General features: G+C 47.5%; 11 protein-coding genes, 2 long non-coding RNA genes and 2 pseudogenes across 49 annotated transcripts; 11 read left to right on the top strand and 4 right to left on the bottom strand.

The window, feature by feature from the left end:
- The first annotated feature begins 65,808 nt into the window (after positions 1 to 65,808).
- On the top strand, positions 65,809 to 78,904 carry LOC149341244 (uncharacterized). The gene is made up of 4 exons (XM_089543219.1): positions 65,809 to 65,952; positions 77,045 to 77,875; positions 77,989 to 78,139; positions 78,204 to 78,904. The coding sequence occupies exons 2-4, from the start codon at positions 77,069 to 77,071 to the stop codon at positions 78,512 to 78,514; spliced, it is 1,269 nt and encodes a 422-aa protein (XP_089399345.1). The 5' UTR covers positions 65,809 to 65,952; positions 77,045 to 77,068; the 3' UTR covers positions 78,515 to 78,904.
- A 19,145-nt stretch (positions 78,905 to 98,049) lies between these two features.
- On the top strand, positions 98,050 to 277,636 carry LOC149341239 (uncharacterized). 19 transcript variants are annotated; one of them, XR_016282888.1, is made up of 6 exons: positions 98,050 to 98,191; positions 98,596 to 99,441; positions 99,555 to 99,705; positions 99,770 to 99,976; positions 219,293 to 219,654; positions 223,035 to 224,987. XR_016282888.1 is itself a non-coding variant. In XM_089543198.1 (6 exons), exons 2-6 carry the CDS (start codon positions 98,620 to 98,622, stop codon positions 229,920 to 229,922), a joined length of 1,569 nt encoding a protein of 522 aa, XP_089399324.1. In that variant the 5' UTR covers positions 98,050 to 98,191; positions 98,596 to 98,619; the 3' UTR covers positions 229,923 to 237,214. The 19 variants fall into 19 exon arrangements, 17 of the variants coding, with proteins under 17 accessions (XP_089399324.1, XP_089399325.1, XP_089399327.1 ...); XR_016282887.1 differs by lacking the exons at positions 219,293 to 219,654; positions 223,035 to 224,987 and adding exons at positions 140,778 to 143,939; positions 144,179 to 145,000; XM_089543198.1 differs by lacking the exons at positions 219,293 to 219,654; positions 223,035 to 224,987 and adding exons at positions 225,821 to 225,971; positions 229,685 to 237,214.
- On the top strand, positions 101,538 to 115,503 carry LOC149341243 (uncharacterized). Of its 4 annotated transcripts, XM_089543215.1 has the most exons (5): positions 101,890 to 102,167; positions 104,193 to 104,266; positions 108,327 to 108,387; positions 109,668 to 109,738; positions 110,892 to 115,503. In XM_089543215.1, the coding sequence occupies exons 1-5, from the start codon at positions 102,096 to 102,098 to the stop codon at positions 110,902 to 110,904; spliced, it is 291 nt and encodes a 96-aa protein (XP_089399341.1). In that variant the 5' UTR covers positions 101,890 to 102,095; the 3' UTR covers positions 110,905 to 115,503. The 4 variants fall into 4 exon arrangements, 3 of the variants coding, with proteins under 3 accessions (XP_089399342.1, XP_089399341.1, XP_089399340.1); XM_089543216.1 differs by lacking the exons at positions 101,890 to 102,167; positions 104,193 to 104,266; positions 108,327 to 108,387 and adding exons at positions 101,538 to 101,870; positions 107,731 to 108,021; XM_089543214.1 differs by lacking the exons at positions 104,193 to 104,266; positions 108,327 to 108,387 and adding an exon at positions 107,731 to 108,021.
- LOC149341242 (uncharacterized) lies at positions 187,173 to 198,157 on the top strand. Its single transcript, XR_016282890.1, has 2 exons — positions 187,173 to 191,993; positions 196,913 to 198,157. It is a non-coding gene; the product is annotated as an uncharacterized LOC149341242 (long non-coding RNA).
- Positions 243,798 to 251,270, top strand: LOC149341241 (uncharacterized). The gene is made up of 2 exons (XM_089543217.1): positions 243,798 to 244,344; positions 247,255 to 251,270. Exons 1-2 carry the CDS (start codon positions 244,329 to 244,331, stop codon positions 247,608 to 247,610), a joined length of 372 nt encoding a protein of 123 aa, XP_089399343.1. The 5' UTR covers positions 243,798 to 244,328; the 3' UTR covers positions 247,611 to 251,270.
- Positions 247,538 to 270,568, top strand: LOC149341240 (zinc finger protein PLAGL2-like). The gene is made up of 3 exons (XM_089543218.1): positions 247,538 to 247,678; positions 260,327 to 260,472; positions 264,774 to 270,568. Exons 1-3 carry the CDS (start codon positions 247,657 to 247,659, stop codon positions 264,960 to 264,962), a joined length of 357 nt encoding a protein of 118 aa, XP_089399344.1. The 5' UTR covers positions 247,538 to 247,656; the 3' UTR covers positions 264,963 to 270,568.
- Positions 277,637 to 279,189: 1,553 nt separating the features above from the next.
- Positions 279,190 to 281,577, bottom strand: Uba2 (Ubiquitin-like activating enzyme 2). Its single transcript, XM_089543194.1, has one exon. It carries the CDS (start codon positions 281,220 to 281,222, stop codon positions 279,354 to 279,356), a length of 1,869 nt encoding a protein of 622 aa, XP_089399320.1. The 5' UTR covers positions 281,223 to 281,577; the 3' UTR covers positions 279,190 to 279,353.
- An 807-nt stretch (positions 281,578 to 282,384) lies between these two features.
- On the top strand, positions 282,385 to 299,712 carry LOC149341237 (uncharacterized). 7 transcript variants are annotated; one of them, XM_089543191.1, is made up of 4 exons: positions 282,385 to 282,521; positions 282,644 to 282,846; positions 288,973 to 289,147; positions 293,067 to 293,936. In XM_089543191.1, the coding sequence occupies exons 2-4, from the start codon at positions 282,829 to 282,831 to the stop codon at positions 293,318 to 293,320; spliced, it is 447 nt and encodes a 148-aa protein (XP_089399317.1). In that variant the 5' UTR covers positions 282,385 to 282,521; positions 282,644 to 282,828; the 3' UTR covers positions 293,321 to 293,936. The 7 variants fall into 7 exon arrangements, 3 of the variants coding, with proteins under 3 accessions (XP_089399317.1, XP_089399319.1, XP_089399318.1); XM_089543193.1 differs by having other exon boundaries at positions 282,391 to 282,521; positions 282,644 to 282,730; positions 288,973 to 289,084; positions 293,067 to 293,204; XR_016282883.1 differs by adding an exon at positions 298,018 to 299,712 and having other exon boundaries at positions 282,408 to 282,846; positions 293,067 to 293,409.
- Positions 299,713 to 311,849: 12,137 nt separating this feature from the next.
- On the bottom strand, positions 311,850 to 318,004 carry LOC149341236 (uncharacterized). Its single transcript, XR_016282882.1, has 3 exons — positions 317,949 to 318,004; positions 316,978 to 317,072; positions 311,850 to 313,387 (listed from the first exon to the last, which is right to left on the bottom strand). It is a non-coding gene; the product is annotated as an uncharacterized LOC149341236 (long non-coding RNA).
- LOC149341235 (uncharacterized) lies at positions 317,715 to 341,677 on the top strand. 3 transcript variants are annotated; one of them, XM_089543184.1, is made up of 7 exons: positions 317,715 to 317,838; positions 319,455 to 319,637; positions 322,121 to 322,338; positions 322,864 to 323,000; positions 326,036 to 326,313; positions 329,658 to 329,856; positions 332,939 to 341,677. In XM_089543184.1, the coding sequence occupies exons 2-7, from the start codon at positions 319,467 to 319,469 to the stop codon at positions 333,133 to 333,135; spliced, it is 1,200 nt and encodes a 399-aa protein (XP_089399310.1). In that variant the 5' UTR covers positions 317,715 to 317,838; positions 319,455 to 319,466; the 3' UTR covers positions 333,136 to 341,677. The 3 variants fall into 3 exon arrangements, with proteins under 3 accessions (XP_089399310.1, XP_089399311.1, XP_089399312.1); XM_089543185.1 differs by having other exon boundaries at positions 317,810 to 317,838; positions 319,431 to 319,637; XM_089543186.1 differs by lacking the exon at positions 317,715 to 317,838 and adding an exon at positions 318,348 to 319,266.
- A 2,035-nt stretch (positions 341,678 to 343,712) lies between these two features.
- On the top strand, positions 343,713 to 380,558 carry Rab5 (RAS oncogene family member Rab5). Of its 3 annotated transcripts, none has more exons than XM_089543187.1 (5): positions 343,713 to 344,035; positions 355,445 to 355,616; positions 364,728 to 365,002; positions 369,266 to 369,359; positions 378,245 to 380,558. In XM_089543187.1, the coding sequence occupies exons 2-5, from the start codon at positions 355,451 to 355,453 to the stop codon at positions 378,364 to 378,366; spliced, it is 657 nt and encodes a 218-aa protein (XP_089399313.1). In that variant the 5' UTR covers positions 343,713 to 344,035; positions 355,445 to 355,450; the 3' UTR covers positions 378,367 to 380,558. The 3 variants fall into 3 exon arrangements, with proteins under 3 accessions (XP_089399313.1, XP_089399314.1, XP_089399315.1); XM_089543188.1 differs by lacking the exon at positions 343,713 to 344,035 and adding an exon at positions 344,156 to 344,482; XM_089543189.1 differs by lacking the exon at positions 343,713 to 344,035 and adding an exon at positions 345,673 to 345,693.
- LOC149341234 (uncharacterized) lies at positions 369,367 to 376,044 on the top strand (annotated as a pseudogene).
- Positions 380,559 to 391,884: 11,326 nt separating the features above from the next.
- Positions 391,885 to 645,068, bottom strand: LOC149341232 (high affinity cAMP-specific and IBMX-insensitive 3',5'-cyclic phosphodiesterase 8B-like). 2 transcript variants are annotated; one of them, XM_089543181.1, is made up of 19 exons: positions 643,085 to 645,068; positions 422,327 to 422,383; positions 418,006 to 418,196; positions 416,198 to 416,257; positions 412,744 to 412,801; positions 410,494 to 410,661; positions 409,148 to 409,377; positions 408,975 to 409,045; positions 406,717 to 406,797; positions 404,662 to 404,729; positions 403,334 to 403,507; positions 402,073 to 402,130; positions 401,871 to 402,009; positions 400,067 to 400,262; positions 398,797 to 398,927; positions 397,568 to 397,793; positions 396,306 to 396,467; positions 395,962 to 396,091; positions 391,885 to 394,921 (listed from the first exon to the last, which is right to left on the bottom strand). In XM_089543181.1, the coding sequence occupies exons 1-19, from the start codon at positions 643,403 to 643,405 to the stop codon at positions 394,824 to 394,826; spliced, it is 2,619 nt and encodes an 872-aa protein (XP_089399307.1). In that variant the 5' UTR covers positions 643,406 to 645,068; the 3' UTR covers positions 391,885 to 394,823. The 2 variants fall into 2 exon arrangements, with proteins under 2 accessions (XP_089399307.1, XP_089399308.1); XM_089543182.1 differs by lacking the exon at positions 406,717 to 406,797 and having other exon boundaries at positions 643,085 to 645,063.
- Positions 645,069 to 669,669: 24,601 nt separating this feature from the next.
- LOC149341230 (AT-rich interactive domain-containing protein 3C-like) lies at positions 669,670 to 934,098 on the bottom strand. 5 transcript variants are annotated; one of them, XM_089543176.1, is made up of 11 exons: positions 933,602 to 934,098; positions 848,312 to 848,535; positions 847,151 to 847,556; positions 841,404 to 841,463; positions 802,723 to 802,758; positions 788,658 to 788,732; positions 774,909 to 774,981; positions 699,626 to 699,809; positions 692,924 to 693,192; positions 689,089 to 689,316; positions 669,670 to 677,313 (listed from the first exon to the last, which is right to left on the bottom strand). In XM_089543176.1, exons 1-11 carry the CDS (start codon positions 933,635 to 933,637, stop codon positions 677,204 to 677,206), a joined length of 1,701 nt encoding a protein of 566 aa, XP_089399302.1. In that variant the 5' UTR covers positions 933,638 to 934,098; the 3' UTR covers positions 669,670 to 677,203. The 5 variants fall into 5 exon arrangements, with proteins under 5 accessions (XP_089399302.1, XP_089399304.1, XP_089399303.1 ...); XM_089543178.1 differs by lacking the exon at positions 788,658 to 788,732; XM_089543177.1 differs by lacking the exon at positions 841,404 to 841,463.
- On the top strand, positions 685,444 to 686,757 carry LOC149341231 (uncharacterized; annotated as a pseudogene).
- Positions 934,099 to 935,346: the final 1,248 nt, after the last annotated feature.

Genomic DNA, 935,346 nt, shown 5'->3' with positions numbered 1-935,346 from the left:
GCGTCGCCAGCCGCCGTCGCTTGCATGCAGTCTGGTGCGAGTGTGCTAACCGCGCGCAATCGGACGTGAATACGCCTGTCTGTGTCAATTGTGGGAGTGCGGAGGTGTAAGAATTAGCGAAAATTTTCTTTGCAGCTGTTCGAAAATAAAAAATGTGGCGTGTAGCTTGCGTACGGTTTGTCGGGAATAGCGGGTGGCAAACTGCATGACGGCCATGATGACGGCCATAAACTGGACGTGACTTTAGCCATGGGCCTAGAGCGACGTCTGCCGTACCTTTCATGGGAATCGAATAGGTACGTCTGACGTATCTTTAGGCACTTCGTAATAAAATGATTCCTGATGTTAAGATACCGGATAAACGCAAGAAGTACCGGCGTAGGAAGGTTTCTACGATGAAAAGCGGAACGCTGTTTTTGCCCTGAAACCCAACTAGCCGTGTCATCTGAGTGTGCTCACGCAGAATTCTGACCTTTGATTACTTCTGGCTGCTATCAAACACGGCTGGTCTTGGTTGATTCTACATCGCCCATGAGATGCATTCAGCAGCGACCGTCGTTTATTGTCGTGCTTCGAAAACAAGTTTCATCACAACTCCCCGAAGCCATGCACACGAAATATCCCGGGCAGACTTCTCCGACGAAGCCGTAGCAGGAAAGTTGTCGGAGAGGCATGCGAAGTGGTATAGAACACAGCTCGCTGGTCGCCGCGATTAGCAGCCTGTGGGACAGGAAACCGAGAGCCGATGGCGGGGCACAGTTCGGTGAACATTGTGCGCATTCTCCCTGCCAAAATGTGATGTCAAGTTTACGTTTTCTTCTTTATGAGCGAAGAGTCCTTCAAGACCAAAAACATTTACGATCGCCATCTCTCCCTATGATAGCACAGCAGCAGAAGTTTCGGGAAGCTCATGCTAAAGTTTGTTCTTGATTCTGAATTTGCGCTGGCTCATTACGAAAAAAAAAAATTATTATTAGAGGTTAATACGCACGCAGGCGTGGTTGGGCCACCACCAGCTGCAGGCTTTTCTTTCATTCGCTTCGGATACTCTTTTTTCTTTCCCAAACAGCACGGTTTCAGGGCAGGCTTCTCATGTGAAACTCAACTCTTCGAATTCACAACTGATCTTCATCTAAGTCTAGATTCTTTATTTCAAACAGACGCCATTTACCTAGATTTCTCTAAAGCATTTGATCGCGTTCCTCACCAACGCCTCATCTGTAAACTCGCATGCCTGTCACTCGACCCTCTAGTCTTTTCCTGGATTCGCTGCTTCTTGACTAATCGCTCGCAGTTCACCGTCATCGCTAATCACGCATCTGTAACTACCGTAGTTATCTCCGGTGTACCCCAGGGTTCCGTCCTTGCTCCACTTCTCTTCCTAATCTTCATCAACGACCTGCCATCTGGAATCTCGTCATCTGTTCGTCTTTTTGCGGATGATTGCGTCATTTATCGCCGAATATCTGATAACACTGACCAGGAATTATTACAGGACGACCTAAATAAAATACAGAAATGGTGCTCCGACTGGCTCATGCAGCTTAATATTTCGAAATGTAAATGCATGCACATATCACGCAAACGTTCCATTACTAATTTCCAGTACTCCCTGAACTCTGTGGCGCTGTCAGTAACGAATTCTTACAGGTACCTTGGCGTCGAAATAACGAACAAATTAACATGGTCAGACCACATTATCAAACTTTGCGCAAGCACTTCCAGAGCACTTGGCTTTATCCGAAGATCACTATCAATGTCCCCCCCACCAATCAGACAACAAGCATACGAAACATTCATTCGCGCTAAAATGGAATATGCCTCAGCAATATGGAACCCTCACCAGGCCTACTTAATACAACTGCTCGAAGCTATCCAGAATCGGGCAGCGCGCTTCATAACGTCGCAGTATTCGTCTCGACACAGCGTTACCAACCTAAAATCGTCTCTCGGCCTTGAACCATTAGCATTCCGCAGAAAAGTATCAATTCTTTGTCTTTTCCACAAACTATACTTTAAATTCCCTGCACTACGCCAAACTTTGTTATCTGCTCCCTTACGCTCATCTCGCCGATTATTCAACTCCCTCAGCATTCAGCGGTTGCATGGTTCATCCAACGCTTTCAACAAATCTTTCCTTCCCATCGCCATAGAGGAATGGAACAATCTTCCTGAAACCGTTGTCATCGAAACTAATCCCACCAGATTTAGGCAGCTAATAACAGACCACTTGATCCAACTATAGCTACTTCCCTCGCGATGCTCTGAGTGCAATTTGAACTGCTTGTGTTATTGCGACACCCCCCCCCCCCCCCCCCCCAAGTGTTTTCCCACTTATTTCATTTCCGTACTTTTTAATGTGTAATTTATATACTACTGCTTTGCCATATATATTCTGTTCTATTTGAATCACCTGACGCTAATTTCACGTCAAATTTGTTATTCTTGTTATTTTTTGTTCTTTTGTTATGCTTTTCTATGCTTACATGCTTTTGTATGACTGTTTCACATCACTGTCTTCCCCCCCCCCCTTATGTAATGTCCCAGACGGGATCTTTAAGGGTTCAATAAATGATGATGATGATGATGATGATGAATGATGCGAAGGAGTGTGGATCCTTTTAAGAGATGGTTGATCAGTTTCTTGGTAGATCCTTGTGTGTCCTTGATAAGTCATTCCGAAATTCGCAAGCAACGCATTTATCATAGCATGATCCGCTTCCATGTGGAGCTATATGCGCATGCGCAGATGGTCCCAAGGAGCCTGGTGCGGGCTGACATCTGCCGCTGCGCAGGGACAGTTCCATCCCCGTATGAGCGGTTCCCGGTAACGGAAGGCTGACTGCGCTATGCCAAACCTTTCTATTATTCAATGCGTTTTCACCGCATCTATAGAATGGGGACCCCTTGAGGTCGAAAATCATCTTTTTGGTTGCAGAAAATTAATTGGTTATGACATGCATTTCTTTCCATAAACATCATCCTGCGATTATTTAGCTCTCACCATGATAAGCTTCTTCTCACGAAGGTCCTGCGCTTTCGAGTGGCAAGATAGCATGAAGTCAATTACAGTACAGTTAAACGATAGAGGATAAACTGGTTTAATTACCAAGAATTTTGTGAACTGCTATACTTAGTGCTATTTCTTTCTATGTGATATGAAATATGTTGCTTTTCTTTTCCCATGGAAAGAGGTCGCATTTTTTTGTCATCTCTATGGTGCGTTTACATGTAATGGTCTGTTCGTACACTGTTGTTGCCTTTAATCCCACTGTATTTTCGCGTTTGTTAGATATCAGGGCCCTTGTCAAACTGTTTCTACAGCTTTTAGCCCTGATCCCTTTTTTCAGCAACAGCTGTTAGCGCCCATTCCTGGGTTTCGCATAGTCGTTGTCGTCGTTATCGTATTAGTAGTAATGACAGTAGTCGTTATCGTCGGCGTAACCGATGGATGCTTCGCCATGGGAACAAGTCGGAGGGTGGCTAAGGTGGGAGCAAAGTGGTTATGAGGCGAGTGGAGGAAACCATAGCCAGTGGATGGTTACCAGTGAAAATGTCCAGAGGGTGACTGCCGTGGAAGGAGGCGGGTATCGCGAGAGCGTAAAAAGGTGCAACTGGTGGGCGGTTGCCACGGTAACCAGCCAGTGGGCAGTTAGTTACCTTGGAAGGAAGAGGAAGGCTATCGTGGAAGGAGGGTGTCATGGACTATCGGCCGCCAACCAGGGCGACACCTCGCGTCAAGTGGTCGCGTCAAGGGACGTGTGCGTGGGTGGGGCGATAGACACACAGGGACCGGGGGAGCAGTGAACGACCGTGTGTGTATCGTTCTTCTGTCACCGGCCGGCTGTGCCGGAATAAGCGGTTGTTGTGAACTCTGTGTCATCGCGTGCGTAACAACACACGGTTACGACATGGTGGCAGCGGTGGCGGCAGCGGTGAGCACGTAGTCTGCTGCCAAGAGAGTACAACGGGCCCGACACTACGAAAAGTGGCCGTACACCAACCCGGTAACACGGTAACCCTAACTATACGCCATGCCCGACGACGCTCGCAATCACACAAAAGCCCATTGCCCAGCCACGGGCAAGGTATGCAACAGCTTCGGGAAGAAAGGCCACTACGCAGTAGTCTGCCTGTCAAGAGCACGCAATGGTGACAGGCTGAACCATTCCCCTGAGCGAAGACAATACATGGAAGAAGTGCATCTCAGTGAGGTACGAAGCACAACAACCAAACAGCCATGGAGAGTGAAAGCAAAGCTGAACGGCACGCCTTTCATGCTCAAAGTCGACGCTGACGTCACAGCAGTGTCGCTTAAGGACTACAATAGGGACACCATGGGACCCCTGGAGAACACAAATCAAACACTGACTGGCCCAGGCCAAGTGCCATTTGCCAAAGCAGGCTACTTCACAGCCACAATAGAATGGCGACACGCAAGAGTGCAAGAGAAGGTCTTCGTCATTGAAAGGGTGAGAGAAGCCCTTCTAAGTCGTACAGCAGTAGAGACACTAGGCAACGTGCAGCGGCCACTGGAGCTTGCAGAAACGCAAGAGAGCAACATCTCTGACATCCTAACCCAGTACCCAAAGCTGACGTCGGGACTTAGACTGATCGAGACTGAGTACCGCTCAAAGTGATCAGTGACGCTAAGCCCCACGCAGTCACTTACCCAAGTCGAGTGCCCCTCCCTCTTCTTCCACTCGTCGAGACAGAACTGAAAAGGATGGGGGACCTCGGTGTAATACAAAGCGTTAAACAAGCAACTGAGTGGTGCTTCCCAGTGGTTGTAGCTAGGAAGAGGAACGACGAACTGAGAATATGTGTTTACTATGGCCAGCTGAATCAGCAGGTCGTTCGTGAACGCATGCTGATGCCTACAGTCGATGAATGCCTTGCTAAACTGGCCAAAGCGAGTCTTCAGCCGCTTAGATGCAAGCGAAGGCTATTTGCAAGTTCCCCTCTCCAAAGAGTCACGTCAGTTTACAAGGTTCATCACTCCGTTTGGACAGTTCCAGTTCCTCCGACTGTCCCTTGGTATTTCTACAGCACCGGAGTTCTACCAATAATAGATGCTTCGAGTCCTGGAGGGACTAGACGGACTGACATCCCTGCAACAGTTAAGAGCATGTGCAAATCTGCACAAAATGCTGAACCGGCTTGTTAAAGCATGCGTCACGCTCAACGTCAACAAATGTGCATTTAGGCAGAAAGAGGTTAAGTTTCTGGGACACATCGTATCCGCAGAAGGTGTCAGGGCCGACCCACACAAAGTGGAGGTAATTATGTAGATAGGGGCACCGAGGGACACGTCTGAAGTCAGGTCATTCCTTGGATCAGCAAATCATCTGGCAAAGTTTCTCCCAGGTCTTGTCGACATGACCAAGCCATTGAGAGACCTCATGCTTGCAGATGCATAGTGGTGCTAGGGCCCAGCGCAACAGCAAAGCTTTGAAGATATGAAGCAGGCTCCTAGAGCCACACCAGTTCTCGTGCACTACGAAACATGAAGGCCACACACGCTGTCAGTAGATGCATCGTCCTACGACTTAGGTGCAGCTCTCCTTAAGCAGTCACATGAAAGGCTACTGCCAGTCGCATATGCGTCACGTTCGCTGTCGGAGACGGAACAAAGGTATGCACAAATTGAGAAGGAAGCGTTAGCTATCACATGGGTATGCAAACACTACCGCAAAGACATTCTTTGGTCACCATTTCACATCGAAACAGATCACAAGCCCCTGGTTCCTCTGCTGACAGCCAAGCGCTTGGATGAACTGAGTCCGAGACTCCAGCGCTTCCGCATGCGCCTTCTTGAGTATGATTGTACAGTTTCTCACACGCTACGGCACAGGCTGTTCACAGCTGACCTGTGTTCTCGAAAGCCGCAGCAGAGCCCTGTTAAAGACGAAAGAGACCTCGAGAGTGCAGTGGAAGAGTTTGAGGCCCTAAACCTGGAGCAGCTGCCAGCATCACGTCAGGTGCTAGACAGAATCAAGATAATCATCCAAGCGGACCTTACGCAAAACGCAGTGACGACCCTATGCTCCACAGCATGGCCTACTGTGCATGGTCTAGCACCAGACCTCAAGCGTTATGCAGAAGTGAACTTTCACTAGTTGAAGGTCTAAAGGGTGACAGACTCGTCATTTCACCCAACCTCAGGCTAGATGTGCTCGAAAGACTTAACGAAGGTCATATGACACAACTCGATGTCGTGAGAGAGCAAGACAGTCCGTATAGTGCCCCAACATCGGAAAAGAGATTGAAGATTATGATCTGAAATGCCGGGTGTGTCAAGAACACAGGAAGCCTCCCACTGAACCTCTTCTCCAGACACCACTGCCTGCGTATCCGTGGGATACCATCGGCTTTGATCTTTTCTCATTGGAATGAAAAGACGGCCATGCCGGAATAAACGGTTGTTGTGAACTCAGTGTCATCGCGCGGCTCAGCGGCGGCTTTCTCTGGGTGTGATCGTCTGTTGATCGTCAACCTCTTCGTGACATTAGCATAAGCTTGCCGCTCCACGCTGCAAACGGCTTTTTGACCACTGCTGTAGCGTAAGGGTCGTCGCTGAATTTCGGATTACATTTCCGCAAACGAACAGTCGGTTTTTAATTTTTTGCCAATCCAGACGGACCATTTGTAACGGCACACCACTGTGTGCATGTTCTAAAAATTAGAAGCACTTCATTCACAGAAGCGACAGCAGTACGTAACCTCAAATACTGACCTACCACTACTCATGCACCGGCTCCAGGACAACGTTCCTTACAACCGTGCTATCGTAATCCAGGGCAATTAAAATATTGTTGCTAATCCGAACGTATTTAGAGGAAACCACCAAAGGGGCGTAGATTGCAATGAGGGGGTATAGTTGCTCATTAGCATCCACCCGAGCGCAGCCACACGGCTACAAAGGAAAGTTATACAGCTATACATCACGCGTATACGCGTATACCTTAAATAACTGTTTATCTTTCCTTTGTAGCCGCATGGCTTCATGCTAATGCAGAAATACTCCCTAATCGTAATTTTTGCTTGCAACAGACTTTTTTTATTTATTTTATTTATTTGTACCTCAAAGGCCCCATTGAAGGGGTATTACATGAGGGGGGGGGGGGGGGGGGGGGGGTGGAATATTCAGCAGTGCATTTCTTCGATTTGAATGACGATGAGTCGGTCTGATCCACGATGGCGTTTGGCAGGTCATTCCAGTCCATTGCTGTATGAACGAAAAATGATGACAGATGCGCAGAAGTGCGGGCAGGGGGAGGGTAGACGGCCTTCCCGTGGTTTGTGCAATTGCAGATGCGATGTGCGAGGCTGATAATGGAGTTCAGCAATGGATGATAATAGAACTTATGAAACAGACACAGTCTGGAAATTTTTCGGCGGTTCGCTAAGGTTGTGAGATAAGCATTGCATTTTAGTTCAGTCAACTTCTGCGTCTTTCAGACACTAGTTCAAGAATTATTTTTACCCTTGTTTCGTCTGGCGGGTTATGCCTTTGTCACAGGTGAATCTGCAGTTTACATCCCATGCTCGTAGGTCATCCCAAGAACAAAAAAGCAAGAAAAGCGCTCGCACTGGTGCCTTCAGCGTGCTCAGCTGACAAATGCTTTGATATTATAGCGTGGCGAGGTTGAATACTGAGAGCTGACATTTTCCTTGTAGGTACTCAATTTTTATTTTCATGGACAGGTATTTGTACTTCTTACACAACAAATTCAGTCGATGCCGCGACTTCGTATATGCAAGAAGTGATGCAGTTCCAGTGGCTACTGTGACACAAACCACGGCACAGTGAGCGCTTGATCGTTACCAGAATGACGGTTGCAAAACTGCGTTGCAAGAAATCTCGTCAACTCCAAGAGCACTCGTCAAGCAATTGAAGCATCGCTTTCTACGCATTGTATTCACATTCCCTTTGTGCCATTTTTCATTTCGCAAGACCACTCCCATAATTGATTCGTTGCCCTCACGCCATGTGCCGCGGCAGTCTGTAAACCCTAGCCATCCTGATCATGCGGGGCCGTTGCGCTTGAGCGTGAGCAGCGGCTGGGCGCCTGCGGCTTGCTCCGGAGCTCGACGCGTGCTGCGTTCGAGCGGCGGCGAAGGGTGGCCTCGACTCCCCCTCTCCCAATTCCCGGGCTCTGCCCGGGAGAGGCGCGCAACTTTTGGGGGATTGCGGGGTGATGCATGCAGCGAAAAGGAAAAGAAGCAGCCCTTCAACCGTGCAGAGACGGCCGAACATGAGAGGCAAATTATGGCGCTTGTTACATAAAGACTGGAACAAACGATCGTTACGCTGCCGAACGCCGGGAGTGGCGATGGCAAGCTGACGTTCTGCAATGCATCTGCTCGGCCACTGAACGTTGCTCACGAATGTCCTCCAGGAACGCGGCATAGCAAGCACAGAGCGAAATGCCATTGCGCAAGGCATGCTTGCATCAGTCTCCCGATCTTCCTTTCCCTTCTTAGCGCCAGCCTGCGTGGTGCTCGGCGTAGCTTCGCGCACTTATAGACACGTCTTCATGTGCGTCGACGCTTGCGTGAATACGCCAACTGTGACGTGCGGATCAAGCGAGGCAGGAGTGCGATGACGCACACCTATTGTGCTCGAGCCTCTTTTCGCTCATGCTTAACTCTGCTTGCGTTTTAAATCTATTTCGCTGCTCATAGAGCCTTCGTAAGAAATATTGCAAAGCTTCTCTCTCCGTCAACTAAAGTTTGATCCGGTACTTTGATAAAGCTGCAATGTCTCCTCATGGTGTCCTTGCCCGTTTTACTGGCTCGCTACGCGGTGGATATTTCACGTGGAGTTTGAGCGGGGCCGTTCCAATCTCGGGGCGAGCGACACTCAGTGAATGCAATTCACTTCGTAGCAATGCCAAAGAGGGAAAGAAAGAACCTCCCTAACTCTTCGAAATTTTCCTGCGCCTTGCAGACTACTGGCAGGCAGAAAAGACCACTTGGCACCACGGACCCCTTTACACAACACGGTGAATCAAGAGGAAAACTTTTGTGTTCCTCACCCGAACGAATCACTTTGACGCGGAGACAGAAGTAGAGGTATGAATGCTGTAAATGAAAGAGTGTTTGGGTACATCACAGTTTGTGGGGCCTTTTTATCGATACGGTAAGCTTGAGTATTACCAGTTGCTTCTAGGCATGCCACTAGGCGTTACGCGTAACAGCATGTTGCTAGTTTGCTGCATGCTTGCAGAGCTGAACGAAGTTTAGCGATGAGACACAGGTTCGAGTGCAAGAGTCACTATTCGCGCAGACATTTGCATTTGTTGCTTCATCGTTGACACCTTTGTGCGGGGGCTAAATGGAAGAGAATCGCATTCAATGGGTATTTCTATCGCTAAATCTCATCCGATCAAAGACTATGCTATGCGCATTTGTCAAGTGGGCACAATATTTCTTTGGGAGAAAAAAAAAGATTTCTGTTCCCAAAAAATAAATAAAGAAGAATCAGTTTCGCAAGCAATTTTTCTGGTTGAATAGCCTGCGCGCGTCCTTTTTTGTTTTCCACTGCATCAGCACGGGCAAAAACAGCTGCAAAGCCGACTATTCCTCGAGTTGTGTTAAAGGGATTCGCACATTTAGGGCGACGTCGTCCAGCTTTTGCGTAACCGCTTCAAGAGCAACGTGTCTTCGACGTCAAGCTTTCGCGCGTCTCCCCCGTAGCCGGGATGGCCGAGCAGGCAAGCACCAAAAAAAAGGCCTCTCGATTACGTCGTGATGCAAGCTGCCGCCAGTCGCAAGCCCTGTTGCAAAACTGTCGGCTACAGTTTAGCTTTAGGCCCTGTAGTCAGCAATCCAATGACGCACCAACACAACGTAGACGTGTCGGTCGTGAGGCCGCAAATTTTGCTCAACATACGTCCAAGAACCGCAGTCGTCTGGTGACTCGCGGACTCGTAGGTTTGCTGACTTCGAGTTTGTTTCAGGTGAAAATTTTCATCGTATAAAAATCTTCGTCCGTGAAATCATTGCTTGCTTGGCAAGTTTACTTTCCACAGATCTCCCAGTCATGATGCTTTCTCAGAGTCGAAATATTTTGTCCTGAAATCTGTCGTCATAATGCATTGTTTTGTACAACTGCCAATCTACGGCGTGCTGTGTCCCGCTTCCATCGAGAAGCAACGGCGTAAAATAGACCACATCGAACCCAGTTGTTTTTATCAACAAACAGTTAATTATTTTTCTTGGTTGATACCTTGTTAATTTTATGCAATCTGAGTCACTTCGATGTGGTCAAAATTGCGAAAGCAGTGTACAATTTCGTTTGGAATACTGCCGAAGCCAAGATCTTTTGGCTCAAATTTTTATTATTCCTTTTTATTCAGTCTTCAATCGCTTTATGCCAAAACTAACCAAGCCATCAAAATTTACCCGAAGCAAAAAAAGTAACCACTGCGTAACTTAATAAATAACTGATTTTAATTTTGCAGATTATATAGAGCTCGTTTGTAGCTTGTATAGACAGATGACGTCAGTGCTGCGCATCAGGCCGTCTGACGCTCTGTAAATCACCTCGAACTTTTGTTTGATTTGCTGTTGGACGCAGACGCACTTTGTTTATCCAGAAAATTTTGATTTCCTGGAGAGGCACGCTTTAGACAGGTGTTTATGCTGCCGCGCTTAGTGCTATTGTTCCTTCTATCTGCGAACGTTCTCGTATGCTGCTCCTCACGATCTCAGATATGTTACGTATACGTTAAAAAAAAAAAAAACGGACTGCAAGAAGCTTCTACTTTGATGTTTTTACAAGAAACACACGACTATATCTAAGCGCACTAGAGCTTTTGTTTTTTCAGTTACTTCAACCGTCCGCTCTTCAAAGCGCCATCTTCTGTCTCCTTTTAGTTTCCAATATTCGCCAAAAAACCATCGTCCTAAAAAGGCTATTCTTCTCTCGTTGTTGAGACTTTAGAATAATCTTGAGCTCTGCAACTTTTTTACGACTTTCCACGTCTCGCCTACTACCAGTGCTATTGAGCACGAGCTCGTTTTAACCTCGGTAGCTTTCTCCATGCAGCTCAGTGGTGACATTCATCGCGTGTGGCCTCGGGTACAGGCGCTGAATGGAGTGTTTAGTTCTGTTTGCTGTTTATTTTCCGCATATTTCTGTTGGGAGTCAGTATGGGAGGGAGTCTTGCAGGCGACACAAATTGCCTACAAAATTACCTGTCCGCCCTTTCACTTTTTGTTGTTAATTTTCTTCACCTCGCGCTTGCTTGTTGTACAGGCAGAACACGCTTTACAGGAGAAAACGGATGCGACGAAAGGTCGGTGGCGTTCAAGCAAGAATTCTTGACATTTCATTTACACGTTTCAACAGGCCGCAGTCCTTTTCTGCTTTGACTAAAAAACGAATGCAGAAAAGTGAAGAAAGCATGCGATGATGCTTACACCAGCGGGTGCTTCAGGGAGTAGTGAATCTGAAGGGCAAAATGTCAGGGAGGAATGATGTATGCCGTAGCCGGAATTTAGCATTTAGAGTATCTCTTTACCGTAAGTAATCATACGGGAAGTTCAGTTCAATTCAATTTATTTAGCCTTTCTTTAATTACAAAAACAAATACAAGGATAAGAACAAAAAGCTTCTGCAGGAGCACCTTGACGAGACTTCTTACCCCCTTCTTGGCAACAAACAGCTCGCGCCTACACACACGTCTGAGGTTGGAACTATGATACAAGAATGAATATACACTGGAAGTTCCGTTATGCGATAAAAAGTGGCAGAAACTTAAAAGCTGTGATCATAGACATTAAACAAAATTAAGACATGAATTAAAGAACATAGAAAGACTAGCAGCCTTAAGTAATCACTGATGGCGCACATTTTCAAGAACATGTAAAGACCAAGCTACCGTCCACGCTCAAAGCAACCATGCCACGAGATCTCCCCTCCCCTCCCGCCGAACAATGGAGCCCCCACGGCACTCCAAAAAACCCCAAGAGTCCCAAAAGATGAGACAATAGTTCTCAATCCACGCAGATTCCGAGCCCAAGGAGCGCCAAGTGTGCACCACTACACGACTAAAAAAAATCTTCACCACCCGGAAACCCCCAATAAAGACGGCACATGTAAGTATACAGGTTTACAGAAACTGGATAACACATTTTCGCAGACTTATATGCAATAAATACGAGGTGTATCGCACGTGCAACTGACTACACATCGTCATCGTTACAATCTACCAGTATAACGGGGGCACAAATTTTTCGGCAAATAGCCCAGATGCAGGCACGTATTCGCAGCCCCCCCCCCCCCCCCCCCCGCTCCAGAATTGTGCTCATCCCCCCCCCCCCCCCCCCCTCCTACACCCTAGTCCTCCTAGCAGCTTTTAGTTAAGTATGCACCCTCTCCCCTCTTTCAGAGTTCAATTAATTGCATCGGGCCCCTCCTGAAAAAAAACAAAAACAGTTGTCGCTATGTGCCTGCACAGATGACTACGTTAACATAAGAGAAAAACGGTATACTTTTTGATAATATATCTCAAAATTATTATTAAGTGCTTCAGCTTTTTCTTTGATACAGTATTATTATCTACATTTTAATTGCGGCAGCCGTTGAGGAAAGTGGGCCTACGATACTCTAACCGGTTCTGTCCAGCTTTTGTGCGTGAAAATTGAACTAACCAATCATCTCATTATACTGTTAATTGATGGGTTGGTGCTTACACATCAAGAGCTCATGGTTCTCGTTATATGCACACATGTTTAAGAACATAGCATGGGCTCAGGTGGGCCACCATTCAGCACCTCGGCATCGTTTAAGCTGGGCAGTGGCTTATGCGGTTTGCTCGCTTCTCCAGGCTTTCGTACACCTTGCATCGAGAAGTGAAAAAGAACATGTGGCGAAACACACGTAAACACGAGCATCTGAAAAGTGGCGACGCCTCCTTCCCGCTTCGTCAACTTATTACAAGTACCATTTAATTCTGGGATTTTTAATAAGTAGAAACAATCTTGTGCGGGTATCCACCCAATCTTGTGCGGGTATCCACCCACAATCTTGTGCGGGTATCCACCCGAGCGCAGCCGTATGGCTGCGCTCGGGTGGATGCCAATGAGTAATTACTACCTTATTACTGCTGTATAAAAGTGACGCAGAAATTGTTTTGCAAAGCAACACTGACCTAATGACGTAAACGAATGCGAACAGCAGCTCTTAACCGTGACTGTTCGCGATGTGAAACTGCGTGCTTTTGCATCACCCCATTCCCATTCCAGATGCTCGCAAATGCACGTGCAGCTCACGCCAGTCACGTCGGGACTGTCTCCATTCCAAAGGAATTGTCGAGAAAAGCGCGTGGAGTTGCACGCGGCATTCTCAGGAGTGCATGAAGTCTGCGCAGTGTAGACGCTTTGCATGCACTCTTGCAACTGAACGAAACGAAACGAACACCGTCGGAAAAGAAGGTCGAACTTTACGAGGCGTCCGTAGGTGCAAGGACTAAAAGGGATACCGGGAGACACAAACGGCAAGGCCAACGAAGAAGCGAAAAGAAACTGACTGGAAAAAAGGAGACGCCGTGCCGGACCAGCGTGGTATTGATCGCGGCCTTTCCCCGGGCAACGCGCGGAGATCCCGGACAGACGTCAGCCGGGTTTTTCGAGGTCGACAACATGACTCTCCCTTTCCCCTCTCGCCACTTCCTCCTTCTGCTTCCCTTGCCCTCTTCATCTGTCGAGACTCCATCCCGTACGCGGACTCGGATCGCAAGCGTTGTCGCGTTCGCGATTAGCCTCGTCGATGACGCGTGCTCGGCGCCCGGCTACGTTGACCCGAACCAACGGTGTTGTCGAAACAGCAAGCGTCGCTGTGTATCGCTAAGTTTGCAATGCATCGAAGCAAGCATTTTCTGCTTGGAGTCTTGCAACGCACACATCAATCCCAGAAGGCACTAAAAGCTGACACGAGGAACAGTGCATCAGTTCGCCACCTATAAACTCTATATGGTCGCAGTTATAGGCCGAGACGGCATCTCCTTTTATCTCCAAATTTGTTTTGATTCCTTCGGAAGCATCTTGTTGTTGTTTAGAGGAACCATACCGGATGGTGTTTGAAGTATCGCTTTTTCCTTAATTCTGGCTCTCTATTTGTTGCCTTCTATTCCGAGTAAGCATAGTTTGCTCACGCAGATATAGTTAAGCCCGGTTTGCTCTATGTTCACGTAATCACATCTGGCGCAGAGTTTCAATTGCGAAGTTTTTTTTTTTTCGTCTTCGGCAACGTTGCTTCCCTTGGCCGCTCCCATTGCACCAAATACCGAGCAGCAGTAAGATAGGAGCCGTAGAGTCCGATTCTGGGAAACTCATTCGTATAGCGAAAGCAGTCCAGCTTTTGCTGGGCAGCGTCTTGTGCCAGGCAAATACAATGGCAACTAGAACCACACGCCAGAGGCAACTCCGATGCAAAAATTTCGCCATAAATGCAGCGTCTACCCTGAAGCAACGCAGCAAAGTAAGTACCGGACGATGGAGGTGCGTAAAAACGAGGGCGAGAACTATAGATGACAGCCTGGTCGCCGACTTTTCATGAAGGGTGATTTGTTGCATTACCACCCTGCGTTTTCAGGCAGAGGACGCTAACTCCATCCCACCTCTGTAGAAGAGCTACAGTGTCGCCCTCCTGCTCAGAAGAGCGCGTACGTCATTTCACCGAGGATGTACGCCAACAACAGCGTTTCGTCGTGTCCTGCTTCGTGACTTGCCTGGAATAGGCAAGGCGGGCCTTTAAGTTCACGAATTTTTTTTTACAGCGAGGAAATGAAATAAGTTCTATGGGATCACTACAGTGTGCCTGGAAAGCGCTGCGAATCACCCTAGTCTCCCACTCTGTGGCGCTGCATACTGACGATACTGAGCTCGAGGCACAGTAACCGCATTTTTTTATTTGCCTGACAGCGTGAATACTTGCTTCGGTTTGGCATGGCGATCCACATTTTCTTTGACATATGATTAAGGTGATGACAAGTGTTCTTGAAGCAGTACGTAGCGTACTTAAAGGACAAAGGCGCCGAATGTGCTCATGGCGAGCAGTTTTTCAACGCTTCGAAGAATCGAAACCGTGCATGCACAAAATTGCTACGTATTTTGAAAAAAAAAAATAATAATAATAATAGTTTTGTCGCTGTCATCACCGGGAAGCAAAATCAAAAGGGCTGTACTGTTTGAAAAAAAAAAAAGCTGCACCTTAAATTCAGAGACGCGCTAAGAAAATAGAAGAAAAGTTGGCCACACTTCTTCCATCCTGCAGAACCAAGATCCCAAATCTGATAAAGGGGCGTCCACTTTTTTTTGCTTTATTTTACTGCTGCCGTCTCACAACACTTTCCATTTGCAGCGGCGAAGGTTGGGCCTTGCTCTTTTTCGCGTCATGCATTGAACGTCGACTTGCATATGCGGAAGAGCGCATTTAAGTGGTCGTGCGGGTTGATTTAACCACGATTCCGTGTTTGTTGTAGAGAAAAAAAAATCAGTATCAGGTACAGTATGGTGGCCTGCTTTCTGTTGTTATTCTTAACTGAAAACAATGGGCGCCCAATCCCACTTCGGTGGGCAGCTATTTGTTGATTCTCTAGGTGCAACTGGCGTGAATGAACTAATTCATCTGAGACTGCTTATGAACTTATACGTTATAGTGGAGAGTCGCAAACAGCAAGAGCTGTGGTCCCTGCCTAAAGCCGACTGTGAAATTTATCGCTCCTCAATTTTCGTCCGCGATGACGTCCTCTTGCCCTGCGAAGCAGCTGTGATGTATTTTGTTGTTTTTTTTTTTTTTCAGTGCAGCTAGCTCCTTTAAATCGAGCAAGTTCTTCAAGCCGAAATCGAGCCGAAAATAAACACCCAAGAAAGGCGCAAAAATGCATAAAGCAAGCGGCAGCAAGCACATGCAAGCACAAAAGAACGAACAAAAAGCACCAAGAGCAAACAAGAGCAACAAATACCGTCGGTGGGTTTCTATTCTTGGATCAAGTTGTCGCATTCGGAATTAGTTTTCTCGAGGACAGCGTGATACGAGGCCAAGCCAGGGCGGCGCACAGTGACGTCAAGCTATGACGGCAGCCTACGTCACGCTGCGCTCTTTTAGAGTCGTCCGGCGTGGTCGACGTGACAAGCTTTGCGGCACTCTTCCGCAGACGCGCGTCGTGCTGTCGTTTGTTTGTTTTTTTCTTTCTACTTTTTTTCTTCTCTGTCTTTCCTCGGTCTTGCGCGTTCTCTCCGCCCACGCGCCGGCCTCTTTTTTTCATCACGCCGACGCCAAACACGGTGAGCGCGTGCTATTTGGGCACTCTTTGTTGCCTCGTCGGCTGTCTGCGGTGGCCAAGCAGTCTTTTTTCGTTCGCGCGTTATTTGCCTCCGCGCGCAGCTTTGTTTCCGTTCGTTCACTTTTCGCCGCATCGCGATTCCGGAAGGCGAGGCTGCTTTCCGTTTTGAAGGCGTAGCAGCTCCGACTGGTGTTAGGGGCCGGGCTGTGTTTTCTCCGCTACGGAGCGGATACTCAGGCGCTGTGTGAGTTCTCAACGCGGATCAGTTCAAGAGCGCTGTGTTTAACTTTCCAAGCGGAAATTCGATTGTTTCACTGCCGTCATCATTATCAGCCCATCTCTGCAGGACGAAGCAATCTCACCGAAAAACAGCGCGCTTATTAAAAGTAAAACAAGTCCACGAGGCGTGGCATGAAGGGGCTGCCTTTCTACTGACAATGTCTTCGCCTCGTGACTACATGTCATGAAATCACATAGAATGTGATTTCATCACATAGAAACGTGGAATCACATAGAATCATACACAACACTAAGCTACTAAGGCTGTCACTAGATATTTAAAAAAAAATGTATGCTATTTTGCACATAATGGCGACACAATAAAAATCTGATCTTACAATCTACAAACACTTCATCATACACAACTGAATCCTTCTAGAGGCCCGTGTACTGTGCGATGTCAGTGCACGTTAAAAAACCCCAGGTGGTCGATATTCCCGGAGCCCTTCACTACGGCGTCTCTCGCAGCCTTAGTCGCTTTGAGACGTTAAAGGCCTACTTGACCGAAATTTTTCAAACCGTAAAAAGGTTGTTTTTTCATAGTACACCCCGGTATTATGCTACCCACAAAACATTACGCTCCGGTTTCAAGCAGTTACGGTGAAAAAGGCACGCAAAAATTGGAGTTTTCAATACCGAAACTGAAAAAACGGGCGCCATTGCCGCCCGCCGGAAGTGACGCATGTTCGAGACTACTCCGCACGGGTTCGGAGCGTCTGCTCGTTGCGGCTCGAGCAAAGCGCTGGTAGCGGTAGCGCGTGCAGCACTTTGTGCGATAAATACTGGTTATATGTGAAAACACATATCTTGAAACGGATGAAACGCCCTAGAAAAAGTTTTAAACGTGTTTTATTTGCTGTAGTAGACTAGAAAAGTCCTGGCTCAACCTCAGTGAAGATGATCGCGCCGCAATGCTTGTGAGCGCTGTTTGCCTGGCAGTATTCGATTACAGCTTGTGCAAAGTTCGGATATAGCGGAGGAAGGAAGCATATTCAAATGGAGGCCAAGTAGAAGTGCTTGTATTATAAAGTCGGCTTTTTTGAGCGGGCACGCGCGTGCCAACAGCACATGTGCGCTCTGCTGTGCGTGCAATATGGTTTTTGTTGTCTTGATAAGAAAAAGTGACCTGCCTTCTCCTTTTCCTTCTCATTTTTCTCCCCCGTCGAAAGGTATTCCTGCCTGTGCACAGAAATTTGGAACAGGTGCTGTGAACGCCAGTTAAATCAATAAAAACAGATGGATGTGTAAAAAGAGAGCTGAAGAGAATGAAGTGCTGCGTTAAGCGAAAGAATATGCCAGAAGCAAAATTTGTGTTGCAAAATAAATATATATTTTTCTCTTCGAGGACCGTGGCATCAGTGCGGTGCCGATGGTGGGCTGGTTTATCTTTGCGCGCCTCGGTCGGGCAAGCCACTGCGCGTTGCGAAATACATGTCGATTCAAATGAACAAAAGCTTATGCGTTGCGTTCATTACAGTATTTACCTAGAACCACCTAAAGCCCGTGTACTGCAGGGACGGAAAGGTTTTTCTAATCTTTTTAAACCACACAGCTGGGCAGAACGACGTGGTTGCCGAACCCCAGTCGACCGTATACGCCCACCGCGCAAATTACCGTAGGTGTCTCTAACCAAACATATAAATTTGATATTTATATGTTATGGATCATCAACTAGCCCGCACCCTTACCCTACTCAATAAAATCAAAATTCTTTGAAAAGATTATCATTCAAATAACATGCGTGCAGTTCTCTGGGGTCTTGGAGACGCGTCTCGAATGGTAACGCTGAAGCTTCCTGTAATCGACCTCAAGTGTGAATGGCGTGAGGCAGTAAGAAAATCGACGTTTTCAGTAACGCTTGTGTGGCCTTCCAGGATTCTCAGCCCGGCCTGCAAATCTTCGAGGCAGCAGATACACTCGGCGCACGACGGCATTATTGCGCTTTGGGCAGAGCTGTACCTGCAATAAACGGGTGTGCATATGTTGATTCCTTTTCAGATGAACCAGACCTCTCCTTAAACCTCTGCCTGGTGTAAATAACGTGCCGTCAAAAGGGCGTTGCTCGATGAGCAAAGCCGTCCACTTTAACTTCTGGACCGGCTGAGCTAGCTTGTGACAAGCGGTTCCCCCCTCCTCTTTATTCTCCCGATTAGAGACGCCTCGAAGCATTCGGTTCGTGGCATGCTTTTCCGATCGGGCCAGAAAGACGTAGGGGCTCTGATGCATCATGTTGACCGGGACAGGTCTATTGACAAAGCCCAACCCACAAAAGGGGTTAGCGTGAGGCAGAAGCGTCAGTCACCCACCATTATCTTTTTTGAAGAAGAGAGGGGAATTCGCGTTAAAACCTGAGCTCCAGACAGCTGACACCAGCTTTCGAGATCGGGGGTGAAGGGCAGTGGACAAGAGGTACACATGGTACTTTCCGCATTCCTCGTATTCCCTTCCGCGGCCATGCACTTCGTCTACATGATGCCAGCAGTTTATTTTTCTCGGATACCATCGAGCTTCGCGGTGAAAACAGCCAGAAACGCGCCAGAAGAAGAGCTTACAAGGCGCGCGCACTCACTTCAGAACGCCTGAAACTGGCGAGCCGGCGATGCCGGTGTCTCAAATGTGCGTCATTTCCGGTCAGGTTTGTTAGTTGTTCAGCACACCGCTAGGGGTCTGCGTCGTCTGCTACAGAGGTTTTTGAACGCTTCTAACTAAAATTCTAGGCGCTTCACAGCCCTAATATTAAATATAAATATTGTTATTAACATGCACACTATATCGAGCGCAAAATTAGCCGAAGTAAAGTTTCGGTCAAGTAGGCCTTTAAGTCCTATAAAACCAAACCAAAAACCAAACCTGAGACAGTTTGTTTGAAAAAGAAAGAAACATTACAGTGACAGCCAAGTTTAAGGTACCCAAAAGAGAGAAACCATTGAGTGATACAAGTGCAATAAGAAATGATGTGATTGGCGTCTTTTTATTTAAATTAAGAAAAAGGATTCACTCTCCTTGATGCGGCTGATCATGGAGGAATAAGAGTATTCATCATTGTTTAGTACCAAAATTTGTGCGTGACATAGCCCAAACTACGGATATGGCAATATTTGATTGTCCCGAAAGTTTTCCTTTTCCTGCTTTTCAGCTTAGTACAGCTTCACATATTGGTTGTCTTCTTTTTTTACCTGGAATGACACCGACCGGAAATCAAGCGAAAAGAAGACTTTACTTCTTAATATGTGCGACTGCATGCACGATCGTGTTGCCGTGACTAAGCTCTGCATACAACATTCAGATCGGAAGCCATATTATCATGTCAGTAAAGTTGCCGCTCTTCACTGACTTCCACAGTCCGTCGCCCTTCTCATATTCCTGCCTATCTCTTTGAAAGACACAAGGCGGAAACGCGTAGTCAAAGATGGCGCCACGATGCTGACTGCTAACGGAGTGGACAGAGAGACAAAAATGTCAAGTTTGCGGAGTAGCAGCCTGTCATCCGATTTAAAGGAAAGAAGTAGCGGCGCTGGGTAAAGAGGAGCGTAGATTTCTGTCCGACAAAAAACACGAGTTAGCCCCGCAAGCACTTTTCTCAGTCCCGTTTGCGAGAAATGTAAAAGTACCTAGCGCGGTGGGAGGTCTGCGGAACGTTGTGCGTGTATTAGGTAAATCACTACTTGAGTAGGTTGTACGTATACTACCGCCCTCACAGAGCTCATACCTTAGTCTTACCATCATCCATCATCAGGAAATTTTTCATTGCGATTTACTCCTCCTTGTACCTGTGTGTGTGTTTTTTTTTAATGCTGCTTTACATCTTTACGACATGCCGCATAGCCCACAACAAACAGTTTTAGCTTAGCTGAGATGTGTTAGTGTAGGCCTGTACCCGGTTGTCGGATGCTCGCTCGGCATTCGCACTCGCAGCTGAGCGATAAGATGGGGCGCGCTCCTGCCGTGCTCATACGCAGCAGGCTTCCAGTAATCTGGTGACGCTAATACCTCTCCGCTATGCTAAAACTCACCAAGGCTGCTTTGGCACGTAAAAATGTACAAACCAGTCAGTACCGCAAGCGAACCGGACGCGACCACAACGCAAAAACATCGCACGACCGGCGCCTCTACGTGTTCGGGCGTCGACGGCCCAGCTAGCGAGTGCGCAGGGCAGCAAATAAAGCGAGGAAAAAGCAAAGAAAAAGAGAGAAGCGGGATGGCAAGGGGGATATGTCGAGACTGGAGCGACGCCCCGGTGATGGCCGCACCCTCCTCTCCGGCGCACTGTGTCGTCCACTGGCGAGCGGCGCTCTCCTCAGTCTCGCCATCGTCTGTGACCCGCACGCTTTTAGCGTTTCCAGAAATAGAAGCTGCGCACTCAACGACGTCGCATCGGTCCAGTCCTGTCGGCCAGGCTATGGCCAGGGCTGTTATTATTGCCCCTCCTTTCCTATACACTAGGACCCCCCGCCTCTCTCTCTTTCGCCGCTCCTTATTTCCGGGCTCTTTCAAATGTTATCACTCCTGCATTCATTATATATATACATATACGCGTATTTATTAAACGCATGTATTATGTCCATAGCGTATACCGTTTTTGTTATTTCAGGCTCTGCTGTGGGCATCCATATACAAGCTAGAACTTCCGCACTTTATTTGGTGAAGAAGGGGATTACTTTCAGGCTGCTTCCTCCATGAGTCATCTCTAAAGCTTTTGAATGAAGAGAAAATGTCGTAAAAAAGAAAAGGTTTAGCGATAGTTAAGAAACTGAAATGCAGCAAACGTCTCAGAACCTAACCAACGTGAATGAAACTTTTTTTGTTATTGTTTATCTCGCGTGCCATGTTACAACCCTCCCTTTATGCAGGTGGTTTCAGTGTAACAGGAAGGCATCCGGATTCAATGAATGATTACTTTTTTTCGTTTCTTGTAAATAGTTTTCGTCTGAACTGGTTGCACCTGATACACTTTTAGCTTCCGCAGAGCAGAAGTAGCAAATAAACTCATTGCTGCCTGAAAACTGAAACTCACAGCTCCCTTCATTTCGGAGCTACCGGTAGCTACCTGTACGCACCGCAGTGCACAAACTAAAAGCGGCTTTCGCATGTGACTTCCGCATGGAAGGCTGTTCGTCCGGGTTTGTGCAGCGGTGCGTCGGCTAAGATTAGTAGTTAGTGGGCGTGTCTCACCGGGATTGTTTATTGGAGTGTCGACATTTCCTCGCGTCTATTACGAACGAATAGGGAAAACAAGACTCCAAGCTACCTGTACGAGGCTGCTCTTAGAGTGTGCTCCCCTTTTCAAACAGTATGTACGCCATGCAAGCAGCTGCGTCGTACAAAAGAAATTAGTCAGGAACGTTGTCACGGGTGCATTAAATTTCTAATTCGAAGCCTCGTACTATCCAATCTCACAATTAAGGTGAAAACACCCAATATTTTGTAATAGTTTTTTTTATTATGACTGAAATCTGAACTGTTATTCCTCATTTGCCCTTCCCATTGAAAACTGCTGTTTTGTATTGTATCGTGCATTTAGTCCCGTATGCAAATATTCCTTCGTGTATAGTCGTTTTCAAAAAATACACGACCCACGGCTGCGGGGCCGCACTTCGGTGCTGCTTTCGCCGTCGGGCTAGGGTGCCTCGATGGTGAGCGGTTATCCAGGCACTCTACGTCGGGCGCACGCTGCAATTGGCTACAAAGCATGGAAGAAAAAAATGGAGGGGGCACTTAAGCTCTTCCTTAAGCGTATGACGCGATAGCTTAATAAGTTAATGTCGTCCTGGCGCAGTGGTGCACCGGCTAAGTGATCCGCCACTGCCCTGCGATGGCAGGCGCTACCGGTGGGGCTTTACGTGCCCGCGCGAGAGTAAAGACTTCTGTTTGTCTTCACTTGATGCAGCCTCGCAGCGCGCTCTCGAAGAAAGTGGCTTTATCCCGATGGAGATAGAAACACCACGGTGCGGCCCCACAGTCGCTCCTGCTGCCACAGCATGCGCCATGTATTTCGGCGCGTTGCTCTTTAATGCCTTAACGTGAATGAATGAATGAATGAATGAATGAATGAATGAATGAATGAATGAATGAATGAATGAATGAATGAATGAATGAATGAATGAATGAATGAATGAATGAATGAATGAATGAATGAATGAATGCGCTGCCCACTGTATTTGCATTGAATATCTAACGATTTACCCAAAAAATAAAAACCATCCGCCTTTTTTTTAATCTGCAGAGGTTGGCGCATCAAGCAAAGAGCGGTAAAGTTAGTAGGAAACTGATGTTCTCACCACGTGTATAAAATTTGTTTCGAACCGGTGCCCACACAGTTTTAAACGTATTGCATCTTAGGGGAATATGTTTACACTTCTGGGGAGCTTACGGCATTCGCCAAAGGTTGCGTGCACGTGACCTTCCATGCGTGGGAGCGCGTTCATCCGGAAGACGCCAGCTGCGCTCCGCTCATTTTGTCTGCCGGCTCCCGAGGTCAAAAACAGTGGACGTTCAGGCTCAAAAAAAAAAAAATACAATTGTCCCTACCAGTGCCCCGATCCCGAGGAAGATAGAAAGCGTCTCGGGAGTGCGGGTGGCGAGGTGGGAGCTCGTGGCACGGACCTTGCGTTGATTGGATCTCTGGGCTGAAAGTCAGCGCCGATGAACTTAAACCCGGACCTTTTACGGCGAGCCCCGATACCGAGCCCGGGGCTGTTTGCGCTCGCTGGGACCGCCGCGGGGGGAGCGCTGCCGCCATCGATCTCCCAGCGCTGGCGGTCCTGAAGGGGAACGGGTCAGCCGTCCGGAAAGCCGTGCCGGAAGCAAGCGCGCGAGTGACGTCAGCACTGACCTCGGCTTGGGCCGATGGCTGATCGCCGGAAAGGCGCGGGCTGACACACGGCGGGTTCCGAGGACAATCTTCCAAGCTCCTCCAGGCCGAGAACAACAAAGGGCCGGAGCTCTTCCCTCGCGTGATAGTCGCTTCCCCTCTGTCGCCGCAACCTTTACTATTTCTGCGCGGTACCACTGACTGAAGACGGAAACTCGCGAAAGCGCGTTCTGTAGCAACAAGTAGGTACACACCTATAGCAGTAGGAAAAAAAAAAAACTAACAACCCAGCTACCTCTCAATCGCGAGTTTCAGCGACGCTGTTTACGAGTGCGTACTCAGTGTAAACTCAAGCGATGTTATTCTGGAGCGTTACGTCAGCCTAGAACTTCTTGAACTTCGAGATGACCCTCTGAAAAGCAAGATATTGCCACGGACTAGAAGACGACGAAGTGAAGTGGAGCGGGCGGGAGCGCTCGTGCTAGGCCGTCCTTCATTAAGTTATGTTATAGCCATCTGTCATGTCGTGCATTATTCAGTGGCTTGACGTAGCGTAATAATATGTTAACTATTCCCGTTCAGCCCAACGTTTCCTAACCCAAAGCCACTCAGATTTTCGTTTCTTTCAGTCATTCGAGAGATCGTCGTCGTTATCGTCATCATTACTCGAGTTTAGGTGACTGCTCAATAAATGCCTCTCCCAATGTAGTTGTGCAGTATTATCGGTAGAAGTACCGATCCGAATCTCGCGGTGTTCTACCGCGCGTAGATGCATGATGACAGTGCATACTTCTTTCGACTGCCCAGACAGCGCGCTTAGAGCCTACGGGTATGAAGGAAGTTAGTACCTGTTTAACATCCCTGCCTTTCCCTCTCTCTCTCTCTCTCTCTCTCTCTCTCTCTCTAGTACCTGTTTTAAATCGGTCTTGCCGATTGACATATCGGAGGCATAGGTGTTATTTTTTGCCATGCAGCATCGGTAAAGCCCTCACAGATAATTAGCTGCACGATATGCACCAACTACATTTGTTTATCTCCCTATGATTACAGCATACATAGGCTCTTATTGTTTCGTCGTGTTCTCTGGATACTTTTATTCCATTCTGAACTTTCAAGCCAGGAATTTCTCTAATATTTTTTTATTCCACACTGGCTTGAAAAAAAAATGAGCTCATGTGCAAGGAAAATGCGCAAGTGCAGCGAATAAGTGACGGAGTACTAGTCCTAATCCGGCGGTGTAATGAATGCCTGGAGTGATGCCAGACCGGTTGGAGTTTCTTCAAGTCTTGTAAATTGCAGAACCAGCCTTTGGGAAGCCAGCAGACGCAGCAGAAGGCTATGAGCTTCTTCTGGGACCATGCGGTCGGCTTTTTGGTTTAGAACTCCGTGTGCTGTCATAAACCATGTCTGTGGGCGGCCTCGAGTTTATTACGTTGGCTACATGACTGTGTCATACCGTTCAGTGCATGTAGTTTCCTGCTGGTCCCGATGGCTGGGTGCACAGTTTCAACATTGTGGATGTACGACAGCCCCACATGGCATTTGACAAACGTTTCACAACGTTCATCCTTGGAAGCGAGGTGGAAAGTGCGTTGCCCACAACTCTCTCCCTGGTCAGACACGAGCCAAGGACGGAACCGAGTCGCCTCTGGGCTCGAACTGAGCCGCTATGAGTAATTCTCGCCTGGTGCGCCCATGCCTTGGCGACGAGCGTGAGACAGTGCTGTGCAACCTGAGAAGGCGGAATGTGTCAGTGGAGACCGTCGCTCGCGTTGTGTTCCCTGGGGGTCCAAGAAATGAGCCATGCGCTGCAGAAAATCTACTTTTGGGGTCTTCAGAGTAATCAACCTTCCGGGACCTTAGGAAGAGGTACTGTCGAGGACAAAATCCTCCGGAAAGCGTTAGCAAGAACCGAAACCGATAGTTTGAGAACGATGGTCCGAGTCCACACGTTCGTAGCTGAAGGTCGGATTCCCGTGCTGCAATGCGTGGCGGTGAAATGAGGTGACCGCTGGTAAACATGGAGTATTTGAGCCAAACTTACTTTTCGTGCGTTTTCTGGCGGAATTAGTGTAAAACTCATCGCGCATATACTACCTCGACATCATCACCGCCATGATGTTTTATGGGTAACGAGATAACACTAATCACTGGGCTGGCTAGTTCCACAAGGTGAAATTTCCACAACACACAAACTACAGGGTTTTTCAATACCGTACCGCGTTGATCCTAGGCACCAAAGGTTCAGGCCTGCTACGCATGCAGATTCCCCTGCGCAGCAAAAATCTACAGCCAAAATAGCAACAACCACACATGCGTCAAGAGCAGTTAGAGAAATTCTCATATTCCGACTATAACTGGGACAGGAAAACATTGTAGCCAGTTAATATTAACTAGCAGTACCTGGATGATGTCATTCTCTGTCACTTAGACACAGAAGGAGTGTCCTTAAACCCAGCAATCTCACCCCTCTCAACTATCTCCTCCGCAGCTTTTCACTGCACTTACATGTAACTGCTCATTGTCTAATACAAAGCCGCACAACCACGGTCATGGCAATGCGCACCTATATAGGCGGCCAGGGACAGCCCCAGTGGTGCTTCAGTCGCGTTCTTGGAGCTTTTAGTTGAAGGACCTGCCAGTTTTGTCGCTAAGAAGCATCCAAACAACACCGTCATCGCCTGCACCTTAGGGACCCTGGACTGATAGGGCTCCTCCCGGGTAGCGTATTAAGGCGAAAGCCTTTAATGCCTCATCGTTGTAAGCAGCAGTTGTCGACAGAAAATGTCACGCTTTTCAATTGGTCGAAACGGCCGTTACGTCACAGTGCGCGAATTTCAAACGGGGCCAATTGTACTTAGCCTAGTAACCATGCAACCAATTGAAGGGATCGTATAGTGATGCTCCAAGTAAGTGGAACTGAGCTTAGCTAATTGCTTAATTACCCAATTAGGCTAATTAACTTTTCTAGTGAGGCCATATAAATAAATAAAACGGAGTAGGAAATTCGTCGAGATCGGGAATCGAACCCCGGTCTTCGGCGTGCGAGACGAGCATGCTATCCACTCCGCCATGCCAGCTCGATGGTTTGGAATGAACAAAGACGCGTCTAGTGAATACGGTGTCTTCGCTCACTCCCATCCCTTCCGGAGAGGTTGTGTCCACCGAGATATGAGAGACAGATACATTTCCTTTCCTCAAAAACCAATTTACCGACGAGCGAGGCGTACAACCGAATGGGCAATGGCGTTCTATGGACTCCCTGGCAGCGTTGCAAGATGCTGTCGCGTTCCACTCTTAGAGGCGAAGCTTAACATCTTAACCCCACATCAGTGACCACACTTTAGGTAAAAAAAGTGCCCCCTGAATTTTGACGGGTGTTCACCGAGATATGTGAGATAGTTACTGCGTAATTTCCTTTCCTGAAATACAATTTTCATTTCCTTCATTACGGGCCCTCTTTGTCTTCTTTCACTCCCTTCCTCTACGGTGCGGTTCAGGTGTCCACCGAGATGACAGAGAATGACTGCGCCATTTCCTTTTAGTTCAAAGGGCAAGGCATCGCGCCGAACGGGTGGTGGCGTTCCGTGGACTCCCTGGCAGCGCTACAACACGCTGTCGCGTTCCACTCCTAAAGGCGAAGCTTAAGCGTCATTAATTAGCAGTTAATTAGTATTCAGGCATTAATCACTAATTAACCATTAATCAGTGATTTGTCATCACTTAGTAATTAGTACTCAATTATATGCGACGCCACCAGTGCCACAGAAGCAGCGAAAGTGGTTCGGAAAACGCTTTCGCCTCTACGCACTTTAGACAGTCAAAGTGCCCCCTGAATTTTTTTTTCCAGGCACACATTAAAGGCGATTTTCTCCCTTTCTCTCCAGTCCTTTGTTCTGTAGACGTTTTCTTTAAATGAAAGGACTGTGAACTTGAACAACGTTCAACCTTTTCCACTCAAATGCGATTAGCCACTGGGTATTGATCTAACGGCGTTGCTTTGAAGCAGGTGACCATGACAAGTCTGGTGAAGGCGCTAAATTATACATGCGCACTCCGTATGCGGCCTCTGGTAAGGTCACGGTCTTAGTACGCACCTGTATACTTTGTATTTATTATGCAACTGTTGGCTTTTGTCAGTTTTATCCACGACGCTGGGCATATCATAATTGCTGCACAAACGAGTAGCACGCGCTGTAGCACGTAATCACGGTTGATATGCATTTTCCTGGCATTTTTTTTATTGTTCCTTTCTTTCATTCTTTCTTCGTTTCCTTCCTTCCATTCCGGTTTTCTGATCGCTGTAGCCAAAGATCACAAGCAGAAGCGCCTTTCAGAACATTAGTGTATCGAGGAGAAAAATACACCATTCAGATTTCACGACATGGTACATTTTCCGGGGCTAGTCAGGAGCGGGAACCTTTGATACGCAGTGTGCCACTCAGTGACTATATACTTACTTTTTGTATGTCGCTGTCTTCCTCTCAAAGGCACCCTTTATGCGGCGAAGCCGAACCCCACTCCAAATTGTCACGGCGCGCGCGTTACTGGAGCGGCACAGGAAAATTGGCTTTGAGGAAAGGAAGGGGCGCAGTAACGGTCACTTCTCGGTGGACACCCGAGCCGCGCCGTGAAGTAAGGATGAAGGAAAGAATGAAAAAAGCAAGAGAGAAAGAGGCGGCGAACGGCAGCAGCACAGGGTTGTGCGAAATAATGAGCTCAAAAAATTTGCCCGGGAGCTGGCTCACTGAGAGCGATATTAGCCCCGGAATGGGTTCATCTGGATTTATGATGATTGTGACGATTATTGGTCCTGAAATGGGGTGATATTTCTCGCAGCAAAAACCGGGCCATACCAATGCTCAAATAAAGAGAGAAAGATCGGGGTAGTGCAAGTACTACCTGCAGCATAAGTTTACGCGACGCGGGTGTGCAGAAAATATATATATTTCGGCCTTGTCACATAAGCCAGTCGCCTGAAATGTCTGAAGGTGTGAGGAGACTAGTATCCTCCATCCGCTGGAAGCAATACCAGTCACTTTATCGTTTCATGACAGGCCGAAGTGAAACGTGGACGCAGCAAGGGAACTGAACTAACGGCCCTATTCAGCGAGCATTTTTATACCGCACTCAGTGCGTAAGATGGCGAGTGGGTTATCGTGCTTCAGAGAGCGGCGTGCTCCCCTCAGCTTGGCCGCTGGTTAGTGCGCATGCGTGCGTCACCGACTGATGATCCGATACATCTTCCCTTCTCACTGAAAATGTTTCAGCGTCTTGAGCTGATTTGCTCGAAATTGGCGTCATATGCAAGACGTTATGGTGGCCTGGCTTGTCTCTGCGATCTCCTGGGTAGCATTGGGGGAGAACTGCGGGGACTCGTGGTTCTCGTACTCGCCAGGTTTGCATGGGATGCAATCCGTGGCGTCTGTGCGCCATCAGACGGTCGGATTTGTTTGACATCTTGTGCATAGTCCGACTCACTTGCCGACAGGTCTGGATTGAACGAATCTTTCTTTTTTTTTCCCAGCAAGTGCTGGCGGGGTAGTATTTTCCGTTTCTCTGTGCGGACGCAGAAGGATCGTGGTGCAGCTGGGGCTAATGGCTCTCTCCGACCATTACGTCCCTTTGACTCGTACAACGTCGTTGCGTTGAAGGGCGGGAAAAGAACGGGGGCTTCGACTTGTTTGCTTATGCTTCATCACAGGGACTGACGTCTCGGGTGCGAAATCGGGCACAGGGGTGCGCAGACGCCTTCCTTGTAGCAGTTCGCCAGGAGACCGACCGTCTTCCAAGGGACTGACTCCGTAGAAGACATGCATCTTCTATCTTGCACTCCATGTATTCCAAATTCTTTCATCCTACACGATTTCGTTCTTTCTTTGTTCTTTCTAGAGGCAGCCTTCGGTGGTGCAGTGAAGGTATTGCAAAGGTAACCTCCAGAGAAGCCGAGACTTGGAGGCATGCTTGCTCAAAGCGACTATCGTTTTCGGAGCGGCTTTCCCTGACTACACCTTGTTTTGGTTCGATAGCTGTTCGGTCTAACATGATTTTTTTATATGCCATCACTTTCTCAATATTTATCCGTCTGATGTGCGATAACGTCACACTCCAGAAAGCCTCCGCCCACCTTTGCGCTCTCACCATCTCCATCCTCCCGAATTCTCCGCCCACCATGAAACAACCAATTTTCACCAGCTAAAAGCTTTTCCCGCCACCAACCAAGCACTGCCACCTCCAGGAGGCCTCCACCGACCACCAGCCAACCTACCTTCCCCACCCAGAAGGCCATATCCATCATCTATCCCATCACCCCCACCCTGCAGACGCCTCCGCCGAAAAAAGTCCAAGCAGCAAAGGAACACAAACGCGAAGGCGGAATACATTGTAAAGCCGCAAGGGGAAAGCGATCATTGCTACATCAAAATGTACAATCAATACTGCTGATGCAGATTTGTCGCATCACATACTACGATCGCCTGTGTATCTTTTTTTTTTTCGTTTTTCCGATCACGCTTTCTTAAATATTTTTCAGGATAAAAATTTGCGACGCCCAACTCTTCCACGGGTATGTCGCAGTATCACCTCTCAAACTGGCTCGAATATGCATAATTCGGGAAACTAAAGGAGGCATGATCTTCCAACCGCGATTTTTAAAGATTTGTAACGCTACCAGGGGTAGGAGCGGCCGCCTATAGCTGGTGCACCCCATTTCCCAGCGATTACATTTGTACGACGTAAAAAAAGCGCAGAAATAGGTTAGACTTCGTTGTACTCAACTTTAGGTTGCATTGACGTAAAAAGCAAAACGCTCTGCAGCTGCCGTCCGACTGTACGTTCCTCATCCTGTGACGCATTTGCTAACCGCAGTGCACACAACCCAAGCCACTACAATGCCACGAATGGCCACGCACGACTTCATTCGAACCCTTCTGTCTGCGTCCTGACAAACCCTGACAACATTTTGCAATAGATTCAAGCACACTTTGACAAAGTCTAAGGCAGCTGTACATTTATTTCTCTCAATTTTTTTTTTTCGCTATCGACCACTCATACTTTGGCGTCCGGCCTTCTTTATTATTATTTAGCCGGCAAGAACTGTTCACGTGCTGTTTAGAAAATCTGATGCTCGTGAGTACAACTCGTGAGCCGCATAAAAAAAAAGATCTAGTCAGTAGGACTAGCAAGCTCTCACACAGCTGGTTGTCCGTCCCAAGTTTTCGAAATACGGCTTCCCCTTTGCGATGCTGCCGAGAGCGGGAAGAGAGGTGGGCAGGCAGCAGAAACACGCGCTGTTGACAGAGAGCGGGCCTTCTCCCGGCCGAGCGACCTTGAACCCGGCGTCGCCGTGCCCGGGCGGATTCCCGGGACCCGGGCCGATCGAAGCGGCGGACGCGGAAGGCGCACAACGCTGCCTCCCGGACCGGGGCTTCCCCGCGAGGCGCCCTCCTCCCCATCGCTCTCCCGCGCTCGAGTGGTCCTCCCCCTGCCGCCGCCGCCACCAGGACCAAAAGTGTCGCACGGGTCTCGGGGAGTGCGACGCACTTATCATACGCGAAGAAAACGCCGGATTCCTCGTTGCTGCGCCAGCGACAAATGCTGCGCTCCATGTTTGCGCAACAATTATTTCGCTACGAGCGTGTGAAACTGCGGCTGCAGGAAGAGAATTTGCAGCATCTGAGTTCGAAGGCTTGAGAGAGAGATGGAGAGTAAAGTTTAATGGCAGGAAAGGTGAACAGTTCGTCCGGCGGTAACGTGACCCTGGCCAGCTATTCCACACGGGGAAAGCGGAAGGAAAAGGAAAGGAAGAAGGCAAAAAAAAAAAAAAACGCCATCCCTCAGCGCCATTTGTGGTAATCTTCCAGTTTCGTAACAGCCGATGTTTGACCCGCGCCTGCTTCTGTCTCCAGTTGGAATGACAGTTATCACAAAGCACTGCCGTCTCAGTGCTGGAAAAATTCCGACGTTTCCGAGCTTCCGGTTAGGTACATTTTTGCTCGCGCTTTCTCCTCGAACCGAGTAGCCGGCACAAGTTTCTGCTCCACTGTCAAGGAGCCTTGGTCTCGTAGCAGCGTTATCTAAGTGGCAAATAAAGCTTCTCTGTTCAACTTTTTCTGTGCTTCTACAAAAGCTTTAGACTACCCAGCAAAATTTTTAATGAGCGAGTAATTACTCACTGGTATCCACCCAAGCTCAGCCATAAGGCTGCAAAGGAATGCTGTACTGCTTCCACAGAAACTTCGTAGTTGAAGGAAAATTCCTGCTGGTTCGAGGTTCGAACCCTGGACCACCGCCTTACCGAAGCAGCCGCTGTATCACGGCTAGCATATGGTAGGGCGAGAGCGAACTGATCAAGAACTCTAAGTGGGAACAGTGTTGGTCAAATGAAGAATCCCCCAGAGTGGAGTAGATTTGTAATGAGGAAGCAATTAGTCACTGGTATCCACCCAAGCACAGCCATACAGCTACAAAGGAAAGCTATACAGCTTTCATTCGCTTTAGCCTTCCTTGGTAGCCATATGGCTGAGCTTGGGTGGATGTAAATGAGTAATTATTCCCTCATTACAAATCTATTCCACTTTGAAGATTCCCCTAAACATTTGACCGACCTAGTAAAATTTTCTACATATATGGGAGCATGTGTTTCTGATCTATTGCCTCTTTGAGTTTCTCCACGTAAATTGCCTGGTAAATTGTATTAATAATCACTCACTCACTCACTCACTCACTCACTCACTCACTCACTCACTCACTCACTCACTCACTCACTCACTCACTCACTCACTTTTATTTTATAATTTTTCTTAACCCTCATCAGGTTATTGTGATGCCGGTAGTGAGAAGTAAGCATTATCAGAGCTTAGTAATAAAGTAAAGCTCAACTTCAAGCTTAATTTCCTCATCAACAGAAAAGAAATCCGATAAACTCTGAAATCTGTACCCCAAAATACAAGCTTACTATTAATGTTGCTTTAGAAAAACAATGTTCTTGTCTTTATAAGAATTTCGATAACCATGAAACACTGTCCTGCGACCACGGTGTCCATTGAACTCAGCAATAAACGTGACCCTCCGTATTCACTTCAAGGGTCAAATCAATGAACAGCGCACGGACAATATGGGTTCATTCAACATCATCATCATCAGCCTGACTACTACAACTACAGGGCAAAGGCCTCTCCCATGTCTCTCCAATTAACCCTGTCCTTCGCCAGTTGCGGCCACCGTATTCCCGCAAATTTCTTAATCTCATACGCCCACCTAACTTTCTGCCGCCCCCTGCTACGCTTGCCTTCTCTTAGAATCCACTCCGTTACCCTTAAGGACCAGCGGTTATCTTGCCTTCGCATTAAATGCCCTGCCCAAGCCCATTTCTTCCTCTTGATTTCGACTAGGATGTCATTAACCCACGTTTGTTCTCTCATCCACTCCGTCCGCTTCCGATCTCATAACGTTACACCTATCATTTTTCTTTCCATAGCTCGCTGCGTGGTCCTTAACTTAAGCTGAACCCTCTTTGTTAGCCTCCACGTTTCTTCCCCATAGGTAAGTACCGATAGAATACAGCTGTTGTAGACTTTTCTGAGGGTACATTCACATGGCCACAAGTGAGCACCTTATATTAATGTAAAGCTCCATACATCATTCATGTGCCACCATAAGCGCCAGCTCGAGGTCTTCTTCGAAATTCCTTCTATCGCCTCACCCGTGTCAGCGTTCTCTACTCCAGCGCCCGGCGCACCGGTGATCGTTTGGAGTGAAGCATCAATTTTTTTACATCTCAATAAATTTGCCAGCTTACTGTCGCTTGATTTCGAACTTCCAAAGCTGCGCCTTTATGCGCTTTCGAAGCTCGTTAACCACGTAATTTCTGTTAACCACGTGCTGCCCTAATCATGAACATATATTCATAATCGCGTGTGCAGTTGGAAAGCGAGAACAATGAGGTGGTCTTTATCCGCGCCCTATCTTCTCGAAGCAGATAACCGCGCCTAGTGCTCTCCGTTTGTTCGAAAGCAGTGACGGAAGGCATGAAATGAATGCAAGGGCGCTATGATACAAACATTTTCATCTCGTTCTATTTTTTTTTTTTTGTCATCCGCCCATCTGTCTGACTGATTCAAGTAGGCGCGAGTGCATGGGACAAATAAAGTGCTAAAAGAGTCAGAATGAAGTGAAATTTCAATGAAGTCATCATGTCGCCACCACCCACCCACTCTCAGTGGATGACAAATCACAGCATCCCCCCCCCCCCCCCCCCCCCCCCGCATGCCGCGATATGGCCCGCAACAACAAAGCGGTCATGCACATAACTCTTCGCAGAAATATGCCCGTTAATCAAGTGTACTCACAGGATGTTTCTTAACAGACAGCGCCGCGTATTTTCATACGACACTTTTGCCCGGGCAAATAAAATATTTACAAATATAGGCTGGGTGCCTGATAAGAACTGCGTTGCCATGGTCTTGCAAGCATTCCACTACAGCGTGGAACCATCCTGTTGCAATTCTCTATGTTGGTTTCCCCCAAAAAATTCAGGGGGCACTTTGGCTCTCAGTGCTGCAAGGCGGAAGCCTTTCCTGGCGCACGCACTGTTTGGCATTGACTGCGAGACTGTTTGTGCTGTACTAGTGCTTTATTTTACTACACATTAAAACTACACACTTTGACTGCCGACTTTGACTGCTTCTTTAGCATGACTCTCTCTGCTTCGATGAGTTCAGTTGTATCCATGGCTCTGTTTGCAGTAACGAGTAATGTAATGTGGTCACCCACGGACGCTTTACGCTACCTGTCGGAGCGGACGACTATTTTATTAGTTGTCTGCTCCTAATAGGGGTGTCAGGCATCTGTGGGTGACCTCATTACTTCGAATCCGCGCACTCTGACGTCATAACCATTTCGACCAACCGAAAAGCGTGACACCTCTGATGACAACCTTCTCCTGACAACCTCCTGTCGTGAACGAAGAGGCATTCAAGGCCTTAAAAACTCGCACAGTGACGCTTATCGACCCGTCTGTTCCGTTAGAGAGCAAACATTCATGTAGAGCGTTCCTAAGATATATTTGCAGAACAAAACTCTGCAGACAACGTCTGAATATGCCGGAAAACCACTCAGGCAGCGGCGAAAATGATGGCGTTCCGCGCACGCCAATCCTTCTCACCGCCAGACTCGAGAGGAGAGTGCGCGGTGTCCTTCTTGGACTACAGTTCGCGGTGCCACCGTAGCGTGGCGTCGATTTCGTGAAAATCTCCATTCTGCTAGCCACTCAGACCTTTTCGCAGCCATCATCTCAAGGTTTCAGTTCAAAAGAAATGTATGGGCACTGTGTGTAAATGTATGTGTGCGTGTGTGCGTGCGTGCGTGCGTGTGTGCGTGCGTGTGCGTGCGTGTGTGTGTGTGTGTGTGTGTGTGTGTGTGTGTGTGTGTGTGTGTGTGTGTGTGTGTGTGTGTGTGTGCGCGTGTGTGCGTGTGTGCGTGTGTGTGTGTGTGTGTGTGTGTGTGTGTGTGCGCGTGCGTGCGTTCGTGCGTGTGAGAGACCTATTTCACAAAGTCTGTTCCGCGGCGCTGACAGGCGCCTTGTGGCGGGTAAAGTACAGAGAGAGACTCCTGCCATTTGTGAGATTTGCGCTTCTTTTCAATTCCTCGTGCATGCATCTCCGTTTGCTGCCGCAGTCGTTTACGGTCAAGAGCCTGTTGTCACTTGCGCTTCTCAAAGAAATTTTGAGCAGTTCGTGGCCTGCGTGTACGTTACATGAATGCAAAGATCGACCAGCTCCGCTGAGCGCGCGAGGGTGGAGAGCACGGCTGTGGACACCATCGAAGTCTTCGGCAGGGCCACTAAGAATCACCATTGCACAAGATGCAGGATACACAGGAGTGCGCAGCTGACTTGAGTCTGATGCCATAATTTTCCTGTCTTAGCCGTAATTCTAATCCGAATTGATGCTTGGAATTTCAGAACAATTTGCCTCCATCCAACGCCTCTGAATTGGACAAAAAGGTGCGCACGTTGGGACGTAAGCACTTACACTTTCATTTGGCCCCATCATTGCCGAGTTTGTGGGTGCAGTCCGTTGTAATAACAACTGCACAGTCTGCACCCCCTTGTGATAATCAGGAACGCTGAAAATCGTAGAAGCTCTTTGTGGAGAAGCCGGCCATTTCCATAGAAAGAAACCGGACACTCTTCAATATGTGAGTGGTGGTTCGTCTATTGATACTCAGTCAGCTTCAAATTTTATGCGCTTTAACATCTCCCTCTTAGCGCGCGTACTATGTTCCCATTTGCGTCTAGAAACGCTGTCTTTATAGAACAAATTCTACCTGTGCGTGGCTGCATTTCCTTGCTGCACTGTCAGATCGCAAACTTAGTGCAGGCTTCCTTCAACACGTGTTTCAGATTCTCTACGTCTCCGTCGAAGCACGGTTTCTTCGAAGATCAGCAGCATCGAACAACAATTCTCTTGTAGCACTTCAGGAAAGGTCGCCGGCGAAACCAGCATACACCCACCTGTTCAAGCCACCGCCCGCCCCCGCCCATACGACCAGATGCGGCTGGTTTGCCATTTAAGGGTATCCCACAGACCACCACTGTCTGGAGAGGTAGTAAAATTCAGTCAACCCCTGCAAAAAGAAAAAAACTGCATCCTTCTACCGCCAACGCCACCTCCAAAAACAAGTATTTCTTGCCTGACAGTGCTGCCAACCTCCAGAGCTGCTTCTCCCCCAATTTGCAACCAAAAATTCCCTAGATTTTCCTAGATACGAAAAATGGTATTCAGTTGTGACAAAAATGCATATTTATGCGTAGTTCAGTAGTAAGTTTTATCATGCAGCTACCCTTTTACCAGACGTTTGTAAGCACATCAGCTGTAAATTTGAAATGAAGATTCTAAAATGATTGAACTTCTAAATTAAACTACAAATAAACCTTAACGCTCTTTTTGAAGTTCGTGTGTTTTTTTCTTCACTGTAAGCAAGATAGTAAACATGCATCGGCATGTGGAATTAAATGATTTTTTTTTCCCTCATGTTGTCAAAAGATACCACGTACAAAATGCCTGGAGGTCGCTTGAGGAGTGTACAGAAACTGCGATATGAAAGCTGTTTGTTCATTTGCTGCGATTGCTCTAGAGGGTGGCTGACGTAACGGTTTGAGTCAATTAAAACAATGAAGTAGTGATTGTTACAGCTTTTGTATGCCTCATGTGACCTCAACTCACTTTGTTCGCCGTGGTGGAACTGGGAATTATGGTTTATGATTTTGGAGGGTCTAACGTTCCAAAGCGGCCCAGGCTATGAGTGATAAAATAGTGAAGGGCTCCGGAAATTTCGACCACCTCAGGTTTTCTAAGGCGCACTTACATCGCACAGAACACGGGTCTCTATCATTTCGCCTTCATCGAAATGCGACCGCTGCTGCCGGGATATCGAACCCGTGTCTTTTAATTGGATCAGCAGCCGAGCGCCATAACCACTCAGCCACCGCGGCGGGTGAACTGGGAATTAATTGTTCCCCTAGTTAGACTAGCTAAGATTTTCAACACGGCGCTCCGCCCTTGTTCTGTTCTAGCTATCAAAATAAAGATGCAGATATGCTTACTAAATAGGAATTTCACGTCGTGCAGCGAACTCCAAATACAGCGTGAGGAAGGGGCGCGCGAGTTGAGGGAAGACGGTGGCGCGCCAGATCACAGCAGCGGGTGCCACTGGCCACGTCATCCATGTCCGACTACGTCCGTGTAAAGGCTGGTTCACATGCATGCAAGCGACTGAAAATTGAGCAGTGCAGAGCGGCGAAAAATTTCTAACTTGCTGAAACATCGCCGCTCTGACTGCTGGAGCTGCCGCGATGGCTCTAAACAGCCTTTGCGCCGCAGCAACAAAGCGTTTTCACTTGCATGTGAAACAGGCTCTACTTGAGCGCGCGGTGGTGTTGTACGGGCCTCCGTCAGTTGTAGAGAAAAAACAAGGAAAAGCTTGTACTGTCTTCCCAATTTGAGAGAGAAAAAAAAGAAATTCTCCGAGCAAATGAAATTTCCCTAGATTATACAAAAAATCTCTTTTCCTCTAAACAAGGTCCAAATTCTCTAGATCTAAGGGAAAATCCCTAGGGTTGGCAGCACTGTTGCCTGACTACTTTATTCACGTACCACAACTTTTCAGCTTGTATATTATGTTCAAAACTCGTACTGGCTACATCCAGTTTGCGTCGTCCGAAGCTGGCACGGGCACTGGCACGGTCAAGCACAGCCCGTGTCTGCGCGCCGCGATAGCAAGAAAACAAAGCGGAATTGCGCGACCAAATAAAAGAAATAAAACCCACTGCTCACGGCGAAGAACCAGCTCACAGGATGCCTCCGGCGAAGCCTGTCTGTTATAGTGACAGTGCCGTGTGAAGAAGACAGATGAACAGGCTGCAACGAATTCCGCCGCCTACCATCGCAAGCGCAGATTTTTAGTCTTGCAAATTTCACTCTCACTGAGCTCACAGACCGAAACCTGCAATCACACACGACTTTGACAAACATAATGTCAAAGCACATTAGCCGGCTGTCGCCAGTGCATTCATTCGCAAGTATATAGGGCGGAGATCCTCGTATTTTCACAAGATCCTTATGTGTACTTAGTATTAGCCGAGTCCTTCAGGTATTAGCAATGTGATGTCTCAACAAGGAATGTGTAGCGTCAACCTGCAGTAATCACCTGTCGTCTTCCTAAACGCCGATATAACCGAAGTCACGTTTGGATCTTATGTTTTTCTCCAGCTTAAAATCACGCCATAAAAAAAAATGGAAAGCATCCGAAAGAAATGTCTCGCCTTGCCTCTGTCGTCGTCTTTCTCTGAACAAACTGAGCTTATGCTGAAGACAGATCGGAGCGCTGTCGAGAAAATGCGGTATTGGAATGCATAATTCATGGAGATTCCGATATATGACTATGCACAAGAGAGAACATGACCGATTTACTTTTAAATGTATCGATTTAATTGTGCGGCCTGCGAATACCTTTTCGCATCTCAGCGACGACCACGCACAAAGCTGGCAACTGTTCTGGATGCAGAGATCGACCAGTTGTGCTACACTCGTTCGTTAGCTGTGCATCGATGGGAGCTATGTCACCCGTTCAGTGAATCTATTATTCCGGACTTATTACGCCCAGATTGTATCTCTTGAGCACTATTTTATCCGAATTCCACCAGTAAAGAAAAATTTCGCGCAATGACGAAGGTCCGCTAAAGTATAATTACAAACGCCATAAGACTTCACTCAATCCATCACCATTATATTATAGTGAAACCCCATATATTACGCGCGCCAGTCTACTTCGCCTAAACAGCAGGCAGCGTTTCGAAAGGGCCTTGATAAGTTCGATATTCTCAGTTTTAAGCAAATGATGATGGCTTCTTACCAGCAAGTGCGCGGGTTCCGGCCCAAGCTGAACGTTGGACGCCTACAAACTCAATCCACCAAAACGAGGAAGTTTACAAAGTTTCCACGTTTGTTTCGCCACGTGTGGACTATGCACACGTGGCTCAAGATCGAGAGCACTGTAAATTCAAACTCAGCATTGCGCTCTTGACCACGAACTCGGCATTTTAACCTCTGACGTTGTGTAATTATGTATGTGTATATTTCATTGAAGTAACAAAATAAATGTGTGCCACATTATAGTTCTTGAAGCCCTTTTAGTGGGGGAGTTCTCTACTGAACTTCCGGCGCCTGTGGTCTTTTGCTTGTGGCTACTGCTCCTCAAACCGCTTGCCGCGATTATACGCACTGCGGACTATAGTTTAAAGCACAACGTGTCACGCAAAGCGATTTCGGCATGACGATGTTGGTACAGTCCACATCTAGTCGCCGCGAGTCGCCACTCAGTCGGTATGGAGGCGACGATTGGTGAGCGAAGATGGAACCACCCTTTTATAAGAGGAAGTAACTTTTCTGTTTCTCAGAGGGCGCCAGGTGACCGAAGCCGCCAAACATCGCTAAGGAGCCAGTCACTCTAGTGAGGAGCCTATGCTCTGGCTCTTACAATGCTACCATAGCCATCCGGCATGCTTTGTGACTTACAGGCAGCTCAGTTGGTATTTGGTAATTTCAGGGCAATATAAACTGGGACTTTAATTAGTGACAACTGCCACCTCCCCGATCTAAACTGTAAAATACAATCTATACAGCTATTAAGCAAACAAGGGAAGGGGAATGAGGGGCTCGTTATAAATATGAAAGAAGCCAACAGCCACAGAAACCAAGGGGCACAGGGGATTTTTTTTTTAAATTAATTTATTTATTTTGTGGTGTTGATCAATTTAGAATATTACTGAACATGTTATCGCTTAAAGCTAATTGATTAGAAAAGCAGAAGAAAAACAACCACTGCCGCCGGTGGGATCCGAACCCACGACCTCCGAATTACGCGTCCGGTGCTCTACCTCTGAGCTACGGCGACGGCTGTCAAATCTGCTTTCGGGGGTATTTATGTTTACAAGTAACCTAACCTTGAGAGTGTTCATCAGCGCCACCCACGTTCATAAGCGGCGGACGTAGAACGTCCTGAGTTACCGCAGGTGTGACGTAGAACGTCATCGAACGGAGAGGGTGGAAGCTGCGTGAGAACCCTCTTATGCTTCCTATGGAGTCAAGGCTGCCAGAACCGAGGCCCTCGCTAAGCAATTAAGCAAACAAGGGAAGGGGAATGAGGGGCTCGTTATAAATATGAAAGAAGCCAACAGCCACAGAAACCAAGGGGCACAGGGGATTTTTTTTTAATTAATTTATTTATTTTGTGGTGTTGATCAATTTAGAATATTACTGAACATGTTATCGCTTAAAGCTAATTGATTAGAAAAGCAGAAGAAAAACAACCACTGCCGCCGGTGGGATCCGAACCCACGACCTCCGAATTACGCGTCCGGTGCTCTACCTCTGAGCTACGGCGACGGCTGCCAAATCTTCTGCTTTCGGGGGTATTTATGTTTACAAGTAACATAACCTTGAGAGTGTTCATCAGCGCCACCCACGTTCATAAGCGGCGGACGTAGAACGTCCTGAGTTACCGCAGGTGTGACGTAGAACGTCATCGAACGGAGAGGGTGGAAGCTGCGTGAGAACCCTCTTATGCTTCCTATGGAGTCAAGGCTGCCAGAACCGAGGCCCTCGCTAAGCAATTAAGCAAACAAGGGAAGGGGAATGAGGGGCTCGTTATAAATATGAAAGAAGCCAACAGCCACAGAAACCAAGGGGCACAGGGGATTTTTTTTTAAATTAATTTATTTATTTTGTGGTGTTGATCAATTTAGAATATTACTGAACATGTTATCGCTTAAAGCTAATTGATTAGAAAAGCAGAAGAAAAACAACCACTGCCGCCGGTGGGATCCGAACCCACGACCTCCGAATTACGCGTCCGGTGCTCTACCTCTGAGCTACGGCGACGGCTGTCAAATCTGCTTTCGGGGGTATTTATGTTTACAAGTAACCTAACCTTGAGAGTGTTCATCAGCGCCACCCACGTTCATAAGCGGCGGACGTAGAACGTCCTGAGTTACCGCAGGTGTGACGTAGAACGTCATCGAACGGAGAGGGTGGAAGCTGCGTGAGAACCCTCTTATGCTTCCTATGGAGTCAAGGCTGCCAGAACCGAGGCCCTCGCTAAGCAATTAAGCAAACAAGGGAAGGGGAATGAGGGGCTCGTTATAAATATGAAAGAAGCCAACAGCCACAGAAACCAAGGGGCACAGGGGATTTTTTTTTAATTAATTTATTTATTTTGTGGTGTTGATCAATTTAGAATATTACTGAACATGTTATCGCTTAAAGCTAATTGATTAGAAAAGCAGAAGAAAAACAACCACTGCCGCCGGTGGGATCCGAACCCACGACCTCCGAATTACGCGTCCGGTGCTCTACCTCTGAGCTACGGCGACGGCTGCCAAATCTTCTGCTTTCGGGGGTATTTATGTTTACAAGTAACATAACCTTGAGAGTGTTCATCAGCGCCACCCACGTTCATAAGCGGCGGACGTAGAACGTCCTGAGTTACCGCAGGTGTGACGTAGAACGTCATCGAACGGAGAGGGTGGAAGCTGCGTGAGAACCCTCTTATGCTTCCTATGGAGTCAAGGCTGCCAGAACCGAGGCCCTCGCTAAGCAATTAAGCAAACAAGGGAAGGGGAATGAGGGGCTCGTTATAAATATGAAAGAAGCCAACAGCCACAGAAACCAAGGGGCACAGGGGATTTTTTTTTAAATTAATTTATTTATTTTGTGGTGTTGATCAATTTAGAATATTACTGAACATGTTATCGCTTAAAGCTAATTGATTAGAAAAGCAGAAGAAAAACAACCACTGCCGCCGGTGGGATCCGAACCCACGACCTCCGAATTACGCGTCCGGTGCTCTACCTCTGAGCTACGGCGACGGCTGTCAAATCTTCTGCTTTCGGGGGTATTTATGTTTACAAGTAACCTAACCTTGAGAGTGTTCATCAGCGCCACCCACGTTCATAAGCGGCGGACGTAGAACGTCCTGAGTTACCGCAGGTGTGACGTAGAACGTCATCGAACGGAGAGGGTGGAAGCTGCGTGAGAACCCTCTTATGCTTCCTATGGAGTCAAGGCTGCCAGAACCGAGGCCCTCGCTAAGCAATTAAGCAAACAAGGGAAGGGGAATGAGGGGCTCGTTATAAATATGAAAGAAGCCAACAGCCACAGAAACCAAGGGGCACAGGGGATTTTTTTTTTAAATTAATTTATTTATTTTGTGGTGTTGATCAATTTAGAATATTACTGAACATGTTATCGCTTAAAGCTAATTGATTAGAAAAGCAGAAGAAAAACAACCACTGCCGCCGGTGGGATCCGAACCCACGACCTCCGAATTACGCGTCCGGTGCTCTACCTCTGAGCTACGGCGACGGCTGTCAAATCTTCTGCTTTCGGGGGTATTTATGTTTACAAGTAACCTAACCTTGAGAGTGTTCATCAGCGCCACCCACGTTCATAAGCGGCGGACGTAGAACGTCCTGAGTTACCGCAGGTGTGACGTAGAACGTCATCGAACGGAGAGGGTGGAAGCTGCGTGAGAACCCTCTTATGCTTCCTATGGAGTCAAGGCTGCCAGAACCGAGGCCCTCGCTAAGCAATTAAGCAAACAAGGGAAGGGGAATGAGGGGCTCGTTATAAATATGAAAGAAGCCAACAGCCACAGAAACCAAGGGGCACAGGGGATTTTTTTTTAATTAATTTATTTATTTTGTGGTGTTGATCAATTTAGAATATTACTGAACATGTTATCGCTTAAAGCTAATTGATTAGAAAAGCAGAAGAAAAACAACCACTGCCGCCGGTGGGATCCGAACCCACGACCTCCGAATTACGCGTCCGGTGCTCTACCTCTGAGCTACGGCGACGGCTGTCAAATCTTCTGCTTTCGGGGGTATTTATGTTTACAAGTAACCTAACCTTGAGAGTGTTCATCAGCGCCACCCACGTTCATAAGCGGCGGACGTAGAACGTCCTGAGTTACCGCAGGTGTGACGTAGAACGTCATCGAACGGAGAGGGTGGAAGCTGCGTGAGAACCCTCTTATGCTTCCTATGGAGTCAAGGCTGCCAGAACCGAGGCCCTCGCTAAGCAATTAAGCAAACAAGGGAAGGGGAATGAGGGGCTCGTTATAAATATGAAAGAAGCCAACAGCCTCAGAAACCAAGGGGCACAGGGGATTTTTTTTTTTAATTAATTTATTTATTTTGTGGTGTTGATCAATTTAGAATATTACTGAACATGTTATCGCTTAAAGCTAATTGATTAGAAAAGCAGAAAAAAAACAACCACTGCCGCCGGTGGGATCCGAACCCACGACCTCCGAATTACGCGTCCGGTGCTCTACCTCTGAGCTACGGCGACGGCTGTCAAATCTTCTGCTTTCGGGGGTATTTATGTTTACAAGTAACCTAACCTTGAGAGTGTTCATCAGCGCCACCCACGTTCATAAGCGGCGGACGTAGAACGTCCTGAGTTACCGCAGGTGTGACGTAGAACGTCATCGAACGGAGAGGGTGGAAGCTGCGTGAGAACCCTCTTATGCTTCCTATGGAGTCAAGGCTGCCAGAACCGAGGCCCTCGCTAAGCAATTAAGCAAACAAGGGAAGGGGAATGAGGGGCTCGTTATAAATATGAAAGAAGCCAACAGCCACAGAAACCAAGGGGCACAGGGGATTTTTTTTTTAGATTAATTTATTTATTTTGTGGTGTTGATCAATTTAGAATATTACTGAACATGTTATCGCTTAAAGCTAATTGATTAGAAAAGCAGAAGAAAAACAACCACTGCTGCCGGTGGGATCCGAACCCACGACCTCCGAATTACGCGTCCGGTGCTCTACCTCTGAGCTACGGCGACGGCTGTCAAATCTTCTGCTTTCGGGGGTATTTATGTTTACAAGTAACCTAACCTTGAGAGTGTTCATCAGCGCCACCCACGTTCATAAGCGGCGGACGTAGAACGTCCTGAGTTACCGCAGGTGTGACGTAGAACGTCATCGAACGGAGAGGGTGGAAGCTGCGTGAGAACCCTCTTATGCTTCCTATGGAGTCAAGGCTGCCAGAACCGAGGCCCTCGCTAAGCAATTAAGCAAACAAGGGAAGGGGAATGAGGGGCTCGTTATAAATATGAAAGAAGCCAACAGCCACAGAAACCAAGGGGCACAGGGGATTTTTTTTTAATTAATTTATTTATTTTGTGGTGTTGATCAATTTAGAATATTACTGAACATGTTATCGCTTAAAGCTAATTGATTAGAAAAGCAGAAGAAAAACAACCACTGCCGCCGGTGGGATCCGAACCCACGACCTCCGAATTACGCGTCCGGTGCTCTACCTCTGAGCTACGGCGACGGCTGTCAAATCTTCTGCTTTCGGGGGTATTTATGTTTACAAGTAACCTAACCTTGAGAGTGTTCATCAGCGCCACCCACGTTCATAAGCGGCGGACGTAGAACGTCCTGAGTTACCGCAGGTGTGACGTAGAACGTCATCGAACGGAGAGGGTGGAAGCTGCGTGAGAACCCTCTTATGCTTCCTATGGAGTCAAGGCTGCCAGAACCGAGGCCCTCGCTAAGCAATTAAGCAAACAAGGGAAGGGGAATGAGGGGCTCGTTATAAATATGAAAGAAGCCAACAGCCACAGAAACCAAGGGGCACAGGGGATTTTTTTTTTTAATTAATTTATTTATTTTGTGGTGTTGATCAATTTAGAATATTACTGAACATGTTATCGCTTAAAGCTAATTGATTAGAAAAGCAGAAGAAAAACAACCACTGCCGCCGGTGGGATCCGAACCCACGACCTCCGAATTACGCGTCCGGTGCTCTACCTCTGAGCTACGGCGACGGCTGTCAAGTCTTCTGCTTTCGGGGGTATTTATGTTTACAAGTAACCTAACCTTGAGAGTGTTCATCAGCGCCACCCACGTTCATAAGCGGCGGACGTAGAACGTCCTGAGTTACCGCAGGTGTGACGTAGAACGTCATCGAACGGAGAGGGTGGAAGCTGCGTGAGAACCCTCTTATGCTTCCTATGGAGTCAAGGCTGCCAGAACCGAGGCCCTCGCTAAGCAATTAAGCAAACAAGGGAAGGGGAATGAGGGGCTCGTTATAAATATGAAAGAAGCCAACAGCCACAGAAACCAAGGGGCACAGGGGATTTTTTTTAATTAATTTATTTATTTTGTGGTGTTGATCAATTTAGAATATTACTGAACATGTTATCGCTTAAAGCTAATTGATTAGAAAAGCAGAAAAAAAACAACCACTGCCGCCGGTGGGATCCGAACCCACGACCTCCGAATTACGCGTCCGGTGCTCTACCTCTGAGCTACGGCGACGGCTGTCAAATCTTCTGCTTTCGGGGGTATTTATGTTTACAAGTAACCTAACCTTGAGAGTGTTCATCAGCGCCACGCACGTTCATAAGCGGCGGACGTAGAACGTCCTGAGTTACCGCAGGTGTGACGTAGAACGTCATCGAACGGAGAGGGTGGAAGCTGCGTGAGAACCCTCTTATGCTTCCTATGGAGTCAAGGCTGCCAGAACCGAGGCCCTCGCTAAGCAATTAAGCAAACAAGGGAAGGGGAATGAGGGGCTCGTTATAAATATGAAAGAAGCCAACAGCCACAGAAACCAAGGGGCACAGGGGATTTTTTTTTTAATTAATTTATTTATTTTGTGGTGTTGATCAATTTAGAATATTACTGAACATGTTATCGCTTAAAGCTAATTGATTAGAAAAGCAGAAGAAAAACAACCACTGCTGCCGGTGGGATCCGAACCCACGACCTCCGAATTACGCGTCCGGTGCTCTACCTCTGAGCTACGGCGACGGCTGTCAAATCTTCTGCTTTCGGGGGTATTTATGTTTACAAGTAACCTAACCTTGAGAGTGTTCATCAGCGCCACCCACGTTCATAAGCGGCGGACGTAGAACGTCCTGAGTTACCGCAGGTGTGACGTAGAACGTCATCGAACGGAGAGGGTGGAAGCTGCGTGAGAACCCTCTTATGCTTCCTATGGAGTCAAGGCTGCCAGAACCGAGGCCCTCGCTAAGCAATTAAGCAAACAAGGGAAGGGGAATGAGGGGCTCGTTATAAATATGAAAGAAGCCAACAGCCACAGAATCCAAGGGGTTTCTTAGCGAGGGCCTCGGTTCTGGCAGCCTTGACTCCATAGGAAGCATAAGAGGGTTCTCACGCAGCTTCCACCCTCTCCGTTCGATGACGTTCTACGTCACACCTGCGGTAACTCAGGACGTTCTACGTCCGCCGCTTATGAACGTGGGTGGCGCTGATGAACACTCTCAAGGTTAGGTTACTTGTAAACATAAATACCCCCGAAAGCAGAAGATTTGACAGCCGTCGCCGTAGCTCAGAGGTAGAGCACCGGACGCGTAATTCGGAGGTCGTGGGTTCGGATCCCACCGGCGGCAGTGGTTGTTTTTCTTCTGCTTTTCTAATCAATTAGCTTTAAGCGATAACATGTTCAGTAATATTCTAAATTGATCAACACCACAAAATAAATAAATTAATTAAAAAAAAATCCCCTGTGCCCCTTGGTTTCTGTGGCTGTTGGCTTCTTTCATATTTATAACGAGCCCCTCATTCCCCTTCTCTTGTTTGCTTAATTGCTTAGCTTGGGCCTCGGTTCTGGCAGCCTTGACTCCATAGGAAGCATAAGAGGGTTCTCACGCAGCTTCCACCCTCTCCGTTCGATGACGTTCTACGTCACACCTGCGGTAACTCAGGACGTTCTACGTCCGCCGCTTATGAACGTGGGTGGCGCTGATGAACACTCTCAAGGTTAGGTTACTTGTAAACATAAATACCCCCGAAAGCAGAAGATTTGACAGCCGTCGCCGTAGCTCAGAGGTAGAGCACCGGACGCGTAATTCGGAGGTCGTGGGTTCGGATCCCACCGGCGGCAGTGGTTGTTTTTCTTCTGCTTTTCTAATCAATTAGCTTTAAGCGATAACATGTTCAGTAATATTCTAAATTGATCAACACCACAAAATAAATAAATTAATTTTAAAAAAAAATCCCCTGTGCCCCTTGGTTTCTGTGGCTGTTGGCTTCTTTCATATTTATAACGAGCCCCTCATTCCCCTTCCCTTGTTTGCTTAATTGCTTAGCGAGGGCCTCGGTTCTGGCAGCCTTGACTCCATAGGAAGCATAAGAGGGTTCTCACGCAGCTTCCACCCTCTCCGTTCGATGACGTTCTACGTCACACCTGCGGTAACTCAGGACGTTCTACGTCCGCCGCTTATGAACGTGGGTGGCGCTGATGAACACTCTCAAGGTTAGGTTACTTGTAAACATAAATACCCCCGAAAGCAAAAGATTTGACAGCCGTCGCCGTAGCTCAGAGGTAGAGCACCGGACGCGTAATTCGGAGGTCGTGGGTTCGGATCCCACCGGCGGCAGTGGTTGTTTTTCTTCTGCTTTTCTAATCAATTAGCTTTAAGCGATAACATGTTCAGTAATATTCTAAATTGATCAACACCACAAAATAAATAAATTAATTTAAAAAAAAAATCCCCTGTGCCCCTTGGTTTCTGTGGCTGTTGGCTTCTTTCATATTTATAACGAGCCCCTCATTCCCCTTCCCTTGTTTGCTTAATTGCTTAGCGAGGGCCTCGGTTCTGGCAGCCTTGACTCCATAGGAAGCATAAGAGGGTTCTCACGCAGCTTCCACCCTCTCCGTTCGATGACGTTCTACGTCACACCTGCGGTAACTCAGGACGTTCTACGTCCGCCGCTTATGAACGTGGGTGGCGCTGATGAACACTCTCAAGGTTAGGTTACTTGTAAACATAAATACCCCCGAAAGCAGAAGATTTGACAGCCGTCGCCGTAGCTCAGAGGTAGAGCACCGGACGCGTAATTCGGAGGTCGTGGGTTCGGATCCCACCGGCGGCAGTGGTTGTTTTTCTTCTGCTTTTCTAATCAATTAGCTTTAAGCGATAACATGTTCAGTAATATTCTAAATTGATCAACACCACAAAATAAATAAATTAATTTAAAAAAAAATCCCCTGTGCCCCTTGGTTTCTGTGGCTGTTGGCTTCTTTCATATTTATAACGAGCCCTTCATTCCCCTTCCCTTGTTTGCTTAATTGCTTAGCGAGGGCCTCGGTTCTGGCAGCCTTGACTCCATAGGAAGCATAAGAGGGTTCTCACGCAGCTTCCACCCTCTCCGTTCAATGACGTTCTACGTCACACCTGCGGTAACTCAGGACGTTCTACGTCCGCCGCTTATGAACGTGGGTGGCGCTGATGAACACTCTCAAGGTTAGGTTACTTGTAAACATAAATACCCCCGAAAGCAGAAGATTTGACAGCCGTCGCCGTAGCTCAGAGGTAGAGCACCGGACGCGTAATTCGGAGGTCGTGGGTTCGGATCCCACCGGCGGCAGTGGTTGTTTTTCTTCTGCTTTTCTAATCAATTAGCTTTAAGCGATAACATGTTCAGTAATATTCTAAATTGATCAACACCACAAAATAAATAAATTAATTAAAAAAAAATCCCCTGTGCCCCTTGGTTTCTGTGGCTGTTGGCTTCTGTCATATTTATAACGAGCCCCTCATTCCCCTTCTCTTGTTTGCTTAATTGCTTAGCTTGGGCCTCGGTTCTGGCAGCCTTGACTCCATAGGAAGCATAAGAGGGTTCTCACGCAGCTTCCACCCTCTCCGTTCGATGACGTTCTACGTCACACCTGCGGTAACTCAGGACGTTCTACGTCCGCCGCTTATGAACGTGGGTGGCGCTGATGAACACTCTCAAGGTTAGGTTACTTGTAAACATAAATACCCCCGAAAGCAGAAGATTTGACAGCCGTCGCCGTAGCTCAGAGGTAGAGCACCGGACGCGTAATTCGGAGGTCGTGGGTTCGGATCCCACCGGCGGCAGTGGTTGTTTTTCTTCTGCTTTTCTAATCAATTAGCTTTAAGCGATAACATGTTCAGTAATATTCTAAATTGATCAACACCACAAAATAAATAAATTAATTTAAAAAAAAAATCCCCTGTGCCCCTTGGTTTCTGTGGCTGTTGGCTTCTTTCATATTTATAACGAGCCCCTCATTCCCCTTCCCTTGTTTGCTTAATTGCTTAGCGAGGGCCTCGGTTCTGGCAGCCTTGACTCCATAGGAAGCATAAGAGGGTTCTCACGCAGCTTCCACCCTCTCCGTTCGATGACGTTCTACGTCACACCTGCGGTAACTCAGGACGTTCTACGTCCGCCGCTTATGAACGTGGGTGGCGCTGATGAACACTCTCAAGGTTAGGTTACTTGTAAACATAAATACCCCCGAAAGCAAAAGATTTGACAGCCGTCGCCGTAGCTCAGAGGTAGAGCACCGGACGCGTAATTCGGAGGTCGTGGGTTCGGATCCCACCGGCGGCAGTGGTTGTTTTTCTTCTGCTTTTCTAATCAATTAGCTTTAAGCGATAACATGTTCAGTAATATTCTAAATTGATCAACACCACAAAATAAATAAATTAATTTAAAAAAAAAATCCCCTGTGCCCCTTGGTTTCTGTGGCTGTTGGCTTCTTTCATATTTATAACGAGCCCCTCATTCCCCTTCCCTTGTTTGCTTAATTGCTTAGCGAGGGCCTCGGTTCTGGCAGCCTTGACTCCATAGGAAGCATAAGAGGGTTCTCACGCAGCTTCCACCCTCTCCGTTCGATGACGTTCTACGTCACACCTGCGGTAACTCAGGACGTTCTACGTCCGCCGCTTATGAACGTGGGTGGCGCTGATGAACACTCTCAAGGTTAGGTTACTTGTAAACATAAATACCCCCGAAAGCAGAAGATTTGACAGCCGTCGCCGTAGCTCAGAGGTAGAGCACCGGACGCGTAATTCGGAGGTCGTGGGTTCGGATCCCACCGGCGGCAGTGGTTGTTTTTCTTCTGCTTTTCTAATCAATTAGCTTTAAGCGATAACATGTTCAGTAATATTCTAAATTGATCAACACCACAAAATAAATAAATTAATTTAAAAAAAAAATCCCCTGTGCCCCTTGGTTTCTGTGGCTGTTGGCTTCTTTCATATTTATAACGAGCCCTTCATTCCCCTTCCCTTGTTTGCTTAATTGCTTAGCGAGGGCCTCGGTTCTGGCAGCCTTGACTCCATAGGAAGCATAAGAGGGTTCTCACGCAGCTTCCACCCTCTCCGTTCAATGACGTTCTACGTCACACCTGCGGTAACTCAGGACGTTCTACGTCCGCCGCTTATGAACGTGGGTGGCGCTGATGAACACTCTCAAGGTTAGGTTACTTGTAAACATAAATACCCCCGAAAGCAGAAGATTTGACAGCCGTCGCCGTAGCTCAGAGGTAGAGCACCGGACGCGTAATTCGGAGGTCGTGGGTTCGGATCCCACCGGCGGCAGTGGTTGTTTTTCTTCTGCTTTTCTAATCAATTAGCTTTAAGCGATAACATGTTCAGTAATATTCTAAATTGATCAACACCACAAAATAAATAAATTAATTTAAAAAAAAAATCCCCTGTGCCCCTTGGTTTCTGTGGCTGTTGGCTTCTTTCATATTTATAACGATCGCCCCTCATTCCCCTTCCCTTGTTTGCTTAATTGCTTAGCGAGGGCCTCGATTCTGGCAGCCTTGACTCCATAGGAAGCATAAGAGGGTTCTCACGCAGCTTCCACCCTCTCCGTTCGATGACGTTCTACGTCACACCTGCGGTAACTCAGGACGTTCTACGTCCGCCGCTTATGAACGTGGGTGGCGCTGATGAACACTCTCAAGGTTAGGTTACTTGTAAACATAAATACCCCCGAAAGCAGAAGATTTGACAGCCGTCGCCGTAGCTCAGAGGTAGAGCACCGGACGCGTAATTCGGAGGTCGTGGGTTCGGATCCCACCGGCGGCAGTGGTTGTTTTTCTTCTGCTTTTCTAATCAATTAGCTTTAAGCGATAACATGTTCAGTAATATTCTAAATTGATCAACACCACAAAATAAATAAATTAATTTTAAAAAAAAATCCCCTGTGCCCCTTGGTTTCTGTGGCTGTTGGCTTCTATCTATACAGCTATGCAATTCCTCAGTTGCGTTCGCTTGCCGCATGTAGCTCGCACTCCTGTTTGCCCGTGTGTTTGCCTAAGATCACAGGGCCATAAGGCATTTAAGTGCCGCAGAGATGTCGACGCCTCGACGCTACTTCAATTTCGCTTCATTTATATGTGTGTTTGCGTATTCCGCGCTTCCGTCCGTTCGTCTGTGTGTGTGATCGCGCGCGCGCACATAGTGCATGCGAGTGAGTGAGTGAGTGAGTGAGTGAGTGAGTGAGTGAGTGAGTGAGTGAGTGAGTGAGTGAGTGAGTGAGTGAGTGAGTGAGTGAGTGAGTGAGTGAGTGAGTGAGTGAGTGAGTGAGTGAGTGAGTGAGTGAGTGAGCGAGTGAGTGAGTGAGTGAGTGTGAGTGAGTGAGTGAGTGAGTGTGAGTGAGTGAGTGAGTGAGTGAGTGAGTGAGTGAGTGAGTGAGTGAGTGAGTGAGAGGGGGAGGGAGGGTGCTTCTTGCATAACCCTAAACTGCATTGAACACCTCCTCTGAAGCTTCTTTTCGCTCACGGTCAACTACGCCAATGACGACGTCGGCTCTGCGACGTCGTGAGCTGAGTGAACGAACACTCACAGCGCCTATTTACATCAAAAAAGGCTGTCGCAAATGTACGCTCAGTATATCGAGCGTACAATCGGGCACATTGGAAAGGAAAGAAAGTTTTGTGAGCATTTGTTCATAAATTTCTCATATAATTCGCGTATTGTCTTGAGGCGCACGCCTGGTAGCTTTCGGCGAGTCACTGTTTTTATTCATTTTTAAACAAGCCTCATTCGCAACTGATGCCCACGACTCGGCGCATGGATTTCTATTGTTTCGTTTTAATGCACGAAGCCTCGTCGGGAAGAAAATGTGTCGTCAAAAGATGAATTCGCTGACTGGCTCAAGGGAAGTGACGTCCGTTCTGGTAAAGTTATCAACAGCTGCAAATGATATCCCATTGCCCACACAATCAATCTGGCGTCTCTGTTTTGTTTCTTTAGATCCAAAGCACTTGTACCCGCGCTCCCTGGGTTTCAGCGGGGTGTGTCTATCTATGTGTGAAGCCTCTGAGTAGCAACTGTAACTGGCTCACTGGGTAAGCGCACACCTCAGTCGCGCTGTGAGTAGATGTTGGCGCCCACCCACAAATTGAGGCAGCTATGCGCCGTCCCTTTCTCAAAACCAACGGAAGGTTTGGACCGCTGACAGCTCAATCGAGCTTTGAGGTATACTACCAGCTATTTTCTTCTTCTTCTATGGCACGTAAAATTTGAGGTTAACATTTGAAGAAGAGGACGGACATTTAACTCCCCTCCAACTGGAAGAACTGACAGAATTCGCGTCAGAAGAAAATAGACTAGAGGTTCTGTAGGTTCTGGAATATTTTATTGCGCGGAAAGCTAGAGTATTGCTTGATTTTGAAGCTTCGAGCAAGATTACTGTCTGGAATTGCCACGCTATCACGCGGATTCTTAGGCTTTGGATGCCAACTAATAAATGTCGGAACTAAACAAAGGCAGCATGGAGTTTATGGCTCACACGACTGTTCCAAGGATAGCTAGTTAACACGCGCGATTCGTCCTATTCAGCGCCCTAATGAGTACGAATGTACTAAAGAGCATTCAGAGAGAAAAAGTCCCCCTTTTTAACAATGTATGCGTCGCATGCAAGCTTGCTTAAAGCACATGGATCGTACAGTTATCAAATGAAAAGTAGGTGGCACACATAGTCACACGGAGACTTCCGCTGGCCAATGTTCCGTGTGGCATCAGTGGTGGCCGCGGCGGACTTGCAGGGAAGCCAGGGGCCCCACACTGCGGACGGCGTAGTACATGAGGTACCGGTTGAGGAAGCCGCACTGCTTCTGCTTCCAGCTGCTCAGCCGCATCGCGCGGTCATGGAACAGTGCGGTGGAAGTCCCGTTCGTGTCCGGATTACAGAACGGCGGGAACTCGGCAGACAAGGCTTGGAACCTGCGCGAGATCACCTGTTAACGCACCTTGTTTTTAATGGCAGCACCAACGCATTTTTGCCCGCAGCTAGTCGTACACCGGTGCGTTTGAAATCAATCTAATTGGTTCAACAGAAACCGAATAAATGCGACTGACATTTTTTTTTTTTTTTTGCGCAAGCAACACTACGCGAGTCGCCGAGCCATTTCGTGGAGCTGACGAAAGGCCATACTGCGCATGCGCGAGGAGCAGTGACGTCACACGGCGCACAGCTGGCGCTGCGGGGGTGAATCAGAGCAACGTTGCTCAGAGGTGCCGCCGTCGCGCTCGCCAATTGCGCATGCGCAGTAGCAGGGCATAGCTAGCGTGCCGGGGCCGCCGCCGCTGCTGCGAGCTCTCCATCGCCTATCTCTCTCTCCTCGTTGCTTTCGCAATCCTCCAGGTTTAACCAGAGCTAAACCACTGCCAGTTTTTTTTTTTTTTTTTCAATCGAGTTGAACTGAATTGAACTAAATTTAGCCACAGGTCAGTTAATGTACGCCCTGTGATTCGACCGTCAAGAAATATGCCGCAGAATTCGGTCAGCGCAGCAGGCAATGCAGTGCATCTTATTCTTTTCATGTGGAGCAAAATGAGAGCCTGAGACCGAACGAAAGGTCAATTTTCTCTAATACACGTGAAAAAGGAGAAGTTGCGAAGCGCAATACGAAGACAGATCTTATCACTGGACAAACTGCGAAGAAATGACATCTATGCTGTGCTCAAGTATAAATATTATCGTGTTCTCCAAAATCGACAGCACCATGTAGCGAGACCACATTCGCTGCTCAAGAGTTCCCGCTGTGGCCCATGAAGCGCAGTTTACGTGCATGAGGCGGCACGAATATTTTCAAACGATAATGAAAATTTAATTCGCCGCCGAATGTGATCGACTTCTTCAGACAACTGCGCAGCGCAAGTTTCAGTCGATCCGTCCCCGCACCCGTTCTTGGCGAAGTCCGTCCAAATGGAGACGACCTTTTTGGAGTAGGCCAAGTCCACCCCAGAGAAGGACGGCCGCATTGCTCGAACGCTGCTCGCGATCGGCTCACCGAAGACCAAGGGTAGGTCATCACCATGCGATGCACTTGGACTCTGCAGTGAGACGATACAAGTAGTCATATAATGCACTTGAATGGGACTATACCGACCGATTAGTTTTTTTTTTTTTTAGTCCTCGGATGTCGCTGATGTATGTACTGTGCTGCAGCTGGGGCCTGCGCTCGTTACGCAATGCTGTTGCGCGACACAGGTGTACATGCATGCTTTCAGACACGTTTCGCTTGGTATGACGCGTGTCCTTGGGAAGGAAAGCTGCAATGAGGAGCCATATCTGGCATTTATGCAGTGAGCCGCGTAATGTTCGATGGACACTGATCTTTCGGTCTCTCTACATTCCTGGAAGAGAATTTCTAGCGCATGCACTCGGAATAACGAGCTCACGCTGTCTCGCATCGAAAGAACAGGACCAGACTTCCGACTCTCGGGTAGTCTCCGAAAGGAAATATAATCAATGCTTACCAAGAGCAACACAGCGAGCGAACACGAACTCAAAGTATTCTACACTAAATTTCGGTATACAGCCCGCGGGCTATAGACATGTTTAAAAATTAAAATTTTGGGCTTTGTGGTCCGACTTAAATGCGGGCTATACCGCGTTTCTTTTAGATCACCCAATATAGGTTGAAATGACCGGTGCGATTCTATGTATATACAAGGTGCATGTTATGTACCGGGACAGGACTGTGTACCGGATGATGACAATACACCGAATGTAGTATATGTGCTGGATGCGGTTTATGTACCGGCGGGTAAGAGCTATGTAACGGATGCGGACTCTACACCGGAAATTGCAGAAATCGCATCATGTTCGGATACATTTCCTGTGCGCCCTTTTATTCTCCTGGCTCCGCACTTCCCTGAGTACTCGACTTTCCTGCGCATGAAAGCCCTGCTGAACGACGTTGAATGTGCGTGTAGCACTATCTATTCTTTTGTTTTAGACAATCAAGGCGCGCGAGACTCTGCCGGACGAATACGTGTGCTGAGGCGCTGTTGAAAAGCGCAAAGCACATATGCGCCAGAGGCTGCATGTTCGACACCGAGATTTGCACTGAGGAATTGAACTGCGATAGTCACGCATTGAATCGCAAACACGCATTTGGGGAAGAATTACTCATTAGCATCCTCCATATGAATGCAGCGGTACGGTTAAAAAGTAAAGATGTGTAGCTTTCTCATCCTCGCATTTGAAACGAAACAGCGATTGGCAGCGAACAACATGGGCTATGCAGTACCTCTGCTTAGCTTCAGAGCATAGAGAAAACAAACTGCGCCGTACTGCTTGTGGCTCGGCGAGCAGTATGTGGACGACCCGTGCCCTGCCGCTGCACAGCCGGTTGGCGAACTGCACCGACGGGCAGTTGTAGAGCACGTCGCCGAGGAACTCGGCGCCCAGTCTTCCGCTGTTCGTTGCGCCCCCGTATTGCTTGTAGTGGTTGCGCACCGCCGCTTTAAGTGGGCGGTCAACAGAGGCACGGGCTTAGCCAAAGAGGCGTCGTTGCAATGCAGCCTTTACAGTATATCACAGGTACAACCTGCATGAAATCTCCGCTACAGTCTATGCGTCGACCACCGCTCGAGGCAGCGACACAATCTTTCTCTCTATTGGTCAATATAGTGGACATACATTTTTCTTCCCTAGCTACTGCAGATACGACGCTGACTCTTGCATGGATAATGTATTTAAATGTGCGATGTAAAACTGCTGTGCCCAGTGGCTAAATAGGGCAGCAGCGGCTTTTGAAGTGTGAACGTGTACACATTGGCGCCCCAAACAGTTTACACCTCAATGTACGTGACCAGTGGGTCATATACAGCTCAGTCAGCTCAGTGGCAGCTAGCGTAAAGGTAATGCGGGCAAGCTTACCTTGTAGTTCCACATGATTGCTGTAGGCCAGCTGAACAGGAGCGAGTCCGACCGCGTTCATCAGGCTTTCGACGCTCGGGTCAAAACCGGCTGACTGCCTGGCGAAGAGACGTTGGTACTGAGCCCGTCCTTCCGACATCACGTTGGCAACAAGCGCTTCGATTGAGGTGTAGGCGCGGGATTCGGCCACGAACTCCGAAGGCGGCTCCGGCAGCACGAGGTCGTCGGGAAACAGGAGTCCCACAACGCCCGGAAAGCGATCCTGCGTCGCGGCCAGGCTGGATGCCGTGGCATTGCGCAGGCAGGCCAGCCTGTCGCTTTCCTCAGTCTCGTAGCAGCCAACGGCGGTGAGGAAGCCGCTCCAGTGGTCGTCCGCGTGCTGCTCGTGGCTCGACTTGAGCAATGGCGACCCGCTGCCCAGGATAACCCTAGACACACCGAAGTAAGTCCTAAGCTTCGGAGAGACGAGGAATAGACCAGCCAGGTACGATCCCCATCCACTGCCGAACAACACGATTCCATCGGCACTACCGCCGAAGGCGGCTGCGTTCTCACGCACCCAGCGCAGGGCCATGTTGAGGTCCAGTAGTCCTGGGTTTCTAGCGGCGCCTGTGATGTCCCTGCTCGGGAAGCCGAAGACACCGAGGCGATAGTTGGGCACGACTACGACTACGCCGCCCTGGACAGCAAGAACCGAGCCCTCGTAGAGACGGTCCGCGTTCGCTCCTACGCGAAGGCCACCGCCGTGGAAGAAGACCATGACTGTGAGTCCGGAGCAGTACGAGTTGTTGCACATGGGTGCCCAGACGTTGGCATGTAAGCAATCCTCAGACGCCGGCGGTGCGTAGCTGCTGCTGTTTTCGTGTTCGGCACCGGACGGACGCTCGTCTAAAATCGACTGCGGCGACTGATAGCACGGCGCTCGCGCTTTCGACGCGTCAAGTGTCGAGTTCCAACTGTCCACGGGCCGCGGAGCAGAGAAACGGTTCAAGCCACCGGTGTCGGCGGCGTACGGTATACCGAGGAAAACTGCCACTTCTTTGCCGAGGAGCTTCCGTTTTCTGCCGACGACGGTCCCCTTAGAGGTATTTGCAATGATTACGTCGCGCGAACGACTCGCAGAAACCGCTTCAGCTTTGTTGACAATTTTTACCATTGGATCTTCGTCGGTGGATATCATTGGGGTAGAGTGTAGGTAGAGCGTATCTGTAAGCGCAGAAATTGAATCGGGACTGACGGACACTCCTTCGTTGTGATGATTTGTAGTGATCGACTGAGGGTTACGAATCTCCTCACTGGTCGTGTCTGCCTGTACAGTGGGAAGGGTATTCTCTTCGTCGTATGACGTCGGCACTGAGTCAAGGCTGGTTTCTCCAAAAGATGCATCTTTCCGGGTGGAAGCTGTCTTGGTGATGCTGTGCGTATAGAGAACCTCGGAATTATTCTTGCAGGATTCGGTCTCTTGCGATATCCGCAAACCACTTGGTTCTCGCTTGATCGAGTTTGCCGAGGACGTGAGAAGAGTGTCGAGCGTTCGACGGTGGCTGTCATTGAAGGCTGAAACCTGAGATGCGCTGCTGCCATCGAGATCGTTCTGGTTTCCTGCAAAACTAGAGGTGCTGTTGCTGAGGCGTTTCCATGCAAGCATAGCTGAAACAGCCGTGGTCGACAAAAGTGTAAATAGGGCCAGCCACATGCAAGGTGAAGATCTGAAAAAGATTGCAGAGCAAGCGGAAGTTCTGTTTATCGGCGAAAGTGCATGCACACAATAAATCTTGTAAAAATCTATAGTTGCCGAAAGCGATTTGAGAAAAGCGGTAAAAACGGATGCGTGTGGAATGCTAAACATTTGCGATATTTAACTATAGCAACCTCGTAGTAAAATAATTCCTACAGTAAAACAGTGGCCATGCACATGAAAGAACACCGTGCGATGGACTCGATGCCTTCAGACATCGATTGTTTGCTCTTTTTTTCTTGAACCTGTGAGTGTCTCTGGCCCAGTATCTCCGTGATCTGGGCCAAAAAGCCTGTTCTGAAGGAATGTCGTCCGTCGTATGACCCTTGGAGCAACCGGTTTTTTGGCATTTCTGTTCGATGACCACAGCCCAGTGTCCAATATGACAGTGCCCTTAGACCTCTTTTTGAAAAGGTAATTCCTGCACTCCGAGTCAGATGTCGTCTTGAATCTGGACTGCAGATCTGTAAGCTGTTCAAGGCCTAAACCCGTAATTAAAGCCAATTTATCACCGTTCAAGTACAACATCGCCGTACATCTTGATTTCTACGGAAAGAACTTTATGACATCGAATCAGACTTTCGTGTCTTTTAACAATAATGTGCCTGTAGTGTAGCAGGTCTGTTGCTTGCTGCCCATTACGTGCGGAAGGCACCTGACTTGAGAAAAACTTGCACGTACGTGATTCCTCACATTATATGTGTGGGGATGGCATTCCCCAAAGGAAAGCATTGCACGGTCTGCGTTTTCCCCCGACATAATTCATGTCGACATAGCGTGCCGATTCTTTCCTTTCTAATTTTGCATTGTCTAGCATTAAATGGGAAAGAGCCTGGGCACTGTCCTTGATAGACCGCCAAATGTACAGTTAAACTCGTTATAACGAAATCGAAGCGAAGGTCGCGAAATTGATCAATATATAGAACATGACAATAGATAAGCTTATCTGTAACCTACAAACACTGAACCCACGCTATAGTGACGAGCTTCTTGCGGCGACTTGCCGGCCGCCGTCGTACTAGCACACTTTGGGGTTATCCACTGCCCATCATAAGATGTCTAATGATGTTACCAGTCCATTATAAATAGAATAATCGCTCACTAAAATTAAAATACAGTTGGTTTCCACAACGCATTTGGCAGCGAAGGACGCCACGCTAAAGCCACAGCTAGGCTTGGGTTGGCTTCACCGCATGACAGCGATGTAGCTGGGAAATGCAGCACAAAGCACCGAAGTCCAGCTTGAAGCAAACTCCACGTTCACCTCGTTACGCGGTCTCACTGCGCTAACGCTCTCAGCAAGTGCCCATTGCCATGCAGCAGACCTGTCTCCGTGCGCGGAAAGTAATCGAAGAGCGCCGTTCGGGGAAGCACCACTTTAGGAGTGCGGCGCGCAGTTCCATGTATCGAACGGCTGACTACCCTATAGTTTTACACAGTATTTTCAAGGGGACAGTCTGTATATTCGATATAGGCGCTAACTCGAACAAACCGGTTTCGATATATTCGGGCTTTATTGTATCGTCGCGAATATTATTGATTTTTTACCGCCGCTCTGTTTGGTCAGCTAACGTTTAAAGGTGTACAAGGATGTATCTTCCGAAGCCCTTTAGATTTAGCTTATCTAGCAAGTGATCACTGCCGATCTCCTCGTAAAAAGTGAAACAGCGCAACGACGGGACAAAAGAACGAAAAGTAGCTCGCACAAGCGCTGCGTGCTTTCCTTTTCCTTTGTTCGTTGCTCCTTCATGTAATGCGCCTGCTAGCACAGGTCAGCACCCTGTCTGCAGCTCCTCATAACCGCGACCTTCTCCAAGCACAGGGGTAAATTAACGGTGTCACATTTGCAGCTACAAACCTTGTGAGATTGGTCCAGGGCGAGCTTTTGCTGATCCAGTTGCGCAGCTCGGCCGTCCGTGGCCCGAGCTCGGACGACGGCCGGCTGGAGGCGACCGCGTCCTCCACGTCGGATGAAGGCTCGATCATCACTGCTGCCTTCGTACTCGTAGTTACCGGTCGTTGAAGTCGACGAACGTACTTGCTGACCTCGAGTAAAATACGGCGCACACCCACTGTGCGGGGCAGCTTCTTCTTCTTTTGTTTCCTCAGTAAAACACGCGCATGGCAAAAACACAGACTCAGTAGGTACGGCCAGTGCTGCTGCCACAAGGTAAATCCTCGAACGCAGCGCAGTCTAAAGGAACAGCGTATAAGTAGATAAAGCCTGCTACCCAAATAGTACAGCAATGGCGGCGACGGCAATTAACTCCACACTCAAGGAGCTAACAAGCGTCACCCACAAGGATTGCACTGTGTGTTGTTGGGACTGGGAGTCCGAGCCAGGAAACGGTCGAGGCGACGGTGAGTCAAATGACTTTTATGTACAGTATGTACAAGGGCTGTTACAGGATACAAGGGCCAAGAGCACCACGGGCAAGCACAAAGAAGGAGGGCGGCCCCGGCGGCGAGCGTAGCTCCGGCGTGATGGCTCTTCTGCTGCCCGTCTGCTGCGCGGGCTCAGCGCGGCTCCGTTTTTAACTCTTTCCTGTCCGCGCCTATTCCCATCGATAGCCCGCTATCTATGGTTTCAAGTTCGTATTTTCCCGCTTTTTGAAGCGTTCCTGGACAACTAGCGCCATCCAGTGTGAAATAAAAGAACTCTTCTTTCAGTTTCGCTTTTGGTTTGACTTTTTCCGCCAAGCGGTGATTTTTGAAGCCCCTCCGGAGTCAGCTGACCGGCGCTCCTTGATTCCACCATGGCGTCGACGTCGCGCGCTGCTGCTGCGCCGAAACCGCGCGTTTCCACAGAAATTGATGCTCCTGAGAGTTCGTTTTTGAACGAGAACAGCAGCAGTGGGGATTCAGAAGACGACTTCGGCTCTTCAGACTTCAGCACCGACAGCGAAACTGCGTCAGGCCGACCCGGAACGTCAACAGCCATGCCTCGGTAAGTTTCGCTTTCTCCCCCGAAATGTACCACTTTTGCTGCGCGCTTATCGGAAAAGATCAGAGTGTTCTGAAGGTCATAACTCTTATCTGCAGGGTGTCAACGTCTTTCGGGCGGGATTACTTGCCGCCGGCAGCGCAGAGAGTCGTGTTTTCGGCTCGAAGACAGCCAGGGGTCGACCTCGGCGTTGCGCGCCGGAGTGTCGCACGGCGCTCAGCGGCGCGGTCGTCAACAGCTTCATACTTTTTGACGCGCATCGCCAGGAGCATCCCGAAGCGCCAGAATTGTCGAGGACATCAAGATTTGATCAGTTCGCGTTCAGTCTTGAATTGATCGAGCAACTCCTCGGATTTGATGAGCCACATCCTGAGGACCCCAATGTTCGCCCTCTGTTTCCGCCTCGTGATTCACCTCAGGGGCTGCAGCACAAGCCGCAGAAAATGCAAAGTACCGGATCTGCAAATTGTGCTACGAAGAAAAAAAAGGTGGAACAAAAAACAAATGTTTTCTGTGAGACATGTGCGGCCAACCTCTGCTTCACGGCAACAAGGAACTGTTTCGCGCGGTGGCACGATAGTCACTAGGACTACTGTTTCCTTTCCTAGCCCAGCTAATACTGTTCGCAGCAAACTGAAATTTGCTGCAATGTTGCATCGATCCCTGTTGTAAAAAATGTATATTTTGAAATGTTTTGTTTTATTTTTGTGACGAAACTTTGAAGTTTTTGTGTGTTTTTTCTTTGTAACTACAATTTTCTTTCTGGTAATTTTTTTTTTCATCTCTTACTCAATAAACATGTTGACTGTGACTAATAATAATGTGAAGAGAATTTCCTCCTCTACAATTCTATACCATACACTCCTGTAACAAGCAAGTTTTGTTAAAGAAAAAAAAATATTAATGATATGACCTGAAAACCACCTTTTCCCCGCGGACAGGAAAGCGGTGTCGGTTGCGGCCGCCAGCAGTTCAAATCCTCCAATCAGGTCACGGCACTGGCCACCGTTCAAATTAGACCAATGGTCGAGAGGCGACGGCCGGTGAGCGTCGGAGGAGTTCGCACCGACGGAGAGGAGGGGAGGAGAAGGGGTCCGCGTCGGTGCCAGCGTGGCGGATGATTCACGCTGCAAGCCGCGACATGTCCGAGAGAGTCTGGGCCTGCTTTGAGCGTCGGCGAGCGCGCAGCGCTGGTTTCCAGAGAGGCCAGCCAGCGAAATGTGGGCGCCGCCACTACAGCACTGTGACGTTCCCGCCTGTCGGGGGTCAGTCACAGTGCAACACAGTTGTTTGTTGCTATCTACGGGTTCTGCTGAAGCGAGGAGAATTGAGCCAACACACAACGCATCCGAGTCAACCTAATTTATTTACACTCTGCCTGAAGGTGTAACTGGGAGTTCCGCTCACCGCTGTCTTGTATCAGGCGTCGCGGTGCAGTCCGGCCAACAGGTGCCTCGCTCTCGGCTGCTCTGGCAGGGTGGCACTCAGGCTGGTGGCGGTCCCACGTTTCGGTGACTATGACGGGTGGCGGCGTCAGGCTTCTTGGGCGTCTCGGCTGGCGGTACTCTGACGGGTTGTGGCGTCCGGCTTCTTGGGCGTCTCGGCTGGCGGTCCTCTGACGGGTTCTGGCGTCCGGCTTCTTGAGCGTCTCGGCTGACGGTCAGTTTGCAACGGATGCCCTCGGGTCCGGCCTCACCGACTACAGACCAGCGCGATCTGCCTCCGTCCGTACACTTCGCCCGTCTCTGCTGGTTCTCTTCTGTCTCGTCTGTCTCCAACGCCTCTCTGAGGACTCTCCTTCTTTTTCTCAGTGTCCTCCTCGCCCAACGGTTTTTCGCCGTCGCTGCTCATGCATTCGACCAAGGGCGCCCGCCGATTTTTCCACGAAGCCGCGAAGGCCGGAGGGTCCCATTGGGGATGTGGTTGAAGGAGATCAGGTGTCCCTCGGAGGGCGACGGTTCTTCTAAACCAGCGCCTCGCCTCCGCTGCTGGAAGCCCTCTTGGTGCTAACTTGCCGGCCTCCCTCGCCACCTCGAGCCATTAGTAAGGCCGTCGCGTTGCAAGACAATGCAGGCCAGAGGGCCCGCGAACTCCGGGAAACTGTTCGTGCCGCGAGCGTTCCGGCCTACCCTCGGCGCCGCAGGGTGCCGGCCTCTTCGCGAACGCGGCGCTCATGTTCAGCCGAAGACTCACTCCTCTCGAAGTTGACATATTTATGAGAGTCACGGCTGTCCTCTCTCTTCTCGCATCAGAACCCGGGGTGGTCTCTTCCAAGAACCCCGGCTTGGTCACGCGACCACGGCATTCGAAAACTTGGCCGTCAACGGACAAAGCGAGTCTTCCTCTAGCAGCGGAACAGAGCAGCTGTCCGGGGAGACAGTCTATTTTCCAAGGGCCTGGGGCCCTCTTTTTTTTTGGTTAACTTCCCTTAATAAAGACCCAACTCCCAGCCTTCTCCGAGTCCACAGCCCGTACCTCGCAACAAGGCCGTCTGCAGGCGTGCATGCGCGCACACACAAACGCACAAACGTGCCTGTCTCTGCGCCAAAGGGGGGGGGGGGGGGGGGGGGGGGGGGGGGGAGTTGGGGACGCGCTGCAAAACGGGCCGCAGGGATGCGTGTGGTCGCGCTGGGCGCCCCGCTCGGCCTCTCCTCTTTAGCCCTCTGGCTATTTCGCACGTCTTTGTGCTGCGCCCGCTGCATTCCACACAACCGCCTTCGCTGACGGGACAGGGCGATAATTTTGAGCCAGACACAGTGTCTCTGGTGTTAGTCGATGGAGAGAGTTCTTTTGGGCCATGCCTAGGCCTCCCGTACACAGTCCTTCACAGCACCACCGCCGCCAGACAATGCGCCACGAAGACGAGCTGCTTCCGCGTGGCTCGGATGCGGGGCGCGCTCATACACCAGGCACCTCCAAGTTCTCGTCCGGTGTTCAGCCGCAGGTAGCTCCAGGCTCCTTTCCGTGAACAGGGCCCGCTCGTCCAGACAGGATCACTGCTTCGCAGCTTTGTCGCCCAGGTGACTGGATCAGCTTCGCTCGGTCCTTCGGAAGCGCTTGCTTCTCAGCATCGGTCGTTGATCGTTCTGCACGTTGTCAAGAACCGACCGACAACAGGCAACACCCAACACGAGCAAGTGCCCTCCGTCACCCGTCAAAACGCCAGACTTAAAGGTCATAAAAACTCCGCTAGCAATAGTTCTGTCCCCTTTTCGCTCCCTCTTCAACAAGAGACACATGTGGGATACCAGAACTCTTAAAATAATAAACTCAAACAAAGTGTCAAACGCAAGCAACACAAGGAATGAAATGTTAGTGTGTCATGCCTAGCCAAGCACTAACATTTGTTAGTGCTTGGCTAGGCATGACACTCGCGCAAATCTTCATTAGCGGCATGCGAATTTGTCGGCTTGCTATTCATGCCAGTTTATGCAAATCCGTGTGAACCTGTGCACGAAATAAAATATTGCGCTTGTGACTCAGTGCCCTCATGTTATTTTTTTTTATAAGCGAACCATGCGACCGACTTTTACGGATTTAAAAGTACAGAACGCACTATCACGCATATCGTACTCATTGCAAAGGCACTCATTGCAGCTGCGTCTGTCGTCATGACCCACACAACATGATACGATGAATGAGCCGGCAGGCCAGGAAACGGGACACAAACTGCTCCGTTTAATGAAAGGACAGCGCGAAGAAACACGGACATACGAAAAGACGACACGCACACGAGCGCTCGTGTGTGTGTCATTTCTTCGTGTGTCCGTGTTTCTTCGCGCTGCTCTTTCTTTAAAAGCATTACCAACTAGCCCGGAACCTTGCTCTTCTAAACTGCTCCGGCGGGATAGAAACGTTGACGCCTTGCTCCATTCCGCGTTTTCTCCCAGCTGTAAAAACGTCGACTGGAAGCGTAAACACCACTGCAACAGAAGAATCCTACAAAAATAAAGAGATGCACATTCTGCGACCAGAAAGAGCCATAGAACCAATTTTTACTTAGCGCGAAGGAGTTGCGTTAGAATCGGGGGTTAATTCAGCACAAATCCTTGACTCCTGCCGTTGTTATCTGCTGTCGTAACGCTTTCTGCATCCGTGAAAAAACAAAACGTCCTAGAATCCCCTCAGAAGGCATATTGCGGCCCGCTAACCAAAAAGCTTGCAGTAACGTGAAAAAATAAAAAAAAATACACGTCTCTAGCAAATATGTGTCTGAGTTAGCGTACTACGACCATCATGCATACACCGAAGTCATTACAAAGCAAACATTTGTATCGCAGGGAAATTTCTCAGAATGATAAAATAAACAACATGCATACATCTGCGGCTGTCTGCGAACTGGCACGGGTCATGCGTCCACTCGAAATTTCGTGCTGATAAGCAGCTTTGTTTCTGAGAAAGCGCATTGTAAAATCTGCTCAAGGCAGTAATTTCAACGAAAGCGCTTGTGTAATCGGTCGTTTGTTTAGACGACAAAATAATCCCGTAATTTTGCGGCAAGAATTAATTGCACAGCAGAGAGCTATTTAATTGCTTGTGCTGCTCAAAGCAGAGAAGCGAGGCTGTGAGAACGCATTTGTGCTCATTCGAGCAAAATTCCGCGCTGTTAATACGAACAAAAAGAAATTGGTCAAAAGTCGTGTCATTCATATTTATGTCATTCGGAGTATCAGGAGAGACCGCCAACAGTTTGAAGTAACCCTATAAAACGTATTAAAAGCGATAAAATGCCAGAACCAGCCTTCCCAACGGCCCTGTTACGTGCACTGGATAATGAACGAATTTCCAACATGGCGCCTCGTCTTCTCCCTGCATGCCGGACTACCGCCAACTGAAATCGCCTCTATTTTGGGCCACTTCCACAAATACCAACGAACGGTGCCCTGCGCCCTCTGTTGATTAATAAGATGCCTCGTACATGATATTGCCGTAACGTCTGGGATTCAGTCATCCAGATGGCTAATTTAGCGCGTCACTTTATCTAAATATTGCTCGCTTTTTTTTTTTTTTTTTTGTCATGCCGCGTCCGCCATGTTTGAAAATTCGACCAACGGCTGCCTCGTCGGCCATTTTCCCGCGCTTCTCGCTCATCCGTTCTTCCTCCCTCCGCATCTCAGCACCCGGAGCCTGCGTCGACGTTGTGCGCTGCCATTGGTTGTCAAAGCGCGGGAAACGAACGGCGGCTTTCTATTGGCGCTTGGCCGCACAGTAGGAGACCCCGTGGCATCGTTTTCGTCAGTGCGGGACGATGTTCGTTGCGGCCGTCAGTGAGAGACGAGGACGCGAGTAGGACGGCCGCGCCTGCGGTGAGCCGCTGCAACGTGAATGACTAGTCCTGTATAGGTATGTGTACTACTATGTGACAGTACTTACATTGGTGAGGGCCGTTAACTTAGGACTGGTGTAATACGTTAATACGAGGGAGATTTAGGAATTCTGACAAATATTGGCTTGTGGCTGACTTCTCAATGTTCAGTGCTAGTCCGATATTTTTCTTTGTTAACGACGAGATTTTGAGTTGTCAAATATTGTCATGTGGTTGATTTCTTAACGTTCAAGCAGTGCTTGTTTGGATTTTTTCTTTGTTAACGACTTCAGTAGCTACATGTGGTGGTGGTGAAAAACTTTAATCAAGAGAGCTTGAGGGTTAAAAAAAAAATAAATAACCCTGCTGCATGGTCGGCATCCTTAGTCCGGGACACCGCATGACGAGGCCCCGTCTCGCGCCCGCTTGACCAGAGCCCTTTGGGACTCCAGTGTGGAGCAGTTGAGGAGGGCAGTCTCCCATGCCTCTCGGGTGGGGGTGGGGGAGGGGGGAAGGTGAGGATTCTGAGTACATGCCCACACCATGTGAAAGATATCGCAGATCTCTCCACAGTGCGGGCAGCGCCCATCTGTGTTCGGATCGAAGTGTTTTGCTATTGCAGGACAGAGAAGGGTTCCTGTCTGCAGGCGCCGCAGAGTTCGCTCCTCCGCCTTACTCAGCCCCTTGGCGGGTGCCGGGTAGAGACGGTGGCTGTCGCAATAATAAATTAGGATTTCGCGGAACCGCAGAAGCGGTTTATGAGCTTCTGAGCCATGAGAGCTAGGATGAGGAGCCCGGTGTGTGAGCGCTCGGGCGGCCGCATCAGCGGCCTCATTGCCTCGTAGACCCTGGTGGCCAGGAGCCCAGATCACTTTTGTGCGAGTTGGATCGGCGAGAGCGCGTCTTAGAATTTGCGAGGCCAGAGGTGATATTTCGCCTGCAAGATAATGTTCACAGGCCCGGCGAGAGTCTGTAATAACCGTTTTCGATTTTGGATCGGCGGCAGCGAGAGCTATTGCGACTTCCTCCGCTCGTGTTGAATTTGGGGCCCGAAAAGATAGCCCATCGACATTCATTCCCCGGTGGACTACGGCAGCCGTGAAGAATCCTGCGGGCGACGGCCCTGTGATGTCCACGTAATAGACGCCCTCTTTATACCCATATTGCCTCTCAAGCGTGCGAACCCGCGCTTGTCGTCTGCCTTCATGTGAAGCCATGTCCATGTTACGCGGGAGCGGAGCGACCAAGAGCATGTGGCGCCACAGCACCGGGATGTTCTCCGTCCCCTCTGGTATGCATGTGTGTTGGATGTGTAAGCGGTTTAGCAGGCGGCGCCCAGGCACCGTCTGCGATAGCCGCGTATATTGGTTCACGAGGTGGGCCTCCCGCAACTCCTGATAGGAGTTTACCACTCCCAACGCCTTCAGTTTGGCTTTGGAGGTAGCCACCGGAAGGTCCAGTGCTCGCTTTGTTGCCTTCCTGATGATGGCGTCAATGCGCTCGTCTTGTTGTTTGGTGGTGCGTAGGTACGGCACGGCGTAGAGGATCCGGCTGGTCACGAAGGCATAGGCGAGCCGTAGCGCGTCCCTGCCCCGCAGACCACCCCGCTTGTTGGAAACACGGCGGATCATGCGCCCTACCTGTTCACCTATGCTCTTGAGTTTCGCTATAGTAGAGTCCGGCCTAAGTTTGTTATTGATGAACAGACCCAGGATCCGGAGCTCCGCCACTTCTCTGATGGGACCGCCTGACAGAGATATGTGTAGAGACGTGTTGTCCTTGTGGTTTGTCCTGACGTGGAGAAGCTCTGATTTGGCGGGAGCACATTGGAGACCACAGTCGGCAGCATATGCTTCGACTATGGTGGCGGCCTGCTGAAGGCGGTCCTCTATCTCCCCAAGGCTCCCCTCGGTGGTCCAGATTGTAATGTCGTCCGCGTAGAGTGCGTGTTTTATGCCATCTACCTGAGCCAGTCGGCCGGGCAGGTGCATCATGGCGATGTTGAAAAGGAGCGGTGATAACACCGCCACCTATGGTGTACCTCGTGTACCCATAGAGTACGGGCCGTACTCCTCGTCCTCGATCCGGAGGAGTGCCTGACGCGCAGAGAGGAAGTCTCTGACATAGGCGAAGACCTTCGCCCCGCAGTTAGTGGTGTTCAAGTTAGAGAGTATGGTGGCATGTTTAACATTGTCAAACGCCCCCTTAAGATCGAGGGCGAGAATGGCCTTGTCGTTTTGTTGCATGGCTGTGGGTCGTATTATGTCCCTGTGTAGTTGGAGTAGGACATCCTGTGCAGACATGTGCGGGCGGAACCCGAACATAGTGTCTGCAAAGAGGCCCTTACCCTCCATGTATGGAGAGAGGCGATCCCGAACCATCGTCTCCATGAGCTTTCCCACACACGAGGTTAATGAGATGGGTCTCAAGTTGTCCGTAGTCACGGCTTTACCTGCTTTGGGGATGAACGTTACAAGGGATGTTTTCCATTCGAGTGGGAGCGGACACCCATCCCAGATCTGATTTATGTATTGTAGCAAATGGAGATATGCACAGTCGGAGAGGTTCGCCAACAGTTTCACTGTTATGCGATCCCGACCCGGTGCCCCACCTCGGCGCATTTTAGCCAGGGCCGCCTTAAGGTCATGCAACTCAAAAGGGGCGTCTAAATCCTGATTTGGCTTGCCGGAGTACGTGTACTCGGGCCCAACCGGGTCGTTTGTGCGGCAGAGATACCTGTCGCACAAAGTGTCCGCAAGTTGCGCCGTCGTACCTTGGTACCCGTGCAGAGCCCGCCGGAGCTGTTTTTGCGTCTCCCCTTTCGTTTGAGAAGGGTCGATGAGGCTGCGCAAGAGACGCCAAGTCCCCTTCGAGCTTGTGGGAATCCTGGCTTTCCGCCGTCGCCTTTGCGCGGCTAGCCGGCCTCCCGCGTTGTTTCTCCTCTTTCCCTTGCTCCCGCCTCAGGCGGTGGAGAGGCGGCTGGGTGACTAATCACTGTCATTTAGCCACAGCTCCGCCCCGGCTCCCCAAGGGCCTTTGCCATTGGCGCCTTTTGGCGGGAATTTGGGACCCGCTTTGGGCGGCCGCGCACCCCGCGACCGTCCGAGCGGGGCCCAGCGAGAGAGAGATTCCTCCGAGACAGCGTAAGGTGCGTACGTTACTGTTTGTCCGTGCCGGCCATTGCCGTTCGGACCAGTGCTTACTCGAGCTCGCCCGCACGTGTCCTCTGACCTGCAGCGGCTCGAGCCTGTCCAGCGGGGTCCAGCGACCTCCGACAGGCGTACCTTGCGTTGATTGCCCACTCTCTCTCGCAACCGGCCCAACGGTCGACACGAGAGAGAGATCACAGCACTGCCGCGGGGACATTCTCCTGCAGCGGCGTGCTAGCGGCACGCATTGCTCGAGTCGCTTCGTGCGCGCAGCGGAGCCTTGCTCCTCGCGCGCCCCCGGGACGGGGTGACGATTGAGTGTGTGTGTATCTGCTGAAGGACGACGTGAATAAACGTCTGCTTTGTGAACTTGGAGGCCTATTTCTTTGCGGCGAATCGCTCTCCTCCCAGCGGAGGTTGAGTGCGCTGCAGCGGTGTCCCAGTGTGTGTGTGGTGACGGCTGATCGGGGCCCTTGACTCGCGCGAAGCTCGAACCCGCGGTGGGTGGTGGCCTGTGTCCACTTAGAAACCCACAACTGGCGCCCAACGTGCTAAGTCATTGGCGCTTACGCCTTTGATGGCACAGCCGAGCAGGTCGCCTTGCCGATCACGCTTGCGCACCATGTCTACCCCCAGCGGGGCACTCGGCAGCTACATGTCGGCTCCCTACGGAGTTTTAGCGTCGTTTGATCCGCTGGCTGCTGTTCCTTCGAATAGCTAGACACCGTGGTTGGCCGCGGCCCCTATTGGGGTTTACGGCGGCACAACCCAAAATGTCGACCACGCGGCTCCCATTGGAGCTGTATCGGGAGCACCCTGCGGTGCATCCGCTGGTCACATGCCTCAGCTGTGCATGCTTTCCGCCCAGTGCGAAAGCAGTTCGTGTCACGCTGCCGCAACCGGCAGTTTCGAACAGCAGCAGCCGTGCCCTGCGAGCAGTCAATTCTGCTCTGGGAACGGCGAGGCGCTGGCCCGGTTCCCTGTGGAAGCCGCGCCGCTCATCGAACTAGGAGCCTTGCCTCCCTCGTTCGTGCAGCCCGTCCAAGCCTCCACTGAGGCCGGGGCGCAGTCGCTGAGGCCGGGGCTCCATTGAGCCAGATGCGGAGAAACTTCGAGCCATACTCGAATTTCCCGCGCCCAAGGATGTACGCGGCCTGCGCCGTGGTGTGGGAATGGCCACTATTATCGTCCTGTGCCCGCGTGCAGGCACCCTTGACCGAGCTCTTGGGAAAGACTGCCGCGTGGCGATGGGAGCCCGAGCAAGAGCGATCCTTTCGCCTCCTGTCTAGTGCCATTGCCGAGACAGCGCAGCTCAGGCTACCCGACCTGACCAGACAGTTCGTAGTCCAGACTGACGCGAGCGATCTGGGTTTAGGAGCAGTTCTCCTACAGGAATTCGATGGCGTGCTGCAACCGCTGGCCTTTGCCAGCCGCTCCTTGCTGCCCTCGGAGAGGAATTATTCCGTGACCGAGAAGGAGTGCCTCGCCATCGTGTTTGCACTGCGCAAATTCGACGTCTACCTTGATAGAACGCTATTCGTGGTGCAGACAGACCACAGTGCGCTCAGTTGGCTGATGCGGCTCCGCGAGCCTGCGGGTCGGCTGGTGCGCTGGGCTCTCCTGATACAGCATTACGACTTTTCCGTGCAGTATCGAAAGGGGAGCACGAACGTGGTAGCTGACGCGCTATCCCGTGCCCCACTCCCCAGCGGCGCCTTGACGCCTGTAGGCGGAGGGGGCGAAACAGCGGACGAGCCGCCGGGCGGCAAGGAGGGGAAGCCCGCAAACGGGTTAACCCATTCCGCTAACCAGGCAAGCAGCGCTTCGCAAAGCGGACGAGAGGCAAAGCTCTTCGTGAGCGCCTCGGAAGTGCCGACGCGAACGGAAATTTTGGCTGCAAACCTGAGTGGGGACGAGACCAGGCTCCCCTCTGGGATGACTGGAATCGTTTTCAGCCCTAAAGAGCTACTGAAAGCCCAGCAAAATGACCCCTTTTGTCGCGAGGTGAGCGACGGTCTCAGGGTGACGGAGCGCCGTGACGCTACTTGTATTGTAGCGGGCGCAGGCGGGCAGAAGCCAGCGTGTGTCGCGGCGAACCCCGGGGATTCATATTTGCTGGACAATGACGGGCTCGTGCTGAAGTACATAGCCACCGATGACGAGTCCATCGACCCGTTCTAGGTGGTTATCCCCAAAAGTCTAAGAGGCGCACTTTTGCGATTCTCTAATGACGAGCCACTGGCCGGTCATCTGAGTGGCTCCAAAGTTTTTGCAAAACTGAGTCATTCGGTGACGTGGCCCGGCATGAAGCGTGACATTTTCCGCTATTGCCGTTCCTGCCATGTCTGTCATGCGGTGAAGTCACGGGGCGGCAAGCCGCCTGGAATGATGAAACCGATTGACAGTGTGCGTCCGTGGCAGATGGCCACCTGCGATTTGATGGGGCCTTTCCCCAGGAGCAAGCAGGGGTTCATAGACCTGAAGGCCTACGCGTCACGGTCTGACGAGCTTGCGCCGATACCCATTGGTATCAAAGGCAAGCGCAAAGGCACAGCTGGTGCTGCGGAACGCAAGCGTACGGAGTACTGGTACAATCTGAGGCGACGGTCACCGGTGTGATTGATGCCGGACGGCGGACTTTTCCGCAACCGAAGGCACGCAGCCTCAGCTAGCTGGCGAGCTTTCTCGTCAGGCCCTACCCAGGCGAAGCACGGTGTGTTATTATTATTTTTTTTTTGCGGCATGCTCAGCTCCAGCCTTGTGTGTTTATCAGTTTATTTATTTGTTTGCTTGAGTCAGTTTCTAGCCACTTTCGTTTCCCGCTTGCTCGTCTGTTTTTGTTCTAACGTACCCAGATGTACATAGGCAAACTTCAGCCCGCTCGTGTTTGCTCTTATCTTCTAGAAGGAATAGATTGGATTAGGTGTCGTTTGTACGGCGCGCCTCTTCTCATTTCCGGCCCGACTGTGGGTGGTGGGCTCGTTAAGGAGCCGTGTGTCGCGGTGCGGGTTTTGTGCGGCCCGTATGGAGGGGAAGTTGGGGGGGCGTTTGGGGCGATGGGGGGCGGAAAGTGCACCCTTTGACCCTCGCCGCGGCGCCTCTGGACGCTTCTGATGGGGGGGTCGTTGTCGCCGACCAGCGTCCGCGCACGTGCCGGTGTATGCGTGTTTGTGGCTGTGGCTGTGTGCGCGCGTAACCATGAGCCAAGGCGACGCCTGTGAGTTGTGCCGTTGCGTTCTTCTGCGTGAGCGCGAGGATGAGAAGGACCCCTCGCTGTGGCCAAGGTTACACATCAGGACGCCGCCGAACGTCCTCGCCCGTTTCAGCCGGCGTGAAGTGGGTGCACTAACTGTCTTGTGCCCGAACGTGATGTCGTGTCCAAGGGCGCGAGGTCAGTGCTCTGCCGCGGCCCCGTCGTCATCAACGGAAAGAAGACCGCCATCAGTCGTCGGCCCTCCCAACCCGTTCAACTTCAAGTCTGCGAGCGGTGAGTCGCCGACCGGCCCACTGGGCCGCGCCATCGAACTTTGAGGCTGACATCCACCTGTCACATAGCTGTACAGTTGTATTCACATCTTCTTGGGTACCGTGTATATTATCTGCAAGCTGTTTTGATTTACTGAAGCGTATGCAAGTGTTGTTTGCCTTGTTTTCCTTTGTTTGTGTTGTTTTTTTCTTACGTTGTTGTGGCTGGAACTGAAGTGTATCTAGTTTTTTTTGTGTATTCATTTCTTTATTTTGGAACTGAAGTGTAGCTTATTTTTTTTTGTGTATTGATTTCTTTATTTTGGCCGCGTGCTTTGCCGATGGGTAGGAGGGCATTTAAGGAGAGGGGGATGTGGGAATCCTGGCTTTCCGCCGTCGCCTTTGCGCGGCTAGCCGGCCTCCCGCGTTGTTTCTCCTCTTTCCCTTGCTCCCGCCTCAGGCGGTGGAGAGGCGGCTGGGTGACTAATCACTGTCATTTAGCCACAGCTCCGCCCCGGCTCCCCAAGGGCCTTTGCCATTGGCGCCTTTTGGCGGGAATTTGGGACCCGCTTTGGGCGGCCGCGCACCCCGCGACCGTCCGAGCGGGGCCCAGCGAGAGAGAGATCCCTCCGAGACAGCGTAAGGTGCGTACGTTACTGTTTGTCCGTGCCGGCCATTGCCGTTCGGACCAGTGCTTACTCGAGCTCGCCCGCACGTGTCCTCTGACCTGCAGCGGCTCGAGCCTGTCCAGCGGGGTCCAGCGACCTCCGACAGGCGTACCTTGCGTTGATTGCCCACTCTCTCTCGCAACCGGCCCAACGGTCGACACGAGAGAGAGATCACAGCACTGCCGCGGGGACATTCTCCTGCAGCGGCGTGCTAGCGGCACGCATTGCTCGAGTCGCTTCGTGCGCGCAGCGGAGCCTTGCTCCTCGCGCGCCCCCGGGACGGGGTGACGATTGAGTGTGTGTGTATCTGCTGAAGGACGACGTGAATAAACGTCTGCTTTGTGAACTTGGAGGCCTATTTCTTTGCGGCGAATCGCTCTCCTCCCAGCGGAGGTTGAGTGCGCTGCAGCGGTGTCCCAGTGTGTGTGTGGTGACGGCTGATCGGGGCCCTTGGCTCGCGCGAAGCTCGAACCCGCGGTGGGTGGTGGCCTGTGTCCACTTAGAAACCCACAAGCTCATCTGACGCGCTGCCGAGTTGCAGCGTTCTATCCAATTGGTGTCTGTGAGCTGGGCGGCATATGCCGCAGCCTGCTCCGTAAGTTGTGCAATACGAGCTCTAAGCTTGCGATTCGTCTTGTGTTTCTTCCATCGTTTTGTTAAGCTCCGGCGCGCCTCCCACAGATGCAGGAGGTGATTGTCCACTGCGGGGATCTCGTCGGTGGTGTGAAGTGTTTGCCTGTGTTGTTTCTGTATGTTGGTGACCTGTGTTGCCCACTCCGCATAGCCGTCAGAGAATAGTACCGGAGGGACGTCCTGAATTCGAAATTGGTGCCAATTGGTTATTTTCGCCTGGCCCCATTTTTTACGGGCTGCCTTCGCCAAAAGCGTGATGCGGAGAAGGCAGTGGTTGCTGCCCAGGGTATCCCCCAGGTTCTCCCATGTGGCGTTTGTAGTGTTCCTAACCAGAGATAAGTCAGGACACGTGTCACGGGTGACCGAGTTGCCCACACGTGTGGGGCAAGACGGATCCGTGAGCAACGTAAGACGAAGGGTGGAGATGAGCTCCGCCAGCTTGCGTCCCCTGGATTTCTCGAAGTGATAGCCCCAATGTAGACTGGGTGCGTTGAAATCCCCAATGATCACCAGGGGTTCATTGTCAGCCGACTTGAGAGCACGATAGAAAATTTCGCTGAAAGTAACACGCGGCTTATGCGGGGGGCAATACACATTAAGCATATGTATTGACGGGTCGCGGCGCCTGAGAGGCAGAACCCTCACCATGGTGTATTCTTGCTCAGTCTCCAGATCAAGATCGACCTGAATCGCGGTGTATGCTTTATGCACCAGGATGCAGGTCGAGGGGCCCCCCTGAAACGAGCTATACCCAGAGAATTTAGCATCATTGCCGGGCTCTTGCAAAGCAAGAAGCGCCGGCATGTCACCAAGGGACTGCAGGTAGAGCTGGAGATGTGACCGTTTTTTGCAGGCTCTGAAACCCCTGCAGTTCCATTGAATGATTTCGAATTGGTCTAATTTTTTAGCTTTCTGAGAAGGTTTGCCAGCCATATTGATGTTTTTATTTTACAGTGCTGGGTAGCCACTCGGTTCGGAGGCCGGCGCAGCCCCAGGTAGGGGTTGCATCAACGCCGCGGCTATCGGCCCGGAACCGCTTTCTTCCGCTGCCTGTCGAGGAGCTATTTTACGTTTTAGCTGCGGGGAGTCGCAGGAGAGATAATTTTTTATTTGGGAGCTGACCCAGGGCTGCACCGCCTTAAGGACAGAGTCAGTCACCTGGGCCGCAATGTCGGGAAGCATTGTAGCAAATGCGGAACTGAACATGTCCTGAAAGGACTCGCGGACCGCAATCATAATTTGGTTCGGGAGCGCTGCCACCCGCTCCTCCAACTGCTCGGCTTTACGCTCCAGGGCCTCGAAGCGGCCGGCGTCCGCGGGGGCCGAATCGACCACCGTGTCCGCGGTTTGCCGCGAGACGCTAGTTAGGCAAGATGATACTGAGGATCCGCCATCACTATCCTCGGGCTCAGCGTTCTGCATGGGCTCGGACTGCCCGGCCTGCTTAGCTTCTAATTCTTGAATTTTACGGGCGAGAATTTGATTTTGGCGCCTGAGCTCCTCTACCTGCCGCTGTAGGGCGGATTCGGTGGGGGAGGGAGGGGGGGTGGGCCCAGAGACTAACCCACTCCAACTGCTCACCTGATTTTGGCGCGGTACCAGAGGTGGGAAATCCTCGGCTTTCAGGACCGGTGGCCTCGTCGGGTTCCCGGACTTCACAAATTTTGGCGGCCCGGACTGGGCCTTCTTGGGTTCGGGCTTGGGCCCCGGGGCCTGCTTGGGTCCGGCCGTGGGCGTCTGGGCCTTTTTGGGTCCCGGCGTCTGCTTCTGCTTTGGGGTGTGTGGGCGTCCCGGCTTGACGACCTTGCGGTACTTGCCCGCGCAGCCAGGCGCTCCGGTGGGATGGCTGCCTCCGCAGATGAGGCAGCACGGGGAGCATTGATGTTCAGCTGGGCCACCGTCAGGAGCAGCAGCAACCTGAGCCCCGCAGCGTTCACAGCGTCCAGGCTGCGGCCGCGGGCAGGCGTCGGCCCGATGCCCCACCGTGCCACAGCGAGGGCAGGCAGGGATTGTTTTCTTATAGAAGCGGACGGGGAGACGCTCGCAACTATAAAGCACGGTCCGCGGCACCCTTGTCCCCACAAAGGTGACCACAGCAACCTGCGTTTTGCCCAGTTTGCGCACGGATAGTACGTTGGGGTCCTCACTGAGTTTTTTCTTGACAGTCTCAGATGTCTCGTCCGCGGAGACGGTGATGACGCCCTTGCAGAATTCGCCGGAGAGCTTAGGGTGGCCCCGGAATAGCAGCGTGCGGCCTCCGACCGGCAGCATGACGTCCCGGAGCAGCTTCTCCGCAGCTTCCACTGATTTCAGTGTGCACACGAGCACATTTTGCTCCCACACGGGCCACACTGCAAGCCCCACACTTGCGGCGTCCCCGAGGATGCTGCGAACGGCAGCGCCGGCTTGTCCGGGACCCAAGGTGGCCTTCAGGTCGATGGTTTCTCGTGGCTTAAGCACCACAATGATTTCGTCTTTCCCGATGCGGGGCGTGTGTTGCGGCCGCCACCGGGGCTGTTTTGCTTGTTGCACAGCTGCATGTTGAGCGTTCTCGCCCTGCACATGTGCAGAGCGTCCCGCCACCCGTTGCTGGCCGGCGTCCGTGTTGGCGTCCCTGGAGGCCTTAGTCTTCCTGCGTCCGCGCCATACGCGGACCATGTCTTGGAGGTATTCCTCCTCGCTGGGAAGAGGCTCTTCATGTTGAACGGTTTCCATGTTAACGATCCCTATGGAGGTAGGATCGTATCCGGTGACTTGGCCTTGGACCGCCATTGCCGAGGAATCCCAGAGGAAACCCCGAACGCTGCCGGCGCAGGCCTTGCCACCGTCAGGCTTAGCGCCGCAGAGATGGGGCGAGGTCTTCAAAGCACTGAAAATGGAACAAAATTCAGCGCACCTTGGCAAATGTGGTGTCCACGGATGCCGCTTAGGTTGCCGGAGACGATGGTGCCAAGCTTTCTACGGGAAAGAGTTGAGGACCGCAAATAACAGCGATCATTGGTAGAGCCGACGTGGCGTGCGACCGCTCGCGCTGCCTGCCACCGGCGTCCAGTAGCTACATAGGCTGTGTAGGAGAGGGCTCAGGTTGCGTTCTGGTGCATTAGTTTTTTTATGGCGTGTAGCATCCATTTTTTCTTCAACATGCGCCATGTTGGATTGCTGTTTACTTCCAATGCGTTCGCGAATTTGCAGTGACTTTTTTTTTTTTTTTGCAGCCGCGGCGACGACCACGAGCCGAGATGGGGTCTCAACAGTTCTGCCTCAAGTGGAACAACCACCAGTCGAACATGCTGGTCGTGTTCGAGCAGCTGTTATCAAACGAAGCGTTGGTGGATGTGACCCTAGCGTGCGAGGGTTTATCTCTGAAAGCTCACAAGATTGTCCTGTCCGCTTGCAGCCCTTTCTTTCAAACGCTGTTCGTCGAGAACCCCAGCCAGCACCCCATTGTGATAATGAAGGACATGCGCTACATGGACCTGAAAGCGATTGTCGAGTTCATGTACCGCGGCGAGGTCAACGTATCGCAAGACCAGCTGACCGCGTTACTCAAGACCGCGGAAACGTTGAAGGTGAAAGGTCTTGGCGAAGTCACCGGTGAGAACAAGCAAGGCGCGCTCGTAAGTGTAGACGGTGCGGACGCTAAACCTGTGGGCACTCCTCGTACCGAATCTCCGCCGCTAAGTAGTAAACTTAAAAGAGGCCGACCGCGGCGGCGGTCACCCAGCGACTCCGAAGATGCGCCGCCGGCAACGCGCATCAAGGGGCCGGAGAGTCCCGAAATTATTGAGGACGGTAGTTTGTCTAGCGACCGCGTGCCCGCCCTTCCGGCCGAGTCTCCTTCGAGTCGGACTTCTTCCACTGTGGCGGTGTATTCAACGGCCGTGCCTTCAGGCGCACTTCTCGGTTCCAGCGCCAAGGCCACAAACTCTATGACCACATCGCAGCATACTCAGGACTCGGTTGGTGACGACGTGGGGGAGGGCGACGATGCAGACTTTGAGGTGGAGCCTTCGAACCTTATGGAACAGTCTATTACGACGGAGAACGTAGGTGCTCCCTTGCTGTTTTGCTCCTTTTAAGAGTCTGTGCGGTGGACTCCGTTCTCCGTAAAGTTGCGTGTTTTTATTTCTAGTGCTTATGGTTGCTTGCCCTTTCGTAGGTACCTGTGTTCGCGGACGTCGCCTCATCATCGCAAGCACTAGGGAACGAGTCACAGCAGTCACATCACACAGGGTCCACATCAGCAGACAACTCAGCACTTGTTCCTGTTCAAGCCTCATTGCCTTCAGACATCTCCATCTCGAGTCAAGGTAAGTTGTAATACGTCTGTGTTCAGTCATGAAGCCTAAGCCACCGTTGCTGTTTTGTTTTCAGTGGATATCAAGCCGTCGCCTTTTAGTTTAATGCCCTATGACGAGCAGGCGATATCGCCTGTCGTTGCCGCCCCTCCTGCCGCTGCGTCGTCCGGGGACGCCGCATCTGGCGCCATGATGATGTTCATGGACACTTCTGGTGTTCCTGCCATCGCCGGCCCGTCCAATTATCATCCGGACAAGCAGCAGTCAACGCCGTCTCATGGTACGTTACCCCCTCCCCGTACTCTCTCCTATCCCCTTCTCTTGCCCCACGACAGCCCTAGCCCCCGTCGTGCTCGGGGTTCAGCTTCGGCTGCAACGCCGGGTTAGTGCGGGTGCTACGGTTGCATCGGGCTCTATTCCAACGCTGGTCTCTGGTTCTGCCTTTCAGGCATGTTACATGGAGATTTGTTCTCCACCTGAGACCACCGTTCAATGCGTTAATGGTTAACTTGTCAGGGTTATGTAAGAGCTGTGCTGTTTTCTCTGTATCGCCCTGCTTTGTACAATCGACTAAGTAAAATCATCTTCCCTCGCTGCCTCGACCCCGGAGGCTTCTCAGAAGACGCCCAGTCAATTGTCCCGTCTCTTGTGTCATTTTTATCTTCGGCGCTTTCGCGGTGCGAGTTTCCAAGTGGATTGGGGATTTTTTTGGACCTTCGGAAGATCTTCAGACCACCTCGTGCTGCCTGGCCACTGCGAGGATGATGGTTTGGTTTGGTTTTATGGGGTTTAACGTCGACCCAAAGCGACTCGGGCTATGAGGGACGCCGTAGTGGAGGGCTCCGGAAATTTCGACCACCTGGGGTTCTTTAACGTGCACTGACATCGCACAGTACACGGGCCTCGAATTTCTCCTCCAAAGAAATTCAACCGCCGCGGCCGGGATCGAACCCGCGTCTTTCGGGCCAGCAGCCGAGCACCATAGCCACTAAGCCACCGCGGCGGCCCTGCGAGGATGACATCCAGCCTGCAGTCATCACGCGCTTTTTTTTCGCGTCTCGTGCCATTGCGGTTTTTCGTTCCGACTTGCTGCAAGCTCTACCAGTCTCAGCTGTGGATGGTAAGTCACTTCTTAGCCCCGTCCCACTCTTTCCACTCCCTTTGACGTAACTTGTCAGGGCCTTAGGGGTTGCGCTTTAATTGCGTTGTCACTGTAGTGATGCTTTGTATCTGTACCGAATGGAAGTAAATTGCTGGTTAGGTTCTGATGTCGGGTTTTTCTTTCTCGACATTGACACGGGGCGACAATTTCAGAAAAGAAAACTGCGTGGATGGGCGATTGGAAGTATGCAAGTGTGTGGCTGAGGACGTATGAAAGTGTGGGTGAAAGGAGAGGTGCGAGAATGGGTGAGTGAAAGTTGTGCTGTTACACCGAACATTGTACAGAATTTTGCTCGTCGCGATACGTGTTGTTACACTGGGCAACGGGTACGGAACCAAATTAAATGGCAGCTTTGCTAGTTCCAACTTTGTTGCAGTGATTAGATAAAGCTGTCCATGAGTTGGTACGTGCTCGAAGGGGTTGGGTTCGCTGTGCGTGCGTTCTCGCAGGTGCCCCCTCCCCCTGGACTCCAGCCGGACAAGGTGAACATGGTGAAGATCTGATCTGCCTTAGCGAAATAAAAGTATCGAATAAAGGTTTATTTCAATAGAATTGTCTAGCTGCTGTGCTTTGTGCTTTCGGAGGACGCCAGTGTTCTGGTAAATCCCGAATGGCGTGGAATTGGCAGTGGGGGCGCGGTGGCCGCGTGTACGGACCTGCGGTTTGTGGTACGGCAAAAGGTAGGCTGGCAGCAACTGCTACGGTGGTAACGGCTGTAGAGGTGTAGGCATTCCGGTGTGCTCTTTCGATCGAATTCTAATCTGGCTCGTGGAAACTACAAAGGAGTGAGCAATGAGGTGGTTATACGTCGGTGGTGAACGAATTGTTACGCATCCATCTTAGGTGAGGAGTCTTATCGCTGGCTAGCATGGTTGACGTCGGTGATATGCGGGAATGCAGTAGGTTCGATGCGTATACATAGGTGTTGGGTTCTTGTGGGCATAAATCCCTGTAACGGAAAATTAATGAAATTGGCCTCATTGAATCGGTGCATGGGCGCGAAAAAACGTTGCGGTCTCCATGGGGAGCACAGCCGAGATTTTTCGCTGGTTTCGCGTTCAAGTGCTAAAACCTCGTTGGTTTTAACGGGACGGCGTTTCTATTTCCCATACTATCGCGTGTTGCGGAAATAAACGCGCCCCGTAAAATGTTTTCAGCTAAACGGACTCATTGTTCGAGCTCAAATTTCGCATAGAAATGGCATTTGGTCGGCGGAATTGTTTAATACCACGTTTGCTTGGGGTACTTACCCGATTCGAACAGAATAAGTCGGATATTCACATCGTCTGCGGCGACGACGAAGCAAATTAAGCTGCTCTGTCAGCTATAGCACCGGTGGCGCCATCTCGTTTGTTGCTCGTGAAGAATCGGCAAAGGAGGGGGAAAACACCGAGTTGCTGAAGCCTGAAGGTAGCTGAAGGTAGAGTTCCTGTAACTCTAGCTGAAGGGCGGCAGTAGCGCCATCTTTCTTCTACAGTGGAAAGCTAGCTTCTGCATGAAGGCATGGAGATTTACATAAATTAAAGCTGCATGCTAGGGTACTTGGCAATTTGCGTGAGCAGCAGACTCTTTCTGTGAAGATAGTAGACGTATGTTTGGTAGGTAGTGCATTAAAATGTAAAGAAATGAATGGTGTAAACTGTTAATCAACAGAAACTGAAAAGTTTTCGTGTGGGTGTGCGTGTGTCCGCACATTTTTGTGCTCATGCAAAAACAAATGTCACACTGAACAGAAGAAGAAGCCTTTTGCCATTGCCCATGAATTGGAATGATGATCCGGTGAAATGGTTAGGTGGCACCCTGTCACAGGCGTCATACTTTAGATGTTAGTGGAGGGAATAAAGAGAATGGCTTTGTCAAGAGAGAGTATGATAGGGCTTTCATTTCAATTTTCACCGCCATTAAAGGCACACATGGCTGTAATGTTTTGCAGAGACAGCTGGTCCAGTCTGCGCATGGAAATTCCTGACATGGTCAGGGGCACAATTGATTCTCCCTCTTGATATGGTGCAGAAGGAAGAAGTGCACTGGGATGCCAGACGTCTCGCAAGTTTGATGTCGACCGGACGACCGCTAAATCACAATGCTTGAATTCAACTTCGGGAAACGCTGTTTACTTGCAGTTAATAAAGCAGAAAGAAAGGTACAAGCAAGGAGAGAACTATTTGCAAAAATGACTGACTGTAGCGTAACCAGACAAAACCAGCCCTCAGTTCCGCCAAAACCGCTTTTAATCCCTTTGTTCCAGCCCCCGGGAGGGACAACAACTGTTGAAAGGTAAATTCACAGGGTGTCTAATGACCTGGAAAACCTAAAATTCTCAGGGAAACTTTGTATGCCTGGAAAATTTGGGGAATTATTTGGGATCCCACTAAAAAAAACCGTTGGAACCAAATGAATTTCCAATGGGTTCCAATTGGGCGAGTTCAGTTTCCAATTGGTTCCAATTGGAATGGTGTTCCAATTGGATGGTCCATTTGGACCATCCAATTGAACCATTTGGGTTTCCAATTGGTTCCAATTGGAATGGTGTTCCAGTTGGATGGTCCAAATGGACTATCCAATTGGACCATTTGGGTTTCCAATTGGTGAGCCCAATTGGTCTTACCCATTGCATCCAATTGGTCCGCCGAACTGCACCCAATTTATCCATTGAATGTTTGCATGTTTGCCGAAAAAGGTAGAACTAATATGGTACTTAAGAGCTATCAGCAAGGTGAAAAACGTAGCGCAAAGAGACGAGGACACAGAAAGACGGACAACACACGGCGCTAACTTCCAACAATGGTTTATTTCAGAAAGAAAGGTGGTTTTATAACAACATCACGACCAACACGCCGTCAAACCATGAGCTAGCAAAGCGTATCAGCCAGATATGCGAGCTCTTTCGCCATCAATACAGAGGGGGTACTAACACAATCATCTTTCAAAAGTGATATCCATTCCGCTTCTATGATTTCTCGTGTCAACCGGTTATTGTGCACTTTTAAAACCATGCATTGTTCAAGAAGCGGTATGCAGTGACACGACCGGCAGTGGGCTGACAACCCTTTTCCACGCATATCATCTACGTCACGTCCATGCTCTCGAAGCCTATCATTCAGGCATCTGCCAGTTTGCCCTACATACTACAGCTATCAGCAGCTTAGCCTAATAAATTGTACTCATCACCTACACCACCACTGGAGCTGAAATTAAATTAAATTAAATATCTACGCTCAGTGGGCAAGCGCCACCGGCCCCAGCATGGGAGCCTAATAAATTGGGTATATAAGTTGGAGCAGAAGTGTGTTCTCTGGATGTAGTACATATTGTCGTAGTGGTGATTCGCAGCAATATTGAGGTAATATATGCTACTAGTGCCTGAATGTGCAATGTTGCTTGCGTGTGATGCATGTGTGTCCGTTGGCTTTGATTTCCATAAAAGCATGTGAATTTCAATTCCATAGAAAAATGTTGATTGGCACTAGGCAGAGTGTCTCCCCGCAGTCCTCATAAATCAGTTTTCCTTTTGCACATTACAATGTGTTAAGTTGTAGAAATATTCATCCAAGATCCTAGAGCATATTATTCAAACATTTAGCTACCTTTCTCAATGAACGCAACATATTTTGTGAATATTTTCTGGGTCAAATAACTGCCTGGCCTAATGGGTCCAATTGGCTAGTCCAGTTGGCCGGGGGCTAAAAACACAACTGGAATAAATTGGTTCCAATTGGGTAAATCCAATTGGAAGCAATGGGAATGTCCATTTAGTTCCAACTGGAATGTCCAATTGGTTCCAATGGTTTTTTATTGACTGGGATACTGTCAAGAAAGTGTCCAAGTCACTGAAAACGGTGGGCTAGAAATAACACAATGCTCTGCCATGAATTTTGACCGTACTATGAATGCTCAGCAGATGGTCTGTTCACACTGGCGTGACATCTCTTTGCTTCTAACATAAGGCATGGCAGCCTGTCCGTTTTAGCTCTCTTTTAGCATGCAGCTCTTAGGTTCCCATCACGCCACCTGACAGGTGGCATGTTACAGCGTGTGACATAATGTGTTGGAAGGTAGTAGCAAAGTTAAATTCCACCTGCCACGGCAAGAGGTGGAAGGCATGGAAGGTGGCTGCAATGAGAAGCTCTTGGAGGATGGCTAGCCGCGTAGAAGCCACCTGCCGGTGGTGGCAGGTAGCATATGAAGAGCTGCGCTTAAATTTCACATTGCCGACTAACGTGATCATCTGTCAATTTTTTCTTGTCGTCCACGAAGTGAGCACTGTATGTACTGATTGGTTCTGTACTGGCTGCCGCATTCCTCAGCAAGTTTGGGCTGGTGTAGATTAATAGCCATAGCTAAGTTAGAAAGTACTTTGTGTGGGATAAGCCATAGTTGTAAAATGTGGAACTCATCCACTTTCAATAACCCCATTACTCTTCAGGAAAATCCAAACAGACTGCACACCTGGCCCAGACGACATACATTATGAAATGCTAGCCCATTTCTCACAAAGCCATGGAGGCACTTTTAAGATTTTTTAGCAAAATATGAGTATCAGGAAAAATACCAGACACCTGGAAAAAAGCAATAATTGTCCCATTCCTGAAGCATGGAAAGCCGTCAACCTCCCCAGATAGTTATAGGCCTATAGCACTCACGAGTTGCCTTGCAAAATGTTTTGAAAGCGTATTGAATGTTATATTAATGTACGTCCTTGAATGCCGTGAATTTTTGGACGTCCACCTGTGTGGATTTAAAACAGCATGCTCAACAACTGACCATCTTGTCTGCCTTGAAAACATAGTTTGAGAAGCTTTCATTCATAAACAACACTCTCTGGCAGTCTTCTTTGACATGGAAAAGGCTTACGACACTACCTGGAGGTTTGGCATTTTCCGCAGCAGACCTAGGTGTCCATAGAAGGATGCTAAACTGCTTGAAAGATTTTCTGTCCGACCGTTCATTTCAGGTATGCCTGGGTTCAACACTAACGAGGAACTTCATTCGAGAAAATGGAGTACCTCAGGGGTGCATTCTAAACACTACACTCTTTGTCATAAAAATGAATTCCAAAGTCAATTTAATTCTAAAGTCCATTATGTATTCAGTATATGTTGATGACCTTCAGACTGCATGTAAATCCTCCAGCTTATCAACCTGTGAAAGACAAATACAACGAACATTAAACAGACTAGTGATAAGGGCAGATAGATATGGATTTAGGTTTTTCCCGCAAGAAACAGTAGCGGTTCTTTTCTTGCTAAAAAGAGGCTAGCAGAACGACCCTACCCTACATTTGAACAAAACTATACTACCGGTAAAAGGAGAACATAAATTTTTAGGCATAACATTCGACAAAAAACTTACATTCCTACTGCACATAAACACACTAAAAATGAAAGCCTCGCAATCTTTAAACATGCTCAAAATGCTCTCAAGAAAACATTGGGGGTCTGATAGAACATGTCTTCTGCACATATATCACCCATTGGAACGTTCCTCCTTAGATTATGGGTGCATTGTGTACGACTCAGCAAGACCATCATACCTAAAAAAATTAAATCTAGTACATAACTCAGGCCTGCGCCTCGCATGCGGTGCATATAGGACATCCCCCATAGTCAGCCTCTATGCAGAAACAAATGAACCCTCACTTGAAATTAGAAGAACCACTCTAACGTGTGCATATGTCCTTAAACTACGGTCACTACCAAAACACATCTGCTATCTGGTTGTAACAAAATGTCCTTGTAGAATAATATTCACAAACAAACCTCAAGCCACCAGACCACTGGTCTTGCGGTTTGAAGAGATGTGCCAAAATCTCGATATGCAGGACACACTACCTGACAATTGCCCGAAAACGAGACCTACTACCTCCATAGTACAATTTTCCTGTAATCCGCGATTTCACACTTACACAATCCTGTAGAAAGCAAACTCCACAATAACATATCGTCCAAGAATTTCTTGCACTGAAAGAAAAATACAATAGCTTTTCAATTTTTACTGATGGTCCAAAACAGATGTTTATGTAGGAAGCGCAGTAGTACGAGGGAATTGGGAAGAAACAGTAAGACTTCCACAGTGTGCATCTGTTTTCACTGCCGAATATTACTCAGTGTGTGTTGCCATAGAAAAAATAGTAAACGAGAACCTCACACACAGTATTATTTACACAAACTCTTTAAGCGTACTTACAGCTCTCCACTCTAGAAATGCAATCACTCCTCTACTTGGTGACATCATATACAACATAGTAACAGCAACAGCACAAGGACAAAACATCAAATTGTGCTGGGTCCCAAGTCATGTCAGAATAAAAGGCAATGAGAGAGCAGACTTGTGCGCTGCTCAAGCTCCTGGCAAGGAAATAAAGAAAGTAAATATACTCTTCAAGAATTGCGTAAACTTAGTACAGTGTTAATTAAGAGAAAAATGGCAGTCATCTTGGAACAATGAGGTAAATAACAAACGAGACTTTTTAAAGCTGGTTTTAGGTGAGTGGAAGTCATGTGTGCACCAAGAACGCTTCAAGGAAGTGATTCTCTGCCATCGCCGAATAGGCCACACACACCTTACGCACAACTTCCTGCTAACCAAACAAGACAAACCTGTTTGCGAACATTGTGGAGAGGAATAAACTATTAACCACATCATATTCTTTTGTGTGGAACTGGAAGAACTAAGAAAAAAGTACTTAATTAAATTTTATAACAAATATATTCCATTTCATCCAACACTGCTTTTATTAGATAATGCAATCGTTGACATCTCTTGCATTTTTTGCTTTTTAAGAAAAGCAGGATTTCTCGGGAATCTTTAAATTGTAACCTGCTGCTTTGCTGGTATTTTAGTAGACCTCAGCCACTTTCTCATTCTTGAGAAGAAGGCTGAGCTCTTTATTTGGTTCGTTGGGACATTCTTGCGCAGCCAAGGATAGCTGCTGAGGTTACCCAACACTCTTCTAAGATTTTACTAGCGGCCATTTATAAAACTTCTTTTCTGTGTGAGAACTAGGTAGTACTAACGTCTTAGGCCCTCTACAACACTGATGATTTTTTCACATCTCTTTGCAATTCAGCGCAGAAATTATTCATCTTGTGCTTGGCGCATGATGGCCTGAGTTGCCTATGTGCCATAAAACACAACATCCACACTCATCCATTTTCAGTATTTTCATGCAAGGCCCTAGTGTGGCATCAAAATCAATCTAGAAAGTTTGCTCTCAGGCCATGTCACCCTCATAGGCCATTGCACAAACTGAAACAAATAGAGGCTATAGCTGCTGTGCTGTTTGAGCTGTGATGACGAGGTCATAAAAAGCTGTCACTGTTTGTGAAAATCACCTTGGGCTTGTCCCATGACATTGCTGATGTCAAAAAGGGTGCTAGTGTGAGCAAGGGTGCCTTCAATGGAAAAGCGGGAAAATACAGAGCTTTCCACTGCTTATCAACCTACCCACCTTTGTCAGCCCCACGGTCAGCCCTCTTCTTTAAGGGCTGCCTGTTGAAAGCCTGAAATAATTTCTGGCACTACAATGCAATGAATAGTGTATGAAGTCCCTGTATGCACACAGAGTGTGTTGTGTAGATAATTTTTCATAAGTTTCTCAAAGTGGAGCTAGGCACCAAAATTGGCACCAAAATTGGCACCAAAATAGGCACTAAAATTGGTGCCTATTTGTAGTTGAAATGTGACATCTGTGGGTCCGTTACGGTCAGGGATTTCAGTGTTGTGAAACAAATATGCATGTCTCATCAAGAAGCTTCGTTTGGGACACCATTACGCAGTTGGAGCTGCCTTTAGGTGTCACAAGGAAACGTGGAAAGGGTTTTCTTTTCAATCGTCTCACAATTTAGCTGAAGCAGCTGTCCTTCACTGATTCTGCGAATCATCTTGTATTTCTCAACTACCACTTGATCCACTAGCAGGAAATATGCTTTTTCAATGTCTGAACTGTGACAAGAAGAGCGTCTCCAATTGCTGAAATTGGTGGGCAGCTTACAAAGTCAAGCTGTCATAACTTTTTTTCCTGAACACAGCTGTACTCTGTATGAATTGTACCCACATTCTATGTGATTTCCCCTCACTCATTGTGTGATGCCCGATAGGCATTAGGATATGATAAACAAGGAGAAGGAGGAGTAAAATATTTGTTTGGAGTATCTGTTTCCTTCCATCGCTGCATTTTGCGAGAATATGGCTGTGTTGTAATTTGAACTATCTATTTTGATATTTGAACTGCTCAAGAATATTATGTTTTATTTGCAGCCAATTTGCAGCCAAGAGTAGTACTCTCATCTGCCTTGAAAGGAAAAAGATTATGTTCACACACACTTAGTCGAAACATCAGATGCTTAGAAGAATAAGGTTTGGTTTGGTTTTATGGGGTTCAACGTCCCAAAGCGACTAAGGCTATGAGAGACGCCGTAGTGGAGGGCTCCGGAAATTTCGACCACCTGGGGTTCTTTAACGTGCACTGACATCGCACAGTACACGGGCCTCTAGAATTTCTCCTCCAAAGAAATTCCAGCTGCCACGGCCGGGATCGAACCCGCGTCTTTTGGGTCAGCAGCCGAGCACCATAACCACTGAGCCACCGCGGCAGCAGAAGAATAAGGAGAAGGGTAACCACCCATAATAAAGAGCTGGTAGAGAAGAGGCAACGATTGCTTCATAAGTCACAGTTTGATGCTGGAATCCCTTCAGGAAAAAATTCAGGAATCCCTTCAGGAAAGAAACTTTGCACCCAGGTGTCCAGATATTTTTCTGTCGACACTTCACATACAGCATAATGAGGTGATGCATATGTATGATTTCATCTCCCAGGATGGGTACCGCGTAAAAAAAACGTAAACGTGACACATTTTGAAAAATGTTCAAAATATGTTCAATGTTCAAAATTTTAAACCTAGAAACCTTAAACTTTGATATATGATTATGTATTCTGTTGGCAACATCCGCACTCATTTTGGGGTGCCTGGAATTCCTTCATGTTTGAAAATGCACTCCATTCTGAGCAAGTAATGTTGCCAAATTTGCCAAACAAGCGGTCACTGCTGTGAATTAATGTTGCAATGACAGGTTTCAAACAAAATTTGCAGCTAAAAAGATTCATTGTTCTTTAATCATCTTCTCCCAGCTGGGCTTCACGCTCAGTTGCTGAAATTTCTGCGCTCGCTCTTCTACACCTATCAGTACAACGCTCACCTCCTTTGAGGGTGCACCACATGCGCCAAGCCGTCTAAAAAGAGATGGCAAGCTGAGATCCTCGATCCTTATCAAGCAGCTGAAATGTCTATAAAAAGACAACAAAAAGAGCAAATGAACCATGTCAGGGAGAAGCGCGGAGTGGCTCAAAAAGTTTACTGCTTTGCTGTTTCTCTCTAGCAGCTCGAAGGGACAAGTAGCAAAAGCGTTGGCTCTGAGAATATGAACCTTGCTTTCATGCGAGTTCCCTGGCTGCAGTTAATTGCCCGTGAGCACAGCCCGTTAAAGTTCCACCAACGTCTCTTGCCTTCATTTGCTTTTACGGCTGAGGAGTATACTCTAAAGCGCATGCACTGTGCCAATTATTTCAGTAGACACAAAAAATTAAAACAATAGTGTTCAGAGTCTGGATATTATTTTGCTGAGAAGACATCTGCCTGAAAAGTGTCTTCCTGTTTGAGAAGTCGACTTTGTGTGTGAAAACTGTTTTCATCGCTTGAAGGAGCTGACCAGATAATCGCCGCAGTCATCTGGACTGGAGGAAACTTTTGTTCCTATAGAAGCCACTGTTCAGGAGCTCAGCAGATACTTTGAGAGTCCAGAAGTGTCACCTTAAAAACTACCATCAGTGCTGAAAAAGTACATTCGGAGTTTCTACTCTAGGAGAAGGGAAGGAGAAATCAAACGTGTTTTAAACAAGAAGACCGAGTCAAGTCTGACTGCAGTGTACAGGGTGGGAGTGGCAGCTGCAACTACGGCAAATAGTTGCAGCGTCTGCTTCAAGTGGGCTGCCATTTTGGAGCGTGCCTTTGACGCTTCTGATTTCCATAATAAGTGCTGTCACCTATTAACTCTTCTCCCAAAATCAATGTTGATGAAAGAGTTTAAAAATATCATTCCAGCAGCACCTGTTTATCTGATTAGAATGTCTAAAAAGCACCAAGAAGTTCTGGATGTATGGTCACTGCTTGACACGTATACAAGAACAAGACTCAGCCAAGAGCAGCTGCAGGCAGCAGTGAGCTATAACACGAGAGATGATCTGGACTGATCTCAACAAAGCGCAAATAAGAAAGATGTGGTTGGCATTGCTGTTGAAGGAAAGAAAGAATATCGCATGATGTGTTATGATGTGGTCTATTTGTGAGGCATGCCGCATCTTTAAAGCAGCTAACCCAGACAGTTCTGTTGCTGAAGAAAGTTCTAAGCTTTGAGGTCAAAATGGATAATTGCCTTCCCCTCACAGGAGGTGTATGTTTGCATTTATTGGGCAAACATATGGAGCTGGCCATGTGCACCCTTGAAAAAGTTAGCGGGCAGAAAAATAGCATTGAAGACCTTCGAGACTCTTCTGTCTGCAGCCTACTCTTGGCAAATGCTTACTTGGTGAGTGCAAAGCATGATGTCCTACTGTTCATGCTCTTATGGTATACCAGGGCTTGGTATTACAGATGAAGAGGAAGTGTTGTATGCAATGTGAGAAAGAGACAGCCTAATAAGAAAGGAATCAAGCCTGATTTCAATTCTGGAGCACTTTTGGGAGTGCCTGAGAAGATGGACGACATATGACTACGTCAGACGTCTTCAGGGGAAAGCCATTAGCGAGGAAAAGGAGTTTTTGCTGAAGAGTAGAATTGTTCTCGACTTCGACTTTGCAGAAAACTGGATGGCTGTATTTCCCGAAGAAACACAGCCGTACCACTGGAAGAAGTGCCGAGTTTCTATGTTCACTTGTGTCGTCACAATAAAAAAAAAGCATAGTTTGGCTCTCATAAGTGAAGACATAGCCCATGATTCGGCTCACTCATTTTACACTCTCAGTAAAGTCTGCAAGTGGTGTGATGATAAGATACCTTTGAATACTAACGTGACAGTTATGTTAGCAATGGCACAGCAAGCCACTTTAAAAGCATGGATCAATTTTATGAGCTCCAAAGCAACCATTGGACTTCTGCAAAGTGAGTGTTCACAGCAACTGGGCATGGCAAAAATGCCTGCTTTGGAATTGAGAGGGGGGGGGGGGGGGGGGGCCTTGTGAAGCCACACTCCAGAGGGCACACTACAACTGCCATCAAGTCAGCGTCTGAAATGGTAGAAGCACTGACTAATGAGCTTCCAAAAATCCCTTTAATTCACCTTCCAAAAGCTGATGTTAAAGCATTCAGAGAGGCAAAACAGAAAGAATGGGTTTCTGTTCCCGCTGTGTGTGGCATTCAGACATGGCACGGCAGTGCATACAAACTGGCACATCACAAGTGCAGGTGTACGTAAGCAGAACGTCAGAAATATTGTGAATGAAAAACATTAATGGCATATATCTTCTTTTTGAAAGCACGAGAAGCTTTAAATCATTGATACACCATGGGCCAAAAAAAAAAGCAAGTGCGCCCACTTTTTTAATGCAATCCATGGAGTTTGAGGTGTATACGCTTTCCGGCTAACATGATTTGCAAGAGAGAGAGAGAATAAACTTTGAGTCTTTGAAGAAGAAGGCTCCGTTCTGGCGCAGGTAGGCTACTGTCGCTTGGTGGCCTTGATCTCTTGGATCTCAGCAACCTGGTCGGCCCTCTCTGTGAGCAACTTTTGTTGCCACAGGTCTGAGCTGCGCAGCACGGTCTCTCGCTGCTCTTCTGTGGTTATATGGCTGAAAGGGCTCTTACTGCAGGTGCACACGATGTGGTTAAGGTTCGCATACTCTCCACAAAGATCCACTAGAAAAGAAAAGTGAATCCAGAGTGAACCTTTATATATATATATATAAGCAAATATTTACGTGAAAATGATTTTGTTAGTACTCAGGGCTTCTCAGGGAAGTCAAACTGATGTTTTTCTTACTCATTGACCACTTAAGGTCATTTCAAGTAGGGATTCGACTTTTCTAATCCACTGCTCCAGTGAATAGCAGCAAACCTGCTAACAGGCTCATATTCACTGCTTTGTAAATCTAGAAATATACCACAGCAGTGGCCTAATGGCTTGAGCATCCACCGCGTATGCGGGAGGTGCAGGGTTCGATCCCCATGGCCAATGCCGCCGGATACTCACCACTGATACAATGAGTACAAGCTTCCCCTGGCCTGGTGCTTGGCTTCTTTAGGGTGAAATGATTGAGAAATGGATCTTTGACCCCACCTTGAGTAAACGAAAATACTTTGTGCCATGGTGCTCTTTGGCCGCAGATGCTCTTGTGTCATAAAAATTCACTATCAAATTTAGAAATACAAAAAAATGCAAAATATTTTTAAAGCATGTGATTGGGCATTTTCTGAAGCATCATTTCTGAAATTTAGAAAGAAACTGAAGGTGGCCTTTTTGTAAATTTTCAAAATTTGGCAACACGTGTCTTGCTCGCATTCAAGCACATTTTCAGACAAGAAGAAATTTCCTACCAGCACTCCAAAATGAGTATGGATATTGTCAAATGAACACACAATCATATCTCACAATTTAAGGTTTATAGGTGTCAAATTTAGGGAGATATACCCCTCTAGTATATTTTGAACATTTTCTAAAATGTGTCTTCCTTTTTTTTTTACACAGCACTCATCCTGGAGATGAAATCATACCCATCACCGAATTTCTTTGGAGGAGAAATTCTAGAGGCCCGTGTACTGTGCGATGTCAGTGCACGTTAAAGAACCCCAAGTGGTCGAAATTTCCGGAGTCCTTCACTACAGCGTCTCTCATAGCCTTAGTCGCTTTGGGGCGTTAAACCCCATAAACCAAACCAAACCATCATTATGCTGTGCGTAGAGCGTCAACAGAAAAATATCTGGACACCTGGGTGCAAACAGTTTTTTTTTAGCTAAATGTGTGTGGGCATGGCTTGTATTAGTATAGGTGTAAATAGTATCTCTCCCCTATCTTTTCTTGCAATCCCTCCTGTCTAAAGGATGGAGTGAAAAGTAAGGAAGAAAGAGGTGCCGTAGTGGAGGGCGCAAGAATAATTTCGACCACCTGGGGATCTTTATTGAACTGAAAATGGTGCCCTGCACTTCTAGCCAGAAAATCATGCTTCCATGCTTCATGCTTCCAGCCAAAAAATCTTCATTTCCTGTTAGTTACAGCTGGAATTACTCCTACTTCCAGGTGGAAAATGTCACCCCAGCTGGAAAAATGCTTTTCCATTTTCCAACTAGAATGGGTTCCCCTCACAAAATTCTGCTGGGTCTCCATTTTCATAGCCAATAGAAACAGGCAGCACAACAAAACAAGCTTCAATAAGTCACATACAGAAGCTGTCTTGGCAACACCACTTGATAGGACTTCAGAAGTCCCCCCACCCAGATGAAATCGTCTCCATTTCCAGCTAGATTATGCAAACAGAAATCATGTTCAGATGGAAAATTTCTACTTCCAGTTAGCTCCAGCTCGAAAATTTCCACTTCCAGCTCGCTTGAGCTGGAAATTTTCCAATTCCAGCTACAACTGGAAACGGCAACACCGTTTCCAGCCTCTCCATCTAAAAATGCAACTGGAAAAGTGCTTTTTCAGCTGGAAATAGAACCTCTGTTTTCATGCAGGCATATAGCAGTATGATGCACATGATCATGCAGGTGTCATGTTTGTTGTTTCGCAGTGTGTTCTGTGCTACTTGATTTAACCTTTCAAAATGAAGGGGATATATATACATGTCAGAGGGAAAAATTCTTTGTTACTAAGTTAATGACCGAATTTTTTTTTTTAATACAGTTCACCGACTATTTTCCAGGAGTATTGTTCACAACTAGGTATGCCAATCTACGACCACAACCGAACAAGGTTGGCTTGCCACTGTATTAAAAGAACGTAGTCATTAACGGAGGAACTATGAGTTTTGTATCATCTGTATCATGTATCATCTTTTTTTTTAAGGGTTAAATCAAGTAGAACAAAACATAATCACACACAACAAACACAACACTTGCATGATCATGCGCATGAGACCACTATAGGGTGTACGGGGAGACTTTGAAAGTCCCAGCAAGTGGTGTCGCCAAGACAGCCTCCGCATGTGACTAATTGAAGCCTGTTCTGTTGTACTTACTGTTCATCTTTGGTTAGGCGCGAAATAAGACAGAACACAAGGCAGAAAGACGGGACGTATCATCCCGTCTTTCTTTTAATGTACTTACTGTGTTTACATGCTGGACCAGTGCATTCACTGACAATTAAACAGAGTGGATAGAAGCTGGGAAGCTGTAGTAAGCAAAGCTAGCTATGCTTGTGCTTCCTGTTGACAATAATAAATGACTTGGACTCTTCACTGACTCAGCTCACCTATGATGCAGACAGTGGTCATCATTTAATTGGGAGTGAATCGTGGGCAAGTGCCTATCTTGTTCCATTTATCCAAGCTATTATTTCATTGTTCTTATAATGGCTTATATATCTTCATTTTTTGATGATGGTGTGTAAGTGTTTATCGTTGAAGGCTGCTGTACTGCTTTCTTGAGATGTTTATGGCCATTTTATACTCCATTACAGCAAAACTGTACAAGCCTGAAATTGCTAAGAACAATGGTGTACTTTTCCACCCATCTTCTTACAAAAAAAAAATTGTACAAGATGTGAAAGATCTCAACTGAACACACATTGCGGCTAGACTTTTTATTTGCTAGTGCTCATGTGCAATAGTTGAAAACACTAGAAATACCATTTGTAAAAATAGCATATGGCCTGTAGATTTCAAGAATTTTGTATAACTACATGTTATGGCCTGTGTTTGTAACAGTTAATGCCGTGTGTCATGCCATGGTCAGCTGATGTCATGCTATGGTCAGCTGATGTTCGTCTACAACAAAGAAAAACAAAAACATCAAGCTGTAATTCACTTAGTAAATATATGCACCGAATGCATGGATGCCCTCTTCCAATGGCTGCAGCACTGGTGGGCACTAAATTTTTCTTGCAGTTACATTCAGAATAATAATTACAGTAATTTATAAAAGAGGGATATTCTTGGGAAAAAAAAAAGGCTGTGGTGTATAACAGTGTCGCTGTGGACACTTGACCTGCTCAGAGTAAAAGATTTCTGAAAAAAACATTTTGAATATGAAAATTGGCATATATTAAATGCTTCAAGGCCCCATACTGTAGTATTCAATTGCAAAAACCTGACATGTTTAGTTACAGTATTTCATCCTGTCTTTCTTGAACTGCACTTTTGTTTATTTGCTTCCACAAGGCATTATTTACAAAGGTCACAAAAATGAACAAGGGAGGGGAAAACCTCAGGTTGCTGGAGCCAACGTTTCGACAAGGGGACTTGTCTTCGTCTGGGCAAAGCGTTCATCATTGGCAGGGATTAAATAGGGCCTTCGCTCCGAGGAGGAAGGCCCCGGGGGTGGGGAAGGAAAGTGGTGTGAGAGGGGATGCGTGTCAGGAAGGGGAGGGAGGTGAACCTTGATTCGTTAAGCTGCAATAGTGGAAAAACTTATATCCGGGGGGTGTGTAATGAACAAAGGCTTTGAAGGGGCTGCGACGGGGGGAGGCGCTGTAGGACCTGAAAAACTCAGATAAAAGGGTGGTTCAAGAGACATTTCACAGTTTTTCAGTTTTATTTGTAGTTTCATGCTTGTTGCTCTGCTTACATCAATCACATTTTTTACCACATATATGTGTAGATAATATAACTGTCTGCTTACATATTCTGCTTAGCATGCTTTAATTTAGGCAAGTAGACAGCTGGAATGTGTCAACAATGTACTAGTACCCTCACACAATCATGCATGTATGTGGTGGACTGTACAAACAGCTGCTTTATATATGTTGATGCCTTTTACACATCACAAGAAAACATGCCACTGGCTTTCTTGCCATGAACCCATTTATATTTCCACATAAAATTAGTTAGAGATTTGGTAGCAATTACAGTGCTTATTGCCAGTTTCACGCAAAAAGTGTATATGGGCCCATGTGCTTTGGCACCAAAACACAATTACTTCAGAGCTTAGTCTGTAGTCACGAGATTGCATTTCAGTGGTAGAAAAGCAAGCAGTTTGTACAAATGGATGCACTTGCTTGGTTGTGCAGTCATTACTGTAGCCTTTGCTACTTTTCAAGAGCACTATGCATATTTTAAGGCACCACATCATTTACAAATTTTGATAATTGGCGCTTTGTGATCATACAGGTGGTTTACAACATGGACTTTAAGAGAGATTTTGAAATTCACATGATAATTCCAGTACATCAAACCTTCAGTTCTGTGCAATTCAGGGATACACTGCATGTGCTGGCTGAAATGTCACTCAGAACAAACTGTGCAGTTGGTGCAAAACTGGTAACAAAAAATGCACCTTTGTGTACACTTTCTGCAGGCTTTGTATTTTTAGTTGTGTATGCTGGCTGACGGTCAGCTCAACAGAGGATATGTTTTATGCTTTTTATATGACAGTGTTACAAATGTGTCAGTATTGGATAATATTTTCTTTTAACTGTGATACAAATTATGCAGTGTTGACAATATATATTAAAACTGAGCAGTTATATTGCTACAGTTCGAACTGTCATTGCAAAAATTGCAGCTAACAGTTATGCATTTACATTTGTTAGTGCTTGGCTAGGCATGACACTCGTGGAAATCTTCATTAGCGGCATGCTTATGCAGTGTTGACAATATATATAAAAACTGAGCAGTTATATTGCAACAGTTCCAACTGTCGTTGCAAAAATTGCAGCTAACAGTTTAAGCACATTCATTTACATTTGTTAGTGCTTGGCTAGGCATGACACTCGCGCAAATCTTCATTAGCGGCATGCGAATTTGTCGGCTTGCTATTCATGCCAGTTTATGCAAATCCGTGTGAACCTGTGCACGAAATAAAATATTGCGCTTGTGACTCAGTGCCCTCATGTTATATTTTTTTATAAGCGAACCATGCGACCGACTTTTACGGATTTAAAAGTACAGAACGCACTATCACGCATATCGTACTCATTGCAAAGGCACTCATTGCAGCTGCGTCTGTCGTCATGACCCACACAACATGATACGATGAATGAGCCGGCAGGCCGGGAAACGGGACACAAACTGCTCCGTTTAAAGAAAGAACAGCGCGAAGAAACACGGACATACGAAAAAACGACACGCACACGAGCGCTCGTGTGTGTCTCATTTCTTCGTATGTCCGTGTTTCTTCGCGCTGTTCTTTCTTTAAAAGCATTACCAACTAGCCCGGAACCTTGCTCTTCTAAACTGCTCCGGCGGGATAGAAACGTTGACGCCTTGCTCCATTCCGTGTTTTCTCCCAGCTGTAAAAACGTCGACTGGAAGCGTAAAAACCACTGCAACAGAAGAATCCTACAAAAATAAAGAGATGCACATTCTGCGACCGAACAAACATCAATTTCGCCAGAAAGAGCCACAGAACCAATTTTTACTTAGCGCGAAGGAGTTGCGTTAGAATCGGGGGTTAATTCAGCACAAATCCTTGACTCCTGCCGTTATCTGCTGTCGTAACGCTTTCTGCATCCGTGAAAAAACAAAACGTGCTAGAATCCCCTCAGAAGGCATATTGCGGCCCGCTAACCAAAAAGCTTGCAGTAACGTGAAAAAAATTAAAAAAATACACGTTTCGAGCAAATATGTGTCTGAGTTAGCGTACTACGACCATCATGCATACACCGAAGTCATTACAAAGCAAACATTTGTATCGCAGGGAAATTTCTCAGAATGATAAAATAAACAACATGCATACATCTGCGGCTGTCTGCGAACTGGCACGGGTCATGCGTCCACTCGAAATTTCGTGCTGGTAAGCAGCTTTGCTTCTGAGAATGCGCATTGTAAAATCTGCTCAAGGCAGTAATTTCAACGAAAGCGCTTGTATAATAGGTCGTTTGTTTAGACGACAAAATAATCCGATAATTTTGTGGCAAGAATTAATTGCACAGCAGAGAGCTATTTAATTGCTTGTGCTGCTCAAAGCAGAGAAGCGAGGTTGTGAGAACGCATTTGTGCTCATTCGAGCAAAATTCCGCGCTGTTAATACGAACAAAAAGAAATTGGTCAAAAGTCGTGTCATTCATGTTTATGTCATTCGGAGTATCAGGAGAGACCGCCAACAGTTTGAAGTAACCCTATAAAACGTATTCAAAGCGATAAAATGCGAGAACCAGCCTTCCCAACGGCCCTGTTACGTGCACTGGATAATGAACGAATTTCCAACATGGCGCCTCGTCTTCTCCCTGCCTGCCGGACTACCGCCAACGGAAATCGCCTCTATTTTGGGCCACTTCCACAAATACCAACGAACGGTGCCCTCCGCCCTCTGTTGATTAATAAGATGCCTCGTACATGATATTGCCGTAACGTCTGGGATTCAGTCATCCACAGATGGCTAATTTAGCGCGTCACTTTATCTAAATATTGCTCGCTTTTTTTTTTTTTTTGTCATGCCGCGTCCGCCATGTTTGAAAATTCGACCAACGGCTGCCTCGTCGGCCATTTTCCCGCGCTTCTCGCTCATCCGTTCTTCCTCCCTCCGCATCTCAGCACCCGGAGCCTGCGTCGACGTTGTGCGCTGCCATTGGTTGACAAAGCGCGGGAAACGAACGGCGGCTTTCTATTGGCGCTTGGCCGCACAGTCGGAGACCCCGTGGCATCGTTTTCGTCACTGCGGGACGATGTTCGTTGCGGCCGTCAGTGAGAGACGAGGACGCGAGTAGGACGGCCGCGCCTGCGGTGAGCCGCTGCAACGTGAATGACTAGTCCTGTATAGGTATGTATATTACTATGTGACAGTACTTACATTGGAGAGGGACGTTAACTTAGGACTGGTGTAATACGAGGGAGATTTAGGATTTCTGACAAATATTGGCTTGTGGCTGACTTCTGAATGTTCAGTGCTAGTCCGATATTTTTCTTTGTTAACGACGAGATTTTGAGTTGTCAATTATTGGCATGTGGCTGATTTCTTAAATGTTCAAGCAGTGCTCGTTTGGTTTTTTTTTCATTGTTAACGACTTAAGTAGCTACATAGGCTGTGTAGGAGAGAGCTCTGGTTGCGCTCTGGTCATTTTTTATGGCGTGTAGCAGCCATATTTTCAACATGCGCCATGTTGGATTGCTGTTTACTTCCGATGCGTTCGCCAATTTGCAGTGACTTTTTTTTTTTTTTTGCAGCCGCGGCGACGACCACGAGCCGAGATGGGGTCTCAACAGTTCTGCCTCAAGTGGAACAACCACCAGTCGAACATGCTGGTCGTGTTCGAGCAGCTGTTATCAAACGAAGCGTTGGTGGATGTGACCCTAGCGTGCGAGGGTTTATCTCTGAAAGCTCACAAGATTGTGCTGTCCGCTTGCAGCCCTTTCTTTCAAACGCTGTTCGTCGAGAACCCCAGCCAGCACCCCATTGTGATAATGAAGGACATGCGCTACATGGACCTGAAAGCGATTGTCGAGTTCATGTACCGCGGCGAGGTCAACGTATCTCAAGACCAGCTGACCGCGTTACTCAAGACCGCGGAAACGTTGAAGGTGAAAGGTCTTGCCGAAGTCACCGGTGAGAACAAGCAAGGCGCGCTCGTGAGTGTAGACGGTGCGGACGCTAAACCTGTGGGCACTCCTCGTGCCGAATCTCCGCCGCTAAGTAGTAAACGTAAAAGAGGCCGACCGCGGCGGCGGTCACCCAGCGACTCCAACAAGAGCGACTCCGAAGATGCGCCGCCGGCAACGCGCATCAAGGGGCCGGAGAGTCCCGAAATTATTGAGGACGGTAGTTTGTCTAGCGACCGCGTGGCCGCCCTTCCGGCCGAGTCTCCTTCGAGTCGGACTTCTTCCACTGTGGCGGTGTCTTCTACGGGCGTGCCTTCAGGCGCACTTCTCGGTTCCAGCGCCAAGGCCACAAACTCTATGACCACCTCGCAGCATACTCAGGACTCAGTTGGTGACGACGTGGGGGAGGGCGACGATGCAGACTTTGAGGTGGAGCCTTCGAACCTTATGGAACAGTCTATGACGACGGAGAACGTAGGTGCTCCCTTGCTGTTGTGCTCCTTTTAAGAGTCTGTGCGGTGGACTCCGTTCTCCGTAAAGTTGCGTGTTTTTATTTCTAGTGCTTATGGTTGCTTGCCCTTTCGTAGGTACCTGTGTTCGCGGACGTCGCCTCATCATCGCAAGCACTAGGGAACGAGTCACAGCAGTCACATCACACAGGGTCCACATCAGCAGACAACTCAGCACTTGTTCCTGTTCAAGCCTCATTGCCTTCAGACATCTCCATCTCGAGTCAAGGTAAGTTGTAATATGTCTGTGTTCAGTCATGAAGCCTGAGCCACCTTTGCTGTTTTGTTTTCAGTGGATATCAAGCCGTCGCCTTCTAGTTTAATGCCCTATGACGAGCAGGCGATATCGCCTGTCGTTGCCGCCCCTCCTGCCGCTGCGTCGTCCGGGGACGCCGCATCTGGCGCCATGATGATGTTCATGGACACTTCAGGTGTTCCTGCCATCGCCGGCCCGTCCAATTATCATCCGGACAAGCAGCAGCAGTCAACGCCGTCTCATGGTACGTTACCCCCTCCCCCGTCCTCTCTCCTGACCTCCTCCTTGCCCCACGACAGCCCTAGCCCCCGTCGTGCTCGGGGTTCAGCTTCGGCTGCAACGCCGGGTTAGTGCGGGTGCTACGGTTGTATCGGGCTCCATTCCAACGCTGGTCTCTGGTTCTGCCTTTCAGGCATATGTTACATGGAGATTTGTTCTCCACCTGAGACCACCGTTCAATGCGTTAATGGTTAACTTGTCAGGGTTATGTAGGAGCTGTGCTGTTTTCTCTGTATCGCCCTGCTTTGTACAATCGACTAAGTAAAATCATCTTCCCTCGCTGCCTCGACCCCGGAGGTTTCTCAGAAGACGCCTAGTCAATTGTCCCGTCTCTTGTGTCATTTTTATCTTCGGCGCTTTCGCGGTGCGAGTTTCCAAGTGGATTGGGGATTTTTTTGGACCTTCGGAAGATCTTCATACCACCTCGTCCTGCCTGGCCACTGCCTGCGAGGATGACATCCAGCCTGCAGTCATCACGCGCTTTTTTTTTCGCGTCTCGTGCCATTGCGGTTTTTCGTTCCCACTTGCTGCAAGCTCCTACCAGCAATGGAGTCTCAGCTCTGGATGGTAAGTCGCTTCTTAGCCCCGTCCCACTCTTTCCCCTCCCTTTGACGTAACTTGTCAGGGCCTTAGGGGTTGCGCTTTGCGTTGTCACTGTAGTGATGCATTGTATCTGTACCGAATGGAAGTAAATTGCTGGTTAGGTTCTGGTGTCGGGTTTTTCTTTCTCGACGTTGACACGGGGCGACAAGTGTTCAAAAGAAAAAAAAAATTGCGTGGATGGGCGATTGGAAGTATGCAAGTGTGTGGTTGTGAGTGGTGTGAGAATGGGCGACTGAGGTATGAAAGTGGGTGAGAATGGGTGAGTGAAAGTTGTGCTGTTACACCGAACATTGTACAGAATTTTGCTCGTCGCGATACGTATTGCACAGGGCAACGGGTACGGAACCAAATTAAATGGCAGCTTTGCTAGTCCTTGCGAGTTCGAACTTTGTTGCAGTGATTAGATAAAGCTGTCAGCTGGTACGTGCTCGAATGGGTTGGGCTGGGTGGGTTCGCTGTGCGTGCGTTCTTCGCAGGTGCCTCACCCCCTGGACTGCAGCCGGATAAAGGTGAACCTGGTGCGGATCTGCCTTCGCGAAATAAAAGTATCTAATAAAGATGTTTTAACAATTTTAGTTGCTGTGGTTTGCTTTCGGAGGACTGCCAGTGTTCTGGTTAAAGTCCCTAATGGCGTGGAATTGAGTGGGGGCGCGGTGGCTGCGAGCGCGTACCTGCGGCTTGTACGGAAAAGGTAGGCTGGCAGCAACTGCTACGGCGGTAATGGCTGTAGAGGTGTATGCATTCCGGTGTGTTCTTTCGGTCGACTCTGGCTCGTGGAAACTACAAAGGAGTGGGCAATGTGGTGAAAGCTACGCCAGTGGTTAGACGTCGGTGGTGAGCGATCCATCCTAGGTGTGAAGTCCTTTCGCTGGCTGGCGTGGGTGAAGTCGTTGCTATGCGGGAATGCAGTAGGTGTTTGGTTCTTGTGGGTATAAATCTCTGTAACGGAAAATTGATGAAATTGGCCTGACTGAATCGGTGCATGGGCTCGAAAAAAAAGGCGGTCTCCATGGGCAGCACAGCCGCGATTTTTCGCTGGTTTGGCGTCCAAGTGCTAAAACCTCGCTGGTTTTAACGGGGACGGCGTTTCTATTCCCCATACTAGTTGCGGTGCACCGTAACGTGGCTCATGTTTCCTAAATGCTCTCCAGCTAGGCGACGATGAATGGACTGCACTGAGACTTCTTTAGCCTTGCAAGTTCGAAGCGCGCTGCTTGTCTCCAGCGTGTGAAGATTCCAGCGTACCGTAATATGAGGTGACGTCATTTTGGATAGATAGTGCGAAAGAAAATCCATCGGGCGTTTTTGTTCCCGTGGAGTCCATTAAATCTTAAGCATGGCGCGCCCTGCATTTTTTTTCAGCAGGCAGCGTTCACTTCGAACCCGTGTAAAGTTCCCACCGAGACCTGTGCGGTGAATCTAGCACTTCTGAGAGAAAAACCTCGGCAGTCGATCGTCCTACGCACCACCCATGCTCCAAAATGATCAGGTTTTTCGTGGTTTATGCTGCTATCTCGTGTGCTTGCTTTGCAGTCCGCCGAGGTGAAGACATCGTGAGTTGCTATTTGCGTTATAAAGGAATAGTGTAGCCTTGTGAGCTGAATCTAGTATGCTCTTCTGTACAGGCCCACCATTGCTGTGCTGTGCGTTTGGTTTAAGCTCTCGGAGGGAACGAACGGCGAAAAATTTGAAGGTGTCTAGTTTAGAATAGTACCATGGTGCAAATTTAGTGATGTAAGCACTTCGTCTGCGTGTGAACTTTCGCTAGTAAACACTGCATATATGGACTGCATGAATCGATTTTGAGGGTGTTTAACGTGCGTTTGCTGAAGCACACGGCAGTACACAAGCACGAATTTTTTTTTACGGCACTTTCTGGGCTCATGTTTGCATGAAAATTGGGAGCAGGAAATGAAATCGCATATCAAAGCTTGTGATCCTGACCTTCGCACTTCTGATTGGCAATGTGTACTTTGCACTAAAGCTTGAAATCTGAAATCCTGTATTTGTAAAAATAGGGCAGCATTATTTTGAAGACGCTTTTCAGGTTACGTACTGGCCGAATAAGGTAATATAAGGCTTAGACTGAAATTTACAGGGCATGCCAAATAGTCGTGAAACCTGCATAAATTTAGTGCGTATTTCTCATGCTCATCAATTTCCCTCTCGGGAGCCAACAGCTTTGAAGGGTTGAGCCACGCACATCCCAGCAAACTAGTTCCGTGCTTCATAAATCTTGATCGTTTATAGGCTTCAATTTTATCTGTGCCATTGCAAGTGTCATGGCAGATTTGAACAATCCATGTGTAATAATTGGACAATTTTTCATGATGGCATTTTGATCTTTGGAACTATTGAGGCTGGTGCAGTCGGCAGTAGCATGATGTAATGATGTGTGCAAAACAAGTGCAATGACAAGTACAAGTTCACAAAAATGTACTGAGGGTGCAGTGAGAGCAGTGAGAGGAATGTAGCAAAGGTGGCTATGGCGATTTTTAAAACATATGCACTAAACATGTCACTACTGGGCTGGTATGCCATTGAAAGTGAAGCCATTTGTGAGAAAGACCAAAATGTATGTACTTAAGAACTTTACCATGAATTCAACATTTTCCACTATTAGCAGCAATATTTCTGTTGTGTCGAGCTGAAGAAATGGCTTAATTTTGGTACCTGTCTGCCTGCGTACTTCTCCACTTATGTGCTCACGTGTAAAGAAAAGTGGATAGTTATTCTTAATTTAGAGTTCCGAAGGCAGAATGTAGTGGCTCCATCCTAAAATTCTGACCATTGTTCTCTGCAGGTAGCAATGGTTTAATGATGGAAATGCAGTTGAAATACAACAGTTGGTCAGTGCAAATTTCCCAATCGACTTTGGTTCTTTCAGATTGGTGCCAGTTTTTTTTAGAGGTCTGTCCTATTGGAAAAGTGCATTTATTCAACCTTTTTTGAGGAAATATAGAATTTTTTGCTTGAATGAGGGGATGACTGCTCCCTTTCCCCAACAGCCACTTCTGGTTTACTGCAGATAAAATTTACATATGTGCGTGCAGTAAATGAAGGAAATTGCTATCATGAATCGAGAACCACTTTTTTTGTTGTTTTTTTCACTAGGGTGATAGTCACGAAATGTATATGAATGTGGCCAGCAGAATAAGCAGTCGTCAGCTTCTCCTTTGAAAACAGCATGTTTTTAACAAGTGTTTCAGAGGTGGAAATGGTGTGCAGGTCAGATGAAACACCCTAAGGTATCAAAAAGCATTGGCATGAGCAGTTGGAAGTGTGGATTGGCATTGGTTCAGGCAGCCGCTATTCCTAGGAGACCTTAGTGTGTCATTGTTGCACACATTACTTAAGTGTAAGCTGCCATATTAGATGGCTGCCAAGCAACTGCTCAAAGGGTTTAGATAAAAGCATCCAGGGGAATCAGCTCGAATGAAAAATCGTAGTGCGGTGGGCTTCCCATTTGCTCTCAACTTGCCCTCAGGATTGCAGTGTCACCTGCAGTGTGACCTTGTCGGCATGTGGCATGAAAGAAAGGGCTTTTTTTTTTTTTTTGCCCTGACCAATCATGCAAGATGACACATGGTTTCATCTTCTGTGACTCGGAGACTAAAAACACTGGAATTGCCGACTTGCGTCTCCTAGGAGAGTAAGTGCCCAGTACTCGGCTGGCAATGTGATGCTGCATGAGTGCTTAGCTCGTCCTGTCATTCTTTTGTCGATATATGCAGTTTTTAATGCATTTCATCTACTTTAAGCTAGCTATGCACCAACTTGCCCCACAGAGAGTGTTGCAGTGATGCTTGCTGTTCTTCTGGGAGTGCTAGCAAGGCTTGTGACTAGCCCCTTGCCAAAAGATGCTGCAGTAATGGACTTGCTGTGCTTCTCATTTATCATCGAAGACATCCAGTGTGTTGCGCAGTCCAAAGGCACGTTTTCATTGCAGAGGCAGTGTTACCACTTGCAACCGGAATATAGCTCAAATGGAAATATGCTGCTATGGCCATGAAATCCTTCACTCATGTTGATTTTTCGTTACTGCCTATACCTACACTGCATCACATCCATAAAGTTATTAATGAAAGGCAGGCCCTTGCCTGGTAATCGGACGCTTATTAGTAGTGTTTATTTGAAGTCTTGTACAGTTATAAGCCGGCCTGCTTAAGTGTTGTCGCTTGTGTGCAGAACAGTCAGTTAAGCATGAAAACATATACAAACAATGACAGCAAATGTCATAATTAGGAAATCTAACAGGTAAGTTGCAGGTAACAGTAAGATGAAATCATGGCTTGGGGACCAGTGTGAGGACAGCTTCAAACGTGCAATCAGTGTGATGACACAATTGCTGAAGTGCGGGACTACGAGTGGCTGCTGTGCAGAGATAATCTAGTGAATCTGTATACCATTATGCTTTGTTGCACATTGGAAGCTGCTCACTGGAAGTCTATTGATTGAATCCTGTAGATGCTACTTTTTTTGTAAGTGTAACTTCACATACTCCTGCACAGATAGGAAGGTGAAACTAAGTCAGCTTGGTATTCATGTCTCATTTGTTTGAAGGAAGAGGTATTTGAAGCACTTGCTGGATAGGTTGGTGAAATGGCGAAGACATTTTTTGCAGCCTTGTCAAGCTGATTGCGATTGCGCTGATTGAAGCAGACAGGGCACGAGTGCTCCCTGCGAGCTAACTTTGGTTTGTTTTTCTTTAATACTCTATGCTTATTGACATCTCGGCCAAGCCTCACACACCAGTTGATTGGCAGTATTAAATAACTGGTTAAGGTAACGCTTGTATTTTGGAGAAAAAATCTGCGCCATGCATTTTTTTTCTTTCCTTTGGCTGGATGGCTTCACTCCTATGCTTGTAGCTTACTTTCTTGTACTTATCTTGTTTAAAAGCTCATGCTCTGGAGCATGTGCAAACTGTATAGCTTGATCTGTGTGCACGAGAGAACGGTTTTGCAGTTAAATGCTGCATTTCCTGAGCACAGTTTTATTCCCCTTTGGAGGAGAAATTCTAGAGGCCCGTGTACTGTGCGATGCCAGTGCACGTTAAAGAACCCCAGGTGGTCGAAATTTCCGGAGCCCTTGACTACGACGTCCCTCATAGCCCGAGTCGCTTTGGGACGTTAAACCCCATAAACCAAACCATCTTTTGGTGCTGCAGGCGGGAATGATGAGCCCCTAAGAACACCTTCATTATTTTTTTCCTGATATGAACTCTTAATTTATGCTGCCAGTTCCTGACATTATAAAGCAAAAGCTCCAGGCATTCTTTTACAGAAAACCTTGAATTATTTGTGTAAACTGAAAAATCTTTTGAAACTCGACATGTGTGTCTGAAGGTATTTTCTACGGTTTAAATGTTTGAAAAGGGAAATGCACGTTGGTGTGTTGCAGCAGAATTTTTTGTTTTGTTTAATGTTCACTTGTGTAAGTCACTGACGCACTGCATTTCATACTGTATGGTTCAAGGTTAGATTTATGGGTCAGTCTTGAGGAGGGGCAGTTGGTGTGGGGGATGTCTTCCTGTGTAAAATTTCCAGCTTCAGGGGGGTGGGGTGGGGTAACTGCCTCTTCAAAGGACTATAGACACCTAGTTTTATTGCGTGTCTTCTTCCAAATGATGCTTTAGACATTAGAATACCAGGATCATCATGTGGTTTTCGCCCATGACCACTAAGTAACATATAATTGAATTTTGTCTTTCCTGCTGTTTTGGTTTCATCAACCGAACACTGGCTTTGACGTGTAGTTGATGTGGGTCACGGGATCCACATAAAAATGGCAATATAAATGCGGACACATAGTTTCAACTCGCTGCAGCACTCAAACCAACCTGCTTCAATAGCTAGAATTACAACAAATGTTGTATCAGCAGCTGTAGTGCCGTTTTTTTGTGCCTCACATGACCTAAACATCAAATTGACGTCACAGTCATCGTTCGATTGATGAAACCAGAACAGTATCAAGAAGAAATTGAGTTATAAATTATCTAGCGGTCGTAGGCAAATACCACGGGGTTCTTCGTGTATACCAATGTCTAGCGCGTCATTTGAAAGATTAAAACATGCAAGCAAAAATTTGGTGCTATAGGCCTTTAAAATTTGTCCTTGATAGGGCTACAGTATTTGTCCAGTGCTGAAGCAGACAAGAAATATGTGTAGTTAAGTATGCTTTCTTGCTGTTTAGCATGGGATGTTGTTTCTAAATAGCTTTCAAGACTTTTTCCCTCACCTATGCAGGAGTGACAGCTATTGCTATACCACACTCGCCTCCCACACCCTGTCTCAGTACACACTGGTCACATGGCCACATAGGCAGTGTACTTGAGAATGTGCCCGCCAGGGCCCGTATCCCAACTTGCATTCCTTTTGAAAACCCCTTTTGGCTACACCTGATTGTCTGAGAAGGTTGTTTTCAGAAGAGACTCAGGTTGGGATGCTGGCCCTGGAAAATGCTTTCTGGCCAGCAGCCTCTTTTTCTCTTCCTCTTTCAATCCTTTCTTCACCCCTTCCTCTATGGCATGGTTGAGCTGTTGACTGAGAGTAAAACAGTCACTGAACGTTCCCTTTCCTGCCTTAAGACCAGTCTCTAAATTTTCATGTTTTTAAAATATCGATGCACTGTTGTTGCTATAAAAGCAGCTGTTGAAGCTAGTGACCTCATGATCTCAGTTTTTTAATGAAATCTATGAAGCACTTTGACCAGTCCATTCATACAGATTTTTTTATTGCTAATACTGGCAGGTGGACATCAGTTGTATGCATCATGCTGTTGTCATTTACCGCTGAGTAGGGTCTGCATAAAGGCTAACCTTGATCACCTTTCTAGTTGACGTGCTGAACTCTTCTGTTGTCCAGCAAAGGCTATGCTATTTGTGGTATTGTAACAGTAGGCTGTAGAACAGGAGAGCCATTCTCAGAAATTCTCTTTTTCCCACAAGGTTATCTATATCTAGGTACCAGAGTTTAGGCATTTGTCTAAGAATGTATATATAAACGCAGCCTACCTGTTTGTAGGTTTCAAGCAAATTACTGCCATCTGCACAGGTATTTTGGCAGACGAATCAGCAGCAAGCATCTGCTGCATATTGCCACATGGTGTTCTCAGGTGGTGCTTGAAAAGGAAGACGTTGAAGTGTTTCGTGCTGGCTGGCTGCCGTATTCTGCTGGTTAGCGACCTGTCCCTCTATCTTCTGTGCTGGATGCAATGCTTCCATGTTGCACTGATGACCACCCACTCACGCCAGATGTCGAGCGGTTCGCTGAGTGCGCCGAGGAAGCACGTCAACTTGCCCGTATTCACATTCAGCGGCAGCAGAGCACGGATGCACGCCGCTACGACCTCCGTCATCGGCACGTCGAATACCATCCCGGTGACCAAGCTTGGGTGTGGACCCCGGTACGCCGCCCAGGCTTGTGTGAAAAACTGATGCGCCGTTACTGTGGACCTTAAAGAGTTTTGCGCCGCGTCACAGAAGTGACCTACGAAGTTCTTTCTGACGGGACTGTGCAGCCTCAGCGTCGCCCACCCCGCTCTGAGGTTGTGCACGTAGTCCGCATGAAATCGTACTTCACGCGGTAATGGACAGTACGCTCAGTGTTCTGCTGTTGTTTTTTTCTCCTTCCATTGCTCGTGCTCCAGCCCCGCTTTCATATTTTCCTTTTATTTTTGGGAGGGGGAGTAATGCCACCTGGTGTTCTCAGGTGGCGCTTGAAAAGGAAGACGTTGAAATGTCTCGTGCTGGCTGGCTGCCGTATTCTGCTGGTTAGTGACATGTCGCCCTATCTTCCGTTACAATATGCATTGAAGAGATTTGCATGTCAGCATGTGAACTGCTTGGGCGCAGTGTTTGGGAGACCCAGAAATATTGTCGGTGCTCTTGAATCCAGGCTGATCTGCACTCCCACTCAGGCCTCTTGCACCATAGCCTCTTGTGACACGGTTAGAAGCATTTAAAGTATGAATCTATGCTTGCAAAGGACAGACAAAGCTTATGAAAGTGTGATTCATTGTGTGTTTCTGTGCTTGATTCATATGGCCAGTTGGGCACTGACCTTTTATACCAGCAAGATGAAAAAGTTGGCCTTTTAATTTACCGTGCTGTTATAGTATTATTAAACAGCAAGAACTGCTACTGAGGGTGCCTCATCTGGCTTTTCAGCACTACAGTCGAGCCCACTTATAACACCCCTTACGGTCACACAGATTGTGTTAGTTGCATCTAATGTTCGTAGTAAGTGGACTCCTTCATTACAGCAAAAAATACTAATCCGCCAAAAGTGGCTTTCACTCCTAACTGCATCATGTGCAGCCTTTTCTTCAAAGCAGGCCCTGCCGCGCCTTGTTCTCCAGGGCAGTCATATTCTCCTAGCTGAAATCTTTGCTGCCAAAAATCTGCTTTAGGGACAGGATAAAACTAATCGTGGTTGAAGCGCCCACAGCAGCTGGTGGCAGGTTGGTGATATTAATCAGATTCCTAAAGGTAGGAGAGTGCTCATCCTATGCGTACAATGGCTTCATCAGAGCATGGCTCTGCGATGTCGTCCTCATGAACATGATCATCCGAGGCAGTGTCCAGTCTACTATGCATCAATGAAGCATTGCCGCAAATCTACGTGCATCTGATCATGGTGTCTTTGGCACCGTCATCTATCGTTCCTGGGCCCGTGCCACGATGAAAGTAACTTGGCACACTTGCACAAAGAATGTATCAGCTACACTGTCTGCTATCTGAATCTGCCTGCAAGTGGTAGTAGCACAAATGGCGAAGCTTACGGGGCAGGCAACGCACACCACATGACCAGCATGACAAGCAAGGCACTCAAACCTTTCAAATTGCTGCTGCTAGTTGATCCACAACCATGCAGATTAGCTTCACTTTCGACATTGCCACTGTTTCGCGTCCAGCATGCTTCTGCTTCCATTTGGGATGCTTCTCCCAGCCGGCGTACGTGCAGGCAATGACTGACCTTATAGGCCATCGACGCACGGTTGGCTGGCAGTTACCTGCAGTTTCAAGTGCCGCCTTTTTGTTGCTTTTCTAGGTCAACATGTTCTTTCCGGGTTGTGTCACAGTGGCTAAGATGCTCTTCGATCTCCGCGCTAAGCTGGAAGCGTGAGTTTTTCAGTTACTTGGACAAGTTTACTGCGCCTGCTCGTTCGCTATAATCGAATGGCATATCCACAGTTGTGCATTGTATCTGAGATAAGTTGCCATTGCCTTAATGCATATTTGGCAGTAAAACCACACTCGTTCGTGATATCTGAGTGTTCGTTATGTCTGTGGCCATTGTAAGTGGGCTCGACTGTAAATTTTTTTTTTTTTTTTCATGCCCAAATGGCTACTTAATCTTCAGTTTGCTTTTTCTCTTGTACCTTTGCTTTATGTTTTGTGTACCACAACTTTCATGTCAGCTTGAATGTATTTGCAAACTGCTGGTGCAACATCGACCAGGGACAGATGCACTGGTCACTCTTGGAAGAGGAGGTGGGGTGTTGTGAGGACTGGCACCATTTGAACAATGTATTTTTTGGACTTCTTTTTTTTCGTTGACGTCCTTCCATAAATCCTCTGTGGAGGTTGAATTTCTATGATATTAAATTGTTCTGTTCAGCTAGTCAAGAGGTGGAGTAATGAAAGCACACTGGGACATGAACATAGTCAATAGTGGTCTTTGAATTTGTGAAAACCACATTAGCGTTGGTAAATGAGGTGCTGAGAGGTGCAGTAGCAGTGCAAGTTTTTTACTATTATTATTATTATTATTGCATTTATGCCATGATTGTGGATGGTCATTTCATGCTCAGTTCTGTAGGAAGGTTTAGGTTCTGGAAAGTGACCTTCTAAAGTGCACTCCATTTGGCGCTTGTTGTCCTGCTTTGCTTTCACGGTGACAGCTGTGCAGGAGACTTTCTGTGGGGTAAATATTTTCATCATTGCCATTATTGTGTGCCCCGTGTGGGCTGATTTGAGGATGGGTTTTTTGTTGTCGTAGGATCCAGATAGGCCAACTCTGTGAGCTTTGAGATGGTTGGAGACTGTTATACAGCTGCTGCTGTCACATAGTCACCCTGGAGGAGGGTAAAAAGTTTGGGGTTTTCTTTAGCTTAAATTTATTTGTAATTATTTATCCAATACTTTGAAGGTTTTTTTTTTAGCTGGAGTGCCTGTGACTGTTTTGTTTTGCTACCTAATGACATTGTTTTGTTTGCATGATATTTGTGACATTAGTGTAATGTTGTGTCCTATTTATATTCATTGCCTGCAGGTGTTTCTTCTGACACGCATGAAGAAGTGCATTGTTGGACCATCATCTGATGTCTGTGATGAAGGTTGCGCAATAAATGCAGGGTGTTTCTATGACAGCCTTGGAGCAAGACATCATCTGCTGTGTTCACAGCGTATTGTGGCATTTTTACGTGGTTGTTACGAGAACATGAGCCTAATGTGCTCTTGGTTTGCATCAGCTTCTTGCATATGTTTGCCCAATCTGGTGTTGTCCTTGTATGAAGGCAAACTTTGGCATTTTTTTGTGAGATTTTCATAAATGGATCTTGGTGTAAATATAAGCAGAGTGTACTTTTTCCGCTTTCTTCACGAGTGACGTTTTGTGGACAGAGTGGGCATACTACTGTTTTTCATGGCATTCCTTGTGCATGTAACATTTTCTAAGCCCTTCTTTTTAAGCCCCTTACCCTCCTAAGCTTTGTCAAAAATCTGACCTGAAGTGGTTCTTCATAACTACCACATTATCTAGCGTGAACACAGAACCCTCTACTTTGGCAGTCCAGAAGTGCAGTTTTTTTTCCTCCTTGCATAATGAATGCACCCCATCTTTTGGTGCGCAGTCTGCTGCTGATGATAGTGAATGCTAGCAAACACCATTTTTGACCACTGAAACAGCTACGCAGTAATATAAAGTGGCATCTGTCCAATGTAAAGACTGTACAATATCTCACTTTACAGGGCACACAACCAATGAAATGTTCCGTGAGGAACCTGAGGGCCAAAAGAAACTGCGCCTTGTCGCAAAGAGCTTCTCTGTTCATTCTGCCATATTAAGGATGATAAACTTGTGGTTGTGCTTCAGGTGGAATGCCGAGAGTTTTGTTAGAATGAACTCTGGTTGCTCTGCTTTCAGACAGCATTATGGGTCTCTACATTAGCTATGGGGGCCTAGGTATAATTTGCTGACTGTGCTGTGTAGTGTGGAAGCTGTGCTAAAAAGGGCATTTTTATTTTCTTTTTAGAATGAGTGTTTCCAGATAAAGTATTCGTTCCACCAGCTTATTTTTTGTCCTGTTTTTACCGCTTCAGTTTTTTTCTGAATATTTTACCCCACATAACGCATCCCCCAAATTTTCTGATATTTTGAGGAAAAAAATTCATTAGGTGAGCAAATACGGTATTTGCATATACGGTCATGTTTCAGTGTTTTGTTTTGTGCATGTTTTTCCTTTAACCATTTCATTTGGCAAAACCAAGTATTAAAGTTGCACTGTATTGGCTGCATCATATGCTGCTTGTTGGTCTTGAGTTTGCAGCAGCCACTCTGCTTTCATTTAAGCGTTTCTGTCGACATTTAGGCACATTTAGAAATCTGGGACATTCTTTTCATCTTATAATGACAGACATTCTTTCATTCCGGGGTAATGGCGGGAGACTGCAGAAATAATATGGATGAATATGTGCTTTAAAAGAACAGGACACAGAAAAGGCAGACACACACTGCATTCACTGGTGTGTGCTCTTTGTGCTTACCTTTATTTTGTGCATTCTCTTCTATTTGAGCGCTTTTTTTCACATATCATTTCCAAGCCAAAACCTTACTACTACTGTAAAAATGTTTAGTATCGCAGTCTTAGAAAAAAAGTTATTTCTGTACGGTAGGGTTTCTCTTTGTGCTTGAAACATTTAGTAGATGTTGAATAATCTATTTTGAGGATTTGACTAGGTAAAAAGTTCCTACTGTGTCTGTGTGTGTGTGTCTCTTGAAAGAGCGTAACTGCCTGATTATCCAACTCAAAGAAAGGTAGATGTTAGTTCCAAAAGCACAATAGAGAATATAATTAGTTTCAGTTGTGTATTTCAAACTTACAATTGGGCCTGTTGCTCATGAGAAGTAGGAAAATTGGTTAAAAGCAGAGCTTTTCGTACCTCTTGCTTTGAGGAGTTTTAGGTGAAGATAAAATTCCCTCATTTCATGAGAACAGAACTTTGTAGGGTTAAATCTGTTTCTGGTGTGTCCCAGCTACTTCCCTACGCAAACTCGTATGTTGTTTGCAGGACATGGCAGAACATGGAATGTCTTGGCTTTGAAGAATGTGCAAACTGTTATTACTTGCATGATGTTTGGTCAAACATTAATGCTATTTTGCGCATGCATTACCTTAACATTGCACATTTTGCTTCACCACCTTTGTGTTTCTGTTCTTCACTGCCTATTAAAAGTCGCACCTGTTTATGGCCCTCAGTGCCTCTTTTTTCTGATAATGCTTCTTGTCACTGTTGCATTTGAGCAGGTAGGTGAAATCAGGGTTTGATGAATGGCATATTTTGATAAAAACATTGCCGTTAAAGTATACATTTCATTGTCTCTGCATTTGGAGCAAGGGTGTCAGTGCTGGAGGAGCATGCAAGTGCCATTGAAAATGACATCACATTGTGACTGAAGCTTGTACCTTGTTGATGGCCTCTTGCTTGTTCAGTTTTTGCCTTAAGTTCATATTGTAAGTGCTGTTTAGCTTTTTTGTTGTACTTTTCTGGTTCAGAAGCTTGGCGGCATCAATCTCTTTGACATGCATCAATTTGTTTGACATGTTTGCTGCTTAAATGCATGTGAAGTAGTTCCTTGCCTTGCGAGGTGTTATTAATGTGAGATCATACTACTGATGTCTCTGATTCTCTTCAAAAGGTCTAAACCTTGTGGTTGGACCTTGTTATGGTGCCAGTCTGTTTCGTGTATTCATGGCTGTGCTTTTATGGGGTCCTGTATGATTGTGTTAACTTCTAGCTTTAATAGAATTTATACTATTAAGTGCCTTGCTGGTATATGTTATACTGTTACTTCTGTCTCTCATAAAGTAAGGCAGGTTTGCAACCGAAATACTACTATTTTCTCTTGCATTGCCCTTGTTAAAGCAGACATGATGAGCTTAAAATTATTCCTTCTTTTATTGCAGTACACAAATTTATTTAAAGGGATCCTAAGGGGAGTATCAACAATGAGGCTGTAACTTCCTGCTTACTTGAGGCCAATGAAAGAACATAAAATTAGATTAAGGAAAGCTCAACGAGCTTCAGAAATAAAAAATGAGGGAAAAATAAGAGCAGCATTGATTGGAAAACAAACGAGTTAATGATATCCTGCCGGAAATGGAGAGGAGATGGACTTGAATGAGACATGCAGTGTGAGAGCAGGTAACCTGTGGTCTATCGGAGTAACACAATAGATACCAAGCAAAGGAGATGTATTTGGGGGATGGGCAAAGAAGCAAATGAAATGAAGTTAGGCATAATTGGGAGGGCATCGGATGGTGGACATATTCTGGCTCGTGATAGTAAAGGCGTTGTTGTGAATGGTCACTTTGTTTCTAAAAAGTGGAGTTATAATCTTCATACTATGCTTACAACATTTTCAGATTTGAGAGACAATCTTTTTGACCGCAGCACTTTAAAAATGTACATATAGTGCCATATGTGTTTTCCGTGCTCAGTGCAACTAGTATAATCCCTTTGTCATCAGAGTAGCTCTCATAACTGCACATTTATAGAGATGCTGTGCTGTTTATATTAAAGCTAAATGAAGCTGTGAGGTTCATTCTGCTCAGCCATGTTACCAAGATAGCAACAATGGTGGCTGGCTAAGCTGCCATGACCTATCCAGTATTATAAACATGACAAAATGAGATGTTAGTAATTCACATGACAGCTGATGCAATCGTCAGGAGCCACAGTCGAGCCCACTTTTAATGAACCTGGCAGTCGCGGGGATCACGCTTGTTGTATCGAGGTTTGTAGTAGGTTTGTAGTAAGTGGACCTCTCCTATGGCAGCAAAAAATGCAAAGTTGGGCAAAAAGGGCTTTTATTGCATAAAAATATCCGTTGTGCACGTCTACTTGTTTATTCAGGGCCAGAAAAACTTTCCAAGCTGTCCAGAGTGGTCACATGATTCTCACCGTGATCTTGTCTGCCAGCGAGCTGCTTTACGGACGCAATAATACTAATTGCGACATGAGCTTTCGTGGCACTTGGTGGTAGGTCAGCCACCGTGCCTCCGATCCTTGTCAAAGTTGTACACATGCAGCTATGAAGCTAGTGCAGCACACTAGTGCACTGCGTGCTGCTTTCGCCCGTCAGCAGCTCGGATGTTGCAGAACCGATTGCACATCATGTGATCAGCTGGGGCAGCAAAGCATACCGTGTGACTGGCACTCCAAATTCTCTGATAGCTGCCATTGGTTGGTCAATGACTGCATGCAGTTTTCAACGCTGGTCCTTTTTCGTTCGCACCATGCTTCTGCTTTCACTTCAGACCAACTGGCACACGTGCTTGCACGAACTGACAATGCAGCCCGTTGGTACGCGCTTGTCCGGTGGTTTCAGTGCCAACTTTTTATTGCTTTTTTGGGGTCACTACATTGTAACGAGGGCAGCGGTGTCAAAAGCTTTTTGGTCTCCACTCTGGGGGAAGCTTGCATTCTTCAACTATGGAGACAAATTTAAGGTGCCTTCTCGTCCGCTCTAACTGAGTTGACCTGTCATGGTTGTTTGTTGTATCTGAGGAGTAGTGGCATTGCTCTAATACATATTTCAACGATAGCTCCACCCTGATCCATGATAAGCGAGAGTTTATTATAATAAACTGCTGTTGCTATAAGAGGGCTCGACTGTTTTTTATTCTGCTTTTTGCAAAAAAAACAAAAAAAACTATGGAGCATTGCTTGAAGGCAAATAGTATGGTGGCCTGTGAATGTGAAAATCAGATAAATTCTTGTTCTGAACAGAATGGCTGGCACACACTGGTGCACCCTTTCTTGTTGTCTTTCAGTGACTCACAGTTGGCAAACGGCGTGGTCAGCTCCACGACAGTCCCATGGCCAGTCATCAGTATTGCCGAGGGCGGCTCATCCGCACTGGTGCAGTGTGTGCAACAAGTGCTATAGCAGCGCTGCAAAACTGAGGAGGCACCAGACAATGCACTACTTACAGCGCAAGTTCTACAAGTGCTCATACTGTCCACGTCGCTATTCCTGGATGGAAACACTGCATGTCCACATGAAGCGCATTCACGGCCAGAACACATCAGCCTGGCAACAGTAGGGCGTACTTGCCTTGAGGGTGCGCTCATCCACTCATCCAACAGTCTCTCATCTATTCCTTGCATTTCATGTTGTGGTTGTGCCATGTGGTTAATGTAGTAGGCATGAAGTCTGGACAGTCCTCACTGGCTGAGCTATCAAGCCTAGTGCAAAGCCTATGCCAGCTAGTTAGTGCTGAATAATTGGAACACGTTTTCCGATTTTCAGGAAGCTTTTGAGACAAATGATGTGGTGTCATGACATCATGCTCTCTGTCTGGGGTCAGGTTGCTTTCATTGCATTGTTAAAGTGAGTAGAATTTAAGGCCTGGCAACTTAAGTATTTGAGAGTGGAAAGTTTGTGTATTCAGTGCACAGTGAAGGACAATAGCATTTAGCATATTTGCTGGTAAAGGTTCTTAATGTAAAATCAACTCGTAATGTTTTGGCGGCTACCTTGAATGCACAAATGTTTTCAGATTCATTCCAATGAAGTTTCTCATGAGTGCCGTCTGTCCCATTTGAGGCTGTGCCTGCTTATTTGCATTATACCGGTGTAACCTGTGACAGATGCTGTTGTTGTAAGCTATGAACCAGTTGGTATTCTGCAAGCAGCTTTCTTGAATTTTGCTGTAGGTGACAAGAGGTCTCTTGTTAGTCGTGCACAATATTTTGCCGCTCCTCTTGTTAGTCGTGCTCAGTATTTTGCCACTCCAGTATCCACATGTAGAGATGCTGTTTAAGCTTGGGCTAGTATGCCTTCTTTCATGATTGGTCTCCTTGTTTTGCATGCTTAATCTGATTACAGTATGCTTTTGGGGTTATGCCACAAACAGGAGATCTGTTTGCTTTCATTGAAGTATCTTTCTGCTTACCGGTTTCTATGTTCCAGTGCATAGTCAACAACACTTAACTTGAAGCATTGAAGCACTGTTCAGTGCCTTAGGCTGCAACATGTTTAGTGCTGACTGTACATAGTGCTAATGCAGCGGATTCAATGCCCGCCGTGAGCTGTGCACAAATATACATGCTTATTTTCACAAAATTGAACATCTGGAGTGTCGGCGCATAGAATAGGGTCGCTCACAATGAAGGGCAGCTGTATAGTTGAAAGGGTTGTAGTGGCCAACAGCACCAAGTTCTTGTTATTCTCTTTGTCGCCTGTCCAGGCTTAGCAGTGGCATAAAGAGTAGTAGTTCCTGTCTCTTTTTGTGTTCGATGAGCAGCTGTGACAATCTGATATGACATGCTTATTGCGACATGGGGAAAAAGTGAGTTTTCGAAAGCCTCTGATTACGACCTGTGATAATCTCAGTCGGCAACTCTGTGATCATGCTGGTACACACAGAAAAGAAAAAACTGCTTATATAATTTTCATCATTTGTGCGAATAACACTGGTGAAAACTTAAAAAAAATACCACAACTTCTACTCTGGGAAATGTCATTTAACACATTGGGCTATGAGGCCCAGGAGCAGTCTTTCAAACAATTTTTAAAATTGCAAGGTGTTTAAGGGCAGTTCACACCTTTCGTGCCTGTCCTGTTCCTGACACCTACCCTGTTGAGAGTAGCATGTACAGCAAAGGTGCATGTACACACATTTTGCACATTTCATGCTGAGTTTAAATTCCTGCACTATCTGCGAGGCCGATTGGAATGGCATTTGATTGAGACAGTTGTCTTTTGTGCTCTGTGTACTCTGTTTATTGTTCAGATTGCCGACCTTATTTATAGGCAATGTTTATAGGCAGCTAGTAGTACATCTTAGTGTGCTAATGTCGTTTAGCGTGCTATGTGTGCAGAGGACAATGGAAGAGGAGTGCGCTGTGTGAACATAACCATGGTTGTTTGTGTGTTTTGGCTGAAGCTTGGAGCAGTGAGTGGTAACAAGGAAAATTATCTGTGTAATTTTGAAAGGCAGGAAGGATGCAGCGTGGGTTAGATAACAGGTTCAAGAGTACATCAACTAAAAGAGGACGTGTTATGCGTAGAGCTGAAATCTGGGCCCATATTCTAACTTCCGTCTCTTTCGAAAACGTCCCTTTTAGCGACACTTGAAATGCTGGAAGTGAATGCTGAATCTCTATCGCATCTGCTTCCAGCGTTTCAGCTAATCAGGGGTCGCGGAAAGAAACATGGTTGAAAGGTACACAAGTTAAAGTAAGTTAAATATGCTGCATCCGGTTCCAGCCGACCTGATGTCGCTGAAAGGGACATTTCTGAAATGTACATAAGTTAGAGTATGGGCCAGGTTGTGTGTTATAGTGATAGAGCGGACACCAAGAGACAAAGAATATAGGGGGGTTCAGAAGATAGCCATATAGAGTGACGAGCTGAGGAGGCTTGGTGGAATAGCTTGGCAGCTGATGCAAGATCATAGAGAGAATGCCCCGAGACATGTGCCCTTGTATAAGAATAAGCCAAAAAGAGTGTTTGATACAGTAATATTTTGTTACTATTGGGACTTTTGGTCGAATGTTTAGGGGAATCCCCCAAGGTGGAGTAGATTTGTAATAAGGGAGTAATTACTCATTGGCATCCACCTGAGCGCAGCCATACGGCTACAAAGGAAAGCTGTACAGCTTTCTCAGAAACTTCGTAGTTAAAGAAAAATTCGTCCTGGTCCGGGGTTCGAACCCAGGACCACCGCTACACCGGAGCAGTCGCTCTACCAATTGAGCTAACCAGGACGGCAAGCTTATGGTAGGACGAGAGCGAATTGATCAATAACTCGAAGTGGGAACTGTGTTGGTCGAATGTTTAGGGGAATCCCCCAAGGTGGAGTAGATTTGTAATAAGGGAGTAATTACTCATTGGCATCCACCCGAGCGCAGCCATACGGCTACAAAGGAAAGCTGTACAGCTTTCTCAGAAACTTTCCAACCAATGCTCTACCAATGCATTAACATATGAGGAATGTGGCTCAGTCATTAGCTGCCATTTATACGCATTGCCGTCGCATAAACTGCAATATCATTATTTAAACAAAATGTCAGGACTACATTCTTTGCAGTCAGTACTCGCCAGTCATGCTAATGATATGATGTCTGACCAGATTTCGCATCAAATTATCAATGAGCCTTCTAAGTGATACCATTTTAGTTTCGCCCGTTGTTGCCTGAGCCACTCGGGTGGCAAATGTGTCCTGCTGAGGTTACAGTTTGAGGAGCAACAGACCAGAGTGCAACCAGGCATTTCTCTCTCCAGACTTGTTCGTGGCCTTGCTCTTGTTTGGCTGCACTAGATCGACGCTTGGTGTCATCCTCCTTCATTGTCTCTTCCTTTGGGCCACTCCTCAGGCCATGTTAGCTTTGTCCTGCATGCTCAGTTTTCTTTTTCCTCTTCATTATTCCTACTCTTAGTTCCTCTTTGTTCTCTTGTGTCATTGCATTTTTCTTTGCTTTCTTTGTTCTTCACTTCTTTCTCTTCTTCTAAATCATGAGTTTTCATCCTTCAAGGAGGCAACATTTTTTTCCTTATTGACATTCCATATTGAAATTTCGGTAGGTCTCCTTGAGCACTGAATGCTGTACCCCTCATGCTCTGCACTTGGTACATTGCCGAAATAGAAAGACCCACTGCGGTGGCTCGGTGGTTAGGGCGCTCGGCTACTGAGCTGGAGTTCCCTGGTTCGAACCCGGTTGCAGCAGCCACGTTTCGATGGAGGTGAAACTCAAAGGTGCCCGTGTGCTGTGTGATGTCAGTGCACATTAAAGATTCCCAGGTGGTCGAAATTATTTTGGAGCCCTCCACTACGGCACCTCTCTCTCTCTTCTTTCACTCCCACTTTCCTCCCTTCCCTTCCGGCAGGTTCGTGTCCACCGAGATGTGAGACAATTACTGTGCCATTGCCTTTCCCAAAAATCCAATTTGTTTTTTTTTGCCAAAATAGAGGAGCTGTATTTTTAGAGTGAGAAGTGTAAGTTACATCATCTCTTATTTTGAACTTGACATGCTAAAGGGCTGAGTAGCCATGTATTGAGGGAAGTCTGCTACTCCCTTAAAACTGTGTTTAACTAGACATAACTAGTTGAAAGATGGAAAACGGGAATCCATTGCTTTCCTTCCTCTAATGCATGTGACGGTTGCCTGCTTATTTTGCTCGAGTCTATTACTCGGTACATAGTGGCAGTTGCTAAGCTTATCTGCCCCACAAAAGTTTATGTACCAGTTTTTATTTCACCTTTCTCACTGAATTTAGGAGAGACCTTGTATACACACTTATTTAGACATACTGATGATATGTACGTATTCTTGTTGTAAATATTTCTCTCATTTTTTAATTCGAAGATTTATTTTTTTTCCAGTAAAGCTCAATGCAAGAAACACGGTTCCGCAAAAATTTTTAAAAAGTGCTCTTTAAAAGGAGAACTATATAGGCACCAGAATCAAGTAGTCTTGCTGCACCTCTCAAATCTGTAGCTGCTTTTCTGACACTTCTCTTAGCTTGTTGGGAATTGGCCTCTGCAGGCTGATGGCCCCATCCTTCTCCTGCCTTGTGGAAGAGGGAACATATGTCAGAAGTCTGCATAATGTCTGATTGTGCTGTGACAGTTGCCTGCATCTGTCACCTGGAGGCAGAGAACATGGTGAACTGTGCATGCACTGTTTTAAAGCTCATTTGTCGCAGGTGTTGTGTGGGAGAGCTTAACAGCATGTAAGAAGGGAATTGAGGATGATGCTATACTTTCTGCTGTGATGGTAATGAAGTTGCAACACATGTGCACGCCTTGTTATCTTTACCTGGATCACGCCCACAGCTGAACAGAGGCCCTTCTGAAGGACCACTTATTCCTGATCGATGCCAGCTGTGGCCACCCTATGTGAGCTTAATTTCTGAAACTTGTCTTTCCACCTCACTTGTGGCCATTTCTGGCTATGTTTTCCTTTGCTTGAAATCCACTCTTTTACTCATAAAGGCGTTGCCTATTGGTTCTCAACATTGGCTGTCCTAGGATGTGATTAGCTCAAGTTAGATCTCTTAATTTGCATTGTCCTCTTTCTATATCTCAAGGTTAACCCTGTCATTTCCCTTTTCTAGCTGGCTGCAATGCCACAATTTTATTTTCAAGCTTTTCTTATTAATTTCCACGTTTTGGCTGGATAGGCAAGTACTGGGTGGAAATAGCCATTAGGTACTTTCCTTTTGGTGAATATCAGTAAGCTGCTGTTCATAACTTGGGGGCCCCCTCCTTTTGCCATTCATATGCATTATTCTCGTGTTAATTTTTTTTCTCATGGTATAGATATTGATGCCTGCTTGGCCTCTAGTAGTAGTAGTAGTAGTAGTAGTAGTAGTAGTAGTAGCACCCTTACTACTTTTAACACTTCACTACCGTGAACTGCTGTTTCCTTCCCAGACTGGCGAAGATTAGTCTGGTTTTCTTCATATCAATTTTTTGACCCACTGTTGCATTTTATTTTGGTCCTCAGGCATATGCTGATATTCATTCCCCGAATTAAATTATTTAGCAAAGCACCATCATCAGTTAATTGGTGGTAACTGAGGTGTTGTCCATCAATTCTGGCATCTAGTTCTCTGAATAGCCCTATGGATACCTCTTGTAAACATGAACTCAATGACAGTGGAGAGGTTGCGGCCTTCTGCCTGATGCCTTTTTTGATCATATCCTCTTGCACGGGGGAAAATGGTCAGTGTGCAGTCCCGGTAGATGTTTTTTTTTTTGTATTTCTGTACGCCTTCTTCTCACCTTGGTTATACAATGCCTGTGTGACTTCTGATGTTTAAGCTTGAGTCAAGTGCTTTTTGTAACCTGTGTTGTCTGTATAGGAAATTCAACAGATACCCTTTCCAGGAACCAGTCTCTTTCCTTGATTGTTCTGAAGTCTTGTATTGCTTTCTTCTGCTAGCTGCTACCTTAATACCTTACAAGAAGCAGACAAGCTAACCGCTCCAAGCTAACCGCAGACAAGCTAACCGCTTTGACATTGCCTTTCTTGTGCATTAAAACTGTGCTAGCATTTCTCCGTATAGTTTTCTTGAGGTGATGAGGCATCGTGTATTCAAAGTTGAAAGCTTTCCAAGCACAATATCTTTATCTCAACTTTCTTCAGCAGGCCTATAGCTATTTTATCATCCCTTGCTGTGTTGCTCCTATGCATTGTTTATAAAGCACTCTTTACGTTCAACTGGAACCTGTATTTCCACAATGGCACAACTTTTTATTTATTGTGTCATCATTATTTTGGATGCTGTACAGTTTTTTGTGAATTCCTGTACTAGTTTAGTGATCTTATTCACACTGCTAACGACATTGCATGCCATATTTGCCTCTTATTATGTATACATCCCGTTTCTGACCATGCCTGATTTTTTTCTTAGCTGCTTTCAATCTTCCTCAGTGCATTATTGCTTGCTCTGTCTTGTCCATGTTATTCTTTTTTATGTATTTATGTGCCATTTGATTGAGTGGTCTTGGAAGTTCTGCTAGTTATACCTTACCTATGAAGTTTCAGGCTTCATGCTCTGTAGTTTTTTTAATTAACCCATATATGCCTATCATCTTACTGTAGGACACCACTGTTTTATGCAGTAACTGTAAAGGTTTATTGTGTAAAAGCTTGCACTCCCTAGCTTAGGTTAAAGAGGGTCTATATTTCTCCTGTGCAAGGGTCATGTTGTGTACGTTCAGTTTTGTGCATTGTGTGTGTTCAGAAAGATCCACCAGTCTTCTCTGAATGCCATTTTTGAATGGGGCCCCATTGACTACATTGCAATTCTACAACACGAACAAAATTTTTTGCGCATTGTCGTAAGGAAACCACCATGTGTGGTAAGAAATGTGATTTTAAAGTCGATGTCAAATGCTAACGTTACAGGTAGCAAGTTTACCTAGTATCCTACATTCTAGGACAGCTGAAAAGTCCTTGTTGAGAAAAATATTTCTACCAATAAAATGATAATTCTGAAGTGAAATATATATATTATATAGAAAAGTATTTAGATATTTTAAAAATTTATGACGTTTCGGCATGTATGGGTTAAGTTCAGCGTAGCTACTCAACCTCCTGCTTCAATTGTGCTCTTCATAATTATATCGATGGGGTTGTCACTCATGTCTTTATTGTGTGCTCATCTTCATCAGTTCAAGGTGGAATATCTGTTCTCAAGCTAGGTGCTGAACTGCTTCACGTTTCCTCTTACTGCTTACTTTTCCCCCGCTCTCTTTTTAATTCTAGGTTAACTTAGACCTAGGAAGTCAGTGCCGTGTGTGTCCACTCTGGGACGTCATCCTTGTTTTGGTGCTGTTTTGAAATCATGAACAGTGAACAAGCCCACACTTCTACTCTTGTAATCTAGACCTCGCTATCCTGTAATCATTGCACCTTATCTTGCTTTATACCTTTACATATTGCACAATGCCTGAATGGGGTCACATTATGAAAGTGGTTTTATTTTTACTTAACCCATCGCCTTCCCTACTTTTGCATTAGTACAGTGTGCTGCATCTTTCTTTATTCATAGTCAGTTCTGTGTCTTCACACATCCTTTTGACCATATTTTTTGGCGCATAGGCCTGTACAACCTTCAGATTGTTCCTGTTTGGTTTGGTTTTTGGTTTTTTGGGGGGGAAAGGAAATGGTGCAGTATCTGCCCCACGTCTCGGTGGACACCTGAACCGTGCCATAAGGGAAAGGATAAAGGAAGGACTGACAGAAGAAAGGAAGGAAGGAAGAGGTGCCATAGTGGAGGGCTCCGGAATAATTTCGACCACCTGGGGACCTTTAACGTGCACTGACATCGCACAGCACATGGGTGCCTTCTGCGTTTATCCTCCATCGAAACGCTGCCGCCACGGTCTGGTTCGAACCTGGGTACTCCGTATTATGTATTATTAATGATGACTGCCACCTTCTTCACCTTCATTGCCACTTTGGTCAATGTTACCTGCTACACTTTTATTGATTGAGCATCACTTTTGTTTTTTGTTTTTTATAGAGAACGCACCACCATTTCTCCCCTCTCAAATAGAGTCAGTAACAGAATGTATGGCCACTCCTTTAACACCTCTTCATCTTAATGCCTCATTGCTACTCCTAACCTCTACCAATGAAGACGTTTGGACTTCTGTTGGCAGAGGTTGGCATTATTACCTTACTGGTGAATGGAAGTGACATTGAGGAACTTGGCTTGGTAGAAGTAGCATGCGTAGGTCTTGGTTTGGACTACTACTCTTCCAGTGTGCATGGCTGTATTATTTTCCGGTCACGGAGTGTGCTTGCTTACTTTTAATGACCAAGCCTTTGCCAAGCCTGGCAAAGGGGCTTTATGTGATGTTTTAAAGGACTGACGCAAGCACACTTATCAAGTGACCTTGCCTTCAGAGGCCATCACTCCACTGTATATGTCCAAAAGCTGACAGTAAGTCTCTTAAGTATGTTGTACACACTGTTACAGTCAGCATAATGTATTGGTATCTCATTTAGCTCTTTTATTATTGAATTTGTTTTTTAGCTGTTTAATAGGCATTTTTGTATATGGCATAGCAAAATCTTTAACTTTATCATGCTTCATTGCCATGTTGTAGTACTTGTAGGTTTCGGTTTCTTGTAACCAGAGCGAGTCTCTGGCGAGAAGATTGGCCGCAGCTAGCACAGGTCAAGGTTGATTGGAGGAATATGGAAGAGGCCTTTGTCCTGCAGTGGATGCAGTTAGGCAGATGATGATGATAAAATTAAGTGTCATTATCGTTTACAAGTGCAAATGATCTGTTCATTGTAATGGTGGCTAACGATCAGACTAATCACACCTAACATAGCTGTGACCACTGGGGGATGATTAGGTATGTTGAAGACAACATTCTTAATGGAATCAAGCACGGAAGGAATGTGTGTTATATGTGATGCGCATATGCATTTACAAGACCCATTCGGCCTATTCTTTAGGGCTGTCAAGTAACTGAATTGGTTTCTTCCATACGTTATTTGGATTTTTGCTCTTCAAATTTATATGCATGTAAAGAGTTTTTTGGACACCGGCTTAATGGTGCTTATTTTGATAGACTTGTGGCAATAATGTGTTTTGTTTTTTTGCATTGCATGCTCTCAAAACAAATTTTTGGAATTCATTCTCTATTTTTTATTTTTTCATCAAAGCCATAGGTGTAGCTTGCTCGGTGTATTAGTGTGCAAGTTGTGTTGAAGTGCTTGGAAGTGCATGCTTTTGGTTTTTGTCATGTATCAGTTTCTTTGCATGTGCCATGACATGTCTTATTGTTTTGATTTTCTGACTCCATGTTTTAACTGTTGAATTCTGTTGAAGCATTTAATACATTTCAAATGAGGCGGCAAGTCCATACTTACAATTTGTTATTTCTGTCATTGCTTTGTAAAACTGATTTGGGAGCATAGTGTCAGCCCCAGGATACATTTGTATGTGCTATGTGTGCCATTTTTCTGTAACTGACAGCACTATAAGTTACTTTAAGGAAACAAAAGAATTGTGACTAACCATTACATTATGGAGAACTTCATGCAAAATAGTTAAGGCAGATGTCACATATACATCGAAATGACATGTGGAGCTTTTTTCTGAATCTGTAAAACTTGTGTTGGCTGCATCTGTTGAGATTAAAATGTTTGTTGTTTAACATTCATGCTTTGTAAGAACTGATGATTTTCAGTAAAAACCACTGCGGTAGACATTTGTTGGTATTTGACATTATGATATTTTTGGCCAGCTCCACTTAAATGTTTCACAAAACCTGGGCTCGCAGCCCAAAGAGTGACTGAGAATGCAAATTTGTAAATTCTGCTGCCATATATACTCCTAAGAGCACAAGGTTTTACTGTGCTTGCATGGTTTCACGTGGGAAGTTTGTACGCTAGTTCTTGCATTTTTCCACACTGTGCTCTGTGATGCCATTGTTTTACCAACTCCAGAATGGGAACTGGCATGAGATTACATTGGCTGTAGCAGTTGAGAATAATTTCACTTCGCTTCTTGGTTATTACCCACTACATGAATACATATAGCTCCTCCCTCCTCTTGTAATGTGGTGTAAGAGACTAGAACCACATGATATTTGCTTTCAGAGGCATTGCAGTCACAATATATTTGTGATACCACTATTCAGTCCCCATTCCTATTGTGATACGTCGATTTACACTCTTGACGGTGATTTGCAGTTTATTTAATACCTTAGTGCAGTATTATTCACAAGTGCTAGTCATGTCTTGTGATAGCACATCATTTTCCTTAAGCATTCCTTTTTGCACAGCTAACAAGTCATGTCTTTATACACCTAGTTGCTGCACTCTATCTCTGTACCTGTAATTGTAAAACAGACCCTGGCCTGTTTAAATTACATTAAGAAGTCAGAAAGTGGCATATTTAAGAAGTTTAAGTGACCAGAATGATTAGCCTAATGTACAGTGGGTGGCTTTGCTTATCTCGCCCTCTTTAGGAGGCCATTGGCTTGAGTGTTCTGATCAACTTAGCAATGAAAATTGAGCAGTTAAACAAAAAAATTTGCTTTATCTTGTGTTTACATTCTGAGTACTCTTTTCCTTCCTATTTATTCTGTGCTGTTAGCTTCATATTGCTGGACACATGTTGACTTGTTATTACACAGGTGCGTAGACCTTGGATATGGAGGAGTAAAAACTGCACACTGTGGAGCACTAAGGTGCCACAGACAGCTGGAAACTGCTAACATGCTGATGACATTTAGCCAGAAACATGAGCCCCATGCACCTATCTTGCATATTTAAGTTCCAATTTCTGTCATGAGTCAGTTTATTTATGCGATTAAGCATGTGCAGAAATGCTTGAAAGTGTACTCATAGTTGCTGCTGTCCCATCTTCAGCAGAGTGCAGCATAGGAAGCTTGCATCTATGCTAATGGGTGGTGCCTTCACATGTGCCTCTATCACTTTTCTCTTTCTGTGTGATGGTGTTTGGTTTTCTGCTTTGTGGGGAGTTTCCACTCCTATGAATTCTGGCTCTGTGCTTGGGGAAGTGTTGAGGGGACAGGGTAAGCGAAAAATCAGAAAAAAAAGAGGATATTTTTGTTTTGTTTTGTTGCAGTTTTGAGAGTAGAATCTTTTTTGCATCTTTTCTAATATTGTGCTTCTTCCTCTCATTGATTTCCACCTCGAAAATTGTTTTGACAAGACTGCAGTGAGCAACCTTGCCCCGTCTTTTTGTAGAATTTAGCATAAGTAAAAACTTGTCTGCCAAGAGTCTTAAAGCTTTTCCAAATAGAGCAGTGTTGTCTAGAAGAGCGCTTCTAAATACGTTTTGTAGGACTGCAGGCATTAAGGGTGGTAACATTAAATGTTGTCCTAACACTTAGCGACGGCAACATAGCAAGAACAGAGGTTCTTGAGGCCTGCTGGCCAGCTCCAGGGTGTAACACTGTGCGCTGGCTGAGGGAAGTTGAGCAACATCAAGCAGCACAGAAGGCCACAAAACAAGCGCTAGGAGCTAAAAGAGAGGCAGAGAAGTGCACAGGTGTGTTGGATGGAAATTACGTACCTGGTGCCTAATTAATAAATCTGTCAGCAAATGTTGTCACATAGAAAAGCTTCGCAGGGAAGTTACTTTTTACTTTGAACTACGTTATCGTGTAACAAGATTTTTTGTTGTAGCAGTACCATTATCTTTTACAGAAGACAAGATAGAAGGCCAATATTTCTGTGTATTCAGTATGATCACCAAACGAAAATTAGGCACATGCAGTGAAGTTTTTGTTTATAAAGAAAAATGACAAAAATGTTTTTGAATGCACTACTGGAGGAAACAAAAAAAAAGTTGTTATTGTGTTGAATAGTTTGATTCAGTTGAGGGCTCAGTGGTTATGGCGCTCGGCTGCTGACCCGACAGACGCAAGTTTGATCTTGGCCACAGCGGTCGAATTTCGATGGAGGCGAAATTCCAGAGGCCCACATACTGCGTGATGTCAGTGTACGAGAACCCCAGGTGGTCGAAATTTATGGAACCCTTCACTACGGTGTCCCTCGTAGCCTGAGTCGCTTCAAGACGTTAAACCCCCATAAATCATACAAATTACTGAACAAGGTGACGTTAACAGGCATGTGGTATTCCTGCTGATAATCTGCCGAGAGCAGTCCTGGAACAAGCCGTAAAATAGATAAGAAGGATATGGCTTACCCTGTCCCCTTAAAATCTTCTGGATCTTGCTGTAACCTATGCAGTGATGGCTTGCGATTCCAGCTGCACCAATACCTGCCCGTCCTTTTTTTTTCTGATTTGTTTTCCGCTGCAGTGTCTCATTTCCTCTGGCGGCCACGGAAGAAGACTGGTACGTTCCGTTGCGACGTTTGTGCCAAGCCCTTCAGCAACAAGGCCAACATGCAGCGCCACAAGGTTCTCCATGCCACGGTCCGCGATGTCTACTTTTGCGACGTCTGCTCGCGGCCTTTCTCCTGGAAGAGCAGCCTCGAGCGACACAAGCGCGACATGCATGCTGCCCCTGGAGGCGGCGGCCTTGTGGCACAGCGCGATGACTCCCACCCACTTGGTGGTGTCTTCCCTGATGTGAGGTGATGTCCCAGCCATGGTGGCCCACGGCTCGTGAGTCTCGTCTGCTTGTGCTGACTGGCCCAGTCACAGCTGCTGTCGTGACTTCTCCCATGTCTCACGTGGGTGTTTGTACACGCAGTTGACGTGCACAGGTGTGCTTCCATCTACAAGCTGCAGCTTACTGTCGGCACACATAAATTTTGCTTATCCTAGCATGCTTGCATTAATTACATGCTTTGAGAGAACATGCAGTTAGCTGCATGCATCAGCAGTGGATTTGTCTTTTTTTCTTTTCACCTGTGGAGCGTATTTTTGTTTTGTTCTCATGTCATGATCGCTGTTTGCAGTACTGCTTGTAATTGTGAGGCTGTAATTCCGAGGTTTGGAGATGTTGACATTTGTAGTTCATATCAATCATGTCTCGTAGAAAGGGAAGATTTAAAAGTTTCTTGTGAAAGAGAACCTAAAAGAACATATAAGTAGCATTTCATGTTTTTTTTCTTTTGTAATGGCCATGCTGTCCAAATTTTATTTCTGTCTCTGGTGGCTATACTTCTTTCTTCTTTTATAGCTTTCTTTTGTTTTTTGCTGCTTTTGTTAACTTACTTGCGGTCTTTCCAAAATTTAAGACGGCTGGAACACTGGTAATTGTTTGCTAACAGTGTCAAGTGTTAGGTATCACTGTTAAAATATTTTGCGAAGTGTGACATCAAGTGCGCGGTTGAGTTCTCCTTAAATATCGCAGTACTTAGGGTTTCTTTTCAGGTAATACAGGATGTGTGCTGTCTGTCCTTAGCACTTATTGAGCTTAAAATGCTCATCACTTTCCTCTCTATGGACTCATTGTGATGGTTTGCTTTTCACTCTACTACATCTGAGTTCACTTCCTTTTCCCACATTTCTTTGAAAGTGGTGCAGGTTAATGTACTCTGTTATTCTTGATGGGCTTCTCTTGTCAAAGTAACAAAAGCAGCTGTGATGGGTTTTGTCTTTGTCCTCCGTCATCGTAAGGTCTCTTTCTATCGTTATTGGTGCACAGAGCCATTATTAATGTAAATGCTTGGTACAGGCACCAATTGCAGTCTAAGCATTGTTGCTTATGACTGCATTTAGTTAGCAGGTAGAGTTTGTCTTTACATATTTTCACACAGCACCTCACAGCATATGGCTTATGATAACCGGTACTGCTTGTTGCTTCTGGGCAAAAGTGTTCTCTCTTTCAAGACGGATGAACGCATTTGTTAAATTCAGCAGGAATAACTGCACGAGAGAGAATGAGACAGAAGTTGGGTCAAGGCAGATAGTTTGGAAGCGTTGTTTACTATGGTGACTTGTTGGGTTTTGCTTCCTACCTTGAGGAGCCCAGTGGCATCTGAGTATTTATTAAGATATGATAGAATTGAAAGTATTTTACACATCGATGGAGATGCTATTGGAACAAGAACTGGGCAACCTTCATTATAGGTTCTCTCTATGTTATTTGGTTTTGTTTCTACATGTGTGCAGCAAAAGCAACGAGTTCATGTTAGAGTTATCAACATGATATGCTTTTTGGATGGGGAAAAGATGGCAAGACGATGCATGGCGTGCAAGGCAGCCGATCGTATGTGAGGGCGCATAAACTATCCAAGTTAGGAGAGGAAGGAAAAGATCATGGGAGAAAGTAAGTTTAGCATGGGCATGTTATGCTTTGCTTTATGCAGTGCATAGTTAAGAGTGCAGGACAAAACTGCCACAGGCTGAATTGTTAGTTGTTGAGCCCTTGTGCATGGGACTGCGCACAGGAACCTTCATGTCCATGCTTAAGTTGTTAAAATAAGACATCATTCTAGCTTTCTCTTTGACTTATGAATGGCATTTGACACCAGTTATTTATTAAAACTTACTATACTGTTATTTTGCATTTATTTTTCTGTTTTATGCTGACCTAATTCATTTACTTTGTGTCGAAGAGTGACACGTTGTACAATCCTGCATTAGGACAGACATGCTTGTGCCAGTAAGTGGAAGGAAGTGCTGGTTTTGTACATGATAGATGACTGGTAATAGTGCAAATATTCATGTTTTGCAAAAATTCTTGACATGTCAGAATCATTTACAATAGCTGTCATGCTTGTCTGTGTAGAATGCCTGTCCTTCTGTTTATTTTGTTCTTGTTAAACTGCTATAGCCCCTTTGGCATCTGAGTAATGCAGAAAAGATATATTTTGAAATGTAGAGCAACCTGTATGGAGTGACATTGATATCACAGTGTGTATGTTGCATTGTCTTTATGAAGTGTTTTGCTTCAGGGCAGGTGTCACTTAGAGCTTAAATTGCTGCATTTGCTATGTGCATGCTGTCAAGCCTTCCATAATGAAAGCGTGTCCTGATATTCGGTAGATTCAGTCGTTAAGTTCCCTGTAGTTGTCGTGTAAAAACGACGCACATGCGGCAGTAGGATCCTGAGCGATTGTCATGTGGAGACTAATGGTTTAGGTTGCTTGTGCAATTCAATGGAATTATGTTAGTTTTTGACTGACATGGAAAATAGTGTCCAAGTTTTTCAGGAATGAAGCATTTCGGACTAGTGTTTTCAACTTTCCAACTGAGCAAATTGGGTTGGAGGGAGGGGAAGGTGCATGCTGGGGCATTGGCAATAAGATAAGCATGAAAATTCAAGCAAGACTGATCAGACCAAGAAATTAGCTTTTATTTATTCTTTGTCAAAGTATGCAGCCCAAGTATGCAATGCATCTGGGCATTTCAGCAGGGCTTGTTTTGCATCGTCAGCAGTCAGAATCTCTGGAAGGTGGGAAGAACACTCGTCTTCACTCCTCAGGAGCTGAGGACGTCCAGGGATGCTAGAGAGCCTCACTGAACAGCTTAAAAGTAAACCCCTTGGGACATATAGTTTGCATATCCACAAAGACTGTGTATATGTGTATCCTGGCATTAAGGCTGAAGTTGAGCTCAATTTGCAGGTATTCTGTAGCAAGTTCCACACGTGCAACTTCTCTTGTCCCTCCGCAAGCTTTTCATAACCGAAAACATACTTTCCATGGGGGCATTGTTGTTTGGTGTTGGTGTTGTAGTAGTGGGCCACTAGCTTGTGAGTCTCACCAGACTTAAATCTAAGACAACGAATGCATGGTTAAAAAAAGTTTTGTCCCCTATAGTACTTCGGTGGAATCTGAATTACTTGGCTATGCCTCCAGAACCTACCACAGGTTCTGTGAGGGAAATGACCTGTGGCACAATTTGGTCCTGTAGCTTTTTGCAGTTGTGCATTGCTGCTTAAGCCTGCCAGTAACGTATATGTTAAAGTGATGTATACGTTAATTTCATTCATATTATATTTTGTTTGTTTGCATCACCTTACTCTAACAGAGCAATTAGTAGGTTTAAGCTGCAGGGTAGTTTTGATGTGTGGTTTGGGCAAATAAAAGAAACAGTAACATATCAGCTAATGAGGATAGAAGTGTTTTCCAACTACATTTAACTGCATAAATGCACACTCTTCTGGCTGTGGCTACATCTAAATACACAACATTCCAGTCGTTCTTTTCGGATTTCAAGTCATAGAAGTTGCAAGTTCCGACATGTCACATTTGTTAATTTGTTAGTGGTGCACAAAATTACGGATGGTTCCTCAAAACTCTTTATATGACTTGTCCGTAGGCAAAATCTGTCACAGTGTTTTCTGTCTAAAATAAACTCAAATAGTGCTTAAAGTTGCCTTCACTTTAGCTTTAAAGACAAAGGACTATCATACCTTGAATGGAACTGCACAGGGATGCCCTCTAAGGAGTTTACGACCCTTTGAAACATCTGTATCTGTTGTCTAAACTGGCTGCCAGTGGGTTGCTCATATTTGGTAGGTGGGCCATTAATAGGCTCTATAGAAGGAAGGTAGGAGCATATGAAGCTGCATTTTTCCATATCCATTCAATGTGCTAGCCTACTCTGACAGGTCTTTCTGTTCAAAGTTTATTTCGAGGGTGGTGAAAACATGGGATGCGTGAGCTATGAATGCTTAATGGCTATTTTGTTAACTCTTTGGCGACCAAATTACAAAGGAATAAAAGTAAAAAATATGTATTGTTACATTATGTTAGCTAGGGTTCACACTGAAAGACTAAATTAAAATTTACTTAGCATCGCAGATATTTAGGAAATTTGTATTTCATGAACTGGGACACTGGGCATTTGGTCCATTTTTCACAACTAGTGCAAGCTGTGTGAAAGACGAACTTGAAGGCCTGAACTTGTAAAAGAAACCATGCAGTTTTTCTCTTTTGTTGCATTGGCAGATGTGCATATTGCACTTGTATCAGCAGAAATTTATGCAACCATTGTAGCTTAGTTGCTTTCCCTTTTTTGCCTGTCAACATGGTGTTTTTGGGGCTGTCTGTTCTAGTCTACTTTGCAAGTTCAATTCCTTTGTTGCAGATAATAAACTCTGACTGTCGATAGCATTTGGGGAGTTGCAATGGTCCCCATCATCATTTTTGCCCATATTACTGATCCCTATATAAAATACACATGCCGTCTGGGTCATCTTAGTTGCTGTAACTCCTGAAGCAACTCGCTATAGAAGAGAGAGAGCAAGATGGTCCTCAAAGCACTAATTTCAACAAAGGCGGTTAGGGGGCCACTTTGCTGACCAAGGTTTTGACAAAAAGTCTTGTCTTTGTCTGGACAATTATGATCACTTTTGGGGAGGATTATATAGGCTCTTTCATCTGAGGAGGAAAGGCTGGAGTGGGATAAGGGAAAGGGAAGGTTGTGGAGTGGTCAGTGGCTTAAGGCATAGAGCTTCTGAATATTACCTATAGTTCCTTAAAGTGCACTTTATCCAGAGCAGGAATGTCGGAAAGACGAGGTCTCTTGTTTGGCTTGGCTAATGTTGGGCCAAAAACGTATCTTCTGCTTCTGAGTCAGCAGCTGTGCTGCGATGCTTTCGTCTGCATACAGACGAGAGCATTATTTTAGTGCATTTTTCACTTTTTTAATAAATTTAACGCAATGTGTTAGGCTGGCATTGAAACTTTCACAGGATATCTTTGAGGTTTGCCGCGATAAGAGTCATATTTTAATGGCTGAATCCACATTTCATGCCCAACAATAGCCAAGCCGAATATGAAACCTCATCCTCCTGGCATTCCCGTGCCTCATCACGGTGGATGAAGTGTGCGAGTGCCTGCTTTCCCTCTAGGTAATATTAAGAAACCCTGTTTTCCCTCTTGGTAATATTAAGAAACTGTATGGTTTAGGTCTTCCCCCACCATTTTCACCGTTAAGGTTTGCGCTTCATGCAGCAGTTGTCACCGCATTCTGAAATGAAATGTGTGTCCTTAAGCCAATTGGATTCCTATCTGCTTGTGGCACACATGATGTGTTCGGTAAATAGCAGAAATTCTCCAGCAGATTGAGTTGCAGCATATTTTTGAGAAGTATAAACTATGCAACCAATTTTTTCTTGTTCTTCTGGCAGCAGGTTTCACAAAATGAGAGGCGAGGAGTTGTTCAGTGTTGGCTAGTAGTCTTATTTTTGTGCCCCCATTTCCATCACACAGCTTCCTCACTGTGACACCATACATTTCCATCAGAAAGCTCTCGCTACTGGGAGCATTGTGAAGTCAAAATTTGTGTCCAAGGGCTATGGGGAAATTGGTACTGCGTGTGCATTTTATGTGCTGCGAATTCATGACACTGGCTGTCAGAGGGTTAAAATGCATTAACTTTTTATAAGTATAGCTATTTGCAGTGAAGATATATGGAAGGCTAGGTAGCCGTGATGAAACAATGCAGCTTTTCTTTTTCTTTGTGCTTAAAATGACTGAATACATTTGCAAAACAAACAAGCCATCTTCTGCGATGTTTAATTTTGTTGCTTTCTTTAGTAGCATGCATACTGTGCTGTTTTAAAAATTGTCTTCATATTCCTGTTTATAAAATTTAAATACTATCTGTATTTCTGATGCCTTGGCATATGCTGCTGCAATATTGGGCTACAGACATTATTGATTTCCATTGTCTGCTGCAGCCATACTCGATGAGTCGTGCCTTTGCACTTGACAGTTCCTATGATGTTATCATGACATGCTGTACCTCACAGAGAGGGCGTTGAGATATGCAAGTGTGATGCTCTGCTTGCAGCGTGGCCTTGCCGCAGTAGTCCGGTCTTGATGCAACATATATACCTCACTTGTAGTGCTTTTAAGAGAAGAACGAGATTCGCTATCCTATAATTCCTTCGGTGATATGAGTGTAAAACCACTTTACTGCAAACATACCAGTGCTCTGACGTTTTGGGAGTGAAATCCAGTCTAGCTGGAAGAAGTGCACGTGTGTTTTGTGCTACACTTTGCTTAGCTGCATTGGCGTACAGTCGGAGCCGTAGCCTTTGTAACACTGTTCACTACTAACTGATGTGGTTATCACTAAGGCTGGCTGAGTGTCAGTAATCACATATTATGCAAAATGACAGATGTACCTTTGTTCTTGCTTATAGAATTTGATGCCTAATTTCAATAATTCTCATTATCTCCTTTTTCTAAATTTTATTGTAACAGTTGCCTCCTTTAGTGTTAAGGTAATAAAATGTTGACTGAGTTTAACATTTTGCTTAAGTAATGAGAGAGCAGTTGAGTGTTACTGTCCTGATATTTGAATGATATGTGTTGATGCTAGCCGAGCTATCTCTTTCCCTTGTCTGTCTAGTGTAACGGTTTTACTATGTAAACTATTTTTTATTGTGTACTAGTTTTATATAGTCATGCCCTGCTAATATGGACTGTTTGGTTCTCGGGCAAAACTGTCCATATAGCAAGTCGTCCGTAATACAGAACTGTGAAGAAAAAATTATTTAAAAAAAAGGACTTCTCTTAAGGTAAACTTTTCTACATGGCAGTTATCAGTGAAATACAAATTGATCAAAATCTTGACAGCTCCAGGTGCATTATCCCCGTTATTTCTAAAATTTTGCGATGCAGGTTGAAGCGCCTGGCAGTCTATAAGACATTTGATGGAGTCTCAAGGCATGATGGCCTATCTCCTGCTACAACTGTACACATCCCATGAACGGCTAGTGCATATATATACGTAGCTGAATGACAACTGCTGAATACGGCTATCAGTGTAGTGCAAACTGCAGAGATTTTTCTTCACGCGGATTCATGCAATACAGCAAACAGTGAGGTTTGTCGGCTAGGCTCGTTGGAGCATTAAAACGTGAAACAAGATCAACAAAAAAATATAACTTATTGCCTTAGCACTTGCGCAATGCCTTTTGCTTATGCCATGCACTCAAAATACATGAAAGGAAACATCTGGTTGGGGCAACAGAGATTTTCTCATCACTGTCAATTTAACATGGCAAAAATACATAGGCCCCAATGATGTCTGTGCATTTTCACCCTGTCCGTTGTCCTGACAGTGAGTTTCTTTATGACCGAAGCGTAAATGTATTGGCAAAGTTTGATCTCCAGAAAAACTGTCCATAATTCGAGCCGTCGATATTAATGGAGGGTCATATTAACGGGGCATGACCGTACTAGTTGCTGAATGAGGTTCAAATCTGTGGCAGTGCTGAGTTATATGGAAGGCCTTTGTCAGTTTCGCTGGTGAGCAAGAAATTTGTGGTCCTGCTTCGGGCACTGAAAGCCATTGCTCCTGTGCCAGTTTGCAGCCCTGCTGCATGCCACCATGCTTGCGAGTGTAATAATGTTACCTCAGTGTAATTATGTTGCAGCATATACGTGTTAGGCTTCCCTGCTCTGAAGTAAGCACTCAGTTGGTAGAAGACGTTCCGAAATTTATTCAGTTTAATATATGTTATTTACCTAGGATGTGCTGCAAATCAGTCAACCTAATATAGTATATAACAGCGTTCGTATTCCTGTAAGATTCATAAAGAAATTTGCCAACAGAAATGCATGCCTTTTACAATGAACTGTCATTAGTCATTGATTCATTAAGCTGCCCTTCAGTGCTGACAAACAGGCTAGTATTTTTTGATTAATCTTTGTCATAGCGCAATATGTCTTTTGGAAAGGAGCTCGACCCTCACCTCTAATATCCTTGGGTTGCTGTTGTGTTCATTCCAGGAGATATGGTCGAGAAATCTACAAATGGTGGTCATTACTCATTTTGTGAAAAGGATAAGAGTGCAGGCTTAATAAAACATGAAGGTGCTTGATAAAGACAGCTTGTGGTAGCAATGTCCACCCTTCTTGTAACCGCTTTCCAATCTTATCAGAAGGAAAGGAAGGACTGAAAGCCCTTTCTACTTGGCTTGGAACTAAGTTTTCGTGCGTTTTGAACCTTTTTTTGCTGTTGTTAGGTGCTTCATAAATTAAAATGTGCTGATGTAATTTTTTAACATTTTCTTATCGTACATAGTTTTTGTGTCTATATGCCCACAGTATGTCACAATCTTTTGTATTTGTTACTGATGGGGCACGCTTTTGCAAATCTAAGTACAACCATTATGGCACTTCTCAAACCTGAGCACTTCTGTAGAACTACATCTATCTAGATTTGACATCACTTTTTATTGTCAGGTATCTGTAGGAAAGGCTGGTTTTGTTACTAGGGCGGTTCAAGGCTTTGCAAGGAATGCTGTAATTTGTTGACATCTGTGAATGATTTTGCCACAAAACAGTGGTGCCCTTGATACCTTGGTGTCCTACAACGTTGTTATCTACAAGTTTTGAGTTGCGCAAAGCCGATGTTAGAGGTTATGCTCTGTGATGCAGATGCATATTGTTTTTGTTAAAAATACCTTCATAGTGATATGAATGACCATTTATTGAAATAGTTTATTTATATATATGTATGGAATCAAGCAGCTCTTGTTTTATTTCAGAATTTCCTGTTCAGAGTGTTGGGGCACTTGTAAAGTATATGTGCTTGCCTCTGAAAGGCTGTGATAGTTGGGCTAAGTTATTTTTGTTTGATTACAGTTGCATGCTTGCAGAATAATTGTAGCACAGCATATTTCTTTTTTTTTTTTTGTTTTTTTTTGTATCGTGTTTGTACTTTCGGTAATGCTTTTTCAATTGCTTTTCAGGTAGATGCTGATGTTAAATACTCTTGTTTTCTGTATAAAGAAGCTGTGTGAAAATCTACTGCAGATTTAAAGTTTTTTTGTTTTTTTTGCAGTAGAGAACTACAGAGCTCATGACCACGCTTCCAATCACCTTTTCCTTAGCTTTTCTGCCCTGTGATGCAAGAGCTAGAATGGCATTTGCATGCATTTCTTGTTTTGGTTGTTCGTTCACCTAACATGCGTGTGTTACCTTTTTCCTGCTTGCTAGCCAGTGTCTTTGTACCGTGTGCTTGACTGGTCGTTCATAATGGGGAACGTTTGCAGTCGAATGTATGTTATGAAAGCAGTGGTGCTAATTCTTGTCTTGTGTTCGTTTAACGCTTTGTTTTTAGCTGTGGGCAGTGCGTTGGTCTGATCTGCACGTAACTGCCATTTAGCTCACCACATGAACTGGGGTGACCGGCATTTCACCATTTTTTGTTCTTTACCTAACTGTAATGCTCACACTGTGGCTATCTCATGGTTGCATGGAAACAGCACTGTATAACCAGCGAGCAAAGCTTGTGGACCCATTTATGAAGATGCATTGAATAAAATAACTTTTTATTTATTCCTACAAACACACTTGTATTCTGTAGCCAGTTTTTATCCTAGTGGACCTTCTTTTGGTATCGCTGCACCTCTTACTGGTGGCTCAGTACAAAATTACTTTAATGATAATTTGGGGCATTGCAAGATTCTTTCCCCTGCTGCCACCAAATTAAGGGGTTCAGAGGTGCTTGCTCAGACAGCCATGCCAAATCTTTTTGGCTCGAATTCTGTTCTTAATAGGCACCTTTCATCGTAAACAACTTGGGTTTTGTTTATTTTGGGACTTGTATTGTTTGTCATCCTGATCACACCACCAGTTATCGTATTTGGAAACACGCTGAACATCTCTGCATTGGATCTGAAATATGCTACCAAAAACAGCTGCCCATTTTTAACCTGTTACGATCAAATGCCATCCAGCCGCGTTTAAAATCTGACTTGTTTTTCACATCGCTAAAGAAAATGCATTTAAGCACTGTTGCCTGACATCATGGTGTACTGGCATTCGGCCTGAGTGCTTTACTGTTATGGTGCATTAATAGCATCGGAGCATTAATTGTGCCTCCGGAAGCACCAATTTTATGTCATATAAACTTGGGACTTGTAGCTTTGTGATGGAACAGTGGCTGCAGGTCTCATTATTTGTGCCTCTCCTACTTGTACAGTGGCGTTTTTTCGGTACTGGCAAGTGTGTCTTGTCAGTGTGGATGCTGCGTCTCAAGTGCAGCATGCCATGGTGCAAGGAGAGCCTGTGCTTGTATCTTGTTATAATTTCGAGAAGATTCCCTTATCATCATTAATGTAATTAACAAGCATGGATCAGCTTGTGTGTCTGTCATCTTCCATTTCTTCTTCACTGTATTGTGGCTTAAATGGTATTATGAACAGAGGAAGTTGTATGTCATAACACTTGAAGAAAGGATCAAACAAGCTGTTTTTTCACATCACTAATAATGACTTAACATGCGATTGAGAGCCTTCTTGTGTGTAAAATATGCATGAGAATTGGGCTGTCAAAACTAAGGTGCAATATTTACTAGTTTTGTTGCTTGGTGCCACACTTTTTGCATGTTGGCTTGTGTGCATTGTGTGTACTTTATAGTGCCAGCAGTACCGCCACACCTACATTGGCTCTGTGTGACTTGCCACTGATCATTTTCAAAGGGGTCTGCTCTAATAAATCCTTTGCACATTTTCTCATTTATTGGAGGTGCAGACGATGAACTAGGTTTGATCATATCTTTTATTAAGTATTTTAAATCGCGTAGTCATTGAGAATGTAGACGAGCTCAAGTAAACACATTACAGGGAACTTATATGCTGAGTGGCACTGACAGTGTTTCCATTAAAGCTGGTTGAGTGTATCAGTCGTATTACGCACATATTATCAACGCTGTTTAATCAATTTTTTGCTGTCTTGTATTATATATGAAGTTTTCATTGCATGCATTTGTAATTATTCTTGACGTGAAGTAGGAAAAGTCTGCGTATGAAAAGTGCAGAAATGGGGAAGGTTAAGGGTTATAGCCTTTTGGTGTCTTTGCTCGGCTGTGTTCAGTTCAACTGGCTAATCGCGTTGTGTGTTAACCATTAATCGGTGCACTTTCCTGTCAAATGTCTTACTAGAACTGAGTTATCCTTATCGTTTTGTCTATTTTACAGCTTATACCTTGTCACACTTTTTGTGGTTAGTGTGTGCCTGCGCAAAGCCTTGTTCTCATACTTTGGCCCTCAGCTAGGAGAGGCAGCAGTTATGTGTAAGAATGTGTGCACCCTGTGGTAATCTTCAGTGATGTTGAGGAGGGGTTTCGGCATGTTCTGTTATGCCCTGAAGTTTAAACCTCAGAGAAATTAATTGGAGCTAACAACATGGCGAGAAGGTTACGGTTCCTCTGTATAGGAATGGAATTCATTGTGACATCATGGTGGCTAGTTTTTTGTTTGCTGTTCAGTATTCAGTTCAGTAGCCCCTTGTTAATGTTCCGTTGTAGTTAGCAGTGCAATTAAATGATGAGGACAGAGGGTAACACACAGAGCACTGATTTAAAAGTTTAAAAGGTTCGGTGCAACTGTAGATTAACCAAGTTAACTTGGCTTGATTGTAACTAACAGTGTAATGGCATGTTAAGGATGAAGGGGAACTTAGTATTGTGTGTGTTTTCCCTTCCGTCCTCATCATTATGCTGTGCCGTTAATTACTGAAGACGTACGTTCACAGTTTCTTGAATCCAATTTTAATGCTGTATTTTTTCTTTTGCCAAACTTTATTTCATTTTCTCAGCTTGGAAGGCTCGGCTTAAACATTAGAGATGCCCTGGGAGTATTGAGACTGAATTATACATGCAATTAAAGTGCTTAGGAAGATCTTGAGTATAGCAAGTTGGATGAAGAATTTCATTAATTTTTGCACAAAAATACAAATTCTGTATTATTGACTTTGCACTTAACAGAAATTTGGATTAAGGGTAACTTGCAAGAGTTTTGATTGTGTAGCATATGTGAGCACTTTTTGTAGTCTTTGGTTAGCGGAGCCTCAGGGGTTAACAAAGGCTTTATTCAAAAAACATATGTTGTAACAACTTTTGCGCAGTAAATAAAAGATGACATTGCTACCGAATAGCATGCTGAGAGAGGGCTCACACACAGCATGCCAACCTTGCTTTTCTCACTGGCCATGCACCAGGACGGGAGCTACATGATTGCGGCATCTCAACTTTCAGGTCACGCTGGCCTTGAGCCGCTCGTCACGTTCGTGGACCAGGCCACTTCTGGGGACTCGGCTGAGGCCGGGCCGAAGCCAACAGTGGCCCACCCATCGTGCAACATCTGCAATCGGCGCTTCTTCAACAAGCAGACTCTGGAGCGCCACATGGACAGGCACCGACCAGTGCGGCGGCTCTACGAGTGTGAAGTGTGCCACAAGACGTATGCCTTTGTGACGGGACTCTACCACCATCGCAAAACACACGGCTCGATTGCGCGCTTTCGATGCCACTTTTGTGGTGAGCACTTCATGTACAGCCGCTCCCTGCACAAGCATCTCAGTCAGTTGCATGCTGCTGTGCCTGGTGCTACCACTCAGTAAGAATGACTCCAACATTTAGTTTGTGCATGATTACGGTGGAGCTGTTTCTGCCACTTATTTGTCCCGTGGGGAGGACAAAATGTTAGTTCTTTTTGCTTTCAGAATAATTTTAATAATGGTAACGCAGTTGTGGTAGTAGTTTATTGTCTGCAGATGTGCACTTTTTTTTTTGATGCAGTGTGCTGCCTTTAATTTTGTTTTTGCAGGGTTTGTTTATTGGGGCAAGGTTCTTTTGATTGCCACGAAGAAAATATTTCCAATAAAATTTAGTAGGCTGTCCCTTTAACCCCCTATCAGGTACATTTTTATTTTTTTTTTTGAAAATGGTACTAAAGTCATCATTTAGTACTTGTGCTGCCATCTGTCGACAAAGTAAAAAAATGCTTTGGAGAAACCTTCTTTCTTGGAATCCAATGCAGAAAGGTTTTAGAAGCTGAGACTTAAAATTGCCTATAACAAATTTGGCTTCAATTGAAGAGTGTCATTATTACAAAACTGTTATGGTGCTACCACAAGTTTTGTTTTGTCATGGTCACATACAAGAGTGGAAAATGTTGTACTCCTTGTGAAATGCATATTCTATGCAAGAAACAGGCTGGTAGGCTGGGGTAGCTTGGCATGAAATTGATACATGGCGGTACTTTTTTGTGAACATTATTAGGATGAGTGCTATCTGCTGTGATTGTCCTCTCGATAAAAAAAAAATCACTTAATTTTGGTCGCTTTGGGTCGGTAAACCCCATAAACCAAACCAATCACTTTTAATTTCAGCAGTAAGAAATAGTTCTTTTAGAACCACCTAAGACCAAAGATGGTTCCAAGCTGCTCATTTTTGATTCATCCTCTTGAAATACTTTCTATTGCTTTTTCTTGGAGAAATGCACTTGGCTCCGTGGAAAAACATGTATGTCATGAGTATGTCAGATGTCTGTGCTTCAGTTTGTGTATTTTTATTTAGTCATCCTGCTGTATTTGTAACCTTCCCCTGTGTACACGCACAAAATATGCAAATCTATTGCTATGCAGACAATTTATTGCTATGCACAGTTTAGCTAGGTTGCAGTGTGTAGGAGTTTGCAGTGCCGTGTAGCTATATTGGAACTTAATGAGGAATAGGATGTAAAGCTTGTATTATTAGACCTGTGGCATTGTAAATGAGCTAATATCTACACAGCTTCCATTTTTACTAGAGCATGTACTGAATCTTCCTTGTGCGAGTTGAGTGTATGCACATTTCACACTGGATTAAGAGAGAAAACCTGCTAACAGCCACATACTAGTGACATGTTTTTTTTTTTGTATACATACATATATAAATACTTATGTAGTAGATAACGTGGTAAATGCTTCCATAAGTGAATCTGATAAGAGTGTAGTTACAGTTCGATGTAGTACTTCATGGATGCGGCATAAGTGGCCTATGTTAAGTATGCATTACATGATTGCCACTCTTCCTTCATCTGTCATGAAATTCAGGCTGTTTATTCTGTGGCTCTTTCTTGATGTGGTTAAGGTAGCATTAGCTTACGAGCATTTGACACTCATATGGGATCGCCTGAAGTATGAGAGAGAGTTCTTTTAGATGACCACAAGCACTCGTTGCACTAGCTTAGTTTTTTGTATTGCACTTTGTGCTTGTCATTACAATTGCTGTGCAGTTAGACATATTTCCTTTAATGCCATTATTCAGCACTTTTCTCTTCTTGGTTTTCTCTGCTGGAGGATGGTGTTGGTTTCATTCTTTGCCGTTTGTTTTTGACAGTTTCTGAAAAAAAAAAAAAATCGCAAAGAATTTGGAAAATCTATTGCACGCAATTAATTTTCACAAGTATTGTAGGGCTTAATATTCGAGCCCTTCATGTGTTACATAAAAAGACAGGCTGTTTTGTGCTAAAAGCAGGTTCTGAGTTCTTAAATATTAGAAGCAGGAATAGTTCCGACTGAAAGAGCAATAATTAAGAATAGCTGGTTGGGAAGTTTTGTTTTGGATGCCTCGTCATGGGTTAACTTAATTTATAAAGAAGCACTAGCACTTTTTCCTGTGGTTTTGAAATACAACTGCACTGTTTGCAAAGCCTTTCACATTTAGCCATATTTATCAACGTCAAGAAGCAGCCATGCCTATTGAATCATTATAATGGAAGTAGATAAAGTTTATGTGGCACCATTGTGAAGGTTTCTGTACTCTGAAACTGGCGTAAATTATGCCTCCTAATCTTTACACTTAAAATGATTCCGAGATTTCTGCATGCACTCATGACTTCTGTTGACCCTCCTTTGCAAAACGGTTCTGGTTTCGATGTCTGCAGCTGGCACACTGTGATGTCAAAATAGACTTTTAAAGCACATGTGAGATGACAGTGGCATTTAGGGTGTGTCAATAATATGTTTGCAGGTGCAGGGCAGACTTCACAGCATGCTGTCGTGGATGAGCTTTAAATTGTACATTATGCTGTGGTTGCTGGGGAAGCATGCTGTGGTGATTGGCATCAAGCTTCTCCCAGGCCTGAAAATTTTGAGCTGATAGGAATTGTTACGTTGGAATTAATTTGAAAAACTGGAAGCCAGAACTATGTTGTAGAAGAAAAGTTATTCTTTAGTGAACATTATTGGCAGGTCATTCATTCTGTGCTGCAATTCACAGTGATTGCACATGCATCATTACAAAGGACAAAAGACTATCAAATTTTTGTATTGATCTGCTGCTTTAACTCTTGAAATCTGCAAACGTTTTTGTAGCTTAATGTTGCACATTTTAGTACGGGATTTTGTAGTAGCAATGCTTGCCGCATTTTGTGTGTCAGCCTTAATAGACGCCTTTAGCATACCGTGCACTGTGTTACCGTTACCGGTACCGGACTACCGGGAGCCCACACGCAGCCATTGCGCATGCGCAAATTGCCCCGAAGGCACCAGATGGCGCCACATACCCGGCAGCCGCAGCGTCGGAACCAACCAGTGTGTACTCACCGCCGGTGGGTGGGCTCCCGGTACTCCGGTAACGGTAGCAGTAACATAGTACACGGTATGCTAAAGGTGTCTAATATTTCTGATTTTCACGTTATACTTTTGTATTGCCTTGTGGTGTTTTATACAGTTATACCATACAGAAATGCATCCACTATGTATTCTTGTAAGAAATTAACATTCATTGATTGCATATACAAGCCATTCTTTTTTGATAAGAAAGCATTAACCTTTGTTAGTGTGGTGTCTGGCGAAAACTCTTCCTGTATTTGTAAGCTTTCTAGATATGTCCATTATACTACCACATGGTCGATGTCCCCAGTACATACACATACTGTACCGTGCCTCGTTTGGCTTAGGTGGTGTAAGTTGAGCTACAAAATAGCGAACACTGCACTAAAGTGCAATGCTGATGTGTGCCAACCCAGTGGTATTCTTCTAGATTCCCATATATGCTCACAGTGTTTCCATAACTTTTTCTGATAAGAAGGAGTGGTTTTTATGCAACTGTAAGATACTAGAAGCAACAAATTCATTATTCTGCAGAATTGTGTCTTGGTATGATACATTACTTAAATTGGCTAAAGTCTTGAAAGCTTTATTTGTGTAGTTCTCCTTGTTTATGGTGCTAAGCATGTTATGTTTTCTTCAGCATTTCTGAGGTACTGTACATGGAAGCTAAGCTTGACATTGGCCACATCGTTGTTCTGGAATGAAAGGAGGTTTTTTTTTTTTGCTCTGCAATCCACACAAAGTTTTTCTTGATTTTACTGTTGTAATAACTGAAGGCAGGCTTAAATCATTTGCTTAGATTTCAATTCACATGTTCATAATGTATACAGCTCTGGTAATCACTTTTTATGAATAAACAAAATACTTCAGTGAAAGGCATTTGTAGTTATATGTGACATTGTTCCCATGGCAAGCAATATCTTGTTAAACTTTTTGTTGTTTTCCTTGACTTCGGAAATATATGTTTACCACATTACTGTAACATAATTATTGTAACATTCCATTATGTGCCATGCAGAATTTGCCTTCGAGTAGTCAGTGCAATAAGGCTGTTTTGCCATGATGGTTTAAGTTATCTCTCAGCCTCATATGAACTAATTTGACCAGTGTAAAAAGTAAGTGCTGTGTATATGCTTACACCAGTGCATTTTAATTGATAAATGTCACTTAGTAAAGGTACACAGTGCGCTTCATAGTCCACAAATTGTTCGGAAAGGCATTCATCTGTGATGATATGCTTCAAAAGTATTTTCTGCACTACTACAACTGACATGGCACCGGCTTAGAAGGAACTAGCAAGCCAGCAGTATCCGCAGTTCCACTGTCAATACTGCATGTGACAGTGACCTTCACAAATTCTTATTTGCTAGATTCATGACTTCATAACTCTTAATTTTTGACAAAATTCTGGCAAAAATTACTAAAATTTTGTTTAGATTGAGATGCAAACATTCAGAAATACTCTCCTAAGAATATTGGGGTCATTTTCTATCTTTTTAGTATGTGGAAATAGAGGTTTTCTTTGTCTGTCTGTCTTGTTTTCTTGTAATGAAATATTGTTTTTGTAACTGTTGTTTTCTTCAGATTTCCACTGTTCACAGTGCACGTCGTTTCCTCTTTCTTGGACTTGTCAAATGTATCTGTGGCTTATTCTGTGTGCCGTCAAGAGTCTTGTCTTTATTATTTTTGTTTGCAAGGTAAATGACAGTTTATCTGACCTTTTGACCAAGTGACAATTGCATGGCTTGTACTGCTTTGTGTAGCTGTTGCTGCCTTTATGGCTTGTGTAGGGGTGTTTTACTTTCAGGTCTTTCGTGGTGTGAGAGGCTTAGATATGTAGCGGGCCTAGACCAAAGTTGTCTGTAAAGAAACACCCAAGGATGACTTAAATATATTTGCATCTGTCAGTGTAGACCTTTCTTTTGTACAAGCCAGCGAAGCCAAGGGGGGCTTGAGGTGATAAAGTTAATCGGGGCTCAAGAGGTTCTGTAAACGCCAATGACTGTAGGAGGCGTGAAACACCTGGTGCTTGCTTTGCAACTGTGCAGAGGAAAGAGGCCGACTGAATAATTACAACATTTTAGTGATGCATGTACCAATAGGTACATTGCAAAATGTGTCAGCTATCTGGGTCTACACCATTTTTAATTCTATGTTTCAGTGAGTCTCTTAAATTGATACTTGCAATTGTTTGTTTGCTTGTGTACTGAGCTAAGTGTTCACTACTTTCTGTGAACATCCAAGGTTATTCATGTGGCACATTTGTGTGTATTCTATTATCATGTATTGTTCTATTCAGTCTCATCATAGGCACAAGGTCATACTTAGTCTCGCAGCATTTGAACACTCAATGAATAAATGAATCAATAAATTTTTGAAAAGGAAGGCCTGAAGCCGTAGAGTGGGGAGATGGGAGAGAGGTATGGGATTGGTAGGGATCCTGCGGTCAGTGTTTTTTGGGTTGCTCCAGATGTTGTAGTCGCTTTCTATAATAAGTTTACTTTGTCAAGATTGTAGTTCTTATTGCAAGAGAAGTACTCCCACTCACAGCTCACATGGGCAGTTGAAGAGTGTGTTGCTTCTTGTCTGCTAGGGAGGGCTTTTTTTTTCCTTTATTTTTAATTTGTTGCATTCTATTGTGAAGTCACATTTCTGGCTGATCTTGGGGTCAGCTCAACCAGACATCCCTTCTTATAAACTTAAACCATGCACCTCGTATGAAAATTACCATAGATGAAAATTTCCATAATGGCCAGTACTGCTCACTTTTAGCTGATTTGTGGAAGGTGTTTGTTTTTACACGCCACAATATCGGGGACAACCCAGGCTGGGGGGAAGTGACATCACTTCTGGTAAAGGCATCAGCAGCTTCTGATGCTAACGCGTTGCCAGCACATAGTACAATTCGGTGTCCCTATTAATTTTTTTTCCATTAGCAAGCTCAGTTGTCCTTGTGTGATACAAATTGTTCTGGACTATAATGAATGTAGCTCATCATCCATTCTTCTGTTCATTTCTTTGTTTTCTGGTAACATTATTTCTCAAAGCTTAATTTTGTCGTGTGGTGTTGTTAAAATTTAGATTTTAACCTCTTTCATTCTGCTTTTTGGTGAGGAAACTGTGGGGGGGGGGGGGGGGGATAAATTAAAAAAATGATTTCTGTGTGCATTTTAGTACTGCCTAAATTTCTTTTCTTATTTACTTACATTTGATGGAATGATTAAGAATATTCAAGTAATATTGGTGCCTTAAAAAAAAAAGAGCGTACGCATAAAAAAAGAGAGCGTACGCATATTAGTTGTAAAGAATCAGTGTTCAATATTGTTAAGTTGATGTATCCTCACTACACAAATATGGTGGCTGCCTAGGTCATATTTCCTGTTTATTTGCTTTTATGTTTTGTTGGATAGATTATTTTAGTCTTATAAGGAAGTCTACAAAACGCTCTGCTGCTTGGGAATTTTTCTTTGAAAGCCTGCTGTTAAACTAAATGCAAGCTTATTTCTCTCTTGTTGAATGCTTCTTGTTTATATATTTGCCAGTAAATCTTAGTTCCAGAGCTTTAGTGAACCTATTTTTCTATCGCATGCTTGGTAGCTTGAAGGATTTGACATAATTGTAGATTATTTTGTTGCACAGTTTGCATGTTCGCACAATTGCTGGTTAGCTTTTGTCTCAGTTAACTGAAGTTATAATGCTCATTACTAAGAACAGTACAAGAAGGGCAGGTGCAACACAAATGAAAATAGACAACAAGCGCTAGACAAGCACATGACAATGAATCTTCAACACTTTCCCAGCTGTCAGTGTTATTTAAAGTTTTTTCTAGTACTCTGGGAATGTATACCTTTTCAAACAGCACTCGTCTCGTCTGTTTTCATTTGTGCTGTTTTTAATAATAACCTGAAGTTGTCGGCAGGGTGTGTAAACTTCCAGAGCATGATCACTATGTATTGTTTTGCGTAACAGTGCAGCATATTTTTAGCTGCAGTCATCTCTTTTTCATTTCTTTCCAGATGACACGAGGCCACAGTCTCCATCGTATCACCGTGCTGTGTGGAGTATCATACCTGGATCTAGGCAGAGGTTGAGCTCACGGCCACCTCGGGCCTCTTTCTCTCCACCACCACAAAGTGATGACTCAGCCGACTCCTTCTCTTGTTCTTTCTGCTCAAAGGTGTTCAAGGCACGGCCTTTGCTGAAGCAGCATCTCAGTGTCCACATGGAGAATTCACTGTCCTGCCCACACTGTGGTGCCAAATTTCGCTGGCGATCGACACGCCGAAACCACATAAGGAAGTTTCATGAGCCTGAGACATTTCCTTCATCTTGAGAGCGTTTTTGAAAGTGCAAGATGTTGTTTATTGTTGATGTTTTAAAGGTTTGAGCATTGCTGCTTTATTAATGCATTTTTTTTCTCAGCTGTATCATTTGGCTGACTCATTGAGAGTCATTGTGTTTATAGTGCTATAACTTTGTTGCTTCCTTGAGACACAAGTGGGCTTGAGAAGGTTTTGCAAGTTTTTCTTGTGAGCAGACTTGCTCCCTCATTAATGATGCATGTTAACTTTTTACTTGTGCTTGTCTTATGACTTGGAGCAGGATGTTGCATGCAACTGAATTGTTTTTTACCTTTCAGCATTTACCAAAATGTAGAATGTGTGTTTACTTTTTTCTTGCTGTGTGGTTGCATGACCATATTTTCACTTTACCTATATGTTGAAGAATAAGTCATCCTCTCCACTCTGCCTATAATAGTTTGTGTTCGGGTAATTCTGGTCAAGCTCCGTTGAGCTAAGTTTTGTGCCCTGTCATGTGGAAACTAAGTTACCGTTCCTGCTCGTTTTCTTTTTCAGATTTTTTACTGTACTTTTATTTTGTTAACTGTGACTTGGCGTTCTTTCATGCCACTGCAGTGAGCATAAAATGCCCTAAGCCAAAGCACTATGCATGCATCAAGAACTTGTCTGGTTAGTTTTACGCTACCCATACCTTCTAGTAACTTCATAGTCTTCAGGTTACTTATATTTCAGTTTCGAATTCTCAACACTAAAAAGAGAAATTCCTCTGGGATTCTAGTCGTCATCTAGTCAGCATACTCTTTTTATCAGAGGAGTTTATTATGTAGCACTGCCTTGTGGTAAACAAAGTTGAGGCAAGGGCAGTGAAATTGAAGATCAGATAACAGTTTAATGGTTATCACATATTTATGATAGGCTTTTGACCATTGGAATAAGTTTTCTTCTGTTATAAACTCACCCTAACTTATATTATTTATTTGTTGTAGCAAGTATAGAAGAACATTGCATTGATTGTGATAACATTGTTGGTTATGGTGGCCTTTTTTGTGTTTTCTTTATAACCTGTTTTCTTTAGCTCTTTCTTGGGCTGTATTTGCTTCAACGAATGGACACCCATGCGTTTTAGTTAGACTTCCATGGCTACAAAAAAGTGCTGATTTTAACAACACAAATGGAATGAGCTACTATGCAGTTTCAATTTCTATTAGTGTTAATGCAAGTGCCAAGACAGGCAGGCGCAGATAATCGTTATGGCTTTTTTTTTGGGCTGGCTCATCATGCCTTTAGTTGTCAGAGTGCTAAATGCTGCAGCTTCTGTCATGTTATGCATTTTCGCATTTTGTGTTTGTGTGGTATGAGCTTGGGCAAGTGTTTCCTTACTGTTCTGTATTGAACAGAAAATATCAGCTAGTCTTTTCAACCCTGAAGCAGATGAAACTTTTGCTGAGCTAATAAGTGAAGCTTCTTATGCCCATTTGTGAAACCTTAATGCGTATGCATGATGATGCACTAACATAAACATGTTCCACTACACCTTGATGTTATGGGCGTAAGTCTGTATATCAAGAAAAGTGCCATGGACAGCAGTTAGGATTCTGCATATCATATCCAGATGCTATTAAGTGCACTGCTCTGCAGTATAGTAGAGCTGTTCTCCATCCATACTTGCTGTATCAGCTAAAATGGAACGTGTCATATATATGCTCGAAGACACAAAAGGATAGCACTGCAGTGCTGTCTGGCTGTCTGCTCTGTGTCATCTTATTACATTGTGAAAGACCCTTCTAAGAGTAACAGCATGGGAGAATATATGTGCAGTGTCACTAATCGGCACCTTTTTTTTTTGTTGTTCAAGATTTTATAAAAATTCTTTTTAGGATAGCAGGTGGTGACTGGGCATGTGTAATTTATTAATTTTTGAGGCAACCTTTGCATGTTGAGAGTGCCTAATTTTAAGCTTGTGGTATACACTAATTTATCTCCTCCAGCGGCGCTAATCCCAAGCTTCAGATTTAAACATGCTAAAAGAAATTTTCAGTTGTTGTTCTTTTTTGTACTGAATAGTGCTCAGTACTGTACATCTGTAGCACTGAGTGGGAACTGTTAGTTTAGAGTATCGGTGTTGAAAGCATGTGGTGAAAAGAAAAGAAAAGAAAGAGTGTTAAAATCCCACATTTTGGAATGAAAATTATGCTATGATGTCATGAATGGATGTTGAAGTGCTTTATTTTTTTTTTGCTCTCTCATCGGTTTCATTATGATGGTTGACCACTGTGTTTTTTTTACTAGTCACGGTTGGCCAGTTATGAAGGGTGTTGTCTTCAACTGTCAAGACGTGTGCTTGCAGCTGGGGTTCTTCTATGAAAATTGTAATTCCACACGCAGACATAAAAATGCGTTTAAATCTTATTATGTCAAAGCCTAGTTCAAAAATGACATGATATGACATGTGCAATGGTAAAAAAAAAATTTCTTCTGTACCTTGTAATGTCCAAGTGATGAAAATGTGGGAGAAAAATCATGAATTTCTAGTTGTCATCCCTATGTTGTTGACATATAAAGAAAAGAAACTGGTAGCTCTATTAAGGAAAATATTATAGCATATTTGAAATTAGTTCATTTGAATTTCTGCATGTCTAAGAATGATGAAACTGCGCAGAAATACCGAAGCACACATAAGAAATCAAGATCAGAATTCAAACTGCTCATAATTTGCCAGTGGAGGTGTGTAACTATGGAAACTTTAGGCTGTTTTGTGGGCAGGGCTAGCTTTTACAGTATGTTAGTTTCCAGCAGGCCTTTTGAATTTCTTGTTGCTGTCACATAAACCTTGCTTTGATGGATATATTGGAAGGGTCATCCGTACATTAATGTGAGGAATTAATGCACATCTCAAAACGTTACCAAGTCAAAACTCTTCACATATGTACAGTCTGTGTTGTACGTGTTGCACTGGGCATTACAAGGTAATTTATTTTTACACCTATTATTTGAACATACATTATATAGCAGCATCAAAATGTCTCAAAACTAACTTTTTGCATATTTTTTTCACCACTGTGCATGCTCTCTGATTAATTTATTAGTGACTCATTCCTATAGATGTGATCATTATGTTATTTATTGATGAAAATATATTTAATAATGCACAAAAAGTACACAAGTTTCATATTGAAACTGTAATAGTCTGATATTCAAAGTTCTTCCTAGACGTGAAATCAAACACTTGTCAGTGTTTGTTCTCCTTTAAATTTGTGAAGTTAACGTGTAGAAGTTGAAGAGCATATATCAAGTGGCTTTCAGTAAAGACTATTTTTAGTCGAGAAGGCAAAAATGAGGATATTTACTGAATGTCATGTTGCAAATTGATCAGGAGCTCGGGCTACCTAAACAAATTTTAGACACTTCAGAACCATCATTACAAAACATTAAAGGAGCATGGAGTGAAAGAAAGCCTAGTAAGGTGGTGGTGGTGGTGGTGGAAAACATTTATTTAGGCCATTTACATGAGAGAGGGGGGACTTGGCCTTAAGGGCCAGCCCCTTGCAAATTCTAGGAGAGAAGTCCCTAGTCCGGGACCCCTGTGGCTTCCGCGGCAGCTCGGGCTCTAGCGACGAGGGCTCTTTGGCTCTCTAACGTAGAGCAGCCGAGCAGGGCAGCCTCCCAGCTCTCTCGGGTAGGTGAAGGGAAAGAGGGGTAAGCAGGGTTAGAGGGACATGCCCACACCATGTGGTACACGTCCGAGAACGCGGGCATGCCCCGTTAAAAGCCGGATTAACATATTGTAGCACTGCTGGGCACAGTACTGTGTTGTAGCTGTTTGTACATAACTGCTGCTGTGCTTCTAAGGGCAGGGCCTTCAAGCTTATGTCATGTGGAACTAGTGCTAGTGGCTGTCACGGCTTGGAGACCGAAATTCCTCTTCTAGGATGGGCCATCACTGCACTGTATTGCTTAGGCCTTATTTACTGGTGAATAGCTTTGTGTCAACTGCACTAGAGTTCTTGTCCTCAGTCTAGACAAACATTGGATGCACTGCGCCACCCCAGTGAGCTTTTTTTTTGCTCCTTGCTACTTTAATGTTGTGTAATGTTTGGTTCTGCAGTGTACCAAATTTGTTTAGGTGGCCTCTTGCTCCTGATCAATTTGTAGTGTCATATGTTGCACATTCCTTATTTATGCCTTCTCAACAAATTGTAGTGCTTCTTGAAGGCTACTTGATATGTTCTTTGAACTTATGGATCTGTCTGCTTCACCAATTTAAACAAGGGGAACAAGCACTGAGAAGTCAATCATTTCACTTCTAGAAAGAGTTTTTGTGGCCTAAACTAGTCTGAAGCCCTGCACTTACGATGTTCCTCAAAGCCAATGTGTCGCTTTGGGATGCTAAATCCTGCAGTTTACAATTTAATTATTAGATTTTCTTCTGCATCGCAGATATCAAACTTCTCTAGTGCCTGAGTACTATAAAATATTTTTTTCAAGATTTTGTTACAACAATCCCACCTTTCACAATGAGCCACATTGAGCATGAAAAAGGGCAATGAATTTGCTTAGAAGCTAGTTGGATGGTATCATGAGCACAATTTGTTTATGTGAAAATTAGGGATGATAACATGTTTCACTGATCTCGGACAGATGGCTTGTAATAGGCTGGACTTTTATCACTATTTAATTTAGTCATGTGTCCACAATAGTTCTTATTTGAAATCGAGAATGCATTGCATGAAGAGCTTGCTTTCATGTGGTATGAAAATTAAGTGAGCAGTAGTTTGTTTGCATTTTTTATTTGGAGCTCCAAGGAATCTTTTTTACATATATTTAATTATTTTTTGGTGCTACTGATGCAGTAAACAGCTTGGGCAGCCTATTGCCATTAACTCTAGTTGGCGGACATGCTTGATACTGCCTGCTATGGTGGCTTGGTAGCCATAGATAGCATTTGGACGCTGAGCATGGGTTTGATCTCGACAGTGGTGATTGCATTTTGGTTGGGATGAAATTCCAAAATATTTGCATATACTTATATTTCATTACACATTAAAGGATCAGAGGTCATTGAAATTTTTCTGAAAACATCCAGTGTAGTGTGCTGATAGCCTGGGTGCTGGTTGATAAGTAATTTATGCCTTAAACTGCTTGCAGTTGCCAGATCTCGGGCGATTGGCATTGAGAAGTGTTTTGTGGAACCTTGCACCTTTTTTCAGTTCAGCTGCGTATGTTTGCCTTCGCTTTTGCTCCATTACTAGAAATGACCTTATATCTACAGTTTTTGAAGTGTAAGGAGGAAATGCTCATTTTTAACATTGTCTTGTCTTACAACTGAACTCTTGTCTCCCGTGTATGAATGCTGTGGCGATTTCGACAGTGCTTACAATTGAATTCCTGGTTCCCATGTGTGAATGCTGTGGTGATTTTGACAGTGCATGACTCCCAGTCTGTGCCTTCCTGTTCAGCCATGTGGTATGTTTATATGTGCTGTAGCTGTTACGTACAGTGTTGATACTAGTAACTCAAGGTAAAAAGCAACAGGCAAGGGGTTATGTGGATTTTCAGAATGTCTTTCCTTCTGAGTAACTCCAGGGGTGTTATAAATATGACTATAGGGCAACTTGGTAGCCAACTGTTCCAAGTAGGGCAAAAAATATTACATTTACTTAACTGTAATAGTTTTAGCCAGAGAAACTAAAATAAAAAAAGAAGATAATGACCACTCAACTAGTGCAGTACTTGCTTTAAAAATGCCATCACATGGCACCTTTCTGATAAATTGTTAGAAAGGTAATTTCTTCAAAGGTTAAATTGCCTTAAATAGGGGGCGGCCTATGCAATAAAGAGCAGCACTTAAACATTGCTCACTGCCGTCTGATGTCTGTGTGGCGACAGGTAGCATGCTTCAGCAAACAGTGCGTGCAACTTGCATTGCCATTGTCCACCACATGCTCAATCTGTAGCTGGCTTGCTCATATCCGAAAGGGTTCAAGTCACTAGTCAATTTTAACATCATGTACATTGTCTTGTTATGCCTTGGGACATGAATTTTAACATAGTTGTACAGCTGTTGTCATTGTGCCTTACTGTGGGCTGTAACCAGTCCTTGCTATCCAAAGTACCTTTTTCTAGACACACCGTATACAATGCACAATTATTATCATTCGTGCTTCATGCTTTTGTCAAGAGAACACTGATTACACCTCTTTCTCTTAAATATCAGTAAATGTTACAAGATGTCAAGAGCAGTGCTCAAGCATGAGCACTGCTCTAATTATTGTTATTATTGTTACTTCTTTTTGTTGCCTTTGTAAATTAAGAATAATCAACAGTCACATGAAATGTTGTTGAAGTTCATTTACAATTTTCTTCTTTTTAAGTCCAGGTTATCAGTCTGTACAAGGGTATTGCTCTTCATGCTATGTCACAATCAATGCTTACCTTTCTACAGCCATACTGGCAAGCATGTCATCACACTGCTTAGCACAGCAAAAGCACATCTACAGAACTAGTCATTTTTTGCTGTTAAAGCTCTGGAAGCTACCACGTGTGCGGGGAAGCTATGTTAGCAATATGTTTTGGTTCTCTGTACTTGGGGGCAGGTACTGCACAAATGAATAATACCACTGAAACAGTTGAAGTTCTTTTTGTGCAGTAGCTAGAGTTTGTGTTCATTCTGCATGTCCAAGTTTCATCAACTTGTGTAAACAGCAGTGGGCATTAAGTGTATATTAGCTAAACTTTACTACAGGTGCCATGCACTCCACCAAGCAATAGTTGCAACACAAAGGGCACTGACGGTAGTTGAACTGTCATTCGTGTCAGGGTTTGGCCTTATTGGTGTTCAGGCCATCAGTATTTTTTCAGCACTTACGAGGTGCTCTGCTCTTAAAATGTCTATTAAGGTGTACTATTTTAGTTTTCTCTTGCTCGAACTTGTGATAAAACATTATTGTGATGGTTGATGTTCGAAAGCCCTGTTTAGCTGTTCACTGATGTGCCATTATAGTACATTTTTTTGTGGATAATGAGCACTGTCCACCAATTACTGTCATTTTCAAACATTTGTGAAATGAAAGATTACAGTTTATATTTTATCACTTCTGTTGCTTTTGTGAAGTTGCTGAAAGCTTTTTATTCTTGAGCTTATGCTGTCTAGTATTATGGTTTCTACTTTGCATGAGAAGCTATCTAGGAACTTCATAGATCTCTGTGAATGAAAGTGGCTGACTGTCTGTAGATTATGGTAGAAAAGTTGATTGTTAGTTGGTTGTTCTGCAACAGTTTTCTTGATTTTGGCTGGGCTTTCCTGTTGTTCGTTTTTGATGCAATAAATTGTGCCTGTGCTGTTTTAAAACAGGCTTATGAGTGTGCCACAAAGAATGTCTTTTTGGTTTCAACTCTGCGGGTGCAGATTTTACTTTCGATTTTGTGCCAATCAGTGTCAATGTTAGGACAGTATATTTTGCACCTGCCTCCTCAAAAGCTCCATCCAGTATCAGCTTTGAAAGCTTTTCAGAATTGTTTCGCATGATTGCTGTATTTTGAAGAAAACTGAATAAAAATTCTTTCACAAAAAATATTTTCACGTGATGCAAGATGATGGGATTGGCATTCTTCTCACTGTCGTCCCTTTTGCTGATGAAAATTGTTGTGAAAGAATTTTAAGTGCAATTCGCTTTATTATTTTCAGACATAAGCAAGTGTTGACTTATCTTCCACTTGCATAAAGTGATACTATTGCTGTATGGTGTTTTGAGGTAGGTTGAAGGTTTTTGTGGGGTTTCTTTCTTGGTGTATATTAGAGTGGTGCTTTTATTGTGTGCACCTGACACACACTAAGCTCTTGTATTAAAAGGATTGATTGAGTCACGCTCCAAGCTCTTGTATTAAGAGTGTATTAAGAGGATTGATTGAGTCTCTCACTGTTTATAAAAGCACTATTACATAAGAAAACAGGGTCTGAAATTACCATAAGCTGCTTTACTGTGTGCTTAAGGAGATGAAAGAAAGACTGTCAAATTGATTGAGCTGGGAGGAATGTGCTGTGTATCCCATTGTCCTTTCGAAATATGAAAATTCGTGTTGAGGGCTTTATGGCCCAAGAAGCAAGTAATGTCTGGGTATTCCTTTGTGTGCTGCTGTAGCAAACGATTTCTTTTTATCTTATTGTAGTTGCCGATTGTTAGCAGTGGTTATATTCTTTATGTCTTAATTTTTCATATGTATGTATGCATGCATTTGAACTAAAATCATGACCATGTTGCCTAGAACAGTATGCTGAATTTCAAACTCTGTGCTTGTTATTCTGATAAGATTTTTTTCATCACTACATAAGTAAATCAATAGTCTGGTAAAATACTGAAATGTTAAGAAAAATTTATTTCCAGATGCTCATTTTGCATGAGAGAGGTTTACCTGCCACTAAGCGCATGTGATGGTCTGATAACTAACTTCAGGTAGCTTCTGAAATGGATGAAAGCATTGTTATTTATTTCTGTTTGTGTGTTTCTTTTGTTCTGTGCTGCTTTGCTTGGGTGCTGTTCTACTATCTTAGTTGTCGTTGAGACCAGGCACAGTACAAAGGAAGGTGTCTTAGTTGATATATAAAAATGAGTGAAGGGCTATGATTCATAGTGCAGAGAAAAAAGAAGTTACTGCTTTTACTTGGCTTTATTAAAGGGTCTCTTAAAATGCTGGAATTTTTTTTTTTTTGCAAAGAAAGGTGATTCTGTTTCTTTGATCGTCATAGTTTTGTGACTGGAGAAGTGTTGGTCTAATTGATGAAATTCCCTTTAATAAGCCAAGCCAAAAGGATATGCAGTGATAGTGCAGGATAAGTCTCTCATGCAGGAAAAGGTCATGAGTTGGGTTATGAAGGAGTAGGGTCAGATTCTCACAATGAGTTGCATTGTATATATTACCCAGACAACTTTAAATATCCTATGGATGCCTTCATATTGTCCAAATATTCTCAACCCAGAATTAGGTGTCCTTGGTATACCTTGCATGCATCATGCCCAGATATTGTTAAAATTCTTGGATGATAAAAGAAAAAGTATTTCTCAACCATGTACTCATGTGCACCAGAGCGCAGTATCTTCATGTTTAGTTTATGTGAACATAGTTCTGTCTCTTGCACCTGGCTCTGGTTGCAATAACTGCAGCAGCAAGCAAAACAGATGGGTACATAATAGGACTAGAATAAAATGAAGTACTGAGAAAACTATGAACATATCAGCTGTTTAATCAGTTCTTGAGTGCTTTATAATTCCATTGGGTCAAAAAATTTTTATGTGCATTATATGATATAAGTGTACACATTGCTGCTGCGGTGTTAACACGGAGGAGATACCAAAGGACAATTTCCATATTCATTGTGGTAAAGGCAGGGAGCCAATGCCAAAAACTAAAAAATGAAAGTTCTTTCAGAATGTGGCTGATATATTGAACAATTTGCCTTCCAGTTTAAGCAGATAAAAAAACACAGAATGATGCACAGTTGTGTTATTCTCAGTTAGTACATGCTAAAGCAGCTTCTGTGTTGAGTTTGTGCTGAGGCTGGACAGTAGGAAAGGGTAAGAGTGAAGATTGGTTAAGAACATGCACAGGACTACACACACCTTCAAATATACATCTACGGGATGTCCGGGGGATGTAGTCTGGCTTAGCCTGGGTATAACTTGTGAACCCAGTAGCACTGTTCTAAATTTTAGCAATTATATGAGGCCTTTGAAATTCATAATGCACAGCATCTTTTGCAGGTGTTGAGCAAGCTTGTGCATAGATAGATGAGCAGTTACCTCTAATATAACTGGAGATTCAGTTAGCGTTGCTAATAATATACTGCAGACAATGTCTAAAAGCCAAAAGGGGCAAGCTGTAGAGCATGTTTTAAAACATTCTTGGGTAGCACAGAGTTAAGAAAGCGAGAAAGTTCTATTTCTCATGACCCCGTCTGACACTCTCGCCATTCTAGCTCTCCCCTCCCAGCGTTTCCACGTCATGCTGGGATGGATAAAGAGTGTTAGTATGTTAGTCAGAGTAGTTTCATTGGTGAGCCAGCTCTCTGAAAAGAGAGGGTGGAAATTCAAAATTCAGCTCAACAAGAAACTGCAAATGGCATTTGTGCTTGCATGGATTGTGTCGTCATTGTTGTCCATGAAAGAATGAGTTATTTTTTTGTAACCTTGTTCTACTTAATGTGTCTTTTTTTTTTTTTTAGAACTGTGGAAAAATTCGCATGACAGTGTAGCCTGCTCTTATATATTGTAGCTGTGCACTAAGTGAAATTGTTGTTTTTAAACTCTTGTAGAGCTGAACCTGAAACTAAGTCCTGTGGTGCTTCCCTTTCAGTTGCACTTGGTGTTCCACGTCCAGCACTTCGCAATGTCTCCCGTGCACGAAGCGTCCTCAAGGGCAACTTTAAGTGCAACCAGTGCCGAGCAGAGTTCACGGAAAACGCCAACCTGTCACGACATCGCCGTACAATGCACGCGGCTGTGCCAAGTGTGTTTATCTGCCACATCTGCACGAGGGCATTCAATCGCAGTGACAACATGCATATGCACATCAAGAATGTCCATGGCGGTGGGGGTAGCAGTGTAGTGGCCTCGAAGTGAAGCATACTGCAACCACAAATGTCTTCATCATGGAAGAACCTGTCTGCTGTCTTCTCGTGCTCTGCAGTGCATGAACTGCTGGTTGCAACAATAAGAGATATAGGAAAAACTACTGGGAAGAAATATTTTGTGACATTTTTATTTGGTTGGAAGAGATAGTACCAAAGGTAATATCCTCCACAGGATGCTTTGATGATATTGAGTCGCATGGTGATGCTGTAATGGTATAGATTCACGTAAAGACTCTGACAGACTTGAGCACTTTGTTATGAAAATTTATGCCAGAAACCTATAAGTTTTTGATGCCTATAAAATTTAATGAAAGGGAGTTGCTGACGATGTAAACAGAGCCAGTCAGCAGCTTTCGCTTGCATGAACTAAGGCTTACTCAAATATTATAGACTTCAGTACTTGGCAGAGGTTACCTTTGGAACCAAAGTTTTGTTTCTTGCAGCTGTCATCTCTTCACTGGGAAAATTTTGTGCAGCATTGTTTGTCTTGTTATGATTGAATGCACTGACCAGATAAATACAGTAAATTAAATATGTGCACATTTCACACTGTTACACAGAACTGGCTTCTCTGTCAAAGCATTTCAAAGTGGGTGCATGGTGCGTCAGTGGCTGATATCGTTGCACCCAACAGTGGCTGTCTTTTTTTTTTATGCATGTATGGACTACTTATTGCACATTTGCACCACGTAGTATTGTGAAATGGCATGAGGGGGTGTTCTTTAGAAGAGTGCAGCGATGGCTTTGAGCACAAATGTGCTTTATGTTGTGTGACTAAACGGATTAACTCATTTAGGCATTGAGCTGTGTTCTGAACGCCTTGAAATCCAAATGGTCCTTCTCTCTCTTGCTCCAAATTCTCTAAAATGTAGTTCAGTAAAATTTATACCGTTGTAAATCAACCACACCCAGTTTGCTTTAACCTGGTGGAGTGAATGCATAGATTTTCTTCGCTGAGCGGTGCTTATAAATGTTGCATAGTTTCTTGGGCCTGTCCGGCAGTGAAAAGATTGCTGCCATTTTGTGGTTTTTTGCTGCCAGGATCTCTGCATTATAGTAAGCAAGGTTGACCGCCTTTTATATGAGGGCAATGTTGCTATTACTAAAGAAAAGCACTGTGTAGCATTTGTGGTCATGTTTGCATCGTTTTTTGGTTGTTGTCTGAACGATATCTGTGAAGCTTTGTTACCAACATTATAGGACGTTACCACTGGAGCAAATGGTTAATTTATGCTGCAGTTCACAGGAGGACCGAGTTAGGAAATGGAGCGAACCTGCTAGCAGCAGTCACCATTTTTGCCTTAATTTGTCACATAACGTTAAAAAAATTTGATGACATGCAAGACTTAAATAAAATATTTATATCAAACTTAGATTCTGGGTGATTTTGAATTGCAGTTTGTAATCAGTGTCGTTGTAATCCTTGCTAGTTTGATGTCAACAACAGATGCATATATTTTTTTAACTGACATGTAGGAAGACCCACTGTGACCTTTTCCCACTGTATGCACCGTTACTGCTGTGCCAGCCCTAACTCAGATCATATTTTGTGTGTATGCTTTCCAAAAGCAGGGCTTGCATGAGAGTATATCTTGGTGTAATGCTCTGTGTGTTGTGCATTAGCATTAATTAGGAAATTCTGTGTACTCTCGGCATCCTTGTCGCCTTCATCCTTTCAGTGTTATGTTCAGGCTTCCAATTTCATTGTGCTTACTTCTAAGATAAATCAGCTGATGTTTTTCGGTGCTTTTTTTTTTTTGAGAAATACACGAAATACATTGAGAAATATACAATGCCATAAGTATTCTGAAAGCAATGATTTCCTCTTAAAAAATTGGTTGTCAAGAAATATGCACAAATGGAAGAAAGAGGGGCAATACTGTTTTTGAGAGTATGCGTAGTCTTGTAGTGTCCATCTGGCTATACATGCTTATTGCAGTTCATTGTGTTAATGTATGCATACAGGGAAGGCCCCTCTTAGCTGCACGTGCACATTTCTGAGTGTTTGCAAGTCGCAGCTTCAAGAACTTTTGTTCGGCATTGGTGCTTGAGGTAGGAAACCTTTGAATGTCCAGTGATGGCCAGCAAACTACCGACTAATCCGGTACTTGTAGAGTTCAAAGGAGAACAGGGCTTATCATGCTGCTAATTGTGTCCTGGCAGTGAAGGGAGAACCTTGATGCAGGAGGTTTTCTTTATTTGAAAGGAATCTCTGAAACATTTCTCAATCTGCATCAAACTTTTGGTAGCCTGACATTTTGTTTCTTGCAAACTTGCAACAAAGTTCTGAGCTGTTCGAAAACGGCCCATTTTTTCTCTCCATAGTTGCATCCGTACAAGAAATAATTCAACACGGATCGTTTTCATGAGAATGGGTTCAGAATCTAGTGTTTATTGTTTTAGTCGATCTGGAGCCAATTTTATCAGTGCATGTGATTTAATTTTTTTTGGCTGAAATGCGGATGTTAACTGCTTAGTTAAGTCGTTCAAATCTTTGACGTGTACATTGCTTAAAAGTAAATGAGTAAAAAAATTAACAGAGTAAATGAGCAATCTGCAGAGTAGTGAGTAGGCGTACAGATACAAGCAGTATGAAATGGAACGCACAAGCACATTTGTTACTGGGGGAAATCTCCATTTGTGGCCATTAGACAATTCGGAGGTGTGTCCTATCTCTTGCATGTTCTGTGTTTTAGAAAGCAGGGCAGCAGTACACACCAGTGTGCTTGTTCGGTACATGTGGCTATTTTAAATTTGGATGCAGTGTCCTTGAAATTGTTTCTGCTTTTACTGTTGAAGGTTTGGCCTGTAACGTTAGCGACAAGCATTGCCTTCTGTTTCTTAACGGCCGCATGTGCACAGCTGGCCGACAGTGGTTTGTGCCCACATGCTTCTTGTCAGATTGCTTTTGCCTGTACCTTCATTCTAGATGTTGCAAAAAAAAAGTAATACCTGCATCCTAATTTTGAAACATGCATTCATGCAGTTTTCTAACTTACATGGTACAAAACTGGAAATTATACTTGAATAGAACTTAATCTTGAATGGAAATTAAAGCTATTCATTGTGCATAGTAAAAAATGGAGCAGGGAGCCATTTCAGAGCATTGCCCTAGTGATGACCATTTGGGGTGCTGTGGATAGATTTATTTAGTGTGCGTTTGGGTTCTTCTTGTGAAAGTAAAATAAATTTGTCATATTGTGAGAGATTGGGGAGTTCGAAGTTTTTTGGGCCTTAAGCTGCTGGAGAAAAGAATGGAAATGAAGCTTTAAGAAAGAATTCATACGCTTTTGTTTTCGAATATTCCTCTTGCCACCTTCATTGTGTACTCCTTTCATGAACATGGCTCTAATGTGATACCCTTTTTGTCTCATTAAAGGTGATACTCATGTTCTTGAAAAGCAGGATAACTTGCAGCATGCGCGAGCCATGAGATTCTAAAAGTTTGAACAGGAGAAAGGCTTGAGAAAGGCTTACACAGTCCAGAGATGGAACAGTGGTCATTGCTGGTTACGTAGCACTACTGGTCTGTTTCCTATGGTTGCTGTATCTTCTAGTGTGTTGCTTTTAGCTTATAACTGGTGTATAACTGCTTGTATATATCAAACCTCTATCTTTTTTTTTTTTTTTTGGAAAGATGGTATGTAAATTACACCTTTGTACATAACACATCCCTTCGTATGCTTGGTATGACAAACCTATGTTTTTGAATATGTGAGGACAACGTCCTTATGTGTGTGGTCATTAGGATATCCTATATTTGCATCATTCTCATGTGCAACATGTATGCTTTTCTCGTGGTCATTAAGAACTTAAATATGCTTCCTAGTGCATTGTTAATCTTTATGACGCTTTGTACACAACAGTGTACATTTTTAACTCTCAGCTGTTTCTTAGTGTGGGTTCCAGTTAACATTGATTTCATTTTTGCAGATGGATTTAGCATCCTTCATCTTGAAAATCGGGTGTTATTTTATGCCAACTAGCAAACGCAGCAAATAATATTTCTCATAACAATGATCTTGGTAGCATTACCTCTGCCATTTTTTTGCAGACAGATTTTGCAATCAGTATTAATATCAATTTTTTTTTCTGAATTTCCCATGTTATGTACATCTTCAAAACAGAACGATCTGTTTACTGTTCATTTTAGAAATTCTGATGTTTTAACATTTTGTTTCCATCTGTTCTGACAGTTTGTAAGGAATTTTATACATGCGTGTAAAAAATTAGCCATTGCTGTTTTTTGCAAAAAAAAGTTGGCTTTCTTTAAGCTTATATATACTATTTAGACTGAAAAATGTTGTTTAGGATCAAATTGACAGTGGTGCCTACAAGGGTTGAGGTTTTAACATTGAAAGACAATCAAGACACCACCTGTAAGCCAGAAAAGTCAGCTTTCCTTACACTACAAAAAGAGCTATAGAGCCATTTTTTTTTAATCACTTAAAAAATTTGCAGCGATACAGGGTTCTCAAGAAGAGAGGTTTGGGCAAGTTGCTACAACTTTAGAAACGGTGTGAACAGGACAGCTTGCTAGAAAAGAGCATGTGAAAAAGTACATTTTTGTGCCTTTTTCTTAATGTACTGTCCTGTTTGTGCTGCTTATCATAATGGCCTGTCATCATTGTTATTCAGCTGTGTACATAACTATCGACATCACTGCTTTCACACACTGGCATGATGAAGCTGTCTTTTTTGAACATGCCTGCTATTTCTTCAACCAGTATTGAGTATCGTAAGTCACGGACCCATTGCGCCGCTTCACAAAACAGTGTGCTTCTTGTCAGTTGCCCGATTAGAAAGACTGCACAAAATTTCATGTTACAGCTGGCAGTAAAAGTCATGTTGTCTATAAGAGATGCTTACAACAGTTTAGAGAAGAAAGAATGCTTGTAGTGTATTTTTAGATTGCAGAAGAACTTATAATCATTTGATAAGCAGATAAAAACTTGCAAAGTAGTCTGCAGATTGGTGTCTGACACCTATGCCTGACTTGCAGAAAGATTTTCTTATAACAGACAAAATAGCTTCATCGGAGAGCTTTGTCTTTGGAACTGTACTAGGACTGTTAAATGAAGTGACTGCATGTGCAGTTCAATATCGCATTCGGTAAAGTGGTATGCCCAGCTTCTAGTGAATTGGGCTGCTGCTTTGTTGTTATTAGTTTTGGCTATCCTGGAGTATTTTTTTTTGTAAATGTGTGATCAGACGTAGACATTTACATGCTTGTTTACATGGGTGAGATGCTGCATTAACTACAAATTGCTAAAAGAAAGCAGCATTGTGAATTGCATTAGAGCACCAGAAAACATTCCTACCCATGTCGTCAGACGTCAATATATAGTTTCTTCTGGGTCTGCTTTCATATTGACTCCCCTGACTCGTCAAATTTTGGTACTGAAAGATAAATCTTCAAATACTAATGGTGTCAGATTTCGATCATGCATTGCATGTATTCTATTTTAGACTGTGCTGTTGTTTTCAGCAATTTAACCGGCGAATTTAAGCCCGATTTTCACCTGTGTAAACTAAACTGTTTCATTTGTAGGCTGTGTAACTACTGTTGTCATGTCTTCGTCATAGCCTGTGTGCTTGGTGCATTTCATTTGTAGGCTGTGTAACTACCATTATCATGTCTTCGATGTGGCCCAATACCCTGTGTGATTAGAGCTTTTTCCATTCAATGGACGTTTTCTTTTCATGGGACTAGTCATCATCTCATTGCCTGTTTTCCTGCACATGCCTCCATGAAGCCTGCTCTGATCTGGTCTGGAAGCTCAAGTTGGCAGATCTGCATGGCTGTGCTACATTTCAAATAAGCTATGACCATTGAAGCAGTGAGAACAGGCTCAAGGGCCTGTTGTGTGAGCATATTTATCCCACCGTGTATTCATGTTCTTGCAGTGAAAGAGTAGTTTTGTGCTTTGTGACATTTCTGCACAATCGTTTTCACCATAGTTACTTTGAGAATTGTCAGTGCCACCTTTGCTGTTGTGATGATTGTGAACAGTGCCTTGATATAGACTTATCAGTGCCGCAGTCCTAATGCATGTGTGATTTTTCCTTCATATTTTGTTCTTATATCTCACTGAAAAGCAAAGGAATTGGGATATGAAAATAATGAAAATGACGGGTAGTGTTCTTCCTTTTTATTTGTTCCATACTCATTTATACTACAAATAAAATTTTTTTCCTTTTATACAATGAGGCGCTTGGTTGATTTTTACATCTGTAGCTTTCTTTTTGCATACATACGTGGCAACACTACTGAATATGTTCAGCAGAATTGCCTTGAATTCATAAAATTGCCTTTGTAGTGAATTTTTATTCTTTATAAAACAGATTTTTCATTCTAATTTTTTGTTAACAGTATTTTCTTGCTTTTTACTTGGATTACCAATTTTTTTTCTATGGCATAAATAATCTTGTCATTAATGGTAGTGCATGACAGGGAAGCAAATTGTTGACTCTTGTTGGCTGGGAATAGAGAGGCAGGGATTTAGTGTTGTTCAGTTCCTCCCAGGCTATGAAGAAACATTACATCTGGTTTTATTATTGTTCTGAATAATATTTTTCCCATATTGCATAAAAGTAGAAGCAGTGCGAAGAAAAAGTGTAGTTCTTTTCTCATTGTTTTTGTAACAGGGAGGCTTAATTTTCTTGTTGCTTACATTAAATATTTCGTTAATGCAGTGATGGACGCAGTGAGAGATGGCACATATTCAGATATTGCTGCATGTAAAGCACATAATGTTCACTGCTGGCGTGCAATGTTATGTGCAGCAGACATAGCCATTAAATTTAGAAGGTGTTTTTAGCGCTCATGAGATACCATTTACATAAGTTTATATGAACAAAGTAATACATAGTATGCTATGTCTTAGCTGTTTATTGTACCATGTAGAAAGAGACCAACATTAGTCTGTCGTCATAGTTGTGACCACGTAGCTGTGCACCATTCTTTTTATTATGTTTTGAGAATACTGTATATTTTCTTTAGAGACTTGTGCATTAAAAGTACATCAGAGCAGTATCTAATGACTGCACCCTTAATGTGTTGTAACTTTCAGTGATGGTGCTATATTCATTTCTCTATTCTTTGATAGAGATATATTTGACAGAAGTTTTGTGAAGCCTTGGCTGCAATATTGAGAACTGTGCTGTAAATACAGAGCACAGAATAATATACCACGTTGTTCAATGTGACAGAATCAACGCTCTTATTATATGAGCTTCTATTTTTACATTGAATGCTCTTTTCTTTACACTTAAACCTTTACGCTGGTTTTACACTCTGTGCTCACCCATAATACAAAATTTCTATTGTCCTTTTATGTGAGAGCTGAAAATAGTTGTCTACACAGCAGGGATGGCGCTGAAAGGGAGGAAATGAAAGGGAGGACTTGACTTGAGGGGGGGGGGGGATGACTGATTTCGGGCAGGAATGATACCCCTATGGCATAAAGATGAATAAAGCGAACAAAATGCAGCCACATCACATACTTGCTTACCAGTGAGGGCACGTTATACAGCCAGCATTACTGAGAAATGTCCTCCTGGTCAGGGTCTTCGCAAATTTTTTGGCATGTCCCGGCAGGTTTTTGGCGTGACAACTGCCAGTTAGCCTCCCCTCAGTGCCACCATTGCTACATAATGTGCGTCATTGTAGTTTTTAATGCTAATTTTTTGCACAAATATTCCATTGAAACTTCACCAAGGGAACACTGATATGTTTTGCATGCTGTCATGAATTTTTTTTTTTACTAGACATCTTTTTGTCAAGAACATCAATAACGCACCCTATCATAAGTGGCTATAATAACTGAGCCAAGTGTATTTTTTGGCTTCCTTGGTCCTGATAAAAATTATCTCGCAACAGGCCTCGTTATAGCAGTGAACATGATCCTTTCATTGTCGACTATGAGTGGTAGTGGGGTATTACGGCAGTATTAGGCTTACCATGGAGATAGCTTGAACTGCATTAGTGATATAAGGTCATTAAAGTAGTTAGTGGAAATAAATGTTCCTCTGTATTTGTATGGAAAAATATTAAGCTATGGCCCTGGTATGGTGAATGGCTGCTTGTTAAACACTTCGAAAATGCATTTCCACACTGATGTCACATGCAAAGGAGCTGTATGTAAAAAGCAACAAAATGCCAGGGTTATTCATATACCCCATTCAGCCAACTTACTAGTGCTTTGTCAGTTGCATGTCAAAGTAATTATACATAACCCTAGCTAAATGCAGTGTGTCACTGCAGGCAAATTTTGATCATGTCATTACTGACTTGTGCACTTCACTGCAGCATAACGATTGTGCATGATCAGCCCATATGAATAAAATTTGTAGTTTTATGTTCTGAACATTGCATGGGCCTTGTGCATCCCTGAAAACTGCACATGTGACATTGCACATGACTTTTCTGTTTACATTATAATTTAAGCGTTCAAGCAAATTAGTTTTGCAAAATGAAGTGGGTGGCTGTGAAAACTCTTGAATTACATCCCGTAAAAAGGTGACCATGTTCGAGTGCAATGGCTATCAGACTTGACGCTCAACTGTCTCAGTAAATGCCAATTCACAGTGAGCATTCTGGTTTAAAAAGCAGGGGGCCAGTATTATTTGCAGTGATACAATGACTCAGCTAGTGACCCTTAAAGTGAAACAGCACGAGAAATAACTGTGCGTTAAGTTTTAAACACACTTCTGTGACAGTGCTTTTACATCTTCACCAGAATTATAGTGTGAGATGCTTTTTGGGAAGGGGGTGGAGAGGTCTTTCTCTCTCTGAAATGTTTATGCAACAGTAATTAAAATGAATGGACCTGTGCTAGTAGCTTCATGTGCTGCAATATACATCTGCTGAGGTACGCCCTCCAGTGAGAAACTGTGTAGTGCAGCTCATCACTGTTTCCTTTTTTTACAGAATGGGACACACTGACGTCCTCACTGGCTTCACTCATTGCTGGCGACACATCCAGTGATGGGACTATGGAAATGGTGCAAACAGAAGAGAAGTTTGGCCCAACAGAGTGTCCCATCTGCCACAAAGTTCTTTGCAACTATTTCATCATGAAACGGCACATGGTGCTTCACGACCAAAACCGACTGGCTTATGAGTGCACAATGTGCAAGAAGGCCTTCAAGTGGAAGCATGGGCTTATACGGCACTGGCGTACTGCACACACAGCTGGTGTTGATGAGACTTGAATCCCTGCGCTAGTCTCGAGGGCAGTGCTGATGCTTTGTGAAGGAGATTGCGATTTGTCCTTGGTAGGCCTTTGGTGGCCTTCAGTGAGTCTGCCTACTCACAGATTTGCTGGCTGTTTCATGCATTTGTCTCCTTGTATTTTGCAGAATTGACCAATGGAATTGATGTATGATTGGTGTTGCCTACTACTGTTTTCTTTACTTGTCTGTCACATAACATGCTGTTCTTCTAATGAAACTAGCAGAACCCAAACCCATAGCAAGATGTACAGCAAGTAGTCTGTTTAATGATTTAGCTGTACTTAGCCGCATCTTGTGTACTGTATAACCCGTAAATTAATCAGGATTAACTTCATGAAATCTCATAATGACCAAAAATTTCATTTGAAGATTACACAAGGAAAAGCACAGTGCAAAATAAAACCTTAAAAACTAACAGATAGAGTTGCGCATGTGCCGTGTTTGATTTTTGTGTTTTATTTTGTGGTGTATAGAATGTCGGCTCATCCAGTAAGAGGTTGGTAGATCCTTGTGTGCAGAATGAGGTATCAGGCTGTGAAGTTTCAGAAAGGGTTTTATTGTCATGGCAGTTTTTTTCCGTTGTCTGAAATGAGCGTGTGAAATGTCACTGAAGTCTGACGTGGCCCAGTGGTAGGACATCCATCTGTATGTGTGAGGTGCTGGATTTTTATCCTGGTTCTGCTGGAAACCCACTAATTTTTTTAATTGGTGGAAACATGTATTTGGTGGCAGCATTTCATCCTGGCCAACTGCATACCTTTTGAAAGGGATGGATTACTTAAGAAAGGGTGCCATTTGGTACCTTACCAAGCGATGACCAGCTGGTGACAGAAGTATTTACCCTCTCCTACTGTACAGAAGTGTACCTATTTCTACTAGCATGGCTTTTAGGCTCAAATTAGTACTTGAATTGGGCGTTAGCACTGCATATCGCTTGCATCCTGAATACACCCTTACAAAAGGACTTTTGTTAGTTCAGTTGGTTAATCTCCTTTCGAGGTACTCTGGACAGCAGCAAGAGAAAGGTTTTATTTATCTGGTTGGATATTAGATGCTTTTCTCTGCACTTTCAGAACGTCTAATTGGGAATCATTGCCTGCCTTTTGCTTGAGTTTTCCATTTAGTAATCTGTAATCTTATTAGAGTGGTAGCTGTATGGCTTACACTGCTGCGCATGTGCATTGGCTATCTGAGCGCAGAACTGCAGCACCTCGTAGTGGTTGCAGCGCGAAACAATGAAGATGGAAATTGACCTACATTCCTTTGCTCATGCGTTAGCATTTTATCAGTTGTCGTAGCGGCCGCGATGTGAAGCCGCAAAAAAATTATGATAAGAAGTTGGGGAGCAAGTTCTTGATTGCGTAGTTGTAATGTGGATATGGAGAATTCGTAGCAACCAACCACGCTGTTACATGCTTTCAAGGAACATGAAAGGAAACATTCATTAGTCCAGTGGCAGATGTTATTGAGTAATTGCTCCTTTTTATAAAAGGAAATTTCATATTTTCACATACTATATAAAAAAAAAATTACGTGCAATCTGAATGGGATTCACCGACGTGGTCATGGAACTTGTAACGTGCTTTGCTGACATCTCAGACCATTTGGCCACCGCTGTGAGACTGAAAGGTGCATCCAACTGGTATTTGAATACGTGAACTGCATCTATGTCCTTGGGCTAGGTGGCAGCAATGCAGCTGCCAATCAGTGGCATTGGGAATTCGAGAGCAAGCTAGTGTAATCAGGATCTGGCATGCAAGCTAAGTTGGACACCTGAGCAAGGAATTTCCCAACTGCTTGGCAATGACAGAATTATGTAGTATGCAATCATGGGAACGGGGCCAAACACGCTTGTAAGGCCGAAGAAGTAAATCGGACAGACGCCGCTCCAAAACACTTGGCTTAGGCTGATTCAAAGAGCGTGGCTGGTAGCACCAAATACCAGTCCTAGAATGCATGAAGAACCCCATCCAAAGAGCAGGTCTTCAAAGGAGTTACCACAACCATTGCTGTAGGGCATCTGGTAAAGGGTCTTCTTACAACAATAGCTGTATTCAATATACAAATACATTTTATTCCTACCAGGCCAGTACATGCACCATGAGAAATTGTGTGCTTGCATTTACATAGAATTGTCTTTTCAGTTGTGGTTCCAGATAGTGATATATGTATCGTACACATCAGGCTGATTAAATAATGAGACTGATATATGATCGTGCCCCCATTAAAATGGCCTGTGGTAGCATTAACTAGTTGAATTATAGACAACTTTTCTGGGTACCAAATTTTTTAAAATGTTCTTCTTACGTATCATTAATGTGGGAACTCATTGTTAATTTTTGTAATATGTTTACACCTCGTTAATATGGAAACTTGTTGTTCGGTCAATAGATGGTCTGAAAATTCATAGAGCACATAAGATTTCATGCATTTTTGTTGTGTTAATATGAACAGCAGCATCAACAAAACTGACTTCCCTTACTAGATGAACCTCTTTCAGTATTTTGAGCGCAGGACATTTTTGACAAAAAAGGCAGTTTGAAACCACAGCTGCATCAATCAGTGATGGCCTTTCTTGTATGGTGGTTTCGTGCTTTAAAGTGCCAAAAATGCCCAGTTGACAGCATCTTTCCATTTGCTGTGATGTATTGCACCTTACCTAAGGAGAAAGCTTTCTTAGCAGCTTCTGCTGCTTTGTCTGCTACTTTCAGTAACTACCATACATCAGCATCTAGCTCTCATTAATTAGAATGAACTTAATTTAAACTGCTTGTTTATTCATACTGACACTTTTTTTCCTGTCTACATTAGGTGTATTAAAAATTTTCTCGTTCATTCGAAGTCCATTCAAATTTTCAAGAGAGTCCAGCTGCACTAGCAGGTTGTGGGGTATAGACAAGAACTCTGCAGGACACCATCATATTGTTCTTTCTCCTACATTCCCTTCTTCTTTTCTCAAGTTATGGCTTATGACAAACTTATTGAACAAAAAAACAAAAATACAGCATCACTAATCTTTTAGCCTAGAAGGCATGTCTAGCTGCGGTGCAGTAAAAGAATGGAGGCCAGGATAATGCATTTGAAATTACCAAAGTTATGTTTAATTTTGGCTTTACTGCACACCACTGTGCACTATAATCACTTAGTTTTTTTTTCAAATAAATGTTTTTGTGTTCCTTCAGTATTAATTATCGAGAACGTCTCACTTTGTGGACGGTATTACTTGGGAACCAGGGTGTGCACAGTAATGAGGCATGGCTGTGCTTGTATTTTATACAAGACAGTTCTGTGTAGGGGATGAATATGTGTGTGCAAAAATTTACATTTGCTATGAGCAACCAATTCGCCCAAAACGCAATGAGGCTGAATATGTGCTTAGTTTCATGCAATAGATTATGCTGCTGTTGTAATCATACTTTCATTCACACTGAGGGACACAGCAGTTTCTAAGTGGCAAGTGTGAAGCAGCAGGTTGCAGATGTTGCATCGTGGAACAGTGAAATGTGATATGTCAGTGTAAATGTGGAAACATTGCCAGAGAACCGTGTTAAGATGAAAAAATTGTATGGCGGTGATTGTATTAACAGTGCACAGCTATCCTGTTGGCTTAAAGAGGAAAGGAGTATCTTGAAGCTAAACCGCCACCTAGGTGCCCTGTTTTTGTACGGACAAATGATAATGTAAAAAAAGTTTGTACTACAGTCATTGAAACAGAAGCAGAAAAACATTAGGCTGCACGTTGTTAAATTTTTTAATGCATTTCGGTGATATCATGAGGTGATACTAGAGATTTTTTACTTGTATTGAAGGCTACACAAACTGAGTGTGAGATCATGGAGTGCCTTTTACCACCTTATTCTCAAAAGAGAAAACTGCAGTTAAAAAGCACACTTCGAAACAATGGTGATTGTTTTCTCTGAAGCTGTTGGGTGGAGTGGCCCACTATGAATTTCTTCCTAGGGACACTACTGGGAACGGACAATACTATTTAGGAGTGCAATGCCTGTTTGCTCGAATGAGAAGTGTCAGGACTTTACAACAGGTGGTTTCTGTTTCATGGCAATGCACCTGTGCCTGCAAAGCAGTTTTGAGTTTTGGAGTCAATTTCTCTACCTCAGCATGTGCTGTACTTGGTGGATTTTACTGGACTTTTTATTTTATTACAAATTAAGTCTGCCCTCAGGGGAGAACTTTTCTTTGGCATTGAGAACATCCAGCTTGCTGTGACTAAACAACTGAAGAGCATTATCAAATTAGAATTTCTATTATACATTCATAAACTTGTATGACTGCTGTCAGCATTGTTTAGAGGCATCAGAGCGATATCATAGAGCCACATAAGTTTGTTCAGTAGAGTTCTTTGCTGTAGTAATAAATAAAAAGTCAGTCTAATTGTTTAATGGGTGCACCGCTCATGGGAACAAATCTGAACAGTTGTGATAGTTTTGCCTAAATAGCAGGATCGAATGATCACTGTGTCGAAACTTTGGTGTCTGGTCCGATAAATTAGTCTAATGATAGCTGGTTTTTGTACAAGCTGTCATTCCATCTCGTATTATGTGTGGCAGAAAGAGGAAGACAACTGTTCAGTACTGATGAATAAAAAGGGCACCTTGCATGCAATGGCAAGCTAAAGCACCCAACATGGAGGGAACTGAAGCAATCAAGAGAAACTGTGGGTAATCCTTGGAGTGTGGGTTGCAGACTGCTCTTCCAACAAAAACTGGCTGTTCCCTATACTAAAAAGCTTATGGCGATAACTACAACAATAATGTATATTGCATGGTCCCTCTTGAGTCACTAGGTTAGTGAATGTGATAAGAGTTGATTATGACAAGCTTATATAGTTCTATTAAAAAATCAAAATTAAAATTTATACGAAATATAATGTTCTTCATAATGACAAGTGATATACTTGTTTATTGATTGTGGGTCGCCGTCTACATCCGCTGAATTTTCCTTTTCTTCTTTTCAAATGTACTAGCTCTCCTCCGACTCCACACACACAAACATGCACACAGAACTTATGTGGCTGGTGACAGGTTTTGACGTTAGAACATTGTGTGTAATTTATTGTTTGCACTTTGCTGTACCAAAGAAAATCTGCCGCAAATAACCACATCAGGCTTTTATTTGTTGTGTACATATGTAGCATCCAAAAGAAAGAAAAATGTAGCTGGGGACAACAGATGGGGGCAGATGAGACAATTTTGCTGGGACAGTTTGGCTGTGGTAGGCACAGGGCAGGGCTAATTGATTTTGGTGGGAGCAGCCCTTTTTCTGTGATTGGGGCAACGTTGACTGCTGCTCCTGATGGTAATGACATTACTGTGGCATTCAGCCTCTTGTCCAATGGCCATGCATACTTTTCAGCTGTGCCATAGATTGCCTGCCTGCTTGTCTTTCTCAACTGTTTATACACTTTGGAAGTTATTTTCCACACCAGTATTGTGTTTGGTACTTGCCCTGGTACTTTGAGCTTTTTGTTTACATTTTATTATACCAAAGAAAGCCTGCCATGAATAATCAATCCACATTTTTGATTGATGTGGATAGCTGGGACACTTTTCATCCTTGCACTGAGCCCAGTGTTCTGCATGGAACTGTCGGTATAGGAGCTTGCATGATCATGTAAGTAATGCTTTTACTGAGCAGTTCTGTGATAAAGTTATCTGACCAAGAATAAAAATATTTATAACAGTGTTTTCACTCAGTCTTAAATGCACCCTGGAAGCTCTGTACCGGAGTGTGTATAAAGGGCATGAATGTATGAATGTTGAGGATATGCCGTCACATGCATTATAGCTAAATGAAGTCATAATTAAAGTGTCCAGAGCTTCTGCTGTATCTGTGAAAGAATTTATATGTTTTTGTGTCTAGAAATTGGAGTTGTAGGGACCAGTTTTTAACTCGATGTTGCCAAAGCCTTGGTTGAAGTGTACCATTTTTTTTTTAACTTGTATTTGTGACAGAGTTTTAATACTGTGTCATATTGCTAATAGGCCATTTGGATAAACTGAGTAAATCTTTAGTATTGCTTGTTCTGTGTTCTTTGCTTTGCTCAGTGTGAACGATGCTAACTGCATCCATGGGCAGGAATGAATATAATACCACTGTAAATTCTTAAAAAGCACTCATACTTAGTAGTTTAGCTTTCCTGAGCGAAATGACCTTGTGAGCACTATTTGTGGATTCATGAGCACTTTGCAACAAATTGAATTCACACCATGATAGCCACTGATTATGCAAGCTGCTTTGAATATTATCTAGCATTATGGTCTCAGAAAACAAACAATTGCTTTCTCTTCTGTTGTCAGCAGATACTGCAATCGTTTAATAAAAGAGGCTGTTTGCAGCTTGTGGTACCAATTCTCATTGCAACTAGGCGCTTATGTGAGCTACAAATTAATGGCCAAGTCTTGCTAGGTAGTTCAGCTGCACTCTTGGATGCTGTGATGTATGCATTATATTGTGTAAGTTGCTCCCAATGCATTTGTAAATATAGTTGTTTGTTTGTGAGCTTGTACTAGTTACATGCTCATTGAACATGCCTGCCTCTTTGCTGAAGTGCTTGGTTCAGATTTCAGTGTATTAACAAGAGGTAGCTCTCAATCACTTGAACTTGCACATTCTGGTTACTGCTCTGACATGCTTAAATCATTTTGAAGCAGGTGAGTATGAGTAGCTAGGATATTTGTATTTGCAGAACATTACTGATGCTTGTGCTGCAGTATTGGAAATTGGGGGCCATATCCTGCAACGTCTCATTTCGTTTTCTTCTCTTTTGGTCCTCGGTCGTTGTTTGAGGCTTCCTGTTGATATAGACCGTGGCAGCAGTGACAAAGGGCCAGAAAAAAGAAAAACAATATTTTACATACTGTGGTCCCAGATTGTCACTTGTTTCTTCTTATCATGACATGCCATTGTGAGCATTTATATGTGTTGAATGGTGAAGTAATATGGAGAAGGAGCTGGCTTCATACTTGCTGCATTTGAACTCTGTGGTTAAATAATAGGGTGCTTATGAAAGAAAAGAACGGAATGGACTCAACAGGATATGGCTGGCCATCTTGCCCCCTTAATTTTTTTGCAATGCCACATTTCTTACCTTAAACTTCTTTAAACCACAGATAGCTGAGTGGGCCTGCAGCAGAACCTATATTGTCTCTACATTTGGCTATTTCACTTTAGCTTAATTACTTCTTAGCCAGCACAAATTACCCTCTTTAAAAGTACATCATGCCAGCCAAGGTACTGGCCTGTTGATGTAACACGCATGTTGCTGTTACGACAGACCACTGTAAGGCTAATCCTGCCTGCACATAAACGCCACCACTATCTGTGCAGCTAATAAATCTCTTCTGAATAGCAGAAATGGTGACTTTTTAACTCTTGAGTAAATCAGAGTCTATAGCCTTATAGGACTATAGACACCTCATTGACCTTTTGGTCATGTGAGACATGAACAAACCTGCAATATAAATGCTTATACATAATTTTAATTCACTACAACACTTAAACGAGCCTGCTTGAAGAGCTGGAATGACAACAAATGACATATTAACAGTTATACTGCGTTTGCATTGTGCATTGGCGCATGTGTTTGGCGCATGATAGCCATAGTTGCTTATGCGCCGTAAAACCCCATATAACTAACTAAGTTATACTGCCGTTTTCTTCATGCCTCACATGACCTGAAGGTCGACTACATGTCATAGCCATCATTCGGTTGATGACACCGAACCACATGAGAGAAGAAATTCAATTATAAATTATTTCGCAGTGGTAGGTAAATATCACGTGGTGAGCCATGTATATTAGTGTCTAACGCATCATTATAAAGAAGAAAACATGTCAGCAAAATTTTGATGTCTATAGTCCTTTAATGGTACGTATGTAATGTCTAACACATCTTTTGAAAGAAGAAAATATGCAAGCAAAAATTTGGTGTCTTTAGTCCGTTAATCATCCCACATACAAAACCTATGTCACAAGTAGGGCCTGGAAGTGAAGGCTCTGAAGAACCTCGAAATAGGCAGGCATTCGAGCTTTAGAAAATGGAAAATGAACCGTTCAAAACCAAAAAGAGGCAATTTAAATCATAGTTTTTATTGTTTGGCAGAAAAGTAAATAGTTTTGTTAACCAAAAATTCACTGTTGAGCTCTTCATGCTTGTAAAACAGAAGAACAGTGCAACTCGATGCTTACTTTCTTCTCTGCAGTAATAGCCTTGCGCATTAAAGAACTTCTTTACATGTCACATGAAGTCAGTGGTACTTGAAACAAGAGAGTTTAATGGACTGGGCTCATTAGTTGATGTCACGATATTCTTTCCATGTAGCACTCATCTAATGTCTGAAACAGTCACAAGGGCTTCGTTTTTTTTCCACCATTTACTGCCTGTGCTCCTACCCTCTAGTACCAGTCTTCTAACTGTTGTGCTCGCGTAGTTAGCTTCTTGACGTGCAAAATGCATTTGCTGACATGCTGCCTGCATTCAATGAAGCACTGGCTCTGTTCACTTAGTGCTTGTCATTGTCGTGATTGCTTGTGTCATAATTTTTCATAATCTTTACAGCTTATCTCCAAAGCAGTGGGTAGGGAGGGGAGCAGCATGAGGCATTTTTGCCAAAAATTTGTGCAAAATAGCCGCACTCTCTCTCTCTCTCACATTTAGGTGTTTACAGGCATTTTTAAGAAAATGCCCACAGCTGTGGGCCCTAGTGATAAGTTACTAGAGTAAGCCGGTGGTATGAATTTGCTTTCTTAGACCACATTATATGTACGCTTGGGAACTGATTTAAATGCGATGCAGTGATTACATAAAACTGGCTACGTTTTGTCTTTTTTATTTATAATTTGCACTTGTATTGAATGTATTGTGCACATTATTTTTGCTCAAACAACATGGGGCATGCAGTTGGCAATATTGTGGCGTGACTGTTGCAAGGATTTACTTTATCAGTGCAGATCACTTGATGGCTGTGACCAGCACTGAATGCTTCTGGCTGAGATGAGCGGTGTATGAATAACAAAGGTCAAAATGAAAGTGATACTGTCTATTTTCAGTATGTTGTGTTTGCCCATCTTTGTTGTTATGATTGATCATTAGCAGGAGTTACAGGTACCTTTATATTACTGGTAACACCAAGCTTCAACCTCTCATAACTAAGCATTTATATCCCTTGAAATTTTGTTCTGGAACTTTGGGCCACTGTGATTGGGTACACCCATAATATGTATGTGATATATGACGAGTCTATTTTGTGATGGTGCTCTTTTGAGAGTCTTTGCATTTATCGTGATATATGTGCAATACACACTCCTAATATTTGTTGTGGTTTTTAGTCTCAGCCGTGTACTTTGTTATTAGCAAAGTCTGAAATGCATGAAAACAATAAACTTAATCAGTTTAAATGCTATGCTTCTATGTTGGCTCATTTCTCAACCTGTTTTTCTTATGCTGCCTTATGCTTTGTCGTGAGAAAAAAACATGAAATTTGAATTATTGCATTAGATCAACAGGCTAGTCGGGTCACTGTTACAAGGATGCAACTCTAAATAACGAGTTGACAGAAAATAGATGCATACAAACTGTATGCACAGTGCAGTGTGCGCCCCTTTTATCCAGATAGCAGTTTCCTTGAAAGACCTATCTGACCACTGGTGCACCTCTTGCTCTGAAGCTGCGTTTCCATAATGGTTTGTGTATGGCTGCTGTTAGAATTGGCTGCATAAGCAAAGCCATTTAGAAGAGCCTTCGTGCCAACATTCATATTGCAAAGCATATATTCACGATTGTGGTAGAAAACAGCTCAAACTGGAAGAAAGTGTGTTGTTTTCCTCTTTGTTTCGTGTTTAATCAACATCGAATTTGAATTCAAGATCTATTCCGGCAGCATTATGCGCACACATGCATTTTTGATTTATTCACACAATCGCTGACGCGACGCTGGTGTGGAGTGCGTTTTAATTTGATGTCACGCGTAGTGCGTATCAGGCTCTGGCTAAGTGCACCCTCCCACTCCCTTTCTTTTTATTTCACTTTGTAGATGCACCCGTGTCGAGAAGGCGCGGCCGACCACCGCTGTTGGGAAAGCGAGGTCAGCCCGTGGACCTGGAATGTCCCATCTGTCACAAGACCTTCTCCAACAAAAGCAACTACGACGGCCATCTGACCATGCACACACCTCAGCGGAAGCGATACCGCTGCGACATATGCAACAAGTCGTTCCTATGGCGCAACAACGTTTACGCCCACAAAAGAAAAATACATAACGTCCCCTCTAGCCGTGGCGCCAAGAACTCCGGCTACAAACCGGGGGCGATTTTGACAACTCCCGATGCACATAACTGGAGCTCGATGATGCGACCACCGATGCTACCTCCGGCTGGGTTTTCTGCATCACCATCGCTATTGCTTCTTCAGGCAGCTAGCGCCGCCTGGAATGACTCTAGAGAAGCTCAAGAGAAGTAGTATTTTTTTGTTTTGCTTTACCTTCGTTTTCTCTCTTTCTGTCTCTCTCTCTCTCTTCTCTTTTCGCGAAAACCAAAGCAAAACTGGCTAAATCAAGGGCCAATGGGAGAGAATAGGAAACGCTTCAGGGGTGAGGGGCGATCCGGCTTTTTGCAAAAAAAATGAGAATTAATGACAATGAGGCCGTCTCTGATCTGAACGCGTCTTACGGAGTCCTTTTCAAAGTGCGGTGGCCGCAGAATAAGAAAAACGCAAAACAGCTTTGACCAATCGCGCTTCACGCAACGCTCGTTGCATCCGGAGTACTGTGCTGAATTTTCGCCGTTCAGCGAGGCCAGCCCGGCTGAAAACTGCAGCGTCGGCTACGTGAGAACGTTCTTTTGGGGCTTGCAGCGCTTCTTTTCTGGGTAGTGGTCTGATGTTTCAAGCTGACCGTATGCCCACGCAGCAGTAGACTGATGTAACCGAAACCTTTGGATCTATGTAAGAACAGCTGTAGCTTGTAGCAGCAGCAGCAGCTTGTGGTAGGTCTGGGCGGTCATGCAAAGCCGCTGAGAGCGCCTGCACGTCACATCTGCAGCTCTCGCAAGGCCTGGTAGGCCTAGGCTGCGTGATAGTAACGACATAAGCGATCGCTTTCGCCTGTAGCGACTAGAAAGCAGAGTTTTGCGTCGGTTGTGTCCATCTGTACGAGGGCCAATCGTATATGAATGACGCACCCGAGGTATGAGGCACAGTCTTTCTAATGGACGCTCGCTTGACCTCGTTTTGGGTGCGCTGGTGCCGCTGTGGGGGAAAAAAAATTGATTGCACTGATGATGGAGGTTGATGAGGACACAGGCTGAGCAACGAAGGGGCTGCAAGCTTGGCACTAGTCGCGTTTGCTTTCCTGCTTGCCGTGTACCGAAAAGGTGACGTGGGTGCAATGCCCCCCTTCCTTACGAGGACTTCCGACAGCCGTACGTGGGTTTCGGGCGTCCAGCGCTGCAGCGGTGCGTTCCGATTGTGATTTGGTCGCTTCGTCTGTCGGCAAGCGTCGCCCGTGCCTTATCTAAGTGCGGTCCAAGACCGGAAAAAGTAAAACAGGTGCCCACAGACGCAGGCAGCGACTGCATAAACCGCGATGAACTTTACGCCGCGACACCATAACGTAATTTCGAGCACTCGAGATTTCGCAACTTACTGTAATCGCACGAGAAGTGCTACATACTATCTGCAGCAGAACGCACATTGCGCGTCAAAAACTGCTCACGCGGAGCATGCGAAAGGGCGCGGATTTGCACAAGCTTTTTTTAGCGCGTAGCAATCAGCCGGAGGCTAGCGTATTCGTAGCAGATGCAGTGAACATAGCCAGCGCCGCGTTGCTCTCTTATTGTCGCATACACATATTTGGCAGTCGCATTCGTGTGACTTTAACTGCTATTTGTGTCGCATTCGTCATGTCTTGGCACACGCAGTATTACTTGGCGGACTTCGTTTATCAAGTAGTCTTTCTTTGAAAATAGCCGTCCGAGAATGTCTTTCCGATTTGCGTGTATACTGAGTTCAAATGTGCCTGCCGGCTGGGTTTCGTGAGACGTACCCGCCGTCTGCTATCCCAGTGTTGCCATACTATAGTGTTGCCAGACTTGCGCGACTTCCAGTGTTGCCAGGCTATAAGGTTGCCAGATTGTGAACTAAAACCCAGTGTGGCCAGACTATTTGTTCCCTCTCCCTTTTACATTCTCCTCCGCCTACAGCTACGCTGTCGCGCCGCAACCGCCCAGCTCGTTAGAGCAGCCTTGCCCGGAGTGGCCGCCGCCTGTTCGCCAAGCGAAAGAGCACGTCCGCGGCGGTTGTGGAATTGTTTTTTTAGTGACTTGTCGAGCAGACGGGTACCACAGACGAAATCTGCCGATGCGTGGCCCCAGTGAGAGTATTAAGAGGAGAGAAACGCGTGATCGTGATTTTGTTGAAATAAGCGTGCTGTGCTCAAATTCACTTGTCGAGCAGACGGGTACGACAGACGAAATCTGCCGATGCGTGGCCCCAGTGAGCGTATTAAGACGAGAGAAACGCGTGATTTTGTTGAAATAAGCGTGCTGTGCTCAAATTCACTTGTCGAGCAGACGGGTACGACAGACGAAATCTGCCGATGCGTGGCCCCAGTGAGAGTATTAAGAGGAGAGAAACGCGTGATCGTGATTTTGTTGAAATAAGCGTGCTGTGCTCAAATTCACTTGTCGAGCAGACGGGTACGACAGACGAAATCTGCCGATGCGTGGCCCCAGTGAGCGTATTAAGACGAGAGAAACGCGTGATTTTGTTGAAATAAGCGTGCTGTGCTCAAATTCACTTGTCGAGCAGACGGGTACGACAGACGAAATCTGCCGATGCGTGGCCCCAGTGAGCGTATTAAGACGAGAGAAACGCGTGATTTTGTTGAAATAAGCGTGCTGTGCTCAAATTCACTTGTCGAGCAGACGGGTACGACAGACGAAATCTGCCGATGCGTGGCCCCAGTGAGAGTATTAAGAGGAGAGAAACGCGTGATCGTGATTTTGTTGAAATAAGCGTGCTGTGCTCAAATTCACTTGTCGAGCAGACGGGTACCACAGACGAAATCTGCCGATGCGTGGCCCCAGTGAGCGTATAAAGACGAGAGAAACGCGTGATTTTGTTGAAATAAGCGTGCTGTGCTCAAATTCACTTGTCGAGCAGACGGGTACGACAGACGAAATCTGCCGATGCGTGGCCCCAGTGAGCGTATTAAGACGAGAGAAACGCGTGATTTTGTTGAAATAAGCGTGCTGTGCTCAAATTCACTTGTCGAGCAGACGGGTACGACAGACGAAATCTGCCGATGCGTGGCCCCAGTGAGCGTATTAAGACGAGAGAAACGCGTGATTTTGTTGAAATAAGCGTGCTGTGCTCAAATTCACTTGTCGAGCAGACGGGTACACCAGACGAAATCTGCCGATGCGTGGCCCCAGTGAGCGTATTAAGACGAGAGAAACGCGTGATTTTGTTGAAATAAGCGTGCTGTGCTCAAATTCACTTGTCGAGCAGACGGGTACACCAGACGAAATCTGCCGATGCGTGGCCCCAGTGAGCGTATTAAGACGAGAGAAACGCGTGATTTTGTTGAAATAAGCGTGCTGTGCTCAAATTCACTTGTCGAGCAGACGGGTACACCAGACGAAATCTGCCGATGCGTGGCCCCAGTAAACAAATTAAACATGGACTTACAGAATATTGTTTTATAGTGTGACAATAACTTGCTACAACTTAATCCTACAAAAACCACTTTCATGATATTCCGATCTCATCAAAAGCATGTCATCCCGAGCCCACACGTTTATCTGGGACATCATATTATCACTGCCTCCGAATCCGTTACATTTCTCGGCATCACGCTTGACTGCCATCTAAAATTTCATCTACACACGAAATCTATCAGTAAAAAAATTTCGTTTGGAATAAGGGTGTTAATAAAAACTAGACATTTCTTTCAACGCCATGTTCTCTTATCCCTGTTCTATGATTTCTTAACAGTCACCTTAATTATTGCCTGTCATCATGGGGAAATACCTATTCATGCCATGTGTCATGTATTTCTCATCTTCAAAGTCAAGCGCTTCGCATTTTATCTTTCAGCCCATACACAGCCTCTGCTTCACCTCTTTACTCTGACGTAAACATTCTGCCGTTGAAATGCCTCCTTAATCTTAGGTTGGGCCTTCTAATCTACCGCGCTCGCAATGATAATAATCAATTTCTCTGTTTTTCCGCATCTTTCCTTGCTAATAGCAATAACACTAGATTCTCTGAACAAAACAATATTCTTCTACCAAAAGTGAGTAAAATTATGGAAAACAAACTGCTTTTTTCTCCGCCATCAAAACCTGGAATTCATTACCACTAGCAATCAAATCCGCACGTTCGCAGCCCGCTTTCTACACTTTACTAAAAAAACATCTCTCATCAACCCATTAAGCCTCATTCCATGCTTAAGGTTGCCTTAATCTCATTTTCTGTTCCCCACTCTGACAGCAAACGGTCATTTGTTACTCATCTGGAACCTCTTGGTTTTTCCTCCGCCTATGTTTTATATCTGCATTTATTCAATGCCCATTGCTATCCGATGTCTTTTTGTGTTCTTTCTCTTGCTCTTATGCTTTGCTGTTTTATGCCTTTTTTGTTAAATTACGCCCGCTAACTATTGTCTGACTTATTCATTGGCGCAAATTACACCAATCGGTTTTAACTTAACTGTATACTTTTGTTCCAGCTCCCCTGCCAAACTTGTGCACTTTTCTTATGTATTCCTGATGGGAGGTCCCCCAGACAGTTTTCACTTTGGGACCTCCTACTGTACTAACTTTTTTATGAAACTTACAGCTCATTTATATTTCGTTTTAATAAACCTTTTAAATCTTCGAAAAAAAAAAACCGTTCAAGAGGCGACATGTGGAGTCATGACACATCCGGTTCACAAAGGCGGCGATGAATAGGACTCCAGGAACGCTTCCCTCCTCGTGCGTTAGTGCACTGCGCCACGGGCTAACTAAGGCAGAGCGAAGGCAGCACCCACCCCTGAAGAAGGGACCAAGTTGGTCCCGAAACGGTGGGCAAAAAAATGAAAATATTGGTTGGCGTCAGTTTCCTCTCAACTATCTCAAAAACCCATAAAGACGGATTTCGGTCGAAGATGTTTTCGTTCCTACAATTACTGCTCTGAATGCGGCTTTCAACGCAGCACGGGCTCCAGAGCATTCTTAACTGCCAGAAGAAAAAAATATCCAGCCACTACGAAGTGCCTGGGCAATAATTGGATGCACGCACATGAAGTAATTATTTCTGCAAGGCTGCTTCTGACGACGCCCGAATTTCGCACTTTTTTCGAAGCTCAACAAGCACAGCCTACAATTTCGTTGTTATCAGTTATTCAGTTCAACACTGCCTACCCCAATTAAAAGTGTCAATGTTGCGTGAATCTGAGCACGCGTCGTTGGTACCTGTAAGCTAGACGCCTATGGCGCCAGTAGGTTCCTTCCCCCTCTCGACGGTAACTACCGTGTCCATCGGAAGTCTAGAGGGGTTAGGAATGGTGACAGCGCGTCGCGCGCTTCGGACGCTCTCCAAGGCCGCGGGAAACGGGGACCAAGGGGCCGACGACCGTTTCCTATTAAAAAGAGATTAGCTCTCAAGTGGGTGGGGGTCAGTAAGGTCGGCGACTTCTGAAAACCCGCACTGTCTAGCTAAGCAGCGGACATTACTGGCGCCACTAGAGTCGGGCTCTGGCGAGCACTGGGCGCCACCCACTTGTGCCTACAGTGCCACTGCAGCAGTATTGATTGAAATTGCGCGAGAGCAGATTTAATAAAGCTCCGCCCAATTATCGAAGGTATTAAAACCAGCTGCAAACAAAGAAGAGGAGCGCGCCGAGTCCCAATCTCGGCCGCTTTTCTACAGACCTTTTTCAAACCGCCTTTTTTTTAACCGCCTTTTTCTCCTGTTGCCTTTATTTTTGTTTCCGTCTTCAAGAAAATAGTTTTGCTTCTCAAGAAGTTTGGAGTTGCTGCCCCAACCGGCAACGTGTCGCCGGACGAGTGGACGAAGGCAGTGTGCCACGCGCGCGATTAGTTCGAGACAGGACGCTACGTACAATTTGTCGTTTTCTGTAAATGATTGTGCACAGTGGCCGCTCGCGCGCTCTTGCTTTCGGACAGAGCCCGGACATTTGCGCGCGAGCGGCGCGAACTTGATTACTTTTTGAATTTTATAAATAGCATACAAAGCTCTTCCCTGTCCATTCTTGCCATCGCTCCCCGCTATACTTCTCCTCGCTATATTTTCCCTTTCACCTCCGCCGGCTGCAGCTCGCGTGCTACAGATGGCAATTGACGCGGCCGGCAACATTCCTTTCGTTCGCCTTTTTTTTATTTTTTCTTTAAAATAAACCGCTACCACCTATCCCACCATGAGACGCAGCGACGCCAGCGTGGGGATCATCCCTTAGCATAGCATAGCACGCTTATTTCAACAAAATCACGCGTTTCTCTCGTCTTAATACGCTCACTGGGGCCACGCATCGGCAGATTTCGTCTGTCGTACCCGTCTGCTCGACAAGTGAATTTGAGCACAGCACGCTTATTTCAACAAAATCACGCGTTTCTCTCGTCTTAATACGCTCACTGGGGCCACGCATCGGCAGATTTCGTCTGTCGTACCCGTCTGCTCGACAAGTGAATTTGAGCACAGCACGCTTATTTCAACAAAATCACGCGTTTCTCTCGTCTTAATACGCTCACTGGGGCCACGCATCGGCAGATTTCGTCTGTCGTACCCGTCTGCTCGACAAGTGAATTTGAGCACAGCACGCTTATTTCAACAAAATCACGCGTTTCTCTCGTCTTTATACGTTCACTGGGGCCACGCATCGGCAGATTTCGTCTGTCGTAAACGTCTGCTCGACAAGTGAATTTGAGCACAGCACGCTTATTTCAACAAAATCACGCGTTTCTCTCGTCTTAATACGCTCACTGGGGCCACGCATCGGCAGATTTCGTCTGTCGTACCCGTCTGCTCGACAAGTGAATTTGAGCACAGCACGCTTATTTCAACAAAATCACGATCACGCGTTTCTCTCCTCTTAATACTCTCACTGGGGCCACGCATCGGCAGATTTCGTCTGTCGTACCCGTCTGCTCGACAAGTGAATTTGAGCACAGCACGCTTATTTCAACAAAATCACGCGTTTCTCTCGTCTTAATACGCTCACTGGGGCCACGCATCGGCAGATTTCGTCTGTCGTACCCGTCTGCTCGACAAGTGAATTTGAGCACAGCACGCTTATTTCAACAAAATCACGCGTTTCTCTCGTCTTAATACGCTCACTGGGGCCACGCATCGGCAGATTTCGTCTGTCGTACCCGTCTGCTCGACAAGTGAATTTGAGCACAGCACGCTTATTTCAACAAAATCACGCGTTTCTCTCGTCCTAATACGCTCACTGGGGCCACGCATCGGCAGATTTCGTCTGTCGTACCCGTCTGCTCGACAAGTGAATTTGAGCACAGCACGCTTATTTCAACAAAATCACGATCACGCGTTTCTCTCCTCTTAATACTCTCACTGGGGCCACGCATCGGCAGATTTCGTCTGTCGTACCCGTCTGCTCGACAAGTGAATTTGAGCACAGCACGCTTATTTCAACAAAATCACGCGTTTCTCTCGTCTTAATACGCTCACTGGGGCCACGCATCGGCAGATTTCGTGTGTCGTACCCGTCTGCTCGACAAGTGAATTTGAGCACGCTTATTTCAACAAAATCACGATCACGCGTTTCTCTCCTCTTAATACTCTCACTGGGGCCACGCATCGGCAGATTTCGTCTGTCGTACCCGTCTGCTCGACAAGTGAATTTGAGCACAGCACGCTTATTTCAACAAAATCACGCGTTTCTCTCGTCTTAATACGCTCACTGGGGCCACGCATCGGCAGATTTCGTCTGTCGTACCCGTCTGCTCGACAAGTGAATTTGAGCACAGCACGCTTATTTCAACAAAATCACGATCACGCGTTTCTCTCCTCTTAATACTCTCACTGGGGCCACGCATCGGCAGATTTCGTCTGTCGTACCCGTCTGCTCGACAAGTGAATTTGAGCACAGCACGCTTATTTCAACAAAATCACGCGTTTCTCTCGTCTTAATACGCTCACTGGGGCCACGCATCGGCAGATTTCGTCTGTCGTACCCGTCTGCTCGACAAGTGAATTTGAGCACAGCACGCTTATTTCAACAAAATCACGCGTTTCTCTCGTCTTTATACGTTCACTGGGGCCACGCATCGGCAGATTTCGTCTGTCGTACCCGTCTGCTCGACAAGTGAATTTGAGCACAGCACGCTTATTTCAACAAAATCACGCGTTTCTCTCGTCTTAATACGCTCACTGGGGCCACGCATCGGCAGATTTCGTCTGTCGTACCCGTCTGCTCGACAAGTGAATTTGAGCACAGCACGCTTATTTCAACAAAATCACGATCACGCGTTTCTCTCCTCTTAATACTCTCACTGGGGCCACGCATCGGCAGATTTCGTCTGTCGTACCCGTCTGCTCGACAAGTCACTAAAAAAACAATTCCACAACCGTCGCGGACGTGCTCTTTCGCTTGGCGAACAGGCGGCGGCCACTCCGGGCAAGGCTGCTCTAACGAGCTGGGTGGTTGCGGCGCGACAGCGTAGCTGTACGCGGAGGAGAATGTAAAAGGGAGAGGGGACAAATAGTCTGGCGACACTGGGTTTTAGTTCACAATCTGGCAACCTTATAACCTGGCAACACTGGAAGTCGCGCAAGTCTGGCAACACTATAGTATGGCAACACTGGGATAGCAGACGGCGGGTACGTCTCACGAAACTCTGCCGTGCCTGCCTGATCGGCTTATCCTGCCCAAGCTAGATTATTTCAGGGCCTGTAAGAACAAATGTAAGGCCGTCTTGGAGCATACAGAGCTGTCGAGCATGGAAACTTTGCTAGGTGTAAGGATAATGCCAGGTGCTTCATGCGATTGTACTTTTGCTCTACTTTTCTGCAAGCAGTACAGCACTGTTATTTTCAAAGGTGTGGAGGCTGCATAATTTGAGCCATTCACATGCACCTTGAAGTTGACCCCATAGATGCCTCCAGGTTCATTTATGTCAAAGTCATGGTCTGCTAAACTTGCAGTAGAAAGGTCACGTTGCTGTTGATCATTTTTGTATATGATTTCAAAAATTTTCATGTTTGCTTGTTTTTCGGCTCTTACATCTTACATGTGGCGGGCTAGTTACAGCGAGTGTCTGCCTATCTTTGTTAAACTTGTTTTAAATGTTCTCGAGTGTACATGGGAAAATGTGTCGTAATTTTGGGTGCCTCACATTTTTTCCTTGTCATTGTGAGGCATGTATTTTTAAGGGGCACCATGCTGAGTACGACTGTATGGTACAGGTTCTAAAGAGAAACTTGTCATGCAGGTTTTAACTTTGCCATGCTTGAGAACATCCAGGTTGAAAAATTCATAGTTGGTTTAGGTTTGGGGCTGTATAATCCAAAGGTTAGCTGGGTATTAGCTCATGAAACATGCTCACTCTTCTTTTTTGGACAGTTTTGACACCACAGACGATATTCAGTTCAGACTGGCCGTCATATAAAACACAATTTATGACATTATGTTTGCTGCCTTAAGTGTGAAATATCCAGTTTAATCCCTTACAAAAGTGGCCTGTGTCAGTATTTGGACATTTGCTTCCATTGGGGCACATGGACAAAGTAAACAAAATATATACGTTTATGCCACTACGTTTTGCTCTCAGCTTGACACTTCAACATGACCTTACTGCATTGTGGTATAGATGTAAAATGCAAGTGTAAACCAAAGAACTTGACAGGCACAGGTACTGGTGAACTCCTGGTACTTAGCTTTACCACCATTGCTCAGATGTACCTCACTGAACTATCCATTAGTGAACCAGCTTTATAATGCTACATTGTAATAATTGGAAAGGAACTTTCTGCTTTGAATTCTTTATGTTGCTGGTGCGAATGAAACATGCTTATTTTGTTCTGTAGCATCGGAGAGTTGGTCTGCACACCTAAATGGCAACATATTAGTGCAAAACCCTGAGAAGTGTCTCGCCAAAAACAAAGTACAGTTGAGAATAAAGTCAACTGACATCAGGAAGAGTTAAGGAAAATTTTGTAACAGCTCACGTTAGGTGGAGCTACGGATAATTTTCTGACAGTTCCAAGAACCTTGTTTGTTCTTACCTTCGAATAGACAGTATATGTCACTACTGAGCATGGTGTTGATGCACTTGTAGTGCACGCTAACAGGCATGGGTGGAAAGGAAGAAGGGAGACAATTAATGTGAGCTAGTTGGGAAATTCGTTTCAGATCTGTCAAAGGCAGTTGAAACTTTTCGCTGATTACATAAGCGGAGAACAACTTTGTTTATTACGCCTCTTTGATCACAGTTCTGGAAAACAGCTTTTGTACATGGTTCTGTGTCTTTGCTATGCAGCTGTTAAATCATAAGGGTGGATCAACTTTTGGTGTGTTTGGAAAAATTGGAAATTGTGCCAAAAATACTGATGGGCTAACTTTTGTCCTCTCGTGCGTTGTGCTGCTTGTTTTTTCGTAATCATTTGTCAGAGTCAACTAGCCAAGTTTGTGGATTTTGTATTGCAGGTGAAGATTACTCGATGAAATCTACTTATATTTGCTGTACGAATTATAAATGGAATTCCTTCTGAACCTCTCCTGTCAGGCACTCCGGAACAGGGTAGGATGGCAAGTGCCTCCCCCCCCCCCCACCACTTCCCCAGCCTCCAGCTGCTTGCATCCAGATCATATTTCTGACAAACACTTCAGTTCTAGAACATTATTAATGTAAAGCATGGCAGGGCTGAGCCAGTTGGCTTCGTAGCCAGTCGTAAAGAATTTTGTTTCGGTAACCCAAAACAGCCCTGTCCTAACAGAAGTTGATTGATTGGTCTCTGTTAGAAAAATTGAAATAGACCATATGCAAAGTTTTCTAATGCCGTTGATCACTTCTCGTGTACACCTTTATAGAGCTATGCATTTCAATTCATTGAACAATACACCTTTAAACAGTGCAAATAAGAAAAGTGTAAGCAGAAATAGAACTTAATAAATATTATGATAAAACATGGATTAAATAAATAACAAAACAAACCTGTAGTCTTGCCTCCCTCCAACCCCCTCCAAAAAAAGTTCCGGAGTCCCTGTCTCCTGCTTCCCTGTTACTTTTTCATATTCATTATCTAAAAAAAAATTGGTGCTTTCTACAGCCATCTAGATCTTTGAAATGAGGTACTTACGTATTCTGGCTTGGAATGCTTTAAGTTTATTTAAATCGGGAGGAGCAAGGCAGTTCAGAGGCACTACTGGCACAGAGTAATCTTGTCCAGTTTATTTCTAAGTTGCGGTAGGGATCTGAAGTATTTGTGTGCAAGTTTGTCGCCAGGGTTTATGACAGCAGCACATTTTATTTTCGCAGTGACATCTCATTTCGCTTGAAATTCTAGCAAGACAAACGCATTGCTGGCTTTTGTATTTCTTATCTTGAAAAACACTTGGCACACCTGGGAATTTAATATTACAGTAGTAGCTCTGCAGCATATTATTTTAAAATCTGTTGCAGTAAATAATAATGAGTGCATATGTAAAGGAAGCAAGCTCCGAAAATATTAAAGCACATGGTCCTTTGCCCTGATGTGATCAGATCTGGCACCCTTCATGATTTACCATGCTGTGGTGGGATAGAGCATAATCGTGTCATTCCACATGTTATGTGCTTTGTGTACAGTGTAGTATGGAGCATCATTTATGGCTTGAAAACTTCATATGGCTTTACGCAGCCATTAGATGTTGCTTAGTACTACTTCTACTGTATACACTTGGAAATAGAGAACATGATGCATAAGTATTCTGTGCTTCATCTTTTTCATCTAACCATGTTTAATGCTGTGCCCACCACCAAATTATGTCTTTCAGTTTAGGTCCCATTTGACCCCATACATTTATGTTAAGATGTTCTTAATTTTCAGAATGTATTTTTGACTCTCATTAACTTTTGTTATATAAACTTGGGACTGTTTACTTGGGCATTATTTTGGCAGGAACCAATCTGGGAATCGCTACTTTGCCATCGTGTTCTCTGAATATCCGACTGTTCAGTAATTTTTTGTTGAAGTAACTTATTGCTGACTGCTGTACATTTTGAGTTTCCCTAGTCGCATTTCGGTAATACTGCCTGACGAAATCCATTATTTAGTTTAGTGATCCTGTGTGCTACGAGCATGCATCGGAAAAGCTCTTAGGCACCGTGCAGTCATAATGGAAAAAGGCCAACGTTATTGTTGCACTGTTTAGTTTCATTGTATTACTCCAGTAAACAGCATGCTGCCTATCTCTGCTTGTACAGACTGTGCTGCATCTCGTTTCCTTTTTGCTGTCTGTGTCCTTTTGAGATGCTCTGAAAAGTTTGCTTCGGAGAACAGCAGTGCTTGCACTGCTGATGCTTGTGTGTGCATATATGTGCTATACAGGAACAGTATTCATCGTTTATGCTGGCTTATTAATAGTGGTTTTGCATATTCAGAAGACTGTGCAGTTAGGTCCGCGCACTTGGGCATGCTAACCTTATGCATCATACTCAATTTTTCTGTAGTTCATCTAGTTGGTAAGTGTGGAGGGGCGGCTTCAGTGTGGGAGTGTGGTGTCAACTATGCCTTTTGCAGTCTTATAGGATGTCACCATTGCAGCAGTTGTGAGCAGGCATTTCCCTTTCCTCCACCTTTAGCACTTAGTGGCCAAGTGTGGTGGCACAGTGTTTTGTTCAGGATAGCAACTGATGTTGAACTGCTGATCTCAGCAGTTGCGTTCAACATTGCAAGGCATTAGGTGTTGTTGGCCACATACTCCCATGTTGCAGTTTTTACTCCTGGGAAAGAGCTAGCCATGCCTGTTTTGAAGATATATATTACGCAAGCCAATGAAAGTGGTAGAACTAGTAGCTTTTGGTGGGTACCATTGCTTGTGCTGATGTTGCTAGTCTGTAGCAACCATATGCTTGCTGTAGAGATCTCGTGCGACTTATTATCTTAAGCAAGCTGCCAGACTTGTGCACACTGTGTTGGGAAACTTGCAAGACTGCAGGAAAGTCTTCTAAAGCCCGTTTATGAAGATGAGTACAGACCATTATATCTAGTCAAGATTTTTTGATCTGACCTTGGCTCCAACGCCTTGCACAAATTGCATGCTGCAACACTTTGTGAAAAGTGGCACTTCTGAGGAAAGTGCATTGGACCCAGGTCTTTTGCCTACCTGACTGGCTCCATGCTCCAAGCATGGGGCTTCTATTTATGTCTGCCAGGCTTTTTTGATGCAGAAGCAGTTGCAGAATGGTCTGCCTGCATCTTTGCATTATAATGCTGATGTAGTAGATCGGGCTGTGTGTGGGCACATTATGCTTCCACAAAAGTGTGGGCGCATGCAATGCTAGCTGAGCGATTCACAGCTGCTGTCCTATGCACTGTCACGTTGCCTTTCAATTTCCCAGGCAGCTTGCCACGAACATCTAAAAGGCAGCAGTGTTTGCCTGCAGGCAGTGAGCATCAGTTTTGCACCTGTGTCTGCATTGAGAAGCTCTGGCAGTTGCACGTACAAGCAGGAACCCTTCCTAGAAGGTGTGTCCTCCCTTTACTCCACTTGGAGAACAAGTCTTTTGCTGTTCACTGTTTGATGTCTGCTGTGCCGAGGCTTAGCCTCCCGAACAGGTCTTGTCACCTAGTGACACCTCAACGTGATTGACATGCTTGCAGTGGCTTTTCCGTGCATTTCTGTCTCCCACAAGGTGGGCTATGGCTTGCAGGCCACCGTGATAGTCGTGTGTTGGTGTGTTGATGTGTTGTATAGTGCTAGATACCCGAGTGTTTCAAGGGCATTTTGTGGCAGGAAGAGTGTTCTGAGCTACGCTTGTAAATGCGTGGTACTGTACTGGATCTTTCCTAATTAGTCGCTTTTTGTTTCCTTTTGTAGACATACGTTAAGTGTTTTTTTTTTCCCCCCTGATTTTCAAATCTGCTTTCAGCAAGCATTTGATCTTTTTAATGTGAGAGAATAAAGCCTGGCTGTCTGGGATGACTTTATTAACATAAATTTTCCTTGACAGCACTACGTCCGGAGCAAAACAGTAACTCTGCATTGAAATGTAGTTACTGCAATTATACGGTAGAAATTACATTGCTGCCAAATTTATATGAAATTTCTGGTGAACGCAGTTTATTCAGACAGCCAGGTACATAACACTTAGTTTTTGTTTTAAAGAAAAATGTTTTCAGTTTCCAAAAGGTTTTATTAATTGTGGTTATTGAGTGCTTCTGCAGGTTCCTTTTGTTTCTGGTAAGTTAAGGTAATTTCAGGAGCATTAATTTTCTGTGTATCGTGTTGTTGGTGCAACAATAGGTTGAGGAGGAGGCACTTTCTCTACTTAAAGGCAGCTTGCGCAAGACATGCGAAAAATTGTGCTGGAAAGTATAGTGTGGCAAAAAAAAATTTGGTAAGTGATGTGGGAAGCAAAAGACCCGTATAAAGTCCATGAGGTGTGCTGAGTGAATCATATGCATAATATTGTACACAGTTGGTTCAGAGCCACACTATTTTTAATAAAGCAAAGCGCCTTTTCTTTTTGCCAGCTATCAAAGTTCAGAACATGTGGAGGTTGACCATTTTAGATAGAATATATAAAGCAGCTTGGCCCCCTGAAGCATTATTTTATTTGTGAACTATGTTTCTGTGGAGGTTTGGTTGACAGTGGGGAGTTTTATTTTATTTTGTACTGTTGAGAGTAAAAGAGGTGTATACCACTCAAGCTTAAATTAGACTTCATTGCTGTTTCATTTTCCAGCAGTGTCTGCTGTCGAGACAGATGAGCAGGTGACCATTTTAATGCTGTCTCGTTGAAGGCCCCGTTTACCAGAAAATCCGGTGTCAGCGTTGTCGGCGACGTGTTCTGGGTGAAAAATTACGGGCATCTCTCTGGCAGGTGGTCCCCAGAGAGCAACCTAAGAGGCATGTGGGCCACCTAGGTCACATGACCTTGCGACATCATCATCATCATCAGCCTGCCCACCGCATAGTGGGCAAACTGCCCACCGTGGCAGGTGGCAGTTATATTAATGATTGGTCGTTTGGGAAGAGCAACCTGGGCTACTCAAGGCCCACCACTGGGAGCACCAGCCATCGCAGGGCAAACCACTGGACCACTACGCCAGGGGGGGTATGGGGACTCCCAGGGATCTATGAATGTAAGAGTATAGAATGACCTTGTGCATATAAGGGAATTAACCCATTACGCTATCGCGTCATGCCCTCAAGGCGGATCTTAAGTGACCCCTCCAATTTTTTATGTAGGGGCATGTCAGTTTGTTAGTTTCAATCCATAACGCTCCTGCTTTGCAAAAGCACTGCAAGGTATCGCACGCACAGTGAGCGATGCAGCTGCTTGTGGTATACATCACTTTTTTCTCCAACAGTACATGCTTTGCACTCATGTTGCATTGCAAAAACAGCAATAAACATGTGGAAAAAATACTTTATAGTGTTTTATGCCAGCCGTATAATGAAATCTTGTTACTGTCTCGTAAGGAACAAACCAGTGTGTGTAGGCAGTTACATTGAGTGCTTCTGTTCTTCACTCAGTGATACTATCTCAAATTCTTTGCTCTTTGACATTGTTGGGTTCTTAGTGACATTTTTGTTGCTCCTAGAAGCTGCATTCTTTTCATTAAAAAAAAATATATTTTATCAGTGTTCAACAGGAATATTTGAATATGTCTATGTATTTAGCACATTTGTGTACACTATGTTAAATGCCCCTGTTATCATGTAGTGTGTGGTGTAGTGCATGAATAAGCAGTAATTCTTTCCAGTTTGAAAACAGTGAGCTGCTTTCTTGCAAGGGTTTAAGCTGTTTAATTCATGTAAACAGTACTTTGCTGTCAGCACAAGCTTCATCTGGCTCTGCATCAGTTGTAACTGTTGTAACAAAACAGGCATCTTTTGTCACTGGAACTGAAACAAAAAAACAGACGGTGATAAAGATGATGAAGTTATAAGTTGTATTTCTATTCTAGCATGCAATAGGCCATTTTTTTTAACTATCTTCGCTGTTTGCAGTAACTGCTCTTGTACAATGATTGATGGTGTCTTAAGGGAGACATGGGTCCTAAAATGGTGAAAAAATGCGAGAATTTAGATTTTTCAAAAATTGCATATTTGGCGGGTTCCGTATACTCGGAGTGCGTACCTACACAGTTTCGAAGTCTAATTTGACCTCCGCTACTAAAAAATTGATATATTTGATGCCTGCAGAGTGCTGATATTGCGATTTTGGAGCTAATTGCGGCAGAACTTCTTGCCCGTCGCTTCCCTCAAACTCATCCCCTATGGCCACCATCTTGGTCTTTTTTTCTAAAGCTGGCGCTCTTCGATACATCCTGCTATTACTCACTATTATGAAATCCTCTCAGAAGGTCTGTGTTCTACTATTTTCTGAGGCCTCTACAATGACCTTCTGATGCAATTTTCTCCACTTCATGTTTTTTGCCAATATGACTAGCGTTACGGAAGTTTTCATTATGTTTTTGTGCAATTTCAATTAATCCTATACTGTTGATTTCAGAACGAACTAAACTATAGAACTGTGCTATTTTTTTTTATGGCCAGGTCAGACATGTAAAATTTTGTGAACAATAACGTCGCCTAATTATATTTCATAAATTTGGGGTTTCGACATAATTGAACATTTTTTAATATGATGTAGCTCATTAACAATATAAATAACATAGCCCCACATGACAGGCCATTGCCTACAGCTCCATTTCAGTCTGAATCAAAAATGTTGAGAAAAAGTTCTTAATGACCCGTAAGAAATTACCTAATTAAGTTTTATTTTTTTCATAATATGAGAACTAATTGAGATATACTGAAACTTAATATATATTTGAAAACAGGAGGAAGGAATACATATGCACACTTAATTTCATTACGATACGTGTGATAATAAAGTTTCATTTTTAATGGCCACGTCTCGTTAATTCACATACGAATCCAGATCTGCCTGTAACTTGTATGACAGTGCTTCTTGTTGCTATTGTTTGAAACATATGTGTATTGAGTGTTGCCATTACTAAACTGCATGATAAAGCATTCTGTGAAATCTTTTAGGTTATGCAGCAAATTTGTTTATTTGCTGAACTTAGTAAGTTTGACGAGGCATATGTGCTACTTTATTGGCCAACTCATGAACAAAGCAGCCACAAATACCGCGTCATCTGTGCTTGTTCTGTGCAAGGCATATTCATTCTTGAAACCTTTTACATGTGTTACTTTCTCATACAAACATCGCTGCATTTAGTCTTTTACTGCTGCGCTAGTCATTTGATGAATGTAAATTATGTTTATACCTTTTGTTACAAAGTTTTATTGATACCGTAGAGTAAAGCAGTTGTTTACGCTGGGGCGTATCATCTTAGGGTATGAAAAAAAAAGCAAAGATTAAATTCTTAAGCCTTTTTTTATAAGTGATCTTTTATTTCGTAATTTCATTATTGATGCACTAGTACTGCCAGCATAACCAGCATGCCTGGCACTGCATTTGTGTCAAGTGCACAAAGATGTTACCATTTGTGTCGGCTCATCTCCTGGTTAGTGCCAACATTATAAATGTGTGGAAAAGGCTGCAGATTTATTCAACACACGTTCCGACCCTGGGATTGATTGCTTGGCAGTTCGAAGACAAAATGTGGTGCCAGGATGGCTGGCGTTTTTACTGTGCTTTTGCACATTTTGTTGATATTGGGGATGCATGAAGGTGGGCCTTTGTCTATTTTTTTATTTTGTTATTTTTAAATGTGTTGCAGCGTTCTTATAAATTTCCATGACGCGTCGGTCTTGGAGCAGAACTACGTGCATCCACTCCCTCTCTGGATCTGTATACTTCTGTGCTATCCTATTTGCTGACTGTAGTACTTGCTTCTGCTTTACGCAATAAACAATGAGTGCCTGTCATAACTTTTTGACTTTATGACAATTCATGATAGCTCCAAATGGCTCTTAGCTGTTTGTTTTGGAGCAAAGGGTGCAGTTTTCATTTGCCTGTCATTTTTCCGGGTGTTATATTTTTCATGAAATTTTTAAGAAAGGAATAAAGTAATCTATTATTAATTTGCACAGTGAAGCTCAAGCAAACCTGAGTTTATAAGCATCATGTTTTTGTGTAGTTTGATCACAAAAAAAATAAACGGACATTCAGTGAGAGTAACTGGGCCTGTTTAGTGATCCAATTCATGTTTCTGGTATCTAGTTCTGTGTACGTTCTCCAGCATGTTAGTTCATAACAATTGTCGTCCAAGTACCATAACACCTAAATGTTGTGGCTGTTTTACTGTGAAGCACATGAGTCGGTGTCCTTTTCTGTGTATTCTATTTTTGTGCCTTTCTGGTTGCATTTCACAGGTAAGGTGATCGTCTTATGCTCTACTTGTGTTGGCTAAATGTTTGTGTGCTGTGGAACTAATCATAGCCATGCACCTTTCCTTTGCAGTGCTATAAAGCAAGCCTGATTTTTCATGAAGAATCAGCCACTGTACGCTGATGAAAGCCATGGAAAGAAGCCACACGGCACTGAATGCTGTGGCCATTGTTGTCGTTTTTGTTTTCTTCCTTCGGAAACTGGTTTTGGTTGTTGTGTTGTCACATGCACTTAGGGTGTGGTCACAACCTATTTGTTTGTTTGTTTTCTGTTTGCTTGAACAGTAGAGCTTTTAACCTGTCATGCCACAAATAACTAGCATGCATTCACATTGAATTTACTGGAGCATTATTTGGTTTTGGTGTGTTTTTGTTTTATATTTGAGCCTGTAATACTGTAAGCTGTTCAGTCAGCTATTATAATGTTTATTCAACTAAGCAGTGCCTTTGTTCATGAGAAATTGATGCTCTTGCATACACAGTCATGCTTTGTGATGTTGTGTCAACATGGCACTTCACTTTTTTTGTACTCAATGGAAAGGATTTACTTTTAGAGTTGAAATGAAAAGTTGAATTTAAACACGAAGGAGTGATGAAACCACCAGAACTGGAGTGTGTAGGACAGAGCTATATGTTAGTCCTTTGCATGCTGTTATTCGAACTGGCTCACCTACTAACACATACAAGCAGACTTGAATTGTTTATTTAATGCACAGTATCACCGTTGAAATTGTTTTATCAAGCTTCTACCCTTTTTGCCTTGAAATTGGTTGTGAATCCTGTTTGCTTATTGTTTTGTTAACACTTTCATCACTTTTAATTCGATTCCTTATGTAGTTTTTTTAAAAAGTATTTCTGTTTAGTGATTTTACATGTATTGAAAGTATACTTGTGGTAAACTAAATTGCAACTGTCTGGGGAAAAAAAAAGAAATGCTCACGCTTCATAATTGCCCATATTTAATAGTTTGTAGTTCAGCATGTTTTCCTGCTAGGCAAGAACATGGCCATGTTGGGAACACCCTTTTTGCTGTTTGTTCTTCTGAAAATTGGAGATTTTTTTGCAACTAAGTGATTTAGCTTTTCATGCTTACCTTTCTCCTGTCCTTACCTTCATTTGTCTTTCTACCTCTGCTTTCTGTTAAGTGTGTGTGTGTCATATAAAAAGCGAGTTTCTGTTGTCGCTACTTATCGTGCATGCAGATGCCTTTATTAATTTCTTTTCAGAATTCTTGGTAACTGTGGTTTAGAAGCATTCATTGTTCACTGTGAACCCATTTTGTGGCAGAGTTGAGAATAAACTGGGTGACCTTTCTGAATTTGTGCTTTATGCTCCTGTTCCTCTACTCTTTTCTCTCCTCCTCTCCCCAACCCATCCCAGGAAGTGGTGGTGGAGGCAACGACCAGATGACAAGTGTGGATGACTTCCTGAGCAAGTACAACTCGTACCTGCAGCAGCTGCAGTCGCCTTCTTCGGCTGCGGGGTCGGCACTGCTGACGGCTGCCCGTGCTGACAACACATGCCCGATTTGCCTCAAGACCTACTCGACCAAGCACAGCATGCGACGCCACATGCTGATGCACAAGCCCTTCAACCGGCGTTTCCAGTGCGACGTCTGTGGCAAGCTGTTCAACTGGCCCGGAAACTTGAAGACACACCTGCAGACCATCCACAACATGCGCGTGGTGGACTTCAAGTACCGCAAGTACCGCTTCCCTCTCCCTTCTGACATGAACAGCAAGTCGTAGGGTGATCTGGTGTTAAGCAGTGTCATCGGCACGCTTGGGGCTTCCCGGCCTGTCACATGCACTGCTAGTGCTGGGATGGGAAGAGAAATAGTTTTCTGGCCTCACTGACTGGGGTTTGAGTGCATAACTCGAGAGTGTGTTGAACGTCACCCTGAGAGCTGTGTGTGAGGACAAGGCAATGAGGAAAAGCTGAGATTTACTGAGCAAATATTTGTTGCGCAAACAAGCGGAACTAAAGCTTCACTTCCAACATGAAGTATTGAAGGCATGGGGCTTTCCTGTCTCTGTGTGAGCCTGTTGCGAGGTGCCATTTCTTGGCTGAGGATAAAGAGTACCAATATTTTAGCTTGATCCAGGCTTGCCCTTGTTCTGTTTGACCTTTGGGTGATCTGGCAGAGCTAGCAACACTGCTAGGGCTGCATTATGCCCTCGTGTTGAGACTACAAAATGCAACCTTTTTTTCATTGTAGTTACTGTGTTAACGCCGCACTAGTTGCATCTTGATAGTTTCCATGACCAAGATTTTTCAGCTTAGTTTGCTTCTGCTTGAGAAAAAAAAAGCTTGCATTGGCCTCCGTAGCCACTTTGCAGTGCTGTTTTTTTATATTGCCTATTGCCATAGCTTCGTCTTGGCCTCACTGCGTAATGGTTACGCATCTGCAACTGCTGCTTTTTTTCATTACTCATTTGAGGAACAACGAAGAATTGTGGGCTGCAATTTGTGTTTTGTACGTAAAAATGCACAAGCTAATCATTCTTATGGTGCGGAGGAAGACTTGCGTTGTCGTTCTGTTAGCCAGAAGTTTGTGAGGTCGCCCTTGATGCACAGATGTTGGTTTAACTCTTCAGGCGAGCCCTGTTAGAGCAAGCTCTGCAGGTGTGTTTTAAGTAGCAATGTCTGTTATATTCATTTCTGTGGCTGAAGCTGCGTATCTCAGATCTCTCTTCTTGACTAATGAAGCAGACAATTATTAGGTTCCCAATTCATTAAGCAGTGTTGCACAAAACTCCTATAATTGGCCATATGTGGGCAACATTCTGATCATGGCTAATGTTCTATCAGTCACAATGCTGTTTGTGCATTAGGTAGGTATGGGAACTTTCTGCGATGTGAACATGCTTGCTACTGGAGTTTGTAAACTGCTTTGAGAGGCTTTTTCGTTACACCAAGAAGCAAGGCTTAAGTGTCAGCCTTATGTTGGTAAAGCAGCACTTCTTTTCTTCTGGCATGGCGGCATTTGGTTGCTTCGCTGCAAACGCTTTTAATTTTTATTTAATAACCAGGTTTTATGGAGCTGAAGGGAACAAAGATTATAGATTTGTTCGTGCTCAAGTTTTGCACAGGAATCAAATGCTGTGGTCTGCCAATGCATTTGGCCTTGTTACTCGCTTGGTACATGCAGTTAAAAGGGAAAGCTGCCAGTGAGCCTAGCTCCCAAGAAATCTTGTTGAGGGAACTGTGTGTACTTGTGTCACTGTCTGGACAGAAAGATATTGGCTGCTTGGGGGTACCAGTGTGGTGCTTTTTCTGGTCTTTGCACCAAAGGAAGCAAAGGGCCCCTTATAGTTTAAATTTGGTCAAAACTAGAAGAACTTGAATTTTCACCTCTCCCAGCGTATGGAACCTCTGCGCCACTTCTTCAGTCGCTTGTCTTGTCTCTTCCTGGCATACGGCGATTCTTCACGCAGAAATCGCTGCTAGAAAAGTAGATTTTAGTGGATGGAAATTTCTGCAAGCACTGCTATAGTGTCTAGCTTGGAGTTAGTATGGTACAGCATCATGATTTGTTATTGGTTAAAAATATAAGCTTAATAGGACACGTGCTCTGAAGGAAGGAAAATTGTGAAACTGGACTGGGAATTTGGTTGTTTGTTTCTCTTTGTCACTAATAGTTAATACTGACTTTGGCTTTCCAGAAATTACTCTGATCAAATGGTGATATGCAAAATATCTCATGTTTAGAATTTATCTTCCTAACCTTTTGTGTGTGACAAGCTACTATGCCATCATCAATTAATACTTTTGTCTGTCACCTACAAGAAGCCAGGAAGTTAACCCACCAGTCACAGCTGTGCAAAGCCTATTATTTGTTCACTGCAATCATCGGCAAGCGTGGCAACTTAAAGGGCCCCTGACCAGGTTTGAACATTTCAAATTAACAAGCCCACTGTATCATCATCAGCCTGACTACACCCACTGCAGGGCAAAGGCCTCTCCCATGCCTCTCCAATTAATCCTGTCCTTTGCCAACCGTGGCCACCGTATCCCCGTAAACTTATTAATCTCATCCGCCCACCTAACTTTCTGCCATGCCCTGCTACTCTTGCCTTCTCTTGGAATCCTAGTCGCTGCCCTTAAGGACCAGCGGTTATCTTGCCTTCACTTTACATGCCCTGCCCAAGCCCATTTCTTCCTCTTGATTTCGACTAGGATGCCATTAACCTGCGTTTGTTTCCTCATCCACTCTGCCCGCTTCCGATCTCTTCAGTTACATCTATCATTTTTCTTTTCGTAGCTCACTGCGTTGACCTTAACTTAAGCTGAACCCTTTTCATTAGCCTCCACATTTCTGCCCCATAGGTAAGTACCGGTAAGATGCAGCTGTTGTATACTTTTCTCTTGAGGGATATTGGTAAAGTGCTGTTCATGATCTGAGAGAACCTGCCATATGCGCACCATCCCATTCTTGTTCTTCTAGTTATTTCCCTCTCATGACCCTGACCAGCGGCCACTACCTGCCCTAAGTAGACGTATTCCCTTGCCACTTACAGCAAAGAATATGGTCTATTGTGGAGTATCCTTTAAGAAAGCCTCCCTGAACATTTGGTTGATTGAAGTCTAAGGTTGTCCTGATTCTTTTTGCGATTACCTTTGTAAATACCTTGTAGGCAACAGACAGTAAGCTGATCGGTCTGCAATTTTTCAAGTACTTGACGTGTCCTTTCTTATGAATTAAGATGATGTTAGCGTTCTTCCAAGCTTCTGGTACGCTCGAGGTCGTAAGGCATCGCGTATACAGGGTGACTAGTTTTTCTAGCACAATCTCCACTCCATCCTTCAAGAGATCTGCTGTTGCCTGATCCTCACCAGCTGCTTTCCCTTTTTGCATTGCTCCTAAGGCTTTCTTTACTTCCTCTTTCGTTAGTGGCAGGACGTCTCATTGCTGTGCGCTACAGCCTATCTCACTAAACATTCTAATTACTTTGACTACTGTATAGATTTATGTAGAGCTCTTTGGCTACTGTAACTATCTTATCCATATTCCTAATGACATTGCCCTCTTTGTCTCTTAGCACATACGTCTGATTTTTGGTTTTTACCAATGCCCAGTTTCCTCTTTGTGCTTTTAGGTTGCCTCCGTTCTTTAGAGCATGCTCGATTTTCTCCATATTAAACTTCCTTATGTCAGCTACCTTGCACTTATTTATTAACTTTGATAGCTCTGCCAGTTCTGTTCTGTTCGTAGGGGTAGATGCTTTCATGCTTTGTTCTTAATCATATTTTTTGTCTCCTGAGATAGCTTACCGGTATCTTGTCGAACTATCCTACTGCCTGCTTCTACTGCGCACTCCGTAATTATAGCAGTGAGATTATCATTCATTGTTTGAACATTAACATCGTCTTCCTCAGTTAGAACCGAATAATTCGAGACCTTACCATTCTGTGGTCGCTACAATGCACCTTTCCGAGGACCTCCACATCCTGCATGATACCAGGGTGAGTGCATAGGATGAAGTCTGTTTCGTTTTTAATCTCATCATTGGGTCTGTTCCATGTCGACATCCAGTTCTTTCATTTCCGGAAGAAGGTATTCATGATCTGTAAATTATTTTTCTTTGCAGCTGTAACCTTACCGTTAGTAAGTCTTCTAAAAAAATTTTTGTGGTCACACCTTCCTGGACTTTTGATAGTAGTGCATTTTTAGCCAGAGGATCATCAGGGGCCCTCTAATGTTTTTAGCTGCTTGAATCATTGGCAGTTGGAGAATAATTTGTCATTCATACATATAACAGGGGCATCAAAAACCAAATGAGCCTTAATTTCACATCTCTAGTATGCAGTGGAATGGCTAATCGTAAAGTAATGAGCTATTTCGGTGCTCTTAAATGTGACTGCAAATAACAGTTTGGATGGGGATCATGCAGCAGTTGTGTTAATCAGGCTTCAAATTTTGCGAGTTTTGTTGCAGATCCATGAGGTGTGTTCCTTTTTAAGTATTTTTTAGTGTCACCTGCATTCATATATTTACATCTGTGGTAACTGTGTGCTCTAGGTCAGGAAGAAACCTTTGTCATGATAGCTTGGAGGCGATTTAGTGTCCGCATAATTAATTGGTTTCATCTCGTTTGAAAGACTGACATGAAATTGTTAGCTGCCAATAGAACAGAGTGGACAACGCTTTGTAAAGTCCTGCGCCTTCAGAGAACTCCTCTTTTTATCTTACAGTAAGATCAGACAAACACCTGAAAAAATAAACGGTACATGCTTCCATGTAGGGTTAGGTAAGACTTTTGTAATTATATTGCTGTGTGCTTAGTTTTTTGAAGCAAACGAATTCTTTACCAGTCCCTTTGGTCAGTGGATACAGGGTGTTTAACTAGCTTGTAATTTTTTTTTCTTTCATGTTATGTAGCCTTCCTTTTTTTCTTCACTTATATATGGTGTAAGCATTGCAGTCGTTATAGTATATTTTACAGTGCCAGTGTTGGCCGATTTTATTAAAGTTTGCACATTGTGAAGCTGCATGACGTGCTGCATCAGTAATATTTGGTTTCCATTTTGCTATGGTATATGTTCAAGTAAGGCATCCAATATTTTCCTTCCTGCATGCAGGATGGTAGCGTGCATCTCTTTATTGCGGTATCAGGGTACACTTGTACACTCTGTTAGATTTACGTTTTATCTTACTCTGCATTTTTCTTGTATTTGCTGTGTTGATATTTTGTTCACATACCTGCGTTCCTACGTCTGTGTTCACCATTGCTTCTGTGCAAGGTAGGAGAGGTCTAGTGTAGGAGAACACTATAGTTATTTAGTATTCAAACAGCATTCAAAATGTAGTTTTAATTTATTTCAGGGACACAGGGTGTTTTGTTATTATTAATTATATTATCATTATATATTTTATCTTCTTTATGTATCAGAATTTGTGTTTTTGTGTGCTTCCAGTGCTTGTTTAGATGCAGCTTTCACAAAGTCGTTTTTGGTCTTATATTGGACTTGCTGCCCGTATGAACAATCAATGCATTTCTTTTCCCATGGTCACCACACCTGTGCTCGGTTCCTACCCGATAGAACACTTTTTGAAAGGTGCACCGTGTAGACACTGCCTTCGTGTGTGTGCACATTGGCAGGGCTCGTAATGTTTCGGAAAGTTGGCAACGCATGCAGTGATTCGATTGAGCCTGCCATGTTGCGTATTTTGTCACATCAGTGTTGTTTGTTTTCTGTCGCATTTTAGTAGGAAGCCCTTCTCACAGTAAGCTGCTTTGGGGATTTTCCTCATTCCTCATGTCATGTCACATTCCGCTGGATGCGTTCTTTCTGTTGATGACACGCCAGGGACATATTGTTGTGGAGTGGTGTGATGGCCGTTGTAGTCAGTTAACCTCATTTTATACTCTTTAGTCTTTGATTTATCTCTTTTATGTGTTTCTATTGTACTGACTTTTTCAGTTTCCTTAGAAGTAAGGCATATACGAGTTCAAATAGTCTGTATTTTCCAGAACTTCACATGATACTTGGCTTCATTTGTTGAGAGTTCTATGGCAGAGAAAATGCTCATTTCCTCTATGGTGAGATGTACCTTAGTAAGCAGCACTGTATGAGCAATGAAACTCTCAGTGGAACAAAGCTTTGTAGGTGTGTGGAACAGCCTTGTATTTGCACCATGTGCATAAATTGGCATGCTACTGAGCTTTGAGCTGGCAAAAAAACAAAACAGAAACAAGCATTTGTGCCAAAAATATTTATTCAGGTGCTTTTGGTGCACTGTGAGTCTGTGGGAAAATCTTCTAGAAGAGCTTGTCTGCAGAAGGGGCTATTGCATTCTCTTAACTCGACAGGAGTTGGTACTTGTTTCGACAGGAGTCTGTAATTTTATATTGTGTTGCACCGGTCCTATGCAACTAGATGAGCAAGAATTTTAAGGACTACCATCATCACTCCATATGTGGGTGGTTCGATATAAATTGCATGTTCATTGGAAAGACGCTGCCTTAAAATTTGGAACTGCCTGGAGGCTTTTTATTGTTCGTACAGACATTTTTAGTGCAGTAAATGCTTGTTCACTGCAGCCATTGAAGTTCTGTGGAATTTACGATATTAACAAGTCTACCATTGCCACAAAGTAGAGTTGTGCTTTCCATGTCACAAAGCATCGAGAGTTGAGAATAGCTACAACACACTGGCAAGAGAGGAGTGCACATTTTTTCGTCTGTGAGCTGTAGATGCGAAGGACAACCAGCTCTATCTGTGACAGTTATTTTATTTGCACCTTTTGTTGCTTGAAGAAACTCGGTGACTTGGCTAAAAATACTCTATGTATCCATGCTATTTGTTAGACAAAAGAGCAAATAGCACAGCTGCATGCAATGGCTCTCTAGTTTGGTGATACAGAAACAGGGAACATAAAAGTATTGCTTTTATTTTTTTAGTACGGGAACATTATGTCTTCTGGGAAAAAGGGTGCTTTCTTTTGTCTAGAAGCATTTAACTTGCATTTACTGGCTTTTTTTGGCCAAGATCAAAGATCTGTCATCAAATCAATTGCCCATTCATGCACTTAAGCAAGTGATGTGTGGGATGCCAAGTTTATGTTTGTAATTTTCCCTCGTTACTGCATTGGTGTTCTTAAAATTCTCATAGATGAGGGTTTAGCACCACAATTTTATTAGGAGACATGCAGTATTGCTAAATGCTGTATTGCATTTAGCAGCATTTCTGCAGTCATGTATAATGCCTGTGCTGCATTGCCTTTTTTTTTTTGCTTATATTGCACTGTTGTAACTTGCAAGCTTTTTTTTTTTCTTTCTTTCTTTCTTTTAAGCCCTTCGCTTGTAGACTTCACTTCAGCCACCTGTGAACTAAGGGGATGTCTGAGATGGATGCGTGAACAGAGGAACATAAATGTTCTGCACTGCAGTTGTTCATACATGGCATTTTGGTGTCGTGGCACACGTTTAGGCCCCCTTCTCCTCCTAACAGATATCTTTTTTTCGGTTAAAAAAAAAATGCAGTCACCACTTCTTTCTGCATCTGCCAGGTGTCAGTGACCTGAACTGGCAGTGCCACTGAGTTCACTTCACTTGGCCAGTGAAGGCAGCAGGGACTACTTGCAGCACCTGAAATGAATCTGTGTTTGAGCTGACAGCTCAATATTTGAAGGAGCTATAGCTGCACCTTGTAGTGGTGTTTATAGCTCACTAACAAAGTAGGGGAAAACAAGCAAACATACTCACACTTCCAACCTGACGTGTCACATACTAAGCCTTAGCCTTTCTTACGCTACTCTAGGCCGAGCACTCTGATCCCTTAGTAGGGGGCGGTCGTTTATGTATGATTTGCTTGATATCTTGCAACGGAACAGGCACAGTTATCAGCATGCTGGTAACAGCTTCTGCTGACATTTGTTGGATGCATTACAAGTGTTGGGTGGATTCCCACTGTCATTGCCTATGCAGCTGTTGGTTGGAAAGAGGCATCAAAGAACTGGCATGAGCAATTCTTGCTTTGCTGCCAGATGAAAATTGTCTGGGCAGCCATGAAACAGTTTGTAGGAACCGGCAGTCAGACATGCGACCCCTTCACCTCAAGCACATGCTGTGCATCACTGGTCATGTGGTCTGCCTGTGCAGGAAGGCTAGCTTGCAAAAAATGAAACAGCAACAATGCTGGTTTGCTATGTCTTCCTCAAGTACTTGGTCGGATGCATGCTGATGCTGTCGTTTTCAGATGGGCTTGACTATAGCAAATCTGAAAATTCTTTATTTTACCTATCATTCTTGAGGAGGCATGCCATTTTCAAGTGAACTGCAGCATTTGAACTATGCATATGGCGTTAGTGTTTCTCACAGTGGCTTCCTGCTGTATCTTTTTACAGATAAACCTTCTTTTATCTGTACTGTGACTGTAATTATCAGCTGTTTCTGCTGAAGGAACGAGTGTAAATGCATGATCTTTCAAAGGTCAGCATGACATTACAGCGCGTGTGAGAATGTTGTAAACCATTTAGCCACAAGTGTGCATTTGCCAGGTCTTCCATTGCTTGCATTGTTGCATTTTTCTAGATGTTTCCAAGGTGATGCGGTCTTTTTTTGTATTAAAACTATGGCATACTTTTATTTACTGTACGACTTTTCACCTTTATTTTGTCGGTAGTCTGTTTCATTGTGTGGAAAGAATAATCAAAAGTTGGCTGATGTTTTAGAGACAGATGTAGGAGCCAAGCTAACCTTGTAAAAGGTTGATGGCATTGTCATGTAGGGCTGTTAAAATGAGCCTGAGGTGTTCTGAAATGTATGCATCCCCTGTCATATGCAGTTTTTCACATTCGTGAAGTGCATCGTGTAGAGGTGTCTTGGTGTTGAGAATTTGTCCTGTCATGAAAGTTGGCACCAGAACAAAGAAGTGTGCATTTCTTGTAGTTTTCTTGGGTTATTGGTTGTGGTGCTGTACTGCTTTCTTCTATTTTGCATTTTTAGATTTTTTCTTCACATACACGTCTTGTGAGAGCTGTTTTACAAGTGAATCAAATGCAAAAAAAAAAGAACAAAAGGAAAATAAAAAGGCTTTAGCTAAGCACTAGTGTGGTTCCTTGTCTTACATCCAAGCGGTTCGCTTCATTACATGCCCAGTGCTGGTATTGACTTTTTGTTCACAATGAATTACCACATACTCTTGTTTCAAGTGTGGGCAGCTATGTTTTTAAGACCACTTAGAAACGATTTCCGCTTACCTTGTGATAGGCTTTTCTAGTGCAGTAGATCTGTACAACGGCATCAAGTTAAAGCATCTTTAGTCAGTGGCCACTGTCTATGTTGCAAACCTGTTAAAACATACAGCAGTCCTTGGCATAATGTCATGCCAATCTAGATTTCCGCTAACTGCCTCTTGCAGCTGAACAGTGATGATGCTTTTTCATGCTCTGTGGCATGAATTGTGGCTTCTGAGTTTGGCTAGCAGTAGGCATATAGCGCCAGTAGAAAATTTGATTTATAAGCATGTTTGCAACAACACGTGGCTGTCCTATGTTGTGCCTGTCACGTCTTCAGTGAATATTGCAGGCATTTTGGGAAAGGTAAATGGCGTAGTGCATTGCTGCTCACTTTACCAAAGACAAGAGTTGACAATCCAGGATAATAAAGAAACCATTCAATGCTGTCACGGGAAAAACAGTGCTGCTTCATTCACAAATCTTGGTTTAGGCAAAGGTTGACCTGTGCATTTTCTTCTACTTTCATCCTGTCTAGGCTTAATCAGACTTTTGCTACTTGCTTTGTTGTGAAATCAGGCATGTCTTACTATCCATGTTTTCTAATGTAAAGCAGAGTGTAATAGTTTAAGTAATGGGTCACTTGAAACTTGATGAAACTTGAAACCTTTCAGTTTAATCATATGTGCTTTTCTCTTTCTAAATTTTTCCACTTGGTTTTCAAAGCAGTACCTAGCTTTGTTACATCACAAGCTGTAGCTATGTTACCATATTTTGCTTTGTTAATGACCTGAAATGTTAACTTGCATTGTGTTATTTTATGTGCTGTCTTTCTATCAGATATATGACTGCGTTGGTATATAGCGGCATCAAGCCTCAAAAATAAGGTATGATCTTGGCATGTTATGCTACAGCATGGTTCAGTGCATGAAAATGTGCATGTGTTGTTAAAGGCCAAAAAGGCCAAGCTTTGTAGACTGTCATTTCTGAAGTTGAGCTTTTTTGTTATTGACTTGTGGGTTTAGTACGCCTTTACAGTGTGCTTCCTATGTGGCATGATTTGCATAATATAATTAGTATTGCATATAACTCTAACCTTGAGAATACTTTGCTGTTATTAATGAGCTGAAACATTTTAACCTCTTTAAAGGCTTATTTGAATCTTCAGAATAATTTGGCTTATTGTGAAACTAATGTTAAGGCTCATCATTTTCTTTAAATAAAGAGCTCCCATTGCAGTTTCTTGACTTTAAGGTTTTAAAATTTGAAACCATTATTATCATAAGTATGCTAATAGCTTCAAGAGAACTGAGCTTGCTTTCATTGCCTTAATAGCAGACGCTTTCCTCTGGAAAACAGTAGGGTCAGTGAGAATGATCTTTTTAATTTACATCCACGTACTGTAGAGCTACTTACATATACTGCAGAGCTTTTGTGCACCAAAATTATGTATGGTGGCTCAGAACAAAAGATAATCATCCAGTTATGCTGAAGTGGTGCATGGAAATAATTATGCAAAAAAGAAAAGCAATAGGAGGTAAAATCCAAGAAAAATTTTAAAGTAGTTACGACTTCTGGCTCAAGGAGCTGTTTCGAGACCATGTGAGTGACTACAAATAAATCAAACCAAATGAAATAATGCTTTATTAGGTACAAGGAGGATAAGTACACAGACAGTTTACAAACGACTGGGACAAGGTGGTAGGGGGGTTGTCAATTGCAGCTAATTTAAATGGGTGTGTCTTGCTGATTCGCCTAGAAACAGTGTGACATACTGGTAAAAAGGTGAAGACGAGACTCTCAAGGGTGCTGTGTTTCCAGGTGACATGTTGCACTTATCAGCCCCGTCATCTATATGCATGTCTTGCCATTTCTTTGTGATGCACTGCACTTGTTGTCATATGAGATCATTCTTTTTCTTTTCTTTTTTCTCTTTCTCCTTTATCAGGTGCTGTGCTCAACAGTGCAGTTGCCTTGAGGCAGCGTAATTGTGTCCAAGGATGGCAGAACTCGCCTCAAGAAATTTTTTTGTGTTGGGCAGTACTTGGCTTAAGCAGAAGGCTGATATTTTGTTTCTTGTGAGGTGGACCACTCAGTTATGCTGAAGCAGTTGCTTCGGCTTACATTCTTTCCAGCCTTATCTACTGTTCTGTGTGATCATTGCAGATTATGATGAAAACTAATGTATTTCGTATCTTTGAAGACCACATCAGATTTTGTGTGCTGCTTGCAGAGTTTTGCTAGATCTGCATTCTGGCTTCTGCAGTTCTTTTAATGTTGTGCCTTGAAAGCATACTGGTATTTAGAAAATTTCAGATATCTAATTGTTCGTGTGAAGGTCAGCCAAAAGATTTTTTGTCACAAATGTCACAGGTACAATTGTGTTGAACATGGCCGCTAACTTCCAGGTGTTTCTAATTAGAAAGTGATGAGAATGGGCAGTTGTGCTGGTTGGTTTGGTTCCATACACAAAGGACAAAAGAGGCAGGAGTGGGCACAGCAAACGTTCGTCAACACATCTGGCGTCTTGCTCCTGCTTTTTTTTTTGTCCCTTGTGTCTTTCTGCTGCCTTCTGTCTCTTTCTTATTTTTAAAAAGTTTCGTGTTCAGGTCAGAAATTAGTATCGGTACGATCAGCATGTTATAATATGATTACTGAAAGAGCAGCTTGCTGGGGATGTTTCAGGGGATGCACATTATACCTTACAAAGTTTAGATGCCACATAGAGTCTTGCCATGTATTGAAACATTGATACTCACTTGAAAATTTGCCTCATGAATTTTTTTTTTTTTTCAATATTTATTGCACCAGACTGTTCTTTACAGAAAAAGGGGCTGGTTTTCAGGTTGGTAGGTATGCGGGTTTGATGTTTCAAAGCTGCTTCTCTGCTATGAGGGATGCTGTAGTGGTATGCTTTGGATTACTTCCGCCTACCTGCGATTTTTTGTTATGCACTTATATCACACGTTCCACGGGTGCTATTGTATTTCACTTTCAACGAAATGTGGCCACTGAGGCTGTTATTCGATCCTGCGACCTTGGGATCAGCAGCTGAGCAGTGGCCAGATGGTTTTAGCTTGAGAGGAAAACTGTCTCATTTCAGCATTGCTATCACTTCTTTATTCGCAAGTCGACCTTGATGCCTCTCCCTCAAGGTGCATAAATGTGTGCAAGTTGCTCCAGAAGAGCATGTTACATTTCAACCTCAGTGAACATTGATTATGCCAAGCTTACATTCTCTTTGACACAGCAGATAGAATCTGGTTCAGGAAACACATTTTGAAAAATTTGTCTGAGGCAAATTTTTGAGGGATGATTCGTGCTTTTCCATGGGACAAGCTCTAAGTGAACATCTTTTCTTCGCAAGACCTAAAAGCGGGCTGTCTGAAGAAACAAATGAAAAGAAAGCCTCCAGTGCACTGCCCTTGCAGTAGCCACATCATAATGGGCTGAAAATTTTCTAGTATATATTTTTAACTTGCAGGTACTTTTTCTTAAGCAAGAAAGTCTGCGTTTTACCTATGGTTGGTTGCTATTTGTAAAATGAAAAACAATGAAAAGCTGAGACTGTAGTCTTTGCAGTTGTTCATTTTCATTTGTCGTTTTTGTACTGTTTTTCGCTTGATTCAGATGCATCTTGCAACGTAGCTGCCTGTAGAATGCAGACTTTGTTCTGTAGATTTAGAGAGAGAGGGAGAGTGACATACTGTTGTTACAGCTGAAGAAACTGCCCTAGACAGGTAAAGTGCAGATTGTACACAAGATCCTGTCTCTTGCTACTGTCGGTGATCTCATTTTGACAAAACTTATTTATGTCTGCGAAGAAAGAATTTGGTTTTTGACAACTGATCATGCTTAACGCATTTGTAGCATAACTGGCCATTTGTAAATTTTTTACTTGGAACCTCTGCAAAGTGTAACACCGGTCGAAAAACTAATTTGCTGACGCAAATTATGTACAGCCGGCCAAATCTTTAGCTGCCGTGCGCGACGGCCGCGTTTTCTGTGCTCCTGCTTCTTATGTCGTAGCACACTTGCGAAAATATCAAATCTAAGTACAGGCTCACTAAGCCCATGCTTAATATTGAGCTTTCGGCAAGTTTGCTTCATCGCAAAATGCAGGAGCGCAGAAAAAGCGGCCGTCGCGCACACCAGCTAAATATTTGGCCGGCTGTACTTGCATTCAAAAAGCAAAGGTGCAGGCCAAAAAAGCCCTGTGAATGTGAAGGGACCTGCCCCCATAATTGTGTAAGCTCAGGCTCCATTTCACCTCGAAGAGCTCTGAATGAGCGCTATCTATTCTCTTGATCACATGTAGTGAACCTGCTAGAAAGAAATGGTGCCTTTTTATTTATTTATACATACACACGTGCACACACAGGAGGAGGGGCTTCAAAGGCAATGCTCAAAACTGTAAGGTAACAGCATGATGATCTTGGTCTGGGTGAGCAACCTATATAGCTTTATAAATTATATCAATGCAGTAACACAAGATAGATGCAAAGAAACATAAAGGAGACCTGGAACAGGCTAGCTTCTGAGTGAGTTTATTTGTAACACTCGAGCCATTTTTATACATCATTAAAAACTAACAAATAAACAAACTGCTTCCAAGTTTGTCGCATTGCTGTAGACAACATGGAACTGTTGGACGCTAGAAACTGTCTGTTGGGGTCCTTTATGGCAATAAAATAGTAATAATGACCTACGCATCATTACATTGAAGAAAACATGCAACCGAAATTTGTGTGTCCATAGACCTTTAAAAATCAGCCCTAAGTTCTGAATAGTGTTGAATAATCTGCAGGCTTCACTTATAGTATTTGTGAAACCATGCTTACATCATCTCCTACATTCAAAGAATTTCTTAAATCTTGTGTAGGGGAAATGTCAAACTTGTCCTTACCACACAACACAAATTGAAAGAAAAATTTTAATTGGTCATGAAAGCTGGAAACGAGTAGTCAATGCAACAAGCAGCATGCATCTTGAATGACATAGAATTTGTAAAAACAGTGACTGTAAGCATATTGGCCATGCAGGGCATTGTTAGGCTGGATGGGCAGCACAACTTGCTTCTGTACAAGAGCTCTATAGGAGGAGGGGGAAGGCGGGTGTTATTTTCGATAAATCATCACAAAAGATGTCACTGCAAAACTTGCAAACAGAATTTAATTGAAAAGCCTAACACTAGCATTGCTAGAGAAATCATGAAAGCTTACTTCGTTGAGGAGGATAGCAACAGGTGTATTAGCATGCCTTTCGTATTCCTGATGAGCAAAAAATCTGATTCCTTGACTGTTTCTTTACACTTGCGGGATGAGGACTCTATCTGCTGAGCTACTTAATCGTGGTTCAGTACGTGGTTTATGGCAAAACTTCGTAAGCATTACGTCGCATTTTGCCTTTGTCAACTTGAGTATGTTTAAAATTTTGCTCTACTTTCATGTTGAACCGAGTCGCATGTTCTTGTGTCTAACACATGGCATCTATGATAGTCGGAATAGATGCAAAGCATTTTGTATTCATTTGTGGTATTTTTCGTTTAATGATACAAAAATGGCTGGCATGCTTTAAGTAAATATGGTTGGAACTTTTTCCTTTTCTGAGTAATTTCTTTTAGCTGACTCAAATTTCTGCTTAAAATGATTAAAGAATTGCTATGCAAACAAAAGTAATAAAAGTTCTTTGTACGAGAATTTCAGCTTTTTGTAAAATTACATCGCATGCACAACGCTATGGTAAATGGGGGCTGAGCCGCACACACCACAAGCTTTTAAGCTAAGGCAGTCGTTGAATGATAATTCTTGGAGTGGAGCTCTGTTGAGGTGCTTTCTGATAGAATCCTGAAAGTGGTTGATTGAAACTGTATAGGTTTTTTTTCTATAAGCAGCTAGCTGCTTATTAGTGCAGCGATGCTCTGAATGGGGCGAGATTTTTCCTGCCTGCTTTGCGAGAGTGAATTTCATAATGCTGCGGCAGGAACTGAACTCGCAAGGTGCACAAGATGAGAATGCTGCCATGGCCTTCTTCTTTCTCTTCCCACCCTCGTGTCTGCCTAGGCCCCTGGCGAGTGACTGTGCCCCACAAACCGTTCAAGTGCAACACCTGCTCAAAGCGGTTTTGCTCAGCTGAGTCTTTGCGAGTGCATCTGTACTACATGCACCGTGCCATCAAGATGCACGTGTGCCAACACTGTGGCCGCTGCTACAAAAAACGCTATGACCTGAGGAAACACTGGGAACGAAGCCCCATGTGTGATGAACTGAATGCAACTGCTGTGTCAAGTCTGTGATGCTGGTTTGCTTGGCGATAAATTCCCCCTCCCACTTGATCTTTATTTTTTTTTCTTTATCTTAAGTGCCCATTGTGCCGGTGCATGCCAAGCAAACAAGAATGGACTGCAGGGAACTTTTGGTGACAACTTGTTGCTGTGCGAGGTGGTGAAAAGTATATAATGAGATGTCTTATTGTCCTTTACTCATGTTTTTTATTTTGAATTTTGTCACTTGAGATCTGTATGAGTACAACACGCTGCACTATTATTTACAGGACCTGAAAGTAACTAGTGTTGTTACAAAAAAGCTGAGAAAAGCAGTTACAAGGTGGCATTCATAAAGTAAGAAGGGAACTTTTTTTTTTTGCGCACAAATAATTTTTATAGGACAAAGCTAGCATCGGCTTCCATGTGCCGTAAATAGGAAACAAATAAAGTAAATGTAATCAGAGGAGCAACTACTGATGCAAAATAATCAGTGTGCCCATGTTTATGAAGTAGACACTCCCGGTATAAATACATTTGACCTTTTATTTGACTCTTTCTTAGCAGTCAGTGTCATCCTGCTATTTAATAGCCTTCATGTATTATATATACTCCAACTGCTGTTAGAAAGCAGCCAAACCTATATTGAGTTATATAAAACTGAATGAACTTCACACTACCTTTGAGTAAGCGTTATTTGTGCAGTGCAGACAAAGCAAGGATATAAAAGATGAGCACACACTGCAGTAATCGGTGCCTTGTGGGCCTCTTGTGTCCTTGCGATGTGTGCTCTTCAAAAGTAATGTCTAAATAGCAACTAAGCCCAGCAAGCAGCTTTTTCAGTGTTTCCTGAGGATGTGCTGTTCGCAGCAAGGAAACAAAAGGTGCTAAGAACAGGTTGGCGGTGCTGTGAATCAAGATGTTTTTCATTAGCTATTATTTGGAGCAAGAGGCACAGTGCCCCACAAAGCTCCTCAACGGAAGCACCGTGGCATGCACTTTCTTTTGTGTCATCACTTGGTGTGAGAATAACTGCAATCATTGCCAACTACTTGTCCATCATTTTTGAGAGACAAAACTAAGGAAAGTACGTGCCATGGTACAGTAGCACAGGCAGTTCAAATTGGGTGCCACAGGCATTGGAACTCGTCACCAGTGGACGTTGTGTTTGCTCTGAACTTCCTTCGGGCATCATTTGCTCAGTTTCATTTTTTTGCGGAAAAAAAAAAAAAGCGCCAGATCTTTTTTTACCACAAGGCTTTAGAGTGTGATGTCTTAGTTTCATAAACTGATATGGCATCGTTTTGTTTGCGGCTTTGGACCCATTGGTGCTAACCACCTGACCATGCTAATTTAAAAGCTTATTAATCTTGGCTGTGTCAGCCGCATTTCGATAGAGAAGAAATGATAAAGGTACCTGTGTGCTGTGCAATGCCGGCACACATTAAAGTACCCCTGGAGGTCTAAATTTACTTGGAGCCCTCCAGACAGCATCACCATAGCCCATGTAGTACTTTGGGACGTTAAATTCTACCCCCACCCCCCCTCCTAATTTACAATTTATGAAGTTTTAGTTTAACTAGCTAATTAGCATAATATTTAAAATAACTACCTTCTGCCGTGACAGACAGTTCATTTCTGAAGAGATTTTCTATTCCAACCACCCTGTTTTTAAAAATTTTTGAAAATGCTTGCTGAAAAACCTGGTATATCTGACTGTGGTGTACATTTTGTGTGCAGTCCACGTTTCATTCATTTATCTGTAGCAAACTGCATTTTGGCTTGCACATTTTAGGCCAACAGAGGGTATTTGAAAATTATTGCATTCTATTGGGGCTTTTTTGTTCCACTGAGGCCTGTCTTGAGTAGGAGTTGCTGATTTTGTGGCTGTATTGAAACGGGGATACTGCACATCTCTCAAGTGTTTGGTACGGTTTAACAATGTGCTGTAGTATCACTCAGAGTACAACGTTACTGTGTCTTTTTTAACGTATAAATGCATTCTAGGACTTGCATGGCAGATTTTCACGAACCCAATTTCGTATCTGCATTACAGAAATCACCTGGATACACTAAAAAGGTAGCCATGTCCTTACAAGCATACACATTATACATGGCTGTGTACAGTTAATTGTATACGTGGCTGCAGAGGTTATAGAACAGCCTATTCATGTTCATTATGTGATCTTGGAAAAAGGTGAATTGGTTATTGAACCAAAAGACAGCTATGATAGAATACATGGGATTCTGTGAAAGCTTCCAAAAGAAAGAGGAGGAACAGAGGAGAGGTGCAGTAATCTGTCCCTGACTGCAAGAGAGTCTGAAGAAATGAATTTTTACAGCAGGTGCACAGCAGTGTATTTGCAGGCTTTTTTTTTTGCATGGGACCAAGCTGATATCTCGCTAGTAAGTTGCCTTGGACTGATAAGAATATGATTTCAATACAAAAGCATTTCCAAACTTGCGATAATGTTCTGTGTAATGTTTAGTTTGAAAAGAAGCATGTATTATTTGCGCGCTCACGCTCACATTCATGGAGACAGCAGTGAACATCTTGACTATGATGCTGTCACAGAGGCCTGCTGTGTTGTACTGCTCATTACACGCACATAGTGATAACACGATGAATATGAAAGCCTCATGTTTATGTTCATCTTTTCAAAACCCTTAGATTCCTTTTCTGGTAAAATTTGTCATGTACTTTGCTGTATGCTTGCTCTTGGCACTTGCTTGCCTGACACTCGTTTGGAGTTTTAGTACACTAAAAGGAATGCCAACTAGTATGGGTGACATCATTGCATTGCATAAGATTGTGATGTGCAGTGTTTAATGTAGCCACGACTGGTGTTACTCAAGGAAATAGCCATCCCTGGTCATTACATGAAAACAAGATTATTGGGATTAGTTGTCCCACCCTATCATGATCTCATTGATTGTCTTCTTAGCAACTTGTACTAGTTGCTATGATGACTGAGAAGTCATCAGTGAATTCTAAAGTTGTTTACTTTTATTTTCCTGTGCTATACAATTAGTAGAGCTTTAAAAAAAAATAACAAACTGAGGTCTGGGTGTTTTCTTTTGAATGGTGAGTTTTTACTCTGTTTATTTTATAATTATTTCTCATGCAATGGTATCCCTGTAAAGCTGCTTTCTTCACTTTGAGAGCCAAGGGAGGTCACAGTATTTCAACTGGCAGACGTCCTCCAAAATTTGTGTCATTCTTTATGAAGCAAATGAGGCAGTTTTTATTCTATGTCGTAATGTGATTTTATTGTCTCTTGTGGCTACAAACCGTGAATATAAAATTAGCTACTTTCCTTTGTCATCAGCCTAAGAACCTATTGCGATCGAGCAACATGTCACTTTGCACTTGCCTTTGTATGCTGACATTTGCTAGCGCATCTTTCATGTTTTTGCTGACTCATGCTTTTGTGTTTGCCCTACATTTTCTTACATGCTGCCTGCTTCATAACTTTCCACTATGATGTGACAGGTTTGGTTCTGGGCCTTGCAATGTGTCTCGTTTTGCGTCATGAGCGTTTCAAGTTTCTCGAGAATGTGAGAGGGACTCTCGTCCTCATCTTTCTGGAGGCTTGGACTTAGAGTGGTGCAGAGTGTCTCACTACTTGGCTTAGAAGAAAACCCCTTGGGCTTTATATTTTTCACAAGAACTGTACATTGTCACAATTAGAACTGAAAAGAATTCCTTTCTGCAAAAGTATGCTGAGGATCAATGTATCTTGCTCTGAATGTGTACATGATCATAAATCTTTATGCAGTTAATGGTATTTATTTTTAATGCTTTAAGGCCAATACTCTGGCATATGTTTTGCTTTATTGGAGACATTAGAATTATTTATGTATTACAGAATATTGTTTTTGAGGGAAATAGCCGGACACTCATGCATGAGATAAAACTGCTCCTAGCACAAATTTTCAATTATGAAACCAGTGCTAAATTTGTCAGTGAACAATGTCTGTATAACATAATGGAGTTTATAATTTAATGACCTGTGTGCTAATGGTCTGTTCAGTTTATTTTCTTAGCCTCATTAAAGGAGATGGATTTCTCAGTACATGGGTCTTTTCTTCTACATGGCTGTTGTTTTCTCTCTATGATATAAAATGAACCTTGTTTCAGTATGCCAGCCTGGAGCAGTTACACTAACTTGTGAGTTTGTTGACCTCTCCGTTGCAAGCAACGCGATGTCAAAGGGTGTGGCTTAGTATGCCAAAACATTCACATTGATCTTGTCATGTGTGCTCACACACCTCTCTTTGGCGTCTTTCCGCTGAATGCCAGAGCAGCCTCAATGTGCCATACCAGCTGCAGTACGCTATCAGCAGCAGAGTTTTTTTTGCATGCTGTGCCATTTACGTGGGTGCTGATCACATAGCCTGGAATAGGTCATATTCAGGAAAACTTTGTGCAGATTAACACAAGATGGAAGGGAGAAACACGCACACACACACACGCGAGCGCTCGTGTGTGTGTGTGTGTGTGTGTGTGTGTGTGTGTGTGTGTGTGTGTGTGTGTGTGTGTGTGTGTGTGTGTGTGTGTGTGTGTGTGTGTTTCTCCCTTCCATCTTGTGTTAATCTGCGCAAAGTGGCCCAACATTCTGTTCTTCTGGAATTAGGTCTCATGCATGCACACTCTGGGGCTGTGTCCTAGTAAAGAAAAACAAAAGTTGTTTTTGTGATGTGCGCACACGTATTTCATTATGTGATAGTTATTGCAGTCTTCATTTTTCTCCACAGTTTTTTGTACTCCATGCAAGCTAAGACCTTCCTTCTTTTTGTATTTTCTACTAGCGATGGCACGCAGTGTTTTCACTTTCAGATCAAGTTTGAAATAGGCTTGTTGAAATTATTCCTTGAGTGTAATTTATATGACCTTTGTAGCAGTAAATGTAACCTTGAAGCATTTGGGCACGTAATATCCAAATGATGCGTAGTTCCCTTATGCATTTATTGTTTCTTGGCATAGTACAGTTACTATCATTTATTAATATGCCCACGGTAATTTTGGTACTGGCTTGGAATTGTTTTTAAATATATGCAGCCACCAAGGCAGTATTCATTCCTCATAACTACTGCGAAAACTATGGCAGCTGCATAAGGCTTGATGTAAAGAGGGTGTCCTTTGGATCTTTCTTGCTTGTGCTTTTCTGCACCTTCATGCACTGCAGAATAACAGAGTCTTTTGTTTTCAAGCAGCAGTGTTGAGTGATGCTGTGTCTTTTGAGTGAAGCCCTTAGAAGTCCTCTGTGTACACTGCCACATCTAATTCGCAGATAGCTGCACTAATCTTGGAGGTGGAAAAGCAGATGCATGCGGCTTAGGTTTGAAGTGCTTTACTTTTGCCTGACAACACTGCTGTGTCGGTTTCTAGAGCCAGCAGTTAGCGAATAGTAGTGCTGTGCTCTTGCAAATCATGGAATGGCAGCTGCTTTCTTCTCTTCCCTTTCCCCCCCTCCTCTTTTTCCTCTCCCGGCGGCTTGCTGGTGCAGGGGCACACGGGGTCGGCGGTAGCGGCACTGGTCTTGGACGCTGGCACTTCTCGTCGGTTCGGCTGTACAACCACTTTCGCGGGAGTGCTGAGGGCAACTATCGCTGTGACCCCTGTGCCAAGTACTTCAAGAATGTCAGCTCTTGGCGCCAGCACCAGTACTATCAGCACCGGTCGCACCGACGGTTCCCTTGCGAGTACTGCGGCAAGTCGTTTACGACCAAATGGTACCAGGGCCAGCACATCCAGAATGTCCACCGGCCCCAGAACAAGGGACAGTGAGGGCCTGAACCATGATCGGGGAGCAACGGGTAGACTGCGGTGCAGCTTTGTTGCACTTTGGGCCATTTGATTTTGTATTTGGTAAGCACTTGTTGCGGCCAAAAATAAAGGGCAGGCAGGAAAGAGAAAACTCAGTGGGGCAACTTCAGTTTCATTTCTTTTATTATTTTTTTTTTTCAAGCTTTCAGCTGTCACTTGTCCCTCACTAGCATGATGTCCACTGAATTTCATCACTTCTGTGAACTCTGGTGCTTCCTAACCAGTGCAAGTAAAGATACATTCTTCTATTTCCTTGTTTTCTTTTTTTTTTTTCACTGCGGTAATGGCGGCTCATGAAATTGTGGTTTCATGCCTTCCCTCCGCCCTTTCTCCTTTTTATCTCTGTCTGAACTTTGTCTTCATTTGCATGAAGTATGTACATTAATGTAGCCTTTTTTCGGGAAGGAGTGGAGGTTGGGATGGGGTAGCAGTACTTGCTGCACATGAAAAAATGGTGGCAACTTGTGAACAACCTGCAACGCCTGCTAGGGCTTGCTGTGGTTTGTGTTGCGGGTATACACAGTCCTGTTCATATGATAACTGTCAAATCAAAATTTTTGCATCCATAGTAACGGAATTAATATCATGGACAGCTGAAATATCCCACCCGGTGATTGCTTTCTCTCGCAGTACTTGTTGATTAAATTTAAGCAGTACTATTTCAAGCAATGAGGTGTGCAGAATGGGCAATCACAAATTGGTTTTGTCGAACTGTTGTACAGCCATTTTTTTTCGTATTGGGCATCATATGCAGTGAGATCGAATAGCAGTTGGTGATCCTTGCTTCTGTCATTTGCTGTGGTCTGTGGGGCCAGTGACATTGCTTAAACTATCATGTGCACTGCCTGTAGCCAAGGGACTGATTTATGCACCTGTCTTCCCTCATTGTTTTATTGCCATGGAAATATATACATATATATATACTATATATCCATGCTGGAGGTGGTAATGTGGTAGCAATGATAAAGGCAGCAATGCCAGGTCATTGGCCCTGTGCTTGTCATTTTTGAGTGAAGCAACTTGTACCTCAGCTCAAAATGGCAGAGCATCCTTCAGCTTGTAAGTGTCAAGTTTTAACAGCGTTATAAAGTAAACAGTTTTGCATAGAATGTAGCTTTAATATTTTTAAAAGTGGTTGCCACCTTTAGTGTGCTGAACTTGTGTTGGCATGAAAATATGCCATAGAAGTCCTTGTGGCTTTCGAAAGGTTTGGAAGGTAGCTTTCAGTTGTGTAATTTTTTAATTTTTATTCATGGGGCTTCATCACCTGCCTGGCATGGAAATGTACAGCAGTGACCTTATCCATTGTTGGTTTGTTTTCAAGGAAAAACTGGCTCATAGACACAGTGACAAACTGGTGCCATGGTAATGATGGAAAGGAAAAGGGTAGTGACGCGTGAATGAAGCATAAGAATCCTCATGCACTGGCTGATACACTACCTGCATGCATGAATTGTGCACAATTTGAAATTATTATGGATGATCGACCACCACGTATGATATATGTGTCAATATGTGTGTAAACGACGATGATTTGCGTTTCATAAAATGAAGCTGCAGAGTAGTAATGCTGATACTGCTTGTTGCTTCATGCAACATGGAAGCTCGTGCTCCGTACATGAGAGCACAACACATGCGAGTACAAGGTGGTAGGACATAAGACAGGACAATATGCCTCTCATCTTCACATATGTGTTTACGGCAGTGCAGTATAGGGTACGAGCTCCCATTTTGAACAAAATAGCTAACCTGTTAGCCTACCTGGAACCTTCTTTTGCTAGTAACATCCAACCGTGGGTTGTAGAATTTTTGAAAGTTTTTGTCGTGTCTTATCTGTATTTGGTTTGGTGTCTCCCACTTTCTAATTCATGGAAAACAGTTTGAGCGTGCATTGTGGGGCTGTTGCACTTCCCTTACTGTGCTGAAATTGCAGTATCTTCGTACACGGGTATCGTAAAACTTTCATCTCATTTACAAAATTTCTACTTAGAAATCTTGCTGTTGTCATCTCAGAAGTCAGTATCACTTGTTTAAATTAATTTTTCATATGTTTAAGTGCATATGAAGCAGTGATTACATAATGGTTATAGCCAATATATTACCAGTGCACCTGCTACGTGGCTGCGTTTAAAGGAATGAAGTTTTTCTATGAGTCATTTCATTATTGAGAAGCTGTGCTGTATTCATGCTTGCCTTTGGAACTATTGCCTAGTTTTACTAAGCAAATGTGACTGTAGTTTTATGCACAGGGGCGAAAGAGAGAGAATCGCTTTATTTGCAGCCAAGACAAGTGCCCAGCAAATCTTCATTGTTATACATATGCAAAGCTGCCCACTACAGCACTAGAATCGGTTTTCTGTTTGAAAGTGGTGCCAGTGTATCTTGCAACGTTGTGCAACCTGTTGTCAATATGCACACAGTTCAAGGATATATGCAATTCCTTCCTTCTTTTTTAAGAGCACCACATTCTCGTTCAGGCACATAGGACAACTACCTATTCATAGCATGTGAACAAGCGAGAGCCTGTGTGGGGCAGCTAGCTACATGTCTAGCAGTACGAATGAAATGTTGATGCAACTTCCATTTCTTTTGTTTTTTTTATATATATTTCTCTAGCCGGGAAGGTTAAGCCACCTATAGTTCTGATAGAAGAAACTTGTTCTCAAGTTTTCCTTTAGTTAATATTCTCTGAAAGTGAATCTCATTGTACCACTTGGAACATTCTTTTTTGTATGTGTGATCTGTTTATTCATTTCACATTATTGATTTGGGGTGAAATTCTAACCTATACACGGACGTTTAAGTGATCATGCCAAAGGCATATATCCTTAAAGTTATGTTTATTTGTGTGTAATCAGTTCGACAAAGAGGAGGCAAAAAAAAAGCATTGTGGTGGTTTTAGCATCAAATTCTGCTTGCGTCATATGAAAGGTACTGCTCTTATGGTATGACAACAGTCTGTGTTTAAGAATATTAGGAATTGAGACAACATGAGCAGTTTGACCACTAAATGGACTTTATTTTGTTTTTTTGCACAAGTTTGTTTTGTACATTTTTAGTGCACTTCGGTCACAACCTTTGCATTATTTCACTTTTTATAAACGTCATATCACAAGATGTATCATTGTGATGAGATAAAATTCGTGAAACAAATACTCATTTGGACATTTTAGTCTCGTCTCATGTTTTAAATAATTCAGTTATGTCACCAGCCTTTGCAACATTCCGCATGTTACATGGGAACATGGGTGTTATTTTTTTATTTTGCTCTTCAAAATGCTATGTTGCATTTACTTTTTTCATTGAGGTGTTCGTATTAGCGGTTGGGTGAACTCTTAATAATTAGTTAAGCGAAGGCTCATGCATGGTGCATTTCCTTATCCTTTCTTTCCTCGTTCTTGCTTCTTTTATTTACTCATCAGGGAAAGAAGCAGACAGTTGTCCAGCTTTCACTGGGTTACAAGTACTTGATTTGTTCCTGAAGCCTGCTGTAATATCCAAGATACTCATTTCCTGCAAACCTAACTTAACAGACAGGCCTTTTACCTGTGCATCATTGTTGACATTTTGACAAGTGAAAGTGTTCCTTCACATGGATAATGTTCCTAAAAACTATGGTGTTTAAGTAGACTAGCGTGGCTCTTTACACATTTCCATTAAGGTTCTCAATGATACGGCATTTTTGCTTGCGAGGGGTCATGCGCATATCTGCTGACTTTTTAGGACGCTGACTTCGTATATTGCCAGTCAGTTGTTTTATTGATATAGTACTAGCTTGGTCAGTCATTGTGTATTGTCCTGATTAAGCCATTACATTTGGTGTTTTGTCAGAGACAGCTCATTTATATATGCACTATGAAGCTGTCGTTAAACTGTGCGCAGTCAGCAGAGTTGCCTGCAAGCATAGTTTCAGATTTTGTGCAACTCTGAGTGCATTTGGTTGGAAAAAAAAAAACGGAGCAAGTCCTATAACATCTTATGACATTAAAAATGTTTTGGCTGAATCAGCTTTTTGATTTTTATTTCTTTAAGCCAGATCGTTGACAAGTGAGGAGCTGTCCGAAAAGTAAACCTATAGATGACACCTGTCCCAATACCTTTTGTATAATTGTTAGCACTACTAGAATACTAAAAGAAATGTGTCCGGACAACAGCGCATGCTATTAAGCCTCCTTACCACTCACATTTTCGTGCAGAGGAATTTAGTTTTGTCTTCTATGGCAGCGGTGTCATTACAAGCCTCAGCGTAATTAATAGCATGCCTAAATTATTCAGTGGCATTATGCTGAAAAATTTGTTTCCTTGTGAATTGTGGTGAATAGGCTAGTGTAGAGTAACTTGTTTCTCTCAGGCAAGCTTATCCCTATTTGTATGGTTCCTAGCTTTTAGCTGCATTTTCAGCTATGTTGAGGTTGCATTTGCTGACAAATTGTGGTGAAAAGTGGCCAGCATTATTGGCCAAGTGAATCTGTGTGCATGTTAAGTTGCCACGATCTTGTTTAATCTCTTTATAAGTACACTTTTCGTGACTGACAGCATTCAGGCCTGTTTTTATATTGTTCTTGAAGCTCTTATAATGATCTGAAAACCGAGCTCTTTTTTTTTTTTTTGCAGTTATAGCATGTTTCTCAGCTGTGACTAGTGTTTCGTCTGAACTATTTTTTGAAACTCACCAAAATCTAGTTTTGCCAGTACACTTTCAGTAGTCAGTAGCGTTGCATGTTTTAGCTTTCTGATGCCTAAAGTTTCTCAGTGCTTCATTATTGGCATGAAGGGATCACAGAAAAAAAGGCAGAAATATACCTATGCCTTGTTTGCATTTAGCTAGCAGCTAAGATGACTTCTAGCCAAAGTTATTTTTTATGGTGTTTACCTCTTTCTGTAGTTTTTTCTGTGCTATTTATTATGCAACAATAATTTCTTTTGGGCTAATTATATGATATAGTGTCTGTTTTGTAGGATGTCTTGTATTATGTTATAGCAGTGTTATTTAGGTTCAGTGGTGTGTGGTGGTTCTTGTCCTTAACTATAATTTTTCTTTTCATGAAGTTCGTACCCATAGGCATTGCTCCTTAGTGTTGATATTAGTGTATGTCTTTGTAACCGTGCATGCCAGTACTCACTACCTGCATACATGTTGAAGATATTAGTTTGCTATCATAAATGCAATGTACTCATCAAGGCATTTTGGGTTTCTGCATCCTAGAGCTGGTGCTGAAATCCTTAATCCTATACTTTCTGTTAATGTGATGCTACTCCCCGTTTTTATTGCCTCCCTAATTAGGTTATGGGACAGTTTCTGTGTGTGTATCTTCCAGCCATCTGTAACATGTAACATTTTCATAGTGAATAAATGCAACTCTTTTACAGCCTAACTTTGTGTGCTGGAATACCTTGCGGCTTTTGGTGAACAGTAGCAGTCCTTAAGGCTTTTCTGTATTCTTATTTTCATATTTGCATTTATTGCAGTCTTCCAATCATAACACATCATTTTAAGTGGGATTTTCATTTTGGATGTCGCTGCTGTATTAGCCAAGTTTGAGTAGTTGAGGTGTTATGTATACATTTTGACATTTTTCATCTCACATTTGTGCAGTCAGAAGTACCTGTTTAAATCATAAAAATAAAGACTTGTCTTGGTACTTGAGCTTGAGAAAATATGAAAACCTAAAGTAGCCTTTTAATGGTGCTAGTATTATATGCAGCGCGTGCCAAACAAATGTGATTCTCTTGCTGCATGTAAGAACTGGAGCATTTTTCTGCTGTGCTTGTTGGTGCCTTGGTATTGCAGATATAGCTAGCTTTATTACATAATTGGGCTGCTTAGGTTTGCTTACTATTGTGGTCAAAATTCTCTCTCTCTCTTTTATTTACGGTTGATTTCATTTCAATAAGATGTAGTTACAGGGCTGCAAGGTTTTGTGATATTGGTCACATTTTGTACTGATATTCTCAGTGCAAGTTTTAGTGAAGCCCCTTGACAATTTTGTGGTGGCCTAATTACAATGTGATAAAAAGTTGTCAGCTGTGGTTATGTTATGTTTTACTTAAGATACTCTCATCACAGTTACAGCACAGGGTTAACTGCAGTTAATAAACATTATGAAGTTCAAGCCTGGTTTTGGCTGGAAATTGATTCTTGCTGGGAAAAATGCAGGGCGGCCACAGCATGGTTATTCTCGCTACTAATTTAATTTTTTGCTTGCAGGTAATCCTAAGAGCAGCAGTTCCGCTAGTGCCCCACACTCCAGGGAGGTCTATTTTGTCTGGGGTGCTGTACAGCCCCAGAATCAGGCTCTGGGAGCTTCTTCGCTAGCATACCGAAATTCTGACTGGACAGCCCCAAGCCCGCCTTCAAGGTGAGATTTTTCACAGTTCTTTTTTTCCTGTTTTGCTACATGAATTGTTTAAAACTCGGATCAGAACTGAATGTGGGCGTTTATATGTTTTAATTCATTCCACATTGATTCCAGGACCAGGGCTGGCTTTTTGTTTGCATTACGCAAAGTTTGAATTGTCTGTAATTTTTGCTAATAATTCAAACCATAATTACACATCACAGTTTGGAAAGCAATTTCTGAGGCCTGTTTATGCATAGGTTGTACTAATATCCAGTACCATCATATACCTGCAATTATTCACCTGCAATTATTCAATTTTCTGAAGTAAACTACCTAGGTGATCATATATTTGTACAGCATACAAAACTGGAGAGTTAGAGAGTGTTCTGTACTTTCCATTTGAAGACTTTATCTTAAAGGGAGGCCACAGAAGGCAAGGAGTTTGCATAGGATTGAGTCTTGAGGTAGTGATGGTTGATAAGGTGGCCAGAAAATGTTTGGAAATGGGTTTATTTTGGTTATCTAATTAAAGACCGCGGCCTTTTTCTGCATTTTCGGTGACGTTTTTGGCATTCAGCATTTGATTGACCTGTTTTATATTTACTTGTTACTCAGTGTGTTTTTCTCCTACAGATGTTTGCTGTAGTTATTTTCTGTCTACAGGGATATTGTTAGAAGAAACAAAAGGTATAAATTAATAGAAGACACTGTTTAAAAAGAAAACTTTTAATTAGTATTAACAAAAAACAAGTTAGTAATTTCTTTTGGTTAACCAAAAATTCAGGTAGTCTGAGTTGATATTAAGGTGTGTTCACTTACAGGATAGGTCTATCACCACTCAGGAGCTACAGCAGAAAGGAAATTTCGCTTCCTAGCGAGAACCAATAACTTAGAAAGTTTTTTTAAAGGAAACCAGAATGGGCGGTTTGGCAGGATGTAAACAGTCTTGTGTAGATGTCACCTTTGGATTTAAAAAAAAAGCATGAAGGCTGTCTCCTGAAAAAAAAATATATATATATTTTTTTTTTGAGGTGGAGGTAATTTCGTTGACTTAATGCTCTACCGCAGTCGTGAGATATCTCAGGTATCTAGATACTGAAACTTGATAAATTGGAGAAGTTCTGCAGCTCTTTTGCCGGCATTAACTTAGAAAAGTAGTTTATGATTTCACTACTGCTTAAAGTTATGATTGATGTGGTTCAGACAGATTTATGATGAAAACTAATTCTTTGAGGCCTTGCCGTTGAAGCATCATTCATTTAATGGTGCCACGTTCACTGTCCAGCATATACAACATGACTTCTTGTCATGATATGGTGCTAGGGAAGGTTATTAGACTCACTTGTTTTTCAAAAGGTGAAGTGTGGCATCCCAAAAGTGCTGGAGCAGACTATAATGTTTAATTTGTTAGTAGCAATAATGCATAGTAAAATTATTGCTTGAAATACTTCACACTTGTACTGTGTAAGAGCTATATGATCGAGGTGCAGTTGTGCAGTGTGAGGGTTTGCTCTAGGACCAGTGATGCTGATCTGTGTCAGGCTGCTTGGGCCCACCAGTGTGTGCGTTTATGGGAGGTTCCTTTGAGAGTGGTTAACAAAAAGGTTTTTTACCCGTACCTTACTCATTACCATTCCCATTACTCATTACCATTCACCCGAGTGCAGCCATATGACCACAGAACAAGGCTGTGCAGTGGTCTCAGGATACTTGCTGCTGAAAAAAAATTGTCTTCTACCTAGTAAGTAATTGGTAATTACTTCCTAAATGAAATCTATTCCACCTGGGAAGTTGCCCCAAAAGATATAGCATAGGAGTACCCTCATTACTGCTTTAAGTTGACTGGTTTAGCCTTATTTCTGCCATCTGCTGGCTACCCTGGTGAGCTCAGTTTGAAGCATGACTGCCTCAGTTGGGTGGTGGTCTCAGGTTTGAGCCTCAGAACAAGATGGATTTTTCTTTGATCATGAAGATCCTGAGAAAGCTTCTTCACTTTCCCCTGTAGCTGTGTGGCTGTGCTCATGTGTATGCTAATGGGTAATTACTCCCTTAAATCACAGTTTTTACATGGCAGCAATCAATATTCATCTTCATATTAGGCCACTATTTGTTTTCACAACAAACTTCATGAAGAAGAGATGTCGGGCTAATCTGTGCTCTGCCTGGATTACCCCACTGTGTTTCATGCAGGAGCACCCTTGTATTTATAAGCATAGATGATAGCCCCAGAGAATACATGGTCCCCTCTAGGTGTTCTGTTGAGAGAAGTACGATGAGAAGATAACCTACTGCATGACGGAGTAGCTTACTGCACAGGGCAACCTGGCTGTGGCTTGGATTAGCCGGAAAGCTCCTTCTGGCCAAACCGCTCTGTTCTGTTGGTTATCTAAATTAAATTAAATTGATTTTTGGGAAAGGGAATGGTGCAGTATCTATCTCCCATATCTCGGTGGACACCTGAACCGCGCCATAAGGGAAGGGAGGAAAGTGGGAGGGAAAGAAGAGAGAGAGAAAGAGGTGCCATAGTGGAGGTCTCCTGAATAACTTCGACCACCTGGGGATCCTTAACATGCACTGACATCGCACAGCACACGGGCGCGTTTTGCGTTCCGCCTCCATCGAAACGCTGCCACCGCAGTCGGGTTCGAACCCAGGTACTCCAGCTCAAAAGCCGAGCGCCCTAACTACTGAGCCACCACGACGTTCAGTCGAGATGTTTCTTTGCTCCCTCCATTCTGGTAGCCAACTCTTTCTCACTGACGAGCAGATTTCGGGGCGTTGTCCACACCTTGGTTTGTCAATCTGGGGTGTCCTGATAGACTGAATAGCCATGCCTTCTATGAACATATACCCCCATTCACCACAACCTGCGAACATGTACTTATTAAAAAGGGACTGCCGCTTTGCTGCTAATGAGTGCATTTTCTAGAAATCTGATTCTGTTTCATCCTAGGGTGGTATGTTAACAATTGTCAATTGGACAGCTTTGGCTAAGTTACAGGACACTTTTCCCATTGTCTGCAAACATATGCAGGAGTACATTCAGAACAGGCAAGAAACTGAAGCCGATGGAAAGTGGCCACTGTAGGCGTAAAAAGAATGGAAAGCGTGTTATAAATGACATTACAGGAAAACTTTCCGCAAGTGATGGTCATGCCTGTCGTATTTCGCTCATTTCTCACCGAACATTTTGCATGAAGTGTTTATCAAGTCTTGGTCTTGTGTATAAATCTGAAATTGCACGTCATGTGGCTATTATGGTAGTATACGTGCTTTCGTGATTCAGTGGCTACAGTATTCTGCTGCTAAGCACAGGATCATGGGTTTGATACCTCACCATGGTTGCTCCTTTCTACGTACAAATGTTAGCGCAAAATTCGAGAGTTTCACAAGAAAGGTGGACAGGACAAGCGTGTTGTCCTGTCCACCTTTCTTGTGAATGTCTCGTATTTTGCGTTAACATTTGTACGTAGAACAATGCACCGACTTGCTCAGTAGCAAGTGTTGCCCGAGTATTTTTGCTCCTTTCTGGTGGAGGCAAAGAGTGTAAGTGCCACTGTGCAGGGATTTTCAGGCATATTTAGAAACTTCAGTGTCTTGAAATCAACGTATATTCCTCCACTTAGGAGTATGTTGTATTTTAGATAGGGCTGTTGTGCATAAAAGATTCCTTGGCTATTTTGAATGCCTGTTGCGGTGTTGAGGCTCAGTGGTGTTGCGTTGCTGTGCAGGAAGACAGGCCCCTTCTGCCGGACGTGCAACCGGGCCTTTGCAACGCGGGGCAGCCTCAACCGGCACATGGAGATGCACCGGCCGTTTCGTGTCAAACATGCCTGCCACCTCTGCACCAAAGAATTTGCCTGGCCCAGTGACCTCACCACGCACCTGCGCATCGCGCATGGCTCTCCTCAGACGCGCCACCGGGTCAGCCGCCTTGGCTACTCTAAAGTGAAGCTGCCTCCCAGCTGAGGGCTGTCATTTTGTGCACTGTGTTCGCATTCGATGGCAGTTCCTGCCTGACCCCACCACTGAATGACTTGAGGTTTTTTGGCAGTGCTGCATGACCCCCAAGTTAAGGTCATAAGTTAAACATCAAAATATGGTTGCACCGCCTTGAAACGGTCAAACTTGCGTACATATTTAAGGTCCCAGATAACAAACACCTGTCAGTATTTCAAAAGTTGGTGTAGAGCTTTTCTCTCGAGAGACTTAAAGCCAAAGTTTTTCACTGGAGCATTAGATAAAACAGATTGTATACCTAAATGCTGGATTTCTGTCTGCTAAAGGTTTTTGTTACTGTGATCAATTTCCTAGATCTGGCATTAGGCCTCAGAAAGGTCAAAATAAATGCTATAAAGTTTGCTACATAAGTGAAGCACCCTGATCTTTTTTTTTTTTTTTTTCAGTTGAGATTTCAGAAAAATCTTTCTGGGGTTAATCATGATTCTTATCAGGAGTCATCCTGATGACTCTGATATATGCTTTCGTCCTAAAGAGACATGATATACATGTAGGGAGCAAAGAAAAAGGCAGTTCTCTTGAAACTTGCCTTCTAATTATTACCGGTTATCTTATTTTATAGTCACTAAGTGCACTTGGCTACACCAGTTGTGGTGGTTCTTGTTTTGAAAAATAAGTTTCACTCACGAAGTCTCATTTACACTATTTTTAATATGTTCCTGCATTGCACAAGACAGCATTGTCCATATTTACAGCACTTGCCTACCTTAGATACTGGTAATCTGCATGGGCTGTACTGTTCATTGACCACTTTTTGGTAGACCATCATTTTCATGTGATGCAGCTTTTGGCACGGTGCAGTGTTTGCTGCAGTGATGGACATTTCTGCCCCTGTGCCTTCATGCTTCCGAATTCCCTGTGAACCAACTTGGGCAGCAGCTTACTGTGAAACTGAATACGAGAGTGCATCCCTCGCGGGTAAGCTCCTTTGGCATGTCCAGCTCAGCTGTTCCTACCATTTAGTGCTCACTGAAGGCGATGATGGCCTTGGGAGGTAATATTCTAGCGTCAACTACTAATGCATGCGACAAGGCCATGAGAAGAGTACGCTTTTGCAAGCTTACAAGCGACCGTAACTATTTTTTTTAGTCTCTTGATTGCATTTATTTTCTTGTGGAACGAAAGGAGGATTGTCCTTGTTTTGTTTTTGGTGCCGTTCTTATTGCAAGAAGAGTTATTGACTAACCTGAAGTGGTACAAGATTGTGGCCAGGAGCCTTAAGCTTTTTTTAGAGTGTGTGTTCAAACATGAAAGAACATTTTTAGATCATCAGTACAGAACCCTTTGCCGTGCTGCTTGGAAATTTTCCACAAGTATAATAGTAGAAGACACCATGTTTTTGACCTATGCTGACCAGTACAAGGTGCAATATGGGTACTACTCAACATTTTGTTGAACTGCAGTCATGCCTAGTGGTAGAGCACGTGCCTCACATGCAGGATTCACTTTAGTTGAATCCTGGCACCACATGACGTTTTTTTTTTTTTTCCCTCACTTGGTATAAGCATCTCCAGGCCAGATGCCTGGGTTTCTTAGGGGTGAAGTGCTTGGAAAATATGCCATCCAGTCTCTGACTTGAAATGGGACAAGTTTTCTCCAAGCCCAGCATTTGTTGCCTTCTTGTGAACTTCAGAAGGGAGCCATCCTCTTCAAATCTCGTCGTGCTTATTACGAATGCGTGCGGCGTGATGCCTTCTTTCTGTTGTCATCTCTGTGGCACGCGGCATGCATTTGTAATGAGCATTATAAAGTAACTAGCCGAACAGCGGGTGTTATTGAAATCCTCTCATCTTATGATTGTTTTGGTTGGTTTATTGGGGCTTAACGTACCAAAGTGACTCAGGCTATGAGAGACGCCGTAGTGGAGGGCTCCGGAAATTTCGACCACCTGGGGTTCTTTAACGTGCACTGACATCGCACAGTACACGGGCCTCTAGAATTTCGCCTTCATCGAAATTCGGCCGCGGCGGCCGGGATCGCACCCGCGTCTTTCGGGTCAGCAGCCGAGCGCCGTAACACCGCGGCGGGGCTCTCATCTTATGAGTGGTTGCAGGCACAGGAAGGAAGATCTTTGTTTTGAACTTGGTCGCTCACTCTGTTGCATGCTACTTTGCTTAAAAGGTGCAGTGGTACCTTTTTCAAGCAGTTCATTCCTGAGAAAGCAGAGCACCTGAGTGGAGTATGCTTGTACCCATTGGAAAACCTGTGGGTCTGTTGCAATGTTGGAGTACTCAACACTTTTACGTCTTAGCATTTTATAGAGTATGCAAAGAATGCGCAAGCTTTGCTTCTGTGACTACTGTTGGTCAAAAGCTTTTAAGGCAGTTGATAGTGGAGAGTTGTGGCTTATGTTGAGTTCATTGTAGACTGTGCTGTTTTTTGTTTTTTTGTTTTGAGGAAGCAACTAGGAACGAGGGGCAGCACTAACTCTCAAGTTCTTTTTACCTCTTTTTGCCTGTAGTTGTGTTCACTTCATTATTTCTTTCTTTTTGGCTGCACTTTTGTCACGTGCATTCCTGGTCCTACCATGTGATGTTTGCTGTTTTAAGTGCAACAGAAAGAGAAGTTCCCATCGTGAGTTTGCAAGCAGATCTGGACTGAAGTTGTGTTTGTTTGATGGCACACTCAGAGTATATAAAGGTCTACAAAATTCAGAAATGGTGCATAAGTAGGTTACTTTGTTTTTTTTTTTATTTCTTTTTTTCGCCCCCAAATTTTAGGGTGGTGGGGGGCAAAAATCAAGCGATATCTCTTGTGCTCAAAATCTGGTACAAATCTAGTTATTCAGTGAAAAGTTTTATAATTCAGGATTTTTCAGGTCATTCTTCTGCAGCAAAAACAGTTTACAATAAGCATTTTTTTTGTGTGTGGGGCAAAAAATGCCGTAGTATTTGCTAATTATTTTCGTAAACGATATGGGAATGGCAGGTCAAACTGAAACGTTTTTTCAAATCACTTTTTTCTTCTATATATTTACATTATCTCGTAATTTACATTGCCATCTCCTGTACAGCACTTCCGTGTCCGCTCTAGACCTGTCTGCCTTTGTACGCTGTGAAGACATTCATTCAGCATCATAGCAACCGTTTTAAAAGCACAAGAACCTTGAAGCAGGGCACCATTAGCCAAGGTATAGCTTGATACAACAATGGCAGTAAGACGTCTTATGCCGTATCGTGACAAACAAGCACTGAAATAGGTTTCAAATCATCGACTGTCTCAAAACACCCCTCGAGAATAAACGCAAGGTATCAGCTTATTTTTGTGCACTGTCTTTAGCTTTGTGCTCTGGAAAACTGTGTTCTCTAGGAAGAACTTTTTTTAGGCCGAAGTCGGGTTTAACCGGAATTTTAAGAAATCTGTTAAGGGTGCAAGAAGCGGGTTAAACTGGGTTTTCCCTGAAAACAAAGGGCCCTATACATCAGCCATCAAATGCTGTCTTGGTGAATGGACAGTAGAAGGGCATAGAGTTAAAAGCAGCAGTAGCCATGTTGGTGTGATTGCAGGATTTGAGGTCATTTGAGGTAGGATGAATCAGATGTAGTTTTAAGCTGCATATTTTAGTAATGGGTTGAACATTTGTGGGGTACTAAACATTTATGTATGGGAAAAATGCAGTACTGGAATGCTATATCAAAGAAGGCAAGCCAAGTGGTGGACTTTGTATGCATTTTTGTGTGCATTGAGCTTGTTGCAGTGACACTATGGAACGAGGCAGACATGAGATTAGTGAAGGTGCTGTACTCCATGGTCATGTGTTTTACCTGCACTTTACCCGATGAAGAGAAGTTTTATATAATGTTCCATCCCGGTTATTAAGTCATTTATTATTTGAGCAGCTTTGCCTAGATTGCATACTCAAGTTGATGACCACTCTGTTATTTGATGGCTTGAAATATCACACGGCCATTGGAGGCGTGTTGAAGAACTGTGTGCACACTTTGTTTCTGGCTCCTGCATTTATGAGAGAATGTTGCATACAAGAGCAACTCTCTGCCATGCTTTAATTCTAGTAGTTGGACATTTATGCGGGCCAGTTGAACTGTTGCTTTTTATAAAGATTGTACAGTTCTTTGACAAGCACGTCGTTGTTTGCTCATGCTTGCACTTTCATCAGTTGCGTAGAAAAGCACACTGGCACTTCAGCTAAGCTACATTGGTTGCTGTCATGAATTCTATGCTACATAGTATTACAGTTGACTTGTGGTAATTTGTACTCGAAAGATTTGTTTCAATTATGTGGAGTTCAAATAAGGGGAGCCTATTTAATGGTTGTGCTGTAGCTTTAATTTATTTCAAATTGATGAGGGTCCTCGGTAGTGGAATTAGAGTGGCAGAGGACACATACAAAATAAAGGGGGGGATTTGGAAATACCCTACTGCCTGATAATCAACCAAATCAAGGGGAGGATGGATTCAATCAATGAATGGGGCTAAATGGTTTTTATTTCATACTTTACTCATTTGTGAAAGCCCTTGTTTATGTTTATACATATAAACAATTTATCAGGCATGGAACATGAATTTGGAACACTAAAGCATTGCTCTCTTCCTAGATAGTTTCCAGTGTTTGATATTCATGTGGGATGTATTTTGAAGTTCACTCCTGATCTAATTTGTGTATATTGACAATAGCTTCTCTGAGCACAACTCAAGATAAACACAACCAGGTAAACAGGATTGGTCGCAATGTACAGTTGCTTTGTGAGCATATAGAAAGAAGTGTTTTCTTCATTTTCTGCAGTCATTGAGGCCCTAAGAGTCAGTTTCTCTATGTTCAAGCACATGCCTACAGGCATTGTTGTCCCCTGCTGTGAACTGGTGCAGTCACTTGTTTCCTTGTGGACAAGATAATTTTGCTCAACAAATTGTTGTTTGTATGTATACTTTGCAATGCAATTGTCAAGTCTTACTCACCCTGTCTTGTCTTGACCTTTCATGTTCTTGTGCAGTAGATGGCAACGTGTTTAAATGGAATTAGAATGGCAGCTTGTTGGCTGGCAGGTTTTCCCGGTGTATAGGTTGTGGGTTCATACTTCTTTAAGAAGCTGTACGTAATTTCTTGTCTTCCTTTCTTTGTCACGCAGTTTTTTGTCTTTTTACTTCAGCTGGGGCCCTTTGATAGCTTCCTGATGGTCATGAAATATTTTCTCGAGAGGCTAAACCTTTCGCTTGAGACCATGTTCCTGCCAGCTGTTGGCGTGGCAGGGTGTTCCACCTGAAAACTAAATACATCAGATTGAATTTGGTGTGCACCTGCAAACAAAAGAGAAATAGTAAAAAAAAAACAGTAAATTAAGTGCACAGGCTCGTTGCCCAGGCTATGGATGCTGGTGTCTGTGAAATACAGAGTGGTTTCTGGTTGCTTGCAGGATGGCATTTTCTAAATTTCCTAACCAGTGTTTGAACACTGGTTCCCCTTCCCCTGTTTGTTTTGAGGTGGTGCACGTTGCCAAGAGGATGAAAAAGAAATTGACCTGTTTCAATTGATTACCATGTTCAGATGACACAGAGTCTTTTTTTCTCTTAAAACTGAGCTTTTGTAAGCTAGAAAATGCCAAGGAATTTATATCTGCCACAGGCCATCTTCACTGGCCAGTGGTGATGATGCGAAGTGCTTTTAACATCATGGATATCTGAGGCTACACCACATCACCACCAACATATAAAAAAAAAATAATGCAGGCTCACTGAGCACCCTCTCCTTGGTTAGCGCTATACATAGTGGTATGAGGAGTACTGTTTTAATGTGCTCTTCTCTTTTATTTGCTGTCTTTATGGAGGTGCAATGTAAAGTTTATTCCTGTGATTGAGAACTTTATTTGACATCTGTGCAGCACACAATTTTCAGTGTGGGGTAAGCTTGGTAATGGAACACAGTAATGCCCGAAAACTGCTCTCAGCATATGAAAGGAATGTTATTTCTTTGCGAGTTAATATGCTGTGCATGTTTTGGTTTTCAACAAACTGTTTTTCTGCTTTGAGCCTGTACTGACTGGCAGCCTTTATTGTTTTTCACGTTTTATTCTGCGCTTTGCCATTGCTAAGACGCAGCGCTGTTTCTAAGAGGTTCTCTGTGTATCTGAATGGGAAACAGTTGAAGTTCTTTGGTTTTTAGAAGTCACATTTTCTTTTAGCGATACAGCAGAAAAATTTGGATGACAAACCACTACCAGGATGACAGATGAGTCTGTGTATGTCGTGCATGTATTGTGTATTTGGCACTTTTGATAAAATGCCGTAATTTTGTGTGTAACTTTGTATTCCATTATTGCAAATTTTGTAAACTAAGTTTGTCTATCCCTTGTGCACATTTCTTAAACATATTCCTGCTGGGCAACTGATGCTTTCAAATTTGTTGAGACATATCTGTGCCTCTTGCTGGAAATCTCATGTTATTTTCTTTGAAAACAGGTTTTTTTCTCGACCTCTTCCTGAGATAGAGAGTGAAGAAAGTGCACTAGACTATGCATTTGGCTTCTGCTCAGGCTACAAGCCAGCTGTGAAGCAGTACCAAACTGTAGCAGTTAGGGAATCCCAAATATTTGCAAATGACAGTATGGTGAAGCAAAGTTTTGCAAGCTGCACAGCTTCAGGATTGTAGTGACTAAAGTATAGCTTACTCATATGCCTCAAAAGAAAAGTATATAACTGGTGCTTCTTGTCCGTACTTACCCATGATGTTGAAGCTTGGAGGCCAAGAAAAAGCTTGTAATCAAATTGAGGGCAGTGGGGCAAACTGTGTACAGGAAAATGTACTGAACAACGCAAGGAGACAAAGAGAGCAGCAGGGCTAAAGAACAAACTCAAGGCAGTATTCTAACTGGAATAGAGAAGAAGTCATGGACTTGGGCAACACACCTAATACAGAGAAAAGATGGCCGGTGATCAGTCAGGGTAACAGGCTGGGTACGAATAGAAGCCAAGGGTGCCCGACGGCTGGTTAGATGGTGAGATTTGGTAATTTGATAGTTGTGATTGAAGGACTTTGAAAGCACGGAAGAAAAGAGCAGCTCAAGCCTTCTAATTTTGGCAAGCTGTCTCTGATCACTTCGCATTCCACTGCCATTGCATCATTGAAGCCACTCTAGACTCCTTGCTTTTCCTGATGGCTTTGGAAAACACCTATTGGGAATGCGTAAAAGGCTCCCTCGAAGGAAGAATTGACTTCCACAGGCATTGTTTAGTAAAGTACTGAGGTCAGCTGATTCACAGTTTCAATGTGACCTTGGTTTGGTAGCCCCCCCCCCCCCCCCCCCCCCCCCCCCTTTTTTCTTTTGATAAATCAGTTCTATCTTGAGCCATACTTTTCTCATATTTGAATAATTGCAACTTCCGATAATCAAATGCAAATCTGTTAGGTGCACGACCAAACTGTTAGTGGTAACTTGTACTTTTCCATGTGTAAGCAGTAGTGTGGCTTAATATCTTTCAGGGAAGGAGCAGTAGTATTTCAGTGTTAGTAACTTAACTACACCATTCTAAGTCTCGATGTGTGTTTCGGTATTGGGAGAGTGCATGGGGACATAATGCAAAAAGCTGCATTTACTGTTTGCATAGCAAGGCCAACCACAGTTTTGGGCAAATAATGATAAGGAATGGGGGACTACACCTTTTCAGCATATCTGCATAAAAAGTGTGTATATCGCCCGCTTAAACATGCAGTGTGGGCAGGTTGGCACTGGTTGTGTACTTTGTGCTTTTTTACGATACAAACCATGCTGCACTATGTTTGTGCTGTTTAGAGCTATGTTGCGAAACCAGTTTTGACATACTGGAAAGAGATCTGTTGGTAGCTTTGAGGCTATTCTTTATTAGAGAGCTGTTTGCCATTCACTCGCACAAGGGAAAAGTTTAGTGGTTTTAGTGTCTCTGAATAACGTAAGCAGGCCGTCCTCAAAAGGTGTGGTCAGAGTTGCTGTATTGTTATTTTGGTGATGTATGTTTATGTTGTACTGCGATATTTGCAAGCACCAAAGCTGGCTGTATAATTTTATTCAATACCTGACAGCTAACAAGCTTTATTTTGCAAATCAGGGAACAGGTTTTGTTGTTCCTGACAAAAATTCTCCCGAACGCATGTTCGTCGTGGCATTTACCTTTCTCAGGCCTTCTTTTTCTCATTTTTTCCTTAATATGCATTTGCAGATTATTATTGTTTCAGTATGTATATTTTATGTGTATTATAAGTTGAAACATTTTATTGTTCACAATATGGAAGAATGGATTCCTCATGCTGCTTTTTCCGGGTATTTAACAGTGTGTCTTTCTCATGAGGCTACCATGATTGCATGTTCAGAGTTTGTCACAGTTGTGAAAGAAGAGCATGCTCATCTTGATTTTTTGTCACTTTTTGATGAATAAAATTAATGTTTTGTACTCTTTCTATTGTTTGAAATCTTGTGCTTCGCTTGGTAGAAACACAAATCTCAACAACACAACTTCTGAACTGGCGTAATTCGTGTTGGGCTCATGGCACCAATTAACTATTTGTTTCATTTTTTGTACTTGTATGGGGAGCAGCTGAAGTCTAAAAACATCATCTAAAAGGTGAGAAGGCAATATTTGCATGAGTTGGTGCATTTCGTATTGTGACAAGTTTTTGTACTTTTCTTTCTTTCCAGGCTCTGTCGGAACTCCGCCCACAGAGGTCAAAGTATTGCAGACAATGGCAAGGACATCGGCAACGCTACCTTGTAACACCACCTTCAAAGTTGGAGCTGAATGAGTGAATCTGCTACCAGAAAGACATATTATTGCACACTGGAGCCGGCAACTTATGTATGGGAACGGGGGACTTCAGCACCAGTTGCGGCAATGCCTTTTGGTACCCCTGAGGACTTCTACCTTTAGTTACACACTTGATAACTTTTTCTTATGTGCCATGAAAGCCTCATTATGCAAGCATTCAGTGAGATCTCTTTTTTTCTGTTGCAAATTAGATGACTAAACATATGAGCTGTGAACCTTCATGTGCTGTAAGCTATCAAGTTCTAGCGGTTTTGACCCTTCATGCGCAGGCAGCAAATTTCACTGCATCCGATTCTGTGGCGTGGTTCAAGGCTGAAAAGCTCTTTTGGAATGTGAAGCACTGTGCTGGGTGAAAGTAGCTTAAAATGAATCTGTGTATTTATGTGTAGTTATAACTTGCACTCTCTCCTAACAATCTAAATGCAAAAAATACAAGAACGAAGGGGAGAACTGACCACATGAGTAGTGATGATCAGCTCACGTTGATTTAGTCAAGCCACATAAAGCATAGCATGTAGGCAAGATTGCTTCGTGCATACAAGTAGAAAAATCAAACAAGAAGATGAAGAATTATCTGTCCCACGCAAAAGAATCCAAAAGCGATATCCCTCTCACCAGCATTGTGCCTATGTGTTCTGTGTTCTGTAAATTCTATAATTCGGATAAGCCAATCTGGATTGATAATTAGCGTGTGTGTTAGCTGTTTTTTTCCCCAGGCTTGTATTTTTTCACATTTCCAGTTTGAAGCTTGACCAGCTGAGTGTCGGGCCAGTTTGTGTTTGCATGTTCTCCGAGCGAAATTGTTTTGTGTGCTGGTTGAAATGTTATGATTTGGAGGCCTTTAAAGGGACTCTGAGGACACATAGAAGTTGGCCTGTATCAATAGAGTACCGCGTTCTGTTTACAAAGAGACTGCACTCACCGAAAACGGAGCTTGTATAATCTAGCAAAGACCAAAAAACAAAATACAGGTGTTGCCATCACCAGTTGATTTCACAAGTGAACTGCTTGCTTTTACGCCGATATTTGGGTATATCGGAGGCTACGCTACACCGTCGTTCACTTCAAAACGGTGGCGACTAGTCCTTCTCGGTGTAGGCATCGCAAGTTTGAATCAAGTGGCAGCGAAATATCCAAATTCACTTTTCTCCATCATAAATGTGTTCGTTGCTGGACAAATGTCACTGCACTCAGAAAGAGCCAGAAAATTGAAAACAGTAATTGCATGGAGCTGTCCTCAGTGTCCCTTTTTCGGAAGTGAAGTGCACACATGCATGGCACTTTGTGCATTTTGTTTATCTCTTTTCTTTGCCGCTGAATCCACTTGCTTCATTCAAGTATATTTCCTTACTAAAGCAGAACGTTTTTTGTAAAACTTGAGCCTGTCCTTGTTTTGTTGTCGTCTTTGAGCTGTGTTTTAATCGTTTTTTGACAATTGCAGGGAACATTTTTCCTGCTGCTATCATTCCTGGGGGCAACATTGTTGCACTGGTTACATGCCAACTGTTGCTTTGCTTGCACAGTGTTGTGTTTGTGATCGAATGGTGGTTATATAGAAAGTGTAAAAGTACAGTAAAATGGTATTGGAACAAAGACCATATCTTGTGATAGGTTTGATTTTTTTCTTTACTATGGTTAGTTAGTGATGTATTTTTCTTCTGCTTGGCGGCATTCATATTATGCCTACTGTGTCAGTTATTTGCAGATATGGCAGCATTATGCATTAAAAGAGCACATACTTTGGTCACAGGTAACGAAATTGAAAAACATAAACTGTGTAAATGTACTTCGAGGAGTGTCTGGCGGAAAACCACAGACAGTTGGGAAGGGGTTTGCAGCCTCTTCGGCAAAGTCTTCCAGCGCTCCGTATGCGACTGAAGTGGTAGGCCAGGCATTCCATTAGGACATTTTTTTTTTACATGACACTCAGTTTTAAACAGCTGGTATATTGGGCACCGTTATTGACTGTATAACAGATGAGTGATAACTGGTGAACACTGGTGACTATGAAGCTGTGGGCTGTTCAGTGGTTCTGTCTCTGTTTTTGTTTTGGCTTCTCAGCTGAATTTAAAGAGATGTCTCGTACAGAATTTGAGTTTCAAACATTTTAGAACAACTTCTGTATACTCTTACCCTGTTGTGGCCCTTTGTGCCAAATTATGCTGCTTCTTGGAATTTTGTTTGTGCATAGGTTGATTTTAACCCTTTGTATACCAAAGCCACAGATGTTCCCAGAAAGTATGAACAGACAACTGATCACATTTCAGAAGTGAAGCTATGAAATAGCATTCAAATACTGCTACCACATCAGTTAACCTGCAGCAGTGTTTGCATGATGTTTCCTAGCTTCTCTTCTGCTATGTGATCAGTCATCTGTTCATACTTTCTGCAGACATACATGGCTGTTCATATATAAAAAGGCTAAGGTATCCCGTTTTCTGGCCTCACTTTTAATCCCGTTTTGTGGCCTCACTTTGAGTGATTTTTGTGGTAAACTGCATTTGCTATGTTATGTACATGCCATTGTACCCACTCTGCACTTACGAAATGATAAGTGGTTAGGCTTGTTTTCAGTGATTTCTGACATTTCTCAAGTGGCCCATTGCTTGCAGCAACTGGTTTAGCCATTCAACATGTGCTCATAAATTTCATTGATAATGTTAGTATCGTAACTGCTGGTTTTGGTTTCATTTGCTGCTTTTTGTTGTTTTAAAACTTCTTTACTTAATAGATTAAAAGATTTGTTTGTTGTAATGGAGGGAGAGGATTCAAATACGTGATGGGATCACCAACTCATGCTGTAAAAATAACCCTTAATGTAGGCCAGTACATATTGCTTGATCTCTGCTAGGTCAGTGTCATTTGTTAGTGTCTTTAAATTTAATCAGTTTGCTTGACAGCCAGTTTTAAGCTGAGGGATAGTGCCATAATTGCTTGAAATGCACACTTCCAGCCAACAAAAGCCATCCATGTATATACTTTCTATTCACAGTTTTTATCTACATCATCAGCTCTAAGTTCATTTTGTCCCAAAAATATGTTTGGCAAGATTATGATTTTTATCTCTGTATTATATCTAGCGCTATTGCAGTAAGTTTTTGTTTAAAAGTGTGTTGTGTGTGTACCGTGGATCAGTATAATAAAGCACTGACAAAGCAAAAAAATTTCAGAGCTTGGACTCTATGAAGAGGAGGAGGAGGAAGAGGAAATTGACACAGACGGTGACATCACTGATGAGGACGAGCCTCCTGAAGAGCTTGGTGACACCCTTGCAACAGCTGCCCCGGAGGATTCCCCTTACGCATCTCCAAATCAGTCCCTGTCCGTGCTGTCTATGGCCCAGCCACACCAGCCGCGCCACAGGCCTTCTCCAGAGGCTTCCTTTGAAGTGTCTGAGCCTTCCCACGACTTTGGCTATGACCTTGAGCCATCGATGCGGTCGCCTCTCAAGCGCATTGTTTGCCCCATCTGCCTGCACACATTTGCCAACAAGGCCAACTTCAAGCGTCATCAGCTGCTGCACTGGCCGGTGCGACGGAAGTTCCCTTGCTTTCTCTGCCCCAAACAGTTCAACTGGCCCGATGACGTGAAGCGGCACATTCGGAGCGTGCACCAGCTCAACGTAGACCCAAAGGGGGGACAACGCAAGCAGATTCCACCTGGTGCAGCTCTGTGACACGAGCTTTGATGCAATGGCAGAAAGACACATCTGTCATCCATGTCGTCAGCCGGCAGCCAATGGCGTGTTGTGTGCATCTGTGTGCTACTGTACCTGCTTTGGGGTTGTTAGCCTTGACGAGTGGCTGCTGCATGTGTGCATATGTGGTGTGTGGCTTTCTGTGTTGGTGACCCACAGAAGCATTAGACTATACCCATACAAAATTGCTGTAATGATGATCTTGCCTTGAAAGGTAAGATGTGGCTTGTGGGATCGATTTGTGTGTCTGTGCAGTGCGGGAGCATTCTATCAGTGCTGCTTTTTTGTATCTCAGGTATGCTGTGACTATACTGTCCGCATGAGCACAGCAGGGCCATGGTGTTGCCCAACACTGTAATACTGCTACAGCCACTCCAGTTGAACACATCTGCCCTGACGCACCAGTTGGTAGTCAAACAGAAGGGAAGCTAGGTTGGCATTCTTCACCAGAGTAGTGGATGGCTTCTGCACTTTTTAACTGTGGTTTATTATGGCTCTGGAAATTGCTTGCTATCTAGGTTCTTTTTTTTCATTATTGTTGCCATGCCTTGCTTGTTTGGTGCAGGATAAATGCAGTAGGCTCTCTTTAATTTGAAAATCTGGTTTGTTAAAACTGATGCCACAGCCTTGTCAAGGTCAAGTGTATTGAAAACACTTTCCTTAATTTGAGCTCCACATAATTTAATAATAAAATTTTTGCTCCTTTTTTATTTCTAATTGCCGAGAGTTGACTGCACTGACGTACACTTTCTGCTTTACTGGCAGTCAAAAAGCATGAAGCATTATGTACAATCGGTAAAGCACAAAGAGCTAAATGCAGCATCTCAATAAGCTGCATGAGGAAACTGGGAAAAGAGAGGCTCTTGTTAAATGGTGTGCGTTGCAGGCATAATGTGCATTTTGGTCTTTCTTTCTTTTTTTTTTTTTGCTGAAACATCAGTGGTTAAGTTTATGGAAATTTTAATATTCATGAGCATGCATTCAGATAAATAGCTTAAAATGGTTAAAACATTTGCAGAAACCTCACTTTGGATTATTGGTTAGATTGAGAAGTCTGTTACCTCTGCTAGTAATGAACAAACGCTACTTTCCGTGAAAAAAGTTATAGTGAACATTCAGAGCTGCAGCTCAGTTTAGAAAAGCAATCTAAGCTACACTTAGGTATCTGTTATCTGTTCTCACTTTTCATAACTCCTGTTTATTTGCCTACTCATTTGTGATAGTCTGGGTGATCCAGAGACAAAAATTCAGTGATGGCTCTAGATTTCTGAATGATGTAAACTAGTAGTTGAAGCTCTTGTAGTGAGCTCATTCAAACCCTTTTTACTTGCTTTATTTTTTTTTTGGGGGGGGGGGGGGGGGGGGGGGGAGGGGGCTTGACTATTCTAGTCAGCACCTTTGTTTACTGTTCTTTGGTTGTAAAAGCCACATTGACATCTCATTTCCATGTTCGGATATCGGCATAGTCACTCAACAATTGTTCCTTAATGGTAGCTTAACTCTGTTCTAATTATGCTGTTCTTAGGCTTGATTAGCGTGCTTGTAAATTTTTCGCTTAATGCTTGTGATTTTAAGAACAAAGAAAAAATTGGTGGTCTTGGATTATTACTGTCTCTTACTGTTTAATAAATTGGACAGCATTGCATTTAGCATGCAAGTTAGTGAGCCACTGCTTGGGTTTGCATATTTAAGCATGTCTTGCATGTGAGGTATAAATGCTGTGGCAATGATTTCATATAGCATGGCCATATGGAAGTTTAGAATTTCGTCGCAATGTTGCTTTTATGAAAGCCAACCTGCACCCCTATGTAAGTTCTAACAGTGTCATGATTGTGAAGCTGATTTGTGAGCACCATCTCTAGGTTGCCATATGTTATGCATGGGAGGGTGTGGATCTGCCTGCAGTCATGGTCTCTGAGAAAGGTTTGACTTTTTTTATGAATTGCTTCGAAAGCAGTTTTAATCATGATTCCTTTTAGGGCAGTAACAGTATTTTTACGAACAGCAGCAAATATCTTGCTAGCCGCAGTAAGAGTGGCAGTGTTGCCAGCATCATGGACAACCTTCTACATTGAACTAGTTGTTTACTGAATTGAAATCTGAGAATTGAGCTGGGTTTCCCTGTGTCTGTTCTTATTCAAAAGCCTTTAGCATCATGGAGGCTTGTTATGGCTCAAAAAGAGTGACCGCCACTTGTATGGTGTGATATCTAGTTACATGTGTCTATAAAGGTGCCAGACATATTTAGTGCTGTTGCTTTAGCGTAATAAACTTTAATATTGTCAGTCTTTTTGTTGAATTTGTTATTGCGTAGTTTATACTATTTTGTTGTGTTTCTAGATGTTTGTGGGCTGCAGTTTCAGCATTTTCGACTGGTACCTTTAACTATTTTGCTTAAGCTGCATGACTGTGTTGTGTATTTTCAGTGTCGTGTTAAAAAATATAAAGGTTTCCATGTTTTTCTGCCAAATTGTCTGGTTTGCTCTTATGCGTGACAGATTGAAAATGCAGCTTGGAATGCTCATCGAAGTAAATCTGTGCCCTACTTGTGTCCGTGAAGTTTATTTACAATATTGTGAACTGTTCTTATGATAACAGCATAGGGTCAGATCTGGAGGATACTTTTCCATTAAATTACATTTGCCCTTAATGTTTGATGTCGCGAGAAACATGCGCTGTTTTAAAATGGTATTTGTCCCTCTTTTCATTACAGCTGAAGGAGATTATTAGGGCTCTTGGGATCTCAAAAAGACAACATATATCACTTGGGGCACATTGTTTGTGTTTGTCAAGCTATAGTGTTTTTTTTTTTTTTTTTTCATATTTGAGTGCTAAGATTTATGTAATTCTGGTTGTGAACCACACATTTTGGTAGCAGATGTTGACAACTCAACTTATACATTCCAAAACTTTTCTAGAAATGACTATGTACTTGTTTTTATATAGGCATTTGCATATTCTGTTGTGTAGAGGTTGTTAGATCGGTAATATTTAACGATATATTTATGGATTGTGTTCGGTAGCAGCACTATCTTATCCAAAAGATCTCTCACCTTTGGTGCTTAAGACAAAACAGTATGTCACTTATTTGTCGAGGTTGCAAAATCGATTTTTGTGTGAAAGAACAATTCATTATCCTCTAAACTAGTGGCTGATAACTTGCAGCACAACATCTTTCGGTTGCTTTATTTAACTGGCAGTTGTCATAAACATAGCTCTCCATTTTCTGTGATGCTTAGGTCTACTGCTGTGCCCTCTTGACTCTTGTTTGCATTTATTGAGTGTTTATTTTGGTGTTCAAAAATATACATTTCTTTGTAGTTCACAGTTGATTACATTTGTTGGTGTGTTTTACAAATTCAAGCTAGTTCAGTTGGCAATTCACAGCTGAAGTATATATTGTTGCAGAGCAATAAAGGTTTATTTAGTCCTTGAAAATAATAAGGGTGTGTGCTTTTCATCTCTCTTTAGCACATGTAGATTATAAGGTTGTTTGGCTGCTTGCTGCCTGGACATGCGTTGCTTCATAGACCACTTAAAGATGGTCAGTGTTTGCGCATTGTGAAGGATAATACTAAAACATAGAAATTGAATTTGAGCAATTTGGGTACTTGCATGCATGTTCCATTGACCTGAAAACCACAAGTGTCGGCTTTATCGTACGTGTGCTCTGCTACATGTGAACATTCAGTTAAAATGTGCTTAATCACAAGCACAGGTGACATATCTGTTTGTGAAACGCTGGGCTAATTCTGGAACAGTATATGCGCATTTATTCATGGCCCCCTTTTATTTCTTTTGTGCATCAACTGTTAATTTTTCTTGCCTGTTCAGATAACACTTCCAAAGTTTAATGTTAAATTAACTGCACAGTACTGTTTTGTTTTTTTTGCAAACTCTGTTGCAGATCAATTGTACTGTAGCTGCTAGTACCTGTGGTGTGTTTCTGTTCTAGCTCTTGAAGCGTCATGAATTTTGGAAGCTTTGCAATTTAGCTGCGTTCTACGAGTATATTACGATAAGAACACAAGTTGTGTGCTGCTGCTGTAGAAATGCCTTCATGAGCCCTTTTGTGAATCCTAGAATTGGAGAGGCAACCTGGCACATCTCTTTCACTCTGGTTTTCTGTGTGTTTTTTCTGTGAATGTTATATGTCCAAGGGAGCCTTAAAGGTGCACTGAAGAGGAATCTGAACTCGTCTTTTTGCTGCGGGAACTCGATCTACACGTTCTGAGCATTCTTAGAAAAACGTCCGGCTCCCGCCTTTTTTTTTAATTCTCCCTCGTACGGTGGGCGCAGTCGACCAACGCGTGGAGTGCCTTGCAGCCAGCTCCTTGGAGGCTTTGCTTTCGCTTTATTTTGTTTTTTAGGTTTCCGTGAATAAATAGTTTCATTCGCAGATAATATAGCCACAAAATAAGCCCGCAGAAATAAAAATACGCGCAGACTATTTGCTTCTACGGACTACTACGTATTACTCCGCCGATGGCAGAGCGGCAAGCTGCCGTGGGACTGGCTGAAAGGCACTCCACGCATTGGTCGACTCCGCCCACCGTACGAGGGAGAATTAAAAAAAAAAGGCGGGAGCCGGCCGTTAATTCAATTTAATTAGGAAAATCAGCCACACAGGACAATAAATCAGAAGTTTCTAAGAATGCTCGGAACGTGCAGGTTGAGTTCCCGCGGCAAAAAGACGAGTTCAGATTCCTCTTCAGTGCACCTTTAAGGCATGCTTTTTTATGCAGTCACTTGTAGAAATGCATGGACTTCTCTGCATAGTTTATAGATATCCTTATATGTGCCTTCATGACACTCTGCCATTGCTTGTTGCAGATGTTGCGGGTGCACCTGCAGGTTCCAATGCACAAGAGAGAGCCACCAGAGTGCAGCGTCTTGTGGAGTCACTGCTTTGGCCACCATTGCCATCACGTGAAAAAGAAGAGGTGCGATTTCCCTGTGACATCTGCCACAAGGACTTTTCGACGGCCTACACCATGCGGCGCCACCGTGCAATTCACAACCCAAACTTTCTGAAACACCAGTGTGAATACTGTCCTCGAAGGTTCAATTGGATTGACAACCTGCGATCGCATATGCAAGGTGTGCATGGTGTTGTCTTGCAACAGGGTCAGAGGGGACGACCCAGGTGTCGTAACCGCAGCAGTCCTGACCACCAGACATCAAGTTGAACAGGATGACTTGGATTTTTTCAGTGCTCAAATGAGCTCATAATGGATGCAACATGAACAACTCAGTGGTGAGTTTCAAATGTCTGTGTTCACTTTCTTTATTCTGATGTGCAGAAACATTCCTTGTGGCAAGAGACCTTTGTGGGGATAGTTACTGTCATCAGTTGCATAGGACCTTTTCTTTCTCTCTCAATTTGTTCACAATTTAAGGTGGACAGTGCACTTTGTACTTGTGCGATGCTTTGGCAAAAGAATGAAAGTGAGAAAATCAATGCACCATGCCCGATCACGTGCAGTACGCTTGTAGTTGCTAGTTGGCTGCAGCGAAAAGGTCCAAGACAGCTTGTGTGTTACCCTAAGTCACTTTAAAGAAAGTGCTGATGAAGAATGATCTCAACAGTCGAAATCTGCACAAAACATTTTGCTCAGTTTGGAACTACCAACTGCAAGCCAGATTACAATCATTCTTACAGTCGGCATCTTTTGTTCCAGCCAGTGTGGCCAAGAGTGGGTAGTGTATTCTTGCAAGTGCTGAGTGTACCCTGCAGCCTTTTTGTGGTTCTTGTGTCGTTAGAACATACAGACTGGTACTGTAGTGCTTGTCCACAAAGAGCACATGGTGCATTGTAAGTGCTGCTTTTACTAATCTGGCAGCATAGTTTATTCATCACTCTTTTGTTGCATACAGTCCACAGTCTTGAGTTCCTGCAATCCTCTTCATTGTAGCTGCATAAGCATATGAACACAGGTTCTTACACGCTGTCCATATTGTTAACATTTGTGAAGTGGCTGCATTAGTAACCCTTCTCATCGTTTAGACAGTGCACTTTCCTTTATTGTCTAGCCGGATTATGTAGGCATGTGCTTGCAGTTGATTCGGTGCCTGCTGCACAAGCTTTGGTCTGAAAATACTGAGATTTGTATAAGTCATTCCCTACCTTCAGTGCTTTTTTTTTTCCCCAAATGCATTCTGGCACCAGAGTTGGAGTTGTCTGATTACTCATTTTTATCAAGACTCTTCCGAGTGCTTGCATAAGTTGAATGCAGTGTTAAGCTTATATTTGAGGGGCCCTGGAATTCACTTCTATTGAACTGTTTGGAACAGTTTAGAACAATTCGCATCGAGCTTTCTTGCCTCTGCATACAACTGTTGTTGGGGCAAGGGTGTTGTGCAGCATGCATATGCTGGTTGTAGCTCGGCGCACTGCTCTCTTTCTGATGGTCATTCCAATGCTGGCAGCTCTGTCATAGTTCTTCTTGGGATGGGGCATTTTTTTTCTTCTTTGACTTCTTCTTCCTCTGTCTTCAAACTATAGCTGATTAAGTTACAAGACCATGTGTACCACTCATAGAGGGCTTGCATACTCATGTTTCTATGGAATGGGCGCTTCAGAGCTTCTTACATAGCAATTTCGTGGTTTCTTTGTCAAGCCTTCACTTGTTTCCTTCACTTGACTACAAAACAGTAAGGTGAGATTTGAAAAAGAAAGAAAGAAGCAAGGCCTGTGGTTGATTTTCTGTTAAGTGGGCCACACAGAAACATCCAGGCACTCTTGTGGCTGAACTTTACAAAGCAACCAAGGCAATGCTTGATATCCCGCTGCGTGAAGGTAAATTGCTAAGTGTAAGGAATCCTGCTGTAGTGTAGCATCGGAGCTTGAAAGAAGAGCTGGTGCTAGTACATCAGTGTTATATTATACATATTACATTGTACACATTACAGCACATTATAGTGTGCTTCTGGTCAACACAGTCGTTTCTATTATGTGGAATAGTGTTGCTTGTCATGGCAATCTATGCCATTGTTAACCAATGATGGGGTTGAGCTCTTCATGAATTGAAAGGCTTGGTAGGAAAAGCAGTCAGTGATCTGGTCTTATCTATGTGCTTATAACTGAATTTCTTGTCACTAAAAGTAACTAGTTGGCCTTTCCACGTTATGTCGCATGTTGAGATCTATTTTTATTCAATTTTGCCTCCCACTGAGATGTCTCCTGGGGAACACAAAATGAGGGCAATGATATTGCATTAATGGAGCCAGAGCATGCTAAAGTCGGATTCAGAAAAAAAAGGAAAGAGAAGTGACGGATTACTGATGCTACCTGTTGCATAATGTTGAAATCAGAATCATGTCGCATGTAAGTAATGATTTTGAACCTCATTTACTTCTTTAGCAAGCACGGTATCATTTTTATTACTCCATTCATTTAAATTTGATGAACTTTGCTTTCACTTTTGGTGCAGGCATATCTTTACTCAACACCATATTGCCGAGTCCAATTGCAGCAATCCTATTACTGTTGTGCATTTTTTTTTCCTCTTGGCTTGTACGAAAAAGTTCCTTAAGATTAATATATTTTATTCTTTACAAGAGGTATTTTGTATAAACCAGACCAATGCTGCTCTGGTAAAATGAGCATGCTTTTCTCATTTCTCAGAGTGCAGAAACTGTTAACAGCATTTATATCGAGACTTTATTCATCCTGCATTCATTTCTGGTCTGTTTACAAACAGAAATGTACATGATGTAATCAGTGTGGGAAATTTGTGCGCTATGCAAAAAACATTAAGGTTATCAGAGCGGTTATGAAAGTTTTTTTTTTGGCCTGTGTAGCTGCGCAGATTGTTGATGTTTCATGTTTTTCTCATGTAGGTATTTTTCTTGCCTTCAAGTCAGCTACCATGTAATGTATATGCTATGAAGGCACATTGCAACAACAGTGGCCATAATGCTAAGAATGTATTCTTTAATCAACATTTCACTATTACAACATATATTGATTCCTTACTGTATAGCTCAGTAATTATGGTTTGCTATCATAAGTGTCTTACCAGAGAAGCTGGTGGCAACATAAAAAGTAAATACAGAGGTGTGCCATATATTTGCATTTGTATCATGGCAGCTTGTCAATTGTCCACTTGTAGTATTTCTATTTTGTGATATATGCGCTTTTTGTAGGCTGTGGAGGCAGGTAATCTTAGCTTCTATTATACGGTCCTGTGTCTGCAGTTTCGCAGTCATGGATTCACTTCACGGATATCTGTGGTTTTATTTGCATCTCAAGTTACTTTAGCTCACACAGTTACACATGAGAAAAGCTTAATCCGAATTCACATTACTCATGTCTTTGTTCACGGCATGCAGGCCAAGTTTGGCAGCTCCTTTTCTGGTCAATCGACAGGATTTCAGAGTCTCAACGTGTCTTGAAAAAATTAGGCATTCTCATCGTGGCCGCATATTTGAGTGCCTTCTTCACAGTTGCATACGAAATAAATCCAAAGAGCCAAGCAGCTCACTGTGCTAACCTGTCACTGAGCATTGTTTGTTACCAGCCATGTCCAGCGCACAGTGGAAGTTAGTCATTTGTTTTCTTGAATTACCAGTAGTCAGTGTAGTGGTGCCCACCCTCTGAAGAGCATAGGCTGTCTGTGATAAGAGAACAAGCCTGCATTTCTAATTAGTTTTGTGTTACTGATACACATTATTGATGTTTTTATTATTTTATTTTTCTGGATTTATGTGTGTAGTACCGTGTATTTTAAATCAAAAGTAAGACTCAAGTTTCATTTTGTTCTTACTGTGACATGCTTGTAAATGTTTTGTATGCTGTCGTAATAAAAAACAAAAAAAAAGGAATCTGCGATGAAGTACTGCTGCAAGTCTGTTCTTGTGAGTCAATTGCTAGCAGGCGTTGCATACTTTGTAGCTTAGCCAGCATGCAATTATGCTTACTGATTAAATGGCTGTGTTTATCCAGTTTATCTGAGAGGAAGGAAATTTTGTATTAGTACCAGAATTCATTTTTAGTGACTATTTTTCAGATTTTTTTCAGTAGTATTTGAACTCCAGAGAGAGACATTACAGTTGGCAAGTGTGAATGTGTGAGGATCTGTCGAGTGGTTCATATTGTGTCAGATGCATTGTGATACTGTGGTACACATACATAATGTAGCGTAATGTGGCCCACTATGGCATGCACATTTCTTAGGCCACTATGTATTAGTAACAGAACTATTGCAAATGTGTGACTTCTGCCTGACCTTCTCTGTCAAGCCTTGGTTAGCAGACATAAAAGATGTAAAGCAATGAGTTGGCCATCTTTGCCTGCAACTACTTCAAGCATGTGTTCAAGAAAAGAAGTGAAACCCATTCATGTTACTTTTGTGTACGTCATTGTGGAGCGGCACATGTTCTCTACAATGTAGGTAATACTTCCCACATTCAACGTACACAGTCACAAAATGTTCGTGGTCTTGCAGCAAGGCACCTGACAATACTGCACAGTGGTAACGATCTGGGTTTACTACCCCTTCTGATTTTGCCAACCCTTGCTTTGCATCCTCTGTGTAGCATGTTCTGTTCCAAAGCCCTGAGCTCTTGCCTTAGCAGTTCATTATTTCTGCCGAGGTGTGGGACACATGGGCGACATTACTTTCATGCAAACTTTTTAGAAAGTTTTGCTATAGCCTTGCAGTGAAATATTCATCATGTAAGTGGCCTTTTTGCTTGTGTTTTTTTCCTGTACACTTTTTGTTGCAAGATTCTATTGGTTGTGCATGTATTTTAAGTTGTCCAAGCTGCACGGTTCTGGTTAAAGTAGATTTAGTGCATTTACATCATTTTATATATTCTGTTTTTGCCATATTTTTCAGAGCATTACACTTTTTATTCTTTTATTCCGACACTTATCACTGTGATAAAGCGCTTCTGTATAGTGTTGTGTTGCAGTTTTGTTTTCTGATTTTGGAACACGGTGAAAGAAGCAGCATAATGAGCACCTGATATTTTGTATCAACATGTGCTGAGATGCTGTGGTTAAAGTGTTAGTGATACAAATTTTTCTTAATTATAGTGTGCTTAGTGCATGTTAGCATCAAGGTGAGGTGTTCATGAATGTGTTGAATTGGTGTACTGTTCTGCTTACCTCTGTGTTAGATGCATTTTTATAATGATTGTTTTTTTTTATGTGCATGTGTCATTCATTTGTAGCATCTTCTTTGGCATATTAGTGCACCCCATCCATTTGCACAGTTTGGCCCTCTCACAGAGGACGAACTTTTTGCTGTTTTTCATCTATGCACAAAGTCACATTGTCTCTCTCGCAAATTCCTGTCTACCATTGTGAACAGTTCAGTTTCAAGCCTTATTGCATGCATGTTTTTTTTTTTTTTTCTAGAGCTTGGTTAGAAACTTATTTTGTTGCATGAATGATACTCGAACAATTTTTGCAACCAGCTTTTCTTATTGGTACTGAATGATAGTGCTGTTACAGTGTTGATTATTTTTATTGCCTGCTTGCATGAAAAGCAAATGAATGCTTGTGCTGATGAAAAGTTGCTTTTTCTTTCCATGCTGCTTTGATGGCATGTTTAAAGAGTCACTGTTGACGACTCCGTTCAGTTACTGTTCTCAGTAAAAATTGATTCTCCTCCTCTTTCTGGCTGTGTTGATGTTTGTCTGGCAGCTGAAGTCATTGATTGCAGAGAAAATCTGTTTTAAAAATCTTTCCACCTGTGATTCAAACTCGTGGCATCCTTACCAAAAAGGTCAGGTTGCCACCGCTTTGAAGTGAATGGCAATGCAGCATAGCCTCTGGGATCGGCGACCAAAAATTAACATCAGCGCATGCATTTTACTTGCGAAATCAGCTGGCGATGCTCGCATTGAATTTTTCGGTCATTTCTAGCGTATAAAACCTTTCTTTATGGCGAATGCAGTCTCTTTGCGATTAAAATGTAAAACCATGTTTATATAAGTGAACTTTGATTTGTGCTCAGTGTCCCTTTAATTGTATGGACTTAGGAACAGGCAGGCAGCAGTAACAACCTTTGCTCTTGTAGTTGAACAGTTCTTCAGAGACCATATGCAGCAGGTCATGAATTGTATGAATGAATGTAGTAGTCAACAAAGGCAATTGGTAGCGATGAAGCAGATATGTTAAATGTTTTTTAGAAATATTTGTCTCGCAGTGGGAGCTGTTTCTTGTGTATTACAACTTGCATGCATGCCAGTGCTTTTAGCTCACTGCGTACAAATGCATTCTGAGACTTTCTGTGGATACATACAGTTCAGCTGCTTCTAAATTTCTGCTCAGTGGTACTGCAAAAAAATTTTTTTTTTTTGTAAAATTTGCCTAAACCTGACGGTCTTTTCTAAAAGACTAGTTTGTCACTTGGCGATATTGTTCCCCAGCTAGATATCAACAGCTTCTGACTGCTTCAGACATTTAGGTAAAGTTTGAGCGCATCAAGGCAGAGGCCTCACCCTCACTGATCATCTCTTGTTTGTTACTCGCAATGTCGGCAATGCTCTGTGTTCACGTTTGCTTCCTCTGTAACACTAATGTGGATAGAATGCGGAGTATAAGCTCGACGAAGTTGCATCTGACTCCCCAAGGCTTGAAAAACCTCTCTTTTTTTTTTTTGGCTGGAACTGAAAGCTTTTTATGCTTTACTGTTGTGCTGCTTTCCTGGCACTCTGGCCACTTTTCTACCACATCTTTGGCTTGGAGTACTTATTTTATGGAGGAAGCAACCACTCTGCTTAGCAGTTCTTGTTTGAATGAAAAAGCATATGTATAGTAACAGCTAGTCGTCTTTAAAAATAAAAGAAATATATGTGATGGAGAAATGAAAAGCAGCACATATTTTCATTGGTTTCTTTATTTTTCCAAAAAAGAAAAAGAAAAAAAGAGCTGAATGGAAGTATTAGTGAATGTAAGAACATTATAAGGGGCGAGTATATTGATGCTTTTTAGTAGCAAGAATGAAATTTTCTGAAATTTTTAAAGAGCTTTCAAAAGATTAAAGCTTTACTCAGTGGCTTAAATGCAATAAGTAAATTCATAAGTGGGCAAGGTAGTCCTTCAGTCAGCTTTTTAACCCTCCAGTGATGAAGCTTGAAATGTTTTATTAAGTCATAAATTGCATGAAGGCCTGAGAAATGTGGCTTTAGTTTAAATCTGTAAAGCAGTAACAATGGGCAGACTCTCATTGTCACCACTGCAGCTGGTTTCCGCTTTCTTGCTTCCCATATCACATGTAAGGGCTTGTAAAAACTTGTGACGATGCAAGGATAGTGCAAAGTCTGCAGCAAAATGAAATCTTTTTATTTGCCCCCTTTAGGCTCCTCCCACCCTGTGTTGCAGCAGCAACTGTCTGGCAAGGAACTGCTTCGTAGCAGCAGCAGCAGCAGCAGCAGCAGCAAAGCGGTGCGATGCCCAGTGTTCACTTGTGAGCTCTGTGGCCAATCTATGACACATGCCTACAGCATGCAAAGACATCGACGTCAGCACTTGACAAAGCCCAAGTCGTTTGCCTGCGATGTCTGTGGTCGTCGTTACAACCGCCGGGACAATTTGCTTGTGCATTGCCGGACACATTACTCGTGACGTTTGAGGTGCGGTTTGCCTCGTTTCTGAGCAAACAGCCTTCTTGAGAGTGGCACGGAAGAACTCAAACTTGGCAAAAACAGGAAATTGTTGTGCAATTTTGTTTGCTCTTCTCAGGGAGATACTTCTAGCGGCCTTTGTATCACAGCTAGCAATCTTGATGTTTGCACAGGAAGTAGCACTGAGCTGTTTGCTACCATACTTACTCATGCTAATTGGGTTAATGAGAATGCAACACAGTATGTTGTTCGTAATGAAAGTAGTTACAGTTAGATTTGAGTAATTCAAACTCGGAAGTGGAGTGAAAATTTGTTAAACTTAAGCAGAGGCTTTTTAATGCACCTGATGTTGATGGGACCAAAGTGGCAGTTCGAATTGCAAGCTTGAAGTGATGAGGTTGCATTATACTTTTAAATAAATAAATAGTGAAGAGGGGAAATTGGAATGTCACTGAAATTTAGAAATAGGACATATGTTATGCAGTCCATGTGTGCAAATTGCTTTCTGCAGCAAATTTGCCAAACTGATGAGTTGATGGGAAGTTTATTTAGTGCGATTTGCCGAAAGGCTGCATTGCCACAGTTCAAGAAGGAATGAATTTTAAAGGAACTGATGACTGACCAAAGGGTTGCTAAATAATGGTGACAGTGAGGAAATCTTTCTTTACAGTGATAGAACCCAGCATGGTAACACTGGTTAAGCTGAAAAATTTTAATTTGGCACTGGAAATGGCGTTAAAGGAAATTAAGTGATTTTCTACAGCAAAACTTTGGTACTATCATATTCTATTATGTGACCAGATAGTTTTTGGTAAATAGATCGTGTTTTTTGTGTTAAAAAGGTTTGTTATAGTTAATTAGCATTTACACTGTCTTCAGAGTGCTTTTGCGGTGAAGAAAGTTTTTTGAAAATTGGCACTGAATCTGGGATGATGAGTGGAAAGGTGGAACAGTGACAGCCCTCATAGCGTGACGACATGCATCAGTGCCTTTGCATGTGTGCATACATAAAAAGAGTCCACAAGCATGTATATATTTGCACAAAAGTAACAAAACAGTCCTGAAGACGTGCCAAGACTACAGTCGCCCAGTTCAGCACAAAATTACTTTCTTGAACTTGGTGCTGTATCTCTTTTTTGGTTCCTGACTTTTGCCTGTTTCTGATTGCCATCAGGCTCATTTGTCTATTTCTTCCAGCATCAAAACACATTAAACAGAGTATCTCCACTGATTGAGAAATATTTTTAGAGATTTTTGGTAGCATTTTTGGTGCAGCTGGTGATAAATTAAGTGCTTCGAACGCAAACTGTCACTCTATCCAAAATTCTGGCCCCTTGTGTTGGCTGCCAGTTTCCTAAGGGGCTATTTCCATTTAGCAAAACCAATTACATCTGTGTTTTTATTTTAAGAGTTTCATAAAATGCTGATTAAAGTGCTCATTACGTGTGACATTTTGGTCATGACATTTTGGTCATGAAAAAAAGAAGTGACCTTCAAGAATAATCTATTGTAATCATTGAAGTAGTGGCATTATTGGTTATAAGAATGCCGTCCCAGTACTCTGTCCTCTCATTGTTGAATTATTTGAATGGTGCTAGCAATGCAGTACGTCGCTGAATGCTTGTAAGTTTAAGTGGTGCTGTCCCATTATATTTGATACTAATACATTCACCATGAGGCCATAAGAATTATTGTCTAGTAATCATAGTGGCATAACATTTCGACTGACATGTAATAAGGATAGTCCTTGGTGAATTGTTACTGTTGTCTTCTTATTTTCACTTTTGTACACCGGGTGCTTCAGAATTCTTTACTCTGTTGAATGTAGCAAAATTTCCCTTTATTTTTTTCAATTAAGAAAACAGCTAACTGCGCTAACTAGGAGCTGCAATATAAATATTGCTTCTGGACTTCTTCAGCAGCACAGAACAATGGATTACTAAGAAATGCAATGCCAGCATACCCTTGACAACTGCATAGTTCATGATGACAGTCTGCATGTGCAATAAATTTTTGTGTGCATGGGCGTGCGTAGCAGTCAAGTACCATGATATTGATTAGTGTGCAATAAATTTTTATGTGCATGGTCTTAGCAGTCATGTGCCATGATTCTGATTAGTGGCCTTGTTGCTACTGTGCATACATCTCTAAAGTACAGAAATCTAATGGAGCATTACACATAAATTTTTTTCTTTCCAGTTTAAGAGGCTGTCCTGTCTGCCTTTCGGCTTTTTTTTTCATAATGTGAAAGAAAACTACTCTCCAGATGTTCTATTTTTCTTTCTTTTCCTTGCTCATTCTGACGTACGTCCAGATGTTCGGGCTTTACAGTGCAAAGTAAGGTGTGCATTACCATTTTTTTCTTTCCTAATGTTATTTCCATGTTCTCTCAGCTGGCCATTACTGCAATTCATTGTTTGCACTTTCTGGGGTTTGTAACTGATGTGTGTGTTTTGAGCACCATATTTGCACAGGGGGTAAATTGTTGCAAGCAAGCACTTTCTGTGTTGCGCACTTATTTGTTTCAATCCAAAATGCTGGGGAGTAGCAGGGCTTGTTGTCTATTTTTTTAATCTTGGGCTCTTAATATTGCGTCTAGCTTCTTGAATTTGAGCACTGGGAATAAAAACTCTTTGCAGGCAGATTTTTGCCTTTGTCAATGTTTGGTTGCATTGAGCAAATGTGGTGTTGTGCATTTTTTGTCTGAGCATTATGTACATTATGAATATTTTCATTTCGTTTGCAGCTGCACCTATATACAGGTGCCGGCATATGTTATTTTTATTTATTAATGCACAAAGGAGCTTACAGCAGCCATTAAGAAATTGTGCTGATCATCTTTGAATATGGAATATCAGTAGCATGCAGTGAAAAGAAGCCCCCTGGTTCAAAACAACGAACTACTATCTACCAGTGGTTACTATGCTTTGCACTTATATCATGCCTTTTAGAGCACTGTTCGTTCTGCGTGTGTACAATGTTTCAGGCAGGAGGAGTTGCTCGTGTGAAATTTTACAGAACATGCATTTTTCCTTTGAAAAGACCTGTATTTCAAAGGACTCGTATTTTGTCAAATGCCTTTGCTGAAAAGTGTTGTCAAGAGGCAAAACTTTTGTATGTTTTCTTCCCCTCAGATTCTATGTATTTTCAAATTTCTTTTTTTTTTTCTTGTTGTGGTGTCATCTTGTTAATAACGTGGCAATTTGTTTTGATGTCATTGGTGCGGTATTGCTTTTACTGTTATTATTCTTTTTAAAGTTGTTTTATTTTTCTTGGGGCTGTTTTATTTATATGTGAGCTGTTTTTAATGGCTAACATTAGTGTCGTAACCTGCATTCACGTTTTTGTAAGAGTTTGGAATGATGAGTGAAATAAAAAAAAAGAAGGATACTTTTTCGCTTCTTGCTTAAGTAATTGCAGAGCAAAATTTATTACTGGTATCATGATGTTTGATGCAGTGACTCAGTAGCATTAGTGCATTGATAGTTGTGGCGCCAGTGACGTTGGCTTAATGACTGCTTTTGTTGCCTCTTACTGGCGGTATGCAGCTAGTACTGTGTCGTGATTATGTGCAGACTGAGGTGGTAGGAGAACGCCTTTAATTAATCTCATAATTGCATAATTGATGAGAGTGCACCCTTACCTTGTTAAATACCTTTGAATCGACTTCCTAACTTAGACAGTGTGTGCAGTGCAGTGTTATGTGGCATTACCAAAAACTTGGGTACTACTATGAATTTAAGACATTATTGATGGAAGTATTCATTGATTGCCTTGTTAGCGAATCATGCAGGTATTTTGTTTGATGAGATTGTAACGTACTTTTTGAAGTTGTCTTTCTTAGTACTAAAAAAGACAAGAGCCTCAGGAAAGCCCACAGTTGAGTAGGCTTACTCTCGCTGTGGTAAACAGTTAAATTTCAATGTCAGTGAGGTAACAAAATTTGCATAATTTATGTTTGAAAGCAGTGAAAATTGGTTTTGAGGAAACTTGAAACCAGTGTCTTGTTTTTACATAAATTCTCTTATGTTCCACTCTCCCAAAACAATATGCTGTGTTGCATGACAATTAATTTGTTTATTGACTTCTATTTCACCTTCGGTTTCTGTGGTAACTGGGTGCACATGAGCTAAAAAGCTTCTTGAGTGTTATTTATGTTATCAAGATGGCAAAAGAGTCTAACAGTTGCTGCGTATACTGGATCTTGCCACTTTCATCATTTCTTGTTACTATTATTTTTGTCTAACCTGAGTGTTAGAATGGTGTTAATCAGTGGTGTGGGTTAGTAGCTGACTTAGTGAATGAATAAACATATGAGCTCCTGATTTGAATAGGGCTTATGTATGGGTGCCTCCTGTTATCAGCACTGCCATGCACTTAAGCATAAGTCGAGATTTCTGCCATTGATGCCAACTACGAGGACCTTCTGTAATGTCTTAGTTATAGCCGGCTCTCTCCAAGGCGAAGTGTTTTGGAGCAAGTGTCATAGGTCGTACTGACGGAAAGTGCCTTCATATACTGCTGGCCAGTGAAAATGTTAGCCATGTGTATCTGGGAGTCAATGATTCAATGATCTTAAGAGCCCTGTGTAGTCTAGGTAGGCACTGGCACGAATGGTATTGTGGCGATGGTTATGAAGAGTCGTAGGGCTGCTATCTGTGCCACTTATTCTCTCAAGAGGAGGGAAAAAACCTTGTAGTGCCCTTGCTTAGTGTTTTTTTTTTTTTTCATCAGTGAAGGAGACCATCTGAATGACAGACTCCTCTAAAAGATATCTGTCTCCTTTTGGTACTTCATCAGTTCTGCCTAAGATGGTTCTGCTGTTCACTGTGTCAAGTGCTTATAAAGTAATCTTTAAAGCTTGGCTGATGACCCAGTTGAAGACATGGCAAGATGTGTAGAAGTGTTGGGAGCTAATATGCCCGGCTTTAATACATGCAAAGACATTTACCTCCTGTCCTTGCTGTCTCTTGTGCTGCCCTTTTTCTTACCTTAATCAGTGTTCTAATCACACTGGTTAAGCTTGTTCCTATTTATATAGGAGAATAATAGCCTTCAGATTAGTGGACTCAATCTTTTACAGCATGTTTTTTTTTTTAGAGAGATGATGAAGCTGCTTTACAGCTGATAGTGACAAAATATTCGGTACTGTTCTCAGCATGTTACATGTGTATACTTGTTGGTGTGCTTGGCTTCCAGCATAGAGAGTGAAAAGCTTGCTTTGTGGAAGAGTCAGCGTTAGGATTGGGTGCAGTGAATCATATTTTCATGCTATGCATGGAGCCACACCATTCTCCTCCTTCTCTTTCCTGCCTCTGGTGTCAAGATGTTCGGTCAAGGAGGAAGATATTTGGCCTGAGGAAAGGCAACCGCTGGTCTTGTCTCTCGTGCAAGCTAGAGCTGCGGTCACGGAGTGCCTTAAGGCGTCATGAGCTCATTCATGTGCCCTACAGGGAGCGCTTCACCTGCCAGGTGAGCTTCCCACTCTTGGTCAAACTTGATTTCTCACTCTTATCCGCGCGCACTTCACCACAATATAAGACCCAGTTGTACAGTGAAACCTTGTCCACTCGTACTCTCTTAATTTGAACTTCGAGTTTATTCGAACTGACATTTTGGTCCTGGTAACATCAGGTGCATTAACAAGGTCCCTTTTAATTCATTTTGGCCCCACTGCGGTGGCTCAGTGGTTACGGCACTTGCCTGCTGACCCGAAAGATGCAAGTTCGATCCCGGCCGCGGCATCCAAATTTCAATGAAGGCGAAATTCTAGAGGTCCGTGTGCTGTGTGATGTCGGTGCACGTTAAAGAACCCCAGGTGGCCGAAATTTCCGGAGTCCTTCACTACGGCGTCCCTCATAGCCTGAGTTGCTTCGGGACGTTAAACCCCCATAAACCATAAACCAAACTTTAATTCATTTTGTGCATAATTCGAACAGATTGGAACTATTAAGAGGCGACTGTATTTCGATTTGTACAAATGTGTAGATGTTCTTGTGTGCCACTTTGTTATGGTGCTTGCAAAGCTCACTTGCTGACTTGGTTCTGAACAGTCTGCTTTAATGAGTCTCCACTGGCTTGTTTACTTTATTTAATTGAGCGTAATACCAATCTGCTGTTACTGTTGTGCTACCGAAAAATTAAATGCAGACTGCTAATTCTGAAGTCAAAATATTGTGGCTGTAACACATGCCACAATAATACATGCTCTTTTGGGCGTAAGGAAGGAAAGCCGCTGTGTGAAGCTGATGTATTGTGTATGTTCACAGAATTGACAGTTGTTTTTGGAAAATAAAAAGTCTGCAAGGACACTTAAGACTGCTTATGTGTGAGAAGGCGTAAGCCCGCCTGCCCGCCCACTTTGAGAAAGTAGTCACCGCGTGCTGCAGCCTGATGTAACCTGATGCCATGTAGCTGGCAATTCTACCTCTGCATGGCTCTACGAAGCCATTGCCGTGACACCACCGCACCCCTTCTGATCCGTGTGCTAACTTCGTGAAGGCAGTCGCTGCCGTACCACGGCCCGCGCTCTGCCTTAAGGGTATGACATGATAGTTAATGATTTAATGCCATATATGCAGAATTGGTCTTTTTCTTCTCAGCGTTCATAGATGCCTGGGGGTCCTCGTGCCACTCCTGGCACAGTGGTGCAGCGGTTAAGTGGTGCGCCACTGCTTTGAGATGGCAGGTACTGACACGAGTGGAATTTTTGTGATCCAGGTTGCTATTTCCAAGCAACCTCGTGCAACCAATCATTAATGTAACCGCCACCTGCCAAGTTGCATGAACGCACCATCTTTTATGTGTACATTGATTGTTATCACGCACACACAGGCGGGTTTTCAGTCAGTGGGGTAAGCAAGGCTTACGCTTTAAAAACCAACTTTATAATGTGCAACTATGGAGCAATTTGTTTAGTGATCGATTTAAATATTTCTGAGGAAGCAGGGCTACTAGTAACAGAGCATGCTGGATCGGCGGTATATCATAAAATACCCAGTGGACTATAAAAGGAGCTGCCTGAATAAATCATTCATTCTTGTTGCGTCACTCCTGCATGATGCTATATAACAGCGCCTACCTAAAATTTGAAGACAATCATGAAATAGTCGGGGATGGGCGTTTGTTAGGTCTAGGCGTGAAAGTTTAGAAAGGGCACATGGGGCGTGGGCCCTTGCTTGGTCCGACGACCGACCATAAAATTCGAGGTGCCGGCCACTGGTGGGCGCTTTGCACTACGTAAACACAAAATATGCCAGGGGAAGGATTTGACCAGTTCATTAGAGGATATAAAAACCGGATGATTAAAGCTTCAGTGTATCGTCTGATTGATCTCATTGCAGCATTCAACATCCCCGCCACCGCTCCCTCTGCAATAAGCGTCGCGGAGATACTGAACAATGGGCGCTTGATGTTTTTCCCAGACATGGGACATAGTCGCATGGGCCCTTGCTCAATTTTCAGGAGTAAATAAAATATTAACAAGAAGGGGGGTGGGCGCTTATAAGAGCATGGACGGATGCTCGATATTTTACGGTGGTACCCTACATATGTTTTATTTAAAAAAAAAAAAAGGAGTTCTGCCTATCTAATATTGCACTACATGCTTTTGAAAGCATGATATTTAATCGTACCCTGAAGCTTCTCATATTCAATCTCATGAAACACCTTGGGATCAATGGCGTGCCTTATGAGCAGTGTGATACTAAATGAATCTCTCCTAGACACACAACAGAAACGAGAAGATTGAAGGCACATTTAGTTTTTGCACCTTTCCACAACTCAGATTCTCACCTCTCAAATTCCCACCTCTGTTTCCTATTGACTTGTGCCTCTTGAAGGTGCACCGCACCCCACCTTTCAGGGCTGCTGCTGTGCCTTATTGCCCATAGCCCAGCCTTCAACGCTGTCCTGAGGGGAGGCTCCAAAGTGCAAATATGCATGGGTGTTGATGCCCTGTGACAGCATAAGTTAGATGACAAAGCCACTAAAAGAAGAGACAGGAGAGTGCTTAAGAGTTCGTTTGTGAATGCTGCACTCCATGTAGAAGCATGTAACTTGGCTGCAGTGCTCATGGTGGTGTACTTTACCCACCAAATTTGTTAAATCATGGCATTCAAGGGGTTGGTTCAAGACACATTTAAACAAGCTAACTTTGACTTTGCCTGTTTGATGTGTACGAAATATTTGCTCAACGGTGTGTTTTACGTGTGAACCTCATTGCATCTGTGAGGGTGTAGTGGTAGTGAGGGTGAAATACCAGTGGGTCTTAAGCCTTGCATTCAATATGCAGGAATACTTTCATTTTGAACTAAGTGAATTGGTTTAACTATCTGATTCTTTTGGCAGCTTATTTGCACTTGACGTCATAAACAAGTAAGGCTCATGGGCATGTTAGAGTAGGGTCTTGCTTGCCTGATTTTATGAGCGCATAAAATTAGTCGTGTATAAAACAAATGTGCCAATCCATGGTAGATAGAGAGCTGGGAAGATGGAATTTGTGACAGCACAAACTTGAACAAAGGGCAGAAGGAAGGCCTCCCTTGACCAACATTTTGACAAGGGGCCTTGTCTTGTGTGGGCAGCTGTGGTCATTGTCAACCAAGTTTATATGAGCCCCTCATTCCAAGGAGGTGGAACTTCGTAATGGGAAGGAGGAGAAGGTGGGAAGGAGGTGCACTCGGTCTTAAAGTGGCTTTTGTCTGGCGGGAAGGGCTAGGACTGATGAAAAGAGTTTCAGAGAGAAAAAATTAAGCAGCAGAACTTAAAATACAAAGATGGTGACAGAACTATCTAAAAGAAGAGAAGATGAATAAAGCTTGTACAGCCTTTTAAAAAAAAAAAGCCAATGAGAAAAAGAAAGAAAATGGGTGGCAGAAAACATCAGAAAGGCGGGTGTGGCTGAAAAGTCTACTTGGCTAATTGTAAGACCTTATTTGTTGGTCACGTTTGTGCCAGAATGTGTCTTGGAGATTTTAGCTTTCTTTGGTTGTGCCTGTTACTTTTAATGTTTTTAAATGGCACCAGGGACAAATATAAGTTAGCCTGTATTTATAGGATACCATGTTCTAATCACAAAGAGGGTACTCTCACTGAAAACGGAGTTTTTGTAAACTAAAAAAGATAAGAGACAAAATGCAGGTGTCGGTATAAATATGCAGGAATACTTTCATTTTGAACTAAGTGAATTGGTTTAACAGATTTTTTGGTACGGATCCCGGAGGCTGTGCTACACCGCCATTCATTCCAAAAGGATGGCAACCCATCCTTTTTCTTAAGGATGTCACGAGTTTGAATTGACTGGCGGGAAGATTTTTCAATCAAATTTCCTTACTGAGAACAATAATTGTATATAGTGGCATATAGTATATAGTGGACCATTCTGCATAAGACCATGAATATATTGACATGTGCAACAGATTAGTGGAGTGTTCACTGATAGTTGGGCATAACAGTCCTTTTTTGCTATTCATTCAACCATTGTTTTATTAAAGCATACAGCAGGCAATGTGAACTCATCTGATCTTGTTAAACAGATCTTCAAGTGTACAGTTTGCAATACTCAGCTGTTATAGAAAGGCTTTTCCTACTGTTGGACTTACTGGTTACTTATTACCTGGCACAGACTACATAATTCATTAGGGCCCCAAAGTTATTTGCAGCTTACTGGATTATTGAAACCTTTGCCTAAATTTGAGACATTGTCATTCACAAAAACGTCTTGTGGTGAATGTGGAGTGCCTGAAATACTTTTTGTACATTACGTACTACAGATCTGCAACATGATCATCAGCCGCAAGGACCACCTGTGGCGTCACATGCGCCGTGTGCACGGTGTTAGCCCACCCAGCCCACTGCAGCTGGCACTCACCTGCCCCTTTTGCCTCAAGACTATGCCCAACATGGCCGACCTGGAGCAACATGTTGATGCATACCATCCGTATGCCAATGGAAATGACTGAGAAGGAGTGGGCCATCTCGGCATGCATTGTGTGCATTGGGGATACCTAAATGTGAAATCTATATTGTCAGTTTGCGACGTAAGGCATAGCTCTATTTTGTCCGGTGGCTTGTGTGCTAAGGCAGGGAGATGAGGTATTTAATTTTTCTTTTGAGTATGTGGAGCGTGCACCGTCTTTTGCTGTGATGCGCACGTCAGTTGGTAACTGTCACATGGTAAATACAGCCAGAGCAGGGAAGGCAGGCAGCAACACAGGGACATTTTGTAGGTAGGATGATGTGATTTCGTGCTTGAATTTCAGAAGATACTGCACAGTCACAATTCGATCAGGGTTATATCAGTGCACTGCGAAATGACTTCCGGGGTTTGTAGTTTCATTGAAGGCTGTCTCACAGAAGCAAGTGTAATTTTTTTTGTTACTACTCCACTAATTAACACTCATTGAAATATTCAACTAAAAGATTGGGCACATAAAATATCTAAGGTAGAAACTTTTCAGGCTTTAAATAGAGCCCATATGAGGGACTATTAATGTTGCAACCTTCACCAATAACAAAATGAGATGAAGAAACTAAGCGTGATACTGTATTTACTTGCAGAATTTGTGCAGTTTTTCTTTAAATTAAGGCTTCAAAAATGGGGTGCACAGATTAAGCAACAATATTGTGAATACTTCTTAAAAAACTCTACAAAGGTCTTAATGCACAATATATACTGTATATTGCTGCCTATATGCCAACCCCAAATTCACACCCCTTGCTGGCCAAAAAATATTAACTCCAAATATAAGATTCATATCCCCTCCAACCCTGCCCTATGTTATGTAATTTCCCGCGGAATGGTACAATGGGGTGTGCATAGTTCAAAGCAATAAACTCGCAACAATGCAGTCGCAAAGCCAGCAGTCGGAGGCAAATGTAGATAACAGCCAATAGAATGGCGCCCTTGCGTGCGGCTGGCCTACTCGCGGCAAACTGAACAGCAAACAGTTCATTAGTTTCGAATTCGGGCACGCATGCAACTGCTCGTACGGGAAAGCTACCACCAGTGCGAGCAAGCCGGGTAAATGGCACACATTTCGTCTCCACGCCACTCATACCTTTCATAGCCGCACACGACACGGCCACGCTTGTCTTCCTAAACCTGCCTAGCACACACCCGCATGCATGCTGGTGGTCTGGTGCAGCAGGGAGCATGAAATATATGAGTAAAAGTTATTTTTTACAAACCCTGGTAATAATTTAAGGGTGTGCAAATTACACGAGTAAATACAGTACGTCAAGCTTATATCTTCTCCATGTAGTCACCCTAACGTGACGTGTCAGGCTTACAGCTTCTCAATGTAGTTAGCCTGCTGAGCCGCACATTTCTGCTAATATCTCTTGATCTTCTGTTCCACATGCGCATATACATGCGGTTATCCAAGTTTTTATGTTGCCCTCAGACCATCATATAATCAAGGATGATGTTTAAATGGTTGATACCTCAAATTATCTTTTTACAAGCTGCTTGTATCATGAGTATGTTCTCATATCTACTCAAGATTTTCCACTAGATATTTAAGCACATATATTTACAACAAGGAAACGAGATAAAAGATGGCATGAGCACATTGCTGTGCATTCGTGTTTTCACGCACCCTTTGTCAACTTTTCAGGTGTTGATTTAACTCAGTACATTTACTTGTCACGTTTCATCTAGCTCATTGTTAGCCTGCTTTGCAGGAGCAGAAGAAGGTTACGCAACTACTCTGAACATTATACAGATAGTAGTTAGCTCTGAGGTCCTAGCTGGATTTTCAGCCTTGAATTGTGAATACTTCATGCATTTTTTTTCACATTCAGATATGCTATCTGTGCCCTGCCATTTAAAGTTTTTCACAGCCAATTGTCGCCAGGAACTTCTGTCTGGGTACTGAATAATTAATGGAGTAACGAGAAGTCATTAACACTTGAAGAGAGCTAGTGGGAATACTATTTTATGTGTGATTACTGATTTTTATGTCAGCAAAGCTAGTCATTTTGGCATTTCTAGTCATGTTTTGTGTAGCCATCATATTTGTGCAATACCAGCGTGAAGGAAAGGAATCTGAATGATGCTCAGTTGCAAACCACGCTGCATCAAACATGGATATATTTGTGCTATTACACTCGCTAATCATGGTTTCTTTTTGCAGCAAAAAAAAAATTAATTGGTAGTGTTCTGTTGGTGGTGGTTGCTCTAATAATGCCACCAGTGGCAGCTATGTAAGGATTCAGCAGCTGCCAACAGTTGCTCTCCAGGAACCTTATCAGATGTTGTCTAGCAGTGATTGCAGTGTTCGTGAGGAGAGTAGTTCAAGGCCTAAGGGTGCCCAAGTGTAGCTCCAGCCTTCAGTACTCTGAAACCTAAATAATCACATCAGATGTACCTGAAAATTAGGAGTGATCATTGCTAATCATTTCTGCAGGGAATATATAGCTTGCTAGCATGTGACCAGCAGTTGTTTTAAACAGCTCGCATTACCAAATTTTGCTGATTGAGCAAGTTCATGACACTGGTTCGAAAAAATATTTATTGTTGACAGTAAGTCATGCTAGCACAAAATTCTGGTTGGGTAGTGAAATGAAAACAGATTCACTGTTGGTGTATGCCAAATCAGTAAGTTCACTTTTTTATGTGCTGCACTGAGACAAGAACTGTGTTGTTAATTTGTGGAATATCACAGTTCCTTTTATAGTTTGTGTGGGCTGGTGCAAGATATTTTTGGAAACCATGAAATTGACATTTCTGTCTTAATAGCTGCATCTTTCACCTATAGTTTGTATTCTTAAGTGCAAATGTCAGGTTCTATGTTTAAAATGCAAGATTTTTAACGCCTCTTTGTTGCAGTGCAAGCAGGTCTTGTTGTTTCTGATCACATGATTGCCATTCCATTTGTGCAACAACGCTTTGCACTGGTTATCGCTGGAACCTGTGCAAGCATGTGGCCTCATTTGCTGTCATCCTTCTTGTGACAGCATAATACTAACATATTTGTTTCATTGCTGCATTCTCTGCTGAAATGTTATGTGAAACATTCTGTTCAACACATAGTTCAAGATACAAGCAAGTGCACCTCTCTAGTCACTGTCACTCAAACACACAGTGAAACACACAAGGTGAAGCAAGGATTGTGCTGTGTTAGTGTAGTGTTTACTGGTGGGGTTTGCTGCTGCAGTTTGTTCCACCAACAAAAAAGGTGTACACAAAAGCCCACTCAAGCAAAAAGCATGTGCAACATGTACAACATGTACAACCAACAGAGGAGTAAACTGTGCCTTTTTGTTTATGTTAACATGTGTGAACGAACTGCATGTCATATGGGACAAGCCGGCAGAGACTGCACTCAACTCTGTCTGTCTTTTTGCGTATTGGATCTTAAAGTTTCTTCCTACATTTAGGAGTAGCACTAGTTATTGAAACGTTTTCAGCTGTACTTACTTATACCCCTTTTAGCAGGTTTGAGCATTTTTATTTACTACTACCGACTTCATTTACTACATGTGTCCTGACCATCTTGGTGAAATATCACTGATGCATGTGCTATGATAAGCCTACATATTCAAATCAGAGTTTTCACATTATCTTCAGCGATGGCACTGCCATTCCCATCATTCACTGCCTGTAATTGACATTGGAGATGAGATGGTGCATGACATTGCACAGCATGCAATGCTAGTAGCATGGTGCATTCGTTGCAAGAGGCTTAATGGGTAGTGGCAGTGGTAGGAAGTACAGGCCACATGAAGCTATTGCAGGCGTGACAGCTGACCCAGATTTAAAAAAGGTGAAAAGAAGTAGGGGCACAATAGTGGAGGCTGTGTCATACACTCTCATACGTCTGAGGGCCTCACAGAGCAACCACTGAGGTGAGGGTGCGTATTTGGCTACTAGGAGGCTAGTTTTTTTAAATTACTGCAGCTTAGTCATTTCTTCAGCTTTTCAAAACATCTTTGAAGTAACACATTTTTATGAAAGTGCCTTAGAACTGCTGAACGCATAAAGTGAATTATTTTTATTTAAGTTGTTTGGGTGCCCTAAGCTCACCTTTTTTTCTTTTGGTGCTGTGATTGATTTTTTGTTGGTTGTCACGTGAGAGCGATCAAAATGTTACACTTCAGAAAATCTTTAGAGGTACCACCTCTTACTGGTTAATTTAGTGAGAATTTTGTAATTATGGCCTGCAAAGCTGAGGTACACAAATTAGGAATTTCAAGTACATGAAGAACGCGGCAATAAGAGTAGTAAGTGCTGCCTCTGCAAGCCGTTATAAAAGGTGCTTTAATCGTGTTAATAGAATTAATATTTGAACAAATTTTGGAAATGTAGTTTGCTGAGAAATATTGCACATACATATTACTCGCAGAGAGAATTTACTCTGCATTTTTGTCAGTGCATTATACAGGAAACAAACGTGCATGAATTTGTCATGAGGCAAATGGCTCTCGCTCCAAGCAGTGCTGCCACGTTCCCCACCATGAAAAGCACTGCCTGTGGACAGCCTAGGAAGAAATCTAATACTTCGTTGTCATTTGGCTCGCAGAGTAATTTTACTCAAGTTAAACAGTCGTGCAAATGGGCAGTGGTGTTTTAAATAGAGCTAAATAATGAAGCAGAAAGATGAAGGCAACAAAAAGGAACTAGAGCAGGACTTAGAAGGGAAAGAAACTGTTTTGAACTTTGCAGATTTATAAGCCTTTCAGTTTACATCGTGAAATGTGCAGTGTTGTGCACTCTGCAACAATCTGCCATTTTCGCGCCGTGTATGCCAGCTCACTTAAGCAAGTATTTCGGTTGAAAAATTGTGCTTTTTTAAGCTCCTTGGTTGGAGGTGTGGAATGTGCTACCATAATACGCAAAGGAAAATTATTCAGTCATGTGCAGCTGCCTGGGAAAGCTTTGTGGTGTGTCTTTAGTCTGAAAATTAGTTTCATGCAGCAGTGCTTTTCTTGACTCTCTGGTTTAGTTAGGGAATTGTAAAGGTTGTTTTTGTGTTTTGATGTTTGCCTACGTTTGTGTTCCTACTTAAAGTAAGTTATCTCATTTATGTGTTTTTTTTCTTTACTTTTTAGGAAGCGGAGGTTCGAAATCATTTTTTTGTGTGTGCTTGTTTAGTGTTCAGGGAAGGTGGAGCACCTCTTTGTTAGTTAGGTGCATTATTATCTGCACCATTTTTGTTATTGTCTCTATCACAAGTATTTATGTCATATTGCTTTCTCTGTTTGGGAGGCAGCATGTTTCACACAGGCAACTTACAGCAGTAAAGTGCTAGTCACACAGCTGTCTGGCTTTACAGCTGACATATATCATGCCAGGAGTTCGGAAATAAGAGTGCAGTTTGAAAGTATTGCTTTCCTCTGTGTGCATGACTAAATTTTTTTGAATTATGAAGGTGTTTTGCTGAATGAAGTAACAGCTTAAGAACTTTTCTAACCACGGTCTTCCACATTATTTGCAACAATGCGACTGCAAAAACAGCTCTGTTAAGCTGTGTGGATTGTGTGTAATGTAAACGTGTTTCAGTGTTTTGCTGTGAAATGAATTCTTTAATATATTTCCTCAAGAAATAAATGCTGGTAAGCTGAATGCTTGTAGTTGGCTTCTTTATGCTCGTTATATTGACAAAAAGTGTAAACATTATGGCAAGTTGGTCAAACATGCTTCAATAAAAAACTGACGCAGCGGAAGACTGCAGAGGTGTGAAGGTCACATTCTCAAAATTCCAGCTTTCTATTATATTACAAGTATGCCGTCAACCGTATCCTGGCAGGACCCCCAATGAAAAAACAAAGTTTGAGAAACAAAAATGCCAACTTTGAAGCCAGGCACAGTAAACGGTACACCACAGTTCTGCAGGTATGAACAAACATGAACATATAATATCAGTTTGAGACTGAACCATAAAAGCTAATCACAACAGCAAGCCTATCTAACAAGTGAAAAAGCAACATGGCTAGATTGCAAATTATTGTGTGACTCTCCGAAGTGATCAATACATGCCCTTTACAGTGCGTCACAGGCATGGTCAGTGTGTGGGCGTTAAAACCAATGAAGAAAACCTGAGAAAAAGGAGAAGCCTTGAATAAAAGCTGTATAAGAAAAAGCAAACAGCAACATGCTATAAAATTGATTGGACATAAAACATAAAAAACTGTATGAAAGGATAAAACCTAAAAAGCCAACAGTTGCACAACTAAAGATTAAGACCTGTAAAAACCTTGAAAAGTAAAGGGGATAAATGTATAGAGAAAGAAACTAAAATCTAGAAAGGATTATGAAGCACAGTCCAGAAACAATCTCCGAAAAGCCATCGCCACATTACGTTGTCATCTGCTGCCCAGCTGGTTGCAGCCTTGTAATAAAGTTTCATGTTGGCACTTCATGTGTCTTCACCATTTCCCTGTGGATTTCTGCTGTGCCAGTTTTCATCGAAGCTCGTTACACTTACTTGCTTTAATGCAGCATTATGTTCAGGCTGTCTTTTTTTTTTATTCTTCATGCTTAAATAATTCATCAGCCTTATTTGCTCTCTAGTAGACTCAATTATGAACTTCATTACTTGACAGTTAACAAGAATGAACACTATAATTTTTCTTTTGCCAAGAAATTTACTTAAACTTGCAAAAATTAACTTCTTTATGCCAAGGTTTGGAGATGTTTAACATCCCTGCCTCTGCAGATTGCTAATAAAGAGCACTGTGAGGAAACAGTACATACAATTTATTACAGCAAAATAATTCTCCAAGTCTTCTTATATTCAGAAATGTGCATGATGTATGAACTTTGACTGCTGTCACTGAGTGGTCAATTTTGGCATATAATGTGTGCTTGTTACATTTTTTTTAAAGCAGTGTGGAAAAACTTGTGTACTTGTCTAAAATTATGTTGCTTTGCCTCTGAGTGAACGTTTAGGCTTATTTTTTATGCTTGTCAGCGAGCGAATTTAAATCCTTGTACACTGTTTACATTTTTTCTTTTCATCTGTTTGGGTATGATGATGTTATTTAATCAAACTTCTGACGTTGAACAGAATAGGCTCAGTTGTTTAGTGAACTGTTACACATTGCTGCTATAGTTGTGTTACTACAAATAAGTATAATTATTTATCTAGGATTTTGCATTTTCATTGAAAGGGCCTGACACCTGCTGTCCATTTGTAGTGCATGTTTAGCTTCATGCAAAATTCTTTTACCATGGTCCCTCTGTTGCATGTTTCCTAGTACTTTTTGTATGTGTTCATGACCTGCACAAAATTCTAATGCTTAAATTTCTTTGTCGTGAGGTTTGAATTAATGCATCACCGTTAATTCATTTATTTGCAAGTACCATGGTCTCATTTGAAATCATGATATTTAGGTCATAAACATATGAATGTGTTTTAAACCTCACTTGCATTTGCAGTGTGCTTTTTTTGTGATTGGCGGACTTTTTTTAATCTGTTACTGCCTTGCTGTTTGGCATTGTGAAACAAGTTTTTACCATCATCGTCACCATTTTAGTTTGTCTTTGGCCAGCATACATATGCGTAAGTCATCCAGGTCTTGGTGTTATGTGCACTTATTGTCTCCGGCTCCATCAGAACACATTTCTGCTGCTAGATTTCATAAATAAAGGAGCCGAGTGCAGGAATTACAAGCTTCATAAATACAGAAGCATGCAGTATGAAAGAGAACACTTCGTTTGCACTCAAAAACAATTTATTTTTACTTCTGCGTCAAAACTCTAAGCGCATTAAAGGGAGCATGCAGCTGGCTGAGGGGAAAAAAAGGTGTGCTTCTCACTTATGTTTGGAGAGTAATCATTTACTGCATGTCAGTTAACTGTTCCCAATGTATTGCCTGTTGGAGGGCTAAAATAATTTGAATGGCACACCTTTCTTTCTTTGGCTTCGTAGACTTTGCTTGCTCCGATATTACATTAACATTTGGGGCTTCTGCAGCTTGGTAGTTACATCATACATTTGTGTGGAAAAAGCTAGTAGGTAGTAAGCATAGGGAAGGCTTAAGTAAAATGGGGTTGTTGAGATTTGTGAAGCATGAAACTTCATATCTATAGATATAGGTGAGACTAGAAATAAAGCACAAAAGAATATTTTTGTTTGTTGTAGGATACGAACCCATAACACTACCGCACTGGTGCCTTGGACATGTTTCCCTACCCTGCTGCTTGCTGAGAGACAGTTCTTCTTTTGCTTATGGCATTCCTGATCACAGTTACTATGCCGCATGCATGTGTAAAATATCTGTGGCTCTTCCATCATTTGTCACTGCCTGCTGCCCACCCTCATTGATTGGCTAATGTCCGGATGCCTCACCTTTGTTATTATTTATGCCCTTGGTGTTATTGTGAAGCAGTGGTTCTGATGGAGCTCTCGCTGTCCCGTTTCAGACACTTGTGACCAGAGGAGCAGCAGCAGCAGTGAGTGGTGGGCCTGGGGTTCGGAGCACTATCCCGAGCCCTGCACCAAGAGGCGCTGTGTCATGTGCAGCATGATGAAGCTTCAGCGGCGGTCAACTCATCAGTGTCACCAGTGCAAGGCAGTCCTGTGCATTAACAAGGAGCGCAACTGCTTCTCCCAATACCACACCATGTATGGCTTCAAGGCCCAGAAATGATGGAGGTGCCAGCATCCTCATAATGAATGTCTTCCAGCTGGCCTTCCTGATCAGTGGGACTGAAGAAGCAACCTATAAAACGGGGCGGTCTCAGTTTCATGATTGTTACTGTACGTATAAAAGGCAATTAAGGGCATTACACAAAGTGATACTTAATTGATAGCTGTTGTGTTGGTAAGAACGCCGAGTTTCTGTCACCTTGAGATTTTTATTACTTGAGGGAGAAAAAGAACTGAAAACTATGTGGCGAGGAAGAAACAACAAATGGTTGGCAAGAGGTACACTCTATTCAGATAAAAAAAATCTAGCTCTTTAAGATATGTAACAGAAGAAAGATGTATTTATGGCAACCCGATGCAAGGAGGAGTTCAGCAAGTTTTGAAAGGTATGCTGGCTTTGAGTTTGGAATGCCAATACTATTGTTGGTTTCTGTCTTCATTGATGTTCTCTGTCACACATTCTAGCCATCTCAAGTCATCCTCTTTTTCTGTCGCAGTCCAGCCAGTTTTGCTGCTGCATTAAGTGGTGCTGTTTGCATTGTGTTAGCTCCTTATTGTTTTTATCAATGTTTTGGGCACAGATGCGAGCAGTGTCAGTGCTTTTCGTGAACATATGTGTCAGTTAATATTTGAAAACTTACAGCCAATCATTGAGCTGTAAAACCAAAGTTGAACTTTTCTTTCTTTTTTGTGTGCCTGTAATCATTTCAGGCACCAGTGGTCTGTGATCTAGCCTCGCAGTTTTGTCTGTACATCATGGGCCCACAATGCAGGTGTGTCTTTATGCAGTGGATTAACCTGCCACGTGAGTTAGGCATAGTAATGTGGCAGAGAATGGCGTATGGTTATAGAAATGATGTGTGGGGCTGTTATATCGTAATATTATGCCAAGCGTTTGTGCACTCCTGAATAGTGAAGCAGCCTCTTCAGTAATGATGCAGGCTAGCTAAACCCTAAAAGTAGAGGAGGAGTGTGGGGAGCAGTTAATTCCTTTTGTGATCTGCACCCATCAGAGTATGTAGTCTTCTTGCAAAAACAAGGTTATGGGCCTAAGCAAGGCTGAAGTTTTCTTAGGACTGTTCTAGAGATCCTGAAATGATCCTGAATCAATACTCACAAAGTGGTTTTTGTGAGTGTTTGAGTCAAATGCAAATAACTTTAAAAAAAATTGCTGTTCATAACCGATTAGCGTGACACCTCACCGCGCGTTCTTAGCTACCCCTCCTTCTCAGAAATAGAGTGGAGGATCTGTGCGAGCCTCCTCATTGAGCATGTCCAAGTGACACGGGCAGGATGGGGTACAGCGGGGTGCAGTCCTGACCCCTTTTCTTTTCTTTGTTTTTTCTAACGTGTGGGCATGTATGAGTTGAAGCAGGAGAAGGGGAGCGTCATTTTTATTTGCTGATATCTTCGGTTCTAATGCAGCTAGCTTGAAGATATTCGGTGTTTATGAAGCTAGCATAAAAATTTTCACAGTGCAGCGACGAAATAGAATATCGATTGCTCGTGCGCTTTTATTAACCTCAGTAAATATCATTTAATGGTCCCTTTAAATAGAAGTCCGTGCAGATGTCCTCTGGTCATAAAAAGGCCACGGATAGGCAAAAGCTAATAGTCCATAAATTTTTAGTCACTTATTTTGTTTTTTTTTACATGCTTATACTGCAGAGGACAAATATGTTGACTTTATTGAGGCGGGCTGTGATTGTGGTGAGATATGCATATCGCAGATTTTTCACGCAGCTTGTTTAACTCTGTTGTAGACAAAACATTTCAAATTGTGCTGACAGTGATTTCTGCTGATTATTGCAAGTAGTGTGCAAGGTGCATGAAGAGGTGTAAGTGTGCCTTGTTCATAACATGGAGGTGATAAAAGAACAAAATGTGCTTAAAGGGACACTGAGGAGAAATTGAAGTTGGCTTGTATCGACAGAATACCAGCTCCTGACTACAAAAACAGCACTCATACTGACAACAAAGCTCTTGTAACGTAGAAAAAGGCAAGAACCAAAATACAGGTATCGCCGCCACAGGCCAAACTCGCAAGTACAAGCGTGATGGCGTCATAGGACAAAACAGTGTTGCTAGAACCAATGGCTCTAGCAACACTAGGACACGAGAAGTCACAAGTCACTGAGGCGTAGCCAACGCATGCGCAAATCTTCCTTAACGCCGCCAGATGGCGCCACGTACCCGGCAGCTACGCGCGCATCTGCAGCATCGGGACCAATCAGCGCCTGCTCATCGGCGGTAGGCGGGCTCCCGGTCATGGTGCTCCCAGTATTCCGCTAATGGTAACAAGGTACATGTTATGCTAAAGGTGACTATTTGCGAGAACTTCGTTGACGACTTCAAGAACAGGATCCATCGTAACGCTGGCAAAACGCCGGTGCAAACATAAACGAAGCGACGGTGGCGACGGCCGCAATAGCCGATAGATGCCTTCAACGTGCGGCCGGCGGTACCTTTCTTTTCGGCTACTGCCAGGCCGCACTGCTGGCCGCCAGAAATCACAGAGTCTGCGTTACGTCATGTGCACATCATGTTTCACGTCACTTAGTCCTGTGTTGTCATAAGAGAATCCCAAGTTTGAATCAGAGCGGCGGGAAAAGCTTTTTCAACTTCGAATCCAAATTTATTAGAAATAAATGCATCTTTCGCTGCCGGCCAAGTGGCAACAAAGCCATGAAATGCCTAACTATCGGGTATTGCTGTAAAAAAAATATTAATAAAGCTCTCCTCACTGTCCCTTTAATGCCATTTTGTGTTGGTATAACAGTTTGAGTTCATCTATGACAGAGTTGCTACCTTTACTTTTCTGACCTATGTGTAAGGCTGCTGCTTCTAGAACAGTGACTGTACACCACACCTATCACTGCCCAAAGGGCTTGTTGATATAGACATGTCTGCTGAGCACTTGCTGCAAACCGGCATGGCATTTATTGCGCATTAAGAAATCGTGGGGACAATCACCTGTACTCAGAAGGGGGCAGATTTCTTGTCAAGTCAGTGCAATTAGCTGCTCAAATGGTATTTGTATTCAGTTTTCACAGAAGGAATTTCATGGTGGAGATAGAAGCTTCAGGAAATGATTGCTATTGGGCACTAATCTAGGGCAGACATTTAACTGTGCTCAAATGTATATGAATACCATGACATGAAGCCAAACTTAGACGTATGAAAGCTGTGCTTTGTTGAGTGTGGTATGTTTTACAAGTGCCAAAGGTTTTGAGTGGCAGTAGTTGAAGTTGACAGTTTGTGCATCTACCTTTCGCCTCCTGCCAAATAGTCAGAGGCCGTTTCCCTAGGCAGAAGCTGCGCTCGGCAACAGCCAAGACGCTGTTGGTGGCATGATCTGCAATTTTTCCGGGTTACAACAGGTTGGATACAAGTTGTGCAAAGTGTACAAGACTACTATACTTCTTATTAAAGTATTGTCAAAAGCCACAGGCCAAGTGAAGCAACGTGAATTTTTTTTTTTTTCGATGTATTACTTATTTCACAATCTGCACTTTGCGACAGTTTGTGGCCATGCAGCACAGATCAGATGTGCCTTTGCTAGGTACATGTCACTTCTGTGTTTTGCTAAGCGTTGTACAGTTTTAAAAAGTAACAAAAAGAAAGCTAGCAGTAGTAGCCATTATGTTTTATAGCTTGAAATACAAAATGCAAGAAGAGTGCTGCCAGCACTGGACAAATTGCATATATCAAGTTCAGTGCGGTCTGTATACATTTGGCCTGAAAGTGTACTGCTGCAAGGGTGTGCTGCAGAACTGCGCTTCTGAAGAACTGTGTGCATGGAAAGCACCTGCTGTATCATGCGACAGTTTAGAGGTTGTTTCCTATAAACAGAGAGCAAAGAATGGAAGTTGTGCTGTCAATGTGAATGATGTTATATCTACTGCATATGTACAAATATGGGCAAGCCAAAGAGTCAAGAGGAGCAGTGCATTTAATGAAAGGTCAGCTCCTGTTTGCTTTCCACATTCTTTGTAGTTTCTGCAACTGTTTGTCGGTTAAATAAAGCCTTATTCTTAGTATTTGTTCTGTTGTCTGCTTTCCTTAGTTGCCAATACGAATGACTTCATTTCTGTCTAAAGTCACCATGTAAGGCCAAAAAAAAATTGGACGCTTTGTTTCAGAAGCACGCATGTGCAGCTAAATGTTTAAGTAAAGCAGAAAGTTGGGCTAGTTGGCAACGATTCATCAACGATCCAGTCTGGCTGTTTCGTGCGAAAAATACATGCGCTATCGAAAGCATGCAGGCAAAGCATCCCCTCCAGTGCACGTAACTAGTCGAAAAAGCCAAATTTTGTCGAGCCACAGCGCCGAGGATAATCGCATTTTCGAAATTCTAAAAACTGGTATGGCTATTACTAATGACCGGCTACAAATATCTAATTGCAACTAGGCACCTAACTGTAATAGTTAACAATTATTAAAAATTAGTGAACCAGTTTACTACCTAATATGATTTACCGGTTTTCTGGTGTACGCCAACATTGGTAATACTATGCTGCAAAAGCCATATCTTTACCAAGAAAATTCTACTTATGAGAATTTTTGTAAGTGTTCGCTGAAACATCCGGTATATGTTTTTTCCTCTGGGTTTAGTCCGTATGTCTATCTTACAGATACGTCATGTTTTTATTTTGTTGACACATGCTGAATTTCCTGGTGCATACTCACCATGCGGGAGATGTTTCTTCGGTCGCGCTTCAGTTGCTAGTGCGCTCCTGTCCTGTCCGTTCTCCCTGTTTTTTTGTGTGCTGTTTTTTGATGGAGAGCTTAATGTTTGCTTTTACTGCAGTACAGATGCAGGCTTTATGAGGCATTTACATACGCAAAAATAAAAAAATGAACATTTTTGCTTAAAACGTTGATTTATCTGTTTCTAGAGAAAAGTTATAGTTCAGGCTGTGGCTGGCGCTCTGAACAACAATCGCGAACCAACGTAAAATTGATTTAGCGACCATTGCATGCAATCGTTATAATCTGTCAATTTTTCTTGGCAATGCAGCCAAAGCTACAGAGCCGAAACGTGCTTTTTCTTCCTACAGAGTAGAATATAGTCCCCAACTGCAGTTAACAGTTGCAACACAATCACTTGTAAACACTAGTTATTGAAGGCATATTTAAACACAAATGCACATTTTCAATGCTAAGGCATTGTTCAGGTACGTCTGGTGACACGAAGTTTCCACAGGTGGTACCAACTACACCGACTACGAAGTGAGGCAACTACACAGCGAGCAATGTGAGAGATGGCCGTCCTGCAGCCGAACTATTGACCAAGTGACGCATTTACAAATGCCGCACCTCAATGGCTTTCTCACTTCCAAAAAAAGTGGTCATCGAGTACAACTACTGCGTGGAAGAGCACATGCTGGAAGAGAAAATGCTTCATTTTAGAGGTCAGTTGCTCTTAGCACAGAAACCGGTGACACTTCACAGAACTTAAATTTCAAGTGCTGTTTCACCTGGCTCAGGGATATGGCTTAGAAGTTGATTGTGTTACATAAGCTGCCTCTGTTGTCACAGCAGACACAGTATTACAACAGCAAAAGTATGAAATACAGCACCAAGCAACATGTATAAGTACACATATAGATGGGAATTTATTTACGGAAGAATGACACCGTGTTGTCACAAAAAGCACATTTGCACCCAACATGTGGCAGAAAGAACCTCCAGCACAGTTGCGAAGTGAAACATGCAACATATACTGACACATATTCAGGTAAAAAGAGACTCCTGTCAATCAATCACAACACAGGCCCGTTTGGCTTCTAAGCTGTCGTCGCCATCTGTAAGCTTGCGTTTCAGGCTTCCCCTGCCATTTTCAACTTGCTCAAAATCAATGTCTTCAATGACAAGCAAGTCATCATCATCGCTAGCATCATCAATGCCACATCTGTTTTTGTTCTCGTCTTTCTCATTGTGGTTGTTGTCTGTTATGTCAGCATCTGGTCCCAGCTGAGAGACATCGCCAACTATTTCAAACCCAGCAGCATCCTTATTTTCATCGTGGACAATGTTAACTGTAACCTGGAAGTTTTGCAAAAAGTCATCGCAGCGAAGTCGAGAGCCGTGGGTTACACCTAGACTTGCCAAATGCATGGTACGGTTGGAGTCTGTTTCACCTTCTTCGCTTGAAATTAGAATAGTCCCTTTACCGTCGTCAAGTTCAACATCAGGTGCTGCCATTTTTATTTGCTCCTTTAGCACCTTGTCCTCAAAAATGCCAACTGTCATTTGTTTTGTGTTGAGACTGACGTACAGCTCGGCCTTTGAGGCACACGTGTAGCACTTTGGATTTGGCTCAAGAAGCTGGGCAGGAATAATTAGCTTTTTTGTTGGTGAAGGCTGCTTCACCAAGTAGACCTGCTTGCAGTGTGTTCTGCACTCATCCAGCTTTCCTCGCAGCATCTTGAAAGCCTGGAGCACAATGATGCCTGCTATGATAGCATTGGTTGTTGCTATGGCAGGAATGATGTTGCCTGCCATTGCCTTCACATCGAATCTGCTTGTCTGAGGAATACCAAAGCAGTGAGCGCGCAGATTGGCACAGGCGGTTACAAAATTCATGCACTCGTCGTTGTCTTTGTCCCACACTAAATGGTCCCCTTCACCGAGCGCCAGTGCGCGCTCCTTCAACTTTTCCACGGAAGTGCTGAAGGCTTGGCGGCACTGATCAAGGTCCCAGACCCGATGATCAATCATGCCGGAGTTCGCAGCCGCGTCGGCACTACTGCAAGCCGTCGCGTCCGGCAAGTTTCCCCAATGCAGAGGCGTCGGGGGCTTTCGGCGCGACCACAGCTTCTCCATTCGCAAGAGGTATCGAATGTCATCGCCGAAAAGCTTGTTGAACAGCTTTTCTGGATCGTAGCCGCACTCAGTAGCCCAAAGCCGCGTCGACACGCGGCATACGTTGCCTGTGGCGTCAGTACTCTGTTTGAGCATATGATCCAGGCTCACTTCGCCCCTCAGCTCGGGATCTGTTGAATCCGGTGACACGTCTTCGTCTGGGTCCGCCTCGCCAAAAAGCTGGTTGAAAAGGTGCTTCGCCCACACGATACAGTGAATGGGCTCTGAAGGCGTGTTGCGAATAGTGCACCCCGGGTAAGTTTTTTCTGTGGGCTGAGGCTGGCACTCGTAGCACTCGGTGACTCCCTTGAAGATTGGCGTCACTTGGCCCAAGTAACCGGCGCTGCCGCTCTCAATCAGCGGCACTTTGGCAGCCAGGCACATGCGGTTCACATGGCTCCGCGCACTTCGGTTATCGAGAGCATTCATCACAATGTCGAACCGCTTGAAGAAGTCGAGCCCGTAGTCGGGCTTTACAATGCTATCGTGACGAGCTTCGATCTTGACACGCGGGTCAAGCCTTTCGGCGCTTTCCTTGGCAACCAGCGCTTTTGGCTTTCCGACATGCAACTTACGGAACAAGAACTGCCGATTCAGGTTGCTCACGTCAATAGTGTCCAGATCAATCACCTCTATGTCTAAGAATCCGGAAAGTACCAAGTTTTTAAGCAACTCACAACCGATTCCGCCGGCACCGACAACCAAGACTTTGGAATTTCTGACATCTCCGGTACTCTGAACGAAGCCGGCGTCCGCCATTTTGCAAACACTTCGCGCGTTGTTATGGTGGCGTGCTGCTAGGAGGGGTGCCTGTCACTCCAGCGCGGGCCGCGTGACCATCTTCGACGCTCTCTCTAGTCTTCCGCCTTTGGTCATAGAGTAATATCTTTGGTCAGAAGTCAGCTCCACGTTGCGGCTGTGCCTAGCGTTTTTTTTTTTTTTTGTTACTATTCAGATTTCGTCAATAAATATGTCGGCACGAGGACGAATAACTACTACAATGTAATCAGCTGCATGCCTTTATTTTTCCTGTCTAAATTACAGAAAATGCAAATTACGCAATATCGCTAGTCCTTGATAGGACTGAACTGAACACGGCCCGGCGTCGGCAAGCGGTGATTGGTTTATTGGTTGGTTTATTGGGGTTTAACGTCCCAAAGCGACTCAGGCTATGAGGGACGCCGTAGTGAAGGGCTCCGGAAATTTCGACCACTTGGGGTTCCTTAACGTGCACTGACATCGCACAGTACACGGGCCTCTAGAATTTTGCCTCCATCGAAATTCGGCCGCCGCGGCCGGGATCGAACCCGCGCCTTTTCGGGACAGCAGCCGAGCGCCGTAACCACTGAGCCACCGCGGCGGGTAAAAGGCAAGCCGTGATCGGCGCGTGCAACGTCAGTCCTCAACATGCAGGAAAAAAAAAAAAACTTTTTTTTTTCTTCCATGGTCCTCAACCACGGCCCGAGCTGGTTCGCCGAGCTCGGGCCATGGATGGCTTGGTTGGCTGCCGGACGCGGGCCATCGACGGGCCATGCAACCTTTTTTTCATTGGGTAGGAGCAAACCTCCAAAATATGTCCGAAAGTTCAACAGGAGAAAAGCAACTTTTTTTTTTTTTTAAGGAACGGATATGGCGCAATAAACGTCTCACTTCTGGGTGGACAGCTCAACCGCGCCTTGAGGGAAGGGAGGAAGGTGGGAGTGAAAGAAGACAGAGAAATATAGGTGCCGTATTAGTAGAGGGCTCTGGAATAATTTCGACCATGTCGGGATCTTTACCGTGCCCTGACATAGCTCAGTTGAGTCACTGGATAAGTTTTCCAGTGACTCAACTTTTTTTTCTTCCTCCATGCTTACCCTCTACGTGAGGCCGCTATTGCTCCGCACCGCCGCTACCGCCTTGCTGCGGACGACTCGACAACCACACAATCCACATCCCAATCGTTCCAGTGCTGCGGTAGCTGCGGTGCTGCATCTGGCTGCACTTACCGGTGCAACGCTATGGCGGTTGTGGGATATGGTGCTGTGTATTGCTTCTTCAGACCTCCAAACGTGCCGCGTATGTTTTAAATTTCGCATCCACACGCCCTGTTAACACGGCCTAACATCTACCCTCGCTCTTCTTGTCTTCGATTTGCGCGTGCTGCTTGAGACCACACGAAAGTTGCATTCCCGTTGCAGGCGCTGAACTCCACGCCTGCGTTCCAGCGTGCCAGCGTTTCGTGCCGATGTTGATGTCCGCAGGTGTTCGCCAAACCACTGTTGTATGTGCGTAGGCAATCGTTAGGGCCTCTGCTCTCTGGTGCCCTTGTCAACCGTTTCCGCCAACTGGTGACCGACGCTTCGGGTTCGAATACTGTGCTTTGATGTGTAAATTTAAATGTGTGAGTGTGAATGCTGGTGCTGTGTCAGGTACTGTGTGCCGTTGCCGACACTCGATCGACAGGCGTTGCGCCATTGTTTTTTGGGTGCCGTCCGCCGACGTTTGTGCTAAGAGTCATGGGTGCTTACTAAGAGGTTACCCGCTTGCTAAGCTTCTCGGCGTAGTATCTGTGCAGCAGCCGCCGTGGTGGCTCAGTGGTTATGGTGCTCGGCTGCTGACCCGAAAGACGCGGGTTCGATCCCGGCCGCGGCGGTTGAATTTCTTTGGAGGAGAAATTCTAGAGGCCCGTGTACTGTGCGTTGTCAGAGCACGTTAAAGAACCCCAGGTGGTCGAAATTTCCGGAGCCCTCCACTACGGCGTCTCTCATGCCCGTGTACTGTGCGTTGTCAGAGCACGTTAAAGAACCCCAGGTGGTCGAAATTTCCGGAGCCCTCCACTACGGCGTCTCTCATAGCCTGAGTCGCTTTGGGACGTTAAACCCCATAAACCAAACCAAACCAGCTATGCAGCAGTGCCCAGTTAAACTGGTAGCCAATTAGGTTACGTTTCAGGTATTCCCCTACAGTGAAAAGAATAATCCGCCAACGTCTGAAAGCCTCGCGTGTGTCAACAGGTGCGCTTGATTGACTCATCATTACCTCTTTTCCTTTCTGGCCCTGAGGAACCTTAGCCCGTTAAAAATGATACTTTCATCCCTTCATCTAAGCGCTCCTGCGTGACAAATTTCAGTTATCGCTTTTCGTTTCTTGCTGCATCGGCTTGCATGAGCAACAGTGTTGTTTGAAGTCTGGTTTAACATTGGCTAGGTATAATATATTATGCCTCTTACATTCTGAATATACGATGCATGGTTGTTACCTGCAAGCATTGTTGACCCAGTATTTGGTTGGTTGGTTGGTTTATGGGGTTTAACGTCCCAAAGCGACTAAGGCTATGAGATACGCAGTATTATTAAGATGGGTAAGTTGGTACAACATATCATTATATAACTGTTCAGAAAATATGGACACACACAAGGAACATAAACCAAGTGCTGACTCAAGCGTTATTCACAGAAAAAAAAAAGCAAAAATGCGGCATGCATAAACAAAGTGTTCACATATGAAATAGCAGCACAAGTGGTAGACGAAAAGAAGCAGGTAAAGGCCCCTGCTCGTTACCCGTATAACAGGACTTGAGCTTGCAAAGAGAAGTCCATGGTTGGCTTACACATGTGGGTTTTTCTCTGCAATAAAAAATGCCTCCATTAACTCCCAGAAAGTGTTATCCATGTGCTGGTACGAATTTTTTGTGTCATTTACACACAGCATGCAGAGGATACAAATCGGGATATGTGTTTCACTGTGCAACGCATAGGGTTAACCTGATATGAATTATCAGTTCTTTTTGTCTCAGCTGCATAAACACTGCCCTCTTCAGCGGTGCTGAAAACGCTACCTGTACATTGGAATGTTGAGCCATATTCTGGAGGTTGTGGAAAAGCCTGTGCAAATATGAAATGGCAACTAGGTGCTGGCAACAGTCAGATCTACCTGTTGATGCATAGAGTTCTCAGCCGTGCTTGACATGGGTTGCTAGTTTTTGTGTTTTGGTTGACAGTGCGCTTATATGATAGCCTGCTATCGTCAGCCTCAACATCTCTATCCCTTTGTTTTTCAGCAGCTGAGCGGGTATATGATTTATCAAGGGCTGAGTACACACGCGAGAGCACCATCCCGTTCATTTAACATTTATTTAGTAACGCTTGTGCTCACAAACGAATGCTAGTTCTGCTATTTAGATAAATAGGGACATTGGCCTGCCTATATTTGTCTCATCCTTGTTCTGCTGTGACATATGCCAGCACTTTGCGTGTGCATGTGCCATTTTTTCTGTATATTTCTTCCTTTCACTAAAGCTTAATTGGCAGATCAGTGCTTTATTTCTGTTCCTAGCATGTGGCCACGTCTTTTGTGCAGTTATATTAATTATACAGAGTTTAGCTGGTGCACTTTCATGTACAGTCGTGCCCTGTTAATATGAACGACGAATTATGGACAGTTTTCCTAGAGACGAAACATTTTCAATGCATATATGCCTCATTGGTATGGAAACCCACTGTATGGACAGGGTGATTTGCTCTGCAACCTATGTATTTTGGTCAAGTTAATGTGTACACCGACACTGCCCCAACGAGATCTTTTCTTTCGCATTTTCAAGGGGAGGACATCAGCGAATTGTGGCGTGAAATTACAAATGTCTGAGTGGTGGTCTTTTTTTTTTCCGGTTTCTTGCTTTTCAGTGCAAAAATGCTGAGTTGACACTTCTTAGCATTGGCCGTATTGCATGAATCTGGCCAGTGGTAATGAAAATGGGAGGTAAACTCTGTGTGCACCTGTCGTTGCATTCAAATCAGCTTTCAGCAGCCATCAGCCGACAGAGTGCAGGTATGGAGCGGTTCGTGGGATGTGAACAGCCATGGTATGTGGTCATCACACCATGAGGCGCTATCAGGCTTGTCATCAACCACCAGGTGCTTCCAACGTAATACATTATTTCAAGGGTAATAGCGACTAAGATAACGCACTTGGAGTTCCTGAGAGATTCTTTTATTTCTACTTTGGTGCCCACTAGTATGCCCAGAGGCAGACCCTAATCAAAATGTTTTTTTTTTTTTCTAAACATTTTGGTTTTCTTGACAATTCGTTATTACAGATGTCTCGGTCTTTATGGACAGTTTTGCTCGGGGACCAAAGTGACCATGTTAATGAGGAGTGGCAGTATTTATATGACCTTAACACTTCAGTGCTTCCTATTCTTTCTGTGATGGAAATGGGAAGAAGTTAGGAGTGGTTGAAAGATGGGATTTGCCTGCAGTCTCTCATATGGAGTTCTGTCTGACTGCAAATGTATGAATTTCTTGTTTGTTGCATCTCTCATGCCTAGCATGCTTAGTATATCCAGTGAGCTGTGGCAGGGATTCATTTTATTGCCTGCCTAGATGTTAGTACTTGTTTAAGAACACCAGGTGATCAAAATTAATTCGCACGCAGCCCTCTACTGTGGCGTTTCATATAGCCCATGTGCAACTTAGGGATGTTGGACCTCGTATACCATAGCATGTTCTGAGCTTTTCAAGGTTTCATAGATCCTTTCTGGGAAGGAAAAAAGCATATATTAAATTTTTTTTAGAACAGAAGTAGCATGTCCAGCTTGTAACTAAGACTTCCTGAATATCTGTTACTTACCATTTTTTGTCATATTCATGTTAAAGGTGCACTAAAGAATCTGAACTCGTCTTTTTATCGTGGGAATTCAATCTACACGTTCCGAGCGTTCTTAGAAACTTTGCATTATTGTTATGTGCGGCCGATTTCTCTAATTTAAATCAGATTAAACATCCTGGCTCCCGCCTTTTTTTGAAGTCATCACTGATGGTAGGAGGAGTCGACCAACCTTTCAGCCAGTCCCACGGTGGCTTGCCGCCATGGGACGCGGTGAGCGTAGTGAACGGCGGAAGCAAAAAGTCCATACGTATTTTTATTTCCGTGAGCCTAATTTGCAGCTGTGTAGTCTCTGAATGGATCTATTTATTCACAGAAACCTGCGACTGCATGAAAGGCACTCCATCCGTTAGTTGACTCCTCCTACGATCATCAGCGGTAGGAGGCGAGAGCCGGGACATTTAATCCAATTTAAATTAGGGAAATCCGCTGCACAGGACAATAATTCCAAGTTTCTAAGAATGCTCTGAATGTGTAGACCGAGTTCCCGCAGTAAAAAGATGAGTTCAGATTCCTTTTTAGTGTACCTTTAACCCTCTTGTTCTGTGTGAAACATGGTGGGCTCAACATCAATAGCATTCTTTGCCCTTTCTTTTTTTACTGTATAAAGACTATGAGGTAAATTGATGCTGAAATGTACAGAGGGCAAAACGCATGCCTAGAACAACCAAACTGTGTGTTCCGGAGCTCCCAAAGCCGCTGCGACCAAGAAAGCAAAAAAGGACGATGAAATTTTATGAGTTTAGCAGCACATGTTTACATCCAGACCATTTTTAAGCAAATCTTATGCCTAGTTATCGCGTGTTACGCCCAAAACACGCTCAGAGCGTGTTCTAGACATGCGTTTTGCCCTCTGTACATTACCAAGTCATAAGCCTTTGTTTCTGCATAAGAACCTCTGCAGCAGCTTTAGCTGAGCTTTAGTGCATAATTAAAGCCCTTTGTTTCTGGTCTATGTTCTTCAAAGTTTGAGCTATAAAAATGGAGTACAATGTTTTGGGGCCATAATACAGAGAAAAATAGGGCCATCTAAAAATAAATCCCGAATTTAAACTTTTTTTTCGTGTTTATTTCTACCTTACAGGACAATAAATAGTGAATTTCTTGAACAAAGGTGTGCAACTCAAGGAAATGTTTATTTTAAACTCCTCACATATTCATTATTCTGACCTTGGTTGGTATATATTATGTAACCGTCTACATTCTCAGTGTTTCTGTGACCACGAAAAATTGTTGGTCTTTGCATTTACACCAGGAGAAGGTTTTTCTAATTTCAAAGCTGCTGTATGAAATATACACTAGCAGTAGAATAGCATTCTGCTAGCTTAAAGTTTTTGAGAATTTGTTATCTCAAGCAAACAAATGGTCTGTCATAGCCTCTTTGTCTTAATGCCTTTGTGCTCAAGAATCTCAAATATTAGCATTAGAAACCCCATGCTTAGGGCTTTTCTTGTTGGGCAAAATTAAAAAATGGCTCTTTATTTCATCATTGTGGCACATGCAGTCATTACGCAGCACTTTTTGTATTGCATAAAGATGTGACAAGGCTCATTGTATTGCATATCCTCGCTGTCTGTTATGTGGAAGGTGCCTTGGAGATGTTAAGTTACTACCTCCACACTTTTTTTTTTTAGTAAGCTCGCTTCTTTTTTTTGAACAAATAAAAATTGCAGTCAGTTGATTGAAGTAGCATATGGTACAGTCGGGACGAAATTTATATTTTGTGGTGAGATTATAACTTCTTTAGAACATATATATTGAGGCCAATGTATGTTGGAGTCATGAAGATTAAAAGAAGTTTATAACAAGCAAATTTAAAAAAAAAATGCCGCTCTGGTGGCTCATTAGTTAAGTCATTCGGCTGCTGACTCTGAAGATGCGAGTTCGATCTCGGCCGCAGCAGCTGTATTTTGATGGAGGTGAAATGCTAAGAGGCCCATGTACTGTGTGATGTCAGTGCACGTTAAAGAACACTGGGCAGTCGAAGTTATCCGGAGCCCTCACTATGACGCTCCTCATAGCTTGAGCCACTTTGGGAGAACCGGAGTCGCTTTGGGAAAATAAACCTCATAAGCCAAACAAAGTTTTCAGAGACCCTTCTGCAATAGGTTTAGGATGTTCTGTGAGTCAATTTGTGCACATTAGTGAACTTTATCCTTTCAGCAAGACATTGGGTTTGACAATATTTTTGGGAAGCGTGCCCAGAGTGTGAAAATAAAAATAAAAACGGAAGTTTTACCTGTAACCGAAGCATTCTAGAAGAGCAGGTACTAACTAGCTTTTCTATCGTAAAGCATTAGTGTCAATGAAGCATATAAGTTTGAAAGCCAAGTGTAAAAGTAAACGGTAACCATTGGCAAAGGAATTAGTACTGAAATGTCCTTTTTTTTTTTACTGTATTCAGAAGAAATAAAAAAAAAGGAAGAATTGCTGCTTTAGAAAGAAGCAGCAATTAAGATTAAGAGATGCAACATCAAAGATAAACAAGGGGATGTGTGTTCATGCTTATGCTGTATTCCGTTCCTGTTTTTGTCTTATCGTACATACCCCCATTTTGTGCAGTTTATCATTTATCAATTGCTCTTGTCTCACCTTTGGTGCATTATTTCTTTCCAAGGTGCTTAACAGCAAGGCCTAGTTTGCGCTTTTCTTTCATAGCTACACTTTCGACCCAACATGAGGCAGCGAAAGAAAGAATGGAGGCGCCTTGACAGCTCCCAATGTTGTAGTTGATGTGGTCTGTGCCTTATTTTGATCAATTTTTTTAAAGTGCAGCTTTGCATACCACTGCTCTTTTGCTGCCTTTGTGTGCACATTTACTCTGCTTTATTGTCTTATTTTCACTGCTTTTCTACCCTTACAGGTCTGCAGCTGGAGCCCTCAGAAAGCACAATCTGTGCCTGTGCAGCTGCATGGTTTGAAGGATCACAAGAAAAACGAGAAATATGGCAACCTTTGTTACATATTTGCTCTGTGTGCGTGCTGTAACATCACCCTGCAGCACTCACTGCACCTTGCTGTTTTTTTCCCTTTTACGAGTATATACTTTATTTTTCGTGTGTGGTGGTCTTTCATGCAGATTGCTAGTTCTTTTTTAATGTTTATCCGCATGCATTGTATTCTTCCTTTGCCAGCTGTAGAGCTGGTGCTGACCTCATGATGCTTCGAGAGACGAGTGGATTTTGAAGCGACAGTTTTGCTCATCTAATCTGATTTGCTATGCATAATGGTTTTTATTAACTTCAATCAGTCAAAAAATCGAAGTGTATTTTTGTTTCACTAAGCTAAAAAAGGAGGACAAAGAAAAAGCTGTACCAGTGCAGCTTCACCAAGGACATCCCCCCCCCCCCCCTCCCCCCTCAGTGGCAGCAGTGACAAAAATCAGTTTGATGATAATGTAGGCAGATCACACAATCAGCATTACATGGGCAGACATCATCAGCTTTGGTACATCTGTGTGCCGCACCTTTTGTTATAATTATGAGATGATGTGTAACATGATGCTAGCAAAAACAAAAGTCTTTGTAGATTAGAAAAATAGCATAAATAGAGTTAGTTGTGCAGTTTGCATGAAATGACAATATGCAAAGTACAAAAGGAAATGAAACATTGCCTAAGCTTGTGCGTTCTTATAAAATGAGATTGTCTTATGTTGTGCAGTGAAGGTGATATTTCGACTGCTCTGTTGAAGGATGTAAATGTTCAAGGCACAAGTGTTTCATTAACAGAGCTAGGTATTTTTAAGCATGCTCTTATCTTTGCAGTTCATATAATGGGGTCCTTGCCAAACCTGTAAGTGAGCTTCCGTGCTCCGGAGGAGGAAGTCATGAGGAAAGGGAGGACATACAACTACCTGCCTCAGGATCGACACTTGTAGTGTTTGTCAGGGAAAGGATGAAGGGAGTGGAAGAGGACAGAAATTTGCAGAGTTCCTCCGCTCCCTCGTGCAAAGGGAAAGCTGCTTTATTGTGTCAGCACTGTTTGTTCCTGAGGCAAAATTGAAGTGCTGTGCTGTCACTGTTTTGTGGCAGACCAAAATGTGTCCTTCCACACATGCCTGCTACTGAGCACTTTGTCCTGGTTGTGCTGTACTTAATCGAGGATGCTGACAAGCCACTGCACATGTTCTAGTGTGTGCAAGGACTATTTGCATAGCTGCCTACTATTGCGAAACAGTAGCACTGCGTCTAATTTTTTCTTTGCCGACAAGCTGCATTGTCTTTGTGCTACAGTTTGTCTTGGTAGGGAAGTTTATATATGAAGGATTTTGTGCAAAAAGTGCATATCACTGGAGACATTTCCTCACAGAGCAAATGTATATGAATGCTCATTAGAGCAGCCGAACGTGGTCCAGAAATCTGAAAAGTTTCTAACGGCAAAGAAAGTCTATTAAATATCTTTAGTGTGCTTTTGAATGTGAAATTAATGCTGTAATTTAAGCATCTGTTGTTCCTGTAAAATATGGGCCTATCTTTACTTATTGGCATGTAGAAAACATTCATTCTTTGTTCTTGTTTATTTCACTGTGGTTTTTGCATATCTGGGTTCCTTTGATGCTGACTAAACTGTGGCAATGTATAGGGGTAGTTACTGTTACAGGTTTTACAGCTTTTCACCAATTTTATTGCTGTTTGATTGTAATTATGAATAATTTCTGATATCACCTGTTCTGAAGCAATTTTTGAAACAAGGTTTACATTTTGTGTGTGGCAACAGCATAGTTTATAAAGTGATGTTTAGTTTTTTTTTTTTTTTGTATAAATGGGTACATGTTGCTGCTCTCCAGTGTTCTTTGTCTGGCGCTGATTATGGTACTCATTCATATTAGAGATATGTTCTGGTTTTGTAGTTTTCTGATAAAAAACTATCAGTGATGTAAGGAGTGCATTTAGCGACATTGACACTTCTTTTCATACATTTCAAAGATTCCATAGCACTCTCGGTTCCAGCACGTGCCTTCAACAAGAACGTGCAGTGCAGTGTAGGCTTGGCTGGTAGTCTTTAGTGCTTTACGCCCAGTCTAAGCAGTATATGTCACTTGTTTACAGGAGGTATTCAGCAAACTGTATTGGGAAGAGTTAGGGATAAAAGTTAATGGAGAATACTGTAGTGATCCGATTCTCTGATGACATTGTCTTGTTAAGTAACTTGGGGTACGAAATGCAAAGTACGGTTGAGTACCTAGATAGGTAAAGCAGTATGGTGGGCCTAAAAATGAATAGGAAGAAATAACTTTACAATAGGCAGCGAAGCATTGGGAGTTGTTGGGGAATACACCTACTTAGAACAGGTAGTATCCGCTGACCCGGACCATGAGATTGAAATGACTAGGCGAATCAGAATAAGATGGAGTGCATTGGCAAGCACTCTCAGGTCATGTAAATTATATAACAGCTGTATATTTTACCAGCGCACCCCTATTGGGCAGAAACATGGGGGCCAACGAAAAGGGTTCAAGTTAAATTGAGGCCAACACAGCAAGCTGTGGAAAGGAAAATGGTAGGTGTAATGTTGAGAGACAGAGAGCAGAATGGGTCTGGGAATGAACATGAGTTATTGATATCCTAGTTGAAATTGAGATGAATGAGTGGGCATGGGCACGGTATGCAACTCAAAGCAAAATTGCTGGTGATCGCTTAGGTTAATGGAATGGATTCCAAGAGAGGACAAGCATAGCGGGGGGCAGCAAAAAATCAGGTGGACAGATGAGATCGAGAAGTTTTCAGAGATAAGGTGGCCGGAATTGGTACGAGACAGGGTTAATTGGAGAGGTATGGGAGAGGCCTTGCCTTTCAGTGAACGCAGTTAGGCTTATGATGATAATAACATAATCCGAGATTTCACTTTGGCTAGCACTCGTACCAGCAATCCATTCTTGGGTTTTCACTTTTTACCCTGTGTTTAACGATGTTCCTTGTTCCTTGTATGTATATAGTGCAGAGAAATCAGCATGCATCATTTTCAGCATTTATTTGCATGGCTAAACAAATAAAGAATATTCTGTGGTGCAAGGAACATGTAGAGCAGGCTGTTGGTTGCATCTGAATCCTTATACATGTGTTTGTGGCCAGCCCCTCGCTTACATATGGAAATTGTCTGAAATGTAAAGTGCACTTACCATAGAAAAAGTCATTGCAAGCCCCTGTGGGGACATGACAAGTGACTCTCCCCTGGAGGCAAGCTTCGCAGCACAGCCTTTTCACAACAGCCGTCATTTCTTGCTTTGCTACTCTAGCTATAGTCGGATACAACTCAAGAATGAAGCGGCAGATGCCCCTCTACGGAGGCCCACCAGCCAGTGGTATCGGCCACTTATCATGATGTTGTGATTAATGTGATTAACCCAAGGTTATTCCCCATTATCTGCCACCCCTGCGATTTCACTATAGCTGGTCCAAAGAGGTCAGTCAGATGGGGAGGGTGAGAACTAGGTTAAGGGGGAGAATCAGCCAACACGATTGGCTGGAAAGGCTCCTTTGAGGGAAATTTGCCGCTTCATTCTTCAGTTGTGTTCAACTATAACAAAGGAGGGCGCCTGCTGTGCCATACTGGCACAGCAGGAAACATGGTCACTTCGCTTTTCGAAGTGCACGGATGTCCACATGTGGCATCGATCTTGATCTGGAGATAGCAGCATGCCGGGATCGAATCTCGTGAGCTTGCTGCGCCTGGCATCGATGTATTTGTGTTGCCCAGCTCTGGTCCTTGCGAACATTCGCCCATAGCTTCAGCTCATGAATCGAGTGTCTCTCACTGTAGTGTAGCCAACTCATGCTAGGCTTAGCACTTGTCAAAAGGTACCGGAGTGTTGCGGCAGGGTTGTACAGGGAAGCTTGACAGCTTGACAGCAGGACGGTTGCCTGGCGAGTTCCCACACCCCTCAGTGCAGAAGTCTGCCTTGTGTTTGCAGTTGAAAGCTGCACTTGCTGAAAGCAACTTACGTTCTGTTTCTTACAGAGTCTGGGCCACTGGAAGTGACAGCCCTTGATGCTGGTTATGACTCGGTGATCAACAGACAGGGCAGGGTTATATATGCGTGCAGGCTGTGCAACAAGACCTTCCAGAACTACAGCAATCTCAAGCGGCACATCAAGCTTCATGATCCGGTGCAGGAGTACTTTCCCTGTTCACTGTGCCAACGGAAGTATGGCCGTAAGGACACCCTCAAGGGCCACATGAAGCAGGCTCATGGAGTGGTGTCGCAGTGGTGACATCACGCCGTCACGTATGCCATCCATGTTGTTACAAGTTCCCCAGTTTCTCAAGAACTGCTGTGTTTTGTGCTCAGCCTACGAGCATGGTCAGTGACAATGGCAGTGAAATACTTTACCGCAATAACTTCAACTGTGTGTACAGTGATGCCCATTCCATTGTGCAGTGTTGAGGTGCTGCATTTTCTAAAGACTCTGGCATATTCGATGTGAAAGTGGTTCTTCACATATGCTTTCTAAAAGTGTTACTTGCACCACGCTTTAAAATTTTTTTTGTGACGAAGGAAATATCACACTGTTGAATGCCCAAGTATGCTATGGATGTTATTATCAATCGATTGCTATCGGTTATTCTGGTTTCTCAAGACATAACATTGCAGGCTTGTGGTAGCAGGTCTGGTGTTGATTGAACATTCATAAAGGATCGAGTTATCAGACTGCGTGCTTCTGACTGCAGTCTGTGCCATAATTTGCTCACATTCAAGTCTTGTGCATTTTGAGTAGCATGTAGAATTTCTCCACTTGCCTTGTGATGTCACACTGCTGCTTGGTTTGAAAGTCTTAAGAAACGAAGACCACATTTGTAAGGAAGTCCATTAAATGTAGTTAATGGATATTGCTGGGTTTCATGTGGTAATTATAATTGAATTTGCACTATTCCAAATGACAAGATGCAATTAAAATTTTGTTGTCTGTTCTACTTTAACTTCACTTAGAAATTACCTTTGTAGACACTAGGCCTATGCTGCACTGTTCTGTGCTGTTGTATTCAGGAAAGGTTTAAATCATGCTTATGCTGCAGAAAATGTTATTCTGTGGTGAGTGGTGAGCAGTTTGCTAGGAAACCTCTGATTCAGTCTAAACAATAGCTACATGTATCTGTTTCTCTGTGAGTGTTTTCATTAAGTAGTTGCTGCATTTGTAGGTTTTACCTGTTGCCAAATTGCAAACATTCAGCAGTGCCAGAGACAAGATCTTAACTTGATACCTATGCCTGAGGACACTTGGTTTTGCATGTTTACATATCTAGCAGCGCAGAGTGTTTAAATTATTTATGGAGATGATTATAATTAAGTATTTTAGTCTAGCTCGTTACCAGCCAACATGAATTTGGAGTCTAGTGGAGATATTTTAGCTCACAGCATATCTAGTCTTGCAGGCGAGTGCAATCAATCATATGTGGCCAATCTTAGGTTTTGTTTTCAGTGAGGGTGCTAATGAAAGGGAAACTAAGCTGCTATACTCCGTTTCATACATAGCAGGCAACGTGCGGAGGCTGCGGAGGTAGTGCGCCCGGGAAACCATATTACTCCGCCATGTGTCATTCGTTCTCAACTCGAAGCCTTGGTGAGTGTTTGGACGAAAACAAAAACTGGTTTAAAATGGAATGCTAGCATTGGGAGAGGCACTCAGTATTCAGGCCCTCTGGCTATAATTTACACCAAGTGTGAACTACTTTTTAGATGCGGATGGAGTCGGAGTGCTTCGCCATACCAGCCACATGTCATTCTTTTTTCTTGAAGGCTCGATGAGTCGGAGGTCAAAAATGTGACTAGAGGTAGAACGAAGTGCAGGAGGCTGCGTCACTTCACTTAAGATTTCTCACAACAAAATATGCATGTGTTCACTTTGGTTGTATGGTGGACTACTTTTTCATTCAGACTTAAAGGTGCACTGAAGAGGAATCTGAACTCGTCTTTTTGCCGCGGGAACTCGATCTACACGTTCCTAGCATTCTTAGAAACTGCGACTTATTGCCCTTTGTGGCCGATTTCCCTAATTAAATCGAATTAACGTCCGGCTCCCGCCTTTTATTTTAAATTCTGCCTCGTACGGTGGGTGGAGTCGACCAACACGGGGAGTGCCTTTCAGCCAGCTCCGTGGAGGCTTTGATTTCGCTTCATTTTGTTTTTTAGGTTTCCGTGAATAAATAGTTTCATTTGCAGATAATATAACCACAAAATAAGCCCGCATAAATAAAAATACGCGCGGACTATTTGCTTCTACGGACTACTACGTATTACTCCGCCGATGGCAGAGTGGCAAGCCGCCACGGGACTGGGTGAAAGGCACTCCCCGCGTTGATCGACTCCGCCCACCGTACGAGGCAGAATTCAAAATAAAAGGCGGGAGCCGGACGTTAATTCGATTTAATTAGGGAAATCGGCCACACAGGGCAATGAATCGAAGTTTCTAAGAAAGCTCGGAACGTGCAGATTGAGTTCCCGCGGCAAAAAGACGAGTTCAGATTCCTCTTCAGTGCACCTTTAACATGCGCGAACAGGCGTGCTAGCTTTGGCAGTGTTGCCTGCTATGTATGAAACTGAGTATAGTTCTGTCTATTGCAAGTACTGTAGTGGAAATTTTTTTTTTTAATTCTATATTAAACCATAATGCAGTGCAGCTATGTATTAACCTACAACACTAATCGCACAGTGCTTTTATAATCCTTTGTAAGCAGTCAGGCCTGATCATTTAACCTAGCCGGTCACAGTTCTTGCTGCATTATTGTTGCTGTTTTGTATGTTCTGGATCCTGAAAGCCTTCAAAAACCAGTATGTAAGGGTTTGATGAAAAAAAGTGCATTGAATCTCAATAAAATTATTTTACTACAAAAAAAAAGCACACTTTATATAAATAAAAGTTAAAGGACTGTAGACATCAAATTTTTGCTTGCGTGTTTTCATCTTTGAAATCGTGCGTCAGACATTAGTATACATGGATCAACCCCTGGTATTTTCCTACGATCGCTAAATAATTTATAATTGAATTGCTTTTGGATACTGTTATAGATATTGGTTTTGACTACTGAACGATGGCTACGACACGTAAGATGTGTTTAGGTCGCATAGGCATGAAAATAACAGCATTATAACTGCCGATAAATCGTCATTCCAACCGTTAAAGCAGGCTTGCTTGATCATTGTAGTGAATTTCAGCTATGTGTCAGTGATTGCAGTTTTTGTCATGCCTCACGTGACTCAATTAGCCTTGCACGTCGTTTGGTTGAAGAAACCGAAACATCATGAGAGGAGAAATTCAGTTACAAATTTTTTGATAACGGAGTAATTGCTCATTAGCATCCACCCAAGCACAGCGATATGGCTACAAAGGAAATTTGCTCTCGCCCTGCCATGTGCTAGCCATCCTGGTTAGCTCAATTGGTAGAGCGACCGTCCTGGTGAGCCGGTGGTCCCGGGTTGGAACGCCGGACCAAGACGGAATTTTTTTTAACTACAGAGTTTCTGTGGAGGCTGTATAGCTTTCCTTTATAGCTGTGTGGCTGCGCTTGGGTGGATGCTAATGAGTAATTACTCCCCAATTACTATACAAATCCACTCCACCTTGGGGGATTCCCCTAAATCATTGGACCAACAAATTTTTTAGCAGTCATAGGCGAAAACTATGTGGTGCTAAATGTGTTATAATTTCTTACATACCATTACAGAGAAAAAAAACATGCAACCAAAATGAGATGTCTAGTCCTTTAAAAGATGAATGCTGGCAACAAGTTGTAGTGCTCCAGTGGAAATGCTGTTATGTTATTTTTACAGACTGTATATGATGTACAGTCGTGAAAAATATGAGTGGGGAACACAGTTGGAGCATTCATTTATTGATTACTCCGTTATTATTTGTGACAAGCGCAGTTTTTCTCTCTCTTTAACTAGTTTTCGTCTGCGCCTACAATATCCCAATGTCGTTGTGCAATTTAGTAGAGAAATAACCAAGAAATTTGCAGTTTTCTGCGTGAAGTTTGTTCCCTCTCATATTTTTCACGACTGTACATAAGCATTTTAAGGATATGGTACTGCCTGGAAACTGGCAGCAAGCATTGTGTTTAGCTGAGTGGGTAAAAGGTCACACTGGAAGGCCGGTTATGACCTGTAGTAATATTTCATTCCATATCCTAAGCGTATAAGTCTAGTGTCACTGCTGCTTTTTTTGCTCTTGTGCGCCATTTTTTGTTTACCCCCCTATGCTTTCCTGTCAAAATCGGCAGCAGTAAGCATACCTACACCTAATGACTTTTGGTCTTCACGTGTTTCCTTCCTAAAAGGTGCATAATTAGGAAACGCACTGGATGGTCTCAGTATTGAATGTGATGCTTTGTTTCAAAGCAGTAACAAGAATTAAGTTGCTGCCTGCAACAACCAAGCGTCTATAATAACTTCTACTATATAGCATAACTGGAAAGAAGCTTTTTGTCGAACCCGAGTTGGTGAAAAAAAAAACTTTTCTGCATAGATTTGTGGTGACTTTAAGGGGAACTTAAAACAGCTGATGTAAGTAAAGCTTGAGAGGTATTATTATGCTGATCGAATGGGTCTAACATGTTGCAGCAGTAGTGGAGCTGCTGCAATTTCTGTCTTTGGTGACATTACGACGTAGCATTTGTGGCAAGCTTTGGCAAAGAGATTGAGCATGGTGCTTGAAAGCTGGTGCACAGTTAAAAGAGGCTTCATGACCCTGACATTTTACTAACATCTTGGATCTTTGTTTTTATCTATATGATGTCAATAGTAGCATTACTATTGACATTGCAAGTGGCGTGCAGGTGCTGCAGCATTCAGAATTCGGTTTCTTGATTCACTTTGTTTTTGTTGGCACAGAATGAGAGTGGTATTTCACCCAGAGAAGGCCTTTGGCGCTGTCGCATGCCACAACAAGCCTTCTTTCTGTCCCATTTGTTGCAGACAGCGAGCAGTCGTCAGAAGCGCGAACCTGTTGTCCAATTTGTTTAGTGGTGTTCTCCACCCGAGGAACCATGAAGAGGCACATGGCTCTGCATTCGCCCCTTGATGCACCGAAGTATCGCTGTGACATCTGCCAGAAGTGCTTCTCCAGAAAGCATTATGCCAAAATACATCGTCTCAATGTACATGGCTTGCCCAGTACTGATTGACCTTATGCTGCTTGGCAGGTGTTGCTGAATTGGTGAAAGCTGTGCAAGTGGCTCCAACTGCAATTGTTGTTTTTTTGTTTGGGGTTTGCAATGGCAAGATATGCCTCTATTTGCATGCCTGATCTAGACATCCATGGCTAAAACATGAGAAATGCACAACTATTGCATAAAGTTGCATGTCAAAGAGATGCAGCCTGCATTGATGCTACTGTATGTGAACACTGTCAATGATAAGGTTTTCGGGACTACAAGGATAATAGTGGCAGATGATTTCACTGCATTGCCTAGAAAATAAGGTGAGAAAAAGTACTTATTGAGCAGGATGACAGATAACTGCGAGTGTAAAAGCAGCACGAAGGGTAGGCTATAAGAAATGGCAGATAATAGTGCTGAGTTGAGTTTGGTGCTGTCATCTGTTACCCTTTCTACACGCCTTATTCCTTGTACTGTTTTACGATATATGTACCGTCAGCTACAGTTAGCTTAGTGACAGGAATTTGCAAGATTTTGAGAGCCTTTACAAAACTGCTTCTGAGCAGGCTTTGGCAACATCAAGCAATACAAGCAATCATTATTTGTTAACAGCTGTTACAGTGGGACTCGGCGAATACAGTTGTATTCATAGTGTGTACTCCATGTGATAATACTTGATGTTTAATGGCTCAAGGGCCAGGTATGGCAGGAGCAACAGGGAAATATATTTATGCTGCATGCATACTACACTTTTATTGTCTGAAAGTTTGAATTGATTTCGGGTTGGAATAAAGTCAGTTTGCATTGCACCAGCAGAATAGAAGATGTCCCTAAGTCATCTTCATGGCTATTTGCCATTCCTAATGTGTACTTGTTGTGTTCAAAAACTTGGCTTGTTTGAAGTCTATCTAGCAAAATGCTATTTTGATACCATACAGCTGGGTACTTGTGTATCTACAACTTTTTATATCACTGAATGTAGCACAGTGGAAACGTTTTGATGCATTGACATTGAAGTTCATAAGTCACTTTTTTAACTGTAATACAAAATTCTTTGTTTGTGTGCCATATCTTATAGTGGGGTTGTTCTGGTAACATGGTTACCTCCTTGCTTTCACAGTGGCTTGTATTGTGGATAGGATTTTAAGATGCATTTGGGTTCATAACTGTGCTGCCGTGCCATTAGTGAAAGACTAACAGAGTTTTGTTTTGTGTGCGTGGAAGTAGAGTGTATTTGAAAGCTTTGTGCATGACCTGAGCACTTTTCTTTTAAAGTTGAATGTGCAGTCTTGCTGGAACGTGGGGCAATCTGTAAATGGCTTGTAAAGAGTTGTAAAGAGTTCTTGTATTTGTGTTCCGTTTCCAGCTTATGTGTGGCAGTATCGTGTAGCTTTGTTACTGCATTTTCAATGTTTGCATCCTGCTGCAAGCCACCTGCGCAGAGCTACTCATCCTAAATGTAGTGTTTCACTCTGTATATAATAAAGCTGCCTGGCTTATTTTCAGTGTGTGGGTTTATGCAGGTTGTGTGATTTATTTTCTTGGACAGGACAGGGCCTATATAGGTTTTGGGCTTGTAACTGTAATTTTTGCTTACTCTGGTATTACGCCTTTGTTCAATATTCTACTGCTTGATATGGTAATTGTTTAGTTCCTGTACAGTACTTAGTACACATTCAGTCATCAAAGTGCCTGGCTGCATGCTGCATCAAACTAAATGTTGATTTTAAATAAACATATCGTATTGCAAAGACACGACTTACCAATAATTTATCTCACAAATCCCATGGCACCTTTGTTGTCAGGCAGTGGTTTCTGTGCAAAAAATGCTTGTCTCTGGTGGTCAGGTGTACTAGTTTATTGCTGATCTCCTCTGTGGCAACAACTTAATAATTTTTCGCAGACAACCTGAACCAAACTGGCGCAATGATGGGTCCACGAAGCAAGACACCACGATGCCGTCTGTGTCAGCGAACATTCTACAACAGCAGCAGCCTGAGGCGGCATATGCAGCGCCACTTGGAGAATAACCGCCAGCGCTTTCCATGTGGCGTCTGCTCCAAAGAGTTCACAAGAAAGGACTATGTGCGTGAACATCGAATGAACGTGCATGGCATGCTTATGTAGTTGTTGCTACAGAACGTTGAGTATGCAGTGCTCACATCAAATTTTTGCATTTCGTTTCTGTACAGTCTGAAGAGTGCAAGCAGGGAGCCTTGTTGTGTAGGAAGAAAACATGTTAGTTTTGTGTGATGCCATATGGCAAACTTCATCAGGTTGAAGGTAACCACAGAGAACTCTACAGTGGTAGCTGTTGAAGTAATTTCTTTATGGTTAACAGTGTCGCCATCACGCTGGTATATCAGAAGCAGAAACCACCCTTCTTTGGGTTCTGGGCAATGAGAATGATGTTTAGATGGACCATGGTGTGGATGCTCTTGATATTGTGTGCTGTAATGCAGTTGAGCTGGGTTTAGACCCATGTGGGTCTAAGTGTGGACACTCTGATAGGCTTGTGAAGAAGGAGTGTAGGATGGACCAATCTTATCTTTGCCCCGGAGGAAGAAAAAAAAGTGTGAGTGACCTTTTTTTTTCTTTTGTGTACGTGCCACATGATACAGGCTAGCTTAGCAGTGCAGTTTTTGATATTGATACTATGTCTGCAAAGAAATGTGCAGTTCAGTGTTTAGTTTGTTTTGTGTTTAGTAAGCAGTAAGACGCTTAATTTCTGCAGCTGAAAATTTGTTCAAAAATTTTGCGAACTGGGAATAAAGAATCTGCAGTATTCTGTGGGAAACATCAAAGAATGCTTCAAAGTGTGCACCTTGTGTTATATATTTGCAACCATTTTTTTTTTGTCTCTGAGTTCCAAGGTAGCTAAAGTGACCTTTGCCACCAGGGTTGCAAGGCACCGAGAAGAAGCCAGCTTTTCAATGATCTTGGCATAAAGTGCAAAGAAGAATGTGGCTATAGATGTAGAAAGAAGGCGGTACCTGTCGTTGAGAAAGAGAAGGCACTGCAAGGGTTGTGTCGAGTAGCGAAAGCAAAGAAAGGCAAGTGGGCGCTGAACTGGGCATGGAAAGTTGGAGAGGGAAGAAGGAGGGAGGTGGCAGGTTGGGGAGAGTGGAGGAAAGGTGCGGCGTGTCTCACTGTGAGTGCTGCATTGGGTTTGGAGAGTGGTGTGAAGGTGTGTCACACGGTGATTGATGCCACCCGCTTGCACGGTCGGAACCCATCAGCGGCAGCCGCTGCTGTGTCCGGGGGTGAACACTAATGCTAACGCATACTGTGCTGCATCAGTCGCATTGATCATCTATAATTGTTTTTGTTTTTTTTCATCTATGGTGACCTAAAATGCTTGTTAGGTTTTGCTCAACACTTAGACAGTCAACAACCCCTTTAAACAGAGACTGTTATTTCGAGTACTTTCCGGAAGATTAATCTGTGACTGTTCCGTATCAAAAAAATATTTTTCATCATCTTTTTGCTAGTCATACTCATGTGGCAGTACGCAGTGGTTTGCTACTCTCTGACAGTTGTGAATTTTTCAGGTGTCAGGTTAAGATGAGTTGGAGCTGTGTCATTTTTTGAGAGCTCTAAATCTAGGGGTGGTAAAGAGAGCTAGGCAAGTTCTGCTCAGCGCATCGATATGCCTCAACACCCGGTCAACTCGGTGTTCTATATGTGCAGCCTCTTGACCTCAGGTGGAGTGATGTGTTCATACACTCTCTTTCTATGAAAATTCCTTTCTGAAATGGTTATTTATCAACAGATAGTGACCGTATTGTGTTTAATGCTGCACACACTGTTGCGTGTTGATGCTTGTTTTGCTTTGTGCTTCTCAAGATCTGTGCTGAAAGGGTACATTTGCATTCGTTAGTTAGTTTGTTTAACTGTTTAAGGTGCCATTTTTCCATTTTGATTCGAAACAAATATTTTTCCTACAAAATAGTATATCCATACCTGAAGAAAGCCAATTGGTTAGTAGTCTAAGAGAAAACACGAATGGTTAATTTTTTTACAAGCATATATAAATTTTGTACAAACTGTAAAAATATACTGAAACTGGAATATTAAAACACCAAAAGTTATAGAATTAACACTGTAGGGAGCATGGAAAAATTTTCTCCTTTGTTGATGCACATGATGCATTAAATTCAGAGAAAAAAAAATTGTCATTGATACTGCTGGAAAATTCTATCAGCAGGAAAATAGTGGAGAACCTGTATCCAAGCTCAGTGCTTCATGAAGTATTATTTGATAGCATGGAAGCCTCATTGGAGCAAAATCCTGCTGTCCGCCGGCATAGTAGCACCCTGTTATAAGGGAGTAATTACTCATTGGCATCCACTCGAGCGCAGCCATACGGCTACAAAGGAAAGCTATACAGCTTTCTCAGAAACTTCGTACTTAAAGAAAAATTCGTCCTGGTCTGGGGTTCGAACCCGGGACCACCGCTTCACCGGAGCAGTCGCTCTACCAATTCAGCTAACCGGGACGGCAAGCTTATGGTAGGGCGAGAGCGAATTGATCAATAACTCGAAGTGGGAACAGTGTTGGTCAAATGTTTAGGGGAATCCCCCAAGGTGGAGTAGATTTGTAATAAGGGAGTAATTACTCATTGGCATCCACCCGAGCGCAGCCATACGGCTACAAAGGCTACAAAGGAGCCTTTGTAGCCGTATGGCTGCGCTCAGGTGGATGCCAATGAGACTCCCTTATTACAAATCTACTCCACCTTGGGGGATTCCCCTAAACATTTGACCGACTAGCACCCTGTTGGGGTGTGAAAAATAAGAACTGGCCACAAGTGGGATTAAAACATTTGGCAGCATGAACAGACCAGCTTTGCTGGCCGCTGTATTAGGCCGCTACGTCACCATCACAGCCTATTATCTCACGTGTTAAACTGCTAGATTCTCGCACTGTGCTTTGGATGTTGTTTTCATCAGCTTTCACCTACTTCCAAATGCAACATGCAAAAAGGCACAAAGTCTTCATCAACTTCCATCCTTGCCTCTCACAGTGTGCTTCGGATATTGTTGTCTTTCACAGTTTTCATCCATTTCCAAATGCAGTGTGCAAAAAATTCACAATGAAGAGCCACCTCACGTACACGGAGTGGAACAGAATGGCAGGAGGTTCGAACTACTGCAGCAGCATTGCATCAAATATCAAGGAATGCACAAGCTGCATAGTGCATGTTATTGCATTCTGTCGCATCAGTTATACATTGATTGTCCCCCTAATTTTTTATCTGTTGCGTGTGCTAGCTGGCATAAAAAAACACCCTGTTTGTAACATTATGAATGCTAAATTTGCCTGAAGCAATTGAATCAGTGCTAGCTAGAGCACACTCTGAGAAAAAGCTTGAAGTTCGGAATATATGCAGTTGTGTACAAAGCGCCAGAAAGGGTTAAAGCAGATTGCAGCTATTATTTTTCTTTATCATACCAGTTCCTGGGGACAAGACCGCACATAGCACAAAAAAAAAAAAATCTGGCATTCTGTTGCTGTCACATCTATATTGCTGTCCATGCTTGAAGCCTTCCTGCACTGAATGAATATGTATGGCAACACACAGCGAATACCACTCAGCCCAATCTACATGAACCAATGCATTTGTTTGTACTTCATAGTGTGTGCAAACACAGTATATAATCTAATGCAGTATAGCAAACTGTCATTAAGAACCATTGGATTATTAAAGGAAAGTATTACTAACAATCTGAATAAAAGTGGTAGGTTCCTGGTACAAGCTATTGTAATGTAAAAATCATGTCCACCACACGAGCTTATAATTCATAAAGTGGAACAAACCTACACTCCTCAGACAACACCTCATTTTGTTTAAATTCAAATGAAAACAAACACTGCATGTTGCTAATGATCCATGCCTTTAATATTGTCAGGTATTTTCCAAGGCTTTTTTTTTCTCTTGCATCCTTGCCTGTGTCAGTATCTGTGTTAGCAAAAACTTCCTAGTCAAAGTTGTTCTTGGGTGCTTCAACTACAATTAGCCAATTTGTTTGCATTTCTGTGTGGGGAAGGAAAAAAAAATGCAGCGCATTGCTTCCCCCCTCTTCATACTTTTCTTTTCTAGGGTGCCCTGCCACTTCTTCTTTCACAGCAGCAGCTGTATACGGCGCATTCAACAAAATCACATCACCAGCGTCATCCACGTACCCCTTCAGCCCACATTCCATGACTGCATCCACACCCGTGGCAGGTTACTGCACGTGGTTGCTCTAACACCGTCAGCTAAAGGAATTTGCTAGAGCTTATACCCATGGTGCTAATGCATAAGCGCAGTATAAACACAACAGACATCCCACACCCCGACCCAAAGCTACCAAACTCTACAACTGGCATCAGCTTTTTGTGCCTCCCCAGCTGTCGTTGAAATTTGCCTTGCCGCAGGAGCAGACATCCAGTGAATTTTTCCTTCAGTTCCCCTTCCCATCCCTTATTCTTGTCTCCTTCATTTCTTATTGCCTTTCCCTCAACACTACCTAAAATCATTGCGTGAGGTTATTGCGATGCCAGTGAGCAGGTGGCAACCAGAATTAGTGGTTCTGTGCCCTTTTTCGCATCCAGTTTACCACCTTGTGATTAGGTGCAAATGGCCGAAAGAACTCTCACAGTGTGGTGATGTGACATTTGCAGCCTCGTTTGCCTCTCGCGAAGTGAAATTTGAGGCGAGAAGGCGTCATCATTAGTGCTCTATGTGCAATCATAGGCTGCTGATGATTCACTCTGCATACTAAGCTGTGTATGCCACCATTGCACTTAAAATGACCTTTGTATATTACATCTAAAACACATGCATTTGGGTTGGGACCATCACAAGTTTCATGTGATGCAATGTTCAAGTAAAATGGCCTTGTTATTATTAAGGTTCGGTTCATTTGTTTGTGCCGCAAATATGTTGATTGTTGTCGCTTTGCTCTTGCTACTGCAGAGAATGCCATAGCACGTTGTGCACTTTACTCCAGTTGTGGAAGGCATGTATCATATCAAACGTTAAGCACTCTGTTTGTTGCAAATGGATGTGTTGCAGTGTCAGCACAATTTCTTACTATGTTACTTCTTGCAAATGCACGTCCACACACTAATTGCAGCTTGAAAATATACTATGGCTATCTATGTTGTTGCACAAATATATGAAGGCTGTGATGCAGCTTTTTGTGTGACACTCACCTTGTATATGTTTGTCTCAAGAATTAGCAAATTAACTCAACTCATTTTTTCAGTTTCACAATTTTGACATTCATCAAATGTAGAAGTTTTAACTGCACATGCTTTCAAAGGTGCCACTGGCAAAAGAACTAGCATCATGTTTCACAGAGTCCAGTTCTTTAGCCATAGCAATCATGCATGCAAGCACAATGCTTTATGTGGTGCAATTTCATCTACGTGCCTGTGGAATGTGCCATGAAAATAAAGTGGTTTGCATTTAATGTTTACAGAATAACTCTGTCTCACAAGCCTTGTTCTTTATCTATTTTTTTCCAATTATTAGTAAAGACTGCAGTAAAATACACCTAATGTTTAGACCCAGACAACATTACCTAAGTAAGATTATGAAAAAATGTCTGCGAGTACAGGAGTCTGCACCTATAGTAGAAAAGCATAAAGACAGAAATCTTTGAAGCTTAATATGGCGTCTGTTTGCTTTTCTCCCTGGCAAGGCTGGCTGTTCAGATTAAATAATTAGTTCTGTCTTGGATAATTTTGTGCTGTTCCACTAACTCAGTGCAAACCATGCCATTCAATACATTAGTTTAATATTGCAACTGTCAATGATGTGCTGATATGTGCAGATAAAAGTGCATGGCCATGAATGCATGTTGACATGGTTGTTGTCAAAGTGCAGTCACTGTTTCATATTGTATATTTTACCATTGATAAGTAGTGTGAGACAAATTTTTTTTTTATCAAAGCCTTAATTTTCACACATGGTCCAGTAGATGTCCAAATAGCTAAAAAACTTTCTTACCCTGTGTGTATCAGATACCTCACATTTGCCATCTATTACAGGGGCTGTGAAAAGGGCTCTCAATAAAGGTGCGTTATGCCTGGCATGTTAAAGGAGACTGCTTCATGAATATCCTCTAGCAAGAATTTTTTTTTAATGCGTATTGTTGAAGCCGAGTTACCTGTTGTCAAAATCTCAATTTCAGCATCTTCATGCATTTCCCTTTCCTCTCGTCACTTTTCACATGCTCAAAGGTCGGTGCTTCTCTGCGCCGGCCTCACCACTCAGCCCCACCACCGGCTGCTACTGTGGGCGGGAATTCCCCTGGGGGGGGAGCTTTCCCTTGAGGTGGGGGGAGCTTTCCCTTGGGGAGGGAGCGCGGCCACAGCAACCATATTGCCACGTATCATTGTAGTGTCCGTTCATTCGCGCTCAAGGCCGCAGGAATGGGGCGTTATCATTTCTGTTCGTGACGCGAGAAGCGACCGGACTTTATAATCTCGATTGATCACAGCCATGAAGAACTGCATCTACGTTTTTCCAGATTACTGTAGTTGATTTTGACCTGTTATCTCGGAAGTTTCCTTGCCGGCTCTAAATTGAGCGATGCAGTGAGCGGCGGGCATTCGTAGTTCGACGACTGACGAGTTGCTTACACTGCTGCCGTGCTGTTTAGTTCTTTTGTGGGCGCAAGTCAGCTCAAATAAAGAGCTTCGTTTCCCAGTCAAAAAAAAACCATTGGAACCAATTGGACATTCCAATTGGAGCTAATTGGGCATTTCCATTGGAGCTAATTGGGCATTTCCATTGCTTCCAATTGGATTTCCCAATTGGAACCAATTGGTTCCAGTTGTGTTTTTAGCCACCCGACCAATTGGATCCAACTGGACCAGCCAATTGGACCCATTAGGCCAGACAGTTATTTCACCCAGAAAATATTCCTAAAATATGTTACGTTCATTGAGAAAGGTAGCTAAATGTTTGTGAATAATATGCTCTAGGATCTTGGATAAATATTTCTACCACTCAACATATTGTAATGTGCAAAAGGAAAACTGATTTGAAGACTGCAGGAAGACACCCTGCCTATTATAGTGTCAATCAGCATTTTTCTACGGAATTGAAATTAACATGCTTTTATAGAAATCAAAGCCAACAGACACACATACATCATACAAGCAACACTGCATATTCAGGCACTAGTAGCATATATTAGCTCAATATGTACAGTCTTTGTCAAAAGTAACCAGGCTCCATGGTTTGTTTCTCATTCGTATAACAGATCCCTCACGGCTTCCCTAAAGATAAAAAAGTCCTTCGAAGGTGAGAACAGGGGTTCTTCCTACCACACACAGATTTAGAGCTTGAGGGCTGGCATAATAGCTTTAATATACGACTGAGAAGAAAAAACGTGCAGCCTGGTTACTTTTGACAAAAACTGTACATCCAGTGAGTATACTTCTGCTCCGACTTATATACCCAATTTATGAGGCCCTCATGCCGGGGCCAGTGGTGCTTGCCCACTTAGCGCAGTTATTTAATTCCAGCTCCAGTGGTGGTGTAGATGCGAATACAATTTAGTTGGTTAACCTGCTTATATAGCTCTTATTATAAGAACCATATTAGTTCTGCCTTTTTTGTCAAATATGCAAACATTCATTGGATAAATTGGGTGCAGTTGGGTGGACCAATTGGATCCAATGGGTAAGACCAATTGGGCTCACCAACTGGAAACCCAATTAGTCCAATTGGATAGTCCATTGGACCATCCAATTGGAACCAATAGGAACCCATTGGAAATGCAATTGGTCCCAATTGTTTTTGTTTTTTTGAGTGGGTTGCAAGTCTTGTTGCTGTCTTTCCTGACCGCTGGACTGCCGTCACTACGACGTGACATCTGGTGGAGGTGCTGGGTAGTTCATGATGAGGAAGTTATAAGAGCGCAAAAAACACAAAGTGGAGACGTGGACGGGACAAGTGCTAACTGTAAACTTTGTCTTTTTTGCGCTCTAACTTCCTCATCATGAACTACCAACAGGCCCAAATTACTACTCTACTATGCTGGGTAGCTTTCCATGTTCCGGACACGCCCTGCAAGTCGTGACGCCAGCCCCAAGTCTTGGGAGCCCCAAGGAAATAGCGCGCCCCAGCGCTACGCACGAGTGCGCCGATTAGATTTAGAATAGAGGTCTCCCCATGAGTCTCCCCTACTAGGGCCCTTAGAAATACTTGCAAGTATTTCTATTTCCTTCCTCCAAGTAGGGGACCCTACCCCTACGCAGCGGGGGCGATGGGCTTGCGTTTATCGATTGCAGTGTCACTACGGCAAACCAAAAAGGTACTCTTGAAAAAGATTTTAAAATATGCGTTTATTTCTTCATCAGAAACTGTTATCATTGCAGACACATGATTTAAGAGCAAAAATAATTATAACCCCCTTTCGAACGTCCCAGTCATCTCCATGGTGACTAAACAATACGTAATGAAAATTTTGCGCATTTCATCGCTAAAATTTTGTGCTGCGGGTATCTTCAGAGAAAGCTTCGTGCGCCTTTCATTTGCCGTGAACTTAGCAACGAATCGGTGGTGAAGCGAGAGGCCTCACATCGATGGGCGCCGCCATGCTTGAACCTCGCGCGCTTTCTGACGTCAAACGACGCGTACTCGCTAAGCCTAGCAGCTCTGTAAACACGGAAGCAATCTGATAATATGGGGCGTTTTATCGCTCAAATTTTGTGATTCAGGCAAGTTCCGACAAAGCGAAAGCTTCGTACGCCTTTAGTTTGCCGTGAACGTGGGGCACAGCGTAGCGACAACGACGAATCGGTGGTGAAGCGAGGAACCCTCTTCGATGGGCGCTGCCATGCGAAAGCAAGCAGCAACGTCCACCATGAGCTTGGCCCAGACGTCGACTCCAATCATTCTGCAGCAGCCCCGGGTGCCACCAGCCTTCGAAGCTTCGCCTGGCGCGGACCCCGAACGATGGCTGGAACAGTTCGACCATGTGGCTGTCTTCAACAACTGGGACGATGCCATGAAATTTAGGTACGTCGTCTTCGCGCGCGCCCAGAGGGACCAGCAAGAATCTGGTTTGAGAATGAGTAAGCCAGCCTTGCGAACTGGGAAACCTTCAAGGAGCGGCTTCTCATGACTTTCACAAACGTCGTGAGAAAGGAGAGAGCCCAGCAGCTGCTACAGTCTCGCATACAACACCCAAACGAGTCTAGACCGTTGCAGTGTATACTGAGGAGATGAAGAGTCTCTTCCGGCGTGCCGACACGAACATGAAAGAAGAAGAGAAGGTGAAGTTCCTTATGCGAGGAGTTAACGAGCAACTCTGCCGGCCTCGTCCGCAACCCACCGAAAACCGTCGCGAGGCATCCTTGATGAAAAAAACTCTTGATGCCCGAGCCCGCCAGTATGACCGCCAGAAGCGTGTTTTCTCAGCAAGCTGCCTGGACAGTGGACACCGCAAGAGCTCCAACGATTGCTGCCAACGAGATCGCAGCCGCAGGTTACATCGCTCACTGACGTCATCCGGGACGATGTTCAACAGGCGGTGTGGCGCCGACAACCACGCAGCCTCTGGAGCCCCCAGCCATGACTTACGCCGCAGCAGTGCGCCGTCCTGCACCTCGACGACGAGACTCAAGCCCCTATAGCCCTCAGCCAGCTGCGTTGGACAGCCGCCCTCTCACCCCAACCAGCCCGTTCTACGAGCGTCGCACACGGCCGAGGAAATGCGACGAGTGAACTCCCGACCAGCGCCGTCCACGTGCACGATGCTTCCACTGTGGCGAAGCCGGTCACATCCTCCGGCAGTGCCCATACAGGAGATTGGGCATCCGAGGGTTCTCTTACGGCGCCCCACGACCCCGACCCGGCCAGCGACCAGCCGAAATCGAGGAGTTTTTGCGTCGGGAAGAATGCTCATCGCCGAGCCGCCTATCACGTTCCCCGTCGCCATCGTCACCGCGCTTTTTATCTCCTAGCTGAGGCTACGCCGTGCGTGGAGGCTCCTCCGTGCATGGAGGCTCCTCCAGTCCCCGAAGGTTAAACTGGATAAAGCAGCCTCTGGAGGTGAGGTTGCTTCTAAGCACAAGAACAAAGATCCTGCATCAATGAAAACGCAAGACCATGCTTCAACTAAGACGACAACACCGACGACAACGCAGCCAGACTTGAAGCTTTTACCGCTGCCCAGAGAAGTAACGTCGGAGTACGCCCACCGCAGCCTCACTACTCGACGAAGCCGAGATCGGACACCAAAGACAATGTGCAATACAAGAACGTGAAAGTGACCTTGAAGTTACGGTCGACAGTGACGTGGTTACTGCGTACTGCCAAATACGCAGTCTTCTTCAAAGGTACAGCGATTGCTTCTCATCAGCATCGAATGTGCGACGAACCCGGCTTTCCAGGCACTGCACTGTCATAGACGAACACGCCCGACCACTTGACCACTGCGGCAGAGCCCCTACCGCATGTCGCCGCTAGAACGCCAAGCTATCCGCAAGAAAATTGAAGAAATGCTTCGTGACGACATCATCTAGCCATCGAAGAGCACCTGGGCAGCACCAGTCGTCCTAGTGAAAAAGAAAGACAGCACCCTTCGCTTTTGCGTCGATTACTGCCACCTGAACAGCATTACGAAGAAGGATGTCTACCCCCTCCCCTGCATTGACGACACATTGGATCGGCTGTGCAGTGCCAAGTACTTCTCATCGATGGACCTGAAGAGCGGCTACTGGCAAATTGAAGTCGATGAAAGAGATCACAAGACTGCGTTCATCACACCAGACGGACTCTTCGAGTTCAAGGTGATGCCATTCGGCCTCTGCTCTGCCCCATCGACGTTCCAGCGAGTAATGGATACGGTGCTCGCAGGCTTGAAGTGTGAAATTTGTCTAGTCTACTTAGCTGACGTTGTCTTCTCCTCAAGCTTTGAAGACCACCTCAGAAGGCTTCGGAGAGTGCTGGAAACAATCAAGTCTTCAGGCCTAACACTAAAACCAAAAAAGTGCCACTTCGCCTGCGAGGAGCTGCTGTTCTTTGGTCATGTTGTAAGCAAGGATGGAGTTCGCCCAGACCCTCAGAAGATGGTTGTGATCGCAGAGTTTCCACAGCCTAATGACAAGAAAGCTATACGCAGATTCCTTGGATTGTGTGCTTATTACCGGCGATTTGTCAAGAACTTTTCGCGCATCGCTGAATCTTTGACCAAACTTACCAAGGCTGACGTGCCTTTTAAATGGAAAGCGCTGCAAGTGGAAGCTTTCAAAGAGCTGAAGCGCCACTTACAGTCCCCTCCTGTGCTCGGGCACTTTGATGAAAATGCCGGAACCGAAATTCATACCGATGCAAGCAGTGTGGGCTTAGGAGTGGTCCTCTTTCAGAAAAATGGTAGACAGGAGGAAGTTCTCGCGTATGCTAGCCGTTCACTATCGAAAGCCGAAGCCAACTATTCGACGACCGACAAAGAGTCTCGCCATTTGAGCCACGTCGAAATTTCGCCCCTACCTGTACGGACCACGATTCAAGGTTGTGAGCGATCACCATGCTCTCTTCTCTGCGGAAAGAATTAGAGTGAATGTTGATTGCACTATCGGACAGAGCACTTACAACTCTAAAGAGGGCCAGAGGAAAGACCTGCAGGCAGACACAGGTGCATGTCTTCTTCATGTCATATGTTGCCACAGGCAACAAGTTGACCAGTTTATTTCATCTGCTCTCTTGAAGGCACACACATACAATGATCAGCAGGGCAGAGTTATGTGTTTTCACTTTTGGAACAAACATGGACCTCCTTTATGTAAAGGTTTGTGAAAAAACTGAATGGGTGGAATTATATACATTGTGTCCGTTTCTGACTGTGTGTGTACATTTGAACATTATGCGTATTGCAAATCTTGTAAGCTCACATGCATTCTTGGGTGAAATGGACAGCCTTTTCAGATATTCTTTGTACTGTGAGAAACACTACACCATCGCATTAGTCACTGTCTGCGACACTGACCTCCCTAGAAAAATGCCACTTGGCAGTGATAGCACAGATGTATCTCAAAAAGGCTAAGCTACAGGCTTCACAGTAAGAATGGTGAGCGCCCTGAGGCTAAGAAATTGACTGCAACTGACCACAGCCATATGCATGCAGTAGGGAGTTTTACAGGATATGCCAACACTCGGTGCTGCCCCATTATTACTTAAAATATGACATCTGCTATTTCATCAAAAAAAAGTATTTGTTGCCTCCACATATTGCAAAGCTGTAGACAAGCTAAACAGATCTGTCTTCAGTGACGGCAGGATGGTTCGCAACCACCCATTGTGCACATATTTTAGCTGTTCCCAAGCTGTTTCATTGCATCAGCACGAAGTGAAACGCCACTATACTGTACTGCATGAACACTGCTAGTCCTCTCATCATCCCTTACATGGCCACCACCTGAGAGAAACCTTATAAACTTCATCAAAGGGAGCATGATAAAGTACATAAAAAAATCTGAACGAAATCAAAGATGATTACTTGAGAGGGTACGGGCAACACCTGTTGGTAAGTGCAAGAAAAGAAAAGGCAAAAAAATTGGCAAGACCAGATGGGATTCTTATCACCCACGGCACTAGAAGATTTTCCATTTCACTGGCTTCCTTTAGCCACAAGTTTGAATTATTCATGAAATAGCCTTGCAGACTCCATGATAAGACACATTTCTATGCAGAAAAGTGAAATTCGCTTCTAGTCTGAGAAGTGAGGAATGACTAGAAGGGGCTTCAGTCTGGCACTGGAAGCCAAGCATCTATTTCTTTTGCACGGGGTGGAAAACTGGAGTCCAACTTAGAAATGGGCCTTAAATTGGGTATCCTCTCATGGCGACATTTGCTTTGTTAAAAGTGCAGTGTGCCTGTAACAACACTGCTGTACAGTTTAATGTGTGCCAGGAGTACAGCCACCCATAAAAGTGCTGTCAGTGCGTCTTCTGGTATCGATGACGAAGGATCATGTGCCGCCGGAGGTTGTCAAGCCGTGTCAGTTTTGCATCGCACACCGAGCACTTGTGTACTTTTTTTTGACTTCCATGCATGTCCTTCTTGTGTCTCGACAAAGATTTGACACTCAGATGTGCAAAGCAGTACGGGCACGGTGCTGTTACAGGTCTTGACTCAAGGTGGTGCTTCCTCTGTAGCAGTGAGGAGCCAGACTGTGGCGGCACTGGGGAAAACAGAGAAAGGAAGGAATAGCTCAGAAACCATTGAAAACCAGACAAAAGCATTTCAATGACGACACTCAAAGACAGAACAAGGTTGAGAAGAGCTAGTCAGCACGTTACTGAATGCCAACAGGACACAGGAACATGAGGCAGACAACATAGCTACCTACCTACAACAAAATATATTACGTGCACGCAGACATACAGTGAGTGCACAGAAGTATAACAAGAAAAGCAAAACGCTGAAAAAGAGAATGTTCCTAGCCACTTCAGGTGCCAGACACCTATGCACGTTTTCCATTCCATTCAATTTTCATTCAAATGCACTTAGCTCATCCAATCAGAGGTATGGGTGAAGTGCCAACGCATCACGCCTGGCTTTCACGGCATATGCATTAATATACTTTTTGGTTGTGCAGCTCATTACAACACTGATGAACTACCATATGTGACTGCCCGTTCCACACCTAGGTTAAGATTATTTTTGACATCAAGGTCTGTTCTTTTTATCATCCTTTGCTTTTCAGTGTGCACTAATCTCCTAGCATCAACTAGGTGCAATGCTTGCTCGCTTTCCTTCTCAGTCAAGAAAAATGGCCTCCAGAGCTTGATATTCCAGAGCCCCTGTGAAGAGGGCACCGAAATATCAAGCTCAAAAAAAAAAAAAATCGTCATTCTCAGTATCAAGTCATTCCTGCCCTTATCTTGAGCACATTAAAAACTTAAACTGCAGGTGGTTGAATTTATCTGAGCCCTCCACTACCCAAGTTACTTTGGAGCGCTGAACCCCATAAACAACCAAACCAAACCATTAAAAGTGCAAGAGAGCAGCAGTAATAGCAGCGCTGCTCTATGCTCTGATCTGCTTGTGTCCTCATCAAGTCAGACCTGGGTTAACTTAGCAAGCCAGCCGACTGAAAGGAGTGGGTTAACCACTTTTGGGCAACTTGGCGGACGCTCTATTCATCGAATAGAAAAACCAATGGGAAGAAAACCAGGCCACAGTAGCGATTCTTTATGTACACAAAGTTGCAAATGAACTGAAGAATGCAAGCAGGGTTGGTGTGCGCTTCATTTTTAAGGCACCTAACAACCTGAGTAAGATAAGCAAACAAGGGGACAATCGCAGTTCGAAGAACTGCTGGGGTGTGAAAAAAGAATCCATATACTAAGTGCCCGGCAGGTGTTTATGATACTCCTCTGGTGTATGAGAAGCCTGACATGAATCACACCGGGTGATGCATGAACAGTTAGGTTGGAAGAATATGAATTCACTCCTCATGTACTGGCAGCAATCTGTACAAGCAATAAAAATCATGCTGGTACACAGTTCTTTTGAAGCACGTGGCAAATAGGAAGCTGTGCGCAGAAAAATATGTGAAGCATGTGTCAACCAAGTCAGAGGTGATAATACGTCAGCATTTCAGTTGCACATCTGATGGATAAAGAAATTATATATTCAAGTGAACAGTAGCAAGCACACACGCATGTGGCAGCTGAAGTGGCAGGAAATACTTTTTTTCTTTGTTCATGCTTTTCCTTCTTCCTGGTAGTATGTAAGACTTGGTAGTCCTAAAGTTGCATGTAGGCTACAAGATATAACTACAGTGGAGGGCTATGGATTGGATTTGGTCACCTGGGGGTTTTATTTACATGCACTGACAGCATACGGGTGTCTTTGCATATTGCCCTCATTGAAATGCAAGTGCCGTGTCTTCCTCCTGCCTTTTTTTTTCTACATCTGCAGTCACTGTGCATTGCTGCATGCATACAATATATTCTTAGTTGTAGGTCAGCAGCTTTGTGTTCCTGCACCCTGTTAACCAGCATTATTCGCACAGAGCAGTGCAAAATGGTGGTTGTGGAACTTAAATGAACTAACAAGACTGGTTGTTTATACTGCAAAACAATTATACAAACATCTAATAGCAGTATCAAGATGGATGCATGAAACAATATTATTCAAACTTTAGCTCTACAAAGCAAATACTGAAACCACAATGAATCTGCATATCAGTAGAAAAACATTTTGGCACTACTCATCACGGCCTCAATGAAATGCTGTTTCAGCAGCTCAGAAGTGGACGCACAATGCCACAATAGGTAGCAACATTCTAGCCATTGCATGTTCTTTTTAAAGGGGTCATGACATGATCTACAAACAAATCATGGTTTTATGTTGCAGGTACTAGTCAAGGTGTTATGCATACTTAGAAAAAAAGTAGGACTCTATGCATGGATTTGAGCTAGAAATTGCAATTAGGACTTATCGGCTCTAAGCCCCTCCCCCTGTCAGCAACGGCCACATTGAAGCAGCCTGAATGACTTCATAAACCGACAGCACCATCGTCTGCTGTAAAACTGCTACGTGCACGGTCGATGCAGAGTCTGGCCGTGACAGATTGTGGAGAAGTCGCCGATATCGGGAAGAATCTAGACTGAAAAGGAAAGGACTCGGGCATTTGTTGCCTACGTCCCCATGTTGAGACGTCTCCCCTTCTCCCAACCACACCCCAAGCCTGAACAATGAACAACCCACTCCCCTACGCTCACTATGCGCCATGCGCAGTTCAGTCACGAGGAAGCACGTGACCGTTGATTCATGTCGTCATGAATCGCGAGCGCGCTGGTGTTGCCTGACTACTACATGGTTCAGGAGAACTTTTAAAAATTAAATTACAAACTACTCACCACATCAAATGTGCTAATATTTTTCCAGTTGTTCCAAGATGCATAGCGAACAAAATGCAATAAAAGTTTGAGTCTGAAAAATGGTGTCATGACCCCTTTAAGGTTGAGTGCAATACAGATCTCAAGTGACTGTCACTGTGTTCCCAACCTAACAGTTCCACACTTAACTGGACTGAAACAGTAAAAGCATTAGGTCAGTAAACTTTACTTTTGTAATATGCAGCAAGAATGTTTCAGAAAGTGACCAAGCAGCAGTGAATTGCATTACTTTGACACGACAAGACAAACCCACTGCAAGAAGAGCACTGCGCAACTTCTGAATTGCACAACACCAACAAAATGGCCAAGAAACAACAAAAAAGCACACAGTGTGCCATGGTGGTGTGCAGTGTGATTGGCATGCTATGGAATGCCAATCACAGAGAGCAGAGCTTAGTACTGTGTGCGAAAGGCTGACCAGATGAGCAATTTAATCACAGAATTGAACATGTCTTAAAGTTGAAGCAAGCATGACAATTCTGGATAACTTGGTGAGCATTGTGATATGACGCACATCTCTGCTCGGATCAGAAACTAGCGATGTTTCACGCACAGTAGCAACTTGAGTTGAGCCACAACTACCGACTCTCTTGCTTCTTGTTTGTTGCGCTAGTATCACAGTGTGGCACACCGTAACAACATAGTAATGAACGCGGTACATGCGAAAAATACAATCCAGCCATACACACACAAAACGAGCAATTAGGCACGCACGTTCAAATTAAACTACACATTCTGTATAACAGACAAAAGCAAGCAAGACAGGGTCAACATTCAAGCGTGACAAAGGCACTACGCGAAAAAATGCCCTGTAAACTAACTACTCGAGAAAACGCCCGACACAAATGCTCCAAAGCACAACCCAACATTCTCCACAATAGCTTGCACATTGGTGGTTTCCATTCCAGCAAGCCGTCGTTTGGCAGCGGGGACTACAGCTTCCCAGAGAGGCCACGTCTGCGCAAGAACGCAACGATTGAATTCCGCAATTTCAGAAATCACCATTGCACACAAAAAAAAAATTACTGCAAACGCAGCATAGTCCGTGCTAAAAACATGAGCTAAGTTCAAAGAACATCCAAGTCACCGTCATCGTTCAGAATGAAAATCAATAAATACTGGCACAAAGATACAATAACAAATGTATGTCCAAAAGCACAAATAGCAGCTAACACCGAACTTTCAAGTGCCTCGGTTTCGAAGCACAGGAGCTGCCCACGACGACGCTCACAACTTTGGCGCACATCGTGACGAATTCTCACATTAACGGAAACGATCACATCCACACACACACTGCTTGCGAAGGGCTGCTTTCAAACGACGTTCGCATGCCAGCACTTCTTAATATCGACGCGCGTATTTAAGCATTGATTTAACGAAGCAGAGAAACGAAACGAACGTGACGAGCTGCCTGGCGGCCTGGCCTGGCCTCGAGCTACAAGCAGACATTACAGACCATGCGAACGTGGCGCCGTCCGTATATTGTCGCCGTTCAAAGAGGACTTTGCTGACTACACTTCGTACTTAATTATCTTGATTGACATTTCATATGATCTCTAATGCTGCATTATTTGGCTGCGCTTGACTCTATTATTATTTTGAAAATAAACTTTTATCTATTTTCACCGAAACTAGCGCACGCAGAGCTTGTTTGGTGTACTAGCAACAGTGATAAGTAGGGAATTGAGCGTTGGTTTGTAAACGGACTTTTATTTCACTCGAGGTGAGTGACCTACTCTGCTTTTAACTTCAGTTTTTTTGATCATGTGCAGTCGTTGGCGTCATTGTGTGACGAATACCTCTGGCTAGCTTCATTACTGTTGTAGTTCTTACCCTTCGGCGAGTTCCGCATTTCGCGCTTTTGAAACGCGCAGTCATGTGTTTGTCACCACGCATCACAACTTGCATTAAGGGGACAGGGTAAGCAAAAAATCTGAAAAATATCAATTTTTAGTTTTTTGCTAAATATGAAATTACATTCTTTTCTGCATCGTTTGATGTATCACACTTCGTCCTGGGCAATTTATATCAACCTGAAAAAGCTATCTGAAAGCAAAGCGGTCAGCGACACACCCCTTTACCAGCGATGGGTTTTTTCCGTTTTTACTAAAAACTAAAAAAACTCGAAATGTTACTTAATTTAGCTGCAAGAGAAAGCTCTGTGGCAACCATCCAAGCTCTCTGGCTACCATTCAAGCTCTCTGGCAACCATCCAGAACCCAAACGAGTCCTTCAACAACGTCGTAAAAAAATGTCTTTGTGGGCCTACAGACAATGAAGATTGCTACATTAGGTGCTGTTCTGAGCTTCAATGATGGCGCCATTGCAAGAACTAAAGTTCTTGAGGCATGTGGACTAAGTCCGGGCAGCAACACTGTCCGCTGGCTGAAGCAAGTCGATCGGCGTCGAGTTTACTTTGCCGATCGAGCTACGCAGCAAGTGACAAAACAGGCACGAGAAGCTAAACGGCAGGAAAAGAAGCACCAAGCTGACCTAGATGATAACTATGCAGCTGGTGCCTACTGAATAAATTGGTCAAAATGAGTTGGCTAAGTCGAAATCTTGGGATTTAAGGTTTTGTTTACTTTAAACTCAGTTTTCTCAAAACAAGATTTTTTGTTACGTCGGTACCATTATTTTCTAAATGACAATAGATATCAAACTGATTTTTTCTGTGTATACAGTACATATATGTGGCAATTTACTGTACCAAAATTATCAGCGTGGAAATAATATTGTTTGTTTTAAAATAAAAATATATACAAAATTTGGTCAAAATTAGGGTGTAGAAAGTAAAAAAATCACTAATAATTTTATTTCTCGTATACTAAAATAATTTTGGTACAGCCGCTAGAAGATGAAATTCTGCACAAAATGACATAAATATCTTGCTGCTATCTTTATTGGTTGCTAAGAAAAGTGTACCACAATATGCCCCAAAATACATGGGAAAGATAGGGCTTACCCTGTCCCCTTAAGATTAACTGGAGGAGAAGCCTTTTCTGTATACAGCGATATTTCCACCCAAGAAATCTGCGCGCTGTGACATGACTGTCACGATTACGAGGGGCACTTCGCGTCAGTAACAGCCGTTTCATCTAGTCGCGGACATTTTCTTCTTTCTGTGTGGTGCCCCTCCCATTGACGCCTAGTAAGTAATACCTGTTGAATGAAGCCCGTCTTCAAAACTTTGCAGTGCCATTATTAGTATAAAGTGCTTACCACTCAGAACTTTGGCTTGCGCAAAGTCACTTTCAAGTCCTGTGCGCATTTACAAACGAAACTAAACCGCATTCGTCTAAATAAAGTACACAGTATGTTCTCGCTTCCCTTCCACAGTCAGGCAGGCCCATGGGTTCCCAGCAGTTCTGTTTGAAGTGGAAAAGCCACTACAGCAACCTTCTGAGTGCCCTCGACCAGCTTTTGTTCAGCGAGTCATTCACAGATGTCACGCTTGCCTGCGAGGGGCTCAGCCTCAAGGCTCACAGAGCCATGCTGTCAGCCTGCAGCCCCTTCTTTCAGGTAAGTACCTCTGGCTTTCTTAACTGTCAAAAAATTGTTTATTAGATATCACATCCGAGTGGAGTGCTAATTTATGCTGCTTTGTAGTGCCTCGAAGCAATTTAATATTCAGAAAACTTTAGCAAAACAGGGCAAAAAAATGAGATGTTGCAATGAAATTAGGAAACTCGCAGGTATCGGATGGCTGATGCTGGACAGGTGTAATTGGAGATCATTGTGATAGGTTTTCACCCAGAAGTTGACCTGTTGTAATTATTATGTAAGAATTTTTTTATGTACGTGTTTCTTTTTTGTTGTCTATAACAGCGTTGTTATAGACCCTTAACAAATGCTGCATTTAGATTAAAGGACCTGCATACCTCTCCACCTCCCTAGCAACTCTGCATGCTGCACTGTTGCTGCCACTGGGAAGGAAGGATTTGTCTACTCTCTCTTGCTTCATGGTGTTTATGTCGCGTGCTTAAATATGCCATAGTGTATTGGGGCCTGCTCTGTGTGTGTAGTTCTTGTAACTGACAGGGAGGGCAGGCTGCAAAATTTATATTTGGTTAGCTCTCGCAGCTTGTTCTGCTTTGAGTGCTCAGTCTTACCTATAGCAAAATTGGGACGCAACTCCTGCGAAGAAATGTTGAAGTTATGTGTTCCCTAATTCTTTGCAACTGTACAACAAATGGACTGCAGCAACATTTGATATTCGAAAGTTTGCATGAAACAGGGAGGGCAAAAAAATGCCTTAGTTTTTCATGCAGGTTGGTTTACGTGATGAAATTTTTTGCTTTAATTAAATTAGGAAGAATTGATACCGCAGTCTGAGCTTTCGTCAAGTGCATGCTATGAGAAAACTGGGTGATTGTTTGCTTTGCTCACATAAGATGGGTTTGGGCTGGAGCAAGCTGAGGACATAGCCAGCATTCACCGCGTGCTTGTGCTTTCATTCTGCAGGAAGCAAGGCACAGTTAATTGTGGGCACTGGCGTAAATTCATTACACAGAAAGCTGCTTTGCAAACACTGCACTAACCCTCAGACATCAGTACAGCTGCCAGCTGTGCCACTACACCTGGAAGGGGCCAGCAAAGCAAAGATAACGTGCATGTACTCCGTTTCATACATCATGTGCAACACTGTCAAAGCTAGTGCTCATGTTTATGCTGCCTACATCAATGATAAGAAAATAGTGTGTTCCCTGTGGTACGCGAAAAGTAATACATGTTTTGCCTGCAGGCTCATTGCGTCATATATCTGTGATGAATTTGATTAAATGCAGCGTTATTGCTTATGACACGCTGTTGCTTTCTCATGCCTTAGACTACTCAGCTAGAAAACAAGCGGGAAGTAACATGCCTCCCTTTATTTTTTCATGCTTCCATATCTTTCACAGCGTTACACCTGATTTATGAAATGGAGTATAGGCAAAGCTAAGTCTGTTTGGGGGTTGTATGGCTAACTGAAAAGCTACCGTATTTGCTTGCATAATAGATGCACTTTTTTTCCCCAAAATTATCTGAACATCTGCGGGGTGCATTTCTTATGCGGGGTTAAGTTCCAAGTGCACAAGCTTCTGTATTGCTCTTGTAGTGACGAATCCTTCGGTGAGCTTCATCTTGCAAGAGCGAATGTGTCCATCTGACCTCTTGTAAGTCTCTATGACCCGAGCTAGTTTCCGCAACTGTCGTGAGACATTTTCAATGCACGTAAGCGCGATGCTGCGGACTGAAAACCGGGTGAGAGGGTGACTGACAGGGGTTCTTGAAAGGGCTTCCTCTGGGTGGACAAGCGATACGACTGTCCCCCGCGCAAGGAATACATGGGGTGCCCATAGCAACAGTGGCTGCGTGCTCTAGCTCAAGAAGCACAATCCACAATTCCCACAACTTCCATACTGTCAGGTTTGAAAATCCACTCTAGGAGCCCTTAATACTGTGAGATGAAAAGAGCAGCAGCTTGCGACATTAGCATGCTAGATCTAGTAGCAGCCATCAAAACTGTACAGTGCTGTCAAAGATGTTTGTACTAAGCTTTCTGTTCCTTACATGCATTGCACATGTTGGTCTGCTTGCACTGTAGATAGTGACCAAGGCATGACTGATCACTTAATGCCTTGCAGTGATGCAGAATCCATCTTCACGTTTGCAGGATGCGCATGTCACGTAGTGAACCATAAACATGTAGCGCAGGCCTTGCGTAGTTGCAGTGGGCCGGGCTTTTATCGCAGGAGGTTACTTGAGGAAACAATCTGAAAGCCAGAATTCATTACTTTGGCGTCGCAGCTTTTTATGCTTGCTGGCATGCCATTTATTTACTTATGCTACGTGTATATTGGTTATGGGGATACTGGTGTGCTACCCTGATACCATTTTCAGCCCAGTAGTGAGCATACTTCAGCTTCTGACTTTTGCTGCTTGTGCAGTTGGGGCAGAAATGTGCAGTACTGAAAGTATTTGGCAAACTGTGTCTCCTTATCTTTTTTGTTTGAATCTTGCAGACTTTATTTGCTGAAAACCAGTGCCAACACCCAATTGTCATTCTCAAGGACTTCAAGTTTTCAGAACTGAGGGCCATTGTAGACTTCATGTATCATGGGGAGGTGAATGTCTCTCGTGAGCAGCTCTCTTCACTGCTGAAGGCTGCCGAGGCGCTTCAGGTCAAAGGCCTCACTGACCTTACCAGTGACACGTCTGAATTAGCTGAACAGCTGCCAAGGTTTGTTGGTTTGGAATTTTTTTGCATTAGGACGTTGTATGTTTGCAGTGAACCAGTATATTAAAAAGTAAACCATTCCCCTCTTTTGTTTGAATCAATGCTGCTTCATTGTGTAATCTGTTTTCTGGGAGTATGATGATGATTAGTTGATATTTATATATGTTCTCAAGAAAAATTCATGCATGCTTTTAATTTCTTCCATGGCATTGCGGCAAATATTGTAAATTACCACTGAACTGCCTCACATTAAAAAGCCTACGTGGAGTTTAAAAGTGAGGCTACGGCAGAATCAGCTTAAGCTTTCTATCATGTGCTGGAAGCCCTGGAGGATTGAAATGTCATATTTTCAGGCTCGTGAAGAAGCTGTTATGAAAACAGCATTAAGCTTGGAGGTGGTGAGCTGTGACCTTACACCTAGCTTTTATTAAAGCACACAGAATTCCTGCTTATGCTGATGCTAGTAATGTTTGCTGTGAAAGGAGCGTTTGTGATGAACAATAAAGTGCATCTGTCTTTTGTGCCTAGTCTGACTTCATCAGAGGTGCGAGCAAGTAATGTAGACTCTGGAAGTGTTGCATCACCCTCCAAGAGACCTTTGAAATCACCGCCCAGCAGCAAGAGAAAAAGGGTCCGACCAAGACACGTTGCACCTCGTGAGCAAGGTGACGCCTCTTTGCTGTGCTCACTTAGATGAGAATTGAAATGTGTTGGAAAACTGTTTGCTTCTGCTATAATTCACTGCAGTTTACTCTGCTGCTTCTTTGCAGTTCATTGGATGCCTAAGTGAATTTTTATCCACTACGAATAGGTGTCTACTTAATGTACCTTTACTGTGGTGCTCACTTAGATGAGAATCAAAATGTGTTGTAGAACTGTTTGCTTCTTCTATAATTCATTGCAGTTTACTCTGCTGCTTTTTTGTAGTTCATTGGACGCCTAAGTGAATTTTTATCCACTACGAATGGGTGTCTACTTAATGTCCCTTTACTGTGAGAAATATGCCCCATCCTATATGCACGATATATAGGGCCCTTCATTTTTGGGTTTAACTCAATTTTGGATTTTGGTTTTGGGTTTTTGGGTTTTTTGAGTTCGGTTCCTGAATTAGGGAGCTAATAATTGGGTGCTGTTTTTCGTGTTCAAAACCGGGTACCAGTCAAGTTTTTCGAGGACTCCTTGTATATGTCAGGTTTTTTTTTTGGGTAGTTTTATGAGTGAAAATAACCTGAAGTATTTTATTGGTATACATTTGCTTGGTTATTATTTTTGTCATGATATATTTGTTTCTAATTTTCATAAACAGTCTCTACATGATAGGCTGCAACAAGAATCTGTTTGCTGGTAGAACTATTTTTTTCTCATTTATAACAATTATCGCCACCTCCAAAATGCAGCACTTCCCCCATCTGTACCATAACTCCTCGCCTTTGCATATTCATCACTATCTCGAAGTTGGTAGTGCTCTGTGCGTGAGTGCCTAACAGGCCAAAGGATAGACCAGGTGGCTGCACAGGAATCACATTTTATACAAAACGCAGCTGACGAAGCAGACATATGTACAGCGACCAAAACATAAGGAAAAAAAATTCCTCATGCTAACCCTAAAAGTTAGCTCTGACAGGCACATCAGCTCGGCGCCTGTGTTTTGGCTTATCACTTCTAACAGGTGCCATTTGCACTTATTCTTGAGTGCAGCCACGGTGTTGATAACTAGTGTGAAATGAGGTTCAGAGTCATCAGGAATTATGTGAAGCATCGCTTCAGAATATGTTCTGAATAGTTGCTAGTTGTCGTGTGGTGCTTCTAGCTTTTTGTACCGGCAAGCTACGTTTTCTTGAAGGCACCTCTAAATTTTTCAACTTCTTCACGTGTGACAACTGCTGGTTGATAACGCAGATGAATCAGAGATCAATTGGAAAATTTGTGTCTGACAGGAACAGTGAACAACAATATGAACAGAATGAGTATGAAGCACCTTCTCTGGGTTGCGTCTCTATCCATACTGTGCCTTGCTCGGGCAACTGTGGCAAATTAAATGGAAGATACCCACTAGCTTCCACTCTTTAATGCCCTGCAGTTTTGTGATGGCTTCTACTTAGCGTAAGTGACCGGCTTCACCTCAACTATGCATTTACTTTCATTGTGCCATTTGACCAGTGCATCATCATCATCATCATCATAATCCTGACTATGCCCACTGCAGGGCAAAGGCCTCTCCCATGTCTCTCCAATTAACCCTGTCCTTCACCAGCCGCGGCCACCATATTCCTGCAAATTTCTTAATCTCATCCGCCCACCTAATTTTCTGCCGCCCCCTGCTACGCTTGCCTTCTCTTGGAATCTACTCCGTTACCCTTAAGGAGCGGCGGTTATCTTGCCTTCGCATTACATGCCCTGCCCAAGCCCACTTCTTCCTCTTGATTTCAACTAGGATATCATTAACGCGCGTTTGTTCTCTCACCCACTCCGCCCGCTTCAGATCTCTTAACGTTACACCTATCATTTTTCTTTCCGTAGCTCGCTGCGTTGTATTAAAGGAACACCGAGGACAACGTCATCCAGAATTTGTTCTCAGTAAAAATTGATTCTCTGGCCCTTTCTGGCTACGCTGACACTTGTCTGGCAACAACAGATGCATTTATCGGCAATAAAATTTGGATTTAAAAATCTTCCTTCTACTCGATTCAAACTCGTGACGTCCTTACCAAAAACGATGATGATGCCACAGTTTTCAGGTGAATGGCAGTGTAGTGTAGCCTTTTGGATCCACATAAAAAATCGGCGCCGATGCATGCAGTTTACTTGTGAAATCGACTTGTGGTGACAACAACTGTTTTTTTGTTTTTTTGTGGTCGTTTCTGGCTTATAAAGCTCCGTATTTGGTGTGATTGCTCTCTTTATGACTAGAATGTGGTACCCTATCGATACAGGCCAACTTCTATTTGTCCTTAGTGTCCGTTTAAATTGCTGGTTTGTTTGACTGCTTCAGTGAACTTGGTACAGCTACTTTGGCTGTGTCCGGAGCATGTTGTTTGCTAGCTTTTTTTTTTCATTCTCTTCTTTTTTAATACCTTGTCAATGGCTGAGAAAGGTGCCAGGTTCTTTTTCACAGTGCATTTTTGGGTAGAAATTGAGTTTAGTACGGTTTTCATGAAACATGCTCATGGTGCAAATATCTGGCAGTATCGGGCTTTACTCAAAAACGAAGGGCCCTAAAGATATAGTAGGGGGGGGACACTGGCATAAAGAATTGCCCTGTGCATTACTCTGATGTCATGCTAATTAATTAATGCAATCAATGCTGCTAATTAATGCACTGTATGCTGATTGCATCTACTACTTATTCTTATCTATCCAAATGGAATACGCTGCTGAAATAAAAGAAAGTTGTTAGTCGTATCATTTCACATATGTTGGGTTCTTATGATTGCATAGACCAAAAATTGGGCAGAAAATTTCATTGCAGGCAGTGCTAGCTTGCCAAAAGAGTAGCTTTACATAAAATATCTGTTAACGCTAGTGCTCGGCCAGGTTAGTATGTTTCATGCAAGCAGTGCTGACCTTCAAGTCAGCAATTTTATAGAATGGTCAGCTACGCTTGTCTTTTCTTCTGATGACTGTGGGCCTCCCTGCAGTTGTGAGTCCTTTGTGTGTACAGTTGGAGCCATCTTTTGTTGGTGCTTTGCTCTCTTTGTAGAGAGTCAGCTTTCGAGCAACGATGAAGCAGAGGAAGAGAACTCAAGTGAGGGAGAGCCTTCGCCAAAGTGCAGCACAGAGGCACCAGGAGCTCAGAGGACTACGAGGTCAAGCAAGGGCAGTGGCTCCTGCTCCGTGTTGGAAAGCCTGCTGTCCTCCAAAGAGCTCAGCAGCTGTGACCAAAGGCGCAGACTACACACACCTGTTGATGCCACAGAAGATGAGAAGGACTTTGAGACATCAAGACTTCTAGAACAGGCGCTGGCTAAGGGGGATGAGGTACGTGTTGGTTGGATGCTGATAATATGTCCTTTATGGCAGTCTAGCAAAAGGACCAGCAGATAAACATATACTGTTGAGGTAATGCCGCTGTTAGTGAGAATGCCATTGGCCATTTGCTATTTCTGAGGTTTGTGCTATGGTGACTACGATCTGTGGACTGTGAAGATTTAAAGGCATACAACTGGTAGAAAAAGTCTGTCTAAAAGAATAAATTGTTACTAAGACAAAAATATAGAAACCCTCTCGTTTGTTGATTCCATTTGAGGCAAATGACGTGAAGTAATAATGGTTAGGACATGTATGCCATTCTCATCTGCCATCTGTGAACAGCTGTCATTAAGTTGCATTGCATCCTCATCTTTCCTGTGGCATCATAGTAGTTTTGCTGGTGCTGGCACAGCATTTCTTTCTTGGCTTCACATTCTTGCCTCTTATGTTCTGTTTTCTTGGCTTGCATGCCCCATACAATGTGAGCATTTCTTGAATGGTACACTTCATCTTGCTCCTCACAGTGTATCTTTTGGCACTGTGCGTTCTCGTGCAAGCTTACTTTCCCGCTCTAAGCTTTGTCCTTAAGGTCTTTAGTGCCTTAGTTAGCAAGCTTCGGAGTTAGTGTTACTGCTGCAGTTCGCCTGAGTATTGCTATCACTTGTAGTGGCCCGCAAAGGAGCTCCCTGGCGATGGCAGAATCGGAGCTTGCTGAGTGGGAAAGAATTTCCTGGTAGTTAGCCTGACCGGGTGCATGCCTCCGAGGTTTCTGATGAATGCATATCCATTTCCACATTTATGGTATTATGGTGGCTAGTTTCAAACCACCCTCTGATGCGGCTTTGATGAGAAGTAGGTTAGGCTTGGCAGTGCATGGCAAGCTCTGGGCTGCCAGCACGCCAGCGGGCTGCACATCACTGCTAGAAGTGTGCCACTAAAGTGAATGCAATGTATTCTTCCTGCTAGGTTACAGATAAGCTTATCTATTGCCTTATTTTTTTTTATATATATCTAATTATCGATAGAACCGAGTTTGACTGTACAGTAGACTCACGGTATTTCAAACTCGGATAATTCGTACTTTCGGTTAATTCAAATAAATTTCAAAGTTTTGGTTGGCTGGCTATATTTTCAACGCTAAAATATTTTAAAGCCACTTAATTCATACTGTGATTTCTCTTAAAATCGGTTAGTTCATACTTTTTTGCTTGAGAAAGGAAACAATAGCACCTACATCGGTAAACTAAGTGGTCGAACGACGCAGGACAAGGGCTAACTTCATCCAACTTTATTCGCTGAGACGCCAGCAAATATAAGGAAAACCAAGGCATGTGCAGAAGCAAGTCTGCACGCAATCAACAAAAACGTTCAAGATAAGAAATCTCAATCTTAAAAAGGGTTACGGAGGTATCACTAACACACTCTCTTCCTCTCTTTCTTATGTGGAATGCTTCCAAAACCTCCCGTGCCTTAGAATCTTTTGCTCCTGCCCAGAATCCTTATGTCATGAAACCGTGGTTCAGACTTCCTGCAGTGCCAGCATTTTTTCCCTGCACTGCATGTGAAGTCACCAAGCGGCAGAACATTCGCCACACGCGTTCTTCACGTGTGGTCACTAAAAGAAGTAGGAGGTGCGCATCTTCTGCAACATTATGCACAATGCAGTGTATGTCACCAAGCGACAGAACATTCACCAGGGAAAGAACATATATAGGCTAGAATTAACATACAAAAAATCAGCGTTTTTTTGGTTTTGACTGATTCCATTTTTTTTTTTTACCGGCAGATGTTTGTCGCTGTTTTTTGGGTAAAACTGGAAAGTACACAGCCTAAGTATATCACAGCGAAAGCATGTCAAGGGCTATAGATATTTTGGAAGACACACTTAGATATTCCAGCAGCATGCTCTTGAACTGCTGTGTGAAGGCTGTGTCAGGTTGATTTACACTACAGATGCCAATTTTTGGACCCGATTTGTGAGTTTACATTCTCTATGTATGTCTGTGGAGGACAGAGTAAGTGAATAAATTATAATTGCTGATATTGAAATTGAAGTACACTTCTGTTGCATAAAGTCTTGTGCATTAGTTGTAAGTTTGTTTTGGTTTAGTTTGGTTTTATGGGGTTTAACGTCCCAAAGCGACTAAGGCTATGAGAGACGCCGTAGTGGAGGGCTCCAGAAATTTTGACCACCTGAGGTTCTTTAACGTGCACTGACATCGCACAGTACACGGGCCTCTAGAATTTCTCCTCCAAAGAAATTCAACCGCCGCGGCCGGGATCGAACCCGCGTCTCTTGGGTCAGCAGCCGAGCACCATAACCACTGAGCCACCGCGGCGGCTAAGTTTGTTTTGCAAGGTACCTTTAATACTGGATAAGTGATGTGTTCATTCATAAAACTGATCCGTACTGTCGCATATGCGGTACGTAGTTTGCAGTACATATATTTCTCCAGTACAGTAGGCATACAATGGCTGCACTGGGGCAGCAGAAATAAAGGTTGCATGCATTGTAAAAGGATAATGCATATAATCTGTAATTTGTTCTGGAGTCTTTTTGGACTGACCATGTTGAGAGCCAGAAGTACTCGCTTGTATTTGGGTACAGCTCAAAAACGAAGTGGCAAATGTTTCTCAAAGGCGCTCCTCCTATCAGTGTCGTTGACCTATTGTCATAATGTCATGGTCAACCACTTTGCACTTGCTAACATGTGATCTGACAGATGGCAAGTGCAAGGCGAGTTACTTCCAATGGTCTTTGCTGTTCAGTGGCACTCATCTGCCAGCTTGCCAAGTCATACCATTTGCTACTGCCCAAACAATAGATGGGCTTCATCATGAAGCGGGATGCATTGTACGTACTTCATTGTCACTGCGACTGCAATATTTTTTTTCCCGTCAAAATTGGGAAGAACCATGGCTGTGTCCCTGAGTGGCTACCGTATGTCTCATGCATGTTTTGAAGGATCGAGAAAGACGTCACCAATTTACCATGTTTTCTATGAGCACTGTGTATTTGTGAAATATGCATAACTTTGGAATTTGTATCTGTAATTCATTTATCTTTTTTAATGCAGAAGTATGAATAGCGGAGCCTGGAAATATTGTCTGCTGTGATTTCACTTTCCTTTTTTTACATTATAAGAGCTTCAAGTGAACTTTTTTTTACCCATTGGTAAAATTACTTTCATTTTAATATCTGAATACCATCCATAAGAGTACACGCAAGAGGACTACATGTTGGAGTTGCAAATTGTTGTGGTTGCTGGGTGAAATTGTTTCTGCAGTTCAGTGCATTTTTATGTAGGCGTAGCTCCTGCTGCGGCTAATCTGACATAATCTTCATTTTGCAGTCTAATGCAAGCATTGTTGATGGCAACTGCCACCAGAAGATGTTCCCAGCATCATCCCAACTGAGCCTATTGGCCACTGCAAAAATGCTGGAGTCTGGCACTGGTGTCAAGCCAGAAGCAGAAGGGGATACCTCAACAATGCTAGCAACACTGGCTACATCGGGGGAAAGCTCTGCACCTGGTAGTGGCTCTGGCCAAGGTATGACACCTGTGCAATATTGGTGGGCTTGTGGAGAAGAAGCCAAGAGGTAGCAAGACCAGTCTTTGCAATTGAAACACTGTTGAAACCTTCCTTTCTGCGGTTTCGCTCCTATACTGCAAGAAGCTAAGCGTGGCCATCTATGTTGGGTCGTGGTAGGATTTAATGGAAGTCTGCTTGTTCATCTGCTTGTCAAGAGTGGAGGAGGCAGTAAAGCCATTATCTCATGTGGGGTATAATTTTCTCCTTTGTAGTTTGGATTATTATTCCTTGGAATTGTTTTAAGATGCTCCCACCTGGGTATAATACTTCCCTCTAAAGCTTTCTAGAGCTTTTTTGCTAAGATTTTCATGGGAGCCCAACCTCAGGCCTCGACAGTAAAGGTTGTATGTAAATTGCCAATGTAGTACATACATGAGCAGGCTTGTCTAGAGTGCTCAAGCGGTGTTCTGTGGAGCATAGGAAGTGAAATTTGAAATCATGTAGTGGGTTCCATGGACAATGCTTGCGCTCAGGCACTGCCTTATATAGTTATATGAACAACAAAGACATAAGTGCTGGGGTCTCAGCAAAGCAACTGCTCTAAGATGTTTTATTTGTCCCACAACACACTGCTTCAGCGGTCTGGACCAGCCTGCCCACATCTGTACTTTGGATGATTACTATGCTATGGCTGCCTGGAGCTAAAGCGATAAAGCTTTTCTTAAACTATTCTGTTTTTCAGGGTCGTTTATTTTCTGTTAACTCGCATAATAACTATTTGTATTCACCCACCGTAAATGCCTCAGTAAATCTATTAAACCAAATGGTTTTCAAGGTCTTTTTATGTTGACCATGGAAGATGTGGATGTGCTCCGCTCAGAAACAGTGAGAGGTTTGGCCTGCATTCTTACTCTTGACATGGAAAGCTATGTGGGTGTTGTGATTTTTTACCTTGAAAAACATGTTTTAGAACCATTTGGAATTGTCGAAGTTCGGACTAAATAATATGCATTAATTCTGCTGTGAATTTAGCACTTATTGGCTGTAGATTTTTTTTTTTTGTCTTGCGCTTAAAGCAGGATGTGTACGAATGTTTCAGTATACCAAGGTGCGTTATGAAGCCTGCTCAAGATGTTAGAGAGTTTTAGTATAACAATAGCATGGTAGCATACTAAGGGAAATTGCGTTACCATGCTGTAAGCAACTTATCCCCACTGAAAGCTTTAGTATAGCGTTCCCAAAACGTTAAATGCTATCTACTTCACACGGAGGCGAAAGGTCATATTAAATAGCTTCCACTGTCACTATTCTGCCAAAATACTATGTATGAGTCTTTTTCATCCATTTCTGCCAACAAAATGCCCAAGCAAAGCCTTGGCAATCAAAATTGCAAAAAAATAAAAACCGTAAACACACACATTGGTACCATATAGTACAAACTGCTCAAGCAAGAATACTTTTCGTCACGTCACATGACATGTAATGCTAGAAATAAATTGTTTAGATACATAAAACTCCGTGACGAAGCTCAAAATCTATTTTTGTTACGTTCCAGGCAGTTGTGTTATGTTCCGAGCAATTGCAGACAGTTGCAGCGCAACTTGAGGCCCCTGTAGGTCCACAAGCACCAGAGTCTAGAGTGTATTTCAGAAATTGGGCTGAATTACAGCTTTAATGCGTCGTCAAAGCAAGGTCGATCATAGCAAAAGGCAACAACACCACCAGCTACCGGCAAGCATGCCGACCAGAACTGCAGCGGCTGCTTATTTGTTTGAAGCGGGTGGCTCTTGCTTGACGAGGATGCTGCCATGTTTTCACATGCAATGGGCAAAAGCCGCAATGCTAACTTCTGAAAAGTATGTGCAAACGTTTGTTATTTCTCCGCATGCGTTCTGCACATGTGCACTCAGGACCAGTTACTCTGCTAAGCATGCAATCACACAAAGTCCGCAATACTAGAGCTCTCAAATTTTGTGTGGAGAAATCCGTTTGCAGGACTAAGTTCATCTTCCCCTTAATGCTTGGTCAGTTGCTTTTCTTGGGTGTTGTTGAGGAACAGTGTGCATGGGTAATTGAACATTATCATGCTTTCTGTTTGTGCAGTAGCTAGCATGCTTGAAGTGCATCCAGTCCAAATGGTTGGTGTTTGTTGGGAGAGACCCTACCACCAAAGAAAATTTGTTATTGCCTTTAGCATGACTATAGCAATGCTCTTTAGTCCAGTTTATCCAGTGTTCGACATTTTGGGTTCGAGCAGATCTCTCAGAAAAATCAGGGCCACTTTGCATTGAACATGCAAAGTAAACAAACTACCCAACCAGCATGCTTGGTGCACTTGCACTGCTCTGAAGGAATGGCTATGACTAGGTAGATGTCAGCTGTTCTTCAGGTTGACAGTCTGGTTTTTCCAAAGGGTCTATCAAAGCGCTTTTTTTCAACATAGAAGAGAGTGACCAGCTGTTGGGACTCGCTAATATGATTAAAAGAAAGGTCGAATTAATAGAAGTTGGCAGTATATGCCTGAAATTCAGTTAATTTCAATTCACTTTTATTCACCAGACATTTCTGGGTGGTTTCCTGGATAAAAGCTCCTAACGCAGCTTGGCTAGGTCCAGGAAACCAAATGCAAGGCATAGTGTACAGCATGCGACAGCTAATTAGAAACCATCAGTGACTGCAGAACATATTAAACATACTAAATAGTGAAATGCGTAGCACAGAAAAAGGGGCAGTGACAAGGTACAAAAGTCGAGAACTGCCTAGTTATAAAAGAAAAAGTAAAAAGGAAACTAAAAATGGCGTTGCATTCAAACAATGAAGGAGAACGCATTTAAGAAGGATGCTGAGGTCAACAATAAAGCAAATAATAGTAATAACAATGATATATATGTGTACATTAGTGTTCACAATTGTCACTTTTAGCCAGACAGCTTTTCAGCCACTGCTGCTTGGCGTGCAGCCTCCTGGTCTGATGGAAGCCGCAGTGATGTGGCTGTCAGCTCATCACGCCTGTTAAAAGTCTGGCAATTGTCGCTGTAGAAATGCACTGCACAAGCCAGCATGCAACCCATACGCATGCTGGGTTCTCCTTTGTGTGCAGGAGGCTCCCATTCGTTATTTCCTGCGAGAGGTGGTCGCAACTCTGGCTGGACAGAAGAGCAGATGCAGCGGGCATTGAGTGCTGTCTTTGCGGAAGGAGTGCCTATGACGGCCGCCGCGCGGCGATTCGGCATCCCCAAGACAACACTGCTTTACCGGCTTCAGAACTCTCTGACCAGGCGCTCTCCTAAAACCTGAGGACTCCTCCGAGTTCTCATTTTTCCAAAGATTGTTTTTCCCTGCTTGTCACACCTTTCTGCTCTTGTCCTCCTGTGGTCCTCTGTTACAGTTCGCTGAGGTAGGTGATGTCACATGTTCGTCAAATACCATTTCATGGAGTTCAGTGTGCATGGTGTTTGTGAAACATTTTGAGGCTAGAGCATCTGGTACACGGCGCGAAAAGTTTCATGGAGTTACTCAATAGCCAATGCATCCTCCACCTACAGGGTTAAAAGATGGGAATCTGTCTTGGTCCTGGATTTGGTGGTGACCCCAATGGTCTTCATTCTAATGTGTGTGGTTTTGTGTGTCTGTGTGATGGCCTTGCTAATGATGATCTTGTAACGAAGGGCTGCACTTTATGTTGTGCATAGAGACATGACTACGGGTGACAGAGGTGATGGTCACAACGGTGCCGAAGGAGGGCTGTCCAGAAATAGGCAGGAGTAAAACAGCGTTATGCAGTCGAGCCCATGTGTAACAGGCACACATAGTTACAGCGAATGCTCGCTCAATACGATTGAAGGTGACATCGCTGTTGTGGTGCACGCTATGCCTATGGTAAGAGCTCTCAGATAGAATGGGTCACCTCGGCATGATGCTCAGCTGCAGCTAATGCACAGGCGCCGTCAACTGCCTCTTAAATGCACCTTCCTTTCAAGTGTACCCGCGAAAAACAGAGTACTTAGTACCCCTGGCTTTAATTGGGTCTGAAACCTAGCTGGTACTAAAGGCATCCTTACCAAAATGAATTGCTGTAAGTGCAAAAATGACCAACTCTGTGTTTAAATTTCGTGATTAGCTGACGTTTGCTCTGTAATTAAAAGTGGCCTTCGATCACATGGGTTGTGCTGGCTGACGTGTTTTCTGCTTGCATTATTTTCTGCTGATGGCAAAGATGGACAGTGACATGAAAACATGTCAATCAGTGCCACTTTTTTTCGTGCCAATGGTGGCTCTTGCTTGGTGTGTTAAAAGTGCACTATTAAAATCCACCTCAAAAGAGTTCAGTATGTTGTGCATAGCTCACTTACTGACGGTCATGTTTGTTATAGATGGGCTCGACTGGGGCACTAAAAGCTTTGCTAGCAATGGCACCTATTTCTGGTCTAGATTACTAATAATGTTTGTCAGTTGTTGCCAATATTACCTGGTCTGGAGTGAATTACCGCATTGTATCTTGCCATGAGTAATACCGTGTGTAGTGTCCTTTCAATATTTATGGCCTTAGAGTTCAGTGTGTGCATATGTGCACTGTCTAGAACATGGATATCATGCGCGAAAAGAGAAAACAATGCACCAACATCCTTTATTAATGAAAAATATGTGGCTGCAGCCCCACCCACATAGTGGCTCTGGCTGCTATGTGATTGGCCGCGAGAACTTTGACGTCAGAACTAGGGTCTGCTCCAGTGCTTCTGTGGCTTGCTGACGTCACATACTCACTCTGCAATTATGGACTGTTTTTGATGCCCTGAGGAGCTTGGAGCTCTTCCACATGCTCATTAGTCTTTAGTACTTTAAGGTGCAACAACAAACTTGAGCAATGGCAGTGACACAGTGCTGAAACAAAAATGATGTCAAACACTGTCAGGCTTCGAATGGCATTAAGCATGTGAACATAGTTTTAGTAGTTTTTGTGTGAGATTAGAAGCCAGAAAAAAATTAGCGGTTCAACTACTGCTAAACCTGGTTAGAGAGCAAAAGCTATGGCGTATCGGGCAACTATACGCGGCTTGGCGTCTAATGTAGAGTGCATTCCAGACACTGGATAGGCAGCGCACCCACCCTGCCACCCTGGCAGGTGGCAGTTAGTGGTTGATCACTCACAAGAGTTTGCTCACCCAATGAACGCTGCGGCCTATTGCTGCAGTGCCCCATGTCTGCCACAACTCATTGGAGTCTTAAACGTTAACGCCAGTGGCAATGAACACAATGAATGCCGATGGCCTATGGCTTCAGTGCCATGTTTCTGCCACAACGTTGTCAGTGCCAGTGCATGCAGCGCACATCTGTCACTACCCCCACCTAGCTTTAATTAAAGCGCGACTAAGGTGTCCACTGTCCCAGGGGGCCAGTTATGCGCCCTTCCTTTGCTTTCAAAGCTCAAGGTCATTTGAAGGTTGAAACTTGGGGCCATCATGAAACTGGCTTTATCTAGCGTAGTAAAGCTTTCGCTTCAAAAAATTGCGTGGGAAAATAGCCATTGCTGGCCTCGCAATGGGGACAAAAATGCCAAGGTCGGAACGTGTTTCAGCTGTCAGATAGCCACTGGAAGGAAGAGGCGGTCCATTTTGGTGATCTTTTCAGTTGTTTTCATTTCTCTTTGAGGCTTTACAATGATGAAATAGCAACATTAAAGGCTATCTTGGAGAGATTATATGATCCACCACTTTGGCTACAGCATTCTGCTGCTTAGGATGAGTTCATAAACTTGAATCCTGGCAGCAGTGGCTGCATGTTGAAGGTGAAATGCAAAAATGCCTGTGAACAGAGACTTTATTTACTCTTCATTGCTGTGCTCTTCTCGCCGAAAGCTGTTTTCAGCGGCAGTAACAACCCGGTGTTGTGAATGATTTGTTGTGGGGCTCTGTTGAGGTGACATGATTGGCAAACCCACTGCATGCATTGCTGAAAAGCTCTAGTAGTATCGTCATCGCAGAAGTGATCCAAGCTTGGAATTGTCGCCTTTCAAAGCCGTTACCAGCTGCACCATTAGCCACTTCTCTTGCAGGTAGTAATGAAAGACGACAACGTTGCAGCCATTTGCATTTGTACTTTGGAAGGCTGTGCAGAACGCCGGCATGATGAGGCTACTACTTTACTCAGACTTGAACTCCTTTTACTTCCACCTGCCAACGTGCTTTAATAAGCTGATGAGTAAACAAAGCTGATCTCGAGCTCGTTTGAATGGCATACGCACAAGCCAGTACAGATGGCAGTGATGCAGAATCGAGAGACCCTAGTGCTGATGTCACTGAGTTGGCTTTTCACTTGCTGCTGGACTCCTGTGGTGTGCTTCATATGCAACATGGGGTGGAGTGGCTGCATGACTTCAACTGCTGATTACATCCCTGCTAGAAATAGGGTTGACAAACAAAAAAAAATTATATTCTGATGGATTATAAGGTGCCTACGTCCGAATGCTGACGGTTTCTTTAATTTCACGAACTCTTCAGCTTCCCTCTGACACCTCTGTGCCCATGAAGCTGGCGCAGTTAAATGGCCTGATGTCTCAATTTCATTACCACAAACAGTAGAGATGTTCCTTTGAAAATGACATGAACATTGCATGCTTGTATCAGTGCATGAGACTCCAATTCACTGTAAGATTAGATACATTAGACAGCACCCTGTGCCATTGCTCTTGTACGGTGCATTGTCCTTGCGTACCACACAGGTGTGATTACTTTTCACCCATGGAGGCTAAATTCAGACAACACTGCAGCCAGCATGACCTTGAGCATGTCTTCCTGTAGCTTCGCATTGCTGAAAGGTGATCCGAGTGCTCAATAAAGGCATAGGGCGCGTGAAAAGAGGAGCGAAACAAAGGGAAAAATATGCCTGTAAAAGTGTGCAAAACTTGACTGAATGGCAGATCATGAATGGCAGTTTACCAATATCCCTCAAGAGAAAAGTATACAACAGCTGTATCTTACTGGCACTCATTTACGGGGCAGAAATGTGGAGGCTAATGAAAAGGGTTCAGCTTAAGTTAAACAACACAGCGAGCTATGGAAAAAGAAATGATAGATGTAACGTTAAGAGACTGCAAGCGAGCAGAGTGGGTGAGGGAACAAACGTGGATTAATGAAATCCTAGTCAAAATCAAGAGGAAGAAATAGGCTTAGGCAGGGCATGTAATGCGAAGGCAAGATAGCCGCTGGTCCACAAGGGTAACGGAGTGGATTCAAAGAGAAGACAAGTGTAGCTGGGGGTGCCAGAAAGTTAGGTGGGTGGATGAGATTAAGAAGTTTGCGGGGATACGGTGGCTGCAGCTGGCAAAGGATAGGGTTAATTGGAGAGACGTGGGAGAGGCCTTTGCCCTGCAGCGGGCATAGTCAAGCTGATGATGATGATGATGATGATGAGCTGCCGCTTGGCATTCTTATGGGTGTAAATCTTGGGTTGGGGTCCCATTCTGTTTTAAATTGTAGTAGTTGCCTAGTAGTGAAGCATATACCTTGCATGCTAGAGGTGTGGGTTCAGGTTTCTTTGTTTTGTAGTGGGGAAATGCTTTGCAAAAGGGGCCACAAAGTCCTTGCAACAGGACTGCTGCACATTGAAGATTTCCCCCAAATGCATTGGACTTGTTGCTGCTTTGAAATTAAGATTGATTTGGCCTTGCCTTGCCAACAGCCAGCTATACTGGCTAGTTTTTCTTGATAGAAGAACTGCCCTGGAAAAGTGGCAATCCCACACACTTGAGCCCCGAGCTAGAACTAATTTCTTTTCAACTACTACAAGTATTTTAGAATGCTATGTAGCTTTCCTCTGTAGCAAAATGACTGTACTCTGCCATTTGGACTATTGGAAAAGATTGTGTTCTGGCCTTTGGAATAGATGTTATTGCCTGAAATTTGAATAGAGATGTAAAGAGATATAAAGGGATATAAATGAGTTCATAGCTGCCCATAAGTTCTTCGCCTTTCTTACCGCACAAACAACCTTGTATCGTGCATTAGGGGCTGGTTAGCCCCAGTGGAACTACTTCCTGTTCTCGCATAACTTTGGCTGATTTCTTATAACTACTCAAAAGTTAAGGTGAAAATTTACCATAATGGGAATGAGGTTGCCGCAGCGGTTCAGGAACGGTTCGGTGAACTCACAAAAAGATTTTTGCCACTGCCGCATGCCATCTTCTGCCATCTGAAGCTTTCTATTGATATTGACGGCACATATTTAAAGAGTGTTGAATGACTGAACATTGGAGTGGTTGAGCAGTGAATTTTGTACACACGTAAAATTCGGCAAACTTTTGTGCCACCTCGTACTTCCACACATGTCCTGAGTTGTTGGCTGTTGACTTGGTAACGCTTTCTGTTGCCTGTCCCTTTTGTGAGCAGTCAGGTAAAGGTTCAGTTGCCTCGGAATCTGTGCTTGTATTTAGTAATGAAAGGCACACCATGCACCTATGCACCCGAGAGGTGCCTAGCAGTAAGTGGCCCATTTGACAGGCACATTTTCCCAGTCACTTCACTGCTAACTTTTCTTCACCAAAACAAAGTTAGCATTCTAACTTTTGCTGCCTATGGATGACATTTGTAATAAGACCTTTTGTGTTCCTGATACATGATGCTGTGGGCTTTCTGTAGTCATATTAATAAGTGCAACATAGCAAGCTGTCATTTGAGCATTGGAAGGAAGCCTGTGCTACCTGGCCCTGTGCTGCTCTTTTCCATTGTTGACTTTACCTCTGTTCAGCTGTCTACATTTTAGCTTATCACTATAGCTGTAAAGATTATGATAGCACAGGCTGGTAGGCTATTTGAGACTAAGTTATTTCATGTTTTAATTTTCTTGTTAGTTTTTTGTGGGCTTCAGTACGTCAGTGGCATTGTTCTTTTATGTAGCAAAATGCATCCTCTCACAGCTGCAGAAAAAGATTTACTGTCTTCGAAATAGCAGAGGTGAAATTCAATAGGTTGTAGGTGCAAACCGATTGGTTATCTTTAATGAACGTTCTACAGTACAAAGCGCTAGGGATGACACGAAGAACAAAGTGCATATGTGTGTCTCTGTTCTCCCTCTTCTTTGTGTCATTGCTTGCATTTTGGGCTGTAGAAAGTTCTCTTTGCTGAGGTGAAGCTTAGTTGAAGTGAAAGTGCAGTGATATTATTCATATATTTCATGGCATTAAAACTGTGTGGCTCTTGCCTCCATTCTTCAGAAGACTATTGCATGAGGTTAGTAATGAAAGCCCTATGTTAGTGTGAGCCATTGAGTATTTGTTAGTGCCAAAACACAGTCAAAGTGTATCAAATCCCAGCATCGGCCACCGTGTTTAGATGCAGGTCAAATGCATAAGCCGCCCATTTGCTGTGCTGTAAGAAGTGAGACAGTTACTGCACTTTTCCTTTCCTTTACTAAAAACAATTATTTTATTATTGAAGTAGAAGTGAATTATAGCACCAGTGCATATTATCCTTCGTGATGGTGCCCAGGCTTTGGAAATTGGGTGCTTTATTTTACGCTACTGAAAATGTGGTTTCGTTCTTGGGGTTTAATGTCCCAGAGTGACTCGGGCTTTGAGGGGCACCATATTGGAGGGCTCCGGATAATTTCGACCATCTGGGGTTCTTTTACATTCACTAACATCATACAGTACACACGCGCCTCTAGCATTTCACCTTCATCGAAATGCGACCATCGTGGCCAGGATCAAACCCGCGTCTACTACTCAGCAGCTGAACACCATAACTAATGAGCCACTGCGGCTGCACTACTGAAAATTTGAGTGTGTCAGAAAATATTCAACGGAGCAATATACGGGGTGATTTTTTTTTTAACATTTACAGATTTTTATTTTAGGAATTGTGAGATGATGATGAATTTATACGGCGCAAGGGCATCTGCGGCCAAAGAGCGCCATGGCGCAAGGTATATTCATTTACTCAAGGTGGGGTCAAAGACCCTAGAAGAACTGCGAGATATACAATGTAGGAAAGCCAACTAAACAAGCTTTCAAGTGCAAATTTATGATGTTCAGTATTTTGAACTGCATTGATAATTATGACAATTTAAAAACAAAGCTCACCTTTGACATTGATGGTCATCATTTTTGCATGTAACCTTGACCTCTAAAATAAGTCAAAAAGTTATTAGTTAATTTTAGTTACTTGTTTAAGTATTGATCAATATGAGGTACATAATGTCAGCCTTGCTGCACAATCCAGCTCAACAGACTGCATCGACGCATCTCTAAAGTTCTTAAAATAAAAGTCTGTAAAGGTTAAAAAAAATCACCCTGTAGTTATAAATGTAATAAATAGTTTTCTTCTTTAATATGATTGATTAGGCAGTATGGCAATGTTTAATGCAGGCATTGTACTATAAAAGAACTGAACAGTTTACAGTGCAAACTGGGTTGAAATAATTGAGGTACTATTTGGGGCCCTGGCTAAACAGCTTAGTGCATGGACCAGTGTTCATGATCGGCTCAATGTGTTTCCCCGGTGCTTTTATATTCACGATACTAATGCCTGCATATACTGTCACAAGTGACAGTCATTGTGTGGATGCATACAGAAAAAAAGCAACAGTGGTGCTTTATCACATATCTCTCATTTTGTTTGTTGTTGCTGTTAGTGAACTGCAACATGACTGCTCCAAGGATGAGCTTTAAAGAAACTGCATTTTTTGTAGGAGCCCTTTATTTTTTCATGGAGAAATATTTACTTGTATCGGATTTCTTCTTTTCATTAGCTGAATTACTTGCGAAAAACACTTCATAGCTTGGTGAGTGACAGTTGCTGTTTGCTGCTTGCATAAATGCTCTTTGAGCAATGCTGACTGTACTGACGTTCATATGTCAGGATGTCATTGCCATGTGGTAACTCTTTGCATCTTGCATTTATTGGTCTGCATTGAAATGTCATTAATGCAGATACTGAACAAGTCTCTGGAGTTTCTGCTGAGCACATTAAGCATAATTATGTGATGTATATACCTCTTTTAAAGTAAAGCAGTAATGTATATTAGTTTTTTGCTTTCTGTGGCCATCTAGTCCCTGAAACAGTCACTCTGTCGTTCTTTTACCTTCCGTTGTTTATTGCTCTGCTACTGAGTACTGTATTTGTGGCAAACCAATGAAATTGGCTTTGTGTTTGTTCTCCTTCTACATTAGAAGCTTATATTTTGGTCTTATGAAGTCAATGCCAAAGCTGTCACAAAGTATGTATGAGCTGTTTTTTTGTGCACTGTAATTTGCTCACTGTGGTTTGGTGAAATATGAATGATGGTATGTGTACTTAATTTATGGTAGCCAGCCCTGATTCAGCCATCTTAATCACGAGAGCTTAGTGAAGCGAAAAGAGCAACATTTATTTACTACCCATATTGCAAGTTGAATAATTTTATTTGAGTTTACCCCTATAGTATTATGTTCCATTTTGCTAGTCACATTATTTACATGCATTGAAAAGGTAATGTTGTTTTCGTTTATTGTAGATGTTTAAAGCAGCCCTTGTGTGGCCACCTTGTTGGTCTAACCGCATGCTGCAGTTTTTGTTTGACACCACTTATGATATGAGGTGGTATAGGAAAGTGCACATTGCTTTATCTTAAGCTAGCAATACACTGTTGAGTGTACTAGCTGATCATGACCGTTCGTTAACATGAAGCTTTCACTTTTATTTTGTCATGTGCAACCTTTTCTTCACTTGCACAAAGGGAAGCAGAACATTGTATGAGAGATATCATTTAGTGGTAGACATTTTGTTTTAATGTTTGTACATCTTTTGCAACATTGATGACGATTTCATACCTGCAGTGTCATAAATAAACCACAGCCCTGTTTGCATCTGTGTGTCCTTGCTTTACCCTGCCATTTGTGTATTCTAATTTTGCTAGTTGCACTGTGCACTTCAGTGTGTATCATGTCCGCATATTTCAACATTGCCAGAATTGAAAGAGAACAATATAACGGCAAAAAGGTGACGCTTTCAGTTGCTTTGCACTTGTTTATGCGTACCATCTATTGCCAAATTTCTAGCGGTGGTCTAGCGGTTTGGGCATCCGCCTCGCGTGAGGGAGGTGCGGGGTTTGATTTCCAGTGCCACCGAGTACCCGCACCCACCGCAATGGGTACAAGCTTTCCCCTGGCTTGGTGCTCGGCTTCTTTAGGGCAAAATGCTTGGGAAATGGGTCTTTGACCCCACCTTGAGAAGACAAAAGCACACTGTGCCATGGCGCTCTTTGGCCCCAGATGCCCCTGCACCATAAAAATTCACATTTACAGTCATCATATCGCCAAATTTCTCTTTTTGTGTCTGCATGCGTTAATCAAAAGTATGCGTACTTACTTTCCAATTACGGGCCATTCAATCGCGGTTCGGTAAGTTCAGTGCATATTTCATGCCAACTGATTGATGCTATCGTAGCACGTTGTGCCCGCGCAGATGTAACACGCTCCCTTGTTGCTGCAACCACTGAACAGTAACTTCTTGCTCACCAGATGTGCGTTACATATATCGCGCGTGTGAGGGCAAAAGTTTGTCGCTGTACTCAAGCTAAACGTCGCTCGAAAACTCCAAAATTTACATAGTATTGTTGCACTATGGTAAAGAGCGTCTGCTTCCAGTGCTCTTTGTTGCCTCGCGGCTGCCATTGACCACTTCCAACTGCTCTCAACTGTCTTGCAGATCTCGCGAAACATTCAGCTTCTGCGGCCTTTCCTTGCGCATAAGTTTGTGCATAAGTGGTTTAATTGAATAATAGGCGGTAAAATGCCTTGTAAATATGCTGTAAGGATTGGTAACGACTACGGTGTAATACCCGTGCCACACGCGCACAAGAAATGGCAGTAAATGCTTAAGGCCTTAAGTTTGTTAATGCCATTATTTTTGGTGTTGGTGCTACACATCCACATTTAATGTCATTATATTAAAGTCATGATGACGATAACGCTTTCGAAGCAGTCAGAAATTTTACCTGTATATAAGCAGTGCTAGGAGCACAGTATCTCGGGAATGTTGAAATGTAGTATAAAAGTTATTTTGCAGAAAACGCCGCTGCTCTTGCTTGAGAAGTCACAAAAGTAGCCATAATCTCGCGTGTTAGCGCACAAGCCGAGAGTACCTGTCAGAAATGCTAGTAAAAATGGCGCCCTTCGCATCGAACATGCAGTACATATGCATCATCTGACTGAAAGTTCTGAAATAACCATTTGTTATTGATTAGGAAATTGCTGCCAACAAAGTTGTATGCCTTTCAGCGTGTGGAATGAAAGCGAGAGTACGCATTGCTCGGGCGAATGAGTTGTGGCGAACTCAGTAGGTCGCAAAAGGAAGGCTAATACTGGCATTAAACTTGCCCGTGTTGCACGGGTGTAAGAGAGACACGGTCTGACGAAAACGCCGAAACAAGGAGTAAGGTCACAGCCAACTGATGTTAGCTACCGTTTGGCGGCAGCACCCATTTTGGTGGCCAATTACGCCAAATTTGAAAGGTTATGTTGGTTAGGCCGCGTTTAAATAAAACGGAGATGCGCACATGACAAATCGAAATGACTTGTGTACTAACTTTTGCTGTTACTATAATTGCTTGCCCCGATTACGAATGTCTCTCCCGCGGAACCGCCAATGCTGCTGCACCTGCTCGAGCAGACGAAACTATGGCGTTTAGTTGCTGTGGCCGCATAGTAGTGAGAGACATTAATTGACCACATTGGAGTTCGTTGTTGGACGACTTGCTTTGTTGTACTGTGGCAACGATACTCTTTCGGTACGGCTAGGTAGCTGCGTCTGTAGCGGCGTGATTTTGTCCTGTGGGCAACAGAGAGCGGAAAATTATGACGTCACCGACTGTTGTCCGCCGCCAGAGGAAGAGGAGATAACAGGAAACATAGTCCGCTGCCTTCTCGCTGTAGGGTGTATCCAAAGATTTTCGGTGAAAGCTCGCAATGCGTTCTGACAGAGTAGGAGTTTAACCGGTTTAATCGATTTTGTGTTGTTGAGGAGGAGTGCTAGCATTACCGAGAACTATATTGGCGCCGTTCATACAAGCCCCTGCGGAAGGTTACAAGGACGTTGTGTGACTCGGCTACATTTTTCGAGGGTGGTGTAAAGGAAGGCCCGTGGACTCCGCGTGAAATTTTTTCGTACTTTGGTTTTTAGCCCGTATTTCGGACACTCCGAAGTACACTCAAGTTTTCAATTAGGTGAGTTGTGCGTGCTTTCCCGTTGCTTTTATAGTGTGCATACAGTGAGAGAGTGCGTGTTTTTTCTAGTGTTGTTTTTCTTAAGCGCTGAGAAGGGAAAGGAAAAGAAAAACTGCACCGTCGAGAGAGAGCCAGTGGCGAAGTGGGCTCTAGTACGTGTAAACGAGATTGCTCTAGGCCTAAGCACGAATAGGCCTAGCCTTCTCCCGACGTCGGCGGTGACAGTTTATTTATCACATCGCTATCCGCGGATTCGCGTTGCCGGACGGCAGGCCGCAGTGCTCGGTGTGTCCGGGCTCGCCATTGCTCGTCAGAGCGTCATCCAAGCGCCGTGTCGTTCCTGACAAGCTGCAAAATACGCCCACTTGCCTCTAGCAACCTACCAGTCGGCAGGAGCTCCTGAACAAGACCCGTGTTTTGCTGCAGACGAGTTTCATTTCTGCAAGCGTGAGATCACTTCTTTGTCTTCCTGTTTCTATCCTTCGCTTCCCTTTTTGCGCCACGGCGACGCAGTGGCCTTTTGTGGTCGTGTCCGTCACGAAGTGAATCAGAGCGTTCGGAGGAAAGGCGTCTCTCTGAGCGTTACGGACCAGCCGGCAGCGATTTCGCAGTCAGGTGGAGACCGCATTGCGTGCGCCGAATCGCTGAGCGAAGCTGCGTCACCGCTGTGTCCGAGCCGTGCGCCTTCAGCGAGGTCGACACGCCAGGCTTCGCCACTCGTGGGGGGCAGAGTATAAAGTACTCGCGCTATTGATCACCGCTGGTGATACCTAGCTTCGTGGTCGCTGCGTTCACCTCAGGGACATTGCTTGTTGCTATCGAATTTACACGTGGCCATCGTGTAAACGCAGCAGCGTCCGCTGTGTCAAGGCCTTGCAGCAAAACGTTAAACAGCGAAAAAAAAAAAAAGGCGCAAGTGTCGACGTCCCCTGTCTCGCAGTCAGGCTGTGATTCACGGTCGGTCGGCGGGCGTCGTGCAAGGGGCGTTATGCGTACGGGTTCCTCGATGCCTCCAAGGGGCGTGCTCATGCAGTTCCCACGTTCACGTGCCGCGACAGCCGTTCGTGTCAGGGCCGTTTCACATGCTGCGACTAGAACGAAAATAGTCGGCCTAGTCGGTGACGCCGCAGTGCGATTTTCGCACAGTGTTTTCACATGCAACGCGTACCCAGCGAATTCGGTCGGAGGGACACGCAAGGTTGCTCGATGTTCGCATAGGCAACCCACGATTAAACCCGACAGAAACACTGCACGGAATGTGTTGATGATGTAATGACCAGCTTGTTTTTAGATGCAAGGCAATATTTCGTATGTTTTGATTAGAATAAACAGTTTTACTTACGCCGCGGGAACAGCTCCCACGTGACCCCACGCCGAGACGGCGCGTGACGTCACGTCACGTGCGAGTTGTTGCCGCGGCAGGTCTCGACGCACGTGCGCTCTCGCTCGCGCGCCTGGAGACCGGTCGTGGCCGCGGCAGCTGCTCCCGCGTGACGTCACGTCACGTGCCAACTCGGCGCTGCCCATTGGCCAGTCGCAGAGCGACCACACCGACGCTGCGACTGGATTCCAACCGGACGGAACTTGGTCGCAGGCCGTCTGCGGCTAGACCGACGGCCCTCCCCAGTCGCAGACCGACCGAATTCGCAGCGTCGCAGGCGAGAATCGCATGCATGTGAAACGGCCCTCAGGCTTGCTACCAGTCTTTTCCATGACAGGAACTGAACTGTCACAGTAGTCGTGTAATGCGTTCTCCAGAAGCGGTAGTTGCCTACGTTTCTCTTTCACTCGTAACTTCGCTCTCGCAACGCCGTTTGTATCTGTGCCGTTATTTTGTAACCGTTTTGAAAGTTCAACCGTTGCTCGAAACTGGTTCGAGTGAAAGGCTCAGAACAACGTTGTCATGTCTTGGGCCCATGTATATTTTCTTTTCAAAACATGAAGTGAAACAATAAATATGCTCAAGCAGACAAGATCAGCTGCAGTCACTTAGTTTTTACTAATATTTGGCTTATATGTGGTGGTTTGGGTCTACCACATGCATAACTACTGTGCACCACAAACTTCGATCAAAACATCCAGAAAGTTTCACCAAAACAATTTTTTTTCATGTCATCAGTTTAACCTTATCTACAATTATGGTACACACCAAAAAAAAAAATGATTGTTCTTGCTGCAAAAATTCTGTCACTAAAGCCCTCGTGAAGCCAGTGCATTGTTTTTTCAACACTCAGCAACTCATAAATGCAGTCTGGCAATCATTGTCATGTGCAACTGTAAATATTTTAGAACTGCCTTTCTTCAATAAAGTACTGCGGTGTTACTTCTTCACATGGCTAATTTTTATTCAAATGACTATTTCTTAAGTTGGTCTTAGTTTCATTGCTTTGCTCATTGTATTATGCATTAGGATTTGTTGCCACCTATGCCATATCCTGGTTAATCTTTGGAATTTGCAGTAATGGCTACTGGGGTTGTATGTGGAGTGTAATGTCCCAAATCTACACATGAGCAATGATAAGTGGCATAGTGGAGGGCTCGAGATTGATTTGGGCCACCGCAGGTTCATTAACGTGCGCGGACAATACGAAGTACAGAGGCATCAGTGAATTTCGTCTCCATTGAAAGGTTGCTGCTGCGGCCAAGATTTGATCATATTTTCTTGAGCTGAGCAGTCAAACGCAACTATAAACTAATTTATTTCATGCAACACCTAGCTAAACAGTACACTTTTTGCAGAATGGATGAAGTTGTGAAATTAACAGCCTGGAATGCAACATGCTAGGTCTGAATGGTTGCTGTGGTAGTCAGTAGGGGTAAGGCCACTTAGGAAAATGGAGGCTATGAGAAATTGTCATGCTCATCCTCTTAAGCAACTGGTGTATTAGACATGAATAGTTCACTTAGCCTGCCAATAACCAGGCTTGGTGTGAGGAAACCTTTCCATTTGATAGATGGTGCTTGTGAAAGTCTGTTACCCTTTTATTTTATGTTAAAGTCAGTTTTTAGCTAAAATGTTTGGGTACTGAAGCGAGTTTTTATGTTGTGTACTGAAGCAAATTTAAATAGGAAAAAACGCAAAGTTTTAAGTTCATTTGTATTCCATGGCTGGCTACTGTGAGTACTTTATATTCAGATTCATTGAGGTGAAAGCACAAATGTAAATTTAGAGCGTGATTTTTGTGTGCTCATGAAACATGGGTTGATGGGCAATATTTTAATGATTCTTCTGCTGTTGCTCAAGGGAGTGTTTTAGGGGGTAACTCTGCAAAAACTGTTGTAGTGAACAGAAGGACAGGGTGTGTTGTACTAAGATTTAATATCCATGTTTAATTTAGAAATTTTAGTTGTTTTAGATCTGAAAATGGCTTTGAACCTCACTCATGAATGTACACCTTGAAATTACGAGCAGCTCTCTGCCCTTGTTGTTCATAGTGAGAATTGATAGGTTGCTGTGTGGTCTGTGTTGGTGGATCCAGCATCTTTGAAGCAGGTTATTGCACCATAGCTAGCAGCTGCTTAGGAGCAGCTGTATTGGCAAACCCCGCAAGAATTGTTCTTGCTTTGTGTCTCCAGCCTCACAGTGTGTCACTCAGTCTTGTTGAGTGCTTCTGAAGCGCATCCCGATGAAGCACGTGATAGTCTTGCATGCGTCAGTCTTTTCAAGATGGCTGTGCGGTTATCTGTTGCTTTGTTTTTGTTTATGCATGGAAACAGCTCTGCATTTTAGTGTTGATGCACTCGCTGAGAATTGGCAGTTGATTTGATGGTTTGTTTTTGCGGTCGCTTTTTGCACTGTACAGGTGTTGTAGCCAGATGAGCTATTAAGATACGCCCCGCCGCGGTGGCTCAGTGGTTACGGCGCTCGGCTGCTGACCCGAAATACGCGAGTTCGATCCCAGCCATGGCGGCCGAATTTCGATGAAGGCGAAATTCCAGAGGCCCATGTGCTGTGCGATGTCAGTGCACGTTAAAGAACCCCAGGTGGTCGAAATTTCCGGAGCCCTTCACTATGGCGTCCCTCATAGCCTGAGGTGCTTTGGGACGTTAAACCCCCTTAAACCAAACCTTAAACCAAGCTATTAAGATACAACTGCTGTATTTATTGCTGAGTGCGCAAGGTCTGTGTTTTCTTGTTTTACAGGGCACATGTAGGGAATTTTTTAAAAATCAAACTCCAACCTTACAGTTCAATGTGTCTTTCCCACATTTTTTGCAATATTTGAGCTGTGCAATGCATTCTGTTATACCTTCAGGTTTTTGCTTGTTTTTAGTAGCTGCCCATACATTCCATGATGCAGGTTTGTACTGTGGGTTGATGTTATAGTATTTTGGTTTTTGTCATGTAGGCTCTTTATAAGTTAGGGCACTGTGCATAAAAGCAGTGCTCAGAGGATATAACTGTGAAGGAATTTTTGGAGCACTTGCCCAGCACTTAAAAAAAACAGAAAGATGGCACAGACTTGCAATACAGACCTTTTGTTCATGAATTCACTGTCATTAGCAGTAGTTTTAATGTCTGTGTGCATTTCTGAAGTCTGTCTCAGATTTTTTTGGTGTGGCCAGACATAATTCATTTGATTTCATAGTCTCATTCGTTTGTTTGTTGCTATGAGTGCGGGTGTCTCATGAAGCCAGGTTGCTGTTATACGGCTGTCTTGCACGTACACATACCATTAGGAATTCAAAATCTGACTGATTAGTTTAGGTAGATGAACCTCGTACTTCCCTGTTCGCACCATGTGATAAACCGGTACCTCTAGTTTTGAGGGCTGCATTTCATTGTTCTTTGAGCACTTCATTATTGTTAGTAAACACAATACAGCCTGAAAAACCTAGCCTGATTTCTTTGCTGTTTGGGTCATGTACAGTCCTCGCGACGTTGTGCCCACACTAGAAACACGGCTGAAGGACACACGCGCAAACATACACATATGCATGACTTTTGTCTTGTTAATCCATCGTAATGTTCATTCAGCCAATTTCTGGGCTTCACTTCGGCACAAATACATGGGCACATTTCATCGATTTATAGTCAAGCCTGGATGTACTGAACCTGGATATCCTGGATAAAACCTGGAACCTGGATAAAAGTATAGGAAGACAGCGTAATATATCGAACTCAAATTTAGGTTGTCATTCGATGCATCGGGCACCGTGCCGCTCCCCTGCAAGTGCCTAACGTGCTAGCAAACGGAGATGGGTCAACTGCGCAGCGTTTGGCATGCAGCACTAGTGATGGGAAACTGCGTGAGGAGGTGAACTTGATGTGTGCTTGAGTGTGGCCTTTGGTCTCTTGTACTTATTTTTCACGCCACATCACTGTCATACAGTAAAGCAAACTTAACTAAAGCCTAGTGGTGACCTCAGCCTTGTGTGCTTTGCAGCCGAAGGCATTGCAAAGACCAACTGCACTTTAATTTTAGTAAGAGTGGCATTTATATTTATAGTGTAACAGGATAAGGCGACTTATGATAGGCTTGGCTAGTTCCAAAGCGTTGTATGCTGTGGCTTTGTTGCGAGTAGGTTAGGCCTAGCAACACCTATACACGGTGCGCAGCCAGCACACCAGTGGGCGGCGCGTTGCGTTGCGTCATGATGTGCATCACTAGCGTGGGTGCAATGCACTCTTGCTTCTAGGTTATAGATAAGCTTATCTGCCTTCATATTTTCATATATCGATATGTCGAGCTATTTTGCGATCTGGGTTGGAAAGAGATTTCACGGGCACTAGTCTGCCTTGTGGCAACCACTGCTTCGTAAAAGGTACTAAAGTTGAATTCACCACTTGCACGATTTCTTGTCTCTCTAGCATTATTGATAGTGCTGTTAGTGGGTGGCGTTGGGTTGTATGTTTGGGAGAGTGCATTCTTTTTTTTACGCTTGCAATGGTGTGGAAGCAGCTTTCAGGGCTGCTTTACCTTTTCATTTGCTAGTGATTGTTTCCAAACTGGTGAGATGTGATTGTCTTCTAGGTCCCATTTTTGTTAAATTGCACATTTGTCGGTAGGCCTATAATTCCAGGCAAAATCTTTTTTTTTTGACTGCTTAAGCATGCATTGTTACGATTGTGTATCTGTTGGTATTGTTCATGTTCTAACTTGTGACATGACATTTGAGGATTGAGTTATCTTAACTTTATGACCCCTGTCTGCAATCTCAGGGGCAGGGCTGTCGAGTGTGTTTAGCCATTATCGGTCGGCACTTGGCACGGTCTCTGTGCATTCATGCGGCCCCGAGAGTTGCTATCTGCCAGGAAGCTGAAGTACATTCCATTTGTGTCTCCTGTCGGCTTCATTTTGGAGAAGGCAACGTGTAGAACTTATCTTTTTTTACTGCATGTGTTTGTGCGCACATCAAAGGACATTGTACACTTTTGTCTGCTTCAGTTTAAAAAATGCAACGTGTAGGACTTATCTTTCTTTACTGCGGATGTTTGTGCACACGGCAAAGGACATGTAAATTCTCATCTGCTTCATTTTGAAGAAAGCAGCCTGTAGAACTTCTTTCATTACTGCAGATGCTTGTGCACACGCAAAGGGCATCATACATTCTTGTCTGCTTCACTTCGAAGAAAGCAACTCGTAGAACTTATCTTTGTTTACTGCAGATGTTTGTGCACACGTGAAAGGACATCATACATTCATTGGTGTCTTAAAAGGACACTGAGGAGAAATTGGGAGCTGGTATTCTGTCGATACAAACCAACTTCAACTGCAAAAACACCATTACTGAAAACAAAGCTCTTATAAGGTAGAAAATATTGCCACCACAGGCCAATCTCTCGTACAAGTGTGATGACGAAATAGGAGAAAAGAAGCCACAGGTCTCTCAGGCTGGCAAACTTCCATGAAGGTTACGCGTTTGATATTGAAGCATATGAGCTTTGTATTGAAACCGCTAGTTCACTTTTATCACACAAGGAAGACTGAAAAAAAAAAAAAAAACCTGAATGTCAGAAATCAAAGAACCTGTAATTGGCGGCGCAGCAGGCGGCCAGCTGAGTTTCGGTATGCTTTGGGGTGCCCCGTGGCTATTTGCTTTGCGCACCCACGTGTTTTCGTTTTTGAGGTGCCTCGATTTACAAGGCTGGTGCAGCTGAAGATCTCCAAATGCCTCTTTAAGTGCTCCTCGGACAAAGTTTGCGCAATGGCACACACCTGTGACAAAGAAAGAGTTGTGCATAGCTTATGTTCCACACACCTCCACGTTAGCAAACGTGCCGCTTGGCGTGTCTGCTCCGTCAATGTACCAAGACTCTGGGCTGTGTGAGCAGCCCTATGAGGACTAATTATTACACGATTTAAATATGCCCGCTCGTACCAGTCTCTATACACATCAGTCGTGATGGTGGCTCAGCTGTGACAGCGACCTTGCGGGCTCCTCACCGTTCGAACTTTCTTTTCACACCCACCGCCTCGGCCCTCAAAAGCATTTCACAATGAGTGTGGTTGAGGTCGCTGAAATGGAGGCCGCAGTTCTTTCCGAGAACTAGTTGTTGTAATCCAGATCTAGCGTAACGTTGGTGAAAGAAAAGTTTGCTTGGACATGCTTTATTTCTAAGGGAGTTCTATCTGTATAACGAAATGAAAAATTCAAAATTTGACACTGTATCAATTATAACGAAGCAGTTCAAAATGCGCAAACAAGTAGGAAAAAATCTCAAAACACGCTAAATTTTGATCTTTTGAAGCGAGCTCACCTAAAATGTGTTTGAATCACCCGCGCTTCCGCACGCGACGCCATCTAGGGAGAGCGAATGAATCTAGCATCAACGGCTGCCTAGCAAGTGACTGGCACGTGATCGAACCAATGACGCCCGCTCCCCGGCCCGCTATCCCTGCAGTTCAATCTGTAGACGCTGTCGCGGAACGCGTCTTAACAAACAGCAGTTTCGCTTGAAACGAAGATAAAGATATTCAGGGCAGTTGACAGCGGGCGCAAGGAAATGTCATTGCCATGGACTTTAGTGTTGCGGACTTCGGTGTTGCGGACTTCGGTGTTGCGCCTAGCATCTAGATAAGATGGTTATCTTGAGCACAAGGCAGAAGATTGCAAACGCCCACTCTGCAGGCGCTGTGAAGAATGACAGCATGACAGGATGTTGAAGATGCCTTGTTTGCATGGTTCAAGGACGTTGTAACGCGTAATCTGCCTGTGTCTGGTGCCGTCCTTCAAATGAAGGCGAGAAGTCTCACTTCCGTCAGAGGCCACAATGACTTTCATGCAAGCAGTGGCTGGCTGCAGCGATTTAATGACCGCCATCGGATTGTTTGCCACGTCTTGTCTGGCGAATAAGCAGCCGTTGGCGCCGAGAACTGCGAGAAGTAGGCAGAAAGCTTCCGCATGCAACTGGGAGGCAAGCGGACAATTTCGGCGAGACGACATGGCGTCAGCTGGCGGTTCCGAACGGTACGTTCGAGGAATTCATCTGTGCAGATGACAACTTGGCTGTGGCGCCCGAACTGACCGACCAAGAAATTGCTGATCAGGTTGTTTCTGCAGATGATGCTAGAAACAGCGATGCATGTGAAGATGGCGAAGTGCGAGCTCTCAGCAGCGCCGAGGCCGCTGACATGGCCAGGAAGTTGAGGGGGTACCTCGAGAACCTACCTGTGGCCAAATCAGCTGACATCGGGAAAGCGCTGCTCTATGTTGATTTCGTCGAGAAATATAACCTGTCAAATAGTGTGAAGTGCTGCCAAACGGAGATTACGTCGTTTTTTAAATAAATCAGTTTTTGCACCTGGCCATGCATCCCGTTTTGTGAGTTCGCTCTTGCTTTCCAGTACGAAATGCAAGGCGAGGTTTCATATGCTTATACCACGCGTTAAATTCAAAAATAGTGCACTTTTTCAACCCTGTGCTGTCCATCTTAAAGTACTCTTTACTTGGGTTTATTAGCGACCTTTTCTGCGGGAATTTGAGTGTATACTTTTATGCCGCCGCGGTGGCTCAGTGGCTATGGTGCTCGGCTGCTGGCCCAAAAGACGCGGGTTCGATCCCGGCCGCGGCGGCTAGAATTTCTTTGGAGGAGAAATTCTAGAGGCCCGTGTGCTGTGCAATGTCAGTGCACGTTAAAGAACCCCAGGTGGTCGAAATTTCTGGAGCCCTTCACTACGGCGTCTCTCATAGCCTTAGTCGCTTTGGGACGTTAAACCCCACAAAACCAAACTAAACCAGCATACTTTCATAACGAATATTGGATATAACGAACGAATTTCCGCGCAAAATGCGACTTCGTTATAACGAGGTTGGACTGTACAAGATTTGGAACATCTCTTTACTTTTTGTCCACATATGTAGCCGCTGGGAAACAAAGGGTTAATCTCAGTAAATTTGTTGAGTCTGAGTTGTTAGTTTTCATACTGAGACGATGCTGTTGTTATCTTGGCATTTTTGGCCTTGTGGATTTTATGGCCAGCAATGTATTTGGTATATTTCCATGCTCACCAAGTTTATTGTGACCTCATGAAATTCCAGAAATGCCAGGCCACTTGTCAGTACCATACTCTCTCAAGGATGCCAGTGGCGGCAACCCAGCTTGCCTTTGTCAAGCTGGAATCGGTGGTGCTTTGGATAATCTCCTGGCGGATTGAAGCAGGACTAGGGATGGAAATAGACACTAAAAGACTGCGGAGAGAAGTTGTGTTGGCTGTTTTTAATCTGGCACACACTGTTATTTTGAGCAGCTGAGCTTTGATGAAATATACTTCATAAGATGGATAGTATTAAGGATTCATGTATCTGCTGCTGTTTAGCACTCTGGTGGAAGATGCCTTTTCCAGCCATGTTATCAAGGGGTGGTGCAAAGCAGGACAGTATTGTTGAGCATGTGTATGAGCTGGATGCGAGGGAGAGGGGCCGATTGTCATGGTGCAGCTTTGTCTGAGCACCTCGTAAGTTTTGAATATGGCGTGGGGTATAGGGGCCAATTGCCATGGTGCAACTTTCCCTGAGCACCTCATATTGAATACGGCGAGGGGTATTAAAGTTAGAATTCTCACCTGCTGGAAGGTGCGCGCATGTACTGTCGAGAGCAGAAGTGGTATACTCCATGCGACAGGTGCCGGGACAACGCAAAACTGCATTGCAATGCGTTCTACAGGCGGCATCTGGGATCAAGGCAGCCAGTGGGAGCCCTTTATTATCTGCAGGCATGTCGCCTCGCTCGTTTCAATGCAGCGTGCTTTAGCTTGCCGAAATGTCGAGCGGCGCCGCACCAGTAGCGACCGGTGGCCCTCTTTTCATTTTGTGTCTTCCTTTTTTTCCCCATGCTCGTTTGAGATACGGCATTAGAGCAGATGCACGACGGCTCGTCGATGCGCAACCTTCTGGGGTTCTTGGTGCACAAATATGCATTGGGGTAGAATCCATCTCTACTGCGCCAAGTCTCCTGCTGTTGCATTCCTTCAGAAGAGTGCATTGCTTTGTTTACAGATCATTTTCGGCTATGCCATCTTCAGACCTGAGCAAAAGTTTGCTTTGTCAGCTTGAATCGTAATCTATTTCTCAAGTATGGTCGTTGCCATGAAAGTATGCAAAATTATGCACATGTAGGTCCAGCAGGCCTTTCTGTGACCTTATGTGCCTTCAAAAACGTCCAGCGACGTCTCATGACACATTAGTTTACATTGCGTGGCAGAATACATTCAGATGGTGAAGCTCAAGAAACTTGGGAGTTGTCCGTGTGGGAGCAGGAAGCAGATTTAGACAAACTATCCTCGAAGGCTGCGGTGAATCAGTAAAATCCATGGGGGTACATGAAATGCAGCAAGTCTCCCTTTAAACCCCCATAAAAGAAATAATTGTGCCTTCTGGTGTATTGCCTGAGGTAAATGGTAACAAAGCAATCTCATGCAGTCCTATAGTTTAGTTAAGGAAGCCTTGCAGCCTTAACTGGGTTGCCTGAAAGTGTTTTAAGCTGCTTTTTTTCTTGAACTGGTTGCATTGTTTAGTTGTCCATACTGGATTTTTTACCTTGCTTACGACATTGGTGTACTTGCTGCATTTTTGTGGGATGAATTGCTGAAGATAACTCGTGAATCTCTCTGCTGGGGTTTATCACCAGTGTATCTATGCTGCATTTCATACATAGATTGCAACAGTTGGGAGGCTGTGCAGGTGTTGTGCCTATAAACCTTAGTCTCTCCATGTTAGCATACTTTGCTGGGCCGCAGTATTTGAGAAAAAAGCTTGATAGTGTAAATTGACATATATAAAGCCCTGCAGTTCTCATTGCTAAAGTGTCTCACTGGCATAAATACCTCATGATTACAGCATGATCACAAGTGATTATGACGCAGGCAGTCTTGCATGATGAGTATAAAGCGGAGTGCAAAGGGCAGGCCGAGTTCACTTGGGTGTGTTCAGTATGTCATGTTTTCGGTGTCCTTGTGGTGTGCGCAGGCTCCGATGGCAGGACGCGGGGCAGCGGCTCAGAGGCCCAATGGGGCGCCGCAGGGCAAGATTTGCCAGTTCAAGCTGGTGCTTCTAGGCGAATCTGCTGTGGGCAAGTCAAGTCTGGTGCTGCGCTTTGTCAAGGGCCAGTTTCACGAGTACCAGGAATCTACCATAGGAGGTAAGCACATCAGGCTTGATTGGCGATGGTTTAGTTTACTAGCCAGGTTTTCGTAGTTGCCACTGTGGTGTGGAATTCGTTTTCTTTTGTCCAGTCTTTGGAGGAGAGAAATAGCTTGTGTATTAAGGCATGGTTTATACCTAACATTTAATAATCGTATCTATTGCATGCCCTCTTGTGTTTGGCGCAGTAGGCTCCAACTGCTGTTAGACCATTTACTCTAATCTGTTACTGCTACTGCCAACTTAATTTTTATTCCTTCAAGTTGGATCCAAAACGTATAACCTTTGGATTTTTCATTGAAGCACCCTTTGCCAAACTGCTCTGGTAGTAATTCATTGATGGTGAGGTAAAAGAACGGACAGATGCTTCAGTGAGCAATTGCAGAAGCACATAGGATATCTTGTACGTGGTGCGGGCAGCCACTTTGCCAAACACTGCGACCAACCCGATATCGCCTGCACATTGTGATCCAATGTGTACAATACGTTTGAAAGAGTCAGTGAAGAGAAGGTACAAGGATATACGGAGTGTTAACATGTTTTTCATAAAGGCTTTGATTGCGTCAGCACGCCCTCCTTGTCCCTGCACCGAAAAGATTGCTTTCCTGTTAGTGACACTAGACTGTTTGTTTGTCCCCACCCTGCCTTGCCTCCTTTTTTTGTTCTGTGATCCTTTTCTGTGATCTGTGTTTTTCCCTGATGCCATGCCGCATTCTTTATAAGATGCTCACATTGGTAGTTGGGAAATCATTCTCTTACTTGAGCGCATGCGTTTTGTCTCCCTTCTCCTGTCCTATTTTTTCATGCCTTTCTTGTTCGTGAAACTATATACAGTCCAACCTTGTTATAGTGAAGTCGCATTTTGCGCGGAAATTCCTTCGTTATATCCAATATTCGTTATAAAAGTATGCACTCACATTCCCGCAGAAAATGTCGCTAATAAACCCAAGTAATGAGTACTTTAAGATGGACAGCACAGGGTTGAAAAAATGCACCATTTGTGAATTTAACGCGTGGTATAAGCATATGAAACCTCGCCTTGCATTTCGTACTGGAAAGCAAGGGCAAACTCACAAATCGGGATGCATGGCCAGGTGCAAAAACTGATTTATTTAAAAAACGACGTAATCTCCATTTGGCGGCACTTCACACTATTTGACAGGTTATATTTCTCGACGAAATCAACATAGAGCAGCGCTTTCCCCATGTGAGCTGATTTGGCCACAGGTAGGTTCCCGAGGTACCCCCTCAACTTCCTGGCCATGTCAGCGGCCTCGGCGCTGCTGAGAGCTCGCACTTCGACATCTTCACATGCATCGCTGTTTCTAGCATCATCTGCAGAAACCACCTGATCAGCAATTTCTTGGTCGGTCAGTTCGGGCGCCACAGCCGAGTTGTCATCTGCACAGATGAATTCCTTGAACGTAACGTTCGGAACCGCCAGCTGACGCTATGTCGTCTCGCCGAAACTGTCCGCTTGCCTCCTAGTTGCATGCGGAAGCTTTCTGCCTACTTCTCGCAGTTCTCGGCGCCAACGGCTGCTTATTCGCCAGACAAGACGTGTCAATCCGATGGCGATCATTAAATCGCTGCAGCTAGCCACTGCTTGCATGAAAGTCATTGTGGCCTCAGATGGAAGTGAGACTTATCGCCTTCATTTGAAGGACGGCACCAGACACAGGCAGGTTACGCGCTATAACGTCCTTGAACCATGCAAACAAGGCATCTTCAACATTCTGTCTTGCTGTCATTCTTCACAGCGCCTGCAGAGTGGGCGTTTGCTATCTTCTGCCCTGCGCTCAAGATGGTTGATAGAGTGCTAGGCGCAACACCGAAGTCCGCGGCAATGACCTTTCCTTGCGCCCGCTGTCAACTCCCCTGAATATCTTTATCTTCGTTTCAAGCGAAACTGCTGTTTGTTAAGACGCGTTCCACGACGGCGTCTACAGATTGAACTGCAGAGATAGCGCGCGCGTGGGTCGGAAATTGCGACGGCAGGGGTGGCCGGGGAGCGGGCGTCGGTTCGATCACGTGCTAGGCAGCCGTTGATGCTAGATTCATTCGCTCTCCCTAGATGGAGTGGCGTGCGGAAGCGTGGGTGATTCAAACACATTTTAGGTGCCGGCACCTCAAAAGATCAAAATTTAGCGTGTTTTGAAATTTTTTCCTACTTGTTTGCGCATTTCGAGCCCCGTGAATACAAAACCTGCTTCGTTATAACCGATACAGTGTCAAATTTTGAATTTTTCGTTTCGTTATACAGGTAGAACTCCCATAGAAATAAAGCATGTCCAAGCAAACTTTTCTTTCACTTCGTTATATCCGATAATTTGTTGTATCCGTGTTCGTTATAACGAGGTTTGACTGTACCAGTCCATTTAAATAGCCCCACACTTCTTGCTTAGTTGGCCGGTCAGTCTTGGTTTTGGCGACTTGCGGGCAGTGCATGTGGCCATTGCAGTGCCCATGCATATAGGAGGCTTCAAGCCACTGCACCCCTTGTGCCACCACTGCTTTCAGCCATGCCGCTGCCGCATGGTGGCACGCAAGCAGCAGATGCAGCCGAATGCCACACCTTTATTCTGGCTCTTCCGTAAACGCCGCAGTGTCGCCTACTCCAAAGGCTGCAGTTGAGAGAATGGTGCTAGCGTCTGAAGTTTCAGCTATACATATGAACTCGCAGGGCTGTGATGTAGGCATGCAAAGACATGGAAAAAGACAGCCACATGTGAAATGGCTGGTCTGGCTGATTTTTCTGGTTCACATGGCAAACATGCACATAGAGAGCATGGTCAGCATTTTCATGGGCAAACCGTATCATCTGTGGTGGCACAGCTCAACAACGCTCACGCTTGTCACAGTGGCCAAAATTTCGCTTAACATGAGCTATGTCGGAGGAAGGGGTTAGTAGTCTTGGGGGCATTCTGATGCTGCTCATGACTAAATCTCTCGGAGTGTCGTGTACTCAAACGGCAGGCAAAGACCACGTTCATGAGCGTGGCCTTGATGGCGATGCTGCCTTCAGCATGTCCTCGATGGATACATGGGTTGGGATGCACGGATGCACAACTGTGTTCTTTCAAGTGTACCACCAACAGGCAATGAGGGGCAGTGGGCTCTAGTCCAGTGCTTTTGTGAACTGAGTAGCTGTGGCACTATTTTAAGGGGGGATGAGGGTCTTGAAAACTTTTTTTTTTATTTGTTAACATATCTTTCTGAAACTTGGCACCTGGGTGTACCATTGAAGGCTGATTTCGAAGATGCATTTAGATTTCAAATATCTCACCTGGAAGAAAATATATGGCAAAATAAAATTTCCTAATTAGGTCATTTCTTACGGGCCTTTTTAGTAATTTATCAGTTAAATAAACATTTTTAAAGAATAAGCAGACATTTGCAAAGGCCCAAAGCACATCCTAAGGCTAACGGAATGTCTACAAACTAATTTTGTTGATCATAAATAAACAACAAAGTTGGAAAGAAAAAATGACGTGGCGGTAATTAGCCCACACTTCACCTAATTGCTCGTATGTCATGTTTAAAGGAAAAAAGAAAGCTTTAGCATGTGTTTTGGGCCTTTGCAAATGTCTACTTATTCTTAAAAAATCATTCTTTAACTGATAAATTACTATAAAGGCCCGTAAGAAATTGCCTAATTTATTTATTTCACATACTGTCAATCCCATTGGGATTTTTACAGGATGGGCATATAGTAAGAAGGTACAAAGCGAATACAAATGGAATGGTATACATTAAAAACACTGTTATTTTCAAGTAATTACATGAGTATGGAAAAAAAAACACAGATAACAGAAAATAAAACACATAACGAGAGAATATTTTTCACAGAAAAGGGTGCAATTTTATACATTGTAAGTAATATGTTCATAAAGATGCTGTTACATGCAGTGATACGAGTGGTCTGTTGTACTTGAATAATTATGATTTAATTATCTATTTAATTATCGCTCAACTGTTCTTCTACCAAAGTTACAAATTTCTGCAAAGATGTATTAGTAGTAATAGAGGGGTTCAAACTATTCCATTCTTTTATGGCAAGCGGGAAAAATGAATATCTGAAACAGTCGGTTCGGAATGCGTACTCTTTAAGGGTTAATGGGTGCTTATGCCGGGATGGTCTGGATTCATCTACAGATATATATAACGAAGTATCTATGTTTAATGTGTTATGAACTAATTGGAACAATAATTTTAGTCGTGCTAGTCTGGCGCGTTTCTGTAAAGTAAGAATACATGCTTGATTTAGTAGTTGGGATGGTGAATCACTGCTCCTGTATTTGTTAAAGATAAATCTAATTGCCTTTCTCTGCACTCCTTCTAGTTTGTTAATGAGTTGTTGTGTGTAGGGAAACCAAATCGTATTTCCATATTCGAGAACTGATCGTATAAATGTGTTATATGCTAACAGTTTGGTCTCCGGTGGCGCTTCTCGAAGCCGTCTTCTAAGGAAGAACAATCGTTTTAAAGCAGATGATACTATGCTGTTAATATGTGATTCCCACCTTAGATCATGTGAAATGATTAATCCAAGGTATTTGTGTTCGTGAACTCGGGTGAGCGGTATGTTATTGATGCTGTACACATATTCGGACCTTTGTTTTTTACGGGTTACAGATAAGAAGGCTGTTTTTTTAATGTTCAGTTCCATTTGCCATTTGTGACACCATATTACCACTTCTTGAAGGGCGCTGTTTAAATCATCGTGGTCATTTATAGAGTTAATTTCGTTGTAAAGGATGCAGTCATCGGCAAAAAGTTTAATTTTAACATGTATGTTAGAGGGCAGATCATTAATGAAGATGAGAAATATGAATGTTATTTTGCGATAAATTTTCTTCCAGGTGAGATATTTGAAATCTAAATGCATATTTGAAATCAGCATTCTATGATACGCCTGCGTGCTAAGTTTCAACAAGTTATGTCGAAAAATAAAAAAAACAAGTTTTCAAGACCCTCATCCCCCCTTAAGTGACAAAAAGCGCACTGAAATCTGTCTTGCAGAAGTTAATTAAGAACACAATGTTTTTACATGCGGAAAACAAAGAAGTCAGGGCATCTGTGCATAAAGCTTAACTCCCCTTGCTTTTTTTTTTTTTTGTCTGCATGTAGTCAGTTGTCATGCTATGCCTCCTGCAAATTTTGATCCATATGAAAGTTGCCTTCGTGCACAGTTATTTTGTAGCGCATTTTATGTGGACGAATTTTCATGTGTGAACGACTAAATCTTTTTTCACATAGCCACATGCACATAATACTATTTGCAGCAAGAATGAACGGGGTGCGTGCTCTCGGAAAGGAAATAACTGGAGGGGACACTTGAGCTCTGCCTTTAGAGGTATGGCGTGATAGCTTTAGTGGATTAATGCCCATACAGTTTAAACTCGATTTAACGAAGTTGAGGGGAGCCGTGAATTATTTCGTTAAATCGAGAACTTCGTTAAATTGAATGAGGCATTTCTTGGGGACATAATTCGGTACATTCGATTAAATGGTATGGCGGCATCCAGAAAGCTACCGCAGCATCATATTTATGAAGCGTAAGTGCTCCTAAAATGAAACTGCAGACCATGGAAACGACTGGCACCGCTAGCGCGTATGAAAAAAAAAACAAAAATTGTTACTCAACAAGAAAGGCCCGAGGGGACTACAAATTTATTTTCCAGCAAAGAAGTCTGTGATCTTTGCCTGCGTGCGCTTTGTGAGCAATGGCCTTGAGGGTAATGAAATGAAAAGGGTTTATTTATTTCATTACGCTGAGGGTAATGAAATAAACGGCCACACCGGTCTGAAGTGCGTCCAGTGTGTCTTCCGTCCCCTCGTGTGCTCCAGCAAAATGCCGCAGCAGATCGAGAGCATCCATCACCTGACCCGGTGTCTGTACGGGAGCTTCGGCACCTGAAGGGTCGTCGTCAGCGTCTTCAGCAGTCACTCCCTCCACGCCTCCTACAAGCTGCAACATATCGGCATCAGTCAAAGCTTCCGTTGTGACTGCGTTTGTGTCGGCGTTTACGTAGTCGGAGAAACTTATGCCTATGGTCACTTCACCCACTGAGCGAAGGTGTTCCCACGCATCTTCATCCTCGTGCACGGCGCTCGCGCAGTCCGGACCAGTTTCGGCAGTTTCAGGGCCTAGTGTACCGAAACCGGTAGTCCTGAAGCAGTTGACAATTATCGACGGCTTCAATGCTCTCCAAGTCACCGCCACCATCTCAACCGCCATAAAAATATCTATTTTTGTCTCGCACTTCAGCTCCAGGTTGAGGAGAACTCTGTCGATGACTCGACGCTTGTATGCACACTTTACGTTATTAATTATTCCTTGATCCAAGGGCTGAACCACGGACGTTGCGTTTGGGGGGAAGTAGCGAAGCTCCATGCTGGTCAGTTCGACCTCTGCCACGTAGTGGGCCGTGCAGTTATCTAGTAACAGGCACACTTTCCTTTTCTAGCGACACATGTTGCTGTTAGATTCCTTGAGCCATGTAGTGAAAATGGCACGCGACATCCAAGCCTTTGAGTTGGCAACGTACTTCACAGGAAGCTTTTTGGTGCCTTTAAAACATCGCGGCCTCGCACTCTTTCCGATGACAAGCGGGTCTCGTTCGTCGGTACCGTCCATGTTGACGCACAGCAAAAGAGTCAGCCTTTGTTTGCTGTGCTTGCCGCTGTGGCACGCCTGCCCCTTCAGAATGTCGGGCACGTTTTCAGACTGCCAGTCACCGACTACAGCCATGCTTATGCTGCTCGCTTCACCGCTGAGCACTTTCCCGACGATGCCGTGTCGTTCTTTGAAGCGCGACAGCCAGCCGGGACTTGCCTTGAATTCGTTGTTGCCCAGAAAGCACGTGAAAGAGCGAACTTTTTGTTGGAGCAGGTCTCCATTCACGGGAATATTCTTCGTCCGCAAATCCATAAACCATGGCCGCCGCGGTGACTCAGTGGTTATGGTGCTCGGCTGCTGACCCGAAAGACGCGGGTTCGATCCCGGCCGCGGCGGCTGGAATTTCTTTGGAGGAGAAATTCTAGAGGCCCGTGTACTGTGCGATGTCAGTGCACGTTAAAGAACCCCAGGTGGTCGAAATTTCCGGAGCCCTCCACTATGGCGTCTCTCATAGCCTTAGTCGCTTTGGGACGTTATACCCCATAAACCAAACCAAACCATAAACCATGCGAAGAGGGCCTCTTCCATTTTCCCTTGAGGAGTAGTCTTCAGCGTTTTTTTTTGCGCGAGAGGTTCCCCGACGAAGTGGCGCGGAGGATGTTATCTTTCCCTTTCAATATTGTAGAGAGAGTACTCGCTGGAATGCCATGTGCTGCAGCCACATCAGATTTCTTCTGTCCACTTGTCACAGCACGAATTATGTCCGTTTTCTCGTCCAGGGTAAGCCTTTTTCGTTAGGGCTCCATCTTCTAGGCAGGAGGGTTAGCGGCGCGCTTTCTCACACACACCACGTCCGCGTTCACGATAGCAAGGCTAGACTAACCGGAGGCCTAGCAAGCTGAGCTTGTCAAAGACATGCGCTCAAAGGCACGGGGAAATATCCGCACGATGACGACGGCGAGCAAACACAGAGTACAACACACACAAAAAAAAACACGCTGTACTGCAACAGCGCCATCTATGAAATGTGGCACGAAACTTTTTTACTGCTGGCACCATCTGGTGAGCTCGACTCAACATTAAAACTCTCGTTTTGCGCCGCGCAGTTTGAAAAAAGTGGGACGAAGGTGCTCCGCGCTCTTACCGCTGACTCGCAATCAATAAATTTTGGGGTGCTCTCCACAAAATAGACCAAAAATTAACATTTTTTCACCTTTATTTCTCGAAAAAAGGTTCGTTAAATCGTAGCAGATCATGGAATCGGTTTCGTTATTTCGGGTTAGTCAAAGCACTGAACCCTATGGGCGTTTGAGGGGGAATTAGGATATCTTCGTTAAATCGAGTTTTGACTATGTGTGGCATTGGTAATTCTTGGCTTTAAATTCATAGATTACTGGGAGTCCTCATACCACTGCTGGCGCAGTGGTGCAGCGGATAAGTGATGTGTCGCTGCCGTGCGATGGCAGGTGCTACCACCGGTGGGGCTTGAAACCCAGGTTGCTCTTCCCAAGCAGCCTGTCGTGACCAATCATCAATTTAACTGCCACCTGCCACGGTGGTCAGTTTACTCGAAATATGGTGGGCAGGTTATGAAGGTCACATGATGTAGGTGGCCCACCTAGATTGCTGGAGCCGCCGGCTGTGAGGCTTCCAACTATTGCTGACGCCACAGTTTTTTCAGACATGGTGGTATTAACACTCGCTCATTAAAATGGTTCTAGCGCTGTCTTGTGACCAAGTCGTCATGTATTATTGACGGTGGAGCACGAATGTCCTTTTATACCTTCGTAAATTCCTGGAGAACGGCTTGCGTGACTGCGCCAAAATTTTTTTTCTGCAACCGGCACACCATAACTTTTTGTTGCCAATAGTACCTTCCCCACATTTAAGTTTTTGACCACCCGTTCTCCACTGACAGTGTTCAGAGCATGCATTAGACATGACCGACTAGATGAAACCGTTCGGTTAATGCTTGCAATACAAGGACACCTCTCGTCTGTGAAGCGATGCAATAGCCTACGCCTACACACATTCCGTGGCTGTGGATGCACTTCGCATGGTTCTGGAGATCAATAATTTTTCTGCTTCCAATAGCTGTTGTCTCAAGTCATGACAATATCTAGACGCAGAACGCTTTGCAGCTACTTTGTCATGCGGAAGACTGCGTAGTGCATGCGTATTTTGTTTACCATGCCTTGGTGCCCTTGTTAACGGCGCATACCCAAGAGGAGGAGTGGTGCTGCGTGTGTAGAGTTCGAGGCTGTTTTCCTCCTCGCCGTGAAAACTGTGTTTGCACTGGCTCAATGGGCCATGTCACGGTGCTGCAAAAAGTGAATAATCAAGCAACTCCGAAATATGAGAGGTCCGAATCGCCGGTGGATGATGTTAGAGGTTGGGGGTGCTTGAGCGGACAGTGCCATACTAGTGCAACCAGTGTGGGCTCTCTGTGGAGGCTGTGCCTCATGGTGGGTGTTTTTTTGTTTGCAGCTGCATTCCTGACGCAAACAGTATGTCTGGATGACACGACGGTGAAGTTTGAGATCTGGGACACAGCGGGCCAGGAGCGCTATCACAGCCTGGCACCCATGTACTACCGGGGGGCACAGGCGGCCATTGTGGTGTACGACATCACCAACCAAGACACGTTTGGGCGAGCCAAGACTTGGGTCAAGGAGCTGCAGCGCCAGGCCAGCCCCAGCATTGTCATTGCCCTGGCCGGAAACAAGGCTGACTTGGCTTCAAAGCGGGCTGTGGAGCTTGAGGTACTGCTTGCCTTGCAGGGCACGGGCGGAGGGAGTAGGGAGCTAGCGTTCATTGCTGCACGTTACAGGCTTAAGCATGCTGGCAGTAGAATTTCAAACTGTTTGTTTCTTCAAGGAATGTTTCATAGCACTTTAGTGTACGGCGTGGAAGGAGACCAGGAGGCGTGCTTGTAGATGATGACAGCAGAGCATATATTTGCAGCATACTAATAGAGAGAGTAAAACTGGAAGAAGCAGAAATGAATTGATAAAAAGAACAACTTTGCGCTACATTACTCATCAGCCTAACTGGTTAGAGCCCAAGTAGAACCGTGTTACATGCTAAGCATGGAGCCCCAGCTCAGACTGGACTGGATTACCTCACATTTGTTCACTTGCATTTTCAAACTCCTAATTGACAAAAATCGTTTTCAGTGGCTCGCCCCAAGCATCATCAATTCCCCCCATCAGAAATGACATACGAGGTGGGAACTACTCAGTGGATTGGTCTCAGCCTCAAGCCCAGGGTCTCGCTAACGACGCAAACCAAATCAAAAACAAATACGGTGACTCTCTCCAGTGAGGGTATCCGCACCCTGTCCCGTTGGTGCCTTTCTTGCCTCTTGCTTGGTTTAGGTTTGGTTCGGTTTATGGGGTTTATTTTCCCAAAGTGACTCGGGCTATGAGAGACGCGTAGTGAAGGGCTCCGGAAATTTCCACCACCTGGGGTTCTTTAACGTGCACTGATATCGCACAGTACACGGGCCTCTAGAATTTCGCCTCCATCGAAATTCGACCGCCGCGACCGGAATCGAACAAGCGTCTTTCGGGTCAGCAGCAGAGTACCATAACCACTGAGCCACCGCCACTTGCCTCCCACACATCGCTGCCCCCCTCTCCGCTCGTGTTGCTAGTCATTCTTGACACTGATGCACTCCCACCCATCATCAGTGCGTGTCACCTGTCAGCAACAGAAAGGGAAAGGGCCACGAAGCCACTATACCAAAGACGGCGGGGCGCTCTGTGGAAAAGAATAAGGAACAGATCCTCCGAAGAGCCGCAGTTCAAGTGACAGTAGTGACAAGCTAGCTTGACTGTCAGTTGCCAACGCTCCATGTGTGTGACGCGCAGTTGTTTTGATGTGGTGTTCACCTGGCCTGCTTTTCCGCGTTCTCCGCTGTCCAAGACCTTGCGGAAGATAGTTGTTTTCATATTAATGTGAAGTTATTGTGTGATGGTAAACTGGTAAGAAGGTTAGATCTTTTATAACTGTGACTAGGCTCAATGATCTTTCACTACAGCTGTGATGCGAAGCATGGTTGGCCTAGCGGCACAAGACGAATGGCGCGATACTGTGGCGCATATTCCACTGAGGCCCAAACTAGGTAGGCTGCATGGCCGCTACGAAACACATCGCTAGTGTGGGTGCACCTTATTCTGGGTTTTATGTGGCATAACGTTTCTTTCAGGCATGTGTGAATAGTGAATTTTCAGTGTGAAGCTAATAATTACTTGTTCGAATAGTTTGTGATTTTTAATGTAGAAGTAGTAAAAAAAGAGGCAGTTCATTAAAGCTTAAAGCATACGCCAAAAGACATGGCTTCCTGAATTCAGTAACGCAACTGAAATAAAAAAATAAAAAATAAAATGAATATAAATGGTTTTAAACTTACTTTAGGCAATGTTCAAACAGCAGCAAGCCAAAGTGAGCTAAGTATCAGTCACAAACCCTTACCATATGTTTTTTTATATGCTGCTGATTTGAAATATGAAAGTTGCTGACAGATCTACTGGATGCTGAAATTTCGGACGCGTTCCATCTGATGCAGCAATTTCTCCGACCTCAGGCATGCGGCACATGGTCAATGTGACTGCACTGTGCACGCGGATCGTGCTCATTCCGCTGCTGGAGAAGGCTGTGGCCTTAGTCGTCTTTATAGTTTCTGTTGTGGCGCTCAGGCTGGCTTGAACCCTGGCTCCATTTGGTGGCGTGTCTGAGTCTTTGGGCTGAGCGACTGAAGCTTTGAAGTTGGGAAAACAAAAACAAGGGGTTTAATGGCACTTCTACAAAAAACTTAATTACATACTCAAAAGGTTTTACGAGCGAAGGGTCAGGAGTTGAGAGTTCTTAGTGACGAGCGACTGGATGAGCCTTTTTGCCATAGCCCAAGAGCATCTTTGCTCACTCAGCATCGTCCTTAAAACCCCGTAGGTCCAGCCAACTTCTGGCTGTGTACAGTCAAACACAGGGCACATTTCTCCCTTGTCAGGAGCCATTCAAAACAGCACAGCACTGCAGCAGCAGAAACGAAGCGCTGTCTTGCACAGCAGTGTTCGAGCAAGCAGAGGCACTCGTTGCCTGAGTCAGACCATGGGGCCGGCAAAGAGGTAGCAATTCCACTGCTGACTTCTGTAGTGCAGCAACGGTGGTGCAAGCGGCTTCTCGAAAACATGTGGCTGGTGCGACACCGCGGGCGTCAACTGAAACAGACGGCGAGCTGTCCATTGTTGAACCAGTTCCTAACAGATATGGGTAGTGGCTTAATGGCCCTGTCCCATTGCCCACCCTTTGGTTAACCTGGCCAACCTGTCCAGTGGCCAACCTTTCTTTCGTCGCGGTCCCCAGGTTTCCTTCGCCAGAAAGTCATCCTCGCCCAGTGAAGCTTGGGAAGATCCTGCAGGCTCTTTCTCAGCGCGACACCGTTCCTTCGGACCTTTGGTTGGTTAGACGGTGCGTCACCAGCTATAGTCTAGCATTACCCGGCAACCAAAAGATGTCAGCGAAGGCAGTGCGCACGCATTGGAAGTGGCGCACGGCATGTTGCTGTACACCAATCGGGACAGTACCCGCAAGCTCTGTGAGTCCTTGCATAAACCAACCTCACAGCATTGTGTGCCGTGCTGCTCCGGATGGAGGTGCATCATCGGCATTGGCCAGCCTGAAGTGCGTAGAGATGCGAGCACGCCCTCTTTCACTTCTAGATGCACCGCCATGTAAAGGGCAAGGTGCACCTATCCTTGTTGAGAAGGTTAGATGGAAATCTTTGAGGCAAGCACATTTGTCGAAACATGTGGAAAGACACCAGAGAAGCGTGGGTGTGGCGCATCCTTACGGCAAGATCGTGAGCGCATGAAACTGGCGATGCTGTGTGAAGGGAGCTTTCTAGAACATCGTAATACTTAAAATACTGGTGGGTTGCCTCTCATCTAATATCAACCTTTGAAGGGTGTACACATTAAGGTATCGCCGGCTTCAAAGTTTTTGTCTTGCAACACGCAACACCGCAAATACGAAAGCCAATGCCAACGGAGCACTCACCTCAGTCATGTTGGTAGTTCTGCATTCTTATACTTTTCTTTTTCATCATCTTCGTCTTTTGGGCCTTCTGTGCCCCAGCACAGCGTAGTTTCCGCCATGGCATGTTCGCTTTTGCATCTGGGCTTTTTGTCTGGGCGTTTATCCAATCACGTGCGTTCGTCGAAGGCCCAATTTGAACGTGGCTGCCGCGCTGTGTGACGCATGCTGACATGAGAGCGATGGCGTGAAAGCATGAGAGTACGTAAGACCATCGACAGCTTCATCCAGCAGCTTATTTTCCCGAATTTTAAAACTTGAAATACTTTGAAGATATTCATAGTTTTTGAATAATGCTATTCACTTTGCAGCCCAAATCAAATGTTGCGTTATTTGCTTCAATGTTCGAAATGTTCAAATATTCGTACAACCCTTGTTTTGTCCTTTCTGGTGTGAATCCTGTTGAACCTTCTTTAACAGGGTTCAGCTGTATACTTGTACCCTGAAACCAAAAGTTTATTTGGGTAATGTTAGTTGACTAGTCATCTTTAAATTGCAAACTGTCACGGACATGTCTTGCTGCACGATCCACCTGCCCAGATTTCGCACACCACACCTGTTCCAAATGCTCATTTTTCTGTTCCAAAGCACATTGCACTGTTGGCTGCTTCAAAAGGTTCTCTAATATGATTTGGGTTAGTTACTTCTGTCTCACTGTATTGGAATGGCATGTGTGCCAAAAAATAAAAGTTGTACAGCACTGCTTCTATCTAGGTTCTTGTTGTGCGAGTAGTGTCTAAAATAAATAAATATAGACAAATAAGTAAAGTTGCAGGGCCGTGCAATGAAAATATGTATACTTCGCTGCTGTATTTGTGCTGTGGCCAGTGTTATTGACCAATGTCCAGTGATGCTAGTGACATGTTAAGGGCTTCAGATTGCATGTATTGCATCTTCAAATTTTTCTGAAAGTTTTGTTTCGTTTGCAGGAAGCACAAGCTTACTCTGAAGAAAACGGGCTTCTTTTTATGGAGACATCAGCAAAGACGGCAATGAACGTCAATGATATCTTCTTGGCCATTGGTACGCATTTGTTCTCTTCTGTTTGCTCAATCTCATGCTCACGTTAATTTCATTGATGCTTCTTGCACTTTGAACCAGTGGTGACATCTGGCAGGCCATAAGGCCATAGGGTATGTTTCAGTGCCAGAAATTATAGGCATATGACAAGCTCAGGGAGTGCCCTTTCCAGTGGTAGGTTTTTCATTATGAATACATTTTCAGTTGCATGTGGGTGGATGCTTGCGATGCATAGGCACAGCTGCTCCCTTGCAGTTGTACGAAATGCTGTGCATCAGATAGGTCAGAGCTTTGTTGAGAAGCCCATTTAAATGGACCTTCACTCATAAGATGCTAGCACTCACCAGTGATATGACACACATGGGGCAAGTCCATGAAATGTTTGGTATCAGGTTGTGTACAGTTTATGAAAAAAAGAAATAGGCTATCCCCAATCTAATATCTGAAATTTGTGGCTGAATCAAGTGCAGTTGCAATCAAACATAGCCTGAGAAATTTGGTCTCTTGAGTACTTGTCACTGAGAAGCTGCTTAACTCTCTAGATGCCTTTGCTGCTATAATTTTTAGTGTACTGACACCTTTAGGGACCAAGAAAAATCTGACTGGGGGATTTTGCCACGATTGCTTCATTTGTTCCGAAGTTACACAGGTGTACCTTTATATAGTATGCTGAGTCCTCCCCATGGCACATTAGGTAACTACGCTCTATTCCTACTTGGTGGGGTGAATTTTTAACATGTCCTGTGTGTAGTAAGTAGCAGATTAATTACCAGAGAGCATCCTTGGAGCCATGCTATCACCAACAGTTGATATAGTAAAGACCCTGATAGAGAAAAGTCTTTTGCTGGCCCAAGTCACTTTGCTGTAGAGGTGTTCTACTGTATTAAGAAAATAAATCTTGTGAGGTTGGGTAGTAGGCTGACGCCACCACAAGGTCAGTCAGTGAAACAGACAACCTCATTTCTGTGGAAGGAGTGCAACACTGCAGGCACTGTGCTAAAGGAGGCACTGGTGGAACTTTCTTTGATGCACTTCTTGCTGAGTAGTGCTAACAGTTTTGCCATCTGTCTTGTGCCCTTCCTTGTATCTGCTCTCTTCTGTTCAGTATCTTGCTACATCTTCTTGGCTAATGCCATATAATCTCCTGTAAGAGCCACAGCCGTTTCTTGAACTAGATAATTGAGAAAAAAATACAGTGGTCTCCTCTTTAGGGGAGATGTGGGTGAAACAACGGCGATTTCTTTCGGAAAAAGTCGATTTTGTGTTTTCTTGAGTTTTGTTTTTCCGCAAGCCTCTTCTTTTATGTATAAAAAAATCATAGCTGATAATCAATGGGAAGTTAGTAAAAAATGCAAATAAAGCACTCGTGGTGGCTCGCGAAAGTGCGAACTTGACCTAATTTCGGGAACGCGGCATTTCGCTCCACGGTGTCGGCCGCTCTTGAATTTTTGCGGGGAAGTAGGCCTAACTCTCTTCTACCAGAAGCGACTTTGGCAGTGGCACATGCTTGATAAAAATACAGAAAAAAGTTTTCCGCCCACGTCGAGCGTCGTGACTGGCCCTTTAAGGGGGGAGACTGGTCTCAAAACTATTTTCCTTATTTACCAACCAATATTGATGAAACTTGATGTGCTTGTGCAGTTTTTTGAGTATATTTCAAAACCGCAATTACTTTTTTTGTAAACCAATTATATTTTTAGATAATTACCCTAATTGTTTGAATTCTTGCAAGAACAATTGAAAAATAATGACTGAAGAAAAACTTCAGGTTAACACATTGATAAACACAGGAAAGAATAAGGAACACAATGTTTTTTGATTAAACAATTATTTTTTATTTCCAAAGGTCAAAAAACAGCATTGTAGTGGTCACAAAAAAGCTATTTAAAAAAATTTTGAAGAAGAAATTTAAAAATCTGCTCCCAACATTGCGTGCTTCTCATATTTGGCTTCATGTTGAAAAAAAAATTATTATTCTATCTGCAATAGGTGCCGAAATATTGAGTTTGCAGACTGGCTGAGACCACAAAATTCAGATTTTGAGAAAACGGCAAAAACAAATAGAGGTCATTTTTTAATCAAGAAAAGTAGAAAATATCAATACATTCACAGTGACAAATCATTAATATGCCCCAGGAGCATAGTCTCTTTGATTATTACAATCTTTGTGGCGCTTCTTCATGTTGTGCTGCACCTTTTCAGCAGATGCACGCTTGGTAGCAGATGCAGCTGAACCACGTCTGTCTTTCTCAGCCATACGCTGGGCACTTCGCACGCCAGGATTCATGCTTAGCTCGCTTAGAATGCCCGCTGAACTCCTCTCATAGCCCATATTTAACTTCAAGACTGCTTCTGCTACAGCTGTCTGGACACTAAAGAGAGATAGATACATGTCTCTCTTTTGGTGCCAGTGCCCATAGGAGGGAATGCAAGCACTCGTTTTGCGTTTTTCCTCATGCACAACGCTCAAGGAGTCTTTTATCGGACAGGCGCTCGTAAATATTCATTGCTGGGAAAATGCCACTGAGCGCAGTTTGTCTCTTTCCGGTGCTCACCATTGCGCGCGCAGCCAGAATTTTCACTGCAAAGGGGTTGACGTTTCGCGTACCATTGACGCGCGGTGAACTCCGCTGCGATCCCGTGTCGCCGCAGTTTACAACACGAGAGGATGAGTTTCACAGCAACACCGTAATCCCCCATCACCATGGTCGATTCTAACGCTGCCGCAGCACGTCTAAGATTTAGTTTCACCAAGAAGGCCGTTCAGCGAGTCCAGTCAAATCACAGTGAAACTGGTCTGATCAAGCAGGTTGACCGCGGCATCGCTGGCGGTCAAATCAGTCATAAGTTTTGTTGCTGCAGTTAACGACAGCTTGTGCAGTATTGAGTATACGTTCTTCTTCGCTTCCGCAACACTGCAAGGCGTCAGCATTGCTGTATCCCGACGAACACGGCCGACATCGAGAGCGCTTCCACCCGGTGGGCCCGCTAGGCCTACTTGTTTACAATGGGCACCGCAGGCTCGCCGACTCCGGCACTTGACACTGAACTTCGCTCGTCGTCGATGTCTTGCAATGCCGGAGAACGTTTCTTGACATTTGCGAACAACGAATTCTTCCTTTTTTTGCCGTATCTGTGCCTTGAGGCAGCGGCGTCGGCATCACAGCGAAATTTCCGAGGCCAGCAGCACTTGTCAAAATGGCGTCAGGGCGCGTCTCTGAAGTGCGCAGCAGACGATGGAAAGCGAGCTCAGCCAATCAGGCGAGCCCTTTTCGTCACGTGCACAGACTAGCGAATAGGAATGCGCGTGGGTACCTTTTTTATTTCATATTTTTTACTCAACCAATAGGTGGAACAGGGAGCTGGCGTGCGCAATTTGAAGAGGAAGGACCGCTCTTTCAAACGATACCAAGATCGCCATGAGCGCGGGCGTGAGACGGAAGCTGTACTTTTTTTGAAAGTGCGCTGTTTTGGCGTGAACGCTGGCTCGAAATTAGCCCCGAGGCTTGTTATAAATTGATATTACGGCTCAAATATTAATCGAAATGAGAAACTTGACAAATCGGTAGAATAATTGTTGTAGATTCGAAAAATGCAGTTTTCCAAAAATCGATTTTTTCGCGTCCAAGACCCGTCTCCCCCCTTAAATCACGTGGTACGATCGGAGCCCTTCCATTGGCTATGAGCATTCCACCGCACGGTCGGACGCAGATGCTCTTTCTTCGTTCTACCGCCACCAAGACGTGAACCAACTCTTCTGCCCGGGTTTTTCTCCTTTCTTCGCCATGGATGCGACCAAGAAACGAGATTTTCGTTCACGCAAGTTCCTGGCGAGGCATCAGAAGACTCCCCAAATGCAAGCGGAGAGCTGCGGTGACAGGAGGTTTGTCTGCTGCTAGGCCTAACTGCGGCAACGGCAATGCACCCGATTTGGATCCTTCAAGCTTCTTGTGGAGCATTGATGACTTCGTCAGTGCATCTGAGCGAAAGATAGAGATGTTCGACGACCAAAACAAGCATGAAAACGACCGTGGAAGCACAGTTATCTCTGAGGTCGGCATAATGCACGACCTCATCAGCGGCGTGGCATGCCCCGCCTGCGGACGATGTGATCTCTCTGTCAGAGAATCAGCTGCAAAACGGGAAGGCCTGGCATCGGTTTTGGAACTCTACTGCCGAAATGATGCATGTCCGACAACCGTTTTTCATCAACATACTCTTCGAGCCGTGTATCTCGATCGTGCAACGGCAGTGATGAGGTGTCCGCCCGCGGCAGTGCACGGGATACCTTCTCCGTGAATGCGAAGTCTGCGGTCGCTGCGTGCGCGATCGGCATTAGACATGAGCAGGTTCTGCTGTTTTGTGCGATTATGGGTTTTGTGAAACGGGTGCACCACCAGGCTTCTACTGCTATTGGCAAAAAAGTGCATACTGCCGCCACGAAAGCTGCCGCCGAAAACCTCGGACAAGCCAGACTGCTGACTGCAGGCGAGGCAGGATCCATGAACGTCGCACTCATGTTCCACGGAACGTGGCAGAAGAGAGGCCACAAAAAGCCACAATGGTGTGGGCGCAGCCATCTCTCTTCTGACAGGGCAGTGCCTAGACTCTGAAGTTCTCTCCAACTACTGCCTTAGCTGTAGCAGGCACAAGGCACTGGAGGATGAAGAACAAATCTGGCAGGCCTTTCACACACCTGTTTGTGAGAAAAACAACCTGCTCGGCACACGCGATGGAGACCGAGGCTGCCCTAAGGATCTGGAGGAGGACAGACCTGTATGCCACACCTCTCCAGTATGCAACATTCCTATTAGACGGGGACAGCAAAGCCTATGCTGTGGTGGCAGAGCTGGATATCTACGGGAGTGTTCCTGTGCAAAAGGAAGACTGCACAAACCATGTCGCAGAGAGACTTGGCACTGTGCTCCGGGAGGCAAAGTTCCCAAGAGGAGAGAAGCTGAAAGATGAAACGATTGCCAAGCTGCAAGGCTATTTCCAAGTTGCTATCACCAGCAACAGAGGAAATGTAAGGGATATGTACTGTGCTGTCTGGGCGTCCTACTTTCTTTCCTGTTCAATGGGATGGTGCCAGCAGCCACAAATTTTGCCCAGACGGAGAGATGTCTTGGTGCAAGCACAAGCGGGCACTAGCTTTGGGTCAGCCAGCACCAGTCCACACTCCTATCCTGAGTGTTTCCCAAGGCAAGGCGGTGCTGCCAATCTATAAGAGATTGACCGATGAGAAGCTGCTGCAACGCTGTGTGAAAGGACAAACACAAAATGCAGCAGAGTCGCTCCGAGCACAGCAGCCGAGATCTGGCTGCTGTGCCCCAAGACGAAATTCGCGACACGAACTGTGGTTGAGACAGCAACAGCAATTGCTGTCCTTTGGCTCAGTAAAGTGTACACAGGCTTCGAGGAGGTGCTACAGGAGCTTGGCATTCTCCCCTCAAAAGCACTGCTTTCTCTAAGCAAGGAGGTGGACAAGACTCGTATTTCGAACATGTCCACAAAGGCGACTGCAGAGGCTAGGGCCCATCGCTGCAACGCAACAAAGAAGGCCCGTCTGGAGGAGTCAGCTTGCAGGGACTGTGAGGGGCCAATGTATGGGGCTGGTGCCTTCTAGCTTTGTGCCCTCTTCTGAGACAACTTTGCTGGCATTCTGTGCAAATTTCATTAATATTGACTGACTATAGTACAGTAATAAACGTTTTTTAATTTTCAAACGCGTTTTTCTCTGTTCCTCATTTTGTCCCATTTTTAGAGTTTGTGCACTAAACTTTGAGCACTTTTTGTAGTCCAGTGACAATGAAAATTGGCGTGGTTATGCTTTAGCATGTCCTGAATTCAAAGAAACTGCTTTCAGAGCTTTTACCAAACATATTGAGTAAGATAATTTCAAAAGTTTCTTTATTGGGAATGATAAAACAAACTTCACATTCTAAATTTTTTCTAGAAGAGAACAGTAATGGAACCCTGTTTTTATGCTTTATTGGATTCTACTGTTCATGGGGGGCAATGTGAGCTAATTTTTAGTGTTCTGTTGCACTTCCTGTAATCACCAAAGTGTGCACAAACATGCATTGTTTCTAGCATTCTACGGTGCGCAAGAAATGAACCAAATGAGCTATCAAAAAAGTAAGAGCAGATTTGAAAAGAGCTCAAACTCTTTAAATGGTGCAAGTTTCATTGTGCTGTGACAAAAATTAGTTTTTCCGAGTAGCATCTCCCCTTAAACGGAACTTGAAGTAGATTAAAAAAAAACTCCATTATCAGAAGTTTCATTTGAGCTAAGTAGACATATGTCATGAAGCATAACTTTATCAAAAATTGCTTCAGCCCTTACTGATGTAGGCGTGCAGAAAAGAAGGAATCAGTCTTGGTCTGCTTCACAGGCTAGGAAGAAATTCTGCTCACCCTTCGTGCTCAAAGTAGTGCTGCAAAAGTACAACTGCATCTCTAGCTACACTGTCTGGCACTGCATTGGGTACAGGATCCTGCATTGGGCACAGGATCCTCCTCGCACTCATTACTGGAAGAAGATTGGTCCTCAGCTTGCACTTCAGCAGTCATTCCCTCGAGGCTTTCCTCGCGGCAGGGTGCCACATTTGCATCCAGTGCCTCGTAGTCCTGTCGCAAGAAAGGGGCAGCGGGCACTACTTGGCTGAATATGGTGTTCATACTGGTGAACAGCGCAAAAAAGGCGGGACAACAACAAGACAAGCGCTGACAGTGCTTGTCTTGTTGTTGTCCCGCCTTTTTTGCGCTGTTCACCAGTATGAATGCATACCAACTCGCCCAGATCTCAGCCTTACTGAATATGGTGTCGGCCTCAGTATTGACATCGGCAGTTGTACTTGCCTCTTCCATGTGGTTCTGTTTCGGGGAGGCTACTTTTCACTGTCGTCGCCTGCACTTGTTCCCAGGCATGGGCCAAAATGTGTATAGATGACAGCAAGTCAATACTGTAATTCTTCCCGCCGTCAGCACAAAGCAGCATTTGGTGGAGCAGCTGCCTGGATCACTCCTTGACCCATTGGCTGGATGATGGCTGTGGCATTGGCTGGCAGGAATTCGAGACTGAGTTCAGTCACCCTGCAGTTATCCACAATGAAGACAACTTTCCTGCCCTGCCGTGTGCGTCTTCCTCCAGCAGCCAATTTTCGAAAATTGCCATCGCGATGTCAAACTTCTTCACAACTTCTGTTTTAGACAGGCCAGTTTGCTCAAGCTCCTGCAAAACTTGTAGCAGCTTTTTTTCAAGTGAGAGCGAATTGTGCAGCTGTTTCTTAACGCTCTCCATAGCGCCGAAACAGATTGCACGTAGGCCTAACACAGAGCAACAGCTGCTACAAAAACAATTGTGAGGCCTACGGATGACTACTGGATTGGCTTGTCCCGACTATAGTGTTGGCTACAAAGGATTTGGTCATGGTCCTGAGACTATCCTTGGCATGCGCGAGCGTAAATATGCTCGGGTGGATTCAAAACTTTAGCCTTTGTGTCGCTTAACCGAGGGCAACAAGTAAGCAGTGTTCAAGTTATGCGAAGAATTTTACTACTGCTTACATAGGAAAACAACCAAATAACCCTACTTAATTTCCTTTATTCGCAATTTTCGTTTAACCAAGTTTCGTTTATTGGGTGTCCACTGTACTGTTGTCTTTTTTTTTTTTCATTTGTGTATGGGCCCCACCTTCAAAATTCACATCCGAATTTTTTAAAAAGTGCGGCTTTTACACGAATTTATACAGTATCATAGCCACGCAGTCAGTCAAATCTAGTTTAGTGTTTCTAATATGTTGCTCCTAATATTTAGTAGAGGCCAAAGGTGTATCGTTTTTAAGACAATAAATAGAAATATTGCAAGAATTGGCTGGCTTATGTTCTCTGATGCTAGGCTGGTTTGGTTTCCTGTCTTCTGTTACAGGAGGTCCCTCCTGGGTGTTTTGAATAATTCTGGCAATATGCCAGGAAAGCTTCTCATGTTAGCATTTACTGCAGTTTTGCATATGCCTGGCTTGCCACAAACTCCAAAAGTGCGCTTTTTTAGTGTAGCCAGAATTTTTAAAATTGCCAGCACCATTAATTGCTTTTTGTGTGCTTTTTTGGTGTAGCCAGAATAATTTTAAAAAGTGCCAGTACCATTAATTGCATTTTCTTTACTCTTGAAGCACTGGTATCGAGGCAGTACACATAAACAGAGGATTGAGTTTGACATGCACACTTGTTGATGAGCGAGTTGTGGCAAGTCGCTGATATTTTGTCACTGCTAATGAATGACATTGATGTGGGATTTCTTCTCAAAATAGCACTGAATTTTCCATCCTTGTGACAAATAAATCCTTAAGACAAAGGTGTAAGTAGGCTTCGAGTGTGATGCAGGACTGTAATAGCTCTGTAAATTTATTGCACAAGCGGAGGTGATAGCAGAATGCATGCTTCACTATGTGTCATTTCTCACAGCAGGTTGGAAAGCCTCCATATGATAATTTTCCTACTTTTTTACTCTTGCAGTAAATCTTTTTTTAGCTAGCCTATTTCTATAGTCGCCAAACAAGGTTAGTCAGACTGAACAAGTTTTCAGAAGCGTAGGAAGTCTTTTTCTTGTAAGGGTAGTTGTGCCTATTGAGGTGCCTATTGAGATGCATGAATATGCCCTGCTGCTGTGAGTACCCATTGGCAACACACTTAGAACATTGCCTTTTGCAGATTTCTCCTGCTCATCTTTTTTGGTAAACATTGGCAGAAGGGAGGATGATTTAGATGCGCACATCTTTCACCATTGGTGTAGCCAGGTTGCTGCAGTAGTCAGCCTTGGAACGTGTGGCCCATGTTACAAAAGTCTTGCAGGCTGACCTCACTTCGAGTGTTTTGAATCTGTGCAGCCAAGAAGCTTCCCAAGACGGAGCAAGGCACTTCAGCGGTCGGGGGTGGTGCTAGTGGTCAGGGCCGCCGAGGGGTGGACCTTAGCGAGCACCCGCAGCAATCGGGTGGATGCTGCAAGTGATGCCCCTCCCCTTTCCAAGCCCCGCCACTTTGCCCAGGCCCCGCCCACCACCACGAGCAGACCATGCTCCCAAGAAGCACTCTGTGGCTGAGGGAGGCGCCGCTGCTGCCACCGCCGGCTGTGGTGATGTCGAGGATGGAAAACAGAGGCGCCCCCTTTTGCAGCCCCCTCCAATTACGTTCTTTTTCTCTATCTGTACATATGCAGTATATATATATACATATATGTATACAGACGGGGGTGTATAGGTATACATACTAAGCGGAGGGAGTGGCTGCACCCACACGCATTTGCGAGCGTGGACGATGAATTGTGCGCAGGCACACACACCCAACTTGTTGCTTGAGACGTGCAGCTCCATTTTTCCTTTTTTTTTTCTGACCAGATTCGCTTCCACACTGGCACGGGGAAGCAGGAGACACAGGATGTGGAGAGTGGGACGCATTTTGTAGACCTGTGCTCCTCAGTTGTTGTGGGTCCTTTCTTCTTTCATTTGTATGTGTGCTTATGTGTGGATGCGTCTTTGAGAGTGGTCATGCAATGAGGCCAGGGAGCACTTGTCGTGTGGCATGCCTGGGTGAGCTGTGGAAGGAAAATGTTTGAGTGCCAGGTTTCTCGGTGTCTCTCTTGGCATGTGCTTTTCTTTTTCTCCATGAGCATGCATGCTAGCCAAGCTTGTGAAGTTGAGTGTGTGTGTGCGCTTTGTTGTAGTCCAAAATTTCAAGACGCTCGAGGTAGCGACTTGGTGTGGGGCTGGCTAATATGATGGGGCGCGTAGTGTTCGCTTTGTTGTAAATGAAGAGGAGACTAGGGGCGGGGCCAGTAAGGGCTGGGATTTCGTTATTTCCAGTAGCTTGTTTCACAATGACACACATGGACGTGGCAGTTTTTTTCCCCCTTTATTCCATTCTCTGGCCCTCTATCTCCTCTTGCTCTAGGAGCACTGTAGTTCGTTTTAAAACTGGGAACAAACGTGATTGAGCCTCGAAGGCTATACCCACATGCTACACTTCTTCTTTGCCCACGTGCTCCAAGTTTCTTTTTGAAGCTGAATTGTGCAAATGCGGGAGATGCCTGGTCAAACCAGTTGTGAGGCTTTCCCCGATCACTTTTTTGGCGCCTCAACAGTCTCCGGAGGGACCCCTCTCCTTCTGTGGGGCACTCAATTAATTGTTCATAGGATGTACGGCTTTGAATGCTGATATTCGAGATGGGAGTGTAGTTGAGCATTGGGCTTAGCATTGCTTTTATTGAGTAATGCTCGTCACGCCAAGCCACCCCATCTAAAGGGTGTTAGGCACTAGTAAAAGTGGGTGGTGACTGGGCTTCAGGGGTGTTGCTGTGCTCACTTCGTTGCACATTACATTTGGGGAAGGGAGACCAGCTGCGTTCAGGTGTGCCTGAGCGCTGCTTTCTAGTTTCTCTTTCCATAGTCAAACCAGCATGACTGCATGGACTTTGCCACTGCACCACTGACTCGTGTGGCACTACCGGTGCTTTGTACCTAAACTGTGCTGGGCGAATCGGAATGAGCACATCCCCTGGGAGTGGCTGCCACTTTTGCTTGCAGGTGCAGCTGTGGGGAGCGACTTTGCATAGTGTGGGCCTACTTGTGCTTGGAAGTGGAAATGGCAGCCTCTCTTGCTTGTAGATAGCTCTGGTTGAGCCTCGCCCACTCGCATTTTTGGTGCAAACGCATACTTGTCGTGGTTGCCATCTGTCTACTCACCTCCCGGAGATATGTTTGGTTTGTGGCCACTGCTGAGCATTGTCGGGTGCTAGGCAGGTCTCAGGCTTATGTGCACAGTGCTTTCCTAGGCCTCATTCCGCAGTCAAGGTGTTGGTCTGCACATTGCCAGACAGCATGCCTTGCAGTATTTCAATTGCCCTCTTTTCAAATAGAAATGTTAGATGTCTTGGGAGGAAGAGTGCTTTGGCCGCACGTCGATTTTGTTTAATTTTTTTGTTCCTTTATGGCCAGGTGCGGTGGCATAGGAAACAGTTTTTAAGGAAGCATGCATGGAAGAAGCAAATAATCTGGGGATGTACCGTTGACCTGCCGGAAGGAATAAGTTTATTGTGTAGTTATATATACATTACGAGGCTCTTGCTGTGTTGTCTATATTAATGTATGATGTTTATGCTGTACATAACGTTTGATATTAAAATTAAAAAAGAAATTTTGAAGTGCATCTAGATTGTCATGTTTTCTATTGTCAAGGTAGTGGGGCAGCTCTGCTGTATATCTTGGGGGTTGTGTCCACAAAGGCAACTTGCAGTGTATTTCCAACAGCAGTGGACGTCATCTCTGGCAGGTATGTCCTTAATGGTGTGAGTGTGCAACTGCTTTGACGTACTCACCATACAATGCATAAAATTGGTTATCTGGAATGTGAAAGGCGTGGTAATGGTCTCCCTTCCTGGTGGACACCTCAACCATGTCCTGAGGAAGGGGGGAGGGGGGGAAGAAAGGAAAGAGGTGCTGCAGTAGGGGGCTGTGGAATATTTTCGACTACTTGGGGATCTTTAGACATTGCACAGCTCACAGGCGCCTTCTGCGTTTCGCCTCCATCGAAACATGGCCACCAGGGTTGGGTTCGAACCCAGGTTCCCATTCAGTATATAACGAGAATCATAGTTATCAACCCCCATTGCTCATCCCCTTACATGGACTTGCTTGCGTAGCCACTTGGACCACATGGCCACAGATGGCATGCACCAGAACAGCCACCAGTGCGCAAGCATCTGCGCACAGAATTCCATGAGCAAAAAAAATTGCAAACTCCTAAGCAACGCTGAGGAAGCCAAATGCGATAGCTTTGGAAGTTACTTAGCCCTCCTTTGCAACTCCACAAGCACCGTTACGCTATGCACATACCCATTTTAGGCCTTTTTACACAAATGGACTGCTGACACGACTGAGAAGCTCTCCTTCATCACTCCTACCCATACAGCCACGTCATGCACATCACTACTCGACGCATCAACCTCGGAGCAGCGGAAACTTTCCATGTGCTCGGAGTGCTTCGCAGCTGGCACTCTGCAAACTTCTCATCAGTTAGCCAACTAGACATGTAGTGAGCAGCGTCTCCCTCTTATTGGATGATTGTGGTGTGATGTAACTACCTCTGCCTACCAGTCCTGATTAGATTGACAACGCGTGTGGCTTTTCTTCCGGACGTTCGCTCTGATGCTGTTGCGTGCGTGGATGCAGCTTTGTAAGTTATGATCTCTAAAGGATGGCCACTGCACCTTTAGTTTGCTAGCAGTGACTCTATTGCCAAAAGATATTGTTCTTGCCCCGTTGCTGTTCCTAGTTGACACTCCTGTTGAGGTTTGTTGGCACCTTACATGTGAAATGGTTTCTGGCAGTCATTTTTTTGTGGGGCTGCGTTGCTGACCACCATAATGGTGTATTTAATACAGAAAAAAAAATTCCATATAACACTTATTATTTCAGAATATTCCTGTAATGTAGGACTCCAGGCAGATGCAGTATGTATTGTCAAAAAAGGGAAAAAAGTAAAAGCAACTGAGCTAAAATGTCTGCATAAATTTCTGCTGATACAAGAGCAGTATGCACATCTGCCAATGCAAAAAAAAAACTGCATGGTTTTTTTTTACGAGTTCAGGCCTTCAAGTTAGTCTTTCACACAGCTTGCACAAGTTGTGGAAATGGACCAAATGCCCAGCGTCGCAATTCATGAAATACAAATTTCCTAAATTTCTGCGATGCTTGCCAAAAAGCGCTTTTTTTTTTTTAATTAGCCACTACCACCCACCACCGTGTAGGACACTACACATGTCAGTTAAGGGCACATGTCTGTGTCCAAAGTTAGCATCGTAAGTAGTTCAGGAAACTGAAATTTCAGTTAGCTTCTGCGCACAGAATGAACGCCAGTTAATGGATTTTCTTGCGGTCGTGTTCAGTGCAAATGTCACTTGGCCAATAGGGTAGAGGGCCTTCAAGAAGTATCTGTCTGTTGGTGGGTTCACACATTAGTACCGCCATCAACGCCGCTGAAGGCTTCGCATGTGCAATTTTGCAGCACAGCTTGCAAGTTGTGTGGAGAGAGCAATATTTATTCTTAGGCAAAAGGGAAGGGGAACAGGTGGGGTAGTAGTCTTTAGGTGGCCGGGAGCTCCTGGATCACGGTGACCTCGGCTCGCTCAGCTGCCCGAAGTTGGGTCCCTGGGTCGGAGCTGAGAAGCACGGCCTCACACTGCTCGGAATTATGCAGCTGCATAAGGTCTGGAGGAGGTGAGTCTGTAGCGGCGTTGGCGAAACCAACCCCCCCCCCCCAGCTTGCAGCGCGATAAAGGAAAAAAAAAAACGGAGATAGGACTGTGTGAGACCCGTGGAGGGCCTGGGAAATGGGAAAGGCCAAAGTCCGCGATCCGGTTGTGGACCCCGGCGGTGCGTTCAGGCCTCAGGCGGGCGGACAAAGCTGAACGGCGGTGGCCGAGGAATGGCCACGGTGCAGTAGGGCGAAATAAGAATATAGGTGTCCCGGTATTCACGGCCGAATAGCGCACTGCTCACGTGGAAAATGGCGCGTAAAGAATATCTGCTGAAAGCCGACATATCTGGGTGGCAGATGTTTGGAGACAGGAAGTAGACACTTGGGCGGCGCAGTAGTTGCAGGTGAAAGTGGCGGCGCTGAGCTCGATGGCGGCACAGAGCGCGTGTAATGAGAGGCAGAACACGGATGATAACACGAAGCGTCTGGGTCTGCAGGAGGCCAAAGTGCGGAACTGTGCGACTGCTGCCGCTGAGGTGTTCAAGCACTGGGAAAACGCATGTAGGTCCGAGGGCAAAGGCGCGCTGAGTGTCAAGTTTACAAGGGGACGGCGCAGGATCGAATGTACCGGAATTCACAACATTGGTGGTCTGGACAACTGTGGTGTACACAGCACTCCTTGCATCGGCGGGGCACCGGTGCCCTTCAATGGCATGATCGGCGCCCAGGTATTCGGAGGTGTGGGATGAGACAGTAGAGTTGGAAACTTCGAGGTTGGGCACGGTGCATGCGGCTTCCCTGGGGGCATTGGTAGAGGATACGCTTGAAGGAGCGGGTGGAGCAAACCGGGGAGAAACGGTGGTCCAGGAGGAGGCATCCGGCTGAGACGGTTGGTAAGAGACCGACGCTTGCACGCGTGGCACTTGCCGAACCATGGTGGGGGCTCATTAGGTGGTGGCGACGGCGAAGAGACTGATGTGGGGAGGGGCTCCAGTGTAGTAGCTGGCGGAGGGAAAACCGAAGCAGCTCGAGTAGGGAATTAAGCCAATGGTGGTGAGTCGAGTCTGAGTCTGGAACAGATGCGCAGGAAGGAGGCGGCAGGCACTTCTTGAAGTCGGCGTAAAGTTTGGGCCCAGAGGCGTCAGCCGTAGTCTTGCTAGGAGGTTGGGTGGGAGTTCGCGGCTGGCGTGCTGATAGCGAAGAAACTGGTTGGACACTCGGTTGACGTGAAAGTGCGAGTCCAGTAGCGCCAGCCACAAGACGGGGCCGCTGGCTTAAAAGGTAGGCAGGCCGGGAGCCGGGGAAGGAAGGAGCGCTGATACGGCTGGAGGAGCTCACCGGAGGTGGTTGAAGGTGCGTACAAGGCGGCGAGAAGCTGCCGAAAGCCGGGCGCGAACAGCAGGCGTGCAGCGTCAAGGCACCGTGGTCAAGGCCAAGCGGAGGTAGGACGGGCAGGAGCGTAGATACGCCGGTGGGTGCGTCGTTGCGTGCGTCGAAGGTGTCGTCCGGATGTGGAAGGTGACCCACATTTATTGAAGGAGGCCGGGTTGCCGCGGCTGTCAGCGCGCGACTGTTCTTTTCTGCGCAAGCGAGGCCCTTAGGATGTGAGGCCCGAGAACCACATCTAACTCACAAAGGGTAGTAGTGACCATGGTGTATGTGGGAATACCGGGTTTTTCAGTGACCACTTAAAAAAAATTTCAAAAATGGGCTTTTTGGGGTAAAAATATGGCTTTTGCGGCATAGTTCGTCCACAGGACCTAGTATCGTGGCGTCTGACACAGTCACTCAAGGTGTTCCTTGCTGTGGCGAAGACAGACTGAAAAGGTTCCCGCTCGCAAGCGCTGCTGCGCCATTGAAAATTATCCGTTACGTTGCTAGACGCCCCAATACCTATTTCATTTCGTGCTTGTCTGATTTCGCGTCAGTGGGCATTTGTGGCTCCTAATTAGCGTTCTAGAAGCTATATTTGTACAGTAGAAGTTCAGCTTTCCTCCGGAGAGATATTCCGGTCCAGTCGGCTGAAGACGCTTCTTTTACCAGAAAAAAGGACGAAGACTTGTTCTAAAATGACAGCAATAGGTCCAATGGGGACAATCCACCTGCATGCGTTCGACGTTTCGATCACTGAATACAGGCAATAGCAGCAGCAGTGGGGTGGACGAGCGGTACCAAGGACAACCACCGTGTGTGGAGTACGTATGCAAGAAAGACTGGTCCGAAGTCTGTAACAGACGAGAACGGCTGAAAGCGACAAAAATAGATAGACGCGATCTGCGCGTGTGTCTAAAACGACTGTTTCTGCGATCTTCACTGAGGATACATCCTCGGACTTGGCTTTAGAACTCGTGCTAATTTTAATGGGGAAGTGCCCTTACCGATTTCTCGAGGTACAGCGGCATTAATGAATTTAAGTTTCTTGACTCCAGCTCGCATAATCTAGCAGTTATTGGCTTATATCCTTTGTTCCTTCGTTACTTGGTCGTTGCAGGGTTAACACTGCCTTCTGCGCTTGCCGATGTGCGCCACCGCAGCCATTCAGCTGCGGCTGTTTTACAGCGACAGTTGTACCTGCGACCCTCGGAAAAAAAGGTGGTTTTTGAAGAAAGAAAGTCGCAGTAACTGTCTCACTTCTCTGCGGACACCTCAGCCGCACCGTTAGGGTGGAAGTGAAAGTGGAAGTGAAAGAAGGGTGCCTAGTGGAGGGCTCCGGGTTTTTTCGGCCACCTGCGGATCTTTAACGTGCACTGGCATTACACAGCACACGGGCGCCTCTTGCGTTTCGCCTCCATCGAAACGCGGCCGCCATGGTCGGGTTCGAACCCGGGTACTCCGGCTCGGTAACCGAGCCGGAGTACCCTGGTGTACCCGTGCCGCCGTGCGCGGAACGTATATGGTTGCCCTGCAGCCCTGAGCCGCCGCGGTGGCTTCGTCTACCGAGCCGGAGTCCGGGTTCTGTTAAGAGTGGACAACGAGGCCTGGCGCCGGCGGCAGAAGCATAGACGACGACGGACGGGGGTTGTTGCTCTCCAAATCACCGAACCTCCGAACCGATCGAAGGACGCTGTCTCCCACGGGCCTGGGAGAAATTACTGTCAGATGAGTGTCGTCGTTAGGCAGAGATGCGGCGAGAACTTGTGACAGCAGCAGCAACGCTGGAAGCAGAGATGCACAAGAAGCAGCTGTATACAGCGGTATACGTTGGCCGAGTCGGCCTTCGGGTCACCGGACTGGATGATGCTACGCAGGGTCACGCTGAGCGAGGCTGCTAATTGAAAGACGCTGTGTCGAATGGGTCTCGTGCTTCGGCCATCCGGCGGGGGAGTTCGAGAAGGTTCAACCACCTGCGAGGAGACTGCGGGATTCTGCTTTCCCACGGAGGCAACGTACAGAAAACTTGCAGCAGTGGTCAAGGTGACGCATCTGTGTTTGATGACTGTCTTCCACTTCTCATCCCCCGAGCTGTGAGAGAGCGAGAGAGCTTCAGCACCGCCCCGTGCCGTGGGTGGTACCGCCAGCGTCATCAATGGCCCATCCGATTGGACAACGTTATTCGAACCAAGTTCCCCAGTCAGGGATCTGGGGAACGCGAACCGTATTTAACGGGATGTTGTTGTGTGATCGGAGCATTCGTATTGCATTCGATTCGATTCCATTCTCTTCTGTAAATATGTAGAATAAACCCTTGTGTACAGTTTCCTCGATAGCGCAGTCCGACATCGTCATTCGGAGCCGGTACCTGTGGGGCTAAACGAGTTAGTCATCTCCAGGACCCCTCCGTCTTCAACTCTGGTTCCAGCGGTGGGATAGAAGCCCCATCTCTTTAACACTGGTTCCAGCGGTGGGCTTGTGTGGCCCGTTCCCAACAGTTCGAACCCGATCGCGGCGGCCGCGTTTCGATGGAGGCGGAACGCAAAAGGCACCCGTGTGCTGTGCGATGTCAGTGCACGTTAAAGATCCACTAAAGAGGAATCTGAACTCGTCTTTTTTACCGCGGGAACTCGATCTACACGTTCCGAGCATTCTTAGAAACTTCGTATTATTTACCGCAGCGATGGCCTAGTCGCTTGAGCATCCGCCTCGCATGCGGGAGGTGCGGGGTTCGATCCGCAGTGCCGCCGGATACCCACCGGTGACACAATGGGTATTATACAAGCTTTCCCCTGCCTTGTGCTCGGCTTCTTTGGGTTGGAATGCTTTGGAAATGGGTCCTTAACCCCATCTTGAGTAGTAGAAGGAAACTTGTGTCGTGGCGCTCTTTGGCCACAGATGCCCTTGTGCCATTAAAATTCATTATCGGAAACTTCGAATTATCCTGTGCGGCCGATGTCCGGCTCCCCGGCTCCCGCCTTTTTTTTTTGTACTCACCGCTGACGGTAGGAGGAGTCAACTAACGCATGAAATGCCTTCCAGGCAGGCAGTCGCGTGGCGGCTTCGCTTTCGCTTTTAGTTTCCGTAAATAAATAGATTCAGTCAGAGACTACATAGCTGCAAATTAGGCCCATGGAAAAAAAAATACGCGTGGACTCTTTGCTTTCGCCGATCGCTACGTATCACTCCGCCGATCGGCCGGAGTGATACGCAGGGAAATCGGCCGCACAGGACAATAATTCGCAGTTTCTAAGAGTGCTCGCAATTTGTAGATATAGTTCCTGCGATAAAAAACGAGTTCAGATTCCTCTTTAGTGCACCTTTAAAGGACCCCAGGTGGTTGAAATTTCCGGAACCCTTCACTAGGCATCCCTCATAGCCTAAGTCGCTTTGGGACGTTCAACCCCCATAAAAAAGAACGCGCTGAATACACGCAAAAAAAAAATACCTGTGGTTCAACCCAGCTGAACCTAACTGACGGAAACCAACAGTCACCGAAACCAAGGAGCATAGAGCATGACCTAAATTCGGAGGTCGTGGGACGGATCCCGTCGGCGGCATGTAATTGTTTTTCTTCTACATTTTTAAAGCGAAAGCTTTACTACTTGCACTTTTAGCCTTTGCCGTGACGCGGCGGTGCCACCACCAGCGCCTAACGCCTGCGCTCTCCGCTAGGAGCCGTGAAGAAAAGGGGTTGGGGGGCGCTGAAAGGACCAATTAAACCGCGAAGAAAAGTTCGGGGAACACGAAGCTATGAAGAAAAGAGTCCCCGAGAGCCCCGCGGTCCTCCCATTGTTGTAAACCGGACCCCGCTTCCGACGCGCGCGCGAGCGCCCGTGCGCAGGCGCCGATATCTGACATGCACAGATATCTGCGCCCCGCTCGCGCCTGCTCGCGCGTCGCGCCTTGCGCATGCGCAGACAGGCTCCAGCGTACGCCCGTGCGCGTAGGCGCTTCGCGTGTACGCCTCGGAAGTGTCTATCGAGGTGGGGCTTAAAGGCCGGTTCACATGCAAGCGACTGAGCGATTGAGCGGCGCGTCGCAGCGAAAATTTCCAACTTGTTGAAACCGCGCCGCTTGTCGCAGCGACGACTCAAAACAGGTTTTTCCGCCGCGGCGACAGGATTCGCTAGCATTTTCGCTGGCATGTGAAACAGGCTTAACTCCTGCGCTCTCCCCTAGGAGCGCGATTGTGGCGTTACGCTGAAGAGATTTAGGCTCGACTCACGTCGCTAGAAAGCAGTAGCTGTGCCAACCACCAGCGCCTTAACATTGCGTCGCGGCGATGCCGCCTACCACTAAGGAGGCTCGTCGTAATGCGCGTAAAAGAGAGCGGCGAACTACAGAGACAGATGAAGAGCGTGAAACAAGACTCGCTAAGCGACGTGCCCAGTATGCGGCTCGGCGAGAACGTTCGAGCTCTTCAGTGGATGATGGGACTGATTCGCTCAGTGTTGTCGACAATGAAGATGGAGCCAGCTGTAGTCTTAGCAGTGACGAACGTTGGAACTTGACTAAACGACTGCGACGAGCCCATGAAACCCAGGAACACAAGCACCACAACAGCACGACTATCATGTGAGCGAGGGCGTAGCCATGTGTATTGCTTTCGCGATTTCCCGGCTTAACCAAGTTGAGCCACAGCCATTTTTTTATCGCCCATTGATAAAAACTACAAAATTAAAAGACATCCCCTATGCTTCTTGGTTTTGGTGACTCTTGGCTTCCGTCATTTATCTCATAACGACCACCTCTCTCCATTCCCTTGTTTTCCGGCGAGTGAGAACTCTATTAAGGTAAGCGCACGCCACAGGCTTTTACATAACGAAAGGCGCGTCACGTGATTTCCGGCAGCTGCGAGAGCGCCGTCGGCTCCTCATACGCAGCAGCTGTGGCGAAGCGCAGCGAGTCACGTGATTCGATAGTTGCGAGGCGAGTGAGTGCCGTCGGCTCAACGCACGCAGCTGTGGCGAGGCGTGACGAGTCACGCAGCATGACGTCATAGCCAAGCCTCCGCTCCTTCTGGCTTGAAGGTCAAATTTCGTAGCCACATGACCTTCAGCTTTGTACGGGAGGAGTATAGCTTTCGCTCTAAAAGTAATAAAAGTGAGGCGGAAATTGGCATATCGCGAAGAACGAAGCCAAGTTTGGCAACGTTATTTTTAATTTGGAAATGACAAGTGTTTGGCATGTGCAACGCCCGCGCACGCACGCACGGACACACGCACTCAAACACAGGCGCGCATTGCGTTGTATGACGCGCGAGCCGACTGCATGCCTGCGCCATGCTCGGCACGCCTCAACTTAAGACGCGTCTGCGACCTTTGGAACATTCCCTTCACACTACACTGCCGCGCTGGGGGCTTGCCGACGCGGAGTATTTTCGTGACTTTGTCCCGAGTTTCGAAACCGTTCTGCAGCCTCCGCCTTCGTTGCGTCCCAGCATCGCGCGTCGATGGGCGCTGCGAGAGGTGACCGCACGCTGCGAGAGGGGCCACGCCATACGAGCCAGCGTTTTTACAATTACGGATTCAGCAGGGAAACACATGTTTGTGGCAGCGTAGTAAGATGTCTCCCGATATACTAGTTTAAAAATTTCTTTCTGTTGAGTAGTTTATTTTACGAGCAAACCAAATAATTTTTTTTGGCCGACAAAGGATTGGTCTTTGCGAAAGCAACGCCGTTTACGAGCTTCAGTGATACCATTGCGAACATTTCTGAGGGTTGTATGCATCGCAATTTGGGCACTGCGCGTCATTAGAGAGAAACTTCCGCAAGTTGCGATCTCAGGCTGAAAATCTTGGATCACAAGCCCGTTAGTGAGAACTTACCGGAAGGTTTAGAGCAATGCACTTGCCTGTCGTGAGATCGATTCTCCATTTAGTTAGGTACTAAAAAATACGAAAGAAAAAAAGAAAGTTGCAATGCATCATTGACTTTTTTGAACGATACTACGGCAGGTGTACACATTACCAAAGCAGTGTATGTCTTTCGTCTGATGCTACGGTATGGGAAAATTTGCAATAAAGCGCGCAGTCATTCTCAGTCTAGTGGCTTCACGAGTCAGCTGCTGGCTGCAGTCGACGCGAGCTGTAGCTCCCGCAGCACTGTACAGTTGTTGTGAGAGCCACTAAGGAACTACACTGCCCGGGTCGTTTTCCTATGCCAGTTTAGCGGGTGTTTCGCCACCTCGACAGAGCGCTAACGGCTTTATAGGCGCCCCTCCTTCACGGATTGGCAAGACCTTCGAATGGGCCTCTTAATCGTGGACCTTGGAAGCTGGGAAAAGCCGCTGGTGGTATTGCGAAGAGGACCTTTTTCCAAACGAGCTCTATATGAGCTCTAACGTACAATGCAAAATTTTTCGGTACGACCAGAAAATGAAAAGTTAAAAAGGCACTGGGTCATTTGCGAAGAGTGCTAAGTGCGTTTTCCCAGAGCTGCGAATTAAGCTGCAGAAGGTGTGTAGGCTGCCTTAAAGTGAACTGGCAGCATCTGAAATTTCAGGGTTAGCCGATTCTGAACTCCCTCTGATAGGACCTGGTTATCTGAGAGGAAAGAGAGAAGACTACGGCTATTGCATCTTTCACATCTCCCTAAGTGATCAGTTTTGCCAAGGGTGAAAATTCTTTCATTGCGACCTTCGCCCGTCAGCTGTCGACAGCGCATAGAACGTCATTTCGGCGGCACTGCAGGGCCCCTTACAGCTCTCCGATTTTTTCATGTCATGGCAGCGTCGACCAAACGGTGGTTCTGCGTCTCATGCTGGACCGCCGTGGAGAAACAGATGAGAGTAAGCGCATGCGCAGACAGCGCTTGCCAGCTGCAGCGTCGTCTGCTTGGATGTTTTGCTGATGTGGCACAACCACCGCTGCTCGTCTGCTCGCGACGCAGACAGCAGCTCTAAAGAAAAAAAAAACAAAGAAGAAACAAGAGAGCTGTAAACGGCGCAGCCTTCACGACGCAACGGGTCACATGGATGGATGATAATGACTTTACCCTTTGTATCGGGGGGCAGCTTTCGCCTCCTAGCCTATACTTCCCCCTTTGTTAATTGATTTCCCTTTTCCCTTTCTTTCAATTTCGCTCTTACAATGTCTAGTTTGGCTATCCTTATCCCCTCCAAATTCACCCCTGCCTTGATTTCCGCCACCAATCTTCCAACCTCCCCTTCGTCAATGTCACGCCTTTCCCATCCACTCGCCCGTCCTCCCCAGCAAATCCCAGTGCTATCTCTATGTATGTTGCTGTACCCTCTGGGAGTGCTAGGCGGAGTTCTGCGCACCTCAGAACCAAGTGCTCTATGGTCTCCGTTTCCGTTTTACAAGCAGAGCACAAAATATCCACTTCTTCAAATTTGGACCTGTACGTTTTTGTTCTCAGAGTCCCTGTCCTAGCCTCAAAAAGCAGTGAACTGCCCCGCGAATTATCGAATAACCGCTCTTTTTTGAAGTCCTGCTTTCGTGTCCTATATATACCTAGCGGCGATTTTTCCTGCATTCTTTCTTTCCACATCTTTCTTTCTGTCTCCTTTACCTCTGCTTTCATGTTAGTATTTCGTTGCGTCCCATCCCTCACCCGTAAATACTTCGTTCGTAGCTTCCAGGTTTTATTTGTCCATTTTGTGTTAATACTTTTCATGGAGAGATACTTGTACACCTTTTTTGCCCACCTTGTTTCCTCCATTTTTTCGTCACAACGAGAACTGCCCACAAGGTTGCCGACAGAAACGCCATCCTCCGTCATCCTATACCCGCATGAGAGCGATAGTGGGCACAATTCCTCCATACCTCAGTGCAGGCGTCTCGCGAAATCCCGCGAAATCGTCACGACAGCGCGCTCCGCGACGTCGTGCACGAGGTCAGTGTGCAGACTCGCAGGCTGCAGTGGTATTCAGGGACACACATCAACTGGGCAGGGACATCTTTATGTTGAGCAAGGAACTCCGGCGAAGCAATGAATTTTCGACCGAGTCGTGTTCACTACGGACTACACAGTGGCGCGCACAGTTCTTTGGCACGAACAGGGAAGAGTGGTCAGGACGACTAGTATTTAGAACATATTTTCTTTCCTTTTTTTTTTTTTCTGCCGCTTGTGGTTTTGATATGTGCTCTGAAAATAACCATTTCCACGACGCTCCACCTTCGATAACAGCACTTGTGACTCTCACAGCGACGCGCTTGGCGGCGACTTCGAAGCACAGGGGGAGTCCTGTGCGATCCATGTGCCTTCACTGATATAATCACGGATAAATGGATAAATTTGTGCCCGCCGATGCCAGATTTCAACTGACGGGCACCCTCATTTATTCATAGACTCTCTATAAGAAACCCTCTGCCCTCTTTACGTGAAAGCTTCGTTCATTAATTTATGTTGATTTGCTCTGGCCTTTCACAATCGCCAAACATCGCCAATATGCGTGAGGACTCTCACCTTCTTTTTACAGCTTGGGTAGAAAATTTTTGCCGCTACACTAGATTGTACCTCTAGGCTGCGTACTGTCAACGTATGTCCGAATTACCCTGAAGAATTCTGCACCACAGGAGAGGGAGACAGGCTACTTGCTCGAGCTAGACCCTGTGCAATGGTGCTGGGCTTCTAAACATGGTTACATATGGACAGAAGTGAAATATGAAAACACCTAATTAGCACTATCCCAGTGTGAAGAACAGTCCACGCATTGTAATGCATTTCGGAAAATATATTCAATAGCTCAAGAAATGTGAAGGTTTTTCATTTGAAAGGTGTGCTCACGTTCCGCCTTGGCTTAGCGCTCTTTATTATGGTCTGCATCCTATGGTACCATTCCCGGAATTCTTGGGAATTCTCATCTAGGGCGGCCAGTCAGTGAAATTGCAGCTGACAACGTGCTAAAAGGCTTCAGTCGAAGCGTGATCGAAACCAATGCGGAGCCCCCCGCTCCAGTGCTTTGCTTAGTTAACGCAACGTTAACGTCAGGGAAAGTGCAGTGGAAACTAATTTCGATCTATCACTGATTGCTACAGGCACATTCATTCATCCTGTTGTCGAACAGTTTTCTCCTACCTTCGACAGCTGCAAATTGTTAGTCGTGAGGAGGTCGTGAAGGAGTGTACGCCTTATCTCCGCGGACATCGCTTTGAATTTGTCGAAGCAGTCAGCTGCAAGATAAGGGCCTGTTGTCGCGCTCTGGCCATTAGCCGCATCCGCTGTAACAATCCTGCGCTACAGCTACAACGGCCGCACCAGAGAGCCTCCCTGCAACTTCGGTGTCGCCGCCAACGGCAGAAAATGTGCGCAGCAAAAATGAGGAAAAGAAAACGACAGACTTGCGCTCAACGCCTCCGACAGGTAGCTCGCCCTAGCTGCCCTCGAATACACAGAATCAGCGCAGTTGACCTGCAGTGCTGAGACACCCTGGATCCACACAGACAGGTGCATAAATGGCGCTTGGCGAAGTAGGACTTCGACATTTTTTTCGGGCTGTGTGTAAACAACTCCCGCCCACACTAAATAAGAACCGCTTAAAGCAATTCTTTTGATGAGCTCTAGTACTCCCGGTCTATTTTGTGTTTTGGATATGTCGAGAGGGCTGCTCCCATTTTAATTTCAGCTGATTAGGAAGTCGATAAAAGCAGCTTGGGCGAGCTATATAGGGAAGGTCAGACGCTTTCCGCAAAGCCCCCTTCCGGGTTCAGGTCTACACAGACAAGCCCACTGGTGCGCGTAAGGCATCCTCGGCGCAGTGGAGCCACCTCACAGCACTAGTGGCAGAAACCTCGGCAGCGTTGGTCGCTAAGAAACGAGCGCGAAAAATGCGCAATTTGTACACGTTATCACCAGTTATGTATGTAATACTGAGCGGCATATCGCTACACTGCTTCAAGGGCCAGACGATATGGTGTTGTTTTTGAAATTGAGAGCAGTAAAACAGCCGATTGATGCCTGTACCTTAGGATATAAACCACTTCTTCCACAGGAGCCAAATTTTCGGTTAAAACGCGCCTCTTCAGTTTCGATGTGGCCAAGGTGCTGAGGTTTCGCCGCTTTCGGACGTCACTCCCAGCAGAAAGGGCTGCGCTAAAAACACCAACAGAACAAAAAAAAAAGTGCAAGCGAGACACTTTGCAGACTAGCTGCTTTGTTGACTGTGAGAAACATCTATTACGAGTGGTGTGAGGATGTTGAGGCGAACGTACTATTTTCCTTTTTTTTTTTACTTCCCCGCCTCCTCTGCGAGACATCCCTTAATGTCTAACCCCCCCCCCCCCCCCCTTCCCCTTTGCCTAAGTGCGGGCAGCAACAGCGACAAACAGTTCATGGAAGAACGCAAACAAACAAAAAAAAGAAATAAGATGAGAGGGTCCCGCCGGGAAGGCCACGCAATCGAAAACGAGACGGCAGTCTCCCGAATGTCTCGTCGTGTCCGGCCGGAGTCCCAAGCTGCCGTCGTAGGCTCTGCGTGCGAAGCTGCTCTTTCGTCCGGCGATTCACACACACGTGCTGCTCACCACTCGTGCACAGCGTCACACTGCGGCACTCGGACGAGGCTGCACCGTCCGCCGTCCCACTACCACGCGTGCGCCGACTGAAAGGTTGCGGCTCTGGCCAGGCCAGTCCAAGAAGAAGCCGAACGCGTGTGGTGGCTACGTTCCAGCGTCAGTTGCACTTTTGCAGGCCTCTTCCCGCATCGCCGCACAATCTCTCCTGTTTCTCCGGGCCCTTGTAGGTAGGAGAACACCGGCGCAACGGTTTAACCCCGCCGCCGCTCTTGCCGTCACGCGCGACTGTGTACGCCTCTCCCCGTCTCCCCGTGAGGATGAATGGAGCGTCCTCCGTGCCCGGCGGTGAACCGGCCACGAGCCGCTAGCGATTTCCCTGTTGGCCCGGCGACGGCTCTTTGTCCTTCCAATAAATATAGTTCTTCTCGATGTACTCCATGAGCTCGGGGAACTCGCCAAAGTCTGCGTGTGTGGAGTGGAAGGGAAACGGTTAGGAGACAGCCATTGGCTCCGTTGAAGTCGAAAGCGTTGCATTTGAGAACTGAGACTTCGAAATGATTCGGACAATAAACTAGCTTGTTTTTCCTTTTTGAGACGCATGCAATTTTATAATAGTGAAGTCAATCAGTGCTCGAAAGAGATCGATAAAAATTCACATACTCAAACGTTTTATACCGTCACGTTCTCGCTGGAGTAGACTATTTCGAAAAGAAAAACAAGAACTTTTTTTCAAAAACTTTATTATTAAACTGGCGAAGGGCCAAACTTCTGATAATATTTAGCTAGCTGCTCTTCGTAAAGTTTCATGTGCTCCCAGATGAAGTGAGCTATTGATTCGTCTCTTGACTGGCATAAAGTGGTGGGTTGACTGGTTGTGTGAAAAAAATAAATAAAAAGGAACTGCTTATATTTCTTCGGTGTCTAAATACAGCGTCGGACCATCAGCCACTTAGTATTCCAATATTTCAAGGCAATGGTCACGCAGGGAGCTAAACACCGTATAGTGACGGTGAATTTACCTAACAAATCGAAAATATGCAAGCACCAGAATCTTACGCACGCGTACAAATACTGGCGCATAGACCTCGCAGGTAAATGTGCACAAATAATTATATGAAAGGAAAACACAGCGTCCTGACTATTACAAACGTTACGACGGTAAATTTTTACGATGAATGAGAGACTAAGCTTGAGTTTAGACATAAAACAAGGATATCTTGGAATGGCCAAGTTTCTCGGAAACTCTATATTCTTCGCAGCTTCCATGCGGGTAACATGCACACACTTTTTCAAACATTTTGTTCCTCGTGCTATAAAACCTTCAGGTCTGGGTGACAACGCCAGACACATTTTAGCCATGTTTGGCGTCTTCCCCCAAAAAACGTCGCAGCTCCGTTTTTATATCTCATGTGTAGCATAAAGCCGCTCGAAGCGCTTCTTGCCTGTTGAGGCAGAGAGGCTGAAAGACCGCACAAATCTGGTCATAATTAAGTGCAGCTTACCCGACCAGGCCCTGAACATGTCGCGCACGAAGTAGTTGATGAAGCCGGTCTGCGAGTTTGGGATGCTGCAGGTGGCACGGTCGAAGGCGGGCATCACCACGGTCAGACCGCGCCGCTTCTCTTCGTCGGTCTGCGCGCATGCAGAAAGGCCAGGTCAGATCGAAACTTGTTAATGGGTTCCTCGTTATGCTAGCCTTAAAATTTTCTAGTGCGGGCAACCATGCGTCTGACTGCTGCCAAGTCAGTGCTGCGAACTTGAGTGTTAGTTTACGTGATCCCGTTGAAACAGAAAACATAGGACAGACCGCTTGGCGTCTTTGACGAAGCGTGCTGCGACCACGTACCTGGGCGCAGTACTCTTCGGCGATTCGGTGCGCCCACTGGATGCAGAGCTGGATCGGCCTGGCCGGATTCGACACGTCGGAGCACTTGATGAGCATGCGCTTGATGAGGATGATGTTTTCGGCGGAGCGCAGCGAGCCAGATTCTCCGTGTTCCTGCAAGGGCTGCACGCGCGCAGTGGCAGCAGCGTGCGCAGAGACGGAACGTTTAAGTTTTCAAGCAAGCAGGACCAGACGTGAGGGGGAATGGATTATCGGACAAAGATCACGGGTAGAGGTCCACTTTCAAAAAGCTGCCTCATCCGCTACTGTCATCATCATCATCACCAGCCTGACTACGCCCACTGCGGGGAAAATGCCTCTCCCATGTCTCTCCAATTAACCCTGGAGACACACGCGGCGGCCTCGAAAACCAGCGGCGCTCCGCTTGAGCCTTCCTACCTGTCCGACGCTACACAAATCAACGGCGCAGGTCAGCAATCACGGAAGAGTTGCCGAGGCTGCAACTAGTACGTATTAAAAATCTTCAGGTTTCTAGATGGTAGGGTCAAGATTTCTTTTCACCAGGGCAACGTGTTAGTTCAAATGATCATAAACTAACGTCCCAACCTGGCCGCCTTTCAAGAGATTCTTAAAAGGCCTTGAGGGTTCATGTAGACGTATGTGCCTACATCCTGTCCAGCATGCAGCTCACTACTGCCTCGATTAGTCGGACTATCGTCGAACAAGGTTATTTATGGTGCGTCGAAGCATGTTCCAGATACTTGAACAAGCAGCGTGGAGGAGAAGGCGCACACGTTTCTCCGCATCTTTTCGGAAGCACCTAAGCTTCAGACACAGCAATCCTGATTGACATCTCAATCGCGGAGTCTACCCTGCCGAGCTCGCTCGCAGAGCATAACAGTCGTACAGCACAGCGGCAGCAGAAGTGCTCCTAATACGCACTTTCCTTCCCACGGCGCATCGAATACAGTATGCGACTACGCACCACCTATAGGAGAGCAAATGACCCTCGCATAGCGCTTTGGAACGTTGGCCACTGTTGTTTTCAAGCTGCATCGTAGTTTGGGCGAACAGGCCAGCAGAGATGATATGACGGAGGTGCTTTGAAAAACTCGCTCGAATTGTTTAAGCTCTAGAAATTAAACAAACTGAGCAAATAATTAACTGAAGGCTACCAAACGAGAACCGGAACAGGTTAAGAGCATTGTGAGTTCCAATGTCTAAATCACTTTAAATGGCAAGAATACATGCGCATGCGATACCTCTGACTCGAAGCCTTCCTCCTCTTGCATGGGCTTCTGGAAGGCGTTGAGGAACTTGGAGAGGTGCTCGAAGTGCTTGGTCATCTCGGTGGCCAGCACCATGTCGATGATGGACAGCCGCACCGAGCGGTACACGTCCCGCTCCAGCTTCTGGAAGATGTTCACCTTCTCGTCCGACAGCGTCAGCTTGAAAGCGAACGCCGCATGGTGGCTCTCCAACACGGAGCTGCGAAGAGACGTTCCGCTTTGCTGCCTTTATTGCGCCCCAAAGCGAGAGCACGGGCGTCTAGGTGAGTCAGTGCGGAGGAGGAAGGCTAACTTAGGTCAGTTCACATAGTGGCTATGGCTCCCCAGGCATACGGATACGCCAGTGTCTTTCTGCTCCATGCATTTGCTGACATTTCGCCGTCTCGGCCCACTGCAGAACCCACAAACCGTGGGGGAGCGCACTCGTCTACTGCCATTGCCTCATAGCAAAGCATGCGTGTGTACCGTAATGACAAAAAGTGCTGGTGTGCTGGTGTGCAAATTCACATGTAACATTTCATAGAACCAGTTCAAACAAACAAACAAACAAACAAACAAACAAACAAACAAACAAACAAACAAACAAACAAACAAACAAACAAAGAGAACATAGTCATCATTCACCACCATTAATGCTCCCGGTGTTACAACAGAGTGCATAGCTGCACTGTAAGAATGATTCCGCTATTAACGCCATACAAGTGCACTGAGTGGGGCTTCTTAAATATAATACATTTTTCTGAATGAAGGCTTGGGTTGATTATCACTGTGACATCTTACTGTTCGCAGCCAAAAGTAGATAGTACGATTCACCATTCCTGAGACAACGGCAAGGACTCTTCGCCGCACGTTCAGAGTCGAAAAGCAGAGCCTGCTTTACAGGAGCAAGCGTCTCGTTGTTTCCCAAGGCGAGGGTCTCCTAACGAATACAAGCCGCGACACGAACGTAACCAAGCGTAAAAAAAGAAAAAATCGTATTTATTGTGCATGTGTACAGAAAGAAACTACAGCATGCGCACAATGATGAATCACGTGCAAAATATTAACATCTGCCTTAGTACAAGAAGGACCCATTTTTGACTACGATCGACTGGTTTAATAAAACTAATGATCTTAAACAAGATAACGCTAATAGAAACCGTAAAAAGTGCATAAAAGAGCTGATTAAGAACAGGAAAAGATGGTGTAATCTTCGCACGCACCGATCGTTGTACAGGATCGCCAGCTCGTGGTCCGAGTTGCAGAGGAAGGGGCTCGACTTTCCGGGGTGGTCGATGTCGTGCACCACGGCCGATATGAGACAGATGGCTTCGTCCAGCGGGTCGAAGATGTCCTGCGGACGTCTGCTGTGTTACTAACGGGCACGGAGTAAAGGGCTGTGCGTCTAAGTCAGAGATGCTGCCTACAGACGTGTCATAGTTTTCGCCCCCGAATGCCTTGTTTATTAAGATCACAAAATGAACAAGGGAGGGAAAAACCTCAGGTTGCTAGAGCCAACGTTTCGACAAGGGGACTTGTCTTCGTCTGGGCCCAGACGAAGACAAGTCCCCTTGTCGAAACGTTGGCTCTAGCAACCTGAGGTTTTCCCCTCCCTTGTTCATTTTTTGATCGCCAAGGACCATCTACCGCACCCTCTCTCTACCATTGTTTATTAAGAGACAGCTACGGCTTTCCAAAAAAAGAAAAAAAAGTCAGCTAGCGGTCGACTGCTAATTAGGCGCTTCGGCTCTAGTAGAAGCATAACCTCACATTTCTGTGTCAATAAACCCGAAAAGCTCCTCTTAGTGGCATTACATGGTGCAAATAAGTCAGGAGGTGTGCCTATGTCGAATTGCTCTTTCATTGCAAGAAACAAATTTACGCCTTTAGCTCGGTGATTAAAAGATTTTTTGACTAATTAGTGACACTGCATTATGCGAGTACACTTCCTACCTTAGGTTCTTTGATAGTCAAAGCGAGCGAATATGTGCGAGCTATGCTTGCACTATATGACCAAATGCGGACATACAAGCAAGGTATGTCCACTGCCACGCACTACTGCAGCTATGTCGACTCACGCTGTGCTGAAGTAGTTCGGCTCTAACGCATATCTGCTCTTCGCCTTGCGCGAAAGCTGCTTCGTAGTGACGTCAAGCACATGGCCACTTTCTCTCTTCTTGCTTTTCTTTTCTAAGGAAAGTGGCAAGGATGACACCAGTGTGGTGAACCGAGCGTGCAGAGCACCTGATTACATTGGCAACTGTGCGCTCGCCATATCGTTTTCTGCTCACACGCTGCACATGTTGAAAGCGCAGTTCTGCAGTGAGAGAATGTAAAAAAAAAAAAAAAACTCTTTGGTTACGCTTCGCAAATAGGTTACGTGCTCCATTCTTTCTCAGAAAGACGTTTTGTAGGAAAAGATATATATGCGGCAATGCGCGGCAAGCCTTAGCCGTTGTCGGCAGTGTTCGAGTGCACGTGTCCGTCGGGTACCTTTTTGCGCAGCTTGAGCAGGAAGTACGCCGTAGCCTGCATGACGTCGCCGGCGTGCGTCGAGTTGTGGTACGGGTTGTCCAGGTAGTGCGACTCGACCAGCTGCAGCCAGTTGCGGATGGTGGCGTCGTCGCACTCCAGGCTGGTGTGCACGTTCAGCTTCGAGAAAAGTGACAGGCCTAGCCAGATGAGCGGCCTGGAAGAGGAGATGTCAGCGCTAAAGACAAGGACATGAAGCAGACGCGACAAGCGCTGTTTACTCGCAGCTGAAGTTAATTGAAGCGAACAGTGATTATACAGGGTGTTTTTACCTATAAGGTTTTGCACAATGTTTTGAAAATAGGCTTTTTGAGTTAGAAGATCTCTTTTGTCGGCATAGCATTGTCAGCGGTTTATTACGTCAGTATTCAGCGTGTGTCGGTTAACTAATATTGAACTTTTGGACTATTACTGTTAGGCTTCTTAATTATTGACAGGCGTGTAGCTCACCGTAAGTATTATTCATATCAGTTTTTAGAATTTCGAAAAACGTGGTTCCCCCGCGGCGATGTGGAATTTTGGCTATTTCGACGAGTTACGTGCACTGGAGAGGTTGCTTTGCTTGCAAGCTTCTCGAAAGCGCATGTATTTTGGGGCGACGTAGGCAGAATTTGTTGGGCCACAGCGCCCAGCGCAACCGCGTTTTAGAAATTCTAGAAACTGATATGGATATTACTTACCGCGGACTACACGCCTCTTAAAGATTAAGAAGCCTAACAGCAATAGTTAAAAAGTCAGCTGTTCAATATTAGTTAGCCAGCCTGCTATTTAGCACGTCTTAGCTGTATTCATATGTACTAAACCGCTTACAATGGTGTGCGGGAAAAATGCTTGCAGTTCTTGTAACTCGAAAAGCTTATTTTTAAAAACTTTGTAAAGTCTTAGGTGAAACACCTTGTATATATAGACATGCCAAGCGACCGAAAAGCATACAGAAAATGCCCCGAAAATCGCTCTCGTCATGTGTACTTCATGTCCTTGTCTTTCATGGTGGTAAATTTAAAATGAGACCGTACCAACTTGCTCAGATGCTTATTCACAAGTGCGAATCTCAACCTAGTACGACTTCGCGGCTACTCGCTCAAGTGGCTCTTCATGCGCACCTGCGGCAGCGCGTTATGATTTACGTTGTGTTACTTGCGCTTGTAGGCAGGTGTGGTTAGAAAGACAGCTTAAAGGAAAACTGCAGACGTTTTAGAAATCAATTAGCTTAAGGGGGTCCAATCTGTGAAACTTGCAGGTAAAGAAAGCATGCTAAGTCTTTTTGGGCTAGCATTTGAAACAGTGACGTGATCGCCGATTAAATTCGCGACACCCTTCAAGCTTTTTCGCAGCGCACAACGCCAAGTGGGGTGCGCATGATAAGTCATCTAAGGTACATTTACAACGCACAGACGTCTGCTTCGAAGGAAAAAAAGAACACAAACGCCACCGAAGGCAAATCCCGCCGAGAGTTGTTTGGCAGCGTCCAACTAGGCACGGAAGGGTGCAACTGACGACAGCGGTAATTTGAAATCATACCTTCCAAGACGTCACACTAAACTTTCCCGCACTTCTTTGGTGCATTGAGAAGAAGCGCTAAGTTCAATCGTCGATTTCATCACTGTTTTAAATGCTAGTGCAAAAACACTTGGCAAGCTTTACCTACAGTCTATATAGATTTGAATCCTTGAATATCGCGAAATTTTCGACAAGTGGTGCAGCTGCCCTTCAATTGATGCAGCCATTAAATCTCGGCGAGGGGGTCGAAAGGAACTGTACGCACCGCCGTCCCGTGAGCGTCTCCAGCTCGATGATGTCGAACTCCCACTTGACATCGTTCTCCAGCAGCTCCTTGATCTTGGGCGGCGCCGTATTTAGGCTGGGCAGCACACCGCTGGGCGCCGTCGCGTTCACCACGTTCACTGCGGACGGCGAGGCAAGCGAGTGAGGGGAAGCGCCCTTGGGCATAAGCCGAGCCACGGTACCTTTCATGAGCGAGGTCTCGTGGGACAGCCGTCGGACGCCCGTCGGCTTCTGGCCCGTCTGCGAGCGAGGAGAAGAACCGTTACGGGCGCCAAAAGCGGACAGCTCCGAGGTCTTTCAGTCTGAACCCACTGTCTCAACTAAAATTTGAGCTTGGGCTAGTTGGTTCATTCTTGAAACATTAGAGGGCAGAGCGAAAAGACGGCACAGAGCACAACAGAAACACAGCGCCCGTCCTGTGTTCATGTGTTCCTGCCGTGCTCTGTGCCGTCTTTTTGCGCTGCCGTCTGTTTCACTGTCTCTCAATCTGAACTCTAGATCGACAGAGGAGGCATCCGCTACTAACGAGTGCTGAGAATTAAATCGTGATTTCTTTCTCGTGGTCTTCGGTTAAGCATCGGCGTTTTTTTATCGTACCGCTTCCGTAACTCCATACCAAAATGCGGAAGTGTTATTCAACGAGCGGATGGGTATACGTTAGCTAACAATTACTCGAAGTGTGCCTCACCAGCAGAGTTTTTTGACCGTACCACCTGCGAAACTTCCCGTGAGGCCTATGTTGCAAACTCCGGTACTCTGAATGGCTCTAAGGTCGGAGCTTTGTCGATGGTCACGCCGACTGAGGCATCCAGAAGAACTTCTAAGTAGCAGTCAAAACACACACGAAGAAAACTTGGAATGCCTCCGTATAGATGACAGCGCAGTTCATAGGGGGCGCTACCGTTTTGTGCTTACAATCTCCAGAAACTAGCTGCAGGACATGCCCGTATTTCGGTCCATTTTTTAAATTGGATTGGTCGAATGACTGTTCTTACAGACACGGCGTCACGCGACAGGGTTCCGAATTTCGGGTAGTTGCGCCACACTTTAAAACATGGTATCCGGATTGTTTTGGAACCAGTGCGATAAAGGACTTCTTGTTGGACATGATCAGTGACACTTGCACGAAAATTGATAAAGGGAACTATATAGCCTGTGATACCCCTTGAAAGTGACTTTCGGCGCTCTCCCATTGTTTCGCTCCCTGGAACTCAGGCTACTGTGGCGCTATTTTGAGCATCGCATTGTTATAGTTTGTGCCACCGTAGCTTACGCCTACAAACGGAAAATCCACACTGTGCTTCCTTTTATGCGCGTTATTTAAATATCGTGTAAGGTACGGGCTGAGTAAAGTAACTAATAACAAAGCATAACATTACAGAGAAAGTTTTGCCACAGTTTCAAGCAAGCTGCATTTTAGGAAAATTTTATGGGGATACTCACGTTGATGAGTCCAGTGACCAGGTCAGATGTCATCTGGTCCTCGGACTTGCCCTGGCCGACACCGAGCTGTGGGTTGTAAAGCTCGGTCGAGCGAAGGATGTCGATGACGCGGTCCAACGCCTGAGCCACCATGGCCGAACTGTTTTCTTGCGTCGACACCAGCATGTTGATGACCTGCGCACCGCACGGAGGGTTGCACAACACAACTTGGAGAAGCACTAATTCGCCTAGGCGCTCCTTGACAGCCTGAGAGTTCATCGCATAATGAAGCAATATCTTATCGCGTAACGTTCTTAGGTGAACACAGAACAGCGGCGCTGTCAGGAACACTTCCGTGGGCGTGCGAGCTTTAAAGGCGATATTGCCTACGGAAGCGAACTGCGTTCTTCGTGTGTTTTAGGGCACGTCATGAAGAGTACGTTTGCGCAGTTCGCTGAAACTTGCTTTCTGTGTCACGACACGCTGATTTTGTCCTTGTTGAGGAAAGCTTCAAACGTTTTATGGTTGTCAACGTCAAACTCAAGCAAATCTGAAAGCTTCCAGCTAACAGAAACCTAGGCTACACTTGCTAGCGGCTGCGAAATTATCATCCGCGGTACATCCGTACGTCATAGAAATAGGCCTTGTGATTACATATGTGCTCTAACTGATTGATCCGGCACTGTTGTCGACCGCAGTATAGGTTAGAGAGCTAGAAACCGAAGCCACGTCAAAGAAGGAAAAATGCGCTCTGAATGCTTCTTCAAGGCGGATTCTGCGCACTTATCTGCGCACTTTGTCACAATTAACGCTCCACGACAGGCTCCCTCGGCAAGCTTATGCAATTAGTGTAGCTGTTTCTGGCGAGTGCAACTCAGAATTAACGCAGTCGATTTTTAATGACAACCCCACAACTTAAAGTACTGCTGTACCCACTACCCATTCTCCAGCGATAGCAAGTACGCCAATGCTTCACTGCTCGCCATTTTTTCAAGTTGCTGAGACAGAAGTATCTCACAAGGAGCCTAGTTCTTTCAGGACTTTGACTGTACGCTGGGGAAAGGGTGTTGTTATAAGGCTGCTGCGACACGATGGAAGTGGATTTAAGATTAACTCATTGTATTAACCTGCCACACACTGAACGCCCTATATCTGCCATGATCACCAATGGTTCTGCTGCATAACACTGACTTAAAGGGCCCTTAGCCACCCGCTGGCCGTGACTGGTCAACACATTTGTTGGGCGGCAGTGCGGAGGTGCGGGGGCGCTGACGTCGTATGGGCAGCTGCTCTGTGACTTCATTAATCAGACGAAAAAGTTACGACGCAGACATTTATTACACACTCACCTTTGTTATGGGCGCCTCGAGCGTCATTGCGTGGAACTTGGCGAATGATTGTCGTCTGTTCATTCCAACTGTGGAGAGGGGAGGAGAAGCGCGTGTGAGCATCGCGATGGACACGGCATTTCAAGCGCCTTTCTAAGACTACGGAGCTCTACTGCTGCGGACGTGGTCCAAGATGCTGGCAGGAAGTCGTCTGCGCTGCGTCTGCTCTCTGACTCGGATCAGCGCCAACAGCAGAGCAAAGATGAGCAGAAAGCAACGCACAAGCTTCGCTGCCCTTGTTAGTACAAGGAAAGCCGGCATGCAAGTGCCATGCTGGTTAGTATTGCGGGTCGTCTTCCCGCGAAGCTGTCACGCTGCGACCTCGTTTTGGCTGGCGGCTGACAATTGGTCTGCAGTACGTTTTTTAAATCGTATAGGCCACCTCGATTAAATGCTATGAAAAGAGAACCAGTTCTTTCGCACATAGGCTGCATGCTGCATATTTAGATTACCCTAAGTTCAGCAAAGAAATTTAGCACTGCCAATACTTCGAACCGGTTAATTTGCATAATTCATGGTGCCTGGCATCTCGACGATAGACCAGTCAGTAATGCTCTGCACAAGAGCCGCTTATGACGCCGATGTAACGGGCTTACGGCTCACTGCCGAAAAGCAATCAGACACCAGCATTAGCAGCAAGCGGCAAACCTAGCACTTGCAGCGAACAAGAGCGTACAATGGCGGCAGTTTGCGGCGCAGGCGTTATGCGGATTGCTTTCGCTTTGTTCGTCGGTACGATGGGCACCAGACAGCGGCACCTCGTTTCGAATGCGAATCTCGGAGGCCATGCGATGGCACTTAGATTATTGTCAATGCCGTCTAGCGGCGCCAAGAACGCATTTTGACACCGCAGACGGCTGTTACGGCTGTCATCTTGAAAGCCTGTCGGGCTACAGTGTCGCCAATGTGATTGTCGTTAAATCTCCATAAACATCCTTGTTTATGGAGAGTCGGCGCAGACGTCCGGTAAGTCTGCAGTAACCGCGCGTAAGCGCACACTGTCTTTCTTCGTTACTGAGAGATACGTGCGGCGCCACTTTTTTCACCTCTAAACGTCCTGCTTCGAAAGACCAGTTATCTGATCAGCACATCAAAAACACTGTATAGCGTTCGGCCTCGTCAGCGAATACTGCTTCCCACGCAGTTAATAATGGGTGCTGTTGAATGGCCCTGTTGCCTCGTACCAAGTAGACTCAGAAAATTCAGAACTTTTGACAGCGAAGGTGATGGGTATGGAGTCATAAGCTGTCCCACTGATTTCGCTTTTCAGCTGAAATGTGCCTATAGCCTTGATACTCTTGGTTGTTTACGCTTTCCTCTTGGCGTTTACACAGAGATATCCTTAGTATAATGTTCCGTTATGAAATTTTTCTATTAAAAGTTTTTCTATTGCTCGTATCGAGCAGTTAAGACTGCCATAGAAAATCAATGGGGAACGTTTTTGACGATATCAAAAATGTTAATAGCAAAAAAATGCCAGCCTATCGATGGGAGATCTGCATGTATATTGACTGTTATAGCGAAATCTTAAAATGTGATGAAAAAACTGCGTTAATAAACTTTTTCCTGTTGAAAAATGCTTTTGTTCAGAACTGTTGGGTATGCTTTTTGACGCACAAATCTTAAAATGTGATGAAAAAACTGCGTTCATAAACTTTTTCCTGTTGAAAAATGCTTTTGTTCAGAACTGTTGGGTATGCTTTTTGACGCACAAATCTTAAAATGTGATGAAAAAACTACGTTCATAAACTTTTTCCTGTTGAAAAATGCTTTTGTTCAGAACTGTTGGGTATGCTTTTTGACGCACTGTCAAGCCCTAGCGACCAACTAGAGTGCACTATCTTTGCCTTATAAACTCCCTCAACAGACCGCACACAACGGCGATACCGCACTTTTCCCGAGAAAAGTTTCGACACCGCAGACTCCCAAAGCGAAAGCAAAGAAAAAGTAATCGCACTCGGTAAGAACAACAAGGTGCGCGAGGAAAGCGAGCACCAGAAAGCATCAGCGACTCACCCTCACTGCACAAGGAGCGAACATCACAAGATGCCTTTCTAGAGCTTTTCATGCTCGAGTTAAGAGTAAAAGACAGGAAATCTAGGGGTGGAAAAGAAAGTGACAAGTCGCTTTAGGACTCTGACTGCGGCAGCAGATCAAAAAGGCGAGCCCGCCTCTATCCTTTCGCGGGCTCGAACACAGCCTCTGACGCGGGCCGCCTTATAGCGCTGTGCGTGTTGCCTCGTACTGGCTGTCCGCACTGATGCGCGCTTCGTGCTGTTACCATGTTACGACACTGCACGGGATGGATGCTAGTACGGCAGTTCTGACGTACTTACCTTCCTGTCGCTTATACTTCAGAACAAAAAAAAAAAAAGCACGAGAAGCTGTGTGTCAAAGCTGCGATTGGAAAGATGAAGGATAGAACAGAAGGCGAAGGCTTAGACACTATTTTCAAGTAGCGTTTGAAATTTCGCTGGTGCTTTGAATTACTACGCAATGAGGCTCAGAAATACTGTTATCGTTTGTAGCGGGGACACCTACAGCAGAGACGGATCGCTGTATAAAGAGGAGGATTGCAAATCCACTTCGCACATGTGAAAGTTCATGACATAGAGCAGAGGTTTTGGGAGCAAAATGAAAGGGGTCGGCTCCTTGTACGGTGTCGTTGCTGTCTCCTACCAACACAGCCCCCAGTGCGGTTCCAAGGCTTAGTCGCAGCCCTGCCGCTATTAGTGACCGCCACAAAGCACCCCTGCTCGTATTTCTTCCGAAGCTGTCAAACGACTCCTGCTAGAGCAACGTCGCCATAGACGAGGAGCAAAAAACAAACAAAAATTCCTTCACGGCTTCATCGCCAGCCAGCGTTGTCCGGGCCCATAGCTGGAAGTGATAGATATTCGCAAGGTTTCGCAGCTGCAAGAACGTCCGCTCAGGCAGGCTTTCTTGCGGCCGCATGAAAATTCCGAAAAGCTGTGCCTTTCGTCAATTTTTCTCACAAGCCAGTATCAATGGCCACAAGCGATCAGCGCGACCAGCACAAGTATCATTTGCATAAGCTCCAATGGGAAGAAAGATTGTGCGGACGGAAGCCTTATGTCAAAGCGCCAAATGAGTATACGAACAGCTTAAAGCAATTACAAGAAGGCAGCCATCAGTCGCCCAAAAAGGCAAGCACACTCAAGGCACGCATCGCCATCTGCCATGATGACGAGTTTAGGCACTGCCTTGTAGACAAAAGGGGGTAGAGCTCCAGGCGGGGCACTCTGTGTACAGGCGTAAAGTTAAGCCGATGGCACAGCGCTGTGAGCCATGCGGAGTAAGGGAAGCTCGGTCGATGGTGAAGTACGCACCTGGACGTCCTAGAAATGAATATTAGACTTACTGAAAACACAATCAGGAGGATACTGTAAAACGTTTTAGCATTCCCTGGCGTCACGTATCACATCTGTCTCTGTTATGAAACACAAGGCGAAATACGATAAGCGCTAACGTGCTGCAGGCCTTACTGAGCGCTGTTGTATTGCCTTGGACAAGTAAAACGCGAACGGGACAATTCAAATGCACGTGGCAATTCTAATGAGCGGCGACCGTTCTTCCAAAAGTGGTAACGAACGGAATTTGTATTGTCTTGCCGTTCGGGTGTTTTTGTCTTGTCGTGTGCGTTTGAATTGATTTTTTCGCCTATTATTTGCTTCCGATAGTAGGTCTCCGGAGCAATAGGGGGCGCATGATTATCGGCGCTGTGGTATTTCCATGCAATGATGACGTCTTACTAGGCTAGTTCTGCTGAATAGAGAAAACGTATAGCATCGTTAAACTCTCTGTTGAGCGAAGATTAAGATATGAAGCTCGCTTCTACAGACAAAGGCATTGTGAAAAAAACGATGGAAAAAAAAAAAGCGGCCCTGTGCAAGTTCCATCCAACCTACATTTTCTTTTACTATCGTCGTTTTCATCCTCCTGCAATTCTGAAAATATCTATCAGATTCCAAATGAGTTGTGTATCGTAATGTCTTCCACATAAGCTAAGGCAGCTTTAGTTTCACAGTTTAATTAGGCTGCTAAAACAACAGCTATAGGCTGACCGCAGTAGCGCTACAAAAGCATCGGTTTTGAGCAGCACAAAGCAACACGAGGGTGAAGACGAGTACGACGCAAGAGCGCTCTGCCTCCCCCCACTTCACAACCCGTTCCATGACAAAACCGCGTTTGAGCTACACGTGGCTGCGGCGCACGTTCACCGGTCTCGAAGAGGTCTTCGCGGGAAAGCTCACCTGCATCGGGCGAGAAGGGTTTCTCCATGAAGAAAGGGCATTCCTTAATGTAGACCACGTGGTCCGATTTCCTGCGAGCAGACACACACCGCGCGCGGTCATAGCCAGCCGGTGGGCGAGGGGGAGAGAGAGAGGGCGACGCGTGCGTAATGCAATGCAATACAGTAGAGTACCCAGTGTGTATCTCTACGGGGGCGATCTTGCTCCACATGGGGATGCACTCTCCGGACTTCCGCTTGTGGAACAGCGTGCCCTCCCACTCCTTGCCCTTCTTGAGCTGCATGTTGATGTTGCTGGCGACGTCCGTCTTGAGCGAGTCCGTGCGGTGGAGCTCCTGGGCGTCCACGCCCAGCATCTCCTCCACGGAGTAGCCCACCAGCTTCTCGGCGGCGCGATTCATGAACTGCGCATGCGCGCCGACACACACACCTTCAACCACAAGGGAAAGTGGAAAGGCACGGGTGACTTCGAAAAAAAAAAAAACAGTGCGTAAGTTCCCTAGGTTTGCCTTTTTGTGCATTATCAGGGGATACTGATCCAGTAATCACGGCTAACAGCCCTCATTGCACCAGTGCGCAAGTAACGATTGCGCAATATCTACCACCGCTTTATATTTTAATTTTGTACTGCACCTAGTACACCCATCGCAGGGCGCAAAGGGAAGCACAATTTCTGACGCACCATTGACCCGCCTAGGCCCCAGAACAGCCTTTCTAGTGGTTAGCGGAGGAGGAGCCAGCTGCGACCTAGGACCTACGACACACAACTGTAGGTGGCGCCATGTAACTTTTCTTTCACAGGAACATCAAGAAGTTCGTTATATAGCCACAGAAGATAGTGAAGCAACTTTCCTCGCTTTGAACGATGGAGCCGAGTTACGACGATTTTCGCAGCTATAGCGAATAAAGGACTCTGGGCGTAGTGGGGGGGGGGGGGGGGGGGGAGGAATCATGACATTAGTACTTCTCGCTGGATGTCAAGGAGGATGGCGTAGATCAATATACGTATCGAGTAGCCCCGCTTCGTCACGATGACGTCATTGTCGTGAGGAGCTGCACCTTTAAGCCTACCCTCCGAGAACATCAAATTATCAAATTAAATGTCGTACAAGTCGCATGTACTACTGATACTCTGTAGAAATTATTTATGCATGCACTGAAATCGAAACATTCGTATTCCTCGGCTTCAAAATTCTCGTGGCCGTCTGGATTGGACGAACATTGCGTGAGGTCACGTAAGTTTAGTCAGAGGCGTATTTATCGGGCGGTAATAATTTCGTAGTACGTTTCTGGAACTTTATTCGTAGAAAAAATTCAGTTTTCATTTTTTCCCTATAAAAGATTTCTCGCTGAGGGTGGATGGTCGATTTTACCGTATGTCCCGTATCCTTGCATGTGCTGCGAAAATGAGACTGAAATACGCTCACTCACGGTAAAAAGTCCTTAAAGTACGATGGTCACGACTAGTAGTGATCTTCCTGTGCTCGCAGCCGCGCATAGGGTATGGGGGAGAGGCCTACCTGTATCTCGTGCGCGGCTCCCGTGACGATGACGCCGTCCCGTGTATAGTGCAGCGCAGAGAAGAGTGCCTCGGAGGCCCTGAGCTTCCACAGGCTGATCAGGTCATTGTGCTCGATCTGGATCATCTCGTTCAGGCACACGCCCAGCGAGCACGTCTCCGTGAACCACTGCGCGCGCGGTGGTCGACAAGAGCGCGCTGTAGCACAATATATGCCCGTGACCAGCGCGACCACCTGGCCGTCAACATCTCCCGAAAAACTCAAGCGCCTTCGTAGGAACACCCGTACAGCGTCGTGTACGTCGCTGGAGTCACGTTCAGAGGCGTCGCTAAAGTGAGGTAGAAGTTCCTTGCTGCTACTGTTTGTGGCGCGAACTGGCATCGGTTACACGGGCTCTCCACCAGCGGAAACTTGACCACGTTTCGCGAGCTGTTTCAGGCGTAATGTTTGGTGATTAATGACGTTACGCTGTCGGCCACTACGAAAAAAGAAAGTCATAAACGACACGAGATTTCATGTCATCGCTGAATGCGTTCACTGTGAATCCATCGGAGTTACCTAGAGCGAGCAGGTTGGCATCATACATCGAAAGAAACGATGCCAAAGCGCTACAAGTCGGCTCTTCGATAATGTATGCCGGGAGAACGTTTAGCGGCGGCGGCAGGTTGTCAGCATTTCCGGCAGCCAACGGACGCTAAACTTCGGGCCCACAGTCTACAACAGGACCGGTCGCGTGGGGATTGCACACAGGCTCCACAAAGGTGACCAGGCACAGCGTAACAGACGAAGCGTCGGATCTGTTCAATAAATCATGCGAGACGTGTTTCGCGTGCACCGCGCTTTCGACATGCAGACGCTTTCGCACCCGTCCATTCCCGACGTCTGTTGCACGAAGTCCCAATCACTAACAAGCGGCCTTTGGGGGGTTCACTTGACGCGCGTGGGTGTAGCGGTGTTCGCACGTGCGAAATGGCAAATGCTACCTTTCTCTAGAGATGCCTATATTTCTGACCAAGCGCGATGCTTGTTCAGTAATATTCAGGTGCGTGGGCGAGTCGATAAATATATGCGACAGCTCCCACGTTAAGGCCATCTGCAAAGCTGTCAAGTGGCTGTCGGTGCATTTGCAAGTTGTGCAGCGCAAATTACGTTGGCATTCGGGCCACGCTTCCGACAGAGCGTAAAGTCGGCTGCTGTTGAACTGCAGTGTTTTAAACGCAGCTCGACAACTGAGGAGCGCTCGCGTCTTCTAACGAGCCTGTCACGCGTTCAAGTCATTTATTTTTCAAGCGGAATGTCCGTGGGGACTTGACTGTGCTAACATAAAAAGCGGGATTTTTTTTTTCTTCATCTGCTCACCGGACATACGTTAAATCAAATCTATCTGACTGCGTCTCAGCACATGCACGATGCATTTTTTGAAGCCGGTGACTGGGCGCGCGGACGACGTGAAAGCGTGTATACCGGGCATGTGGAGTGTCGCAGTTTCTTATTCGACAAAAAATGATTCCAATAAATCGTGGTGTATTTTTAATTTTTTTCGCCATCACGCTCAATTGCTGACACTTCTAGCCAACTTTGTCCACATTTGCATACGTTGCGAATTCAAAGATTTTTCTGGGAGTGCGCAACAGGTAGCAGCAATTTTTGATTCAGACGAATTTAGAGCCCTTTGTCATAAACAGGGTGTTTTTTTATGCCAACTAGCGAATGCAGTAAGTGATGTTTCTCATAGTATGTAGCCTGGTAGCACGTCACTCGCCATTTTCATGCAGGCAGGCTTTGTGTGCCTTAATAATGTTATCCTAGATATAAACAATACAGATCCTCTAAACTCTCGGTACTCTTTAGACAAATCTTGGTGTTTCGATGTTACTATTTCCGACGGCTGTGACATTTTGTAGGATATTTCCTACATGCCTACGAAGCTAATTTCATTTCTTAAGGTCTGTATAAACTATTTCTACGAAAAAATAAAATGTGGAAAAAGAAATGGCAAGCGATATGCAGGCCTTACGAAATGAAATTAGTCTGGTAGGCATGTAGGACATTTCCTACAAAATGTCACGGCCGTCAAAAATGGCAACACCAAAACACCAAGATTTATCTGAAGAGTAATCGAAAGTTCAGGAGATCTGTGCTGTTTATTTCTAAGATGACATTATTACGGCTGTCAAAGCCTATGATTTTGCATTCCCCTCCTGTCTGCGATACCCTCGTGGCTTGAGGGAACAGAAGTGGATGAATTACCCTGTTGTAACCGCATTTCAGCAGCGGGATGACGGCTGCTTCCTCCTTATCGGCCAACCTGAAAAGATGAGATAAAAAGGCGAGTGCGTGTAGATCTCTATCTAGTTTAAGGTGCAGGGACCACCATTATGCAAGCAACCGCTGCTTAGTTCATTAAACAGAATAAATATAGCAATTTGCACGCTTCCAATGTTCGCAAAGCGCAAGAAGCTGCGAAGTGTGTGGATAATTCTAAGTGAAAGCAAGAAGACGAGCATCTTCCTTTTTTTTCTTGTTTCAAAAGCAGGCAACGCTGCGAAGGCTGCTGAAGTAGTGCGTCCGCGGAACTATATTACTCCGCCGCGTATCATTCGTTCTTCTCGAAACTCCTGTCATTGTTTGGAAGAATACAAAGAGCGGTATTAAAAATGTGGTAGCATTGAAAGTCACGGTCGAAGCTGTGAGGCGCTCAGTGTTCGGGCTCTCTGGCCATAATATTCACGGAGAGTGAACTACTTTTTGGGCGCGGATTTAGTAGAAGCGATTCGCCCTACCAACCGCTTATCATACCGCCACGTGTACTTTTTGCTTCTCGAAATCTCGACGAGTCGCAGGACGAAAATGTGGCAAGAGGTAAAACGAAGTCTAGGAGGTGCCAGTCACGACACTTAAGATTTGTCGCTATTCGCTTTGGTCATACGGCGAACTACTTTTTGCGTGCGGACTTGGCTTGCGCGAACAGGAGCGCTAGCTTTCGCAGCGTTGCCTGCTATGTATGAAACGGAGTATAGTTAGTTCAAAAGTATATTAGCGAGTGGCTTTGGTATGGAGTGATTTTATAGATTAGCGCGTTCTTCCTTCACTGTAAGGAAAATACGATCGCAATAAAGCTATTATATCGGGTATTGCGCTACTCTGCATTTTCTTGACGCTTTTAAACTTCCCACTTGAAATCCATACCGCTATCTCGGGTAGTTCGAAAGGGACTTCAAATAAGTATTTATATCGAGTAAAATGCCGCGCGAGTTTAATTCTTAGGAAAATAATTTGCACCTTTAAAGGCACTATCGAATGACCAAAAGAAACGTTGGAAATGTGACAGAAATCAGAAGACCTTGCTTTATATTAACAGAACCAGGCGTGTTAAGAACTGTTAAATTTGCTGCTACAATTTCCGTTTGGTACGAAGAACTGGATAAAGATAGATTTAGTACGGTTACAAGCGGTTAAACTAGGCACTTTCATTTCATTCGATACACGCAAAATCGTGTAAAACTAGAGACGCGGCATTCTGGCGTGAAGCTATGGTGCTACCGTTATAACCCTCTATGACACATACAATTGCTGTACTTAGCTCTTGCAGACTGCATCCTGTTTGTACAGCTTTAGCTCTTAGCTTTTACCTCAGTTTACCTCTGCCGGGCGCCCACCCGTAAAAATGTTCCTTCAGCCTACGAGCTCACCACCACTCTCCCCCAGCACCTCCAGCATACAAGGCGGATAATTATACGTCACCTCTGATGCCTCCAATTCTTGGCTACCACAAGCCAGCTAACACTTGAATATTCGCGTAACAAACTCGCACACGTCGTCTGACTTTTCTAATTAAAAAAATGCTTTTAGATTATTACAATTTACGCCCTGTTTAGTGCGTGCTAAGATATTCGGACAGTTAAGACTGAACCCCGTTATCCCCGTCGACGTGAAGTCATCGACAAGGATAGCAGCAGAACGACGGCAGTTATCAGGGCCTAGATAGAAAGCATCAATGTTTATGCACTGATGAGTTCACACACGCACAAAAAGCGTAGAAGCGTGAATATACATGGTCTGTTCTGAAAGTAGTAGGACTCATTTTTTTAAAGAAAATTTATTCAAGAGAATAGTACAAACGATTACAATTTTTCAAGGTAGCACCCTTCCGCACCTACACGCTGCTGCCAATGAGTTTTACAGTTTTCGTACGCCTCCAGGACCGCCTGGACCGGAATGCTGTTTAGCTCCCTCGTCACGGCCTGTTGAACCGCCTCTACCGGTCCGTGATGTTCCCCCCGAGCGTCGATTTTATTCTCGGGAATAGAAAAAAGTCTGGCGGGGCCAAGTAGAGGCTGTAGGGGGGCTGAGGCAGCGTTGCCGCCTTGTGCTGGACAAAAAATCGGGGTCCTCATTCAGATGATGAATGAGGACCTTTTCCTCCTCTGACAACACCCCCGGCACCAACTTCGCGCACGCTTTCCTCATGGATAAGTTTTCTGTCACGATCCCAAAAACTTGGGTTTGAGGAATGCTCAAGTCATCAGCAATCATTCTGATACTCATTCCACGATCACTGTTCAGTAAATCTTTCCCTCGCTACAGATTTTCGTGGGTCTTGCTGGTCGAAGGGCGTCTGAAGCGGTCGTCTTCCTCCACTCTTTCCTTACCTTCTCGGAAAAGCTTGTGCCACTCAAAAACACCTGATCTACCCATGGAAGCGTCACCGTAGGCCTCCTTAATCATGTTGAGAGTCTCTTTGCCCGTTTTACCAAGATTTACTCAAAATTTGATCGCGTATCGCTGATCCAGTAAACGCTCGACGATTCTGCGTGACGAGACATTTCGACAGGGGTTCACAGTACAAGCGACCTACTCTCTTCAACGGCCGAGAGCCGACTGCCGATTTTCCCCAGCATTCCCAATATCCCCCTTCAACGATCCTGCACGCGCAGACCACCTCTAGTCCGCCCGTTTGCCCAGGAAAAAACCAGTCCTACTTCTTTCAGAACAGACCCTGTATTAGCCCGGGTGTATTGAATTTGTCGTGACAGTATGTACACTGTGACAATGACATTGGTGAACGAAATGAATTCAAGGAGTGTGCAATAGGGTGTCAGTTGGCACAACATGACCTAAAACATAAAAGTTGTGTAGAGAAATACCACGAAGGCGAAGTAGACAAGACGAACACACTTGGCTTCTCTCTGTCTGGTTTCCTGCGCAGTTATGTTTGAAGTCATGTTCAACAAAGTACTGTTCTTGCGTTGAGTGCCACACCTGTTTCTGGTTTCTCACCTGCGATCGTTATCGCGCCCAGTAATATCACCGTTACCTACGATCAGAATGCGCAAATGTGGACGCTGGTTAGAGAATTATTCTCACGGCGTTTTTAATGCAACGCGCACAGTATAACTGTACCAGACACTTTGGACACCAAGCTTTCTCTTGAAAAAAAAATAATAAAAAGGGGGGAGAGGAAAGGGTTGTGGTCCTTAAAAATTCATTGTTGGTCTCTTCAGACAATAGTTTACTTGCACAAAACACCATCTCTATGTGGCACAGAGCGAAAATATTGTTAGGCACAACAGGGCTCTCAAACGCTGTCCAAAACTTTTCGGTTGCTTTGCGTCGCAGCGTTTCTGCACAAATGTATAAAATATAAGATCGTCACACACACAGGCACTCACGAGTTAGGCAATAAATTGTAAAGCCACCTTACCCTTTCTTTACGACAGCGACGATGCACGTGAACTGGCTACCCCTGAAACCGCGAAGTGTCCTGCGAGGAGTGAGACACAGAATAAACATTTTTTGCCATCATACCGAAAAGAAACAATAGACCATACCCGCTGAATGAATTCTTGTATTAAAATGCATTCGCCGTGCGAGGGCTTTAGCTTGGGATTACTTTCTCTCTGGGCCAATGATTTTGTTGCTAGATACGTCATTTGTTAATACAGACACGTGGAGAGTGCAAAAATTCCCTTATTAGGCTGCCACTGCTGACATGTGAAAGATATTTCGTTTTTATCGAAGGAGGTATTTAAACTACGAAAGTTATTTATGCTATCACTTTTTATGATTGCACAAACGCAAAGCACGAGGATTTCTTACGTGGCTTAACTGCAGCACTATACATGGTTCTAAAGAAAACAAATAGGCAAGTTATGCAATATGCACAATGATAGCCTGGTGTTGAAAGTGGACAAAATTTGCGTCTAAATTTATACGCCTTGTTAAGCCGTTAGCTTACAAATGAAATTGTGTAACACACATACATGTATAATTGGCGCTTTCTCAAAATTAAATTTAAATTCCATTTTTAGATCAATTTGAACGCTCTAATGGCCGCGACGAGTTTCTCATACAGATACAAAGATGCAAACATCACGTTTTAGGGATCTCATGTTTAACCGATTTTAGGCATATGAAATAACTGAGTGCTTAGGGCCCCTTCCTGATGTCAAAATGTAAGATTTTCGATGAAGTAAATGTTATCCAGATTTCTGCAGTGGTTGTCATGTGAAAGGAATTATGCCATCATATTTAATATTCTTTTAGGAAAAAGTTCAGAGCTTTTGAAGCCCCTCAAGAGGAACCCTTAACTGGTGAGGTTTCAGTTAAGTCACAAACAGTCAATATGCTGCCATCAAAATCTCTACAATGCAGCTCGCACCTCTTGAACAGACAAGAGCCAGTTCTCTAATAGCAAGAAATTTCCAAACTGCCCACGGCGTCTGTTGCATTGGCTGTTGCAGAGTATGACACCTCTAATGAACGTCAAGGAGTCCTCCCACCGTACAACTCTTCATTTGATCATTTTGTTAAAATTAAAAATCAGGCAAACATTTTTTTTTCACTGATTCTGACAGCCACAAGCCCAAGTGCGCTGAAAGCAACGACACAGAACGCTTTCTTGTGGTGGAATATAACACTCAAAGAAACGGTTTGTTTTGGTTTGGTTTATGGGGTTTAACGTCCCAAAGCGACTAAGGCTATGAGAGACGCCGTAGTGGAGGGCTCCGGAAATTTCCACTACCTGGGGTTCTTTAACGTCCACTGACATCGCACAGTATACAGGCCTCTAGAATTTCTCCTCCAAAGAAATTCAACCGCCGCGGCCGGGATCGAACCTGCGTCTTTCGGGTCAGACACTCAAAGAAACCTTTTCTTTGTTGCTGTCATACTTGTGGCTACACTGAAATTGCTTCTTTATCTCACCTCTATTTACTTCGAGCAGTTTCCACTTCGCGAAGTATGCGTTCTGGAATAACCTGTCATCGAGTTCAATCCTGTAAGCGACGCGGGAGAGGGTCAAGCTCCGAAGAAAGCCCACTTTCATCCCCGCCTATCAATGCTAAATTGCTCCACGGTGGCACTATAGCGATGATCGAAAAGATTTTTCTTTTCGTGTAACTTTGTTTTGGGGAGGTGCGAACGCGAATGGGCTGGGAGTGCGGAATTGCTCCGCCGTAGCCGGCAGCTTCGTTGAAGCCGACGCGGGCAGCGACAAAGCGGCTGGGTGACCTGCACAGGGTGACCGGGTCGATGGCGCTCTTGCTCCGCGCGTCGACGAACACCAGGTGCGGCTGCCCGTTGAGGTAGTTGTCGATGGCCGCCTCGGAGGTGGAGCTCAGCGTGCACTCGTAGTGCATCTTCTCGGCCGCCCACTTCAGCGCGTTGTACTGCGCGTCCTCCTTGCCGAACACGAACATCACCTGCACGCACGCGCATGCACACACGTTTAGGGAAGCGGACGTCACGTGTACCGAACTATGGACAGCCGGTGGTTGCTGACCGGGGGAAGAGGCGGTGAAGCATTACATTTCACGTTTTTGCCCCAGATGGGGGCGGAAGTTTTAACGCTACAGAGTTAGAACGGACGTTTGGAGGAAAAGCCGTGCGCGTTGCCACACTAATTCAAGATCGGTTGGCATAGGTCGTGATGTCACACCCCTATCAACCAATGAGAGGGGGACGCCACTCACCAGATGTCAAGAAGGATGGCGGATGAAGGTTTGGCGCGGTGCCAACTGCGCATCAGTGAGAGCGTGCGGAAAGTTTGCACTGTGTATATGTGTCTTCGAGTACGAAAAGAGTCCGTCTGTGAAAAGAGAGGCTCCAAGATGCGAGTGTACCGCAATGATGCTTGTGGAGTTGCGAAGGAGGGCTAAGTGACTTCTAACGGTATTGCGTTCGGCTTCCTAACGGTTGGTTACTAAATTGCAAATTTTAACAGTAACCAACCAATAAAAAAAAATCTATAGGCACATCTATAATGCATTAATAGGGGTGCGAGAATAGTACTCTTTCAAAACCGAATTGAACACGAATAATGTAGCCTTGCTGCCGAATCGAATACGAATAGTGTATCTAAAAGTCGAATCGAATACGAATCGAATAGTAATAAAACCGTATCCAATACAAATAGAAAAAAATTACGAATATCTGAATTCTTTGTTTTTCGCCTCGTTTCGACGTGACTCATAGGCACTCTCACATCCTTTGCCTGCCCTGCTATTCCGGTTTCCATCCGAGCAAGCCTATTGGTGCTACCGGCGCGAATATTCGTAAAGAAATTTGATGGTTATGTTGAATTCTAATAGCACAACGGCAGCTTTGACTAAAAAGCGCCATGGAATGAGGTGTTTTCATTTACACAAGGTGTGGTCAGAGACCTGTTTTCCGAGTATTTCGGTCAAGAGAAGCCGAGCACCAGGCCAGTGGAAAGCTTATTCGTATTGTATCATAGGTAGGCACCAGGCGGCACTGTGGATCGAACCCTGAACCTGTCGCGTGCGATGCCTCAAACCGATAACAAGGCCATCGCTGAGGTAATTCGTGCAAAAGAGCGAAGAGCTTGCGTATATATAGCTGCGGTACGCGGTGCTATAATTAACATTGGAGTTGTAGTTGCAGCTTTTCAAAATGCGTAACCCCGATCTTCACCAAGGGATCATATACCGGGTGTTTTTTTTTAGAAGGTCCAAAGTTAAAAAAAAAGGCAAATTGCTTTAAATTTATTTTAGCACTGGGGCTATACTGGAGGCTACGGCGGGCACCAGGCAAGAGGAAAACTGCTTTAATTAGTTCGCTGATTAACTAAATATGTTAATGAACTTTTCTAATTTTTATTTTAGGGGTTATGTTGTATTCGCAGAAGTGGAGATCGTCCTCTAAACAGTCCAACCGAGAAAAAACAATCTTAATTAAAAATTTTTCACGCACGTTACGAGGCGCGAAAAAGTCACCCTGGTAGTCATCTTCACATCGTAACTCAGCGGCGTTGAGCGCCTCTGACTTAGTTCGCTCCGCCCTGCGCTTTGCGTCACACGGCTGATATCACCTGAAGCCCGGACGGGCGGCATGCGCTATCGCTGCTTGTTTCCCTTCGCTCCGCGGCCTTTTTTCAAATTTTTTCATGAAAATTTTTTTTCTTGGCTGGACTGTTTGGAAGACGATCTCCAATTCTGCTAATACAACTTATCCCCTAAAATAAAAATTATAAAAGTTAATTAACGTATTCAGTTAATCAGCGAACTAGTTAAAGTAGTTTGCCTCTTAAATGGCGCCCCCGTAGCCCTCAGTATAGCCCCAGAGTTAAAATAAATCTAAAGGAATTTATCTTTCTTTAAAAATTTTGGACCACCTGAAAAAAAACACCCGGTATATATGACCGTCATGTATATAGTACGTATGAGGAAACTACCTTTTGCTATTGATGTTGGCAGCAAATAATTTAGCACCACATCTCAGTAGATGAGAAGGCGAGAGCTGCGTTTGAGCCATGGTCTCCGATATCGGGCATCATAGTAGGGTTTGCAGAATCTACCTGAGCCCTGCCGAATCACCCAAACTTAGAGGTCATGTATGAACATTATGAATGTCCCGAATCGAACAGACCGCTTCGCGGAGCTGAATTCTCTCTGCGAAGACCGATCGCGGCAACATTCTGTGCGGTGTCGGAGTGGACCTTGTTTTTGAAACAGTCGTCGAATAAAACCACGGCGTGCCTTATTAGAACTGTGTGCCAATTAATCGAAAATGACTCGAAAACTTCAGAGCGCATTCGACCCGATTCAATTAATTTGAGCATGCGCTATTTGATTCGTTCGATGAATCGAACAGGATAATATTCCGTTTGATTTTCGAAAATTTCGAATATTGGTACACCCCAATAAAATCAAGTGCATGCTTTTCTCGTTTGTTCAGTGGTATCCCCGCCCGTCACGCGGGAGACCGGGGTCGATTTCCCTACCAGGAGAAGAAAGTTGTGTCCTTTTTATTTTTTTTATTTTTGGCCAAATGGGTGACACATTCGTTCTTTGTGCAATATAAGGAGACGTTTTATTTCAGTTATTCCTCTCTTTCACGGTTTCTGTTTCCTACTGCCCTACGGCTCGGCGATGCATGAAAAACGGAAGACCTCCATTTGAGCAACGCCCACGGTTCGTGTTTCAGCGCATCACAAAGACAGGCAAGTAAAAAAAAAAAAAGGAGAAAACGAATATAAAGCACTTGAGAAGACAGACATGCCTCTTCTTTGTGCTCCTGCCTTTTCGTTGAAGCAACACAAGCCACAAGCAACCGCATGGAAAAAAAAAAGCGCCCCCTCTTCTCGAAACTACTACATGACCCGCGTGGCAGAAATTGAGGAACCGAAAAAGGAGCTTACGATGTGCAGCGACTCGAATGTCGCTGTACGCATCGAGATGATTATACTCCACAGCACATGAAATCAGACCTCAGCCAGGTGCCTGCTCATTTATTTCTCTACTTTTTTCTCCGCATGAGTTTCGCCTTGAACTCTATTACTTTTATTGCCATATTTTCAAGTGCTTCTGGCGGACGACTGAGTGAGCCTCAAATAATGTATTTATTCCTCGTGGTCTTCCCCCAATGTAAGGAGGCAGTTTGAGTGCAGCATATGCAACGGCAGCAGAGATCGAATGCAAGGTCGTTAGAACACAGCATAGATCCGCGTTGCGCGACGCCAAATATCGCTCTTGTTGGTTACATACCTCTCGATATGTTGCGACTCAGCAAACAGCGAAAATAAGCGACGCATTGCGCTTTTGTCGTTTGCGCTGGCAGCTGAATGAGGGGTAGACAATGTTTCTTCGTCTCCGGTTAAGCTTGCTAGCATTTATCCAGCGGTACAGCGGTATGGTCTTTCTAACCCGGTAACGAGTTAAAAAAAAGCGCTATTTTACTTATTACGCCGTACAGTTTTTGCCACATAAGCTTGACTGCTGTCTATCGAGTTCCCCTCTCATTTGGCACAGTGCACATTGGAAAAACGGGACGGTGCAGTAACATTAGGTTAAGAGTTCTCCGTTTGTGCGGTCGCACGAACGATTTCTTCAATGAAAACATTACATTAGTGGCTCTTTATTAATAAAGATAACCTTGGAAGTAAAAATACTGCTAGTAGTGACATCTGCCATCGAAACCTGAAGCACCTGAGCTACGGCTAGCGTGAGAATGAGGATAGGATCAGCGAAGGTCAGCTGACTCGCGAAATGTTTGAAGCGTATCCCATTATCAAAAGTTCGGATGCTCCTGTTAGCTAAGTGGCTCTGTCATTATGCGTCCCCGAAAGCAGTTATCTAGGCGGTCAATGACTGCATGTTGTGCTTTAATGTATTTTTGTTTCTTCCTATTTCTTATGTTCAAATTCAGCACGTGCGTCATCCGTTTCTTGTTCTACGTCCCGTTGTTCCACGCTGTTTTACCCGCCAGGCAAGTGTACCAGCTCACTAGTCTTCTGAATGGCAGTTGGCGCATTTCAACTCACTCGTTATGACTCTCGGGTAAGAAATGCAGAGGAAGAAGACGACGTGCTCACTTTGATGGAAGGGACTGTCAGGTACATGGAGCCAAACTTCAGAGCCACGGTTCCTTTCTGAAAGAAACAAAAAATACGAGACATCAGGTGGCGTTCACGTAGCGGAGTAGTTCTAGAAACCCGCACAGTGCATAAAAATCCACAGGACGTGCCTAATAACGCAACAAATTGGGCTAGCTGGTTTTCGTTCATTTCGCACTGTGCGCCGTGTTCGGAAACGAAGACAGCAAAAAGGGATGACACGGACAAAGCCCACGCCCGTGTCGCCTCTTTTTGTGTCTTCGCGAACTCAGCGCACAGTGCAAAAAAAAAAAGAAAAAGCACAAGACATGGTAATCCTCTTTCGCTATTCCTGCGCCGAATCGGCACGCCGCCATTGTAACGCTTCTAACTTTGTCATAAAGTACTTATCGAATGTCACCGTTGACAGCTTACAGTAGACATTTTTACATCCGGTCAGCGACACATCAGTCAGTCGTCTCAGCGCCAGTACAGAGAGGGGACGACAGTCTGCAGGTTCCTAGAAAAATGTATCAACACTTGCACGCCCACAGCTGACACTGTTTAACCGACATGTAAACGCTGCTGCAATGGTATATAATAAAAAAGACAAAAATAGAGAGAAGTTCAAGTTCCGAAGCTAATTATTCGCAATGCAGAGCTCAAACCCGAGCTCACGGCAACTGGTGCCGGTGGCTTGTGGATTATTTTCCCGCGGCCACTCGAAAATTCAGGCACTCGTGTTTACCGCGACGTCGTAGTCACAGTTACTGCACGCTGCGACTGCAAACAGGCGCAGTGAATCTATCAAAATTTTTATCCACATTGCATTGGTAACACACATCTATGCGATCACTAGTGAATAGTAAGTTGCACTTACGGATCTTCTGAGCCACAAAAGGAAAATAAAACGATATTGCTGACTTCTCGACATTGTCGGTTGTCATGCCATGAGAAAAAACAGAGGGAGAGGGGGTACGGCATGTGCTGTATGGTTGAGCTGCTATCGAGCCGTCGGCATGGTTAAGTAGTCGAACGCGCTCTTTTCTGTAGGGATACATCTCTGCTGATTTCCTGAGGCGTAGGAGCTAAGCATTGTTCTTGAGTTGCCGGACATTCCTGAAGAACTGAGGCCACTAAGCTTACAGCTTCCACTTATACAGTTAAGCACAGGCTAAGTCGGAAGTCATGAATCTATTAAAGGTGTAGGGGCTGAAACATGCTTGACAGCAGACTGTGCACTTCATAAGGGACTTGTATACATAAAACGCATTAACACGCTGACAAGGTTCGCAGTTTCGGCAGTTTTTTTTTCTCATATTCATTTCTGTTCGGGTCGACAGCGGCAATAAAGAATTCGAACAGCATGCCACAGATCCAACCAATATTTTATCCGTACCGACAAAGCCGCTTGACGGCCGACTTATACGGCTCTGGTGGGAGCCAATTTATTCCTCTCGGACTTGTCCTGACAGAGAGGGGATCAACGTCCGGTATGCGACGAGCCTATACCTTTAGCGTAATGTCGTTCTCCCTGACACGGAAGGGGGGATTCAAAATTGGCACAGGAGTGCACAAGAAAGAATGAAAGTAAATGAAGAAAGAATTGAGCAAGAGGTTGCGACAAAAGCCTGTCGTCGATGAGTGCTACTCTAATTATCTGTGTCTTGCGCGACCCGCTTGTTTTCTGGTGGCAAGGCTGATGAGGGAAGAGAAGCTCCGGCTCCGTCACTCAACCAGCTTTGGAGACGAACATGACGGCCCTTATTCGTGCGTCTTGGCGCGTCGTCGTACACTGTAAACAGAAATGAGTAAAAAGAGAGTAAGGTGCCCTCTAGCGTACTCTTTTATAAAAGGGAGGGTGCTACAGGACAGCTTATTCTCTTTTCTACTCCCATATAGGCTTATTCGTGTTTAGAGTACAAAACTTTCGGCTGTCCGAAGAGAGTATCATTCTCACTGTTCTGATTATCACGCTCTGCCTCCTCTCTTGTCCAAGAGACGTCAGATGAAGCTACTGCTTCAAAAGGCTTACCTAGTCAAGATCCGACCGAAACACAAAGTAGAGAACCATGCTCAGTCGTGAAGGGGGTGAAATGTTGGCCGCTTGTCATTTACATGAACGCTGCCGTGATCATAAGACGGTCAGCAGGCAGAGCTGATTGGCACTCGTTAGTGACGCGCTGTACTCTTTCAACAGAACAAAGAAGTCATGAACGGTGAGATTTTTTTTATCACACTTAACTTTCACAAGCGAAAACGTTTCTGAGGGTACCTGCTCTCGATATGGCCGAATGTTGGTTCTGTGTCTGCGCCGCACGGAGTGCGTGATGGCAGCTGCCTCCACGCATTTCATGCCCAGAGCTGCTGCATACGCCTTTCATGATAATCATTGGAGTTTGAGCCTTCCACTAGATGCCACCGACTACTCATGTAATCGAAAATCTTTGCTCAGTCCTTGACGCTATTGTTTGTCGCGACCATCGTGGCGTTCTCAAGCAGAGTCGCATGCAACTGCCCACATGATCCCACACGGAGCAGCACAATCTTGCAGCGAAGTCGCATTTTAAAGAAATTATTCGACATCATTATCATTCATTTTTCACACTGTTGGCACATACAAGGGCAGTGTTCGATTTTTATACTCTATTTATATTCTATTGCTCGTCGTCGGCATTTCGCGTGTCCAGTCTGTGAGCAAATGATTACACATCAGCGCGAAGTGCAGTACAACGCTGCTTTATCCAGGCAGTTGTGTCGGTCTCTCAAAAAGAAAGAAAGAGAAAGAAAGAGAAAGACAGGAAGAAAGAAAGAAGCAAAGAGAGAGAGCAAGAAAGATAGAAAGAAAGGAAGAAGGAAAGAAAGATTGAAAGGTAGGAAGAAAGAAAAAAAGAAAGGAACGAAGAAAGGAAGAAGGAAATAAAAAAAGAAAGGAAGACAGAAAGAAGGAAAGGAAGAAAGAAAGGAAGAAAGAAAGAAAGAAAGAAAGAAGGAAATAAAGAAAGAGAAAGAAAGACAGAAAGAAAGAAAGAAGGAAAGAAAGATAGCAAGAAAGAACGACAGAGAGCAAGGAAGAAGGAAAGAAAGATTGAAAAAAAGGAAGAAAGAAAGGAACGAATAAAGGAAGAAGGAAATAAAAAAAGAAAGACAGAAAGAAGGGAAGAAAGGCAGATATATTTAACTTATGCTTTACTACAGGCACATTTCCTAAAAAAATGCAAATAGCCAAAGTAACGGTTTTGTATAAGAAAGGAGACCGCAATGATTTAGGAAATTATAGACCAGTATCGATACTCCCAATATTCTCGAAAGCTTTTGAAAAAGTTCTGTATACACGGTTGTCTGATTTTATTGATAAACATGACCTTTTGTCACCTAATCAATTTGGGTTTTGTAAAAATAAATCTGCCGAGTTAGCACTACTCGAACAAAAGGAATATATATTAACACAGTTTGAAAATAAGGCCTTTGTTATTGGTGTCTTCGTGGACTTCTCGAAGGCATTCGATTTAGTAAACCAAAGTGTACTCCTGAAAAACTTGGAGCGTTGTGGTATTCGTGGACTGGCTCAAATGATCCTGAAATCATATCTTTCGCATAGAAAACAGGCTGTGAGCATAGACAATGTGACATCTGAACTAAAACTTGTTACTTCTGGCGTTCCCCAGGGTAGTATATTGGGATCATTACTTTTAATATGTACCTAAATGATATCTCCAACATTAACTCCGCCGCTAAATTTATTATCTACGCTGACGACACTAGCATCTTTTTTACTGGAAATGATCTTGATCTCCTTGTTCGGGAATGCAATGGCACCTTGAGTGAATTACAAAAGTGGTCCGAATCCAGATACATGCGTATAAATGAGAAGAAAACAAAAGCTGTCATATTTCGTCCTAAAAACAAAGTACTTCCTTCCCCCATCGAGATTAAACTAAACTCGCGACGTATAGACATAGTTGAACAATTTAAATGCCTTGGAGTAGTTTTTTCTTCCAGCATGTCTTGGGAACACCACACGGACCATATTGTCACGAAACTGGCTCAAATAACCGGAGTCATAAGTCGGCTCAGATACGTCATTCCAAGAACAGTAAAGTTACTCCTCTACAATTCACTTTTCTACTCCTATTTAAACTACTGCCATCTAGTGTGGGGCACAGCTACGGTTAGCTGTCTTCAGCGTATATACATTTTTCAGAAAAAGTTTCTTCGTCATGTTTACAATGCCCCTGGGACTTGCCAAGCAAAGATCTCTTTCTACAAAGTGGTGTGCTAAAAATACACAACTTGTATAAATATCGCTTGAGTGTCCGGTTTAAACTCGAAACACGTAGAAATGTAAACCACATACGTAAACTTGCTGAACTACATACCCGAGATGCAAGCTACACAACAAGGTATGCGGAGACATGGATAGTCCCGACCCCACGGTTAAACTCGGGTAGAGAACGCCTGCAGTTCACTCTTCCGTCCCTGCTAAACGCGTATATATATGTAATAATTTTGACCTTTTCAGTTCGTCAAACAGGTCTTTGCGTGCTTTGTATGCTAGCATGTAGGATTTTTGTTTTCTGTTTTTTTTCTTCTTTCTCTTTTTTTTCTTTGCTGCCATTACCTGTGTCTACCCAATGTGAATATTGTGTCAATATTGTATAATGTTCTTTCGTTTTCTCTTGTACCTGCTCATTATTGTATACTTGTTATCACGCTTTGCAACTGCCTTTTGTATTAAAAGCCTTGCTGTCAAGCTGCTGCCAAGCGAAAGAGGGCTGCGGCTTAGTCAAGCTGTCTCTCAGCTTTTTCTGCCCCTCCGCTGTCTGTATCTTTACAAGGCAGAAATAAAGAATTTGAATTTGAAAGAGAAAAAGAAAGAAAGGAAGAAAAAAGGAAGAAAGAAAGAAGGAAAGAAAGAAATAACGAAAGAAAGAAAGAAAGGAGGAAAGCAAGAAGGAAAGAAAGAAAGAAAGAAAGAAGGAAAGAAAGAAGGAAAGAAAGAAAGAAAGAAAGAAAGGAAGAAGAAAGAAAGAAAGAAAGAAAGAAAGAAAGAAAGAAAGAAAGAAAGAAAGAAAGAAAGAAAGAAAGAAAGAAAGAAAGAAAGAAAGAAAGAAATACAAACTGGCTTCCTAATTCATTTTAGACCACTGCAAGAATTTCCGTCTACGCCAGTACGGCAACGAGCCCCAAACGCCCCATGGAACACGGTATGCATGTAGAACGAAGGCTAGTTAAAGCATTGATGAATTGATGACTGTCGTTGAGCAACCGGTACTCGATCGTAACAATGCGCAGGCTCGCCTCCAAGTTCAACCGAAGTTTCCTTTCTCGGTTTCCGGCGAAAAGAAAACTAGCTCTTCACTCCGGCGAAGGAGTAGGAAGAGGAGGCCGAGAGGCGCGCATTAGGGGTGACGTCGCGCCGACCCGCTTGCGCAGCTCTCTCTGCGGTGACCCTAGGGTAAGAGAGGGGGAGGGCATCCCACACCGACGCGGCAACCAGCGATCGGGGCTGGCTGGAGTGGCGGCGCTCTTTGAGGAGAAGCCAGGGAAAGGCTGCCCGTGTAACACATTGCTCCCCGGCCGACAACAACACTCCGAGGCCGGAAGGCGAACGCGTTGGCGCAGCAGGGTCAACGGGGAGGGAACTGCGGCCGTAGGGCGACCGAAGCCCGGACGCAGCTCCGGCTGTTACTGCCAAGAGCGACCCTATATATCGACGCCGGGCGCCGCTACACGTGTGCAGTCTTTTTTTCCCCCTTTGTTTCCCCCCGCCTTCTCTTTCGCAGCTCCAGTACCTCGCCTCCAACTTCAAGACATGGAGGCGGCGTGGGGGGAAGAAGAGCATCGTGGGTGGCCTAGTAGATGGCGCTGTTCGTCGGACGGCTAAGACATCCAGTGCAGTCGTTTTATTAATGGAAGGAGACACTTGGAGCATCGACCGGAGCACAAGTTTTAGTCACTTCCAGCAGAGAGTGAGCTAACGTTTTCCCATTTTTGCGGGAAATTTTGTTTGCCCCTCTTTCCTACGACTCGCGGCATAAAAAAAAAATGAAGCAGTCAGCATCAATTTAGGCCCATGCTGGACTGAACAGTAACGAAGAGTGTCACAAGACAGCCGGAACAATATTTTAAAACAATATTTTCCTCGTTTCCTTTGAACGTAAACAAACAATACACACGCTATTCTGTTCCTGGAATCGCCAACGGATGACACCGCAAAGGTGGAGACGCCTGAAGCGAACTGCCCCCTCTTCTTTGGTTTGGTTTATTGGGGTTTAACGTCCCAAAGCGACTGAGGCTATGAGAGACGCCGTAGTGAAGGGCTCCGGAAATTTCGACCACCTGGGGTTCTTTAACGTGCACTGACATCGCACAGCACACGGGCCTCTAGAATTTCGCCTTCAAGAAAGTCAGCCGCCGCGGCCGGGATCGAACCCGCGTCTTTCGGGTCAGCAGCCGAGCGCCGTAACCACTGAGCCACCGAGCCGGGGCCCCTCTTCTTTGAGAGAGGTCAATATTCGTACGCTTGTTGCGCCCACTGAAAAACTTATAAGCCAGCTACATTGTAAGCAGCGCCAAAGTACGCCTTTAATCGACGCCGCGTATGAACGGTGTTCCGAACGAGGAAACTTTAATTGAAAACCGGAACAATGGGAATTTTAAAACGCCATTTAAAGACCTGTAGAAGCATGCATTTTGTGTAGGATTTTTCCTACGACCCTTGTAGGGCAAAACAATCAAAAGCAGGGGTCTTGAGGAACGATCTAAGTAGCTGAACTGACAGACCGTTTCGCAGAGCATCTGCGCGCAAAGCACAGGCATGCAGCTTTCTGGACGGCACAAGTGCGCAAGCCCCAGCCCTAGCTGCGTGTTGGGACCTAAAAACAAAACACGACACTCGAAGGAAGACCACCGGATCAAAAAAAAAAAAAAAAGCAGCAGCTCTTTTCTCGAAGGCGCCATACGAAACCCTTGCTATTTACGTCAGGGCTGCAGAAGCAGCGCACGACCCGGATTCCTTTTCGCGCAGAGTCCTATCAGAGTATGCAGAAGCGCGCAAGACGCCGCAGAAAACAAAGAGGATAAGCGCGGAACGTATTAATAACGGAGCGTAGACCAAGCAGCAGTAGCAGCAGCGGTGGCAGCGGCAAACAGAAGCAGCGCGTCGGCCTCCTCCCGGCGGCGTTATCCGGGGGCGTAATTAGCGCACTTCATTAGCAAAACGACGCCGAGGGCGCGCGCGCGTGCTCACCCCCTCGAGGGGCGGGACGTCAAGGTGAGAAGAGGGGGCGGCAAGGAAGGTGTGCAGCACCGGAAGACAAAAACGAAGCCGCCTTTTAAGACGAGATGGAGGCAGGCGCTAGCGTTGCGGGAGCGTTGTGAGAGCGCGAGGCGAAGGGGGCTATAACGAGGCGAGCTTGCCTTCAAAGCAGGACGCGTTAGCGCTGGAGCGCAAGCGCTCGCTGAGCAGGTGTCGGCGACAAAGCAGAACGATCTTGGTGCGCCAGGTTTCAACAGAGCAAGAACAAGATATATAGGCGTAGTGACCCTGTAGTGTCGACCGCAACGTGACGTCATTATACAAGTTTTGGCGCAATGCTACAAAAAAACAGCAATATTAGAGTGGCATAACAAAAAGTCGCGTCGCACATATGCGTCCTGTAACGAAACAGGGAAAGTACGCGAATGTGATGTAGAGGCTGCTGGTGAAGCGCCAGGGAAGGTGCTAGCTATCACAGGCATGAGGCGCTGTGCATGCGAAGCGTTACAAGGCGGCCAGCAAAACAGACTAAGTGACAACCTCGTCCGTAATCCGGGAGTAATTCACACAGAAAGTATTGACTTATGTAGTCCAAAAGCTGGGATGGACCGGTTGTATAAGCAACGCCTCAGACGCTGACATACAAGATCGCCTACAGCAAGCGGCAGAAGCGGTAGAACGATACGCCTCCACATGCGGCCTACAGTGCTCCCCTAACAAATCTTCCACCCCAACGTAATTACCAATAAAGGTTTTCGACACCGCACTGAAAGCATGCTTCCATTAAAAATGCTTTTTTTTTTTGTCCTAATCACGGCACATTTAAATCACTCGCACGACCAACTGCAGGTCACTGAACGCCGTCTCCTGCATACATCCGCGGCCTATGCCACGTGATTGACCGCCATCACGGAGCACCGCGTCGCAATGTTTTCCAATATACGGTTCAGAAACATGGAGACTCCTGGAAGGGTTGGTTTGAGTCACTTTCGTCCGAACTTTGTCATTTCTAATTTTCACATGAAGTTATTAGCCTTGCTGCCATTTTCTCTTTTGTACATTTACTTGATGTTTTTGTCACTCTCCACTCTTTCCATGCAATGTGGATTCAAAGCAAATTTTTGCAATGCAATTTTTGTCAAGCGCTTCTGTATATTTTGCTGAGTTTTTTTTTCTTCTTCCTAATCAACGATACTATTTTGTACCGGCCGGCCGAATTTTAATAATTTGTAATTTGTATGTTTGTTTGTCATGTAGTAGGGGGCTAAGGCCCTGTCAGGCAACATTGTGCCTTTAGCCTCAGCCCCTTCTTAGGCAAACGTCTAAGCAACAAATAAAAAGAAAGAAAGAAATAAAGTTCTTCCAGAGACGGAGTCAGAGCTGGATAAGGCCTTTTAGAGAGCACCCCATCAGGTTTAATATACGTACGAAGTCTGTGATCACAATCTATGAGTTTTAAAAATCTCACAGAAAGTTTTCTAACCGCGCTCTGCCGTGACAGAATCCTGACTTGCGTGAGGCGCACGAGAAAGAGAGCAATAAAATGTGTAAGAGATGAATTCACGCGAGCGGGCCACTTCGGCAACCTAAATTGATAAATCGCTGCATTTTTTCTTAACTCCGAACATAAAATAAGAAAAGTGCGTGCGAGGCTTATTTACGTTGCTGTTTGATAGAGTGGCGTAGACAACTTTGATTTGCCATGCTGTCAGTATTCTGTATGGCTAATCAGCCAGTGAACGGAACGCGCGTCGAAAGAACGGCGGCATAGAAGTGCGGGATAAGGATTTATGGGGAAAAATATTATTCCCAGATTTCCTCGCTAGACGTTCACCTGGTATTTCTTCTAGCCGATGGAGCACACAGGTATTCTGACGAGTCTGTAAATTTCATTTATCTATTTTGCCTGACCGCGCAGAAATTAATTTACTTCCGCGAATCCACATCCCTCAAAATTTTGTTCATGACTGAACCTGATTACGAAGCAAGGGTAAGCAAGGATACTGACGTTGCATGGAGATTAGCACTTCTCAGAGTCTTATGCCAGTCTCTGGCGTGCTAGTCAGACGCATGGAGAAACCGGTGTGGTATGATAAAGGCCTTTTAAAAGCGGTTCGCCTAGAAAAGGAAAAAAAAAAGTGCTTTCAAAAGGGAAGCAAAAAGGAAGCAGCTGAACAGTGGCGTGCGACCCGTCCTTTCCTTGGGAGCTGCGGACATGAGCTTATGGGGCGACGAGCGAAAGGAGGAACAACAGGACTCGCTTTTTTCCTCGCCCGCGGCGGCCACATTGCGAGTTCGCTTTTCCCTCTGGACGCGCGAAGGGCTGTCCATCCCAGCGTGAGCGCCAAGAGCGGTCACTGCTACATATACCGAGCCCTGCCAAGCGTGCTTCCTTCCAAGCTCTTCTGTATAGTGGAGAAGCTGCACACAGAGAAACGAAACAAAGATCGAGTGGGAGTGAAAAAAGCAAAATAAGTAGCAGTAAGAATAAATGTAAATGTATGTGCCACGCAAGTGCACGCCTTCAGCCTGTCTCTAGTGAGCAGTACAACTCTGGATAAAAAGAAAAAAAGAGTCCTCTCCTGAAACAGTTCTCTTGTCCCAGCGGTTTTTCGTCAGAGCTGAGACAGCGCCTCACCTCTATGTGCACGCTTGCGCTAGGATGCGTGCGAGGCTCATGTGCTACGTATACGCGAGTAGGGCGTGTAGGAAATTGCGGTGGTTCAATGTGTTGGAAAAGAATCTAAAATATGGACAATGGCACGCACCGGGTAATTTTAATAACGCGCGCTGGTCCTTCCCTGTCTGCCTGTCCGCCGAGAGCGCCACGCATCAGCGCCTTGCTTCTGTCTGATGCAGTTCTAGTTCAAATGCCGCGTTCGCCTCTTGTCTAGCGTCTTTTGCTTTTAAGTCTCGTTTGATGCTGCATAATTTTCAGTGACATCCACCCTTTCATTTTGCTTTTTCTATGAAGCTTCCCACTCTTTTGTTACTGTCGCTCTTTACATAGCTTGTTCCTTTTAATATCCCTTTAGCCTTCTGGGTTTTTGTGCGCCTTTTTCGTTTCCTTCGGAACAGTGCATATTGGCGTTATGGGTCCCTTATGGAGCCTGTTGTCACCCTGCCTCCTCCATTATTCCATCGAAATCTTTCATAAACATGACGTCATAAATCAGCCACAACGGCACGTTAAATCAAGGAGCTATCACTAGACGTGATATCAGACACGATCCTGAGGTTGGCGTTCAATCCCCCGGGGTGGTAACCTATTTCAGCGACTATTAGGACAAAAGAAAGCGGACAAGGATGCTGTACTTGCTTCACCACGAGCTTAAGCTCAATTCTGAACAGGGCAAGTTCGTAAGCGCTTATGCTGGTAGTACTTGCTAAAAGTACACCTGCGTCCCGTGATAACGTTTTATTTGAGGACGAAGATAAAAAATTAGGGGGCAGTTTGACGTTTTAAAGCGCGCGAGGCGAAAGCCTTTTCGCGCCGATTTGATTTCCTCTGAACCAGGTGAACCACTGAGTTGCTTAAGACGCTTCCTTTCCTTGTCTTTCGATTTCTTGGTGTTTGGAGAGTCGGTAGGTGAGCGAACCACCCAACAGGCCTCTAGTGATTTCCGTTGACGCACTGCAGCGCGAGCGCGCTTGGTTGTTGGCGAAACGGGAGAACACTTGGGAGGCATCCGTCTGGCGCGACTCGAAGGAAACGTATGACTCGGTCGGCTGGAATGTCAGCGCCGCACGACGGTGGCGCCAACCGCATGCGCAGTAAGGAGCGGCGCGGGCGCCACCAACCACGTGGCGAGGATGATTGACAGCTATAGTGTGACAGTTTCCGCGCACGGACGGACGGACAACGATGAGCCATTACAGGCTTTCGCCTTAAAAAGAAGCACGTAAATACACAAAGTGTTGCTAGATGCATGTTTCTAGCTGGCAAAGAAAACCACACAAACGAACCCCAAGAACTACACGAAAAAAATGACACGTATCAGTTAATAAATTCACCTTTTCTACTCTTTTCTACTCTTTCTCCTTCCTTCCTTCCTTCCTTCCTTCCTTCCTTCCTTCCTTCCTTCCTTCCTTCCTTCCTTCCTTCCTTCCTTCCTTCCTTCCTTCCTTCCTTCCTTCCTTCCTTCCTTCCTTCCTTCCTTCCTTCCTTCCTTCCTTCCTTCCTTCCTTCCTTCCTTCCTTCCTTCCTTCCTTCCTTCCTTCCTTCCTTCCTTCCTTCCTTCCTTCCTTCCTTCCTTCCTTCCTTCCTTCCTTCCTTCCTTCCTTCCTTCCTTCCTTCCTTCCTTCCTTCCTTCCTTCCTTCCTTCCTTCCTTCCTTCCTTCCTTCCTTCCTTCCTTCCTTCCTTCCTTCCTTCCTTCCTTCCTTCCTTCCTTCCTTCCTTCCTTCCTTCCTTCCTTCCTTCCTTCCTTCCTTCCTTCCTTCCTTCCTTCCTTCCTTCCTTCCTTCCTTCCTTCCTTCCTTCCTTCCTTCCTTCCTTCCTTCCTTCCTTCCTTCCTTCCTTCCTTCCTTCCTTCCTTCCTTCTCTCTTTCTCTTGCGAAAAACAGCGCTTGCAGAAAAAGGACCAGAACGAGAAGGACACACAACTGCGCTACTAACAACTTATTTCGGAAGGGAGGCGATCCGCACCTTTTATACAGAACCGGAGAGAATGATGCGCACGCGCAAAGATCAGCAAGGTGGGAGCACGGAAAGAGCCAACACATAGACCAACTATTCTTACCGTCACTGATAACCAATAACGCAGCCAAAACAAGCGAGAAAAAAAAGGGGTGGGGGGGAAGGCTAGAATGTTTTTCATCTTGAACTTTTCTTTACAAACTTCTCTGTTATCTCATCTTAGGTTTTATCGCCCACACATTTTTACGATTCATTGCTTGTTTTTAGATATCTGTTGTCTGTTCAATTTCATTTATTTAGTGACCACCTTTCCTGCTTGCTTTTATTCTCATCAGCTTCTCAGGTTTTTGCTTTTATCTGTTTTAACGCTTTTCAATTCCGTCATCTTTCAGCCGTGCCGATTTTTTACATATTCTGCAGGCTTTTCCTGCACCTTTTATGCTTCAGTCTCTTCAGCTTTTAGTGCCTTTATCTTTGTCACCTTTCATCGTCATTCGTATAGCCGTGTTGGTTGTTGGCTTCTTCGGTATCTTTTTAGAATTTTTTTTAATTGTTTCTTTACGCTATCTGCCTTTGTTTCCCCTCCCCCCCCCTTTTTTTCATTCCAGCCTCCCCCCCCCCCCCCCCGCTTTTTTTTCACCTTGCTGATCTTTGCGCGTGCGCATCATTCCCCCCGGTTCTGTATAAAAGGTGCGGATCGCCTCAGCGCAGTTGTGTGTCCTTCTCGTTCTGGTCCTTTGTCTGCAAGCGCTGTTTTTCGCAAGATGTATCCCAACCAACTCGCCCAGCAACACATCTTTCCTTCTTTCTTTCTTTCTTTCTCTTTCTTTCTTTCTTTCTTTCTTTCTTTCTTTCTTTCTTTCTTTCTTTCCTTCTTCCTTTCTTTCTTTCTTTTTTCTTTCTTTCTTTCTTTCTTTCTTTTCTTTCCTTCTTTCTTTCTTTCTTTCTTTCTTTTCTTTCCTTCTTTCTTTCTTTCTTTTCTTTCCTTCTTTCTTTCTTTCTTTTCTTTCCTTATTCCTGTCTTTCTTTCTTTTTTTCCTTCTTTCTTTCTTTCCTTCTTTCTTTCTTTCCTTCTTTCTTTCTTCCTTCCTTTCTTTCTTTCTTTCTTTCTTTCCTTCTTTCTTTCCTTCTTTCTTTCTTTCCACAATCACTCACTGACCCGTCGCCGGCATTTCCTTCCGCAGCAGCTACTGCGCTAACTATGCTCACTATCCTCGCTCAAATTCGACGTCGTGCAGTGAAGGATTTCCGAATGCAAAGCTCACGCCCACGTCGCCGCAGTTCTCTTTGTTGACTTCGGATCTTGGCCCGAGGTGGCTGTAGCAGGATTTCCTCTCTTCCGGTCTCTAAACTCCAGAAACTTTCGGCGAATGTTTGGGCGCCTCCTTGGGCGGCTCGCAGTGATCGGACTATGCGTCATCGTTCAAGGTGTCTCCAGGTGCGCCCACGGACGTAATCTGGCTTACCTTTCCATAATCTTCTTCAGGGAAGCGCCCCGCGACTTCGAAGAGATGCGCATAGCTACCCGTTTAGCTTTTTGTGCCCTGTCTAAAGGGGTAAAATACAGATTAAAAAAATTTTGCGCGTGTGAAGCGGTACAGCGAAGTGCAAACGACCCGAGCGGAAGCTAAGGACCAGCGAAAGCGCAGTTTTAACGATAAAGTCGGAACCTCAACGCATCATCATCAGAGCCAGAGCGACGGCATCACGGCCGCAGATGCGATTTTGCTGAACAATAGAAGAAGAAAAAGAGCAGCTTAGCATCGACACCTTCATCGAGGAGGGCGAAATAGCAAAGCGGAAGTAACGCAGAGGGAACGGACGGAACCGGATGCTGCAAGCGAGCGGAAGTGGTCGGGAACTAGCGACGCAAGAGAGAGAACAATGCATTCAGCTTGCTTGAGCAAAGTGAGTGGAGATTTTAAGAACGTTGGAGACGGCTCCGAGGGGAATTCGCGTCCCTCTGAAAGTTGCCCTGAGAGAGGATTATTCATCCGGGTGCCGGACCACGGCGAATTTTTCTGCAGCTATAGATCAGTTGACAAAGCTGTGTAGCTTCTCCTCCTAGCTGTATCGCTGTTCTCAGTTGGACGTTAAATGTAATTATTCGCTAATTTATTTTTCTTATTTTGTCTGACCATTTTTCACAACACTCTGTCAGGAATATTTGGATGTGTAGACCCTGCTGACCTCGAAGGTTCTTTCAGTATTAAGTTCTGTAGCATATTGCAATAAACCCTTTTGAAAATTAAGTAGGCTTTCGCACGTTGCACATTCGTCAGCAAATGGAATGCCAGGCTGACAGTCAGATAATCACGAAGTGCTGAAAGCGCTTGCCAGTGCTTGTCAGCTGCGCGTGGTGTCGAACCTCGTCAGCATCGAACAACGCGCTACAGCTTACATGTCCACGTCAACACCTACATCATAAGGTCATCACACACTTGAACGGCGCTGGTATTTGACGCATTAAAAACTCGCTGTTCCGCCTTTGTTTGGGCAAGAAGAATTGCTGAGAGTGCGACTTAACATTCAAGTGCGCTCGCACTATGGCTTCCACTCTGCCGAAAAGCCATTGTCTGTTTGTCTGTGTGGTCCTTCCGGGAGAGCTGGGTGCCAACCGCCTGTGTGGCAGGTGGGCCACCTTGGTCACGTGACCTTGCGACGTCATCACAACCTGCCCACCGGATAGTGAGTAAACTGTCCACCGTGGCAGTTCAATTAATGATTAGTCGCGAGAGGTTCTTCGGGAGGAGCAACCTCCTGGGTCTCACAAGCACCACCGATGGTAGCACCTGCCACCGCAGGGCAGTGGCGCGTCGCTTAACTCTTTCGCTACCGCGCCATAGGCGATCGTTCGCATATGATCGATTTAAATCGCCCGCGCAAAAAAGCTAATTTTGGAGCGTTGTGGACGTGCTCCGCCATCTAGTTTGCGAGCTCAACAACTGCTCTTTCAATTGCAGCCTTGGTTTCAGTGTTTTGACATGAGGGGGCGAAGTGAAAAATAAAACTTTGAACGGCCGCGGCACCGTCAGCCGGACAAAATGGCGTCCGCGTCGCCGCGCGCTCCTCGGAAGCGAAAGCTGACATCGAGCACGTCGGCCGGTTTCGGTTTCGTTTTTTGTGACGAAAGCAGCGGTTATTAGTCGGGCAACAATGTACAAACGTTGGATTTCGGTTTCGGCAGCGAGACTTCGCCTCGGGAGCCTGGAACGTCAGCGCGTACTTGCATGTAAGTTCTGTTTTCGTTCGTTGTGTGTTTTCTGCGGTGCATACGGTTTGTAATTGATGAGAGTGGTTTATTTTTGTGCTTCAGGGTCTTGACAACGTATGGCGAAGACAGTTTGCCAAATGCTCAAGGTCGCGTCGCGTTTTTCAACCAAGACGACAGCTAGGTGTCCATATCGGTACATCGCTGCGGAGCGGCGCTCGGAGATTCGCTCGAGTTCTTGACTTTTTTTTGATGCTCTGCACGGCGGAAATGATGAAGATCGTGTGCGGAAACACTAATAAGTATGCATGGATGAAGATTTTCAGCAAATTCGGCGTGACGGCTCATGGGAAGACATGAATCTGTTGGAGATTCTGATGTTCATTGGAATCATCATATACATTGGAATTGTTGACCTGCCACGACTGTATCTCTACTGAAATACCAGAATAATCTATTCTGGCCCTCTGCCATCAAAAATAATTTCTGAAAATTGGTTTTTTGCTTTTTTTGTTTTTGTTTTTTTTTTGCACGTAACGGACCCGGATGATTCAGTGGCGGCAGCTTCTATTGGCAACACTTGAAAAGTGTCCTGGCTTTTGAAGCACATCGATAAAACTTATTTCATCGATCCTGATGTTTTAGAGCTTGCCTAAAATGCCAAATTTTATCAGCTGGCTTTCAGGGAGCAGCTCATTCAAGAAATCTTCCGGTATGATGAGGGAAAAGAAGTCCACGCCCCCAATCCTCTCATAGAATCCATTCAACACCAACCGAAAAGAATGAAAAAAAGAAGAAACTACAAGCTCGGCTATCAGAGAACAAGGGAGGAACAAAGATAAAACCTTATGTGAAGCACTTGTCAGTCTACCTCTACTTCACATCTTCACCTCTGACTGCTCTTCACAGTGGCACCACAGTCATGACCCCTGACTTGACAAGCCATGGAAAGTGCAGTAAATTTTTCTCATAGCTGAAACTGTGAATAATGACAGCTATAAACATGTGCAACAGTTTGTATATTCCAGTTTTCCTCTAATCAAGTTCGGGCTTAGTGCAGCCGGTAATTTTTGTTTTTGCTATTTACTTTTTTTGTGTTTTTAGCAAATTTCACAAATAAATGTTCATTTACTTTTGCACACACAACTCTGGTGTTTGTTTCATTCAGAAGTGTAACTAATAAGCTACAATTTCATGCATTGCAATATGTGCTGGGTATATTAGTTCTTGAGAAAAAAAATTTTCTTTCAGTACGCTCCAAATCGTGCATTTTTCCGCGGTAGCGAAAGAGTTAACCTCTCCACTACTGCGCCAGGAGCGGTATGAGGACTCCCAGGGATACATGAATGTAGAGAATGACCAATTCTGCTGGAGTACAAGTCTAAACAGATGTAATATCCCTCAGATTTACATCATACGATATCTCAACTATAGTAAGCCTGTTCAAATCAAGCAAAACCATAGAAAATCATGATAAAACATGCAAAACTAAGGCTAACCGTGATAGCGCACGGTAATTCTTGGTTAGCCTCAAGCTAAATCGCCCGTGATTTTTTAAAAGGGTTTCTCCTGCAGATGTTGCTGTCTTCCACCAGAAGTATGCGCACTGTCTCTTCTAGAAGTGACAACATCAACTGCGAAAGTCGACCTGCATTGGCGGTGTCCTGAAGCAGCACAGGAAGAAGGGATGGCATAGTGACACCACAAGGCAGTGACGAGAATCCACATTTAAGGGGAGCATCAAAAGAGACACGATCGTGTGGTTTCGCGCTGAAAACTGAATAAGTATTTTACTAGCAGCCTCCAGTAATCATCCTCTGCAGTAGGTTCACCCACCTCAGTGCAGAAGACGTACCAATGCTAATTCAGTAGTTGCTGTGACAAATTTAGCCAGCTCTTTCGCCTCGTAATATTCATTTTTCAAGTTAAGAGCGTTACAGAACCTATACAAGAGTTAGCATAATTTCCGATAGATGCCAGCCGACCGGCAAACGTGCTAATATGAGAGAAATATGTATAAAATACACTCACTGTTCCCTAAAAGCAAAAAAAAAAACAAGAAAAAACGAAAACGGGAGCTGATGCACAAGGCGCACAAGGCCCGAACGCATTACCACAAATTCAAACCAGCGCATTTGTGTCGTCTAATGATAACTTCTAGAGAGATTCGGTTTCACAGCGTTATACTTCCAGAATAAACAATTTCGAGCCGGGCTCCACGCCGCCTGGTTCGCCTTTCAGTCGCTGTCCTGTCTGTCTAGTTCTTCAGTCCACACTGAGGATGACGTTTTGCTGCACCGAGGTGGGTCGGCCAGCCGCAACACGCGCCAAGCAGCTCCCCGCTGCTCAAATTTCTGATAGAAGGCGCACCCACAGCCGCCGACAGTATACACACAGCGCACTTCCATTCGCACGAGGCGCGCTTTTGAAGAGAACTTGAGAAGCAGCCCAGGGAGACCGAAAAGCAAACAGGCACACAGAAAGAGCGCCGCGCAAAAGGCGCGAAGAGAAAATGAAAGTGGACAGCCCACCATCCCCCGAGCCGGGCCCGAGGACACTCGAGGGAGGAGTTATATTTCTGCTCGGGAAGTCTGACATTTGGCGGTATCCACTGCAGTCCTTTCAACAACAAAAAAATCGGCGACGGCCACCGAAAGCTCCACTCGTCGACAACGGAACTGACGGGAGTGGAGCGACGGTAGCGGCTCCTCCTGTTTGGGCTTGCGGCTGGCCAGAGTTAGGCTTAGTCATCTCAGCGATGCCGCCCGCACTCTGCCATAGGCCTTGTCATAAATGTCATTCTTTTCCTTCTGTTCCACACGGTACGTTTAGCGGTCTTCACTAGCGCTGGAAAGCGTCGATGTTGGAGCACCGCTGAGGGAGAACTACATCAGTGTTTGCTTTTGTGCCCACGCGAACCAACACTGACGTTAGTTTGTGTGGCATAAATCGCTACGGAAGGATTCCAGCCACAGCTCTTCGACGGAGGCGAAATGCATAAGATGTCAATATGCTGTGCGATGTCATCGATTGTAAGGAATAATAGATAGCCTAAATATTAATCCGGAGCCCTCCACCACCACTCCCCTCATAGTCCATGTGAACTTCGGGACGTTCAATTCCAGATACCAACAGTATACCATTTTTGCTTAAACAAGTTGTCAAACACATCGCAGAACCCATGAATCACAACCTGCATGACGCTCTGACTGAGCCAAGACTCAAAATGATAACAGAATGTCACGCCACCACTGACTTTCAGACGAATCACTCGTCGGCGCTCAAAACGCCAGAGAAATAACAAGTATACAGGCCTCCGCCAACAGCTGCTGCCCAGCCCATTGGCGGCGCCACTATATGCTTAACCTCCCCGAGTTGGCCACAGGTCGTCGCTGAATTTTAAAGCAATAGCGTTAAGGAGCTCGTGTTACAGAAAATCCGGCGTCGTCATCGTTGTCGTTGACGGTGAGCGAAAATTTGTCTACGAAAAATCCCCAGAGAAGCAACCTAGGAGGCAGGTGGGCCACCTAGGTCACGTGACCCTATGGCGGCATCACAACCTACTCACCGGATTCTGAGCAAACTGCTCACCGCAGCAGGTGGCAGTTAATAAATGATTTGGCGCGAGAGGTTGCTCGGGAAGAGCAACCAGGGTCGCACAAGCCTCATCGGAGGCAGCACCTGCCATAACAGAGAAGTGGCACATCGCTTGACCGCTACAACACTGCGCGAGGACTGGTATGAGGACTGCCAGGGAACTACGGATGTTAATTCGAGAACGACCACTTCCGCACGTATGGGCATTAACCCAATAACACTATCGCGTCGTACCCTTAAGGCGGAGGTAAAAGTGTCCTCTCCAGTTTTCAAGCCGGAGTTCCACAAGTGGTTGGACTACGCAGCTTCCTGGAGATCCTTTCGACTGAATGAGCCCCGAGTGGGAAGCGGTTTACCTTTCTGAACAGCAGGTGCGGCATGTAGGCCAGCACCGCGGTGAAGTAGAAGGTCATGGAGGCCCTGTGGTTGTTGCTGTCGCTGTTGGAGGACGCCTTCTCGTCCCGGCCGTCGGCCGTGCCCGCGGGGCTGGCCATATCGGCGCCAGCCGCCGCGGTCGGCGAGTCGCCGTTAGCCTCGGGCTCAATCCTGGACGGCTGGCGGGGCAATTCCGACGAGTGGGAAAACAACGCTGCGCCAGAGCGAACAATGCCGGTGGCAGGCTGCTGCTCGTGCCGCCCTTCGCTTTTACCCCCGCACGTGACCCCATGTGCACGCCACCCTGGGACGCCAGTTGGCGCTGCCACAAGCTCTTTCTACCTAGACACGAACGTGGTCGCGGTGTGTCGCTCTATATGACTTCGGTTATTGTTTTTCTTTTTATATCTCGGCTAGGACGCAAGTACTGCGACCGCCATTTACAGGGGGATGATTATGATGATGATGATGATTATGATGTCCTCAGGTCTAATAGCACATACCCACGGCGGGGGACTGGGCCAAGCCATAAGATCATGATTATTCGTGTTCGTTTCACACTGTAGTTGTCGAGTGTATCTGTACAGGGCTCAGGTGCCGTAATTTGGCGCACTAAAACTGAAAGGTTATCTGACCATGACGTCACTCTAAGTACGACGACCAATAGATTTCAAGGCAAAATGATCAGCGCTGGTTGAAACAAGGTTATGGTGGAAAATAATTATAATATGATGATGATGATTGCGCTTAAAGCCTTTGAAACGAGTGCGGTCTTTGGAGAAAGGATAGTTGTCGCTGAGTGAATGAGCCGCTCACGGTGGCGTCTTCGTCTGCTCCGATCCAGGAGCTAGTCGCAAGTTAGGCCAGATACATAAAAAACTCTGCCACTAGATGTCAGCCTTTTCGGTATTTTTTTCGGTGTCCACCCATCACAAAGGGACTAGCTATCACATTATCATCATCTCCCTTTTTTGCATGTATCCGTTGCCTAATGCAAGACAGGGAAAGCATGCAGCAAATTATGATGCACTGCAAGGACATCACAGATGAAATAATGACAATGGAAAGTTGCACGGACTGCAAAAGAATGCACAACGATAGCAAAACAGATATTTGGGCTAGTTAGTGTGAATTCATGGTGGAAAAACAGCGCAAACTAAGACAGAGAACACAGAACAACACAGAACACAGAACAGCGCTTGTAGTGTTTCCCCTCTTGTTCTGTGTTCTCTGTCTTAGTTTGCGCTGTTTTTCCACCATGAATGCACAACGAAGACTGAAATAAAACGATACCATGCGCAAAACAGCTATTGATCTCAGCTATGTAGAGGTAGCTAACCACTCTAAATTTCTTCGTTTTGGAACTTCAGAGAAGACGATGGAACGCTGTGAACCAACTCCCTTTCGAAACGTACCGGCCACCTCGGCTCAGCAAAACCTCAGGCACCCGACAAAGGCGGTTTGCGCAAACAGCCGACAGAGGGGCCGTAAACTCCCTGGTGTGCACAGGAAGCTCTAAGCAACAAAAGGAGGGGAATATGGGGACAAAAAAAAAAAAGAAACAGGCGGAGCTGTGCAATCAGTTTTCTTGCACAAGCATCCCAGTAAAAAAAATATCACCTGGCAGAGAAAAAGATACTTTAATAGAGAAGGAAACTTTCTGCTGCCGTTTTTTTTTTTGCTGCGTTTCCTAATTGGACTCTATAGATAAAATTTCTAGCGTAGCAACACCAAAGCAGAACATACAGAGATTGAGCTTAAGCAAATCCGCTCATTCTGCATAAACGCTGGGGGATTATTCAAATCAAGGCTGATTCCATTGTATGGTCTACGAGTCAGCCGAAATATACCGGGGGTGCCATTTCGACCTTGACTGTCTGGACGAAGCATCCCCAGGTGCTACATTAGAGGAAGCATAACCATGCGACTGACGACGATTCCAACCGTGGGGAACAGGCTGGTGACATAAGTGCAGCGCTCTCTAATGTCAAGGCAGGCGAGCGTTTTTTTTTTTACGGATATATATTTCAGAAAGCTGCTTTATCAGTATAACGTGAAAAATTACATTTTAGTAATGTAAGGCCAGTCAGTTCAAACATAAACCGCAAGGTGCTTTCACTAGATGCCTTCTTTGTAACAGACCTTCCTGCTTACTGCTTCGCGGTCGTGGCGAAAGACAAATAGATATACAGCTCTCTTTTTTTTCTAGTAATATTAGATCCGATCTCAGGTGTACATTTTTATTTCGTACGTCTTCATTATCATTTTATTCATTCTTAGTGTTCCGTTTACAGAAAACTAAGAAAGTCGGGCACAAAAGGTACCGAGTACCTGACTAGATTCCTATACCTAGAAAAAAAAGGTCGAAAGAGTGTAATTAAGAAAAAAAGCATGCACATAGAACCGATGAATTACAATGCTACAACGAGCATACAGCACTAATAATAAAGCAATACAAGAGAGGACGCATCAAACATGACATTTATTATGAAACATCAAGCACGAAAAGGGATCACTTGTACCACTAATTTGCAAGTAGTTACCAGGTAGAGGACACAATAATGAATACATAAACGCATAAGCTTGTATCACACAGAAGAACCTTGCCAAAAACAATATTTAAATAGATCCTTTTTAAGCATCTTAACTGGTGATGTTTGCACATTATCACTTTACTCTTTAGGCTGGTTTAAAATCCTAGGTATCAAGAAACTAATTGGCACTGTATAATTTATTGCTCTAAAAGGGAAGTATTCATTTTTGATCAACTCGATACATTTAAACTTTCAATGTACATTTACCTACAAAGGGGGAAAATCGTGAGCTTTTTGAGAAAACGGACCATGAAAAAATTTTCAAGGTCCGTTTTCTCAAAAAGCACATGATTTTTCCCCCTTTGTAGGTAAATGTACATTGAAAGTTTAAATGTATCGAGCTGATCAATATACAACACACTGTGTTTTAAAAAAAACTGCCTTGTTGTGGTCCTGTAACTTAAACCTTCAATAGCTCCGATGGTTTTCTTATGTAGTGTTATTAATGTTATGATATTAGTAGAATTTGCTCCTCAAATAAATTGCAGTATTTTCAATAAGACTGTTCCAAGCCACATTAAACGGTTAATCACAATTTTTGTGGAATTTGATTTCGAAGCGTCTTAAATGCAGTAATTACCTTCGACAGCTTTAACATGCATGCGTTTTTCTGATTTCAGGTCGGATTCATAAGAGAACAGATTTTCGCTGCAACTAATTACATTCCGGGCTAAAAAACAAACACAAGTAAAAAATAAAAACTAGATTTTCACAGATCTCTTCAGTTTTCGCATTATGCGCAGCAGTGGGGCCGTCTAAACAAGCATTTGTGAATCTATAAATTTATTAAAACAAGGCCACCATGGCTTTCTGAGATTTCCTCTTATCTTTTTGTAGTATCCGTGTTTATTTTTTCTATGATAAAAGCAGAAATTAAAGAATCACTTATTTTGATGTTTAGCACCTTGTGTACACTTTGTCAGTAGCGTGGTGTTTTAGGATGGAAGGAATGAATGGATCTGGGGAAGATAGAATGTAAAAAAATAAATAAATAAGAATACAGTCATAAACAGCTCAGGAATAAAAATAAAGGTAAAAGGCAATCCCTCATCATGAATATACAGGGCTTCTTTATCTAGCTAGAGGTTGGCGCTCCACAAATTAGAATGGGTAGGAGATACGGATTCGTAATTTATAAAATGCAAAAATAAACCAATGCGTACCGGACCTGAAAAAATCCGGGAGCGAGCCCGGCTTGTCGGCGACGTAGTAAAGAAGACGGAGCTCCGTAAGTACGTGACTCAACTCCGCGAAAGCAGAAATACGAGAAGCAATCGCCTCGCTCATTCGTCTGCTCCACTCATATTTTTTCTTCCTTCCTTTAAGCGAATACTTGATTTTCCGCTTCTATAAAGTAAAATAAAGAAAGACGACAGAGATGCGAAGAAAGATGAAGAAAAATGAAAGAGAAGAGAACGTCGCCGTGGGCCCCGGGGTCTAAAAAACTCCACTCGTTAAAAATTTTGTCCCGAGGAAGAGACTCTATAAAGTTAGCAAAGCGCGCAATTTTACAGCAAATGAACACGCGGCGTGGAAGTTTATTATAGAGACGTCGAAATAACAGAGATACTTTTTGGCAGACGCATGACGAAACTTTCGCGGCCGTTCGCGAGTTGACTTCTCTTTGCTTAACCTGCGCCGTCAGTTGCTTTTGTTGTTGAATGCAGCAACGGCTATCGGGTTACCCTTAAACCCGGGGGCCAGGGAAGCCGCGATCGAAACATTCCAGAGTGAAGGAAGAAATAGAAGCGTAAAGAAAATATTCGCGCTGCAAACATCTATTATCATCGCGGAACGTCGCAAATTCTTCTTTTTCATTTCTGCTCTTTTCCTGCAGAGGTGACGGGGGAAAAAGATGAAATGGAAGCGAAATATTGACGAAAAATTATTTCGTGTTATTGGCGTTTCCTGGCGTTATTTTTTTGGTATTTGTGAAGTCGGTGTTTCCAGCGGTGGGATGCGGCAACGTTTTTGAGGCGCCGTGTGCGGACGTGTCTTTCGCCGCGTTAACCGAAAACAGCGATAGGAACGAAAAAGAATGCTGACTACCAGAGAAAAAAGAAAGCGCGGATGAGGGAGATGCCTAAAGTGAAATGCACAAACCCTACCGGCCGGCCTCAGTACATGAGAATTGGGAAAGAAAAATGACATATCTCTGGGCCCACTGGTCAAATGCGAATCACTCAAGCATGTTCTTGCCGAAGAAGCGCGGCAGAGAAGGAATGGCGGGAAGAAACGGCGAAGCCACTGGACACGGCCGCTTTGACGTCAGCTCCACGGGAAGAGGAGGAGGAAAACAAAAATGGCGTCAAAAAGTAGACGCGGCAATATTTCAATTCCTTTCGGCCAGTTTTCGTTTGACGTTGTCTTCTTTCGAGAGGATTACTCCGGAAGCGACGCCCGAGGAGGGTAAAAATATTTTTTTCATTAGTTTCGCGTTCACCGCGAGTATTGCTACGAGCGAAATATTTGGAACCGGCACTTGAGATTACCTTAGCCAGAACCGATTTACTACTGCAATGTCAGCAGCGGCTCGAAAAAGGAATAACGAACTGAAAGAAGGTGAGAGGGCGAGGGGGAGTGGAGGCGAAGGAAGGAAACTGTTGAGCTTGTGTGTGTCAAAAACATGCAGGTGAAAGGCTCATTTCCTTATTTAGTTTAGTCCCAGAAAAGCTAAGCTGGAACGAGCGAACGAAAGGCGCAGAACATTTTTTTTTGTTTTGGCGAACCTGTCTAGGGAAGAAAGGTGGGACGTCGGAAGAAGAGCCGTAAGCTGCTCTGGTGTGTATGTAGAAGGTTCTAAGCCGTTCAAATTGGGTTTTCATGCGTTTTGAACGCGCGCGCACGTGTGAGTGTGCGTGCGTGCGTGTGTTGGGGAAACAGGCGTCACGCACGCAAAACGAGGAAGGCATACAACCCATGAGCTTTATTATTTATTAAATATGAAAATAAAAACAACACCCGCTGATAATCGAAGCAGGAAACGCCTCCTTGTTTTCAGATTGAAAACAACCGAACGAGATATTGGCAAAATACATGACAACAGACATTGAAAACAAATTCATATATCAGTATGAGCGCGGTATATTAAAAATTTTCAGGCACTTTACAGCTTCGAAGAGACAGCAAAAATGTGTCGAACTAGCCATCCGCCCACCCAGCAGGTGCAGCGATTTGAAACAAAAGAAATAATAGACGCCGAGTTGACATAGAACCGAGTACTGATTTGCGAAGAGTAACTTGAACGAAAAATGTTAGATTTGATGGCGCACTTCTTGGTAGCGTGGAGTATGCTAGTTAGGCCGTCTGGACCACTTGCATTTTATACACGTTTCGAATACCGCTGTCGAATCGTACCCCTCATAGCGTAAAACCCTTCAATTTGGCGAAAATACATTCACACCGACGACCGCATACATGTATTTAGTTTCGGAGTTTCATTAGTTACTGTGTCGGCACTAACAGCAATAAAAGAAAACAACCTTAGCTCTCATCGACGAATAAGTCACAACACAACCTTTTCGAAGACGCCATATTATTGGCTCGCATATAGCAGCGCTATTGCATACGTTACAACAACTTTATCAAGACAAGCACACGCTGCTTTCCTGGGCCAAAAAGAGACAAAGATCGTGTACCACGGATTGTATAAGCGTGGACGACATGGCAGATTAATTCACAGGCTTGCACAAAATACTATAGTATAGCGCAGTGTTTCCCACATATCCCACCAATTCTATACTGGAGCTTTTTAACACTACTTAAACTGAGCCGCCATGCAAATATGACGCGAAAACTTCAGCGGGCTTTATGTGACAAGAAAAAGTGAACTAAAGAGCTCATTCCACACTGAAGTATATATAACGCCACACCACGCCGTATTCTTACGCGCAGTGAATTTGCCGCTCGCATCGGCCTAACATATATGTTGATGTAGTCAAGAGTTAGACGAAACATCGTCTGGTCAGGTGGAGGCATAATGAAAAATATAGGGTCACTGACCAAGTCAAATTTTAACTAAACGTACTGACGTTTCGGAAGCCCTACGGCTTCCTTGTCCACAATGGGGAAACCAGGCAGAAAGCATACGTTTATATCTTCTTCGAAATGCGTCGAAACGTCAGTACGTTTAATTAAACTTTGACTTGGTCAGTGACCCCATATTTTTCACGACGTATATGTTACAGTTTAGTCTCTCTCTCTCTCTCTCTCTCTCTCTCTCTATATATATATATATATATATATATATATATATATATATATATATATATATATATATATATATACATTCACGCAGCATACAGAAAAAAAGTGAAATAATATTATGAGGAGTGTTTTTATTACGCGTTTCATCAGCCTACGCGGCTTCGCAAAACTAGAGTCTGGTCGCGTCAGCTTTCTCTCCACTTCTGGACTTCCGGCTTCATTAGCTAATGAGGCCACCCGCGTCTCTTGCATTCCTGGCGCAATGGCAACTGCACACTCGGAAGACTTCCTAAGAATACGTTATTCTTCTTGCATTCAGCGCCCTCCTTGGTTTTTTGCCGGCGCGCCGTAGAGCGCGGTTCATAAGTTAGCACCACGCCCATTTCCTCCCAGCTTGCACTAGAAAATGTACCGCTAGGAGAAAACTCGCATCGTGGCCTCTAGGCTGCAATAATTGTCTCTCTCATATTATTTCTCCTGTGCTCTCTTGAAGCATACATACATCCTTGTGCAGAGATAGCATTTGCGGAAGACAATAGAAGACTTCAAACAAACAAAAGGAAAGAATGACGGGCATGCTGACTCCACATGCACACGGCAGTGTACAAGCCTATGCGCTTCTGCATTGCCATGTTCTTCGTTTGTATTTGTGCTCTGCATTTCAATTAAGGGTTTCCCTCCCCCTCTCGGTTCCTGACAGGTGCGTTGGCAGGAGCGGCGTGCTGACATGTCTCAAAAATACAACTACCATACGTTAGACCATTTGTTCTTGACTTACACGGGATAACTGTGAGTTCTTCGTAAGCTGCTATGTAGACTGTAGACAGTATATGCAACTGTCGGCTAGTGATTTCGGCCAGGTCAGAACGAAAGCTGTCGTCTGTCCCTATGTATGTGCAGTCGCGAGCAATGTATGCAGAATATAGGTTGCACTATAACTTATAAGCCCTTTTTCGTTTGACGGGAGCTCGGTTTTCGCTGAAAGCAATGCAATATCAAGTGGACTGATGCAGCAGTTTTTTTTTCGCCATATGGCGAAATAAGCTGATAACTTTATTAGGCAGCTTGCTTTGAGATTGCTTCAGGCTGCACGCTAAAAACAGTAACCAATCACAACAGTATAAGCTCTTTGGCGTCATTATAGTCAAAGCGAGGGCCACATCGGAGGAGGCAGCGATCAGCGTAAAGTGAATGGGAGAACAAAAGATGACACAAAGGGATGTTAAGCAGAAGAGGTCTCCGGCTGGCTTTCCCGCAGTGACGGAAAGGAGAGAAATAGTGAGAGAGAGAGCAGAAGAATATGAAAAGAGAACAGAAGGAGGAAGGAAGCAAGTGGCTGACGCGCCGATGACGAATGAGAGTTTGTTCGTAAATGCAGTTGCCTGTGAGAGGTTTAATAAACGAAACTTTATTGCGCATTGCTTGTGCTGAAACTTTGCTCAGTGTACTCTCGTTTACGATTCAATTCTATTTTTTCAGCCCTTTTTAATTACCTTTCGATCAAATACGTTTCGTAAATACCGAGCAAGGACTACACACGATGAGAAAAGAGAGCAGTCGACTAAATGAATAGCCTGGGCTTCGCCTAACGGCTACATGAGCTCAGTCACGGCTCTTTCCCAGAACTTTCCGTGATCGTTCTGGTTGGTTTATGGTTTATGGGGTTTAACGTCCCAAAGCGACTCAGGCTATGATGGCGCCGTAGTGAAGGGCTCCGGAAACTTCGACCACCTGGGGTTCTTTAACGTGCACTGACATCACACAGTCCACGGCCCTCTAGAATTTCGCCTCCATCGAAATTCGGCCGCCGTGGCCGGGATAGAACCCGCGTCTTTCGGGTCAGCAGCCGAGCACCATAACCACTGAGCCACCGCGGCGGCCTCGTTATATTTTACCGGCTTATTTCAGTTTAAAGGCGTCACGCAGCCATTAACGATGAGCGCGAGATGAATAAGGGAACTTTGATTCAAGAAACGCAAGAAGGGCGCTTTTGAAACCAAACGGTCTGAGCGCACATTTAACCAGTGCAGAGGACGAGATCGAGAAATAAAGACTATTAAATACATCCAGCTCCCGTTGCCTGGTCTTTCTTGCCCCCAGACTTTATATTGAATGATCACATGCTTCGTAGACAGAAATAAAATCTGTAGAAATTCCACGCTAGCTTCTGATAGTAACCAGAATAAAGGTTGCTGTTATGTTCATTGCCGAACATGGACAACTGCTTACGCAGTGCAAAAGGTGGCCTCTCCCCGTTCTGCTTCTTCTTATGTCCGCGCGCCACTCAGCCATGATATCCTTAATTATAATGGCGCAACTTTTAACATTGGCGTTAACTTAGAAGGCAGCAATTACGAACACAGCAGACTTTGCGATTTGAAGCTGGAAATTGAGGTCGTTCTGAAGTTATGCACGCTTAAAACGTTTGCGCGAAACTCAGGGAGTAAAGGACAGGACTAGCAGTTGTCTGTCGTTCTGTGTCCTGTATGCGTGTGCCATTTCGCTTTCGAACATAAATTTAAGATTCTAAAGCGAGCAGAATACATTCAGGACCTCACATAGCTAGTCTGATTTCCCGCCGACGAAGTCTGCACGCAAGAAAAGAAGAATGTCACATCAACGCTTGGGACACAAGCCTGCTATTCGCATTTACTTGCCTGTGTTACTGGAGCATATGAATGTTCTAAATGTTTCCTCCTTAATTAAGCACTGAAACATTTTAATGATTCTATTCATAATCAAAACTTAAATTACTACTGTAGAAATAAAGTTTTCAGAAAAAAACTAGCTCAAATCTAGGGTTTCAAATCGAAGAGCCAAACACAAAATTTACATGCTGATATTGACCAGATTGTTTGCATAATTTTTCATTACATAGTGATGTAGAGTGGCTCTAACATGCAAAATCATACCATGTAACGGCTTAGCTAGCACCGCGGTTTATGCGGATACGAAGCTTTCTTGTTGTTTTTTTCAGTTCCTGTTTAGGTGGATTTGGCTCATTACGATGTAACAAGAACAAAACTCCTCACTTGGACGCGGCAAGCTAAATTTTTGTTTTCGAAGCAGGAACACGCGGCCCGCAGACTAGACATAATACGAACCACTTAGGTTGCACAACTTCGTGTGAAACGGCATACACTGAAGAAGGCCTCCGACCACAGACGGCGCTATAGCTGAATGATGTATACATATAGTGTATTACTCAAGCCCTGCTTCCCAGCAGACGGCAGAATAACGACGCCGTAATGGCGACGGACATGGCCCGTTTGCAATGCGGGCTGTTTCATCTGGCCCGCGAGCGCCCTCTCTTCTGCAGCCACCATTCGGCCTCAGTACTCGGCGACCGGAACCAAAGATCAAAGGAAGGGTCCAAACAAGCGAAGCGAACGCCGAGACCGGACGGGGTGGCCGTGAAAGGAGGGACGCATGCCGCCTGCATTAAGAGCAAGAGGGTGGACGACAGCACCACTTGCGGCCTCAAGAAACGGAAGTGGGGGGGGGGGGGGGGGAAGGGGGGCGTCTGGAGCACCACCGGCTTGCATTCGTTCCCACGAGAGGTTGTCATAGCAACCGGCACTTAATTCGTCGGCGAATCCGCAACCGCCTTTCATATTTCTCTGCGCGCGTGCCGCAAGGTTCGGAAGCCTACAGCAGAATCTGCACGCGCTAGGAGCCGAGAGGAGCTGGCGCAATCATCGCCGTGCCGAGCGTCCGAGACGACGACACGCTGGGAAAGCTTTTAGCGGGATCAGTGCAATCTCGGCAACAGTAAGCCGCCTGCTCGGCCGGGGGTTGCCCACGAGGGAGAGCACGAGCGCGGATCAGCGGAGAGAAAGCGTTAAAAGCTGTGCCATATACGCGGAAAAAAGAAGGGGAGAGAGTGCTTAAGAAGAGGGATGGGTGGAGGGTAATACTTGTACAAGTATTGCTTGTAATACTTGTATGAAGCCGCAACTTTTTCTGCCAAACCTGAATAAAACACAACAAACCTGAACAAAGATGCATCCTGCGCTACAGCGCGAGATTGTGCAACGTTGCGCTGTTGCATACCATATTATGCGCTTTCGCATGAATTCGTTATGTGGGCGCCGGCCCGTGCGTTCGCATCTGTGCATTGCGCAAGCTCCGGGATTTTTGAAACAGGTTCTTCACGCGTGGGCGTACTAAGCGATGAGAGCATAATTACTGTATTAGAGCGTTATTAAGTCCACCAAGATTCTGAGTACGCCTTATTTTTCTCGATTTTGTGCGCAAAAAAAGCGTATCAAGTTTAATATTTCAATACGTTTCCATTAACGCTGCCTCCTCTGGCACAGAAAACTTTTTCACTGTGTACACCTTGATAGAGCGCGCGCGCTCGCGTTGGCATAGTGGAAATATGGCTGCGCCCAAAAAGGCTAATGTGAAAAAGTTTACAGATAGTAAATTTGATAAGGATGAGAAGAAAAAGGGGAAATGGTCCTTAAGTTCGTATTAATGCGGTTATCTCTTCATGTGATGGCTGATGTATATACCGGGCGTCCCAGCTATAAGGTACCCAAGCTTTTAAAAAAAGACTGTTCTAGCCCCATGAAACCAATTGAGAGTCGGGTGGCCTTGTCTACAGTATGTTTTTCGTTCTCCAAAGTTAATTATTTAGTACGTACTAATTAGCTTACTTTTTAATCTCTGGCTCCTGGAACAAAGTGTAAATGCTGAAGTTTTAGATCGCTTTGAAAAACAGCTGACCGAAATGTTTGCACCAAAATACAGTTTACATTTTTTTTTTTTTTACCAGCCGTACAACGCAACTCGCAAACAAAAAGCTTCCACGTGATAGCAGTGCTGCTTCAGGTTCCCAAGACGTGTCTCATAGAAAAACATCCGCCTCTCTCTCCCCGATGGGTCTTCGAGTCTGCACAACAGGGCGACAGCTATTGCGCCAACAGATGGTCACATTGTAGCTTTCTGTTAAGGACGATAAATAAAGTTGCGTAAATGCTGCCTTTATTGACAGTTTATTGATACTTTATTCCTGAAGTCAATAACTTGCTAATTAGTCGTTACTAACTACCTAACTTCGGACACAAAACTTAGTCGTTACCAACAACTTCGGACACAAAAATAATTTCCGGAGCCCTCCACTACGGCGTCTCTCATACCCTTAGTTGCTTTGGAACGTTAAACCCCATAAACCAAACCAAACCAAACCCCACTGCCGGCTATATCTCTCCAGCTGAAATTCTAGTATAAATCAGGTTATTTAGCAGTAAGTTCGGCGTTTAGAATTCTTCCAGGTAATATATATATATTTTTTTCAGCGAAGCTGATTTTTGTGCCGAACATTCTTTGACTGAGGCGCGGACGAAGACAAGACTATTGGCGATTTTCCCGCTTTGACGGATCGCCCTGCACAAAAGGCCGTCACCAGTAAGAATTTTACTTGTGCGTTTATATCAGCGCCGCATGAAAACGAAACTTGCCAGCATCCAGACAGCCAGAGAGTTGCTCACTGCCCTCACTGCGCGCATTTTCGCAGGGACTCTTGTTTCCACCCCACCGCGACGGCACAGATGTGGCGCCACGTGACGCGCTCAGCAGCGCCTTACAGCTGTTTTAATTTACACTTAAGAACGCGCCGTGGACCGCTTGCTGCGATTGCTTGCAATGCCGCCAATGGCTCGTCGCCGAAGGGACTGCACAAACGAGTGACTTTCGTAAGTGAGCTCGGCAGGCCTGTACACGGTCGCATATTTATCGTTATTTGACGCGCGCATCGATTCAAACCGGGAACGTTGACGACAGCTCTCACGCACTCACTCCATGGAGCGTGAAATAGGGACGACGAAAAGTAGCGTTCGATCAGAGAGAACGAGACTAAGAGGACACCACATGCGCTAACTTTAAAAACTTTTCATCACGATACACCAACTCGCCCAAGCAGCCACCCTTAACTGAAATAGAGGTTTAAGTAAGCAGCAAAATAAAACAAAAAAAAACATAGGAAATGAAATATTTAACAGCTACTGAAATCGGTGCTGCATATGGGCACACTTTTTGGCATAGCGAACCTTTAAAACCTTTAGCATGCAGCCAATTTACGCGTACTCTGTTTAAGCTCGAGCTTGAGCAGTGTACTTTTATGAGCACGAGCAGGATGCATTCCTTCTTTTTATTTTATTGGTAGTGTCGTCACTGACAAATGAAAAAAGAAAAAAAAAAGAGAATGAAATCTTCCTCGCTCCCGTTGGATCTGGCCGCAGCGGAATACATTTTGTTCAGGCGAAATCATAACCAAACCCACAGATAATGGCCGCAATGCATGCCGCACACCCATAGCGGCCCAAACGCCGCTGCTCAGCGAACGACCGAGCTCCGCTATAACAGAGAGAGGATGAGGAGCAAAAAAAGTGCTCCGTATCATTTCGCTGTTACCACGACGCCTTAATTAGCCTATGAAAGTAATCCAAGAGTAATTACCGACTTGCTACTGCATCATTAGATAGTGGTAGAATTGAACTTAGATGCATTATTTCCATGACTTACGAAGGTTCAAGGCGTGGACACTTAAAAAAAAAAAAACATCCGTTCACAACTCGTGAACAAGAAGCCTCGGGGAGCAACTCTTAAATGCACTCTCCATTAGCGCCAGTCTGGACAACTATAGGGAACTGCAGCTTCGGCCCAGAGAAAGTAGGGGGAGCTCTGAGTGAGGGCTTCATTTACTGGCACCTACGACGGCCACCACATTCGCGGCCCCGGACTTTGCGGAGCTCGCTCTGGTGTGCACTGGCTCGCGCGGCTCAGCACCGCGTGCCACACTCTGTCAGATCAGACAACTCGCGTCCCGACAGAAGGTGAGAAGCCGCGTGTCCCGCTCCCCCTGCCTCGAGACGGTGGCCGCAAGCTGGACGGCGCACTCCAGCCGTTCGATAGAGGTCACGCAGGGGCTTCACCAAGTGGACGACGCCTTGTGCAGCGCGCCGAAGGTTGCGACCTTGGTTGGGACTGCGGGCACCGGTTGGTATAGCTTAGCGGGCGCTCCGAATGGAGCTACACGGAGACCACCATGCTCATGGTGGGGACAGACAACAGGTGAAGTCTGTTTTAGATTAATATTACGCATGCAGATGACATGAAATATAAGGTGCTTATTGCCCTTTACTGAGAATACCAAGGAGTTCATTACTACACGTACACCTGCACGTACAGCACGACTGCATCTGGCCGGGGGCGTGGTTATCGGAAGGCCTACTGTACGGTGATGTAGAAAAGATACGTACTAGTAGCCTTGTTATAAACGATGTCTTACTTAAGACAAAATTTCTGCTAGCTCTTAACAGTCTGTGAAGACTCTCAGAAAGAATGACGTTATTCACAATATGTTTCTCACTACGAATGCGAACACACTGATGGAATCAGCGTAAAGGATAAAAACATTGCAATGCGAACGGCTAGAAACACCTGGAGCGAATTTTCTTGCGCTCTGTTCTCAAACATGTAGTGGAATCAAGTCGTCAGTTTCTGTGGTACACTAAGTCGCGGTCTGCATTCGTAACTGAATTAAACGCCTTGGCCTGTAAATTCAATCGCGGCTAAACATGGAACACCGGTGCCCCATCCCTTCTGCTTCTCCACAGTAAAATTGTTAATACGACTCGTTTTCTTTTTCTTCAAGCAGATTGCTTCTCAAGCCGCCATCGTTATAATCTGCCGATGTAACTAGTGATATAAGCTACCAAGGGCCCTCAAGATAGCCGCGCTAGCAGTTATTTTCAAATTCACTCTACAGTTGAGACTGCCTTCGCGGCTCCCTCCCTCACAAGGGAGCGAGCTGTACAAGCCGGGCGTTCGAATTCGTGCGCGATATCCTTTTCCCTCGCCCCTATCCTTTTATCCACAAGAGCCGGCCTCGGCCCGCTCGCCTCGCCTGCAGTGCGCACAACTGGCGCCGAATGCACAAAAGGCATAAAAGAGCGGCCAGGCCAAATCGGGGCGGGGTTACGACGTGCCCGGTCGAGGGCTCTTGCAAGAAACGAGGCAGGTAACGAAATAAAGTGGCCCGCGCGCCAGCGCTCGAAACCCCTCCAGGGTTAGCGCTTGTTTGTCCTTGTTTTCCTAAGGCGCTTCTTGTGATTTGTGTCTTGAGGCCAGGCGCAAGCAGTTCTGCGGATGCTGCTTTTCGAAGCACCCACTCCAAGGAGCCCACTCAACGGCATGTTTTCTTTACCGGGTATTACTTTGTAAACAGAGGGATCCCCGAAGTGTGTGCTGTCATCACGTTGGCAGTTTGTTTCTTTCGTGCGCTGAGAAAGCCAGTTAACAGCGGCTTGAGGCACAAGGGTACGTGTCACAAGCGACAAAGGACGAGGGACCTATAGAAGTGAAATAAAGTACGTGAAGCTTGCAATGAAGGCGCCACGCGAGAAAGCGAAAACGGCTGGAAACTGCGACCCAATGGTGCAAAAAAGCCAAAGACCCAACAGGATCTGGTTGTGAGAAACCTTCCCGATCTCGGGCTTGATAAAGATGGGCGGCCGCACCTGTCTAGACGTCAGCGACGCTGTCTCCGAAACCTCTGCAGGCTCACAGCCAAGCTCCTCTGTCTGTGCTTGGGGCTTTGTGCTGCGCAAAGGGCTTGGCCTCCTCGCTTCTTGAATGACTCAATTTTGTTGATCCTTTAGGTTCGCAACATGAAGTGACTGTCCCAACAGGCATGCCTAGCGCCTGGTTTCTGCACATCGCATAAGTTTGGATCAGCGTTGCCTTGTAGGATTTGGTTGCAGTTTAGGGACCAAGCAATGCTTAACACGACCTAACCGCCATCTCGAAAAGAAGCTAGAGGAGCGCGCAAAAACTGTCTGACATAGGGGACGGAGGAAACTGTGAGCGTGGTTGGTGGTGCCCCCCCCCCCCCCCCTTTCGCCTCCCTTTTTAAGGCGGTATCGTAAAGGCGCCCGAGTCGCAGAAAAGCAATGCGCCGGCGTAGTTGGCCGTGAGCGAAAAATCCGCGAAAAATCCTCAGAAGAGCAATCTAGGGGGCAGGTGGGCCCCTTAAGTCACGTGACATTGTGACGTCATCACAACCTATATATGGGCATCAACCAATTCGCGCTATCACATCATACCCTTAAGGCCGAGCTTAAGTGTCCTCGCCGTTTTTTTTTTTTTGTTTCACTGGCGCAGTCAAGGGCGCTAAGTCAAGGACAGTAAACGGCGGCAAGAACGAAATGTGGCTAATCAAAGACTCGTTCATACCAACCATAACCAACCAACCATAAGCATGCGTCCAATAACGGCATCTAATCCAGTGCTCGCTGGCATGTCGCGTGTACACTGCCTGCAATCACAGCAGTCGCCCGAAAAAAAGATAAACTGCCACATTAACTGGCGTCTGCATATCGCATGGGGTGTCACTCTTGAAGGCAGAATAAAAATTGTACGTAGAGTTATGCACTGGCCTTTCTTAAGAGCTTTTTAGAAGACCTTAAAAAAAAAAAGACATTTCTGCAAACCTCTAAAAATAACCGCAGGGCACCTTTTTCTTTTTGTATTATACTGTCCTGACAGCCTGTAAAGAATGTTTAAACGAATAAAAGAAATAGTCACTCTCACTTATATGTTCGAGTTCAGACTGCAGGCGGTTTTGGAATGAAACTTACGCTCGGTCTCTTGGCCAGAAAAGCATGTCTTATTGCACCATAGAAACTAACGAAGTGCAGCATAACGTGATATATCAGACCTCCTCCTTCGCAACTTTTCTTTTTAAGCGGAAATTACAAAACTAAAAAGCGTTTGGCTCGCGCTAGCAAAGATCTATTGCATACGAGCCCCACTGAGCTGAGCCCCCCCCCCCCTTCTGCGGCAGTCTCGTGGGAGAGATGCCTCGTTGGCGGCGCCTTCCGCGATTGGCCGCGTAATGGCCGGCCAGACTCGTTTCACGGACCATCACGCTCCACTTGGCGGGATGTGGGCACGACCGGACACAAACTGGCGCTGTCAGGGCCAAGAAGGGCCAACGCTATAGATTGACTCCGCTCTCGCGACACGGGATTAGACCCGCGCCACTCCGCCCGTTCTGCTCTTCGTGATCGTCGTCCGCTCATCCGCGAGGCAAACAGTGAGGATAGCTGGCTCTGGCCACATCACGCGCTTCTCACGCCACAGAGCGCACAAACAACGCATCGACGGAAAGTGGAGAAGCGATCATTTGTTTCACGTCGAGTCACGTGTTTGTGGAACGTTTTGTTGCCGTCGTGCATAAGCGTGCAAGTGGATAGAAACAAACGACAGTGTGTCCGCTCTCGTTCCTTGTCTTGTTTGCGCCATAACAGTCTTAGCGTCCACAACGATAAGAGCGTTTCTTTACATTGCACGGGAGTCAGGCGCTGGTGTTCCCATTTGCATACAACCTCAGCCCACGTTCAGTTCCTGTGACCTCGCAGCCATGCAAAATGCTGGACCATGCCATTCATAAGCACATCATGCTTTTTCGGGAATCAGATAAATTGCTCTCTAACATACTACATAGGTTCAGGCGCGGATTTAGCATGGTAACGCAATTAGCTGAGTTCACGCATTATATTTCACTCAACCTTGATTTTGGCAACCAGGCTGATGGCATTTCGATAGATTTCTCGAAAACATTTCATTCTGTATTATATTATAAATTTCTTGTTAAACTTTTGCTGCACTAAATAATTCTCATTTAGTCAACTGGATTTCAAGCTTTCTCTCTTTTCGCTCCCAATTGGTCTCTTACAGTTCGGCTGGCTCTGCTGCTGTAGTTGTGATAAGGAGTGCCATAAAGCTCCGCACTTGAGCCGCTACTCTATTTATTACACGTAAATGATTTGCTACTTAACATTTCTTAAAACATTCCTCTTTATGCTGACGACTCAGTTTTATATGAAGTGATTAATATATTGATAAGTTAGAAGCAACCCAGAAAAAAAAGCTGCGCGATATGTCATCGTTATGATCACGGCCTTCGTCCCTCTTCTGCACATTCTTGCTTGAACCTTACCCCGCTCTCGTCACGTCGCCGCGTCGAATCATTAAAGTTTTTGCAATGCACCGTCAATTCTTCGGTTAGGCGCTCAAAGAACAATTATATCAAGTTCGTGCCTGCGTCACCAACGACAACACATCACGACCTACACTAGATACCCACTATGCCCGCACTAGCATGTTCGAATTCAATATTTTCCGCACTCGATTGAAGAGAAGAATTCATTACTTCGGTCCATTCGCTCAAACCCAAGTTTCGCGTCCGCCATCCAAGATGCATAATCCTGTTCATCCATGGCTGTCCTTTATTTTACTTTTATCCGTGCATTGTATTTCGTTTGCAAAAGTGTTCGCGCTTACCTCTATTTTTTATACCCCGACGTATTTGTTGTACCTTATTTTTAAACCACCCCTACCATAGCGCATAGTAGCGCTGCAATATCTATAAATAAGAAAAATAAACAATGGTCGTATCTTCGCTTGCAACTTTTCTCTGTATAAAATTTGCAGCAAATACAGCGTCACCATACATGGGCTGAATAAATCCATGCCCCTTCAGGGTGTGCTTCGGCCAACTCAAATTTGTGCGGTGCAGGCCACCTCCTGCAAGAAGCGTTGGTCACCCCCGTTGGGCGTATTCTCGTTCAAATTATTCTCAAAGGGGAACACGGGACGTAAAATACACAATTCTAATGCCACAGCATTATAGTTGTCGTCACACTGAGACGAAATTCGCTGACTGGTCGAGAAAGGTAATGCGACCTTAGGGTGTCATCGCAGCCTGCCGTGATGAGCCACCCTGATTGGTCGAGAGAGGTCACGCGACCTTGTGACGTCATCGAAACATGGGGCAGCTGACAAATAAAATAATGATTGGTCGAGAGACGTCACGTTACCTAGTGACGTCCTCACAACCTGCCCACCGGGTTGTGAGCAGTCTTGTTTCTAACAAAGACAACCAGATAGAGAATCGTAACAAAATATCAGACATAAATGTGATATATGCAAATGTCGACACCGTAAGAGCATAGCGGATACCTGCTACTGCAGCTAGCAGTCCGAATACGGTGATTGATGGACCGAAAATTGCAAAAAAAAAAAAAACTGACGCAAACACACACAGAAGATGCAACAAGCTGCGACAGATGTGGAATCTACTGCTATCGCATTCCACAAGTTGACTTAAGAGTCAACCTGTTATTAAGGCACGTATTCCTTAAACGGCACCGTCCGTTTGTCCGTCGTGTTGCTGAAATTGTGCCCTCAGTTTTTATTCGCCCCAAAAGTGCCCGAAACAAGGCATGTCTATGCTGCATAACTGAAAAGTACATGATCAAGGAAATCGAATCGTACAGGCCTTATAACCATATTTTAAGACTGGGCAATATGCGATCGAATTGAAAATCAAAATAAAAGCTTGTTCGCCGGCGCGACAACGTTAATTCGTGCTGCGTCCGGAGAGGTTGCAGCCGTGTAGGCAGGGAAGACAGATAGAGTGGTGCCTTAGTCCGACCACGGTGATGCGCTGTATTAGAACGCAAGAGTAGCGCAAATCGTCGAAAACACACTAGCATGACAGTGTGTCCCATTTGAGGCACACCTGCCCGAGGCTTGTTAGGCACAGTTAACAACGCGCTGCAACACTTTAAATCCATGGGAGATAACGTCGCCTTAAAACAGGTCTCTCAGCATGCGCGCGTATATGTGGTCATTTTACGGAACTGATGAACAGCCGGTCAAACCGCATGCGATTACAGTGCGATCGATGTTACGTGACGTGATGCAGCTGGATTAAAGCGATGACTACAACGTTTCACAGGATTTAAAGACGCGCACTCAGTCAAGAGGGTTTGGGATGTCTGGCTCCTCAAGACGACAAAAAATTGATGAAGACTAATTTGTTCATTGCTAAACATAACTGATAAGTAAACAAAAGTAAAAAAAAAGAAGATATCTTTTACCTAAACATTACGTACCAATTCCTAAAACATTGGTTGATTCGGTCTGAAGAGGTACGTTTCTTGTCGCTCTGCAAGACCGAATGTTTTGGATGCAGTCCGACAGAAGTAACTGCCGCCAGAAAGAGAGAAAGAATTGCTACGAATACGCAAAGCAGTCGCAATTGTTTGACTCGGCCCCTTTGTTGTGCCCGCAAAGCCCTGCGACATGCTTTTCAAAAGTGCACTTCACCGGAGCACCTGCGTAGCTTTCCTGCACGAAACGACAATATATACCACCAAATACATCATTCCAACGGGACACCGGCAGAAAAATAAGCGCTTTGTTTTGTTCGAGGCAGGCGATCCGCCGCCTCATCTTCGCGGCGTACGGCCAATGTGAAATGTTTATGCGGTGTGAGTGAGGTGTTACACACCAACCAACCAAGCATCGACCGCGAGTCGGTGCGCTTAATCGAGAGAAATGGTGCGCGCCGTGAGAGAACAGCACACGCGAAGGCGTAAACCACGCGCAATGCTCAGAGCCCATCGCGCGCCTCCAGCGCTGGGATGTCTTCGTCTCGAATGCTACGCTATAGCCTGAATGCCAAACGCCTCTTCTCGTCGTTGGCGTGCAACATGTTTTATTCAGCGTTCTTCGCAACTGACGTTACCTTTCGTGCGTGGTATAGATGCAGATGTTACCAAGTCAGCGATGGCTGCGCTCATTGCACCAAATACGAATGAGACCAAACCGCTCTCACAGTAGGTAAATAGAAAGTACTGAAGCTGTATTAAAAGATAAGAACTAGCTTATTCGAACCTTGGAGAGAAGTCTTGAGAAAAGCAATGGCTTTTCTTTGAAAATTAAGTGCGACGTAGCCGGCTAATAGCTGAGAGCATAGGCGTTTTGCAGGCTCTTCCATGAGGAACCATCCGCATCCGGTCAAATCTCAATGAATGCAGGATTGAAGCACCTAGAAGGAAGGTGGCACCATTCCTTTTCCTTTCCTTCGATCTCGGAGTATCGTGCCTTTGATATCGAAACATGCATAGTTTAGCCTTGTAAAGCAGTGAGCAGGTAGTGTGTGCTTCCATGCGTTCATGCGAAAGCTGAAATAGCGTCAAACGCCTGGAAGTAAAGCACGATACGAATCGTGCAGCTGGCAAAGCCCTACGTATATTTTGGTTGCCACACATCTCCAATACTTTCTTTTTTTAAAAAAGAGAAGTAATCTACCGAAGTCGCGTTGGCCAGACGAGCGCCCTGACTCATCGTCCACAACCAGCATAAAAGTGACGCAATCGTAACCCAACGCAACGTGCGCTGTCTCGTGTAACCGTTAGGAGCACTTAGGCTAGGAGCGGCGTAAGGGACACCCTACGGTCGGCCGTTCGGCAGAGCACGGGTATATATATATATATGCCCGCTCCCTGTACATACACACCGGCTGTAACCTTGCGCTCGTTGGAACAAGCAATCGGCGTAATCAACGTACAAGGTACACACAGCGCAGGCATGCATACATGTACATGGAGGCACACACAGTCGAGAGCTCTTCAGAGCTACAGCTCCGGCGTTGTCGTCCGCTTATCGGGGCGCGCATGGTCCACGGCGGGGCACGAGTCGTCCAGATAAGTGCCTCGGTGGAGCAGGACCAGTCGCTCGCACGGAATTTCGGATGGTGGCCCCACTCTCGCCCTCATATAGGGGTGTGTGGGAGAGGGGAAAGGGAGAGACGTGACAGCGATAGCTGCGCAGCGGTCACTCGCTCCACGAATGAGAGGTACCAGCACAACGCCCACGTGGAAGAGGCCTAACTGAATCCATTACCATCCAGGGTGCATTCTTGAGAGCGTCCTTTTCCCGAGCCCGCCTGGATAACTACTTATCTGCCCATTGGCCACCAGGTGAACGAGCTCCCACATCTCCAACAATTTCGGACAAAAATTTTGACAATTGGAAAATTTTTAAAATAGTTTTGCGGAAATATTGAAGGTAATGGTCTATTATTCTGATATGTAGCAAACTCTTTCTTTTAAAGCGTTTCCATCGATCGCATCGAACAGTTAAGAATCAAATAAAAAAACCAATGGGGAACGCTTTTGATGATAGCAGAAACGTTAATATATAAAAATTCAAGAGTGCCGTCGGGTGACCTGCAGATATAATAACTGTCATAGTGAAATCTTACATTATATGAAAAAAAAAAAATGCGTTCAGAAATGGCTTCCCGCTCATAAATGCTTTTGTCCAGAATTGTTGGGTCTGTTCTTGGCAGTCTTGAGTCGTACATTGTCTTGAAGCCGAGGCGAAGTACACGCCGAATTCCACTCCGAAACCGATTGGAGAATAAGAGGCGAATTTCCGGCCAAAGTGTCTGCAAAAAAAAAAAGAAAAAAGTTTCCTCCGAGCAGGAGTCGAACCCACGGCAGTGGACAGCAGGCCGCGGTTGACTAACGCCTTATAGCTTTCCATGTTCTGCGCGTTCTTTTTTTTTTCTTTATTGCCTGTCTTTGGCTCATGACATTGAACAACAAAAATACACACAACGCTATATACATACGACACTGTCGTGGTCAGCCAGCACGAGACTGGCTTCGTCAGCTTAAAATTCCCGCAACATACACAACGGCTCAAGTCTTGAGAGCCACTCGGGAGGCTCCGCAGCTGCTTTTTGGATTGCAAGAAACCAGTCCATTCTTTCCCGAAAATAAATTCGGGCCGGTCGTGCGTCTTTGTCACAATGGTAGCCTGCCATTCTGGAGCGCCATATACAGTGGAGGCCCAAGAGCATTATGAGATCAAAAGGTACCCCATCCTCATTATCAGTGCTTAAATAGCGAATTCCGTGCGCGTCAAGTGGTAGCTCTCATGGTCGCTTTTTTTTTTCTTCAACATGGTATTTATTACAGTGATGTAATGTTCTATGTACATGAACTATATACAAGCCATTATGAAAACAGTGGTAAACAATACATATTCAAAAGACCATGCACTAGAAAAGGGGCAATGCAGAGCACATCACTAATAGTGAGTGCCACTCCGGTTCGTACTCAGTCTGGGCATACACGTCTCTTAGATGAACAACCATTCGACTGAAGTGATCCTTTGTAGACACAACAGGTTCACAGTGTCTGTCCATCATGCGGGTTTTCCAGAGGCTGTGCAGTCCAATCAGAAAGAACATGTCCAGGGGTTCATCAACAAATGGCAGCGCAGTGAGATAGCGAACAGAATGTGGAGTCAGATGAATTCTTTTTTTAAATGTGCGTTGCAGGATATCCCAGAAGAGTACTGCATCTTTGCAACTGATGAAACAATGCTCAATTGTTTCTGGTTCATTACAAAGGCGGCAATTAACGGTAGACACAAAAATGCCCTTTTTATCTAACCATGTTCTAACGGGCAACGTACCGGTGTGTAACTTAAAGAAAAAGGTCTTTGTACACGGCGAGACTGGCATCTTACGTACTCTTTTGAGTACGTCATGCCCCGGTAAACCAAAATACAGAGAGCGGTACATGGGCGGAGGGAAGAGCATACTAATCAAATCCTTATACAACTTTTTCCTCGACACTAAAAAAAAGGAACTCAGGAGAAAAACGAACAAGTAGGAAACGGACAGCCAAATACACCTCTTGCATTATTCCCCACAAACACGGACGGTCACAAACATTGGAAGACACAGTGAGGTTGGGTAAAACATGAACTAAATTTGTTTGCAGGAATGAACGTACTATTGGGTGTGTAGTGTCACGGAAAAACATGAAACGTGACACTATCTGTCGGACATACAGGTGAACTAGACCGAGGCCGCCAGCGCTTACAGGCCGAAAAAGGTTATCACGCCTCATGGATTCAAAAGACGAATCCCACACAAAAGTAGCGAAAACCCTGTGAAAACGCTGGATAGGAAGTCTTGCGCAATGAATAATTTGCAGTACATAATATATTTTAGTGGCGAGAAACAGATTACAGGCGGTCGCCCTGCCAAAAATTGAGAGGCCATGGGGGACAAACGTTTGAGCATAGCGCTGAAGAGTTGACACGTGGTCTTTCCAATAATGTGCGCTATGCTTATAGGCACTCAAAGGGACGCCAAGGTACTCTGGTGGCCTGCATGTCCATGTTATACCAGCATATTCAGCAGGTGTCGAACCCCAGCTACCAAACCAAAGACCGCAACTCTTAGAGCGATTAATCCGACTTCCTGACACCGAACCAAAGTCCTCCGTTAAACGAATAACCTCATCGATGCTTGGCTTATCAGTACAAAAAAACGCAAGGTCATCTGCATAAGCCAATACCTTCAGTTCGTGGCCCATTATTCGGAAACCATTGACAGCTCTACTGTTTATAACACTTATGCAAAGTGGCTCCAAGTATAATGCGAACAGGAGCGGGGACAGTGGGCACCCTTGTTTCACCGAAGACTGAATTGGGACTGGTTGCGAGAGACAGCCATTAACAATCAAGCGCGTGGTGCAGGATTTGTAACAAAGGCGTATGCCAGTAGAAAGTATTGAACCGAGATTGACGTGATTTAAAAGTGCAAAAAGAAATGAATGGCATACTCGATCAAATGCCTTTGCCAGGTCAATCTGCAGCATTGCTAATTGTTCTTGAGCGTCACTGCAATACTGCAACACCGTACGCGCTACATGTAGGTTAGATTGTATTGATCGTCCCCGCAAGCCACATGTTTGATGAGGCCCAATCAAAGTAGACATTGCAAGCTGCAGCCGATTTGACAGTACTTTAGCAAAAATCTTATAATCTACATTAGAAAGCGTGATTGGTCTGTAGCCATCTACAAATAGAAGTTTTTCCTTATCCTCGGTTTTTGGTATAAAGACAATATGACTGTTCGTAAATGACTGAGGCAGAAATTCAACATCAATACTTGTCTCAAAAATTTGGAGCAGGACAGGGGCTAGAACGGATTTAAATGCCTTGTAAAATTCTCCTGAGAGGCCGTCAGGCCCCGGAGTTTTAGAAAGCGGCAATTGATCAATTGCATCTTGCAATTCACCCAAGCTTAAAGAGCCACTTATTGACTTGCACTCATCCTCATTGAGTGGGTTAATCATGGACACCAATCCCGCTATACGATCATCATCAGCAGTGCTGGACGTGGCAGCAAACAGAGAGCTATAGTGGTTTTCAAACTCGGTAACTATGACATCTGTACTTGTGACCAGGGCACCACCACAGTAGAGCTCAGAAATTCGCTTGGCAGCCACGTGACGACGCTCATCTAGCAAGGCCTGTCTAGTAGGCTCCTCAGAGTGCAGAGCACGGTTGCTGCGGGATCGTACACGGGCTGCACGATAGCGTTCTGCATCAAACTTCTGAAGGTTGCACTTAACAGCACCAATTTCCTCTGTGTACAAGCCAGGAGCCTCACATTCAAGCGCATGCAGATTATAAAGACTCTGAAGTAACCGTTTCTCCTCACCATGCTTAAGATAAGACTTCACGGAGCCGATCTCAATAGCTATGCTACGAACTTCTAGCTTAAACATCTCCCAAGCTGCAAATAATGGGACATCCATGACCAAGCAAGATTCCAAAGCCGGTCGCTCTGGTCGCACTCGCAGAGCGACCATGGAACGCTGTGATGACAGCGTTCCATGGTCGCTCTGCGAGTGCGTGTGTCGAGCAGCTGTGTATAGTGCAACGGATAGCTGTGTGCCGGATAACTGTGCAGTGCAATTGATGAAGGCAGATGACTGAGGGTTGGGAAGTGTCTCTGCAGAATCTTGAATGCGATGCGGATAGGAGGACGGGTATACAAGAGAGGCGCTCGAACGATCCGCAACGGCAGCGTTGTGCAGTCGCAAAACGCGATAACGCGGACCCGCGCGTTTAAAGAAGAGATTGAAGAAGAAAGGGCGGCAAACCCCGCCCCAAACGCCTGGCCGAGACTGATTAAAAAAAAATTCAGGGGGCACTTTGGCTCTCTAAAGTGCTGCAAGGCGAAAGCGTTTCCTGGCCACTGTTTGTTTTTATTTACTTTTTTATTTTTCATATTTTGTCTTTTATTTATTTTTTTCTCCTTTTCTTAATTTTATTGTTTTTTATTTTCCTTTTCTTGACTTTACTCCTTTTATTTTATTTATAAAGCCCATGCATTCGCTAGATGTGCCTTTATTCATGCTGGAACCTTGAGCCTTTTAAGCAGTGACGCCGAAAGGCGGACGAATCTGCCGACGCGTCTGTCGACACTCCTGCCGACGCGTCTGCTAACTACAGTATGAAGCATTAAAGGCTTTCGCCTTAATAAATACACGGAGGTCATAATAGTTACCAGCATGAATAAAATTAGTACCGCAGAAGGACGTTAGTATTCTTTTTCTGATCACCTCGCGGTGATGCTCGCAACAAACGTCTCGGAAACAAAATGGCAGCTCCACGACCGAAAACCGGCGCTGCCCTGAACTTCAGCACTGCGGCAGCCTAACTGTCTTCATCGCTTTACGACAAGGAAAGACAGAAACTGACAAAATGGGAAGCAAGTTCTGTCATGGATGCTACAGAGTTAAACAAGTGAGCCTGCGCGAGGGCCAAACGTCAAAGCTGTCGCGGAGCAGCTTGTCCCATCCGACTTCGGCGCCCGTCAATGCTAATTTGCGCTAATTACGCGTGCCATCGGCGTCCGCCGCCCTTGGAAGGAAGGCGGGCAGTGACGGCAGAGGGCCTCCCCGACGGCCACCAATGCAGTCAGGACAGGATGACGTCGCGGCTTCTCTAATGCGCAGTGTCAGCGTGCGTCAAGGCAAACGCGAATTGGCTCCTCACGGTTGTCTAGAATTGCGAGCTTATTACAGGCACACACTTGGAATTACGTAAAATACTCCAAAGTCGGCAGGGACGGCTCATTTTGCGCCTGCGAGTGGAGCCACTTCTAAGGAGCGGCGACATCAAACAGCCTCTGCTCGGCTTAATTCGTTTCGGGCTTGAGGCCAAATAGTATTTACGCCGCCTTGGGCCTCGATATCAACAGTCGATTGTGATTTCTTGTGGGAGATGACATACACATTATTCGCATTCAGTTTTGAAAACGAGACCACAGCGGTGGCCTAGTCGTTTGAGCATCCGCCTCGCATGCCGGAGGTGTGGGGTTCGATCCCCAGTGCCGCCGGGTACCCACCGGTGATACAATGGGCACAAGCTTTGCCCTGCCTGGTGCTCGGCTTCTTCGGGGTGAAATGCTTGGGGTCTTTAACCTCGCCTTGAGTAAAAAGAAAAATCTTGTGCCATGGCGCTCTTTGGCCGCAGATGCCCTTGCGCCATAAGAATTCATCATCGTCATCCATCAAAATACACTCCGTTGTTTAGTTTCTAAGAACATTAATCACTATTTGTATTTATGTATCCCAACAACATTTTTGTTTCTTGGTAGCTTGCTGCTGTCTAATAAAGGATAGCGTACCTATTCGAGCCCACTCAAAGGCCACTCAAAGTCCATGGTCGTTAGCATCCTTGATGTTGGAATAAAGATTTCATTTTATTTGACTCGCAACCTCGGTACGACTAGGAAAGCAGTTCAGTCAATGCTGAATGAGAAAGCACGCGAGTGTCAGATGTCGCTCTCTTCACGGCTCATGAACAGTCACAGAACACATAACGAGCCCTATAGGTACAAATTGAATTGAATTGAATTGAATCCAAACTTTATTTCAAAAATGTGCACATTCTTTAGAATGAGCCACAGGCCAAAAGCTAAAGAAAATAGCTTGAAAATGCCTGTGGCTCATCTAAGAGCCATTACAACATAATAAATAAGATAAACACATTCATACAACGGTGGCAGGTCGCATACGAGCACACTATAGAAAGAATTAATATTTACAATTGAACGGATTGCTACACAGAGATGTAGTTTGAAACTAAAAAAAAAAACAATTAAAACTGAACAAGATGCATTTGAAAGTTACACACACTGCTGGGTTGATGACAAATGGGAAAAGGACACCGATACATACACAAACTACAATATATGATAAGAAGTTATGGAATATTATTTACAAAGTACACTTTTAAATCATGTGGTCGGAGGTTATACATGCTAAGCTGGTTAGATTCGTAGCTGTTTAGAACATTAGGTATAAGAAAATTAAGTGCTTGTTTACCATAATTAGTTCTAGTGCGTGGAAGTGTCCATTTTGCAGTTGATCGGGTTTGAACATACTTTTCTATGGGCTTTAACATTGCGATATTAAGCAAAAAATTACATATTGATGGTGAAGAAAATTTGAGATAGTATAATAGGCGGTACTCAAGAAAAATATTTACACGAATTACTTCATACTTAATAAACAATTCAGCCGTATGGGCAGTAAAACTGGCACCTTCGATAATCCTGATAGCTTTCTTTTGGAGAATTAGAATTTTCTGTAGATTTGTTTTGGATGTGGTAGCCCAAACTATGTGGCAATAGTTAATGTGTGATTGAATGAAGGTTTACTGACATACAATGAATTTGCGGGACTTAACTGCCGACACCGGTCACCCTGGGGAGCGTTGAACTGGCTCATTATTGTACGCTAGTTCGAGAGACGCAACCTTTCCTTGTAATGTATACCATCGCTGTGCATGACCATGCGTGCGTGTAATCGTGTGCAAGCGGTAATCATTGCGGGCTATCTCCGTTACGTCGCTCGCCCAGTGGTGTACATTTTGCTGCCTCCATTCCACCTCCTCTAAATGCTTTCAATGAGGGATACAGCACATGACATCCATCCATTCTACGACAAAAATATGAAATCAATAGTTTTTTTTTTTGCTTTTCGTGCTCATCGCTGTTTACGTCGGCCATGCGTTAGTGGGGTGCACGCAACAGCGAAAGTTTGCAGCATCGTTTCCAGGCCTGAAGTGCTCGTCATCGCGCTGAGAGTGCTCTCAAAGAAAAAAAAATCCACAATACAACAGATCAACTGACTTGCCCGAAACGTTAATCGCATTGATTGTGTGGCAATGCGCATTACCGCTGTCACTGAGCTTCTCATTCCGGGTCTTGTGTGCCGATTGGGCGCTCAGTGTTGTAAGCCAGCGATCAGAATTAGAGCAAACACCCGACGAGTACTTAAATAGCATTCATGGCTAGGTAAGCTTTTCGATGATGTATGGTTTGACTTACGTCACTGCTTGGGCAGGCACGCTTGAGAAGCAGACTATACTTCCGTGCTTCGATCTAAACTGAGCTGTAGCTGAGCTTAAAATGCTAGGAGCGCGGCCAGAACTGCGCTTAAAACCGAACTTTGTTCAAGAATCATGTTTCTCCGCACGCGCCGCGCCAGTGACTGCTATACCTAAGCGCGCGCTGCTCACCAAAGTTCGCCGTGCAGGACAGGTACCGGCGGAGTTCGCGGCACAAGACAAAGCGCGCGTCTAGGACAGCAGGCGCGCCTGGCTCGAATGGCGCCACCGCGGCTCCGGGATAAGCCCCGGCGTAATAGGAAGCCGCAGCCGTGGCCATAATCAGCGGGAGCGCGGAATTGAAGGCGCGGTCTTCGCGGCCGCAGCTATAGCCAGACGGGAATCGTCGTCCCCCATCCTCCTCTGTGCGGCATTGTTTCTCCCACACTGCATAATGCGAAGGGCCGCCTGTCTTCCCGGTGCAACTATCGATCGCCTGTTGCGTGCCGCTGTACATGTGGCAGAGATTTAGCGACGCTTGTCTCGCGCGGTTGAAGTCTATACCGACAAGGAAGGACGCATTTTTATCCCTGTAGTCGCCGTCACTGGTTCACCGCCCGATGCGAAGCCGCGAATCGTCCAGACTTGACGTTGAGGTTCAGAGTAAACCTCTGGCCACGGCGTGTACGTAACCCAGTTTAGTTTATCATGCAGGGAGCCTCATGTGAGCAATAAAGTGGCTCCTACTCTTTCTTTCTATTTTTGGAAAAAAAAATTACGTTGAACTGAGTTTGAGCTCTTTCGTGCAAGCGGCACGACTGAAGGGGGTGGTGGTGAAAACATTTATTAATCATAGAGAGAGGTGTTGGGGGTCGTGACCTGAAGGGTCACGCCCTTACAACCACTAGGTGGGATGCCTAGTCAGGCACACCATTGGCGTTTGCCGCAGCCCGGGCGCGCTGCGTTAAGGCCCTTTGGGCCTCGAGGGTGCAGCAACCGGACAGGGTCGCCTCCCAGTCCTCTCGGGTGGGGTTCGGGATAGGGGGTAGGGATGGGTTCTGCTGGCAGGCCCACACCATGTGGTAGGTGTCAGACACCTCCCCACAGTGTGAGCACCGCCCGTCGAATTTAGGATCGAAATGCTTTAGAATTGCCGGGCACAACATCGTGTTGGTGAGCAGGCGCAGGAGTACCCGCTCGTTGTCCTTCCCCAGCCCTTTGCATGGGGTGGGAAGAGTTTGGTGCGTGGATTTGTAATAATCGCATATTTCCTTAAAAGTGTAAATCGGATTGAAATGGAAGTCCTGGTCGGCGTCGGGTCCCGTGGGAAATGCCCGGAGAGAGAGCGCGCGGGCGGCGGCGTCGGCTGCCTCATTTCCGTGGACGCCTTGGTGACCTGGAGCCCAAACGATAGATCGGTGCGCGGGATCCGAGTCTCGGCTACAATTTTGGTAAATACGATAAGCTAGGGGAGTAACCCACCCTTGCGTGACGTTTCGACAAGCCCCTCGTGAGTCGGTGATTATGTATTTGGAGGAGGTGTCAGAGGCTGCCAAAGCGATGGCAACCTCTTCTGCGTGAATTGCTGACTGGGCCTTGAAAGTAAGGGCGTCTACTGTTTTACCCTCGTGGACGACCGCGGCCGTGTACCATCCCCTAGAGTCCGGGCCGGACGCGTCCACGTAGAAGACTCCTGGTTTGCTCCGAAAATGGCGGTTCAAGGCTTCCGCCCGCGCCAGGCGCCTGCCATTATGATCCTCTTTGGACATATTGGTGGGGAGAGGCCGCACGTGGAGGGCGCGTCTCCAGTGTACGGGAAGGCGGCATCTCTCCTCTGTGAATTGAGTGTGCTGGATGTGTAGTCGGGCTAAAAGGCGGCGACCCGACCCTGTCTTTGTGAGACGAGTGTATTGGTTGTTGAGGTGGGCCTCCCGAAGCTCCCTAAAAGTGTTCACCATCCCCAGTGCCATAAGGCGGCTGGTAGAGGTAGAAACTGGGAGGTCCAGCGCTCGTTTCATGATTTTGCGGAGGATGACCTCGAGGGAATCCTCCTCCTGTTTCCGCAGGTGGAGGTAGGGAGTCGAATGCAAGATTCGACTGGTCACGAATGCGTTCGCCAGCCGCAAGGCGTCTTTGCATCGTAACCCACCGCGCTTGTTGGAAACCCGGCGGACCATGCGGCCCACCTGGTCCCCCACCTGCCGGAGCTTGGCGAGTGTTGTGTCGCAGCGTCGCTGGTTGTGTATGAAGAGTCCAAGGACTCTGATTTCCTTGGATTCGCGAATGGGACCGCTTTGCAACGAGAGATTGATTTGGGTCGAGCATGTGCGCGAGGGACGTAAATGCACGAATTCCGATTTCTGCGGGGAGCATTGCAGACCACAGTCTCGAGCATAGCGATCCACTATGCTGGCGGCCGTTTGCAGGCTAGTCTCCATATCCCCCAGGCGTCCTTGCGTAGCCCAGATGGTGATGTCGTCGGCGTATAGCGCGTGCTGGACCCCTTCGACCGCACCAAGCAGGGCGGGTAGGCGCATCATGGCAATGTTGAATAGCAAAGGGGACAGCACCGCGCCTTGTGGAGTCCCCCTCGTTCCGAGCAAGAAAGGTCCGTGCTCTTCGTCCTGTATTCTGATGTAGGACAGAAGCGTAGTATAGTCGTGACAAGCATCCCCTGCCCGTCGATAGTTCATGCATAATTGTGGCCAGCCCTTAAGTTCAAGCTTGCTAACTTATCTGCAAAGTGTGACGTAATCTTATATGTGGGAACCAGCAAAAACGCATTATGTTTTCATTATTATAATCATTCCCTTCGTTTCCGCAGTAGTTGGTTGCTTTACTAACACAGTGAAGCAGCCGCCAGTTGCCCTGTAGGCCTTTATCAGGTCATCAAAACAGGGAAAGAAATCATCGTCATTAGCCTGACTACGTCCATTGCAGGGCAAAGGCCTCTCCCGCGTCTCTCCAGTTAACCCTGTCCTTTGCCAGTTGCGGCCACCGTATCCCCGCAAACTTATTAATCTCATCCGCCCACCTAACTTTCTTCCGCCCCCTGCGACGCTTGCCTTCACTTGGAATCTACTCCGTTACCCTTAAGTACGAGAGGTTATCTTGCCTTCGCATTGCATGCCCTGCCCAAGCCCATTTCTTTCTCTTGATTTCGACTAGGATGCCATTAACCCGCGTTTGCTCCCTTACCCACTCCGCCCATTTCCGATCTCTCAACGTGGCGTCAAAATGGCACACCCCCGAACTTGTCGTAGTTAGGCAATGAAACTTAAGCCATATCTTGACCTCCTTCTTGGCCTCTGAATAAATGGTGTCATCTTTCATTTGTTACGTATCGGAATATATTCTTTTCGACTCAATATCGGAGCAATTGTTCAATATCGAGCGGCTCAACAGGTCTTGCATGCAACTAGCGCCACGCGACTGAAAGCGGTCGCTGCCGAAGCCGACGGAGAGATCAAACTCTCAGCAGGGGCACGTGATGGAGACGCGCGACATTCTCTGTGGGCGGTAGCTACAGCAGCAGAGAAGATTAACGGTAGACGAGACACGGATACAATAAAGACTGAATCCGGAGGCAGCGTAGCGGGCGAACGCAGGAAATGAGCGGAGGACGGTGAAAGTCCATCGAAGCGAGCCTGGCCAAAGGACGAAGTGGGGGAATAAGACGGAAAGAAGAGACATAGAATCGACCATGACTGAAATGTAGCTAGCAGAGACAGACGAAATGCCCGCAAAAGAGAACTCCAGCCAAGCAAATAACAGTGAGCAGGAAATGCTATATTGAGAGTTATATAGAGGCCCACGTATTGGAAGTTCTTAACGGACCGCGGATCTTCGGTGCATAGACGACGTTTCAGTCTGCACTAGCTGTTGTCCGCCTGTTCAGAATCGAATTCTACGCTGTTATGTGATCTGCGCCATCTTGATGCCTTCTCAGAGTTCCCTTGCATGTTGCTTCAATTTTCTTAGAAAGTTTAATGTGTCTCCGAGTATACTACTGGTCAGAGCGCCACCCCTCGCGTAATAAGCATAGAAGTGTGGGGTCACGGCTCCGTTACTCCAGCTTGAATTTGCTTTTTCGTGGTTGCATTACGTCGGTGTTTTGCATGTAATGCGAAGACAGCACCAGCAGCTAGTTACTCTCGTTAGTTTGTCTGTTTGAAGCCTTAGTAACCAGCCATTTTAGTAGAAAGCTATTGTAGGCCTCGGTGCAGTGACTTCCCTATACAAACCTCCTCCGGAGCAACTGAAATCCCCTCCTTGCTTCGTAACGAATTTTTCTTTTTTACATACAACGGGGAATTTTTGCTCTCTTTGTCATGAGTGTTGGAGTCATAAGCGCTGCTAGTCCGCGACAGATTAACGACACATACACACATATTAAAAAAAATTTTAAATGTCTACCGCTTCTCTACAATCAGCACCCACCCCCACCCCCCCCCCCCCCCCCCCCCCCCCCCTTAATTTCAATACCTGCGAAAAAACCTGCTTCCATGCACTGAGGTCCGGACATCATGCCGTCGTGAACTCGACTCGGCTACGCGGCGGACAGCAACGTCGGTAGCACTTCTCTTCATTTTTCCTCTTTTATACGGTTCGCTGATCCTGAGTTACGCTGACCCGAGCGCAGCTCTCTCGTTAGCTCTACTCTAGTTTTACGACGTACGGAATTCAGCTAGACCAAGTTCGCGCTTGGCTTAGTTACAGCTGCGAACGTAAAGGACGCGTCTCGCAGGCAGTTCGTGCGAGAATAGTCGGCTCGTTTTGAATGCCGAACAGAAAAGTGCCCGCCCATTTGCTCCCTTACATCTACACCGTACGAGGGTGTAGCGGATGACCACCGTCGCACCGATACGGAAACGAACAACCATTGCAGCCAGTATTCGTTTTCGTTGTTTATTGTTGCAAATGGAACCAGACATTGAAGCCCGCAGGCTCTATTTCCCCGTTACTCGTGTGAATGGTCCAGCGTAAATAGAACAGTTGTAAAGAACAGCCTGTTGCGAACTAGACCTCTTCATATAGGCAAGCGCGCGCTGAAACGGCATAGCGAGCTCTCAAAGAGTGTAGTCGCTCCTGCCGCGCACATTTCCTAAAACAGGGGCGTCGAATGGAATCGCAAAATGCAGACGCACCACGCAAGGAGCTGCTCTTCGCAAATATTTGCCTGCGTTTGCGAAGGACGCTCAGGCGACGACGACGACAGATTGATTGCGGCCCGAAACAGCGCAGGTGCGCTGTTGCTGCCCGACAGCTTACGGCATTAGAAGCACTTGCCTTCATGCAGTTCAGCTTTAGCTTCTTCCTGCGCTCTTAATGTGTGCACCTAGTGCTCGCTGTATAACTGTCTTTTACATGAATCGAGTGTCACGCTCATTTCGAAATGCAATACGGGACATGAACAAAACCAAACAAGGCGAGCGAAGTACGGAGCCCCACGCGAAGGAGCACCGCGGTTTAATTAGACTCGAAAGGCCTTTACGAGGCGCGGATGCTGGTGGCAGCAGCGTAGAGGGTGAGGCACTTGTGCGCCGGTCTAGCGCCCTCGGTCCGCGGGTGCTTTCATTGCGGGTCCGTTAGGTTCGTCTTGTCGGAATCCCCCAAGAGGACCCAAGTGCCGCCTGTAGGAGAAGGAGTAAAAGGGACGAGAGCGCTGCGGCTTCGTGGGGAAAAAAGAAAAAGAGGTTGGGAACTTCGAACCGGTTCTTTCGCCGGCTGAAGCACCCTGTTGTGGAGCGCAGGGCATGGACGCCGGCTCCCAAGATTGCTGGCAGCGTGCTGTACGATGGAAAGACGTCCAGAAAGATATATAATCTCCTGCGCACACATCGGAGTGGCACTTCGGCATCGGAAGAAATGAGTTCGTGGTATTTACTCCCAACGCACGATTGTCAGGCACGTGCTGAATTTGTGCGATGTGGGCTGCACTGACGAAAACGCTTCTTCTCGTCCGCGTTGAAATACTCGGAAACCAGCGCCACTAGTGTAAAGTGGCCACGTGCTGTAGCTGGATGGGTGCACGGTAACGTTCAGTGTGACCTCCAGCAAACAAGATATGTGGTCGTGGCTTACTTTACGAAGCAATGTGGCCAAAATTTGTGCATCTATAGCTTCCAGTTGATATGGTCGAGCTTTCTACAGTGGCTATCACGGCGCATTCAATTTCCATAAAAGCCTCCGCGGTGGCTTAGCGGTTATGGTGCTCGGTTGCTGACCCGAAAGACGCGGGTTGGATCCAGGCCACGGTGGTCGCATTTCGATAGAGGCGAAATTCTAGAGGCGCGTGTGCTGTGCGATGCCAGGGCACATTAAAGAACCCCACACAGTGCGTCCTACATAGCCGCACTGCCAGTAAGTACAACTTTGGCGTTCCTATTTTACAACCATTTAGCCGCATCTATTTTTTTTTTTTCGGAACTGATAAAACTTCTAATTCTCCGCTACTAGTCCTGGAAGCTTCCCTTAATGATTTCTGCTTAATGCAAATTAACTAAATTTAATACTCGCATTTTTTAAATCTAAGCCTGTCTGATATCTGCGCGTGCCTCATCGGTGTGGGATTGCAGGGACTTATCGGGATGTCGAGCGTGAATTTACATCAGATATTGTCTGTATCACGTAGCGTTTGACTGTAACCTTTAGTCGTCATCTATTCAATCAGACCCGCAAGGTACCCGGTTCTTCGTTGGCCTTTAATACCAGCCAATAAGGGACAGCACACAGCAAGCAGACAGCACATCGACTTCGAGCTCTCACCTTCTACTTAAACAGGTTCATATGTTCATCTCTAATATTATCACTTGCCCCCTAAAGCTAATCTACTAGCAGTTGTCAGCTCGGTTACAAGGCTGGAGTCGGTATCAGGCTCAGAAAGTTTGCTGACGGATCATTCCACGCGAAAGGAAACACGCCAATTTGTTGACATTATAGATTTGGCTGATAAAATTGAGATCAGTTAAGACAATTGCAAAGGCCTTCTTTTGAAAATTTTTTTTCTTCTTAATCTGGATATTTTCAGAAAATTATTGCTCGGGAACCGTTCCTCGCCGAAAGAGTTTCTCTCGCATGCAGCCAGGTAGTCGGATGCCCTGTGCCCCAAAAGAGACACCGTGGATGACATCATTTTGGTTCACAACAGAAGCGCTTAACAGGAGAAAAATTTCATGTTTTCCGCATTTTCTATAGTGAATTTGCAGTCTAAATTTTGAGACAGAACTTTTTTGTAGTGTTGTCTGAAACATTATTATAGCACGGTTTGCGTTAAAGTTGAAACTGCCCTCGCGTTGGTCTTTAATGTAATCGCAAACATCTCCAAATCTAAAATGTCAAGAATTTAGCGCGTCTCCTTTAGCGTGGAATGTCCCTGACGCGAGAAACAACAATACTGCGTTCTTCTAGCTGCCTTCTGCGAATTACTTCGCGTGACAGATATCGTGGTGGAAAGATACTAGCATGCGGCAGCGATCGTCAGCTTCCTATCTGGGCTGTGGCAGTTGTCACCTTGTCAGCAAGTCTGATAGCCCTATTTCCCCTTCGCGAATCGTTATCTTGATATTTCAGTCTATCCTCATCTTACTTATTCACCGCGTCCTCGCGGCCACTCGTGCGACTCATACTTGTTCAAAGAGAAAACTTCGACAGATGCAGTCGACGCTCCTCACTCAGGTTGTTTTGGATGGCGTTGTGAAATTTCCTCAAAAGCGCAGCGAACACCGCATGCAGAGAAGACTTACTTCTTGCGACGCCGCGCGCAAGTAGTGACGCTGCCACCCCGCGGCGCATCGCGAACTGCGCGTAGCCGTAAGAGCCTGGCGCATATTTCATGCCCTTCTCGGCCGCAAATGCACCGCGCCAGGAAGGGAGCAGCTGTTTATGAACGCGAGTGAGCTCGCAGTCTCCGCACTCGGTAAAACACCCGTCTTCTTTGCAGCGCTTATTGATCCACCGAGTCAGTTAGGTGCCGTTGTTTACGCGTGTCCCGCGAAACGACGCTGTAGGGGCTTTTATGACGCGCCAGCTACTTCTCTTACGGTGTCCGCGGACTGCTCGCTCGCATCTCAAGTTCTGGCGCTTTCAAACAGGCGTCTGGAGAGTCGAGCAGCGAGCCGTCGCATAGTACGATGGAGCCGGCACGAAGCTCTCCGAGCAGAAGGGAGCCGTTTGTCTGGCTTGAAATCTGATTAGCAAGTCGGGCGATTCCTCTCTGAGGGTTCATAAACGCTGGACAGGACGTGTTCGGAGAACCCTGCGCTGAGGTCCCTTTACGAGCAAACCGCCCGGTTCCTAAAGACCGCAGTGTGGCTGCCCCGAGGAAGGGGACGTTTCCCGCGAGAGTTGCGAGAACAGAGCAACCGTCGCAGAGTCATACTCAGCATTCTACGCGGACATTTTTACAGGCTTAAACTTAATTGGTGCCAACTACTCCGCGAGTTCACTGTTCTCGCGGTGTCGCTCACTCCGTTGTTTTTTGAAGCGAAAAGCTTCACTAACCGCAGCACAGCCACGCTTCGCGTGCGCCGTCAGAGCACTGATGTGCCACAGCTGCGCATGCGCGAAACTGAGTGACGTCACGCACGGCGCAGTTGCCGCAGCCGCCGCCGACTCCGCCGCCTGACCTTTCGGCGCAGCCGCGCGCTACTGCGCATGTGCGCCGCCTCCTCACCGCCGCTACTACTGCGCGCTCGCCTCCTCGCCACCGTTTGACCTTTCGTTGCAGCCGCGTGTTTACCACAGGTACTACGCATGCGGAAGGAGGGCTATGTAACGCGCTTGCCTACACCGTTATCGTGGTGCTCCCAGTGCATTGTGCGCGAACTGCGACAGCCACGACGTCAAACAAAGCATAACTGCAGCTTTTCTCTTGTACGTATATCCAGGCTTAACTAGAGCTGAGCCACTGCCAATTTTTAAAGCCAGACCATTGTGTACAAAAGCATTTTGAACGGGAAGGAGTTTACGAACCCAATTTTTTCAGACATTGTATGATTTCACTGTAACAATCAATATATATGCGCAAGATATCCCGTCGGCAGTCTTGCATTTTCTTGCTATTAATGTTTCTCCCATTGTGAAGAGCGTTCCTTATCGGTTTTCTGTGGCAGTCTTAACTGCTCGATGCGAGCTATGGAAACATTATAAAAGAAAGATTTTGCTACATATCGGAAGAATGGGCCATAAACTTCAATATTTCCATGAGTACCGTACAGTTTTCCAATACTATTCAAAACTTTTCTCCAGGAATGTTCGACATGTCGTAACGACGAGGTAAGCAGGGACAACTCTCACGAGCGTTCGTCTGTATACACGCACCTGATGGGTTTCGATAGTTGCGAACGCATGACTACTGCTGATTGTATACATGGGACGCCTGATGCTCTTTTTGAGCACGTTATTCCTTGAATCCGGATTTTCCCCACCACCTTCTGTTTTAACTTCTAGAGTAGAAAAAGCCCACCGCGGAGTAACAGTCGCCACTGCGTTGTTAGGCCCGAGTTCCGCAGAGCTCAATGCACTGAAGACGATTAGAAAACGTCAAATAAGGCGGTAGTTAAGGTAAGCGTTACCAGAACTGCATGATTTCCCCAGAAATCCTTTACGTTGAACCAGAAGCCATGCACTAGCTGTTTGTAATAAAACAGCGCAAGGACACAGGACGAGAACGGAGAGAAGACACACACGGCGCTGAACTTGCAACTGCGTTTATTGGAAAAATACGCTGCTTTTCAAGGCAGGGCGTCATGAGAGCGCGCGCATGCGCTTTGTCAAAATACACTTGTCGGGCAATAAAATGTCTCGTAATCGCACGTGTGATTATCGGTGCTTAACCACTGTTTAGCAACTTCATTTTCTTAGAGGACAATGCTACTGAAGGCTGGCTTACACATCTGTTTCCTTTTCTCAAGATATGAAATGCCTCTGCTACTTCCCTCGTGCTACGATCGTTATGTATGAACAAGACTTCGGTGTCAACGAAAAACGGGGTGCACTTACACTCGAGACAATGCTTGGCCAAGTTTGTTGAACACTTTCCCAAAGAATTGTGGTGCTCCAAAAGCCGTACATTAATGCAATGACCTGTCTGGCCAATATAAGTCTGGCCAACAAACTTGGCCAAGCATTGTGTCGAGTGTAAGTGCACCCCGTTTTTTGTTGACACCGAAGTCATGTTCATACATAACGATCGTAGCACGAGGGAAGTAGCAGAGGCATTTCATATCTTGAGAAAAGGAAACAGATGTGTAAGCCAGCCTTCAGTAGCATTGTCCTCTAAGGAAATGAAGTTGCTAAACAGTGGTTAAGCACCGATAATCACACGTGCGATTACGAGACATTTTATTGCCCGACAAGTGTATTTTTGACAAAGCGCATGCGCGCGCTCTCATGACGCCCTGCCTTGAAAAGCAGCGTATTATTCCAATAAACGCAGTTGCAAGTTCAGCGTCGTGTGTGTCTTCTCTCCGTTCTCGTCCTGTGTCCTTGCGCTGTTTTATTACAAGATGCTTAACCAACTCGCCCAAACTGCCATTTTACTAGCTGTTTCCTGTTCGCGTGAGCCTGCGGCCAAACTTGGAGCACAGTATGATCAACAAGCGCACCACGCATGGTCACACTGCACAGTCCCGACTCTCGGCGTCTCGCCGAGACGAGGCGGCTGCGAGGGAGACGCCTCGGGTTCTTTTCGACGAGAACGGACGCAGCGGGCGAAATGGGAGAACCGTGCGATCTGCTCCGACCGTCACGAAGGTCGACGCAGAGGGCGCTGTGCACACTGCATGCAGCTTTGATCTGCTGTGCGCACCGCTTGCAGCTGACAGCTTGACTCGCGACGCGGAGTCAACCAGGCAGTGAGCTGACTCCTCGTTGTTTGCTTGCATGTCCATAGGTGTCTCTTACGGAGCCATTCCGTCGCATCTTCTTTCTTGATCTGTTTCCTTTGTTCGTATTTCCAAGTTGTTACTCTCAACTTGGAAATGCATGGCTACAGATTGATTGACTGATTGTTAGTTAGTTAGTTTATGGGGTTTAACGTCCCAAAGCGACTAAGGCTATGAGAGACGCCGTAGTGGAGGGCTCCGGAAATTTCGACCACCTGGGGTTCTTTAACGTGCACTGACATCGCACAGTACACGGGCCTCTAGAATTTCTCCCCCAAAGGAATTCAACCGCCGCGGCCGGGATCGAACCCGCGTCTTTCGGGTCAGCAGCCGAGCACCATAGCCACTTAGCCACCGCGGCGGCTGATTGATTGATTGATTGATTGATTGATTGATTGATTGATTGATTGATTGATTGATTGATTGAAACCCATTTTTTGGAAATCACGAAAGCATTCATGGGAGAACAGGGTTGGGTCCTTAGTCCAGGACTCGACTGTCTCTTGCACATTCGCGTGTAATGTGGTCTCGCGAGGGATGGGAGTCTTCGCACCTGAGACAATCCTCCCTATAACTAGTCCGATACATGCGGTAGTATATGAGTAGGTTTAGATAAACGCTCATTTGAATTTTTCTCCACTCCTGGAATTGCTTTTTGTCTAGGTCCTGACTAAATGGCACAAGAACAATGTATAACGGCGTCAGCTACATGGTTTAGCGCTTGGCCCATGGAGCCCGTAAAGACACAAGCCTTCCTGACTATAGTCGGAGACTATAGTCGGAAACATCGGAGAAGCTTTAGTTTGTGCGTGTGCGTGCGTACACTATACACTACACTACACCGCAATATATTGCGGTACACTGCACTCGCAGTCGCGCATACGGTAAACTGCCGTGGAGAGCATATTCCACTCTTTAGCGACGTTAGGTTTTCTTCATTTCCTATTTATTTGCTTAAACAAAGGTCTTGGGTGGGGCAGACTTGGTTTTACGGCTGTCTGAGCCGCGTTCCAGACATGACGCAATATTCCGATCGCAGGGGCTTAGATGTATAGTTGGGCCCCGTTAATATGACCTCCGTTATTTTTGCCAATGTATTTTCGCCTCCTGAATGAGGAAACTCTCTGTCCGGACAATGGACAGGGTGAAAATGCACAGAGCGAGGGGTGTGGGAATAGTATACTTCCCGAAATCGAATCGAATAAGAATAGGCTAGCTTCGCTGCCGAATCGAAAACGAATCCAATTGCGAAAGAACCGAATCGAATACGAATCGAATATTTGTGCGAATATTCGCTGGTTGTGCTAAACGCTCCTACAAAACGAATATTCATGCGACTCCGCTATAGTACAACGCGGAGAGGTGTGTTCTACTCGCTTTGCTCAATAGGGCAGAAGCGCCGCATGGTTTCCCCCAAGACATTATTTACCCGTGCAGAAACCAGTCATGCAGGGTCACGCGGAACACGAAGCCCGTATATTAATTCCATTTCAGGGATGTCATACGCTAAAGAAAATTACTTTTTGCTACAGATGACGACAGTGAACAAATTAGAGGCAACTCTGAGTGGATGTGTAGCGTGCCATCGTGGTCACCAAATTTGTGGAGACGAATCGTGGGCACCAGTCATCGTCAGGTCTCCACAAATATATTCGGCTGGACGCGCTCAGCCAGGCTGGGATGGAACAGCGCTGCGCCGGCCTTGCAGTTAAGCAGCCATGAAAATCCAGTCTGCGCGTGCTTGGCAGGCGTACTAGGACAGTCGTCGTCTTCGGCTGCCGGACCACGATGGCACGCTACAGATGAAAGCTACGAGTGTTTGAGCCGTGACCTCCGATATCGGGCATGAACGCAGAATTTGCTAAGCCTCGCTGAACCTTGTCGCGTCACCCAACCTTGAAGACCGTAAGCATTGTAATGCGAACGCCACCACACCAATGGATTGCGCCGTGGCGCTAAACCAGCCCTTCCGCAAATACTGATCACGGCAGCGTGCTGTGCGGAGTCGTAGGGGGCTCGTACCCTATTCGAACTTCCAGTTTTTATTCGAAAACAATTAGAAAACTTTACAACAGATTCGATTCGTTCCGAATAATTCTGATGCGCATTATTTGATTCGATTATTGAATCAAATAGAAGCATATTCAATCCGTCATTCGAAAACCTCGGATATTCGCACAGCCCTACCCAGGATGCACTGGGGACCGTGTATTCTTGCTGTGTTAATATGGAGAGTTATCAGAACAAACGCTCAACTATCCCAACCAAAATGGTTCCTTTCCTGTCTTTTGAGTGAAAAGCACGAGCCGAAGGCAGTGCTCTTATCGTCCGACTGGACCCAGATATGTAATACCGATTCGCGCGATGTGAGCAGTCATAGTAAGAGGCACGCCATAGGTGGATGAGACGCCATCACGCGCTTCTCGGACCATTACGAGCTTCAAACTATACTACATTAATTTTAAAGTTATGACGACCAGCATAATGCACTTGGAGCTCCCAAGACATTACCCTGCACTGCACACCACTGTGAACAGAAGTATGCCTTAATCACAAATAAATGAGTGTTATTTTGTAAAATAACTTTTGTTTCCTTTTTCTTCACGATTCGTTATTACGGACGACTCGGTTTATGGACCCTTTTGCTCAGGAACCAAAGCGTCCACAATACCTAGGCGCTACTTATTTGGCGTCCTGTGATCCACTCATGCAAGCGCGCGTGCGTGGTGCGCGTTCGCACTGAAAGCAGCCTTTCAAAGGAAGGCTTCAGAGAATGCGTATGCTACTCGATTCTTGGGCAAAATTGAGCGCTACAGTACAGTACACTGCTGACACTCATCACGCTGTACCTTAAAAATATTTCTCTTGAAGCAGCTTTCATTGGGAAACAGAGCATATTGAGAAGTATAGAAAAGCGATACACGCAAAAGAAGCGAAGAATCTTTCAAATGTGAGATGAGAACCGCGCTGCGACGAAGACATGCATTGCGAATTACTAGCCGAGAAAAATGCAGGACACAAGCTTGTTATTATACAAGCGCATTTTATCGCCGCGAATTGCCTTCCACGCCCCGGCTTCATCATTGCAGCGACATCCGGTCGCTGTATTATAAAGTACTCCATTTCACCACAGTTCCTTGCACTGATGTGGAAGCAGAAGGCTTGCGAAGAAGTGACTGCGCGGTAAGACAAGGTTCCATTCCGAAGCGAGCAGATAGACGCGCTGGCTGAAGAGCATTTTTTATGAAGCTACGAATGGTCTTACAGGCGTGGAACATGCAGGCAGCTGATCTGAACGCCACACGATGCGCCGCACTGACACTGAGTTATGGTTTACTCTGAACTGCGATCAGACACTGTGTGGCCTGAGCTTCCATCGCACTGCACAGAACAAGTGAAACGGTTTATATTGCTTCTAGCATGCAGCCAAACAGCTTTAAGACTGGGCGTCGTTGGCCTCTTAACAATCCCGATATCCTCCTAGCATTCTTTTTTCCTTTTATAGCAAAGCTGTAACGAGCTCTGGAAAAAAAAAGTGGCAGTCGTTTAACCACGGTTACACCAAAAGGTCTAGCGATAGCTTTGGCCTGCCTAGACACAGTTTTGCAGGGTTAAACTCTTTATTGGACAAAATGACTAACGATGTCGTCATTGACTGCAAGCATACAATCAAAGCAAAAGCTCAAATTTCATGGTCAAAGGTCAAGAGTTAAGGTCAAGGGTCGAAGGTCATGCCATCATGGTGGACATGGCCACTACGGTGAATTCTGATGGCCATGGTATACTCCCCTGTTGTGCGTAGTCGGACAAAGTGGTAATGCTGCTATACTGGCTTACCAAGGCCAGTCAAGGTTAAGGAGCACACTGGCACGGAGATCGACTCGTGCATCTAGTACAGCTATCGCTCAAAAAATTCTAGCAAGCCTCGAATAAAAGGCAGACCACGTAGAGCCCAGCAGAGCGCCCTCTGCGTAAATCAAAACTGGCCAGTGTGGAGAAGGCAGCAGACTTTGCACGCCTAAGTTATTGCAATTATGGAACGCACGTTCTATTGATCGCTCGAGCGGTGATATATATAAATGCAAAGGGGAGAGGGGGGGGGGGGGGGGTCAAGCGGCACCGAAAGTCTCGTTAACGTAGTTCTCCCTTTCTCAGGACAATATTCCAGCGTTACTTCGATTCGAACCACTACCCATTGAACGCGAATTTACGTTTCTCAAAACGTGCACACCGACTTCATGAAGGGCATCCGACTGTGCCGTGGAAATCATTTAGCAAGAAAAAAAAGAAATATCACAATGGGCGCGTGCGAGTTCGCAAAGTAAAGCTGGCTGTAAGAGTAGCACAATGCTGAGGTACGCTTCCCACTCCTTCCAATATAAACATACGTACATCATCTTCAGCTTAGTGCTTCGTATAGCGACATCCTCCAGTTGTCGTCGCAATAGCAGCGGCTTCCCTCGAAAGCTGCCCTGTGTGCGACGGATCCTCGAATACATATTTGTCGCGCGAAATGACGACTCTCCGCAAAGAAAATGTACGCGTTTATACACGCCGCCCATTTGTACGCAAAAACGGCGCCAGAAAAGAGCTCGGGGCAATCCGTATGCCTCCCGCGGAGTCCTCGCAAACTTCATTCTCTGCTGCGCCACGCTCCGCGTTGAGGAAACAGACTTTCTCCGAGAACTATAAAAGCCTTTGATCCTCGGAAGAGAACCCGCAAGAAATTGCCTCAGTCTTGTATTTCGTGCTTTTCCCTGAAACTGTCCAAAGGAAAAATCGACGCGAAAGACGAGGAGAGAAACGACACAATTCCATGGGCACAGTGGGAACAAAACGAATAGGGCAGACGGCAAGAAAAACGCCGGTGGACGGGCTCGCCCTTTCTTGCTATACGTCTATACTGTTCATGACGCCTGATTCCGCGGTTTACAAAATTCCATTGTCAAAAACTTTGAGACCACTGCGGCGACCCGCATTGGAGCAATGCGAAAGCAAAACGTCCACGTACTATATCAACGTCCGTGGCTATTCTAACGTCCGTGTACTATATCGACGTCCATGGCTATTTTGACGCCCAAGTGTAATTTTCGCGTGTAATTAATTAACTAATTGCAACTTATGAGCCACATTTTTCTCATTGCAAGATCTCATGACGCACTATCTAGCACAATCAAACTTTTGCACACTTATCTTTACTGGACGACACAATCGTCCGGACAAGTTTTGCTGACATGGCGTAGCCTTCTAATGTTTTGGCATTAAAAAGTGCGACCACAGGAGAAGGAGAACAGTGGACATGGAGTTTGCACTGATATTAAGGAACGCGACTGGCAGCCGATCACTGCGCAGGAGAGTTACTTTTTGTTGTTTTTGTTTTTATCTTAATTACGGAGTCAGAAAAAAAAACGACAACGTTGATGATTATAACTTAATTTTTTTTTTTGCCCGCCAATAAAGCGACATAAAAGTAAAGGAACGCACAGTAGTGAAGGGTTCTTGGTTAATTTCGACCGCCTGGGGTTCTACAAACGGCACCTAAAACTCAATGCACTCGCGTCTTGGCATTTCGCCTCTATCGAAACGCGGCCGCCGGAGCCGGGACTCGATATCGCGCGTGTGAAAGAGAAAGAGAGAGACAGGAAACTTCATTTTATTCGGGCTGAGCAGCAGAATTTTGTTGCAGCCGTAAGATTACAGGCAGCAGTCCCTGAACTGTTTGATACCCCCGGATCAAATTTAACGCCTCGCCAAAAACGAAATTCATCACGGAAATCAATCATGGAATTAATCAGCGGCAGAGTGCCTGGCGCTAGCTCAAACTGCAGCCTGGTTTTGTTTGCTTAGTGCGCAGATCACGACCCGGAATAATCATCAGAGACGGACAAGTCAGGCTACACAACAGGTAGGAGCTTTGTCCAGAGCGCGGATGTAGGCCCCTTCACCCACGCCAGCATATGAGAACAATGCGTGTGGAGCAGGCTTATTCCTCGCGGTGCCCCGAGACTGCGAGGCGCCCCATGCATGTTCCCTCTCAACCTCTACGTTTCATAACATGTCAGTTGAAAAAAAAAAGATAAAACAAAACTCAAACAGAAGTATAAAGTAAAACCCGTTGCTTAAGACATGCTTTTTCTTGCGACACTTGTGTCCTGCTTGGCGTACGGCCATGCCTCCTCTCCTCTCTTTTAAACCGGGAAAATTAGTCAAACAGGCAGCTACGCGCAGTAATTTCTCTTCTGCGTTTGCAAGACTGATGAGGGCGCCCGTAACCGACAAGTGCTTCTGTCTCGAGCACTACCATCATCGCCGCTTAAAGTGGTATATAAATAAGTGTTTTCTTCTCGTGTCAGCCTTTATATTTACTACTCCTTACATTCTTTTTACGTTTGCACTTGAAGCCACAACTTTCTTTCCAGTGTCATTTCCATTTTTGTGAGCTCTTCCGTTTGGGTTCGCGCTGTTCTTTGCACTTCCCTTAGCGGCTCCTCGAATGCGCCGCTCTTGTAGCAGGAACCTAGCAGATTATTATTTTTATTTTATTTTTAACTCAGATAATTGTTTCCCGTCGTAGCCGGCTGGCAATACGTTCAGGTAAAATCTAATTATCATTTAATTACGCATTTACGTCAACTGACTGGCCGCTCACTTGCCTCTATTCTGCAATTATTTTATTTCTGGGCTTGCGAATACTACAAAATAAATACCCTTAGACTTACAGAAGGTCCTGCTCGTTTCCTCTTTGAGGTGCCTGCTCTGTGTAGGTTTCTGACGCTTTTTTACGACTGCGCTTTCAGGAAAGAATTCGGGCATTCGTATTACTACGCGAACATTTCTTCATCTCCCTGGGTCTAGGAAATTGAATCCCCTCGTATTTTCTATTAGTACTACTCCAATCCACTGCTTTCAGCCCCCCCCCCCCCCCCCCCCCCCGTTTTTCTACACGACGCCTTGGCCGAGCTTATGCGTCGATCCCATTGTTTCGCGTACGACCGCTCCTTTGTCGTGGCGCTCTTCTACAAGGCTCCTCTTTTTTTTTCCTGCCCACCGAATTCCAAGCGTCGGCTATTTGTTCTTTTCCGTTTGTTTTCCTTCCCTTCACCCCCTCTCTCTCTGCGGCGCTCTTACAATTCGCATTCATTTTCGCACAGCGCTCTCTTTTCAATGTGCCGCAGCTTCCTCGCGGGCTGCCCTCTCGTTGTACCGGCACTTGCTGTTTTTCTTGCGGTTCTAGAGCTCTTACAACTCGCGCTCACTTGACTCCCGCTTTCGAAATTTGCAGAAGCGCGGCAAAAACTAGAAAAGTAAAAAGGCATATGAAATGGAAGAGGAAAATTTCTCTGCGTATATGTGTGTGTGTGTGTTGGTTTATGTCTGAGCGTTCTCGAGCGTGCGCGAGCTTAATTTTCATTCGCGCTCGTTTTCCACCTGCTTTGGCACAATTTCCTTCCTGTTCCTTGGGCCTGTTTGCTTGAAAATTATGCGCACGGCCGATTGGGCAGCACCGGGGCGTTTAATGGGATATGTAAGTGGGCGCGCGGGGCTTTGCTTTGAACGCTCCTCGAACACTTTGGTTCGACTGGCCTCCGTGTAAAATCTTCGCCACAGATCACTGAGTCCGGCTTCGTACGTATAAACCGGCTCTTCTCTTGTAGTTTTTTTTTATTTTCCTCCTCAACGCGAGCGACGAAGAAATAAGAGCAGTCGGGAGATAATTGAGGGTGACGCAACATAATGAAGAAATTAAGACTAAAAGGCAAAAAGAAAAGAAAAAAAAAAACAGCGGACTTGCAAACGTACGTGATCACAGAAGCGCACAGAATTTTTTCCACTTCAAAGGCTGCTCCGCTATATATGTTGCAATCCAGCCCCACAGAAGTTCTGCAGCCGTTTTTTTTTTAATTCTGCGATATGAACAGCTGCTCTACACAGTCAGAGCTAAAATCTAGACAAAAAAAATACAGCAACGAAAACTATGGACGTAAAGGAGAAAGACTCAGTCGAACGTTGCGTATACTATACATTAAAGAAATAAAAACGGAGCTCTTACAACTCTCTGCACTTGCCTCCTCCAGCAGTATGGAAAGTGAACATATGAAAAACAAAGATATCAGGCTTCGCTGCCAGATCGTAAACTACGCAGCGAAAATTCATGACGCCGCTAAAACGACTTTGCAACTTCAAAGTTTGGTACAGATAGCGATATAGACGCGCCGTGCACACGAGTGAACTACAGAGCCTCATTTCAACACAGATGATGTCCAGAGGAAAACACTTTGCAGGTCGCTGATAATAAACAGCTCCAAAACTGACAACCAAGTTTAAGTTGCGTCGGCCGTCGACGTCCGCTGTGAAGCGCGCAACATTGTTGTCGGCGGTTGAGCTCACCTAGTAGGAAAAAAAAAAAATGAGACAGAGAGAGAGAGAGAGAGAGCAAGAGAGAGAGGAAGAAAGGCGGGGAGGTTAAGCAGTAGAAAGTGCAGGATGGGGGGGGGGGGGGGGGGGGGGTGAAGGAGAAAAAGGAGCTGAGTAAAGTAAACAAGGGTTTCGCGTACAGCAAAGCAATCGTGCCGAAAAATACGTTAACAAGACGCACTGCGCGTTAAAAATCGGCCATCGCTGTCCCCGCGCTCACTCGCCCATATCTTGTTTCCGGCGTTGGACGCCGCTGCCATTCCCTAAAGCGCCAGCGAAACGTGGCCACACAGTCAACAAGAAGAACAAAAACAGAACAGAGGAAAAAAAACGAATAAAATTTAAGCAAGCGGCGGGCAGCCACTTCTCCGACGTTGCCGGGATACTCCTCAAAAAGAGTGTTTCGTTTCCCGACATCCATTTCTCTTTTCTTATGTATTAAAGCCCGGACGTCAATTCGCGGTGAACTGCGCCATTGATGACAGCCAGGCGACGTCTATAACGCAGAAAACAAGAATGTGTCCAGAAAGGCGATTGCCACTGCGAGACAGCTAGAGGCGCAAGAAAAATGAGATAGGCCAGAAACAGAACAAATTAGACGGACAAAGGGTCGAAAAACGGAAATGTTGGAGAGCTAAAAAGTTCAAACTATACGTCCTCGGCCACCGAGCTCTGCAAGTCAGGATCAAAGGATTGAAACAAGTGAAATAAAAATGCATAGGTGCAAAAGGACTGAAATGGGGGGGGGGGATAAAAGTGTACGGCGCTCTCTCATCTTTCGCTGTGCAGGACGTGCGGCTGGCCGCAAGGGAGCGCTCATGCTAATGCGCCGGCAGCGAGGGACACCCGGCCACCACCACTTCTAATTAATGCGCCGCGCACGAAAGGCTCGCAATCCGAGCACAAAGCCGTCGCGTAAAGAGGAAGCGAATTCTTCAGGGAAGAGCGCTCGCAAAGGCGGCGCAGAAAAGGGTGTCCCGTGACCCGTGACGCATTGTTATCCGATGCGCGCAGCGCCGACAATGCGCAGTATATTCGATCTATAATGCTCATTATCCACGCGGCGCTCGGGTTGCCGCCGCCTCCCAAGACCACAAGAGCGCCGAGTTCTTCTTAAAGGTGGCGGTTGTTCCGTCGCCGGCATCCGGCGCGAGATTCAGTAATGGTTACAAATTTATCGAGGCCACCGAGCAAGGGCTCCAGCGGCTGTGGTGCGATAAGAGAGATTGAGTGTGGGCGAAGACTGCCACAATCGAGCCGTTCATTTTCGTATCGAGGACATTAGGGCAAGAAGTGGATGACCACCCCTCAGCGAATTCGCATATTTGGCTGCGGACACGCATAGATTTGTACTGACCTTCAGTTAGAGAAACTGACCCGGATGTCTTGACTATTCCGTAATGTGGACACAAGCAGTTGACTTCTCGCCATGAATATAACCCCGGTGGACTTTTAGTAGAGAGAAAGAGAGAGAGGAAATGATGAACGGAAAGACAGAGAGGTTAACCAGGCGACCCCAGTATGCTCCCTACACGTGGGGAGGGGGACGCAGGGAGAGATATAGAAAGAGGAGAGAGTAAGGTAGATAAGTGTTTCACGTGCCCGTAGTCCGTAAGAGGGTACAAAGGGCACACTCTGAAAGTTTACAGCCTCGAACTCAATCCTGAGTCTTTCAAGAATTTTAAAAGCGCCAGCTCTCCTCTGCGATGAAGGTTTAGTCCAAAGACCCAGAATCTTGGCTTCTGTTAGGAGACTTTTGGTAGAAAATATCATCTTGTGACGGAGCTGTTGAACCTGCATTTCACAGTCGCTGTCAACCGTTTTCCCTCGCTGCCGTCAGCCGAATGCACGCATCTGCTTTTTCGGCGCATCGCAGCTCATCCGGGATAAAACACGCGAGAGAGCATCTAGACCTTTTGGCAGCACTAAACTTGGCTGCAAGCAATGCGTCAGTGCCATGTTTGTGGTTTTCGTCGGAAAAAAGACTCTCGCTGCTTGACCGCGTGTACACAGTGCCAAGTAACCTAAAGGCATGAAACCAAAGGCTACAAGAGCAAGAAAGCTTTGATCTGAAATCCGACCCACAGCCTTTGACATCAACGTAGGAGTGCCCGCGGTTTTAATCTTAGCCTTAGTCGTACTGGTTGCGCGAACCCGTCAATATGTTCTCCTCCTTTCTTGTGGCTCTATGTGCGCCTCGCCGATCTTGCAACACAACCGCGACAGCATGCCGTCAAGGAAACGCCAGTTTTCGAGTCTTTCACGCCTAAAATAGTTCTGTAACTGAAAGACGAACACCCGAGGAACACACGACAGCGGTGGCCTGGTCGTCTGAGCATCCGCCTCGCATACGGGAGGTGCAAGGTTCGATCCCCAGTGCCGCCGGGTACCCACCGGTGATACAATGGGTACGAGATTTCCCCTGGTCTGGTGCTCGCCGTCTTTTAGGGTGAAATGTTTGGAAAATGGGTCTTTGACCCCAGCTTGAGTGAAAAGAAAAACCTTGTGTCATGGCGCCACAGAGGCCCTTGCGCCGTAAAAATTCATCATCCTCGTTTTTCCTTTGGCATCTTCGCCCTAACGAAGCCTAAGGATTATATCTTGATTAATGCGAAAACTTGGCAAAACAACGCCAATGTCACCCTCAGCTACTCCCATATCGAAGTAAATGAACAGGATCGAGTTTGACATTGTCTGCGACATCTTCTTACCTTCGTCGTTTCCTTCAACCTTCATCCTTAGTCGGAGTAAGCGGGCACATATTTTCGGGCGCTGTCAAATTTTTCATCATTTTTATTTTGATTTACGCTACTCTAGTACTAAAGATTTGGTCCCTACTCCTCCGTCCCGTACTTTTCTGCTTGCAGGAACGCAACTGTTGCAATTCCCGCTTGTACAGCACCTGTCCCGTTCTTTCTCCCCCACAGGCGCTCGCAGCGGAGCAGGGCGCTTCCAAAAAAAACGAGCTTACTTGCGCAAGCTTGGTGCTCGTTCGCTGTAAACGCGTTTCAGCGCAACACTCGTTCGGATTTAGGGGCATTAGGCAGTCCGAATGGCTTGCCTTATTTGAGTGCTTTCAGCGCGCAGCGCCCTCTGTTCTTACGCTCCACAGCTACTCTGTACTTGTGCGCTGCGTTTTTCTGTCTCATTTTAAATGTCAGTCGCTGTAAGCTCGTTAGAATCGTACGCATCACTAGGGCACGCTCTTGCGATCGCGACAGCGCTAGGCTCTCGTCCGTGCGGTAGGCTGACTCGTTACGCAAATGCTACCACTTCGTCGGCTGCTGTTCGCAATTCGGATTTAAGTGCCCGAACACTACTGAAAGCGCGGTTCTTCTGGCTACGAGCGCTAAGTCAGCGTGTATGCATCAACGGCTTAAGCCTGTTATTTGGTGTGCTCTAAACATGTATACGCCTACATGGGTGTAAAAAAAGAGAACGCTGTCCTGTAGCGCAGCACTCCCTTTTGTAAAAAAGAATGCGCCAGAGGACAGCTCACTCCTTCTTTACTCCTTCCTGTTTAAAGTACTGATTTCTAGTTCTAGAAACAAGAATTAAGGAATGAGCGAACCCAGCGACAAACCTGCACACAGCCAGATGCTGTTTGAGCTGGACACCGGTTTTCAAATGCCCGAGCACTCATGCCAAAACGGGGAACTCGCAAACAACATTTGTCACAGGTATCTTTTAGATGCAGCAGGCAGAAGACACAGAATATCGCACAAAGGTCGGCCAGACGGCTTAACTATAGCTATAAGCTTAACCCGTTTCAATGCATCGCGTCAGTCGACGGGAGGTAAAGTAACAGATGACGAATAAAACTGAAAAATGTCGAATCTCCGTTTCTCCGTTTCTCGAAAACAGCTGCTTGCAGTTACTCTAATGCTGAACTTCCCCCACAAGTCACAGTGTAAAAGATATACGGCGCTGCAGTTCGACTGACTGCATGCAATGAAGATTTTTTCTAAGGCCACGTGCCGTTCCATATAATCCGATGTCCGTGTAAAAAATGGGGGCTGAAAAAGCCGATAGAAAGGGATTATAAGGCAACATTGTGACAGTCTTAGTGCGCATACGGCGTGGCTAAACAAAGACGCGCTTACATTTCAGGCGCGAGTAGACTGTCAGTCAGTGAATTTCCTATACATGTATGCTCTGTCTGTCCAGAGTTGCGCCTTCCAAAGCCCTCCTTACTCTAACTCTATCTCTAGTAGGAACTAATTACTCATTACTCCTCACTCTTTCTCCCTGACGCGTGTTGAGCCTGATGAAGTTAGAAACCGCAGCCCTTCAGCACAGGCGCATATATGGCTGACCATTACGCTTCTGCACGTAACCTGCATCTTCGGGAATTGCGGTTTGCCGATAACATCACGTGTAAAAAGTGCAATGGGAACAGAAGGGAAAATCTTGAGCGAGAAAGGAAAAATTCGCGCATGTATGGCGATAAAAACAGGCGAAGATAATTTCCGCTAGCGCCCAGAAGACGGACAAAGTGCGCTGCATAATGGCCTCTCCGCTCATTATAAAGAGTAGTTTGATGGGGAGTGTACCGTGCGTTTATTTCAGCGTTACTCCTTCTCCTATAGCTGGGACCTCGTAAAGGAAACAACGCTCTATAACCAGTTTTACGAGTTTTGCTGCAGTCTCGACCAAAGAGGACAAAGGCCGAGGCAAAGCCAAACTGAGGAAAACTTTAAGCTGGAGTTCTTGTTCAAGGCAATAAAAGGCTTTCGATATAGTCGCAACCATCCTCGCGAACCGCGAAAATGCGAAGACAGAGTAGCAACACCCGGCTAGTTGCACGGGAAAAGCCGCCCTCGCGGGCTCTCGAGACATTTAATGACCAGAAACGGCGTTTGCCTGCGAAATCACCGCTACGCCTGTTGCGCCGTAACCGCTGAGCGGTTTCTTGCTGGAAATTACGGCGAGAAAAATGAAAACGAGCGCGCACGCATTTACTCTGGCAGAGCCCTTCTCATTAGCAGAGCTGTTTCGATGGATGGCGTAATTTATATGGTCGTCTTTAGCGTACTTTTCAATGGTCCGCGTTTCCTCACCGAATGCGCGAAAGCTTAAAGATGTTCCAAGATGTTCTCGCATTGTTAGTTGTTGGTCTTTTCTCAACAGTAATTGCTTTCAAATGGAGAAGACAAAGAAAGGAAAGAGAGGAAGAACGAGCGTCTAAAAAAAGAAAATGACCTCGTAATGGCGTGGTATAAATACCGTCCCTCTCGACAGCGTGAACCGGATGCCGAAGAGCCGTCAAAATGCAGCGTCCTGTCGAGGGACAATCTGCCAGGCGAACTTTTGCCACGAGGAAAAACGGAATTAAAAACACACGGTGTAAAGATAAAACAACGCGGTGAAGAAGCAGACGTAGAAAAACATGCTGTACGTCAACAGCAAATGAATCAATGCACCCACAGCCCACCTGTCAAACTCGTGATCCGTTGCGAGATCACCGAAGAAAGCAGAGCCTTGACGCGTTTTCGCCTGACGTATCAAAACCGTGACGCACCCGTGCATGACGTTTTGACAGTCAGCGCACCCAGAGTCTCTCCCTTGACAAACAGTGAGCTTCTCGTGTACAATGGAGTGCATCACGAAAGTCCGTTATTGACTTCGGGTCTAGTGCAGTCGACACGGAACACGTCAACGTCACAGGTTGTCGGAGTTGCATCATGGGCTGCGTAGCGTCTTGCCTGACCATCGGGCTGCTTGAAATGACGTTTCTTCTCTTATTTCGATGATGTGCGCTAGGAAGCCTGTGTCTATTGCAGCGGAGGTGGCATTTGTGGCACGCCTGTTTCGTACCTCAGCGGATGCGGCCAAAAAGTGATTTAGGGCGGCAAATTTGCCAGCACTTCGTGGTGCTTTTTACACATTCAGCACTGCGCTGGTTGTGTACTTATTTCCTGCCCATGGATGTGTAAACGCCTGAAAATAAACACAAAAATCACTAAAATCGCTTTAGTGAAGTAATGTGAACTACTGATTATACTCTTGGATGGCACAATAGCCTTTGCATTTCCAGTGCAATGTGTACTCTTAGTTGTTATTGGTACAGACGAGACCACTTGGTTACTGTTGTGTCCCCTTATTGCTTTTGTGTGTGTGCGCCCCCTCCTAACGACCACTCGCATTCCCCTCCTAACGACCACAGCATCCTCCTCCTAACGACCGCTTGCCCCTCGTCGCACGCTGTCGCCGGATGCCCCCCCACGGTGCGCCCCCGCACCCTCCTCCTGTTCTGGGAAGCCACTCCCTCCCGTGGACGCCTCCGCTCCCTCCTTTCTTCGGGCGGCCAGTTCGGCTGCTGCCTCGGTCGACGCTGGTCGCACCCTCTTCAGCTTTAAATAAACGAAGTCTTAAAGTACCGTGTGCGTCTTCGCTGCATTCAACACAGCGACCGGACACGACAGTGGCGACGAGAAAGTGGATTCGACCCGCGCTACGCAACGCTATTGACAAGCCATGGCTACGCGAGGGTTTCCCAATCAGATACCAGAGTTCAACGGCTCATCGTGGTCATCGTGGGTTGGACGCCTTCAGTTCTACTTTGAAGCTAACAACATCACAGACCCAGCCTTGAAGAGGGCCAACCTGCTGACGCTGTGCGGGGAGCAGACCTACGATACTGTCTGCGCCCTTATTCAGCCAAGCACACCAGCGGCAGTGTCTTACGACGACATCGTAAAAGCGCTGCAAAAGCACTACGACCCAAGGCCATCCGAGGTCTACAGCCGGGCTCGCTTCCAACGACGAGATCAACTGGGAGGAGAAACTGTGAGCGCCTACGTAGCCGCGCTCAAGAAGCTCGCTGCCGACTGCAATTTTGGAACGCTGTCGACAACAGCTACCGGGCAGGAGGGAGACGCAGCTTCTTCTGCTAACACCACCATGCTTCCCTTGGACGTGATGTTACGCGACAGATTTGTGTGCGGACTGAGTGACGAGTCACTGCAGCAGCGCCTGTTCGCTGAGAAGGACCTCACATTCAGCAAAGCTTACGACATCGCCGTTCGAGCGGAGAGCGCCGGTCACCAGCAGAGAGGGATTCGCCGGAACACCGAGCCGGTACACCAGACAAGCAACCAGGTGCGCAAGCCTTCTGTTGTTGTAAAATCGGTCAAAAAGCCACAACGCTGCTGGCGGTGTGACGACCAACACAACCCCCAGGGATGTCGATTCCAGTCAGCCACGTGTAATTTTTGCCACAAGCGAGGGCATATCGAAAGAGCATGCATTACGAAACGGAGACTTGCCAAGATAAAGTCACCTTCCCAGCCTAATCACAGCGTCAACGCCTCAGAGAATACGCCGCTATCTGATCTCCATGGAACAACATCAGCAACACCATCTGTGTTGTACGACCTGAACACCATGAATCTCGGCACGCGACCGAAGATTTTTACAGAAGTAAGCGTACATCACCAGCTGATTAAGTTCGAGGTGGACTCCGGCGCAGCCTGTACTATGATCAGTGAGGACACGTTCCGAACTTCATGGCCATCTGACGCACCCGCCCTGCAACAAGACGACACGCACCTGCGAACGTGGTCAGGACAGAATCTGCCACTATTGGGCTCTGCCAACGTGCAGGTTAACTACAACGGCCAGACCCATACGCTACCTCTGCTTGTTGTGAAGGGCACAGGATCAAGCCTTCTAGGGAGAAACTGGTTTTCTCCACTAGGCGTGATGATATGCGGCATACACCAGACGCCGAGCCAGAACATGGTTGAGCAACTGCAAGAGAAATACGAAAGAGTATTCTCGGAAGAGATTCCAGGAAACGAAGGGCCCCCGGTCACACTGGAGTTGTTGGACAACGCGCAACCCAAATTTCTGAAGGCCAGGCCGGTGCCGTTTGCTCTCCGAGATTGAGTTGAAAAAGAGTTGGACAAACTGGAGCAGCAAGGTGTCATCGAGCCGACGCAGCATTCCATCAAACTCTCAGCGTACGACTACGCTCTGGTCTACCGCAATGGGAGTAAACATCAAAACGCCGATGCGCTAAGCCGTCTGCCACTAGACGCAACTGTTGACGAACCATTTCCACCAGGAGACGTTCTGATGTTCGAAGCACTGCCAGAACCTCCGCTTACAGCAGGCACAGTTGCAGCATCTACGCAGAAGTGCGCAGCTCTCCGGCTAGTTTACACAGCTGTTCAACAAGGCAACGTGCATAAACTCAAAGGGGACAACTTCGACGCTTACCGCAGGCGAGCTACAGAGTTGAGCACCCATCGCGGCTGCATCATATTTGGGTCCCGAGTTGTGATGCCGAGAGAACTACGCGCACAAGCTATGTCTCTCATCCACGCCGGACATCGGGGCATCGTTGCAATGAAAAAGTGTGCCAGAAGCTACATGTGGTGGCCTGGCATTGACAACGACATCGAAACAGTGGTGCGAGAATGCAAGCCTTGCCAGAGCAGCCGGAGCGCCCCGCCGAAAGCTCCTGTCCCAGAATGGGAAAAGCCAGACACACCATGGCACACACTGCACATTGATTTTGCAGGACCAATTGAGGGCTGCACTTTCCTTGTGGTCGTAGATGCCTACACAAAGTGGCTTGAGATAAGGCAAATGGGACAGACGACTTCAGCAGCAGTCATTGACAACCTCCGATCACTATTTGCAACGTTCGGCCTGCCGCGCAAGGTAGTGTCGGACAACGGAACACCGTTTGTGTCTGCGGAGATCCTCAAGTTTTATCGCGACAACGGGATCTCATCAGTTACATCGGCCCCCTACCACCCAGCGACAAACGGACAAGCCGAGCGCTACGTAGCCGAGCTAAAACGCGCCCTTGAAAGAGATCAGACAGGCTCGCTGCAGCGCCGCCTTGCGCGCTTTCTCTTCAAGCAGCACACGACGGTTCAGAGCACAACAGGCGAGACCCCCTCGAAAATGATGTTCGAGCGTGAAATGCGAACCCAGCTCACAGCCATCCTCCCCGAGCCAAAGGCAGAGACGTTCCGGGAAGAAAAAGCAATTCCGCGCTGCGGCACGCTTAATGAGGGGCAGCGCGTCCTCGCCCGACAGTTTCTGAAAAAGCCACGCTGGGAGGAAGCTACAATTGTCAGACGCATAGGCCTGCGCTCTTGGCTCGTCAACATACATGGCACAGTAGCACGCCGACATCTCAACCAGCTACGTAGATTTACGACGCCGTCTGAGAGCTGTCCGCCAGCGGAGAGAACACGTGCACCATTTTCCCACATAGCCTGGCACCTCTTCCCGGAAGAAGAGACTTCGCCCAGGACAGACCTAGGAGACACAGCGAACAACAGCCAGCCTACAAGTGTTTCTCCCCCGAGCGCACAAAGCCAGCGCGCCTCCACGCGTGAGCGCCGACCCCCTGCACGATACCAGGCAACTTTCTAAGGGGGAAGGAAGTGTTGTGTCCCCTTATTGCTTTTGTGTGTGTGCGCCCCCTCCTAACGACCACTCGCATTCCCCTCCTAACGACCACAGCATCCTCCTCCTAACGACCACTCAATCCTCCTCCTAACGACCGCTTGCCCCTCGTCGCACGCTGTCGCCGGATGCCCCCCCACGGTGCGCCCCCGCACCCTCCTCCTGTTCTGGGAAGCCACTCCCTCCCGTGGACGCCTCCGCTCCCTCCTTTCTTCGGGCGGCCAGTTCGGCTGCTGCCTCGGTCGACGCTGGTCGCACCCTCTTCAGCTTTAAATAAACGAAGTCTTAAAGTACCGTGTGCGTCTTCGCTGCATTCAACACAGCGACCGGACACGACAGTTACATTTAGTGACAGCCACCGAAGCTCATTTCTTCTTCTGAATTTCAGTTGTAAGTCCGCTGATTGTACGAAAAATCACATCCTTTCTTCGTTGCATTCGCAATATATTGTGTAGACATAGGTTATAAGGCGAATATACCTTTTATCAGCCACAAAGTCACAAAAATAGCGGTGTCTTCAAACTCTGAACACGGTGCACGTGAGAAGGTAATCGGGCGTCACGTACCTTGACGTTGCTTTACACTTGTTCACAATACGATACAAGGCGTAAAATGTAACTTGTAAACTGTAATTGTGACTTGTAACTTGTAATGGACGTGAAAACGGAGACCAAGAAATTCACCCAAGCAATCTCGGGACTGCATAAAATCAAGTCCTGGGTTACTTCCGAACTCCATCCGCTTATTCTGTCAGTCAAGCCGACGCGGCCTCCTTGTCCAGACAGTATAGCGATTAAGGCTTAAGTTCAGACGGCGCGAGAGCAATTAGGACGGGCCGAGAGACGGGAACGTAGAGAACAATTAATCCCAGTACGTTGATCCGGAGGTAGTGCGCGCTACAGTTACCGCGTCACCGGGGGCTATTCGATCCGGGAACAGAGTTGGGAGCGAAGACGCGAGCGCTTTAAATCCCCCCCCCCCCCCCCCCCCCCCCCCGCATGCCAGACGCGCCGTCGGGGCCCCAGCGGCGACGCTCATAGAGTCGGAACAGGAGAAGCCGGGAAGTGAAGGGGGCGAACCCTACGCTACAGGCCAAAAGGTCAAAGGGCGTTGTGGGAACAAAGGGGGAGGGGGGAGGGGGGGGGTGCCCCTTGCTGTTGCGCCGGAAACAAAGCAAAGTGGCCCCGCTCGGTCGGACGGTATCAAAGGCGAGCAATTCCAGCCAGCTTTCTTCTTTTTTCTGTCGGACGCAGTTAGCTGGGGGTTCGCTGGGGCCGCAGTAAAGGCCCAACTGGCAATCGTAAGTGCGTGCACACACGCGCATTCATTGGAGAGAGAGGACTGTAAATGAACCTGCCTTGTTATGCAAGGGAATCAGAGATCATTGCGTAGATGAGAATTGCTAATGCGGATTTATTTACAAAGGCTGAGATACGGGTCTGGTCTTCGGAAGTGCGCCGTGGGCAAGTATAGTGATCAGTGTTGGGGGAACGGGGAAGGATGCTCTGAAAGGAAACTCGGCGGCTTCGCTATAAGAGCAGATTTGAATGCGCGCTAGCATTCACGGCCGGATTGGAATGAAACGCTATATTCCGGTAGCGCTCGGCAGTTTATGAAATATGCAGTACGGGATGTTGTAATGAGACGTCGCCGCGCTTTTGCGCGTGGGATATGCTGACGTCAAACACTTCGTGACTGGATCGGCCAAGTAATCCGTTTCGTGGACAGACAGCGATGTGGAACAGATATTTGACTCCTTCGGCGCGATGCTATGACACTTCATTCCGTCTTAGACGTACGCATCGGATCTGTCAGCTAGTCGCTAGTCAACCTCGAGAGTACAGGAGTAAAATGAAGGTTTTATTTAATAGCTCTAATCTGGGCTATACTTGCAGAATGTTCTCTAAAAACAGTCGAACGCATTATGTGATGAAAATTCGACTCGTTGGTTATATCTGGTACAGAAACTAGAACTGCCCAACTGTGTCGTTTCTGGGTTTAATATTTAACAACAAAACAATGTTATTCATTTCGGTGCGCATTTAACAATTTCTTGTAATTCCAGGGCAGGATATATTCGGTTTATATCCATAATCTGCCTGTCAGCGCGAAGATGATGCAAGATTGTGCGCCACCAAGTTTTGCACACTTGTCTTAATCAACTACTGTAATACCGGCTGCTTCAAAACCGAAAGCACCATTGTATTCACCGCGCTTCCAGTGCATGTTGCTATGCTAGGTCACTATAACTTGCAAGTTAATATTATTTTCCATTATGTGCGTCCATTTATGGGTTGCTCTAGCACAGGTCTGGCCTCGCAGCAACTTCAACTAAATTTATCCTCTGGGCAAGTGCGATTGAAGCTTAGCGCTGAAGTCGTCGGGCAACTGTACTTCAACATGCCGTGCGAGTTAGATGTCTTGCCAACGAGAATTTGTATGTAGACACGCATCTTAGGTTGTCCAAAAAATAGCCAAATCACGTGCACTGTTTGAGAAGCTAAACGTCATCTTTAGCAAGCACGTTCACGACAGGTAAAATCAATAGGGAGTTTTAGTATAGTGGGCCCCAAGCTTTGGAAGCCCCAAGAAGTTTGGGGCGTCGAAGTGCGCATGCGCAAAACGCAAGGCCCGCCTTGCGTCTTGGGTTAACGTTAGCGGCGAAAGCTAACGTTAACAGCGGATAACGGACGTTTCAACATTTAGGAGCCGGCAGGCGTGCAGGAGCACGAGCACAGGAATAACTGCGCCACCGTGCTGATATTGAAACAGGAGTCGCACCGTCTGGCGTGTCGGAGCTGTTTCTAGGAGGGCATTCATTGGGGACTCGTTCACTCACTCACGCGAAGCTCGTAAAAAATTCGCAACGCCCCTGGTGGGCGCACGCTCACCTTCAGCCTACTACCACGCGCAGCTGTTCACACGCGGGCACACACTAAACGCAAATACCCTTATATGGGAGTAAAAAGGAGCTAAGCTTACTCCTTTTTTACCCCTTTTTGTTTAGAGTGCAGGTGACCACCGCGCACGCAGACCGTGCACTTAAAGTGGAATTTAGTTTCGACAGAGGAATCCGCTAGGTGGCGCCGCCCTGGTTAGCTGGCTGACTATCGTGCTCCGTTTTTCTCCTGCCCCTGGCCTGGTCCAGGGCCTTGCCCGCCCCTGGATTTACACTCCATCGCGTCAGGAAAACATCCGCACCACGAGGACACCATTCGCATCACGGCCCGCTGTCGAGCTGGCGCTCCAAGCGCCTCCAAAAATCTGCTGCGGCGCGGCGCCTCACTAACCCTAACGCGCCGCGCCTGCACCTCTGGCATGCAGCGTCTCAGCAAGCCCCTGAAGCCGAGACCCACCCATACCTCGCCGGTGTCAACTTCTTCCGACGCGGCCGCCGCGGGGCCTACTCCAACCACGCTTACAGCCATGTCTCAACCGGCTGCGTTCAACACCGGCCACACCACCGCGCCCATTCCCGTCGCGTTCACCGACGCTGGCAGCTCCGCATCAACAGCCGCAACGCAGCCGGCAGCGTTCGTCACCGCCGCGGCGTCCACTGCTGGCCAACTCCCCGCATTAAGGGAAGCCAAGAGCTTCGGGCCCACAGACGCATCGCAGTCGACTGCGTTCGTCGCCGCCGCCAGTGCCGCCGCACCTACTCGGACCACACTTCCCGCTGACAGCAAGTCCAGCACCTTGGTACCTGCGTCGCAGATTGCGGCTCAGGCTGACGACACAGCAGACATGGACCTTACGGCGTCCCCGGTCGACGGCCATCTCATTCCGTCCCCTGAGGTCGGCTGGACCACCATCGGTGCCTGCCGTAAGCCTGCCTCCGCCACCCGGCCCCGCACCGAGCTCATCACAGTTGGCATCCAGCTTCCCCCTGGCACCCTCAACCCCAAGATACCGCTCTACGACGTCCTCGCCGCAATCGTCTCCGCTGCACAACTGTCCTCCGAGAGCAGTGCGGAGATTACCCTTCAGGCCAAGCCAGCCCAAAGCCTCGTCTTTTTAAAAACTCATTCCCCTCTCACCGCCCACCTCCTGCTTTCTATCACGCATCTTCAGCTTCACGGTAAGCCTATCACCATTAAGACATATGCCCCTAATCCTCCCATCTCATGCCTCGGCGTCATCCATAACGTCGGTGGCCACTTCACCCCTGATGACCTCATGCATGATATCGAATCATTCAAAACCGATATTCTTGCTGCTCGTATGATGGGCACCACTCAGTCGGTGCTCATAACTTTCGCTGGAACCGTAATCCCCCACTTTGTGTATTTCAAACGCGTTGCCTTCCGGTGCCGTCCCCATAAGCCTAAGCCTCCCACCTGCACCCGTTGTCTCGCTCTTGGACACCGCGCCCACCAGTGTCCACAGCACAGCGTTCCGGCAAAGTGCCGTCGCTGTGCTGCTCCTCTACCCGCCGACCCTTCCGCTCATGTATGTGCCCAGCCCTGGTGCGTTCATTGCCAGGTAAACACCCACCCCTCCCTCGACCCCACTTGCCCCTTTCTCCTCAGTAAACAACGCGAGTGTGCCAAAGCTGCGTACCTACGACGCCTAGCTTTGCGCCGGGCCACGCAACCCACCCCCTCCTCCTCCTCTAATCATGAACCTCCGTCAGCTCCGGTCACGTCACCACCAGGCTCCTACGCCGCCAAAGTTAAAGGCTCCTCGGTTCCAGCGTCCCTTTCCAGCGTCTCTTCCTCTGCACCACCCTCTGCATCCCTGACTGACGAGAGCCGCTCCTTTGACCTCCGGCTCGCTATGCTGGAACGCCAGCAGCGAGAGCAACAGCGCATTTCCCACGACCTACAACAACAGATACACGCCTTGACCCAAACCCTCCAGACAACCACCTCCTCTCTTACCTCCCAGCTTACCAAGCTAAATGAGCACCTTGCCACACTCACCACTCCCTCCTCCACCGCCCAGGTCGCCCCTTTGGCTGATCTTCTCGAAACCACCACACAGGCACACCACACTCGCTTGGTTCAGCTAGAGACATCGGTTCTGCAGATTCTTACCACCCTCCAAGCACAATCCAAACAATTAGAATCCTTCACTTCTACGCTCCAATCCCTGCATGAGTCACTGCCCCCGGCCAAAAAGAAGGAACGCGTACCCTCACGAAGTTCTACCTCTACACTATCATAATGGCTATTGGCGAGGACCTCGAGATTGTGCAGTGGAACTGCCGAAATCTGTGCCATAATAAGACCCCCCTCCACCAGTATCTACTCGCCCGCCCCTCCCTGCCCCATTTTCTCCTTCTCCAGGAGACGCGGACGGCCCGCACTGTCCCAGGCTACCGCGCCTACCATGCCGCTACGGCCACACCACTTGCGTCTATTTATGTACGTAGCGACGTGCTCGTGGAGCCACTTGATATCCCCTCCGTCCTTCTTAAATATTTAGTTGGTGTGGTCTATTACCACCCTTCTTCCCGGGTCTCACTCGCCCTTTTGTCTTTCTACAACCCCCCTGTTACCTCCTCTTTATTTTCCGCCCTGGGCAAGTTCCTTCACTCTCTTCCTTCTAACTCCCATCTCCTTTTTGGTGGCGACTTTAATGCCCCTCACACACTCTGGGGCTACCCTCAAACCCTCAAACCCGGCCGCCTCCTCCACTGTCTGGCCCAGGAACGCCACCTCACCCTTCTCAATACTCCTGGCTCCCCTACTCGAGCGGGCACTGCCTCACAGCGCCCCACGACACCCGATCTCACTTTCTCTCGGGGTTCACTTTCATTTCACTGGCAAGTGACAGCCGAAACTCTTCTCAGTGACCACTATCTTGTCCACATTTCCACCTCTCTTTCCCACATCCCTCGATGTCATCCGGTCACTCATACTGACTGGAATGCCTTCCGCGCTAATCTCGCCTCTGACTCCTTTCAATCCTACGACGACTGGACGTCGCGCATCACTGCAGCGCTCACGTCCAGTAGCCGTCGTGTTCGCTCTTGTCACCCAGTCCCAGACCCAGATCCTCACCTACTCCGTTTATGGCGTCGCCGTAAACGTCTTCAACGCTCCTTCCGCTGCCAACCCCACAATGCCCAACTTTCTTCCCGGATCACTGCTCTGCGGGCCGAGATCGTCGCCCACTGCGCCTCACTCGAGCACTCACGTTGGAGTGCTCTTTGTGACCGTCTTGACTCTGCATTGCACTCGCGATCCACATGGTCTCTCTTCAAATCCCTCCTTGGCACTAAACCTGCCCTTGCTCCCACTCTAGCTAAAGCCCTCACTCAAGGAACTCCCTCCGATGTTTTCGATCAGCTCGCCTCTCTCTATCTCCCGCCCCCTCTGGCACCCTCCTACCCGGTGTACTGCGGTGGACCTAACCCCGATCTGGACCAATCCTTCACTCTCCGGGAGCTCGAATCGGCTCTGGCTGCTAATGCTACACGCTCGGCTCCCGGTGAGGATGCCATTACATACACCACACTTCGCAACCTTCCTGACTGCGCCAAAGAATTCCTCCTTAAAACCTACAATGATGCATGGGACAGCGGCTGCCTGCCCAGCTCCTGGACCTCCTCCCTCATTTCTATGATTCCAAAGCCGGGCAAGCCTCCCTCTCTCTCTAACCTCCGCCCAATCTCCCTGACATCATGTGTTGGTAAGACCCTTGAGCGAATGGCCCTGACTCGCCTCTCTAATTTTCTCGAGACGAGGGAGTTCTTTCCTCATTCTCTCATCGGCTTCCGACGCCACGTCTGTGCACAGGACATGTTTCTGGTTCTCCAGCACACGTTTCTGTCACCTACCCCCACTCAAATTCACGCACTTGTGACCGTCGATGTTCGCAAGGCCTTCGACGGTGTTTGCCATGACCACATCCTTTCCCAACTCGCCTCCCTAGACTGTGGCTCCCGCATGTACTGTTATATCCGCTCATTCCTCTCTAAACGTGTCGCTCGCTTTCGAGTCGACACCTATCTGTCCGACCCCCATAACCTCACCCGAGGCACTCCTCAAGGTGCTGTTCTCTCTCCTACCCTTTTCAATCTTGCTATGGCCCCTCTCGCCTCCCAGCTAGCTGAAATTCCCGACCTGCATCATATATTTTACGCCGATGACATCACTCTCTGGTGTTCGTCTGGCTCTCCCGGTCACGTACAGGACACCCTGCAACGTGGCCTAGATCTCATCGACTCCTTTCTCACCACTGCTGGCCTCTCTCCTGCTCCTGAAAAATCCGAGCTCCTTCTCCTCAACCATTCCTCATACCAGCGCTCACACAACCAATTCGTCTCTCTCTACCTTTCTGGCTCTCCCATTCCTGTCGTCAAGCAGTGCAAAGTTCTTGGCTTTCCTTTGCATGCAGCCAAGAACGTGCAAGCCCTCCACCGTGCTGTCACCACCTGCCACTCCGTAACTCACCTCCTGCGGCGCGTGGTCACTCGGCGCTCAGGTCTCCACGAGGCTCATGCGTGCCGAGTTGCCCACGCGCTGGCCCTCAACAAGGTCTTATACTTTGCACCCTACGTTTCCTTCAATCAGACTCAACTTAACGCTCTTGAGACTGCCCTTGTGGGCCTCTACAAGGCAGCTCTCAACCTCCCTATCACTACCTCTACTGCAAAGATCTTTGCAACAGGCCTCTTTCATCCTCTCCGTTCTCTGCTCTCTCTCCATCATGACTCGCAGATTGCCCGGCTTTCCCTTACCCGTCAGGGTCAGTGGTTACTGACTCAAGCGGGTATCTCGCCCCTTCCCTGCGCCCCGATTACCTCTCCTATTTCCACCCCGGCTCCCAATCTTCGCATCCTCCCCCTTCCGTCCAACATGTCCCCCGTTCTCCACGCCGGCCGTCGTCATGCGGCCGCACAGCACCATTCCCCTCTCTTTGATACCCAGGGTGTAGCTTACACGGATGCCTCCTTCGTGGCTCCTCGAGGTTCCTGCGGCTACGCCCTGTACCACCCCCACCTCCCCGCTCCTGAAACTCACACCAGCGGGCCGTTTCTACGCCCTCCAGATGCATTGTCCCTCGAGGTCCTCGCCATTGCGCATGCACTCCAGTCATTTGCCCTCCTTCCCTCTCTTCAAGAGTACACAGTCTATTCAGACTCACAAGCCGCTATACACCACATACAGAAACGCACCCTAACCCCTTCTCTTCAACAGGAGGTCGAACGAGCGGTCTCCGCATTGCAGCCTTCCATCGTTTTCCTCCGCTGGGTCCCTGGGCATTCAGGGATTGACGGCAATGAGCTGGCTCATCAGCTCGCCCGTGACACACTTTTCCGGGCACCGTTGATCCCCTGGCCCAAGCCCTCGGAGGACGGTCTCACCCTTCGCCGCACCATAAAAGAGGTCTACCTCGAGCTCCACCTCGACAAACGCCTTTACCCTCCCCCTCATCCATCACTCACAGTGCCGGAGGCTCGCCTTCTTCGGCACGTTCAAATGAATGCAATCATCACCCCGTCTCGCCTCTTTCTCTATCGCTATCGATCGGACCCTTCCTGTCCCAACTGCCCCTGTATCTATGCGGACCTTGCCCATTGCCTCTTCTATTGCCCGGCTGCTCAGCAGTCGGGTTCCTACCCCCCACCTTCTTTATCCATCACCACCTGGCTCGACTGGCTTGGCGCTGAAGGGGAGGAAGAACAGCGACTTCTGGTCGCCCAGGCGGTCGACATGCTCGGCCTGTAAATTTTGGCCGAATAAACGTCTTCTACTACTACTACTACTACTAGTTTCGACAAAAAGACCAGGCGCAGTAACTGTCTCACTTTTCCGTGGACACCTCAACGGCGGAGTGAGGCAAGGTGTAAAGAAGGAACTGTGCAGGTGGTAGTGGTGATAACTTTATTTGTACGAATATTACGGCGAAAGCCTTTAACATACTGTCGTTAGCAGACGCGTCGGCAGCCGTGTCGGCAGATTTGTCCGCCTTTCCGCGTCACTGCTTGAAAAGAAACTGCGCCCAGGGTGGGAATCGAACCAGGGCCTTTTGGCATTTGAAGCGGAGACGCTACCACTCCGCCACGAAGGCTCAAGGTTGGAGCATGAATAAAGGCGCATCTAGTGAATGCATGGGTTTCATAAATAAAATAAAAGGAATAAAGTGATGAAAAGGAAAAATGAAAATAAAATTAAGAAAATAAACAAAATAAAAACAAGATATGAAAATAAAAAACAATAAAAATAAGAAAAGGAGCAAGAAAAAACAAAATATGAAAAATAAAAAGTTACATAAAAACAAACAGTGCGCCAGGAAACGCTTTCGCCTTGCAGCACTTTAGAGAACCAAAGTGCCCACTGAATTTTTTTTAGATGACGGAGTGTGAAAAGTAACAGTTATGACTTATTTACAACTGTTATCAAAGCTTTTATGTTATAACTGGTTATTTGTGCTATACTAGTGTTTTAAATCGTGCCAGTCGACATGCAAGAGGACTGAAAATAGGTTAAACCAGCGGAATACAGGAAGAAATAAAAACAGTAGCTACAATGACGTTGGCTAAAATCAGTACTTTTTTCGTGTTCCGTATGCGTATTCGTATGCGTATTCCCATTGTCTGCTAAACTTGTTTCAGACAAAACCTCGGTCGATCGATTGAAATCTCCACAAGCGCTACGCAGGGCAAGTGTTCGTCTCTATACCTCTATGGGACTTTATATCGACCTTTCTCTTCCCCCCCCCCCCCCCCCCCCCCCCCCCTCCCAACCGTCCTCCTCCCTTTTGCTTTTGAGTCTCTTTCAGTCAGGCTGACTTTCATTTTTGGTGCATACATCGCTTGTCCAGGGAAGTGTTCAAGATGCTCGGCTTATGCTTAGTATCCGGCGGCACGAGCATCACAGCACCTCTGGCGCCTCTCTGGGAAAAGACTGCCCGCGTTGCGACGCCCGGACTCGATCCCGCGGAAAGAAGCCGGCTCTGGTGCGTCGCAGGTGTCGGGGCGTCTGGTCGCTGGCTGAGCGCGAGGTGTGAGATTAGGGCGGATCCGCCGAAGGATCGATCTTCGGGGAGGCAGTGGGCGGTGGAGAAGAATTCCGTCGCAAAGGTGGGCTTTGCGCAGGAGGAGGGTGACAATCGGGCAACACTGAGAGGCCCTACGATGCCACACCGCTTGGCCTCCTTTCCCGAAGACGCGTTTGCTTGCTTGCTCCCAACCCCCCCTCTCTTCTTTTTTTTTGTTTTCCTTCTTTTTAGGACAGAAGAAAGCTGCGAGCGCCTTCGTTGCTCATGATGAACGTGCATTCTACAGAGCTCAACCTTTCGGAGTAAAGAAGAAAGAAAAAGAAGGAACCATCCATTCCCTTGAGCCTTCAGACCAGCCTTGCGAGGTTGCTTTGCCCCCTCGTCCAATTTAATCATATAAGTACAGATCGAGGAAGCCCGAGAGATTGTCCAAGAGTTGAGGGAACGGAGGGCGGTTCAGCGGGTCGCACAACCTCTGGGGAGAGGACGGAGGCCAGTGCGGCCATCTTTTAATGGAGAGAAATGACGACCCCAGCCCGGGAGCGCTCCGCCGCGTGGGGACAATGGGACGTCGGCAGGCTTCGATTAGTCCCCGAGGAGCCGATGAAAAGAACGCGGCAAGTTTTCTGCGTATTTTTTCCCCCGATTCAGTTGGCGTGTATAATGGACGCACGCACGCACGCACATCTGTCGCGTGACATTTTTGACCGGAAAGTTACTTCGTGACTTTGATGTGTACCATGCTTCTACATAGTTGAAGAAGCTCAGAGACCTAGAGCATGCGCGGCGTTCGTTGCTAACGGGCGCACAGTGAATGCGCACATACAGCGTGAGGTATAAGACAAAATATTGTATACAACAAAGGAAAAGGCATTCCCTTTGAAAGCTTCTTTACCTAATTTCCATGTATGTAATGTATCAGTTTATCTAATGTGTCTATGTTCAAATACCTAATTTCTCGTTTTTGATGTAAAATTTTCCAACAGCGGGATGTAGCGAACCTCCTATCAACCCCACAGACCATTTCGCGCTCAGTACTTCAATTTGTAATGGCCTCCAACACTTCCCGACTCGGTGTGAAAACTTCAGTTCCCCGTTCTCCGACCGCCTCTCTCCACACACCCCACTGCAAGCATGCTCTACTTCTCCGGTTCCGTGTGCAGTTTGTTTCCGTTTTCCAGCATGACCGCACGGTTAAAACTGTTGAGCACTGCGCGCGCTGTGCTTTATGGTATTGAGGTCACGCTGGTTCCACAGGACCAAGCTGCGGAAAACGAAAGCGTAAAACAGTTTTCGTTGATCATAAGGAGGCCATCGTTATAACCCTCGGTCTGGCGTACGCATTCTCCACAAGAAGCTCCTGCCACCGCATGCTCGTGTGCTGTGTGGCGAAGCCAATCAAAACGGGCGCGCGTAACGAAATCGTTGTCGCGCCGCCAAATAGAGAGCTGCGAAGTAATTTCGATCATTTGAGGTGTTTTGGTGCGAAAGGGCTACTTTACTAGCAGAACTGAAAAACTCGAGGTATGTGTGAAGCCTCAACCTTCGACGGAGCGCCAGCTGCGGCGGACTTGCGCAGGTGCTCCGTCAACGCGCGGAACCGGCACCCCCCTCCTCCCAGCGCGCGGCTGCCGATAGCGGCTAGCGATAAGATCTTGCATGCGGTTGCCTTTGAGGCGGTGCTGCCTCAAGTGTTTTCTCATGTACTACTCAGTTTAACTATATTAAAGCCCTAATATTCTTTTTTTTTTTTTACGTGCACTGACACAGGAGTTTTTGCACTTCGAGGTGAAGCTCACGTCAGCTAGCTTCAAATAAGTCAGTATAATAAAACGAGTGCTGTGGAATCCTCTTCGCGCTTTTAAGAAAACAATACTTAAACAAAAGAAAGCACTTCCTCATACGTTCACTGCGCTGGGCCTTAAACGACAGCCACAACGACATGCATATTGTCGCCCAATACCGCGCCAAACGCGGCGGACTTGAAGGAAACATGGGACCGACGTGTCATACGGACGGATTAAAATATCGACAAAGGCAGGCCGACGAGGGAAAGTTGTTGGCGGTTTGTGCAGAGAATCCAGCAAACAGCTGGCTTTATTCGGTCGAAGTAACTCAAAAACAAGCTAACAAACAAGAACAAGAACAAGAATAGGGAGCGAAAGTGTTTTTGCATCCAAGCTTGAACACGTCGAGCTTGAGCGTATCCCCGAGAGAGCAGCACCTGCACTTTCACTGGCGTTCCTAACCAACGCAGAGCCAGCCTGACGGTTACGAACTTTACTTTCGGAAAGTAAGTTCCCCTGGAAACTCTGCCTGCCCGTTTGTTGGCTCTTTTTTTATTTTTTGACCCTCTCCACCTGATTTCAGAGCTTTACGCTCGAGCTGTTACGCTTGACTCCTTATACGGCACCTATTTCTCTCCCTTTTCTCACTGCGTCTTTTTTTTCCTTCCTTCATGGCGTGGCTGAGGTGCTTACCGAGTAGCAAGACAGTTACCACGTCTTTCTTTGCCTCAACACATTTTTTTTTTTTTTTTTTTACGTTTAGAAGGCTGAAGAGAAATCCCGGCAAGATGCCCAACCCCTCTCGTGGCCATCCTCAGCCGTATGGAAAGTCAGAGGAACCTCCTCGCCGAAGCCAATCTTGGGGGCATCAAATTTATGAGCTTGCCCTTAAAGTCTCGCGTAAAGCCTCGCCTCTAATCCGACACGGACACACCCTTGTTTTCCCACCCGTCGCTTTCGCTGCGTCCAATGCGCGGCAGCCCTGAGCTGGCAAGTAAGTCCGTGGGCTTCAGCCGACAGGCTTTGCCTGCTTACCTGCTACAGCGCACCGCTGCGGCACGCTGTCGCCTCGCGTAGCATCGCGGGGGAGGGGGGGGGGGGGGGGGGGGACTCTTGACGGGAGCTATGCTTGCTCCCCGGAGAGAATAATAATATAAAGAAGTTGCTTTACTGCTGGGGGGGGGGGGGGGGGGGGGGGGGGGGGTTTGCTGGGAAAAGCCAATGGATGAAGGAGGTAGGTTTGGCTCACTGTCGCGGCTTCAGCCCGTTCTCATTCAGCCCAGTGGACTGAACTGCACGCTGCAAGGCGTGAAGTTTGGACCCAAACTCGCTACAACCCGAGTTCTTCTCATGCCCAACAATTCTGGACAAAAACATTTTTAAGCCGGGAACCGTTTATGAAAGCAATTTTTTCATATAAATTAAGATTTCGCTATAACAATCAATATATCCGCCGATCACTCGACGGCAGTCTTTAATTTGTTTTTTCGAACAACATTTTTGCTGTCATCAAAAGCATTCCCCATTGGTTTTCTATGGCAGTATTAACTGTTCGATGCGTTCGATGAAAATACCTTAAAAGAAATATACTGTTATATATCACAATAATGAATCATGACCTTCAATATTTCCGCGAAAAAATCTTACAATTTTCTAATTTTCAAACATTTTTTTCGAGAATGTTGGACATGGTCCAGTCGTCACGGTGCAAGGTAGAGCTTGCACGGAAGCCAACTTTCTTTCATTTTTATTTTAACTTCACTGGGGCATGATTCTTATTCGGTTTGGTTTGGTTTATGGGGTTTAACGTCCCAAAGCGACTAAGGCTATGAGAGACGCCGTAGTGGAGGGCTCCGGAAATTTCGACCACCTGGGGTTCTTTAACGTGCACTGACATCGCACAGTACACGGGCCTCTAGAATTTCTCCCCCAAAGGAATTCAACCGCCGCGGCCGGGATCGAACCCGCGTCTTTCGGGTCAGCAGCCGAGCACCATAGCCACTTAGCCACCGCGGCGTTGATTCTTATTCGCATTTTCGCGTTGGACTGCAGACACAACTTCTCTGGCGAGATACACCCGCCTTTCATATGATGAAGTGAAGCTCCCGGAGCTCCAAGACAGTGCGGCTGTTTGAATGTTCTGTACAAGTGGCTGGAAGAGCTCGCCGACGATGGTCCGTCTACGAAGTAGGGCCATTTACGGCTACCAAAGTCGGTTGACCTTACGCTAAGATGGGTCGTCGTGGAATCGATGAAGCCACACTCTTTTGCAGACGCTTACAGGAAGTGCGCAGTTGGGCAGGGGGCAACTAAATTTTATCGCTAGCTAAAGAAAGCTTGCAATTAAACTAAATGCGTCACAGTACATTGAGCAGCATCTCCTCCTTGCACTGCGTACGGGTAAGCCACGCCACAGCGGCGGCAGAGGTGACGTCGGTATACTGCGTAGTAGCATTCCAGGTGCACAGTTTACAAGTATGCTCCCTCACTGAACAAGAGAATGGAATTTCTAGAGCAGGCCCAGACTAAAGCAAGTTTCCTTTTTGAAACATTGGCCAACGAACTGATGCTTCCTTCCCTTCTCTCTTCCAACGCTTCGAAGAACGGCCTTCCTCCTCTCTGCTAGCTTACTGTTCTTGAGATTAAATTAGGGGCATAGATTTTTTTTTTCGCAAAATTTCAATCATTTGCCACGCATAACTGGCCAGCATGACCGTTCGTTTATCCTTCTAACAGTCTGCTAAGTAAAGATATGCGGATCCCAATGGTGCGCACTTGCGAGGTGCACGGAGCTTAGAAACGCTACCGCATTCAGTCACAAATTTCAGTTCTCCGTTGCACCAGGAGCAAGTGGGCGCTACTAAATGCATACACCTCCGCCTCTTGCGCGCATGATTCCTGTGTACTTCTCGCAAAAACAGACCCTCCGAACACCACACACCGTCAGTATAGTGTCCGGTGAGCTGCTAGGAGTAAAATAAAAGTGACAATGCGACACGTTCCCGGGAAGGGTTTTACAAGTGCACTTTTCCTATGCGCCTAGCTTAGTGCATTTAAGACGTCACATTTGACAGATACCAGCGATAACATCAGGTTTAGAGAACTTGAATGCTAGTAGCCAGCGGCAGGAAAGAGCGCACTAGTTCATTTTATGCGGCCTTTAACGGCGTATCAAATGAAAAAAAAAAAGTCGTTGGAGCCCACACTTTATAGATTAGGCAATCACGCCGCGAGCCTGTCAATGAACTCACTCAGATACAATCTTACCGTCCATGTACACCAAACTGCTGATCTGTGTGCTGTGCATCTGCTACTACCACCTGTACTTCGCAGGATATCAGTCAGGATCTCCAGGTTATGTTACACGTATACTCGCCGAGCGCAAAGCGATGTTGACGCGTGTGCGGAAACACCGAACCGCGAGCAGGTGTCCTCGGACTCGCACAAGCACCGCATTCGTGCCGGCGACTTTGACACCGCGGCAGGCAGCGGCGATGATGGCCCACGTAATTTGGCCGCGCCGCGAGTTCCCATCGAACATTGAATTTGTGCCCGCAATCGATGCGAATCGATGCCGGAACGGGCTGCTTCTCTCACTCTATCGAAGCCAATCAGCGGCGCAAACGAAGTTCATGCGCCGGGGTTATGCCGTAAACGAATTGCGCTGCTCTCCCGCGAGGCGCGACGTGATGCATCGCGCGTCCCGGATCAATTCCGCGAGCCTCTCGTCCCCGCGCCGTTTTTTGCGCTCCCTTGTGTGCCTGAATGAGCGCGCGAGTGGGCGGACTCGCGCCCTTATGCGTTTCGTCGTTTGCTTCGCGAGAAAGAAAACAAAAACACTCCCTCTCCCCTGGCTGGGCCGCCGCGAAACGTGTCGCCTCTTCGATCCAGCGCAGGTGGCCGAAATGCACGAGTAAACAAAGTGATTTCCAGCAACGACGGGGTCCAAGAGAAAGGAGAACTACGAAAGAATGCAAGGGGCAAGTTTGGGTTAGCCTCTTCTGGCCAGAGCGAAGTTCCGCTGAAAAGAAGTCTTTGAGAGGAGCCTTATCTTGGTGCTGTCATTATGGCCACGGCTCGTGATTTATCTACGCGTCTGTACGCCGTTGGTCTATTAGACGTAATCTCAACGCCCTACGCGGCCGTGTAGAAAATGTGGAGGTTCGTAGTTTGTGGCCAAGACGCGCTCTGTATTTTCACTGCGCTTTTTCCTCTGCACCGAGCTCAGAATATACATGTTGGTATGAACGCGGAAGAGCATGGCCAGCAGCAGCTGCAGCCCTCTTTCGGGACAGACACGTGCGTCACCCCCGATGGCGTGCACGCGCATGTGCAGTCGGAGAAATGTGGTGGTGATGAGCCGTGTAAGGAGCATTTTTTTTTCCAGAGAGACTGCTTAAAGGGAAGCTGAAACGGTTTTTCGAGAATTTCAGGTTATTCAAGAATTCGAATCTATCAAGCTTCTGGATAAAGCATGCAAAGTATTTTTGCACTTGCATTTAAAGTTGTGTCGTAATCATCGATTAAAACTGCGACGATGTTTAGGCTTCTTCTTACTACCTTGGAGGAGTGCGGGGAAACTCGGCAGTGACGTCATTGTTGCCGAAATTTCGGATGTCCGCTGCTTACGCCTGCGTGCTGCTGTGTGTCGTCAGATGGCGACAAACAATGCATCATGAGCTTCACCTTCGATGGCGTCGGTTTTCTTCCATGGAATAACCGTTTCTGCGCTGGAAACTTAGCGCCTACCTACGTGACGTCATTATCGGGGCCTCTGCCTGTCGCCGTGCTCGTCTGAGCAGCCTGAACGCCGACGAGGACTTTATTCGGCGATTACACCACCATTTCAAATGCTAGAGCAAAACGATTTCGCAGGCTTTACCTGCACGTTTCGCACATTCGGCAACCTTAAACTCATCGAATTCTAAACCGCTTCAGTTGCCCTTTAAGAGTCAAAAGATGGATAACCCTCTTTTCACGCCGACGCTTCTCAAAAAGGGGCGACACTTGAACCCCCCGTCCTTCCCGGGCCCACAGGCATAGACCAGGGCAATTTCACTGGAAGAAAAATGTCTTGGATTTGTGATTTTTATACTGTTTACTTAGGGGCATAGATTTTTTTTTTCGCAAAATTTCAATCATTTGCCACGCATAACTGGCCAGCATGACCGTTCGTTTATCCTTCTAACAGTCTGCTAAGTAAAGATATGCGGATCCCAATGGTGCGCACTTGCGAGGTGCACGGAGCTTAGAAACGCTACCGCATTCAGTCACAAATTTCAGTTCTCCGTTGCACCAGGAGCAAGTGGGCGCTACTAAATGCATACACCTCCGCCTCTTGCGCGCATGATTCCTGTGTACTTCTCGCAAAAACAGACCCTCCGAACACCACACATTCGGCAACCTTAAACCCACGTTTCGCACATTCGGCAACCTTAAACTCATCGAATTCTAAACCGCTTCAGTTGCCCTTTAAGAGTTTACTGCAATTAGGACATATCCTTGGTTATAGTATATCCTCATTTATGTCATTAGGTAATATCATTACATATAGTTTGTTTTTATATTTTATGTTAGCATTTCTGGCGTGTCCGTTGTGAACCTATAGTGTGCGTTGTAGCTGTGGTTTGTTGAGCTTAATGTCGTCAGTTGAAATGTTTTTCTATCATTATGCGAAAAGGAGAGACCAGTGCCACACTCAGGCACCACCATCTCCTTTTATGTCCATTTCAACAACAACAACAAAAGAAAACACTGAATTCAATGCAGGAAAGTTTTTTTTTGTTTTTGCATGCTACCAGATATCGCTGTCAAACGACTCTCAAATGTGAAGGTGTCGACGGATGTTCACGCATCTTGACATGCGTTCTCAGCAACAATGATACCATGCATAAGCGTATGCAATGTCCAATCAGTGGTTTCATACGGATCAAGCTCGAGGAGATGACCCGAACTCAACCTTTCGGGGCCCAATAGAAGCTCGCCCACTGCCCACCTGATACAACGTGTCATCCTTCGTCAATTTGAGCGCGTCAGCATCAAGTGATTCTCTACCACATTTGACCATCACTGACGAGGTGGTGGGCGGGGGTAAGTGGAAAAGGGGAGGGGTATGAAACTGGATTCCACAGGTTGCACCAGCATTCAGTGAACAAGCTTCCAGCAATGGTAGAGCATTTGCATTTCTGCTCGGTTCATTTGCCGCAGGAAGCGAGGTTCATCGCGAAGGAACCACCACTAGGATTCGTGATACAGATTGATATCCACCCCTCACAGGGCGCACCGACCTCAGTGCCGACTGTTTCCACGCCACGAGTCGGGGTAAACGAAGCGCATCGGGCCCTTGATCGGTTCGTCACCTAGCATTTGCTCACTGGCATACAGGCAGTGGTGATAACACCGGACAAGGAGACTGGATGCTTTCTTTTCGCAACGTAGCCAAGTTTGCGGGCATTCAGCGTGTGGTAGCCAACCGAATCTATCTGTGGTATACTCCCTTGGCTCTATCCTCTATCTATGCACTTTTTTTTTTTTGCTATTCTAGGTCTCCTAATCCCAAATGCGGGCCTCTCTGAGGGTTGTATAAAAAGCAGAGACATTAGGCGAAGCTACGGGTTTTGTTCAGAGTTTAGACTGTGTACTGATCTCCATGCGAGTAAAAGTTCATGTGTGTAGCTTCTTGACACACATGTCCTTCTTGGTTTCTCGGTTTTATCGGCACTCTTGAAAATTTACTTCATTGGCTCCTATCGAAGCAAGTTTTAAACATTTCTCATTCTTCGACGAGTAAACCTGAATCTCCTGATTGTTTAGAATTGTTTTCCCTGTTTGCCTGTATTCTCGGCATTCACGCTGGCGTCACGGGTTTTGAGGCGTAATCGCCCGTATGCCACATTTCGCCACAAACTCCGTCACCGATCTTTCCTGTAGATTTTTACGGGAGATAAATGCAACTCAAATTCAATTTTATTAAAGCGATGGTAAACACAGCCATGCATCGGCAAATTATCACTGACAGCGAACACCACCAACGAAAGCTTCTACTACATAGAGGTGCAAGTAAACCCAGCAAGCGGAAATATGGTGGATACAGAATAACGGGGTATACAAAGTGAAGTGAAAGAGCAACGCTTTTTTTTTTCTCTCTCTTAAGTATCAAGTACCGTCCGACAGATAGCGAGCTAATGCTGGCTCGCTTCTCGCTTGTCCGATACACCGGAGCGCCAACACTAGAGGTCAGTAGGTGTATTCAAGCGACGCACTGCTTCACGGGATTCATGGCAGAACCCGGCGGGCACTGGAAGGCGTCGGAGAAGTTTTTGTAACTTCGCAGCGCCACGTTCCATTCGACCCCGCTGTGCGGGCCACCCATCTTCTGGTCTCCGCTCTGCCTGTGGCACGACTGCACCACGAGGTAGACGAAGAACAGCTGATCTTCGCTCAGAACGATGTCCTCGTCCCCGCCGCGAGGCAGCCGCAGTGCCATCGCCCTGCCCGAGGCGCTGCGGCGGAAGTGGGCGTGGGCGATGCGCGCCGCCAGCAGGTCGCGCAGGTCGCCCTGTGGCGGCCGGTCGTCGTGGTCTTCGAAGCAGCGCTCGGCCTCGCGCAGCCGCAGACGGGTCTCCCGGTTGAGCCAGCGCTCCGGTGCGCCCTCCTCGCCACCGAGGCTGCTGCTGCTGCTGCTGCTAGAGTTGGCCGTGGACAGCAGCATGTCCAGCAGGCACCTGCACGCCGTGGCGGTCAGACACAGACCGGCCCTGTGGACGGCGTCTGAGGGCAGCACGCTTTCTATGAACGGCGCACACCAGGCCGTCCTCGGCTGAGGCTTCAAAATCTGCTGCTCTATTGTGCACGGTAAAAATCCACCTCGTTAATCGCGGTAATCGTTATCGAGCTCCAACAATTACGCATTTCCGTACTGCATGAATTTGGTGGTTGATTATTTGATCAACCGATTCATTGCTTCCTCAGTACACTGACTGACTCTGACAATCAAAAGCGGCAGGGCACGATCCTGTAGGATGGGAATTAGTGGAGTTGAAAAGTGCTCAAAAGTGCATCTTTCTCTGTCTTCGTCTTTCATAGTGTTTTCTCATTCCCGTCTTGACTGAACAAGCTCATTGATTTATCATCTGATTGACCGATTAATTAACTGATTGACTGCTGCATTCGCTGACAGACTCAGCTGTCAATCTATTAGCCAATAACCTACTGACCGATTGGCCAAGAGATTCAGTAACTGATTCTATCCATTGACATTTAGTAATGCATGCTGGTTGTGAGCCCTCAAAGTCAACCTGTACAAGTACGCACCTGCCCAGACGTGTGCTGGCGCGTGGGATCTGGAAAACGTTGGTGCTGCTGTTGTCGAACGGCAAGCTGACGTTGAAGAGCAAAGCCGGTACGTAGACGTTCCGAGTGCTTAGGTCATAACTGCATCGGGTAGCGAAGGTTGAGAGGGGCCAGTGCTGGGACGGTCCGCGCAACATGGAGCTCACGAAGGCGTACTCGTAGAGCGCCAGGTAGGCGTCCAGTGGTCGCAGAGTGTCGAACGCCGGGACATTCTTAGCGTATCGTTCGACGGCGTTGATGTCCTTCACCCACGACGGTCCGAGGACTTTGAAGCGAGTCTTAGATATCAGCGTTCGTACAGAGGCTCTGGAAGCACGGTCGAAGTAAGGGGAAACATCGATGCCACGGAGAAATTCTCGGACAATTTCGTTGACAAGGTCGGCGAATTTCGTGGCGGGAGCGTGAAGATTGAGTTCGATGAAGGAGGCGTAAAGAAATAGCTGCGACAACGTCCTTTCGACGAAGCGAACGCACAGGCTACGGCGTGGCACGGTGGACCGCAGCTTGCCGTAAATTAGCGTGCTGTAGAAGTCTGTCAGGCCAGAATTGGGGAGAAATGCTGACGTCTGTATCATGAACCGAACGCACAAGAAATTAATCACCGTGTGGGGCTCGGTCTTTTGGACTAGGTCAAACACTTTGTTGACAAACACGGGAGAAACTATCAGAACGTTCGACTGGGCCCCGTTGAAAAGAGGGAGCCCGTTCAGGGCTTCTGACAGGAAGTCTAGCAGTGGAGACGGCGAGACTAGCGTCTCGACCTTGAAGTCGCCGACGTCCCTCGTTTCGTACAGCCTCTCCAGCTCGCTCGCAAATTTGGCGATGTCGATCGTGTAAGCAGGAGGAACAAAGCCTTTCCGCAGAGCATTGACGGCGGCAAACGCAGCGTTGGTGTAGAAGCGGATGAGCTCGTTGACGTCAACGCCCTCGGCGGAGCCTATCGTCTCCGGCGGTGTCACTGTGATGACGTCTTGGCTGGAGGGCGTGGTCGGTCGCGAGGCGACGCCAACGTCCAGCAACGCTACGGTGCCCGACCGGCGTAGCAGCTTTCCCGCCAGCTTCCAGACTGACATGCTCTGGCGCACCGGGGGAGTCAGCGGGAACCCTTCGAGGGACATGTTGAACAGGACCTCGAGGAACGGGTTCCAGCCGTCGTCCTCGATGCGCTTTGCGTCTAAGCACTTTTCAAGCAGGCTACTCAGGGCCCCGACGTTGAGACGAGTCGCCTGGGATTTGTTCCGTAGCAAGGAGAACATTTTCTCTTCCAGAATGGCCGCGTAGTCGTCGTCGGAGGAGAGGGACTCCTCGGCGGACGAGACAGGCACTTGGTTGGTCCAGCGGCGGCAGACGAACATGTAGAAATCGTCGCACGGGCTCATATCGTCCCAGGAAAGCAGGCGGCTCAGGTAAATTGCATTCCTCGTGCACCTCGGCGAAGTGCACTCGGGCTTTTGCAGAAAACCGAGCGCCGTCGCTTTAAAAGGAACAGCGACCATGACGAACACGCCTATGACCACTCCGAGCAGCAGCAACGCCACCGGATACAGCAGCAAGTCCCGGTTGGCGGAGAAAAGCCGCATCCCGCGCACGACGACTCTGTTCTCAGCGGCGCCAATCTCGGCGACGCCGTCTCCCTCCGACCCAGGGAGAGCTCCGGGTTTCCGGCCCTCAGTCAATGGCTCCGGCTGCTTGGGCGGCCCCTCATTGTCGATGAGCTCCCCACCGGCACCTTGGGCCAAAGTGAACTTGCTCGTCGATCGGCCAGGAGCTCCAAGCTGCGCGCTTACTTGGCTGGTCGAACGTGCCACCGGCGCGATGCCTGATGCGGCTCCGCTTCTGACGGTTTTGGCGCCTGCCCTGGACCACAGTCCAGAGTGGGACGACACCTGCGCGTCGGCACTTCGTGCCCCAAACCGGGAGAACAGGTCGGAGGCACAGCTTGGTTGATTCAGTGCGCCCAGCGGTTTCGGTATGGCGGCCAGGGTGGAAGGTGCAGGCGTTAGAGGTGCTGCAGCAGGCCCTGCACGCCCTAAAAGCGTTGATGCGCTCGTTCCGTGCTGAGGGTCGTGCAGGAATTGCTGCATGGCGCGTTGTTGGTGGACGTCCTGCAAGCTGCCGGCATTTGAAGATTGCTCCTCGTACGACTCTTCTGGGTCGGTGGTCTCCGTGGCCAGAGATGTCTCCGTGGGCTGCAGGGGGTCGCTACTGCGCGTCAAGTCGTAGGCCTCTTCCGAGCTGCTCTGCGACGCTGCAGAAGCCATCCGGACCTTGCGCTGGTCGTGCACGTAGGAAGCGGCGTCAGTTGATGAGCTGTTCCACTTCGTGCTGGTAGACAGTGGATCGTCAGAGACGGAAAGGCCCGTCACTGGCTTGCTGATCGACCGCCTATGCATTGGTGCGAGTTTTCAGGCTGCTCGAATGCTCTAGCTGCGGTGCAGCTCTGGCTCAGACGTTTGTTCTGCCCCTCCGCCCGTGCGCACGAGGAGGGTGGCTCGCTGAATGCCACTTCTTCTTCTCCTTCGCAGCTGACCCCGTCTTCTTCACTCCCGTCTTCTTCAATTCTACCTCCCGATTCTTGGCCGATCCCCCAGAGTGGGTATGTGCCATTCTGTCATAGGCTACAACAACAACAACTTCACTCAGCTAGTGGCCGGCAATGGCGTTGGTTGGAGCTTTTCTACTGAAAGAGGACGTCTCGGTGCATAACTCTGCGGAGTATTCAGCTCCTTGTGTCCGTCTTCGGGTAATGTGTTTCAAAACGTATTTGTCAAGATGAATGACAACAGTGCGTGTTGACGGACGGCGAGAATGCATGCTCAGGATATTTACACTCAACCAGGCTTTCGATGTTCAATGCCGCTCCGTTAGCGTCCTGGCATAACCATCTCCGCGCACACAGAGGAAAGCGAACAGCAGTATGATTATTAAAATCGAGCAATTCGACATAGCTATCCACGAGTCAGTCTCGAAATTCTTAAATCTCGAATGCGCTCACTGATGTATTTGACAGACCGATTTCGCCGACACTCTCCGGCACGATTAGTTAACGAGCGAGTATACTGCCCCAAAACGCATAGAGGCGTGACAAAAACCAGCGCGAACATTACTTGACTTAAGCACTAAACAATCGAGCATACACACCCTTCATCAGACCGATGTTAGTTCGCGTGCTGTAGAATTGCTCTAGAAGTGGAAGCTTGTCTGAGTGGCAACACAGGAACATCCGGTTCTTTACACGCCAGGGTGCATTGAAATCGCTGCATGAGCAGCAAACAATGGGTTTGCACGGCAATATACTCATATTTCGAGCGAATAATCCTTCTGATTACGTTTTAAATTTCTATCACTCGTTAACTCGCGTTAGATCCCTTTGCTTCATTGGTATCACAACTGCAAATTATCTATCAATACAAATTAAAGCACGCAGCTTTAATAACATTTTTCAACGAAGCGCATGTATTCGGAGAGTAAACTGAACTTGCTGCAATCAAAACCATAGGAGGCAGTTTTGCGCAGCAATTGGTTCTCAAGAATTATATGTATTATGAGCAGCTTATTTTTACTTTAAAATCATATATATAAACGTTCACACGGCTGGACGATATAAAAGTAGCAAAATAGTAACGCTCTGCCCTCACCGCCGATGGCACAACAGACGAGGTCGTAGTTTTCATTGTGGTTGAAATAACTGCTCTGTGGCGGTTAAAATAAGAGTTTTTTCAGTGCCATCTTTGATCTCCGCCGCAAAACATATAGCCAGCTGAACGAGAACAAATAAGCAGGGGCCTCAGCGAGTCTGTCCATTTCGTCTCCCCCGCTAACGCTCGACCCCGGACAAATAGGGGCGAACAAAAGGGTGCACTTTAATCTCTCTTTTACTACCCGTTATCTTTTTCTTCATCGACAACGTCTACTTGCTCCTAAAAAGCACCATTTCGGTCGTATTAAGAAGTTTGTCTTTGTTTTGTTGGGTCTTCTCCCTGCCCCCGTTATCAGCTTTGAGCACAGAGGGCTCGTGCAGCTGTTACGTTATTTTGCTTCGGGAAGCTTAGTCCGCCTCTGTTCTCGAACCCGCCTTCGGCAAATGCGCGCAGACATATCGTGACCGGACAGGGCTCCAATTAACGGGTCTTGTCCCTCTTGTCGCGTGCGCACCAAAAACAGAGAAGAAAAAAGACGGGGCCACGTATACCGTCCCCTTTGTTCTGCGCTGGCGCTCGCTCGCAAAGTTCGAGGGTCGGCCGGCTCTTCCAGGCTAAATTTTATTACTGCTCGTGGGCTGAAAAAGAGAGCACAAAGAACAGACTGACGCAGTCTATGCTCAGTTGTTTCTCTCTTTTTTTTTGTTTCATTTTGTCTTGTTTTTACGTTGGGGGCACAGTAAGGAGATTACGCCAGTAGTCTTTAGATAGCCCGCGCGCGAGCGAGGAGGAGAGAAAATTGCTCAAAGAAAAAAGAGAAAGAGAGGCCCGTCATGTCTCCCTCTCAGTAATATGCTGTCCTACGCGGAGCCAGCCTGGCACGTTAAGGCGCAAGCTAATTATTTCCCCTAAGGATAACATTTTAAGTACGTACTCGCGGGACTTCGGCGCGGCTAGAGAAGTCATTCGCGGTGTCTGAGTTCGCAGTTTTCCCGGTTTGATGTCTCCTTCGCGGCGTTTCTTTTGCTGTTTTCAAATTTTGCCACGCGAGTTTCTCTATGGTTATGCTCTCCTTAGTTCTTTGCGCGCCATCTATTTCCCTGCGCAGTCCTTGCCAATGTGGTCTTTGCCCCGCCGCCCAGGTTACCGAATAATGGCAGTGTCTTTCTTCTTCTTTTTTCATGAATTGGATCGAATTTGCATCAACGATGTCCCTCCGTCGACCGACAAAACGCATTCCAAGATTATTTATTCCTACGGGCTTAAAAAGTACTTTCGTGGATACCTACGACAACAGCACAATGAAAACAGGCAAAAGCAAGTGGAAAGCAGCGGTGCATGTAATGGGCTTGCCAATGATAAAAAAAAAGGAAGGCTTCTTCCCATCTCTTCAGTCGTGCTCATGGGCTTCGCCCTCCGCAGATCTGCCCGTTTCGTGTCTTAGAAACCCTCTAACTGGATGGTTTTCTCCAGCTGATTACCAGCTGGTTAGTAAGTTCTGTCGAGAGCAGACATCATTCTGCGACCTCTCTAGGCCCCGTACGTCGTTGAATTCGTAACTGTTTCGGCGCGAAGAGCTAAACGTGACTTTACAGACCGAAGGTTCTTGGTAACGGCAGTTTGCAACTCGACTATAGCGACAATTTAGGAATCTCAGCAGCGTCGCTTTCAACGTCATTCGACTAGAGATGACGATCTGCGCGCTGATTTACACTTTCCGGGGATAACAAAACACCTTATCATCATACGCGCATTCCGTAGTAAGGAGGACTGTCAATACAGAAGCCGCTTGCGGTGGGTCAGTGGTTATGGCGCTCGGCTACTGACCCGCGGAAGACGCGGGTTCGATTCCGGCCGCAGCGGTCGCATTGCGATGGAGGCGAAATGCTAGAGGCCCGTCTACTGTGCGACGGGCTATGAGGGACGCCCTCCCCTAGTGCGTCCCTTATAGCCTGAGTATACATGGGACGTTAAACCCCATAAAACCAGAAGCAGTAAGGCACAAAACTCTGGACGGCGCCCAGAGGTCATTTGTGCTCAGCGATGTTTGGTTACCGACTAATAGGCCCTTCTAGTCCAGGAAAATCATCTCTTAAAGATATAGGCTCAACGCCTGATAAGAACTGCGCCGTCATGATCATGCAAGCGTTTTACCACAGCGGGGAAATTTCCTGTTCTCATGCTCTCTTTGTACTTATTGCGTTAGAAAAATTTTGCGATAACAGTTACCTATCCTTCTATATCGCTTGCGGGCAAATATCCGTGCAATAGCGCCCCTAACGAAAAAATATAATAGGAAAACTATGACAACGACTTCTGAACGTCTTGACGTAACGATCGCAAAAGAGCAAATTTAACGGCGTGGTTCCGCCCGCACCGATTCCGTTTAGACTATAGTTCACGGCGCCGCGGCAGCCAGACGTCGATTTGATGAAAATCGTCAATAGTCCGGCCGCGGTACTAAACAAAACTAAGTCTTTTTCCCGCCACATAATATCGGGAACATGTTCAAAGCTTTAGCGCAAGATGTCCACGGACGCCAGAACATAGTCGAGCAGCTGAGGCATGACGTGCCACCTACACGGAGAATGGCGCCAGCAAAGAAGAATATAAGGACGACAGTGGAAGGCAGGCATGCAGTAACTCGAAAAAAGTGTGTGGAGCGGGGGAGGATAAATGTTCTGTAAAGTTTCTCATGTGAGAGGCTATAGAGGTATACTGTCGAAATCTCCAGACATAGACGGGAAGACATAGACGGGAGCTGAAAGTAACAAAAAGTTAAAGGCTAGAAAAATTGCAAGCACCAGACGACTATGGAGTTATTTGTTGCTTTATATTATCGGCACCTCTAGGGATACATGCACATTCAAGTCACAAGGTTTCTCGACACCTTAAAATTTACAACATCAGGAAACCAAGCAGAGTAAAGTTGTAGACCAGTTGGTGAGACAGCCCTGTGTTGTCGCCTGCCTCCGTCCGGTGTCTGTTGCGGTTTTAGTCGTTATATCAGGAAGCCGCTCCCTACAAAACACAATTCGTCACTCCGGACTCAACGGGTGCACTTTGCTGTGTCGCGTGTGAAAGCCTGAAACAAATTTGAGCTGCTGGGTCCTTAAAAATATTACTAGGTCTCTTTCATGGCTCAGGGGAACTGCACATACGGAGACCAAGCGAAGGAGTTAAAAACAAAATCGCAGCAACACCTAATTCTATTATGTGTTGGCAATGGAATAATAGTATTAGGAGCTGTTGATGCCTTTACCGAAAGTGATGCTTCCGATTTGGTGATGTCAGGTACCTCCAGCCAATAGAATGGCCCGGTGTGATGACGTAACTTCTCTTCAGCCAATCGCGAATTAAGCTGTCCATGACACATTTTTTTCCCCGATGAGGCTTGTAACCCTATCACGTTAATAAAGTATACAGCGCTCTCTGACTCGACTTTACACTGAGCTGTGGCGCTATCAGTCGGCGAATTCGTAAATAAATCAATAAAACGACAACGTAAGAAAACAAGAGAGCCCAGAGCCTGGCCGCGGTAAAAGACCACTCGTTTGGCAGGCCCATGTACACCACACCAATCAAGCTCCAGCAAATGATGAGCCCAACTGCGAGTACCGAGCCAAATTATTTCCAAATTAAATGCGCGTAAAATCAGCTCGTTGGGTCTGCGCATCCCACTTACTCGTGTCTAATATGCAGCAAGTTCCGTTATCGCAGATACCGATTGATCACAGAGCAAAGTACACAAAATGGTTTTGGCAATTAAAAAAAAAAATCGGGTTCTTCAATAAACACGCGCTCCGGACTTCGCCGGCGACTCACTGATCGCAAGTGCACATTTCGCAGACAGCACCTTTTAATTACAGCTGGCTGCGTCAAGCGAAACTTTTCCAGCCCGTATTATTCCAGGCGCATGATTACAAGTCTTCTTTTTCGCTCAATCATTCGCGCCTTCTCACTGCTTTCCTCCTTCCCTGCGTCTGTCCGCTAAGCCAAAGTAAAGCCGTTACCTCGCGTGTTCACATCTTTGTTTCAAATTAAGGCGCAAGCGTTAGAGGCGGCGCAAAGAACGGAAAGAAAATGTTCTGCGAGGGAGACGCTCGGCCCGTATTGATCGGCCGGGCACCGCGCACCGTTCTCCGCCGGGGACTCTCTGGGCTCAACAGCGGCGCCGCTGCGGCAAAGCCTGCGCTCCCGGAGGCACGCATACCGCGTCTCGCCGGCGCGCCTGGGGACCGTTCGGCTAGTTTGCTTGGCAAGTTCTTTGTCAACGAAGCAAGCCGTTCCACGAAGATGGAACGCTTGGAGCACCGTCCCCATCCCAGGCCGCTGCCATCGTGAAAGCTTCCCTAATTCCCCGAAGGCGATTCCAAGACCAGCGCAGAAGGCGACCAGGTGTTCGCCACGTCTTCATCCCTTCCTCATTCGGCCCGCTTTCTCATCAGCCTCGTAACGAGCAGCATCACCGTACAACCCCCCCCCCCCCCCATCTCCTCTCGTCGTATTGCCATCTTCTCACATCCCTAATCTCCTTTACTCCCTTTTCTGGCCATTTAGTCATCTCCTTTTACACCTTTCACACCTCTTTCGAGGACAAATTCGTCCCACCTTTCTCACAGCTTCCCTCCCCGCCCGCTCTCTGTCCAGCAAATGGCACATTCCTTTGTCTTCACTGCTGGCTAACCAGAAAACCTGCGCGAAAGACCAGGAGTCCTTTTTCTGCTCTTTTTCCCCCTTTACCTCGTCCCCATCGTTGAGCCCTTTTTATCATTCCAACCAGGTTTTCATCCTTCCAACTGTTTTCTTTTTTTGCGTCCTGTGGTTCTTGCTTACTCTCTCCAGCCCCGAAATTTTCCTTCCTATCCTCAGAGCTCGCGTGACCACGTTCATGCACACTTTCTCCATCGCAGGTTTCCACTTAAACGCTGCCAGTTTTCATCTTTCTGTGCCAACCGGGCTCCTGGTGGAAACAATTTTCTAATGTTTCCTAAACATAATGTGGGGCATTTCGTGCCTCAAACCGAGAGCAGCACGGTAGACTTAAATCGATGGGCGGGCGCGAGAAATGAAGATGAACAGCTTCTATCTCGGCGATATTTCACCTGCGTGTCGACGGGCGGCGGCGGTGCCGTTTTCCACTTCTCCGCCATTAGCGCGTCACTCGCTCTTCGTAATGCCTCCACTGCGACCTTACTTCGCACGGAACTATCCCGCGCAAACAGGTAAAGACTTATGTGTGCGGGTTCTCCCTTTTTTTAACGTGTATACGACCTCTTCAGGTCCCAGCGGCACGAATCTTCCCTCTCCCTCCTATCTTCCCCCTTTCCCTTTCGTTTCCACGGCCTCGTCGCGCTCTCCCACAGGCTTTTTCAGTGCACGAACCACCGTACGAGCGGACCGTTTCTCGAAGAACAGAGGGAACCTGCAGCGAGATTACGGGCCGGTCACGATGGGAAATTGGGACAGGTGTGCCCACGAGACAGCTGCAGAAAAGGGAAGCAAATCAAGAAAGGCGAGTCGCACGAATCAGAGGCAAATAGAAGCACCCAGTTCTGCGGTGGAAGTTGGCGAACGCTGGTCAGGAAAGACGGATAGGCAGTCTAGGGGAGCCGACATGCAGCTGCTCTAGGCTCCTTAATCGAGTCTGTGTTGTTTATTGTGTTAGTGGATGGAGGGGGGTGGAGAACTAGATAAACAACTTTAGTTCTACTTTGCCGCTGTAAGCGCTTGTTTTCGTCGCTGTATTGCAGGCCGCAGTATCGAATAAAGTTTCATTATTTCGGTGCGGGCTTTTTGTCGTTTTCTCTGTTACCCTGCCGCCTCCCGCAAACCCACAGGCGTTCCAAGCAAGTCTTTTGCGAATACGGGCACGCTGATGGTGGTGTTTAGCGATTTTGCTTGAACTTCAGTCGTAGTACCATCGAAGCACACATTCTGTTCACTTGTTTCTGTAGGGAACATACGACTGTGCAAGCAGTTAGCCCTTAAATCGCTTCGTTCAAACCACCGCTTACTGCGAAAACTTTCCCTACTTCCACTCTAAACACGGTTTACCCCAAAAAAGGAGAAGAAAGTAAGTCATGCCTTGGGCCAGATTTCCAGCACTAAAAATGCAGCATATTTACGTTTGGCAACGGAAACAGATTCACTCTCCAGAGCATGCGAAGTTGTTGCAGTTAGGAAGATTTTAACCGGGGTTTTAACCTGCTCTGTTTGCTGACCTCAGGACCTCCGGTGCAGCGTTTAAAAGACTATTTCCGTTGCTAACGACTTCAATTTATTATGCTTTGAGGTGGGAATCTCCATCCATTGCCAACAGTACGCATTCTGTATATTTTGTGATTATACACGGAACTTTGACAGCATATCCTGCCTCTGAAATGGAGTCCGCTAGAAAACTGCTTACTCTATTTTGACTCTCATACAAGGCAATTCATTTTTGCAGTAGTGCGTGATTGCAACACCCCGGAGTGAATGATTAGCTACAAATTTCTCGCCATCACTTTCTGAACGCACCAAAACCATAGCGACTGTTCTTAACATGTCCGCTTTTGTCAAATTCACGCACTTTCTACTTATTTTGGCTGTCTCGCTTGGAATTTCACTTCCTCTCTCTGTCTAGAAACTGGCTCGCACTTCAGCAAACGCCAGTATGCGTTAGTTAAACCCTTCCCTCTGTGCAATTTCTTCTTCGTAATAATAAATTTCTCATGTTAACCGCCAGAAGCGCCAACAATCGCAGTGCGTTTTCAATGTGTAATGCAAATTTGGCCGCTCTAAACGCTACCGTCCGTACCGCGGTGCACCGTACAGGCACGCTAGGCTCTCAGTAAACTAGCACTCGTTTCGGTTCTTTCGACCGGCGCATCTATCTAATTACTCTGCAGTAAGATTATTCCTTTTTGCTTTTTTCTGGGTGCCAGCGGTGTGAGATGCGTCTCCAGAGCACGATCAGCAAGGGGAACCAGCTCTTCATCCGCCCCGGCTTTGCGCAGTCAGAGCGGTATTGCAGTGACGATGCTTCGCATTCCGAGATCACCACGCTCATTGGATCTCCCAGCGGTTCAGCTTCGATCGAAGAACTACGAAGGATGCCCGGTCTTCTTCGGTCCAGAATATATTACGCAACCGGAAAGAAAATAGAAAGAAAAAGAAGCCAGGAACAGCGGTTTAATTACTTGATGAATCCATGCGGCTTTTCTGATATATGACCCGCAGAGCTTCCCCGGGCACAGAACGCCGTGTCTGGGTAATTTTTTTTTCTTCCCTCCCGTTCACCGAGCGGACCAAATTAAGTCCATGCGGCTGCCGCCTTTATACGCAACCTCCAGGAACGAATGAACGCGGGTCTTTGCACTCTTGCGCAACGCAGGACGACAACGTGACGCGAAAAGCAGCACCCCGCGGGATCTGCGCACCGCGTAGCTGTGATCGCCCAAGTCATGCGGAAAATTCGCGGTCTGGCGACAGTGGTGAAGCGAGCTGTAAACGGGTGCGCGCACATCTCCGGGTGATTTTTGAACGAAGCAGCGTGTTCGACCGGCCACGACAGTTGCCACAGCCTGACCAGCCGGGGCGAATTATCCACGGTAGCCGAGTGACACCGGCGCTTCGTCTAATCTAAACCGTGCAGCGTTTTGGAAGCTTCAACTGGCTCCAACGAACCTGGAGCCCTGTAAACAAGGCCGTACTCAAGAAGAGTTTATGCCTGGTAGGCTCTTGTCATTTGGGGGCACGGTTTCCAGCTAGTCATGAACCGATCTTAATCGCGCGAAGAGATTCACGAATTTTTGGCTCGCATCTTCCTTACCGCTGTAATATGAGAAAGCGTCTTGGATAGGGAAATGCAGCGCAAAGAAACATGGACGGGAGGACAGTGACACGGACGCGTGCTGACCTTCAACTGACCGCTTTATTCGCAGTGATTTGAAATACGTGTAGGTGGAAAGATGGCGCTAAAGAGACAAGAACTAAAAGCGGAAACAAATCACAAATTTACTAAGGCTCAGATGGAAGAGATCCGAGAAAGTGCGACGTGTCAAAGATAAAAGTCCGAGCTAAAACGACACCACAAAACAGAAAAAAAGACACTGCTACCCTCCCAAAAAGCTCACCTCTTATTTTCTCAGCGTTATCGATGGGGTTCTAACGAATGTCTTGCTTTCTTTGTGAATATATCCATAACGCTTCAAAAATTTCTCGTGTGTGCGCATCTCTCAACGTCTCTAAAGCAATGTCACTTTCATGCCATCCGTGCTCCTTAGCGCTGCATTCCCTCATCCAAGATGCGGCAACTAGCCCACCAGTAAGATTTAATACAATGAGAAGGTGTGCAGAGCGGGTGCATCGCACCCGCCTTGTAGCCACGTTGATGTGAGAAGAAAGAGAACTGTCCGCATATCTGTAACCGCGCCGGCAACGGTGACACTACACTACACTACACTGCACTACAAGACATCACTTTCTGCTTGATGGTATAGTGGAAGTGGCATCACGACTCTTCTATAGGAAACGTCGCGATGACGACACTTAAGAAACGCGCTAAGAGCCGCAATAACGGTTATAGTTATTAGTTACGTTGCCTGACAGCAAAAGGTTGCGAATTCTATAATCTTTATCGGCATGTTTTAAATAAGCATGTTAATAAGGGAGTAATTACTCATTAGCAACCACCTAAGCGCACACATTTATGAAGGCAAGCTATACAGCTTTCCCAGAAACTTCGTATTTGAAGAACAAATTCGTTCAGGAAGTTTCTGTGTAAGCTGTATATCTTTCCTCTGTAGCCGTATGGCTGTGCTTGGGTGGATGCTAATGAGTAATTAATCTCTTCTTACTAACCTACTCTTTCTTGGGGGATTCCCCTTAGCGTTTATCATTGCACTTTTCATTTGAATGCTTGTGGTTTCCTTACGAACACTTGTTTGAGGAGAAACCGGATGTTAACTGCGAGTTAAGGGGAAAACCTATTCGTTTCGTGCACGGCTAAAATTAGGTCAAACCCTGCGCTTTAGACGCGCTCCAAGAACTGAGCTGAAATCTGCGGCCACAAGAAAGAAAATGAACTTATTCAAAACGGGCCTGCGCCAAAACTCAAATAGCCAGCTGCGGTAAAGCTTCGCCAGACCCGTTTCACGCAACCGCCGGAGAATCAGGACGGAGGGATGCCGAGTGGTGGTGCCGGGCCGGCTCCGTTCCCCTTCCTGACTATGCGGGGAAGCCCATCGCGTGCGGAATCAGCAGTAGTGTTCCGGCGCTCGGGCTGCCCTGTACTTTCCTAAGTTTAGTGCGCCCTAAAATAAACGCCCTTCGCCTCCAACGGTGTGTTTCGAAAAACCGGTTAATGAGCCGCATATAGGTCTCCCTCACTCTGCCTTCCCCTCTCTCTCTCCCCATCTCGTGTCCACAGCGCAGATACCAGCACAGGCTTCATTCTCCCGAGAGGGAGGGGACGCCTGGGGTCGGATGAAAAGGTCGAAACCGCGTCATCTGCCAGTCGAAATTAGACGAAGCCCTACCGCGCCAGTGGTAAACAGTTCGCGAATCGTCTCGCTTTCAGCACAGCTTGAGGATCAAGGTTAGTAAACAACTCATGCGCAACAAAATTATAAACAAGTGCAGGATTCATGGACATCAATTTTGAGTATTAGAACATTGTAAGATGCGGTTATGAAGACATTTAAGGTAATGGTCCATTCATCCGATGCATAGCGAAATCTTTAATTTCCATGCATCGCTCGCACCGAGCAGTTAAGACTGCATAGAAAAGCAATGGGGACCGTTTTTGACGACAGCAAGAACGTTAACAGCAAAAAAATGCGAACCTGTCGAGGGGTGATCTGCAGATATGCTGATTATTATAGCAAAATCTTACACTGTGAAAAATTGAGCTCGTAGACCATTTCTCGTTGAAAATTGTGTTTGTCTAGAATTTCTGGGTATGCTACGTAGTGAAATACGAATGCGCCGCAATCATTGGAATAAAGGATGTGATTCGCTTCCGCCATCGCCCGCTCTATCCTCTCCACTCACTCGCTCAGTGAAAAAAAAAAAACCTTCTCGAGAGCGTGCGGCGTTGGATCTCAGCGAAACGCTGCGTTAAAGACCAGTAAGCCATACGTTCAGAAATGGGCACGCTTCGCGCGGGATTAAACGCTGCATTCATCCTTTTTCTTAGCCTGCCATGTGTTTTAAACGGACGACCGGCTTTTAGTGCAGAAGCTGGTGGTGCCAGCTTATATACATGCTGCCTCGTGCACAATCTAGCACAGCCACGTTAGTGCTGCTGTCATGTATTCCGGAAATCTGCTGCTGAGTTCGACCTCGGTGACGAATAGGGATGGTCAAAAGTTAACAGTCCACATGGTATGCTTTTCAGCGGCATATCCTGCCACCTGTGAAAACAATAAAGCTATCAGTGTTTTCAGAGGCGAGAACGATATTGCTCCTATCCTCTATAGAGATTTTGGGCTTCGGGGGGCGTCGTATAACTGCCCGACTGTAGCGCTTGAAAGCAGACCCTTTGGCCTGGGAACTTTTGACCGACGCTGTATGTGCTCTCAGCGCGCAGTGGGGCTGCGGTTGCTCCAGGGCTCACAAAGCATCTACGCAGCGTGCTAGAATGGACGAGCTGCGTCGATTGCGACAGGTCGACAGCATTCTACTCGAGTGTACAACAGCAGCGTCGCACTCTGCGGCAACGGGAGCGCTCAATTTTGTCATATCAGAGTAGTGAGAAAGCAGCAGTGTCTAATGAGCGAATGTCCGAACCGTCAACGATACAGCGCACCAACTAAGCTGCGCCACCTAACGGGAATAACGACCCTGTCTGAAGGCACCACATGTCTCTTACAAGCACTTTCTTCGACCCAACGGCACGGCAGGGAAGTCGAGTGTCAGTCCAGCCCACGCGCTGCAGACACGAGTACGTGGCCCTGACAGCGGCACAAGACAGGCACGCGCGCTGCAATAGCGAGCGAGAAAAGCCGGCAGCCGGGAGACGGCTGTCCCTCGGTGCTTAACCCTCTACGCAGAAAACACACACAGGACAACAGCAAACACACGCTCGCAAGCGCGCGTGCACAAACATCGCAATATGGGGGAAGCACACAGTCCCACACGTGTTGGACCCGCACTGACCGACACAAACACACACCGTCCACATCCGAATCTCGTGTTTCTCGCCGTTCTGCCCGTTCTCTCTCTGATCACAGCTCTAGTCGCGTGACACGGATGCGCTGCTGACGCTGCGGTTCTGGCTCAGCCTTGCAGGCGGGATGCGGAATTGCTGCTTTTCATATGACTGGGGCAAATATGCGCCAGCATCGCACACAACTACGAGCTCGTACTCACAAGCACTGGGTCAACGGCGTTCGTAGTGTGTCCGCGCCTTCACGAAGAGCGCCATGCTTCGCTAAAGAACCTTAAAAGGCCGGCGGAGTGCGCCGTTGGACAGCGGCCTTAGGGTTGTGTTCCCTAATGGGTTGTGAGCGGAGAAAGCCCCGCAGTAGCTCGGCTACCTTTGAAGCTTTTAGAGGACGCTGTTGTTCCGGGGCACTACGCTATAGGCACTGTCCGATCAATTGCCGGCGGTAATCTTGTAACGCTAACTCGTACCTTCTGCACCGTAACACAGCCACCATCACTGTCGAGAGTGGCGACGTACAGCGACGAAAGGGCGGAACTACAGTGCAGGTCTAATCTCTTTCCACCAGTGAGATGTTGAGTGGGAGAAGGGACGATCGCTGCTACAATACTGTCTTTAAGTGGTCTATACATCTTCGATTCCTAGAACGACACGGCGCTACCGAGACAAATGAGAAGCAAGCGCTTGTACACGGGGTGGAGCGTGGCATTCACCGCTTGTTCGACCTTGTACCTATACACGTCTTTAGCTGGACATCTCGTGGTGTGGCGTTGTGGGGAGCACTTTTCTCGACCAGCGCCGTTTTCGCTGTCCCCGACAACGGTGAAAACGATGATCGAATCGACGACGCGGCAGAAAAGAAACTGGGCGCCGTATTCACTCAGTTGTTATTGCTTAAGTGCTGCTGGCCGGCATTTTCTGGTTGGCTGTCACGATAGTCCATGCCCTCGTGTGCAAGCCACGCATTCGCCGCTATTTCGTAACAGAAGCTCTGTAACAGAAGCTCGTAACAGACTCCGATTTGTGCATGGAGCACTTTTTGCCATGCGATCGAAAGCGTCTGTGTGGTCGGGACAATGCCCAGAGCAGAAAGGTGGACCGCAATTCTTCAACAATAAACTCCATGACTTCTTACAGAGTTCAACCGTTAAACCTCTCTGTCTCTTCACCGAAGGGGAAAAAAGAAAAATAAAGTAAAAGTAAGTACGCGAAATTTATAGCTTCATAACAAGCAGTCGTGTAGCATCCACGGCTGTTAACAGACCCACCGCAACAGGATTACCTAATTGCGCAACAGTTCCAGAATAAGCAAGATACAACCATGGGCTAACTCGAGAACGGGGAAAGTCGGTATCGCCACAAATGGTGAGCGGTACGGCAGGCGGCAGAATGTGAGCTAATTTTGCCGGGCGAGTTCTTTTGCGTGTGCCAACAATTCAGTCCAAAATATTTATGCCTTGGGCTCCTTCCGGCAGCTGTTGTCAACCCAGAGTCCCAGTCGTCGCTAGCCTGACTATTTGCTGTCATTATACGCGGCGGATAGATTGGCTTGTAGGAGTCATTCTATACCAATTCTAACCTATAAAATGCAGAGATAAACCGAGAAATATTTCCTCAGAACTGGACAGAAGCACATGTCCACTCCAATTCCATGGTCGTTTGTCTTCTTTACCAGAGCCTTCAAAATTAGTAACGCTATACCAACTAGCCCTGCAGACCACTTTGTGCAGAATGACTTAATGTTTTTTTTTTTTTTTCACGCAAGCATGAACCCACCGCTACAAAATACCTCAGATATATCACGGCGCTTTAACTGTGCAGCTAAACAGACACGCACATACGTCTAGCCTCACAGGCGTTTAGGAGAAGCAGACGCACAGGCGGTGCAGGAGAGTGGTTTTTTTTTTTTTTCTTGTGGGAGACGTCTTGAAGAACAAAGCAGATGTGAAGACAGCAATGTAATGACAAGCGCTCTGCCACAAGCTCCTTCTCGAAATTTGCATTTTTTCGGAAAGGTCAAAGGCGCTCAGCGAGACAGGATAAAATCCTGCTGTGTGTCTTCAGCGACTCATTCGTGCCAGACCTGCTTATGACATGTGCTGGAACCTTTACCTGTTTTCTTATCGTGGGAAAAATGGGCATTTTTGTCAAGTTCATTTCAGTATATTCGACTGAGAAAATTGTGTTAGTTACATTGGTGTGCAGCACATCAAAATGAAGTAAGTGGGTGCACTGGTTTATAGTACGCATTTCAAACAGCAATATCAGGTAGCAGTGTGAAATTTTATTTGTATAATACAAACTTTGATGATAATTGTGGTAAAAAAATTTAACCTGATGCTTAACACAAAAATCAAAAATATTTTTGAATTCTTAACTTTACTAGAACTAGTTTGTTTTATTACGCAAAGAACCTGAAAGTTACAGCTCTGTGAGTTATCAAAAAATCGAGCTGCAAAAAAATATTGGCTTCCTCATGGAAAGCAATTTTTTCTTGGAGGTATCACTAAAGCTATTTTTTCTGCAAATAGCTTCGTTACAAAAATATTAGAAAGTACAAATGCATCTACTAGCAGGAGTGTTCTTTGGAATGACAGAGGTTTAAAGAGAAAATGCGGAATTTTAATTCACAAGAAAAATTAAAATATACAAAAATTGTTTAATATAACAGAAAACTTCGAAAGATATGCAAACAGACTGAAAGAAAAAGCTGGCTTGTGTATCGTGCGCCAAAAAATGTCTTGCCAAAAAGTGACAAAATGTTACGAAAAAAAATGTAGTTGCACCTCAATGATGTTTTTAGCTACACAAAAAAGCGTGGCAATGCGCAAAACAGCTCCTTAATGTTGAAAGGCACGCACAGGCATCCTTCAAGCACAGAACAGCAGCAAAATGCCTTGTGGACATTTGTCTCGGAAGAATAAGAAGCGCAACCCTAGTAGAGATGCAGCCTTAAAGGGCAACTCCGGCGATTTTTCAGCCATTTTAAGTTAATGGCTGTTTTGTGTTCCTAAGAACCTCCTGTAATGTGTACGATACAAGGTTTTGAAAAGCAACCGTAAAATAATTTTTAAACAGCAAAAAACGCAAAACTCGAAACCGAAACCGCAAAACCGAAACCGGGGAGGTGCCTTCGTGCGGTATTGACTGTGACGTCACGAGCGGGTTCGCCGCGCTGTGAGGTCCCCGAAGATACCGCAACTACCCTGAGCCGCGCTGTCGACATGACTGAAAGCGCGGAGGACAGCTTTTCCGAGACCAGCGAGTCTTTAGAAGACGACTCATTCAACGATTTTGGACTGGACGAGTCGCCTTTCAGGTATGATCCGCCGCCGCGCGAGCCAGCCGAGTCACACCACAGGCCGCGTCACCTGCAGCACGGAGACGGTCTGAACTCGGAGAAGTGATTACTTGAGTCATTTCTCATGCATGCATTTGTGACAGAGTCGTCAGAACTGAAGTTAATGAGATGCTCCCGCCGACAGCTGTTTGTGTGGCCAGTGCCGGCCGACCCAGCCTGATGAAAGAGTCTGCTGCCGGAACATTGCCGAGGTGCACAACGTCCTTACAGGGGCATGCATCACGAACAGTCCTCTCTGCGAAGCTTTATCTCGACGGCGAGCTTTTGGAAGTGAGTTCACGCCAGCTACAGTTCTACAATCCAACATACCGCTTCTTCTTGACGGCCGCGCTTCGTTCAGCTGGCCGCTGCGATATACGGTTGTACTAGAATAACGTTGGCACGGAATATGCCTTCAAGCGCCAGTTGAACGAAGCCTTAGCGAGTCCAAAGCTCTCTTTGAAGTACACGCTGTCCTCATAGCAATCTGGCGCGAAATGTTCCGAGCACAAGCGGGAATGCTCCCTCGGAGACCAGTTTACACGGCGGACAGCTCTCACCAACTTGTCGCGAAAGTTCTTATCGCTAGGAAACCTACGCTAGATCACGCCCGTTGTCACAGATCAAGAATTTGTGCAACCCAAAGCACAACAGAAGTTGCCGTGACTCATCACTCTGGCGTACACATCACATCAGGCACGTTGAGATGGCGCGAAATTGCACAGGTGGTCGAAATAATTCCGGAGAGCTCCACTACGGACCTCTTTGTTCCTTTCTTCTTTCACTCCTCCCTTACGTAGCGGTTCGGGTGTCCATTACTGCGTCATTTACTTTCCTCAAAACCAATTTTCAGTTTTCCCTGCACTGCCAGCGTCAGCGCGCGCCCAACCAGCTTGACACGCCGCCCCGCCAGTGACGTCACAGAACAGGGTGGCCTGTAGAAGTTGCTCGGTCAGTGGGTGCCGCTCGCGTCAGCTCGCGTCGAGGAGCGCTTTTCTTCAAAATTCGCTTGCGGGAAAACTACGCCGGTTTCAGGTGCGAAATTTTACATGAGTCATCAGATTATCATAAAGAATACAGACTTAAAATTTCATTTCAATCGATGCACATCGAAAAATCGCCGGAGTTGCCCTTTAAGATCTCAACGATGTTCTTGTATATTAGCAATGAATCGAATGACATGCCTCTGCACTTAAGACCTCTTTTGTGGATCATCAGCTTTAGCTTAATGTTTTTCGCTCTCAGGATGAACTTCCGGGCATATATTTATTCGTGTTAACTGAAATCCTCTTGCCTATATTGTGAAAAAGAGCCCGATACCATTGCTTCAACGCGTCACCTGTTTCGTTTGACTACACCGGCGCCATTGGCTTCACTGTACAGAGTTGGGGAGGGGGGATAACGTTCTTTCTTCTGGCAAAACGCCGGTCTTTGTATGGGTGGTGGAACAAAATCTTGCCTTCAGAGTGTTGACACACGGCGACTGATGGCAGTAGTCGCCATCCTAACGCTCCTAACGCACTTTAAACAGCATAAAACATCCGTAAACCTGCACTCGGTAAAAAACGATGCTCCCCGGAGAACAAGTTTGATTTTTTAGGCTGGTATTCTGAGGTCTTCATAGTCACAGCTAACACTAGTCTATCGGACATCACGTGAGCATCACTGTTACGACAAGCATTGAGAAGAATATTTCGAAGGCCAGAAGAATAACAACACCGAGGCCGTTTTCAAGACGATCTGGATATCAGGGAATTTGTCAAGCTCACTAAAGAAAGTTGCGCACCGCGCTCTTGAGTCCCTCACCAAAACTCACCGCCTCGCAGCAAAGTTATAAACTACATCAACACTGAAAGTTGACTTCTTGGACTATATAAGTGATATGGTAACAAGTTGGAAATTGCATTGGTAACTTTGGAATAGCACGCGATATTATACGGGTCACCGGTGACGCATGCTCAAAGGGCTCAGCAAGGAAAGAGTTAAGGTGCACTTTTTCGAGCCAGACTGGAGCCCATGGATTGTCCGGGGGGCCAGAGGAAGGAGCTCTAAAGCTGCTTCTGTCAGGAGTTTCCGCCATTTTTTATAATGAGGCGCGCATCACCATGGTCACACAGACACCGTGACGGGTCGGTGACCCGATCTGGCCTTTACAGGAATAACGCGAAAAACTTGCGGATTGCTTGAGTTTCACGACGCAAAATAAACAGTACAGCTAGAAATCCGACGTCTAATGGGTATACGCATCATTTGTGAAGAAAACAAAAAAGTTTCACAAGAGGAAAACAGGGAAGAATAGACGGCCCGAGCACACCAGAATACTCAGAGAAAAACGGTATAAGAAGCCGCATGCGACCACCCCAAGCCTACAGATATGCTTGTAGCCGTAAAGCGGTTTACGGCTCCCATTTATCGTACGACGATGAAAGCGAATCTTGTCTTTACACAGTTTGCATAAGAGGCAATGGCCTTTTTATCACCACGTAGGCCGTTGTTCGTCCGGATGATATGCTGAAAGAATGCACAGTACGATGAAGTTATATGTATAAAGCACACAATGGCCGTTCTACAGAGCTTCGTTACGGAGCAAGCCGGACGGGCGATAAGTGCAAACCTACCCACGAAGGAGAAATTTTAAAATGCCATCAGACCCCGCAGGCAATTATGCGGCGTTTTCTTAGTTTGGAGGATGAAAAGACAGAAGGTGAGCTCTCTTCGTTAACTATTGAACCACAGCACAGAGTGAACCACAGTGAAAAAAGTACGCGGGGCTGGTCGTCTGAAGGGAAAATGGCTAAAATAAATCTTGTTGCTTTCAGCAAGCTCATCTCACGAGTTTTATACCAGCGCTGGTGGATAAAAAGACGGATAGAAGGAAGGGAGATTGAATGGTCGTATGTTAAAGGTAGGTAATGAGTAAATAAGCAGTACAGGAATTGTCAGACGCGCAATTGCTCTACGTTCTTATAGAGTGAATCTATTCGGGCCGGGAGGAAAATGAGCATCGGTCCGCAGGAGACCGACGATCGTGCACTGGCAGCCATATCACGACGAACATTCACGCCACCTGACTTTTACTCGTACGTAGATCAATTTCCTCTCGGGCAGACCCATGCGTCTTTGCACCGTTACCTACCTACGCCCGAAAATTTCGTCAGCACAGCACGACGGTAGACATTATCTACTACTTCTTTTAAACCAGAAAAGTTCGTTAAAAACGTCCAGCCGTAACGTTCGCCCCCAAATGAGGCAAATATTATCGCGTGTACAGCGACGCCCTTGGCAACAACCTCTTTGAATAGTTCTATTTTCCAAGCATGCGTCGAGCTGCCAAGCAAAACAATCTGCCAAGCGCGTTGCGGACGTCATGTGTATATGGATAAGGTAAATCAATCCTCCTGCTCGCCTTTAGGTTGCGCACCTAGTGAAGTTGTCCTAAATGTTGTGCAGGAAAACAATCATGAGTGTAAAAAAGTTTCCAGGATAAAAGCTACAGCCGCGAGTTAGAACGAATGTTACTGATTTAAATATGCGCCGACAGGCCGCTGATTGGGCACCTGTGGAGAGTGACCATGAATTATTGGCACTATACAGCCGAAGTTAATCGGCGCTCAGGCAAGCTAAGGAAACAACGGAAAAGTGAATCACTGCTCATTCTTCCACCTAGCAGCAAAGAACGCATTGTGATTTCCTGTCATTTATACTCGCCAAGAGCCTCAAGCTTACAGAAATTTTTAAGAAAATCTGCGTCGCGCATTCACTGGCAGCGCATAATGGCAGAATGGACCACGATATATCGCGGCCATGCACAATACCGATGCTTAGAAAACAACCTGTCGGCTCATCATTTTCGGAGACCAGGATGAAAGCAACGCGGGGCACGCGACACACCTGTCTCCCAGGGGCGTCGTTACGCCGTTGTCGGCGCAGCCTACTCTGTGCCGACCCTCCCTCCATGGTTCCGCTATGCGCCCGCAATACCGGCCTCATATACGGGGCTTAAGCTAAGAAGCCATTCGCCATTGCCGCAGTGATACGGCCCGACATGCTAATGAGAGCAACGCCGAAAGCGCAAAGCCGCTGACGATGCCGAGGTCTGCCTCGTTAGTGGCATTGAATATGCGAGCCGCGTGCAGGCCTAATAAGAGCGCGCGTTGGCGGAGCTGCCTTCGCGCGCCTGCGCACCTGATGCCGTTTTAATTTAGAGGCACGAGCTTCTTGTGAAGCGCGCGTTCGCGAGACTTTTCGCTCAAAGGTGCCCGCGGACCTTTGTGTTTTCCTCGCTGCGCACGCATTCTCGTTACGAACAGGTGCACCGAGGAAGGGTTAGCTTTTCAGCGTGCGGTTAGTTCGGCGTCGAAAGAGTTTCTGAAATCGCAGCCTCCATTTCAGACAAGTGCACAGATACGCTGCGCTGCGGTATAAAAACTTAAAGTAGGCACTGAGAACCACTCCGTCTAATGTTTTTTAGTGGTAAAAATCGATTTATGATAAAAATATACATGTTTCCCGCTATTTCAATCAATCACTGGAAAAAGAATCCGTGATTACCGTTTCGTAAATGACTGCGTACAGTATAGCCTCTGAGATCTGCGCGGAAAATCTGTGTCGACGCACAACAGTGCTTCCGAAATCAGCCGGTGGGGGCGGCACCTGCACTTCATATTCTGGCCTTCTCTAGCGCATCTGTCGTTAGAATGTCGCATTTTATCGGTACATCGAGCATCGCTTTAAGGTACGCGCTACGCATGTAAAATGTTAACTTCATTAGTGTTACACCCTCTATATAACACCCCCAGTGACAGCAGGGCATATAGGGGCACTGTGAATATGTGAATACGGTCGAGCCTCGTTATAACGAAACGGTTTACAACGAAATAATGGATATAACGAATAAATGACGATTTCTCATGGAAGCTCGGCCAACACGGGCTATAACGAAGCAACGGATAAAACGAAGTAATCGCACGGCCCCTTGAACATTGTTATAACGAGGTTCAACTGTATATATTCAAGAGAACAGAAAGCTACACCAGTCCTCCTGCGCCTGTGCGCACTCCGAACTTGCGGGATGCTCGGTTAGGCTCCTGTTTGTATACCATTATCTGCCACACAGACGAACAGGCGTCCACCCGTATCCGGCCGGCCGTTGGCTTCTCTGCCAGCCTTGCAGCGCGCTGACCGACCCGGAGACAATGTGCCGCTCCTGCCTTTACCTCGGCGGAGTTACTCCAGGCCGAGGTGAAAGCTCCGCTGCAAGTAATGTGTGTCGTTGAGGCGTGCGTGTCAACTTCAGCGAGAGGGGCATTTACTTAGCTCTTCGTTGTATTTAGTTCCTATCCTTCATTAATCTCTGTCGGGAGCTGTGGGCCTTCTCCTCGACGAGAAGGAGACCTACAGTTTTTTTTTTCTTTTTTTTCGGAAGACCACGCTTTCTCCCGCGCTTTTTCGCTCATTCCATTTTCTTTGCAGTGTAAAAAGCAACGAACTTTTCCGAGAGAAATCGATAAGGCATAGCAACCACGAGCACACAGAAAACCCGAAAAAAGTAAAAAAATAACGGGCATAGCTGGCCCTGAGGAGTCGGTGGGCTAGCAGCTGGGATGGTGAAGCACTAAAAATGAACAAAAAAAAAATGTGGAGGAGAGGTGTGCTGCGCGCTCTCAACGCAGCGTGCGCGGAATCGAAAACAAACCTTATGCCTTTGCCTTTCGTGTTGCATTTATTCCTCGCCCCAACTTTTTTTTTCGCTTCTTTCCTCTCCTCCAGCGTCGCCACCTATTTAAAATTCTCAGAGGCTGGAAGGATGAATACATATATGATTTGTATGCACATTCGTTGCGCACGCTCCCGCAAGGCGGCGAGGGAGCGGCGACCTCGGGAGCAGATATAGTATAACCAGATATATAAAACGGCTGCGTGCCGCGCCAGGATCTCGCGCTCTGCCGATAAAATCGAGAGTCCAGGAGAAGAGCCGAGAGAAGGGAGCCCCGGAAACCCGCTCAATGGCATGCTAAAAAAAATTCCCTTTCATTGGGACGGTTCGCGAGAGCCCGTCTTTGGCGAGAAAATTGTGTTTAATTTCCTACAGCATAACTGGACTACTCAATCGGCCTGCTCCGCCATAGAATCAATATCGCCAATCTTATCTTTCCTATTTCCATTTTTTTTTTCTGAAAAGCTTGTTATAAAATTTATACGTTGACTAAAATCCGAATTTCTTAGCGTTGCAAGATGCTACAAGCACAGATGTAAAGAGCTCGATTCGGCCTGCGTTCCTAGAAAACTTAGACATCACAAGAGATAGGTCATAGTCATAGGCCATAGGTGCGTGCGTGTGTGTGTGTGTGAGGGGGGGGGGGGGGGTAAGTGGGTGGGTGGGTGGGTGGGTGGGTGCGTACGTGCGTGCATGCGTGCGTTGATTATTACTAATATTTTTGTTACTTGTCCGTCGTTCAAATATCAGCGCTCTTGGAGTGGAAAATAAGGCATACCCCAATAATATGTCTTAATATTCCGGCCTATAACACTAATTCAAGCAAAACTCGGGCATAAATGCACCAGTTGTTTGGCACCCTATCCTTACTGCCTTCACCCGCAAATAATTATTGTAATCGACTTCAACAGAATTTAAATAATACAAGGACCTAAATTTCATTTTTATATATGAAAAGGGGAATTTTTCTGCAGTGCTAATGTTGCGCAGCTTCCAGAACAGGTGGACACTAAACCACCTGTCTTATTCCTTGCAACCAACGCTTGAAAAGGTATATTTACCATTGCCCACTTTTCTAAGGCCTCTTTTATCAACAAGCCCCCGGCCACACATGACCATTAATTATAGCCGTTAGCTGTACACATGACCATTTATTACAGCTACTGTTTTAGCAAACAAACGCATTCAAAAGCACCATCCTCCTAATACTATTACAGAATGTAATTCGCTTCCGGAGTCATTATTTTTCACTGACACTTTATAAAGCCTTAGGAGAGCTACTTCAGGAATATTAATAGCGTTTGTTTGTACTATATATATATATTTATGCTTTTCTAATCAATTATCTTTAAGCGATAAAATATTCAGTCATATTCTGCATTTATCAACACCGCAAAATAAATAAAACGTACAAAAAAATCCCCTGCGTTCCTTGGTTTCTGTGGCTGTTGGCTTCTCTCTCTCTCACAGACACACACACACACACACATATATATATAAGATAAAGCCACCAGAAATTGAAAAACATAACAGGATTTAATTCACGACGTTCCGGCTATATATATATATATATATATATATATATATATATATATATATGTGTGTGAAAGAAGCCAACAGCCACAGAAACCAAGGGGCACAGGGTTTTTTTTAGTTTATTTATTTATTTTGTGGTGTTGATCAATTTAGAATATTACTGAATATGTTATCGCTTAAGCTAATTGATTAGAAAAGCAGAAGAAAAAACAACCACATGCCGCCGGTGGGATCCGAACCCACGACCTCCGAATTACATACATATATATATATATATATATATATATATATATATATATATATATATATATATATATATATATATATAGCGAAGTATACGCTTCGTTAAAGGAAACATATTTATTCAACTCGACGTTTCGATCGGAAGACCGATCTTCACCGAATTTCTTCACCGAATTTCACCGGCGGCATGTGGTTGTTTTTTCTTCTGCTTTTCTAATCAATTAGCTTTAAGCGATAACATATTCAGTAATATTCTAAATTGATCAACACCACAAAATAAACAAATTAATTAAAAAAATCCCCTGTGCCCCTTCCCTTGTTTGCTTATATATATATATATATATATATATATATATATATATATATATAGTAAGAACGTAGACCAACGTTTGAAACGCTTCAAACAATTTATTGACGTTTCGACCGTGGAACGGCCTTCGTCAGAATCTGACGAAGGCCGTTCTGACGAAGGCCGTTCCACGGTCGAAACGTCAATAAATTGTTTGAAGCGTTTCAAACGTTGGTCTACGTTCTTACTACTACATACCGTGCCAAGATATTCCCTTTTTTTGCTGCATATATATATATATATATATATATATATATATATATATATATATATATATATATATATATATATATATATATATATATATATATATATATATATATATATTAAGGTAAGTAAAAGAAGGAACTTCGCTTCATATCGAAACATATATTAGGCCGACGTTTCATCAGAGCTGATATGAAGGCCAGCTGCTGGCCGAAACGTCGAAGTTTTTCTTCGCACAATATATATATATTCGCTCTCTGTTTTATTGCATTGTGTTCGTTTGCCTCAGCGGCCGCCGTTTCTCGATACTTTGTTGCTGCACTTTCAAGACAATCTGAGCAGACCTAACTGTAGGCTTTGTGTACCGCGATAGGGCATGCTGCGGTGAACCGCCATTTTTTTTCCTGAACGCGCCTTCTAAGATGCGTGTCCCGATAAATGTTATCTTCTTATAGACTCTATTGCCTTCCTATAGATATTTATTTTCTGTCTATTCATGGTTTATAGAGTGTTTATAGACAAAAGTGTACTAAAAGTGTACGGCCATAAATCTGTGATTCTCTATAGTATATTGTTTATAGGATTTGTATTGTCTATAGAGAGTTCTCAAGGATTTGTGTATGGAAAGTTTCTAGACTTTATTGACAGAAGTTTATTGCCAGTCTGTAAAGTGTCTGCAGAAATTTTTTAAAGTGGTGTGGCCCTTCGTGGAGGTCGTCCGTACACAAAGAAGAAATGCTCGTCGTTAGAACAGAACTCGAATTTAACAGACATGTAAATGCGGTCAGTTCGAGCCTGCGGTGCGCAAGGACTTTAGCGGTAACGAAAAAAACCTATACCTTCATTCGTGAACTCTGTTATATCGCCCCTCGACGACGGGGGCCGTTCCCGCATGAGTTTACGCCAAAGCCGCCGGGATGGGCTGTGTGATCCTGATTTCTGACACGGCAAGCTCGCATAGGATTCATTTACATAAACCTATTGCCTGCTTGACTTTTGTTGCGACTATCTAATGTATGTCGCCGCTTTCTTTCTGATCCGGCCACTGATCCGCTCTTAGCCTGTCATTGATTGATTGATTCACTGATCCATCGATCTATCTGGTTGATGATTGATGAATTGATTGATTGATTGATTGATTATGCATAGAAAGAATGAATTAATTAGGTAAAAATTCCAAACAGTAAATTAACGGCAATCGGGATAGTACATGGTAGCAACTTAAGTGTGGCGATGCTCCATATAAGAGATAGTACGTCGTACCAACTATAAGTGTGGCGATGGTCCATATAAGACTGCCGTAATTCTTCGTTCCTCTTGACTGCACCCGTGCCTTAAACCGAGCCTTACGCGAAGCACAGTAACGGTCGGGCGAATCAACACAAACGACGCGTCTTAAGAAAGAACACAAGCAGTAACATACGCAAACTCCCTTTTGACACAGGAGCCGTAGTCTGAACTTCGACGTGTATACTGGCCTCGCCCCCTCCTCTCCAAGACAAGATTCTCTATTCTGCATGTCCTTTTATTAATTCATCCCTTTTCCTCTCCTTCTCCCTTTGCACTTTGAAATAAAAAGGGGGGTTAATTCAATGTAGGCGCGGCTTTGGTATCCGTGTTAGCGTTGCCCTCTTCCCTTACTCTCTCCTTTAGCCCGGCGCTCAACGAGGCGCGAACCTTACGGGAAAGAAAAACCGAGCGGCTCTCCGTTTTCTCAGAGCCCGTCTCGAAAATCAGATTAGCGCCACACGAGCGATTGCTGGGCTCGTCATCCCCGCATATCTTATTCCTCGCGAGCACGCCCGGCCAGTGCTGCAGTGCTGGGCTTCGTTCTTCCGCCTATTCGCGTTACCATGGCTACGCGCCCGGTGTGGACGTACACAGACAGAGGGCGCGAGAGAGGAAAAGTTTCACGGGGTCTTAAAGAAACAACGGCGCGCGGACCGCCAGTGAAAAATACAAGGAGAGGGCAAAACGGTCTGCCTGAGGGAGAGGACACAGGAGTAGGAAGGGGGATAGAGGGGCTGAACGAAGCGCAACGACGAGGAGAGGGGTGTAGAGTGCGACACAGCTCAGCAGCCACGGGCCTTTTGGAAGGCTGGAATGAAGACGTGCCTTGCGTGGCAACCCGGAGCCCGGCCAAATGGTCCGGAAGGTCAATATGGAGCGTGGGCAATGGTCCAGTATGACATCTTCAGGGAATGATGCGTCGTGGCGGTTGACCAAAGAGGCCCATGAATCGCTGACAAAGCAGCAGTTTTGTTTCACCGAGTTACTTCGTCGTGGAGAAAAAAAAAAAAAACGCAACAGTTCGCGAGCAGCTATTTATGTCATTTCACTATTGTCGAATATACAGACATACCTTCTGTGCAGTTTGATGTTTGCTTTTTTTTTCGTTAATGCCAGCCATTTGCAAACGCGCTCCTGTTTTTCCCCAGTATAAAACAAGCTGCAGCAGACACAAACAAAACCACAGTGGATATAGTGAATAAGGAAGATAGAATTTTTGACAGCAAAAGCTTGAGCAAGATTTTCCACCCGCTCCTTGTTCAAGTTTTTGCCGCAAAGAAAACAAGTAATGTTCACGGCAGCCGCGTAGAAGGTAGGCTACAGCATCTGGATACGACGGCGGTCGTCGGCAGATAAAATCCATCCTACAGGCTCTTAGCGTTCCCCAGAAATGCTTCCGCGAAGTTCATAGCGTTTATCAAACATGCACACACAAACCTGCTTTTGTTTAACACGCGAGTGTAGCTGCCGTTGAAGCCTTAAGGAGAAGCAGATGCAGCAGGAGAGCCGTGTCGGTACAAGTGGCGCGCTGCATCCTCGTTGTAGTTTGTCACACGCGCGAGCTCCTGCAGTCGAAGTGTGACTGGCTCAACAAAAGGCCTTTGTCTGGGCCGTTTATGGTGACAGGTGGTCGCGACAAGCGCGCGTCACTCTGTAGACAAGCCGGAGAGTGGTTTGCTTCGACGAGGCGTGGAACCTCTTTGTTGGTCCCTAAGAGATCACCGCGTGCACCGCGAATGCATGCGCACCTAATGTCCAACAAACCTGCCTTAATCCTTCTCTCTTCTTGTATTCTTCCATTCTACTGTACTTTCTGGAACAGGCAAGCGTTGTGACCCTTCTGGTGAAAGTTGCCAGCCTGTAACTCATTCGTTTCTTACAAACCAAGAAATAATAGTAATGTGGAATTTTCACGATGTCACTTCCAAAGTCGATTCCATCAAGATTGGATGGCTAGATGCCCGCAGATTCTTTCACTCACTCACTCTCTCACTCATTCATTCACTCGCTCATTCACTCACGCTCTCATTCACTATCTCGCTCCCTCCCTCAGCACGGATATATCGTGGTCGAGAACAACATGACGCTGTTTTGCGACGGGTCGGCGTCGGCGCACTCATACGCACGCATTACGCCTTTCTCTTCACGAATCTCAGATGGCACACCGCACTGCTGACTACGCATTCGAAGCGAGAGCGTGTAATTTGCGCCGCTCACTCCGCGAGCCGTCGACTGCGCGTCGGCAGTGTTTACAGACGAATCAACCACCTATTTCACACCAATCACGTAAAATAATTAAAGCCCAGGGATGACGGAAGAAAGAGAATCGCAAAATGCAAGGTTTGCACCATAGAGTTTCTTACTATTACCTACAGGGAAAGCTGGCGGCGCTGCACTTCAGCCACCATGGACGCTCAAAGCATCATGGGGCGGTGAGCTACTTGTTGCGGGACAGTTGTAGTTTTTCAGGAACACGGAGTGTCATTACTAAGATGTTTCATTCCAAAAACGCTGTTCGTGTGTGCGCAGACGACTTTCGCGCGCACGCAGTGTGCAAAAGTCATAGTAGTGAAAACGCGACGACACACGACGCCAATAAAAGATTTTACTCTTCCGAAATGCCATTAAAAAACGCCTTAAAGTATCTAAGCAACAAATTTTTTTTTTTGAAAACATATTTTCTTTTAAAAGTGCGCTTGTTAATTACGAAATATTAGTTTTTTTTAGTGTTCATCACTTGACCAATAGGAAAGCTAGTCATCTCTTATTTTGGGCAAATTTTGCACTTAAATGCTTTTCTGCTCGTTTGTTGCAATCATTAGACAAGATATTGAATATTAGGACGTTTGTAGTTATCAAACAGCTTTATTTTTCTATTATTTTTTGGCCAAAAGTTGCAGTTCCGCAACAAGTAGCTCACCGCCCCATGATGCTTTGAGCGCCCATGGTGGCTGAAGTGGTCTCGAGGGGTCGCCATGCAAACTCCCATAGACGGGCTGCCAGCTTTCCCTCTAGGTAATAGTAAGAAACTCTATGGTTTGCACCTAGAACAAGCAACCACATATCGGATACGACGTCTTGCCGCGCACGTCTAGGTAATACTGGCTTGCCAGTTAGCGCCGGCCGCCCTGTTCTCACATCGCCACCGCCGACGTTCTCACGAATATCGCAGCGTCCACACCGCTAACTGCTCGTGTTCATCGAAAGAACAAACAGGGACCACGAGAGAGACAGAAGAGAGAGAGAGAGAACAAAATGCAAGGGAAACGCGGTTCGCTGTGCGTTCACAGGAAAAACAGGATGAGAGCGCATCCCCGCGAAGGTGCCCGCTTGCTGTAGACATCCGACACATGTGGCCGCCCCGTTCGCCGGTGACGCGCTTGGCGGACGACCAAGAACGAGCGGCGGGCCGAGAAGCCGCGGTGAGGGCCATTGTGCATTGTCTCTCCCTGGGAGGAGGCAGTCGTCGAACGGCGAGGCAGCCCGCTCGGTTCACGTGCCCGCAGCGGCAACAAACGGAGCGCCGTCCTTCGGCGCTCAGCCAGCCGAGCCTCCGCGACCGCAGAGGGTCGCACTTCTCGCACAGAACGCGATCACAAGCACGGCAAGAGCTCTAAATTTTACTTCCAGTGTGGTTTTATCGGATATATATGCAAAAGCTGGTTCGAATCAGTCACCCAGTTTCATGTAATATTTCCTGTTTATTTTGCTCGTTCCTGATTCTTCTTTTCTTTCTTTCTTTCTTTCTTTCTTTCTTTCTTTCTTTCTTTCTTTCTTTCTTTCTTTCTTTCTTTCTTTTCTTTCTTTCTTTCTTTCTTTCTTTCTTTTCTTTCTTTTCTTTCTTTCTTTCTTGTCTTTCTTTCTTTCTTTCTTTCTTTCTTTCTTTCTTTCTTTCTTCCTTTCTTTCTTTCTTTCTTTCTTTCTTCTTTCTTTCTTTCTTTCTTTCTTACCTTCTTTCTTACCTTCTTTATTTCTTCCTTTCTTTCTTTCTCTCTTCATTTCTTTCTTATTCCTTCTTGCTTTCTTGCTTGCTTTCTTTCCTTCTTTCTTTCTTTCTTTCTCCCGTTTTTCCTCCCTTCTCTTTATCTTCGTTTTTTTTTTCCTTGCAGGCTTAGCGCCGTACACACTCAGGTCATCAACAAAACAAAAATGACAGTGTTAACGCCTGTTGTGTAAATCTCGGACCTCGGTGGAACGAACGATTCTTCGGGAGAATTTCGTCGCAAAAAGCTCGCACAGCACCGCAGGACTTGCTGTTGAGTCGATGGACATTAGGTTCGAATGAATTTTAAGGGTTTAGTCGAGGGTTGACGGCATACCGTCTGGGTCAGGGAATCATGGTGATGAGGATTGCTGGTCACTGCGCCAAGTCAATAAAGATGGACAGACGTTTCGGGAGCGCTACGGCTCCCTTGTATCTGAACAAACGTCCCCGAAACGTCTTTCCATCTTTATTGACTTTGGCCAGTGACCAGCAATCCTCATCACAATTTTAAGGGTTCCTCTAGCGCGGCTGCAATCTCTGCAGCCGTGACGATTGCAGTAAACGAGCCGAACCACTTTCGCACGCAAGAATGGCATCAGGGAGCACGTTTTCCCTGAGCGGTGCCAACGCGCAACATTTGAGTTCCGAAAAACAAGCGCCACGTCGTCACACAGAAGGAATAAGTCATTCAACACGTGTTCCTTTGGTTCCTCTCTCTTGTCTGTGTATGTCTGTATGTGCGCGGGTGCAGTTCGACGAGCCTGCTGGCCAATTACGGTGGCTATACAAATGATGAAACGAAGGCGAATAAGTTACAGAAAGAAAGCCGGTGTCTCGTTAAGGAGTATTGGTCTGCTCAGCAGGGTGAAACGAGGACGGCTACTGGGTTAAGGATGGCGAAACGCGAACAGGGAGGAGGCGTTGCTTGAGAAACAAGGCACGTTCCAGGCTGCACTAAAGCGCCGCGTCTTTCACTTTTTCTATCCTTCGAACGTTACACCAACGCATCGTACGTTTTTGTGTTCGCACGTGTTCTGTGCTGCACTATATATACGCTCCCTGTGCTCTTCAAGGTCTAATGCGGGATATCCATGTGTCTGTTCTGACGCACTTCCTACACGTGTGTTCAGCTTTATTTTCCCATCCAAAACATCACGTCAAACACGGCAACTACGCACGGCACAGTGCAGTCGTATACTGTTGAGAACAGACCGCCTCGGAACATCCTGCGTTCTGTGGACCGATCACAAATGCGAAGAGCAACGGCGTACAGCACGGGCAAGCCGGCGCGTGCAAAATGCGTCCGCCAAAGCGCGGTTTTGGCGGAAGCATGACACATGTAGCTTCGCACAGCCAACCGGTTGCCGGTAGCGAAAGCTCCTCGAAAACAACTTCAGCCTCTATCCTTCTATGTGCCGCCGCGGTGGCTCAGCGGTTATGGTGCTCGGCCTGCTGACCCAAAAGACGCGGGTTCGATCCCGCCGCGGCGGCTAGAATTTCTTTGGAGGAGAAATTCTAGAGGCCCGTGTACTGTGCGATGTCAGTGCACGTTAAAGAACCCCAGGTGGTCGAAATTTCCGGAGCCCTTCACTACGGCGTCTCTCATAGCCTCAGTCGCTTTGGGACGTTAAACCCCATAAACCAAACCTATCCTTCTATGTATACGTCACTTCTATAGCTCTGTAGCTCGCGTCCAACTCTCGGCGCGCACTGTATTCCACTCAACCTTGTCTATACATGCACCGTTATATACAAATACGTGGCACCTGCGAGCGATTGCGCGTTAAATTTTAAACATGTGCATAAGCAAGAAAACACCGGACGCAACACGAGGAAAGCAGTTCGCGATAAGCTGTCGGCGTTTCCGCGCCTCTGTGCGGGAAACGCGCTGCGCGAAGCATGGGGCGTGAAAGGAGGATACGAGGGAGAAGGGCACAAGGCATAGAGCCCAGTACGCGCAATAGCATAAATCGCGGGCGCGTTGTACGCGCCGCAGCGCGCGCGTATATTTCCTCGCCTACGTTGAGAGCCGCACGCGAGCGTCTATACGAAGACACGCGGAGCTCGAAAACAGCGGACCTTTGTAGAAGCGGTTTAAGGGACAGGCTTCGTGATTTATCTCCGCGCTGCGTTTCCGTTTCTCGAAGTTCGCGCCTCGCCGAAAGCTGCACTTGCGAGAAAGGGAAATGGAAACGAAAGATGAGGGACTCAACAACAAATCGTCGCGCCGGCCGGTGAGAAAACAACAATCGCGAATGCGTACGCAAAATTTGAAGAAAGAGGAGCTCTTTTCTTTCAACCAATTCGCGCGCGATTTTGGGCAGCACGTTGAGAATACGCGATTTCAAGCGGGCATGCTGGTACGCATACCGCTGCAAGAAAGACGGTGCAAGCCCCTGAAAAGGAACAGAGATTCGTCTTCCAGCGTCGGAGTAAAATGCGCCCTCCCTTAAGAAAGCGACTAGTAGCGAAGCAATGGGTGCACACGCCTGCGATTTGGAATCTTAAAGCGAGCCGTAACAGAGGAAAAAGTAAATTCGCGAGGATCTAATTTGCTCAGAAGATATACCTGTATTCACTGTTTCTCTAATGAGGAGCGCAGCCAAGAAACGAGCTTGTGGGCTCTGACTCCGAAAATCACAGGAGCCACGCAATAAAGTGAAAAGCTAGAGAGAGAGAGAGAGAGATAGCATGAACGCAGTAACAAGCGGCACTTTATAAAAACAAAGGAGAGATCTGTTTAAATTCTTGCCCCCCCCCCCCCCCCCCCCCCCCTCTTTCACTCCGTTTCTTTCTTTCTGGAGCCCAGCTCTGATCTCGTTTGTGTCGTCGCTCTGAATGGGAAAGGTTAACAGTCAATGCATCTCACGTGGACGGAGCAAGTAACGAAGCATAGCACAAAACAACTCAGCAAGAGAAGAGGTCTTAGCCGACACACGTCGGTCGGGCAAGAAAAATTTTGACGTCGTTACAGGATTCCTCCCCGCTTTGTAGATACGCGGCCTACGCCACCATCACGTCGACGTCTCTGTTTACGAGCATCTATACGATGCGCAGGCGACACATCGCATTCGCGCAGGGTCGTAAAAACGGGGCTGCGTAGGTCCCGGCGGAGTTTAAAATCTTGCGCCCGATGAGGCAGTTGATACCGCCGTGCGTGCGCGCTAACGCGACTGTGGCAACAAGTCGGTGCTCTGCTCTTGCTATCCTTTCTGCGCGTTAAGCCTCGTTTTTGTTGCTCTGAACGTCCGCGGTGTTGTGCTCGTCTGCGGCTAAACGGACGGTAAAAAAAAAACGCACAAAATGAAAGAAATCACAAAAAAGATAACTTTTTTTCGGAGGCGGTTATGAGGGCACTCCGAACCGAGCGCACCATGTATACGCCCGGCTTATTCAAGGGGGCAAAATCTTTTTCCCGTTTAACTAGAGCGCACGCGAATATGCGATTTGCATGCGGTACACTTTGCATGCGAAATTAAGCTAGATTCGCGCCCCGCTGTCCGGAAGCATTAGTGGGGCGTGGTCCGCAGCGCGCAAGAGAAAGCCTCGAATACATGCTACCAAGGGCCTTTCTGTATTAAAAAGGAAGCAGTAATGGATGCTTCATTCTTATGGTAATGGTGAGGAAAAAAGACAGAATGACGTAAATTACGACGGCACTGCAGAAGCACGTTTCCTGTTACCTGTTATTTAGTAAATTTTTAATCGTGCAGGGTGCCCGACTGCTTGGGCCGCTCGTGAGCGCCGGTTTTCTCGCTGTTGCATTCAGCGTTTCCTTTGGCGCGAGCCAGAAGTTTTGCGCCGACGATAGATAGTCATGTTTCACTGCGGGACATATTACTCGCAAAAAGCCTTGGATTATAATTTACTTTTATGCGCTAATCGTTTCGTTGCCCTGGGTGATTCCGCCCCATAATTAATCAAATGTTGCCGTTTTTCAGGTTCCTTTCCCAAGCGTATGACGCAGTTTGTAGTAACCCAGTCCACATCAGTCATTTAGGAAGTGTTTCTGTGCGTCGGGCTAATTTTGCGCGTTTGTAAGCAAGCGCAGCTCGCCGAAGCAAATTATAGCGAAATAACTAGCGGACATGTACAGAGCGTGATTTAGAGCTCCTGCTTGTCTATTCTAGCCGCTGAATACCAATTTATTTGCTCCAAAAACATTGTGCCCATTAATATGTACAGACATCGAGAATAAAAAGATAAAAAGTTTCCTTCCTTAAGTAGCCTGTGCTTGCTCTGTTCTCGCAGTGCATATAATTCCGCTTTATAGGGGACATTCAAAATCACGCAAGTGCGCTTTCCCACATAACTATATTGCCAAAGACAAGACGGCCGACTTCGCTATAAAAAAACTGCGAGGGCTACAGGAGAGGCGCTAAGGATGCGGATAGAATGTAAGAAACGTATTTTGGAAGAATCAAACAAAAAAAGTCCTACTTTTGTTTCATCCGGAAACGCATGGTCAGCCATCATGTCTTGGGCAACATTTTTATAGGATTCATAATTTTCTTGAGGACATAGGCCAAATATGCACCCTGTGAAGATCATGCGTGTGTGTGTGCGTGCGTGTGTGCGTGCTTGTGTGTGCGTGCGTGAGTGCGCCACACTACCAGGCAAACATCTTAAGCATCAATTAAAGAGTGCCACCACCTCCGTCATTACAGATGAGTGCAGACCTCGAATATCTGTCTATAATACAAGGCGCTGCCGTCTTAACACAATCATATAATAGAAGACATACTCATTAAAAAAACAATTACGAGGGGAAACTGGTAAAGCTTAACATTGCGGAACCAGTGTTACTGCATCCGCCATTAGTGCTTACACCAAAATCAATCCGCATCAATTAGAAAGAATAAATCAAGAAACGGAATCACCGTACGTAACGTATGAAGAATAAAATGGAATAAATACATAAAGCGCCTCAAACTGCGCTGCGAAGCGGTTTATCGGAGACTGTGAGAGAGCGAGGTACAGCTCGAAAAAAAGTTCTTGGGGAGGCGGGGAGCACGACGTTAAACAGAAAATATGCTATCAGAAAATGAAATGGCGATATATTCTACACTCCCTATTATTAAAGCGTTTATTTATGCAATACTTAACTGCGGAGCATTAACATCAGCCAAAATAAACTGGTAACTATTTACATCTTCTTTGTAGCGAGGCGGTGGTGAATTCCACTTTGTCTAGTAAATTTAAGTGGTTTTTTGTGTGTTTTGTACTTTTTCAGTAATTTTTTTTTTACTTTGAGTTCTATTGTGTTATATCTCCCCCTTCCTCCTCTCAGGGTATTTTTCATGTTCTAGGCTATGTTACATTCTGTGACGGTTGTGCAATTTCTCCATTCTGCCTTAACGCCACCAGTACTCTAGTATTCTCTTGCTCGTCTCTACTGCTTACGCGTTACATTTGCTGTCGCTATCCCTAAATCCAAAGCTACTGGAAGGCTTATAATGTCGGCGTTGATATCGAAATGCGTAGCTATGCAGTCTACCAGAAAATGGCTCATGTTCATGAACTGCCATGCAAAATATTTCTTCATCGCCATTCAACCAAATACGGGGGCATAGCAGGCTGCGAAATCTCCAAACTTCTTACTGCTCTCGACGGTTCTGCCAGGCTGACAGAGAAGTGACAGAACTGTGAAATGCCCCCCAAAAAACGGGCGGGAGGGGGGTATTTGCTCTGCGTCATACCCATCGAAGCTAGAGAGCTTCCGTGGGCACAAATGCCATGTCAGGTGACGTCTCGGAAGTTAACGCTTCCCTCTCCCCTCGGACACGCTTCCCTCCCTGTCGCTCATCTTTAGTGCGCTCAGCAACGATTCCAGGCACGTACACTCCCACGCGCGCCCGTTGAGGACAACCTTTTAGTTGCACTACATGCTGTGGTTTCTGTTCGCGCCAAAGCAGTGTGAGTGGGCGCATACAGAAAAGTGGCTTCTTCCCCGCCAAATTACAGAGGCCCGGCCGATTGGTCCTCGGGGCGAGGGAACGAGGAAATTGGGGAAGGTTCGATGTCGGGGAACGAGCAGACCGCAGAACTGGGGGCCCGGAGAGCAATTTCACGCGGGAGACGACGACGTTTTCTGACCGCGAAATGAGCCCGGGATATCCTCCTCCTCCTTCAGCGATGCGGGCATGCCCATGCAGCAGCCGCGCAGAACGCATGCACAAGCGAGCAGCCGCACTATATACGCGGCCGGCGTGCTTCCATATACCGCATCGATTACAGCCGCGCGTGCGTCCCGATTCTCTCTTCTTTTCCCCGGGGCTGGACGATAAAATGATCCCGACGTCAGTGATCGGCCCTCTGTGCGCTCGGAGCCGCTCTTTCCGCACGCCCGTGTAATTGCTTAGTGCGCGTGCGGTGGCGCCGCAACGCTCACGGACGATGCACGCACGCGAACTCTACCGAATCCGCATCCAGCTTGCGCGAGGTTCTTTCTTTCTTTCCTTCTTTCTTTCTTTCTTTCTTTATTTCATTCTTTCCTTCTCTCTTTCTTTCTTTCTTTCTTTCCTTCTTCCTTTCTTTCTTTCTTCTTTCTTTCCTTCCTTCTTTCTTTCTTTCTTTCCTTGTTTCTTTCTTTCTTTCTTTCCTTGTTTCTTTCTTTCTTTCTCCCTTTCTTTCTTTCTTTCCTTCCTTCTCTCTTCCTTCCTTTCCTTCTTTCTTTCTTCCTTTCCTTCTTTCTTTCTTTCTTTACTTCTTTCTTTTTTTCCTCGTTTATTTCGTTCTTCCTTCCTTTCCTTCCTGCTTTCTTTCTTTTCTCTTCGTACTTTATATCCTGCTTACAATCTTTCTTTCGTACTCCTTCCTTCCTTCCTTCCTTCCTTCCTTCCTTCCTTCCTTCCTTCCTTCCTTCCTTTTCTTTGGTAGTTGCTTTGCTTCTTTATCTCTTTTTTTTCTTTGGTGCTTTCTTTCGTACTGCCTTTGTTTCTTTCTTTGCTCCTGTGGTGGTGCCCGGAAATCCGAGGGAAGAAAATTACAGAGCCAGTGAACAAAGGCAGCTGTAAGTATTCGTTATAAGACAGATCAAAAGGCAAAGCAGCTGCTATATACAACGTAACCCCGAGGTACACATTTTACTCATCATAACCGGAGTCGCTTTGGGACGTTATACTGCCATAACCCACAACCCTCATTTTGCTTATTGAGACCGGAGCTGCGCAAAGGCCAATGCCTTTTCTTTTTCTTCATTGTCGGAGAATCTGAACGCTGCTTAAGTGCGCAAACAAGCGATACAGCAGTGGCTTTTATGCGAAATGGTAAATTGGAATGTATCTCAGCAAGCTCGCCTGCATAGGAAAACAGGCGGAGCGGAGAGGGATGATGAGGGGAGAGGTGACATTCAGGATAACTTCCGGAGCTTTCCTCTGTTTCTGCGCCTGTCGTAACCACGTACGCGCTCGTTAACCTTCGGCACGTTCGCGTTTAGCCCATGGATAGAACCTGCCATACCATGGACAGAAAGAGATTAGCAACTTACAGCATGCGTCAGAAGTTCCCAGTCCTTAAGATCTGCATTGGAACCGTGTAACGAGGTGTTTACGACAACCCCGAAGCTAAAAATGTTTTGTAGAGGGTGAGACAAGTGCCTATCATTATCACATCTGGGACCCCTGGAAGCTTCATGGACGTCCTGAGTGCTGAATGTATGTACTGCTGAAAAGCAGACCCTGCGGCCTGGGAACTTTTGACACACTGTATACGTACGTATTACAAGCCATCTATAGTGAGACTGTATCTTTGTCTTTAGACACAATCATCTGGAGTTTAGGACCGACAGAAAGTGAAGCAGGGTCTTCTGACATGTTCGTCGCTGTCGGGTTTCTGCACCACCCGAGTTTCCGTGACGACATCGTCGCGGAAGAACCGCCATACAGAGGCCGCGAAACGCTCTACACCGGCAGAGTCTTTCGTTTCTTCCGATTGTTTGCTGTCCTTCGTGGCTTCCGTCATCGGGAGCACTGCAGTAGAGCCGCTACAAGAATAAAATGTCACTGTGGGCCCGTCCTCTTCTTATACGAGAGTGAGGGGACGGGACATGTGGCATGTTCGCTAACGTACCTTCAAGAAAGACAGAAAGGAAGGAAAGAAAGAAAGAAAGAAAGAAAGAAAGAAAGAAAGAAAGAAAGAAAGAAAGAAAGAAAGAAAGAAAGAAAGAAAGAAAGAAAGAAAGAAAGAAAGAAAGAAAGAAAGAAAGAAAGAAAGAAAGAAGAAAGAAAGAAAAGAAAGAAAGAAAGAAAGAAAGAAGAGCAAGAAAAGCTGCAGTAATTTTATGGACGATTAGTACTCATTGCCGCCGACACCATATGGGATATCACATTGTTCAGAACCCTGCCGCTTTTACTTTTCTTCCCTGCCCATCCCCAGTAATACACTCGAAATTCTCGAGCGTCCGTGTTCTGCCGGGGTCGCTGATTTTCAATAGCCGTGCTTTTTTTTTTTTTTTGCTACACCGAATATTTATGAGTGACGACACGCTATCGAGGCATTCACGCGGTGTGTATATTTTTATTTTATTTTTTTTTTCGCTGAACTCCACGCGCTGCCGCTTGCAGGCTGATCAGGTATGCGGAAGCACGCGGACCTACGTGCCAGCAGCAAGTACAAACTGCGAACCGCCCGCGTCAGGCGCACGCGCGGGGACGTGCATGAGGATGAACGGCAAACTTCTCGCGCTTCCAACGACCCGAACGGCTGCTGCCGTGTACAAACACGTCTCTGCTCGCCACTGCCTCGCGCTTTCTGTAAGGGTTCAGGCAGCATCGGCACCTGCTTCCCATGCAGCAGCGAGGACTCCTCCAGTGCGAGGGGATAAAAAAAATAAGCGAGAAGTCGACTTCCGCCTCCCCGTCTTCTCCCGTTTTGCTCCACGCAAAACCTCGCGAACTACATGAGTGGCGACCTGCGAGTTCAAGCGACAATGTCGATACAAGTTATGCGGGAATCGCCATGGGTCGATATTGCGCAAGCATGGGTGTAACTAGGCTGCTTTTTCGTAAATAAATGGCCAACTGCCATGAGCATTGGTGTGTCTATATTTTAACGTGATCACGTTAGAGGCCCCGTTGTCCAGAAAAAATTCAGGGGGGCATTTTGTTGACCTAAAGTGCGGTGAGGCGAAAGCCTTTAGCGCGGTGTTGCTGCTTGTGTCACTGATGTGTGGTTAAGATGTTAATTAAGTACACAATTGTTGCTGAATCTTAAATGCTGGAGACACTGGAGGGCGTTTGGAAGGAATCCGTCTTATTCGACGCCTTTCTGTAAACACTCTCCAGCGTGCTAGACAAGAACTACATATGCGTTGGCAGAGTAGCGCAGCCACTGGGCTGCGGAACGGAAGGATGGTGGTTCGAGTCCCATCGTGCACAAAGTTTTTTTTCTGGTCTGTCTAAAAAAAGCGTGACACCTCTGCTGACAGCCTTATGCTGACAACCTTCTGTCGACAACGATGAGGTTAAAGGCTTTCGCCTTAAAATCCCGTGTCGGCGCTGTCGGCGTTGGCGTTGTGAGCGAAAAATCAAGCGAGCATGAATCGGCAGGCGGTGTCCAGAGGGCAACCTAGGAGACAGGTGGGACACCTAGGTCACGTGACGTTGCAGAATTATCATAACCTGCTCACCGGATAGCGAGCAATCTGGATAGCACAAGGCCCACCTCTGGGAGCACCTGCCATCGCAGGGCAGTGGCGCATATCGCTTAACCGCTGCACCACTGCGCCAGGAGGGGCATGACGACTCCCAGCGCTATATTAATGAAAAGTAGAGAATGACCTTCTGCATATATGGGCATCAATTTCATTGCGCTATGGCGTCATGCCCTTAAGGCGGAGCTTAAGTGTCCCCTTCGATTTTTAATAAAATGTATGAAGGAGACTTCGGCGCTTTTATATCAGCGCAGAATAGTCATCGTCTTTAGAGGTGCGTACTTGTACACAGAAGACGTGGACGAACGAGGACTGGAAACGACATTTACAGTCGTGAGAAATATGAGGGGGAACAAAGTTTGAGCGTTCATTCATTGATTAATCCAGAATTATGGGTGACAAGTACAGTTTTCTTTTTCTGTTTTCCAACTAGTTTTTCTCTTGGCGTATAGTGTCCACAAGTCATCAAACTTAGTGGAGAACTAACCAGAAAATGCGAAGTTTTCTTCAAAAAATTTGCAACCTCTCATATTTCTCACGACTGCAGAGCGGGCACTGTATACGTCGTTTGTATTCCTCGACCGTCCTATTCGCGCAAGTACGTGTACCTTCAAGAACGAACCAACTCGCCGAAACCGAAGTATTTATTGAAATCCTCGTTTCATTGCGTCGATAGAAGTAGCTACGAAGACAAGTGATGTACAAAGCATCCAAATGGCGCAAGAGTAAACAGACCAACTTCTTAAAACTTCACTGTGAGCGGGCACAATACTAAACCTATTTCACTGGTTCCTGCATTTTGCTCACGCAGAAAACAATCGAGTCATCGGGAAACCATAGTGCATGATAAACACGCGAAACGCACAAAACCTCAAACTAATTAGTTCAGAGTCGTAGAATATAAATCCTCTACCAGTGTGGCCCTTTGCTAGTGCGTCTGTGGTTCGTTGTCACCTTTCTCTTTCCATGCAAACATTTCCAACATTTGGGTCCTCGGCCTTTCCTCGTGAAAGCAAGCGCTCTGACGAGGTCAGGCTTTTTTTTCCCCACTGCAGGAATGGGCTACATTATTCGATGTGATTGATATTCTTACCGACACTCTCCTAGCGCGCGTCTGCTGTTGGGGGAAGTAAAAAAAGAAATGACGAGAATACGTAAGTTCATGGGGGCGTTCACGTCATCGCTCGACTCAGAACCTATGCATAACCGAAATTCTCGAACTAGAGGCGAAACATTTTACAGAAAGGAGAAAATATACCTCCGAAGAGCCATCATGCAGGGCTCAGGTGCGCATACGTGAACGCACTGTCACAGACGCGTGCCGCCCAAAAGAGTGCACTTCCCGCATTTCTTTTTCCAGCATACCCGACTGCTTCAAGCAGCTCGAGTTCTTGTACACGAGGTGCTCATTTTATTTTTATTTCTTTTCATTTTTCGCGCGGCCGCGGCCGTTCCCCAGGGAGGGTGGCCCGAAGGAAGGAAGCTTCTGGTGAGCGCGCAGGCCTCGGCAGCGCGTGTAGCGCGAACGTCATTATTTGCGTTCCTCTCGCGCCGTCCGAAACAAAGCCACCGGAGCGGATGATGCATGTGCTTCGTTTTCGCAACGACCGTAACGAGACCTGCGCAGCCTGGCTGGCTGCTCTCGCTTTTCGTGCGGCCGGAAGACGAATCGCAGCCTGCTCGCGCGCCCCTGGGACGCAGGCACTGCAAACCCAATTTCAGTTTCCACCATAGGCGCACAACAAACACTGACAGGCGCGGGTAAGGTTAGTGTGTGCACGAGGCTGTGTCTTCACAGTCCTCCTGTGCAGCACGGTGGCGCAGTTATTGCTGCGCACCCGGCGACGACTAGCGTATAGTCGATGCACTGCAGCAGCTACACAGGTTGCTTCTTCGCCACATTCAATTCCTGCGCGACAAAAAGTAGTCCGCTCTTAGAGCTTCTCTTGCTACCTAAACTAGAAGGGGTGGCTCAGTGGTTACGGAACTCGGTTGTTGACCCGAAAGACGCGGGTTCCATCGCGACCGCAGGGGTCGAATTTCTTTGGAGGCGAAATTCTAGAGACCTGTGTAATGTGCGATGTCAGTGCAAGTTAAAGAACCCCAGGTGGTCGAAATTTCCAGATCCCTTCACTGCGGCGTCCCTCATAGTCTGAGTCGCTTTGGGACGTTAAACCCCAATAAACCAAACCAACCAAACCTAAATTACAAGGTAACCATTAGACGACATTATAAGGTCAACAATTTTGACGCATCTGGCTTGCTTGATATAGTCAAACATCTAAAGGCTGGTTTTGGTTTCCAGTTGTGATTCGTCAGCGGAGTAATACAGGATGCCGCGGATCATGGCGCATAGTTACCAACAGGTTGCAGGGCGTTGCAAGAAAGGGCAGACCACACGAACAAGGAGGACGACGGGACGGAGCGCTGAACTAACAACTTTAACTGTGTATTTTTTTTTAGTTGTATCCTACTAAAGCAACGGCCGCGAGTTTCCGATGGCAATAAACTCGTCGCAGCGGAGCTGGGACGAAAGGCCTGGCTCATCGGATTGAAGTCACCGTCATCTCCTTCATTATCCTCAATCCTGTTAAATTCGTGGCGCGAAAGTCCCTGCCAGTGATCTGCAAACTATACATGTCCTCCACATGATACTCCACGTGATTCTTTGGCGCCCACGACTGCGTTTCTTCTCCCCCGGAATATCTCCACTCTGCCATTCTAAGCGACCGTCAGTTCCCTGTTGGTCGCGAGGCCTGCCCGAGGCGCTGCGTTTGACTACTCACATGACTGGTATCTCCTCCGCACGCCTGCACTGAAATCAACTGCACTCGGTTACAACTGAAGAATGACGGGGCAGAATAATCGCAAGGCTATTACCACAGGTAGGGTAAATCAACCTCAACTGAACCCAACTAAATAGCGGCAAATGCACCTCAAAGTAGGTCCTCCAGCCTGTGGCGTCGACTGGTTGTCATGACGTCATGGTTCTTTTCATTTCATCTTTTCGCTAATTGTTGATGTGCTTCTTCCTTACCAGTTCCCTATGTCCCCTGTTCAAAATCAGACTAATTCGAGACCTTACCATCCTATTGATACTACATCTCACCTTGCCAAGCCCATCCCGCACAATGCCGGCATGCGCGCACAGTATGAAGTCTCTTTCATTTTTTATCTTGCCATTCGGGCTCTTCCAAGTCGACTTCCGGATCTTTCGTTTGCGGAAAATACGGTATCCATGATCCGCAAACTATTTCTTTTTTTTTTTTGCGAACTCTACTAATAACTCTCTCCTGGTATTCCTAAAACTTATCAGGTTGGCATGAATTGAACTTATCAGGAATTGGTATCAGGTTGACAGGAAGATAGAAAAATACACGTGTACAACTTTTAGAGAGAAATAAAACTCGTTTACAGCCAGTTGGAAAACAAACATATACTGCACATAAGCAGGCACGGAGCGAAACATTTCACGAAGGCACGAACATTTGTTCAGAACAAAAAATCAAATAAATCAATAATCATAAAAGGAACACCTGCTGACTTTGCACACTGCATTTCCTGCCTTTCTTTCTACTCCTCCTTCTACCCCCAACTACCTGGTCGAAGTCGCCTATCAGTACAGTGGCAGTGTTTTTGCTTTAGTGACGGTCGGTTCTACGTCTACATCGAGCCCCTCGACTCTCTAGGCATCATGAATCATCATGACTGGATGTATAGCAGTGTATGCGTCAGTACAGCCTTGAACTTGTACCTCTTATCAAGCCTAATCAGAATTGCTGCCACCCTCTTGTTAATGCTGCAGATACCCACCGTATTTCAAGTCATATTCTTATCGACCAGAACACCCCCACATATGCGTGCACGTACTTCGAACTCCGCGGAGCAGGCGCAGCCGATGGTGCCCTCCGCGGACAGCGCTCTTCTTATCGGTGCACTCTTGCCGCGCGGTGAAGGCTCGCGAAGAACAGAAGGCCAGCCGAGGGGGCAGGCACTTGTTCCCTATCGCGCATTCGTCGAAGATGACGCTTGCTTTCGTCGGTGAAGAGATTTCACGTGCGAAGCGCGATACGGGGCCGAGTGTACAAGCGTGCACGAGTGATGTGCTACAGAGCGAAAGCGATGGAGACGGATTCCAGATGCCGTGAGGCCTCGCTAACACGCGTCGATATTGTCGAAAGGGAGAGAATACGCAACAAGCACGCCCGCTGGCTCTCGAGATGAAGTGGCGGTGCAGAGAGTGAGAGCGAGAGAGGGGGAGGAAGGGGGGGGGGGGGTGCGATGCGCTGAGAGCGCGCCACTCCCTTGTTACACAGCGACACCTTCGACGCCTTCGTGGAACACATGAAAGCTATCTGCTCTGGTCTTTCTTTGAGACCAAGGGTGCGAGTATACTGAAGCTTAAGCCTTCGCGTCGACATAATCGCATAACGGTAAAGCGTAGCGCTGTTCCCCTTCACGCCTTCCAGGCGTGTTCTGCAAACTTGACCACATCGCGAACTGAGAGCTTTTTTATGGCAGTGCGCAACAGGTTGCGGCGATTGCTTCGTTCCGGACGAATTTAGCAACCTTTACGTCTTAGATAAAGTGCTTATTTGTGTCAACTAGCGGACGCAGTAAAAAACAGTGTTGCTCAAAGCAGTAAGCCTGGGAGCTCGTCACCCGCCATTTTCATGCAGACAGATTTTGTCACCCTTAACGACATCGTTTCTTTTTTCTACGTGCAATGCGCACCTTCGAAATAAGGAATATGAATCCGCCGATTCCTCGAGTTGTCATTCGACGAATCTTTCGATGCTACCATTTCCAGCCATTGTGCCACTTTGAAGGAAATCTACTGCTCGTAAGATCGTCGGCGTTTTCTGCTGCAAGCCAAGCTATTTCTCGATGCCAGCAGAAGTGATCTCGATTATTTTTTTTTAATTGGAGGCGACACTTAATCTCCGCCTTAGGGGTATGACGCGATAGCGTGGATGAGTTAATGCCCATATATGCGGAATTCGTATTTCTCGACTTTCGCAGATCCTCGGCAGTCATCATACCACTCCTGGCGCAGTGATGTAACGGGTAAGCAAAAAAAATGCCGGGCGGCACCTGAGAGAGATAAATTAGACCGGGAATACGGCGTTCAGAACACAATAATACAGGATAAAGCATGCAACCAGACTGCGCCGGCATAGCTACCCGCTTGTCGCTTTGCCACGCCTTTCTCCAGTGAGAGACGGGTAGTCACGTAACGACTAAATAAAGCTTAAATAACTTTCAAAGTGCCAACTAAACCTTGTAGTGATTGTGCCCTTTACGGGCTGTCACTGTCAGACATGTTGGCCTACAGAAAGTCCACAGGAAGCAACACAATGGTATGTGCTATTAAGGGAAACCAGTGCGGTTGTCGCAGAACGGTTGTCGCAGGTGATGTTTCCACAGCAGAGCACGTAGCCAGTGTGAAGGAGTTTGAGAAAGATCTTGGAGGGAAGCTTCCATCTTTCAAGGGCAGCTGCAGAAGACTGACAAAAGCTAAGTGAAAGGCGGTGCGGACGGAAGCGTCGTCAGACATTTCCGGCCAGAAATCCGGAAGCAACAACGATATACAGACGCCTAAGGTGCTCGCAGGAAGTCGCCTCCAAGCCGTATCAACGGTGCTTGTATGCCTGAGCACTGCGTCTGCACAACTAACTTTCTACAAATATGATTTTGCCGACATCAACTGTCCAGCGCAGACTAAGAGTGTACAGAGTGACAGCATTTCCTCCCCTGGTCATCTCCGTGGCTGCTCGAACCGGCTAAATTCGTTTCCTCATTTATTAACTCCTTTGTTTTCCCGTTATTAGCGTCGTGTCAAGAAAGCTTGGTAGTTTTCCTCGCGAGCTTTCAGTCTTCATTCAAGCCGGGAGACAAAAAAAAAAAAACTGCCTGAAGTAGGCTATACGGCTCAGTTAAAACGTTCGTCAAGAACCATGATGTTCATTTGTCTTTCCACGACGGCCTTCCTTAATATTCTCCTCCTTATTCTTATCTTCTTTCTTCTCTACCTCTCTCGGCTTGGCCTGGCTCGGCACCCAAGCGGTCCGGCCCCAAGTCAAGCCATGAAGAACTACAACGGACTTGAGTTACAAGACTCAGGGTGGGGTATGCCATTAATGGCTCTAGCCGTAAAATCACTTCGCCCTGCTGGTTGTATTTCCCGAAGGGAAGATTACTATCGCGAAGGCCGATTTACACAAAGCTTATAGTGGAAAAATAACTGTCAGTCCGTGTGCGAACTTTGAGGCATACACGACTGGTCGAACTTCGTAAAAACGCGGACGACACCTGGAACTGCATAGAGCGCAGCTACGTCCTGGGGGGAGGCGAATATCATGTACCGCAATGAACGCAGCGTATGATGTGCGGCGAAGAATGGAGGAAGGCGGAGGGTCCGTGATCAACTCGTAAAAACACGAAGTGGGACGGCGTGGGAACAGTAGCTGACGACGACAGACAGCGGTCGTTTATGGCTCCGTCGCTCGGAGCTGTTTACGACCTCATGCGCGTATCTGACGAGCGAGGCCCCCGTTGCGCAAACCGCGACGACCGGCACGGAGTGGGAAATGCTTTCTTAGAGACACCTGGGAATGTCATAGAGAACCACAGCCGCTGTGTTCGCCCGTTCAGCGTATACTCTTTCACCGTGATTCGGATGCACGGTTCACAAACTGCAGCCCAGTCTGCCCATACCGTAGATCACAGACGGCCGCGCAGTTCAACACGCCGCCGTTTGGGCCGTTTTAGTAGAGGCCATTTCGTGGGTGCTCTTAACTGCATCCGACACTAATCATGCAAAGGCTTTGAAAAACAGGTCAAGCAAACTGTGGAAAGGTGGCTTGTTTCTCTGTGTTACGCAGGTGTTGGCTCGAAACCGACTTAAAGTGACCGGTGGATATACTTCGAAGTAGTTAAACAGAAGGTCAGCGCCTCCGAGGTAAACTAGAACCATTCCATACTTAATGCGTCCAGTTTTCAGTTTCAGGGCGGCCACAGGTTCTTATATGACAGAAATGCTTGCGGCGTGAATTCATGCCTTACTCAAAGGCTGTCATGCCAGACTTGCTGTACCGAGACGAAGAAGCAACAGTGATGGACCGCCACTTGCTCCGCTTTCGACCTTTTTTTTTTCTAGCGGCTGAAAGCCAGAAAGCAGCGAAGAGAGAGAAGTTGCAACAGGTCTCACAACATCAATAATAGTACACTACACTTATCTAAATCCCTCTTCAGTCACGTAAATTCCTCCGATGCGTACGCACGTATTTCAGCACGGTATTAATATACATTGCAGAGCAGACTCAGACAACAGGGTGGAAAACAGGGAGTCGTGACATGTCCAGGAAAAACGGTAACGTGACAAAGCAAAGACGGCGGAATGTAGAGGCAACATATCCTGCTTAATATCCCCTTTTACCACGAAAAACGTGGAATATTTACAGAGCCCTTAGGGCGAAACCCGATTTCAGCCGGTTCCTGCACCTAGAACAGATGTCTTGAATATCGGGTTAGACCCGATTTCTCCCCTAAAATCCCCTTTCTGTCACAGAACACAAAAGGCCAATCGAATGAGGGGCTCGTTATGACATACGTTTATGAAAGGGCGAAGAGAACGCACGTTCTCCCGTACAAAGCAGCAGACACCACAAGAAAATTAGCAGATATCCTACGCATACTCTGAAGGAGCGTTCATTCAACTGGTGATCTTAAACTTCTTTTAACGCTTGATATTCATGACAGGGCTTGGTTTAAGGATAAGTTCTAAAAGTATTTTTTAGAAGCGAGAGGCGAAAAGACGAATACTGGCCAGGCATTTATTCGGCATCATTGCACCAAGAGCTATCCATGCTAACAACGTCCTGCTTTAGGGCTGTTGTCCGTCTAAAAAATTCTTTGTGATGTTTAATGACTGCTTTCGCAGAGTACAAGACAGTCAGGTCTTGCACATGTGTGGAAGTGCTGTTTAGGAGATTGAGAGTTTACGTGACGAAATAATTGTAATAGATGAAAGGCAAATATAATTTGGTAGCAGCTCTTTTTGTCCGCTACCTGTTATTTTCATGCTGTTTGTGAAATATTGAAAACAAAAGGAGGGGGGGAGGGGGGGGGGGAGGCATTTTGTGCCCCGCACTGAAATGAGCATTTGTAGTAAATCGAATTTTGATGCCAAGCCGAAAGAACCACCCGAATTATGGAAATTTTTATGGGACCTCCTTCTGTACTGATTTTATTGTATTCCCCATTATTGTGTGCGTAACTGAATAAACTTGAAACTTGAAACTTTTGCTGGATAACCCGATTTGTACTCGAATTTCAGATAAAAAATTGCTTCCTGCATTTTGGAAAAAAGGCCGAAATGAAAGTTCCTAAATATATAGAAGATAAAGTCTCGACCGCTCAGTCAGCACAAACGAATGTTCAGTCGCGTGTGCAGAACTTTGCGCTGATTGACCATACTACCTGTATTTGCAGACCCGAGCAGATATCCCGCGTGTGACAAGTCGGCATGACCATGTCCGTTGCTGCAATCGTGTGCACTTGTCCACGACATATCAGTCCTTCCTCTTCCTAATGTCATATAATATGCTTAATGTCATGCTCAATGTCTGAATGCCATATGCTTCAAATTCCATATATAGGCCGGTGAAGCAGAGGGCGTTGCTAGGTGCTCCGCAAGGACTAAGGTGGCGTTGATTGGCTCGCACTAGAACTTGAATTTGGGAATTGGAGAATATCGTTTCTTCAGAGAGGTGCTCGCAAATTAAAGAGCGAATCACGTAACAGGAGAGACGGCCACAAGCGCTACACAAAATAATTCGCTTAGTCTCTTATGTTTTTTTCGTCAGCGCCCACCCCCTCTCAGAAATACGAATCCAAAGACAAGACCAGGCTCGCGGTCGCGGCGACGTGTGCGGAAGCTCCCTTCCGCCGCGGCGAACGGAGACGGCGGAACCGGGCGCCTTTGTCGCTCGGAGAGACCGGAAGGAAAAAGAGCAGCGCGTCGCCGAGACGGCGAATCGCGATTGTTGAGCGTACGTAACGCGGTGGCTTTGCCTCCGCAACGACTCCCCCTTTGCCTGCTGCTTCCACGCTATACGCTCGTCAGTTCGCGTAGCGTCGCTCAGTGACCACCGCGTCGGACACGGAGCGTGTTTACTGCTTTCTGCGGCTTCTCTGCACTCGCCGCCGATACTGCGCCCCTCTTCACCGCGGCTTCCCTCCCTTATCTGTTTCACGAGAGGCGCGACATTGTGAGCAGAACAAAGTGCCCACTGGAGGACGCCTGTCGGACGGCGCGGAGTCCGGAACCGCTTTGTTCGGCTTTTGTGCCGCCCGACTGGTAATGCGCAACGAAGGGACGAGCTCCTTATCTCTTTCTTCCCGACAGTATAAAGGAATAGAATCGCCGAAGGAACGAAGACGCTGCATCGGTGTTTCGCAGGTCGCACGCTTCAGATCGGGCGATGTCGCAATATGCGCCCGTTGGAATTTTATCCGCTGAAGCAATGAGTATACGGTCGCCAGCTAGGAACAACATTACAAGCATCATGTCAGATTTTACACGAGATCTTTTTGCTTGATTCGTGAACTGATTTTATTAGATCAAGGTGACGAATATGAGTAAAACTTCAGCTCTTTACATCGCGTAGCCGCATTCACTCAATTCAGCCTTAATTCAGCATTCATTCAGCACTCACATTGACTGCACACTAGTGAATGTTCCAACCGTAGCCGCAAGCGAGTGCTTTGCAAGCAGGTATAGTAAAACAAACGACACCAAATGACAGGTTCCTATTAGTCTACTCGCTTGCTTGCGTCACTTTCATAGCATATTTTGGCAGTTGAAGGTATAGTGTATTAACCTAACGTTATATTGCCGCCGCGGTGGCTCAGTGGCTATGGTGCTCGGCTGCTGTCCCGAAAGACGCGGGTTCGATCCCGGCCGCGGCGGTTGAATTTCTTTGGAGGAGAAATTCGAGGCCCGTGTACTGTGCGATGTCAGTGCACGTTAAAGAACCCCAGGTGGTCGAAATTTCCGGAGCCCTCCACTACGGCGTCTCTCATAGCCTTAGTCGCTTTGGGACGTTAAACCCCATAAACAAACAAACAAACAAACAAACGTTATATTCACCCTGTCATGCGTTGTTACGGTTTTCTCGCTGTCAGTGAACTCGACCCAGGAATTCACTAAACGCACTTTTATTTTTCTGTTCAAAAGTGAACTAACGAAACCGGAGAAGTGGGCGTTCTCTCGGCCGCGGAGGGACAGAATACGCGTATCCGTCACGCCAGCGTCGGCGGAGCGCGATCTCTGCACGCGGCCTCACTTCGGTCGCAGCGACGGCGCTCCCCCGATGGAAATCACTTTCGCTCGCTACTTCCCGAGTCGCTACCCTCGCCCTGCCTTCTCTCCCGGATCTCTGCGGGCAGCGCTGGCGGAGTGGAAGAGACGGGCGACGGTGGGGGAGAGGCGGAAAGGCGAACCCGATACGCGCCTCTCGACGCGCGGACGACGGGCGACAGCGATGCGTGTCGGGCTGCCGTCTTCTCGGACGCCGTCGCCCGGGTCCCGCGCCAAGGCCGTCGGAGGCCAAGTTGCGCCATATCGCGTCGCATCCCGCCGGCTGAACCCGGCAGCTGGGCGCGCCTGCGATCGCTCGTTGAACGGCGCGTTCGTCATCCCAGTGCGGCCGTGTGTGCCTTGTTTGCTGTCCCCCGTGGCACGACCAAGCAGGGCGGCCAACGTCGCTCCAGAGGCTCCGCAGGTTTCGCAACATCCCGCAGCAGAAGCGATAAATCACTTCGTCAAGTTGACCGGCGAACGCAATGCCACGAAGCGGCCGATGCGGTTTGACTACGGCGACAAGTCTTTTGACAACACCCGCGATGAAATGGAAGCGAATTGCGCGACGCAAGTAAAAAAAAAAAATGAGACTACGATGAGAAAGTCGTTGAGTCGAGGCGTCTCGGGGCAAGCTAGCTATGGAGAAACCATCACCAGTGTTAGATAATTTCTCTTGCACTGCATTTGTGATTGGTATTTAAACTTGATGTTTGAAACGTTTATCTATACCGTACTTCCGACTCAAGCGGGTAACGAGAACCTGCAGCGAAAAAGGAAGGTTTGGCTGCGTGCAGTGTAAGAACATTGCAAAGCATGCAACGTGCGACTGGCACATAACGTGATCCCTATAGAGGGAGTTACCCTCATTAATTCCCCAGGCAGGGGTAATAGAGGTACAAGAAATAGAAAGAGAGAAAGAGAAAGAAAGAAAGAAAGAAAGAAAGGAAGGAAGAAAGAAAGAAAGAAGGAAAGAGAGAAAGAAAGAAAGAAGGAAGGAAAGAAAGAAATGAGGAAAGAAAGAAAGAAAGAAAGAAAGAAGAAAGAAAGAAAGAAAGAAAGAAAGAAAGAAAGAAAGAAAGAAAGAAAGAAAGAAAGAAAGAAAGAAAGAAAGAAAGAAAGAAAGAAAGAAAGAAAGAAAGAAAGAAAGAAAGAAAGAAAGAAAGAAAGAAAGAAAGAAAGAAAGAAAGAAAGAAAGAAAGAAAGAAAGAAAGAACTCCCGATATCCCGACGGTAGATGTCAGCCAAAGCTACTCATCCCTGAATAACCTTCAACTACTTTTGATTGAACCATTATTCTGAATGGCTCAGACGATGGTTGACGACGAGGACGATGCTGCATCGCCCTCGTCAGCATCGTCCTCGTCGTGTATGTGCTACTTTTTGGCCTTCGTTTTTCTCTGCTCTGTTTTTAATTGATCAGGAAAGGAGTTCGTAACAGAACACAGCTATCGTTGCTCGTCGGGCTTTCCGCACATTTCAGATTCTTGACGACGTGTATTGTTGGGAGCCAAATGAAGTCGTGGCAGTTCCTGCTCAGACGACCGGTCAAAACGTGTTATAAAGGTATGGTGAAATGAAAATATCTTGCCTTATATTCATAGAATAAGGAAGGCATACTAACACCCTGTAAGCGAGGAGTTCTAATTTGAGTTTGGAACAAAAAACCGCGTAAAATAAGAAGCAGTTGCACTCTGGTGTAACCGTGCTATTACCTGTGTACCCACCAGAAGACCACATATCGGTATACGGACCCAGGCTCTGTTAAACGCACCGTTCTCATTTATGACGTCGAAATGTGGTTTATATTTTAATGGCATTGACGTTATATCCCGCGCGCGCTCTACTCTGAAGGCAGTTTATGCTGACAAGCGGCACTGCTGCCGCAGAGGCTACAACAAACAACAGAACTGAGCACACAAAATTCAATCGCTTTCAAAACGGCTCCTCTCACGCAAAGTACGCAGGACAAAAGGCAATACTTGCGCATTACCCTTCCCATGACTGCTCGCCAAGGCACCCGGCCAATCACTAGAAAATCGCGGAAGTCGAAAATCTTACCCTGGAGTTCCGCACTGTTCGCAGCATTCGCGTTGAGTGGCAGCCGTATGCAAAAGCTTTCCTAGGTAAATCAAAGGCCGCCGTGAGGGTGATCGCGTGGCAGAGAACTCAGCTCCACCAGAACTGTGCGTCACCGGGGGAGCTACAGCTTCTGTCAGCCAATAGTGGTTAACCCAAAAGACAGCTCGCTCGCCTGTGGCTGACCCAGGAACTGTTGGTTTGGCATTGCTGCCGCTTGATATTTGCCAGTGCATAGTAGCAGTCGGCCAATAAATGACGGAGTGCTGTTCTGAGTGAAATTATTAGTGAATTGGGTTGCCGGTTAGCGTACCGCGCCTCAATACCACTCCGACCATGTCGATCGCACTTACAAAGTTCTCACAGGGTCATGCGATGCCTGGGCGTTTCCTCATTCTTTCTGACCTCGCATGTCACAAGATCCGGGGCGCCTTCCCTACATCTTTTATCTGTGATAAATCGCGATTTAAAGACCCCTTAGCTAGTGTTTTACGGGTAGCGCTGACCACGTGTTGTCCTTCTATTTTTAACTGTGCAGCTACTAACTTATGCTTGTTATTCACTCCACACCACTTCACAGTGACTCGGTGCTGAGGGCAAACAAGCATGCTAAGAAATTGATAAACATCAGCGGCGGGCTGCGCAGCCCCTCATTGGAGCGAACTCCGGGTGGGCCGCTTGTTTTCCCCATCGGCAATAGGTAAACAGTCCGCGCGAAGCGGCGATCGCAGGGGAGCGTGATTAGGCGGCGCACGTGAGCGTGCAAAGGCACGCCCGGACAAAGAGCGCCGCTGATAGTGCAGCCGCCCACGCACGGCGCGGCCGCCTAGCGCGTCACGGGGACCGGCGGCGCGTACGGACGTCGCCGCGCTGCCCAAGGTCTCCACAGCGCTGCCTTCTATTCAGTTACTGCACAGCTCACTCTAGCGCATTTCGAAGCCCTCGCTGCGAGCTCTAAAGTCGGTGGAACGCCTGCTGCATTGTTGCACGCAAGGCCCAACAATATGCCATCGCCGTTTTAGTGCGAAAGCGCTTGTACGTTCACCAGCACCGGCCAATAAGTTTGTCAACGTAAGTGCAGTCTTGGTTAAAAGTCTTAAGGCGAAAGGCTTTTTGCTTCCGCCCTATAATAAAGCCATTACGGCGCTATTAAAGAACCGGCGGATCGTGAAATGCTAGCAGAAGGTTTCTTCTCGCGGTAGAGAAGCTTCCTATTTGACTTTTGTTTTGAATGATCCGCTACACGGAGCACTCTAGGGACTTTAATTTCGCTGCAGGTGAAAGCTGTGGCCTTAGGACTTTCGACCCAGACTGCACGTTCACCGTACCATGATGTGCCCAAGTTACTACCCGAGCTTACTCGAGGTCACCCGACGTTACCCGAGTTACTCGGGTAAGCTCGAGTAGTTACTCGGGTAAGCTCGGGTAGTTGCACGGGTAAGCTCGGGTAAGTTCGCAGGAACGTCGCGCCGGCTGCGCGAGAGGTTGCTCGGGAAGAGCAGCATGGATCGCACAATACCTACCGGTGGCTTTGATAGAAACAGCCACCTGTCAGTGCAGTGGCGCATCGCTTAACCGCTGCGCCACTGCGCTGGTAGTGGTATGGGGACCCACCACCATCTATGAATGTTAAGTAGAGAATGACGAATTATGTATATATGGGCATTAACACACTAAAGATTTCACGTCATACCCTTAGGGTGACCCCTCCAATTGAAGAATGAACACCTGCTTTCGCACGTCTACTGGGTTTAACCCCGTTAAACCCCTGCCAATTATTCTATACCAGATCCCAGATGGCCTTCAAGCCCCCCTCTCCTTTTAGCTCTACCCCCCCCCCCCTCCCCCCGCTGCCTCCCGACCCTCTTCATTTGTTCTCATTGAATGAATATTCGCTGACCATTCTGCGAGCATCTGCAGGACTGGTGAAAGACAGGCGCTGAATGTTTTGAACAACGGGGAGCCAACTTTAGCGTAAATTTATTTGTGCTCACATGGCATAAATATACATGCAAGAAAACAGCTCAGTGGAAGGCTCCCAGCTGCAATCGCTCGTCAGCGCAAGCTCACCCAAAAGGAGCCAGAAATATCTGTATTAATCAAGAAATAGAAAAAAAAAAATAGGCTTTCAACGCAGTTAAACTGAGTAGGGCGTGCGAAAGCACTTGAGGTAACATCGCCTGAAAGGCAACTATACGCAAGATTAAGGTCAAACTTCAAGGTCAAATGTCACGGCCGAAGGTCAATTATTGAGGCTTCACACATACCCCGGGGTTTATCAGCTTTGCTAGTGAACTGGTGCTTTCGCACTAAAACAGAGAAGAAACATCTCAGTCGCCATACAGGCGGCATCACTTTGGTCGTGCTTTGGCGACAGCCAAGCGCACCTCTCTGTCCGATGTCCAGCAACTGTCCTCGCCCCTTCTTCGCCCGCCAGAAGACCGGCGAGCAAAGCAGGCCGTGCGCCGGACGAGCGCACCATGCTTTCCCCGCGCCCCCTTTAACCTTTCCCGGCCGCGGCAGAGCTCGCTCGCGCAGCGACGCCTTTCTCGCCTCGTTCTCGGGCCGGCCGCTTAACGATCACAGTCACGGAAGAAAGGAGCGCCGTGCTCCGTTTAACGCCGCCGCCTTCCCTCCTGGCATTCCGGGGGGAATAGTTTCTTCCGACAACGCAGACGGCGGGGACGTGCTTGCAGCTCTGGCGTGCGGTGGCGGCGCTGCCGAGCAGCCACCAGGCGTTAAAGGCTTTGATTGCACCGGCCGGTCTCTCATTTGGCCGAACGGCCTCGGATCATAAGCAGTGACTTTTGGACACGGCGCCAGATTTTCCGGCCTCTGCACGCACGCATACGCGAAAGAAAAATGAACATGGAAAGATAAATGTGGTAATCTATCAATACAGGCCAACTTCAATTTGTGATGAGAGTCTCTTCAATGGAAAATTCTGCTTTTGGGAGATAAAGAAAGGCCTGCCGGCTACAGGGTAGGAGGAGATACATATGTTAGGGTGGGCTGTCTAAAAGGAAAATAAAATAATAGAGCCCGGCCCGCACCGCTTAGAGCACAACAGGAGGAGATACAGCAGAAAAGAAGGTAGGAATGATATTGTCTTGTTGCCTACACTAGGACAGGGGGGTGGAATACAGGGAGCGAAAGAAGAGAGCGTGCAAGAAGCATGTCCGTCGATCTCCATGCGCGGACATTGATAAAATGACTCCTAAACTTTCAATTCTGCCCCGGGACGAGGAAACGACGCACGTGCAATCCCTTCTTGAGAAAAACTTGTTGGCCTTGGAAGGGGAGACAGTGGCGGTAGAGGCGCTCAGGACTATGAAACCAGCCATTTCAATGAGGGGGAGAAAAAAAAAAAAACACTAACTCTGATGGCGGCAATTCTACGAACGCATTGGACCTCCGGCACATATAAATTCAATCCCGACACTTTGTGCCGGGATTTTGTGCTGCGTTAATGCATTTAGGGAGAGAGAGAAAGAGGGAAGGCTTTATCAGAAGAGCATTCCGGTTAGTTGCACTGCACCTGGTGAAAGGGATGAGGGGACATGAAAGGGAAAAAGGGTATTGATGTAAGGGCCAAGAACTTCTGTTGAGGACATGCGTATTTGACAGAGTCGGAACCTCTACCGCAATCACGACACACCAGGAACCGGAAAGGCGACCGGCGTGTGTTGAGATCTTGCGATCGATGCGGCTATCGTTCGAGAATCTTTTTTTCTGTCGGCGGGCGAGGGTCTAGGGGTTCTAGAACACAGCACGCGACGTCTGTCTTTCAACTGTAAGCACGGGAAGTTCAGAAAGTATACATGATCTCGCTGTTTCCCCCACAGCCACAGTTTGCACAGTCAGGGCTGTCGGCCATACCAATGAGGAGCTTAAGGCATACGTAGACCCAGCAGAAGCGCGAACTATACTTGCTCGCAATGGCTTCCACACTGTTTTCGGCAATAGCTCTCACCTTATTCCGTTACCATAAAGGTATTATAACGACACAATTGCTCTCAGTTTGTCACTCATCATCACCACTGCTGGACAAAAGCCTTTACCAGCAATTCGTGGTAACCCCGGCCGCCTACAAGATGCGAAAAAAACTTCGTAATCACAGGGCTCCAAATCATTCTCAGTATCAACAAACGTAGGTTTTGGGGCCAGTTGGTCCGACATACTTGTAGGGAAAAAAAGCCACTTCAAGCAGGACGCAGACGAGAACTGCAGAGGACGAGCTATAACCGCTCGCCCTGTGCTGTTGTCGCCTTCGTCCTGTTTGAAGTCGCGGTTTGTCCCTACAAGCATTCTCAGTATAATCGCCAAAAGTTTCCACGTACCGGAAATAACGTATGCTGTCTATGTGGACAGAAAATTCATTACTGGGACTGTTCTCGCCAATCACACGGTGAACAGGCAAATGTAGAACGCTCATGTAGAGCTAAAAGAGGAAGGAATAACAGGGTAGACTGAGTAAACGAGGCAGACTGAATGCAAATGCGACTGCAAATGTCCGGCAGTGTCCAGAGGCATACGCCGCAGCGCCTTTCTTTTTCTGAATTGTAATGAGAAATAGAAGAATGGAGACCGGAACCAGGAATTGAGGAAATTAAAACGCGGCTCACACGCGCACACGCACAAAAAAAAACTGGAGAATCAAGAAAGGCAGGGGAAATATATAGGTGTAAAGAAGCTACATAATTTCTATCGTGATTTCTTGGCGAAAAATGTACTAAGACCCTCGCTGGCTGCTCCGGAAATGGCAATTAGATTACTGTAACGAGGTTACGGCCGTCTGGAAGCGTAGTTAAAGAGGCCTCGTTGATATCGATTTCTGGAATTACACGCGCCCAAGTCGATAAAGAGGCGAGCTCCATGCATGCAAATGAGCCGGTGGGAAGCGAACAGAGAACAAGGCAGACGCTGCCGACTGGAAAATGAGGAGGGGGGAGGGCATTGCTTGGCTTGGCGTGCGGCATTACGCAACGCTAACGCGAACCAGACAAGATGGTCTCCGCGGGACCTTAATGGACACCAAAAGTGACGGTCAAAGAGAAATAAGAACCGCTGCAGGCCGTCTGCTTTTTGACGGCCATCGCCGCTGTGCAAAAACCGCTCGCAGCGTCCCTAGAGGGCTCCTCCTTCTTTAGGCTGCTATGTTTTCCTCCGCGAGGTGAACCTTCTGCATAAAGCTCTTAATTTCTTAATGGCATCTCAGCTCGACTTAGCGCTTGAGTTTGTCGCCTGCCCACCCCTTCACTGTTATAATAATTGTTATTCCCGACAAAGTAGCGCCTCAGCTACAGCCTGGTAATCCATGCCACACATTCCTCGTTTCCTTTCAGAGTGGATCTTACTGTCCCCATCTTCCGCACAGGAGGCAGGCGTTACGCTCACTCAGCTGACTGCCGCCAGGCAACTTTGGTACCTTCTAGACCTCTTAATCACTCAGTCAATACTCCGGGGGAAAAAAATAACAACGTGAGGACGCTACAGCTGTTACTTGCAGACAAGTTGGTTATTTCCGTAGCATGCTAGACATTACCAAAATATAGCTGAGCAGACACAAGCAGAACTTTTTGATGCGAACGGCTAAGCTAAGCATGATACGGAGCGGCTAAGCGCCAACATAGACGAACACAAGAAAGTGACACAGACAGGCGTTTACTGTCAACTGATGCTGATTAGCCCCGCCACGCTGCGCCTATATATTGTTGTGTATTTATTTCAATAAAGCATTAGTTGACGGTAAGCGCCTGTCAATGTCACTTTCTGGCGTTCGTCTGTGTTGGCGCTTAGTCGTTCCGTGTTACCCAAAAACTATTCGGTTCGTAAGCTTGACAACGCACACGGTAGCCAACTTTTAATTCGCTCATTTTCTTTTTTGCAACCACGCCAAACGGTTCACGTGCACGACCCGCTGCGATGAATCAGTGGCTTTGGCGTTCGGCTATTGATACCAAGGTCGCGGCATCGGATCCCTTCAGTGGCAGCCGCATTCTGGTGCAGGCGAAATGGGAAAACCCCATTTCGCATGCAAAAACGTCAGCGCAGGTACCCCAGGTGGCCTAAATTAATCCAAAACCTTCCCCTACGGCATTCCTCATAGCTGCAATTGTTTTTTTCTGGGTGAAAATTGATTACCTGCCTCTTTATGGCCGACGCTTCTCCAGCTGCGAAGCACGAATTCATCACCGAGAAAGTTAGTTTTTGAGATCTTCTTGTCAGCCTATTCAAACTCGTGATGCCCTTGTCGAAATAAGCGAGTCCCCCCCCCCCCCTCCTGTATTGAAGTAAGTGGTCGTACTGGACTGGACGCGCTACAGCCAGTTCTTGCAGCTCTACATTAGAAGACACCATGGCTCCCCCGGAACTATCTTTTCCGAAGAAAGTCAAGCAAGCTTTTACTTTTCAGTGGAATGCCCGCGGGCTCCAATCCCGGATTTCCAATTTCCGGATTTCCGGCTGGTGATCTGTGAACCGAATCTGCCCAACATTTTACGATTATACGCGTCCTTTCACAGAGGCCAAGATCCTCGGTCCGTGGCCACAACAGCCGACTACCATCAAGGCTCACAAGGCACTGTTTTGTCTTTTCTGAGAGACTGCCTTGCTTGCTAGATTGTGACTTTGTTTCTCGTTCCTTCTCTCTTCCCTTTTTATCCCCTCATTCCCTTCCCCAGTGCAGGGTAACCAACCCTGGTTAACATCCCTGCCTTTCCCCCTCTCTTTATCTCTCTCTCTCGTGCAAGCATAGACTCTCGGACCCCCCCCCCCCCCCCCCCCACACACACACACACACACACACACACACACAAAAAAAAAAAATGGTGTCGCCGTACACATTTGTCTTATAGGCGACATCAGTGCTTCATTTTTTTTTCTAGCCTATAAAAGCTCCGCTTTCGGTGAGAGTGGTCTCCTTGTGCTTAGGACGCTGTACTTTAATGATGCAGGCCAAATTCTATTTATCATCGGTGTCCCTTTAAGCCCCACATACCAAACCGTTCGCGTGCAGTCAGCGCTGCAGATGTGTAGTACGTTAAAGCCGCTGTGATAGACGTTCCAACACATCGTCACTGGTCCCGTTGCCCGATGAAGGTGCAATGGTAGCTGCACTCAGCAACGCACGCTAAAACGTTCTGCTTGGAAAGGTTTATGCCATCCTTTTTTGTTTTCGCGACATATCGAAAATAACTGCGCCAAGCGGAGCTATGCTAAGACCACTCCGTACGAAATTCGTGGCGAATATTTGAAGTTATTAACCACCAAGACAACGGTTCAGCGCGGTCACAGGTGCGCTAATGAACTTACACGCTTTCGAGGTGTCCGTGACGATGGGAAACTAGTAGGTTGGTGTTTTGTTTTTCAAAAGAGAGGGAGAGAAAGTAATAAAGTAATAAACAAAATAAATCATAAATACAAATAGAATACATAATAAATAATATATATCTAATATAAAAATAATCAATAAAGTCAAAACAAAATAAGTAATAAATAAAGTGGACACTCAACGCCGGGCTTGGTGTTGAATTAAAGACTTTATCATAATCATGATGATGATAAAGTCTCTAATTCAGCACCAAATCCGGATTTAAGAGTCCACCCCTGCTGTGACGCCTCTAATCAGAGAGTCAGAATGGAAGGCATGCAAGCTAAAACGCGACAGTACGGAAAGCGCCATGTCTTGGCTGTAGGGTGGATTCGCCCTGTTTAGTTTGTACACTATGGGGCCGCAGGGAGTGTGTACCGGAGCGCGGAATATGATTTACCACTCTCCGGTGCGCGCGGCGTAGATAAATACCCAGCCGGCGAGAACAGCGCGGATCTTGCGCTTGCTCATCGTTCAGCGAGTTTTTTGGGCAAACACGCTGGGCGCCCCGAGTGTTAAACAGCCTGATTTGGCGCCACGTTAATTAACTTTTCTTTCCTTTGTGCCTCCGCATACCCCTCTCGTTCCTCCTTCGGTCCAGCGAGCCAAGGAGCATCCCTCAATCGATGGGGCGCCTTAAAATAACTGCTCCTTTTGTGCCTGGCTTTCTCCACAGGGCCGCTGGATGAGGTGGCACGCCTGAGAGCGGGCTTAAATGAAGGCTCCAGCCTGTCCATAAGCTTACCACTTCCTACGGATGGCAGTGCGCTGCGCGCACCAAGGTGAAGGAAATCAGTGCTGCTGATCGAAGCATTCTGGGCGAACAGCTGCAAAGGAGGCAAGCAAACATCAGGCGGGCAGAAAGATGATGCTGCGACCGTACGTCCGTCTCCATCCGATATCGTTGTTCCAAGAATAGCGACCAAGAGGAAGCCCGAAAGACAGAGGTCGCTCCGATATTTCTAGAATCAATATCGTCAATAGCAAACTAATTAAACGTTGCGGTTTTTTTTTCACACATTCTTTGCCACGGTTCATTCCGTTGTCTTCAACACTGACTTCGTTGGCGTATCGCTGCTTCGCTTGCATAATACCGATGAGAAGAAGAGAAAATATAAAGGCACCTCGCGAAGGTTATTTGAAGAAGGGATCAAAGCTTGAGGGAAGAACACGTCGGGGTATTGAGAGCGTCGCATTTAAGCTTCGAACACAATGGCGATGCTTTTGCGTTAGCTTAAAAGAACGTCTTGTTAGGCAAGTTGGTAACTGTTCATCTTTGGTTACAGGCGCGAAAAAGGACACAACACAAGGAAAAAAGACGAAGCGCCACTCATAACTGATTTATTCGAAGGCAACATGCACAAATATACACCGTCTTACATGCAAGGAGTGCTACCATCTTCAAAGTTGATATGCTAGCGAACGGGTGAAAAAATTGTTCTCAGCATTGTACAAGCGTTAGCACTCACCCATTCGAACCACAGAGCTCACGCATAGAGCCCCGCGCCAGTCTGGTATGCGAGGTCGATGGATGGGGCAGAAACCATGCACTACAGGACGCAGAACAGGGCAACAAAGCCTCGAAACAGAAAACAGTAAAGGTTGATTTTATTGAGCATAATTAATAAGGGCTGAGGTTGTCGGGCGACTTGGCTGTCCATCCATCCGTTTTTTTCATCCTAGTAGCTACAGAGGCAACGTTGCACGCCGTCACGAGCAAGCACATGATAGGATATGATTTATTTATTTATTTATTTATTTATTTATTTATTTATTTATTTATTTATTTATTTATTTATTTATTTATTTATTTATTTATTTATTTATTTATTTATTTATTTATTTATTTATTTATTTATTTATTTATTTATTTATTTATTGTTCTGGCAGCATCAAAAAGAAAGAGATCACCACAAGATGTGTGGTGCTGAAGCAATTATAACTCAGTTACGAGACAAAAATAAAAGGGGTCACTTTTTGATACACACATCACATTACAAAAGTGACTGCAGATGGTAAGAACAGACCGTTGGCAACAGGATTATAGAAGACCATGCGGCCTTACCTTGCTCATCACAGCTGCACTGTGAGGCCTATAGACTCATCGCCAGCTGACCACAAGGAACATATGACGCTTTACCCATCAAGGTTTAAAATAAGCGCACGGTAGCGCACCTTGCTACGTCCTAGTTAAAAGCGCCAACACCGTACTGGGGTGTTGTTCTTTCTTCGAGACAGCACCTGTCTTCATGGCGAAACTATCAGCTCCGACCAAATTCGTTTTTCTTGTCAACCAAATACGCCATGGGCTGGTACCCACCGTAATCGGATAATCGGCTAGCTTAGATACTTGCAAAATGCACTTCGAATCCTTTTCGTGCCAGATCACGTTACCTGCACCCTGGCGGCCGACGTAGAGGCAGAGCTCCTCAACTCATCATCACTGGTGAACTGGCAACATTTCGGAGAGGAAAACCAAACGCTATGACTCAGTTACAAAAAAATCCCAACAATTAAACTAGAACCCGTTGTAGGGCGCATCCTGATTTAATAACACCACTGTTCTTTTGCACCGCACCTTGATTGCCACAAAGCTCATAGGAAAACTTTTCTCTGCCGAGTCGATAGCACTGTCAAAGGGACGAGGCCCACTTAGTTTTCCCCATTGCAGAGGCGTGCCCTAGGGCCGATGTATACGCGCCAACTTGCAGGTCAACCTGCGTGCTGCAATCCGCACTGCGGCTTCTGCTACGGCATTTATGTCTTGGTTGCCTTACCACCCGACGGAGAGACGATGGGTACACAACCGACTCAAGTATGCAAAAAGACAGGGAAAAGCCGACGCCTCTGCGCAGATGTGAGGCTCAAAAAGGGACGTCGAAAAATTGTCGCCGAACCTTAAGGGGAGGAGGGGGAGAGGGAATGTGGAGGGAGAGGCGGAGGGTACGAGCCTACGAGCACGCGTGCCGTCTAAAGAACCGCTGACATAGCGAGGGCCCAGGGGCAGAATGCGGGCAGCAGCGGTGGGATAAGGGAAAAGACGGTCCCAAACGGGCAAAACAAGCTTGCGGAGCAGAAATCCTGCCCCGCGGCCTTACGCAAACGGTGCACGCAGGGAATGAAGACAGGTGAGGACGGCGGTAAAACCGCTCTCAGAGAGGAGAAGCCGACGAGTGCCAACGCAGAATCCCCTGCAGGAATTGCGGGTGACGAAAGGATGAACATTTTGAACATAAAAGTGGAGCAAGCTGCAAAGAAACGGGCAGATAAGGAGAGAGAGAGAGAGAGGCTTCCAGAACGGGGGGCGACACATGAAGATGACAGAGGAATATATGCGCCTATCGATTCGGCAGCGAGCGGAGGAAAGCGTAGAGGTAAGAACGGCAGGGAATGGCGCAGGTGCTGAACGCCCTTCCCCAAAGGGATAAGCTCATAACAGGTGCGCAAAAGTGTGCGAAACAAAAATCAAAAGAAAAAGAAGTCGGCAGCGTCGCTAGTAAAATAAAAAAGGGACGCAAACGGGACACAAGGCTTCGGGGGGAAACAAGGACCGACAGAGGACGCAGAAACCTCCCGTTAAAGATGATGGAGGGAGACAGGGATGGAGGAGGTGCCTGGAGAGGGCAGGCACAAAGGAGCGCTCCCGAGCAAAGACCGGTAAAGGTAAGAAATCGTGCACACGCCAGACAGCACGCCGCCGCTGCCGCGGCTCGGGGCGTCCGCTAGTCTGGTCTCAGCGGGCGTCCCGCATAATAGGGGACGACTCGGGAGCAAGGGAAGAGATATTGGCGGGCACAGCTATGGGATGCCTTTGCCGGAGCACCTTGGCGAGGTCCGCGGGCTTGTTTGCACATTGTTGGAGGCGCGCGGTGCCGAGCTATGAGGATCAGTCGCGGTGAGAATGGGCGGGAATAGAAAAGATATTCGGCGGGGGAAAAGGGGGGTAACGAGGGGGAGAGAAAGGGAGGCATCGCGCTCGGCAATAAGAGAAAAAAAAAACGCGGCGCAAATGAAAGGATGACCGCGGACTTTAATAATGTGTCCTGCGCCACGGCCCAACTACCCACCAGACCAGAGCACCACGCCGGTTATGAGGAGAAAAAAAACGAAATATGCAGAGGCTGCGGGGAATGAAAAATATACGTCGCCATTGCCGCTGGGCAAAGCGTGTGAGGAAAGGGAGCGTCGGACCTACCGGCTTGCACAATCGCGAGGAGTGATATATGGCATTCCTTCTTTTTGCCTTCCTGCCGCGCGCGATATCTTCCACAATATTCGTCAGCAGAAGAAAGGGAGGCAAGGGAAAGGGCAGGGAGGAATCGGTCCAAATGACGGGTGGGCACCGATAGAGAAATTTGAAAGAAGAAAAGCAATGCGAGGAACCTCGAACAGGCGGCGAGGAGGAGAGGCGTGTCAACAGCAAAGGCGAGTTCTCATATGTAATATGGTTTTCCTGTACGATAGGCACGACCTAATTGAAGTAGGGCAGCTAGAAGGAAAGGTCTACGCAATGAGGTTTTCCTTTTGTGTGTGTGTGTGTGTGTGTGTGTGTGTGTGTGTGTGTGTGTGTGTGTGTGTGTGTGTGTGTGTGTGTGTGTGTGTGTGTGTGTGTGTGTGTGTGTGTGTGTGTGTGTGTGTGTGTGTGTGTGTGTGTGTGTGTGTGTGTGTGTGCGTGTGTGTGCGTGTGCGTGTGTGTGTGCGCGTGCGCGTGCGCGTGCGCGCGGGGGGAGGGGGTAGTAGGTGGGTGGGTGTCAGTGCACTCAGGGACAGTAATGCTTTCGTATTCCCATATGTAAGCAGCATCAAGTGTCTCTGCCGTCTACATAGCCAAAGATCGCCAGATAATCAGTGAATAGCGAGAACAATAGTAAGATGAAATTGTCCTCAGCGCCCCTTTCAAACGGCTGCCCAAAGCCTCCATGATCTCATGCACAAAGAGAATTCATATGTCTTGTTTACTGACAACTGGCACTTAATAACCTCTACGACGTTAAGCTTTTCTCTTCACAGAAATTCTTACGCCTGCCGAGCCCGACCATTACGTAAGCGCTAGCTGCTTATGCATGTCTTGTACATGCAGCCGGATGCAGGTGTGGCAAGTTTTCCCCGAGCCGCACTCGCTTTTCATTCCCGTCAGAAAATAATACGTAGCCTGTCGCTCATCCGTGTATGCAAGTTCATTCACCCCTTGCATATTAAATGAATCTGGCGGTTATCCATCACACACCGCCACAAGGAAAGCTTCCCTCAACAGCTCATAGCACTTCTGATACCGTGTGAGCGCATCAGATTCGTCCATACGCGTGTTGCTCGTTTTTGTACATTTCGTTACTTTTGTAGCACATGAATGCAACAATTTGTCTAACGCAACTGTTCTGTTTTGTGCCGAACATTTTTTGACAAGTGCTTTTCTTTTGCGTACTGTCCTTGCTGTTGTCCCGACGTCGTTCTTTATTTCTCAATATTCTGTTTTGTTGTAGTTATAGATGTTTCGAATTCTTGCTTACCAATGCTCTGTGCTTCTGAATGTTTTGAGCGCACCCCCCATAAGAGATGTAAAAGTTCCGGAAATTTGAATAATGAAAAAAAGACAGGCGGAAAAAAAATAGGTTACGGTATCGATGGCCGAAGTGTTTGCAAACATTTGCAGCCATGGTGAACGAAAAAAAGACGTATGCGAAGCAACCCTGAAAGGTGCGACCAGTGGCCACCGTGGAAAGTCGTCTATCTGGTCAGTTTCTACACGACGGTGTTTTGAGGCTCTCGTCTTGTTACAGTCATTCCTGAAGCCAAGCTAACAAAGTTTTGAGATCTGGAGAGTATACTCTCGAAAGCGGGCTCCACCAAGGAAAAGAAGCAGGCTGGCAGACCAGCCAATCACTGCACCTGTTGGAAACCTCTCTTGAACAAACTGCGCCAGACTGAAAGAACACGTTTGATGAGGCGCTGATACAAACGGCATACGTACACATGTGGGACAACTGGCATTCGAGCTGCCGCCCATTGTGCTCGCTAAGCGGGCGACATTGTGCATGACGAAAATTTGTGGGCGCGAACAAACAAAAGACAGCCAAGAAACCACAGGACAAGCCCTTCGTTTCTTCGCTGTCTTTTGTTTGTTCGCGCCCAGAAATTTTCGTCATGAACAACCTACAACTAGCCCAGCTTTCCATTCTGTTGGACTCTGTGCAGTTGATTATGACAGGGTGATGAGGCAAGTAGTAAATAAAATGGTAAAAGAATGGGAATAATTCTCAAGTCGTGTCCACACAGGCTGAAACGCAAGAGAGTATAGATCTAATAGCACTTCATTTCACTTTCATTACCGCGTTTGCCACTTAGCGGCTATGACTTTTTTTCTAAAACAATTGTGAAATAAAAAGTGTTGTAGTTACGAAGGGCAAAGAGAACTACAAGCTTTTTTGCTGCTGTTGTTGAGGAAGCAAAACTTTAGGCATAGCAGTGCAGTAGCGGAGAAATAGCTGCTTATTAAAAAATGCAGTTTTAAAATATTTGTCATATGTAGCCGCATTCTTATCGCCACAGAACCGCACAAAATGTGTCGTTTAGTCTTTCCTTGCCGATTGAAAGGTAAACATGGTGCAATGACTCAACCATGAATTATTTTAGAACTGAAACATAATACTGAGTTGACCAAATGTTTACGGAAATCCCCCAAGGTGGAGTAGATTTGTAATAAGGGAGTAATTACTCATTGGCGTCCACCCGAGCGCAGCCATATGGCTACAGAGGAAAGCTATACAGCTTTCTCAGAAACTTCGTAGTTAAAGAAAAATTCGTCCTGGTCCGGGGTTCGAACCCAGGACCACCGCTACACCGGAGCAGTCGCTCTACCAATTGAGCTAACCAGGACGGCAAGCTTATGGTAGGGCGAGAGCGAATTGATCAATAACTCGAAGTGGGAACAGTGTTGACCAAATGTTTAGGGGAATCCCCCAAGGTGGAGTAGATTTGTAATAAGGGAGTAATTACTCATTGACGTCCACCCGAGCGCAGCCATACGGCTACAGAGGAAAGCTATACAGCTTTTTTAGAAACTTCGTAGTTAAAGAAAAATTCGTCCTGGTCCGGCGTTCGAACCCAGGACCACCGCTACACCGGAGCAGTCGCTGTACCAATTGAGCTAACCAGGACGGCAAGCTTATGGTAGGGCGAGAGCGAATTGATCAATAACTCGAAGTGGGAACAGTGTTGACCAAATGTTTAGGGGAATCCCCCAAGGTGGAGTAGATTTGTAATGAGGGAGTAATTACTCATTGACGTCCGCCCGAGCGCAGCCATACGGCTACAGAGGAAAGCTATACAGCTTTCTCAGAAACTTCGTAGTTAAAGAAAAATTCGTCCTGGTCCGGGGTTCGAACCCAGGACCACCGCTACACCGGAGCAGTCGCTCTACCAATTGAGCTAACGAGGACGGCAAGCTTATTGAGTTATTGATCAATTCGCTCTCGCCCTACCATAAGCTTGCCGTCCTGGTTAGCTCAATTGGTAGAGCGACTGCTCTGGTGTAGCGGTGGTCCTGGGTTCGAACCCCGGAACAGGACGAATTTTTCTTTAACTACGAAGTTTCTGAGAAAGCTGTATAGCTTTCATCTGTGGCCGTATGGCTGCGCTCGGGTGGACGTCAATGAGTAATTACTCCCTTATTACAAATCTACTCCACCTTGGGAGATTCCCCTAAACATTTGGTCAACACTGTTCCCACTTCGAGTTATTGATCAATTCGCTCACGCCCTACCATAACCTTGCCGTCCAGGTTAGCTCAATTGGTAGAGCGACTGCTCCGGTGTAGCGGTGGTCCTGGGTTCGAACGCCGAACCAGGACGAATTTTTCTTTAACTACGAAGTTTCTGAGAAAGCTGTATAGCTTTCATCTGTGGCCGTATGGCTGCGCTCGGGTGGACGTCAATGAGTAATTACTCCCTTATTACAAATCTACTCCACCTTGGGGGATTCCCCTAAACATTTTGTCAACACTGTTCCCACTTCGAGTTATTGATCAATTCGCTCTCGCCCTACCATAAGCTTGCCGTCCTGGTTAGCTCAATTGGTAGAGCGACTGCTCCGGTGTAGCGGTGGTCCTGGGTTCGAACCCCGGACCAGGACGAATTTTTCTTTAACTGCTAAGTTCCTGTGAAAGCTGTACAGCTCTCCTCTGTAGCCGTATGGCTGCGCTCGGGTGGACGTCAATGAGTAATTACTCCCTTATTGTAATATTGAGTCAAGCGTAATTTTTGAGTTCTTTTTCTCTTTCTACAGAGCCGACCTCCACAGTTTGAATGATCATTGGAAAAATTTTTCAGTGCCTCATTTACAGCTCATGACCATGTCTCTTTTTTTTTACTGTTTTCCATCCCTCTGAAAAAAATAGAACATTAAACAGAAACTTTTTTTTTTGTTTCAAATTTCTTGGTTTTTTTCCGAGCCCACCCAACACTACCCCCAAACCTCCCTTCACCGCGTCAATGAGGGCTTGTCAATGAGGCTCATAGCGGCACACTAAGTAAATAAAAAAAAATAAAAACTTCCAGACAGTGAAAGAACAGCTGCGGTAATGTCGGTGAAACCGTGGCGATGAAAATTCCCAGCAATGATGGCGTGGTGGCAGTTGGCCCAGCGGTGGTGTGTGTGCTGCTTTGTCTTGTTCTGCGTCTTCTTTCCGCTGGTCCCTTTAGTGCCGGTTAAAAGAGTCAACAGAGGTCACGTCGATAACAGTAAAATAAACGGGACAAAACGTGACGTGACGGCATAAACGAATCACATCAAAGGGAGGAGGAAGGAGAAAAACCCCATTAGAGGCCAGTGCTAGGCCGCGTGAAAAAAAAAAAGTAACGCTAACAGCGTGAATTGCTACTCTCGCAAATCTGCGTTGGAATAAGTGTAGCAGAAATAAAAAAAAAATCGACGGTCGATTCGCGTAGTTTATGCCAAATGCGGATTAGATGCGCTAGCACTTCGGTTTTCACGTCGGTTCCGGCGTTTGGAATCGTCGTTCACGGATGGAAATTGTCCGGAAAGCAATAATAGGTTAATGGCCCCATATGCGGAGTTGGAGATCCCTGCGAGTCCTCAAAGCACTCCTGGGGCAATGGTGCAGCGGTTAAGCGATGCGCCACTTCCGGGCCGAAGAGGTCGCCGAACGACATCATCGGTCGGCCACCTGGCGTCCGGCCTAGAAGAAGAACCCATCGCGGGGAGGGGAACACCTGCCCAACTCGAGCCTAAAACCTCTTCTTCAATAAAGTTTACCTCCTCCTCCTTCTGTACCCCCCCCCCCCCTTGCGGTGGCTCATTGGTTATGGCGCTCGGCTACTGGCCCAAAATACGCGGGTTCGATTTCGGCCGCGGCGGCTGAATTTCGATGGAGGCAAAATTCTAGAGGCCCGTGTACTGTGCGATGTCAGTGCACGTTAAAGAACCCCAGGTGGTCGAAATTTCTGGAGCCCTTCACTACGGCGTCCCTCATAGCTTGAGTCGCTTTGGGGCGTTAATCCCTAATAAACCAAACCAATCCTCCTCCAGCGATGGCAGGTGCTGCCATCTGTGGGGCTTGGGAGACACAGATTTCCCTTCCCAAGCAACCTCTCGCGACCAATCATTAAATAAATGCCACTTGCCATGCTGGGCAGTCTGGCCACAACACGGTGGGTAGACTGCCACAAAGGTAGCTACAAACAAAGAAAGAAACAAACAAACAACGGCTTGCGAGGAATGGACACCACAAGTGCTAGAGCAATAAAAATTAACGCGTTAAAATAAGAAGATAAGACGCGCTACAAAAGCTTTGACATCAGCTTGCCTGCGACACCTACCACAGAACCGAAAACCGCGCTATCGTTCATGGGGGGCTCAACACCAGCAGGATTAGAAAGCGAGCGAGGAGACTTATAAGACAGTAAATGGGAGCCAAATGGAAGGAGGATTGGCAAAATAATAACGAAGGAATGCGCATGCGTCTGGAAAACTTGGATCTCCGGCGCGTGCTTGAAAGCCAGTGGTGCGAAGCGGAACGCGCATGATGGGTAGGCCAGCCGAGCGATTCATTCCGAGTCGTGGGCCCTGTTCATGGCCACCCCTGCACAACGCGAGGAACCCTCCCTCGCCTCTTCTCGAAATCCAATTCATTTTGTATTTCTCCATTTCTTCTTTGTTCTCCTTCCCCGGCCATGCGCCGGGGGTGGAAAGAGGGAAGGCAGGAACCGATGTTCCTGGCGTCTCCGAATGCGTCCTGGCGCTAAAAAGCGCGCAGCCTCGCGCAAAGCTCGGGCCACCAGCCGGACTGGCGTCGGCGGATATAAATGGCTCCAGCCGAAACGCGGTTTAACCGCGCGCGAGTGCCGTGAAACGCGAGGGCAAAACGGCACAAGGGGAAAGGAAACCGCGGAGTGCGCAGAAAGATTGCATTGTGCCCCCCGTCCCTTGCCTCCGACCTTCTGTGCCGCCTTCTTTTCTCTATTCTTTCTTCTGTCGTTCTCTCCTTCATCTACCTGCCCTTGGCTCCTTCGCGTCAGCTTTATCGCCCGAGTTTTGCAATAAAAGGCCGAAGATTTCTTGCAGGGTCCGTAAACAGCCCTGTGTTGCGTTAAAGATAAACGGCTACTGCGTCTGAGATGATTACGCAACTTACTCACGAAAGGAAGCCGGCCGAATGTTCCCATAATCGGCACGCGAGAGGTGCACTGGTGGCACAGACACGGAAAAGAAGCGTTCCAAAGTGAAAGGCCACTCGACAGAAACTCCATGCACGGCTTTGAACTATTTTTTGCGAATATGGCATTTCCACGGCGCGCCGATTGCTTAAAAAAGCAGGAAGATTGGTTCCGTTTGCGGTTTGGTTTACGGGGGTTTAACGTCCCAAAGCGACTCGGGCTATGAGGGACTCCTTAGTGAAGGGCTCCGGAAATTTCAACCACCTGGGGTTCTTTAACGTGCACTGACATCGCACAGAACACGGGCCTCTAGCATTTCGCCTCCATCGAAATTCGACCGCCGCGGCCGGGATCGAAGCCTCCTCTTTCGGGTCAGCAGCCGAGCGCTATAACCGCTGAGCCACCGCGGAGGCGGAAAAGCAGGAGGAAGTAGTGAAGGGAGGGGGGGTGACCCTGGATTGCTTGCTCCGCAAGCGATGCCGATAAGTGTGTTATTATCCGCCAGATGGAGCCCACATCTGTTGAGGTGAAAGGACACGAATTTTACTTTCACCTCCGCAAGTGCAGTCTCCGTCCGACGGCTAATAATAGAAATGCCGGCGTGGTTTACGGTGCATGTGTTCCAGAGACATTTGTCCCCGCTTGTACCTACATGCACGCCTCATATATATGCCACTGCAGCGTCATGCTCTTTGCAGTGCTCTTGACCGGAAAGGAAGTTTGGAAGAGGTTTTCGATGAACTCCAATTGAAGAATGGTGCATTCTGAAGAGAGCATATGCTCGCCCCCGTAGACGTAAAGGTCCCCTCCTCCCCTTTTCCCAATGCAGATTATACCTTCTCCTGGTTAACCTTCCCGCCTTTCCTCCTCCCCTTCTCTTTGCTGCAGCGGCCCGACTGGACACCTGTTTCAAGGCGCCATTATTATTGCCAAGCTAATTTAAATTAAAATTGAACCACAGTATGAAAGAGGGCATAATCGCAAGGAGCCTATAGCGAACGGACAGGTAGTGAAATTCAAGCAGCGGTAGGTAGGAGGGATTAACTTTTGAAGATAAGAGCAAACCTCACGTACTCGACTGTATACAGTGCCTGGAGTCTTCGCGCGCTCTCCATCGCCTCTCTCTCTCTCTCCTCGTTGCTTTCGAAATCCTCCAGGTTTAACCAGAGCAAAACCACTGCCAAGTTTTTTGCAGCTGCTCCTTTCTTTGTGGTAAAGAAAAATTGAATTTAACTAGAATTTCAATCAACAGGCGGTGTTCCGCTCGCGCTCTCAGGTGGTGCACCCCGCGTGCGCGACCACTGAGACTCGAGAAAAACGGAAATCCTAGGACAAATATCTTGCGATTACTGCACTGATGTCAAACGGCACGGCACTCGCGAAAATTTCATTCGAAGGAAATTCCCTAGAGGGTGTCCTCTACCATAACCGCGGGAACGGGACGATCTTGTTGGCTTCTTTCGCTTTCACGCCAACCCTTATAAAAATGGTCTATAGACAGTCTATAGACTTCTGATAGACTCTATTGCCTTCCTATAGCTATTTCCTTTTGTCTATTCATAGTCTATAGACTATCTATAGACAAAAGTCTACTAAAAGTGTATGGCCATAAATCTATTGATTCTCTATAGAATGTATATAGCATTTGTATTGCCTATAGACTGTTCTCTAGATTTGTCTATATAGAGAGTCTATAGATTTTACAGACCTATAGACAGTCTAAAGACTGTCTAAAAAGTTTTCTTAAGGGCGTATTAATGGCATAGACCGAAAGGGGGTGGGGGGGGGGGGCATATCTCGCGCTTTTTGAGGAAGCTCAAGATACAAGATACATGCAGTGAAGCGCGATACAGCTTTCACGTGGTCTACGGGAAAGGCCGGAGACCACTCGCTCCAGTCAACGAGGGACAGGCGCCAGCCTCAACACGCCGCCCGTCCTCAGCGTCAGGTCATTGGTTGGGAATCGGCGGCAGATGCTACTCTCTGGCGTCACGTCCTTGTTTTCACGTGAGGCTCTTTCAAGGAACCTTATCCCCCCCCCCCCCCCCCCTTTTCTTCTTTTGGCTGCACTCTACGAGAATCAAACAAGGCGCCGATTCTTACTCCCCTTCTCTTCGAGACCACTTCGTCCAGAAACACGCAAAAGACGAAGACCTTGTCTATCTGTACCCTTATGCTTTCAGCGAAAAGGCCCCTGGCGAAGCTCCGCTGAAACCAGGCGAAAGGGGAATAAGTAACGGAAACAAACACGGGTCGCACGTGTGTATATACGATGCGGGCCCGCTAAACAGGCCACCCTTGGAGCCCGTCCGAGTGCGTGCTCGGGACGCGGTCCAGATGCGTGCGCGCGCGCGCGGCAGCTTTGCGCAAGGCTGCTGATCCATCGAGCCGCCGTCACTCCTCGCGCGAACACAAAAGGGCCGCACCTGCCTCGCGGATCGCCACAATGAACTCAGGTACACTGCACGACTACCTCGCTCGGAGCAGATTGAGACGAGTATGGGGATGCCGCTTCTTCGCCTACATGAACACCAGCGGGAGGCGTTAGCGCCCTATAGCGCCTTTCATCACGCGAAGCATATTGGCGAACGGCCAGCACACCGCAACGCTCTCCCCCCGCGCCTACAGTTACTTTTTTTTTCTTGAAATCGGTTTTGTGATATTCTTTTCCAAGAATAAAAAAGCTCATAGTAAGAACCACTTTGAAAAGCCAGTTCTGCGCAGTTCTGTGTTTTTATCAGAGATGAGTCAACAAATCTTGTTTATGTGCATTCGCATGTAATATAAAGTTTTCTTGTATTATGAGGCAAGCAGTATTTGATTACAGCGGGGCCCTTATGCCCCACACATGCCAGACATGGAACTACCTCACCATTTTCATCGCCTCGATAACAAATGCAAGCTTTTTTACAAAGACAGTGATTAATTGTTTACAGTACGGTTGCTGTAGAGTTCAGTGATTGTGACTTGGAGTTCAGTGATAGTGGAAACAGCACCAATTAACATTGCTACTGTTATCGCATTTTTCTCACTTTACCTCTACCAAGTCCGCTGCTATCAAGGTAGTTGCATGATCAATGTTGGTAGACCTGACAACTGTCATTAGCTAAATTATTGTCAGTTATCAATAAATTACATTCGCTGTATTCATGAGGGGATCTTTTAGCTTTTAGTTGTAACTGCTACAGATGCAGGAGGTAGTGGCAGGCACAGTGGTAGGGCAAGCGAAACACTCTCTCTGACGAGGTAAAGGACAGAACGCAGTTTTCTTCGAGTTGACAACGGTTGCGCAAAACATTCGAAAACATTTTTAGAGCACGGAGCAAGAAATCAGTTGTTTTTACACTGAGCCAATTCAGTGTTATCGAACTTCTTTTTTTTTTTCTTCATTTTGGTCGAGGCTGCCGGCTGCAGAGAGTACAAATAGAAACGCGTTGACGACCATTGTTCTGAAGAGGCTACCAGTGAGCAACACTCGAGATGTTGACCTCTATGTTGTTGCTGCCTTTATTGTGGGCCTATTCTTTTCTCGCATTTTTTTTTTTTTTTACATCGGAGATTTCAAGTTCTCGACGAATGCGAGGCGTAAGAGGCAAGAGAACAGTCTCTGTGTGCCGGATGTCGTGCACGGCGCTTTCTCCACATCTGCCGCTTAGCGCTCGCGGCTACAAACCCGCCTCAAGGATACAAGCGCGGTGCGCGTGTCGCATTCTGCATAATCCTCGGGCTGCCTCCGGTAAAGCGAGCCAGCGGCGATCGGCGCAGTGGGCGCGCGACAAGAGGATCGGCGGGTGCAGCCTTGTCTCGGAGAGCGTGATTGCGTCGCAGCGGCCCGGCCATTGTTCTCCGCGTATGCTGAACGCGCACGCACAAACACCTGCGCGAGGAGCGCGGTCCAGCTGCCGCAGAGGGCAGCGAGCCCCCCTCTGTCTCCAGGGTCGGCGCCTCGCGGAGCTATCACCTGAACGGACACGGAGCGAACGTGTCGCGGTTTCTACACATTTTTCAGGCAGGGAAATACGAGCAGTACAACAAAAGGTGCGAGCGGTTTTGGACTTGAGCAGTACTTTTTTTACATTCGTTATTACTTTTTGGCTTCGGAAGATCGCTTGTTTCGCAGGGGTTTCCTTCTCGACATAAAAATGTGTGGTTGTTATTAGTGCGCCAAATGACTGCGGCGTTACTAAGCGGCGAATATTGGCTGGATATGTTAGCTACGAACTGTGAATGCACTGCGTGCGCGGTCTTCTCAGCGAGCGTAGTTTGTGGTACACATAGCGGACGGAGTGTACGGTGTAAAAAGCGCGCCGTTCAAGAGCAGTGTGTGTTGCGTCCCACCTGTCTCTTATAGCCTGAGTTCGATGCCATTTTTATTCGTAAATCAAAAATCGCTTCCTTGCAACTCATAAAGTGCAAGGGTCTGGAAGTTGGCGGCTTCCTTTGCCGCTTCCGGAGCTTCCTAGTTAAGTACAGAATAACAAATTCCGCGTATATGAGCACGAGCCCATCAACGTTATCGCGTCATACAATTAAGGCGCAGCCTAAGTCTGATATCGCCGATTTTTACCTGAAGCCTGCTAGACATCAGAAACCGAGCCAAGAACTGAAACCGAAATGCTGGCGAACCTAATTCGCATTTGGCCTAACCGCGCCAAATCGTCCGGCATTTTTTTTTTCGTTTTGCTCAGCGTTTCACTGTTTAGCAATGTTAACACGAATATCTAAGTAATGTCTACTAAACAATAGGTGCACAACGTATAACACAGTCCTTAGTCGCGCGCACGATAACTCAGAGAGTATTTCACACGTTTTCTCAAACGCCAGTGTCACGAAATCGGGGGAAGAAAAATAAACTAGAACCAAAATTCGCCCCACCAACTCCTCAAACATGGACTCTTTACGTCAGCGGAAACCAAAACGGTGCTTTTTTATCCTTCACTGCCTTCGCCTTATGAATAGTGACAGCCGCAGCTGGCCTGTCGCAAATCTTCCTAATAAAAAAAAAAGAATGAAATTACACAGGACACACTAGAGGGAAGAGATGCGGCCCAGAGGAGTGCAGAAATTTCGTTGGGTTGCTTTTATTATACCCCAAAGGTATACAACCGCATGTTCGAACGCTTACACTTTACAGAAATGTAAGCCGCCGCGGTGGCTCAGTGGCTATGGTGCTCGGTTGCTGTCCCGAAAGACGCGGGTTCGATCCCGGCCGCGGCGGTTGAATTTCTTTGGAGGAGAAATTCGAGGCCCGTGTACTGTGCGATGTCAGTGCACGTTAAAGAACCCCAGGTGGTCGAAATTTCCGGAGCCCTCCACTACGGCGTCTCTCATAGCCTTAGTTGCTTTGGGACGTTAAACCCCATAAACCAAACCAACCAACAGAAATGTAGGAAAATACATCACGGCAGGACCACGGCGGCCGCATTTCCACGGAGGCCAAGTGCAAAAGACGCCCGCGTACAGGGCGATGTCAGTGCACGCTAAAGAAACTCCGATGGCCGAAATCAACCCCGAATCCTCCCCTGCGGCGTCTAGTCTCATGTGCTCCTTTCAGAAGTTAAACCCTGCGTATGTACCGTACACAATACGGTATCACACAATAGCTGTATCACAGAATGCCGCTTAAAACTCTGTGGTGAAAACATGCGCTGCAACTTTAGAGCCGGGATCAGGCACGGCACTTGGGGCGGATAGTGCATTTGCGCGAGACGCGTGCTCGCCCCTGCACGTACGCACGTACACACGCGCAGCTATACGCGCGTGGCAGCGCTCAACTCGGGGTCGTTGACGTCAGAGGAAGCCTCCCGCCGGGCCCGATCCACCTGTTGTCGACGGGACTGGTGCGGGCGGAGGCCGCGGCCTTGATTCTCCATTGGCGCGGCCACTCGCTCGGTCTGCCAGAGGCTGCGCGTCGTGCCGAAGACCGCGAGGCCTCCCATAAAGGCTTGATTGGGACGAACGGGCTGCCCTGCGGGACTCGATTAGGCGCCGGCCGCCGAGGGCATCCTTTCTCATTCCCAAGCTGCATCACCGGCTTCCCTTGCAGCAGCAGCAGCAGCAGCCCCGGCTGCCTGGCTGCTGCCGCATCACTCGGCACCGAACACCGTCTAGGGCGCTACTCCTCCAAACCTCTTCGGTAGGGACAATATGCGCGAGATGGGCTTCTGGCAACAAGCGCTTTTCATTCTTTTCTGCGAAGCTTTCTCAACGTGTCACCGGCCGCAAAATTTCAGAAGCCAACGCCCCCGTGGTAGGAGTCGGCCATCGAAACGGGCATGTTGATTTGTTTTTGTCGGTTCGAGGGTGACAGAACACTCCTTCCTCATTCAAAGTCAGCGCGTGGACGCGGTCACTGCATCTCCGTAGAGCTTCATACCCCCTCCCATGACGGGCGCTGAAGACAGGAACTTTTGCGACATGTAGTAAAGAGCTGTGCTGCTGCAAGGAGGCACATATTTCTGTAATCCATGCCGACTAAAAACGAAATATTAGGAATATGGGACAGTGAATGCCTGCGCAGACCTTATTTCGACGACGACGGAACTCAAGAACGCACGTACACTGGTATTTTGGTGTAGCTAAAGTAACTCGAGGTGGCCGAAATTAATTCGGAGCCCTCCACCGTATGGCGCGGTTTGCAGCCCACTGCGACATTGACAACTTGCCCAACGAACGCTTCAAGATTGTCTCCAGGCACTGAATCTGACACTTCGGGACTGAATGCACCTGGTCAAAGAAAAGCCCAGACCTACACGTGGCGCCATGGACAACAGTATTACTTCTCCGTTTTCAGCTCCAACGTGCAAACGTGCTCGCGAATAGATGGCTCGTGTTAGCGTCATCACTGGTGCTATTCTGGAGGACCGGGAGCACGGCGAATGCACATTGATCTGATTCGATTATCAGCCCTGGAAGCTGCGAGTGCCGCGCCATAATGGGTCACGTGCAGATCATCAACGCTGTCGTTAACCCAGCGACCGGCCCGATCGGTGTGTAATCTGTCAGAGGACAGCGGGGATTTCGAAAGAAAACGCCGGTTTTGAACGGAGCAAACTATCTGATGCGTATTTTGTCTCTTAGGCCCGTATCGGGGATGCACATCTTGGGCTTGTACGATACATGTTCCACGTAATTAACTGTCATTGCTTTCACTTTGCGTGCGCCTGCGCCGAGCTGGTCAAGTAGTCACCTTGGGAAGGAGCAATAAACGATGGCGTTGGCATCTCCGCCATTCGGATTACAAGGACAGTCTCATTCCTCTCTCATCGTTCATATTATACCAGTGCACTTTCACGCGCTACAGCTGAAGCTCGGCCACGACGCACGCTCGAGGCCCGGATTGATGCCAAACACTGGAAGTCCTTTAACGTGTTTTTTTTTTTTTAAATTTCCAACAGCAGGAGTATTTGCATCTTTATTCCATGGAAAGTAGGCCGTCGTGGCTGGCAGGAAATCGAACCCGTCCATTCGTGTTCAGCCGCGACAAAAAGTCGCAGCCGCTGAGTCACCGTGAAAGGTGCACACGTATTCTAAAGAGGAAGAAACATGTCTTCACGGGCACTGCGCAGTCTCAGAGAGTAGTAGGAGTAGTGGTTCTTTTTAAAATAATAATAAAAGAAAGCAAAATATATTTGATAGCCCCGGCATCCGCCATCGCTACGGGAAGCACCTGAGCTGGGGCAGCAGAAATAAAGGGATAGCGGGAGTCTGGAGAAATGAAATGAAAGCGATGAGGGGACAGTTAGAAAGGATGAAGAGGGGGGGACAGAGAGCCGGGAAAACAGATTTCGTTCGCAGCGGCTACTGCTGACAACTGCAGTTCGATTGTGAGTAGCCAATACAAGGCTCTGGAGGACGAAAGTGACGTGCACATCCCGTCGCTCCGGAGACGATGCGAAGGACGCGGGACTCGGACGATGCCCGGACGCAAATATACGCAAGAAGGGAAAAAATAAAGCAAACGTAAATGAGGGGGGGATAGCGACGGTCTTGCCTTTCTTGAGTCTCCACTCTACAGCGAGCACAAGACGGTGTAACACAAGTGAAGCTGGGCCGTCAATGTATCGCTGCTGTACATGAGCGGCGGACGTGCGTCATCAAGTGCGAGTACGGAAGGATGCGAGAGGAAGGAGAGGAGGCAAGAGAGAGGGAGAGCAGGAAGAGGCGCGGGCGAGTGTCTGGCGAAGCCAAGCAATCAGGCCCAGCGACCCTCGAAGCTAGAAGCTTTCTTCCGGTGCGACCCAATCGGCCACTTTCTGACCGCACGGCTGATGGCGGCGGAAGACTTTCTGGGCATCGGCATGGACGAAAGGAAAGGAGGGTAAGAAGGAGGGGGCCGCTGAAGAGGTCGTATGCAGCTGCAAGCAGCGATGGCCACGCCATCGGTCGATTCCCAGCAGCTGCGCCAATTTCGGACGCCGCGCGTTGCGTTTCATTTCCCTTTGCACTCCTCTTCTCAGACTGGCTCTACTTCCGTGTCCCAGAGGGTGGGTGGAAGATGCGGAGCAGAATGCGTCACCATTCCAGCAAGTTCAACACAAATAACGCCTCCTTGCGGGGGCCATCGACGCTTTCCATTAGAATAACCGTTCAGAGAGTTACTACCGTTTTTCTCTCTTTTTGATCCCGCTGTCATTGTCCATGTGTTTACCGTAGTGGTTACACTGACCTTTGCAAACAGCGAGCGGCCGGTATCACGCCAGAAACGAACGGAGCTGGCGCCCTGTTCGCACTCAGCGTGTTAACGAACAAAGGAGGTCTTTAGGATGTTTACCTCTGCCCATTTTAGTGCAAGCGCTCGCTACGCGCCTTTTATTAGTGCAGCTGCGAAATCTGTCGATTTTGTTGCATCGGTCCTGAGCTACTGCTGCGGAATAAATTAGCGCACAGCCGGTCCAAATATACATTGCCTGCGCGTGCGTCCACTTGAGCGATGAGAGGACAGAGCAGGTCCGTTTGCCAGTGCTCGCACGTTGGCATTCAAAGCTAGCGGGGTGACATTCACCGCAGTTGTCGACGGGCTTTCCGTCGCCGATTGCTGCCAATCTCGGGCCGATGGGCAACGGCACTGTGTGCTTGAGGACACACAGAGAAAACGTGTGCCCTCGCTGATATCACCTAACCTAACGGTACAACGTCGAAAGTGTACGACACTGTAGGTTGTCTCTCCCTCAGCGCATAAATTTTAGCCCACCTTTTGAGGCCACGTTCATTGTCTCACAGTGCAGCTCAGGTAACATAGCTACCTTCCCGCCACACTAGAACATAAGTGCTAAAAAAAATGGTTTTGCACATTTCCTTATTTTGCCTCCGTGTCTTACACATATATCACAAGCACGGTCTGATTGGCGAGTTGGTGTTGCATTGCGGACCACGTATCAGACTAGACCAGAGCGCTTAATTGTGCTGTGTGTGCCCTTCTTGTCCTTGTTCGTGAGCGCTCGTGCGTGGTCTGTAATAGATATGATAATAATGTACACTGAACGACCAGTTATTCATCGAATGAACACGCGCATTTGCAGAACCGTGGTGAGTGTTTATATGCTCGGGTTAATCAGCCCAGCTCGCTCTAGGTCCAACTCAGCTTCAGAGTGGACTTTTCACCACATTCGGCGCTATAGCTAGCTTTACGTCATCACCGTGGCTCTGATCCAAGCAAACGCATCTGGCGTTTGACATTGATATGCTTCCCTTGTGTCATTTCAAAACATAAGCAGGATGTCGACACGAGAACACAAAGAATGGCAAACACTGGAAGGCAGCAAGTGCCAGTGCTTGTGATTCGTCGTGTCCTGCATCGAGGTCACCGCGTGCACTGAAATTGCGCAGGGACAATAAGCATCAAATGTCACCACCTAGTCAGCATCTGTTAGGCTGACAATGCGATCGCGTGTTCGGCTTCTAGAGGCAGGCTGCAGTCAAGTGCAAAAGGACACTCGCATACTGAGGTTTAGATGCACGCTGAAAGGCAGGTGCGGGGAAATAAAGTCCTTCGAGCTGTTTGCTGCAGCATACGCCTCAGCCTGTGATTGACCATTACCACGTTAGCTGGGGATGGACTATAGTGCTGCGTTGTACTTGATAGACTGGACAACTTCCCGCTGTAGGAGCAAAGGATATCTTGAAGGGTCTTCCAGCTGCCGTCAGCACCGACGGCTTCTCAAGCGTTGTCCGTTGCTTAAAATCATCTAGCTTCCGTTATAAGATGGCCACGCGGTTGCTCTCGCGAGAGTGTGCTCATGACGTTGTTAATCCACTTTTGTGAACACTTCCGCGCTCCAGGGTTGCCTACCGGGACGTCTGCTGGTTGACCTAGTTTCTGAGAAAGCTGTGTAGCTTTCCTTTGTAGCCGTATGGCTGCGCTCGGGTGGACGTCAATGAGTAATTACTCCCTTATTATAGTCGTTAGTTAACAGACAAATTAACCATTTCTTAAAAGCACTTCGCTCCCCGTAACCTCACAAACTCGGGAGTCGTTTTCTGGAGGAACATCGCTAAAGAGTGAACTATAAGTATGGCTCAGCTCTCGCATAGTTTGCGAGCAACCGAACCCGCGTCTTCGGCTAGCCAGAAGCGGGAGGCCGTGTAGAAAAACACGTCAAACACGCCGACGGTGGTACGCGCTGAGAGACAGGCTTCTCGCCGGGAGTTCCACCTGGCTCCGTGCGTCTTGTTGTTGTTGCCGTTGTTCGCCCTCCGTTGGCTCCTACGGGCCCTATATTTACACCCGGCTCACGGACGCTTTTTCTGACAGCCCTGACGCAAAGGTCTCGCCGCGCGCGTCGGTGCCCGCGAGCCGCCACAGTGTCGACAGGGAGACAACCGCAAATAACTGCACCCAATCGGCCTATTTATATAATGTCAGCCGCGTTCAGTGAAATCTGCGTATTCCACCCACCTCGTCTCGGCATCTGGAGTGAGTGGCAGCATCCTTCGCAAACACAGCCCACGGCAGTTCTCCCACCTACTCGCGATCTCTTTTGCTTCGATCTAGAGGGAAACGGCCGGTAAAAAAGCGGCTCCGCGCCTTACCGAACGCACTCTGCTTAAGGCAAGGAGTCACTTAAAAAAAAAGTAAGAGAAAAAAAGGCTGCATCGACAGTTTTTTTTTTATTTTTATTGTTGTCAGCTGGCCACTTTCCCTGAACGCTTGCACAGACTGGAGATCCTCTTCGAAGCTTGAAAAATGAAGACTTTCACGGCAAAAATGTGATCCGTTCTATGCCACCCAAGCGACGTATGGCACTATATAAATCTCGCATAAAACGTCACGCAGGGGCATAAACCTGTCATAAGCTTGCCTTGGTTGACGTTTAATGGTGTCAAACGTTTCTGGGAGCATCGCCGGCGTTCTCGAGGGTCAGAATTTGGCCCTTCACACGCCACGGATCCGAATAACGATGTTCTCCTCACACGACTGAGCAATCGAAGCACCCTCTGCAATCCCTGGAGGTGTTTTAGGGCACCTAAATCAACGAACAGCGAAAGTAAACTCGTGTGTGACAACCTCCTTGTCAGTAAAACGAAGGCCAAGTTTTTCAAGAGAACGAATGGTCCTCTCTTGCACTGAAATATAAGCCAGCGGATGATTATCATTAGTGACTTTTGAAGAAAGGAAACGGTGCAGTAAATATCTCACTAGGTGGTCACCTCAACTGCGTCGTGAGGGAAGCGAGGAAGGAGTGAGTGAAAAAGGAAAGAGAGAAAGAGGTGCATAGGTCGGCTTAAAGCACCTTACTACGGCAGCGCACTCTTTATTGGCGTAAATTCGGAAAAACACAGTTGTTAATGGTTACAGAAAGGAAGATATACAGTCGGGGGCAAAACTTGACCGCGCGCGACGTAAACAAAACCGACAGCTCTATTATTAGCCGCTGGCTGTATACCACGCTTGTAGAAGCGAAAGTCAAAATACTGTTCTTTCACCTCCACAAGGTTGGTCTCCAGCCGCTGGCTAATAATAGAGCTATCGGGTTTGTTTACGGCGCACACAGTCCATACATTTATGTCCCCGACTGTGCATATGCATGTGCATTAAGAATCGCGGGTCATGACTCATGCAAACAGCTTCCTCTCTAGGCTAAGATGAAGCAGCTGACATAGCTATACAGTCGACCAACCACCCTAGAGAACGTTTCTTAAGAGCCGGTTGTCAAGATGTAACAAGGAAAAGTTGAAAAATTCTTTTTCTTTTTTTTTGGGGGGGGGGGGGGGGGACTGAAACGCGCACTAACTGTTTCAGTTCTCGCTGGACACCTCAACCGTGCCGTGAAGGAAGGAGGAAGGTGGGAGGGAAAGGGATGCCGTAGTGGAGGTCTCCGGAATAATTGCGACCACCTGGGGATCATTAACGTGCACTGGCATCGCACAACACACGGGCACGTTTTGCGTTTCGCCGCCATCTAAAAGCGGCCGCTGCGGCCGAATTCGAAGTCGAGCGCCCTAAACACTGAGGCGGCGGATAAGAAAAGGCCGAGGATGGCCTCCACAAATGTCAAAACGAAGATAGAGGATGGTGATGAGGAAGCGGCGGCACATGCCCATGTGGCTGCGCCTATATATACACGGCATGCAGCCGCCCCAAAAATTAGAGAGTTTTTGCATAGAGAAAACCGCGATCCGCGTACGCTGGGACACAGCTGTGACTGCGCAGAAGACCCCGAGAAAGGCACACCTGCCACTGTGCATGCGTAGATACGCCTCCCAGCGGAAGCGCATCACGGTAGCGAAAGCCGATCGCGCAACGCTAAAACTCTCTACGACGTGAGACTCTTCACGGAACTGTGCGAGCGGTCAAACGTTTGGCGTTTTTTTTTCAGTTAAGGCGTTGGGAGTGGTAAACTCCTATCAGGAGTTGCGGGAGGCCCACCTCGTGAACCAATATACGCGGCTATCGCAGACGGTGCCTGGGCGCCGCCTGCTAAACCGCTTACGCATCCAACACACATGCATACCAGAGGGGACGGAGAACATTCCGGTGCTGTGGCGCCACATGCTCTTGGTCGCTCCGCTCCCGCGTAACATGGACATGGTTTCACATGAAGGCAGACGACAAGCGCGGGTTCGCACGCTTGAGAGGCAATATGGGTATAAAGAGGGCGTCTATTACGTGGACATCACAGGGCCGTCGCCCGCGGGATTCTTCACGGCTGCCGTAGTCCACCGGGGAATGAATGTCGATGGGCTATCTTTTCGGGCCCCAAATTCAACACGAGCGGAGGAAGTCGCAATAGCTCTCGCTGCCGCCGATCCAAAATCGAAAACGGTTATTACAGACTCTCGCCGGGCCTGTGAACATTATCTTGCAGGCGAAATATCACCTCTGGCCTCGCAAATTCTAAGACGCGCTCTCGCCGATCCAACTCGTACAAAAGTGATCTGGGCTCCTGGCCACCAGGGTCTACGAGGCAATGAGGCCGCTGATGCGGCCGCCCGAGCGCTCACACACCGGGCTCCTCATCCTAGCTCTCATGGCTCAGAAGTTCATAAACCGCTTCTGCGGTTCCGCGAAATCCTAATTTATTATTGCGACAGCCACCGTCTCTACCCGGAACCTGCCAAGGGGCTGAGTAAGGCGGAGGAGCGAACTCTGCGGCGCCTGCAGACAGAAACCCTTCTCTGTCCTGCAATAGCAAAACACTTCGACCCGAACACAGATGGGCGCTGCCCGCACTGTGGAGAGATCTGCGATATCTTTCACATGGTGTGGGCATGTACTCAGAATCCTCACCTTCCCCCCTCCCCCACCCCCACCCCAGAGGCATGGGAGACTGCCCTCCTCAACTGCTCCACACTGGAGTCCCAAAGGGCTCTGGTCAAGCGGGCGCGAGACGGGGCCTCGTCATGCGGTGTCCCGGACTAAGGATACCGACCATGCAGCAGGGTTATTTATTTTTTTTAACCCTCAAGCTCTCTTTGATTAAAGTTTTTCACCACCACCACCACCGGTCAAACGTCACTCAGAGAAATTGCGCAAAAGCACTTCTCGTTTCTTGTCCCCGCTGCGCTTTTTTATGTTGCAAGAGCTTCCGTGTGCGAGTGATAAAGTTGTCGGCGTGTACACTTCTTACATCTACCGAACTGTTGAATCAATCCGTATAGACACCGGCAACGATGACGCTTCTTGACGCTTCAATATAAGTTTGGCAAGCGCTTCTGTCATGATGTAGTACGTACACTAATTAACAGACACACAGTGACGACAGCGAGCACTGAAGTGCCAGAAAACTGAGAAAAAAAATGACACGCGATCATGCGATACGACACGAAAAATCTACGTTAGCAGTATTGATTTTGCATTCCAATTTAACATTTTCTCTTTTACAATGGTCGCCTTCCCAAGCAGCTCGTGTAACCGGCCCAATATTGGAAACGTATATACAAAGGCGGGTCCTACAAAGATCCAGAGTGAAATTAACCATTTGCAATGTTGGGCCGATTACCAGTGCCGCTTGGGTTCTCAATGAGTCTCCGAAGTTGATTTCGTTGTCGCATCGTTACGCCAGTTGCGCTGATGCGTCGGTCTCTAGTGAGCTCCTTGACTGAGGAGGTGGGTGGTTTGGTTTGGTTTCGTTTATGAGGTTTAACGTCCCAAAGCGACTCAGGCTATGAGGGACGCCATAGTGAAGGGCTCCGGAAATTTAGAGCACCTGAGGTTCTTTACCGTGCGCAGACAACGCACAAGTACACGGGCCTCTAGAATTTCGCCTCCATCGAAATTCGACCGCCGTGGCCGGGATTGAACCCGCGTCGGAGGTAGGTGGGTAGTCACCCTTCGCAATAGGTGCTAGGTGGACTTACTGGAGTAAGAAGGTGGGTGGGTGGGGTGCGCCCTCAACTTTCAATGGTGGGTATCGGGTGAACCTTCTGGAGGCTGGAAAGGGTTGGAAGCTCTGGACACACTGACAGCCGCATTTCTCCGAATGATGGCTACACTGCTAGCGCAGTAATGGTGCTACAGACTCCTGTAGTTTTCTGAACAGTACGAACTAGTCACTTTTTCTCAAATTTCACCGCAATGCCGGTGGCTTCCTATGCTTTCGCTGTCACCAAAAGTAGGCAACAAGCCCGCAAGGTGAGAGTTGCTCGCCTACGACAGCCATGACAACGGCTGTAGAGGATCGCCCAAGTCTTGTCGCGAAACTATTCTCGCTCAAGCGGTGTGACAGAAATATAAAATAACTCCAAAAGAGGCACGAGGAGCCGTCCGGAGGCGGACACGTTACTCTGATCGCCGTTTCATGGGTCTTGGCAGCGGCGCTTTTTCTTCATGCCCGTTCGCTCTCCATAAATAACCGCCGTCGCTGTGTCCACTGACAGGCAATAAAACGGCCACCGCTGCGGCTGCTGGCCGCTTTCTTTGTGCTCTGGCTTCCCTCGCCTCCGTGTCCCATAGCTCATTCTTGGCGGCGCTCATTCACGCGCCAACTGGCGGGTTGCATTCCGGAGGAGCGAGATACGGCTGCTTCCCGTTCCGGTCGTTCATCACCGGTCAAAAGTGCATCGGACGCGCTCGGGACGAAACTGCGGCCCAAGGAGGAGACTACCGGGCGGCCGCGGCTGCTTCGGTGTGAAGACGAGGCTTCGCGGGGGGGTTCCGTCCCCGCTGTTGCCGGGAGCAACACTCGGGGCCTAGAACTGTTCTCCGCGAATACTCGCTGTTTGATTTATGTTACTTTGTACAGCGACAGCTGTTGAGGGCACGTTTCCCGGCTCTGCGGCGTTGGCGTAATACGAAGGATGCAGTGACGTCACGCGTGACGTCACCTCGAGCTGATTATTTAGCGTCGCGCATCACGTCACAGCAACACGCCACGCTGACTCGTCTGAACAGAGTGCCGTCACTGCATTCTTCGACGTTATGAGCGATAGCAAGGTGACGTTAAGAGCACTCTACCTGAGAAGGAGACTTATGAATTAACATTATGATACTCACTGCCCGAAACAGATGCCGCTTAATCTAGCGTTACACATAGGTAACCGCCAGCTTGGCTTTTTCGCCAACCGGAAAACAAAATTATATGAAAAGCTACGAAGGAGTCTTTCACACGTTAACACGGCAATGGATCACATTTCATAATGCGTTAAACTATAGCAACAAAATAACCAGCCCGCATAGGTCACGGGCCACTTATGGTAGCCACTGGAGACCACTCGATACTCGGGACAGGATCGTTCTTGAGCTTGAGCTTGAGGATCAACCAGAACGAAACACTTCCATGTGTGTCCGGCGAATGCGTATTGGGTGTCAGGCGTACGCGTAAGTGTGTCTGACCGACGACATTGGGACAGAACCAACACCAAGAACTAAGGCAGCCCACGTAGCCAGGTTTTTTTTTTTTTCTCTTGCGGCTCCATGAAATTTTTGGTACCGAGCGAGGGGGGAGGGAGTTGTGGCCGGCACAAGCTTAACAAAAGCCTACAATGCCACAAGTATTGGGGAAGGAGCGGATGAGTTTGATTTCAGGAAAGGGGAGGGGGGTGTCCTCGGGCTCCTCATTGAATACGTGCGTGACCTATGTAGGTCGAACCAACCTGGTTTAGGCCAGAAATTTCGCCATGTGGATGAATTTATGTTTCTCTCACACGCGCACAAAAGCACGCAGGCACAACGTCTATCGCAGAGCGTCTCAATGCGCGTGACCTTCGAAAAAGTACACCAGCACAGAAACGTGCTCTAATTATCCAACAGGACTCAAGCGACGGTAATAGGTGCCTAAGCAGACGGAAGCAGACGAACGAGTCAGCGTCAAAGAACGCAAGAATAGAACCAACTCAATACGTCCTGATGCTCCGTCAAACGGCCCGCTTCATTTTTAACTCAACTCGAACATAACGAGAGTTTGGAATACTTCTTCTGCGTGTTTCGAACGGTTCTTCATCCTTCGTTGCTTGTTTTGTGCCACGATGCGTTACGTCACTAAAGATAAAAGGCCGCCGTCAGCCGACTCCTTGTACGATTGCAACAGGTTTGGCGATACACGCTGCCGAAGCAGCCGACTGCCCATAGAAGTACGGAGCGGCTATATACTTCTTCGTCGCCTAACACTTTTTCTTCTTCCAAGCTCGCCTGGAGAGCATGGACAGCCTGTCCTTCTATACTATGCATGAGCTGTCATGTAATAAGCGAAAGCCAGACGTTCCGATCTTCATATTTTCTTCTATATGAGTGTTCAACGCCTGCATGGATGCACTCGCGCTTTGAATAAGCCATTTTTGCCCAGCGTATTCCTGCACCATGAAACGAATTACCCGAATCGATATTCAATGAACGCGACACATTTAAATTTAGGCATCTATCAACAGTACATCTAAAGAACTGAATGAATTCTCTTTTTGTATATCTAGCAATTGTTTGTGTCGCCCCAGAGTGTCCTTCATACATTGTGCTTGTATTACTAATTCTTTTCTCGACGTTGCAGTTTTTTCACACTGTGACAAGTTATCACTCGGCAAGCTCTTAATTACACAGTGGTACTCTTTTCTTTTGTTCTTGAATTTTTGAAATCCGTTTTGTTTTCTCATTTTATTCCCTTTATTTTAATTGCCATTACTCTTGTATTATGTATATTGACCACTGACCTATGTTATCAATCTTCGCCCCTGCCCCTTTCGTGATACCTTAAATTAGGGGCCTTCAAGGATGAAGAACTGACGACGACGATGATGATGATTAGACGATCTGATACCTGGACTGCTGTCTATGCCGATCAGCACCGCAGTCGGGAGAAAAGATCTGTTGTCGCGAAGCGTGGACGAAAAAGTGGGTGACTTGAACCGTGCAGGTCTTAGAATGCGTTTATGCGTCGAAAGATGCAGCTGAGCGATGCGTGGCTGGCCCATGTTGCACAACCCACGTCCGGTGTCTGCTCTCTCGGCCCCCTAAAAATGCTGATATACGATGGGAATCCTCGGGGATCGAGAGAAAATTTGCCGTTATCGGTAGTGGAATCTTCATCGCGTGCTATATGGATGAGCGTCACGCTTTCACTCATGGTGTTCCGTTCATGCTTCTCCGAAACAGTCGACGCCTGAAGGACCCAAGAGGCAAATAAAAATTGTTCCCTCATTTGTTCTTGTTTAAAAAAAAAACACAGTTCATTGAAGAAGGTGCCTAGCTCTGAAAAGCGTGCGTTACAGACGCTGCACAAAAGTGGAACGTGGCCCTATCAGCCTTCAGTGTTCAAAAAAAGAAAAACTTAGGAGGAGGGCGCTGGTTTTGCGTACCGCAGCGCGGTGATGCTACTGTCTTGGCATTACGAGTCGGTGCATATGTGCATGTGCAAAAGGTGTTTGTGCACACCTTCGAAACCTTTTGAAAATCCCCTCAGAACAACCTACCAGGAACTTGACCAACAATCCCTGAGGACGGCCTCTTGACGAACTCCAGTGTATAATAATTGATTGTGAATAGTCAGCCGAGAAAGAAAACCCTGTAATCACATTTGCCATTTTATTTTTCAGTTTTCTTCCTTGTATTTTTTTTCTGCAATGCAATTTTAGTTGTCCCTTTTATTTTTTTTTAATTGGTTTAAGCCCCTTATACTCAAGTGACACGGCCCAGGGCGCTTTATTTGTAACTTTTTTGCGTAACGACAGGCCGTCTGTAAGGCGGAAAATGAGCGAAAATGAACGAATTCCTTCTCATCACAAAACACTTATCACGTCACTATGCCCCGCACATTGTATGGTCAGAGATGTTAGGCCACGTACTGGGTGGAAATACGCAATGGCAAAGTTCCTGCTTTCTGAGCAACCGTGACAGATGCGAATATCTCGTTTATATATCATTACTGAGCTCATTTACATTAATTGAGTGAGCTTAGAGCTTCGCAAAATATACATCAACATGACTCCTGATGGAATGACGGCGTCTGCTGTTAACCGTTCGAAGCCCTGTTAACCGACCCTACTGTTAAACCTTCGGTGTACTTAGCAGATATCTAAACACATATGTTATATTGGGACTAGGAAAAGAAACAAGAAAAATGTGCCCCAGCCCGCACCACTAAGTATAACAGGCTAGTTATCTCCACACAGCTCGCTTACATGTTGTTACAACGCGCCAGCATTTGAAAAGCGGCCGACAATCAGTGAAGAAACAATCGTGCTCAATTACAGCCAATCGCCGTCTTTCAATAACTGAATAGCACTGTAAAAACTTAAGCAAACAAGGGAAGGGGAATGAGGGGTTCGTTATAAATATGAGAGAAGCCAACAGCCACAGAAACCAAGGGGCACAGGGGATTTTAATTAATTTATTTATTATTAATTAATTTATTAAAAATCCCCTGTGCCCCTTGGTTTCTGTGGCTGTTGGCTTCTCTCACTGTAAAAACTTGAGAGACAGACGACGAAGTCATGGTGTGTCGTTTCAATTTGCCCGCTCCCTGTTCGGAACAGGCAAGACAGGCTATGCTTAAGGGGAAGAGAGCACTACAGTTGATTTCAGGGATCTCTTTCCAATTATCAGCGCCGGAAAATGACTGAAACAGGAAAGTATGCCGCAACCGAGCTTGCTCTCTTTCCGGGCGCGTCAAAATCCTCGATCGCGCGCCTCAGGAAAAGCAACGGTTTACGAGCACCAGCCGCAACGACAATCTAAATATTCAACACACGATACAAGTTTTGTGACGCCATTGCGGCGCTGTGGAAGTAGGGGGCGGAACGGGATTGGGGGGGAGACTGCTGCGCGGGTGCTCGGCCCAGTAGCTCATGAAGCCGCGAGCAGCTGGCGACGCCGACCGTGCCAGCTGATAGTTCGCTGCGGGACATTCGCCTCCGACCGCCTGAATCGAGAAGGTCGTCGCGGATCACGTATTACAGCGTGCTCGAAACAGTCGATTCGCGGTCGTGTCCATGAACGACGTGGCAGCCAGGCAGGCACCGTGAAACGTGTATTTGATGAAGCCTGTTGGGACGGATTCGGGTGGGTGTGCCGCTCTTTGCACGTCGCGAAATGAGGCCGGTCCTGCACAAAGTGCGCTTCGTCACCATTGTCGTTTTCTGAAATACTGCAGCGGTGAACTGCGTTTGTCACAGCCGCGCGGATGCAGTCGCTGAACCATGCCGTGAGTTGCTGCTGCTTCGACAGAAGGAAGAGTGAGGACGAAAGTGCGCGGGCCTAATGTCGACAGGCTCCAACTGGCCCACTATCACTGCCGTGGGCAGAGAGAAGGGAGTTGAAAGGAGGGTGTGTTAAAGGAAAGATTGAAAGATAAGACGCGAGTCACAGAGCCGCGTCCTCCGAAGCGACGACAATGGTTGCTTCAACAAAGGATACGTAATTCATCCCCCTCCTCTCACCGGGATGGAAAGAACGAAGTAGCGACTGAAATAAAACAAAATTGAAAGAAAGAGCCACAACACCGAAGAGCTCAGTATTAATTTCGGCCACCTGGAGTTCTTTAACATTTACTAGCATCGCGCGCAGTACTCCGGGTGTCACGTACACTTAGCCTCCACCGAATCGCGCTCTAAAGCAATACGGTTGGAAAGCAGCGTCGCAGGTTGAGAAAGTTCTCTGGAACCTGCCCAGGCAATGGCAGGCGGGCAAATGCTGTGATAAGGCGCCGTAAATTTACGACCTAACGAAAAACAGTACACAGCACATTCGAAAAAAAATTCACCGCATGTGCTCTGCTCTTTCTTGAAAGGCCTGTCGAGATGAGCAGCAGCTAGAAGACCTGCACCACTCGAAGGCTTCCAGTATGCGGAAGCATGCTTACGACACAGCGCATGGCCGCGAGGCCCACTCGTACCAGCCGTCAACTTGCACGCAGCCTCCGCGTCACCTGGCGAGGTCGCGGAGTCGTAGATTTCCCTTTCGCTGCTCGCCCGAGGCTGGCTCCCGTCTTGGCGCGATCGTCTCCGGCGCGTGCGTTTACTCCTCGCCTTGCTTATTTAATGCGCCGCGAGACTACATTATGCATTCCGCGGCCGTTTTACCCGCTGCGTCCATACTCTGCAGGGGTCGGTGCGTGACGTCATCGACCCTGTGACGACACGGGCGCACGTAGCGGTTGCCTGCGTAGTGTGTTGTGTTCCCTCCCGACAGTTTCACTTTAAATAATTTGGAGGAAGATGAGGAAGAGGTAGGGACGCGCCACTTCGAACAAATTGACGCTGCGAGGGAGGACGTGAGAGGACATCCGCGTTAAACCGAAAGAAGCCTGTGTAAGCCCGTACTTACGCTGCAGGCACGATCGTACTCATACACATGAATCCAAGTCACCGAACGCGTTGCCTGCGTGTACCGGCATATATAGTTTCGTATTCTACAGCATTCGCTACGTACCCACGCACGCCAAGGCAGGGCTTCAGCTGAGTTTTCAGAATAACAGCAGCTCTAGAATGAGTTTGTTAAGAATCGCTGTCTCGAGATCGTAGCCCTAGTTTCCTTAGGCTGCATAGTGTCGCAAACGAAATTTAATCTATACGAGTATTCGTGATTCCATCGCCACTAAGGAGGAAACCTCGGAGGTTAGACTAAGCTGTAAGTCAGGGAGTTGCTAAGAAGTTGCAACTTATTCAGAACGTCGCCATCATTACGCGGTTCGCTGCGCGTGTTGAGAGAGGTAGAGAGGAAATTTGCGCGAGGAATAGTTTACGCCTTCGGCTACATACTTCATGTTTCGGTTATTTTCTGCCTTGAGTCTTGACTAACTGAGAAAGCGTTACCAAGATGACCTGTGCAGCTGAAACGCGGGAGAAACACGAATAGCAAGGCTCCATCGGTATAGGCGAGAGGCCACGGGCGCGGCACAAAAAAAATTACGAAAAGCCTGAGACTCAACAGCTAGTTTTCAGGAAGTGATACCCAGCAATTCTGGACAAAAGCATTTTTGAACGGGAAGAAGTTTATGAACGCAATTTCTTCCCATATTGTAAGATTTCACTGCAAAAATCAATATATCCGCAGATCTCCCGTCCATAGCCTTGAATTTTTTATATATATATTTTTTTTTGCTATTAACGTTTTTGCAATGGTCAAAAGTAATCCCTATTGGTTTTCTATGGCAGTCTTAACTGTTCCATGCGAGCGAAGAAATAAAAGAAGGCTTTTGCTGCGTATACGAAGAATGGACCACCATTTTCAATATTTCCATCACAGCACCTTACAATTTTCCAGTGTTCAAAATTTTTGCCTGAAATTGTTGGACATGTACTTTGTCGTGGGGCGTCAGGAAAGAGCGTTCTCAAACTACGACTACGTCCACGCTTTAATTCCTGCTGCTAGAAAAAAAAAAGTATCTGTGAAGACAGAATAGCACGTTTCTGTGCTTTCCTGGCATGCAGACTGAACCATTATGGCTGAACACTGCACAGTGTTCAGCCATAATGTTCAGCACCCCACGTAGAAAATACAGATCATCTTAATACAGCGGTCCTCAACCTCAGATTCACCGATGGGAATTTTTAAACCAGAAAACGAAGAACAACACGGCGAATGTAAATGCGTTAAAACAAGCAAACTTGGCGGCAGCCTGGCGTCTGCGTTGCGCCAGTGTATGTACACAGCGGCTTTCACCGGCACAGAGGACAGATCACTCGCGACAATGCATCATCGTCCTGCGCCGCGCCAGTGCGTGGCTCCCCGCGGGGCATTCGACGCGACGAAGGATTAGCCGGAGACACAAAGGAGCCTGACAATGGGACGACGACGCACCTGCACCGCGACCGCTGCAGGTCGCGCCTGAAACGCCTTCGCCGCCGACGGCGCAGGTGCGCGGCTTCTCTCTCGGGCCGCTCCCCGGCGCTTACACGCTGCACTCGAGCCCGTCCCCTTGTGAATGCGCCGATTCTTGAACCACTGCTTCCAATCGAGTGCTCATGTTCTTCCAATAAAAATCGCAAAATGCTTGGTGGAAAATTTCCTTCGGCACGTGCATACTCTACGTTAAGCCCACTCAGCCTGCTGTGGGCGTCCGATCTTTTCGAACATGTACGACGTTTCTTGACATTACGCAATTGTTCCTTTATTTCTGCATTTGTATACATGTATATTTCCCTTTCCTCGCTGTTCATACTTGGAGTTGAGCCATGCGAAGCGTAATCTGTTAGTTTTATTCCGGTCAGACTGGAGACAGTAATATATTCGGTATGAACCGAACTTATTCAGTATGATTCGAAAACCATTCAAATTTTTTCGCTTCGTATTCGTTTCAAGGTTAAGGTGCTATTCACACATCCTTACCGTTCATGCCGATCCTTCCGTCCTTCCTTTCCTTACCGTTATTGTTTCGCTGGACACATACAGAGCTGGTACCCAATGAAAGACAACCACAGGGGCCCTAGGCTAATTGTCGTGACTTACTGTCCAGGGCATATACCCAGGGAGGAAATATTTACGCAGCGAAATAATTAGCGTCTTTTCCTTGAACAGCAAGGCAGCCATTCCCGGCCAGCTGCTCCATAGAAAGAACAACAAAAAAAAGTGCCACAACACGTACCTAGCAGACCTGTGGCACAACCAGGGAGTGAGTGCATAATCAAACAAAATACTACCTCTTACTGAACAGTAGAGTAGCGTTCGTCCTATGCCTTGTGTTATGCGTTTTCGGTTGGTCTTGGTTATTTTCTATCTGTGCTGAATGCGCAAACCAGTAGTTTAGAATGCTGTCAGGGCCAACTAACACATCTGATGTGGACGAGCACATCCGCGATCAGGACCGACACATCTGATGTGGACAAAGACACTCGCGATCGGGACCGACTAACACATTTGATATGGACAAAGACACTCGCGATCGGGACCGACTAACACATCTCATGTGGACAAAGGCCATCACGCGGCATCGTTGCGAAGGAACAAACACTTCATTTAGCGCGACAAGACATAGGACGTGACAAGGAAAACAAGACATTGCGTCATACGCGTTGCCTCTTATCTCTCGGCGGTTTCTCGCGCCAATAATCGCGCCTTAGTCTCAACGCCTTCACCACGCAGTGTGCCAATACTTCTAGGATCACGCAAAGCGCACTTTGCCGCGCACTGCGGCTCGGAGGTTGCAATGGAAAGGTAACGAGGGGCGCGCCTCTCGTTTTGGGTGACGACAGATTTAGCCTCCCTTCGAGTACTGGCAGTTGTCCGAGGCTCAACACAAAGGAGGCGCAGGAACACGTATATATGGCAGCAGCAGCAGCAGCAGCAGGAGCCAAGCCCAGTTGGAATTCCGGGCCACTCAGAGGTCAAGCACGCGCGCTGTGGTTGGTGCCACCCTAGCAACCGACTGAACGAGCACAAGCGAGACCGAATGACCCGGCCAGCCTTCTATCACCGGGCTCCACTCGGAATCTGCGCACGTACGTGGTAGCACTTTCACCGGAGAACTGAGGATGCTGGGAGGATGCTGAGCCAGCGCTAGCTTGTGCTTTCGTCGAGCCAATTGGCAGGCAGCTGCTGCAAGTGCGCGTGTCTGTTCTCGGGGAATCAGATGCCGCGCCCTCTGCTGCCTGCGTCACATATGGGTGTCTCAGCGCATCGGAGAAGCACTTAATTCAACCGACATGTTGAGTTGCGAATTGTGTGTTGTGTGCATTTGGCCCGTTCTGTTGCACACTGTCGCAAGTAGTTGTGCGATTTTGTTTCCTTCTGCGAAAATGAGTTGGCGGCGTCACTGTGAAGCACCAATCTCTCCTTGCATGTTAATGCAAATAAGAGAACAACTGTGTGCACTGGGAGCAGGCAGTACGTTCAAGAGGTCGCCTGTCTTGTGTGTCGTCTCCACGAAGTATGTGTTTCCTGCTCACAGCTGATGCGCTGTATAGACGAAGAAAAAAAATGTGTATGGAAAAAAACGAGGCACACGTCTCTTCCTCTGCCTCTTCTCTGTATGGTTACGAACGCTCATTACGAACATGCACTAAATGAAAAAGTTTTTCAACTGATCTGTGAACGCAGTAACAAAATAAAATTACTGTTACTAAAACCAGAGTCCTTCAATCGAAGGACTCCGACAAAACGTTTACAGTAACTTTCAGTAACAAAAAGAAGACAGTTATATTTGCAACTATAGCTCAAAATGGCACGCACATGCGGGGATAATTTCTGGAAAAGTGCTTCGTAAACTTGGCTGCCTTAACCACACTTTCAAATGCGCAACGAAGGAATTCGGCCGCCGCGGTGGCTCAGTGGTTATGGCGTTCGGCTGCTGACCCGAAAGACGCGCGTTCGATCCCAGCTGCGGCGGCTAGAATTTCTTTGGAGGAGAAATTCTAGAGGCCCGTGTACTTGTGCGATGTCAGTGCACGTTAAAGAACCCCAGGTGGTCGAAATTTCCGGAGCCCTTCACTCCGGCGTCCCTCATAGCCTGAGTCCCTTGGGGACGTTAAACCCCATAAACGAAAAGGAAGAAATTTGAACCAATAAATTACAGATAATCAGTCAGCCCGATACTCGAGTACGATTGAGTAGTTTAATCGCCTAATTGTGTATAGCACATTGATCATTTATGATCTGTTGAGAAGGAAGCAATCAAATTCACTCGAAATCGTTATGATCATTGTTGTGTCCCCTTGTTGCTTTTGTGTGTGTGCGCCCCCTCCTAACGACCACTCGCATTCCCCTCCTAACGACAGTTCGCATCCTCCTCCTAACGACCACTCAATCCTCCTCCTAACGACACTTGCCCCTCGTCGCACGCTGTCACCAGATGCCCCCCCCACGGTGCGCCCCCGCACCCTCCTCCTGTTCTGGGAAGCCACTCCCTCCCGTGGACGCTTCTCAGCTCCCTCCTTTCTTCGGGCGGCCAGTTCGGCCCCTGCCTCGGTCGACGCTGGTCGCACCCTCATCGGCTTTAAATAAACGAAGTCTTAAAGTACCGTGTGCGTCTTTCGCTGCATTCAACACAGCGACCGGACACGACAGTGGCGACGAGAAAGTGGATTCGACCCGCGCTACGCAACGCTATTGACAAGCCAAGGCTACGCGAGGGTTTCCCAATCAGATACCAGAGTTCAACGGCTCATCGTGGTCATCGTGGGTTGGACGCCTTCAGTTCTGCTTTGAAGCTAACAACATCACAGACCCAGCCTTGAAGAGGGCCAACCTGCTTACGCTGTGCGGGGAGCAGACCTACGATACTGTCTGCGCCCTTATTCAGCCAAGCACACCAGCGGCAGTGTCTTACGACGACATCGTAAAAGCGCTGCAAAAGCACTACGACCCAAGGCCATCCGAGGTCTACAGCCGGGCTCGCTTCCAACGACGAGATCAACTGGAAGGAGAAACAGTGAGCGCCTACGTAGCCGCGCTCAAGAAGCTCGCTGCCGACTGCAATTTTGGAACGCTGTCGACAACAGCTACCGGGCAGGAGGGAGACGCAGCTTCTTCTGCTAACACCACCATGCTTCCCTTGGACGTGATGTTACGCGACAGATTTGTGTGCGGACTGAGTGACGAGTCACTGCAGCAGCGCCTGTTCGCTGAGAAGGACCTCACATTCAGCAAAGCTTACGACATCGCCGTTCGAGCGGAGAGCGCCGGTCACCAGCAGAGAGGGATTCGCCGGAACACCGAGCCGGTACACCAGACAAGCAACCAGGTGCGCAAGCCTTCTGTTGTTGTAAAATCGGTCAAAAAGGCACAACGCTGCTGGCGGTGTGACGACCAACACAACCCCCAGGGATGTCGATTCCAGTCAGCCACGTGTAATTTTTGCCACAAGCGAGGGCATATCGAAAGAGCATGCATTACGAAACGGAGACTTGCCAAGATAAAGTCACCTTCCCAGCCTAATCACAGCGTCAACGCCTCAGAGAATACGCCGCTATCTGATCTCCATGGAACAACATCAGCAACACCATCTGTGTTGTACGACCTGAACACCATGAATCTCGGCACGCGACCGAAGATTTTTACAGAAGTAAGCGTACATCACCAGCTGATTAAGTTCGAGGTGGACTCCGGCGCAGCCTGTACTCTGATCAGTGAGGACACGTTCCGAACTTCATGGCCATCTGACGCACCCGCCCTGCAACAAGACGACACGCACCTGCGAACGTGGTCAGGACAGAATCTGCCACTATTGGGCTCTGCCAACGTGCAGGTTAACTACAACGGCCAGACCCATACGCTACCTCTGCTTGTTGTGAAGGGCACAGGATCAAGCCTTCTAGGGAGAAACTGGTTTTCTCCACTAGGCGTGATGATATGCGGCATACACCAGACGCCGAGCCAGAACATGGTTGGTAAACATCAAAACGCCGATGCGCTAAGCCGTCTGCCACTAGACGCAACTGTTGACGAACCATTTCCACCAGGAGACGTTCTGATGTTCGAAGCACTGCCAGAACCTCCGCTTACAGCAGGCACAGTTGCAGCATCTACGCAGAAGTGCGCAGCTCTCCGGCTAGTTTACACAGCTGTTCAACAAGGCAACGTGCATAAACTCAAAGGGGACAACTTCGACGCTTACCGCAGGCGAGCTACAGAGTTGAGCACCCATCGCGGCTGCATCATATTTGGGTCCCGAGTTGTGATGCCGAGAGAACTACGCGCACAAGCTATGTCTCTCATCCACGCCGGACATCGGGGCATCGTTGCAATGAAAAAGTGTGCCAGAAGCTACATGTGGTGGCCTGGCATTGACAACGACATCGAAACAGTGGTGCGAGAATGCAAGCCTTGCCAGAGCAGCCGGAGCGCCCCGCCGAAAGCTCCTGTCCCAGAATGGGAAAAGCCAGACACACCATGGCACACACTGCACATTGATTTTGCAGGACCAATTGAGGGCTGCACTTTCCTTGTGGTCGTAGATGCCTACACAAAGTGGCTTGAGATAAGGCAAATGGGACAGACGACTTCGGCAGCAGTCATTGACAACCTCCGATCACTATTTGCAACGTTCGGCCTGCCGCGCAAGGTAGTGTCGGACAACGGAACACCGTTTGTGTCTGCGGAGATCCTCAAGTTTTATCGCGACAACGGGATCTCATCAGTTACATCGGCCCCCTACCACCCAGCGACAAACGGACAAGCCGAGCGCTACGTAGCCGAGCTAAAACGCGCCCTTGAAAGAGATCAGACAGGCTCGCTGCAGCGCCGCCTTGCGCGCTTTCTCTTCAAGCAGCACACGACGGTTCAGAGCACAACAGGCGAGACCCCCTCGAAAATGATGTTCGAGCGTGAAATGCGAACCCAGCTCACAGCCATCCTCCCCGAGCCAAAGGCAGAGACGTTCCGGGAAGAAAAAGCAATTCCGCGCTGCGGCACGCTTAATGAGGGGCAGCGCGTCCTCGCCCGACAGTTTCTGAAAAAGCCACGCTGGGAGGAAGCTACAATTGTCAGACGCATAGGCCTGCGCTCTTGGCTCGTCAACATACATGGCACAGTAGCACGCCGACATCTCAACCAGCTGCGTAGATTTACGACGCCGTCTGAGAGCTGTCCGCCAGCGGAGAGAACACGTGCACCATTTTCCCACATAGCCTGGCACCTCTTCCCGGAAGAAGAGACTTCGCCCAGGACAGACCTGGGAGACGCAGCGAACAACAGCCAGCCTACAAGTGTTTCTCCCCCGAGCGCACAAAGCCAGCGCGCCTCCACGCGTGAGCGCCGACCCCCTGCACGATACCAGGCAACTTTCTAAGGGGGAAGGAAGTGTTGTGTCCCCTTGTTGCTTTTGTGTGTGTGCGCCCCCTCCTAACGACCACTCGCATTCCCCTCCTAACGACAGTTCGCATCCTCCTCCTAACGACCACTCAATCCTCCTCCTAACGACACTTGCCCCTCGTCGCACGCTGTCACCAGATGCCCCCCCACGGTGCGCCCCCGCACCCTCCTCCTGTTCTGGGAAGCCACTCCCTCCCGTGGACGCTTCTCAGCTCCCTCCTTTCTTCGGGCGGCCAGTTCGGCCCCTGCCTCGGTCGACGCTGGTCGCATCCTCATCGGCTTTAAATAAACGAAGTCTTAAAGTACCGTGTGCGTCTTTCGCTGCATTCAACACAGCGACCGGACACGACAGTACCGGACACGACAATCATAGTTTTCCCCGTCATCGCGTGCTCATACTACATCAGTGCAGACTTAGAATTATAGAAGCACGCATTAGTGCATCATCGTGCTGCACTAGTGTTCATACATCGTTCGGCATTTAAACTCTCTTCTCTTTCGTGTCTCCAGTGTGCGCTCAACTCGGCGCAATTCCACACTAAGTTAACCTTCTTTCTTTCAGAACAAAGATTGTTTTAACTAACAGTTGAAAGAATACCCCCATCGAGCCAGAAATTACGTATCAACAGTTAAACTTTAGGACAACTTTGATGCATCGCTACGCAAATTTCAAAGTGAAGAGTTTGCCAAGGAGTTACCTAACCATGTTGTTTGTTGATCTGTATGAATAATTTGTAGCAAGATGTAGCGACACAAACATACAAGAAACATAGCGACTCGTGCTGTCTCATCAGAGTCATGATGAGACACTCCCGCTCCTTCAGAACGGCGAGGCTGCTTTCAGCGTGAAGCGTGACCTGCTGGGGACAGCAGTATTCGGATCCAATAATTGTTCATAAGAGACTATACTTGTCTACCGCTTCTCTCATATTTGTAACGAGCCCCTCATTCCCCTTCCCTTGTTTGCTTAATTGCTTAGCGAGGGCCTCGGTTCTGGAAGCCTTGACGCCATAGGAAGCATAAGAGGGTTCTCACACAGCTTCCACCCTCGCCGTTCGATGACGTTCTACGTCACATCAGCGGTAACTCATGACGTGCTACGTCCGCCGTTTAAGAACGTGGGTGGCGCTGGTGAACACTCCCAAGGTTAGGTTATTTGTAAACATAAATACCGCCGAAAGCAGAAGATTTGACAGCCGTCGCCGTAGCTCAGCGGTAGAGCACCGGACGCGTAATTCGGAGGTCGTGGGTTCGGATCCCACCGGCGGCATGTGGTTGTTTTTTCTTCTGCTTTTCTAATCAATTAGCTTTAACCGATAACATATTCAGTAATCTTATAAATTGATCAACACCACAAAATAAATAAATTAATTAAAAATCCCCTGTGCCCCTTGGTACCTGTGGCTGTTGGCTTCTCTCCCCTTACCAGTGTTTTTCTTGCTTTGTAGTTGTAAGCGGCGCAACACAGGAAAAAGAGTATGCTTCAGCAAGCCTGAATGTCGGTGGCACTGCTGCTGTGAAAGAATTCTGCCTAAAAAACGGCCGAACTGCGTGTAACGGGTTGCAAGCCTCCGGCCAAAACCCCAATATTATAGGTCCATCCCTAATTACCTGGCAACAAAACGCGCCGCAGAAGCAGCCAGCAACCCCCTTTCGTATGCGCAGAAGGGGAAAACTGTATTTGCAGATACAGAATAGCATGTAACGTCAGTATTACCGCTCACCGCGAGCCGCCAATGCTTATGCGCATTGGCGATGCAAGGTACGGGGTAAGCGCTAACGGTGGCGGTACACGCCATACGCAAAGTCTCCAATTTAAAGTTCTAGCGCAGCGCAAAAGGTACACTAGCTTAGACGTATACTGGATTAAGCGTTGTCTGCTGTGCGCACGCAATGGCAGGTATGCGCCCCATCTAGCCATTGCACGCGCGCAGTGCTCATACAACAATCCGTTAAGTATACGGTAGCAGCATACGCCTAGGCAACGTGCTAAAACTCTCTTATCCAATTCATGGTCTCAAAGGAATGATACGAACCAAGGTACCCAGAGTGTGCCGCATGAAGGTACCGCCGCGTCGAAGTCACGCCCAAAAAACCCTTGTGGTTATAAGTGCGGTAAATACGCTTATGAAGACTCAACCTTACCCAGCACTGGTGTCGTGATTAACACTATTTTTTTCTATTTAGTATTTGCGAAAGATAGAGGTGCCTATTTCTGCGTTGTTATTTGATTATCTGTATTGTCAGCATTTGTATAAAGACATTGCGTGTCGATACACAAAGCGATGCGAAAATTTTATATTACAAACGTTAGGTATACAGTAGCCTCCTTGATGATGATTATGATGATGATCTGTTTTGATTTGATTTGATTTCATTTCATTTGATTTTAACGGCGCAAGGAGAGTTGAGCCAGAGTGTCAAAGCTAACTTTTGTGGTCTGCATGACATGGGAGTCCAAGACCGCGTGTTTTTATTAAGTACTTCACCACACGGAAAGCGGGCACCAAGCCAGGCTATATATAGCATTAGTCGCGTTTACATGAATGCGACAGAAGTCGAATCCAGTCCTTTTTTTTTTTTTTAGGGAAAAGTGCAAAAACGGCGAGTAACAGATTAAGGGACAGGTCACGCCTTTCCTTCTCAAATCCTCCTCTTTGCCTGAAAAAGTGGAGTGGAGTCGACTTCTGTCGCATTCATGTAAACGCGGCTATTTGAAGCCGCTGAGTACTGGGCAGTACTGGGGATCGAGCTCCTCACCTCCCACATACGAGGCGGATGCTCACCGCTGGCACCGCCTCGAAGGAACTACTGGAACAGTGCAAAAACGAATAGAGAAACTAAAACTACGAGATTCGTGCAAACAGCGGCACATTTCCGCATCGCAATTCGTATTATTGGGCGCTGTAGACATATGTCCGTTATTTTCATTATGCAGGTAATCAAACACAGGTCTAGCACTTGACATCCGAGTAGAGATCGTTAGCGAATGGAATGACGCACTGTAGCAGAGAGAGAGAGAGAGAGAAACTGCACTCTCAGAGAAGCGTATATAAATCGGCCAGCATAACTCATGTTGCGAAGGCACCCCTTAGATATGTTCTTTACGAAAGAGTCGTTCAGAACAAAGAAAAAGCGAAAGTGATTGCCGCGGACATGCCGACACGCGAATTATCGATCATTGTTCTGCGCGGCTTAATTTTTCATCTACTTTTGCGACGAAAGAGAACGTATACGACTTTATCATTTGCTCCGTCCGCGGCGCTGCAATGGGGTCGTTAGTCTGGAACGTGCCTTCTTTCTCGGGGACCATTTTTCTGGAGATAAAAAGCGGCATATCCACTATCCACCTTCTTTGAGCGTGTGCACGTCCGATGGCGTCGGCTGAGATTCAGATATTCCAAAGAAAAAGACGCACTCTAGGCGTTACTGCGTCGCTCTTATGTCCGCCTTTGTCAGTAAGAGAGCTGTGGTGAAACCGAATGCCCCAAAACTTGCTCGCGTCTGCTGTTGCTGGTGCACTTTCTCCGAGGTAAAATGTCCAGGCTGAGGAAGTTTTTGTTTCTGTTTGTAGTAAAAACCTTTTGTACGGCTCTTTCCCGCTATGCTGTCGTTTCTTCGGCAGCAAAACACCCTTTGATTGTCGAGAAAATTGAATTTATAGATTTAACTTTTTTCTTCCCCGTTCACTCTATTCCAACTCGGTGCGTCAACCACCAGCGCGAAAGACGCAGAGAAGATGCACAGGACAAGCTGTGTCAGTGCGAGAACACTACTTAACAAGGATTAACCGGCTCACCGGGTCTGTGTGAAGTTTGGCCTTGTGGGTGACCTTGGCAAAACTGCACATATATATAATATTACCGCGACTAGGATTCGAACCCACAGCGGCACGAAGAGGCCAGCTTCGCTGGCCACTGCAGGAAAGCGCTATGCTATTGTTGCAAGCGATCGCGCCCCGTGTTCAACCGCAACACACTCTCGCGCTGTGTATTGCACATGGTCGTCTTCACCAACAAATATTAGTTACCATCGAACTAATATCGTCGCCAGATGTACTGACCACCCAGCAGAGCAAAGCCATGAGCCAACCAGGCTAACACACATGCTTTCGCACGTCTACTGGGTTTAGTTACATTAAAACCATATCACTTTTTGCGCTCTTGGAGAATGGCACGCCGGTCGCTGTCATGTTTATCCTCTCTACAACCGCGTCTTTCGCGCTGGTGGTTCAACATGTCTCGCCAACTAGCGTGCATCGGTATTGTCGTGACGTTAAAGCCAAAAAGGACTTCGTGGCCACCGTTTGGAAGTGAACAGTGGTGCAGCCCAACCTCAGGGATCCCCAGGAAAAAAAATCTGTCATGACGTCACCGCACACCGCTTTGCCAGGATTAGAAAAGAATTCGAATAGAACTGGAATAAAATTGCAACGGAATAGAAATGAAATTTTGAATATAATTACAATGGAATCTGAATATAATTGAAATGATTTCGCATTACTCACAGGTAAGTTCTTCAAGTGCCTCCGGTAATTTTATTAAATACTGGAGCAGAAGGAAGCCACGTTCTACTAAACATACACAATATGCATATTTTTTCCCACTGGTTCTAATTGAAATACCCTGCGTTCTTAGCTCGCTTTGTTCAGTTGCACGTATACTCCAATGACACGACACGGAGAAATCTAGTGAGGAGCGCGGAGCACTGAACTGGAAGACTAATGACTCTGACATGACTAGCAGCCCATAGAGCGTCTTTTTTCTCTCGTCTAATAAAATGCAGTCTAAACTGTGACAAGCACCTGAAAGCACAGAACAGGACCCTATTATTTTCCACGCAACCTTCATATCAATAAATGTCACTCTCATTCGTCAGTACAAAGGGTCCGTACATTTATACCCAGATTTACAACTGCTCCCTATAAAAAGCACGTGCTCGGCAGAGAGGGTTTCACGGCAGGTGACAGTTCAGCCTGTAAAAGAAATGTCACGACAGCCTTTTCGATTGACACGCTCCGCGCAGCAGGCGCGGCTCCTGTCGGTCACATTTTCATCCCAGCGTTACTAACACATCCCCGACGGGGCTGCCGCATTGCGATCGCGGCGAAAGGCAGCACAATGCATATGTACCGTGCAATGTCAGTGCACGATGAAGAACCCCCCCGGTAATTAAATTTAATCCGGAGCCCTTCACTACGGCGCCCCTTTCTCTTTTCATCCTCCCTTTCGCATCATCCTTCACCCTTTCCTTCGCAGAACTGTTCAGGTGTGCGCCGACAGTGAGGTAGTTTCTGCCGTCTACTTTCCTCGCTACACATTTGCAACATTTCCATCTTTGCACTTCATATATAACTGCGGTCTAAAATCCAACATGCATGATTTTGTGTCCGTTCTTGACCCTCTCTCTCAGTGTAGTAAAGCTCGTTCGTATACTGCACTCTGCGAGTCCTACAACTCTGCCCTGCGGCGTCCGAGGACTTCGTTTCGCGAAGAGCCGCTCCAAGTGTTCCCGCGTCCCCTCGCGCTGGCGAGTGCGGACTCCGTCGTGAAACGGTCCAGCGAGTCTCGAGAAGTCCGCGTCCCCCGAGGCGTATAGTAGCCACGCGTGCGAGGGAAGGCGCTGCGACACGTGCGGAAAAGCGCGCGGAAAAGCGCGCTCGCTCTCTGCTTAAACGTTTCTCGGGGCATGGCGTGCGGCACTCGAGCGTTGATTTCCCGCCGCGCATCGGGTGCGATTAATCCGCTTTCGAGAAACGGCGCAGAGGCGGAACCGATCGCTGCCAGACCGGGGTTTGATGCATATTCATTAGCAGCGTTAAATCGCGCACATGAAGATACCGACAGCGAAGGAAGAAAAAAAATGGTAGTGTTTTAGAAAGTAGTTAAACCGATCAGACGTGCGCAAGCATATGTTTAGCCTGGTTGGTTCGTATAGTTTCGCTTTGCTGCGTCGTCGGCACGTCTGGCGACGGTATTATTTAAGCTCTGGTTGAAGTTAAGCTGATCTGATCTGTTCGCGCCGCAAATGGAAGTTGATTAAGACGACGCTGTGCAGTGCATATTGCGAGAGTTTGTTGCAGTTTAACACGAGCCGTGATCGCCTGCAACGATAGCATAGTGCTTTCGCGCAGTGTCCAGCGAAGCGTATCTGTTTGTGCCGCCGCCGGTTCGAAATCCATTGGCGGAAATATTTATTTATTTCATTTATCTAAGGCCAAGGTCAAGGCTTCAGCGATGGCCGAGCTTTTGCAGCTTTGGTCGTTAAGTAGAGTTTTCGCTCTAAAACGGCACCAACGAACGCCGCGCGATGGCAGGCAAAGCAGACCCTACATAACCATACAGGCAGTGCTTACTATTATAAGAACTCCAAAGGAGACAATTTCAGAAACGCGCCTCACTGCTTAGTCTGCACTTGTTGCCTGTATGTCCACACGCGTCTCCGCTCACGCATGCGCAGCGATTTACAGCTCTCGCTGCTGCAATCCGGTGGCAGTTCTACGATGACTCGATCGTAAGCTGGGCTGTCACTGCGGCGCTGGGTGAAAGTTACAAGTGGCTCATGGTACTTCGAAAATGCGGGTACCGAGAACCACCACAATGTTTCATGTCTCCGCATAATGGAGGATTCTTTTAATTCAGTTTTATTTCGTCATGATCAACATCCTTATGACTGCCACAGCAGCGAACACATTTAGTGACCACCCGATACAAATGTGAAGGCCACAGATCCAAATCATGATGCTGCATGATGATACTGCATGATGATTGATTACTAGCAACAGTAGCAGTAGTAGAAGTAGAGATTACTGCAGTGAGTGTGGGGAATATCATGATCAACATCAGCCTGACTACGCCCACTGCAGGGCAAAGGCCTCTCCCACGTCTCCTCAATTAACCCTGTCATTTGCCAGTTGCGACCATCCTATCCCCGCAAACTTCTTAATTTCATCCGCTCACCTAACTTTCCGCCGTCACCTGCTACGCTTGCCTTCTATTGGAATCCGCTCCGTTACCCTTGAGTACCATCGGCATTACATGCCCTGTTCAAGCCCATTTATTCCTCTTGATTTTGATTTTTGATTAGTATGACATTAACCCGCTTTTGTTACCTAACCCACTCCGGCCGTCTCCGATCTCTGAATGTAACACCTGTCATTTTTCTTTTCATAGCTCTTTGCGTTGTCCTTAACTCAAGATAAACCCTCTTCGTTAGCCTCCACGTTTCTGCCCCATAGGTGAGTACCGATGAGATATAGCTGTTGTATACTTTCCTCTTGAGGGATATTGATAAACTGCCATTCATGATCTGAGAGAACCTGCCATGCGCACTCCACCCTATTCTTATCGTTCTAGCGATTTCCCTCTCATCATCCGGATCATGAGGCCTCTCCCATATCCCTCCAGTTAACCCTGTTCTTTGCCAGCTGCGGCCACCGTATCCCCGCAAAATTCTTAATCTCATCCGCCCACCTAACTTTCTGCCGCCCCCTGCTACGCTTGCCTTCTCTCGGAATCCACTCCGTTACCCTTAAAGACCAGCGGTTGTCTTGCCTTCGCATTACATGCCCTGCCCAAGCCCACTTCTTCCTCTTGATTTCGACTAGGATGTCTAGGAGGACCTATAGAAGGACTAGGTATGGAATATGGGTGCTATTATCTGCTGTCTCTTAACGGTAAACACTATTCAGCATTCGGGGAATGGATGGGAGGTTGACGACTCAATCACCGCGCTGCTCGCCACAGTGGACAGCGGTGACACTGAGACCAGTGGCGAAGAACAGAAAAAAAAATTGGATTGGAACAAAAACTGAATAGAACCGCGCAATATCGTCTCTGCTGTCTTATGAACAGACCGTGCTTGTGTGGGCACATGGGATCTGCGACCGCGGACTCTAGACAGCCAGTTAAAGGAAACTGTTTTCCTTTATCTTAATGGCTGAAGAAGAATACTGCAAAGAAGACAGAGCAGGGGAAAAAGAGGGGGTAGACAGGAAAAAGAGACTGGCGAGCCTCGGCGACTGCGCATCACGGCACGCAGAAAAACGATGGGGCTGCAGACGCAAAAGCCAGATAGGAGATCGTCTACAGGCCCCCACTAAAGACGTGATGTGAGCTTCCTCTTAAGCAATAGTAAACGGATGTTGGGTTCCTTGTTTCAACCTAACCATGCAGACAACAGGGCGTGATTGGCTTAGGCTGTCTTGCGTTTTTACTCATCCGCGATATTCTATACCGGACGGCCTTGGCTCCTGCTTTCGTTCATCCGCACCGACGCGAGACGCGGACTGAGGCTGCTATCTGCGCTAGCAGCGCAAGGCAGGCACCGCCGACACCTGCCAGAAAAAGTAGATAAATAATATGGGACAAACATTTAAGAGAAACTGTCAAGCGTTCTCTCTGTCCATTCCATAACAAAAGGGGCAGGTGCTAGGCTCGTACGCCCGTTTATAAAGCAGCTATAACCCAAGGTGCGCGACGTCAGCGGAAGCTGGCGGACCTCCCGGTGGCACAGGCTTTGATGGATCGTCCCGACAATGACGAACCCCCACGCTAAGCAGACGAAGGTAGCCGAGTAATCGACGAACGCTACATGGGAAGAACCTCGGACGGTTCGCGATTGCTGCAGAAAACGCGATGCATAGGACGACGCATACGCGGCGTCTGTGCTGAATTATCAGAACAGTATAATTTTGCTTCACAGACAGATGGCGGCCCCAAAAGTCTTTCCTCCTCGTTCCACCGTTCACCCTTGGCCCCTGAGGACAGCCTTAGCTCGACCTCTTTGTGTTTGTAACACGCCTGCTGCGTAGAATTGTTGTTATGTCTTCTCTGACCAAAAATCTTTTACATTTCAAACGAGGCTCCAGGTTTTAGAGCAGCCAAAATCGCACGAAGGCACGAAGGTCTTCGGTGACCGGGCCTACCAGGCCTTGGTGATCCGATAATTCGCCAGAAATTTCTTTACGTCAACTCAGTCAACCAGATTTCCACGGCGCACACGTATACTTTAAGGCGAAAGCATCTGAAGCCTGATCTGTAAGCAAATATATCGTCGGAAGGCTTAATTCGCTATTTGCCTGGAGGGAACTGAAGTCATCAGAACGAAGCAATCGCATTGGCTGAAGGGAAGTGACGTCACATCCGGTAAAGGCATCAACAGCTGCTAATGCTATTGCACTGCAAACCCATGATGGCATTAGGTGCCCCTGTCAAATTTTTTCTTGCTTAGAACATCAGTGAGGCAGCAAGAAACTGCAGCGCAGCGTGCCTTGCCTATTGTCTGGCCTGAAGGAACGGACTGAGAGGTGAACGTTCCCAAGACGAAAGAAATCCATCGAAGTGATTTTCACCTCACTCTGACTTTGCCGTGCCTCCTCCCTGACGTGAACTCTGCGGCGACTTCCACATGATGGCGCTGCGTTTTCATTTCTGGATCGCAGCTGCCCACCCACACTTTGTGTCCTCTTGCAATCTTGTTGCGGAGAAATGTGTCAGCTGTGTCAGCAGAAATGTTCCAGCAAACCTAGCAGCAGTTTCTTATTAGATACCTCAGAAGATACATTTCTATCACACTTCTTTCCTGGCCCTCACGCAAGTGTGTGCGGCTATGATTTACTCCAACCTTCAGTTCGCAAGAAGGACAAAGGCTGAGAGTTTACATGATACTGCGCTAAACATTGTATCATGATTTCCTACTGAGGCAGCACAGTATTTAGTGCTTTTCTCAGAAATTCGCATTTTTTTCTCCTCTATAACCAGCGGTCAGTGACCGTGCTTAACCAATACGCGACGCAGCTGACAGCGCTGGTGAGATCTACTGTTTAATGCCATCTAACACCACGGTGACACCTAGTCAGCTGAAGCTTCGGTGAGACCGTCGTTGACAGTTCCATCACCTAAACTTCAATTTTCGATAAAACCAAAGAAAGCTCGCTCAATTTTCACTTTGTGATGTATAGTGCATGCCACAACGCGTCTGTCATTTCGCTGTTTGGTTGTTTACAACCTCGCCACGCGCTATTCGCAAGCCCTTTCGGTAAAAAAAAAAAAAAAAGGGCAACATACACAGTAGACTCTAAACACGTTTATATGAGAGTAAAAAGGGGGTAGGCTGTCCTCACGTGCACTCCCTTTTAGGGGCCCCGGGGTGCATTTCTATCACTTACGTTTGACAACGGAAACATATTCACACTTCAAAACACGCGAAACTCTAGTAGTTAATTACGAAAACATTAACAGAGATTTCAATCCCCTTTATTTGCTAGCGCTTCCGGCGGTGCATTTAAGAGCATGCTCCCACTGCTAGCTGCATCAGGTTACTATGCCTTGCAGTGGGAATATGCCTCCGTTGCCAACAGTAAGCATTCTGTATATTTGGGCATCGAAATCTGCCCCGGAACATGGGCAGCATTCCATGACCCTAAAAAAGTAGTGCGCTAGAAGACATCTCACTCCCTTTTCACTCCCATACAGGCTTATTTATGTTCAAAGTGTAGATGCAAGTCATGTCTTTCGGATACCATCCTGACCAGGAGTCGCCACCCTTCTGGCGGCCTCATTCCATTCGCTGTTGCACTTTGCCGAAAGTCTCACTTCAGGCAGTCATCGCGTCTCGTAGGTGGTAACTGGAATTTGCTTTTGCATCCAAGCACATTCTGCTAGCGCCGCTTTTAGCGCACGGATACAAAGTAGTTCTGACAATATGTTTTCAGTGGTGCGCTATATGTATGTACGGCTCGCACGCGCTTGTGTTTGGTTTGGTTTATTGGGGTTTAACGTCCCGAAGCAACTCAGGCTATGAGGGACGCCGTAGTGAAGGGCTCCGGAAATTTCGACCACCTGGGTTTCTTTAACGTGCACTGACATCGCAACGGGCCTCTAGAATTTCGCCTCCATCGAAATCATCCGCGTCGGCCGGGATCGAAACCACGTATTTCGGGTCAGCAGCCGAGCTCCGTAACCACTGAGCCACCGTGGCGGGGTGCACGCGCTTGTATGTATGTGTGTATGTGTGCATGTGTGTAATAGAAAGAGCGTGTGTGCGCGCGCGCACGCTATTACCTCTTCAGTAAAGTGCAGCAGTACATGCTACAACCCTCTCGGCAGCTTACTGGAAAGAAAGTGCGCCTTTGTATTTAAAAAAAAGGTAGAAAACCCTCGAAGCACGCGACCGAAGTTCAGGGATGCATAACCTCGCCCAACCAAAACCCTTTCGCTCGTGCAGGTGCACCGCGGAAGCCACTGAGCAGCGCCGGCAACGAGGAAGAAGACGGCGAGACGCTGCTTCACAAGGACGCCGAGACGACGACAACAGCGCTGGCGCAGCTGCAGGCTGCCGCGGCGCTCTTTGATTGACGGCTGAGGCAGTGCGCGGCCCTGCAAAGGCTCCCGAGAAGGTTAGCCCCGCATGCAAAACACTCGGGACGCCGCTCGCAGTGTCTTCTCCCGCGACGGCGACTTGGCAACCGCTGCGTCGCACCGGCAGCCAGAACAGCGAGCGAGGCCGTTGCGGTTACTGGGCTGCTATAGGATGGCTGGCGCTGGTGCTTTGACCGGTTGTTAGGAAGCAGTCTGCCCGATAAGCAGATCTCTGAAGAATGGAAACTCCCCTTATAAAAATTGTCTATAGACTATGAATAGCCAAAAAGAAATATCTATAGGAAAGCAGTAGAGTCTATAAGAAGTCTATAGTCGGTATATAGACTCCTGATAGACTATTTCTTTCCTATAGATATTTATTTTTGTCTATTCATAGTCTATAGACTGTCTATGGACAATAGTGTACTAAAAGTGCATGGTCATAAATCTATAAGCTGTCTATAGACTGTCTGTAGCATTTTTATTGCCTATAGACTGTTTTATAGAGTTTCTCTATAAAGAGGCTATAGACATTGTAAACAGAAGTCTATGAACAGTCTATGGACTGTCTAAAAAATTTTTGTAAGGGCCAGGCTGTTGCTTAGCACTGAGAACCGCTTTGAAGGTGCGATTCGTTAGCGCTGGATAGCGTTAGGAGGCAAGGCACGCGAACTCTATGAGTTCTTGGTCTTTTTTTTGTTTTGGTGCGAAAGCTCTACTTAACACGGTTACAACCAAAAACCTTTTGTGAAGCCTCGGAGTTACTCGGGTGAGCTCGGGTTAGTCCGGAGGAGCGTCGCGCAAGCTGCAGCCAATGGGAGGAAGGTAGGGTAAGTTCGGAGGAGCGTCACAGCGCCAGCTGTAGCCAGTGGGGGGTGACCTTGGGGGTGCCAAGGGCACGATCAAGGTCGCTTGTTTTCGCACCTTTCAAGCCTTGCTTTCGCACGCCTTCTCGGCTTAACTACGTTAAAACCCTACCACTTTTTTTTTTCTCTTACTTCATCGTCTCATAGTGCTTTGTTAAACGCTAACGTTAATAACAGGTTATCCAAAGAACTTCTTTAATCATCTTATTAAAACTCAGTTTCATAGACACGGAGGCTTCCTTGCTGCTACCCTAGCAGGCACAGGCATGGCACGCTCATGGCAGCAACACATCCGTGCATAATCACATTTAGTTTTGCTCATACTGGATGTATAGAGAAGCACTTGTGCAATGCGGGTACAGAGGTATGACCTGGACAGAATTTAAATGAGAGTAGTGAGTGTTAAATGCAGGATATCGGCACACATAATGCTCGCTTAAATGTGAATCCTGGCGTCTGCATTTTCTTTTGCAAACACAGCGAAGATTGTTGCCATGTTCACTTCCTTGATTAGTTGCAAGGACTGCGCTTTCCTCCTTTATTTCCTCCTTTGTTGCCACAGAAAGCTCATCGAGTTAGTTTAGTGCCCATGCTAGTGCAACGGTTCACGGGTACCGCACGATAGTATAAGATGCAAGATAAGATACCAAATAAGATAAAAACGGCGAGAAACGTAAAGTCAGCTATTTAATCCATACACTTCATTTTTAAAAATGACTATATTTCTTGCTGATCTTTACAGAGAAAAACGAAGCGAAAGAAGATGAAAAAAAGACTCCAGGTGCCTCAAAAAGCTCAGTTTTGTAATGCGGCGGACGACCTTCGAAACAAGCGCGCTATCACGCCCTGCACGCTCTGCTGCGTGTCCCGCGAAAGGCAATGAAAAGGTATGGGCACACACACGCAGAGAAGAGAGGACGCTAACGACGTCGTTATGTCGCAGAAAGACCCAAGCCTCTTCTCCTGAAAATCTTCTTATGTGACATATTTTGAAGAAAAATAAAGGCCAGAACGGAAGCGCGCTGCTCCCTTCGCAGCCGCTTCCGTGTGCGCTTCCTTGGCCCTGCCTCACCTATCAGAGCACCCCCACCCGCCTCTTTATTTGCCAATTCCTTTTTTTTTATTACTTTAGAGACCCTTTTCCTCCTGGAACTTTCAAGCGACGGCTCGGTAAGGCAAAACAACCTGTATCAGCCAAGACGAAGCGTGTTGACAAGGTAGATGCATACAGGTGTTCTTGGAAAACCGGAAAAAGGGGCTCAACATCAATTATTTCACCAGTTAGTGTGCGACCTTAAAATGTGGAAGAGATGAAAGGCGATAACAAATGAATCTATGCGCACTGAACCAGAAAAAGCGTATGGGCAACAACAAACTTTATAACAGTTCATATTGACCAGTTTCGTCTCTCTCTGCTTCACTAGATTTTGCCTATTGACCGCTTGCACGCTGCTCAACGCCTGTACGCCAGACCACGTCGTTTCCTCTCCAACACAGCAGAGCATTCTCCTTCGGCGCTATTCAGGGCTCTTTCTTGAGCACTGAGCAGCGGAAGAACTGCGCGTATTGCGTGCCCCGACTTTTACATCTCTCTCAGCTCGGTATCTTCGCTTACAGCCCCTGCCCTCCATTGCTACTGAAATATTATATTTCAATTAAACAAGTGTGAGAATTCGACCATCGTGAGGCCCACACCGAGCTCCCATTGTTGCAGGCCGTCGGGGGGATGGAGTACTAACCGTGAAGCTTTGCGTGCGCATTCGCTAAACCAAGGAAGACAAGGAATGTAACGGGCAACTGAAAGCAGAAAATACGGTTCGTTTTTGCCTAACTTCCTGTAGGCAGCCTTCCAGCTGATGCCCAACATCAAAAAGAAAAAACAACGAACCAACAACTGTCAGCGAGTCAACACTGGCGCATAGGCAATCCCGTTGCACTCGAGTCAGCGAGTCAGCGATCACCGGGTTCAACTACGTTCATGCAAAGAGCGGCGCTGATTTAAGGCAACCGCTCCGGGCAGCGAGAGCAGTCTCAACGTTTCGTCCTTCAGCGTCCGAGCAGAGTACGCGAACGAAACAAAAAATAAATAAAACGGACGGAAAAAGTTCCGCGCAGAAATCACACGAAGAGAGAGAGAGAGACGAAACACAAGCAACAGTAATGCGCGACTCACAGTGAGAGACCGAAGCGCGAAGGCGCGAGCTCTTCGGAGGCGGTTCGCGTGTGTTCCTCATCGATTCAGATCGGCAGGCGCGCTCCCTTCCCAATGCCTCGCGCCAACAAACGCGCCCGCGGCAGCACGGTCGACGACGCTTGTAGGCTCGTGTTTCACAGCGCGCCTCCTCTCACCCGCCGTAACCTTCTACGCGCATTTTTCTTCTCTTCTCGAATGCCATGCCATCCCCTTATCTCTTTATTTTTCTTGTTTGCGCATTCAATCACGCGCGCAAGGTTCGCACGCCTCGCGCATAGCTTGAACGCGTGCCAAGAGAACCAAACCCCCGCCGCTTCTTCCTCATTCGATTCGCTTTTAATTTGTGTCGCCCACTCTTATTTATTTTCCCCCCGGCGCGTCGTCCGCGCGTCTCTCTTCTTCCCCACACAACAACAGCCTGCTGCACATCAGCGAGAAAATTATGCGCCGCGCAGTCCTCTCCGCGTCCTTCCATTAGCGCGTCCAGAGTGGGGCTGATTTACGCATGCGTATTCAATTCATGATCGTCCCTTAATAACCGGCACAAATCATCGTCACGCGCCGCTTGCACAGGGCGGCACCGCGATGAGATTTATACTGCCCGCCTCCACAAAGAAGCGCGCGGCGCGAGCGACTAACGTTCCTACACACATGCGCGCAGGTATTCCTGCCGCGTCTGTGTGTACGTAATAGCGCTGCCCGTATTTCCCGGTGGTGCGCGTATCTGTCGGCTGCCGTCGCTGTGTGTACCGGTGGAACGAGAAAGACGCGGGGGTTATTAGTAATGGCTTTGAAGAAGTTATGCTTGGCCACATGGCGAGCTAAGTACAGTAATGCCCCGTTAATACGAATCCCGTTACTATGGATGACTCGAATTATGGACACTTTTTCTGGGGACTAAACTTTTTCAATGTATTTGGAAACTATATGGAAACTCGCTGTCCGGACAATGGACGGGGTGAAAATGCGGGAAGCACATTGGGACCCGTGTGTTTTGTCCCGTTAATATGGACAGCGGTGAGAACCAAAATCTCGAGCGCCTCCACGAGATGTCCCACCCCTTGTATTTTGAGCGCAGAACACCGGCGAAGGGCAGGGCGAAAGTGCAAATGCCGCAGCAATGGCCTCTTTATATGTGCATGTGTGTGTGTGTGTAGTTCAATACTTCACAGTGGCAAGGTGCCCTGTCATAGCGCCTTACCATTTACCGGATTGCATAAATGGCGGCGCAAACGTTTTCCTCTGTGGCTACGTTGAAAGCCACAGAAGGCAGCTGTCAGCTGAGTGAGTGCAGAGTTCTTAGGATGTGTCTTGTAAGAACTCGTCACATCAAGAGCTGCCATCACACGTTTCATAGATCACTAGGCGTTTCAAACGTGCTTCAACCTGACCCGCATGATTTAAAGATAATGTCGATCAGGTTAATACACATGGCGCTTCCAAGAATGTCGGAGTTTCGCTTCACTGTCCGCCACTAGGCACTAGGCGTCTGCATACATAAAGCGCGTTTTTTTTTAATTTTTTTTTTCATTATTCGTTATTACGGACTACTCGCTTTATCGACACTTTTGCTTTGAAACCAAAGAGCCCATATTAACGAGGCACGACTGTATATAGAAGTCTCGTCGTCGAAGCCTCCCACTACAGTGCGCGGGTTATTGCTTCCACTGGATTCTTAGCGCTGTCCAATCAGAGCTCACTACTTATTTCACTCTTTCGTTCTCGACATCTGTTCGCGAGCTCGTTATATCTTGCCCCGCACAAAAGCTCTGTTATCTTCATCCCAAAGAACAAATGGTATGCCGTAGAAGTTGTTTTTGATACGTGAATTTTCAGTTTTCAGCACTTTTAAGAATAAGCCGAAGGTATTTTTGTTGGAATACTGATGTTTTGTTCTTTTTGTTTCTTTTTATTCTTAGTGTTACTGTGACGTTAGACTTTGTTTTTGTGTCGAAGTACTGATACGTTATTTTCTCTATCTTATAGCCATCCGCGAACTATGCTGTTATTATTTCTTGTGTTTTAATGAGCTATCGAGGATTTCGGCACAATCTTTTGACCATGGTTCCCTCGTCTGTATACTTATGGCTCTTGTAAAATTAAGGAGCTAATAAACCTTGACTTTGAATAAAGAACGTTGTTCAAAAAAAACCTCTAGGCGCACTAAATTTACTTTATATCCTCCTGAAACCCAGCAATGGAAAATTTGTACAATACATTGGACGACCATTACAGGCGCAGCCAACGAACGAAGTTTAAAAAACTCACTAGCTATTTATTTATCCTGTGCTGTAATCTGGTGAGTATTGTGCAACTCGTACTGTTTTGCTCCTCTTTGAGGGATCTCAAGAAGGTGAGACTCAGTTCGAGCATGTTCTACGTTGGCGGTTAAAAAAAACATAAAAAAACAAGTGAATTCATGTGCACTTCAAAAAGCGACAAAGAGCTTTTAAGCGCTTATTATAGCCATCGTTAACAGAGCAACCAAAACACATAAGCACGCATATGAGCAAAGAGGGAGCTCAAATTTTCCTCTGTGCTTCGAACATCTCGCCATTTTCTTCACACAAGGCATTTTATACCACAATGCCGAAAGTTCTAACAAAAAAATTTTGTCATGTTTTGGAGCCCAAATTACACCCTGAGACAATAGGTGGCACAATTTACACTACGAATCAAAGTATACGCGGACGTTCATAGCGCAACGTATGTTCCATTCTGCATACATCATGCAGGGCATCCCAGCTAGCACGAACCAAGGTTTAAAAACGTGCTGGTTTAGTTCGCGAGCATGAAGCACAACAGATATTCTTGGTGGTTTCCTACGGTAGAGAGGCGCGATTTTTTTTCGTAATTAATTATCTTTAGCTCAATTGTGCACTCATGTTGGAGGAACAGTTGGATACATCACTAATGCAATTAGAATGTTGCACAGGGTAACAAGAAAAATCCAGCAGCGCGATTTCAGAAGCATAAATTGTATACATTTAACGCTGTATTTTTTTTTTTGTCACTCATTGAATTAAATGGCCGAAACCACATAGGCACTACGAATGCAAGGCCACTTGCGAGCGCTGCTCGCAACTGGGACTGCTGCACACGGGCTCACCGCCTTTTCCTCCCTTACACCTTGCACTAAAACACTTACTCGAGCGAAAGTAGCAGCCACGTTCTTCTACGCTTTCTTCAGTCCACCTTCTCCACATCCTTGTTAACCGTGGTGGCAGCCATTATGGGAACGCCTTTTGATATCGAGCCCTTACTCTGCAGACCTAATACAGAGCGAACGTCGACTTTTTGGGGCACTATAGTTTAAGCCTGTTGCTAGCACTACGGCAGCAGAATCCTTGCGTCATGCTTCGATGGGCCAACACCGCAGCAATACCAGATAAATGTTGAAATAAGCCGACAATGTCCGATATGGAGTTCTTACAGGTCCTGTCTAAATGCTCTCATATGCATCTGCAAAGATCTTTGACTTCCAGTCACACAAATTGTGTCCTATTGCTCAGCGTCGTGAAGATATCTCAGATCTTACAAGAAGCCAAGAATCCTCCCTCCGAGTCATCCCTTTCGCCCGAGGGGAAACAATGTAGTGCACCGAACTACACAACATCACATGGAGCCGCTATCGTCTTTAGAGAAGCAAGCAGTACCCTCCTTTCTAGACTATATTCTGTGCAGCACGAAATACAGTTGTGTGCATACCACCGTAAGCTCCAAAACTATCGTGGTCCTGGTTTGAGGACCCCGCCCATGAGGACCGGTCCCACAGTCACCCTTCTGAAATTTAAAAAATACAAGTTTTTCGCCACCAACACGAAGAACACAGTGGCGACGACTCCAGTACACACCCATGCTGTATAAGTGCAGAACACATTCACCTCATTCGCACTTGTTCCGCTCGGCACGGCTATTTAGAAGCCCGGACGCAGGTGTGCTTATTCACGCGCTACCGTTCTTTGAATGTTTCTCTCAGAGGTAAGAAAATGGCGCCTTGAAGCAGAGCATGAAAAAGTGAAAGACGATAGTTGTTCTCTTTTTTGGCCGTCAGCACGTACCGCGTTCTGGGACCAGTTTTCTTGTAAACAAAAGCGACACATGCGCGGGGCCATAGCGCGGGCACTTCAACTATTCTATACGCCATACGCAACTATTTTTTTTTTTCAGTTATTCAGTTACACTTACAGCAAATATTTTCAAAACGAAATGTGAGGTGAATAGCCAGTGGAACGATTAAAAATAAATGTTCCTTTTGTCAAAGGCTATGTACTCATAAAGAGTTGTTCCTGACAAGCAGTTCGTCATTTAACCGGCTGCAGCTTATGGCTTTGACGCTCTGCGAAACGGCATCATTTATGTTCCAACTCATCAAACCTGAACGTACGAGCAACAGACATCGAGATTGGAATACAAACGCACTGTGCTTCGGTGCAATACAGCCACGATAGGAATTTAAAACAGATTTTTCTGGACCTGCGGTTTCTACAGCCGTGACTGGCTGTACGACTGTGGCTGTAAAACGATTCTTTTGAACGAGGGAGAATCAGAAAGTCTTTGCCCCTATCCTTTTTAGCCAAATTACGGCTGTAAATGCAAAGTCAACAAATCTATTCCCAGCGGTGGACCTTTCTAGAATCTGCGCGGCCTTATCTGCCGGTAGCACCGCGGCGCGGCGCTGCTGTCAGTTGTTGAAGATGGCGGTTGTGCTTCACGCTTCCACGGCGTACGAGCAACGAAGAGTGAATCGTTTTCTCTGGAGCAAGGGACGAACGCCCATCGAAATCCACAGAGAAATGCAGCCCACGCATGGAGAAAGGTGTCTCGCAACGTGCAACCATAAATGCCGACAGTTATTTTTCCACCCCGTCACGTCTGCTGGCTGCCATCAGGCGAGAACGCCGTGGGATTACCGATGTGCACAACGCGACCACAAGCTGCGGTCATTTCAGTGGGAGAGCCCGGACCCCCACCATACAGTCCGGACCTCGCCCCTACTGATCTCCTCGTCTTAGGTCCGCTGAAGAAGTTCCTGGCAGGACAGCGATCCACGTGCAACGATGAAGCCAAGACATCAGCCCGACGGTGGTTCCATAGTCAACCGGACGAATTCTAACCACAGGGGCATTTCAAATTTAGTGTTGCGATGGGACAAATGTCTGGAGTGATGTGGGGACTATGTCGAACAATAGTGTAAGGTACGTAAATAGTACGCGCATTTTTAATTACCTGTATGTACCTTATTTTGCCCGGCAAAAAATAGGGGCAAAGACTTTTTGATTCGCCCCCGTATATACTATGAAGAATTTGTTTTCCTTGCTCGCAGCGGCCGCATCACAGTGTGCCGGGAAAGGAACGAGCCCGAGCAGGGTGAAAGCGTGCGCAAAGAGCACGAAGATACGCATTTCGATACGCGGCGCAGAGTGAGGACGCGTCGTGCCACAGGAGCGCCATCAACCTCGGTGCGAACGCCATGCAGGCAACCTTTGTTGCCCTGCGCGGAACAGTGAGTGCGCCTCCGAGGTATCACAGATGCATAAGTTGAGATTAGGGTTGGAGCAAGCTGTCGTGCAAGTCCTTCGCGCTCGTGCGACCCCTTAGTGAACTCAGCTGGGTTACGTTACGCACGCACAGCCGTGGTCCTCGTGCCGCGGCGCGCACGCGCCGTCACGGCAGGCTGACCCCGCTTGGGCGGCCCCACCGCAAGTGTTTTCCACTCAACTTGCGCACAGGGCGGGACGGTAGGGGCCAGCGAGTGAGTGAGTGAGTGAGGTATAGAGAGAGAGTGAGTGAGGTGGAGAGAGAGAGAGAGTGAGTGAGTGAGTGAGTGAGTGAGTGAGTGAGTGAGTGAGTGAGTGAGTGAGTGAGTGAGTGAGTGAGTGAGTGAGTGAGTGAGTGAGAAGGATGATGAAGTCAGTGAGCGAGTGCGTAAGCAATTCAGCTAAGTGAGTGAGTGAGTGCGTAAGCAATTCAGCTAAGTGAGTGAGTGAGCGAACGAGCGCATCGACTAGGGTCATTGCTCTGCCCGTGCACTTACCTTACGTGTAGTGTATCTCATGAACTCGCAGTGAAATGAAGTCCGTGTGGATTAAATTAAGAGGAAAAGGATTTTCTTGCGACATCTTAGTCTTTGGGGAGAGGAGGGGTATGTTCTGGATACAAAGTTCTCTCTCAGCAAGCGATGACGAAACGCTTATATTTTATCGTCGTCACTTTTGTATAATGCGAGTAACTGCGAACTGAAGTGCTCGCAGCGGGATACTGTAACAGCTAGCGTGGTGTGCTTAGAGATTTATTATTCAATTAACAATGAGAGGAAAATGTGGGCGGCGGCCGCTGTAACTGCCGCGTTTGGGGCGGGCACCTGAACGCCGGTCACCGGAAAGTGAAAGGATAGGTTACAGTGATAGGCAGAAGAAAAATAAAAAGGGGCACAGGATCCGGGAGGTACAAAAGGACGGAGCATAGACAGATAACTATAGGCCATTTGCACAGTAGTTGTGCTTTGTTATTACGACCCCCGTTAAATGGACGACTCGAATTATGAACAATTTTTCCTGGTACCAAACTTTTTCAATGCATTTATGCCTTGTTAACGTGGAAAATCGCTGCACGGAGAATGCACAGGGTGAAAATATACGAAGCCTATTGGGAAACACGTATTTCTCTCCCGTTAATATAGTTAATATGGACAGCGATGACGACAAATCCCAAGTGCCTCAGCCAGATCTTCCGGTCGTTGTATTTTGAGCGCAGAACACCAGCGCAAGACAGTTCGAAAGTGCAAATGACGTTGAAATGTTTTATTTTTTATCTTTCAGTTTGTGTGCGCGCGCGCGTGCGTGCGTGCGTGCGTGCACGTGTGTATGTGGTTTCATGCTTTACAGCGACAAGATGCGCGGTGGACGCGCCTTACCATTTGCCGCATTGCATGTACGGCTGCGATAAAAATTCTTTCTGTGCCCTAGGTTGAAAATAGGTTGAAAACCAGTCAGCAGCTGTCAGCCGAGTGAGTACAGAGTTCATGACGTGTGAACAGCCGCAGTAGGAGGTACTTCATCACACCAAAAGGCGTCATCACACGTCTGACCCGCGTGACCCGAAGCTACAGGCGACCCGAAGAATAGCCTGTGGCTTCCATTATTACCCGATTTCCATTACACTGCCTGTCAATATGCAGAGAAGCAGTCCGTAATCATAAATCGTTTCTTTGAGAACATATTTTTTTCTTTCTGACTCGTTATTACGGACGACTCGTTTAAGGGACACTTTTGCTCTGAAACCAAGGTGCTCATATTAACAAGGCAAGATTGTATATACAAATGGGAATACGCCCCCTTTCGCACACACGTACAATGAAGTGTGCACAAACTACACGCGAGTTAATGAAATAATGTTTCATCACAGCCCTAAACGCGAGGGTAGAGTATAGAAGGTATATATAATCCAAGCACAAGTGACAGAGAAGATACGTCATTTCACAGTTCGCACGCGGTGAAAGGCTATAGTGAAGACAGGACGGAAGTCCGGATGCCGCACTTCATTACAGGCGCACGTGATGGAAAGTGTCCTGTCGCCTGAGGAAGGATCCCATATGTGCACCACGTTGAGCTCTTAGAAAGGCGTTGGATGGTTACCAGTACTACAAAATGCACGGAAATGTGCGACCGCTTAGTAGACCGTGCCGGCCGTCACGACCTTCAGTTGAGGCGCGCAACATTGCAGATACTCCTACGCGCTCCCAGCATGACAGTAAAGAGCAATTATTGTTAGCGACAGCTTAAAAATACCGCATTCAAAAGGAACATAAGACTAGAATACTGCGAGTGACCATAAACGGGGCAACTCATTCAGACAAACTTACGACACAGTCATACGCTTAAATGTACTGTAACATTCGGCAATCGGTAACCTCGTATAAAATTAAGCGTGAACCATTTTCTCGATCAAGAAGCACTGAAGGTTCCATGAACGAAAGGGAAGCGAGGAGAATTATGGCAGCTCTGAATTTCGCAATGGAAGAAAGGTGCCAGCGAATGTTCACAGATTTTCATGAAAATAGGTGTCAAAACACAAAGCACGTTGAAATGCAGATAACATCGTCCTACAATTGCGTCAGTCTCATCAAAGGGTAGAAGTAGTCCACATGCAGACAGTATTCTTTCGAACGCGAGCATCAGCCTGTGACAGTAACACTTTATGTAAATCGCCTAACAGTGACGCTCAGGAAACTGTCAAGCAGGGGACGATTTATGGGTTACTCTACGAGGACGCGCTTGAGGTAGGGGTAGGGAGCAGTGCCATTTGAACAGTGTATTTCTTGGACTTTTTCGTCCAAAAATTGGGTTCAGGGGTCAGCATGGTTTTCCATGCAAAATTTCTCGCTTTGCAAAACCATCCCCCTCTACCTCCCTTCCCCACGTCCTCTCCCCATAAATCCGCCCCTGCTGTCAAGAGGGGGCGTAATGAAAGCAAGTTGTTGTCCAGTGTTAGCTTGTCTTGATGTTACGCGGCAAGAGCATCCAGGCTTCGAGGTGTGCCCCACCGTTGAGCCACACCTGATGAACGCAGGTAACGATAAAAGCCAAGGCCTTGTCGAGGCTCGAGTGACTCGTAGCGTCGAACGTAAAGACACTGTCATTTTTTTTCCCTCTCTCATTTTTCTTTTCAACAAAAGCACAGAAAGGGAAACCGGGAACGCCTTTTTCAGTTGCAGGCACAGGCTGGAATGCGAGCCTACACCAGCAGCATTCCGATGCGCTTCCACGGGTCGCCGGGCACTTGCAAATGAGGCGCGCGACTCTCAAGAGCGCGGGGAAGGTGCTCGGGCGCGCCCTTGCTTTTACAAGCAGGCATTCAGACAGCGAATAATCGAGGACGGCAACTACGAGTCGTAAAAGGCGCTTGCACGCAACGTAAACCGCATCGCACATGTGCTCGACCGCTCGCGCGTCTGAGTCGCGTCAAATATTGCGCTGCGCCACACCAGCTATGCGCCGGAATAGAAGCACTTATTTCACTGCGGGTTGCAAACGTGAAGTGCCGTATTTCGACCGGCACACCGCAAACATGAGTTAGCCCGCGTCATTCGAAACAACACGGTCAATTTGTGATGAAGGCAATGGTGAGGATGGTCTTTGACCAGCTTAAGATTCTCGTTCGCTGCCCTTCACTTCGAAACGTGTTAGCAGTCAATTGAATATCACTTCCCAGCCCCGCAGAGTGCTCTGTATCGGGCGGAAGACTGCACTGCACGAACTGAAGTCTTAATAACAAGCATCAAGAAACAACGCCCGAGGCGACGACGAGGACGCGCTTCTTCCTAACACCCGAAACCGGAGGAGTGGCTCATCACTTACCCTTCCGTCGTCCGGCGTGCTGCCGTCCAGCTTGGCGAGAAGCGGCACAGTGCGGTCGGTGACGATCTCGCCCAAGTTCGCGGCGCGCCGGAGGGGCCCTTCGAGGCACTGCGGCCTCGAGTTGCGGTGCTGAGACTCCCCGGGCGGGCGGCAGCGGCCCGTCGAGTTGGCCGTCGAATTGTTGGTGGCCGCCGAGAGATCCGAGGCCGACCTCGTCGGCGGCACGGCGTCGGGCACGGGCGTCGCCGGGCCGGCATCGGCGGAGCCGCGGCCCGCGCGACCGCCGCTCCTTCGCTGGATTCCACTCTGGGTGCATCCCATCGCCGCACCTCACGAACGCTCATCCTCCCGCGGACGAGACACTCGGGCGACGACGTCGCGCCGGGCGCGCGCCCGGGCGCGGCACACACGAGGGCACAACACTGCCGTGCCGCCGGCTAGCGGCCTGCGCACTCGGAGGGAACGAGCGGTGCCAGCTGAGGCGACGAACTATCCGAACCCGCGGAGGAGGCAGGTCGTCCCGGGCGGCCGGTGGGTCTAGCTAGGCTAAGAAGAAGCGGCCGTCGAGAACGGGGCTTTGACGCAGAGGTGATGCGAAGGCCGCTTCCCTGCTCGTCCAGATAACGGACCCCGTCGAGTGTCACGCACAACGGGATGAAGAAAGAGGCAATTCGATAGGCGAATCGCTGCGGTGGCCGCCGATCCCACGAAGGGCAGCAGCCTTCATCGAAAGCTGGCCTCTTAGCGGCGTCGCCGGTGCGGACGAGTCTGCCGCGTTGTTTGGGTGAAACGCTCTACTTCGGTGAGAACGGTTGTTGTGGCGAGTACTTACAAGCTTCCGGAGTATATCGACAGATGAAAAACTTTAAATGACACGATGCAAGGCTCGCTAATTCCTCTGCGCGTCAAGGTCACCGTGCGGTAGTCTCGCTGCGCCGGCTGAGGTCACGCGGTGGTCACGAACCCGTGGACTCACAGACTGCACTTTCGAAATAGGGGTACCCTGATGATAGCACAGGCACATTCACCAACGCACACACGAGCACACACGAACACGCGCTCCAACTGGCGAAGATCTTCGCGGAGCAGGCTCGAATCGGAGGGCGGCGACTCAGCCGGCCAGCGGTTCTGACGAACTGGAGCGCTCGGGCGCCGCGCCGAAGGACAGCCTCAGCTGCTCTTCTCGCGGGCTTAAGGGCAGGCCGCGCTCGCTTTCGCTCGGGCTCTGATGTGCCGATGTGCCTCGGAAAGTGTGGGTCGAGGCGCTGTTGAACGGAGCCATCGGAATCCTGCAGGCGACGTCGTTTCGCTCAGTGCAGACACGAGCTGTTCCGGCACGCGTCGCGTGTCCTCCTGCGTAGCCTCGACGGGCACTTGCGTCGTCGTATACGAGGGGAAGCCCGAGCGAGGCTGGTGTCGCGGCTGAACGAGCTCCGCCGTTATCGGGGATACGACAGGCACTCACAAGTCGAGAGAGGAATCAAGAAAGATACAAAGAGAAGTAAGCCGGCCGCGCAGGCGATGGACAGCGGTCGCCGCTCGGAGGGACTCGCCCGCCGCTAACAGCACCTCTGCACGCCCCTGGTGAAAGCGGCGCTGCTTTTGATTCTTGGCGCGCTCACGTCCGCGCGTGCCCTGCCCACAGCTGCTGTCGCGCCGAGTCCAAGCTTGCGGAAAGAACGCCTCGTTCGAGCTTAGTCAGAACGCGTCGTCTGCTGCCGCGCGCAGACACGCTGGCGTAGTCGGTGCCCGACAGGAACGGCGACTTCGGTTCATGTTGCGCGGTCGCGGCCGTGGCGACGTAGACAGTCGGTGCACGGGGCGCTGACAAGTGCTCCGTGGCCTTCCGCGAGGCGCGTTTGCGCCGCAGCGTCGGAAGCAGACGCTCGCGGCCAGCGTTAGCGGCGGCGGCGGCGCTCGCCAGCTGGCGGGCTCGCGCACGACGCGGCGATGGCGCGACGCTCCGCCGCCTCTCGGCGGTCCGCACAACTGCGCGGTTCGGAAAAGCCTGTCGCACTCTCTACCCGGCCTCTTCACCTCCGAGCAAAGATGTTCAAGGGAGAACGAGCTGTCGAAATTAACAGAGGAAGCGAAACAGCTTTTAGAAAAGGACAAAAAAGGGAGTGCACGGGATGGGACGCAACACTGAGGGGGCTGAGTCGCGAGCGCGGAAGCATGTCAAGGGAATGCAGCCGGGCAAGCAAACCATCGACAGCAGCCGTTCCTAGTCGCTGCCGAGTTCTCGTAGCAGCACGGCCTCCTCATAGAATTTGTGGAGGGATCAGACGCAAGAATAATAACTGCATTGCCATTGACAATGTCATTGTGCATTAGATAACACTACGCATGCACTGTCTAGACAAGTGAAATATGTATTTTTTAATATAAAAGAATGTATTCGTATGTCTTAAAAATCGTGGCAGACATAACTGATTTCAATGCTTCCATGTTTTTGCGCATTTAATAAGTAAAGAAAATATTACACGAAGTCTAGAACTATATGAGTACGAAACCAGCAAAGCACTGCATGCCGCTGATATGAATAACGTAAAGGCCACGAAATGAGCAAGTAGAGGACAAATATTTTAATGAATCTTTGTCGTTCAAGAACCTTTACATTTTTGTACATATGCAACTGCCAGGGAAAAATCTCAATGACGCTGTCCTTCGTTCCAGTGTACTGCGCCGCAGCAGCTGTCACCGGTCATGTATTGCAACCGTTCATGTATTGCAACCGGTCATGTATTGCAACCGGGTCATGTATTGCAAATTTTAGTCGCAACAGCGAGCACATGTATAAACGAGGAGTTCTGCCAAAATATGCAAAAATATGCAAAATATAATAATAATAACTTAATTGAAGTTCCCGATTTGAAAATATAAAGCACGACTTTTGAAATCTCATTGCAGCTTTCGCGTCAGAAGTTTATGGGAACTTTATACCCAGGGCAACTGAAGAGTTTTTATAATTTTATGAGTTAAAGCGAGCCGAATGCTTGAAACTTGCAGGTAAAGCATGCGAAATCTTTTTGCGCTAGGATTTGAAATGGTGATGTAATCGCCGACTAAAGGGACATCGGCGTTCAGGCTTCTCTGCAGTGCACAGCGACAGGCAGAGGCCCCAGTGATGATGTGATGACTGGTGGCCCCAGTGATGATCGGTGTACCACACGGTTCTGTGCTGGGGCCATTGTCCTTTCTAGTTTGTATCAATAACGTAGTAGCTGCTGTTGGAAATTCTGTTAAACTAAAACTGTTTGCGGATGATTGCCACATTTATGCACCTATCACATGTGAAGATCAGATTAACATTAACCAAAACCTGCACGCTTTTGCACTTTGGTGTGACAATGGGAAATTAAAATTAACTTCAATAAGACCACATTTACCCATATAACTAGCAAACGAAATATAATTTCTTTTCAGTACAATATTGCAGGGAACGATTTGGTTAATGTTAGTACGTTCAAGTATCTGGGGTGCCAATTTCTCACAACCTAAGTTGGCGCAATCATGTCGAAAGCGTGTGTGCGGTGACACATAGAAAACTGTGTTTTCTAAGAGGAAAGTTGGAAAGAGCAACGAAGGATGTCAAACTTTTACCATACAAATTTCTCATACGGCCTTCCCTAGAATATGCAACTGTAGTATGGTCTCCTCGCCAAAACATTCTTTCAGCGGAAACAGAAAAGGTTCAAAGACGTGCGGTGAGATTTGTTTGTTCAAAATATAGGAAAACAAATTCGGTAACGGAGATGTTAAACTCATGAAGTCTAGAAACATTAGAAAAAAGACGTAAAAAGCAGAGAATAAAAATACTTTACCAAATCATTCACGGTGAAATTAAAATCGATAAAGAAAAATATCTGCAGCCTCCAGGTAGACTGAGCTCCCGCCTTGATCACCACAAAGCGATTCGGCCATACTTGACCCCAACTAACGTTTTTCGCTGCTCATTCTTTCCGGATGCTATTGAGCACTGGAATTAACTGCCCGCTCACGTTGCTGAGTCTACAGCTGTAGCGGCATTCCTGAATGCACTTGGGGATTCCGTCTAGGCATGGGATTCCTGTAGATGTGCACGTAACTGATTGTCAAATATTTCTTTTTGCGTAGCAGGTGGCTCTACAGTGGTGTGAATTGTGTTGCGTTTTTGTGCTCTCTTGTATTGTATGCTCGAAGAGGCTTGTTCATTCTTGTGTATATATGCATTTTTTTTCTTCATTTTCCCTCCCTGTTATGACCCTCAAATGAGGGTTGACGGTATTCATAAATAAATAAAATAAATGTCACGTACGGCGGCGCTAAAGAAGCGGTTGTTTCAAGGATGAATAAGAATGCTGCCGAAGGTGAAGCTCATGAAGCATTGCTTGGCGGCATCAGAAGACGCACGGCAGCAGGTAGACGAAGGCAGTGGACATCTGAAATTTCGCCATTTTTGACATCATCACGAGTTTCCCCGCAGTTATCCAGCGCAGTGAGGAGAAGCCTGGAAATCGTCGTGGTTTTAATCGGTGATTGCGTTGCCATTTTAAATGCTAGTGCAGAACTACTATGCACGCATTACCAAGAAGCTCCATAGATTCGAATTCTCGAATAACCTCGAATTGCCAATTTCACCTTCCCTTTCAGAATTGAAATGCGTGGCTCCGTAGAATTCGCGGCCGCCGCGAGATGCCGCGGCGAGCCCGCTTGTCATTGATAGGCCCTTGAAAGTTTGTGCTAGGATCCAACCCGAGTTAGCAATGTTCGCGCCAAAATGTTTTTTCTAGTCTGGAAAAGACATTGTAGATGACAAAATTCATAATGACTTTCGGCGCCAATGGTTTTGGTCAGCCCCCCCCCCCCCCCCCCCTCCCCAGCTACGCCCCTACTACCTACCCTCTCCAGCACGGCACGCAGGCCTCTGGGAGAGGAGTGGAAGTTTATTTACTACTAGACTAACACTAAAATTTAAGTGATGCTGCAGCTGCCAGTTGGGTCCGTTCTTTTCGCACCCTAGAATCTAGCTGATGCATTTCGTCCACCTTCAAACTGCACGTAACAAAGAGGACAGAGGAGGAAGGAGGAAACACGCATACAGCGCAGACGTAGAAGACATTTTGAATGAAGTATACAGCTTCTGTGTTCAGTTGATGGGAATGCATTTCTGTACCAGTTGCGCCTAATATTTCGTGTTTTTTTTTTCCTTGTTATTCCCAAGAGATGACCCGCTCCTGGACTTCTAGCATCCCATCAGGCCAACTGGGAATTAACATCAGGTTGAAGATTAACATCAGTTAACATCAACTGGAAATTAACATTAAGTCGCAGTTCGACAGTGTCTGGTACGTAAGCACTCCGTTCAGTGGGAATCTGCGCTGCTGACAGAAAAACTCGTCCAGGCCTCAAGAAGCATTGAATTCCAAAAGCTATCGCCGCATTTCTGCAGCGAGTGGCGCAAATCTATTCGGAAACCCACATCCCCCACATTTTGTGCGATTGTTCCGCGTCAGGTGTGCTGCTGGTGAGCAGGCTGGAACGCCAACGTCCTTCCGGCTGCATGCAAATTTAAATCTCCCAAGTAAATGCGAAGAATTTACAGGACGAGCCTTGGCGATTTTCTGGTGTTCCGCGCAGCCCCGATAAAATGCCGTGTGATATCCAGGTGGGCCTAGAAAAGGGTGAAGTATAGGAAGACGACTGTCTCGATAGAATCCTAAAAACAGGAAAAAGAAGACAACATCCCAAGATCAAAACAACAACAAATTGATTTCTATAAGCTGCCTGCATTACCGAGATTTGAAAGCTTCTAGGCTCGCGGGTTACAGGGATAAAGAGGGCAAATTTATGTGGGCCTGGATTCGATCGATACACTGTTAGCAACAGAACACCCAAAAGGGAGTAAATGGCTTGTCCTCTAACGCGCACCCAAAAGGAGGTTTTTTTTTTACTCCATATGTATGGTGTTTTTTATTTACTCCCTTATATAAGGAAGTTATTTTGGAGTATAAGGGAGTAAATTTTTTACTACCCACAGAAATGGAGCCCAAAAATGTCGTCATGTTTATTTATTCTCATTCAGGCTCATTCTTACAGCAGTGACAGCGGCGGAAACGGGCAGTAGCTCTGCGGGCCGCCGGCAACCCAACTTGGCAAACTGCGCTGCTCTAACGTGACCCCGCTTCACGCATTCTTTTCCCCGTCTGCAAGCCCAGCGGAGGCGTAGGCGGCGGGAGTCGTCTGCTTGTCGTCTCTTTTGTTGTACCAGCTCGTTCGGTTGGCCATGTTCGTAAATAAAGAGATGTAACATATAATCAATAGTTGAAAACTGAAAAGGAGTCGCTGGGTAGTTTTCACGGTCATGCACCACGCTATATTTGACTAAAAACCAGAGCAGAAAAGTTGAAAACACACCTGATGGTAGTTTGAAATGGGCGTGTTTGCCTTCATATTTACTTCATTAGGGCTTGGCTTTTAATATGACTGAAGAAAAATGCAGCCTCATCAGCTGAGTCAAGAGCTGAGTGTTGACACTATGTTCTATCACAGTTCCATGTTCACGCACCGCATAATCTGCTGCAACACATTGCGAGAACTACACTGAAAAAAGCCTGTGAGAATTAGGCCTAAGTGGGGCCTGTAACGGGGTGGCGACACAAACAAAGGAAAATCGGGTATGGTTAGAGCACTGGAGGCTTCACAGGAGCAATTCAATTATGTAGCGCACTGTAGCGGAAAACAGCGGCAAACCAATATTTTGTACCGCGACAGGCGCCCGTGAAGGAGCAGAAGTGAGCAAAGATCCAGCGACGATGGTAACCAAGCAGTCTTCACTCACCGCCATTACCAGACGACTGATCAGAAGCAGGCGAGACGCTAGGTGGCGGGGCGGATTGCACAAAATGGTGTTTTTTTTACTCCATTTCAGCCCTGGTGGAGTATTTGGCACAATTAACTTCCTTTCTAGACTGGAGTAAATGCAGGTCAATCCTCATTTTTACTCCATTATTCCCTCATGGGAGTAAAATGGAGGGCAGTCCACCTTTTTATTCCACACTCATGGAGTAAATGTTTTCACAAATGGAGTAAAAAGGGTTTCAGCCACCATTTATACTCCCTTTTGGGTTTATTTTTGTTTAGAGTGTAGACTACCGCATTCTAACTATAAAGACAATACTTTCACTGAAAGTGAGGTTTTTATAAGCTTGAAAATGTCAGAAAAATTAAATGCGGATATCCCCATCAATACAGTTTTCTTGGTGGGGTGCGGATCCCAGAAGCTATAGGCTACAATGTCATTCACTTCAGAATGGTAATCACGGAGTCTTTTTCGGTGTTGACATCACAAGTTTGTATCATGTGTGTGTGTGGGGGGGGGGGGGGAGGATTTAAAATGCAAATTTCTCAACACTGAATGCGTATTTTGCTGCCGGACGAACATCGACATGCCCAGAAAGCCATGGAACAGATTTTTCCGAAAAACAAAAGTTGGAAGTGCTTGCCCTCCATTTAAGATCAGTTTCGGTTCATCCTGCAGAACTTCGACATGGGGCGCAATTTACGACGCCCGGGCCTGCCCCGCACGAATTTATTTATAGGAACCACTGCGAATGCATTTGCTGCGTCTGGGGTCGAATTACGGAACGCCCTGAGCGTGGTCAGGAGCGGGGCTTTGAGACTGTCTTTGAGAATTCGGCCCCTGACCAGGCATTGCCTACAACCTCCTGTCAATACCTGCTGTGCGAGTCCATCCAGACAGCCTACTCAAAATCCATTAGCACGCAGAACAATGTGGTGCTTACGAACCACATGCCACCTCAGATTGCCAGATTACAGAGGTGTAGTTTCTCGTGATTCCAAAGCCACCCGTACGTTTGGCCATTCCATGCATGCCAAGGACGTCTCACTTCGCACCAGCTGGCCTCAAAACAACTGGCGCTATCATACGTCACGTCTACGTAAGGTGCCACAGAACATGTTTCCGTGGATGTATCGGTGACGAAGACGTCTTCAGCAGCATCTGTGATAACGCCTGGGAGCGATATGAGCTGCCGCTTACAGATCATGCACAAATCCTTTCCGCAGCAGTAGAATTGGCTGGCATAGAAACTATCTGATGCGTTGGTAAACAGACCAGCGCACTGCACGGACCTCAATCCGAGGCCCGAGTCCTGCTCAGGCCCATGGCTTGAAGCCCGGGCCCGGCGTGGGCCCGCTTAATTATACTATACAAAGTCTTGGCCCGGCCCGCCAAACTCGGCGCAAGGCAGCGTTTCGACGGAGGCTAAACGCAAAGGGACCCGTGTGTTGTGCGATGTCAGTGCATGTTAAAGATCCTTAGGTGGTTGAAATTATTCCGGAGACCTCCGAGTTTTTCCAGTACGCCTGCTTCTTTTAAAAAGCTAAAAAGAGAAGGTATGTTAACAATGGTATTATCATCTAAGAGCAGTGTTGGATGAAAAGGAATGCATTCATTATAAAATTATCTAAAGTACTTTTTTGTTAGTTTTTCCAGTTTAACTCTTTCCCTACCGCGCCCATTGAGCATCGTAGCCCGCTAACGATCATTTCATGCCTTGATTTCAGAACCTTCTGCGTTGCTAATGACCGCGCTGCAGATGTAGTTTGTAGTCCAGGAACCAAAGTTTTGTTTCCGATGTAGTTTTCTTTTGACCCGCGAGGAGGCACTTTCTAACGCGCTGCGAAGAAATGAAGACGCGGACCTGCGCTCATTGCCCGCCATGTTGCCCGCAGATAACGCCTTCGCCGCTCGACTTCGGAGCCTTCCGCGCTGCTTACAGGCACGATGCGCATCTGGCTTGTAGCCGGAGAACTGAAGTTTTGTTTGGGATATAGTTTTTTTTTGCCCCTACAAAACGGCATTTTTTGAACGCACTCCGAAGATTCGGTACCATCAAAGTCGCTTGGCAGCCTCCGCATGCGTGGCACGCGCTCTAAGACATAGCAAATCTCAGGACTCCGTTTCGTCTGCGAGTGATTTAATCGGCGTCCTGTGCAACAACGAGCCTGAAAATGTTGCAAGGTGCTGAAGATGATTCAGTTTTCACATCAGTGATGATCGAAACCAGCCTGAAACACAGGCGGCCGCACTCCGATGCACAACTATAGGATTTCCAGTTATTGTTTTGTAGCAACAATACCATTCAAGATGGAAATGATTTTTTTTTTTTTTGCAGAGAGTGGCCAATAGAGTAACAAACATTTTGGTTATTTCAGAAAATTTTTAACATTTTTTTCTTTTTATATACAAGCATGTTTTTGCAAGTTTTGTTGAATTTTTTTCCAAAATCTCGTTTTTAGCGAATAAAATTTTTTGTTGCAACATGGAATTTGATGTTTATACATATATTAATAGGAAGCACCTTTATTCAGCTCGGTTTTTGGGTATTGCAATCAATATTGAATGCAATAATTTTTACAGAAAAAAAATGTACTGAAAGCTTCAGAAAATGGTCATTTTCCCCATGGTAGGGAAAGAGTTAAAACAATTGAATAAAATATGGTAAACCGTAAGTTCATCTCCGCATTCTTCGCAAACAGGTTTGTCTTGTTTTGTTAGCTGGAAGTTGTGCGTAAGGTGCGTGTGGCCTATTTGGAGACGACATAAGATCACTTCCTTAAAACGTTCCTGGTGCACACACGACTTAAATTCACCTAAAACCGGTTTTACCCAGTGCAGTTTATTATCTACTTCACTGTTCCAAGCCGACTGCCATTTTTTCCTTAGTTTCCTTTCTATTGATTTCATGTAGTCATTACAGGGTATATTTACTTTTTTTATTTCTTTCCACGAGCCTTAGCAGCACACAAATCTGCTCTCTCGTTGCCTTTTATTCCGGCATGTCTAGGGACCCAGCCGAGTTTTATGTTTTGTCCTCAAGCTGTGGCTGTTACTATGTTGTGTATGATGTCACCAAGTATAGGAGTGATTGCGTTTCCAGAGTGGAGAGCTGTAAGTACACTTAAGGAGTCTGTATAAATAATACTGTTTGGGAGGTTGTCGTTAACTATTTTTTCCATGGCCACACATATTGCGTAACTTTCTGCAGTGAAGATGGATGCGCACTGTGGAAGTCGTATTGTTTTCTCCGAATTCCCTCGTACCACTGCGCTTCCTACGTAAACATACGTTTTTGATCCATCAGTGTAGAAATCCGTAAACTACTGTATTTTTCTTCGAGTGCAAGGAATTCTTGTATTGTATGCTGTTGTGGAGTTTGTTTTTTACGGAACTGTGTAAGAGTGGGATCACATATTGCAGGAAAATTGTACCATGGAGGCAGTGGTTTTCGTCTTCGAGAAATGGGAGGTAATGTGTCTAGGACGCCGAGGTTTTGGCACATCTCTTCAAAACGCAGGAGGAGTGGCCTTATAGCTAGCGGTTTGTTGTTATACAGTGTTCCTGATGAACATTTTGTGACTATGGGGTAACATAGGTGTTTGGGAAGCGACCGGATTTTTAAAATGTACGAGCATGCAAGCATGGTTCTTCAGTCTGTAAGTGATGGTTCGTTGGTTTCTACATAGAGACTGTTTGTGGGTGACGTCCTGTATGCACCAGTGGAAAGACGTAAACCTAAGTTATGTACTGGATCTAGTCGTTTAAGGTATGATGGTCTCGCTGGCCCATACACTATACATCCATAATCAAGGGTAGAGCGTACTACAGAGCTGTAAATTTTTAAAAGACATGTCTTGTCGGCACCCCAACGTTTTCGTTACAGTACTTTGAGTATGTTAAGTGATCGGGAGGCTTTGTTTTTAAGTGCATTTATATGAGGCAGTGAGGCAGGAAAGTGAGTTTTTTGTCAAAGGTTACGCCTAGGAATTTGTGTCCATTTTTTACGGGTAGCTGTGTTTTGTTCAGGTGTATGAATGGGTCGGCTTGTAGGCATCGTTTGAGCGAGAAAAGAATGGCCACTGTTTTTTGCGTGGAAAACTGGAAACCGTTCTCGTCTGCCCATGTCACTAGTTTATTCACTGCCCATGTCACTAGTTTATTCACTAGTTGTCTCTCGCATGTTACCAGGTTTGAGGATGTGCAGGCTATTTGCAGATCGTTAACATAGACTGAATACATAATGGACTTCGGGATTACTTTGGCTATGGAATTCACTTTTATAACAAACAGTGTTGTGCTTAACATACACCACTGGGGTACTCCATTTTCTTGAACGAAGTTCCTTGAGAGGGTTGAACCTAGGCGTGCATTAAAAGAACGGTTGGATAAGAAATCCTTTAGACAGTTTAACATCATGCCACGGATGCCAAGCTGTGCTAGGCCACAAAGGATTCCGAACCTCCAGGTTGTGTCGTATACTTTCTCGAGGTCAAGAAAAACTGCAAGACAGTGCTGTTTGTGTATACAGGGTCTGTCCTGAAAGTAATGAGACAAGTCGCGGCGTGGCGCGTGCATGCGCTAGATCGGGAAGCCGCTTTTGAGGAAAGGAGGGGGAACCTTCAGCCTCACAATTCAAAGACCTCAGTTGGCTTCGAGCAGGTCAAGCGACTGAACGGTTTCGAACGTGTACCCCTTTTTCGTCGCTGCGTCGAGAATACCGTGGAGCGAACGTTGGAGCAGGGCTACGTGGTGAAGCTTTGCAATAAAATGAGTAAATCACCTACCAAGACATTTAACAGCATGTTGTAATGATGCAATGCCTAGATCGCAAGGGTTCCAGTGGCGCAGAACATTTACAAATGGCCATGAAGGCGTTCAGGACAACAGCCAACATTACCGTCCGTAACCGTTATCGACAGGCGCCCAGACCGTTGCTCGTGGTGAACGTCTTCACGACCATTTGTGAATGTTTTGTGCCATTAGAACAAGCGACCTGGGCATCGCATCGTTCCCACAAGCTGTCTTCATCACGTCAATTGACTCGGTAAGTGACTTACTCAGTTTATTGCAAAGCTTCACCGCGTAGCGCTGTTCCAACGTTCGCTTCATGGTTTCCTCGGCGCAGAGACGAAACATGGGTACACGCTCGAAGACGACCACTCGACCACTCGCGCCTGCTCTCAGCCAACTAAGCATTGTGAAGCTGAAGGCTCCCCTCCTTCCCCCAAAAGCGCTTTACCAATAGAGTGAAAGCGCGTGTCATGCCGTGACTTGTCTCATTACTTTCAGGACAGACCCCGTAAAAGCTTCTCGGACAGTATTTTCTAGGTGGGCTAAACGGTCTGTTGTTGAGCATGTTTTCTTAAAACCGCACTGATGGATGTCAATAAACTCACGAGATTGAAGGTTTGGTTTATTGGGGTTTAACGTCCCAAAGCAACTGAGCAACTCAAGAAAATGAAGGAGAAAAATTAGTCTCATATTCAGTACACTTTCGAATGATTGAGCGAGGCAGCTTGTAACGGCTATTGGCCTGTAACTACTCGGGGATGTTGGTTGCTTTCCAGATTTCAGGAATGGTACAATAACTGCTTTCTTCCAGGCTTTTGGTAGTTTTCCGAGTACCCATATTTTGTTGAAAAATTTCAATAGTGTTTCCACAGACGGTTGGGAAAGATGTGCCAGCATTTCGTAATGTATATTATCAGGGCCAGGTGCTGTCTTTTTTCCTGCCGAGAGAACTTTGTTCATTTCTTGGATTGTTATTAAAGCAATACAGTTGGTTTGTGCAAAAAGTTGTAGGCAGTCTATGTTTCCCCACTGAATGTTTATACTTTAAAATTATTCTGTGTAGTGTGAAGAGCTAGAAATGTTTGAGAAATGTTCGTCTAAGATGTCTGCTTGTTCCTCTATACTTGTTTGTGAATCCGGAGGTGTTAGAAAAGGGATTGTGAAAGGAGAAAAGCTTCCATTAAGTTTGCGAACTTGTTCCCACATTTGTTTCTATGTAACTGAACTATTTTTAGATGATAAGTAGTTTCTCCAGGATGCTTTTTCAGCATTGCGATGGATGCACCGTGCTTTTGCTCTCGCTTTTTTTAAATTTATGAGGTTGTCGTGTGTGGGGGGTAACTTCGGAAAGTTCCCCAGGCTTTATTCTGTTTCTTTTTTGCTTCTCTGCAATCTTGGTTATACCAAACCTTGTGGTTTTGGCGCACTACTCCTGACGATTGCGGAATAGCTAGACGTGCAGCCGCAATGATACAAGCTGTAAAAATTTCATTTAGTTCGTCAACGCTAAGATTATCAGAAAATATTTTCTCCAGACAGGTCTTTCCTTGAAATAGTGGCCAGTCCGCTAAGTGCAGCTTCCAACGGCATGGTTTAGTTGGAATGATTGGTGGTGGTGATGAAAAGTTAATTGAAACTGGAAAGTGATCCCTTCCGTACGGGTTATCAAGAACATCCCACTTAAAATCGGTAAAAACGGATGGAGAGCTAAAAGACAAGTCTATGAAGCTCATCTTTCCTGAGGATGGAGAGCAATATGTGGGTTTGCCCGTATTGAGCAGGCAAACGTGGTTGCATAGAATAAAATCTTATCTTCTATAACCCGACCTGTAGCGTCTGTCTGTTCACTCCCACCAAACGGGGAGTGCGCATTAAAATCTCCGACTACCACATATGGCTCTGGTAACTGATTAAAAAGTGCTTCTAGGTCATGGAGTGTTACTGTGAGGTGTGGTTGAGGATACCCTGTGCATATAGTAATTGTTTTAAAGCTAATGACGATGACTGCAACGGCTTCACAATTCGTCTGGAGCTTGATTTCATGCGCTGCAACACCGCTATGAACTACAACAGCAACGCCTCCTGAGAGCTATTCGCCTGCTCGCGGTCACGTCAAAAGACTATACTTCTTAAAAATATTTTTGTGTAAAAGTCCCAAATTGGTCTCCTGAAGGCACAGTGCTACAGGAAACAGAGAATGTAAGAGATCTGTTGCATCATAGTTATTTAAAATTCCACGGCAGTTCCAGTGGATAAGGAACGCCATGATAAATTTTTGGGGGGGATGTATTGAGAACCTTAGGTCCTTCCTTGTGTAGGGCCTGTTATTAAGGTTTTTTTTTCTTTTTCGCGATCAATAGAGCTTCGTCGCCGCTGCGGCGGAGGTGAGCTGTGGTTTGCGTTCATCGCCTCACCAGCGGCGTTGGAGTTCCGCGGGGAACCCGCGGGCAGGGGGGTTATGGGCTTCTCCCGATCGGGGGAAGCATTGCGGGCTGCCGGCTTGGTGGCCGGCGGGCCCTTTTTCGGGGGTGGCATAGCAGCTCTCGCTGCATCTGCCTGGGGCGCGGATGGCCCTGCCTCATTCTCACTGACGAAGGCCGGTGTGGTGCGCCGCGCCCACGCACCACATCGGCGAAGTTTGTATGTGCGGTGAACGAGAAAGTGCCTCGAGTCATTGCGTACCGCTGACGTGCCTCTTTAAATGTCACGTTTTCTGTGGTCTTGATGGTAGTTATTTCCTTTTCTTTTTTCCATGCAGGACCCGACCTTGAATAAGCGGCGTGATCGCCTTCGCAGTTTGCGCAGCGTGGTGCAGCGTCACAGTCTTCGGATTTGTGATCGTTTGCGGCACATTTGGCACATGTATCGCGGCCGCGGCAGCTTTTGTATCGCAGCCGCGGCAAACTTTTGACATTTGAAGCAGCGTCTAGGGTTAGGGATATATGGTCGGACGGAGATTTTTGCGTACCCTACCTCGATTGATTCGGGTAGTGTGCAGGAAGCAAAGGTCAGGACGAGGTGTTTCGTTGGAATTTCTTTGTTTTCTTTGCGTATTTTTATTCTGTATACATTGGTTACATTTTGTTCGAATAGTCCTTCCAGCATTTCCTCTTCTGTCAAAGTGTAAAATGTAGTTCTCGGAGATGACAACACGTACTGTGTTTAAAGATCTGTGGGGCGTGACATACACAGAGATGTCACCGAAAGTTGCCATGTCTGCTAGTTTCGAGACTTGAGTGATGTCGACAAGTTCTAGCAGGAGATCTCCACTAGCCAATTTTGTCACCTTGTACTTCGGACCTAAGGAATCTGTGAGGACTTTTGAGACAGTAAAAAGAGATATGAGTCTGGCTGGTTTTTCTTTTTGTTCACTATGAACGATGTGGAATTTCGCAAAACATGTTTTCTTTTTATTAAAAAACTGAGAGGTTACATCGGTCCGACCTCTTTTCAGAGGACGATCATTTTAAAGTAAGGAGGCAGCCATAGAAAAAAAATGTTCTTCGGCCTAGGTGCCAGCCACCCACCATGGAGCCCAACAAGGGGACGGGACAGGAACTTGAAAAACAAGTCCTGCCCATGCCAGCTTGAAAAGGAAACAAGTTCCACTGCTATAACCAAATATGACCTAGGGTAGTTCGCCACACAAGGTTGACCCTCGCCGCCAGGAAAAAAAGAAAAAAACAAGATGGGAGCAGGAGACAGGAGAGTTGTAAGAAAGAGATAGGAAAGTGAAAGATGGAGGGGAGGACAGGAAAAGGCGACTGCCGATTTCCCCCAGTCGGGTCAGGACGGAGGTGCCGTCTACAGGAAGCTGGGGCCAAAGTGGTGTGTTGCCTCCGCCGACGAGCCTTAAAGGTCCAAACGCTCGGCATCGGCTCGACCACCAGGATCCCCTTTTCCCCGGACACGGCGATGCCACGCATGGCTAGGCGCGAGCGCTCGAGTCCGTGGTGGCGCACTGCTCACCATCATCCCCCTGCGGGGATGTCCCTGCTGATGCTCGGGAAACCGTGGTGTCGCCACTCACCAACGTCTGCATGCTGCAGACGCCCCCCTGCGGGGAAATAACGCTTCAAGAAATTGGTTCCATAAACACAAAAACAGGTTTCTACAGCGAGAGCTCTTTATCTTAGGTTTTACTGAAGCAATATTAGGAGTCTCCTAGGACAGGGCTTCGCGTAGACCGTGGAGCGCCGCGCCGCCGTCGCAGGTGGCCGATCGGAGTGCCGCACAGTTGAGAAAGAGCTACCAGCTCGGAGCTGAAGCTTAAGGCGCTCGCCGCACCGCAGGTGGAGAATGAGAACGCCCCGCGCCATCTGCAGCTGGCCAATAGCAGCGCTGCAGACTCCCTGCCCGGTTGGGCATCTCACAGGGCCGTTCGTTCGTCTAATAGGCGACTGCCCGGTTGGGCTTCCGCTCTCGCTGAATTTAAGCCAGCATAATAGTTTAACTTAGCCGGCATTTTTTTAAGCGAAAGCTGTACTGGCCTAGCAGGAGCCAAGGTCACCGGGAGGACACATTTGACCTTCAAGCGGAGGAGCGATGGGGGTGTGTCTGCCACGTAACTAAACACGTGGTTCGCCGCAGTTGCAGCCGCGCGCCCGCCGCCGCCGCTGCGCCGACCGTCGTCTTGACAGCTGTGGCCACGCGACGAGCCACATGACTCCGTTCGCTTGAAAAGGCGAAGGCGTCGCTCTCGCGTGCACGCCTACCAGTTTCTCGCTATGGAGGAAGAGAGTCGGATGGAGCCGACGTCTTCTCGCAGGCAGCGGGGAGCCTGATCACCCGGCTGACATTGCCAACCATGAGAGGGATTTAGCGAATAGAAGGGAGCGGAAACGTGCCAAGCTGGCGACAGACACCGACGAAGAGCGGGAGCATCGCCTGGCTAAGCGGCGATTGAAAGACGACAACGAAGAGCCGTGAAGGCTGCAGCTGTAGCCTTCACAGCTCTTCGTTGTCGTCGTGAAGGCAGCAGCTGTAGTGGATATGTGCCATTAGGCCTGATGACATCATCATCATCAGCTGTAGTGGATTCTAGGAAGCCAATCGATGTGAGTTCTCGCGGTGCGGAACGTACGACAGACCACGTCATCCGTCTGTCAAACTGTGCTGCGGCTACGAAGACCTTCGAGAGTGGTGAGGTTTAAAACAGACGGCATATTAAAGCTTTCACTTGTGTATCAAGGCATAGCTGAGCTAAGCCGCAGCCATTTTTTTAATAGTGATCTCATCTGTGAGTACCTCCCAAGTTACAAGAGTCAAATGAAAAGGGACGCACACATGTGAAAGAATCTGCTATGCATTTCTTCTGAATAAGCCTAATCAGAGTCATTTTTTTACGCGCAATAATGTCTAAATATCGAAATGTCCTCGCTTGCAGTCGTAGCAATAAAACCCTCTTTTTTTTTTATCGAACACGATTCATGGCCGCGTTTGAATCGAGGTTAAAAGCAAAAGCGTCTGTTTATTGCGTCTTACCAGAAGCGGCCTAAATCAATGTACTCCTCCTCAAAGGCGTTTCTGATAGCGTACAGGTGTGTTTTGGGCAGGTGAACAGACGCAATCGAAGATGACCTTGAAACAAACGGCTACCCGTAGAGCAGTCAATGAAGGTACTTTTCCAGCGGTTTCTACGAGGTTTCAAACGTCCATTCGCTAGCGGTAACAGAAAACCAAGCAGATCCAGAGAGTGTGTGTTGGTACAAGCGATGGCGGGCGTGAGCTCGCTGATAGCGGAAACAGCCCCAGCCAATAGTGCTCTGTTCTGTAGTAGGTAAACACACTCGTGCAAATGAGCAGCGTGTCTGGCGTTACAGTCCTCCTCTTGGACGGCCGCAGTACTTCAGCCCACTGCTGAATTTTCCAGTTTAGAACCTGCGAGAACGGACTTTCGCTGTCGCTCTTCAGGCACAGAAAAGTGCCGTTTAACTTCTCAAATATCGTTCTACGTGGCCAGACGTGCGTGTCCAAATGTACTTGGACACTGCATTATCATCGATATCCGCGTGAACGAAGAACTCTCTGGAGATATTTGAGCGCCGGAATTCTTTCATTTCCAAGACTTTCGGGGCACCAGGCCAAGAAAAAAAAAAGAACAGTATTGTATCTAATTTTTCTCTCTTGAGAAAAATGCACACCAAAATATTTCGCAGACTATTTCGCCACCGTTAGTAGATGTAAGCATGAAATGCACAGCAGAAAAGGCCTAGCGCATTCTATGGACGGCTCACAGATACTGATAGCCCCAACACGAGTCTTGGCTAGCGTCATCATCAGCCACTTTTCTTTCCTTAGCTTTTCTGGGAGAGCGCGACCGCTTTCTTTGCCGCTTTTGACTTGTGGCGTCATCACAACCTTCACACCGGATTGTGAACGAACTAACCACCCTGGCAGTTAAATTAATGATTGATCGCGAGAAGTTGCTCGGGAAGAGCAACCTGGTTTGCACAAGCCCCACCAGTGACAGCGCCTGCCATCGCAGGGCAGTGGCGCATCCCTTAACCGCTGCACCATTGAGCAAGGAGGGGTATGAGGACTCCCAGGAACATGTGAATGTAAAGTTGAGAACGGCCAATTCCACATATTTGGGCATTAACTCATTAACACTATCGTGTCAAACTCTTAAGACGGAGCTCAAGTGTCTCCTCCATATTTTTTTTTTGTTTTGAGGCTGGCAATGCTATGGATTAACAAGTATGTTGAGTAAGTGTTCTTCTCAGCCCCCCCCCCCCTCCCCCCATGGCCCTGTTTCATTCGTGTCGCTGCTAAAACGCTGTGTGCAACCTGCAATAATAGATCAAAAGCCTTCTAAGATCAAAAGCATTGTAAACTCTAAAAACGAATTAGCCTAATGGGAGTAAAATGAGATTAAGCAGTCCTCTAGCGCACTCCTGTTTAGGGTATGCTAAAGCGTAAGCTTAAGGAAAAACCTAAGCTTCACAATAAACTTTGGCATTAAAGTTTCAGCCTCCGAATTCAGTACACAGTAACTTCCTGCCAGCTCATGTGCTCTATGCTGTTGACCTTCACCATCCCTACGCCCTGTCCAATTCGGCCCGCGCGTCGGGGATAAATGTGGAAATGTGGACTTTATTGAAACTGCCCCTAGACAGTTGCATTCACAGCTATTTCCTCAAAAGCACTTTTCGGGAGACTAAAAGGACAAGACGCTCAACGTTTTAGAACCGGCTTCAGTACCCGTCCTTACTTTGTAAGGTATACAGGGTGTTTCCCCTAAGATTTTACACAATTTTTAAAAATCCGTTTTTGGGTTAGAAGAGCGCTTTTTTCGGCATAGCATTGTCAGCCGTGTAGTACATCAGAATACAGCTAAGACGTGCTATCTCTCAAGCTGGTTAACTAATATTGCATAGTTAAGTTTTTCACTATTATTGTTAGGCTCCTTAATTAATGACAAATGTGTAGCCCACCGTAAGTAATACCCACATTACTTTTTTGAATTTTGGAAACGCGGTTACGCTAGGCTGTATGGCCCTACAAATTTTGTCTTTTTCGATGAGTTACGTGCACTGGAGAGGTTGCTTTGCCTGCAAGCTTCTCGAAAGCGCATGTATTTTGGCGCGATGTAGCCAAAATTTGTTGGGCCACAGCGCCGAGGAAAACGGCGTTTTCCAAAATTCTAAAAACTGATATAGGTATTAATTACGGTAAGCTACATTAATAATTAAAGAGCCTAACAGTAATAGTTGAAAGCTAACTTCACAATATTAGTTAACCAGCCAGCTCGTCTTAGCTGCGCTCTGATGCACTACACCACTGACAATGTTATGCCGAAAAAAGCGATCTTATAACTTCAAAAAACCTATTTTTAATGTGTAAAGTCTTAGGTGAAACACCCTGTGTACCATACTGGACAAAACGACCGCGTATCGGTCAGCACCTTGGCGAGAATAAGTAATGCCAGACGCCTTATTAATTTGCTGACGAAGAGGCAAGAAGGTGCTGGCTATAGAGTCACAAATCTCATCATGCTTTTCTCGACAAGGGAGCGCCTTGTAGAACGCGCTTGCCAGGCAAGAGTCGACGCCGCTATTGGCCGCAAAATGGCTCAGGCTCAAGCGCCGCTACGGCTGCTTGACAGTTAGCCTACGAAGACCCGTCTGTTTACGGGATCTTCCTTCACAGAGGTTTCCACAGCCATTATTTTGGTGGACACCAAATTCTATTCATCCTCTGAGTTTTTACCCCGTCTGGTGGTCATGAGCGTTGCAGTACAGGTGCTTGATCCCATAAGCTTAAGATGAAGATCGCCTCCTTAACGTCCAAAAGAGAATAAACAAAATAGATGAAGGTTCGCGTCAAGTCGCCTTACCTACTTCCACATACCTACCTACTTCACACACATACCTACTTCCAGGGGCGTCCGCAGAACTTTTTCCAGGGGGTGGGGGGGGGGGGGGGGGGGGGGGGGGCACCCGATGGCCGGGTATGGGGGAGGCGGTAGGTTAGCACCAAAAAGGAACTATTTGTGGTCTAAACTGCGCACATGAAACAAAAATTAGAAGCAGCAAATTAGTGCTAGGCTTGGAGAACAAACATTGGAATTTATTAATGAACAAAGAATTGAACTCAATAAGCAAAATCCGATAAATTAATATCACCTAGATGTGCTAATCAAGCTGTGTAGTTGTTTTCTACTAGTGCATAAATAATATATGCAATTCCAGGAAGGTGCAACCCCCCCCCTCCCTTGCCCCCCCTTCCGGAAGCCCATGCCTACTTCTCATAGAAGAAAACAAGTCGTAAGTATACATTGTACGTAAGATGCTACGATCACATATGTCCCTTGTCTCTGGAAGTGTAAATGCTATGCGATGATTAAAGGGACTCCGATGGCGAATTGAAGTCCGTCACTAACGACAGATTACGGCATTCTAACAACGAAGAGATCGCTCTCGACTAAAAGGAAGCTTCATAAGCTAGAAAACAACATGAAACAAAATACGAGTACAGATACCACCGGCTGATTTCGAAAGTAAACTACATACGTCAGCGAGGTATTTTTGGCATATGCTACACCGTTATTCATCTCAAAATGGCGACAACCAGTCCTCGGTATGGACGTCATGATTTTTTTTAATTCAGTGGCCAGAAAATTTAAACACACACACACGCGCACGCACGCACGCACGCACACACCAGAGGAACGCAACAGCATACTGTATTGCAAGATTGCAAGCTCAATTTATGCGCAAGCTTGAAAGCTTTGTAAGCTTGCACGCTTGCATGATTAAGATCCAGCCCTGTCAACCGAAATCGTATTGCTTACTGATCTACTTGAGCGTTCGTCTAAAGTGGCGACCGCAGTCGACATTAGCTAGAGCACTTGTCAGTGCTTTAAGCCTTCGCGCCATGCTTCGCGCTTTCAACGAGTCTTGAAGTCAGACTGATTGACGCGTCCCCGAACGGCGGACAAAGGCACTAGGCAAATTAGTCTGTTGGTTTTGGCCAGAGATGGCGCTGCAACGCATCATTGTCGCTTAAATCGTCGAAGATCAAAATAATATCACTTAAAACCACTTAAAACATATGAAGAAAATTCCTTAGAATGGAAAAGAGCCAGAATAGGACTGATAGTTCAAGAAAAAGAGCACCAAACAAATAGGATCAGCTACAGCTCAGAACTATGAGAGAAAATTGAGCACGCCACTGTTCTCGAGCCAATGAGTAGTGAGATAATTAGTGAGAACAGGACAAATGTTAGATGAGAATTTCTCTTACACAGTTTGTCACGTGGACAAGTACATTTACTAATTCCATACTTATATTTGCTAGGCACGACGGCAACCCCAAGTTTTGAAAAAGAAATCCAGTAGAATCCATTCATCTGTGGATGTTTTATCTGTCATTTATTGACTCAGTGTTTCTATGGGCGACATACATCACTAGTGAAGGAGAGTATAAGCATTGTAAAGCTGATCCATTGGCCTACAAATGTTGACCTACCCGGATATTAAATTAAAGACTTTTATTACAGCGGCCTTTGACCTAAAGGCCTTTTAACCGAAAGGTATTTACTCTGAAGGTCTTCACCCTAAAGGCATTTATCCTGAAGGCATTTTCCTTGAAGGCCTCCACTCTAAAAGTCGTTGACCTAAAGTCCTGTACCGTACCATAAATGCCTTTTTAATTCACATTCACATGTGACCCCTGTCATTTAGGAACGTCCTTTTATCATTCCAAAGCTACCATTAACTATAACTATAACTATAACTAACTACTCCTTCTCGTCTAATATGGCTTTGCTTATGGTCTTCTGCTGACGGCATGCGAGATCATGGTGACGTCGCGAGGTTTTGGTACCACTTTTCTTGGTCAACGCCGCCGGGTTTCGTTGCTGATGGGTCTAATGCTTTCGCATTAATAAAAATTGTAACTGTCCACGCCTTCGAGGCACAACTCAGTACCGGGAGCCCCGCCAATTTCTAGAGGCGCCATGAGCCAGAAAAATCTCTAGCTCCCGTAGGAACTGAATTATTGAAAATAACATGAGCTTCACGCTAGAGCTAGCTAACACTAACACTGGAGTGCCTTAAAACCCCAGTACTGCGATCGTTGTTGCTTCTTCGCCCTGGGATACTTCGGGACTGTCTCGTCCCTGTTGGCCTACAACACAGCCTTGCTAAGCAGAGAGGCTGCACGGACGTCACTACTTGCGGTAGGACATGTTTCCGCTTCCTAATTCATGTTTTTCTCTATAAAATTCTCAGGCACAGCGTCAGACCTATGGTGACAGGCGGCACATGGCACGTGAAAAGTTCCGCACAGAAAGATGAGGCTCCGCGGGCGTTTCATTTTCACGAATAATTCCTTTGCACGAACATGGGGCGCAAACCCACAATCGCAGACGACATTAATGAAACGTTGGCTTTTCACTATGCTAAAATGGCAGCTCCTAAGGTCTGCTATTTCAAACGCTAACAATTTTTTAAAGAATATTTGCTCTGGAAAATGTGCCTGTTAGACCCCCCCCCCCCCCCCCCCCCCCCACACACACACACACACACAAAAAGAATTCTACGGTTAGCTATATTTGCCGACATCAAAAGAAAGCACTCTCTCATCAAGGGCAAATTCAGTGCCCGTTTACATCTATCTGCTTTTGTTTATAGCAATGTCCGCTTTTTTTTATTGCAATGTGCATGCATATTTTATTACAGGATATACTGATTGCATACCTGCCAACCTCAGGGCCACCGTGCTCAAAGCTTTCAAATTCCTAACGATTGCGATAGCGCCGAATCTTCTTCATATGTGGCGTCGCACCTTGTGGGAGCGGGAATTAGGACGCTTTCGAGAAATAAAGAAACAAAAATCGTCCTTGAAGCGACAACACAATCGTCGTTCTAAACAGCGTATAGCTCGGGTAGCTGACTGATAAGCACAACCGATAGCCACCGCTGCTTCAGGCTGGCGGCGAAGCGCCGAAAACGAAACTATGCGGCCAGACACACTATCGACCTATCGCCGGGGGCCTGCTGGCCGTCAAAACACCTCCAATTGCGTGCATGTCAGAGGGACGCCGATAAAAAATGTAACATGCAGTTCAGGCCTGCGGATAAATATTTAGGCGATTGGTTAGTCGAGCACGTCATAGCGCGACAGGGCAATGGTGTGTGTGTGTGTGTGTGTGTGTTTACAGAATTTCCAATGTTTATCGCAAATAAAATTTATTTTCCGCAAGATTTCAGGCAAGATTCGTAAAATCGTAAAACAGATCAAAATATGTACATTTTGCAGAAAAATTGGAAGAGTTGGCAGGTATGTGTACAGCCTGCTTCTACGAATGACCTTTCAGCGCCTCCTTGCAGGAAACGATTTTGTATACCTTCTTCCGCTGTGTATTGACCATGCGCATGTGTAGAGCACCTTGCTGCGAAACTGTGCAGCGAAACTGCACTCGCTCAGACACCAAACAGGACACAATATTTTTCTCTTCAAAAACGTTTTTCTCTTTCGTCTTTATTTGTACAAGCTAAATAACATTATGATAGCGGACAGGGGTATCATGAGAAAGAACACACAAGGGGCACTCATCCCACATAATTCATGCTGAAAACAAAAAACAGAACACAAATGAGTGCGGCAAGAGTCGCATCAAGAAGCTGAATAGGGTGTAGGGTTTGTGAACCAAAGAAAAGGAACGTAAAACACTGACAACATTCATTACGTTTCTGGTCTTGCCGGCCTACAAAAAAAGTGGTGCCATCTTGTTAATTTCAATTCGCTAGTAATTTCACCTCAGTGATGAATATGAGTAGGTGATAAACGCCATCCACATAATGCCCCCACAGGACCAACGGTGCACAAAGACTGGCCGCCCAGTACTTCGCTGTTGACCTTATATCGTAAAGAAAATGGTTCTCAGCGTACAAAAAGTGCATGATGCAGTCACTGATCCAAGCTTCACCACGCCCCGATTGTGCGCACATCAAATTAGCTAGCGAAGTTGTTCTATAAGATGCTCAACCATGATTTGGCTTTGCATTTGAAATTCAGTGAAGGTATAGAAAAGAACATCGTTCAACTCATAACTGACAGCTGAAATTGGAAAATGTGAGCTCAAACAGCGGTTCACGCACATGTCATAGTTCGACATCGCTGGTATCGTATTTTCCTGACTCCTTTCTAACAGCAACAAAGCTCAGTTCAACTGCAAAAATGCTGCCCTCCCATTTTGTAGTTAGCCCCAATGTGACTTTTAACAAGCTTTACAGGGTCATTGAAATACGCCAGATCGGCCATACACTCCCAAAGAAAACACTCCCTTTCATTGAAAGAACTATACAAGGAAGAAATAGAATCAATAATAATAATATTGTGTACCAAAAGACGCACACACGTGCTGACTGGGAAATGTTATGTATTCAGTGACTTTAAACGAAGTTTCGCGAATAACACCGGAATGGGCTACTCCTGCAGCCACTCTGCTGTTATAAATGAGGAAACTGAACATCCAAAAAAACGTTCCACCTAGCTAGGTACTTATCAAAATAGTAACCCCCAATGATGTCAGCCTAAAGCCACCAACAGCATACAATTGCCTCAGTACTCAACAAGAACGTGCTTGACTTTAATTCCCACTGCCGATGCAGTGCAAGTTATCTGGCGTCCAGTGTTAGCCAAATCATTGTTCTTCTCAAGCCGGTTGACATTTATCCTCCACAGTTCGTGTAAGTTGCACAATGCCCCTAAAGGAGCATCATGCACCTGTTCAGGTTAGGTGTGAGGTACGACAGCTGCAGGTGCTACGCTTGAAGTAAACAAATAAAATTATCTTCAGTAAAATGTGTGCATGGTGGCGGCAGCAGCCAGGGAGTGTGACAAAGCAAGAGCTCGATCCCCAATGGGAATCTGAAGTTTTTTGAGAATTGCACGAGATTCAAAGATTCGACTGTATATGAAGTTTGTTTTCTTTTTCTTTTTGCTAGCCTTTAAAATGGTGATGTGACCGCCAATTAAATAATCTAACTTCACCTCAAAGCCTTCGAGCAATGCGCAGATGCTCATTGACGACTTCAAATTTCAAATCAATCAAGATTTCATATCTCTGCTGCGCTCGCCCACACCCTGCTGTTGTTGTCGGGATGACGCCAGGTTACATTCCGCGAACTTTATCATGGCTGACATCAGTTTTCTTCCTTCAATGCAAGAGTCTTTGTGTCGAAAATGTAACGACACCGCAAATGACTTCATCAGCCCCCCCCTCCCCCCCCCCCCCCCCCCAACCGAAAGCCGTCGTTGCTTTAATTGGCGATTAAATCACCATTTCAAATGCTAGCACAGAAAGACACTGCGTGCTTTGTCAGCAAGTATCACTCATTCAACCCTTTAAACTCATCGAATTCTAAATTCACCTAAGTTTTCCTTTAAAGATCGCAGGACTTCAGAGCTGCTAGTAATGAGGGCACAGCTACACTTCAACAATTAGCAGCTTGCACATACGCTGATAGTAACAGTTGTCTCCTAGCTCATAGAAGTACAACTCCTAAAATGCCTTCATCGCAAACCAGCATGCAAACTTACTTTTCTCCCTGGTGGCTAAGCTATTTTGTTGCCCTCAAGCACCCAGCTCAAGTTTCAAAAGTAAAGCACTTCCTTTTGAATTATCAAATACACTACAAAATAACTTTACTAGTTTTAAAGAGTTCTGAAATCGGTTTGTCTAGCACCTTCTTATGCCGTACCAGATAACATCTCAGTCTCATGCTTACTTTATGGGAGCACAAACAACCTCTGGTGGCAGCGTGCGCACACTGGCCCCAGAGCCTGGCAAATATACTAAGCCATCAACAAGAATAAAACAACATTTACAAGATCTCACATGTGGCTCTCACAATTAGGCTCCAAGAAATGACCAGGCACAGGCACATGACGAATATGAGATGGGAATCGCGATTTGCACAGAACGCAACATGCGTCTCCCTTCTGCTACTGTGACCACAGGAGGCCATCGTGCACAGATATACAGATGCTCTCCATTCAACGTCATGCATTTTGTGAGGCCTTGAGCTGAAATTATGGAGCCACCTCAAAAGAGGCAAAAAATAAAGATATGCCCATTGAATTTAGGTGTGGGAAAATGAGAAAATGTGCCGCTTTCCAGGATCAAAAGCCCACAGCATTATGCCTGTGCAGTTAGCTACAAGGGCACAGCCTGATGCCAGCTTTTACAAAGTGTGCTTTTGAGCACCACTGGATGAAGATGATAATGCAGGGTGAAGGAAGGGGAGCTGTGATGGTGGCAAAAGGACGGGAAAGAGGAACACTGACTAGCAGAACCATGAAGTCCTACATGCTCCCTGTTTTTGCTGTTCTGTCATCTGAAGCAGTCTAAGTGGTATACCCAGCAGGCCATCGTGTGCATATCTAAGCAATTCACAGACACTATTCAAATAATTCCAGAAAATTAAAAAATTCGGCAGAACGATTGCAAACAGTTTACTTGCGCAGAATAATGCAAAGAGCATTCACATGACTGCGACCAACACAGCACTTGCGAATTCATGCCATCTTCTTTGCAGTCACATGAAAAAATATTGTAGACATCACACAGACATAACAAACCCAGGCATTAATAGTGCTATGCAACTAAAATGCAAAAGAGAAAACACGCTTCAGATTGGTGGTACAGTAATGGCTATCAAAATTAAGGGCTGTTGACTATGCCCTATCATTTTCAGAGCCAATGGCTTTGGCATGTTTCATTTTATAAGCATCTCCCTATTCCCCGCAGAATACACAAGGCAACAGTGATAGTAGCCGAGTGGTGCCAATGAAAAACGTTTTTCTGTTTGGCAAACATAAAAACCTAATTTTAATCTATGACTAAGATGAGACCTAAGCAAGTAAACTTATGTTAACACTAAGCACCCTTAAAAGGTCACACAATAGAATCATTCAAATTGCAAAATCATTACCATATGCTTCAGCACAACTGTCACTGTGATTCATAGCTTCATACCATTTTTCATAAAATGTAGCTGAGCTGCCTTCTCACTAAGGAAAACTACCTGCTCTGCCAAGCGTGTATGCTTCCGCTGTAAACCCCAAATAAAAGAGCATGTAGGAAACTTGATCCTGAGTGATTAAAAAAAAGGAAGATATTGTGATGAGTTGATCACATGGTTGATGACTGGGATGCGTATGCACATTTGCCCAGCACTATATGGGAATCCCGAATGTAGAGCAGAATTCAAGCAAGTGAATAATTACAGTTAATATCCACATCAGACTGTCTTTACAGCTACAAAGGAGAGCCATACAGTTTTCTGAAACATTCAAAGTTGCATAACAGCAGCTTTTTTACGCAGCACTAAAGGGGCTCTGAAACACCTTCTGGGGAGAGCACATCATCTAACTCAGTCACTGCATTGCGCTGTCATGAACACCTGAGCCAAATAATACACTCCCATACGCAGCAGAGAATCAACAATCACAGGTGAAAGTTGCCGAGCCCTTTCTGGGGACTTTTTCAAGCTTGCACCCTCCTCCGTCGCATGCTTCTGCGTATACCAGTTCACAGATGGTTCTTGGTTAGATTCTTTCAGGTGTCAGACAGCTACCGCGTACCTTCAGCAAGTGAGGATGCTCCCCCCAGTGGTGGGCCCCAGCGGAGCAGCACCGACCGTTCAATGTGCAAAAAGTGACGAGAGGAGAGGGAAAGGTGCAAAGACGCTAAAATTCGAATTTTGAGAGGAAATAACTCAGCTTCTATAAAGCTTCTACAAATCTACTCCACCTTGGGGGATTCCCCTAAACATTTGGTCAACACTGTTCCCACTTCGAGTTATTGATCAATTCGCTCTCGCCCTACCACAAGCTTGCCGTCCCGGTTAGCTCAATTGGTAGAGCAACTGCTCCGGTGTAGAGGTGGTCCCGGGTTCGAACCCCGGACCAGGACGAATTTTTCTTTAACTACGAAGTTTCTGAGAAAGCTGTATAGCTTTCCTTTGTAGCCGTATGGCTGCGCTCGGGTGGACGTCAATGAGTAATTACTCCCTTATTACAAATCTACTCCACCTTGGGGGATTCCCCTAAACATTTGGTCAGCTTCTATAAAGCGCGTTAAAAAAATTCTTGCTGGAGGATATTCGTGAAGCGGCGTCCTTTAACATTTCCAGCATACTGCAACTTTAATAGAGCCCCTTTCAGAGCCCCTTTAATGCTGTCAACGGGTGCCATAACTCTTTGCTGCAATCGTATTCCTGCCAGAGCCGTGACAGTAAGAAACAGAAAGCAACCAGAAGTACACAGAAACAAAGTGAAATCACCTTGCTTCCAAATGATTTTAATTATGTTGTCAAACCGTCTAATATCTTGTTTGTCAGACTGGGCTACAACAAGGACATTTGATACCAAAGACAGAAGCTAAAATAAAGAAAAAAGCTGCACAACTAAAGAAGCCTTCAGAATACAACGCATAAATAAACGGTGGGTGGGAAAACTGCCGTCATCATATATATCTATACAACAGTGCACCTCCCCTTTGTTCCTCACTGCTGCCTCAATGCTAGCTTAGCACATGATGAAAATAAAGTAAATGTACACTGGCCTGAAGAGAAAAACTCTTTCTAAACATATAAAAAGAATGGTGCATGAACACAAAAGGATAAGGCCCTTCAAGCAGCAGAGTATATACACGGGTCGCGCAAGAAGAATTGCGACTGGAAGAAAGACGATGGGCGTCACATCTGCCCCAGTAATTCGCTCCTTCCTCCTGACTGGACGGATTGGTTTTTGTGGCATGTCCACCACTTCCGGCCAACAGACATCGTCACTGCGACCACACAGTGCACATGCTGGGGGCAACAACATAAAGTTGATTACTCTTTTTTTTTTTTAAATACATATACAAACAACTCACGCATTTAAATAGAAACGATAATAATATCATAAACAAAACCTGTGCTCTTTCTCCACTTCATAGAAAAGAATAAAAGAAGAAAGCTAGGAAGAATCCAAAGCTTACCAAAAATGCACTTAATGTAAATGGCATTTGGCGCCTGTGCCGAAGGAGTCTAATGGCCAAGCCAGAATGAGGAAATCTTCTGGCACAAGAAATGATGGACAAAAAGAAAGAAAGTAGAAAAGGTAAGAGCTGTTCGCTGCTCACAGCCGTAGGAAACAAACTTCAGAAAGGCGATTTGGCTAGGTCAAAAATGTTGCACTAATGCAGTGAAGAGCAAAGTTGTTTTCACGTTCTAGGACAGGGGTTCTCAAACTGGGTTCCGCCAAACCTCGGTGTTATTTAGAGCTCTTTCTAGGGTTCCCTGAGCACCTATATCTGTGCAGCCTCACCCTCATCTTTCCTTTACCCACTTTATTTTGGGACCTATTGCACTAATGACCAATTGCAGTGTGTTTCGCTGTAATGCCAGTCATCATAAATTAAATTTGGGCATTTTTTAACGTGCCATGTGTCTCCAGGCTCCTTTTTATGTGCATATCAAGCGGTTACGTACAGATGGAAGCCAACACACGTGGGGTTCCACAGCATATATTGAAAGCTGTTGGGGTTCCCCAAAGTTAAAAACATTGAGAATCCCTGTTCTAGGGCAGTCAGAACAATAAAAGCAGAAGCTGGTGGCAACAGCAATGAACGCATTCACAGGAGCCAGCACCTTGCACCAGAACATGGTGCGGAGTCTGTGCTTCCAAATTTACTGGATAGATCAATAGGTCAGGCTTGGCCTGAACCAACAATAGTTTGTTGTCATTTGCAGACCTCTAATAAGCTAGCCCCCAACGAAAGCTTGCATGGTCACCAAGAACCTCTCTGCATGCCCTCTGGCCAATGGCAAAAAAAAAGGGACAAGGAAAAGAGGCAAGAACATGACTAACACATCAACGTCAGCTTCCCTAATAGAACTCAATTGTGGATGAGAGGGAAGACTTTACATTCCCAGGACAGCGCCACATTTCTTGAAATCAGCATTTTGTAGGTTGGAAACAAGTATTTTCAGAACACTTAAACAACATAACAAATGAAAACATTCACACACTTTCACACAAACATGGCATGCACACTCATACATATGCCTCTTCAAGACCAGAAGAGATCCCTGAGATTCCTACCATGAAGCTGGCTGAACTTTCTGCTGGCTTTCCAATCTTGGTTGATTTAAAGGCAAAATGATGTTCTCATCGAATAAAAATGCCCCTACCTTGTTCATTAACTAAACTCAATAAAATCGCCTATGCCTGGCACATAGCTGGCGCCATCATGTTCAACCTGCCGTGCTTAAGGTGCTGTGCCCATGGTGGAGTAGATTTTGCATCAAAGAAGTAATTACAATTAGCACGCACCTCACCTATTCAGCCAGACAATGAAGAAAATACCAGGACAAACTTTTCCACAATTCAAAAGATTTGATAAAGCTGCATAGATCCGCTTTGGAGCCGTGCTGCTGTGCTCTAATGGAGGTCAATGGCAATTACTTCCTACAGATTTAATATAGATGCTAACAAACCAAATAAATGTAAAGTCCGCAATTTCCAGAATTCACAGAATACGTAACTTATGTATAGGCATACTAGACACTTTTAGTTGCAGCGTACGTAGCGACATTGCGTACGCAATGCTCACTACATTCCGTATGCTGTAAAGAACACCCCCGCCACACTTATAGTTGGCCGTACTGCCGTACCGCCGCAGAGCAGTCGCGTAGCCCGTTGTGTTGTGTCGCCATCTAGTGACAAACACTGAAAGCGCTGTAGCGCTCGGCTGAACATTTTTCAGTTTCTGACAATATGAATAGTATATTACTGTTTTTAATGGAGGAAAAAATGTATAATGTTTAATGAAGTGCAAAAGTAGGCACATGACTAAAAAAAATTATTCGACAGGTGCGGTTGCTATGACGATAATCGTACACAACGTTAGTTAGGCTTAAAAGGTCAAAAATCGCTTCATTATCTGAAAAACAAGGGGCATTTGTCCTTAATATTTTGGCGTGTGGGTGAGAGTATACAAAATAAAAGCTAACAGCACAGTTTAGAGTGAGCCATCACATTGAAGAAAGCAGCGGCGAAGTGAAATCAGACCGAAGCGGGCGAGATGGTCGCCGCCATGTTCTCTACGCAGCACGTAGCGTCCCGCGTTGCGTACGCTACGCTGTGCTTTACAGCGGGCGGGCGTCCGCAACGCGCGGCTAGATACGTTGCGTTCTGCGCATGCGCATTCGTTACCCGCGGTGTCGTTGCGTACGCAAGCTCACTGCGTACGTCCAACTAAAAGTGTCTACTAAGCAAATAAAACAGGGGTATTAAAATTGAAGTGGAGGCCAAACATGACTATGTTAGTTTAGAACGCCCTCCATACAATGCTGTGCAGAATTGCAGTTGTGCTTTGCCTAAAGAAACCTTGCGTGATAGGTACAATTGCACTGCCCATACAATAGCAAAAGGTGGCAGCATGAATAAGCTGCCAGCTATAGACTAAAAACAGTTGAAGCAGGCAATAAATTAAAAATTAGCCAGCATGTGGTCTTACACTGCTTTGTCAGGTTAAACCATGTGCCCAAAACCTGAAGCCAAGTAACATTATGATATACGTCTAGGACACAAGTAGCACCAACAAACAATAAAGGAATAGAACAACATTGCGCTTCCCCACTGTGATAAATTTTTTTTAAAAACACTGCTAACAAATGGTCGAAAAATTTGAGTGCTTCCTTTTCAGATACAGAAGTTTCAAATAAAAGTCTCAGTTGTGGATTAGTGCCCGTCTCCTCCTCTCTGTCTGTGTCTGGTAGTGTCATTTGTACTTCACTGTCCAATTGAAGCTCTCACGACTTTCAAAATAAAATACTTGCCCTTGTGAATACATAATGCATGGTGCTGGATGAAATTTGCATCATATACTGAAACCCAAACTGAACATGGTGCTTTCGTTCATAATGCCTCACTGTCTCTCTGAATGCGCTTCACTACAGAAAAATAAAGACAACATGGCTACATGCCGGACTATACTGACAACAAAAGGTTAGGAGCCCTTATGCCCTGCAACGATCTTAGCAATCTTCTTTCAGACTTCACTCATTTGGCCACAAAATCTTTTTACAAATGATGTAGTATCCCCAGTTGAATCACTTCAAAGCAGTAGCCCAAGTCTACTTCAGGATTTAGCACAAAAATTTTTTTAGAAGCTAGAGCAGATCCTGGTGATCCAATGCTAGCAGAGCAATTGAGTGCAGGAACGCTCATGAAGGAACAAGCATTGATCATTTGCTTTAAACCTAGCAAGCACAGGTAAGGTACAAACTGGATGAAGAAAAGAAAAGAACCTATGAAGATATCTGAAAGAATGTCTGACCAGTCAGCAGTGTCTAGAAAAAACATGCACTGAAGAAGATATGAGAGAAAATGCCTCAGCACCTCAGTTTTGTAAAGACAGTAATAGAAGCTGACAAAAATGCACTGACACTACAGCAAGACAGTGAAAAAAAAATTTTCTGATGAACTGTGAGTGAATGGACCAGCTCCTCGGACTGAACCAGTCCACAAATGTGCATACTTGCAGTTAATGACCAGCTGTTTCTCACAAATGTGATTCCTCAGCATTTCGCCATACAGGAGGCTATTATAAATAGCCAAGCAAGCTGGCTAGAACTTGCGAGCTTTTGGATACAGTATATAAAACGGACCAATTTTTCTTTAATTAGAAGGGACTAAGACATAGCAACAATGAAAGTGCAGGAAAAAATGCATAAGAATCATGAACTTGTCAAACAGAGGGATAAGTACAGTGAAATATGACATGAAATACTTGCCCCATGCACTCGCACACACACTTTTTCTCTTGTTTTTTCCATATCTCTTTTACTAGAACAAACGCAGATGTCTATGTAACGTATGCACTTGTAATTGCTTCATTTATCTCGCATACATAACCTCTTGTTATGAAGCAAGAATGAAGCTACAAGACAAAACAAAGCACTCTTGGTGTACCATCAAATGTATGGGCAACTAAAGGAGTATATCGCAAGTGATTTGGGATGTGTACAACTACATTACGTTAATTTGGACACCCCAAAGGCTGCAAACATCTCTCTTTTTTGCCCTTACAAAATTTGGTTTTGATCATTGCCACAGCACCACTACACATTTTCCACCATTTTGCATAAGTTAGGGCACGCAGAATAAAGAAAGGCCAGTCACGAGCTGGTTCATCCAGTCTCGTAATTTACACCACCTAACAGGGACTATACAAATGTGGACCGAAGGAGGCAGGACTGAGTTTATAAGTTCGCATTTTTAGAACTACATAGTTGAACACCCTCAGGTGACATTCATAAGAAAAAAAAACATGGAAATGGCAGAAGTATAAAAACAAGGCCATTTTTGTTGGAACAGCATAAAAATGCACCAAATAATGAACAGGAAATCTGGCAGCACAAGGTTCTTCAACAAGGAAATGCCAGTGGGGCAAGCTTGCCACATTACAGACAGAGCTGCAAAAATGCGCCTGCTTCTGAAAGGATTTCTTCTTTTCCTAAGGACCAACCGGCCCATCTCAACTGCTGTTCACACAGAACCCTTCTCTACTTCAGTCCTCTGTCTACAGCCTTGCTAGTCAAAGGAAGTGAAGAAAAAAGCAGAAAGGACAACATAAAAACAAACAAATGGCAAGCAAGAATTTAAGATAAAACATAGGCTGGGTCAAAGAGTAATAGACACTGCTTTCGTGAGCAAGTGAACGCTGAAAACTGCACACTTCCCAATAAGTGTGTCATTGGTGAACAGAGAGAGAAGTGAGGTGGAAGAGACACAATATATATCTGCACACAACAACATGGTGGCTTCGAGTAGAGATCAGCAATGCCATTGTCAGAAGATGCAGCGGTTTCTGTCCTCCTGTGTCCTTGTGCACTCACATTTCTTCATTTATCTCGCATCATGTTTTGGTTGTCGACTGGCTTCAAGAGAGTCCAGAGTTGCGGCAAGGCATGTGCAACCTAGGAGAGCCTGTTTCGGCGAGACTCTGGGTATAGAACTCCATGGTAGATGATGCCATTCACGTCCATGGTCACAGACATTGAATTCTCTGCCTGGTTCCTGCCGTCACCTGCGTGAAATGAAACAGAAATCTAGTTTGTATCATTGCAAAAAAAAAGAAAAAAAGTGAGTATTATGCCTCCATGTTCAAGATGGCCCAAGCAAAGCTGGTGCTACATTGGCCCTAGTCACTTTGAGGCAACTTTTGGAGCCAGGTGTGCATGGGTTAATTATACAACACACCAACATACGCAAGCCCACACACAGGCCCACACTTTTTTTTTTTGTGGCACAAAAATTTTTTTTAAAAACCCCTAAAGGATATGTACGTACGATCTGTGCAAGTAGACTGCATAGCGAATTAGACGCCATGTCTGTGATAATAGAATTAAACGACCAACAACCTGATTAGTCTCCTTGATTAGTATAATATAGTATTAGAGCCAACCAAGGCAAGCCAAGTTTCTTTAAATCACTAAATCACTACTGCAGTTCGAGATGACAAACAAGAAATTATGTGCATGAAACGAGCCAATCCCGGAACCTTAAGTGTGACCCGCAGCAGAACTAGTACAGTCACAGGACACATTCAAAGGCTGCCAGAGAGGTGCGTTCAAAGCCCGAAGCACAGAGCAGCTTTTCTTGGAGGATGGGAAGCCATCGCCCCTGAATATGGTGATTTAATTTCCCCCAATGACATTTGTTACATGTACACATCTGTATTCAAGATTGTTCAACGAAATCTGGCAGTATATTTAAAATATCTTTTTGCTTTATAAGAATGCCTTTTGCGGCCCAGAATGCTAGTGAAGGAGGACGTCAGAAAACAGGTGAATCATGTTATCTAGTAAGCTGTTTAACTTCATTCAACTGTTTAATTTTTTATAATTACACTTAGGTACGCGATTGTAATGACTGATTTGCGGCTGGCTCTTAGTAATGGTTATAGTATCAGTTTGCAGAATTTGCAAAGCGCTTTTCATGCTAATCGCAATCAACTGATGCATCTAAGTCTGCCCATCAAAGTGTGCCAAACCAAATCCATGCGTTCTTGGAGCGCACGCAGCCACACCAACCCGTAGGCATCACTTAACGGTGCAGGCATCATGAGACCTCCGTCCCACCTGGGCTACTCTGCTCATGGCTCCAGCTCTCCAGCTCGCATCAGACTGTGTAGGTAACGCGACACACACACTGCTGCTAAGTGACATTTGCATGCGGTCGGGATGACCAGAATTCATTGAACCACAGTGTCAAGCACAAAAAAAAAAAAAAAGCTCTGAAAATTTAAAAAAATTGATATGGCTATTACTAACAGCCAGCTGCAAATCTATCATCACATTAAACACTTAACTTCAAAGCTAAAATTTAGGTAATCAGCTTATTACTTGACACAGCTAACTTGTTTTCTGACATCCTCTGTCACTGGTGTTTCTATACCAAGAAAGCCCTCTTTCCAGCTCAAAAAGCCTATTTTTAAATATTACTGGTCAATATGCAACACACAACAGACCACTCTGGCCACAGCATGGAACCAGCCTCACACAGGCTCATATTTTGGCGTGCACATGTTCCGCTGCTATCCCAGCCCATTGCCGATATTTCTGTCTTTTCCACAACAAGTGGCCCTTCCTGGCAAGGCAAAGAGGTGAACCTCAAAACTGATTGCAACTAATAATTTTGCAATACATGCCGCCCTCCACTTCGGTCGAGCAAAGGTGCAAAGCCGAACACACATGCAGTTTGTCAATGTTCATGTCACATACATTTCAAGCCTACTTTACACACCTTACAATAACTATAGTCACATCCTAGCACACACTAGGCACATTTTGCTCTCTTTTAATGACGTAAGTGCCTGCATTATGAAGGGGGACACAGTGGTGCCCGACTGCATATTAATTACCTTAGCCGGACGAAGGATTCTAGAGAGGGCCACCGTCCTGTGGCGGCTGCTAGCGTACACGTAAGCCGCAATGCTGACGCCTATTGTACTAAACGCAGTGCTCAGGACACAGGAGAACAGGCTTGTGGTGCAGACTGCTTTCAATTTGTCAAAACATAGCAGCGTCATAGCAATATGTGGCAGGGTTGGCCTTTTGGCATAAAGGACCTTTTCAAGTGCCGTACACCTCTAGCGGCCATCAGATGAACTAGTCTGCTGTGCCAGGCCCACAACCGGCCATGTTTCCTCCCATCTTTTCGGCGAAAATTTCATTACAATGGCGAGGTGGGCCTACATTCCGGCAATATTTAAGAGCAGATAGGTGCGAGTCCTCTGAGGACACACCTGCCGCACTGTACATTGTCAGGGCTAAACTGAATCCATTTAATCCCAGGCTCTAAGATGCAGGAAAACTACACTGCACCTTACTTGATGCCAGTTCATGGAGAGGATATGAGGAGCTAGAAGATACTAGCCCTGCAACCCAATTATCTTGTCCTACAATTCACCCAGTCATTGGTTGCACAAGTACAGTTCATGTAAGAACATGTCCAGCGAACCCGTCCACTATTTTAGCCAGGAATGCCAGCCAAAAATGGGAGATAAGGTAGCTTGGCGCATAGGCAGAACGCTAATAGAAAAAGATACAGTGGCGTGCGTGTAGCAATCCCATTACCAGCACTCTGCAAACTGAATAAAACTTTCAAGTAACGAACAGTTTTTATGGTGCATTTTTATGCTGCATACTTTATTCCAAACTCCTGCAACAAAAAAATGTAATGAACTGCTCACTCGGTAAGGATTATTGCAGACCTCTCTGTGTTCTTTTGTTATACAAGCATGCTTTCTAAAGTCACCTTCTGCAGTTATAATAGCAAAATCAGGGTGAACCTAGCCAGTTCATTGCCAGAGTTCACTCGTAATCCAGTGATACTAAGGCCGTAAGGGGGCAGGGTAAGCAAACAGTCCGAAAAAAGAATAGATTTCTTTTGTTTCTTTTTTACTAAATATGAAAGTACATTCTTTTCTGTATCTTTTCCATTATCACACTTCATCCTGTGCAGTTTGTATCAGTTTTAAAAAGCGATCTGAAAGTGAAGTGGTCAGCAATACACCCTTTTATTATGGGCGCTGTGTTTTCATACTTTTTTTTTTCTGTTTCTTGTTTTTTTTTTTTCAGTTCAGTTCAGTTTATTATAATAAAGTTTCTCGTAGGGGGCATTACATGGGGATGGGTTTTTATAAAAGAAAAGCGTCTCCTTTTAAGTAATTGTTGAGCAAAATAGTCAATTAAAAGCCGTTAAAATGAGATGGGTACGTAATAGCAGTGATGCCAGGAGGAAGGCCATTGCAGTGTGGGGAAGTTCAAGAGAAAAAGGAAGCAATGCATGCAGCAGTTCAATCTCATGTGTGCGCAACTTGAAACCGATGGCTGGTGCAGTGGGATATGTGGGACGTTGCTGTGATGTGTGATGTATAGTGGTTGATGAAGAGAAGAAATAAACAACTTGAGATACAAGAATAGACTGGTGATTCGTCATCAACTAGAGAGCGTTGACAAGCCAGCTTCTGATTTTAGAGATGAAATACTGTCATATGAGTGTATGTAGTATTGCCATTTTGAACAGATTCTAATGAATTGATGAGATACCATTGATATGGACTCCAAATGGGCTAGGCGTATTAAAGTTTCGGCCTAACAAGTGTCTTGCACACGAGTAGTTTAATATGTGGCAAGGCGTTTCGTAGATGATGTTTTAAAAAGCCCAAGGTTTTATTAGATGCCGAGATGATACTGGTAACGTGTGTGCACCAAGAGAGGTAGTGAGAAACGGTTACACCAAAGCACAAGATTGGACCAGCTCTAGTGGTGTTAGCGATACTGTAAGGAAAGAAAAAAGGACTGTGACAGTGGCGAGGGACATGCATTTACATTTCGTGGCGTTTAGGATCATTTTCTAATTGATGCACCATGCTAGAACAATGCTAAGATCAGACTGCAGAGCGGCTTGGTGAAAGGTGTTACTGATAGCACAATAGAAGCATATATTGGAGGAGACAGTGGAGACATATACTGGAGGAGACAGTGTGAGGCAAGTCGTTTATATATGTTAAAAACACCAACAGACCACGGACAGACCCGCAAGGGGCTAGACAAGTTATTATTGACAAGGACCATTTGCGAACGATAAGACAATGATTCTCCAATCCAGGTTAGTTAGGGTCCTGGTTTAGCAGTCTTATTAGCAAGTGATGGTAAGATACTTTATCGAAAGCTTTAGCAAAATCTAGAAAGATTGCATCAATCTGTACGTTCGAGCCAAGACTGACATGCCAGCCATGAATGAAAAGTGCAAACTGTGTTTCGCAAAAGAAACCTTTCCGAAAACCATGTTGTGATGGGTGAAAAAAGTGATTCGAGTCTAGGGGGGTCATAATTTGAGAGTAGATGACATGTTCTATGACCTTGCATGATATGCATTAGATAGGGCGGTAATCTAGTGGAGAATTCTATTACCTGATTTGTAGCCTGGAATGACCTTTCCCACTTTCCAATCATCTGGCATGGCTCCCGGGAGTGATTGGGAGGAGAGCAGGGACAAATTGGCTGCGATCATGTGCCTTGTGTTTTTTAGTATTTTAGAGTTGATTTCGTCAAGGCCAGCTGATGACGATAACTTAATTCTGTCGATTACAGATGAAATTGAATCTGCAAAAAATGGGATACCTGGCATGATACCTGTAATGTTGGTTATCGGCAAAGAAAAAGGCATGTCAATTTCTTTTGTGAAAACTGTCGAAAATGCAGAGTTACATGTCGGCATATTTGGTATCAGTAATCGTTTCATGCGATTGATTGGTGAGGGTGATACAATCGAACCTCAGTATAACGAGGTCATGCTTGCAGCAAAAATTTTTGTTAAACTGCAAATTTCGTTAAGTCGAGACTCCTATGTTTCAGTAGCCCAAATAAAGTTGGAGATTCTTGAACACTCCTGGTAGATGGCACCTTGTTAATGCAGTAAAATCCCATGATATGATAACAACTGACTAGAATTCTGCAATGACACGAAGTTTAAAAACGCAATGGCCAGAGTGCATTATATACAAAACATCATGGTTCAGGATGATGCAAACAATTTCTGCACCTGTGATGATGCAAACAATTTCGAACATACGATATGCCTGCCAGCTGGAGCTCGGCCATGATGACTCCGCTCAAAAATTATTGGCAAAAAAAAAAAAGAAACGGATATATCGAACCCCCAACACCAAGCGATGCCTGCGCAAATGACAGGCAGAAGGCTTCGTCGCTTTAGACAAATGGTGGAGCTCAAACACTGCAGGTTTACCTAACAGATGGCGCGGCAGTATGTTCTGCTCCTGTCCTGCACTACTGATTTATGCCCACCAGCAACATTTGTGCATAAAAGGGTGCATAATAAGGGAGTAATTACGCATTGACGTCCACCCGAGCGCAGCCATACGGCTACAAAGGAAAGCTAAACAGCTTTCTCAGAAACTACGTAGTTAAAGAAAAATTCATCCTGGTCCGGGGTTCGAACCCGGGACCACCGCTTCACCAGAGCAGTCGCTCTACCAATTATTGATCAATTCGCTTTCGCCCTACCATAAGCTTGCCGTCCCGGTTAGCTCAACAGGTAGAGCGACTGCTCCGGTGAAGCGGTGGTCCCAGGTTCGAACCCCGGACCAGGACGAATTTTTCTTTAACTACGTAGTTTTTGAGAAAGCTGTTTAGCTTTCCTTTGTAGTGGTATGGCTGCGCTCGAGTGGACGTCAATGGGTAATTACTCCCTTACTACAAATCTACTCCACCTTGGGGGATTCCCCTAAAACATTTGACCAAAAGGGTGCATAGAAAACGTGGTCTGTCGTGGCTAAGGTTTTCATTTTCATCCCCTAGTCAAGGAGGCTCCTGGTACATGCAAACAATGCGCGAGGACGTCATTAAGTTCAAAGTGTGGCATAACATTAATTCATTAAATCACACACAAAAAAAACAGATGGCTTTCGAATGGGCAGGGATTGGGAAAAAAAAAAAATGCGTTACTTCGCGAATTTCATTGAACTAAGATTCGTTTTATTGAGGTTCGACTGTAAAGCGATCTGGATGGGGGTTTAGTACCTGCCCAAACTGTTTTGAGTTAGTGGATAGCAAACTTGGAAGTTTAGAACCATAGAAAGAACACTTTGCGTAATGGACCATAGCAAGATATGCCTTTCCGGCTTTGTAATTTGTTTATCAACGATGTGAGCCCTCATGTTTAGCAGCTCGATAAAGAAGCTTTTTCTTATTTTCTAGTCTCTTTAGGGTGTTGGTGAGCCATGGCTTTTTGTTCCTGGTGCGATGATTCGTTCTTAAGATGAATTTATTACTTAAGTCAGTAAGCTATTTCTTAAAACTCGGCCAGTTATCATGAACTCAGTGATTCTGGAATGCTGCTCCGGATGTGAGAAAAGCGGTGCTAAGCTCATGGTTTACCGCATCATAGTTGCCTTTCTCATAGCGCTTAATCGTTTTCGTGCGTGTCTCGTTTGGTGTTAGTGCAAAAGAGAAAGTAACGCGAATGACATTAAGGTTACTAATTCTTCTAAGGTATGCAAGTGATGTCAGAATATCAGGTTTATTGGATAGGATTACATGTAAAATGTTTGGAGATTCCAGTGTGATGCGTGTTGGTTTGGAGGTTAACTGGGATAAATTAAAGTTCAAGCAGATGTCTATGAAATTTTTGTCTTTGCTGGGTGCTGGGCCTGCTATTGAAGACTATGTTAGGAAAGTTAAAATCTACGAAAATAAGAACAGTGGCGTTTGGATGGACTTCTGTAAATTAGATTGTTATTCAGCTCGTGACCGAGTTCTGCAGTGGCATGCGGGAGCCTGTAACAGACGCCTAGGAGTACTGTTACTGGTGATGCACAACATAACAGCCACAGAATTTTAAGCTTTAATTTAATGTTAACAAAACAGCATGAAATCTGTCAATGAACTAGAATGCCACCCCCTCTTGAGTCTTCACGGTAATATCGATAAACACGGAAGTTCGGTGGTTCTACAGAGATTCGGTATCAGAAACGTCGCTGCTTAGCTACATTTCTGTTGGAATGAGTAAGGTGTTGAAGGCTGATGATATGATGTTAGATACGAGATCGCATTTTGGAAGAAAACTGCGTATATAAGTGAATATTATGAAAAACGAAAGGTTTGGTTTGGTTTATTGGGGTTTAATGTCCCAAAGCAACTCAGGCTATGAGGGGCGCCATAGTGAAGGGCTCCGGAAATTTCGACCACCTGGGGATCTTTAACGTGCACCGCCATCGCACAGTACACAGGCCTCTAGAATTTCACCTTCACATCGAAATTCTGCCGCCGCGGCCGGGATCGAACCCGCGTCTTTCAGGTCAGCAGCCAAGCGCCGTAACCACTGAGCCACCGCAGCGGGGCAGAAAATGAAAGGTAATTTCTGGTGGAAGGCTGAGGTTGATGCCTGCTTTGTGGACAACGGGATGTTTGCTTCACAATTTCTTTTACGGAATTTCATGCTTTGCCAGAAATTTATTATTTGGGGTCCTTGAAAAGGGTTTTGTAACCTTAAAGTGTATGGGCCTGGTACAGATCTGGTGAAGATAAGTAAATGCTTTCGTGCTTTCTGAACTTGGCAAAAGAAATCCTTGCGAATCTTCTATTCTGTGCCTTTCAGCTTGCGGCGTATGATAGTACACCTTCTATTGTCTTCCAATGCGCAAATTTCATGATTACAGGTCAGTGAAAATCTTTACAAAAAAAAAATGAAATTATACCCATTTTAGCTGAATGTAAAAGCCATCTGGCAACAATCCAAGCTGTTTGCCAGGAGAAGCATGACAAGCTGCTACGTGGCTTTTAAGTGTTTTCCATGTGTTGAGCATTCGGACTGGTGTGTGAGCTTCGTCTTCCATGACAAGGAACAGTTATTGCCCATGTTTTTTTTTTGCGATTACATGCACAGAGACTGGTAGACCAAAGATGTTTCGAAAGCGTCAGTTCCATGGCAATCAGTACACTTTCAACAGTGAATGAAATAGTTCTCCTCAAGGCACTCAAACTCCAACAGGAGACAGAATCAGCTCCTCGAGGTTGAAGCTTTCTGCGTCACTGCAAGGAGAAACGTCAGGTCTGTGTGATGCCGGCTATGCTCTCGTGGACATGAACATAATTACCTGCATGACTGCACAAAGTTGTGCATGTAAACAATGTGGCGGAGAAATGCAGCCAACCTAAGTATGGTGCACGCCTTGAGATGCATCTGTAAAGGAGCAGCTGCTGGAAGTGTGCTAAGTGCTATGCTAAACCTCCCAAAGCCACCAACAAAGTTTTCGAAGTACAACGAAGAGCTCCTAGTAACTGAGGAATACATGCAATGTGCTGCTGAAGAGGCCGTGCAGTTGAATGAAAAAGACAAGAGCATAACAGTTGCCTTGGATGACAGTTGGCAAAAGTGGGGCACACGTCAAACATTGGTATCGCTTCAGCAACTAGCAATGACTCTGGAAAAGTGCTTAATGTGGCAGTCATGGCAAAACCCTGTCGAGTGTGCAGCTCAAAGGATGCACGAAGAGATGCACAGCACGAAAAAGTTTGCCAGCGGAACTACCAAGGAACCAGTGGTGGAATGAGAGTTTCGGGTGCACTGCAAATATTCAGCAGAAGTGAAGAACACCGTGGAGTGCGATACATCAGTAATCTTGGTGATGGTGACAAAACGTTTCTGGTGATGGAAGCAGCAAAGCTGTATGGGGACAGCATTGAAATTACGAAGCTTGAATGTATAGGACACATGCAGAAGATAATGGGCACGTGATTGAAAAGACTACAAAAGGAGAAGACAGAAGAGTTGCCAATGGAAAAAACCTTTCCGGCCAAGGAACACTCACGGACGCAGTCATAGACAAGGTTCAAACTTACTATGGCATGGCCATTAGGAGAAACATTGGAAACTTAGAAGAAATGTGGAAGGCCTTTTGGGCAACATATTTTCACATCTCATCTGATAAGGACTGATGCCATGGACTGTGTCCAGAGGGGCCTGGCACCTGGTGTGCCCATAACAAAAGTGTGAAGGAAGATAAGCCCTTTGTGCACAAAGACAGTCTTCCGCCACCCGTCCTAAAAGCACTAAAACCCATTTATCGGCAACTTGCACAGCCGGAGCTTCTCACAAAATGCCTGCACGAGCAAACCCAAAACCCAAAAAAGTCTTTCAATAGTGTCATGTGGGAGCGAGCTCCAAAAAATGTCTTTGCAGACCTCAAGACTGAAGATTTCCACATTAGATGATGTCCTGACATTCAGTGGTGGTATAACATAGCAAGAACTATGGTTCATGAGGCTAAATCCAGGCCATAACACTGTCCAGTGGCTACAAGAAGTCGATTGGCATCGAGTTTACTTCACTGACCGAGCAATGCAGCAAGTAACAAAACAGGCCCGGGAGGCTAGATGACAGAAAAATAAGCGCAAATCTGAATGATGACCATGCAGCTGGTTCCTACCGAATATATCAGTAAAAGAAATGTTGGCAACGCCAAAAACCTGGAATATAAGTTATTGTTTACTTTAGACTCAACTTTCTCAAAACTAAATTTTTCATTATGTCGGCACCATTATTTTTGAACTGACAAAAGAAAGCAAGCTCAATTTTTCTGTGCATACTGTATGGTTATATGGCAATATACTGAACCAAAATTAAGGACATGCATGGAATTGTTTTTATTTTATAAAAAGAAATGTACAAAAATTGGCCTAAAAAAGGCATGGAAAGAAAAAAAAATAGCTTTTTGTATACTAACATAATTTTGGTCCAGTGGTGCAGCAGTTACATTACTAACACTCTGTAACGTAAATAAAACTTTCAAGTAAATGACAGTTTTTATGGTAAATCTTTATGCTGCATACATTTTATCCCATACTCCTGAGACATGAAATGTAACTGACTGCTCACTCAGTAAGGGTCATCGCAGACCTCTCTTAGTTGTTTTGTTATACAAGCATGCTTTCTAGAGTCACCTTCTGCAGTTACAATAGCAAAATCAGGCTGGACCTAGTGAGTGCATTGGCAGAGTTCACTCATAATCCAGTCATATTAAAGCCTTAAGCCAGGTAAGGTGTTCCATTTTACCCTTTCTACCGTATTATTACACTAAGTGGACATTAGTTTTTCATTAGTTCATTGTTCTGCTCCATATTTTTCCTTTTTTTTTACAATGAGAACTGCTCCTAGGACCAGTGCAGTGTCCCCCGATCAGGCTAAGTCATGTATGTGACACACCACGTCGCATGTGAAGCATGACTGTGACATATTTGTTTGGGCTATCTGCATATCCAGCAAATCTACCACTAATGAAACTTGCTGGCCTGCATCCTGAGCTCTGCTAGGTTGACAAAGTGGAAGAATAATTTGGCAGGGTGTGAACGCGCAGTCATGCAACACAGCGATGACTAAGGCGAGTCCGTGATTCGGCAAAAGTGAAGCACTTAAGTATTTTGGGGAGAATTTTGTGTTGGAAGACAAATTCTCATTTTTTTTTTATACGACTGTTGCAACGGACACCAACAGGAACCATGGAATGATGGGAAGGTGCCACCATGAGAGGGTTTAAGACCTCACAAAAACTTTTAAAGACATTATTACGATTATAACGAAATCCCAAACCATTCATGCCAACCCTAGCCAAAGAAGGATCCATTGCAGGTCAGGTTTCTACCAGAAAAAAGGGTTGGAGTTTGAAAGCATGCCTCAAGAAACGCCAGACCCAGCTACTGAGTGGCAAGTGAAACTGAAAACTGCTGAGGAACTGACATACAGTATGAAGAGACCTCGCACTGCTTCTTTCTAAGGAAGACAAACAAGCTGGAGATTTTCATGTGCCATCTTTCTGGGCTAGAACAGAAGAAGTGATCCACACACTCCCCTCCATTGCAGTCATTAAGGAGATTTTGTATCAAACAAGCGCCATTCGTTAAGTGAAGATAACACGAAACATTACTTGATACTCAGTTACAACAGCTACCTTCAATTCCAGAAGATGGAACTCTGCACCATGTAAGGCATATGCTCAAAAATAAACCTGTATGCTTCTTTCATGTGTCTTATGCTTCTCGTAAAATTTTGTGGATTCTTAGTTCTGCATTAGCGGAATTTCCCCGGTTATTCTGCACCTGGAGTTTTCCATCACAGAGTGTTACGGGCCTTAGCGGTGACATAGCACCTATGCCATGTCTATGTGGGAGTAAAACCCAATTTGAGTGCAAGATGCATGACAATCCACATGGGCACTTGTGCTCCACACGTGCGAAATGCTCATTCAGCTCTCATCGAGTTCTGCGACTGCCATTTTTTTCTCTGCCTAGACTCAATTCACGAGGACATGATTTTGCAATTTTGTCTATTCTTTCAACATGTGACCTTTAGATGTTTTTAAGTGCTTATTTTTCATTGGCACTGTACAGCACCATCATCAAGCTAAAGAACTGACCCTATATATCTCTCTCAACATCAAATGTGGGAAAAAGAATGAATCTAGAAGGCAGGATCTGGATGTGCTCACCAAGGAGCAAGACAGAGGAGCACTGCAAAGCTGCGGTTCATTGAAGCCTTCACACCCACACTTCACCACTTGAATTTCCTCCTTAGTGTACCTTGCCTCATGGTTACAAAACCTCCATATTAATAAGTCCTTGAGGAATACCCAAATGCGGTACTAAACCACGTATGGCAGACCACCTCACAAAAGTGGACCAAAAACTTGTCCACAGAGGCTGGATCAACTGGTTATCAAAGCTGAACATGTGGGCCCCATGGCCTCACCCACTGATAGGTTATCTAATAAGACACCTACCTCTGCTATTCAGTTTGATGTGTGTCGTATGCGGCTGCATAGAGTGAGCCAAGAGGCGCTCCTCTTCAGACGAAAGGAATCGCTTAGAGGGAGGTGCACCCAGTGATTCATCCAAAAGCCTTCTTGGGTCTAAGACCTTGTGGTCACTGCTCCCACCACGCGGAACTTCCAAGTTCAATGCCTCCTGCTGTTGTGGCACAAACAGTGCCAGGCTGTTTTCTTCATCACCTGCAAAAATTAAGTATAGAAATGTGTTGACATTTTTAATGAGCCTAGGGATTGCCACTGCTGAACAAGGGAAGCCCGAATCTCAAGGTGCATTTTCTAGATTACTGAATGAATTCACAGATTTCCTTTCTACATTTAAAATTTGTTTCAAAATAAAATAAAGCTTCATATATATACACCTAATTTTAAAGACCTGCTCTTGGCACTATGAAACTGAGATCAAGACAGTACCGGTCTAAAACCATGTCCTTTACTGTTTTTATTTCTTTCCTTCCCGTTTTCTTGCTTTTGTCAGATAACGTTAGAATATCAGTGCTATTATTCACACCGACTTAACTGCAGATTTATTCTATAAGAAGCAAAACACAAGAAGATGAGGCAACTCAGCAGTATTAAATATTATGGCCATGCTTGGTGGGGGAAAGGGAGTGCACACAGCCACAGGGCTTGAAGTTTGGAGGCACTTAGTGAGAATGTAATGAGGGCCTATAACAAGGTGCATTTCACTAGCAGCTGGTTTGCTTGATTTGAGGGGCATTGCGCAGTTTGTTCTCAGGAGTGCTGAATGGCTGCTTTTCACATTGGCAAGCACAATCATCTCTGCAGCCCTCATATGTGTGTACCTTGTCCAAAGCAGCAAGGAAAGTTCAAGCATGATCATGGAACATGCCTTATATTTACATTCATTTTTATACCCCGTGGTTAGTGCCTCATCTTCACCATACCCCCTATAGTTGAGCAGCATCCTGTTGAACCCTAGACCACAGACAGTATTACAGCAGCAGACACATCAATAGTGAACAGACCACGATAAACGAATCATGTATGACGGACATAAGGCAGCTCAATTCTGCCTCCCAGTGTTCGCCATACCCAACATAAAAAGCGTAATAAAACAATAAAAAACCCGCCCGCTAGGCGACGCACGAGTAATTGGGGACACGCAAGCAGGAGAGTGAAGTTGGCCACGGATCAAAACAGATCAATCAGTGCATCCAGCGGAAGGAGCAAGAGTGAAAAATGACAAAAGCCAGAACGGTCGCTTCCAATTACTCGTCCCTGCACTTCAAGCAAACGACGTCAACGACGAAGACTCGCCTGACCTCGGGCACCCGAGTGCCGTCGAGGTAATCTAATATCGCGACCGGTCTGGCCAGGTAGACACACTACGTGCGAATACGCTTATTGAATAAACAACCTGCTCGCCCCAAGCTTCCCAGAGCCAACCCGATTAACTCGGCGCCGTAAGCACACAGTACCCTTCGTTCCTTCCCCCGCTAGAAAACCAGCCTAGTTCTCCGCCCGCCCACTTTCCCTTTTTTTTCTATATTTATTCTCCTCGCGCGCAAGATTTACTGAACCACACTCGAGGATAACAACGGTTCCGTTCGATTAACATTCCAATCAGAATACGTACGCCAGTATGGGCAAAAGCGTACGCATAAGTATAAATAATCGAACGACAGCGCTTAAAACAGCTCAAGAGGCGTAAGCGACAGGCTTGGCGAGCCTAGCAGCGCTCGCAGTTCCATCAGACGAGTTACGGCCGTCACCAACAGACGGCGCCACGCGTCCCACACGAAGGGCGTTGCAGCCAATCATCAATCAGAGGCACCGAGAGCGCGCGATGCGTGCTGGCCCCGCGGAACGAAACGGCCGCAGCTATGACGACAGAGTTCATTTCCATTTAAATGGAGTCATGTTGGCTCCTTCTACCGTGACCATTTGGATGCGAACGTTAGCGTCCCTTCTCACCCTCGTGTCTTAGGGGTCGCTTTAAATCAACTCCTGTGACTGGTGCTGCTGCCCGCTCTCGCCGCGGCCTCGCTTTTTCGCAACCGGATCGAGATCGCCACTGGTCTCGCCCGTGTTTTCCGTGGAACAGCTCTCGCGTTTCGTCGCATTCTTTTCGCTTTAGCTGGCGTCAGCTGTTTGGATCGGCTCGATGCTCACCTAGCGTTTCATCAATATGCCCCCAACCCATGACTTCGCGAAGGGCCTTATTTGATGCCCGGCTCCCCTTCAACGCCTTGATGCCTGTCAGCGATGAATCCACACAGAAAAGCTGCCATTGTTAGGTAAACTTTATTCTCGCTTGCAAACAAAACCTACAACAAATGTACACGGGAATACCTGAACAAAAATTCCGTTTGTTAACCGGCAGCAAACAATAGCCAGTAGTGATAATGAATCGCTTTTGCACGTGGGTATCTTTGTGCGTGTTGCTCTCAGCACATCCATTTTCCTTTCCCCTTGATCTTCCTCTTTGTGCGTAACTCGGGGTTTCCTATTAAGTGTGCACTGTCTCCTTTCCATGCAGACATGCGCCGCAGTCGTGGCAGTTGTCCGCCTCCCTCGTTTCTTTTTCCTTCCTCGGCGTTTCTAAATTTACAATGAACGATAAAGATAGAAATAAAGGTGGCAGCAGCGTTGTATAGAGCAAAGTTCAGTAGTAATGCGCATCAAGCGTGTGTTGGACAACACAATACAATACTGCAATGCTGAGCTGCCGTATCCACGCCACCTGAGGATCGCAGACACGTATCTGCGCTTTACTCTGCAAAAATCATATTAGCAGTTTCGCTGGAAAACGGCTAACAATACTCCTTGTGTTCATGTGTAAGCTGGGGACTCGTGTGTAATTTCTTGGGTTCTACTGACGTATTGTTTCTCTCATTCTTTGTTTTTAATTTCATGTCAATTCTGTATTTTATTTTGTGTTGTTTGTGATGTTGTTCCTGGACTATAGTGCTCTGCTTCTCTCTGCTGCCCTCAGACTGATAGACATCGAGGAAAAACTGAAGTTGATGGTTAACACGTTCTGATGAAAAGACGTTCCTTTCCTTGAACTCGGAGCTGTTGTACGCCAGAAAAGCTAAAAAGAACAGAGAAATACAGCTATCAAACTGCGGTGACGTCAAGACATTTCTCCATACACGGATCCCTGAGGCTAGGCCGCACTGCCATTCACCTTCCAATAGCGATCACGGAGTCCTTTTCGGCCTTGACATAGAGTTTGAATACACTGGTAGGAAATATTTTTTTTTCTCATCAACATATGCGTTTTCCACTGCCGAACAAACATCACCACAGCCAGAAGGGATCGATATTTAATATAGCCGGATACAACATGCGAAGGAAGCGGTAGATGCCTCTCAAAGGAGGCCCATCAGCCAATTGCATAGACCGATTCTTATGACGTCGTGATTAATCCCCTATGGCCTGCTGTCGTGACATCGCGGGGTGCGGCAGATTAACCGCGTCGTCATCAAAATCGGTCGAATCCGCTCACTGGAGGGCCTCCTCTGAGTTGTATCTGCAGCTCCTTTCTTGGAAGAAAAAAAAATGGAAGGACTTGTCCTCAGTGCTCCTTCAGGTCAGCCAACCCAAGCAGCACACCAACATCAACACTGGTATAACAATGGCGAAAATTGGCACGAAAGTCGGGCCTGCATTGGCATTTTGGCAAAAAGGGACATTTTCCGACCTTGGCCTGGCGTTCAAGCCATGACTGCACCGTTGCTCAGCCACGAATTCGGCCTAAAACGAATCAAGCATCTTGTGAGCATGTGCAGCAGGCATACAGGGCGCCCTTCGCGGCTCTCACCTGAAGAGGGTCCCCCAGCGTGGTGCTGCGCGGACGGCGGCGCGTGCCCGTTGGCCTGCCGGCAGACGAGGCTGATGGGCGACGTGTGGTGGTTGCGGGAGCCAGGAGGCGTCGTCAGCGACGCCGCGGCCGACGACATCATCTCGGCGTAGTGGCTGTAGCTGGAGCGGCGGCCCTCCCGCCGGTTCCCGTCGATGGCCGCTTGCAGCTCGTCCGGCTGGCTCAGCTTCTCCTTTTCGCACTCGTATGGGTACAGGTATTTCATGTACCTGCACAGCAGCGACGGAGACACGCTTTTGTACGCCAACGGAGGAGGGTCAATGGCACTGCGGCATTGCCAAATCACTTTCCCGAGCACACTAAGGTAGCGATGCCTGTGCCACCACAGGCTTGGCGTCAGGCAAGGCACCTGTGCTAAAGCAAACGTTTACGTATACGACGCTATAAAGACGAACCGCTAGGTACACACACACGCCTACCTTTTTCTTAACACAACCACGCGAGCGTTGAGAGGCAGGATAGGCAGAGTCTAAACGGTTGAACGAAATGACGAAATTTCCGAGAGCTGTCAGAGCGAGTGCGCAACGTTTGGTGTCGATCAGTGCAGAAGTAGTTAGCGGGGCTAGTTTCACTAATAGGGATGTAGCCCTTGACGCATTTCTGGGCGTACCCCCTTTCTGAAATGGCGCGAAAGAATTGGTTGCGAGAAAATACAGCAAGTAAATATCCTGCGAGGAGGGGATAATATGAAAGGAACCGCTGCCACCTACGTCCCGCAGTGCCCAACCCGCCCGGACCACGTGACAGAGGAAGGATGATTTCACTCATTATTTGGGTTGTATGTCGTGCTTCGTCGACAATGTTCAATTACACCACAGGAAACCCTAAAATTGGCCTAATGAAGCTGTCCCCGTAATAGAAAGATGCCACGTCACTGTTTGAAACCCTTGTGCCCAAAATGTTCACGTCACATGGTTTGCTTTTCAGCCCTGTTATGGAAAGCTCTAAATTTCTGCTGGGTGAGAACCCTCGTCCTCACTTTTTTAATAACTTTTGGTGCTGTGAAGTGACTTAAAAGGGACCCGCTATAAGACTCAGAAGCGAACCATGTGGCCCGAAGACTTTACGACTGGCGTCGGCGGTAATTAGGTGAAGCTAGTGGCGGAATTTTGTAGAGCTGCTACGAAGCAATAGTGAAGCAGTGAACCGGGTACGCAAAGGTTAGGGACAAGCGCTTCTAGTTCCCTTGGATGCCACCACGTGGCGCATGGCTTTGAAGATTCAAAAATAGCGCGCTGACGTCATCCGCGACGTAAGAAAAAAAAGAATGGCCGAGTGGCTGCACAAGAGAACGGGATAGGCGGCTACGTTTAGCTGCACTGGCTGTGAGCTGCCCAGAATTCCTGGCAATAGCTGAAGGCAAATGTAAATTCGATTTGTTTATTGGAGATACTGCTTCGAAGCAAGGTCAGCCGCGCTGCTGTAGTAAACAAGCCTGTTTATACGACAACTGCACAGTGGGTGCGAAATGCACCGAAATGTGAATACATGGCCGTGCTTTCGCATTCCGTAGACGCCGAAACACAGCCAGGAATCTGTACCCTGAGCGAGTGCTACATACGGCGGATCGAGAAGCCTCCGCGACTGCAGCCGTAAAAGGATTGGGGCTGCCGCGCATGGGAGAGGATAGGAAAGAGAGCAGGGCTCCGAGCCGGAAGGACAGCGCAAGCCCCTTATCGAACCCCTCTCGAGCCTCGGCGCAAGCAGCGCGAGGACGGACGCGCCGAGATAAGCGAGATCGCGCCGGATTCCCGATCATTTCGGACGTCTTCCATTCAACTCGGCCCATAACGCGACGGGCAGGAAGCGATACGGGGACTGAATATCTGGGGCAAGGGACTTCCAGGGCCGACACACAAGGCTGAACCGCGCGGAAAAGGGAGATAGAACGGAACTGAAAAAGAGAAAGCATTCCCAATGCGCTTTCGTAGCGAGATAAGGCACCGGCGCAGACAGGTGTGTACGAGCGCAGGAAAGATACTGGCGAGTATCATCAGCCTGTTGATGACTCGCCCCGATGCTTGACGAGCCTCGTGAGCTATTACAACGTGTTGTTCCGAACACTGGGCCGCTGTTTTCAGGGACGGCAAGCGTGTTTTCACCGCTATGACTCGCCCGCGCTTGATGCCACCGCAAAAGGCGGCACTCGGCTGGCACGCCTCGAGTGTTGATCATCTCGCATCGCCTTCGGTGCTGCCACCGAGACCTGTGCTAAAGCAGGGCAACACGTATACGGCGGGCAACCGGGCACGCTACGCAAGTGAAGTTCCACTACCGGCTGTTATTATTGCTACACTCTTAGAAAAAAGGGGCGAATAGGGGGCGAGAGGTTAGTCTTTTTGGGGACTAACTGACCTGCCACTGGCAATCGTCCTTTTCGGGACTAACTGCAAAGGGTGTAACTGTTGGTCCCCTTCGAAAGGGTGCAACCGTTAGTCCCCGGGAGCAGACATTTAATGAAAAAATGCAAACGGCGCGTGATTTCCAGCCTAATTTATAGCGGGATAGTTTCCGACAGAACTTCACACATATAACAACGATAAAGGAAACAGAAATAAACATACATGAAAACACCAGGATTCGAACCGACAACCTTTGGATTATGAGCCGAGCGCGGATATGACTACGCCACCACAGAGGACAGTCCACGGTAGAAAATAAAAGCCTTGTATGCGAAACACACACACGGTCTGTCTGTACCGCTCAAATTGTTATCACAGTGTGGTGGTTTTGGTGTCATATGCTTTTGAAAAAACCTGCGGTAAGCTTTAATGCGCACGCACAACGGTCTAAATCACGTTTTGGCCAAAAAAGAAGTGCTGAACTGTGTATAAATTACGGCCGGTACTTCACAACCACAACAGTGGTTTTCTTTTTGTTTCTTTTTTTGCGTATAAGGTGGTCTTCTTCCTTGCAATTGGCAACTGCACATTACAGCCTGTTGAAAACAAAGGTAGAAGGCGATGGTTCACTTCGTTTTTTGTTACCGGCGGAGAGCGGTGACAGGGAATTGACTGCTAAGTGTCGCCGATACTTACACAGCATCACAGAAGCTCGTAAACAACGGCAACGGTATGAAACTACGTGTACTTGCTCAACCGTAACTTTTACAACTCACATTTGACACGTATTGAAGTTCGTAGTAATTGTTTATGCACTTGCACAGCTGCCAGCCGTTTCGGTGGCACGAAGCCTATTTCTCACGGAAAAGGGTATCCGCCTCGTCACAGGCAGCGGCAGTGCCCTCACTGGCCTTAACGACATCCATGCGCTTCAAAAATCGAGTACTATTGCAGTAAGGGTCTTCTCGCGCAATTTTCGCGTGCTGCTGTGCTGCGATTCGCCTCCCGTTAGTCTCTTTCTCGGCAGTTAGTCCGTTGAGTTTGCGCACGGCGCGCATTTTTGGCAAGGAGTGTGCCGTGTGCAAATTTAGGGACTAAAGAGCCCTTTTTAGGACTAAAGTTGTCTTTACTCCCCCCTGGGCCGGTTTTTTTCTGAGAGTGTACTCGCTCAACCAAAGCCAACGAGTCGCACAGTTGCCACGTCCTCGCTGCTACGCTTTCCCGTCACTTTTTTTTTTTTCTTATTCTGTACAAGCGCTTTGCCCCAACCCTTGCCAACCACAGGCTGGTGTTCAAACTCACAGCTTGTTGTCGCCCCCGCTAAACACACCTCTCCGCTCTCGCTCTACTCTTTCACCGAGTTTCCTCGTGCACTTCTCCAAATTCTTGCGGCAACGCACACTCTCCGAGTTATTCAAATCTCAAATCTCGTAAACGCCCGCGAGTAAGCGGCCATATGTGTTACCTGCCACCGTGTTAGGAGTCAAGGACCACGCTCAGGCTTTCACGCGAAAACATTCGCAGTGACGGCCAAGCGGCTACAAAGTTTTGTGCGCTAAGCACAAGGTCGTGGGTTCGACAGCCGGCACAGGAGTGGACGCATACGCGTGCCCTTACGCGCATAGCGCCTGTGTGCTCAGCTAATTTCCACACTTGCTTAGTGCGACTGATAACGCGCTTTCGGCCCCCTTTTCCTCAGCGTGAGCGCGCCGGCGCGCCCTATAGTGGCCTGTACACAGTCAGGCGCGCGGCACATACGTGACGGTGGTCATCAATTAGCGCAGAATTCAGGAGACAAGTTTACGAGGCGGCGGCAAGTGGCGACGCCTAATTTAGCTCGTCGGCACTCGTCGCATCGCAGTGGGAGAAAAGAGCATGAGGCGCATGCGAAGCGCATCATTGAGCGCGCATTAGTGCATATGGAGGTATAGATAAGGAGCGTACGTGTGCTGCCCAGTCAGTGCGAATAGAACTGCCCTGCCGTCGTCGACGTTGAGAAAGAACGAAACAAGACGGGCTTTGCGAAACCGCAGCCATCGCATGTTGTTCGCGCTTAATGCAGAAACAAACGACTGAGGAAACGTCCTTGCGCGGGCTGGGGCCGCGGAGCCCGTTAATCAAAGAAAACAGGATCGATTCCAGAAATTCGTCGGGAATAAAGCGCGAATGCGGGTAATAATACACTGGAGGAAAGAGAGGGGGGGGGGGGGGGGGGGGGGGGGGGGGGGGGGGGGGGGGGGGGGGGGGGGGGCTAGGGAAAGGGGAGCCAAAAGTGAGTAGCACAGTTCCTGCGGCAGTCGGCGTATTACGCATGCACAGAGCAGCATACATTTCTCACAACATGATATTTCACTGCTACTTATTTATTCAGAGCATTTTTTGCGCCTCAAAGATACTGTGCTACGAAGTACGCCGTAGTGCAATGCACCGAACCAATCTCGACATAGATCACATTCGATTCTGCACCTAAGTGTCAGCGATAAGCTGCCTATAGCAGGCATATGTAACAAGAAGGCTCTGCGGAGTTGACCGCGTTGAATCGAGCTTTATGAAAACTAAATGTCGACACCAACACGGAATTACCTTCTGACTACTAATACTGGCTAATTACCCAACGCGTTCACCTGTTGGACAAAGGCAACGAACGAGGTATCTTTGGTCACGTGATCAGAGTGTGCCGTCAGTGGGACTGAGAGCGGCCCCTATCAGTGGGTACACGATGTAGACTGCGGCTCAGCAATATATACACTTCGGCGCAGAAGAGTGCGCAGACAGTGTGGGAGCTCTGCGCACTCCGTCTTCTCGAAGGGCGATCGCCGGGGCCGGATATCGAACCAGCGACCTTGTGATCAGTCGCAGGACGCATGGCGCAGCCACCGAGACATCGAGATGACCAGTATTTATTAAGCCGATCTAATCAGCTCGATGAATAAAACGCGCTGACGCACAAAGCGCAAAAGCACATGGGGCTCTATAATATGCGGCTGCTAAATCCCGTACGCGGTCACGCATCAAAGGAACCGCGATTCTCGTGGTAACGGCCACTCCGTTTATTTGCTGCCCACGGAGAAAATAATAATAATAAAAAAGACAGAAAGCGTGGTCGCATGGCTACAAAAATCTCCCAGAGCAGGCAGGCGGACGTGTACGCGTATACACGGTGAGAGGGAGGGCCTCTATCGGAGCAGACATCGCTCCCCCGTCTCGCGCTACATCAGCGTATACCTCCTTCCCGCTCTATTAGCCGGTCCATAAATATCGCGCGATTTCTTTGATTTTTTCCCCTTCTCTCGCATCCCGCGATCGGCCGGAGAGAAGCCTCTCATCGCGGGCTTTTCTGCGCATACAGAGAGCCTGTTTTATCCTCGGCCCTGCATATGCGGCGGGGCCGTATAATTGAGCCGGCTCTGGCGCTTCGTTACGTCAGCGCGCGCGCTAAATTAAGGCCACGTGCTTCTTCCATGCCCGGGCGCGAAAAAAAAAAAAAAGACGCCCCGATCAAGATACCCGGCCGAGAACGCGGATGATCTGGGTGGATTAAGACGGAGAAGAAACACGTGCGGCTCGTCCGAACTCGTCCGTGCGGTATAGGGAACAAGGGAGACACTGCCACTCGACAATAAGCGCATCCAATTGAGAGCACTGTAATCGAGATTAGAGCGCGGCGCCGTTTATCCCTGAGCGAAATATGAAAAGCTTGGAACGAACCAGATGCCAATACGTAGTTCGAACGACGGAGCAATGGCAATTGCAAGAAGTGCAGAAAGGGACAATCTGCTAAGAAAAATTGCGAGGACACTTTGGCAACTAAAGCGTTGAGAGAGGCGGAAGCCGAGGACACCATGCCGTGACCACTTCCGGTGGATGTGACGTCACACCATTCCCGTGGCTATGTCGATATTCAAATTATACATCTTTCGGGATCTGAAGTGTTGATTACGCTTAATTACACATTTTCCCATCTAATTTGACACAAATCCGACGTTTTCCCGACCATTCTATGATAATTTTCACTACGCCGTGATGACTTCCGGTGGATGTGACGTCACACCGTTATATCGACTCCGCTATATCGACGTCCGCGCTATTTCGACGCAATTTCGACATTTTTGCCTATAATTAATGAACTAATTAATCTGCAATCATCAAACACGGCTTCTGGGTTCATTTCTTCCTCCTCTATCTGAAGCAACCATTGGTTTTCTTCTATCTGTTTTAGTTCCCCGAGTTAAACGCGTGTGACACCCTCTGCTAACGGACAGACGACAGTATACGAGCCTTTATTAAAGGCCTGACTCACTGCGTGCGCAGGGTGAACGCCGCCGAGGTGATGGAGGAGGGCAGGTTGAGTCCCTTGGTGATCTCCCGCCATATCTTCTTGTTGATGACCTCCACGAGGCCGCCCCGGGACACCACCAGCCGGTAGAGCTCGTACAGGTCCAGCACCTGCTTGGCCATGATGGGGATCCGGTTGACGGGGGTGCCTGCGCAGAGGGGGAACAACACCGTTGCGTCAAACAGGCGTTCAATTGAATTGAACTGAACTGAAGTTTATTTCGGAACATTTATACAAAGCAGCTGCCACTGTGCGACGGAGAAATGTGGTAGCTTGAGTCTCTCATTAAACCCAGCTTGCTTTAACTGACTACTCATACTGGATACAAGCAGTGAAAGTACAGCGGTGTTCTGAATGGGCAGGAGATGCGTACGAATCTTCGTGCGCACCTTCAATGAGCCATGAAAGGCCGAAGCAGTTCTTTTCTACATTCACAAAAGGAATTACAGGAAGCTGCGCTAACTTGACCTCATACCGTTATTTTCACGTCCGTTCTCGTTTATAAAAGGCAACAGACAAAACATTTCAGTGTGAGAGTCACTTATCTAGAGGCTTTATTCGGTGTGTTGGCCGAGCGCCATAGGACGGTTCGAAGAGCCGGATGATCGATATGAAACGATACGTATGACTTTAAAGTTTACTACGCGTAGTATTCCCTGCGTTGGGGTTGAAAGTACGATCAGCGGTCATTTTAGAACTTACCAAGCGAGAAAAACGGCAGAAAATATTGAAGGCTGGTTTTGCGCCATTCAATGTCTGATGAAACAGAAACAATTGAGACAACGATTCACTAAGTCGTCGCACAGAGGGAATGACCGGTCATTTGCACAATGTTGCGACGACAAATCGCTACTAAAACAGAAAAACTCCCGTCAACAAGACTCAATAACTATTCATAGTTCGTCAACTGCCCGGCAAGAAACGCAGAGGACGCGTCGTTACAAGCAAGAAACTGGCCAAAGTTTCTTTAGCCCGTATGAGAAAAATAAGCCACCACATCGCACAAGCTGCCTTCCAAGGGCATGCAATGTTTCCCAATTTACAAAAAACACGCGACTGATAGTTTCCGCAGTGCCGACTTTCCTGCGTTATGTCTTGCTATCACTGTTTTCAATATATCAGTCGCAGTGCAGCGCTGCACCGTGACCGGTCACGCCTTCACGCCACTTGGACGGCACAACCAGTAGCCTTCGCGTATAACATCACTGAAGGCGTTGAAAACAATATGCGGTCGTGTGGGTATGTCTAAGACAGCGTGGGATTATATCAGTAAGCACGCAAACGGGGATAACTGCTAGCGCTAATAATATACAACAGCCACGTTTCTCGCTGGAAAGCAACCCGCCTTAATTGCGAGTACTGATACAAAAGTATCCAGCGACGACACTCGAGAGGCGCTGATTGTGCCCTCCGTGTGAACAGCGAATAACGCACCGGGGAGTAACGTCGGGCAGTGACGTACCACGTACACGGGAGCCCCCGCGCTCCGCCCCGCCAATTTCGTGCGCCGCTTAGAAAGCTCAACCTTCCCGAAGACGTGAAAGGTAAGCAATGCCGCATGTCGCTGCAACCTGCAGCTAGCTTGCAGCATGCGCGAATCTGCCGCGCCACTTCCAACATGCCGCGCTCAAAAAGAAAACAATGCAGGGGAGACGCGGAGCGAAGAATAAGAAGGGCCAATTTCAGCGGCGCGGTCGTACGGTGTCCGGATTCCTGAGCTCACAGTCTGATTGTATCGGCCAACAGCCCGGCTTGTGATACTCAGAATTAGCGCGAGGAGGCGTGGCTTAAGTGAGTACACGGGGGGAGCCGCGCCAACCCTTCACACGCTCGCCGCCAAAGCGGAACAGAGCGCTGCGATCGCCGCTCGCCGTCGCCGTGGGAAGCACGCGGGCAGGAGGTCGACGAGTGCTTACGCGAGCGGAGGCAGTGCACAGGCGCGTGGGATTCCAGAGGAGCTTTGGCGCCGCGCTGCTGCGATCAGGGTGCGGAACACTTCCTCGTGGAACACGTTGGATACAGCCCAACCTCCTAAGCTGCAGGTGCCTAATACTCTCCCCTCGGAACTATATACTGAAGAGTTCACGCCGCGACGTGCCCGGAAGCATGATCAAACGGCAAGAACCCACAGTTTCAGGAGGTAGGAAGCGCGGCTGCAGGGTACAGATCTTGGCAGAGAGGAGCGGAAAACGGATCAGATTTGATTCATGCAGGGCACAGTTGAAGATTAGTCACCACTGCATGAAATAAGCCCAAGGTGCACTGCAAAATACGCGTCCAAACACGGCATTCAAAAAGTGCAGCGGAGGCCCATTTGCATCTCACATTCAGCTCGCAATGAAATGCATGAATCCAACATGACATCTAGCGCACTTTTCTCGGCTGAATGCACAAGTTTGCAGCATCGCCAGCAAATAAACCGCTCGCCCCGAGAGGAGGTCAGACGGCCAGATGAGGTTCTGCGAACTCGGACAAGACAGGCCCTCCAGCCGGTCACCACGGGAAGGGGTCACGATAAAAGGCGGGACCAATTCAGTTTCTGCAGCCTGGTAATGGTCAACATATCGAGAAAAAATACAAAAACCCCAACATCTGCCCCGTTACCGATGCAGGACGGAGAAGAAAATGGCGGTTCAGTCGATGGGGGACCCCTCGCTTCCAGAGGCGCTTTCACGGGAATCAAGAAAGGGCCCCCCTTCTCACGGAGGAGGCAAGAAAAATCTCGAGAATCGCGTCACAGAAAAGGCGCACTCCGCAATCAAGCCGCTCAGAGCGAGCGGCGGCGTAAGACGCAGAGCAGCTACCGTGACAGTCCCAAAGGCGCATGCATGCAAAGCAGCGGCCGCCGCACACGAACGCACGGTCCCCGGGGCGGCCCGTGAGCCGCGTGGCCAAAGAGCCGTCACGAATAACTTAGCCGCGTCTCCGCGGACGCGAGGCCTTTTCAATCTTTCGGACAAAACGCGGCGCCCGCGGGGTCAAGAATGGAAATACGCGGGGAGGGACGGCAGAACGGTAGCGGGAGAAGGAAAAACAAGACGGCACGCATTTCAGGCGACGGCTATCGAACACGCCGGGATCGAAATCCCGCATTCGCCGGCCTTCCGTAGGCACGGCCCGAAAGCATCAAAGAACAGCGGGAGAGGCGAGTCCGCGAGCACCCTCTGAATGAGGGGGGTGAGGCCTGCGAGGGGTCGCAGTGGAGAAAGGCTGCTGGCAAACAAAGGCTTCCCTCGGAGAGACAGCACCTGCAAGAGCCCGGTCAGCAGACTCACGGAGGCGACACGCTCCCTTCGCGCCGCGAGGGGCGGCGGCTGAGCGCGAGAAGCTGGAGAGACGCCGACACAGTGGTCACCCCGCGCGGTTACACGGCACCCGACCCGTACATCGCGGTAGCCGCGATCACACCAGAAGGAATCGCCACGAGCCACCCGGGGACCCAAGTGGGCAGGCAGGAAGAAATGCGCGCGCTAGAGAAAAAAAATAACAAATGGGAATCGGAAGAAGCCGGGGGACGGGTCCGACTACTGTCCCCGCAACGGAAGCCGCGCAGGTCGCGACGCTTCCAGCTCTGAAGAGGGAGGGGATGCGGCGAAGGGTCGTTCCGCAGAGAGACGTGTCCCGAGCCGCCGTGATGCGCCGGGACAGCGCTCGTCATCATAATCAAAGGGGCTCGCGGCAGATATTATAACGGCGGGGGGGCGATCCTCGCAGGTCGCCAAGCCCCCTCTTCTTTCTCTTCTTATTCATCGGGAAGAGATGAAAAGAAGAGCAGGGGAACTGGTCAGAAGGCGCAAAAAAGAGAAAATCGCCGTCCGAGCATCAAAGGCGGGGCGGTTCTGGCGAGACGCGAACATCGCAGAAGCGCGACTGCCGTCGCTGCCGTCGCCGCTACGCCACAGCAGCAAGAAAAGTGTCGCTGGAAGCGCGAAAGGCGAGTCGGGCCGATTGAATTCGGCGACGGCTCGAGGCGAATGGCAGCGCGGGGTAGGCCACTATACAGTAAACGCACGCGGCACAGAAATCGGAGAGCGATGAAGATGAAAAAGCGGCGCCCGATATAACACACCGCCGAAACACTCACGGGTGGGCGGAGGGAGGGTGAGAGCAGAGGCAGCGGTTGCGCCGCTCAGCGCCTCGAGAAGCGCACGGCTTAGCTGTGGCGTGGCCCACACAAGACGACGGAGCGAGCTGCGCGGCAGGTCTGCACCGCAGTCGATCACGCGTCTCGGGAATGGGGCACGGGGGTTGAAGTATAAAGAGGGAACAGTGCGCGTAATGGCATGCTTTACGGCCCCGGACATGCCGCCACGACATTCGGTTTGAGTACTGCGCGCGCCGCCGACTTGTGCCAGCTGCCCCTACAAGATCTTCGCTGGTTCTGTAGCAATACCAGCTACGAACAGAAGCAGGGTGGTGAGCTGCAAGAAACCACTGCGTTTATACCGGCACCATGCACAATGGTCCGTTCGCCATTTGGCTGCGAGTATAATTGAGCAAGGGCTGATGGCGCACTCGAACTCGCACTGTAGGAGGTATTCTTGCAACTTCAGTGTGGACAACGCGCTTCTGGCGTGCCGAACCAGTCTTGCTCCACCGCAGATTTTCTCCACAGCAAATTGGCATCGCCGTCTACCATGGTTACACATGGCTGTCACATGCGGGGATGACATCAGACTGCATATACTGTCCCATGGAATTAGAGGACGCGAAGAAAAACGGTAGGTTAATATAGCTGACAACAATCTCTTTCCTTCCAAGATGCCCAAGCTTCTAACCAAGGCTGTCGAGAGGAAAAATACCGCAACACTTTCATATGCCCGTTTCGCAGCACCGCCTTTTAACTAAATATTAGACGAACAGAGATGCATTAATGAGCAACCACCGAAAGAAGAGTGCCGCATGCATGGTTCAACCTTAATAAACAGTTTAACTAAACAATGAAAAAACACAAAAACCAATTAACCCAGAGTTTTGACTTCCTTAAGTGCATCCAGTCTCCGAGCTGTAGCTCAGAAGATATGTTGCCAGCGCCAAGGCAGATAAAGGAGCCTGAGCGAGGCTTTAGCGGCGCCCTAGTGCACTGCGCAGCGTTAACGAAAGCCGCAATAGCCGGGGTAGAAAACGCAGCAGCGTCAGAGGTGAGAAATTAAAGCGCTCGAAAGGCACACAGAGACGCAGGACTGCGCAGTTTTTTTATATCGGGCAAAGCTCAGCCCACAAGCCGCAGGCGCACACACGGGCTGCGTGTCGTGGGCCCGTTTGCCGAATAAACCCATTACACGGCCTTCTCGGACGGTAATCCCGTCAGTCGCACCATTTTTCTTTATTTTTTCTGTTTCGCTCCTCACTCCGGCCTGCCCCTTTCGGTCGGCGCGCCTCACGGTGCATTGAAAAGCGCGCGCTGCGCCCACAGTCGGCAAAGCGAGGCCGCGCGCAAAGAGTTATACGGGCCGCGCCACGCCCACACGATGTGGAGGAGTCACGTGGTCACTATAAAAACGGGCCCCGTTCGGGTCGGCATAACGGCGGTCGTAAAATAACGCCGTCAGGCGCAAAGGAACAAACACCACGGCTTCCCGCCGCGCCGCCGCTTTTATTAATTCCCGCCACCACGTGCATCGGCGCCTCCGCTCTGGCGAACGCCCGAGCGCCGAAGACTTTGACGGGGAGGTCAGGAGGAGGCATTGGAGGCACGCGCACCGCCTCTTCCAGGTTAACTCTAAATGGGGTCCGCATACGCTAGCTTCATATGAGCCTGCCAACGTGGGTGGCTGGCGTGGAGGCTGCCAACGAAGACGGGTGGATCACCAAACCAGCTCACAGTACAGCCGTGTCGCGCGATTACGCGCAGAAAGGTTATAGTTTTAGGCACTGATCACGACAGAACGCGACCCCGTAAAGTCTGCGTCTCCTGAACTCGCCGATCCGAGCTATCCGAACTCGTCAAGCGTGTAGACACACATAGGCGCATGCATGGAGCGTTTCCACAAGGAAGCCCAGATGTGCGCTGTGCGGGTTCTCGAAGCCGACGTACCCAGTGCCATGCGAAGCCAGCACTATTTTGTAATGGAATAAGCGAATCGAGAGGACAGTCGAGAGGATAGCCTCAATATGAAACTTAGTGGAAAGGCACATGTTTCTGTAGAGAACACAAAGCGTATACGTGGTGACTTTTGCGGGACAGAACGTCAAAGAAAGCCTTTTACGTCGCTACGCCTTCACTGCTGAGCAGGGCAGCTGCTCGTGACGAAACCTGCAGCGCTTGAAACATAAGGACGGAACGCATATGTTGTCCTCTTCGTGCTGTCCTTGCGATTCAAACGCGACAAGTTTTGCCACTGGTGACGGCTGCGCCAAACGAATAGTGCAGGAATGCCGAATGAACATTGCATGAGAACAAAACGATATGGCTACCAATGCGCATTTAAATAAATCAATCGTGCGTCGTGTCCTCGCAATGCAGACATCGGGCTATATGCCCCGAAGCAGCACTCTACGATAGACATGAGGACCAAAGGAATACATATCAGTTTACGCCTACTTGTGTTTCCATAAAGGGACAATTTGCCTCCGCGATTGAAACACGTCGGTATACGAACGGCCAATCAGAATGTCTTCACCACTTTGTTACCACGGGCGTCATGGACACCATATTGTAGCAGTCGCAGTCAACCACGTAGGCCTCAGGGCTTTGCACCTTCCGTGAGAAGGCACAGCACACATGTACCTCTGAATCTTCGTTGAGACGAAATTACTTTCACGAATGAACATAAACTTCAGCAACGATTTTTAGAGCGCAGAAAACTTCGTCAAAATACTCCTCGCATCAAGATCTCGCCATCCTCCCAGTGTTCTGCTATATTGCGCCATGTTTTACGAGGAAATTATGCTTCCTAAAGTCAAGCAAAGGAGTGAACAACAAACACAAAAACCGAATCTCCCAAGCCTGAATGGACGCGCAGGCGGAAACGGACACCGGCTACAGCTGGGCGCGGAGGGGCTTCCGCACTGCCACAGGTCGGCGCAGACCGCTACACAGTCGGCGAGGGGAGGAGTGCGCGGTCAACCGATGTCGCAGCGAGGAATCGGCCTCAGTGAAGCCCCGCCGGCGATGAAGAAGACCCGCAGAGCCGCGGGACAGGGCGTCCCTTTTCACGAGAATCCCCTCGGCGACCGAAGGCAATATCGCGACGTCTCGTCGCCGATTAGGAGCCGCGGCAAATGGCGGCGCAGCGGCGTCATTACGCGTCGCGTGCGCTCATGCTCCCGCTGCGCGGCCACCAACAACGGCCGAAGGCGAAGTTTGATTGCTTGTCTGTCAGTTTTTCTATTTCACTTTCTTACTCTGTGCAGGAGAGGGCGCAGGTGTGCGTAGATTACACTGATGCACTCATGTATACTTCAAGTCTCAATTACGCTCTCAGCCACCAAATATCAAATAAGCGGGGTGTATTAAAATTGCTCTTCACAAAGGAATGGGACAGGACATTTTATTCCGCACTGCGCGCTCCAGAGACCCTCATAGGAAAAAGAGAACCCTCAAAGTCGCTAGACAGCTTCAGATTTGGGCTCTCTGAGCTTTCATATCAGCACAATTGCTAGTGAGTGATTTAATATACAGCATACTCATTCAGGAAGTTAATCGAAGTGCCATGATCATGTCCACATACAGTAAATTCAGAACGAGCACGACAAAATACACATTCGAGGAATGAACATGCAATTCTCGTCCGAGTCCAATACGTAACAACTCCTCACGAACTCCTCACGAAGCAAGCAAAGTGCTCAGGCACCGATGACCTGCACTCCGTTGTCCTTCGGAGTGCTTCCAATAGAGCCACGTCAGTGAGAGCTCAGAAGCCATGAACAGTTGGAACATGGACGAGGACATTATGCCAGAAAATCGAGGCAGATACGTTGGACTGAAATTGTTTCGCACTTCTCATGCAGGCAGAATACTTTGCAGTTCAAGAAAGTTCAGTTCCCTGGCTTTTATCGCGGTTTTTTCTTCCTTCTCCCCTGCTGACGAAGATGGCACACTGGGCCGGGCTACAAATCAGCTGGCCGAGTCAACCGGGCCTTCTCGCGAAGAGCGGATTTTGGAGAGTTTTAGCACAGCACGATCCGATCCAGCTCCGCCTTACGCACCTCGGAGCAATCTGCTTATGCGCTGAAGCGCAGATCCCCGCGGAAGAGGATCGCGGTACCCGAACGCGGATCGCGTTGTCCTAAAACTCTGTTAACACGTTGCTTTGAGTAAACCCACCGGTATAGTTTGCTTCCGCATTTATACTCTCAGCCCTTGTCACCGATCACACGTCTTTCCCTCATACCATTGCTCCTGCGTGCGCTTTAAATAGAAAGGAGTAAAAAGGGAGTCAGTTGTCTCTACTAGGGAGTGCGCTAGAGGACAGCTTACTCCATTTTTACACCCATATAGGCGTATATTCGTCTTCACATTGTAACAGTAGCAGGCTTAAACCTCAGGCCATCATGCAGGCACCTTTTCCAAATTCCCCCTCTCCGCTTCAAAGCCTTTCTCTCCACGCCTCACCTGCGGCGCGGCAACTACGCAGTCGCCGCAGCAGTGCTTATGAGGAGAGGAATGCGCTACCGGCGGCAGACACCCCGAGAGCACGCATGGGGAAAGGTCCCAGACAGCGCGCGCATTCGCCGACGCGGACAGCGTTCTTCGATGCAGACGAATGACCAGCGCAAGCCAAGCGGAACAGCAGGCGACAATTGATGTCTTTCTCGCCCTAAAGATATCTCGGGACATCTCATAAGACCCCGAGACAAGAGCGCTTGCGAAAAGCGAAGAGAGAGAGGGAGAAGCGCGCGACCGTTATTACGACAGCCCCCGAGACCCCCAGTGAGGCGCAACAGGCAGCGTCGCGCGGCCTCGGAGGTGACAAATTTGGATCCTCGCTGCCCATTTGTCACCGGGGCTCAGTGGACAGGCTGGCTCGCTACAGTGTCACCTTCCCGCCGCGCGACTGCACGGCGACCGAGACGAGGCGCTCATCACGCCCTCCGGCGGGGCTCTCCCGCGGACCGCCTCTGCGTCCGCCGAGGAACGAACTGCAACAAACGCGGCTGCGCAAGGATTCGACGGGTGTGGACGCGACAGCGACAAGAAACAGCACCAGCAAACCTACACCAAAAAACTGCGCACTGACAACTTTGGCAAGTGAACCCTCGATGTTGCTGAGGAGCTCCACTAATATCCTGAGGAGCTCCACGAAAGCGCACTGTTGTGGTTGCAAAAAACTAACGGGCCAGCCATGCAGGCGTGAAGGTGACGCCTCGCGCTCCTTGCCTGCACTGCGTACCCACAGGAGGTTGTTTCCTAGAAGGTGCGCTCCCTGTATCCGTTCAAAGCAGCACCGGACGCTTCCAACATTTCGTTTACGTCACAGAGCAAATACCACGTGTCGGGAGGAACTCTGCGCGGATGTATAGCTTCCGGCTCGACTTCCCCCGCCGCTGTGTTTTTTAGGTTGCACTGACCGTACGGTCACAAGGTCGTTATTGCATTCCGCCCCCATGCTCAATGCGGCCGTGAATAGAAGCTGCGGTACCGTGGTCAGCAACGGCGCTCTCTCGCGGACAGTGTGCGCGGCTCTGAGAAACCTGGCCAATAAGCGCAAGTAAACATAATTTCCAACCACCATTTTTTAAACTCTGCTTCAAAAGTGTGCAGGTTTTCAACGTTCGCACAAAGAATATCATTTGGAGCACAAAATGATTTCAATGCAAAGAAATTTGCCATTACTGCAGGGTGTACCTGTGCTGGACTATATAGTACGTTTCATACGTCGAATTCTGTCCAATCCTTTTTTTCTTTTAATGAGTTCCAACCGCCCCACGTTCGACGATCGAATGGGAGATCTTGACTAACACCGTGCAGATAAATAAAGCGCAGTACAGTAGACTACTAGCCAAATCGCCCGCCAACGTTCGAACAAAGAATACCATTTGGAGCACCAAATGATTTCAATGCAAAAAAAATTGCCATTACTGCAAAGTGTACCTGTGCTGGACTACATAGTACATTCCATACGTCGAGTTCTGTCCAATCCTTTTCTTTTTTTTAATGAGTTCTAACCGCCGCACGTTCGAATGGGAGATCTTGACTAACACCCTACAGATAAAAACAGCACAGTCCAGCAGACCGCTGGCCAAATCACCCGCCGTGTGATCGGAACGGAGAAGCGGTACGCATACCCACGGGGGAGTCAACGAACCGGTAATACCTTGGGAAGATCACACGCATCGAGATGCTCCATCGGTGGACGTAAAATTTGCGATGCGCATTGCCGAAGACTAAAGGAAAAGCCGGTGGCGGCGAAAATGAAAGAGACTCGGATGCGAGCGTTGCAGCGCCGACGCGACCGCTGGCACGACCTTCGCCGAGCGGCCGTGAGCTTGCATGCACTGCCCGTGTAGTGTAAGCAAGCCCGCGGAAGTTGGAGACTGCGAGCCGAGCTTTGAACCGACGTCGCGATATCCCCGAGGTACAGTGCAAAGCGGCAGCTGGAAGAGATTCTGTGGCTGACGCCATCGAGGCTCTTTCGTTTGTTCATCTTCACACGAAGCAAGAGAGATGCCATTTTCAATGGCCCGGCCAGTGTTTCTGCTGCGGATGCGGCATCATCAGCCTATCGTTTGTATGCGACAAATGAACCTGTATCGGAGCTTCAAGAGCAAAAACCCGATTCGTCGCCCTGCGCCGGGCAAAAGTAACTATTAAATAACCCCGCACTCCTTCTAATCCGCCCATCACGCTCGCGATCCAGACAGGGCCACCCGGCAGGGCGACACGTACAACAGCTTCAGAGAGGGGAGCGAAAAATATACGGCACTCAGCTTCACCCGGTTCCATTTGTCTGTCACCGCGGATTGATACAAATGCAGGCGGACATCGGGCGCGAGGATCTCGACAAAATGTGTGCACTGCACCGCCGCCGCACGCACCTAGCGTCAGCGGCAGTGCAAGAAGTCGACAGGCTAGAAAACAAAAAAAGAAAAGCAAGGCTGGAAATCGAAAGCACTGACCGCTATACTGCGAGCGATGAAAAGCAATGCTCGAGAGGGGGGCAGAAGCGCAAGGAGATGGAGCAAAGCAAGCGCGGCCAGCGGAGACGATGAAAGCGCGCCACGTTACGGCCGCCAATTTATAGCGGTCATTAGACAATCTCCCGGCCGGACAGTGGCGACAGATGAAATCATCGGGCGGCGGCGAGGTAGCGCTTTCGACGGGGGGCAACGCGGGCGAACGGCCTCTGTAGGCGACCGGGAGGCGAGCGAGCGCTACGTATACACACACACGGCGACCGCAGCGGCGCGTCACGTATCTCGGTTTCTTGTCCTTTTCCCCGAGCCGGCGCGAGAAGTTCGCTGTAATCGAGGCGCGCGCCATCGAACAGCAGAAAGAAAAAGGTCTTCCAGATTGCGCCGCAACCCTTTATCCCTTCATTCTCCCCCTCGGTCGGCTTCGCTTCGAGCGCGGAATTAGCGCCCGACACACTCGTTCGCGACCGCTCCGCTCATCAGATACTCGCGTGAGGGCGAGCGGGGCGTCTGATGTATTTGCGCGCGGGAGCAGGCTGGTACCAGATGGAGACGCATTCGCAGGATTCCTCCTCCTCGGAGCCCCTCTTGCCGCGCCGCTTTTCGACAGTCGTCGCCGATGGCCGGAGTGGTGGCGGTGGGTGAGATACGAGCGTCGCGCGCGGCCGATCCGCGGCGCTAATGCGTCGTCGGCGATGCGCGGTCGCGCCGCGGCGGCGACGCGGGAGGAGCACGTGGGAATCGCGGGGTTCGATGGCCGCGAGCTGCCTGCGTCCCCCCTTCGCTCTCTCTACGCCTGCTATCGGCTCTCTTTTTGCCACCGGTGAAAGCCTTCTTTGCTTCGCTGGGTTGCGCCGTTGTCCGGCGGCGTTGCTTCTGCATCGCAGCGCAGAGCATTGACAGACCTCGCAAAAGTGAGAGAACCTGCAGTCCCGCAACTCCAAACTACACGCTCCTGATCACGGTGGAAGAAGTATATTCTTCCACCGTGCTCCTGATCTTCGCCGGTGGCTATGCACGCACTTTATTTTTTCTTTGTTACCAGCGTCGCCCGATACCGTCAAACACGACTGAACACGTGTACTCCGATATGACGGAAAATGCCCCCTTCGCCAAGTGTCGTCTTGCATAGAACACAGAGCTTGGAAGGCGACCGGAAGTGCTACTGCACAGTAGCAAACCTGTACAAGTACGGTGTCTCGAGAGGGAAGGCAGGATGATGATGGATTGATTTTACATACCTCGAAAACAATACGTCAGGACAGCTCCCGACTGCGGCCATGAGGGACAGTCGTAACCGCATCCAAAGAGGCGCAATCTTGCACCCGGTTTGTCACTAAAACCATACAGCAAACCCCAACATGCCAGTATAGGGAAGTGCTAAGCATAACTACATCAGTTTAAAACAAGCACGCCGTGACGCACGTTGAGGGCTACGCATGTCCTACTGGCTTTAAAGTCGCTCATTGTGAATAAGTAATCTGCAAAGCTACGGAAACGTCAGTTTCATAGTTTCTAAAATACATCTAAAATTTGTGTCTGGGCTAGTTGATTCGTACTTGAATCATAAGAGGGCAGAGCAAAAAACGGCAAAGAACACAGGACGGGCGCCTGTCCTGCAGTGTGTTCTGTGCCGTTTTTTTTTTTCGCTGTTCTCTTATGATTCATCTATAATATGCAGCTGAGAAAAACACAAAGGACTATCGTACCTGATCAGAAGGCTCCGCATAGCCCTGTACCGACACCATTAAAAAACAAAAGCAAGTGCCGAAGTTCACAGTTCGCTGATGGGAACAACTGACCGATAAACGTTCAGCAAGCACTACCAGATTTCGCCTCTGAATGCGTGGACGCACGCCGGCTGTGAGAGCAATCGAACTTACTGATTTACGTCACCAGCGCACCAATGAGGTCAAAGACCGGTATTACAAGAAAGCAGTGCAAAGACAAAGAGGTGCTTCGCAAGACCAACGTAGGCAGTGCTCGTTCAACTCTTCGTCCCGATGGGTCTCGCGATCGGCGCCTATGAAGCAAGAGGGCGTCGAGGAAGAATTTCACTCGTCTACACTCCGAACAAAGAACCTCACGCACGAAGAAGCCAATTAGCAGCGGCGAAGGGAAAACAGAACAGGCAGAGTTGGAGATGCGCGCAACGACGGAAATGAGAAAAGGCAAACGCAACTCCATGACAAATCTTTTGTTCTTTCGCGGTCGTTGCATCGCGGACTTGAACAGCGCTCCATTGAGATCCCCCGTAGCGGTGCTGAGACAACGCATCTCCATTCCTCGCAGGCACCAACCGGCGAGGCATCGAACAAACACGGCGAAAGACTAGGCGCACGAGCAGGCCCGCCTCGGCGCATGCGAAGACAACAGCCGCCGGGCCTTGTGGCCCTTATACGATAAGATCACGAGATCCGGGGCACACGCGGGCTCATCCCACGTCGTCACTTCTCCACACATTCCGCCCTTTGTTCTGCCGTGCGAGCAAAATGGACGCCTAACGGACGCTGCCACTACATACGAGAAAGGCATCGAGGGCTAAGTGTTCCTAACCGCCAGCAGCGCCAGATTCGCGCGCGAGCCGCATCGACGCCACGCGTCGCGGAAATGGACTCTTCGATGAAGGGACGCAAGGCGCAGGGCAGCGCAACCGGACCGCGGGAGATCACGCGCCTGAACGAGCACGTCTTCGAGAATGGGTCTCCGCGTGATGCCTCGCTCACGCGTCCCAGCGCAGAGCAGGATCGTGCGTGCGTGCGCGATCCAGCGGCTTATAAACGTAGTGCACGCCGGTCGATCATGACTCAACGGATCTCCCGCGCGGTGGCGTGTGTATACGTGTGCAACCGCCACACGCTCGAGATGATATCGCACGAAGGCTGCGCCGGCCGAGCCATAAAACATGGAGGCCTTAGCACGAATCGGAGCGTATCGTGGATCGTTTCTCTTTTCCTTTTTCTCGCCATCTACAGGGACTCCAGGTGGAAATGCATTTATTTCCTTCACGTTGCGATGCGCGGAAAAAGAAGAGATACGCTTCGTGAAAACGCCTATCATTTGGTGTGAGGTAAGTGGTAGACATGAAAGTATGCAAGGAGTCTCGGACGCAAATGCATGAACATAGACCGGTCAAAGGCATGTCTTCAAGCCACCAGGACTGCGAGAAATTGTACTGGAAGAGCCGCCACCTGGCTTATTTGTTTTTTGCTTGCTTCACAAAGAAAGCGTCCTCCCGAGCACTAGGCTTGTGGTGAAAGTGACTCCATGCACAAAAAAAAAGCACACTCAACTTCTTTTTTTTTTACAAAGCGCTTACACTATTACTGAACACCACGCAGACTACAACAGCCGCTCGCCGGCACAGAAAACCACATAGTAACTAGCAGATTGCAAGCGACCTTTGCGCAGGCGCAGAATACATACAAGGCTCCACTAAATATCTACCAGGAACGCAGACAGATAAGCGGATGCCCGTCGAGCGAGGACCTTCACATCGCAGAGTAGTTTTTATCTAAAGTTTGCAAATGCTCGAAAATTCACCTACCCACAAGCAACCACCCTGCCCCTCCCTAACTTTCCGCGTCCCGGCTCCATCCACGCGCAGGCATTCCGGGGCTTGTCGGACGGCAAACAGAACTCGGGCGATAGCGCGGCCGGCGCCTTTATCGACGTCCTCACAGTCCAAGAAGGGCAAGACGAGCTTCTTCTCCCCGGCCGGGCCGCCTCCCCCAAGCCTCGCTTTCTTCCCCTCCGTTCCCCAAGGCAACTTTCGGCTGGCCGCCAACCAGGCGGCCCACGCCCAGGAATGGCGGTGGGGACGATCCGTGCGTCCAGAAATGAGATGTTGCGAGCAAGCATTTAAAACACAGGTAATGGCGGCTCGGTTGAACATCCACCAGATAGGTCTGACAAGACAGGCCTGCCTGCGCAGTCCTCCTGGCACAAATGACACGCAAGGTGGTCGAAACGTGCACTCGTGATTCACGTGTAGCAGGAGCACCTTGATGGGGCCTGGAATTGTCGGAATTAGCTGTGGATATGAAGAAGACACCGCAAACAAGATGATGGAAGAGTGGCTCCATAGAAACGGTAACAAAAAACGGGTGTGACCGCGGCACCATCGTCCTCACGCACAAATCGACTAATTCACAGTGATGATTAAAACAACACCCCCGAATTGATGCTACCGCGCACAGTGCCTCGGTTAGTTGCCCTACCGCTCCAAACAACTGAAAGCTTCTAACACGGCACATACGAACTGTGTTCATTCATGTCAGGGCGAGTGTTAACAAAGCTGTAATATCAAATCCTATAACGAAATGGCTGAAGCTGACGCCGCATTTTATCTTAAAACCAAACGAAATGGAATCAATATTGCTTCCCGATCAACAATTTACTCAAATCATGAGAACACACTGCACACACAGTTGAACACCCGGAAAAGACGCTTTCTGTGGTTGACCACATCACTGCACCTGCGAAAAGGAAGTCCCGTTGGCCGCGAATGTGGCGCGCAAAAGAATGCGACCCCGTTTCACCAGCCCTTTGCGCACTCATTGAGCCCAGCACCACATTGGAGCAACAAGCCTATCGGCGGTACACACGCGGGGAGGCTCCTGACGCCCGTTTCGTGTTCGAGTAGCCAAGTAACATGAACGCGGATGCGCAACCCGCAAGGGCAAACGATGTCAGGAGGAAAGACAGGAAAAGCAGACGCCTGACGACGACCCAAGCAATATCTGCTGACAGCGCGGCTCGGTGTCTTCGTGCGTTGTGGTCGAAAGAAAAATCGGAGAAACGAAAGAACGGAGTGAGCACTGAGAGAGGGGGCTGGCCACGTCCTGCGCACAAGGCAATGTGTAGTATGTGGGATGGGCCGTGATGACTTTGGAGACCCCGTAACCCCCGACCTCGCTGGGCCCTTCGCTTGCGGAACCTACCTCGCCTCTGAGCCTTGCTTTCTTTTGGCCTGTACGCGCTCTGTGTCAACAAAACCGCGCAGTGCTGTGGAAGCCGGAGCTGGCTTAAGATAACTATGCGCCGAATGCAGAGCGCAGATCGCAAAGAAGAACAGTTCGAGATTTGCCAGTGCCCGTCCATTCTTACACGGCAGCCAATTAACGTGGACGACAGTCAGCAGGCCGCCGACCGATCACCAATCTCTCTGCAAGCTTTTCGAACTGTATGATTAGCGTCAGCTCAGGCCTTCACTGCGCTGCACGGCTTTATTTAAAACAGTGTATTGCGTTTCTTTTTTTCGGGCCGAATTCAGCTAAGTGCTCTTGCAGTATATGCGTGACGCACTATATCGTTACCCTGCATGACGTGCGCACTTCAGTAACAGCTCTTCATTTGAGTAACTGGTAGATTCGGTGAGGCGATGTTGAGCATAGAGATTCTGAGAGATTTGCCAGTCCTGAATTTCAAGTGTAGGTGTTTCGCATCCATGGAAATTCAGCCGTCCCTGCAGCCGCGGCAGGGACCAAACCCGCTACCTTGGACGCGGAAGCCGAACGCCACAGAGGCTCAGTCGTCTCGCCAGATCCATAGAGATGTCCTTGTCGTTATTATGAATGGTATGTGCCTTCACTCGTTTCTTTGTTTCAACCTCAGGCTTCTTTTCGTGATATATGGCGTTTTCTTTTTTTTCCCCCAGTGCTACCGCCCTTACCCTTCATAGTCCTTATAAGACACTATACATGGGGTAAAATAAATAAACGAGGGACAACTGCACTCTTATCACTTAAATACTAATGAACATAAAAGCGCATGAACATTTACGTGTGGTGTAATTCCAGTACACATGGTTAATTCCATATTCAATAGCAACCTTAGGAAAAAGCATTTCGAGAGAATTCTCCCGAGATTCCAATCTGCTACGGCTCCGTGCTACAAAGTTCAGGAGAACAAGAGCGTACAACTCCAGGACAAGATGCTGTGCTCGCACAAATTACCTTAAACAAAACGAGTGAACACAGATAATTGCGCGTCAACGCTCACTTAATAATGTAACTATTGATTATGAACAGAAGCGGGCGCCGTATACATCACAGAAGTGAGCCAGAGAAGAGTCTTTGCTATGCATGTATTCCTGCGTTCGTCTGTCAGCAACGCCGGTGGCCACGGAGGCAGCCCGTAGTCTAAAAAAGCGGCATTTCATAACAAGCGTAAAAGCTCTACCCTCACGAACCTCATCCAGAGACCTCGGGCCTCCGCTGCGCCACACCTATAATGTGTAACAGCGAATGCGGCCGACACCCTCTTCCACGTTTTCTTGCCCACTAACCTCACAACACACATTCGGCGCACACTTCTCCGGGCCTCGCGCATGAACGGCTGCAGAGTGAGAGATCAATAAGCGGCCCCGCTATGCATAACACCCGCCAGTCCGCGGAGCTTTTTCTTTTTCCTTTGTTTAGTTCTTCTCTAAACCGGCGCTGCCCACGAGGCCGTAACGCCAGCGTGCACACCTACATCGTGAGCCGGTAATAAGGTTTTATTAACGCCGTAAAAAAAAAAAAAATGCGCGCGAGAGGCTATACGCCGGGTGATTCTGCGCGGGCCAGGTTCGACGCTGCCTCTCCCCACCGCGTGTGCAGACGCACGACGCGCGAAACCACCTCGCTTGATTTCCGATTCAACCCCGAGGCCAAACTGCGAGGTGGAAGCGTTCGCCCCGCCGCCAATAAATTTTACAGTGGGGCCAAATAAACGCAGGCGGAAATGACATTAGCCGGGAAAGTTCACCGGCGCCTAAATGAATATGAGAGAAAAAGAAAGGACGCCAGCGCGTGTTTCTCACGCAGAACGAAACGCGTAGATACACGTAGGAGGCGGCGTGATACGCATGCAGCACTGCGCATATTCTAACCGCAACACTTGACCGCTTTACGCACAAACGAAGTAGAGCCGCATTGTGCAGCTTTCTGCTCACGTCACAGGTACAGCGTCGAATTTACGCAGCTGAGCAAATATATAATACAGGATCTGTTCCCGCAGCCGCAGGTTCGACTCCCAGTGATGGATATTGATTCAATTTATTTCTTCTCTTTTTCATGGTTCGACCTATAACTCAGCTGAAAGTCAAAACTAGGCATCCGGTGATCAAAGCACGAGGTCCCGTACTAAAGCAAAAAAAAAAAAAAAACTGATAAAAAACCTCGTGCCTGTGACGCATCTAAAAGAGGTTCCATCACAAACACATTTCCCATAACCGTGCAACTCGCCAGTGCGCAGTTTGTTTACTGCTCAGGAAAGCGGGTGGCGTTGAGAGTGCGAACACTAACGTTGGAAATCAAGTTGCACTGAGCAGAATAAAATAAAAATATTTTAGAGTTCTAGACTTTCTAGAATACACTTCTGCAAGTTAAATTTTTATTTTGGATTCGATTGTTTACTAGGCGCGAGGGTAGCAGCCCGCGATCACCCTTCAGGAAGCGGCTTAGGGATGAGCAGGATCAGGACCGACCGCGATTGAACTGGCCATATAGCAACGCCGGATCTGCAATGAGTTCGATCCTAACCGAAAGTGCCTGTGCGAGAAAGACATTATGAACCCCTTGCAAAACTCTTAGAAGTCAGCTTCTCCGCCCAGCGACCTGTTTTGAGGGCAGAATTAGGTCGCAGCACTGGAGACACAAAAATGCCGTGCGCATGCCAATGTTCCGGAAATGCAACACGCTCCCTGCGTTGAAATAGCAAAGGAAGGGTGAAAGGCAGCTGCGGCAAATAGTCTTCAGCGCTGTACCCAACTTCTGACCCTAGGACCGGTCGAGTCGCCAAAGCTGACTTAAAAGGTGCGCTAGATGTGGCCAAGTAGTTGAGCATACACGGGAAGGGTAATTGAGGGGTTCGTTATAGCATACGTACACAACGAGATTGCACTAATAATTTCCCACTGATCAACACCACAAATAAAAACAAGAAAATTCACCTATGTAAATTGGTTTCGGTGAATGTTGCCGTCCTTAATGTATGTCATAACGAGCTCATCAATTCATTATCATCAGCCACACTACGTCCACTGCAGGTTAAAAGCCTTTCCCATATCTTTCCAACTGTCCTAGATAAGCTGCGGCCACCCTCTACCTAACTTTTCGCCGCCCGCTGCTACCCTTGCCTTCTCTTGGAACCTAGTCCGTTACCCTCAACGACCACCGGTTATCTTGCCTTCGCATTACATGCCCTGCCCACGACCATTTCTTCTTGATTTCCCTTCCTTTGTCTGCTTCAGAGGTAAACGAGAGCATCGGTTCTGGCGGTTTTTAGGTAGCACAAGAGGGTTCTCGCACAGCTTCCGCCCTCATCGTTAGATCACGTTCCACGTGATGCTCGCGGTAATACAGCGCACGGCAACACTCTCTCTGTAAGCATGCACGCAGCATAAGTGCCCCTGAAAGGGGAAGACTGAGGTCGTGGGTTCAGATCCCACCAGTGGCACGCGTTTGCTTTTTATTCCACTTTATCACCAATTATCTTCCAATAATTGCACTAACTGTCCATTGATCAATAGCAGAAATAAAAATAAGCATTGCTAAAAGATAATTAATTTACACACAACATAAATGCCTCCGAAAGTAAAAGATTGGACCGCCGCCGCCGTAGCTCAGTGGGTAGAGCGCCGGACGCGAGATTCAGAGGTAGACAGTTCGGTTCCCACCGGCGGCATATGGTTGTTGTTTCTTCTACTTTATAAGCAATTACCCTTCAGCAACTAAATAACTCCGTCAATAATTTCCCATCGATCAACACCACAAATAAAAAAAATTGGCAGAGGCTTAGCTTGGTTAAGCCCGGAAGGTTGCGAAAGCAAATTACGAGCAAGTGTAGCGACTACAGTAGTGAAAGGCGAAAGCTTGAGTGCTGCACGGAACGCCGGAATTAGCTTAAAGTGCTATTGAGGTGTCCACTAAACCACAGAGTTGGTAAGGCGCCTTTCCGTTCCTCCAAATCAACGCAGTATACAACGCTGTCTATGTCAGAGCGCATCAATGAAGGCCGGAATCAGCTTAAAGTGTTATTGAGGTGTCCACTAAACCACAGAGTTGGTAAGGCGCCTTTCCTTTCCTCCAAATCAACGCAGTCTACAACGCTGTCTATGTCAGAGCGCATCAATGAAGGCCGGAATCAGCTTAAAGTGTTATTGAGGTGTCCACTAAACCACAGAGTTGGTAAGGCGCCTTTCCTTTCCTCCAAATCAACGCAGTCTACAACGCTGTCTATGTCAGAGCGCATCAATGAAGGCCGGAATCAGCTTAAAGTGTTATTGAGGTGTCCACTAAACCACAGAGTTGGTAAGGCGCCTTTCCTTTCCTCCAAATCAACGCAGTCTACAACGCTGTCTATGTCAGAGCGCATCAATGAAGGCCGGAATCAGCTTAAAGTGTTATTGAGGTGTCCACTAAACCACAGAGTTGGTAAGGCGCCTTTCCTTTCCTCCAAATCAACGCAGTCTACAACGCTGTCTATGTCAGAGCGCATCAATGAAGGCCGGAATCAGCTTAAAGTGTTATTGAGGTGTCCACTAAACCACAGAGTTGGTGAGGCGCCTTTCCTTTCCTCCAAATCAACGCAGTCTACAACGCTGTCTATGTCAGAGCGCATCAATGAAGGCCGGAATCAGCTTAAAGTGTTATTGAGGTGTCCACTAAACCACAGAGTTGGTAAGGCGCCTTTCCTTTCCTCCAAATCAACGCAGTCTACAACGCTGTCTATGTCAGAGCGCATCAATGAACGCCACAACAGAGGTCAAGCTAAAGGTCAAACGTGGATCCGCCGGGACGACGCTGAAGGCTCAAAACCTAGCGCAGTATTGCTTTCGCAATAAAAATAGCTGTGGTTAAAACCTGGCTGAAGTTAGCAAGACCGGCTAAGTACACATAGGTAAGCATCGCGTCACGCGATTTCAGGCAGTTGCGGGAGTGCCGTCTTCTCAGCTCCCGCAGCTGTGGCGAGGCTTGGCGAGTCACGTGGCATAACGTCAGAGCCAGGCCTCCACTCATCCTGTTTTGAAGGTCAGATTTCATAGCCACATGACCTTCAGCCTTTGTACGGGAGGAGTAGAGCTTTCGCTCTAAAACATTCCCATATGTTGCTTGGTTTCGGTGACAGTTGGTTTCCTTTATATTTATGCCAAGTAGTGACCACTGATGCGTACTGTGAGAACGGAACTACAAGAAAAGGGATGAGTCAGTGCACGGGCATTTCGAAGCGAAAGCTTCACAACGGGACTTCGGGCTTCGATCCCGGACAGTGTGAATTTGACCTTCAGCTGAGTTAGAGGTCAAACTATGCGCGTACGACCTGTACATATGTTAATACGTCAATATTTAAATAGATTTCGCGTATAGTGTACCTCTCCCCCTATCCTTTCTAACTGTCCCCTTACCTCTTTCATTTCACAGCTACACACTGCCTGCTATCCTTTTATTTCCGCTGCCCCAGCTGAGGTGCTTCCCGTAGCGATGACAGATGCCGGGGCGAGCAAAAATCTTTTTCCGTCTTTTTATTTCATGTTTATTAAAACTACCACTACCAGTACCACTACTGCTCCCCGAATGCACCGTCGTCAAGCAAGAAGACGCTGTCTGGTTCTCCTGGATCTTTGTGTCCGAGGCGAGGCAGGAAGAGAAAGGAGGCGGGCCACTGGCCAAGTGCCATGGGGTTGTGGGCTGTTCCTAGCGACCCCGACCGATCCCACCAACTCCCTCCTTTGCACCCCACCGCACCCGTACCCGAACGAGGAAAAACCAAGAAAAAGAAACTTTGCTCATGCTCCTTGGCTTAGGTGACTGCTGGCTTCCGTCATGTATGCCATACCGAGCCCCTCTTTTCGCTTCCCTTGTCTGCTCAATGGGATAGCGAGCAGGTGCGTGTCGTGTTGTGTTTAATGGCGCATAAGCAACTAAGGCTATCATGCGCCAAGCTCAGGGTGTAGAAAATTGTTTTATATAGTATGTTATACAAAAGACTAAATGAACGGCGGTGTAAAGGGCCTAAGAAGTTAATTCATGGAACCTAGAAAAATATAAGAAAATTTTAGAAGTGACTTATGGTAAAAGCTTTAAAGAGGGTCGGTAACCTCAGCAGCCATCCTTGGCTGTGCAAGGATCTCGAGGTCCCCAACCGATGGAATAGGGACCTCAGCCGTCTTCTCAGGAGTGAGAAAGTGGCTGAGGTGCATTAAAATTAAAACAGACCAGTGGGTAAAACACATTAAGAGACACTTAAGAAATCCTGATTCTTCAAGAAAGTAAAAACATGTGATATATCAACAATTGCATTATCTCCTAAAAGCAGTGTAGGATGAAAAGGGATGTATTCGTTATAAAACTGAGTAAAGTACTTTTTCCTTAATTTTTCCAATTTCGCACAAGAGAATAAAATGTGGTTAATCGTAACTTCAACTCCGCATTCCTCGCAAATAGGTTGATCTTTTTTTGTCAGTAGGAAAGTGTGTGTCAGGTGCGTGTGTCCTATACGAAGACGACAAATAATGACTTCTTTGAAGCGTTCAAGCTTGGTGGGTGCAGGATTTCCATTCTCCTGAAACTGGTTTTATGAAGTGTAGTTTGTTGTTGGCTTCATTGTCCCAGGCAGACTGCCATTTTTTCTTTATTTCACGAAGTACCGAGTTCATGCAAGCTTTAAAGGGAATATCTACTTTCGTTATTTCCTTGCCACGAGCCTGCGCAGCGCAGAGGTCTGCTCTCTCGTTGCCTTTAATTCCGACTTGACTCGGCAGCCAACAAAGTTTTATGTTTTTTCCTTGAGCTATGGCTTTTGCTATGTTGTGTATGATGTCACCGAGCATCGGGGTAATTGCATTTCTAGAATAGAGAGCTGTAAGTAAACTAAGGGAGTCTGTGTAAATTATACTGTTTCTGAGGTTTTCATTTAATACTTTTTTTACGGCTAAGCCTACAGCATAACATTCGGCTGTGAAAATTGATGCACACTGTGGAAGTCTGATTATTTCTTTCTCATGACCCCGTACTACTGCACTTCCTACGTAGGCATCTGTTTTTGAACCGTCCGTATAAGAGTCCGTAAAACCATTGTATTTTACCTCGAGTGCAAGAAATTCTTGTACTATATGTTGTTGTGGGGTTTGCGTTTTGTGAAACTGTGTAAGAGTGAAGTCGCATATTGCAGGAAAGTTGTACCATGGAGGCAGTGGCTCTCCTCTGAGCGCAATGTTATGTAATGTGTTCAGTACACCGAGACTCTCGCACATCTCTTCAAAACGCAGGAGGAGTGGCCTGGTAGCTTGTGGTTTGTTATTAAAAAGTGTTCTGAATGGACACTTTGTAACTATTTTGTAACAGATATGTTTCGGTAGGGAACGGATTTTTAGAATGTATGGGCATGTGAGCATGATTTGTCTGTCTGTAAGTGATGGTTCATTACTTTCAACATAAAGACTGGTTATAGGCGACGTCCTATAAGCACCAGTTGAAAGACGTAAACCTAAATTGTGCCCTGGGTCAAGTCGCTTCAAGTACGAGGGCCTTGCTGAACCATATATTATACTACCATAGTCTAATGAGGATCGTACCACAGAACGATAAATTTTTAGAAGGCTTGCCCTGTCATAACCCCAGTGTTTATGCGAAAGGACTTTGAGTATGTTCAGTGATCGGGAAGTTTTCTTTTTTAACGCGTTAATATGAGGCAGGAAAGCGAGTTTTCTGTCAAATGTTATGCCTAGAAAATTATGTTCATTTTTTACGGGTAAATCTATTTCGTTCAGGTGTAGGGTGGGGTCTGCCTGTAAGCCTCGTTTGAGTGAAAACGGAATGGCCACTGTTTTCTGTGGTGAAAACCGGAAACCATTTCTGTCTGCCCATGTTGTCAGTTTATTTATTGTCAGCTGTATTTGTCTTTCACATGTTGATATGTTGGAGGATGTGTAAGCTATCTGGAGGTCGTCTACATAAAGTGAATACATAACGGACTTTGGTATTATTTTGTTAAGAGAATTCATTTTTACAATAAAAAGAGTTGTGCTTAAAATACATCCTTGAGGCACTCCATTTTTCTGAATAAAATCCCTAGACGGACATTAAATGAACGGTTAGATAAAAAGTCTTTAATGGAGTTCAGCATTATGCCACGGATGCCAAGTTCAGCTAAGTCGAAGAATCCCGAACCTCCAGGTTGTATCATATGCTTTTTCTAAATCGAAAAAGACTGCAAGACAGTGTTGTTTGTGTATAAAATCTTCTCTGACTGTATTTTCGAGACGGAATAGGTGATCAGCAGTGGAGCATCCCTTTTTAAAACCACACTGATGGATATCAAGAAGTTCACAGGATTGAAGAACAAAGGTTAGTCGTATATTTAGGACACTTTCGAAGGATTTGGCGAGGCAACTGGTCAGGGCTATGGGTCTATAACTGCTAGGAGATTGGGAGTTTACTAGGTTTAAGAAACGGTACAATAATAGCTTTTTTCCAGGCCTCAGGTATTTTGCCCGATATCCAAACTATGTTAAAGAACCTTAAAAGTGCTTCTACGGCAGGTTGTGAGAGATGTGCCAGCATTTCATAGTGGATTTGGTCGGGTCCTGGAGCAGTTTTTTTACCAGTAGACAGTACTGTATTTATTTCTTGGAGGGTAATCGCACTGTTATATTTTTGGTTTGCACCTCCACTAGTTGGAAGTCTTTGTTTTTCGGCTGTGTTTTTGTGTTTTAGAAAAGACTTCGTATATTGTGATGAACTTGAAACTGCAGCGAAATGTTCCCCTAATATATCTGCCTGTTCCCCTATGCTTGTTTGTGTGCCAGGTTTTGTCAATAAAGGAATTGTGAATGGTGAAAAGTTGCCATTTAACTTTCGCACATGTTCCCACATTTTTTTAGATGTGATGTGACTATTTATAGAAGAGACGTAAGCCTGCCATGATTTCTTCTCAGCACTACAACGGACGTACCGAGCTTTAGCTTTTGCTTTTTTAAAATTTAAGAGATTTTCATGTGTCGGATACCTTCGGAATTTACCCCAAGCTCTGTTTTGTTGTTTTTGGCTTCCTTGCAGTCTTTTCTCCACCATACTTTATGGTTTTGTCGCACCACTCTTGACGACTGAGGAATAGCTGTGTGTGCGGCAGTTGTAATACAATTAGTGAACTTTTCATTTATTTGGTCGATGGTGAGATTTTCTAAAAATATATTTTCTAAGGTTGCCTTTGCTCTAAAAAGTGACCAGTTGGCGAGGTGAAGCTTCCAGCGCCGTGGCCTTGTGGGGATTATTTCCGGTGGGGATGTTAAAGTGATTAGTATAGGGAGGTGATCGCTGCCATATGGGTTGTCAATGACGTCCCAGTTAAAATCGTTAAAAACAGAAGGTGAACTAAAAGACAAATTCAAACAGGTCATTTTCCCTGAGGCAGGGGAGCAGTATGTGGCTTTTTCTGTATTTAAAAGGAATACACTATTTGTGAGGATAAAATCTTCGATTATTTGACCCCTAGAGTCACAGCGCTCACTTCCCCAAAAAGGGGAGTTAAAGTTAAAATCCTCGACTACTAGATATGGTTCTGGAAGTTCATCAATGAGGCCTTGTAGATCGTGGACTGTTAGTGTGAGATGTGGAGGAATATATACAGAGCAGATTGTAATTGTTTTGTAGCTGACAATGCTGACTGCAACTGCCTCAAGTTTTGTTTTGAGACTGATCTCTTGAGCAGGGACGCCGCTTTGTACGACAATCGCGCCTCCTGAGAGTCTATTTGCCTGCTCACGATCGCGTCTAAAAGTTTTATAATGCTTCAGGATGTTCATATGTTGTGGACCTAGATTGGTTTCCTGGAGACATAAGGCTACGGGTGACATTGACCCTAAAATATTTTTTATGTCACCGTAATTTCTCAATATTCCTCTGCAGTTCCACTGAACTAGAAAAGCCATGTTTATGTTTGGGGTATGAACGATTGGGGGTTTACTTATGTTCTGGGGCCGTTATGGTGGCCTTGCCTTTTTTCCGCTCAAGAGAGTTGTTCCGCCGCTGTAAAGCAGGCGGGCTGGGAGTTTGGTCCATCACCTCGCAAGAGGTGCAGGACGACTGCGGAGATGCCGCGGGTGTGTGGGTGTCAGGCCTCCCCCGAAGGGGGGAAGTCCTGCGGGATACTGACCCGTGGGCCGGCACTCCCTGGCTTGGAGTTGGCAGAGCAGCTTTCGCTGTCCCTGCCTGGGGCGTGGATGGTCCTGCCACAGGCGCGGTGGAAGTGGCCGCGGCAGGTGCCGGAGTGCTGTGTGGTGCTACGCCCCTGAGCACCACATCAGCGAAGTTTGGTTTTGCTGTGAAGGAAAATGTATTGGTAAGCGCAAAACGCCTTCTGGTTTCTTTAAATGAAATGTTTTCTTTGGTCTTTATGGTGATGATTTCTTTCTCCTTTTTCCAGGACGGACACGCCCTGGAGTATGCAGCGTGGTCTCCTTCACAGTTCGCGCAGCGTAGGGCTGCGTCACATTCCTCAGAAGGGTGGTCCTTCGAAGCGCATTTCGCGCGGGTTTTGCGGCCGCGGCAACTCTGTGAGCCGTGGCAAAACTTCTGACAGTTAAAACATCGGCGGGGATTGGGTATGTAGTGTCTGATGGTGATTTTCAAGTATCCAACATCGATCGTTTCGGGCAAACTGCTGGTGTTAAATGTGAGGACCATGTGTTTGGTGTCTATTTCTTTGTTGTCCTTGCGGATTTTGATCCTGTGCACGTCAATTACATTTTGATCAGAGAGTCCTTGAAGCATTTCGGTTTCTGTTAGATGGATGAAGTCAGCCTCTGAGATAACGCCTTTAACTGTGTTACGAGATCGGTGGGGAGTCACGGAGAAAGAGATGTCCCCTATGGAAGCAATGTTTGAGAGTTTCGAGCACTGGATGCTCTCGCGCAGTTCAAGGAGTAGGTCGCCGCTGGCCATTTTTGATACCTTATAGCCAGGCCCTAAGGTATCTGTTAAACATTTGGTTACAAGAAATGGGGATATTATTCGGGCTTGCTTTTAGTCACTGTTGCTGTGTATCACATGAAACTTAGTGAATGTCGATTTCTTTTTTCGAAAAAAAGTCTGCTGCCTCGTTCCGCCCTCTTTTAAGAGAGCGATCTGGTTTGGAAAGGGGGGGGAGCCATAAAAAAAATTTAGTTTTTCGGTCATGGTGCCAGCCACCCACCATGGAGTCCAACAAGGGGACGCGACAGGAACTTGAAAGCAAGTCCTGCCTACGCCAGCTGTACACCTTAACTATATCCAAATATGACGCAACTCAGGTTAGTTGGACCCACAAGGTTAACCCTCGCCGCCAGGAAAAAAAGGAAAAAACCAAGAAGGGAGGAGGATACAGGAAAGTTGTAAGAAGGGAGATAGGACAGTGAAAGATAGAAAGGAGAACAGGAAAAGGCGACTGCCGATTTCCCCCGGTCGGGTCAGGTCGGAGGTGCCGTCTACAAGAAGCTGGGGCCAAAGTGGTGTGTCGCCTCCGCCGAGGGGCCTTAAGGGTCCAAACGCTCGGCATCGGCTCGACCACCAGGACCACTTTTCCCCGAACACGGCGATGCCACGCACGGCTAAGCGCGGATGCTCGGGTCCGTGGTGACGCATTGTTCACCATCATCCCCCTGCGGGGATGTCCCTGCGGATGCTCGGGTTAACCCCGTGGTGTCGCCACTAACCAACGTCTGCATGCTACAGACGCCCCCCTGCGGAGACGAGCAGGTGCGGCAGATGCCCCTCAAAGGAGGCCCCCCAGCTATGCCACCATACCCCAGCTAATGCCATCGACCTATGTCCGCGATACCGCAGTTAATCTGGTTAAGCCGTAGTCATTCTCCATTCATCTGCCACCCCCTGCGATTTCACGCCAGTCGGCCAGTCGGCCCGAGGTGATCGGTCAGCGAGACGAAGAGGAGAATCGGTCGGGAGAATGTCGGCACCACTGCCTGGAGGGGCTCACATGCCCTCTTGTTGAAACGTAGGCAAGTACCCTGAGGCTTTCCCCTCCCTCGTTCACTTTGTGAGTGTGAAGGAAAGCACATGGCATGGTAGGTAGCCCAAGCGACGGTCAAAGAACAATCCGTCGTCTTGGTTTACTCTAACCCATCATACCATGGATCACCGTTATTGACTTGCCCAAGTGTCAACGAAAAACCCGCCCCACTCAGGCCCGTCTCCCTCTCCATTTCCTGCCCAGCGCTCTCACTCGTGGCCACATCCCCGCTAGGACCCAATGGGAGAGCGGATGAATTTGGCTGCCTCTACCACCTTTCGCGCCTCTCGACGTCGCCGTCGTGCTCCTTCCACCATGGCGCGCGGTCCATCGTGCTACCTACCCCGAGGACGACGAGTACGGGCAAAACCGAGCGACTCCTGCGCTTAAGGCCGTTGTACGATCGTTTTTGGGCGGATCCGCCAGCGAGCGAACCGCTCGCTTTCGGCCTTCGCTCGGGCGTGGGGCGGAATGGGTGTTGTACGATCATTTTGGAGCTGGCGGACGAGGCGGATGGTTTAAAGCGTTCCGATTGGCGCGCCCGGGATTGCCGTCTGTCCAATAGCATGCTCCTGTTGGCAACCTAGACGGCGCGAAAACGTGGTCTTTTTTTGCTCCTCGGCGACCGGCACCTAGGCTGAACTTCGGCATAGCCATGGCGTGCCGAAGTTCAGCCGGCAACAGGACGAAGAACTTTGCACACGCAAAGGTGACGCCACGCGGCGAACCACGGAGATGCGAACCGGTTTCAAAGTGAATCGTCTCGTGGGTTGATGCCTTGATTCCCCGCTGTGCCCGCGCATTGAGCCGCTGCGAAAGAGCTTCCGTACTACTGGGGCACGTGATGGAGGGCGAAGAAACGGGCGCATGTACAGTATGGTAGCACTCGAAATTAAGGCAGGCTGTGACCTGTACATATCCGCGTGAGCGAATTCGGAAGCACATATTTGCTGAATCTGTAACGCGTACCAATCCCACGGATGCCGGGATGGATGCGCGCAATGTCAAGACCGCATACTAGGGGTATTTAAAATGAAGGATGTCAAATTTTCAGAAAGGAATGCTGCGACGGTCATACAATGACAAAGGATAACAATTTAACTGACAAAAGAGATTATGAAGTCTGCATTTATTGGGAGAAGCCCAAAAAACAATTAAGACAGGTGGAAAATGACATTATGGAGGAACATGTACCAGTGAACAGCCTCAAGAGGGAACAGTTATTGATGGATGAACTGAGGGGGCTAATTAGAAGCACTGTCCCCATAATGGGACAGAGGTGTGAAAAGGCCCAGGGAAAGTACCTGAAGGCATTCCTGAGGTTATAATTGAAAAGCAGGATTAATGATAGCCATCATGGGTGAACTGCTGACACTTACTGGGAATTCTTGTATGCAGTGCTGTACAGTTGGATACTAATTACCGCACATGCATTTGAGCATTGATCTTGCATAGTGATGGAAATGGGGCAATAGCTGCTGGGTGGTAACTGGCAAAGGCCAGCATTCTGAAGTAAGAAACAGTACGTGCAGCATGCACTCCATACATGCGTATACACAGTGGTTCCTGCACTCTGTCGTTTGTTGCCACAAAATTGTTGCATAGGGTTCTCTGTGCTGCTGAATAATAGCAGTGATGTCGGGTGAATATGACTGTTATTATTTTCAACTGGTAACCGTCTGTGAAATCAAGCACATGCTTTTAGTGAGTTTCCATTGCTTGCAGAAGCAAACCGACATCCTGAGTGGAGTACCTTAACACAGACGTTGGCTACCTACCTACAACATAACTGCAAGTAAAAAAATAATGGTGCATCTCATGACAATGGTTTGCTGGATTTGAGGATGGTGACCTTGTGGAACACACATCAAACATCTGAGCAAGATGAAATTGCTGTGACTGAAATTTTATGATTCTGGTTCACATACCGCGTACCTCATGTATAGTAGGATAAAACTTAAAAGAAACAGCAGTTGTTAGCACTCGGTCATGGCCCGAGGCATCCTGTATTACTCCACTAACCAATAACAGTAAACAAAATTAGTTGTTCGATGCTTGACTTTATTAATCTATCCAGGTATCAGAATTCTAGAAGTTATCATTTTTTCTTGTAATAAGCTTCTTATGGTAGTATACAATAAAAGTTTTGACAGCGGACTACTTTTTTTGGCGCAGAAGAATTCTGTGCGGCGGTCCAGATGGCAGAGCTTCACTGCAGACTTAAATTGAATCTGACTATTGTGTTCGGTGATAACATGTTCTGACAGCCAAAAACCAAAACTGAACATTGGTTGTTGACTGAGCTTAGATGCCAATTCAATGCAAACAAAAATATTTGTTGTAGGAATAGATACGCATAGTTAACATGAAACAAAAAGAGAAAACCCGCAACAAACACCTCACTGATACTGCCAACTGTCCAAAGCGATATCACGAACAGTGTATGCTGGACTGTCCTACACAAGAGGTGACGTAGAGCAGATGCCTCTGTGTGCTCTTAGATAAAAGGAAATAGTACCGAGGCTTAGTCCATGCTACTGCTTCTGACGTCAAGGTGACCTTGACAAGATTGGTTGTTGCATCTGTAGAGAGGGCATCTGCTGCTGCTGATGTGGACTGCTTGTTCACAGCCTTTAACAATGCTCTGTCATAGCACGTTAAAGAACCCCAGGTGGTCGAAATTTCCGGAGCCCTCCACTATGGCGTCTCTCATAGCCTTAGTCGCTTTGGGACGTTAAACCCCATAAACCAAACCAAACCAGATCATTTCTGCCCAGCTTGGTTCTTCAGCTGTGGGAAATCCAGCATCACCTGTATATCATTCTTCTTGTGTCCCTGTTCACTCCCGCCGCACTTCAACTCTATCCACATCATAGTATGTGTGGTCAAATGACATCAAACACGCCACTGTCTCTCATTAAAGAAAAGGTGTATGTGTATGTGTGTATTATGCATGCATGAAAAAATCAGCATATTTTAGCATGTTACCATCAGATATGAATGCATCTATACATGAGGAAATTACAATGTTCCCAACCTTTACTAATATGGAAGATCAGTGTTAACTGCAGATGTTTACAATATCACAGAAAAATGACGACGCAATAATACTGATTTCTTTTCTGATTTTTTTTCGTCATGTTTTTCACACCATTACGAAAATCGAAATAGAAATACCGCTCAGTGGCTTCAAAGCGGATATGGTGCGCATCACTGTACTAAAGTGCACGCTTTTGTTCTGCAGTGACAGTGGGCAGGCCGCTTCCTTTTACCAGTGCTTCCTGAGGTGACATTGCAGTGAACATTGTGCAAACCAGTATGCAGCATAGTAAACAAGTGTGGAAAGTTCTGTTGAGAGCCAATCAATGTTGACATGCACAGAAACAAGGTGGCGTATTGTGCGTACGACCACAAAGCATTCATAACTGTCCCATGAATTTAAAACAAAGTGGTTGCTTCATATTTCAGAAAAGTATACATGTGCCATCCTCATTAATCCATACATAATTAGATAAGGGAGTAAGTACACTGGCCTAGAGGTTAAGGAAATGCAAGAACCGATTTGGAAAGTTTACATAGCAAATATTGGCGGAGACTAGGATAGAATGCGTTGTATAGTCAAGGGAACGGGAACTGCTTCATATTTTGCAGTTACCTCAAACAAACACAATCATATCAAGCAGAATGCGAAAAGGTTAATTTTCAGAAATAAGAGCTATGATGTCTCAGGACAGAATGAATTGAAAAATAAGCCATTGAAGTATGTGTGGGCCATAGATGCTTAAGTTCTCCAGTAAAGCTCTACAGCAATCTTGAAGGTACGTCCTTTCTGATCAGTAAAAAATAATATGAGAAATTTTAAGGGCAACTATGATTCCCAAAGCAGCAAGCAAAAGAGAGAATCTGTATTTGTTAATCGATATCCGCACCACTTGTTATATATAGAATGATGTCGTACTAGTTACTAATTACCAATTTCTTAGCAAAATATCCTTATTCCACTGCCAGTCTGGGTTGCAAGGAAACGAATTAACTGAGCCATCAGTAGTCATAAGGAAGTTGGAAAAAAACCAAGTTGAAGTCAGGCCGAAGGATGACGAAGAAAAACAGAAAGGCAGTGATGACTTTTGTCTTTTATTGCTATCTCTTTGCTGCAATCTGATGATGAGAGCTTTTAAGCTGAACCAATTGCCCAGTTAATACTATCCTTAGTACATGTGACTATATACAAGTTACATGCATAAGCATACAGATGTAGAATTCTCACTGAGCCACATCATGAAGTCAGTGTGTTGCTCAGCTGAGCAGAACAGACAAGCACAAAGAGAAGCCCGGTCAACAACAGGTGGGTGCACTAATGCATGTTTAGCTTTGCAGTGAGCGAATGTAGGTAGCTAGAGCTAGCTTGCGCAAAGTTAGCCCAAATGCTACTATTGTGTAAATCTGCCCCGATAGTTCTCAATGAACACGTTATGCATAAGAGAGCATTGTACTGGTTTGCCAAGGTGACCGACTGACTGAGCACTATATCAGATCTATTTGTTTTCATATTTATCACACCTCAATGGTCCTAAATGACGTTACTTTAGTAGCGAGCTTTAAAATGGTGTGCCAGGTAGGAGCTCAGTGAGTTCGTAATTTATAGCATGATTTCTGTAGTAACCACTTCGCAGGACAGTAAGATACACAGCCTTGTGGGATGCAAGACCGTTACAGCCTTCTGTGGCACTAACAAAAACGAATCTTGAAATTCAGTGGCATATGAGCTAAACGAGGCACAAGAGTGTTAGTGCACCTAGTGCACGAGAGACTACAAGTTGGGACTGATTAGTTGGGGACGTGTTGGTAAGGAGCAAAAAAAACCTGCATAAGATGAAGACATTCAAATATGCACTTTTGGTGCTGTCACACTGGACCTTCAAAAATGGCCTGAGAAAATAAAACAAGCGGCTCAGGACTGAACTAATTCAAGGATTCTAGTTAAGTTAGATTTGTGCCATGTGCCATTAGAATACCCAAGTTGATGACACACAGGGGAATTGAATGCAAGTAACTTGGAAGACGGTGATACTAACAACACGTCATGGTGTAAATATCCTAGGTTGTGGGTGGGTGTATGAGGATTATTAGGTATTTGAACCAGTATACAGTGAATATACCTTTATCGGAAGGCCTTATAAGTTGGCAAAATGTAATGCTGACAATAAAAAACAATATTACTGCATTCTTAGTAACATTAGCAAACAGGACAATCCAGGGCATGCTAATTGTTGTTTTGAACAACTGAAATGCTGGTATTGATTGAAATATGGCACACACCATATGGCTGTCAGTGAAGGCATATGACAAAACACTGAAGGGACGGTAATAATGCAAGTAATGAAAAGCAGAGGCCCAAAGGAGTGCCTTGGCGGACGTCCGAGATTGCAGGAAAAGGCAAGATACATAAGAATTGGCAAGGGAAATTTGCCGAAGGCTGGCTGTTTAAGCTTGGATCCAGTTTAGAGCTATTGGATGCAAGTTAAAGCACGAGAAAACCAGCCTCACATAAACAGGGGAAATGCATGCTTTTTCAAAGCAAAGAACGAAAGCATCATAGGGGGATGTTGCAGTCACGGTGCATGTCGTGAAGAACAAGAAAAAGTTGGCTATTGCAGAAATGTCTTCTAAAAGCTTGCCGATTTGAATCAAACAACTTAATGGGCCAAAACAATCTAGCAGGGTCAAGAGTATGAAATGTGTTTGGTGATTTGCAGCACATGCCAATAACACAAATAGGGCCATAGGTGCTGGGTGATGAAGGATTATAAACAGAGGGGCCAGGCTATAATAAGGCAGGAAGCTATCTGTACAGCATGCACTAGATATGCCTATACAACCTACTTCCTCTCCCGTTGTTGCTTTCTGTAAATTTCACAGAACTTGATCATAGCGTACTGTGGGGTGCACCGGTGGCAAGTTGGCATGTCGAAACTGTGCTAAGGGACGACGACAGAGCAAGAATTGCTACCCTGTGCAGTGATGTTGTTACCATCGTCTTTGTTCCTAGCGTAGCTTTACCAGCTCCACAGGGCTTATTTTGCAGTTTGCAAGTAGTCATGTCTGTAGCAAGCAGTCACAGGCAAATGAAGGTGGTAGCAGACAGACATATGCAAGTGCATCGACGAGATCTTCTCAAAGCTTTGAGAATGGCTTGTTAAACAAAGTGCTGCGGCTGACCCAGGAAGCACCGCTGAACAACCACTTAACACCAATAAGGCCGATTTCGCAAGCAGCTCTGCAACAATAGCATTGCGAACACATCCAGTTTCGTACCACTGATCCCCGGATCGAAAAGGACCATGAGCAAAATCAACAACAGACACTGTCATTGCCTATGAGGTGCTTCAAGACCATTGTATTTTTCTGATTGCAGTGGAAACCAACATCCCACTTGAACTGAATACTGCCAAGCATTTGTCAATATTGACTTAACACTGCTATGCAAAAAGAGAAAAAAAGTAATGGCAAAGGTTTTCTCAATATTTTTTCTTTTTCATCAAGACTCGTTATGCTCAACTTGCTCTGTGGTCAGTTTTGATTGCATAAGCTGCTGCCACACTTTTTTTTTTTTCTGCGCTACATCAATTGAAATGCTCATGAAAAACAGACTTATGAGTTGGCACATATTAGAGATTTGTACACTGTCAATCAGTCGTGATTCAAAAGCGGCAATGATTCTTGTTTCCATGTTGTTACAACCTAAACCGAAATGGCTAGCGGAAGTGTTCAGTCACCCATTCATCACGCCGATATGTTTATTGCAGGCAAATGTGCGCACAGCCGGCAGGAAATAAAAAGAAATGACGCTCCCGAAGATACATTTGCACTGCACCGATGTTTTAACACAGGTTACACAGTTTCTCCGGCGAGTCGTAACCCGAGCACCCATCATCACAAAACGTACTGAATGGAGCACCAAAGCGCAGAGGATGGCGACATCGCTGTTGTCGCCGCAAAACAGTCCTACGGCCGTGCAGCCAAGCTCGCGTCGCGTCACGTCGCACACACGGCAATTCTCAAGCACAGTGCCAACACGAATCGCGAACAAAATGGTAACGAATGCGTAGCCAGCAACAATGTCATGTGCACGCTTCGGTCGCGATCACTGCAACCATCGCAACGAATGCGACTAGCTGCACAACGCCACGCTCATTTCAGCATTCGGAAAGCACGGCGCGCGTAGTGAGCTCTCGAAGGCGCACATTTCACTGCCTTGACGTAAAAGCACTCGCTTCGATCGCAATCACTTTCGCTACGCGGACACTAGTCACTGTGCTACGCAGCTCATGCACGCACAAAAGTTCACCGTGAGCAGCTGTTGTTCGCCGCTGTGCGTGATGATCCTCGCAGGAATTAGGAACCCTTGCAGCAACCACAAACAGCTCCATATAAACACTTCGTGACACAGCCAAGCGTAGGTCTTGCGTCGGTTTGAAGAGGCGCTCTGTCAACTACATCAGCGTCGATTTCAACTCGGGAAACTGTCGCTGCTCGCCGCTGCTGCACGCGGAGAAGTTCGCAGTCGCTCTGAACACTCGTAATATCAACATGTGGCCAATATAGTATGCCTCGCGGCATAGGTGCCACCACTACAGCCACGACCTATGCCTCGCTCCCCAGTTCAGTCGACGGACGGCCATCTTGCCCGGCAGGAGCGGATGCCTACGTCACGTAAAAAGCAGCCAATCGCTGCAATTCGGTCGCCGGGCGGTTCGCTCGTCCGCCCCAAAGTTGAAGTTCACCAACTTTCCTTCCGCCTGCCGAACGGGGCGAATGCCTATTGTCTGGTCGTTCGGTCCGCCAGTCCGCCTGCCTGGCGGATCCGCTTAAAAGCGATCGTACAACGGCCTTTAGCGGCCGGTCGGAGGCCAGTCAGCTTGCCTCCCTCAAGCACCAGCTACAGGTAGAACCCCGGCCGTGCGCGCAGCACTCCAAGCGAGCCGCTGCTCAACCCCCCGTCCTAGAGCTGTTGCTGGTGCGGACCAGCTGCCTGCTGATCGCAAAACGCCAACTCCACGTGCCCTGGATTATTACTAGCCTTGTGCATCGATCTGCCGCCCGTGCAGATTACGAGACAGCGGCCACGATGCCATCACGAACTTCCACCACAACAATGTCGCGTCGATTAGGCCTAGCTCACGGCACACGAACCTAGTGTCCAACCGTCTCTTCCGTGTGCGCGCGTGGACGCTCAGTGCCTATTTCGCTCGCGTGTATTTCTCCTGTGCGTGAGTGTTGTCACAGTGCTACGGCGTCAACGTAGAAGTGGCGAACAAGTGTGGAGTGCCTCGGTACCGAGGTGATCACAGAACGCGGGATTATGCGTTACCGCAAGACAGAGCGGCCACAGGCGTTGATACGAGCCATTCCACAGGGAAACTTCGTTCCTTCTGAGCATTACAGGGTGAGTGACCTTCCTTTTTTTTTTTCTAACACTCGTTTACTTTTGCAATTGCAGGGCCGCGACAGATGCGAAATATTTGAAGCATCTAAGAAAGAAAAGTCTGCTTAGTAATTTTTCACGGGTGCCTGTGACGATGTGCTTGTAACATCTCTGAGCGTCACTTTAACAGACGACGACATAGAGAGCCACATATCTATCGCTGCCGAAGACGCGCGCAAAATCATGAGCGAGATGGACATTGCTAACCAAGTAGCCCGCAGCCACAGTTCCGGCAAGTGACTGACCATTTGCGGCAAAGTCAGCCTCTCTTCAAGGCTCGTTTTCCAGCAAAAACGCGTTCACAGACAGCACTTTCACGTTCTTCGTGGGAAGGAAAAAAGGTAAATGTCTCCTGTCGCCAGCGGCATAGAGAGCTCTAGAAATGGTATAATGGTTTGATACCAGCCCTTTTGGAGTCGCCAGTATGCCTAAAAATAATCTAAAAAAAAAGACTTTCCATTCACCGCGAAAGTCGACTAGCCTGTGTCAGCCCATTGCTCCTTAGAGGTGATGACGTCATTCGCAGGCCACGTTTCTAAAAAAAAAAGAGAAAAATGTAGACTAGGGGACGAAAGAGATTGAGCTCTGTCCAGCGCCTTGGTCTTTTGCGCGTTATTGAAAGCAGCGGCGACTACCCGTAGTTTACGCAGATTAAAGGGGTACTTGCTTTTTTTCGTTTCTATCAATAATGCGAGTTCCGTCTCGGTTTAGTTTCGGTTGCGAAAACAAGCCTTGCGGAATACGAGATATACGAGATTTCCGACTTGCAAAAAATCCCCTAGTCATTTTTCCCTCGAAAATTTTTTTCCCGACAAGAGGACTGGGTTCAGAAACTGCTTTTCGCACCCCTGCATTGCACACAAAATGGAAGAGCGCGACCAATTGACTTATTCTACTATTCATAAGGGATAAGATAGAGACAGGCACCAGTGAGGGGAAGACACCATAGTACCCTTTTGGACAACTGCCCTCTACCAAGGAAGTTTGCAAACCTAGAGGGAAGTTAAACTTTGTTTACACTGGAGTTGTAACTTGGCGAGAGAGTTCTCTTGAAAGGCTGCATTCGCTAATTCTAGCTAATTGTAACTAGGCTAATTCTGAATGAAAGGCTAATTCTAGCAAACGTCCTGGTTTAAATACACTTTACTGCCATGAAGCGCTTAAGAGTATCGTATTTTTCAAAAGCAACTAGTATTTGAAGAAGAAGAAGAACGCGGGCGTTGCAAGAAAATAAATGAGCTTACCATGCCAGAGATGCATGACCCCTCAGCTGTCAGCGAGACGCGTTTCCCGCACCCAACCGCTGGTGAGATAATTGTACGATTCCAAAGACTTGTAAGACTCTTGAGCAAGTGCGTACTATCGCGATGGAAACGTCAACAATCCGGCGCCTCGCGCACGCTTACTTGAAGGCGTACAGCCTATGAACTTTGGCGCGTTATTCGAACCTGCTACACGGGGCGCCGGCACCCCGACAATCAAGCAGTAACCATCGCTCGTTCCGTTTGTTCACTAGATTGTTGGCTCGTGCGTAATACCCGTGCCACACGGACAGATTTAATGCCATTAAGTGCTTACTGCCTTAAGTTTTAATGGCATTCGTGTGGTGCCACACGCATAAATTTAATGGCATTAGCCTTACTGCCATTCGCGACCTACTGAGTTCGCCAAAACTCATTCGCCCGTGCATTGTGGACTCTCCTTCCCATTCCACACGCAGAAAAGCATGCAGCTTTGTTAGTAACAACTTCCTAACCAGTAGGAAATGGTTAATTCTTAACTTTCAGCCAGATGAGGCATCTATACTGCATTTTCGATGCGAAGAGCGCCATTTTAACCAGCCTTATTGACAGGTACTCTCGACTTGTGTGCTGACATGCGAGTTTATGGCTACTTTTTCGGCTTGTAAAGCAGGAACAGCAGTATTTTCTGAAAAATCATTTTTACATTATATTTGAACAACATTCACGATATATTGTGCTCATTAGGAATGTTTATATTCAGATGAAACTTTTGACTACCTTGAAAGCGTTATCGTCATCGCCCCTTTCGATAATGGCATTAAATGTGGATGTGTAGCACCAGCTCCTAAAATAATGGCATTAACAAACTTAAGGCCTTAAGCATTTACTGCCATTTCTTGTGCGCGTGTGGCACGGGTATAAGTCTGCCCGCTCCACTCCTTTGTTCGCAAGTTTGCTCGTTAGCGAATTCCTTCAATCATTCTAGCACTCGTTCCTGCTTTCGTACACCCCGTTCGTCTTACTCTCGTTCACTTGTTCACTCAGTCATTTGCTCGTTTGTGATTTCTTCGCTCGTTTTTTACTTTGAATTCACCCCCGTTCACCTGCTCGAGAGCGCGCACGTTTTGCGATATGTTATGGGCAGTTTGCCATAATGTTTCCTTGCCATAATTTAAACTAACTAAAAGGTGACGAAACTGCGTTTCCCGAGCGACAATACACTCTTAGAAAAAAAGTAGTAGTACTTACTAACTTTGAGGTAGTAACTGGTTGTCACATATGTTACTACCCTGTTAGTAACTGCAGTTAGTAACGGGGAGGTTAGTAACAGTTTTCCAACTTAAAACAGTGCGCAGGGACAAGACACAGTCGAGAAACACACAGACACAGCAGTGCTGTGTCTGTGTGTTTCTCGACTGTGTCCTGTCCCTGCGCACTGTTTTAAGTTGAAATATGAACCAACTGGCCCCGCCACTTCCCATAGTAACAGTTACTAACCCATTGAGTTAGTAACGGCTGCTACCCGCAGTTAGTAACGGGAAGCTAGTAGTATTTACTAAGAAAATGAATAGAAACTCGCATATGCTAGGTTCTTCGTACGGTGTGCTGGCGTGGCTTGTCAAATTTGTGCGTACTCGAAAAATAAAAAAGCTTCACAGTCAATTTGACTAATTCCGGAATCCAGACAGAGCTTGATTCAGAGCCTGCTGGCAGTAAATTGCACACTTAGGTTTAAGCTTACCGCGCATTACATGTAGAAATTATGCGAGCTTATGGCATCAACAACTTTAACACAAATCAAAGCCTCACAAATCAGGAAGAGTCACTCGCGCACTGCGCGTGCACATGTAGAGAAATTTTTCTCAGGTTTATATACTCCGTAAATCAGGCACGCATTTACGGGCTAGTTGCTCGTACCGGTTGTGCTAAGATACCAGCTTTAATTTTGAAGTTGATATTGTAGAAACAGCTTAATGCAGAAATGTTCAATTACAAAACCAATTTATTGGCATGACAGTCTGCGTCAGTTACATTCTTTGACTTTATTTTGACTTTATTTTGGGGTAAAAGGAACGGTTACTACCTAGGTAGTAACAGGCGACCACAGTTAGTAAAAAGGTAGCAAGGGCTACTTTTACTAACCATACTTTGAAGAGGGTAGTAAGTAGTCAGCAAAAAGTAGTAAAACGAAGTCACGAGTTAGTAACTGCTGCAGTTACTACCTTTTTCCTACCCATTTACAAACCTTTTACTAACTTTTTTTTACGAGTGTAGGGGAATAACCGTGACTCAATGGTCGGATGATATGCTCCTCGCTCCGCCACATTGCAACATCAACCTTCTCTTCGCTACACTGTAATGCATAAAAGCCTCAGCAGTATCAACACGCGAATAACGAGTTATTCTGGTCTTCACTTCTGCAGTGACGCACTGGGTGCGTTCAGACTTTGACTTATATGCCACAGGGGGCAGTGAAATGAGATGCAGATGCTGACTTTTGATCTTTTTGCTGCCCATCTCATTTCCACCACACTTTTTTGTACGCCAATTTCGCGTCACTGAATTTCATTTGTCTTGCCTTTCCCACACATGCCAGAAACTCGTGGCACTACATTTACGATATTTTTGTTTGTCCTTACAAAGGCAATCAAAATCGCTACCCTTCGATACTTCACAAGGCTCACCAAAGCCTTCCTTTTGTAATCAAAAGCTATCGTTGGAAACGTATGAAATCAGAAAACTTGGCTTGTTCAGTTTACCATTTGTCTGTTCACTGTCGCTCCAGTTTAAGCGAGTTTAAGGAAAACACCTAAATGGAAAGCGTATGATCTCAGTGAAAGAAGTCTTTTAACCGTTGTTCATATATCCAGCTAAGCCATAAGAGGTCGTAGGTAGTTTATGCGCGGGAACAAAAAGAATAAAGTCATGCAGTGATTGGTCGACGTGTGAGGGATAACGTTTCTTAGGTGGCAGGAAGCTGCGACGTCTTCTATCGGTTACATAGGCAGACCTCTCCTTTATTCATAAAGTCTCTCTCTCTCTCTCTCTCTCTCTCTCTCTCTCTCTCTCTCTCTCTCTCTCTCTCTCTCTCTCTCTCTCTATCGGTTACAGCGCCACTACACAAGAAATTGCTTAAGCCATGCGAAAGATTTGTGCGACAGGAACGAGCCGCGTGATATCATCTGAGTTTTATCGCAACGAGATCATTTATGTATGCTTTTCTTTCTTCCGGCGAACCTTCACCGCTAGGCCTACGCTGGCGCTGCGATCGGCGGATCAGTTCGGAGGAGCGCAACTGGTACCTTATCTGGTTTCCCGCGCCCAGTGCGTCGCCCGTGCTGTGTCCCCACTTGTAATCTTACACCATACACTTGAAGCAGCAAACGTGGACAGTGCCGTAAACAGTCGTTAAACTTCACACGATGCCGCGCTTTCGATTACCAAGTGTCTCCACGTGCTCGCCAAACGCGCAGCCAAAGTGTTGATCAAAAACAGCGCGTCGTGTATAGCTGTAAATCGCGCAGTTCTGTTCGCAGCGTCCACGAGCGCGAAGAGGAGAGAGATCCGGCGTGGCGCTTAATGCGGGAGAAAATAAAGGAAGAGCAGCGAAGGCAGACAATCGGGCGACAGCGCACCGTCACGAACGGAACAGGAGGAAGACGAGCCGAATCGAAGGTGGCTGCAGTGAATCGCGCGACATGACGTCGAGACAGGCGCAAGCAAAACAGGCGCCGCATCGAGATGTTTGCCGCGCGGCCGGAGGCCCGTAATCGGATTACCGCCGAGATGGACTGTCGCGAATGCGGCGCTCTCCCAGCGGCAGCGCCCCGTTTATGCGCCACTCCTCCCTTCGCGATTCCACGCCGGTCATGGAAACGGAATTTCCATGCTTCCACCGGCCGCGAAATCTCCGATCGCAGTTACGCGCCGCCGTCTCGCGGTCCTCCTTCGCATTCTCCCTTTCTTGCCGTCGCCCTGCCACTGCGGCTTCGGCAGTATCAGGCTCATCGGTGCGGGGTGCCTTCCCGAGAAGTCGTGATCAACCGGCTCCTTTCGCGCTCCCCCTGGTAGCCAAAGAACAGCCATGGTTAAGGATGGAGGGAAGGGGAACGTTTATTCCCTCTCCCACTAGAAGCGTGCAGCGTGCTGAAAGCTAGTTTACGCATTGGACTGACCAGCAGGCCTAATCACAAACCACTTAATGGGTAATGATTGTCCGTGCCAGTCGTGTTCCAGCCAATCGCGACATGCAACCACCTTGGCAGCGCGCAAAAGAACTACTGCGCGAGCAGCATCTTGAATTCGGTACCCGTCATTCCAACGCCAGCGCTAGCGTGCACAGCCATGCACGGTTTTCGCGGGAGAGATACGCACTCTCGGCGGGCAGGAAAGGAGCATGGCGTGTGCGTCTGCGCGCGCGCGCCGCCGATCGCGCGTCGTGTGACAAGGGTTCGTTTCCTATGCGGCACTCGCGGCAGGCGGTCCCCGTAATCGGGCAGAAAACTGCGACCGCCGCAACAAGCACAACACGCAGCGCATGGTCGGACACGGTTATTGCCTCATTCGCGACCCGGTCGCGTTCTTTATGTACTTTTTATGCCCTGATCCGGCGGCGATTTGTATTATGCGCAGATCGCTCGCTGATCGCGTCGTAGAACAGAAGGAACGGACAGATAGAGCAACTGCCGCCATGCGCAGAAGGGCTGCGACAGACGCCACTACTTTGACGCGTCTCAAATGTGCGCTGTGTCTCACATGTGCGCTGTTAGCAATGGATCTCATTTGTCCTTGTCGTGGCTTCAGAACAGCAAGTAAAGAGAAGCAATAATAAAAATTGAAAATAAAATAAAAATTAACGTTGCAGAATTGCAGAAAAGTTGACTTCCAGGAAAATTTTCGAAACCAATATTGCTCACAGCCCGCGTTTTCATTTCCTGCTCTTCCAACATAAGGGGTTAACGCGAGGGACGATTAGTCAGTCTCTCTTCTTTGCATTCTTTTTAGAAAAGAAAAGGAGAGAAGGGAACGCCCCTTAATATGGGTGAACCTGAAAAGCCCCGCCGGTTACCAGCAGCTTTCGAGATCGAGAGTAGTCGTCGGAAGGGCAAAATGGTGCATTCTCTTGCACCACTGCGCCTGTCTCGACCTGCTCCTCGCGTTCGCACCCCTGCTCTGAATACTACAGAGGGAAACGGAATCTAACACTGCTGCGATTGGCACCTTCCAGAATATGCGTTACTGTCCGAATACAGGATGAAACGATATTCCCAACCGCCCCAGCTCGCACGACTCTTCCTACAGCGGTCCGAATCTAAACCCACAAACCTGTCTTCACCGGCTTTCAGCGTGACCCAGCGCCTCCTCTTGTGTCAGGCCATTCCCGACTCCATACGAAAGTCAATGCGAAAAGTAATTCGAAATAATCGAGTGCGTATATCTCCGCTAAGAGGAACACGGCAGTGGAGCACGCCAGATTAATTTCGACTACTAGAGGGTTCTTTGCTGTGCCTAAAATCTCAGCCTTGCCCCTGCGTCGAAATGCTGCATGCCGCCGCTGATGGGATCGAACCGGCGACCTTGTGCTCAGAAGCAGACCGACACACCTTCCGAGCCACCGCGGCGGGTCTTGCAAATAAAGAAGCGAATGCCTCAATATGTGCATCACAGACTGCGCTCGCAGGGGCCCCGCCGGACTAGCTCATTGCCACAGTCGCGAGAGAGGAGCGCACCGCGTTCGTTCCCATGCCGAATGGAACGAGTTGCCGGTGACCTGCGGCACAGCGGTGCAGCCCGTGCCTCGTAATGTATCTGGGCGAGCAGATGCTTTAGGGCTCTTTTTAATCTCAATCACACGCAAAGCGTCCGCCATGCATCAGCCGATCAGGCTCGCCGTGCATGGGGCCACACCCAGCGGCCGGAGGCTTCCAGCGGAGCCGCGCCGCTGCGGGGCCGAAGGGACAAACCGGGCAGCGGGCAGGCGCCATCAAAAAGCGATGGGCCCGTAGCGAGCATTCAGCGTCGCAGCGCGCGCACACACACATGCACGAACATGGACGCAATTCGGATGCGGGGAATCATTTACGAGGAATCTCGAGTCCCCCCTCTCCCCTCCTCTCACGGCAGGCCCGAAGAGGCGAAGAAAGATCGAGCCAACCCTCGCTAGAGCGGCCCCCTCCCCAAAGCATACAGAGACGTTCCCCCCTCCACCCCGGCACGTCCTCGCTACATCCATTTCAAATCCAGTTTCTGTATTCAATTACGGCCAATGCCAGCGAAATTAATCGCTGGGGCCCACGTCTCCTATTTATCACGCGGGGGTCCACCACCACCAACCAGCAGCAGCAGCAGCGCCGAAAAACTACCACCCGAAATCCAGCCTCCAGAGTGCGTCTGCGTTTGTCCCGCGCTGTTCCTCTTCGCGGGGAGGAGGAGGGTCCGCAGAAAAGGAAACGGAGACGGTGGGGAGCGGACTGCACGCGCGCCCAAGAAAAGACAAAAGCCAAGCCAATCCGGCGACGGAAAAATGAGCGCGTGGGTAAAAGTCGTGCATTAATCAGGGGCACGCTAGAGACGCTACGGAAATAACTTTTCACCCACAATGCCCCCGCGCGCCGAGGGGCACCATCTCACTCCTCGCGGCCACTCACTCGTCCTGCTTGGCTTCTTTTCCTTTTAATTGCGATGCATTAAGGCTCCGTCTCGAAAAGCACGCAGGGAGGCCTCTCGTGCCCAAAGGCAGAACAACTCTGCCGTGAGGCGGGGGGAGAGAGGGGGGAGGCGAAGCGCCAAGCGGAAACGTAAACTTCATTAAGCCGTAATTAATTGGTTCGGCGAGGCAGGTCATTGGCGAGCGGGGAGGACTTTCACAATGTGTACACAGCGGAGTGCGCAACCTTGTCGACGGGCGGTCCACCGTGGCGCGCCGTAAATATGAGCGAGGACCGCGATGCCTCTCCGGCCCGTGGAGGCGCAGCGGGGCACGTGGGACGACGACCACTGGTCACGTGGTGCTCGGCCTCGCGCTTCTGGCACTCGCCGAGAGCACTGCGCGCGTCGCAAAGCCAGCAGAAAGACGCGAATAAACAGTGCAACGCTTGGCGACACATCGCAATGGACAACAGTACAATCGTCAAACAACGAAAGACACGAAGAAGGCGTCACAAGACGAGTGCTGCCCTAATGCCTCCTCACATGTCTGGGCGTTTACATGAGCCCGACATCGACGGGTCGACACTGCCTGCCGGGCTGAAATTTGCCAGTCGGAACTCATGTAACCGCCAGTAGGTCGGGTCGAGTCAGCCCAACTGCAAGCAGTAGGTTGACTCGCAAGGACCCCCGCAAATGGCACATCATTCCCTTCGCGCTTGGGAATGTATCTGCAGAAGAGAAGCTACAGTTTGTACTAGCATCTTCGCGCCTCCGAGTATACGTAAACGCGCAGTCGTCGAAATTGGGGATTACCTCGCTCCGACCGACGTCCGCCTTGATTTCAACTCGATCATGAACGTGTTGCTTTCGGTAAGATTACCAAGGCGCCCACCAATCGCAAACCTCCCTTTTTTTTTATTTCTGAACAGGTCTCACGAATTTCGCTGAATATTCATTATATGTAACAAATCGAATAAGAATGAAATTGACCCGTTTAACGAAGTGTGGATAATGGTATGGGATTGATTCAATTCGCCCTTCTTGAGGTATTGCAACACATAATTGTGTATTGTGGTTTCTAGACCCCCCCCCCCCCCCCCTCGGAAAAAAAAAAAAAACACTTGCGAATAGTAACAACCTACCAAGTGCGCAAAGGCTTCCTTTTAAGCACCACCGGTGCAATCGTAAATAACTACGTTTTGTTCCTCGTCAAAGACGTTAGATGTACCTGTCGGAGCCTACTTATTAAATGTTTAATACGAAGAAAGCTGCAGGAACATCGATTTCTCTGAAGCGCAAAAACAGATACGCTGAAATCATACGAAGGCTGATGTCAGAATATAATTATGAGTTAATTGCAAACCCTTCGTGTGGAACGACCGCTACCTTCGCACGACCCTATAATGGCGGAGCCACGGTGCAGCCCTTTGCGCACGAATACGCTCAGCTTCTTCACAGCGTTCGCTATACTGCAGCCTTCGATGCATAGCTTCGGTTCCCTACGTCTTAATTCACGGTCCGCCTCTGTTCCGCAGCTCGACGTGAGGCGAATATAATCGACGCACTTATCCTTTCAACAAATGCGTTGGCAAACACAGCCACATCTTTGTGGCTTGCGCCGTCAACTGTTCATATTTTCGGCAAGAAGCTCTCGTACAGTAGCAACCCTCACAAATTTTTTTTTCGACAGTCTATAGACTTCTGTATACGAAGTCTATAGACATTCTTCAGACAAATCCTAAAGAACAGTCTATACAAATACAAATTCTATCGACAGTCTATAGACAATCTGTACAGGCCATGCACTTTTCGTAGGCTCTTGTCTATTAACAGTCTATAGACTATGAATAGACAAAAAGAAACATCCATAGGAAGGCAATAGAGTCTACAAGAAGTGCATAGACAGTCTATAGACCGTTTTTATGAGGGAACGACAGAGCGGAAGAGAAAACAAGGAAAGCGGAAAAGTTTCTTCTCGAATTGCTTTAAATTCTGTTGTTGTTGTTTTTTAACCGATAACCCTTGAGAAGTTAGCGCAGCTCCCCTCTAGTAGCGAGATATCAGCCAACATCGGCGCTGCGTTCCCCCCCCCCCCCCCCCCCCCCCCCCAATGCCCTTCTGTAAATGACGTCAAGCTACTTCCTCGCCGCCTGAATGCGGCATCTCAAACTAATTAATCCGTTTTAAAAGGGCACAGCAGCCCACCATCCTCGAAGGTGAATGAAGCACTGCAAGCACCGAGTCGCGGCAACGGAGGGAGCTACTCAGGAGCGCCCGCTTAAACGCGGTTTTCCGCGCTGCCCTCGTGGCCTCCGCGAGAAGTTTTAACACCAGACCTTCCAACACGGGCGAACCTTGGCGAACAGCAAGCTCTCTTAGGAGCTGCAGTCACGCAGCCACCTGCGGAACGCAAATCAAATGGGTCGGCGGAGAAGAGAAGAAAAGAAAAAGAAGAAACAAGAGCAGCAAGGAGGGGGTTACCCCCGCGAGCAGCGCCGCAAACAAATCAATCGGTGGGCCCGGCCCCTCGATCCCTATCGAACCAGCAACGGCGCCTCCCCTGCGATCGAAGCGGACGACGGCGGCAGAGAAGAGCGGCAACGCCGCGTCCCCGCACTAGGACAAGGAGCGTCGGAGAGAGCGCAGGCCAAAGAAAACAACTCGAGCGGCGGCAGGAATGAGAGGCGATATAAAACGGCTCTCCTGCCTGTGGGCGGGACTTAAGTAAAGGCCGGCCCCCTCGTACTTCCTTCCCCCCACCACGTCCCGACTCTCTTTTTTTGTCTTAGGTCTTTTTTTTTTCTCCCTTCATTCTTTCTCTTCCCGCTGCGACGAGCGTGCCCGCCGCAGGAAGGAAGAAGAAAACGAGGGGACTCCTTGGAGCGAGGTGGAGCAAGCGGCACGCGCAGTTCGGCGACGCGATGCGAACCGGCGACAGCCGCGGGTTTCCGTTTCGGTGTTGGCTACATCGCTCGAAGTATGCGCACTAAGGGGCGCAGGTGGCAGCACTTTCTTCCATGCGTCTGGCAGCTCGTCATGTAGTTGCAGAAGCACTCTGTTCTCCTGCTTTGTAAGCGATTCAGAGCGGGGCGGCGTTCTCGATTTCACTGCTAGTTTCGGCAGCATTTAAAATCCTATGGACGAACACATGCCCCCGGTTGTTACACTACCAAGGTTCCCGAGTCAGACGATAATGAAACCAATTATTTACTCGACCAAATGAATGCATAGGCACCAATGAGAACGGCTCATCTAGCACCGTCCAACACAGACCACACGCTCGTTCCCTGCACGATGCTTATTCACAGCAATTCTTACGGTTCACAGCATGTGCCGCAACTAGTGCGCTGTACATGGGCACCCTTTATGGAGCTTTGGCAGCGCAGTCTGGCATAGCGCATCCACAACAAGCAAGTAAAAGCTTTCGACCACTAGCTATCGTACTTTCCAAAATCCCTCAAACCCACTGCAGCCACTCATCCGGTAAGTTGTTTCACCGAAGAGCACAAAGCTGGCATTACAGCACAGCACGCGCGTTGTGCGTGGGAACTCGCACAAAGGCTGCGCCGGGACTTGCGTCTAGTTGACTACAGTGTATATTCAGGATGAGGGTCCATTTCCTTTCTCCTTTCCAGACCAGCAGGGCTTTGCATGAGACTACCGATCGTTACTATTTTATTATCTATTCGTTGTTTGGACAACACATGCACTGTCCACGAGGGAGGACAAATAAGAGGCGGACAGACAGACGAGACCCTGGTCCCGCTGAGTACGACAGCAGGAGCATTCAGTACGTGCAAAATATTCGCTATTACATACACGCAGAAATTCGTACATTGTAGGAACATAGTTCACAGCACAAGATGTATAGTGCATGCTTATGCATTTCAAAAAAGAAGGATAAGACAGAACACATGTGTTACCGTTACACTTTTCCTGCACAGTTAAAGATAAAAAAGTAAATAACACTGCTGGCTATATATCTTGGTAAGTCATGCGTACTGGGTCCGGCGTTAAAATAAAGAGTGACTGATTTTTTGTTTCAAATTACGGGTAGCTGCACATGCGACGTCGAGGATGTCTGGAAAATCGTTACACGATTTCGTGATCAACTCTGTTCTCCAAAATTCATTCGCGGTCTATCCACAACAACGAAAGTGCTAAGCGAAAAGTGCGGCCAATATTTCTACTCGGATAACGCCTAGCAAATACTCTCTAATCCCGCGATACGTCGTGAAATATGTACACAGATAGTGTCGTCTTATAAATCTAAGAAAAGGGTCGGATATCATGTATCACCGTAAGCGCAGTCACGTCCAAATCTTCTTGAGATTTGCAGTCACCTAATCGCCCCTTGCTGTAGTCCAGATAGTCTATCCTCACCAGCCTGAATTCCGATTCCCCACATCACCCATATAAAGGAACAACAACCAAGATTGCATGCTGCAAATAACTTTCCAGTATGCAGTTAATTTTCCAAAGAGATCTTCCAAAGGACTAGTGCACTGAAAGCTTCACGTCAATGCCAGGATATCATGCGCGCTCAGAAGATGTATGATGTAGTGCGACCAGCAAGTCAATAGACAGATTTAGCGTAGCCGGTTAGCCGTACTGCAGATTTGGTAACGCTTTGTTGTTGCTACTGTTGCCAGGCTTGCCTAGCCACATTTGCCGTGTTTTATTGTATGGCGGTGGTAAAACTCTTTAAGAGCTTCTGCAGTGCTGCGGTTCTGAAGGTCCTTACTAAAAGATTAAAATAACGCAGGGCCTCTCCGCAATACGCGGAGCAGATTCCATTACAGACACGAATAGGCACTGCTAGAGTCGGTCACAACTCAAGAACGAAGCAGCGAATGCAGCTCAGAGGAGGAGGCCCTCCTCCACCCAATGGCGCCAACCGGTTGTCGTGACGAAGCTGTTAATTCTCGTGTTTAATCTCCTTCCACCTGAAGCCTCCGCGGTGTTTTTGAAACCCAGCAAGAAAAGACACGAGGTAATCCAACTAAAGACACTTCAGACAAACCTAACCTAACTCGTCTCAGAGACGGGGAATAGCGGGTGTTCTCGCCGAAACAATCGTGATATTTTACGTAAACTGAAATGGATACAACTTCTTGAAACGGTAACCAACTGCATCGAGCCCGTATGTGTGGTCTCCGGATATTTCGAATTACTGGCTATATGGTACGCACAGGTTATCCCCTTGAAAATCCTGCGCAAAATTATAGGAAAGTCGCAGCGCATTATATCGAACACCAATTTCGTCCAGAAGAGCAACGTTCCGGGCTAGTTGGTAATGCATTTAAGGGAAAAAACAGCGCGACGAAACACGGACACGAAGAAATGACACACACACGAGCGCTCGTGTGTGTGCCATTTCTTCGTGTGTCCGTGTTTCGTCGCGCTGTTTTTTCCCTTAAACCAATTTCGTCACTGACTCGATATATCGAAATGCGCGCCTCACCCCTGCAAGTGGTGCTTCTCCTAACGGCGCTCTTCGATCATTTTTCGAGCGCAGCGACGGATCGGCTGTGCGGCCGTCGGCGCTGCGAAACCATGCCATGTGGTGAACGTGTGGTGTGCTTGAGTGTGGCCTTCGATTTCATGTATTCACCTTCCAGGCCACATCGATGTCATACACTGAAACCAACTTAACTGAAGACTCGCTGCAGCCCACGCCTGGTGTGCCTCTTTAGCTTTGATGCCGAAGGTATTGAGGAAACCCACTATGCCTTAATTTTAATAAGAGCGTATTCTATCTATTACAGTATACCGGTAACAGGATTAGACATCTTATGACAGACAGTGGCTAGTTGCAAAGAACCGCCCGCCAGGGCTTCGATGCAAAGCAGGTTAGGCATAGAACGCCCAGCGACGGGAGATCTGTCAGCACGCCGGCGGGAGGCACGTTAGTGCGAGAACCGCGTCACTAGCGTGGGTGCTATGTATTCTTGCTTCTAAGTTTCAGACAGGCACACCTATATTTTATATCTCCAATTGTCGATATATCGAACTAGTTCGCGATCACCTGCGAGTTCCATATGTCCCGGTTCGACTGTATTCGGCAAAGAAAATCGGTGTGCGCACGCAGCAATGAGCAGAAGAAGTTCGGGCTCTCTCCGTTTTGGACAAGTTCGCGTATTGAACACGATACCGATCTAACGGTATCGCACGTAAGCAATGAGGAGGAATCGCTTTGGATTCTGGGAAAGACTGATATACAGCCTTGAGAGGAGTAGATGTGGAGAATATTGGTAAGCCTGTGCCCTATACACCGTGCGTTGTTCGGCAATGCACCTGCCCGCGATGAGGATATTCGGGAACAGTAACGAACGCGGTTCGGCTCCATTACGTCGGAAATCGTTGCAGACGGTATACAGTCAAGCCGTCTCGCCTCAGAAGAGAGGCAAGTCATACGTTTGGCGTACAGAAATTCAGGAGGACTCCTTAGCGGCGGTATCTCCGCAAAAAGTCAGATGCGGACTTGTTTGGTCTGCGTGGCAGGGGGACTTATTTGCTGCTGGCCATGCACAGTTTTGGCCTTCATTCGTTCCCCTCCCTCCCAACGCTTTTCTGCGGCAAAAACCTGCTTTCGTTTCGTTATCGACGAAAGCGAAAACAGCGCCCTATATAGGATGCAAGGAGGAACGCAGCCCTAAAGATTGCGGGGATTCTTATTTTCCAGAAATGTCTACAAAGGCAAGAACCACGTGGGAAAGGAAGTAGAGAGAGAGAGAGGGGAAATCGCCGCCTCCTAACCCAGAGACCAAGTGGCGGCCACTTGGTCGGATAAGACGAGGAGCCGCAGCTTGTTGCTTTCAGCTGCCGTCGCTGCGGTTTATCTTGCTTTTCTAGTTAAATGCCCCCATCATCTTCCCTATCTTAGACTGCTCCAGCCGCGCTCTTTTCGTTTTTGATTAGTTTACCGCCCTCATCGTCTTGCTACACCACATCTGCATCAATCTTCTCCGCCCGCGACAAACAAAACCCCGGTCAGAAACTTATACCAAACGCAAGAAAGGGCGACTTGAAGAAAGGCAGAACAAGGCAGACGAGAGCAGAAGGAAAATGTCCTCCTTCCCTGTAGGGCAGTAATGCATTTAACCGAACACAAACACGCACGAAAACAAGATGCGGATAAGATTCGGATGCGAAAACAGCAAAAAAAGAAAAAGCAGGACCCGCATTTCAAGCCCCGGCCTCCCTCTCCTCATCGGGACCGTGGTGAGCAAACCCCAACGAGCTGATCAGCCTAGCGGGTGAACGAAAGAGAAACACAAACTGGCCAGAAAGGAAGCGGAATTTCAAGGTCAACTAAATCGTTTCCCCCTTGGGAGCAGGAGGTGAGGAGGACGACCAAGTGGGAAAGGGAACGGCAACCCGCACTCTGCTTCCCGGAGTTCTTGTGCTGTATTATTTTTTTCTCATCTTGAAACAAAAACTCACCGCAAAAGAGAAAGCGGAGGCATGCCAATGGCGAACCGGCCTGACGGGAAGTCGAAAGAGCCCGGTTCTTTCGGGAAGAGAAAGAAAAAGGCACAAAGCTCGAACGGAGTGAGCCAACAGGCGAAGTCGCGCAGCAGGAGGGCGCCTCACGCTTGCGCTGCTGTTTCTCCGCTCGACTGCAATGCCATTTCGCCAGCACGAAAAAATAAAAATAAAGGCAGGGGGAGGGAAGCTTGGCAACATTGTGGCGGCGCGTTCTTTCCTTACCCTCCCCGAGCGTCCTTTTTTCTCTTGTGTGTCACGGGGCCAGGGATACCGGTCCCTTTTTCCAGTGTTGTGTTTGCTTTAATTCGGCCGCGGTGCCAGCACGCATACCCCCTGCGCCGCTGGAGGGAAGGGGTCTTCAGTGACCCCCCTTCCCTTCCCTCCTTTCTTCCCCGCCCCCAAACCGGAGAGGCCGTTTGGGCTGCCCCTCGAAATCGGCCGCTTCTTGGAAATGCCTGGCCTATCTCGGATTGCAGGAAACGAAGTAGACAGCAGCAACGCGGCGGACGGGTGGTCGACGGCAGGAAGAGAGGAGTGTGGAAAAGGCTGATATCGGGAAAGAGTATGAGGAACCGAGAAATGCGGTCGGACAGTGAAAAACAAGAGAGGATATATAATGGGAGGGAGAGGGCGACCGACGCCGCGACTGCTAGCCGGCGCCGATAAAGCGCCCCATCGGACCGGCTTCGGGCGAAAGGAAAAACAACAAGGCTGGAAGGAAGGGAAGGGAGAAGACGGAGGTTCGACAGGATCTGCGCTTCCCACATCTGCTCCCCTCTCTACCGCCTGCCAAGCAGCGGCCGGCGTATTTATACACACAGCGTCCGTAGGAGGAAGGGACGGCCTTATTGATGGCGCCGCAGCAGTCGTGGATTGGCTCCAGCGCACGCAGCCGGTGGATCGCTTGTCAGAAAAAAAGAGGGAGCGGCGGCACAGGGACAGATTTCGACCGGCGCCTGCGGGATGAGTTTGCACTGGGGAAGTTTTGCACCACGGGAAAGGAGGATTGAAATGTGCGGACGGGGTGGCGGCGGCGGCGCCCGTTTGGCGGATGAGGGCGAGAGGGGAAGAACCCGCTGATTCTGCCGGCGGTCATTTCAAGGTCGCGTAAGATGCGAGGGCGATGGAAAATAGCAATCTGGCTCTCTTCGCCTCGGTTCCTCCCCTCCCACTCCGTATTCCTGCGAGGTGTTTACCACAGCGAGGGCCTATGGCCGCCTTGTCTTCTCCATTGCTCGATGGTCGTCGTTATAAGGAAAAAATGGCGGCGGGGCGTTGGCCTCCGCCGCTCGTTAAACCCCTGCGACTCCCCACCGTGGCAGGGACGAGGAGAAAAGGATTTCCACGCGAAGCACTTAAAACAGCCTCGGTATTCAGAGAGAAAATGGGCTGTTCCTGGAAGCGAATATCCACAGGCGGCAGGTTATAAGAACCGGTTTCTTTATCACAAAGGATGTCGTGCATTAGTTTCTCCGTGGTTTTTCTGTACACGGGGCCAGCATAGTAATGGGTGAAATGGATTATGCCTTCTATCTCGTGTATGGCGCACTGGATGGTAGAGTGATGTAAAAAAAAAATTCCTTTCTAACCACCCGGCGTGAGCAGCGCAACACTTTCTTGCAGCGCCAATTATGACAGCCATAACCAGTCAACTTCCAGCGAAGTACAGTATCCATTGTTATGACTAACGCTGAAGATAATTCCTTTCACAATCAAGAGAAAGACAAAGGACGACACGATACTATTGGTTCCCTTTGTGTTATGCTAATATGGCACTACAACCCTGGTGGCGACCACAGCTCGTTTGGAGTGAAAGTGAGACAAAGCGTTGTCCGAACGCTGCCGTGCACGAAGGGTACCTTACGAATTGGTCAAGATGAAACAACTGTGTGACCAGAGTTCGTAATTGAAAAACTGGAATGGGGCAATGCCTATTTTTCTTCCAACTATATGCCATCTTTGGCGGGTTCGACAGCGTCTCTGGAAATGAAAGATCGCAGCTGATCGCTTTCCTTGTATGGAAGTCGATGAAAGAAAGTGCACGAGCATTCCAGCAAAAAAAGGTGAAAAAGGTTAATCAATGTTACATAAAATAGGTCCAAGATCGTGTGCACTGCATATTCAGAAACGGGCCTGCTTGTGCGCCCCCCTGAAAGCAAATGGAACTTTCTCTGGGCACAGGCACAACATATTGAGAGACTTGAACAAAACCTCCCCACGCACAAAAATTACGCAAGTCTGTTCTCAGTTAACGCCGACTATCCGGTTATCATGGAGGTGATGATCTGTGATGTGTGAAGGGTGGTGGATTAGGCCAATATGAACAGAATCCTAAAGTATGCAAACACGCCTGTAAGCCTGTCCATTTCTTCGTTTGTCCTTTTTCGCGCTGCATTCTTTAGACAAAGGCGAATTTATGCCCTGCCCTCCCCCCCCTCCCACCCTTTCTCTCACAAAGGTGAGCTATTGTCATTAAGGGCTCAGATTATACCACGGCAGTAAGACAAACAAGGCTAATTTGAGGACTTTCGATCCTACCAGCCACGTAGTTGAGAGGAAAATATACAGCAGCAATAGTGCATGTCGTTGAATTTATGTGACCACATCAGCCAGGCGCCGGAAGCAAGTAGACGTTCCAAGTCAATAGGCGCGGTTCTTAGCTTCGCTCGCACACTGCGTTCCTGAAGAGACGGCTGCGCTCATTGGCGTTACAGTTCCTTTCTGTGCAGTCATAAACGCCACAGGTGCGGGATCCACTGGGGCGGCGGGGCCAAGCGACCTGTTAAACAAGGCACTCCAGAGCGGCTCGGATGATCGTACGGCAGGCGCCCAGGCTTAACGGTGTTGCCGCAGCAGCGCTGAGGCGCGTCCCTGAGCACACAGTGCGCTGTAGCGCTGTAAAGCGCCGCGTAAAATCCTCGCGGGCCGCCACCTAGCAGCGCCATTGGTCTCGCAGGGCTTCCGGTGCCCGTCACGTAGTGAGGAAGCGCACGCCTTCTTCCCTTCGCGGCGAGCAGCCCGATCAAGGGGCGAGGCTTTCTCCGCACTGAGTGCGCGTCCAGCCTTTCGCAAACAACTGCGCAAACGGCCCTCGGAGATGGGTCGGACGGAGAGGAGAGTCCGAAACGAGCCTTTTTTTTTTTAAGTTCTTGTTTTCCCCGGTTTGTTTTTTCATCCCGAAGTTCACGCGACTCGCAGGTGGCGCAGCCTGCAGTAGCGGGGTGTGAAACCGGCTATGCACTCCGTGCTAATGCTACAGTCAGCGCAAGAAACTGTGACATAAGAAAGGGCGAAAGGAGCGAGAGAGAGAATGTATGCGTGTGTTTAGTGGGAGGGGGGGGGGGGGGGGGGGCAGTGAGTGAGCGAGTTAGTGATTGCGTGTGTGTACGAAACGAATGCAGAAATTAAGACAGTTGCAAATAAAAATCTCTCTAGACAGACGATACTTTTACTTCTGCAAGACAGTGCAGTCGAAGCGGTCCAGTTCGACGGAGTAAACAAATGTATAAATAAAAAGCAGTCACTGCGGGTTTGTGTGGCCAGAGGTAACGAAATATACAACTAAGGGGCCTACTGCATAAGCAAGGGGTACGTGCTTTCGCCTTACAAGCGACTGATCCCCTCTCATTTAGTTTTCATCAATTAGCGGCATCGGGCGAAACAGAGCGGTCAGTCGGAACATCGACGCGACGAGTAGCAGCGTCACGTCGAACGGCCACCGACGACGCCTTTTACGAGCACGCCTGACGCCAAATTGCCGCCAACTGATCCCACCCGAGCTACGCGCCTCGGAAATGATGTCAGGTTACCAGCAGCTTACTCTAAACAAAGTAGCTGCTGCTGTTAACGGAAACGCAAGACCTATACCCCGCTCTCCAGCTCACATTGCACTAACACACTGTTTGCCTCAAATGGCATATCGGGCCTGAAATGTATCCTGTCAGTAACGAAACCGCGGTAACACTGTAAGGTGCAATTCCACAAATAGAGATGTGTTCAGGAGCGGCAAATATCGGTGCGACCACAAAACTCATCCCCGGAAATTGGTCATAGCACTCAATCGGTGTACAGACGCACACGCGCTTCATCTTCGCCGCGCAGCACCGAAGCCAGACTCGACGGCTCAGTCAGTCATGCCAGTCATATCGCTGGCTTCTTAGTGAGACTCGTATGGACGCCGTCTGGATTCGTCTACTCGTCGCGATGCAGTTGATCCGTTTGGCACTGAAGTCGTGGAGGCGTTGCCAGCAGAGGTTAATTTCCCGCCACGTCCTTATCGCCGTAGAAATCGCATCGTTCGCTGGCTATCAGCGGTGCCGTCACAGGGCACCAGCTGCCAATGACGAAAATGAATGCAAATTAATCGCCGTAGAGTATACGGTCCCGGAGCCCTCTTAAATGCATCACTTATGCAAAGTGAGAGGATAGTCGCGCCGTTATGTATGGGAGATCAGAACTCAAAGGCGATCGAGCTCGGAAAAATAGGCGCCGGCCGAATGAAATCACCGCGCCGCGAGACCACGGCCCAAAGCACCGTAATAAGCCGACGACGGCGATGGACCGCGCGGCGGCGGAGAGGCGCGCGCAAACAGAACAGCGATGCCGCCGAGCGTGCGCCGGCCACCCACGACCGCCGTCGGGCGCCTCGGTTACGAATGCAACCACGCGTGTTCACAATAAGCAGAAATCTCAGATGCGGGAATATTAGAGAGAGCGAGGAGTAGGTGGGGGTGGGGGGGGGGGGGAGGTAGGAATAAGCGACGCAATCGGGCCAGGTGAGGGGGGATCGGCAGAGAGAGTTGAGAGGAAAGGGGGGGGGGGGGTAATAATAACGACAAGCTGTACTTTATGCGACGCCTCCATCGGCTCGAACGCGCAGCGCGGCTGTCTTGTAGGGTATACGCTCGTACACACTACGCTCGCGTAACCTACGCCCGTGAATCATCGCTGGCTGCAGAGCGCGCCCTGCATGCTGCGGCAGCGGCGCCGATCAAAACCGCCTCGTCGCGTCCTTCTCTTTTCTGCTCATTTTCGGAGAAAAGCGAGCGACCGCCCGCAGTGGGCGCGATTCGGCGAGAAAAGAGAACGGCCGGGAGGAGAGGGAGGCAATTGTGATACGCTCAAGGGGGGTCGACAAGGGGGGGGGGGGGGGGGGGGGGGAGCCTATATCAAAACGAAGCTCGCCATTAAACGTCCCGGAAGGTGGGAGGCGCCCTTGGTACATCGGCCCGCTTCTTGCTCGCAGCTGGAGCGTCGGCGACAGTTCGCAGCTGAGAGAAAGGAAAGCCGCCTCCAAACTTTTTCGAGAGGAGGAGGAAACCGAATGTGCATAAGACGCAGAGTTGGAGGAGGAGGCCTCGTAAAGAAAGAGAGAAAGAGAAAAGATATGGACGAGTGAGAGCAATCCGGGTGGACCGAGCAAAGCAGAAGTGATGGCCGCATGAGCCTATCGCGGGCCATCGTAGCCAGCACACAAAGCACGGAGTGCACAGGGAACGATATTCACAGGATCATTTCCGCGAAGCCGTTGTCGATGAAATAGATCGAGCACGAAGCCCGGCTGACAAACACTCCAAAACAGCAGCAGTTGCCTTCAGCGGGTAGCTTTCCACGCATGAATGCTATTTGCCGTGGCGTTTGTTCAGGAAGGAGACTTTTCCATTGTTTCCAGCTGTTTATCATCGCTGCCTCTCGTTCTCCACATTGTTGACGGGTTCACCTTTTCTGTTCCCACTGCAGGCCTGTGCATCTCTTTGTCTGAAACTACTCAGAAGCAAAGGCTTAAAAACTGAAGGCTGAAGAACGCCATCGAAGTTTCTGTTGGCTACTGGAAGCGAGTTAATCGTTTCCATCGTACCGTGCAACATATGGGCGCTCATTACAGCACGCAGGTCAAGTCAGATGCCTTGTAGGAAGGCGGGGGGAAGCTGGTCGGTAGTACATGCCCCATAAGAGCATTGCCAAGAGAACTGGGATGGAAAGGGGGGAGGGGTGATCTCGGTCTCAGGACCACTTAATAATTTATCGCGGTCAAAACACATCGATACTGTCCAAGCTAGCGCCCTCCGTACTTTTTTTCTTTGACGCTCTTTAAAATCTACTACACCCGCTGTATGATCTCTCTCTCGCATATAACACCATAATTCGCCCAGCACTTGAATATGCCGTAATAATTTGGGACCCGTTCACCGCATCTAATATCAACAAACTCGAACGTATCCAACGAAAATAAGCGCGATTTATCGCCGCACTTATATCAGTGAGTTACTTCGACAATGCGCTCTTCTTACACGCCTTTGTAGACCGGGAGTTTCTAACGCCTCGCTGTCTGCTAGTAAAGAGCTGTTCATTCACTGACATCGTCCTCGTAGGGCAGTCGCTTTGCTAAGTTGGTTATTCTCGCAAAGACAGGAGGAGGCACAGCAGGAGCTTTGCGCATGCGCACAGAGCGCAGCACACGGCCCCTCCTTATATAACGAAGTGAAAGGGCGACAACAATATTGTATGTTTTATTTTATTTGAACATCCTACCAGCACTAGGCCACACGGGAAACTTCTTTTTTTTTTTGACAAAGATGGTTCATATTTAAAAACCAGATGGCACAACAGTAGCGCCCTTTCACAGTGATGCCCAAGCGTAACAAAGGGTAAGGTCACCGAATCCAATCTAATCCAATTAGCGCTACATAAGTTGAATTAAAGCAGCGCAAGCGACGTACAGCGTAACGTCCCTCAAAATGCCATCGTTTAGCGCACGTAAGCGGGAATGCCTTACTCCAAAACTCTCTAATGCGTGCGATGAGAGACAGCTCACGAAGGCGAGCGCTAACTCACTCGGAACGGGGGGCCACTCACAGCGGACGCCTTGGCACACGTGGTGCTGCCGCCGTGTCTTCCAGCCGGGCCAGGGGACCCCAGCGGCGGCGGCGCCGGCAAAACTTACGCCACGCGCGCCGAACACGACTCGACGCACGTTTCGATTAGAGTCCGGCCGCTTGTGTACATACACCTGGGCAGATCGTCCGCGGTAATCAAGGCGGCACCCCCGCGGAGACGGACGGAGCTGCCATCGCGGGGCAGCCGATCGTGGCGCGGGCAGCAGCAACTCTTCGGAGCTTCGAAGGGGGGGAAGGACGGGCGCAGCCTCCACGGCCGGGAGAACGCGCCTCGGCGACGCTCCATCATATCAGATTGGCGTCATTTGCATAAAACATCGAGGCAAAACAATGGGCAGCGCCGAGCACGCAGCGAGAGCCAGTGCAGGAGGTAGGGCAGAGACCGTGTATCGTTGCCCCGAGTCTGCCTTTTTACCACGAGCTCATTCTTTTCGACTCCGCTCTTTTGTTTTCTCGGGCCGCGAGTCCCTCCGAGAATGCCACAGAACGTGCGCGCGGCCGCCGAGAGGGGACGCAGAGAGGGAACGAATGAAGAGGCGAACGGAAGAACGGATGCGATCCCGCATGCGAAAAGACCGCTGCGCAATTGTTTCATTCGACGCGTTTGCCGCCGCTTGTTGCGCGCCGCAGTCGGGCCGACATTCTCGGAGACGGTGGACAGGACGGACCGGGGAAGAGGGAGAGTTGTGAGGCTGTATGTATTGCGCGCGCAGGCACGAAAACAAGCCGGGCGGCTGCTCCCGGCGAGCAAAATGTCCTGCATACTAAGCAGGGAGTAATGCGGCCGATGAAACGCCGCAGCGCCTTCTCGATGATGAGCTTGGCAGGTAGGATGGGGAGGGCAGAGTCGATATTACGAAAGCAAACAGACGTCCGATTGCTCCCTGCCGACGCATATCGTTACGGCCGGCTCGCGGTCATCGGGTGAGAAGTGACACGTGTAGGCATCCGGACACTCCTCGCCGCGAGGGGTCTCCGTAGTGCCCGCGCCCGTCGCCTCTACTGAGAAAAAATGCCCTGTGCGTGCGTGCGTGCGTGCGTGCGTGTGTGTGTGTGTGTGTGTGTGTGTGTGTGTGTGTGTGTGTGTGTGTGTGTGTGTGTGTGTGTGTGTGTGTGTGTGTGTGTGTGTGTGTGTGTGTGTGTGTGTGTGTGTGTGTGTGTGTGTGTGTGTGTGTGTGTGTGTGTGTGTGTGTGTGTGTGTGTGTGTGTGTGTGTGTGTGTGTGTGTGTGTGTGTGTGTGTGTGTGTGTGTGTGTGTGTGTGTGTGTGTGTGTGTGTGTGTGTGTGTGTGTGTGTGTGTGTGTGTGTGTGTGTGTGTGTGTGTGTGTGTGTGTGTGTGTGTGTGTGTGTGTGTGTGTGTGTGTGTGTGTGTGTGTGTGTGTGTGTGTGTGTGTGTGTGTGTGTGTGTGTGTGTGTGTGTGTGTGTGTGTGTGTGTGTGTGTGTGTGTGTGTGTGTGTGTGTGTGTGTGTGTGTGTGTGTGTGTGTGTGTGTGTGTGTGTGTGTGTGTGTGTGTGTGTGTGTGTGTGTGTGTGTGTGTGTGTGTGTGTGTGTGTGTGTGTGTGTGTGTGTGTGTGTGTGTGTGTGTGTGTGTGTGTGTGTGTGTGTGTGTGTGTGTGTGTGTGTGTGTGTGTGTGTGTGTGTGTGTGTGTGTGTGTGTGTGTGTGTGTGTGTGTGTGTGTGTGTGTGTGTGTGTGTGTGTGTGTGTGTGTGTGTGTGTGTGTGTGCGCGCGCGCGCGCGCGCGCGTTTTGCTGATCACTACAATGCGACCGCCGATTCCAAAAAGTGTGTCATGAAATATGTGCGCGCTCAGTTTTACACCCGCGATGGTTCGAGGGAAATTTTATCTGAAAGCGAGGCTCACGCAGTAGCAGTGCATCCAATGTGTTCAGAGGAATCCCTCATAGTGGAGTCAGGTTTGAAATAAGAGAGTAATTATGATTGTTAGCATCCACCCAAGCGCAGCCATACGGCTACTAAGGAAAGCTTATAAAGCTTTCGCAGAAACTTCATAGCTGAAAGAAAAGTTCGTCCTGGTCCGGTAACGAAATTTCAACAATGAAACCTCCACAGCTTTCCTTTGTACCGTATGGCTGCGCTTGGCTTGCCTTAATGCGGTACTAGTTCAGTGCCTCTTTTCCCCGGTTTCTCGTCTACAGTCGTATACAACTCAGGTACCAAGCTGCTTTTCCCCGTCTAAATCATCCCCTGCCAGCCAATGGCGTTGGCCGATTCGCATGAATATGCTAGCGTGACAATGCAGGGCACGGGGTCACAATGCAGGAAGTGGACTATCCCTCACCACCTGCCACTGCCTGCATTGTCACGCTATAGCAGGCTCATGAGATTTCGCCGACGCCATTGGCTTGAAGAGAGGGTCCCCTTCAAAGGGGAAGAGCTGCTTCGTTCTTGAGTTGTATCCGACTACAAACTGCTTCCATTCGACGCAATATGCGATTGAACCATCGTTACGCTGTTTAAGCCAGTGCAGTAGACTGCAGCCACTGCCACGCCATCGGCGCGAGAAGTGAATCGGGCACAAAGAAGAAAGCAGTCCTGAGCAGGCTCATCACGGAGCGCAAGCTTGCAGGAGCAGCGAGCGCTCGCTCGGAGAACCTTGTCCGCCAATAGGCGTGCAGTAACAGGCGGTCGCTGTCTCTCGAGAAAATGCATGCACCGGGGCTAATCCATTTCGCCGCGAAGACGAACGCGCTGAGCAGGCCGGCTGCGACAGGAATCGGGGCGCAGCTTCGGCTGCCGGAATTCCGAGACATGCGCCGAGGGGAAGGAAGAGAGCGGGCCCCGATTGCCGAATAACGACAGCGCAGAAGGGATGATATGCAGGCTCGGCCGAGGCGACACGCACGACAGGGGACGGCGATTTGAAGGCTCCCTTTAGCGTCCCTCAGTTCCTTTCAGACATTCGCCACACGCATGCGGCTTTTGAGATTCGTCTCTAATACCGCGGTTACACGGACACTTTCCATGCTGACTGCCGAGCCTATTATGGCTGAGCTCAATGCCGATCCGGCCATGGCACACACGGTCAATTTCAATCGCGACCGAGCCTGATCCTATAGTGCACACACAAAGTTCGTTTTTGGAAGCATGGCCGAGATTCTCAGGGTGGATCGTGAAGCTGCCGCTGCTACCGTCGTGTCTGAAAAACACTCCTATAGGAACTAAAAATTGACGCATTAAATATATCCCTCAAAAAGAGCAACTTTTTAAAGTCCCTTTATTTTATATTTCATTTGGCTTGAATTTCAAAGGTGTGTCTACTTCACTGTCGTTCACTGCTGGCACCATCATCGCGGAGTTAGGTGACACCACCATTACGGTCTGAAAGGAGGTGCCCTAATAAGTGCCCCAACAATCTGCTCGCGGCATGTAATTTAAAGGGACCCTGAAATGGTTTCTTCAATCATATTTTATTGCAACAACTCTGTAGAGGTGGTCTCTGGGAGTATTCTAGTCTGATTCAGAAAGCTGCGCGTGGAACCAATAATTTACAAACAATTTTTCAAACTTGCCGCTCACAGCCGATTAGGGCGACACCTCACCGCGCGTTTTTACCCGCCCCTACCACTTGACGTAAACTGGGCAGCCTTGGCCATGGACTGGGCGACCCTTCTCATTGGCTCTGCCACTTGACGTCACGCGCAATTTTTGCAACATTTCACTTGAAACTGAGCACTGATGCTCCTTGAAGTATTATTTTATTGATTGCTTATTATTTTTAAAAACATACGTATACAGAGGTAAGAATCCAGCGCATTTCTTGAAATTAATGTGGTACTTCCGGTAAAGAAGGAAATCCGTCTGCTCACAAAAGCATGTGTTTTCGTCAAATCTCGGCGCCCGCCTTTGCGAGTTTCCTAGCTGCGCCGACGAGTCGCTGCTATAGTGTACTAGAATTATATATATCGCTGCTGTCGTCGCCCTGTGGGTCTCGGTATGGCGTGTACTGAAAGGCTCGAAGCCCATCTCAGCGGTGCCTGCACGCAGCCGCGCTTCGAGCTCCGGATCCATGCTGTTCGAGCAGCAATCAGGAGACAGATGTGGGAAAACTTGGACGGCGCGGCACCGATCGTCATCAGAAAGACTGCCAGCTATACTCGAGCAGCGACAAAGCATGCCTGCTTATGTTGGGAGCTTTCGGCAACGGCACCGCTCGCGGGCTCTCCGAGCGACGAGCTCTGCTGCTGCCTGGCTGTCGTGGTCGTCGCTAGGCCTATAGCTCGTTTCGCGTCGAAGAGGCAGCGGCCGGCGCTTCGGAAGTCGCCTGAGCTATAATAAAAGGCTTACTCTACACATCGCTTTACAGTCAACAGCATCATCTCACAATAAAGTAATAGTATGGTCACTTTCCGCGACGCCTTCAGCCGCGAAGCGAGCGGGCGCCAGGCGAGCCGGACCCCAACGTCAGGCCAGCGGCAGCTGCAAGGCGGTTGTGGCCAGAAATTTGCTCGTATCACAGTTGTTACCTTTACCAGCAGCTCAGTATTGGTCAGCGATCCTCAAAAATGACACATTTTTCACATTTCTTGGCCTAGGGTTTATTATTTACGTCAAGAACACTCTTTAGCTCATTTTTTATGACGCCGGCAAACCTGATCCAGGCCGGTCGGCCGGCCGGCATGCTCGGCGTACTTGACATTCGCACAAGGAAATACAAAACAGACATTCTACCAGAGATGATGCTTTCTAGATTCGAGCAACGACAACATGTCTGTTAAAAAGTGGATCTTTCGGCAACGACACCGACTGCGGCAACGCCGGGCGACGAACTGCACGCTGGTCCCAGGCTGCCCTAGTCGTCGCTAGGCCTAATGGTTTCGCATCGCTGACGGCGCTTCGGAAGTCGCTTGCGCTATATCAAAAGGCCTACTCTTCACATCGCTTTACTGCGAACTCGTCCCATAATAGAATATATATTCGATTTCCACGACGCCTTCAGCAACGGAGCTAGCAGGCGGCAGGCGAAGCGCCGCAGCAGCGCCAAAGCAGCTATGGGATAAAATTTGCTAGTATCGCATTCATCACTTGTACGATCAGCTCGGTATTGGCCAACGACCGTCAGAAGTGATGCATTTTTGACATGCATCTATCCCAGGGCTTACTATAAACGTGACAAACAATACTAGCGCGTTTTTCACTCGCCGGCGGCCGGCGTCAAGGCTGGCAGGGCGGCCCGGTGTGGCTCGGCCCCGAGCGCCCCGAGGAGCGCGCTGTACGTCATCACGACGCTGCCGCTCTCCGTGCTCGCTTTGGCTCCCGCTTCCCGTCGTTGCGTCTGCCGCGCGCGGCTCGTCGTTGACATCTAGCAAGTTGCACGCAGGCGACGAGCTGCGATCGGACGTTGCGACGCCGTTCGCAACAGCGCACCGCAGTGAATCGCACTCACTTTCGCACATGTGTCTGCGACCACCGGAAGTAAACAAGCAGAGCGCCATTGCCTGACGTATGCATGGGCGGAGCATCGGCCCGTCTTTTCTTTTTTTTTTCGGAGCGAGCCCCGCGTGTATGAGTTGAGGGTGGTATGTGGGGGAGAGGAGGAACATCATTTTTAATCGGCGATATCTTCGGTGTTGATGGAGTTCGCTTAACAATTTTTGCGGTGCGGCGACAAGTGATGGAATACCGATCTCTCGTGGGCTTTTGCTAACCTTGGCAAAGAGCTTTTCAGGGTCCCTTTAAAGCTACTGCGTAGCAGTATTTTGATCGAAAGCGCGTCTGCTCAGTCTAGATTCATTGCAAACCTACCTTGATTCATTGCAAACGAAGTATAGAAACCTGGCCTGTAACAGACGGATTCGCCAGTGTGGGTCGACAGGGAGCACCCAGCAGCGATGCATATCGATCGCTCTCGAGACATCAACTCGGGACCGGACTCCATCAAAATAGGAGTGGTCGTGTGACAGCGGTACAAGAGTCACTCAAGACTTAATGCCAGCACGTTTCAGCATCATCACGATCGCATTGCCAAAATAGAAAAAAAAAAACATACTGCAGGTCTTCGCTCCACTGCAGCCTGCAGAAATGCTTGGAGTCATCTCACGCAAGACTTAACGCCAAGTAATACCCTATACTGCATACCCTATACGCTTACCCTATACTGCATAAGTCGCGAATCGCAGCGAAAGCAAGCGGGAACGTTGTCGTTTTGTGTTAATGCTCCTGGACCTTCATATTCCTCCATTAACAGCTTCCATCAGAGGTACAGTGCGGTCCACTGTTAAAGGGAACATGCGATCGCGTGGCCTCCGTGCTCCGCGAAATGCTACCGTCGGCAGCAGGCGAGAATGGGCGACAGCGATTCGCGAAGCGCGGCGGCCACGCGATCGCATGTTCCCTTTAACGCTGGACCGTGCTGTACAGTCTAGGTGACCTCCTACTACAAGACATACTACTATCGCCCCTTTTGAATTGTTACTTATTATACATACACGGACCCCCGCAGAGAGTTCGAGAGGCGCTTCGAGGCGCTTGGCGGCGTCTTACGATCGCGCTTCCCGATCGGGACTGTCGCGAATTTGCCCTAGCGTTCTTGCCACGTGTTAAACACTAAATGCGCATAGCACTGTTTCATTCTTGCCCTATACTGTAACATTCGCTAGCCACATCCAAGCACACCCATTACCCGGTCCCACGACGAGGCTTCTGGCAGAGTCGTAGACACCGCGCTTCCTTGCCCCGTGCTTTTGTTAACGTCCACACGGCGTTATCACGCGCAGGTATAGAATTCTCGAAGCTGATCACACTGAAACGAGTTATACTCAGGCGTTGGAACAGAGCGGTTTACTCTGGCCACGTGGGCTACGGCTGCTTCGCGCGAATGACCAAACCTAGATCCTCCGAAGGGGTTCTTTCGCTGTTTTTCCAAGGTATACCGCCGGCAGCGCAGGAATTTTCGATAGCGGTCAGCGAGAGACCGCCGCCGCTCGCTGGGAGAGAACAGAGGAAGAAGCGAGGAAGGAAAACACGGCCGAATCGCTGCTTCGGCCACGCCGTATCCGTCCTCGCGCGTCTCGTTTCCATCTCGACGACGCATATCCGTTCCCGCCATTGCGAAGGGGGAGCGAGCCACGAGGGCCAGTTGCCAAAATAATCACTCCATTCGCGCAGGCACGCACATCCAGTGCGGCCTCCGCAGCAAAACGCAGACCGGCCAGCAGCCAGGGGTGATGAGATGTGTTTCTCTTCTGTCCGAGATGTAAAGGGAGGGGAGGAGGAGAAGGATATATACGCCACTCGGAACGGAAAAGGCTGCCGAGAGCCGGACCCATTGGGCGTATAAACGCGCCCGACTCCCCCTACCCCGCCGGGTTATACACACGTATAAAACAAACCCCCTCCCTGCCAGCAGCCGCAGCGCTTCGCCGGAGCTCCTCTCTTTTTGAGGGAATTCGCATCTATATCGGAGTGTTGACGCAGCCAGCCGGCCCCGAGATGCGCTCGAGTCGGACGAGCTGCGAAGGCGGCCCCGAGCAGCCACCGGAAATCGAAAAATAACGGCGGAAAAATAATCGCGCCCGGGCTCGCGCGCCGAGAGAACGAAATCGGCGAAAACGCGTATCCGACGAGGCAGCGCGCGCCACTTCCGGCCGGCCGCTGAGCTCTTCGACAAACAAGGGGAGGATCGCGAGCAGTGCTGCTGCTGCCTGCGCAGATGTACTCCACGCTTTGGGGCACGTAGCGACGGATTAGGCCACAGCGGGCAGCCCAGGCCTGGGTGAATGTGGGCGTGAGTGCATGCGTTGTAAGCAGACGCCGTATACAAGTGCGCGCGTGCAAGCCAGGATAAGAGTAAAAAAAAAAAAAAGTTAAGAAACAACCGCTGGTAACAGTGACCAATGGCTTGCATTAAGCCGTACTACATTGCTAATCACAATGATAGAAGAAATCAACGATTCAACATTTCACTGAATTATGACCGAACGGGACACATTAAAATCCTAGCACCTATGGCATCATATTCTGACTAGCTTTTTTTTCCCTTTTGGGAGCACGAAAAGCTTTAAAACGGTCTATATGCTTGTCACGTAAGAATAATGGGTGGAGGTCGTGGATGTGGGCGGAGCTCTAATAGAGACTTCAACTGCATCCCAACTGTGAATCGGTGGAAGGACGGATCTCGGAGTCAGACTTAACTTCGGGGCCGGACGGTTGTCGGAGTCAGACTTAATTAGTCAGTGACAAATTAAGCGCTGCCGCTACCACACGGCCTACCGCAATGCCACATGTCAGGCCGTGCAGACGATGACGAAACGCAGGCAACGCAGCTCCCGTGGTTATTACCACGCTGACTTCCACACGGTCCTTGGTCGTAGAGCAACCAATAAGCAACCAAAAAGCAACAACACCACGCCAACAACCGCTTCAACGGCTTCAAGCAGCGCCGCCGCACGGCCGTACGACGAGCCTTTCTTGGGAATTCGAAAAGCGTTCTGCCGCGTTCCTAAGACAAAACAGCGCTGAAAGATAGCGAAACATTCCAGCTTCGACTTGGAGCCGTTTACAAAACACGTCAGACATGCGCACCGCCCTGCGGCTTTTCCCTCTGAAGTAGGAAAAGACTGAAGCCGAAAGGAGAGACGTATAGCAAGCGACCGCATCTCCAGATCTGCGAGCAATCGTCAAACTTTGGGCAAGAAACCGAAGAATTCCGAGCATTTCGGGTGAACGCAAAAACTTCGTGCAACAAAGCTTGCAGGACAGAAACATGATTCGACGACAGAGAAGGGTGGCCGGGATAGACGTTGGTTTATTGAGATGTTTGGAGCACGCTCATATATACGCGAACACTTCGAGAATGCAAGTTCACGTCCCCGCGAGAAGTTGAATGGAAAGGAAGTGTGGCATACGCGTCGTCCACCTTTCTGGGTGAGCAGGCGTGTGTTCGGAAGGAAGGGAATAAAAATGCATTCGTAAAGCGGAATTTGGAGAACTGCTCCGTTCTCAAGAAGGTTTCACTTATAATGAACACGACGATGATAATCAAATGAGCCTTCTCCGCAGCTTCTGTCGGCTGATAAATACGATTTCTTTATTAAGCAGCCGAAAGTATAGACCTCTCTATCTGGAACAGTTATCATAAGAAGCTTCAGCAGAGGCGTTCAAAAGCAGTCAGGCGCCGTCAGTTTACAAAGTAAGCTTTACACAGATCAACATACCAATACGCCGCTTGGAACGCGTATTCTTACAGAATACGTTGTGTGTTGTGTTGGGTTTAATGGCGCATGAGCATCTAAAGCCAACATGCGCCAAGCTCAAGGTGTAGGAAAATTGTTTTCTGCTGAATTTTACAAACATGCGAAAAACCATCAGTGGTGTAGAGGGCCTCAAACTTTTACGGAATTGCACGAAACGCTTGACACCTATGTGTCTGGCGATGTCGAGCCTGTTCACGGAGGTCAGGTTTTGGTTTTTCGTTCATATGGCCTATACAACAGTCAACAGTCCAAAGAAATTAAGAGGAGGAGAAGTAGAGGGGAGAGAGAGAGAGAGAGAGCTCAGTCGTGAGTGTCAGCATGCTTTGTAAAAGAAAGGCGCGCGGTGTTCTCCGGCCGTTTTCTTCAGAGGCATACGTCGCAAGGAACAAAAGGCCCCGCAGACGAGCACACCGCGGCGCGGTCATTTTCAATGAACCGCGTATCGTACGCAGGTCAATAGATGCCGGGCCCTCACGACCGCTTGAGCCTCAACCAGCTCTCTCCCTTCGTCTCGCCTGCGTTCATTTCTTAGCACCAGATACGGGCTGGCTTTGCTTCGGCTTCACTGCAGAGCAGCCGCATATACACCGCGGGAACCAGCGGTCAAGAAGCAGCCTCGCGGGGGGGAGGATCAAAAATAACTTCATGCCGCCCTAACGATCGGCAGCGCATATATGGGCAACAATTGTGGCTTACCGCCTCTCTCAAGCGCGCAACAAAGACGGCCCGGCGTTCAAAATTATCGAGGAAGCGCCAGAGAAGAAAGAATTGGGCAGCCAAGGAGAGGCGGACAGGAGGAGAACGAGGGGGCTCTAACGCGAACTTTGGCGAAGCGGCATATACGGCCTCCCGAACACAAAGGCTCGAGAGTCTATGAAGCGCACAGTTTCATTTTTCTTTTCCGTGCATCCTTTCTTCAGGCGGCATCGCACGGGTAGCCTTTGTTTTGTCCGGGTTTGTCACAGCTCGCGGCGACCGATAACGGAGGAAAGCCCAGTGCACAAGCAGACCCAGAAGTAGAATGCATATCTCGCGCCCGTATCTGCGCCTCTTCTGCTATATATACGATGGGCCAGGGAGCCCGACGGATCGCCGCCGCTCCGCTATCAGCTCTCGAGATCACAGGACGCGCTCTCTTTACCTCTCTCGCACATTTCAGCCGTAGCTCAAAGCTATTGCCGATGTTGGCGACCCCGGAGTCGATTTTGCCTCCAGTCTCAGGCATTCATGACGCATCACAATGACAACGTGATCAACGCCGCTCTAGGTTTATTTGATATGTCTACACTCCGGTTTCATACGTCAGGTGCAACGCTGTCAAAGCTAGCGCCCTTGACTGCGCTGCCTACATCCGCGATCAAAAAGTAGTGCGTTTCTCGTGATGAATGAAAAATAATAAATGGTTTGCCTGCAGGCTTACTATATGACACATTTGTCATGAACTTGATTAAATGCGCTCTTATTGAGCGCGATACGCTGTCGCTGTCTCGTGCCTTAGACCACTCGGCCACCAAAAAGCGCGGAGTGACACTCCCCCCATATTTTTTTCACGCGGACTTCTTTCGTACCTTTCAGAGCGTTGCACCTCACGCATTAAACGAAGTATAGATGCAGCGTGAACCGAAACGCGGACGAAAGAACATACAACAAGGACGTGAGGAGACTACTAAATGAATTCGATTGACGCAGTCCCCACACTTTCGCAGCCACCTACGCATACGCCTGGCAAATATATCTTGAAAACCGCTCCCCCAAGACCAGGCCCAGAAAACGATTTGATCGCGTTAATGCATCACCCCTTAAGATGCTATATGCATGCGTTGTGTACATGCAGGAAATAATATTGAACAAACCAGTTAGTTTGATAGCACGTCGTCAACCATTTTTGTGCGCAAAAATTTTGCCACCAGTACTTTATTTTCCTTCAGTTTGTAGTATCATGTGCATCTTCGAAAAACACAGCGATTTACGATTCCTCGAGCATTAATTTCTCAAATCCTGGCATTCTGATTTTCGAATTTTTAATCATTGTGGCACTTTGCAATGAATTTTTTACATGCGCGGGAAAAATTAACCGCTGATGTTTTCTGCTGGAAAAATAACAAAATGAGGTTTGAATCTACTACATATACGGAAAAAATGTTCGTTTGAAACCGAAACGAAGAGGGCTGCGATCATTCAAATACTCATCCCGACTTTTGAGTACACCGACATCATGCGGTGCGAAGCGGACGGTCAACAACCCGGGGACAGTCACTGAATGTTTACAACCTCTGAATATATAACGGCTCAAGCAATAGCACTAAGACTTTTAGCGGCAAAGAGGAAAAATGCGCTAAGCCTAACGTGGCTGCCGCTACTGTTTGTGCCCTTCGCGCGTGCGAGAGAGCTCGTGAGGACGTCGGAGACGCCACTTCGCCTCCTCGTTTTCGATTCCAGCTGCGTCGCCTTCGCTCGGACTCTCACAGGCGCGCCAATCTGCACGCATCTTAATTCCGGGCGTTTCCAAATTGGACGGCGCCGGCAGGGGCGGAGCCGAGACCCGATTGCATATCATCCAAGCGTTCGGCAAAGGCGAACGGGAGGACTTGCAGGGGACAAAACGAAACGGACCGTCGTCCGCTCACTTCCGCGTGACAAGGCCTTTGTTGTCCTCCTACTAGCATAGAGTGGGAGGAGAAGGAGGGGAGCTGATGGAAACTGGCTGTCCGCGGTCACGCACGACGCGAGGAGGAGGAGCTGCGGCCGAAGAAATGCGAATTGCTGCGACGCAATAAAGACGTGAGGAAACAAAACGAACGCGTGACTCCTTTGGTGTGCGCTCGGGGACGGCTGATTAAAATGCGCTTCACGCCAGTCGGTTACGGGTTAATTGTCCGCCGCCGCCGCGAGTGGACTGAAAGCGCGGGCGCACCGCACCGGTGGCGGTTCCACTCCAACGGAGATTCGGATTAGCGCGCGAGTTGGCCGGGCCGGAGCGGATTCCCGCGCTGTTATCTCGCATAAGCAAACAACCCGAAGCGCGAGAGCGCCCAAACCGTCGTGAGTCATGGCGCGCGTATACACGCGCGCTTGCCGTGGCACGACACCACGCGCGAGAGACCAAACAGACTTTGACATAGTTGGCACGACTGCTGCGAGGCCTTCGGTTTGGGCGGGGACCGAGCGTGGTCGGCCAGCAGAAGACAAGAGGAGAAAGTTGTCGCAAAACGAGCGTATACACAACAATCTGCGCCTCGTTAACAACAGACAGTTGAGCCGCTATAAAGGACAGTCGCTGAGCAGCAATTCAAATAGCGTATTGGCATCAGCACTGCCAAAGCTGTGATGAGTACAGAGGCACCGTTCAGACGTTCATGAATGAAATGCCAGTATAAAATAAGCACACCGGCATCTGGGATAGCATTCTTTAAAGTGCGCGTGCGCCAAACGTTATTTCATGGTGAGCCTTAACGAAAGCCCACGCTACATACGCTATTTCCCGATTTTAGCGTGCGCGACTCTTGCTTGCTTTAAAACAGTTCCCAAAACGCCGGCGCACTTCGAAGCAGGACCCCTCGCCTCGGACTGAATTCGTCGTTGTTACTGCCATTTTCAGTACGTTCAATGGCCATAAATGGGGCACCAAGCTTTCGCTTCGCCTCATTTCGCCTAAAACAAAACGTATGAGCGATAAATTCGTTTCATTTTTTATTTAGAGTGACGATCCTGCCGCTTGTAGTCCTAAAGAGAAGCGCCGGTTTGACAAAAATGACCTCCATTTTAACAACCAGATGGCGCCACTAGACTGACCTTATCGATGTGTCAGTTTGCATACGCTGAACTAAAATTGCGAATGTGAAAAATGGCGTAACGGCGCGCAAAATGCTCGCGTTTAGCGCCTGTGAGCTTCCTTACGCTTACAGTACATAGACAGCGGCGATTTATACTCAATTCTGACCATACTTGTGACTTGCGTACGCCGCGAGCATACGACAGGCAGACGACTAGAACGGAGAAACACATTTAACGCGCTCTCCTGATTGACCGAGGATGTCCATGCCTTTCAAAGTGCTGAAAGGTAGTTATGGTATGGAGTAAAGCTCCTGCTCAGTCAGCAACGTGTCTGGGAGGGGAGGTAAGGGGAGGGGGGCATCCTCTCTCCTCCCCTCCCCTCCCGGGAAGACACAAACTAGCTTACTTCACCACGACCGTACTACCTATATAAAATCGGAAATAAAACGCCTGAACCACGACGTAGTCGCACCCCACTCCGGCGCAGCTCGAACCCGATATGGGCGCCCAACGCAGCGTCCGCACCGCTCATCGTCAACTCGTATGCGCGTAACGCGCGCCAAGCGATTGTCCGTCGGCGACCAACGCCCATTCCATTTCGCAGCCGCTAGCGAGCGTGTGCTTCTCAGAAAGCGACGCACTCTCTCCCGCACGGATCCCGCGTGTACGTTATTTCTTCGCCTTCCAAATTGCCGCCTGCGTTGGCCGGCTTCCAAGTGGCGTCGCCGTCAGCACGTACGGGCTGTCAGGAGAAGATTAAAGTAATCTCTCCCGCGCGATAAACACGCGGAATACGAGTAAAGCGAAGGGAGTGGTCCCGCGCGAGGCGTACATGCATTTGCAAAGTTCCTCCGCACGAATCAATACTGCTCGGCCGGCGGCGTTCATTCCAAAACCCGCGTATACTATACGCGTGGGCTGCCTTGGCCGTGCTTTCCCTGGCTGCTGCTGCTGCGCCTTTTTTTTTTTTTTCTTGCGAGGCACGCGAGAGGACTCCCGGGAGGGACACAGAAATTTATTTTGTCGCCACTGGCAGCTCGCCCCTTTCCGCTCTTGAGGTCTCTATTGGAGGCGCGGGAACTCAGGAGCCATTGAAGAGGGCGGGGGAGGCCCCTTTAGACCGCGTTCTGCTGGCCGGTCGCCAGGAGGCGACTTATACCGATGCGGAGGCCGCCGCCAGAGCGGGTGTCGATTGCGCACCCTTTCGACGGGGCTCCCGCGACACCCGCTATCCGTAGCTATATGCGCTGTCCCGCTCGGTCTAGTGCTGGCTCGACAGAGGGCGACCCGGCTGATAATCCGGTATGTGCCATCCTGTGGCTGCCGCTCCGTCAGTCGGAAGTGCCCGTCAATCGGAACGAAAGAACCACCGACGACAAGGCAGTACAGAAGACGCTGCGAACGGCTGCGACTGCAGCAGGCGCCTGTTTCTCAACAACGGCAGATGTGTCCAGGAGAGTCTCCCTTTACGGCGTTATCCTGCAGTAGTTGCTGTAGTAGCTGCAGTACGTCTATAGCTGTCGTAGCAGAACATATAACATCGTCTCTCCTGTCACGTGACACTTTTCTCGAACAAAAAGAATGGGGCACTGGCAGCGCGTTTACTTTTTCGCCAGTAGCAATTTGCCTTGTGTGGCCATGCAGGTCGGTTCTTCGGTATGCGGGTCTGGGAATGCGCCCCTCGAACAGTGGCGGGGGGAGGCGTTACTGCTATTTCTGTCACTAATGCACGCCGGAAAAAGGCGAAAACTCCAGCTGCTTCTTTTTGCTTTTTTTTTTTTCGCAGTTCCGTCCGAGTCAGGTTTGCACTTCCGAAGTCCTGCGTTGCGTCTCAGGCTGGAGTTAGGTAGGAAGGAAGGAAACACTTTATTTAACTCCAGTATTTTCGACCTTTGCAGACTCGGTGGCGCCTTCAGAGGTTTTCCTCTTTGGTGTTATCCCCGGAGTCGTCTCTGTCGATCTTGTCCACATATGGTCACCTATGGTCAATGGTCGGTTGCCCTCAGTCCAGCACTCTGCTAGCCTCTGTCGCCCGTTGGATAAAACCGAAAGATAGAGCGACGAAAAGCGCATTCTACACCTTCTAAAAGCGCGGATGTTTCGGGCAGGCATCCACGCGGTGAATGTCCGCTCAACTAAACTCTGCTAATAAGTGTTCCCGATATACAATATAAGTACACCCCATATTTTCAAACAAAGACGACGAACGGGTACAATACTCCAATGCGAGGATGACAGGAACGCAACTTGCCAGTTGCAACTGCGCGAATCCGAAGTTGTACGTACCATCGTGCTCATTGTGAGCTGCAACGGAGAGGATGTAGGAAGAGTTCAGTTCCCGAAACTGTACCAGCACAGTGGTGCTCGAAAAATGTGCATTTAGCGGCTGATATAAAGAACAGAGTGCATTGAATGCTTGGGCACGTTTTGCGGTCTGTGTAACGCCGTTTTGATGCATTATAAAGTGGCGAAATTGGTTCACTCCGGGCGCGTTGCAGCTCATATTTGTACCTAGAAATTCTAGACAAGCGCATTTTTTTCAACGCGGGGTTTTTTATCGCAAGATTTAACCATAACTATCAATATATCCGCAGGTCCCTCCTCGGGACTATTGTGGTTTTCTAATATTTTTTTTAATGCACCCCTTAATTTTCCACGGCAGTCTTAATTACTCGCGGTGCGAGCACAGGACAAACTTTAAAAAGAAGATTTCGCTACCGATCAGTAGTTTACACCAGTCCCATGAATATATTCATAACAGTATCATACAAATATTCCACAGTTAGCTCCCAATTAAAAGTGATGTCCAAGAAAGTTGTACCTGTGAGCGCAATATACGCAACCGCAGCTGGCCGCACTGGGGAAAAAAAGATGCACTTACTTGCCGAAATGCGGATTCATACAACAAAACGTCATATTACCAACACAACAAATATGCTAATACTTGAGGTATAAGGTAAATAACCAAGCCGTTTCTTTTGAAGGATGGTAAAGGTTTGGGTAAAGAGAGAGAGAGACAGAGATCACTTTAACTTGCAACTTCGTTTTAGCCGCCGAGTATGGAATGAGCTTCTTCTACGAGGGCCAGCTGATGTTCAAACTACCTACTGGTAAGCTCTTGTAACACGCGATCAAGATTCAAGTAGACATTGACACGTGCGCCTTGCCAGCAACAGATCGAATGGCCTAAGACACAAACGTCTGTGCACTGCAGCGCCGTGTTCCAACGCTTGACATCGTGTCACGTGACCCAAGCATGAGGTCTCCATGTTGCTCGAGGGTATGATTGCTGCGCAACTTTGGGCGCTAACTCCAATTTCGGTGTCGGTAACACGTAGCACGTAGCACCCGCTCTCGAGACGGGGTAATTACGGCGCACGCATGCACCGCGAGAGCGATGGAGCGCAATTTGGAAGCACCGAGAAAATTACCTCGTTTCTGCATAAAGCTGAAGAGGTCGTCCAGGAACTCTTTCCTCTTGGGGTCTTCACTTAACTCGTACAACTGCAAGGAGAGAAAAAAAAAAGATAAAGAACCCGTTAGTCGTACAGCCACACACATAGGCGGTCAGAGAGGACCCACCGCCTGCAGCGAACCACTAATAATAGAGATGACTGCCTATCGGTCCCTATTGGGGGCTTGGAATTCCGGGAAGGAATGACGAAAATAGAACGCAAAAAGTGATCTCCTCGTGATTAAAATGGATGTGTCTGCGTTCTAGATAATTGAATGATCAGTATAACATAACTCTTGATCGCGTTAAGATAATTCGGGGACGTAGTGTGTCCGTAGAGAGGTGCTCTTCACAGCCGGCGAGGACGAACGGACGTCTTCGACGAGATTCGTACACATGTCGGCAAAAAATCATACTTTACTCTTCACTGTCACATGAGCACTGGAACCATATCTCGCTGTTATTTTCCATATTTTTGCCCTACATATATGAACAAGCAGTTGAGCATTGACTGAGCAACGTTTGTTGCAGGCCGCCGACCAATGTCCTATTTCTTTGCTAACTTGCATCTGCGAAATTCGCGACCTAAACTCCTGAAAGTAGCGAACGAGATGGGGACATTGCACTGGCGCTGTGTCTGTACGCCACTTCATTTCGCGTTCTAATTATTCAAGCTTTTGCTGCTTGCGTTGGTAGCATCCAGCAAATCCGAGCATAGCCCGTGAGGTATCCGATTTATCCTATTCCGCCCCCACGGGGAGGTTCCAGAAGCTCCGCTATTTCAAGCATTAGTTCTACGCAGAGCTCGTTGTAAAACAGCAAAAAGAAACAAATAGTATTCCCCGGAGTCTTGGCGCCTGACAACATCACCGGCAATACGATTTTGCGCACCGAAATTGTCGCAACAAGCGCCGAAATGACAGGTAGGGAGAGAGAGAGAGAGGGCCGCGAGTGAGAAAGTTCGACCACGAAACGGCCCGTGGCACAGCATCGGTGCGCTTACAGGTCGACAAAGATAGCACGCCTCCGGGTACTTGGTCCAGATCAAAGGCCCCTTCCCCCCCTCGAACGGCCTGCCCGGCAGAGAATGCCGCCGTTCTGAGGGGGAGAGCGGGGCGAGATGCGCAGCAGCCACGCAACGACGAAAGACACACAAGGGTTCATCAAAGCGGCCTCGCGAGAGAGAGGGGGAAAAAAAGAGGAAAAATAAAAGGGTAGTAATAACGCGGCAGGGCATCTCAGCGGTGCCGGCCGGGAGGGGTTCGGCGAGGAAGCCAGAAAAATGGCCGAGAAGAAGGGAGCGATGGAGTCACACCGGCGCGAGAAGACATCGCGGAGACAAAAGAGAAACAAGCGTCGGCGTGGGGGGAGGTCGGCCAGTTTCACTCGAGAGCGACGAATACACGCGGCGGCGCAAGAAACGAGCCGCGGGGCCCAGGGGGAGAGGGAGAGAGCAAGCACCGAGCGAGGTGGCAAAACAGGAGGAGGAGGTCCTCTTCTTCTCCGAGCAGACATTCGCGCTCGTCGAGATCTGTCACGCGAGCAGCTTTAAAAATAAATCCGCGAATCACACCTCCACGGCTCCTCTAAGTACACTGACGTTCGGCGTGGGGATGTGTCTCGCCAACTCGGCGTGATTTATAGCGGGTTAATTTTGGATAACGCCGGCGGTGGCGGCGGAGAGAGCTGCTGCAGCCACGTAGATGGGAAGCTGCCGCCGCGCGACAACCCGAATGAGCAGCAGCCGGGGCCATCGGGCTCCTCTGCGGCTGCCGGCCGGGGCTGAGCGGGGTTCTTTTCCATCAGGCCGTAAACGTGCCGGAATAACGGCATGCGACGCGTGACGCGCGCAGCAGCCTCTGAAGGCGCGGTTATACTCCGACGTAGCGCGCGCGCGCGTGCGCGCGCGGCACGGCAACGTCACGTCGGCGAAACGCGACCCTCTATACTCCAGCGGCGCCCGACCGCCAGCGTGTTCGGCGGCTTCCGGCGCGGTCTGACGGAGCTCGGCGCGGAATGCAACCGGCTGCATTTCGCGCGGGCCGCGCCGAGAGAGCGCCGGAGCCGCTCACCCAGAATGCACCGCGCGCGCCTCCCACGCCACTCCTCCCCTCTACCCCCTTCGCCGCTCGCCTCCTCTCCCAGCCGGTTTTCGAACGAAGAACGTTCTGCGCATGCGCTGCCTCGCGTCGGAGCGGCTTGAGTGTAGAGCTCCCGAACTGAGCCTGGCGTACCGTCGCCGATCTGACGTATCCGACCACAACCGGCTCTCGCCCGCGCGCGCGCTACGTCGGAGTATAACCGCGCCTTCAATGAGGGGGAGAGGGGGAGATGCGCATGTACGGCGGCCTGAAGTGCAGCGTCGTCGTGACGTCACAGCGCTGGCTGCCGCGCGCGCGTGCGCCGCTCACGTATGCGCGCCACATGCTCGCAATCATCGCGCCTTTGATATACGGCCCGAGGGAACTCTGCGAAAAACGTGCGCCGTATCTGGCGATGGGGACAGGGCAGCGCGCACTGTGCCTGCCTGACCCGGACGAAGAACTGCGTGAACGAAGTCGGCGCTCTGAGCGCAGCCCCAGTGGAGCAAACACAGAGGTGCCACCGGCAATGGGCGTGGTCGGTACCGCGAGTAGCCACGATTTCATCAAAGATCGGCATTAAAAATGAGTTCCCGCGTGCATCTTTGCAAAGGGAACCCGCGCTACACGAGACTGCGTTCCGCAAACTGTCGTGAGAAGTTGAACGGTGAACGCACACTGGCACTATCATAGAAAAGATGCAAAATTCACGCTTTTTTTTTTTGTTAAATATTGTGAAACGGCGGTTTAAGACTCGAGCACACTGAGCGCCCGCTAGTTGGACTAAGTGCTCAGTGTAACCGCGTATGAAACTGCAGTGGTCAATAAGCGAAAGTCGTGCAGCGGTGCGCGCAGCCCTGTCCTCTGAAAGACATCGTTAACCGACTTGGCGAACCACGTGCACTGACAAGCAGCTCTTCAATGTCCCTGGCATGTTGGGTTCGGGAGCCATAAACTGCTCTTTGCAGCTGGAAGCCAACATGCAGGTGCCTGCAGAAATTTTCAGAACGCGCAAAAGCGAGAAAGCGTGCAGGCCATTTATACCATTTACCTTGATACCACGCAGCACCCATAGAGGCGCATGCATTTTCCGGGACTATCATATATGCTTGTAAATACAAGGGTGCCCGTCCGTTTTTCAGGTCACCAGACATGTTCAGTGAGGGGCCGGGTGCCAGGTTTAGACGATGTATTACCGCGCTCTCTGCAAGGGACGTTAGCTCGTTTGACGGCGTTCAGCAGCGTCCGCGCAGGTACACAGCTGAGTAACACTTGCCTTTCCACAGGTACAGCAGTGCACCTGCCCGGATGGACGGGTAAAAATGAATGGACACGGTGGAAGTGGACAGCGGGAGACCGCAGACACGGGAAAGTCGAAATGTACCCTCATATAATGCACTTCAAGCACTGGAAAAGCTTAATTTCCTAGCAGTCAAAGCGTGCAACTACGACGTCAAGTGAGCTCTCTGTGGTTCCCTGAGCGACCTACAGAGTGCACACCACACTAAACACCTTAAGCAATACAGTGTACCCTGTTATCATCACCGTTACCGGAGTGTCTGCACGGGCTGATTGGTGCCGATGCTGCCGGCGCGCGCGCGCAACTACCGGATATCTGGCGCCTTCTGGGGCCATCAAGGCAATTTGCGCATGCGCATTGCCGGCGCGCGGGCTCCCAGCATTCCGGTAACGTCAACGTGGTATGATAAAGATGTCTAGTGGTTAAGACGACGTTTCAGGTCTTTTGTGGCTTTGGGATCTGAACCCCCCCTCCACCAACACGCGACCAACGTCCGAGAACATTCCCCCATACGCAGAAGCCAATTCTAAGCCTGTTCGCTCGAAAAGGGAGCCCCTCGATCGCCACCTTCCAAATCGGGTCGCGACCTCTTGCATCTTCGTCTGCATACACAATCACGGCCGCACTTGACACAAGGCGCCGATTATCGCGCACCCGAAGGCTTCGCGCACTTTACGCTTTTCCTGAAGGCATCGCAGCCGGCGAGCGAAGCGCTCAAGAGCAGAAGAAAGAAATGGGTGGGCAGACGGCTTTAGCTTTTACCCCGTTCGGAGATTCGTCGTGGAAGGCCGGCTATCACGGTGAATTAGCATGCGCGCGTAGTGTGTCTGAACGGAAAGCAGAGGCGGAAAAAACGGGAATGTACCGGGGGTGCCACGATATCACGGCGCAATCGCGTTCGCTAACACCTCGCATCCTCCGCGCGAACACGATCGGGCTCGATAGGGCGCGCGTGGCGGAGGCGCGGCGAGGTTGCGCGAAACGCGGCTTCCCCGCCCTGCTCCGCTACACCGGGGCAGAGGTGAAAGGAAGGGACGGAAAATAAAACGGGAAAAGAAAAGAAAAGGAAAGAAGAGGGGACAAACGGTGTACAGAAGGAGGGCGTCGCCGAGAGCGAAGGAGGAGACGCTCCCGCGGAGGAGAGCCGCCGACATCACCGCGGTCGGCAGCTGCTTGTCCATAGCAATAGGCGCCGACGGAACGTAGTTCGCCGCTTATAATATAGATGTGCCGTAGAGGCGGACACCTGTTTAGCGAACGGCCGCGCTGGTGCTGAACGAGCAATTTTGTGGACAAGTAGAGAGAACGGATCAAGAAATACTAACTTAAGGCCAGTATTCCTAAATGTTCACCGCCACCCGCTTACGAATCGACAGAGCGACAAAACGAAATCGTTGTGACCGTGGCAGGGCATGTAAAGTCGGGGACAAAAGTCTCCGGACCACGCATTCCTCTAACGAAGCCGATAGCTCTGCTATTAGTCGGCGGCTGGAGACCGCACTTGCGGAGGTAAAAGTTAATTTTTTGTTCTTTCATCTCCACAAGTGCGGTCTCCAGCCGCTGTCTGATAGTAGAGCTATAAGCTTCGTTTGGGGAGCACGTGGTCCGGAGACTTTTGTCCCCGACTGTACAGCCATTCTCGCAGTTCTTATAATATCCGAGTTAGAAATGGCAGATGACGTTGCTCCTTTACCTGCATGTAGAATCGGTCGGAAGAGAAGACGAATATGGCGTGCTACGAATTATTTTCCTTCATAATATTTTCCGGCAGTCAGGAAAAATCTGGCTGAAGCTTAGCAAAGTACGTATATCAAAATGACTTCGCCCATGCAGCCTGCCCGTATCACTGTAGAGAGGAGCGGCGGCGGGTAAAACGCGAGCTTGCGATTGTTTTCCGCGTTCTGTGCCCCCAAACAGGTGCTCTGACTAAACTTGTCAGCTTCTGAACGAAAGGAAAGGTCCAGACAAAATACGCCCCACCCGACGACAGAGCCGCCAGGCGAGTCAGTTTCAGTTGCCGGGACCGCTGAGCGAGACAGGAGTGCGTGTATGCTACAAGAGACATCATGAAAATGTTCCGCTTTCAGTGAAATCTCGCATACATGTAACCGCCTTACACGAAAACACAGCACTAAACTATACGCGGACAGCAAGGCGCCATCTTTAAGCACTGTGAGCGATAATGAAGTACGATAATGCTACCTGATCCAACTACTTTAATGCATAAATTGCGCATGGAAGCACCCACAATGCCACAGTTTTATGGAGAAACAAACTCATAGACGCCGCAGGTCGACACCAACTAAATACTCAAGTCGTCGTGGTGAGCGAGAGAAAGTAAATACGAAGTTTAGGCTTCACTCAAAGCTCAGCACGCATCGTGTAGGCTCAATACGAACAAGTATCGTTCAGACACACCCCAATACCAAAATTTCAACGCATCGCACCCCGACAACGAGTAAAATTAGCGCATTTCCAACAGCGGAGAAGATCCGCGCTGGCAGGTTCGAGAAACATGTCGCATGCCACCGTTACACTGGAGGCCCTGAACTACTGCTGGTTAATACCCGCGCAAACGTCGCCGTCTCCCCTACTCGGTACAGAGCGTGCAACCGCGATTCCCCGCGAATGTGAGCCCACACGACCGATCGCCACCCACGGCCGCCATCGAATGGCGTCGGCCATGCTAATGAGCAGCGAGCAACCCGACGGGCGAACCTTGGCGCATCCTTTTTCAGTGAGCGAAAACCACGTGCCTTCTGATACTCGCACACAAACGAACTTGTGTAGTAACGAACGCAGCGTTCCCTTTTCCTCCTCCTCTCTCTATTTCTTTTTACGCGGACGCCAGCAGACGGCTCACGCCGGACGCTTCGCGCTCTGGCCTTGATCGACGCCCACAGACATGGCGCGGGGAGCGGCGTCGCGCCGGCGCAATGCAACAATGTCGGCACCGCGTTGGCCCACGAACATTCGCCACGTTTGCATATCGGAGCGTTTCCTCCTTCCTCTGCAGTGGATCTGTGACGCCTACTCTCTGAGAAAGACCGGCCAAGGCTGCGGAATCGGACGAATTCGCGGAGAAAAAGTCGAGCCCAATAGACCCACATGCGCTCCGTGCCGACGCAGCTCGCATCAGCTTTCGCGGCACGCGCGCGTCCCACAGCCCAGCGCGGCGGCGGAGGCCTGGGAGCGACGGGCCGACAGCTCCCAGCCTCGTCTCACTCGCTTACGTTTGGACACAAAAGCCAGGATGCAAAGAGAATCGGAAGGTCTACCGACACCGCGCCCCAAAAACTGCAGCTGACCAACACTCCAAGATGACATCACCAACAAGTGCCTCAGTGCACCACAAGGCAAATCTTGCAGTGTCGGTTGGGACCATAATGGCGAACCTATGGGGGAAAACGACTAACATCTGCTGCGATGCCTTGAGAGAGCACTTTGCTCCAGTCACTTTCGACTGCGCTCATGGAGTCTTTTTCGTTCCTATGTCTCTAGTCGTTGTCTCATTCACGCAGACCTACCTTTTAATGAAACGATCCAACTATCCCGCAAGAACATTCTACTTGAATTGATCTACCTACAATGATGGCTCATGTAACGCTTCCGAGACAATTTGATGTGACGATTCTCTTCAGATTCTTAACCTTTTCGCGTGTCGTCAGTGGCTCAAGCGCCGCCAATTCACTGTTGTGGGCGGATTCGACTAGCCGACGCGACGCACCATAACAACAAATATTCCAGTTGTATTATATGCACTGTGTCCGCATCTTGGTGTCATTACCAGTGGCCAGCACATCAGCATTTCGAACAGGCAGTGCTCCTTACTATTGCCACCACCGCCAAGCGGCAGCAGTCATGTAAGAAAATAAGACGCCAATTCACTGCAGATAGTTCTGGTTGTTTCAGAATGCTAAATCGCTTCGTGCTAAGGCACGCCAACCTCTTCGTTCATGAACCGCTGCCTCGCGTCGTGCTAACGCTCGAGTGACACGCAGCTACGACAGATGGCACCAAATCAGTCACCCAGCGCTGGGTGCGGTACACTGACCCCAGTCCCTGTTCCCCACCTCCCCCTTTTTTCCTCGCTGCAAGCAGACGTCGTCTTTGTTACCGCACCACAGAAAGACGAGTTCAACCATGTCGAAAACGCGCAAAGCTTGCGAAATGGAGCGCATGCGCCACGCATGCCCACATAAGCACGTGCCCACGGACATACCCGTTAGCAGTGCGGCCAACAGAGAGCCACGCAGAGTTTAAGATGAGAAAAGAAGTGTCGAAGGCAAGCCAAGATTGCAGAGGCGCCTTCTCACCCTCAACACGCCCCCTCTTTTCTTTTTTACTGTCTATCTCTTCTGAGCCAGGGTAGAAACTCTATCAAGCCCTGTCGACGACGTCCCGCTATTTTAGTAGCATGGAGGCACTTATCCTGGCTGCCTTGTCTGTCGTTACCCCGATCTTCTTATCCCCTCCACCAACGCGCTATTTTGCTTTTCCTCACCTGCACGCTTTCTTTCTCTGTCACTTCTTCCCTTGGCGTCGCCGCAGCCTACGCCCTGCCTTCCGTCAGCTCTGGTGCGCCTCAATAAAATACTGTTTGACGTGCGTTCTCTCATCCCCGACCCTTCCTATGAGTCTCCCTCTCCCCTTCGTGCACCCTTTTCCACCTTCAGCAAGGCGCGCGCGCTCATAAGGGCGCTCCTGCTGTCGTTGCCTTCGTCAGAGGTGCGCGCAGGATGCAGCACACGCAGACGCACCAGAGAGAAAGCAGAAAAAAAAAGAAACAAAGTTACCCTATTCTTTCTTGCCCAGCTTAAAATGGCCACAAAAAAAAAAAAGAAGGCCGAGGAGGGGGAAGGACGGCATCTTACGCCAACAAACAAACAAAAGCTTCAACAGCAGAGTGAGGGGAAAGGTGGAAAGAAAGAGTAAGTAAAAAGAAGAAATAGTAGAAAAGGGGAAGCGAGAGGTGAGCGCCCAGGCCTCCCGCATAACGGACACGAGCCGGGAAGCCGAGGTTACGCAGAGAGGGCCCCCCCTGGAAACGCACAATTTCGTGGCGAACGTTTTCTTCTTGCGTTTTCTGTCTCCCTCTTTCTTCCTCACGTTCTTGTCCGTCGCGTATAAATAGAGCCGAGACTCCCGTAGCGGTAGCCGTAAGCGGAGGATGCTACGCCCCCATCCTCGCCTTCACAGCGGCTCTCGGCTATCATCGGCTTGTTAGCCCTGCACCACGGCTGGCTTGCAGCGCCACGGTCCGGGTAGCTGGGTGCGCTTATAGACTCGAATCACGAAGGCTGAGCGCCGGTCGTCGCCCTTCCATCTATATTCGATATACCCTTACCTCCAGGTATCAGAAACGAGCTCGACAAGCGAAAGGCAATGATTCGGAGACTGGCGTACAGACTGCAGCTTCGCGATTATGAAATTGATTGATACATTTATTGGAAATCCCAAAAGTGTTCATGGGAGAGCAGGGTTGGGTCCTTAGCCCAGGACTCCATTCTCTCTTGCAGCCTTCTCGAGTACTCGTTGAGGTCAGAACTGGCGAGCAGGGACTCCCACTGCTCTCGAGACGTGCATATGCGTTTTCTTACATCCGACTTGCCCTCACATTCCCTCGTAATGTGGCCTAGGGAGGGATGCCAGCCTTCGCACCAGGGACAATCCTCCCTATAACTAGTCGGGTACATGCGGTTATAAAAGAGTAGGTTTGGATAGCCCAACGTTTCAATTTTTCGCCAGTCCTGGGATTGCTTTCTGTCTAGATCCTTGTGTGGGGGAGCATGACAGCGCCTAATGGTACAATAATTTTCTAGGCGATCAGAGAAGGACATGACTCCCGGTGTTGAGGGTAACAGGTGTCGCACGCTTGGCGTAAGCTCGAGCTAGCCTATTTGCTCTCTCGTTTCCGGGTAATCCTTCTTGCCCCGGCATCCAATCAATGCATCCCGGAACGGAATTCGGATTTGCTACTGCTACCGACCCCTTCCTGCGATACAGGGATGACTAGGTTTAAACTGTCATTTCTGTCTCTATTCTTTTGAATAAAGCCTTCAACCCTGTCCTTTCTGCGTCCCTTTCGGGATGCATTCTCTTGCTCAAGGGGCTGACATGGGCCGCCTTGCGCATTGGGTTTGGTGGGATGCTGCCGTTAGACCGTATATCGTCTAGGCCAGCTGGCATGCCGATCCTGTACAGGGCCTGCCTGCCCGGGGCGCTTGTTTCGAGTCTGGTGTTTTGCGTACACAAGAGGGCTTCCCTATATTCGGAATATGTGTCATGTACCCCTACCTTTAGTAGTTTCGCTGTGAGTGTGTAGTTGTACAGGCCTAACGCTAACTTAAACGGTTTCCTTATGAGTGCGCCCCCGTCGGTCGACCTCCGCTTTGCTTAGTTCGTGGTAGGGGAGGCTGCAGGTTACTCTAGATATGATGCTAGATTTTACCAGTCGCACAGTGTCCTCTTCTCTCATCCCTCTGTTTTTATTCGTAAACCTTCTGAGCATTCTGGATTCTGGATATATGCGCTGCCTGGTTTCGTAGGATTTGGATCCTATGGGCAGCAGATGCGCCTCGTCCACTTCGCAGACCGAAGCCGGTCAATCTCTTGTTATTGATGTTGTTACGATGCGGGCAATGAGATGCGCGGCTTACACAATGTTCCCTCATTGACGTCGACCACACCACACAGGCTCTGTCTGAGCTGTCAAGTTTGGTAATTTTCTGGCTAAACTTAGCCGGCTGCATCAAACAACCAGCACATAGGTGAATATTCCCGATCTGAACCCGCGGCGACGGCAGCGACACGCCGATGACGCCTGTCTTCTAGACATGACGCTAACAACGAGCAAAGCATCATCCACAAGCCCAGACTCAGGTGGCAGGAAATCCGCTATTCTGCACGGAGCTGTAGCTTTGCTGTGCTATTTTGGCGCCGAACAAGCAATGGGCTGAGCAGTTCATGAATTGACCCGTTTAGAGAGATCGCCGATGGCTCTTCAAGTGCCATCTCAATGTGATTTAAGTTAAGTGGCCCTGCAGCTACTCAGCTCACAGTACTCGAACATGGTTGGCGGCTTTCATTCGAGCACTGTTTGCATCTAAACGTGCACGTCAAACACGTGACAAACGAGGCCGCCTCGGGTGACAGCGCAAGCGTCGGTGGCCGCCAGCCGTTCGCTGCGGACGCACTTCAGCCGTGTCGCAGTGGCGCCGGGCGCCATCGAGAGAACGATGCATGGAAATAACGCCGTTTTCGAGTGCGACAATAAACAGCGCGGCTCCGAAGGGTGATGATACCCGCGCGTCACGACAACCTCCTCCCAGGGCCTCTCGGCCTCTTCCCGAGGCTGTGATCGCGTTAGATAGCGACTCGGCAGCCATTCAATGGTGCCGATTACTGTTTCTACGCGCGTCGCGGGTCACTAGCTGGAACCGCGCGTTCAAAACAACTCGCCCGCAGCAAAGGGGGCCCCCAAGACCGGCGAAGCTTCTATACTGCGACACTTCACAAACCATGTGGATAACAGGCGTGTGTTGCCGTATCGGTTATGGGATGGACAGGTTCGAGCCAGGTATAGTCAAGTTTTCGAGGAAAATCAGCACTCGTGCAGAGCGTGGCTGGAACAACAGCTCTCGCAACAACGGGACGAAGAATCGGCGACTGCCAATGCAGTCGTTAAATTATCTCTTATCTGGCGGGCGGCACTGAAATAAGGCCGCTTCGGTAGGAATTGGCAACCACGTCCTCGAGCTGAACGACGGAATGACTTGGCCACTGCGCCAGAGAAGCGAGTATTCAGGACGGAGAGTAAATCAGGCGGCTGACCCCTGGGCAGTGCGGGCGTCAGGGGCGTTTATTGTTGCAGCTCTGGAGCATGACACATGATAAGGAATCAGAGCCCAGTGGTTTTGCACTGTTGTCCCACGGGCACTTCCTGTCGCGATCGATCCCGATCCCGATTGAAGCTCCGAGCGCGCTGAACGCGTAACGCTGCTACATGTTCCCACTCTATCCCGATCGACGAGATGGCCTGTTCTCCCTGCTTGGCCTGTGCAGTGACCGAAAGTGGATTGAATTGCACGCCAGTTACCTAACTAGAAAGGCTTAATTCAGGTCACTCAACAGCCCGCCAGTCACGTGATACCACGCAACCGGATACGCGCAGCGTACAACATTGCTTTACGGACTTCGCTTTCTTTTGGTTTGCTGTTTTCGCTTTCGTAATTCTTGTTGGTGGCCTTCGGAACACTCTCAAACGTCCTTCAGCAGCTTTAGGCCCCGGTATTCTTGCAAGGTACTCTTGCAAGAACGCATCTAATGAAACAATGGATGCGCCTTGGTTTCCTATTGAAACAGAAGCCCGAGACGCTTTGTGATGGTAAAAAGATTAACGAAACACAGCAACGCTAATTGAAGAACAAGGAGGCCGAGAGAAAAGCAGCGCTGGGGTGCGAGTGAAAGGCAGGTCCACGAAGGGTCCGGCGCTTCCTGGCGCGAAGGGGAAGGGGGGGGGGGGGGGGTACCGGCGTTTTCCCAGCGGGCCTCGAAAACAGGAAGCGGAGCCGTCCCGGGCGGAAGCTGCCTCGCGGCGATCCATCAGCGGCACGTCACGGCCTGGCCGCCGACCCGACGACGACGACACTCGCGCCCTCGCTGCGACGAGCAGGTATGCTACGGCGCACGACGCGTGAACGAGCCGACCAAGTGCACCACAGTGTTGGTCTGAACGATGGCAGCAGTCGTCATTACGCACGGGCAGAGGAGGGGGAGGGAGCCGAGCGTACGACGACGAGCGCGGAACGGAGAGGCCAGCAGAACGACGTGAACAATATAACAGCGATCTCAGCTCTGAGCAGCTAATTATCGCGCACTTCATGTATACTTATATGGGAACCAGAAAATGGTTCGCGAGTTTTCATTTTCTGTCGAAAGCAACAGCTCTCCTTCTTGCCAGCACGCAGGAGAGGAAAAAAAAAACGCAATGTTTAAGCTATCACTGCGTAAATAGTTTTGAACTGACCAACCAAAAGGTTGGTACACAGAGCGCTAGCTCGCAGCACCCCCCGGTGCCTGCAATGCCTTACAACGTTCCTTATAAACGTGTTGCGATGTCAGTATACTCTGTAATATCCACGCCGCTGAGTTCATGCAAAGCGCACCAGCGCCACTGTGGAAACTCATTCGCGTAAACTATCTAAAGGTATGACGTAGAGATATGTCTGCGCGCTCATTGTTGTTGTTGTAGTCTACGACAGAATGGCACATACCCACTCTACGGAGCTGCAGAGCAGGCGCTTTTCACACTACCTCTTCTTCTCACCGCAGTCTTCGCAATGCAAGGGCATCACCCAATTTTTTTGCGTCCTCTTCCTCCTACCCACCCTCAACTCCATCCATGCCTTTGAGCCATCAGCAATGGCACAAGCGCGCGAAATCTTGCTTAAGAGTATAACAAACCCTTTACTGTGAGCACGATAGCAGCCGAACGCCTCCTCGCACCACGATGGACGTAACCGGACGAGACATGACGCAATGGAATAGGTGCACAAGCAAACTTTGTAGAAATACTTCGGTCGTTTCTTAAAATTAGCTTTGTGTATGTGTGCCACCTTAACTTGAGACGTTTTTTACGCTTCCCGCGCATGCGCAATGATATGGGTGGGTGGAGCCAAGTGGGTCCACTATGCGTGCGCAGCCGGCGTCCGGTAAACCGGTATTCGTCTTGGCTGGTACATCTCCGGTATGCAAAAAACGCCTTTGAAATGCAGACGCGGCGATAACTTAGTACTACCGCCCATAACGTGAGCAGCTACTGTTTGTAAGTGAAGCTTGTGAAGAGGCCACACTGCCGCTCGCAGAATGCCTCTAACGACAAAATAAAAAAAGTAGCGAAGCTACGGTACTCGCTTTTCTGCGGTCACAAGCAACACAGTGAAGCATATAAGCAAGTAAACACGAGAGAGCACACGTAAATGCTGACAGGAGACGTACGTGCACCGGTATATGCAGGAGACGTATATCGGTTTACCGGACACCTCCTGCGCATGAGCAGTGACATGGGTAGGGCTAGGCGAGCCCATTGCGCGTGCGCAACCGGCTTCCGGTAAACCGGTACCCGTCTCCGCTAATACGTCTCCGACGGGCTAAAAACACCGACAAAAGGCACGAAAAAGCACTAAGTGCTGGGCGTTGCTTATGCTGTCGATGAGAACGGAGACATGAGCGAACGCCAAGCAAACAAGGCGGCCTATACTGAAAGAAGCAAAGCAACAAGCATAGTGTGTGCGCGCACAGTCAACCCCGAGGCCACACACCACGGAACAAGAGTCGGGCTTACTTTGCTGATGTCGTCCATGCTGACTCGGCCGTTGGTGTCTCCGCGGCCGGACCGAGACGATTTGGGGCCAGGGCTCTGATTGGGCGGGCACAGAGGGTGGGGGAGCAACAGACAGAAAACAGACAGCATTCAGAGCACGGAACAACGACACACGGTCCACACTCACGAAATACGGGGACCCAAACAGACTTGCACTGGCACGAACACACGGCACAATGAGGCGGCGACGAAAACGGCGCAAGCCAGCGTGCTTTCTTTGCAAATAACGGAGCTACAGAGCTAGTAGCGGCGTGAGAATAGTACTTTCCAAATCGAATACGAATGGTAAGCTGAACCAAATACGAATCGAATACCTGCGCGATTATTCGCGACTTGTGCTAATACCGGAGAAAATTGATTATTCAGCCGAAACGGCCAAGCGCTAGCGGCGTTATAAGTCATGGAATTGAAGCAGTAACTGTCGAAAGACGCGACACGAAGTCAGTATACTAAACCTTTCGACCGTCATGTTATGCGCGTGGGAAAATTATTTTTTTTTCTGCTGGTGTAGAGAGAGAACGCACTAGTGTGAAGCCTCAACTGATGAGATGGACAGGAGTTTGAGCCACAGCTTCCGATATCGAGCATGACGGCAGAGTTTACTAAAGGTGGCTGGATCCTGTCGCGTAATCTTGAAAGCCCTATCTATGTATGAGATTAGCGTTATGAACGCCGCCACACAAACGGACCGCGCAAAAGCCGCTCTGAACCCTCCCTCCCGTACAGACCGATCGCAGCAGCATGTTGTGCGGCGTCGGAGTGGGCTTTGTTTCCAAAATAGTCGCTGAGAAAGATTGCGGCTTGCCCTATTTGGACTTCGTGCCGATTATTTGAAATCTATTAGAAAACACGAGAACGGATTCGATTCGTTTCGAGTAATTCTGTACATGCTATATTTTGATTCGTTCGCCGAATCGAATAGAAGGATATCCGATTCGCTATTCTCTATTCGGAAATTTAGATTATCCGCAGACCCTTGAGTGCTAGAAACTCTGAATATTTTTTTGTTGTAAGCCATTCGATAATTTGTAAGGCGAACGCCTAACAGCAAAAAAGCAGCTTACGCCCTCCTCCCAGGTGTAAAGGGCAAAGCGCACAGAGAGCAAGTTATCCGGCTCAACATTGGTTCCCCGTAACATACGCGGAAACGCACATGGGAAGCTCATTTCAGCGAACATAGGCCACAGCATGGGGCTCAGAGGGGACCAAACACATATACTATGGGAAGGCCCCCGACGAAACCACATCACAAGGCAATATCAGCCCCCGCCTTCTCTTGCGAACAGATACAGGGGAGGTATGGCGGCGAGGGGGGGGGGGGGGGTGAACCTGTATCAGCACACACACACCCACATATCAGCGCGCACGCAAACACACACACACACACACACACACACACACACACACACACACACACACACACACACACACACACACACACACACACACACACACACACACACACACACACACACACACACACACACACACACACACACACACACACACACACACACACACACACACACACACACACACACACACGCGCGCGCGCGCGCGCGCGCACGCGCGCACGCACGCACAAAGAGACGAGCTTGCTGGCATTGCCGGTGAATGCCAGCACGGCGCTGCCACCGCTCCAAGACGCGCTTCCGTGGGGCTAAATGGTGAAAAGTGGGGAGGGAGAAAGCCAGAGCGCAGCCGGGCCCATTAATCCGAGATTTACAATGAGCTCGCGCCGGGCGGCGGCATGCAGTGGCAGCGGCGGCGCATTTGAGAGGCAAAAGAGACTGTCCCGCACACACTGCCGCAGCCGCCAAGGTCGGCTGCCGGCGGCGCGCACACGCACGCACGTATGCGGAATACCGCGCTACCGGACCTTCCAACTCGTGGGACGCCGCCGAGGGTACTGTCATTGCCTGCGGAGCGGACGCACGTCCATTCTGCCGCCGCCTCCCTGGATGGATGGATCCTACAGAGTGCGAGCTCCTTGAAAGCTACCCCAGAGGACGCCTTACTTTAAAAGGGCACGGCATAAAGGCCCACAAACAACACTCCGGACGGGACCTCCGTGCACTCCTCACGCTGACCCCACCAATGCGCAGGGTCACATGCATGCACCGTGGTGACGGTTCAACGTCGCTATGGTAGCTGCCGTTAACGCCCGAACCAGGGTGAAAGGCGAGACACGTCCACTCCGTGTCGAGGGCGCATTTCACTCCTTGCAGCGAGCCTGATGGCCACGGGTGTGTTTATATTGTGTGCATTTACACCTGTGCGCTGTCGGAGATACCGCCGCCGCACCAGTGACCTGTCGGGGAGCGAGCGGTCTTTTCTCCACCGCGCCTGTGTGTCGGCTGCGCCTTTGAGTTCGAGGCGCCGTCCTGACAGAAACGACGGAAGCAAAAGAGGGAGAGGAACCCACGAAGGGAGGCAGGACGCGGCGCGGACAGCAATGGGAATCCACGCGGGGTGCCGTGGAGCCCAGAAGGGCCAATTTATGCCTCATCCATTCAATACGTCCCGGTTGCACAGGAGCGCATGCATGCAATACCTGGAGCCGCGACTGTTCGTCGCAGCCAATGTGAACCCACCCAGTCATCCGCCACTCCCTCAGTTCGATCAAACACGCATCGATTCCAGGAGGCTTAGTCACAAGAAACACACACTGAATGAGATTATAGCAACGGGTTTGATACCGGAACACTGGCTTTTCTTTTATGATTTCAAGAGAGTGAAATGTACTTCAGCAAAGAAAAAAAAAAGCCACGCATCCGATGCACACTGGTAACTTCCTTCTCTCTCCTTTACATTTTTTTCTTTGTCTTTTTTTGTGGCATTAGCTGCTCCGACGATTCCCCATTCGCTCATTTTGTCAACTGTGACACAAAGCGGAACATAAAGCCTGCCAGGCACGTTACTCGTCCCTTCGCGCGTAATGTCTACGCGATAGGTCCTGAGAAGTGTCTCGTCGCCTTCGCTAATCGAACTGCCTTTTTACTATCTACGAAGTAAGGACAACGCTGGCCTCAAGACGCGTGCAAGACCCATTTTGACACAAAGAAACTACGTGTTTCGATGCGTCGAGAGACCAGCAGTCTCTGACAAAATTTTTGGCGCATGCTCTGCGAGCCAGCCACGCTTCGGACATGTGGGCGTACGCGCCAGGAACCGGCGGTAGAACTCACGGAGCCGAACAGGCGTTATCCGCACCACAGGACACCGTGGCCAGCGCGTGCCTGTATACAGCCGGGAATCGATGCTGCACACGCGACGGTCGGCGGCAAACAATTTGCATGTAAGCGCCGTTTGTGCAATCGGCACACCCAAACAAGAAAGTCGACGCTTGTTGTTGTGAACAGTCGCGAAGGACCCACTGAATGGCGATGAAGCTCAAGCGAGACCAAGAGAGAGACGTAAGTGCAGAGGTGCTTCCTATTACAGGAAATGGTCAGTGCACCTCGCATTGTGCGCGGGCACAAGATGAAATGCCCGCCTTGCTTGCGACAGGTTCGGGCGCACACCGCGCTTTTTCTTTTCTTTTCTTTTCTTTGACTCTTCGTACACCGCCATAGCGCAGCAGCGACCGCCAGGGACAGCGGAGACTCGCCCCGTGATGGATGGCGGCTGGCTCGCAGGCAGGCAGCTCGCAAAAGGAGACATCAGCCAAGAAAGCGGCTCGGCCACCGTGCGGAGCCACGGCCACAGATTCTGGATGGCCAGAACAAAGGACAACAACGCCCCTCCGCAGACGGTGGGACTCCGCAAGCGCCAGCTGGATGGCGAAATTCACCTTATAACCAAGAGCTTCTTAACACGATCCGCATGGTGGAGCAAAGCTAAAGACCGAACTCATAGCAGGCCTAGCATGTACATGTAAGTGGGCAAGAACCTGATCAGTTCAAATCAGCTGCATTCTGCTCTCCGAGTTTCAACATCTTTTTCTTTTGTTTCATTAGAAACCCTACTCGGCCGAAATGAGTCGACGGTGGTAAAATTCGCCCATTCCCTAGAGCGTCCGGAACAAACGTCACCGGACCGGAGCCTTCGCATTGGCTGGAGGAAAGTGGCGGTACCAGACGGAAGCATTCTCATTGGCTAGAGGGGAAGTGACGTCACCAGATCAGACGTGACTTCAGTTCCGTTAAAGGCAACAACTGTTAATGCTGTCCCATTGCCAACACATAATGGAATTAGGTGTTCTAGTGAATTTCGTTTTTAGTGTGCTACCACTAAGTTCCCCACTCGTCGATTTCTCCGTTCTTCGTCTGGCTAAACTTGACCAGAATTAGCATTACGGCCGCATGTGGGTTTCGAACCTGCGGAAGCGCGAGCTGATAAGATTAGCTCCGCTTTTTTTTTCAAGGATCAACTGCCAGCCTGGCACTGGGTTTTCGATGCCGTTGTCCTCAACTTCCATCCGCGTGCAATGGATTCGAACACCGAAACCGAAGCCAAAACTGAAGTGCTACCGCACCTAATTCGCATTAATCCTAACCACGCTAAATCATCCGTCATCTTTTTTTGCTCGTTCTTGTTTTTTAAGACCAAAACGGTCAAGTGCTCTTTCATCCTCACCCACGAAATTTATCCGAGCGGGCCACACACCACCCGTTGTTCAGGAAACGAGCAGCACTTCAGTAGCGGAAATAGGAGGGACAACTGGTGGAGTGGAAACGAAAGTGTGGAGGAGCGCTTCAGAGGGGGTGGTAGACGCAAACCGAGAGGATGCCGGAGGTTGACAGGTTGTGCCGGCGTCGCTTTTGCGCGAAACAGGAAAAAAGAAAGAACGCGTGAGAAACCGCTCAACCAAGGCGAGTAAACGGCAAGACGTCGGGCCAACTGATCGAGGCACCAACCCGGTGCGGGACCGCTAAACGGGAACGCCGTTCCGCTAAAATGGCAGCGCGGTGGTAGGTGACGAGCTGCGCCAACATAAGAGTTACACGGGCCTTCGGAGAGAGGGACACACCGAGCACGGCAGATTCCTTTTGCCACAGAGCAACGCAATGGCAGAGACGGCGCATATCGCTCGCGGAGCCGTTGTCTCCACGTAGTACAACTGTATACGGGCGCGCTCATCATCATCCAGCCGTGCTGCTCAGTGTTCCGATGCGCTCGCTCTGGCTGCGCGGCCTGCCCTTTTGTAAGAAAAAGAAAGAAGAGCAGAACAAAATGCAGAGAAAAGAGGGAGGGGGGCGCAGTGGCCCGCGATCGCGGCTCCATTGTCGTCGACGTCGCGCGCGGTATAGTCCCACGCAATGGCCCCGACGCAGCCAGCGTGCAGGCAGCCCAGGTAGTGGAAGAAGACGCGGCCTGGAGCCGTTTGCGATGCGAACGCGACAATCGATAATTGGTGGAGCCAGTCGGCTGGAACCGGCGCGTCCCATTGAGGAGGAACCCGCGCCGCCGCCGCCGAGACGTCAGCGACGCTACGGCGACGACGTCGAGGGGGCACCTTTTGTTCTCGACAATCCGCGTACGACAGCTCACAAAGGCCGCCTGCTACTCACAGCCCGGCCATTTTCATACTTCTTTTTCTCCTCCCCACTGCATCTCACTCTTTTCGCAGCCACATGCGCGAATCTTCTGTTCTAGAAGCAGTTCTGGTCGTTATCTTGCGGCTCTCTTATTTGCCTTTGCACACTCCCCTCGCATCTGCTGACTCGCCCTCGTTATATTTTTTCCCGGTAGCAAAGAGGCGGCGATGAAAAGACTTGCGCGCAATGTGCCTCTCGAGCGTCCCCCTCTCGTTCCCTCCCCCTCCATCGCGCAGTTCCTTATCGAGTACGGCCAAGAGGCCGCTGGACGCCATGACGATCAGCGTGGAAAGACGGGCAGCCAACGAAGGAACAAAGCCGAAATAGCAAAGCCAAAGAGCGCGCGATCCGGCCGAAATCCGCACTTCGTTAGCCGGCTATCGAACCCTCTGGCAACGAGGGCCCCTTTCCAAAACAAACGACGACTAGAAAAGACGAGCGCGAGCTAAAAATACAAGAGCGATAAAAAAAAAAAAGCGAGCCACAAGGGGAGCAGAGCGCGGTGTGATGCGCGCCGAATGGCCCGTTCGAAAATAGTAGGCATTGGCCACGGCCGCTCGAACGGATCATTTGAGATGCACACACTGGAACTCAGTTAGGACGCGCCGAGACAAAACGCGAGCGCGCGCTGCCTGCTGCCGGGACGGGGGTACGCCGCGGCCGGTTGGTGCCACTTCCTGCCTGCCCCCCTCCCACTCCCCCCTTAGGCTCTTTATCCGCGTCACGCGTGTCTGGGCGCGAAAGTCTGCTCCTTCATCGGTGGCCATTAGAGCAGCGGCATGTGATATACTTCGGCGCGCTCAGCTGATGTGTTTCGTATACGGATGACGTGCTTCCCATGCGAAGCCTCGAACGTATACCAGTGCGCGTTGTGGCGTGGCGTGTCTTAGCGGCGGAGAGGCGCCTTCTCGGATTTCTTTCTAGGCCAAGCTAATGGCAGGAACCTCTGCACAGATCGTTTGAGTCACCTCTAAGCTCTAAGACGTGCGCGAAGAACAAGAGTATTCTTACTGCCTGAGCATCCAAATTACTTGAAATGCGTTGGCGTGAACACGTCGATTAGATACCTTCCCTTTGTCCGTGTGAAAGCTACACAGCGAATTAATAAACAAAAAATCCCCGCCTGTACCTATAGTTAATATCCTTCGCCTTTTATGTTCCTCGCAGAACGCAAGAGCTGCAGGTTGCAACTTGTACCAAACCACAGCGCTGATCTAAAGACATCGGTTGCGCACTAGGCCCTTCGTGTACAGGTAAAACGCATTTTGCCCCATTCTTGCACCCCTAAGAGAGTTCTTAAACCTCGGCTTAAAGTCGATTTATATAAACCCGGAAATGCGCCTTCCATGACATGTAGTTTTCCTGTGAAACAAGCTGAATACATCGCACGAAAGCTAGTGGATATGTCGTGGTTAACGCACGAGGGCAGTTTCAGTTAACTGATGTTTATAACTTTGGAAAGCATGTTTCAAAAAAAGAGGCCAAACAACGGATAGTGACCAGACGTCTCACGATAACGATGTCCCAATGCAAGGTTTTTGTGCGTTTTAACTGGTCTCTTTGATGGAATTAATGTTCTCGTGGTGGTACGGTACGCGACTCGTTTTTCTCTTCTGTCTTGACGCCAAGTTACACGTGCTCTCTGGTCATCGCTGCATCGTTGGCCGTCTCATTCATTTGCCTTTACTTAGGGCGTGAAGGTGTGCATGTGGCGTTACCCATTCCTAGTTACGTGCATGTACTATTGCGAGCAAGACTAAGAGACCCCTCATCTAAGTTCTGACCAGTGCCACTCTTTGTGGGAGCGCCACCTGACAAAGCACTTCAGGTGTCTAGATGGGCCCACTCCGCCGGTCTCGGCACCAGAAGTGCTGCGTCAGGTGGCGCCCCCACAAAGAGTGGCACTAGTCAGAACTTGGATGAGGGGTCTCTTAGTCTTGCTCGCAATAGTACATGCACGTAACTAGGAATGGGTAACGCCACATGCACACCTTCACGCCCTCAGTAAAGGCAAATGAATGAGGCGGCCAGCGATGCGGCGATCACCAGAGAGAGCACGTGTAACTTGGCGTCAAGACAAAAAGAGAAAGACGGGGCGCGTATCGCACCACTGCACCGCCGCCCGCTCAGCGGCAGGTGGGAGGCACGGCGGTCATTTCCGCAATCGAAGCGAGGAATCGCTGCCTTCGAAACCGAAGCGCGCTCAACCAGCGACGGTCTCTCGGAGACAGCCCGCTCCACCATTGCCGGCGCTGGGCAAACAATATCGGTCTCGACGGGCTGGCGACCGGAGGAAACGCGCCGTAGCCGAGCCCATTTCCTGAAATCATTACACCTCCTCGCCCACCTTTATAGGCGAGGTAACGAGGGAAGAACGTAGCACCGCCACGAGGCCTCTCTTCTCTACGGCACCGTGTACACTGAACTCGGCACTGCGTGCGACCATTCCGTTCGCGGATTCCCGACGAGCAAACGACGGCCGTCGATGGCGCGAGGTTCGTGATCGGGAGAGGGCTCGAAGCGAACACCTCGCCGATCGCCTTCGCGACGACCGTAAGTGGCAACAGAGACGCGCGCTGTTGCACTACGGTGGCACGATAACTTCGCAGGCACCACGTACAGGTCTGCCCGCCAGACACAGAAGATCTGTCCTAAGGCTGCTGAGCCCGAGGTGTCGGGATCGAATCCCGGACGCGGCAGACGTGCACGCTGAAGAAGCGCAGGTGGTCGAAATCTATCTGGAGCCCTCCTCCAGTACGGCCACACGTTTTCTCTCTCTCCTCTTAATCCGTCACCCCTTTTTTGTTCCACACGAGGAAGTTGCTGCCGCTTTCTTTTCTTATTATTGTCATCAACATAAATGCAGCCTTTCCTGTGCAGTACTAATCCCCCCCCCCCCCCCCCCCCCCCCCCCCCTGTCGCACCTTAAGTGAACTGCGCGGGCCACATCCGACGCGATATGGATGTGATATGCTTAAAATCATGATTACGAAGTCTGCCGATCAGACGCGCCAACCGTAGCTCTCTAGCTCTCTATGATGAAGAGATACCCCGCGCATCCGGCGACCTGCTACAGAACTGCTCGTCCCTCCGGACAGCCCATTACGAAGAAGCTGATGGGCGACGCCAGCGTGATCGGAGAAGGCAGCGTATCCCTGGCGCATGTGGCGCTTTATGCCAACTTTATGAATGGAACAGTTTTCGTTTATGGAATATTATATGAAACCAATGGCGGCTCTAAAAAAGACCTACCTTCAACTGCATACTTGGAAATAACGGCATGACAGCAGGAGGCACACACATAAATGGCTGTTGAAGGGGGAAGATTCGGGTGGGTTCTTGTTTGTACAATGCAGTTCTCAGACTTTTTTCGCCAAAAAAAAAGAAGAGTTTTTTGTAGTTTTTCATTAGAAAATTTCTCGCGAATTCTCTCTTCAGTTCCCTCCGTCAGCAGCGGCCTTCTCCCAGAGAACGCGGCCGCACTGGCGCTGACTGATGCGCCCCTTTAAATGCTGCGCCTTAGAACGGCCGCATTACGACTCGTTAGGGCGGGCTCTCTCCCACGACACCGACCTCGGCGCTGCTTCCCCCGTCGAAGTCGAAGAGGAACAAGGATCGACCGCCACGCAGCCGACACAGCCAGGCGCGGGGGGGAGAGCTGGCGCAGGAGGTCGCCGCTCATTGACGAGACACGAGAAAGAAGCTAAGAGAGAGAAAGAAACGCGCCCCGTCAACAACAAACGGCGGCTACGCGGCGAACTCTGTGACGTCGTCGAGCGTAGCACGAGAAACGAACCAGGAGACGTACGGCGCCATTCACGGATGCGGCTGCTCGTGCGTTGCGCGGCACGCCGAGAGAAGGGGAGGGGAGCCGGAAACGCGGCGGCGCCCCACGCACCGGGTGGCGATACGTCAATCGGCGGAAATCAGGCAGCGGGGAGACGGACGAGGGTTCAATTAATCACGCCGCAACACCGGTTGCAGCCCGTGCGACAATGCGCGGAGGACGGAGACAAACGCCAACCCGGCCGCTGTAGCAGCACCTGTCGCGGATCGCTTCGGCGCGAAGCTGGCAGCCCAAGAGCACCGCGCCACACACAACGGACAGGCCACACGCTCCCATCCTCTGCTGAGCAGAGGCAATTTGAGGAACGCTGCGAGCCTTCCATTTCTGCCAGAGATAATCGGTTTGGGGAGGAGATGAGTTTTTTACTAGATCATTAAACGGAGCTGGAGTGTTTGGACATTAGGTTTCGGTACTTTTGTTCATCGCAGATAGTCGAATAGCTTGCCACGGGCCTCGGCCTCTCTTTTTTCCCTTCGCTCTCCTCATATTTCTCTGCCCACCTCACTTATTCTTTGTCTATCCTCTCTGCCAACTCCCCATGTGCCACCCTCTACCTCCATATCTGGCAGCTGCGATGCTTCACAAGACTGACTGTGTAGACAGTTTCGATTCTGATAGTGTTGACTAGTCAAGTTAAGAACCCCAGGTGGTCGAAATTTCCGGAGCCCTCCACTACGGCGTCTCTCATAGCCTTAGTTGCTTTGGGACGTTAAACCCCATAAACCAAACCAAACCAAACCTAGTCAAGTGAGATGAGCTCGATGGGCGTGTACTGTACAGGCAAAAAACTTGCCACTTGACACATACTGCGTCCCATTCTTGCGGTCATTGAATTAAGGGAAGTGGAATCTGCTCGCTGCTTCTAGTACAAAAAGTTGCACACTGACACCTGCGAACCCCACAGAGATATTTATTTTCGCACACCACACCAGTATGGACAACCTTCTCGCATATCACTCGAATAGGATACGAATAAATATGATGCCGAAAGTTGGGTCCATGCAATAATGGCGTGAAGTTGTCATATGAATATGTAATCCGATGAGGCAAAGCAAGACAGCTGAAAAACTGTGGTCCGTTCACTATAGTGCAACTCCGTTTAAGGCTAAAGTGTGCCTTCAGAAATAACCGACGCGTGACGTCTTCGAACAACTCGTCGCCCACCACTGTGCACACCAAAAATTTTTTCGTACGACCGAGGCATTCAACGACAATGCGATGGCCAGCCGCAAGTCTCATCAATCACGTTCAGTAGGTTTCGGCACGTCACCCGTAACCGCGGCTACCCAACTAAGCGAGCGCTCAGACTCGCGACCCCTAGCATGTCAATGAAACGATGTGCGCCCCTCAGGACACGTCGGCGGCCGCGATTTTTGCCGCCAAATAGGCCGCGTGGCGGGGTGCCAGTCGAAGCAGGGCTAGCAAGGGCACACTGTTCCCAAGCCGCCTCGGCTGTGCGGGCCTGAAGAGAACACAGCGCGCGGACAACTTCCGCAAGAACTCTCGGCCGTCGTCGGAATAGCGGCCGCTTCGCGCCACGCTCGACGTCACAGCGATTCGCGTCCGCGAGCCTGCCGCTCAGCACAGCCGCGCGCGCACGCCCTCGACCGCCCACGTGCAGCGCTGACTCGCTTCCCCCGTGTGCTCTATGAGAGAGGGGCTCATCGCTCTGGGCACCAGCCTGCCACGGCTCCACTCTCCCGGGGCAAGAGAGGGAAGGAGAGAGAGACGGGTGAAATTAACGTCGATCAGATGCCTATTCTGTCGGAACGGTGCGTCGCCGTAGCGCGCGCTGCGGCGGCCCACACCGAACGCGGCGGGTAGATCCGTCCGTCCGCCGCCGCATAAAGACAAGGGCACGCCGAAGGCTCCCCGAACATCGCCGAGATGTTGATCGATCACCTTCAGCGTGCGCGCGCGCACCGTGCTCTCTCTGCGGCGCCGCAGCGACCGATTGTTCCGGACATCGTTTATTGCCGCCACTTCTTCGCAGGGCGGTGACGCCGCGCAGCCCCTACGCCGAAAACAGTTGGCTCGGGCTGCGAACCTCCTCGCTCACCCTTGCGCTACGAACATCGTCGGGCCTACAGCGAGTGTAGCCGAGAAGCCTACACTCGGTAAAGAGCCGTCAACACTCACTGCGGCGCAATACGTATACGCCACCCGCCGCGATCGCTCAGCGGCCGCCATGCTGCTATTTAGCTAAGCACGAGGTCTAAGGTTCGACTCCTGGCCGCGGCGGCCGCGTTTCGGTCGTGGTGAAATGCGGAAAGGCCTATGCGCCGAAATTTCAGAGTGCGCGCAGAATAATCCCCGGAAGCTCGCAATTAAACCGAAGTCATACGTTGCGGCGCGCTCCCACACCCCATGTGTTGTAGCCTTAGAATTCAAAGATACATTAGTTGCCGCGCTGCCGTTCTACTACACAGAACTCTTAAGCTGACTCCCTTCCTAGTAAGGACATGCCCCACAAACAGGAAACAAAGCGCACCAGTGTACGGCATATACTCCCGGCGTCCCTTTTTTTTTTTTTTTTTGGGGGGGGGGGGGGGGGGGAACTTTTCCCAAAGCGAACAGCGAGTCCAGTACGCCCATCAAGAACAGCCAGTCAAGGTTCCTGACCTTTAGGAGGAATGAGCAATAAGTCGATGAGTCGGCGTGTGAATACACGCTAAGTGTGACCCCCATCGACATTGCACGACCCAACCGAAAGGTTTCACGGGCGCGGTGCAAGCCGAGGAGAGGATGGAAGGCCTTTGCGCCGTGCCTCGTACGTTCATTAGTCGCCTGTCATTAATGATGTTTACGAAGCGCGGAGAGCTGGCACCGCGTAAGGGCTGACGAAGTGCACGCCGACAAGTCCTCCGGACAGACAGACGCAAGGAACAAGGAACAGAAGAGAGATATTACGTGCAGCCGTGTTCAAAAGTGTTCGGATCGCAGGATTTGTTTCTGAGTCTTGCGCTGCCATTCTTACCGCACCCCTTAGCGTGCAAAAGTCCGGAGGCGGCGAGATCAATATTACTCCTCACCCTCCCGAGCGTTAAAGTTTCTGGAGTGCCGTAGAAGTCTCACTGCGCGACTCCAGTGCAAGGCCCTTGGCTCGAATACCACAGACAACACCAGGCCTGACGCCATCTTCGACACTGGACTGCGGGATGCACGCTCGAAGTGAGCAGAGTTGAGGCACGAGGTCCCACTTAGCGAAGACCGGAAAATCGCGGAGAGATCCCTGGCCCCAAGAGACGGAGGGAAAGCTAGAAGGGTCAATACAACTTCGACATCCGTCACGTGGTTCTAGTCAGCGGTGACGGTCACACGCTCAACCCGAGACCTACCTGGAACTAATTGGTCACGCCTACAATGGCTTGCGAACTGATTCATCAAGACGACTGTCATCGGGATGCGGCCACCCCATCTCGCCTCGACGCATAGACGACAAAACGGTGCATGAATGCAGGGAAGTTTTGCTCATGCCTGCCACGCAGCTGGAATACGGACACGCTCCACATTAGACCGCGATGCTTTGAAAACACGCAACTGCGGTCTGTGTACGGTTCGTGCGACGGGCGAAGAGTCTCGTCTGGATGTTCTTACGCCGCAACCGCTTCATGTGACCCCAGACATCCCGCCTGGTACACAAGCTCCCTAACGCTATCCCGTTAAAAGACATTGCCAGTCTAAAATATGCATAGTCCGAGATATACTAGGCATGTGAATTATGTCAAGTATTTTCGGATTGCGTTTTCTGCGGATAAATTTTATTTGCATACCGTCTGAATAGAAGAAATATATTACGCAGAGTCGTTCACTTCAATATGCATGCGCCTGCTTAGACCCAATTACTTTTGAAGTAATCACCAAGCTCGTAAACGATATCAAATCGCGCTGGTCCATTTGTTACAGGTAATTATGGCAGGATGACCATAACTACAACTAAGGGTCTAAGGTATAGAGTAACAAGAGTTATAGATTCGCAGCAAAAATCTTCGATTAATGCTATTTCATAGTACCGGCACTGATGGGGAGAAATACACAAAGTATCCTTCCCATAGTATATAGCAAAGAACGGATGGCTCTACAGAACTCAGAGGCTGCCATCTTCAAAAGGCGACTTTAACTGCGAACAGCACTCTTAAACTAAGTCCAGCCCCAGCCAAGAAAATTGTGTGAAGCTTGACCTTGAGGGCGAACAGCGCGACCAGAGCTGGTTACTGGCCGCGCAGGTAGATGGCGCCACGGGGTCCCTGTATCTAGAGGAACATTAAGTGTCGTCATAGCGCGCATTACGCAGTGACGGCAGATCACACCGCGCCGTCGCTTCGCTTAGCATATGTCTCAGCGACTGCACGTGCACGTCTTGGGCCTCTTCGCGCTCTGCGCTGGCATTGCCCACTACGAGACTTCGAAGATGCTGTTGTTGACGCATGCACCGCTCTGGTGGCGGCGAAGCTGCAAGGACTCTTGCTCAAATCATTTCGATACCAGGCTAACACTTCTACTCGGTTTAACGACGTTAAAACCCTACCACTTTTTTAACCTTTTTTTTTCCTTTTAGCCATTAGTCAGTTCATGTGACAGCTGCATGAAGGAAATGAATGCGGACAGTCGCAAAGCTAAGCAGTAGGAGATCACTCACCACTTTAAAATCTCGACTGAATTCGGTTGTCTTCCCCTGAAAAGAAAAAACGAAAAATAAACGTCAGTTTACGGTCGCGAGTACTAGCAGTAGAATTGGCGACAGTTGAAAACGTGTACTCGGATACAAGCGACTCATATACAAACATCAAGATAGGGTAAAGAGTGCGTTAGAGATGGGCGTCGGTTGAAAGGGCTTCACATATGCAGGGGGAGTTGAGAGGAGGCCGGCGTTTACGTTAATGATAGCAGAAATAGTCTATTACGGGACATGTATACATGTAGTCACGCTACAAGCCACACTGACCAGCGCCGCTCACACACCGGAGCTCCGATGGCATTTGGGCGTATGTGGTGTGTGGAGCTCCAACACCAAGAGCCTCTGATGCGGCTCTCGTAATGAGGTGGAAACGACCAATTCACAGTCAAAGGCGTCTCTTTTTCTCTTTTTTTCTTGGCTAATGAAAAGGGCAGCCCAGGCAACATAGCACAACACAAGGATGACACTTGTTTAGTATCTAACAGTTTGACATCATTACATCGAAAAACTGCGTCTTTGCTTTGCAGTGTATCCCATCTCTTAATTGCGCCGCCAGCGCCGCCTCTTCCGACCGCGAGCGGCGGATGAGAGAAACAGAGCGGCGCCCTGTAAACCAGCACGGGGAGAGAAAGGAGAAAGAAGAGTTTATATCGGCCTCTGTGCACGTTCTGAGCACGTACCCGTCACGCGTGCATAAGAAGCGATTCGGCCGCCTCGGCATTCATAAACAAGCGTCAGGGAGAGTACGGGGAGGCAGAAGGAACTAAAAAAAAGGCCAGCCGGGGTCGTTCCGACACCTCGAGGCGGCACGAGATAGCAGCCACGGACAGGCAGCGGCAGCAAGCAGACGACGCCGGCGAAAGGGTCGCGGGCAGACGACAGGAGGCAATCGCCGCGGCGGCGGCGCCGGTGGCAGCGGTGGCCGTTTATTAGAGCCGTATATTTTCGCTGCCGCCATGACGGGCATTACAGTCGCGGATGTCACGGGGACACGTTCGGCAGCAAAGCGGCCGGACCACACCTAAGTCCGAGTCGCAGCGGGCGATGTGTGGCCGCCGCCGCCGAAGAGCTGAAGGGAGCCGCCGCCAGGTGGCACCAAAGGCGTCTGCTGCCTCGGTCGCGTTGCCTTCTTTTATGCATTATACGATTCCTCATTCGAATTCCTCCTTTCGTACCCGAGTACCTTTCAGCACCTTCGCTTTGAAAAGCCCGACCGCCTGCGCTTTCTTTGCTTCGTATTTCTAACGTAAAATACGAAGCGCGACGGAGCGCGTGATGAAAATTCGCGTCGTCCCAAAGGAGCCTGGTGATACCGATGTGTCGCTGGATGTAGCACACAAAGCCTGCACTGGCCAGAGCAACCTTAACCCAGGAATAAGAAAGATACAAAGCCTGGGATATTAAATGTTGAAATTTTATGCTTGTGTGTGTGTGCGGCGAGAAATCGCTAAATTGTCAAGAATGGAGATCGGTTTCCCAAGGTCGACGCAACGACACAAACGACTTGCTCGTACTGTTAGCGTTATCACATCCGAGGCAAGATCACAGGGCGGGCTGTATCAGCACGCTCCCTGCGCCTCGCGAGGGCGCGGGCACAGCTGCTGCGATCGGCCTTGTTTGCTTTCATATGCAAATTCGCGCGCAACCGCAGCGTTGGCGGCGGCACTGACGGCAGGAACGAAAACAGCGAGCCGCAGAGCAAGCACGCGAGTAAGGAGGCATGACTGGCTCGCCGTGAAATAAACGAATGATGAGCGCCGCTCTGGCCAGACAGCAGCAACCGGTCCAAGCTGCGAGGAAAGGGAGCGAATGCGTTTCTTTCGACGACGACGGCAACATTTGTACGTGAGATACCGAGCGTAATTGTGCCGCGTAAGTGGCTAAGGTAATTCCGTTGTCCCTCTCTCGGCTGTCTGAATTTAACGTGCAGAAAAGTACTGGCTGCGGCAAATGTGCTGTGGGATTCAGCGCCCGTTGTGCCGGTCCTGGGCGTCAACCGTCTTAAGAGACGTACTAGGAGTCCGGTTGCAATCGCACCTATATCCCACAAAACGCCAGAGACCCTTCACACAGGCGCCAGCGAAGGTCTACAACAACGACGACAGCCTGCAGTGAGCAGCGCGCCCTCGGGGCGGCCTGCTGAAGTAACGGGCCACAAGTGTGAAAGAAGCGAACAGCGGGAAGGACGCAGGCATAAGCTGCACTGCCGGGCGTAACACGGTCCCCCAATTTCGGCGCTCCCACGACGAGCAGGGGCAGGGGGGTGAAAGCGGCAGCGCGTCGAACTCGGGAGGAGCGGTCACGGCGGGCGAATTAAAGCCTATTAGTAGGCAGGGCAGCCGCAGAGAGCGTGCCCGTGCCTAAGTCGACGCAGGGCTGCGAGCCAAGACGGGAGAAGCGGGCAGGCCGACTTGTTTACGCAGCGAAGCAGGCGGGGGCAGGCCGTGATTAATGAATCAATCACGGGCCACACCGACGCCGAAGAAGCACCCGCAAGCCCAACAAGCCCAACAACCGCGACGCGTCGGCGAACAGTGCAGTGCGCAAGGAGCCGTCACCGCTCTACAATCTAGCTCGCTTTCCTCCCCGCACCGCTAAGGCTGCGAAGCCGCGAGAGTTTAGCTAGCCTCGCTGAGAGTGTAGCGGCGCAGCTGTCAATATTAAAGCGCTGTTCAGAGACTCTTTGTTTCGAAGGTGACGAATCCTGCTCGTTCGGGAGCATATAGCGGTGCAGGCAACGAACACCTGTAAGAATACCGAGAGAATTGAGAAGTGTCATCATCATCATCATCAGCCTGACTACGCCCAATGCAGGGCAAAGGCCTCTTCTGGCTCCTCTTGAAAACGAAAGCCATTTGTAAGTGAACGCTGACAAAGATACACGGAATTTCTTTAGTGTGAAACGTCTAGAAGCATGCTTTTGACAGTGCTTCTGTCGCACGATGAACTCGTTGTACCGGCTAACAGCGGTCGCGAAGCAACTTCTACAGGCGGAGAAACGTCGCCTACTTTGGGTTTATGGAAGTTTAACGTCTCAAAGAAACTCAGGCTATGGGGGACGTCCTGGTGGAGGGCTCCGGAAAATTTCGACCACATTCGAGTCAACAGCCGAGCGCCATAACCACTGAGCCACCGCTACGGCGCGCCTAGAAAACTGATTATTGTAACTAATAGAAACGATTATAAATACGGCCGCGATCATTTCTCGGTCCACGATGAGCAGACTTTTCACCGAGGGATCGTGCACGCTCGCTGACAGCAACCGGCCTAGGCAGCGCCGGCTACGTCCACCGGTATGTCCTGCGGTCACTCTTCCACGGATGGAGGGGAGAGGGAGAGCGCCAAAGAATTCGCGGTTCTCTCGATTCCTCGCAACGAAATCCGCCCATGCAGCCGAGAAGAAATATTGCTCCGCAGCCGCTCAATCGATGAGGCCTGCCTGAAGCATCTTTCTTTTCCCGCGAGCGCCGAGAAGAGAGCAGACAGAAAAAAAAAAGTAATTTTCCCGCTTCGAGCAAGATCGAAGACACTTCTCTCGGGGGTAACTAATTAGGCCGCTCGGTGGCCAGCAGCGACGGCGCGAACAAGTTTCTCGCGGCCTGAGTCACACACGCGCACCCGCGGAAATCGCCGCCCGTCCATATGCGACCGGAGATAACTTGTCAAGGGGGAGCGAGGGGTCTACGCGAACATGCGTCCACGGAGGGGCGCCACGGTGAGCGAAGGCGGCCGGAGTAATTGGCGGTTATGTGGCTCTCTCCGGGCGGCGACGATGCGCTCTTTCCACTGCCGCGAATCATCATCGCACCGGCGCTGCAGAATGCGCTCGCGAGACGGATACGCGCCGCGCGGTCGCCACCGAAGCGGCGGCGCCGACAGCGCGCATCGTTGGGAGGAGGAGAGAACCTATCGCCGCCGTTCCCCGAAAACATACCTCTGCCAGCGAGCAGCACGGGAACCCGAGTCCGTGGCTGCAAGGGCGCTTTGGGTGAACCGTACAACAGCGTGCACTGAAACCCTATTCATTCCGTGCGTAAGCTTTTCGGAGAGGGCCAGCGTTTGTTCTTATAAGCATTGTATGTCGACGGGCGTTGTGTGTCTGAGCCTGCCATTAGTTAGTACATGATGAACAAGGCTATATGATCATCCCACTTTCCCCCTCAGACCGACGTGGTTGCTCTACGCCTGTAACGCTGGCCTCCCTGCAAAACATATGGAGGGAGGGGAAACCACGGACGCAGTCCGCCTCGGAATATAATAAGCGAAATCTAGGAATGCCCAAGATTATGTGATACGAAATAAGAAACCGGAAGCTACTATGCTAAAGAACTGCAGTCGAATACCGTTATAACGGACCAGTTTAAAACGAAATAACTGATATAACGAAGGAATGACGATTCCGCTAGGAAGCTCTGTCAACATGGGCTATAACGAAGCTACGGATATAACGAAGTAATCGCCAGGCCCCTTCAACTTCGTTAAAACGAGGTTAAACTGCAGTTGAGCTCACGGGGCACCTCGACGTAGGGTGTTCTGCATCTGCACACTCAATTTTTCTTCTCGACAGTCGGATTCAACGGCCGCAGAGGCTACTGCACGGAATGGCTTAAACACAGGATGCATTAGCCAAGAGGAATACTAACCAGCCGCTGACGACAGTCTAGCGACAAAGATCGAGTATAACGATTCATACGGTATGATTCAGTTTTGTTCAGCCGATGCACTACGCAGATTCGGTGTCGGTGTTTAACTACGCGGAGCGTGCCCGCCAACGGCGATGGATAAAACGCCGTCGCTGTCACGCACGTACGCAAACACATTTCCGGCGACCTTGGTCGAAACATGCTGTTTTGCTTCTGTGACGGGAGTACGCGAAGCGGACGACTTTCAGAGGACGGCGTTCCGCTAGGAGCGGCTTAATTGCTTGACACAAATCGCCCATCCTGTTTTCGATCAAGGCGCCTTAGGCCATCATGCGGGGCATGAACGATTTTTTTTTTCTCAGAATAAAAAAAAAGGAGGGGGCGGGAGTATTGCCGCAAGCAGGATGTTTCACAGAACCTTCCTGCCTAAACATGGCCTAACATTACGCAAAGGTAAAACACAAAATGAGTAGTGAGCAAAGGTAAACGCTTCGGCAAAAAAGGCTCGTTTTACAGGGCTTCAGCGCTAGCAACATGCTAACTCTGACGCACTGGTAACTTTTGGATCATTCATCGAATGTCAGTGATTTGGCGAAGTTCAAACGGCGCGACAACTACGCTGACGGGGTAAAACGCAGGAAGGACCGAGCCAGCTCTACACGTCGTGATACTCGGGCAGCGCATGCATAGAAACTTCTGAACAAAGTGTTGCACTCAGTCGTCACAGCTGTGAACTGCTGACAAGAAAACTGACACCGCCACCATTTTCACGGCGTGCGGCAAGAGTAGAGAAATTGCAGCGGCAGACAGATGCGGACAACTTTCACACGCCAGGTAGCAATTAATCAAGAGTCAGGGAATTCCACTGAGAGGAAACGATACGCATTCCACGCGCAGGAAGGTCCCCACGAAAGCTCGTAAGTTGCGCACACTCGGTTACCCTACAAAAGGCGCAAGAACCGAAGGGCGATGCCTCCATACTAGAGCGCGACGCGAATCGGAAGTGCAATATCGGGCGCAGGAAGTGCAAGGGGAAGAACAAGTGGAGCAATCCAATCGCACCCTTCCTCCGAGACGCAGGGGGCCGACCTAATAACGGCCGTCTCGCGAATCCCAAAAACCCGGTGGCGACGGGAAGCGCCGCCCACGCCGCAGCTTCTCCGGCGTCCCTCGCACAGCCGCCTCTCTTTCATCCCGTTTGCCGCACCCCGCCGCGGTTCTCCGGCGCTTTCTTTCTTCTTTTTTCTTTGCACATCTTTCGCGCCTTTTTTCTTCCTTTCAACCGCTCTTCGGAGCGCCAGAGCACTTGGTGGACGTCGCGAACGCGAGCGCCACGACGGCGAAACCCGGAACGGCGCAGATACGGACAGATGGGAAGCCGCAGTCTGCGCACCGCTGCAGGTTGTCGGCGGCTGGTCTCCACCGAGTAGGCACGGCAGTGCGCGCTTTTTCCTCCACTTTGTCGGCGGAACCACCAGAAGGGAGGGTCGAATACGTGCTCGTCCGGATAAAGGAGTTGACGACGCAAAAGAGACAAAAGACATTGAGTAACACAGCGCGAATTGAAACAGGGACGAATGAATACACACAAGGACGAGCGCTGACTAAAGGTACAAGACGGCACTGCGTCACATACACACGAATTCGTTCTGAATGCCTGCAGCTTTGTTAGAACAAGGCTAGAACCAGTAACGAAGGTTGCGTATACAGCAAAAAGAAGTACAAGTAACACGAGGATATGTAAGGAGAGCAGTGGCGATTGCAGTAAGGCTGATATTTAAGGACCACTACTTCTTCACAAATCCTTCATTGCATCATGAAATCATCACCCTCCATTCGCATCCCCACTCTCCTTTTACTTTTCCTTTCCCCCTTCCCCAGTGTGGAGTAGCAGGCTACGAGGGTAACCTTATCGCCGGTCGACCTCTCCACGTTTCCTTTCATTAAATTACTTTCTCTCTCTCTTGCAATCAGAGTTCAAGTTTATACGAGTGCATTGATAGGGGCAAAACTACGGTACTACCACACATATTTTAAAGATCGGTTTGCGAATATATTTCCAAGCAGAGGTGAGACGGACAAGGAAAGGGAAACTGCCAGGATAGAAAGGAGGGCCTGCAACAGTTCGCTCGCGAAAATGGATGGGACGCGACGAGCGAGTGAGATTGGAGGCCTGCAATGAACAATGAGCCATACATACATGAGTGGCATTCCGTGCGCAACACGTACGCATACACGCCGCCGGGTGAGTTCGGGAGAACAATACGACGTATACAACGGGCGAGGTGCGGCTCACGTCGATTGGTGTCGCGTGAAGACAAAACCGCGGCCACGCAAAATTTACACGGGAGAGACACCGTACTGTATTCTTTCAGTATGCTTCTGCTCGCTGCAGAGCCAGTGTGTTCAGACAGTGAGAGCGCGAATGTCGACACCCGGCGCACAACTGCGTATAGTCAAACGCGAGGGAGAAGACATCGGCTAAGAAAAGAGCGGCGTCCGCTCTCTAACACACGCAGAGCTGCGGTGTGCTAGCTTAGGATATGCGCTGTAAGCTTTACCTCCATGGGTGGAACAATGAGGGCGAACACCAATGACCCGAGGATCAACATCTTAGTCAAGGAATGACTTGAAACTAAACACTCGATCCGCTGCAATATCCGCGACAGCGAGGGGTGCTCCTGGAGGGGCGAGTTTTGACGACACGCCATGTTTCTGCCATGAGCATTAGCAAATTCATAACAGCAGAACAATGACTATACGAGCGTTCTTTCTTGCAAGACGGTGCGCGCGTCTACTTTCCAAGCGCAATCAACGTACCGCTGATGATGTAGTCAACACTTTCCACGTCTTCCTGCCAAGCAAAAGCGGCGTCGTCCTCAAAGCGCCACGACAGCGTGTCGGGTTGAATATCAACACGCAGCAAGAAACGAAAGTGCTCGTACAAAGAGCTGACATGACACGACTCGCAAAAGGAGGCCGCAGATCACTAATGGCCAAAGCGCGAAATGCAGCGAGCCGAGCGATCATCGCAGAGGAACTGTGGCAATCTGCACGTAAGGCGGTGCACCGCGCGCGAGCGCAAAAAGACACAAGACGGGCTGCGCGCCCAGGAAAACAACGACGGCTCGACGTCGAGTTCAAGGTACGCTCCGAAGGCCTCGAAAAGATGAAGCACGCACGCAGCAGACACGGCCGGCCGGACGGCGTCGTAGTCAGCGGCTTCGGGGAAAAACATCAGACGGGCCTCTGGGGGGGAGTCAGTCGGCGATCGCGCAGCACATATCCATCGCGCGGCCGGCGATCAAGAGAGCGCGCGCGGCAGAAATCCCCCTCGGGATATCAAAGCGCGCGGCAACCCTCTCTCCTTCATCGCTGCCGAAAAGGGTTCAGTGGATCCGCGCGGGCGCCCTTCTCGTCATCGTGAAGGCTTGTGTACGCATGGGCGGATCACGCCCTGATCGAAAGCCCGCTCAGAAGGTCGTCGGCGGAGAGGGCATTACACGGGGCGCACGAAAGAGGTAGTCTGTTAACGGGCGGGAACAAAGCCGCACACTGACGCCACCGTGGCAGACAAACCGATTAAAAAGCGTATACGAAACATACGCGCGCCACAGACCAAGGTATAAATGAGCCCGCTGTAAACAGCTTGTCGTCGTCGCATGAGGCGCTATTTGGACAGCGTCACGCAGTGTCAATCTTCCATGGAGGAAATTCCGTTACTGGTAATATAAGGCGTGCCCTGCTAAGCAGAAATGGTTCGCAAAATCAGGACATTCCTAAATTAAGTTTCAGCAAAATCGGGTTCAATGTCGTCAGCCTTCTTGCATTGTTGGAAAGATAGAAAGAAAATGAGACAGGACGAGAAAAAAAAATACCGCTAACAGAGAGGTAAGCTGCATTCCGGTCAGGTTCTTATTCCGAGACCACTGAAATACTCGCGGGTCCAGACTGTGCCGTTTCCAGCTGCACTTTACAGGAATGCCAGAATGAACGAGCACAGAACTCATATATACAACTGCGTGAAATCAAGGAGCCCTTGAAATGCTGCGCTCTTCGTGGCCGCACCTGAAAGGCGGATCATCGCGAGACAATGCATTCGGAGAAATGAAGCCAATTGACGCGCCAGGGGCAAGCAAGGGCGCGTAGCGATGGAGCAGCAGGGGGTGGGGACGGAGGGGGATGAGGTGTAAGCACGCTGGGGCCGCGGCCGTGTATATATATACACCCCTCTGGAGCCCCGGGACGGCCCCGTCCGCTGCCGTTCGGGCCGACCTTACCCCCGTTAATTTGACCGCGGCACCGCTTAGTGACCGCTTCCCAGAAGGCACAAGCAGAAAAGAAGCCAACGGAGGAATGGGGGCTCGCTCTCGTCTCCGAAGACAAGCGCCTCAATTTTAACCCAGCTGGAAACGGCGCCTCCGAGATGTCCACTCCGCGGCAGAAATTGGCGCAGTTTTGCAGAAAACCAGTCGCGAACTGGTCGACTGATCTGCAGGAGCCGCTGCCGGCCAACGTTTCCAGTTCCAGATCGTTCCTTGCTTTTTCTTTTGTTAGAGGCGGAGTGACCCGCTTAGCTGTTCTTTCCCCGTTAGTTTGCAGTTACAGGTGGCAATAACTGAGGCGAGCTTATAACGGCTCTTCGGATAGGCACAATCAGAGAGCAACTTTCCAAAATGCCAGCCTTAATTACGAAATGCAGGACGACACGCCGACCTCCATGGTGAGCAAAAGGCATCATCTGGAGTGTTTTAAGCGTCTCTAATTAGGCCTATAAGCGCCGGTGAGGAACAGTTCTCCGAACGCGACGGCCTTGAGCAACAATCCTCCTTGCGGAGTCGAGCGACTCGCACGCGAAAAGAAGGCACTGTGAGCAGTAAAATTAGCTAATAACCTCGACTTTTTGGGGACGCAGTGATCCATTTAACGTCTGAAACCCCCAGTCGAAAACCCCTTTTCACAAAAACGTCATGAAGCAAAGATCAACAGCCGACATCGCAAATAATTTGACATTGATACAACAGGAAGTTGTCACCAATTAAGAACCTATGGCAGTGCACAGCGATCCGAACTGTGGCAAGCTTTGTCGAGGAATGAAACATAGCCACAGGGTACGCCGCAGCACAGCGTCACTGCCTTTCCCCTCGGCCTCCTTCTATGAATGCGATGTTCATGTGAACAGCACCGCGCGAAGGAGGGGCACATGAGGGGTGAGGAGAGGGAGCGAGCTGTGAGGAAACGGGGCAACGGATGAGCGGGCAAACGCAGCCACGAGGGCATCCCAAGAGAAGACGCGGGGAGAGCGACGCATGATGACCTTGACCAAGAAGGCGGCATTTCCGGGCCTCCCCTTCTCTCCTAATGCCAGCCTTCAGCGGGGAATGAGCGGAGTAGCGCTTCTGCGCGCCAAAGTAAAGCACTCCACATACTGCGGCCCGCAATGCAAACAAAACAAAGAAAAGGGGAACAAAAAACGGAGAGGGGGGAGGGGGGGCTGCAGAGAGCCCGCAAGTGGCACGGCATGAAGAAAAGCGAAACCAGAGGGGATGGATACGCTGGGTCCATTAGAGGCAGCGCGGCGAACACAATGCTCACAGATCGGAGCCCGCAGAAGGGCAGCCGAAACAGCTGCCGGAGATGACGCCGAGAGGAGGAGGGGGGTGAGTTCGGCGAAAGTTGCCAGCAGCGGCTGGTGCAGTGGAACGGCGGAGGGAGGAGAGCTCGCTGGTCGACGCGATGCCACCGCGACGATTACTGCAGTGCGCGAGCTGGCTGTGCACTAATCCCCCCGCGCACCTGACGCGGGAGAAAACAGCGACTCACACGGGGGGACGCGTACAGATGTTGCGCTGCACTTCCCGTCTTGTTTGCTTACGTACTGTATGCACAATGGTTGGTAACAGTGACCTGAACTTGCGAAAAATATACCTCGCGGAGAGAGTGTAACGTAAGCAAATAACTATAAAAGCTGGAGAGCTGATTCGCCTAAAACGCACCAGAAAAAAAAGAGCCCGATGAAAGCGGAATTAACCTCATCGCCATCGGACAGTTGTCCATAGAATTGCACCCCTTTGTAACGAAGTTAAAGGTACTCGGCAATTACTTCATTTAGGCGTGGCTTCATTATAGCCAGTGTTGACCCTGCTTCTAAAGGGAATCGTCATTCCTTCGTTATATACATTATTTCGTTATAACCCGTTTCGTTATAACGAGGTTCGACTGTGTAAGCGAATATATTCGTTTAGAAAATTGGCAAAGCAAGAAATTTGTTTCTATTGCAAGCTGCTTCCCAGGGGAATCGCCATTCCTTCGTTATATCCATTATTTCGTTATAACCCGTTATAACCCGTATAAAGTGGCAACGCAAGAAATTAGTTTCTATTGAAAGCTGTAGGAACTGCAGGTACTCTCGCTTGAGTCAGCCTATATAACGTCCACGAAAGAAAGAAAAAGTAAAAAGTACTGAGATCTGTAACGCCCACGTCCAGCCATATAACATGCCATACGTATATAAAAAGGCCGCTGCAAGTTTATGACGCACTTATCATTCGGAGAAATCCAGCATCTCTTTCACCTCCCATCGCTAACTGTGGCCAAAAAAAGAAAAAAGAAAGAAGGCGGAGAGGAAATAAAAACGCGAACTGCTCACCCGCGCATATTATACATCAGCGGGAGGAGGCGTGCGTGGCGGCGCGACGAGCCGGCAGGAGCCGCAGAGAGGCCGCGCCGAGCGGAGAAACCATAAAGCAATCAGAAAGAGCGCGTCTTAGCGGGCAATTATTCCTGGAAATCATTCGCGGCGCATTTCCGTCGGACGTATCTCGTCATATTTTCTTCGTATCGCCTCCTCCTCCTCCTCTCGCCCCATCTGCGGGCACGACGGGGAGAGAGAGGGGGAGTGAATGAATAAAGCTCAATCCAGAGGCGCCGGGAGATAAAGTAACGCGAGCGACAGAGACGATAAAAAATGAGAGGCCAGAGCTGCGCTCGCCACCGCGTAGGAGAAGCCAGCGGCGGACCAGTACAAAGGGCGCGCCGCGATTAAGCACGATATACCTCCTCGCGCGCGGCTGAGAAAGCGGTCCAGAAAGAAATATGCAAGAGCAAAGCCCCCGCGCGCGCGCGTAAGCGCTCCTCCGCTGAGCAACCGAGTCACACTATGGCAAGCAGCGTTCAGCCTCCCCCCCCCCCCCCCCCCCCCACCCTCCACGTACGCATACACACACACGCGCACATAATGCCTGCAGCTCCCCTACGCACACCATCGCAGCCACTATAAATCGGCCGCGCCGCGGCGGCTCTTTCATTTTATGAGGCCAACCGCGCGGCGGCATCAGGCCGCATCCTCCTCTCCCTCTTCGCGCACGAAAGTCAGAACGGGTGGAGGCGAGCAGACAAAGGGCGAAAGAGAAGAAGATGGAGAAAGCCCAGAAAGGCGGCCTCCCCCGCCTCCGATGAAAAACAAGAGTATTTCATTTCCAAGGCCGCCTAGTAATGCGCCATCACGGACTCCAGGTGCTTGGCTGCTGTCGGTGGCGGCTGATATACACGTGCATACGTGTATGAGCACGAATGCAAGAATGCTTGCGCATTCTCATCACGACTGGAAAGCGACAATGAAACAAGGCGCGCCCTTTACCAATGACGGCCTGGACTGCGCCATCTATGCCAACGCATGTTCTTTTCGTTTAATATGCAGAAGAAGGGCACATGCTCCACTCGGACACAACGGATACGATATATCATATAAAGGTACAACCAAGGGCACGCAGCTGTTGTGATATGCGGGCGAAACTTTCGAATGGAGGATGGGGGAAGCAGCGCGGGGCATAGAAACAGAGCCCCACCTTTCGTTTGCCCGCGATATTGTTTAAAGGCCCGATGAAGTTCATCGCGCGTTCACTCCCTGTAAAAGCGGCGCATCCGTGTGCGAACTTGACTCCTCCGCACCGTAGGCTCAAGTATGTAGTGTTCCAGTGGAACCACTGTGCGTCTCCGTCGCCCTCAGCATGCGGCTGCAACGCGTCAATGACACACGCGGCGCTCGGAAGGACCTGGAGCTTGGCGGCGGGGTCATACGGTAACGGGGTTGCATTCCCCGATATCCCAGCAAAGCAGCACGGCGTAAGACGTCGTTCCAGAGAATTATTCCGGACGTCGCTGTTAATAACTTGTAATAGTGCTAACGATGGGACATAATGATCTGCTATCTCCCACAATGGCAGGCCTACGGTGTTTGGCCTCATGTGAACTTTTTTTGGACGCAAGTACACGGCATTGCAGCGCCGTTTGCCAACAGGCATCCCCTGCAGCAACGCTGTCTGCCTCACCACTCAGCGTCGCGAGGAGAGTGCAAATGGAGGCGGACTCCCTCTCCAGACAGCTGCACAGCGCAGATATCGAACTCTCGCGGAAGCGCCTCGTATCGACGGCGATCAAGAGATACGCAGAGCACGACCATCGTCCGGCCAGTGCCGCTGCGCAAAACCCTTATCGGTCAGCCCAGGGAAGGAGAGCTTCCCCTCATACGAGCTACGGGTGCGTTGTTGAACTCGAGTGGCTGGCGTGCTGAGCCGAACGACAAAGTGCCAGTGCAACGGTCGCATATGAGCCAGTCTGTCAGCCTTCGCAGGACGAGGGCCCTTTTTGATGTGGTTTCCCAAAGCAACGTTACGTTGCATACTGTTTCATCACGCGCTGCGCGAACGATGAAACGCATTACTGCGTTCAAACTGGATTCCGCAGCGAGGCGTGACACGAATTCAAGAGAAAAAGATAACCTCTATAGCTTTTGTATCGAAAGATATCCAGTGAAAACCTCCTCAGAAGGCACTGAGCCGAAGATACCTGGGGCGAGCGGTCGCAGTATCGGAGTTTCTTCGGTCCATGATTGTACAGTTTCACAGGGTCTGCAACGTTAGTCTGTGACTAAACGCAACAACCTCCGTAGCTGAACAAGGTCGATTGCACGGCATTTCGACCATTTCGTCTCTCTTACATGATTTCCTATTCGGGCACGTACGAGACATGCCACTGTCCGCAGCTGAGCGGTTTTATTCTGTCCCTATATTGAATTCACGCCGTCGTTAACGCACTACCCGCTATAGATGATCACCGGGTTGCTGGTGTCTAACTTTCGCTGCGTCAGCCTGAATGCTGGCTCAACGTTGACTGGATGAGGCGTTTGCGCACCATTTTTTGTGTTTAGCGCTGCGCAAGATCATCAGGCTTTCAAACGTCAACTATACCCAACTATATCGTCCCCGTCTTACCAATGTGACCCCATATCACGATGCCTGCTTCGCACAGACGGCGCCACAGACTAGCGTAAATAAAAAAAAAAGTGGATGATACGATGCGGCAAGCCGGAATTGTAAACTCAGTGGAAGCAAGTCGCTGGAGTGACTGCAAGCGGGGGCGCCAGAAATTTTGTCCTCATAGGCAAGAATTTCGTCGGATGTAAGAACCGGGACATCGTTTACACTCTGTTAGTACAGTGGCTCTCCTGTGACTACAAAAAAGATTGACATAGGTCGGCTGCCTTCCCTCACATTGCTCAGCGGTTTCTTCAGGGGAAGCTGTCACGCAAGGCTTCCAAACGTGACGGTAACCACCCGTGTTATGCTTCCCTCGCTGGCGCAAGGCAAAAACAAATCCTGAAGCTTTGAATACCTCGCTATCAAGGGGTAAGTTTGAAGTAGTACGAAACTGCTCAGTCCCTCCTTGAAATAACCTTCAAACCATCTGCTTACTGTCCGCGGCGTCGTCTGAAACCTCGCAGCAAGACAGACCCTGCCCTTGCACGGTGCGGTCAACGGAAAACCCTTGCCGACAACAAAAAGTGACATGAAACCTGATGCGCGAAAACTGCGATGACAGTTGGATTTACCCTCGGTGACTACTTTGAAGCTTTCACTCCAATGAAATATTTTACTCTAAGCCAGCTTCCCAGGCACAACAGAATTTTTCTGGGAGGCGAATGATGGCGGGTGGAAAGAGCTTCTGGAGGTTGCAGATGCAGTGGGGAGGCGGGTCGAGGGTGGCCGGGCAGTTCCTTAGATGTGTGTAGGGAGGTGGCTGGTAGAAGATGCTTCAGGAGCGCAGCGGGCGTTGCGTCTTTGCATTTGATATCACGATGGGGTGATCTTGCTTACAGACGCCTGCCCCAGGCGCCTGTCTCCTTCCGGGCGCGGTACAAGCACCCGAAGAAGGGTTGCGTAGCGCATGCAAGATCATCCTTATCTGCTGCATGGAGAATGAGATAAAAAAGGCTGCGCCGTCTGGGAGTCTTATTTCCGAGAAAGGAGACGCCGAGGGTTTTTGGGAAATCGCTATCAGAATGCCCGTCACGAAAATAACCGACAGCACACTGCGGAAGAAGAAGAAAAAAACATCTGCGCTTGTACTCGTGGTTAGGCAAGGGTTCAGACAGTATTCCGAATTCTTGTGCTCGTACCATCGACAGGCGTCCCTGCTCTCATCCATTCCACTGGCTGGGAACAAGGCGCGAGCGAAATAAGTGCCACCGTCTCCAAGTAATTCCCGGCGACAACCATAGAGGCGGCTGCCAAGCGATAAGCACAATGCAGATGCTGTGTGCTCAACGGAAGGCCATTGGCTGACAGGATATAATTATGCACACCGGCAGCGATAACTGCCGGCAAAGACCAATGCATACGCCGCTGCATACAGAAGGGATGAGCTGAGCCTCCGCAATTGGTCTTTGAAAGTACATGAAACGAGACCCGGCATGGAGCAACTGATGTTTACTGATGTTTAAGCACCGGACGTGACCGAGCACGTTGCCAGACTGGCTGGCGTGAATCGTACATTTTTGGCGGTTACCGATACATTCTCTTTACTCGAAACAATGAGGAGCTGACTATGGAGTAAGTACTTCACAGGGGGCAGCAAGTGCCACGCGGGACGGGACACCTTAATTCTGCTAGCCCCATCAGCGGGGAGGCCTTCCGATTCTTGATGACTGGCGGCTTGGTTCTGCACCAACCACTCCAGTCGATCCAAGGGATGTAGCATAAGGGTGCTCTGTATCATGAGTACCTGCTGCCCCTACTGGAGCTGGCACAGCAGGCGTGCACCCCTGCTTGCTACTCGGGCGACACTCTTGGCTCCGCTGACACCAACCACTTCAAACGAACATGCTCAAGCGCACGAGAACATGGACAAAGAAAGACCTAGGCAACAGGAGCGCTTCAGCTGGTCTAGGAAGTGTGGGAGTAAGGCATTCTAAGGCAGCTCTTGTTCTTACTGCTTACCAGGATACTGTAGAAGGACCTAGCTGTCTAGGCAGCGCACGCAGCTCGCTTGCTGCGACTGTTGATCTTGCACTCAATAACGGAGTGTCAATAAGGGACTGTTGGACTCCTGACGCTCCCTGAAGCACTCAGGGACTCTTCACGGCTCCGGTGCTACGTCCTGTAGGATGACGCATTCGCCGCCGTGTATAAAATGGATGAACTGAGCCTCCGCGATTGGTCATAGCGTGGTGCTTAGGACGGGGGTCGCACGACAGGAAAGGCGGTATTGTACTACGTAGGGTGTAAAGCCCTCGCAGGTTTTTTATTGTGCCCTAACATCTCGCAGCACACGGGCGTGTTTGCATTTCGCTTCCATCAAAACGCGACCGTAATTGCGGCAGGGATATCATCCCGCGACTTTGAGATCAGCCGCAAATCTCGCCGATTAAAATGAATGCAGACTGAAATTTCCTTTTGTCTGCCTGGCAAAATGTGTCATCCTTCGTGCTCGTGAATGCTGAGGAAAAAAAAAAAACGTAGGAACAACGCACACACAAAGCACGCATAAGGGGATGTAAGCTACGCAGTAATGGCTAAAGAACAAGCGAAACGATCGCTCTGTCCTCGATAGCTGCACATGCAGCCCTCCAATCTGATTTCTGTTCACATATATGTCTAAAGCCACTATTGGTCCACCGTTTGTGCGTCTTTCAAGACCTCCCGAGTTCTCCGCTCCTGTGCATAGGATACTCGCAAGTTACCCGTACATACCGAACGTGAACTGCCGAATCAATGAGGCCGCAGTGCGGCCACAACCATGCGATTCGTCACTTCAGATTCCTCGCTAGTTCAACAGCGCAGTAGCGTTCCGCTGCGACACTAAACGGGCACGAGGGTTTAACCAACAAACCTGTAATCGATTATGAGATCAATCCAACGAGCGCTCCTAAAACGCTCTGCAGTGCCGACTGCGCTTCCGATTTGCAGCGCGTACAGGGCCACGAGAAAATTACTAATTCAAAGCGCCGCGCGCCTCTGCAAGGAAACACCGAAAGCTTTCAATTTGTTACACGATTAGATCATTTTCTCGAACGAAAGCTCCGCGAGCGCGGCCGTTTCCACCGCTATCAGGAAGTCAACCTGCGGTCGTCGAGTCCTACGAAGAGAATCTTCGACGCGTAAACCACGCGGTGGCCCGGATAAGAGCGCGCGCTATGAGCCGAGAGAGAAAACGCGATAAATGAACTATTTCCGCGGGGCTAGAAAGATCGCACAGCGGACATAAAGGGACTTTTTTTTTTTGTCTGCAAAACAATAGTCCGTCGTTATCGGAAGGCGCTGTTTCAGTTGCTGGAAAAGGTAGTGGAAAGGAAGAATTAAAAGGACAGTGCGACAGGAGAACGCAGCACATAACGGATAGGTAACAGCACAATATGCCAGAGAAGGCTTGTCCATTGAAGAGCACACAAGGTTGAACGACCACAACAAAGTGTGTGGCCGGACTATCACAGAAGTTATTCCTTGAACACGGAATGACTCTGATGGCAGTGCTTTCAATGATGGAAAAGGTAAGGATGTTCTGAGTCACTGAATGCCCGTACTGTTATTAGCTGCCCTTCGAGCAACTATTAACAAGCGCGCAACCCGCAAAAACAGCCACTTTCCCCGGGCCGACAGCTTCACTTAATGAAGTGCTAATGTTAATTAATGCATTAATTCAGCGACTAGTCAACTCAATAACCGATTAAGCGAAATCCTTCGCAGCCGCCTATAACGCACAGCCTAGGCCATGGCGCAGTAGAGGACAGGGACTAGCGCCGTATTGTCAGCGTTGTTCCCGTGAGAACCACCTTAATTATCAAGCTACGCAAGGGAATAATGCACCGTGAAAAGTCACGCTGGCCTTACCCTGGACCCTCACGCACCACAAATGCAAAGCACCGAGGAAGGAAAAGATCGCCCTCGTAAGGAACGCACAACACGCACAAAAGAGGGACCAAGATACGAAAGCCGAGTTGAGAACGAGGAGGCCAGGCCACACTAAATGATTCACCGCGCGGCCTCGAGCGCGCACGGTTAATAAGGCGCAGTTATCAAAGTGCGATCAGTTGCGTCCGCTCGGCCATTTCGGGCCATCATTAGTGCGTAACTTGGCCGCCCTTTTTATTCCCGGCCTCCCCCACGCCAGACCTCCGCCACGTAGCAGCGCGGCCCGCAAGCGTTTCCAAGCGTTATCGCTCCAAAGAAGAAACGTGAAAGTATCTACAATCCGTGACCGCACACCTATACGGCCAGATGGATCCACAAACACGGCGGCGGCGGGGGAGACGCAATGGGTCGAAACGGCGGCCGCCGAGGGGGGGCGCGCACGCAGTGATGCGATAAAACGATCCTCGGCTCCTCTCGTTTCGTACATGCGCACATATGCGGCGCGGACCGTTGTCGCACGCTTGCCGAGAGCGTCGGGTATTATTTTCAGGCGCTTTTGTCTCTCTCTCGTCTCGTCATTTGCCCTGACCCGATATGTAACGCGGTGCTACACGCGTTTCCAGGCCTACGCGCGGCGACTATCTCCGCGAGCGCCGCCGTTACGACGGGCCTAAATGGGGGCCGCGCACGGACGCGTTTCTTGGCGTTATTCGCGAACGACGACGCGGAAGCAGCGCAGCGGAGCCGGCGGCGGTTCGCGCCAGGCCTGCAATACAGAAACACCGTAGCAAAACAAAGGAACGCGGAGCTGAATGGAAACGGCGAGACAAAATGAAGCGAGAGAGTGCCCACCGAAATAGAATTGCGTCGGCTATTTGGCGACGACGGCAGAATTGGTCAGCGCGAAGAAAAGACAACGGCGGCGAGCGCCGACTGAAAGACAATCGGACAACACCCCATTCGTTAGGCCCGGGCAGCGAATGGAAGGGTGTTAGCGCGTTCTGGAGGAAAGGAGCAAGACTACGTGCCAGGCAAAACGGGTCCTTTTCAAAGAGCCGGCTGCCAGTGCGCAACGATTGGGACGCGGCTTGTTTACCAAAGCCGCGCACAATGAAATAATAGGGTCCCCAAGAACAGTCCGATGTGACCTGTGCTTTGTAGCACACTATCATAAGACGCATACAATAATCCACTAGCGGAAACAACGAGTAAAACGACGAATACAGTACAGTCGGGGACAAAAGTTTCTGCACCGGGTGTTCCTCGAACGAAGCCGATATAGCTCTACTATTAGGCGGCGGCTGGAGACCACAGTTTAGGAGGTGAAAGAACAAAATTTTGACTTTTACCTCCACAAGTGTGGTCTCCAGCCGCCAGCTAATAGCAGAACTATCGGCTTCGTTTGAAGAACACCTGGCCCAGAGGCTTCTATCCCCGACTGTACAATACAGCATGGTACGGTGTACAGTACAGTACAGTACAGTACAGTACAGTACAGTACAGTACAGTACAGTACAGTACAGCACAGCGATATGTGTGTGCTGACGTGGTTTGCCAAGCCGGGCGAGATTAGTTCCACGCGCATCGTATATGTATACGCACACCCTGTACGAAATTTGAAAAGCAGGGCTTGCTGCGGTCACGGAGAGAGTTGGACGCAAAAAGAGAACGAAAGAGAGCACCAGATGTAGAGCCGTCGCATGTAGCACATACACACTTCATAAAGCCCCACAGAGGCATTCGAGATAATGTCAGACGTCCGGTTTCGGCGAACGCTTCTCCGCGGCTTCTTTTTACGAGTGCTCAGCAGCAGCACCACGCCCTCATCCGCTCGCCGGGCTCGGCCGACGCGGACGGTACGGCACACCACGGGGAGGCGACGCTGCCCGTGCCGCACAACTCGCGTACGGAGGAGGCGTGCACGCGCTTCTCGTTTCCTCGCGCCGTCCGAGAAGTTGGCGCGCACGCATCCACTCGGAACAAGGAGTTCGCCTCGAGAAGTGTTGCGGAATACGGCGAGCAGGACAAAGTCCCTTCCCGCGCGAGCGCAGTGTTCTTCGATACGGCGAGAGCAGAAAGAGAAAACAGAGGTAGGTAGGAGTCGGCGGCGGCGGCGGCGCGATCAAATATTTGCGCCGCCCGCGCCCCGAACTGGCTCGTGGCGCGCCCGACGGCTACCGTCGCTGTCAGGGACACATAACGTGCGGCAAGCGGATATTTCCAACTCTGCAGGCGAGGAAAAATATTGACCGTCGAGCGAAACGGAGAGGAGACAAAGAGGACGGCGAGAAAGCTCACTGCTCCTCCTCGCCGCCGTCTTCGTCTCAGTGTCTCTCCAGGAGGACACCGAGACGCCACCAGGTGATCCAGTGTCGCCCCGAAAGGGAGAATGTTACGTGCACCGGAGGTCTCCACTTTCTCCAAACGGAGCCGCGCGAAGCTGCCGACGCGCATCGTCAGGCGAGACAGCATGCAGATTAGGTAATTACTAATTCCTCAATTCAATTCTCTTGAGGGATTCCTAGTATCCCTCAAGAGAAACCTATACAACAGCTGCATCTTACCGATACTTCCCTATGGGGCAGAAACGTGGAGGCTAACAAAGAGGGCTCAGCTTAAGTTAAGGACAACGCAGAGAGCTATGTAAAGGAAAATGACAAGTGTAACGTTAAAGGGGCTGCGAAACACTGCTTGGGGGGATACCGACTATACTTCAGGTGGATTCTTTATGTCACACAGATGCTGACTTAAAAAGAATTACAGGAATCGATGCACAGGAACGGGAGTTATTCAATGAAGAAATTTCAAAATACAAGCAAACAAAACGCTGCCCTCAACTCGATTTTGTCGGGGCTTCCCACTCAAGACCTACTGAACTACAGACCTGCACATTTGGCACTGCTCCAGCGCGCATGTTCTAGTTCATGCCTTTTGCCGCTAGGAAAAGGCACCTACGGGAAGCGTGGCGCCACATTATACCTGTTGAACAAGATGGCCTCCTCCATCATTTTATTTCAAACAAGGCAGTTTCGTCGTTTGTCCACGTAATCATTAACAGCCATTTATCTATGCTAGGCACGGTGGTGCTGACGAAAAGAAAGCGGATAAAAAGAAAGACGTTTTTTATACTCATCCAGAGCGAAAAAAGTCGTTATTGTGGATATTTTTATCGTTGATGTTAAGATAGCAGAAGAAGACGAAACCAATGTATTAAATATCTTGCTCAAATTGGCAAACGATGATGATGACAGCAGACGAACAGGTCAACCGAGCGCCCTCAACGGCCATTAAGCTAACGAAAGTTGGCGCACGCTGCTCCATAGGACCCCGCCATATGTGCAGGTCTGTAGTTCAGTAGGTCTTGTCCCCACTCCTATTTCGCTCTCCCGATGACGGCACCTGGCGCAACCAATCAAAACAGCCTGCCAGAGCACGTCGCGGAAGTTTGCACTATATGGTTGCCTGCTCATTGTAACTCGTTCTTGCTGAGACTGGCAGCGTCGTTTCCATGTCAGATTCCCTGGTGGTGTATTTTTATTTTACTTGCTTTGCAGGGCTTTTATCTAAGACAAACAAGTTGTTTTTGTTGATCTAATATAAAACGCAGACAGGTGACAAAATGTTTCTCTATTTATTCACACAATTTGCAGTATATTTACTGTTTGTACAATCATCAAGCTCGCGCCAGGTGGTGTCATATCCGCTGCTGAAACCCGCCACTGTGTGGGGACACCATCATAGCCATGAATTTGTATTGGGGAGGACATTAAAATATTAAAAAACGGAATACACGCGGTATTACCGAGGCTAATAGCACCATTGTAACTTACTGTATGCGATCAACAGGCAAAATAGACAACTAAGATAGTGTTGCTGGGCCCCTTTAAGAGACCGGAAGCTGGGGGGAGTGGGTGAGGCAACAAACGCGGGTTAATGACATCCTAGCCGAAATCAAGAGGAAGAAATGGGCTTGGGCAGGGCATGTAATGCGAAGGCAAGATAACCGCTGGTCCTTAAGGGTAACGGATTGGATTCCAAGAGAAGGAATGCGAAAAAGACAGGTGGGATGATGAGATTAAGTTTGTGGGGACACGATGGGCGCTGCTGGCTAAGGGCAGTGTTAAATGGAGAGACATGGGAGGGGCCTTTGCCCTGCAGTGGGTGTAGTCAGGGTGATAATGATGCTTATGAATGTTTTATAGGTCCATTGATGATAATGATAGCAGATAACTTGCGTTAAAAAAAAAGAGAAATAATATCAGCCATAACTGACACACGCCGTTCTGACCAGTGCTAACAAGAAATGCATCGCGGGCAGTGTAAATCTGAACAGCAGCAACGAGAACATAGCTGTGCAGCAGCAGACTCCCACGCGTCAAACAGCGTCCAAGGTCTCATCGCATTCGGGGTCGGACTGCACAAAACAAACGGGGGCGAACAGTCAACCCTTTGTGTTAGCCTCTGCAAACGCGCCCACCGGCGTGAGAGACGGGCCGGTGCGGAAGGGACGCTGTGGGCGGTGAGCATGACGGAAGCGTCTGCAGGGCGGGCAGGCAGCTAGAACTCGCCAGATTCGGCCGATCCTGCATTGCTTTGAAAAGAGGCAACGAGCCGAAGAAAGCGATGCCATGCCAGTGGACACGTGCTCGCCTACCGCTCGAGTTAAGAAACAAACACGACAGGACCAGCGCCATGGCGCTGGTCCTGTCGTGTTTGTGTCTTTTGTCCACATCTTCTCGACCGCGGGGACAAACAACCCAACAACCGCCCCGACAGCCGATGTGTGCACCCGCCGGTACGACCAAACAAACGCGAGGCAGTGGGGCCATCGAGAGCTGCGTGTGATGACGCCGTCCTTTCATCCCGGGGAGACACCGTTACCGCGCCCACGATGAAGACACGTGAAATGTTCGAAGTTTCAAGCGCAGCGACTGCCCCGCCGCCTCGCGTCCAACCTGCGCGTCCTTCTGAAACCTCGCTTTCGTAAGTACAAAGAAGAAGACAGACCCTCATGTTTTCTCGTCGCGAGGCGGTGGACGGTAAACCTGTTATTATACCGATACGGGCGCACAACAGCTCTTTCGAGAAGACATTGAGTATTTCGTAACGTGTGTACAGTCTAACGCGATTTGAAGGCGACCACTTCAAGGTTAACCTACTCGGATTAAACTGCTCTAACGCGGTTAATTTCCGCGAGAATTCTGCAACGAATACATGCGCTTAGCTTGCCGAAAGGTTTCTCTATCCCGCGCCATCACGGCTGTTGTGGAATAAGTAAACCGACACGTCAAGAAAAACTTGTTGGTCCTTTTTAGTCAGAACCAACGATAACCTTGAAATCGCGCTAGACTGTGCATGTTTTTATACAGACAGGGTGATGTTGGTTAGCGGCACACGTGATGCGAAGCGAAAGTCAAACGAAGGTTACATGTTTGCGTTGCCCCACCATGCACGACCCAGTCGGCGCATCATCACAAAACTATAGGGCAAATCAAAGGGAAATATGAGGACGGGGAGGGGGGCGTTAGGAGTGCGAAATAAGAACAGATCAGAATCAAGAAACGGGTCCACTATACCAGCTTTTGCTCCCTTCATCACACTAAATGAACAACCAAGCAAGAAATAACTTTTAACATTTTGCTGAGCTGTTGGGCCAGAAGTTAACACTAACCAATGCAGAGAACGGAAGTTCCCTGTTCAGCGTAAGAATGCCCGCTTTTGTCTCTGCCGCGTCCTCAGCTCGTTCAGGCCTCTGCTCACCGACATTACCGATGGCGAGGTAGGTCACGCCACAGCCGTATAAGCAGACGGTGCGGCATTAACGCGTCTGCTGGGCCACGGTGCGCAGAGCCGGACAGGCGTGTCCGATCAGCGACGCGCCACGTAACAATACAAATAAAAGCGCGTCAGCGACGGGACGGCTTATCGTAGCGCGGATCGGGTGTCGACACGCGTAACGTCGGGGTACCCACGCCACGCCAAACAGTCAATTCGCCCCCTAGAACGGCGGAATGCGCCGGCCGGCCGCACCGCCGACGAGAAGGCTCTGATGTGGGCTCCGAAAACGGGCTCGCGTTACGACTGCAGGACGAACGCACCCGTGGCAGCGTTCGCTTCCTGTCTGGCAAATCAGCGGCTTTGGGTTCCAGCTCTCTACGCTTCTGATCGGAACGGACGTAACATGAGCAGAGAAACTCTGTGGGTGACGGTTAGCTGTCGTCAGCAGTAACACGCCTGCTCAGACTGCTCAGACTGCATGTAACTGAATTACATCAACAGATTGTGTCAGTCACCCGTAATCACCCGCTGAGGTTGCACACAGCGAAAAGCGTATCACTAATAACGACTTTACAGATGTTAATAAAATCGGCGTCCATATAGTTTTCTTTCTCTCTTCTTCCATATCTGATAAAACCGTATTTTGCTCGAGAAGAACATGTTGCTCGGATTGGTGCATCATTCAGTGGTCAAGAACGGTAACGGAACCCACAAACAGCCAAGGCGAAACCTAGGCAGGAAATGCGCCCTATCCCACCGGACTCCATTCGTGGTGCTCCTCTTTGGTTTGCGCTAGACTTTAGGCTTTGGTCATATTTCTTTCGAACGGAACTCGTCTCATCTGCCAATTCTTCCAAGACCTCGCTTTCGTGAGCCCAAACATATAGGTGTAATTATTTTCCTCCTACCCGCTTTTCTCCTTCACCTCCCTCCCTCCCCCTCCCCTCCTCCTCCTCCTCCTCCTCCTCCTCCCCTTCCCCCCTGCAGGGTAGCAAACCGGTTTATTCTTCCGATAAACCTCCCTGCCTTGCTTTCTCGTTCTCCTATAACATATAACTGATCTCCGCCCCTAAACTGAGGTTAAAGTGGCACCGAGTGAGGCATTGCGTTCATACGCAGTAAGGATTCGTTTCATATCTCACAAAAGCCTACCATAAAACAGCTGAATGCAATGTACATTACTAAGTACTTTCGCGAATCTACTGCCGGTTGTGAAGAACAGCGGTGAACTAGAATCGCAATACGAAACAGATTAACATCTCGCCACGTTATGCTTCGTAAACCCTGGCGTTACGTTTAAACCGAAGTTGCGTGTATTGCCATGTATTGACACTCAAGGACGATAGCATTCCTCTGCCGCTCTGCGTAGACTTGACATCGACTGCCGTGGATACTATTTTCCCAATGACAGAGTTGCGGAATGCCCTTGTGGGATTACTGAGACGATGCGCAATGGGTCCTGATGGCGGGTCCAATAAAATGCTTCGAAATTCGGCGGAGCAACTGCCGATCCACAGGCCACTGTAAGGGTAATCCTGCCTGTACAATTACACCATCACCACCACCCGCATAAAAAAAAAAAAAAGAGCCGGCGAAGGAAACGTTTTTTATATTCATAAAACAATCATAAAGGCCCGAGGGCGGATAGGTTGAAGCGCTCTCAACTGACCTTATTGGGGAATAATAAACGCAGCACAACACGCAACCTTGTTCAGACGCTGAGCCCACATCCCTCCTCAACAAGCCCCCATCCACTTTTTTTTTTTTTTGTTCTGCTCGCAAACGACCGACAAGTGTTTGCAGAGGCGTCGGCTAGCCCCCTGCTCGTTTACCTAAGGTATACTTAATGGGCGGGACATCAGAGGAAGGAGGTGCGCGTCGGAAAGAAAAATAAAACCATCGGCGCACCCACGGCCGAGCCAGCATCCGCGATGAATAAAGGTTTAGGGCACGCGCTGCATAGCGTCATGCTTTGCGCAAGGAGGGCCGCGGGTTCGGTTGCCGTCTCCTGGCGACATGCGGGCGCGCCGCCACAAATGACGATGCGAAAACGGAAACCGACCCGCGCGCGAGCACCGCTGCGGGAGTCAGTGACTTTCCGCTGCACGCGCTGCTTGCGCATAGCGGATCCAGAGAGAGGGTGTTTCCTCGAACGGGGTGAATCCAAGTGCTAGACAGTTCGCTCTCCAGCGATGCCTGTGGGGGCCACGATTCGCCGAAGAGCCCCATTAAGGAGACCAGTGATGCCCGAGCCAAGTGCAGGCTGATATGACGGGCGATGCACCGGATAAGAAGAAGAAGAAGAAGAAGAAGAAGAAAACGACGCGCCAAGCTCTCGACAACAGGTTCAACGGTGAAACTTCGGACGGAGACGCTTATCGGCTCCATCGTTTCCGCAATTGAAGGCGAGGTTGACGCGTTATGCAGCTATCTCTGTTCCCTGGCGATAACGGACGATGAAGAGCGCGAAAGTTTAGTTCTAATAATAACACAAAAATAAATCTACATGATGGTTCATGCAGAGCAGAAAGACTGGAACAGTGGCTAACTGGACAACGGACTACCCGGCAGGATACCGTTGCAGGCGGAGCTGTATGCAAGGAACGAAGCGTCGCAGCGGTCCACGTCATGCCTTCTATGCAGTAGACCAAGAGACAAATTACGTATCTGCGCTGACATTTTCGTCGCCACGGCGAGACCCGACGATGATGTTCTGCAATCAATTTCGAGAGGATATACACGCATGATGAATATCATTTCATAGAAAAAAAAAGTTGGAGGCGACACTTAACCTCCTCCTGAACGGTATGAAGCTATAGAGTATTAGGTTAATTCCCATGTATGCCGGTCATTCAGTACATTACATTCATGGATCCCTGGGAGCCCTCATACCCCTCCTGGCGCAGTGGTGCAGCGGTTAAGCGATGCGCCACTGCACTGCGATGGCAGGTGCTCCCAGCGGTGGGCCTTGTGCTATCCAGATTGCTCTTCCCGAGCGACCAATGGTTAATTTTACTGCCACCTGCCACAGTGCACAGTTTGCTCATTATCCGGAGGGCCACAAGATCACGTCGCCTAGGTTGCCCACATGCCTCCTAGGTTGCTCTCTGGGGAGCAACTTCCAAAGCCATGCCCGTGATGTTTCGCTCACAACGCCGACACCGGATTTTCTGGAGAACGGGGGCCTTTAACGCTATTGCGTTAAGTATAACAGAGCACAGCTTACTCTGCCGAACGAGATTTAAGCCATTTGCTGGAGAAGCTCGCTTATCAGGACATCTGGTCACTGTCAAAATGTGCCTGCTTTTCAAAAGCGTTCCGCAGTCCGCTCCACACAGCGCGAGGATTTGAAAGCCGCGTTCCCATGGCCCCCGTACCACGCTGCGCGATGTGGGACTACAGAGCGCTCACTCGCATCCGCGGCCGGCCAACAAAGCATTTTACGCCGCGCCACGAGTGATCCGAAAGAGCCGTGCGCGGCGAAAGGGCCGCGGGCAAGAAGAGAGAGCCTGCGCGTCTTCCGGGAACCGACCTCCCCATTCTTTCCCCAAAGTGCCTCGTCGTCTCCGAACGGCCGCCGCTCGAGCCCTCCCCGATTCTCCCTCCCTCTGCCCGCTTGTTTCCACGCCGGCAAAGCTCGACCCCGAGCGCCCGCGGCAGTCGTCAGAAGCGGCGTCATTCATCACGCAGGCGCCGCGGCATCGACATTACCGGCTTGAGAGGCGCACACCGCGGGATGTTCGCGGTGGGAAAATCCTCCTCCGGTATGTGATGTCGCTCGCAGTTGGCGCCGTTGGAACGGCAACTACCGGAGGGACAAAGCGAGTCAAGAAGAATTTTCGCTAGGGGCCTCGGCATGGTTTAGCAGCGATAGAAGACGAAAACAAAAAAAAAGGGGGTGTGGGAGGGGAGGGGGGGAGCTGTTGAAGTGGCAAACTTATCTAAAGTGAAAGAACTTGGACCGAGAAGTAGAAATACAACAGGACAAACGTGTCCTTGCTGGGAACGTCGCCGCAAGGATTAGGTTTTTCAAAGCAACGGGAAGATTCAAACAAGAAAACAGGACAGCGCCCCATTAATAGTTTATAGTCGGGTATGAGGAACTCAAGAACGCAGCGGAAAATGTTCCTCAAAGGAAGCCCACTAGCCAATGGAGTCAACCGATTGTCAAGACGCCGTGGTTAATGCCCTTGCTCTGCAAAGCAGAACACCGAAGGTTCTGTAGTAATAAGCGTATTAGTAGTAGTAGTAGTAGTAGTAGCAGAAGTAGTAGTAGTAGTAGTAGTAGTAGTAGTAGTAGTAGCAGAAGTAGTAGTAGTAGTAGTAGTAGTAGTAGTAGTAGTAGTAGTAGTAGTAGTAGTAGTAGTAGTAGCAGCAGCAGCAGCAGCAGCAGTAGTAGTAGTAGTAGTAGTAGTAGTAGTAGTAGCAGTAGTAGTAGTAAGTTCCGTAGTAGTAAGCGCGAGGAACAAGTTATACGCCAGTTCTTGTCCTTTTAGTCACTTTTTTCCCCTCATTATAAGCAGCCCGCAAGAGGGGAAAATGCTCAAGGTCCTCGCCCCACCAAGCTTGGCAAGTAATTTCTCGTGCACCTGAACGCCTGCGTACAGCGCGCTATCTACAGAAAGATAAGCGCACTGGGGCCTTATCTCACGGTCAACGACATCTGCGAAAGTTGGCCTGGCGCTGCGACAGGATAAACACAATTCCAATGGGGACTGGACTCGGGAGCCGGAGGTTCTTTCGTGCTTTTACTACCTCGCTGATCCTTAGTTGGCGAATAACACTATATCGGTAACTAACCAGATCGAAACGACAGCAGAACAATAAAAGAAACCCTGCGCATGCACCGAGCAATCGGTTTTAGTTCAGCTTGCTGCTTTTTTCTCATTTTTATCTCTGCTGTCGTTTCCAGTCGTGTGATCATCAATACGAACTTTTTCGGCAGCTATGAGCCCCTGCGTAAACATTCTTGATCATCCAGTCCCGAGACCACTGAACTCCTTCCGACCGACTAGCTTGAATGAGGCAAGCGTCGTTCAGTTAATGCAAACATTATGAAATCCGCTCTGATCTCCAGTTCAGAGAAGAGGTGTCACCTGTTGCAAGATATCCCAGGCCAACGCGCCCTTGGCCTTAGTGCGTTAAGCATTTGTAACGACGCCGACACCCATTTCCTTCTCGACATCTTCAACAGAACATTCCGCGCTTGGGCAAGGGTATCTGTGCTGCCATGCAGCCACGAACTCACTACTGCCAAGGGCACTTCGGACACCTTGGAGCTTTTGTAAGCACACGCCTCTGGGCACCTAATACGTGCTGGGAAAAAAAAAAAAAAAAGACTGAGGAAGAGGGTAAAGGGGGAATGGCGATCCCCACAAAGCAGCATAGATACACCTGCAAGTAGCCCGTTGAATCCGTCAGCAGTACGCACCACAAGCTAGTGTTCTACTGCTCAAACACAAAATACGTTGCACGTGTCCCGTTGGTTGCGCACGGAGCGCCACTGGCAACAACTTACCGCGTTAAGCCGTGCGCACCAACAAAGGAACGAACGAAGCCATGCACAGCTCTACGCCCCTCTACCTCATACTACCCTCCTCCCTTTTACCGCGTCAAGTTTTCCCACAGCAGCGCCGTGTTTGCTAAACACATGAGGGGACGTCAAGCACCTCCCGAGAGCGCCGCAGAGGCCCCGGACTGTGCAGAGAGCTCTGTGCGCGCTCACGGGGAACACACCGATTTGTGACCACGAAAAAGAGACCTGCTCGGCCACCCCGATTCGGGACACAGGCAGCGAATTTCGCGGCCCCGTCCGTCGTGACCACTGAAAGGCTCTGCACCGACGCGCGCAGCGGTCCACGGCGCGAGCCGACCAAGCCCAGAGGCGACCGTCAACCAGCGACCCCTCACTTCGAGCTCCCCCCGGCCGCAATCCCTCCCTGCCTGCGCCAAACATGTGTTTCCACCCATCGCGGTCTCGTGCGCCGCACGTGCTCCTCGGCACTCTTCGCGTTATGCGTCTTGTTTTGCTTTGTTTGCTTTTTTGCAAAACAGCAACGGGCGCCTGAATAGCTAGAGAGAGAAAAAACGTCTCGTTGCCGGTCCCCCTCGCCGCTCTCCTGCCCGTCCCCGCTACCGAGAAGTGGCCCGCACGGTGGGGGGAAAATGATAGTGCGCTCTGGAGAGAAGGCAGAAGAAGAAAGCGAGATGCGGGAAAGAAATAAAAAGGTAAGCCCGACGAGCATGCAACGGGAAGAGCCGCAAAAACGGCGGCACAGTCCGGCAGACTACCGGCGCAGCGGTGGGAGGGCGAGAGCAACGCGGGAGAAGAAAATTCTGAAAAACCGCCGCCTCCCGCTCCTCGATGCCCGCTCCCTGCACTTCGATCCTTCCGCTCCCCTCGGGCCCGGATGGGCTTTTCTCCGCACTCAGAACTGCTCGCATATGCCACAGCCCTCTTTCCGACCAGGACTGCGAGCAGTGTTCGCACGACTGATCCAAACTGCAGTAAGTGCGACAAGATAAAAGTGCGACAAGGTAAAAGTGCGACAAGATAAAAGTGCGACAAGATAAAAGTGCGACAAAATAAAGGCGAAGATAGATAAAAGAGACGCAGGCATCGTCAGTGGCTTCAAGCCTGATAAATGCCTAAATAAGCGTTTTGCGCTAGTTTTGGATGCAGAGTAGTTAGAGACAAAAAAAAATATTGCAATAATATGAAAAGATGGGGAGGAAGTATTGATCCAGAGCGTCGCCAAAATCCCCCCTTTCGTACTCTTTAAATAAAGCCTAATAATTGCACGCACCGATCGCAATACACGTGCCCTGTCACTTTCTGCGCGGTCAGGGACAAGGGCTGCAAACAAAAAGACACTAAGAAAACTCGCTATGTTTACACACTTAAATGCGACAGGCGAGCAGACAACGCGCGGTGCAGAACTGTTTCTCGGTCATTTGCAAAAGAGAAAATAAAACACTGAGCGTTCACGTATTTTCCCCCATCTGACTTCTCTCCGAGCCTCCATTCAACCCGGCAGAAATGAACGACTCGGAGAAGGACACCAGCCTGAGCCAGAACACGAAGACAACAGCTTGGGTCTCGTGTGAGCCGCGGGGCGCAAATGCGAGTGACTGCCGGCTAAAACAAATTGGTGCCCAGCAGCTGCTACGGAGAAAGAGCGAGTGGTAGCGCGGCGTCTGAACTTGGCCCAAGAAGGCTCGGCGCAAACGAAACTGCGGACGCACCTGCGTGAGCGGAGTCCCCGCGGCTGGCCCTTCTACTACGCTTGTCACGCGCGCCTTTGGGGCTCGTCCATTACCAGCGGGAGAGAACGTATTGTCAGGGCGGAACGCGTGGACAAACCTCTTCGCTTTCTCGTGGGGAAATGAGTCTCATTGTTGCCGGTTTGCACCCGTCGTGGATCTTGAAACGTCCGCTGCTGCCTTGAAACCGGCGCGAAGACCAGGAAACGCGGCCTGAGCGCGAACAGAGATCGTACACCGACCATGCGCACAGCGATGGCGAGTTGCTTCCGTTCATCCCGATTCAGAAGAATCCAACGGTCAGCGCACAAAACGGTTCGCCAGAACGGAGCCGTGTGGGGGTGGAGGACAGATGCATACCTTCCCGCGAGCGGCAGCGCTGCCAACAAGCGCTAATGCTTCGGCATTTCCGAGGAAGAAGTGCACGATGGCGGAAACGGAGGAAGCTCAGGAGAAACCGCACCCCGCACGAGACCCGCACGCGCGTGCGATGCGCCGCGGTGCCGATTTTCTCCTTCCGAGGAAAAAAAACGGGGGCTCCGAAGAAGAAGACGAGCCGATGGCGGCGAACGGTGGCACACAGCAGCTTCGATTCCGGGAAAAACAAAACCGAAGAGAAAAGAAACACAAAAAACAAAGACAAAGAAAAGAGCGCGCCGGACGACGAACGATGCATAGTGGCCACAGACAGGACGGGCGCCACTGTTTTCTACTTAGCCGACCCATCTGTCTGCGTGCCGGCTTTTTCTGCCTTCGACGAGAAAACACACACGGCACAGTAGGCCGGCCACATGCAGAGGGGGAGGAGAGAGCGGCGAGAGAGCGGCGAGAGGCCGACGAGAGAAAGAGGAAAAACAAAACAAGCGCTCAGAGTTGGGAGCTGGTCGGAGGTCAGAAATTGCAGACCTCGCCGACCGCCCGGCGACGCGCATCATGTTGTATACTCGCAAGCCACCAGGGAGCACCAGCGGCTTCTCTAATCCGCCCGGTGGAACCTCTAATTACGGCACGCGATCGAGTCCCTAGGACCAATCGGGCAGGCAACGCGCCCTGAGCACGGAATCCCGCTCTGTGCAGAGGGATGATGCAGAAGCAAGCGAGATGACGGCTGCGAAGCCATGATATCCCGAAGCACGCAACCCTGGATTTGCAGAGCAGACATGTGCGCGTAAAAACTGGCAGCTTGTCTTTTTTCAGGCCCTTCATGAGCACAGTTCCATCTACTGCCCTCCTCCTCCCCTTCCTGCCTCCTTTCAGTGTTGAACCACCGCGCTCTGCATTTTTTCGCCATTAGCGGGCTGCCCAAGAAGCGCGGGCAGAGGAGACACGATTCTGTTGGTTCAATTGAGGAAATGACCACGTTGGGCGAGTTTGGCAATCAACGACAACGTGCCGGCTCCTTTCCTACCCAGAATTCTACTAAACTGAACCGCAGTTTTGGGCATTTCCTTTCCTGTCGTTTCGTATTTGAGGAAAGTGGTTCTCCCATTCGCTATGACCACTCGGCGAACTTCAGCTGTCCGCGGGCTACGGGCCCTAATTTCTCGCTACGGCGCATCACACGGCCTAGTACAGACAGCCGCCTGACGTAGTACTGCCGTTCACCTGCAGTCGCGAGTTGTGCTGGTTGTGCCCTCCTCAACGCGAAACATAAAAATGATCCCCCTCCCTGCTTTTAAAGCAAAGTTGTAGAACCTTTTTGATTTTCCTCGCCTAGCCGAGCACCCAACTAAAAGGTCGTTTCCCGCCTTATTTACCCTAAACGAACGACGAGCAATAGATGCGGACGCCCCGAAGAAGGCGCGGCGACGTCGGTGGGTCTCAATGCACCGTCGGCGGCACCATCACACGCTCCGAGAGAGGAGGCGGCCGCGAGACAAAGGCGCGGAGGAGGGAAGAGTGAAGAGACAGGCGAAATGCGTTTGACGACTGCCTTCTTAATGCGGACCTCAGCCTCTCCCTCGCCCATATTCGTCGCCGATTTTTACAGCCGTTCCTCTCGGCGGCGCGCTTAGAAAGCACCGTGTATTCCTTCATTTCCAAGCAAGCCAATGGGAGGTGGAGGAGAAGGGAGAGGCCCGTTCTCTTTTTTTGGTTTCCCCGACTTCGCTGTCGGTCGCCGCGTATGGGCTCGATTTACGACTGCATATCGTCGGCGGCCAACTATCGGACGACGACGCGCGGCAAACTCCGCCGCACGAACACGCTTCGCAGCGCTTTCTTCTGTTCAAAGAGGCGTCGTCGCGCCCTCTATAGTCTTTATCTGCTTTTTTTTCTTTTTCCTCCCCTTTCTCGCCTTTTCTTTTTCTTCATTTCAATGCCCGAGCGGCATGTAGACTGAAAACGCGCGATTCATAAAAGCAGACTTTTACAACCCCGTCCACTTCTTCCCTATATACTCTGTCGGCGACGAGCTGCCGCTGCTGCTGCTGCTTACAGCTAGTTTGCTTTTACTGTCTTCCTAGCTTTTCTTCCTCCGCCGCTTCTCTCAAGAGTCTCTGCTCCAGCGTCGTAACATGCGAGATAGAGTTGCCGGCGCGAGGCATATTCCGCGCGGCCCATAGCGCTCTCCGCACGCATTACTCCGGGGCGTGGGCACAATTTCGAGAAACCGCCTCGCGGTGCAACGCAGAGGGCGAATTTCCAGCCAGGCTTCTTCGCGGCGTCGGATCGGCACATAAGTCGAGCGGCGCTGTTTCGTAGTTGCTCCTACATGTGAGTCATGAGCGCATCTGGTTGTCAGCTTGTGCGGGGGAATGGCGGTCGGTAGGTTGAAACACGACGCGCCCCCGTGACCTCCCCCAGTGTTGCCGACGACTGAGGGGGCTACGCCACTACAGCCTTTCCCGTTCGCGGTGTACCGTTTCGGACGAAACGCGCGACACGCGGTGAACAAGAGTTGCACGCGAAAGACGTAAACTGCGATCTAAACGTACGATGAGTCGGAGGATTCATTCGCACATCCATACCGTAAACCTCTTTGTAGATATTGCCTGGAGTTCGACTTTCGTCACCGTTATAGAATCAAGGAGAAAGGGTTCATTTATCTTCCCGTTAATAACCGTATGTGGCACTGGAAACAGGCAGTCCTTTTCACTGCACATTCCTTTCAGCTTGTACTTTTTCAGCAATGTTTAATCTGGCTTAGAGACAGCCGCATTAACGGTCCATACCACTACAGCCCTAGCACGACAAAGAAAGGAGATAAAGATAGGAACACGGACGAATCTACTTTCAAGCACTAGCGACCACTCGGAACAGAAAACCGCACACTCAAGGTGCAGCGCAAAGTGCTTGCATGCGCTGACCCTCGCTATAAAGCGTTTGAATAGCTGCCGATCGAGTCGCTTTTATGCAACGAAGAGTCGTCAATTAGATGGAAACTGCTTGAGCACATTTTCGCTACACACAACGGCCCACCTCGATCAAAATAATTTGCCTACAAACAACGTTATTGCCAGAACCTTTCCTTCGATTATCTTTTCTGAAGCAGCTTATCACTGTAACACATCATTTGTCCGGTCGCATATTTTACCACCACCTCACATCACGTCCGTCGATCAAGCCTACAAAGTTAATCTTTCAGGCCGAACAGAAATGTTCAAAAAAAATTCGCCTCTAACCTTATCAATAAAACCTTATCAATGAAATCGCGATGATAACAAACTTCGTTATTGCATTCAGAACTACTAACTTATCTGTAACCCTCACACTTTAAGTGACAAAATTTGATTTTTCAATTGGCTCATTCGCAACCACTGTGTTCCTTTTTGTTTTGTATGCTGTGCATTTTCATATTAATCTTTACTTGTCTTATCATGTTACTACACTCGTCGTACACAGTACACGAGTGCCGTTTCACGCTCAGCATTGCTCTTTTATCGATTTGTTTATCTCCTCCCCCTTTGTAATGCCCCCCCCCCCCCCCCCCCCCCCGAGGGGCCACCGGTGTATTTAAAAACAAAAACAAACAAATAAAATTCCTCACCACACAGGCACGCCAGAAGTTAATCTTGATTAATAAAACAAAAAACACGTCCACAAGACCATGTACATTGGCAAATGAGTGCTGTTTGCGACGGCAACGTCTAGCTAAAAAAGAAATAAAGAAGTAAATATCCCCGACCGAATTTGCGCCCTTTGCATCCTCGCTGGTCGATCAGCGATACGTTCTTTACATGCGCGATGTATAAGAACCTGCGAAGTGCAGTAGCCTCGAATGCACGTCCTTCTCAAGTGTAAATGAGGACACACACACGCGCACACTCAAAAAAAAAAAAAAACTAACGGGGGGGGGGGGGGGGGGGGAGCAGGAGCGTGTGCAAGCAGTATCATGAAAAACCAACCGGAAATCGCAGAATAAGTGGAATAAATGTTGTTTACCGCAGATAAGACGCATGTCATTGAGATAAGTGTACCAAACTAGGCAGCACAGCATTTAGCAGAGGGTTCGTATCATCCCATGTAGAGGGCTCCAAAATCGAACGACAGAGGACCTCCTACGGGGTGGGGAGTGTAGTGTGTGTGTGTGTGTGTGTGTGTGTGTGTGGGGGGGGGGGGGGGGTAGATAAGTAGCGTCGTATGCTGCACGCCATTCCTGAATCAAGAAAGCGGGACATATCGCTATAGCGACTAAAAAGAAAGTAAGAAATCGCGGGGTTACTGACTCCGGACGGCGAGCGGAGGGGCGGGGAAGGAGCACAGCCGGCAGGAGTGGCAAACAAACAAAAAAAAGACAACCTAAAATGTCAATGATGGCCCGGTCTTATAAAAAACACGTTCTCGAGAGGTGATAACGGATAGCGATGTCAAGATTAAAGAATCGCGGAGAAACATGTCATTAAGTGGCAATGAACATAGGCCAGATAAGGGCTCGGCTTTGGATCATACGTTTTTATTTGCGAGAGAAGGGCCCTCAGTGAAAGCTAGCCGGATATTGAAGACACGGATACAGCAAGGATTGCTTTGGGCGAGCGCGTGAATGAAATAGTATCTGCGCTGCCCAAGGAATATTCTGCTCGGCCACGTGATTATAGGCGACGTTGCACACTTTGAGCGGAGAGGCACCGTCGTCCGCAGTATACACGCCCAGAAGCGCAGCAGTGCAAAATGCCCACCCGGACTGTTCTTTCAGCCGATCAGGCCGCCGCGGTGGCTCAGTGGTTATGGTGCTCGGCTGCTGACCCAAAAGACGCGGGTTCGATCCCGGCCGCGGCGGCTAGAATTTCTTTGGAGGAGAAATTCTAGAGGCCCGTGTACTGTGCGATGTCAGTGCACGTTAAAGAACCCCAGGTGGTCGAAATTTCCGGAGCCCTTCACTACGGCGTCTCTCATAGCCTCAGTCGCTTTGGGACGTTAAACCCCATAAACCAAACCAACCAAACCTTTCAGCCGATTTGTCACTTTCTCGGGGACACGTGGCGAAGCGCAATCTGGCGGCCCCGCTGCCCGCGCCCGATAACACATTCGGAGCTGGAAGAATTATTTTCCACCGCGCGCCTTATCTTCACCGCGTCATTATACGGTGCGATAGCGGCGGCGCTGAGACCGCGTCAGCACTCCGAAACGACTGCGTGCGAGCAAAGATAGCCCGGGAACGGCTCCTGGGCGAAAGGAATAGGGCGCTCGGCGGCGCATACGGGCGCCTTAAAATCACAAACAGCGACACCTCTCATGAGAAAGCTTGACATCGAGTTAAGAAAAGTCGAATACGCATCTGTGTTGCGACCCGGATGGCAAGGGAGGCCTATAAAGGCGCGTAGCCCAGTACAGTAATTACGCTTATACATTTTTTCTCTTCTGCTTTTAAGCTTTTAAAGCTCACGGGTGGTTTTGAATGGTATCCGAAATGTGCGTCGCCCCGCCGCCGTGGCTCAGTGGTTACGGTGCTCGGCTGCTGACCCGAAAGACGCGGGTTCGATCCCGGCCGCGGCGGCCGAATTTCGATGAAGGCGAAATTCTAGAGGCCCGTGTGCTGTGCGATGTCAGTGCACGTTAAAGAACCCCAGGTGGTCGAAATTTCCGGAGCCCTTCACTACGGCGTCCCTCATAGCCTTAGTTGCTTCGGGACGTTAAACCCCCCATAAACCAAACCAAAATGTGCGTCCTAACGATGTAAAAATAAATGCATTGTATCCTAGAAAATCCACCGCAAGTGACAGGATAGCTCTCCCAACATTTTTTGTTCCCCCTGTGGACCAGCCGCACCTCTCCGTCGTTATGCAACAGTTATCTCCTGCACATAGCCCAGTGTTGTCAATTACCGCCCTGCCTGTTCTCCCCTTCGTGGTTGCATGAGCGGTCCTTGCAGTCGTTACACGTGAACCACTCCTGGTAATGAAAGGGGTTTACAGCGCAGACAAACACAGGAAGAATCAAAGTGACAGAACAGCGCTCTGTTCTGTCCCTTCGCTTCTTCCTGTGTTTGTCTGTCTGCGCTGTAAACCTTGCAAAAACCTAGCCTGTAAAAACGTTCTCACTCCTGATAGCTTTAGCAATGTGTGAAGCAGACCTAACTGATTTCACATCTTGTGTTGAAGCAAATGATCGTCTATGTCAAGGAAAAATCTCTTAACTGCCTGCAAACCGCTATGGTACTTCCTCTTTATAACTGTTCAGTCTCCGTTCTAGCACGCATGAAGGCGGTTGCGGGGGGCGAGTCTTCGAGCTCTTACTTCGACATGCAAGCGTTCTAATGCAGTTATGCCAACGTGTTACGGTTTTTTAAACGAGTTTGTTACGTTCGGCTTCCTTGTTGACCAGTTAATTTTCCTGGTGCGTAACATTCTTTTCACTACATTGAATTTTAGCATGGTATTTGTAGGCGTGATCTCTCGACAGAGGATCCGCCTCGGTTTCGAGCCGCTGGGAACCCACAGGCTTCGCTAATGGGTACAAGCATGGGTACTGGGTGTTGCAATTTCCCTGGAAAGAGACGTTCGATAAATAGCCGCCTGGCCTCTTACCAAAAAGTATGGACGGAGTGCGTGTAAAGAACGAGAAGTAGGGCGAGTTGGTTCGCACTTATGTTTACAACAGCGCATGAGAGGACGGACAAGGGGGAAAGGCACAACAACACATAGCTAAGGGGCGCTTGTGTTGCCTTCTTTGAGCCCCGTTTACTGTATTTTTGAGCCGCTCTCCTTAAAGCAATTGCGAGCTTACGCAGAAGAAGCTACACAATTAAACACAACCTTGACACTTCACATATAGCTCACTTTGAAAAGTGGAGGATCTCCGCACTGGCTGTTAAGGCGGCAGCGTTCTGGAGTTCGGCTGATGGACCCAAGGACGCGGGATCGAATCCCTGCCGCATCATTTCGCTACCGGCGAAATGCAACAGCTCCTGTGTGCTGCACAATGCCAGTGCGTGTTGAAGAACCAGAGGAGGTCAAAGTTAACCCGCAGCCCTCCACTACGGCGTCTCTCATAGCCAACATGCAGCTTCGAGACGTTACACCCCGCATGCCAACTCCGTTTTCCCAGCGAAAGCTCGACCCGCACAAGCAGTCCCAGCTAACCTCCCTGCCAGCTCTTGCTCCTTCTTTCCCCTCAAAGGGGAAAGCTGAGGCAACCGGACTGCTGACCTGTCTCTCCGGAATCCCTCGTTCAGGAGTATTTTCCGTGGGCCCAACGAGGAGCGAACAAAGCCCCAACCAGGACAGGCGATGGCCATCGCAGTCTTTGACCCGGGGGCAGCGGGGTCACTGCTCGAACATTGCTCGGAAACAACGAGTCGCCCGTTGTGCACCCGCCGGGAAGAAGAGCTTACCCCATTGGACGACTTTGCCAGCTCAGTCATCCAGGCAGCGGTCAGGTTGGAGAGGGACAACTGCGTCAGAGGGGAGCGCCCCGGAGGGCCAATCTTTCTTAGGGAAACGCCAGGGGGCTCATCACGCGATTCGGACAAAAGCAACAGATCTGCACGACACTTAACGGGCTCTACGCCTACCCACGCTCGTTATCGCACAGCATACACCTCGCTGAGTGGGCTGGCTGCCTTCTGAGCTGCACTTTGCGGAAGACCACAAGATTTACTGACGCCGCCATCAGAAAGCACAAAAAGTTGAAGACAAAAAAAAAATACTAACCTGAACGATTTCTCTGGAAGTGTTTCTTTGACAATCGGATCGGTAACAGGTGCTTCGGCACCTGTGTCGCTACACGCTTCCGACTAGGCCCGTCCGCTACAAAACGGCGATGGCTACGCGAAATGCAGCGCACCCCGAGAAAATGCTACCGTACTACTACCATGCAGACTAAGTCGACAACGTGTGCATGTCATGCTCAATCTCAGTGCATGCCACAAAAACGCCCACAGTCTAGAGAGTTAAGCTGCAGTGATTTAGACACCCAGTACTCGTGTCGCTAAACAGTTACGAATTCAGGCGTTTGCTTCCTTGGGTGGCTGTTAAAAACTCCGAAATGTCTAAACACAAGGCCCCAAAACCGCAAGGGAAAGGAACCCGAGTTGAAAGCGAGGAAGCATTTGGCTCACTGGGATTCGTGCTCCAGACGAGTGCAAGCAACGCCAGAGCACTTGAGAAGCTATATGCTCGAGTCTCGTGACAATCTTTACGACCGTGGCTATGCAGCAGACACACTCTTGAGTTTAACAGCGGCCACCACACACTCAAGGCGCGAAGCACTGAGAACGTGACTTAAGCATGTCAGACACAATGCTTTCAATGCTTCCACTGTTATTCGTTTAATACCGGCAGCGTGGAATCGATGGTGACATTCCGTATAAAGCGCATAGCTTTGAGTGGGAGTGGCTATATGTATGTCACCTTGTACTTCACTGTTCGTGTTGAATAGTACACCGGGGCCAACCGCTCTAAGCTGATCCGTTCTTTATCGCAACGAAGATACTACTGGCCGGTGTCAAGCGGTTTAACAGTGTCTCGCGCTTTATCCAAGTCGAAAATTTCACTGCTGTAGTTGCACCTCTCTACGGGAGATTCGAGCGTCTATTCGATGCAGGGACGCAAGCGAAACGACCCGCTCCTCCAACACAAAAGGTGGGCCATCGAGTTGGCTCCGGGGCAGCCCCCACACACGCGATCATTTCCGTCGCGAAAGAAGGCGTACGGCGCGTGTGTGCTCCCAGGGCAGAGCGCAGTACACACCCGCGGAGCGCGCGAAGAGAGCCCGCGAGATAGAGAGAGAGAGAAAGAGTGTTCTCGATGTCATTCACTGATAGCGGTCGCGGCGTGTCGCGCATATAGGAAGCGACGACGAGCATCCCGAGATAGGGCGGGGGTGTTAGACCGAGCGCTTTCCGATAGATAGGGGCTGCAGTCGTCGAGTGGACGCGCGGGGGAGGAGAGTGTTTGCTCACTCGGCAGACGACGACACAGACTTTGGGATGCAAACAGGTCTTTGACCCTGAATGATGGCAGCGGCAGCCGCTGGGCTCGTGATTTTATACGCCAGCACGTCGCGTAAACGGCAAACTCCCTCCGCCGCCAGGGAGCGCTACTCGCGCACTGAGCGCCGCCCGTTCACCCACCACGCGCCACTCGGCGCGCTTTTCACCTCGAGCACATCAACGAGCACACTGTTATCGACGCCGACGCAGACATTTTGGTCTACCTCAATATCGCCCTACCCCTTTGTTTTCTCGGTTTCCATTCATAGCGCGAGAACCATCTAGTTGGAATGACAGGACCGCAATCGTGTCGAGGACTGCCTAGGACAAATTTATTGGGCCGGCCTGACGCAATCCGTCGCTAACACCTTCCAAATGTAGCTGCTGCGAAGGCGAGAAACGGGATAAAGGACAGCGCATGTAAGCACACGCATCCGGGCACGCACACACAATACGACGGACGGACGGACGGACACAAAGCGACAGACAGACAGTCAGGCAGACTACGCACTGGAAGACTTCGTCACGTTTCACGTCTTACGTTCACCGGCCTGCATTCAAATGCACCCATTGTGCCGTGGATATCGAATATCGAACCCGACAAATCGTGCAAACGATCTGAACAAAGATAAGAAAAAGGAAGTCTCGGCCGAGCAGCGAGAGGAAAGGACGGCTGAAGGGGCGGCGGCAAAGATGACGAAATATTGCGAAACATTTCGCTGTTGGCAGAGCTACGGTGTCTGGAAAGGAAATGCAGTCAAGGCGCCGACTCAAGCTGCATGTTTTGCTTCCCTTTATCAGCGGCGCACAGCGTATCAGCTTCCATTGCAAGTTAAGCCTTACATATGATAAGAACTGATAAGTAAAAACCACTTTCAGCGTTAGGATAAACACGTCGAGCGGAGGAAGCCCTATTAGAAAACTAACTGAAAAGGGCTCTTCATGGCGCCTGTCTCGGCAAGGAACAGCGCAACCGCTGGTTGAGTCAGCAGCGCCATACGTCAGAGCACAGCTAACGTAACTACGCACATTACCCAGTTGCGAAGAGCAGCAGTAGTCTCGAGAACTGAAGTTCCCGAACACCAGAGATTACAGTGCTGCTTCACCACCTGAAGACAGAAGAACTGCTACTTGATCCTCAGCATTCCGCTGACCTGTGTAATGCTGTGTACACTCCTTGTCCCAGAAAACCACTCAGACCAAATAACCAGATACTGGTCTTTCGCAACTGGAATGATAGAGGTCTCTGGTGAGCGCGCGTCAGATGGCTCCGAAGGGAGGTGCGCGGCCGCACCCAGCATCGACATTTTGTGCAGTCGCCCGCGCTTCCTGCATCCTGACTCAATGCCTAGGGTTCACCTCCTCACTATTTATTTCTATAGGACTGCATGCGCAGTGACTGACGCATGACCACACAGCTATAGACAGAGGCCCTCTCTTCCTACGCTGCCCTTTTCCATTTCTTGGCCCCAGAAAGCATGCTGTAGTGCATTACTTTCGCCATCGGCACTCCGTGCCATCTTCCTGAGACTCAGTCAGCGCTTCCGTTTTCTTTTACAGTGCTGACTGTTAGTGGAACGTAAGACAGTTTCACGTCTCTTCAAGCCGTGGGCTTTTATGACGTGTCAGCACCATGATGCCGCGGAAGCCCCGGCCCCCGCCCCTTGAGCCTGCGCGCCAGGGGCGGGGAGTAAGGGGCCTCCTAAATCGGTGGAAAATAAACTTCTTCTTCCCGTGACCCTTGGTGCGTCGCTCGCGAACGAGCCATCGGACAAGGCCCATTCACACTTGCCATGCGCAGGTGTGTTAGCGTTTTAGTCGAAAAGCTGCAGTCGCACATTGTTGCATTTTTATGTATGGTCGACAAGCGAGAGTCGCAGGGCAGTTTCACGTTACTAGATCTTCCAGCTTTGCAGTTCCGCGTCGCGAACCACTAAACCTGTCAGTGACGCCTCGGAGGTGAACGAAAACCGAGTCTACATCCACTTGTTCCGAACGGGATTATCGCTAATATGAGCATCAGCACTGTTGACCCGCTCGTTGGTCGAAAGTCGCAGGCGGTCGCACTCCCCTCGTGACTCGCGAGTGTGGACTGGTCCTTCACTCGCTTCCGTGGCTGAGCAGATGGGTCGCCCGCAGCAGTGCTCGAATGAGGAACTTTGCGAACGTCGACACGAGCGGCGACTATTGTTGCGCGCCCACGGATCGCAGCGAACGCGAGAGGAACCTGACGGGCGAGATCGCGGTGCCGAGAAGATGAGACTATGGCTCCGTGGATAACAGAGTGCGCGCCCGCGGTTGCCAAGGCCACTGGGCACAACAGGCGAACCTCGACGGTGCTACTGCGGCGTCTGAGCGCGAGTTCACCGTTAACCCGTTCACAGCTCTGCGAGTTCGTTCAGCAACAGACACTCACATGTGCTGGGATACAGAGCTTCATTCGTCAGTAACCTCACATGCAGGAGGTTTTAGAAGAGACCAGATAGCGCTGAAATTCACAGCATAGTTGATTAGTAATTTTGTTTTGAATGTTTGATTCTTTCATATCGTGCAGAACGTTTGACAAATATCTCATGCTGCGCTTACTGAAGTGGCCTTACAGCACTATCATACAATAAATGAAACACGCGGCTACAAGATTAGCTTCCTTGTGCGCGCGCGCTGCATTCGAAGCGAGACGAACTGCCGATGAGTGCGCTGCGCGATAAGAGCAGAGCTGGCGTACAGTTGTATACATATCAAGTACGAGTGGCATACACACCTCCAAACAGGCCCTCCAGCCAATGGCGTCGACCTGCTGTCATGGCGTTGCGGTAACTCCCCAAGCGTTATATCGCGGGCGGCTGACTGGCGCTTCAGTGGAATGGTATTAACCGCGACGTCATGCCATGGCAACCGGTCGACGTCGTTCGCTGGAGGGCCTCCTTTTAGGGGCATGTGCCGCTTCGTTCATCAGTTGCGTTCGAACTGCATGCGAACAAAAGATCCCCTTAGCAGGGCGCCTGCACAGAAGCGCTCTTTTATGAGTTCCTGCACACCATATTTGCGTGATACGCATTACTTCGCACAGCTGCTTCTATGGCATCGCCGCAGTGAGCATCAAACCGTCGGGGACTTTAACAATGTTCGTTGTGATAATTTTTTCTCTCTTCACGGCGCATCGCTCCAAATTCACCCCCTACTTCTTTCATTTTATCCCTCGCCTGGTTCTCTTCTTCGCCTATCTCTTTTGTCTCTCTTATCTGGGATCGGCTCTTGGTTTGGCTTGCCATGGCTTGATGTCGATCCGTTTGGGCGCCAAGATAGCCAAGGCAAGGAAAAACGACAACGGGCTTCAGTTACACACCGACTCAGGGTGAGTTGATATTAACGGCTCCCGCAGTATAAACAAAGGACGGGAAATATGGGCCGTGCATTGGCCCGAAGGGTGCTGCCTCTCAAAGTGCAACCATCTCATAGCCAAGTGCCCAAATGCTGCGTGTTTCTTTACCTATATATTTTTTTTTATTCAGCGGATGGACTCATGTACCTGCTCCCCCAGCCACTCCCCTCCTTTTTTGTGCCAAGAAAACGGTTAACGCTCACGTACTCAGTGACATAACTCAAACTGCCCATCAAGCTGCAGCTCACGAGCCGCGGTTACATGAATGCCACAGAAGTGTATGAATGTGTATGAATGCCACAGAAGTGAATGCCCACTTTTTGAGGAAAAGTGCAAAAACGTCGGGGAAGCGAGTAGAGGACGAGTCACGCCTTTCCTTCTCAAAACTTCCTCTTTTCCCTAAAAAAGGGGAGCGTAGTCGACTTCTGTACATTCATGTAAACGCGGCTACGGAGTCGCAGAACCGTGGGACAGACAGGAAAGAGAAAGAGAATAAACATGCACGTTAAAGATCCCCAGATGGTTCAAATTATTCTGGAGACCTCCTCTACGGCACTTCTTTCTCTCTTTCTTCTTTCACTCCTACCTTCCTCCCTTCCCTTACGGCGCGGTTCAGGTGTCCACCGAGATATGTGAGACAGATGCTGCGCCATTTCCTTCCCTCAAAAACCAATTTACCAAACATTTAGTATGTAAAGGAAGAGCGGAACGGATTGTGGGTGGGGTCCTGAGTCCAGGACTCCAATAGAGAGGAAAGTCCACTCACGTGCTTGCCGTACTGCTCCTCGAAGGCGTACTTGTTGGGATCGGGCGGCGTGCTGGACACGGCGGCCGTGTGCGGAGTCAGTGTGGGCGGCAGGTGCATCATGTGCGGCGGCGCCGTAGCCAGGTTGAATAGCGGCGGCACCTGGGACAGCGGCAGTGACGAGATGGCCGCGGTCGGTAGAGGGAGGCCCGTGCCCGCAGCCGCCGCCGCCGCCCTCGCGGCCAGGGCGCTCAGCGGGCCCGAGTCCGGCACCCGCATGGGACCCGGCGATGACGACACTACGGCGTTTGGAGCGGGGATGCGGGGTTCGGGTCCCAGGTGGTGCGTCGCCGGCGTGGACCCGTTGCTAGCGGGAGGCGTACTGCTCGAGTGGTTGCTGCTGCTGTTGGCCAGCGGAATGGGACTCCTGCGTAGCCCGCCCATCGAGAAACACACATGACCAGCGGCCGCGGACTGTAAGGATGCGCCTGCGATCCTCTACACTCTAGGTCAGAATGGAATAAAGTTCGTATAGGAGTTAGCCCTTCTAGGGACCGTTGAACCCTCAAAGACTAGCCATTTACCCCCAAGGGACTAAATGGAGGGAAATCATCTGCTCCAGTTACTTTCCCTCCGGACTAACTGTTCGTTGGCACGACTAAGTGCTGCACTTAGTATCATTATACCCATTTTGACTTGGGGAGTAAGTTTACTGACGGCTCTGTTTAAAGACGACAGCTTCAAGCCCAGCTTTACGAAGACGCCTTCTGACTGGTCTATAAGCTTGGCATTTCGGTCACAGATGTGGCCTAGAACATAACTATTAGTATTATTCCAACTTTCTCAAGCAGAAACTGCATACACGTTTTGGCGCACCGTGAAGTGCAGGCAACATAGCGACCCAAACACAAGATCACTCGACTATAGGAAAAGGGGCCTTGGATTCCATGCGCGCGGTTTTATGTGCACACTTCTATGCGCAATGGACATGCCCCTGTAAATAGGCAAACACTGCGACTTATTCAGTGCTTGAGCCTTTGAACACGCAACGGGCGAATCGGGAACTTTCTAAACGTCGCGCTACCTGACCCCGTCCAGGCAAAGCAGTGGCATTCGAAAGAGATACACGGACCTCTCCTAGGCTTCGTTCTTCCCGAAGATGGGCAACGAGGTATCACTGACCCTTCGTCCTGCCTGCTGCGGCTCCCGAGGCTGCCGTTGTTCGCGCTGTTGCCGTTGTTTCCGGCGCTGCCGGCGCTGATGTTGTGCGGCTGGTAGCGGGCCAGCACGTCCGACTGGGCGTCGTCGTTGCTCAGCTCGCCGTCCAGCGGCGTCCGGCGCTCCTCGTCGTCGTCGCCGGAGCCGCCGTACTCGGACTCATTGAGTTCCTCTTCCTCGGGGTTCGACTGCGTCACGCAATAAAAAAGAAGGCACAACGTCAACTCCACGGCTTCTCTCCGCTCCTGCGAAGCACACACGAAATAAGCCAATAGTCCTTGAAGCCAAGGAAAGAAAGCATAGGGTAAAGTTTGCTCTAGAGAAGGAAAGAATCGTGCAATCACTTCAGATCAGACGTGATTCTAGCGAATGAATCTTGGCGAGAGCGCTTGCTTTGACAGGTGGTTACGTCCAAGCCGATGTAGATGCTACTAGTGCACGCGAGCGGCCTCAGTGGCGGGCTTGGTTCAATAAATAGAGAATAAAACAAAGAAAACGCTCAGAAGAGAGGTACTTTTCTGAAGCTGGCGCGCTTCTGTGTTACTCTTAACACTCAAGAACTTTCCGATGAAAACGCCCCACGTACCTCGAGTCGTTCAAAGCAAAATAATCAACGTGTAATCAATGTGAATAGCTTGAGATGTTACAAAAAAAGTACGCCATGACCCTCAGGAATGCCGCGTGGGTTTCGTTCCCGCGAGCAGAACCTGCAGATTTCCAAACCATGGTTTACCCTTTATTTGGCACATGATGCCGTTATCGGCTTAATGGGCCAATAAGCTCCACTATAACTATAACTACGCAAGTGCAATATAACTATGGTATAAGTTATTTGTTTGCTGTTTTTTTCCTCTGTGTCAATATATTACGTTTTTGTTTAAGTACGGTGTAATAATTGTTTGCAGTCCAATGTATTTAATATTGTTTACTTTTGTTCTTTCCACCTTGTACCATCTTTTGTCTGCTAAATATTGTAACCCCTCCCCTCACACAATGTTCCAAGTGTGGAACCTGTGAGGTATTTGTATAAATAAATAAATAAATAAATATACAACGCAATTATGATATGTATATGCAATATAAACTGTGGCTTGGAAACGAGTGAGAGAGAGAGCGAGTGAGAGAGCGAGTGAGTGAGCGAGTGGGTGAGCGAGTGAGAGAGAGCGAGTGAGAGAGAGCGAGTGAGTGAGTGAGAGAGTGAGAGAGAGAGAGAGAGCGAGTGAGTGAGTGAGTGAGTGAGTGAGTGAGTGAGTGAGTGAGTGAGTGAGCGAGTGAGTGAGTGAGTGAGTGAGTGAGTGAGTGAGTGAGTGAGTGAGTGAGTGAGTGAGTGAGTGAGTGAGTGAGTGAGTGAGTGAGCTGCGTTGCACAAGGTGGTGGTACGGCATTATTTATTCCGTTGCGTGAGGAAGGCGCAGACTACTGGTCTTTGGAGCAAGCCGGAAAAACGGGCAGCAGTCGAGATGCAGATTTTTTTTTTGTTATGCCAAGTAACTAAGCATGCTGGCGCTACCTCTGAGGTAGATCGCTGGGCTCGAGAAACTGACGCCGTTACGCAGTGTGCAAAGCCCTGAAGCTAAGGCGCCCACACCACGCTACAGGGTAAGCGTAACGCAGCAGGCCCTCTTGCAGGTTCACGCACCCTCAGGCCCGATGGCTGAGCCTTCGCGAAGCGTGAACGAATGCACCAAACTGCGCGTCAAGGGAACGCCCCGTCGACGAGCCAATGGGAGAGCAGGGAAGCAGGCCAAGCCCTGCCTTCGTACGCCGCGGGCAATAAATCAGCGCGCGCTGAAAGGCCTGCGATGTAACGCGCCGCATCTCCTGTAAACAGCCACGCATGATTTACTCTGCGTACGCCGGCAGCATGCGAGGCGACGCCCTCGTGCGTCGCGACGCTGCCGCCGCTGGAAGACCTCGAGTGCTGAACGCGACGGGCATCGCCGGCCTCAACGCGGGGACGCATGCGCCGTCTCTTGCTGTTTCCTGCCGCCGCAGCAACTACCTGCAGTCGCGGCAGCGAACAATGCACTTCGAAACTAACGTAATGCGTGCCCGAGGAGAAACGCCAGTCTTACCCTCACAAAATGTTCAATCTGTGTTGTTCTCGCCTGCATTATGGGTAACGACGCTCTGTACACGAAAGGAGTAGAAGGGGAGTAATGCTGTCCTCCAGCGCACTCCCCCTTACAGGAGGGAGTTTTACTCTCACATGGGCGTATTTGTGTGGAGGACCGAGGGATCGGAACACTTCTCTATCGATGCCCAGATCGCTGTGAACGATTCCGCACTACAGATTATCAGGCCACATGCCTGGTCGCAAGCACTAGTGTAGCTTGACGGCTCCGCTCACGTGATACAGTTCTAGTTTGCCCCGTGTTTCTCTTTGGGCAGAAGCTATTTACGGTCGCATGGCTGAAAATATGCTAGGTGCTCGAAATAAAAATTCCATCCCGACGCAACCCAAGTAAACATCGCTCTTAAAACGTACTCGCGTCGACGCGGTTCCCTGCACTTCCAGTGACAGTGCTTCAACGCGATCGCATTTACGGCAACTCGTTATGTGCAGCGCTGTTCGATTCAGGCTGCCGATGACCCTGACCCAAACTTTCTCAATTGTGCCACTTGAACATGACACAGTATGTACCTAAGTGCGTTACGTTAGGTCAATTACTCGCGTAGGTCCAGGTCCTTACAACACTGCATTCATCTGTTCGAAACACACACAACTCACACCCTTTTGATTAACCTCTTTGCCTTCTCTCTCTCTTCTTCTTCTTCTGCTCTTCCGTTCGGCACATAGGAACAACATACGGAGTTAACGTCATACAGCAGAGGAAATAGAGCGCAGATATCAGGATCTCCTCACTACTACACGCTGCTTCCTCGTTCTCGCTGGTGTCCACAGGCCGGCGGTAATTTTTTTTTTTTTTTTCAGCACCATCTGTGCCGACAAATAATGATTCTCTTGCGCGAACCTCTCGCGAATGCACATCTAAATTGGCCTCGCAGCAAAGGCTCTATCTAGCACATTGGAGCCCATCGTTCATCTTAGAAGGAAAAATCGAGCACAGCAGCTACCTCGTGTAACATAGTTAAAAATAAGCGTGCTGAATAACTTAGTGCGCCTAACTCCTATTCGGTCAAGATCTCGCCCAAGGGTGGCGCAGAATCATGCGATTGCCCGGGACCCTTTCAATAACGCGTGCGTCTCCAATGACCTCAAACAAACATGCGGAGGGATAAGGCAGAAACAAACAAAACATATTGATAACGCGAAAAGGCAAATTGATAACGCGAAGAGGCAATCAGAATCGCACATCTTCCCCAGCTTATATACTTCTGGCGCACAAGCAGCCAAAGCGAGCTGCATCGTAAGTATATAAATGCACGCGCAAACGGGAACCAGATTCGTGAGGCGCCCTGCACGATTTCCGTGCAGCGGTTAGAGTCCTTGAACGATTAACCACAACGACCCGTCAATTTGGGAGGATGGCGCGGTCTGGTGCATGCTTCTTTTGTCTTTGCATAGTAATCGTCGCTTGCTCTCTGAATAACGAGCCCATACACTTCAAGCTTGATAGTTAGCCGTCCGTCACAAGGTGCACCTGTATACGGCATAAAAATGGAATAAAGAAAAGGTCGACGGGCGCGAGACATCGTCTTGAGAGAACACACTTCTGTCGTTCATTGGGCCTGTCACGCAGTCTCGTAAGGACGCTCCTCGAAGCCCAAAGCCCGCGCTGCCTCGACCGCGCTGCGCCCAATTAGCCGATCGCGGCGCAGCTCCTCTCCCTCGGCTTTCATCGGAGATGTATAGCCAAACATGCACCGGCCAAATCGTTGCGGGGAGACTTATAGCTCCGCGGCAGGCGTGTACGCGGGCTGCGCCCAGCGCGGATTCAAAAGACCAGCCAAGCGCAGCGGGGGGCAACCGTGCGCCGAATCGAACGTGCACGACGGGCGAACCTTAATCACGAGAGACCCGACGCAATTAAAAGGCGCGGAGCCCGCAGCGAGCAGCATATATACTCCGCACGGACGAAGGGGGCAGCTACGAGTACGATTTCACTTACTAAGGAGCGCTCGTGAAGCCGCCACTGGCCGCTTTCGCGTGTGGGGAAGGAATTCCGCTGCTGCGGACAAGCGAAGGACCTGCATTAACATTGCTTATGAGCCCCGGCTGGAGCCGCCATAGCGCTGCTTACGTGTTGCCGCATGTACCTTTCATGGGAGCTCAAGAGAGAAGTCTCACAAGGCGTGTGCCCGTATACACGAGCGAGATACAGAGTGGATATATCGCGAATAGCTTCGACACGCAACTGCTGTCTTCTTTTGGCAGATTTCAGCACCAAAACCAGGGGTTACAATCCAGTATTGAGGAAGCGCCTACAAGAGTAAGGCCTAGCAGGTGCAGACGCAGTGAAGGCTAGAGCATGGATTACCACAAGACGCAGATGCACAGAACGATCAGAAAGCGCCCAAGTGCGAATAAGCGAGGAAAATTTGGAGAAGACGGTAAAATAGAGCAGCTCATGAGCGCATCCAAGTCAGGTTGCAGGTTTATGCAGTTTAAATCACGTGCATCTGTGAGCCATACGTAACAGTACTTTTCGCCATGCAAGACTACAGAATTGTCTGCATGGTGGGCGAGGATATTAGCTCCGCACTTCCAATTCTACCTTTCAAGCATTACGGCAGCGTAGGCCGCATTTGGATGGAGGAGGCGAAACGCAAGAACTCCTAGCAAAAAAGCCCGCGTGCTGCGCGATGTGAGCGCACTTACAGAACCCCTAGCGGCCGAAATGAAACCCGACCTCTCCACTATACGGCGTCCCTCGATCATGGCTCATGTTCGCATAACAAACATCATAGGCTACTCTAAGAGCTCTCCTGAAGTCAAGCTACACAGCGAAACAAATAAAACAAAAAAGCCAAAAAGTGTTAGTCCATTCGTAAGATAACTTTCACTAAGGTTTCCTGCGACATATGCAGCCGACTCTTTAGCGCCTAAAGATTACGACGACAGTACAGCCTTAGCAGTACAATTTTTTTTTTCTTACTTCGATCAGCTGCTAAAACCGCTTGGCTAAGCAGGGGTGCGCGTGTCAATAGACTGAACAGCTCTCACGGAATAAAAGAACTAAGATCATACACAATGTTCCCATGGCCTTCCTCGAAAATAATTAAGTGAACAAGAGAAAGCAACGTGCTGTCGGTCACTTCGTTCAGGAAATCATCTGCTAATAGACATGTGGCCACTGAGCCCTCCGAGATATTCCCCTTCAAGTACGTTCCCTGATGCGCACTATAGATGATATCCCTACAAGAATAGCGATACAAACCAGGGTGATTAGTCAGGCGGTTCAAAGTCGGAGCTTGTATACGCTTCGCAGCGCCTTTATTTAGCCTTGTCAGAAATGATCAGGCGACAGTTTCGATCGAGATAAGGGGGCAAGTCAAACAGCGTCAGCTGGGAATCGGCTGATTTCTCAAAACTCTGTCCTAGATCAGCAACCGATTCGCGATACGCCTGCGACACAAACACTTGTCGGTATCAGCTGCGGGTCGCCGATGCCAGCCGTGTTCGAGGTCCTGTGGAAACGCCGTCACCCTTACCAGCGCGCATCCGCCCCACGTGACCCGCACAAAAGGGCGTCGCCTGCCAGCAACGGGCAGACGGAGCGCAAACATTCGAACCCGTACTCGTCAGTGGCCGCAGTACAGTACACGCTTCCGGTGCCAAAACACGACGATATGGGCACATAAAGGTGACGCAGTGACGTAAAAACACGAAGAAATGGGTGAACACGCGCCAAGCGAACTTAAAACGAAGAAGCGGAGGATGTGTGGGCCTCGGCTGTATTCTTGCAAGCGTTCCTTTCCCTTACTGTCCTCTTGAGGCGCTAAAAGCACTGGCGACAAAACGACGCTCCTGATAACAGAAAGGGGTGCGGTATAAAATAAAGTGCCGGCATACAGGCGACCAAGTGCTACAGCTAGTGACGTCGTGAGCGGACATCCGCATCAAAGGCCGGGCAAGCAAAGAAAAAGGCCCGCTAAGACGCAATGCAACCTGTACTGAATCTATTCGTGGTCGGCAGCTAATTGATGCGGTAAAAGCATTTCAAATTAACCTCCGCTGCTTACCAGGACCGCGTAACGAGATACAGTAGCGTCGGATACAACTCAACAACGAAGCGGCAGATTCCCTTCAAAGGAGGCCCTGCTTCGTTCTTGAGTTTTATCGACTATATCACGTTCCATTTTAGTCACACGCGAAATGAGTAACACAGATATACTGAGCGAGCAAAGGCTTCGTATCTTGCGCTACATTTTTTTTCTCTCTCATTTGCGCCTTCCCCCGCCATTTTAGCACTGCCAGGAATCAGGCCCCGAGAGCACTGTAATGCGGCAAACCTGCAGAATAGCCCGGCGCTACGTAGAAGCCAGGCTGACGAGAATGCTGCGGCCTGTTTCTCGTCATGAGTCGGGAAACGTGTAATGGAACGCACATCATCCTGGCGAGCTAGCATATACATAGAGCAGCAGCTACCCCTAACAAGCACAACGCGCAATATAAAAAAAAAAAGATTTAAAAAGAAACGCAGGAAACCTACACCGATCCTACAAATCCGAGCAACATAATGCACGATGAAACGAGAGCTCTCATCAGAAAGCAATCAGCGGGTGCGACAGTTCTGAGCTTGCACCAAAAAAAGGCGAACAAAGGCGAAGCCATGTAGGAGGTCGACAGATGAGGCAAGAGCCAAGATAGGCTGCACAAGCGGGGATAGCCGCAATCAAAGCGCACGCGATAAAGGGAGGTACAACTAGCAGACCGAACACACAGCGAACAAGCCCGCGCGCCGCATGCAGGCATGGCCGTAAGATTCATCCGTCTTTGCGCGACGCTCGGGATGGACGGAAATAACCGGAGTCCCAGCGTGAACCACTGGGCCGCCGAAGAGAACAAACCTCGCCCATGCCAGCGAGGCCCGCGCTACCTCAGCGCGCCATCAATAACTCGCCGGCGTACAGGAAACATCGGACGCGGCTACCGGCACCCGCGGGAGAGAGATGTCTCCGAGGGGAGTGCCCGCGTTCGCCACCGTGCTCAATCGAACAGGAAACGGACGGTCACGGAGGAGACGGACTACGCACATCACGGGAGCCACAGGGCATTCACCAAACGCATCGGGACAGTGAGAATCTCTCTCTCTCTCTCTCTAAGATGAGAAGTATGGCGAGAAAATACGAGCCGACATTCCGACCCGGGTTCGCTAAGATGCCAATAAACACCCATGTTACTTTCTCTACTCCATTATCAACTAGGCGCCACCACAGTTTAAACATTTCTCCACTTCACGCGCGGACTGACACACATAAATACAGCTTCTTCACAAGTGTACCATCGAGTGCTAGAATTCACTGACCTGTGAAATTCGTTCACTGCCATTTCCGCAATTTTTGGCTGCCACTGAACGTTACTGACACCCTGTTTTGTTCGTTTTATGTTGTATTTTGTTTGTGCATGCACGCTTGTATGTATGAACATATATAGCCAGTCTCTGAAAAACCGAACACAGAGCTCACCCCATTCGACTATACCACGGTGCAAAAGCTGCATTTTCCGAGCGTAATCGTTTATACCGAAGAAACTGCGTGGTTCCATTTCTGTCTTTTCAATTATGTAAGCGGTTTTCGCTGCATTTGGCTGCTTCTGCAAACAAGTGAATATTCAATATTCAATTCTTTCCCGTTTGTGCATACGAAAATACAAAGACAAAGTGATAATCTTATTTCAGCAACATGAACAATCCACTGGAGGTCATATACTTTATTTAACTGCTGCTTAACTTTAACTGGCTTTATCACCCTGAGCTCTCATTGAATGCATCCGATATCAGAACAAACCATCGCACTTTAATTGCTTAGATCATCCATACAAAGTGCAGCCCAAGTCCACACGAAATTACCCTGTTAGTCACTTCATGATCGTCTATCGTTGCAATAAACTACGAGCTGACATCATTTTCGCGCAAAAAATATTGCCCATTCGTTGCCAAACTCAAGCGTTTCCTATACACTGGTGTAAACAGCACTTCATTCGTTGCGTTCTATTTTTTTATTGTGCGCCGCTTTTTCGCATTTGCTGTTTTCATTGCTGCGAACACTGTCGAAAGCTTTGCGTTCTTACGTTTCTGAACTGAAAGAGACGGTACAGTTGCTTCCCCTCACCCTTCCTTATCCAAGGCCTGAAATGATCGTCAGATGATGTGCTTAATAAGTATGATCGACCTGTAGCACGACATACTTCGCGGAATGCACGTTCACTGCCTCCCGAACACGGTCGTGATTCTACATATACGCAAAGTTTGAAACGGGGAAATTAACCTCGCAGCCGCACCGCCACACCATCTACAAGCACGAAATCGAGCCGAACAACTCGATAAGGCACGACACAATGTCGGGGAAAGATTATTGCTGTCGCCTCCAAGCCCCGTCGATATGCAACGTCCCGGCAACGAACCAAACCTTGCCGGCAATCTCAATATGTTGGCTACTGAGCAGGCAACAAATTTATATCACGACACGCGCAGCTATTTGCAGCGCGACCAGCCCCTCCACGACGAGGAAGCTGCTGCTGCGCCACGGTACAAGTTTTATAATGGTGCCCGTACGCCGTTAGGACAGCATGGAGATCTTGTAGCGGGCCACGAACAGACGGCCGAAAGAAAATTCAGCGCCACTACGAAGCGCGTGGCGCGGCGGCCCCCCAAAAAAGTGCAGTTAATATCGGAAGGGGAAAAGAAGAAAAGGTCCATTAAACGTGCCGCATGAGCAGCGACGCGGAGGGGCGCGACAGCGCGAGGCCTTGCCAAAGAGCGGCGGCGCAGCGTTACTGAACCAAGAGCTGGAATGACGGGCCGAATTCAGAGGGCGGTTCGCACGCGGGAGAAATCGGTGACTGGCTCTCGTATTGTTGCCAGCAACGGTAAGGCAGGCCGTGAGTGAAGGACAATTGGCGAACGTTTTCAGTTGCACGCAGCTATTCGAAAGGGGGCCCCACTAGGCGACGTCGCCTCCAGCCCCGGCAACGCTGCACGGATTTGCCGCGGCGGACCGTACATGAAGACACCACGGCGAGTCGATTAGCGTGACTCTTGGCACGTCAGCCGCATTGAGAAGCACCGCCAGCAGCCATATATATTATGTGTGCACAGAGTCCAGCCTTTTATAGCGCCTTTTATGCTTCATTGTTTTGCGGGAAAAGGGCAGCCGCCGTTTTCATCTCGCATCGTTGAACATGGGTCGAAATCGACGCCGACAACGCGCAATCACCGAGATGGCCCTTGACAACGGATTAATGTCCCCGCGACGGCATTAGGAGGAGGAAGGGAGGGAGGGGAGGGGGGGGGGGGGGGGGGGGGGCACGGTCGAAGGAAGTAACCGGGCTGGCATATCTTGCATGCGAAGCTGACACGACACACACACACGGGCATGCTAAGAAGGGAGGCTGTTCCGAAACGTCTTTCGCAAGGGCAGCTCTCCTCCTCCGCGCCCTTCGATAAGTCGACAGCGGCGTTCAGAAGCGTCCGCTAACAATGGAGCTCTTAATTTCACTTCCGTTCGTTAATTTGTTTTCGCCGTGGGCGAGTATACTGTACGCACGTGTACACAGAAGCGAGGTTGGCAGATTTCTCCGGGGCATTCCGCGAGCGAGGAAACGTCTTTCAGAGCCTGCCCGAGCAGACATCAAATAGCTGACATTTGTGGCGGGCGACGAAACGAGAAGAACGCTGCGGCGGCCACAACCGCTGGTCAGGGCCTAATTGGCATACGCGCAGCCTCTCTCCCTCCCCGTCGCGACAAACACGTATACGCGCGGCGAAATGGCCGCGCGCCGCGCTCTTCTTCACAACGAGCGGTGATGACAACGCGACCGACGGGGGAACAACGCCTGCGGCCACACGCGAGGAGAGCCAAGCGCGTAACTGCGGCGGGGAGCACGTCACGCAAAACAGAAAGCTGCCGCCGCCATATCAAGAGCATGGCAGACAGACATCAAATCCATTAACGACGATCCTTCGAATGATCACCGGCGTCGTTTTTTGCTCGTCTCTTTCCCTCCGTTGCGGGCCGGGCGACCTCTGGTGCCATTTTTGTTTTCCTCTCCGTCGGGGCCAGCCGCAGTTCACCACGCGGTCACGGGCGCCACTTGGTCGGCTTAATCGCCCGGCGGACATTAGCCGGGGCCGATTGAATAATAACAGACGAAATCTCTGTCTGGGGAAGCCAGCCACCCGACGGGCCAGTACGGCGTCAGGCAGCGGCTCGAATTCCTGTCTCTCTGGCTGGGCGTGCTATCGCGGGGACGCGGCTAAATACACGGTTGCGGCCGATTCCGAGGGGGCGAGGGGGTTACCAAAAAAATGTCATCGCTCCGATGTGCCGGGTCGCCACTAATCGCGAGAAACTCGTCCGTCATCACCAGTGCAGGTCGTGGACGGTGGCCGCCCATCTTTCTCGAGAGAACCAAGTGTACGTGCTTTGTGGTGCGTGTGACCGCTTCTACCAGTCTCCTCGCTCTATACCAAAGGCATACGAAGCAGGGCATATGCCATGGCAACTGCACGCTTTCTTGGTCGCATTTTCGTTCCAACTGCGGTGATCTAAATATCTCCTGTAGGAAACTCGGAACACAGCCCATCATTACCGAAGAGCATATATGGTGCACCCTAAACAAAAAGGGGTAAAAGGGTGTAATCTGTCCACACTCCCTTATATAAAGGGGAGTGCGCTAGAGCACAGATTACACCCTTCTTAACTCATATTCAGGCGCATTCGTGTATAGAGAGTGTAGTACGCCTCGTTCGTGCCTCGTTAATACGACCGATTTAACACTGACGACTCGATATATCGACAGATTTTCTGGAGTCTTTTTTTACGTATTTACTCTCCGTTGATGCGGAAACTCGCCGCACGGACAGGAAGAAAATGCGCAAAGCCTACTGGGGCTTATTTATTTTTACAGCATTATTACGGACAACGACGAGCAGAAAACCTTGACTGTAGTAACCGGATGTTTACTTCCCTGCGTTCTTAGCGTAGAAAGCAACTGAAACACGGCACGAAAGATAAAATACCTGAGTGATGGTGACCTATTTCTTTTCCTTTGTTTCTTTACAGTGCGAAGGTATACGGTCTACGCGCGTTAGCATTTGCCGTATTGCATTAATGCCTTCAGCATCTCCTGCACACTCGGCAACGCACATTCCTTCTTCCAGCAGCGCTGCCTTCTGTTCTCCGTGGACGACTCGACAACTCCTAAGCAGACACACGACTAACGCGACAGTAATTCTTTGTTCCTTTTTAGACAACGGCGGCCAAGAATATGCTCTCCAAGTCATCAAGAATCCACCTAAATGCCACTCCCCTACACAGCAAAGCGCTAAAGCAGATCAAAATCACAAAGCTTTTCTGAATATGTTTTTGTGTGTTTTTCTTCCCGATTTGTAATTATGGGCTAGTCACTTTATGGCGTTTTACTTCGGAAAACAGGTTACAATTTAAAGAGACACCGCTTATGACACTTGACGACGCAGCAACATTAAGCAATGCTTTTTAAAAAAATACACTAATGATCTTCGCGAGAATAAAACTCAGCTTAAGTCAGAGTAGCGCAACACCTGTCCAGGGAAGAACGAACAGCTTTTCTTTCTGGCTGGCGCGACAGCCACCCACGCTGAGAAAGGCCATATGCGAGGTCGATCGCGTAAGGAAATAAAACAAACGGAACAAAGCGAAAAGGGCCTCCTCCTAATCAGGCGTCAAGGGCACGAAATGAAAACAAACCATAGCTGCTCAGATGCACTGCGTATGACATGATGAAGGTCTCGGCAAGAGGAGGAAAATCTCCCCAGTTACGGAGTTCGCCGGAATCAACAGTATTACTGCTCGCGCCGACGGGACCGTTCTCGCCCAAAAATAGGTTGCCAAATCTTAGCCCCTGGTGGACAAGCAGGAGCTCATTTGTCGAACGAGCGCTCATGTGCTGGAAGCTCGGATCAGGCTAGGCACTCGCTATGGGCCGTGCGCTTTACACCTCCGCAGCGTACTCTAATGACTTGACCGCCTCCATCGTCTCATGCGTCGCGGTTGTGACAACGGCTGCCAGCTACCATGGCTTTACGCGTCACCTGAGAAAATAATGTTTAGGACGGATTTGAGGAAATCTAGACCTCTAGTGCTCTCATGCACATGCACTGACAGAAAAGAAGGATTCGTTTTACTTCACCGGCCGCTTAGCCGACCTGAACTATACTTAAGAGTACGGTATCACATCACGTTGAGCTGGACAAAACTTGACATAGCGCCACGGGCACGGACCTTTATACAGTTCTTGTGCCCCACCGAATGACTTGTACGCTATGTTACCCAATAAATGCGGAAGCCTGTGGCGAAAATTTCGTGGCCAGTACTGTCTTCGTTCCGGAGCAACAGTCTGAGCATGAAAGCGTCTTTTAATGGTGCGATTTGTTTCTTAGCAAAATTTGAAAGTCAAAGGTCCAAATTTAGCTAGTGTCAGACACCTGAATTACAGCGTGTTTGAATGCATACGGAAAATTTCATCCAGAGAAGTGCTGAGAAAGCCTGAAGGCAGCAATTTTTCGTTGTCCATGTGTCCGAATAGCAAAATTAGAGTGCGATGAACCAATCTGCTCAATTTACTTTTCCGCTTAAGAAAAACTGAAGTTGGCAAGCTCCTTCTTGGACACAGAACATGAGACTGAAAGATATACCCTTCAGCTTAAAGTGGAAATAAATCAGAGCCACAGATTGACATCCGCTTGCGAGCAGGCGTTCGAGGCTTCGTTTCGCAAAACGCGTCGCAGGTGCGGATCGCCGCTGAAATATATGCACGTGCGTGTTACGTGGAAGTCACTTTGAGACGCTGAGTGTAGAGGTCGGCAAAGGAGTTGCCACAGACATCGGAGAAACAGCGCGGAGTAGGCAAGCGGAAAGTAAAAAACAGCCTCTCTATATAAGAAGCTGCTGCTGTCAAATTGTCGTCAACGGCGGCGGAGAGGTTCCGCAACGGCTTCGCAGGCGCGCACGTACGCAAGCGCGGACCGCCCGGAGTCGCCCACGCAAATGCCGCCGAGGATCAGAAAGTTCTGCGACGATCCACTGACGACGACGACGACGTAGCGTCGACTGCGGCGGTGGCGCGCTTGACACAAATGGAAGCGGGTACGCGCACTCGTTAGGGCGAGCGTCCGTAACGACCGTTAGCTCGCGGCGAAATGAAAGCGACCCCAGCGCGACAGAGGTCGCGGTACTCGTGGAACGCTGCGTGAGCGCGCATCGATGACGGCAAACTCCGCGGCGGTGTGACAACGCTGCCGTTGCGCGCGACGTCGTCTCTTTCTCTCCTCCACCGCACGCAATGGACAGGCAAAGTGCGCCGCCTATCAGCGGACACCGGAAATCACCGAATCATGGTCCCCGCGTCCCCCACACCACATCGCCATGGTCACAACTCGTTCCCCGAGGAAATGCGCGCGCGACGCGCACTGAGGAAGGGGGGCCTCGTTTGCGAGAAATGTTAAAGACGCGTTTGAGCAACGTCGCCGGACGCTGCATTCCTGAAAACGCAGTACGAGCGCCACCGACGAGTTAAGTACCACTGAGAGTGGCCCGTTGCGGAACGTGAATTGTCATGCGGAGGCGAGAATGGCACCGTGCAGGGAACCCGCGGCTGTGGGAAAGTGACGGCCTACTTTGCACGTGCTGACTGGCCGCCATAGTCGCTTGTCGCTCCCGGTAATCTTGGAAAGAGTGTCACGACCGTTCCATACGTCGCTGTGTAGCCCAGTAGCGCAGCTGTCTACACCCATCAGGGCCGCAGTGGGATACAACGGGGGCCCACGCTATAGTTGTGATGGATCATAGCAGCTCAAATGACGAGGGACATTGCCGTTCCCCTTTACGCGCTATGGTTCAGGTGTCTCCGTCCTTTCCCCGATATCATACTTCCCTCAGCCGTGTTCTTGTAGTCCTCCTCGGTCCATTCCGATAACTGCGGACAGGTAGAACGTACACGCACCTTCTTCAACACGAAACGGAGCAGTTATTTCGTACACAAGAAAAGAATTTCGCTTACTTCGGCCCTAGACTTGATCTTTCCCGGCTATTATCGGTTTAGAGTAGAACTATGTTTACAAACAAAACGAACGTTTTTCACTTCTACTTATGGAGTAATCGGCAGCTGAACAGGGATAACGTGTTCCCTTTCATAGCGGAGCAACCTGTATACGTACGGCTATCGGGGGGCGTTAGACAAGTCGGCTGTATACGTACACGACACTCATTCTTGACGGCTGCGCTTGATACTCCGCCGCTGTGTTTATTTACTACATTTCCTCAAGGGTCAAAGGTTCGCCCAGCTTACTGCAAAGTCTAAAGCTAGCACTCTGTAGATCAAATTCCTTGCTGTACTCAATACACCTACACGCTTATGAATGTGATCGGTTGCGATATGAACACGGTGCGATATATGACGTGGTTGATAGCAGGCCGAAATAGGTCCTTTGTCCGTCCTAAGACGACTTGCTTTCCCGCTAAGACAGAGTGGAAGAACTAATGGTCGGAGTTGCTGAAATGGTGGTGCTGTCAAAATTGTGCTGAATTAACGGTGCTGAATTGTCTGAAGAGGCGTTGCTCGGCTTCCTGTGTGCGTCCTATAGAGCCGCTTGATGATGTCACCCTTCTTTTTTTCTTGACATCGTTGGGATTTTCTACCATCTGCGAGTACACGCACTAACGCACGCCGCCGGCTTTTGTCGTAATGGTACTAGTAATGCTTTCGCATTAATAAGCCGATTTGTGGCGCTTTAATAAACTAAGCGTATAAGCTCAGTGGGGCGAGCACCTTCAAACCACTACGGAGTAAACGCTTACAGGTATGGTGAACAATTGAACAGATGACAACAAGAGCCCGACATGTAAGAGACAGCCACTTCCTGACGTCGTGAGCCTTGCACCCACGGTGAAAACAAAACAGACAAACGAATGCGTAATGGAGACCGAGCACTCTCACGAGTCCCGAGAAACTTACCCGCGGGTGCGAGCTGCTTCCATGGGCGCCGACCGACTCACTCGGACACAATCAGTATAATCTGTGATCACGCTACGCGGCTGTCGAGCCGTGTAATCTCGTTAAAGCAGTGACGTGGCACGCGGGCAAGGGTTCCCAAACCCACCCCCCACAGGAAACGGCACCTGGCAATTAAGGAAATCCGCAAGACCACAATTAAAGCCGCGCGTATACGCGATTGAACTGTACACGCGAACAGTTTTCTTCTACATTTTTTTCTGTTTCATAGATGTTCATTTACGGTCAGCACAGAGAGGCCGGCAGAGTGGTTGGTGGTAAAGGCTTACGCGCCTTCGTAATATATATTTGGCCGGAAAAGCGCAAGGACGTTTCGCAAATTACGCCCGGAGACGTCCTGCCCCGTCGCGAGCGTGGTGCGTAGGTACCGCTCATGAGTACGACGTGGAATTAAAGAGAAAAAGGCAATGCAGGAGAAGAAAAAAAAAAGGAAAGGCGTGATCCCGCCGAAATCGCGCCGCCGCGAGGCGCTCCGCTCGCAAATCACTCGCCGCGCGCGCCGAACGGCAGCGCTGTGGCACCGCGGGGCATCCCGCAACGCGTCATTAAAATCGCGCGCGCGCGCTCGGCCGGGCTCCTCCTCCGATCTTTCTCGTGGTTGTCGCGCCTAAATGGGACAGCCGGCACCAAACACACACAAAAAAAATGAAACGAAAGAACGACGCAACGCGCACAACTCTCCGCGCATGCGACAAACACCGGTGCCCTTACCCCCACCACCCCTCCACTTCGAAGGCGACTCCCCAGCCGTCAAATGTTTCGACTGCTCACGCGAGGATCGTGGAAAGTTGATGCGAAACAAAAAAGAAAACGAAAAACAACTACCACGTGCACACGCCCCAGTTAGAGCGATTACCAAAACCGTGGCCGGAAATAAACTGTAGCAAATAAAAGAACGCCGCAAGAAGGCGAAGACACGAGAGGCAGACGGAGGCGAACTCAGGTACGAATGCCAGCTAGCCCTGGAGATCTTTAGTCAGCGCCTCGGCCAGGAAAGAGCCCGCAGGGAACATCGCGCGACGCTTCAATTAAAAGCCTGGAGCTTGCTTGGTTCCCCCCTCCCTCCCTTACGTTATAAGGCGCGCGTCGCAGTGCACTGGTGGCGATACAAGCAAGGGCGCCTGGGGGAGACCGATGGGGGAGTCGACGACAGGATGACCGCAGTGACCAGCGCCAGTTAAGACGGCACAAACGACACCAAACCTGTTGACCAGAGGGGACGTTTGCATCGGCATGCGCAGGAAAAATCAAGAGGCGAATGGTATATAATAACACAACCGACCGCGTCGTTCTGGGAGAATTCCGCGTGCTCGTTCCCAGCAGAAATGCCGCCGCAGGGGAACCCGCAATCACAGAGAGCGGGCGCTCCACCACAACCACGCGGCCGGGGATATGTCTGCGCGAGTGGCGCACCCGCCAGGACGCAGCGCAACGCGCTGCCTATCTAACGTCGTACACAGTGCTGACCACGGTGTTACAAGTACTTCGTGGTGCTGACCACGTACAACGGCAATGCACGAGTAGCAGGAGCATTTCCCGCCCCTTTTCTGATGAACTTTGAAAGGTAAAATGAGTTGCAGTGATGTTCCGAGAAAAGGTGTTCGCTTCAGAATCATTCGATGATCACCTCAACAAGTACGTGTAGAAATACCATCATCTGCTGTTGCTGAATTGCGCCTGAGGATCACCGCGCTTTCCAGTAGCAAGTGTCTGACATTAAGCGTACATTAAGGACGCGAAAGATATGAACGCAGTTACCATAAGGCTAGTTGAGAAACACGCTTGTTCTCACTGTCGCGTGTATCACTACGCACGCCTTATTCAAAAGCCCTCAAGCCTACGGGCGAATATGGGCCGTTCAGTGCTTCCTCGACAGCATCACTTTCCATCTAGCAAATCTCAGGAGGCTTAAAAACAAAAAAAAACTTTCCTCTTCACTCCTAAAGATCACTCAAGTGCTAGGGGTGTTACAACTGCATGGTATTCCACTGGACGACACAGCGGCAAAGTGGGAACTTCCAAAGAAGAGGCAGCCGCGTACGAAGAAAGAATCGCAATCAAGGTGAGAGAAGAACATGCGGTTGGCTACCTCACCGGAGGTGCCAAATAGCACATTAAACCATGCCATCACCATTGCATGCAGTCCGAAGAAAAGCGCGGCCCTGGCGCCGGTCTGGTTACGTCGAGGTCCGGTAATGGGCGGCCTGTGTCACACCGCAGGCTCGCACTCCAAAGGACGGCCGGAGCCGCCAGCGTCGCCGCGGCGCGACCACAGGCATCGCGGTCGCCCAGAGGTGAAAGCGTGGACCGGCGGCAGACGCCGCGTAATGAGAAGCGACGACAGGAGGAGGCGCCCTCATTAGCGGGCATTAAACGGCCGCCGCCGCACGAGGAGGGCCCACGCATACGCACGCGCGGAGGTGCGCGTCTCCTTCACCACAGCAAAAGGAAGGGGGGGGGGGGGGGGGGGGGGGTTGAATAAAGGGATAGACAGAGGACAAGCGGACGCGAACCCTGCCGGTTGGAAAGAGAGAAAACAGAAGAAAGAAAGCGTAACAAGTGCTCCGAGCGGCAGGTCCCAACAGAAATAAAAAGAAGAGAGAGAGAGTAGCTGCCGCGGACATTGCGGCGGTCCCCATTATGCCTAATCATGGCCAGACCGCCGCCTCGATCGCCACGTAGGGAGCATTAAATTAATCTTCGAGACGAGAGGCCGCAAACCAGAAGGAGCAGTAGCCGCGAGAATGGCGGGAGGCCGCCACTCCCTCGGTCGACAAGAAGCGGCGCGAGCAGGGCGCCGTCGCCCCTTTCCAAGCTACTGACAGTCGCTACTTTTGCCCCCGCTGTTTGCTCTTTCACGGAGCCAGGATCCGAGGGAAAGAGAGGAGGTGGCGATGAGGTCACCCCTTCGTGCCTTAGGTGTGGGGCACGGGCCCACTCATGCACCGTGCGAGAACTACACTTTGCAAGAACAGCAAATGTGTCGAGCACAAACAGCATCGAGCAAAGCAGCAAGTGTATTGATTGAGCAAACTATAGATGAAGAACAGCAACAGAAAAACAATTCACCTAGCGCACTGTATATACCAGGCATGTGTTCACATTTGGGCTTGGTTTAGCAAGGGTAAACAAGGAATACAAGAGCGTGTGACAAGAGAAAAAAAAAAGACACTGCGTGAGAACAGACTGTTAAATATGTGCAGTCTTATCGCTGACGTGCACCAATCCAGCCTATAAACTTCCATAGTGGAGTCGTTTCCTAACTCGGTTCAGAGCGCACTACTCGACTATATAGTGCTCGTCAGCGTTCCACCTTTATAAGAGGTCCCAGGTGACGCCTGCCCTCGTATTCCAATATTTGCCCTTCTTGAAAAGGATGGTTGCGTTGATTATTCGAACGTTAGCGCAAAACACGCATAATGTCACCTAGGCGCACTACTCTGCAACGATCAAAGCAAGGATCTCGGTTCTGAATCAAAACGGTCGCGCTAATCCACAAATGCCGCGAGCGACGTATAAGGTGCGCGAATCTTGGCACAGCAGCGATGTGTCGTAGCTTCCGAAAGCCGCGATGGACGGCTGGCGTTCAAGGGCACACGCTGTAAGTCACGAATCCTAACCACTGACGTCATTTCCTCCGGAAGTTGGACGGGGCAAGAAGGAAAGGCACAGCGACGGCAAAAAAGAATACGCCATCGTCACTGCCATCTTTCACGCCTAAAGGAGCCTGACAGAGGTGCGGCAGGGGCGGCTCTATAAATTGCGTTAGCCCGTTTGAGAGGCGAAAAATTCTTTCCCCAAGCACCGTGATAAATGAAGCAAACCCTCGCGGTTATATATACACTCGCAGCTCAGGCGCGCCCGCCCTGCCCCTCGCCGTGGGAGAACCCCGAAGACAACCGCGCCGGGTAACTTCACGGCGGTTCGCAATCGACGACGTCAGCGCCACCTCGGGCCAAAGCAGGAAGGGAGGGGGGCGGGGGGAACGTAAATCATATCCGAATGCTGGCCCCTGAGAGTCGGCTCCCTGAATGTCCGTGATCACATCGCTCAGAGGGTCAGCGCAGCAATCTTGGTACCAATTGCACTCGAGTGAACTAGTTACAATCACGACAGGTTAGCATCGCTACCTCGAGCCGGATTAGGAATAAACGCTCAGTTATGTACGGTGACACCTGTGTACTGAAACCGCAGCGCCCTAATGAAACCACAGACTTGAACACTGAAGTCATTTGCTCAACGGCCTGCACCACACTCTTTCGTATGGGCCACTCACTGCGACTGTTCGCGTGACTTACATCGCCACAGGTGTATTGATCGTAACGCTAAACCTGGCTAGAAACTGGTCGCTTCGCGTGACCCTACCAAAGAACCGGCAAACAATAGAGAGATTTAGCATACCGGAGACATACTATCGGAGACGTATACCGGTATTACGTACGGGAGCAGCGCATGCGCAGAGGCAAGGATGTGGCCTTGTAAGACCACTACGCGTACGCAACAAGCGTATGTAAAACCTGTATACGTCTCCGCGAGTATGTCTCCAGTACGCTGAATCTCTCGATTAAAGGACGTTTTTAGCATTCCGGAGACGTACTGGGGGAGACGTACACCGGTTTACCGGAGGCTTCCTCGCAAGCGCAGTGAGATAGGTGGGGCCAATACACGTGCGCAGCCGGCGTCCGGTAAATCGGTATACGTCTCCCCCAGTACGACTCGGGTGTGCTAAAAACGTCTAATGTTCCAATAGGAAGCAGCGACCTGGTCGCAGGTCGTCAACTGCTGAAACTCGGCCCAGTCGAATGCGTAAACGGCAACTGAAATGCTTTCTTTCTTCCCTATATTTTCTAACGTCGCGGAGCTACAAAGGTCACAGCGGGCGCGGCAAACAGGAACCGGCCTCTGCTTGACACCTCCAGCGCGGCCGTGCGTACAACAGAGAGGTCACTTCGACACACAACTTCCGCGGCGTCCGCGCGAGGAGTCGGTCGGTTCCGCCCCTACACACGGGAGCATCGGGGCGAGCGCGCACAGTGGAGCAGAGTGAAAAGAGAAGCACGCGACCGGAGAAAGCACCGGCAAAATATACACAAGGCGCACACGCGAACGCACGGCGGCCGCGACGACGGAGGGAAGGAGCGCGGCTCGGCCCGCGAGTCGCGACGGCCACGCGTCCGGCGCACGCGAGCGCCCTCCGCCCCGTTCTCCCATTCTGCTGCGCCCAGCTTCTTTCTTCCCCCGGCCACAGGAGAGCCCGGAGTCGGCCACGCGAGAGGGGAGAGCTGCCGGTCGGAGGACCAGCCGCGGTGCGCGAGCGAGTCCCAACAGCCAGCCGAGTGGGAAAAAGTCACATTGAATCCACGTAGCGACCGCATTTCAATAATAATGGATTACGAGGAAAGAAAAAGAGAATAGCAGGGTTTTAACACAGTTAAACCCAGTAGACGTGCGAACGCATGTCATTCATCACTTTTTCTTTCTGGCATCTACATGTGCACGCAACCGCGTTTCTCGCTCTTCATCTTGACACCCGTTCTCCACTGGGCGGCAGCTGGCGCGATGGACTCCTCCCATTGGCTGCAGCTTGCGCGACGCTTCTCCGAACTAACCCGTGCTACTCCGAGGCTTCACACACGATTAGTGGTTGGGTTTGACCTCGCCAAGTAATGATTTCGCACTAAAACGCGCAGTAACTGTCTCATCCCCGGTAGCCGCACCTGTGCGGGGGCCGTGCGGGAAGTAATGAAGGCGGTAGGTAGTGAAAGACGCTTCCCAAAGGGCGGCTCTGGAATACTTTCGACAGTGGCACTGACATCCCGCGGGCGTTAGGGAGCCTTCGTGTGCTCCCTAGCGGGCGTCTTTGCGTCTCACCTATACGTGGAAACACGGCCGCCACGTTTGAACGAATGAGGCTGGGCATGATACCACGGGTCGGTCAAATGTTTTAGGGGAATCCCCCAAGGTGGAGTAAATTTGTAATAAGGGAGTAATTACTCATTGGCATCCACCCAAGCGCAGCCATATGGCTACAAAGGAAAGCTATACAGCTTTCTCAGAAACTTCGTAGTTAAAGAAAAATTCGTCCTGGTCCGGGGTTCGAACCCGGGACCACCGCTACACCGGAGCAGTCGCTCTACCAACTGAGCTAACCGGGACGGCAAGCTTATGGTAGGGCGAGAGCGATTTGATCAATAACTCGAAGTGGGAACAGTGTTGGTCAAATGTTTTAGGGGAATCCCCCAAGGTGGAGTAAATTTGTAATAAGGGAGTAATTACTCATTACCCCCGGACCAGGACGAATTTTTCTTTAACTACGAAGTTTCTGAGAAAGCTGTATAGCTTTCCTTTGTAGCCGTATGGCTGCGCTTGGGTGGATGCCAATGAGTAATTACTCCCTTATTACAAATTTACTCCACCTTGGGGGATTCCCCTAAAACATTTGACCAACACTGTTCCCACTTCGAGTTATTGATCAATTCGCTCTCGCCCTACCATAAGCTTGCCGTCCCGGTTAGCTCAGTTGGTAGAGCGACTGCTCCGGTGTAGCGGTGGTCCCGGGTTCGAACCCCGGACCAGGACGAATTTTTCTTTAACTACGAAGTTTCTGAGAAAGCTGTATAGCTTTCCTTTGTAGCCGTATGGCTGCGCTTGGGTGGATGCCAATGAGTAATTACTCCCTTATTACAAATTTACTCCACCTTGGGGGATTCCCCTAAAACATTTGACCAACACTGTTCCCACTTCGAGTTATTGATCAATTCGCTCTCGCCCTACCATAAGCTTGCCGTCCCGGTTAGCTCAGTTGGTAGAGCGACTGCTCCGGTGTAGCGGTGGTCCCGGGTTCGAACCCCGGACCAGGACGAATTTTTCTTTAACTACGAAGTTTCTGAGAAAGCTGTATAGCTTTCCTTTGTAGCCGTATGGCTGCGCTTGGGTGGATGCCAATGAGTAATTACTCCCTTATTACAAATTTACTCCACCTTGGGGGATTCCCCTAAAACATTTGACCAACACTGTTCCCACTTCGAGTTATTGATCAATTCGCTCTCGCCCTACCATAAGCTTGCCGTCCCGGTTAGCTCAGTTGGTAGAGCGACTGCTCCGGTGTAGCGGTGGTCCCGGGTTCGAACCCCGGACCAGGACGAATTTTTCTTTAACTACGAAGTTTCTGAGAAAGCTGTATAGCTTTCCTTTGTAGCCGTATGGCTGCGCTTGGGTGGATGCCAATGAGTAATTACTCCCTTATTACGATACCACGGGTCGGGAGCGAATTCTTCACAACTGCGTCAAAAACGACGCACAGCTCTCGCGTGTTGACCAGCATCTAAAGAGAGCTCGACAAAACTCCCATCCCCGTCTTCTGGTTATCCGCGTCGGCATAGCGGCTATCCGCGTTGGCCGGAAGCGCTCGACTCAAGCCCTACGCCAACAATAGGACCCCATGAACGTGATGTTTTAGCGAGTACTCGCCTTGCGCAGCTGTTGTCAGAACCGTTCTCAATTATCACCAAATTCGAAAATCGGTGGTGTGTTTGTTACACTGTGCGTGCATAAACACAACGTGCCAAAGATAGGCTATCATATTCCTCGTTCCGTAGTTCTTTTTTATTCTCACGTGAAGCCTCTTCGGAATTCATGCTTTACACACACACACACACACACACACACGCACACGCACACACACACACACACGCCACCGCGGTGGCTCAGTGGCTATGGTGCTCGGCTGCTGGCCCGAAAGACGCGGGTTCGATCCCGGCCGCGGCGGCTGAATTTCTTTGGAGGAGAAATTCGAGGCCCGTGTACTGTGCGATGTCAGTGCACGTTAAAGAACCCCAGGTGGTCGAAATTTCCGGAGCCCTCCACTACGGCGTCTCTCATAGCCTTAGTCGCTTTGGGACGTTAAACCCCATAAACCAAACCCAACCAACCAAACCAACACACACACACACACACACACACACACACACACACACACACACACACACACACACACACACACACACACACACACACACACACACACACACACACACACACACACACACACACACACACACACACACACACACACACACACACACACACACACACACACACACACACACACACACACACACACACACACACACACACACACACACACACACACACACACACACACACACACACACACACACACACACACACACACACACACACACACACACACACACACACACACACACACACACACACACACACACACACACACACACACACACACACACACACACACACACACACACACACACACACACACACACACACACACACACACATGCCGCCGCGGTGGCTCAGTGGCTATGGTGCTCGGCTGCTGGCCCGAAAGACGCGGGTTCGATCCCGGCCGCGGCGGCTGAATTTCTTTGGAAGAGAAATTCGAGGCCCGTGTACTGTGCGATGTCAGTGCACGTTAAAGAACCCCAGGTGGTCGAAATTTCCGGAGCCCTCCACTACGGCGTCTCTCATAGCCTTAGTCGCTTTGGGACGTTAAACCCCATAAACCAAACCAACACACACACACGCACACACACGCGCACACACACACACACACACACACACACACACACACACACACACACACACACACACACACACACACACACACACACACACACACACCTGCACAGTACTGGGATTATGCGCCATGCAATGCTACCGTATGCGCCGAAACATTAAAAAGATTCGTCCGCGTTTCTGGCTATACTACACCTTTACACAGTATACTGAGAAGAACGATTTTTCCATCTCAACGCTTTGCAAATACACAATCACACTTTTCTTTTCAACCTCCAGCGGTGATGGCAACACTTGATTTCATCTGCCTGCCACTTCTAGGGCACTCCTTAGGAGCATGATGCTGGCAGCGGACGATGGTTCTCAGCGCTTGCTCGGCACTGTGCGGCAGCTCTCTCCAGAAGAACGGCGGTAAGCAGCACACACTCGCAAAGACACGCGGTATCCTTGAACTGCCGCGAGAAAGATGGGTTGACATTCACGATTTCGTCGCGACAGACGGGAATGTCTCGAACGGCCTGCGCCATTCGCTGCTCCGTTAAGGGAGTCCTTCGCCACGCGGAATCGGTTTCGCCGTCAGCGCGGGCCCTCGTCGCGAAAACGAGCAGCGCGGGCTGTTTATTTGTCTTGACAATGCATCGTTTCGGGAAATAATCACCGCTCGGTTTCGACACGTCGCCCCGCTGACGACAGCGCGGCCGCCGCCAGCGACGCCCGCAGCGCTCCGGCGCACTGCTTCCTCGGCCGAGCCGCTTGCGACACAGCGCCGTCACGCACAGCGTCTATCTCCTCCCCCCCCCCCCCCCCCCCCCTTCGGCGGACGTGACCGATTCGACAGCGAAATCTGTGTCACCTCAACTTGGAGAAGACATTTCAAGCCAGAGAGAATTATTTGTCACCTCGTAAGACACTGCGTGAAACCATGCATGTACATCCAACCTGCATGCGTCAACATCTCAACCTGCAACACGCATCCGCTCTATATGCAGGCGTTCCACGCACTGCAAGTAATACGAGGAAGAGGTCGACAGAAAAATCGACCACGCATAAGCAATACTGCGTAAGTCGCGGCACTCGGGGAGAGCAAGCGGAAACATTTTTTATTTTACTTTCTGCCCTCTTCAACTTTTCCAAATCCCTTCCTTACTGTACGGACCAGGTGTACGCACCGTATACGCTCTAAACACAAAGGAGTAAAGACGGAGTAAGCCGTCCTCTGGCGCACACCTTTTTCCAAAAGGGTATGGCAAGGAGACAGCTCACTCTTTTGCTCCCATATAAGGTCTATTCGTGTTTAGAGTGCATCGAGCCTTTCCTTATCTACTTACACCCTCACGAGACGCGTCCAATCGTTTGGCAGCGTCTTGCTACTGCGCGCTCCACCTGACGACAGCAACCGAGGTGCATTGCACAGGCGGCGTACACGAGGTAGTCGCCCGATCGCGGGAAGCTAGAGCAGCGCGTGAGGCACATGCAGGGATGGTCACGTGATGGACTTGAGCGGACGTACACGTCGGCATCGGCAAACCTCGCAGATACAGTGAGGTGCGACCGTAAAATGGTCGCGTCCACTTGGTAAATGAAAAACAAGGTTGAGGGCACATACGTAAGCATAACGCTGGTTTAGCGAGCTTTTGGTGAGACGAACCAATATTACTTTAATCTTCGATTGCAGAGTTTTGTCCAAAGCAGTGCTCTCGCCATGTGAACATATCGCATACTCGTCACTCCATCCGTGCTGCCTTTCGTCCTCACGATAATAAAGCGCTCCGATAATGAGCATGCAGCTCCGCAACGCGCCACGTTTCACCTGGAGGCAGTGGAAAACTTCGCCCATGGCATATTAACCTACATACGAGGTCTCTGCCGTCGGGAGAAACGCATTCGAAGGCAAGTCACTACAGTAGGATACAGCCCAAGAACGAAGTGGTAGATGCCCATCAAAGAAGGCCCTCAAGCCAATGGCGTCGACCGATTCTGATGACGTCATGGTCAATCCCCTCAGGCCTGGTAGCGTGACATCCCAGGAAGTGGCAGATGAAAAGGGAATAACTACGGCATAATCGCATGAGCCACGGCGCCGTGAAAATCGGACGACGATATCAGCTGGACGGCCTCGTTTGAGGGCAACCTGCCACTTCGTCCCTGAGTTGTACCCTACTGTAGTTGAGAGCACTGAATGGCGCTATCACACCACTGCTTAAACATAGGGAAGTGAGCGTAAAAAGGCCACGAGATAATATGCTCCTTCCTCGAAGTTACAAAAGGTGGAATTACCAAAGTTACATGATACCAGCACGCCTAGCACGTTCACCAAGCGGCCACGACGGTCTTCTGTAACAATGAATCAAGTCGCAAAATGCGTTACGCCAGAGTAAAACGCACAGGCGGCAACGCATATGCGCGTCTTCCTCGATGGGGCGAGCAGCGAGACAGACTGGACCAGGGAGCGAAGCGCATCCGAGCGAGGACACGGGCTTGCCGCTGGCTCGCGCTGAAACAAAGGACGCCCGCACGAGACGCGATAGCGGAGCCAGCACGCGCCGAATAATCCCCGTGCCGCAAATCGCGCCCGCGCGGGAAACATCGCGCGTCCCCGACATCAGTCCTCCTCTTCCTCCTCCCTCAAGCGCCAGCATTTATGCTTTTCTCCCCGTTGTCCCCTTCGGATGCACAACCACATGCAACGACCCCTTTTTTCGCTTATTAGGGAAACTCCCGCGAAGAGAGCGAGGGCAGTCCCAGTGAAAGCTTCCCTTTCCCGCTACGCGTTACCGTTAGCCGACTACCGTTCCATTCATTTCCTTCTCGCCCGGTCGCAACAAAGAGAGTGGACGCGCGCACACAACATTCGCGCCAAGAAAACAACGCGGGAAGACCGGCGAGGCGCAGCACCCAATATGTAGGGAGAGATGGGGATGCGATCCTGAAAACCCCGTCATTACATTCCGCGGCACTTCCTCCTCCCTTCCGCCCGGCCTTCTCCTCCTGCCAGGCCGCGACAAACCCGCATCAAGCGTCACGTTCAGATCGCGGCCTTTCCGTCGCCGTTGGCGCATTTGTGACTGCATTTCGCTCCCCGATTTCCTCCCTCCGCGCTCTGCCCTCGCCAGCGCCGCCAAACGAGAAGAGTGCGCGGCGCCTGTACACGAAGCACGGGCTGCGTAGACAAAAGAATTACGCACGCGCCGACCTATCTCCCTCACTTTGCCGAAAACAAAAACGGGAAGGCAAAACTCTGACGGGGAAATCGCCCGCTCCCGGGCAACGTTTTGTCAACCGATATATGAAATTTTGGCGGCCCTCCGCCATCTTCATGAACGCGCCGGGAAGCGCTACGCGCAAGCATCAAACATTCGCGTAACCGTGAAGCGCGACGAAGCGCCGCTCCACCCTTTGCATCTTCTATTCCATCACGACGGCCGGAGCGCGAGAACTACGGCGCCAACAGAGGAAAGGGAGGAAGGGGAGGCACACGGCGGGAAGGAGGGGAGCGCGAAACAACGCTCCCTGCCAAAACGAAAACGAGCGCGATAGTAAGCCTAAACAAGCGTCCCCGGGCGGTGGGGAATTACAATCGACGCTCTCCCGACATCCCTACCAAATCTCTCTCTCCCGGCGACGTGTCGCCCGCTCGCCCCCTCCTCCCCCCTCCATCGCGCAAATGGCTCCCCTCATAAACACTTTTGCCCAGCGCCTGCCCCAGCTAGAGGGCGATGCAACGGGAAGAGGAAAAGAGTACATCCAAACTAGGGTTCCCGCCAAACAACTTTGTAGTTGCGTTGCGTCTGGCCGGAATCAAAGCGGGGACAAAGCGCGGATGAAGGGGTTATTTTTCGCGGGAAGAAACGGGGAAAACCGGGAAACACCGGGGAGCCCCGCGGCGACCGCGCGAAGGAGGAAGATTTAGATCCGACAGAAGTCCCCTGGGAAAACAATACGGTGCACGCAATAAGCAAGCAGAGGCGAGGGCTGCCGCGTGTAAAGAGCGGAACCGAAGGCGCAGGGCGCGGGGGAGGGAGGCGGCTGAAACAATGATGAGCGCGGGGGGAGAGGAAGCGGCGGATAAGGGAGAACACAAACGAAGAGAAATGCGAAGGAAAGCGTTGGCCGGCCCGGGCTACCGCGGCCTACCTATTTTATACGTGCGCGCCCATTCTCGGTGAGGCGAGCGAAATGCGTCCCCCTGCCTCCCTTCCCCCGGTGCCGGCAACTGCCACCGCGTCCCCTCCCCAATATGAATCGTAGCTGCAGCGACGGGTACAAACAGAGGCGCGCAGAGACAATCAACGGAAGCGTAAATGACGCCGACAACGCGTGTGCTGCCGCGCCCGACCGTGCGGCGCCGCGCATCACGCTTTATGATGGGAACAAAACGGGGGGCGCGGAAAAAGAGTGCCGCGCTGCTGCTCTGCCGGACCAGCTCCATTCGCCGCAGAGGGCGCGTCGCAGTGCAACGGGAGACAGGCAGAGAAGGACGCGTTACGTCCGCGAATTCCGTATCTGTCATGCGTGGCGAAACTGATACCGCGCGGCGTGACACGCGAGAGATGCGCCCCGGTGGCAGGGCGGAGAGGCCGGGCTTTGTCCGCCCGGTGGCTTCGATTCTGGGGTGAAAATAAATTATAAAAAAAGGAAGACGCGAAGAGAAACAGGGGAGGGAATTCTAGCTGCGCTATGAAGCGCGGAACATCCCAACCCCCATATTTTTTATTCTGTACGCGATTCCACCGGTAAACTATGACACACGTGTAAAATACCACAGTGTCAGGTAAACCTGGCGTTTAATGTTGGGTAGGGGGCACAGTAAATGATAAATTATTTCGAATACTATACAAGCGCCCTCGCCTACCACCATAGGCGCATGCATGGGCGTCCGTAGGGGGGGGGGGGGCAAGGGGGGGCGGCTGCACCCCCCTGGAAAATCACTCACTCGAACCGTGAGTGATGGCCGCACGCCAGGGGCGGTGGTGCGCTCAGCCAAAAGGGTAAAAGCAGCCCCGCTTCGACGCTTGGTCACATCTGCGAAATGCCGCGTCCGGGCGCGCGTCGTTCCGCCGTTTTCAAACCACGCCACCGCCAGCTCTGCTGAAGGACGACCTGTTGCAGACATGCAGCGGCACCGGCGAGCATGTGCTTCGAGCCGTCTTGAGATGGCTGTCTGTTTCTTTGATCTCTAGAGAGATAGCGACACGGAGGCAGACAGTGCACAGGGCACAGGTCGCTCGCTATAATCATGATACGTTCGTACGCCGGCCACCGATGAATTCTTGAGGGGGGAAGGACAAATCAGCCGTGTCCACCCCCGCTTTGTCGGGCTGCTCACGGGCAAGCGGGCGACGAGTTGGCGCCGCCGCCGCGCGCTGTCTCCTCCGATCCACGGGAGAGCTCGGTGCGGTAGAAGCGCCGCTTTCAGAACCTTCGGCAAAGGGGATTAGCTGCTTTTGTTCACGGCGACGCAGTCTCCAGAGGCGCCCCCACACCAGCGTTCCTTGCGTCTTCTCCGAAAACCAGCGCCTTTGGTCAACGCAGCCCGATGGCGCCTGCCTGGCTCGCCTGTCACCTCTGGCTGGGCCTCAAATCACAACAGCGCCCATGTACTGTGCGTGTCAGTGCATGGTAAAGAGACCCAGGTGGTCGACATTATCCGAAACTCTGTACTACTCCGTCCCTCATAGCCTGAGTCGTTTTGGGGCTCTGAACCCCATAAAAGCACAAAAACAAATTTTCCGGCCGAATTAGTTGCGGGTGTCCCTTCCCCTCGGAAGTCGCGCGGCGTTCCTTACACCCCAAAAGTGCGCATTCGTGGATATTGTGGCAAGTAAGCCCTTGCACGTGTGCGCGCCTCTGTGTTTGTGCTTCGGTGTTTTTAGTGGCGGGTTGTCAACGAAGGTGAGAACAACCAAGACAGCGGACGAGAAAACGACGAGCGGCGAGCAGTGTGTGTGCGGTTGCTCGACTGTGCGGATGCGCGAGCAAGATGGAGCGAGGTGTATGAAGCTGCGAGCGTGCATTTATCTTGTAAATAAGTTTTCGTTGTATATATAGTCATCTTTTGTTTTCAACGTACTCGTTCAACCATTTTTCCAATCAATATATATGATGACTGTGCACTGAGAGCGTGTAATGAAGCACAGAAATGAATTTATCACCCGTGTAACTACGCAATTCGCCCAGAAAAATCCGAGGCGCCTACAGTTGCTGTTCAAGGAAGACTGACTGAGTGACTGTAGTTGCGTGTTTGTGAACATATTGCGCTGTGTGCTGGTCATCAATTCGGGTGAGTCGAGAACCCGTATGCAGTAAGACTGAGCACTTCGAGTATTGATAGTATCTTTTTGCATTTTTATTAATTTTAATTGTTTCTTTGTTGATAAACTCCAATGTATCTCTACAATCCGCGCTTTAATTTGCTGCTTGTAATTTTCTTTCATGTGTGTATTTTGCTTATTTTTTATTTATATATAAATAAATAAATTTACTCCGCAAATAGTGCCTTTTCGCTACGAATATACCCCCTCCCCCCCCCTCCGGCGCCAACAACCAATGGGCCCCCCCCTGCAAAAAATTCTGCGGACGCCCTTGGGCACATGTGAGGAACGCTTCGGAGAACAAGAGGTCCGTTAACTCCCGTATCTTAGTGCACATTTTGAACGCGCTCTGAGAGAAAGGATGGTTGGCGCGAAAAGAAGGCGGGAAAATCCGGCGGGGATGGAGTAAAACGAGAGGCAATTGGCGAGTACGGTGGCAGGCTAGTGACTGAGCAAGCAGCGTTTGCAGGGGGTGTGAGGACGCATTTAGCGCACGAACTATATTCATCATCTCTAAACACGAATACGCCAACACGGGAGTAAACAAGGAGTAAGACGCCCTCTGGCATTCACCCTTTCAGAAGTAGGGTGTGCTGCCCCAGCTCGGGAGTAGATTTCGATGCCTAAATATACGGAATGCTTACTCGTGACAATACAGGTATATTCCCGTTGCAAAGCATAGTAACCTGTGGATGGCAAATTTCGCAGCGATGAGCGGGGATGCGCTCAACACTCCCGGAGCCGCTGTGCGCATGCGCAGAAGCCATGAGGCCGCAGAGTTCGGTCCCTTCAGAGAGAAAGAAGGAAAGAGGGAGAGAATAGACTATTTTAAGGTCAAAGAAATACCTGGCAGCCAAAATGAGCAAGCCATGTTGGTTCGAAACAGCCTCAAGCAGCGGTTGCTTCTCTATAACGTTCTGTTTTGACTTCTTACGACGTAGTGCGCGGCTTAGAAGGCGTCCGCCCGGAGTCAGGCCCGCCGGAGGAAACGTGCTCGCGTCAGAGGCACTCGCAAGACACGTGGCCGGCTTAGGGGCCCCGCTCTCCGAGATGTGAGCGCGCGCGGAAAGATGGAATGGTGCGAGCGAGCGCTCACGACGCGTCGGCGGTTTTCGCTCTTTTCCTTTTCCTGCCAAGGTGTGCGCGAGGAGGTGGGGGGACACATCTTCAGAGCTGCGGGGTCGTCTCGCGGCAGATAATCCCCAGCCGACGACAGGTCTATGCGCAGATTACTCGACGAGATTCGCAGAAACCCTGTCGACAGCTCTTTTAATCTCGCCCACCGTGCCAAGAAAAATACACACACGCCATCCCTTCTACAGGCTCTCTCCTCCTCCTTCCAGCTTCCACTCGTTGGGCACGCTTTTTGCGCCGCTTAACAGGCGTCGACTGTCTACGAACCTGCGATGCGATGCCACCCGCACTCCATTTGTACTTTCGGACGCTGCAGTGCCTGCTGTGCTGAAGTCCTTCGCGAGAACGATGTCAAAAGAACGGTTAAAATGGGATGCGAACCTCAACTACGTTTAATGCCTTACTTTGAACGCAGAAAAAAAAAGTTATCAGCTGTCAAGGTCATAGCAGCTGCGGGATACGTCTTTAGCAGGAGGACTAAAAGTTGTAACAGCCCATTAGCTATAACGCTGTAAGCAGAAAGAAAATGAATAAGGTGCAAGGCATAGAAGCGATCGGCGACGCAGATGAGCAGTCAAATTATAAGCTCGATGTGAGGGATTCACAGTGATTTTTAGGAGCTATGCGTGTGGACGTACCCGTACGGCACTACGCCCGAGTTTGATACGCCTGACAGCCGCAGCGATACGAGCTGCGGCTCCTAGAAACAAATGGCGATAAGAGGGGGAGATGGCGTAGCGGAGCCCGCCAGCGGCGCTGCAGACGGGGAGGAAGAAGAGTCGGCGAGGTGATGAGCGATGTCCGTCCGTCAGGCGCAGCGCAAACAGTGTGCGATGGATGACAACACCCACGTAGACGAAAGCGAGACGAGGATGCGGCCGCCGCCGAATGAGCGGTAATCTCCTCGCGGTGAGTTAGCGCGGACGTATGCAAATCTGCTCCGGCGGCGCACACCCCTCCCTCCCCTATTTTTCCTCGCGCTGGGTCTTTCTCCCACACTACAGGAAGGTGCATCGTCCGGACCGACGCGGCGCCGATCGCGAAAACTTGTCGCGAAAGACGCACTCAGACGGAGGCGACGTGCACGCGCTCGCTTTCCGTTTCTTTTGTTTTTTCCCTTTCCGTCTTTTGTTTTTCGTCGCGCACGCACGGGCAATAACAAAGCTCTGCGTGTTCATGGGACATTCGAGAGACGTTTCGAAAGAAGAAAACGGCGCAGGCGGAGACAAAATGGCATCGAATATCTTGCCACTGGTATTGCAAGAATCACGGCGGCAGATAATCATTGAAGAACGGCCAGAAATACTGGCAGAAAGAGAGAGAGGGGGGTATATATGCAATGAACGAAAGTAATTCGGAACGCGAAACAACTAACCAAGCCACAGCATGACGCAGTCGTACACACAAACTCAACACTGCGTTGCCATCACTCTAAACTTAATAACGTTCGGCTGGGCTGTGTGGTTACACGTAGGTCTTACCGCACAAAACCGGTTTTCATCGACCTCTATTTCGGGACTCACACTCTTGTGTTCCCCGTTTATGTGGCCTTGGCACGACGACGAAACAATTGAGCTATCTTAACTCAAATTCCTCGACGCCTCCTCGATTGTTTTCGCGTAAGCAGCGCAATGTGTTTCATTGCCAGCTCAAGTGCGTTTTTTATTCCCATTCCTAAGTGGTCGCCAGGCCCGCACACGAGAGCCAGGTACAGTGGCAGGTGCATCACCTGCCACCAAGCTCACGCCCGGCACTTAAATACGCTGCAGCGGAAAAAAAAAAAACGACACGCACAGAACGTGCACCAACAACGCCTCCCATGACAGCCGGCGTGGAGACCGAAGTGCGGCGAACACCAACTCGCAGAACGCACCCACCGCGCGTATACATACTCGGGCGTGCGTCACCGTAAACGGCAGCAACAAGCGGCCCAATATCGATCGCGGTGCCCGAGCGTCCTCCTCCTCCTCCTTCCCCTCGAGCGGTGCAGGAGCGGAAACAATGTGCCGCCCAGCCTCGCCTACCTTAATTTTCGCGGGAGAGAGAGAGACCCGGAATGAAATTATAACGTCTGCGCAAGCTGCGGGACTTCGACGCGGAGAACCAACGCCCCCAGCACACCGCCCCCCTCCCCCCTTTTTCTGCAGCAGGGCTTGCGCCGATGCAGAAAGGGGGGCTGACACGCGCGCGAAGCGAAACAGCGCGCGACAAACAGTTGACCCGGCGCTGCGAGATTTTTACCGACGGCGTGTTTCCCCTGACGTCCCTATGCCTCCCTGCGGACTGCAGGCACGAAGCTTTGCGCCCCGTCATTAGGACGATGGCTCCGGCGCGCAATGGCACGACGCGTTAGATCATCTCGGCGTTTTGTTCTAAATTTGGCTACGCAATTGTTTCGCAGGAGCAGTCACTTTGCTACCCACGTCATAATCAGAGGTAGGCGGAAAGGCTTCCGAATAAAGGAAAGGCGCATTCTCACTCTCAGTGCAGATCTGAACGAGCGAGGGCAGTAAGGGAAGGGCGAGTTCCAGTAATATCGCAGAAAGCAGGACAGGTAGACAGCATGCCCGACGAAATTTGCGAGGCGAGTTAGTTTCTGTACTACATATTTAGAGGAAGGAGTGGTCTAATTCTACGTCACCATGAAGTGTGAAGAAAAAAATGACTGGCGGCTTAGAATTGCTAAGCACGAAATACGGTGCTAAAGCTTGGAATTTTTTTGCACGTGGACACCACCGCCACGTACCTGAACGCGCGACTGGTGTGTCCACTTACTCAGGGAGCCAGTTACCACAGGGAGCGTCTTCAACATTTTCATCGTCAACGCCAATTTACCCAGTGTACGCTGGCGGCCTACGCTCCAGTGCTGCGTTTCTGCAGCAATGTTGTGAACGCCAGCGCGTTTTGATCTAGTGCCGTGTTTCTCACACAGCGTTGTCCACATCAAAGCATGCAGCGCACATCTGTCACGACCGCCACAAAGTTCAAAGCGCGAATATTAGTTTGATAGTAGTAGTAGTAGTAGTAGTAGTAGTAGTAGTAGTAGTAGTAGTAGTAGTAGTAGTAGTAGTAGTACAGGATGATGTCCACTGCCCAGCGCGAGAGTGTGCCTGGTGCTTTCGCGAAGTGACCAGCGAAGCCGATCTGTTCGCGCCGCGACGGATTCGAATACTAGCCTACAAACATCGAAAGATGTTGCTCGAAGTTCACTCATCGGAACAGTTCTTTCGCACTAATACATCGGCCAAACGGGCGGGTGTCTCAATGAAAGATTAAATGAGCACGATAACAACGTTACAAGTGTCCCCATCTCAGGTCACGCAGCAATGCACTCCAGGGACTATAAAGATGACATCAACGCCTGCCAGCCATTGTATAAGAAGTGCATCGTGATAGGCAGAAACCGCGACTCGTTGGCAAGGGAACAGAAGCACATTTGACAATAAGTTTTAATGATGAGTGTTTCAGCGCACCCTTTGTAGCACTGTCGCAAAAGGAAAACAATGTTGCCCTTATTGTGAATGTTGACACGTGCCAGTTGTATCTTGGCACCTTTGTTCCCTACGCATGAAATGTACTAGCTTTCTAGTTCTGGTCGTGAGTATATATTTATACGAGCTGGTCAGCCCACAATAATTTCAGTCGAGATTCAACGCTGAGTGCTGTGTCCTTCCTTCTGTGCCCAGTCTGTCGAGCTGTAACCATGGGATAGAAAACAAGCTCTGTCGCGCTCGGATAGTAGCGACACAGCGCACAGCATGCATACCAGCATGCAGCAAGTGCCCGCACGGGCCATCGGACGAGCACGGTCATGCGGCAGCGCCGAAGTCGGATGCACTGCTGTCCCGTGAGATATCCACTGTCCGCAGTGAAGGGCGGAGCTAAGCTCATTGAGTCTCTGGGCACTTCTTTGCAAGTTCCCAAGAAATTCTCCAACGCATGCACAATAGAAATCCTGAGAAGCGAACCTCGCGATCACTGCCTCCATTGGGCGCTTCCCAAGCAAGAGCCAAATAAAAATGCGATCAACAACCTCTTCAAGAAAAATTGCCTAAACTGACAACCGCGTCCGTTCTTGAGGGAGGCTGGATGCCGATCCCACCAGCGATAACAGTGAACAGAGTCATCAGTTGCTCAAAGCACCTGACAAGATTCAACCTGCAGGATACGAACACAAAGGCGGGCAGGAGAGGTCGCATACCCGAACTCTCCGAGAACGCGTTTGCATGAGCACAGCGACCAGGGGACAAGGAACTCTAATCCGCGCTAACAGCTCCCTTCGGCTACCCGAGAGGCCTCCTCCTCATCTAGGGCTTAGCTATGACAGAGTGACAAGAATCGGAAAGTGGGGACAAAAGACTCTGCAACAAAAGGCGGAGAACTGGTTGGAACAGCGTCTTCCCCGACCATGAGGCTGCGGGCAGGGTATAGAGAAAAGGTAAAAAAGTAAATATATACGAAGAAACAACTGACGCACTGGTCCTGGCACTCTGGGCATGCTCGTCAAAAAAAAAAAATCCAATACTCGGAGCGAAGGGGATACGGAAAAAGAAGGAGCATGGGGTTTGCATTCAGGGACAAAGATCATCAAAACACGCGGGGCAGAATGGCTATCGTTCCAAAAGGGAAGAGAGAACCTAAGTGTTCGTCGGGAAGGCTATTTCGAGGAACGGGCGGCAGCGGCGGCGCGTCAACGAAACCGGTTCCGAGCAGCGCCGCTTGCTTTTGTGACCATCCCCAAAAACGATCCGTGCAGTCCGTTCTTGTTCACAAGATCGCAGCTCCCGCACAGCCTTCGCCTCTCGATCCATCGGTGCGACGCGATTTTCTTTCTCCTCTCTCTCACGCCGACCAGCCACAGCGCTTTTCTGTTTTGTGAGTCAGCCAGAAACCTCCCATGGCTAAGGCTGCATTCATCCTTTCCTGCCTACGAAGTACAACAGCGCGAACAATACCGAACACGGAAGTACGAAAATACGATACGACGAACTGCAACGCTACTGTCAATTTTACTTCGAAAATGTGCTGAACCATGAATTGAAACGTGCGATTCCAGAACCAAGTTTTAGAGATCCTCTTCTAGTTCAGGGGGGGGGGGGGGGGGGGAGTGAGGAAGACCATTCGCTGCTGACGACCGTATTGAGCGGTAATGCCAAATTATAAGCGCCCGGCGCAGTCATCTCTTAGTCTCACTTCAGAAAAAAAAAAGCATAGGTAAACTAGTGAAACCCGCTTCGATGCTACGCACCTTCGTAAGTCCTTTTTCTTGTAAGTCTTCTTTAGCAGCAGTGACTTTATGGCTGCCTTGAGATCGGTCAAAAAAACAAGTTGCTACAATGCAAGGACACGGAAACAATGCGTTCTTGAGTTCAGTCAAGTTTAGGTAGTGTATCTGTGCCTATAGACAAAGGGGAGAGAGAAATGCTAAAGATTTCGTGTACATCATGTAGTAATGTATTTATCATGCGGGAGGCGCAGGGCTCGATCCCCACTGCCACCATGTGCCCGCCGGTTTTCCAATGGGTACAAGATTTCGCCCGGCCTGATGCTCGGTTTTTCTGGGGAGAAATGTTTAGGAAAAGAGTTTGATCGCAGTCATTCATTCACCAAAATGACTTCCAAGGACCGATGATATTACGAACACGCATTGTTTTAAAAAGCACTCTATTCAGAGTCGAAGGAGTTGTTTAGCCTCACACATAGACGCTGAATGTTCTGCCGAAGCGAAGCAAGCGATGGAACATGAAATGGCATGCGCATCGCCTCAGTCGATTTCGTAAATATCATCAGCTTCACGTTTGTAGCCTGTTGCCAGTTTGCAATTATTATTATTATTAATAATGTCGGTGCTTTTCAGCGCCGCCGGCTCCCCATTTTCGCAAGGTGGTAGAAATCGCCGCTAGAACTGACGTCACGATGCCAAACAAAACACAGCTGTGCCACAGCTAAGTCGTCGTTTCCAGCCTCTGTGCCACACACACTCAACAACCGCCACTGCACGGACGCTGCTGTCATGACAAACGGCACTGCGCGTAATCTTGACGAATGTTACAGCAGCTACCAACAAACAGCACGTGGTTTCAACAAGCCGCGAAATATGTTGTGTCGGGTGTTGCATATTGCGGAGAAGCACCGCTGCCGCGGAGTGCGCAGATGGGGTCACAATCGCCCACCGAGTGCCAGCCAAGAGGAGCGGGAACTAAGGTACGACCGCGCGATAATAAAATAAGAAGGGACACCTCTGATATCGCGCGCCGGCGCCGAGCGATAACGTCCGGACGAAGGGTCATCGTCCGGCGAGAATTTGCGGAAGGCTCTCCCTCTCTCGGCCGACAGATCCGGCCGCGCGGCCTGTCCCGCGGCAGTCGCTTCAAGCGCCGATTGATACCACCCGCACCGCAAAGAGGCGTGTCATGCTGTGCGACTCGGCGATCCCGGAGCGCTCATGTAACGCGCGCCTTAGACACAGCCTCTCTCTGGCCAACAGGTGAAGACTTTCGCTAGATGATCACGTGATCGCGAAGCGGTGACGTCATTGTGTTTTCTGTCAAGGCAGACGTATGATACTAGTATGACGACGAAGCCGTAAACTCGGCGAACCTTGCTTGGCACAACTACCTCCGTCAGTAAAACTCAAAGCCGGACTCGAGCATGAAGTCTGCTCTTGGAGGTCATCTCACTCCCAGGGCCGTTGGAAGCAGCAAGCGGGCGTCTTGCAAAGGCTTATGTGTCAGATGACCAGCAAGGGCACGCCACAGGGGGTGTATTAATGCTAGAAGGTTATCTCAGCCGGCATTCGTGCCTCTGGTTGTCCTTTTGTTTTCTGTTTTTTCTTCACCTTTTCCATTACGGCTGCGGTTGTAAGCAGCAAAGAAATCCGAATAAAATCTCAGAGTATCGAAGCTAACTACACCACGCTAATCTAACAAATCTTATTCGCACAATCGCCAAGGTCCTCTCACGCAGAAAAACGCCGCAGAAACGTCCGGTCGCTGTATGCGGCCGTCGCCCTTGGGCGTCGCAGCTCTGAAAGCAGCGTCGGTTCAGGACAAACACTACCCCGATGTACAGTCTTGGTCAAAAGTCTTAAGGCCACAGCGTTCAGCTGCAGTGAAATGAATGTTCCTAGAATGCTGCGTTTAGCGGATCATTCACAACACAAGTGAAGCAGGAAGCTTCTCTACGAGAAGAAACCTTCTGCTAGGATTTCAAGGTAATTCGTTCTTTAATAGTGTTGTAATGGCTATTTTATGCGGCTTTAACGAAAAGCCTTTGGCCTTAAGACATTTGACCAAGACTGTACGTCCCTTTAAGCAGCGGGATCGACAGGACGTTCTTCACGTCTAAACGGATTCTAGTACGCATATGGCGTCAAAGACTTTTTTTATTTTATTTTGTATGCACACGTGCCAACGAGAGGGACAAAATGCGGAAAAAAAGTCGACTCCCTAACCGTCCTCTGCCCTAACAGGATCAAAATATTTCTCGTGCCCACACGAACACGGCATTGCCTGCTTCCTTGCGAAGCGCGCCGACAGAAGGCGCCAGCAACGTTGCTCAGGTTGGAGGCGGCTCGAACGTATCTTGTTCTTACTTTTTTTCCGAGCTATATGGGCATCGCACTTTCACAGCGCAAACACCGTCCTCGGGCAAGCAGAACAAAGGACTAAAACTAACACAGCCCACAATACCTTGATACGGGACACCAGAATCGGCGCAAGTTTACAGAGGTCAATCACTTTCGAACGACGCACAATGAGATCTTTGCAGCGCGCCGCGCAGATTCGCACGATTGCGGTTGGAGGCGTGTCTTTGCAGACCGGCTGCGTTTGACGCCACCGATGCTAACACGTTGCGACGCATTTGACAAACGCGCCGCGTTATGTGATGAAATACGTTTTCCACCTCTGCTGAAAGAAAACACATGCTACACGAAAACCTGACCACACCACTTACCAATAGTTAGTGCAACGCGAGACAGCAAGGGTACGTGGCCGGTTACATATACTCGTTCTCAGTGCACGCAGCACTAACAAAGTACGTCAACGGCTGGTTACATAGCAGCGTTGTGCCCCTCTTCTCAGTTAAATTCAATCAACTTTCTCCTCTCATGGTAGGAACTCTTGGGCATGTGGGCCCAAGAGGCCGAGAGACCATAAAGGTACCGATGTGCAAACGCGTAGATTGAAGATAACGTGTCAGAAAAATAAAACTATGGATACGTTCAATCACATGATAAAGCTAATCTCTTAGACTAAAAGCACCATATAATCAGCAAAAGCTTTTCAAGAAGTGGCACTTTGGTTTGTGTTGCCTTCCCTTTTCCGTCCCCCCCCCCCCTTTATTTTTTCATAATTTTTACAGTGTGTTAAGAAATTGTTGCCTCAAACGGTTTAGTGAGGGCTTAGAATGAGATCTATACTTGTTTAGAACTGAAGAAGAATTATGTTTCAACGATTGGTGCTTGCAATAAGTTAAAAAAACGGGAACGCACCAGTTGTCCGTCTTTCTTGTAAACACGCAGTGTTTGGCGTTCTAGGGATGCAGTGGCAATTAAAACGTAAGGGAAGGAATTGTTCAAACAAAAACACGTGCGCAAAACCCAAAGACAAAACGGAAGAGATAATCGGAAGGCGAAAGAAATTCCGAGAGGCCAACAAGAACGGACTGTCAAACGGTTCTTAACACTCCGGCGGGCGCTTGAAACAAGTCCGAGCAGCACTCGAGCGGAAGGCCCCGGCGTTCTCGAGCAATGTCTCCAGTCCCCAGAAGATACATGGACGAGGTGTAGAGTAAAGCTTAGAGCCGCTGGCTGCCGCAGCATCTCGGCGCTTGAAGCGGCCTAATCCGCCCGACTCTTGCTGCTTCTCCTGGCCCCGGCAGTCGAGCCAAGAGCAACACGTTGGCCACAGCGCGGGACTGCGCCGTGGGGAAGCCACGGTTACTGCGAAAGGTTCGAGCAGCGAACGTGCCTTCACGTGGGCTCGCACCGGGGACCAGCTCACAGACACACCTGGCGAAACGCTGCTAGGTCCTGCTAGAAAGAAGCCGAATCACAACTGAAGCTTCGAATTCACTTTCTAGACGGCCAGCACGCGGTCGAAGGTTACATGGCCCCGTGTGCTGTCTTGGGAACAACCAGCGACAACGTCGCTGCCATCTTTGCGCGGCTCGCATCCGTGTTATCAGGCAGGAACGCGAGCGGGTCCTCAAGGTTGAGACGACGCATAAAGTGTCACAGCACACTGATGGCCCTGCATGGAGGTCCAACGTGATGGGGAAAGAACAGCTCAACGCAACCAGACCGTTCGACCAAAAATTAGTGCCTTTCTTGGGCCTTCGTTAGGAGATGAGAGGTCACAAAGGACGGGAAGATTAGCACTTGTTGCTTCGCGCTATTCTCGAAGTCCAATTAAGACTTTGAACGAAGTGTCTCTCTGATTAAAAGGTTATCGTTTATTTTTCCTCGAAGGCTTTGGATGAAAAGCTTTCCATATCGCGGCCAATCCCAAAGCGTCACAGGTAACCATATCATCTGACCGTTACTGCGCATTCGCAAGCTCGTGGAGAGGCCCGGAGATGGTGTAAGCGGCTGCGATCGCCCAGAATCTGCATGCTAAAGCACTGATACGGTCGTTGCAGTTGTTATGAAACCGATTACACCATGCTGAGCAAACTAGTGTTTTCCGTACAACAGACAAACGTAAGGCGGGATGTGTCAGTGAGGTCAGTTGTACGACTAAACTAGCAGACCATTTCTACGTGGTTCAGTGGGCGAAGCGGAGACCAAACATCACAATACCACGCTTCCCAACATCGGCATAAAATGGTTAGAATAAGAATATGCATTACGTCTAGTAATATGCGGCTGCTTAAGGGAACAACCACAGTAATATTGTTTCGGTGACGGTCATAGCTGCACTCGTAAGCAGTATCCCAAGATTCCCAGCGCCCCATCCACGCGCATTTATCGCTCTGAGAGAGAGAAGAAAAAAAAAAAAGACATCCGCGGAAATGCGCATAAGCACTCGCGATCTGGGCGCGAAACACTGGTAGGAAGGAAGGAAAAAAAAAAAGGACACCACAAGAAGGAGCGGCCCCCGGCGGCCGGGTGCGGTGGGAAATAAATGAAGCGCCGGCGAAGCAGCCGCCCCGGTGTCAAGCAAGCGATCTAATTCGGGAGCCCAGGCGCGGTTGCTAACCGAGCCGAAATTTATGTCTCGCGACTCCGCCAACGTCAACGCCATGCGAGCGCGGTCAGGCAAGGAGAGGCTGCATGCGCTGCCGACCCTTGCGCTCCTCGCAGCATCCATCGGAAGGGGAGGGCACTCCCTCCCGTCCGCTTTAACGGTGTCCCATCCTCGTCCGACTCCCGATTCCTCAACCTCGCGGTCTGGAGAGAGAAGGGGAACGGCGGCGTTGGGTCTGACAGGTAAATAGCCGCCTCGCCGCACGTAAACAGCAACGCTTACATGCGCGGGGAACTTCCTGCTGCAGAGATTTACTCAACGATTGCGCGACAAAGTCAGAGCAGCCTCTAATGAAAACTGAATCTCACTCGGTCCATTGTCAATGTACTTTGTCTCAGCACTTTAATGAAACAATTCAATGTAAGTACACATACGTTATCGAAGCTATGTGAGCAAATACATAGGAGGAAATGCGAACAACGTCGGACCGTTACATTACCACGAAATATTATGAGACCACACATTCACGGAAGCCGCTTGTCTGGAGTCACGACGTTGGAGACACACTCGGGTGACGGAACGTCGTTTGTATTACGTTGCCAGTGGAGGTGGCTTCGGCCCGCTTTTGCATCATCGCCCAAGTCGTTGCAGCTTTGCGCCACCCTGCATGCGACAGATGCAGAGGCACTACGCGCGCTAGCACCGGACACAGCGGTTAGCAGAGCGCCGGAAAAAGGCGAAGCTTATTTTGGGCCCTCTTCGAAAGTACGTAGGAGATGTGAACACAGCCGGCGCGCAGCAGACTCGCCGCAGTCTTACGTAGACGCACAGGCGCAAAACAGTCAGCACGAGCGGGCAGTAAACGACGCACGGAAAGACAGAACTGCTTCTCGGGACGGGCATTACTCGGGGATTGAGTGACAGATGCTCGCTGGCCCGGCTGAGTGCGCAGTCTCGGCTTCGCGGCGCTGCGGTGGGTATCCAGAAATTAGTCTGCAGCAGGACGCCGTCTGCGCAGCCAGAGGTTGGAAATGAAGGAGAGTGAGGAGGATGACGCGTGCCTCGCCAGAGATGAGTGCGATGTCGAAAAAGAGGCAGGAAGAAGAAAGCTCAACTCGCGGCGCAACGCGCGTGTTTCAGAAAAAGTAAAAACAAACACAAACAATGAAAAGCGGCGCTCTGTTGTGACTCATGCAGAGAACAGCCTACCGCGCGCCTACTACACGCGGTACACGCCACAGAGCACACGCAAGCAAGAACAGATGGAAAGATGCCCCGCCAGGCGATCTCCAAACAGCGTCGCCGCCTGGGAAGACGTGACAAGAGTCGCACAGAAAGATAAGTGGGAGAGCAAAGGCTCCCGAACGATACAGAGGCGGGGGGAGACTATCGAGATGATAAAGCGATAAAAGCAAAATTCACCCGCTTGCCTTTCGCCCTTCCCACTCCCTGACAGCGGGGAGAGAGAGAGAGAGAGAATCTCGGATGATGGCAGCTGCCCCCACTAGCCCCCCCCCCCCCCCCCCCCTTTCCCCCTCGCCGCTCTTTCTGGGCTGATCTAAAAATTGCCACGCAGATGCAAGCATTCGGCCATCCGGTGTATCGCGGAACACGGCGAGGAAGAAACCCGCCCGGGGCACGCGAGGCGCTCCTTGCGAAACAAACGGACTCGCGGCGGCTGAGCGCACTTGGAGCCAGAGGTCAGTCAACTCCGCTCCCGTCGCCGCGGCGCATCGGCGATGCAACTAAGGAACAGGGAGGCAGAGGCCACTCGCGACACCTCCGGCACAGGTGAAGATGTGCGTGTAGGCAGGTTGATGTAAACAAACGAAGATTGGCTGCACGCGTTAGCGAAGCTATCTCATTACAGCACAACGCGCGAAGGCGGCTTCGTATCTTCCACGCCGCTCTCCAGTCCGGAAAGCTGATCCCGCTGTTCGCTGCCGCCTGGTACTTGGGGAAAGCGGAGTCGCCTCGATCGCTTTCTCCACCCCACGTCACACCCCAATGTAGTAATTGCGTGCTCCTGTCGAAGATAATCTCGCTGAGTGCAATACGGCCCGACAAAGATGGCAAGGGGTTGGATGCCACAGCATGGTCAAAGGGCGTGGCACTACGAATATTCTATGCCATATTAAAACAAGCGAACCGATTCTATGAAATCGGCTCGCTTGTTGCAACATGTTCCAACTTGTTTCCGCGCAAGTCACGCTCGAGAATTTTCAGCCTATTTAGCCGAACGCAGCCGTAGTGGAATGAGTGGAGCGGGCGGCCGAAAGAACCACAGTTTCAAAATCAAGAAGAGAGCGCTCTTTCTCCTCCGGGCGTCTCCTGCAACCTCCGGCGCGCGGCAGACGCGACAACTTTCGCAAGCAATCCCGCGCCGAAGGCGCGAAGACTTGGCATCCGCGCAAAAGCTACTTGAACGCGCGCGCATACGCTTCGCGCGAAACAACTCATGTCGCGCTCGGCGGCTATCCTCGCGGGCGAGGAGGGCCGAGTAGTATTTCGAGATCAGTCGTAAACCTCAGCGGCCGCACCCAATACCGCGCGCGGAGGACGGTCTCTCGGGGCCGAGATTGCGGCGCGTCGCCTTCGCTGGCACGGGCGCAAAAATAGGCGTCGAGCGGCGCCGCTGCCTGGCGCACGATGCTGAATCGAACGGGAGCATACATATATCCGCGTGCCCCGCTGTTTTCTTCCACCGCGGTGTGTCCGTGGGGCGCCCTACGAAACCCAGCGGCCGCTGGGTGTTTGTTTGCGCAGTATACGCGCGCTGCTTTCTTTGGACGCCGGAATCGTTGCTTGCCGGCGCCGGTTTATGCAAGGAGGCAAGCCCCGTTGATAACGCTGAGACAGAAAACACCTGCTGGAAATACTTCTGCCCCCAACAGGAACGCACAGAGCGGTAAATTCGAATCCGTAATAAAGCACGAACGATCCACTATACACCAAAACGAATCAACTCGTAGCAACCGCCACGACATTCCATTACACAGCGGAAGCTAAAGGAGCAGTCCTGATACGTTCACAATGCGGACAGCGTGGATTCGTCAGAACGCATCTTTGCCGCAAGGCTCCTCCATAGTCTTCGCGGAGATGGAGTGCGCATAAATGCTGAAGGTAAACAGGAACCGCCGGTCCGAGCACCAACACAGCAAGGGGTCGAATAAACACGCACGCCCGCAGCCTAACTGATCAGTGTTGCTCTTGCGGCTCCTTCCGCTCCTCACTCCCTCCCTCGCTCCGCTAGGAGACCCTTTCCCCTTAAGATTGCGCGTTCAATTCCCGCCGGACGCACGCGCCTCCGGCGCTCACCCCTTCCGCCTCCCAGCATCTCCATCCTTCTCCGCATCCTCCTCCGGGCTTCCGCAGAAGAGGACCCGCGCTCTCTCCAGTCGCCCCGCGCCGTACAACGGGCGCGAGCCGGCTATTTTTGCAGTCGCGAAACGAACACGGCGAGCTCTCTCCGTTTCATCGCATCGCACCGAAGCGCGTCGAGGGACGACCCTTCCCGGGACGCCGCGTATAAATCCGTCTTCGGGGCCCGATCCGGACGCGACGACGGCGCCGAAGGCGACGGCCGCGTGCTGCTGGGCGGGCGCCGAAACAGAGAAAAGCCCGCAGATGCGCGATCGAAAGGAAGGAGGCGTAGATACCTGCGCACTCACCGTCGTTCCTTTCGCAGCTTCGAGAACAGCTTCGTACCTGGGGAGGAGGAAAGATACGACTCTGGATTCTTTCTTTTTTTTTTTTAGCTTCCTCCCACCCATAAATAGCAAGCGGGTACAAGTTCAGCTTGTACTCCTGCGGCCCCTATCACATAGTTTTGTTCTGAATAAACAGTAAATGCATTTTGATATCCAGAGTGCGTTTATCAATTCGCGCTGCGCTGGGGAAGTGGGTCGTCTAGAGAAACCACGCTACATAAGCAGGAACGGAAATGGATATGTTCGTCACCGGCGTGACTAGTCCAGCAAATTCTGCCCTCATTCATATTTAGGACTTAGTGCATGCGAACGACGTCAAGTCATCTCGCCTCCGGCTGAGTGTAAAGGTATATCAGCTGAGTCCATCCTCAACGCCATACGACGAACGGTCCCCAGTCACGTAAGTCGCCGGACGCCCCGAGTAATTAACCACACTATGGCACCTCCGCGGTGTCAGGCAGGGGTGTCGATGGCTGCGGCGCGTCGCGGTATGCCCCTCGTTCGCGGACGCTCGAACCGCCGCCAGCAAGTAGTATCAACTTTTTATCGCCCACCACGAGCGAACCACGCCCAACTAATCACGCCGTGTGTGTGCTTCATTCGGCCCCGCTGCCGCTACCAGGCGCGTACGCCTCCAGCATCGCTAATCTGGTCATTGAATATCAAAGGCGCAGCACCAGTTTGCCGCCGCTGACGGCGGCCTCGGAGAGGAGGCGCCGGGGCTCCGGAGGAACAACGCTCGAGGACCGATCGGTCTCGCCGCTGAGTTACTTTTCCGCTATTCTCTTATCAGCGCTTCTGCTCGCGGCGGCTTCGTTAACAGAGAGAGAGCACCCAGGACTGCCTTAACCGTGCAGCTGAGCTGAAAGAGGACCGACAACCACGGGGACAAACATTCGAACTCCGCCTAATCAAACAAAAACGGTCCGGAAGGAAGCAGGAATCACAGGGAGGAAGGGAAAAACAATACGCAGTGTAAGCAAAATAGAAACAAAGCGGAAAGGGAAAGGTAAATCCGAGAAAACAGAATGCTAACAGCGATACGGGCGCCGAGGTGGGAAGGCAATTGCACGTCTCGCGAAAGAGCGCGCGCGGGAACCGTGCGCCCAGACTTCGCGGCCTATCTCTGAGCCTCGCGCGAGCGGCAGATACAGGACCGAAACAGAGTGGCCGCGCGCGCAGCTGGGAGTCTATACGCGCGCCAGAGAAGCGCGAGAGAAAAAGAATTAAATAAAAAAAGATAAAAGTCGGGTCGGCGCGAGTGAACGCGAGGCGTTACACGCGGAACGAAATACCACGGCGGCCCAGCGGGGTCTCGGTTGCCCGGGCATTTTCTCGCCGGCGCAAAGCATTTCCAATGTGGGTTAACGGCTCGAATATACGCGACAGGCAATACGCCGCGAAGGCCGCGCACAGTCACAGCTGCCTGCGAGGTCCCGCGACGACGATTGCATGCGCGTTCCTTAATGACCCTTTGAGTGGCCGCTGCTGCTGCCTGCTCCGACGGCCCAATCAGAATGAGCTCGAGCGCATATCCTTTTTTTGTTTGTTTGTTTGTTTGCTTTCCGGCGCGCGCGCGATATACCCGCTCCGGCTTTCTTCCTCCCTTTGCACTTCGCTTATTTTTCGCCCCTCGCGCTGAGTGGGTTTTGCCACACGTAAGGGCACCGTCCGTGAACCATCAAGTCGCGCGAATTACTCAATTCCGGCTGTCGCTACTAATGCCGCGCTACTGCCAACCGCGCCGGTGGCCAGCTGTAATAGAGGGCCCTGTGCTTGCTTTAAAAAGGGGCCTCGGCGAATTCGAGATACCTGACGGTGCCACCATTCTCAAAAGAAGGGGGGGGGGGGGGGGGGGGGGGGGGGGGGGGAGCTTTTTCCTCTATTTTTTTTCTTTCTGTTCCACTATTTCTCTTTCTGCGACGCTAGAGAGGGGAAATCATTTGACTCCAGTAACGAAAAGAAAAAAAAACTAGAAAAGAAACGCGGCCGTCATTTTCTCAGGCCGGCGAGCGTAGATTGTCCCTTTGTCGTTCTTGATTTCGTTATCCCGGCGTCAACGTTTTCACTTATTTACTTTTCTTGTTTATTTCGTCGCCGGACAGTATACTGCCCGGGAAAAAAGGCGGGTGCACTATGCGCGCTCGGCCTTTCGCTGTGTAATGACCGTTTCGAATGACTGTGCCGAAAATTGAACCCCATACGACTCGAGGGCACGAAATGAAGGCGAAGCGGACAGTGCATATACGCTCGACACCAGCGCTGCTGCCCAAACTCCTTCGCTTAGCATTCCGCCGGTTGTTTAGCTTAATGCTCCGCCCTGACACCGAGCTCCAGCTCCTCCACGTGTTACACTTTTCAGTATAACTCGTTTCACCTTCGAAGCTAAAGCGATGGAGAGAATTTTCGCGACTTGCATTTCCGCCCCACATTACTCGGAAAAGTAAGCCTGATCACGTAGCTTCGAATCGCTGCCTGTCCGCCATTATTTCTGGTGCAGCTGACATACCTTTTATATTTTTGTTCGACAGTCAGAACTCGCAAACACAGAACTGACCACTTTCGGAAATCTGTAAGGCAGCTGCTCCGTAGGATTTGTCTTCCAACCAAATGTATAGTCAGATACAAGTCAAGAAGAAAGCGGCTTCTCCATGTCAAAGGACCCCCCCCCCCCCCCCCCCCCCCCCCCCCCCCCCCCTCTCCATTCTTTGGCGTTGGCCGCTTCTCACCAGCCCGCTAGGGCTGCGGAGGGGTGAAGGGAGGAAATTGGAGCGAAGGTATGGGAATGATTTCTTTTTTATTTCTTAGATCACGTCAAGAAGAAACGAGGGGTAAGGGGGGGGGGGGGGGGGGGGGGGGGGGCTAAAGGCATAGGAACGCCTGACGGGGCTTCGCCGGTAGAACCGAACCGAAATGGGCCGATAGCTATTAATGTCAATTTCTCTACTGCCCTTCTACAAAGGAGCGACTTTATCAATTTTTACACATTCAGGAAATTTCCCTGAAATTTGTTCAGCAGAAAGTTTTAATAAAGTGTAGTATGAGGTAGCCCTCTCCTGCCGGGACGGGAACAAAGGCCCATTTCCTTCTATTTCGCGGGTTCGATCCCGTGTACTGTGCGATGTCAGTGCACGTTAAAGAACCCCAGGTGGCCGAAATTTCCGGAGCCCTCCACTACGGCGTTTCTCATAGCCTTAGTCGCTTTGGGACGTTAAACCCCATAAACGAAACCAAACCCTTCTATTTCCTGCCAAGCCTCAAGTGCAGTACCACAGAAGGTTGACCGCGATCCCCTTTTCTATATAGTACCATTGTGCTCTTTCGACAGCTATCTTGAGGTCAACTGACGACATTGCCGAGTATAGTCAGAAGGGAGAACTTGACTCTTTTCGTTTCCACAACAAATGCGGGCGTTTCGTTTGATAAAGAGACGTTCTGGTTGTAAAACAAACCTTGCGGAGAAGCTGACTTGCACATTTCCGCATATTCTCCATACAACTCGAAGACTGCCCGCTTCGAAAAGTAGAGAGATTAATGTTAAGATATGCGGACGGCATTCGCTTCATTCAGCAGGACAAAGTCAGTTTTGGAATCCCCTTACGCAGATAAGAGTTTAAGGTGCTCCCCGCGCTCTTTTATACATTATTTACAAACTGGAACGCGCTTAAGGACATTTTCTCAGCGCTATGAAGCCGTCATTAGAACAAACTAAACACTGTAAGCTACCCCTCCCATTCTACGGATATGTCGCCAGTCAATCGGTATGCCGTTATTGCGATGCAAAATTAACTTTTTTTTTTATGTATAACACCAAAGAAGGAGCTATCAGTGGCTCAGTGCCATGCAGTCAGCAAGAACCCCCGCAGCCTGTTTTGACGATAAGCCAGAATGCTGCACGCAGAGCCGCATCGATCATGCTGGCTGCGTGCGTCGCAGGCTTTCGCGATAGCCACAAAGTCGCCCACTCCGAGTCATGCACACTTGAGCTACGTATGCAAAAAAGAAGAACTATAAATGTAGTAGGGCAATGTGGAGGCTATCAGCAAAGCATGAACAGTTACCTCAGGCAATAAAGGCTGATCTCTGCTTCCACTTGACAGCTTAACCTGAGCGCCATCTGACACATGCCAGAGAATAACTAATCCAGAAAAAGGGGTACATCACATGCCAGAGAATAACTAATCCAGAAAAAGGGGTACATCAGGGCAAGCACGTGGGTACAAAGCATGACCTTGATACCCGTTGTTTCCGGGGCTAGCATTAGTTTAAACACAAGTTTCGCTTTTAGTTCTAAGCTACCTTCTCCATCCATCTCTACAAAAGAACCACTCAATCCCATTTGAAAAATCTTGCGACGACGAAATTAGCGCTGTCCCCATTGCCTACTGCCCTCAGCAGGAGCTACAGCTGCAGTTTATTCACACACTACGCCTGCTGGCCGTGCAGAAGCAGGCCTCCACAGTCGGTCGCACTGAGCGGCTGCACGCTCGTCTGCGCTGCCGTCTCGTCCGTGCCACAAAACGCGAAACATCGCAGTGGCCCCTGATTGAACATTTGCAAGTCGTTTCGCAGGCTATTCGTGTCATTCCCTCTAGCGGACCGTCTGCATTTTTTCATGGCCGCTACGGCTAATGTCAAAGAAACGCAACCGTCGTCCGCGAGGGTGTACCTCGCCCAAGCCACTTCCAACGACAAATACAAAGGCATCGGAAATGCGCTGAGGAGCTGCTGACAACCAATAAGCATAAGAAAACAACAGGCTCCGACAGCGGGGAACCCGGTAGGCCACTTTGGCATTCTTAGAGGGAGGTGGATTTCGGCACAGCAGCCAAGACACGGCAGACCGGAAGCCGGGCACACACCGACGCGGAACGCGCCCTTGACGATTACCGACCACGGAATGACACTCGCCGTCAAACGGGAGCCCCGGAAAGTAGGGGAGGGGGGGTGCGAAGGCCCCGAGTCCAGCTGTGGTCCGCGGTGGCCAGCACGCCTCTTGAGCGGCCGCCAAGACCGCGCCCCTAATCCGGCTCCACGAAGAAGCCCGCTGCCCGCCAGGGCCAGATTACGCGCGCACACATACGCACCGCTATATGTATATGCGCCCGGGATGCATGCCCGCGCGGCCAACGCATGTCCATACTTCATGCGGTGCTCGCTGAAGAGGAGGCGAGAAAGGGAATTGAAAAACAATCGAGCTCCGCGGGGACACGAGGAGATACGGAGCCGCGCGCCAGGACAGCCGCCGCTGGACCACCCGTGGACAACCCCATTTGGCGAGAGGATCTGGAAGAGGGCGCGCGTGCCAAGGCGAATCGGCGAGAAGACGCGTAGCGTTCACACGTGGGAATCGTAAAACCGGAGACCCCGGACGCCCGTGCGTGGACTCGTCGAGTGCGCGTAGGGTAAATAATGAAAAAGAGACATATGCGCACTGGCAGCAACCAAGCAGGGTTTTCCTCTTTTCTTAGGTTGTTTTCGGAAGGAAAGGAACTCTCATGCCGTACTGGGTGAAACGGCGCGCCACTCGGAATAAGCGGCGGTGAGTTTGACAGTTTGTTTTCCATTACTATTATTATTAATGAGCTTGAGGAAATAATAAAAAAAGAGAACGACCGGCGCTTCAAATAATAGAAACATTGTAAAGCGCAAATACGTAAGGACACTCTGCGGAAGTGACACACCCAAGGCTAATCCTTCTGACACGATTCCCGGCACGAGAGCCAGGCTGCGCAAGAGTGCAGCGGATACAAAGGTGCTGAAGGTAGCGAAAGTTGGTACCCAAGCCTTCGCGGCAAGGACCATGCAGCTCGTGGCAGGAATCGTACACCGATTATCATGGCTGACCTCCTGTTTTCGTCTGCGATTCGCTTTAACATCGGACGCAATGGGCACAAAACAAACAAACAGCGCGTTTTATGTGACGTCATCCTTTTGAAATGTACAGTCTTTGCCAAAAGTAACCCGGCACAGGTGGTTCCTTTCTTAGCCGCGTAGCGAAGCACTCGAGGCAGGCCTTGAGCTCTGATTCTGTGTAAAGAAAGGTGAGACCATGTCCTTACATTATGGCACCGTTCGGTCTTTAGGGCTGCTGTAAATGCTCCGTTATACGTTTGAGAAGCAAGAACCTGTTGCTCGGTTACTTTTGACAAAGGGGGTACGTAGCGGAAGAATATCGTTTCTCGTTTAAGAAAACCCTGCTTGGGCCAACGCTGGCCTGCAGTATTTTGAAATAAATAAATAAATAAATAAATAAATAAATAAATAAAAACGTGAAGTGCGCCGTACAGGCTGTGAATGGTGTGGCTGGCTGCTGTGCGTACTATTGCCGGAGCATCCCAAGATACAAGGCCCATGAATGCATGTACGAGGAACCGAGTGAATAAACTGATACATTCCTAACGTAAAAGCTGTGTGTAAGGCAGCGAGCTCATGTGTAAGATTGCTCGCTTGTACGTCGGAGTCTGGGAGCAATCGATGGCCCTCCGATTTACAGAAAAAAAAAAAGACTCCAGTTAATTTAATTTCTTTCGCGAAATATGATGATGCAAAGAACGGCACAGCGACACGGGCGCAGTTTTTTGCAACAAACCTAAGGGTCTTTTTTTTTTGTGTGTGAAGGCACGTGTGGCTTTTTTAGTGAAATTTTTACCGGCAGGTAACTAATTACCCTTCTTTGTCGTAAACAACCACGAGAAGCTTCTCAGACTTCAGGAATTTAACCAAAAAGTTTGTAAGCTTCATCTCTTCACAGACCCACCCTCGACCTCCCGCATAACACATTCAAGAACCTCGGCTGCTCCTCTTGCCCGACGTGAATCGATATGGACCTTCCAGGAGACACCTTTTCCACTTCCTGTTTGGTCGACAGTTCCTGAAAATTTCGGTCCCACCCTTATACACTTTCTTGAACTTTCCTGGTACTCGCTGATCGGCCAAAACCTTGTCCCATTGTCGCTGCCCAGCTTCTTGCATCAGAATATACTGGCTAGCTCAACTTTCCCTTTTACTGAATGTCACTGAGTGGGCAGGGTTGGCGCTGCAGTGGAGCTGGGCCCAAGAAAAGGACACGTAGGCCGCAAACAAAAAAGAAGCACAGCCCTGACAGTTGAGAAAAGTCGAGATGAGTCGTTGGCCAGCATTACACCCCTGCCTGCTTATTGTGTGGACCTCTCCACAGAGCCTAAGCAGGCACAAAAAAAGACTTTTGTGCGTGACTGTCAAGAACTGACAGAGCTGTGAGCCCCAGGAAAAAAAAAAAAAAAAGAGGGGGGGGGGGGGGGTTAACCCACTGTTGATTCCAATCACAAAACTCTAGAGTCAGAGGTAGGCAAACACCTGCAATCGACCTCGAGGTCCTCGTTCTTGGGAGCTGAAACCGGAGCTTAGAGCAGCAATCTGCATTCTTTCCAATCCACCTTTGGGGGGGGGGGGGGGGGGGGGGGGGGGCACTTCGTAGGCCTCCAACTGATAGTCTATCGACTGAAAAGCTGTGGACCGTTTGCGGAAATCTGTAAGTCAGGCTCTCTGCAATGCTTGTTTTCTAGCGACACATCCGTATTCTTTGTGGGAATGGAAACTCCAGATGGTCGCGCGCTGACTGCAGCACATGCTAAGCGGGAAATGGAGAGTGGCCGGCCTTTTTCGCCGCACCGTGCGGAGTGGGCTTTTGGTTGTTCGGGCGGCGGGGTGAAGAGGAGAAGTTCAAGCGACGATGTGGAAGTCTAATTTGGTCGGCAGAAAATTTTGAAACACGACGGAAAATTCTTTCTTAAGCAGCTAGGGTCTAAATTAGGAACGCTGGCTACAATATAAGTAGGGGAAGGCAATGCCTGCGAAAATACACCGCACCCGACAACGTACAAGTATAGCTTAGTGAATCTGGCCATAGATCACATGCCAGAGCAGTGCGCTAAAAATTTGTAGGAACACAGCACACGAATACAAGAATGTTGCAACGTGAGACACGTGGGTACATTAACTCTTTCTATCTCTGTCTCAGCCTCACAAGCCAGTTGTTTTCCCCTGTACGGGCAATGGGACGGGCCTACTGTCAGGAGTCTATACGAGGTTGCACTACATTACATGAAAAAAGTGCGAATGAGAGAGAGCTGCCGGCAGAACGGTACGCGTGAAACAAAAACGGGAAAAGGAGGCTAACGAGGGAAAAAATGCGGGGGGCTGCAGTTCGCCTCCCCGTTTCCGCCCCTGGGTGTCCCCGCCGCCGACCATGCATGTGCAACGCGAGTCGCACGGCGCGCCGCTGCGAAGCACGGCCGCGAATCTGCACGGCGCGCGAGCGTTCGAGCAACGCGCGACGACGCGTTTGACACGCGCGGGCGGAAAGCGCAGAGAAAGAAGATAGGAATAATTGGCAAGCGGATAAGAGCGACGTTACCTCGGCGCGTGATTGATTGACTGGCGTATCGATACAATGCCTCGGGGATCAGCGGCGTTATTGTCTGCCTGACTTTACCTTCATCCGCCAGAGAGAAGAAAAAACAAACGAGAAAAAGAGTCGAAAACCGCGGGGACAAGGGGGAGAATGTATCGGGCGTGCGTAACGCTTCGTTGAGTTGGCGTCAACATCCGCATTTCAGCAAACGCGCCCGGCGTTCGCATCCCCGATGGTCGAACTGCGTGCTACACGTACTCCCAGCCTCAGCCGCTCTTTGTCTTTTTTTTTTTTTCGGAGCTATCGGCGCAGCACTACAGGCTGTAAGCGAAATACTCGTATCGAGAACTTTTACTCCCCAGACAACAAAGCTCACGTTATCGGTGCGTCCGCTAAGGTTCCCACCGAAGACAGCTTGCGGTTCGCTGCGCGTCTTAAGTGCTTGTGTTTGTAAATAAAGGTGGTCTGCTTTCGTTCCAAATCCGCAACAGGTGTGCGCCCGTTACGGGGCACTGGTGGCTCGTTTCCTCGTCCAGCGTGCGAGGCTGTTGACGGGTGGCGCTCGGGTATCAGGCGGAACGAACGAGGGTGACAACGGGGCGACACCGGTGCTGGCAACCGAACCGGAACCACGAAAGCGCGCAGAATGTGGGTAGGAATGCGAACGGTTCAGGGCGAGGCGCAATAATAGAAGAAGCAAAAAAAAAAAACAAGGGCAAAAGAAAACGAGCGCCCAGAGAGCAGCACGAGGGGAAAGGAGAGAAGGGAGAGAGGAGCTCATGACAAAGAAGCCTCCAGGCCTGGCAGCTTGGGAAACAGGAGGAGGACGCAACTCGGAATAATGAAAGAAAATTACAGAACGCGCACGAACGGCGCTTTTCTCGGGGTGGCAGAGGGAGAGGGAGAAATCGCACGCCAAGAAGGCAGAGAGAGAGAGAGCGTAAAGAGGTTGACAAAGGGGAAGACAAGCACGCTAATACGCCCGAAACAATCGAACACGCTAACAGCCACGGGCGGGCAGCCATTGTTTTTGCGCCTCCGCCCCCTCCTCGCCGCCTTCCAGCCCATCGCGCAACCCACCCAGTAGCAGCCGCTTGGCAAACGAAAATCGCCCGACCGTGAGGCGGTTCAGCCGCGTAATTTAAACAATGGGCCGAGGGCGCAGCGCTGTTCGAGAGCGAGCCAAACAAAAATAAAATAGGAGTGGCATGTGTCGAGCCAGCAGTACTCTTAAAAATGAATCCACTTCACTTTGAAACAATGCGGACGGGGATTTTTATTATATATATATATATATTTTTTTTTTACTTGGAACAGCTTCATTGCGAGCGAATGACGCGGAAAGCAGATGCCACAAGCGTTTTTTTTTTTTTTTTTTTCTCCGCTTTACACATTCTTTGCGGTCTCGAAATTCAAGGCAACAGTGGCAACTCGTGAAGCTTGTTTGGGACCGGGTCTATACACCTGCAAAGCTTGTGATGTTCAAATTTGATATTCTTGCTTGTTCCCGGAGTTTGTTCTGTTCAGAAAGCCGAAGCAGTTCACAGCAAACCTGATGTAATGGATTTTAGCGGGCCAAAACAGAGGCAACGCGCACTACGCATACAGCAATGAATCGAACAAACTATCTCGTGCTCAGTGGCAGATTGCGAAAGCCAACTGGTCAACAAGGCGATTGAAGGTGTCTCAATAGCGTGCACCGCTACACGCACTCAACTCCCTCATTGTACCCCGATGCAGGAAATAGCCCGTGAACTGTGCAAAGAAACAAAATCATCGCAGATTGTGATACACAACAGATGTTGCAAAACAAGAGACCGAAGTGCACTGTGTGAGCTTTGTCCTAAGCTTTGTTGATCAGCGTATTGTTTCTTTCTCTCATATCTTATTAGCGCCCCGATTGCTACGTTTCTCGATGTGCGTTCTTCAGCAGCACCTGTGACACAGGTTTCGTTTTACCAGGCGCAAAATCTTTCGCAGCTAAACTACATACGCTTTCTTTGGCTAGCTGTGGATGTACTGTTTGTTCGGCAGCAGCAAAGGACGCACTTATTGCTATTTATTTTTAAATGAAAAATTTTCCCCACCAAACTTGTGATGTCGGTAAGGAAAATAACTCCGTGATCGCAGTATAGAGGTGAACGGCTGTATAGCCTAGCTTCAAAGATCGGGGTCGTAAAACTATCTTGACGTCATCGCATTTTGCTTCGAAAATGACGACTGGCGGCGACACCTGTATATATATGTATATCTTCTTTTGCCTTTTCTAACCCATAAAGGCTCTGTTTTCGATTAACGCAGCCTCTCTTGTCATTAGAACACAGTAATCGACCGATACAGGTCAATGTCTGTTTTTCTTCATTGTCCCTTTATGCAAATAGGAATATACGAAGTCTCTTCCACACTAAAGTACACCCCGTCCAAGACTTTCAATAAAGCGCATCGCATCTTCGATTCTCCACCATCACACAAGCTCCACAGATTACCAAAACAGTTCCCTGTCATTCAACCAGTCCCCTCCAGTTTTCTCTCAAACACTAAAAAAGCGGTTATTTTCACCCCTTCTAATCCATTTGTAAAGCCTCAGCAGATCACTACTTACACCGGCACGCGAGCGCGCGGCGAGCAGCTCTGCTCGCAAAGTTTTAATTTTGCCCGCGTCTACTCGCACATAATGAAAAACGGGAGCACACTTAAGAACAACACAAAATGGTAACACCGGTAAGGGAATTAAAGCCTTCCACGTCCGGGGACCCCGCGGCGATAATGCGCTTCGGACTGAGATCTGCAACGATGCGTGAGCCTTCCACAGAGGCGCAGCTTGCGTCTTATTTTGCCCGGATCGCGCCCGCGAGTGTCAGAGCGTGGCGAACAACTACGCCCCACGCGCGGCGCCCAAGACACAGAAGTGCGCAGGGGTTAACAGCGCGACGCGGCCGACCCAGATGGAACATTAAATCCGGCCGACGGCGCAGCCCGTCTACCGCGTCCGCGCGCACTCTGACGTATCAGACACGTGGACGACCCGAGTACACCAGCGCGCTGAGAAACTGAAACCATCGCGCGGCGATGGCGCTCCAATTAACGCGCGATGTTTTACTCTCGAGATGGGTTTACCAGGCCGGTGGCGTCGGCAGCAAACTGTTACAGGTCCGCAAAAACGGGAAACTGGAAGGGCAGCTACGCGCGCTGAGTTTGCCACGCTCCGCTTGCCTCTCGGTTGCCCCAAGGAGAGGCACGAGGAACACGCCAAGCGCCAGAACGTAAGCTACAACTCCTCTGAGATATCATTTGGGGAGGGAGTAGCAAACACTGGATTCAAGTTCAGCGTTAAAAAAATCGCGCGTTGCAGCATTTGATAGCGGGACTGGAACAGTATCGATACAGGGGCGTGAAATATCACGCGTATGGAGAAGTACAAAAATGCATGGGTGCGGAATGACGAACGAAGAGAATATTTAAACACCGCTGAACATCTCAAGACGAAAGCAGAGAGGAACGCAGCCATAACGAAGTTAAGGTTGGTTTATGGGGTTTAACGTCCCAAAGCGACTAAGGCTATGAGAGACGCCGTAGTGGAGGGCTCCGGAAATTTCGACCACCTGGGGTTCTTTAACGTGCACTGACATCGCACAGTACACGGGCCTGTAGAATTTCTCCTCCAAAGAAATTCTAGCCGCCGCGGCCGGGATCGAACCCGCGTCTTTTGGGTCAGCAGCCGAGCACCATAACCGCTGAGCCACCGCGGCGGCATAACGAAGTTAAGGGAATACGGTAGATACGAATAATAAGAGGACTGTGGAAGGGTTGTAATGGTTCTGCGGCTGACATTTGCGAACGCGGTATTGTGCTTTAAATCCGACGTGCTTGCAATGACTAGAGATCAGTCAAGGAACTGCATGTGGGCAGAGTAGCTCTAGGAACCTGTGGAATGACAACAAGCGAAGCTGTACATGGGGGTATGGGTTGGTCGTTCTCTGACGCACGGGAAACCCGGTTTACAATATCGTTTGAGGAGAGACTGCGAAAAATGAACGAGACGAGGTGGGCAGCCAAGTTTTCAGGAACTTTAAGTAAAAACGGGGACACGCGATGGAGGAAAACGGCTAGAATTATAATGGCAGGCTACGTAGGTAACACCAAGGAAAAGGAAGTTATCACGAGCAGCAAAATTATCGCGTAAATACGGAGCTGGAAAGAGTCCGGAAGAAAATGTATTGGTCAAATGTTTAGGGGAATCCCCCAAGGTGGAGTAGATTTGTAATAAGGGAGTAATTACTCATTGTTATCCAAGCACAGCCAAACGGCTACAAAGGAAAGCTATACAGCTTTCTCAGAAACTTCGCGGTGAAAGAAAAATTCGTCCTGCTCCGGGGTTCGAACCCGGGACCACCGCTTCACCGGAGCAGTCGCTCTGCCAATTGAGCTAACCGGGACGGCAAGCTTATGGTAGCGCGAGAGCGAATTGATCAATAACTCGAAGTGGGAACAGTGTTGGTCAAATGTTTAGGGGAATCCCCCAAGGTGGAGTAGATTTGTAATAAGGGAGTAATTACTCATTGTCATCCACCCAAGCCCAGCCAAACGGCTACAAAGGAAAGACAGCTTTCTCAGAAACTTCGCAGTTAAAAAAAAAAAATTCGTCCTGGTCCCGGGTTCGAACCCCGGACCAGGACGAATTTTTCTTTAACTGCGAAGTTTCTGAGAAAGCTGTATAGCATTCCTTTGTAGCCGTTTGGCTGCGCTTGGGTGGATGACAATGAGTAATTAGTACCTTATTATAAGAAAATGTATGATCATTCAACATGCAGTGTCTGTCTATTAGAAACTAGATCAGGTTACCTTACAACCTGGCGATCGATACATAAACAAGTGTGAAGAGGGAAGTGATATTTGTGTAGCATGCCGGAGCAGTGCAGAAAACATTAAACATGTTCTCGTAGGTTTTAAAGCTATACATCCAGCTAGCCTTCCTGAAGGTTTGTGCTTTAGGAACAGTGAAAAGAAAACTAATATCAGCAGTAGAGACGAGCACAAGAAGACTGGTCTACTCGTGGCGTACAAGCAGAAGAGAAAAACTGCACGAGCCGTCATGGAAATAATAATTGAAGTGTTGAACAGTACCCGCTCTGTTTCTAGTCCTGCCTACCGCAAATGCAGCTTCTGCCCCAACGGAGGTAATCGGATAAAAGCAACCCGCAAAGTTTATCTCTCGCCGCCCAGAAACTCAGAAGCTTAACAGACACATTAGTCCAGAATCATGATGTCTTTTCTATGTAATTTATGACAAGTATTTATCAATTCCACCTAGCAGAGGTGGTTGTGGAAAGAAACAAACTACGCGTTCCTTTCTTCCTTAACATACGTGTCGAGTGTATCTCCCCGAACCCTCAGTGGGACAAGGGTTGGCACCCCGCATCTCTCACCGCCTGTGTTCCGCGCCAAGCATGTATTTACCCTCAGGAGGACGAATACTGGGCTCGGCACACTTGCGCGTCGCGTGAGCACAGTCGCCCCTGCAAGGGCACACCCACCAGCCACGAGAGACGAGGCCTACACGCGTAAAGGAGGAGACACGCACTCGGCCGCTGTGTCACCGCTTGTTCGCGGCACGCGTAGGCGATGCGCCACACAGTGCGCGCGCACGCAAGCACGCGAACAACAGGACAAGAATTCAGCTCGTTTGCAAAATTGCGCCACCGATAAGTCAAACATCAAGCTGCTTACCAAAAAATAAAAAATGAAAGAACAGGAAGCTCGCCACGTTGCTGCGCCCCCGCACCACAAACCGATGCGCGACCATCGAGATAACATAAAACGATGCGAATGCATGCGGACGACCGACAGAGAGAGAGAAGAATGAAAGAAGAGACGCGTCGGCACGAAACAGGGTCGAACTAAAAAGCGGCGAAGGCACCGATGAGGGGAAGCCGGGGAACAGGAGGGTACTCCCCCCCTCCTCCACACCTACAAGCCGTAAGAGGGAGCCAGGCAGCCGTGTCACCACCACACGCGCGCCGCTGCGCATACTGAGCAACGAATCGACGATCCACACAGCATGGCGCAACACTCCGCAGCCGCCGGGGGAGGAGGAGGGGGGGGGGGGGGGGATTAGCGACTCCAACAGGTGTCATTCTCCCTCGCTACCTCTCCAGATGCGGCGGGCGTACGCACGCAGGAGCAGAGAGAATAAGGGAGGGGGGGTATAAAAGGAAGAGCCCAGCGCAGAGTGAACAAGTAGAGCGTGCCGCAAGCGTTGAGCTGCCGAGTTTTTCTTTCGCCAGTTTTGTTTTTTATTCTCAACGTCTAAAAAACCCACATCTCAGCTCGTCGTGCGCTCGCACGCAGAAAAGAAAGCGCCTCGCCGGTTTTGTTCCTATTTCGCTCCTGGCGCGATCGTTTTTGCCGTTCGGTTTGAGAGCTCGCGCCGCTGCTCTCTTGGCGTGGACCTGCTGCAGCGGCGCGCGCGCGCTTCTCGCGAATATTCACGCATGCATGCTCGGCTGCTGCCCCGTCGATTAGCCCATTTGGCCCCGCAATATTCGCCGCTTGAGAAACGCGGTGCGCGCCAAGACTGCGCCCTCCGCGATGGGCGCTGGCATGCGTGCAGCAGCAGCCGGCCATTCGGGGCTCGCCACCCTTTTTCTGAGCGCGGCTCCTTTGCTTGGCGTTTATGGCAAGCGGAATGTAAGCGCCGGCTCTAGGCAACTGCTTTGGTGCTCGGTCGCCGCTGTCGGTTGAGGACGACTTAGAAGCCCGAGATTCGTGAGGCGTTTATTCGGCAGCAGGTTCGGAGATAAAAATTCCACTACGAGAGCTGTGATTGGCAACAGAACTCTCAACGAAGTCACTAATACTGGATCGCGACATCGCGTCGATTTCATCATCGCTACCGATGAGACAGAAGAATTCTTGAACTCCCATGCTGCCCAGCGAGGATGTGGGATTTGCGGTCATGTGATTAAGGTATAGGCTCTGTATAGATGAGAGCTAGGACCTGAGGAATGGGGTAGGGATGGTGGAGAGAACAGCCACGACCGTACTTGAAAATTTCAGGAATGCGTCGACTTTTAAGGCACTGTTCTTTGTTTGCACTTGTACTAGTACTTTCCACCCCTACGATGGGCAGAAACCATTACCCACATTTCTTAACCGGATATGTTTTTCGAAGAATATTTTCCACCCTTCCATTCTCGTAACCGTTAATGTTGTGCCGTTGTGAGACCACCCGATGGAACCTTTCTTCCTTTCAAAACGTGTTCCAGCATAGCGCCGCCAGTGACGAGGAACAACGCTGCAGGCTTTAGACTTCTTGCAGTGAAACCGAAATAGACAAAAGGCGAGCTGCCGTCGCCCTTTATAACAGCAAAGCAATCTGCGCACAGATAAAACTCGCATCGCGCGTACTCAACGACAACATCATTTGCCGTTGCGCTTCAAATCAAATTTACACGTCGACGGCGCCGTGCAATTCGCGTTTCCCCACTTTTCAACTTTCCCTAACCTGCCGCCTTCTGGGAACCTCTCGAGACGCAAATATTTTTGCGCGTATTACTCCAGATGCGAAATCAACGACAGCAAGCGAACGGGAGAACGCATCTCAAAAGCCGGTAGCCGAGGCGCCCAATGTGCATCGCTTGCTTCCTCAGCGAGCAGCTCGCGTGTTTTAATCCAATTTCGAGGCGCGGATCCGAGGAAAGCAGCCTCATTACGCGCTTATTTCAATACGACGCGGTGCGAACTTTTCTTTGGCAGCGAACGCGACCAGAGCGAGCTATTCAATGCCGCGAAGAAAGTCTCGGAAGAGTGTTTACCCAAGGCCTGCGACGGTCCAAAAACAAGATCAAGTGCAACGAGGTTACGCGCCCGAGTCGACGGCGGAGCGATATCTTCGACTCGCTAGCGAGGAGTTGATTTAAGGCGTTAATTTTCCGGCGAGTTACGGAAACGGGCCCAAATTCGATTAACTTTCTCGCGACTTGTTCAAAGTGTTTCGCGAGCAAACCCCCTCGTCGTCGAGCAGTGTAAACGAATATCGCGCGTCGCTGTATATACCGCACTTCTGCAATCTGACAAGCATAAGGCGATGCGATAAACTGTTATCCCCCAGTAAAAACCACATTCATTCTGGCTCGCGCCGCACTTTAAAAAAAAAAAAAAGAAAGAAAAACACAACTGAAAGATTCCGAATATTTACCACTTTAACTTTCTTCAGAAAAAAGGCGCGTGCGTCAATCAGTGACCCCCGCCTTATCGAAGGGCAGCCGTTTCCTTATGGAAAGACATCAAGAATAAAGCGTTCTTGGAAACAGTGATGCATTGTTTTTAACATCTATAGACCTATCGGAGGCGGTCCTCCGTGTGACAAACACTGATGATCGCGCAAAAACGTCAAGCACTGTGCACGCTAATGACGCGCAGCAGCGAATGCAGGATGGAAACATGCGAAACAACAACAAAAAATAACAATGGAGTAAGTGCTGTCATTAGTGATTGATGTGATGCCTATTAACAACGCTAAAATTTCAAACTAACACAGCGCCTCCGGCGTACGGCGACATCTACGTCTCATGCGTAGGCCTGTAAAAACTTGCCCCATGGTTTTGCGAAGACACGTGAGAAATGGCACCCAACAGCTCGCCACAGGATCCATGTTTCACAGGTCTGCCCAAACAAAGACTGCGCGAAATGTCCACGTGCAGCGCGAAAGACGTCGCGGGGGGTGCGGGGGTCGCGCCGATCCTTTCAACACGCCAGCTCCCGTGTCGATTTTTCCTCCTTGCCCTCAGAACTCCTCAAATACTTCCGAAAAATAGTTGACGTAGTTTCTCGCGATTCCTGCCATACGGGTGCAAGCCCTCAAAGGGCGCGATGCAGTTGGCTGTCTTGCACTGAGATGGCTGCGGAATTCAGGGGGGGTGGCAACGCATTTTGCATCCGCATTTCAACGTTTAAAGTATTCGTTTGCGCTTAAAATAGGCTAGTGGTGGGTGAGGTGTGGGGAAGAAAGCCGGTGGAGGGAGTGACGTAGTTCTCTGAATCCCGAGCCTTGGTAGGGTTGTGAGGCTGCGACTTTCACTCCTACAAATAATTGCCTCTTTGAAGGTTAGGCAGGAAAAGATAGAAGACAGGTATTAGTCCCCGTGCCGTGCCGTGGAGAGTGGGATCCTCAGCCTTATAGAGAGCCTGCACTCTCTCTCCAACTTTCCTTATTTCACCCCCCCCCCCCCCCCCGCAACCCACGCAACGAAAAACTATATTTCTGCAAATATTGTAAATGCAAGCGGTGATCATTAAAGATTTTCCGTGACCAACTTCTATCGATTGCAGGATGCTGAAACTGCGGATATGTAATGATATACATCTCTCTGGGTTCATACCTAATACATGCATCAGCAATGACCTTGTCTGACAAGGAAGTGGGGTATCTCACTTTGCACGTGCCTTTGACGTAATCGTTCTGGTTGCGTCTGTTCTTTTGTTTTGTTCTCCACTGTATGTATAGTCCATGTGTACTGTTTCTTCAATAAACTGAGTTAACATGACATCAGCAGTTGTGTACGTCTCCGTTCCGTCTTTGATGCGTTGCTGATGCACAACGAACAGTCTATGAAGAGGTCGTCGAGAGAGGTGTTCTTGCACTGTCTTGAATAGTTACACCACCAGCAGACGGACAAGGAACAAAGGCAACCGTACCATAATTTGTCCACATCCCCTGTCCGTTAGTGCTATTATTGAGATTCATAGCCTCACGCTGCAAATCAGTGACATCCCGGAACTGGGCCGCAGTTGCCGGGCAGTTTTCTCTTTCACCCACTGCCCCGTAAATAGGACATCTTGGCGCCGATGTAAACACTTTCCTCCCCGATTATAGTCCTCGTCTGCATTCGAGTGATATCCGCGGAGTCAGCACGAGCTCCGACGGACTATCTTATCGGCGACCAAGGCTACGTCGCGATTCGCGACGCTATAGTGTTGCTCTGTGGTGAAATAAAGCCCTCATGTCGTCAGATATCAAAGGACAACACGCGGCTGTTTGCTTTGCCTTCTTCTGTTCGCATTTTTTTCTGTTCAGGGGCGGAGCCTTGCCCGGCACACGTCATCTAGCCGGCGACAACAGTGAACTAGTCGCTTTGCCCTGAGGCCTAAGGACAGCTGCGAGCAATAAACGCTATCGAATAGGAAAATGCAGGCCCTGTTTACGCTTTGATGGTGAAGAGCGTTGTCCAAGGGCGATAGCAATGGCTGGACTCCGCGACGAGCGCACTTGCTTACGACGTGAGACAGAATCATGAATGTTGCTCAGCCAGACGAGCAGCACTGTTCACTACCGCTGTAGGTGCTCTCCGGTTAATGCGCGTTTTGAACACTTTTATAAAGTTGTTCTGCAAAACCTTAGTCCCAAAACTACGTTTGAGCAAGCTCCCAACTGACCTTGGAAGTCAGTCGATCACGATCAAGGCGCCAGTCTTGAGATACGCCCGAATTTTCAGCCACTGATAGCATATCGTACGCTGTGTCCCACTATCCGCATCCCCTCGGCTACCGAGCCGGAGCACCCGGGTTCGAACCCTACCGCGGGCGGCCGTGTTTCGTTGGAGGCGAAACGCAAAAGCCGCCCTACGGCACCTCTTTCATTACCACCTTATCCTTAAGCGAGACAGTTACTGCGCCTTTCATTTGTTCAAAGCCTTTTTTTTTCATGCCCTCGTAATTATTAGTGGCCTTTTATTAACAAAATAACAAAGGAAAGAAAAGATGCTGCTAGCAGCGGCATCTGCCACCGAAACCTGAAGAACCTGAGCTGCGGCTAGCGTGAGAAAAACGAAACTGAGAGGGAAAGAAAGGATATGGTTAATGGTGGTTGGGGCAGGGAGGCAATGTACGCTATACAGAAAATATATATGTATACAGAAATATATATATACGTATATAACACATGTCCAACCTGTTCTCTATAACGGTAACCTAACCAGAAACCTCGCGGCCCCTGGTCTTCCGCGATCTCCGCTTGTCATCCCGGGGGCACATCGAAACAGGTATTGCCAACGGATAGGCACGAAATCGCCCCGCAGCTGCGCGCAAAAACACGACCGCCGCTCGCCTCGAAGGCCCAACTCATCGGCGAGCAAGGTATACTACGCGGTGGGCGCGACGCCGTCAACAACGCGAGAAGGGGCCCACTTTTAACGCCGTCGGCGCGCGATGAAGTGGGTCATCTAGCCGGTGAGTCACGCCATTCGCACCGCCGTTATCTCGCACCGGCGCATCCCTCCCAGCGAGCACTTTCCCTCTCGATGCGCGCCGAGAGGAGCGGGTGGGAGGAGAATCGCCTTATATGAAGATGAGGGGGCCCCGCCGGAAATCAGCCGCTTCCTCGAGCGAAACGCGGCGGCCTCCAATGCTTGCCCCCCACTGCTGCTGCTCTCGGTTGCAGACCGCGTGGATGCCAAGACGCGCCCAGGAAAGTGGAGCTACACCAAACAATGTGCGCCGGGCAAACAGATGGCGGACATCGACGGTTTGCGCACTGTACACGTTCCGCCGTCTATCTGGTCAAGGACGGGGTCCCTTTCGTTCTCCCTCACGGTTAAACGCATCATTTCCTGCTCGACGAGCTGAATGGCGAGCAGGCTGATCATGACAACCCGAGCACTCATCGGTTCATAAAGGGGCGCAGCCCCGTCCATGAAACGGCCCTTCGTCGAATTAGCGGGAATAGTAATTAAAAACAATAGCCCATAGAACAGGAAGGTGAAGAGCGCGCTCCCGTCTCATCTCTCTGGTGTTGGGGCCAGGCACGTATTCAGGGGGATGGGGGGTGGACAGAGCAACCACCCTCATCCCGTCTAAACGTTTCTCGTTGCGTATGTGCCCCCAAGCCCACCCCAATACAAAAACATTGCCTTGGGCAACTGTCTTGGGCCCCACCTGAAAAACAATTTTGGCTACGTGCCTGGTTAGGGTCTTGTAAAGCTCAGCCAGCCATAATGTCAACGAAATGTTGCTTCGGAATAGCAAATTTGTAGGTATCCTCTTTTTCACTGGGCGCTACTAAATAATGATACCCACCGCGTGAATATGCCTAGATGGGATTGCATGCCGGGTTTTAGGAACAACACCAGTACCTGCGCACATGTTCCAGGTGAGAAAATTCATCTTCCGCTGACCGCTCTTTGCGTAGTCATAAGAGGCATGAGCCATGGCTATTGTTGGTCTCTGTAGGAGGAAGCGACAAGGCTTAGTTGAGATAATACAATTAAGGAACGAAGCAGCACGCGTTCCTCAAAAAGAGGACCCCCAGCCTATGGCATCAACCGATTTTCATCGCTTTGCGGTTAATACGTTAATCCCAAGTCACAGTAAGTTAATCCCCTGCCAAGTTAGTGTTCCAGGGAATTAAACAAGGATTAACCTTGATGTCATGAAAATCGGTTGACACCACCAGCCGGAGGGCCTCTTTTGAGGGACATTTGCCCTTTCCTTATTGAGTTGTATCCGACTGCAGATTAATTCACTCCCTTCACTCGTGCGAGGTCAGCGTTCCATCTTTGACGTCGGAATCCGGCTTATCATCGCTCCATATAGTCGACGCCGTACTGCCAGCCTGGCCCAGTATCAGGGTTTCTACCCTCAATGAAGCGCCATACATCACAGCAGCGGCCCGCACATCATACCCCACTAGCCATCCGCTTCAAGTTGCATACCCGCGTGCTTGGACCACTACTTTCACTGCTTCTTTTTTTTTTTTTTGTTTCTCTGTACCGCCGGAGACTGAAACGACCTTCACCGCTGCATCGCTGCAGTCACAAGCCCATTTACATTTTTGCAGCTTGTTAGAGAGCTTTTGCTCAACATTACTTATCACGATATATTTTGCTTTATGCGTAAAATTCCACCCCCTATATAAAGCGCCCTACGGGGGAGCATTAAGGTAATAAACTGCATCTGATCGTCACAAGTCGCGTAGCGGCATCAGCAGTGGACCATTTTATGCGCAAGTTTCCTCATGTCTGAAAACTGACGCCGTTAGACGCACACACTGGCAGATTAAACACTTGGACTATGAAGTAATCAGTATGCAGATCCTGGTGTAGCTTTACATCGTGCTTAGGTTTGGGCGCAAACATTATGCATTAATCCGTTGAAAGGCACGAATCGGTCGTGATACTAATCCTAACGTCACAAACAAGCGTACATGACACTTTGCTGCAGTCCTGGAGGTGTGCATCACTCCAAGCACGAATGCGCCTATATGGGGGTAAAAAGGGAGTAACCTGTACTCTAGCGCACACCCTTTTATAAAAGAGTGCGCTAGGGGACAGGTTACTCCCTTTTCACTCTTTTCTGCTTGCAGTGTGGTGGCGTCATACCAGTATCTCAGACGGGCGACCTTCGCGCAAAGACGGCACAGCTCCAGCGACTTAACGCCGTGAGATGGACGTGGACTATAGAGACGCCTTAGAATGACAAGGCGAGCTCCTAAGGTTCCAGTTAATCCCATACTCTACACGTATTCGTCTCATGCCAGACCGGCAGTGGCGGTTTGGGAGCTGAGGCCGCGACCTCGAAAGAAAGCAAAGACTGGTTGCTCGCGGACCCTGGTACGTGCCACGACCAGTGGACCTGGTGACTCCTTTCATGCAGATTCGGATCCGTCCTTCGTGCTCTTTTATCTCCCGACACTGCATGGGAGGCGGACCTCGCGGGGAAGCCGTAAAGAGCGCCCGGCAGCCGCCGCCTCTGCACTCCGCCCACGCGAACGAACAAATACGACACGGAACCGTCCCGATCAACTCACTCTGCCGGGAAGGATCGCCGGAATTTGCCAGGCAAGGCAGCGCGAGCCTTCTTTGGTGGCGCCCACTTTGGCCGCCTCGTAAGTACAAGTGTCTAAGCGGACGTTGCTATCGACCAGTGAACCCGGATGAACGCTCACAAATAAATACGAGTAGGTAAACTATAAATAAACACAGAAAAACGCGTTACTACTATAGCCTTTGTTAAGTCGCCTTCTCCTGCACTCAAGACCAAAGCTAAACTCGAATTCCCTTCCATTCCCTTCTAGCACGAGCTGTGTAGTCGAGAAGACTGCATCTTTGCAACGAAATACGCCCACGGAAGCGTGCTGCAGATGCTGCTTTTCGCCGAATGGGTCTTTCTCCAGTAGCGTTCTGCGCATGCGCAGAACCTCCTTGTCCGCGCTTCCGTAGGGCACTCTGCGGAATGGCGTACGAGTTCGCTGCCCACGTGTTCGTCCACGAATGGCGCTCTCTGAGACAACGACGCGACAGACTGCGAGACAATAATTAGTCACAGAGTAGCACCCCTTATGCCACGCAGGTACGCACGTGGTCCTAGCGCCAAGTGGAAGGTGTATGTCGCCCTGTATTGTATTCCTCTGTGAAAAAGAAGAGATGGGGAAAAGTGGAGGTGGGAAACTCGGTGAACCTGAACTTCGGACCTTAATCTTGGTCAACCTGAGCATGTAAAGAGCGGTATTTCGCGGTTTATTCGAGCAGTTAAACCATGAAGTAGTACCAAATTGCCCAAATCGTAGCCCTAATTAACGTAACAGTGCCTTCCCTTACCAGTACTGAATTGCTGTTAAACCATAAAGGGTAGTTGTTGGCAGGATGCAATGGTGCCTTCTCTCATCTGTGCCTGTATTGGATTGCTCCTCGTGTTCACACCGCTGCAAAAGGGGAGAGCGCGAATTGTGAGGCACCAGTGCTGGTGAGGGGATGCCCCAGATTGAGTAGAATTTTGAGGTATCTCCCCCATTCTTATCGAAAAAATAATGCCCCAATGCGGTCCGTGAACGAGAGCTTTCGGATGAAAAACATCCTCACCGAAAAGCTCACCTACAGAATTTCGCACGCTGTCCATTCGCCAGCTCACTGAGAGCCCCAGAAACGGTACACGCGCACCGCTATAGCCAAGGTCACAAATGGGTGCGAATACACGGCTAAATATTAGTTTGCTTGCTCACATTGGCCGCAGCTCCCGTTTCGCTCCATACACTGCTACCCTTGTAGACAGTTAGTTACACCTGCGCGGGTGAAACGAGCAGAATGGGTCGCACGCAACCGATTTATATCGAGGTGTCCGCACCCACAGAGTCGAGAAAGAGACGTCCGCCGCCGAGGAAAGGACGGAGCGCGAAACCTATACAGTGGCGATGCCTAGACGCACGCACATGCATGCATGCACGGTAGCTGCGTCACGTAATAGGCCTGGCCTTACTCAATTTCCGCGGCGATTGAAAGTGGCCACACAAAGCACTACCACGGCGGCAGGCGCCCGTTGAAAGCTTGCCCCGGCCGGGCTGGAGACTCGCTTCCGGATCAGATCAGCCAGCTCCCCCCTTCACACCCTCGCCCGACGATCTTGAAATCGATCAAACGCGCCGCCGCTTTGAGAGCGATACGGGTGCGGCCTTGAAATCGAAACAAGGTCATCCGGTGGGAACCGTGACGCACGGCGGCTCGAGGGAAAGCGAGGGCAAAATATATATACATATACGGGCAGCAATCCATACAGAAAGGCTGAGGCGGGACCTGGTCGCATAAAGGCAAATTCCTCGCGTCTCTTGCACGGTTCGCCAGCTGTAAATGTGTACGTGGTGGGAGATGTAAACAAGCACTGGGCGCTCAACATCGGCACGCCAAGGACGTACAAATTGTTCAACGCGGCATAAATGCAAGAAACTACCCTTCGTGCATTTCAAGCCAATACGCTACAACGTTGACAATCTGTAGAGATCAGCCAGGCAGGACGAGAACAATCAGAAAAAGAAAACAAAAAAAAAAACGAGACCGATGGTTGTGTTATGAATTATGCATGAGAGCGATACGCAAAGCGATCGGAAGAATTGATGCACTCACGCGATGAGAAAAGTAAATTCGCATTCGGGGTGCGCCGCAACATCAATCCAGCGACAAGGAGGGGGAGAAAAAAAAAAGAAGTGCAAGGCATTGGAAGAAACCTCGCCTTGCCAAGGAACGCAATATCATTAGTCGGATAAGAAACTGTGTTGCAGTTCGATCAAGTAGCAAATAAAAAAAATGGCAGAAGGAAAGACTCGAAGAGCGCGAGAGCTGCGTGCGAAAGGTACATACGTACGCGGTCGCCAAGAGGCCATTACATTGTCCGCCCGGCCATTATAAATACACGCGGGAGAGAGAGGAAGCGCGACTGGATCGAGGCGCCGTGGCGAGAAAGACCTTGATAACGGCCCCGACCGGACCTGCCACAGGAATGAATCACGCCCGCGCGCGGCCCGCTTTCGCATTACATCAGGGGCCCGACTCACTACTACGATTGCTATTATTGCCACGACGGCGCCCCCCGTGTACGCGAGCGGGGGCAAGCCCTTCCTTCGGTCCGCGTTCGTGTCTGCCTCGACGGCGCGAGAACACACAGCGAGGTGTACGCATCGCGTCAGAGAAAAAGCGCGGTTACGTGCGAAGGCGAAACGGGCAAGGAGGAAAATTGGGGGAGGGGGCGCGCCGAGAGAAGAAAGCGAGCGCGGCGGTGGAAATCGAAAGAAGGCGCGACCGGTGTCCTTCCGCGAAATGCGCGCGGCTTCCAGGCAGCACGCCGGTGGCCGGCCGACACAAAGGCGCGTCGGGGATTCGAACGAACTGCTAGTAGGGAAAGGGCGACCGCGCGGTTCCTTCCATCGTTAGCACCGGGCGATTTTCACGCGGATCTGGAACCGATGGAATCCGTACGAAGCTAACGCCAGAATGCTACCATCCTAACGTTTGCGTTCACTTGGGACACCACTTATCGACTAGTGCACGCCTGACTTGCTCGACAGCTCCAACAAGCCCAGGCAAAAACATTCAGTAGATCACGTGCTTTTTTTTTTTTATTCTTCGGTTCGTTAAAGCACTGCTTGCGTGTCCTCGATAGAGTTGCTTGCGAATTCTCCGACACGACGATATCTAAAAGCAACCCCACTGCTGCAGTGCGGGAGCGACCGAAAATAAAGATAAATAAAGACCACTGATCAGCAACGAGGTTGCCCTTCAGTACTGGAAGTGTATTTTCGCCCTACAGCTGAACATGTCCGAGCGCTTTTTGTTAACGGTGTTAATTAGAAAGTTAGCCGTATCATACCGAAAACAAAACAACGCCAATATTTCCAGCTGATGCGCAAATGCAGCTCGAAACAGGAGAGGTCGTGGCCTTTTCCTTTTATTGATCACCGCCCCAAGTACATGTCCTGGCAAAAAATGAGCTGACTTGCACAACCCGGTTACGTACTCGAAGATTTCAAGGATCTAAAAGCCACCACACTGTCGAGGAAAATTCGCTACGCATCTTCGAAAACGATGAAAATGTCGCACGAATTACATCCCACGGGCTCACGTACCACGACAGTGCGCCAACCAGCACGAGCACAGCCTTCGCGGACCGGCTCGTTGGCCGGCTGCCGCGAGCCACAACTCCCCCCGCTCAGCAAAAGCTCGTCGCCTATCCGGATCTCCAGCTACTCGGGGCTTGCACGATGTCCGCGGGAAGCTTACGAAGTTTCACTACGGCTCCCAAGTTCCGAGCAGCGGAAGTAGAAACAACTGCCGATTCCTCCGCGCGACAACATCCTCGACTAGAACTTGATCAAACCCCCCACTGTATGCCAGCCAGTTTAGCTGCCAGTTAAGAGATCAATCGGTTTGCAAACTATTCGTAACCGAACGCGTGTTTGCAAAGCAGCTGTCACGCAACAGATTTCTCCGTAATACTGCTTCGCCGAGCAAAGGCGCCCCGTGGATTCTGCCTCGCGCCTGCTCGGCGCCAGCCGTCCTGCTGCACGGAACTGGAGGAATGCAGGGGGCGGGAAGCCCCCAGGCGACGAGCGGTCGGTCAGGCCGCGCAGTATGGCCGCCGCACAAGCAGCCGTATCCCCTCGCGGCGGCACGAGACGCTGACCACGCAGAGATTAGGGACGAGATCCTAACGCGGCCACGGAATCTTCTCGTGCGCTCTGCGGAAAAGGTCGGCCATCGGGAGCGCCCTCTCGCGCACTGGGCCACCGGGATCAGCGCAGCGGTGGCAAACGAACCTTCTGTCGGGTCCACAAGTGCAAATCCAGTTGACCACTGAAAACCTGGAACGATGCGAAAGTGCGGTCGGGAAAAAGACCAGACAAAAATCAGGCGAAGATTACAGGGGAGCTGACTCGCCCGATGAAATGGGAGAACCAACGGAAACGGACCTGAGGCAGAGGATCGGTCGTAGCGCCGAGCTCTCCAGCGCGTTCGGCTACCCACATGCGGCGCCGTCCAGCGCCTCGGCTTTGCCTCGACAGCGCAAACGCTTTTGAGAGTTACAGAACGCTCTACGGGGGCTTCGTTGCTGTCTGGCTCAAAAGGACACTGGAATCGGGTACGTCACCACTGACCGACTATTTTTTTTTTATCTTTAGCTAGCACCGATCTTTCCAAAGGTCATCCCCCAGCTGTTTTGGCTATCTCTTCACTACTGTTGTCCATCGTCGCTCTCCCCGTGCGTAACTATAAAGTATGCGGACGTATTACGCAATAAGCCAACAGGATACGGGAGGAATCAAAAATGTGCTGCTTATAGTGACGGTTCCTGCGTACACTATGCGGAAGTGATTCATTTGTTGCAGGCCTCGCACTGATCGAAGCCCCGTGCAAGATATTTGATTGACGATTTCGTTGCACAAGTTACGAGACATGCAGGTAAGAGTCGTGTGCGGCTTGCCGCGAACCCATTCTTTGTTGATACTGCTGCCGCATGTGGGAAATGTCGTCCATGAGGGCACATCTCATGAGCTCTTTGGTGACAAATCTCGTGAACTCTTTAGCGATAAACAACGTCGCGACATGCAGAGGGCTCCGTGGAAATGATTCATTGTTCACAGGGACATGCGATAAGGCGCCCTTTCTTCAAATCTTTCGAGTCTTCCACTCTTCCTCCTGAGTGCGTTCGAATGACTGAGGGCATTCCACAGGTTCAGACCGGTGAACAGCGTTAGACTGGCTTGCCATCTCGTATGCAACCTCGTCCTGCCGGAAAGATTTTAGACAGCTGTGATTTTCGAGCTTCTTATCAACAGCGGATTCGCTTCTGACAGAAAAAAAAAACTGGCTCTGCTCTCAGTAAGACAAAATGCTTCGGAAGTCAGCACGTTGACACCTGGCTAACCCCTTCAATTCACTTTCGCCACAGAAGCAGACAAACCCATTCCCCTTCCCTGTGTGGCTCTTGGCTTGAAAAGGCTCACGTGAGTAGACAACTGTGGTGTTGACATGGGGTAGCGCTAGGGTTGTCCACCTTCCCGCCATTTTAGTGGAAGTACCGAGTCCCAACTTGACCTTATCGGAACAGCCAAACTTCCCGCACTATGTTGCCCGCTGGGTCACATAAGCTCCCCATAAAGATGGTTTTTTTCTGCTTCGGAAAATTTTTTCACGGACGAGCGAAAGCGTCGAGCTCGTTACCGCCCAGCTAGAAGTTAAACTGGAATATCCGTTGGGCTGTAAGAGTTCTGAATATAAGGTGTCGAAGCATGATGGGGCTGCCGGTATAACTTCGCCACTTTTAGAAGCCCAGTTTTAGTGGGCGATCTTACCCCTGCGTGGATAAACTGAAAAGGGTGCTGAAAAGTATAATACCGAACTCATTCGTACTGTCTGAATGATGAACCCAACCGCCATCTGATTGCTTGATCGTTATGTATATTTACTTATGCATTCTTTATTTACATAAACTTCTATGCAAACTGTCATGTGTACTTTTATGTTAACGTTATGCATTTTACTTTTATAGCACATTTACTAGAAACCGATCGGCTAGATGATATATGACACAGTTCGGCTGCAGTTTTCTTTTGTATCGCCCTGTCATTGAACTGAAGGTTTGGTCTTGTGTTCTGATTACAGGCGAAACAGTCATTCTTAATGACAGCAACTTCTGCCGATCCTTATCAAACGGTCAGTGCGTCAGCGAGGCACACAAGCACTGCATCTCAGCCGCTGTAAACGGTGATGTACCCGGTGCAAAAATAAAGCAACATGAGCAAACTTCATCGCAGATACAACAAACGCCTGCACCCCCCTCCCTCTCCGTGTTGAATTGACCCACTGAGAAAATGACAACCTTTGGTCGAGCATAGCATAGTATAATACAGTTGGACCTCGTTATAACGAAGTTGAAGGAGCCCGGTGATAACTTCGTTATATCCCGTGTTGATCGAGCTTTGAAGGGAAATCATCATTACTTCGTTATATCCAATGTTTCGTTATAAGCCGCTTCGTTATAGCGAGGATCGACTGTATTTACGAGGCGCTGGTCAGGGATGCGCCGTGCACAGCGAGCGGTTACGTAGACGACCGCGAGGAGGCGCTCATCGCACCAGCGGGATGCAGCGGAAAGGACTGGGGGCGACCGCTGGACAGCCTCGGCGGCGACAGAAAAACACTCCGTCAACTCTTTGGTCCCCGAGACGCGCCGTCACAGATAGCGCGCGTGCGTGTGTAGGAAGCGGAAAAACAAAGAAAAGCTGGAGAGGGTAGCAAAGGGCCCAATGTCAAACGCCCTCTTCGTCCGATATCAACGGCCCTTTCGTCGCAAACAACGCGGCCTCGTCGGCAGCGAAAACGGAACACTGCAGCCGACTGCGCGGGGCAGGCCGCGGAAGGCGCACCGGCGGCGGTCGCCTCGACTTACGCAAACCGAAGTACGCGCAAGCAAACATTCCCGACGGAGTGGACTTATTTGGACATAACTGACAACATGGGCAGAGGTCACCAGTGGCCTCTACAAAGCATTCTATGCTTAACTAGTGGACGAGAATTGCTTCTAAGAATGAGTGAATGCATGCAACAGTCGAACACAAACTCTACGATGCTTACGACAGTAAACTCTAACACAGCCTTTGCCAGCCGATGACAATCAGTTGCCGTTAGAAAACTCACACGCTGCACCGACGACATTTCATTCTCGCACTGGTGTTTCAGAAGGTAAACGTTAACAGGGCGACGCAGACCACAGCGATAGCTTAATGGCAACTACGTTCGGTTTCTGGGCCCAAGTCGAATCCCGGCCGCGGCGGCCGCAGTTAAGCTTGTGTGCTAGGCGACGGCTGGACATGTTAATGTCCCGCTGAGGACAAATTGAAGTTAGCAAGTACGGATAGTCTACGGGAGCCTAACGGCAAAAAGCCACTCTCACCGAAAACGGGCGTTCATAAGCTGAAAATGCAAAAAAAAAAATACAAAATGTCGCCATCACAGGGGCATTTCTGAAGTAAGTTGCATGCGCTGACAGCTAATTTTTGAGGGCGCGGATCCCAGGTGCTATGCTACACCAATATTTACTTCAAAGCGGCGACAACCAGTCCTCTGTGTGGACGTCACCAGTTTGAATAGTGAAATTCTTTGAAATTTCAGCTTTCTCAGCCATAAATCGTTTTTTCTTGTTTTTGCTGTCAGGCAAACGTTGGTGCACCCAGAAAGATCCAAAGAATCAATCGTTAATGAAAACTATAACTGGATGGAGTTATCTTCAATGCCAATTTAAAGGACCCCAGGCAAGCACGTATTGAGGAATTTTTTTCGGAAGGGACCCACGGTAATTTCTTGTAGACGACAAAGGGGCGGGGTGTCGGCAGCCGGCTGAGCACTGCCAAGAAAACAGGAGGGGAAGATGATCTTGATACCCCGCCCCGGATATGTGCCTGACCCCAGGTTGACTAAATTAATCCACAACCCTCCACTACGGCGTCTCTCAGTGACCATGTGCACATTAGGGAAGTTACACCCAGAATACCGTTACTGGGGCAATGCACCGACGCTTCAGTACATGGCCGCCTTTGCATTACATGGTTTCTGCGTGAATCTAGATTAGATTGGACAGCAGACAAGGCAGCACTCACAGCTTGTTTTTTTTTTCTTTGCTTTTCAGTGAAAACAGACGTGCATGAGGCAAGCGTCACTGGCTGCGTGCATGCAGGAGTGACTAACTAAAAATTCATACCTCTGTGTAACTCGAGATTGGTTTGGTTTGGTTTATGGGGTTTAACGTCCCAAAGCGACTGAGGCTATGAGAGACGCCGTAGTGGAGGGCTCCGGAAATTTCGACCACCTGGGGTTCTTTAACGTGCACTGACACCGCACAGTACATGGGCCTCGAATTTCTCCTCCAAAGAAATTCAACCGCCGCGGCCGGGATCGAACCCGCGTCTTTCGGGCCAGCAGCCGAGCACCATAGCCACTGAGCCACCGCGGCGGCTAACTCGAGATTCAGTGACAGCAGGTATCTATATTTCACGATATGCTGAGGTACAGAATACGAGAGCGGCTTACATCTGCACAGTTCTAGAGCGCTTGTTTTTGTATATATAGTTTTCCATACATACTCGTTTTTCGACCAGCTCTCCACTCCAGTACGCCGCCGCTCTCCAAGGAGCGCGGCGCCATCGGTGACACACTCCTCGGGCGGCCGGTTTCTCAGCAGCCGCCGCAGATGGACAATGCAATATTCTTCCACTCTCGCCATACTCCTCTCCTCCTCCTTCCACAGTAACCACTCTCCGGATGGTTACTGTGGTAACCAGATCAAGGTTCGCGATTGCTCCCCTCTCGCCACACCCTCCTTCCAAGGCACCCGTCCTAGGGTTGGAAATTCCTCTGCCCTCGCCAAACGCTCCTCCCACGGTAACTCTCCTCCCCATTCCAGGGCAACTACCATCCCGGTGATTACCATGGCAACCATCCACAGGATGCGCCTTACGTTATCGCACTTGTATCTGACTATAGCAGGTCCAAGGGGATAAGACAAGGGGGAGGATCAGTCGAAGCCATTGGCTGGTGGGGCGCCTCTGAGGGGCATTTGCCACTTCGTTCTTGAGTTGTATCCGATTACAGCTAGTTTCACGGCATGCAGAAATGCATAAGAAACATGGAATAGGAACAGGCGGACAGCTGCCCGCCCACCAGAGAACGCACAGCGTCGGCCTTCTCGGGAAAAGGCATGCAGCAAAATGCTGAGTGCAGATCACTGTGCTGAAATGCGTGTGAACGCTGCACAAAGTGCGGTTCAGTTTGTCGCAGCAGCCTCGAAACTATTTCAAATGCGATGGCACACTTGTCCGCTTCTGTTTCCAGCTATTCCCCCACCCTGTCAAGCAATCGACAGCTGACGTCCATTCACACCACGAAGGCCCACAGCGCATAAAGCCGCGGATGGCCTGCAGCGCGAGCGGATTTGCGTCAGCGCTCTTGGCGGAGACTCGAACTGCAGGAAACAATACGATAGCGATGACACAACGATGGGAGGATTCGGTGGAAAGAACAATACAATCGCTCATAGTGCATTAAAATAACGCAGGATTAAAAAAATATGGAATACTTTGCTGAGTGCATAAGAGCGAAAGACTTCGCTGCCTTAGTAGTATCGGTGATTAGAGGAGAATTTGCACGCTAATAAGGGCGCAGCCGAATGCGAGGGGAACGCACGCTAGGGGTCCCGGCGATAGGCGAGCATCACCAGGGGACGCTATACATCTTACACTCGACGGGCTCCTCTTACGAGGAGCAGAGCTGACGGAGAAGGTTAAGGTACACGGTGGTTTACATTTAGGGGAACGTGCGTGTCCGCCGAGTTTGGAACAGCCGCGCGTTAAAGCGAAGTGGCATAGACGCAATGGTGGTGATTTTCGACATTCCATGTTATAGTCAGATACAACTCAAGAACAGAACCCAGTCAAAGGATCGCCTTCCAGCCAATGGCGTCGGGCGATTCTCATGACCCTGCTAGAGTGACAATACAGGGAGCGGCGCGGCAATGGAGGGAGGGGACTATCCCCTCTCATCTGCATTGTCACTCTAGCAGGGTCATCAGAATCGCCCGACGCCATTGGCTGGAAGGGGGTTCTTTTGACCGGGGAAAAGCCGCTTTGCTCTTGAGTTGTGTTCGACTGTAATAACAAACACACTACTTTCACTTACATGGCCAGGCCATAGGGGCACAAAGCAAGTCACAAGAGCAATGCGCTTGTTGCTTTTTTTTTCTTTTCACATACCCAAGTCGAGCACGGTTCCATGCTGCTGCATGTCCCTGTATTAAGCATTAATGCGTTTAGTTGCCATTCTCCACAACTAAGACGAACATGCTCCGTAAGGCACGATGAAGCCAACGCTGAATCCGGAACCAAACTTCTCTGATAAACGACTGAACGGGACAATACGATAAGGCCCTTCGATTTTCGGGCGTTATCTTCTCCGAGATTCGGGGAGAAAAAATGGGAGAGGAGAGATATTGAGGTCGAAATCGGGTATGAATCTCGTTATTCAGCAAAAAGTTCTATAATTTCGCTTTTTTGTTTCCGGGTCTTCTCTTTTTTTTTTCAACCAAAGGGCTTACTAGAGCGGGACGTGAGATGTCCCCGTTTTCTGCCGTTTATTTTGTAAACAACACGGAAATGTCGGGTTGCACTGAAAATCTGTTCAGCATGTGACTTTTTTTTTTCTCCTCAACTATTACAATAATTCTGTCCAGTACGTCCCCAACATCTGACCAATGTCCTACGCAGTGCGCTGCAAGCCCTGCCTGTCTTGCACACCGCGAAAACTTTCAGTCAACAACACAGCTTCCATTTTAACGCGCAAGTGCCGTACAGAAGGAGATTTTCAGTGGGGACGGCTCTTGATGCCACGATACCAATAAGGCATACGGTCAGGTCCAGCGTTTGCCTCTACCTTTGAAAACGCCCTTTTGGAGCTTACCTTCAGGCTAAGCGAAGTCACTGATAACAAACGTTAAAAGAGGCTCGAGATCACCGGTTGCCCTCAAACATCGGTCCAGAATAAGCAATACATATCTACTAATTTTCGTACGGTGTCTTCAGTGTACTTTTTCTTGTTGGAAGAATTTCGAATAGTAATCCGGTTTAACCCGATTGCGAAGAAATGTTTTCGGGGCGCAAGAATCGGGCAAAATAAGTTTCAGCCGGAAAACGACGGGCCCTACTGACATGTAAAACACTAAAAGCCGCGGCTCCTCGAGACGCGAAATCAGCCAGGGAGACCAAGTGCACTGCCGAGGTCCTAAAAAATAAGCGGGCGAAGGCGGCGACGGCCAGAAGACCTGGCCGATGATGATGATATCGGAGTACCATTACCGCCACCTATTGGCCGCATTAAAATGTGCTAGGTCTTACCTGCAATGTGTTGCATGTTAACCCGTAGTCTTCACGGCGATACTATATACTGCATTTTTATTGCGAAAGCAATACTACGCCAGTTCTAACCGCTCGTCGCGTGGTTCGTGGACCCCCCTGCTCCTCGAGGAGCCGCCGCTGCGCCGTGTGACGTCAGCCTCTGTTGCTATGGCGACGCGTGACGTCAGCTTGCTCTCCACCGCCGCGCGCTCTCCATCGCCTCGACGACAGTCTCTCTCTCTCTCTCCCTCTCTGATGCGCAGTAGCGATTGCGCATCGCCATCTGCGTGGTTTGTGGTGTATATAAAATTGGCAGTGACTTAGCTCTGCTATGCCAGGATATACGTAGCGTGAGGTTAGGGCGAGGTGCCCACATCTCGGTGGACACCTGAACCAGGGGGAAAGCGCATAACTGCCCTCTTGGAACGGTGGACACCTCAGCCATGCTTCAAGCTAAGCGGCGGTAGTGACAGGTGTGCGCTGCATGCGTTGGCATCGACAACGTTGTGACAGAAACGCGGCGCTGAAGCCATAGGCCGTCGGCGTTCGTTGTTTTCATTGGCGTTGATCACTGCGCCTAATGGCTCACTGGGTCAGTGGACGCCTGAATCGTGCTATTATAGGCATGTGGGGTGATGAGAGAGAGAGATGTCAGCTGCAGGCATTGCAAGGTTGTGCCAGAAACGCGGCGCTGAAGCCATAGGCCATCGGCGTTCATTGTATTCATTGGCGTTGTCAACGTTTTACACTCCGATCATTTTAAAGGGACACTGAGGAGAAATTGAAGTTCGCTTGTATCGATAAATTGCCCGCTCCTGATTACAAAAACGCCACTCATACTGACAACAAAGCTTTTGTAACGTAGAAAAGAGCAAGAACCAAAATACAGGTATCGCCGCCACAGGCCAAATTCGCAAGTACAAACGTGATGACGTCATAGGACAAGACAGTGTTGCTAGAGCCAATCGTTCTAGCAACACTAGGACACGAGAAGCCACGAATCACTGAGACTGACAAACGAAGGTTGCGCGGTTGAATACTGAAGTAAGTTTTGTTTTGAAACCAATAGTGTGCTTTTATCTCACAAGACAGACAAAAGACAACCTGAATGTTGTAAGCGAAGAAAATCAATACTTAGCGGCGCCACAGGCGGCCAGATGAGTTTCGGTATAGACCAGATTTTTTTACCCTCGCACGCAGGCTGCGGACGCGCGCCTACTCTCGACGCCAGTCGCCATCTGTCGGCGCGCGCGGCCCGAGGGACTGCGGGTCGCGCCGGCGCCGCGCATAGAACGCATGTTTACGTGTTCTCTTCTGCCGTTTTGTGCTCCATCAGCTAACGTATGAGGGTGTGTGCTGTGCGTCACTACTCACATTTGCCCTCTTCCGGACAGTGCTGCGGTTATCTTGTGCGCAGTTACTCGTTAACGTGACATCCGAGTGTAGTCGACCAAGTAGTGTACGGACTGGAAACCGGCACTTCTAAGCAGATTTCTGCGCTGTCGTGTCGTTTGTCGTCGCCTTTTACGTGCGATATCATCTATGATAATTTTATGCATCAGAATGTAGATCTATTGATTTGACTCAGTGGAGTAGTAACTGGATAGGCGAGCTGCAGACTGAAGGTTGTCCCGACGGAGCGCGTGTTTTCGATCACCATGTACGTGTTCGGCACCCTTGCGCTGAGCTTGCTCTTGTTCCCATTAAACACATTTCATGCAGAGGATTGTAAGCACGACCGCCACCGATTTCAGCTGCTTTTTCCGCACGCATGTTAGAGGTATCTGGGGAAAGGTTTATCTATAGTATCTTTCTGCTGTTGGTATCTACCTTAGCTTGGTTTGGTTTATTAAGGTTTTACGTCCCAAAGCGACTCAGGCTATGAGGGACGCCGTAGTGAAGGGCTCCGGAAATTTCGACCACCTGGGGTTCTTTAACGTGCACTGACATCGCACAGTACACGGGCCTCTAGAATTTCGCCTCCTTCGAAATTCGGCCGCCGCGGCCGGGATCGAACCCGCGTCTTTTGGGCCAGAGCAGAGAGCCGTAACCACTGAGCCACCGCAGCGGTGCGGTATCTACATTATTCATAGGAAAATATGCGCGATTTCATTACATTTTCCACACTTAGCCAAACGCCTACGCAACGCTCTCACACGCGGCGAGAGCTCCTGAATAAAATAACGCGACTTCGGACCTCAGAATTAGTGAAAGCTGGATTAGCTGCTCATATCTATTCAAGCTTTTATAAATTAAGCGGAAGTACGTTTTTATGCACTAGGTTGCATAAACCATGACAAAATTTGTTTTCTGTTGGCGCTGCGACTCAGTTGAGCTCACTGCGGTAATTTGTTGATAAACTGGCGCGGCGACAAGAAAGCCGTTTGTGGAAGGGGGGGGGGGGGGGCTTTATGGCCGGCAGGAAGGAATAAGAGTGCATGGGAATTGGAACTGCATACTAGCCGCACACCTAATTCTTGATATTGAATAAAAAGTTTCTTTGCGGTGGAGCACCAAGACGGAATTCGATTAAGCACGAGCGCGTTCTAAGCGCCGGCACAATTAACTTGAATGTCAAACTAAATGTCATTAAAACGCGTCAATGTTATCGCTTTGATAACGTAAATACTTCCTGCAACACAGCCACGCAGCGGAAGTATGCTCGACAATGTTTTTTTTAGCGCCCGAAGCGCGGCTATATGCAGGCGCGGCCCCGGAACTGCCGCAGCCCCGCAGTCCCCAACGAAACGCCCGCACCGCGGCGCGCCAGTCGGTGCAAAATGGCCGCGCCCAGGAGAGGCTCAAAAATCTGGTCCATAGATGCCTTCAACGAGCGGCCGGCGGTAGCTTTTATTTCGACTGATGCTAGACCGCACCGCTAGTCGTCAGAAATCACGGAGTCTACGCTATCTACGCTACGCCATGTGCACGTCATGTTTCACGTCACTTAGTCCTGTGTCGTCATTAGAGAGTCCCAAGTTTGAAGCAGCGGCGGGAAAAACTTGAAATTTTAACTTCGAATCCAAATTTCTTAGAAATAAATGCATCTTTCGCTGCCGGCCAAGTGGCAACAAAGCCATGAAATGCCGCACTATCGGATTTTACTATAAAAAAAAAATATTAATAGAGCTCTCCTCACTGTCCCTTTACGGAAGGGAAGGCGAGCGCGCGCAGTGAGGCACTGACGTCACTTGCTCCTCGCGTATGCGCAGTATGGTCGTGCAAGAGCGCGCGAAACGGCGAGACTGTGGACAATGGATATTACGCAACAATACATGGCTACGCGCAGATGTTGCTTTCGCAATCTTCCAGGTTTAACCAGAGCTAAACCACAGCCAATTTTTTTTTCCCCGCAACGCTTCAGAACGAAAACGGCAGAGTTTGAACGCAAGTAATAAAGCCTGAAATTAACGCCAAGTGGCTCATTTTTTTATTACACATCCACCAGTAGATTTGGTTTGGTTTATGGGGTTTAACGTCCCAAAGCGACTTAGAGGCTATGAGAGACGCCGTAGTGAAGGGCTCCGGAAATTTCGACCACCTGGGGTTCTTTAACGTGCACTGATATCGCACAGTACACGGGCCTCTAGAATTTCTCCTCCAAAGAAATTCTAGCCGCCGCGGCCGGGATCGAACCCGCGTCTTTTGGGTCAGCAGCCGAGCACCATAACCGCTGAGCCACCGCGGCGGCATCCACCAGTAGAACTTTAGCAGTTTCACTGGGAATTATCGAAGTGCCTTGTGCCGGCTTCATTCGCTAACGCATTCGTTGAACGACGGTACTTTAGCGACTAGACGCAGCGTAATAAATCGGCGGTGCGTCCTCGTTATTGATTTATTTTTATTTACCAGGAAACTGGAACTTCTGGAACTCTTTAACCGATTGTTGTCATCTATACTGCAAACGTTTGAATAATTTTCTGACTTCTTGCTACGGATCACCCGCTGAAAGTGAAAGGCGGAAATACGCGAAAGAATGAAGTAAAATGCTTTTTTTTCTTTTGTTCCGAGCAAGCACAATTATCAACTAAGCGTAACTCGGCAAGGAGGATAACGCGCTTCTTCCTTTTCCTCACTAGATAACGCTCCAGACAGTTTCGCACTAGAGTTGGCAGAAGTTCGCACACATCTCCACGCCGCGGTTGGCAGCCCGTGTCGCTTTCGCCCGACTGCGATCCGAGCTTCTGCGTGTGTGTTCCAAAGCGTTGCGTTCGTACTGCCTTTTCTCTGATCGACCAAAAGCGCTGCATGTAAAAACGCACCCTGGAAAATAACAAAGCTCTCAAGAATAGCGTGCTGCAGGTGCCGCGATAAGTAAAAAAAAAAGAAAGCAACGACGACGATATACCGGAATGAAAACTCCGCACTAGAAGCCACTCCACTGTATCGCCCCCAGTTTGACCGATAGTGTCCCTTCGCGGCGCGCTCAGCTGATCGCATCACGATAGCGACCCTGGCGACCGCACACCGTTTTGCAAGACAAGGCGCTGTTGTCACGCTCTCGGTGCATCTCAGCGGTTAAAAAAGTTTTCCCAGTGTAGTGTGACAAACTGCCACTGATGACGCAGTGGCGCTGCGCGCACTAGTGATGATTAGACAAGCAGCTTGGCATCTATCTAGGCGAGCTAGCTAACCGCTAGCCGCGTGAAGCACATCAAGCCAAAGCTGATGTAAACACCATTCGCACTACTAGAGGAGAACTTACAGCCATTGTCTCAAGTATTGAGGAAAAAGAGAAGGAAAAACAACAAGCTGAAAATTATAATAAACACGTTCATGGCGGGTCATAACGACGAAGTCAGAATCGCTGAGTCGCACCATGCCACGGCGACAGTGTTCCTCGTGCAACTTCCCAAGAATTACTTTCAGCTAAGGCCCAGTTCTCCCTCGTCGAAAACAAGGTAAGCCACAATTTCAAACGCACATCTCCTAGCCGTACATAAAACAAGCTCTCAGAAATTTAACCGAAAAACCAAGCTTATCATCAGCCGTTCCAATCTTTTCACAAGCGTTGTCATGACCTGCGCAGCTCAGGCAAAACCATTTGATGACTGGGCACGGTGGCGTATATCTGAGTCTAAAAATCCCTATTTAATTACCATCTAAGTATCGCCACGGTGAAGCGATTGTCGGCACAATAATCGCCAGGCTAATCCAAATAGTCGCTTACAACTAACTCAACGTAGTCATCCTGAACATCGCGAGGTCCCTGCGCCATTCGAAGAGGCGTTGAAGAGCGCGGTCAAGTGATTTATGATGACGAACTTCTATGACGCAAAGGCAGCTTTCGCCAAGCAGCGCCATGACACATGGTGTTTTCGTCTACACAACGTGCGGTGCTTAAACCATTAAAGTAGGTTACAACTTCATAAAACAGTCGTTGGTAAAAATGGGCCACTGTCCGCTGCGTCCTGCATTACTGCGCTGACCAATCACAATAGTGAGCAAATCCAGCTTTTTAATGTTTGACTATATCAAACAAGCCAAAAACAGGAAAATTCGTAAGCTTAGAATTTCGTCTCGTGATTATCTTTTTTGTTTAGGGAACAAAAAAGCTTTAATGCTTAATTAATAATTTTAAAGCGGACAATGTGAATGAGCCCTACCAGTGTGCAAAATTCCCCGATAGACGCCATTGCCGGGTACAAACAGCTAGGTTTGATAAGAGCGGAAAACCCCCACAAAGCCAACAGGGTCTCCGACGTTTGTTTCAAAGTAATCTCGAAATTATCGTACCACCCCAGCACGCCCGCGGATGACAAGTAACGTGCTACTGAACACGCGACTGAATTACGCCGAACAAACAAAGCTGATCGTACGACGATCGAAATAAAGTCAAACCTGTTGCGGATGCCACCGCCGCGTCACGACACGAACAAATCGCTCGCGAACCTTCCAGAGACGCGGAACCAAAACAGCCGGAACGCGTCGACGAGTGTTCGTTCCAATTCAATGCGAGCGGCTAATCGACCGCGTATCAAAACGAACGCCAGACAGCCTGATAAAAATGACAAAGCATGTCGCTCCCTTTACACGCTGCAGAAAAGAACGTTGAACTGTCGGAGTATGCCTTCCCATCACTAATTAAACTGCGCACAGCACGAGGATGAAGTCAGGGTTGGAGTCAGGCGAGCAGCAGCCTTGACGGCACTTCGAAAGTCGTCTATGGCGGCATGTCGTTAAGTGTTGACAGACACGAAGCCGTACCGTTTGTAATGGGCACGGACCACTAGGCTGGGCGCCTGGGACCAAAGGAGGAATAAAAAAACAAAAAGGGGGAAAAGCATGTGAACAGAGCTTTAGCCCCACCGTACGGTAACTACTGCAACTGCTACCGCACGACAAATGTGGCTGGGCAAGCCAGGCAACGGTAGACACGGCAACATGCCACCGCATTTACCGTACGGCCGACCAGCTACGCTAAAACTGTCTAATAAACACGGTACAGACCGAACGGCTGCCGAAGTGTGTACACAGTACGTCTTGGATTCGCCCGAGAAATCTGACGGCGCGTTCACTACAGACGCATGTAGCACTAATCGCTCGCAGACTTGCACCGAACACTCCGGGTGCACTTACCATGCTGCCGTCCATGTCGTCCGATTCGTGTTCCATCCGGAAGGCTGGAAGCGGGATGCGGTTTTTGACACGAATTTTGGCAGCTGGGGGGGTCGCAGGTCGGGAAGAATTACCAGCGACACAGGCGAAGCGCTGGTTGACGCACCGTTCCGCCGATTCACAACCCACTGTGACGCCAACACACACAAGTGCCAAGTGCAGGCGAGCGTTGTCAACAGCAGCACACAGAGCCGAAGTCGAGGTGCCCCGTCGCGGTGTACAAAAACACAAGCGTAGCCGTCACACGGTGGCCCAGTCCAAGCCGGTCACCAACAAACGGTGCGCACACACCGACGCGCGCGCTTCTTCTCAATCCAAGGGTAGCGGATCACATGGGTCGCCGGCGTGCGCTGCGGAAAGCTCGCCGAGGAGGGAATGGTGCCGGTGAGAGTCGCCCAACTGCATCGAAGGCAGACTACGAACAACCCGTGAGCCGCGCGCGACGCGTGCCTGCAGACTAGTACCAGCATGCACCGCGTGGCTCGCAGGCTGCCGCGCGCTGTCGGACGAGGGAAGGGGGGGGGGGGGGGGGAGGAAATGGAGTGGGGGTGAGATTGACGATGACGCTCCGCCCTGCGCGCGCCGATTGGCGCGGGTGCGCGCCCAATCGGCGCGCGCGGAGATTCTTTCTGCTATGATAATTAATTGCCTGATCGTCAGCCGGTAGTAGTAGTGGCGGTCGCGCGCGTTGGTTCTCTCCCGGCGCCCAGTGTCTTTCCACTCCGGCGGGCAGCCATATTGTGGTCAAATTTGAGCGCGCGTGCGGAGCCGAGCACTGCCTGCCTTCGAGAGAGCGAAGTTACGCTGCTCTCGTTGTGGAGTTCGCTTCGGGGAGCGCGCTTGTTTGCGTGTTGCTCGTCTTTCCCTCTGTAGAGGGAGGCACGCTGGGGCAACTGTTCCGCTCTTTGGGTCTACCTTCCGTGATATAAAGCCCCACCTCGATGGAGACTTCCCAGGCGTACACGCGAAGCGCCTGCGCGCCCAGCACGCGCCGCGACGGGCGTCGAAAAGTGGCATTCACCTCCATGCTCCTGGTGCTGGCTCGCTCCTCCTCCCGTGCCGACTGAAAGAATGTCAAGCCGTGAACAAAACATGGTTGAGGGGCGCTGAAAGGACGAATTAAACCGCGAAGAAAAGTTCGGGGAACACGAAGCTATGAAGAAAAGAGTCCTCGAGAGCCCCGCGGTCCTCCTATTGTTGTCAACCGGACCCCGCTTCGGACGCGCGCGCTAGCGCCCGTGCGCAGGCGCCGATATCTGACATGCACAGATATCTGCGCCCCGCTCGCGCCTGCTCGCGCGTAGCGCCTCGCGCATGCGCAGACAGGCTCCAGCGTACGCCCGTGCGCGTAGGCGCTCCGCCCGTACGCCTCGGAAGTGTCCATCGAGGTGGGGCTTTAGCCGTCCGATGGGGGAAGCATTGAGTATTTTGCTTTCATTTTTGCTGAAGTAGCCCTTATATGTACACAATGTGGGTGGTCTCTTTCCTCAAACTGGACAGCCAAAAGTAGAACCCAAAGATTTCGTCTTCCAAAAAAGGGAAAAACTTGAGTAAAATAGAGGGAGCAGGGTTCATTTCTGAAGTAAAGGATAATGCCGAAGAAAATTCACGAAAAGTATTAAAAGTGAACAATACTGTTCTATATTCTGTCAAGTTTCTTTGAGTGCCTGATATGTCTGAAATCACGAATGCCTTTATCACGTTTT

The sequence above is a fragment of the Amblyomma mixtum genome, chromosome 5, assembly GCF_055824585.1.
Source record: "Amblyomma mixtum isolate Tamu chromosome 5, ASM5582458v1, whole genome shotgun sequence".
Lineage (NCBI taxonomy): Eukaryota > Metazoa > Arthropoda > Arachnida > Ixodida > Ixodidae > Amblyomma > Amblyomma mixtum.
Note: the sequence above shows the minus strand (reverse complement) of the source record. Positions and strands in the feature narration are given on the sequence as shown.

Coding starts and splice junctions, on each gene's coding strand:
- LOC149341244 (XM_089543219.1), top strand. CDS start 77,069: ATGGGGTCTCAACAGTTCTGCCTCAAGTGGAACAACCACCAGTCGAAC. Junction 77,876..77,988: donor AGTCTATTACGACGGAGAAC/GTAGGTGCTCCC, acceptor GCCCTTTCGTAG/GTACCTGTGTTCGCGGACGT. Junction 78,140..78,203: donor CATCTCCATCTCGAGTCAAG/GTAAGTTGTAAT, acceptor TTTTGTTTTCAG/TGGATATCAAGCCGTCGCCT.
- LOC149341239 (XM_089543195.1), top strand. CDS start 98,620: ATGGGGTCTCAACAGTTCTGCCTCAAGTGGAACAACCACCAGTCGAAC. Junction 99,706..99,769: donor CATCTCCATCTCGAGTCAAG/GTAAGTTGTAAT, acceptor TTTTGTTTTCAG/TGGATATCAAGCCGTCGCCT. Junction 99,977..140,777: donor GCAGTCAACGCCGTCTCATG/GTACGTTACCCC, acceptor CTCAACTTTCAG/GTCACGCTGGCCTTGAGCCG.
- LOC149341243 (XM_089543214.1), top strand. CDS start 102,118: ATGCTGCTATCTCGTGTGCTTGCTTTGCAGTCCGCCGAGGTGAAGACA. Junction 102,168..107,730: donor TCCGCCGAGGTGAAGACATC/GTGAGTTGCTAT, acceptor TGGTGTTCTCAG/GTGGTGCTTGAAAAGGAAGA. Junction 109,739..110,891: donor CTCCGCGCTAAGCTGGAAGC/GTGAGTTTTTCA, acceptor CATTGCCTGCAG/GTGTTTCTTCTGACACGCAT.
- LOC149341240 (XM_089543218.1), top strand. CDS start 247,657: ATGCAACATGAACAACTCAGTG. Junction 247,679..260,326: donor GCAACATGAACAACTCAGTG/GTGAGTTTCAAA, acceptor TCTGGTGTCAAG/ATGTTCGGTCAAGGAGGAAG. Junction 260,473..264,773: donor GGGAGCGCTTCACCTGCCAG/GTGAGCTTCCCA, acceptor TACGTACTACAG/ATCTGCAACATGATCATCAG.
- Uba2 (XM_089543194.1), bottom strand. CDS start 281,222: ATGGCGGACGCCGGCTTCGTTCAGAGTACCGGAGATGTCAGAAATTCC.
- LOC149341237 (XM_089543191.1), top strand. Junction 289,148..293,066: donor TGTTTTTTTCCCTTTTACGA/GTATATACTTTA, acceptor TGTTTCTTACAG/AGTCTGGGCCACTGGAAGTG.
- LOC149341235 (XM_089543184.1), top strand. CDS start 319,467: ATGGGTTCCCAGCAGTTCTGTTTGAAGTGGAAAAGCCACTACAGCAAC. Junction 326,314..329,657: donor CGCTGGCTAAGGGGGATGAG/GTACGTGTTGGT, acceptor TTCATTTTGCAG/TCTAATGCAAGCATTGTTGA. Junction 329,857..332,938: donor TGGTAGTGGCTCTGGCCAAG/GTATGACACCTG, acceptor CTTTGTGTGCAG/GAGGCTCCCATTCGTTATTT.
- Rab5 (XM_089543187.1), top strand. CDS start 355,451: ATGGCAGGACGCGGGGCAGCGGCTCAGAGGCCCAATGGGGCGCCGCAG. Junction 365,003..369,265: donor AGCGGGCTGTGGAGCTTGAG/GTACTGCTTGCC, acceptor TTTCGTTTGCAG/GAAGCACAAGCTTACTCTGA. Junction 369,360..378,244: donor TGATATCTTCTTGGCCATTG/GTACGCATTTGT, acceptor GAATCTGTGCAG/CCAAGAAGCTTCCCAAGACG.
- LOC149341232 (XM_089543181.1), bottom strand. CDS start 643,405: ATGGGATGCACCCAGAGTGGAATCCAGCGAAGGAGCGGCGGTCGCGCG. Junction 412,802..416,197: donor GTCGCTGTCGTAAAGAAAGG/GTAAGGTGGCTT, acceptor TCATCTTTTCAG/GTTGGCCGATAAGGAGGAAG. Junction 400,263..401,870: donor GAGACGCTCACGGGACGGCG/GTGCGTACAGTT, acceptor CTCCTCTTCCAG/GCCGCTCATCTGGCTAGGCC.
- LOC149341230 (XM_089543176.1), bottom strand. CDS start 933,637: ATGGAACACGAATCGGACGACATGGACGGCAGCATG. Junction 774,982..788,657: donor GCATGGACGACATCAGCAAA/GTAAGCCCGACT, acceptor CTCTCCTTGCAG/TTGTACGAGTTAAGTGAAGA. Junction 699,810..774,908: donor CAGCTTTATGCAGAAACGAG/GTAATTTTCTCG, acceptor CCCTCTGCGCAG/GCACCCCCGTCAACCGGATC.